This window comes from Ostrinia nubilalis, chromosome 1 (genome assembly GCF_963855985.1).
Source record: "Ostrinia nubilalis chromosome 1, ilOstNubi1.1, whole genome shotgun sequence".
NCBI classification, from domain to species: domain Eukaryota; kingdom Metazoa; phylum Arthropoda; class Insecta; order Lepidoptera; family Crambidae; genus Ostrinia; species Ostrinia nubilalis.
The window spans coordinates 13627207-14572702 of NC_087088.1; the positions used below are offsets into that span (position 1 = coordinate 13627207).

The window sequence follows — 945496 nt, forward strand, 5'->3', positions numbered from 1 at the left end:
ATAAACAATCTACCAAAGCTCTACAGTTGCCTAACTGTTAGGCCCTAACATTGACTCCGAACTTTCTATGGCTCTAGTTATTTGAGTTAAGCCTATCCCACCTACTTAATGGCACAGTAAAATAGATGAAACAGTCAAGCTGATACTGGTATACAGGAGTTGCAGGCTGCAGCGGTGGGGACGAGTTGTGGGAATACTCCCTGAAACAGTTTAGTATCGGTTTCGTACGATTACAACCATAATATACTATTGGCGCGGAATACTTACCTAACTGTACTTATATTAAGGAGTCAGCGTCCACAATATGTTTTTACAATACGGCACCTCACAATGATGACAGCATCATGGTCCGGCCAATAATACTAATCTGCGCGACGCGGCTGCTTTCCGCTAAATTGAGTATTATGTCGGCGATGAGCCAGTGTGATGCGCTGTGCATAGTTAACAATGATCGAAGCCGAGCTACAGGCTGATACTATAGATAAAAGAAGCAGACACGACTGAAACAGACAATCCAGATTGAAATTTGGATTGGTTTAAGTTTAAAGTGATGATCTGCCAAAAACTACTTAAAATATAGTTAATTTACTATGAGTACACTGCTGAGACTGCAGTGATATGAAATGGTTGTGTTTTCATTACAAAAATGATCACTCAGGCTTATTTTAATGGGCGACTGATGCAGGGAGCACCCCTCGTTTAACCACTGGATTTCCTGCGTAACAGGTTTCAAAACTGACCCTCAATCAAACCCAATAGTAACGGTGGGGTAGTTCAGGGGAATTTAACGTACCTAAACTTTGTGTAATTTTGAGAGTGACTGCAAGGTCTGGGATAACAAAAACGCTAGCGAACATAATATTTAAACAGTTACCTACTTAGCAAGTTTTTCAGCAACAAAGTGCAAGTTTTAAGGTTTTACCTAACATCGAATCATTTGAGTTTCTGCAACTCCTACTAGAACATCGAAAAAACTCGTATTTAATTACGAATGGGTTTCCCTTAATTTCTAGACACTTGAAGCTTTCTATGATTATTAAGCCGTCGCATCGACTTTGCAGTACCCAGTACCCACATACATAAACTATCCTTCTTGATTTATGATCAACGGACAATAGCTAGGTACTCCACGAGAAAAAGAGACTTGAAACCACTGGTATTTTGATTTGCTTTCATCGCGTTTTTCCAAAATCGAGTTTGGCATCACCCTGTGTTGTCGACTCGCTGACTGCGAGACGTAACGAGCGCGTTTTATTGGCGAGTGACCGACGCACAATGGGCACTTGCGGTGCGCGCCCATAACAAATATTGAGCCTCGACCTTCCTGCTCGTGACAACTACGCGACTGATACCCCGCCATCTGTCAAGGACACTGGTAGTCTACTTTACAGTGAAGGAGAATAAAATTACTTTAGTATAGTGTAGAAATGGGCTCTTACGGTGCGCGCCCATAACAAATATTGAGCCTCGAACTTCCAGCTCGTTACAACTACGCGACTGATACCCCGCCATTTGGCAAGGACACTGGTAGTCTACTTTACAGTAAAGAAGAATAAAATTACTATTCAAACTTTGACTATTAGTTGTGTTAACGCGGATCAAAAAATTGGTCTTTAATGCCCAGCAGGTTACTAGTCGAAGTTAACAAAAATATGGATTAATTTACCTAAAGTGTTATCATTTGTCTCAATTCCTCAGAAATAGAACAGAAAGTCAATGAAAGGAATCTTGCACCCCAACCCTCGCCACTTATCTACGCACCCCAATATGTATGAATTTACCTTTTACTATGAGAATTATGGCAAAAATTAAAACAAGTGAAAACATTTCTCAGCTTTTCGAGCACCATGGAGCACATGGTTTTCTTTCAGGGTTGCAAACTTGAGTGTAAACTACTCTACTCGCGTGTTTGCGATGTTTACCTTTATGAAGTGTTGATATTGAATGGCCTAAGAATTCATAAAAGACTTAATTAAGACTTAAGCCTCATAAATAAGTACGTAAGGTAAACATAATGCTTTAAGGCATTCTCTGTCAATCTTAAATATTCAAGTTATGTCCCTATTTACATTGCCCAGCTACCAGTCTGGCGGTTTACCATTGTCTAAAATTCCGTATTGCCTCGCAATACAGTCTCTATTCAGGAGCACTTGCAACACTCAAATTCTGTATCATTGTGGTTGGGTGTTGGTCGCAACATTGGCTTCTGCGCTTTCAACACAAAGCCACAAAATTTTCCTTATTTACTACTCTCAAGTATATGACAAATAGCATTTTTTTTTTTTTTTTTTATGTGATAGGAGGCAAACGAGCAAACGGATCACCTGATGGTAAGTGATTACCGTCGCCCATAGACACCCGCAGACCCAGGGGCGTTACAGGTGCGTTGCCGGCCTTTAAGGTAAGATACGCTCTCCTCTTGAAAGCTTGCAGGTCGTATCCGTCCGGAAACACCGCAGACGACAGTCCATTCCACAGTTTGGTTGTACGGGGCAGAAAGTTTCTAGAGAAACGTACTGTTGTGGACTGCCAACCATCTAAGTGATGGGGGTGGAAGTGCTGTCATTTACTCCGGTTTCCAAATCCGCTACTTTGATGGAATTGTCACGGGCCAGTGGCGGCGCGGGCGTGACTCGGATGCGTTTTTTGAATGTAATGACGCTTTCTCAGCCGAAATTCGCAGCCAGATTTGTTGACAGGGCTGCCAATGCCTATACTTAACATTTGGTACCACTAGCGAGTGAAAGGACCTTACTTTACAGAGGCACCATCCTGGTGAGTGCAAAACAAGTGCGATGGTCCTCTTACCGTTTCAGCACTTACCTGCCTTACCCGTTGGCGGGACTCTCATAACCACTAGCAAGTGACAGGACCTTATTCAACAGCGGCATTAGAGCGTTTTCCCTCTCCCAAGTAGGAAAAACAGATACTTGGCAATTTCAAGACGGAAAACTTCGATTATTACGTTAAAAGTATGTTGTAATACGAGTATAATGCATTCACACGTGTCAAACATTTAAGGTCGCAGATTAAGATAGTAGCAGGGTTAGAGCAGATAGTTATCTTTTATTCCATTACCAACTTGTTTTTGTTAATGTGCTTAAGCAGTTTTTGGTACAGATGTTTGGTGAGAAGAAATCGTTCTGGAAATTCACTTACTTGCAACAATAATAGCCAACAACAGCTTTTCCTCAATGAGATCATAATAGGTAAAGACTCTACCTACCAAGATTCATTTGAGCGTTTTGGATTAACTTGCATTAAATTGTTATGATGAATAAATAAATACATTAACCAACTCTATGTCACTCGTTTCATCAATCGTAGTAACAACTACGATCATTTATTGTTTGATATCTGTTTATCTAGATTTGTATGAAATATCAATAGATATTTCCAATTATGATAAATCAATGGAAGGCAACCCTGCTTACTTTATGGAGTTTTTCCAGTATTATTGGTCTCGGCAAATGCTATTCTCGTTACCCGTACAAAAAATACTCGAGATTACACTTACAAGGGATTGCGATTATAATTTTAAATAGCTCCGTGGACGTGATATTTTTAGCTAAACAAGTGGACAGAGAAATTCGAGGGAAAGGTTGGTAAAAACTTAAACAATAAATTGTTCTTAGGTTGAAAATGTGTGAAAATTTTCAGGAAAAGTTAAGATTTTTCCAAAATTTCGCCTGTATTTTCCGTCGTTGTCTTTTGATAGTGTAACATTGTTTTTATGGATACAAAGATAGTATATTAATATAATATGTAATTGTTAATCATGAACTAGCATTGTAAGTCACTGTGGAAGTGCGGAAACTAGGTATACCTACTAAGTCTTATGATGGACGGAAAATGGCACATAAAGCTCAACATTGCTCACAATTTATGTAGTTGTAACATATGCATTTAACAACGAAAATCTATCAACTACAATGTCTGATGACTATACAATTAAAACTTAGAAAGTTGTTGTTGTCCTGAAAACGCTATTAAGTAGTAGTAGTAGGTACAATGTTTTTAAACTAACAATTTTTTTAATTTAATATTTTTTTAATTCTGAAAAAGCGCAAAAACCAAAACCCACGAGAAGACATTATTGTGAAATATAACCGGTGTTTGGCAGCGGGTATTTGAATGAAACCGTTTTCCACGATACGACACGCGCGTCGCGACGTCGCATCGCGCACAAAAAGTTCGGTAGCGGCCGCCACCGCGGGTACAGTCAAACGCAGAAGGAGAGTGGGTGAGTTCGACTTTTCGTTTTTAGAAGACAACAGTGTAACATAAATACCTAGTATCAATATTAGTCTGACAATAAAATGAAGAATACCAGAATGAATTCAAATAGGTACGTATTTTATTTTATGTGTTTTTAACAATGTTTCAACAGTATGTAGATACATGTGCATTGTATTACTATGAGAAATATTAAATAGTGTTATCAGTAATACCAAAGGTCTCAAATAACGTTAGATATTGGATTTTTTTTATATTAGGATTTTAATGCTAATATTATCACTCATTTATTTATTCTAGAGTTACTAGTTTTTTTACCAATCCTTTTATTTTCAGTAATAAATCCGTCTGAAAATAAATCAACAGGTAATTAATATCATAGACACCGACAATGGTAATTATTAACAGAAAAAAATCATCGGGATCTTTGCATTGGGCTTTAAACGATATCTAATTAAGTGCGTTTCGATTCCAGTTGGCATTACTTCCATTCATTATTTACTCGTGTATTCAGTTTGTTGCAATATATTACGATTGCTTCTCTACTACGGTAATGAAGAAAAACCGCTACGAAAATAAATTAGTCATCTGAGAATAACTGGAGTGAAATTATTTGAAGGTTAGCTAAGTGCTCTATAACGTGGCATTTCCTTTCCGCTAGTCAGCTTTGTTTTTTGCCACTTCCTTTTTGTTTACGGTGAATGGAAATTTAAAGTGCTCGGCTGTACCCCGGCGGTCGCAGCTACTGCGTGCGTGACTGATCCACTCAGCATCGAATTCACGGCAAGTCAAATGTTTAATTTGCTCTATAAATCACGCCATTAAAAACATTTCAAGGGTGTCATCGCGGCACCGATCTCATTGGAAACGTGACTGGCCGCTCGCTGTGTGGTCATCCCGAGCGCGCGTACATTGGACGTCACGAAGGAACTTTCTTTGTGGAAGAGCCAAATATTTTGAGATTTTCAGCTGTATAATAAATAGTATTATTGGCAAACAAGGTAAATATTGCCTATTTCAAATTTAAATTCGTTTACTTTAAAATATTTTGACATTCCCATTGAAGGTTAGGTTTGTGGGTGGAAGGTGGAAGAAGTGTAGGTGTAAATTGAAACTATGTAGCTTTGGGCCGCGACTTGTCAGTACCTAGATTTCGATAAAAAGCGGCTCACAGTAGCCCATTTACTGTACTGATAAATAGGCCAAAATAACAGTGCAAACTTTCATCAAAATCTATAGGGGAGTTTTTGCGGGAAGATGTAGGTAACGAATTTCCATCCCCTACATAAACTTTCACGTTCTAAATGTCAAATAACTCGCACCTTTAGTTTATGATGCAGAAGCTAAACCTACCTAACAATGTCGTATCGTGACCGCTTCCACAATGGACACACTTCCAACCCGCTCAACACTGTTGGTATTCGGGCCATTGTTGATATACATATTGTGTGCCAAGAATGCGCCGGCTCCCGTACATCAAATTCAATTTGGTGAGAACAAATTGAATTGGACATTCAGATGTTTTCTGTGTGAAGACGCCGAAGTAAAAAACGTTATTGTAACAAAGATGTGCTGGCGGTGTCTTTTAATTACCATAATTATTGTTAGTTAGCTTTCCGAACATTGTCTACTCTCTCACACACGATGAATCGAGATTTCATTGCTGAGAATAATTGCTTCCTACATTTAATTTAGCAAAACAATATTTCTTTTCCCATCGCACTGGTGTTGGGGGACTATTCCCACTTTTCGTTTCCACTGCTGCAATTCCTGTGTAGCCAGAATCAACAGCTTGATAGCCAAAATCTCAACCCACGGGTAAGTTACATCGAGCATCGCTCAAGCATTAGGTAAGCTGTAAGTCCTGGATTCAAGAAGGGTCTACACTGGTGGTTGAATTATATCAAACCTACTATGAAATTAGAGGAAAAAATTACAATCGACTTCCTCTACTTCAGCGCTATATTACCTAGCAATTTGAAATACATTCAAATATTGTTACGCAAACTCACTATGCAATGTCGTAGAGTAGGTATATTTTTATTTCTTTTTATTTTATTTTGTTTCGCTTCTAAATACTGTTATTATTTCGAGGAAGAAAGGAAATGTATCATGGTGTTTAACAAAAATATCTGATCTGTTACTCCTCCACTCCTTAAAGGCTTGAGAAAGACAAGCAAAACTACTTTTACAAGTTCTTTATTTTACGTTGAATTCAATAAAGTTTTTAAGTGATCATTAGCAAATAGACTCGTAAGTGGCCAGTTACATTTAGTAAAATAATAAATATTGTCATAATAATTTTACGATTTGTTACGAACGAGCAAGCACCCATTTATTTGGCAAATAATCTCAGCTAGCAATTCATTACTGACTGAATGATGCAGATTTGTCGGTATAATCAATTAAAAGAATGGCCCAGTTTGTACATAAATGGGTGTAGCAACCGCTTAAAGGCTACGATAATGTTTTGCGAAGTGGCTTAACAGCTTTGTATTTAATTGCAGGCGGATTAATAAATAAAGTAATGGACTTGTAGGCAATCAGCAATAGCAATGTTGACCCAACTTAATTGCTTACCTAGTTACGTACTCAATGCGGTACTAAGTAATAAATGTGGTTCTAGTGGCCATTTGAATAAATTATACATGCGCAGTGCGTCGAATGCCTAATGTTTACAAAAAAGTCTATGCATCGTGTACATTATAATTGCTAAAACAGAAAACATTTCAAGTGTTTGCTCTACATTTAGAAAGTCGTCAGTAAAAATGATCTCGCTTGATTAAAAATAAATAAATAATGTATTACTTATTTATTTATAAATTATTTTGTTAAGTTAATTAAAAGTAAGTATATATTTATCGTTAATAATTCGGTATTGTTTACCTCCTTCCCGTTTTATTTCAAAACTGTAAATAAATAATTTTGGTTTTAAATCAATTTAAGCTTTGTTAGTCAACTTCAACCTTTCGAATGAGGTCGCGAGAATTCGAATGGCAGGTAAGTACGAGTATGTAGCGCAATTAATTTTATGTTGCGTCTTGAATTACTCAAGAGTTTATTTTTTCAGGCAACTCTATTGAAAGTCTTTGTCATAAGGAAGGCAGGCCAGTCGCTGTGCACGTCGGCGGCACATGCATAGTTTCACGTGCTTGACATTTTTAGAAGATGTGACTGCTACCGCAGCGTGCTAGCACCGCTCACGCTTTCACAATGCTACGTTCAGATGCTTCAGCGCCTGCTGTTTCACAGAAACACATGGTTAAATGGGTTTTCAAAAGCGCTTTTTTAAATAATAGGTATAAGTAAGATTTATCTTTTTTTATTCAGAAACCGATTAAACAATACAATATTTACTATATCGAACTGCCTATCTGTAACATAGATTAGCCTAAACCGTGCGTTTAGCATGTGAATTTTACATCCGAAACAATAAATTTAACAGAAAATATGATTGAATACCTTTTTAATACATACTCCAAATACATCTAGATGTATAACATGACCGTAATCCACTTATTTATGCGTCTTCCTGAAAGTGATTGCTTGAAATAACATTGCGTCTACGTTGCGTGACCGGTCGGAGGAAGCCGCCTAAATTAAATTAGATTAAATTGATTTATCGGTAGGAGCGTGTCCCTCCGGCCGGGACGAACCGTCACAGATTCTAATTAATGCTATTCGATTCGGAAACCCGCTGGAAAATGACCTACCAAGGAGAGGAGGATGTTTTTTACGTGACTTGAAGCGGATAAACTATTCATCCCAATTTTTAAACAAGAATCCATTATGAAATAAGATTTAGGATTTGAATAAGTTCTATTGTTCGAAATTAATCCACCCGTTATTTTAATAGTACTTAATTAGTACCATTAGTGAAGCCGATGATGATCAAGGACCTTGGACGAAATTCGTCCAAGTCAATGGCTTTCAGCACTTGCAAATGCGAAAACATACATTATTATTAAATCACTATGGATTAGCCATATAGTACAAATTGAGTCAGTGGCGGTTTATATTCGTCAACCAGCCGGTTTGTGACGGCATTTAGTTACAACGTTTACGATTTACGAATACGAAGTCGACTCTATATTTATTTATTTCGAGTTTTTAGTGCAATTGACGTGATTTCTCGTATGCTTTGTGATAAATTCACTTAATATAATCAAAGTGCTTATATAGGCTCTGAAGATAAAGTAAACGGGTATTATATGAGAATAACGATCAAAATATTGTACTTAGTCTTTAATAATTACCGGTGTGACATGGGAATCGGGGACTAAAGGCACTATTGTTCATCAGCAAGTATCTAATTAACTTTTGTTTCAAAAATACACAAGATTAATTAAAAACTTAGACAAGTAGATATTATGAATTGTGTTTATATAGCAACTATAATAAAATGGCGTAACTTTTATGGCTTACCCACATAGTAATTGTTGTATTAAAATGGAAAACACGCCCAGTTGACGTTAACTTTATGAAGTTATTACGAAAACTATAATCTACATCTGTTGAAATATTGGTTAGCCTCAAAATTAGCGCTTTAACTAATAGAACGGTTGTAATGCTTTGCACAATTGTAAACATATAACGAATCGTTAGTTCCACTGTGGAAAAGGAAACAATTGCTGATAGTACGTGTTTACTTCAATACAAAACATAGCGCGCTATGTTCTTTTGCTGAGAAATCAAATTTTCACAGAGTGAGACGTTCTGCTAGATTATTTTTCCATGCTCCATTAACTAAATTCATTTCAGTGTTGAGAACTTAATTTTCTACTCCTATACTTTTCTGTACTGTGGAATTGTAAAAAGCAAGCGGTTGTTTGAACCGGGCACGGACAGTTAACCAGGGTCCCGGGTCCACTGAAACCACCGTGAATCGCGGAACGAACATAACCAGGCAAGAGTGAGTTGGACTCACTCATGAAGGGTTCTGTCTGTACTATCGATAAATATTGAACACCATGTAGTATCTATCTATTAAATACTTTTGTAAATCGAACCGAATCGATAAACCGGAATCACAATTTTCTTTTTTTTTCCGTTATGTATTTTTAGCTTTATTTAATTTTTGTTATTTATTTGTTGTTGTTTAAAATACACTATTCTGTTAAAATTTCAACTGTCTATTAACGAGGCAGACAAACAGGTAAGTATATACATAAGTATGGTACCGCGGTTTACGCAACCCTTTGTGTACGCAACCCTAAAAAACGCTCGCTGGAACGTGAAGCCGCGTATAAAGCGATTTATACGCAATAATACCGATACATAAAAGATTTCATTATAGTCAGTGGGGCCATTATTCAAAGATATTTATTCATGTCGAATGATTGCCTTTCTTTTGTGGATCGACAATGGCGTCGTAGGTTCGTATTCCATTTGCGAGGCATCGTTCACCGCTCATTGTGGACTCGCGTGCGTTTTGTTTCACGCGGCTGGTCGGACCAACGAGAGTCTATTCTTAAATTAAATGGAGCTGAGATTGATGGGTTTAGACACGACCTATGACACGCACTACCGAACGTGCGCCCGCCGCTCTGTTTGGAATGCTCTTTATTTCACCCTGTAATAAACGGTAATTATTGGGAGCCTTGTCTGTTTTGAAGGTGGATATTGTACCGCCTAACGCTGTACTCACTCGGCCGACTAATAGGATTTTTGTACATTCCAAATAGTAGCAGCATTAAAATGATGTTAATTTATCACTCGGCTTCGTTACCAAGCATCCATCAGCGTCACTGCTCACACGTCGGTGAAACTGCTTTCCGCCTTCTTCGTACGCGTAATTTGTAATGAGGTTAATATCGTAACTAATTATAATAAATGCGTTCGGATATTTGATCGTTTGTTAGTTTCTTTATCACGAGATATTGTATGGGAAGCTAAACCGCTATTTGTATTGACGGACGCTTATGAGGGTTCACTGCCACCATGGTAGCTGAATAGTTTTGACGTTAAAAGATATACGACGATTTTTTACATAAGTTCTTATTACTTTAGTAATTGATGGATGCTATTTTGAATGACGTGTATTAGGTACCTGATATTGTGATTTTCATAAACAGGGGCCAATGTCCCCTCTTTTATGGGGATCTAGGTATGTATAAATTTTAGTATAGACGAAAATCCCTTTTAAAAATGCCTATTCGGGTCAGAAATCAATACTTATCAGATTAAATTCGACATAAATGCTCTACTCTATGGAATCCCAAAATATAAAAATAAAACACTCCTCTTGTTTCCAATTTTGTGTATCGAACCACAACCAACATAAAGCTTACTAATACCGATTCTATTGGGGTCATTATACAATCTAATTGGAATGTTTGGGCCAACCCGGCCCGTGAAATTGGGCCAAGTGTGGTAGTTACCGGGCCCTGTAATTTGGGCGACAGTGCCGCGTCGCTTCTCGGAAACAACCTATCTTTATTCTTTCTAATGGCTTTTGTAAACAAAGGAAGGTCACAAAAATGAAAAGCAAAGATTAAACACGAATTACTGGTTTATTATGATAGGTTGTGCATAGAGAGAATATTCAAAACGATGCTGCGTGTACCTTACAATCACGCATGGCTAATCTTTGGGGTTATTTAAAATATAAAAATAGCTGTATAAAAATCGTAAGGTTCTGTTTAATTTGAAATTGTAGGTTTTACTCGAATTACTTATTACCTAGATATTATCGTACAATTATGGCTTTGAAAATCAGTGTTCCTGAATTTATGGGCACTAAAGTTTTCATAATCTTTTACTTGGGTAAGTAAGCGCGTCCGAATAGTCTAGAATTATTTTTCAATTACCAACTAGAGCATCATAACATTTGCATGTATAGAGCTGGCGATACAAGCGTTTGATTATACAAAAATAAATGTTTATGTTGTTTGTATGAAAGGCTGCAATTATTGAGGGCAGCGCGGGAACGCGAGCTGTCCGTGGTTCGTCCGATTTTTATCTCAAACGGTAAGCCGACGTTTCCATTCGCGTAATTACAGAGTTTAGAGTATAGAGTGAATTATTAGACGCGGCCAGTGCGGTAATCAACGGAATAATTGTTATTCACGGGCGCGGTGTTTGGTGTTTTTGTGGTCCCCGCGCTGCGCCCGCGCCGCTTCTAATTGAATTTGGTACGATTGCCGCATAACGGACGCCACTCTGGCGGCTCTTTGTTTACTGTGCTAATAAATCGCAGGTTTTTTGCTGATTGATTGATTTGTAGTCCACGTGAGTGTACATGACTCGCAGAATTATTAAATTGATTTTGGATCGGTTCAGAATTTCAAATAGATCATCATACATCATTATATCTGTTATTGTTTTTCGTAATAATCTTGCTTTTAGAGCAAATGAAATAAAACAGTTAAAAGTAATTACTTTTCACTGAAAGGTTTTCGTAAAAGGTTGTGGCGTTTTTCTTATCGCCTAAAAGAAAAGTTACAAAATGAAATCTATTTTCAACAAAGGTTAAAAATGTTCAAATAATACAAAGAAAACCTTTTAGTGCTATTTCTAGCAAACATAGATTGTAAGGTTAGATTGTGGAAAAAATGCAATAAGAAATCGTGCAAGAAGTGCCGTGCCTTACCCACTAACCCATTACTTACTCAAGTCAAACTATTGTTTTGCAAAACAAAACAGAAACTACGGGGCAATTTATTTTCCTGGGGCGGCGCCCGCCCTCGCAAATTCATTACCAGCAGAACGTGGCGCTTCCGTTTCCTCAAACTTGCACTATGAAATCACTTACGGAACGCTAAGCAAAGCGACTGTCACTTGTTTGGATATCCATTACCGAGTCGGTTTAAAAGTTTATAGTTTGTGATGGATAAAGCGTTCGATGGAAGTTTGCCAACTTCAAATTTTCTGAAGCACGTGAGTTTAAATGTGTAGGTGGTTGTAGTACGATCGAGATTGCGTGAATTTGACGTGACTTTGGCTTCGTTTGCTCAGGCGCTGTTAAGGGAAAACTAACATTAACTTTGATGCACGGTACGGTGCGACGGCTCCGATTTATGAACCGATGTAGACTACACGGGGTAATGACTTTCATTACGACCATACACGCTAGTGTATCGTGAACAAAGAAGTTTCAAGAAACAAATAATAAACTATTTGTAGCGCGTGTTTCAATGAAATATTTTGTATGAGATCAACTTAAATAAAAGAGTATAAAGTTATTGTTATTTCGATTCTTATATCATTTTCAAGAATCTTCAGCAAGACATGATTCCTGAAAAGATTTTCTAGATAGATAGACTCATTTTATAGATCTTTAAGATAAAAAGATCTCATTTCGTCTATATGTTTTGCAGAAGATTAAATTAATATTTTAAAAGCATTTTCTGCAGCGCAAACTAAATAAAGATTTCATAGATTCCTATAAAATTTATTATTATGGCTCAGAAACTTTTTTTATTCATAAGATATTAATCATCAGATAAGTGATAGATATAGGAACAGAATCACTTAAATAAATACATAAAAGTAAGTACAACATATTTCACCAAACACATCCTATGTAGAGTCGCAGATTAACGTCTTCTATTACACACTACAGAGCGTTAAATTACTCTTCCCTGATGTGAATGGAGTGACTCACTCGTTACATGTTAGTATTTTACAATAAAAGTTTACGCTTGAGGTTTTTATTGGCGAACTTTATTGTTTCAAGCCTGGGCTCTTAATTAAATGCGTTTGCAAATGAATGAAATGAAGAATATGGCATTTTGAAAGGATCAATAAGAAATTGAGAGTCAAGGATGATAATGAAAGCCGATGAAACATCGCCCTATGGCTCAGAAACATTATTATGAGAACATTAAATACTTTACTACCTATTTAGTGATGCAGTAAGTTTGTCGGTATAAATCCACGTTTACTGGCCCAAGTCTCTGACTGCATTAATGATATCGTTGGGTTCGTTCTGCAAACCGGTAATCTGCAAGTGGACGGTAATTTAATTAGTATGTCCGCCTGCAAGCGGCTAGGTTAACCGTGATTATTCTAAGCAGTAATTTTTGCACGGAAATTAAAGGGATTTGATGAGGTAATTAAGACGGATAATCGCTTTTTGTACAAACAATCTGAAACGATGAATGTCGCTAAAGCCAGGTGTTAAAAACATAAAATTTAATAATGATTTTCTCGGTATTTTCATTATGGTCTCTGTGTCTTTGCTCTTAAATCCTGTGTTTTGTGATTTTGAAATATTTTTTTATTCATAAGATATTAATCATCAGATAAGTGATAGATATAGGAACAGAATCACTTAAATAAATACATAAAAGTAAGTACAACATATTTCACCAAACACATCCTATGTAGAGTCGCAGATTAACGTCTTCTATTACACACTACAGAGCGTTAAATTACTCTTCCCTGATGTGAATGGAGTGACTCACTCGTTACATGTTAGTATTTTTCCCGAACACAATCTGAAAAGTGAAAGAATACGCACTAACGCACAACGTGTTTCTAATTAATCAGCGCGGCGTGTGATTGTATGAAATACCCGACGATTGCTTAATGAAGTATGAGTCACTTACACTTTTACCATGCCATTATTAAAATGGGATCAATAGGAAGAAAAAAATCTCATGGTCTCACGGTACATGTCAAATGCAGTACATATTCATTAGAACATTCTGTATGAGGAGATCCTTCGTGCATCCATGCATGATTTTTTTCGTAATAAAAATGTAGAACATGATGTCTTAGGACCAATTTGCTAGTTTCATTTAGATTTACCTCTGTGTGCGGTGAGGTGAACGATTTGCACTTTGCGGTCGACTTACACTACCTCAGTTAAGAATAAGTAGAGACCGATAACACATCAGACTTAACTTTAAATGGTTCTTATTACAACTAGGTAAGATGCTTCGGTGCTTAGCTTGAAGTGCCGTTATTTGTACATGAGTAAAAGCTACAACTATTACTAGCAGGCCGCTACCAATCGATCAACATGGAAAGCATTGGGGGAGACCTATGTTAAGCAGTGGACGTCCTATGGCTGAAATGATGATGAAGAAAAGCTACAACTGGTTACATAAGGGTACGACACTACTGCTATCGTCTGAAATCCCGAGCGTAAATAATGCAGCGGTTGTGTTGCCGCGCCCCTCGCAGGTGGACCCGCCATGCGAAGCGCCCACGCCGACACAGACTAAGCGATGCTCAGTATCCCCATTAAAAAAAACCCTGTGTTTTAGTTTCCAGTTTGAGAATAATAAGCAAACACGACAATAATCAAAATAAAGAGGAATTTTATTGGTTCAGTTTGTCATTAATAAACTGACTGTTTATAAGTTTAAGGTTCAGCCAAACCAATGCGATCACACGCGATCAGCCGGCGTGCAGCGATGGCGATCAGACTTAAATGCATTGATCCCCATCACTGCACGCCGGCTGATCGCGTTAGTTTGGCTGAACCTTTAGAGATCTAAAGTTTTTAGGTCAAAAATTTGGGTTTGGGTTTCTGCCCTGAAATGTTTGGTTAATGGTGACAATTTTCCAATTGGAAAGAGCCCCTGCAGTCACAAAGCATAGTATCACTTTAGTGCTTACAACCGTTGTTCCAAGATTTTTTGTTATTTTCCTTACACTTTATGATAAAAGGGGTCCATATTTTTTTATATCTAAATTAACTCGGTAAATTAAATATCGTTTCATGGTCAGACAACCAATCAGAAATGTAAGTGTTTTAGGTATCTAAAACGTTGAAAAATTTTTATATTTGAGTAATTCTACAATGTGCTACGAGGTCACGAGATAAAAAACGTAAGGAGTCTTTTTCTTTGCGAGAATTACATCATGATTGCTGTTGTCTGTTTTTCAAGAGTAGGTACAAAGCAGAATAATATTCTAGTTCTACTGATAATCTCTACACTACGTCTCGCGCTCAGATATGTAATTCAATAACAATAATGGGATTCTCTTTAACGCCGACTTGCACGCGGTGTCCACTCCGAAACGCCGTACGACTGGCCGCCATCAAATTAACATTGGCTCTACAACGTCAGAGTACAGTCGATATTCGCTGAACCGGCACGGCTCGGCATGTAGAGATCACAGAACAGTTTGGTGGTAATAGGACGGCTGGTTTGAGCTTGCAAGTAACGAGTGTTACGTGAGCATCTCGCATGGGCCAAGGCGCATTGTTCAACCAAGCTTTTTATAGCTCTATGGTTATGATTTGAGAGCTTTCGGGCTAGTTTGTTCTCTACCCGCACTTAACAGTCGTAAACAAAAGTACAATTAAAAACCAGCTAAAATCTAATTTTCGCGTCTGTTCATATTTTTAATTTTTGCGAGAATTTAACATATTGAAAACTAATGGCCTGTAACCACGGCCATAACCCTGTTTTTGTACAGCAAAAAAGAAGCAAATAGCGGATTTAGAGCCCGCGGGCATTTTCCACCATTAAAACCTTTATAGACAGCGAGGTTCAGATGTAACATGAAAATTAAATTTAATAGCCTCATTAATTCATTAAAGAAAGCCATAATATTACGAGCATTGAATTAATATTAATTTTTGATAAATGTAACCTTGATATACATAATACGGAGTGACACTTTTTATTGTACGAATATCTGCAATTTTAATTTTCAATTTTAATTAATAAATAATGACGGGCGTAGACTACAATAAAAGTTTACGCTTGAGGTTTTTATTGGCGAACTTTATTGTTTCAAGCCTGGGCTCTTAATTAAATGCGTTTGCAAATGAATGAAATGAAGAATATGGCATTTTGAAAGGATCAATAAGAAATTGAGAGTCAAGGATGATAATGAAAGCCGATGAAACATCGCCCGCGCGGACAAAGCCGCGGGCGCAGCGCGAGTGGGAATTAGTTCTGTCGCCGCATAAGAGCTACCTACAGGCTCGCCGCATAACTTCGCCTGTTTATACATCCAAATTGCGATCTTACCGATTTGCCGATCGGAGATAAGAAGCAATTAAGCGAGCATGAATATATGACGCTCGAACATTTAACTCGGTACATATTTCGTCCCGGTTAATAAATAAAATCTCATATTTGCGCTCGCCCACTGCCCGATGATATATAACGTTTGTTAATTAGGTTATCTCACCGCCGGCATCTACAAAGGAGCAGGCTTAAAAGGCTCGTTGATATTAAAAACGCGGCTTATAACTTTTATCATAAATCACCCTCTGGCTAAGGCGGGGGGCACGCGAAAACCGTCTATTCGGGAACAAAAAATGTGCAAGTAATGACGCACCCTGAGAGCTTTCGGGCTCTGGGCGCGGGCTAGAATTAATTATTCCACTCAGTGACCGCGGTGTCAACGCAACACCGCGAATCATAATACCAGATGGTTATCTGACACTTTATTCACCATATATTTGCTATAGACTGCTCTCTGAAACACGACGCTATCACGATAGTTATAAAACACGTTTAAGAGATTTGATTTAAGATAAGAACGCTGCATAATTGTGTTTTTTGTATTAAACACTATATTTGGTGAGGCGATTTCAGTATAATTATGTAGATAATATCTTATTAAAATGGTATAGAGAGAAAAAAGATTTCACTTGATGTGGCCGATTTGAAAAAACATAATGGACAGACAGATAAAAGCACTGAGAGAGTAAAAAGCGGGTTTTCTATAATTTTGCTGTACTCCCTTGAGTGACATGCCGTCTATGCAAATATTGTAATGAATGTGAAAAAAACTAGTTTTATTATTGAAATTATATTTTTTCCGATTTTATTTTTAGATTGATTTACATTTCATGAATAGCCAGTAACATAGTCACTTTCGTTTTTGTATAAGTACTTACATGACGAATTTTATTGCCGCAAAAACTCAAAGGCATGTAAATGCGACAGCTTTTTGTATGGGATCAACATTAAAATCTTAAATAAATTAACTTCCCCATACGAATCATGATAGTGGTTCTGGCAATTTAAATTAAGAATTTTATTTTCTTTCTTTTTATTTGAAGTTTGTTCTAAAATATTTTATTGCAGGCTTACCTACCTAACGCTATTGATTTTGAGCAGCGAAGCACTTTTTGATGTTTAACTAATTACTTTTTGTGTGTTGTGCCAATATTTTATGCCATTAGTTAAATTAGGAAATTACTAGGGTTTAATTATTATGTAGGTTTGATATTGTTTGACAGTAACATGTCAGAATTTTTTAACAGTCAAACTAGTTTTAAGATTCATTGAGTAGAGTGTACGATAGTTGGCGGATACCTACTTACTAGCTATAGGATCAGTAGACTATAACTTTTTTAGTGAAAAATAGCACTTTTTTATCAGTGCCAAAGTGTTTAACTTGCTGAGCCGTTACGTGTAGGTAGGTATTCACCATAATACTTCAGCAGTAGACTGGAATCGAACTACTCGTAGCGTCCTTTTGAAATGGAGTCTGATGCCCTAGCATAGGTAGAGCTTTCAACATAAAGATATCATAGGATTAACCAGATGTAAGATATTTACTATTATAAGCGATATTACTACTCGTAGATAGATATGATTGTTTGCGCTCTATATTTTAGGAATTCGAAACTTTAAAACTTTAAAGTGGTTTGTTTTATAAAGCTCAATTATCGATTGACCCCGTCCCTAACATATTCAGTGCCATATCTTTCACACGCGCGTCAAAAATTACGTGTACATCCCAGAATTTGTTCATAATTTACAACGAGCGAGACATTAAAAAGATCAACATAGAGTATAATGAGCGCCGTGAGAGCTTGTCGAAAGCAGAGCGTCGGCCAGTGATTACCGCGCCTCCTGCAATAATAAAACATCGACATGCCTTTATCGGCTGCCTCCTCGATAAGCATCCGTGACGAATTCGCACCACTCGCTCTATGCCCGCATGCACGATACAACACCTACAAAACGATCCTCGTGCCGCTCACTTCACAAACCAATATCAACCATAATACTACACAGCTATGATTTAATTTTACGTAAGACAAAACGTGGTTTAACCGCTTTGAGTGTTTTCAACGGAAAATGGTCGAGATATTCGTATCGATATAAATTTATTTCCAATTATAACGCTCGACGATTCTCAGTTTATTTCAGAGTTTGTGGGATTAAAATTCAAATTTTACACGTATTAAGGAAAGACGCGTATATATTCGAAGTTAAAACAGAAATTTAAATGTAGACAATTTGATTACGATGATCTAAGTAACTGTTCTTGAAATCTAATTAACTATAAGATTTTAAATTTAATTTTATGGAAAGCTTCAATTTTAGATAACTTTCAGTTGATAGCGATAGATCATAGTCCATTAATATTTAGATGGTGGCAAAGTGGTGAGCTGGATCGACATGTGAACTTTGTGGATCCCAGGTTTGATTCCCTTAGGAATCATTTCTGAGCTGGTCTGCGTCTGACTCTACGGGTTTTCTGATACTACTTCACGACGTACTATTCTAGTTTCTTACTAGTCATCGAGACCAGAACTAGGTGTTGCCTGATAGTCTGAGGTTTTTTTTACTTCGCTAAAAATTCATAACTACAGAAGGGCTTGATAAGAGGGAGAAGTGTCCATTTACAAGCTTAGTAGAGTTGATGTATTTTAATATATTAGAACTTTTTAAATTAATTTTCAGATTTGGATCTGGAATGACGTAAACCTGGCTACTGATAAAAACAGCATGACTAATTAAATACATAGATTAAATATACACCAATGTGTTACACACTCATAAATATGAAAGAGTTACGAAGGACCTCTAAGAAGTGAATGAATTCAAAGATAACATCAGCCGCTCTACTTGCATTTTATTATCTTTTTGAAATGATCCTGTTGGTTTTTATTCGATTTATTCAAGCATATTATTATGTTTCGAAGAATAACTTAAATATTTTATAACATTATGTAATTTAAAACAATAGTTGTGTGTAGTACTTAGTTGCTTTTTCAAGTTCTACAAAATTAAAAGATAGAGGTGTTAAGATCATTCCTCTGAGATGAAAATAATTTGAGTTACATAAAAATAATTGATTAATAATAATAATAAGTGGGCCCATCGTAATACAAATATTTTAAAATCATCTAGGGATTAGTTACTTGGCCATGCCCGTAGCTGATCTTATATTACCAGCCCTTAAAGCTGAGATAAAAAAACACAAACATATAAATAATAATAATAATAATAATAATAACTTTATTTGTCCAAAACACAATCGTGATGTTAAATAAGGTACATGTTAAAAATTTATGTAGTACATTGGTAGGCGAGATTGACAACTACCCTCCGCGCTAGTAATAAAACTGTGTTGCGGCAGAGTAGTGACAGCACGTCGTCCATGATAGTCACATAGCACAATCAAAACAGACAGTACACATTCGCTAGGTTTACTCGAATGTGTAATATTTATAAACAAATTAGTTATTGTGATAAAATAAAATAAAATATTGTGTCAACCAAATTATGCAGTTTATGAGCAAAAGGATATAATGATAATATAATTTAGGGTCTATGAATAGTATTTTTATCTAATTAAAATATTTGTAAGACGAAATAAATGCATATTATTTATTATTTATTTATTTATTTATTTATTTATTTATTTATTTATTTATTTCCACACACATTATCACTATCTTTACAGGTACTTAAAACCTAATGCGATAGCATAACTTAATCTAGGTAGGCTTAATAATAACTTAAAAACTAACCATACAGTATCTATTTACATTTTATAACTAATAATACCCAAAGCCGTCCTTGTGAATTCACTCGGAGAACACGCAAACACGTCCACTTGTTCCGCTATCAAGTTAATAGTGCGCAAGGCGCGCGTGAGCGGCGCCTCGGCCAGCAGGTTGGTCCGCGCGCGCGGGAGCGCCAGCAGCCGCGGCGCGCGCCGCCGCTCCGCGTACCGGTCCGGCACACTGAATCGCACATGTCGAAACAGCTCCGCGTTATGCACCCTCCCCCTCAACATTTTGTGGATATAACACACCAACGCGAAGTCTCTCCTGACCCTCAGCTCGCTATACCCAACCATTCCCAGAACAAATAAATTAGGGTATTTCAGCGGATAAAATGGATAGACCCCATACAGCTTCAAGTACAGATACCTAATGAACTTGTTCTGAACCCGTTCCAACATGAGCTTATATTTCGTTTCGTGAGGTGCCCAGATAACCGCATTACACTCCAGCTGACTTCTGACTAAGGCGTTATATAAAGCACAAATCGCGGTGATGTTCGAGAACCCATGCGCTCTGCGCAGTATAAAGCCCATGCTGCGATATGCTTTCTTGCATATACTGTTTATATGTTCACTAAACGAAAGATTGGAAGTCAGCTGCACGCCTAGATCTCTAACCTCTACGACCCTTTGCATAGTTACACCTCCAACCTCATAGTTATGTACTACAAGATTACGCGCCCGTGATAATGTTATAACTGCACATTTGGATGTGTTGAACTGTAGTCGGTTGCCCTCACTCCAAGCCACCACCCTGTCGATGTCCCCCTGCAACCTTTCGCAGTCCCCTGGTCTTTCGACGGGCAGATACAACTTGAGGTCGTCCGCAAACAATAAGCATTTGGCCTCCGTTACGACGCTTGGCAAATCGTTAATCATGATCAAAAACTCCAAAGGTCCAAGATTGCTGCCCTGGCTCACCCCCGATCTTGTGAAATACGGCTCCGAGACATACCCGGCGTATTCCACGTACTGCTGTCTACCTCCCATGTAACTGGCAAACAGTCGCAAAAGGTGCGGGGTGAAGCCGACACCCGCTAATTTTTTAAGGAGTATGTCATTGTCGACTAGGTCGAAAGCTTTTTTGAAGTCAAAATAAGCGGCATCTATCTGCACCCCACTATCAACTGCTGGCACTATGTCCGCCATATAAGCGAGAAGGTTGGAAGTGGTGCTGCGCGCCGCTCGGAAACCATGCTGTGCGTCCGTCAGCTGCGAGCTCACCTGCGCGTATACGCTCTTATGTATGGCCGACTCCAACACCTTCGCCGGCGTGGATAGCACAGCCACGGGCCTGTACCCCTCCACACTACTCGACACTCGCCCCTTCGGAACCGGGACCACTCGTGTCACCTTCCATCGTTCTGGGAACACCGCGGATCCTAAACATAAGTTAAATATATGTAGTAGGGGCGCGGCCAACACTGCTCGACAGTCCCGGAACACGAAGGGGGGAATGCCGTCCGGCCCCGAGGAAGTCTTCGGTTTGAGTCGGCGCAGCGCGTCCACCACCTCTTCGAGCTCGAGACGGTCGAGGTGCACACGTGCGGCCGCGTTGCCGCCGCCCTCCTGCACCACGCTCGCACTCACATCCAGCTGTGGCTTTTCTGTGCTATATACCGACTGAAAATACCTAGCGAATTCCCTGGCGCAATTTTCTGCACTTAAGACTGACCCATCCTTCACGATACACCGCGGACTTCTACTAACTCTTGTGTCTTTTATGTAATTCCAAAAGGCTTTAGGTTCTTTCAATACGCGATTTTGGACCCGGTGATTATATTGTTTACGAGCCAGTTTTAACATGTTTTTAACATTAGCCCTACACCCCGAAAAAGCCCGGTAGTCCTCATCCAACCCACTCGACTTGTACTTTTTGTGAAGCGCTGCCTTTACCTTAATATTGTGAATAATGTCACCAGTGTACCAGGCCGGATATGTAAACTTTGACGAATCCTTGTTTTGTTTTTTCTGCGGGACACAATTCCTAACTATTGAGTTGATTGTACCGTAGAAATAATCTAAGCTCGCCTCTAAATCTAAATTAATCATGGGAGTCCAATCTATACCTGCAATAGCCGAATATAACACCGGAAAATCGGCCTTATGAAAGTTCCAACGCGCCGGAGTGCACTGCTTGTCGGCGCCGGGGCCGCTGCGCGGGGGCCGGTCGGCGGCCGAGCCCGGCGCGGGCCGCCGCGCAAGCTGCGCGCGCACGCAGAGCGCCGGGTGCCACTGGTCGAGGCGCACGAGCGGCGTAGCCGCGCTCACGCACACGTTCTCGTCGTCCCACTTACTCAAAACTAAATCCAAACAACGGCCCATATGATTTTCGACTTGGTTGCTCTGAGTGAATCCACAATACGTCAAAAAATATTCAAAATAATTATTCACAGCCACAGAACCTGAATACAAATTAAAATCACCTAAAACTAATACTGCACTATAATTATTACAATACTGTTCTATGATCCCAAACATTCTCATGTAATCAACTTCAGTACTATTTGGCGGAATATAAATTACACAACATAAAAACATAAATCTTTGTCTTAAATAAACAGTAGCACTGACTAGTTCGAACACCTGATCGTCCAAGATGACGTCACCGGGTATCGCCGCCCGTCTAAGTTCAAAACGCGGTGTGGCCACTAAACACGCGCCTCCTTGCTTCCGACCGTCCGCGCGATCACATCGTATTATAGTGTATCCGGGGGGTACTAGTTCGGCATCTTTAATTGAGTCATTGCATCCAGTTTCCGTGATGGCAAACAAATCTGCTTCCGATAGTAACACCCCCTCGAAGAAGTCGTCTAATTTGGTACGAAGTCCCCTCACATTTTGATAATAAATCTCGACATTAGATGTGTTATGTGCTACTGGATTTATTGGTTGTCTTACGAAACCACACCCATTCGCAGAATTCCATATTACGTGGCCATTTTTCTGGTTGACATAATAAATCATATTGACTCTCTGGGACTCCTATAATAAAGGACGAGTAATCTCTTTCGGTTTTATGCTTTATTTTATCCACCTTTATAGCCATATCTTGACCACCTATTATGTTCCTCACATGTTTTTCCACATTTTCTGTCGTAGTTTCCTTCTTAAGCCTCCAGATATGTAAGAATTTTTTCCTCTCGGTACCTTGAATTTCCAAAGTAGCAACGTTATCTCCTCTTCTTACTTGACTACTTGGGTACCTACTTTTTCTAGTAACTGTTGTCCATTTTACGTTCCTTTCTCTTTCCTCACTATCCTGTTTATCTATCTGTTCGTTATTATTATTTTCCGCTTGCTGTTCGACATTAAGTAAGGTCTCCGGTTTTGTGGCCACACACTGAGACGACGTAATCGTAACAGTGGCAGCGCTGTTATTATGGTTCTGTTTCGCCTGCCTTTGACTGCGTTTTGTCACATTAGCAAATGACTCTGGTTCTGTTGATCTTTTTGGTTTTACCTCCTCCTTTTCGATTCTTAAGTGTGTCTCTAAGCGTTCATTTACGATTCTTAGTTCATGGACGGTAGTTTCTAAATCATCTACCTTATTAGCCTTTTCTTGGACTACCGTCAACATGTTTCGTAGTTTTTGTAACTCAGTTTCGGTAGCTATAAACCTCTTTTTGAGACTTTCATATTCTTCTGTTTGCTCCTCTAACTTCATCCTCATTTCTAAACGAAACTCTCTTATCTCCTCCAGTATTTTCTTCTCGTCGTCCTTGGTTTGTAAGTCGTTTTCACGGCTCCGTCCTCCCCGCTGAGTGTTAACAAAGCCGCTGGGAGTAAACGTTTTATTCATTGCTGTTGCTGCCTGTCCACGAACCGGGGTGTCGGAATTTCCACACTTTGGTATATTTCTCACACATTCTGGGCACAGCCAATTATCTTGATATTCTTGAGTAAAAGCTTCAAATGCTTTTTCCGTAATTGCAAGGCACTTTAAATGATACAGTTTCTTGCAGTTTTCCCGTGAACACTCCATATAGGATATATCGTAAATCACGGAATCACATCCATTGCACTTAGTACACATCTTTATTTAGCGTACTAACTACACTTTTTAATATTTATACCGCTCCGTTCTCTCTGCGCACGTCCGCTCGCGGTGGCGGTGGCGGTAGATTTGAGTACGCCAAAGTAAAATACTTTTTTTTAGTATGATATTTTAATACTTAATAATATGATAACGTAATAATATACCTACCTACAAAATCGCCATTTTATATCATAGCGTACATAGAATAATTAATAAAGTTTTATATAATGTAGATAATATAGAATATATAGTCAGTAATATGCCTCATATTTTCAATAATTTCTCTGTAGCTTCATAATCTAGTTTTAATAGTAGGGTTGTTATAATTTTTTTGCATGTTATGTACGTTACATCCCGAATAGAAGTAAAAGCAGAATTAATTTTGTTATACAGCCAAGGGCCCAGATAGGGTAAAAAATCGCGTGCGAACAAAGTTTTGAATTCCGGTACCTTAAAAACAGGAGGCACACGTCTCCTTGATATAATTGTAGGTTGTGGTAAACGATGTTGGTGTAGGATCGCAGCCTTTATGAACAACTGCCTTACCGTAAGTACCTCGAATTCCTGATAAAGTTTAGCCGTAGGATAACGGAAAGGTTTAAAATGTAGAACTTTAATAACGGCCCTCTGTGCACGCTCTATGTTGATGAGATTAGATTTTTTGGCTCCGCCCCATGCCACTATACCATAGGTTAACAGTGATTGGCACAATGAGTAATATACGGTTTTGATAGTGTTTGGGTCTTTTATATGTCTAATTTTTTTAAAGATACAGATTAATTTTCGAATTCTTTTCCCGAGCGTGTCAATATGGCTTTTCCAATTGAGATTACTGTCTATAGTTATGCCCAGGTATTTTATTGATGACACCGGAGAAAGTTTCCCACAGTGACATGAAGTGCGGTCGGTACAACTATGTGCAGTTATAGAGAGATTCGTTGGTTGAGTATTGGCATAGATACTAAAAGTCATATATTTTGTCTTGTCTAAATTCAAAGTTAGAATATTGTTTTCAAGCCATTTCAAGACCATCTCAAAGCCGCTCTCACTCGATTCCCTAACCTCATCCCACGTTGATCCGTGGAACAGAAGCACAGTGTCATCAGCAAAAGATACTATGTTCGAGTTTTTTAGGACTGTTTGACTAAGATCATTCAAATATATCAAAAATAGCGTAGGTAGCGCGTAATAAACCACTGAAAGTCCTATAGAGCTTTTTCAACCACTTTTATGTATAGGTCTATTATTGTTTAGGCATCTTTAAGGCTTTCTAGGATATCTTGTAGTTTTTCTCTAAGGGAACGATTTAGAAACCCAGAAGATCATATTATACTTACTAATAACTCTTATTCTGTATACGTAGGTATTTCATGATGAGCCTATTGAATTGCTTGTGGGGTGATAGATATGAGCCTAGCCTAGAATATGATGTGATTGTTGGAAGTTCTTAGTCAATAATTCTACGTGTTATGTTCCATCTTATTTCTTTTTTAATTTTAACCACCTCTGTGGTTTAGTGGTAAGTCCACCTGCTTCAGACGCAGAGTTCGATTCCCAGTGGGTGCAGATTTTTCTGTTCGGTTTGGTTGGTGGTAGGGCTTGTTCTAAGTCCGCCTGGCTAGCTACCACCATTTTACCTAAGTCTGTCGCCATAACAACAATGTTAACAGCATTGTTGTGTTCCGGCAGTTAGAGGTAAGATAGCCAGTTCCTCCGTGGTTGAGGATTCCGGGTGAAGCTCTCTTGCACCTTCGGCTTGATCATCACTTACCATCAGGTGAGATACAGGCCAAGAGCTTCCTCGTTGTGTATAAAAAATGCTGGACTTTCATATATTTCACATCATATTAGGTTTGACTGAACTATTGACCATATCGGCTACCTGTGTTGTGAAGAAATAATTTCGATGCTGCTAACCTAGTACGAGTAGGTATTTATGAAAATGTCACCTCGGATTCCTTCTGAAATATTCAGAAAGATAATAATAAATATTCATATTAATTTAGTCGGCGGTCTAGTTAATAAAGTTCACATACACATCACATATCAAAAATCTAAGGCTGAGTTGGACATTTTACTTTTACTTTAACAAACGTCAAAATTCTGTCAATTTCTATACAAAAGCACCCGTTATTGTTATTAGCTACTGTTAAAGTAATTTGGTGCAACTCAGCCTAAGTCTTATGAAATATCTTTTATTTAGAAACTAATCTAACCAAAGCAATTGTAAAAATATTGATTGTTGTTACTATTCGCTAGTATTTATTTTTGATACGTATTTTAAGACTTGCAGCCTAACATTATTAATTTTGTTTTCAATCTTACTGGAACACTGTTAAGTCGTGGAAAAAGAAATAATTGATTCTTTCATGTGCGCCCTGGGCTTCAAATCCCGACACCGCCGTGGCTCATTTATGGAGCATTTGATTTTTTGTAGCATAATTAAACATTATAATGTGTCGAGTGCCCCCTTTGTTAATCAAATCGCAGGCTGCAGGTGGTGTCCCGCGACGCGGCGCGCCTCAAAAAGGAGTTCTGGCGAGTGGGATCCGACGTAACTGTTTCCCTGTGGGCATTTCCCTCGTATTATACAGAGGCAGAATAAATTTATAAGGGACGACTCGATAATTCCATGTGAGGTGTTACATACGAATCGACAAAAAAGGAGCCGCCGTTGGCTGGTTCAAAATTCTGAAAATCGCACTGATGTTAATGAGAAGGAAATAATTAATTTATTATTCAGCAAACTCTTCAGAGGAGGCTTTTGCCCGGCGGCGTATTGAGAAACATTTTCTGAACTATTGTCATAATGTTTAATAAGTCTTATAATTATTTTGTAATTAGATCTTATCTTGGAGCATGATTATTAATTTTATTACTGAATAAGGGTGTACAGTAATGATATCGTACTCAGTTTCTAAATAGTTTATCGCATAATTGGTTGCATCTGCGTGACTTGGAAAAGTGCGAGAAATTAAGTTTCAGTCAAACGACTGGCGTGAACTTCGCGTGGAGTGAGCGCCTGCTGTTTGCCAGACACTTTATTGAGTACAATTTAATTACAACAATTAGTAAATTGTTGTAATTAAATTAAGTTATATTTATTTTTATCATTGAGACATTATTTTAGTTACTTGAGAGATTGTTTAGGAAAATTTATTTGATGACAAGATACGTTGTAAATCAGTATTCGGTAGAGTCATATCATTTAGCATGGACAGAGAGATAAATAAAAAGCGACGGGGCACGATCACTTTTTATTTATGTTTGGTCGTGAGTCGGCAGCGTATCTGTGTATCAGAGCTTTGTGAAGTGAGTGACGAACTTTCTTGTCTAAAACTTTTTCTTTACATAGTGTCGGCACACTAGGTACATACAAACTATTATAAATAAATATATATTTTCATAGGAGGACATTTAAATACTTATACGAATTCAAGTAAGCCGCTCTGACCTTAAGTTTGTTGAATTAAAAAATATAGAGCCATATTAAATTGCAGTTTAGCACTATTTATAAGCACGGTAACTGAATAACATTTTTTTCAGGACTTTATCGTCCATCATTTTAACTCAAATTTATGTATTTTACAAAATTATTGTTCTATACAAAATTACAAAATTATCCTTGGCAATCCATTATTAACTTTATATTTTTTTAAAATCCAATTCTAAGTTGAATTTTTTTTATCGTGGTTTGTACTTTTATTAAACTTTGGCGGATCGTTAGCTATCCAATCATTATCTGGATCTGAAATTTATTTTATTTGACTAAAGACATATTCTATATTAATGTCAAATAAAAAAAGCGGTTGAAAACACACGAGAAAAAATGAAGCAGTTTTCAGGTCTTTCGGAAAAAGTTAAATAAAAACCAAACTATCAATTAAAAAAAAGTAGCTCACTTAGGGTCAAATGGTCCCCACAAAGTTTGTCTAACCTTCCGCCAAACATCCTGTATATTATTAACGGCGACAAAATCTTAGAATAAAATTTCGAAAAATTTTTTTTTTGTGTAGCCCCTACATGTAGAGTGGGGAATGGGGATGAATGTTTTTTCATCTTTTACCCCATCGTGTGGGGTATCGTTGGATAGGTCTTTTAAACTGGTTTAGAGGTTTCTTTATCTCATGTATTAGAAAAATTCATATTTAATAAAAAAAACATTGGAAGAAAACATGAAAAGTGACTTTAGATGAAGTAATTGCTTGCTTCTGAAATATACATATTGTGGTAATGACGGACTAGTACGGAACCCTACACTGCGCGTGGCACGACACGCACTTGTTTAATTTTGTTTAGGAGAACTTTTATGTGTATGCTATTGCAAGACCATTAATATTATACGCAATCAACACGGGCCTGCCAAACAATCACACTTTTAAAATTGCTGTAAAATAAGATAATAGGTATGTACTTATCTACCTTTGAAATAAAAAGGACTTGAAAAAAAGTTTAATATTTTAATATTACTTTCTAGGGAAGCATTTTTTGTAAACTTTGGTTTACAATCTTTTTTATTTTATTCTAAATCTCTAACTTCTATATGTTTCTTAATTTTGCAAGCCAGTGTATTTGTGTCATGTATTTTTATTGTATTTTTTATTTCTAAAACTAAAAAGTTAATATATTAATAAATAAATAAACTTTCATACATTTAATATTTTTCAAACGAAGTTTTTACAGCATAGTAGCTTTTTCTTTGTTTTGGTAAACTACTATGTAGGTACATTGAATTTGTCACATCCTATATTTTATTACTATGAAGCATGCAAACAAGTGCTTTATCATAAAATTCAGTTAATTTATCAAACTTAGCAAACATTTAAATTAAAAGTTTAGTGACTATGAATGAACAATTGTACATACTCGTAGTTTGCTTGGCTAAAATATAATATTTTCCATCAGAATTTTAGGATCAGTTATAAATGTGTGAAAAACTCAATTTACTGGTAGAGTCAGTGATTGTTCAGGCCATTAGCGAGCACAGCCTACCCTTGCCTCTTAAAAAGCTTACGCGAGTTGTTTTTCTTTGCAATTAATTGGAACGTAAACGCTAATTATCCACCCATTGATCTTCTAGTCTGCTGTATTGACGCTGTCTCTTTTCTCTGAAGAATAAAGGAAAGAAAAGTACAATGACTGACTTTTTGCTTCAGTTTTCAGTGTGTTTTTGTGCGACAAGCTCAAATATAGTGGTTCGCTTCGACGTCGCGATGTCGGCGACGGTCGTTGTTTTTGCCAGCCATTGGTTCGGCCACCTTTACTCAAATTCAAGAAACGGTAACCAAGTAAAAAATGTGTTCGTGACCGATGTGCTACACTTTTTTGACTTTTCGAAAGCCAATGCCTAGTCGAACGTAATCGCGGTTGTTTTTTAAAGTGCTTCCATTTAGGTTTAAGTTCTTTTAAAGATTTAAACTAAGTATAATACTACTACTACTTCCTACTAATATTTACCGGCCTGTATTTTCATTGTGTGAATATTGTACCTACTTGAATAGTACATTCATTACAAATGTTTTAAAATGTCTTAAATTATTGTTATTTTTTAACAAAAGGTTAAAATCGTAAGAAACTTTCTATGAACCCAATGTTGTAGTATATAAAATGACGTTTAATATTATGTATTAAGTAGGTACTTACATAATTTTTATTTATGATAAATAAAAGTTGGCGATTGTAATACTAACAGTGATCAAAAATTTAAACTGGCAGAAACGCGGATAGGTAATATTTAGGTACTTTTATTATAAACAGTAGGGCTTGGTGTAATATTCTGTAATGGATTATCAAAATTAAACTTTTATGTTAGTATCAGCTGATGACATGGAGTCTAGAATTAAACTTATTTGTATTTTCATTTATTCATTAAAATAGTAGCAGTAACATTTTTTCAATTTACAATCAAATTATTTTTATGAGAATTAATTAAAAACGGTTTGTAATACACTTCCAGCCATATTTATCCTGATACTTACATTACATTACTTAATACTCATCCGTAATATACTTACCTACAGAGCGTTCAATTAATGTTTGAAATATGAATTTATACAAATAAGTTCAAAATATTACAAACAATCAGCTTTCAAAATATTACGTAAACAAGCATCTTTTCGGCCGTTTGGTGTAGTGGTTTAGAAAGGACTACTATGCCGAGAGGTCCCGGGTTCGATTCCCGGACGGGCAGAAATTGAAATGATGAATTTTAAATTCTGTGACGGGTCTAGGTGTTTTCTATGTAAAATATGTATGTATTTACAAAAAAAAGTATTTAAGTATGTTTATATTGTTTATATCCGTTGTCTAGTACCCATAGTACAAGCTTTGCTTAGTTTATCTGTCAAAAAAAATGTACAAGGATATTTATTTATCTGATAAAAATGACGTAACATCCTGTATAAAATTACTTAAATTTCAATAAAACTGTTACAAGACTGAAAATATGCCCAGCCAAAATAGAGCATCCAGTTAAGTGTTACAATAACCCACGACTGAAATTAATAGGCAAGTTAGTAGGTATTAGGTAAGCATCTCATTTACAATTTATACTTCCCTTACGGTACTGTGTATCAATTTGCCGTGACTGTTTCATCTCGCCGATAAAATTACAATGCTGAGAATTTTAATAACACTCATTCATTCTCGAATTGGTGTATAATTCAAATCTCTTTTTCTGTATCATCGTAATTTACATACGCTAAATAAAAAGCGGTGTCATCACAAAAGATATTTGGAGGCAATATAAACATAATATCAATTTAAATTCCTTGTTAGTGGAGCGAAAGCCGACATTATACCTGATACGGCGAGGCCGCGATTGGTGCGCCGGCCGGCCAATGGCGGCGCGCGGCGCGGCGGGCGCGGGCCGGCGGGCGGGCGGGCGCGCGCCGCTCTCCGCGCCTCAGTTACTCTCCACACCTCGCTCCGAAGTGACGTGCTCATTCATACGTGTTTTGTTTTCTATTAACTCTCAATAATAACTCTGTTCTCTCATCGGTGGAAGTGACCATGCCGCGACCGTCGCGTGAATCTTACGGTGATCAAAAACCACCTTATTCATATATTTCGCTTACCGCTATGGCGATCTGGAGCTCCCCGGAGCGCATGCTGCCGCTGTCGGAGATCTACAGGTTCATCACCGACCGGTTCCCGTACTACCGGCGCAACACGCAGCGCTGGCAGAACTCACTGCGGCACAACCTCTCGTTCAACGACTGCTTCGTGAAGGTGCCGCGGCGGCCCGACCGTCCCGGCAAGGGCGCCTACTGGACGCTGCACCCGCAGGCCTTCGACATGTTCGAGAACGGCTCACTGCTGAGGAGACGCAAGAGATTCAAGCTGCAGAAAGGGGAGAAGGACAATCTGAATGCGGAGCTGGCCGCGCTTGCGAGTTTCAATAGAGCGTTTCTTGCGAGGCAGGCGGGCGCGCCGCCGCCGCCGGCAATGCCGAGCGCGAGCCTGTACACGCCGCCGATGTGCCCACAGCTGAGCCCGGAGCCGGCGGAGCTGCCGGAGGCGTCTATGACGATGCTGGCACGGGAGAGGCCGCGGCGGGCGTTCACTATCGATGCGCTGCTGGAGCCGGAGCCGCCGCGCTGCTCGCCGTCGCCGCCGCAGCCCGTGATGCCGCTGGCCAGCCTGCCGCGGCTGGAGCTGGCGATGCCGCCGCCGTACGTGCTGGCGGCGCAGCGCTACCACGCTGAGCTGCTGCAGGCGGCGGCGCACGCGCTGCGCCCCTGCTACCTGCCGCCGCCGCCGCTGCCCGTCGCGTGACATCACGGCGCGCCCTGCTCCGATAACCCGTGCAATGCTAGATTGTAAGTACAGAAATTGTAATATTACGAAGCCTACTTGTTCACGATCGAGCGAGTAAATAAGTCAATAGGAAATGTGTATGCGTGAAATAATCATAGTTGCAGTTTGCAAATATGTACATGGACTTTAGCAACTACACCGGTCTGCAAAACTAAGTAAACTATACTTTTGAAATTTAATATTTTTCTAATTTATAGAAGTTTGATATATGAACTAATAACGTTTTATAGCAAATCTTATCAGCTTTCTTCTTCTTCTCTCTTTTAAGTCTTTTTATTTCAAAAGTATAACTTGTGTGCTTAAAATGTTATTGCAATTTTAAAAGTGTGATACTTAATTTTGTAGGCCAGTGTGTTTAATAGTAGGCCTATTGAGTAAAAGCATTTGATGTTTTGCTGAACAAACGCATTTAACTAAAACCTTCATAATTAACTTGTAAATAGTTTACAACGTAGGGAAATTGACCTCAAAGCATTACAAAGATCAATTAAAATTGTCAGGTGACTTATTATGCGTGTATTGAAAATTTAATCATGATATTAGAGATCTCAGTCGTAGGTACTCGTAGTTAATTATTATAAGATAGTAATTATTATATTTTTAGTCGGATATTTATTGAACAAATAGCAACTATGTTGGAATTCTCATTATACATTCCGTAACCTATTAGTATAAATTGTTCAAATTAGTGAATAATACAGATATACTTAACGTGAGACTATAAATTTAGATTCCTATGATTGCGTAACAATCGTTATGTCAGTGTTTGTAAATACGCTTCTAATGATCGTAATCATTAAATGTTATTGTAGATAGGATAATGTATAAAGGAATGTTGTTGTACCTACATTTAAAAGTGTTATTTATTTTAGATAAGGATAATAAGGTTTAATTCTATTGTTTATTTTTATTTTTTAGATCCTACATTTTATCTTTGTAAATATTGTTTTGTTGTAATTATATTATTGAGTAGGTATTAAATGGAACAATTATTGCATAGAATAGCTTGTTTTATTGATATTTATTGACGTCAACCTATTTTCCTTATTTAATATAGCATCTTTTTATTATAAACATCCATTAGCGGTATTTATTTACAAGAAACAATTCTTAGATTAACTGAATTGTTATTAAGGTTCGATTTTAACAAAACATTTTATTTTATTTCGAGAGACATGAGTTTACTAATCGATACAATAACAATACAACATAATAAAACCTTAATCCTAGCTACAATTACAAAATCAAACGGTTCATCCGACAAACAGGCGATTAGACCACAGTCGAATCTTCAAAATATTTTTTTACTAAATGGTAAAACAGTAAGAAGTTCAAATAAAAAGTTATATCGAGCCAACCAACGTTTGTAGATCAAAAAAATGCCGGTAGATGTAGAAGCACTTTGCAATTGATTGGATTGGTGCTGTAGATTGTTTTAACTTTTTATTCAGCAAAACAATGAACCGTGGCGTCTTGTACTTGTACTTTATGAAAGCTTTTTAGAGCTTATAGAAACAATTAATAAGTTTAAGATACACGAACTACAATATTAATTATCACAAGATAATACAAAAAAGCAAAGATAAAGACCTTCAAGCTTAGAGCCTTGAAGATCTTTATCGTAGCACTTAACTTGTTTAGATCAACTATACTCCAGTTATAATTTTGTTTTAATTGCTGTAAAATTAAATTAGTTATTCATCCTTATGACCAATACACAGAGTAGTAAAACTATAACATATTTCGCTGGAATTTTCTGCTGAAGCAAAATACATATCCAAAAGTGCAGTCTTAATAGCTATAATAAATTTATATACCATCAAAATTTTTCTAGTGCTTGTAAAACTTGTAATTATGGGATGATGAGTAGAACCGGTAATTTGTCGTATTGGAACAGATATTTCACTGGTATTTTTGAGGATTGCAAAGCTTCGTGGGGGGCGTGTAGCCCGAGTTAGCCCGAACGGTGCTACTCATTGTGGCGTTTGATAAAAAGCGGTCGCGATGGTGGTCTGTTTCACGCTGTAACGCGGCGCGTCAGCCGCGTTTGTGTTGTAATGGCTCGTGATATTGGATTGTGAGGATCGCGCTGACTCATCCACGTCCTTGTTAGACTGCAGGACGTGCCGGGATCGCCTAATAAATTGAATCGGTTAGACGTTAAAGCTTTCGCTTTTTGGTTTGGGCAAGACATTTTGATCAGTTCATGTCATTGATTAATTTCAAGTATAAATCGGCTTGTGTATCCATAATCTATAGAAAATAAAATATCGATATCTACATGTTATACTTAGTTTGATTCACCCCTACACAGCAGATCTAATTTGATAAGTATCCCGTTACACTGGATATGAGAGATTTAGCTTGAATATCTTGATACTGCCTTATCTTTTGTAAAAAAAGTCTTGAAGGGGTCAGAGTATAAAGCTTCAAATATATTATGCGTGTGGATTTAGCGATTTTAAAAACTCGTCAAGTGAGATAATTTCAATTATAACTGACACGCCTTACCCACTGAACAAATTTTGATAAAACTTGATATGTTTGATAGGTACCTACGTCCTACATAGATGAAACTTTAAATTGAACTAAAAAATTAAGAAACATTCGAAGTAAATTATTTTTCACAAAAGTCGCAGATACCACCATAGCCAGTACTTTACTTACCTACATAAGTTATAAACAATAAATAAAACAAAATTTTATTATGAATAAATGAACCTCTCAAAATGAAATGCAAACCTTATGTAATAAAATAAGTAAGCCGTAAGGCTTTTTACTAGTTTTGTTTTCACTAATTACAGAATTTTTAATTATTTTAATTCACCAAAGAAGCCCAACTGTTTCCGGTTCAATTAATTATGCTTTACTTACTTTGATATTTAAATTAAAGTAAAGCAATACGAATCTATTTAAAGAAGAAAATAATATTATTGGCTCAAGATTGTACTTTCTGTAATAAATGTACTTTCAACATCAAAAAGATATAGAAAATAGATCATAAAGAAAAAAAAATAAGTCGTCACAAAACAGAAAGCTAAATATTTGGTCAGCTGATAAAAAATACTGTAAATACATTCTTTCAAATAATTCTCAATTGACAATATTGTCTTGTTTATACTGCACTTGACGTCATTGGTGTGAAGTTATTTTAAGATAAAACAATGACACTAATAAATAATGAAACTTGTAGGTCACGTAAGATACTTACCTACTTGTACTTGTTGATCTTGCTTTGATGAGTAACCGAACTCAGAAATGTCACTGCAAACATGATCGGATACAGGCTACGAACAACACATTTAGGCTGGGTTGCACCATCTTACTTTAACTTTGACAAACGTCAAAAATCTGTCAAAACCCATACAAAAAGCACCGGTTAACGTCAAAGTTAGGTGGTGCAGCTCAGCCTTAAGGTTGATCGCGCCTTGGAATTAAAATTTGTTAAGGCATTTGTCATCTTACTTTAACTTTAACAAACTTCAAAAATCTGTCGAACTTCATTCAAAAATACCGGTTACTGTAATAGTTACGGTTAAAGTAAGTTGGTGCAACTCAGCCTAAGCCTTTGTTTTTTTAAAAGACCCGTCTGAAGTCCGACACTATTCTGAAACTGTAGGATTATTTTGGAACTTTGGAAAACTGCGTCCTAGTCATTCCATCTATATTTAAACACTATTTTTTGTATTTATTTACGTACTTACCTAGAAGATAAAAATGTAGATATTATTTCTTTACATAAGTGAGATGATTGATGTCACTAATTTTATTAAAGCTGTGATAGATCCTGTTGAAACCAATCTTAGGCTCGAGTCGAGGTCTAAGTTTAAGTTTTAATCAAACGAACACCGTTTTAGAATACGGGGTCTTATTTCATATTAATCTTAACTAGACCTACGTGGTGGCACTTAAGGCAGAAACCCAAGCATCCCATAGCAAAGTTGAGAACTGTATCTTGCAATGGAACAGTAGGCTTATCCTACTTTATATTTTTTATTAATTAATTAATCAATTAAATACGCAATCATAAAATTATAAGTGGTTTTAAAATTAGATACTATCTTCACTCATTCTTATCATTTATTCAGCTCTAGTTGAAGATATAGTGAATATATGAATGAATATTGTTGTTGCAATGGAAATAACTCGTTTCGCGCACTTTTAATAGGTTTATTTATTGATCTGTGATTTATTATTTTAATAATTCAAGTGGTAATTGATTAAATAAGTTTCTAGTTCGAAACGAACCTTCTACTGTTGAGAAGTTGGTTGTTGTTGACCGGCACATTCATTTGATATTAACTTTAGGTCAACCAGAAATTATTACAACAATTTATTGATTCATTAACATACAATACAACAAAGAAAACAAAATATAAGAAGATATTAGTACTCATAGATAGATAACATTTTATTTTATTTAATATTTTGATTTTATAATAATTGTAAGTAACATAGGTTAAATATTTATTTAACAACATAATGATTATTTATTGTTTGGATTTGACCTCACTAAATTACAGTTATTAATAATATAAAATAAGTTAATAATTTAATTAAATGAAAATCTTATTAATTTATCAAGCCAAAAATCAAACAAAGCTGTCATAATAAGGTCATATCTATTAAGTTATTTATTTTTTGTAAGGTTCTGTAGTATGTTAGATAATCCTACTAATATTAAAAATGCGAAAGTTGAAAGTTCAAATTACTCTTTCACGCAAAAACGACTGAACGGATTTTGATGAAACTTTTCAAACTACACAGTATTATTGTTTATAACCCAGAATAACATATAGGCTATAATTTATGAAGATCTGTGACAAACTAATTTTCACGCGGGTGAAGCCGCGGGCAAAATCTAGTGCTATATAAAGTTTATTCAGTTAGTTTTCTGTAAAAAAATTGATTACAAATTACTTGTTGTTATTTGGTGGGAAGTTCTTTAGACGCTAGGTTTATGATAAGTATTAAGAATTATTTGCCCAAGTGGGGTTAATTATAATTAGCACTCTATTGCGTCATTAGGCGGTAATTGTGTGCCGACAACAAACATTAGTCCTACCTCTTATTTATCCACAGACACCTGGGTATCTGGATCATAATAGCATGGAATCAGTTTAATTAGATGTTTTAAGTATCGCTAAGTGATATTTATTTAATTTCAATGTGAGTCACACTGTAATTAGTTTGTTAAGTCTGTTGTAATGTTACAATTTCACTCTTGCCCAATTTACAAATGAACTACTTAAATCAAAGGTTTAATTTAATGATTAAAATTAATTAGTTGAGTATGGTAATTAATTTGTGACAGTTTGGAATGTGGTAGCAATGATGGTGCTTTGTTTTTAGGGATACTTAGGTACACCTTAGTTAATGTTTTAACTAATATTTACAATATGTAGATCTACGAGTAAATAGTGTTTTAATATGGTCTAGTACCAAATATTTGTTTCCAAACACGAGTTTGTTGAGTAAAAAACATAATGCGTTTGGAAAACACATTCAATCTTGAGCAAATAATAAATATTTGTAGAGGCAGCTGTTTGAGAAGGGTCATTACATGACCTAAAATAATAATCGGGTTCTCTTAGCACTTCTGTTGACGTTTTTGCTCCGAACACCTTTGCACGAAACGCTGAAGCCTATAATTTTGAAATTAATATCTAACACATTGTGCCTATCCGTTCGTCCCTCGATTTGCCGTTTTTATAGCTTTCCCGACACCGTAACTGGTAATTATTTCCACCACGATAGCGCCTCGAGGCTTATAAAACACTTTAAGTTATAATAAACCATACCATCTCAAACATAGAGTCGATATTTATGGTGTGTTTTGCCAAAATATTTTTTAAAATCTGGTTCAGACCCGTGTTGTTAGGGATTAAGGTTTTGCCGCTTTGCTCTTTTTAACAGTTTAAAGTTATAGGATGGTGGTTGTCTGTGATCTAATTTATGCTAGTTTTAAATTGTTTACCTGAGCCTGTGTTTAGCTCGAAATTTAGATGAGTTTAGTCAGAACTGGCACAGAATGCTTTATAGAGCCTAAAGGTAGGCGATTCAAGGAACCATACGACAGAAAACATGAATTATATGTATCAAAATGAATCGAGAATGTAGGTTTACATGAGTAGACATAAAAATGAATAACTGTAAACTGGTGTATTCTAAAAAGATTTATTAATTATTTCATCATCATCATCATCATTTCAGCTACAGGACGTCCACTGCTGAACATAGGCCTCCAATGCTTTCCATGTTGATCGATTGGTAGCGGCCTGCGTCCAGCGCTTCCCTGCTACCTTTATGATGTCGTCGGTCCACCTTGTGGGTGGACGTCCCACGCTGCGTTTTTCGGTACGCGGCCTCCATTCCAGAACCTGGCTGCCCTATCGGCCGTCAGTTCTGCGTACTATGTGCCCTGCCCATTGCCACTTCAGCTTGCTAATCCGTAGGGCTATGTAAGCGACTTTAGTTCGTTTACGGATCTCCTCATTTCTGATTCGATCCCGTAAAGAAACACCGAGCATAGCCCTCTCCATAGCACGCTGTGCAACTTTGAGCTTCTGTATAAGGCCTATAATGAGAGGCCACGTTTCCAAGCCATAAGTCATCACTGGTAACACACATTGGTTGTAGACTTTCGTCTTCAGGCACTGATTAATTATTTGGTTTAGTTAAATTCAGGTAAGTAGAGCTTTTGTCACTAAAAGCTCTAGGGAAACTGTTTATCTTAACTACATGTTCAGATGTTTTATTTTCTAATTACCACCTATCTCATACCTTCATAAAAGTTTATTTTGTTGATGATATGAACGATGGCATTTTAATGTCTGTCCCGCCTTGTTTTTAATGCGATAAAAAACAATTGACGCGCGGCCGCTATCGCTCCAATGTCGCACTTTGCGGACGCAACAAACAATTGACAATCGTATTTACGCATCAAGAATGTTTCTATTCTAAATCAATCGCTCCTCCCATCGAGGAGAAACAATGTCGTCATGGGGATCAATGTCGGTGTCGGCGTCGGCCGGGCTCGAAGTGTCGGTGTGTCGGTGAATGAAAGACGGCGACCTGCTGAGTGGTTCCGGCGATTGTCTGCGGGCCCGCCTCCCGCGCCTGTAACCTAAAACCTGACTTACAACCTTTAACAATTGTCTTGATATCTCTGATAGAAAGGATTGCGGTTTAATAGCTTACAGAAATAATATTTGATGTTAAAATCCTTTGTGGAACAGAGGGCGCAGCTCGACTTTATCATCTGACGTGACTTTTCTGTGTGACAACTTCAATTCAATTCCCATTTCCTTACTCGTACTTATATTAAGTTTGTTGTTAACATTTAACATTGTTTCTTATCATTAGTTATTATATTATATTTCAAAAATATTTACAGAACAATAGTTATTTTGACAAAAGCTTGGATCAAAAGTTATAAATATCAATTTTGAGATTTTGAACCCTAATGATTCTAAAACAGATCCTGACACATTTTTCTGTTAACGAAGAAACTTTATGGCTGGGTTGCAACATCTTACTTTAACTTTGACAAATGTCAAAAATCTTTCAAACTCCATACAAAGTACTCAGCTTAACAGAAGAAAACAAAGGAAGAAAGAAAGTCAGAACTTGGTTTCGTCACCTGTTTATCAAACTGATGTTGCTGTAATCAATGCCTGCCAAATGCCGTGATAATTACAACAGTTCGCTATGAAGCCCTAGGTCTGTAGTTTATTACACTGACCGTCAAAGCTTATAAACGGTGCGTTGTTTGTCTTTCACTGTCTCGTTATAAAGGAAGGCGTTTAATGAATTACATGAATGCTCTCTGACGTTAATTACAGTCTTGATTGCACGATGCAGCCCCGTACCTGGCATTTGTTCTTTTATAGAACAGCCGATGGTAAATTACATTAGTTACTCTATAAAATTAAGGCTTAACGATCCATTAGCTGTAACATTGATTTAGAGAAATATCGTTTGAAGTAAAACACAGGTATTGAGTCTTGTGAACTAGGTTGTGGTGCCTAACTTCATTAGGGTCAACCATTTGTACCAAGTGGTATCATAAAAAATAACGCTGACGTATAAATAGCAGATCTTAAAAGGAATCTTACGCATTAGAGTACAGAAGGGAGATTCAACCATAATATGAGAGATTGCTCTACATATTCAAGTTTCCTAACTACAAGCAGTAAGCACGTTTGCCTGTGAATTCTGCTCTTGACTTTGAATCAAGATTTCAGCGACGTTTCATAATATTGGCCTTTTTATCAGTAAAATTCCATTTGGTCCATCCAGGTAGGCTCTATCTAATTGCCTATATGCACCGCACGACCCATCTCGGATGTAGCACATCAGACCTTACATTTTTGTTTGAAAATCACCCCTATTACAAGTATATAAGAGCCTAGTGTTTAGTTTAACGTGCAGCATGACTCAGTGAAGGCTGTGGGGAGGCGCGGCGTCCTCTATCATGCAAAAATTATTCTCTATCAAAATCGCGATAAAAACCCAGCCGGGTCCTTATGAATTATGCCAGGGCCAAAATACGGTTTTATCCTGATTTTTGTCGTATACAGGGTGTTTTTAGACAGAATACTGATCTTATTTGTTACGTTAGTTATGATGATAAGTATATTGTAAATATAATGGTCTAGTTCAATTTTCCTACAAAATGTATGGAAAAAGATTTTTTTTACATTAAACACATTATTTCTGCTGGCAGTAATTTTATAAACTGTATCAATGCGGTTCTAAATATCTTCAAAAGTAAGAGAATAAGTGACTTGGACGGTTTAATTCCATTAAAAATCAACCTGTATAGAGTTGTTGATCTCAATGTGTGCAATATTTACGGAGACGAAAGTACTCATCAGTACAGTCAACTTTTATTTTGGGATCGAGACCGAAACTTATACCGATATTAACATGCTCCAAAAATATCTTCGAACTAGATCGTACGAGTATTTTTAAAAATTTATCTTTTGTTGTTTTTATGTTCAAATAATAAGAGATAAAATGAACATTCTGTAAAAGATATCTTTATTATTTTGAGCATAATAGTTTTCAGTCTAAGACAATGTGTAGACAAGATTTTAAAATCCATTAAACTTAGTACGTATTAGTATTTATTTGGTACCAACTAAATACTCTTATACCGGGTTATTTGCGGACAGAGTTTAGTAATAGATAAATATCTCGTTATCTCCATGCAGCTAAGACGTTCGAAACGTGTACAAAATGTTGCGGCGGCGCTAACCGGTCCCACTAAGTCGGCGTAATGTGATAAATCGTAAGCATAATGCGATAATGTCACGCGCATCCGACCGGCGCGCTTCCGTCAACAGCCAGTGATTGAAGGACTTATCATTCAATTTCTATGCTAATACATCGCTTTAAATTAATCGGAGTTCTTTCGGAAAACGGGTTTTAAGATTTTGAGACTTTAACACGACCATATCAGAGACGATTCGATCTTAACCTCCAGTTATAAAATTATTAGCTCTTATACCGATTTTATTTCTAATTGCATCTTGAACACGACTGTGAAAAGAAGCTTCATTGTACTAGCTAATGTAATACTAATTGTATGCACGGAAAGGTGAAAATCTTTTTCGCGATTCCAATGATGCTCTTTAAAAGTTGATCGTTTTAATTAGCATATTCTCCTCGTTAAAACGGCCACTGACTAAAACAACCCTTTGTACAAGATAAAATTAAAATATTAAACGCTGTCGGGTTTTTAAAATTGCGAAATCAACTTGTTGCTCTGCCGAATGAGTCCGTGCTAAAATAATCCGATCTTTGGAGGTGCCTACCTGATGCAATTAAATACCGCTTCTAAGAGGGGTCCATAACATTTTTTGTCATAAAAGTGAAAGAATAGACTGTTGGGTACAGTTTAAATCCATTAGACTCAATTGTTTGCTAATAACTTATTTTTTGCGTAAATTCTGCATTGCTAGTTGCCGGTTACGATACGTGTTTCGTAAACGTATATCGCATTAAACCGTTTAGGATACGGGGTTTTAGTTATAATGGCATAGAGTCGAGATTGTGTCGAAAGGTTGAGAAGTTAACGTGATATATCGTTGCCGAGCCGTCATTAGGTCACGTGTGGAGGGCTCTGCGTGATGGTGTGAAATGAGTGGTCTCCCGCGTTTGATCTCGCCGCCCGATACCGTTTTGTTTGGCCACTTTTTGTGACGTGCGTTTAGGATGTAACCACTTTTTGTGGCGTGTTTGTAATGCCGAATGCGAGGGACTTGACACGTAGGTAACCATTGTTAATTCATTCCTGTTTGTTATTGTTGCATTCCTATCTCCTAATAAGAGTATTGTGCTTATGTGTTTGGTCAGCCAGCCCCGCGTTCCGTGACTAAGGTTCTCAGAACACATTGTTAATGTTGCACAAGCGTAAGGAAGTGAGCTCTATCGGAGTCCATTAGACAAATTGTAAGCGATTTTGAGTTTGTTACTCATAAACGATTTATTTAATGTTTGCACGCGAGGTAATAAAGTGTCTGGATATCAATTACTCGAATGAGGCATTTGCATAAAATTAAATATAGCCATTGGATTTATCGCTTACGATTGAGTAAGTTTTTTAGATTACCTATTTCTTCATGATAATCTATTTTGGTTTTTATATGGACATTTTATTGCCGGTCATAACTACCGCAATGGCTGTATACCATTTAATTGCTAGGTTTATTCTCACGTTGCTTTACAATTACAGACTCTACTTTCTTATATATTTATGTACGGCTCACAGACTGCAGCTGAAAGGTCATTTATAAAAAGCGAGTGTTTTGCAACAAATATACTGGATTGTATTTTATTTAATAACCACCAAAAGCTCTCCTTGTCTCTATTTGGACTTATCACCGAATAAACTTAATAAGAGACACATGCTGATTCGGTTTTAAGTAGGTAAAAAAACGATGGCACGATTAACCTTGTTGACCATTTTAACCCGCTTAAAAAACGAAGCTGATGACACATTGACAAACCAAATTCTACCGCACCCTGCCTTTATTTACACATTAGATATTTTTTCTGACGATTCTAAGCAATGATGGTGTGAGTGTCAGAATTTATGTGTCATTTGTCACGTTCAGCAATCTGTGATCCTCTTGGTTCAACCCTAATTTCACATTCAAAATTAACGGATGTTTTACTAAAAAAGTGAACCGCCGAAAAATTTACCTACTTGAAAATGTATTTTTAAGTGCTCAGTAGTTTTTTTAAACATAATTTCTAAACATACTAGTTCTGCTTGACAGAACATCTAGGAGGTTACAAGAAATGCATGAAAGCTTTAAGGTTCGGACAAACCAACGCGATCACAGCGCGATCAACCGGCGTGCAGCGATGGCGATCAATGCATTTAGGTCTGGTCGCCATCGCTGCACGCCGGCTGATCGCGCTGTGATCGCGTTGGTTTGTCCGAACCCTTACTTGTCACATTATAGAGAAATTGATACGTTATAAAAACTTGAAACTAAGTAATAGATCTGTGACAAAAAGTAAGTTGCTTTATAATATTATGTTGTTCCACTAATTAAAATTGTTTAACATAACAATTATTAAATTAATTGCGTGTGATTCATACCATAACCGTTATTCAAAAGTGTTTCAAAGATGTGAAAAGCTTTTAATTTGCTATAGAATGCTTCATAATTTGAGTTATGGACGTAACTCCTACTGAAAGGGCGCGAGCGAAAAAGAAGTGAGTCCGTGAACGGTTCTTAAAGAATTACGTGCCATGAACAGCCATTCAATTTTCCCGGCGGCTAAAAAATGAAGGTACGAACAACATTAGTAGCTTCTTTGTCGTGCACTGGAACTGATTTTGCATCATTACAAACGACGCGAGATTGATTCTCGCACAAAGCCGCTGTCAAGCCGAACGCCGGATGAGCGCGGCAACCATTGTTGTTACAACAAAATGAAGTCGTAATGAGTAGGAGTCGGTGGAATGTCGCGATTGAATTAAAATTGCCTCAATATTGTGGCTTTAAAATGTTGACATTTGACAAGCGTCGCTGACGGCTGTCAGCGCGGGCGCGGTCGCCGCAACCGCATACTAATGTGTGTCGCCTCATTTTAATTGCACTTATTCATGATCAAAAATTCGTGAATAATATCGAGGGACCTTTTATGAATACAAGACTCTTTAAAAATTTGTCATGCTTTGCTGTGGTTAAATGTAAATATTCCTTCGTCCTTTTATAAAGCCGAATTTGAATGTTACATTTACACTTCTAAAATAAAACTCGGTGGTAGAGTTTAAAAACCATAAATACACAACCTTGGCGACTAATATTATAGGTAGGTATCATGTTATTACTTCTTATGAACATGAAAATCAAGCACGTACAATAAAGTATAAAAAATACCTACACTCCTAAAGTTAATAGGACTATTAAAGCCAAAATCTGCTGGGTGAAAAATAAATATAAGTAAATAACATGTAAAAATACTATATTCCTTCACTATATAACTTAAAATACCTTTTATAATAAAAGTTAGGTAACAGCAAGCATTAAAATAAAAGTTTTATTTATGTTTAATGTGCAACAGTATATTTATACGTACAAGTTAATTTAATTTAAGCTTTATACTTCTGGTATCTGGTAGCTATGGTATGCCATTTAGGTATTGTTATAATAACTATTATTTATTTAGTGGTTGTCAGATTAATAACAACTAGTTGAGACTCTACACTGTAGCTTCTTATGCAGTAAGTACCTATTTATTTAATATCTAACATTCGATTGCCAACCTGACAGGGTTGGCCCTGATTACAATAAAACTCTATTTAAACCCCAATTAAAACTATTTACTTCAATACAAATCACAAAAATCCACAAACGGTAATATTGAAGTTTTTCGTATCCGAAGTTGGTTTTAATAAATGGCGAGCAATAATTCGACAACGACAGAAGCGGATAAATTGATAAAATAAATGAATGCTCCGCTATTAGATTGATCGATCATCTGGCTGGCGGCTAGATGAACGACTAATTTAGCGATTTTCTAATTTATTGCAAATATGCACATTGGATTTTATTGTAATGGCAAGACCAAAATTAGATATTTAAAGGTTACCTATCTACTGTATGACATTAATTGGCTCGTCTGAACGATTAATATTATTTTTTGTGTAAAGCTGGTTCAGTTTTATTTCACAGTTATTAAATACAATGTGACTCTAACGAAATGTTTGTAGAAATGCTCTTTCAGTTAGTTGTGATACGTCATTGGAGACATGCAGCGAGTGAGTGAGAGCGGCCAGCGAGGGTAAGTCGAAATCAATTATACAATTTCTTCTTTCTTTAAGGCCAGAGTTCATAACAGAAAGTTAAAAAAAGATCAGATGTCAGTCAGAGTCGGAGCTAAACATCCAAATATTTTTTGTAGAAAGAATTTTTCACGGCGAAATCTGTTGGTGAACTCTAGTCAGAGTTTAAAAATATATTTTTAAGTGTGATTCTAACCTCTGAGATGTTGTTTAATCTTTTTAATGTCTATTACATATCTATTTTGGATTTACGAAACTAGTTTTAAGGGTGTTATTCATTCAATGTTAATTATTATTCGACTTGACATAATCCTTATATCTATTATGTTGGTCAGTGATATCAATCTAGTACATTTAATAAGGAGCACAAATATTTATAAGTTTATTCTAACATTTGCCGGTTAGATTCGTGTCTATCAATAGCGTCAGTATCATTTCCGTCTTCAAAATATGCATAATGTGACATAATTTATTCGTTTTTGGCTTTAATCGGTGCCGCTAAGCATATACTCGTAATTTACAGTATAGTGCAGATCACGTTGTAAATACGAACATATAGAAATGAAACTTCTACAGTCAGTAAAGTGATCTATTTTTGTTTGTAAGTATTTCGTGTCGTAAAAGTTCCTACTGAATTCAATTGTTCAATGACGTGTAAGAGAAATTCAACATACGCAGTGGGTGTTTGTGTATTTGAAGAGGGGTAGAGTTGCTAGTAGTATGCAATTGGCAGAACATCATTGTTAGCTCCAGAATGTCATCTTAGTATGCACCTACTTACCCTGAATATAACTATCATCAGAACATCAATCCATGGTGGATTGATAATCTTAAGATAGTAGGTAGCAGATAAGCGATACACTTCTTGCTAAAGCGTTCTCCAATCGGGATTCTTTTGCTCCAACAGCAAACAGTTTATCGCGTTACAACCAGCAGGCTTTAACTTGTCAATCTGAGCATCGATATCGATGAGTGTGATGACGCTGCTATGATCCATTTCTATTTTGATCATCAGATAAATTTCAGGTCCTTCCTTCCTAGAGAGAGACCCTGTAGTGCAGCGTAGAGTACTATAACTTGCTTGTACGACCCCAATAATTGGAGTAAGAGTAATTTTATATAATTGTTAGTGATATAATGGGTTCGGAGATTTCACAGACCTAAAAAATATTTAGAAAGAAAGAAAGCCGGTTCTTAAGCAGGCGTGTAAATACTCGTAAATACATTTACAATGAACTAAGTTTAAGAAAACAAAACTAGTTATATTCTGAATTGCTCAAGACGACTTGTCGGCGAGTAAATAATATTTGTTATTTGCAACAAAGTTAGTTCTTGCCTGTATTACTGTTCATTAGCAGGGCATTACTAGAGCCTGGCTCACGCGTGTGAAAGACGTAAATGTCCCCGAGCCATTCCGTCGGCAGAGCAGGCTTTACTTGTTTGTTATTATAACAATGTGCCGGCCCTGGCGGCACATCATCACTTCCACGCGATGGGGTGTTTAACTCATAATGTACGATTTATAAGTCCGGTAATTTATCTAGTCTAATCTCGTTTTATAGTCCAGTTGATGTAGAGTAGGTAAAGTTTGATCATTCGGTATAAAGAAATGAAGCTTTTTAGTCATATTAAGTTTTCAGTTTATTTTGAAAACGTGGAAAATTTTCTTCAGATGTACCTAATGATGACGCCATACCACAGCCTACTTGAGTGATGACAGCTATTCTTATAGCTGGCTGAAAAACTGGTCACCATCATAGGCTTACGAAGCTCCGATTATCAAGCTAAAATGTTCACTAAAAGTTCCGTTTTTTTTAATCGGACTTTGGTTTTTTTGTTTGCAGCCTTCTTTTATCTCACCTGGAAACAAAAAATATGACCATTTTTTGATGGAATTATTACTAGTAATATTTACTGTTATTTTACATAGGTACCTACTTTTGGGTAGATTGCAATTCATTGTGATGACAGCTTTTTTGTTGTTTAACCTTGATGACCATAACTGCGTTAATATTTTGGTAAATATAATTAATAGTCGCATTCTTGGCTCGTATCATATCTCTGAGCAGCCGCAGCAACGCTCGGACGCAGTTAGCGGCTCGACTTTGTCTTGTTTGTTATTAACAACAATGAGCCGGCCAGCCGGCATGGGCGGACGAAAGTACTGTGCATAGCGCGCGTAACTTATAAGGCGATTCTTGATTTTCGTTATGTTGGTAAGGTTTTGAAAGGAAAAAAAAATTACGCAGTAAATAAGACCTTGTCAAGTAGCGTTAGCACTTTATTTTAAAGCTTAGGCGCTGCTGTAGATAACTAGAGTTGTTAATAGAGTCTCGCCTGCCTAATGTAAAGAGTTCATCGCCACCCATAGATTTGCTATTCCAAGGGTAATTTCAAAGCAATTTATATATAATTTAATTAATGACTCGTGTAAAGAGTTGTTTATCGAGCGAACATTTCTGCCGGCTGTACCGGATCGCAGCCGGGCAGGGCCGTGTAGCGGGAGTGATTAGCTGCGCGCAGCCCTGTAATCACGCCTCTGCTGCCCGAGCGTCTGCGCCGACGCATCTTCCTCCCCCTCCCCCCTGACACCCCCCACGCCCCAGGGCGAATATCTCCAGAGCAAACAGAAAAAAACCCAAACACAACGTTCGCCGGCGTGCGTACACGCCGTCCACCGAAAACCACACATCACAGCCCTATTGCGTCAGCGCAGAGATGAAAATTGCAAGATAAGATACATTTAGCCTTGTTTGACGGTACGCTGTTAACGACCCGACCTGTTTTCGATGCCGTGTGGGAAGATTTAGCGAATTTGAATTTCGATTGCCAGTCGGGTCCAATGGTCCATCCATCACAAGAATTGATGGATTCGGGGCCAAAAAGATGCGAAAGAGTTCGCGAGATGAAAGCGGAGCGTTTCGTGAGGTGTATTAGTAAGCGATGCTATTATGTGGACCTATTGTTTTTGGTTTTAAGAATCTAATGGTGTTAATTTATTCTTCGGCCTTTGTTTAATTTAGCGTAAAAACAATTTTATAAAACTCAACTAATAAACGAACTTCTGATAGGATAGCACTGGCTGCTAAATTATTATTTCGTAGGTTTCATGCATACATTATGCATTAGGGATCTCTTTTTTTGTCAAAATTTTCGATTCAACATCACACTTCCCAAAGTATTCTTTATTTTTAGTCTGTTTTCACGTGAAGTGAATTCCTACGTGAAGGCCCTGACGTCAAATTAATTTTATTTTGAGTCGAATGGTCGTCATCTCTCGGTTTTTAATGATAAAAGTTACTGCAGGTATTTATTATAATCGTGCTTTTATTGTGAAAGAATATTTATGCACTTCTTTTCGTAAGTTCAGTAGTGAACTTATCATTGACGAGTGCGATTAAGTTTTAATTTCCTTTAATGAGTGTGTACGAATTTATAATGCTCATTACCGGGGACAGTCACCTGTTGGGATGCATGGTATCTTCCTCGCTGGCGATAAGTGTGCAAGTGAGAAAAACCTCGGTGCCCAGGCGTCTGCGCGGGCCCGCGTGCGCCGCCCTGTCTGCCGCCCGTTGTATTATCACTACGTCAAATTGCACTCCAGAGTACCACGTTTTTTGTTCCCGACGTACTCTTGATGGCGGTAAAAAGGTTAAAACTGAGTCTTACCTGCTTTTCCATTAATCAGCGATTATTTCACGAAGAAAAAATTCAATCCAAAAGTTCTAAAGATTGATTTTCTTGTTAGATTTATTTATGACTATTTTAAACAGGGTCTTGTTGCTCAGATCATGTTCTTGTTACGAAGTATAAATCTGAAATCATTAAATTATTAGTATCGTTAATCATTATTACACCTTCCCGTTACAACAGTCCAGGCAGTTTTAGTTTCAAGATTTTCTTTTAGCATTATATTTTACAGGAATAATAGTTTCCTAAGGCGTTTTGATTCCTAAAATAGAGCTCGTTCACAATTTACCATTGAATTTTTATTGATTTACTTTAATAAATGAAGAAGTGAATATTGAAAATTGAAATTGTATTTCTTAATAAGTAGGTATGCTTAAAACTGGCTTGATGTACCCGTGTATCTAGCTAGATCTTACTTTCGTCATATAAATAGAAGTTCAAGCGTAGGTACATTAGCAAGTCCGAAAATATTAATCTTTCCACACGTTCCTCGAAGACAAATTACAAAACTATTGATTTATTGTCATAAAAAGCATATTTCTATTCCCTATTGTCGGTATGCGTTTCAAAGAGCTAATAGTTTAACCGGGCGAGGTTGCTCGGGGTAGGTCCATGGTTTTTGTGTCCATTAGGCTTTGTGGTGTGATTGTCCCTTTGTGCGCTGCGATGCGGCGCCTTTGAGCTCGCGGGGAGCGCAGGTGCTATTGAGGTCCCTTGTTTACTTGACTTTGTGTTGATCCACTTTCTGTTGTTGTTGATTGTTGCTTTGGAAAGTCAAAGTCAATAAGAGTACAATGTTTCATATTTAAAGGACGGTGATATCAATGAGCATGTGATAGAGATGGCGTTCGTTAACATGAACATTGTTTCGCAAATTACTTTTAATAGATAAGTGATTTATTACTTTATACACTGGTATAAAGTATACTTTATACACTGGTATAACACTGGTTAAGGAATCCAAAACAACTCTTATTAAAAGAGCCTAACATTACCGGGCCTTTTCAAGGCGAGAGTGAATAAGCACTTACAGGGCAGATTTGTATAGAGAGCATCTCACTTACAATCAGGAGCGATTTCAGTCAAATACCTGCCTTGTTCTGCATAAAAAATATGATACGAAATATGAAGGTGGTGCAATTTACCAACTGGTTCAATATACCACACTTTCCCCATTACAACAATAAGGCTGAGTTGCACCATCTTACTTTAACTTTGATAAACGTCAAAAATCTGTTAAATTCCATATAAAAAGCACCGGTTATTGTGATTGTTATGGTTAAAATAAGGTGGTGTAATTCAGCCTAAGTGTCCTGAAAAGGGCCTTCATACTATAAAGAATTTGAATTAGGTTTATGTACAGTATAACTTATGAACTAAAAGGTTTGTTATAAAAGCTACTATTAGTTTGGGTCAATTAATATTGATGTATTGAAGGACCCTAACAAAACCTTATTTGTATTAATGACTGGTGAGCACATTGATGCGTCATCAACAGGGATTTCTTTTTGTTTTATTTTGGGTCAATGAAAACGTTTAGGTGTGAGGATAAGATAAAATCAATTTAATACTTACGTGTCATGTTACAAAAATTAGTTTTAAATATACTAGTAGGTACTTAAATAAAGCGAATAATAAATTGTTTCCACTCTCACAATAATTTATTAGCATCAAACTAAGCAGGGCTAGTACTTTGCCGCCAACAGATACATAGACTCTCACTACATTAATTTGTTCTGACAGGATTCGAACCGGCAATCTTACCTAGCGTTGTACCAGTTGTGCTCTATTGCTAAGGGATAAAAAGCCCGATAGTCGGCAATAATCTTCAGTGATTATCTAATCAATGATAATAATTGAGTTCACTACTGAAGAATAAGTAGGATCGTTATGACACCTTTCAGTCTTTTGTAGAACTTACATTGTTCCCGCTGCGATAGACAATAAATAGTGCGTACCAATGGGCTTAAAGCAGTTTTTTAAATAAGCTACGATGTAGATATTATGATAATTTCACTGTTTCAACAGTTTTGTGTTTTCAATATTATCAATAATAGTTTAATCTATAGTACCTATTTACATAGAAATGGTAGGTAAATATTACGCGCATTAACACGCGACAGTATCTATAGTGATGTGTGTCAGCCTTATTTATTTGCAAGGTTTTCAAAGTCTATATTTATTGCCTCGTACTGTAGTTGCTCTGAAAGGTCCACAATAACAGCATACGCATGTTCGGAGGGCGTTCCTTTTCAAGAAAACAATCGTACTATTTGCGTATCGAATGCGTCTATAGGTTTCCAGTCCAGATGCGTAAACTGCAATATTTATCTTGAGGGCCGCGGACACCCGGTTTACGGAGCATCTGCCACATTTCACGCTCACCTTACCAATTTTCCATCGGCTCATTCTTATGTCCCTATAAAAGTTTACGCGTTCGAAAAGATCGCCATTCGCCGACTCTATATTCTGGCATTGGTCATGCCGTCTGCGCGCATTGACAAAACTATTTTTTACCATTCATACAATACAATACCTTCCTCCACTGTTCATTGCAACTATTCTTGCTTGTGTCCGGAAAGTGTTGTAGTATATGCAGGTGGCATACGCGACCCAGTGTGCGTCACATGTACCCATAACTAAGCGTAGAACAATTCTTTTGAAGTGCTTATTAAAATATTTGTTGTTCACGAGTTATTTATTTGTATATGTGGAGGTCTTTGTGGCGCGCCGACTGTGATGTAGGTGGCTTCCCCATATACGGTCGTGGACAGCTGTGACCAATTCTTCTGTGTCAGATAATAACATTGCAAATTCATTTTATCTTGATGATGAATGAAAATGAATTATTTTTAGCAGCTCCCATAGCTGTTGCACAATTTGAAAAATAGCAATAGGATATCGTAGTACTCGAACCTCCGTTTGTTTATACGTCTTGTTAGTTTTATAAATTGCATGGATCCATAGAGGCCAGCCTCTGTGTTTGAAATATTGATACTTATTTGTTTAGACAAACAGAATATAATTAGTAAAAATATTTAATGCTCTTGCTTCAATTTACGAAATTTGAAAAAAGTATGTATAATTATGAACTAGGGCGGTTTAAAAAATACAAAGTTTGATTCAAAAAAGATACAGTACCTACCTACTTACAACATATGAGTACATGCTTGACAGTATTGATAGGTCACGAGCAGTCGCGGAACGATAGAAATTATGAAGATGCTGTACCACGATGCGCGTTCATCTTTAAAAGAAAATGTATGGTACTGATATGGTGCACGCACTGTGGTTAACTAGCCTTAAAATTATGAAGATAATTAACTATGTAGATATAAATGTAGTTATTTTTTATTAGTTAAAAGTAATGAATTTATTTCACTTGTTAAGCCAGTTGCAGGCTTCAGCCTATACAAGTAGTTGGACACCTCAATGAGGGTTTTCGCGATTGAAAAATCCGCCAGATTGCAATACCTAGACGTAAGGTCCAAACGCTGCATGATTGGTTATTTTCGACATGACATTGACAGATATGTCAAAATCCTCCAATCACGCAGCATTTGGACCTCGCGTCTACGTATTGCCATCTGGCGGATTTTTCAATCGCGAAAACCTTCATTGGATAGTGACAATGGCTAAAAGGAAAGTACGAATAAAATTATATTTAATTGGATATCATTCTTTAATACAAATCTATTTTTAATAGAACCTTGTAAAAGACATCAACGAGTTAGGTTTGGGCCGTAGCAGATATGGTAGTCCTTGTAGCACAGATGCTACAAATAGTTGCTACGACAAAACGACAGCACTGTCTTATACGCTACCAAGGAACTTGGTAATTAGAAATAATTGATTTAGTAAAAGAAATGTTAATTGTCATGGTGTTAGTGAAGAACCTGTCAGGATAAGCGTAGGTACGTAGCTTTTTATGTGATGGTGCAAAAAAGTTGACATACCTTTTGTAGATTTTCACATTTAATTCTAAGTGTACATAAGAACAATTAAGAAAGATTCATAATAATACGTTGATGACACATAAATGCCTAACAAATCAGATTTTTTATTTTTGCACAAAATGCGACCGCTTATGTTCTATAGAGATTGTGATTAATAAAAGAAATATGGTTGCGTTGGATTTAGTCTAATGTACTAATGTATCTTAAACTATTAGAAAATAAACTTATATTTTAAAATTTCAGTACCGACAGCAATGTAACTAACAAGTACGCAATACTAACATTTTTATTAAGCCAATTAAAAACAAGTGTTTAAATACACAGTGGTAACATAATTTCCTTTTCAGGATAGTTCCATGTATGCAATAGTATTACTCAAAATTACGCTTTCGTTAATTGGAACTAAGTACATATTATTTTATTTTTATTTCAAACTACAAATACGAATATTTGTTGCTAGTCCTTTATTATTAATTCTAAGTTCATGATCCCAAATAATAGTTTAGCCTACATATTTTGATAACACTTTGGAACTAAGATAATAATAATGCTGGAACATCATAGTATGTGGTTACTTTATAATAATACACATAAAACGAATTTTAATATTCTTAAGACTATTAGACGTGTATGCCAGATGTGAGAGTTGGAGGAATCAATTAAAAGGAATTGATTACTGGCTTTAAAATGCGTTGCTTCCACCGACTGCGCCTCGCATAGAACGAATCGACTCAATTATTACCAACCCGAGGAGGAAAATTAAATTGGGCTTTCGGCCTGCTGCGCACAAACGATGAGACTGTTAAAACATTATGAGCCATACAACTTTTATCTCCCTCTTGGATCTTTAAACAGAAGAGATGAGCTCGGAGCCCGCAGACGCTCCGGCGCAGTGGGAAAGAGACAGCGCAGCGCGACAGAAAGGGACCGCGCCGACCGGCCGACAGAGGTCGAATATAAATGTGGAATGTTTATGGTTCTACCGTTTTATTTTACTCTTGTGCCGGCAAAGCTTTAAATATTGTTTCAATTGAAAGCGGCAGATCAGAGGTGGTGTCTAATGAAGAGTGCATTAATAAAGGCCGACAGTTGATTGAGTTCGATTTGCAATCGGCGCGATGGATCTACGATAGCCGGACACTACTTGTGTTACGGCCGATACGGATCTGAGTGATCCGCTTAAGTGTATCTAAGCAAAGATTAGATTGCGTCTAGAGCGGATCCATATAAGGAGGGCCATTTTAGCATGACCGCCGCGTCGCCGCCGCCTCGCGCGATAACTGCGCGCGATAAGTACTGGTTTAGCGGGTACGTTTATGGCTAGTTAGCTACCGACAGCAAAAAGTCGTTAAAGTGCAAATATTTAAATAAATGTTAGCTTAAACTCCTGCGGTTAAGCTAGAAAATTGAAACAGTAAAGAAATATGAAGCTTACAGTACCCGTTATTAAAGTAATTTAGCCTTCCGCCCTGGTATTACTTGCTGTATCCTCAGTTTTAGGGTTGTTAAGTGTACTTTGCGTATATTTGCCTGTTTTAATGAAAATTTAAAGGCTCTAGTGGCAGTTTGAGTGGAGTTGATGAGGATTCCTTTACTTTCCAATAAGCAGTAAGTATTGTTAACTACCACTTAAAACTTACAACAAACATCTGCTGTTAGATAAAGTCTTCCTGCTGAATAACCTGATACTCGTACATATACAATTCACCTATTAGGTATCATTTTAAGAATCATTTGCATTAAATTCTCACTGTCCTCTCATGATTGTGATGAAAATTCTCTCTAATTTATCCATGATGCTAGTGCATCTTCTATGTTGTATTAGAAGCGAGTTTGCAACAGAAATTCCAATGCCTCGTAGTCATTCATGTCACAGTATGTTTCAACACAGATTTCAGCGATATTTCATGATAACGATGTTGTTTCAGGGCATCAATAGCTGTATGTACTTATCTGTAGATTTAGATTTAAGAATTCAGCGTCTGTACCTTGTACCTATGTAAGTGTAATTTGCTAGGATTCCGCTAAAATATACCCATAACTAAGTTAACTTTTCATATAATACACAATAGGTATTTTACCCAACCTCTTATTTTATTTTATTTATTTAATTTATTTTCGGAAACTGTCAATAAAAATGACATATTATGCTATCACTTATTATTATCATCGTTAACAACGAGAGATAATTAATCTCAGTATCTCAGATAATACAGATAATGGAGTGTCACCCTAATGTCGTAGATGTCGTAGCTACAGTTGCCTCCGACTGACTCTATCTAGCTACGAACTTTTTGTAGTCACCGTAGTTCTACGAGGCGTTAGAGGAAGAATATACTACTATTGTTTTTTATTTTACAGTTACATTTCCTATAATAATAAGTTACACGGTAAAATCGAATATTATATTAGCTTCAAACAGCTGATAATGCTCAACTTTTGTGTTATGCTCATACGATAGAATGTTGTCGAGGGTTTTTCTTCCGTCCTTCATAGTTTTGGTTATTGAGTGTGTGTCACACTGAGCTGAAAGTGCGCTGTCTTTTTACCCTTTCTACTTAATATTAGACTGCCAGATTATGTATGTAGCTCTGCTTTATTACTTACATCGTTGAATTGTCATGACAATTCTGCTGCAGCAGAACAGGAACTTATGTATCGAAGACCGTTTGATGTCAGCTGATAAGAAGTTATGACCTATTAGAGACAACTGTGCATTTGCCATTTATGTTTGTCTCGAAGCTTTGAGAGGGTCCGAAAGATAAAGAAGGAGACTTGTAAAAGAGTATCTTAAAGACTACTTATGCTGCGTCGACGAAGCCCTCATTAGACTCGGGTTATTATTAGGTTAAGGCTTATTTATAGAAAGTACAATGAACAGCACATGAAAACGGTACATTTTTGTTATAAAACCTCTCCTATTACAACTGCGTAAGATGCCACAGTGTAAAGCTTGATGTGCCCCTACAATTTGAATGTGATCACTCTGACCGCCGCGGCGACCGCCCGCGCACAAAGGCTTTGTCAGCAGCGGCGTTCTTTCATCCTCGCGCAGCATTGTGCGCGATTCGCGCCGGCGCCGCGGCCGCGTCCGCGTGTTGTGACACCTCCACATGCCTTCACAGACGCCGACTGTTTGCATTGTACTACGTGCCGTGACATATCGTTTGTCGCGCGCCCGCCAAAGACGCGAGCCGTGACTGCACCGTTTTATGGACCTGAGCTTTGTTACTATTGAAAGTCCCATGCAAAGGAGGGTCGGTTAACAATTACGCGAGACCTAGACACAGCCTCCGGCTATTGTTCGCAGGTTTTATGCGTGGATGTGCTGTGATGAGATTTGCGGACGCGTGATCCTGCAAATTTGGCGTTGTTACGAGGATTTGTTGTGTTAGCTACGTTTAATGGGGTTGTTGTTTGAATATCATAGTGAATATAAAAAATATTATACTGGTAATAAAGTCACAATTCATTTATATTTGGTAACTAATCTTTTAAAAGGCGCTTTTTCAGATCTAGCATATTTTTAACCCTACCATTGCTTCAAAATTGTGATGGGCTGAGAAAAGACGGTGCAAGCGACTCAATCACTTTAGTCAGCAAAAAGCACTTATAAGTTTTATTTACATTATCATCATCAATTCTAAAGCATTAATAGATCATAGGCATTCTAATGATAAGAAACGACCCTGACTTCGTGCAACTAATGATCATCTTTTTTCAGGTTCCCTGTCATAGGTAGGAAATCGCCCCATGCTGAGTGTGCCAGTGTGTGAAACCTTCTTCCCACCCCTTACAATGGGACTCAATTATTTAAATTTAATATAATACCTATATTTTTTTCACAAAAACTCTTAATCTAGGCGGAGAACTATTTATCGCACCTGATGTTAAGTGAAATGCAGTCTAGGATGGTACATATCGGCCCTGTAAGTGCCTATCCACTCTTGCCCTGAAAAGACCCGGATTATAGTGTTCGAGAAAGACACCAGCAGGCAGTGATTTCAGCCCCTACTGTTCGCACAATAATAGAAGTTTTTGAGCATATAAAGCTCCTATCATCTTCATTTATGCTTTTATCTATAGCTATTTTACTTTAACATTACCTATCTGATAAGTGATTATACACTTAAAAACTTGAGAAACAAATGGGTCTTAAGATGTTGCATACAATGTTCAATGTGGCTCAAGGGAAGCCATGGCATTGTTGTAACATGTCATGTACTGGACGCCATTAAAAACAGTTTTAAGGCACAAATTCCCTAAAAACTTAAAGCAAACTAATTTTTAATTAATTGTGATAATTCTATTTATATTTGCTCTTATTTCTTAACAAAATACCCGAGTTATCTCGTTTTGAGAAGTAAAAAAAATGCGTTTTTATTAATTTGTAGTGTCAAATGTACCTAACTCGATTTACGCATTACCTATAGTTTCACAACAATATACTTAGGTGTCACTGTAATTTTGTTCTCAAGTTAAAGTGCAACATTTATTTATTGATTTAATTACACAGGTTTATTTATTTATTTAGACCTTATTATATTACGTAATTAAATAATTAATTATCTTTAAATAATCGGATATTTTAAAGTAAATACGAGTAACATGTTAAAGTAGGTTAGATTCTTATTCCGTCAGTGTAATATTTATAGGTCTTTCGAAAATGAACATCGTTCAAATACAAATAAAATAAACTAGTAGCTACGAGTATCTTCGAAACAATATTTTTGTATCAATAACCGTTAATGATGTTTACTGTTTTCTTATAATTACTAATACGCCCCTCAATTAAATTATATTTTATTCCATTGCATTACAGTTTAATTCTTAAAAGTAATATTTATTTTTGAGATCACTCTACTATTGAGATACTGGCTGGCTTGGATATCTCTCGCTGCAACCAACTGTGTACAGTTTGACATTTCGCTTCTACTAGCATAAGGTCATAGAAACTCTTCTATTTGTTGGCAAAGATATTGTATTGTAACTAAGACAGTAATCTCATCATGACGGATGTTCCACCAGATAAGTGTTCTAGTTTCAGTCAACCAATTCAAGCGTGCCTAAATTTTAAAATGTTTACTGATGTTTTATTAAAAACTAAGCTGAGATACATTTTATGCCCAAAGTAAGGTGTTATTTCTGAGTAAATATCCTTAATTAAATATAAAAAAGTATAACGAATGGTTGTTAATAAATCACTGTATTAATTCGTGCATTCGAAATGACACGAGCCAATACCTCTATGCTCTAATTGCAACAGTTGTTTTTACTGTTTACATTTTACACGTACAGTCGATAGCACATCGGACTGTAACTTTTTTACAGTAAAGTGGTCTCTATTGCCAATGAATAAGTTGTTACAATGTTTACCTTGATGTGCCGTCGTCTGTACAATAAGCAACATAAATGCAACTTTCAAATATTTTAATGCTATGCCTCATGAATCATGTTTACGCTTGTTAGTATTGATGATGAATATGATAGCGGAGTTTGTTTAATGCACAGCACAATGCTAAAAACACAACGTTAACACGTAAGTGGCACTGTGTACAATGCAATATGCACTTGCGAATATTGTATCGATATTCATTCAAAATCAGGGCACTTTTTTATAGGAAAATAATGTTAGAAATCGGTTGCTAAGGTTACATATTGCTATCATTCAGTATGGATTTGCGCTCTGCCATGAATTACACCGGTCAACAAAAAAAAAAATTTTTTTTGCGCATGGATTTTACTTATTATATTCTGATTATGTAAGCAAATGTATATAAAAAAGTGGGATTACAAATCGAAAATATTTGCTTTTTAAAAAGTTATAGCGATTTGAATTTTCCATCTTCATAGTAGAATGTCTCTAAAGATGCACGTCACATTCTCATTGGGATATATTTATAAATAATTATGGGGGCTTATTCGCAAGAACAAGGGGCACGCTTTCATCAAAATATAGTGGGATTTGAGAAACAACGTTACCAAGGCCAGTATACTGAAAGCATGATAGGGTTAGATTTTTATGAAAAAAATCTTCTATGGAACATGACAGGAAATTAGAACTTTTAATTTTTAATAAATATTTGGACTCTATTTTAATTTTTCTCTTGTGAGAATGAATCTTAAATGGATGTTTGTTATGTTTTAATAATTAGAAAGAATGAAAGAAAGAAAGAAAAAAAAAATATTTGGCAACAAATTAAATCATCTCTATGTTCATGTTTCATACATTCATTGATATGAATTTTTCTATTTTTTACACATAAAAGCAAATTCAGAACAATTGTTTGTTGTTATTCTTGTTTCTAGGTTATAAAGCAATAAAAATAAGCTAAGCATAACCCGTGCGCAAAAATACTGTAGACAGTTGTTATTTTATATGCTGAAAAGCAATGTTGTTACTGATGATTTATTGTTACCTACCTATTGTCCATATTTAGGTAAATCATATCTTTTTGATAAAAGTGTTCAAAATATCCCAACAGATAATGACCTGTATGGAAACGGAAAATATTTTTGAATACATTCATTCTTGTAAATATTTTTGATATCGACTGTATTTCATACATTTGTCGAAGTGTGTTTTATAAATATTTATTTTTGAATTTTTTAAAATTTAAATCTTCAATATTTTATGAAATATCTATTTTAATTACAATAAACATCATGAAACTCAAAAATCGATCATCCATCCAGTTCAATTATACGATTTCCTTTATTTTAGTTTGCAATATAACAACAATACTCATTTTTGGGTAAAACGACTTGTTATTTATTTACAGAGTTATGTAATTAAAAATTCATCATGATGATTTATTAGAGTTTAAAAATATATTTAGTTAATAAATTATTTGGTTACATTATTTACATGTATGTACATAGGTACTTACTTATAGCTTCGACTTGTTTGTGACTTTGTGTTGTGCCAATTACTCGTGTAGCTTAAATATTCACTTAAATAATATTTATTGTCCTACTGGCTAGTTACATTTTAATTACTTACTTGTGTCCTTTATAGCAAAACAATAGAGGAAAAATAGTTAAATGAGAGAAATGTCAACGTATAATATTATCTGTATTTTCTTTCTATAATGACTACAATAAATTATAACTGTCACATTATTACTAGCTAAATCTGTACAGTATATTTACAAGATGATATCTTATTTCTAACATAATATCACAGTTTCAAGAATATTTTTTTCTATTAAATAATATTTAAAATAAGTTTAATTAGGTTTATAAGATGTCCTTACTTGATCTTGAGAAGTTCTCAATATCCACCTGTAAAAGAAGAAAAGGAATGTGAGGTGGCGAAATTAAAGCTGAAATCACACTAGTGTTTGACATAGTGTGGTAGTTACGTATCGTGTTGAGATGTATCAGAAGCGCTCCAGGACTTGCATTGTCATCATTGGCGTCAGCTTACGTCAGTCCACTGCCGGACAAAGGCCTCTCCATCGCTTGACCGATCCTCGGATAATATTCTCTTTCAACTACCGTACAGATAAATATTTTGTATCAAAGCTTCAGTCGGCTAGCATCAAAGAGCATCGATATGAAATATTATGCGCTTGCATAATAAATGAATTCCATTAGGCTTCTGATAGATCACGACACGATACGAGCTAATAGTGTGAATACAGCATTATTTATTTTTAATCGAGAAGCATAATTGGCTGTTAAATATCCTAATTAAACTTACTGAATCGCAAAAGGTGCAGACAATTAAATGCAATTTCATAATTTTAGTGAAGACACTATACTATAGATTCTGTAAGGTTAAAGTAAAAGTTTGTGGAAATCGTTTAAGGCGTAATAGGTAAGGCCTTCAGTATAATTTCCAATAACAGTGAAAATTCAATCGACATTCAACAAACAAGTATTGAAATGTGAGTTGGAATGTTAAAGAAACATGTCTCCTAGGGTGTGTGACATACACTTTTGGTATTTTAGGAATACCTACATGGTTGCGAATGGCAGGAATGTACAAGGGTAAATGATGATATGCAGGGTGGAAACGATAAGTGATCTCACCCGACTATTTTATTGTACGTGACAAACGTAAAATCTCGCGAGGAGCAATCTGTAACGATTAGAAGTAAATAAGTGGGTATAAATTGTATTGTAACGTCAATTATTCTATAAAGAACTTTTTTTAAATAACAGCATGAAGTAGGTTCATTTGAGAAAGTTAACTTAGTTTCCAATGAGAATAAAATCTTATTGCGTTCTTATGGTAAGAATTGAGACTCAAGCCACCCATCTTTTTGCTGAATGGTCGGTAGAGGAGGGAAAAACAAATATTAAAACAACAATTTCGTCACGAATTGCTTATTTTCTTTCAGAGAACTAAAACTGTAAAACTATATACTGTGTCAGACCGAAGCCAATAAAGCCGAACTTTTAAAGATTTTAATGAAACCAAACATGGACTTTAATGAATGATCATTATTATAGACGCATGATAATCGGATGTACCATATCTACTTGTGCAGTGAATTGTTACGGAAATGCGTAGCAGTCAAGAGATCCTGTCACTTAAAAAAATATTCGAAAAAAATAATGAAAGCTTTTGAAGACACGAAAATGACTTTTCTCCCTGTTTACTCTCTCATTGAGTCTGATTTCCATCGGTACAAAAAAGGCGAAGAGGAAGACCTCAAACCACCTGGATGACGGATGTCCAAAGGGACATGAAAGTGTTGGGACTCCTCGAAACAGACGTTCAAGATAGAATTAAATGGCGGCGCATGATTAAGAAAGCCAACCCCGCGTAACGCGTAACGGGTTAAGGCGAGGCAGAAGAAGGAGATTGAGTATAAAGGGTTAGCTTATGAGATCAGTTAAAGGGGCTTGCTAAAATCTTCAGAGATTTATCGATAAAGTAGAATTTAAGTATGTAAAAGCAAAGCTTTAGAGTTTACAGGTTCTAAACTTCTTCAAAAAGTAGGTAGGAGGAATGCATTTTTATGTTTGTTGAATAAATCACCCAATAGTAAGGTGCGTATTATAGAACAAAGCTCTATTTAATTTTAAAGCTCAGGTCAACCTGGACAGGTCTACGCCGTATTAAACTCAATTGAAACTAAAAGTATTGTGGACTGCGATTGTTCAAAATTTTGGTAGGCCTAAATTTATGATAGAGTTTGAATTCAGTCTTAATTAGCTTTGTTTCATAGAACCGTAAACAAATCTAAACTCTGATATCAATAATTTTGTATCTCTATTTGTAGGATGTTGTGTCACCCTCATTTTGGCAAGATATGTTTGCTATGGATATATATACCTACCAGTGTTGTAACTGTAAAAACTGATTCACGAATTAATTTAACTTTGTTTGCGATTGATGTATTTACCTTTTCCTTTGCAATATGTTTAGGATATTTAGTAACATAAAACAATTATTGCAATCAAATATTATTTTCTAAGTCGAGAATTGATATATTACTCGTATTTTCATTAAATTGTATAATATTATTTCATTGAAGTGTTTAATATTCGGCTATAATTTATTTGGCCTTATGTTTTTATGCAATAAACCAAATGCAATGCAAAGAAAAACTACACTTTACCAAATATAGGTTATGTTAAATTATAGTATTAATATTTAATACGAGTTTCAACCATATGACCAATACTGTTAGGTTGTTCTTTAATAAATTGTGAGGATATACTAAACACTAACAAGGAAAAATGCTCTATAGAATCATATTAATCCTAGTTCGAAAAAAATACAATTAAGTGTTTGTTTAGTTTCAATTCTCTCGGCAATATCAAAGAAAATATGTGTCGCTTTTATCCATGTGAACAAGAATAAGAAAATGTTGAGATTTCCCCATAATTTCCTAAAAATATCGTCTTCCACCATGAACCACCAGGAGCAAAGTTTCTAGACTTACCTTCAATTTCGTCAGCTCACTCCTCCAGTCAATAGGACTCACTTTACACTTAGATTGAAGAGTGCGACACTTTCTTTCACCGTCGGCACTAGGTACTGTCTTTACTATTCTTCTAATTATTTTAGTTTACGTGTTAAACTGTCTCTAGGAATTTTCTTATAGCTAGAGCTACTTTTGAGATCGATCTGTTACATCGACGTCATACCTGTGGACAAGGGAAAACAATGTATAAGTTATAAGCAGTTACTACACGAGATAATGAGCGCACGAGCTTTATAGGTCTATTTTATAAAAAATAATAAACCTTCTTGAATACTCTATCTACTAAAATACCGCATCAAAATCCGTAAATTCGTAAAAAGTATTTATAACTACGCAACGGATTTTGATGCTTTACATTGCATACATAAAGACAGACTTTGTTTTCCTATGTAATGATTTGTGTTTTGTTCTTTTTATCCACTTGCAAAAAATAGGGGGATTTTTTTTCTTAAAACAGTAATATCCTATCATGTTTAATTGCAAATAATCTAGGAATACTCTACAACAACTACTCGTACAACTGTACTCCGTGAGCTTATTTAATTTTGCGTTTAAACTTTTTACAGTATTATTTAAAAAGTTATTGTGGAAATCATTGGGGAGGCCTATGTTCAGCAGTGGACGTCCTATGGCTGAAATAATGATGATTTAAAAAGTTTAAATCCAATAGTTGCTGAACATTTTCATTTACTATATCTGTTAGGTATAGCTACATAATTCTATGTATTTAACATACCTATTTATACATTGTGTAACAACCAAATTCCTTTAATCATTGAAGAGTTAAGCAATGAAAAACATAAAAGTGTTTATCACTACTCGTATATACCTACTGTATATTCTTACTACTTCACAAGATATACTCACATAACCTTATGATTACCTAGTTAGCAAGAGGTAAGTACATAACTATTACGGTCCACATTAAGCTCTCAACCACATAGCCATAGCTGAGAACCATAACGCTTGATTACTGTGACTAAATTAAAGAAGAATTTATTTAATTATCAGCAATCATACTTCTTAATAAACTTCTAGCTAATTACATCTTCGTGTATATTACAATAAGCACTCTGACTAAATTACCAATAATTGTTTAATGCTTTTAATAGGAATGCTTCTTTATTATAATTATCACAATTTGAATTTTGCATAAATATCTCTATCGTCCCTGTGGGTATATATTATAGTTATTGCAGTTTTTGCATCTATTGTACTGATGATGGCACACAAACTAAAAATTATCCATCGTATGTAGTGGTATTAAGTACTATTTTGTGACAATAATGTACGCTTTGCGTTATTGCAGTGCTGCGTAGCTTTATGTAAGTACGAGTACACTAATGTTCCCCGCCCAGGTCTACACAAAATTAAGTTTATATGTACTGTACCTATTTAATTTTGACATACGCGAATATTTGCTATTAAAGGATCGACTTATAGCTTGCCTTCAAATATATTTGGAAGAAGCTATACTTAAAAGGCACTTTCCATGATTAGCTCGTAAAAGTATTCTTCGAGGCATACTAGGCCATACTAGAGTGTCCCTCGAATACTCTCTGTATACTCAAGTACCTACTGCTTGTGATTGATCTTAAGATCTTAAATGAAGCAAAGGCACTTATTTTGAATATTCATTCATTAGTATAAATCTAGTTTAATCTTAGTTAAAATAGTTAATACTAGGGTTATTCACCTTTAACGTTCTTAAGTAAATAATAAAATACTATGATTTGATTATTGTCATTGCGTGAAAAACTTAGGCCGAGTTCCACCACCTAACTTTGACCGTAACTATAACGATAACCGGTAGTTTTTGTATGGAGTTTGACAGATTATTGACGTTTGCCAAACTTAAAGTAAGATGGTGCAACCCAGCCTTAATTATAGGCACCAAGGCTTTGACATGAAAGAAACACTGACCTGATAATTTTAGGCTCTCTTTAGTAAGAAAATATTTAAAAAGGTAACTGTAAAATTTTAAATAGTTATTAGGTACATACATTTATATTATTATTGTGTAATTAATAGAAGTTTAATCAATTAACTTTCGCGGCAATAACCGTCTTAGACCGGAGTCATACCAAGACGAAGATGATTAGACGATTAGTTATATTTACGAGTGTTATCATACTATTTGAAGTGAGTACGATACGTTTGCAAAGAAATGTTGTTATTTGCTAAGAACATTTTGTTACAACATACAAACGGCTATTGATTTATCGTAAATGACGTTATTAATGAGATATTAATGTAATACCTATTATTTTTATTAATAGCCATCAAGTTAAACAGAAGTCTAAATAGATAAATAACCCAGTTTCTAGCCTGTAATTGCTTCCGAGTGTTCGACAAACCGGAGATTCTCAAACTTTTGTCAAACGCATCTCAAACCCAGACGACTGAACTAAACAAAGGCCACAGTTATGTAAATAAACTGCGAAAAAACGGCGACAGAATAAAATGAGGCTTTCATCACCTTGCGTGTGAACAAGCAGTCAATAAAAATCAACTGACACTCGAGAAGTGACATGCTTTTACACCTGTTATTTAGAAGGCAATAGTCGTGCAACTCGCGAACTTCTTTTTTATCCCGCGGACCCTTTCAGGTTAATTAATCGTATTTTAAGAAACCCTAGATCAAATCCTAAGGTCCAAGTCATGAAAATGTAGAGCCATATTAATATCCCTCTGAAAAAGAAGCTGTCAATTTTCATGACTGAAATCTGGGCTTTTATCAAGTACATAATATAGCTTTAATAAGCAATTTCATAATTGCATAGAAGAACATTTATTTCGGCCAAATATAACTTCTTTCTGGGGCATGTAAAGGTCAATTCAGGTTCTGCTTTGATTGGCGTCAGAATATAAAAGAGACAACAACAGATTGACCGTATTTTCTTAACTTTCGCGAGAATTATAAATTCTAAACGGTTTTTATGGTGATTGACTGCCTGTACTAATTAATTATATGTATAGATACGCGGCTTATGTTGTGTTTCCGCTTTCAAAGTGTGGGAAATGGCCTCTCTGCTAGCCACAGGTGTGTAGCGATTATCTACCTATACTAATATTTTATGTACGGAGAAAATGCTGTTTGTAGGTAAATATATACCTATTAGAAGCATGTGTGGGTACCCAGGAAGGCTTGTATGGCTATATTATTAGAATATTAATAAATTCAGCCTCATATTATTCAGTGGCCAGAGTGAATACTTCCTCGATGCAAAGTCTTTCTTTGGGGATAGAACCGAGTCACTTTGATAAAATACTAGATTTGCACTATTATACACCAGTCAATATAGTGTCGCTTACACGAAAATTAATTTAATTCTGGGAAATAATAATGATATAAAGCAAATTAATGGCACATCAAATATTGCATATGTCTGCTGTGCTAATAGAAAGTATTGTTTCTAAGAAACCGATTCATATCTTCAGGTACATTACTCGAACGTCAACTAAACAATTAGGTTTAATTAATGTAAGATAAATAAAATGGTGTTTTAATAAAAATTACTTATTTCTTTAATTGTTTTCCGTAAATCATTTCTTCGCAGATTTCATTCTTATATGCGAGACTATCTATTAGTTGGTGAAATTAACACAGCTAGTATTTTTTGGGTTTCATACTTGAATTATGTTTAGTTATTTTTAAATCTTTGAAATCAGTTTTACTAAATGTTTGTTTAGAACAGATTTTCTCTTGATTTTACACGCTGATTTAGAACTACGATTAAACATGAAAAACCGGATTCGAATCATCAAGTTCCTCAAATCACCTCTGATTGTTTACCATAGTATCCCATAGTATGTTTGTGCCAAACACCGTTGCACTCTACATAATGTATGTACAGTCGAGTTCTAAATATTGTAGCGCAGTAGCGCAGACAATACTGCGCTAAAGCAACATGTTTATGAATAGTTTATATGATTACATTTTATTTATGTTTGAGTTTGTATTCAATATATGATCGTTACAACAGTAACAATATTTTGAAAAATTTGCACTGTCAATACATTTATGAACTCGACTGTACCTATTACATGTAGTCCTGTAAACTCAACGTGTTCATGTTCTAGTGTTAAGGTACTCGACCGCGGTATAGTCGAGATTGTGTAAGTAGGTAAATTATGTAACTTTAATCACTCGATCGCCGTGTGGTTACGGCAGAGTAGAATACATTTGTCACCAACCCCTACTCTTCCCGCGGGTGTCGTAAGAGGCGACTTAGGGAGTACACATTAAACAGAGAACGGGCAGCAGCGATCGATAAACATCAATCTTTTAAACTGCGATCTCCAATCCGTCTGCCAAGCGTAGAGATTATGGCAAAACCCTCCACTAAAGTGGAGGAGGCTCATACTCGTAGTCCAGCAGTGAGCTGTAAAGGGCTGTTGATGATGATAAATCTGTTTTACCGAATAGAACATTAAATCTTAATCAATTGTAGGAAGGTTTTTACATTAAGTTAAAGGCAACATTTGCGATAAACTATTATTATTATAATATGCCAACATCAAGCCTCTCTAACCGTCTGGCTTGGTGGTGAGTGTCGGTCATATTCTCTAATTGCCTCTGGGAAAATAGAGAGGGTCGTGCTTCTGCAGTGCAGACCAATGAAACGATGATATTAATACGTTTATAATGTAACATAAACTCACGACTGTTGACGAATGAGAAGGTCAATCATAGGAATATGATAATTGGACTGCAGGCCAATGTATCCTCTAAAGCACGGAATATTTATTTTAGGACTATCAGGTTGATTGGCTGCCCTTTTGTCTCTATGTCTGAGAGTCCTCCACCTGGACATGAGCTCTCCTGGCTTACCTGGAAGTCTTAAATAGACTTCGGACGCAGTTCGGCCCTAGTAAGGACAATCTGTTCAGGTGGGGATTCTCAGATGGTTCAAACTTGGAGTGATAGTGTGGTTGTGTTCCCCGGTCGATGAAACAAATGATGTCGTGCCCTGCGTGCTTAAACAACCGCACGCAGGAAGATTCAATGAATGCTACTGACAACGCCACTCTTGTAGCAGAGTTTTGGGCTGACACTGTGTAAGTTTGTCGCCAACACGACAAGAAGAAGAAGGTTGCAAGCCCAAAACTCTGCTACAAGAGTGGCGTTATCAGTAGGATAGGTCGATAGGTCTCAATAGACCTGTTATCCTGTGAGTTACTAAAGGCAACTGCCGAAGTTCACCCACAGTCCCAACTCCTAGAGCATTGTCAAGACTTTCAGGACTAACCTCTTACATGATTGGTGGTTTAGAACAAATGGGAACAATTACCGAAAGTGACTTTTCAACGTGTATCTCATCTGAGATACAAAACCAGTATCAATCACTTTAAATGTAAATTTGAATGTATTTAATGAATCATCCGCGAACTATGATACCTTTTGATATTTTGCAGTTGTTAAAGTAGTTAGGTACGAATTGTGTACTCGTATACTTATAGTGATGCGTGATTGTGCAAACTAACATGAATTGTTTTATATAATACGAGTATTTCATTGATTTTGTAAATAGTTAATTTTATTACGTGCCATTTTAAATTTATAAATATGCGCGTGACAATACAAACAACATTTATATGCGTACTATAGGGTCAGCACTAAATTGTGAAAAAGCTATTAGATACTTACTTTGGAACAGAAAGTTAATAATAGAAACAAATTAAGATTGTCTTCAATCACTCATCATCATGATTTCACACATTTGGCCTGCGTTGGGAGTACAGGTTTATACTATTAATTGCCTCTGGTAAATTAGAGAAGGGTGCTCCTCTTACTAAAAAGTTTCATTGTATTTATCAAACAATACATTTTGTATTAAATATAGCACAGTCCTTATAATAATAAACTAGTGCCACACGAACTATGTAGAGTGCTAAAAAGATGGCTGATGATTCGCAATCACTAACATAGTTGCAAGTCAATAAGTCAATATTGCTTGTCTTTGGTCAGCAATGAATTTCTAACTTGCGATCCCGTTTGAACTCAATACATTTCAATCATATGGACTCATCGAAATATTAGAATCCCCATAAGAATGTTATGCTTAACCCTTAATTGTGTAACTCTATGTTTTTTAAACTTTTGATTTTATATTTTTGACAACCCTAGTTGACGATCGTTGGTCACAGAGATATACATTAATTATTGAGATATGTGCTTGCTTTTCCAAATTAGATTTATTGTTTTGATTGGATAATAATAATAATAGCAAGCAAGAAAAGTGACGTTTATGTTATAAGAAAACTATTCTTTGCCTGAACTTCATTTGGAAGAGATGAAGAGATCGCTTCTATCGCTGTAACGAGACAAAATAAATTGTTAGATGTTATTGCTTTTTTTTAATTTTGACTAATCGTTTACTTTGTGTATTTTACAATAAATCATTATCTACGAGTGTTAATAGATTAACATCATAATACAAGTCCACACCTCTGTGACCAATTAAATCAAGGGTTGTCAAAAATATGACCACAATTCTTCGGTACACTTATAAAAAAAAATACCTACGTAAGTGTAGTTCATCACCAATTCAATCATTAATCTTTTAAAGCATTTTAGATTGATTTTTTTAGGAATATGGATATCCAACATGATGATAGACACAGATTTGATGGACCAACGGCATTTTTAGATCTCAAAAATTGAATTGATAACATTAGTCCCAGTTTACGAGTACAATGCAATGGTCTAATTATATTTTTATTTGTGCAAAACATGTAATCCGATTTATAAAATTAATAAAGCCAGGTTTTTATCCACGTTTAATATGATATTATAAATGGACCACCCTTTGCATACGAACATTACATGTCGTTTTTTACACTGCACTAACTTCTTTTTGGGGTTCTGAACTACTTTTGAAAACAACGAAACCTCGTGTTTGGTGAATTTGGGTTCATATTGGGCGTAACAATTTCACTGACTAAGTTCTCGATGCTGGGGATCTCGTTATGGGAATTAATGATCTTGTTTCGAAATTGTAGCAAACTATGGCATTGGTCATATTTATCGGAGAACTGACGAAAAGTGGAGAGGAATGGAAACCACGTTGCCTTAGGACACCCACCTTCTTGATAGATCAATGATCTCAAGAAGATAACTGGCGGCGGTTGGATAAAAAAGCATGAGATCGTGATTTGTGGCGTTCCTTGTACAGTCAGCTACAAAAAGTTCGTGACACCCAAAGTGCCCAAAAAGTTGACAACACAACCTTATTAAAATTGTAACAAAGACGTGCGAACATGGCTACTTTGGATGTCACGAACTTTTTGACGCTGACTGTACCTACATCCAAAACGGACCAACTGGAGAAGAGTGACTGAAAAATGTTCTATGGCTCTGATGAATGAAACTGGCATTTATTGTTGACTATGTTATTCAGAAATTATGCTAGGAGATGGAAACGTACGGAACCAATAGCGCCAGAGCACTCTATCTTGACTGCTTTTTAAATAATAATCTAGCAAACTCAGAACACTTCGGCTTCGTTCGTTTGTAAATTTATTTAGGGTTTTTGTACGTGCATTCGACGGCAGATTGAGCATAATGCTGCAATAATAGCTCTTACTGCGTGCGGGATAAGGGCGGTCTCATCAAAGAGACCGCGTCACGCTTGATTTGCTGCTGTGCACTTAAAAATTATAAAGAAGTTCTATAAGTTATTGCGAGAACCGTATTACATTTCACCAAGTAGCAGCAAGGGCAAGTAAAGAGGTAAGTGTATTTGGAATTTTATTTGTAATGAGTAGGTACTTTGATATCGAAATAAACAAAATTACACAACAAGAAACTAGCAGGTTATAGATTTAGCATTAATTAGTGATAAGTCAAATATGTATGAAGTCATATGACTGGTTGTGTTTATACAAAAGCGTTTGTTTCAGGCGTTATGTAATATGAATGTACGATATACCCAAATAGGATTTACTTACTCTTAATTTGTAGTAGGATCTTCTTATGCGAGTGCATTCATGCACAATTAAGCTCGTTTTTTGAAACGATGCTTAAAACTCGGTTCAACTCAACCATAATTGGTTAAATATGTTTGGGTTTGAATCTTTTCTTAAATTTAGATTTGTATTTGAGCGTCGATTCAAATTATAGAGCTTTCGGAGCTTATAGGCACGGTATAGATAGTACCTATTACCATGTAATGGGGTAGGTAGTTTCCGCGGTTATTTATCGCTTGAATGAGCATATGTCATAATTTGACATTTCACCCGCCTCAATTGAAAGCCATTTATGGCACGAGTACTTAGAAATGTCATCAAATACCTACCTGTAAGGACGTAGTAGATAACTCATATTTTTATAAGGTAGGACGGTAGCGTTAGATCCAATGCGGCGCGAACCGGTGGTGCCAGGTCATTCCAAATTTTTGCAGCAGCAAATCTAAAGCAGCCCCTAGCACTAGCCAATTTTATTTAATTCAATTTCAATTTCATTTCAATTTTAGTAAGTAAGGTAAGTAGCTGATACCCCCTGTCTCTAAGCGATCTATTTACGTGTTTAGGAAACAGTTTACTCCATAAGTAAGTTGGCATTTTTGTATGATGCAAAGTGTGCAGAAAACATGCATACTTCAATGTGCCTTGTTTGGACATACTGAGAATGTTTTTATATACAGTGAACCGTTAGAAGAAAAGCTTTATTTTCAAGGGCTTTAATAGTGAGGTAGGTTGTTAGTAGTTATGCTTCTATAAAAGTTTTAAGTTAAGAAATGCATTGATTGATTAATTGCAAGCAAGCGCGCGTGTATCAACACAATTACGTTTATGTTGCTTTCGAAACAGTGATACTGTAGTGTCGTGCGATGCCATTGTCCTGGTCTGGGCGTGCTGAAGGTACAGTCAGCTCCATAATATTTTTTCAGACTTAAGTTTTTTTGCACATAAATCTACGGAAATAGAGATTAAATCGACTATGTGACACCAATGGTCCACTTTGTAATTAAATAACATTTTAAACAATTCAATGATAGTTTTATGTTGTTTGTAAGATTGTAGAATTATACTGTCGTGAACTGTAGATACTCTTCTGTCTTTGACAGACATTAAACTTTATTACAAGGGAATAAGATCCAACATTTAATTGATATAATGTACTGAGCAGAATTTATTTGATTTCAATTTTGGCATTGTATTTAAAAGCCTCAAAACTTGTATGTATTAAACACGAATGTAGTTGGCCTATTATTTATTAAAAATAAAAAAACAAACGTGTTTTGTTGGATTGATAACTTTGTTTAAAACTTTATACTCAAATAGTTATTTAGAAATCTTTTGTTTTTCTTGTCTATGATATTTTGCGCATTTATTGCGTTAGCACGAGGCAAATTAAGCAACTGCAACAAAGTTTTTCATACATAAATATAAAATGACTTGAGCATTTCTGAAAAGATTTATAGAATGACAATTCGTGATTAACGAGAAAAACAATATCGAGGTATTGACGACTCTATCATTATTGTAGGTTTTTCTTTTGTCTTTGGTGCAAGTTTTTTGGTATAAAAATAGAATTGGATTAAAAATTTTAAAAGATTTTATTTGCCAAGACCATGCGATCAAACAATGCAATGCATGACAAAAAAATTTACTTTTTTCTGCTGCATGTACCAACATCGAAGAAATCGAAGCTACTGTTAATGATTCACTATAACGTTTAATGAAGTTTAATCACCCCTAGTCGGCTAATAGAAACACCATTTGTTAGTAGAAAAACGCGTAAGCACAGATAAAGTCAATGCGCAGATACAATAAAAAGTCAAAAGTAAAAGACAAAAGAAGGTCTTCAACTTAGGTGAATGAACGGTACTTGTGCTTGTTACTCCGGTTTCCCTTCGATACGTATAAATCTTTCAGTCTTGTGTTTGTTACCGTGGTTTCATCAAATGCCTTAAAATAAATGCCTAAAACGAGCCAAGAACGAGATGAACTTGATACGAAGGGTTCCGTACTACGTACCTATATTCGAAGATTGAACTCTGGTTTAAAATAAGATTTTCATACTTAAACGTCAATTTAAAGTAAAGTTCAACTAAAGTTTAACTTTTTGTAATAAGGGGGCATCAAATACTACATTTTTCTATTATTTTTATTTTAGATTGTATTTCAATTTGCGGCAAAAGATATACATTTGGTGAATGCTTCAACTATAGGCACTTTGTCTTTAATATCATGGATCATGAAAGACATACACGGATAGACAGCGACAGCGAAGGCTCGTTTTCACGTTTAGTAATTGTTAGTACAATTTAGACAGAGAATACAAATATATACAAGGTGGAAACGATAACTGATCTTACTCGATTATTTCTAAACTTATCTATCTATCTATAGCAGCCTTTGGGTTCGCCTTCGAACATACGCCTCCTCTTCAACCCTCCACCGACTTCTGTCCCTGGCCACACGCATCCAGATCACTCCAGCCATTCTAAACTTATACAAGATATCAAAATACTAGTTACTGATCCTGAAATTGCTTCATGAGCACGGTATCAATTATTTATAGGTTTCTATCCGATGATGTATCATGACTGTAGCTATAGCCTATTATTGGTACCATTTGAAAGAGCTTGTGAAGCAATTTCAGGATCAGTAACCAGTTTTTCGATATCTTGTATAGTTTAGAAATAATCGAGTGAGACCACTTATCGTTTCCAACCTGCATAGGTCTACTCAAAATAAATTGTATACCTACATAACGTATGTACTTATTAAAAATGTTTTTGAATTTGTGATATCGACCAATTTTAGTTTAATTGAGTGTGTTATGTAAGATGTTAGCAAATTATTAGGTAGTAAGTATTAGTTAAAAAAATATTATACAATCACCTGGGTGATCATAGTGGGACAGACCTAGCTAAACTATTCGTAGTTTAAAACGAGTAAAACAATATTTAATTGTGTCGATGATTCCGGGTATAAATCATACTAAACATTTGCCCTTAGCGGGATTCGAACCCCCAAGCACAGCTGGCGTTGTAAACGTTCATGCCAGGTGTCGATCCTTGTAGCCTAGAGCTAGGATCATATGGTTTGATGATTGAATTAAAACATTGGATTTAGTTTAAATGTAGATAAATTAGTTATAATTTTAAATACAAAAGTGGCTCTACCAAATTCGTTTACTACATTTTGACGCTTGATCCTCTCTCCAATGCAAATACTTTCGTATAGAGATTGAGATTGTGTTATTAGCAAAAAATTGATCAGTTAAAGTTTGTTCGTTCGTTTTAGCCAAATGACTTCCACTGCTGGACAAATGCCCAAGGATTTACACAACAACCACAATTATGTATACATAGTTTGTATGGCATGAAAATTAAACCAATATCTTAGGCGTTTACGTTACGGTGCGGATAAAGCCATGTATTCATTAGGCAACATTTGTTGATAAACACTGTTTATAAACTGTTTATAAACAATGTTTCATAATGTTTCATCATCTCTGTAAACAGATTATAAACAGTCCATAAACATAGGTGATGAAACATTGTTTATGATACATGTTGCCGTGCTCCCCGCTATGAGTGGAGAGCAACTGTGGACGGCCAAGTTTCAGAAACCTGTGTTTATGGTAAACTTGTTTCACACTAGTCATAAAAAATTTATCAACAAATGTTGCCTAATGAATACATGGATTAAGTGTGCCTTGCATTACGGAGTTTCATACAAAGAACACTGACCACCTCAAGTTGGTAATTCTCTGTGATCATCAGAATATGCTGGTCTCCTCTCTATCGTAAAAGAATAGAATAAACATGACCCTATCTATAGTCATAGACCAAAGTTAAAGCTCTAGATTGCAAAAAAGCATATAATCTAAAACAGCTAAAAATTATCCTATCGGTATACAACTCTGGTGTCTGAAATTAAGCCACTATAGCCAATTGGTGATTTAACGTGTATTTTTACGACTTTGCAGAAAATGTAGTTTTTTTTTTTAATATTAATCCTGTCTTCTCCTAACCAAGTTGTTTGTGTTTAAACGTTCCTTCTGTAAAGCAAGAGAAAACAGCTTTATGTGGCGTTACGACATCCTCGAACAGAGTGTCAAAGACAAACGGTCGGTACTGGGTTAACCAAAGCATCAACAGTAAACTTAAGATTACTATCCACACTATGCCAGTTTAACTTTCCCCCGATATAAACTTGACCTTCATTGGTTAGGTATTAATTGGCGGACAAGCTGTTGATCCTGGCTACACAGAAGTCGCAGCTGTGGGAATGAGCGGTGGTAGTAGTCCCGTAACCACACTATTCGGCGAGTGATATTAAATTTGAACCGAGATGCGGAAATAATCATTCCCTGCAAGTCACGGGTATCACCAATGTTAATATGACGGTCATATTTAAGTTAGTGGGCCAGCCATTTGTAGATATTTACCAGATAATCCAGAAAAATATGCCGTAACTATAAATAGACAGGTGGTATACTAAACGAAAACCATGTGGAAATCATTGGGGGAGGCCTATGTTCAGTAGTGGTCCTGTGACTGAAATAATGATGATGATACCAAACGGACACTCTATTCCTGAATTAAGGTTGCTGAATTAGGCCCAGTGGGACAGGCTTATTGAAAAAGTTTAGTAACACAATAATACTCAGGGCAATAGAAAACTAAATTAATAATATCTAGCCGCAGTTTGCTATTAAACGCAAGGTTAAGTCTAGGCGCAGACTACAAATATTTGTCGGCCGATAGTCGGGTCGGGCTGTAAATCAGAATGGACATGTATGAAAGTGCGCACATACAAATTAGAATCGGGCCCAACTATCGGTCATCTAAAAGTCTGTAGAATCCGGGGAGTCTTAGGCTGGGTTGCACCATCTTACTTTAACTTTGACAAACATACAAAAAACATCGGTTATCGTTAAAGTTAAGGTCAAAATTAGGTGGTGCAACTCAACCTTAGTCTTAGCTCGTTATAAGCAATGCTACGTTCTCCGAGCTAGCTTAGCTTGCAGTGTGCTCTAGACTTAAAATTAGTCATGACTCATAGACTTGATGAATTCCATATATGGGATTAATGTGAAATATTTAAGAGCTCTACATTAATTTAATTTCAGAATAGAATTATGAGAATTTAACAATTTTCAAAATCAAAATCTTTATGTAGTATTTAACTTAAATTATATTATTGATGTCTTTTAGAAAGCTGATTAGGTATATTGAATAATAATTTGTAACTAAGAAATTGTTTTTTGAAAATCTGTTAACGATTTAACTATCGGGGCGGCACTAGTGTAGTGATATAATTTAATTCGAGCTTACGGTCAACCTTATCAAATTGAAGATATCTTGTTATAGGCAATAAACACCGAGCATTTATTCTGTTGAAGCTATCAAATCTATATTAACCAATCAAAAATAAAAGGCGCAATAAAATTTTAAAGCACGCTTTTTTAGATGGTTATACACTAACACCAAAATTGAGCTACTGTGGGCGAGTTTACTATAAAGATTGAAATTTAGTTCGTAGCACGCAGTTATATTTGATTTGGAAGTAATTAAATTATTAGGACTACTAAATAAAGAGCTGGCAACGGATTTCACTATCATAATATTAATCCAATTAAGTTGTTTGATGGATTTTTGCATTATAAAGTAAATATACAAGCAAACTGGACATTATAATTGATTATGATTTCGCAAGTTTCCTGTTAAAATGCCAGAAAAAGGACAATGATTTGTGGATTAGGTATGTAGGTAGGTGTATTTTATGTTTCCTTTATCCAGTTTGAATATTTTTGCCATTATTGATGTTTTTGGATGCAATGAACTAACAATAAAAAATATGAATAGAGTAGAATTAATAAGACCAGCGAAGAGGCTTCAGATTGAATGCCAATATGTATTACTAGCTTCCCCCCCACGGCTTTACCCGAGGGTCGAGTGGATTTTAATAAATTATAGCTATTCTTTGCTATAAATAGCTATGCATTGTAGATTACTTAACATTTAATGACTGAGACTAACTTTGGATTTGATCTCATTCTCATCTGATGGCTCATATGCCAATGAGATAGAAATAAGATGATAACAGCTAAGTCAGAAAATGTCTAATTTTCTGGAAATTTAATGTTAAACCGAGTATTTATATACGAGTAAGAAGTACTTGTACATGAAGTCATATAGGTACTGAATGATAATTTTGATTATTTACAAGCGCAAGATAATAAAACATAATATGTACAGAGTACACTATTTATCTTATTTTCTAGAAGAGAAGAGGCGTAGGTAACGAGGCTTTCTTTCCTAAAAAGCAAGTAACTTGGTAGGATTTTTCTGTTACTTTTTAGTAACAAAATCATTGCCTTTGCCAACCTTTTCAACATTAGAAACCTAAAAATGATAAATAATTGATTCTATTATACCTTAATTACATATCCAATATCTGTTTCCGATAATACTTAGCCCGCATCTATCATACAATGATTGGTAAACATTTATAATTACTTTGCGTTTATTCAGTAAGTTCATTAATAAAAAATATCATCTAATAAAAATCCTTCTCTCTAAGGGACCCTTAGGTATCATATGTTCGTTCGTTCGTTTCAGCCGAAAGACGTCCACTGCTGGACAAAGACCTCCCCCAAAGACGTATCATATGTAGTAAAGGAAAATTAAAGGAAAATTAAAGGAAAATTATTTTAGTAAAACTAACATTAAAAAAACTAATGGACTGCTAACTTTAAATGTAACTGTGAGCCCTGTAACATCATTAATGATGGTTTAATTTTTTTTAAATAAATAGTATTACCAAACTAAATGTAAACCGAATGAAATAAGTTGGGGCACCTAAAAATACAACAAGAGGGATGAAATTAAAGGCTTGGCAATAATATGTTCACTACAAGAGTTAACTTAATAGTAACTCAGTTTAACCTTACTTAAAGTAACTGTTAACTACTGTTTTTCGTTAAGCTATTATTGTATATGAACAGTTAGGTTAGGTTAGCACCATCTTACTTTAACTTTAACAAACGTCAAAAATCTGTCAAACTCCATACAAAAAACACCGGTTATCGTCATAGTTACGGTCAAATTTGGGTGGTGCAACTCAGCCTTAGAGTAACAATGATACCTAAAACTCTATGAAGAATTTATTATTGAATCTGCCTAAATTGCTACTCATTAAATCTCTCATCACTAGTTAGTTGACTTCTAATTGTGTCTTATCTGTATGCGGGGCGACCCCCATACAATCTTATAATGATATAACATAAGTTATTAATTATAGTAATTAATATACAGCTTTTTTAAATAAACAGTTAAATTATAATCATGGAAATCTTCAATGAGAGCTTTAGTCAAAGTTGTACAGGTAAATTTTGAATTTGTTTCCAATTAATTAAATTATGTTATTACTATTTTGAATTTTTTTTTGTAAAGTAGGCAATATTAATTAGTCTAATACACAAAATTGATGATATTGAAATAAAAAACTCGTGGTGCAATTACCGTTAATATCGTTTTATTACACAAAGCAAAGACAAAGAAACGATTTTTTGTCTGCGTAAATAATTTCTTCACTTGTAAGTGATAGATAATTATACCTACTTAGGTACTTAATTCTTACACAAAACCAATGATTTTATTGTAAAAAAAGCTGGTAATAGAAGACAGGACTTGTATCTTATTCTTGCACATTATTTTGTATTGCCCATTTTTGACTCTTGTTTTAAGTACAAAAAGTTACAATATATTATTTAAAAATATGTAATGTTATTTTGTTTATCTAAAAAGATTCAACACGATCAAACGGTACCATTTTAAATATTTGAAAGTACGGGACCATAAAAGGAAGTTTTGAAAGCACTTAAGTCTAATTTTGTGGTTTAAATCATGTTTAATTGACTTCTACTGTGTGTGACAACTGAGAAAGTTGTGTAAAATTGTTCAACTAATTATTAAATGAGACTAAACTGAGCTCTTATTTTCGCACTTTTTCATTGTTCGTAATATACCTACTCGTATTTGCATACCCTTATTGTTTAAAGTTTTGGTTTCCCAGCCGTAAAATTAAATATTTGTGCCTCTTTTTCTCAATTAAAGAGAAAGACCTACCTATTATGTAGGATACCTACGTAATACATTTTATTATAGTAAGGGTTTCTGAAAGTATGGCCTACCGTCCTAGGATACACAACGTGATAAAATTTTGTCGATGATTTTATAAGTCAAATGTATGGGTTTATCACGTAAAATCGATAAAATGCCTCGATAAACGTTTATCATGGCGCGCATCCTAAGCCTACAGCAATATCACTCCAACAGTCTTAATTCACAATCATATTTATCAGCGCCATCTATTGGTAGACTTACATAAATTGATTAAGCTTAAAGGATGGATGGTTCATTGAAATTCTTTCATCCATCTAAAATAAGACATGAGTACCGTTGTTATAAGAACTTTTCATAGTCAACCATCAATATATTTGTAAACCAGTACACAGTCATTCTTGGTATCGAACCAAGGACCTTGAATCCAAGTCTACCGAAAACTGCGGTTAACTCTCATGATATCGAGTCACATTGTAAATGAAATAGAAAATAATTATAAAAGACTTACCATTCATGAATTAAGCGTATAATGTGAAAATTGACTGGTGTCCCTCCACGTCCACAACGGTGGAAGGCAGGACTGCTGCAGGCCGGCCAGCAGCTCGGCGTGGTAGCGCTGCGCCGCCAGCAGGTACGGCGCCGGCGGCAGCGGCAGCGGGCAGTGCGGCGGCATCGGCGGCGGCGCCGGCGGCGAGGGCGACAGCCGCCGCGGCTCCGGCTCCAGCAGCGCGTCGATCGTGAACGCGCGCCGCGGCCTCGGACACGCCGGCAGCAGCGCCGCCGTATCAGGACCCTCCACTGGCTCCGGGCTCGGCCGCGAACACAACGCAGCCGGCGAATACAAACTCCCGTTGTGCATACTCCCACCCGGCGCACCCGCCTGCCTCGCCAGAAAAGCTCTGTTGAAACTCGCCAGCGCTGCCAGCTCAGCGTTCAGACTGTCCTTCTCCCCTTTGTGCAGCTTAAACCTCTTCCTTCTCCTCAGCAGCGAGCCGTTCTCGAACATGTCGAAGGCCTGCGGGTGCAGCGTCCAGTAGGCGCCCTTGCCGGGCCGGTCGGGCCGCCGCGGCACCTTCACGAAGCAGTCGTTGAACGAGAGGTTGTGCCGCAGCGAGTTCTGCCAGCGCTGCGTGTTGCGCCGGTAGTACGGGAACCGGTCGGTGATGAACCTGTAGATCTCCGACAGCGGCAGCATGCGCTCCGGGGAGCTCCAGATGGCCATGGCGGTCAGGGCGATATATGAGAACGGTGGTTTCTGATCTCCATATGACTCACGTGTGGGACGAGGCATCGTTTCGCACAGAGCTTTTCGCAATGTCAATTTGATAAGTCACCTTTATTTTGTAAATTTTCAGGCAACACGTCTCTCACAACGGAGTGGAAGATAAGGACTGGGTGTGCGAGCGAGACTGCGGCGCGTGGCGGGAGTGGCCTGGCCGCCGGCGCCGCCCCGCGCGCCTCGGCCAATGGCGGCCCGCAGTGTTTGTTTGTTGTTTTTGTCGGCTCCGGACCCGTTACAGAGGAATTTAAATTGTTATCACGTTTACATTATACAAAATTTATTCGACACCGACAACACTTGAGCTTGTTTCGAAATTGCAATGATTAAAGAAGTAGGGTACTTATCGATGCTGTGTGCGAGAGAGAGAGAGAGAGAAAGTTGAAATGATTGGAGATGATCTTTATTAATATGTAGGTGGTTAAGCAGAGGTTGCAGCGAAACTATAATGGCTGACGTTGATTGATAATTTAGACTAGATATATTTTAATTACATGCGGGAATAAATTTAGTTGATGAGGTTTAAACTTTGCTCATCTACCGTCAATTGTTAATTAGGTAGGACTTACTTGGATGTATAAATTTTGGGTCTTGGGCTTAGAATCGGAAGTTCGTGAGTAGGTAAGTACGTAAGTCCATCCACAGCATGAAGCGTTCTTGTCAAAATCAATAAAATCGGCAATTAGGTACGAGTAAGTTCTACTACGGAGCGTGAAGTGTAGCGCGGTAGAGAAGGCCTTACCGTTAACTCGGTGTCACCTCCAGTATTGAAAGCGTGTGTATCCGCTATAAATAGATGGAAATTATGGGCGAACATGAGTTTTCGTATTTGCAATCAATTTTAATCATGATGAAATGGTCGAATTTGGTAACTATTATAGCTTCGACTAGGTTGTTAAGAAAAATATTGGAAATCCAATGGCAGAAAGATAATGATGAAAAAGAAAAGTTTAATAATAATGTTTAAATAATTTGCATGCTATAAAATGAGATAGTAATAAGCTCTACCTTTTTGATTATTAACTATATCCCATTTAAAGCATGATTATTTGTTTGAAAGAATAATACAAAAATAATACAGTGGTAGCAGAATAAAGAATTATGAATGGAGACAAATATTATATTTAAGTAAGTACCTACCTACTAACAAAATCAAAATGGTTGAAGTTACAAAACGGTAGGAAGATAAATACTTATTTATAATTAATTTATCAATTGATTGTGATTGGTAGAGGTTATAACAGCGTAATACTGAAACGTACTCAATTCAGGTTTTCCATACGATTTTTTTTTCGTCAACGATCTCTTTAATCTGTAGCAGTAATAGCCTGCCGCTTGTACTCTACAATGTGTTGTGTATTAGCCTTAGGTACACAAATATATAAAAAAATACGTATTTAATTTGACCTGTATTTGGTGTTTTGGAAACATAGTCATCACAGCAACAATTCATACAAAAAAAAATATTACCGAATATATATTTTTTAACCACAACGAGGAAGCTCTTGGCCTGTATCTCACCTGATGTTAAGTGATGATAATATATAATTTATAAGAATGTTATTAGGTTCAAGTTACTTCAAATATATTGATGATATCAGGCTTGAAGCTATCAGGCAACTAGACCTAGAGCAGCGCGTGAGCACTCGACCCACTGCCCTTAGAGTTATCGCAGCCACAGTCTTGAAAGCAACCATCGGCCCCAGTCTAAATTATAGTTCAGCGTACAGCAGAAAGGTTAGTAGCTGGTATTGTGAGCCGTCGGCAATTCGATTGTAAAAGAGAATACACACTCAAATAGGTAATAAACAATCTGCGAGCCGAACACACAGCGGTGGACATCAAATTAGAAACATATATTTTTATTAAGATAAAATATTGACTTTATACTTGTATACGGACAAGAAAATATTTTACAACAAATATCTTACAGCAAATTCCAAAGTATTTCATTATGTGCGTGTGGAAGTTTAATACATAAAGAAACTTGTTTTTATTAAGAAACAATAAATCCTTTATTAATAAACGATTTGATTATTTACAGCAAGTCAACGACTTGGGAAAGTTCCGCTGGACAGCTAATTAGAAACGAAAGAAAACACAAATAAAAATTAATCAAATCATTATAAATCAAATATGAAGCATGCATGATAATATATAATTATACTCAATATTTATTCTTGTTTTTAATGACGTAAATTATTTGAAAAGATAATTTTTTTCACTATTTTTAAGGATTAAAAAAATATTTTACTCAGTGGTCTTACAACATTTTTGATTTCTATACCTTAGGTCATCACCACATTTATGATTAGTCGCGAAAAACTATTTTGTGCAAATAAATAAGTATTTAGGTTTTTTTTAAATTGAAAAGTACACATTGAATTCCATAATAGGATATCTTGGCAGTTGGCATGTCAATAATTGGCTCTGTTTTACCATAATCATTATTTAAACTTTGTGCCAAACTCCATACAAAAAGCACCGGTTTATGCTAATGTTACGGATAAATAAGGTGGTGCAACTCAGACTAACTGATTTAAAAATATCCTCGCTAAGAAGTTACCTCCCAGTAAACGCAACCAAATGGTAAAAAGTATGTGTCAACTTACCGCCATCTTTAAACTTTATTTAATTGCGCTGTTTAAAAGATAGTTATTATTGTTATCTTAAAATCTAGGTCCTTAATGTGTAACTAATTACATTGTATATATTGTGAGTTTATGTTTATAGTTACAGTTACCTACTTTAATATTGTTACATATTGATTATAATGAATGTCTGTGCTTAAATACCGAATATAATGGGCAAGGAGATAGGTTAAGAAAAACTTAATTACTTATTAAACTTAAATTTTTCTTTCTTATCCACAACGAGGTAGTTTTGGGCCTGCATTTCATCTGACGGATAGATAGATATGACCAGACTGAAGGTGGAATTGACTATTTTACCTCCAAATGCTGAAACATAACAATTCTTTAACACTGTCGTAATGGTGACAGACTTAGGTAAGATGTTGGTAGCTAGGCACCACCTGAGAGAGGGAGAGAGAAAGAACCACCGTTTTCTGAGCTGTTGAAGAATTATTTATTTCTAAGAGGATACACTTTTCTTTGCATGTTGGAAATATTTTCCTGGAAATATATGTTCAACATAATATAATTTGCATGATCTCTAGAAAACCTAAGTCGCACTTCACGAAGGAGAACTATCGGAGAAGTTCTGGTCCTCGAGCTGGTCTTCGAGTATGCAGGTTACGTTCCTCCATCCTTCTTCTTATTGTGTGCTCGCTGACATTCACTGGGCTTGCTGTTTGTAAATGCTAGCGTATCTCAACCGTAGTGCGAACTCGATTATTTGATATTGAAAGTAAGATAATCCGGTCATCGCGCGCTGATATATACATTATACACCTTAATTCCCCACTTCCTGGTTATTTTAAATTTTCAGCCATCTCCCGCTGCGTACGCCCTTGACTTCTAAGCAACACTATTTGAGCAACTGTAATGGGCATTATTCTCGAATTCTGGAAACGAGAATAACCTTAAGATTAATTTAAAAACAATAAACAAAACGCCAAACCCTTACAACATTTAATATCGAATTTAAACTTACTCGTACTCTTTGCGCTCTAAATGCGTTTCTAGAGTCACCAAGGTTAAACAGATGCATATTTTTATGGATCTAGCCTCTTAAATTAACAAAAACAAATGTTCTGTTAAAACGTCACATGAAAATTAGGTATACAGCACCTATTTGGCCTCATATCTGGTTATTTAGGCTTGGGCCAAATTCCGTGCCGCTCAGTATTCCTAGGTATTTATTTATGTACGTATTTATGGTGGTTTAGAATTAAATTTTCTAACTGTGATGAATAAAGTAATTTTGGTGGATGTTACGTACTTTTTATTTCGGTTACAAACACAGTTTCTTTAACCCAAAATCTATGCATAGAAAGTGGCAAATGAAAACTGATACTAATAAAAGTACCTGTTTTAAAAAGCTCTATCACATCAATTTACATTAATTTTTACCTAGATTTCTCGCTAAATTGGATAACTAGATATCGCAACAGGAACGGAATATACCTACAGATGTGAAGTGTTGCTGCAGTCTAATTTCTCCTATTTAAAGCCAAAGCCTCGAAGGCATTAGTGAATAAGCATCTCGTAGTCAAGCTCGCTCCATCATAGATCACATCTCTACCGCCTGGGTGGGATTTTAATTAAGAGCTAGCTTTACAACTTCGAAAAGGAACTACCTAGTTATCATTTAGTAACTTTCACGGAGATTATCACTAAGTTGTAGGTATATATTTTCCATCGCCTGCCATGTGTCAAGGTTTCTTCAGTTTAGAACGGATTTATTATTATTGATAGGAATACTTTAGTAACTCTACAAATAATCTCTGAATTTGGGCTTCATCTTCGCAGATATGATGGTGTATCTCTTTGTCCTAGTGTAATGTTAATTAAATACGAGTATTCCTTATAAAATTCCATTCAATAGTACAAATACTTTCAGTTGCATCTACCTTCTTTGTACAATACAAGAAAGTAACTAGCAAAAAGATCACAAATTCGATTCGATTTAAAACACTTGAGTGTTACAGGTACTTTTTTATATCTCTTAACATGGCTAGATTCTTTAAAATCTTTGGGGATAATTGGACTCTCGGTCGTTTATCACAAAATAAACTACACCGAAGGAAAGATCTAAATTCTTGTCAATAAATAGAAACTATTTTTCTTTAACTCTACGATTACACTAAGAAACTATTAACCACAGACTTAATAGGCAAGTAAATATCAAGTATAGTCCGCTATATCAGAATATTGCACGAATTAAGGCGAATAACATTGTCAATTTCTGGCGCGATACATAGATAACTATATTTTGACTGCAATTTTTGGATTTCTGAGATAGTTCCGTCTCTACTATTTTCATGTTTCAAAAATATAATTTTCTTTCCTTCAGTTAAAAACAGTGCAATGTTTCAGTGAACTGATCAACTAATCACGCCATTATCACATTATACATAGTTCCATACTAGTTAAAAGAACTAGTCCGCAACTAGTCTAGTTATCTGAAAATGTTAAGGGTTAGCAAAACCCCGCGGCCCTAGGGCACAGAACAACCGCGTCGGCTCCGATGACGTGTTATTGCCGTTATAAATTTTCTTTACGATCGATATTAGTCCGCAAACCCGTTCGTTTAGTCAGAGCACTTGTCGGTTGTCATTTTTAGATATAATCATGTGAAATTACATGCTTATTAAAGATTTTCACACGTAAAAAGTTCCTTTTGTGCGCCAATCGAAAAGCGTTATTAATACCTACACATTTGCTACCTCCCATCTTTGTGTACAGTCGAGAGCTTATCTGACTTACGTTTTTGTACCAATTAATACTTATTAAAACTGCATAAGATGCCACAGTGTTAACCCTGATGTGCCATCGTGAAATCATTACTAGGTATACGAGTATAGAGCGTCTGCGTTCATATAGACTTTGATAAAAAGTAGCTTGGCTTATACTTATTTTATTTTAATGTAAAAGCTTTAAAATTGTTTTTGCTAAAAAAATATTTAAAGGCTGCAGCAAGTACTTCGATATCAAACCTCATATTCTTCTTCAATAAACCACCGGCTTCCTTTCAAACACTGCCCAATTGCCCATATGCACCGCACAACCCTGTGATCTATGTTAACAGTTAACAAGGATACAAAAATTGCCCGCTCCAGGCTCTCACTAACTGCCAGTTGCTGACGAAGTGTTACTCTTATAAATCGTACAGACGACGGCATATCAAGCTTAACACTGTAGCATCTTATTTTTTTTTTTTTTTTTTTTTAAATCTTTATTGTTTATAGGGGGTTTTGTCAAAGTGACTATGTCACCCCCGTAATCACCTTCTTAGAATCTATTACAATAATTATGGTTATGTGCCTAATTCAACTATTTCTTCCACATAGGGAAGTTAACAATTTGCATAATTTTCGGGCTTCCTCGCTTATAGGTACAGCTAGGATACTGTTGTAGAAACCAATATCAAGCGTGGTTCTACCGAAATATTGTTGACGGAGAGACTCGTTCCGGACACACTCCGCTAAGACATGCTGAACGTCCTCGACTACGTCACATTCAGAACAGTTTGGCGAGTCTCTTTTCTTCATTAAATGGGCAAATTTGCCTAACGGTATGTGTCCAGAACGTAATCGTAACAAAGCCACTATTTCCTGTCTACTCCTGTCAACTCCGTCGAACCATGGGTAGTGTGAGGGCTCTGCTCGAAGCGTTCTGTACCAAATCCCTTTTGATTGTGATTGTTCATGAAATCGTTCACGCCATTTGGTAATACAGTCATCCTTGAGTTTACATATTATGTCTGTGTATAGTGGTAAACACGTGTATACTACGCCGTCGCTTGCTGCTTCACGCGCTGCCAGATCCGCCCTCTCATTACCCATGATTCCGACGTGAGATGGTATCCATTGAAGTTTCACAGATTTATTTAAAGACTGCAGCTTACAAATAGTTTTCAGAATCGAGTAGGCTATCGGGTATCCTCGAAAACTCGAGGTTAGCCGAGCCAAATGTTGAAGAGCGCTCTTTGAGTCGGAAAAAATGACAAAATATTTTCCTTCTAAACTTTCTATGTACGAAAGGGCTTCAAATATAGCTATTAGTTCACAGTGCATAATAGAGATGTTAACATTAATTCTGAATTTAAAGCTTAGATTTTCTTGAGAGTCAAAGAGCGCTGCTCCTAAATTAACTCCGTCTTTCGAACCATCCGTAAACAGCATATAATATTCATTAAATACATTTCTTATAAAAGTATAACAATGATCTCTTAATTTAGATTGGCTAATCTTTCTCTTGGCTGTATCTATTCCATCTATTTTGCTAATTATTGTTTTGGACAAATCTATGTTACTAAGCCAAATGTCTAAAGAAAACATATTTAGCGAGGAAGTTTGAATAGGAATCATTTTGTAGGTAATGTGTATATCTACTAACAGTGGGACTTTTTTCCTTACCCAGTAATGATGATTTTGACTTAGGCCAGATAATTCATCAATGACATCAATGTTAATATTATTATTAATGGCCTTAGATCTAAGCCAAAATTTGCCAGCAAGATATCGTCTCCTAATGTGTAGTGGTTGTAGGCACAGCTCATTTTCCATTACGTGAATCGGAGTGGTTTTAACAAATCCACCGATAATTCTCATTGACAAATTCTGGATTACATCTAACTTACTTAAATGACTAATAGCACTATTATGGAACAAAAAACTACAATATTCTAACCTACTTCTTATGATAGCAATATATAAACGTCTAAGATGTTGAGGATGTACACCCCATTTCGACCCAGCAAGAACCTTAAAAACATTTAGGAATCGCATTGTCTTTTCCCTAACTTCCTTAACATGTCTACCCCATCTTAACGACCTATCTAACCAAACTCCTAAATATTTGACGGTATCTACCTGCTCAATATTATTGTCATCGATATTTATATTAACACTATTTCTATTGAATCCTTTACTAAATAAGCAAATTTTAGTTTTCCTATATGATAAAGATAGGCCTATCTCACTGATTAAAGTTTTAAACATGTTTAGTGATCTTTGTATGTCATTACAGCCATCTGAAATAGATTTTTTCGTCGTGTATAAAATAAAATCGTCTGCATATTGCGAAACAAAAATATCAGATAAATTCTTGCAAACGTCTGAAGTAGCTGCATTAAAAAGAAGTGGTGATAAGGGGTCTCCTTGGGGGATACCTAGTCCTGTATTCCTGCATATCACAGTGTCATTCTCAGCAGATCTAATAAATAAACGTCTACTATGCAAGAATTCCCATAAATATTTACATAAAATTGAACCTATTCCAAGCTTGTCCAGTTTTTGTAACAAGCCACTTATGTTAACATTATTGTATGCACTATCAATATCTACAAAACATCCAATTGTTGACATCCCTTTAGTAAATCCTATTTGAATGCGAGTAACTAATCGTGATAAATTATCTGCACATGAACGCGATTTCCTGAATCCTGTTGTTTCATCAGAAAAGCAATGATTCCTCTCAAGAAACCATTCTAGTCTTCGATTGATAATAGTATGAAGGATCTTACAAGGGCATGAGAGCAGTGCTATGGGTCTTACTCCTGACGTAGATTGAACTTCACGGCCTGGTTTTGGAATCGGAACGATCTTAATATTTTTCCATTGATGTGGGACGAAACCAGAGAACAAAAATCTGTTATATAGTGTTACGAGTATGGACTTACCTATTTCCGGGAGATTGTTAATCATAGAATAGGATATACCATCATCCCCTGGAGTAGTATCTTTAAATTTAATAGTGTTTGACAATTCCTGTAATGTGACTGGTCTGGAAAGACTCACGTTTTCCGATGAAAAAGCAGGAGACTGCGGAGTGACAGAATCTGGGGTCAGACTGTGTAATAACGCCTTAGCACTTTCTAAATCTACCATGGTTCTAGATCCATTATAACCCCTTAACCATCTCATTCGTGCCCACATATCGCTTGAGGATGTAGCTTCCCCTATACTATCACAAAAGGTTTGCCAAGACTTAGTTTTAGCTGCACGAATTGAAGTTTGTGCTGCTTTAGTTTTGTTTTGCAATACAATAAGATTCTGGGGTGTGGGGTTTCTTCGAAATTGAGCTAGTGCCAAACGTCTTTCAGCTATTACACGCGAAAGCGATTGATTCCAATATGGTTTGGGCTTGAATTTTTGTAGTCTTAAAGGATTTACACAGGGATTAATAACAGGGATGAACTTGTCAGCTGCTTGATTCACTAAATTTATAAAACTATCATAAGATTGTTGCTGGTCTTCATCCATTCTCCAATCCAACAATGTCCTTTCTAGTTCTTCTTTATATTCTTGCCATTTAGCTTTTTTAAAATTCCTTCTTTTGCTGTTTGTAGTGTTATTGCTGTAGCTCTCTGTGCAAATCTTCATAACGAGGTGGTCGCTGCCTAGATTTTCATTCAAGACTCTCCATTTAAACATAAAAGCCACATCTATCGAAGCCAGCGTTAAGTCTGGACTTGTCTCCTGTAACGCACCGTTAACAAGTTTGACTCGAGTAGAGGTACCATCATTTAGGGTAGCAAAATCGTTTTCCAAAGCAGAATCAAAGATTTGTACTCCCCTGGTGTCTGTTCTAGTAGACCAGTTGGTATGGTGTCCGTTAAGGTCTCCGGCTACAAGAGTTTTCCGTTGGCATATGGAGAATATTTGATCCCAATCCCTTTTATAAGTGTTGACTGAAGGCGGGCAGTAAATAGATATAATATTTTCGATATTGTTGCAATTAAAAATTCTAATGTGAAGTATTTGAATCAAAGAGTTCGAAATCTGAATGTTGAGTTGTTGAGACTTTATTGAAGTGTGTGTTAGCACTGCAACTCCCCCATATCCGTCGTCTCGATCGGCTCTGTATATGTTATATCCACTTATTCTGAAATTGCTGTCTGGATCAAGCCACGTTTCGTTGACAATGGCAATGTGAATTTTTTCTTGATTTAATAAAAGTTCAAATTCCGCGGCCTTAGGGCGAACGCTTTGTGCATTCCATTGGAGTATATTTAGGAAGTCTTCAACCATGATGAAATTACATCAAAACAAGGAAAATTAGACGCGTATGCACAGACCGATGATATAATCCAATCCATAATAATATTAATACAGTCCTTAACTTTCTCCTGCCATGTCATCTCTCTATCTAGTAATTTATCCTTCATTATTTTCAGCAACTCTTTCCATGATTTTTTATTCTTAAAATTTTCACCAGTTTGAACTTGCCTCGGTTGTTTACTTAATTCTTCACTTTCGGACGTTAGCTCAAACCAATCACTATCTTGCGTTTTGTTTTTTTGTTGGCTACTTTTTCGATTCTTTGTTTTCTTTTTTGTAGTTTTAGGTGTTGAGGGTTCATTATTAGTCTTAACTATATCGGCATAAGTAGTTTGTGTTGTGCTTTTGTCCATGTTATTGTCATACATGTCTGCGCTAGGATGGTTTAAGGTTTTTGGAGATTCTTTAGGTGTATGGGGCTCCGGAGGAATGTATATAGATAGTGCTCTCTTATAGGAACAATTAAATTCGGCCATTAATTCTCTTATCCTTTTTTCTTTCTTGTAGACTGGACAGATTCTAGCTAGTGCCATATGATTGCCGGAGCAATTGTTACATTTATAAGTCAGTGTTTCGCAATTAGGATGATCGCGACCGCATTTAGGGCAGACCACCCTACTTGAGGGGCACATCTTTAAGCTGTGTCCAAATCGCCAGCAGCGGGAGCATTGAGTTACGGGATATACATATGGATTAACATTCACCCTAGTATCAAACATATGTATATAACTAGGTAAAGATGATCCTTTGGAGCATACACGTATTGCCTCGCACGGTTCTCGTTGGCCAGTAATAGTATTACGGCGTTTAAGTCTTCTTACGTCGATAATTTGTGTCTCACTGCTCAAACCTTCCAGAATTTCCTCTTCAGTTAAATCCATATCAATATCTTTTATGACTCCATAAGACTGATTTATTTCCAAGGTTTTAAAGCATTTATAACCTTTTTCTTTAAGTAATTGACAATTCATCAGCTTTTCGCAACTATCTTCGTTACTAAATTGTATTAATACCTTGAATAAATTAATGTACTTTATTTTGATAACATCCTGTATATTATTTGATTTAAGCATTTTTGCCAACTTGAACTGTCTCGGTAAATTTTCGGTGGCAGAACTGACGCATACCTCAATAATATCTTCTGGGACCCGATCTAAGTCATTGTCACCTGCTACGCGTGCAAAGCGTTTGCCTTTTCTCATAACTGTCGTCCATATTTCATTTCTATCCATTTCTCGATTTCTCTTTAACGATCTATCCTCGTCTTGTTCCATGTTCGTACTCATTAACTCCCTGCTACATGTTATCTCACTATATTCTTGTGTATATGTATTCACATCAAAGATCTCGCTGTCCGCTGCGTTATCTTCGCTGCTAGTCATTTATAAACAACATCGCATGCAAAACAGCACGATAGGTATAGTTGCACTGACGCACGGCACGGGCGAGACCGCTTAGCAAACCGGTTTTGGGATCGAGCAATGCGCGCGTCGTGCGACTGCGAGCCACGGCTTCGAACTGAGCATCTTATTTTGTTGTAACAGATGCTATTTTGTAACAAAAATGTAGAGCGTAATGTGCTGTCGACGGTACTTTAAGCCAGCTTTATCTCATGGCTAGATAATCCTTAGGTTTTGCTTAAGATCTTGATGTTAAATATGGGTGTTTAATAAGCTTAAGGCGGTTTTGAGGTAGTCGGATTGCCGTTGTGCCACCTAGTAGTTCTGCGCGGTTAAACTGTATGAAGAAAAGCTTGTGAAAAGAGTCTTTTAAGGCTAATCAGCTCTTGCCACCATCGAGCAATTTAAAACTGGAATGGTTACAATACTACACTCGCGAGCAAAACTATGGAATCACTTACATGAAGTTGTTTCCACGCCATCTTGTGTACTAACGAATTTGTTAGTAACAAAAAAAGTTACCCCATTTTAAAGACTAAACTTTTAACTTTAAATTGATACCAAATTCATTTAAATCACACCAGTATTTAAAAAGATATCCCGGCTGATGTGAAGAAGTAAGGAAAAAGACATGTATCAACTGTTTGATACGTCGCACGGTGGATCGAGCCCATACAAGGTGTTGGACATGGTGCTTTAAATGCAACTACTTAAAACAAGATTGATTTGCATATAAATTGAAAGATGAGACTTCATTCTATCAAATATCACTAATATCAAGTCATGATCTACTATCATAGTTATGTGGTGCGACCGTAAAGTGAACAAAGTCAAAATCATGGATTTTCTGACTTCTGTTTGTATTGTCAATTTATCCAATTTCGTTCACTGGTTTTATGTTATTACTTATTAATGTATTATCTTATACCTTTATCTTAATCTGTGTGTTAAAATGAGTGCCTAAAAAACTTCTAGCTTGGCTATTTTGACGTATTTTTAAAAGGTATTTTTTTTAATGAAAACTGCGTGTTTTAGTTGACATCTTGGGCGATCTTTAACAAACCATGAATGAGAGATGATAGATGACAACGTGGGCGATATTATTACTCAGTTTTTAGACCCTTATTCATCCCTATTTTCGAGAAAATCACAAAAAACTAAATAAAAGCGCCTCATTTTTCCGCATAGCAAAATTAACTTAGGTAAAATTCGTTACACTAAAATAATGTCAGGTAAACCAAAGATGTTTATTTTGGTTTATGAGTTGTTTATCGTGTGCAATTCAGTAAAAATACTCATTAAAATGAAAAACCTCAAGTCAAATAGAGATTTGTATGCATTATTAAAAACCACGATGAAAGATCGCGCTAGTTCTTTAGCTAGGATACTAGAGCTGTTTTCGCATACACTCTCTTCAGATAAACAGAGGTAAGTACTAACGTAGTTAATACTTTATGAACATAAAGAAATACTATAAAACAGATATAGTAAAAAAATCATATTGTCATCATCTCAAAAGATTGTCGTTGAATTTAGTACATACCATACATACATTTTGTATGTATTTTTTTCTTCATTTATGATTGTGTTAGGTAGGTACTGAGTTACACATTTTATTTATCAGATAACTATAAAAAAAAAACAATAATTTCATTGACATTGTTTGTCGCAAGAAGAAGTAGTGTCATTATAATGAGCACCAGTTTTTAGCTACAAACGTAGATTGGCTTAGGCAATCTGTTGATTGGAGTCAGTTTTGTAGTCCGCTAAGTCCCTATAAAATTGCATTAGTATGTATCTAACAGCTAACAGAATATAAAATCAAGCTCGACAAAATCGAACAAAGTGATTGTGTGCAATGAAAAATCAGGCGTTTGCAAAAACATTTCTTTCATAAGTTTAACACTTAATGAGAATAAATTTAGAGTATTGTTAGATTATGTATCTAACAGTTAACAGAATATGAAAACAAGCTCGACAAAATCGAACAAAGTGATTGTGTGCAATGAAAAATCAGGCGTTTACAAAAATATTTCTTTAATAATTTTAACACTTAATGAGAATAAATTTAGAGTATTGTTTGACTATGTTACTCTTTAAATATGGAAACAGACCAAAATGAGTGAGTATTTGCTTTTAATTGAACAATAAATACAAGTTTTTCATCACTATATTTTAAGATTTTTTTTCACTTATATTAATTGCCATCTAATAAGTAAAATCTATCACATTAGAAAGATAAACTTGTCAACCTTACACTGTAAAAATTTGAAGTTACTACGTTGACGCAATCTCATTTTATTTTAAAAACACTGAGTAAGGAAGCGATGTCCAACGCTTTGTATGGGCTCGATCCAGTGTGCGTCGCGAGGTGCGGCCTATTTACCCCCTATAAAAGCACGTGTTTTCGGATTTTTGCTTTCACACGTTGATCCATACACATCTCCGCTTCTTTTGACACTTTACCTGGGAATCTACACCTTCAGAAGCAGCACAAATCGTTGCACTATTGCAAGAAGGGCTCAGCCAGCGGGCTGTCGCACGTCAGCTCCACATAAGCCAGTCCTGGGTTTCGAAAGTTTTAAGACGCTTTCGGGAGAATGGTGGCTTTGTCCCGAGACCAAGTTCTGAACAGCGCCGGTGCACATCGCAGAGGGATGACCGTTTTTTCATGTCAACCTCTCTATGAAATCGTCATTTGGCTGGTATCAACGTCCAGCAAGAGCTCAGAAATGTTCGTAGGATAGCTGTTAGCGAGTGGACAGTTCGTCTAAGATATAAGCAATAGAATTTGACTCCAAAAAGGCCTGCCACAGGCTCGAAACTGACGGCAGGTCACCGATAAGCACGCTTTCAATTTGCTCGTACACATCTCGATGGGAAGTCGAGCAAGCCACCCTCATTAGCCACTGTTTCAGCGAACCAGCACTGCACAAATCGCTCCCCAGGCCGCCTATAGACCCGACCTCTTCGTCTGCTGCACTGCAAACACAGTCTGCATTCATTGGAGAACAAAACTCTCCTCCATTACTCGCCTTCCCATCAAAATAAGTGCGAGCTAATTGAAAGCGTGCTAGTCGGTGACTTGCCGTCAGTTTCGAGCCCGTGGCAGACCTTTTTGGAGTCAAATTCTATTGCTCATATCTTAGACGAACTGTCCACTCGCTAACAACTATCCTACGAACATTTCTGAGCTCTTGCTGGACGTCGATATCAGTCAAATAACGATTTCATAGAGAGTTTGACATGAAAAAACGGTCATCCTTCTGCGATGTGCACCGGCGCTGTTCAGAACTTGGTCTCGGAATAAAGCCACCAGTCTCCTGAAAGCGTCTTAAAACTTTCGAAACCCAGGACTGGCTTATGTGGAGCTGACGTGCGACAGCCCGCTGGCTGAGCCCTTCTTGCAATAGTGCAACGATTTGTGCTGCTTCTGAAGATGTAGAGTCCCATGTAAAGTGTCAAAAGAAGCCGAGATGTGTATGGATCAACGTGTGAAAGCAATAATCCGAAAACACGTGCTTTCATAGGGGTAAATAGGCCGCAACTCGCGACGTATCAAACAGTTGATTCATGTCATTTTCCTTACTTCTTTACATCAGCATGGATATCTTTTTAAATACTGGTGTGATTTAAATGAATTTGGTATCAATTTAAAGTAAAAAGTTTAGTCTTTAAAATGGTGTCACTTTTTTTGTTACTAACAAATTCGTTAGTACACAAGAACGCGTGGAAACAACTTCATGTAAGTGATTCCATACTTTTGCTCGCGAGTGTATATCTTAAGAAAATGATAGGATTTTCTTGTAGAGATCGGTAAAGCTTTGAAGAAGCCTTGGTAATTTTATTTGTATTTTTTTTTAATTTTCGCTAAATAAAGAGTACGTATCTACGGATGTGTGTTTATAAGTAGAAGTTTTATAGGGATAATGTGTCAAATTGGTATCTTACAAAATTTGCTACACTTATTGCGAATGAGTCATAGGAAATGCTATAAGAAAATGTGATAGTTAATGTCATTGTTGATATAAAATCCTGTAAAAAACTTGTAAAAACCTGGAAAAGCTGGTGAGTATTATAAGATTAAAGGAAAGCAGGAGATTGGCGAGTCCGCTATTGGAACTTATCTCAAAACTAGTTATTAATTAATTAATAAATAGCCAAAGCATCAGGTTTGGCAATTTTTTTTATTTACATTTTTTTTCTATTACAATCCCAATAAAATTATTATTATAGAAATTTGATTTGATCTTAACAAAGCAAAAAATAAATAGAATTACCTGCTTGTGAAGGTCTTCAGGTTGTTTTCACTGAATTCCATGTTGGTAAACATAACCATTAACCTGGTATCTAATATTGTTTTTGTTTTAACATTGATATGGCCAAGGTAAAAGGCCTACCTAAATCTTGTCTGTCTACGTTTCTACGCACAGATTAAAAATATTATTTTTTGGCGCTCTTTTAGATACCTGACTTTTTTGTGAAATTGTGGCGTCTAAATTCTTCACCAGCCAGTATCTATGCTCAAACAAATCATTTTTGCTGTAAAGAGGTTCAACAATTCTCACAGAAAAAAAAACTATCAGCAAAACGGCCGAATAGACCGTAATGTGTGGGTTATGCACTCCCGAGGTAAATCGTCCACGTCTAATGCGCGGGGGTGTTAACTATTGTTGCTTATTCGCAGCTAATGGCCCGTATGCGCACGCCCTCGTGTTTGCAAAGGTTTTAGACGATCGGATTTATTGTGCAACTTTGACTTTTCTGTTGCTAATATTTCACGTGACGTAACTAATTTCGTCACGGAATGTCTACATTTGATTCGGATAGTTTTTGATGGTCGATTTAGCTCATCTTTGTAAGTGTACTGAATTTTAATTTAAATATTAAGTCGATGCGTTCTTTAAATCATCTTACTTGGAATGGAAATCAAAAACTATGAGATTCCAATGACTTTAGATCTACTTCTGTTTGACAGGTATTTCCTGCCTGCTGCTTATAGTTCCGAGAGTCTCTATTTGAGTACTACAATATAAACTAGTGGCTTAAAGGATGTTCTTCCACAAATGGTCTCACGCTAATAGGGTTCCGTTGAACCCGCTAATATCCCGAAAGCTTGTACACGTCGGGAATTGCCGCAATTCCGGCACATTTCGTGCGATATCGGCTCTTTATGCCCGCCGCCGCTAGATGTTTCCCCTATCTGTAGTCCGGCCACGTCCGCTAAATTGTCGGCGTCAGCGCAAATAGGCTCATTAAATTCAATCGGTCCCTGCACGAGGACAGAAGCGTCACTTAGGCCCAGTTTTTTGATTCATAGTTAAAATAACAAATTGTTAAATTTTGTTACTAATGGTTAAATATTAACAGAATGTTAACTAATAGTTAAAAAATGTACTAAAAGTCAAGCTAACCATTGTTCGAAAAACATTTTTTTCTGATATTTAACCACTTGTCATTTGACATCTGTCAAATTTGACTATTGGTTATTTTAACTACGAATCAAAAAACCGGGCCTTAGCCGCCACTATGTAATTTTGAGGTATTAAAGTGAGACTGATACAGGCCAGGATTGTGTTTTATATGCGAATGCGCGCCTCTATTGTGGCCAGTTCGGCGGCGCGACACGGACGCAAGCTGGAAATTACAGGGATTACTAGAGATGGGAACATCGAAAGGTAAGGACACCAAATTAGACACGACGCGAAGGAAATTCACGTTTGGCGGAATGAAAATCATTTTTGATCCGTGTTTCAGCACAAAAACATGCAGGGAACTAGTGCGGTAACGACAAAAAAATATATGTACAAGAAAAACATACCTAACCATTTCCAATGAAACATTATTATTTATTGGTTTCACGCTAAGAGATGCGTCAAATGCAGACGATTTTTTCAAGTTAAAAATCTTTCCAAGGTAAAATGAACTTAATTAGTAGAGCTTAACATCACATAATAGTATATTTCCATCAGTCTAATTAAAAGGAAACACTGCAGTGTTAGTGAGCTGCAGCTCAAACTTATGTATTTACTCTTAGCAAAGAATCATAATCCCTAATTTCAAACTCATAAATAAACGGATCTATAACAATAATGACGCAAAAAACAAAATCTCGTTTGTGTCTGTCACCTGTTGCAATATCCCATAGATGTAATCATGGCACCTCTATCCGTCCTAATGATTAGCCTTTGAAGACGCCGCCGCCTATCTGGACACTCATAGAAAAAAATATAACGCGTCCATCTTGTTATTAAGTGTGAATTCTACAAATTGTTCTCAAATATTTGCGTCTACCTGTGCGTTTTTTTACCAACATTTGTTATATTTGCCGTGACTGAATCAAGGACCTCGTAAATGCTGCAGATATGGCACGGTGGATTAAGAACTACATATGGCGTTTTTAATGGGATTTGTGATGTGTGCCTCCACAACACGATTTAAGTGTTTTATTACACAATGATATTAAGTTGTTTTGAACTAGATTTGCTTAGCTGGTTATAAAAGTTTTCCTGTCGCTAACACTATGTACGCTCGTTCCTTCGTTCGTTTCAGCCAAATGACGTCCACTGCTGGACAAAGGCATCCTAAAAGGCTTACCACAATTGGTATCAATTATTGCAGTAATAGCTTAGGTACTTAGACTACCTAGTTATTATACCTACATTGACGTTTTTTCAGAATCCTTAGCACCTTTTTCATTCAACAAATTGTTTCACCAGTGTCGTGAAACACAGAGACAATAGGTAATATGATTTTATTATTTTGAATTAAGTAAGTAATGACCCTCATAATCTTCTAAAACAGTACGTATCTTCGAATACGTAGGTACCTATTTTGAGTTCTTGATTATTCTCTAAGTGCGGGAAAATAAAAAAGAAAATAGTTATTTCATGATTTTTCGATTTATCGATCTATCTCTCGTTACATCTTATAAGATTTTATAATTAGTTACCTGCTTTTTTTGTATTTTTTATTTTAGTAGATAAAGTGTATAATTCTACACAGAAATTCACGCAAGCAAAGCTACGGGCAAACACTAGATTTAAAATAAATAGAGATGCTCGATAGATAATGACGTTTTGTCAAAGTTTCAAGTGAAAGTGACACAGCAATCCTTCTAGCAGTCGCCTTACGGGAATCAGCCCGACAATGCCCCATAATTAACTAAAGAATTGCTTTGAAGCGAGTGCGGATATTTTTCCATGCGTCGGCTCAACACATCTATTCGTTTCTTGGTAATTTCTTATCTCATAAACAGCGCCTTGTCTCGGGCTCATCTGACTGTTTAGCAGGTTATTTTCTAATACTCGTATAACGTCCTTTTTATTGAGTGTAAATAATTGAGTTTGTATCAACGCCGCGCCGCCATCTGCTCGCCCGAGTTTAACACTCCTTTTCGGATTTCCCACTTAACTTTAATGTTCTCATAAAATTTTACGTTTAACATAAATGACAGTGGAATTCAATGCTTATCATTGTGTGGTCAAAATCGAGAATTGGTCGGCGCGGGAAATTATATTATATCACTTGACTGGGATTTAAGGAAACCTTATTTTGGCCGCTATTAGGCGTAAGTCGACATTAGTCCTTATACGTGTTGTGGGTTGGTCACATTTTTACTTGATTTGTTTACGTCGACGCGCGCATTGCTCGGTGAGCCCGGTTATTACAATATTTGTTGTTGGGCTTTATTTATTTGACTAGTTGTCAGGGATTACGCGTCGGCGTCCAGTGATGTCGGCTTGAGACGGTGGCGTCGATCTCGTTCCAATTATTAACTTTTTGTATCGTACCTACTTGGACGTGTAAATCATACGCGGACAATTTAGACGATGGTTGAGTAATAACTTATCAAAGCATAATAACGGCGGGATGTTTATATCGTCGTCTCAGAAACGTAAGCACGAAACTGGTTTTTAATATCTTTGGAGAATTATTTTCATTCTAAAGCGCTTGCTAAGCTAATCAAACTTTACATGTAACATATTTATACTCTACTGCAACGAGAAATTGAAGCTATAAATGAAACTCCAAAATGGGTGAATGCGAAGAAAGAAAATCATTAACAGATTACAAATAACGACAGAGTTCTTACTGTGCTTTAATACTCATGATGTCTGTAATTCCATTATTATTCATCATTATTTTATGTTATAAGGGAACAATAATTTAACACTTCATTACGTTTACGTTTCAGCTGTAATAAATTATCTGGAATTTTGTAATCGCCATTAGTTATTGTACTTAATGACTCAAATTGCAAATGTAATCACGATCATTGAGTGTAAAGATCTATTTCAACTATCCATTCAATTCGGTTCAATTGAATCGCTATAAAGCACCATTGACAGGTTATTGTAGTCAAACTATTGTACTGCCTGGCCTCGCTAGTCAATGTTTATCTGTCACAATATAAAGTCGTTGTTAATCTGTAACCTTAGTTAATAACTCTGATTTGCTCGAGGCGTCTAGGAGGCATTGTGTTGCGCACTGCTAAAACTGCAGTAATTTTATTATCTGAATAACATCATGTCATGTAAAACATCTGAAGGAATTATTAAAAAAAAAACAATCGCTAATCCATCTTCGTAAAAGGTCAAATGTTTTTATAGCATAAGTTTATAATGTTAGTATTTTAGTCCAGTCAATGAATGCCTTAACGACGGTGTAGAGAGAAATCCGTGGAACACAATTTCTGACCTCGGGACTTTATTTAGCCTAGTTAGGAGGTGAACATAGCAAAAGTCCCCGCCCTTAGCCCTTGAGCCGGCGGGGGGAGGGGGGTTTAAAGGTACCACTTTTCGGTTTTTCGCTTAATCCTCGGAAACTATGCGTCTTAGTGACATGACTACTAGGAACCAAATAAAGCTTATTCAATTTGCTACAGGCGAGACCGTCAAGTTTTTCTATATCTTGTATAGTTTTTGCGGCATCTGCTCTCGAAGGTCTGTAAAATTGGTAATTTTATTTTTGTCTTATATGTTCCTATCAGGAGAAAATCAACTAAATCAACATTGAGCAAACACTATAGACATGCGGGAGCATGTTAAGCCTAGTTCCAGGGAGGGGACTGCACCGTGCGTATATTTAGACGAACCAATTGTAGCCACTTTTAACTCCTCATCATTCAAAAAGTACTGTGCATTAACACTTCAAATTTGGCTCATGTATTGAGACTTGCAAGATATACATCAGCTTCAAATTTCATAAATATACCTCAAACGGTTATTTAGGTATTGACGTTCAAAAATCGACATTTAGAACACTAAAATCTATCTATCACCTGTGAAATGTTAAAATTTACTGGTTTTTTATTTGTTCCTTTGTATTTACATAACTACCTTTCTGGATGCAAAATTTGAACCTTCGAGGTCATCTGGAAGTGGTTAGAATTTGGTCTATAGGTCAGACATGTAGATTTTTGGACGTCAATACCTAAAGAACCGTTTAAGGCATATTTATGAAATTTGAAGCTGATGTATATCTTGCAAGTCTCAACATATGAGCCAAATTTGAAGTGTTAATGCACAGTAGTTTTTGAATGATGAGGAGTCAAAAGTGGCTACAATTGGTTCGTCTAAATATACGCACGGTGCAGTTCCTTCCCTGGAACTAGGCTTAACATGCTCCCGCATGTCTATAGTGTTTGCTCAATGTTGATTTAGTCGATTTTCTCCTGATAGAAACACATAAGACAAAAATAAAATTTCCAACTTTACAGACCTTCTAGAGCAGTTGTCGCAAAAACTATACAAGATATAGAAAAACTTGACGGTCTCGCCTGTAGCAAATTGAATAAGCTTTATTTGGTTCATAGTAGTCATGTCACTAGGACGCATAGTTTCCGAGGATTAAGCGAAAAACCGAAAAGTGGTACCTTTAAACCCCCCTCTCCCCGCCGGCTCAAGGGCTAAGGGCGGGGACTTTTGCTATGTTCACCTCCTAACTAGGCTAAATAAAGTCCCGAGGTCAGAAATTGTGTTCTACAGTTTTCCATCTATAATGCTTTATTGACTGGACTATTTGTGATGTTTTAATGATACATTTTTCAATTAATAAATGCCTTTTTAGTACGTTTGCATTAAATTGGGCGATCAAATTGTGTTATTCTAGAAACTATTATGTTTACCGTTAAGAATATACTGCATAATAGTTCGTATTGACTGCCACACATCCTTATTTAGCCCGTGAAATTGCATGTTTTCAAACCGCCATTACGCAAGGGCATTTTAATTAAAACAAAATAAAAACGGCTATCCTGTTTTTACATTCCCTTTGATAGTTGGTCGCACAATTTGGTACGAACCGGACCCGGACCCTACACATGGCGCAGTAGCCCGGGGCCTCGCTCTTAAACACACCGCAAAATTAAATTATAATTCTCTATCAGCCCAACACGCTAATGTTCCGATAAAAGCAATAAAAACACTCGGTGTCCGCAACTGTATGTAGCCACAGGAAATGACAATTTGTAAATTGACTGCGGTGAGCTCTGTGTAATGAGGACGGGCGCTCGTTGCGTAATGCGCCGTTTGAGCGGCAAACGATTTGTTGTTAATTTAATCAATCTCCACAAAAAGCTGTTTCGAATGACATAGCGTTTTACGAGAAGCTATATTTTAACGTTGACACAATCATTCGAGTTTGCAGTGTCAAATAAGCAATAAAATTTTTATTTATTACGGTTTTATTTATGTTTATACAAGATACAATAACGTAAAAGTGTTGCGTAACGTTTTATCTACGGATCGCATCATCGACGTAGATCAAAAACAGAGCAGCTATAACAATCGGTCTGTGGATAGGATCGGGCGCGGGTCGGCCGGCGCTATCTACATCTCGAGATTGTTACATTACGCCACACAACAGTGCGATAATCTCCTAAAAGGTGTTCCTAGTGTTGTAGATAATTAATATTTAGGCTGCGCGCGCGCCCCGCGGCGCGGCCGCTTTGAGCGCGCCGGCCGCCGCATTTGTCATGTTAGCGCGCCAAAGGTGTGAATGACTTTTTTCTTTAACTATTATTAATGACAATGATAGAAAATATTGTTTTTTGTTGCAACAGTGTTGATTGTTGTCAATTAGTTTTTTTGTGGCAGCTCCAAGTTTTGATTACGAGCGTGGCTGATCGATTTTGTCGGATCTGAATTGAATGTTTGGATTAAAATATGGCGAGCTTAATCAAAGCTATTAATGTGATTGAACAAGCTCAAGTCGGTAGAGTTAAACAAAAGATACTACCGATGAAATTGGAGCCGGCGGCGTATCAAACGGCTTCTATATTTTGGTTTCGGATGGAAATGTATTTCCGAGGGGGAATAAAGGTTGGCGTAATACAATGTCATTCTTAACAACTTTCTTTTTACGAGGTGTAATATTTCGAAAGGCGCTACTTGTTTTGTTACTTAAAAAATAAGCTAAATCACGGAGGAGAAGAAAGGCGCGCCCCTCCGCCGCGGTGAACAATGAATAATAAGCTACGACATCATCTATCCATTTTCCTTTTCAACCCCAACAATAACAGCAACGCTTGAAGAATGGAAACAATCGAAATTTAAATATTTCAAGAAAAATACTTTTGAAGAGAGAAAGTATTGGTCGAAGGGAAGTAGGGAAATGGAAAAGTGATGAAATTATTATTTTTATTATACTGCCTGGCTAGGTTTGACCTATCAGATTACAACGCCAGCTGGAATTGCGGGTTCGAATTCTATGGGACTCTGATAGAGAGTGTGATGAGTACAATCATATACAGTAGGACGCCGATTATCCGAACGCCGATTAACCGAATCGCCAATTATCCGAATCGGTCCTAAGCTTAATATAAAAAATTAAAACCCAAGTATTTTTTGTTTTCTATTGGTGTAACAAGTTGGAACTCGCAGGAGTCTAGATATATTTCAACTGAGCGACTTGTAGAACTGTAAACACAGTTATTAAAGTTTATTCTATGTGTGACAGTTCGTTTTTAACATGCTTTTTCTTTATTACCAGTCTATGTCCGATTATCAGAATTTTCGATTATCCGAATCGACCCCGGTCCCAATTAATTCGGATAATCGGTGTTCTACTGTACCTACATAAGTAGTTTTTCCATGTCATTAATAGCTATTTCTTCAAGCTTAGCCATACTTAGTACGAGCATAGCCAATTATAGTTTGCGGATGGCCGGTTGGGATAGCCGAAAATATGTATTTAATGTTAATACCTATAAGTTGTAAAGTATTTTTCCTGTTCTAAATATCAAATTGGAATCTAACCTGTAAATAATACGTATTTAGACTTAACTAATATTATCAAGACCCTCCACTGGCCAGTATCGACATTCGTTTGGCACCATAAACCTTTAGCCCTTTGAGGTTTCATAACGCAGCCGAATGTGCCAATGCAATGCCGACGATAAATCAAGGTAACTTCCCGCGATTATATTTCGGGGCTAGAACAATGGCTATTATATTCAAAGTAAATGGACTCCTTTGTGCTATAACTGTAAAGTATTGCTTCCGGCTAATCTAGGCCCGTTTCATATTTTTCGACACGTTAACCCAGTTGGCTATTGGTGAGGTTAACTTTTGTTTTGGTTACGAAACACCCTAGTCATTATGAAAACAAAGAAATTACTAATTGACACGATAAGATAATTCCACATTTTAACTTCTCAAAGATAGAGATATTTTTTGCAAGAATATGTACAGGTTATTGTTGATGCTGTCCACCCACAAGGTGGACCGACGACCTGATAAAGGTAGCAGGAAGGCGCTGGATGCAGGCCGCTACCAACCGTGCGATGTGGAAGTCATTGGGGGAGGCCTATGTTCAGCAGTGGACGTCCTGTGGCTGAAATGATGATGATGATTGTTGGTGTTACATGTAATAAGGACTTCTTCATGGAAGGTATCTATTATCTTGCATTAAATATTCATAATCATGAAAGATTCTCTACAACTCTTGAATTTTAATGACAATGTTTTATTAACCGGTACATAGACAAAGCAATAGACACAAAGGTGCGATCAATATTAACGAGTAAATACAGATATTGAATCGTACATGACAAATTTTCCAATGAATTAAACATGGCTATTGTTCACGAGGGGCGAGGGGCGCGGGCGGGCGCGGAGGCGGCGGTACTATTAACGTACGGTTTGGAGATAGCATCGACCGACAAACTCGATTAGCGGCTCGAGTGGCCCCGGGATAGTGGCCCTGGCCATGAGAGCTTAGCGATTTGTGTTGCATTTATCTTAAAAGCTCCGTTTAGAGTTCATAGGTCTGAGTGTGAGTTTTCATCAAACGTCCTCACTAGTGAGCGCGTTAAAAATACTTATATGTATGAAAATATTAGTTCTTGAAAGTTTCCGCAAGGGGCGCTGTACTCGCTAGCGAGCACACCTATCGTGAACTCATGGTAAGCACAATAGTGACGACGTTTGATGTAAACTCACATTCAGCCCAGATAAGAATGATAGCTTTGGAGAAAAATTATCGGAAAAAAATATCTTAGACTATAAATGGTGGTCTGAAATGTGAATTATCATTATAATTTTATTTGCAAGCTAGAAAGTTTGCCCGATAAAGAAAACACGATTGCGAGCTTCGGAGGACATATATAAAGCTGTCGGTCCAATAAAGATTTCTAATATGAAACGCCTATGCCTATTCTTGGCGGTATACGTAAGGTCTAACTATAGGTTTGTGATCGCAGTAGGAATCCAGACGATAGAAACACAAGAAGACTGCCAATAGAAAAACTGATGTTATTGGCTTGCGCATACGCTTTGCTTACGCATGAATCTTTATCATTTACTGACATAAAAATGTCAGGGGATTGCATTTATTTTTCAATTATTAGTCTTGCTGTATTCGATTTGACCAGAGAATTACTAGAAGTACCTACCTATTCGTATTTGCAGTTTCAAGTGGACATTATTATTCAATCAACCTTTTTAGTCAGTAATATTTTGCATTAAATTTTAAGATTACAAAATCGACGATGTTAATATTAAGTAAATTAATAATGGCTCCCTTGGACCACTCCAAGTGGTGTTGCCGCGCGCACTATCAACACAATTTATGAACATCAAAACAAGACACTTATTATATGCTTCGTCATGTATTAGTATGACATATGGTTACTAATAGATATTTCGTTTAATTCATATAATTTCGTTCTCCATACTTTAATATGATGGCAATAACACTGAATAATATATGTCCCAATTTACCACAATAATTATAGTAATCATCTTTAGTGGATAGTGTACATATAGCACTATGAATAATATGTTCGTATATTCCTCAAATATCATGCTCACTCGGGTAAAACATTGGCACATTTACTTATAAAAAATAATAATTGGTTTCGCTGTTAAAAACACCTTAAGTTTTACACCGTTTACGTGGTTCTTAAAATCCGTATTTATAATAAAAAACTTTAAGTAAGCTAACTCGTTGAACATCAAATCATCAAAGTGAGCCGCTCCGAAACGCTACGCCGTAGCGCCGCGCTACCCGTAGCCCGTAGCTGCTACGAAAGCGGTATCGCTTCTCGTGTGAACATTCGAAGGTATATTCAAAGTCATAATCTTAACTAAGTCGAAGTTAATTACTTTTGGCTCTCTCAAACAAGGCTTTGGCGGTAACTTGCCCGCTCGTAACTCATACGAACGCGCATCCTCTCAGTAATATGGCCTGCGTAGACGCACCGGCGCAGCGCGAGGGGGACGGCGCGCCTTGTTAGACAGGGATGGACGTACCCCTCGGACATAATACGGAATGTTTATAGCTTGAGAACTTCCTTTTAATTTTTTTGGGTGCACTATTTCAAATATTGTTTTAATTGATTGCCGGCAGACCATTTGGCGGCGGCGCGGGATTCGACTAATTACAGGGACGCGCATTACCTCAGTTCCAGCTAGACACTTTACGTTTTTCTATAATGACAGCTGTAATTTGGTGAAACTTATCATGTTGGTTTTACTCTTATTTCGATAAACTAGTAATTAACTACTCATAAATTAATGGTTGCTACAGTTGTTGTTTTGCATGGTTGCATTAGATTTAATTTGATATCGCTTGATCTATAAGTATGAATAACCTGAAACTAGTTCTCGTATGATACAGTTAGTTAAACAAGTACATGCATTTTATTTTGGGTTTAACACTGAGATTAATTTTAGTGGCGCAGTAGACATAAATCACAGCACGTATCTGCTTACAATAGACAAGCCGCACAAAGAGATGTAATTAAAAACACATCATGCATTTTATTACATGCCCTTTGTCAGAAGTAACTCGCTTTGCTGTTTACGAAGACATTCAATTATTCTTAGTTTTTAATTTGAAAAAGAGACAGTGTTTGGCGGCTTGGAGCAGTTAGGTAGACCTAGATGTTTTCATTGTCCAAATGATTTGTAATAATCCTAAAAAAATCTAGGCCTTTCATTTAAATTATTTATATGGTATAGAGATTATTAGTAGTATTTGTTATACAAATTACTATAACTTGTCTGACGATACAAGTACCTACTTAAGGAGTGTAGGTGCGGCTTTGTTCCTCAGTTGATGAAGCACATGATGTCGAGCGCAGAGTGCCTGAGCAACTGCACGCAGGAGGATTTAAGGCCGGGTAGCAGAGAAAATGGCGAAAATGAGGTTTTCATTTTTCATTTTTGAGGTACTAAACAGTAAAATTAAAGGCTAAGATTTTTTTTGGGCATAGTTGAGGATATTTTCTAGGGCTATTAACGGATGGAAACACGATTTGATGAAGTTGACTCGATAGAATAAATTCCCAAAGTTACCTCTATTCGTTTTCTATTTATGGTTTTATTTTTAAAATAATCGATTTGAGATTCTGAATCTTTTACTAAACTAAAGTTCAGAAATAACTTGAGGGCTTTTAACGGATGAAATTTTTATATTGCGTCTTATTTGGTTACTATGTTAAAAAATGTGGAAAAAATCGCCCATGACGGCTTGGACAATCTCAATCAGTCGCGCGGTGGCGCTTACGGAGGACGGACGCGTGTCAGTTTTTTGGCCGTGACAGTTCGCAATTTGTCAATATTTTTGACAATGATGACTTTGATGAGTCACAGTATAATAATATCAGTGTTACTGGAGAAAGCTAAAACTTTTGATAATGAAGAATTATGAATTTTGTCTATCTATTGAAATTTAAATCGTTGGCATCCTTTTAAACTAAGACTCTACTCATGATACATAGTACATTCCTCAAAAATGAGGAGACAAAACCAATGAGTTAAAATTACATTTTAATAGTACCTACATACAATCGTCTTACACTCTTTAGAAGAGCACACTGACACAAATAAATAATAAAAAATTAGGTCAGTGGGTCAAATATAGGGCAGCTGCACGTCACTGAAAGACGATTCTGTTTACTCGGCATCTGGGCTAGAGAACATGAATCCTTGCTTACAGATGCAGATGTAAATAGAGTTATAACTGGACAAATTTTACATGAAATGTTTAACAGAAATCAGTTAAAAGACACATACATGGAATACCAATAAGGTTGCGGGGGGAGAGCTACCTATTATAACCCATTCGCTTCGCATCGCTCGCACGGTACGGACGTGCGCTCCGCCTCGCCCGCCCGCTCGCATGCGCTGCGCTCCGAGTTCCTCGAGCTTATCGCCCTCGCTCTGCGAGTCTTGTTTCTGTGGTGTTTCGTCACAATTACGTGGCTTGCCCGCGGCTGCGCTTGGGATACCTAACGGTGATAACGAACAAGCGTAGTTAAACGCCTTTCTAAAGGCGGTTCGGTTCGATTGGGAGCGACCGACAGTGCCTTTTTCAAGGCGCTGAAATTTCCTGCCGCCGCCGGTATATTAGGCTGTGAACCTTGGCCTCCTGGAAGGCACGTTTGAGAGGGTGAGGCGTTCCTCCTCGCCCTTGAGACACTCGGTTTCACAGTCTTTTCACTGCCGGGCGTGACCCCCCCTACCCCTCCCTACTTTCCATCCCTGAAGGAGCGTATCCCTGGTTGTTTTTGCAACCGGGGCCCTCCTGAAGGACTGATAGGAGTAGGTACTCACCCTACGTCGCGGCGTTGCTACGTTGCGGCGTAGTTACATTGGTTAGGGCACACTTTTCCCACTCACCCCGCACGGTTTACACCGACTGTGCGGGACTTACACACCGCTATAACCACCGAGTTTCTTGCCGGCTCTTCTCGGTGGTTGCGACTTGCGAACCGGCGTAGATTCACGCGTCGCGAAACTCAACTCCATGCCATGGACACGGAGGAGCTCTTAAAGTTCCTCCGGGCCACTCACCCGGAGGTCCTCTCCGGGTTTAAAGCCCACATACGGGCAAAGACCCTCGCAAGCTCTGTGTATGAGGAGCCTGCTTCCCCTTCATGTCCCGAGGACGCCATGTGCGATCCGAACTCGGCCCCTCTACCAATCCCGCTCACGAACGAGCACTCTATTGTGATAGATCACCAATCCCATGCCCCCAGTAGGGACATGGAATGTGACTCTGTCTCAGACGCCGATGACGGTGGCTTCACCACCGTAAGTCGTCCCAAGAGGACCCGCAAATCCGCGGCCTCTCCCCCTCCTTCCCCCCCTGCGAAGGCGCTGAAGGCCAACTCGGGCCTCTCTCAGCCCTCGCAATCTTCCCAGCCCTCCGGCTCGCAGTCGAGCACCGGGCGGACTGCCAGAGTCCCCCCAGTCTTTGTCCAGGACAAGGCGTCCTGGAACAAGATTTCCGGCGCGCTCAAGGAGCGCCACATCAATTTCTCGCACGCTAAGTCGTGCAACGTAGGCATTAAGGTGTCCTTGTCCACCTCGGACGAGCACCGAGCCCTAACACGTTTCCTCGATGAAAACCGTATCGGTTATCATACCTTCCCTCGCGAGGAGGAAAGGGAGCTGCGGGTTGTTATCCGTGGCCTTCCCAAGGAGCTAGACTCCGCCTCCATCTTGGCCGACCTCAAGGCACAAAACTTTCCCGTCAAACAGGTTCACCGTCTGTACAGGACTCGTACACGTGAACCATTTGACCTTGTCCAAGTAGTCTTGGACTATTCCAACGAAGCGAAATCGATTTTCAATTTGAAAACGGTTTGCTTCATCTCCGGGCTCAAAGTTGAGCCACCCCGAAAGCGCGGCGCTCCCGGCCAGTGCCACCGCTGTCAACATTACGGGCACGCTGCCCGTAATTGTCACGCCCGTCCTAGGTGCGTCAAGTGCCTAGGCGATCACGGCACAGCCGACTGTGTCCGTGACAAGGCCACAGCCACCGAACCACCGAGCTGCATACTGTGTGGTAGCCAGGGTCATCCTGCGAATTATCGCGGTTGTCCCCGGGCTCCACGCACTCAGCCGCGTGCCCCCATCCCCTCTGCCCCCAGGCAGATCAATGCTACTCGCAACTTTGCGGTAGCAAGTGAGGCTCCTAGCCTCCGCCCCAACAGGCCCAATGCTTGGGCTAGGCCTCTGGCCTACACCCAGGCTGCCAGCCTTACTCCCACACCCACCCAAACAGCTGTGGCCCCACCCGCGCTCCAGCAGGCTCCTCAACCCCACCCAGCCCCTAAGGCTACGCCAAAGGCACCTACCCAACAGGCGCCTAACCTAAGTCCCCCTGCCCCTAAGGCACCAGCCCACAAAGTCCCGGCCCCTCAGGCCATGCCCCAGCCTTCACATTCACCTGCGGCTGACATTAAGTTGGTCAGAGACTTCTTTGGCCAAATTAATGTCGGCGAGATGTTTGTGATCGCCGCAAAACTGCGCGCGACTAATGGCGAAGGCAACATCATGGATAGGTTATCTATCCTCGCCGAACACGTAGACTTTTGCTACGCTATCTCCTCTTTCCACGCTCCGTAATGGCTAATCCCACCGCTAGGATCAAACCCCGGTCAATCACCTTAGCATTTTTCAACGCTAACGGTCTTAGACAGCAGAAGGACGAGGTTACTCAGTTCCTTACCGACCACCAGGTCGACATCTTTCTGGTTCAAGAGACCCTCCTAACACCCTCTATTCGCAATCCTAGGATAGCGAACTACAATATCATTAGACACGATAGGCCCACACGTGGCGGCGGCACGCTTATTTATTATAAGCGTTCTCTGCACTGTGCTTTAGTCGATCCCCCTTCTCTCTCTAACCTAGAAGTCTCACTCTGTCGGCTAGCCATGACTGGACACGAGCCCATCCTCATCGGCTCGGTTTACCTCTCCCCGAACAAGACTCCCTTAAGGAGCGACTTTCAGGCCCTCTTTGCTATGAATAGTGCAGTCATTCTTGGCGGCGACTTTAATAGCAAACACACTCATTGGGGTTGCGTAACATCCACTGCCAATGGCAACATGTTAAGCGAACTCTCTGAGGAACTCATCTTTGACATCTTAGTCCCTATGACGCCCACTCACTATCCTTACAATGTCGAGCATCGGCCCGACATTCTGGACATGGCAATTCTAAAGAATATAGGCCTCCGCCTACACTCTATAGAAACCATGCACGCGCTCACTTCTGACCATCGCCCGGTCGTACTACAACTAGGCTCTCCTGAGTCTACACCCACTATGAAGACAATTGTGGACTGGGACAAACTCAAGGTAAAACTTGGGAACTGTCAGAGCCCACAACTGTCCTCAATCCCCGACGACATAGTTTCGCCTCACGAAACTATTCACGCGATCGATGCGCTCACTAGTCACATCTCGGTCGCCATCGGCGACTCGTCTAGGCAAGTGCCTGCGATGGCTAACCACCGTCTCAGGTTGCCGGACGATGCGCGAGAACTATTGAGGGCAAAGAACGCAGCCACTCGCGATTATGACGCTTATCCAACCGAGGAAAACAGAGTCCGTCTACGTTCTTTACAGCGCGCTGTCAAGGCTCGTATCGCGGAACTCCGTAACAATCAGTGGGATGATCTACTTAAAGAAATCTCGCCATCTCACCAAGCCTATTGGAAGTTGACGAGAGCCTTTAAGTCCGACACCGTAGCGTCCACGCCACCGCTTTTACGTCCCGATCAAACGCTTGCGTTTGACGACGACGCCAAAGCCGAATGTCTAGCCGACAGTCTAGAAGCACAGTGCTCCCCCAGTACCCTCCCAGTAGACTCTGCCCACCTCCGCATGGTGGACAGCGAAGTCGAACGTAGAGCCGCCCTCCCTCCGACCACAACCCTAGACCCGACCAACGTCGACGAGGTGCGAACGATAATCAAAGGTTTCCGTCCCAACAAAGCCCCCGGCCCGGACCGTATCTCTAATAGAGTCTTACGCGCCCTGCCCGCCCCCCTAGTATACCTCTTGGTTGCTATTTTCAACGCGGCCATGTCTCACTGCATCTTTCCCGACGCGTGGAAAGAGGCAGAAGTCATTGGCATCCCGAAGCCCGGTAAGAAACTGGCTGACCCCACAAGCTACAGACCCATCAGTCTCTTAAAGACCATGGGTAAGTTATACGAACGTATAATTGTCTCTCGATTAAGAGATTATGTTTTTTCTAATAATCTCTTAATAAACGAACAGTTTGGCTTCCGCGCCTCACATTCCTGCGTACAACAGGTGCACCGCTTAACGGAGCACATACTTAGCGGCCTCACTGCTAAGCCACCCGTAGGGACAGGAGTGCTATTCTTCGACGTAGCGAAGGCATTCGATAAAGTCTGGCACAATGGCTTGATTTACAAGCTTTACGAACTCGGTGTGCCGGACAGTCTCGTGCACATCTTACGTGACTTTTTATCGAATCGCACCTTTCGTTACCGAGTAGATGGCTCCCTCTCCTCCCCCCGCCCCATAAGAGCCGGAGTCCCCCAGGGCTCCGTGCTCTCGCCCATCCTCTTTTCATTGTACGTCAATGACATCCCCAAATATCCGAATACGGATTTAGCCCTCTTTGCGGACGACACCGCACTCTACAAGTCCGGACGTAATCGCAATTACGTCATCTTGGCGCTCCAACGCGCAGTCACACAATTAGGCGAATGGTTCAGGAAGTGGCGTGTCGAGGTAAATCCCGAAAAAAGTGCAGCAGTGTACTTTTCTAGGGCTTTGTCTGCGAAACGTCCTCCGGTTCGCACTCGTCCTAATGTCCCCACCCATCTCACCTTATTTGACCAAACTATTCCTTGGAAAAGTGAGGCCAAGTACTTAGGTGTCACTCTCGACCAGAGATTATCGTTCGCTCCGCACCTCAGACGCGTCTTGAGCCGTGCGAACCACTACATCCACCGACTCTACCACCTAGTTGGAAGGAAAAGTAAATTGTCACTTAGAAATAAGTTGACAATTTACAAAACCTGCATCCGTCCAGTGTTGACTTACGCCAGTCCGGTGTTTGCTCACACTTCCTGCACAGACCTTAAGAAATTCCAGACCCTCCAAAACAAATTCTTACGCCGAGCCGCGGACGCCCCGTGGTTCGTGCGTAATACGAATCTTCATAGAGATTTCGAGATCCCATCGATTGATCACTTTATGAAAGAAGCCTCTCGCCGCTACTTTGATAAAGCGATCAACCACAAGAACCCTCTTATCGTTAGCGCCGCCACGTATACACCCCAGAAAGATGTCGCTGCCCAATACCGACGACCTAGGCATGTCCTAGACGACCCGGACGATCCTATTACCGAATTTCTGAACACAGACATCACTGCCTTAAGCACGCCAACTACTCCACAACACAGTAGCTCGTTACACCGTACTCGCCGGCGAGTACGAGGCCCTGCTTTCCATTTCGGACGGTACAGACATGTACCGGGCCGGTTCTCCCCTATCCGTCCCCCGGACACGGCCTGAGCCGAGGTCCGAGCCTACCGTGGCGCCCTCAGGCCGCGTCCGTAGTCCCCTCGATCGGGCCCACTAGAGTGAGCCCGCCGTAGGCTGGACTTTGGTCCAACACCGCGGTGGGCAACCCTCTAGTTGGGTTCGCCACTGATCGGGCGCCTTATGCGCTCGATACGGCCCGATCGCGAACGTCGGTCTGCGACCGACGCGGACGAGCCTGGGCTTCGCTACGCGAAGCCCACACTCGGCCTCGTCGGCACGCGCACCGACGATCGCCAAACGGCTAGAGTACCTTCTGTACTCGCCACTCTGCCCGGTGAAGCTGGAAAAGCTCCTCAAGCTACCAGCGCGCGTCCCTTCAAAAAAAAAAAAAAAAAAAAAAAAAAAAAAAAAAAAAAAAAAAAAAAAAAAAAAAAAAAAAAAAAAAAAAAAAAAAAAAAAAAAACCTATTATAAACTAGCGGCCGCCCGCGACTTCGTTCGCGTGGACCTCGTTTTACCCCCGTTAGATATGATGTTTTACCTCGTTTTACCCATGTTGATACATCTATCACGCCATCGCATTTCACGGCTTCCCCCGAATGAATATTTACGAACGTCATACCGTAGTTTGTCCAGTGCTGTAGATTTTAACCAATTACGATAAATGGCGCTTTTTAGACACGTCTTATTTATTTATTGAAAGAAGAACGGTCTTCTGTGACCCAGACCCGACAGAAACGAGACATACCTCAGTTTTTTGTCATGTCTAAATTAGTTAAATTATATATTTTTTATATTCGAAACCTATGTATTGGTGATAAATAGGCATTTTATATTAGTTTTTGTATAACGCCTGAACAAAAACAAAGGGTAATATTTTGGTGTTATACATAGATTTCGAATATAAAAAATATATAATTTAACTAATTAAGACATGACAAAAAAACTGAGGTATGTCTCGTTTCTGTCGGGTCTGGGTTTTTTTTTGTATGGGGCGTGACCGTTCTTCTTTATTTGCCACATATCGTCATAATGTTAATCTGGGTTATAAACAATAATACTGTAAAGTTTCAACAAAATCCGTTCAGTACTTTTTGCGTGAAAGAGTAACAAACAACCAGACATCATGACATCCAGACATCCAAACTTTCGCCTTTAATATTAGTAGGATATTTCACAATCCAAACTAATATTTACTATTTAGCATTATATAAATTATTTAAAATTATTTAGCATTATTTAGCATTAAATATTAGTTTGGATTGTGAAATATTTAAAATAAAAAAAATAATAAAACAAAATAGGGTTTCAAATTACCTATCTATATCTAATATTATAAAGAGGTAAAGTTTGTGTGTTTGTATATTTGTTAAATTGTAAGGAGTAATCTCGGGATCTACTGAACCTATTTTAAAAAATCTCTCACCAATAGGAAGCCACATTATATCTGAGTGTAATAGGTTATATAAAAACCAAAAAATTCCACGCGGGCGAAGCGGCGCGGGCGGAAAGCTTGTTTATTTATAATTATGTAAGAGCATAATTATTAAAGTCGAAGTCAAACATTCTTTATTTGTGTGGACCTATATAAACAAGAGATTACAAGGCGTCAAATATTTCAAGAAAAAAATTAAAAACTATTATAAAGCTAAATTTTGCTTTCATGGAGCCTTTACCTATTCTGACAAATTAAGACTTAGAGAAGAAACTAATAATAAAACTATTTAACTGTCCTGCAATGAAAAGCTTGATCGGGTACAACACCTCAAGTTATTTCAGAACTTGATTTCATAAAAGACTCCGAATATCAAATCGCTTTGTATCTAAAGTCAAACGATCCTGAAATGTCAAGTGGCATAAAGTTAGGACTACTAAATAACCCATTAAGATAGTAGCGCCCTCCTGTCAATGACATACCTGGAATGATAGAGTATTGGACAACTAATAAAAATGCTTTGTCCTAAATGACTGACGGATATCGTAGAGACCTGAAAGTTGGAAGGTCCAGCTCCCAAGGGCCTACCGATAGGTCGGGTGACGTAATCTTGAAATTCTTTAAACCAGCGCAGAACTTCCAGAAGGTCGGGCGACGCCACGGCCACTTTGAATTACTACTGCAGTTATATTTTATATTTATTCGATTCTAGAATATATTCCCAAAAAGTCTGAAAGGTGTTTTAATTTGTATCACTTGGATATGATTTGTATTAGAAAGTGTTGTGAGTGTGACGCTTGAAGTTAAGGAAGTCAACCTAGCCTAACCAACTGCGTATTCCTATACTGTGTAGCTGGAAATTGTGGCGGGAGCTCTTTGGCGCGCTGTCTTCGGCGAAGAATTGCGCGCGCAGTTTTTGACAGCGCGAAATACCTACTTTAGCAGAAATACCAAGCCTTAATGAATGCTGCTGACAACGCCACTCTTGTAGCGGAGTTTTGGGCTGACACTGTGCAGGTTTGTTGTCGACACGACAAGAAGAAGAAGTACCTAAAGTAATTTTAAAATATGTTCACAACAATAATCTAGCAGTCGTCCTCGAATCAAGGATCAATTAGAATATCGAATTGGTCGACTCGTTGAGCTATCATCCCCTATATCGAATTATTTAAAAACTAGTACCAAAACAAAAAATGATAGTTTAATCATGTTCAATAACCCTCGTACCAACTGTCGTCTTTTTGTAATGAACCACCAAAGAACAGTAATTGACGGCACTCGGCCGTAAAGTGAGGAATGGCACCCGCATGCGGCCGCAGCGCATTGTCCGCGGTGGTTTGCCCGTAACCCCGGCATTTGCATATCAACGGGACGTCTCGTGGTCGCTACTCCGTTAGCTCGTTAAAGTTTGTTGTTGTGCTACACTTATTTGGAGACTAAATACCTATCCTTGCGCTACTACAGATCCGTACTAAGGACACGTAACTAACTGCACATTACTCTACAAAAGTTACAAGTTGCGCTGTAGAAACTGAAGTATTTTACATCTGGTAAATTAGAGAGGGTCGTGTTACAGTGGAAACTAAATGATCTGATGATGATTGCAGCTAGCTATCTTTCGTAGCTCTTTGACTATATGCAACTTTCAAGACTGTACTTCGTCTCTGTCACAGCTGATTTGTCCTGAAGTATCTAATTGTAGATCAAGCTATATTTGAGATATTTTTCATAATGTATGTACGTACGTGCGTGTCCTGAAAATAAGCCAGTATACAAAGAGATATGGATATTTTAATAGCTTAGATACAAAAACGTATTGAAAGCACAAGTATACATAATATGTACCTACATACTCATATTAACTATGGAAGTAAGATTAGGTTTTTTTTCTTACCTAAATATGTCAAAACCCTTTTTTCAAGATTTCTGAAATAAACATAAATTTAGATTAAGTCGGGCTTACATCTAGGGGTACGATATTTTAAGATGGCTAATTAAATTAATATAAAAAACACACAAGAAGCACAGAGTCTCTCTAAAGTTACAATTTCAAATGATCTAGAGATTAGTTGTTAGCTCGTTAATCGCTTATTGTGATGTTTAATTTTTTCAACGCTAAGCACATAGTCTATGAGTCTCAGTACCTAAATAGCTATCCTCCGGGAGTACCGAACCATTGCTGATTGGAGTTAATTGCCGGCCGATTGTTAGCCGCTCAAGATCCAGGTCATAAAGGAGTTGTAGTGGCGGGCTCGTTTCGTTAACGATCCGTTCTCCACGACTGTAAACAGTTGGAAAACAAGGAAGTTAAAGCAATCATAACCATAATGATTAGCGTGTACGAAAGCGCTAATTCTGCAGTGATTTTTTTCGGCTGGCGTGTCGGAAATCAGTTTTTCATTGATTCTGCGAAAAAATGTGTTTTGTTGGGAGAACACCTCTACAACACTTAACACCTCCGTGGTCTAATGATTAAATAGCTATCATACTAACAAAAATTTCTATATGTAGGTAGTCGTCTATATCGTGGTAAGGACCATATATTAAAAAAGTCTGAGGGCAAGAAGTTAATTTTCGTGCTTTTTGGGCACGTTACGTCCACCTGTGTGATCCTAATTAAACTCAATCTTGTCATAATCTTTACATCTAAATGTAATCTTTTGTATTTATCAATATCTAGGCGATAAAAGTCGCGTGCAAAAGCTAGTAAGCTAGAATAAGCTTGCCAGGTAACGTAACTACATACGGGTGTGTAAGTAATGTCCACTGTAATAAATGTATCTTTCTTTCTTTCTTTCTTTCTTTCTTTCTAATGACAAAAAAGGGTATAAACCTAAAGCATTTTACAACCATGAATTGCGGTGAAAGTTTATATTGAAAACAAATGGCCTCGCGTGGTGGTCGCATCGTTAATCTTTTATCTAACGGGTCGTCGCCTGCACTCTTTGTCGCGATGTCACGGGTGTCGCACCGCGACCGCGGCGAATCGCTTCCCTCAAACTTCCTTGTAAACCCTCATTTACTTACCATTAACACTCCTCATACACACTCTTAACACCACACAATAAGACTGAAATTAAAACAGATTTTGTTTTGCAACCGAAAATGCGTCCCTTGCAGCTCTATTGATTCCAAACGCATTAGCTTTCGTACTATCTAATGTTTAACGTCGTTTAATTCAAAATGTAAGGTAATTGTTGTGCGTCGTGACAGTTTTTTCGTACAATGAAATGACTTACCATAATGTACCTCCAAATGTGGCGGAACCTAATGTGTTTGTGCGTTACATAAAGTATGGCAATTTGAAAACGAATTTTGCGAAAATTTTGACGACGGTTCATTGTGCAAGACTTAAACGTGACATGAATGCATTATCAGTTACGGCATGGTAAATGCAACAGTTATTCGTACTCGTTTTAAATTCTATTAGCAGCATCTATGCTATTTTGATGTAGGAAAAAACTCCTTAGGAGTATAATTAACAAAACTCACAGAAAAAAGTTGTTAAATTACTAGCTTCTCTATTGTTAAGATACTTCAATATGGCTCGGCGCATAAAGGCGCGGCAACCCGTCGCGCCCGAGAGTATGCCGCCTCTCAACCACTATTTGCTTACCACGATTCATTCGATTAAATCCCTGAATAAACTCATTATCGCTGAATACGACTACCCGCCGAAAGGTTCCTTTCAAACGGTATTAAACCACATTATCCGCGTTTATTCCCGGCCTTGATTAGTACCGTATCATTTAGTCCGGAGTTGTAATTATAACTTAACAAACGAATCTTGACTCTACCCCGTTACGTTATAGTAGGAATTAGTTTGTGGAGTTTCGTAGTCGGCGCCTTTGAACGCGTGAGATGAAAAACGCCGCGCACGACCATTTATCATTGGCAAACACAATTGTATCGGGACACGGCTCAAGAAATTGGTGGACAAACAAACCGGAATTCAAAAATTTACGGTTGAAGCACTATGTGGTTTTCTACCTGTGCGTCTCCGCCCGATTGTAATTAAACGAGATAAAAATTTGATACTCCTGCCTACCTACAGCTAGTGCAGCTCCTCACTTTATTTTTGTATCGAAAACAGTTTCTATTCTACATCTGGCTATCGAAAAAGATGCCAGTTTTAGGTAAGTTTTACTTTATTTCTATAAAATTTTAAATGGTGTGTCAACCATAAATATCTTTCAGTGAAATTAAGTACGTAAGCAAGCACTTGAACTAAATGAGAGTCTAAAGAATTTAATACGTCAAAGAGAATGTATCTCTGCTAATTTGTCATAAGTCTAAAGACGAAACCTTGTCAAAAGTTAATCGATTAGTCACCATTTCACTACGAAACAATGTTTCATTCATCAATTACTATTTTTGTTTCAAGGTTGACACTCAGCTGACAAAGGCCAGCGACAGGAAACTTTTTGTAGAGTCAGGAGGTAAGTTATAACTTGGGGGTTTCATTCATTAACGCCATTGACACTCAACTGTGAATTTTAGTCACAAAACATGCAATATTATCGAAGGAAACAATTATAATAATTTTGTTGCCCTTAGCATTCACCGATACTTTGGCGTTTCGTGTCATAGTAGACCTCTACATAATTTAAATGTATTACAATATTATTCGATAGCTGTTAATAATATACGAGAGCTGTTGTCACCTGCCTTCTTATCGTCGCTGTAGCCAGGGACAAAGACATGCATAAAATTTAATACAATCGGGTCTATCTTTATTGCCTATTTTAAATATTTATTGTTCTCATATTCAAAAGATCGCTGGGTAGGTTTCTTATTAAATTAATTATTAGGTACCACCTTATTTTAGATACATTCGTTTATACAGGGTGTTAGGTAAATGGGTATGTGAGCCGACACTAGCCCATGTTAACATGGTCATATAAATGGTATGGTGAAGTCAGAAATTTGATATCATTTTTTTTTAAATTTTCATACAAAATAAATTTTATAAAATCCGATTTGTATGAAAATTAAAATAATTAAAATGAAGATATAAATTTTCTGACTTCACCATACCATTTATATGACCATGTTAACATGGGTTAGTGTCGGCTCATATATATTCATTTACCTAACACCCTGTATATATTTTTTTATTTTTTATAGTTTCAATTAATATGACACGATAAGTATTTGATAGAGGAATTAAAATTTATGATTTACCATAGCATGCATGCATAGTAGATATGCATGTGATAGGTGCTACAAAGTACGGAACCATTTTTCCTATCAGAATTCCGAGTTCAATTTGTGTATTTCCAACTTAAATCAGCGTCATTTCAAGAATCATTTTATTACAACTAGTGCAATGTTAAGGAATCTTATTTATAAAATACCTTACATCCAATCACGAGATCAGACGTTAATATAGTATGCAATGATTCTGTATCTCATTTTGATCTGATTTATAGTTTCATAATGCCTAATAGGTATAATTTATTGATTTGATATTTTTAGGTTCATGATTCCTAGGTAAATATCACACTGTAAAGGATTATTATAAAGTGAGAACTATCTTTTTTAGATGCTTCCTACAGAATACCAGCATCATGTATTAAACTATGTTTGAACCAAATAATAGTTTTTCTTTAAAATATTGATTTCAACACAGGCAAGAAAATACAGCATAGATCTTTGATTAAAGTGTCGTCAAAGGGCTAAGAAAAAATTCGTACCTAACTATATTTAGTCAAGTTTGATAAGTGTTAACAATAAATAGTCTCAAACTGATTTAACAAAAAATCATCAATCCAAAATGGGTTGGCAACAGCCTTCAGAAAATGACTGGCAACCACAGTCAGGGCTGGTAAAAGTTGCTAACTAGCACCCCTAATAGACACCACGGGCTAGGGAACTAGCTGCTCGCAGTCGCAGGTGCTAACAGCGGGGCGTGAATCGTGATTTAACAATTACACTATCTTTTAAAGTTGTTTAGTTAGGGCACAACCAACCAAGATCAACCTAGAGGAAATCTCTAATGCAATATAGCAGTACTTATGATAGAATACTGAACCAATTTTGAGTTCCAGACTATTATTACTCTTGTCATTGTGATGTAACGATGTGTTAACCATCTCGTTTTGTTCAAACGCCCTTAAAAGGTTTATCTTTTTCTATTTAGCTTTTAAGCCGTGAGTTCCAAAGTAAAAGTTGCTAACTAGCACCCCTAATAGACACCACGGGCTGGGGAACTAGCTGCTCGCAGTCGCAGGTGTTAGCAGCGGGGCGTGGCCCGCCCCCGCCGCGCATTGGCCGCCCCACCCCGCATCGATTGTCTTAGCTCGTAGGGCGGATAGAACATCCACTCATTTGCATTTCGTGCGTGTGATACGAATGTGATAATTGAAGGATTTTAGGCCTTCCGGCGATGCGGTGCTGATGGCGGTTTTCATTTAGGAATAGCAAGCCAGGAAAAAATCACTGGAGACTAACAAGGTTCTGGCGTGTACTCCTGAAATGATTTTCATTACCTGTAACATGAGTACCGGGGTATAGCATTCTCCTTGCAAGCGCACCGCATCCTGTTCACGAATAGGTAACTCAGTTTTTTGGTTACAGTATCGTGAAAGCTTTTACAAGTACCTTTATCAGCAGTCACGTGAAATGATACCTATACATAAACAGACTGTTGCACGATCGTTGGCTAGCGTCTTGGGCCCGAAAAGTTGGTTAGAAAAGGCGCGGGAGTTTTTCAAATAACGTGCACGATCGTGTTAGGTCGTCCTGAAAGGGTGTAGCATAGGTAGGCAAGTAGTCGTTTTAATTGCAGAAGCAAACAGACACCGTATCGATGATTTTTTTCATATCTCTCGTTGTCAATGCTCAAAGCATGTTTTTAAAATAAGCTTTTAACGATATTTTGACATGTGATTTTTAGCGAAGGGTACTTTGAATTGAGAATGTTACTAGGTATGCAAAATCACTTGAAACCTATGTTACAGTTAAGCTTTTACATTTACAAATACATTAGTTTTTATTTCATTCAAAAATACCCAGTAGTTATGATTTTATAGGCATTCAAAGTTCGCTTAAATATTGAGTCCCGCCGACGGTCACGTGACCCCGTGTGACGTACATTCACAGCGTCCACTCACTAGAAAACTGATATAAACATACTTAAATATTTTTTTTTTGTAAATACAAACTTATTATACATATTAACACCCAGACCCATCACAGAAATTAAAATTGAACCAAACCCAAACTTGATGCGATTGTGTCGTTTTATTGCGAATTACCTTCCAGCTCCATCATTAGACCCCGATTACTATATAGAATTAAAATACTCATCAATACAAAACCAACGAGCCCAAACTCGATGCATTTAAGTCGTTTTATTATAGAGTTCCTATGGCCACCTTCCAGCTCCATCATCAGATCAGCTCCATGTCATCATAATATTGCATAGTCATCCAAATCACATGTGTTTGCGAAATTTCAGCTTAATCGGTTGCCTGGAAGTGGGTCTTAATTCAGTTTGCAAGATTCCACCCATACAAATATGAGCCAGTCGTTGTAATATGACGTCACGCGCATAAAATGGCGGGCCGGCCGCCGCCCGCACTTTTAAAATTCAATATCTTGGAAACTAATTGACGTATCGAAATAATTCTTTCACGTGTATTTTTTATTTTTAACAGAGAATACAGAAAGCTAAAAAACAAAATTAGTGAACATTCTTCATTACAGTCTAAAATTCACACTGAAAATTACCTACTATTTGTCATGCAGCTTTTAACTGTGACTATTGTGTGAACTATTCCAACCATGTTTGCTTGTATTTAACAGTTTGTTATACCAAAAATTTTATAAAAAGAGGAATAAAAGTGAGTGAAAAACAATTACACTATCTTTTAAAGTTAGAGCATCAACCAACCAAGGCCAACAATGAGGAAATTTCCAATGTCAATCAAAAAAATATAGAGGTATGTAGGAACATAAAATTTTGAGTTCCAGACTATTATGACTCTTGTCATTGTGATGTAATAATGTGATCGTCCATCCACCATCTCGTTTAGTTCAAACGCCCTTAAAAGATAAAAGCTGCAAGTTTCAATGCTGTAAGGGGCAAATGATATGCATCGCACTACAAACGAAACAACTTGGTCTGTCAAAGAGATAAATAAATTTAATTCATACGTAAAGATTTAATGGCAAGAAATAAAATAGGCTTGCAATAAGTACTTACTTTAAGAATTACAGAAGTTTAATTGAAAAGAAATCGAAACTTACCACTGTCAATAGTAATTATCATTATCGTAAGAGCAGGCAGGTAAATTAATTCTGCGTAAGTACTGCTTGAAGCCTGCCTACATTTATACAATTATGTGTAATTTATGATATATCGTGACACTGATTGCAAAGACAAACCCGAATATTGGAACAGAAGATCAATGGAGTAGGTAGGTACAATGCTTTTTTTCAGATGTTCTTTTCTTGTTTAAGTTCTTATAAATCTTATTAGTTTAAAGTTAGATTAAAGTTAAATTAGATTAAGTTGTAGTTGTCTAATTTTATTCTGAAATGGATGTCTAGGAATTTATTTTTATAGTCCAGTCATTTAAGCTTAAATTAGGTAAGAATCTCGGAATTCGAGATACCCAGCTGTAAGTCTGTAAATACTTGTATATTGACACCCTAAAAGTTGTCTCAAAACCTACATATGGTAGGGTGTAAGCAACTATTAAATTTTAAGGTCAAAGGTCACAAAAATCGTTTTTTTTTGGAAATATCTCATTTCCTATGGGTTTTTTGCTATTTTTATTTATTATCAATATTGTAGAATACAAAATTCTCTACAAATTTTGTTCAAAAAAATTTTTTATACGGTGAACCGTTTTCGAGATAGAGGGCGGCCGCTAGTACTTATAATAAATCTGTAGAGGTCAATTCTGTACATGAAATATATTTTCAAAATAACTATCAGGGGGTGATTAGTGATCGATACTGATGCCAAAAATGCAATCAGTAAAATTTTTGTCTGTCTGTCTGTCCGTCTGTATGTTCCTTATAGAAACAAAAACTACTCGATGGATTTTAACGAAACTTGGTACAATTATTCTTCATACTCCTGGGCAGGTTATAGTATACTTAGGAATTCCCACGGGAACAGGAATTAGCGGGAAAATCCTTTTGTATGAAAAAACTAAACTCTTAACGGAAGTTAGATGCTTGAAATTTGGCATGTAGGTACCTTAGTAAAAGTAAACAACAAGGAATTCCCGAAATTCCCACGGGAATTAGCGGGAAAATCCTTTTGTATGAAAAATCTAAACCGCTTAAGTTGACCTGAAGTGATGCAGTGACCGCGCGCTCTCCGCCCTCTATCTCGAAAACGGTTCACCGTATAAAAAAATTTTCTAAACAAAATTTGTAGAGAATTTAGTATTCTACAATATTGATAATAAATACAAATAGCAAAAAACCCATGGGAAATGAGATATTTCTAAAAAAAAGCGCAAAAAAATCGATTTTTGTGACCGTTGACCTTGAAATTTAATAGTTGCTTACACCCTACCATATGTAGGTTTTGAGACAACTTTTAGGGTGTCAATATACACGTATTTACAGACTTACAGCTGGGTATCTCGAATTCCGAGGTGAACTTACTATAATGACTGGACTATTATAACAAAGAGTATCAAAAGCTACGCAATTTTATAACACAACCTCATAAAGTAGTAGATACTAGTATGTGCTGTTTCCGCCTACTTAAATACTATCTCATAATTAGTCTTGCAGAAGTGATTAAACTTTATAAGCGTTTTGTTACACCAACTTTATTGGGCCATATTTCGTTTCGGCTTTAATTACACTCGATTAAAATTGGATTCCATCAAAATTGGCGTTTGAATATTGTTATAATAAATATTTATACAGGTAGCACCTGCATTAAAATCCTCACTCTCGTACCCAAATAATAATTAGCCTGCCCTTAGCACCTCAGTCGGCGTCCGAGAAAAAAGGCTCGCTCGAGCCGCGGCCGCGAACCAGCATAACCTGTAATTTGGAAATTATTATCTAACACATTGTGCCTTTCTGGTTATCCCGCCGGTCAATTTGCCGTTTTTATAGCTCCCACCGAGCCGCGGCCTCTAATTATCTCACCACGATCTCGGCCCGAGGCGAGATCGCGCCCGACCCACTCCTCGCCCCATTCTGAACCCTATCACCCATAACACAAAACCCAAAACACCGCACACCCGCTATCCACAGTTTAACTTAGAAACATGAGAAAATATGTTTGAAGGGGTAACACGTCTGCGCGAATTCTATTTGTTTTACCGCGAAGTCTCGTAACAGCTTTAATTATTTTACAATTATGATCAGACGCGCGCAGATACGGTGCCATTAAAAGTGTATGGCCTCACTACTTTTGTTACTAACAAATGGCTTTGGCCGAGTTTAACGCTCCGCTGCCAACTAGATGTCGATAAAGGTGAAAAAAAATCACACATATTAACGAAGCGAATTGGAGAAGCGGTAGCTATATTCACATAAACCTTGTTAGTGAGGTGTCATTATAAACCGTCATCGTTTTAATTTTGGTATCAGGCTCCTATCTATGCATAGGCGTCGTAAATTTAAATTATAATCGGTGGGTTTTAACGCCCAATTTTTAAATTGGAGAAACGTAACGAACCGAGAAAATATCTAAACGAGCACTCATTTGGGAGTGGGCCTTCAGTGGTATTCTATTAGAAAGGACTACTAATAAAATTAATTTATTTCTCGATTACAACAGTAACGCGAGTTCAAAAGAGCCGCGGCGTCGCATCATTAATCATATTAATTAAGACGAGGTACGTAGAGCGCTTTTGTTCGTGCGAGGAGTTGCAGCAAGCGGCGGGCGCAGTGACACGCGCGTGCGAGACGGCCTGGCTGCAGGCGTTTTGGCAAACGTCTCGCAGTCGTCTAGTTGCTTTCATGATGCATAATTTACAATTTTCCTAGAATTTACTTTTGCTTAAACCCTACAATACATTATTTTAGATTATAGTATTAGATTATAGTATACCTAAGTTAGATTCGTATGTACCTATTTTAATTTTTCATGATTTACCTACAAAATGAATTCCAGACAAAATGACTCAAAATTACATTAATCAATTAGTTACTACGATTTTTTGTCTCAAATCACAATGTTTCAATAAAGTTCAACTTTACAAAATGCAGTAGAGACGATTCAGTTTTAAAAATCTCCTTGGATGTCAACTTAACGTTAAGGATGATCATGATTTGAGGTGCCGTGAAATTTTGGAGGATGGATTATTACTTAAGAACGACAAATATAAAATTTCAAACAGTACCAGTGCTTAGGTAGTAATGATATAATTTTTAGCAAATTATATTTTAAGGGATCGTTTATAAAATAAATCTTACAAGTCAATTTCCTTACAGTTTCCTCAATTTTGGAAATTTAAGGAAACGACGGGTAATATTGGTGTTAGGTACCTGTTATTGCATTAATTGTGTTTAGTTAATTGATGTTCTTCTACTAAGTATATTGTCTCGTATCGAAATATACGACTCGAAGGTTTAATTAAGTATTTAGTAACACAGTATATCATAAAGATTTATATCGCATAAAACTGTATTGATCACGCGAAGCGATTGGACAGAGACAATATTGTGAGACGGGCGTGTGCTTTCAGCTTGTTATTCGAGTGTTATGTGTGTAATCGAATAATCGGACAATCGAGTAATCAGACGAACGAGTCATCGGAGACCCGCAATCTTGGATCGGCACGAGTACTGAATTCGTTATGCTGGGTTATGTCTGCCATAGTACAACTCGGAACAGCCTACTCTTTCCGAATAAGTAGATTTAATGCAAATAATAAAAATTAAAATATGGTGTCCAAAAGAAGTAATAATCAAATTAAATTTCCAAGTTTTTTATTATTTATTTCTATATGTTGTATATTGTAGTTACATAGAAGAAGCTGATGTACCTACCTTGGTTTAATCCTACAGTACGTTTGTTGATACAATCTAAACCATTACAAACTTTTTTTACTTGGAAACTACTTAATCTCACATGATGAAATGATGAAAGAGATATAATAAGTACCTACCTAAGGTCGCGTAGTCACAAAATATCTTCGCTCGTGTTTCAAAGACCAAATTATAGCATGGCGAATTTTTTCAGTTTTTAAATCAAAGTAAGATGGCTGTTGTTTCGAGGTCTTTGGACTTTTGTTTTGCATTGCTTTTAATCGATGGATAGAAAGTACTGTTGATGCCAGAACGAATTATAATTAACAATGGCATGCACGGGCGCAGGCAGCTGTTAATTAATATTTTGATGGATCAGACAACAGATACGTTATTGGTCTATTTTTATTTTAGTAAGTGACTAGGCCTATTAATTATTTCAAAGAAAATTAAAGTGGTTCCAATTATTATCCTTAATTTCTTTTCAGTCACTTTAATAGAGTCTGTATAAGGCGACAAAGAAAGCCAATGTAGAGAATTTTATTAAATATTAGTTTTCACCTGTCAAAATTTATTAGTGCGTAATAGAAAATGTTCAAGAGTTATAGTATACTACACCTAACTATCGCCATTTGTTTATTTCGTAAAAGTAGATCAAAAATCGATTTGGATGGAAATACCAAGGTTCAAAACTTTCCACGTAAGCCATTTACTCATCAAATGATCGGTGTACCTGCTCATCACTTATTGATAAGCGTCAAATTGCCTTTGTACGAGTAGGCACTTCTTATCGGCATAATGGCACATGTCAGCCGACCTCTAGCGACGAACTGACGTATCACGCACCATCATTAATTCAATGACGAGTTATGACTTCATCGGCTTCCGAACGATTCCCTCCTCTGTAATTACATCGTATTAAAGGCTATTATCGCATACGACGGCGATCAGTTTAATGCAGCCCATTCCGGTAATCGGCCATAGACAATGGCTGTGGATTGCGTATAAGCCCTAATGCATATTAAACGGATAATCTTAGTTCATCGAAAATTCCGGGATACTGATGTACGAGTAAGGGCAGAGAAAGTTTTCTTAAGAGATATACTTATACAGGGTTACTGGTATTTTGAAGCAATCCTTTCAAAAATAAGGACAAATGGTAATCACATTTTTCACCATTACAGTCACATTTAACCATACGTATCTCCCGTGGAGCACTCTAGAGCACACGACCTCAAACTCTTTATCAGTCGTCGATCCATCGAGATAGAGAGCCTCCTACACTACGTTAGCAAAGAGCACGAACCTTTCATCTATAGTTAGATGTGCTTTCAGTTAAATAAAAATAGTCTAGTCAGATAAGAATGTAATAAGAAGGATATCATTAAAGAGCTCTACAAAGCGCCTACTCAGAAAACACAAATGTATTGTTAGTTTTTTGCCTGCTCAGAAAGAAGTCTACTCTGAAAGACCAAATTGGTGAAGTCCGAGCTCTCAAGAGGTGACCGAATCTTCGTAAGGACAATGTGACATAAGATGGTATGGCGACATATAGCCAAGGATTGGATTGGTCCATGCACAAGGAAATGCCTACTCCCATCCAAGGCAAAAAATTAGGTTTTCTAAGGCATTTCTTTCATTAAGTTCAAAAGTTGATGGTCATTTCATTATGGGCATCAACTTGAAACGGTCTCCTTGTTAAAAATACCTTCCTGTATTTCTAGACGATAACGTTAATATGTGAGATCCGAATCAGCTGCCAAAGATTCAAAGCATTCGTAGCATACCCCAAGTAACATTTTACTCCATTTAAGAGTTCACATTTAGTTCCAATGTGTACTTAAAGCATTAGTACAGTTCACTCGTGATGTATAAGCTGTATTATTGCAATTAATTACACCTATACCTGTCTAAGGGACTTATAGGAGTGTAGACTAGTGTAGAGTTATACTTTTATACGATTGTTGGTGTTATAATACTCTAACAACTATTCTTTAGTCAGCCATCTCACTAAGAGCATTATAGGAGGGTAGAGATACGGCAACCGCTGTTTAACGGCCTACTTGTACGATGTTATAGAGCTAGCATTTTAATAGAACACACGTGGTCATTTATAAAGCCAAAGGCTGTTATGTTTACTTGTTTTAGACTGTTATACAGCTAGAAGCTGTAGTAGGACTTGTTTGTAATAATTAAAATAACCTTTTTTTACTATCTGTACAAAAGTGTTTCAATGGTTCGCATGTACACTGTAGGCTGTTAAATGGACTATATGTGTTGTCCATTAACATCAATAGCAGTTTATTTGTCCACAAGTACTACTCTTATTTGCTTTAAGCTGAACATGAATGTGAATGTGATATTCTATTACACATTTCCCCAAGCCTGTTTTTAGTTGTTCATGGTGGTTCTGTACATGATGCAGAGGAAAATATTATGCCTCAACCTGAAATTTTTCAAAATATACAGATATCAGAGTGTAATGATTGCAGTTCTAGTGATAGTGAATACCATTTTGATTTGGACAATTATTTAACCTTTCGCAAAAAAAAATAAGAACATGGGCTATTGAAAATCGTATTCCTCATTCTGCTTTGAATAAATTGTCAAGCATAATAAACGAATTTAAACCGGGAACACTACCGTCTGATGCTTTAGGTATTCATACTTGACTATTAGTACCTGGGCTAGGCGATTTAACGGACATTAATAATTTTTATTGCGGATCTCTAAAATTTCAGTATTTGAAAGAATTAAAGATACACAATTGACCTGAACTAGGTACATCTTAAAGCTGTACATAAGTTCACATTAGAATAAATTTATAGACATTAGCGCTGTAGTGGTACAAATGTGGAACTTCATATAGATAACAGCATTCTAACAGAACACATGTGAACCTAATGTACGCTCACCGCATTAAATTGGAGTTATAACAGTTCACATAGCCGTATTTCATTTCCACCATTTTGTTCTACATAACCTAAAATATTTACCAAATAAATCTCCAAAATTAATGCAGATTTATCACAAAATTCGCAGATAGAGCGATTGAGTTTTGGTTTCATGTTATAATTAATTACCGTAATATAATTATAATGCCAATCCAATATCAAAAACTGAAAATTGTAGATTTCCTCTCAGCCAGTTTTAAATATTTTAAAATGAATATCGCGTTTTTACAGAGGCGCGTAAATATTTTAGCTGTAAATATGTATACATTTCACGATAAAGTTGCATTCCCAATGGCATTTACATTATTAAGTATTTAAAACCCGTGTTATTATTTGCATAAATGATTATCCGCCCGAGTTATTTCCCTCTTGGCACTCACGTACAAATACCAAACTAATATTAAAATGTGGAAATAATTTAAGACACACGTGAACTTTAGGTAGCATTGGAGTACTTTTGCCGGACTTTATAACTTTGAAAGCTGTGCATTTAGCCACTTGTTACTCTTTATTATCCTCACGTACGTTGTATGGTTCACACTGCGTCCCATATAGTGCCGTAAGTCAGCCTTAAGTACGATGTTACTACTTAAACTGCTATTATAATGCTATTATACTGCTAATGTACAGCCATAGTGAACTTAAGGCTGTCTAATTTGTGCCCAAACTGGTTCTATAAAAGCATTATAGCAAGCTATACAGCTCGTATACAGCTGACATACACAGCTTGTGGAGTACATGTGAACGACTATTGAACTCTTAAATGGAGTAAAATGCTACTTGGGACCTACCTACGTGTACAAATTACAAAACTTCTAAAAAACTGAAGCTATGTGGAAATGCGTTTGAGGTTTTTTTGCAAAATTGTTTGCATAACTCTCACATACGAGTATACTGTTGTAGGGATGATATGGACAGTGGTGGTATATGTTGAAAGTAACAAATACGGAAAGAATATTAGGTACCGATATAAAATAAAAGAAACACGATTGACCTCACAAGAGTAACACTAATGATGCCTCCTTGATGAATATGAAAAATATTGTTGGAGTATTTGTAATACTTCGATGCCCTTTTCAATTCAGGTAGGTGCTGCCCGCCCTGGAGCTCTCCAGCGCTATTTGCGATTATTTCCAAATTTCATTATTGCGTTATCATTTTGTTAATCACTGTTACAAGGATGAACATTTTGTGCTTTATGCGGTCGTTTTTAAAGTTTATATTTGGATGTTAATGTAGTGAAAAGCGAGGAGATGAAAGATGCCGCCACCATTTGTCACTACTTTCGGAACGAGGTGGCTCGGTAAAGTGCCGGCCCGCCCTGTTGGCACCTCGGGCTCGCGTTTTTCTTTTTTTACACTTCGCGACTGACAGAGGAATGCGAAGTTAATGGTTTCGGTTTTGAGACCATATCCAATCACTCCGTCATCAAAATTATGGAAACATTACGCGAGGCGGTTTCACTGGCCGCGGTGGGCGACTTGGACAAATGAACCAACGACCATCTGAAAGCAATCATGACGTGGGTTCACTTGGTTCAATCAAAAATACGTTCACCCACTCTAAGGTTGAATAAATAACTAGAAACTAGGTTATTTTCTCTTGATTTTGACTATAAATGATACCATTTACGACCAGTTATATGAACGCTTGGCTAGATGAATATACCGCCTATATTTAAGTTAATATAGAAAAAGATAGTTTAATAACTACTAGGTAGGTATATTCTATTAATTTAATATCATTTAATAAAATCGACAGAAAAATCACAAATTGATTTTTATTTTTAAATAATTATGTACGAGTACCTACTTATATCAAGATTTTTTATTCGCATCGGTAAATTAATCGATTGAAATATTATGCAGACGTCAACCTTACAGATTGGATTGAAAACTGAAGCTCAAATTACTGATTTATAATTAACAATGTATTGACATTGTAAAAAATACAGGTTTCACTATTAATTGAAACCGCAGTATACATAAATTTGGCTGTGGATATCGTATTACATTTAAAAAGTAAATGAAAACTGCACTTCAAATTGTAAAATGAGTTTATTTCAGCCATTTTAACTGCCTGCGTTTTACTACCTATTATATAGCAATGTTAATAAATTAGAGTAGGTATAAAAATTTATTAAAACTATTTTGTTAAATTATAAGTTTTCACTTTGACAATAAAAAAGATACTGTAGGTTGTTTTTGCATGTGATCGCAACGTCTTTCAAGTGAAATTTATTCAATTTATTAAACAGAAAGCTGAGTTAGTAACTTTTTCAATTAATTTATTTTTTATATTAACTAAAATTTTATGAAATTAATATTGACGTGAATACTTAGCAGTTGAATTGAAAATACCTAGTCAAAACTCTCGTCTCGTCTCTTAATCCCGAAGAGCAGGTAATTTGAAAATAAATTTTCTTTCAGAAAATAAATTTCAGTACAAAACCCTCAAATTAAGGAGGTCTAATAAAATAAATACCGTTTCCATACAGTGGCGACGTTTTTACATATTATGGAGGAAACGTTTAATGTTTGCGTTGTATGAGCTCGCGTGCGGGCATGCAGGGCGCGCTGCCAATTAAATAATTTGTGCCACTAATATGTAGATTCGGCCCGACGCCATTAGAGGAAAACAGCAAATCATTTACAAGAAAGCGAGAACCCACCTAGCACTATTTACATAATTTATACGACGTACTCTCCAAGAGTCGCAGCTCGGAAATAGCGAATAGACGAGTTGGTTTTAGCTATCAACAGCAGGTCCTAAATTGCGGTAAAATTTAGTTTTTTATTCATATTATGGCTTCTTTCCTAATGGTTATTAATAATTCTGGGTTATATAAAAAAATCTAGAAACATAACTCATTAAATAAGGACATACTCGTATCTACAAATAATATCATGAAATACTGCTGTGTTGGCCTTGTCCAGCAGTGGACGTCATTTGGCTGAAACGAACGAACGAACTGCAGTGCCATGTCTATGTAATTGCCTGTATTTGTGTGATGTCCATTGTAATAAATGTATCTTTCTTTCTTTCTAAATACCTAGGTAAGCATTAATGTGTTTCTAATTAAGTAAATCCAACTATCTTGACCAAATTAAGCGGCTTTTTCATTAAGAAAGAGAGAGAAAGAAAGATGCGTGAGTGTGTAAAACAAGTTACAACGCTAGCGATCTGAGGCCGTGATACAATCTCCCAAATATTAAACTAATATTTAGGCAACGCTTTGCCCGGAGCCGCCTCATTTGCATAAGGTGAGTTTTCATTCGCCACAACAATAGTTCTAGTTATTTTGTTATTTAATTTGGAAACCGATACCTTTTCACTTTATTAATTATTTCATCAACGTTACTCCTCGTTTCAGCATTTTCAGACAAGGATACTGGCACGAACAAGAAGAGTCACAGATAGATCCAATAATACCGAAATGGCGTTAGTGAGTTGCCTTGCAGTGTCATATGGAACGATTTCGATGTAGAGTTTTATCCCGAAGATAAATTATTCCATATTGGTGCCACTCCAGAATCATAGATGTACTGAACAGCGTAGCGTGGCACGCAACTACCTGATCCATGGAGTTATCACTGAAAATCAATCTGAAAATAACTGAAAGTGTTTAAAACGTGATTAGGTATGTCAGCCATTTAAATATTTCTTGGCCAACTTTATGTAGAAGGTATTTATTTGTATAGCATGGAATTAACAAAACAATAGTTTGCAGACAATATGCCATACACAACAAACCGTTATCGATTGTAGACAGTCAACATTTTGCCTTCGGCTAAGCTTATGGACCGCTGGATACGGAACTAGACGCTACGCACGAATGTTACAATGTTGGAGCGCGCGGGTTGCGCAGTGGCAAGGCGGCTTAAGGCATCGCATGGAGCAGTAAATATCATAATCATAACCCATTAGTCCGTTAATGCTATGTCCCTGCCGGCAGCCTTTGAGCTGTGCTTTATTGCCACACTATTAATTGAGAACGGAGGAAGAATTTTATAAGCACTTTGTTTTCGTATTGCGATTAGGTTTTGGAGTTTAGAAAACGGTAAAATCGAATAGCGCCAGCGGTATTTCTATTAAATTAATATTAAGACAAGGTATGTAATGCAATTGCAATCGTAATATTTTATTATACACCATACTAAAACTGAGAAATTACAGATAGCATGAAATAGACACCTCGCTTAATTTTAAAAGCTCATTAGGTTACATGTTTCAATTAATTAAAGACTACACAGATTACATTAAAAGAGTTATCATATTTAGAAAGAGACATAAACAATAATTATGAGCCATTGGCAAGCACTTGGTGACTCTGTCATGCTGTGGATTACTGCTGTGAAGATAGAATCAGCACGTGACAATACTAAATATGTAGTGCTTTTTGCTGGTGGACTGAAATGATTATGATGAATAAACGAATATCTCTATGATAAAATATAACTGTAGCTTTGCAATCTTCCACGCCGAAGTAAGTGTCAAAATGTACTAAATAAGATGAAAAGTTGCCTTCCGAAGAAAGGAGTTGAAACTGTTGTAATAAGTGGCATAAACCGTACATTTAATTTAATGGTGTGCTAGAAAAAAATCTCGACATCCGTAATTGAGCTCGTACGGAGCGGTTGTTTAAAATACGCAAATTGCCGCGCATTATTAAAATCGCATTACTGTAATGCTTTGCATACATAGGTGCGCCTCGCCGGGGGCTTGACGTAAGTGCTTATACTATTAAAGGCGGCCACTTACATCCTAATGTCTGAGCAGAGTGTCGAGCAAATTTTCGATGGAAGCTGCAATATTTTGGAGTCTCCAAAAACAAATGCGACAATGAAGAGTGTACAGGATGGGTACAGTCGCGGAATGAAAAGGTTCGTCACCTTAGTGTTGGTTTTCGCTTGCACTAGGTACTGTAAGAGTCAAACCTGCCAACATAACCGTGCAAGAAACATTGCTGCTAACATTTAAATAAATATGACGTTTGCTAACGAATAAGGTTTTGCTTGTTTATTTTTCTATCCCATCAATGCAATGTTACAAAATGTAGTTTTTTTTATTTAATAGATACTTAATGGCAGGTTGAACCAACAAGAAGGTTTTAGTTTATCAATCATAATAATCTTCTTGACAAGTTAAATCGTCAAATAACTTTGATCTGAATAATTTTGAACTTTACTGACGAACAGTTAAAGATTATTTTCTCTAACTTGAGATTATTCTGTTAACATAGTTTCAAAAGGTAATATGTGCTCGCGATTCGCTGAAGGAATCAATTTGAAAACTGACGAACCTTTTCATTCCGTGACTGTACATGGCTGAAATTGTCGTGCAAAGAAGAGCATTGCCCAATTGAAAAAAAATAAGCAATCCAAACGCTCTGCTATCAGAATCTGGCTAATTCTGAGAGCTTTTACTAAACTTTTTAGTGATAAAGTTTGTAAATGATGTTTGATTTCCCCTTAATTTAGGAGCTATAGTGATATCGCAGGGCAGACCTACTACGTGATTACAGAAGAAGAGGAGTGATGTATGGCGGTGCGCTTTTCTCCCTGTCTTCTAATCTTGAATCTAGGTGAGGCTCAGTTATTTCAGAGGCTGCCATGAGGTTGAGAGGGAGTGAAAATACAGCAAACTACATAAACAGATCCATGGCATGATTGGTAGAGTCCATTTTAAAACGCGCTACAGCGTCAGGCTCGCAGACTTTGTTCCTGTCTTACTCATTGTAAGTACCAGTAAAACATGAGGTTTGGTTAGTAAGTTCGGTTTCAACGCCGTACATAGCTCTGCTCTGGCTGTTGGCTGTTGGGTGTTTGTAATCAAAATATAGGTTTCTCCCTTGATAAAAGTGATGCCCCTATGAGACATCGATGTCCGAGATAATATTTCTGTACCAAACATTGATGTAAGATGATTTTTTTTGCCTATTATCTTGAAGTAAAATATGTGATGTGAAGCTGGGGTGCCCCTATGCTATACATAAGGTGGGCGGACTATATTAGTATAATGGCGGGAAAGAGCTAGCTGGGATTATCACAGGATCGCAGTACCTTCATGTAAAGAGTTCTAAAGATAACTTAGAATTCAGTGGGATTATTAGATAATAATAAGGATGATGAATATCGCATCACAAAGATACCTCCTTAGAAAGATTATTTTGATTTAGATAGTCTTTTATTCCTACCTTGAATATGCATTTGAAATAAGATATTTTGTGCTGCATGTGCTGTTAATTAATTTTTCAAATATTCTCACACTTAAGTGATAAATCGCAATCCCAAAGGACATTGTCTAGAGTAGTCATTTACTTTGTAACAACCACGCAGGTTGTAAAAGGACGATTACTTGGTAAACTTACGGCGCGTGCCAGTTGTCATAACATTTCATGAGCCATCCAAGTGATCCAAGCTTCAGCTCTACGCATAGTTCATCTGGATCTCTAGGCGAGGGCGGGCAGACGTCGGGCCGCCCCTTTCTCCTCCACCAATCGACGAGCCCGCGTGTCTCTCGGAGATCACTGAGGCGCCGGCACTCGGGATATGGTGCAAGTGGCGAGCGTGAGAGATGTACCGTAGCTTGAGTACACAAATAAGAAATCTATTCAAAGTGGTGGTGTTGGACTTTTGTTCTGAACAGGTTTGCCTTTATAGCAATGTATTGTTCTCATTTTAGTTAAATTGGTATTTGAATCTACCACTACTCAACATAAATCACTAATATCAATTTTATCAGTTATAATATATTGTTAAGAATTCGTCTGTTATCTATCTACTCTGTAAATTTATCAGATATAGGTACGTTTTACCTACAATAACCCGACTAGGTAGGTATAATTATCGTATTTTACCAATATTATTTTGACACATCGGGTCCTATTTCTTCCTCTCATGTCCTATTCTATTCTTTTCTAAGAGTCATTTGTAGAGAACGCTTCAAGGTATTGAAATCGTTTTGGTAAACTCTGAAGTGTGGTTTCACCCGCTCGCGCTCGTCACCCGCGCCGTCGACGACAGCATGCACCGCTTTCATAATCCAATTAAGAATAATTGTCGATAAACTGACAGGCGAGATAGCGATTTATGTGGTGATATTTCAGCGTCGTTAATAAATTTATGCTTGTTCTTGCCATTTGATTGCGGCGTGTTTCCATTAAACATTATTCGATCCGCACTCGAAATGGCTCTCGGTATTGACACCTTGTAATCTGCCTGCGATTTATGTGGCCGCTGCCAAATATTTTACATAGAAAGTGTTGTGCACATGAGGGTCTGTTATTAATGCATTGCAAATAATATGAGGCTACTGTTGGCAAACAATTATGGTTTGAGGTGGACCAATAAATTAGCCTTCGAATTTCCCATTTTAAATACTGTACCAAAATAACTTTGGATATGTCAGTAAAATTATTACATTGTGGTTTTCAGTTGTGCTTGTTACACCACGAGTAGGTGCTTATTAGTGGTATTATCATTGAATAGTAACATCGTTTCATTTTAACACAGAAAATAAAAAACTAATCTTTAAAAAATATTTATAATGTTTATACAAAAACTTTATAATTGTATGTTGACTAATTTTTACAATGATTATATGAAATTTTTTATGAGATTATCAGTTCGGTCAAGAGTTTTTTAACAGGTTCACCTGTTAAAATTTCTACAGTGATAATAAAAATATTTTGAATATATTAGTGAAAATGGATACTGTAGGTCGGTGATAAAATCAATTTATAATCTTAAGTATGGACTTCGATAAGCACGCTTATTAACTGTCCGATTCGAACAAGAAAACTGTTCTTACCTCCGGTAAGTTAGTATCTATCCTAAGTATTTTTATATTCTAAACTAGCGGCCGCCCGCGACTTCGTACGCGTGGATCCCGTTTTACACCCTTCATCTATCTTACGCGGTTTAGATTTTTTCATACAAATGTTTTTTCCCGCTAACTCCCGTTCCCGTGGGAATGCAATATCCTGTTGTAACTAAGCTTTAAGTTTACTAAGGTACTTACATACCAAATTTCAAGCGTCTAACTTAAGCGGTTTAGATTTTTCATACAAAAGGATTTTCCCGCTAATTCCTATTCCCGTGGGAATTCATAAGTGTACTATAACCTGCCCAGGAGTATGAAGAATAATTGTACCAAGTTTCGTTAAAATTCGTCGTGTAGTTTTTGTTTCTATAAGGAACATACAGACGGACAGACAGACAGACAGACAGACAGACAGACAGACAAAAATTTTACTGATTGCATTTTTGGCATCAGTATCGATCACTCATCACCCCCTGATAGTTATTTTGAAAATATATTTCATGTACAGAATTGACCTCTCTACAGATTTATTATAAGTATAGATGTGATGTAATTCAAATCACCATTTTACGATCTACTTATCTTAAAGTGTGTGGTACTGAATAATTAGCTAAATGGGACTTATGATTGCTCGCCTCCGGTATTAGTGCTCAAATGTTTTCGATTTGGACAACGTGTAATTGTATATTGTGTAAGTTGCGCATAATATCCTGTAGTAGCGGGTTATTTAACTGGTTGTCGCGTTGTGTATGGGTTTTGTGAAACAAATGTGCTCCGTCATAAACACGAGTAGCCTATTTTCTTTCGTCGGAGCGTATTGTCAGCTCTATTGATTTCGCGGCACATTGCTCGCGTGAGTTACGGCGCTGCGGTGAACCCTGACTTACGAGCGCCTCCTCCCGATTTATTAGATCGTTACCGCATCGGGGCAAAATAAATTCAATTCCATTCTTACCCCGTATTTCACGCCGTGACAAATTCCGCTGACGCGATGCGGGTAACGTCTCTCTCGTGGTTTTCTTGTTTGGTTTGCAGTTTTGCGACTTGGTGCATCGGATATTGTTCCGTCAAGGTGGACACACACTGTTGGAGATATTTCGCGTTAGGTAATATTTTAAAGCACAAAAGTGTGAAGTAATTTCCAATAATCGACATCAATTTTGTAATTGGTAGAGTCTTTACAACTGACCAACCTCGAGTCATTTTCATTTTATTCTTCTTGAAATCCTTAAAGTAGCCATATACAATGCTGAGTGCCTTAATAACCGATACGCCATTACCAAATTTCGACTTAACTGAATGGGAAACAAGTCATACCAATGAAAAAGATAAGAAGTGGTAAACGATAAAACATCGTAGCGTAGGTACAATTCCAAGATGCAAAGGTTTTGCTTAGTTTTGCAAGAAGACCCGGCTCGTATCCTTTTCGGAAAGCTGCCTATACTTTCAATAGGGAAGACACTTTGGAACTGAAATACCTAATTTGTAACTATCTATCGGGGTATCTATTTAGGGGGTTCGCCTTCGAACATAGGCCTCCTCTTCAACCCTCCACCGACTTCTGTCCCTGGCCACATGCATCCAGTTCACTCCAGCCTGCTGCCGGATGTCGTCTGTCCACACCGTTTAGGCGGTCTTCCCCTGCCGCGGGTGTTGTTGCGGGGTCTCCACTCCAGGGTCTTTCTGGCCCAGCGATCATGATTCATCCGTGCATCCGTGCCCTGTCCATCAATTTGTAACAAAAGACAAGAAATTAGGAATTAAAAAAAGTCATTAAAATATAAACTTTTAGTATGTTACCTGAAACAAAGACAGAATGAAAATTTTCCGGGTTAGACACGTTGTATGGTAAAGTGAATTCATAATAACAAGAAACAATTTCTTGGCTCTCGTTTGTAAATAAATGGGTACAATTACGTCTACGCATTACTTATAACTTTGCAAGCGAGTGCACACTCGTGCGCAACTAACTACAAAATTACTATCATTCCGTCCGAGTCGGGAATTAGCTCGAGAATAACAGGAGTCGACAAAGTCGGGGCATATATTTTTAAAGGGTAATTTCAACTGTATGACACGGTCATTAAACTGATATTTACTACATTGTTGTCTGAAATAAATGGGCGTATTTTGTCATGCGGGAAGCGCTGTCACAACAAACATTATTTCATTTTACTTTATGTTGTCGTAACGCGGCGTGAAGCAGCGGCGCGTTTTGGAAATCGCGGTTGTACCGTAACACAATGTCTGCGTTCGCGCAGGGGTTGTCTAATGCACCGTTATAAAATGTACGAAATCTATTTTTATTATTATACCTACTGAATTCAACATTAATTTATTATTATCCGTTTCAAACGAGCCAAATGATTCGGTGGAGCTCGTAAAGTAAGAATACTAACATTTTAGATAGTATTACACGGATAATTCTTGTATTAATACAAGTGTATCACATGCTGAAAATTACAGCGAACATGGAACAAATTCTGGAGTCTGAAAGAAATTTTCAAAAGGAACATGCCAATTATGAAACTGAAAACGAAGACAATGCCTCTAGCCTCTTGCCATGCTTGACATATGGAATCAAGTATGGAAAACGACAAAAGTGAAGCAGAAAATAACGTCTTACCAGCGCGGAATGGAGAGAAGCATGCTTAAAATAAAAAATCTGGATAAGATTAGACACATAAAGATGAGAGAAATAACAAAAGCTACTAATGCCTTGAACTACTCAAGGCATTAGTGGCTTTTGTTATTTAGCATAAAAGTTAAAGTGGAATACCATATGGAGAGGACCTCAAGGAAAAAGAAAGAGAGGAAGACCGTCTACCCAATGGGAGGATGAAATAAGAAGTCGCTGGCCCAAAGTGGTGGCAAACAGCACAGGATAGAGAGAAGTGGGCGTCATTGGAGGAGGCATTTACCCAACCTGGAGACCTTGCTTAATTTAAGTAAACTAAAATAAAATTAAGCACTTAGCAACTAGTAAACCCTATAAATATACCTAAGATGTAATGTAACATGGTCAATTAAAGGCTTATTTATTTATTTAGTATCACAAGCTGAGAACTTATTACAGGTGTTTAAATAAAGAGTGAATCTCTAGCATAGGTTTTCTGAATCTAAATATAAAAAATCATAGCTCTAATAAGTTACTCTGTTTGTTTTTTGCAGTGGCCAACTACTGTCATACCACTCAGATTTGGTGAATTTGATAATTTAATTTGAAAATATCTTAACCACACACTTTCCTCTATACTAATATGTAGGTATTTATTGAAAAGAGCTGACAAACCCTACAGTCTCTTACTGAAAATTTTATAACAAAACTGTATGGTTAATTTTCCTTGGTCGGTTTACAACATAGATCTGGAATAATCGTAGTTATAGGTAGTAACTGTAAGGAAAACAGTGGCGATCACAATATATAGGTACCGGTCGTAGAAATACTGGGACTTCATAGAACTAGAATAGCCGCTCAACACAAAAATAGGTAAACTACGTACGCGTATGATTGATATTCGGTTTTAATGAAAGCATATAAGTAGTCTTAAAGTTTCTTTCCTAAAGTCCCTTTTCTCCTTCGAAATTGGATGCGGACAGCGCAGGACCGTTCATTGTGGAAAACCTTGGAGGAGGCCTTTGTCCAGCAGTGGACGTCATTTGGCTGAAACGAACGAACGAACGAAAGTCTCTTTAGAACAAACCTTTCGAACCGGGTCACGAGGAATAAAACCTGTAAGCAGGAATGTCGTACCCACGTAACATTTAAGGGAAATTTCCAACCTGGCTTTGCACTAAAGTAATAATTGTTCAAAAGATCTGTCTCAAAAAGCTCATGCGAGCTTATAAACTACTGGACTGACCTCAACTTTAGTACAAGTATCATGGCAGAAGATTCAAAGAAAGTTTAAAAAAGTATTTTTCGTATTGAGTGATTTGTATTTTGATTTATTATTACCTATTTATTTTTGTTATCAGATTTTTAAAATAAAAAAATATTTTCACTTTAGAAAATAAACGGATGATCTCTTTTATTTACGAAATTATATTAATTAAGTATGATATGAATATATTAAACATTTAGAGAATCTCCTGCAATTGATAGTTGTTACTGATTTTCCCAGAATCGCTTTTAGAGCTATCTAAGGATAATAACAAGGTCCAAAACAAGATAAAAAAGCCTCTTCTCTTTTTGATTCTTCACGTTATACCGCAAGGTGTTAATAACTAAAGCAATAAACGGCAATTACACACTATATAAAATTTTGGAAATAAGCCGGACAGAATTAGTTATTTAAATGGAACTTTCATAGTTGCATTCAAACTGAATTCCAATTAAGATTGGTCTGTGTTTTGTGTGAAATTGATCAGTGGTTGGTATGAGCGTGAATCAATAAACGCGTTCGGTCCCGTCGCATGACACCGGGTCATAAGCGTGGACTCCACGGCTAGTAACACACTCAAAATTTACAATTCGTCTCAGGTTTAAACAAAAACGTTCTATTTAATAGTGGATCTTACGGCACGGGTGATGCGACTTGCCGCCGACGCCATAAAGAAGCCTTGTGCGATTATTTGATACTTAAGAAAATCAATCGAAGTTGAAGTGTCTCAAGTGACAAAAGAAAATGTATTAATACTGATTGATCTGGTAACTAATTTAAGTAAAAGCTCGAAATACTTTCACTTATCTTGTAATAATAAAATATCAACGTGTACTTTTATGAAGGTATCATTATCACTGTTACTTAAGATTATGTGAGAGGTAATGCGAATTATTATTGATTACAATTATTGTACGCTGCAATCATAGATCATTACTGTTATATGCAAACATTGCTTTTAATGTCGGTAGTTATTCAAATTGTTTTATTTCCAACCGCAACACGGAACAAAAACGAATCGCAAATCTAAACGTTGTGGCGAGTGGAGCCGTGACCTGAGATTCCGAGTGTGCTGGTCGAATCGATTCGATTGTAATCGAGACGCGTGCCGCGATTGTCCAGTATCCGCCATTGTTCCGGTAACTTCTTGTTCGTGTTCGTAATTCGAACTCGCGTGCCGCCCTCGCAATCAGCGATTCGACAAACGCCATGTAACCGCCACAAATGTATCGGAATTACATGCGGATTACACTTCTTATTGTATTTACCGTTCAGTATAGCAATCAAATTAACGCAGATGAATTTTGGACGGTAATCTATTTGGCGAGAAATTGCAATCAAGGCAAACACGATAGTCTAGCTGTAGATTGACTCGGTCCGCTTACACGAGTGAGTAATAAATTCAATTTTCAAAGAGACTTTGAAGATATTATAAAATATTTAATAGTCACTTTCATCAATGAAAAGTCAGCAAACTGCTTGCCATTATGACTAAATTAACATAATTCTTATACTTAGATTGCATTCTGCAGATCCTGTTGCATGTATTTTAGGGAAATTCAAGACTGCGTTTTAAATAGCTCTTACCATTGAAATGATACGTTATGCCTTCGTTATGCCTTGGTACTGGGTATAAGATAGATTATACAAATTTAATCAAATACTTTTACAAATGAAAATGTTTCTTACACCACATTAGTTTCCTACATAAGTCTGACCTTTCAAAATCATGCCTGGGCATTAAAATTAACGATTTATTATTGTGAGGTAAATCGTAGATTACTCGATATAAACAAATGTATTGTTACAAACGTGTTACACGAGTATATTATACCGCAACTATACAAATTATGATCGTTTACCATTCCCTCTGCGGGTCCCCTATGTGTCCCGGAAAGGGCCGGGGTTCTGAAATGGTACAAAACGTATGGGCGGGAACGATATATTTCCGCTGATGATGTTATTATACTCATACTTCAGAGGGAAATTCAGCGTTCAGATATTATCGGCAGGCAAATAATGAACTTTCCACACTAAATTCTTATGGTTTTAAAGGTTGGTGCTGAAAAAAACTAATATGCAGTAGGTACTACATGCGTACTTTTGAATAAAATATTTTTTTTATTAACAAGGTAAAGTATATAAATCGGACCTTTGCATGTATTTCATAAAGGGATGGTAGGAGTTAAGTAGTATAATTAGTTAACATCGAAACATTATTGCTACGATAATTCTGCTGATTCGTAGCCCGTAGGCACAGTAAGAGCTGGGTCCTTTTAAGGTAAAGGATTGAATACTCTTACTAGGTTAGAAGCTGGTTTTATTTGTAAATTATTAAGTAGTAGGTAGCGCACGACTGGCCTTTGTCCAGCAGTGGGCGTCTCTAGGTTGAAATAGAAGGGAAAGGGACGACCGAGGGTTCGATTATAATTGGAAGAATTGGCTCTTTTACTCGTTCATTTTAGAAGCTTGCAATGTGTGTGATAGTATGTATATTTTTTTTTCCTCCATTTTTTAATTCATATACAATAAACGCTCTTTTTTCATAGCGTAGGTATAATTACTTTTCAAGAACGAACAGTTTCTTTATACAATTAACTACAACGTAACTAGTAGGCAATAAAAATCATTACTTATTCATTGGCAACAATACCAAGGTAAAGTGAAAGCCTCTAGAACTAATTTATATTCATAAATCGATAAGCAAACTTGGGTGTGTTGCCTAACAGAGAGCAGAAATTGTTTTCGAATTACCAACACAAAGTGGACGCCGTCCTGTCGGTACAATAATAAATATTTAAAGAGGTTAGCAGGTGCAATACACATCAAATTGATGCCCAAATAACAGAGTACGACGATGAGGAATAATAATAAAAATACGACAAGCGCGACCTGCTCGATATACGTCTGGGTTCCGTATCATAAAAGCGTAGAGTCGCACTGACGATAACGAAGATTTTGTTCTTAAAAATTTTTAGGCGAAATCCTCACACATAAACATATTCGGATTTGTTCATAACTCAGAATTATGTCCTGAAAAAGCTATTTCACAGTTATATAACACTATTAACTCCTCTATCTTTAAACAGATTTACTTAAGTGAGAAATCGCTGTAGCAAATCCAACACAGATTTTAATTTAAATAAAATTGCTTGATTAAGGTCCTCGATTTAATTCGGTGAAATTCCCCCGAACTCGAAGCGGAACTTCAAAAAGCTGGGCCGGCATTGTGAGCGAACCATCAATTTGAGAATTAATTCTATCACATTTCGCCTTCGTCCCGCAATCGGCCGGTTTACCGCTAGGGATGCCGATCGGGGCACATTAATCGAGATCGATATGAATATATTGATAGGTCTTTACCTATGAAATTGCCGTTTTGCATGGAACTAAAACTCGAAAATTTAATTCACTTTAACACGTCCGACTTATGACTTATTGATGACTCTACGAACAAATAACATTAAAACTCTGACTTACGTACAAATAACATTTACTTTTATGGCTGAGCGCCGAATGCAAATTTCTGACAGAAATAGACAGTAGTCTTTACAAAATGATTACCGCGCCTTAAAACGTAATAAAGTGAAATTAATTTGTGACTATTGTGAAGTCTAATTTTCAGCTGTTGTCGAATATGTCCACAGGAATTGTAGAGCTGCAGGCATTAGTTCAATTGACATGTGTCCGACTGTAGGAATGCAATAAATAATTTATTATTATGTGCGTGCAAGTGATGATTGATGGTTTAAAATAAAAGTTATTACTTGTTATTTATATATAATTATATATTATTAACTGGAAGCAAAAACCTGCCAATATAATATGAAAACGAGTTTTTAATTTACCTACCTAATTTACTAAATATTTCAACGCCCCCAATTCTAGATAATGATTTCCTATAAATAAGTAAAAATAAGTAACTATCGCGCCCAGTCGGAAATTAAATCAAACGCAAATAAATAGAATATAAAAATACTCGTATATTTTATAAATATGTCTATATCTATAAGCGTTAATTTGATTGTAAATGCTTCTTACATTACTTTAGCATTTCCCACACTGTTACTCAAACCTTTGACCGCAGCCGTTCGTGTAGTCCGATACGCGAACCACCAAGCGACATTTTTTCGGTAAACGTTTCAGGGAATTGGCATCCCTACTGAGGGTTCCCCTGACACCGCCGCGACTGATTAAGTACGAACAATCTCAGGCCTGCAATCTCACGACATTATCGGGCTAATCAACACACTTCACGATTTTTTATCGCTCTGACATTGTCCCGACACGACACATACTGAATTAAATCAAATCGAACACTTGGTTCGTTTTAAATTTAGATTTTAGGGTTTTCTTTACACGGTCTCTCCTTTTTTGTGCAGTGACACATTATGATAAATTATGCTTTGACACTTCTAACCATTCCGAGGGTGTCATAAGGAAGATAAAAAGAATCGAGCATACTAAAGCGAGCACTACGAGTACTGTAGTAGGTACATCGTCAGCTGTGGTAGCGGGTTCGAATCATGCAAGAGACAAATCGTAAAATCTTACATAATGACTGTAACTATATGGGGAAATACTAGTCGCTGCATATACCTACATCGACGATATAAACAATTGATTTTATGTTTTATCTTTGTAGCCGCATACCTACACGAATGCTGTAGAAGCGCTCGTCACTATAAGTTATGTGTTACAAAATATACATATACCGTGACGTAAAAAGGAACTTTCAAAATTACAAATTCCAATTAGCTGTTTATTTCTTGGCTAATTTGAAATATTCAAGACCAGGTAGCCATTTCCCACGTTAATTAATTGCAACTCATCCGCTTTAATCGCTCTGCCGGCGACATCTGAGGCAATATAAACAAATTTCGTTCTAAATCCGTCATCACAGCCTCAAAATCAGGTAGTTTTTATATCTTTAATCTCCCTTAATCCTAACTTTTAATTCCGTTTAAGTGTAACATCATTTCCCTGGCTATTTCTTGGTTAACATCGGATCGTTTGAGTAGACTGATCGGTGATTAACTTGATGTTATTGGTGGTAGACCTCGATACCCACTAGCCTATTCACCGCTATCCGAATTGTGATGGTCACAGGACAAAGAAATGAACCAAAACATGAAGGCACGATGGTTACGATCATTTTGATTATTTTACTGTCCGAGTACTAATAGCGGTTTTCTGTATAAGTCCTATATAAGTAGACATATTGCGCATAGATCCATAGTATTTTGAAGCCAATGGTCATGTGGAATTGTAAATAATCATTTGATTATAAAAATAGCACAATATCTTCACTGTTTAAACTGTTTATCGTTTATATTTACAAAATTTTGCCAAATTACAAAATTAGTACGAGTACTTAAACCTACCTATCCTATAATATGTAATGGCACTGTGATGGCACTAATACTTATTCTAACCTAGGGCTGAAATATTTTGTGAGCTTTCTCTATCCGATAAGCTTTCTGTTCTCTTGGAGCTTTGCATTGTTTTAGGTATCCAATCAGTACGCAGCGTGTCGAACCCGTGATTCGTCACGACAGATTACCCGGCCAGCTCCACATCCACAGAAGTTCAAGGTCAGCTAGCCCAGACAAGGATCGGACTCTTATGGCCACCATAAATTACATCATTTGATTGGTTCCAATCAACCATGGTCTCGATTAAAAATGTATCGGATACTTGGAGATGGACCCATATTGTAATCGAAAATGAAAATTGATTTTGTCGGTCAATTTAGACAAACTTTAGTTTCGGTGCTGTGTTTGAATTTTACGGAAAATTTTGTAATGTTCTCTTAGAAAATTTTAGTAAAGATATTATGTTTAAGTAGGTAGATATGTTACAACATCGAAATTACTCCAACTACACAAAATGCCAATGCATAGTTTGACGTGCCGTTGTCGGTAAGTACTCGTATAATATACCTACCTACCTCAAGTAGGTATTCATCAATTTCTAGGATTAATTGATAATAAGACCAACAGATTCTAATTACTTAGTCTAGCTAAGTCATTATGAAAGACCTATGGTTTCTAAACTACGCATTACCATACTGAATGACCAATAATGAAACATACAGTTTTTGTTTTGTCATCGTTAACAACCTCATTGACAGTATGATCAACTTCGATGATTGTATATAACGGTAGGAAATGACAAAACAAGTTAAGCGTTGCACAACAGTGTCAACAGTCCAGCTGTGCCAGTTGCAAAGTTGCAACAAACTCACCACCTCGCATTACGCACCCGACAATCACGTCTAACGACAGGCCAAGCGCAATTTTGAGACAATGGAAGTGCTAATTCGAAAAACACAAACCACGGGGTAATGAGCGCAGTTGTCGTACTGGTCGATGAAATGACTATGGTAGGACCTGCAATTAGTGGACGAAGCAAAATGGCGACTCACGACACCGCCTCACTTTAGTAACCCCTCGCGCCTTCTGCCCCTAAAAATAAGGTTCAATATTCAAATTCTAGGTTACCCACCGAAGTGGTCGTTAACCCTCCCCCGGTTCGACATGCGTGTGTGTTAATTTAATTTTCTACTCGCTGTAATTGCACTTCTGCCCCGGGACATGCAGTAGGGGGTTATAGACGTTTTAACAAGTATTTGTATACGGTTCGCGTGTGTGGGTGGTGAACTAGTTTTTGTGGATTGAAATGTTATTGCGTAGATACTGCGACATTATTATAATGTTAGAATCGACAAATTTACGGTTGAGGTCGAAATTAATTAAGTAATCAAGTACAACTTATTGAAAAAACAAGACCAGTAAAACTGGTTACACATTGAGTTTAGTGTTGTCAGAACAAAAATCCTCCTACATCATATTGGTTAGAAACTAGGCTCACTTGGTCTAGGTCCGGGTTCGATTCCCTGTTGGGTGTCATCACTATGTGTAAATGTTTTCAGTTTGGAGAGCATGAAATGATGCTTGCATTAACTCGTTTATCTGAAAAAATATATGCCTATGGCAGCTTATTCAGCCTGAAACCAAGATTGTAACCATAGCTATGCAACTTACAGTTACACGATACAAAAAGAAGAATTATAATAAAAAGTTACTACTTTGCGAATTTTAAGCTCCACTGCTGAAAATTCGGTTAAAAAACAGATCCCAAACTGTTTTCGAGGCACAAAGAAGGATTAATCATTTATCCATTTATAGGACTTCATTATCCATGCGGTATTATAAAAAGTCAAGGAAAAATGGTTTGAATGAAGTACTTTTAGAGTAAAGTGAAAACGTCGGGAGGCGCCCCGCGGCGGCGGCCGCTTTGTGCGCGCGCCGTTTGTCATGTTAACACTAAGCGAGTCCTTATTAATGACAGGATTACGTCAGGCCTCATTGTCCCATTGTCGGCCACTCAGTGTGGTCACTTTCGAAACGGTACTTTTTGTAGATCCTTAAACAAATATCACAGAATAGAACCTCAAAAGCACCGCATTTTCACAAAATCGTTACACTTATCTAAAACTTTCTTCTTTCATTATCATTATAAAGTAACATAGTTGCTCACTTAATTAGCTACAATTATGTATTATGTTTAAACGTAGAACGAGTTTTACGAGTCGCAGCGAAGTCGCAGGAGAAACTAATTGAAAAACATCATTATTGAGAGATTTGTATCTAATTATGACGGAGCTAGTGTTTTTTGAGCTATAAACCGTTTTAAGGGGCTTTCATGAAGCAATTACCAGCAGGGGTCTATTCCAAACTCGGAGGTGTAATGTAATAAACCCATAAACTGCCGACCGGGCACACAGGTGTCCGCGATCGATTGAGTTTTATGTTTATTGCGAGAATATTCCGACCGGAGAAATACATTGCTGTATCTACATCGAGTCATTTCAAGCTTGCGACTTGGAGTAGCAATGTATGCAACTTTTGTAGAGACACGAAACGTCTCACGGCGTGAAGCTATGTTTTTTATTCACACAGAAGTTTTGTGGCATCGTTTACAAATTTATAACTTTGGATTCTGAGAACATTATGTCCTGCGCACTCGTTGATGTTTGTTGTAAAACACGCCAATTAAACAATAAAACCTTTTTTTAAATACTGAATGGATGCAGTTCTGATTGAGTAAAACTTTGCAGTCGTTAATTTATAAATAAATTACATATTTTATAAAAACATTTAATAAGTAAGTTACAACTAAAAAAGCTTTTTGTCTCTCTTACTTACTATGATTGATTGTAACGAAGGAAAGAAGAATTGTCATTCAAGCATAAGTTTGAATGACATGATCATGGAATTCACTGTCTTCCCTTTATAGGGCAGAATCGAAATTAGTATGGCGGCTTTAACCATCTGACAAGGTTGACTTTAAGCTCTGAAAATAACGCCTCTGCAACTTTCATCATAACATGGATCGTGCCGACTCAAGTGACGCAATTTGCGGTTGTACAAAAATAAATAAAAGTTAATCCATTTCTGCCGTCGCCCGTACATTATCGGGAATCTATAGAAATCAAATTACAGGGCGCCCCGCTGTATATTATTCAAGTAATTTAGTTGGGACAGATCCAAAGCTCTGTCCTCGGTATAGTAATTTCTCTGACGATTTACAGTATTACTTATACGGACAATTTCCAATTTGATAGCTGGCGTTGCGAATAATTGCGTCGCCGATTCTTTCTGTCTCCGACGCTATAATTTTACGCTATTATTGATATCGATAGCGTACATAATTCAAAAGCGGACTGTTTCGCTGTTGTACTAATATTAATTCAATGTTGATTGGCCTCACGCAGAACAATGGAATTGTTCTACGCAAATGTTCTATCTTATCTACTTAAGTTGCAATCAAACGATGCGTTGGCATCCACATTGAAAGAAAGTTGACTGAAAATGAAGGTATTTATCTAACACGATATAGACACATCGTTGCATATCTTTAAAACTACAAATTGATACTAAAATCTGGTACGTATACAAAAATATTATATTAATTTACATCACAGTCGTGAAGTCTATGGTTAATGCAGTCCGTCACGTTGCTCTTCTCCTTACAAACAAAAAGACGACATACACTCACTGCGCTACAACAGAATTTTCTTAGATACGTTGAAAAATCCTGAAAAAGGTAACTACAATAAGCTTAAACTTATATCCAATCATTATGTTGTTTAATCAGGATAAGCGAGCCCGCATTAGCTGCCCCAACTCTTATTAAATACATTAAATAATTATATAACATTCTTCAACAAGCCCCGATGCGACAATATGCTTGTTGTTATAGTATAAGTAGACATGATGTATCCGTTTAAGTAGCCGTTATACTTCCTTACGTTTATCTCGTGCATAGTTAATTGCCGGTAAGTTCCGAAATTAATTTCTGCCAACACACAGTACTTCATCGTTCTAATAAGTAAAATTTTATAAAAAAAAATAAAACCGACTCCAAAAAACCTACACTAAAACGTAGAAAAATAATTACTAATTACCTACTTATTTATTAGGACGAATTATTAATATTTATGTAGGTATACCATGATTGATACTTCTGGAGTCGGTGCCAAGATTATGAAACATGTAAAGTTTGCCTGCACCGACTCCAAAAGTATCAATCATGGTATACCTACATAAATATTAATAATTCGTCCTAATAAATAAGTAGGTAATTAGTAATTATTTTTCTACGTTTTAGTGTAGGTTTTTTGGAGTCGGTTTTATTTTTTTTTATAAAATTTTACTTATTTCTTGCTTTTTAGTTAACTTATTATTACCTTGATGTTACCACTGAAGGTAGGCAGTACACTGAGACCAAAAAAAATTGGTTCATAAATCGGCGGAGATATTGCGTATAAAAAAGTTCATCCCCAATTTTCCACCTTGGGGGTGAAATATTTTCTTCAAATTCGCATGAAACCACCCTTTTGATAATACCTATTCAACAAAAAAATAATCGTTCAAATTGGTTTATAATCGGCGGAGATATTGCGTATAAAAAAGTTCATCCCCAATTTTCCACCCTTGGGGGTTGTTTTTTTTATTATTAAATTTAAATGGGACCACCCTTGAGGTATTACCTATACGCCGAAAAAAGATTTGTTCAAATCGGTTCATAATTGGCGGAGTTATCGCGTAACAAACATAGAAAAAAAAAAAAAAAACATACGGGGCGAATTGAGAACCTCCTCCTTTTTTGAAGTCGGTTGAAAGTGACGATCGTATCGTACTTTGCATCCACACTGTGTTACTTATTGACAACCTAAGTTGCCTAGCGGTTAATTCTTCGTTCTGTAGACGAAAAGCGACGGCGACAGCGACAAGTAGCAAATGGAGGGTTAATCTTAATAGGGATTAAGCTTAAGCTTAAGTTAACGGATTAAGCCGCCACAATTTGTAATATAAAACAGACAAACTGGTGAGATCAAAGGCAACTAGTAATATGTGGCCAAAAGCCTTGTCTCATTATCCATTGAGAAATTCTATCTGCCAAACTAACTAGACGAGTTGCAGCTGCGTCAAGAAGAAATTGTAATATAATAGCAGCGATCAAAATGGATCGAAAAGGCCCATTTGAACAAACATAAAAAATACCATTCTCGTCAAAATTTTAATCAAGTGTTAAGCATGTTTCATGTTATAACTCACAGACGCTCTGCATACATCTTAAAGAACGAGTGTCATAACGTGTATGATAAATTGCTTCAAGTCTAATCGCCTTCAGTACCTACACTGATTAACCCCTCCAAAGCGTAACAACAAAACAAAAACGTTTTAATCCGCCGTGAAAATAAAGAGCAGACAGTATCCCAACACAAACGGATCTAGTATTCGTGAGGGGCGTGCCCGCTGCGTATTAATGTAAGAGATAAGCATCTCTTTGAGCGCGCCGGCCATTGTGCTCGCCGCGAGAAAAGTAATTCCTAATAGACAATAACCGCGCGTTTAACGCTTTTATTTATGTAACACAATGCTTCGGTTTGCGAGAGATATATGGGGCGAGGCGCTAACTCGGACCGGATTAGGGGTGGCGACTGGGACTCGGAATATTTTTCATTTCTCAACAATATTTTTTGAAACGATCGAGTTCATTTTGGAATAACAAAGGTCTAAGTAAGTAGATTTCATACAAGGGGCCGCTTCCAACCGGCCAAACTGGAAATAATTACCAAAGGCAAATGATTGATTGATTTCAGCAGTGGATGTCCTGTGGCTGAAATAATGAAAATTATGATTTAATTTGATTATAAAGCATTTTAACTTATTGTACAAACTTTTGAAACGATACAATTACTCGAAAATTATTAGACCTCGGCTCAAAACAAGATACACAAATTGCTTAGTTGAATAAATCACAACATTCGATATTTGTAATCTTACCTAACTCAATTATCTTGATTGGTTATTTTATAAACGAATAAATCTAATTATAAATAAATATATAATAAAGAACTTGTACTACAGCGCTAAGGTAATGAACTTAAAATATAAAATTGTGTACATGATTTCATAAATGTTTTTAACTTATGAAATTTTGAAAGACGGATTAGAAAAAAAATCGCGGCTGTTCATAGGAGCATTTCGAATTCCCGAGAAGTTAATATCTTTCATTCCTATTGACACTTTTTATGGCCAGTCAATTTAAATAAAATGAATAAGCAAATATCAAGAACAACTTTTGACAACCTTTAGCGCCATAAAACTGAGCTTAATATACATACGCACAAAAACAAGGCTTGTTTTTGTATCGGAACGGCAAACAGGAAGATTATAAGCATCAACCAAGGCAGTTATTAACCTCCGAAACCTTCAAATACATAAACTAACTATCAAAATACAATATCCGTAATGAAATTGCTCTACCAAATTTGATTAACAATAATTAGTTGCTAATTAAAAAATATTAAAAACTGCTGCGCTTCTTTGTATAAATCGCTCAACTTCAACTTCCAAATAAGACTATATTTTAAAGTGATTTCTATTAGATAGGTACTTAACTGAAATAATAAATTTGAAAGTTTTCATACAGTATTATTCATTAAATGAAAACTTTCACATTTATAATTTAATTTTATTAAATAGGCGGCACCTTATTAACTAATCAATTTTGACTTTGCACGGCAAATAAAGTGCGTGATCCATATTGCTTGCATTCTAAAGACGATTTTCTTTTAACTACAATTTGAATTACACAAAAACAGTTGGTAGTGGGTAAAATATTCGTCACTTAACTCACGTGTTTTTAATATTTTATTAAATCCTTACCACCTACTTAATTGGATACAAATATATTTATTATTTTCTAAAATTTCTAATTTTTAATTCATTGCAAGGCCTTCTTTTAAATAAAATTATTCATTTAAATCGATGACACTACAAAAGTCGGTTATATTAAAAACAATGTGGAAAAACAAGGAAAATAATATTATATTATATCCATGAAATAATGAATATTTTGTAATTTTTACCGGCTCTTTAGATTTCACTTCACCTAGCGTCATGGACGACGTATCCGTATGAAATGTGCCATTCTTGTACTCCATAGAATATGTGTGTTGCAATAAACTATTAGTCTAGTTCATCAGCCGGTTATTATAAGCTTAATAAACTAGACGTATCTAACAGTACAGCGATAAATTACGTTAGCTGCTGCCGGTCGCTAATCGCACACAACACAAATATTTAATAACAATCCCAGATCCTCTCAGTTGACCACTTATCTGCACACGGAAAGATGTAGAGTCGCTTCAGCAGAGAAGACTCAGTAAAAAACTTTGACACAGACTTCCGATTTAATGAGTTAAGCTCTACCATCGCATGTTGAGCTTCATTTAAAACAACTCCACAGAAATGATGTATTGTTCTCTTTCAAGCTGAGTTATTTTAGATACATAATGAACATTTATGCTTTTTTACTACGAGTCTTACCCTTGCTACGAATGCTACGACTTTTTCAAAAACACCTCTATCAAATTAAATGTTTCCAGCGTTTAAATGTTTCATAAATCCCTATTAACTATTTTGTTTTAATTAATATGATTTAACAACCAACGATAGAGGTACAGCTTCGTGGGTAACCGGTACTCATTAACCAAGACAGTGCTGCGGTAAAAACTACTCCAACGATTTCCCTGTTCAAATTATCGCTGCACGATTGTTAAACATTATTACGTCGGGTGTTGTTTAATAGAAACAAAAATATCTGGCGGCGCGCCTCGTGTTTGATCTCGAAGTGTTCGCCCGTCGAGCGCGATTAGACCTCTCTCAACGTATAATCAAATGTGCCCCGGGCCGCCACTACAACCTTAACTGGCCGACCCATATGTGACGCGGCGCATACACTGCTTGTTGGGTCTGTAAGGATAAGTGAACCTATGGACTCAACCAGGCAAGGTATATGGTATTAATGAATGTGATAGCAGGCGGTTTTAAAAAGCGATAGCCTGAATGGAGTGGCGGCCGGCCGGCGAGCGAAGCCTCTCATTTACCCGCCATTTGTCGGCCATTTCGGTACACCGATCATAAATGGAGCCCGCTCCGGGTCACGTTAGCATCTCGGGAGAAAACGTGAAAAATCACACTTCGCCGCGTGAAATTATCAATAATGTATCCCTACTTATATAAACTTAGTCGTGTCGTTATGGATGAGCTGTAATGAGATAAGATCCGGCGAGTGTAGATGCATTTAGGCCCGTCCGATGGAGGACTTGTTTATAGCAGATTCGACGTGTTTTCTGCTCGACTTAGAGCATTCATTAAACTTACGGATATGTATGTAGTTAGAGCTCATTATTTTCTTGACAAGACTTTATGTAACGTTAGTATATTGGTGATTCTTTTCAGCAGTATAAAATCATATTTTTTATTTAATCAATCATTCATTGTCTTTGTCAACTTATTTATAAACAATAAAACCCAATATTTCTTAATTTGCTTTCTATATTATTGTTATTATATTATGTAAACGTGAAACTTTACTTTTTAAGTTTCAAAACCTGAAAAAAGACCTATCCGTCCTTTTGTTCGTTTCTGAATAAACATAATTTTGAACAATATAACAGTGCTTAAACTTCACAACTACTAAACTTAATGAATTTAATACGATTCCGAGGAAAATTTTAAGAGTGATTTATGTGACTGGTGAAAAGGAATTTCAAAATATCATATTAGTTTCTAATCTTTTGATAGTCGCGGAACTAAAGTTGTTTTTATAATATGAGTTATTTCGATACGCTCTACTTACCCAAAATTTTGTTAGACCAATGTCACTTTATATAAAACTCAAAAGTAATGGATCGTTTATTAATTCTTTAATTAATTAGACACCTTAATTATTTTTAATTTAGAGTTAATTGTTATTTTATCTAACTTTAGTAACACGTGCCGTATAAGTTCATGTTTGTTCGTAGGTACAGTTAAAGCCCACTTTTTGTGCGATGATGCTCTCTTTAAGCAAGTAAAAGAGGGCGTACATCATCTCTCAGAGTTGAAACTCACGGAAATTACTGAGCGGCTGCGTACGGACGAATGATTTATTTATTTCTCATAAACGTCGTTGATAAACTTCAGCATACTTTGTAAGCGAAATCACGGTTTTTGACTGATTTAAAGGCAATTAAATTATAATTATAAATTTTTATTGAACCACAAACTGTACACACCATGCAACAAAAAAGCATAAAAGGTTCTATCCAATCACTTTGTATAAAAGGTAGGTCGGTTGAATAGTTTTCAGTAGCAACTGCAGACAGTGTAAGTTTTTTAAGTTCAAAATAACTTATTGAATTTTTATCAGGCAATCTTATGTTTTCCTTTAAAAAGTTCGGGGTGCAACCATGCATTTATACCCTCTGGTTGTAATAAATTAATAATAAATTTCAGTTGGCTTTACCCATCCGACCGTGGCTTGCAAGCTCGCGAACGGAGCTTCGAGTTCCATGAAATGCATCGCAGACGCGTCGGCGCAGCCAGACAAGGACGGCGGGGTCTTTAGAGCGGGACGGCGAGAGAGTAACAAAATTACCCTTACAAGCTGGCCGCTTTTTTGCTTTTACCATTGTTTTAATAACGCGATCGCCCGAGCCGTAATGAAAAGTGTATTAACATGCTCGATTGGCGTCTTAAACGTTGTTTTTGGCCGTTGATCCACTCGCTCTAATGAGCTTCTTGTGGGATTAACGCCTCCGCTTGACATGATGGATGAGATATGAAAATTTGTTTGATTAGTTGCGGGCTTTGAGCGTTCTCATTTGTATTTCGACAGTAATAGACTTTTTAGATCTGTTTTTATTAACAAGCCCGTTTGAGGTGTTCGACGATTCGTGATAGGTAATAGATATAATTATATGCACAAAAAAATTAAATTAATAATAGTATACACCTACAAAAAGTCAGCAAAGTGTTAAGAAATAATTGTAATTAAGCTGTGGCCACATTTGTTTAATCTTAGTCACTAGGTACTTAAACAAAAATTATAAACCCAGTCATCATCTGCATCACTATAAGTGCATGTATGGTTAGAGTTTTAAATTGCTTCAAAAACCGGCTATTCAGTTTATTCTACAAGATTAAAACACTTGAAGGTGCTCTAGCTAGGGTTTTTAATGAAGAAAAGAGTTTAAAAAGTAACTAATTCCATGTTACTTTTATCACAAACGTAATCGAATTTACCCCTTACAAAACAGCATCATCCCACATTCACAATGTTGCCAAATTAAATTAATTCAATTTAAAATGTTTTACAACACTAAATCACAATCAATTTGTTATGAAGGTCTATTGAAGTCACCCTTTCGGGTTTATTTGTCCCCTCCGCGGCCAAAGTGAACAATATGCTGAATAGACGTTACGGACGTTACTTCTCGCCTTACTATAATCGAGGGGGACGATACACTTTGTCATCCCGCTTTGCACAAAACTCTTTTCAACGAGAATCGTACCTTAAAAATTGCCCTATAAATTCGAAAATCGTTTGAGCGAGACGCGCAAGCATCATATATTTTATAGCACTTTAATACAGCCATAACAACAACAATAATAGGGTAAATGTTTTGGTAAGCCATAAATAAATGGATACGCGTCCCGCTGAGAGACGACAAATTCGGTAACACGATATCGCAGCTGAGTATTGTTAAAAAAATTGCCATCGTTTGATTTGGATTTTGGATTTATGTCAATTTCTTATGTTACGCTTTGGAAGAGTTTGTGGGAGTTTCTCGTATTTTAGATCGATTAGATACGATAGAAAAATATAGCATTTGAATAGTTTTACAAAAAATATAGACAATAGTCTAACTACTTTATTAATAAGTAAGTACATAGGTTTTGGCTTATAATTGTAATGTCATGAGTTAGACACAACAATACAAGTAGTTTTATAAATTCTTGGATCGTATTTTTAGACCTACTGAAATATTGATAAAAAAACAACTGTAAATCTTATCATTAAAGCAAATTAAATGCAGTAAGAATATAAAAATTTAAAGTCCATACGGACATTTTATAATGCTTAATTTAAAAACATTTTGTGCTTCTGTACAAGTAATTGTTTCAATAATAAGTAACATATAAAAATTGTCTACCTTACTATAAATGCGATAATGAAATACATTTATTACTATGTATAAAATGTGACGCCTGTTCATTATTTGATGCCGGCTCATTCATAACGCAAAATCAAGATTGAAAACTGACGGCTGTGACGGAAAACTAAACTACTTATAAAGAATTATTGCCTTAAGACTTGATTAAGTTTCTCGTATCTAATAACTTAGAAACATTTGCTTTTGCTGTAAAAACTGCTGTGGAAAGTAAATTATTAGGAACATTGAAGAAAGGAAGTTGCTAGTTGGCAACAGTCCACTAGGTATTATGCGACATAAGTATCTATAACCTATATGTATTTCTGTAAATGTAACAAATTAACGTTAAAATTGCGCTAATAAGCTTGTTCGCGGAACCTTGAGTCGTGATCGTGATAGTAAGATTCTAAACATTTATAGATTCAAAGGAATTCTAGTTAGAGTTGTTTGTTCGTCTGTTTCTTTTTACGCCTATACCGCTTATTTGGATGAATTAAATATATATATTGGTCTTGGGCGAACATATGGCATCGTACCTATGTCAGAAAACAATGTAAGGAAGTAAAATGGAGGCTAAAAGTTTTTAGAGAGACCAATTCCCATGTTAGGATATTAATATTATTCTTAATTATGAGAGCTGTATTTCTTATCTTTGACATGAAAATTCCCAAGCTAATTAAGTTACAACTTTGTGCTGCAAAACATATGAAGCATTTCCTCTTTTTTGATGAACTTTAGACAGTATTAATATTATATTTCTGGAGTCGAAATAGCATTAGGTACTTATTGAGTTACCATCTAAATGCCAGTCGGCTAAAACAGTGACCTTCCAAACATAATTTTACAAACTATGTATTCTATCCCGACCATAGAATATGAGTTGATTGGTGATGTCTATTCGTCAAATTACTAAAGTTTCGTAACCTTAGTTTAAGAAAATAGGCTTTTTTGAGTAAACTTTAATTTAAAACCTAGTCTCAAACCCAGACTACATGTAGTGTAAAGACTTCCTAGGACAATTAAAGTTGCTTCTGAAAGTCCCAGGTCGGTAGTAGTTTAAGCTAACGTTTGCCTGCAAGCTTTTGGCACGCGAGCGGGTCACGGCATAAAACAATCCGGCTGTTTGCTTGCGCCTACTAATAAGCTATTAGGCGGTATTTGCGAAGCCTTCGGAATTAATTCATATGTTTAGAAACAATAACACATTGTAATAGACGTACTTTTTGTGACAGATATAATTAGCGGGTATTTAAGGTTCACAGATTTTAATCAAATCTACCTAATTTATATGTAGTTTCATAAAGATTAATAAAATAAGTAATGATTCGTTCTAGATGAATCGATTTTTAACTTACTTAGCCTAATCTATTGTATTTTGAGCAATAAGTTGTTTAAATAGTAGGTAATTCCTAATTGAGACGAACTCAATAAAGATGGTTAGATCGGTAGTTTCAGTAAGTTACAAGATACGGGACTATTCCCACCTCTAGTTTTCACCACTGCAACTCCTGTGTAGCCAGGATCTACAGCTTGACAGTCAATAAAAACCAAACCAGTGAAGGCCAAGTGGTTGGGTTAGATGATGTAAATTTTCTCGGAAGGGACTCGTAACTTGTTAAAATTCTCACACCGTATTATTTTACTACTATAATAATATTTATAAACCCAATACTCGTAAAACTAAAATATTTAACAATCCAATATTATTGCAAGTTTACGAGTAAACTTCATGAAATATAATTATTTGCGTAAGTACCTACTGTCAGCTAACTCTACCACTCCCCTAAAACAAGTTCATTATACAATTTGTAACCATATCTGTCAACATTGCACAAAATAGATCGGGCATAAATCCAACAGATTTATACGACCACCATAAATTTCTTCTAAGGGCTGAGTAAGTGTAGAGTGTTGCACGGGGCAATATTGCCCAAACGTGCCGTATTTATTTAAGAGGCCGTAAGTGAGGCCTGGGCAAACTCCGCACTCGGAAGGCAATGGCCCACGACTAATGTGCTTGCGCCGGCTCTAAGTAGCTCTGCCCGCAATAAATCCTTTATGGGCTTATCAAGTAGGTTGAAGACAAAATCTACTTAGCAAAGCAGCGTGAAAAGCTTTCATGTAAGGTTTTTGATTCGTCTATTCTCTTTTACTTATCAAAGACCGTGAACTCTAGAATGCTTGCTGGTGTGTAAGAGGAGGAACTCTAATGGGATTATTTCGACTCCTTTTTTAAACTGTTGTTTCACATAATATTTCTTTAGGTAATTTAGGATTAAAAAACTCTACGTGCATTCTTTAAACATGTTGAATATATTATTAAAGAGACAAAATAAGATACCAGAAAGAGGGAGAGTCAGATTCAGAGAAAATGGAATAAGGGTAAGAAAACTCTTATGTGAGTTTTTGTTACGATTATTTTATCACACGTTTTTTATACTAAAACCCCAAATAATTTTGTCTCAAATGAAGACTGACTTACTTCGTCAATCTATACACAATAATGGCACGACGCTCACATGAGTATTTATTATCACTTCAAACACTATCTAACTTAGATAGGTAGTATAAATCACTTCAAATTTCAGTGGGTAGAGCAATCAATATTTAGTCCCTACTATAAAAGTATAAATGCAAAAATTCCAATAACCGTTCGTAAACATGTACTTCTTAACCGGCAAGCCATTTTCGTTCAGGCTGTTAGTGCGACTGTAAGTTACTTTTACGAGGTTGTAATGTCGAGTGAACCAATATTTACTGGGCAACTCCCGCCGCCGGGCAAATGGCTGAAACTACGAGTACCACAAATCTGCAAAGAGGCGTCACATTTCTAAACCTACAATTTATCGAATCATGTTATCATTAAACATAACCCTCCTTTTGGCGCAGTCGGGTAAAAATAAGCGAGTAACCTCAGTTTCAGTCATTTACATAGGACATTAGGATAATTTTCTATTAAATACCTATTGCCTATAGCGAATAATTGCAATCGTGTCCGTCAATCCAGCAATGCAAGAGTAGAGATGGTCCGTAATTAAGTAAACCAGAGACATAATAAATGACGATGATTTTTACATACGAGTATCTAGTTACTGTCAAGGACGTATATCCCTGAATTGTTTTGAAGAGATTGTATTTCTAAGGCTGAGTTGCACCACCTAACTTTGACCGTAACAATAACGATAACCGGTGTTTTTTGTATGGAGTTTGACAGATTTTTTACTTTTGTCAAGTTAAAGTGAGATGGTGCAACCCAGCCTAAGTCTGTTTTGTGCGGTGAACTAGTAAAGACTATCTATTTAATTAGCCTTTAAATTAATTTGAAATTGGTATAGTACCTCTTACTTAAATACGAGTAATTAGATACTTAAAATAAAATCTACACCCACTACGTAATGACTTAACGGCTATTTATTACTAATAAGCAATTTGGTGTTATAAACACCAAATTCGCGACAGCCAAAAACTGCAACTTCATTTGGTAATTGAAGTTATTGTATTGTTTATATTGTAATTTAAGTAAACATCAGAAGTAAATAGTTAAACTATTTTTTGGATAGCTAATAAAATTGGTAACTTATTTAGCAATGATAATAAATTTTATTATTTTTTCAAACAAAAATAAGAATAACCAATATTTAGTTTTTACAGAGTGTTAGGTTAATATTGTGAAATTATCATGGTTCCAAGTGGAAAACCTTTGGAACGTAGGTATTCATTTTCTCTCAGAAATAATATTTTTAAGAGTATGTTTCATGAAACTTTTTCTATTAAAAAAACATAATATCACTGCAAGATAAGTAAAAGTTTGTAAAAATTTAAATCTTTATTGAAAACACTATCATAAACTAGTATAATGGTATGAAGAAAAATATATATGGTAGGTACTTACTTATTGGGAAAAACAGAATTGAAAAGAAAACGGATGGTTTGCATACTCGACATAAAAGACTCTTTCAATCAACTTCTGACACAAGCATTTGTTTTAATTTGTTGTTATTTCACAAGATTATCTAGCAAAATATACCTATTTTTATAAGTACATAAAAAATTAGTTCGCTGCAGCGGTAACTATCACGTACGGTGACATTTAAAATTAATAAAACGAAACCCAATAATTTATTTATTGCAACTGTAGCACTACGTCCGGCTATTAAACTATTAAGTTCATAATAAAATATTAAAATTCATAATATATGAGTATCATGTAATTTAGTTCACGAAGTTAGTTCTTATGAATTATTTAAATCTTTAGTAATTTTAGAATGTTTCAAACAGTTCGTCTCTTTTAAGCTCTAAGGCAAAAACTAATTAGGTTGGTATTTTTCCTTTAATGAATTTCAAAAGTGAATCGTACCGTGTTTCATCCTTAAGCTAAATTTTTATGTAATACGTATACAAAAAGTAATTTTATGTAATATCAAGCAATGTGCAACGTGCGGTTATGTACCGTTCAGCTACGTCAGTAGGATGTTCTAATACCTTTTGAGTGTAATGAACGTTGCAGACAAACATTGAATGAATTCATTGTTTCAGGTTTTACAGTGCCCTTTCGCCACTAAGTATCTAAATCAGTTAACGGAATGCGGACATTTAATATTAAAAAAAAACCTGTTAATACCTAATAACAAGACAGTCACACTCTTGTCTGTCAACAAAAAAATACATTAAATTCTAGTAATGGACACGGTTAAGTCTGACAAAAAACTACAAGTATAAAAACAACAAAGTCATGTAACGGCTTAATACCGGGTAATGGCACCTATACAATGTCCCGGTCGTTTGTAGGAACGGCATTGAATTAAATTGATAGTAGCTCGTATGCGATAATACGTTCTAATGCAGCGTTATTACAAGTTGCAATCGGTAGCGCGGCTCATTCATTAAACTAATGAATAAACATGGCGCGCACGCGAGCGCACAGCTGAATTTCGTGTGATAGTTTGCCCACAGATTAGGTAAGACTAATGCCAGCTAAGTATACATTGTAAGTACGAGTATGTATACCAACCTTAGCACTTTATAAGTGCGTTTTAAGTTAACAAAGGTGTTAATTTACAGGGTGGAATTTTGTAATGCCACATGAAGGGCACCTGCTCTTAAGACTGTAGATAGAAAATTTTACTCAAAGAAAACATTTGTTTATTTTTAAAAAGAAAGAAAACTGCTTTCGCAGTTTTTGAAAATTCGCTTGCCACGCCGAATCGAACCAAGTAAAATCTATATTAATATTAAATAAAAAAAATTGTACCTAAGAATGAAATTAAATGAAAGGGTTATTTATAAGAATGAAATCTCTCTATGAAACTTGATCTCAGAATGCGGTTTTTTTCTTTTTGAAATGATTGGAATGTTTTCCTTGAGTAAAATTTTGTATCTACAGTTATTGAGTAGGTACTTTCCCTTCAGGTGGCATTACAAAATTCCACCCTGTTTATGATAAATACTGTTACATTCTTGAGTAGGTACATTAACTGCCTAGGTACCTTTTGCTGGCCAAATGCAAAGTTAAAATTGACGTCGAAACACTTCCCCTTCAAACGTTTATTATAAGAACATTGTGTAGGTAATAAATTGTTATTATATAGGTAGGTAGGTAACAATGTTTTCTCTCCGCCTGTCAATCATAATTTTGTTGAAAAATTTACCATTTGTAAAAATATAATGAAATAGGAAATATAAAATACCTAAATTAATACTTAATATATAGGCAATGCCGTGCTAAGTATATTATTCACTTATTTATAAAGGAATAGTCGTTGATTAATCAAAATAATAATACTTTGCTATTCAATATAAAATTATGTATGAATTGAGAACCTGACCGTTAATTTTATTGTTTTTACTCAGCCCGAAACTAAACATAGTCAAAGTCAAAATTTTCTTTATTTGTATAGACTATTTAAATATGTAGTAAGTACCTACCTACTTACAAATCGTCAAATATAATTCTCTTAAGGAGCTTTTACTTACCCTACCGGCACTTCGAGACCAACATTTGGCAAATGCTGAGAAGAAGAAGCGCCGGAACAAACTCAGTCACCACTGTCAGCCGATAGACTAAACTTACAAATAATATACTACAATAGTAATAGTAAATGAGACATATATTATTTAAATTTGGTTAACTTGGATTGACCAGTCCCCGAAAGCAGCGCCTGTTCACAGACATAAAGAGTGAACCAGCCATCGCTTCACTCAACCTGCCTCACTACGCTACCACCCCAAAGACATTTTAGTGAGAATGACAGTGTAGGTACGTAGTGACTAGATATCGATCAAAATACTTACTCCTACATAGTAGGAACGGGACTGTTCCCACCTCTCGTTCCTACTGCTGCAACTCCTGTGTGACCAGGATCTACAGCTTGACCGCCAATAACAACCAGTAGTCAAGTTTGTCCCGGGGGAAAGTTAAACTTTAATTGGACCCGCAACGAAATTAATCAGAAAAACATAGGAGGAGTTCGAAGTTAAGGTTCCAGTGCAAAGCGGATGACAGGAGACAATACAAAGGTAAGAAAATATAATGCACCACGAACAGTAAGTAAATATCAATTATTGGGACCTATCTTGTGAGCTATAATAATATTAGCTAAGTACCTGCCAATTTAATATTTTTCACCAAATCGCTTAAAAGCACGGAAATTTTTCCTTGTCGCGAGATCAAGATCGGTGTAATAAATTGTAGAAATACTTAGATATATTGCAGAAATTGGAGTGCAAGTGTGGTTTTGTTCCCCAGTCGACGAAACACATGATGTCGTGCCCTGCGTGCCCAAACAACTACACACAGGAAAATTTTATGAAGGCTACTAACTACTACTCTCCACCACTCTACTTCCGCCACTCTTGTGGCGGAGTTTTGGGTTGACACTATATAGGATTGTTTTCTACACGACAAGAAGAAGATTGAATCAAGCATTAAGTCACGTTCATGTATCCAATGATCACACTCCCACAAGGATGGACAGACTGTTCATCAGGACTGACCTCAACAGTGGAACAGTCACAAAAAAGAGACGGGATAGTAGAAAGGGTAGGTACATGGTTTATAATTAGAAACATCATTTTAAACGTCTGTCACTCTTAAATACGTATGACCATCATAGAAACATTTACCATTAACGGGAATCGAATCGGTAACGGCCTTGTAGTCTAGTTTAGGTACCCACCAAGCTAAATAGTCGATTTATTGGAAGACAGAATCCTCCTTTCAAAGAAAGAAAGAAGACATTTACTTAGTGCTGAAAATGTGTGATACTGTTAAAACACATCTCCATGAAAAAAATGTTTTTAAATTCTATTTCATATGGTTCTATTGTGAAACATTCGCGTATACATATATCAAAATATCCTACTGTGAAACTTTTTCACATTAGTACCTAATATCAGAATAGCTTTTTGTATATAAATCCATCCAATCTATTTAATAACATCTTTATAACCGTCGTAATCGGCTCTCCATTCAAATAAAATCATTGTAGAGCCGAGACTACAGACAGATTATTAAAGTTGCTTTAGTGTTGTATTAATTCGCACTTTGCAAAGCGGTTAAACGTACACCACCATCCCTTGACAGGTTGAATGACTACTGTGTGGACGCGAACTAAGAGGCATCTATTAGAGGGCCGACCTTAGGCCCTGCTGACATCTCAGCCCGCCTTAATACTTAGCATTCAACAACGCGTGGTATCAGATGTTCGTTCAGATTCATCCTGATTTAGATTCCCACGTGACAAACCAATGGTAAGTAATGATCTGCTGTTCGTAGTTCGTGGTTTAGACATAGGTAGCATTGAAACTGCGCGCAATTGGGTGATGACATCATTTACCGGTTATTCTGTAAAACCAATTTATTCTAATCCTGAAAACAGAGCTGCCTACTTAATTTTCAATTTCCTCTAAAATTCGATTTTTATAACTCTGAAATAATTAAGGTTGGATTGACTAGTCGCGAGCAGTTACTTACTCGTAAAAATAGGTATTTCTAATGTTAAACTTGGTAGTTCAATTTAGGAATAAAAAAATAATCATTTTGAGTCTAGCATACGTAGTTTGTCTCTTTGCTTTTGAACGTAACCGTCATGTCCTAAGATAGTATTTACTCGTACCTCTTTTGAAAACCTTATGTACTTGGAATATAAAGATTTTTAGAATTTCATTCTAACCCAATCAATCAACCGACTGATGATGACACTTGCTGCGGAATATTTACATTTGTACATACCTGCCTACGGAAGTCGATTAATTCCTCATTAAGTGAAAAGGAGATTAGGGAAGGCTTAGGAGATTCCTTTATCATTTTAATAGATACCCATGCTATCTGACGACATTACAACACAAGTTTTGAAATATTACTTTATGTCTCTTTTATGTCTCTACTCTAATCTTTTCTTAAAGGTTTTAAACCTTTGTTTGTCACCTGTCATCCGCTTTGCAATGGAGGGAAGTCGAAGCTTAATTTCGTACTCTATGTTCTTCTGATTAATTTCGTTGCGGGTCCAATGACAGTTTAACTTTCCCCCGGGACAAACTTGACCTTCATTGGTTGGGTTTTTATGGCGGTCAAACCTACATCTAGATCCTGGCTACACAGGAGTTGCAGTGGTGGGAACGAGAGGTGGGAATAGTCCCGTATGTCTCTACTCTCTAGTGGGCTGCGCGAACGCCATCTTTCTACATGTAGTGACATCTTGGAGAATACTTATGTACCTACCTACCTATTAATTGTTTTAGCCAATTAGCTTCCTTATAATGAGTTATAGAACAAAAAATCGACCGCAAACGTTTCTAATTTGGCTATTCACAATATTCGAGAGCTGAAAAGCTTGCAAAGGGGGCAGTCCATTCACTATGACCCCTTATCTACCTTTCGCATTTCTATTCACGAATTGTTCAAATTACCGTTTTTCGTGACTACGCGCGCCGTTTGCCATTCTCACAAAGCGGCCGACTCGGCTGTCTAATTATTGGCAAAATAGTATAATAGAATCGCGGTCAACACCAGAAATGCATCCTAATTTTATATACTGCGAAATGCTAGAATGGGGTGTATAAAATACAAGCGGTTAGCGAGTGTAGAAGTCATAGTAGGTACCTAAGCAGATAAACTAGGGGGACAAGTAGACATAGATGCCTAGATCGCAAAGTAATTTTTGGTTTCCCTTAGGTAAACCCTAGCATCAAATTTTAAATTACCTACTTAGTACCTACCTAGGTACCTACTTATTTTAAAAGCGAATAAAATTGTGAAAACTGAAAATATTTTATTTAAAATACTTGGTGCTTTAAATATTTTCCAATCAAGTCCACTAGGTAGGCTCATATATTTGCTTCTACGTCTCTCTTCAAGTTTTAGTTTAGCAAGTCAATAAAGAAACTTGCGGAGTTCTTACATGCGTTAACATATGAACCGCTACCGCCTATGACGTAGACACGCCACAGAAGGAAAGGAAGCGGTGCGGTCGGTGGCGACACAATAGCCTGTCCGTCTGTCCGACGTCATTAGCACTAATAACTCCATACCTGCAAGAATGTGGAACAGCCGAGTGACGGTCCTGTGGTTACAGGAGGAAGCTCTCATTGTGGAACTAACAATTCTATCAATAGGCGCGTCGTTGCGGTCGATGTGGTAAACGTCGTCTAAAGGAAATGTTTGGTATGCCATTCCGCTAAGCGCTGCAAATTGATTCGCAGCTTTTGTTTGAAGCTGCGCCTGTAATTAGCGAAAGCCTGTTGTCTTGAATTTTAGGAAGTGGCAACTTTAAGTAGATGGGTAGGTATTTAGGTGTCATTATTATTTTCAAGTCTAGTGCTCTTTCATTCTTAGTTCACAAATTGAAGACCCTAAGTAAGTACCTACATACGTTTTATGTACCTACGTACCTTTTACGCCCCTATTGGCTGTAGGGTGATGTTATATAGGGTGGAAATGATTAGTGATCTCACTCGATTGTTTCTAGACTAACCTCTTCTTCTTCTTATTCGTTTCGCTCTTGGTAGAGCGGTCGTGGTCACGTTGAGGCGTTGTTCACTTCGGTCGGTATCGGTTGTAGAGCCGGCTACAACTCTCCGCTACTCTTTAGGTAGACTACACAAGATATCGAAAAAGTGGTTACTGGTCCTGAAAGTGCTTCACGTGCTCTATGAAACGGTATCAATAATAGGTACAGAATAAACTGGATCTATCCGAAAATTCAATGATTCCAGCTTCCATAAAAATTTAGCACCACCGATGAGCCACATGGCACTCATCTCTTGATAATACCCTTACAAGTCAAGCCTAAAACCAATGCTTTCCATAGGTAAATCTATACAGTGTGTCCGGGCATGTAGTGATCAAACTTTACGGGCGTAATCTATGGACAATTTTATCGATGAAAATACTTCAAATTTGGGGCCTGACCCATTTCTCGAAAAATTACATGGATTTAAGTTTTCAACCGACTTCAAAAAAGGAGGAGGTTCTCAATTCGACCCGTATGTTTTTTTTTTTTTTTTTTTTTTTTTCTATGTTTGTTACGCGATAACTCCGCCAATTATGTACCGATTTGAACAAATCTTTTTTCGGTGTATAGGTGATACCTCAAGGGTGGTCCCATTTAAATTTAATAATAAAAAAAACAACCCCCTAGGGTGGAAAATTGGGGATGAACTTTTTTATACGCAATATCTCCGCCGATTATAAACCAATTTGAACGATTATTTTTTTGTTGAATAGGTATTATCAAAAGGGTGGTTTCATGCGAATTTGAAGAAAATATTTCACCCCCAAGGGTGGAAAATTGGGGATGAACTTTTTTATACGCAATATCTCCGCCGATTATGAACCAATTTTTTTTTGGTCTCAGTGTACTGCCTACCTTCAGTGGTAACATCAAGGTAATAATTAGTTAACTAAAAAGCAAGAAATAAGTAAAATTTTATAAAAAAAAATAAAACCGACTCCAAAAAACCTACACTAAAACGTAGAAAAATAATCACTAATTACCTACTTATTTATTAGGACGAATTATTAATATTATGTAGGTATACCATGATTGATACTTTTGGAGTCGGTGCAGGCAAACTTTACATGTTTTATAATCTTGGCACCGACTCCAGAAGTATCAATCATGGTATACCTACATAAATATTAATAATTCGTCCTAATAAATAAGTAGGTAATTAGTGATTATTTTTCTACGTTTTAGTGTAGGTTTTTTGGAGTCGGTTTTATTTTTTTTTAATTTTTAGTTTTCACCTCTTCCTTCAAAAACAAGTAAAAGCGTGATTAGCTTAACATTAATAAGCTTATATTTTATATCATGCGATAGCCAATAAAATTATCTATTAGTAGAAGTAGAAAACAGATACAAGTTTCATACATTTTAAGGGAGTAAGAATGGATTTAATTAGAAAAATACATGACTTTTTTCACTTCTTTTTCAGTCATTTTCCAACACAAGAAAAACCAGGTCATTAAAGTATGTTTTTTTTTGCATTGTATTTAGTATTTGAGCTATTCTACAAAACGAATGTAAATTTATTAGTCTACGTCCATTAGTTTCGACGTGATTGTTGAACAAAGAAACCCCTTCCCAGCGGTTTCATAGCGCTCACGAGCGCTATGAAAGTTTTTTAAAGAGGTTTTTTCCTCGCGGCCCTGGTACAACAGGACCCCCCCGGCCCGCCGTAGCGGGTTACGGTCTGCTCCATGCCGCTGCTCAATCAGCTCTGCTGATCAGAGAAGTACCGAGAGCGGCCCTCCAAAGAATGGGGCCCGGGCAAACGCCCCGCCAACCCCCACCTGTGGGGGTTTTTAAAGATGTCCCCTGCATCGTGGCCCAGGCAAATGCCTCGACGGCCCCTGGCCCACTCAATTGTGGGTTACGGGTTGCCCGACAGGCCCGCCGAGTCGACAAGACCTGCCGCGCAGGTGAGAAGTTATCCGCCCGCAGGCGCGGATCCACCGTTGTGGGCACTGTGGGCATGCCCACAACCCTAATTTGCTTGTTTTAATTATCATCTATTGATAAGATCGATAGGCTGATGATAAAAGCCTTTAAAAAATTGAGCGTGAGTGAGTTCGTAGGTACTCCAATCCAACTCTCACTTTGCTAATTTTTGGTGGCTGTGCCCACAACCTTTTTTGAGGGCTGGATCCGCGCCTGTCCGCCCGCGTGAACAGACCACGTGGACGTTGCCCAGGGTGCACCACGAGGATGTCCCTTACCATCGCACCCCAGAGGTAGAGCATCACTTGGGCTACCCAAATTACCGTGACTTCGTAACACCAGAAAAATTAGTTCCAAGTTCCGATATAATACTCTAAATAATAATTATTCTGTTTTAGATCTCTGCTTCATTCAGAGCTTGTTCCCCTTTTTCGTTTCTTTTTCTTCCCTATGTCTAATTTAAGTTGTTCATTAACCCTTTTTTATCCTAAGTAAATACAGGCTGGTTAGGTGAGGTAATAAATAAGTACCTAAGTAAGTATGACTTTTTATCAACTTTTGAAAAAAAATGCTGACTGGCCTATATTTTTTTTATTCATTTGTTTTAATATTTTCGTTAATTTTGGTGACTGTTTTTTGTTTTTATTTTATTTCATCATCGTCTCATCTCATGCTGGATTGCTAGGGTAACAAACAACTTGGACCAAACAAAAGGGTTTACAATGACATCTATGTTTTATTTATGAACTTCTTGTCTCTAGTTAAACTTGGATCGAAAATGTAGATGGCGCTTTTTACGATTGTCTTTATTTTGTGCTACTTGGAATAAAAGTTACAGACAATATTTAAAAAATTTAACTTAAAATAAAACATTTAAGCATACTGTCATCTAATTCAATAATACATTTATTTTCTCTTATCATGCCTTTAATTTTTTTATTTAAATATAATTTTAAGTTCTGTCTAGTAACAATGAATAAACGAAACGGTTTTTAGTAGAATAAAAAACTGTGTTGACGACAGTAATGACAGTTTATTGACGTTTACCAGAAAGTAACCCAGGGTGTGGAAACTTCCATACAACGGTCATCGAAGTGAAACTTGCTTCCAAACAGCGACATCGGTGAATAAATTCAAATACTTTTTAACTACCCTAAAACGCTCTAGATGTCGCTGCTCCTGTTTCCTTCATATTTTCATTTTTTTCTTAATTAAAATATATTTGAGAATATTGTTAATTACAATGTGAAAACTTTTTTTTAAATGAAATTAATTTGTTTTAATTTAAAACTGAACATTGACATTTTTGTTATAATTTACATAATAGAGTAGTAGAAATTACTATTTAACATATGGCAACTTTGTTTTTCCTCCAAAATGGCCGGTGTTGTTTTTGTTATGTTAAATGCATTCTTGTTTTCTTAGCCATCATTTAAGTTTTCTGTGGCCCTATTAAAGTATTGAAGAGTCGTCGAGTCAAATTCAAGTTCATTCCTTCGTACCTGCTGCTGTTCTGGTTCATCGGAGTTTTGTTCGTTCCTTCGTGAATCGCGAAGAAACTTTCTGTTATGTTCACAAGTGGTCTGAGTTTTCTCAATGTGCAAATGCTTTTTTAGTGTTGTTGAAAACTTTGCGAAAAGACGCTTTTGGTGTATAATATTATATGTGTTCATAAATAAAGTAAAATTATTAAATTCAAAAGTTTTTGTTTACTTATTTGCATTTCCATGTGCAATGTAGAATTTTTCCAAATCCATTGTTTTGAAAATAATACAATACGTACACCATAAAGATAAATATTTTCAAAATAATGGATTTGAAAAAATTCTACATTGTACATCATAAAAACAATAATTCTTTGAAGGTTATGAGGGTCTATGTGTGCGTGAACTGTGTGTATGTGTGCGTGGACTTTATGTATGTATGTGTGCGTGTACTATGTATGTATGTGAGCGTTACGTACGTAGGGTTAAGTACAGGGAATTTAACACCAGGCTGTCAATTAGTAGGCTCAAAAATTTGACAGAGAGGGTTCTCTATTTCCTATGTATTACTTTTCTCTATGAAGTAACCTCAAACGAAAGGATTCAGGTTATTTTGAAATCAATTTAATTGGAATTATTTCGTTTTAAACAGTTAATAATAGTACAGTGAACTTAAAATTGAAAAACCATCATGTCGCTTTTGAGATACTTATTCAATAGACCATTATGTAATGTTGAAAAGTTTTCTTTACTTCGTAAATGTTATTCTCAAAATGCCGTGAATTTATCAGATCCTGCTGTCCAGAAGTACTTGAAACATTTAATGCTTGAACACGATGAACTTCACACCAAATCTCGACGGTCAGCAGAGGAAAATCAGAGGCTCTATGAGATTAAACCAATCGTCAATGTTCTTGATCAAAGAATCACTTTGTATGATAGCATAGAATCTCTAAAGGAGCTTAATAAAAAGGAAAATGAGGACGAGGAAGTAAGGAAAATGATTAAGGAGGAGGCGCAGATATATCTCAAACGCATAAAGGAAATAGACAGCGAATTACAGTCGGTTTTGCTAGAGCCTAATCTTTCAGAAGGAGGTATCCTATTAGAGGTCACTGCCGGTGCCGGCGGTCAAGAAGCGATGTTATTTGCTCGAGAACTCTTTGAGCTGTATGAATCTTATGCCAACTACAAAGATTGGGAAGTGGATATCGCGTCTTTTGAAAAATCAGATATAGGAGGGATTAGAAAAGCGTCGATGTTGATAAGTGGTTATGGGGTGCCAGAGTTAATGTCGATGGAGGCAGGAGTGCATCGCGTTCAAAGAATCCCAGCTACTGAAAAGGGTGGACGAATTCACACGAGCACAGTATCTGTTGCAGTTCTTCCTCAGCCTACTGAAATTGAGTTGAACATTCCGGAGAGAGATATAACGATAGAAACGAAACGAGCAAGTGGTGCAGGTGGTCAGCATGTGAACACTACAGACAGTGCAGTTCGACTCATACATGTCCCGACAGGCACAGTGGTGGAATGCCAAGAAGGCCGGTCACAAATCAAAAACAAAGAAATAGCAATGCAGAAACTAAGAACTGTCCTTCTTCAGAAACAGGTGGAGGAGCAAACATCAAAAACTCAGCAACAGAGGAAGTCACAGGTATGTTATCTTTTTAGATAGATTTTTAAAATTCTTTATTCACCCATCAATATTCACTCACAATAATCATTATTAATACAGGACAATTTCTCTAACACATTTTTTTAAAATAACACTACTGGTGATTAAGGCAATACTATGAATTTTCATTTCTTTTGTTTCAGGTTGGGTCGGGCAACAGAAATGAAAAAATTAGAACATACAACTACCCCCAGGACAGGGTAACAGAACACCGAGATGGAGGCAGCACCCTACACAGCCTTAAGACTTTTATGGAGGGTGGAGAACAGCTTGAACAGCTCCAAGAAAATCTGCTCAAGCAGCAGCGGTATCAGGCCCTCATTGAAGAGATCCAGGAATTCACCAAAAAATATGAAGGCAGCGGTTAATTAATGTAAGTTGTTATAATTCATTTGTAAATATTATTCATTAGTATATTTATTTAATAAAACCATGTTATGTACAATATGTAGTTTATTTTGTACCAAATTAATGAATCACATTTGAATATTTAAAACAAATATAATCTGATACTTCTAGTTTCCACATAAAGACAAGAGATTCAAAATACTAAATTCTAATATAATTTACAAGTAGATAATTTCCATTCAACACACATTCATAAATAAAGAACTCTGTAAATAAATGATACAATTTATTGTTTAAATGACTTTGTTTAAAGTTATCTGCTAGCTAATACTTGCCCTGAGCTTGTAAAGTTTGATTCCAATTTAAACATTGAAGAACTCTAGGACGGATTAAATGTAATAAAATCAATTTTACACCTTTTAATTAAATATTTAAGTTAACAAAGTTGAGATAATTTTATTGTTCAAATTACAATGCAAAAGCCAATTCTTATAAAAATGCTTAACTTTTTTAATATTTTTTTTAAATCCTCATTCTCACATTTAGCTCAAATAAAATTCTTTAAAATTTAGAATAATGTGACATCTGATATGAAAATGAAATGCCTTCTACTTGTGGCACCTTTGGAGCATCCTATAATAAATTATTTTATCAACAAAATAACATTGTTTTAATAAGGTAATTTATTATTTTTACGATATGTAGGAATGACATGTATAATTTCTAGTTTATTCTAAAAAATATTTATCATTTCTAAGTAATAAAGACTAGATGTTTCATGTCATGTAACAGCTTAATAAACTGTACTAGCTATGCAACAATAAAAATTAAACAACATTTCATAGTTTAATAAATCTGTAAAATATTAAATTCTTTGATGATGGTAAATTAAAATGTTTCTCTGTATTCACGATTTAAAAATAACGAAGCATGAAGATCAGCGAGAGCCAAACCGTATTGCGCTGAAGCAAACTGCATCGCCCGCACATATCAATATTACTTTCCTGAAAATAAACGAACATTATTTCACAACCGTTTTGATTTTTCGAAATTCATAGACAGAAATAAACAAAAAATACCGGACGGATTTCAATCAAGAAATAATATTTCCGTATACAATGTCTTAATCGAACTAGGGACGAATACACAACGTTATACCTATTGTTAGTTTTCCACATAGAAATTGAACCCAAAATCTCTAATTCAAAAGCGTCTAATTGATCTACAGTAGGTACATAATATTAAATACATATGTTAATTTGTGTTAGTTTAGATTGATGTAAACATACTCACTTCGGTATGATTCCTGATGCAAGATGTCGGTTGCTTTCTATACAGAGGGTGCATGTGTTTCAAACACGGCAGCGACTCATTGTATTGCACCTCCGTCGGATCGATCGACATGATCGGCCCCTCTCCTTTCGGGCAGACCGAGTCCACCACTATCATCAGCATATTCGTATAATTAACTAACTGCACATAATAAGGCCTCTCACAGTTGGCCACTGGCTGGTTGAGTTTGTCATCCAAATTGCTGTACTCAAGCTGGTAAAGATACATTTCTCGGTCGCACGGAGTAGGTCTTGTCCTATTTATCAGAACAAGTTTCTCAAAATCCCTCTCTTGCCCTTTTGAAGGCGGCCTCGAAGAGTATTCGTACATTTCTTCATCGTTTTCGTAGCTCTGGTAAGCTGTTTTGGAAATAAAAGTTTAGATAAAAACCGCGAGAACTCATGCATGACTGAGAATTATAAAAATGTTGCGCCTTATACTATAGTGGGAAAGACATGCAACTAGACCAAGCTGAATCTGAAACGCGTTCTTCATCCTATCTTCCTACCTCTATTTATAAATATTCTTACAAACCATTAATGCCGTTCCATGGTAATGTCCACTACTGGAGAATCGGAGGCTAATGATGATGTACGGTGGACCTAAAGTGGTAGTACTAAGTAATTTTAAGAATTTCATAACCTACTGACGCGTTTCAGAAAAAATAAAAGAATGCATTGAAACCTTCGTTTAAGTACATAACAAAATCAATAGCTACTTACAAAGACTATACAAAACTATCGTTTATATGGCTATTGTTTAGTTAGGTTAGATAAAATTAAGAAAAAAAATCTAAAGCCCATTTACACTGCTGAAAAACATTTCATCACATTTATAACATGCCTGCATAAAGGCATGTTATAAATGTGATGAAATTTGAATAAAAATATGTTTGTTGTAATTTTAGAGATAACTAAAGGTTCATGCAGTATATTTAGTATGTACTTCTTCATTTGGTTGTTGTTTATTACAGTTTTTCCGCGATGCATAATTAAAAGGTCTTATTTATTAATTACCTCGTGGCATTAAAGTTTCGCATCAATATAGTTTGATTACTTATTTCGTCCCATAAGCTGAATATACTTAAACATTAACGTAACTAAGTACAAAACAAATATTAATTAGAGGAAGAAGAAACTGGACTGCATTCTTGACATGTCAATTCAAGAAAGTCTCAAGAGATCTTTCATCCTTTTTTACATTTTCTATTAAAGTAAGTATAAAGCGAAATCTAATATACCTAGTCGTATGGTATCCATGAATCTCCCTTCTTCCATATGATGATTGATAGTGTACCCCGTTCTAATCCTAGAAGTCAATGCTCAATAAACCATGCACATACCTAAACTACAAATTTAGTGTAAAAATTGCTGAAGTGTCTACGAAAGAGACTACTGTGCTCATTCTATGACTCACCAGTGGGTGTAACATACTCTGAAAACAAGATGGAGTCATTACTACTAGTTTTAAATTCTACGACCAATTGTAGACTCCATTGTTGAATTTTGGTGAACTACTAATTTCGTTTCGGTGCTTTTTACTGTGTGGAGCAGCTGCATTATTCCATTTATTGCTTTGTGGGTTCCTTAGTTCTATCTACTGCTTACTGAAGTGTTCAGTGATAAACAATTTTTGGTATTTTGTTGTTTGCTCGAATCGGTTGATTTTTCTTAACGTGTGTTAAAATGTGTAATTTTGATAATAATTTCGAGTCAAGTTTAAGAGAAGATTGTCGTCATGCGATTTCACAAATCATGCTGACATCGCATAAGGCTTATATTCCATTCAAAACATTCAGCCAAGTTATCTAAGTATTAACAGAAATTACACTTTCATTTCTTTCATCAGTTGTAGTTAGCTACACAAGCTACAATTCCATGTCCTCTTGTTTAATTTCTTACCGTAGTCCAGAGCAGGGTAACCTGAAGCTTGGGCGACGGTCACGGCGATGGAGTTGTAGAGCCAGATGGCACTCGCTAGGATCCATGCCATTACCATCCGCATATTTTCTAGTGGCTGTAAGAATCAAACAAATCAGGGACCATTCCCCAAACTCAGAAATTCTACAAAGATTTTACAAATGCTGCGCAATAGTTTGCATCCTGTTTATATCGCGATGTAGATGACCCCTTATTGCCTTAAACTCAATTCATTCAGCAAATAGTGTATGCTTAGCTACATTTACACATTTCGGATCTTCAGGCGTTGTTACCAGTTTCTATGTATGTTGTGGGTTATTATACCTTTGTGTTTCTTCGATAAAGCATTTACACAAATCATTATAATTATTAAATTCACCGATCATTCCTGTAATGACACTTTCCTTTGAGAGCCGTTTCTGATTGGTCAATTATTGAACGCTTAATTAATGCCGTTGAACGCCCCGCTGCATGCTCCGCCATTCCGAATTTGCGTAACGCTCGAGTGAATATCTGATTGAAATATTCAATCATGAATGATCAAACGAATCCTATTTTTCCTAGACTGTGAGATCCAGGATTTGGTTTTTTTACGGCCATGTGAACGCTACTATTGAACTACGATCGCCAATAAACAAGATGCAAAAAATAGAATGCCGCCCACGGCGGAAATGGGGCCTCACATCATCATTCTGGATTGATTACCAATCAGAATAAATTGGCTAGACAGAATAAAAATTACAATAGCGTGTTAAAAATATAACCGTTGTTAAAACTGATGCGAAATTAGTAGTTTTTCTCTCTCTGAAACAAACTGCTTGGTAATCCACGATATGCACGGCCTTGTACACTTCCTCTTCTATCAACTTGGACATGATATCTGGACGAATCTGTGGAATAAAAGTAACGATAGATGACATTGATACATCAAGGAGTTACAATAAACCATTGAGGAAAACTTCAAATCACCATAGCTCTTAGTCTTTCCGTTTACGAATGTTATTTAGAATTAAACTTACTTTCCCGAAGAACTGTCCAGTTTGTTTAGCATCTTCGCTGACTACTATCCAACCGTTATTGTCCACTAAGAAGCAGTCCCAACCTTCACTTAAACATGTTACACATTCCTTGTTGTGTTCGCACTGAAAGAAACGTAAGTCCGTGGTCTATCATTGTGCAATAAATTAAAAGAAAACAGTTATTATGTTACTGGCAGAAGAAGAGAGTACTTACTGAAGAAGTAATATTCTCGAACCACTCGCTCAGTCTCTCATGCTTGAACTGAAAGCCCACGACAGCTGCGGGAGCCTTCCTATGCGTGTCTCCGTGGAAGACCGCGTGTGATGCCGTGATCATGGCCTGGCTCACGTTCAAGGGGAATTTATCCGTGTTCATAACTACACTGTACACGTAGCTCAATGGGTCTATGTAGTGTTGCTCCACGGCGCGACGATACCACACTTCGTCGATAGAACGCGGGAACTGTTTTCCGAATTCAGGCCTGTCGAAAATTACCCATTGTTTCAACATGTTTTGGCGTGTTTACTTCACAGGTTCATAGTACATACCACATTTTATCCTCAGTAGCTACATGTTTACTTTAGAAATAAGAATGTTACGGTCTCACAAATAAGGAGTTCGAATGGGCAATAGGTACTTACTTGTCATCTTGGTCCTTGGCTGGATGTGTTTGCCACCGGGTCAGTCCGCTGTGGGTCGACAGGAACGCGACGATGTGTCCGAACCGCTGAATGAACTCCGCCCTAAGACAACAATTACCATTATTAGTTAAGTTAATGTTTTGGTGTCTTGAAAGATTTCGGTCATCCGTCAGTACCACTGACCAACAGAAGGAATGTTCACGCGAGCTTTTTTAGACCCAATATTTATCGTCAATGTTTCAACAAAGTTAACAAGTGCGTATGTCAAAGTCGTTGTGGGTTTTCAGGAGGTAATCATGGCAGGGAGAGCCATACATGAGGTAATCATGGTAAACATTGTAAATGTTCCTAGTACAAATCACGACATCACCTCTCTTAACATTTAAAATGTTAACATACTAATGTTTATACTTACTTATCCAAAAGCAGCTCTTAAAACATTGTAATACATACCATCCCGGACGCTTGTAAGTATTAGTTAGGTCGAGAAATACCCTATCGTAAAAACGTAGCTTGATTTCATGTTTTATTATAAGAAGTAATAGAAGATAGAAGTAAAAGTTCTGCTTTTAAAGCTCATTTAACTCAATGGCCAAATTCAAGTACCAATCGTTTAATCGGTGGTATGTAGGTACCTTACACTTTTCTTTTAAATAGTCTTAACATTTAACATAGTTTTTTTCAATAATTAGTTAATAACAATCATGCAACAACGTAGTGGTCGTCGTAGTACTTTACCTCGGCAATAATCCGATCACTTTAGTCAATGGGCTATCCAGGTGGAACGTAACATAAAACGTGCAAAGTAAGTCACTTGTGCAAAGGTTACAAATATTTTACATGCATTAATTAACATTATAATACCTATTACCTATCCATTACGATTCACTGTCAATCGACTTTTTATCATAACTCGAAATAGATGTAAAAATATTGTAGGAATTTACGGCAAATATTATTTGAAAGAGGTATTATAAGCCTCGTGTGCTCAATGCTTCTTTACCTTCAAATGTCCTATTGTCAAAATCTAATTCATATTATGTAATAGTATTAATTATCGTTTATGATAGCAAGCAAGTAAGAACTTACGCTTTGTCATCAGACGCAGAGCTCTCTATCGTCTTGTTGAACCAGGCCGTGTTCCTGGCATCGTAAACTAAAGCCTGCATCAAACCGTGGTCACCTGGAAAAATTAAAAAGAAAATAATCATAAGAATATTATCTGCCTGTTGAGAAATTATAATAATATGTTACTGGATATAGTCCTTTGCATGAAAATAACACTCACAGTAGTATTCATTCCTGGGTGTGCTGTTCGATACCTTATTGCGTTCTTTGGCGTCCGGAGTGCCTGTAAAATCAAAGGGTTTGATGTCCATTAGGTGAATTTTTTTGTAGCTAACATCAACGTTTTTATTTCAGTGTTAAATCTGAAGTTCAGTAATACATAAGTTATTACAAGCCCCCAATATTTCTCTATGTGACGAAGAACGCCTTATCGCACGTAGACTGTTTGAAGAGTTTAGTGTAACCATTCTTCAATTCTATTTGGGACCAGAATATTTTTCTATGCACACATGAACAAATTCTCAAACCGTTGTTATGTCGCTCACATCCGGGTTTGTTCTTGTGGTGCTCCGGCAGGCGCGGCTTAGCTGGCTTGGCTACGCGCTCGAGGAAATACAGCAGCTCGTCTTCCGCAGAGGCGAAGTTGCGAACTTAATACTTTATTTGCATGCCCATAAAGTCTATTTACCGTTGTTATGTCGCTCGTGTCCGGGTTTGTTCTTGTGGTGCTCCGGTGGGCGCGGCTTGGCCGGCCACCTCCAGCCCGGCTTGGCCACGCGTTCGAGGAAATACAGCAGCTCATCTTCTGCGGTCGCGAAGTTACGCTCGTAGTGGCGGCAGTACAGCCTGGAAGTTATGAGAGACAAGTTTACAATATAAGCTTCATTTTGTGAAATATTGTTAGTGTGTTGACGATAGTACGATACCAGGAGTTTAGGTTGTCAGTAGCATTACCCACGTTGATTGACAGGGTCCATACTGTCCTACATAATTTTGAACATCCTATTTAACGTGTGGGATAGCAATAAAGAATTTGAATTTGATCTGTAACAATCAATCCTGCTTATGGCAACTTTAGATCGAATTCCAAACGTTTTTATCCAGTCAGTAACACATTAAATTCGTTGTTTAACTTAGTTTATTTTTAATTTAAATACGCTTCGCTATCTTTTCAGTTTTTTACATCTTACCATTCAGGGTGAACGCTCCACTTGTCGGACAAGTACTGCCTCGCCGAAATGTTCTTGGATGTGAGCGAGAGGCGGTGGATGTCATCTGTAGGCGGCGGTGTGATGCGGTGCCGGCCGTAGTTCTCTGGGATGGCCACCACCAGAGTGAAGGGTGAGTCGCTGATGCCAGTCCAGTAGTAGTGCTTCTTACCACGGGACACCCTTTTCTGTCGACCATGGTTGATACATTTAGGTTATACATTTTTTTATGTAAATAGGCACCTATTGAGTCCTATTGCAACTATGTATATTGAGTAAGATGCTTAAATATGTCGTCGTCTGTAAATTACATCAAGGCTTGTATTTAGGTATTTTAAATCTTTGAGTTGATTCTCGGACACGAACTCGCCATAATATGCAAACTCGTTTCATTTTAGTATTGTCGAAGTCTTTATCTTTCGGATTTTCACATAATTTTCTGAATACTTTCTTCTACTCGTATATCACTCTACTTACCATGTCGTCCATGTGGTACTTTGTATTCATCATTTTGTTACCCGTTTTCTGATCGATCACTTCTTTTCGGAGCTGAAATATTTGGGTTAATTTTAATTCACAAATGTCTTCTGAAACCGAATACATAATATGGTTGACTAACAGACAGTTTTTAATATTATGTGTGATAATAATAGTTACCGCAGTCAATTCTTTGCTGAAATTCCTTGGCCCTCTGTCGTCATCAAAAAGTTCTACTTCGATCATATCAACGCTGTTATAACTGGGTTTCAATATTTGTTGAAACTGTAAAGAATACATAGATTACATCAAAAATTGAGAAACAAACAAACAAAATACTTAGTTACGTCCGAAATAAAATATTTATTTACCACAGGCCGTAAATCAGGATGAATCAGTATGTATCCGTTATTCGTTACTATAAAAGCATAACCGTTGACACCAATCTGGAAATAATAATAATTGGGTAAAACTTACATCAAATGTTATGTAGATAGACCAGTGGGCTGAGTGTGAGTTTTAAAAACTCACACTAAGTCCTCAGAAAGTAGTGTTACCTTGTAAGGAGTCATGAGAGCTTGTATTTCTGATAATGGGACATCAGTTCCCGCCACACCTAATAGTCTAGCTATACGCATCTGAAATATTTAAAAATCATTAAAACATCTTATCCAAAACTCTACAAATGTACATAATTCATGTAACTTAAGTTAATAAAATCATTTCTTCCTTATTGCATTATTATGTTTGATTAAAACTATTTTCTACGTTGATATTAATGCTAATCTAAAAAAATGTACCAAACATTTTTCATGACAATTTAAAATACATGACTTAATATACAAGTTTATTATCCATAAACAGTCAAAATCATTCTAACTACTCGATCATGTTATTTGGCACTGTAATAGCCATCTTAAAACGCTACAATAATTATGTAACTCTTGCTTAGTTCTCTAGCAACAATTTATATTTAGCATCTACGCCCCGTTAGGCGAAGTTCTATATTTCATATAGAACTACGTTTTATGAGGTTTCTAATTTATTGTATTCATAATTACAGGTTCTAGCAAAATCTACTCAAAATATTACATAATTTAATCATATGAAATTAAAACTCTACTCTTTATATTCTATTAACCCACTACCGTTACTGTTGTAGATAGAGGCCTTTAGTAGCCTTTGGATCCTTGCAAGAATCTGTCGACATTGCAGTTAGTGAGTACAAGGGCAAACAAGAAACAAGTTTAATGACTGATAAAACAATGCAGTTGTATCCCCATTTTCCCCATATAATTTTGTCAACAAGTATTTGATAGCAAAAAAATCTTTGGTTCAGAGTCAAAAGCAAATTCATCATGCTGACTGTTATTGGCTGTTAGAGGTATGAAAGTACTGATTGTGTTAGTATCAAGTAGTTACGGCAAATGTAGTGTTGATCGAAGTGCCACTCTGCCAATAAAAGCCCCCAGATCGTCCTTCGCCACACATCCATCTCCGAGTTGTAGTAATCTATGAGAGCATGGGCCTACCTCCTTCTGGCCGTTCTCCTCTACGGACTGCGATTGGTTGTGGACGTACGAATGCAATAAAACGTAATAACATATAGATAAATGCATTGTAGTAACTGCACTAGAAATCATAATGTTCTCTCTTCGGAAGAGAAAACTTTATTTACACTAAAATGTTTAGTAATATCAAAAGTTTTGTCATTCTGAAGAAGATAAAACTTTAAACTGAACAAATGCTCAAGTAACAAAAGCCCCATACGAGTCATATGTCGGGCGGCACGATACTCATCAAAAATATTTACATTTACTTTTCGTTGTACAAGTCAATTCAAAATGTCTCTACGAAGACATCACTAAATTCAGGCAAAATAATTTATTTTATTAGATAGTGTGTGTAGTGGAATATAGATCATAACTCTTGCATAGAAAAATTAATTTGATAATTGATAGAAAAGTTTATCATAACACCCTAGTGGTCTACGCCTACGATCTAGTAGAAAACTACAATACTACAGTAAGCCATAAGGGTTGAACAACACATGGCAGTCTGGCGACCGAGGCCGCGCGGGCGCAGTCCTCGTCTGTCGAGGACAGATGCATCGCTAACGGGGCCAAATAAGACTTTACCGTTACTGAAATCCAAAAAACTAAATCATAAAAACTCTCTTGTATCTTGCAAAACTTTACATTAAATCATCAAAACTTTCTAAGTGTAGTACCTCTTTTGTAACTGATACCCAGTAAGCTTCATTTATCAGTACATTCTCTGTGATGTTCTGAGGGGAAACCATCAAACAAAACGGAGTATTATTAAAAAGATATTTTAAAAATTTAAGAAGAAATAGATGATAGATTCAGTTCAAAGTAAATAAGAAGAGACAGGGCTTACGTCCAATTAGTAGAAAATGTAAAACCAATCTGTGAACATAATCTTTTTGAAATAAACAATAGGTTTGTTTTTGGGCATGCACAATCAGAAATTTAGAATTTAGAAAAGACTTTACATAGATAGTTAATCGAGTTAGCTGAGAAGAGGAAAATGAAATATAAACGGACAATAAATTTAGACGAACACCAATAAACAAAACTAGAAGAGTAGGTTTCTCACAACATTCTCCTTCTCAAACAACCCGAATTATCTTTCATTTATTTGGGGGACTTATAAGTATATCAACACATATACATTTATTAAATTACGTGACTGGTATAATACACACCTCGTTGTGACGAAGATCGTAAACTGGCATCGAAACTGAGGTCATCAATTGATACTGGGAATTTCCAAGTTCGCTATACTGACCCTGTTTCATCTGCAAATTTTCCAAAAGAATTTGAAAATAAGTTCTGCAAAATTCTTAGCAGATATGCCTGCTAAAGAATTGCACAGATCTTTCAAACCTGGGTAATTCTCCATCGCCTATCTTGTTCTTGTGCTGAGTTGAAAAGATTCTTATCCCGCCGTTGACTCATGAAACGCTCCTTCTGTTCAGCTCGTTCTCGCTGATCCCATAAATAGTCAGCAACTTTTGGGTCCTGGAAAAAAAGTAGATAGTATAGTGAGGTGTATGTTACTGTTTTGTAAACTTTAACGTGGGTTCCAGATTCTTAAAACGTACCGTTACGTTAGCATAAACTGGGGTCCAGACCACAGGATGCTTCTCTCTCTGCAGCACGAGCGGGCGTGCCAGCACATTGACGTGCTCTAGCACGCGCTCCCGCACCTCAGCTAGCGTGCTCAGGTGCACGTAGTAGCCGCGATTCGCGCACGCCATCCACTTCACTTCTCTCACGTCGGCCACCTACAGCCATCTCACACAAATTACTTCTCCAAACCCACAAATATCTGCCAGTGAACGTGTGCTTGTGATGTGAGACGCCTATTTCTTAATCGTGACTATGATGTTCATCGATTGCCTCGTGAAGAAAAGGCTATTTCAGAAATCAAAATCTAAATAATAACAATTACAGCGCCTTCATTAGTGGCCTACTATATCTTGTAATTGATATTGAAAAATAAATTGAAATAATATAAAAACCTATTTACAGATCTTCTAAATATCATAACAATTAGGACGACACAATACTACCACTACAACCAACACTAATCAAAACATTCCAAACTATCTACAAAAAACTAAACACTATAAGCGGAAGCGTTATGAAGATGGAAGAAAGAGTTTAATCCAAGACTTTACCACTTACATGCACGTTGGCTTTGACAAAAACAGAGAAATAGACAATAGACAAGAAGAGTACCACATTCAAGGTGTACTGGTAGGTAAGTTCGAAGGGAAGGCATTATGCAGGTCGCACAATGACTACGACACACAGTAATACCTGGAATGGTACTACCTTTACCTCACGCCCTATCAGGTACGTGAACACCCTCACAGGAGTATCGTACTTCCAGTTGTACTTCTCGAACAGTTCCTTGTAATTATATGGGACGCCGTCCGTAACCAGCATGATTGCCTGAACAAATTTCATCCCATTGTAGGTATATTGTCCGATGATTTGACAAATAATTTGATAATATCTAACTGTATTTTAGCTTACTTGGTTGCAGTTGGCTCCGCCGCTATTATTTCTATACATTTCCAAAAGCTCAAACGCACGGGTCAAAGCTGCTGAAAAGTTTGCTATCTCCGTTGTTTCGAAGTTGTCAAGACCTAATTTCAACTCGCGAAGATTTCCCAAGGTCGCCTAAAAGTTTATTTATTAAAACTATTAAAATCCGTGATAAATTTAATTATAAGATAAATACTAAATATTGCTAATAATACCAACCTGAACAAGGGAGTCTTCAAAGCAAGGTACTATTTCCTCCACAGTATTAGCAAACGTCAGAACGTTTACAAAATCATTGTTGCCAAGAGTATCCAAAATATTAGTAACGACATGTTTAGCTATGTCACGCCGTTGGCCAGTCATAGAACCACTCCTATCTACTAGAATTACTACATCCTTAGGGCTTGCTGCGGCTTCCATATACCAAGCTCTTGTTCGGCAGTCATAAATATCGACAGGATCTGCTCTCCATTTTAACGCTGAAATTGAAATTATTTGATAATTACGAAATACGCTCCTAATTAGCAAACAAATTACGAGCACTTGTCTGTTCTTACCTGGGTAGTGTCGCATAAACCCAGTAGAACTGCCGAAGTATTGCCATGATAGCGTCGGATCACTTTGGTAGTTGTTTATAAAATGTGTGTCTAATCCTTCTGACCAATGAATTCCTTTTATGACTTCTGGTGCTAAACACAAAATATTGTATATTAGTCTACACTTTTTATTCTGCCTATTATGTCAATTAGTTAACAATTAATTTTATTCTATGTTTCTTACCCCAAGCATAAACATTTGTTGGAATGTGGACACTGCTGAAGTTAATATTTACGGGGATATCGGAAAAGTGCGGATTGTTATGCATATGAGCGTTCTTAGTCGGTGGCCTTACGACCCAATTTTCAAAAACGAATTCTGGCTCTTGTGTGGTCGTGATCGCGTGTTCGTCGTACGGATCATCCATTTCTTTGCTGTTGAAAAATTGGAAATCTTCAGGTACTGGTTCATTTTGTTTATCAAAGGCCATATTCTCTGCTGCTTCTACTATTCTTTTGACAGCGCTTATCTTGAGTTCCATCATCGCGCGTATATCATCAGACATACTTTGAACTAGCTTTTCACCATCTCGAGACTCAATTTGAGCCGATTTGAAACTCTAAAGCCATAAAAATGAAATTATCAACATTAAAATAATGCAAGTTCAATAAATATTATAAAACTGTTTTGGATATTAACTTACATCTTGCACTTCCTTTTTTCTTGTGATAAACTCGCCGAAATGGTATAATTCTGTGCCAAGCTTGACCGCCCATGCTTGCACGCTGTAAAAAGCATTATTTTCAAAACTTTGCTGTAATAAGCAATACTCAGAATGTCCATAAAAATATTGAATAAGTAAGATACTTTCTAACTTTTTAGATAGGTACGAGTAAGTAGTTAAGTATATAGATTTTCACCTTAAAAAATTGTAATTCTGAAAGATTGTTAGTTTCTGATGACGACATCTATTAATTTGATAACAGCAACTAAAAAGCAACTAAGTAAATAAAAACTTACTTAGTGCAATGATAAAATTCACTCATTAGTTGAGTTTAGGTATGTCAATCTTTGAATTATCATAATAAGCTTTCATAAAAATATTACCTACAAACAAATTGGCATTTCAGAAACAGTAGTATTACCTAATTTGATTAGTTCCATTTTTCCAAACAAGAAGTCAAATGTCCAATCACATTACTATTCAAAGTTGTATTGATATCACAATGGTTACTCCTGGTACCCAATTTTCGTTATGTCAATGAAATTGATAACATAAAAGGATATTGTATTGTTCTTAATTGAATACTGTGCTTAAATCTATGCGATAGTCTGATAAGTTGTACTCGATATTTGCGTTATCGGAGTCACAATATACTTACGAGCTAAGCAATATTCTGGGATCATTATGTGCACTGGCGATGCAGTCCCGACTTTCGAGGGACACGAGAAGCAGCAGGAACACCGACGATACGACCTTGCACATCAGAAACACTTAAATCTAATTTGGCCCCTATCCTAACGCTTTGAGTGGCATTCACGCACTACGACACATGTCCCGTCCTAGTTTTAGGATTACCATCGAGTGTTTTACGTGGAGTGTAAGGTCTGGAGTACGCAGGCGCGTGGGAGCGCGGGCCGGGCATGCGCTCTGTGCCTCTTGCGCGGACCGACTGATTTTCCCTACTCCGAGTGTTGGTGCGGTAACTAGATTAAACTTGTGGAGCCGCGATACCTGCAGATCGCATCGATTTGTATTCCCTATGAGTAGGTCAGCGTATCACGTCACGTACTCTTTGTAGGTAAAAGAAGTGGCTGCGTTTTCATGTTTAATGCCTACTATGGTACAGCGATTGATAGTGAAGTTTTATTCGGTAGCTGCTAAACGCAAAGTTAAGTTAACTTTTCCAAATATCTTGAAGGTCACCAAGTTTTGAAGTCTAGTGTTTCTAACTTTAATGGATTAGGTTTTAAGTAGGATAAGTTAGGAAATAATAGACGAAACACATAAATAAACAGACGAAAGGTGCAACAAGTTTTATTGCGAAAGTAACAAAGGTACAAATTCTGTAGGCCGTCTACCTAGGCCAGCAGTCGGTACAGGAACGTGGCGATCAGCACCGACGCGGTGAACACTGGCAGGTCGGCGCGGGCGATGCTGCCGATGCCGCATGCTGTTATGTTTCTTTCCTGTGGAAATAAAACACTATTTAATATCGATATTTGCGGTAGCTTCAGACTATTTAGTATCTAATAACCATATGTCAGTGAATTGGATTATAATATATTTTTCCACCATTTTCTTGAGCTTTCCACTTACATTGGTATTAGTTGACTTAACTTTGAGTTAGACCACAGGTTAGACTAGCATTAGAAGAATGACAATCGTTTAAATATACTTACTTTAGATTAAAGTATAAAACTAAAAATTCAGAGTATAATTCTCCCTATCACTCATGGCTATCCCTATGGCTCAGAAAATTGGTTTCACCTGTCCAGATATGATGACAACTCTCTGATTAATAAAATAATTAAAAAATAGTAAGAATAATAAATTACCCCATCATGGTAAGTGAAGCAACCCTCAAGGCGCCTTCTCGTGAGCCCGGCCAAGTCGAGCTTGTGGCAGGGCTCGCGGCTCGTCGTGGAGTTGCTGGTCGGCTGCGGCGTGGTGTTGGGCGGCAGATTGCAGTCGTCCTTGAACTTCACGTACGAATTCTCGATCACCACCAGCAATAGATTCGTCTCCGGCATATACGTGGCCCAGTACCGCGGGTGGCAGTCGCCCGGCTCGTCCTCCGATATCATTTTAATCTCCCCCATTGGATCCAAGAACATCAACTGGTTCAAGATGTATAAGCTGATACGGTGGTCGCAAGAGAAAGGCTTCCTCTCATCTTCATTCCCGTCTTTATTCTCTGCCTCAGGCGGAGGCGGCGGCGTGGTGGTCGTGGTCGGCTCGTCTGTGATTCCCAGGTTTAGATCATAATCTGCGAGCGGAAAGCATGCGGTTGTTGGCATTGCTACGTAAGCGGAAATATTAGTTGTTTACAGAACAGTTGCTGCGACTGAGAGCGTGTCATGCGAAGAGCGCTGCATGATGTTAATACAGGCTCATTCACCTTACCTACACGTTATTTCTATCTCATAGTATTAGTTAACAGTCAACATTTATCTATACTCATTTACAACTAAACGCCCCTATACATACACACTGTATCTAGAAATGTTTTATGCAGTCAGGTTTCACTTCGGTCGATTATTTTGTCATATCAGATAAATTTGACAGAGGTAAAACCAGCTGCGTATACCTACATACTATAACTATAATACCTAGGCTTTGATTAGATGTTGCAAAGCGATTTCAAAAGCTAGTTATTTGCTTCTTATACGACATTATTACAGCTTTATACAGTGCAGGTAATGTTTAGACTAAATAATTAAGTATATGCTCTATACTAAAGTTTTAAGACTAGATTATTTTCCATTTCTTTGAAAGTATGTGTCACTGTCATCTATTCCTGTTAGCACTAACCTTCAAACAGGACGTTCCCATAAACATTCCAATTCCAATTGGGGAAGTCTGTTAAGATAATGACCATCTCTGCGAAGAGCCAACGGAAGAAACTGGTGGCTATATTGAAAGGCTGGGAACATAAAATACAATAAAAATAGTCTGTTAATATGCTCACAAAACAAATTCTGATAATATGAAAGTAAATGATCGTAAAATACAAAATCTGTCTGACCTATAAGATTTAAAAAAAGTAGATAAATGTTTTTATCCGTTGTCTAGTACCCAGAGATTCTGATTAGAGAGGATTGTGTAAATTCTCTGAGATATCAAAGTTATAATAAAGACAGGATTTAACATTTCTTGGTTCTTATCTCGTCAAATACAAACCGTCAAAAACTGCCAAGCACTATTCCCTTGCGCCTGCAGCTCCTTATACGGACACAAAGCTTGGTAGTTGAACACTTCGACGTGGTCGTATACATTCTTCTTCAGGAATGAAGCGAGCACATAATGCGCGTTTGAAGTCCCCAGTTCTTTATGTACAAGGGCGCCGAAGAATGTGCCGATGTCTTCTTTGTCGCGGGACATGACTACATAGCCCGAACTGTCGATCACGTAGCAGTCATAGTCAGGGTTGTTACAGTGGAATTGCTGAAATTTTCAACAATTTAGATTACTAATTTGTCTGATTACTGACTGGAGATTAATTTGTTAACATCTGAACATGCATAAGATAGTTAGTCTACCAATAAATAAATGAAACTTAAAGATATGAAATGCCGGGCCTAATATCATGTTATGTGATGTACGACATAAATAAATAAGTAAAAAAGAAACAAAGGTCAAAATTTAATATTTTTACTTCCAATGGAATTTCACATGGAGCAGATAAAAATAAGTTATGAAAATGTTTCATCAGCTCACCTCATCCGACGTTCTTCCAGTAATTTCCAAAAATCTCTTTTGGAAACTCAAAAATGAGAACTCAAAGCCAACGACAGAAGCGGGTGTTTCAGAATCTCCATCTTTGTAAAATATGGCGTAGCTGGCAGTCATGACTATGTCCCCATTCTTGTCAAATTCCATTCCTTTCTGGACTATTTCGTCTAAGATTGGTAGCGGTGTGGAAATCACTATAGACTCTCTGTTGATCATGTGCTGAAGAACTGCTGCCTTGTACCACGTCTCTTCGATAGCGTTGTAATATTTGTCGCCGAAAACTCTGAAATGGGAAAATTACGTGACCTTTAACAATCTGTAAAGTATATCTTATTTTTCTTTAATATTATGTATCCCGTTGCTTTCCAGCAATAATGATTGCCAACATGAATGACTCTAAGTAGTCATGAATTCTTTAAAGTACCTATTTAATTTCGAGTTGAACAATGAGGTTGACTGGAAATAATATAAACATAACTGTATTATGGTTTACATACTCTTCTTTAGAATTCTTCCATCTGTTCCCTTCATCGTCGACCACTTCGTTCTTGTCTTCGTCGAAGATGTAATGCCACCTGGTCAAGCCACTGGACGTGGCTATGAACCTCACGCTGACGTTATACTTGGCCGTCAGTTCCACCTCCTCGTCAGAAGCGTTCCACTCCTTGAAGAATGGCGTGGTCAGTTTTGCGTCAAACACCAGTTGCTTCACCAGATCCTCATTACAATAGTAATCGTCTTTTTGCAACTGAGTCGTAGCGTTGCCACAATGAGCTACAAATTATAAAAACTCATAAAAGTCATTTCATTTTTACAAATAGGCTTTTAAAAAGCACTATTACACGTCCCAGTATTAACTCTACCACTGCTTCGGGACAATAAATGGGCCAGTGCTGAGAAGAAGCAGCGCAAGAAACTCAGGCATTATTCAGTAATAAGTCATTTTAAAAGTGGTCCAGTCCGGACGTATGGATAATTTTATGCATTTGTAAGTCTATAATAAAAGTAGGTATGAGAATACTAAGCATTGTAAATAAAAGGAATCTTACTCTCTAGAGTAAAGTTTCGTTTGTCGTCTTCATCAATGTATTGCTTCTTAGTGATGTCGACTTCGTTGTTCGAGAGCCGCACCAAAAACGACCAGATCTCCTCCTCAGCATTGTCTGACTCGTGACCCTCGAGGTAGTGGTATTTGCAGTAAACCCTGCAATATGTATGATACTTTAACACAGGATCAATATAAGGGCTTAAAAATCTCTCAATAATGGGAGCGGCATGGGAGGGTGTTTTTGTATCGTCAAACATCAGCGAGACTTCAGATCTCCTTCAGATTTATATGGTCTGTCAAGTCATAATATTATGTTAGTGTCACCCCTCCCCCTCACCTCAGGTACTGACTGACCTATAATCAAAATGATAAATAAAACTAATACTATTATTTTGAAACTTACCAATCAGGGTGGACCCTGTAACTGAACCTGAAGTAATCAGTAACGTTGATGCCAGTAAGTTCCTTTCCCTGTTTAGCCTCCAAAGGGTTGTCTTTGAGCAAGAGCTCAGTGTCTCCATAGCCTTTGGGCAGCGAAATGCCCATCGCGAACGGCGTACCCTCTAACTTGTTGAAGAAATAGTCATGCTGAACTCGTGCTATTCTCCTGGAAATTGAATAATAATCATTTTAATAATTTACCATTAACCTGACATTTTGTAAACAATACCAGTAAATAATACTTGTTAGTAAATGTGGTAAGTATCTGAACATTATACATGGACACTAATGGAACATTTTTAGATTTTGTAAGTCCAATCCCACCAAAAACATTCTGTAAAAAACTAGCCAAGTCTCGATGGAGCTGCTTGTTTATCTCTAAAAAGTAATGAAATCTAGACAAAGTCGTGCCAAGTCTATGGTTCCTTACTGCGATTTCTTTATTATTATAGTTAATGTTGTGTGACTTGGCCGTTGAAGGGTACAAAACCAGGTGCTCCATGACACCATTGCACCAATCTGTCGCCAGAACCGCTACCCATTGACGATGGAAAATTGCCACTTGGAAAACGTTGATTCAATAACCAGTCAATTGTAGGCTTAATAAAGCTGCGTATTTCAATAATACTTATGTATGATTATCTTAATAAAGATTGTTCAACGGCCAAGTCACACAACATTAACTATAATAATAAAGAAATCGCAGTAAGGAACCATAGACTTGGCACGACTTTGTCTAGATTTCATTACTTTTTAGAGATAAACAAGCAGCTCCATCGAGACTTGGCTAGTTTTTTACAGAATGTTTTTGGTGGGATTTCACTTCTTTTTGTAGAAAGTGGCATAATTATTTAACGTCGTCGTCTTTTAATATTATCGAATTTTTTTTACAATATTAAAAACAAATAAACAGTAAACTCAACGACCTTTAAAATGGACAACGAATCAGAATTGTTTTAATAACTTAACCTTAGCGAATCTCACGATATAATAATCGAAATCAACGAAATGCAAATTTCATAACATTCAACTTAATCGACGGGGGGGTCTACAAAGGAAAAAAACCTGGACACCGCGGTGCAGAAAATTGACGCTCAAAGTGCTAGCGCCATCTAGCAGTGAGCGGTACAGGCGAACACCACGGTGCCGGTGTGGCGCTAGTAGTATTGATTATGAATGTGGTGTTTACTCCAGATCTTCGATTTTCCTAGTTTTTATAGTTTTTCCTTTATGTGGCCATTAAACCCTAACTCTGTACCAAATTTCAGCTCTCTGAGTTTATGGGAAGTACTAGTTCTATTTTGATGATCATCAGTGAGTGAGTTTCATAAATGCGAAACTTTGCTTTCGCTTAACTTCGGAACTAAATGACCTACAGACTTGAAATTTTGGATTTTAAGTATGTGGTTATAGCTTACTAGATGACGAAAATTTCTGCGTTCTGGTCTTATCCAGAGGTTCTCAAATAGGGGCCTGAAAATGCGGCGAAATGGTTCCAGTAAAGGATGGTACGGCAGTGTTTGCTTCGCGCTCGACTTGGCGGGGGCACTGCCGTGCCCCCAGATATTTTTCTGTGCGAGTCGTTTTCTGTTACGTTACATTAAAAATATGGTCAGTTCGTTTGTTACTCAATCAAGTAGATTTTGTCCCTTTTCGTAATAATAGTTATTCTTTAATAGTGGTAGAGCTCTCCGTCTATTTTGCCATCGTCTCCAGCGACTAACTTCTGTCCCAAAGTGTAGCTAGATTTCTGAAGTCACTCCCCGCAATCACTGAGTCATAGACCATTTTGTCTCATACCACTGTGATAAAAGCCACGATTGCCGAACGGTGAATCCCGAATCCCGATGCCGCTCGCATATTGTGGTGATCCCACTCGTAACACAAGCATATTTAGCTTTAACCACGAGGGGCTAACAGAATTATTAGTATGTAATTTGTATTTACAAAAAAAAGAACATAATTGTAACCGGTTTTGATAAACTAAATACTTTCTATCTATCTATAGGTAGATCTACTATGGTAGCAGAATTGTAAAAATTACCTCATGCTATCGTAGTGGTAGAGAACTTTGACGTCTCTCATGTTGCCGTCTTCTCCATTGACCAGCATCTCCCTCAGCGACTGAATCTCCTCGCCGAGCACTCGCGGGCCATTTCCATCGTCCACTTGTTCCACCTCCACGAAATCCACGCTGTTGTAGTTAGCTTGCAATGTGTTGTTGATCTGATGAATAGTTATTAGAAATATTATACAATAACGTACAACTATTATGATAACATAAAATAGAAATACTCAATTACTAATTTAAAAAACTAATTTGGTAATTAATCAGGTAAATAGACATTATTATACATATACAGATTGTCCCAAAATTAGCACGTCATTCACACTGACACTTTTTAAAAAAGGACTTAAGTGTGGGACATCCTGTATATTGATTCACAACCTATTTTATTTACCAAAGGAATAATCTGGTACTGCTGCAACCACAAGATTGGGAAATTAAGAAGTAGCTAATGTCAGTAGTAATTAATAAAGAGCTCGTATCGTTCTTCCCTAAAAAGATTAGGGCGAATCGTATACCTAATCTAATATACTTTTAGTACTGAATAGAATGGGATATCCATGTCAATATTGTCGGGTATTATCTACTTACTTACCGTTGTTATGAGCAAGGGATGCAGGAGCAGATATCCGTTGTTGCTCACGATAAATGAGTATCCATTTACACCGAGCTGAAACGAGATTAGGTTAAGATTAATGGACATGGGTTTCTTGCTTAGCAATCCGCTGTCTGAAAATGCTTGGAAAAAACATCTGTTACTTTTTGTCGGTTTCACTTAGTTTTTTTGAATTCGGTATACTAATAGTGGAACGTGTAGACCAAATCCTCCTTTTTCCTCTGCTAAATTAAAAATGGTTATCCCTCTGCAGTGAAAACTAAATGACCTAATACTTAATGACAAGCAATGAGCCTAACAATACATGAATAAACCGTCGCATTATTAGTGTTTAATTTTGTGCAAGAAAAGTGCAAAGCAAAACAAGTATTTGGGCCATTCTTATTCTTACGCATTTTTGTGTGAGATGTAAGAATAGCATATGTTTTTAAAGAAAATCAGTGCACTGTATATTAATTTACTTAGTAAAATACCTCTATTAACTAGGCCCAATATCATTTTTATCATAAAACTATTAGAAGAATATTAAAAAAAAGTTACAAGTCCAAAATGTCACGGACCGTGTAGTGTGAGATTCCCGGATTTGGACATACAATATTTTTTTCTGAAGAGATGTTATGTTATTTTGATAAATATTACAGTAATTATGCAAGATTAATACATGTTATATAAGACTGTTAAAAATGTATATCAATAATAATTACCATTTTTGATTTTGAACACCAAACATTGTGTGAGCAGTTTTTGTGTCACAACCACGTGCGCCACTTTAAATATGCGTAACTCGGTAAAAAACTATCTTTGATATTGACATCCCTTGCTAAGTTTTTTTAGAACAGTAACATTGTCATCTTATTAGATTTGCAAATGGCTGAACGTAGTGAGTGAGCCGCAAAAAATTATTTCCTATTTATTTGAAAAAAGAGACAACCATAACACGTCCATCCCGTGTACGGTTTTTAAAGGTAGGTATCAATGTCACGCTATTGTATAAAACATAATTATGTACCTCATGCAGTATAGTTTCAGATAATTGCACAAGATCTGCTAATTCACAGATGGTTTTTTGGATATATCGGACACGTTCCAAATTGTCACGACCATGGTATTAAAAATGTGTCACTACCGCAAACTATTTAAGTACATGGTCGTGACATTACAACGCGTGGTTGTGACATTCTATTTTTATTATTTTAATAGTTTTTGTTGTTCTGCTAAATTATTTTGTGTATTGTGCAATTTTTAGGAGTAGCCTTTTAGTAAGTGTACTTATTTTTCGCTAGTATGATTTTCTAGATGCCACGAAGGAAAAATTATTGCACTTTCTCATTTGTGCAGTAATATCAAATTTTACTGAGACAGCTCCCGGTAAAGGCCCTGCAGAGGTGGTCGGAGTTGTTTTAAAAGGAATTGCTATTAACCATATTTTTAGTGGTACGGTGACTATGAAACATGTTTAAGTTGTCAAAACCAACTGTTATGTGAATCCTACAGAAATCTCATTTGATACTCAATTAGGTACCTACTGTGTTTAAGATTTACTAATTTGTTAAGCATATTATCATATCGAAACCATGTAGGTAGCATATCGGAAGCATGATCAGATAGTGCCAATAATAAAAAGTCTTTTTTTTATTATCTAGTAGATAATATATTAACTACCTGACGGTATTTTTGATCTCAATTTTAATTAAATTTTTGGATGTTCAGAAAAAAGTACATATTACCAAATAACACCTTTGTTGATGAAACGAATTTAGTGTATTTTATTGTTAATCAATTTAAACTATTATGATATAAATTTAACAACATAAATATTATTATTTACAGTAAAAATGTAAAACTGTCACATCCGTGTCATGCAGTGTCACAGCCGTGTTTACGTAGGCTATTTTGTTTCCTTTCCGAGGGCTTTAAGGTTGTCCATATACATCAAAAGTATGCTTTTGGTTTATACTTTCGATACACATCGCAAAAAGTTTTAAAAAAAAATCTTTAATTTTTAAAAAAAAATTGGCACAAATTTAAGAATGGCCCATTTACTCCAAACTTTATTTTAAATGTTTCCAATTTTATTCCCTTTTGAACATTAGTACTGTCAATGACAGTTTCATTAAAAACATACTCAATCCACAACAAAAAACAATGTTCCACATACCTGATGTGGTTGTGCTAGCTTGGCTATGCTGTCGATAGGCACGTCAGTACCGGCCACACCGAGCAGCATCGCGTCGTTGTGCTCCTCATTGTATTTGTGATCGAAGGCCGGGATGGCCACTGACGTCACCAACTTGTCCTCATCAGGCTGAAAGATGAATGAAACAATCATTTTTCACCCGAAAGCGGTAAATGTGAAATGTTATTCGATTCCGAATAACACATTTCTTTTACCTTTTTCACGTCTCTGCTAACTCCCCAGAGTGATGTTCTCTGTGAAATGAGAAATATAATATTAGATCGTGAGAAAAAGTTTAAAAATGTACTTCATATATGCCATTATTATGACTGAAAAGATCACACACCATGTAAAATAACTTCATCAAACTTACTTAATAATTTATTTCACGGATAAGTGTTTTAATGCAGTTATTTCACAGTTAGTTCACCGCAGAATAACAGCGTCGTGTTCTGGTTTTATTTACCACACCAGAGCATGACACATGCTGAGCGGTGGCCAATTTTGGTTCTAACTTATACTTGTTTTTTGTTATCTGATTCTGTGTGTTATATTTTTTAAGTCGGAACCAAATAAATGCTTTTCTTTCTTTCTTTCTATTTGTTTCGGAAACATCCATGAAGCTCAAAAGGCATAGTACGCCATTATCAGATATTTCTGAGCTCTATATCGGAAATGAGGTCGAGTAGGGCCTACTAAAGCTATCATCAAAATAACGAGGCTCTCGCATCTAGAAAGTTTTACAACTTATATACCTACCTAGTTATAATTTAACATTAAAGCCCATAGTTGACTAAGTAATATCATATTTAACTTGCAAATAGCAAAGTGTATCTTTTAACAACACTTTTCAAATGATAATGAAGGCCTAATGACTGCTTTTACGACAGAAAAGCGAAAACATAAAGGTAAAGTGGGAGGCTTCTAAACAAGGACAGTGCTCATTTCTTGTTATACCTACTTCAACTTTCTTGGAACATTTTAAATGTGGATTCTGGGCGATTAATGGCCGAAGTTGGGCACTCTCCATTAATCAAGAATTTCAGATATTAAACTTAAAAGAGTAGAGTCTTGTAATTTTGACTAGAGGGTAAGGCAGTGACCTTATTTCATCCGCTCATTAAAAATGCTGCGACGTTAATTAATATCTTCGGCCACGACATTAAAATTATTATTTATTACGTTTATGTAAAACAATGAAAGATTTATTTGTCGTCATGATAACAGACAACTTTGGACAAGAAACTTGTTGTTATCTTCTAACTTCAGCCGATAACTTCGTCGCCCACTTTCATGGTATTAAATAATTTGCACTAACTAAAGCGAGGTAGGCAACCTTGGCACCTACATAGTTTCTTGTGCAAAGTTTGTCACCCTTGAAGCACCTATTGGATTAGTAAAAATTCATCCTATACAGAAAAGAAGTAGAATACAAATGAAGCGAAAAGGGACGGCTATGACAAAGAAAAATCTACATTTACAATGTCGTTAATGTTAGATAATTCAAAGAAGTTGCCTCCGATCTGATGTTAGATAACTATGTGCTTAACGAGATTGTAATCTTTAAAACCATAATATAATGTATTCATCGTATATTTTACCGTGTAATCGATATTGGCGTGGGTCCAGGTGGGCGGCGGTTCGTCTTTCGCGAGGATCATGGGGCGAGCGATCACGTTGATGTACTTCAATACTTGCTGCTGCACCTCTTCTACAGAATGAATGTGGACGAAGTAACCTATAGAGTGACAAAATTACATCAATCAGGTAGGTATCTGATACATTCCATAAATTGAAACATAGTTCCTATAACAACATACTTATAAAACGTTAATGTTTACTTTGATGTGCCTTCAACCATGTATGTTTCAATTTGGTACGGCCGCCAATTACCAATTGATTGACATGTTTTTAGTCGGAAGTTCAAAATTAATTGGATTATTTTGAAGTCGGTTTATGTGCTGGTGACTATTCAATATTCATACCAAACTAAGTTACTTAATTAAATACGATCAAACGTATCTATTTCGATTCATCGACTGTGACAAACAACATCACCATTACCTTTAACCTTCATTCCAAGAAACCCCTTGTTATAATATTGTTTTGTGTTATTCCCATCCCTTTTGCTCCGTGAATAGATTCAAATGACAAAGTAAATTTTGTTCCACTAAATATTCAAAGCTTACCCTACCCACTCACAGTTAAACTTGTGAGCGAATAAAATCAATGTAGCAGTTTGCGGGATTTATCAAGGATCCTCCGCTTATACTTAAGTCCGGAAAATCCTCCTAACTCATTGCTCGAAGATTAATGAAGATCCAGTCCCAAAACCTTTTTGGTAACGTAGAAAGGATTGAGTGACATGCCAACCGATTAATGCTGAAGCACTCGTGTGGGTATTCATTTATCAAATAAATACCCAATTATAATCATGGAAGGTAATTCATTAACATCATTTACTGCCGTGATAATTAAGCTTCGTAATAAACCTTGACTTTTGCCTAGTTACCTACGTTTTTCCGTCATTATCTACTTTTTCTTTATTAGATTGTTACCACACCAAAACAAGTAAAGTCCATTAAAACACAGTGAAAAAGCACATAATATTGCGTAGTAAATATTGTTAATTTATGTAAAAATAACGTAAAAATCATATTTTGTTACTGAAGGCTTTTATCTCTGTAAGCGATCTATTTATTGTCTACCCTGTAAAATATACTTATGTATTAGGTATTATTATTTAGCCAGGCACATTTTTATTTCTTACCTCTATTCAAGCAAGCCATCCACTGAATCTCCCTGACATTAGTGACCTCTTTTCCAATGAGGTACGTGAACACCCTGACCGGGATGTAGGTGACGTTGCCCACCTTCTCCCGGTTGTATTCGTCGAACACCTCCGTGAGGTTCCCGGGCACGTAGTCCGTGATGACCATGACCAGCTGGTTGCAGCCCTGGGTGCTGCTCACGCTGCAGTTGGACCTTCTCTAGTGGAAGATAGTTGTGTTAGAGAAATTGATAATAATCAGTCAGCTTGCTTTCATGTTAAAGCAAATTTTGGCAACAATAAGAACGATTTGACATTTAGGCGATTTAGCAGCGCAACAAATGCGCGACTGACGCTCTGCCGAAAATTTCATACTATGTGACAGAGGATGCGTGCCTTCACATTATAAAAACGTCACCGCTGCCGCGCTGCAGTCGCGCTACTAACGCCCTAATGTGAAAGCGCTCGTATGAAAGTAGTAATAGTATAATTATTTTGGGTAGGTATTCCTAGGTTGTAAAATTTTTGATACTCGTTACACAGTACTTATTATTATTCTGTGGTTACACACTGAAATGGGGATTTTATTTTCGGTGATCATGATTGAGTGATTATTTTATCGAATATAAACTTTACGATTACTTAGTAAACGTAAGGTTTCCTATGTAAACAAGCGTCAAGACAAGACGCCATTCGCTTCTTTCAATACACACTCGAATAAAGAATGTAATATCTTTATCAATACAACAACATAAAATAACAGCAGATTCATATAATAAAGTTAAAATTAAGCACTAAAGCAGATCGAGCATGCTTTTACCCTCAACGGAATAAGGTCAAAAGCTCCTAACGAAGTTTGTTTTATTACATCTCACGGGACCTAACAGCCGTGAAACTCGTAATACACATAACTTTACTGGAATATTTTGTGACCCGCTGAATTAAATTGCTAACATTCACTTCGTAAATAAGTAATTATTAGATTGTCATATCCAGAAACGAGTGCGGCTGACTAGGCTGTGGTGCCAACATTGTGGCTGGCTGCGTATGACAGGCCTCGTTGGCAATTCGAAAGAAAATATTTTGTAACAACAGGCTATGTATTTACTTTACGTTTTTCCGTTAGGTACGTTTACGTTTTTTACACCGAAAATGAAGGTCTTATAACGAATAAATGCGATACATAAAGCCTAGAGATCAAAAGGTTTTCCAAGAAAACTTTATCGCTAAGTTAAACGGTCTTTAGTAGTGTAACGTTTCGAGTTATTTTCCTGCTGTAGCCTTTTAATACTGAGAAAAAAGAAAAATATTTTTATAGAAAACTTACCGCCTTGAGAGTGGTAAATGCTTTTATGTAAGCCGCAGTCAGGTTGGCATTGCCTTCCAAAGGCACTTTATGGACCTTGCCGTTGTCTTTTGGCTCTAAAGTGTCCGTGATTGTCTTTAAGTTTTCTGGAGTGGCTTGCACTAGGCCGACGAAACAAGTGACTACTTCTTTTGTGTTGTTTTTGAAAGTGTAAACGTTTACGTAGTCGTTATTAGATAACGTGTCTAGAAGTGAACGGAGTGTTCTTCTCGCCACGTAGTTTTTGAATCCAGTCATGGACCCTGACACATCGAAAAGAATTATAACGTCTTTGGAGCATGTAGCTGCTTCAATGTACCACGACTGCACTCTGCAGTCGTACGTGTCCACAACCTTTCTGTTATTCCAGGGCATGCCGGGGTAAAAGCGTAGTATGCCGTGCGAGCTACCGAAGTACTGCCAAGCTAAGGACGGGTCTGATTTGTAATTATTTATAAATATTTCGTTGAGGCCTTTTGACCATAAAATTGCATTTAAAGCGTCTCTCTCTGAAACAAATAAGCTCAAATTATAACTCTGTATCTCAAAAAGTTTATGCTATACTTCAAGTAGGTACTTATAAACACTATAATATCAACATCTGTGTAAAATCAGTGTAAAATACCTTTATAATAAATATTTGTGGGTACATGTACACAGCTTATATTAGTATTAACACTTATGTCATAAAAGTGCGAGTCTTTCTCCAGCTGGACCTCCATGTAGTTAGAGTTGTTCTTGGCGAACTTAGGGATGTTGGTATCATCATCTTCATCAGCGACGTCAGCGAGGTCTTCGTACTGGAAGCGGGAGTACTTGGCAGAGCAGTAATCGAAGTCATTGTAGTCCTTGTCTTCTGTTATTGTGTAGTTGAACTCCTTGGCCAGCTTCTGCGCTGTTGCATGAATGCACTGGAAAAAACGATTCAATTATTGACGTGATTATAAAAATAGATATCTGCTAAATTGATTGTGATTGTGACAACCCCGTGCCTCTAGAGAATATAGCAATCGTCATAGATTCGTTTCGATATAACCGCAATGTTTGGTCGAACTTGGTTATAGAATCGAAAATGAATTCAACTGTTGAATCTCAAATACATAGAATTAGTATTACCTACTTAACTAATTAATGCTATAATAGACTTTATCATTCAGATATTATCACTTATCACCTACCATAGAACGCAGAATCGCTAAAATCAAGTGGCAGTGGGCGGGGCACATAGCTCGAAGAGCTGATGGCCGCTGGGGCAGGAAAGTTCTTGAGTGGCGACCACGAGCTGGAAGACGTAGCGTGGGCAGGCCTCCCACTAAGTGGACCGACGATCTGGTGAAGGTCGCGGGAAGTACCTGGATGCAAGCGGCGCAGGACCGGTCTTTGTGGAAATCCTTGGGGGAGGCCTTTGTCCAGCAGTGGACGTCTTTCGGCTGAAACGACGACGACGACCTACCATAGAAGTATATGACATGATTTAATCAGACGATGGCCTAACGTAGCCACCGAAGCACGAAATTGTCTTTCTTATCGAGCAATCAGGTTGATCCAAGTCTATAAGTATACCTTACCACATTGTAGTCTATCTCCCGCCCACTTGTAACCGGCAGCCTAACCTAATTTTGTATCTTTAATTAACGTCTATTCTGTATAAAGTATCTACTAAACAGCATTGTATTTACTAAAACCGAGTTTCATTGAAGAAACCTTACAACAACTAATACTATGCACACCCTATGAAGTTCCATCATGGAAAACAGACTTAGTACGAGATATAAAAACTAAAACAAAACGAAAACTAGTCGCAACCTTTGAAACTTTAATCAAAAACTGTATAATAATATTCCTAGCAAGATGTATGAAATCCCAACCGTAATAACTTTCACTCGCTTCCGAAGTTGTGCTAAAGACCCGACTTCCCTTCCGTCAACGCTCTCCCGGGGGAAATTAGCCTAATCATAATATAATTTAGAACCAAGGACTCTAGTAAATATAAGTTTCATGGACAGTAGCATATTATATCTTTAGTTATTCCAAAAGAACCATAAAAGTGATGATAAGTTAGTTAATAACGAAACTCATTTAAAACTACATATTATACAATGATATTTTTTAGTTCATTTACCGTTTTCCTCTACCTAGATCAGTTATTTTAGATAATGTGACGAGTTTTAAGTTCGATCACTTTGCAACATCTTCAATTTATCGAATACAATTCTGTACCTAAACAAACACTGTCTAAAATTCCAAGTAAAGTAACTTAACAATCCACAAAAACAATCTTTTTAATTGCTTCCATTACTAAGAAACTCGTAGCAACTCGACTACAGATGTACTACGAATAAAAGACTACGAAGTAGTCGTAGACGTAGTTTTTAACATTTTGCTATTTACTTGAACGCCGTATTTTTGTCGTCCCCGGGCAGTCGGCAAGTTAGAAAAAATTAAATTACCTTAACAGCTTTAATTTTTCTTGTCAACATTGTGCTGACCGAGCGCAGAGACGACTCTAATATGAGTTTTCCATTTTTCTTCTTCACGCTCGCGTTCATTAATGTGTATTTCTGAAAAATAAACACCTCCATTATTTTAGGAAGTTTGTTGAAAGCATTACTTGTTTTAACGAGTAAAGTTGTTTCAAGAGTGTTTCTTAAGAAGAGAAGAAATTGCGGCAAGGAAAATCAATTTACCTTAAAACAGAGCTATCGTCTAAACATAATTTGGGTAAGTTAATTGAACCCAAGCTTTTAACGAGTAAATTAACATTGCTTAACCGATCTTAAATTAACATTAGTATTAATTTTATATTTAATTAACAACATTATTAAAACAATTGCAAACTATAGCGTAAATAATGACCAACAGCCATACAAAAACAAATGAACGTCAAATATGATTTCAGTGACAAAAAAGAAACGGAAAAAACCAGCCAGTAATTTTCTTTTTTATTACATTCAAAGTAACAAGCAAAGAGGGTCAAAGGTTGGCAACGAATAATATTTCAACAAATGCAAATGAGTGCGGAATTTCTCCATCTAACTTGTTGATGTCGCTTCGCCGCAACTTTCAGTTCTAATTTTCTTATTTACATAATATTTCTATTGTATTTTGTAAAAGGTGCAGAGAGAGGAGTTTATACTTACACTCCTAATTTTGTCTGATTTTGTAAGAGCTTCGCTCAGTTGCCATAGTTCTCTACCCAGGGTCCTCGCCCATGCTTTGACTCTGGAAAGAAAATGCGTAATTAAAATTTATTGCTCTTTTATGTATTTAAAATACCTAGTAATGAAATATTTATCGTAGACAGAACACTCCCAGTAAATTGTTTCAATGTTTGATATTCCACGAAACAATTTTGAAGAATTTTAAGAAAACTCTAGACTTGATCCGTACCGTAGTGTTAACGTTAACCCCAGCTCAAAAAACTACGAATAATATGTTATACTTACACTCAAAGTCACGTAAAAAAACTTCATCATTATTTACTTAAGTCCTAAACTCTGTGAACGGGCCACAACTAAGTTAGCATCACGCTTGAATAATATTTTCGTTTCCACTGGACAGTTTAAGCCAGTGCTCAAAAGCTCAGTCGGTAAACTTCGACGCTCCTCGCTAATTTATGATAATGGACGTTTTTATACCGAAGCACGAAAAATTATGTAGTGGTTAGTTTGCACGGTCGCGTCGCCTGGATCGATACTGTTCGTTTGAAAACTTTTAGCGGGTAATCTCTTCACCTACTGGTAAATTAATTAATAAGTAATCATAAGATTAATTCAAAATATCAACAGGAATCCTTTTAATCTAAATAGTAAGCTTCAAAATACAGAAGGTATTGTCGCTCAAATAAAGACCCTTTTTTCATTAAGATGGTATAATATGCAAAAACATCCTCCTTCGTTCTTATGAAAGAGATAAGATCCATCGATAGGGGCACAGTTTGGTTAACGGCTTTCTTTGTCGTCGGGAAAAATAGGACGCTTGCCAAGTTCTGCTTAACAAAGCAACGAACTCGCCAAGAGCGACTCTCTAATTTGTCTTTTCACAGCAAATTTTATTGTTCAGAGGTCTACTGCTAATACCCTTCACTTTGAAATCTTAGACTCATGATAATATATGTAAGTATACGAGTATTACAATCTGATTTTACATCGCTGATGCGAATTCAGTTTTTAGTAGACCGACTATAAATAAATATGAAATCGACTTAGTAGATGTCGATCAACATAGATAAATTGATTTGTTGGGACAAAATCTATAAATGTGATTTATACGAGTATATTTTGGTGAATCTACTTTTAGAAATAATATAGCTCCTTGAAATAGTTCAGAAACTGAATCGGATTAAAAAAATAAATAGAATAAAGCTACCTAATGTGATTGAGTTTTTATTTTGTATAAGAATCGGATTAAAAAAATAAATAGAATAAAGCTACCTAATGTGATTGAGTTTTTATTTTGTATAAGAGAGGAAACGGACATGTAAGTTACCTTATGGTAAACGATTTTGTAAAAAGCATTATGGTTGAATAGTGAACCAACACACACTTCATAAAATAAAAAATATTATATTTTAATGCAAATAATCTTATCAAGAAAATTGCGACTTCTGTTGACGGGGCCAAGTTCCTCGACAGATGTGGCAAGGAAACTTTAATAACTGAAGGTATTGTTGTTCCTAGAATTATGAATCTAAAACTTTACTTCAGCGCTGTACTATACACAGAATTAAAGTAGATATTTGAGACAGGTTTGTAATACAATTTACTTTTAAGCTGTATCCAAGCCAAAAAGTGTGTACTTTTATTTAGATTTCCACCAAATTGCAAAATCTAATATACCCACATTTATTTTCGTCGCCAATTCAATTTGAGTCGTTTGCGTTTATAGCGCCAATTTAGCGTCATTCATATTACGGCGCGTTTCTACCTGTGGCAATCTATAAAATATGGACGAAGTTCTCACCCGGGGACGCGCGACCTGACTCGTACGTTTTACAGGACGGTCCCTATATTAGCGACGACGTGAAAAATCTGCCCTTATATTTCTGTTGGTGTAGGTAATTTTGGGACAACACCTGACAGGCTTTTAGAGGAATGTAACGCTTGCTGAATAATATTTATTTGAGGTGATCACAAAAGCGTAGGACGGTACGATAGAGTGAAATTAAGCCTACTACCCAACAAACTGTGTTTTATTGTGTAACGATGTTTGTGGTTTAGAATTTATAACTACCTACTTTATATTGCAATGGCACTAATGCTCGCAACTAAAGGAACATGAAATATCGGAAATGACAAAATATTCTTACGAACAGCAATAATAATATTAGGAGTGAGACGAAGAAGAAATGCAAATAGAAATGTCTTCCTTCCTCGTCAGAACAAATATAATTATAGGAACACTACCCTATGATTGCTTTTTCGTTTTATTTATTTTTTTATCACTCCGTGTTTTTGTAATATTTGCACATCTTATGTACGATAGAATATGTTTTTATAACCATTTGTAACCGTATTCTGGCAAATAAATTATTTATTATATTATTGTTATTATTTGCTTTAGGGATTTTGTTAAAGCCAAAAAGATTATTTTATCAAGCCCACCCTGCGTATTAATATCGATTTAAGATTAAAACGTTTCACGTAAGCTGGGGCCAAACTCCGTAAAACGATTTAGGTATTATATTCGGCTTTTTCATCATAATATTTTTTGCTTGGGCAAACCTCAGACCTTATAAAGATTATGAAGTCTCTCTTCAGATTGTTTGGTCGAGGTCTAAAACAAAAAGAGAGTTGGTATAGTTACTTTTCCTAGGAAAGACTTATTTTACCTAGCACATAGGCGATTATCACACTGCGCCGCGGTCCGCATGATTTCATATAAAAAATCCCGCGCGCAGACGCGTTGTCAGTGTTTTGTGCCGCGCGTGTTTTCTATACAAACTGAGGTACTTGCATACAATGATTAAATCTGTCGTCCCGCGTACCGCGGCGGAGCGCGGCGCAGTGTGATAATCGCCATAAAAATGTATTTTACCCTTGACCTTTGACTTACTAGTTCAAATATGCCAAGATTGCCAAGTAAGGTAGAAAAGTTACTAACTCTAACTAAAATTTTATCCAACGCCGAAATTAGACTCAAGTTTGATATTAGCGACGACCTCTGAACGATGTAGGTACTCCTACATTCATACAACTCCTACATGTAGGCACCTGCTTTCATTCTAAGTATAATTCCAATATAATTGAAAGCTTTTTGTAGCATGTTTTTTCCAAAAAAGCGTGGGTAGAGCCGATAGTCATGATAAATAATTTTATCTACAATATCGTCGACAATAGCTATTGTGGCAGTCCCATCATTTCTTAGCTGGGACGAGGTACTCGGAACAATGCCGTGAAACATATATGATGTTCACACCCCAGGGAGCCTCGTGCGATCCTTTCATACATATTACAGAACACTGGCGCCATTAGGAACGACATGGCTTGGTAATATTCTTTTCAATAACATCAGAATGTTGGTTACCTACCTATATTTCACATAAATAGGTAAGAGTCCTTACAAGTTTGGAAAAATATAGGTCTTCTAATACTTTGTAATCTTTTGGCAATTGTGCTTTTAAAAGCGACTTACATTTCATAATACATATTACACTGGGAGAAGAATATTTTAAGCAACGGTTAAACTGTATTAATCGTGACTCTGTTATGTTTGATCTAGCTGCATTTAACTTTACAGACAAGAAACACGCTAACGTCATGGGTATTGCCGTCACTGAATGCAACTTATCTCAATTTATATGCGAATAGCATGGTATGTCTAGCTTAAAGCTAGTATAAATACTGAAGTACTAAACCCAAAATAATCAAACTTTCAAAACGACAGCTCTAGACAGCGTGACATGCTCACAGGGCACGCGATGTCAAAAAAGATGTTTACACGCTCCAGTGACTTTGCAAGACTCGCCAGATTTTAAAAGGGCTAGATTAATACCCCTACGAAGCATGTATACGTCTACGACTCTACGTAATCACTGTATAAATCTACGTAAACGCCAGTCAGCAATCAAGCCTACAAAGGAGCTCCCTCCCCACAGTGACGTGTTTTGTAGCATCAAACGTGTATAGAAATTGTGAGCTCATTATGAATGATGCTCGACACACAAGGGCCATCCTTTGCAAGTTCACTCGTGCATTTTCTAAAACTAATAAAACTAAGCCTTTGATGTTACTATTAAACTATTATGAACGTGAAAGTTTAGAAGAAATATGTTTGTTGCTACATTACACAAAAACTACCCACTGGACGAATTATGATGAAAGTTTCTAAGGTCATAGCTTATACTTCGGCAAATATGCTATTTATAAAAGGTTTAGTTACCTAGTACTTTCGTAACGAAATATGCTTGGAAAAAGTCGCAGGCAAAACTACACAGTATAAAGCAAGTTTGTTTTGTACCCCTAATAATATTCCAGGTATAGCTCGGGGCTGTGATCTTATCAAAGTAAATGTGTGGATAATGTGAATGTATCAAAATTTTAGTCAGGCATTTTAACGTTTCATATGACACGGTAGAAAATATACTTAATTCAAACAACACGCAACTTGTTTCAGAGTTGTGAAACAACCTTGTGTTGGTTTAACTTGCTTAGGCTGAGTTGCACCACCTAACTTTAACGGTAACTATACTCAACATCAAATAAACCGCACCTTCCGCGACGCGAACTTTAACGATTTTCTTCTGACACAATCATGGTGCCCCAACAATATTGGTGTTATTTGAAAGCCCAATAAATATCCTTAAAGAAAAACACATTTAATTTCTTAATAAATGATTAACATATACCATAAATGTGACTTGAAAAAATACCTCACTTTGGGCCCACCTATGGGATCAATTAGACCAATTTTTATGGTTATAAAACCAAATAATGATCTCACGTGTCCTCTTTAACAGATGGATAGCGATTAATCCCAACTTAACAGTTTTATAGCCATAAAATTTGGCTCTAGCGTAACTACCTATTTTTTGAAGAAGTGACTCTGGATCCTTCTAAAGACACATTTTTGGGGTAAAAACCTTTCCTTTAATGAAATGAAGGTTAGAACTAGGCTTTCAAATGGTACCAATATTGGTGGGAAGTGGAGAAGCATACGTTTGAAAATGCTTGTCGCGGGAGGTGCGATTTATTTGATGTCGAGTGTATAACGATAACCGGCGCTTTTTGTATGGAGTTTGACAGATTTTTGACATTTGTCACAGTTAATATAAGATGGTGCAACCTAGCCTTAAGCTTTTGGTGTGCATTTTTAAACCTTTCTCGTGTGACTCGTAGAGCGGTGGCGAGTAGTTTAGCTGCTAACATTTATTTCGAAGTTGGAACGAGTTGAACATGCTTACGTTAATAAATTACTCTGTTGGTTGTCCGCTATTTAGTTTTACTTGAGTTTTCTGATGGATCAACCTTAATAAAACATTACCGTAGACGATTATCGTCAAGCCAGAAAGACTTAAGTAATTACTAATTAGAAAGAGGATTTAAATATCAATTTAATCCTTTTACTTAGTCTTGTCTTGGAACACGAGTTTAATCGTAATTTCCAATTAAGCTCTCAACAAAGAAAATATTTGTAATAACACTTTAATAACTTAAATAGGTAGAGGTTTAAACATAAACAATAAGTCCTTGGAGTTAAAGAACAACTTTGTGGAAAATGTTTTCTTCGAATTCCAAACATCTAAAACCTCCTAACTTGATGAAACAAAGCAATGTCGATTTGTGACTTATAATGGGCGTAAGATCGTTTTACTGATTTTAACACGTTGTTCAAATGTCCCGTGGGCGTCGATACTCCCCAATTACAGGAATCGATTACGATGCCCTGGAGGAAATTGCAGGTTCCAAATGGTTTATGATCAGCTTTTACTTTGACAGTTCAGTACAGATACAATTTAATGAAATTGAACATTTATTTATAGATATTAACATCCTAACGACCGCATAATGTTCATTCATTGGTAATCTGCCATTCACTAAGGCGATTAGAGTCCTCAATCCGCGTCAATTGGGCATTTTGTAAAGCCTACTCCTCTTTTACTGCTGGACAGAAATAGTTGAAAAAAATATATGTTATACAACAGTTTAAGGACTACATTTATGACGTTTGAATTTTCGCTACGTCTCTTTGTTTTGGATTAAAAAAATAAATACCGTACATCGATTTTTTACTTAAATTCCCTACTCCTCCAAAACGGCTATGTTAATTTAAAAGATTTTTGCACGAATAGATTAGGAATTCTTTAATCTTTAAATGACACGTTGCGTTTTTCAATCGAACATTACTTTCATTCATAAATTTTACTTTTGATAAATTCCGAACGTTTTGCTGTTGAGGGGGCCTTCGCGGGGTGCGGGCGGCAGTCGGCCGCTGGCCTTCAGACGGGGAGGTTGTGTCACTCGCTGCAAACTGACATTAGCGATCAAAATGAATTTTTTCTTTGGCTGAGTTGCACCACCTGACGTGACCTAACTTTGACCGTAGCTTTGGCGATAACCGGTGTTTTTTTGTATGGAGTTTGACAGATTTTTGACTTTTGTCAAATTTAAAATAAGATGGTGCAACCTAGTCTTTGTTTGACAATAGTTTTTATGTCAGAGTTGTTCATAGAGCACGTTCAGTCAGACGATACGATTAAATTAAGGCATGCTCGAACGCTATTATCTACCTAAATAGAATCTATTAGTGTAAAAAAATCGACTCCAAAAAAAAAACGGCACTAGATAAGTAAAAGTTGAAAATATATTCCGTTATTTATTTACTAGGCCTTTGCAATCAGTATCTAAATTAGGAGCGAGTCAGAATCAGTAACTTAATCGATTTACGTGAAGAAAACAATTTATATTTTTCATACTTAGGCTCGTTGCAAATGGGCCATTTAGAATTAGATTTTCAATATGTTTCTTCGCGAAAATACCACAGTTAAAAAAATAAGATAAAGTGGTATTGATAAATTGTTCTATAGAGCTTATTAAAAAATGTGGATACTGATTACAAATGCCCGTATATCATGATTGATATTTTCGGAGTCGGTGACAGCCTACCTTTTGGTGATTCGTTTTGGAGTTGGTTTTAATTTTTGGTGAAAATTAATATATTTCATGCCTTTAGTAGACTATAGGTACTCAATAGACCTTGTTGTTGCCACTGAAGGTGCATAGGTACACAGTACATTGATACCATATTTTTCATGTTAAGTCCAAATAAACTTCCCTAAATTACCTAACCATGAAACGTACCTATAGGCTATAATAATTAAAAAGTTTCGTCGATAAAAACTGAAATCCTCTTATAAGATGATGAATTTTGGGAGCATGTCATGAAACTAAAATTATTAGCATACAAAAACTTGTTTTAAAAAAAAGGTTTTTTGTTTTAATTTATTTTTTTATTTATGATGCGGAATTTGCTGCGGCGTAGTAGCAAAGATTTTTCGTTATGTAGCTCGTAATAATTTCGAAGAATAGGGATGTTTCCTGGGTAAAGCAAGAGTTTGATTAGTCCGTCGGTCAACTTACCAAAAAAATACTTTAAATGTATTTTTCACTTTTTTAAACTCATGAAAATTTAAAGAGATAAAGCGCGCCAAAGTTCAGAAGAGGCCCATGACGTTAAGGCGTGCTTAACATTGTTGCGATTTGTGACGTCACGCGGAATTTCATCGCATCATAACATCGTAATTACTTGTTTGTTGACAAATAAAAATATCCCGTGTCCTATATTTTTGATAGTGTAATTGACGGACTAAAAGTGTTTTTTTAAGAAACTAGCCTATTCCTACGGCCACATTCCAGCTCCATCATCAGACCCTGTTTGCCTTTGAGAATTGAAGTAGGTAGGTATTCGTGATTTTTAAAGTAGCTTACTTACATAATATTACTTACTTATATTTTGTATAAATAAATAAATACAAATCAAACGAGCCTAAACTCGATGGAATCGTTTAATCCCAGAGTTGCTATGGGGCCACTGGCATTCCAGCTCTATCATCACATCGACTCCATGTCATCACAATATCATCCGAATTACATGTATATCCAAAATTTTAACTCAATCAGTTGTTGAAGGATTTCTAATAAAAAGACGAGATTAAACACATTTTCAGTTTATTCTTCATAAGTGACACAAAGAGAATGACAATAGACAAAAGAAGAAACATTTGCTTTTTTAAACCCTAGACAATACTACTATGTGTTCCAATACCTACAGTTGTCGTCAGGAAGTTGGTCTAACAAATTCAGCTTGCAAGATTCCACCCGATGTTACCTACATATTACATGTTCAAATTTCGAGAACGGCTGAACTGACAAAAACATTAGAAAATTTACGAAAATTTTTTAAAAAATAATATCCCGTACAAAATGTTTATGGATTGTGATATTTTTATTAAATACCTTTACGCCTGAGTTAAATGACACCGACATCAAGGTTCATCAATATTCAAGTTTAAAATAATAGGCAGTAATGTCATGAAAAAAGAGCTTCTATTCTGTATCTACCTATGCCCGTGTAATTTTGAGCGGTGTCAAATCGGAGTTTTCGTGCGGGGTGCGCGGGTGTTTCGCGCGGCGTGAAGGTCAAACGCCCAAGGTCATTGAGGACTCTAATCGCCTTAACGTGATCAAACGAATTAGTAAAATCGATTACATACGAAACCGTCGTCCTGAAAATTAGATTATATCCAATTTTATCATGCTTTCTGTATACTCTTATACTTCAAAGAAACTGCTTTGTCGTAAATAATGCATATAGTAGTGTAATTTTATATTTTTCTGTAGATTTAGCAGCAACAGTGTATATTTCACGATACTGACAGTTACGCATTGCAGGAGTATGTGCGCCGCCTCGCTGAAGAGCGCTGCGTTGCAGATGTTCTTGATAGAGCAGACTACAGCGGCCGTAGGGGAGACCGGGGCTGAAAGTGCCGGGGGTAAATTGTTCCGATGCAAAATATCTCGACAACAGAAAGAATTTGATATGTGATCGTATTATTTCGTATAATGCCTAACAGTTGGCCACATGCGACATAATACGATCACATATCTAATTCTTTCTGTTGTCGAGATATTTTGCATCGGAACAATTTACCCCCGGCACTTTCAGCCCCGGTCTCCCCTACATAAGGTGAATCACCTGTTTTTATTATTTTATCTAGGCATATTTATAAATATTATGTTCGAAGGTCCATAAATTGAATTTCGACACAAGTGTAGTAGGTGTACTTTCCTACCTAGTTGTATCTATATGTATAAAACTCGCGATGTATGAAGCAGAAATAACTCCACTTAGTCATCGAAACACCTCTACCAAACTGTTCTACAACTATCCAACCACATTCAGTAAATTAGAACAAACTACTGTTACATATTGATATAAGCAATTTGTTCTATAAATATCCGTATAAGTTCCCATTTCCGAATATTGATTACGACTCCCAAAGGAGAACCGCAGATTCCTACGTTAATATCGGCCGCAAATATTTGCCGGTTCACTACGGCCATGAAAAACGCCGTCTGTCGAATTCACTTTGTTATTTGGTCACGACCGTTGCCTGTTTCACGAAAAAACGTTCGTGGGTATACCGTAAATAATGACAACGTTACAAAGTAAAATGATATCTCTTATAATGGAATGGAACAACGAAATTAATTTCCTTGTTTTGTTAACTTGGCTGTTATTACAGAATAACAAGTCCTTTGAAGGAAAAAGTATTTTATATTGAGTGTAGATACCGTAAATAGCCTTTATTTGAATAGGTAAGCGAAATTTTTGGATCGGTACAATTAAGCCATATTTAGTTTCAGTACTAATTGAACAGAATGTACTTAATCAGGCCGAAACTTAATTGATGAGGCCAAACAGTACCACCTTCCTGAAATTAATAAACGCGTCGTTATTTTGATTAATAGATAATCTAATCAGTAATGGGAATCATAATCACCAATTACGCGTAAAATGCCTACGCAGAAAGTTTATAATCAAATATAGAGGGAAAAGCGTTACGTCAGTAACGCCTGTGTTAAAGTAGAAACGGAATTATGTAGAAAAGCTAACTTTAAATTTATATTGCATTGCCAAAACGTAACTGCTTAGTGCCACTAAAAGTTTATCCTACAAAGGAGAACCAATTTGAAAAATCTTATCTTGAAACTACAAGCAGGTATAACATGTATTATTTTCGTGAATTTTCCCTTTCTTTGTTTATTGCCAAGCGATACGAGTTGGCAGACCTTCTCAAATGTATCTTTGAACTTCAACACTCTCTCCGTTCTATTAGATATGTCTATCAATTACTTACCTGTTTCTGCTCGGGAAGAACGTAAAAGGATATCCGAAAGCTGTCACCTCCATGAAAATAGATTGACTGATGGGTGACTCATACATCATCCTTGTATTGAAGAGTTTCGACGAGACTTGTCTATTAAATTGACAATATTCTTCATACCTACCTACCAAATGCCACCTATGTTCCTACACTACGTTACCCATAACCGACTTAAGTAAGTAAATCGAATAAAAATGTTTATTAATGCAGTGGTAATAGCACTGAGTTTGAAAGCAAAGGTAGAGTCGAACGAAATTGAATGAAAGTCAAAGTGGATCGAATCGAGCCACGATTGAATCAAAGGCAGGCAGGTAAAATACATTATAAAGGGTTGACATTCGCTGTCCGTAAGCTAACAAACGACGAAAATAAATCATAACAAATCTATACCTACATAACTCGTACAAAATCTTTATTTCCTCAGTTTTCTTTGACAATAACGTTATTTTAGATAGATGTTTTCCCGGGTTTGGTAGAATAATATTAGTGAGTAAAGTCAAGTAGGTAGAACTCCGGAAAAAGTTGGGTCCTAAAAGATAAATGATGTTGACCTTCATAAATTCTAATTTGTGGGCTTGCGAACTTGCGATAGCGTGGTGCTTTCGCTTTAATACCTACCCACTACGTTGATAAAAGATAAAAGCCATACTCAAGGACATTATGCATAATTTTTTCACCAAAAATATGCAGGATTTTTCTTTGATGGGATGCTACAGCCTATATATTATCACCCATTATATACTGTTTCAATATTATCTATGATTATCTACATATTAAGTTGTCATTAAGAAACCAAAATCTTAACTCCGAAGCTCTAAAACAATAGTTTAAAACTTTTATGTTCGTGCAAATTGTCTTAGGCCCAAAAACATTTTATCCCAAAAATTGTGATTGTTTTAATGAAATTAGTTTTACATCATACATATGTTTAATCCTTCAGCAATCAATTATTAAAAGTACTTATGCTGAACTTCTGCGGAATCCAACGAGCCGAATTCCTAATTACTATTCAGAGTTTATATTTAGAAAAACAAAATGTGCTACCAATAGCTCTGGTGAGGTGTTTAAATTACATACAATGCTTTTGGTGAATCAGACACAAACAACCACGAAAGTGCCAAATTTCAGCAGTTTTAAATACATTCTTGAATAATCTTTAAAGGCGAATGTTTATTATGAATTTGTTGCTAATCGGAAGGCCAATGAGTTGAAATCAAGCATCCATTATAGAAAACATAGTCTGTATACTTACATGTCACCTTTCCAGGCCGGTACTGGCTCCGGAATCACACAAAACACCAGAAGAAGAATCAATCTGATGCATTGCATTTCGATGACTCACGCGCACCCGTCCGGGTGCCGCGAAATTATTACGCGTTAAGGCACATCGTTACTTTATTTTGTTACTTTTAAGGCTACCACGTTAAATCACTACTAATACATATTTTGGGTAAACACGGAGCTTTATAGGAAGGCCACTACGAAGCGAATGCACTATTAGAAGCTATAAATAGTTTGGGAGTTTTTAGTTAAATTAACAACACTTGTGTTCACAACGCGGTTTCTTTGAGTTTTGTTGCGGCGCGGGGTGCGGGGCGGCCGCGGCGTCCGTGGCGTGGACGCGTGTGCCCTGTGCGACGCACGTGCTGCGTCTATTTCTGGGCGGGCGGCGCGGCCGGCGACTTCGGGCGGCATCGAGCGAACACCAACTAGGTCGAGCGACCGATCGCCAGCTAACTCCACGCTAGCGAGCTTTCACTACGACACATGCGGGCGAAACGCTTCCTTATCGCCACCGCAACTGAGTTGAACTTTCCAACTCAACTTTCGAATGAAAATGATAGCGATTACGAATACGTTACATCGCCACTCATACTTTGCGGTATTCAAAACTTCTCTTCTATATCACGAAGTATGGAACTGGGTACTCTATTTCCTATTTGGTCCAAACCCATCCGTAATCTCTGTAAATATTTGCGTAACTAATAGGACGGTCAAACTTTAGTAGATCTGTTAGTTTAAGTAACAGATTAATTTAAATATACGAAGTTGATAGTTTACGCCTTGTTGGGTAAGAGGATTATGAAAACGAGGTAGTAACACGGAAGTGTTTATCGTTTTAACACAAAATAAGAAACAAAATAGTGTCTTTTTATTGTTTTATTGAAAAGTCTGTCTTTGTTTACATTAAAAAGTAAAGCAAAAAAGCTCTTACCGTAATTATCTCAATATGAACTTAAAATTTAACTAAACAACTCGTGAACTCCTCAGAAAACTTTTAAGGCAAAAGTTTAATATTCTCTTTCGGACGCGTCGTATCTCATTTTGTCTGTAACATTTCATAGACTGAACTAGAACTGTCGTCAAATTTTTATTTTTGCTGCATTTTTAATGTTCAGTAGCTACCAATATCAAAAACATAAACTTCGAGAATTACCATTGCTAATTTTACCTACTTTATGGGATTTACTTATTGAAAAATCATGATTTGAGACAATTTCAGGATAGTAGTGCGTTACGAACACAAAACCACGTATTACTTATTACAACTCTAATATGAGAATCGTTATCATTTTACAGTTCATAACGTACGATAAAGTCAGTTAAACAAAGTGTTTGACAGAATAATCGTACGTTATGAACTTTCAAATGATAACGATTGCTTTACACAATTCCACCTCTGGTGTTTGTATGATATAATTAACTTTATTTGCTTTCAAGCCTAGATTTTAACGCTGTAGGTACTCACTTTTTAAAAGCCAACACATGTGATGGAGCCAGTTTTACTTTAGTACTTAGGGTGGGTTGCACGATCTTACTTTGACTTTGACAAACGTCAAAAATCTGTCAAACTCCATACAAAATGCACCGGTTATCGTCATAGTTACCGTTAAAGTTAGGTGGTGCAACTCAGCCTTATACTTTACTGGGTTAGTAATAGCGCTATTATGTGGCATTTTCCACGAGACTTCACTCCAGCGCATTGAAACGTAAAAGTATGTGATCAAGTAAACGAGAATGGCAATATCATCCCTTTAGGAGTCTACCTATTTGTGAAATGCGAGTAAATAAGAAAATAAGACATAGGTACAAGATGAAAATTATAACAAGTTGAATAAATGTAAAACACCTTTTCAATAGTTTTCGATGGCTTATTATTTAGTGCTAAAATAATAAAATAAGTTGCAAATATTAATTCATTGGTTAATTTTGCCACATAACAAAATACTAATCTGTAGAAATAAGCATGTATGTTACAGTGATTTACTTTGGTTGCTGGTTCGATTCTGCTGAAAACACATTCAGCAATAAGTACCTACTAATATAAAGTACACTATTTTGGAGTGTTTACCACCTTCTAACTGGAAACATGATCTACCTACCAAGAAATGCACGATAGGAGATTATCATGACTTGCATCATCGATAAAAAATGTTATCGCCAAATTATATTTGTTTCATCTCCGAATAATTAAGGTCATGTTACCACTCGTGCTCATGCATATTTTGTTTATGGGTTAGTAATATTATGCCCTGCTCGTATCTGATACATCAGCAAAACAGTAGCACGTGCAGTAAAAGTCCACGCAGGATGCTGATGCCAATCTGAGCGTTTTTGACGCAGGTGAGTGTGCTCATTAATATGAACTACTTTTATGAGGGGAGCATCATTTGAATCGCATAAATCCTTTCAGTGAAATTACGCATTGAGCACTTAATTATTTAACATTGAACTCTAGTTTGTTGCTTTATGACAAGTAGGTAGTAGCCTGAAAATAGCATGTAGGTATTAGGTATTATTGCTTGCAAATTTTTAAAACTGTACTTACATCTTGGTTAAATAGAGCTCTGTGATTGGTTCATATGTGACCCTGTACGTCCACGCGCACTGTGAGACCTCATAGTAAATAGTGAATACGGGCGTTAATCTCTTTGTTATTCTTATTCTTGATTAACACAGCTCTTGGGATTTCATACTCTCACTCTTTATAATGTTGTTGTTGCATTTCAATTTGTCGTCGCCGTAACTAACCTCGCAGTAATGACCGGAGCCGGTGCCATAACATTACGATTATAATCTCGATCCCATAAATTTGCTCGATTTAATGAGATTACTCATCTCCGAAATTAATGCAGCCATTAAAATCAACATCCTGTAAAACAAGTGTTGTAATTAAGGCCACCATTACTCTGCCTGTACACTTGTACAGGTTACATTAGAACGGCAGGTGTATTATTTTGTGTTATACGAACTCGTATAGCCTGAAGTTTAGGAACGTAGTCTTCGACAAATAGAAAATGTCTATACGTACTTAAGTCTACCTCTTACCTTCTCTTAACACCCAAAGGCAATATCAAACATCCAGTGCCAATTCCATTCCACGGTTCAGAATAGAAATCACACTACTATCGAGTCATATGGCAATAAATATTAAACAGTACTCGGTCTTTTGCATGGAAAGTAAAGTTCTACTGAATACTGATAAGGATTTTGTAGAGCGAAAAATAAAAAAATCGAAAAGGAATAAGCGTTGTCTTTGTTTCTTATGTTTATTTTAAATCGCGACATCTGCTTTTGTCATCATAACCCAAGCTCATTTATTAACAATCCAACTTTTTAATTGATTTTTAGCAAGAGTTAATCGTACGTAAGTTCACATTAAACAAGGGTTTTAAAAGGCGTACGTAAGTGATAGGCGTTTCTACTTAGCAGGTGACTTCCATTTTTCCCTGCTCTTGAAAATGGGAACTGGGAAAGTCGACTTAAAAAGTAAACGTAATCAAAACCCCTCACACGCTGTTTGACGGTGTCTTAACGGCGCGTCAGGCTTCCAATAACATTTCTGTCCATTAGTAGGAGATATTACGTTAACGGGCGGGTAGTGAATCAAACGACATAAGTATAGAAGTATCTGTATCTGCATATAACACAATATGTCGGAGGTCTTTTGGAGGTCAGGATTCATATGAACCAATCATCAAATATTATTATTAAATTCATTAAAACTATCATATAAATTATTAAGTAGAGCTTTTACTGTGGTCTTTCTGGTACTTTACTAGTATCAAAAAAAGTCAGGTGTCATTTCATCATAGCCTACTTCGAACAACGGCAGAATCATCGGACTCTCACGATCCCTTCAACAGCTACGGGGCACGTTTCCGTTCTTATTCTTGCTGGAAATCTTGCATTGCTCAACACAGCCATCAGTTCTTTTTAATTATATTAAATGAATTACTTGTATTTGAAACTGTTATAGTTCAACAATTTTTTTCTATGATATATCACCGTAACCAGAAACTATCAGTTACATCTTTCAATTGGTGCCATATTTATAAGTGCCCTAGAAAGGGCCTATGTACTGAATAAATTATTTGAATTATTTAAGTCTTATTAATAAGTAAGTAATCGATTCTTCTAGGCTTCTCCCGCTACCCGGCAAGTAAGGACAAGGCGGGCGTCGCAACGGCGGGCGCCGGCAAGGCGCGCCGCCCGCCCCCGGGACCATCTCGCAGCCTCTAATCAAAATAATTAGACATCTGAACGCTTTTAAACGGATGCTAGAATGGCTGGGAACTATATCGCATTCTAGGGATCTATAAAATGCATTTGATGAAGCAATCTTCTGGCCAGCTGTAGCAAAGTAATTTATTGATTACTTGTTGTTTAATTAAGTTTCGGTGAGTAGTAATTTGTAGGCATGAGCTGAAAGTGAATGTAAGTGAATAAAAACTTCAGCTGAACATTCGGCATGTATCTGCGGGTAGTGGATTCATTAAACGTAACGAATTTTGTCAAACTTCAGCAAAATAGATTTAAGTTCAAAAGGCTGTATACGAAATTCGATCTAAACTCCCGAACTTCGGTTAAACTGAATGTAAAACGAACTTCGATCTGTCCCCAGTTTGTTTTTGAATATGGCAGCTAGTTACTATTAGAATGATGTACTACTGTGGTGAATCGTCTTGAATACAGTAGTTTCCACAGGTTCGATTCCTTAATTTAAAAATAACTAAATTGGCTGATCTCTGACTGACGCTGAAATCGATAAAACTCAATTAAGTAAGTAATAAATCTTCTTTTCACGATAGTCTTTTTTGGGCAGATAAAAGCAGGTATTTGACTTACTTTACTTGGTAAATATAATCTATACTTATAATAAATCTGTAGAGAGGTCAATTCTGTACATGAAATATATTTTCAAAATAACTATCAGGGGGTGATTAGTGATCGATACTGATGCCAAAAATGCAATCAGTAAAATTTTTGTCTGTCTGTCTGTCTGTCTGTCTGTCTGTCTGTCTGTCTGTATGTTCCTTATAGAAACAAAAACTACTCGACGGATTTTAACGAAACTTAGTACAATTATTCTTCATACTCCTGGGCAGGTTATAGGATACTTAGGAATTCCCACGGGAACGGGCATTAGCGGGAAAATCCTTTTGTATGAAAAATCTAAACCGCTTAAGTTAGACGCTTGAAATTTGGCAAGCAGGTACCTTAGTAAACTTAAAGCTTAGTTATAACAGGATATTGCAAAATTCCTACGGGAACGGGAATTAGCGAGAAAAAACATTTGTATGAAAAAATCTAAGCCACGTAACATATATAGACGCTTGAAATTTGGCATGCAGGTACCTTAGTAAATTTAAAGCTTAGTTACAACAGGATATTGCAAAATTCTCACGGGAACGGGAGTTAGCGGGAAAAAACATCTGTATGAAAATATCTAAACCGCGTAAGTTAGACGCTTAAAATTTGGCATGCAGGTACCTTAGTAAACTTAAAGCTTAGTTATAACAGGATATTGAAAAATTCTCACGGGAACTGGAATTAGCGGGAAATTCCTTTTGTATGACTGACTCACTGACATACCCACGCACAGCCTAAACGGCTAAACGTAGGCACTTGAAATTTATAAGGGACGTAGCTTAGGTACCGTAGAGGTGCACTAAGAAAAGAATTCCGGAAATTCCCACAGGAACAGGAATTACCGGGAAAATCCTTTTGTATGAAAAATCTAAACCGCTTAACCTCCTGAGTACCAGACACACTTTTTTTGGAGTTTCGTTAAGAAACTTTTGTAGTGCACTACATTATAGTAAGTTAGTATAAAAAAAATACAAACTAAATTATCGAATTGGAAAATCTTGTTTTTCACTATGTCCCTTATAAAGGACAACGGTATTTAATCAATATGTCATTTGTAAAGGTCATAGCCATTTTTTGTGGGTTAATCCAGAATATACTACAAATAATAGGTTATTTAAAACAGAATTTTATATGTATAAAATTTAAAACAGAATTTTATATGTATAATATTTATTTTTAATGTTCTTTATCAAAATTAACGAAATTCAATTTTTTATCAATATAAATCTCAAAATTTAACTTTCTCCTACAAAATCACTATAATTAAACATTAGAAACATTAGAGATCAGTCAGTTCTTCATAATAGTTAGTTTTTAAGACTCATATTTATAAATTCTACATGGAAATTGGTGAAAAAATTGCGATCAGGAGTGAAACACAGGTAGATCCCACATTTTTTGCAGAGAACTGTAGTTTTTTGTTACAACAAATGCTTCTGCAGCGCGATTGTTTTACACTATATTCTGGAAAACAGGCAGGCTGCATATTTTTTTTTAATTTCTGTTTTTAGTGTGTCATTTGGCCATCTATTTTGAGTGTTAGCATTGTTTTGCATAGCTATCTAACGTAGATACCGATGGCGAACCAACACCTCGGTAACGGCCACGACTAAATCCACGCGAACATCCCCGCTCCCGCGATGCAATACTAAGTCGACCTCTTATTGGTGGTAGATATGAGGAATCTGATGATGCATAAGGTGTTGGAGAATCCACAGGAGTGATCAAAACTATCTCTCCCTCATCCGAGCTACTAGATTCACTGATACGATGGTCCTTTGTTCTTTGTTGGAATTTTGGTGGGATAAACTCTGGATTTCATCGGAATCATCACCAGAAAAGTCCGATACGGAGTCTTTCCAGATATCTGCAATGACATCTTTTTTAACCTTAAATTTACGTATATGTACTTTACATAGAACATCAGAACTCTAAAATTTTAGTATTAATTACGTGCTATTGTACTTTGCAAAGGACATAAAAAATTAAATTGGGGGTAGGACCACAGTATTTATTTCTTCAACAAAATAGAACTTCAAATCCTTAGTTGATACAACTAATATATTATTTACTACAAAATAACACATATTTACTAATTTTTTCTATAGATGAATAAAGATTTATTTACCTTTGCGCGGACGCACAGTCACAGTTTTATCTTCGGACGCCATTTTAGACAAAATTACAGATGATAGTTGACGTTTTAATTTTTTACCATAGATTAGTGTTGCCAAGTAACATTAAAAGTTACAAAGTTTAGTGTTTTGTTGTAAAATGAAGCCAACAGATTTTTTATTTTTTATGTACTGTGTGTAGGACAAATGTACGCAGGAGGTTAAGTTAGACGCTTGAAATTTGGCATGAAGGTCTCTTAGTAAACTTAAAGCTTAGTTACAACAGGATATTGCGAAATTCCAACGGGAACGGGAGTTAGCGGAAAAAAACATTTGTATGAAAAAATCTAAACCGCGTAAGATAGATGAAGGGGGTAAAATGGGATCCACGCGTACGAAGTCGCGGGCGGCCGCTAGTATTTACATATTGCTAGATTGTAATCCTATAAATGTAACAATGTGCGACTACGGTATATTCCTTTCAAGAGAAGGTATTTCAAAATCACGAGCGTTTTAAGGAAATTTAATTACTTAAGCGGATGTTGGCATACAGCCGCCTCCTTACGTTTCTACATAACGAATTAAGGAAGGTACTATGTATATGTAACCTTGATATCGACAGACCTATGTAATTGTAAGTGACATTTGCTAATCACAAAATTACATAATTTACAAAATCATAGGACATAGAATGTACCTATTCCTACATATTTGAGTGCGTAAAATAAAATACTTTTAAGTAGCTAACTACTTAAATCTAAAATAATCGTAGGGGAAGTCGGGGCAAACCGAATAACCCAGGTAAAGCGGATAAGCGATTTTTCTGGAACACAATAAGATATAGCTTTACAAGTTGCGGCTGCGTAGGCGAGTGACCCCTCTGACTACGCCATGACAGTTGATTCAAAGCGACTGGTGCCTTTCGTTTATTTTTGTGACAAAAAATTGCTTGGAGTGTTTTTCTTACCATTTTCGATCAGGTTTGTTCTCATTTCATTTGTTTTTACTGTTAGCTAACCCAAGAACGATTTAGTTTTGCAGATTAACAATGTTTTCTAGTAATATTTGTGAAATTAGTACTACATTAAGCCGGTATTGAAATGTTACGAAAAGTAGGCATGTTTAGAAATACACGTTTTGGGCAAAGCGGATATCCTTGTATGACTAACTTGTATTTTATTTTTCTTTTCTTTTCTTTTCAGAATAGTGTTTAAGTATACGTAAAACAAATAAGAAACGTAAATGCCAAAAGTCAATGGTAATAACTTCTACACCAGTTAAAAGCAAACAAGCAATAAAATACAAAAAAATTGATAGTAAGGTGTATCCACCCATAGAGGACTGGATCCAATGCTCAGAGTGCCACCGTTGGGCACATTAAAATTGTACGTTATATGATGGGCTTAGCAGTTATTTCTGCGATGACTGTCAGGAGTTACTGCCTAATCCGCTATACCCGACGTAGCTTATCCGGACGTAGCGACCTGGTCGGGTAAAGTGGATAATGGAAGAGGTTTAAAAAAGTAATAATTAAGTATGCAGATATTAAAATTTGCTACTTTAAATTTTACAATTGCAAATGTGATTATATGTGCCATAAATGAAAAATAAAGGTTGTTCCTAAGTTAAGTATCTATATCTGTGTTATTTTTTGCTTTTCCTTAACTTATCCGCGCTGCCCGGGCTTCCCCTACTCGATACATAATGCGAAATATCCCATTATATTTAATAATATATTTTACACGGAATATTTACAGGTAAGTACCTTTAGAGTATACTTATTATATTTCCTTATCCCTTAATTAATGAATAAATAATAGAGCGAAGCTGATTTTATTCTACACTGGTAATTAGGTACCCATGAACAGCTTTAATTACAGAGAGTAAATAACCAATTAAGTAAATAGAGATTATACAGTTAAGAGAAGAGTAAGGTCTTTACCTTTAGTAAGGAAGCCCCTGTTTTCTAAGCTACGATGGATTAATTCTGTATTTTAGGTAATCAATAACTATCATCATCATCGGATTACTTAGTCTCTACTACAGGCCTTCACGCAAGCAGTAACTACTCTAATTTATTTATCAGAGGCAAATAGATGATTTGGCTGACATTCGCCACTCCTGACCGACCAGACTGATTAGGTGGACCTGAAAAAGAACTAAGCATATAATACTTATGTACTCGTATATAACTATACTTTAACAAGAAACAATACAATAAGTTTCACAATATTATTTATATGCGCAGGTGTTTTTCTCCTATTTACGACTAAAAATATCAGTCTCATTATCTCATAGGTATCTTAGCCTCTCAGTTGCTTTTCTTCGAATTTCCTTATGCAGTATATTTGGGTTAATTTTTATGAATTTATATTAGTGTTTACCTACTACAATCTTTGTGAATTTGTTCGAGTAATATTTGGCTTGAAAGCGTATCCTAAGTGCTAGTTGTGGTTTGACGATCGAGTTCCTGCGACTCTGAAGCGCAGTTCGAAATTGCTGTGGTAACTAGAGTTGCCACGAATAGTGATTTGGCCGAATACCGAATACCGAATATTCGGCAACGCTGTCGGCCGAAGCGCCGAATATTCGGCGGCCGAATATTCGGCACAAAGCACATGCTAGTCGAGTGCGTAAATAATAATACGACAGACTGCGACCTGTCTCCATAGCGCGCGGGCGGCGTAAGGCAATTTGACTGTTTCATTCAATGAGGGTTTTCGCGATTTAAAAATCCGCCAGATGGCGGGACGTGGATGTAGGGTCTGACTGCTGCGTGATTGGTGGATTTTGACATATCTGTCAATGTCATGTCAAAAATAACCAATCATGCAGCATTTGGACCTCGCGTCTACGTATTGCCATCTGGCGGATTTTTCAATCGCGAAATCCCTCATTGCGAGTAAATCACGTCACGGCACGCATTGTCAGATTAATATAAATTACAAAAATAAAACGTTACGATTTTGCTGAAAAGTTTGTTCGTTAGTTCTTTTTCAATTGTTTGTTCATTAAAAAATGTCACCAATTATTAAAAAATCTGCCATATGGGAATATTATGAGATTTGTAGTGAAACTAATAAACTGGCCAATTATTTGCTGTGTAGTAGCTCTGAAACTAAGTTGTAATGATAATGAGTCTAGTAGTACCGATGAATCTTCTCAACGTCGTAAGAGAAGAAACTTGAACGAAAATGACAAGTCATTTGAAATACACGACAGTTTCTGGAACTGCTTTGAGGAAGTCGCTAAAGATAATATTTTATGCGAAATAGTAATGTCAAAGTAGTAAGAAATAGTAATGATGAGGAGAACGTGGAGAAGAATACTGTGGCAAATGAGATGGATTTTTATTTGAAATCAAATCGACTAGATCGGAAAGCTGATCCTTACAAGTGGTGGTCAGCTAATGAAAAACAATACCCTCGAAATTTGCGAAAGTTTATCTTTCTTCTCCCGGAAGTAGCGTGTATATTGAGAGGTTGTTTTCTGAAGCTGGTATCATTTATGATGAAAAGTGTAATCGTTTGCTACCGTCAAATGCTGAAAAGCTTGTTTTTATCCATCACAACTTACCGCTGATTAATTTTACTTATTAAAGTATTGTAATTTGATAATAAGGACAAATCTTGATTAATATGATGTGTCATTTTTTTCCATGATTTGGTATTCGGTATTCGGCCGAATAGTACCTATTATTCGGCCGAATACCGAATACCAAACAAAGTGGCCGAATAGGCCGAATACCGAATAGTAGCCGAATATTCGTGGCATCTCTAGTGGTAACAGTCAGCTGTCTAACGGTGAGTACTTAGCATTCAGAATAGTATTTCAGCGGTTAATTAGGTATATGTTTTCTACCTTCAAATCTCTTAAGCATAATGTTTTTAAGTATTTCCGAGTTTTTATTTGCTTTCAAACCCTTGCCGTAATTAACTGTTTTTATATTTGAATAGGTATGCCATTCAAGTCCAGGAGCTAATTTTTAAGTCCATTCAAATCGAACTTCCACTATGTTTGATAAGGCCTACGACTACTAAGTGGACGTACCTACTTATTTACAATCTTACCTACTGAGATAATTGAGTTTTCAAAAGACCTAGGACACGAGAATCTATTTATAGGTCTAGTGCTTAACTCAGTCAGTGCCTGAGGCATGGGAGCAGCACGGGAGGGGTGACATTGACATATCATTACGTGACAGGGCATACAAATCTGAACTCTCACTAAATAATTTTTTTTTTTTTCAAATTCAAAATTTATTTATTGGAAACAAGAAAATTTGTACATGAAAAAGCGTGTACGATAATAGCCGCAATAGTTTCAGAGAACTGTGGTGCGACTACTAACGCCCACTTCCGTAAAAATATTCCATAAACATACTACTTTAGGCGTGCTGTTTGAATGTGTGTGATGTGTGTATGTGTGTGGTGTGTGTATGTGTGTGGTGTGTGTATTTGTGTGTTGTAAGAGTGTGTTGGCTTTAAAAATATAGAACCCAAGTTACCCGTTTAAGAGATTTTCAATCTCCTGTTAAGTGAGCGTATGAAGCCATTTATCAATCACAATTTTACATTCACGCAAGGTAAGTTTGTAGATGTTGAGAAGTCTATTAATTTTATTATATAATTTAGGACTAAGGAACCGATATTGTCGACTAGCCACTCCAAGTACGCAGGACTCCAATCTGCACACTTTGTCATGTCTTCGGGTCTTTTCTTCCCGGTTAGATTCGAATACCAGACCAGCGAAATAAATAAACAATCTATACTTAATATTATAAATGCAAAAGTAACTCTGTCTATCTGTCTGTCTCGCTTTCACGCCTAAACCACTGAACCGATTTTGATGAGTCATAGAGATAGTTTGAGTCCCGGGAAAGGACATAGGATAGTTTTTATCCCGGTTTTTGAAACAGGGACGCGCGCGATAAAGTTTTTCTGTGACAGACAAAATTCCACGCGGCGAAGCCGCGGGCGGAAAGCTAGTAATAAATTAATCTTTATTGGCAACAAAAACACCCTACATGCACAAACATTGTTGCGTTAGCAACTGCATTAGTCAAGGACTGTGTCGCAGTTGCTAGCGCCCACCTCATACAGGCTGACATTGCAGACTTAAAAGTAACTGACGTTTGACCGTCATAAAATCACCCTCATGTCGCTCCCATATCTCAGCAGGCCTGTTCATCTCCGCGAGTTTACATCGAAAACAAAACACGCACGATTGCCCCCTACAAGAGTACTATTCGACAAGGCCTCACATACGAGCGAACATTGACTCACGCACGCGTATTCTTGTGTATCATGGAAAAAAATAAAGAAAATGGTGTACTAAATACTGTGCAGTATTTAACTGCCTAAATAATAATAAAAACACAGAATGTACTTTTTTAAGTTGCCTCAAGACACTGAGAGGTAAATAAGTAGTTAATATTATTCATGATAATTCATGCTAAATCATGTATTTCCTCCGCCATTTTCTGCAGATTGGCACCTCACGTCACATCATTTTACCGAAGTCAGCCCTATAGCTTCGGCGCAGTACCGATCACTGACGTTTGTCAACAAAACTTCTGACAAACTTGCTTGACTCTTGAGACAAGCTAAATTACACCATATTGTTAATGACATTGAGCATACATTTTTTTAAATACCTTCGCGAAGTAAAACTTCTGTACGTAGTACTTATTATTATTCTGTGATCTCAGGTACTGACTGAGTTAAACGCTACACTTATAAAACAGGTCTTTAATGTATTAATACGCAATCTACGTATCTCGTCTCCGATTCCCATAAACGTGTTTAAGTACGAGTGCTTATTTAGTCGTTCGTGGAGATTACTTCAAGCTCGATAAAACTGGGTAACGACCCTTAATTAAGATGTGCGTCGGCTCCCGCCGGGACTGCTGGGTTCAGGGTAAAGCTAGTAGGTGAGTAAATATATTATCTAGACCACTTTTTGTCTGCGCCTTTAACGTTAATTTTGGTATTTTTTCTTTGGATTCCTTTTTATGCATGATTCCTTTTCAATCTTATGTTAATGTAACCATGATGGTTATTTGTTTACTATCCTTTTCCCGAAATAACACATTTAAAACATAACCCTTCTTCTGGCGTAGTTGGGTAAAAAAAAACTGCAAAATTATTTACCTCTCACTTTTTCCTCACACAAAAAGCTACTCCATTTCTATAATATTTTATACATGTAATAGGTTATGTAAAAAGTAGACATAATAATATCAAGTTATGTTATAAGATCAATTTTTCAGTGGTTTTCAAACGCAAACGTCACAAAGTTAAGTACTCGTAGACAGAGTTATTTATTTTGTATTAGGCAGATTAAGGTTAAACACCTAACTTTAACCGCAACTCATACGATAACAGGTGTATTTTGTATGGAGTTTGATAGATTTTAGACGTTTGTTAAAGTCAAAGTAAGATGGTGCAACCCAACATAAAACGGATGGAATTTCTGCTAGCTCATTATCTACAAAACCAATCCATTTTCTTACAATTACTTCTTCATTAGAATTGAATTGAGATTGAAAGTAGCAGCTGTTAAAACCTTAATATGTTTTCGCCCTATTTTGCCTCTCTCGCCATTAATTTTGCTTATAACACTTTCTCACAAAATAGCTTTTAATAAACGACATTGATAAATGTAGCAGGGTCCCGGAAAAGAAAATATTTAAAATAACTAATTAAATTAGCGCGTTACCCTGCTACGGAAATGAGAGAAAAAAATACTTTTCGAGAGTGCTTACTTGTGTTATTAGTCTGTATACTTATCTATTTGTCGCTCAAAAGGTTGCCTCAAGCACGAAAAAGGTCAGTCACAGCCCTTAATTAAGTGAGGCTGACTCGGTTAGTAGGCAGCTGTGTTTAATTCGAACAAGATGTGATGATAAAATCCGCTCTTATTATGTTCGCCATAAGTATTAGAAGTCCTGTATCCTGTATGCCCGTGCGAAATAATTAAGTGGCTGTATAGAGTCACGGGAACTTTTTAACTTCAAATGCGTAAAGTACACACGCTAAAAGAACACGTCATAACTCAATGTACAGTCGTCTAATGCTTACACATTTTGTTAACAAAGGTTGAACTTTATTGCAAGTGGATAAGACTCAAAATGTAACAGGGATATGTTACCGTACAGCTGACTGTTCCCACGTGGTTTTCCCAGTTCCCTGGCACGCACCTTAAGATCGATTAGGGTTGGCGGTTATATCAAATACGTGACTCTATCAAAATCTCCTATTTTCATGCTGTAGGCATTTATAACATACTTTTGTAAGAACTAGAGCAAAAAAATAACTGCGTTGTTTGCACTTTGATGACCCGTTTGATTGTCCTTGCAGTTCTAAAATGGTGCAGTCATAAATAATGGCGACGGGCGGTGAACACTTTTGGGCGGCCCTACTACGGGAATCCGAATGAAAAATGTTATATCTTTAACGCAACTTAAAGATAAATTAAAAAATAAATCTCTACTTTAATTTATAGTAGTCATTAAGAAAGTTCATTCTGTTACTTAAAAACAAACTAGGATGAATCATTGCTTGTTTAACAATATTGTAAATAAAATAAAAACACGTAATTAATTTAATCATCAATGTAAACAAGCTAGCAGTCAATAACTTAGTAAAAACAAGTAAATAAACAACAAACAATGTAGTAACCTTTTTTTATCTTATAAATGTTTTTAAGTCGCAAATCTCTAGGGACATCTAGAGTGATCATCCGATCATAATAGGGGTTTTATGTGACCGAGACATCAACGATACGGGTAATAATAGTTCGTCAGGTAGCAGCTAACGGTAGGTGGGCAGTATCGATCCTCGTTAAATACGGCCAGTATAAAAAGGTCGTAGTATGCGTGGCTCTCCCACTAGGGTGACCAACTTTACCTTCCTCTGGAAATATTACACAGATTTCGAAAAAGCGGCTTTTGTGTTGTAGAAAAGAGAAATGTAAGAATGTTTATTCTATTAAGTACCGCCCATATTACACTACTGACGTCTATAGTGTAGTATACGAATAGTCCTACATACTTTGGTACTCGTAATAAACCGCTCTAACAATAAAATTTATCGATGTGTTCTGTGTTTTTAAAGCTTTTGCTTCTTTGTTTTGAGTTGCTGTGTCTTCAGTTTAACAAGACAATAACAATCACTATCAAAACAGACGAAATACTTTTCCTGAAATGAATCACTCTTAACCGAAAAGTATGAAGGGCCTCAAGGCTTTTAACTCTTTGTTTAATCGTTTTTTGGCTCTTGTAATAACTGTTGAGACAAATAAAAGAAAACCAATAAACTTTCTTTTCTTAAAACTAATCACTCTTATCCAAAAAGTGTGAAAACGTCAAATAAATAATGTTTTTTCTGTTTACTTTTTTCGTTAGAATTGGCCACCCTACTCACTGACGGTTATGCTGGTATACACTAGCGCACATGTTAGCGCATGCTGCCGCGGCCTCGTGTTAGTCGGTCGGCAGCCTTGTGTGTAACACCCTTAACTTTTTCGTAGTATACACGTACTTAACTTTCAGTGCATAAAAGTATGACGTACTAAATAATAATGAAGTAAAATGAGGTGTGCAGACACGTGATATTTTACCTATGGACACAGAAGACCCCGGTAAGTTTAGTGTTTAATTAATACCTACTTATTATTGATTTATGAATGATATAAACGTTCAGGTTAGGTAGTTTAAAGAGATTATGATATTTTGAGTTGTGTTTATCAGTTTGAGGTAAAATTTTAAAAATCACTTTTTACATTAAGCGGTATTAAAATATAACCTAAGTAGTACTAAGTACATATAATTCAATGTATTAACTTCTGAATTCAGTTTTGTCAAGGACAGTTTGAAAGAAATAGATTTCCATCGATCAATAACACAAAACTTACCTAGTAGCCGTGTACTGTGGTAACTAACATGACAACGTTCGTTGTATTTTTTTTATAAAATAATAGATAACTTTTTAGAAATTTTAAAGATCATATTCCTATTTCTAAATTTAAAATAAAAGAGATTTAACTAAAGTAGCCTACCTAATGATAAAGTATTTAAAAAATATAAAATATATTTTACACGAATGAAACCCATACCTATATTTATCCTGTATATCGAGACTCATTAATTGTATTTATATTAATGGACTTATCAGCTGTTACAATAAGTGACAATAATTATTATTGGTATGAGGAAATATTTTTACAGTGTGAGATTTCGAGAGATGTTGATACCCAAAAAAAAGTTATCGTATTTTAGTACCAGAATCACTCCTTTTCGTATAATTATTATTGTGTACATAGTAGTCCAGTCAATAAAGCATTATAGATGGAAATCCGTGGAACACAATTACTGACTTCGGGAGTTTATTGAGACTGTTAGGAGGTGAACCTAGCAAAAGTCCCCGCCCTTAGCCCTTGAGCCGGCGGGGAGAGGGGGGTTTAATGGTACCACTTTTCGGTTTTTCGCTTAATAGGTACTCGGAAACTATGTGTCCTAGTGACATGACTAATATGAACCAAAAAAAGCTTATTCAATTTGCTACAGGTGAGATAGTCAAGTTTCTCTATATCTTGTATAGTTTTCGCGGCATCTGCTCTAGAAGGTCTGTAATATTGGAAATTTTATATTTGTCTTACATGTTCCCATCAGGAGAAAATCGACTAAATCAACGTTGAGAAAACATTCTAGACATGCGGGAGTATGTTAAGCCTAATTCTAGGGAGGGGACTGCACCGTGCGCACGTGCGTACCTATATTTAGACGAACCACTTGGAGTCACTTTTGACTCCTCATCACTCAAAAACTACTGTGCATTAACAATTCAAATTTGGCTCATGTGTTGAGACTTGCAAGATAAACATCAGCTTAAAATTTCATAAATATACCTCTTTCTTTACGGTTTTTTAGGTATTGACGTCCAAAAATCTACATGTCTGACGTATAGACCAAATTCTAACCACTTCCAGATGGCCTTGAAGGTTCAAATTTGGCATACAGATAGGTAGTTGTGTAAATACAAAGGAACAAATAAAAAACCAGTAAATTTTAACATTTCACAGGTGATAGATAGATTTTAGTGTTCTAAATGTCGATTTTTAAACGTCAATACCTAAATAACCATTTGAGGTATATTTATGAAATTTGAAGCTGATATTTATCTTGCAAGTCTCAACACATGAGCCGAAGTGTTAATGCACAGTAGTTTTTGAGTGATGAGGAGTCAAAAGTGGCTCCAATTGGTTCGTCTAAATATACGCACGGTGCAGTCCCCTCCCTGAAACTAGGCTTAATGTTTGCTCAATGTTGATTTAGTCGATTTTCTCCTGATGGGAACATGTAAGACAAAAAAAAGTTCCAATATTTCAGACCTTCTAGAGCAGATGCCGCGAAAGCTATACAAGATATAGAAAAACTTGACTATCTCACCTGTAGCAAATTGAATAAGCTTTTTTTGGTTCATAGTAGTCATGTCACTAGGAAACATAGTTAGGATTAAGCGAAAAACCGAAAAGTGGTAGGTACCTTTAAACCCCCCTCTCTCCGCCGACTCAAGGGCTAAGAGCGGGGACTTTTGCTATGTTCACCTCCTAACTAGTCTAAATAAAGTCCCGAGGTCAAAAATTGTGTTCCGCGGATTTCTCTCTACACCTTCGTTAAAGCATTCATTGACTGGACTATAGTTAGGTACTGTAAATAAGATTGGAACAACATAAATACTTATATGTGTTCTTAGTCAGTTATAATTTTGGATAAACATTACACATAATTATGAAGAGACTAAGGCTGGGTTGCACAATCTTACTTTGACTGTAACAAACGTCAAAAATCTGTCAAACTCCATATAAAAATCACCGGTTATCGTTAAAGTTACGGTCAAAGTTGGGTGTTGAGTAACTCAGCTTAAATGTTTGCTGTAGATCTATATTTAACATGTATGAATATGTACTAAATGCTAGTGCGTGTATATTCGTAGCTATCTAGTGTGACTGAAACGCAACATGTTTTTCCATTGGCCTTGACATCATTAATGAAATTGGCCATTAGAATCAAAATTCGTCCACACCCGTTGCGGCCAATCGCACCAAATTAACAGGACATTTGTCCATATTAAGTGTCATTGTGGTCACTCCGATATCAAAGATAGGGCGAGTGATGCCCCGTGATTGGGACCGCGGAACTGACACCTAAAGCCCTTCGCCCACTACAATAGGTGCAATTCAGGGCCGGCTGAACGTTATCAGGCGGTTTATACCGTTGCTGATAACGAGAGATGAGGAAATTTACGGGTATTTCCAGTGCCCATACAATTACTGAAATTAATAGTATAATAAGGTACTTAATTAAATACAATCTTTCCTTCTTACTTACCTGCTTACCTACTTAAATGAAAAATGTATTAATATTTTAATTCAAAGGCTGAAAAAGGAAAATATTATGAAGCAAGAATGAAATCTTTATTTTAAGGTTCAAAATTCTTTCAGTGAAAATGACACCTAATTTTGGGGTTTTGCGCAATCAGTCTTTTCTCAATATTTATTAGTTCTGTAAGTACCTCAAAGTACTCGTCAATGCGATACCCTTCGCAAGTTAACTTACATAACTTCGATCAAATCAATTATACCGCTGTGAAGCCGCATAATTTATGCACCACCCAGCCGTCGCGTCTAACATCAGCTGACAGATGTCGCTTCTCACGTAACATGTGCCCAAATCGCTGCGATTATCGCTTTGACATATATTATAGCTATAGTTTCAGACTTAGCTTTCCTAGAGACTGACTCGCAGCATCGTGGACGTAGGCCTTAATCGTAGGAATTAGTTTTAATCGAGACAGCGCTCGGAGTCCGCACATCGGCGCGTCGATACATCCTCTGCGCCAGTCGCGGGCCGAGTACCGATTTTGCCGCACATGCGCGCGTATCGAATGCATCGCACCTTTTAAAAACATCGCGAAACACGAATCAAACGCATTGTTTTCGTTTATAAAACACGACGATGAAAAACGAAGCGCTAGTGGCATTTTGAATGCGTCGGGCTACTCGTGCGATCGAACCTGTGCTGGACGCTGCGGCTCCCGTGTCTCCTCAGGATGAAGCTCCCCAAATTTGATTTATGTGAGTAAATCCTTGCGCCATACCTTGAACAACATCAATAATAATTTATATTAGTCTTTCTGATTATATATTTTTAAAACCAACACGTTTTAAGTTAACATTTTAAATAAAATCAATTTATTTATCTTAAATGGCATATACATTTAAGATAAATAAATTGATTTTATTTAAAATGTTAACTTAAAACGTGTTGGTTTTAAAAATATCTATATCTATGACATATCATAGTATTTACCTAGTCAACCAATTTATAAATGAAATGTCAAAAATGGAAAGGTGACTTGTAGTCAGAATCGCTACAAATATACGAATTTATCTCAGAGAGCTCATGACTAGTTCTTCATACAATAAATCATAACAGCTGATTTGGACATCATGTAGGTATAAATAAGTTATTCCATAAGTAAAAGGAATAATAATAAAAATACCTTTACTTTTAAAAAGAATCTAATGTAATTTTATAATAATCAGTATGGTACAGTCATGAATAGGTACAATTTTAAAATGTAATTAATCTATTAAGGTATCATGGTTTACAATACAAGCATATTTGAGTTATTTTAATAGAATAACCTGAAGAGCATTTGACGATTTTTAAGTACCTATAGTCTTTTTCACGTAAGATGATCCGTATGACACTTCAAGGTTATCCATATTACGCATACTACATATGCAGAATATTTTTGAAAAAATGTTTGTATTTTATTAGCAATATAATAAAAAAAAAATAAACTACTTGTCTTGAAATATATAGTAAAATCTGAGTCTATTGATTATATTTTAATTAAATACGATGTAAAAATATTTTTTATTTAACGTACGCAATGTGTGAAACGGAATAGATTTAGTGCTGGGGTATTTCTTGTATAATAAAATCGATTATATCCGCGGTTCATTAATCGATTGCAGTGAATACTTAGTCATTAAAAACATCACAAAAATCAACTATATTTTTAGATTATTGACTTTAATAAACGCATTGAAAATAAATTAATAGTTTTTAATTTAAAGAAACAGAACGAGTACTTTTTAGGAATCGTTTTTTTGAACACGAACCATGAAATTTGAATATTATCAATAAAAAATTGTTACAATAATATTTGTAATTAAAAAAAACATGTTTTTTGTTAAATAACACCTATACAAAATATTTCTCTAAAAGTAGGTTTTACTAACTCTCGAAAAAAATCGATAGATAAATCGCTATGGTTTAGTTAGGTATGAGTATGAGACATCTCTAAATCTTTCAAACTCGAAACGTCATACGGATCATCTTAGGTGAAAAAGACTATACTAATTTAATTAGTCTACACAAATAAAGATAATTTTGATTTTCATTTTAGAATTTTGGCATTTCTTTGAAAAGTCAAATGCCATACATGGAAATCCAGGCTAATTTATTTTGTAAGGGTTCCGCAAAATTTTAGAAAATTCTAACACCTCATAATAATAATGCCTGAACCCCTATTGGACTATGTCTGTCTGTCTGATTTAAACGAACGACTATTCTTTTATTTTCAGTTTAAAATGCCTATCAAAAAAACTTTTGAAAGATTTACTCATATGGTAGGTATATTCCTTACGAAGTTATTTAAATAGCGTTGTATGAGTATACAAGCAATCTAAAAAACACTTATAAAAACATGTAAAAAAAACGTACTGTAAAATGTACAGAACCCTCTACACTCTAGTAATAAAATAACCCGAACTTTATAGTCGTTTCTAATTAGCATGTAATTGACCATAATTTTATCAGCTTGCAGAGACGACAGTAAAAATATGTTCCCTTAAGTGAATTGTGCAGTAACGTGTTATGAAAAATGATTTTTAAGTTCAACCTAATTAAATTCAAAAAGTTTCTAATTTTTCCCTATGTGTGGTCTGCCCAGTTCAAACATGATTTAGGCAAGTGATTAATTTCTTTCTACTCGTATTTATTTAAAAATAAAACTGTTTACATGTTATTTTTTCTTTTAATTAGGTAAATAAAAAAGTTATTTTTAATCCATCTTGATTATCAAAAGGCACACATGTTATGATATTTTTCTTTATAAAAAAAAAAACAAAAAAAGTCAGGTGCAAAATAATACTTACTTGGGACACAGACCTGCACCATAAATGTATTAAATATTTATAGCTGCATTAAGGATGCAAAATTACAGTTAAAAAAGCCATCTGTGCAGTTCGCTTGCTATCGGCCTGCTACTCTAAGGTTTCGAAAAAATGCTGCAAGGTTATTAGCATTCTTTGCAGCTGGCTAGCATTCCGCATGCCGGACGGGCTGGCCCTCTAAAGATAAGTTTTATTGGGCAAATACTAACTTAGGTTACCTACATACAAGTACAAGAACCGCAAAAACAAAATACAACATAACTTAAGTAATTTAATGATGCTACAGCATGGTACAGTCAGCGTCAAATACATAGTCCTTCTTATCACCCAAAGTAGCCAAAAAGTTCGCAACATTTTTTTATTTCTATGGATTATGGTAGTGTTGTCAACTTTTTGCCCACTTTCGGCGTCACGAACTACCTACTTGACGCTGACTATACCAACTTGGCTACTCATGATAGTAAATGAGAGTCAGACTCGCTCTTGACCGATATTCATTTGTTTCACTTATACGTGCTTATATTTCCATTTATTCACAGTTTTGTATATTACGTTACTTTGTAACTCAAATGATACGTAACTGTTTCTTAAACATTAATTTACCCGAACGCACGTAACATCCCAAGTAACACAAAACACAATTATAAGAAGCGTACAACAGCATGAACCTACGTGCAGAGCAGTATATGAGCAGCATATGTAGCACTATATCAGCCGTATAAAAGTCTATAAGTGTCTTGTAAGCGCAATTTGGGCCCCAAATAATACGGCTTTGAGCATTATTAAATATTATTAGTGCTGCTAACCAGCGCTTATAATGTTATTGAAGACAGACATTAGTAAAGTTGTTAGACAGCATATTCTAATGTAAAAAGCATTTTATTAGATGTTAGTACAGCTTTGAAACAGCTTTCAGAATTACAATGCCAAAGTTACGTTTTATTCTAAGGCTGAACGTTTTATTTTGTTTGTTTGAAAGTATTCGAAAAAACTTATCGCATTTTATTGTCCGATTTGATTATTTTTCGTTTAGAGTATTGCAGTGCAATGGTGTTGTGAGGAGATGTTTTAATGTCATTATTTAAAATAATTTATCATAAGGTAAGTATCTTTTCTTTTGTTTCAAGAATGAAAATGAGCTGGGAGTATTAGTCTTATGTGAAAATATATATATGTTTGTGGTTTATAATTCACGCGCCCTCACAGAAATCCTTTTTTTAATAAAATAGGGACAAATTTAGAATCGACATATGACACTTTTTGTAATTTTTTTAACGATTTGATTAATTTTAACTTATAAAATTGCTTCTATCGATACTCCGCTTGTAAGAAAAGGATAATAAGTAGTATTTCATGCATATGTGTATTATAATTTTATTTTCTAAGTTAGAGAAAACAGAAAGCAAATGGCGTCAGATAATATTAATGTTTTAAACATTCAACTAGTGTCTTTTAATGTTGTCAGTCTTATTATAGTAAAAAGAAAATGGTTAAGTCATTCAACCTACATATAAAATATCTAAGTGATATCTTTAGCATTACTGTAACACTTTTTAGGTATGTTATAATGTTCATTAGGTTTAAACGTCACAAAAATGGATTGCTTTAGTGTTAATCAGGGTACCGAAACAATAATTTAGAATCCTTTAATCACGTCATGATCCCCTACTCCACGTCTTTCAATTTTATCTGTCTCCAATTAGGTAGGTACCTAGTTTGACAAGTGTTAAGTATAAAATCATTATCACTACAAATGTAATTTGTAATGAAACACGATATAGCTACCTATCTTATTTTTCGCTCATTGTAATAGTAATAATTTAAAGGAACTTTTTGTAACTAGTTAGTAGTGTTGCTGTAGTCGTTTTTTTAAGGGTATGCGTTATACGGGTAATTATTAAATTTTAGTTTTCAGGTACCTACTTCTCTATTAAGTCATAAATAAGCTCATTTGTTTTTTTTTTCAGATGCCTTTTAAAATAGTGCAAACGACCGAAAGGGATGAAGGAATGTTCTACGGAACTTCTTGACTCACACAACAACCGATTGTACTGTATTTTGTGTATGAGGTGTATCATTTTTTGGAACACGTTTTGCATTTCTTAAACCAAATATAAAGTTTGAATATTCCGTCTTTATCTTTCTCTTTACTCCACCTGTTCTCTTAGGCTGAGTTGCACCACCTAACTTTGACCGTAACTATGACGATAACCGATGTTTTTTGTATGGGGTTTGACAGATTTTTGACGTTTGTTAAAGTAAGTTGGTGCAACCCGGCCTTAAGTCTTTTTCCACTGTTTATTCATGTCAATAACGTGACACGTTCGACATAAATTTTCTAATGAATATACAGGACCTACTAACGCACAAATGAATATAATCATACGGCTCGTGGTTTTATGGCCAAATTATGACCTAAAGTAATAAAATATTTTTTTAATTTATCTAAATAGTGCTAAAAGCTTTAAAGTAACAATAAAATAAGAAGATAACAGAGCTAAAACTTTAGTAAATGTTTGGCTAATGCTGAGCAGTAAATAAGCATAAGAAAAGATCATAAAAATGCGTTCAATCTGTAAAATGTGTTAATATATCTGAATGCACTATAGAATATTTCGACAACGTTTATTTAATGCATTAGGTTTTCTTATTTACTAATATACGGTTTTAACCTTTGTGTTAGTGTAAATGCTGTTAAAGGTGCTGTATATTAAAAGTAATTAATGTTTTAGTATGATTATAAGCCAATTAACTTAATTTTTTTAGACCGTATAATAGCTTCATGCATTGTAAATTTTACCGCATTCTACTCAAAAGCATTTAAACTAAGTCAAAACTGATTTAAAGTGATAGTCTGACTTTAAAACGTAAATCAATCTTAACTTCAGTGAATATACAGATTGCGTGTTACTTGGGATGCAGATAGGCTGACCGTAGATGATTTAAAATTATCCCTTTTAATACGGTTTTACTTGCGTCATAGATTTACTTATTATTATTTTTCACGGTACCTACATACTTAAATCAAACGTCATGTTACCAATATGGTGGAGTTTCCAAACATGTTCAAGAGTTATTGCCAAAGCTGAAAAATTATGGCCTCTCTATTGGCAAGGCATCGAGTTAGATGATTTTATTTTGAGATTAGTAAGCGTTAAGTAATTTCATCCGGACCACATGTCTTTAACATCAGCACTATCTCGTTAGTAACAGTTATACTAAAGTATGCAATCTTCTGCCTATTGACTACGATATAATACGACGTTGAATTTATGTTACAAAAAAGAAAAAGAAGTCTATTTTGTATAATTGAAAATACTTCTGAAATATCTCTAAAAATAATTAAATTTATTACTTTTTAGCTTCTAAATATCTTAATTTAGTAGGTGCATCTGTTAATACGATTTTCAGCTGAAAAATGTATTGTTGCCAAGCTGAAAAATTTACGTGCTCATTTTTTTAATGTTTTGTGTACGCGCTAAAGGATCGAATGACATCAAAAACAATTTACTTATCCTCCCCATTTGGTAAACATACAGTGGCATGTTGGAATGTCAGCGAATCGAATTCAATCCGGTGGATACCTACGCCTACGATGAGTAAACATTTTTGAATTATTTGATCAATGGCAGAAAGTTACGCCTGTGTAATGGATTTATCATTTTCATTCCGACTTTTGACATGATTGAAGTAGGCATTGACAAAAATATCCCTAAAAATTTTTACTTTACCCAAATAGATTATGAATAGAAAATACTGGCACTGGCTATTTTTTATCACAGATAAATATCATTAAAGGGCCCAGTTATACATATAAAAATCTTCACAAGAACACCTATTTATTTCGTGCCTATATTTTAATTCCATTCATTGAATCGCGAGGCTAATATTCACCTACACCGCGTTACACATGCGGCCCACCACACTGCTCCCATCCGTAATTACTATAATTAAATCGATTTAAATATTTTAAATTATACAAATTTTAATAAAATTAATGTGTTATGGTGCGTTTAGCCTCAGGGTATTTTATTTTTGACGTGAGTTACTGGGCATCCCATGTTGGGGCAAACTACCTGTGGTAGTATTCCCAAAATAGGACTAGTAGAAATAGACCTGCTTAAGGTCATAGTGTATAGTTTTACACGAGTATTAGTTTAATAGACTAAATACATACCACGCAAATCCGGAAAATGGCAAACAAGTGATGAATCCTTATCTATGCCATCATTAATTACCATAAAATACGACTGACACCAATAGAGTTTCAAACACATTGTTATTTTTATGCAAAAGTATGATTGATTGACAATTAAATGACAGTTCTATAGATCAAAATTCATTGACAGAATCGGCTCGTCAGTATTGCAATGGAAAATCGTTTAACTAACTAAACTTATTCAGTGACTAATCATTATAATGGCGGCGGCATACGTGGTCTCTCAGAATTAATAAATAATTATTACCTATTTGAGAAACTTGAGACAGTGTTTCAAAAAATTGAGCCTTGTATCGTGCTTGGAGACAAGCCATCAGTCAAATGATTTCTGATGGTCTCGTGAAATCTCTGAGAAGCCTGTCATTCTCATTTGTCTATGAATGAAGGTCAGGCTAGTGAAAACGCGTGCTAACACCAATTTTACGACATAATTTATGACTTTCTATTAAAACCAATTGACAGCGAATCATTGAAACCTAAATAGGTAGCGATGACTAGAGGCTAGCAATTCGTCTTCGATTGAAAAAAGAGCGAGCTGTGTGAATAACATGATGGCAAAGCTGCGACCCACTTATCAAATGGATTAATAAATGCTATCCCAAAAATAGTGCCCACACAAAAACTGTTAGTCATGTTCGCTAATTGATTCCTAGGTACAATAATGTCACATCATGTAATTTAGATACTTTATAAAAATTTGAATTCACGATAGCCGAACGGGGAAGGGGTCGGACTGGACGACTCGTGATCCGGGGAACGCGGATTCGGTCTCCGCCGCCGCTCGACTATTGTGGGGAACTCGTGGTACACGCATATTTGGCTTAGAGTATTAGAAATTTGTGCAATAACAAATTACTAATATTTAAAAAAAATTGTATTAATTCAGCAATATACAACAATTGAAAATTTATCAGTGCCTTAACCTAATACCGATTTGTTTCAAAAGGACATTCATATTTAAAACTGTAATTAGGCACATGAGACCAGCAGATAACTCTAACTCGTTGATCAACAATTACCAAGCAAAGCTAACCCCACCAATATTTAATATCATCCAAAACAATTCAATATAATTTTATAATTTGCTCATCACATTTCTCTGGAATCGTTTGCGCCGTATAAGCCGTGTGCGACAGCTGAACAACTAAATAATGAATGTACTTATGCAGACATTTTTATTATTATGTTTGCCACAATGCCTAGACGGCCTTGATCTTTATCTGATTGTGATCGTTTCCCGCCCTTTTATTTCGATCGTGAATGAACGCAGCTGTGAATGAATGAATGCGTGCGCGTTTTACAGGAGCTTCCTAAATTAATTAAATACAGTCTCGTTAAACTTTCTGGTTAAATACTCGTAGTTGGTGTTACTGTACAGCATTGCTGTACAGGCCAGGTGAGTGATAGGTACACAATTGTCAACCTCTTACTACACATCCTCTTTACACTTTCAAATAAAAATGTTCATCATAATTTAGCATGAAAACATTAAAAACAATACCAGTTTCTGGACAAACTAGAAAAAAGTTATGTAATCTTTATTGACGTCATCATATACGTCTTTCCAATGCATATGCGTAATTAATATGGCATTATTTTTGACACGTCCTTGTAAATATTGATAACTCCAATTTAGCATTACGGGCAATCGTTTATTACATTCGCCATAATTGTTATGCCATTTGTTAACTGGTTAATTAATAGACGGTGCAGGTGGCCTCAGTTGAGCCGGCTCAGCTTCAGCCGACAATTACGGCCTGATGAGCCAATGACCTGCCACTTGAACTGTCTGCCAGATCCTGGAGATACTGATCCGAAGCATAACTGCAGGCCGAAGTGCAGTATTCCTTGGCCATTCGCGTCAATTAAAAAGTTGAGGCAGACTTTGCTGTCTGAAATTCCTGTATCAGATCCACACCACACCACATGAAAGCTGACTTGGCTCTGGTTACTTATCTTAGGGTAAAGCATCATTCGTTCTTTCATCATTTTAAACAGACTGAACTGCCTATAATACTTGCAAATACCTAATGCTGATCCCAGAATTAAGTATTACCTACAGAATAATGATTAAATTACAATAATGAAGCAATGAGGATTAGATTAGTAGTGTCATAATTATGACACACCCTATACTAAAAAATACTAGTACTTATAGAGTAACAGATCAGACGAGACAAAAACTTTTAAAATAATAACTGGGTGTTCTGCTGTCAATTGACTAAAGTCCCGCCACTTGAACTGTCTGCATACAAGACCTGCAACGACTGCCAATCCCAAACCAATGGCTAACTTAACGAGCTTGTTAATAAAACTTCTTAGAATCCAATAAATGCTTTCGGCTACAGAGAAAACTCGAGACTCAAATACTTTAATGAATGCAATTTTTCGATGAAATGAAATAACAACTTTATCTAACAAACGCCAGTGAGTCTTTTTGAATGTAATTTTTATTGCACAAATAGAGTACAACACACGAGCTTGTAAGAAATCGGCTGGTAGCAAAAACCATAATCTTCTAAACTTAGATCACTGTCCCCATGTTCTGTTAGCTGTTATTTCACATTTTGTAATAACATAAAAAATGGGAAAAATACAGTGAAAGTGAGGCATAATAATATCGATGTCATAGATCATAGAAATGTTTTTACCAATACACACATACAGGAAGTTTTATACAGTTAAGTATTTTAAATAATTTATCACTGTTACTCGTACTTATGTACCTACCTACTTTGTAATAAAAATAATATTGCTTTGTAGTAGATAGCGAAATAGTATTGAATAACTCACATATATTATCTAAATTCGTTAAATACTTGGTACCTACTTATGCACTTAATTAAAACAACGTCATTCCTGACGCCCACAACAATTTAATCTCCACATTGATTACCCGTCACAAAGTAAACAGTATCTCGATATCAAAGTCAACAAAGTCGTTCGAATGACACTGAGCAAATTGAATCTTACTTTCTGTTGCTTATCGCGGGGTTTGATTGATTCCACACTGGGTGCTTTGTGGCAGGCCGTCTGCGGCTGTTATCACAGCAATGTAACGTATTCTTCTCTAATTGACTGAATGTCTCCATTGATTGCGGCCGCGCCCGCGCCGGCGCATGACCGTTGCAAACTTTATCGCTATGGCGAAAATAGCCTACCGATCTCCACCTGCGGCTACCTAAACTTTGTTGTCAACTTAAATAAGTGCCGACACATAGTATATTATGTATTATGAAAGTCTCTTCGTCTGTCTATGATCTTTTAAACTAGACGGATCAATTAGTTAATTTTTTCAGAGGGTTTCTTCGAACTCACTTCTAAGAAAGAGGGCTTTGAGCTTTCCGCTCGAGACCGAAAAATATTCCTGACAGATTACAACCAAAGTAACTTTAATTCATAAGGAATTTCCCTAGTAAAAAGTTCTGTCATCATCTTCTCAATGTGTGGTTTTGTATTTACAGAAAACACTTTTATATCGCCGACGGTCACTCATAATAATTGTGGAGTCTTCGCCACTCCCAGCACACTACAATATTATTTCTTAGTCCTCTTTCTGACTAGGTTCTATCTTTACTATGTCGTTGGATTTCAAGTTAGTTACTTGTTACAGCAATGCAGAAGAAGGCGTGCAAGCCCGCCACCCTCGGGCGCATCTGGCAGGCGAGCCGGCGCGCGCTCAACCTGGACCACGCGCCCGCGCACCAGTTCGCGTGCTGCCAGTGGCAGAACGGACTCACGCCTTCCACGACATACCTCTTGTACAGGTGAAGACAAGTAAAAGACGATCGCTTTGACAGATGCGCGAATGTTTCTTAATTAGGAGTACCTACAATCTACATTATTCGCGCATCAGTCGCGTGCTGCCAGTGACAGACCGGCCACACTCCTTCCACTACATACCTACCTTTTGTACAGGTGAAGACAAATGACGATTGCTTTGACAGATGCGCGAATGTTTCATAATTATTAGGAGTATCTAGATAACTTGTAGTTTAAGATACCATAACTGTTGCGGCGTCCTTGGCCGCGCGACCCTGGCCATCAAGAAACTGCGTTGTTTTTTTTTTCTCAACGACCAATTCCTCAAATCTTTCGTTATTCATTTGTTTGAAGTCAATTGAGCTTGGACAAAAAAAGTATCTTTAAGACGCATATTTTTATTACCTACTCGTATACTACATTAAACAATAATTAAAATTAAATTCATAGTTCCAAGTGCTGTAAATAAGTAAAAACCTGTTAGTAATCAAGGACTTGGTTTTCAGTAAGTTGCTGAAAATCAAGCAAAAGCTCTACCCACAGAAGTTTAGTTTCTACATTTATCTCTTTCTGCCTTCTCCGTTTCCCATTCTTTAGCTATTTATAATTTGATGGAGTATTTAATGCAAACAAATTTTCAGATGGCTGCTGTTCATAACAGTGGTATCAACGGGCATAGCCAGCTTCGTGTGCCAGCGACTTCCGCCGCGGTACGAGGGCCCGAAAGTGGAGCTCAACTACTTCAAATGGTTCATCTATTTCACCAACTGGGGGTTCCTGCTCATCGCTCTTCAGGCCGGACTCGCGTTGGCGGTCGTTCACCGATATAGATCGCAGAAATCTTTCAATAATCGTAAGTTACTAACTAATTACACATAGCACGCCCACTTTTTCAATTGTTTTGACTTTTATTTACAGCTAGGTTAACATAAGGTTGAGGCCTTCCATTCATTCGCAGATATTGCAAGCGGATATTATGCGTGTGTACGGTACGAACTTAAAACTGTAAATTAAAATCAAAATCACACGTTACTATAATATTGACATTGTAAATATTAAAAAAACACTTTTTGTTGTTACTTAATTGAAATGTTCAAGTTTTCCAAGTAATTTCTTTTATTACTATAGCTTTAAAAAATTGTGAGGCAATGGTTAGGCTGTCTTCGTTATTGGAACCGATAAGTGGCTATTGCGTGCTCTGCAAAAGTCAATGACTTGATCGTCTCTAACCAAATGCCGTATGGAGACATCCTGTCAGCTCCGACACAATAGCTGTCAAGATTTGCCGAGATCTCGCTCAATAGAAAATCGCCTCGGTTCATACGAGCACACAATGTCCATTGCTGCGAGTTGTTAAATTTTATTATACATCCGGACGACAGAGGAAATTCTTTGAAGCATCTATTGTCAACGTCGTTGGTACAGTTGTTGCTACGGATTCGTTTTTATAGGTCAACTGAGCTTCTCATACTATATCTGCCTGCTGAAAAGATACTAGGCCTATGTTGAATTTGATTTTGAAAATGTATGGTGGTCATTCTACTCTACATGATACATTTATAAGATGAGGACAATTGATGTATCCTAGAAAAATCCTTCAAACCGGATTGTTCTCCAAATACCTCATAATATTAAATGTCGGTATTTCACTCCAGCCCATCGTCTGCAACTTTACAAGGCGCAGGTTCGGCCTCATATGGAATACTGTTCTCATCTTTGGGCAGGTGCACCCCAGTACCAGCTTCTCCCTCTGGACCGCATTGAACGGAGAGCAGCTCGAATCGTTGACTGCCAGGACATTTCGGATCGGCTTGACCCCTTGGCGCTGCGTAGAGATGTATCCTCACTGTGCATATTCTATCGCATGTATCACGGGGAGTGCTCCGAAGAATTATCCGGACTTATTCCTGCCGCCACTTTTCGCCACCGATCTACCCGACAGCACTTCCACCCCCAGCACTTAGATGGTTGGCAGTCCACAACAGTACGTTTCTCTAGAAACTTTCTGCCCCGTACAACCAAACTGTGGAATGGACTGTCGTCTGCGGTGTTTCCGGACGGATACGACCTGCAAGCTTTCAAGAGGAGAGCGTATCTTTACCTTAAAGGCCGGCAACGCACCTGTAACGCCCCTGGGTCTGCGGGTGTCTATGGGCGACGGTAATCACTTACCATCAGGTGATCCGTTTGCTCGTTTGCCTCCTATCACATAAAAAAAAAAAAAAAAAAAAATGTCATTTCTGAGGCCGTAAATCTCTAATTGTTGTGATACAATAATCGTCACCATAAACAATCCATCATCATTGTCCCGTAAACGGCTGACTCCAATTGATTGTAATAGATTTCATGACCATCCGTGATGGCGGCTATCGATGACTATTGGACTTTTATTAGTTTTTAAGTGATTATGACGTAGAGTCGACGTGGGCATGTTTGTTTGGACACGCACAAGGTCAATAGCGAGGAGCAATGGTTAACAACCGATCAAAGTTTAGTTTTCAGTTTCACGTTACAGCTACAAGCGTTAAACACATGCCAGGATTATTCCCATCGTTACGATTACTTTTATAGTAGTTCTAAGAATCAACATCTTGCGATTACTCGTTTCAGACAGAAAAAAAAACAGAGAAAGTATAAAAATGCTTCTTAATACCTTCTAACAAAGACCAACACTCTTTTACATTACAGGGCATTAATGGCGAAATAGGTCATTAGACGTCCGATTTAGTGTGGTTATTAAGAACTAGGCTATCACGTTAAACGTTGCGGGTCCAATCCACGCACAATATAAAATGTGTTTTATACATGTAGTTACGTATGTATGATTATATCCATTGTCTCTTGCTTTGGTAAGTATCGAACAAGAGGGGGTACCTACTTTAAAATGCCAAAATATACTGAAAACGCTCTACCTATATCTGTAATTAAATCATCACCATCAGCTGATTGACACAAAAGCTCTAAAAATTTCAAGCCGAAGGTCAACGCCCTCCAAGGCCATGGCAACGTCATGGCAAGAACTGAAACTGTAATGTCGGTTAGTGGTCAATTCTGCCGTCGCGTGGGTGCGCCTATTAGCGCGCGTTTCCTTGAGGCGGCTCATGCGAATCAATTAACCGAATCATGCGGTCTCGTGTTCTCGTAAACATGAATGTCGTGTCCCCTGCGTTGCTGGACACGTTTCAGCAATTACGTTTTTTCAAATCGTTCCCTTACTTACTCCATGGAAAAGTAAACGCATAAATTTTCCGTCTTGTGATCTATACGACTCATTGATAGAAGCTTAGCAACAAGCTCCGATAACATTCCAATATGATGGACTTATGAATTAAAATATGTTTTTTTTGTAAAATTTCTACTGCGCTGAAATTAAAAATTAGATATGAACCAGTTCTGCCTCTAAAAATGACATTAATATCCAATAATCAAACATCTGATTACCTTAAAGTTGTAAGCCCTTTGCTTTATGACGTAGATTTTTCGTCAGTTTCAGTCATGCAACTGCAAATTCTGGTACGAAAAAACTTAAATAATCGAAAATAAATTGCATGCGCACCTACGAAGTTGTGGGCTCAAACATGTTCAATAAAATCCTGATAACTACTCGTATTGTAAATAAATTGCTAGTATTAAAACTTGTCATCATAATAGGGTAATGCAAATCGTCTGTGGTTGTAAATTAATGCGGTTCAACAATCAATGTCATAAAATCATTTCAATTCAAAGCGAATGCACTTTATCAAAATCATTGCCATCGCTGACGTTCAAATAAATTTTTGGAGACAGTCATGCTCCGCTCTGCGCCAATCGAAACTGGTATTTCCAACAAATATAGCCTGATTATCACAGACACCAAGTATCATGTATCCAGTGAAGTAACAGCTGTAGATCCTGGCTACACAGGTATTGTAGCTGTGGGAACTAAAGGTGGGAATAGTCCTGTCTAAAGCAATGACGAGCATACGAGAAAGTGCAATCTCTGTCTGAATCTTACTATATTTACAAAATTGTTAGTTTCAATTGGCGTGGAGTGTCCAATGAATCGACAGCCAATTCGGGTATTCTATTTGTATTCGGCATCCAATTCAAGTCATCGACAGGGTCGCGGGGTCGATTGATACAATTTCGCGTCAATTAAGACCGCAGTGGCCGTCAGACCACTCTAATTATCCCTATTGGTTCCCCATTCTTGCCTCCCATGACAACTAAACCGGCCAATTATTGATTTATATTATGATATATCGATTTGACAGGAATGTTTTGACAGTGACAGACATGTTAATAATCCTCCAAAACTTATGCGGGTTGCGCCCTAATGTTATTTTAAGTAACTGTGATCTCGTTTATTTTCATTAAATTGTATTTTTATTATGTTTCTATACAATAAATACAAACGAAACCGTTTGGTTTATGGATCGTCGTTTATGTTATTTCTTTAGGGAGTCCTCACATTATACTTCACAAAACTTTGTTTAAACATTATCTCTGCCTACCTACACTTTAGGTTTGGTGATGTAGCTAGATGAATGATAGTATGTATATAGCCCAATGTATGGTAATTTTTCTGCCCACAGCATGCGAAGACGACGACGCCCTTATGCCGCGGCGCCCGCGCACACCACTGCTCTGCCGCGCATACTGGCTGGCGCAGAACGTCGCTACGGACCTCGCCTTCGTCATCACCCTCATATACTGGACCTTGGTTCATGACCCCAGTGAGTACTTGACTAGCATGAGAGGATGATGACGTTCTGATAATAAGATACCCGATGATATGATGATAATACGTAGCTGTCTGGCACACTACGGACCTCGCCTTCGTCATCACCCTCATATTATTATACTGGACCCTGGTTCATGACCCCAGTGGGTAGGTAGTGTAGGTACTTGATTAGATATTGTTCTTTTCTTCAGCATAAGAGGATGATGAAGTTCAGATATTATGATACGGGATGATTTGAGTTCTGATGGTATGATGGTGATACACATCTGACTGGCACAGAAGTCACAGAACGTCGCTACAGACCTGGCCTTCGTCGTCATCACCCTCATTTACTAGACCCTGGTCCATGACCTTAGTGAGTACCTACTTAATTAGACATTGTTTGTTCCTTCAGCATGAGAGGATGATGACGTTCTTATGATATGATATGATATGAGCTGCTTTGAGTTCTGATGGAATACGTGCAGGTACTGTTGCTGCAAAAGTAGGGCACTTAGTTCTTTTCATAATAATAGATAATAATAAGTACTCTACGAGGTACACTATTGCTTAGGAAATTTTTCATCCACTTAATCATGGGATAAAGCACACTAACGATGTTAACTATAGTGTAGGCGTTTTATCCCTGTTGTTCTATTCAACTAGTTTTCAACTATGATATTACTCATCTAGGATATTACTTATTTACTTGATGAATCACGTGTTGGTTAAGCGAGAACTCCTTCTGTTTGTCAGTCATCAATTAGTTAAGGAGCTAAGTGCATCCTTAAAATAACGCTATCACGTAGATTTCTATGAACATCATTCCACCTACACATACCGGAAGTCCGACTGAGTTAACTATGAACTGTAGTATACTTATGATTCTTATCTTGAGGATACCCATCTACATAGGTACTTCAGCTAGTTGACAATAATAAAGTATAGTTTACAGAATCTATGAATGAAATAAATGTCATGGAACTTCCACAAGGTGTTATATATTATTATATTTCATATTTCATATTGTTAAAGTGTTACATTTTATGTAAAAGTTTATATAATGTTTATAGTGAAATGCCAATGTTTATTGCGTCCCTGGTGACGCTCTTTTCAAAATGGTTCCTACAGAATACCAGCATCATGTTCTTTACTAAATATGATACAAGCTGAGTAGGAGCCATTTTGGTTCAACAATTTACTTATAATTACTATCCAAATTGTGTAAAATTACTATGTTTGAACCAAATAAACAATTTTTCTTTCTTTCTTTCTTCATCATTGGTCCTTAGAGCTTGCAGTTATAATTCCTTAACGATATGAGGTAACTTTATCTATCATATCCTGTGTAATTACTTAATAATATTGCGTCTAGACACTAGGCTTTATCAATAACACAATATAAACTTATTGATTTCCTTTCCCAGAAATCCATGACATAAACGCATTAAACCTCCTCGTCCATGGAGGGAACTCACTCGCGATGATCTGCGAGATACTGATCACTGCGCATCCGATCCGCGCCGCGCATGCGCTGTACGGTGTCGGCGCAGGCGTCGCTTACGGAGTCTTCAGCGCCATCTATTGGTCGTGCGGCGGTACTGACCGATTCGGAATGCCAGCCATATACCCAGCCTTGGATTGGAATAAACCTGGTTAGTATAATTTCACTTATAGAACTTCTCAGACACGCTTATTCTAAGGTAGAGCACCTTAGATTTTGAAAAATATTTTCCTAATAAAGGGGACCAAACAATATGTTCGTTGAGACTATTAGGTACTGTGACGAAATTAACTTCTCACAATATTTATTTAATTGTACACGCAAGAGAGACTCGAACACAAAAATTGACGTCAATTAATATTTTTCTGTACCTAACTGTGAATATTGGATGTTTTCTGTTTATTGCATTATCCTTGCATAATGTCAATGGTATTGTTTATACAATTGGTGTTAAATGTAGCCCGTTAATTAACACTCTAGTTCGCATTACATTAAGGTCGTAACCAAGCCGTTTTAAATGTCAAGATTAGCAAACGTCTCTACATGGATGTATCTGTAGTAGGTACATATGGTTCTTCACTAACACAACAGATTCTGTACTAACCATATCAATATGCCATGAACCGCTTCGAGTTGTCACTACGTGGTTATTTACAAAGCAACGTGTTTAATAATAAACTGGTGTTACTAAAATAAGTGGTTCATTCATAAATATCAACTGAAAAAAAGCTGTTAAGTGAGTTAAATATGTGTGATTTACATGAAATACCAACATTAAACGAGTATTTTGTAATTTCAACATATTCTTTCGCGATAATTCGATAATCAAACCATGAATAAATATCTAGCTATACCTACCCAGGGTATAACACCCTAAAACGTCTTGTAATAAACTATTTGTTAAATTCATTATCTTCTTGTGCAGCCTGCATCGATACTGGTATGTATTGATGATTAGCTTCAGGCTTCAGCTTTCGCATAGACATAAATTAATATGCAATAAAATGGATTACTAATGTTTGGCCAAAAAACGTTTCCCAAATTATCACATTAGTCCAGTAGAATTAGCTTTTAAATCGGAAATAATTCCTACAAAAGATTTTATTGTTTTAATGGCTTCATTGGTTGCCCATTAAGACTCTCTTAAGTTTTCGACTTCGACGGAGTTGTGCTTAAGTGGTGGGGGCCCCCGAAAGAGGCATTTTTTCGGTTTTCCGGTTATACCGCGTAAAGGACTTACCCTATCAAAAAGTGGTCTTCATGACGGTTGAAGGGCACTTAATCCTGCATTGAATAAGACCAAATTCATATGTTTTGGACAAACCGTTCTCGCGCTAAAGTTCGGCAAAGTAGAAAATATACGTATAATTAATGACCCTCTCCACGTCCAATGGTTTGTTACCCACAGGCTTCCAAGTCTTGAAAAGGGCCACCTCAACCAGTGTAACCCTATCAAGGCTTACGAGCTTGATGCGCCTATCCTTGTTCGTCCCAGCCGTTCCTTAACTGCGGTTGCTGCACCTCTTCCTGGCACTCACCTGAACGACTCTGTGTTACCTACTGTGGCTGCCCCTCTTCCTTGTATCCTCCTGCATGACTACGTTGCCTAGCCGTATGCCTGGTCTAAGGTTCGACGCCAAAAATCAACAACAACGAGTTCATATTAAAACGCTGAAGAGTTTTTTGTTTGTTTGTTTGAACGCGCTAATCTTAAGAATTACTAGTTTGATTGAAATCATTATTTTTGTGTTGAATAGCTCATACATTGAGGAAGGCTATAGGATATATACAATCACTCTACGACTAATAGAGGCGAAGCAGTAAAGAAAAATGTTGCAAGCACGGAAAATAGTATTTAAACTATTTTCACGCGTACAAAGTTGATTTTGCGGCGTCGAACCTTGGACCAGGCATATAGCTAAGCAATGCAATCGTACAGGAGGGTACAAGGAAGAGAGGCAGCCACATTAGGTAACACAGAGTCGTTCAGGAGAGTGTCAGGAAGAGGTGCAGCAACCGCAGTTAAGGAACGGCTGGGACGAACAAGGATAAGCGAATAAAACTCGTGAGCCTTGTTAGGGTTACACTGGTTAAGGCGACCCTTAACAAGGCTTGGAAGCATGTGGGTAACAAGCCATTGGACGTGGAGAGGGAGATTAATTATACGTATATTTTCTACTTTGCCGAACTTTAGCGCCAGAACGGTTTGTCCAAAACATATGAATTTGGTCTTATTCAATGGAAGATTAAGTGCCCTTTAACCGTCATAAAGACCACTTTTCGATAGGGTAAGTCCTTTACGCGGTATAACCGGAAAACCGAAAAAACGCCGCTTTCGGGGGCCCACACCACTTAAGCACAACTCCGTCGAAGTCGAAAACTTAGGAGAGTCTTAATGGGCAACCAATGAAGCCATTAAAGCAAAAAAATCTTTTGTAGGAATTATTTCCGATTTAATCAATTTTTGTGTTTAATTCTACTGGCCTACATCGCAAACAACGTTTCGCAAATTTTCATTTGACAAAACAACTTATTGCAAACTTTTAATTCGCAAATGTCGTTTTTGGCATATTATTGTTTAGCAAATTATTGTTTGGCAAAGTATGTTTTGCCAAATGTTTCATTTGGCAAAAATATTTCACGATAAACTATTTACAAAACAATTTGATTGGTGCATAGAATGGAATACAAATTAGCTTGTGGTTATTATTTTGTTTAGTGGGTAGTTAATATAAAAAAAATTCTAAATAAATTTTCATATTTCATTCTTTTTATCGAAATTTCCAAATGATTCATTAACAATAGAGATGATTCTAGCGCTCGGCGGCCGCTGCCGCGGCACGCTTCGCTCGCCTTCGCGCATTAAGGGTCACTGTTCTAACCTAACCTAACCCACTATTTTCTACAATACCTACTTTTTGCAACCATACTATTTTCTGCAATCTCTCTGTTTTACATAAAATTATTGTGAAAACCATGACCATGTGCCTTATGCTTTGATTTGTGGGTAACGGTGGGTACTCGTAAGTATGTGAAGTGTCAATTTGACCAAGCAAATTATTTGGGATATAATATTTGGCAAAATAAAACATTTGCTATATAAACATTTGCCAAGTAAAATTTGGCCAAATGTTAATTTGACCAAATGAATTAGTTGCGAAAAGTACAGTTGCTAAAAGTTTATTTGGGAAATGAAACTTTGGCGATAAGTTGTTTGCGAAGTGAAATTTGGCGAAAAGTAATTTGGCCAAACGGAAGGATACCCAATAAAATATGTCAATATAGTCTATCCAATATAGCTTGATTAGAATGACGGCTGTCAAACGAATGTGACTAGTGATGGGTATGTTTCGTACGGTTCACATAATATGTATCGATAAGTTTTCGAAAAAATGATATGAAAAAATGCTCCCAATTTTTCTTCATATATCTTTATTCATAAAAATGACAATTATGATTTACGTTGTGCGTTGTGTGTTAGGGCTAATATGATTGCTCGCAGGTTTGCGCGATGTACTGAACAGGTTAAGATCACACTTTTTAAAGCCTACTGTAACTCTCTGTACACGTGCAGCCTGTGGACAAACTACACCCAAGGAGCATACAGGGCCCTGCGCACTCAGTATAATGACGCATTCAGGATGCTGATGGGGCTGCGACGATACTGCAGTGCATCAGGGATGCTGGCAGAAGCTCGAGTAGATAGCTTTGCTGCCATTTTAAGAAAGCGCACGGCGTCCCTGATCCACCGTGTGCGTGGCAGCTCCAACAGCCTCCTGCAGTGTCGCGGCGAGGTTGGACGTGGACAGTGCCATCATGCAGCACTGGACACGCGTCCATCTTACTAAAGACACCAAATTGTCGTTCGTTAATTGTGTTTAGGTTACTGTGTGATTTACTAACCATAGTTTATAAGACCTTTGTTACTAACACTTTTATGGGCTATGCCTGAAATAAATACCTTTTATTTTATTTTATTTTATTTATTTAAATTTAAAGACAGTAAACCTAAGTAGATGTACAACCTAAGTCGTAGTCATTATCATCAGTGTTCTTCAGTGGTTTTTTCCTCTCGCTAGAGGGCGGTGGGCATCTCTTCTAGAGCAACGGTGCTATGAATACCCAAAAAATTACCGGTGATTGATTTCCGATGTTTGATTATTTAAGAATGAAATGTTTTTTGGTTTTTAATAGTGAACATTTAGAAAAACGTATAACTTGACTTAAATATGTTAAAAAATTAGTTAGAAAAAAAATTTGTTAAATATGTTAAAAAATAGTTTAAATTTAATATGACATTTGTCGATATGTCCCAACACTAACATTTTTGTAACTCGAGATAACCTTGTAGAGACGTCGTTAATACTCTAGCTTGATTTTTATGATTTCGAATTACTACTTATTGGTGTAATTTAACGCTGCATTTACACGAAATTATCATTTTTATTGGAAGCACTGTCGTCGAAAATATTGTTTGTAGGTCAGACGTGAATTATTTCTTGTCCGCCAATATTTAGCTCTCATTGATCGCTACTACAAAGTTATGTCGTTACTTTTGATGACAGCTGTCATTCTAATCAAGCTATATTGGATAGACTATAGTACCGCCTAACTTGTGGTTTGCAAAATTTAAAATTTTTAACCGATTTTAGCATAGTGTAGATAGAAAGAAACAGATCATCGGTAAAATGGAAAAACGTGATAAGACCCATGTAGACCGTTAATTTGTATTACATTTTCATTTCATACTTCTTGAACTGGAAAGTAGCTTTTAATAAGTATCTTTTTCACCCATTACCATCTACTTTCAGGCTCAGCGTTCGGCTTCGTAGCACTATGCGCGGTGGTTCTTCTGTTCGCGCACGCGTTCGCGACCTGCCTCGCGATGTTGCGCGCGCGCATCGCCTCGCGCTTCCGACCCTCGCGCAACGCCGACCGCCTTGCGCTACCAACGCACTGAGAGTACAGGAAATCTCTCTAAAGGGGAAGCTCTCAATTTTGAAGACAAGCCACTTTAATTAGCAGCTTGCTAGCTCTACAGCTATTTTAATAAGAATAGAAATAATCGTAACACTTCCCCTTATAATGCCAATGTTTCAGGCAGGGAATATCAAGACTAGAGAGATTGGTGGCATCATTATGTTAATTATTATAATTTCTCATTGTCCTACTTTATCACTCCAACGTCCAGGTTAGCTGTAAGATTCATACATGTGCCATTTAGCGCGTCCCAGTGAATTATCATTAAATCCAACAATTTTTGTACTTAGCTACAATCAATAGATGTAAAACTAGGTTGACCGACGATCTGATGAAAGTCGCGGGATGACCTGGATGCGGGCAGCGCAGGACTGGTCGTTATGGAAAATCTTTGGGGAAAGCCTTTGTCCAGCAGTGGACGTCATTGGGCTGAAACGAAGATGAATAATATTTGGGCTATTAGATTTATTAAAATGTGAAACAATAGGTACCCCATTTCATCAATATTTATTTATTTTTAGTTAACTACCTCAAGATAGTAATAAATAAAAAAAAACACAGACAAGTATTTGTTTTACTACGGTGAAGGTTTTTGAATAATTTATTGTTTCCACGGATTTTACAAGTTTATAATTTCTTGATGATGATCAAAAGCTAACGGACTCTTAAAAACGCTTTTTAAAATAATATACAAATAGATTAATATAATAATATAAAATAAATAATTACTGCAATGGTGTAGTGTGCCTTCTCTTGTCTTATGCATAGAATAACAGGTTGATTCTTTTAACTTTGAGATATTTGTACATAATACAATGTTTGTATTTAATGTGGCTGGTTTCACAAATCGTAGGTAGGTACATTATGTATCACGCACTTTAGCAACATAGTCTAACTATTGTGTGACCTATATGTAAAAAACTATGTAACATTTGCTATCGATTATGATTCGATGAAGTCGAAATAGCAAAGTAATCTTAAAATTGAATATTTATTGGAAACCTGGACGTTTGAGTGATTAATTCCCAGTTAAAATATAAACTGGACCTATTTATAATTGTAAAAATATATTTATATCATAAGAAAGCCTTAACCCAAAGAAGTAGAAGCATGCGTTTAGTCCGTCCGTGCTTTTCCTTTACATTCAACACCAAAGCGTTTAGATATATCTACTTACACATTGATTTAAAATTTTGCATTTACCTACCGGGATGGTAGGCAATTAGGTATGTGCTGTGCCTAGCTAGCAAAAATACGGTTTTTATGGTGAGAAATCTGAATAATTCCCTGTGCCTACTGCCTTCCCGCAGAAATCATCGGTATTTTTATTTCCAACTCTAGCAAAAATATACAACAATAGTCGTTATACCGATTATGTAGAGTGTATAGTCCAACAGTATAATAGTATCTCCTGAGCGCATGAAAATACATAATTATGTAAGTTCTAGAATAGATTTTGTGAGTGCATGTTCCTACTGTACTAGATTTCTAGCAAGAATGAAATGTTTTTAAGAACCTCAATATACAAAGATTAGGTACTAGTTATGCTATTCAGAATAAAAATTATTTCAAAGCGCGCTTTCGGTCGCAATTGAAGATATGAATTGTTGATAAATATCAACAACCTAGTAAGTAGGTAAAATCAGTCAGTGTCAGTTCAGGACTGTCTAGTAAAGAAAAACAAATTCTTTTCAATTGCAATATGCATATTATGTTGATTCTGGAAGAATTGTTTACGTGCGTCTAGCTGCGTGTAATTTTAGATTCGTGTGTTCCCGTCAGTCCAACTACTAGACTTTTTACTGCCGCTGCATTTACCTTGAAAGCATACACTAATTATAGTTTCGTTATGTTCTGCACAAGCTCTAATTCAGCTGATGAGCGCTAATAATAAGTATATAGACGAGTTGAAGATTTTTTAGTGGTCAGAAAAAATTTACGCACCTAAACATACTTAGGTCCCAAGATCATTCCTGAAGAAGACATCTTGTTTTTCATATTTTTTCGGAAAGAGTAAAGCTTATAATTATGAGTCTGGCCTTAGATATGTAGGTATTTATTCAGGGCAGATATGTACCATCCTAGACTGCATCTCACTTAACACCAGGTGCGATTGCGGTCAAATACCTGCCTTGTCTAGCATAAAAAATAAAAAAAAATAACTATTAAGCATTTAAGAATGAAACAGTATTTGACCTACAGGGATGAAGTAAAATTGGTATTGGAATTAACAAAAGTTATCGAGACAATGGTTTTGATTTGAGAGAACGCCGAAAACTTATTAACTGTTAAAGGGACATACAATAAGTATTAGATTTAATAAAGAGGAGTAGGTATGCAAATTCCTATATTATTTGCACGAAAGCTTTTCAGAGGCTGTGCTATATTTAGATTATTATTAACTTGCCTTTCTAAGGGTCCTTTATATTTGAGCCAAGGGCTATAATTAACTAGATATGTTTTACTTTTATTTGTAAGTAGGTTTAAAATGTCGCAGGCTCTAAGTCTCTATATCAATAAAATCATTGATATCCGGTTTCTGAAGTTCGTAATTCTTCTGTCTGTATTTTTCTGAACTATATTTATATGGTTAAGCAAATATTATTACACTAACATACATTCGTCTTAACAAACTACATCAGATACCGGGATAACTGAGTGAAACTTTCGTAATGCAAAAACATTCCTCATTTTAAAAGTTGCATTGAAGCCATATAGAAATAATACTGTATGGTCGGTTGATTTCAGTACCTCTAGCATGAACAACTTTCGTCTTCGAATCGTTTGCGTATTCGATAAAATTCGATACTCAACCTTCGAATTAAACGATAACGTGACAATTTTGATTTTCAAAATAAGTTTCGTGCAACCATTTCTTACACTAAGTTCACTTTACGACACGTCCACAAGGGTGCTGTTGTAGTTTTCGTACTAAATCTTTTGATGGCAATTTGAGTACGCAAACGACTTGAACTCGAAAGATTTTCGTGCTAGCCGTACTGGACTAGTATATTTGCGCCACCTGTCACTAGTTGGCGCCACTGTAAATACTTGCCAGTCTCCGTAGTAACAGTGCAGTGGAGCCAACAAGAGGTGTCTTTATATTTTACGGACATAATAATAAAAATATGCTTCAAGATTATATTTTAAGATTATGTTATCTGAGCATGCATTTATATTTATGTGAATAATTATTAGTTTTATTCTGAATCACTTGTACTAAGAATTAATGTGGTTAAAATACTATTTAGGCAATAATAATTGGTTGTACCATTTTAAATTAATTAAGATTATGTGTATGTCATTTATATGAACTATTCTCGCATGTATCAATAAAAATATCATAAATTTTCAGCTGTGAATGTATTAGGTCTGATTTAGTATGATAAATATTTTTGTCTTGTTAATGAATGAAGAATTATCCGATTAGTTGTATTTTGTAAATATACGAACACTAATGAGTGGTAATAATAATATTAGATTAATATTACTTATTGCAGGCGTCAAGTATTTTTTGTCCTGCCTTACATAAATAGATGTGGACTAGGTATTTATTGGGCTCAGCCCAAAATTATACTTTTTCAGGCATGCATATATTACTTGCTGAAATTTACCTATAGTAATTTTTTACCGGAAGGTATTTCATCGTTTTAAAGATCTGTCTGTAACTACGATTTATGTAAAATGCAAACACGTCTTGAATATACCTATCTTACTAGTTTTCATTGTCAATAAAATGTAATGTGATATTTAAAAGATAAGGCGATTTGTATACTGTATTTGGATTTATTATGTGTAAACTTTACTAAATTCATTTTCTATCAAATTCGATCACCTAATACATATTATAATCAATGTAGAGAAATTGTGATTGAATTGTAATGTAATTTAGTTTGTGAGATTGCTTAAGCAATATTAGCATGATATTATTTACTATTTACATTTTGTAAGCACGATTGTGACAATACTATAATATCTCTAACTTTGTTTCGGAAATCACGAGTTCCAGTATTGACTGTGTATATTCTTTACCTTAGGTATATTATTTAAGTTGTGATATCGGTGTGAAATAAAAAAACTCACGTTAGTTTTTTTTTTTTACTTAAAAATAAAACCTACTTACTTCTTTTTCAAAAGATACTCGCATTCGCATTCTCATCAAGTAATTTATTGTGTTAGTCACCACTACTACAGAACAACAGAAGCACGTCCCTTCGTTCTCTATAATAATAATTTACCACAGGCAGTAGAGTATTTAAAAACAAGGTAGGAACTAGGATTAAAACAGTTAGTAGTACAACCTAATTTAAATTATCATAACTTATACACTGACTAATTTACTAAACTATCCTTTTAAAAAGTGAAAAGCAATAAATCTTATTTCGGACTTGAATCGAATTGTGCACGTCAAGGCGCTCAGTTAACAGTCTCGAAGCACGGTACTTAACATTTATAAATCCTGAGTCATCAAGACGTTAATGTAATAGTTCGTGAGTTATGAAAAGCCCTATTTATTTAACTGTGAAACAAAGGCAAGTGGTTCAATCTGAAGAAGCTAAATCCAACTAGTTTTTCCTTTGTTTTTCTTTAAAAATATAATACTTTTTTACCGGTTAGAAGGTATGTAACACAGAAATGAATGAACCCTGACCCTTAATTCTTAATTTATTGAATTTAGCAGAAAAAATATGCTATTTACTTATATTAAAGCAAAAATCTTCTTGAATAGGTACGGTAATACGACCTTAATTTAAAAATAATATATTTATTGATATAAAATATTTTGATATTAATTTTAAATGCTTTATAAATAGCAACCTCCGTTCTTTTTGAGTTCAACATCCTCATTCACATCCCTACGTATGACCTCATCTTAAATAAAAACTGATGCCGGTCAAATTTTCCTTTTCATTGAATCCTTTAATGGAGCATTAGTCATTCAGGCGTGCATTTTCCGTTGCCAATGGTCCATAGGGTCAACGTTGATAGGCCTAGGTCATTTTCGTGACCGTCTTCTCAATGCTTCATTAATAATATTTTTTTACTTTTTCCTAACATGGAACTAAATCTGTATACTTACTTAGGTTAAAATCTGTAAATAAATAAAATGTGAAAAGCTTCATTGATTGTAAAACCAACTAAACAACAATGAAAAATAAATCCGTACGTACGAAATTAAAAAAAAATATTAACATTGTACGTACAGTAGACTTATGGTTAGGTACCTACCTATACAGCATATTAATCATAGACGAAGTTTAGGTAGGTACTAAGTATACTTACTTTAGTGGTAACTACTAGAGAAGCAATCCACAATTGTTAATTTATGGAGCGGATAAGAACAACCTTTGCCAAATTGAAAATAAATCTTACCTGACATACCAGCTGTAGTTGACCATGATATTATGTGACATCACAATAGTGGAGCCTTTGAATTTCGCTAATGTATTCGGTTACTACAAAACCTTGTGAGGGTCTACCCACACCATAGCCTTAATGTGATATTCAAAGTAAGTCACTTATGTGTAAAATCGACGCGTAAATTGTGGTCGCGATGGTGATTAAACGTTGCGACAGATTTATTTTGGAGTTTATAGCGTGGTGGTCTACTTTATGGTGGTAATGAAAGTACTTGATGTTAGTTAAAACAGAAATAACTTCGTAATAACGGTATTCAGCAACGACTACGAATGACTGCGTCGAACTCTACATACATTGCATCTTCAAGGACACAAATAATTCTTAGTTACCCGTATAATTTTTTTCTCTAATGTTTACCTGAAACCAGCTCCTTCTCTGAGAAGGAGCTGGTTTCAGGTATACATATGTATAATCAAAGACTTGATTTGCCATTGCGATCTATCACGTCATGTATGTTGGGGAGTCTCTATCTCTCTACCGTAGAGACACCATATTTTATTTAAGGTCGTCCCAAGTTTTAACATGCATAGGCCAAGCCATGGGGAATTGGTAGTTAGCTATACAAGAGTAACGAGACCAAACAACCTGACTTTGTGACTACCAAATTAACCGGTCCTGCCATGGCGATCTGACATAGGTGGTGGAGTCTACACCTTACTCATTATTTGTTCCAGTAAGTACCATGCGTAAACCAAGCCTTGGGGATCGCCACTTATCTTCACACGACCAAACAGCCTGACTTTGTACCCTAACCGGTCTGTGGCTGTGGCGCTAAAGCCTAGTGATGCGGCTCCGTGACCTTGCGCCGGGTCGCACGCGCACGCGCTCGCAGCATCTCCGCACCAGTCGCGCGCCGAAATACGCGCACGACGCGCGCTCACCCACCACAATCCGCGCTAACTCACGATAATACGTTCTCAGTGTTTTGTGTGCGAAATATGACGGGTAAGATGAATGGAAAAATAATTATTTTTATTTTTTCTTACTGTATTTGGGTTGGATATTTAGGCTGCACAATGTTTGGTCCAAATTAATTGTTTTTAGGAAATAATGGTTCTTATTTTATTCTTCAAGTTTTTAGTATACCTAACAATATTTAGTTAATTCACAATTTTAACGATAATAGTTAGTGTACAAATGTCAATAAACTCTCAACATTATGTTAGTACAAAAATAGTGTCATAAATTATTTCTGCAACAAAGATCGTTCGTGCCAAAATCACTAGCGTGATTTATAAATACTAACCGCAACCGATACTCGTACCTAGGTAGTTTAGTTAGGCACCAAACCCGTGCCCAAGATAATGTATGCACGCGGTGAATTACCAGAAATCCTCGACCTAAGTTAAATGCTAGTCTAAGGAAGGTAGCCAATCAACTGACCTAAAAGGACCTAACCAGTCCTTAATTCTAGGCTGATGATTTTCGTATTCAATTATTGCTATGGCTGCTAATATTATTACAGCATAATTGTATATCTTTTTATGTTATTAATTATGAAAAAAAAAGGTGCAGAAATACATATTAACACTGCAGTTAACATTTTACGGCTAATGCTTAATTTATAATGCACACACCTGCTCTGCCCAATCTACACTCTAGAATTTTCACATATTTTCTATATCTTATCTGGACTAAAAATTATTCGTACCCTTAAACATCCATGTACACAAATTCTATTTCATTACTAACTAAAATGTCGATTTTACATCGACAAACGTTACATGTACAATGTTAATATTTAGCACTGTGTAAAGTAAGTACTTACTTAAAAGTTTATTAAAGTGGTATGTTAATTAGTGGTTTAGACCTTAAACCACAAGAGGTTGAAACGTTCCAGTCAACAGTCAGTACAGTACTGACAAGTACATACTGTCACATTATCGTATTAGAGAAAATAACAGTATTGAGAAATGAAGGCTCAGTGAGCGACTGACTCCATGAGATATAATAACCGAGTAGCATTCCTTAGGCGGATGTTTAGAAACACTGAATTACTTCACTAAGCAATCTATTGACTGTAAAATTGCTTACTTAAAGCCCTATAGCGCTTAGAATGCTTAATGACTGTCAGTCAAGTACTAAATCTGGTGCCAACTGTTTTATATCTTTAAATGTGAAACAAATAATTATTTCAATCAATGGTTAGGTATGATTCCCATCAAATGCTAGCTAATTAAGTTCAGTTTAATTTATTTTATTTTACAAGGTTTGGGCAATTTACAGTTACAACTAATCGCTAATGATCTACAAATATATGTAACACCTAAATGTACTATTAAGGAAGCAATAAACATATTAAGTATTGAATTAAACTATGAGCAAAATTCCCATGTTTCCCTATACAGGGTGGAAACGATAAGTGATCTCACTCGATTATTTCTAAACTATACATGATATCAAAAAACTAGTTACTAATCCTGAAAGTGCTTTATGAGCTCTATCAAATGGCATTAAAAATAGGTTACAGAATAAACTGGATCTATCCGAAAATTCAATGTTTCCAGCTTCCATACATTTGGTAAAGTCACATTATTTTAAAAACTACACATGATATCGTAAAACTGATTAATGATTCTAAAAGTGCTTCACAAGCTCTATCCAATGGTATCAATATTAGGTTACAGAATAAACGGGATCTATCCAAAAATTCAATGTTTCTTTCTTCCATACATTTAGTACTACCACAGTCATGACACTCATCTCTTGACAATATTATAGCAAGTAAAGCCTAAAACTAATGTTTTACATGAATAATTTTAAAGAAGAATACAATTTACGAGTTTATTTTAAGAGTTTATTATTAAATAAAAAAAATACACTTCTAATATTGTGTGTCTGGCATACATTTAGTATGGAAGCGGGAAACATTGAATTTTCAGATAGATCCAGTTTATTCTGTAACCTATTATTGGTACCATTTGAAAGAGCTCATGAAGCACTTTCAGGATCAGTAACCAGTTTTTCAATATCTTGTATAGATTAGAAATAATCGAGTGAGATCACTTAACGTTTCCACCCTGTATATACGCCTTTCAGTCAGATGCAGTTAAATTGTTACAAAATTAAATGTTCCTAACTTACGAGTAAGTGACCAAAACTAGATTCAAGCCGATTTAGATTAACCTTAATAAGTTTTAAGTATTCAATTTCACCACTTATTACTTACAATTGATAAAGTAGAGACGGAAGTTAGTCATGTTCAAAATTGTAACTTAGCACTTTTTTAGTCTTTATTATGGTTTAAATCCCTTTTGCCTATATGTATAATTTAAGGATATGTACTTTACTTACTAGAAAAAATAAGAGTAAGTTAGCTACATGAAAAGGATTTGGTTTTGATTTTAGTATAAATCAACATAAGATTAGTGCATCGAAAACTACCACGGTACGATATTGTTACATGTAGAACAGAATACCTAAAGCAGTCTTAAACCATTTGAACATTTACCTATGTAACTGCTGCTATTATTATAGTTATACGAGTATGTATAGGCAAACCTCTTCACACAGAGAGCGCAATTTTAAAGCATAGTAAAATACTATGTGTTCGAATACAAGACTTACGTGAATCACGAACGCGGAGAACATCGCCTGCGCATCCTGAGGTCAACTGGGCCGAGCGGATCCGCGGGTTTCTCTACCCTTGCCTTTAATTAACAATAATCAGGTTATGTCATTGAATAGTTTGCCTATTGAAAACACCATCGAATAAATTTTGAATAAGATTTATGTTAATTTAATTCAGAGAAGTTCAAAGTCCAGTAAATATATTGCTATGAATGTGAAGCGGACTGGTACGACTTTGGCACTGAAAACTAATGATAAATAACCATAACAAAAAATGTACAGCGATGGAAAATCATAAAAAAAAACACTGTGGCATCTTACGCAGTTGTTATAAGAGTGATTTTACAACAAAAATATATAGTCTGATGTGCGGATTGTCGTTCAGATCATAATTACGATTCCACTGATTATTTTCCATTGCGTACCTAGCCTTCCTGGTTACAGCAATTAACTCTACCGTCATTGAATCAATTGACGTAAAGCACTATAATTATTAAGGATCTAACAATCTTATTTTTTGCATCAATATTGGCTGTCCAAACATAATAATGAATTAAACTGTTTGTCTTTTTATTGGTTTCGAGGTACGAGAATATGTAAATTAACTTCACATACATAGTCCAAGTTTAGAATAGCTCTTAATTTAGGTACAGGTCATGTTATGCCCATTCGTCGGAAGTTAGAAGAGACAAAGCTGCTTTATATCACTGCTATTATTTTATTTCTTAAAACAGGACTATAAATGATGCAAACTCTAGAATCTAGACTGAACATGTGATCTTTAGAAAATCCCCTCCGAATGATTATCAAGATGACTTTACATAAAAGAAATCTGGTCGAAGTGCATCGTTAATAAAACAAAAAGTAATAAACCGGATCGCGTGCTAATTTTGTTCTGTTCAGAAATATGGAAAGAATGTTGACTTAAGTATACCTGTTGTGATAGGTAGTTTACTCATTATTAAATTCAGTAGTTAATTTTTATGAAAGGGCTGAAATGTATTTAAATATGCTCGCCAACGACTATCGTCATTATGTAGGTTTTTTTTAATGAAACATTTAGGAGCAATTTTAAGAAAAGTGCACGGAAAAGACAACTAACAACAGAGAAAATTGGTATGTAGTAGGTCCAAGCTTTTAGCAAATTCCTTTACAACTGTAATAACTTGGCTCCTAAACAAACTGGTTTTAGTACTATGCGTGCACTACGAATATAAACACACTTTGTGACAGATTATGATAAAGTAGAAAAAAATCAATTGTAACATAACAATTTATTGAAATAGGTAGGTATATTATAATATTTACAATTTATGTACAATAAATTAGTATAAAATACTAATGCATTTGAAATGACGCGTTCATTGACAAAGTCTTAATAGATATAGCCAAAATATGCATTAAAGCTTGCAAGTTGGTTAAGTGACATTGACATCTGTTGATGGACCTCTTAACCTTGGGTGGACTTACATCAATATTATAAATCACAGATCGTTAATTACTATGTGGTAATTTTACGTAAAGTGCCGGTAGTACTGCCATAACTCCATTCGAGTCGGTCAGCAACCTTCATGGTATGATTCGGTATATTCCAATCCCTTCATAAAAACTGTTATTAAGTTATTACTTCATTTCGTAAACAAAATATGAAAATACACACCTTAAGAAAATTGGTTTGGGAAATAGGCGTTGGGAACGGATCTCCTCAATCAATCGGATTTTCGACCATGTAGTTGCTCCCCTACTGTTGCTGCTAATGAAATGGTGCAATTGGGGAAATCTGTTTTTAATTTATTCATTTTACTTGATAGCTCTACAACCATATTTACCCTTCCAGTAAAACTTTGAGCGTCATTCGATAACTAAAGACTCATATTTTAACTCAAAAGTAGTGTTACAGTTTACACTGGAAGGAAATGTATTTCGTTCCCAAATTCACCATTGTAGAGCCGCAGGCTAATGTTACTCGATAGAAGTAGGCTAAGCCCATGGTTGTGCCAATTTTTGACCGGTAGGAGACCTCACTTGTCATAGCTTCGACCTTGACGTAGGTACCTTTCAAAACTAATCCATCACGCATTAAATTTGACAATTTGGAAGAGGGTCTCATGTGCACGACACTGGTTGCGCTATGACACGATGCGTACGACGTTGTTAAGCATCACAGTGTGGGACAATTTAAATCACAAAGACTGATTGATCTTTAAAAATCAAAGGAGAGTTCACTATATTTTTAACCTTTTTAAGGTTCGATAAAATGTAACTGATTGGCGTATGTTTACGCTTCAATTATCTAATAATTTTATTATAAAAACTTATTTTTGGATGAAACAACCATTTCATTTTATTTTATAAAGACAAAAAAGCATCATTTCATATACAAATATTTAGTTTATTTTTATTCCATCATGCTCATCATTTACCAACTCATTTTCATTAAAGTCATAATTCGACATGAATAAAACCTCGCGCGTTTTGATGAATTAATTAATGATTTATGAATATTCATATCACCTCATCTTCAGGTCAAACCTTAAGCTCATGACCAACCACACTGGTGTCATAAAGTATGCAAAAAATTTGAAATGGCCTCCATGTCGAGGTGCTGAATAGTTTGCCTTGGTATAAGTAGTCGGAATTTGATAGATGGTCAAATTCGATACTGTTTATTGTAGGAGTAAGGCTGCAGTGATCTACAAGACATCTGGCTGGACCAAATCTTTAAACTTTAAACTTAAAATTGAAAGTACACCTAATTAACGTTTCGTTTTGTAGTTTTATATCAAAATGCAAACATAATAGGATTTGCCAACTAAGCTAATTTAGGTATTTCGCTATTTACCGGTGCCGCGGTGCGACAATTCACACGATTCTAGACAAAACTATTCCATTCAAGTAAAGTTAAGTAATACACACATATGATGGAAATCCATAAATACATACATGTATACTTAATTGTAGTGTAGTTCATAAAAATTTAATGTTTAGGTATTTCTAAAATGTTATGATACGAGTATAATTAGAATAATTTTAATAACTTGAAAAAACGATTTGAATTTTTCAAAATCTAGTTATCTAATGTGTTCTTTAATTTCTTCCAGATTCATACCAAAGTTTGCATGGATGCAATATATGACCTCTCCAACTTAGAGCATTAAGTGCGTGAGTTGCAAAAGGTCACTGACAATTCATACAACAGACATCAGTCAAAGACAAGCAAGATGACGCGATGGGCCTGGACTCCTCGCTCGTGCGCATGCGGCGCGTACGAAGAACCCACCACAGACCAATTCGGAAAAAGCTGCTTTGACAGCATATCGCCTCTTTACTGGCGAGTCCCCATCCTCCTCTGGGCGCTATCTGTGACCACCTGGTCCCTCAGCTCCTTTTGGGGCCCAATAGAAATGTTCTTCCTGTACATGACCCACTGGGGACTGCTCATGGTCGCATTGGAGTCGGCATTCGGTATCGCCATGTGCGTGAAGAAATCCAGAAAGCAACTGCCTGGTAAGTTGTTTAAATAGAGAATGGAATGTTCAGACGGTTTGTTTGTTAAATGCATTCTTTTAGTGAAAAAATTGTGTTTATTAAGAAATATTTTTATTTTTGCTAATTAAAAATCTAGCAATGACGATATTACAATGACTGATGATCACAAATACCTGATTAACTTAAGTGTAAATGAGTTAACGTATGTCAATGTTTACAATAAACTACACAACCGTCGCATGTCGGCAAGCAAACAGCATAATCTTTTACGCACTTCAACGCAAGTAGAGTCGAGGCTCTCCAAAATTGGGATGCACGTATTAAGGTGTATTTATATGACGTGTCGTGGCAGGAAAATAAATATAGGCTCTTGAAAAAGCATGATGAGAATGTTAATCGCGAACATTTGTTGAGAATGATAAACGAGTATTCAGGTTTGGCATGCTGACTCGATCTATTCTTATGCCAGGCTGAGGTATGCTCCCCGCTGTCAAACACCTGGCCTGCTCTCTTTAGACTTAGTAGAGCAAGTCGAGCTACGGAAATAATTTCCATCATCATCCATAAATAACTGAATATTTTTGTACCCACCATTTGATTTTGGAGAAAAATGCAACAAAATTACTCAATTCAGTAGTTATCTGCTTCCCTTACTAGTCTTAACTTAATTAAATTAGTTGGTACATTTTATTTAGATTTTATTTTATTTGCGAAATACAAGAGCAGCTGGGAGCCAATTAAAAATTGAACACAGTTCAATTAAGGAGCGTTCTGCTTTATTATTAAGGCACAAAATGGGTAGGTATTCCTCTTTGTTCTGTCTAAATAAATACGAGTAATTACTAAAAATATTATATTATATAAATATAGTTTATTACACATTTGAATTAGTAGAGTTATCAAGGGCAGGTTTCGCAATTAATTACATGAGTGTGGTATTATAAAATTGCAATAAATCCACGAAACACTACTAATGTTAAATGTTATTAACAAATAAGGTTTAAAAAATTATAACATCTAAACATCATCCTTATTTTTATTATGATAGTGACCAATTAAGCGTGTATAATTTAAACATGCTATGACTTGAATTTGAATATTAATAAAACTCGAAAAGTTGAAGAGAAGTTCATTACTTCAAAACAAAGCCATTTTGAATACTTAATAACCTTATTCCAAAACTAAATTACGAGTATTTCTATATTTGGTTATTTTCCTCTATTGCAAAAATACAATAAATCGCGTAAGCAGGTAAAAGTTGATGCTTAACACCAACTCAAGAGAAAAGTAAAGTGATCAATTTGGTTCAATGAACGAATATTGTGGTTGACAGTTTAAAGTACTGAGTAAAGTACCTACAATAAGACGCAAAAGACCAATGTTCGATACCTATTAATGTCAGTAAACATATTGGGTAATAGGACCCGTATAATAATGACTCTACATTAATATAAATCCGCCGGTTTTGCAATAACACGTGCATTAGGCACTAAATGCAGAGCGTAAATGGTAACCTATGGGTTAAAAGCGCCATAAAGCCAAGTTACAACAACTGCTGATATCATCATGCGTGCCAAAAAACACAAAAAATTGTGTCATCTCACGTGTATTCAAAATACATTGCATTTAAGTCTTACTTATGGCATTCCAGGTAATCTCACGGTCATGATAAGTTATCGCTTCCTAGCGATCAAACTACACGAGAATTAGGAAACAAGTGAATTAAAACTAATTATACTGATACTGATTTGCATGCGCAGTCGAATGCAATTAATAAAGCATATAGACACTGTACTTGTACAATCGGTCGCTAAAATTATCGTCTTCGTTCGGCCAACCGCCGACGAACTAGGTTATGTCGTAAGACCTTGACTGTTGAATAAGCAACAAGTTCAGTCTCTCAATCGCATCGCAGTCCTACGGTTCGTTGATTTCGCTGTTTTCTCCAGAACCAGTCAGTACAGATGCGAAAACAAGCTGCGATAAACGCGGTCCCGTGTTGTGATATTGTTTCAATATAATTTATTGATAGTATCGTAATAAGGAACGTTGCAGTTTTGCTCATTAAGCGGTGAGCAGCCCGCGAAACAAGGCCAAAAGGCCAGTAGCCGGACGGTGCTTTGTGAGTGTAACCGTAAAAGTCGTTACGTACAATGGAAAGTGTGGCGTGCTTCAAGAACCTCAGGTGGAGGAAGTGTCTTCTCGAGCACAGCTCGCCTTCGGACTTCTACGTGAGCTGCTGGCAGAACAACCACCTGTCATGGCCTCTATTACTTCTGCGACTTTTCCTCTTCCTGTTTTCGGCGTGCGTGTGCGTCGCCTCGTTAATTTTGGAGCCTCACCTGGCCTACTGGCTGATTTACTTCACGCACTGGGGCTTCATCCTTATAGTGGGAACCATTGGGTTTTCCACTGCCATCTCCGCCTATGCATACTTTCGAAGACCGATTGGTAAGCATTCGTTTCAATGACCTCGAATATTTATAACGCTTTGTTTTGAGTGACGTTGGATGACGCTGTAGCTTTGTTTGTTTCTTTTTCACCGACGAATGAATGTATCTTTGATAAAATATTAGATAAACGTGTACAAAGTTTTCGTTTCCGTTAAAGTCTTCGGAAAGACCTAGTTAGGAAAGTATTTACGGCCTTAAATATCTTTATCAGCAAACGTCTAGGCTGGAATGAATGTGAACACTAACTACATCCTCTGACGGACTAATTAGAACCAAGGTCCATACTTATAATTGTTGAACTTTACTTTGCTCGTCCAACCATCAATCGAATAGTCGAACTGTTTACCTATTTTTTAATTATGGAATTATTATTCTTTACTTCAAAACTTCAACAATAGTAATCGATGTCCATTACTTTACTCCAAATTAGAGTTAAGTTATTGTCTAAGAACAAATTTTGTGTTTTTATTTTCTTTAAAAACATTGGTAATAATTAAACGTAGGTACTAACCAGAGGTTAAATGATGTTCTTATAACTATCCTGTCCATGTCTATTGTTAATAATAAAGATCGGGCGCACGTAGCTTAGTTGAGATCACGTCTCGCGGCCGACCGACCTCGTGCCGCTTGGAGCCCTAACGGCAGATCACAAGGGCTCTATCTTTTATCCCCTATGACTAATAAAACGAAAAAACTTGAGAAAGGTTATGTTACTCTTTTTTAGATGAGAACAAATAATATTGTATTAGAAAGTATACGTATTTCAATATTTTCAGTTCGTTCAGCAGTCTAAGGTTTTCGCGAAAAGCGATCCGATACAGACAAACTAATCTATACTAAACTCCCCCAGTCCAAGGGCATGAAAAAATTGCTTTACTACCTCAGTAGGTAGTCGTAGAACGGCAGAATATTTTTTTCATGGTAATTGATTATGTTGGAAATCATTATAACCGGATAATAATTATTTACAACATATAATATCCTCACATACTTCTAAAATTGTGAAACATGTTAATTTCCTACTCGAATCATTTTTTTTTAGTTATAGCTGTAAGAAATTTACGAAATCTAACCAAGCTAGATTCCACAAAATCTATGTAGAGTCATAGAAGAATGAAGATATACCCAGTTCCAGAAAATACAGTGCAGCTGCGAAGTACCTAGTTAGATAGTTACTCGTAATGTCAATTTATGATTGTAATGTTATCATGTTACTAGACGTTTCTAACTGCATATCTCGCGCCTCAAATAAAATAGTCTAGTATCACTATCGGACTATCGGAATAGGTACTTATTAAGTAATTTAGGGCCACTTCCAATGGATCTATGCCACAGCACTATTAAAAGGTAAAGTGACTTTGAATAATATTGACGGAACAAGACTAAATATGTATTTATTATTAAAATGTTCAATATTTGAAATAGGCCTAGATCTAAAATATGTTATGCGATAAACAAACAATTTCGTGTTCATGCTAATACTGACGTCATCACACACAACACCGGGCTATGTTTGACACGCTCGTTTGTGTTTGTAATGAGATAGAAACCTTGATCTTAAAGCTTACTTCGTTTTATATCCTACCAATAATATAAATGCGAATTTTTTGAAAATGTAATTATGTTTATTACTCTTTCACGCAAAAACTACTTTATTATATGGATTTTGATGGAACTTTACATAATAGGAACATCAGAATATAATAGAACATAATAGGTTATAATTAAACAATAATAACTTAAGTAGGTGACAAACTTAATTTCAGGCGGGTGAAGCTAGCTTAATATAATATACCCATTATTAATATACTTAATATACCCATTGATCTTCTGAGAATGTCTTCGTTTCCTTTACAAAAGGAAAAGGAATTTTAATCAGTTACATTTAAGGAAGGTTTTTGTTTATTTACTCCTCAGATGCAACATTCGGGCTGCCATGGTACGTGAAGGTCTACTGGGTGCTATACAACATTACTATTCCAGTGGCTTTCCTCATCACCGTTTTCTACTGGGGAATCCTAAAAACTTGTAAGTTTGAACTTATCTTTTAAACGTTAAATATTTACGGTATTAAATAAATAGTTAAATAGTTATAGAAACTCCTTTTCAAGAATATATTTGTTTTAAAAACTACATAAGTTAAACTTAAACCTTCTTAAGTCATATCCTGTGATCATACCTTTTTCGGTTTGTAAATCAGCGAACTCTACATTTTCGCTAAGATGCCTAAATGCCTATATTAGGTTTTGGCCATGAATTATTTACACATTGGCCACAAATATTGATGTATGGCAAACCTCGAACGCAGAATAGTACTATGTATTGACAGACGTGCGTTTTGCAAATGTTAGCGCACGATGATGTATAAGAAGGTAGGTACGTTACTTATTTACTTGCCTAGTCCGTACGCGTAACTCAACTTACCACGACTGTTCCTTAGATCCAGGTTGAATGCTATTTACGATGTGAATGATATGTGTGAATAATGTCCAAGCTTTAATAATCAACTTTTTGCCCTTTAGGAAAAGTTGTTACATTTCAACAGTACCTACGCTAACATACGATGTTTCAAGTCTACTTTTTCATTCACCTATAGATAACTAAATCATTCATTTGTTTTATTTCTATTCATTGATGTCTTTCAAAGCATATTGATATAGGGTCAAAATATTGCAACAGTGACTTCTACGAAGCAGTTTTCAGACCCTTATTGAGTCTCGTATAAATTTTCCTAATAACTAATGGCACTAATGAAGGCCTCCCAAACCCGCCTGGATAGCGCGAGGAGTGTATGTCAGACCCTCTTTAACCTCTGAACACGAGATGGGGCAAAGGGCGTCCACAACAGTCCTCCATTGCGTTCGGTCTTGAGCTTCGCGTTTAATCTCGCTCCAAGTCTCGCCGATTTTCTTCGCCTCATCTGCTACCGTGCGCCGCCAAGTTTGCTTGGAGCGACCACGTTTGCCTGCAGTAGAGACTAAAGAAATGATCCTAATGATGATGATGATGATGAAGAAAGCGATTTTCGCCCATTATCTAAATGTTTTTTTTTATAAATTTCAGCCAACAAGATCCAGAACTACGCGCCGAACCCGGTTCTGGACATAATGCTGCACGGCATCAACTCTCTAGTGATGTTCGTGGAGCTGGTGTTCTCGGGACACCCCAGCCGACTGCTGCACATCATGCAGCCCCTGTTCTTCGCGCTGGCCTATCTCCTCTTCACCGTGGTCTACTTCTACGCAGGGGGCAATGACCCGTGAGTATACAATGCTTGGAAAATTACTTGACTTTTCCCTTTCGCAGCAATGAACTGAATGTGTTGATAACATATTATGATATTAGTTTGTAACAATACTACGAGTAGATACAATATTTTTTCGGGAGTAGGCAATATCTTTTTAAAAATCAGTATAAATTTTGAAAGCGAATCGGAAACTTTTCCCATCCAAGTACATTACTTAACAACCTAGATTCTTTTTTAGAACAAAAGATCTACCGAAGATCTAGATAATTACTATACCAGTTTAGACAGATTGTATAAGTGATTGTGTATTGTCCAAATAATTTGTTTTACCAGTTACAAAAACAGTAGGTTTTTCTAATTTCCTATTTGAAATGAGTCAACAAGCAGATTTATCTAAATGACCGTCATTTAGTACCTATCATATGCACAATGGCACTATCTCGTTATTTTATCATTGATCAGTAAAACGTTATAATTTTACCTAACGATCAATGAATAAACGATTACCTATACAATGCACATCAAGCGGCATCTAATGTACCTACCTAGTTGTAATAGGTGTGATTTTGCAATTAAATACATTATTTGATTCTGCTGCTGTACCTACGCAATTTGTGTTTTATCGAAGTTTTATACAGTTCAGGATATTAATGTTTATGTGGTGTCCGTTTATTTAGTTGCCTCATACTACCGAATTCACGTCGAATTATCTACGAGTCATCTATGGGCTAGCTAGATGATTGCATTTCCATGTTAGACAGTAATATATTAAATAGTTAAACGATTGCATGCCGTTAGTGGCGTCTAAAAATTTATTTTTATTGTCTAGTTATACTAAGCATGTCGAAATATCGTCGGTGCGATCAATGGGAGAAACCTTGGCAGTGTCGCAACTCCTGCAATTGGTACTTGAACGTCTATTGGAGCTTCAAATGACCTTTTTATAATAAGGAGATAAATCAAGATATTCCGGTGACGTACACACGAGTAATATTTCGTAATTCGTCGACCTCGACGAGGTCACCGCTAACTTAGTTTAATGACCAGGGACATTCAAAAATATAAATTATGTAGAGTCGGTAATATTCACACAATATCGAATCGTGTAACCATTATTAAATTACACGGCATTGCAACATGTGATCATTCGAAGTTGAACATTCATTCTCGTTGTCTACATGAACTGCACTGTTATGGTTGCCCTTGACTAACTAGTGAAATACTCTGAATTTTCCTTTCACGAACGTAAAATTTGTTTCATTTTGATAAATTATTTATAATTATATTAATTAATTAAGTAAAAACCCATGGTTTGCCTGCTTTTGAAGTACTGATAGCATTTTAATATCAGAAAAATAAAAATAGTATAGGATTTTTTTTCCTGCTGGAGTAACGAAGTATAAAATGTATCTGATTCAATGTGCTCTTTTATTTTAATCAAAGTAAGCCTCTCCGGAATATTTGACATAAATCCCTCTATAGCATGACTCCGCAATAAAATATGGGTTATCTGCCACTTGTCATCATCATCTTCTGTATTTCAGCTGGGGCAACGCCTTCATCTACCCCGTGATCGACTGGTCGAAGCCGGAGCAGACGCTGGTGGTGGTGACGCTGACGGCGCTGTTCCTGGCGCTGATGCACCTGCTCGTGGTGGCCGTGGCCGCCGCCAGGGACGCCATCTCGCGGCGCCTGCGCACCACCGCCGGCATCTACAACGACGGCTTCGGCGAGGAGTCGTAAAGTGCTACTGTTCAAACTTACTTGGGATTTCAGCAAAGACTATGTTTTAGATAGATAAGCGTACTTGAAGATGCATCCCTTCCTAGCTACTACGTCTAGTTTTGAAGATCTAACTCGTAAAATCTACCCCATGATCGACTGGTCGTGACGCCATCGCGCACCACCGCCGGCATCTACAACGACGGCTTCGGCGAGGAGTCGTAAAGTGAACAGCTGCTCAAAACTTATTTGATATTGCAGCAAAGACTATTTTCTTCTTGTCGTGTCGACAACAAACCTATACAGTGTCTGTCAACTCAAAATTCCGCAACTTGTTCATAAGTGGCGTTGTCAGTAGCATTCATTGAATCTTCCTGCGCGTTCAGTTGTTTGGGCAGACTTCATTTTGAACAGTAATTATTAAGCTCACTCGTAAGTATTATCCCGTCCTAATACGTCTAGTTTTGGATGTTTGAGTTTGTGATTTTTTTATCCATTTACCACAAAATCCTAGAAATATAAACCAAGGTATAACAAATTGGTTCTCGGCCCTCTAGCATGTAATAAATGACGTGACCCCATGATGACGTGCACATCCTCGACCATGGCAGAACTACGTAAACAACTGTCTTACCTATTACATAACGTTCTCCGATCAATGACACTATAGTATGATCACATTAGGTTAGATAATTTTAAATTATTTAATGTTGTAGTATCGATACTCTATAAATCTACACTTTATAATTGAAATTAGAGTTTATGGAAAACTTGTTATTATCTAATACCATGTTTAATGTAGAGTTTTCAGATGAATCAAAAGACATATCAACAAAACTTGTTTTAGTTTATAAGGGAACTGAATGGGTTCTATTATTAGGTATAAGAATTGTGTTGTGGAAATAAATTCGTTTTACGTATACCTAAGTTATGTAAATAGTTGTAAACTCACAAAATGTAGTATAGTAGGTATAAACCATTTTGATTTAAAGCGGACTGTGATGTAAGTTATTAACCTTTTTTATTATGTTTGAGAAGATGTATGCTACAATTGCTTGATACGAGTATATTATATTACAAATAGTTACCAGGATATTACCTTTTTGCTCAATATTGTCTTTATTTCTCCAGATCGTTAATTTTTCATTAATTTTCTAGACCGTTTCCAATTTTATTGTTTACTCCCTGTATTTTTTCCCAATCTGTCCTCTATTGTTATGAATTGGTTAGTTAGTTGTGCTGTGAGTGTTTTTAATGATTTTGATGTTGATTTTATTGAAAATAATTCAATTAAATTCAACCTTGAACTATCGAAATGCCGAAATAGTAATAGTATAGGTAGTACGAATATGTGTATTGTTTATTATTAGTTGCTTTCTTATTACATCGTGTTTGCTCAATAAAATTATAATGGCCAAATAAGGCTGATCTCTTAACAATCCATGTAAATTATAATACTGTTAATTTAATCGTTACTTTTCAACATTTTTAAAAGCAATTTAAGGAAGTAAAACATGAGATGGGATCTCAGACATTATAAACTCTATTCAAAATTGATATTTTTTTTGAACAGATTTGTTTTTTATTTTATTTTATGCAAAATCCTATTAACAATATCTTTTGTTTAATAATTTGACTGCATTTTATGCACTTTTAATTATGTATCAAAATATATGTAAGTTAATCTTATAAAAAATAATCTTTTTAATATGGCTAGGTTTTGGTACTTGCATACTTTAAGGTAGGTATTTATTTGTTTCTATGTTCAAATATTTCTAAGAATTGGATTTCATAAACTTAATTAAAAAACAAGTACAATGAAATAAAAAAATAAGTACCTAATACAAAGAAGTTTTATTTTGTAAATAAAATATTACAAAATTAATAAGAATCTTGATTTTTAATAAAACATAATGATTGCGCGGCCACAGACAGCTTTAATGGTAGGTATAGTGGGGAATTTTAATGAGTTCAAACTCTATCAAACGCACAAAAAATATACATTAAAAAGTATACCCTCGATTCGAATTCATTATAGTATGTAATGACAATTCATTTTTATTGTGTTAATGAATGCGTCATTAGAATGTGCATTTTTATTGATAAAGCGATCGAATAGACTGCACTCTAAATGCAGTAAACATATTTAACTACTGAATGAAACTACTACCAGTGTGTAGACCATATTTAAGCTCTACGTATGAACTTGAGGATACTATGTGAATGGCTTTGAGCTGAAAATCGATAGGCCAACGAGGTTCATTAATCCCAAGACCCAGTGTTAAGTGTAATAGTGATTTAAGTTCATTGACAAACTATACCATGCCATGTTCACGGGTCAGTCAGTTACTGGAGTGAAGTGATATAGAGCTGTTCGTTGGAACCGTTATTATTAAAAATAGTTTTTTCCTGAAAGATTACAGTACAAATTTAGGGTTTTACCAATTTGCAGCCCACACAGCAACCTACATACACGTGTATATATATTTTTGTAAGTATTATTTATGTATAATTTAAATTGGTGACCCATACCATAATGCATAGGTACATAGTATTACGTCCCTATTAATTTAATTAAACAGGGAAAAGTATATGGGACCACTCTCAGCCCTTGTTGCTAGCATAACTTTCACGCAGGTAGTTTTTAAAACTACATATAGGCTACCTGAAATGGTATGTAGTTTTAATACCTTGTAAAATATATTTATTTATATTTTTAATCCCTTAAGGAATGTAAGAGACCTCTGTAAATATACCTTCAAAATTGCGAATAATATCTAAACACTTCTAAATATTAATATTCTCAGCACTACTTCCCTCCCTCTATCTATTCCAGACTAATGAGTATTACCTAAGTCAGTTTGTATTATAAAAATCCCATCAAAAACAATACTTGTCAAAAAAACCAAGTCTCGCAACTCAGTTGTTCTACGGTAAAAAGTTGTGAGATCCATGTAATACCAAATCCAGGCCAGGAAATCTTTAACGTTTTACATAAATATATTGACTTGGCCATCGCACTAAATAATTTAATTTACACGTGTTTTCATGCGATGGCCAAGTCAATATATTTATGTAAAACGTTAAAGATTTCCTGGCCTGGACTTGGTATTACATGGATCTCACAACTTTTTACCGTAGAACAACTGAGTTGCGAGACTTGTTTTTTTTGACAAGTATTGTTTTTGATGGGATCTCATTTCTTTTTGTATTTTGTAGACAGCATAGTTATGTATCTAGAAAACTGGACCGAAATTGAAAAATTTTACTCGACTTGGCGGTTGCACTACCGTGCCCCCAAATATTTTAGTTTTTCCTTGATTCATACACCAAACACTACTTATATTCCAAATTTGAAGCTTCTAGGTCTGCTAGAAGTGCCTTAGAATTTTGATGATCGGTGAGTCAGTCAGTCAGTGAGTGACAAAATTAAGAAACTTTGACCCGTTATAATTCTTAAACTAGGGGAGACTGGGTACGGTTGAAACAATTTTGCTTTTATTGTCTATAATTTTCTTGTTTAATAACCAAGTGACGATTACGATACGTGAAATTGAAATTTGAAGTTTTAGCTATGATATGGCTGTATCATTATAGTTCCCGGGTTACTATTTATAGAAATATACGCAATTTAAAAAAAAGAAATTTTGTTTCAACCGTCCCCATGCCAGGGGCGGTTGAAACAGCGATTGGGATGTGTTGAAATACATACAAATAATACAATAAGTACTAATAAAACGTGTTTTATTTATCATTAATAATACGAATATTAAAATTATAGTACCACATGACGACATTAATCAGTCTAAGTATTTAATATTTCTAAAACATTAATTAGCCTTTGATTAGTAGTAAACATTTAAAAAAATAACAAAAATATGATTAACTAAATCATATTTCCAAACCTAATAAACATTAATAATACAATAATATTAAAATTCTGAATAAAATTAACGAAAATCATTTTTTTTTTCAAACCATACTTTTCCGCCGTCATCCGCAGTGAATCTCAAGCTTTTACCACCTCTAATGCTTTACTAAGTCAATTTCCTCTCTGGAAATCTTCTTTACCCAGACTCTCGGTATCTACAAAAAATTAACATTAATAAATTTTCTGTTTCAACCGTACCTACCCACAAAAAATGTTTCAACCGTCCCCAACCCCACATTTGGTAAAATATACTTTATAGTTTCGACACTAATGATAACACATTAAAAATAGTTACTGGCCCTTAATACTTACTTTTGGGCAGTAAAAAACAATATGGCGTTTTGCACACAACGTCAACGCCTTAGGAAGTTTTAGGCACTAAATTCGTGTTCGGACCTGTTGTCCGCTTCTTTTTCCCCTAGGACCCCTAACTCCCCGTTGAACCGTTTACGAGATATTTGCTCTGTTTCAACCGTCCTTTGTTTCAACCGTACCCAGTCTCCCCTACTGGTTCAAATTGAATGAAATTTGAAATATACCGTGTCTTTACAATGCCTGCATAGCTAATGAAAATTCAGCCTTCTAGTTTTATCCACAACGAAGTTACAGGCGGTCGAAAATGGCCTGAATTGCTTCGAGAAAAGGATGGTACGGCCGTGCCGCTTTTTTGCTCGACTTGGTGGGGGCACTGCCGTGCCCCCAGATTAACAATGACTATACATTATACTTTCATAAATTTTAACAACAGAGACGTTTCGTTTGATTGTTTCTCATTATCTACTACCGGTATGAATCAATATCATGCAGAAATCGTGATACGTCACATTCAGACTCTTATCGTCGATGATCCACAGAAATCACTAATTCTAATCTGATAAAAAAATACCAGGCCCGCGGAAACACGCTCAGTGACACCGGCTCCGTCGACATGGGCGCGACTAGAGAATATTTTAAGGATCAATTTAGTGTGAATAAACTCACTTTGGATCATGGGAATGCTTCGGAGTTCTACGTGGGCTGGTGGCAGACTGGCCAGTCGGCGGTGCACCTGCTGTGCCTCAGGCTGATTCTGTTCCTGGGATGCATCGGCATCTTCACCACATCCTTGGTCATGACGTCAGAGGCATTCAGCCTGAACTACTGGGCGATCTACATGACGCACTGGGGAGTGTTCATGATCATGGTGACCAGTGGGCTGGCCTTCATGGTGTCACTAATTGCCTGCATCAACGGAGATATAGGTAAATGTGCATGATTTATTCTCGAGTTCGTGTTTTGTATATTAGAATAACTTTTTTAGGTATTTGACACGATTGACCAATGATTCTCTAAAAACACTTTATTTAATCAATCGATTGAATAAGTAGCCCTGAAAACTTAATTCGTTTTTCAATTAACTGTAAAATTTGATTTTCAGTGAATAGCTAGTCTATAATAAATAAATAAATGTTCATGTTAATGTGTCTTTTCAGATGCTGATTTCGGTTTGCCATGGTACGTGAGGGTCTACTGGGCTTCCCTCGTCATTACGGTGCCCGTGGCCTACTTCATCACAATATTCTACTACTCTTTCTTGACAGCTTTGGGCAAGTTTTTGTTTAAGAATTACACCTTTAACTTTAGCTCCTACAGTAAACTTGTAGTAACTTTTCTCTGACTCTTAATTTGTCTTCGTTTACTAAATCAGGCAACAATAACCTGTTATTTTTTTATATTATGATTTCGTGTTGCACAATCAAACATTATTTCACTTCATTAATCATGAATTTAAAAAATTATACAAAGCTTTAAACATGACGCTTCAGTTTCCTGCCAAAAAGCATCAAAGCTTTTGTGTAAACATCAAAGCTTCTGTCCATGTTTTCTTGCCCATTTGACTTCTTTATGATTTCAGCCTAAGGCTGGGTTGCACCATCTTACTTTAACTTTAACAAACGACCAAAGTCTGACAAACTCCATACAAAAAACACCTATTACGATTAAAGTAAGGTGGTGCAGCTTTTATTTAGTTTTTAGCTGATGACTAAAACAAATAACAATTGAATGTAAAAATTATTTACTTATTCTGTTAATTTGTTCTTTAGCTGAAGAATTCGCATTCAATCCCGTGCTGGACTTCTTCATCCACGCCATGAACTCGATAGTCATGTTCCTGCTGCTGATGACGTCACGGCACCCTGTGCATCTACTGCAGTTCGTCTACCCGTTCGGCTTCGCAGTGGTCTATATGGCCTTCTCCATCATCTACTACTACGCGGGAGGAACTAATCCGTAAGTTTTCTATTTACTACTATGGCTAGTGGCTACTTGTGTTAAGTCATGTTGAATGGGGAGTCTTACAATGATTGACAGTTTAAAGAAAATTTTACTTTTGAACTTTTAGTTTTCACAACAAGATCAAATATTTTCGGTCATTTTTCTTAAACTTTACCTCAAGTTGGGTTATTTCTTAGAACGACGAGTGGAAATTCTCTTTGTCGTCTTGTTGTTCTACTCTTCAATATACCTCAACGAAAGTGCATTAGTAGTAGTTAGATGTTGTGTGAACTCATTTTCTATTAACCTTTCAAGAAATGATGTCAATTCGATACCGACCTATTTTAGATCAATATTTTAACCGACTGATTCACAATTGATATGATGACACTTAGTTTTAACGCTTCATCATTAAACGATGAATCATTGAAATCAAAGCTAAGAAAATGATATATCTTTCGACTCTGAGGTTTTGGGTTTGATTCCCAGGTGAAACACTCGTTGCTACTTTATTTATAATCACTTTGTGTACTTAATTTACTTTCTGTTTGGTTAAGAATTTACTGGCTTAGGGATTAGAATTACGATTAAGAAAACCTTGTGCATGTTAAAGTCTTCGGCCCGATTGAGTCTAGTTAGAGTTGTAACAACAACTTAATGTTACAACGATTAGATGCACTCACACAATAGACGAAGTTTAACCGTATAGTGACACAGGTACCTAGTACGTGAAAGGCTAACATTAAGCTTTTTTATTCCAGACAAGGCGAAGTCTGGATATACCCAGTGCTGGACTGGTCCAACCCCGGCTTGACCACGGGGGTGGTGTTTGGGTGCGCGGCGCTGGTCATCATCGTGCACTGTCTGGTGGTGCTCATGGCGCTGTTCCGGGACTACCTCACCAGCACCTGCCTCTCTAGCAAACGGAACAGCTTAGATATCGCAGAGTATTGATAAAAACGTTGGTAGAGACAGAATTTGTACCTGGCCGTCGCCAAGACCGGGTCGTTGGGATTAATAAAACTTGTCAAGAGTAGAAAAGGGAAATATGTAAAATATTAAGCTAAATATGGCATGAAACGTAATTAAATGTAATTAGTATCTACGATTAGATGCGATTTTGAAACTAAAAAAAAGTTTTCACAATCATATAGCGTTTCCAAAGCAGTTCATCCAAAGATTGTTGATGTTTGAACATCATTGCCCAATAATATGATTCAGCAAAATCTTTGTGCAATGCAACAGCAACTCAAGTTGACTAATATAATACGTTTAAAAGTGTATTCATTCTTCATGGAATTTATGTACATGAACATCTGATAGAGCTCTATTTACTATTGGTGCGTATTAGTGATGTAGAGCTTCTGAGGATATTGAACATTAACGGTTCTTTATTATGTAAAAGGTATTAGTTTATATTGTTTAAATGTGGATTTTTGAACAATACAAAATTGATACTTCAAATTAGTTAGAATGATTGTAGCTGTAATAATTTATTCGTTTTTGTTTTCAGGGTAGGTAGATTTAGGCTAAAGTGTTTATATTTTTGTAAAATAAATTATTTAATACATCCAACACACTATTTTCATTTCTTTTATATAATTGTATTGGTTTGGAACTGACTCATAAAAACTGCATAAGTAAGTGCTTATACCTACCTAAAGTTTTTATCTTATTACGAATAATTACAATAATGATAACAAGATAAAGCGTTCGTATTTTAATCTATAGGTATATATGTATCGCAATCTTTTTCCGGAATTTTAGAATAAATATTAAAGAATACCTTAAATATATTTTATAGTTAACATAGGTACATTTTTGCACTTAAGATGTGCAAAAAAGTTGACAAAATTCTACGTAGGTAAACCCTTGAAAAGCCGATAAACGCGCAAAAGCGCTTTTAAAAATGTTAATTCCAAAAACAAATATATGACAAGATGCGTTTTGTTAGTTTTTATAACAAACCCCAATCTATACAAAAGCGCCATAACGGCTAATCTAAGATAAACGATATTTTTTATAAACTCAATTTTATCAACACCACGCAGTCGCTAGCGTCGCTCACGCCAACATGGCTGCGATCCGAAAACAGTTTCAGTTGGATAAATTAATGTTGAAAAATGATACCGCTTCAGATTTCTACCTTGGCTCTTGTCAGTGCAACCGGAACGCTCTGCCTCTGTTATGTATGCGACTCGTCCTGTTCCTTGGCTGTGTCAGCATGCTGCTGTCCTCCATGCTACTGCCAGAGAGGATCGTCGACATCGCCCACTGGCCCATCTATATGACACAGTGGGGCCTCATCATGATCACCGTTACTTACGGGCTCGCGACCGCTGTGTCTGCTGTAGCGTACTTCAAAGGACCGATTGGTATGTCATCTAAGGCCTTATTCACAAACTAATGGATGCATCCTTTACAATCTGATAGCAAAGCAATTCGTGTGTTGGAGAGCGATATAATGCACTGCGATAGTCGCTAGGATACCAAATCGTCTAGCCAAATACTCACTTGTTTTATTATCAGTAAAATGTTGTATTTGTTTGTGTAAAAGTTTTATTTTTTTACGGTTGCCGCAAGGCAACCAGCAATGGTTCGTATCTAGACTAATAGGCCAACTGTGATTACAAGTGCAAATCAAGATTTTTAATTAGTTAACATAATAAAATAAAATAAATGCACAGAAAGTTATAAGTTAAGATCAATTAACTTCCGTGCGGTAAAGCCGCTATTTCCTTCACTGATCTAATTTTTGTGTTTATTCTTGCAACTTTTTTTGTTTCTTATTATGTGACTATTACCTACCTTAACGACCGTCTATTATAATTCATAATTACGTCGGGTTTCACAGAACAGCGAATATTCTGCAGAATTTAAGGGACGAACTTGACAAAGTTTCCCTTTTTATTATTGTTTCAGATGCAACTTTTGGCTTGCCGTGGGTGGTCCGACTCTTCTGGGGCAGCTACTGCATCGCGGTACCACTCGCATTTTTCATCACAGCCTTCTACTACCTCCTAGTTAGGCGTATGTACACATGTTTGTATTTAACACGGTAGAGGGATGGGTTGACAAAATGTCTACCTATATAAATATCAAAACGAAAAGATAAAATAATGCTCATTGACATGTACTCGTAAGTTACTATGGAAGTGGCTTTCACTCCTGAATATTGCTACCCCATCGGCATACCCATTACCATTTCAATTTGCTAATCCACGGCTTATATTCAGCAATGGATACCCTGTCACTGTGGCTGGAATGATGGTGATGATATTACATGGAAGTTCTAATACTACTGAAGCAATAATAGCCCAAACGCGTTCAAACCCCGCCGCGTCGTTGAACTATTGTGGTGGCCCACTTGTAACACAAGCATTTAGCTTACCACGAGGGGTGAACGGTCACGAAAAACGAATACTTAGTCTGAATTATCAAATCCGTTTATTGAAAGTCTGGTAATCAATATAATTATGTATAACTTGTTTGCAGCTACTATCTCCGAGGCCTTTGAAATAAACGAAGTGCTAGACGTGTTCACTCATGGCATCAACTCAGTGGTGATGTTCATACTGATGATGACGTCCAACCTCTCGATATACCTCGTGCAGTTCGTGTACCCGATGGCGCTCATGCTCGTCTACATGATCTTCAGTATCATCTATTATTATGCAGGAGGAACTAATCAGTGAGTAATCATTTATAATTGCATAAATTAGTATGTTTTTGTATTTATGTGTATGTCTATTATATTCATTTGTATTATGTTATTTATTTTATGTAATCTTATGTAAGTAGGTATATTATTAAAAATGTAATTTTTTTGCACCGCCTTACTCTTTCTGCATGACCCGTGGTTGACTGGCAGAGAATGCCATCCGGCATTAAGTCCGCCACAGTGCATTGTTAGTTTGTGTGCTGAAGTTTAAATAAATAAATAAATAAATTAACCACATTTTTTCATTGTTTTTAACTCTAATCTCAAGGGATTAAGATCTATTTAATTTAACTTTTGGCAGAATTATGCGTTTAAGGATATGCATTATTCACCTAGGTTCATCTCAAGGCTACCCTTGTCTAATTTGCGTGCGGAAATTATAAACTAACGACTGAACGAGAACAATAAACTGCTGAAATGGAAGCTTATTATACAATTATAGAAAACTCATCTCTGCCCTTTTTTTCCGTATTTTTATTGAGCCTTGGTATATTCAAATCATCCAAGTTTTTTTCCTAAAATCTTTAACATATCTAAAATACATATGTACATGTATTATTCAGGAATGGCGATCGCTGGATATACCCCGTCCTGGACTGGTCGGAGCCCTCGACAGCCGTTGGTTCGGTGTTCTTAGCCCTGGTCATGATCATCAGCATCTACATTCTGGTGTTCTTCATGACGCTGCTCAGGGACCTGCTCACGCGACGGTTTAGGCACACTACTTTACTTATCACTGATTTATGAAATCTAAATGGAGAAGAGACTCTAAAATTCGATATTCTAACGTAAATAAACCTAGTCAGAAGTTATAAATTAATAAAAGTTTAATAAATAATATTCTTTTAAGTGCCTCATAAAGTTTAATTAGTCTTTTCAATAAATGAAACGAAGGTCAAAATCAATTTTGGCACGGCCGATAAGAAACTAAACCAACTTGATAACGTACGCTCTCTATCGCTATAGTGATCGATAACAGTCATTGGTTCACGTTCTCAGCCGAAAAACCACCATGAGTGCGATCAAGAGTTATTTTAAAGAAGAACTTCAGCCTCGAAATCTCGGTGTGGATCATACGAAGCCATCGGACTTCTACCTGAGCGTTTGGCAAACGAATCGGTCGAGCGCGCCACTTTTATTTTTGCGTACACTGATCTTTCTGACATCTATCGGTATAGTGTTGGCTTCTATTACAATTTACATTCAGAAAGGCCAGTTCTCGTTTTGGTTCATATACCTCACGCACTGGGGACTCAGTGTTATGACATTTGCGAGTTTCTTCTCAGTTGTGGTGTCTGCACGGTGCTACTTCTATGGACCCTTGAGTAAGTAACACAATATTCATTTATAACAACATCGATATCATACCTTCCTTCATCGTAACTTCTTTATCTTCACTGTAAGGTGTGTACTCATTATAGATAACTAGCTTTCTGCCCGCGGCTTCGCCCGCGTGGAATTTTGTCTGTCACAGAAAAACTTTATCGCGCGCGTCCCTGTTTCAAAAACCGGGATAAAAACTATCCTATGTCCATTCCCGGGACTCAAACTATGTCCCTGCCAAATTTCATCGAAATCGGTTGCGAGGTTTAAGCGGGAAAGCGTAACAGACAGACAGACAGACAGAGTTACTTTCGCATTTATAATATTAAGTTGGGATAGTGTTAGGTATGTCATACGGTATGAATAAATTTGGTTACCTATCGATATCCAAGCTTTGTTTATGGCTTAGCAGACACACAAATTATTATTGGAAAATTAACAATAACAGAATCTAGATATTAATCTAAAATCATTTCTTACCATCTATCTACATGAGTCATACCGTCACACAAACGTAACGCCCAAGAAGTGTTTCGTCTTACATTTGATTGTTGTCACAAATAGCAGCGATTGCCTTGTTTGCGCGGCAGGCTCCGAGTTCCTGCTGCCGTGGTACGCGCGCGTGTACTGGCTGCTGTTCAACGTGGCCGTGCCGATCGCCTTCCTCATCACCCTGTTCTACTGGACGGTGCTTTTTGAAGGTCGGTATCAATATGTGAAACCCTATCATTCCCCTAACTTAGTAAAGTAAAAATGAAACTTCGTATAATGTTATAACTTTAAAAAAAAAAAAACCGACTTCAAATGCGTGAACACAAATAATACCTATTCAACAAAAAAATAATCGTTCAAATTGGTTCATAATCGGCGGAGATATTGCGTATAAAAAAGTTCATCCCCAATTTTCCACCCTTGGGGGTTGTTTTTTTTATTATTTAATTCAAATCGGTTCATAATTGGCGGAGTTATCGCGTAACAAACATAGGAAAAAAAAACATACGGGTCGAATTGAGAACCTCCTCCTTTTTTTGAAGTCGGTTGAAAATCGTCGTACTTTCTGTGTCCTATTACCTTACTAGTCATACCTCTATCTACAACTTATTAGTAATCTCTGCCTCTATCTTTAAGAAAACAGACAACTTTTGATGTGATAGAAACTTTCATTGTAATATCCTTAAGGCTAGGTACTTACACCTAAGCTCTAAAATTCGTACGACTCGTAGGTACTACTGACACAACTACGAGTAGGTAGGACAAGCTGTGAGGTTGACACAACATCAGCTTGAGAAACATCTAGATTCCTTCTGCACTCTACGTCTATAACTTTTATACATGATGACTTCTCTAACTTACAGCGGGCATCGAAGAAGAGTTAAACCACGGTTTAGACGTGGCCGTCCACGGAATCAACACCCTGCTGATGTTCCTGCTGCTCTTCACGTCATCGCACCCCAGCCGCTTGCTGCACTTCTACCAGCCGACGTGCTTCGCGTTTACCTACTTTTTGTTCACCGCCGTATATTTCCTCGCAGGTGGCACTGACGCGTGAGTTATTAAACCTAAACTAAAAGAGTTGAACCAAAATCTGGACTTCGTTGCTGAGGTTTCTCGCGCTCGTCACATCCTTGCACCCCAGCCGCCTGCTGCACTTCTACCAGACCACGTGCTTCGCCTTTACCTACTTCTTGTTCACCGACGTGTATTTCCTTGCAGGTGGCACTGACGCGTGAGTTATTAAACCATTTTAAAAGCCCTGGCATTAAGAAGAGTTTAACCATGGTCTAGACTTAGTGGCTGAGGTTTCTCGTGCTCATCACATCGTCGCACCCCAGACAACTGCTGCACTTCTACCACCCTACGGTTCGTCTTGGCCTTCACTTTACTTCTTGTTCACCTCTGTGTATTATCTCGCAGGTGGTACTGATACATGAGTTAACCAAATATTTTAAGAGCCCGCTGCTGCCAAGCGTCTGCTATCACTCAAATTTACCGACCACTTAACGTGTCTTCCTAAACACGGATAAATTGTTACCTACTTATATTCATAAACTGACAAGGTATTGGCATTGTACATAATCAGTGATTTAGCTAGCTAGAGTTTAGATATTCGGGCAGAAGTACTGACCTGAGAAGTAAGTATGTCAACACAACCCGGGTTGCAAAAAAATACAAGACATTTTTCTACGCCTTTACATTCAAAGGCGTCTTCACGTCTCGCCCAACCCGAGAGTATAATACAGCTCACCGATAAAACATCCTTTCTTGTTGGGTAATCAAGTGATGCAAGACTGCAAGCCAGCAATGTCCCAGTAACGGGAAATCCCACAACCGATTTAACCACTTTGTGTCCTTCACTGCCACCTCCGGGTCTAGAGTGCTACTCGAACGCTTTCTGAAAATGATATTTCACTTATCCATCTCACAGAACCTTGACATCTTTAAAATATGGATATACAGGTAAACCTTTAACAAGAGGTTAAGTGGCATCATGTTTAATTAAAATTTCTGCGGATCGATCAAACCAATGTTATTGGTAGGTTGTGTTATTATGACTGAATAAATAAATATTTCGCAATGAACAACATCATACCAGTGCATTGCAACTGCATTGCAAACTAATTAATATTTATGTAAATTAAAACTATGCGCTTCTTGTATTCAAAGAAAAATCTTTGATCAGTACGATTAAAAAAATAATGGAGTTGATATAACATTACATAAAAATCGAAGTATTTTTACAAACATGGCTTGCGAATCTTACGGGTATTAAATTCACGAAAAATAGTTTTTATGTGCTAGTAAAATTTATTTTGTGCTGTTTTTGGTACTCCCCAAGACGTGATGCCCTAAGGCATCCGGCATCCGGCACTGACTAGGCTACAAAACCATCAAGAATGAAACAGAACGTTAGGCATAATATCAACAATTACCTATTCATGTCGATCATGCTCAGAAGGATGTTATACTCACCTAATTCAAACAATGCAGTTAATGGTTCATTTAATATAATCATACACGAAACAATGGCTTTGTTAGTCCTGCATCGTGATAACACACGAACGGTTTTTCTCTCTCACGCACTGGCTAATAGACTGAATAACAATGTCATTATCTATTTTCTCATCACTTCTACATAGATTCCACTTCCGTTGTATTTCAATGATTAGATAATTTTGAATTGTTTTGGTAGAGTCAAAGATAGTTAATAAATCTTGTATGACTCGGAATACGAGTACCTATTTCTATTTCTTCCTCTGACACACGCCTTAAATTAATATTTATAAGTAAGGTATTTTATTTTTTGTAAATTCCCCCACCACCATCCACTACTCCGACTAAATTCAATAGCATTTATGCTGGTGTCTGGAATGGGTTCACAACAATAGCCCAACGGGGATTGAACTCGCAACCCTAGAATCGCTAGTTACCTACACCATTGGGCAACTGTCTCCTTTCGTTATCTACTTATTTACGACAACTTACCCATTGCAAACATTTTCTTTATTCTTACAGAAAAGGTCATCCTTACATTTACCCGGTGGTGGACTGGACTTACCCGGGCACGACCGTCGGCGTGGGAGCTCTTACAGGCCTGCTGCTTATCGTGCTCTACCTACTGGTGGTGGCCATCGCGAGGGGCCGTGACGTCATCTCCAGGAAATACGTCAAGCCTCCTCCCGTTGCAGAAGAAGCCGGGGTTCCTTTGAGGCAGCAAACAGTTGTGTAATGACTGTGGAAAGAAAGAAAGAAAAAAAATGTATTAGGCTGAGTTACACCAGCTATCTTTAAAGTTAACCAGTGTTTTTTGTATGGAGTTTGACAGATGTCTGACGTTTGTCAACTTTAAAGTAAGATGGTACAACCTAGCCTTAGGCCCAGTTTTTTGATTCATAGTTAAAATAACAAATTGTTAAATTTTGTTACTAATGGTTAAATATTAACAAAATGTTAACTAATAGTTAAAAAATGTACTAAAAGTCCAGGTAACCATTGTTCGAAAAACATTTTTCCTCTGATATTTAACCACTTGTCATTTGACATCTGTCAAATTTGACTATTGGTTATTTTAACTACTAATCAAAAAACCGGGCCTTAGTTTAGTAGTGCACCATAGTTTTAAGTAATATCAAACCTTTAAACAGTTATTTTATATGCCTCTAAGGTACCAAACGTTTTTGCTTTTAATGATATACCTAGACGCGTTAAGTGAAGGTAAACAATGAAGAACATAATGACTAGATTGTCATGTCATTGAATTTTTTGTATCAAACGCTTAGGTTAGAGTGGATTGTGTGTACATAATAAGGGTTTTGTAGTGCTTATTTATTGATGGGACTACGCAATCGCGTTCCATGACTATTTTATGTAAGAATATTGCTTAAAAGTAGTGCAAGGTGTTGTGATGTGCTTTAATTAGTTTCGTTCCGTTTCGTAACTATTTATTAAAATCGTCGGTCTAAGCGACGACAATGTTTTATTTGTGCTGTAATTTATTTAATTGTTTTTTAGGAAAACAACTGATATTATATTTTTCAAGATATACAATTATAATTTTCATTTTAAGTGTACTTAAACCTTTTAAATTACGCTCTCATTGATAAATAATTACCTTTTTAGCAGAGGCACTCTACATTTCGAAACAGGTAGAATCCATGTCCATGGTTTTTCCGTGCAGTTACCTACTAGCTTTTTGTGATGGCACCAAATTGAAAATGAGTGATCGTGGGCGTGGCTCCTAGTGATTCAATTTCTTATCCTATTTAATATTAAACTACGAAAGTTTGTGTAGATGTATGTTTGTTAATCTTTCACGCAGATCACGCTAAAACTACTGAACGAATACATTATTATTGTTTAAACATCAGACGATCAGATTTACATAAATGAGTACTTAGACTTTTATTTATATGATCTGTTACAAATTTAATTTCACGCCGGCGAAGCTGTGTGTAATAGCTAGTTACTTTAACAGTTTTCGTGTTTAATAATTCAGTATCACACTGCTTATTATGTTATGTCATTTCCCGCCAAGGTTAGCAGGTATTTAGTGAGTAAGTATGAATTTGACCGTCTCCGTCTTATGAATCTCAATGACTCTATATTTTTTTATGTATTTAAACGTTCCTGTGTATGCAGTGTGACAGCTAGAAGAACCTAGCATAGAGTAGGTACTTACGTTGACAACAGTCATTAGATTTTTATGTCATGTCATGAAGCATTTACTATCTTTAAGTTTTATTAGTTGTACACTATTCTAGTGATAAAAACCCTTTGAATTATTATATTTTTTAAGTAATCATTTGTTCAATATTGAAAGATGTATCTTACTTCTTATGCGTACGTACTTTTACCTTTTATACCTACTTAATGTGATTTAACGAAACGACTTTTCCATCCCCTCTATTAGCAAGCGGTTTCTATGCCATTTATTTTAACAAGACGCAGTTCTCTCATTTTATGCTTACTCATCACCATCAACCCAATAATACAAACCCGTTAACATATAAACCAAGTTTGTCAGAAAACATCTTAATTACATAATGAGGTTAGCGGTGTTTGCGCAAGTTCAATGCAAAGTTGTGGTCACGCAAGACGCCAGTCCGCAGGCTGCGCGCGCGCGCCGCCGTCGCTCCCGCGCTCGCCGCCATCGCGCCACTGTCCTTTAACTTCTTTTGTTTTTACCACAACTTTAGTCTATTTATAAAACACCGACTCCTTCGCGCGAACGCTCCAAACTAACCGCACTACCACTCGCGCTCGGTCAAGTCTTCGCATAAAAACTTCGGTTAAACTTCACCTCATTCTTTCATTCAACAATAGCAATAAACATTATTTACCTGTGATAATGATAGAGACCTATCGATAATACTCTCTGGCGACATCTCGCCATTCCTTCGCGGGTTGCGAAATGGTGTTATCGTGTCGACTTAGATAACTTGATCTCGTCGCACCCTCGAATTTAGCGATCGATTGTGTGTTTTGTGTAAGAAAAATGGTGAAACTTTTTAGGGATAGTGTGACCCTATCGGATATTTGGGTGTCGTCGAATGGCAAGTTGAGTGACTTTTACGCGTCGTCATGGCAGCGGGGGGATTCGGCGCTGCCGCTGCTGGTGCTGCGGCTGCTGCTGGCGGCGGCGGCTGTGGGCATCCTGGCGTGGTCCGTGGCCGAGGGTGCCAGCCCCTACTGGCTCATCTACCTCACCAACTGGGGCCTGCTCATGGTCACCATGATGACGCTCAGCGGACTTCTGGTATCGGGCATCATATTTGTAAAGAAACCTTCTGGTTAGTCAAAAATACTTGATCACTTATGAAATCTGTAATACCCTATCTACATACCTTACTAAGTAATCATTGATTTTGGTCATCCGATTAATCTACTTGTACCTACTTACATAAAATGGCAAAACCCAGTAATAAAATTCTGGATAAAACGGTACTTAAATAACATACTTACCATTGTTATGGTTATCAAAGAATTTTCATAGAATCTATTGTCAAAGACATGGGTTAACGGAATCGATGATTGCATTGATAATCTCAAACGCAGCGTTTGTTGCAGCAAATTAATACGTAAAGGTAAATTACGAGTATAACATAAAACAATTATTGATTAACAAGAACCAATCTATTTTATGTTTAAAACATCATTAATAAGTTTTGTAGTGTTATCAATAATAGTAAAACTATGATTTAAGGACAAAGATACTTATGTTACGTATTAATTTGGACTCTACGATTAATTCTATTCATTTTATTGAAGACAATCTATTCTATTCGATACGAATAAAAATATTTATCGAAAACCCTTATCATGATATTTCGCCACGTTTGTTTATTTAGGAAAACTTCTCCGTACCATAACATTATGAAAATTCTTTGGATTAAAAAAAATATCAGTAGCTTGTAAATAGGCTAATGTATTCTCATTTATTTCTTATACAATACTAAATGTATTAAAATAAATAAATATAAATGAACGCGTCAAAATACCGTTCATACAAGATACTAATTATTAAACACGGAGATAATACACGCAGGTCAAAGTCAACGGCAAATTGGATAGCTTACGTCCAAGTAAAAGAGAACTTTGGAATCTGAATTATTTGACGAGGTTTTTATTAACTGGTCACTTGGACTATGATCTTTAGCGTGAGGCCTGAGGAAAACCTCAAAACAGAATTCGTGATATTCCAAAAAATAAGTAACCTGTTCAAAGTAAAAAAAAATTAATAAATAAATGCGAAAGTTACTCTTTATTTCACGTTTTCTTATCTAAACCGCTGAAACGGTAAAATGAATTTTTATAACCTAGAGATCGAATGTATTAATAGATAGAGTCGTAAGTAAATTGTAGGAATTTACAAAAAATAAGTATTCTGAACAGTTGCAATGTTATTTTCAGGTAAAGTAATTTACTATTTCATATTCTATTCTATCTCTATTCTATATTAATTACGACTCTATTACAATCATCAAAAGTAGAGTAAAATTCCATCAATCCCTGCCATGCATAAAGACTAGATTCGCATTTTTTTAGTAGAGGGTTTTATTAATCTGTCTACTTAGCTGTGTAGTTCGGATTTTATGGCCCTTCATTTCATTTTAAAGACATAAAATGATATCTAATCGTAATAATAACCCCCAATGTATAACCGACAAAAACATCAGACACGTCAGATACACATTTTTGTTGCAAAATTGTGTCTATTACAATAACATAGGATGCTAAAACGTTTAACTTGATGTGTCCTCGTCCTACATTAATAAATTCCTTGAGTTTGACACCATACATTAAATTGGACTTACTGAATACTTGATCAAATAATGTAATTTTAAAGACTGATGTGGAGGAGGTAATTTACAAATCAATATATTAGGTACTGCCATTAAAGTTGTTTGTGTACTTATTTCATTTCATATAATATTCACGATCGGTAATGTTAAATCACAATAATAAGAAATTTCAGGAGAAAATCTGAAAAACGTCAAATACACTTTACATACCGTAAAATTTCCCTTGTAAAATCTCTTAATCACATTTCTACATTGAAAATTTTTTCTGGAAGGACGATACCTATTGTTGAGAAAAAAATGTTGCACATTGAATCCTCTTCGTGTATTTTCAGGGGCACCTTGCTTTAACATAGCATATTACCTATTAGTTCGTGATCATAACGTACCTAGGTGACAACATGAAGTTTTACATTGTTTTTCAAGGTTGTCAATAAATTGTTATCTAATAAGTTAATAGCTCGATCATTCTTACTTTAAATATTAAAAATTATTATGTGCATTGCACGATACTATTAGCTGATAAGAAATCAAAATTTAAGACATTCTAACCACTTACTAAGTATCAAACCTTACACAATCCTTAATTTTAAAAATGCATTATTTTTCAATAGTTTTAATGAGTGCACCCTGCTTAAGGCAACCGTGTGAGCGGGAGGTAATTCCTTGAAGTTGGTTTGCTAATAATTACTTAGTATGACCACAGAATACATACTAGTAGTGGTATGACAAAGCTCGTTTTGCAATCTCGCGAACGGCGGATACTGCAGCGTATTATTTTCGCAGAATTTAAATGACTGAGATAAAAACACACTGTCAGAATAAGATTGGCAGGTAAGTAATATTGTGGGAAATGGAAATATGAAACATTAACGTTCACAAAGAGTTCTTAAAAGCATCACCTGAAAAAACCCAACTACGACAAAAAAACGACGCTGAAAAAGTATATAACAAGATTTTCAGAATACTGAACTGAACGAAGTTGCCAATGTAGTTGCATAGTAATTTTCATGTTTGGAAAACCGCAGTCACACGTTGTCAAAGTGCTACGGTAGGTAGGTTTAAGTAACGTGTGACTACGCCTTTCCAAACATGAAAATTACTATGCAACTACATTGGCAACTTCGTTCAGTTCAGTATTCTGAAAATCTTGTTATATACTTTTTCAGCGTCGTTTTTTTGTCGTAGTTGGGTTTTAGTTTTTTTACTTTTTATTATTTGTACTATTTTGGTGTTAAAGTGTATTTGTGGCGTATAATATGTATTAACAAAAGTTAAATTGATGAACTAATAAGTAGTAAAGAAGCTATGAACGAAAAGATCTGAATTATATGCAATCAGCCCATGAAAACAGGTAAAGTCACAAGCAAATGCTAGTAATATATACATATTCGAAATCTACAAGTAAAGCGCTTTCAAATGATACCAAACACGGCATATTTATCTTAACTTTATTTTTTTACTCTGTATGTTTTGTCCGCTAGAGGGCGCCACATTCGATTTTGTGAAACCCCATATAGCCTATAACCAGCGGACAATTAAGACGCTTCTAATGATATGTCATTTGTCGAATTCTGATAAGTAGTTTAGAAGTTACGAGGGAACACATGAACATACATACATACATACATACATACATAGCCTGTCAAACTCATAACCCTCCTTTTGCTTTGCCGTAGTCGGGTAAAAATTACCTATAAACTTAGGTATAGGTATATTTTCTTTCAATAAGATTAATAAACTTTTAAAATTTTAAGTTTGTGGCATGTACGAGGAACACGTAACTTCTTGAACAAATAAGTTTTCATTACTTTTTCTTTTTCAAACTTGAAACTTTTGACCTCCAGTCAAAGTCAATGGCTTAAGAAAGTTTTCCCAAGGACATCCAGGTGATTTACTTACATTATTCATAGCTATCAACAAACAGCACCGTTCGTCAGCTGGTCAGTGTCCGCGTAGGTACCGAGTGTCGAAACCCCGCGTTGGGCGTCACATTCACGTAGCCGTGGTTACCGCATCCGCACACAACTGACGTTATACCAAATGCAGCCTGCGTAAGTTTGGAAATGCTCGTGTCAAGGCTGATAATGTAATCTTCACTGACACTTACATCTACCTATACATATAAAATTGCCTATGCTAACTTTGATTACTTTTTTTTTACCTTAGCTTCCAATGTAATCTAAGTTTAGTTAGTGCAGAACAGATGCGATGTTTGATAAAACAGAGCTTATCCAGAAGATGCTTAACCTAGGAATTGCAGGGCCTAAAAGATGTAGAAAAGCGCTCGAATGGATGCTGCTAAGTACCTGTTAACATACTAGCCTTTGACTGACCATGATATACTCGTAGGTACTCCCGTTACATTAACCGGCATCCGGCAGTATAATGTCTTGTGGTTATCAGATGGGTTTATATTTTTATATCTATTCAATATAAAATTCGGTTTCGGTAGGTCATAAATGGAAAAATAGCGTTTTACTTATCTTACCAAGATATCATATTTAAGTCATAGTTGATTGCTTACACGTAATAAAAATTTACAATAGTACCTAGGTACCGTCTTGGTAAAAAAAATGTTTTTACGCTAATGAAAATCTTACTTTGTTTGCTTTTTAGAAACATCGGATTCGGATATACCTTGGTACATAAGCATGTACTGGCTGCTGTACAACTCCGCAGTCAGCCTCGCCATCATGATCACAGCGCTCTACTGGATCCTGCTCTACGACTCGGGTACGGATTAAATAACTACTAATGAGGATAATTATTAATAATATACCTACCTATGTAATAAGTTTTCACATTTATAATGCCAAATGCAGCGTAAATCACTTCAAAATTTAGGACATGTTAAGCAATGTCTCCACAGCTCCGTGGTCAAAGCAGTCGCCCAGCAAGCGAATGGTCGTCGATTCAAGTTTTCAATATATTTTTTTAAATACGAGTATTTAATCTTCTAACTAAAACATAGACTGTGTAGTCATTTTGATACTACATATATTTTTTCCTGCAGACCAATGAGTGTTTTCGTTAGACGTAGGAAACGTCCTCGCTTCTGAAACTTGTCTCCTTATGTAATTTAAAATGCAAACAACCCTAATGTATCACTCACTTTTTTTTAAGAGTTATCTGCTGAAAGCCCGCGAATGTTCTGGCTGGACCTGTCGACGCACGGATTCAACTCGTGCATCGCGTTCCTGGAGGTGGCTCTCTCGCGCACGCCCGTGCGCTTCCTGAACTTCTACCAGCCGCTCGGGATTGGCCTCTGGTACGCGGCCTTCACGGCCATCTACTACGCTGCGGGAGGGACTGACGCGTAAGTTATTGAATATTTTTTTGGTAATACTTATTGCCTGAAAATAAGCAAACTACTGTGGTCCTAAATATTCATTTTTTATCTTGTTGAGTCAGCTCCTTTTAGTTTTATTCCCAGGAAGACGTACACACACATTTACCAATCAAATAAGTAGGTACATCGCAAACTTTCGTCGCGTTTTTGTCACGTAGAGACCGCCTGAATGGGTAGCAGTAGCAGCTACCTCTCTGAACAACATTTTTTGTTTTATTTCAGAATGGGTAATCACTACATCTACGAGATACTAGACTGGAAATACGGAAAGCGTGCCGGGGGCATAGTCGGCATATCGATAGCGGGTCTGCTCGCGATCTACGCTCTGCTTTGGGCGCTGGCCCTCTGCCGGGACAAGGCGTCGACGTCGCTCGTGAGGACCACCAGCCAAGCCCTGCAAGCCACGCCCCCTGACGACATCTTACACACGAGAATAGTTTGATAGTTAGTTTAGGTAGTTGTTATTTTGTTTGCTACTACGGGAGGGCCAGTAATGAGCACTACAGTTCAATGTTCTTTTAAAATATCTGCAAGGTCTCCGTTACCTTACGATTCTTTTAGTCCTTAATTTTGCCTGTTTTAATAAGCAAACTTGAGTTAGTTGAAATTGCATGCTGAAATAGGCAAACGTTTTAGTTCTGTAATAAATGTACTTACATGGCTCTTGAAACTATCATCCATAAGGAGCTTACAGACAGGAACGATGTGATAATCTGTACTTAATACAGTGACCAAGGTACAGTGCAGTATTAATTTAAATTTCCATTGTGTAACACATTCCAAATAGTAACTATAAGGTGTATATTTTTAAACATTAATAGGTAATAATAAAACTACTATATTATATGATATTTTATGTTACAAAAGGTTCAATGTACTTCTTTCTCTTTGTTTATAATTGAACTTTACTACTTTATTTTCTTACACAGCAGAAAGACACGGTTGTGACATTTATGGGTGAAAAAGTGATATTTTTATGACTTTTATTAATCCTCGAAGATGACGACTGACTCACGGGCCTAGGCCAAGTGAGCCGCGTTTGCTGGATTGGGGTAGGTATTGGGTGTTATCGTCCTGCAAGAACTTCCTAACTATAAATATTATTATTATAATCTCAAGTTCTGAAACTATATTCGTGATGATCGTGTTGTAAAATTCATATTTAGTTACCCTGTATATCAGGATAGTGATATAACATACAATATTATTGCGTTAGTGCCCACAGGCCAACCGCCACAAATAGATTGCCTGTCAACTGACAGAACAATTAAATCAAACAAGGTGATTTGTAGACTCAGATTTTGGAATTACTTATTTTAAAATGAATGAATTACTTACAATTACTTATTTTAAAATGAAATGACACTAACCGCAAATCTTTTACAATAAAATATTACATCGGATTTAAATCATTTGTTCCTTGAATAGAGGAGATATTTTCGTTAGCTAGAAGTCTCCATAAAGTATAAGTCGCATTTCCGCTCTTATTTTATATGTAAATAATATTATATAAAGTAAATAAAACAGTCGTTTAGGATTATCTAGAACATTTATTATTTAATAGCAAAATCTGAATTCAAACACAAAGCAACCAATTAATATAATGATTAATAACAAACTAATAATTATGATATGTGATTTAATAATAAAGTGACTTAGTATGTCTGTACTGTTGTGTTTAATTACATTAAGCAGTTTCCTCACAAAATATTTAACAAACAAATAGCAACAACCAAAATAAAATCTCATTTATAAAAATAATTTTGAAATACATTTTTCCATAAGGTATATTTTAATTTTAACAAAATGATATCATGATTATTATTTGGACAACAGTCTCAAAAAATAAACCGTACCATTTATCATGAATATCCAAAAATATATTTTCTTATTTACAATAGTGTACAAGGTAGTAATAATAATGCAACGATTAGGCAGGGCTATCAGTCCAGTGACTACTAAGAACTTTTAACCAACTCAAGTTATAAATTATTTCAAAAATGTATGTGTCATAATCAGTCAAAAGTGTTGACCGACTATGAGTTTAGACTGTAACATAGTATTAATTTTTAAAAATAAGCATAGAACACACAACATCAATACGTCGCGTATCAATGTGACTGGATAGGAAAAATATCACTCTTAGGCTACGATTATGTTCCCAAAACCTCAAATGATGTTTTATCTATAAATTCTTGTATAAAAAAAAAACATTTTAACTAATTGAGGTAACCTTAGTAGTCTTTATGCCCATACTAATACAACCTATAGATGTCTTTTGCGATTTACATATTCCTTTAGCTGCAAACAGTAAATGTAAACTGAGGGTAACAGCCAAAATGCCAACATTGGTGTTAAAGTCGTTGCACATATCGGTTCACTGTCATCACACTAAGTATAAACATAAGAGTTTTAATTAGGGGTCCTAGTGTTATTGTATAATAATTGCTTGTGGTTAGTACTGCACATTATAATAATTAACATCTATATTTAAGGTTATATCAGTTTACAAACATCAATTCAGTATCCGTACGTAAGACTTAACACTTAACATAATTAATTAGCTTACCGACAAACGACCACTGTGAAGCACAGGTGAACTTATTCTTTTAGAAAGCGTAGCAGATGCAAGTACTTAGAAATTCGATCAAAATCCTATCATAAAAACATCCAAATAACTAGCCAACAACACGTTAAACACCTAGCTACACATTAACTAGTACAAGTTTTTAATTGTACTACAAACATCCTAAACAATGCTACAGTGGTCAATTCTCATAATCCTATAAAAGGATTATGTAGAGATCATTACTCGGTGACGATACAATTTCACAAATTGTATCGCCACACAATACATCCTAAATAAAGTTTTCTCTCTCGATCTCAAATAAAAACTTTGAGTTCGAGCGTATACGTGACTTGAGTCTATAGCCTTCCTGTTATCATGGGGCCTCATTTATGGTCTTAGTATTATTTCTTTTGTTTCATAGGACATGATTTCTATAGAACAATTTCAAGAAGTAATCAGCCCCCTAGACATAATGCACTTTTTGATCGAATCGAAAATCGAATCCGTCAAAACCCCATACAAAAAAGGGCTTTTCGACTGGTTTGCGATTAAAATTTGCACTTTGTCTAGACCACCAGATTCGTCAAAATAGCTACTTTAAATCTCAGTGTAGTGACATGTACCGTGAATGACAAATGTATGTCATCTAAACCCACCTAAGTTTCGGGCTGGGCATTGGGCAATTGGTATAATTGAAACAATTCATTATATTTACGTCAGATATTATCTTGAAATTAATCAATTCAAACTTAGTACCGACTAATTTGTCCGATCACATCATGTTCGATGAAACAAATGGTAACACTTCAAATATTCAACTTCGAACTTTTGACACCATCCTAAATGCATGTTCGTGCACACACGGAGCAAAGCATGGCAAGTACAGACTACAGCACATCACGCTAAGCATTTGGCATCTTGTGTCGTAGTAATATGTGCTATTTTCTAATAAATGCAGTCTGATGCGCTGTTGAGTACTCCTGTATTCACGCAACTTTTCAATATAGTTATACATTATAACGCTTGCACAAAACGAAGCATGTACGCCGAAACCAGTCTCACTTTCAGTTCCGCGTGAGCATAACCTAGCGTATGTCTACATTAACGAGCCTTTTTAGGCTATGCTTTCATTTACACATCACATCTAAGCTTATTTATAGTCAGATTTTTAATAAAATTCGAGATTATAAATAAGCAAAGGTTTCTTAAATATTTTAGTAGGTACCAAATTCAAGTCAACATTCGGTATACATATTATAAATTCAACGAAAATAAATGAAGGAAGTGTTTGAGAACGACGGTTCATTGTTTAGATTTATGATCTCGAATTAAAAATCCGACTTTTAGGCCATTAGAATCACATTACTAGGATACAGTGAAAACACAAATGCGTTTCTACATTCCTATCAAAGAAGGTACACCTTAGCATTATTACTTGGGACGTCTCCTTTGAGCTGAAAGGCGCCGTCCACATCCAGAGGATCGGCCCTAATCGTTGAACTAACAATACACTTATTACAATTCACAATTAAGTAAATGCTCAGTATAATTCTAAATTATTCATTTTCACTACAGTAAATATCGAATTTAGGAAATAATTGGCAAATATTCTTACCTAATTGAATTTACCCGATGGAAGAGGGAAGGTCAACTAGTCTCTCAGGTATCGTTTTTTTTACCTAACAGGCACTCACAGTTTTCTAATTATTACATAGAAAATTGAAAAGTCGAATATTGCACTACAAACATTTTTCTGGGTTTCATTAAGAAAGCGCAATAGCCACATACGATTAAACTTTGTACTATTGTTAAAGTTAACTTTTAAACCCGGTTTATTATTTAAATTGCCATAGATCGTAAGTAAATAGTAATAGATTCCTTGCATTAAAAGATTATTAATATTATACAGAAATTCATTATACACCTTATCGTATTTATTCCTAACTTTAAATAAATATGTATACATAAGTATAAATTGTTTAAGTATAGTTTAACTGTAAAATAAGGCATACATAAGGTACTTTTTAGTATAACAACAAATAAATATCAAGCAATATTTAAAATTAATAACGCCTAATTTAATTTTTAAAGTTACTACCAAACACTGCGCTATAAACTGGGCCACTTTTATGAAAATCTACGAATATAGTGTTGTTCCTTTTCTAAGTAATAAATGAAACATTATTTTTTTTCTATACCTTCAGTTATTTTATGCGAAAGGTATACATTATTTGAACAACTCATTTATACTAACGATTATTATTAGTGAGTTAAATACGTGACAGAGTCGTTAACTTACAGTTTACAGTATAAAGTTTCTTACACTAATTGCTATGCCTAGCCTGCTCACGCTACTCGCCAAGATAGAGTGCGAGTGACGAGCCTTGTCCTGACTTTGTCGTCGTTTGCATTCCCTTGTATCAAGCCTAATTATTTGTGATATAATTTGAATCCGCTTCGCAGATCATTTAACACTAAATATTTCATCGAATCCCTTAGAATGTACACATTTCAACCCGGCCTTTTAACAGTAAAATACCTAATACAAATTTATAATTTTACAAAGTAGATTTCCTCTACTATTATTACTATAACAAAACTACACATCTTCATAAGTTTTCACGACAGTAAATTTATAAACCTACATTAACTAGGTATATTTTTTCATTTTTAGACTAAATTTCATCACTTGAATTGAATTAGATACAATCAGAATATTAGCAGCAGACGAATACAAAATATTAAAAATAGTAGTGATCCCGTTATAAAGAGCACAGACCTCTGCTATATTGCACTGAATCGTATTCGTTGAACGGGAGAGCTAAAAAAAGTCTTGAACCGAAACAAATCACGATCTATTTACTATGACTCACCACAAAAAGGGCGTGACGAGCATAGGTCGAAGCTCGTACATAGCAGAGGTTGTGACAACGAGCTGCATAATTCGTCTAGAGCCGCCTCTGGCTGGAGTTAATATTAAGTCAGTTCTTCCCCGCTGAGCAGGAATATTCGGAAAGAGGACTCGTCTGCCGCAGTGTCGGCGTACATCAACTCTTCCTGGAATTAACACACCAAATTACCTGGAGATCACGGGTAGGGGAGACCGGGGATAGTTGACTAATTTTTTACTAAATCATAAATATTTTTTGTGTTTTCATCCATACAGACAAATAAATCGCATTAATGGATAGAAGAACTATTAAACTAATAAAAAACAACAAAACATAGTTCATTATTAAATATCATCATCATATTTAAATGCATTTTATAGAACATCAACTCTTAGTCAATCTACCCCGGTTCCGGGGTAGATTGACTATATGCCCGGGGTAAGTAGACCTACGTATCAATAAGCAAGAAATTAAGAGATATTTTCAATTTAATTGAACTCTTTATTCAAAAACAATTATAATCAGGTACAGACATCTTTAATAAGTCTTTAAAAAAACTATAAACTCTTACGGTCTTATTCATAATCATTTTTCACATTTTATCAAATGCTTATTAGAGGTTTATAAAACGTTTGATAAAAATTGTTATTCATAATCGTCATTTAGCGCTAAAATCCTCTTATAACTGTGTGATAAGTTATCGAGAGCTCGGGCCTTGTTTAAAGCTCTAATAAACCTATTTTAACCTAACTTTTATAAATGTCATTTCATATGAATGTCACTTCGTTGGTTTATTTATTCAAAATATCCTTGCTGTGATCCTTGCTTGTGAAAATGAATGCTATAAATGCAATTGTGCATTTAGCCAATAATGCCGACCCAGCGCGACGTAGAAAGCTCTACCGCCAACGAAGCAACCCATTCGATTTGCGGGACCTAAATTTTAAAATAAAATATAGGTTCAATAAGGACACAGTGCGCACCATCATAGATTTGGTGGAAGATGATCTGGTTCAGAGCGCTAGAGGTGGTGGCACGTGTCCTGAACTGCAAGTTTTAGTGGCCATAAGATGTTGGGGACGTCGTGAGGTAAGCACAAAAAAGTGTTTTATTTTATCCCTTTGTCGTGGCTGCTATAATTATTTTCATACATTTTCAGGTACAAGATGATGCTGGTGACCTCCATGGCCTAAGTCAGCCGACAGTGAGCCGGATATGCGCCAGAGTCGCGCATGCAATCGCGAATAAGGCAAATTCCTTCATCAAAATGCCTATCACTATAGGAGAGCAGGAAAGAATTAGTGCCAAATTTAGAGCAATTAAAAATTTTCCTGGGGTGATAGGAGCCATAGATTGCACCCACATTAAAATTAAAAAAACCGGAGGTGACATGGCCCAGTACTATATTAATAGAAAAGGCTATTATTCCCTGAATGTTCAGGTAAAATATATTTTGATTTTATACAGTTTACAACAGAGAAAGATTTGTTTTAATAATGTCTATAATTTTTACTTTGTATGATCTAAATTTTAGCAACATTCAACACTATATTATTGGATGGATTACCTACAGGATACTGTTTTTTTTATTTTAGGTTGTCTGTGATGCTGACCTCAAAATAATGGATATAGTGGCTAGATGGCGAGGCAGTACACATGACAGTCGAATTTTTATGGAGAGCAATATAAAACAACGATTTGAGGATAGGCAGTTTAGAGGACGCCTTATTGGCGATTCGGGCTACCCTCTTCTGCCATATCTATTTACACCTATTTTAAGGCCTAGTCGTCCAGAAGAAGAAGCATACAATAATGCTCACATCTCAACTAGGAACACTGTTGAAAGGTGTTTTGGGGTGTGGAAGCAGCGGTTCCAATGCCTACTCCATGGCTTACCAGTAAGCCTCCAAAATGGAAAAGCTGTGATCATATTATATATCTGTATTACATAATATAGCCATTGATATGAATGACACATTGTTAGGTAAATGTTATCAATTTGACTGTACATAAGGAATACAAATCTTTATGACAAAATGTTGACAAATTCATAATATTTTTCAGAACAACATATGGAGCAGGTCCCTGTAACTCCGCAACTTTCGACGGAGAACAGTGTTCACGACAACCGACCTTCATTGTTGAGGCGTAGGTCGCAGTTGATACTACAAAATTTTATAAATCAACATTTTTGAATGGTACTAAAATACATTTTGATAAATTCCAACGATTTACTTTTATGTAATGTCATTTGAGTTCATGAAAATGTTGTATTTTAATTTTTCAGATACTGTTCCTGGCATCTTAATGAAAATAAAAAGAATATTTGATTGAAAAATACCTGTATTTCAATTTTCAGTCCAATTTGTTACTATCACAAAAACAAAACCTGTAGTTCTCTTTAAAAAAGCAATTATTCTGCAAAAATTCAAAACAAATTACTTTATATCACTAATTTAAGTACAATTAGTTTCAACAAACTTACTTATTAAAAATCACAGTTCAATTCTTTAAAACAAAGAAATTGCTTAAGTATAAACGTTTCTATTCGGAGGTTATCAACCTTCTACATTTAAAACAAAATAACCATAATTTACACTATTATTATAAAGGCGAATGTTTGTGACTAGGCATATGTGTATTTACTTTATATCACTAATTTAAGTACAATTATTAAACTTACTTACTAAAAATCACAGTTCAATTCTTATAAACAAATAAATTGCTAAAACAGATAGATTATATAGTCTCGAATAACATATAGGCTTCTTTTTATCCTGGAAAAATGCACAGATCCTGTAGGTTACAGAAATAGTAGTCTACGCAGGCGGAGTCGTGGGCAACAGCTAGTTAATAGTAATCTCAAACTCTTATTAAGTTATGACTAGTAAACATATTCATAGCCGTCTAAATATATTGCAGAAACACAATCAAAATGCGGATTGGAACTGCATAAAATACAAATTAAAAACAAACAGAAGTAAGGGAGGAACTAACTTATTATTTAGAATCTGTTAGTACTTGAAAAACTTTAACATCAAAAGACTTATTATTCTTTATTAATGTGAGTGTAATATTTAAGTTTTTCCTGTAATAATTGATGCTCAAGATCCAAGTTTCTCCCTTTCTTCCGTTCGTTTTCCATTTGAACTTCATGCAGTTCAATCCGGCATTTTGATTCTGTTTCTGCAATTTCGGAAATCCTAACTTTGCTTAAATCAATTAAGCCTTCTTTGTTTAACAGTTTCCTTTTTTTTTTGATTGCTGGTGCTTTAAAATTAGGTTTTGCTTTATTTTCTTTTGCCTCTACTTTTTTATTTTCTTTATCTTCCAATATGCCTCTAGTAGTACAAGCATGTGTATCTTCTATTTCTTCATCAAGTACCACCAATTCATATTGGATTTCTTCATTATTTATCAATTCCTGATCTTGCGTATTTTGAGTTGATTCCTCCTCTTGAATGTTAATTAATTCACTTTTATTTGAGTCCGAGTCAAATCTGTTAACATCGACTACAAATTAATTGGGCAACCAAGATGCTATATCATCAGCCCTATCGTCAGGCACTGATAATGGTGGACCACCGCCAGTTTTAATTTGAGCCTGCCTAGCAATGGTCTTGTCTTTCTTCGCACTGATTTTTATGAGGCTCCATTGCGATTTTAACTGGGTAATGGAGCGGTTCATACCAGCGCACATTGAATTAAACCTGAAAAAGAAATGACAGGATTTTGAATTACAGGTAAAGGCAAAATTTTATATTGAAGGCAGAAATCAAAAGATGTACCAACGTTGTTTGTAAATCAGCCCAAGCCGCAACCTTCCGTTTATTCGTGTTAGTGTCTGTATTTTTATTTTCGATTGCATTTACTCTTTCTTTCACCAACTCTTTCAGCAAATACTGAAAAGCAAACACTAGGCGTCAAACATAAATAAAACCATGCTACAAAAATTAGTAGGCACTTTATCAGGCTAAAAATAAGTACTACCTTATCTTCCTCCAACCAGTTTTCTGATCGTTGCCTTTTAGGCGGTCTGTTCTCCTTCGTCATGGACATAATTAGTATCCGATGTAACTAGCCGGGTCGTCGTAAGAGCTTATTGCAGAGTACAGGGTAAGAGGTACAGAATCCAGAACATACAATCCCAAGTTTTATAAAAGTTTGATAAAACTTGGGAGTTGATCGAAAAAACCGAAAACTTTATTAAATTTTCGTGCCAAATGTCAATGTCAGTAAGTAAAACGTCACAGCTGCCAATTTTTTGTTTTTTTTTTCTGCGATTTGTCTATGATTTTACATGGTCCATCAAGTTAAATCACCAAAAAAGCTGTTTTCGTTCATTCTTTTTGTATAGTCTGTGGAAAGAAAATATTAAACTCTGTTTTAGCTATCAAAGGTTTGTAAACGATTATGAATAACGTTTTTTATCAGAGGTTTATAAGAGTGTTTTAAGCCTATCAAACGTTTTAGCTAATGTAGGTTTTAAACCTATATTAGCATTTTATTATGAATAAGACCGTTAGTATTTAAACTTTTTAAACTAAAATCTTCAATCTATTTAAATCACATATCAATCTTTGTATACAGGATGTCCCAGATGGGTGAATCAAACTGATAGGGGAGGTAGCTCTAATAATGTACTATCCCTAAAAAATATGAAAAAAAAAAATAAAGCTCATGAGGACACAATTTTTTTTTAAAGTGAAAATAAATCATCTTTGCCTAAGTATCTGGCTATAATTGCTGCGTTTGGAGTTTATTATTTTGTACTTTTTAGGGTTCCGTACCTCAAAAGGAAAAAACGGAACCCTTATAGGATCACTTTGTTGTCCGTCCGTCCGTCTGTCAAGACCCTTTTTCTCAGGAACGCGTGGAGGTATGAAGCTGAAATTTATATCAATTACTCAGGTCTACTGTCCCTTGAAGCTGTGAAAAAATCAAACTTCTAAGCCAATGCAACCAAAAGATACAGCCGTTTATGCCGCAAATTTTCGACACTTGCAAGGGAATCAAAACCTACAGGGTGCTTCCCGTGAACTCAGAATCTTGAAATTTGGTACGAAGCAACGTCTTATAGCATAGATAAAGGAAAAATTACGAAAACCATAAATTTTTAGTTACATCACATAATATATTTTTTTAAAATAATTTTAAACTTACTACCCATTTCCTCATAAACGCGTAGAGGTATTAAATTGAAATTCATACCAAATACTCAGGTCTATAATACCTTTAAGTTGTAACAAAATCAAACTTCTATGTCAACGCAATCAAAAGAAACAGCAATTTAAGCTGCATATTTTGAAACTCGCAAGTACTCGCAAGGGAATCAAAACCTAAAGGGTACTTCCAGTCGACCTAGAATCTTGAAATTTGGCATGAAGCAACGTTTTATAGCACACATGAAGGAAAAATTCCGAAAACCTTAAATTTTTAGTTACATTACAAAATATATATTTTTTAATAAATATAAACTTATGAATTTCATTTTGCAATAAAAATACCATAGTTATGACTCGATTGTCGTAATGAACGAACTTTGTAAACCTTGCAGGTTTGTACGGAACCCTCGGTGAGCGAGTCCGACTCGCACTTGGCCGGTTTTTTATTACCAATATTAATTGTACATGACCGCTTCGTTTATCTGTAAACAAACTTTTGAAAATAATGACTAGATTTCGAGTTTAGAGCACTTTATTAAAAAAAAATCCGAACTCAAATTTTTTTTTTCATATTTTTTTGGGATAGTACATTAGTACTACCTCCCCTAGCAGTTTGATTCACCCATTCTGTGACACCCTGTATAGTACTTTTACGTTTCCGAGTATTTCTTCTATTATCTAAACGTGGCGCCGCTTTAGGAAAGGGTCTTATTTCTTCATCGTTAAGTCGTTCGTTTATAGATCCTCATCGTGCTGTAGCAATAAAAAGAATGTATGTAAAGAATCGAATAAATAGATAATTTTAAAGATATTTTAAACTCAAAATGTTATTGGGGTTGGTTGATTCAACCAGCCCCGAAAGAAATTAGTCTACCAACCCCAAACGACATTTTAAGTTTCGATGGCATGGATAACCTACACACTGCCACCTAATAAAAAAATAACACAAGAAATAATATCAATATGGACTCATAAAACACTCTGACTAATAGGCAAACGGTTAACATAAAATGTGTAGGTACCAAATCAAAAAATATGCAACACGAAAATATTACTTACATGATATGAAAACAAATCACGGATCACTGCTCGAAAACGGCGTGTGCCGGCGACGCGGCGCTACAGACGACCGAGCGGGGGGCGGAAAGTGATGCGCGGCTGCGCTGGGATCACACAATACTCAAACCGTTGGCGAGTTTTTGGCGGTTAGTCTACCTACCCCTATAGTCAACTATCCCCGGTCTCCCCTAAGGTTTCTGTAACATTCCATGTTTAAAGTACTGTAACTTCGAAAGTACGAAGTTATATTGGCCGTTTTTTGTTATGAATTTGAGGGAAATGGCTAAGGGACATGGCTGACGTTAAATTATAAAACAATTTCCCCTTTAAAGATGTAATTAAGTATTAAAAAAACACAAAGCCAGTTTTAGACATGCCCGGTATTGTTAGCTAAGCGACGTTATTCACAAAACTACAAGTATTTGAGACACCAGGATTGGCACAAGGCCAAGTTTTCGAGGTCTCCAACAAATGTTGCATACCGTATGGACACTATGTACGTTAAAAATATCTTAGGTCAGCCTGCAACATATTTATAGCACTGGATTTGAGATATAACTAAAGTCCGGTCGCCAAGCAGATAGAATATCGCACAGTGACCATGACCAAGCTACCTATCCTTATCGCTCACCGATATTATATTGCTGTCGCGCTCGCACACTCAGTCTGCGACGGGCGGCCGTAGTGACTTGAAACACAGCAGCACCTTATGTAGTTGTAGTAAGGCTGACAATCGAACGCACCTGCATGAGATCGATGGTGGGGTGCGCGTCGAGCAGGCCCAGGCCGGCTCCGGTCGCTGAGCACATAGAATTTCGTACAATGACCCCAAGCTACCTATCCTTATCACTCACGCGTTATTATATTACGACGGGCGGCCGCAGTCTGCTCGGCGACCGGACTTGAAACACAGCAGCATCTTATGTAGGTGGTAGCACAGAATAATAATAAGTACTACGTACAGAAGTTTTACTTCGCGAAGGTATTTAAACAAATGTATGCTCAATGTCATTAACAATAATATGGTGTAATTTAGCCTGTCTCAAGAGTCAAGCACCATTTTGTTGACAAACGTCAGTGATCGGCACTGCGCCGAAGCTATAGGGCTGACTTCGGTAAAATGATGTGACGTGAGGTGCCAAACTGCGGAAAATGGCGGAGGAAATACATGATTTAGCATGAATTATCATGAATAATATTAACTACTTATTTACCTCCCAGTGTCTTGAGGCAACTTAAAAAAGTACATTCTGTGTTTTTATTATTATTTAGGCAGTTAAATACTGCACAGTATTTAGTACACCATTTTCTTTATTTTCTTCCATCATACACAAGAATACGCGTGCGTCAGTCAACGTTCGCTCGTATGTGAGGCCTTGTCGTATAGTGTCCTGTAGGTGGGCCATCGTGCGTGTTTTGTTTTCAATGTAAACTCGCGGAGATGAACAGGCCTGGTGGCTGGTGGTAGTAAGGCTGTCAATCGAACGCACCTGCATGAGATCGATGGTGGGGTGCGCGTCGAGCAGGCCCAGGCCGGCGCCCAGCGGCGAGCCCGCGCCCGCGCCCGCGCCCGAGCCCTCCGCGCCCACGCACGCGCCCATGTGCCTGGGACACGACAAAAAATATTCAAGCATGCGCATTTGTAACCCTAGTCGCTCACGCAACCCATGTGGTTGGGACGCAAGTCACAACAAACCCAATATTTCAAGCGTCATTTTAAAACCACCTCGTCCGTGATGAGTAGTTACTATACAGGATGGAATTTTGTAATGCCACCTGGAGGGAAAGTACTCTTAATACTGTAGATAGAAAATTTAGCTCAAAGAAAATATTCCTTTATTTTTCAAAAGAAATAGAACTGCATTCAAAGATTTCAAAAAAATTGCTTGCCACACCCTGGAATCGAACTAACTAAAATCTGTTAAAAATTACACCCCGTATTTTTATTGCATCGATCGACAGGGTTAAGTATAAGGATGAAATCTCTCTAACAAACTTGATAAATCAAATGAAAGGAAAACCATGAAATCTTAAATTATTTGAATTATTTACAGAAAATTGTATGGTATGGTGGTTAATTTTTGAAAAATTTACGAAAATCTTTGAATGCAGTTTTCTTTCGTTCCAAAAAGAGGAATGTTTTCTTTGAGTAAAATTTTCTAAGTACGGTATTAAGAGTACTTTCCCTCCAGATGGCATTACAAAATTCCACCCTGTATATTTTTTTAAACTTAGCGGTGCACTGTAGCAGACGAGGCGAAGCAAATCGGCAAGACTTGGAGCGAGATCAAACGCGAAGCTCAAGACCGAACGCGATGGAGGACTGTTGTGGACGCGCCCTCTCACAGTGTGTTATGGGACTGTATAAACGGACATTCTCATTGATTTGATGAAACGTATAGAGCTCAGTTATACAAACATGATAGTAAAACTCCCGTTTGAAAATTCCACGTAGTTTTCGCAGTATAAAAATTCAAAGTTACCTATTTTTTTACTTCAAAATTATGCAAAAATATTCTCACTCGTTAACTAATAACATTTAATTCAGAAATGTTATAATACTTCATAGAGCTCTTAAAACTACACGTATTAAGCGTATTAAGTGCTTCGTAAACGCATTCAGTTAATTAGGAAAAATGATTTTAGTGATTTTTGTTTTTATTTTTTTTCTCAATTATACCTTAATATATGCAAACATTTTTAATTGCAGGATATAGTCTGATATTTAATCTAATTGTATTAATAAAATCAGCTTTAAACTCCGTGATATATTTGAGAAAAAACATAAAACGTCTTAATAACATTTTTACGAGTCTAGGGTCGACAATTTTGGAAGGAATAATTCATGTCTAAAAAGTTTCAAATCCCGCCTGTTATGTGCATAGTGATGAAGGTTCTAAAAAGTCACATTCACATTGTTTTTAACCGACTTCAAAAAAAGGAGGAGGTTCTCAAGTCGAGTCTTTTTTCTTTTTTAACACTCTTATATTAACTTAAGTTGTATGTAAGTAACTAACTAAAAAAAGTATGTAAACAAATCTAGGAAGTCGAATTTATCCTACCTTTAATAATTTTCTCATCGATTTGAAACCTATGTAAATCGAATGTCAATACAATAATTTGGTACAATCGAGCTGATGATATTTAAACATCCAAAAGAAATATTGCTATTAAAAAGTGATGAGAAATTTACAATTCTATATGGCGCATATTTTCAATTTGGTTTTCCTCAAATATATCACGGAATTTAAAGCTGATTTTTTTCATACAATTAGATTAGATATCAGACTATATCTTGCAATTAAAAATGTTTGCATATATTAAGGTATAATTGAGAAAAAAAATAAAAACAAAAATCACAAAAATCATTTTTCCTAATTAACTTAATGCGTTTACGAAGCACTTAATACGCTTATTACGTGTAGTTTTAAGAGCTCTATGAAGTATTATAACAATTCTGAATCAAATGTTATTAGTTAACGAGTAAGAATATTTTTGCATAATTTTGAAGTAAAAAAATAGGTAACTTTGAATTTTTATACCGCGAAAACTACTTGGAATTTTCAAACGAGAGTTTTACTATCATGTTTGTATAACTGAGCTCTATACGGTTCATCAAATAAATGAGAATGTCCGATTATACAGTCTCATAACATACTGTGCCTCTGTCCCATCTAGGGGACATAGAACCTGAAGTCAAGTATGTCACTTTTTTCCAAAACACAACCGCCCAAGTATCTTTTGATCCACAGCTTTTGTTTTTCAGAGAGATTTAAAAAATAAAGAAAAATTCGAGAAAGAAATATTTCTAATAAAATCTGTAAAATATTGTAAAAATGTACTCTAGATTTTTTAATTTAAATATACTCACTGGCTATCGTCATTTATCATAACATTTCCATGGAGAAACAGATCGCTCCGCACAGTGTAAGTGTTGCTCTCGGAACCTTCCAACTGCTCGACCTGTCAACAAGACATTTCTATATTAATAATTTCGTGAAGGGGTACGGTAGACTGGATCGAAACCTTATATGAATAACAAAGCATAAAAAAATATCGATTTTGAGTCGACAACATATATCCGCAAAATTCGGATAATGGAGAATTTCCTTAAATTCCGATGGCACTGACAAACAATCCGCTGTCGCCATCTTTAGTAGTTCACCATCCACTCACTATGCGATCAGCGCCAAAACCTTATACTACCTATTTGCTGGGTTGTCATCGATCCATAAATAAATGGAGATCAGTGCGTTTCGCGATTTTTATGAAATACTCTTTGTTATGTCATAACCATAAAAGTTGAAGTTCAAATGTCAATGTTATTTAGTTTCGCACAGTGATAAATTCCAGTGACATGCAATTTTTGTAATGGCAAAATATTTGTAAGAAACTGCAAACAAATGCAAATGTGCAGTCGATGTGTGGAATGCGACAACATTATACTCGGTAAGCGGCTTAATATTTTTTTTTTATTTAACCCGACAAATAATAATAAATGACCATATGCATAGCCTGTGTTGTTGTTATCAACATATACAGAAACAGACACGATTTTTGCACCGTTTTTTTCTGATAACGGAATAGACTCCTTCATGCGCAAGTTCCACTTGAGCTCGGCTGGTTCTTATTATAAATAATTGTGTAATGTATTTTTGCAGATAATTTCAATTATTGCGAGTGTTGTGGCTTAGAAACAATTAGGCAGTTAAGAATAAACAAGGCTCGGGCACTATCAAACCTTTTTCCTAAAAAGCAAAAAGCTGCTTCTGCTGCATCACAAGATTTATTTGATGACTTTCAGGTAAGTTAATAGTGTAGGTCACTGAGTAAAGTAAAATAAATATAGAGGTGGGAGGATATACCTACACCTACATACATTTACAATACTTATTATTATTTGAATATTTGTCTAAAAATAAAATATATTTCTCTTATTAAACTCAGCTCAGATGGTAAGAGCGCGACAACGGAGAAGTCGAGGATGTAGGTTCAATTCCTGCATGTGGTGTATTTTTTCATCACATCTAATTAAATTTGTTTAATAAGAGTAACACAATATAGCATTAAAAATTTAAATTAAATCTTTAAATTAGCTATTCATAAATATATTTCTCTTTTAAGGTTGATAACGAAGAGTTGACGCTAATCGAGGATTCATTGATGATTGATGATGCTTCTTCGGACAACAAGAAAAAACAGCTACTGTCAGTCAGCAGTGATGATGCTTCTTCGGACAACAAGGAAAAACAGCTGCTGTCAGTCAGCAGTGATTTTATTTCTTTAGAAGAAGAAGAGAAAGAAAACATATCAAATGGCGGGCAGACCCCCGAAAAAACGTAAATATTCAAGCAGGTTTAGTACAGAATATCAGCCCCCCAGGACTAACTATTTATATTTAGCACTTTCAAATAACACCATTCAAGTATCAGTACATTCAGTTGGTTCTATGATTTCGCACTTCATTTTTAGGTGAAAAAATTAAAAATCATTTGAAGACTGTATCAAAAAACTTAAAACAAAGAGATTTATAGAGAGTAAACCTTAAAAATATGCGACGTAGTTTGTTTGCGGTTCTTCGACGCTTGCGCTTTGGAACCGCGTTAAACTTAGTTTCTAACGGTCTTATTCATAATAAAATGCTAATATAGGTTTAAAACCTACATTAGCTAAAACGTTTGATAGGCTTAAAACACTCTTATAAACCTCTGATAAAAAACGTTATTCATAATCGTTTATAAACCTTTGATAGCTAAAACAGAGTTTAATATTTTCTTTCCACAGACTATACAAAAAGAATGAACGAAAACAGCTTTTTTGGTGATTTAACTTGATGGACCATGTAAAATCATAGACAAATCGCAGAAAAAAAAAACAAAAAATTGGCAGCTGTGACGTTTTACTTACTGACATTGACATTTGGCACTAAAATTTAATAAAGTTTTCGGTTTTTTCGATCAACTCCCAAGTTTTATCAAACTTTTATAAAACTTGGGATTGTATGTTCTGGATTCTGTACCTCTTACCCTGTACTCTGCAATAAGCTCTTACGACGACCCGGCTAGTTACATCGGATACTAATTATGTCCATGACGAAGGAGAACAGACCGCCTAAAAGGCAACGATCAGAAAACTGGTTGGAGGAAGATAAGGTAGTACTTATTTTTAGCCTGATAAAGTGCCTACTAATTTTTGTAGCATGGTTTTATTTATGTTTGACGCCTAGTGTTTGCTTTTCAGTATTTGCTGAAAGAGTTGGTGAAAGAAAGAGTAAATGCAATCGAAAATAAAAATACAGACACTAACACGAATAAACGGAAGGTTGCGGCTTGGGCTGATTTACAAACAACGTTGGTACATCTTTTGATTTCTGCCTTCAATATAAAATTTTGCCTTTACCTGTAATTCAAAATCCTGTCATTTCTTTTTCAGGTTTAATTCAATGTGCGCTGGTATGAACCGCTCCATTACCCAGTTAAAATCGCAATGGAGCCTCATAAAAATCAGTGCGAAGAAAGACAAGACCATTGCTAGGCAGGCTCAAATTAAAACTGGCGGTGGTCCACCATTATCAGTGCCTGACGATAGGGCTGATGATATAGCATCTTGGTTGCCCAATGAATTTGTAGTCGATGTTAACAGATTTGACTCGGACTCAAATAAAAGTGAATTAATTAACATTCAAGAGGAGGAATCAACTCAAAATACGCAAGATCAGGAATTGATAAATAATGAAGAAATCCAATATGAATTGGTGGTACTTGATGAAGAAATAGAAGATACACATGCTTGTACTACTAGAGGCATATTGGAAGATAAAGAAAATAAAAAAGTAGAGGCAAAAGAAAATAAAGCAAAACCTAATTTTAAAGCACCAGCAATCAAAAAAAAAAAGGAAACTGTTAAACAAAGAAGGCTTAATTGATTCAAGCAAAGTTAGGATTTCCGAAATTGCAGAAACAGAATCAAAATGCCGGATTGAACTGCATGAAGTTCAAATGGAAAACGAACGGAAGAAAGGGAGAAACTTGGATCTTGAGCATCAATTATTACAGGAAAAACTTAAATATTACACTCACATTAATAAAGAATAATAAGTCTTTTGATGTTAAAGTTTTTCAAGTACTAACAGATTCTAAATAATAAGTTAGTTCCTCCCTTACTTCTGTTTGTTTTTAATTTGTATTTTATGCAGTTCCAATCCGCATTTTGATTGTGTTTCTGCAATATATTTAGACGGCTATGAATATGTTTACTAGTCATAACTTAATAAGAGTTTGAGATTACTATTAACTAGCTGTTGCCCACGACTCCGCCTGCGTAGACTACTATTTCTGTAACCTACAGGATCTGTGCATTTTTCCAGGATAAAAAGAAGCCTATATGTTATTCGAGACTATATAATCTATCTGTTTTAGCAATTTATTTGTTTATAAGAATTGAACTGTGATTTTTAGTAAGTAAGTTTAATAATTGTACTTAAATTAGTGATATAAAGTAAATACACATATGCCTAGTCACAAACATTCGCCTTTATAATAATAGTGTAAATTATGGTTATTTTGTTTTAAATGTAGAAGGTTGATAACCTCCGAATAGAAACGTTTATACTTAAGCAATTTCTTTGTTTTAAAGAATTGAACTGTGATTTTTAATAAGTAAGTTTGTTGAAACTAATTGTACTTAAATTAGTGATATAAAGTAATTTGTTTTGAATTTTTGCAGAATAATTGCTTTTTTAAAGAGAACTACAGGTTTTGTTTTTGTGATAGTAACAAATTGGACTGAAAATTGAAATACAGGTATTTTTCAATCAAATATTCTTTTTATTTTCATTAAGATGCCAGGAACAGTATCTGAAAAATTAAAATACAACATTTTCATGAACTCAAATGACATTACATAAAAGTAAATCGTTGGAATTTATCAAAATGTATTTTAGTACCATTCAAAAATGTTGATTTATAAAATTTTGTAGTATCAACTGCGACCTACGCCTCAACAATGAAGGTCGGTTGTCGTGAACACTGTTCTCCGTCGAAAGTTGCGGAGTTACAGGGACCTGCTCCATATGTTGTTCTGAAAAATATTATGAATTTGTCAACATTTTGTCATAAAGATTTGTATTCCTTATGTACAGTCAAATTGATAACATTTACCTAACAATGTGTCATTCATATCAATGGCTATATTATGTAATACAGCCAATGCTATGATCACAGCTTTTCCATTTTGGAGGCTTACTGGTAAGCCATGGAGTAGGCATTGGAACCGCTGCTTCCACACCCCAAAACACCTTTCAACAGTGTTCCTAGTTGAGATGTGAGCATTATTGTATGCTTCTTCTTCTGGACGACTAGGCCTTAAAATAGGTGTAAATAGATATGGCAGAAGAGGGTAGCCCGAATCGCCAATAAGGCGTCCTCTAAACTGCCTATCCTCAAATCGTTGTTTTATATTGCTCTCCATAAAAATTCGACTGTCATGTGTACTGCCTCGCCATCTAGCCACTATATCCATTATTTTGAGGTCAGCATCACAGACAACCTAAAATAAAAAAAACAGTATCCTGTAGGTAATCCATCCAATAATATAGTGTTGAATGTTGCTAAAATTTAGATCATACAAAGTAAAAATTATAGACATTATTAAAACAAATCTTTCTCTGTTGTAAACTGTATAAAATCAAAATATATTTTACCTGAACATTCAGGGAATAATAGCCTTTTCTATTAATATAGTACTGGGCCATGTCACCTCCGGTTTTTTTAATTTTAATGTGGGTGCAATCTATGGCTCCTATCACCCCAGGAAAATTTTTAATTGCTCTAAATTTGGCACTAATTCTTTCCTGCTCTCCTATAGTGATAGGCATTTTGATGAAGGAATTTGCCTTATTCGCGATTGCATGCGCGACTCTGGCGCATATCCGGCTCACTGTCGGCTGACTTAGGCCATGGAGGTCACCAGCATCATCTTGTACCTGAAAATGTATGAAAATAATTATAGCAGCCACGACAAAGGGATAAAATAAAACACTTTTTTGTGCTTACCTCACGACGTCCCCAACATCTTATGGCCACTAAAACTTGCAGTTCAGGACACGTGCCACCACCTCTAGCGCTCTGAACCAGATCATCTTCCACCAAATCTATGATGGTGCGCACTGTGTCCTTATTGAACCTATATTTTATTTTAAAATTTAGGTCCCGCAAATCGAATGGGTTGCTTCGTTGGCGGTAGAGCTTTCTACGTCGCGCTGGGTCGGCATTATTGGCTAAATGCACAATTGCATTTATAGCATTCATTTTCACAAGCAAGGATCACAGCAAGGATATTTTGAATAAATAAACCAACGAAGTGACATTCATATGAAATGACATTTATAAAAGTTAGGTTAAAATAGGTTTATTAGAGCTTTAAACAAGGCCCGAGCTCTCGATAACTTATCACACAGATAAAAGAGGATTTTAGCGCTAAATGACGATTATGAATAACAATTTTTATCAAACGTTTTATAAACCTCTAATAAGCATTTGATAAAATGTGAAAAATGATTATGAATAAGACCGTAAGTAAATATTGACGTCAACAAATGGTAAAAATATTTTTTGACATAATACTTTTCTGTATATAAGGTGTTATTTTTTGTACTGATCATACTTTACCAACGCATCTAATAAAATCATACAAATACAACCCAAGTGTTTTTAAAAAAAAATTCAGGCTAGTTTTTGTTTTTACTTTTCCTAACAAAAAAAAGATATTATTTTTACAACCATCCTGTCTTCACTCACTGCCTCTCTCTCTTTCTTTACTCATTTCATTCATACGAGTACGAACAATGGCCGCGCGCATTCATTCAACGTTCACACACATAAAGGTTAGATTACACTAAACCTACGTTACCAAAAATTATCACTCGTGAGTATGTACGATGTTACGTCATGTTAATAGGTACTACGCGCTGGGAGAAACAAAATCTAGCTACATAAGTAGGTAAATAAGTGTATTTTCATTAGTGTAATAGCGGGGGACTTTTCCAACGAACCGAGGCGAATCATCCGCGTTAAACTAGAAATTTAAAAAAGGATAGAAATTGGAATTCAATATCTACGGTTTCGTAATGCCTACGCAATTTATTTAGAGACGTAATAAAAAATTGATAGGTACATACCTATTACTACTTCGCTTCGCTTCAGTGGAAATGCACCCTAATATTGAATATGAAATAGGTGTTGTAAATAAAACTCACTGATCAATTTTCCTGGTTTTAATTCCTAAATTATGATTTGCCATCACACTTTAGATTCATTGATTTTACTTATTCACACATTTACCTATTTTGAATGTTGTTATTTAAAGTTCCTAGGTTATTATTACACTAATCACAATACATTTTGAACGTCAAGCCTTTGTTGAATGTTCACGTAAACACTGTCTTGCACTGTCTAATCTAGCCACGATCGAATTGAGGTAATGCTTTCGGGCTGCACACTTGCTTGCTGTTCACTAGACACCACGTCGGATGTTGTATTCACAATTCGCGCACTAACTTTTTTACGGAAAAAGTCCCTTTCGCGTAAACAAGCACTCATCTGTCCAAATCACACTGTAGGTATGTACCTAGGTAGACTTCCGCAATAACCATCGATAGAACTAGGTCGCGGTCGTGGCCCTCTGGCAACAACTCCTTGATAAGGCATTCCGTATTTTTACGCAAAAGCCGCCGTCTGCGGCGCTCGCATCTGGGTACCGCCAGCACTGTGCCGGTGACTGAAATTGAAATCCAGAACTTCGTCCTCGAAGCGCACGGAATCTCGTCAAGTCAGGATACGGCTGCGCTCCCTGAAGCGCTGCGCGGCTCCAAACAAGCAAGGTATGAAGGTTTTCGACTCGTCAATGTTTCTCGTCGGCCAGTTAGTGTGCCCGAAACATAATTTCACCTGCGTTTTGTTATTGATCAAGCGCGGCATTGTAATAAATCACACATACACTGCAATACGTTTGGGCGCATTGGACGGACTGGGACGATTATTTATGTTGTTGCGCTCCCGCATGCCGATCGGCGGCTCGGCGCGGGCTGTGGGCGCGGAGCGACTGGCAGCGAGCGATATCAATATGGCCGACTCACGCGGCGCGGCACGTGGCAGTGGTCGTTGCCCTCGGCCGGCTACTACGATAGTGCGTACAAACGAATACTCACCGCGCTCAAAGGATGATTTATTTTTTATTTTTTTCGAAACATTCTTTGTCGTTTTACTCGAAAACTAGCCTGAATTTTTTTTTAAAAACACTTGGGTTGTATTTGTATGATTTTATTAGATGCGTTGGTAAAGTATGATCAGTACAAAAAATAACACCTTATATATACTAATAATACCTAACCTATATTAACGATTGAATTTGATTGTTTTGTTAATTTGTCTTAGTTTATTTTGAATGTTGATTTAAAATAAAAATAATTTGTGTAAAAACTTTTGCAGTTTTTATTTATCATAATATTTATTAAACACAACTAACGAAGCTATATGAATCTATATTTAATATTCTTTGAGAACCGATGACTACAGAAACATCTATCTACATTTTGCACCTAGAATTGTGTATTATGAGTCAAATTTCACCCGAGCGAAGCCGGGTTTTCATCTAGTAATATGAATAAATCAGTAGCCTCATTCACGTAACAAAACTTCAACGACAACAAATCGCTGAATGCGATTCTATCGAGTAATCGTTCTACAAAAATGACCCTTGTGAATACGGATTTAGAACTGTTTTTCAATGGGACGACTTCTGAACGTCAGCAAGATCTTAACTGTCAAAATACGTGAATTAGGCCACAGAACTCACTAATGCAGAGCATAGCTGAATAAGTTAATGAAGGACAATGACGATTTCAGCTTTGCAAGGATTAAAAAATAATGTTTTTGTTTGAATTTTTAGTCAAAAGCAACGGTCTAAAAACTCACATGTGAATCATCTTTGAGCAGATTATCATCGTCATTGATGTCGCAGTGCCCCGCGCGGCCCTCAAGCGGCCACGTGCAGTGCGTGCGCGCCGAGTGCCACTCGCCCTCCGCCTCCGTCTCCGCTTCCGTCTCCGCTCCCACCTCCGCTAACTTCTCCGCTCCCGTCTCCGCCAGAGCCAAGCCACCCTCCGCCGATACGTCGTCCGACAAACCACACTCGGGCGATACGTTCACCTACAATTTTTACTATTTTTTAAAGGTCCGATCCAAACCTTCAGAATAAAAAAGAACATGTTTCACTTTTAGGGCTGGATAAATTAGTGTAGTGACAGAATAAAGGTCACACCAGACTTATCAACTCGGAAAGGGATCAACACCGTATCGCCTTTCGCGCGCTGTCAACCATAAGGCGAGGCGTTTACGTTACGGTGCGAATAAGTGTGCGTTGCTGTATGGAGTTTGATACAAAGAATACTGGCCGCCTCGAGTTGATACGGCTACGATCCCTTTCCGGGTTGATAAGTGTGCTACAACAATAGACTATGTTTGAACATTTATCGCTAAAAAATATATTTGTTACACATTATTAATAATATAAAAATTAGATTTATAAAGATGAATGATATCATACCAAAAACATATTATCATCAGTCTTCTCGAGCGTGAAGAATGATTCGGTTTCGCTGGTGGTTGTGGCTGACGGGCTGTCTTTATTCTTGTGCACTTTCTTCATATGCAGATACAGCGTGCTCATGTTGTTGAAGGTTTGTTCACAACCTGCAATGAGAACAGAGTACATGAACCCAACATACTTTTTACTACAATTAACCCAGCGCAAACATGGCTCCTTAAGGCGACCCTTTTTCATCTCATGACGTTGACTCACTATCGCGGATGAGTACAGACACTTTATTTATGACATAACATCAACGAAAAGAGGTTGTGACACAGTGCTCACGTCTAGTGGAGCGAACTCCACCCACACTGAACCCGGAGCTACAGAGCTAGAGCTAAGGAGCGTAGTTCAATCCATTCATTTTTTTAAACACTAAAATCCTTTGTGAGCCTGGAGCCAGAACGCCGTTCACTCCACCCATTGCAAGCCTGGAGCTAGAGATCAAGAGCTAGGGAGCGTAGTTTAACCCGCCCACTCTGAGCCAGTATCTAGAGAGCTAGAGCTAGGGAGTGTAGTTCAATTCGCCCATTCTGAACTTGGAACTAGAGCTAGAGCTAGGGAGCGCAGTTCAATCCGCCCACTGTGAGCCTGGAACTAGAGCTAGGGAGGGAGTGCAGGTCACTCCACCCATTGCAAGCCTGGAGCCAGAGAGCGTAGTTCAATCCGCCCACTGTGAGCTAAGAGCTTGGAGCTAAGAGCTAGAGCTAGGGAGTGTAGTTTTCTCCGCTCATTGCAAGCTTGGAGCAAGAGAACTAGAGCTAGTGAGCTAGAGCTTGAGAACTAGAGCTAGTGAGCTAGAGCTAGAGAACTAGAGCTAGTGAGCTAGAGAACTAGAGCTAGTGAGCTAGAGAACTAGAGCTAGGAGCTAGAGCTAGAGAACTAGAGCTAGGAGCTAGAGCTAGAGAACTAGAGCTAGTGAGCTAGAGCTAGAGAACTAGAGCTAGTGAGCTAGAGCTAGAGAACTACAGCTAGTGAGTTAGAGCTAGAGAACAAGAGCTAGGAGATAGAGCTAGTGAGCTAGAGCTAGTGAGCTAGAGCTAGACAACTAGAGCTAGTGAGCTAGAGTAGTGACTAGTGCACTGACCGGGGTGGTGGCAGGGGTGCGCGCGGCGCAGCGCGTGGTAGCGCGCCACGTGGTCGCGCAAGTGCTCGCGGCGCAGGAAGGCCTGGTCGCACGCCGTGCACGCGTGCTTGCGCTCGCCCGTGTGTCGCCGCGCGTGCCGCATCAGCTTGCTGGCCGACCGGAATGACCAGCCGCAGTTCTGGTGAACAGAATTTCAATTACATTTTCTTTTCGTGCATAATTCGCATTGTTTACGATGAATGTGCTATAGCTATAGATGATGAGATTGCTTCTCATGAAGCAGCTGTAGTCCTCACGGGCGCGTCATGCCGATGAATAGTCATTTTAACGGTCACCAGTTCCTAGTGGCGAAAACAGTGGTGCCAATCGGTAAGCGCTGTAGCGGTACGACACTGTAGAGTAGGGTCGCCTCAATCACAAACGGTACAAGAACGACAGCCTTCATCAGCAATCGGCGTAGTATAACAGTATGTGCAACTCACAGGGTAACGGGACGATTCCCACCTCTCGTTCCCTGTAAAGTCGGATTCTTTAGAAATTTCCCTATATGTAAACAAATATGGCCAACTGACATTAAAACATTTATAATCTGTGCCCTAGTGAGGCGACAAAACCTCTCGTTAATCGCGGATTGAAATTATTGTAGTACTTACGTACCTATAGAAAGAATTTATAATGCTTTATAAAGCAGTGCATTAAACAATTAGTAGTACATTCAATGAAGAAAAAATACATTGTTGATTAAGACCCTATTTAAATCTATTTAAATGCAATCAGTAATAAAAATGATTGAATAATTGAATTAAAATCGATTAAATTTACCGATTATTGTCTATGACTTACAGGTTACAACACTGATGTGTCAGAGACAACATGGAGATAACACATAATTTTAAACTTCAAGTCAATTTGACAAGTCTCACAAATTTTCAACGTCCACATATTTTGCTAAAATAATTTGTTTAAAGATTGATTCCAAACTTGTATAATCGTGAGAATAAAGTTGGTTTCATGGGCTTGTGAAATAATGTGTATGATATTATGAACACGTAAGTGATTATGGTGTTATTGTGTGCACAAGTGTTTGTTTACATTTGAGGAAATTTCTAAAGAATTTAGGTATACAACTCCTGGGAAAGTTAAACTGTCATTGGACCCGCAACGAAATTAATCAGAAGAACATAGGAGGGGTTCAAAATTAGAATTGACTTCCCTCCATTGCAAAGCGGATGACAGGTGACAAACAAACCTTTAAGAAAAGATTATTCACCACGGAAAATAAATATCAATGAGGGCTATCGTTTTAGCGCTCACCAGTTGGCGCCACTGTAGAGTAAGGTCCTGTCACTTGCTAGTAGCGAAAACAGTGGTGCCAACTGGTGAGCGCGAAAGTGGTAGGCGGACTATCACATTTGCACTCATCAAGATGGCGCCATTGTAGAGTAAGGTCTTGTCACTTGCTAGTAGCGAAGACAGTGGCGCCAACTGGTGAGCGCGAAAGTGGTAGGACTATCGCATTTGCACTCATCAAGATGGCGCCACTGTAGAGTAAGGTCCTGTCAATCGCCAGGGGTGCCAACTGTTGAGTATAAAAATAGCCCTCATTAAGGAGGCCTATCTTATGTGCTAAGCTATGAACTCACAGGGTAGTCGCAGGGATAGGGCCGGTCGCCGGTGTGCGCGCGCGCGTGCTCGCGCAGGCGGCAGGGCTGGCGGAACACGCGGCCGCAGCCGGCCCACGCGCACACGAGCGGCGCCCGCGCGCGCCCCGCCCCCCGCCCCACCGGCCCCGCCCCCGCCGTCGCCGCCTGGCGGCAGTGCGCGCGCACGTGGGCACGCAGCCCCGACGACCAGAAGAAACACCGCCCGCACTCCTCGCACCTGCGGCGGCAATGATGGGCCTTCGATTACACTTGAAGACCACACGGGAAAAACAATTAATGTCACCTTTTTTGTGAAACTGACTTTTTAATGCCATCTGTTAGATTTTTAGGGAAACATTCTATTTCAAAAATCAGAAATATAGACTTTCAAATTACTTTAAAAACTGTTTTTCTCTTAATTGTAGTTAATTGTAGTTTTTTGACATTCTTTGTTTTTCCCGTGTGGTCTTCACTTGTGCTTAAGAGCGTTTACGCGAAGCGCGGCGTTTCAAGGGGCATCATTGGCAATGATTCGCGCACGGCGTTTTTTAATAGTTTTCAAATGTATATAGCAAAACAATAACAATGAATTATATGTATATCGTTTCAAAGTAAATATTTTAAAGAAGATGTTATTTTATTATATTAAGCTACATATTTTTATGTTGAATTAAAGAAGAATAATGGTGTAAAAATCACTTTGATTTTTGGGTATTTCATGTTCTTTGAATTTGTGATTTCTTATTGTAAAATGCTTAAATCTAAGAATTTTCTCAACTAACTATTTGCCTAAGGATCTATGCTATAGGATATAAATGTTTGTTATATCGTTTTCACAGTATTTTTATAAAAATTTCAGCTTGTAAACTGACGCTAAAGTGAAAATTTGAAAACCTGTGTAGATTTATCTTGATAGAATCCTTAAATACTATACTAATCGAAATATTTTCTCAATATTTAGACGACGAAATTGCCTAATTATTTATGCCTATAACATACTAGCTGACCCGGCGAACTTTGTTCCGCCTTAATGGCAATAAATAAGCAGACTTTTTTTTTTAATTTCGAACGGGATAAAAAGTATCCTATGTCCTTCTCCTAGCTCTAAACTACCTCCCTGACAATTAACAGCTAAATCGGTTCAGCCGTTCTTGAGTTATAAGTGGAGTAACTAACACGACTTTCTTTTATATACAACGTATCCCAAAATTCAAGGATAAGCCGGCGCCGCAGGGTGGACATAGTCATGACTACTTTAGGAAAAATAAGAAAAAAAATCTATCTCAATTATTTTTTAAGTTACACAATAAATTATGAAATTCGTCGAAAATTGACACCCCTTATGATATTTTACATTACCACGACTACAATTTTTCAAATACTTCAGTTTTTTTGTTTGTATCGGCAACTTAAGTAGTGCTGCTGTCCACCCCAATTCTTAAAACCCTCAGAACCCTTGCAGTTTTTACACAAAAGTTAATCAAAATATGATATTTCCTTAAAATTTTGAACGATTTTTACTTACACTCCACTTTGACTCGTCGTTTTGTAAAAAAACAGTATAAACACTACTGCGGCAAGTTTTTTATAAAGCTGACGCAACTATCCAAGATTCCGAAATGGTATAATACTCTAAGAAAACTAGTCGCAAAAAAGATATGCGTACCATTTTTACAAGCACTGCGCTTGTTAGTTAGTATGGGATAAATCTTGCAACGGAATTTAAAACCAGTTCTCCTTAACCAATTGAGCTGAAATTTGGTATACTTGTGTAAGTACGATGACAATGCAATATTATGGTACCATTGAGCTGGATGGAGTATGGAGGTGGCCATAGGAACTCTTAACGAAACGGCGGATTTACATCTAGTTTGGGTTCGTTGGACTTGTCTTTTCGAGCACTTTAGTGCTAGATGATGTTCAGGGTCCTGATGATGAAGTCAAGAGGTGGCAGGAGCTGGCCATAGGAACTCCTAAACGAAACGGCGGAAGCTTATCGAGTTTGGGTTCGTTGGATTTGTCTTTTCGAGCACTTTAGTGCTAGATGATGTCCAGGGTCCTGATGATGAAGTCAATTATAATTTTCAAACGAAGTCAAGCTTGTTTTTAAATAAGTTTTTTTTTATTACAACTTCATTTTAAGCTTTTTAGTTGTTTCTCAATCTCATGGCCTAAGTGCTCGCTCCTGCCACCTCTTGACTTCATCATCAGGACCCTGAACATCATCTAGCACTAAAGTGCTCGAAAAGACAAGTCCAACGAACCCAAACTAGATGTAAATCCGCCGTTTCGTTAAGGCCTCAGCCTCGAACTTAGCGGGCAGCGGGGCGGCGGCGGCGGCGGCGCGGGAGCGGCAGGATCTTATGCGTAAAATCAAATAGACCGGTTCTCGAAAACAGCGGCGCGGCAGCGGGGCGGCAGCGGGCAACGAGCGGGCAGCGGCGAGGGAGCGGGCAACGAGCGGGCAGCGCACTCCTTCTTTTGCCCACAATAAATCGAGCGTTAGGAATAAATTTGAATCGAAATAAAATTGTCGCCGTTGTTCAGACATTTCGTTTGCGAATAAAAACAAATATCTCGACAACACAACCCCGAACACAACACTTCGCCGCTAAAGCGCCGCGCGAGCTGCCCGCTTGTTTCGAGAACGGGTCTGCGTTGCCCGCCCCGCTCCAGCGCCGCCGCCGCTCCCGCCCCGCTGCCCGCTAAGTTCGAGGCTGAGGCCTAAGAGTTCCTATGGCCACCTCCATACTCCATCCAGCTCAATGGTACCATAATATTGCATTGTCATCGTACTTACACAAGTATACCAAATTTCAGCTCAATTGGTTAAGGAGAACTGGTTTTAAATTCAGTTGCAAGATTTATCCCATACTAACTAACAAGCGAAGTGCTTGTAAAAATGGTACGCATATCTTTTTTGCGACTAGGTTTCCTAGAGTATTATACCATTTTGGAATCTTGGATAGTTGCGTCAACTTTATAAAAAACTTGCCGCAGTAGTGTTCATACTTTTTTTTTACAAAACGATGAGTCAAAGTGGAGTGAAAGTAAAAATCGTTCAAAATTTTAAGGAAATAACATATTTTGATTAACTTTTGTGTAAAAACTGCAAGGATTCTGGGGGTTTTAAGAGTTGAGGTGAACAGCAGCACTACTTAAGTTGCCGATATAAACAGAAAAACAGGAATATGTGAAAAATTGTGGTCGTGGTAATGTAAAATATCATAAGGGGTGTGAATTTTCGTCGAATTTCATAATTTATTGTGTAAGTTAAAAAATAATTGACATAGATTTTTTTCCTTATTTTTCCTAAAGTAGTCATGACTATGTCCATCCTGTGGCGTCGGCTTATCCTTGAATTTTGGGACACGTTGTATGTAGATTTGTAATGTAACTGGTATATGATTGTAACGGGTTGAAAAAGTACTGTTTTGCGCTAAACGGCGTAAACGCTCTTAAAAGGAAACAGCCTCGAACAAATATCCACTCATTTGGACTCAAACATCTACAGGGTGTCCCAAAATTGGTGAATCAAACTAGGAGGTGGCTTGACACGCACACGCAGGGTTTACACTTTAAGGACATTTATTTATTTAAAACAAACACAAATACCAGCAAAGGGGTTTACGTACATATTTTGTCTTAGGACTAGGTGCTATCATGATTTCATTATTATTATTTTTACCTGTATACTGCATCATCCAAAGTATGATCTTCATTCAAATGTTTGATCAACTGATCTCTGACAAGAAATATTTTGCCGCACGACTGTTCTGTACCATCAGCCTCTATCCGCTTTACGGGACATTCCACGGTTACTTGCCGCGGCGCTCTTATGGACCCATCCTCACAATGAGTATTTTGATGCTTCTTAAATTTTTGCTCACTCCTGAATTCTTTATTGCAATTAGGTACCTTACACTAAAAATATAAATAATGTAAAGAAACATGTTTGCTTTGGAAAAAGCAAATTATGCCATATTTCCATAGCTGGGCATCGTTAATCAAATAGTTAACTTCGTTAATCGTTAAACCGTTAATAAAAAAATTAACTTCGTTAAACGTTAAAACGTTACATTTCGCATGATTTAACGCAAGTTAACGTTAATCGTTAATCCGTTAACACATGATAACAAAACGAAAAAAATAATTGTATGCAAGGTCCAAATAATTTCGAAAGCTTGTATCGTGCATGGAATTTATTCCTCTTTTATGTTCGCGCTATAAATTATTTCGTTTTAGTACATTTCAGAATAAAAGCTTGTTTTTAAAAAAGTTTTTTAATTATTATAATTTTATTTTACACTTTTTAGTACTATATCAATCTCAGAGCCTTGGTTCAATTACAATACAATTTAGCACCAAAGTGCTCGAAAAGACAAATCCAGCAAACCCAAACTCGATAAGTTTCCACCGTTTCGTTTATGAATTCCTATGGCCACCTCCTGACTCCATTATCAGACTAGTGTTGAAAATGACCAAAGCGGCTGAATTTGACTGACCGTCATTTACGGTCAAATTGGTCAAAAACAAGTCAAACTGTCAAAAACGGTCAATTTTGGTCAATTTGATTTCAGTAATAGTTAACTACTTTTTTAAGTTTTCTTAGATATACAAAATAACTTTCCTTAATTTTAAATTGCATAATAAATTTGGTTACCTAAATAAATAAATTATTATGTGGCAGTACAGTAATATTGAGTCAAATTGACTGAATTTCGCCGCTTTTTGACCGGTTATTTACCATCGTTATGGTATTTGACCATCGTGACCGGTCAGATTCAGTCAATTTACATCTCTAATCAGGACTCTGGACATCATCTAGTACTAAAGTGCTCGAAAAGACAAATACAAAGAACCCAAATTCGATGCGATGCCGCCGTTTCATTTAGGAGTTCCTATGGCCACCTCATGACTCCATCATCAGACCAGCTCAATGGTACCATAACATTTCATTGTCATCGTATTTACATAAGTAGCTATACCAAATTTCAGCTCAATTGGTTCAGGAAAACTGGTCTCAAATTCAGTTGTAAGAGTGGTCACACATACTAATAAGTAGGTAAGTGTCGTTAGTGATCTGGTTACAAAAACTGTTGTTTTGGGTTCTGGAAGTTCTGGAAGCCCGAACGTACTTGTCAGAACGCGTTCTTCTAGCGTTTTTCAGCGTGCCTGCTGTATCTTTTTGGTAAATAGTAGGTACTGGATTAACGATTAACGGACTTAGGATAATTTAACGGAAGTTAACGAGTCCGTTAACATTTTTTAAAGTTAACTTAAAAGTTAATCCGTTAATAGAAATGTTAACTTCGTTAATTAACGATTAACGGATTAACGAGTTAATGCCCAGCTATGCATATTTCTATAATAATACACTTCTGGACACATCTATTGGCCCACCTTAGAGTTTAGGTTTCGATGGCCCCTACCGAAATATGATTGCTAGATTGAACAAAAACTTTTGATGCAGTTTTAAACCTGATACATTTTACCATCTTTTTCGATCGTATTGTTTTAAATTTGAATTCAGAATACCATACGACATGGAGCTACGCCTAACAAGTCGGATATGCGCCTTGTTAAAGGCAATTGATTTTTGAATAAAAAACATGTTTTATCAAATAAAGGTTTAATTTAATAACGCGTGTTGCCTCCATGGGCATCTACCACAGCTCTCATACGATTAGGCATAGAGTTTATCAACCGCTCTATGAAATTTTGAGGGATCATCTCCCATTCCTCTTCTATGGCAGTTTTCAACTCCTGCATCGTCTGGGCAACTGGCTGACGAGCCCTAACACGTCTTTTTAGCTCGTCCCACATGTGCTCAATGGGATTCATGTCTGGGCTTCTGGCTGGCCAGTCCATAACTGTGATGTTCACATCCCGAAGATATTCCCTGACGATGCCGGCCGCATGGGCTCTTGCATTATCATGCATAAAAAGGAAATTTGGGCCCACATAGTCCGCGTATGGTATCACGTGAGGTTCTAAGCACTCACGAATGTACCTTTCAGCATTTAATGTTGGCAGCCGTGATCCTGTAACAACCTCAAGTTGAGTTTTGCCGCTCGCGGATATACCGCCCCAGACAGTCCATGAGCCACCGCCATAAGCAACCCTCTCTTCAAAGCAGCGTTGTGCGAAACGCTCTCCCTTACGTCGGTAGACCTTCTTCCTTCCATCATTGCCATGTAACACAATTTTAGACTCATCAGAAAAGAGTACACGGCTCCAATCTTGCTGTGTCCAATTTCAATGACTGCGTGCGAAATGAAGGCGCGCTGTTCGGTGGGCTCGCGTTAGTTTGGGCCCATTAGCTGGCTTGTGTGGTACCATATCGCGTTCTTTTAACCTTCTCCGAACAGTTCGAGCGCTCACAGATACTCCGTGGAAGTCGCGAAGTTGGTTTTGTATTTCAATGGAGGTAAGGTGACGATTTCTCAAGCTGGTCGTCACGATGAATCGATCCTGCCTTTCAGTTGTGACCCGAGATCGTGGATTTCCTTGGCGACGAACAAAGCCACCAGTCTCTAGGTACCTCCGATAAACATTTCGGACCGCAGATCGACTTAAATTAAGTTGAGCACTCACGTTTCTTTGGCTGTGTCCGGCCTGAATAAGTGCCACAGCTTGGGCGGCGACTTCAGATGAAGTATCCATAGATTTTGATAGAACCTTAATGTTAAGAATAAGTAATGTTTGTTGCAAAACCAAAGATATCAATCACTTTTTCAAGAATTAAATCCAAGTAAACCAATAAAACCAAGTTTTCTTAGTATTCGATTGTTTGATATTAACAAACAGGCTCCAAATTGTCTTTTTCTTTAAAGAAATTAAATTCTGTGTTCGAAATTAAAAAAAAGACTATTGAATGAAATTGTGAATGTGCCAGGTTCAAAACTGCATCAAAACTTTTTGCTCGACCTAATATAAAATTTTAGCTAGGACCAAATGAAACTGAAAATACAAGGTGGGCCAGTAGATGTGTCCAGAAGTGTATATTGTGTTTTGATAAATACAATAATATTAGCAAAACAACCATTAGGCGCGGTATCCACCAAGGCGGAGCGGAGTGGAGAAGTGTCAGGCTGCTCTGCTCCTTGATGGATACTGGACCTTATTGACAAGTTATTCTTTACATTACCTGATATTTAATAGGAGTAAACTGTGAATAGAAATTTTGAAGGTGAGATGCAGCTGGCCGATCAGTCTGATTTAAATCTGGATACTCATTTGACACGGTTGACAAGGGCAGGCTGTTGTTGACTTCATCTTGGGTGTGCTCCATCAACACATTTGACACTGGGGATTCATTATCTAGAAAAAATATAACTCTGAAATACCTATATTATATCTTTTTTTTATTGTGTCAGTTCCACAATAAATATCCTAAATTGCTATTAATTATAAAAGTGCAATGATGTCTCTATATACAAACAAACAGCTGTGAAGTAATTACAATGCCTCAAGCAAGGGACACAAGGATGATTGATAAATCTGTCTTCAAAGCTACCTAAAATAATATATGAAATTAGCTATTTAAGTATTTACTTATAAGTGATGAGGCAGAGGAGGTTTAGTCTAGATTTTTTAAACTAAAAAACTATGGCTATAGTACCTATAACTACCAATGCTTCAATTGATGTTCCTGGATCACAGTCTATATCATACAGCATGACATTCTGAAAAAAAAAACACCTAAAGATACTGGAAAATTTGAATTTAACACTTATTATTATTTGATTACTTGGCCAAGGTGGATATTATACTACTAATATTATAAAGCTGAAGAGTTTGTTTGTTTACTTGAACGCGCTAATCTCAGGAACTACCGGTCCGATTTGAAAAATTCTTTCAGTATTAGAGTATTTAGAAGCCCATTTATCAAGGAAGGCTGTATACCACCACGCTTCGAGTAATAGGTGCAAAAAAAACAGGTTTTCACGCGTACGAAGTCGCGGGTACAGCTAGTTATACTAAAATTTTAATAAATACCTCTGCTGTGGCATCACTAAAAAATGATTCTATGTTAACAAGTGCTTCATTGCAATTTTCTTCATTGCCTAGAAATAAAAAAGCAGTTAAAATCATCATCATCATCATCTAAAATCTTTTACCAATAACACTCACTCTAATGTTCATAACACTATACAAAATATTTAAACACTAATATTTAATGCAAGGCTACTTACTTTTTGATTGCACATTCTCTCCTAAACCTTCTGACTCTAACATTCCATTATTATTGAAAATATATTTATGATCAGTACTTTCTGATGGCATCTGTAATTCATTGTTTAGTTCATCTCTAGTGGCTGGTGTTTGGTGCTCCAAGTGAGAGTGAAGACTTAATGTCGCCATGCCTTCAGATTGAGTTTCGTCTGTTGTTTCTTTTATAAAACATTCACTGACCAAAGATGCAGTATCAGGAGATTCAAAGGCTTCGAGCACATTTGGTTTTGCTGCAAGCTTTGGTTTTTTTCTGAGTATGTTTGGTTTTTGGAACTTCTTTTTACCATTCTTTTCATGTGGTACAAACATTGTTCTCATTTTCAAAGCAAATTGAAATAAAAATATCTGAAAGTGAATAAATACATACCAATAATATAAACAAGCAAAGCAAAATTTACTGAAGTAATCTATCTATCTATATAAATAAAAATGAATTGATGTTCGTTAGTCTGATTAAAACTCGAGAATGGCTGGACTGATTGAGCTGATTTTGGTTTTAAAATTTTTGTCGTAGTCCAGGGTAGGTCTAAACGGTGAGCAAATACGCGCGCGATATTGTTTTTCTGTGACAGACAAAATTCCATGCGGGCGATGCCGCGGGCGGAAAGCTAGTATTCAATAAAAATTAAGTGCAGTACAAAAGTCAATGTGAACCAAATATATAATAATATAAATGTAACTGTATCAGATAAGAGGTCCTTAATATTAAATAATAGTTTAAGAAATAACATGAGACTGAATAGCCTACCAAAAGTTTATCCATCAGTGAGAATTATTCACAACAAGAATTTGTAGTAAAGTTAATATACATTTTAGCAATCTTTTAAAAGTTATATATGGGTAACCACTGCAGCGAGGTACTCTTACGGAGCAAAAATTGCTTGTGGCGTAGAGAAGGCACTGGGAAACAACTATAGGTATATTGCCAAAGCACTGTAATTTAAGGACTTTAATGTTAGTCTGCATATTTCTCACAACGCTCAGATAGAGATCGGGATAAATAAGTGGTACAGTAAGTAGTCTAAATTACAAAAAGCTTTAAAAACAGTAACATGGCACATCAAGCAAACAATGACTCTGGAAAGGGAATCCAAATACCATACCATACCTTCCAATTTACTCAAAAAGACAATTTGGAAACATATTATTTGAAACTTAGTTTTCCAATACGAGAACTACATGGATATGAAATTGATAAACATAAAGCATTTTTGCACTTCACACAAAAATTTATTCACGTCTTGATCTTCAAATAGCCCAAAATACATTTTTTTTTTTGACAGGATGGAATCGCGACGCAGTCCGAGTTGAGTTTTTTGACACAACACAAAGTCAATTACTTTTTTTAAAAGGATATTTTACGACACTGGGTACAAGCCTTTTTATGCCAAGTCAGTCAGTCGCACACAACAACAGGATTTTGATCTACAGATAGTTTATTTCAGTTTATTTAACGTTCACGGAGCGATGTAACTCTCGACATTACAATCTATCACGTTTTGCCACAGGGAAAGTCTTGTACATGACTATTTAAATTCGTCCACGCTATTATTCCATTAATTTACCGGAATTAATTAATTTTTGAATCGAGTCACACGATATCATTCGATGACTTTGCGAATGCAGTACGATGATACGATTACTTTTACGTTGCGGCAATCACTAAAATTCGCTAAAATGACACTAATGACGTTTAAAAAGTGGCACGCTCGGCTTCATACAATTTTTGACACATGCTGCATCTATCCATATCTGTGTCCAAAACCGTATTATTTCTATGGAAAAAAATTGAACAAAAAAAAACACAATGAATGAATGACACACGGTGTCAATGTTACCAATTTAAGAATTTTCTCCCCAAAAGGGGGTAAAGTAGGATGAGATGTTTTAGGGCCTAGTAGGTAGGGGTCATGAAGCTAAAGATTACATATAGCTTCATGGTAGGGGTTCGGCCCGCCGCACAGTGTTGCCACGGCCGGACAAAAACCAAATTTTGGAAACTGAACGTAAACGAAAATTGAATAACTATTATTCAAGCTGAATATGTTTGTCATGAAAATGCAAAATATTGAGGATAGATTGCTAACAGAAATAAAAATATGACTGGTCAAAGTACGGCGTCCGATAACAAGGTTTCCTTGGAACAAAAATATTGCTTTATTCATTTAGGCACTGTTTTGTCAATTGACAATATTTACACGATTAAAAATATGGATTCTAGAGTTCAAGGTACTGTCTTTTAGAAAATGTATTTGTGTTTATATAAGGTGTTATTTTTTATACTGATCATACTTTACCAACACATCTAATAAAATCATACAAATAAGACCCAAGTGTTTTTTCAAAAAAAATCAGGCTAGTTTTCGAGTAAAACGACAAAGAATGTTTCGAAAAAAATAAAAAATAAATCATCCTTTGAGCGCGGTGAGTACTCGTTTACGCACTATCGTAGTAGCCGGCCGAGGGCAACGACCGCTGCCACGTGCCGCGCCGCGTGAGTCGGCCATATTGATATCGCTGCCAGTCGCTCCGCGCCCACAGCCCGCGCCGAGCCGCCGATCGGCATGCGGGAGCGCAACAACTTACAACATAAACAATCGTCCCAGTCCGCCCAATGTCCCCTAACGTATTGAAGTGTATGTGCGAGTTATTACAATGCCGCGCTTGATAAATAACAAAACGCAGGTGAAATTATGTTTCGGGCATACTGACTGGCCGACGAGAAACATTGACGAATCGAAAACTTTCACACCTTGCCGTATCCTGACTTGACGAGATCCCGTGCGCTTCGAGGACGAAGTTCTGGATTTCAATTTCAATCACCGGCACAGTGCTGGCGGTACCCAGATGCGAGCGCCGCAGACGGCGGCTTTTGCGTAAAAATACGGAATGCCTTATCAAGGAGTTGTTGCCAGAGGGCCACGACCGCGACCGTGTTCTATCGATGGATATTGCGGAAGTCTACCTAGGTACATACCTACCTACAGTGTGATTTGGACAGATGAGTGCTTGTTTACGCGAAAGGGACTTTTTCCGTTAAAAAGTTAGTGCGCGAATTGTGAATACAACATCCGACGTGGTGTCTAGTGAGCAGCAATCAAGTGTGCAGCCCGGAAGCATTACCTCAATTCGATCGTGGCTAGATTAGACAGTGCAAAACGTGTTTACGTGAACAAAGTACAACAAAGGCTTGACGTTCAAAATGTATTGTGATTAGTGTAATAATAACCTAGGAACTTAAATAACAACATTCAAAATCGGTAAATGTGTGAATAAGTAAAATTAATGAATCTAAAGTGTGATGGCAAATCATAATTTAGGAATTAAAACCAGGAAAATTGATCAGTGAGTTTTATTTACAACACCTATTCATATTCAATATTAGGGTGCATTTCCACTGAAGCGAAGCGAAGTAGTAATAGGTATGTACCTATCAATTTTTTATTACGTCTCTAAATAAATTGCGTAGGCATTACGAAACCGTAGATATTGAATTCCAATTTCTATCCTTTTTTAAATTTCTAGTTTAACGCGGATGATTCGCCTCGGTTCGTTGGAAAACTCCCCCGCTATTACACTAATGAAAATACACTTATTTACCTACTTATGTGGCTAGATTTTGTTTCTCCCAGCGCGTAGTACCTACCTATTAACATGACGTAACATCGTACATACTCACGAGTGATAATTTTTGGTAACGTAGGTTTAGTGTAATCTAACCTTAATGTGTGTGAACGTTGAATGAACGCGCGCGGCCATTGTTCGTACTCGTATGAATGAAATGAGTAAAGAAAGAGAGAGAGGCAGTGAGTGAAGACAGGATGGTTGTAAAAATAATATCTTTTTTTTGTTAGGAAAAGTAAAAACAAAAACTAGCCTGATTTTTTTTTTAAAAACACTTGGGTTGTATTTGTATGATTTTATTAAATGCGTTGGTAAAGTATGATCAGTACAAAAAATAACACCTTATAGAACTTAGGCCTATTTATTTAATAAAAATTAACAAAATCAGTGATTGAAAACTACCTTAAAAATTATACTCACAAGGCTGAAAGTACATACTTTCCATTACTTTCCGTTTTGATAGAAATTATCCTCAGATATTATATTTTCATGTTGTAAAAACAAATTTTGCTACGACATAACTACCGGCGCTGTTTTTTGCGATTCTCGAAACTAAGAATTTTTCCGAGGCGCTATTTGAGAATTGGATCAAGTTCCTGTAAACAAGCGGTCTATTACACAATGGTAACATACTTAACGTCATTACAAAGGTGCACCAAGAAATACATTTGGATGATATAAGCCTATCGAGCTATGGACAGCCACAAACCCTAATCATTAAGCTGAAGTTAGATGATATTTTGCATTAATTTTTGTTCCAAGTTTGTACTAAAATATGTACCAATTTCAAAAATTAAAAAAATATTTTTCTATTAGATATAGTTATATTCTATACAAATCTGATAAAAGGTAGTAAGTTCAGATCGAAAATAATATCGTCCGTTACTTACTATGAACCGGCAACACTGTGCGCCGCGGCGCGGGGTTAAATGATTTTTTAATTTATTTTCAGGGACAATTAATTTATAGAGTTGGTAGCACTGCGTCTGACAGATGTACCGGGAGACTTTTTGGCGGGCTTTTGAACGCACTAGGCGCGATTTTTGAAGCCAATTTTGTATTTTTCTCTTTCTGTGTTATAAATAGTTATCTATCTATTGGAAGTCGTTAAGTCAACTTAAAATTCGACTATGCCGGACGGGGACGGTAAGGACCCGCCCAGGGGCAAGGAAAAAAGGAAGGCACCAAATAGAGATCACACCTATACGAGTGCAGATGAAGATTTCTACAAACCGTACGTAAAACCAGGGTATAGAAGGCTTTTCGCGGAGAACACGGTGAGTGGCGAGTTTTCTGTATTTGTGGAAAGCACGAAAGAGAATGAGAAGATCGGGAACAACAATCCCATCCTGACTACCAACCTTTTCAAAAATGAAATCAAGGGCATTACCAATCTTAAAAGAATTAACGCCAATAAAATATGTGTCACATTTTCCCAGTCTAGTAATGCCAATAACTTCCTGAAAAACGATCCCTTCCTAACCAAACACCAACTCAAGGCATACATCCCAGCCACAGCAGTAGAAACAGTCGGCGTGCTTCGCTTTGTACCCACTAGTATCAGCAATGAGGAACTTTTTAAGAAACTCTCGTCATCTTACGAGATCATAGGTGTGCGTAGGTTCACCAAAAAAGACAACGGCGACATAAAGCCCTTTCAATCTGTGTCTATCACATTTTTATCAACCGTGTTACCCGAACATGTGTATCTAGACCTTTTCAGGTTCAGAGTATTCCCATACAACGCTCCATTGTTGCAATGCTTTAAGTGCTTCAAATTCAACCATGGTGCTAAAATTTGTAAATCTGTGCAAAAATGCTCAATATGTTCTGAAGAACATCATTTTTCTGAATGTAATTCGAATAAAATAGCCAAATGCATAAACTGTCAAGGAGCTCATCTTGCGATTTCACGGGACTGTCCAGTCAAAAAACAAAAAATTGAAGATAAAAAAAATAAATTAACTTACGCTAATATGGTCTCCAGCAGTGTTGCGGCTACTAAGAGTAGCCCAGTTATCAAAAATTACATAAGCGAGTTTCCTCTATTGGCTGCTCCTAAAACTAACTTAAAATCTATTGCATCAAGGAAGCCACAAGCTAGCTCTGTTTCAACAGCGACCTCTTCCACTTCAACTAATTCGATGGAAGTTAAAGAAAAAGAACCACTTACCAATGAACAATTAATAGATGAAATATTAAACAATGATTTTATTCGCAAGGGCCTTGTAGGCGCCCTTGTCGCTATTGGCAATGAAACGAGGGCAGTTAATAGTTCTATTATACAGGAAATTCTTATAAAAAGTTTCAAAGGGCTTTAAATGGATAAAAGTTTCATAAGAATCTCTCAATTTAACGTCGAAGGTGTTATTAACAAAAAGCCATTACTTATAAAATTTTTGATTGATAATGATATTGATATATGTTTGTTAAACGAAACATGGTTGAAAGAAAACAGTTCTTTTCGTATTCATAATTACAATCTAGTTAGTAAAATAGGTAAAGAAAAAGAAGGCCGGGGTGGAGTCGCCATCCTAGTCAAAGACACTTTGAAATATTCAGTAATAGAGCTTCCCTTTTATGATTTTCTACAACCTGTAGCTATTAATCTGCGAACTGGCATAGGTAATTTAAGTATTCTATGTATATATTGTCCACCACCTAAAGAAAATAGATCAAGATTCAATGGTAGCAAACTGAAACACATTATTAACTTACTACCTAAGCCACTTTTGCTATCAGGTGATATTAATGCTCACCACATCGCATTCGGCTGTGCTACTAGTAACGGTCGAGGTAATGAAGTTTACAATATATTTGACGAGAGCGACCTCTGTATCCTCAACTCAGGGGCGCCAACCACTGTTGGTAGATCTGTTCATAATCCTTCGGCTATTGATGTAACATGTGTCAGCCCTTCAGTAGCTCCATTATGTGATTGGAAAGTCTATGATGATCCAATGGGAAGTTATCACTATCCCACTGTAACAGATATTCAGACTTCTGTTGATAAATATCAGATAGGTGAACCAGTACAAAAATTTATTTACAATAAAGCTGATTGGTTTAAATTTCATACTGAAACAGAAAACATGGTAGTTAATATTAATTTAGATAATACAGATCCATTAATAATTTATGACGATTTTTATAATAATTTGATTAGTATTAGAGACAAATGCGTACCTAAAGTAGTCAAAACCTCTCCCAATATAATGAAAAAGCCTGTACCTTGGTGGGATGATGAGTGTAATAGTGCAGTTAAAAAGAGTAAAGATGCTTTAAATTTTTATAGACGTAATCCAAGCATTGACAACTACATTGCATATAAAAAATTGGATGCTGCTAAAAAACTAACTCTTAAGGAAAAAAAGAAAACTGGATGGAAATCTTTATGTGAATCTTTTAATAGATATACTCCTGTTAGTACAGTATGGAACTATATGAAGAGGTTTAAGCGTGTTTCAATTCCCAAACTGCCGAAGAATGATGAATGGATTCCCTCTTTTTTTGAGAAATATTCTCCTCTATCTCCTCCTGAAAAACAAGTAAATAATTCATTATTGCAAACATATTTCTCTCAAATTGGTGATGAAAAAGCAGCTTTTTTGTCTCAACATTTTTCTTGGGAAGAGTTTATGACTGCTCTGCAGTCTCGTAGGAACACTACTCCTGGTTTAGACAATATTCCTTATGAAGTTATTCGTCGCCTACATATTAATGCCAAAAAACTTTTACTCTACATTTTTAATTTACTATGGCAAACACAGGTCATACCAGACTCATGGAAGACTCAATGTGTCATTCCTATACTTAAACCAGATAAGCCTCCTGATGACTGTAACTCTTATCGACCAATTTCTCTGTCCTCATGTATAGGTAAAGTATTTGAGTGCATGTTAAAGACAAGATTAGATTATTATGTCGAATCAAATAATATCTTACCAAATGAACAATTCGGATTTAGGAAAGGCCGAAGTGCAGCAGAAAGTTTTACAGCATTGGTCTCAGATGTTAGGAATTCTCTTGACGGTCACTCTGCAACATCTTGTGTCTTCCTTGATGTACAGGGCGCGTTCGATAACGTGGTCCCCTCAATTTTAATAGCCATCTTATGTGATATTGGAGTACCCGGGGTAGTCTGCAAATGGATTTTCAATTTTTTGTACAAAAGAATAATGTATATAAAATTTAATAATATTATTCATGGACCCGGATATGTATATAAAGGCACAATGCAGGGTGCCACGATTTCGCCATTATTGTACAATTTATACACCAGTCAAATTAATAAGTATTTAGCACAAAGGGATATAAAATTTTTACAATTTGCTGATGATTTATTAATTTATACTGTAAATAAGAATGTAAACACTGCTGTGCATAATCTAAACCTAGCTTTAGTTGAAATTCATAATTTTTACTCTGGTAAATTAAAACTTGATATTAGTCCCAATAAGAGCGGCGCTATGCTATTCTCGAAAAAGTATAATGACTGTAATTCTACTATTTATTACAATAATAATCCTCTTCCATGGATTCAGGAAAAAAAGTTTTTAGGAGTGTGTCTAGATAAAAAACTCACATTTGAAAGTCATATCAAGCTTCTAATTCGCAACTCTTCTAAGGCTTTAAACATATTGCGTTCACTAGCTGGTGTAAGTTGGGGCTCTGATCCCAAGATTTTATCAATGTTATACAAGAGTTTAGTACGTAGTCATTTCGACTATAGTACTTTGGCATATATGAACTGTAGCCCAACCCTACTAAAAAAATTAGATGTTATTCAGAATAAAGCACTTAGAATAATAACAGGAGCTATGTGTTCAACTCCTATCATTGCTATGCAATGTGAAACATGCATTCCACCTTTAGTACTGAGACGTATTCAACTAGCAGCAAATTTTTGCCTTAAACTAATAACTTCAACCAACAAACCAGTACTAGATAGAATCATGCCTCCCTTATCATCCCAATTGTGCTCTACTCCTCCTCCTCCAATTACAGGTAATGAGTTAATATCTGGATGCACTCCAGCCTTACTAAGAATTGCATTGTATATTGAGTCTCTCACTGTAAATATGTATAAAGATAAGCCATGGCCCATGTATAAAGTTAATTATGAAGATCTTGTTGTAAAAAATTTCACTATCTTAAGAGAAAAGATCTCCAATCAAATTGATCTTAATAAATTTCTAAATAAGTCTTATTATAAAGTGTACACAGATGGTTCAAAGAAAGAGAATAGTGTAACCTCTGCATTTTATGATCCACAACTTAAACTTACTCAAAGTCATAAAATTGAAAGCCACTGTAGTATCTTTACTGCAGAAAGTTATGCTATCCTCTTAGCACTTAAACATATCTGTACATGTAATCCACCATCTGACAATATTATTATTCTAACTGACTCTAAAAGTGTATTACTAGCTCTGGAAAATAACTCTTGTAAATATAATTTGAATTATATAATTTATGATATTAAGAAATTAACTAATAACATATATAGACTTACTGGTAAGACACTGCTCTTCCTTTGGGTACCATCGCACCGTGGCATCAGGGGGAATGAAATTGTTGATCTGGCTGCAAGGAATGGCTTTGATGTTGATCATTCTACGTTGTTGAAGTTACCTCACACTGACTATCAAGCCGCAATCAGTCAAGACCTGAAAAAGATATGGCATGAGTACTGGACAATTACTAGTATGGAAAAGGGAAAATGGTATGCTAAGATCCAAGGAAGCCCGCCCGCCAAACCTTGGTACCATCGGAGGAATGAGAATATAGATAACAGGAAGTTTATAACCATCATAAATAGGCTGAGATTTGGCCATTGCCACGCTCCCACTCACCTGAAGAGGCTCAACTTGATCCCGAGCCCTGAATGTACATATTGCAATGAAGAGCTTGCTGATTTGGAACACATAATCTTGAAATGTAGAAGTTTTGGAGTTCAGAGACTGGTCATGATCGATGACCTTCAATCTATTTGTGAACGTGTACCAGAGTCGTTGGACGAGCTCCTGAAGGATCCGAAACTTTTCAAACCCTTATATACTTTCGTGGTTTCAACTCTGGGAACTATTTGAGAAGAGAAAATCAGTGAATCAGTTGGAATCATCAGTGCAGTGAACTCAGTGAAGTGAAGTGTCAAACACAGATGTGATGTCTCAAATTCAAACAAAAGTTCAACGGACTTCAAAGACTGGCTTAAAAGGGCTTGCACCCAGAGCCGTGAAAAACTATATTAATAATAATAATAACAGATGTACCGGTCCGAGATCAACTTGTTGTTGTTGTTCTTTCCCTTTCTTTCCTTAATTTAAAAAAAAATGGAGCATGGAAGTGCTGAAAATGTTAGGTTAGATTTTAAGTTAAGTTCTACTTTGTGGCATGGACCTATAAAAAAAGTCGGACGGATTCTCATCAACAAAATACTGTGACATTAGGATACACACGGGGTGGAAACGCCATAGTGTTTGACAGATGGTTAGTCAAATGTCATTTCTAGGAGCATCCACATAATCTCAGCAAACATAGCCTGTAGGATTGGGCCAATTAAAAAAAAAAGAGCATCCTTTACGTCAACTGTCATTTTAATGACATTGACAGGACAGTATCCACTCATTCATTCGCTGATTTTGCTCGCTAATTCAATCAATCATTCATTCACTCAATTCTTTTCGAAATTCCGAGAAAAAAAATCTTGATTCCGAAATATTCGGAAATAAAAGCAAACAAATAATGGTCATTTTACCGTATTTACATTGTTTACCGTATAAACAAGATGGTTTCTTATTATCACCAAATGCATCGTGACTGGTTGCTCGTCCACCAAGTCCAGGGTTTTTTCTCTAGCACGTGATGAAGCATTGCAGGCTCTAAGGATACAGTACCTCCTGCCTGCAAATCCTTTATCAGGAACTATGACAAAGGAGCAACTTCGTCAAAGAAAGGCAAGTCATATTTTTAGGTTATTAAACAACCTTCCAAATTGCTATAAAATTTGCTGCAATTTCCCTAGGACTGAACTGATTGATTTTTGTTTCAGGTCTGCCAATCACATTTTGAGGATAAATAAATCTAAAACAATCTATTGGTTATGACAATGATGAATGGATGTCCTATTTTTTATTTATCCATGATGAAAATAATAACATCTCGGCGACCATCCAAGCTGTTGCTGATCAGGTCATCCAGTAAGTTAAAGTAAGTATATACCTAGATTCAACCATAAAGTGTTTTGCAAGTACTAATTTAATTAGTCTATACGAATAAAGAAAGTTTAATTTTTTGATTTGACTAAAAAAGTAAACAATGTTCTTAATAAGTAGGTATTACTTTTATTTTAAGATCAATCTACTTAGTCAATAAAACTAAAATAGAAAGAGATATTTTACTACATTTCAATAAAACAAATTATCCTTATTCTATTTGTTTGGATTAGGCACCTTACATAAATTATATTATTGACACGGTAACTTACTACTAAAAATTGAAACATTAATTTTAACATTTAAGATTTCAATACAGGATGTTGCAATAGATGATTATTTATATTTTTTTTCTTTCTAGCTGCTAATAGAGATAACTTCAATTCAATGTTGTTGCCAGATAATGCTGTGAGTGAAGGTATGTTCAACTCAGTTGTAAATAATACCTAAGTATTTTTAAATTGATGAGTCACCTACAATATTCTTTGAACATAATTTATAATTTCAATACGTAATTTAAACTGATTTTTCGTGATAGTAATTTTTCTTTTGTAATGTTTTGTAAGCAATACCTATATTAATTCTGCAAAGAAAACTCTTTCTTGAGTTATTTAAATTATATTGTTTTGTATGATAATTAATTGTACATTAAGTTTTACAGGATTTTGCCAATATATTTATATTTAGTAGAGGTTGCAGTATTCTATCTTATAAAACTATCTTTTTAAATTAATTTTACATAGTTATAACACAGGTTATACCATCATACTTAATTAATTTTATAGGTTTATTTTATGCTAATTTTTTAATTGTGTAATAAATTTTAATTATGTTTTATTAAATATTTCAGAAACTATATCCTGCCATCTACATCAGAGCCACATCTGTCATTATGGATAATATTATTGCTGCGTCCTAAGGTATCATAATAATGTATTTAATTTATTTAAATTCCTACGGGAACGGGAGTAAGCGGGAAAAAACATTTGTATGAAAGAATCTAAACCGCGTAAGATAGATCAACGCACAGCGTAAACGGCTAAACCTAGGCACTTGAAATTTGGAAGGGACGTAGCTTAGGTACCGTAGAGATGCACTAAGAAAGGAATTCCTGAAATTCCCACGTGAACGGGAATTAGCGGGAAAAAACATTTGTATGAAAAAATTTAAACCGCGTAAGATACATGAAGAGGGTAAAACGAGATCCACGCGTACGAAGTCGCGGGCGGCCGCTAGTATTCTTCTAAAATTATTAATATTAAGTATTTCAGTTACATATTTTGATGCTTTTTTCAAAGTAGATAATTAATTTTAAGTAAGCGTTTATAATGTTTAATACATGTATTATACTATTGTTATTAATTATTTCAGGTTCAGCTTGCAAATAAACCTATCAAGCAGAGGCGGTACACACAAACAAAAGGTGGACTCTTTGGTTTTTTTAAAACGGAGCCCGAAAGCGTATGAGCTATTACGCCACATATTTATTTTGCCTAGTCAACGATCAAGAAAATGAAGGTATTGAGTGAAAAAATGCCGCAATGATACAGCCCCAAATTTGGTAGGTTTGACAAACGCTCAATAATATCATTTAAATGTAAATTATGTACAGTCGAGTTCATAAATATAAGTGCAGTGCCAATTTAAAAAAATATTGTAAGCGTTTTAACGATCATACAAATCTAAAACAAATTCAGACAAATGTAATCATAAGCTGTTCATAAATATGTTGCGGTAACGCAGTATTGACTACGCTACTGCTCTATAATCTGTTGATAATGCGCATGTGCATATACCTTAAGTTGTAAAGGCATTAAAGGTTTATTTTCGTGCGCCATAATGACTGTGATTTCATGGATAAGTCCACGCATGCTGTTTTTGATAATATTAAATTATGAAATAAATAAAAAAAATCTGCTCTTTACGTAAATCGATTAACTTACTAATAATTCTGAGTCGCTCATAAAAAATAGCAAGACCTTAAAGAGTCACCCAGTATGTAGTAGTATTATCCTTAATAATATTGTAAACGTTACACCAAATTGAATCTGGTTTAATATGAAAGGAATAAGCGTCGACAAACATCACGTGCGGGTACAAGTCGCCAATTTGAGTTCTTTTTCTATTATTATAAACCGCTTATTCAGTCTGTTATTATTTGTAATAAGAATCATAATAATGTAATTCAAATTGTTTCAGATTCCGGCCCAGTGTATAGTTTTTTTAACTAAAGTTTTTTGTTATTTTTGCCTCAAGAATGTACTTATTGTGAATTTCTTTGTTAATGGCTGTATAGTTTTACTTGAGTCAAAGAAAATCGTAGTTGTTGTATAAAAAAATAATTTATAAATCTATTAGGGTACATTTTACTGTCGTCTTTTTTTTCTTAGAAACTTGCAGTAGATTATACACTTTTTTGGAAACTGATAATTACTTGTTAATACCATAATTTATTATAGAAAATTGTACTGTTAAGTAGGTAATTTTTTTTCATTACCTTATAGTAGATAATGTCTTTTGTTGATGGCTGTATAGTTTTACGCAAGTTAAAGAAAATCGTAGTATATTTTTTTCTACACAAATTTTAGTTATAAGATGACATATATGATTGTTTGTTAGTTTGTATTGAAGAGGCTCCGAAACTAAGTACTGGACCAATTTGAAAAATTATTTCACAATTAGAATCCTTTATTTTCCCTGATGAAGATAGGCTATAACCGGATTTTTACAGGCGGTACGAAGTTCGCCGGGTCAGCTAGTTTCTTATAAACATGCAAATACGGTAAAAATGATTCATTTTGTTAATGGCTGTCTAGTGTTACGCAATTACAGGTAATCATCATTTTTATTGTAAACAGAATTAGGTACCATTTATTTATAACTAGCTTTTGCCCGCGGCTTCACCCGCGTGAAATTTAGTGCCACAGATTGGCATAAATTATACCCTATATGTTAATCTAGATTACAAATAATAATACTGTAAAGGTTCAACCAAATCCGTTCAGTAGTTTTTGCGTGAAAGAGTAACAAACATCTACACAAACTTTCACCTTTATAATATTAGTAGGATTTATAGTCAGCGACAATAGAAATGTTCGCTCGCTTGAAATTTTGTAAACAATTATTGCAAAAAGTTAATATTAATTTATATTATTCTGTTCTGTTGGCTTCAATGGTGGGTACCTATTTATTTCAATAAGTTAAACTCTAGGTAAAATTGACATTTAGTATGGAAATGTAATTTTAAACCAGTGTTCATCCCTTTCATAGAGGAGGTTTAATTCTCTAAGGTTCATCCCGGGCTTAATTTTTTTTGTATAATGGGTTTTATGACTGAAATTGACTCAAACAGAGATAAAATAACTAAGAGTCTTTAACATTTACTTACTTGGCAATTAAAGATAGATTTACTCAAATCCTACTTCGTACTATGTAATATTATAAATGCGAAAGTTTGTATGGACGTCTGGAATCTGAATGTTAACAGGTTTGTTACTTTTTCACGCAAAAACTACTGAACGGATTTTGATGAAACTGCAGTATTATACTTTATAACCCAGAATATCTTTGAATGCAGTTCCCTTTCTTTACAAAAATAAAGGAATGTTTCCTTTGAGTAAAATTTTCTATCTACAGTATTAAGAGTACTTTCCCTACAGGTGGCATTACAAAGTTCCACCCTGTATAATTTATGACGATCTTTGACAAACTAAATTTCACGCGTGTGAAGCCGCGGGCAGCAGCTAGTTACTAAATATTATGTTCATAAATAGTTCAGTCTCAATGTTATTGATGAAAATAAAGCCCAACTAGACTTTATTTTCTATTGGCGCGGTAGGTTTTCTTTTATTTTTCTTAAAAACCTACAGTTGATGATTCTGTGAATTAATGACTGTATAGTTTTTTTACTTACTAATAGTATTTCATAGTTTCCTAAGTTTATGGTGCTTACTTATAATTATCGAGTTCAGCGGATGATTTTTTATTCCATTATTATTTTGTAATTTTCCTTACGGAATAAGAAATCATCCGCTTGGTATATTATCTTCGAACGTGTAGATAATTCTAAGATGTACTTCGTGTTCAGACTCAAGTGCTCAAAAGATAGAACCACCTTTGTAATTTTGTCGATAGTTGTATGCATTAGTTTTTAAGTTGTATTTTTATGAAATAAATTTTTTAATAAAACTTATGTATTTGGTTTTTTATTTCTATAAATAATTTGAAATAATAATGTACCCGTACCGTTATTGGTGCGGTAACGTTACTCGTTATAAAATATATTAAAGCGGTACTGCAACGTCGCTAAGGCAGTCGTTATTAAAAAGTTACGATCTTTTTTTTTTTTAGCGCTACCCAATGGAAGTCCATAGATGCCGGAACTTTTACTATGAACGGACCAATCATAGGGCCGTTTCCTATCTGTCCCTGTCTCATCTGTGAGGATACACCAGCTTGCCTGTACGTCAGTGTTGCCAACTCAGATTTTGAAAAAGTCGTAGGACAGATTAGAAAATTACGTAGAAATGGTACAATTTTCATATAGAAAATACGTAGATCTACGTACTTTTTTTTCTGAGTGAAATCACAGTGAAATGAAGAGAATAGGGGTAGATAAAAGTAATAAAACGACAATTTATATTACCCTAAAAGTAGTAAAGTACACTTTTATTGTGTATCATTTTCAGAAATGTTTTCAGACAAATTAAAATGCATAATGTGTTCCTGCGAAGGCTCGCGGTTCTTTTTTAAGCCATAATTGAATCCAATTAAATTGAGCAGGAAGTTGGAAAATATCGAAATACAACACCTTCGAAATCTTAGCACAATCTTAGTTCGAAATATTTTTATAGTGAAGATTCACTTTGACCGTTTGACGGTTTACACACAGTCACGTCACGTCACATTTCAAATTTCTTATCAGATCAAGGCTCTTCAGTGACATTTACAGGGGGGCGCTGTACAGATTTTTTTCTATGGGGAAATGTCAAAATAACATTAGTTCCGACTTTTTCCACATGCCAAATAACCGTGATCGGACTAATATCCCGATAAAAAGGGAAACGATGCCCATTCAGCCTATTTTGCAAATTTGATAGAAAATACGTAGATTCTGGGACTAAAGTTCGTAGGTTTGCAAGGAAGGCTTAAAATACGTAGATCTACGTAAAAATACGTAGAGTTGGCAACCCTGCTGTACGTACAGGCCGGCACGCACACATTCACACCCTGTTACACCACTTCGAGTCACAGATTAGAGAGTATGTCTAAAGACAGATAGGAAACGGCCCTAGTATTTGTTGAACGATAAACAAACTGGTACCGAGCTAGATTGTCCAGTAGGTGGCGCTGTAAACAATATGGCGTCTGCCGCCCACAGATTAAATATATACCTCTCATACTTTTTTTATGATCCGTTCCGTTTCATGTAATGTGTTTAAAAATAAAACTATTGAAGTATAAAATAAAACTTTATTGATGAAAATATATAACATGAAATATTTTGTTTACGAAAATCAATAAGCAATAAAACTACTGGATTTTAAAAGATTACAGTTACTGTTGTGATAACAGTACATTGTTTTAGTTTTTACATTATGTACTCACGGATTGACATTTATATGTAACTCATATAAAATATGTTGCGTTAAGACTTATAGTAAAATAGTTTAATGTTCTCCATAAATCACACGTTCACTCTCACGTTGGTTCTGTCCACTCCACTGTAAGCAGGCCAGATCTACATGTTTCTCACCACCTGTAAAATATATGAAATATTTGTAAATTTAGAGCAAAAAGTCACCGTAAGTCTGTAATCTTCTACATCTACATTCTACACTAATATTATAAAGAGTACAGCATATAAACAAGTGATCGATCTATCTATCTACCATGCCTAATGTCTGTTTTGTTTCTAGATTCATACTACTTTGTTAAATGAAAATTAATTTACCTTGTCAAATGTGTACTTGTCAATCAATTACTTAATATATATTCACAGAATCTGGATTCCACCAATCTGTAATCAAATAATTAACTTTTAGGTCTTTCTATTTGATCCTAGATGAAAAGCGTCAGAAGATACGGGTAAGAATGATTTTGAGGGTCTTTTCAATTTTATAGGTACTTACCGAATGTTCTTATAAATAGAAGTTGTTTTAATTGTTATCTGGGTAATTCATCCAACACAAATCTTCCTAATTTAATGCATGGCATAACCTGCAAATGAAATGAGTTCATCATTTGTAATTAAGCATTTTTGGTCTTGTTTTATTGTTTAAATAGGTCTCTTTTAAACTTCATTGAATATGTTGGTTCATCTGGACCTTTTTAAGTAACAGTTGACAATAATGAGCAGCACCAGTGATTCCACAGCAAGCACTTTTATTGTAATTGCTGCTTAACACTTTATAAGTTCGAAGTTCGATATTAACCTGAAACAAATAGGTACTTAGATTCATTGCATAAAACACGTATCATTCACTGTATCCTGCAATCTATGCCTGCAATGTACTTACCTACTTGTATTGTATTTTATGTCCAAAATCCAAAGTATGTTGTTACTCCATGAAACTATCCATATTTGGTTTCCATTGATTTAAATGGAGTTATGAATGTTTTTGTAATGAAGATTTAATCCTTTGTGTGGTTCAATACTTAAAAAATGATGTTACTGCAAGTAATAACCTATCTCGAGTGAAATAACTTACTTATTAACTTACTTGAGAGAATTTTTTTCGTAAACAAACATCAATCCAACAGGCAATCCATGCACATGTAGTTCTTATTAATAATGACTGAGAAATTATTGATTTCAATTAGAAACAATTAAAAATCGTAGAAAAACACGTTTTTTCGATGAAAAATTTTTGACGTTTATTTTTTTTAATAATGTCACAGTTGTAGACTTGAGACGGAACTAAAGTGATTAAAGTGAAAATTACGACTTTGAATTATTATACTTTTAAATAACCATTTAATTTATAGAAATCACATGGATTCAATAAAATAATTTATGAATAAAAGCTGAAGTTGTAATTCGAAAAGGTTTCTAAGGTTTCTAACATGCAAAAGACCACTGTCGCATACAAAAGAGTCAAAAGACAACTATAAAAAAAGTCACTTCCTCTCGGAACTGTCAAAAAAATTCACTCTCTATGGAGCTGTCAAACTCTATGGCGTTTCCACCCCGTGCTTCGAGTGCAAACTTCACACAGTTGACACATTTAAGCAGCGAAAAAACAACACGAATACGACATGTCTTGTGTGATGAAATTGTGTAAAAACCGTTCTGTTCGAACAAACAAAAATTAAGGAATCACATTTCACAGGCAAAATAATAATCCAATCACTTATTTCCCGACATTAAAATATTGAAATTAATTGAAATCAAACGTCATTCACTCGAAAAAATAATACGTCAAAGACCAGTGTTCTCAGTTATTTACGTGGGAAAATTACCCGAAATATGGGAAATTAATAATGATTTTAGGACTTTTTAGTTATGTATTACGCATACTATGGAAATAAAATAATTTATCATAATAATTGTGTTTTAATGGGATATATTTTCATGGGCAAATTTGATCCTTCCCAAAAATGTGGAACTGCGAAATTCAAATTTTCTTACATTGATTGCAAGTCAGTGTCAGGTTGTATGTTAAAAAAAAAAAAATCTATCAGAGATAATAATAATATATTGATGATGCATAACATTATGATTATAATGTACACAAGATTCGTAATTTGTAACTGCGTGAATCATTTTTGATCAACATTATGTACATACCCTGACACACTGACTTGCAAACAATGTAAGAAAATTTGAACATTGAAAATTTCGCGCCTACCTCAACGCATACACCTTTCATCCTTTTAAAATGGCACGGAATAATTCTGTCTACATTTCCAAGTAACATCTGCCGATCTATGTTTTTCTTAAAATAAATGGGTAAAATGTTTTGGCTAACATGGCATCCCTAAATTCACTCACACAATAGACAAACGCCAAAATTTTGCGTCACAGTTTTGTTGTAGCGCGAGTTCCGTCCGCCTTTTTTTATAGGTCCATGCTTTGTGGCATAAAACAGGTCTGAGCCCCGATTACGGTAACTTTTAACGTCAACAATCCAGACACGCTTCTCGATTCTGCGATACGATTGGTCAAAACAGCTGACGTACGCTGTTGAACGACCAATCGTATCGCAGAATCGAGAAGCGTGTCTGGATTGTTGACGTTAAAAGTTACCGTAATCGGGGCTCTGTTCACTTACTTTTTTTTGCACTGCATCACAGATTAGAGAGTATGTCTAAAGACAGATAGGAAACGGCCCTAGTATTGGTTGAACGATAAACAAACTGGTACCGAGCTAGATTGTACAGTAGGTGGCGCTGAATACAATATGGCGTCTGCCGCCCACAGAATAAATATACCTGTCATACTTTTTTATGATCCGTTCCTTTTCATGTATTGCGGTTAAAAATAAAACTATTGAAGTATCAAATGAAACTTTATTGACGAAATGTAACATGAAATATTTTGTTTACGAAAATCAATAAGCATTAAAACTATTGGATTTTAAAAGATTACAGTTACTATTGTGATTACAGTACATTGTTTTAGTTTTTACATAATGTACTCACGGCTTGACATTTGTATGTAACTCATACAAAATAAGTTGCGTTATGACTTACAGTAAAATAGTTTAATGTTCTCCATAAATTCACACGTTCACTCTCACTTTGGTTCTGTCCAATCCAATAGCCACTGTAAGCAGGCCAGATCTACACGTTTCTCACCACCTGTAAAATATATGAAATATTTGTAAATTTAGAGCAAAAAGATGCACATGTCACCGTAAGACTGTAATCTCCTACATCATCTACATTCTACACTAATATTATAAAGAGTACAGCAGATAAACAAGTGATCTGTCTTATCTACCATACCTACCTACTGTCTGTTTTGTTTCTAGATTTGCACTACTTTGTTAAATAAAATTAATTTACCTTGTCAAATGTGTACTTGTCAATCAATTAAATGTACATTCACAGAATCTGGATTCCATCAATCTGTAATTAAATAATTAACTTTAAGTCTCTCTATTTGATCCTAGTTGAAAAGCGTCAGAGGATAGGGTTAGAATCATTTTGAGGGTCTTTTAAATTTTAAAGGTACTTACCAAATGTTCTTATCAACAGAAGTTGTTTTAATTGTTATCTGGGTAATTCATCCAATACAAATCTTCCTAATTTAATGCATTTATGTCATGGCATAACCTGCAAATGAAATGAGTTCATCGTTTGTAATCAAGCATTCTTGGTCTGGTTTTATTGCTTATATGTATAGGTTTCTTCTAAACTTATTTGAATAGGAAGTAAAGGTTGGTTCATCTGGATTTTAAGTAACAGTTGACAATAATGATCAGCACCGGTGATTCCATAGCAAGCACTTTTATTGTAATTGCAGCTTAACACCTTATAAGTTCGATATTAACCTGAAACAAATAGGTACTTAGATTCACTGTATAAAACACGTATCATTCACTGTGTCCTGCAATCTATGCCTGCAATGTACCTACGTGTATTGTATTTTGGGTCCAAACTCAGAAGTATGTTGTTACTCCATGAAACGATCCATATTTAGTTTCCATTGATTTAAATGGAGTTATGAATGATATTGTAATGAAGATTTAATCCTTTGTGTGGTTCAATACTTGATAAAACATGATGTTGCTGCAAGCTGCAATAACCTTTCTCGAGTGGATATCTTACTTGAAATTTCTTCTTAAAACAAACATCAATCCAACTGGCAATCCATGCACATGTAGTTCTTATTAATATTGATTGAGAAATTATTGATTTTATAAAATTTGTTAGAAAAACACGTTTTTTCGATGAAAATTTTTGACGTTTTTTTTTTTAATAATGTCACAGTTGTAGACTTGAGACGGAACTAAATTGATTAAAGTGAAAATTACGACTTTGAATTAATATACTTTTAAATAATCATTTCATTTATAGAATGCAAATAGATTCAATAAAATAATTTATAAATAAAAGTTGAAGTTGTAATTCGAAAATGTTTACTAACTTGATTCCAGACACGCAAAAGACCATTGTCGCATACAAACGACAACTATAAAAAAAGTCACTTCCTCTCGGAACTGTCAAAAAAATTCACTCTCTATGGAGCTGTCAAACTCTATGGCGTTTCCACCCCGTGTGTCAAACTCTATGGCGTTTCCACCCCGTGCACTGCATTTCGAATGATAATTATTGTTGAACAGATGAAGATCGACTAACTTTAACTTCATACACAAATCTTTTATTTACAGAATACCTACAACGTTTCTTACGGACTCTGAATTAATATACCATTTAATATGGATCTTGAGGTTCTTTACGAAGAACTTCGCGGTATGGAAGTTACAAACCCAGCTTGCATGGACAAAATTATGTCTTATAAAGAAGATATCGAATTGGAAGCTGATGACTATATGCATGTACGTATTGTACCTATTACCTACATTGATTTAATTATGTCCGGAAATCATTTAAATCACATGAAAGTATTTAACTTACGAAATATTTCGTATTAGTTTCGATAGATCGAACCTTTATTAGATACCTAACTAAATAAAAATGTACAGATTATAAATATCTATACTAGAATTCATTATTTACAGGTGCTAGTAGAAAGTTTGTCACATGCTATGATTACATGGGAACAACCCTGGTATCAAGAACAAGACAAATTAAGTCTGCAACCCCTAATAGAAAACCGTGATGGATTGCCGAAATTTCGAGAGGATCCTATAACCAAAGATGAAGGAGAGCATATTCTAAACAATTGGCGTAAGTTGGTGAAGGTACTATGAATATTTTATTTGATTTGATATAAATGAACTTAATTTACTTTCAATTAATAATAATATGTTTTATAAGCTTTGAAAAATAATGATTATTTGCAGAAATACAATATCCCAGATAAATTGCAATGTTTTGCGCGATGGAGGAATATTGGTTATAACAAAAGGTCGTCAGCTCAAGAAAATGTTCGCCGATTTATTCATTCATATTTAGCACGAGGCTTGAATAGGACTATTCCACAAGTGTATCGGCACATAGTCAATACATATAGGAGAACAAAAAAAGGACGATATACACCTGACGAAGAAAAACTAATGGAAATTTGTTTTTATCATTATCCACCAAGAGCAGTTCGAATAGCATCATTTGTTCTTGACCGAGGTGATAAAGGAATTACGAAAAGATTTTTAGTCTCTCGCAATGGTATGTATTTGCAGACTTTTCTCTAGTTGTGAATGGAGTCTTATATCATTATTATTGTATTGCTACTTTCGAGACAGTTCCCTGAGGCAAAGTTGTTAAATAATATCTTCATAACTTGAGGAATAAGGAAAAATTATCTTATTTTTTATTGCAGGTAAACCAGAATTTAACAGAATAAAGTGGACACTACCACTAGCTACAAAATTAGTAAACTTGTTAGTAAAATATACTGGAGAAGAAAGTTATGACGGACTCAAGAATAAGCCCATTCATATTAGTATTTGGCGTGACGTTGAAAATCATTTTGATACACTAGCCTGTTATCTTCGACATTTTTGGTACACATCACTGCACTGTCAATTATTTATTAAATATGATGTTACTTTAAGAAGAGTTAGACGAAGAGTATTTAAAATGTAAGTAAACGAAAAATTGCCACTGCAGACCCACGATACCCCTGGCGATACCCCTGGTGGTATCGTGGGTCTCGTTAAAGAACTACACCTCAGACCCACGATACCCCTGGGAGTAAAGTTGACAAACGAGGACCGGCGCGGGCGCGCATGGCGGGCGGGGAGGGGACGCACAGTGCACACGGCCAGTGCACAGTGTTGTGGAATACCTCTTTGAATTCTAAATTGATTTCATTGAACATGCAATAAAATTTATATCGTTAAAAATAAAAATAAAATAACAACAATTCATACCTACATATAACGAATAATTAATTAATAGCACTTATAAATTAACATTTTGACTATAATTATTTATTTTTGTCCTGGTACTTTATGTTATTTGATGTGATAAAAAGGTAATTTCGTCTACCACGTTGTGTGTGACAATGATTTAAATGAGTAGTTTGCCCTTGAGAAAAAAAAAATCTTGATTATCAATAATTTATATTTTTTTTATTTACATAATATTAATTTTAGGCTATATTTTAATTTTATGAAGTCAAAATAAAGTTTTTTTTTAACATTACAAAACTTCTCCAGTAGGGCAGTTTGTATGGGAAATACAGGGTGGCCAAAACAGTGAGGTCTAAAAGAAAAATTTAGATTCCTTACATCAATGTGTATCTAAATCACCCCCATGTGTATCATACGATTGTGCTTAGTTTAGGAGATAGAGTTCATTTTGTGATATTTTAAAATTTGATGACCTAGTAGGCTTTAAACATTTTTATCTTTTTTTTGGGGTGACTTTTCTCAGATTTCTTTTTTTCGACACATTTGTTATTAATTGCAGATGTTTGAAAAAAATAATCACTTTCCTATCTTTGATTCAAGATACAAAAGTTTTGCTAGAAACATTAAAATTATGCATTTATCAGAACACTATCAAATTTTCAACTTAGAAGTTTAAGTAAAAAAAAGAACTTCCATAGGTCCAAAACCATTTTAAAAACTGCGCCGTTTCCTGAACATTCCTAATAATACAAAAAAATGTGTACTTAATGGGCCACTATTTCCTGTAATCGGTCCACTAAAGTGGTAAGTCGGAGATTCCGTTACATGTTTTTGACTTTCTTAGAGCGAATTAATATTGGGAATCCTCTAAGTTTACATTACGTAGAACAGATTTAGAGCAGTAACTGGACAGAACATGTTTTTATTCTCAACGAGGAAGCTTTTGCCCTTCATCACACCCGGTGGAAACTGATGATTAGGCTGAAGGTGGAAAGGAACTTCAACTACAGAGGAACTATGGCTTCCTACCTCCAAATGCCGGAATACAGTAATGCTATTAACATTATTGTGTAGTGACAGACTTAGGAAAATAGAGTTGTTAGCCAGGAAGACTTAGATCAAACCCTACCACCAACCAAACCGAGCAGAAAATTTCGCCTCCACTGGGAATCAAACCCGGGACCTCTGATGCTTACCTCTTACCACTTGAAGACAGAGGCAGAAGAGCAGTAGAAGTACCTACTACAGTGAGAAGAAGAAGGAGGGATATTTGGTTTATGTTCATTAAAACTTACTTAAAATAACAATGTGTTCCGGAATTTGGAGGTAGGAAGCCATAGTTCCTTTGTAGTTGAAGTTCCCTTCCACTTTCAGCCTAATCATCAGTTTCCACCAGGTGTGATGAAGGACAAGAGCTTCCTCGTTGAGAATAAAAACATGTTCTTTCCAGTTACTGCTCTAAATCAGTTCTACGTAATGTAAACTTAGAGGATTCCCAATATTAATTCGCTCTAAGAAAGTCAAAAACATGTAACGGAATCTCCGACTTACCACTTTAGTGGACCGATTACAGGAAATACAGGACCATTAAGTACATGTTTTTTTGTATTATTATGAATGTTCAGGAAACGGCGCAGTTTCTAAAATGGTTTTGGACCTATGGAAGTTCTTTTTTTTACTTAAACTTTTAAGTTGAAAATTTGATAGTGTTCTGATAAAAGCATAATTTTAATGTTTCTAGCAAAACTTTTGTATCATGAATCAAAGATAGGAAGATGATTATTTTTTTCAAACATCTGCAATTAATGACAAATCTGTCGAAAAAAAGAAATTTGAAAAAAGTCAACCCAAAAAAAAGATAAAAAGGTTTAAAGCCTACTAGGTCATCAAATTTTAAAATATCACAAAATTAACTCTATCTCCTAAACTAAGCACAATCGTATGATACATATGGGGGTGATTTAGGTACACCTTGATGTAAGGAATCTAAATTTTTCTTTTAGACCTCACTGTTTTGGCCACCCTGTATAACCAGTCAGTTGAACAGTTGCGCAGTTGAGCAGTCTAGTTGAGCAGTGGGGAAAAAAGGAATTTACTACGGTAAATAAAAGGTACCAGGATAACATAACCTTATAGGAGCTATTATCAAATTCTTCTTGGTTGACCCGAGAAATAAATATGTATCACAAACTGACTTAAAAACTAAAATTTTAAAATTACTAATGATAAAAACTATTTCACAAACTTGTTCCTTTATGGTTATGTTGCCCTGGTACTTTACCTGATACTAATTATTCATTATACGAGTATGTAGGTATGAATTGTTGTTATTTTATTTTTAATAATATAAATTTTATTGCATGCTCAATGAAATCAATTTAGAATTCAAAGAGGTATTCCACAACACTGTGCACTGTGCGTCCCCTCCCCGCCCGCCGCGCCCGCGCCGGTCCTCGTTTGTCAACTTTACTCCCAGGGGTATCGTGGGTCTGCAGTGAAAATTGCCAGCTAAATTACTTAGATCTTAACTTTATATTATTATTCTATGACTTTATTGAAAATTTCTCCCAGTTAAATATTTTTTAAATTATTTGATATTTAACAATGAAATATCCTTTCAAAAGTTCTTCCTTAAGTGTGGTGTGTTTTCGTTATCATCTTTGATCAATAAAATAATATGTTAACACATCTTGCTTCTAGATTGCGCAATTCGCCATATTATAAGGTTTGGACTGATATAAGATGGAAGGATGTCGTGGCCCAGCTCCCAGATGGATTTACTTTTCAATTCATTTATCACATTACAATCCGTATCTTACGGCACGTGAGAAATCATACGAAACTACCTCTACAAGAGGTAGTTAAAATAGGTTTACGTGCTACAAACCGAAAAGGTTACGGAAATAAACGTCTAAAAACATTGGTAATGAACAAAGAAGGCAATTTAGAAGCACAAAGGTACAGTAACAAATTCTGACACGAAATAAATGGAATTGTTTTTTTACAAAAGCCTTTTTATTTATTATCCCGGTGCTCTAATCATTCCTTTCCTCATGTTCCAATTCAAAAAGTACAAGCTGCTATTACAAGTCGAAAACAATTTCAGTACCCAGCACGAATAATTATCGTTTCGATACGGTAATCTTTTTACTGTAAGGAGCCGACACTTGTATTGTCCCGAAAATAATAACGCAAGATGAGTGTGTAGGGATGATGGTATCTTGTTTGAATTTGCCGCTATTTTCGCAGTTATGATCCGGATCCACAGATATGGATTAGAGTAGATACAGCAAGTTGATCGTCAAAGCGTGCCATTCCGATATGTCCAAATGGACATACATGGTCGAGTGATGTTCATGTAATCCGATTACAACAATCGGTTCCGATGATTTTACGAGGACAGTAGTACGAACATGGTAGAAAGAAGAAATTATTTACGGATTGAGAATTATAATTAACAGCACAAGTAACAAATAATTAATTAGAATAAAGTAGCAGTAGAAGAAGTATAAAGTAGCATTGTTTTTAATACATATCCTGTGATGTACTCTTAAGAGTTAAAACCATGGTCCCTGTATGTGGTGCACTCATACCGATCCCAAGGAACCGTACTTACTCATAACAATAAGACACACACTGATGCATGTATTCATGCACTTGACAAATTTATGTCTTGAAACGCTGGTAGGGTAAAAAAAATAACGAGATTTGACGATTTGTAAGAATCAATTTATTTAAAAAAGGTAAATAAAGATGTTTTTGGTTTTGTATTTAACAAATTATCAGTTTTATCGGAATTAATTAATTTTCGAATCGAGTCACACGATATCATTCGATGACTTTGCAAATGCAGTACGATGATACGATTACTTTTACGTTGCGGCAATCACTAAAATTCGCTAAAATGACACTAATGACGTTTAAAAAGTGGCACGCTCGGCTTCATACAATTTTTGACACATGCTGCATCTATCCATATCTGTGTCCGGATCCGACCAAGATTTGAAAGTTCTAGCACAGATAATATTTCTAGTGGGTAATCCCCATGAAGCTATATATAAAAATGGAGGCCACACTCCGAATACCTACTTGAAGCACAACCTATGTATCACTATCTCGGTCTCTGTGGGCAGACTCTCTCTTTCTAAATAAACAAAAAATATAAAGGACAACTTGCACACATTTAAAATAAAGTTTGTTTACACTTTGACAGCTAATATAGAAATAATAGACAGTTTAATTATTGACATGCAAGGTGACATGTCAATGAAGTTTTCAGTTACTGTTGCCATTAAAAGAAATTAGTATAGATGACCCACGCTGAACTGTCCCACCAAACTCAATGACAGGGGGGCGCTACCATCGTTCAACCATATGGTTTCCAACATGGCAAAAATCTGAACCAGCGATCCGGTATTGACGGTGGCGCCCCACTGTCAATGTCATCGACAGGACAGTCCAGTATTTTGGAACTATACCATTATTTTTCCGCAACATGGCGAGGATTTTTATGTTCCTGGTCGGGCTATAACTTATAACTGCATAATAAACAAAATATAATTCCAAAATACTGAACTGTCCTATGCATAGAGATGTGCCGCTGAGAAAGTTCTCGTTCCCGGCAATATTCCCAGTGAGAATATTCTCGAGAACCGAGAACGCTCCCGGGAATATTCTCAGTGTTCTCGACAGAATACATTTAGTTTTAATTTTAATTTTGTCTTTTATATGTGATATTATTTGTGATGTTTCGATGTTTTATTAACTGGGCGTTAAGACTAGTCGTTATAAACAAGGCATGAAACTTGTGAGTGAGATATTGCTGTCTTGCTCACTCTTTTCGTGGCGAACGCGTACTGCGGCTTTAGGACTCGGGTACGGTATTTGAACATCAGTGTGCCTCTGAGTTTTAAGGCCCTTGCCACCCTTGCGGATTGCAAGCGGATTCAAAGCGGATTCAAAGTGGATTTAAAGTGGAGTGGCGACGCGACGGAGAAGCCGCGTGAAAATATCGTAAAGCTTCAAAAAGGCTGCCCAGCCGAGCTGGATTCGATGATTGGCCTTTTTTTCGAAGTTGGACCTACCTAACTGGACTGTTTGTCCCAGGTATATTGTCAACAACCTCGAGTGTAGAGTCTCCAACTTTTAGAGGAGTGGGTGCAACACGGTCTTTAGACATCATTTTTAAATCTTGTCCATGTTCATTTTGAGACCCACTTTTTGAGAGACTCTATTGAGGCCATCGAGCATTGTGCCTAGATCTTCCACGATCTCAGCCATGACTACGATATCGTCTGCTGTCTGGGTGATGTACTCGCCGTTGATTTTTATGTTGAATCCGCTCCAGCCCAGAAGCTTGAAAACATCTTCCAGGGCGGTGGTGATGACGTCTCTCTGTCTCACCCCTCGCTGCAACTGGATAGGTTTCGGGTCCTGATCTTAAAACGGACTGTCACTGTGGCGTGTTTGTACAAGCCTTTCAACACTTTAATGTATCAATAGTTAATTTGGCACAGTCGAAGAGACTGAAGCACTGCCCATGTTTCAAACGAATCGAAGGCTTTCTCATAGTTCACAAACGCAAAGTGGCTGATTATACTCCTTGATCTTCCGTATAATATGCCGTTGTGTATATTATTATGGTATATGGTACTAAAGCCTTTTCGGAAACCGGCTTGTTCAGGGGGCTGAAAGTCGTCGAGCCTGCTAGCGTGACAATTCGTAATGACTAACGAAAACAGCTTGTAGACATGGCTCAGAAGCGAAATGGGTCTATAATTCTTCAACAAGGTTTTGTCACCTTTTTTGAAGAGGAGTATTACCATTCTTCTAAGTGTCGGATCAATCTAGCTAGCACGTATTTTCTATAAAAATGTGTCAAATGATCCGTCAGACAGGCTATCCACAACTTATCCAGAAGTGGCGAAAGAGGCCCTAACTAAGCGATTGTGAAATATGCCCTTAATGTCAAATAAGAATAGTTTAAAAAACTAAAAACACGCTTTTAATTACTAACAGAACTAAAAAGCCAAAAATCATCAGGACCCTGGACATCATCTAGCATTAAAGTGCTCGAAAAGACAAATCCAACGAACCCAATCTCGATGAGTTTCCGTTTCGTTTAGGAGTTCCTATGGCTACCTCCTGACTCCATCATTAGGACCCTGGACATTATCTAGCACTTTAAGATCTCGAAAAGACATCCAATGAACCCAAACCCGATGTGATTCCACCGTTTCGTTTAGTTCTTTTGGCCACCTTCCAATCCCATCATCAGACCAGCTGGTACCACAATATTGTATTGCCATTTCTAATCTACATTTATAATTGCCAAGTTTCATGATGATACAAGACTTAGAAGTGCGTGTAATTCCGATTCTAAGATTCCATTACATAGTTAGTTACATACACGACGACCTAATAAGAGCGTGTTAAAAACGAAAAAATGGACAGTTACATTATTTAATTACGTGTAAAAAGAAATTTCTGTCATCTTACATATCATTAAAACGACATTTCACGACGAAAAAAATAAAATATAATAAAAGTGCAGTTGCCAAGAATATTGCCGAGAAAGTTCCCGAGAATATTCTCGGGAACACTGAGAATATAGCCTTTCACTGCAAATAGAGTGTATTGTTTAATATACACTTATATGTTGACTTAATTTAATACTATTTTACTTAAGAAAGTTTATTTATTTCCATTAGATAAACATGATTCTCAACCTTTCTCACTTAGGAGAACGCTCCCGGGAACGCTCCCGAGACAGTGGGGCGCCACCGTCAATACCGGATCACTGGTTCCGATTTTTGCCATGTTGGAAACCATATAGTTGCAACGATCGTAGCGCCCCCCTGTCATTGAGTTTGGTGGGACAGTTCAGCGTGGGTGATCTATAGTAAACAACCGCCATGATGGGCCGGATTGGGCCGATGTTGCCACATGGTACCGATTCCCCAGGAATTGGGATTGTAATTCCCTGATTCGCCAACACATTAAGCCTAAACGGCCGACAATTTTGTGATTTTTAATTTAAGTAGGTAATCGTAGTTCAAATATTTAATTATATATTTGTTTAACTTCTGTTTTGGATAGTGAATTGGCCATTTCAAAGAATTTACTAGATTTAAATAAGGAGATAGCAATGAAGAATGTTCACTAATTTTGTTTTTTAGCTTTCTGTATTCTCTGTTAAAAATAAAAAATACACGTGAAAGAATTATTTCGATACGTCTATTAGTTTCCAAGATATTGAATTTTAAAAGTGCGGGCGGCGGCCGGCCCGCCATTTTATGCGCGTGACGTCATATTACAACGACTGGCTCATATTTGTATGGGTGGAATCTTGCAAACTGAATTAAGACCCACTTCCAGGCAACCGATTAAGCTGAAATTTCGCAAACACATGTGATTTGGATGACCATGCAATATTATGATGACATGGAGCTGATCTGATGATGGAGCTGGAAGGTGGCCATAGGAACTCTATAATAAAACGACTTAAATGCATCGAGTTTGGGCTCGTTCGTTTTGTATTGATGAGTATTTTAATTCTATATAGTAATCGGGGTCTAATGATGGAGCTGGAAGGTAATTCGCAATAAAACGACACAATCGCATCAAGTTTGGGTTTGGTTCAATTTTAATTTCTGTGATGGGTCTGGGTGTTAATATGTATAATAAGTTTGTATTTACAAAAAAAAAATATTTAAGTATGTTTATATCCGTTTTCTAGTGAGCGGACGCTGTGAATGTACGTCACACGGGGTCACGTGACCGTCGGCGGGACTCAATATTTAAGCGAACTTTGAATGCCTATAAAATCATAACTACTGGGTATTTTTGAATGAAATAAAAACTAATGTATTTGTAAATGTAAAAGCTTAACTGTAACATAGGTTTCAAGTGATTTTGCATACCTAGTAACATTCTCAATTACTACAGTCCACAATAAAAAGAGAGGTCGGCCCACAGAGAGCGAGATAGAGATAAGTAGGTATTTGACTCAAGTTTTTGTTCCAAGTGTGGCCTCCATTTTTATCTTTAGCTTCATGGGAAAGAACGACCCAAAAAAAAATTCTTTGACGTTTGACGTAATTTGAAATGATCGTTCAAATAATAAGCCCCCGGCAACATTCAACTCACAGATTAAAGAGTATTCAACTGTGTATTCAACAGGGTGCGGAAACTTCCATACTACGGTCCTCCAAGTGAAACTTGCTTCCCAACAGCGACATCGGTGGATAAATTCAAATACTTTTTAACTACCCTAAAACGCTCTAGATGTCGCTGCTCCTGTTTCCTTCATATTTTCATTTTTTTCTTAACCCGGCGCCAATGACGTGAAAATAATTGCAAAGACGATGACCCCGGGTCATATTGACCCACATTTCATCGATAATTTTTCAGGAAATTGTACAAGTAATCTTAATTTTAATTACTGTCTATGTATATAGGGTTCTTTACTGAGCTAATCAAACAAAAATAAAACGAATATATGAAATAAATATTTTTTTATGAATTTTTAAACAAAACATGAAAAAATCTTGTATAGAAACACATTTGAGTCTATATTTTTTGTTTTTGGTAAAGATTTTTAGTATTAATAGGAATCAACAATGTTATATAGTGAAAAAGAGATAAAATCAACTTTTTATATGCAGATACAATGAGATCAGTCTTCTACTTCATCATTCAGAGCCATGGAACTGCTGCAACTGGGCATGTAAATGTGGCATGACGCACTTGCCGGCGTCGTACTAATGCAAGTTCGAGATTATCCGAAGACTGAGTCCCCATTACTTGCGTCCTTTTCACATTCGTTGCCATTTCTAAGTTCTGGCTATTACAGCCTGAAATTCTTCAATCTCGGAATCCGGCTCTTCCAGCAACGCTACATTCTTGCTGGGTCATTTAACAAAGACATTTTGACTAAAACTTAAAAAAGAACAACATAAGCTAGCACTAAACACAAAACAAGCGAATAAAAGTACAATATGAATCACCGCGCCACCGATGACGCCGGGTCATAATGACCCGTTTTAATTTGAAGCCTGTGTAATTCGCTACGCAAGCGGAGTCACAATACGTTGACTGAAGGAATGGATTTAGGGAGGTTCTATCTCCAGCTATACGAACGCTCGAACCACAAAATGGACGCAAAAAAAAATTATGAACGTTTGAAAATGCCTCGGGTCAAAATGACCCAGCGTCATTGACGCCGGGTTAATTAAAATATATTTGAGAATATTGTTAATTACATTGTGAAAACTTTTTTTAAAATGAAATTAATTTGTTTTAATTTTAAACTGAACGGTGACATTTTTTGTTATAATTTACATAATAGAGTAGTAGAAATTACTATTTAACATAATTATGGTAACTTTGTTTTTCCTCCAAAATGGCCGGTGTTGTTTTTGCTATGTTAAATGCATTTAAAGGCACTGGGTCTCAGAAGGTCATCAGAAGGAACTCTAGGGGTGGAATCTCCATTGGCGTGGGTTAGCGGGCAAGGAGATAATATGTTAGATTTTCCTATATGTATTACTTTTCTCTATGTGTTAGATGGTTGACAATCACTTTCCCTACAATTTAACGTTCACTTCCACCAAACTCAACACGCTTTCAAAGATAACCTCGCAGCCGCTTGCTCACACTTGACATGACAAAACTGATTGACAGTTACCTTTTTCTGCGCATTAGTCGAGTGTTACGTTTAGGAATCACAAACCTTCCACTCTACAGATTTATACAGATAACATAATATTAAGATTGGTACTATTAATCATCAATAATAATTTGCAGCATCTGTGTCCGGCGCCGACACATTCTTGTTTTCTTAGCCATCGTTTAAGTGTTCTGTGGCCCTATTAAAGTATTGAAGAGTCGAGTCAAATTCAAGTTCATTCCTTCGTACCTGCTGCTGTTCTGGTTCATCGGAGTTTTGTTCGTTCCTTCGTGAATCGCGAAGAAACTTTCTGTTATGTTCACAAGTGATCTGAGTTTTCTCAATGTGCAAATGCTTTTTAGTGTTGTTGAAAACTTTGCGAAAAGACGCTTTTGGTGTATAATATTATGTGTGTTCATAAATAAAGTAAAATTATTAAATTCAAAAGTTTTTGTTTATTTGCATTTCCATGTGCAATGTAGAATTTTTCCAAATCCATTGTTTTGAAAATAATACAATAAGTACACCATAAAGATAAATATTTTCAAAATAATGGATTTGAAAAAATTCTACATTGTACATCATAAAAACAATAATTCCTTGAAGGTTATGAGGGCCTATGTGTGCGTGAACTGTGTGTATGTGTGCGTGGACTTTGTGTATGTATGTGTGCGTGGACTTTATACAGGGTGGCCAAAACAGTGAGGTCTAAAAGAAAAATTTAGATTCCTTACATCAAGGTGTACCTAAATCACCCCCATGTATAGAGGGTGTTAGGTAAATGGGTATATGAGCCGAGACCAGCCCATGTTAACATCTATATATATAAAAATGAAACCCGTTTCGCGTTGTCACGGCATCACGTGTGAACGGCTGAACCGATTTCGATAATTCTTTTTTTTAAATGTTTGTGGAAGTCCAAGGATGGTTCTTACGGAAAAAAATATTAAGAAAATCTCTACGCTAAGGCGGTACGAAGTTCGCCGGGTCAGCTAGTACTCATATAAATACTATAGTGGTGTCAGAAAGTCTGGGAAAGGTACCATTATTGAGTAATCAGCTGATTCAGTTTTTGTCGCCAGATTGCGTCGTGATACCCCTGAAAATTAATAGTACCTACGACAAACTTGCGTAGATAAAACAAATAACAGAATTCATTATTATTTTCTGCCTAAAAATTTTTCTCTGAGAGGCAAAAACCTTAAGCAGTTCCCCAGGAAAATCAGTCCATCTAAAAAGATTTAGCATAAGTCAAATACTCCCTTACCTTATTTGATTCGATTTGGATAAGTAAAAGTAAACAAAGTGGTCAAGAATTAATTTTACTTCATTGCCTGTAACTTACTTATTAAAATTAATTGAATAATCATCATTAAACTTGATAACTGATTAAGGAAAATGAGACATTGTAGGTAATCATCTAAATTTTATCATCGTAAATCACGATTATTGAAAAAAAACCTTAGGCATTAAAGAAAGTGTCCAACGCACTGTTTAATCTTTGAAGGACAACGAAAGGTCCTATTGTTCTCGAACAATGGGACGGCACGTGTAGCGAGAGTGAGACGCAAGACGTATCGCACGGCGGCTTTCACTTGCAAGAAAGAGTTGGAAGATCATCGCGGCGCAGGAGTAGGGAAGTGACATTGAAGGCAAAAAATCGATTAAGATTTTTCTCTTGTTCAATAATAAATCGTTGAAGGATTTTTTTTCTACAAATAATAAATTCAGGTGCCATTAATTAATTTCCAATCATTAATGGAGACGACATGTGGTTGGGGTTAAGTTTTCATTTCATGATTGACTAATGAAGGTCGAGTCGTCTCTGGGGTCAAAGTGTCGTAATTACAGTGTCGTAATTACAATCCAGTTGGTTAGTAATCTTGCTGATTGTCTATCAATAGCCTATCGAAGGGCCACCCAATCACTCATACTATCGTTAATAAAATATTATCATATTAATTATTTTCTAAGAAAAATAACAGCGTTTATCGCAAATTAAATTTAGCTAAAACATTTCCAAAAGCATGGCAGATTACGGTTTTCTTATTTTACCAAATAAAACTGTGTTGTTAGTTTTTTTTTTTCAATATCATCTATCTGATTTAGACCAATCGATAGTATGAGCGATTTCAGGTAGGTAGGATCTATCAATTATTTGATAATTGATTTTAAGACATTCCTATTGATTAGTCAGATGGGTTTCAAACAATTTGATATTTTAATCGATTTTTTGTAATATCAATATCGATTACCGAATTTATGGAAAAAATAATGACCTCGCACTATTTGCACCGCGCATGCGCCATGCGGCCATGTTTATTTGTTTACATTATTTATTTGATCAGTTTGTTGCGATGTTTTGTTGTTCGACGTTCTGGATAATTAGATATTCAAATAGCTAAGTAATACAATGACATTATGGTGTTGAGTGGTGTTGGTGCAATAGGACTTTGTGTTTTCTTTAGTGTGATGAACGATTTATGTCCGGGAGACCTTCCGTTCCACGATACCTTGTGTCATAATGTTTTCGCGGGTGGGTGAATCGACACCACCATACCACCGCGAAGGGAGACCCGGAGATCCCGTTCTTGAAAATAGGATTTCACTACAAGTACCTACCCGGTCACTTGAAAGCGTGGGAAGGTAAATAAGTGAGTGGATGGATGTGATAATGTGTTGCGATTCGTTTTGTGAATTAGAGTGAAGTGTTACCCCCTGAATATCTTGGATTGCTTGCAGAGTTAATAAAAAGAGGTAAGTGAAGAATTGGTTCAAAAGTAATAATAAAAGTGGGCGGTGCCGACTCGCGTCAAAATTTGTGAATGAAATACCGTTTGACCACGTTTGACCTAGGAGGGAGTTGCGCGATCGTAGGGCTGTCCAAAAATTAAAATAATAATTATTTATTTAGTTTTGTATGGGAAAATATTATTTATTAAATATTACGATATCCACTTTCTGACACCACTATAGTATTTATATGAGTATGTTAACATGGGCTAGTTTCGGCTCATATACCCATTTACCTAACACCCTGTATAATATGATTGTGCTTAGTTTAGGAGATAGAGTTAAATTTGTGATATTTTAAAATTTTGTGACCTAGTAGGCTTTAAACATTTTTATCTTTTTTTTGGGTTGACTTTATTCAGATTTCTTTTTTTCTACAGATTTGTTATTAATTGCAGATGTTTGAAAAAAATAATCACCTTCCTATCTTTAATTCAAGTTACAAAAGTTTTGCTAGAAACATTAAAATTATGCTTTTATCAGAACACTATCAAATTTTCAACGTAAAAGTTTAAGTAAAAAAAAGAACTTCCATAGGTCCAAAACCATTTTAAAAACTGCGCCGTTTCCTGAACATTCATTATAATACAAAAAAACATGTACTTAATGGGCCACTATTTCCTGTAATCGGTCCACTAAAGTGATAAGTCGGAGATTCCGTTACATGTTTTTGACTTTCTTAGAGTGAATTAATATTGGGTATCCTCTAAATTTACATTACGTAGAACCGATTTAGAGCAGTAACTGGACAGAACATGTTTTTATTCTCAACGAGAAAGCTCTTGCCCTTCATCACACCTGGTGGAAACTGATGATTAGGCTGAATGTGGAAGGGAACTTCAACTACAGAGGAGCTATGGCTTCCTACCTCCAAATGCCGGAACACATTGTTATTTTAAGTAAGTTTTAATGAACATAAACCAAATATCCCTCCTTTTTCTTCTCACTGTAGTAGGTATTTCATGGGTAATAGTAAAATGTTACAACTGCCTCTGTCTTCAAGTGGTAAGAGGTAAGCTTCAGAGGTCCCGGGTTTGATTCCCAGTGGAGGTGAAATTTTCTGCTCGGTTTGGTTGGTGGTAGGGTTTGATCTAAGTCTACCTGGCTAGCAAATCTATTTTCCTAAGTCTGTCACTATGTTACGGTTAATGTGATAAATTGAAAATTATTAATAATAACCGGTTATTATGAATAATTACCGACAGTCGCGGTAAAAGTGATAAATTAATCACATATAACAGTGATTATTTAATAATTCAACCTTAGTACTAACAAATTTCATAAAACATTTCAAGTTCAACATCTTGTGTACGTGCTCGTGTACAGACAAACTTTTGAACGTTTTGCTATCATATATTAATATAATTTGGCATAATGAGTTTGGAATGTTTCTTGCATAATATTACTTTTCCATGATGCCTATAACATAATGTTTTGGTTTAAAGTGAAAAATAGGTTAAGGTGCGGCGGGGGTGGCCCTTGGGCCACCCCTTAGCCGCCTATTTAGTTTTATACACACATAAATGACCTCATATTAATCACATTTACCAAATCATGCGGTGATTATTCATAATAACCGGCGATTATTCATAATTTTTTAACATTTATCACTTTGACCGTAACAACTATAACAATAATGTTAATAGCATTCTGTATTCCGGCATTTGGAGGTAGGAAGCCATAGCTCCTCTGTAGTTGAAGTTCCCTTCCACCTTCAGCCTAATCATCAGTTTCCACCAGGTGTGATGAAGGGCAAGAGCTTCCTCGTTGAGAATAAAAACATGTTCTGTCCAGTTACTGCTCTAAATCTGTTCTACGTAATGTAAACTTAGAGGATAATTACCCAATATTAATTCACTCTAAGAAAGTCAAAAACATGTAACGGAATCTCCGACTTATCACTTTAGTGGACCGATTACAGGAAATAGTGGCCCATTAAGTACATGTTTTTTTGTATTATAATGAATGTTCAGGAAACGGCGCAGTTTTTAAAATGATTTTGGACCTATGGAAGTTCTTTTTTTTTTTAACTTTTAAGTTGAAAATTTGATAGTGTTCTGATAAAAGCATAATTTTAATGTTTCTAGCAAAACTTTTGTATCTTGAATTAAAGATAGGAAGGTGATTATTTTTTTCAAACATCTGCAATTAATAACAAATCTGTCTAAAAAAAGAAACCTGAGAAAAGTCACCCCAAAAAAAGATAAAAATGTTTAAAGCCTACGGTCACAAAATTTTAAAATATCACAAAATTAACTCTATCTCCTAAACTAAGCACAATCGTATTATACAGTGTGAGTCACGTTAAAGTGTACATAATATGAAAATAGATGAAATTAGACCTATTTTTATAGACAAAAAAGAGGTCAAAAATGTTTGAGATGTTTTTTTAATTTTTTATAGAATTTTTTTTCTTCCAATTACTTATTGTAAAGAAAACGTAATAACTTTTAAACTAAGCGGTATATCCTGATAAAATAAAAACAATAATAATGCTAAATAACAGGCAATACTAAAAAAATACATAAAATACACAAAAAATGCCAACAAATATTAAAAAATGATACTTTTTGAAAAAAATCTGCTTTTAAATTCGTGTTTTTTTTGGTTATTTGATAAAGGATGATGGGCACTTTTCTATGGAATCTGGGCGTAAAACCAACAGAAATGTAACTACTATTATTTGTTAGGACTTAGTATCAGAAATATATTTTCATATAAATAACTACCAAAAACTCCCGGGTTTGCTTGGAAATTGACATAATGTATAATAGTCATAGGTGTTTTATTGTGCAAATAAAAAATATTATTAATATACCTACATTGATACATTAAGTTATTTATCAATTATTATGTCCGAGTGGGGCCAACAAATGGAATAAAATAAGTACCATGTTCTACATTACGTGCGTAGGACCACACCTACTCGTAGGTACCATTTAGAGAAAATAAATGAACACAGTCATGTTTCAATGGGATTTCTACCAGTTAGCTGTAGTGTTGTCGCATAATCGATCACGAATCGATTATTAATCGATATTGCCAAATAACGATTTATCGATTAACAATTCGATTAATCGATTTCATTGATTACCATCATCACTATCATTTGTTTGTTAGTTTGATTCCTTATTTTCAGCATTATACTCGGTTATTGCAATCGAATAATCGATTGTGATTTATTCGGTATACTTACATACTTAATCGATAGAATCGATAGTAAATGATACAATACTATCAATATGATTGATACAAGCAATTAATTTGACCTAATACTATTTTACTGTGTGATGTGAAATACTATGGAAACTTTGCATATTCAATGACCTCTATCTCCGTATCCCCGCGTATTTCAGGATTGTTGTCATACTATGAATTGAAATACTAGTATTAAGCTTTAATTTAGTACACTTTTTGTTACTGTTGGTTTAACGCCCAATATGCCCATCATCCTTTCTCCAAAAATGCCCCTATAACCGGTGGTTTTTATTACTTTGTATTATTCTCTATTGTATTATCTTTGTAAAACCAAAAATCGCATGTCTCTATCCCTATCACAACGTTTGCAATGATCGTTTGAACTAAGCCCCTCCGGGCGCGCCATTCGAAGCTTCGTTAACAACGAAACTGAAAATGGCTCGAGATTTGTAATTTTGATAAAGATAAGTTAGATTTCAAATAAAACAAAAGATTTCGAAGTAAAATAAGCATTTTAGTTAAAATTAAAATTGTCTCTACCTGTAGCGGAGAATAATGTTGTGGCAGGCCTTTGTTCAAACGATCATTGCAAACGTTGTGATAGGGATAGAGACATGCGATTTTTGGTTTTACGAAGGTAATACGACAGAGAATAATACAAAGTAATAAAAACCACCGGTTATAGGGGCATTTTTTGGAGAAATTTATCAAATAACCAAAAAAACACGAATTTAAAAGCAGATTTTTTTCAAAAAGTATATTTTTTTATTATTTGTTGGCCTTTTTTGTGTATTTAATGTATTTTTTTAATATCGCCTGTTGTTTAGAATTATTACTGTTTTTATTTTATCAGGATATACCGCTTAGTTTAAAAGTTATTACGTTTTCTTTACAATAAGTAATTGGAAGAAAAAAAATTCTAAAAAAAATTTAAAAAAAATCGCAAAAATTTTTTGACCTCTTTTTTGTCGATAAAAATAGGTCTATAGTCCGATTTTTAATTCGACGGAATTCTGACAGCTGTCATTTTTTGACAATTCAGATGTAATAAGCCTTTTTTGCTTTGAATTATTAATAAATAATATGAAATGAAATTTCATCAAGTACAACTTACAAGAATGAACTATTGTTTGTTTTGTGAATTTAATGTACCCTAATTATTATGTACATTTTAAAGATTAAATAGAAAAAAACGTGTTTTAAACACGGTAAAACAACATATTATCATAAACAAAAATATGTATTGATCATCAATCATCATTATCGTCATCATAATCAACTTGGATTATAAAATTGGCATCTTGTTAAATTGATTATTTTATGAAGCTAAGATTTTATTAACAAAAGGATTTTCATAAAAAAGGTTTGTAACCCATGGATTATTGGCCAGGGAGTCCAGTAATAGAAAAATAATTTCCCAATTTTTTTTGTAACTTCAAAAGTATGATAATAAAAATTCAAATAACCATTTTGAAATGATCGGTACATTTTTAAGCCTTAGTTTTTCAAGTGAAACCTTTAATTCAAGAAAGGATTATTTTTTAATTTATGAAAATGCTCTCCATTCTTAGTGGGAATGTTTCAATGTTGACAACACTTCTGAAATGTCAAAATTCCGTCGAATTAAAAATCAGAGTTTAGTTTTATTTATTTTCATATGTACACTTTAACGTGACTCACACTGTATACATGGGGGTGATTTAGGTACACCTTGATGTAAGGAATCTAAATTTTTCTTTTAGACCTCACTGTTTTGGCCACCCTGTAAATGTGTGTGAGCGTTACGTACGTAGGTTTAGTACAGGGAATTTAACACCAGGCTGTCAATTAGTAGGTTCAAAAATTTGACAGAGAGGGCTCTCTATTTCCTATGTATTACTTTTCTCTATGGTATTCAACTTCAACAAAATAGGGGAATACCATCATTTCCTGTAATATAAAAATAGGTTTCTATTCATTCCGCGTTTATAATCTCAATCATCTTTTGTTATAATTATTGCCAGTTTTTGCTGTATTGTGTAAATTGTTATCTACTTTATTTGTCTCAAAATAGGTACCTTACTGTGTGTAATAGTCATTCATCGTCTGTTCTGTGTGCAAGCAGTATCTAATTATTAACAAGACTGACAATAAATACCGCCTACTCGCCTATTACAAAAGGTGTACCTAAAAACAACAACGATGTTAAAAAGTAACCAAAAAGATATCAAAGAGTTACTGGAGAGTGATGATGAATTTCCACGTAAGTAATTATTAATAATTATTATGATATTAACAGTTTAATTCCCAAAACCAAGTCATGTTACCAATTTCTTAAATTCAATAAAGAAAATAATGTTTTTGTTTTTTCAGCTGATTATCATGAAATTCCGGATACCCCAGCATACCAAAATGACATGCGTTTTGAACCAGTAAAATTTGGATGGATTGATACTAATTTCAGCAAATATTATAGTAAAAGGAATGAAACAAAAACGAGGTTAACTGCATTGCATTCTTGTTTGAATGAAAGCTTTGTACATAACAAGACCCAATATTTAAGACCAGGTGAAAAGGCATTGATTTATAATGGAGTGCTGAGTGAATCTGATATTGTATGCCTTAAATATGTGGAGTCTCTAACAAGTGATGCTACATTGCTGTGGTTTATACATTTTTTGATACAAAAAGATATGCACACAAACTTTACTTTTCTGAGAACTTGCCTTGTGGATTCAATGAGCATCAATAATGATCAAAGTCCATTAACATGTGACTCAGAAATCAAAAAATTTAACTTTGAAATCATCTACAATAAATAATTAGGTATTAAGCCCACAATTTATACAATACACCTCGAGTTAGTTGAATAAATAAAATAATGATTGTACCTATTATTAAGTTTACTCATAAGATACGCTAAATTTTTTAATTAATGTATTTTACTACTGGATTAAGTACTTTTATCTATTTTTAAAACTGACAATCAAAACTTTTGTTTTCATTATTGACAAACTTTAAGCTTTTGTAAATAAATTTTTTTTGAATATTCTGGTTGTTGTTATTATGTAAACAATATTTCACACAGGAACAAGCAATTATTTTACAAGTTATTTCAATATTTTAGATAGGTAAATTTTACTAACTAGGTAGGTACTTAGTTCAGGAAATAAAGAAAAGCACTATACCTAAGTCATAGCTGTAACAGTATAGCAATGAATAAACTAATATCAATTTAAACATTTCCAATAATAATTTAGATACCATTCCATTGATGGAAGAAACGCTAAAACACATTGAATGAAAAAAGTGATTTATAAACAATTTTTAATTATTTAACATTAAGTTTTAAAACCAACATTTAAGGCTGAGTTGCACCACCTAATTTTGACTGTAACTTTGACGATAATCGGTGCTTTTTGTATGGATTTTGACAGATTTTTGACGTTTGTCAAAGTTAAAGTAAGATGGTGCAACCCAGCCTTAATAATCATGAGTTCTGCTTATTTGGCTTCTGATTTTTGTAAGTACTCCAAAAATCCCTTGGCACATCGAACTGATTGTTCATAACATTTTTCAAAGCCTTTTGCATCACTGTCCTAAAAAGTAAGATGTATGTATTGAATCAGTACAGTAACTTAATAAATATATTATTTATAGTGATGGGCCGACTATGGTCTTTCCCGACTAACCGACTAGCCGACTAATCGGTTTTCAAATTGCCGACTAATCGGCAATGCCGATCATTCTAATACCTACTTGTCCGAAGAATAATATCTAGATTTCTCAAAGAAATAAGAATATCTAGATTTCTAAGAGAAAAAATAAAAAGCAACATTACAATCACCTAACAGTACCTAAGGTGGATGTCATAATTTTCGACGGCGGAGGGATCAGAGTAGGTGACAATATAATCGCCTCCTGCTGGGTTATAATGCGCAAAGTAATATTATTCTTTCTTATCAACGTCAAAATGTATGGACAAAATTGCGCTTATCGCGGCACGCATCCTATGCCCACTGATTCCTCTCCACCCTCCACGGTGATAGTCAGCGAGCTGGGGGCGTGGGGGTACCCCCGCCTGCATAGCATGGACTACCACCACCGTCGGATAGGCAGGGCAGGGCCCGCCATACAGGTGGGCAATTGCCGGGACGGACTGTGATAGTTGATGGCTTTGTCCGGATTCCCATAGTTCTTCACACTAAGGCGATCGACGGAGCTCAGGGGCTATTTATGTGGGTATTCCTCATCCTTCCGATAAGAGGAGCCCCACATAATCTACCACTTCCCCGCAGGATAGGTATGCAATTCAATGCATTTTTTCCCCAAAATAAAAGACATAATTTTAATATGGACAAAATATTACATATTATAAACCTTACACATTTTTTATGATTTCCTGGTAATTTTAACTAATAAGTGTATGAATTTAGACTGATTTTTTGCAGTCAAAAGCGGTTTAGACAAACGCCCTTGGTCTATCTATATCACCAAGATGATTATGAGTTTTATTTCATTCACATATTTAATTTTGTAATGCGCCGATTATAATTGGCATATTTTGCCGAATAGTCGTCACTAGTCGGCTTTCCCGACTAGTCGGCCCATCTCTAATTATTTATCATTAAGAATAAGCTGTCTAATAGTTAGGTAAGATATTATGTATTATGCAATATCATACATACTTACATAATTATGTATAGATGAAAATCACTACTTACATAATATGGATCCCTGATTATTCTTTCACCTTGTGAATCAAATTCACCAAATAAAAGAAGTTTTGCTCGAGATCCTTTTGGCGCTCTTTTATTTAAGTCTTTCATATTCTGGTCATCCATTCCAAATATAAAATCATAATGATTGAAATCTTCAGTAACTATCTGAAATTAAGTTAGAATGACGTTACAAGTTTACACTTGCAATAGAGTAAGAAGAATTTAAAACAGACTTATTGCTTACCTACTTTGTGAGAATAAAGTTAATAGATTTAATTACCACTTCCATTACCTGTCTTGCTGTGTTATTATAAGGAACTCTATGTTTTTTCATAGTGTCTAAGGCTCTCCAGTCAGGCGGATTCCCAACATGCCAACTACCGATAGCAGCACTATCAATTTCCCAGTAATCACCAATATTCATATCATTTACTGTCTTTTGAAACACTCCTTCGGCAATAGGTGAACGACAAATATTTCCTGAAATTAATAAGATAGTCGGGGTTGCGAAAAGGATAAAGTTAGATGTGAGGGTTAGATGCGAAACAGCCGCTATAATCATTGATACTTGGGTTTTTTTTTCTCTTTATGTTCCTTACCTAAGCAGATAAATAGAGCTTTTTTCTTTTCCTTGGACATAGTGTAAGAGAGCGGTTTTTGTAGACGTAGAGAAAGAAAACAAGTTATACAAGTAAGAACCTGCAATGCAACAAACAACAGCTGATGTTTTTTTTTTTATTACAGTTTTTCACGGCTCTGGGCACAGATCAAAGAATACTGGCACAGATGCTCTGCTGGGTGTAGCTTGCTACATATACAGTGTGAGTCACGTTAAAGTGTACATATTAAAATAGATGAAACTAGACCTATTTTTATCGGCAAAAAAGAGGTCAAAAATTTTTGGAGATTTTTTTAAAATTTTTTATTGAATTTTTTTTCTTCCAATTACTTATTGTCAAGAAAACGTAATAACTTTTAAACTAAGCGGTATATCCTGATAAAATAAAAACAGTTATAATGCTAAATAGCAGGCGATACTAAAAAAATACATAAAAGACACAAAAAAGGCCAACAAATAATAAAAAATGACATTTTTTGAAAAAAATCTGCTTTTAAATTGGTATATTTTTGGTTATTTGATAAATTTCTCCAAAAAATGCCTCTATAACCGGTGGTTTTTATTACTTTGTATTATTCTCTATCGTATTACCTTCGTATAACCAAAAATCTCATGTCTCTATCCCTATCACAACGTTTGCAATGATCGTTTGAACTAAGCCTCTCCGGGCGCGCCATTCAACGCTTCGTTAACAACTAAACTGAAAATGGCTCTACATTTGTAATTTTGATAAAGACAAGTTAGATTTCAAATAAAAATAAAAGATTTCGAAGTAAAATAAGCATTTTAGTTAAAATTAGAATTGTCTCTACCTGTAGCGGAGAATAATGTTGTGGCAGACCTTTGTTCAAACGATCATAACAAATGTTGTGATAGGGATAGAGACATGCGATTTTTGGTTATACGAAGGTAATACGGTAAAGAATAATACAAAGTAATAAAAACCACCGGTTATAGGGGCATTTTTTGGAGAAATTTATCAAATAACCAAAAAAACACGAATTTTTTTCAAAAAGTGTCATTTTTTATTATTTGTTGGCCTTTTTTGTGTATTTTATGTATTTTTTTAGTATCGCCTGATATTTAGCATTATAACTGTTTTTATTTTATCAGGATATACCGCTTAGTTTAAAAGTTATTACGTTTTCTTTACAATAAGTAATTGGAAGAAAAAAAATTCTATAAAAAATTAAAAAAAAATCTCAAAAAATTTTTGACCTCTTTTTTGTCGATAAAAATAGGTTTAGTTTCATCTATTTTCATATGTGAGTATTTCTCAAAAAAAATGTACGTAACGAAACGGTAGTAACGAAATAGTAAGGCCATAAGGCTTGTTATACATTGCCGAAATATTGTGAATGCTCTTCATTTATTCAATTCGAAATATTTGTAAGTATGCACCCAAATACGGGGTAATATTAAGGGGTTAGAAATAAAATAAGGGAGTAATCATTCATACTATTTTAATAAAAATATTTTTGTTCCATCATGTTTATCCATTTTGAGTCGTTCTCTGTAAGCTTTTTGCCTTTCAGCATTGGTTTTTGGCGGCATTCCTAAAAAAACAAAAGAAGTAATCACATAAAAACGTAAGCTGGTGCTCGTGCTGGTGGCACTTCTGTAAAGCAGATAGTATCCAATCCTTTTGTTATTAACGCTCTATATTTTTTGAAATAAATTAAGTAGTGAATATTACTATGCTTAGTCAGGTAATAACAGTATACACTCAGCATTATGTTGTACTTTTTCGTAACGTAACGAAATTCGTAAAAAACGTAACGAAATATTAGACAAAATGAGATCAGAAACAAGTATTTTTTTGATGAAATTTGTTACAGCAAATATAAAAGCTTACTAAATGTTCGTACCACACGTATTACAAAAAATGGTTAAATGAAGACTTACCGTTCTATATAAAATCGCTGATTTTACTGCCTGTTACGAAAAAGTAATCCCACAAAACACACACGTTTTTACTAATTTTCGCGATAGATGTAATGGCGGAGACGTCAGGCCAACAGCAATTCAGAGTGCAGCTATTGTTGTCCGTGTAAAATAAATACGGAATTGTTCAGAAACCATGGGAAAGTAGAAATAAATCGTAACTAAAGAGTAAATAACGAAATAGTAAATGAGAGCGACTCATTTTGTTTTTTTGCTTTAAATTGCCAATTCATTATGACACCCCATAGAAAATCAATTTGATACAGAAACTGCGATTACTGTAGAACGATAATACAAAGAAATTTACAATAATTTAGTTACGTATCGCATTTTATGAAACAAAAATACATGAAAAAGCTAGGGTGGCAAACAGGTTTTTGTATGAAAGGTAAAAAAGGACTATTTTTAAAATATCTAAATATTTGGTAATAAGTAGGATTATAGCTATAATTCTTCGTTATCTTAAAGATTAATATTCATACTTCAAAATTGTGTGTGTGTTTTTTTTGTGTGATGATTTATAAATATAAAACTTTTGAACTGTTTCAAAGCACACTTTTTTTTTTCAAAATGTACATTTTTTTTGAGAAATACTCATGTACACTTTAACGTGACTCACACTGTATAGTGATCTGTGGCTGGGTGCTCTGAGCCCCGATTACGGTAACTTTTAACGTTTCCAATCCAGACGCGCTTCGGATTCGGCGATACGATTGGTCAAAACAGCTGACGTACGCTGTTGAACGACCAATCGTATCGCAGAATCGAGAAGCGTGTCTGGATTGGAGACGTTAAAAATTACCTTAATCGGGGCTCAGATCATTATGATCTGAGGCTGGGTGCAAGCCCTTAAGTTACTCTATGCCATAGAGAAAAGTAATACATAGGCTCTATGCCTTATATGTCATTTAGGCAACGCCACAGCCATGAAGCTAAAGATAAAAATGGAGGCCAAACTTGGAACAAAAACTTGAGTCAAATACCTACTTATCTCTATCTCGCTCTCTGTGGGCCGACCTCTCTTTTTAGTGTGGACTGTAGTATTGCTATCTCCTTATTTAAATCTCCTAGTAAATTCTTCGAAATAGCCAATTCACTAACCAAATCAGAAGTTAAACAAATAAATAATTAAATATTTGAACTACGATTACCTAGTTAAATTAAAAATCACAAAATTGTCGGCCGTTTAGGCTAAATGTATTGGCGAATCAGGGAATTACAATCTCAATTCTTGGGGAATCGGTACCATGTGGCAACATCGGCCCAATCCAGCCCATCATGGCGGTTGTTTACTATTTTGTTTACTATGCAGTTAATTTCGTTTGAGATTTTTTACAGGACCTAATCATTGTTTTATCACAAGAAATGGTGCAAAATTTTGTAGTGCGTGGTTGCGGTAGTACGTGGTGTCCCGGAAGTGACTTAAGATTCCACGCGTAAGTGTTTATTTCGTGATTTCCGACATTGGATCATTGTAAATTCTTTTTATTTTCACTCTTTGTATTTTCACAGTAATTTCTTCCTAAAAAGTTTTACCAGTATTTACACTTATTATTTAATTATACCTATGTCAAGAAATAAAGATTTTACATTGAGTTTCATTGATTTTGAGCAAATTTATATTTTTTGTTTATTTAGAAAGAGAGAGAGTCTGCCCACAGAGAGCGAAATAGTGATACATAGGTTGTGCTTCAAGTAGGTATTCGAAATGTGGCCTCCATTTTATCTTTAGCTTCATGGATATAACTTTTTTTTATATAGATGGGTTGTTGGCAGAGCACGTAAGACTCAGTGGAGTTGGGAGTCTTATGCAGTTGTAATACAGGATATTTTACAACAAAATATATAGTCTGGTGCTGAGCTGTACTTTTGTACTTTGAAATGTCATTATCAGATGATAATGGTAGTCAAGAGTTATCTCGTAAACATCAGTCCATTAAAAATTATTCAAGATAAACCTCGCCAAGTTAACATAAAATTATACTCGTATAAAATGGAAGTTTTGAAGAGACTAAATCATGTTCAGGGTAGGCTTTTGGTATGGGGTGACCCATTTTCTGAATCGGCATCGGAAGTTATCGTCTGTATCACAGGAAACCCAGGAATTATAGACTTCTATGACATTTTCTGTTCAGAATTGAACACAAATACTGGACTTCCCGTTTGTCTAGTTGGTAAGTTAAAATAAATAAATAATCCTACTAATAATATTATAAATGCGAAAGTTTGTGTGGATGCCTGGATGTTTGTTACTCTTTCACGCAAAAACTACTGAACGGATTTTGATGAAACTTTACAGTATTATTGTTTATAACCCAGAATGATATACCTATAAGCTATAATTTATGACGATCTGTGAAAAACTAAATTTCACGCGGGTGAGGCCGCGGGCAAACCTAGTATACCTAGTTACAAAAAATCCTTTATTAATTCTCATCCACACCCTTGCCACTGGGGTGGTGGTTGCGACGTAGGTACTTTTTGCGCTGACCCGATATCTAGTTGGTACCTATTGTTGATCGAAGATAGTATGAAAGTACCTACAGTAAGCCCACAAAGAGAGTAGTACCTCCTACCTAAGGGGACATTCATTTATTACGTAAGACGATTTAGGGGTCTAGGCCGATCCTTCCCCCCCTGTTTAATATATTTATTACGTAAGAATCTAGAGGAAAAAAATATTATGTTTTACATACGCTATTTGACGAATTAGTTACCTACGCAAGCAGGGAATTCCCGGGAGTCCAGTGCGGGTAACGCGGATCCTTTGCCATGGAAATTAACAGCCATGCGCATTTTTGTAATCTTACGTAAATAATAAGACCTATCGAGACCCTCCCACCACCTCCTTGTAAGAAAAAATAAGATATGCAGGACTCCTCCCCCCTATATCGTCTGACGTAGTAAATCACAGAAATGAATGGCCCCTTTTATTGAACACTAGCTTTTGCCCACGGCTTCACCCGGCGGATATTTTGATGTTATATTGCCATTGCATATTTTATGTTCATACCTACTAAAAATGCCCGCATTTTCCCCAAATTGAAGCACTGAAATCTCTTTCCACACATTCCCGAATCAGCATCGCCTGCACACAGACAGAAACCACCCAAATGCGTTAGGTATCCTGTCAATCGGTTTATTCTTTTTCGAATGTTTAACTATATTTAAGTGAATGCTTCTGACATTAAGTTCGCCACATTTGTACCAACAAGATTTTTACCGCGGCTTCGCCCGCGTAAAATTTAGTTCGACTCGCAGATCCTTATTAGTTATCATATTGTAACTATGCTTAAAACAAAATTTTGTTTACTTAGTTCGGTATCTCACGCCCGTATTCACAAACATTACTATGAGGTCTCACAGTGCGCGTGTACGCACAGGGAGACAAACGAACCAATCACAGAGCTCTATTCAACGTTGTGTGTTCGATTTGCTGCTGGGTAGATCCGCCGATTTTATTCCGCGGGATTTATTTTACGTTTTTTGAAAAACTTAACAGGGATGCGTGCAAACTAGCTTAAACTGAAAGGTTAAGCAATAAGCTTTTTAGATCAGTGTGAGGCCCTTAGATTCAATCGTGATTTTAGAAGTAACAAGCGTCCAAATATTTTTTCACAAAATGGTAATGACGTTTTCCTAATGGTAATGATTTTATTAAAATGGTAATGATCTTATGTTAATGGTGATGACGAAATATATTTTATAGTAATACATTAAATTAAAATTACTTAAAAACTAAAATTTAAATATTATTGTTTAGCTAAACACCAATTTTATCTATGTTATTTTCCTAGCTAAGCACGTACCTATTAAAGAATGGGTTGGAAATAAAAATAAATGTATTCAATATTTTAATGAATTTATTGAATTTGGAACAATACGGACATTAGTTAAATTTTTTTTACGTTCCTAATATTATTCAGAATCAGAAAAAATATATATTTACACCAATGAGGATTTTGATTGAAAAATATGCCTAGGTACTCTTACTTAGACTTACACAATAGTCAACATACAAGAAATGAATAAAAACACGTCTTTTCGTAAACTAATAAAAAACCTTCTCATTTAAAAACAAAGCTTAAAGAACAATGGGACAAAACGTCCCCAGAACTGTAGCACTTTAATACCTACCTTGTATGATAGACCATGCTAATACCCGACCGATCTCTCTAGCTACAATCACGGCAAAGGTCCTTGACAGTGTGCTTGACTCTCTACTAGATAAATATTTAAAATCACATAATGCTCAATTCGGGTTTAAGCCTGGACTGTCGACCGAGAGCGCCATCCTTAGTCTTAAGCACACTGTCAGGTACTACACGGATCAGGGGACTTCCATTTACGCATGCTTCCTCGACCTCTCCAAGGCGTTCGATCTTGTGTCTTATGACATCCTTTGGGATAAGATGAGGAGGCAGGGCGTCCCGTCAGAAGTATCACAAATATTCCATTATTAGTATGCTAACCAGATTAACAGCGTAAGATGGGCTAACGTTTTTTCTGAAGAGTATGGGTTGCAGTGCGGGGTGAGACAGGGTGGGCTGACGTCTCCCAGGCTTTTCAACCTATACGTAAATGACCTCATTGTTGCCCTTAGCAGTATGCGTATCGGATGCTGGGTAGATGGTGTTTGTATCAACAAAATAAGCTACGCTGATGATATGGTACTGCTGGCGCCAACAATGGGGGCTCTCAGAAAGATGGTGGGTGTGTGTGAAGCGTATGCTAAATGCCATGGCTTATTTGTATAATGTGAAGAAGAGCGAATACATGGTATTTAAGGCCGCCAGTAAATGTCCAAACGTGGTACCCGACCTCTTGCTGAATGGGGTAAAGTTAAACAGAGTCACTAAATTTAAATATCTCGGACACTACGTTACTGATGACCTTAAAGATCATGTTGATATCGAGAGGGAACGAAGGGCGCTGGCAGTAAGGTGTAATATGTTGGCTCGCAGGTTTGCCCGATGTAATGACCATGTCAAGATCACTCTGTTTAAAGCATACTGTCAGAGTCTATACACGGGAAACCTATGGACCACGTACTCGCAGAAATCGCTTGGCGTCCTTCGGGTCCAATATAACAACGGTTTCAGGGTGCTGTTGGGCTTGCCTCGCTTCTGCAGTGCTTCGGAAATGTTTGCTCAGTCGCATACTGACGGCTTCTTTGCTGTCCTATGCAAGAAGACTGCCTCGTTGCTCAGTAGGATACGGGCGAGCCCCAACAGTATCCTGAAGACCGTGGCGGAGAGGTACGACTCTCCTATTATCCGACATTTCCTTCGGCTACTTCTTACCGAACGGATTGGATAATTAGTGGTATGTTATAATAAGTAAATTACTAACATAGTTGTATAAGGCACCCATTTACTAACCATGTGGATCATTGTTATCTTTAAATGAATAAATTGAATTGAATACTATAATTTTATTATATGACAGCTCAAGTGTGACATGTCTCAGAAAAGTTATATCAAAAATAAAAATTCATAAGCAACCCTGAAAAAATACATACAAAATCACTTTTGACCAACTTCAAAGGGCACGACAGCTTGACCCCGGGACAATTCGACCCCTGTGACAACTCGACCCCTGCTACAACTCAAACCCTGCGACAACTTGATTTTTTTCAACACTCAACACTTTTAACTTACTTCAAAATAATGGTTTCACGACTGCTGGACAGTGGCGGCGTAGCATGGGTTGGCACCCGGGGCATAGCACAGCACAGCATCCCCCGTCATAAGTCCTTAATGTAAGTAAGTTGGGTATACATATAGTGGGGAGGTAAGACACCCCAAAATGGTCTGGTGCACCCCCTCTTTTGGGTTACCGATTGAATGAATGAAAGGTGTTAGTTCGAATGAGCTATATGATACTAATCGCAACCCCCCCCCCCCCAATCATGGCATATCCTCGTTATACTAGCGCCAGTGAGTACTAATCTGCGTGACTTTTGTCACCCCCTGATGAGTGGCACCCGGGGCGGACCGCCCCCCCCTTACGCCGCTAGTGGCTGGACCCTACGACTGCTTAACCCTACGACCACTCGAACCCTCCGACAACTTGTACTTGTGACCCTGTGACAAGTCGAACACTGTGACACGTCAACCCCTGCGACTACTCTGAGCATTTATTGTAGACATAGCTGGGCACCGTTAATGAAATAGTTAACTTCGTTAATCGTTAAACCGTTAATAAAAAAATTAACTTCGTTAAACGTTAAAACGTTACATTTCGCAAGATTTAACGCAAGTTAACGTTAATCGTTAATCCGTTAACACATGATAATAAAACGAAAAAAATAATTGTATGCAAGGTTCAAATAATTTCGAAAGCTTTTGTATCGCGCGTGGAATTTATTTTTATGCTACAAGCTGTCGAAACTTTTTGAACCTTGCATAAGTGCAATTATTTTTTTCGTTTTAGTACAACTGCATTTCAGAATAAAAGCTTGTTTTTAAAAAAGTTTTTTAATTTACACTTTCTAGTAGTATCTCAATCTCAGAGCCTTGGTTCAATTACAATACAATTTAGCACCAAAATGCTCGAAAAGACAAATCCAGCAAACCCAAACTTGATAAGTTTCCACCGTTTCGTTTAGGAATTCCTATGGCCACTTCCTGACTCCATCATCAGGACCCTGGACATCATCTAGTACTAAAGTGCTCGAAAAGACAAATCCAAGGAACCCAAATTCGACGCAATGCCGCCGTTTCATTTAGGAGTTCCTATGGCCACCTCATGACCCCTTCATCAGACCAGCTCAATGGTACCATAATATTGCATTGTCATCGTACTTACATAAGTATACCAAATTTCAGCTCAATCGGTTGAGGAAAACTGATCTTAAATTCAGTTGCAAGCGTTGTCCCACACATACTAACAAGTGTCGTTAGTGATCTGGTTACAAGAACTGTTGTTTTGGGTTCTGGAAGTTCTGGAAGCCCGAACGTACTTGTCTGAACGCGTTTTTCTAGCGTTTTTCAGCGTGCCTGCTGTATCTTTTTGGTAAATAGTAGGTACTGGATTAACGATTAACGGACTTAGGATAATTTAACGGAAGTTAACGAGTCCGTTAACATTTTTTAAAGTTAACTTAAAAGTTAATCCGTTAATAGAAATGTTAACTTCGTTAATTAACGATTAACGGATTAACGAGTTAATGCCCAGCTATGATTGTAGATACAGTTCAGGCATTGATTGATGGAGCTAAATGGTTTACAGTAAGTATCATAGTTGAATATTTTGGACTTGTCGTAGGGGTCGAGTTGTCCGGGTCAAGTTTTTGTAGGGTCGAGCTTCGTTTAAAGTAGGTTAAAATTAATTTAATCTTGTTATCGCAGGGGTCGAGTTGTCACAGGGGTCCAGTTGTCGAACTGTCGTAGGGAACCTACGACAGTTCGACCCCGATGACAACTATGATACTTATTGTAAACCATTTAGCTCCATCAATCAATGCCTGAACAGAATCTAGAATAAATGCTCAGAGTAGTCGCAGGGGTTGACGTGTCGCAGTGTTCGACTTGTCACAGGGGTCGAGTTGTAATAGAGATCGACTTGTCGCAAGGATCGAGGTGTCCAGGTCGAGTTTTCTTAACGCTCAAGCAGTCGTGATACCGTTTGAAGTAGGTCAAAAGTAATTTAATCGAGTTGTCGCAGGGGTCAAGTTGTCGGAGGGTTCGAGTGGTCGTAGGGTTCAGCTGTCGTATGGTCCAGCAGTCGTGAAACCATTTGAAGTAAGTCAAAAGTGTTGAGTGTTGAAAAAAATCAAGTTGTCGCAGGGTTTGAGTTGTCGCAGGGGTCGAGTTGTCACAGGAGTCGAATTGTCCCGGGGTCAAGCTGTCGTGATACCCATTGAAGTCGGTCAAAAGTGATTTTGTATGTATTTTTTCAGGGTTGCTTATGGATTCTTATTTTAGATATAACTTTTTTCTGAGACATGCATGTCACACTTGAGCTGTCATATTATAATAAAATTATAGTATTATCATGTACTATCATATTATAAGGTAGGTATTAAAGTGCTACAGTTCTGGGGACGTTTTGTCCCATTGTTCTTTTAGGAAACCATTCATAGTCATCATTACCATATACAAAGTGTCATCACCATAAGCCTAAATGATATGGTAATGATGTTAATGGTAATGACGAAAACGATTTTAAAATTATATAAAAATAATTGTCACCACTATTGGGACACCTCAATATCGCCATTTTTTTATTGTAATCACATGCTACAAAGTGCTAATTATTAGAAAAATATCGATATATAAGGTGTTATTTTTTATACTGATCATACTTTACCAACGCATTTAATAAAATCATACAAATACAACCCAAGTGTTTTTAAAAAAAAATTCAGGCTAGTTTTTGTTTTTACTTTTCCTAACAAAAAAAAGATATTATTTTTACAACCATCCTGTCTTCACTCACTGCCTCTCTCTCTTTCTTTATTCATTTCATTCATACGAGTACGAACAATGGCCGCGCCCGTTCATTCAACGTTCACACACATAAAGGTTAGATTACACTTAACCTACGTTACCAAAAATTATCACTCGTGAGTATGTACGATGTTACGTCATGTTAATAGGTACTACGCGTTGGGAGAAACAAAATCTAGCCACATAAGTAGGTAAATAAGTGTATTTTCATTAGTGTAATAGCGGGGGACTTTTCCAACGAACCGAGGCGAATCATCCGCGTTAAACTAGAAATTTAAAAAAGGATAGAAATTTGGAATTCAATATCTACGGTTTCGTAATGCCTACGCAATTTATTTAGAGATGTAATAAAAAATTGATAGGTACATACCTATTACTACTTCGCTTCGCTTCAGTGGAAATGCACCCTAATATTGAATATGAATAGGTGTTGGAAATAAAACTCACTGATCAATTTTCCTGGTTTTAATTCCTAAATTATGATTTGCCATCACACTTTAGATTCATTGATTTTACTTATTCACACATTTACCTATTTTGAATGTTGTTATTTAAAGTTCCTAGGTTATTATTACACTCAATTACACTAATCACAATACATTTTGAACGTCAAGCCTTTGTTGAATGTTCACGTAAACACTGTCTTGCACTGTCTAATCTAGCTACGATGCTTCCGGGCTGCACACTTGCTTGCTGTTCACTAGACACCACGTCGGATGTTGTATTCACAATTCGCGCACTAACTTTTTTACGGAAAAAGTCCCTTTCGCGTAAACAAGCACTCATCTGTCCAAATCACACTGTAGGTATGTACCTAGGTAGACTTCCGCAATATCCATCGATAGAACTCGGTCGCGGTCGTGGCCCTCTGGCAACAACTCCTTGATAAGGCATTCCGTATTTTTACGCAAAAGCCGCCGTCTGCGGCGCTCGCATCTGGGTACCGCCAGCACTGTGCCGGTGATTGAAATTGATATCCAGAACTTCGTCCTCGAAGCGCACGGGATCTCGTCAAGTCAGGAAACGGCTGCGCTCCCTGAAGCGCTGCGCGGCTCCAAACAAACAAGGTGTGAAGGTTTTCGACTCGTCAATGTTTCTCGTCGGCCAGTTAGTGTGCCCGAAACATAATTTCACCTGCGTTTTGTTATTAAAATTTATCAAGCGCGGCATTGTAATAACTCGCACATACACTGCAATACGTTTGGGCACATGGGACGGACTGGGACGATTATTTATGTTGTTGCGCTCCCGCATGCCGATCGTTGGCTCGGCGCGGGCTGTGGGCGCGGAGCGACTGGCAGCGATATCAATATGGCCGACTCACGCGGCGCGGCACGTGGCAGCGGCCGGTCGTTGCCCTCGGCCGGCTACTACGATAGTGCGTAACGAATACTCACCGCGCTCAAAGGATGATTTATTTTTTATTTTTTTCGAAACATTCTTTGTCGTTTTACTCGAAAACTAGCCTGAATTTTTTTGAAAAAACACGTGGGTCTTATTTGTATGATTTTATTAGATATGTTGGTAAAGTATGATCAGTATAAAAAATAACACCTTATATAAAACTTACCAAATCGCACAAAATGGGAATGACGCGAGCCGATGACAAACTGCGAGTGTCTCTCGTTTTCGGAGTTTAAAAAGTCTCGGAGCTGCGTAAATTTTACGTGCATTCTGTTCTGTTACGAGCAACGAATTGAAGAGTGGGACGCGCGGACACAAGCGGGGATAAGTCGCGTCGCGGCCACATTAAAGAACCTTTGATGCTGCCGCGATGGCTATGACGATTTCTCGTGACAATATTTCAATTCATGATTCCATTTTATTGGCTAATACGATTTCAATATAATTTTGTTATTTTGTCACGGTAAATATGTACATTTTAAATTTATAATCAAAATCTGGTCTGTGTATAGGTAAAGTAAAAAAAATTAAAAGACAACGGCAAAGGTCAGTATTTTTACTGTGATGGTAATGACGTTTAGTGCGTGTTTTCTTGATTATCGAAATAACTTGAAGTATTTAATCAATATGGATCATGGCGCCTTATGTGGAAACTTGTATGAATCGTTATTCAGAAGTTTAATTTACCAGAACTACAACAGTTTTTTTTTTATCGATCGGAACGTAAGTTTTTTACTGTTTCGCGGATTTACCCTGCTTCATCGTTTGTGATTACGCGTGATAATAGGATATTGAGAGTTTTGAGTTTCATCGCTCAGACGCTTGTATAACGTGTAAAAAATAGTCTTGTTATAATCACTCTTTTTCATAAATTACTTACTTATAGCCCGACCAGGAACATAAAAACCCTCGCCATGTTGCGGAAAACTAATGGTACTAATTTCTTTTAATGGCAACAGTAACTGAAAACTTCATTGACATGTCATCTTGCATGTCAGTCTATTGCTGTCAAAGTGTAAACAAACTTTATTTTAAATGTGCGAAATTGATTTTGTGAATTAAATTGCTAAAATATTTTTATAGTCGTGAAAGAAAAGTGGTTCACAATGTGTTAAAGTATTTGTCGAAGAGAAATACTAAGGGTTCGGACAATATTTTCATTGAATAATGTTTCCGACAAAGGTTGTCAAATTGACTGACATGTTTATCGTATAGTACAGTCCACTATGAAAATTAGCTGTGGTTTGTTTCAACTACCTATTTTAAAATTTTTGTCACTTTCTAAGTGTTGAATTTTATGGAATTGGAAAAGAAGTACCGAGTTTGAAGCGTTCATGAGCAGACATTGCAGTTGAATATTCAAGTTCTGAATTTGATTATTGATGAATAATAAAATAAATCCTACTAGCTCGATTGATGGTTTCATTTAATTTATTTAAACCAGGTTACCTATAATAATATGTTTTCGTTAATTTATGAAAATATCAAATTAGCCCGTAATCCTGAATCCTGATACATAAAGTTAGCCTATTAATTTAACACAGGTACGACTGTACTCAGTGTTGCACTATCAAATGCAATTGACGCGCCTCTATGCCAGGGTTTTTATGTTCCTGGTCAGGCTATACTTACATAATTACTTGTTTGTTTCAGGTCAAAGTGGCCATGATATCATTCCAAATGAGCGGTCATATTCTTTGCAAAATGAAGGGTATTTATTTGATCTCAGAGGACAAATTGAACATAAACTTGACCTCATCAATAACCATATTCACAAAGATTGTAGATTGCATTTAATCGGCCATTCCATTGGAGCCTGGATGATATTGGAATCAATACAGAAAAATGAACAGTTAATGGAGAGGGTTGCCTCTATTAATTTACTATTTCCTACATTACAAGAAATGGCAGTAACTAAAAATGGCCCTTTTGTCAATACGTTAAGAAAAATTCACTCGATTGCTATATTCCTTCTTATCCTATTTAATATGTTGCCAAGATTTGTTCTTGGTTTAATAGCTAAAACTTATTTACTATTTAGAAATATGCCATTTCATTATACAGATCGTCTGATTAAATACGTAAACCCAAATATTTTGGATAAAGTATTATTTCTGGCATATGATGAAATGGATACAGTTAGAAGTCTCAATACAAAGGCAATCGAAAATGTAAAATCTGTGACAAACGTAATCTATAGCCAGGATGATGGTTGGGTCCCATTAAAATATATGGAAGACTTAAAGAAATTCTTGCCATTGGAACGAATGACAGAAGTAGCATATACACATGAATTTGTACTAAAATCATCTAAAGAAGTAGCAGCATTGGTGTCAGTTTACATAAATTTAAATAAAAAGTAGATGGGCTACAAATAGATTAAAAAAAAAACGTTTAGACATTACGTAAGTATTTTTGGGCTTTACGGCTCGGGCTCGCACAGGGTACGGTAAGAATTAAAAGGATTACCTACCTACTAAGTACAAGATGAATGTACGAGTATTAAGTAGGTATAGTCCTTGAAAAAGGGGGTGCCTGGGAGAAATTTATAGGAGCGTGGGGTGGCAAAACGAAGGGTATTGCAGTCTATTTTATTTTCCTGAAAAAATAATTTGATACTTCATTTTGGGAAATGAACATTATTTGCTTATAGTAGTTAGGGATGTGATAGGTAGGTACTTTGGGAAAAGTTTTTGAGGTTTATGGTCCCTACGATATCCCGAAAGTCAAGTGATCGATTTTCATTTTAACGAAAACTATTGATCGAACGAATGCACCATTGATCGATGTTAGTACGAAGTTTTAATATCCCCCGATGTAGTTGAACGATTCGATCGATCCACATTCCATAGTTTTCGTTCAAATTAAAATTAACTTGACCTAAGGCCAGGAATCAAACCCGTTGCATTACTGACTGATGCTGTCACCGCCGTTACTAGTCAGAGCCATAGTTTGCTAGATTACCTACATACGTAAGCTTTTCTTAAAACGATGATTCCCGTGCCTAATTTCTAAGAGGACATTTAGGACACCGCGGTACCTAAATTAACTTTTATCGCTTTCTTTTTTTTATTGATTCAAACTAGGCAGTTAATTAGATACATTACATTTCAAACTTTTAAATTTTTATTACGTAGGTTGATCGTAACGGTAGTTTATAGTACTGTATAAATTTTTATCGGCAGCGAGTCTTTGACTTTACTATAGGTATTTTAATCTCCTCAAAAACTCTGGTAACACTTCCTGGCCACAAAGACGACGGCTGTTTACGACAATCATCACGTTTATGATCTTTTCGCTTTGGTGGAAACCGGGCCTTAGGGTTGGAAATCTACTGGTAAACCCGGATGTATTAAGGTAGGTACCTTGTTATGGTTTGTAATCACTTGGTAATTACACAATGTCAGTAATGAACACATAATATTATTATTAAATCAAAATTTTCATCAATTTAAATTGATTTAAAACTAGCTTTCCGCCCGCGGCTTCGCGCGCGTGCACTACACTATCTACATATTTTACGGAACCCTTTTTCCAAAATAAAATTTAGCCTATGTTACTCGTGGATAATGTAGCTTTCAAATGGTGAAACAATTTTTTAAAACGGTCCAGTAGTTTTTGAGCCTATTCATTACAAACAAACAAAGTTTTTCTCTTTATAATATTAGTGTTGAAGTGTAGACGACAAAGGGTAGTTCAATTAAGTTCACCAATGTACCTTTATTATTAAGTGCAATAAAGTTGTGAACAAATATTTTTTTATACCTTATATTGGAGTTTTATTTTTACGTTAAGCGCCGTAGAACGATTGGTGGGTTGGTTATATCTTTTAATAATCTGTCTCGCTCGAATAAGTTATTAAAAGTTGTTAGAAAAAATGCAGCAAAAACGTGACTTGTCGCCGTGGCAGTATTACCTATGTCTGTTTCTTTTACACCTTTAAAAAGAGAAAGAGACATACGTGACCATTATGGTAAAGGTTTATTACTAAACCAAGCTAAAAAATAATTCGATAATTTCAATGTAATGACCGATTTTAATGGTGGTTAATTATAAATGATAAGATTACTGTTCTACCAATAATTTATAATTGTTATCTTTCATGTCAAAATATACTTATCATGATTATGACGTATTTATATGCGACATATTAATAAAACTATGGAAAAACAACTTGGAGTTGGCTACTATTGTTTCCTGACTTTTTTGTTGTGCAGCCGTATGGCTGTGAAAAAATGTCCTAAAAGTATGTCTCACCGTAAGATCGTGATCTCCGTCAGTTTTGGTAAAAACATAACATTGTAAACTTACTGTGGATTAGGTAGTAAGAAAAAACTGACGGATATGCAAATTAGAACAATAGCTCGCGGCACCGTTTCATTGGGCACGGGAGGACACCGTCGGGTTTCAGCGGATAGGTCCCGCCCGCCTTCTGGCAGGGAGTCATAGCCATTATAGCCCACGGAAAAAAGAATAAGGTGACGGAGTTTACAATTTTATGGTGACATATCTACCTACAAAATAAGTTATAAGTGTTTTGTGGCAAAACTAATTTAATCGTAATAACCTATTAAGACTAGGCGCACACCGTTGATTTTTAGTTGGCCGATAGTTGTGCCCGATTTTAATTTGTATGAAGAATCGGCCAAATCGAATCGTGTGCGCACTCCCATACATGCCCATACTGATCAACTGCCCGACTAAACTATCGGCCGACGAAAAATCAACGGTGTGCGCCTACTCTCAGATGTAGGTAATGATGATAATAATAATGTAACAGTAAAAAGTTTGAATAATGAGATTTTATTTTATAGTATACTGTATAATTACTGTTTTATTATATCTAGCACTATATACAACAGATTATGGAAGAATGTATTGAAACAGTAATTTTATATTTGCAAAATAAAATTCAGAATAAAAAAAAGATATAAACGATTGTGCGTAAAATTTATAATGGTGTTGATATAGTGAAACAGTAGGAACTAGACAAAACTTCATTCACATACTGTTACAAAACGGTCGACCTTAAATATTACATAGGGCTAATAACATAAAATGCTATCGAAAGATAATGAAATCACGTCCGAACTTTCACGTTAATGCACAACCTTCCGAAGTAAAATATAATACACAACACTCGCGAGAAACATTCACTCTACGTCGCGGCGCGACATAACACGCAAGTGACACGTTCATAACAATCGCATATGATACAATATTAATTTTGAAACCTTAAACACTAAAGGGATACAAAAATTCACACTAATAATACTCGTACATACATCGAAAAAGGGGCGGCTCGAGCGAACCGAGCGCGCCTCGCGACCTTCGGCCTAGCACGTGGTCTCCAGCAGCGGGTCGGCGGGCTTCTTCGGCGGCTCGTCCGCCGGCGCGCACACCACCTGCGACGCCGACTTGTACAGCCGCCGCGGCCGCTCCTCGTCGTCCGACAGCGCGCGCGCCGGCGCCCGCGCCCGCGCCGCCAGCCGCGCCGGCGACGCGCGCGCGCACGTGCAGCGCCGCCGGCACTCGCAGCCCGCCGCGCCGCACGCCTCGCACACCGCCGCCGCGCGCTCCAGCCGCCCGCGCTGCACCCACGGGTCGCGCGCGCGCCCCTCCAGCTCCAGCTCGCTCATCTTGCGCCAGGGGTCGGCGGCGGCGGCGGGCGGCGCGGGCCCCAGCGCCAGCTGCGAGGCCACGGGCGAGGAGCGCTCGCTGCGGGCGCGCGGCGGCGCGAGCGGCGCGCGCGCGGGCGAGGGCTGCGGCGAGGCGCGCGGGCGCTCGGAGTGGGAGCGCGCGCGGGCGGCCAGCGCGCGGCTGGCGGGCGTGACGTCGCTGAGCGAGCGCAGGTGGATGCGGCGGCGCACGCACGGCGAGTCGGCGTCGGTCACGTTGATGCTGATGTTGTGGGCGGGGCGAGGACTCCTCGGCTCCTCCGGCGCGCCGCCGGCGGTCTCGTTCCCGTCGCTCTCGCCTTTGTCGTGGGGCGTTGAGCCCTTAGCGTTAGTTGAGTTTTTGATGGGGCCGGTCCGACTTGGCCCGGCCCCCGCTAGCTAGAGGAGTCTCTCTGTCGCCGAACTGGAGGTCCCGGAACTCAAAGTAGAAGCGGGATTTTGGTCTTCGCCTGGTGAATAAAGAAATAAATATGTTGTACGGATACCATTCTACATTTATTGTATTCGCGGTATCGCCATTTTCAAAATACTTCCTAAAATAGTAAGACCCGTGTCTTACTATTTTATAATTGAAATGGAACGCGAAAGTATAAAATCTTATACTTCCTAAAATTGGTGCTAAATAAATACAGTCGATCGATGTATGTCTAATATTAAACGAATTTTGTTGAAGCTATGCTTGAGAATCGAATAATCGGTAGCAGCAAATGATAGTAATTTCTCATAATTTCTGACGCAGTTGGATAAATGAGCGGGTCACGCAAACCGTCACATAAGTCCCGGTATAAATAAAATCTGCTGTACAAATCGCTAAGTGAATGAGGTTGCCGTCATCAATCTGCCAGGCTATGCTGGCGGGTAAGCGGCTTCGAGAAGTAGTGCGCTAAAAAAGCTTTTAGTCAATCAATGAATAGCCTTACCTTGAGTAGTCTGGCCTGTGGCCGGCAGTCTTTGTCAGTTGAGCAACTCGACGGAAACAAAACGTTTCAGCCTCTCTAAATATTGGTTGAAAAGCTCAACGTCATTGTGCCCTGCACCCTGTAATATGAGAAAATACGTAGGAATATAGTAAAGTATATAAAATATTATTCTAGTAACCAACGAAATACTGCGATAGTGAAATTTTGATATAAAGAACCTATAGAATCATGTAAGATGATGTTAACCAGTCTTACATTATCAGTCTAGACATTAAGGTTAAAATTAAATCAAGGTTATCTGTATGAAATGGACAATATAATCAAGTAACCGCGCGTAATCAAGAGTTAATTATAAATAAATAAATATAATTTCTACATAACCACAATGTCAAGAGGGCACGCGCGACTGACAAGAAAACTTAGTAAATATTTGGAGGCAACTAATACGAGTAATAGCACAGGTAATAGTATGAATTTTATATGGGTTCACGACAGAAACATCAAATGACACCCCTTTTTAAGCAATAAACTTTCTTGCGTTACTTCTTAATATAGTCGAGAAATAGCTTATCGCATAATTATTTTATGTATCTTTTTTTTAAACAATGCTTTTTTCGGCGGTAAAATGTACCTATCCTTTAAGTCGCGGTTCTGGTTCTTCAGGTCTTCAGTTGTAAATCTAATATTGCTATTATAGTAGTGGCTAAAAATGATGCTACCAAAAAAGGAAATTGAAATACATTACCTCCACCCACAAGGGTTCAACAGCTCGTGGGCACCGCTCGTAGATAGCGAGCCCGTGGGAGAAATCGATCACCTCATCTTCAGTTCCATGTATGACAAGGACTGGAGAGGTCACCTTTGGAATTTTGTCGATACTGAAAATAAATGAAATAGCCAGGTTATAAACCTATGATTATAACAACGAAGGCCTACGATTTCATTTGCTTGAATTTTTAAAACCTTCATTCTTACTTATAGCCAATTATGTTACTTAGTCTTTATGTTGATGTATTTTCAAGATTTTAATTTCATCAGATACAATAATTTTATTGCACATAATTTTATGCTAAGTATAATTTGGTTTAATTAAAATTTTGAATGTAGCTAACTAAAGGCGAGAATAGATGCTCAAGTTTTAATAGTTTTGAGTGTCGTTCGATAATATGGCCCTGATCAAAGGTTTAAAGTTTTGTACAATTCAATGTTTTTCAATAATGTGCCATTGTGTCTTAAAACACGAATTTTAATTTAAAATACACAAAATGTCAAGGTAAACATAAATCTCTTTATTTACGTATTAGGGTACATACCTACAAGATTCATAACATCCGGTAGGTTAGTAAGTAAGCATTGAATTCATGGAGGTTAAAGTGGCTATGTTTGAAAGACAGATTTTTTTATTTAGGTACTCATACTACTCATAGAGTGGAAATGATATTTAGATTGATTGGACTCAGTGTTGGCAAAAAGTTAATCTGATTAATGATTAAAAATTAATGATTAAAATCATAATCAAATTTTTTTGATTATGATTAATTAATCATTAATCAAAAATTTTGATTAAGATTAATTAATCATAATCATTAATCGTTAATTTGATTATTTGATTAACTATCCACTATTTTCATAAGAAAAGGGTTGGGGGTGTATGAAAAGGTACCCGCGACTTATAAAATGTCTAGCAAAGGGGGGATCTGGAGTTGTACTGTCGTTTTCCCAAAAAACTGCGTCAACTTTCACTACTTAAAACACTTATCGCACTAGTTTTGTTTCTCACAATTCCTTCTATTCTTCCGGTATCCTCCAGCAAAATTGGGTCAGGAAAGAAGTTAAGAGGGCTGGCTGACGATAGGGGAAAAGTCCCCCCCGCCCCCTCCCAAGGTAGGGGCAAGCGTGGGCAATTCAACAGAAAGGTGGGGTTGCTAAACTAGGAGGTTTTGTGTGTCGGGGAGGTACAGGAGAGTTCGTAACAGAAGTTTCGGGGGGAAGGCCACGCGTGGGCAATTCAATAGAAGGTTGGGGTTGCTAAGCTAGGAGGTTTTGCGTGTTGGGGAGGTGCAGGAGAGTTCGTACCAGAAGTTTCGGGGGGAGGGCCACGCGTGGGCAATTCAGTAGAAGGGTGGGGTTGCTAAGCTAGGAGGTTTTGCGTGTTGGGGAGGTGCAGGAGACTTCGTACCAGAAGTTTCGGGGGGAGGCCCACGCGTGGGCAATTCAATAAAAGGGTGGGTTTGCTAAACTAGGAGGTTTTGCGTGTTGGGGAGGTGCAGGAGACTTCGTACCAGAAGTTTCGGGGGGAGGCCCATGCGTGGGCAATTCAATAGAAGGGTGGGTTTGCTAAACTAGGAGGTTTTGCGTGTTGGGGAGGTGCAGGAGACTTCGTACCAGAAGTTTCGGGGGGAGGCCCACGCGTGGGCAATTCAATAGAAGGGTGGGTTTGCTAAACTAGGAGGTTTTGCGTGTTGGGCAGGTGCAGGAGACTTCGTACCAGAAGTTTCGGGGGGAGGCCCACGCGTGGGCAATTCAATAGAAGAGTGGGTTTGCTAAACTAGGAGGTTTTGCGTGTTGGGGAGGTGCAGGAGACTTCGTACCAGAAGTTTCGGGGGGAGGGCCACGCGTGGGCAATTCAATAGAAGGGTGGGGTTGCTAAACTAGGAGGTTTTGCGTGTTGGGGAGGTGCAGGAGACTTCGTACCAGAAGTTTCAAGGGAGGCTAGGGGTGGGGGGGTGGTGGGAGTGTGGGGTTGCAAGTAAGTGCTGGAACGGTAGGGGAAGTGGACTGATATCCTCCTACGGGAGGTCGGAAGACTGCACCGGAAGTTTCAGCTAGGGAAGGGGGCGGGGGGCAGTCTAGGTTACCTTATATTTGTCTAGGTATGACCTGTCATAGAATTGTAGCCTAAAACCAAACATCTAATATTAGAATTCAATGTTTTAACATTGTTTTCGATAGAACATTTAAGAAGTTAATCAAGTTAATCAAATTAATGATTATTGATTAATGATTAACAAATTAATCATGATTATGATTACTTTTTTAATCATGATTATTTTAATCAGGATTAATTTAATCATGATTAAAATTAATCAAATTAATTAATTGATTAAAAAATTAATTGATTAGTGCCAACACTGATTGGACTGCACCTTAGAGCATCATACCGGACATAATTATCATACCCAGATAATGATGACCAAGATTGCGTGAGTGAACTATAATAGTTCTCATATTATAACTGCACTGCGGATTATGTTCGTAGTGTATTTTCGCAGCTCGAGTTCGTTAAATTATGTACCGAAAAGAAGTTTTAGTATTTAGTTTAGTTTTGCATATAAATAGTAGCAAGGGAAGGGTATCGCCGCGTCTTTACCTTACCGAGTCTGAGGAGCCCGAGAGATGCTTCGTCAAGCTTCGCAAAGCGGACTCAACGCTAGTTTCACTTTTTATGATTTAATTTTTTTCTAAAAAATTATAAGTCTCTTAACGCTATGTTTCGAACTAGCGTGCTTAAGGACTCAAATCCTCGAACCCATCCAGTTGGCGAAAAGTCCGTATAGTTAGAAAAATATCGTATTAAAATTCAGGCTTGTGTTCACATGGAAATGTAACACACTCTGGAGTGGAGCGTTTCAGTCCTGATCGCTCGACGCAAAAGAGGAAGCCTCAAGATAACAAATGTTACACATATTAAATTAGTGATAGCTAGACATCCCAACCGACGGCGATAGTGATTGTATTGAACGTCATTATGGACGACTAATTGGATAGAACGCCGCCTGTCCGACGGCTCATACGATCTTGTGAACAACTTTTGCTTTATTAAGTAAGGAAAGCAGCCTTATATGTTGTTCAATTCAATGCTGTTCTTTCTAGTAAAATATTAAGAATTTTATCGTAAAAAGAAAAAAAAACATTAAATTGAAAAACTAAATAGTAAAAATACTGTTACTAGGTATTTCCATCATCTGTTGTACTAAACCTCATATCCTTAATATTTATATGTACCTATAATTTAATTATTTTCTTGGTATGTAGTTTGTAAGTGAAACAAACAGAAATTGTGTTAATATTACATAGTACTAGCTTTCCGTCCGCGGATTTGCGCGCGTGAAAAAAAAAAGGTAAAATAGGTCCATGTGTTGTTGAGTTATGCGGTTACCAACACATTTTGCGATTCGTTTTTATATTATAGATTACTCTTTATTAGTTATATTTTTAATTTAGTCAGCTAATTTGGTTATAGGAAAGTAGCTTTATAACAATCACAACAACCAGTGAAGTATCAAATACCAGTTTAGCAGTCCACCTGTATTCAGACAAGGTCCAATGATTATCTAGGGCTGAATAGTTACCTCTACCTCAGTGAAAGCATAGCAAATTATGTAGCATTACTAGGATTTCATTACAAACATTTGATTCAACACACATGATGTTATTCAATAGTACATGTATAATTTATGTAATTAAAAACTTTATAGATGCAATGAGTACAATCAGGAAATGGAAAGATTTTTATTATTATATAAAATATTTTTTTTTGTTGTCTTTTAATGGTGTGTGAGACATACCTGTCTGTTATATTTATCAAAAAATGTAATTAGGCTAATGAGTATGTATTTGAAAATAATTTAGAATTTCAGGGGCATAATGTGTGCTCTTTTTTTTATTTAACAATAAAAAAGGCAACATACTCTCACTTGATACAAGTTCTTAATGCACATCATCAGATTGAAAAGGGACATGAGGGCATGGGCATGAGACGTAATGGATCATACTGCTCAAAGCCCATGGCTCTAAACTTTCTGGAAAGACAATCTGAAAACACTTGAAAAAAAAAACTTGTTTTTGCAATGGGAGAGGGGGAAGAATTTTTGGTGAAGCATAGCAGTCTAATTATGAAAATAAATTACAAAAGCTAACCTGAATGAAAACACTTGTGAACTTTGAAAACTAAAACTTGATTGGAATACTTAGGTAGGTAGGTACTTTATCTCTTAATCCTCTCTGCATAAAATATGAAATGCAAGTTATCTTTATTTTTAAGATAAGCCTTATGGGGAATATTAAATTTAGAAAGATTTGTCTACATAATTGCACATTATGTAAAATAAATGTAGACAGTTGGAACAGTGACTATAAGCATAAGCGTAGAGCCACTGTTCCAACTCAGTTATGTAAACAGGTAATATTTCAGTTAAATAGTGTTTTAATTCAAGAATGTGTCATAATTTTAATGAGGAAAACTTGTATTTTGATGTGTTGAATACTAAATCTCTTGTTAGCTAAGCAATAATATACATACCTTGGGAAGGCATCAAAGAACCAAGTTCTTTTGGTGTTGGGGAAGGCGACACGCATGCCCGACATGAGCGGCGAGTGCAGCACCACGGCGCCCACCTCGTAGCGAGCAGCCAGGTCTACGGTGGGTACGGTCCCAATGCTCTGCCCATAGAGAATTATATTTTCTGGGCTGATGCCATAACGCGTCCGCAATGCCTGCCAAGCAGCGTCTATATCGGCATAAAGATTCTTCTCTGAAGGCTTCCCACCACTGACACCATACCCAGAATAATCATAACTGAATATATTACAGTTTATTCTAGTACCTAAACCTAAATAAAAACTACTCATTTGTCCGAGATCCACAGCATTTCCGTGCGAGAATAATATGGTAAAACGCGCGTTAGGACTGCAACGAACAAAGAGACAAGCTATTCTGTTCCCCCTTGATGTTCTCGAGTAGAAACCCTCGATGTTTTCTTTTTCTCTCTCCGAGTACTGCCATTCTGCACGTTCTGTTAGAGTCAGTGAAAACTTCGATCCAGTTTCATCGGGCGTGAATGCATACGTGGGTTCTGGAGGCAGGAACGCAAGCTTAGCAGCAATTTTCCCCGGGCATGGCGGACAACAAAACAGGCAACAAAGTTCACTAAAACTTAACCCGTTCATGGTGATAATGTATAAATATTCATGTGAAACTATTGAACACTACACATTACAAAACCACAACTCACAAATAACTGGTCATGGCAAAAAATAAAAGAATTTCACAAAGTTGACAGTTCGTTCGTCAAGTCAACATTTCAATCAGCCATGACGGATGTAATGTTTTTTTTTTATAGTGTTGTGCACTGTAGCACGGTTTTTATCGGTTTCAGAATATGGCCACTCTTGGAGTTTCAACAAGTTTTGTGAGGTAAAAATATGTGGCCATAACCATATAAAGTTCGAACTGGGTTTTTTTAAGTGAGGGTTTAGGCCAAAGAGCATAAAAGAGTAAGAGACGGCACTCCATAGATATTTTTTGAGCTCACGCACACATATGCATTTTAGAGAACGACCCGCAAATCTTTACCAACCGCACAAACTACAGGCGGAGCTACCAACATAATGCCTTATTTTCTGACAGTATTAGTGACGTTCGTAATAACTTATCGATTATCGATACTTTGCTAGGGTTGTAATTGCATATCGATATCTAGTATAGGAACCTTCAATATTTTAATGATTACTATTTTTATTTTATACTATGTGTAAGTAAAACGAAGTTTTGTAACGTAAATTATTTATTTCGAAATAAAATAGGTATATTACAATAAGTATTGAACATGACATAGCAGTTGTAGGCATGAGGAATTATTGAAAATTATAACAAAGTACAGAAATGATAATTTTGTAAACTTTTATTTTCACAACTTTTTCTAAGAAAAAATAGGATTTTTATTTATAAACATCTTTAATTTTCTTATCAGCTGATCGAACCTCAGCCCTAAGATTACTTTTCAATGCTTTGTTGCTGTGCTTTTTTACTTTTGTCAGCAAAATTGTTTTCACTTTTTATGAAGCTGTCATTAATGATTTTACAACTTTTTCTTAGAAAAAGGTAACTTAATATTTTAAACATCTTATCATAAATTTATTTATTATGTTGTTGACATTTAAACCAACTAAAATTACAATTTGTACTCAACATTAAGAAAATGAATTTTCCAACATTTTCCATATATATCTGGTCGGCAATATGGTCATGATAAAATTGTTTAGCTTCATTTACGGTGGTACATAATTGAATTGTTGGATAAACGAGACTTTTTTTATCATGCCACCATTCGCGAAGAGATATATATGCATACAAATCATTGTCAACAGGAGTTTTCACGCTCAAACACTCTTCACAAATTAAACAAGAACTGTTCTGTAATAGTTTGGCAGCTAAATACCCGCTTACATATACTACTGGTTGGTTTTCAAGGCTACACAAATTTTCAATGGGCTGTTCTAAGTTTTCAGGGTCCGGGATAGACAACACAGGATAAAATTCAGTGTCTGTGGAATCTTGAACATTAATTTTTATTTCTGTTGTTTTTAAATTAGTTTTTAAAATGTCTTTATATTCCAGCATATGTTTATTGTTGTCTGCTTCACAATTAGCACTTCTGCTATGAGGCACTTTCAGCCCAGTAACCATGCTTGTTTTAAGCGCTGCAGTAAAGTGCGTGATAGTGGGATTTCTATTGGTTACACTGTGTTGCCTAATGATTCCAAATAAGTTTTCCAGAGAGTCTTGGTTAAACTGTCTAAGGTTCATATATTTAAACCCTTCATTCTTTAACTTTTCCCAAATATCGTTTAAGGATTTGATAGATATTTGATATCCCTTTACGCATTTAACATTTTTTAGTATCGTGTTTTCTGCTGTTATAAATTTTATGGTTTTTAACTTATCAGTATAAAAGGTCCAAGACTCAATGTGATTACTTGATGTGGAAACATTTTCCCGGATCCCTTTCTTTACGTCATTTAAAGATGATGGACCATTTGTACAATCAAATAGTTTATCTAACTGTTCAATCACAAATGCTGTATCATTGCAATCAGAAACTTCTTTCCATGCCATCATTTTTAAAATAGCTGCCACGGTATTACTCAGAGCATGCGCAGCATACTTCACCCTCATCTTAGTTTTGAATGTTGGATTTACAATGGTACTATTCAGTTTTTTAATATTTAAAAAATTTCTGTTGTGTTCTTCTGCAACTACCTTCGCTATATTCCTTATTGTTTTTTTTGCATTTTGTAACTGTCGCCAAAGCCTCTTCTCTTTAATTGTAAATGTTGATGAAGTGTCTGTAATAAAAACATTTCCATTAGTAAAAAAAACAACATTAAAGCAAATTGAATTGAATATTGGTTAATTAATCAGCAATTTTACTTAGTTTTTTAAATTAGGTATGTTTTATCTTACCTTTCATTTCAATGTTTTTCTTAGGTCTTTTATAACTGTGGACTAATATTTCTGCCTGTGCATCTTGATGGCAAATGTTTTTATCATCTGAAATATTATAAATATGCAAATTAGTTTAAAATTTATTTTGTTGTTTTATGAAACATATTATTTCCAAATCAATCAATCATTATCAAGTTTTAAAAAAATGCAAAGACAGGATAATGATAGCTCTTCTCATAAAATATGAAGCGTGGGCCCACCTTCAATAACAATGACATAATATTAAATTAAAGGCATTTAGAGGTTTTAATGTTCTGCATTCTGGATGCGGTCTGCGGGTATGTCAAGACAATCTGTAAGTGGTCGTGATAAGGCAATCAGTCACGTGTGCTTTGCGTTCTTTGTTCGTATCCGCACGGTCAAATCGCATTAATATAAAATGTACAGAAACCTAGAATGTTGTACATATAAGTTCATTTTGACCTGACTGCAGACTGCAGAACGCATCCAGGGTGGCATTCTTTAGTTTGAGGGAAGGCATATTTTAGAAGGTAAATATTAGTTTGTACACTTACCATGAGTAATGGGTTTATAGGTCATAAATGTTCTGGTGCATTGGAAGTAGAAGGAAGAGGTTCAAAAGTTGTTTTCGCAGAAATACCAGAATCTGGTATATCCACAGCTCCCAAACATGTTGAATTTAGTTGTTTGGTTGTAGTTGTAAGGGGAACTGAAAGCAGATAATGAAATGTGAATTGGGTAATAAAATGTCATGTTCTTACCCAACTTTAGGGTACAATCAGTCTAGTACATGTCTTGCTCACATTAAAAATTACTAGCTTATAAATATTATTAAACTAGCTGACCTGGCTAATTAATGTAGATTGCCTAAAATTTTTCAAATTGGTCCGGTACTTTTTTTGAAGAATTTGTATTACACAAATTACTAAAGTCCCTCTAACTCAACACACATTCTAAGCTAAATTGTGTTACGAGTGGGTTTACTACAATATTCAAGCTGTGGGGTTCTAACCCGCACTTTAGGCTATCTTGGCTCGAGTTACGGAGCCGATCAAATACAAACAAACAATTAAATATTTCCTTTTTATATTATTAGTATAATTTTAGATAAACATACCTCGTTCAACTGGATTTGACTTCTTTGGAATGCAATATGAATGATCATAAAGAACTGTAACAAAGTATAGATATAATTAATAATTGAAATTATATAAGGTGTTATTTTTTGTACTGATCATACTTTACCAACGCATCTAATAAAATCATACAAATACAACCCAAGTGTTTTTAAAAAAAAATTCAGGCTAGTTTTCGAGTAAAACGACAAAGAATGTTTCGAAAAAAATAAAAAATAAATCATCCTTTGAGCGCGGTGAGTATTCGTTTGTACGCACTATCGTAGTAGCCGGCCGAGGGCAACGACCACTGCCACGTGCCGCGCCGCGTGAGTCGGCCATATTGATATCGCTGCCAGTCGCTCCGCGCCCACAGCCCGCGCCGAGCCGCCGATCGGCATGCGGGAGCGCAACAACATAAATAATCGTCCCAGTCCGTCCAATGCGCCCAAACGTATTGCAGTGTATGTGTGATTTATTACAATGCCGCGCTTGATCAATAACAAAACGCAGGTGAAATTATGTTTCGGGCACACTAACTGGCCGACGAGAAACATTGACGAGTCGAAAACCTTCATACCTTGCTTGTTTGGAGCCGCGCAGCGCTTCAGGGAGCGCAGCCGTATCCTGACTTGACGAGATTCCGTGCGCTTCGAGGACGAAGTTCTGGATTTCAATTTCAATCACCGGCACAGTGCTGGCGGTACCCAGATGCGAGCGCCGCAGACGGCGGCTTTTGCGTAAAAATACGGAATGCCTTATCAAGGAGTTGTTGCCAGAGGGCCACGACCGCGACCTAGTTCTATCGATGGTTATTGCGGAAGTCTACCTAGGTACATACCTACAGTGTGATTTGGACAGATGAGTGCTTGTTTACGCGAAAGGGACTTTTTCCGTAAAAAAGTTAGTGCGCGAATTGTGAATACAACATCCGACGTGGTGTCTAGTGAACAGCAAGCAAGTGTGCAGCCCGAAAGCATTACCTCAATTCGATCGTGGCTAGATTAGACAGTGCAAGACAGTGTTTACGTGAACATTCAACAAAGGCTTGACGTTCAAAATGTATTGTGATTAGTGTAATAATAACCTAGGAACTTTAAATAACAACATTCAAAATAGGTAAATGTGTGAATAAGTAAAATCAATGAATCTAAAGTGTGATGGCAAATCATAATTTAGGAATTAAAACCAGGAAAATTGATCAGTGAGTTTTTTTTACAACACCTATTCATATTCAATATTAGGGTGCATTTCCACTGAAGCGAAGCGAAGTAGTAATAGGTATGTACCTATCAATTTTTTATTACGTCTCTAAATAAATTGCGTAGGCATTACGAAACCGTAGATATTGAATTCCAATTTCTATCCTTTTTTAAATTTCTAGTTTAACGCGGATGATTCGCCTCGGTTCGTTGGAAAAGTCCCCCGCTATTACACTAATGAAAATACACTTATTTACCTACTTATGTAGCTAGATTTTGTTTCTCCCAGCGCGTAGTACCTATTAACATGACGTAACATCGTACATTACATACTCACGAGTGATAATTTTTGGTAACGTAGGTTTAGTGTAATCTAACCTTTATGTGTGTGAACGTTGAATGAATGCGCGCGGCCATTGTTCGTACTCGTATGAATGAAATGAGTAAAGAAAGAGAGAGAGGCAGTGAGTGAAGACAGGATGGTTGTAAAAATAATATCTTTTTTTTGTTAGGAAAAGTAAAAACAAAAACTAGCCTGAATTTTTTTTTAAAAACACTTGGGTTGTATTTGTATGATTTTATTAGATGCGTTGGTAAAGTATGATCAGTACAAAAAATAACACCTTATATATTATTTATTGATAAGCATACAACACATGTTTGTGGTTACAAAGAAAGAACCTTGTTAAATTGCATTCGGTTGGTTTGTTTTGGAAACCAAAGAAAATTAATTAAGACATCTAAAGAAAAATTGATAGATAGTAAATTAAATTTTAAAAAAATAATTGAAGTCATCATCATACCTGTCTTGAGGTTTTCTTTATTGGAGTCTTTTACATGAAGAGGAAACTCTGTCAAAACTTCATCTGGCAAGATGGGATTGCTCAATTCCAGTGTTGGAATAGCTGAGTTCTTCAGCCGAGTTCCTTTGGCATTGAAGGATTCAGGAGTGAAGTGCCCACCACAAACAAACTTCAGTTGGTGTAACTTTTCAATAGGTACATATGCTAAGTCTTCTAAGCCAGCATTTTTAACCCACATTCGACAACTGAAATAAGAAATACCTATTAGAAAAGAAAAAGAATAACAAACTGAAATTTATTCATCAACTAATTTCTTTTAGTATTGTTATGCAATTCATTTGCAGAGTACGAAACAAAATACTGAAATTAAAAATTGGTTATGGTTATTTACTGTATGATTAAAAATATTAATCCCAGCCTTTAAGTTTACACAATCAGTAAAATTATCTTGTAATAAATGAGTGTTATTAGAAACTCACCGGTCAGAATCCAGAGGAAACCTACTCAAAAGTAAGGGTGATCCACCACGACTTCGCCTCTTATTACAAATAACGCACTTCTTGTTGTTTCTACTCTCCATTATCAGTAGAAGCCTAAAATGAAATAGGTATTAATTAAACAAAGCCTATAATTTCTCTCCAACCAGTGTCAATGCCCTGGTTCATGCATTTACCAGTTTTGAAAGTACATTTACATTTTCATCACATAGGGTTGTTTTTAATGAAAAATAGATTTGTAATAGATGTAATATTTCAAGTAAGTAGATAACATACCCATTAAACAGAAAAGTAAATAAGAGTTTAAACTTCTGTAGAAGTTGAAACACAGCTTATTTAAAAGAGTCTCTATCTCACAAAAAACATAACACTGAACAGCAAACTTTATCACGCCCGATACGGAGGAACTTAATCAACTCAACGTAAACGACAGAAAAGTTTATTTACAGTAATATTGCACCAAATCTGAGAAAATAACTTCACACGAATCAATTCGCCGGTTAAAAACTCAAACTCAATTGACAGACATTTTTTTTCATTTGTCAAACTAACAATACTACCAACATAAGGACACTAACAATTATTTTTAGTATGGTGGTATTGATCCGCGGGTTCCCCTGCTATAGTGAAATCAATCCAAAATGCACTTTATTGCTTAAGGGATAAGGTTGTATATCAATTGCTACATATAGAGACTAGTTTTTGTATGAGAAGTGTCTACCCACTGGTTTAGGCAGGAGGCGCAGGCCTCCGTTTTCCTATGTATTACTTTTCTCTATGGCCTCCGTCACTCGCCTATGCGCCTATGCCGGCCGAGATAATTATTTACCTAAAGCGCGCGACAACTCGAAGTTGCATGTGATGTTTAATTTACGGGTGAATAAAAATTCTTGATTCATAACAGTGTAAAAACCAAAGCTTTAGTTAATTGATAATTCTCTAAAATATGATCAGATCTGGAGACATAAAAAAGAACTCAGTACATAATATATTATTTTATTTAAAAAACGTGTATAAAAAGAATCGGTATGTAAGCGGAGAGATCATTTAGGTACAATTAAATAATATGAAAATTACGGACGATATTAATAATTTTTTAACTGAATGAAGATAATTAGGTATGTTAAAAATAACTTGATGACTATTTATGCATCAGTAGTTAGTGAGTTACCGGGTTCGATTCCGTACATATTCGCTCGTTCACACTTTTTCAGCCCATGCTCTCTTCTTTCTGTAAATATGCGCGTTAAAAAGCAAGTACCTAGGATTAAGATAAATATACAAACATTCTTTGAGAATAGACGAATAATAATAATAAATTATTCTTTACACAATAGTTATTTTAGAAATTCGCTAGTAAAAGTAAATAGTTTTGTTAAGTTCACTTAAACTACAAAAGTATTAATTTACAACACATTAGATACGTGTCTTTTACCTGTCTTGAGGATTAGATAAAGAGGGCTCGTGAATTTTTTATATAGATCAATTCCAATCTGCTACTACAGCTGATACAATTGACTGATTACCGTCAATTATTTACGCCTTGAGATATCTCATAATTTAAATAATTGTTTGTATAAAATAATAATAATGAAAAATCTTTGACAACTCAAAATGTACATTATTAAGCTTTTTGAAAAGCTGCATTTAATTAGTTACGATTCTTCCTTAGAATTAATCAGAGTATCTTTCGTTTGGGATCCAAAATTCGAGAGCAGAATCACAGGTCCCAATCACCATTACACCATTTAGGTACCGCATCTGAAAAGTTTGTTAAATTAATAAGTTAATCAATTTCATAACAAGGAATGGAACACAAACAGAATTGATATAGTTGAATAATTTCGATAATAATGTTACCTGAGTAACGTCGAAAGTGCTTGTTTTCACAGTAGCATATTCCTGTGGTGGATAACAATTATAGAAACATTTTATTTCACCTCTGTCTGAGGAAGCAATTAAATTTCCTGAACTTTGGTAACAACTTGTTATCTTGCTGGAGGGTTTAATAATGGGTGGCTCAGGCCATATTTCATGTGATTTAACATAAACATGGTCCTCTGGATGCAATAAATGCAATGTGCCTTTAGAATCACCCACATATAAAGCAGTTGGGGACCAGCTAACACAAACTGGGTATCCTTTATCTGTTGGTATTTTAACATCACTAGCAATAAGTTTTCCAGCCACTTTATCCCAAACAGCCAATGTTTTGTCCTCACTCACAGATGCCACCATATTCTTGTAGCTGTGTAGAGACAATACAGGACCCTTGTGCGGTTTGTAAGCATTTATCGGTTGCGGGCCCGTACGTAAGTCAAATGAGAGTATTTTCTTAGAATACAAACCAGCCATCACAACATTTTCAGTAGATACAACTGATAACGCTGACATGCCACACCTGCAATTATAATTATGATAATCTTTATAGCAATGATCCAGCTGGTACATATGTATTGTTGTCTTAATTTGATAAATAAGCAAATCATTCTTCTCTTCAAATCATTTCTTAATTGTTATGAAAACTGTTTGTGATTATGGTGGACAATATCAAATATGGAAGTTTGGTACCTACTTGAAAGTTAGAATGCATTCAAGTCCAGCTTCTAAATCCCAAGCTTTCACAGTATTGTCCCATGACGCTGAGTAGATTTTGGTTGCAGAGTCAATATTATCTGGAGCAAGGTCCCACACCCAGCCTGCGTGGGCATCGTGCCTTATATGCTTTGGTTTGGCATCAGACAAGGTTGTTGTATTATCACTACTATCATGAGGAGTGATGTCTAAGACATTCCATAATGCCATTCCTCTATCTCTGCCTCCAGATACACAATATTCACCTTTCTGAAATTCATGGGATGTCATGTACCAAATTGTGGCTTAAAAATAAAAAAGACTCAAGAGAAATTCAAGTTACAAACAATACTTACATTAACCAATAGAACTGTATCAACAGAAGCAAAATGGACGTCTTTCACTACAATATGTCTCATACATTCTTTGACATTGCTCCATTTTCTTCTCTCTACATCCATGTCAATGCAGACGTCTTCCCAATTCAACTGGTCATTATCTAACACTTTCAGATCAAGTAAAGCTGGAAAGCAACCTTTAATTTTACTATGAACCCAATGTTTCCATAGATGATCATCTGCTAATATGTCTGCAAATCGCCTGCATACTTTGCTTAGAGTATTCCTGAGAAAATAGGGATCCAAATATGAACATATATTTAAAATAATCTGAAAAAAAAAGTAATTTCTTTTAAAATAAATTATCAAAAAATTACTTAAGTAATTTATATGTAATTAACATGTTTTTTTTTTAATAATTACAAATTGTAATAGTATTATTACCTCAACTGGCATGTTTTCAAAACATGCCTCATCAAAATCCTCTTTGATTACTTCCACATTGGCTTCCAAGTTTAGTATTTGTTCTTTCACAGATTGTAGCATGTCACACATATTGAAGTAACTATATGGTTTGGCCTGTGATAAGTGAGAATGTAGCTTAGCAAAAAGATAGCATAAAATGTTAGAAGTTTTGATCATAAAATACTATTATTAATATTACTGGAAAAGTTATATTTTGCATAAGTAGCACTCAGGTGTAAGTAGATATCTAATAAAGGCATTCGTGCATACATTCATGACAATACACTTTTGAAGTGAATGGCCTTTTAAGGTAGTGGTAGGAGGGCACATGAAGTAAATTTAGAATTTAAGTATTACTTAAATAGTGGTATTACATAAAAAATATATTTTATAAATTAAATCTTTATTGTGAACCATTTACTGTCTGTAGATTAAGACAGAATAAGAAAAGAAATAATTTTGTAACTTAAAAAAATGAACCAGTTTAAAGTCATACTTGTACACAAATTTTGCAGTCCAGGATTAAAATTTTGTTTCTAAAATCAGTAGAATTAGATATAACGTTAATATTATATTACTAGATTAATTAGAGCTTCCAGTTTTAATTAAAATAATCATTTGAACAAAAACAAAGTTTTAATTTTTTTATGTCGTAATGTGTCAGTGTCAAGCAATAAGTTTTTTTTTAATAAGTTTCACGCCTTATGACAGAGCCTTTTTGGCTAAGCAAAAATACCGGTTTTTACATCCCTTACAGCATACAGCCAATCTTTTTTTTTTGTCTAAAAAGATTTGAAGTCAGAGCTGTAAAAAAATAGCGACGTTTTACCTGAAAATAAAACGTTTATTAAACATACTTACCTTATTCGAAGCCTTTATAATGAGAGTAGTGTCTGTCTTTTCCTGTTTGAGTACTAGTTTTGACGTATAATCTGCCCACGTGACTTCCGCTCCGGTCCCCCACCGCCTAAGCACGCCTCAATTAACGACACTAGCGCCACCAACGGTAGCTCGAAACTAGGTTTCGATATTCTCGCCATTGTGTTTTATGACACCAGGTAGATTTAAAAAGTAGGCTTCGAATAAGGCAAGTATGTTTAATAAACGTTTTATTTTCAGGTAAAACGTCGCTATTAAACAGTACTGTACCGTTATTCGAAGCCTTTATAATGAGAGACGTGTCTATTATCTCCTGGTGGCGCTGTGTAATCGCCAATGTGATCAATTTAAGAATAAGACATTGATCAGTGAGAAATGTTACGAATTAGTTAGAACTTTAGCTTATCTGTCTACTGAGTGGTAATATACTGTGTGTAGGTACATTATAATATTTTACAGAACGCAACCTGCATCTGCATCTGCATCTCCGTAAATTCACGTCTAATGCATCGTTTATTAACAACTATGTAATAATGAACTATCGGTTACTTTACGTCATGTAAAAGGCGCAAAAGCTACGTCCACTCTCACTCACAGTATCAGACCGTTGGATGAATTTAATAAGCTTCGGTAGGAGTGAATAATTATTAGGTATGGATAAGAATATTCACTGGTACAGTTAAGGTCGCTTGCCGATAGCGGGCGTTTGATGATTTCCAACATTTCCCACATTTAGGTATCAGCTCAGATTTTAATATTTATAAACCTTTACAGGACCGTAGCCTAGGTGGACGGTGTAATGAATAGGTGACAATAGCTAGCCGGCTATGTATAGGTACGATACTTTTGTATTGCCTGAGTATTCCGCGTTATCGCTGTTCGCTAGGGATAGCGAAGTTTGAGTCGGAATTGATAAAATTTATAATAATACAGACTTTCCTAGTACAAACTTAGTAAACTTTGCGGTTTACAAACGTCGGTGCTGTGGTAAGACTGTGCGACCATTATCTTTAGGGCTAACAGTGATAACTTGTCAGCTAGATCAGCTTATTGACGGTTAGTCAACCAGCTTAATTCAGAGCAATCTTAATATTATGTAATTATGTATTATTGTAATTACAATTATGATAATAATGTTATAGGGCTGAACAAGAGTTTGTTTGCATCAACACAAAAACTATCTTTGTGTTGGAGTCCTTTAACCACGAATTCTATGTATAAAATCATAATAACATCATTCTACCACCAATAGTAGCGGAGCATCAATAAGAATGTTGCGAAAGCGGGAAAAGTTATGCAAACGAAGTCGCAAGCACAGCTAAAATTAAATGATAGTTTCGTAGCCGATCTAAACCTTATCAGGTTTCATCAAGGCCCTTAGGGTGGGCATCGGATTTAATTTCGAATGATTTATTTTCATCACCCTGAATGCCGTTGGACGATCGCTCATTTGCACGATGTAATAATATTTATGTAAAAATATTTATGTAATGATGTTTGTGTAACACTAAGTTTTATATCATCGCCAATGTCACTCATGATTCATTGAAGTGTACATACCTAAGTTGCCAGTAGGTAGGTAAGTACTAATTTTTGTGACAATAGTCAGCAGAGACAAATTACTTTATTGACCTAGCGAGTCGGGTAGGTATTAGAATATTTCACGAGGCTGTTGTAGTTAAAACAAGTTAACTCGTAAACAGTTGTGTGTGCCACAACATTTTGCTTGTGACTACCTTCGTTACAGTATAATAATTGATGGATTTAAATCATATCAAATACGAATTTTGTAAATTGTACTATGTAGGTAGGCGAAGGACTTTCGGCCCCAAGCAAAGAGCTTAAGAGTGCGGCACATTATCCAAAATTAATTCCAACCATGTTTATGTACTTCTGTGTGACCCTAAGGTCACAGTGATAATTGGAAAAATCAGAGTTATATTACTTTCTTGGACTGAAGGTTTTGATTTATTCCCTTTAACTCCTCGTAAAAGTCGTTCATATTCATACGACAATTTTTATTGAACCACAGAGGTCCACAAAAGGTCGAATTAACAATATGACATGGTGTCATATGACATTAATAATAAATTATATTTATTTACTTAAATTAAGTAGACAAGACGTAGTCATTGACACTATAATAGGGCACACGGAAAGTTCAGTTAAGAGACTGAAGACTTGTGTGACTTTTGGTATGCAATCTTTTCTCCAACGAATGTAATGGCTTGTATAAATGAGAAAATAACAAATTATAGTATGTAAACCTACGCGGTTTAATATATATTATTTAGTAAGTACGGTTTACTAAAGTCACTGTTTTCGTTGTACAGTGAAATTCAATTGCGAAATGCGTTACCATGCAGCGTGCCCAATTTGTTTTAAGCTCAGATAAGCTTTATACTTTTGGTTATTGTGGATCATAAGTATTTGGTATTGGGTGCCATGAGCGCCTCAAGTTGGCGGTTAAAATGCTCTTTGCCTCACGCAAATCATGAATTGTAGTGTTATAACATGAGAAGAGCCAATGCTTTAGGATTTGTAACGTTACGTGACTTGATCTGTATGTTTTTGGTAACCGAGACTCGGTTATGCCATTTTGTATTTATGGAGTTCACCTTTTACTGTTACTAGTTTGTAAGACTGTTATTATTTTGTTTATTTAATTTATATAGGTAAGGACCGACTTAATTGTGTTTATTATTCAGACTTGTGTGCTTTTATTACAATAGGGGCATGGGTTATATCTGACTCCGAAGCAAGGATGGGTCCTGAGTTACCCCAGAATGAAGTCGTCCAATAGGTAAGGGCGCGAATGTCGCGACTCTTTCTGTGCGAATCAATTGCCGTCAGAACATTTGCATGAGTCTGTCGGTGTACTATAGGTATGTATAGCAGACAAATACTTATTTTAGTATTCAGTACTTTGTGGTACCTGCCAAGCGTCTATGAATGTATACCTTATTTAAAAGACTATCAGGTCAATAGTTGTAACTTTACTATGCAGAGGCTGCATAAAGGCTTAAGTTTATTTAATTTCTCCAGGCGTTAACTGTTCGGTACCAAAAATTCAGGGCGCATAGCTGCGGCCCCGATTAATTAACATCCTTCAAGATTCTGAAGGTTTAGGGCGATGCCCTTGTATCATCTCGGCAGTAATGAAATAAGCCAAACTGACACGAATCGAGTAATTTTTGCGTAATCTCATGATCTCTGTCTCCACCACTTTTGTCATGAAATAAAGCATTTTAATTAGGGTTCCATAACCCTTGAAAATTATGAGGATTTGGGGCGATGCCCTTATGTCCTCCCGGCAACATTACTTTAATTTTGCCGTGCAAAATAGAATTTCAGACCCTTTTATAGTTATGCGGATTTAGGGCGAAGCCCTCATGTCTACTCGGCAACTTTACTTATTTTCGTTTGCCGTGGAATAAGGCGTTTGGGTTCTATAACTCTTCAAAAATTATGAGGATTTAGGACGATGCCCTCATGTCTTTGAACCGCAAATACAAACGAGCGAGGTTGCTTGGCTCGAAATGTAATGATTTGAGTCCGATTCTCCTTGGGTAATCTCCTATCCCAGTGGGATGAGGGATAACATGAGGGTTTAGAGCGATGCCCTAAGACCTCTCGATGTAAATAAAAATGAGCGAGGTTGCTCGGCTCGAAATGTAATGATTTGAGTCCGGTTCTCTTTGGGTCCCAATCTCCTATCCCAGAGGGATGAGGGATAACATGAGAGTTTAGAGCGATGCCCTAAGATCTCTCGACGTAAATAAAAATGAGCGAGGTTGCTCGGCTCGAAATGTAGTGATTTGAGTCCGGTTCTCTTTGGGTAATCTCCTATCCCAGTGGGATGAGGGATAACATGAGGGTTTAGAGCGATGCCCTAAGACCTCTCGATGTAAATAAAAATGAGCGAGGTTGCTCGGCTCGAAATGTAATGATTTGAGTCCGGTTCTCTTTGGGTAATCTCCTATCCCAGTGGGATGAGGGATAACAAGAGGGTTTGGACCAATGCCTTACTAAGACCTCTCGACATAAATAAAAATGAGCGGCGTTGCCTGGCTCGATATGAGACTCCTTGAGTGTTTGAGTTTTCTCCTATCCCGGTGGGATGAGGGAGAAAAGGTTCTGGCTCCTGGTTTTTCCCTGTTTGCTCCAAGAGAACTTACCCTCGCTACAGGATTATGCTGCTGCGTTTTGGTTACACTGCCATCTAGCTTGCCGAGTAGCCAGTTTGAGTTTTCCACTGTAGGTATTTAGCATAAGGCGAAATCTCAGATCGATCTGCGGAGCAGAGTTGCGATCGTATTGCTGCCGAAAAATTTTCCAGACGCCGCTAGCATCAAATAAACTGCGTATCAGGCTGAATAGACGATGTTCATCCTTCACCGTTTATTACACAGACTCACTGTTTATCTACACAGTAACAGCATAGCGTTTTCCTGAAATCATAGTTTAAGAAAACCACAAAGGTATTATTATACCTACGTACCGTATCCTAATAGGACAAACTGCACACTTCACTCTTGGGTTATAAGCCATGCGTTAGACTTCCATAATGGCGGTAGAATAGGTACGTCGGTACGCTACCCTACCTAGTGAAAGTTTTCATACTTTCCCCGGATGCATATTGATAAAGGTAGTTTACCGTTTATTTATTTTGTTGATTTATAAATCAACACAATCCGTCCGATGGAATTCGTATGTCTGAAATGGTATTGGTAAGTTGGTACTTACAGCTTATTGTAGCAAGCAATCACATCTTACGACTATCCACCATCCTTTGATTTGACCTCTACGCCAACTCTTGCTCCTCTTCTGCACGTGGACATAATATTTCCTCTTTCCTTTTGAAAATAAAGACATCTAACGGAAAACCCTTAGGAACAAACACAGCTAAAAAGGAGTGTTATACCGTTAGGAATGAACATTGCTAAAAAGGAATATTAGTTTTAAAACACATCTAACGAAAACCGTTAGGCACAAACATTGCTAAAAAGGAAAGTTAGTTTTAAAACACATCTAACGGAACACGCCGTCAGGTACGAACATTGCTAAGAAGAAAAGTTAGCTTAAAAACATATCTAACGAAAAACCGTTAGAAACAAACATTGCTAAAAAGTAATGTTACTTTTAAAACACGTCTAACGGAATACCGTTAGGTATAGCCTGACCAGGAACATAAAAACCCTGGCATAGAGGCGCGTCAATTGCATTTGATAGTGCAACACTGAGTACAGTCGTACCTGTGTTAAATTAATAGGCTAACTTTATGTATCAGTATTCAGGATTACGGGCTAATTTGATATTTTCATAAATTAACGAAAAAATATTATTATAGGTAACCTGATTTAAATAAATTAAATGAAACCATCAATCGAGCTAGTAGAATTTATTTTATTATTCATCAATAATCAAATTCAGAACTTGAATATTCAACTGCAATGTCTGCTCATGAACGCTTCAAACTCGGTACTTCTTTCCCAATCCCATAAAATTCAACACTTAGAAAGTGACAAAAAATTTTAAAATAGATAGTTGAAACAAACCACAGCTAATTTTCATAGTGGACTGTACTATACGATAAACATGTCAGTCAATTTGACAACCTTTGTCGGAAACATTATTCAATGAAAATATTGTCCAACCTCTTAGTATTTCTCTTCGACAAATACTTTAACACATTGTGAACCACTTTTCTTTCACGACTTTAAAAATATTTTAGCAATTTAATTCATAAAACCAATTGCGCACATTTAAAATAAAGTTTGTTTACACTTTGACAGCAATAGACTGACATGCAAGGTGACATGTCAATGAAGTTTTCAGTTACTGTTGCCATTAAAAGAAATTAGTACCATTAGTTTTCCGCAACATGGCGAGGGTTTTTATGTTCCTGGTCAGGCTATACAAGTATTTCTAGAGAAGAAAGATATTTTTTTAAAATTACACTGAGTTAGATTGAATGCAATCTACCCCCGAACGGTAACACCGTTGTAAAAATAAATTACACTGCGAAATAAGTAATCACAGTAATTTTTATAAGTTTTCAGCCAGTACATAATAATTTAGAAGTACTTACATTATGATGGTAATATTTTACCTGAATCACGTCACGACTAGTACCTGTGAGATGGGTCGCGAACTAGCGGAGCTAATTCTACGACCGTCTCGAACGGGAACTAAAACACCAATGGCGAGAATATCGAAACCTAGTTTCGAGCTACCGTTGGTGGCGCTAGTGTCGTTAATTGAGGCGTGCTTAGGCGGTGGGGGACCGGAGCGGAAGTCACGTGGGCAGATTATACGTCAAAACTAGTACTCAAACAGGAAAAGACAGACACTACTCTCATTATAAAGGCTTCGAATAACGGTACAGTACTGTTTAATACCGTTTAAAAAAAGTCTTTTTTTTTTAAAAAATGTCAACCACATGTCAACTGTCATTCTACTGTCACAAAAAAGTCTTCGCGTCGCGCTCGCCCGGTACTTGCGCCCCGTGTGCCCGGTTTTTCTGTGGATCGACTGCTGCTGGCTGATTGTTTTGATTGATAAATGGTCCAACAATTTGTGTTTTATGTCTTTAGACATACTCTCTAATCTGTGTTTTATGTAAGCAGTAACCTCAGAATATATGGTGTTGGCGAATGAGACATAAACTGTAAGTACGACGTACTCCCTATTTAAATAGTCTTGTGTCTCTAAAGCATTGTAAAATGGATTTAGCATTACCTGGGTCTTCTTCAATGGATATGGAAATCGATATCAATCCTGAGAAAGATTTAACTAGCAAATTTCTAAATGGTGAAATGTCATTTGCCGAATATTCAAGCGAGTGGTATGATGTTGAGGATGAAGAGGATAATGATGATACAAGTAAACCAAGCGACGAGGATCGTTTATCGCCTTCTGCTCATTTTATGGAAAAGGGTACACTTCGGCGTCGTAAGTGCACACGACTATCACCAGCTCTGATGGGTTTGATGGGTGAAGCCAATTTAAGATTTGTAAGAGGTGACAAGGAAATGGCAGAGAAAATGTGTCATGAAATTATTAAACAAGTGCCTACGGCTCCAGAACCATATCAAACACTTGCACAAATATATGAGCATGATGCTGAAAAATCACTTCAGTTTTCATTGTTAGCTGCACATCTCCGTCCATCAGATGCTAATGAGTGGTTGAGACTGGCAAACATTTCCAATCAAAAAAATGACACCAGGCAAGAAATGCTGTGCTACACTCAAGCAGTCAGAGCTGATCCTCATAATTTAGACATTCATTTGAAAAGGCTTGAAGTTTTATCTATTTTGGAAGATATGAAGTACCCTGTGCATACCATGAATGTCAGCCGTGTCAAATGCTATCACAAAATAGTGACATCTCTGCCTGCAAGTGAAGGAGAAGTGATCATGAAGTATGCTAAAATGGCTGCAACTTTGTACCACAATAGCAATGAGGTTGAGAGATCTCTTGAAGTTATGGGTGCTGCATACAAAAAATGCTCCTCTCTCTTTACCCACGAAGATTTGAATATACTTTTGGAGCTGCTAATATCACGAAAACAATATCAAACATGCTTAGATATATTTGTAGCTAATGTTGGTGTGGAGATTGAAGCTGAAATACAAACTGTAAAAAATTCTGATAATGGTGCAATTGAAGAACACACAAATTACTTGAACTGTTCTATTCCAGAAAACTTGCATATTGATTTGAAAAGCAAATTACTAGTTTGTTTCATACATTTAGGGTCTATTAATTTAGTTCAAACCCTTTTACAAGATTTTTTATCTAATGATGTGGAAAAGGCTGGTGATTTATACATGGATATAGAGGAAGCTCTATCTTCTGCTGGCTACCATGAGTTAGCTATGAAACTATTGGATCCTTTAGTTAAAAATAATAGTTTCGATCTTGGCGCTGTTTGGCTTAAACATGCTGAATGTCTTCATAACTTAGGAAGAGAGGATGATGCCATTGAATCATATTATAAAGTTCTAAAGCATGTTCCTCAGCATCCAGATGCCCGTCGAAAATTATTTACCATTTTAGAGAAAAAGGGAAAAATTGATGAAGCACTGAATATTTTGCAACAAGATTACAGATACATTGTCAGTGCTAGCTTGCTTTATGAACAATGTTTGGCATTAAAAAAGTATAACCGCTTACTTAAATACTTAGAAGTAGGAGAGGCTTTGCTTTCAAAAACTTTTGTAAGATACAGACATCAAGAAGAATTAAGAATTGCCTTCAAACTTAAAGGAGGCATTGATCATATTCATAATTTTCGCAAAGTACGAGGAGAAAATCCTTTTCATGAAAATGATATTCATTTTGATGAAGATGAAAAATTTAAGTTTACTCCACAGGAAGAATGGGAATTTTTTAGGGAGCTACTTACTATTGCACTCAAGAATAAACAGTATTTTACTATGCAAAGATTAACTTTTGGGGCTGTTATGTCAAAAGCTCTCTCAGCATACCGTTCGGAGCTGGAATTCCTGTGTCAACAAGCATGCCTCATAAGTAATGACTATCATAATGCTTTGAGACTAACACGAGAATTTGCACAAAAGTATCCAGGTCCTAGAACTTGGAATTTACTAAGCCTTGTTATGAATTCTACAGACGAAACTTCACAAGTTAAATTTCTTTCCAGATTATTTCAGAAAGAAAATTTCATTGTAAAAAATCTATTTTTGGGCAATAATTTTCTGACTTCTGGCAGGTATCTTGTTGCATTGAAATATTTTCTAGAATATAATGAGCAGTGCCGAGACTCAATATCAGCATTATTAGTTGGCATTACAAGTCTACTTATGGCAGCTCAAAAAACTGTGGACAAGCATCACAACCTTATTCTCCAAGGAATTCATTATATTCTAACATATCGTAATCTTAGGAAATGTGATCAAGAAAGCTATTATAATCTTGGAAGAGCATATCAAATGCTGAGTATCAATAATTTAGCTATAACATACTATGAAAAAGCATTAAAGAGTAGTCCAGTTGCAGTCTGTAATCAACATGGTGTTATGAACTTAACTAGAGAGACAGCATTCAATTTGTATCTGTTATATAAAGGTCACTCTCCACAGATGGCTAATAAGTATCTTACTGAATATCTTGTGATTTAGGATAGGGAATAAATAGAGTGTGTTATAAATTTTGTTTTATTTTTAATATTAGTGATTCCCACTTGAGAATCGAACCCAAGACCGCCGCCGGGCTAATTAAACTTGCTAACCATGATTATAAAATAGAATAGAATAATTGTTTCTTTGCATAAAACATGGTATAAGTAGGTAGATCTTAATAAGTCAAATGAAATCACATTCTTAATTATTTGTTTTAGGAATACTATCCAAAATGGAATCTAGTGAAACCATTCCTGCAAATTCCGTTACATTTGAAGAGTTATGTGCTATTCTTGATCAAATTGATACTATCAAGAAAAACCAAAAAAATTATACCAGCAAGACAGGTGTAAGGAATGAGCAATTTAAAACTTTGGAAATTTTCTTCAATAACTTTAAATGTAAAGTAGCAGCATCAGAAGACAATAAGGTGAGTACTGCTGAATACAACTGATTTTACATTTCTATTAGAAAAAGGGATTGCGGATTGTTTAGGAAATTACAGACAATGATGTTGTCACCAGTTATTTGAATCTTCGAGTAGGTAGGTATTCAGTAAAGTCGTAAGGGGGCGTCCATAAATTACGTGAGACAATTTTGGCCATTTTTCAACCCCCCCGCCCCCCTTGGTGAGATTTGGTGAGATTTTGCCTGACCCCCTCCCCCACCCCCCTAATCTCACGTGATATTTAGTAAAATGCCTATTTTGCAATGTCTATGCTTCGAGTCTATTAGATTTATATGAAAAAATCAGTCGTCGTGTCGTGCCACGGGCAGTGCGGGGTTCCGTAGCTTCCCGTCGTTTAGTAAGACAAGCAATTGCTTCAACCTAGGACCAGTTTTTTGATTCATAGTTAAAATAACTAATTGTTAAATTTTGCTACTAATGGTTAAATATTAATAAAATGTAAACTAATAGTTAAAAAATGTACTAAAAGTCAAGTTAAGAGTAGGCGCACACCGTTGGTTTTTCGTCGGCCGATAGTTTAGTCGGGCAGTTGATCAGTATGGGCATGTATGGGAGTGCGCACACTACGCCGATTCGATTTGGTTACTTTAACTACGAATACATACTATTTTCATACGTATGTAATGCTATTTTTAGGGTTCCGTAGTCCTGACAAGGAACCCCAATAGTTTCGATATGTATGTCTGTCTGTCCGAGGTTTCGCTTGGAAACTATTGGCACTAGGGAGCTGTAATTTTGTGAAGGTATGTATATTAATCACGCCGACAAAACGGTAAAATAAAATTTTGAAGAAAATAAAAATTTCTAGGTATGGCTCCCCTGCATGTAAAGTGGGGATGAATTTTTTCAAGGAAAACTATAACGGTTAAGATACATTACTTAGTTTAAGAGTAATAGTCATTTGACTCATCTACACTAATATTATAAAGAGGAAAACTTTGTTTGTTTGTTTGTTTGGTTGTAATGAATAGGCTCAAAAACTACTGGACTGTTTTTAAAAATTCTTTCACCCTTCGAAAGCTACATTATCCACGAGTAACATAGGCTAAATTTAATTTTGGAAAAAAACAGGGTTCCGTAAAATAAGCTAGTGTATTATACAATTTCTTAACCAGTAAAAATTCCTTAGAAGAAAATATGAAAAGTGACTTTAGATGAAGTGATTGCTTGCTTCTGAAATATGTTGTGGTAACGACAGACAACTACGGAACCCTACACTACAAACCTGGCCAATTTTTTACGCAATAGCGATGCCGATGACGTTTTTTTTTAATTTAGAATTTTCTTAATTTCGACATTTATTCTGCATCTTTAGTGTTCACAAATGCAGATGGAGGCATTTTTCGTTTAATTTGATTAGGCGGTTTAGAATAAATTGTCATTATCATCATAAAAAAAATTTTTTTTCTTCTTCAATAACCCAGTTTTACTCTATTTCTTGCGGGAAAAATTACGTGATATTTTCCGAGACCCCCCCTCTCCCCCACGTGAGATTTAGTGAGGTTTTCGTTGACCCCCTCCCCCCCCTAAATGTCTCACGTAATTTATGGACGCCCCCTAATGTGCACTCTTAGATTTTATTAATCTAAGTGTGCACTATTTATTTTTAAGTTTCATAAGTCCCCGCCCTTATCCGGCGGGAAGAGGTGGTTTGAAAGTACCATTTTTCCGTTTGAAAATATGCGTCCTAGTGACATGACTACTATGAACCAAAAAAAGCTTATTAAATTTGCTACAGGTGAAATAGTCAAGTTTTTCTATATCTTGTATAGTTTTCTAGGCAACTGCTTTAGAAGGTCTGTAATATTGGAAATTTTAATCATCATGAGAAAATCGACTAAATCAACACTGAGCAAACATTTTAGACATGCGGGAGCGTGATAAGCAGAGTTCCAGCGCGGGGACTGCACCGTGCGTATATTTAGACGAACCACTTGGAGCCACTTTAGACCCCTCATCACTCAAAAACTACTGTGCATTAACACTTCACCCAAATAATTAGGTATTAGGGGTCACTTAAAAATTAGGGATTGATGGTGAAAACGGGCACTAAACTTTTAAATTAATAGTTAAAGTCGTAACTTTCAAGTAGAAAATAACCGAAAAACTAAATTACCCGTGATAATACCAGTAAATCTAAGAAGTAGGACCACAGGAAACGCAAAATTGTGCTGGTAACCACCATGTTCAATACTGGAGTAGTATAAGACCTTTTGGGGCAGAGAAGTTCTCGAGTGGCGACCACGGGCTGGAAGACGTAGCGTGTGCAGGTAGGATCTGGTAAAGGTCGCGGGAAGAGTCTGGATGCGGGCAGCGCAGGACCGTGCATTGTGGAAAACCTTGGAGGAGGCCTTTGTCCAGCAGTGGACGTCATTTGGCTGAAACGAACGATAAGACCTTTAATATTAGGTACGAACAAAAATAAATCGCGCAACTGTCGCGAACTAAAGCAAACGATTTGGTGCCGTCGAGTGCACTTCATATTATCTTCTCTGGCGCTGAACGCATCATCGCAAGATATTTTGTGCATGAAATATTGTTTGTAGTAGGGGTATTTATGTAAGGATGAGCTTTTCTTCCTGAACATGATGAGCGAGAAAGGCGTCATAGCAAGATCGCTATTATGTCTAATTTTTATGAATAATTTTTCACGCAAATAAACTACACTAAGTACTTACGCCTCTTATTAAAATTAAAGTAAGTAAGTACCTATATTTTTTCAGAATACAAATTTGTATCCGATTTTGAGGTTGTTATTGCCTAAATATGAAAGAGAAAGAAGTCCATATAATATGAAAGAGACTAAACTTGCCCAATTACTCGTCAGAGTGTTGTCTCTAAGCAAGCAGTCGCCAGCCGCTAAAAGATTAATTAACTTTAGATCAGTAAGTAATACTCAGGATAGCGATTTTGCTGGTGTGGCATATTACGCTCTAAAAGGAATTCTTGGTAAAAACAAAGGCGATCTTACTGTGGAGGATATCAACACAATACTGGATAAAATTGCCACAGCTGAAGTTGGAAACAAAGCACGTGAGTAGAAAATAATTATTCTGTGGTGCTTAAACTATATTGTATAAGTAGATAGAGTAGGTACTTTAGGTAGGTATACCTACTGGATAATGTACCTACTTACTTACCTAATCGAATCTGGGTAAGTATCAAAATAAATGGTTTTATTTACAGGGGTTCTAAATGAAGCATTTGGATATGCTATTAGGCATTTAACACCTGAACAGTTAAAATGGTTTTTGAGACTTATCCTCAAGGATTTGAAACTTGGTATTGAAACGAAACGTATTTTGGCTGCCTTTCACCCGGATGCTCCTGAATATTTTGAGACTTGCAATAGCATTTCTAAGGTAATAATTTTATATTTTAATATTTTGTGAAATCATTGTGTAAAACCTGTAAAATGTTAGTTTTCTTGCTTACAAAAATTGCGAATATCATCCAGCCTATCGATTTGAATAAACTTAGACCCTGTCACAAGTTTGTCGGCATGCCCATCGTGGATCCGCGCCTTATTTAATCCAGCATTATTTTATTACTTACTTAGGTACCTACATAAAGTAAATACCGTGAATATTTTCTAGGTGTGCGAAGAATTAGAAGATGGAGACATACGTCCTTTAGAAATGGGTGTTAAAATGTTTTATGCGATTAGTCCTATGCTCTCCGAAAGATTGGACGTCACGGAGATCCATCGACAACTCTTTTTTGATAGCACAACTTATATTGTGGAAAATAAGTTTGACGGGGAAAGATTTCAGGTACTTACCTACTTTGTTCGTTCTTCTGTACCCATGGACCTATATTTTTTATAGGTCCATGTCTGTACCAATTTAAATAAATTGTAACCGTTGAATAATTTTAACTAATTTGTTCATTACATTTAGATTCATATGGAAAACGGGATATTTGAGTATTTTTCAAGAAAAGGCCACAAGTATTCTGATAACTACGGTAAGACATACGAGTCTGGCCTACTGACACCATTCCTCAAGGACTGTTTTAACCCGGAGGTGGAGAGTTTCATTATTGATGGGGAGATGATGGGATGGCACAAAGCGAATCATTATTATAGTTCTAAGGGTGCGTCAAGTCTAAAAACATTTATCTATGTTCTTTTGCTGTAACTTGAATAGTTATTAAACAACCTTCCGTTTTTTCAGGTATATCATTTGATGTCAAAAAGATAACAGTCAGATCAGTGTTCCGGCCTTGTTTTTGTGCTTTTGACGTCTTATATTACAATGGCAAAGCGTTAGTGGGATCCGCAGAAAGAGGAGGAGTACCACTCAAGGAAAGACTGGAGATCCTAGACTCCATGTTCACCGATGTAACGGGAGTTATCCAGCACAGCCGGAGAGAAACTGTCAAAGATAGGTAGTTGTTGTTCAGTAGATAAGTATAAAACATGGCCATGGCCCAAGCTATGACAGAAGCAATTTTAATTTTACATATGGGTTTTTGAGTTGCCCTGTCTGTATAGGTTAACAAACGTTATTATCTTTGCAGCACCGATGTATTGAACAAGCTAAATGAAGCTATAGAGAATCAAGATGAAGGGATCGTGGTGAAAGATGTGGAATCATACTACCTGCCTAGTCGACGAAACGCTGGGTGGTACAAAGTGAAACCGGAGGTGTTTATACATACATTAAAACTACGTAATATTTTGTAATTTACAAATATTATCACCATTTTTATGGAATCTCCTTTTTAGTATACTGAAGGAACTATGGACGATCTCGACCTCGTAATAATTGGAGCTGACGAAGCTGAAAATAAGAAACAAGGTCGAGCCAAGAGCTTCCATGTTGCTTGCCTCGACGTCACAGGAGGAGGTAAGATTTCTTGGTTTTTTTTTGTTACAAATCTTGTTTCATATTTACGAGGGGATCAGTTGTTATCAGGCGACGCCAAATACTGGGTGTCGGTGGGCCGCGTGGCGGGCTGTCTTTTTAAAATGTTATTTTATATGAAATTATGAAAGATTCGATTTCAATACCAAACCAGCTAAGTACAAGTTAGATTCGATCATGAAGTGTTAACCATCGCATTGGATTGTAGAAGTCGGATTCATGAAAACTAAAAATGGATAATTTATCTTTGAATTTGTAAGAAGGATGTATTTGTAAATATCTTGTCTCGGGCGTCGCTAATAATCCGCGGCGTAGTGTGAGTTTACGTCAAACGCATTCGATGTCGACTGCGAAAGCACAGAATAAGTAATAGTACAGGTACAGAAGGATTACTCCGCAAGACGATTTAAATAAATGCGAGTCTTGCTACGACGCGATACAGTGGAATTCAGCTCGCACAGCACTACGTACCTACAATTTTATTCACCTACAAGTTTTGTCTCTTTCTATCGCGTGCCTCTGAACTCTTCTTACGTTGTTAGGGTTGCTGTCTAGTGAAAAAATAATTAATCTACTTATTTGTAATGAGGTACGTATGTATGTAAGTATGCATTCATTATGGAAAACCTTGGGAGAGGCCTTTGTCCAGCAGTGGACGTCATTTGGCTGAAACGAACGAACGCATTCGGAGCAGTAGTCATAGTAGGTTAGGTTCCTATACTATCCTAAGAATTATTGATTATATAACATACCTTTCAGCATCTTTGGGAAGCGCAAAAAAAAAGACAAATCCGGTAGATTACTTTTCGAATTTAAACACCCGAACGCCGCACAATATTTCTTTCTCTTTATGTCCATTTTTAAATAATACTTCGATCATAGAATTATAATCATACTACAATGCACGCCAGCGTCCTGACGAGCGCGCGCGTGACACTCGACTGATATAATACCCGCCGGCGGCGGGGCGCTTCGTTGTAGGTAATTATCGGATGTACCGCGCGGAGTGAGCCAGGCCTGGCGAAAGTGACATTAAATGTATGACGGATTGTACAGCGCCCCTAGCGGAAACTTTCAAGAAGTAAAATCTTAATTTATATTTTTAACGCGCTCGCACAGTCTTTTATTTTGCGTTAGAAGCGGACATCCCTGTTTTATTAATTCAATCGTGAGATTTTACTATTATGTATAAAATTGATGAAGGAACTAGTAGTTGTATTTGTTTAGTTTCGAAGAAATATTTGATTTTGTGATTTTATAAAAAAAAACAGTTTTAGAAGCATATTTTCTAAAAAAAACACATTAAGTCAGAATTTTGTAAATAAATTTACCTACCACTATAACGTCTACCTTTATGCAAAAATAAATGGTTATTGCTGCAGTAATTTAGGAATTATTTAATAATTTATGATTTTCAGAAAACATTTTTTTCTCCGTTGTCCTAGAAAATTGGCAGCTATATTTACTTTATATTGATGCATGATATAATTATCTAAAATACCTGAAAATATTACTTGCCTATCTAACGATTGAATTAATAAAACAGGGATGTCCGCTTCTAAGCCAAAATAAAACACTGTGGCTCGCTCGCTAGTGACGACGTTTGATGTAAACTCACACTAAGCCCACTGGTATTGTTACGTAGCCGATGCCCCGCGCTGGGTGTCAGTGGGCCGCGTGGCAACCGGGCTGTCGTTCGACGAGCGCGAGCGGCTGTGCGTGGCGCTGGAGCGGCGCTGGGTGCCCGTGCCCGCTAAAGACAAATGAATTATTCATCTTTAGACTTGTAAACGATGTCATTGATAGTAATGCCTGCTTGTCTCGGGCGTGGCATATAATCCTGGTATTGTTACGTAGCCGATGCCCCGCGCTGGGTGTCGGTGGGCCGCGTGGCCACCGGGCTGTCGTTCGACGAGCGCGAGCGGCTGTGCGTGGCGTTGGAGCGGCGCTGGGTGCCGGCCGCCGACGCGCCGCCGCCGCCCGAGCTCGACTTCAACAAGGAGAAGCCAGACTTCTGGGTGATGCCGGAACATTCCACAGTATTACAGGTAGGTATAGTTCTTTTATCGTGAAAATTGTTGTAAATAGTAGATGTAGGTACCTGCGTACAGTCAGCGTCAAATAGCTCGTGCGTGACACCCGAAGTAGCCAAAAAGTTCGCAACACGACTTTGTTATAATGAGGGTTTTCACGAATGAAAAATCCGCCAGATGGCAATACGTAGACGCGAGGTCCAAATGCTGCATGATTGGTTATTTTTGACATGACATTGACAGATATGTCAAAATCCACCAATCACGCAGCAGTCAGACCCCACATCCACGTCCCGCCATCTAGCGGATCTTTCATTCGCGAAAACCCTCATTGGAATGAGGTTGTGTTGTCAACTTTCTGGCCACTTTAGGTGTCACGAACTCTTTAACGCTGACTGTACCTAAATTCTGTTTTTTAAATAATAGCAATTTGTAAAATTTTACATAAATACTATAATTTACCAGGTTCGCGCCACCGAATTGATCCAAAGCGTGGGCTTCGGCACCGACTACACGCTGCGCTTCCCGCGCGTCGTCAAGATCCGCGACGACAAGCCCGTCCGTGACGTCATGACCCTCGAAGAGTTTAATGCACTCGTCTCGGTATGTTACTTATTACATTACAGTCTTTATTATTTCGATCTGTCACAGAAACATTATCGTGCGCGTGTTGCAGAAACCGGTATAAAAACTAGCCTTTGTTTTTTCTTGGTTCTCAAACTATATCTGTACCTTATTAATTATTTCATCTAAATCGGTTAAGTTTTTTGGGCATGAAAAGTTAAAAACACCGACATAAAGTCGCGCAATGGTCTTTCTTTGGCAGACCGCAATTCACAGTGGTGAAGCCGCAGCACAATTTCTTGACTATTATCAATTTATACAGAACAAAGGACCAGTTGTGAAGCTGAGCTCAACTCAAGTGCGGAAGGAATCGATGGGCGAAGGAAGAAGCCTCAGAAAGCGCGTCGCTAAAACAGTGAAGGTGGCGGACCAGTTCGTTACCACGCCTTCGAGCTCAGTGGAGGTGGTCTCCAAGGCCCTGCTTGGCAGGAAAGTGTGCATCCTGTCGGACGACGACGACTGCAAGAAACTAGAACTGAGGAATATTGTAGAATCGCACGGCGGGACTTTCGTTTCAAATATAGGTAAGTTTTATGAAATATACCTGACCACATAACATAACTTCACATAAGCCCTTTCCCATAGTCTTATCCGAAAAATCACTGAAAAGTAGCGAGTCTATAATGTAATAAAAATTCAGTTAAGAAGTCTGTTGGTAAAGCCCGGTCTGTGAGCACGTAGAATTTTGTCCAATGACCCCTAGCTACCCATCCTTATCGCTCGCGCGTAATTATATTGCTGTCGCGACTGTGCGACGGGCGCGGCCCGCAGTGAGCGCGCGAGCGCGACAGCAACATAAGTAGCTTGGGGTCATTGGACAAAATTCTACGTGCTTACAGACCAGGCTATAAGGTCCCATTTTCCACCAAAGAGAAACCCCAGCTGAAAGTAGTTGTAACTTGTAGTAGGTATCGAAACAGTAGTGACATCCCATCTGACCTTCGTGGGAGAGAATATCAAATTGTTTTTTTTTATTTACTTTTGACCACCTAGGTCCAGACACCTGGTGCGCAGTGGTCGGCCGGATCACAAGAAGGGAGAACGAAATAATCAAATCCCAAGAAGTGGACGTTACCACCACGGCCTGGCTGCGATCTCTACCGCGCTCGGACTCGCCGTGCATTCTGCCACCGCTTGAAACGCTCGCGATGAAGAAAGCGACCAGACTTGCTATGAGCAATGATTATGATTGCTTCGGCGACAGCTACACCGAGCCGATAGATGAGGCTACTTTGCGGAAATGCTTTGAGAAGATGGATAGAAATGTGAGTTTTGTATTTGTGAATAATTGTGATTAGTCTTTCTGGGAGTTTAGATCACATACACTAGCAGGAATTCCCAAAGTGGGAGGCGCTACCTTGAAAGGGGGGCGCGGGCCATCTGTATAGTTAAGTATTAAAAAACCTGCGACGATGAGATAATACATTTCAGACTGCTCGTCACGACTAATAAATACTGTGGACTGGAGGATGGGGGGGGGCGCAGATATTTTTTATAATCGAAAGGGGATGCGTTTCAAAAAAGTTAGGGAACCCCTGCACTTGTATGTCGTCACAAGTAGTCGACGATGAAGCGAAATTCACTGCCGACGTGCTTCAGTCCTCCAACTCTAGAATTCCATAATTGCCCTTTCAGTCCAACGGATATGCAATAAGCCAGGGATGGCCAACCGGTCGATCGCGAATATTAGTCCAGTCGATCGTGGCAAGACAAAAAATACTACAATATTGTGTACTAAACTATGCTGTTTCATTTAAGTATGTAAGTGATAGATCGCCCAGGGTTTCGTTAGTAAACTTATGTCTAATCAAGTTGTCCCTGTAATAAGCGATAGTAAATAGCCATCAATTGTCCAGGAGCCGCAAATCTACCTGACCAAGCGCGAGATGCTGAGCCTGGACCGCGAGTTGTTCGGCGCTACCAACCCGCACTCGTTCCTGCGCGCCTGCTCGCTGCACGTGGCGTGCCGCAGCGGCGCGCGCGCCTCCCAAGCCGCCATGCGTGGCGCCGCGCGCGCCGACGTGCTATCGCCCGCGCTTACACACGTAGTATTACCCGCTGACGCGCCGCGTGCTGAGGTAGCGAGACTAAAACGCAAGCTTACAGCCACGATTGTGTCTGAGAACTGGCTGGAAGCCTGCTTCGCGGCAAAAGCACTCGTGCCCGAGGATGAGTTTATACTGTAATTCGATAATCTTTCATATTCATTTATTCCATAAATCTTTTAAAGCGTATATCCATAGTTTTATACTAGTCAAAAGTAAAAGACTCGTGCTCTCGCCCGCGCTCACGCACGTAGTACTGCCGGCTGACGCGCCGCGTGCTGAGGTGGCGAGACTAAAACGCAAGCTCACTGCCACGATTGTGTCTGAGAACTGGCTGGAAGCCTGCTTTTGCGGCTAAGGCGCTTGTGCCTGAAGATGAGTTTGTGCTGTAATTCGATAATCTTTTATAGATATTTATATTTATTTGTTCCAAAAATATGTTGATTAAGCGTATATCCATAGTTTTATACTAGTCAAGACTCTTGCTTTGACTCAAGAGGCTAAAAGACTCGTGCTCTCGCCCGCGCTCACGCACGTAGTATTACCCGCTGATGCACCGCGCGCTGAGGTGGCGAGACTAAAGCGCAAGCTCACAGCGACCATTGTGTCCGAGAACTGGCTGGAAGCCTGCTTCGCGGCTAAGGCCCTTGTGCCTGAGGATGAGTTTGTGCTGTAATTCGATAATATTTTATACATATTTATATTCATTTATTCCAAAAATATTTTGATTAAGCGTATATCCATAGTTTTATACTAGTCAAGATGACTAAAAGACGCGTGTTCGCGGTTGAGTCACGATGAGTTTGTGCTGTAATTCGATAATCTTTCATATTCATATTCATTTATTCCATAACTCTTTTGATTAAGCATATATCCATAGTTTTATATTAGTCGAGAAACTAATAAAGACGCGTGTTCGCGGTTGTGCTGACGACGCACCGCGCGCGAAAGACTCAGACGCACACTCACAGCCTTCATTGTATCGGAAAACTGGCTCGAGTGTTTCGCGGCTAAACTTAAGCCGCTAAAGGTTCGGCCAAACCAAAGCGTGCAGCCTATATACGAATATGTCACGACGTCGTGTATGAATTTGTAGCGATGAGTTCACATCAACGCGTCCTGTCATCGCGACGATCTACGCACGCGCAGTGATCGCCATCGCCGACGCGAGCTGCACGCGTTGGTTCGGCCGAAGCTTAAACCGCTTGTGTCCGAGGAGGAATGTGTACTGTAATTCGATAAACTTTTGATTAATTAAGCGTATATCCATAGTTTTATACTAGTCATACTTATTATTCATCCATCTATTGATTAAGTTTATACGAGCTGGCCGGTAAGCGTCGCTCTGAAACTACTTCAATGAAGTAGTTGATCTGTAAGCGTCGACGATCAAACCAGAATGTTTTGTACTTTAAATTTCAATGTGAGATCTGACCAGTATTAATATTATAATTGTAACCGATTTCGCGAATATCCCACGAGACTTAGTGCCCCGCGTGCAATCTCAGTGGGTCCCTCGTCTGCAAAGACTGGTTCTTAATCTGTTCCACATCTTGAAACCTGACTTCTTTGTAGTTGAGTGTACGATGCCATTATTATTACCTACTCTCTAGGCAACAGTTTGTATCTAATTACTTTTTGATAACTTACTTAACATTCCTACAATCTACATAGTTATAATAACATTACTGTAACAATTTACTATTCCATGTACCAGCATGTATCGTATTTATCAAAAGTATTCAATTAAAACATAATTAAAAATATATCGTTTTTTCATTTTTCAACGACGTCGATTTAGTAAAGTTGTTACATAAGCATGGAATTGTTGTAGTCGTATTCAGAAGTTAAACGTTAAACTACGAGACCAAGAATAGATATTTTTTAATATTTTAATTCATTAACAATCTAGTAAGTACTTAATTGACGTAATTATTGTTGTGTATGGTTTGTTAACGTTTCATATTGCACAAACAGTGGCACTCACGCGCAAAATGAATCAAAACCATGCGTGACATGAGCGCTCGTGTTGATGGGAGCCGCGTGAAACCCGACCCCCGCCAGAGCCGCCCAAAGCACGCCTTATGCCCGTCGCAAGTACAATCACATCCAGAACAACCATACTTCTTGTATGAGAAGTTAATACGTTCTTGCTTTAATTAAACTGTACGTAGTCGGAACGGGGTAATGGTCTTTGCGATTTGAATCATAAGCGGTTATTGTGCGATAAAGCACTCTGTCTGAAGATAGACAATAAGGTGCTACACAACATATTTCATTCGTTAATATTGAAATTAAATATTTCATGTTTGACAGAAAAAAAAGAAAAGACGCATATTTTGAAGCGTAGCCAAGTCTGTCGCTCTGTAGACAAGGGTTGGCTAAAATTGTGTGATGCTTCTAGGAAATTCAAAATACATATAAGAAAGCCATTATTGCAAGGCAAAATAATTATACTTTCTAACTAGCAAATACGATGTAACAAACAATATGAAATATGAACAAAATCCGAGAGGGCTGGGCAGTGGCGAGTGAAACCCAAGACTTAATTGGCTATCGCCCACCGAGATTGGATATCGCTTACCTGTTGATTGATTTGATACTAATATTGCCCTAACTCACGATAAGTTGTATAACAACCATGATATTACGAGTATTTGATTGAATTTCGTATTAACGACACCTAACGAATTTATCTAACTAGAATTTTAGGTCGTGTTTCACTTCAGCTGGTTAAAGACTTTGGCTAGACCGTCCCATGGCATTTTCTGCCTTCCTTCTTAGGTACAAACCTATACCCAAGTCATTTTTATGTAATCTAATGTATCTAAATCGACTTCCGCCACGTATTCACTCGAACACCATGTAGAGGCAAGATAGCCAGTTCCTCCGTGGTTGAGGATTCCGGGTGAAGCTCGCTTCCACCATCAGGTCCATTCCATTCCAGTCCATTCCATCATCACTTACCACCAGGTGAGATACAGGCTAAGAGCTTCCTCGTGGATAAAAAAAGGTGCCTACCTACTTATTTTTCCCAATAAAATAAATTAAATGGCGTTACAAAACAAATACATAAACAACAAGAGGACAAACAACGTAATCAAGTATCATTTTGCTAATAGAAAAATAAAACTTACAGTTTCTTTACATCATTCCACCAGGGGCTTGCGTTTCTTTCGGGAACGCCCACAAAGCTCTCGGCCAATGGTAGCGCCGCTGGGGAGGAGCGACCGCCGGCGCTGGACGTTTAAATTTGAAACCCTGTTCGCGGCCGTCAATCTGTGAAAAGATATTTCAGCGTGAACATGACTTGTCTCGGATCATTGAAACTCAAACGTCGGAGTTAATTGATGCGGAGTCGGAGTGATGTAGTACGAGTAGTGTTGCGATTTCTTGTAATATCGTGTAAGAATGTCGAGTGAAGGAGAGGTGGAGGGTAGTAGTGAAGTAGGTAATGGGGGCCGGAAGGCTTTGCGGACGCCGAAGTGCGCGCGGTGTCGTAACCACGGGGTGATCTCCTGCCTGAAGGGGCACAAGAGGCTGTGCCGCTGGCGCGACTGCCGCTGCCCTGGCTGCTTGCTGGTGCTGGAGCGGCAACGGGTTATGGCTGCACAGGTAAGTTTGTTTTGATTAATCTGTAACGGCTTCTTTACTTATTATCTAGCCTAGAAAAACGAAGAACCTTGATATACCTACTTCTTGAATAGATAGCAAGTGTAGAAGTAGATTAAAATACGCTCCGTGTCTTCTTCACTCATGTGAAGACAGCACCTTGGGCGAGGTGTTTTAGCAGTATTAGGATACTAATTGTGTAAGTAGGTAAACTCATTTTTAAAGGCTCTGACATTCCTTGGACGAATGCTAAGCTGTACCAACTCAACTCGTAATATGAATGTAACAACGATCGACTGGGAGAAAATGCCATTTCTATGTTGCTGACTAATCCTGTCAAAATGCTAACATTTCCTTAAGTGGTGGTTATGATTTGCCGAAGGTGGCTCTGCGCCGGCAGCAAGGCGCGAGCGGCGCCGAGCCGGGCGACAGCGAGGCCGCAGCTTTGGCGGCGCGCAAGAGGGCTTACCGCGCCAGGCTCCGCTGCGTGCAGATGGCCAGAACTTATCCACCTATCTACGGTATGTAACAAGTTTTTCATCCATACCAGTCCAATACTTTATTTATAGCAATACAGGATCAACAGGATGTAGAAGAAAACCAAGAGCCATTTAGTAGCACTGACAGTTGCAATAATTAAAAAACAACGGAAATCACGTTTCGAAATTCGAATGCTGTTAACGAAAATGATTTCTATTTTAGCATAATTTCGGAGTTAGGCCGGCAATACACGGACAGCTCGAGCAGTTAGTCAGTGATCAACATACACGGACCGCTCTTGCAGTCAAGAGTCAACAGCTTGAAGCTGCCAGTGATAACTGCTTGAGCAGTTGGTATTAGCTAACTGCTCAACAAATCACAAGCGCGCGCGCCGTGGAATGAAGAAAGTGGGCGGAGGTCACTGCGCGAGAGCTGTCGACAGCTCGAGCAGTCAGTGTATGGCTAGCGACTGCTTGACCTCACGATGAAAATTCACCGTGCTGTCGACCGCCCGAATCAGTTGCAACTGCTCGAGCGGTTCGTGTATGTGCGTCCATAGAACTCTGCAGTTCACTGTGCAGTCGCAGCTTGAAGCTGTCGACCGTGACTGCTTCAAGCGGTCCATGTATTGCCGGCCTTATATACAACTTTAATTGCATACCTTTCGGCAAAATTAATATTTCTTCATTCATTCATCTTAGGTAGGTAGGTAGGTAATCATGAAAAAGCTTTCTTTGGGGAATTAAAACTTCTCGTTTAGGGTATCAATAAATAGAGCAATAATTTTCGTTGTAATAAATAGGCCAGTAGAATTAAACACAAAAATTGATTAAATCGGAAATAATTCCTACAAAAGATTTTTTTGCTTTAATGGCTTCATTGGTTGCCCATTAAGACTCTCCTAAGTTTTCGACTTCGACGGAGTTGTGCTTAAGTGGTGGGGGCCCCCGAAAGGGGCGTTTTTTCTGTTTTCCGGTTATACCGCGTAAAGGACTTACCCTATCGAAAAGTGGTCTTCATGACGGTTAAAGGGCACTTAATCCTGCATTGAATAAGACCAAATTCATATGTTTTAGACAAACCGTTCTCGCGCTAAAGTTCGGCAAAGTAGAAAATATACGTATAATTAATGACCCTCTCCACGTCCAATGGCTTGTTACCCACATGCTTCCAAGCCTTGTAAAGGGTCGCCTTAACCAGTGTAACCCTAACAAGGCTCACGAGTTTGATTCGCTTATCCTTGTTCGTCCCAGCCGTTCCTTAACTGCGGTTGCTGCACCTCTTCCTGGCACTCTCCTGAACGACTCTGTGTTACCTAATGTGGCTGCCCCTCTTCCTTGTACCCTCCTGTACGATTTCATTGCTTAGCCATATGCCTGGTCCAAGGTTCGACGCCACAAAATCAACATCGTACGAGTGAAAATAGTTTAAATACTATTTCCCGTGCTTGCAACATTTTTCTTTACTGCTTCGCCTCTATTAGTCGTAGAGTGATTGTATATATCCTGTAGCCTTCCTCAATGTATGAGCTATTCAACACAAAAATAATGATTTCAATCAAACTAGTAATTCTTAAGATTAGCGCGTTCAAACAAACATACAAAAAACTCTTCAGCGTTTTAATATGAACTTGTTGTTGTTGATTTTTGGCGTCGAACCTTAGACCAGGCATACGGCTAGGCAACGTAGTCATGCAGGAGGATACAAGGAAGAGGGGCAGCCACAGTAGGTAACACAGAGTCGTTCAGGTGAGTGCCAGGAAGAGGTGCAGCAACCGCAGTTAAGGAACGGCTGGGACGAACAAGGATAGGCGCATCAAGCTCGTAAGCCTTGATAGGGTTACACTGGTTGAGGTGGCCCTTTTCAAGACTTGGAAGCCTGTGGGTAACAAACCATTGGACATGGAGAGGGTCATTAATTATACGTATATTTTCTACTTTGCCGAACTTTATCGCGAGAACGGTTTGTCCAAAACATATGAATTTGGTCTAATTCAATGCAGGATTAAGTGCCCTTCAACCGTCATGAAGACCACTTTTTGATAGGGTAAGTCCTTTACGCGGTATAACCGGAAAACCGAAAAAATGCCCCTTTCGGGGGCCCCCACCACTTAAGCACAACTCCGTCGAAGTCGAAAACTTAGGAGAGTCTTAATGGGCAACCAATGAAGCCATTAAAACAATAAAATCTTTTGTAGGAATTATTTCCGATTTAAAAGCTAATTCTACTGGACTAAAAAATCGACCATATTTTGACATTCAAGATAATATTACGATACGGGAACCCACTAAAATATTGTTTAATGGCATTAACGCAGCTGTATTGGCGCTGAAGCTAGAGAAATGTAAATAAACAAACACGTACTAAAACCTTAAGATGGCAAAGATGCAGTAGCTAACACATGTTGCCATTTGGGTACAATTTTGGAGTGACAAACATAAAAAAATGTAACATGAAGTTCCATTTGTTTACTACATAAATGCGGTACGAAGAAGAATTGGTGAGATAATAAAAACCGGCCAAGTGCGAGTCGAACTCGCGTACCGAGGTTTCCGTACAAACCTGCACACTTAGGCCTAGCCTAGGTGGGTAGGTATTTATTGTTGAAGTAATAGTGCACAAAATCAGCGACAACAGCCCAATGATGTCGGTGTCGGACTGGCCGAATCGAGAACGAGATCCCAAGAATGTGCGGTTTGAGTCTAGCTGCTGCTTTTGTGATAAATCCACCCGTACAAGCATATTTTATCTCACCACGAGGGGTTCTTCTTTTTTACTTAAGTAGGTACTATACTTGAGTACAAACGAAGGTAATAATACCGCCGTCAGTTAATATGGTGTGATGGTGTTGGAAATGAAATCCATCTCCCGGTGTCGCTCGCATGCACTTCGCCCATTGTTTTTGTAGTAAGCGAGTCGACACTGTCGAGTGTTTCGTTTCCCGATCGTGAAATGTTAAATGCGAATTAGCTGAACAAATATTTGTGTTGGACCGTTGGGAATGAGTTAAAATTGAACATTTTAAAAGGGACATGAGCAACCACACCTTTCTGCACCTTCTACTTTACTGTGATTGACAACGGACGTCCTATGGCTGAGATGATGATGATGTGAATACACAGCCAAACATACTTGTTTCCTGATCTCAATGACAAATAGACTACAGACTGTTAATTTATTTTCTATGACCTCGGTAAAATCTAGTCATTGACTTCAAAATTGTTTACAAGAGAGACACGCGGAACTTTTACGACAATAGACTACAGAGGCTTTTAACAAATAACAATTAAAACACATATCGGATAGCACACGATGTTAAAATGGTACAATTCTTTAGAACAATCAAAAATAGAGCACCGCAGACGCAATAAAACATTTGAGACGGTCTTGAAAATGTCCCCGCTTCATTACAGAACAAAAGCTGTCATCCAACACTCGGCAACATTTCACTGTCTATCAAACAAGCTAAAATAATTTCTTTTAACTATTTTTATGGGCTCTAAAAAAGTGTAAAGATTGTTTTACAAGAGAACGCGGAGGCGGCTCTTTGTGAGGGTGTCAAGTTACGCCGAGCTGTTGACTGTAAACATGTCTTTCCGCTTTGTTGAACGATAGCCCAACGGGTGCCAAACTTTGTTAGATCTAGGATGTGGATGTGTCACTTTTTATGCGTTTTTACCAATTATTGCTACCGGGGACGACATTTTAAACAATCCTAAAATTATGTATAAGTTAATTGACAATCACTTCTAGTATTCAACATCACGCGTAGAGTCGATCAGCAAAACATTTTAGGGGGCAGAGTATCTTATTTGCATTGAAATTGAAAGCTTAATCTGAATATTATGCGAATCCGAAAACATCCGCGTCAAATCAGCTCTTATTCCACAGAGAATCTGAGGCTAGTCAGCCACGACCCAGCGTGGAGCGAGCGGGTGCGCCGGCGCAGGGCGTTCGCGGACGCAGAGTTAGAACGCGGCGCGCCCGCCCAGCCTGCCGCCGCCTTCTGCCGGCACCTGCTGGCGGCGCTGCTCACCAACTACGCGCCCGTGCCCTCGCAGCCGCAGCGGCAGAAAATATCCTTCTCCATCGAATCCATCATTGGCGTTCAGTCCAATTAATAAAGCGTACTTGGAGGTTGGAGGATGCTGAAAACACTCGCTCTCCGTTTTATAGATGCTGTCAGTAATGCGTATTACAGCAGGTTGAGGTATCTAACTAAGGTTAATAATATTCTAAACAAATGGATTGGAATTTAAACTTTCAAGAATTAAATAACTCAAAAATAAAATCAAAGCCCGTGATTGGTTCAACATTTAAATTCAACCGATCACTGCTAACTTGAATATCTAAATCGATTTTTTAGCTGCATTTTAGCATACTGTACAGCCACATACATACCATCATTGGTTTCAGAAGTGCGAATTAGATTACATGACAAGTGGACTTCAGCTGATTTTAGTTTCTATGATCTCGATACTTAAAAGTACAGAAGGCCAAAGAAAACAAACAAGTATTCGAACAATGAGTGCTTTATTAACGATGCTTTTTTAAGAATGTCTATTGTGAGGTCTGTATGTTACAACCGAAACTTAAATGTTAACTCACTAAGTTTTATACCATTATGTTAAGAGTCAGTCGCCTAAGACATCTGCATACTGTAACATGTAATTGATGTCTAACAGTTGAAACTGTGAGTACAGAAATATGATTGTGAGAGAGTACCGTCAACAATACAACAAACTGATGATTTTCTGTTGAGCAGCCATTAGTTCTTCACTTACTAGTATTACAAATCTAAGCTTGGTATACCGTTGGCCGTACTATACAATAATAATATTTATGTATATCTATCTGAAGTACTTGTAGTTATGTAATGTTTTTCTTATTAACTTTCAATATGTGATATCATCTTCAGTAAGAAACGTTTAAAAAAATCTGTACTCAACTTGTATAGGAATAGTGGTTATCAAATTGTTACAATTAGACAACAATTTATTTCATGATCATAAAGACAGTAATTTATTAATACTAACTTCACCAATACATTTATAAAAAATGGAGTGATTTGTAAATACCTACAACTGGATTTGTTTGTGAATTAGGTAATTAGGATATAATACATAGTATCATAAAATATGGTATATAATAAATATCTATAACTATAAAATAAATGTTAAATAATCGATTCGTCGAAAAACAATCAACTTTTTTCTTCTTTTTTTTCTTCTAGAGTATTAATTTTATGGCAACAAATTGTTTTAAGTAAATCATAATCAACTTTTAGTTGAGATTTACAAAGTGTCGGTGCTTTAAATTACATTAAACACGTTTTTTGTGTGCGATAACAAAGTTTTTTTCTTTTTCTACATATTAATGCAAGAAGTAACCGAATAAACGCACCACTGGGCATGTATATTTATTAATTTGACTATTAACAGAAATTTAAATGCCTTAAGTTTTTCTATTACAACGAAGCTGATAAATATTGATATTAATATTTGGCAGTAAACATACATACATAGCTAATCCTGAATAGTGCTAAGGAAATTTGTTTTTTTGGTAATAGAATTAGAACCTCGTTATAAAGCTAGTTAATAATATGACAACTATTTGAAGATCCTGTATAGTTTCGATTATCAGTAATATTAAGGTGTATTAAAAATCATTAAAATTATCATATATAAAATATAATTGTTTGATATTATGTAGTTTCTTTCGGTTCAGCGGAGAATTGTCTAAATTCATATTTTTAACAATAGTTTGGGGGAAAATTGAGTTTTACTGCAAATGAGGTAGAAATAAACTACAGTAAAACATAGGAACTATTTAAATTGCAAGAAGTTAATAGAGAAATAAGTTTATAGAAAAAAAAAGGACAATTATTTATGGTATTGCTTTCGTTCAAAGTTATTTGGATGTATAAGATAACTATTGTTGTTTTGGCCAAACGTTTTGGATCTTTTTTGCCCGAAATAATACGTGAATACTTATTTATGAGTAAAATGTATATTAATCCTTTTAAGATGGAAAAAGAAATGGTAAATAATAATAAAAATGTTATGTACACACACGAATGTATTTCGACGACAAGATTACTTTCATATAAATATGTAAATATATAAATACGTACCATAGAATAATAAATAATGTATATTGAATGTACAACAGAAAAATAACGCATCGCTTGCAACGTACAATATATCGACAATTAATCACAAATGTTCGTCCGCACAATACAACTACAATATTCCACATACACCTCGAGGAAGGGAGTGCCTCACGAATGCCGCCTCATACGCTCACTCAAGCATGCGATCACTTAATAATCTATTATCACCGTTTCATTTTAGGAAAATCAAAAACTATTATAATAAAACTCATGACAATAAATCTACTTAAAAATAAATTACGCCACCCGTAAGGTTATGTTTTTTATTCTCTTAAAAAAATAAACATTGATTTACAAATTATTTTTAACAGACGACAATTTGAAATTTAATTTAAGTAACAATCAGAATTAAGCGCCTTGCAATAATGCGAATTCAAACGAGTTACGATTCCGAGTCGAATACGGACAAAGGACGCATCCATCCACAAGCTTCGGGCTTCGTTGGCACATGACAAGGAACGGGACTAGATAGGACTTGGGATAGGAACCGACCGGGACTCAGGGACCGAGGAGCGCCTACTCAACTACATTACATACTACATGTAAGAAGATGTGTAGTGATAATAAATAATTAAGGAACAGTGAAAGCCCCAAATTAATTTAGATCAGACGGAATGTAATTTTTATATCCCAAAAAAGAAAACGAATAATATCTGATGTTCTAAAGCTAGGATTGCAATTTTATAATAGGTCACTAAATATTCACTCGAACCACACAATTTCAGACAAACTACACATCTGAAAAACTAAATGATATTATTATAACAACTGTTTAAAGTCAGACTTTTAGCATTTTTAAACAAAAAATAACAATTTTACTTGCATACAATAATATACATCGTAATATGTATTTACATATACATAATATTAGTTTCATTTAATATACACGTAAATATTACTTTATATCCATCATATAGACGCCCCGCGGCGAGCCCGCCTCGCCGCGACCGCAAACATACAAATCCATTAAAACAATATACAACGTAAAAATACTATTTGGTACAATTATATAGCAGAAATCTAGCCGTCATAAAATCTATCAAAGCAGTATATTACATCTACACTGACACAGACATATAATCATACACATATATTAGTCAAAATAAACCAGTCACAAATCACAGTTGACATAAATTCTCGATTTCACTAAGTCTTGTAATTTACATAAAATAATAGTTAACTCATCATTTAAACACTAAAACACATGTATTTGAAAAAGCCTAAGTGGAGACAAAATAAATGCTTTTGGAAAATAATGACCATAATCCATATTTTAGAAAAATAATTATCCAGATATGTGAACGTAATTTTAAAAACATAATGTGTTAGTAAACAAATATCTTCTACTAAACGGTTCTGTTGAGCAGCGAGACGTGACCACTACACACTAGTCCGACACGTCACCTGGCCTTTCTCCAGCTGTTAGGATACCGCGTGATTCAGTACTTTTACAAAATGTTACGCACATCGGTATTGTATAGAAAAGCTCAGGAACAACATGCAGAAACTGACTTTATTATACCAATATTGTTTACCACTAAAATATATATTTTATCCCAACATATAGGCGAAAACATTATAATGCTTTAGTAACGACTATACGATGCAAATTAATCCGTGATGAGACTGTTTACGAAAAACTTAAGCTCTAACTAGGATTTTACATAACCAAATCTGAAATTGTACTATAATGTTAAATAAATCATTACTAAATGTCCTTGCCGCATCAATTTAAGGACATAATAATACGTTTAAGAGAAAAAAAATTAAGAAAATCACTTTTTTTCGAATAGCAAAGTAGCTACCGACAAATTAATGTATGTCTCATCACCGAATCAACAATCTAAGTATGAACTATTACTAGGTTTCATGCAAATATAGTAGATATTCCGACCACAGCTAGCTTAATATGTCACCACTTCAAAAAGACTGTGAGTAATATCTACGACTACAGGCCAACGAGTGACACTCAATCCGTTAACAAATCGAAACGGCACGTAAGCATGCAACGTGCGACATATTACACAATACGAATACAATAAGCCTAGCACCCCGTGTATACGTGACGTACATCCCACCCGCCGACCCGGCCGCCGGTGCGACCGCCGTGGACTCGCCGCCTACATCTCAGCTAACGAACGGAAAACGCTCAGGTACAAACGACGTAAAATAGTGTGTGCGACAATTTACATGTATAAGGTATCGCGAGTCGCGAGTCTAAGGTTACGTGTTGGCACAAAGGGCAGCTGCGCGCCGCGTGGTCGGTGGCGAGAGTCCCTACTCCGCAATGTCCACCCGACCCCTGCTGACATTGATTCCCCTGCAACAACATAATACTTCTATCATTTTCATTACGCCATACAGATATTGCAACTAGTTTAGCTGTCACTGTATCTCTGACAAAAAATATCTACAAACAAATTTTAGATCTGAAAACTATAAATTATAATTAACCGTGAAATAAGATTATGTGAGCTAACGGATCTCATTTAAACAGACAATAAAAGCAGAGTAAATACAAATGACTAGGTCATCTTCAAGGAAGGTCGCGGGAAGTACCTGGATGCAAGCGGCGCAGGACCGGTATTTGTGGAAGTCCTTGGGGGAGGCCTTTGTCCAGCAGTGGACGTCTTTCGGCTGAAACGAACGAAGGTCATCTTCATAGAAACCCACCTAGCGCGGTTTGTATGTGAGCGCGCCAATACTTATGCGGCGCGCACGCACACACTGACAAAATTCGGCGCAACACCCCGCTAATCCACGCTAAATTTTGCGTTTGCGTTTCTATGAAGATGACCTACTCATTTGTATTTACTCTGATAACAGTTATCGATTGGTGTCTTCAACTACGCTCATATAATACTCACCATAAAGCAGCGTGGTCGCCTAGATGCCGCACATGTCGGTGAGGCGCGTGCGCAGCGCGGCGGGGAACTGCGCCGTGAAGTGGTGCCAGTTGTCGTCGCCCACCTGGTTCTTGAAGCCGTGCAGGATCTTCGTGAACATGTCCTTCAGGTCGTCCTTGGGGTGCGTCCACGAGGCCACCGCGTCGCAGAAGAACATGAAGTCGGGCACCACGCCGCCCGGGTTCACCTGGATCATCTGGCAGATGCCGCGGAAGGCCGAGTCCTTCTCGTCGTTGTCGCGGATGTTCCGCAGCGACGTGCACCTGGACAGAACCACTCGTTGTCGCGCGTGTCTGTGCGCGCTGCCACTCAAAGCGTGATATTGCGAGCTGGTCGACTCGACTCGCTCGAAATATCAAATCTAATGCCGTGATTCATTTATTGAGTTCAAAGAAGCAACACTAAAGACTGTGGTGAATATATATAATATACAGTAAAATATTAGTCGATATTATAAAAAAAAGTGATCTCAATGAAAAAATATTGAAAGTGACAGGCACACAAAATAAAATTTATTAACTCATGAACACTAATTAATAATGAGCGGTCCAAACTGTAAGCGAATTATGCAAGTACATGAGTCGTAAAAATATACACAGATAAATTAATTGTTAATTGCACAAACAAACTACTAATTATTATTAATATGTACAGATTTGGCTTGCAGTTTGGGTAAATAATATAATTTAAGTAGCTTATATATTTTAGAAAGCGGATGGTGTTCAATACACAAAGTACAGAGCACTGAAAATAAGATGATCTGACAGATAAAACCCCGTAAGTCGGCGAATGTTTCAAAGTGTGGCCGTTTAGTAGTGAACCAGGTTAATATGCATGCCTAGTTGAACTTAAATTATAAGAACAAATAGTATAAAAGAATAATTAACAAGCCATGAACAAACACCATCCACAATCGAAATAATACCTAAGATAACTTATTATATTAACGTAATCGTAATAATATAAAGTAATAATAAAAAAAATGACTACAGACCACTGGCGTACAAATTGATGTAATACGGGTGCGACGTCGTGGGGGCACACATAACCTAGCCGACCGATAGTAATCGCTACACGCCACGACACGATATACCGAGAACAAAACCAAGAAAACAAATCAACAAACCATTCAAAACATAGTCAAAGTACATAAGTCAACAGCAACAAATTAGTGTTATAAATAGAAAAAACGTGAAACAATTTATGCTATCACTATCAATTATATGTCAGATCATATCAGCAAAAGATGGCCTAGAAAGTGATGTCCAATCTTATTGGCGCCCACCGACCAGTGGTGCCTTCCGCCATCTTAACTTTATTTTATGCAAGTGATAAAAATATATTAATTGTTCGATAGTAAATTATATGCATTAAAGATTAAGGATAAATTTTTCATATTGTAATATTTTATGAAACTACTTTTGAACATTGATTTACGATGAACGAAAAATTATATGCGATTATAGTAAAAAATTACAGGTTAAATAAATAATCTACATCAAGCATTTATTATTCACACACCTAAAGACTAAAATGGAAATTAGGAAGCACTGTGGGACCTGTGGGTACCTTAAGACGCCCTCAATGAACCACTTCTTAATTTGTGAAGAATAAGCATTTTATATCTTCAGTATTGTAAAAGGTATATTTGTAGATATAAAATCAAGATGGCAGAGTCACCACTAATGGCTGGTTCCATAAAGGCACATTGCTTTGGATAATTTTATTACGTCATCATCATCAGGCATCATTCATTTGCTATATCCTATAATTGAAGCAACAACACAACAATCTGAATAGCTCAGGCCACCTTTAAAGATAGGCACACTTCAGTGTTGGCACTACTTGTGTTAATTTAATATTTACATTACTCCCCCAAAATCAAAATAATGATTCAAAAAGCCAAGGCTCTATAATCTTGTCATTAGCATTCTTTCTAAAACAACAAAACAGTTTATCAAAAAACATGTCTTTGCAAAGATACACTTCACATGGGTTAGACAAACATGTCATATTATGCAATGCAGGTAGGTATAACAATTAGGTAATACATACATAATAATATTGATATAAAATAACACTTCATGGAATAAGTAGAATGTGTCTGAATAAAAAATAGTGTTCCGCCAAAGGATAATGATAATAATTATCCTTTTTATCATATACATTGGCAAAAATCACTATAAAAATAAACAAGAAAGTACATAACGGTGATTATTATGATCAATATGAAAAATCAATATGAAGCTGTGACAAAAATACATAGATAAATCCATATCATTATATTCATTATTATGTTACTGCCACCAAAGAATTTGGTACCAATCAATACTCTAGCCAATATTTCAACTTTATAAAATTAGAAACACTTAAGACAACAGTAATTTACACTCTAATTAGGTATCTGATGAAATGGCAGAAATATCACTTACCTGTGTTTTCAAGCAGTGTCTTGGGTGTGTTAGGCCTATTGATTATAACTACTAAGTGGTTGAGTACTAGAGGAATATATTTTGACGTTTCTGGACCTGAAATACAGAAGAAATGTTAATATTTACCAATTTATCCATAAATAAACTCAATAACAATTCAAATTGTTCAAAAATGTTTTTGTCAAAAATCACCATGCAAGATCCTAGAGGATCTTAACCATCCTTTAGAAATAATTAGTGTCCGACCGAATATGGATTTTCAGCCGAAAACGGAAACGAAAACGAAGCTCCGGCTGCAGTCTCATTTTCGGCCGAAAACGAAAACGAAAATGACCTTCAACTCTCAAATTTCAATCTGAAATTATGTAAAAACTTTGAAACCGTTAATGTTTTGACCAAAAACATAATGACGTTTGACAGTTGATTTTGATAAGGATTGATTAAAGAAAACCGGCATTAAAACTCAAAAAAATTTAATGAATTCTTAGTAGAATATTATTTCCGGTGTATATTGAAATATTGGGAAGTGAAGAAGAAATAAAGGGTGACCAGTGGGAATTTTTCAACTTCAAAAATGATTATTTATTACTAATGCAAACTGGAGTTTAACAATGCGGATTTAATTTTTTATAGGTAATGTCTTATAAATGATACCCGTTTTACTCTCACTCTCACAGCCGGATCCTTACATTCGCAACTATGCGAGAGCAAATCGCGTTAATAATTTTCCTGCAACTTCACGGCGGATATTTTCTTACAGAACCTGAATTATTTAAGGATTGTTTACTGTAAACTTTTGACTTGAGATATCCCCACAAGAAAAAGTCGCATCTGGTGACTGAGGCGGCTAGGGTGTGTCCCTGTACTTGCTGATCCTCAGTGTCTCCATCGAGGTACTCTCCTTGTGTGGTGAGACACCTTCTTGCTGAAATAGAGTTACGTAGTTGACCGGGATGCAGTTGCAGTTGTGGTATCAGACATTCATCGATCATTCGACAATACATTTCAAATACTTATTGCTCAACTGCGAACGCTCTGTAGGCTCCTGACCAGTGACTCATGGCGTATTTCAAATCCGCATTAGACTCTATTTTGAAACAATTAAACTTACTGAAAACTCTTTGGTTTTATTTGTATTCAATTTTGAAAATTCTAGCTGGACACCCTTTACAACGTAACCTCTCTTCACAACTTCAAAAGAGTGTGACAATACCGCGTCTGTTCAAGTCTGATTGGAACCATGAGTGCACCAGATTCACTCCCGAAGATATCGGAACGATAAACGTCACCATCTCATTCACGTATTTCTGATATTCGGTTTGACCGAAGCTTCGGCTGGTTTTTGGCCGAATGTCCATTTTTGGCCGAAAATGGCCGAAAACGAAAACGAAAACGAATATTCGGTCGGTCACTAGAAATAATTACACCAAAAACAAACAATAAGGCCTGACAGTATCTCTACATCTAACAGATAAGATATCGCGATAAGAAGCTTTATCATCAAGTGGTTAACTTACCTAATTTGATGCTAATTTCTCCGATCGCCCACGTGGCGTTATTGCACACGGATATGAGCTCGGGATTGAGGTTCATGCCGAGGATGGGCAGGAACTCGGGGATGTACGGGTGCACGTGCTGGAAGCACGCCTTCGTCAGGTCGCCTAGTAACGCGAACGACGACTGGCGGACCTGAAAACAAGCAAAAAGTTTACGGGACTAGCCGACGAGAGCAGAATCAAGATGATCAAAGTGTCATTTTTATGAGTGAGAAGACAGATAGAGACAAATACAGATTGAAACTGCTTTATGAGTTAGATAATTAACATAAGTAGCTTGTGTTGGTAGTACATTTGAAATCGATAAAAAGTTACTAAGCTAATAAAGTTGTGAACACAATGCCGCTTGGCGCCACTGTAGGGTAAGGTTAGTGTCACTTGCTAGTGGCGAAAACAGTGGGGCCAACTGGTGAGCGCTGAAGCGGTAGGAGGACTCACATTTGCACTCACCAGGATCGCTTCACTTTAGATTAGGGTCATATCTATCATCAGTGGTGTCAATTGTTAATTACCTCATTGAGTTCGCAAAGTAGTCAATGCGGGTGACTCTAGGAGAGTCGGATTTTGACAGCTCAAAAGTTATATTTATTTGACTCCGGGACTACTCCCACCTCTCGTTCCCACCGCTGTAACTCCTGTGCAGCCAGGATCTATAGCTCGACCGCTAATAAAAACCCAACCAGCTACGGTCAAGGTTGTATATGTCACCGTAAAATTGTGAATTCCGTCAGGTTATAATCTGACGTAGTTAAATTACAATCTAACCTAACATAACCCACTGTTAGTTTACAATCTAACGCGTTATATTATAAACTGACAAAGTTCACAATTTCACGTTGACATATATATTATTTGACTAAAGTCCGGTCGCCAAGGAGATAGAATTTCGTCCATTGACCCCAAGCTACCCATCCTTTATATTTGAAAATCGGCATGAATGGAACAGGCGTGCGTAACTGTGTAACTGTAGACTGACCTCGGGCATGGGGTCGCGCATGCACTGGTACAGCAGCTGCATGAGGTTGGAGTTGAGCACGAGGTGGTCGATGTGTCCGTCCAGCCCCTCGGCTAGCCCGCTGAGCAGGTCCAGCGCCACGATCATGAAGTCCTTGTCCGGCGCCTCGAACTGCTCCGGACTCTGGCTGTTCGCCTGCTCAAGAGACACAGATACTATTTCAAATCTATATGTAAAACCTCAAAGGTTACTCAAGAACGTCTGGCCGATTTTAGTGATCTGGTTTGGTGGATTCGGAACCTCAAATAGCAGATTGATTATTGCGAAATCGGAAATTATAACGGAAAAAATGTTTAAATTATGAGAGTATTTATCAATCGAAACCTCATGTCACACAATGACGACATTATTTGACCGTGTCACACGATACGAAATCCGCCGGGCGGCTAATTACTGAATACAAGCTTATCAACACTGGCTGATGTTATACCAATAGTGAAATCGAAAATCTCGGATTAAATACTTACAATGTTCTGATTTAGTGTCTGTTCTATCAGGGACACGCATCTTCTGAACACAGGTTCACAATAAGGCAGGAAGCCGGACTGTAGAGCTGTTGCTACTGAGGACAGACACTGCAAAACAAATGAATCATGAATATAACAATAACAGTAAGGCCCATAACAGACGGTGAAACGCAACTGCAACTTTCTGATGAATGAAACTGAAAGTTTCAAACTAGTCGCGTCATGTGTGGTCTCTCAACGGACGCTATGGCAGAAACTTAGATGCAACTCAAAAGTAACTAGCAGTTGCAGTTTCGTTGCAGTTGCGTTTCACCGTCTGTTCTGGGCCAAAGTGAAGAAAGGTATGAAACAAAAGTTAAGAATATACAAACCTCTAATAAGGGGAACAAATCTTTGTCTTCGTCTTTAAGTACATTCCACTTGTTGATAAGTGGTGGCATCAGTAAGTTGATGTACTCCTGTTTGTTGAGGTGGTGGCCCACCGAGTCGGCCAGCGTTCCTATGGCGTCGTACAGTATGAGCAGGTTTTTGTGCTGGTATTTGCTGAAGGCGTAGACCAATGTCTGCAGGATATATCCAAGATACGGCACCAACTCTGTGCAAGCTTCCTCTTCGAGCGTGGCAAAAGCCGAGCAAGCGGCTTCTTGCACGCGTTTGTTGTTGTCCAATACGCGTTTCAGGAGCTGCAAAAAGATTATGATCATCAGTTAAATACAGTTCTTTAGCTGAGCGCAATAATAATCATCATCAATCGCATTGTAACTAACAAAACTCAAATTAAATATTTTGCAACATTTTAAATCGATGTACCTAATAGTTCTGTGAATAGCACATTTTCAAGTGATGTAACACTCCTAAATAAAATAATTGAACAATGAAAAGTCGTAACATTTTAATTTGATAGATTGGTCTAACTATGGAACCCAACACTTTCAAGGTATTCCTTTAGATGATTTGGACTTTTGAATTTTCTATACGTCACGTCATACGTGTCCCTATCAATATTGTCCTTGTCCTGTTCAAACATGGGACGTCATTCGAAAGAGTCTAACGCCCGTCTTCACAAACATTACTATGAGGTCTCACAGTGCGAGTGGACGCACAGGGTGACACACGAACCAATCGCAGAGCTTTATTCAACGCTGTAAGTTCGATTTTCTGATATACTTAAGCAAGCACCGTTTGTGAATACAGGCATAACTAAACACTAAACCAAGGAGGCGTTACCCAAGTGACGTGTGGTCGAGTGAACGTGCGTGCACGCGAGAGCATAACACATGCGCGGGCGTGCAATAGACAATTTGACACCATCATACCCCAATAATTTAAAATCACGTTTTTAAAAAATACACTTCATTCTGGTCTTAAAAAATAGTGACGTCACTTGCTTGTGTTGCCATACAAGATCTATGGGAAAGTCTCGTTTTGACAGTTTTAAAAAGTACATCAATTAATTCGTGGTGTCAAATAATCTATTGCTTTACCCACCTCGATCATGACGGGGCGCAGGTAGGGCTCGTGGTGCGGCTGCGAGACGATCCAGTGCGAGTAGCGCGAGAGCGTCCAGCAGGTGATGGCGCGCACGAGGGCCTTGCGCTCCGCCAGGCAGCACACCAGGCACGGCACCAGGTCGGGCCACATGTACCCACCTCGGTCATGACGGGGCGCAGGTAGGGCTCGTGGTGCGGCTGCGAGACGATCCAGTGCGAGTAGCGCGAGAGCGTCCAGCAGGTGATGGCGCGCACGAGGGCCTTGCGCTCCGCCAGGCAGCACACCAGGCACGGCACCAGGTCGGGCCACATGTACCCACCTCGGTCATGACGGGGCGCAGGTAGGGCTCGTGGTGCGGCTGCGAGACGATCCAGTGCGAGTAGCGCGAGAGCGTCCAGCAGGTGATGGCGCGCACGAGGGCCTTGCGCTCCGCCAGGCAGCACACCAGGCACGGCACCAGGTCGGGCCACATGTACCCACCTCGGTCATGACGGGGCGCAGGTAGGGCTCGTGGTGCGGCTGCGAGACGATCCAGTGCGAGTAGCGCGAGAGCGTCCAGCAGGTGATGGCGCGCACGAGGGCCTTGCGCTCCGCCAGGCAGCACACCAGGCACGGCACCAGGTCGGGCCACATGTACCCACCTCGGTCATGACGGGGCGCAGGTAGGGCTCGTGGTGCGGCTGCGAGACGATCCAGTGCGAGTAGCGCGAGAGCGTCCAGCAGGTGATGGCGCGCACGAGGGCCTTGCGCTCCGCCAGGCAGCACACCAGGCACGGCACCAGGTCTTTTTTTTTTTTTTTTTTTTTTTTTGAATTTGTTTCTATGCACCTCTGACGATTTCATATCAGAGACTTTGATATTTTTAATTTGTTAATTATTTGACTGGTTTGTTTTGAAGATGTTTTTAGTTTGAATTGGTTTTACTTTAATTGTATTTCTTTAAATAATTTGTGGTGTGTTTTTATGTTTTCTATTAATGCGAAATTTTTATTGTTTTACTATTATTTTTCGTATGTTGTTTCTTATATAATTATTTTTCAATTTTCAGGACTCTTTGCTCTTGTTTTGCTTAAAGGTAATTTATGTTTGTTATAGTTTTTTAGATTTTATTTCTGATTGCTTGTTCTAAATGTTTGGTTACTCATTTTAACACTGTTCTTGGTAATGTTTGTCTATGATATTCTCATAATATCTAGATAACATTGGTCTTTTAGTCTTTTCTTGCGGTGTGTGCCTTTGTGCAATATTGTGCTGTAATGAGTATTGAACCTCTTTTTGCCGATTTGATTTTATCTTCAAATAGCTTAATTTGGCCATCAAATTAATTTCTATTTGCTTAGTTTTCTGCAATTTTGAATTTTGTTCTATTGTTTCTAATATGTTTGCCAAAAACAAGATAATAATAAATTTAGAGTAAAAATTTTGAGGACTTTTCAAAAATCTATTGACCATTTCCTTTGTTTCAGATCTGCAGCGACGGAAGAGGCAGTTGAAGACCAAGATAGTTGTGAGCTGGATGGAGTTATCGCCCTGGGCAACCTTAGCAGTACGCCACTGTGGATCTGGCCAACGCATCCCACCGCCTACGCACTGGGCAGTCGTTGCTAAATGCGTTGTGTTGGACGTGCTCCGCTTTGGCTCGCTGACAGTTCCGGCACGACGGTGCCCCGCCAGCGAGCTTCTCGGCGCAGTCGGTGCTAAGGTGTGGCCCTCCACAGTGGCTGCAGACATCCGCGGGCTCCGTGCAGAATCGCTTGCTGTGGCCGTAACCCAGACACTTGGTGCACTGCACCAGCGGTGACTGGTCGGCCACTCGGATGTGCTGCAAGTCGATGTGCACGGTTCCCGCCTCAGTCGCTCTCTGCCAGATTGCCGGCGATACGCTCACAACTATATGGTGGGTATGGGGGTTTCTGGCCTTCTTTTTATAGCGTATCTGGACGCGGTCCTCCCCTTCGCGGAGTTCATGAAAAATGCCCCTATTCTGATTTCTCAGAGCCTTCAGGACGTCCTCGTCGCTGTTGAGCAACAAGACGTCCTTCAGGACTAGGAGCGGGTCTTTATTTTTCATGTCCTCCGCGACTAGGAGGCCCCCGTCTTCAATTCTTGCTTTCACCTTTCTCCTTTCCTCCTCCGAGCTACACCCCATGATTATCTTCTGGTCCTTTGCCTTCCTTATCCGATCAACCTTTACCCATCCCTCCTTGGCGTTGACGGCGTCCCTGACCTTCCGCAGCACCTCCTCCCCTGTCTCCATCGCGTCCTTAGACGTGACCACGATGGAGTGCAAGGCCGACCTAACAGGCAGGCGCTGCTGTCCGGGCACGGACGCCGCGACGCTGGCATAGGTAAGTTGCCCACTATTTGTAGTCTTTTGCGTTTCTACCTCTTCCTTTATCTCGTCAAGTTTCTTGCTATTTTCCAGCAGAAGTCTTCGATTTTCCCTTATTTCAGCCAGTATTCTATCCTCCTCCTCTCTACTGTCCCTTTCCCTATCCGCTTCCTTCTCTTTTACAGGTTCGGGCTCGGCGACCTTCTTCGCCGGAGCCTTCCCCTTCCTCTCCATCTCTGCCTCTTTCACCAGCTGATACAGCCGATCCAGAGCCTGCGTGACGTCGGTCTTGATGTCACCGCGCAGGTTTCTTGCTGTGCCAAGAGATATCTTGGCCTTCTGCAGGCAGGCTCTGGCTTCGGCTGTTCTTTCCTTAATTGCAGTGGCGGGCAGCTTGGGTGAGCTCGCCGACGCTGCCTCCACGGAAGCCCGGCGCACTGGCGCGGGTTTCTTGGGGGCCTTCGGGGGCTCGGCCTGCGGCGGGGTTGAGTCGGAGCCAGAAGAAAGCCCAGCTTTCCCTGTCTCCCACTCGCCGACGCTGCGTCTCACTCTCCCTGCCCTCCTGATAGGTGGGGACTCCGGAGACCTCTGCTGGACCTCGTCGCTGGGCTTCTTTGCTGGAGTCCTGAAGCCGAACATATTATCGCCAGAGGTGCGCGTCGCCTAAAGTGTGATACAGTGTGCTGATAAAAATCAATAGTCCGTATGACCGCGTTAAAATAAAATAAAAGTTTGTATAAGTTGTATAAATAAAATTGTATAAAATGTAAAAATAAAAACAGTCTTGTTTCCCCTTTCAGGTACTCGTCAGTCTGGGTGGCAGACACTGCGGCAGTCGGTGTGTCAGGTGAGTATTTATTACTTTGTAATGCGTCTTTTTTCTTGCAGGTGCCGATTGCAGCAGCGTCGTGTCCAGAAGCGGTCAAATATGTCTAATTCGTCACAGTTAAATTAGTTAACTGGTCGAAATTACCTAAAACTACTTACAACTAAACTCTATTTCCCTTCAAAGTATAATTCAGCAACAATACCACTCGAAACCAGTCGATCCGCGAAATAAAAATTTTGGCCCCAACGAAAAAGTCTACCTCCCTAGACACAAAAGGGTGGGTGGGCGGGCAAATTTTTAAACTTCCTGTCGTCGGATCCCTACAAATGGGGTGTCTACGGATAGGGCTCGCCGAGACGAATCCAAAAAGACGATAAACGTCGGGGGTGGCCCTAGAAAATTTTGAAAATGACGTCCAAAAACCGTCTCAGATGTTACCCAAAACACCAAAGACCGCCAAAAAAGCAGAATTTAGTATGGGGCGGTGTCAATCGGACGTCAGGGGGATGCTAAACCGAAAGGGGTGAATCTATTTAAGCGAAAGAATTTTGAAAATCGAACCAAAAATGACAAAGTTATAAAATTTACTATGGAATTTTTCTAAGTCTAATTTAAAAACACAAAAAATTTAATAAATTCGCGAAATGAAGTAGTAGGGGTCTCAAAATGGTACTGGGGTGTCGGCAAAAATTTGGCGCTCAAAATGATGTACAATACCCACAGGTGCGCTATTATTTTCTAGAAATTAGAGTTGGGTTAAACGGCACCAGGTCGGGCCACATGTACCCACCTCGGTCATGACGGGGCGCAGGTAGGGCTCGTGGTGCGGCTGCGAGACGATCCAGTGCGAGTAGCGCGAGAGCGTCCAGCAGGTGATGGCGCGCACGAGGGCCTTGCGCTCCGCCAGGCAGCACACCAGGCACGGCACCAGGTCGGGCCACATGTACCCACCTCGGTCATGACGGGGCGCAGGTAGGGCTCGTGGTGCGGCTGCGAGACGATCCAGTGCGAGTAGCGCGAGAGCGTCCAGCAGGTGATGGCGCGCACGAGGGCCTTGCGCTCCGCCAGGCAGCACACCAGGCACGGCACCAGGTCGGGCCACATGTACCCACCTCGGTCATGACGGGGCGCAGGTAGGGCTCGTGGTGCGGCTGCGAGACGATCCAGTGCGAGTAGCGCGAGAGCGTCCAGCAGGTGATGGCGCGCACGAGGGCCTTGCGCTCCGCCAGGCAGCACACCAGGCACGGCACCAGGTCGGGCCACATGTACCCACCTCGGTCATGACGGGGCGCAGGTAGGGCTCGTGGTGCGGCTGCGAGACGATCCAGTGCGAGTAGCGCGAGAGCGTCCAGCAGGTGATGGCGCGCACGAGGGCCTTGCGCTCCGCCAGGCAGCACACCAGGCACGGCACCAGGTCGGGCCACATGTACCCACCTCGGTCATGACGGGGCGCAGGTAGGGCTCGTGGTGCGGCTGCGAGACGATCCAGTGCGAGTAGCGCGAGAGCGTCCAGCAGGTGATGGCGCGCACGAGGGCCTTGCGCTCCGCCAGGCAGCACACCAGGCACGGCACCAGGTCGGGCCACATGTACCCACCTCGGTCATGACGGGGCGCAGGTAGGGCTCGTGGTGCGGCTGCGAGACGATCCAGTGCGAGTAGCGCGAGAGCGTCCAGCAGGTGATGGCGCGCACGAGGGCCTTGCGCTCCGCCAGGCAGCACACCAGGCACGGCACCAGGTCGGGCCACATGTACCCACCTCGGTCATGACGGGGCGCAGGTAGGGCTCGTGGTGCGGCTGCGAGACGATCCAGTGCGAGTAGCGCGAGAGCGTCCAGCAGGTGATGGCGCGCACGAGGGCCTTGCGCTCCGCCAGGCAGCACACCAGGTACGGCACCAGGTCGGGCAGGTGCGGCACCATGCCGCTCATGCAGCCGTCCGCCACCGCGCCCAGCGCTAAGATGCCGCTCTCCTGTAGATATACGCAAACGTTATTATCTATGTAACTAAGGTTTTTCTGGGAAAGTGCACATTTTATGCCATCTTTTGGGAAGAAATTGCTAGATTATTAGTTGCAACTGGTATGTCAATCAACATTATCATAAAACGATTCTTAACAAGTAATTTCAGCGTTGTCAAACCTTTTGACTTGAAATAAATCATCTGCGCGTGCGCCTCTACTTCTCTTTTAACTTTCGCGTAGACGTGGTTTTCGAACACGTTACATAAAAAACGTATATGAGGCATCTTGGGGCATGTTTTCAAGATATCTTGAGTGCAACATTGCCTTTAAGATATCTTCAATGCCTTTAAGAGAATCTGTTGCTACTTGGGTGGGACCACCCCAATACACAATTACAATAAAATTAGATGTAACGGCGTACCTTGATGACCCAGTTCTCGTGGAACAGCGTCTCCTTGAGGATGGGGAAGAGCACGGGCAGCAGGTCGGCGCCGAAGACGTTGGCGAGCACGTCGAGCGCGGCGGCCGAGCACTTGCGCAGGTTCCAGTCCGACAGCGAGCCGTCGTCCGCGTCCGCGCCGCCCTCCTCCTCGTCGTCCGACTCGCCGCCGCCGGACATGTTGCTGTCGCCCGCGCCCGCTGCGCAACGAAAGTTTATAAGTATAGCCAGGCCTGTTCATCTCCGCGAGTTTACATCGAAAACAAAACACGCAAGATGGCCCACCTACAGGATACTATTCGACAAGGCCTCACATACGAGCGAACATTGACTCACGCACGCGTATTCTTGTGTATGATGGAAGAAAATAAAGAAAATGGTGTGCAGTATTTAACTGCCTAAATAATAATAAAAACACAGAATGTACTTTTTTAAGTTGCCTCAAGACACTGAGAGGTAAATAAGTAGTTAATATTATTCATGATAATTCATGCTAAATCATGTATTTCCTCCGCCATTTTCCGCAGTTTGGCACCTCACGTCACATCATTTTACCGAAGTCAGCCCTATAGCTTCGGCCCAGTGCCGATCACTGACGTTTGTCAACAAAATGGTGCTTGACTCTTGAGACAGGCTAAATTACACCATATTGTTAATGACATTGAGCATACATTTTTTTAGATACGACTCGCCATCGCCGGACATGTTGCTGTCGCCCGCGCCCGCTGCGCAACGAAAGTTTATAAGTATAGCTTAGCAAGCGGGAGATTCAGGGGGAGATGAGGGATGAGGTAGGCCAAAGTGGCTAAAAAGTTGACAACACAACCAAGATGTGTCATGAACTACGGGTTTCACGATCAATGTGACGCTGACTGTAACAAAGAACAATAAAGAACGAGGTAATCCTCGTCGTCCGACTCGCCATCGCCGGACATGTTGCTGTCGCCCGCGCCCGCTATGCGACGGAACTTTATAAATACATCAATCCACTAGCAGCAGGGGGAGAATCGTTATGATGAGAATGATGCTTTGTTATAATTCTAAAGAAGAGTGAGGTGCTCCTCCTCTTCGTCCGACTCACCGCCACACCCGAGCCTGTCACGGCAGTCGGAGTCAAAAATTGTCAGTGTCATTGTCGCGGGCGATGTCGGGATGTGGGAACATAACGCGACGCGGAAAAAGTTTGCGCGGGAAGCGAAAAGTAGACGATGAGATTTGTTTCTAACTTTCTAAATAAGTATTTGCTGCGATTATTGAGATAATGTGGGGAAATAGTTATAATGTGTTAGTAGCAAAGAACGAACAAACAAGAAGAAAGGACAAAGATAAAGAATGGCGTTCATGTCTAGCTTGGATCGATATTATAATAGATCGTTTCATCCACGAAGACGCGCCCTTTGGAGCATTGATATTCATGACAAACCCTCGTTTTCAATGAGTTAATTTTGGCTAGAAATAAGACCCCGTCATAGCTCATTAGACTTGTGCCTGAATCTACATAATCATTTGCTTATATTTTTCTTTTCTTGATTTAGATATTTATCAACTCCATTTTAAAATTGGGTAAAAATTGTGTTCTGAAACCATCATGTCACTCACCGTTGTGCTTGATGGTGTGAGAGCGCGGCTTGTGGAAGCGCGGCCGGATGTCGGACTCGCGATCGGGCTCGGCGTCGTCGGCGTCGTCGTCGCGGTCGCCTCGCAGCAGGATCACGTCCATTTCCGAGTAGCGCATCCCACGCACCAGCACCGGCAACAAAGCCGGCAGGCGCGGGCCCAGCACCTGAGATTGAAATAGAAAAACCTTTATTTGACACGAAAACAAATGAAAATGAACAAATAAAAGAAGAGAAAACACAAAAAAAAAAGAAACATTAAACACACAACATTACATTATACAATACATAAATCTCGTGCCAAAAAGGCCCCCGCTCAGTATTAATCGAAACGCGCGTGTACAAGTGTCTCGACACTGGTTTTCAGCGGGTGCCTCTTATATTTGGCATTACATTGCTGTGTAAATAAGACCTTCTTTCCTAATAACAATTTTTAGCTATTAGAGTCGCCTCTCACACTAAATCTATAGCCTGACCAGGAACATAAAAACCCTCGCCATGTTGCGGAAAACTAATGGTACTAATTTCTTTTAATGGCAACAGTAACTGAAAACTTCATTGACATGTCACCTTGCATGTCAGTCTATTGCTGTCAAAGTGTAAACAAACTTTATTTTAAATGTGTGCAATTGATTTTGCGAATTAAATTGCTAAAATCTTTTTATAGTCGTGAAAGAAAAGTGGTTCACAATGTGTTAAAATATTTGTCGAAGAGAAATACTAAGAGTTCGGACAATATTTTCATTGAATAATGTTTCCGACAAAGGTTGTCAAATTGACTGATATGTTTCTCGTATAGTACAGTCCACTATGAAAATTAGCTGTGGTTTGTTTCAACCATGGACCTATAAAAAAAGGCGGACGGAACTCGCGCTACAACAAAACTGTGACTCAAAATTTTGGCGTTTGTCTATTGTGTGAGTGAATTTAGGGATGCCATGTTAGCCAAAACATTTTACCCATTTATTTTAAGAAAAACATAGATCGGCAGATGTTACTTGGAAATGTAGACAGAATTATTTCGTGCCATTTTAAAAGGATGAAAGGTGAATGCGTTGAGGTAGGCGCGAAATTTTCAATGTTCAAATTTTCTTACATTGTTTGCAAGTCAGTGTGTCAGGGTATGTAGTTATGTACATAATGTTGATCAAAAATGATTCACGCAGTTACAAATTACGAATCTTGTGTACATTATAATCATAATCTTATGCATCATCAATATATTATTATTATCTCTGATAGATTTTTTTAACATACAACCTGACACTGACTTGCAATCAATGTAAGAAAATTCGAATTTTGCAGTTCCACATTTTTGGGAAGGATCAAATTTGCCTATGAAAATATATCCCATTAAAACACAATTATTATGATAAATTATTTTATTTTCATAGTATGCGTAATAAATAACTAAAAAGTACTAAAATTATTATTAATTTCCCATATTTCGGGTAATTTTCCCACGTAAATAACTGAGAACACTCGTCTTTGACGTATTATTTTTTCGAGTGAATGACGTTTGATTTCAATTAATTTCAATATTTTAATGTCGTGAAATAAGTGATTGGATTATTATTTTGCCTGTGAAATGTGATTCCTTAATTTTTGTTTGTTCGAACAGAACGGTTTTTACACAATTTCATCACACAAGACATGTCGTATTCGTGTTGTTTTTTCGCTGCTTAAATGTGTCAACTGTGTGAAGTTTGCACTCGAAGTGGTGTATCAGGGTGTGAATGTGTGCGTGCCGGCCTGTACGTACAGGCAAGCTGGTGTATCCTAATGTCACAGTATTTTGTTGATGAGAATCCGTCCGACTTGTTTATAGGTCCATGGTTTCAACTACCTATTTTAAAGGTTTTTTTTTCACTTAAGTGTTGAATTTTATGGAATTGGGAAAGAAGTACCGAGTTTGAAGCGTTCATGAGCAGACATTGCAGTTGAATATTCAAGTTCTGAATTTGATTATTGATGAATAATAAAATAAATCCTACTAGCTCGATTGATGGTTTCATTTAATTTATTTAAACCAGGTTGCCTATAATAATATTTTTTCGTTAATTTATGAAAATATCAAATTAGCCCGTAATCCTGAATCCTGATACATAAAGTTAGCCTATTAATTTAACACAGGTACGACTGTACTTAGTGTTGCACTATCAAATGCAATTGACGCGCCTCTATGCCAGGGTTTTTATGTTCCTGGTCAGGCTATACACTAATATTATAAAGAGGAAAACTTTGTTTGTTTGTTTGTTTGGTTGTAATGAATAGGCTCAAAAACTACTGGACTGTTTTTAAAAATTCTTTCACCATTCGAAAGCTACATTATTTACGAGTAACATAGGCCAAATTTTATTTCGGAAAAAAATAGGCTTCCGTAAAATATGTAGATAATGTAGTCCACGCGCGCGAAGCCGCGGGCGGAAAGCTAGTTTTAAATAAACAACTTGAAAAAATCGAACTGCCTGGGAATTCGTGAGTTCCATTCCCGCCTCTTTCCTTTTCAACATAGACCAAGGATCCTCAACCCCAGGGTGGCCCTCGAAAGAATTTTAAGTGGTCCGCGCAAGTATGGTTTGAAAATACGGACCAAATCCAAAAAGAGTTTTTATTGCGCTTGTTCTGAGTAACTGAAATTAATGTAAGTGGCCCGTCGTTAACAACTGAATCCTCTGTTTGGCCCGAACTCTTCAAAAGGTTGAGCAGCCTTGACTTAGACCATAACTACAAGACTATGGGCTTTGAGAACCTACTTACAACAAAATAATGATTTTATGACTTAAAAAAATTTTTCATTTACAACCTAGACCTTACCTAATCTGAAATCTCTCCTAGTTTACCCTGTACTATGTGCTTCCAGCTAACTTCACTAGGTTATTGGTCATCTAAGTGGGAACCTACAATAGGTTCGACTTCTGATGTGTTTGAAAAAGATACCTTTGTATTGGGGTTAATAGCAAAGTGTGATTACTAATCACATTCATGCTTTTTTCTGCACTAAGACAAAATTAATACAGCCATGTAAATCTTTATGTCAAATATACAAAAAAAAATATTAACATCTGGTATGCAGTACAGTATGCATAAATCAATATTATATTGAATATAGCAATATGTAGAAGACTTATTATTTACCTCTCTGCAGACATTTTGTTCAGCAAGAGACAGCCAAAATTCACAGGCCTCCAAGGCAACACCTTCTTCGGCATCTTGAGTGCGAAGTAACATGTACTAAAACAGATATTAAATATATTAATTATACACACATACTACATTGCAAATTTGCAACATAGCACAAGTTACAATAGATAGTTACCTCTATAATGTTGGGTAGATGTGGTATGAGTCTATCAAGTCGTACTTCCAGCAGAAGTACCAAAGCATGACAAACATTTTTCCTTACATCTGGATCTTCATCTGCTGCTAGATGGAACAAATTCTAAAACAAAAAACAATATTAGTGCTGCTCAAATAAGACAAGATCAAATTCAAATAAACTCAATACATACCTCAATGAAGGAATCTATGTGTAGCATAAGTGCTTGTGTACGTCCCATAATAAAGTAATTCACACAGGCAATAGCATGACATCTGATTTTTGGAGATGAATGCCTAAAGAACTGCAGGAATTTTGGAATCAAAACATTCAGAGGCCTATTTAATGCATCACTATCCAGTAGCTCTGCTGTATCCTCACATATTTTTTGCAAAGCTCCAAATGCTCCCTAAAATAATGTAAACAAAAATCAGTACTACATCAAATCAAAATAGAAATTGATCAAAAAGTAGCTATAATAATATGCATTTTTGTAACTAATATCAAATTTATAATACATTTTCAGGGAAATATTCTTACCTCACAAACATTATAGTCCTGAGAGTCAAGCATTTGACACAGGGCTGGTAAGAGTTCTGGCCATGAGGTTAGTTCACCTTTGCTGGCAATAGTGGTGATAATAATGCCAACAGTAGCTCGGATGAGTGGTGATGGGTCTCCAACTGCTGATAGGCATTCCCTTTTGATAAATTCTGCTACTTCAGGCAAAAAGCTATTGTAGTGAGCTTTTACATTGTTTTTCAAAATCAAGCCACTGAGAGACCTTGTTGGTTCCTCCTCAGTGACTAATTTAGTCAATACGAAAATCAAATAGTTGTTGAAATCCGGATATTTGTTGAGTTCTTCCAATTTCTGGGATTATTTGTAAGGAAAATATCAATAAAAGCTGTCAATAAGTGTCATGTCGGAAAAATCGATTATATCGTGAGCGTCGAGATGCGACGCTAACATTGTGAATATGTTTTGTGCAATAATTATGATACAAAATTAGCCTAATACGAAAAGCAAATAACATTGAGCGTACGAAATATGAGAAAAGACGGTTAGGGACATAAAAAATATCCACGCCGATCAAATGTATCGACATGAAAATTGCAAAGGATACTTGTTGAACAGCTCTTTGGGTTGCTGTGTCTGGTGATTGCGACTCCTTAAGAAGTGTTAATATCTGTCGCAATCCTTCTTGTTCAGGTTTCCACTCCATTTTCATAATAATTCCACAAAACGGTTCTAAAATCACTCGGTCCCGTAAAGATCAACCATGCCAAAATTTTCCAGTTGCCAGTTGAAAAAAAAAGGGTGCCTATTCATAAAAGTCATTGATTGATTTTGTCACATTGAAATTTTTTTTAATTATAAACAAAATATCTTTGATATGATCTTTGGAAAGTCCAAATCGCTAGAAAAGATCTCAATAGCGTATTAGATGACTTTTTGCCGCTGTTATTTTCTTTTTACAACGTAATATTTTTTATGAATTTCTAAAACCGGTTGACTATGCGGTATGTCGATATGTATAGAACGTCACTAATATTGTCTATGCTCTGTTCGAGCTGTCACTGTCACTGTCAGAATCAAATTATCAAAATACCATGCCAGCGCAAAGTGTGAGGTTATTGTGTTTATTTTTATTATAATTTAATTAACCCTGTTTATTACGGACCCTAAAACACATTTATCATCATGCCGAAAGTAAAAGCTGAGAAAAAGTCGCGGATCCATAATGATGTCGCCAAACAAGGTACACTTCAAAAGGAAAATCTACAAATTATGTGAAAGCAATTTGGTTTTAGATTTTATTTTTGTAACTTTTGAATCATTGGTTATAGGTATCCAGTTCAATAAGGATTTCGGTCAACATATCCTAAAGAATCCACTCATTATTACTTCTATGCTTGACAAAGCTGGTTTGAGGCCCACAGATGTTGCTCTTGAAATTGGTCCTGGTACTGGTAACATGACCATCAAGCTACTGGATAGAGTTAAAAAAGTTGTTGCGTGCGAAATAGATACAAGGTATATTCCTATAATTTCATGTTATTGATCTATATTTTTTCCTGGAAGTCTAAAAAAGTTTACAGTCACTTTCTGCTTTCAGATTGGTGGCTGAGCTCCAAAAGCGTGTACAGGGTACTCCATACCAGGCTAAACTACAAATACTTGTAGGGGATGTGCTCAAAACTGAGCTGCCTTTCTTTGATATTTGTGTTGCAAACATACCATACCAGATCAGTTCTCCTTTAGTTTTTAAACTATTACTACATAGGCCTTTCTTCAGATGCGCTGTGCTCATGTTCCAGAAAGAATTTGCGCAGCGCTTAGTTGCCAAACCAGGAGATAAACTTTACTGTAGGTTGTCAATAAATACTCAATTATTGGCTCGTGTTGACATGTTGATGAAGGTAATCAAGTTAATTTCAGTAAACCTAATCAGTGCTTGAAGATAATGGACAATATTAATAACTACATTATTGTTACAGGTTGGCAAGAATAATTTCAGACCACCACCTAAAGTTGAATCCAGTGTAGTTAGAATTGAACCCAGAAATCCTCCACCACCTATTAATTTTGTTGAATGGGATGGCCTGACAAGAATAGCATTTGTAAGAAAAAATAAAACCCTATCTGCAGCTTTTAAGCATGCTACTACAATGGCAGTATTGGAGAAAAATTACAGAGTTCACTGTTCCCTGCATAATAAGGTAAAAAATATACCTATGTACTGTGTGAACCTATTAAAAATACACTATCCATAATTAATTTTACAAATGAATTGGTTTTAGGAAATACCTGAAGATTTTGACATAAAACAGAAAGTACAAGAAATTCTAACAAATGCAGAAGCCGATCAGATGAGAGCAAGAACTATGGATGTTGATGATTTTATGAAGTTGTTATATGCATTTAATTCAGAGGGCATACATTTTGCATAATGTACTAAGGAAAAGTCTTCATTATAAATAAAATTTATTTACTAAACAATTTACATAATCTTTGTTGTATTACTGTAAGACACTGCAAGACATCTACTGACTTAGTGTAGTTACATGTGAATCGTTAATAGCTGTAACATTCGTCACAATGTCTATCTAGATGGTAGCCTTTTTGAAACCTCTTTCAGCATAATCTGAATCATTACACTTCTCAGATTTGTATGGAAAACCTGGCTGGCCTGGGAGAACCATTGGCTTAGATTTCAATACTCTCCAACCACCCTTTTTAGTCCAATCCTGTAAATAGTGTGATCCAATTAATAAATTGTGTAATTACTTGATGTTACAACTAGGAGCACAGCTATTTATTGTTTTATACTTACATTTCCTTGGTATTTGAAGTAGTAATGAACTGAAAGGACGCCTAATGCAATAAGTCCAAGTTTCCCAGTGATATACCTGTAATTTATAGCTCTTTCTTTTCCCTGCAAAAAGGCAAATTTCAAACATTGTTATAATTATCCAATTGCATGGAAATACAAAGTATGTAGGTTATTATTATGTAATCATACCAAAACGGGCGTAAGTTTAGTATACAAAGTGTCCAAAGGGTAGCGGTAGAAACGGCGAATGGGATTGGTACGTTCTCTCCAGTACTCTTCAACGTGTACGGGCTCGTTAGAGGCCAAAACTTGATCTTGCAACCACTGCTTACGCCAAGCTCTTTCGGCATCAGTCATACCAATGCACCGTTCTCTTTCAATTGCCACACGACCAGCAATGGCCATGGGCTTTACACCCGCTGTTTGAGCCATATTGAGAATAAATCTCTGTTATTATTGTAAGCGAATGGTTAATATCATAAATGTAAAGCAAAGCAAGATCCATTCACTGCTGTTTTTGACAGATTTGATTAGACTGATGACATTTGACTTTTTACTCACTTTTCGCGTGATTATAACAAAGACATAAAGTTAATTCTGCTTTGAATTAAACAATATTATAAAAACCGGTTATTTCGTAAGGAGTGAAAACTGTCACGTCACGTTTTTAATAAAATTTCTCTGGGACAGACAACAATGTCGCAAAACCACATTGCATTTTATATCCCCAAGCGCCCAAGAGTACAAGAAAGTAAGTAAGATAGAAAGAGAGGGGAGGACATGACATGACCACCATGATACTATCACGTAAAAGTCTACTCCAGTTTCCTTTTTCTCTAAGTATCAGAATAAACTGAAAGATGTATCCAGACCTGTGATCCAGACGTAAGCTTAAAAAAAAAAACGATTTCCGGTGTTCCCCTGACAAGTGACAGACGTCAAAGGGAAACGTCAATTATTTCCGAAAGGTTTTGTGCAGCTTTGGTTGGTGCATTTTGATAATAATTTGTAGATTTTATTTAACAATCAGTGTATCCATTTTGGAATTTACCTGCGTGTATACGTAACTGATTTTTTTGCAGTAATACGGGTCAGGAATTAAGTCACTTTAACAAATCCAAAATGCCTCGATTTCACAAAGTAGAAATCAACAAAACGGAATGGATCGTGCCAGAACGGTACCAAATGCTAACGCCTGTGGGTTCCGGTGCTTACGGTCAGGTTTGGTATGTATTGTTTGTGGAAGTGCCTTAGGCGCAGTGCCAAAGTTTATTTTTATTTGTTAGAAGTTATTAAAAATGTTGCAATGTCTCATAGATTTCGGTACGTTGCCCTTGCGTAGGCGGAACTGGTTTTCGTGTTGGTCTATAATACATACTTTATTTGCAGTTCTGCATTTGATACCTTGCATAGCATGAAAGTTGCCATCAAGAAGTTGGCAAGACCCTTTCAATCAGCTGTACATGCTAAAAGGACTTACCGTGAGCTTCGTATGCTTAAACATATGAACCATGAGAATATTATTGGTAAGAAATTCCTTAAAAATATTGTAAACAAAGGACATTGGGAACTTTAATATGAGAAAATGCCCCACGGCGGACAAAGATGAAACGTATTTTATTTCAAAGCTTTATACTTGTAGGTATATTCACTTAAAGCGCTATGTTGTGAGATATGGGAATTCTGAGATATGACGAGTCTAAGTTAAAAATATATTTTCCTAAAATGATTTGATATTTTTACATGTTATGTTGTTTGGCATTGCAGAGTAACCAATAAAAGTAAATAAAATAATATAAATAAATAAAAAATATAAATAAAATATTATAAATACTTAAATTAATATTAGACAACATCTCATATATTACTCCAACCCAAAATAAGTAGCTAAGGCATTTGTGTTATGGAAATCGGGAACGACGAACCACAACACACCCAAACCAGAGACAATGTGAAAAGATCGTTTTCTATATTGTCCCGGCCGGGAATCGAACCCGGGACCTCAGGATTGGCCCGGCACACCTTGAAAACCGGTGTGTGCGCCTCTCCGCCACGGAGGTCGTCAAAAATATTACCTAAATGTAAAATAAAATAAAATATTAAAACTTCATTTTCTCAATATTCCCATATAAGAGAGAAAAAAAAATGCACGGAAATTCATTGGATATTAGTATGTATCATCTGTGATAGGTTTCGTTTGTGTCCGCTACTTTTCGAAAAGTGGGGCAAAAAGTTCCCAATGTCATTTATTATTTTTAGGCTCTTGGATTTTTTTCTGACATTTGCATTCTGGGTTTGCAGGTCTTCTTGATGTATTTAGCCCAGAGAAGACCTTAGAAGAATTCCAGCAAGTTTACTTGGTAACCCATTTGATGGGAGCCGATTTAAACAATATAATTCGAACACAAAAACTTTCTGATGATCATGTACAGTTTTTGGTTTATCAAATATTACGTGGCTTAAAGTATATCCATTCTGCTGGAATCATTCATCGGGTAAGCAGCATACACTGTATTTTAAAAATTCCCCCCCCGTTTCATGGACATAGACTGCAGATTTGCCATGCAGATTACTCAGTGAGTACTAATCTGCGCGACTTGTGTCACCCCCTGATGCTTGGCACCCGGGGCGGACCGCCCCCACCGCCCCCCCCTTACGCCGCTACTGATTATAAGTTCTGAACTTTTAAAAATCCATTTTTCTGACAGTTATTATTATGAGTATTATTCCAGTTTGTAACTATGTGATATTCTAACAGGATTTGAAACCTTCAAACATAGCAGTCAATGAAGATTGTGAACTGAGAATCTTAGATTTTGGTCTAGCACGTCCTACAGAAACTGAAATGACTGGATATGTTGCTACCAGGTATGATATTTAAAATTTAAATTATAACTAAATTAACTGAGATGAAGAGTTTAATATTAGTTGCATCAACTTTGTAGATGGTATAGAGCCCCTGAGATAATGTTGAACTGGATGCACTACAATCAGACGGTAGACATCTGGTCCGTTGGCTGCATCATGGCTGAACTGCTGACTGGCAGAACTCTGTTTCCTGGTTCTGACCGTATCCTTTTTACACATAACATACAACATTTTACACAAATTTTATATCAGGATCTACAAGTTTATTTTATGTTGTGATACACATTAAAATTGTGTATTTTATACATTTGGTTTCTGGGGTTACTTATAAAAGTGAAAATATTGGGCCCTTTTGAATGGGGGAAAGTGTTCTAGTTGAACTGTGTTATTATAAAAACTAATCTTTAGTTATATTATTTCATGACTACTAGTCATATTAGTTACAAAGTCATTAACTTCAGTATGTGCCAGTCATTATTGCAAGGTTACTTGCATAATTACTGCTGAAGCATTGTTTTTGAGAATCTGTAGTTTTATAGATAACCCCTTGATTTTTATTTGCTTTTCAACCTTAATGGACAAGACAGATATCCATCAATTGAATTTAATCATGGAGGTACTTGGAACGCCAAGTCAGGAGTTCATGCAGAAAATATCTTCGGAGTCTGTAAGTAGACTTCTATATTATGGGACAATTGTGCTTATTAAATGGAGAAATACCAGTTAAAACCAATAAAATTTACTTCAATAGGTTTAGACAGACACTATAGCAGACATAACATAGCTTTGATTAACTCGCTTTAATTGATGTGGTTTTGTCTTGTCGAACATGTGGCTTGTGTAAGTTTTGGTGCTTGTTAACCTTAACATTTGTGCGCCAGATATTGATCATCTTACAAGGATTTTATTTTTGTGCGGAAAACCTGACCAAGAAACTATCGATAAAATAATTAGTGAAGAGGTAAGAGAACTAACAATTATTAAACTAGCTTATTAATGAATTAATGCTGGTTGTACATACAGTCACTTCTATAATGACAATATTTTTAGGCTAAGCTCAAAAGTACAACTCCTTTTTTTGAAATCTTGAATAGAGTGAAGTAAATAGATTCAAATCTACAGTGAATATTACATTTGAAAATTAAAAAAATACTCTATTATTACATTGATGTCTGGCTCAGAATAGATTTACATAACAACCTATGAATTAATACTATGAGGGATCATTGTGAGCTAGAACAGTTGGTATGTGTCTTTGTCATTGTACTTGTCCATTTGCATATTTTTTGTTATGTACTTGTGTAGACGAGACATATATTTAGTGTGAAATCAATCTTTCCTTTGGTTTTGGATTGGATTATGAATAAATGTTGTAAATTTTCTGTTACCTATGTTAGTTAGAAGTGTATCGTAAAACTTAATGTCGTTGGGTGGGTTTGATTCTAGGCCAAACAAAATCCTGAAGGAGTTGAAAGGAACAAAAGGTGGGATGCGATTAGTATAATGGAGGTCAGCCTCCTCTTCCAATTTATCAATCATTGATTTAGTTAGGTGAGCCTCCATTTGCTTTGGTAAATTAGAGAGGGTTAGCTCCTATAGTGGACACAAGTGTCCTGAGGGCTTAGTGTGAGTTTACATGAAACGTCGTCACTAGCGAGCGCGTTAAAAATATATCAAGATTTTAGTTCTTGAAAGTTTCCGCTAGGGGCGCTGTACAATCCGTCTACATTTAATGTCACTTTGTTACGCAGTCGACATCGAATGCGTTTGACGTAAACTCACATTACGCCTCCTAATGATGATAATGATTTTGGTGTAAAGAAACGCTATTCATTGTTGGTTGGCTGCAGGCGCGGAACTACATCCAGTCGCTGCCGACGCTGAAGCGGCGCGACTTCCGCGAGGTGTTCCGCGGCGCCAACCCGCTCGCCGTCAACCTGCTGGAGCTCATGCTGGAGCTCGACGCTGACAAGTCAGTATACATACACACTTACCCCCTTACTAATAAAAAGTTGCACACTTGTTGAACACTGTTTTAAAATGGCATTTCCATACTAAACGTCAATTTAAAACACTGTTCAACGAGCGTGTATGTTTTATTAGTAAGTGTGTTAGTCTTTATTGATAAACCAATTGAAAGATCTGACTAAATTGATAAGTGGTAATTTCCCTATTATCAACTTAGGACGAAATACAATAATTAATTAATTAACGGCGGAGCAAGCGCTTTTTAAGCTTGGCGTCTATTTGTGTCCTTATTCCCTGGACATAAAGTTCAAATACAGTGACAAAACTTATTGTTAATGAATATTCTACAGGTGCATTACGGTGGAGCAAGCGCTTTATAAGCTTGGCGTCTGTGTCCTTATTCCCTAGACTTAAGGTTCAAATACAGTGACAAAACTTATTGTTTATGAATATTCTACAGGCGCAAAATGGCGGAGCAAGCGCTTTTTAAGCTTGGCGTCTGTTTATGTCCTTATTCCCCGGACTTAAGGTTTAAATACAGTGACAAAACTTATTGTTTGTGAATATTCTACAGGCGCATAACGGCGGAGCAAGCGCTTTTTAAGTTTGGCGTATGTTTGCGTCCTTATTCCCCGGACTTGAGGTTCAAATACAGTGACAAAACTTATTGTTTATGAATATTCTACAGGCGCAATGGAGGAGCAAGCGCTTTTTAAGCTTGGCGTATGTTTGTGTCCTTATTCCCCGGACTTAAGGTTCAAATACAGTAACTTTAAACTTACCACATTTATAGGCGCATAACGGCGGAGCAGGCGCTCGCGCACGAGTACCTGGCGCAGTACGCGGACCCCACGGACGAGCCCGACTCCGTGCCCTACGACCAGAGCTTCGAGGACATGGACCTGCCCGTCGACAAGTGGAAGGGTGAGCGCACACATGTTTATTTACTGTTTTTACTTAAACTTAGGCCCAGACCAGTTTGAAACCGGTTGGAAATGGTCGCGTCATGTGTGGTCTCTCAACGGAATCTATGGCAGAAACTTAGATGTAACTCAAAAGTAACTATAGTCTATCCAATATAGCTTGATTAGAATGACGGCTGTCAAACGAATGTGACTAGTGCTGTGTATGTTTCGTACGGTTCACATAGATGTATCGATAAGTTTTCGAAAAAATGATATAAAAAAATTCACCCAATTTTTCTTCATATCTTTATTCATAAAAATGACAATTATGATTCAAATTTAAAGACAGTAAAATTTAAAATTCATGTCAAGGGTGTACAACCTAAGTCGTAGTCATTATCATCAGTGTTCTTCAGTGGTTTTTTCCTCTCGCTAGAGGGCGGTGGGCATCTCTTCTAGAGCAACGGTGCTATGAATACCCAAAAAATTACCGGTGATTGATTTCCGATGTTTGATTATTTAATAATGAAATGTTTTTTGGTTTTTAATAGTGAACATTTAGAAAAACGTAAACTTGACTTAAATATGTTAAAAAATTCGTTAGAAAAAAAATTTGTTAAATATGTTAAAAAATTAGTTTTAATTTAATATGACATTTGTCGATATGTCCCAACACTAACATTTTTGTAACTCGAGATAACCTTGTAGAGACGTCGTTAATACTCTAGCTTGATTTTTATAATTTCGAATTACTACTTATTGGTGTAATTTAACGCTGCATTTACACGAAATTAACATTTTTATTGGAAGCACTGTCGTCGAAAATATTGTTTGTAGGTCAGACGTGAATTATTTCTTGTCCGCCAATATTTAGCTCTCATTGATCGCTACTACAAAGTTATGTCGTTACTTTTGATGGCAGCTGTCATTCTAATCAAGCTATATTGGATAGACTATAGAAGTTGCAGTTTCGTTGCAATTGCGTTTCACCGTGTGTTCTGGGCCTTATCGTTCGTTTCAGCCAAGTGACGTCCACTGCTGGATAAAGGCCTCCCCCAAGGATTTCCACAATGAACGGTCCAGCGCTGCCCGCATCCAGGCTCTTCCCGCGACCCTTACCAGATCGTCGGAGGCCTACCCACGCTACGTCTTCCAGCCCGTGGTCGCCACTCGAGAACTTTTCTGCCCCAACGGCCATCGTCTCTACGTGCTATGTGCCCCGCCCACTACAATTTGATTTTAGCAATTCTGTTCACCTGCTGATCCGGTTGGCTGAACGATCTTAAACTTGTATCTTTTAGCTTCATCAGCTTGACTATAGTGAGTCGCACCAGCGCGGCGCGGCGGCTATTCACAACAACTTTATTCGAAGTTTCGAATTTTTCTGTACCTATCACGCTAAGCGAAATGCCAGCATGCTTGCCAAAGTGATACACCAGAAACATCTACTTTACAGTAGATAGATATCTAAAAAGGAAGACTGTCTTCTTGTGCTACTTCATCTTCACAGCAGTCGGTGTGTTTTAATCTTCTTGATTTCGCACTATGATTTTCATTTGCATCCATACCATATACAGTATTCTTGTATTTTATTCAAGCCTACAAAAAGTAACTAACTGGACCGTTTTCAAGTTAAGTCAAACTCGTCCGAAAAGAAATAACTTCGGGAAGCATGTCATGCGCTATTTCTTAGATATCTCTAGCGCCCCCGCCCATAGACAAATGAGCGTATTTACAAAGATAGCTTTTTAAACTACGATTCTCTTGTTTCCAGAACTTGTATGGAAGGAAGTTGTTGAATTCAAGCCTCATCCTCAGCACATGAACACTGTAGTAGAAGTCAACCCGTCGTAATTTCAAAATGTATTCGTCGAGTATTTTGTTTGTGTATTATTATGCTTATTTTAAAACGGACCTATCAGTAAATTGGCGCATATTTTTTCTATCTGCACATTTCAAAATACAGTACACCCCAAACTTCAAAAGTTATTTACGTAAAGTGTAGACACGATACGTAATATTTAATGGGGGTTTCTTTAGAAACATTGCTGTTCAGTGTTTTTTATTTGGTCGTGAAATGTTTGTGCCGATTTATTCTAAGGTCCGACGGAGTGCTGATCCCTTACAATAATACAATTACCTGACTAAGAAAATCATAATTATTATACATATTGCCATTTTATATTGTAACGACAGTGAATGTAAAATTTTATAAACAGTCTTATTGTACAAATTAATGACCAATAGATGATAAAAATTACTGTGCGTCATATTGTGCTTCACTTCAAGATTTGAAATAAAATAACACAACGTGTTAGACTAGGCGCAGACCACCGATTTTTAGTTGGCCGATAGTTGGGCCCGATTTTAATTTGTATGAAGAATCGGCCAAATCAAATCGGTGTAATGTGCGCACATCCATACATGCCCATACTGATCAACGGCCCGACTAAACTATCGGCCGACGAAAAATCGATGATCTGCGCCTAGGCTTAAATTGTGCTGGTGCTAAAATTAATAATTTGCTACGTTTGCTTTTAAAATTTATTAAAAATTATATGAACTTTATTTTTGTACTGCCCATACAGGGTTTTTAATGGCCAAGGGAAATAATAATTATGTGTTTTTTTTTTTTTTTTTTTTTTTATGTGTTACGAGAGTATGTAGTAGAAAAGTTAATAATATTTACTTACGTAGATTTATTTAACGTAGTAATAGCGTGCATAACAATGGCTATAATCCTTTATTGTATTTTTAGTTTTAAGGAGCATATTTTTAGTAATTGAAAGGGTTTAATTTATATATTAATGATCTTGGAATTCAATGTATTTGCAAAGTACCATCACTAAGCATAGACCGTATAAACGCCTAGAATATTTCCCTGTATGGGTGTGAGTATAAATGCACAATATAGGCGATACCGTAATATTTTAAGAAAGTCAATTACCTAAACGTACGAAAAATAATCAATTTGCAAAGAGTTTATATATTTGCTCAGATTTTACTTTCATATTGTCTATTAATATAATAAAGCAGTAGTATCTAGTATGTAAGAATAAAGTATATTTTATCATGTACAGATTAGGATAGTATTAACAACACAGGAACTTCAAGAAATCATCAATGCCATTTCATTCACGTCTACACTGAAAATAATCCGTTTCGTTTTGTATTTTCCTCAAACGTAGGTACGCTGTGCGAAATTGTTGCTTACTGGCCGTACCCATCGCCGAAACTTACCCATTAGTGGCACTTCGAATGACCGCAGTGTCAAAATATATGCATAATAAAATAAAAATTCAATGTTCTTAGTAATCTAAACAATTAGATGAAATATATTGTATAGCCGCGTATTTTTAGCTTTGTGTAATGTTAATACCTTGAACAGTTGGACTTCGTACATAATGAAATCCTGCACTTACCAAGTACCTACCTAAACATCATGTAAAAATCCCTTTTCGAATCGGCCAAGAATTATTTTACATTCATTATTCTCACAACTGTTTCTTTTATTGTAGGTTTATTTTTAGTTTAAAACTTAAGTACTCGCTTCAGGATAAAATATGTATTATAAAAGCTTGAACATTTTATGATCCATTAACATACATAGATATATTTTTACGTATTATTCCAAAGTGAGTAGTACTGTTCACTTTGAGTGGGTATCTTAGTTATGGTGGTATGTATAGTATCCGTGAAATGTTTTGGGGCGTCCACATTCATGTATGGCTTGATTTTTGCAGTGAGCTTTTTCTAGTCCATACCATAGTGATATAGAAAAACATTTTATGATATTGAGTCTTCCCACTTGTTTTACATAAAATATATTTCGCGGAGCAGTCTTTGCGCCTTTAGTGACAGATTGTATTTGATTAACTAAGTTACCCCGTAAGATTACCAAAATGTCATTCGTACTAAAGAAAGTTAGATAGCTGTTACATAAATAAAATTAAATATGTTACCTTGACGTCCCTTATGTATTACATATTTTAAGTACCCTAAAATAATTATAAGTCGACGGAACACAATAAAGCAACGATAAAGCACCTTACTATCATAAAGAATTCTGAAGCAATTTGTTAGTTTGTACCGTAGACGTGCCTATTTTACTATAATGTATAGTTATTGATTTTATAAATATTAGGATTGAAAAGATGCAATATATAGATTTACCCTATCCTTTCGTTTTATTTACAAACATTTTTCATCGATTACATAATATACCTAGTTATTGTATTTTTAAAGTTACATACCCAATGCACTACCTACATGCTCCCGTGATTCCTTGATCTAATGATTATAAGTCTAGAGTCAACTCAAGTGATCTGTCCAAGACTTGATTCCCAGGATAAATTATGTGGCATTTTCTTTACTTTCCTCCAGTTACGTTAAGACACGACAAACATACTTTCTATTGTATCCGGTATAAAGAAACTGTAGGTAACATAGGAGAATATGGTTTTAATTTACTTATGTAAGGAATAATAAAAAGACACTTGAATTTCAATCCACATGTTGTATTGTTCATTTTCAATTCTAGTGATATAAAACTTTATACCCGTATATCAAAACAAAATAACAATGGAAATTATGAAAATGTATAATCCGACAGGCCATTCATGGTAACACTCGTATGCACTTGTTTCAATAAAGATATCACTTCAATCAAGCTTGCATTCTCTTGATTCAACTTAAGTAGATTAATTTTATAATGCCAATGTTTTTTTTGTTCAGTTTAGCAAATCAAATGGCGTTCATAATACAGGATCATTTTTGTGATTTAAGTAATGATTACCGAAACACCCACGTTGCATGTTGCCACTGCACACCTGCACAAAACGGGCGAGTTTCTCAAAGCGCAGACTGTGGTTGATATTCACAAGATATAAGCTAGAAAATAACTTTAATAAACAGTACATACAATATACATAACTATAGAATAACTCGTATCCGTAGTCATTACAATTAAAATCTTTTTACAGTAAAGCTAACGTTCGAATCGAACTCGATAACATTTATTGTGATGCAGAGTCGTGTCAAGAGATCATCATCGGTGGATCGGCTCGGCGCGTCTTCCGAAAGTCTTAAAACAAGTTTATAAATAATAAAATAAAATCGGGCAATCATACGGAGGCCTTCAATCTGTTTTCGTATTTATTGATCTTTGACACATTTCTGATATAATCATACATTACTATCACATGACGAGCCTCACAGCGACAGATAGGTCTTCTGGACCGTGAGGTTGAGGGGCAGGTCGTCGTCGGAGTCGGAGTCGCGCGCCACGCGGCTGGCGCCCGGCGCCGCGGGGCTGCCCCCGCCCCCGCCCCCGGCCCCGCCCCCGCCCGCGCCCCCGCTCGAGCTCGCCTCGCCGTTCTTTTTTGTAGTATTATACATAACATTAACAACGCTCCTCAGTCTTTTGCTCTCGCGGCTCGGTCGGCGGCGCTTCCTGCTCTCGCTCGCCCTCCGCTTGCGGCCGCCGGCGCCGCTGCCGCTCGGGCCGGGCTCCGGCGCGGCGGGCTCCTCCGCGGGGGCCGGCGCCGGCTCGGTCCTCCTCGCGGCCTTCGCTGCCTTCCCCGAGTTGGGTTTGCGTTTTCCAGCATTGTCCTTCTCCGGCCTCGCCGTCTGCCGGTCCCGGCGCGGTCGCGACTTGCGCGATTTGCTCCTCCTCTCGGCGCTCGAGGGATCGACGTCTCGTTTCCGTTTTAATCTTTTACTCCGGGGCGCCTTCCTCTTCCTGTCCTCCTCGCTGGACGAGGAGGGGGTGTCGGTGTCGATGAACAGGGACGGCGAGGAGGAGGCGGAGGACACGCACGACGCGTACGACGAGCTCGAGCTGGAGCTGGAGCTCTCGCGCGGCGACGACGCGGGCTCGGGCTCGGACGCGGGCGCGGCAGGGGCGGCGGGCTCGGGCGTGCTGCGGCAGGTGTCGGAGGTGGTGGCGGAGCCGGAGCGCGGGCGGCGGCGGCGGCGCGGCGGCGGCGTGTAGCTGCTGTCGTCGCTGTCGGAGTCCGGCGGCGCGTCCATGGCGTGCCTCTTCAGTATCAGCTTGACGAGCGGCGCCTGGCGCGCCTCCTGCGCCTCGGACGTCTGCGGCTGCGGCTCCGCGGGCGCGTCCTGCACGATGACGTCGCTGTCGGAGCCGAGCAGGTCGACGACCTCGGGCGTGCGGTCCTGCGGCGGCTTGATGTACCCGACGACCATCACCTCGTCGTCGTCGTCGGTGTCCGACTGCGATATCGTCTCGATGGGGATGACGTTGTTCGCGGCGGGCTGGGGAATGTAGTTCTGCGGATACACCGGCGCGGGCGGGCGGGACGGGCCCGGCGGCGGGTCGGCGGGCCCCGAGCTGGACACCATCACGATGTCCGAGTCGACGCTGGCCTCCGACTCGGAGCTCGATATCACCTCGTTGACCATCGTGGATATCCTGGTGTCCGTCGTGTACTGGACGTTGCGATCGTAGCCGGTCATGTCGTACGGAGTCGAAGCGAAGCAGTAGAGTTCGTGAAGGAAGTGCTCGGTTCGGTCGCGGAAGTAGACCTGCATGGCCTCCCTGAACTCGGTCGAGTTGACGTGGTACTGGGGCAGGAGCTCCAGAATCCGTGCGATCACGTAGGATATATGGCCGATGTTTTCATTCAGGAGATAGTGGAGTTCCCTGTTGAGCCACGGCACCAAGCGGTGCATCTGCGAGTCGTTGTACCTAAAGACAAAGAGCGAGCGGTGGTGAGGGTCGCTTCGGAGACGTATCACGTGCGCAGTGTGAGGGTAGTTAATAAATCTTTGGACAATTTCACACAGCGCCAGCTAGCCCCAAAGTAAGCAACTCAATGCTTGTGTTATGGGTGCTAGCTTAACGGATATACTACTTATATACTTTTTTTTATTTTATTAAATACATACATATTTAAACCCAGACCCGTCACAGAAATTAAAATTCATCATTTCAATTTCTGCCCGGCCGGGAATCGAACCCGGGACTCGGCATAGTAGTCCGTTCTGAACCACTACACCAAACGGCCGACTAGCCAGTAGTTGGCAGTTACCTGTAGAACTCGGGCGAGCAGTCGCGGAAGCGGCCGGTGAAGTCGGGCAGCGGGCGCGCCCAGAGGTTGTGCCGGTAGACGGTGCGGCGGAAGGCGGCGGGCGAGCGGCGGCGGCGCGCGGGCAGCGTGCGGGGCGCGGGCGGCGGGAACACGTCCGCCATGATGGGGTAGTGCTGCAGCAGCAGCTGCTGGATCGCGATCGTCTCGCGCCGCGGCAGCGTGAGCGTCGTCCTGCCCGAAGACAAACATGAGTGTCATTTATTTAGAAAATCATGGCTGTAATATACAAGCCATCGCTTCCCTGAGCCAGCAAGCGTGAATTACACGACTTGAAACTGGGACTTTTCAAACTAGTTTTGTAGCTCGCCATTATGTGGGAAACGTGAGCAATTATGTTGGGGATTTAACTCAGTTGTTTTACTTTTTTTTTTTATGTGACAGGAGGCAAACAAGTAGTAGTTTGAGAAGCATTAAATCTAAGCTAGTTAAAGAGTTTCCTAGCTGCTTAAATAAGTTCGTACATATTACATTTTCAGGTAATAAGTACCATTTACCCTATGTCTAGACAATTTGGCTTTTGAGCTCAGTTAAGCCCTACCTTGGTGGCTTATGGTCAATATGAGGTCCTATCTTGTTAGGATGCGCGAAATGATAAAATCTTAACAACAATTTTAGACTAATATATTATTATGGACTCATCATCCAATCCGCAATAAAGTAATACTTATTCCAAAATCAAATTTATCATCTGCCTACATTTAAGCCCGTATTCACAAACATTACTATGAGGTCTCAAAGTGCGCGTGGACGCACAGGGTGACACACGAACCAATCACAGAGTTCTATTCAACACTGTGCGTTCGATTTGCTGCTTCACTTAAGCAAGCATCGTTTGTGAATACGGGTGTTAGCATCCTAGGCCTACAGGGCTAACGAGCAGCGCAAGAAACGGATACACAGGTATACATTAAAATTCAACTATTTAGAACACACCCATTTCTAAAGTATACACTTATTAAGAATTTAAAATTTCACATTCGAATTAAAAAATAAATAAAGTTGAGTACCTGTATCTAAACCTTCGAGTGCTTGCAGTGAGACTTTCAAAGTCGAGTCTTTCAAGCGCCTCTTCAGTTTGACGCTGTTCCACCATGTACTCTTCATACTGATGGTTGGAACGTACATTGTGTATAATAGACCTGAAGTTTTGTTTGCAAAGTGGACACTCAGCTTTTACCTGTAAAATGTAATTGTAATGTAATTACTTAATAATTCTAAAATATTGTAATTGTGGCTGATCACAGCTTGAACATCAGACTACAAGGGCCAGAGTGGCCAAAAGACAAATCAACTGGATTGTAAATCCCTTAGGATGTCACCTGACAGCCATGTCACATTGGCTCTCTATTATGGACGAGGAAAATGCAAGGAGGTGCAGTTTGATTGGGTTGTATAATGAAACTCTTGAAAATAGTACACACAAGTGTATAATGATTGTAAGTTAAAACTTAATTGCAAAATGTTTTGTAATCACTTTCGCCACATTGGTTCTAATTATTTTGTTGCTCATGACAATCTAAAAATTAAAGTACATGCTTTACATTCATAATTATTTAACCAGATATTAGGTATTCCCATTCATAATATTCTGAGAAATACAACTAAGCAAGGTTGTCACTGGCAAAAAGTATGATATATCCTCTTGGCTATGTATCAAGTGAGGAATGGTATTTTCAAGTGATTTCAAAGTATTGATTTTAAGTTATGGATGCCTACAATATGGATTGCCCTATCACATTGAAAATTGTTAATTAAGTAGGCGAAACAGAATGAATGAATTTTGTCCTTACCCTGCTCCATGTTAAAAGGCATTTAAAGCAGAATTGATGAAGACAAGAATCTGTGAATGATTTATTTCTGCAAGTGCCCAGACAAATGGCACAATTGGGGGGCGGGGAGCCTCTGCCACTTTCATGCCGTGGACTGCTGTCATCACTCTTAACACTTGCACTGCTGGGATTTGCTCCAGAGCTGTCATCTTGCATTGGAGTTGATACTGTTTCCATGTTTGATATCTATAAAATGAAAAGTAAATTTTATTAATGCTTGCAATTGCTTCATGAGAATCTTTGTTTCTGAAAAACATTCATTGCTATTTGTATAAAAAAAACGTTGAAAAGTACGTCACTATAGGTTGCAGCTCTGGGCAGAAGAGCCTATAGATCAATACAAGATTTTTAGACGAAGTACGTAGAATGTTTTCAGTGGGACAGCTGACTTATAAGCGTGGGCATTAATCAATAGATTAATGGGATGAACGTCAATATATCTGAAAACCTGAACTTACCTTAGCTCCGAAGATGCGGGATAAAATGATATCAATCAAGGCATAACTATTTTTTTATTGTCAATGTGCGTGATCTTGACAGATTTCCCTAGAACCTGTGACGTGATGAGTGTAACCGTAAAAATGTTTTAGCTATTCACATGCAATTGATAATACAACTAGACGGGCGAAGTAACACCATTGTAACCAAATGATACTATAAGTTACCAGAACCAAATTGATAAAAATGCGAGAATTGAAAAATAATAATCCACCGAACAAACAACCAAACACATTAATGGTTACAGAGTAGGTATAGTTCCAAAATACTGGACTGTCCTGTCGATGACATTGACAGTGGGGCGCCACCGTCAATACCGGATCGCTGGTTCAGATTTTTGCCATGTTGGAAACCATATAGTTGAACGATGGTAGCGCCCCCCTGTCATTGAGTTTGGTGGGACAGTTCAGCGTGGGTCATCTATAATGTCCAACAAAAAACATTGATCAGCAGCTGCTGTCACTGAGAAAAATAATTTAAAAAAATATTGCCTTTTTAATTTTGTTTATGGATATAACGGCATTGGACGGAGTCCATTTATGACATACCTAGTGATGTGCTTATGATGATTTTTTTTGTAAATCCATCTGGAGCAACCTTCTGGTTAAAAGTCAGCCGGGCCTGAAGGCCTGAGTAAACAATGCCGGCATTCTATAGTTACCTATAGTCAAATCACAAGCAATGTTTACCGACTATGCTGAATTTCAATTGCTTGGCTGTAACATTCAACTAACTTTCAACGCGCCTGTTGTTATAGTATTATAACTTTCTTTATGGTCTGTCTACTTTTTTACGAGCGAACCAAAAGAGATTGCGTTTCCACAAACTATAGTAAAAAAGCCAATTTGTACTCTGTGGTCCATTCATTTGACAATTGACAGTGACAGCCAAACTGACATTAAAAAAAACAGAATTGTCGAATTTGTAAAAACTTTAATTGGTGTTATCTAACCAATATTTTCAGCATGGGCTTGTTAAAAAAGGTAAATCATATACCTAAGTAAATGTTAATACACTATTACTACAAAATTACACAATCATAGAATGTACAATTTGTTAGTAACTAGCATAGCCCTTTGGATTTGGCTAATAAAAATATGCTGCAAATTAATCTTTGTAAAATTCAACGTTATTGTATTTTTTTAGACAACAGGTCTCACGGGTTTGGCAGTGGCAGCTAACCCACATCACACTCTAGGTGCACTTTATGGCAAGATTTTAAGAACTATTAAAAAAATGCCTGAGGCCTCAGTCTACCGCAAATACACTGAGCAAATAGTCCGTGAACGAGCTGCGATTCTGCAACAAGTATGGATTATTAGACTTAATTATTCCTCTTGTAATTTACAGCCTAAGTGTAAATCGAACCAATTTCATTATCTGTTGCTTGATGTTATATCATTTCTCAATTTTATTGAGCCAATAATGTGATGTTTATTTCAGACCAAGGATGTGTATGAAATTGAACAGAAAATTAACTGTGGACAAGCTGAAGAATTAATCATCCAAGCTGAAAACGAATTGAACTTAGCTCGCAAAATGTTAAACTGGAAACCCTGGGAACCTTTGGTTGCAAAACCACCCAAAGGACAGTGGGACTGGCCTCCAGCACAGCCTTGAATTAATTGTAGTCTGCCAGGATCCACATTCAAAATATTGTTTAGTTCATTCAATAACACTATTATTATTTAAAAACTAGATTTATTTGTAGTTGAAATAAAACTCTTGAACTCATAATAACATTTTTATTATTTTCTGATAATACCGCTTTTGTCCAATTAATTAAATTGACATCAATGCATTTATCATAATAAATGCCTACTAGATTGTTGAATAATAAAGTTGTTATTCAAATAAAAAAATAATGCTTAATTTTGCTAATAATGTACATATGCCAAAGTTGGAGCTTTAAATATTTCATTATCAATATTTGATCTTTCAATTTTAAAAAATAAAATACCAGAATAATAATTAGAAGTGATTTTTTTTAAATAAATACCTAGAGAATACATAATCTAGTATTTATGTTTAGAAAAAATAATATACTTGCAGAATGCAAATAAAGAAATCTTGCAAATTAAATTATGTCATGGTCATCAAAACAGCACAATGTCATTTGAAGTAATAAATGCAATTCTGATTTTTTGTTGATAAACATAGTTTAACTTTTTAATAATAAAAAATATAGGTACAAGTCTGTCTGTAACCATTTTACTAGTCTTTGGCTCATATCTGCAGTAAGTACAAAATCTATTACTATTATTGTTACTACGTTTTTAGAGTGGAAATAGATTCAGTATTAGCATATATTTACTGTGTTGGAATGTGTATATTATATGTGGTATGTTCATAGATTAACATTGATAAGTATACATAATATAGCAGACCAAAATGGATATATTATTATTATGTACTTTCATTAATATACATCAGTTTTAACTAAATCTAATAATATTGAAAGTGAGTATTGATTTGAAATAATGGTTATTGTATTGTATCTCAATTCTTGGGAGTAAAATATAGTAAGTATAAAATAATGTCTCCATTAAGCAATTGAATATCAACACTATTTGGCACATTGTATCTGGTTGTAAATTATTCACTAATCACTTAACACATCATAAATATATGAGTAACCAATTTATAAATTTCATCTCACAATGTAACATTTTATCACTGATAACATGTTTTAGATCTTGCAAATACAAGCAATGATTTGTAAGAGTTTTGCACGTTACAAAATGATAATGGTAACTCATTTGTACAACAAAACTACAATACAAAGTTTGTGTTACACACCTTTTTTATCAGCAATAATTGTATAAACTTATGTTCTATATTGTGAATTTGTTAAAAGTATGGTGTTTTATATTTAAACTATTTTAACATACAAATTAAATTCCTAAAGTTAAAAAAATAAATAACAATATAAAATCACTTGTATAATACTTATAAATGGGGGATTTACTAAGAAAGGCAAATAAATCCCATATTATAACAATATCAATTTGCTGCTTAATTATATTATATTTAATTCTTTCATAAATGAAAGATTTCATAAAATGTAAGCTTATAAATACTGATAGTATAGCTATTTGCCTTGAATTGTAAATCCACCATATAATTGTCCCATCAGCTCTGAACCTAAAGTTTATATTTCCTGTTTTAATATTGTTATGTAGAGGTAACACCTTTTCTTGCTACTAATAAGTTAAGGACTGGGTGTTTTTTAATATAACTAACTGCTTTTTTGTGTGTTACCATGGTGAAGTCATATCCATTGCATTGTAGAATTTTGTCATGCATTCTCAACCCAGACTTAGCAGCAGGACTTCCCTCATGGACTTCAGTCACATAAATACCCTGGCAAAAAGGAAACAAATTTAAATTTTTAGCATACACTTCAGCTGATTTCATAAAATTGGTAAGTATGTACTTATTTGTTAAATAAACCATGTTTCAAGTTAAATACTTACGTTATCAGTATATCCCTGGGGGCTTTTACGAAAATCTTGGTCAATACCACCGCCGATTTTAAATCCACATTTCATAACTTCTCGACCTTCTGCATCAACCCCTGCCTCTTTTTGGAGGGTTATTGGTATCTGTCGAATTAACACGTAGGCATGAGAAAAAAATGCTGGAGAAAGAAAATACCTACTAAGGGAGTGGTCTACAAACTTACACTAAGGCACTCCATCGCCGTTCCCGCCTGGTGCTGAAAAGCCATTTTCGCCATGATGAATAGATTTGTATGGTACAACTTCTGGAATATAATATAAAGCCACGTATTTTCAATTTAATAATCCTTTTAGCACAGTTCCAAACAATGCACAACAATCTTTCACGAATAAGATTGACCATAGAGAAAATGGTGAGTTTTTTTATGACGTACGGCGAACTAGAGACGCTTACTCAATATAAATCATCGACTATCGATGAAACCGATTTAGTTGTCCAACAACACTTACCGCCCTAGCTATGACATTATGACAAGAGGGCGCTTTTAACATGAAGCATGAAGCTAAAGATGCTTTTATCAATATTAAGTTCCGATTTTTACCACGTTGGACAACACTGGAAGGAGGGCGCTACTATCAATAGGGTTACTGGCGTCTTAATACGCTTCAGACGCTCCAGAATCATTTGATCTATCCTAGGTAAACTTTTATGCAAACATTTTTTTAAGTCAGAATTTTCCAGCTGTGAAAAACTAAAAAAAAAGTACGTTCCGTTCCAGTCCGGAACCAAAAAAAACAAAGTTGTCAATGACATGTCATTCTGACATTAAATAATAATCACATCGTAAAAAAAATTCGTACCTATTTTAATTCCTTAATTTAATCGACTTTTTAAGCCATAAAATGTTTGTAAACAATGCATTATCAAATTAAATAATTACGTTTTTAGAATGATATATTAAGATTTAATTTTTCTTCCAGATGTCCGGGGAATCTAGGCATGTATGGCGAATAGTATTCAGAAATTTTATTAACTCATTAAGACCTAGACAAATCACAGGAAACAGCATGGGTAAAGGATTTTTACTATAAAGTTTTCTCAGACTACCTTCAAATATTTTAGGTCAGAAAAAATTGAAAAAACTTGAATTTCTGGAACTGAATGATCATTTCATATTTTTTAGGTAAAGATTATTTAGGAAATGCATACTTTGAAATTCCTGCTGATCCCCAAAGAGGTAAAAGGAAACCGACTCGTTGGTACGATCCACCAAAGGGCCAAGATTTTCAGGATCCCATCCCAGCTGAATGGGAATCTTGGCTGCGATATAGGAGGCATGTATTATTAATATTCCTAAAAATTTAAATATAGCAATTGAGAATATACAATAATACCTATATTTTGTTTATTAATAATGCATTATTTTCATAGATCTGAACCTCCAACAGAAGAAGAAATAGCAAAGAATGTAGCAATAGCTGAACTTAAGAAAATCAATGCCTCAAAGATTGAAGAAAAGCGCTTGGCAGAGGGAGGCTCCTTGCCCACTCCAGTGGAACGGGGAGCGCAGTCATTTCCCACATACCCAGAATATCACACTGGTCATCCAGAGATTCACCCTAAAAATAAAGGCGACTAAGATAATATGAACACTGACCTCATTGTAAATAGTAAATGAAAGAAGTATTTCATTTGACCTCATTAACATTAGTTTGAGTTCTGTAGATACTTATAGATGAAATTATAAATGTTAATATTTTAAATTTCATTACTTTTTGGTTTGCTTTTTAGACTGATATCTGATACTAAGACAGTTATGCAATTGATTTGGTCACAATAATAAAAGTAAAGGTTTTAAAACCCCTAATACATTATAATAATGAGAGATGTTAACTGAACTATTGTGGCCTTTTTAAAGTCCTAATCCCAGTAACATTGAGTTAATTATTTATTTGTACAAATGTAGTAGATAAATTATATTGTATTTGATGAAGCATGTCTACCATGTCTGTGCTGTGATAGTGTACTTAGTGAATATCAAATAATTATTTTTCATGATGTTATAAGAATTGTTTTATTTACTCACCACTGTGTTTAAATGATGAGAATATAAGACTTAATCATCACCTGTAATGTAAGACTTATGCCCTTATTCAACAAAACTTATCATAATTAAATCAACATAATTTGTCTGCAAGTCATAAAACATTGAAGGCAAATAGGCAGGTGGTAGTACTTGCCTGCATTTTTATTTTATTATACTAGCTGTGCCCGCGACTTCGTAGGCGTGAAAATAGTTTGACTTTTAATTAATATTTACTGTTTGCAAAATTTTTCTTTACTGCTCCGCCCCTATAGGCGGCAAAAATGTTTTTTAAATCGGACCTATAGTTCCGGAGATTAGCGCGTCCAAGCAAACGAACTCTTCAGCTTTGGGTATATTCTTAAACTAGCTTTCCGCTTGCGGGTTCGCCTGCGTGTAATTTTGTCTGTCACAGAAAAACTTTATCGCGCGCGTCCCTGTTTCAAAAATCGGGAAAAAACTATCCTATGTCCTTTCCCGGGACTCAAACTATCTCTATGACAAATTTCATCAAAATCAGTTCAGCGGTTTAGGCATGAAAGCAAGACAGACAGACAGAGTTACTTTCGCATTTATAATATTAGTATAGATATCTATACTATAGCCTTGACAAGATTTCCCGAGGCAACTCATTAAGTAGTTACCTACTTTTAATTAATAATAATAATAATAAACCTGATATTGTGGTGGTTGACCGATCCCAACGTCGCTCGTGCTCGTTGACATCACCATCCCGCATGACGAAAACCTCGTGAAGGCCGAGAAGGAAAAACAAAGCAAATACCTTGACTTGGCCCACGAGGTGACCGCCATGTGGGATGTTGACTCGACGATCATTGTCCCGATAGTTGTCTCGGCAAACGGGCTAATAGCGAAGAGCTTCGACCAACATCTAAAGAAGCTCCCGCTAGATGGTTGGCTCAAGGGTCAGATTCAAAAGGCGGTGATCCTCAGCACGGCACGCATTGTCCGGAGGTTCCTCAGCCTGTGACCCTGACCACCGGTAGCTTGGGCCCTGCTCCGCTGCCAGCGGGTTAACTATTTTTAAGATTTTTGTTTTTATAATGTATTTTTATTTTTTGATAATTACATTGTAAAGAGAAAAAATTAAAAATAAGAAAAAAATGAATAAAGAAATAATAATAAATAAACTTTATTGCTAAAATGCACATAAAATGCACTAGGCTCTCGCGGTCTGTATCGCATCAGCCAGTGAGTGATTAATTTACTTTCAATAATTATAAGTAGGTACTGTGAAAAAGCTCCGGTTCTATTATGATACAATAAAGTTTGAAGGTTTTAATAAAATTGTATTTTTTTTTATTATAAACTAATTTAAATCAATTTCCTCGATGAAGCTGCGATTTCGCATCTAGGGGAAAGTAGTACGAGTTGATCCCCTGGGGTAAGATGATCTTTCGCGATTGTGCTGAAACCACTAACGTCATTTAGTTTCTTTCACTAGTAAAACATAGCTCTGTAGGCCTAAGATGCGCGCCGTGATAACTTTTATCGACGTCAAAATGTATGGGGAAAATCGATAAAATGGCGTGATAACCGCTTATCGCGGCGCGCATCTTAGGCCTACTGGACACATCCCCGCCTCAGTCAAATCGTAATGGTGGCGTGAGCGATACATCGAATTTGATGAGAAAAAAGAAAAATTGTGTATGTACTTCTGATCTAAAATAGGCATGACTTTGAGCTTATGTTACTTTTATTCAAACAATGTTAAATGTAATTACTGTTGTCGTTAGGCATTCTATTATGTTTAATTTTAATATTTTGGCCATAAAAACGTAGCCGCGTACTTGTAGATTATTTTAGCAAATATTTAACAAAAAGTGGGACTTGGGTCAAGATGATCCCTTCCTATAATATGTACAAGATGATCCCTGGAAATTAAAACAAAAAAGTCAATGGAGTAGTAGTCCAGTCAATGAATGCTTTAACAACGGTGTAGAGATAAATCCATGGAACACAATTTCTGACCTCGGGACTTTATTTAGACTAGTTAGGAGGTGAACATAGTAAAAGTCCCCGCCCTTAGCCCTTAAGCCGGCGGGGAGAGGGGGGTTTATAAGGTACCACTTTTCGGTTTTTCGCTTAATCCTCGGAAACTATGCGTCTTAGTGACATGACTACTATGAACCAAAAAAACCTTATTCAATTTGCTACAGGTGAGACAGTCAAGTTTTTCTATATCTTGTATAGTTTTCGCGGTATCTGCTCTAGAAGGTCTGTAATATTAGAAATTTTAATTTTGTCTTACATGTTCCCATCAGGAGAAAATCGACTAAATCAACATTAAGCAAACATTATAGACATGCGGGAGCATGTTAAGCCTAGTTCCAGGGAGGGGAGTGCATCGTGCGTATATTTAGACGAACTAATTGGTGCCACTTTTGACTCCTCATCACTCAAAAAGCACTGTGCATTAACACTTCAAATTAGGCTCATGTGTTGAGACTTGCAAGATAAACATCAGCTTCAAATTTCATAAATATACCTCAAATGGTTATTTAGAAAACACTTTGAAAAACAATCATAATCGAAAATAACCTTCTGGCGCTTTATAGTACCTAATTCTGTGCAAGGAAAAAAAGACTTAGGGGAGGAATTTCATCCCATTCATACCGTATTGATACTGCACAAAACACAGGCTTTTATTATTATATTTTGGGGCGGTTCTGGCCATCATAATTCGGGCCCAGTGGGTACTTATACTTAAATTACTATCTTGTCCTCTATTAGGTTCAAGATCTATTGTCTTTGCAGACTACCTCGACGACCATTCAATATTTGTAAAAGGATTTTATTAAACGATAATGGCTGCTGTTGACTATTTAGACATAGTTGATTAGTAGGTAGGTATATTTTTATAACCGCAATAAAATGACACGTGAAAGCCTAGATTACTAACACTATGTACCTATACCTATTTACTTTTATATTTTTTCTCAAACAAAGTCAATTTGATGCATTCATAGGGGATTATTAATTTATGAGTATGAAATTATAGTTAAGCACTTTTCGCTTGAAATATACGTCTGACAATTGCTTCTCTGATAACAGTAAGTAACCATTAAAATATTAAGATAACGCGGGTTGGTTAGTGTTGTCAATCTTGACTGTTTTAAAATAGTAGTACTTAACAACCTAATTTACTTAGTTAAAAATTAATTAGGTAGGTAATTAATTAGAAGGATACCTACTTACTAATATTCTTATAATTTGCTATTCGGAACGAAGACGAATCCAAAAAAAATAGATAATTAAAATGGGTTCAGCGTCAAAATGGGTCCGAAACCATTTCCCCTAAATTAAGTAATTAAAATTTCGGAAAATCTAAATGCTGGTTCTTTCCTTGCACAAAGGCTTAGTATTGCCATTCGGCGAGGAAATGCAGCCAGCATTCTCGCCTCTTTGCCTCACGGACACACTTTTATTTTTGAGTAAAATAAGTTTAAGTATATTTTTATTTAGTGTAGAGTTAAGTTTGCCTTAGTTTTAAAAAAAATCTGTTTATTGTAAATAAGGTTCAGCCATTTTTGAGTTTTAAACCCCAGTTTTAATTTAGGTTCCTATACTTAAATAAGAATCGCGTAATTATAATAATAATTTTGAAATAAATAAGTCTAGGTAAGCCTAAGTGCTAACAAACAACTGATGACACCAGATCTACCCTTGATACGACAACTTAAAAATAAGTTCATAACATGGTCAATAATAACTCACAATAATCTGTGTTTTTGTATGACGATAAATATGCTGACGTTCATCAGTTTAAATATGCGCAATTCCTGAAACTACCGCGCCAACATGACCGGTCAGCCTCCTGAAAAAGGAAAGCTCTCATGCCAAATTGAGATAAGAATAGGTAGTTAGTAGATTTTATACTAAGTATAACCGTAATGCCTTTTCTTCTCAAACCAATCAAAATAAACCCACGTCATTAATAAAGAATAATATCAAACAATACGAGGAGTGAGATGATGGTATTATGATGTAATACAATCGAATATGCGTGGAATATTTTTCATCGATCACTGTTGGTAGGTATAGAATGTAGACCAACTAATACTTCTGTCGCCGGTCAGTCGACGGCTATTTTTGGACGCAGAAACACTCCTCCCGAGTTGACCGAACCATTTCGCGTATCGTGTGTGACATTGAACTTTTTAAAACACGTAAGCTTGAACAATGTTGCTTGGAATTTATACGTTTTTATTTTATTTATGTAGCACTTACTCGTAATGTTTGACTTGTAGGCGCCTATAGTACCTATGTGGACCGTTTGAATGGGAAGAATGTTAATTTCAAAAAATCAATGTTATATTGGTATCTACCCACGTCTATAATTTATCATCATAAAATATTCCTTAAAATCTTCAATAATTTGCCATTATGTTACTTGCGTATTTGTTGAAGATTTTTTACTTCATCCTAACACGACGGAAATAATTAGATGTCCAGAGGTAGTTAGGTAGGCTAACATTTATATTTAACGACTACGAGATAACATTGTAAAAACAATAAACTTATTTATAATTGAATCTATATTAAAGATTTATTAGACACTTTATGCGTTCACTGCCCGAACCATTGGCAGTTAATTAATTAAATGGCATCTTTCCATTCATGCTGTAATCAGGGTTCGTTGTTTGTATTCGTACAATCTCATTGATGTTTGAGCTATATAAGAAAGTTCAGGGACTCGCTGCGCATTCATTTTCGTCACGCCTGTGAAGACACTTCTAGATAATATCTACACGTTTTACGATATATTTCTACACATTTAAGGTATGTGCATTTATATATTATTTTGATAATAAATTATATCATCTACTTACATTCTAAATCTAGAAAAGATATAAGTAAGTGGGTAACTAGTAAAAATATCTCAAATTAAAATAAGAATAACTTGATAACTTATAACTAACGTTTATCAGAAATCATTAATTTCAAGTTAAAATCATCATTAAGTTCAATAGGTAGGTAAGCAGTTTCCGTTACTTATATTTTTAATTTGATTAGTTTTTAAGGATTTACTTAATAAATTTATAATTTTGTTTTAAGTTTAATAATCACACTAAAATATTCAAAAACCTTAAGATGGAGTACCTAATCCTGTTTGACTCATTGTTTAATTAGCTTAGACATTTACACACAATATTGCGATAATATTACTGAAAAGGCGATAACTTATGTCTACGATAGCTACGAGTTACGAAGTGCTACGTTGTGCGTGGATATTTTCCTTTAGGTACACTGAAAGCCATATTATAATCAGTTGAGCTTACTTACAACTTTATATATTTTTGCTAGTAATATTTTATTTTAAACGTTTAGCAAACAATCGTGAAGTATTAGTTTACATTTCAAAATAATCTTCCTAGATTTAACCGTAACGTTTCTGTAATAGTAATTTTAATTAACTTTAGAACTGTGCATCATGAACAAATATTTGGATACGATAGTATCACAGTATAGTATGTATACCTATATGATAATTTATCTACTGTGACAGTATACGTACCTACCTTTATGCTCCACTATTTACCTTTATATGATGATCTTAGATGTATTGCGGACTTACTTAATAGTCAATGTATTTTACATAATGCATATTGATTCAGGAATAACATTTCAGCATAGGTATCTCGAGTCGAAACTCGACCGATCTGATTTTTTTTCACTGAAACTTATTTGTTAAAGAATGGTCGACAACAAGGTTTTGTCCTCTCAAGAGATCTTCGCATTGGAAGATGAGTACGGATGCCGCAACTACGCCCCAGTAAAAGTAGCACTATCTCGAGGCGAAGGTAAGTCAAAAAAATAAAATAGGTAAAGTGCGGTTCTACCTTTTTTCGCAGAACTTTTTTAATCATAATTTTACTATGCATAACAACGGATGGCATAATCTTCTTTACGCAGAAAATCGTATACACTCATTTGGCATACATTCAAAACTAATAATTTTGTAAGGCAGAATCATCTTTAGGCATAACTAATTAAAAAGCAGAACCTTCTTAAAGCAGAAGTTCTTAGTCAGAATCGTCTTTTGGCATACTATTAAAGGTAAAAATTTTATTCCCTTAACGCATTATTAAGGGTTGTAGGGGTGAGGTGGAGAGAGAGAGGGGGTAGGGGAACTCCCGCTGTGAATGAGAGAGATCGGAAACTAAGTTTCTGAAAAAACTGAAAATGACATTTTGAAAGAAAGAAAGAAAGAAAGAAAGAAAAAACATTTATTTCGTACAAAAACATATATTTTGAGGTTAAGTTGCGTTTTTTGGGTAGTTTTTATTGGAAATCAACTATTTACGTACGCGATTCTAGACTTAGCGCTCGGCGGCCGCTGCCGCGGGTTGAAAATTCGGGTATATAAACATTCTACCAAACGATGATTATATTTAACAATGTTTATGCCTTATAAATATTCGGTTAAAGAAGTTTATGCCAAGTGAGTTATGCCAAATGAATTTCTGCGTAACAAGATTCTGCCAGATAGAGGGGAGCCGTAAAGTGCGTATCTACCTACGTACAGTCAGCATCAAATAGTTCCACTGTGACAAAAAAGTTGACAGCAAAACCATGCAAAACCTTATTCCAATTCCATTCCTTTGGGTGTCGCGAACTAATTTGACGTTGACTATACGAGTATCTACTAAGTAGGTACGAGTACAGTTTCATAAGTTTAGTAACAACAACAAGTTAGTGTTTTAGGCAATTTCAGGCAATGCAATTCGCTCTAAATATATGGTTCAAACGAATGATTTACCAATTGCATTTTCTAACATTCAAAATAATTATTCTAAAAATAAGTTACAAGTCAAGATTATTTACAAAACTACGTAAATTAAACGTATCGTAAATCAAACACAGAGTGGTATATTCCCAAGTGTCTTATCAACAGTAGTAATTTTTCAGCTCTTTAGATAGCAGTCTATTTGCTTATTTTACTTTGATCCAAGATTTTTACCTACGTGAAATATTCATTCACTTAATGACTTAATTTAACCACATTTAACTCTCGTAGGTAAGTAGGTACCTACTCGTACCTCAGTTTTCTAAATCTACCTACTTTAAGCTCAACGTAATAGATATTACTCTGATTGGGTTCCCTCGAATCCCTACGTGTGTTCGAAGCACGTTTCTTCGAAAATTTATGACTTGTTTCTACGTAACGGTTTAATAAAATTAAGCGCAGTGTTAAACAACTGCTTTCTTCCTGATAAGCTACAATGCCTTTTAAGCTCAGTGGTGATAAACTTTAGGTTTAACACATATTGAAGGGTACAGGGGCAAAACAAGAAATGTCACAAAAACAAAAAGTTATGTAATGAACATTTAAATTTATTAAAGTTTAAAATATTCTTATGTGTCACTTAAAATTATGAACTACTAATATCAATACTAGGCCAGTAGAATTAGATTTTAAATCGGAAATAATTCCTACAAAAGATTTTATTGCTTTAATGGCTTCATTGGTTGCCCATTAAAAGACTCTCCTAGGTTTTCGACTTCGACGGAGTTGTGCTTAAGTGGTAGGGGCCCCCGAAAGGGGCGCTTTTTAGGTTTTCCGGTTATACCGCGTAAAGGACTTAGCCTATCGAAAAGTGGTCTTCCTGACGGTTGAAGGGCATTTAATCCTGCATTAAATAAGACCAAATTCATATTTTTTGGACAAACCGTTCTCGTGCAAATGTTCGGCTAAGTAGAAAATATGTGTATAATTAATGACCCTCTCCACGTCCAATAGCTCGTCACCCATAGGCTCCCAAGCCTTGTAAAGGGTCGCCTTAACCAGCGTATCCTTGTCAAGGCTCACGAGTTGGATTCGCTTATCCTTGTTCGTCCCAGCCGTTCCTTAACTGCGGTTGCTGCACCTCTTCCTGGCAATCTCCTGAACGACTCTGTTACCTAATGTGGCTGCCCCTCTTCCTTGTACTCTCCTGTACGATTGCATTGCTTAGCCATATGCCTGGTCCAAGGTTCGACGCCACAAAATCAACTTCGTACGCGTGAAAATAGTTTTAATACTATTTTCCGTGCTTGCAACATTTTTCTTTACTGCTTCGCCTCTATTAGTCGTAAAGTGATGGTATATATCCTATAGCCTTCCTCAATTTATGAGCTATTCAACACAAAAATAATTGTTTCAATCAAACTAGTAATTCTTGAGATTAGCGCGTTCAAACAAATAAACAAAAAACTCTTCAGCGTTTTAATATGAACTTGTTGTTGTTGATTTTTGGCGTCGAACCTTAGACCAGGCATACGGCTAGGCAACGTAGTCGTGCAGGAGGATACAAGGAAGAGGGGCAGCCACAGTAGGTAACACAGTCGTTCAGGTGAGTGCCAGGAAGAGGTGCAGCAACCGCAGTTAAGGAACGGCTGGGACGAATAAGGATAGGCGCGTCCAGCTCGTAAGCCTTGATAGGGTTAGACTGGTTGAGGCGCTCCTTTTCAAGATTTGGAAGCCTGCGGGTAACGAGCCATTGGACGTGGAGAGGGTCATTAATTATACACATATTTTCTACTTTGCCGAACATTTGCACGAGAACGGTTTGTTCAAAACATATGAATTTGGTCTTATTTAATGCAGGATTAAATGCCCTTCAACCGTCAGGAAGACCACTTTTCAATAGGGTAAGTCCTTTTCGCGGTATAACCGGAAAACCGAAAAACCGGCCCTTACGGGGGGCCCCACCACTTAAGCACAACTCCGTCGAAGTCGAAAACCTAGGAGAGTCTTTATGGGCAACTAATGAAGCCATTAAAGCACTAAAATCTTTAGTAGGAATTATTTCCGATTTGATTCATTTTTGTGTTTAATTCTACTGGCCTATACATATGTCTATTACTTGTTTTTACGCTTTTTGTATAATTTCAAATAAAAATACGCGGGATATCGAAAATATTGCCATCAAAAATATTACTTTTGAATTTTAGGGACATTGTTTTGCCCCTGTACCCTTTATATGTGGTGTCTTTCTGTTTTCAGGAGTGTTCGTATGGGACGTTGAAGGCAAGAAGTATTATGACTTCCTGAGCGCATACTCCGCATTGAACCAGGGTCACTGCCACCCCAGAATCATCGCCGCACTCAAAAAGCAGGCAGAGAAGCTAACACTAGTCTCCAGGTAATGCATCAAAATTATAAATGTTAGTAAGTGCATTCGAATAGCGGCAATTAAAATTATGACCGCAGTTTTATCCTTTGTAATGGAAGCGAAAAGGATTTCTCTTTTGATTTGTTATCTACACATAACGATTTGCTGATGAACTTTAAACGCTGTCAAGTCTCTTTGGGCCTTGAAACTCAACGAATCCTTGTAAGACGAATTGATGATCTTTCTTAGTAAAGACGAATTGACGTCCTTCTGAACAGCTGTCAGTTGTTTTAACATATTTCTTTTACAATTTTTCCCAGAGCATTCTACACTGACCAACTGGGCAGATATGAGAAGTTCATGACGAGCCTACTCGGCTTCGACCGGCTGCTGGCCATGAATTCCGGTGTGGAGGGCGGTGAGAGCGCCTGTAAGATCGCGCGCAAGTGGGGCTATGACGTCAAGAAGATACCCGAGGGACAAGCTAAGGTTCGTTAGAGGTTGCGACGGCGCAGCACGTGTCGTGCCGTTGAAGGCGTACAGACACCTTCCTTCACCTTCAGACACCTTCCGAGCAGGGAACGCGGACTCATGTTTGAGGCAAAACGCCTATGTCCCGCGTTCCCGACTCATATGGCTACCGAGGGCAACGTCATGTTTTTTTAGTGGGTAGGCCCTGCTTTTCTGACAGGGAGAACCCCACATAACCCACTAGCTGCCCCCGCGGCTATACAAATCAATGTATTTTCCGGACGAAAAAAAAGGTTCGTTAGAGGTTTGATTTGTTATTCAAAACACATCTCCTCTTGTTTTCGTTTTGGTGGAATCCGGGCCTTAAACCAACGCGTGCAGCCGGCGTGCACGATGCCAATTAGAATTAAATTTGCATTGATCGCCATCGCTATCGCGAACGCAGGCACGTTATCATGATATCTTTTGTAGAGCTAAGCTTTATAGATCCTATTTTAAAAACCTATTGGATTATTTCAGATGACATTTATTATATTTTTATTAAATGTAGTGTGTGCGTCCCTTCTATGATCTGAGGTGCGTAGACTTCAAAATAAACAAGATAACAGACTGATATCAAAGTAAGCCTACTTATAAGTCATTGCGATTAGGGATGTGCACTTGTAGTCCAGTCATTTAAGCTTAAATTAGGTAAGAATCTCGGAATTCGAGATACCCAGCTGTAAGTCTGTAAATACTTGTATATTGACACCCTAAAAGTTGTCTCAAAACCTACATATGGTAGGGTGTAAGCAACTATTAAATTTTAAGGTCAAAGGTCACAAAAATCGCTTTTTTTGGAAATATCTCATTTCCTATGGGTTTTTTGCTATTTGTATTTATTATCAATATTGTAGAATACAAAATTCTCTACAAATTTTGTTCAAAAAATTTTTTTATACGGTGAACCGTTTTCGAGATAGAGGGCGGCCGCTAGTACTTATAATAAATCTGTAGAGGTCAATTCTGTACATGAAATATATTTTCAAAATAACTATCAGGGGGTGATTAGTGATCGATACTGATGCCAAAAATGCAATCAGTAAAATTTTTGTCTGTCTGTCTGTCCGTCTGTATGTTCCTTAGAGAAACAAAAACTACTCGACGGATTTTAACGAAACTTGGTACAATTATTCTTCATACTCCTGGGCAGGTTATAGTATACTTAGGAATTCCCATGGGAACAGGAATTAGCGGGAAAATCCTTTTGTATGAAAAATCTAAACGCTTAACGGAAGTTAGACGCTTGAAATTTGGCATGTAGGTACCTTAGTAAAAGTAAACAACAAGGAATTCCCGAAATTCCCACGGGAATTAGCGGGAAAATCCTTTTGTATGAAAAATCTAAACCGCTTAAGTTGACCTGAAGTGATGCAGTGACCGCGCGCTCTCCGCCCTCTATCTCGAAAACGGTTCACCGTATAAAAAAATTTTTTAAACAAAATTTGTAGAGAATTTAGTATTCTACAATATTGATAATAAATACAAATAGCAAAAAACCCATAGGAAATGAGATATTTCCAAAAAAAGCGATTTTTGTGACCTTTGACCTTAAAATTTAATAGTTGCTTACACCCTACCATATGTAGGTTTTGAGACAACTTTTAGGGTGTCAATATACACGTATTTACAGACTTACAGCTGGGTATCTCGAATTCCGAGGTGAACTTACTATAATGACTGGACTATTGTGCAGTGAATGTAGGCAAATAAATAAAGGACGTACTAACTATCTTGGAATACAATTACTTATTGTTTCTATAAGGATTTACTGGATTTATCCAGTTACTTATTTATACTAACGTATGACTACGAGGCCAAGAAGATCTTAAATGAACAGTGAAACTAGATCTAACCACATTTTAATTGTACCTATATTTCTTTGACAAGTATGTAACAATAATTAGAATGTCAACAGTACCTTCAAAGTTCGTAGTCCTGTTTCTTTTATTTGCTTATAATGTTATTTCTAGAACTTAGCGAATTGTGTTCCTATGTCCAGTAAACTCAGTATTTACAGGGTTTTTTCCAACTTTACAGATTATATTCGCTGAAGGCAATTTCTGGGGTCGCACCATGTCGGCGGTGTCGACCTCATCGGACCCGACCTGCTACCAGGGCTTTGGCCCCTACATGCCTGGCTTTAAGCTCATCCCTTTCAACGACGTTGAAGCTTTAGAGGTAAACTTTTTCATTTACTACATAGCGTTTTAATTTGAAGAAACTCAAGCCTCAGGTTGAGAACAGGAAGCAGGAAGAAGAAATAGAAAAGTTACGTTAGTGGCTTTAAAGAAAAATAAATCTATAACAATTATCGCGCTCTTAGTAGTATTATGGAATAAATGACGATGATGTAAACTAGATAATCGTCAAAGTTTATTACGCATGCGTAATCGTGGTGAAACTAATGAAATTGTGAAAATAACGACAATCGGAACAGAAAAATGGGCCGATTCTGAAAGCCGACCGTCGTTAACCTTTGGACTGATTTCGTGAGATAATGAGCTAGATTAACTTTTTTGGTACTTTTCAGAAAGAATTACAAGACCCGACAGTGGCCGCGTTCATGGTGGAGCCCATCCAGGGAGAAGCCGGCACCGTGATCCCGGACGATGGCTACCTGAAGAAGGTTCGCGAACTCTGCACCAAGTACAATGTGCTGTGGATTGCTGACGAAGTACAAACTGGATTAGGTGAGACTATAGTCTTTTTCACGTAAGATGATCCGTATGACACTTCAAGGTTATCCATATTACGCATACTACATATGCAGAATATTTTTGAAAAAATATTTGTATTTTATTAGCAATATAATTACAAAAAAAATTAACTACTTGTCTTGAAATATATTGTAAAATCAGAGTCTATTGATTATATTTTAATTAAATACCATGTAAAAATATTTTTTATTTAATGTACGCAATGTGTGAAACGGAATAGATTTAGTGCTGGCGTATTTCTTGTATAATAAAATCGATTATTTCCGCGGTTCATTAATCGATTGCAGTGAATACTTAGTTATTAAAAACATCACAAAAATCAACTATACTATATTTCGATTATTGACTTTAATAAATGTATTGAAAATAAATTAATAGTTTTTAATTTAAAGAAATCCGAGAATCAGAAATCAGAAAGAATCCAAACGAAGCTTAGGGGAAGGGGGGGCATAGTGGAGTACTTAACTTCAATCGAAAAAATAAAAAGAACCAGATAAGTTACGAAGACTAGTTTGAATCGAAATGATACTACAAGTATTATATTATAGATAACTCTAAAAAAAATTTACTATTTATTAACTATTTTGGCATAAAATAAGTTTTTTATATAGTCTATAATTTTCCGCTTTGCCCTTATCACAAGGGTAAAGTGGAATTGCACTTTGGGCAAAGTGAAAAAGGCACTTATTAAGCGTTTATCTACTGTATTTGAGCATTTTGCTAATGAGGTCAATTAAATGAAATAACATAAACAACTTATTTAGTAATTAGGAACTGTTTTAGGCCATAAAAAACCTTGTCCCTTACTACTGCAAGATCATATATTTTTTGCTTTAGTTTTTTTTGAAAAATACTGGACGAAACCTATCAATCTTCTTCGATGCATCACCAGATTTCAAACGACAATGAAGAGTTCCAATTAGGATACCATATTTTTTGATGCCGAACTAATCGTAGTAAGACTCGCTTCCTCCATCGCTCTTCTCATTTGATCTTCTCTCCATGAGCCTTGGTTCGTTTTACTTTTGTAATAATTATGAACTATCTGAAAAAACAAATTAAATATTTATATGCGGGAATCATTCCACTTTGCCCCCTTGTATTTTTTTCCACTTTGCCTTTTTGATAATAATTACAGTTTTCAATTGATAACTAAGAAAGTATTAAAATTAGTTTAATCTACAAAATGTCAAAGGAATCTATGATAAACAGATATTAGATTTAAATAATAAAAATACCATCACTACTCACTTTTCACAATAATATCCAGTCTCCAAAATCCTTGAATTTCGTAAGAAACTCACTCGATCTACATCGCGCAGTCATGTAGCCTGCTCGGTGGCGCTAGCCGGACTGATTTTGGTCAATGACCTTGGTCGGCCCTGTGCTTGGCTTACGTGAAGCACGAGTGCCGTTGGGTGAAAGAGTGTTGGTAAAATCAAATTTTTCGCTTTGCCCACCCCTTCCACTATGCCCCCCTCTCCCCTATGTCGAATGTCCATGTTACGCCCTACCCAGTTTCAGTTGGGAGCTCAATTCTCGAGATTGTCGACAAGTATGTCTACCTCGGACAAACGATTCAGCTAGTCCAGTCATTATAGTAAGTTCACCTCGGAATTCTAGATACCCAGCTGTAAGTCTGTAAATACGTGTATATTGACACCCTAAAAGTTGTCTCAAAACCTACATATGGTAGGGTGTAAGCAACTATTAAATTTCAAGGTCAACGGTCACAAAAATCGGTTTTTTGCGCTTTTTTTAGAAATATCTCATTTCCTATGGGTTTTTTGCTATTTGTATTTATTATCAATATTGTAGAATACTAAATTCTCTACAAATTTTGTTTAAAAACTTTTTTTATACGGTGAACCGTTTTCGAGATAGAGGGCGGAGAGCGCGCGGTCACTGCATCACTTCAGGTCTACTTAAGCGGTTTAGATTTTTCATACAAAAGGATTTTCCCGCTAATTCCTATGGGAATTTCGGGAATTCCTTGTTGTAACTAAACTTTGAGTTTACTAAGGTACTATCGGGGACTCTTCCGCCTGACCACTTTGTAGAAATTTTAGCGTAAGCGCATCGCTCCGGTCACGTGCTCACCCCGTCTCTAATTGGTTACGCATTTTACTATATTTTTACTACGACCAATAAGAGACAATCAGGGCTTAGGTTGCAATACGAAATACCATTGTGCACTTTATTGTCATACGGTTAAGGTTTAAAACGAAATGTTTCTTTTTCTTCAATCTTTCTTAGTTTTAGGCTGAGTTGCACCACCTAACTTTGACCGTAACTATAACGGTAACCGGTGCTTTTTGTATGGAGTTTGACAGAATTTTGACGTTTGTTAAAGTTAAAGTAAGATGGTGCAAGTGCAACTCAGCCTTAGAATTTTAATAATAGAATTTGGTTACAAACAAATAGATATGTATTTTTTTTAATATTGTGTTTTTATACGAGGTCTGTCTGCTTTTTGCTTTGGCGATCTGTCGACATATTCTCTCCTTTGTTTTTTTGTGAAGTTTCGTGATCAATAACCGATTGATTTGTGTTGACCCGTGCTAGTAATTGGACTGTTTGATTGCCTTTTTATTGACCTCCGCTCGATTACTGAACCATGCCTCTCAAAATAATTCTTATATTTACTTACAAACTTATCTATACATTGTTAACTGTTTAAGTATTATTTAGTTTGAAGTTTAATTGTTATTGATTTAAGACCTTGTGTAAAGACACTTAATGTGCAATAAAAAATTGAATTTGAAATAAAACTAACTTAATATTATAATATTTACGATAACCAATTACCTGGATGTGAGATGTTCCGTTTTAAAGATAAGTGTTTCTTTAAAACGGAAAACAAAATATGCATTAAAAATAAATAGAAACCTATTATAAGTTTTTATTTACATTCAAGGATTTAAAAAAGTTATAGCCAGATCTTACAATAATTGTTTTTAAGCGACAAATATTCCTTAACTCTTTACTAATTAATTCAATAACATATTGTTTAAATAAGTTCCGAATAAATTAAATACCTATTAAATAAGTAAAATTCGAAAGCAACTGTATGATTTTGTATTTCTCGCCCTAACTAGCTAAACTAATATCATGAGATTTACACTCATAATATCAACAATAATTGTAGAAAGGGCTACTTTTTTCTCGGGAAATTGCATAGTTACCTCGGAATGTGCGATAGCAATTTTGTGACCCGAGCGGGCAATCGCTAGTTCAAATTTTACACGAAGCCTCATATAATATTTTGTAGCGATTCTTTATTGGGTTTCAAATTGACTAAAATGCGACGTTGCCAAACGAGCGCTACGGATGCGGGTAATAAGCAATACTCAATCCTAATTGCTTTACATAGAGCTTGGTTTGCTAGGGCAAACATCTACAGTGGTGCGCCGACGCTGCTTAGACCCGAAACATGAATGAACGGGGGCGGAGCATAATCGAGCGTGTGTGTGCAAACAATTTAGGCCCTTAAGGTGTCAAGGCGTTCGAGTCCCCGATAGTACCTACATGCCAAATTTCAAGCGTCTAACTTCCGTTAAGCGTTTAGATTTTTCATACAAAAGGATTTTCCCGCTAATTCCTGTTCCCGTGGGAATTCCTAAGTAAACTATAACCTGCCCAGGTGTATGAAGAATAATTGTACCAAGTTTCGTTAAAATCCGTCGAGTAGTTTTTGTTTCTATAAGGAACATACAGACGGACAGAATTCTATACATGAAATATATTTTCAAAATAACTATCAGGGGGTGATTAGTGATCGATACTGATGCCAAAAATGCAATCAGTAAAATTTTTGTGTCTGTCTGTCCGTCTGTATGTTCCTTATAGAAACAAAAACTACTCGACGGATTTTAACGAAACTTGGTACAATTATTCTTCATACACCTGGGCAGGTTATAGTTTACTTAGGAATTCCCACGGGAACAGGAATTAGCGGGAAAATCCTTTTGTATGAAAAATCTAAACGCTTAACGGAAGTTAGACGCTTGAAATTTGGCATGTAGGTACCTTAGTAAACTTAAAGCTTATTTACAACAAGTAATTACCGAAATTCCCACGGGAATTAGCGGGAAAATCCTTTTGTATGAAAAACCTAAACCACTTAAGTTGACCTGAAGTGATGCAGTGACCGCGCGCTCTCCGCCCTCTATCTCGAAAACGGTTCACCGTATAAAAAAAGTTTTTAAACAAAATTTGTAGAGAATTTAGTATTCTACAATATTGATAATAAATACAAATAGCAAAAAACCCATAGGAAATGAGATATTTCCAAAAAAAGCGCAAAAAACCGATTTTTGTGACCTTTGACCTTAAAATTTAATAGTTGCTTACACCCTACCATATGTAGGTTTTGAGACAACTTTTAGGGTGTCAATATACAAGTATTTACAGACTTACAGCTGGGTATCTCGAATTCCGAGATTCTTACCTAATTTAAGCTTAAATGACTGGACTAAGCTAGGTAGATCCAATTTCGAGAAGGAGGTCAATCGTCGAATCCAACTCGGCTGGGCAGCGTTCGGGAAACTACGCAACATCTTTTCGTCCAAATTACCTCAATGCCTGAAGACTAGAGTGTATAACCAATGTGTGTTACAAGTGATAACTTATGGCTCGGAAACGTGGCCTCTCACTATAGGCCTTATACAGAAGCTCAAAGTTGCACAGCGTGCTATGGAGAGGGCTATGCTTGGTGTTTCTTTGCGAGATCGAATCAGAAATGAGGAGATCCGTAAACGAACCAAAGTCGCTGACATAGCCCGACGGATTAGCAAGCTGAAGTGGCAATGGGCAGGGCACATAGTACGCAGAACTGACGGCCGATGGGGCAGAAAGGTTCTGGAATGGAGGCCACGTACCGGAAAACGCAGCGTGGGACGTCCACCTACAAGGTGGACCGACGACATCGTAAAGGTAGCAGGGAAGCGCTGGACGCAGGCCGCTACCAATCGATCAACATGGAAAGCATTGGGGGAGGCCTATGTTCAGCAGTGGACGTCCTGTGGCTGAAATGATGATGATGACGATGAATTTAAAGAAAAGAACCAGTACTTTTTAGGAATCGTTTTTTTGAACACGAACCATGAAATTTGAATATTATCAATAAAAAATTGTTACAATAATATTTGTAATTGAAAAAAAAAACATGTTTTTTTTATTAAATAACACCTATACAAAATATTTATCTAAAAGTAGGTTTTACTAACTCTTCGAATAAAATCGATAGACAAATCGCTATGGTTTAGTTATGTGACATCTCTAAATCTTTCAAACTCGAAACGTCATACGGATCATCTTAGGTGAAAAAGACTATAGGGACTGATTCCGCCGGTCACTTTACCTAAGCTTAAAGATAAACCTAAATTAGGACATATTATTATGAATGATCATTGATCTGCTATTCTGAAACGACGCAATTTTTATTATTAAATCTGGTTTCCTGAAGAACACTAACACTTTGATACATAGTGATAGTTTTGGATGTTGTATTTAGATGTCGTTGTACATTTCTGCGTAAATGAGGTCACATAATTTTTTTTTCGTTTAAGGTCGCACAGGCAAGTTGCTGGCTGTTCAGCATGAGGACGTGAAGCCCGACATTCTTATTCTGGGCAAGGCTCTGAGTGGCGGCGTTTTGCCGGTCTCCGCAGTGCTGGCGAGCCACGAAGTCATGAATGTAAGTCCGCGCAGATTTTAAACTACTGTCATGAGCATTAAGCTACATTACACATGACACGACAAAACTCATCTTTATTCGAGAGGCTGTTGATACGAAGATAAGTACACCTTCGGAGCCAGCCAGGCTGTTAATGATTAAAACTGCATAATCTTACTGGTTTATTGAGACTTAAGTAGCTATGGATCTGTCACTCTGTGAGGAGTGCTCAATTCTGGACTGCAGGGCTACCTTATGCTAGTATTTGGCTATGAGTGAAAAGAGACTTAAGGCTCGTGGACTAAGTAGATTAAGGCATAATATGATAATGATAATTATGTTGAAGCCACGATAGCCGAACGGTGAAGGGATCGGACTGGCCGACTCGTTTTCAGAGGAACGCCGTTTCGTATCCCGCCGCCGCACAGTGGTCTGAAAATGAAGCTCCCATACCATAGAAACTTAATGTTAGAAATTAATAAATAAAAATATGTATTGTGTTTAGTATACCTCCCTTTGTTTTACTAATATAGTATGAGTAGCTCCAAGTGTGAGAAAAAACATATTTTTATTTTTTTTGTATGGAAAAAAACACTTAAAGTGGATTTTTTTAAAACTGAATAGAACTGAAGGGCTGGTACTCACATGAGCTATTGCACCATACATGGCGATCAAGATGACATACAATTCTTGTGCCGTTGGGTGCCGCTTTGCACGTAGCAAGCTTTGGAAATTTTGAATTTTCGGTAGGTGATATTTCAAGTCTTTGATGTTATTTTATGAAGTTATTAACCGCTTTCAATACGAGAATAATATGTAAATTATATATACTCCCAAGCCGCTTTCGGCTACGGTAACTGCGACAAAATTCCTTTAGTCCGCAATAAGAGGGCTACGCTGGGCTGCCCTATCATGTGCCCTCACATGGCTACAGTAGCCAATCTTGTTGGTAAATTAATACTCATATAACTAGGAATATACTAGGGATATTTTTAAATAATTTTTATTTTGAAATTAAAAAAAAAATAAAAAGTTTAATCATTGAATGAAGTAACCAACCAGTTGGTAACTGACATTGTTATTAGTTACTAACCTGCTAATGACGTTTTAATGAAAATAATAGAAATCGAACTGCCTAATAGGCCAATAGAATTACATTTGAAATCGGAAATAATTCCTACAAAAGATTTTATTGTTTTAATGGCTTCATTTGTTACCCATTAAGACTATCCTAAATTTTCGACTTCGACGGAGTTGTGCTTAAGTGGTGGGGCCCCCGAAAGGGGCGTTTTTTCGGTTTTACGGTTATATCGCATAAAGGACTTACCCTATCAAAAACTGGTCTTCATGACGGTTGAAGGGCATTTAATCCTGTATTGAATAAGACTAAATTCATATATTTTGGACAAACCGTTCTCGTCGTGCTTATCTTCGAAAAAGTACAAAATGTACGTATAAATTAATGAACCTCTCTACGTCCAATGGCTCGTCAGTTCGTCACTCGCAGGCTCCCAAGCCTTGTAAAGGACCGACTCAACCAGTTTAACCCTGTCAAGGCTTAAGAGCTGGATGTACCTATCCTTGTTCGTCCCAGCCATTCCTTAACTGCGGTTACTGCACCTCTTCTTTGCATTTTCCTGAACAACTCTGTGTTACCAGGCATAGATAAGGCAACGGTATCGAATGGCTGAGACGAACAAGGATAGGCGCATCCAGCTCGTAAGCCTTGACAGGGTTACACTGGTTGAGGCGGTCCTTTTCAAAACTTGGAATCCTGCGGGTATCGAGCCATTGGACATGGAGAGGATCATTAATTATACGTACATTTTGTACTTTTTCGAAGATAAGCACGAGAACGGTTTGTCCAAAACATATGAATTTAGTCTTATTAAATGCCCTTCAACCGTCATGAAGACCAGTTTTTGATAGGGTAAGTCCTTTACGCGATATAACCGTAAAACCGAAAAAACGCCCCTTTCGGGGGCCCCCACCACTTAAGCACAACTCCGTCGAAGTCGAAAATTTAGGATAGTCTTAATGGGTAACAAATGAAGCCATTAAAACAATAAAATCTTTTGTAGGAATTATTTCCGATTTCAAATGTAATTCTATTGGCCTATTAGGCAGTTCGATTTTTTAAGTTGTTTATTTAATCAATATTGATTTCTATTATTTTCATTAAAACGTCATTAGCAGGTTAGTAACTAATAACAATGTCAGTTACCAACTATATTAGTACAAAGGGAGGTATACTAAACACAATACATATTTTTATTTATTAATTTTTGACATTAAGTTTCTATGGTATGGGAGCTTTATTTTCAGACCACTGTGCGCCGATCGACTATTATTGTGGTGAGCCTTCTCGTGCGTGACACAAGCATAGCTTACTACGAGGGGCTAACGGGACTATTAGTAATTTGTGCAATACAAATTACTAATATCCATTAAACTAAATGTCTCTTTACAGGTCATCAAACCTGGAACCCATGGGTCAACGTATGGCGGCAATCCCTTGGCTTGTGCGGTCGCCATGGAAGCAATGAAGGTAGCTAATGTTTTATCTATATAAATAAAAATGCATTGATGTTCGTTAGTCTGATTATAACTCGAGAACGGCTGGGCCGATTGAGCTGATTTTGGTTTTAAAATGTTTGTCGTAGTCCAGGGTAGGTCTAAACGGTGAGTAAATACGCGCGCGATATTGTTTTTCTGTGACAGACAAAATTCCACGCGGGCGAAGCCGCGGGCGGAAAGCTAGTAAGAAAATAATTTTATACAAATGATCGTTTTGTTGATTGGATCTAAAATATTGTTTTGTTTAATAGGTATTATTAGATGAAAAACTGCCAGAGAGAGCAGAAAAGTTGGGAAAGGTGCTACTTGAAGAACTGAGAAAGATCCCCAAAGACAAAGTCACCCTCGTCAGGGGGCGCGGACTAATGTTAGCGATGGTGGTGCACGACAGTAAGTATATGTAGATAGAATTCAATAGACAGTCCTATTTTACTAATAACATTCTGGCAAATTTTACCGCCAGGTAAGATAAATTTAGAAGCCGATCAAGCGAAGGACACGCCTTATCGATCATTTTAAAGTTCATAGAACGGCCTCATGTAATCTAGGCGACGAATGTTTTTGTCCGCCTTTTGCGTCATAGATTGTTGTGTTGTGTTAAAAACAGCTATTATTGTCTTGTTTGCAAGACTTTAATAAATCGTTTTATTCAACCATTTGTCATTGAAAGCTAAAAATAAAATTGCTTTATCTATGTTGACGAACAAAATGGAAAACTTTGAGTTTATGTAAGTGTAAGGCAAAAATTTACGATTCTGACGCAATAGATAAGGCGTGTCACATGGTGATAATGAAGAGTAAATAACTAATATCGTTCCTAACCTGCCTACTTGCTGACGAAACGAATGACCCATCCGCCTAGGTAATTTGTGGCGGGTCATAGTCCGATCATCCGGTGGCTGCCCCCGTGCCTAATGTGTGTTTTTTGTGCATTTTCCGATATAAAACGTAAATTACGGTTAGGTATAACAGGCAGTTGTTCAGAGCAGGAAAATTCTTTAAACGCCTTTTTGGTCATCGACTCTTGTTTTTACAAACTTTTATTCTATCCGACCACATACTACAACAAACGTTAGAAGAATATAATGATGTCATAAAAATGATTGATGTTTACAAACAGGATGAATGCAAACAATACGAACGGAATAATACAAATGAATAAATTAGTTGAATGAGACAATTGTGCTAGAGTAATACAACAATGATAGGTAAAATACAAAGTCACGTTTTTCAAATAGCACGAAAAACATACCAACAAAAAGAAAATGTTCAATTCTACCTTATCTTTTACCTCTTGGATGGTTTTATCACCAGTTCTCACTAATAAATAATGCATTACTTACCACAATTTTATTGAAGCAATGTTCTTCTGGTGCCCGCACTTGTACCTACAATGTCTTTATCACGACAGGTTTTCCCGTTTTCATCTTTCTTTCTATTTCAGGCATTCCAGCGTACGACGTGATCGTCAGACTGCGGGACGCCGGCCTGCTGACAAAGACCACCCACGGGCAGGTCATCCGCCTGGCGCCGCCGCTCGTCATCACCGAGGAGCAGGTCCGCGACGGCGCCAACATCATCAGGAAGGTCTTCGAAAGCTTCGACAAATAAACTCTCCTCTGCCTCAGGTCTCATCTCCTTTACACGACCGAGAAGCGGTCACAGCGAATGTTGCTTAAACAAGGACTCCTATTTTATGTGAAATGATTAATGTTTACGGTATCTAGTTTAAAATAAGCGCAGACTGAGACTTTTGGGCAGAGCTTTACAAGAGTATTTTATTATTTATAAGTTTTCGAAAAAATAATATATTAAAAATATTGATCTGTCATGTTATTGTTCTGTAGAAGAATCGTGCAGTGAAATGATCGATATATTTTACAATAAATTTATTATTATAATAATAATGCAATATTATTTAAACAAGCGTCTCACAACACCCTCATAATCACAGTTAGTCGAGGTAAAATACTGTACTTTTTAAATATAGGTATACCGCGAAACGTGTGTACTAGAATAAAGGCAACAATATCACAAATTTGTTCGTGGTTTTACTGGCACTTGGTGTTACGATAAGTTTAAAGCGATTTTTAGCTTACGATAAAGCTAGTTGATAGGAATTAAGTACTTAAAGTAAGTTTGCACGGTGTATTAAAGCTATGAATTGAATTAACTAATGAAGTCAATCCTCGAGGACGCCTAGCTGTGCTCGCATCGTGTCCGTCAGCTTGGCCATCAGGACCGACTCTTCCAGGCTCATCTTAGGGCTTTCTAGTAAACCTGCAATAATTTTCTTACATTAACAAAATATAAGTACGTGACTTATGACTTTATTTTTTTAAAGCTTACTTTTTTAAGTACTTGTTCAATTTTTTTGAGCTGATCTCAGTGAAAAATTTCACTTGCTTCGTAAGGTCTGATAATTAAAATAAAACTAAGGACAATAAAAATCCCCAATAAGTTTACTATTACAGGTACAGGGTAGCTAACCTATACATATTTCTCGTGCTCTTTATATTTAACACATTCTTTTAATTTTTACAAGAATATAAATGTAAAGTCGGTTAGGCACTTCACTGCTATAAATATGCAATCGTGTTTCGTGAAAGTGAAATATAATAAGACAATCTAGCATTAAAATGTTTTAATGATCATCGAAGACATGCAATCGTGTGCAATTATTACGTAAGAATATTCTAAAGAACTCTGTTAAAATTGGCAGCTGCTTCAAAACTTTATTTTGAACCCTTATTAAAGAAACAATAATTTCTTCGTTACAGTGAAATCTCCCTGAGATGTCACAATATTTTTCCAAGATCACTCCTACTTGAAACGACTGTATCTTTACGATCATTGTAATATTCATTCCTACAATCACAGAATCTGTCATCATATCCATAATACAGTTCAAAGAACTTTGCAATAATAAACTAAAGTGCCAATCCAAACAGTTCGACAGTCGCCAGTGTCCGAATTAAGCCAGGATGTGACGCGAACTGAGGTGAAACGTCGATCATGCATTTAATCACCTCGGCGGTATCGACTTGGCAATGCAACTATGAAAAGTCATGGTCAGACATAATAATGAACCTTCATGTAAATCTGTATTGGTCTATACCACGCAGCTAACCCAAGTATCGACGACGGAACATTAAGCAAAACACTGTGGCATCTTATGTACTATTAATAAGATTCATTGTGCAAAAAAACTGTGTAGTCTGATGTGCTGTCGACGATACAAGAGATTAGGACAAAGAACATACCTTTATTGATGCAGTCCCAGCACTCTTGTATTTGGTAGCTCAGGCCAGCACTGTTGTGGAAGTGGAATTTGTACAGGCCCTTAGGGAGCGTCCACTCCGTGCTGTTGGCTGCCGATAAGTGCAGAGCCGTGGGACACCAGAAATATTCCAGCTGAAATTATATCGGTTACTTCAGTCAAGTAACTTTGTCTAGGGGACGATTTCGAAAATATCTTTGTCCAATGTTTCTTTGTCTAGAGAGGTTGAAGAAATTTTGTACTTTGTTAGACTTACAGCTACTGTGCCTTTGGTCCCGATGATTTCTGCCCTGTTCGTCATCGTGGCACGTGTGTGAGCTGCGATTGTTGCGGTGCGGCCGTCCTTGTACTTTAGCGCGCAAGATATGGACTCGTCCACTCCTGCCTTGCTAAGGTGCCCCGTGCACACTATGTCTGCCGGAGGCTCCTTGTACACAAACTGAACCAGTTGCAACATGTATATCCCCAGATCTAACACTGCTCCTCCACCTAGATCCTTCATCCTGAAATTTCATGGAAATTTTGAGGATGTTCTTGTAAGAGTTAACACCCGCTTCATTCTATAGAAAGAGCTTGACAAAAGACGTGACTGTCGATCAATACTCAAGATTGTAAGCAAGACTTTGAAGGTGACGGAAGCAATAATTGTTAATTTGCTTTAACTGCACGGACGATAATAACCCACAACACGATGCTGTGTTAATAAAAGCTGGTATGCAAATAAAGGTCTTACAGATTCCTCTCAATCTCGTTAATCTCAACCCCGAACTGTACGCTGATGTGATAGATGTCCCCGAGCCCGCCAGCGGATATGTGTTTGTCCAAAGCGTCGTAAGCAGGAAAGAACCGCGACCACATCCCCTCAAGGAGGAACAGTTTTTTTTCGCGCGCCAAATCTACCAGGGACTTGATTTGATTGTATGTCATGCCCATTGGTTTCTCGCACAATACGTTTTTGCCATGTTCTAACATTAGCTTAGTGACTTCATAGTGTTGCAAGTTTAAAACACTCACGAATACTATGTCTGGAAATAAGATAATTAACTCCTATTATATCTTTGAAGTCAGTTGGTGCAGCGCGGTGATATAGGATTGGTAATCAATTAAGTTGAATAGTAGCTAATTAAACTAATATAGGGTATCAAATAAATCTTAAGTAAGGGCGATTATGTACTGCATATCAATCCGAATTCAATCCGTTATAATTATAGAAGTAATATAACTGCAGCTTTGAATTATCATTATCGGATTGGAGTAGGATGCAGTGCCTAATCAGATCCCTATATTTATTAAAATTTGTATGAAGTATCAATATGATGGATGATTCAATGAATAATTTCAAGAACTACATGAAGTGCTTCTATTTCGACATGCAAGTCCTGTTTAAGCAGATCAAAATAGAGTCGTAATGATAGAGATTTTCGCCAATAAAGTGACATTGAATGAAATTGAGGATGATACTAAAACAATAGAGTAAGTACCTATTGAATCGTCACGTGCAAGCGCTTCGTAGCCTTCGTATGCCGTGCTGATTTTGTGGAGCGTGGCCAATCGGTGCACTCGCTCGATGTCTTTGCCGGCGATGGCCACGACCTTGTGCTGTCCTGCGGGCAGCGTGCCCATGGCCGTCAGGAAGTCGTGGGCTATCATGCCGACCCCGGCTATGCCCCATTTCAGTTGAGTACCCATCTGGAAAGAAAGTTGTCATTTCAACGCCATAAAAAGTTGAACTCGGTCTGGCCTGAGCGTAGCGTGTCGAGTATAGGCCAAATTTTTCATTCGTCTCTAGTAATAAGAGAGGGGTCCTGTTGAGACTAAATGATGATGGTGAAGAACCAGTTAGGCCCATGGATTTTTGTAATAATGGTGACAGAAGAGTCAGAAAAACAAGATGCTAGTGTGAATGAGTGTTTAATCTCGGGCTACTAGAAGGTGTACGATCTGGTGAAAGTCGCGGGAAGAAGCTGGGTGCGGGCAGTGCAGGATCGATCGTTATGGAAATCCTTGGGGGAGGCCTTTGTCCACGTTATTTGGCTGAAACGGACTAACGGAGGTGTACTTAAGATGGTCATTTTTATTGACGGCAAATGAGACGTCATACGTAAGTAAATAACAAGATAAGTTTAAAGTGAGTTCTTGAGAAAGTTAAACAACAAACAATTTTGAAATAAGTAAGTAGAAGGTTATTTAAGATTTTACCTGAATAGTTACCTAAATAAAGGAAGAAACAAAATATAGTTGTAAGAGCTGGAAAGTACAGGGTGTCCCGTAATGTAACGTCAAGCCGGAACTGGGTGTTGAGGCAAGTTGTGCTGGTTATCAGAAAAATATTTAAAAAAAATCTATGTGGCATATTTTCAAAATAATAGGCAATTAAAAAAAATCTACTACAGGTGACGGTCCTTTTACTCGTGTTGCCACAAATCTTCACTTTTTCCAAATTTTTTTTTTGTTATGTAACCCTGAATAATGCTTCTCTAAATTGTTATCAAAATTACAAAACCAGCTGCTCCAGCTTGGATGAAAAAAATACATTATTCCCAAAAAAAAATTCAAAATAAAAATTTTGCCTAGTTTAAACTGACTGTACTGAAAAAAAAAAAATGTACTACGCGAGTGTGGCAAGTGACGTCAAAATTTGGCGCATTTAGTAAGGATTCCAAAATGGTATAACACTTGGTAAATTTTTGCTGTAATTGTCGTCAATTTTTGGTTTTTTTGGAAATAGTCCCGTTTTTAACTTTATCTACCTTGGTTAAAAATTATTATTCTAATGTGCCCAAAATTCAAGTTTCTGTGACTGACTACCGTACAGTCAATCACAGAAACTTTTGTCACCATATTAGAATAATATTATAACGGTTTCGGTTACGGTCAAGGATATGAAATCATTTCAGATTATCCGAAAGTTTCAGATAATTTCGGTTACGGAATTATTAGAATTTCAAAAATGTAGGTATAATACAAATAGCAAGATGCTGCGTGAGCGTGACCCACATAGCTACTTTATGTACCCTATGTATGATAAAGGTAAAACAGGCTGGCATATTAGATGGTGCCAGCGAATGCCAGACAAGTTGGTAACAAATATTAAGATTTAAGATACAATTCCAAGACGGGCCGCAGACCGCAAACTGCAACCGCAAACTGCAAAACTATGAAATCAGCAGCGCGGCATTGCAGCTGCGGCGTGTATACTGCAGATTTCATAGAGTTTTGCAGTTTGGAATTGTACCCTTAGACTCCGCCTTTATCCGAAACTATCCGTAACTTTTGAATCAGTTTCGGTTACGGTTATAGATATTTTTTTTTATTTCGGATATCCGATAGTTTCGGTTACGGTTACGGATATCCATAACATCCCTGCTTGGTGATGGCCCTCTCCGTCCCGCTCATACCTATTAAAATGGCTTCTCCACCTCACTTAAGCCAGAAACTTGAATTTTGGGCACATTAGAATAATATTTTTAACCAAGGTAGATAAAGTTAAAAACGGGATTATTTCCAATAAACAAAAATTGTCGACAATTACAGCAAGATTTTACAAAGTGTTATACCATTTTAGAATCCTTACTAAATGCGCCAAATTATGACGTCACTTTCCACACACGCGTAGTACAATTTTTTTTCAGTACAGTCAGTTTAAACTAGGCAAAATTTTTATTTTGATATTATTTTTGGGAATAATGTATTTTTTTCATCCAAGTTGGAGCAGCTGGTTTTGTAATTTTGATAACAATTTAGAGAAGCATTATTCAGGGTTACATAACAAAAAAAAATTTGGAAAAAGTGAAGATTTGTGGCAACACGAGTAAAAAGACCGTCACCGGGAGTAGAATTTTTTGTTTTTTTTTAAATGCCTATTATTTTCACAAAATGCCACATAGATTTTTTTTTATATTTTTCTGATAACCAGCATAACTTGCCTCAACACCCAGTTCTGGATTGACGTTGAATTACGGGACACCCTGTATATTTACCACATAATGATATTTTGAAGGAGACACGTAAAATATTTACTTTCCACCTTATCCTAGTTTGTTTATTTTGTTTGTTTGTTTGCTGCTTATCTAATTACATATCATCTGCTCTATGAATGATTAGTACTTTATTACACTGAACATGGCGATAACATCTTGTAATTACTTACTGAATTAAAGTATTAGCATGAAATTAAATGATAATTTTACAATGCCTGACCTGAAAAGTGTTCGTTTTGCAGGCAGATACGATAATTTCGATTGTTCGTTGCACAATGTAGAATGTGAACATTCAAAATCCTCAAGAATATCGATTTTAAAGTACACTTCAATTTAAATTGTCGACTAAAACAGCAATTTGTGTAAGTAGGTGGAAAACAAGTAGCTAATACTTTAGTATATTTAGTAATAAGTAAAATCTCTATGAAGAAGCAAAGCCAAAAGTAAAACAACATAATCATAATAATGTTAAAAAAACAAGAAAAATTGTACTTAATTCCATGGCGTCTAACTCTCGAACCAAACTAATCTATACTTATAATAAATCTGTAGAGAGGTCAATTCTGTACATGAAATATATTTACAAAATAACTATCAGGGGGTGATTAGTGATCGATACTGATGCCAAAAATGCAATCAGTAAAATTTTTGTCTGTCTGTCTGTCTGTCTGTCTGTCTGTCTGTCTGTCTGTCTGTCTGTCTGTCTGTCTGTATGTTCCTTATAGAAACAAAAACTACTCGACGGATTTTAACGAAACTTGGTACAATTATTCTTCATACTCCTGGGCAGGTTATAGGATACTTAGGAATTCCCACGGGAACGGGCATTAGCGGGAAAATCCTTTTGTATGAAAAATCTAAACCGTTTAAGTTAGACGCTTGAAATTTGGCAAGCAGGTACCTTAGTAAATTTAAAGCTTAGTTACAACAGGATATTGCAAAATTCTCACAGGAACGGGAGTTAGCGGGAAAAAACATTTGTATGAAAATATCTAAACCGCGTAAGATAGATGAAGGGGGTAAAATGGGATCCACGCGTACGAAGTCGCGGGCGGCCGCTAGTCCTACCTAATTAAAATAATTGTTAGTAGCACTGACCTGAATTGAAGTGTTCGCGACCACACAACCAACTAAAATAATTCGCTCAGTTTACTACAAACGATTACGAAATTCGATCTGTAATTTAAGCACCGATAGCAGAAACTTACTTAGGTGTACTAAATACCTAGCCACGTACGAAATGCATGAAACAAAAAAGTATGTAGATAATGTGTATGTACACACATCTGTACTTTTCTTATCTTCAATGATAACTAGGTATACAAAAATGTTGTGTTCTTAAAGTCTTGTTATCTTGGATTACTTCGTGAAGTATGTAGGTATTCTGAGATTTGTCCTCGCGTAAGTATATTCTCCGGCGTGTACGTAAGTAATTATGATCTGCCGAGTGCCTTAGCGGTATTATAACTATGGACTAATTGAACAGTCCATAAAGGCAGGCAGAGACATACTTAGATATTTATAGGCGCAGACATATGTTCATAGTTTTAGAGTACATTTCCACTGGTCAAGGAGGTTAATAGGTAGTAATTGTTGGACAAACAGTCGCATGGTGTTTACGACACTATTTACGAGCTCTGCTATATAAAGGTAATAGTATGAACTTTTTGCATGCAGTCAACAGTTAGAAAAATATTTTTCTGTAGTAAATGATGTGTGAAAGTTTGAATAATCCTAATTTAAAATGTTAATTAGATAATTAAGTAAAATAAATTAGTTGCTAATAGGTACTTTAAAAACTAATTTAACTGGCTGGTGGCCTTAATTACTAATACTTTTCACACCTATTCCTCTTTGTAATATCCACTTTAAATGGAAAAAGAGTGCTAAATTAATTTGTTTACAATCAAAGCCATTGGAAATTCCACTGAATAAATTTGATAATTGAACAAAATTGAAATTGTTTTAGTTCCAAATAAAATAAATAAATACAAAAGAGGATACTTTAATGGACAATAAACAGATAAACCGTTTTAGGTACTATATCAATTATAAAATTTTAACTTTTGTTTGGAATGCCGTACAAGAATGGGTTAGTTGGGTTTTGTCTTGATCCATCATATTTAATAATCCATAACAAGGACAAAATATTACATATCCTTTAGATGAATTATAAAACTGAATAATGTTTGAATTGATTTCTATGAAATAGGTAATTATTTTACCTTTTTTTTCAAACCTTTGTCATAAAGAAACAAATTGAACAGGAAAGGCATCTAGGAAATCAATGATTTAACCCATTATAGACTGAGTTTTCTTGAAGTGTCAGATTTTTGTTTTTTTGAAATATATTCTTAATTATGGTGTACATAATGCTATACAAGCATTAAAAAAAATATCCGACCTGTAAGCTAGAAAAAAAATGCTGGTACCATATGGTACCGCTAGCCTCTTACCGTGTCAGTTGGTTAAAACATAACTTTATCAAGGACTTTATAAAAATAGGGTAAATTAAATATTTTATTTTTATTATAATAAGTATTAATATACAAGCAAATAACAGGAGTGACATTAAATGTAAAAAAAGTGTTTATTGGCTTAAGTAATGTTCATTTTTATCTTTGAATATTCAAAAATTTGAAATGGAGCTTGGCATTGCACGCTGCACATAGCCCCACGTTATATTTTCTATACTCTAATATTGTTCGAGAGTTGCAATTTTCTTGAGTTCGTTCATAAATATCTGCTTCGTCTTGGGATCTTCATCGTCCTCCAAAACTGCCAATGTTTCGTATAAATTATATCTAAAATAAATAAAAACCCATGGTTTTGTAAAGTATAGGAAACTATTTTACTTTATCTTCCTGTATACCTTATATACCATTGAATACATCACATACTTCCCAATAAATATGGTAATCATTAAAAATCATAAAATAATTAAAAAGACACGATAAGCGGCTAGCGGTACCGTACGGTACCAGTAATTTTGACATGCAATATTTCCCATTATTATCACATATCGACGTAATTTTACACCATTTCAGAATAAGATCACTTATGGAGAATACAAGATTCTAACAAAATTAGTATTTCACTGTTATAAAAAAAAAATATGATCACTAACTTGAAAGGCGCGTCAATTTTTAAGAGAAAAACATCATCAATTACACACAACTGAAAAGAATAACTGTCAATTTTTATTCCTAGAAGTATAGACCATATCTATTGGCTACGACTTGCATCAATTAGAGCACTGCATCTTTTCACATGTTAATGTATAGAGCCAAATTAAAACACACAAAAAAGTGGTACCATATGGGACCGCTAGTCTATAATGGGTTAAGGCAATATGGGTACATTTTTCGCATGAGCATAAAAAGAAAATTAAGTTTTAAATAGGACCGCGACTGGTTAAAAACCGTCACTTACGAAGTGAACTAAGATAGATGAAACAGCTAAAATAGGATACTAGACACAAATGATATTATGAGACTGTTGATTTAGGCTTACCTCTTGATTCACACCTGGCATAATATTATATATCTGATTGTCGGACATTAATCAAAAGTTTTTAACTGGAATTTATTGTTTGTTGTTAGACTATTATTTTCTTTAGGTTTAAGTATGATTGTTTCCAATTGATTGTTACTTTTAGCTTTCGTATAGTTTATTTTATAGCACAACACCTTCCTTTAAAGTTTTTATACTTTTTTTAATACAATTACAATTATTTTCAAACATCGCAATCACAAGCAATCACAAGACGACCAAATGTGACCAAAAGCAAACCTCGTGACAAATTTGTGACTGACACTAATGACAAATGACAAATGTTGTGACATTTTTTTTTTAATAATTTTTTTTCGATTTGCTCTAGTTTTTATCCTTGGTGAGCTATCGTTTCACTTTGGAGACGCCACGCCATATTGACATACCATATAAGGGCCATCGGTCCACACATCACAAAAAGTATGGCTTAATTAACAGAATTGGCTACAAAAATCTTGAATGTTGACATGTTTTTGTTGATTGTGTAGGGAAAAACACGCGCTGGAGATCCGGCTTATTCTGTGCTAAAGACCAGTAGCAGAAATAGCGGAGTGGCATATAACAGGCACACTAACACTCACGCAATGCCGTAAACAATAAAAAAACACTTAATAAACTGTCAAAGTCATATGTTTATTGACATTGACATTTGCAGTCATGATTGTTGTTGTCATTCATTGCAAATTTATAATTAATTTAATTGCGTTGTTTTATTTGTGTGTATAAAAATCACGCCATCATGGCATTAGTTTTAAGGAGGTCATATTTAAAAGCAAGAGAACATTTGATTCCCAACCCAAAACAGAAAATGCAAATACCTTCATGCCTCTTTGCGTTACTCAACAACCGTTCTTTTGGAGACAATAAAGGCAATAATCCTGACTTTATTAACAGCACAATTTTAGTAGAAAATGGATTTAATGTTCAAGAGCTTCCAGTAGTTGTAAGGAAGCTGAAAAATATATCTGAAATGGATGATGGGGCGTCCTCAGAGGATACAAAACCGAAGGTCGATCCCGCTAACTATCATCTTATTCAAGCCGAATTTAAGCAATGCGTTGACCTGAGGGATGTATTTTCCTTGCTGTCAAAATGTACTAAAATTACACCCAACATAGCTTTGGGGGCAATGGAAAGAATTTATGATTTAGAAAAAGAGCCTCACGCTTTAATGGACCTGAAAGGTAACCACATCCACATGGCTAAGGGTGCTATATTAGATAAATTACTAAAAGTTGTGATGAAGACTGAAGATACACAAACTATCATAAATATATTGAAGTCAATTTCTACATTCATGGAGCCTTACAAAAACCAATTTTGTGATGAATTATTGTTCAGAGCGATTGATAACAAGTTGTCTATAGAGCAACTTTGCACATTTATTGAATTCCTTGCAGAAAATAAAGCAAATCCAAAGTATATTGAAACTATTGACAAATTGTGGGTTGGTTTTGTACAGAAAGAGAGTGATATAGATGAATCAAATATAGCTCTGATGTTTAACATATTGCCTGGATTAAAAGTAAGCAAAAGGATTGTTTTGTCTTTACTGGAACAAAAATTGACAGATCTATGGCAGAAAATAAAGGTGCCAGTGATGCAAGAAATCCTTAACAGCTTTGTTGAAGAAAAATATTTGTCTATGCAGTCATTTGCTTTGGTTAGCAGATGGGTACACACTAACATACACGCTCTGGATGAAGACTCATTCTTGGATGTGGTGTCCAAACTAACAAGACTCAAATATACTGATGACCAGATAGAAAATGCAGTTGAAAAGTATGTTAAATTAAAGATAAATAAAATAGAATCACATGTATTGATTGTAGGTATTTTAAATTATTGCATGCAATTTCAAATACGTAATGCTCAGATTTTGAATTCTTGTAGTGAGTTTTTTGTAAGAAATGCAAGAATTATCCCTCCAAGTTTTCTAAAGTTGTACATTTATCCATTTGGATACCTTAGTTTTGACCCAAAAAATAGTTTGCAGTTTTGGAAAACAGCTGAAAATGTAGTAGATTATAATTTTTATAAGATAAATATAGAGGATCTGTGCTCAATCATTTTGTCCTATATTTATTTAGGAAAATATCCATTGAAATTAGTAAGTAAGATTTTTAGCTCAGAGTATTTATCAAAGGTAAATAAGTCTGAGGCTTTAAAAAGTCTACATTTGATAGATACTTCTTTGTCTTTAGAGTGCAAAGATTACTCAGGCCCTTTATTGCCAAAAGACCAGTGGTATAAACCTGTTAAACAAGATATCCGGATACAGAATATTGTCACTAAAATTCACAGTAGCCTTGTAACTGCTGCTGGTGGTGCTGAAAAATTGTCTGTTGATGTGACTATCCCACATTTTTCAGACAAAACTTATTTAATTGATGTAATGTGCCACCCTGCTGGGCTGGATACTACTGTTAACTGGAATAGACAGACATCTAGGAATGAAAACATAGCAATATTGATTCATTTGCCTGACCATTACTGCTCAGATAATGAACAATTGGTTGGGCCTCAAATTATGAGAAAGAAGCATTTGAGAATATTAGGTTTAAAAGTTGTAAGTGTGAAATATTCAACCATTAGTCAATATTATACATCTTACAATAACAACAATTTACAAACATATCTGATGGAGTGCATTGATAATGCAGAAGAATCCTTTTAAATTAATGATTTCATAAGTCATAATAGATTATATTATTCATAATATTATTTAATTTTATTATGTTAATATGTATATTAATTATCCTAAAATAACTAAAAGATTCACTAATAATATTATGTATAATGGATTTACTACAAACCCATAATTATTTAAAGAAAAAAACTTACTTACCTAACTACATTTAAGTTAAATATTATAAAGAAACACCTGCTTGTGTACAGCACCATCCATAAAATCTAAATTTCTAATAATACATTATAATCATAGCATTAAGTATGATATGTAACATAGAATATTATTGATAGGATGTGTTAAATGTATGTATGTAAAGTATATTTTTCTAGTCTTCCAAGTTAATACAAAAAAAGTGATACAGATGTGTGATTGTTAGGTAAGTAGGTATGTATGTTTATTAATTACATAATAGTAATGGTAAAGTGTTATTTGTAATATTGGGATAAGAAATAAAAATAAATTTTTATTTTTATCATTAATTTATTTCATTATACTCATAACATCTTTCTCTTAAATTTACTCACTGGCTAATTCACTAGATGTATTATTTGAATATTTGAATAATTTCTTATATAACTTTTACAGTTCGAAATATTTTTCTAATAAAACGTTCCAGATCAAATTTTTATTAATTAGGCAACTAGCACGCTTCGGTACTTAGATAGCCTCGGTGTTATGGGCATCATAGACATTTATGTCTCACCCTTGATAGAAGAATTCTAAATCGCCCTAATCAATACAATTGGTATAGATTACAAAGGACGAAAGACCGTGATTCTCATTTAATGTAAAAGACATAGATTCACCCAAAAATCTTAAATGTCTTTCAAATGCTCATTGTTAGGGGCGAAGGTGCATCTAGTCATCAGTGAAATCACAGATAGAATATGGCTTTAATCGACGTTGTTTTCAAAGAATATCCATAGCCAGAAACGACTAGGTACTTAATTTTATAGCCATAATGGTGTATCACAGCAACTCTAGCCTGAATATTAAATTGTTAAGAATGTGTTACGCTGACTCACAGCCTAAGGTCTAATCGTAATAGAACATCAATAAGTTGACACTCGACAAGAGTTAGACACAGTCATAACTCCATAGTTTGGCCACTTATCAAATTTTAATACGTACGAGGCGATGGATCATTGAACAGGGCAGACTGGGATAACTTAATAATGCCCAAACTATGTGTAAGACTGTAAATAAGTATGTACATAATTTACTGACTTCGAATAAGGCTAAATGTACGATTGAAATTACGAACACGACTTTAAATCTATCCGAAACAGGTAACTATGTATGTGCATTTGTTTTGATTTACAACTTACGTTATTTTAATGTGACATTTCTAACACACAATGTAATCTCGAAAGTTACATTATGACAGGTAGGTAGGTATATTTAATAAACACTATTGATAGTTCATTGAAAGTTGAGTCCGTATTTTTCTACCCCAGTAGAATATCTCACGCGTATCTTGTCAACATAATCATTCACTTTACACCAGTCGATGAAATAAGTTTGGCACATAATTATGTAATTATTGAAGAGTTACAAGATCAGCAGTTCCGTTTAATAATTCCCGTAATTAATGTTTTAACAGTACTAACTACAGGCCAACAACAATACATATTCCTAGAATCAATCAATTCGATGTTTAACGACTTCAACTTAAAAATATTTAAAGAAGTAAGTAGGATAATCACAAGACAGGTAAAATATCAAAGTCGATAGGTCCCAACGCACCTAGGAAAGGCAAGGATTGACTCAATGAAAATAAAGTGAAACTACATAACGAAGAATAGGTAGGCACCTACACATAAAATCTTCATGATCTAAGGTTGTTGTTAGACTGTAGGTTTATAGATGTTGCTTTTGACGAAGTTTCTTCCGGTGATCACTAAGTATGTTTTCAGTTGATTGCCTTATGGTAGGTTGATTATTTGAATTTCGGAATTCATAAAATATAGAGTCATTATTGTTAATATTTCAGATAGTCTAGGCATAGTAAGTAGTTTAGAATACTTGTAAATATTATTATATTTTTATATGAATTGTAGTAATATAATTTAATATTTTTTTATTTAAATAAAATTTTTCGTCTATTACCTATTAATAGGCATAAACAGTTTTGTAGAAATAGTTCTATGTGGAAAGGAAGATAGATATGTGATCACTATTTCAATTATTCCATGAAGTATCACTAGTGATTAAGAACACATCAATAAACTTAAACAACCGTTAAGTATTGATTTATCAATTAATATAATTTAGAATAATTTATTTATACTTAATTTTATTAAGTGAAATTCTCTTATTTGTAGGCATAATAGTAAAATTTTATGTTGTTTTCTTTTTCAACATATCATAGAAGTTAATTTATAGCGACCACTCGTTTCTGAACATGAAGAATAGATGAAAGTTTCGAATCTATAATCTATGTAATACTAAGATTCTTAAAGTACAGGGTGTTGAACCTCGCGCCGTCGACGGCCGCCGCGGCTGCGCGGGCGCCGGGCCCCGCGCAGCGAGTATTGTCCTCTTCCATATTATTATACGACGATGTAAGTAATTGCGACATACCTATCTCATTCCCCTATTTGAGTTAAAATGTTTCCTATGGTCTATGTTCTCTACCTAGTAATCGTAAAAGTGATATCATGCACTAGACTTCTCTTACAGCGAATATTTTGGATTCTGATCTAATTACAAGAATTTTGAACGATGAAATTAATTAGAATTAGGTACCTCACTTATGGACTAGGATATTTTACAACACCGATTCCTATTTGGCAGTTACCTAACACTCTTTAGAAATAAGTTTATACTAGACTTACCGTCCTTTCTAGAAATGAAAGTCTGGCCCAAGTGTTATATTGGCGTTTCACACGACGAAGTGAAACGCAATCTAAACTGGACACAGATTTTCATATCTCAGAGAGGACAATCTGTGAAAATGAAAATTGACGAGTTTTTGCGAGACGAGCTAACAATTTACACTCTGTAATATTTGTAATGATACTTATAACTAACTACATTGCCTTTGGTGTCATTTATTACTTAAGTAAAATTTCCCGTCTCGACTCAATTATTGTATCATCAAAAGTGTAACCGAACTCTGTTACAATATTTTGACGAAGTCATTCATCATATTGTAAATTAATATCACCGTTTTAGAGCGACACAATGTTTGCTGTCCACATTCGTTCACAACATACGTTCGGTAAACGTTTTGATCATAAACAATCATTCAGTTTCAAAACCATAAGTAGAAGTCCTATACCCCGAACAAAGTTATAATGTTATACATAAGTAGGTAATGTATGTCCTTAAGAAATAACGTTTGTGTAAATTTAATTTTTGTGTGGAAACATGATTAGCGCCCCTAATGGACGCGTGTAAAAGCTCTTGTCCACTACAAAACTTTAGATTTACATGCAAACGCAAGTATTGTACAACTTACTGTCCAGGTTAAGGACGAGAACGCACACAAACGATCACAATAAGACATCATCTATCTACGCGAGTGTGCGTAACAAGTTAAACATTAGATAAAGGTAATAATGGGACAAGTTAAGGATTAAATTCAACTGCATTAGTCTAACCTGGTAGGAATTATAACTAGCCGGGCGAGAAAATGCTTCATTGCTTTATCGCTAGAGTATTTTCAAAATGTTTTTTTTTTATCAAACTAGCTTTTGCTGCTATTAATATGCTTTCTCAATGACTAGGATATTTTTAAAAGTAAAAGGTATTTAAAAATATCTAGCGTTGACATAAGCGTTGGTATCTACTCACCATAAAACCTTGAGGATATTCACGAAATGATTGTAGGCAGGTTAAGCGATAACCTAGTATGCATTGATATTTAGGGGAGGGATACAAAGGTTTTGTTCATGTAAAAACTAATCATTCATTGAAGGCAACTAGTGTCGAATATGACTAGATTTAAGATTGCTTTACGTTTTATATCACTCATCTTCAAATCGTCCAGAAATATGAATAGCAATATTCACTCTTCAGTCCCACGGCAAGTTTTAAGTTGAGCAGATGTAAAAATCTTAGAACAGAATAATTATTTACAAAATACATTTCATATAAGTAGATAAAAATCTTCATGGTTTCCCTCTTAAGTAAATGTATACGCTTACAAAGTATCTACGTTTCTTTTAAACATTGATAGAAAAAGAAATCATATAAAAAATAAGAAAACTATATGCTCGAGGCACTACATTCTTCAGAAAGGAAAACAATATGGCATTAATTAAGAGACCTCTTATGTGTCTAAATTATGTTATAGCGTAGTCTCTACACTAGTATAACAAAACAAACTTAAAACTACCTTCGATTTAAGGCTCCTCGTTAAGACTCACACTCGTTTTCATCCATACCTCTACCTATACAACAGTGAATAAATTCCAAAACAACTCCACTCTAAACAGCAAATTCAACAAAACATTTAGAACTAAGCTAACTAACGTTTACAAGACAAACGAACGTCAATAAATTGTAAGAAAATACATAATATATACGTCATAATACATTTTTGAACGCCGGTACGTAACGTTCGTCTCGGCAGTCTTCGAGAGCGATTATGCGATAACATTAAAATGATTAACGAGACGCAACAGTTCAAAGTAGAGCACTAATAGTAAGTAGAATCACAATGAGGCGCGCGATTCACGAGTAGATGGTGATGACCTCGCGCCCGCCGCCGCGCACCATCAGCACCTTCTCCAGGCCCTCCGTCAGCACCTCCAGGAACTCCATGTCTGCAACACCAGACATGCTCAACGTCACAGAATTGAAGAATCTAACGCAGCGGTTCCCAAACTTATTTTGTCTACTGCCCACTTTGAGAATAAATTCTTTTTAGCGCCCCCATTTGTAGTCGAGTGTCGAGTGTTCAGTCGGTGTCTAAGAGTCCTCTTAGTAAATGACGCCTCCCAAGCCACTACACAACGTCCCGATTTTTTTTTCTGGGTCTCTTACCGCCCCCCTTTAAGCCTGCAGCGCCCACAAGGGGGCGTTATCGCCCACTTTGGGAAAGACTGATCTAACGCAATAGAATAAACGGCTACGAAAACTGTAGGTTAGCGTAGCATTGTATATAGCGCGTAGCGTAGTCGTAGCGCGTAGCGTCGTGGCGCGTCGCGTTGTCGTAGCGCGTAGCCACGTATACTACGAAAGCTGTAGGTAAGCGTAGCATCGTCGTAGCTCGTAGTCGCGTAGTATGCTACGAAATCTACAGATTTACTACTACAGTAGTTGCAATTTTGACAGCATTTGTACAAACTGTTACGTAGGTATTTAATTTTTTTATAAACTTGTTTCCTTTTTTGTTATCAATAAGTTTTGCCTATGATAATTGGTAGGTCCATGTTTTTTTTAATTACCGAATTAGTTTGTTGCCTATCGTAAGGATCATGCTGTTGTTATTTTAGAACAGTTCATGAAATGACTTACAGTTCGACTCCCTCTCAAACTTGGTGTCGCGCGGCGGGCCGGGCAGGTTGAGGATCACGAGCTGCGCGTCGTGCGACCGCGTCACGATCACCTCGTTGAGCTTCACGGCCGTGTGCATCCGCCGCACCGTGCCCTCGTCACTGCAACGTGCCGACCGCGTGGGTTAGAGAAACAGAACGTGTGTACTGGCCACAATGATAGAGTATCCAGTGTTTCAGCAAGCACACCTTTCAGCAATTAAACATTCCTTTTCTTTATATTTCTTCATAAGTGCCACCAGTGGTTAAAATGGAATAAAATATTTTTGATTTGAGAATGTTGCTTAATTTTTCCCAAGTACGAGTAAACTAGGTAAAAATGGCCTTAGATGGGGCTTGAACCCACGAACTTCTGCTTGTCGGTAAACTCTATAACAAGTTACTCTGAGAATAAAAGAAAATTAACTTTTTAAAGGAAATTCAATCACATGAAAATTAATTATCTGTCGCATTCTGTGAAAAGTAGCACACATAATAAAAAAAATTGCACATGGAAGTTCTTGTGTAACTTTTCACAGAACACTAGTAAAAAAGGAGTGCAACTTACGGCGTGATGTCGGCGACGTTGGGCTTGGGCTTGAAGGCGTCGCCGTTGGGGCCCGCCTCCTTGGGCTCCTCCGGCGGCGGCGAGTTGGCCCCCTCGCACTGCGACGGGTCATCGGGCGAGTCCCACAATGAATCGATTATGTGCAACAGACTACTTCGAAAGTCGTCCTACGTTTCCATTTGTTCCCAAATAACCAATCCGCGAACCGACAGTTGCACATGACGGATTCAAGGCGAATAAAACACGGGATGTCATATATTGTATTAATTTCAACATTAACTCACTACGGACATTCAAACATCCAATCTCTTAGCTATAGTGGCGAACTAAAGTGAATCGTGAATGAACTCTCGGCAAACATATGACCACCGTGTAGATTCGCTAGGACTCGTTAGTGATTAGGTAATTAGTGGAGATGCAAAACAAAAGAAAGAAGTTGCAAGTAGATTAATAAATAAATATAATTTTATTGTTAGCGTGCGTTAGTGGCACAGCGCAATTAAACTGTTTACCGCTCTTATATCTAGATTCCCTTAAATTTCAATATGTCAATGTTAAGGTTTTTATGTGGCAAATGTTTTAAATTAAATGCAAAAAAAAAAAACCCGATAAAAGTAAAAGTGTAGTAAGTAACGTACCTAATATAAGTAATAAAACTAAAAATTGATTCCGAAGCTGATAATTAAGGTTGTTACCAATTTTAAAATGTCTTATTAGATACGTATTTATAAGAGCGGCAAACTTTTAAAGCAGAGAAATATAAATAGCAAATATAAGCTCATGGTAATCTAATGAAAAATTTTCACTTGAAACTGAAACTGATGTGGTAATGTAAATAAATCAAGAAAAAGAGGCATCAAATCGAAATATATAATTTTCAGTTTCCAGAGAATTGTCAAAATTTTGAGCAGAGACATGGATGTTTTAATCTCGATAAAATATAAAAATGTACTTAAATATTATCATCTACATACTTTTAAAATAATAAATTCGTTACTTCATTATTTGGTTTCAATAGATCAAATAAAGTGAAAAATATGGTATGCTTTTATTTACTTTATCTTTTTGTAGGCTACCTTAAACTTTTTAGGGAAATGTTATACAGTGTGAGTCACGTTAAAGTGTACATATGAAAATAGATGAAACTAGACCTATTTTTATCGACAAAAAAGAGGTCAAAAATTTTTTGAGATATTTTTTTAATTTTTTATAGAATTTTTTTTCTTCCAATTACTTATTGTAAAGAAAACGTAATAACTTTTTAACTAAGCGGTATATCCTGATAAAATAAAAACAGTAATAATGCTAAATAACAGGCGATACTAAAAAAATACATAAAATACACAAAAAAGGCCAACAAATAATAAAAAATGATACTTTTTGAAAAAAATCTGCTTTTAAATTCGTGTTTTTTTGGTTATTTGATAAATTTCTCCAAAAAATGCCCCTATAACCGGTGGTTTTTATTACTTTGTATTATTCTCTATCGTATTACCTTCGTAAAACCAAAAATCGCATGTCTCTATCCCTATCACAACGTTTGCAATGATCGTTTGAACAAAGGCCTGCCACAACATTATTCTCCGCTACAGGTAGAGACAAATTTAATTTTAACTAAAATGCTTATTTTACTTCGAAATCTTTTGTTTTTATTTGAATTCTAACTTGTCTTTATCAAAATTACAAATCTAGAGCCATTTTTAGTTTCGTTGTTAACGAAGCGTTGAATGGCACGCCCGGAGAGGCTTAGTTCAAACGATCATAGCAAATGTTGTGATAGGAATAGAGACATGCAATTTTTGGTTTTACAAAGACAATACGATAGAGAATAATACAAAGTAATAAAAACTACCAGTTATAGGGGCATTTTTTGGAGAAATTTATCAAATAACAAAAAAAACACGAATTTAAAAGCAGATTTTTTTCAAAAATTATCATTTTTTATTATTTTTTGGCCTCATTTGTGTATTTTGTCTATTTTTTTAGTATCGCCTGTTATTTAGCATTATTACTGTTTTTATTTTATCAGGATATACCGCTTAGTTTAAAAGTTATTACGTTTTCTTTACAATAAGTAATTGGAAGAAAAAAAAATTTATAAAAAATTAAAAAAAAATCTCAAAAAATTTTTGACCTCTTTTTTGTCGATAAAAATAGGTCTAGTTTCATCTATTTTCATATGTACACTTTAACGTGACTCACACTGTATAGTTGATGTAATTAGAGGCTATTTTTAGAATTTGATTTTAACTTGTGTAAAGCGGTTGTGTGTTCTCACAAAATTCCCAAAAGAACAAAGTTAGGAGCCAGTCGCAACGGATGGCAATAGTAATAAATGATCTCTTTATTACAAATTAATAGATTTTTTTCCGTTAAAATTGTTTAATTGATTTAAGTAACCAACTTCATAAATGCCACTCGTTCCAACTCCTGAACTTCTTTAATCGCAGTTACTTAGTTCAATTGGCGATGTTTTTAATACGCTTTTATTTGTCTTATTTTATTGAACGAAAATCAGATTCAGTAGTTATTTTGATGATATACTATCAATCAAACTAAGCAATGCAATAAGATTAAGCTCTCAGTAAATATTCAGGGTGGCCTGAAACTCGATACCTATTTAGGTAATCACCAAAGCGTTTAGGTACTTACTAGCGACCTGTAACTGTAACATAAAAGGTTCTAACTTGTACTTCTGAATCGATTTACTTTTAAATATACTCAATAGGAGCGCCTTTTGGTTCCCTGAAAATATCCACGATCGTTGGCTGAAAAACACTATGGTGTTCGGTTTGGCAAAAAAAAAAAATACAAATAGGTGAAGTTCGCTAGTGAGTACCCAGCTGAAGTGATTATATCCTTTAGCACAAAGACAGAAGGTATTGAATTTTATGCCACCCAATCGTGTGTAGGTACACTTGAGAATATGTTCACCTTGTCATCCTTCTCCTTGTCTTCGTTGTCGGTGAGGGGCGGGGAGGGCGCGTCCTCGCCTTCCGCGGCGCCCGGCTCGGCGAATCTGACCTTACTGGCCGTCTTTACGTCAGCGTGGTGATGGTCCACTATCGCTTGCACCTGTGTTAGCGGTTAGGATTACCATCGGGCTTACAAAATAAGTGGAATGGACATGGGAAACTAGTTATTGATCTCGATATTTAAAGTTTGTCACAATATGCTTTCATAAAAAACTTTTTTAATTAAACTTTAAAGGTAGGTACTGTGATAATGTTTAATTGCTAGAAAACTTTTAAATATTAATTTTAAGTAAACAACTTGAAAAAAACGAACTGCCTAAGGCGGGAATTTTGTTTTGGAAAACTTTTGTCTGTGTTCTTGACGAATAAGATAATATTGAATGTAAAAATTAAGTTGTTAAGAATATTCGAAAACTAAAATGGAAGAATATATTGTAAGTAGGGTTGAGTTATTGCGCTTCTTGAAGAGTGTAGAAGGTACAATAACTTTAAGAAAGGATACTATTCTTAAAGAAGGAAGAAAAGACAGCGTAAAGACAGTAGTAGAGTAGCCTTATTTACTACTTTATAGATAACATCTGGCATAAAACAGCTAAAGCTAGACAATAGGCAAAGATGCGCATAACGTAAGGCTAAGCGCAGCATTTTGTGTTAGTAGCTACATAATTTTCTTTTACAGTTTTATAATCTGTGCTTAGCTTCAACCTTCAAGTAAGCTTTTATGTTTTGATATAGGAGTAGCCTACTTTGTACATAAATTATTAACATAAGTACATACATACTCTTCGAAAGCTATGAATAGAAAGCATGTTGTTTTGAGTCAAAGTTTGCGACTCGGTATTCGCATTCAAAAAGCTTTAGATTGAATTTTGTGTTTCAGTGGCTTATTATGCAGAAAGTTAAGGTCACTTAATTCAGCGGTAGCTCTGTGACGGTTGGTACGTCTTCATAATTTTACAAGCTAACATTAAAATGACACCTAAACACATCGATATAGGAAAGTTACTTAATTCAAAATATATCGACGCGTTAAAAAGTGCGTTAATCAGGAGGAATAAGTGCAAAATACCTACTAAGTAAGTATTCAGTAGACTGGTATAGGACCTAGACATCAATAAGCGAAATGAAGCCATAATCTTGTGCAAACTAATATCAGTGAATTGTACATTAAAATGAATGATTATTTATGAATAAAATTAGACCTAAAAGACAACATCTAGCCAGAGCCGTATACAGGATTAGTTATAATTTGGCTAGAATATGGTACGTTATTGTAAACAAATGACAAAGTATCATAAAATCAAAACTGCTCCTATATTACGGCCCTGTTCACTACATGATAAATGAATCTATTAATTAGACGAAAACAATCATTCACACATTGATCTCGTTCCTAGGAGTAAATGATGCAAAATGCGGGACAGATAATAAAATAGCTAAAATACATAAGGTGGACTCGGTCGAGGGTAAAAGGGCTAGTTTACCAGAGGTAACTTCTCCTCAGCATTTTCACGATAGTCCACGAAATTTTGCATCTGTGATCGCAGTGACAGACAAACATCACGTTAGTCTCACGTTACATAGGATAAGTAAAGCTTTTTACAGGTAGACAAGTGAGGCACTATTCAATTGGGTTGCAAACAGTGGTGTCAATTTCATAATTAAGTCACTTTTATTCAATTAGGTACATTATAATACACGTATGGTATTCAAATCTTTATTTAGTGAAAAACTTCCTTTTTGGATTATTAACAAAATCAGTATAAAAAGCTAACTCACTGCTAACTTGTTTCTGAATTTAAGAGTATTTTACTTAGTGACGTCGACAACGCTGTTTGTAACGAATATTAGTGTGTCAGTATTCAATTAGTATGAAAGGTTTTCGCATCGAGCAGTAGGTACTCACCATGCCGAGCGTTTCCTTCTTGTTGAGCCGCAGCTCGCGCAGCATCTGGTTGCGCTGTTCCATCATCAGCGTGCGCTCGTACGTGTAGGCGGAGATGTCACTGTCCGTCTGCGAAATAAGTAGAATTTAAGGGTTATAATCGGGCCTAGTTACCTACTGAATGAAACATTAAAACCGGTAGTAACAGGGATCAACAAAATATATAAAATGGTTCGGGTATATCATCCTAAGAAGTCTAATTTACTTACCATTTCAACGACTTCAACTTCGGCCTCCAGTCGCAGCTGGTACAGGAACATCTTGAGGTCCTTCTTCATCTGGATAGAGTTGTCCTCCATCTGCGCCACGGTGAAGATGCGCATCTTGCAGTTCTTCCAGGTGCGGTGCTGCTTCAGCAGGAAGGGCAGCAGCATCAGCATGCCGCCGTCGTGCACGATCCACCAGATGTCGATGTTGCCGGAGACCTAAGACATGTTAGTAGTTGTCATTTGTTTTCACATGATTCAAGGTGGTAGGTAAGAACTGCATGTATTAGTCCAACAGTTAAAGCGTGGTTAAAGTATCTATCTATAGCCTACTGTAAGCTCATCTTACATCTAGGGGAAATAGTCACCCTGCCAAAATTACTTGAATGTAGCCTTAAGTTTCAACCACACCAACGCGTGCAGATCGCGCCGTGGTCGCGCCGGCGATGGCGATGATCTGCACGCGTTGGTGTGGCTGAAGCATTACAGTATTTTCTAACCTTCTCAGAAAATTTGGGGCCATGTGAGCAGTGGTAACGGCGCGCAAGGCGTGCAGGAACGTATGCAACTTAGGCAGTCTGTCAGTCTGGTAATTTTAGAGCGCCGCCAGCCTTAGTATTCGAAGTTATGTTTCTTGTACCTAAATATGTTTATTTTCTAACCTTCTCAGAAGAGTCGGGGAAGAAGTTGATGCCCTTAGGCACGAGCATGGCCATGCGGGCGGCGGTGACGGCGCGCACGGTGTGCAGGAACGAGTGCCACTTGGGCAGGCTGTCGGTCTGGTACTCCTCGGAGCGCCGCCAGCCATACGGCCAGCCCACGATCACGGTGTTCGGCTTCAGCCCGCCTAGACCGGTTGTTTGGACGCTGTGAAGAAACATCTTTATGAATCATCATTCAGTAGGTACCTACTTAAAAGTATAACTAACTGCATCTCACAAGTTGACCCCTGTCAACTCGTTTCTCCAATTCATTCAGCACTAAGAGGTCAACATTGACCTCCATCAAACGAAGTAAAGCATTTATCTTTGTAGCCTATAGGAAATTATCTCACATTTAATTTCACTTAAATACTCACAAATGGCTCAATCCATCAGCAATAGCGGGCGAGACCAGCACGTCGACGAAGCCCTTGAGTTTCTCCTCATCCATACAGCGCTTCAGGTTCTGCCGCGCGGTGGACGCCTCACCCGCGCGTCTCGGGAACTCACCGTTCAGCACGGATACACACACTGTTAGACCCTTACCTGGTAGAAAAATAATGGATATAAGCGTGAGTTGTGAAAAGTCAAGGGGTTAAGACATTGCAAAGAAAAAAATCTTCTTACCAGCTTTCAGTTGACTGGCAAAGGCGAGCATCTTCCGATAAGTAGGCATTAGATCGTCATTCAGTTTTGCCAGCACCAGAACTTGAGGGCGCCAGTTCTTAGTATGAGGCGGACCTTGTTCAAGGCGCAGCAACGAGTAGCGGGCCGCAGAAAGAGCCAAACCTCGGAGTCCATCACCCCATTCCTTTTCAGCTCTAAGAACAAGAATTCACAATTATAGTTGCATCAGAAATACCTAATATTCAAGTAAAAAGAGAACAGAAAAATAAACTTACCCGCGGTATTCAATGTACTTGTAGATAAGCCCAGCCATGCCCATGGCGATGAGAGCGTAGAACCAGGAGGTCATAAACATAATGGAGATGCACAGGACCAATCCAGCCAGCGACAGAGACCTTGGGAAATGCACTTTAGTTTAACACAAGATATCCTCAATATCCTGGTGAGCGCAAAAGTAAATCAAGCACGCTCTATTTATTCGTTAATATTTATCGGAGGAAGCAGCAATCAAATATGTATTTTAAAATAAACTCACCAGTGGTAATATTTGAATCTAGGCCTCCAGTTGGGAGTCTTGAGCAGGGTCTGCAGAGCGCAGGCTAGGTTAACAAACCCGTAGCACATGAGGAAGAACATCGACAAGAGGGGAGCGAGGATGTCAACGTTGCCCAGCAGGATGCCGCACTGGCAGATCGCCATCGTTAACAGCAGGGCCCTGACAAACGTTTAAAGTATATTTAGGAATAAAACCAAGAACAAAAGTAGCATGTCCTTTCATAATCCAAGTAAAATATTTATATGTTCAAATCATTACTAAAACATACCTTGTTGGTTCGCCCCGGCTGGATGAAACAGCGAATGGTGCCAAGAACGGAATGATCTCGTCTTTAGCGATAGCCTGCAGCAGACGCGGAGCTCCAGTCAGGGACTGCAGTCCAGCGCCCAGGGTCGAGAGGAAAGACCCCACGAGGATCACCCACTGGTTCGGCCACGCCATATTAGCCACCACCAGTTTACCACCAATAGACTGACCAAACCTAAGAAAGAGCGTGTCAATTTAGAATTTGTTACAATGAATACGATCTTGGGAAGGTATCATTTTGAGGCTATAACTGTTAATAAATACAACATTTGTAGATTTTTGAAGCCAAACTTTAACTCATAACATTGATATTGTAGCCAATATGATTGGATTTTACAATAAAATATCAACTTAGCTTATAGGTAACTCATTAGCAACTACTGTGATGAGATGGCTAGGACTGCAACGTCGTTTGCTTAACTATAGGATTCTAAAAATATGAAGCAATATAACTTACTTGTCTCGAAGCAGTAAGTTATCAACGGTTCCAGCGAAAAGCAGCACGCAAGACAGGTAGACCGTCGATGTGGTCAAGATAGCACCGATGGTACCGATAGGGATGCTCTTCTGCGCGTCCGCCAAGTCTCCAGAACGGTTCGAGCCAGCCATGATACCTGACAAAATTATTGTCAGTGTGTAAGTAAGTATAATAGTGGATGACAAAGAATGGCATAAATGAATGAAGCGTTGTTGACTTGGAAACTAAAATATCAGCTTAAGGTTAGACTCATTGTGATGAATTACATACCCGTGACCGAAGGGAAGAAGATTCCGATCAAGATGGTAAAGGTCGTGGTAAGGTCAGCGTAGATCTGGTTGTACGTGGGCCGCTCCATCTGCTCAATGTCATCGGGCTCCTTGCCGTATGCGATATACTGTCCGGCTTGGAGGAACGAGTCTTGCAGATTGTCGAAGAATACTCCACTGGCTAAGCCCTAGACAAAATACTTTTATTAGGGAAATCACATAACAATGCCAGCGTATTATAAGCAACCATTATAGTCCTTAAAGGCGTCAAAAGGTAATGTTTTCAAACCTTAATACCCTGGACGATGCTGACGTTGTGCGCCGTGTAGTAAGGATCGCAGGTGTTGTTGGCGCAGAATAAGTTGTGCAGCTCTCCGTTGACGGTCTTGGAGCAGTTGCTGATGTGGATGTCTTTCATTAGCCGTTTGCCAAGCACGCACATTCTGAAATTTAAAGACAAGTTTTCAAACTTGTGATCGATTTGATTTTTGAGGTTCATCTCTTTCGACTTTAGAAAATCTACGAGTAAGTAAGTATATTGTTTATGACTTGTGTATTTTGTACATAATTTTTGATGTCATTAGGTTAGGATATTTTGAAACCAATTGCTAAAATTGAAGTACCTGGGAAGAAGATTCCCTTGATAGTGACGTCATGACTACTTACTGAAGAGCGTCGTTTCCGTTGAAGTTGACGAAGATTCCGACGTAGACAGCCGTGATGGAGAGTATTACGCAGGCCAGTGCGACGGTGGCGAACTTGTTCACGAACTTGACGCCCACGAACACGACCGTCCCCATCACCAGCAGCAAGCCTGTCCCGTACACGCGGAAGTTGTTGTACATCGCCTCCGGGTCCTTGGTGAAGTCCCCGAATATGGATATCCAAGGCGCCATGTACGTCTGGTAAAATAAGAATAGTTGTAATCTGCTCTAAGCAGCTGGCATATTATTATTCTGTCTGTTTTGACTAAAGCTCTATAGACCTCGCTCTAGGCATGAGACCAATTAACATAGTAGTAAGTAGCATTAATCATAAATCAGTTTTCCAACCAGGGTTCTTGTTCTTGACGCTCTCGGCGATATTGTTATTGTTAGATGAGCTCGTGACCAAGCGCTACATCCTTATAAGGACTTTAAGGTTTTTAATTAAACACAGGTTTTCAAGATGCCAATTCTATAGGCTATACCTTAACCGGTGTTTCTTGTATGGAGTTTGACAGACTTTTGACGTTTTTTTAAAGTTAAAGTAGACTTCTTGGCGGGAATGTGAAGCGTCATGATAGCAGTTTTGTTTTATTTTCTAAAATTTGTGTTTGGACGACTATTAATGTGTAATAATGGTGGATTATTAACCATTAAGTGTTCGTGAACGTGCATGAGTGTGGGCAAATGAAACAAAACACTGCAGCGTGATTCTTCGGGTTCTCTCAAGTAGTCCATATGAAGTCTCAGTAAAGCATCACAACTTTACTGAGACTCAAAGGGTGGGAAGGGGTATCATTTATCATCCTTCATTATATCATTTAATTAACCCAAATCCCTTACACTTGGTCCCATTTTTTAACTCGTATCACTTGAAACTTGAAAATGGCACAAATCAAGTCGGCCTCGGCGTGTACTGCCTACATCAAAAAAGAAGAAGAAGAGGTTAAAGTAAGTTGGTGGGGACTTCTTGGCGGGAATCTGAAGCGTCATGTTAGCGGTTTTGTTTTATTTCCTCAAATTCGTGTTTGGGCGACTATTAATGTGTAATAATGGTGGATTATTAACCATTAAGTGTTCGTGAAAGTGCATGAGTGTGGGCGAGTGAAGCAAAACAGTGCATCGTGATTATTCTGGTTCTCTCAAGTTGTCCATAGGAGGTCTCAGTAAAGCACCACAACTTTACTGAGACTCGAAGGGTGGGAAGTCAACTATCATCCTTCATTATATCGTTTAATTAACCCAATTCCCATTCCACTTGGTCCATTTTGTAACTCGTCTGACTTGAAACTTGAAAATGGCACAAATCAAGTCGGCCTCGACGTGTATTGCCAACATCAAAAAAGAAGAAGAAGAAGTTAAAGTAAGATGGTGTCCCAGCCTTAGTTTTCCAGGGTGGATGTTGGTACTCACCAGCACGATCTCGACGGCACCGACGATGTACATGGCGGCCGCCAGCGTGGTGCCGGTGTAGAACAGCATGCCGACCGCGCCGCCGCACTCGGGCCCGAGCGCGCGGCCGATCATGAAGTACGAGCCCCCTGCCGGCACCACGCCGTTCGTCGCGATGGCGGACATCGATATCGCCGTGAGCATCGTCTGACAACAGAACACAAATTTTAGGTTCGTGGCTATAGAACTAGTACATCAAACTGCTATGGCAGGCTTTCTTGGTATGAATGCATGTTTCACGACAGCTACACTCGACGTCAAATAAATCGCACCTCCCGCGACAATAACTTTAAAGATTTTCATCTGACACAGTCATGGTGCCCCAACAATATTGGTGTTATTTAAAGCCCAATAAATATACCTACTTAAAGAAAAACAAATTTATTAAAAAAAAAAAGTGACTTGAAATGAAGTTTAGAACTAGGCTTTCATGGTACCAATATTGGTGGGAAGTGGGGATGCTTACGTTTGAAAGTGCTTGTCGCGGGAGGTACGATTTATTTGATGCCGAGTGTATAATGTATTATAGTGCATGTTTAGTTAGTTATTGTCCATAAGTAAATAAAGTGAATACATAAATATCGTATCGTATGAATGCCTGGTGGCTTCTTTGTGTACCTACCTATTATTATAAGCATCCGTGTATTTAAGATTTTTTAGCTTTAGCTTTACCTAAAACTTCGGTCACTTTGGTAATGTAGAATATGTATTCAACCTGCACGTTGAAAATTATAAAACAATGATAAAAGCTTACTAATAATCAAATCTAGTGGAAATCCTTGGGAGAGGCCTTTGTCCAGCAGTGGACGTCTTTCGGCTAAAACGAACGAACGAACGAATAATCAAATCTACTTACCGTACAACAGCAGACCAGCACAATCAGGAAGCCTTGTATCGCGCCCGCAGTGCCCACGACCCACGTAAGACGGATGAAGAGGATGACGCCGAAGATGTTCTGGATGCAGGGCAGGTAGACGCCGATGAGCGTGCCCATGCGTGCCGGCGGCGCCGGTTTCGCCGCGTCGGGGTCGCCGGCGGCCGCCGTCGGGATGGTGTTCGAGTAGTCGGCGAGCGAGCTGAGGAAAGTCGCTGCGCGCGGCCGGTCCTCGATCTCTTCCTGTGGATCATTAATTACGTTTTTAAACCAACAGTCAGGGGGTGTAGTGTGAGTTTACATCAAACGCATTCGATGTCGACTGCATAAAAAAGTGACATTAAATGTATGACGGATTGTACAGTGCCTGTATTTTATGTATACTAGCGGAAACTTTCAGAAATAAAATCTTTATACTTATAATTTTTAAAGCGCTGGCTAGTGACGACGTTTGATGTAAACTCACATTAAGCCCACAATTGGTGGCTATTATGTGTATACTTGTAGACCTACTATATGACCCCTTCATACTCTTTCTTTGCTAACTCTTAAGACTGAGTGAGCCCTGTCTCGTTTCTTAATAAATGAACACACACTTTTTCAAAGCAAAAGTTAATTAACTTTCTATTCCTAATGTTTTAATTTTATTGTAATTGCTTCATTTATTTTATAAACTGTAATTTTAGGCCAGTAGAATTAGCTTTTAAATCGGAAATAATTCCTACAAAAGATTTTATTGCTTTAATGGCTTCATTGATTGCCCATTAAGACTCTCCTAGGTTTTCGACTTCGACTTAATGCAGGATTAAATGCCCTTTAACCGTCAGGAAGACCACTTTTCGATAGGGTAAGTCTTTTACGCGGTATAACCGGAAAACCGAAAAAGCGCTCCTTTCGGGGGCCCCCACCACTTAAGCACAACTCCGTCGAAGTCGAAAACCTAGGAGAGTCTTTATGGGCAACTAATGAAGCCATTAAAGCACTAAAATCTTTAGTAGGAATTATTTCCGATTTAATTCATTTTTGTGTTTAATTCTACTGGCCTATTTGGGTAAAAATATAATGGCTCTTTAAAGAAATTATAAATGTCTCTCTCACATTAACAAAGAAGAAAAAGAGTCTCAAAGTTTAGTCACAACAAAATTGCCACTAATAAGGATATCTAAAAGACTTCCACAGTGACGAGGGATTAGACAGCTTACAAAAGGGCATTAAAACGATGGATCCATTTATCTTTGGACTTATTTAAATTCAACAAGGTACCTAATACTATTCTCTCTTTGTAAAATCCTTAAGTAGCTTAGGTATAACAAAGTAGATAAATCTATCGCGACGTTAAATATTCTTGAAAAGTTTTCGTTTTATCCTGATATTGTCGGAAAAAGTTGCCTCAAATGCGACAAATTAGGACCCGAATCACGTTGCCGACATAAAATACATCCGTCATTCGGAACGAAAGTTACGAAGAATTGAGGTAGGAATGTGCTTTGAAACGTATATCAACTTAGTTTTATATTGCTGGAGGCAGTAAAAATACTCTTTCCCTTTATTCTTTTTGCATTTTAAGGCCATTCTTGCATTTAAAGGGGAACTAGCAGAGAATGCCCTATATTGTCAAGTTCTCCTTATGTTAATGTAAGTACCTACTTAATGTGGAAATAAAGCGTAATTATAAATTAATAATCTATTCGTTTAGTAGTCGATCCATAGCATAGTTTTAAGAGCCATTTTACATTTTCGTGCGAATTTCTAAGATTTTGGAAGCATGAATTACTATCTTAAGCAACACCCAGATATTATTTAATAACTGCGAAAGATAGGTCAATCCTTGGTGTTGACCATTAATGAAACGGATTTACTAAAACTCTTTTGCTTAATTCACAGTGCCCCATCTCCCACAACCATTTTACGGAAAAATTGCCGCAGACTCATTTTCAAAGTCCTGTATCTATTATTTATGCTCATATAATAAGCTTAAAAATATATAGTAATCATCGGACATATATTCTTGTAGTCCATTAATGAAATAGATTCTTGAATTTCATTACCATTATTGAGTAAAATCTAAAAATAATTTGGCAAATTTGAAGATTAACGTCACATTTTGATCGTGGTTTTTGGTTTAAAAACACAGCAATAACTGCAATAAAAGTATCCCAAAATAAAGAATATTCATTGTAGAATTGATTTCTACAGTTATTGTTTAAATATTAGTAACCACTTTGTCAAAATATTGATGTGAATATCAGTATAAATTACAATGCGCAAGCCGACATCGATTAGTATTGCGCGAGCGCCCGTCAAGGCAGGACCTGTGTCATTTTTCCCGCCGTGACGTTTACGTGCGTTCGTGTCGTGAAGCGGTGATTTGTACGGCGACCAAATACATTTGATACTATGCCGAGAGGCTGTTTCAAGTCGGCCGGCCGAGCAGAAATTGAAATGATGAATTTTAATTTCTTTGACGGATCTGGGTGTAACTATGTATAATATGTAGGTACCATGTATTTAATTTAATAAATAAATTATAAAAAAGTATATCCATTATGCTAGCACCCTTAACACAAGCATATTGGTTGCCTACTTTTGGACTAGATGGCGCTGTGAAATTGTCCAAAGATTTGTTTATTTATTTATCCGCTTTGAGTTTTGTTTCGTGAAGAAGAAAAAGAAGCGTTTTGTTTCGAGAAAGCTTTGTTGTTAAATCTATACTAATAAAAGAGGAAAGATTTAATTGTTTGTTTGTTTGGAGGCAATAGGCTCCGAAAAAAAATTCTTTCACGATTTAGAATCCTAATTTTTTTCTATGTAGGCTATAAAATATTTTCAAAAACTTTAGTCCAAAATCTTTGATAAAATTCGACGTTTAATAAATAAATTAGATAACATATTATTAATACTTTTTTTTTCAGTACGATTTTAGTACTTGTTTTTCAAAAATTCTACGATTTAACTAAACTTCTAAAGTGTTTATATTTTATGCATAATTTATTAACTTCTAAAATATACATATATCCTATTGATAGATGACGTGCTTCGTATTTTATTAAAATTATTACCTGACTAGGTTAAAAAGGTGTGGAACGTTATTTTGGAGATAACTTGGTTCCATAGAAATATAGAGAGATGCTAAGTAATGCGCTGAGTTCGAAACTCAGTGTCGTATTAGAAATTCACACACACAAAGAAATCAAATTATGTGCTCATTATCCACTGCGGTATCAGTATTCAACGTTCGAATAATCTTTAGTACTATGCAAGCAATATAAACTTAATAAACTTCGCTTGCTGACGTTAACATCACTGTATATCCTAGAGATAAGTTTATTTGTAATGCAAAATAAGCATTTGTTTTTGAGGGCTTGTGACATTTATCCCAGAAATAGTAGAGATCCTCATAGACTGGTTCTGCAAGATACTCCAAAAACCATGCAATACAGCAAAAGCTGTTTGACAATGTGCGTAAAGGTTTTTAACAATATACCCAAAGAATTTAAAGAATTAAATATTTATCAATTTAAGGCGCATCTTTATAATTGGCTTGTCTCACAGAACTTCTATGACATTAAAGAATTATTAACTGTAAGGCCCGGCTAAACTTTGAGCATTGTTTTGAGTTTTCTTTACTATAATTTGCATGCTTAATTCTCTGGCTAAACATGTCTGAAACATTATGAATATTCCATCTTTGTATACCATGTTTACTGGCAAATAAAGATTTATTATTATTATTATTTGTACGCTTTGGAGCTCACGGGTCAGAAGTGGCCCGGTCCTTTATAAGGCTTGCGTGGGGATACAGATCCAACACGTAGAGGCCGTTTTAAGCGCAAAATAATCGACAAAAGTGAAAGTGGTGCACATGCTGGATCTAGTCTCTGACTATATCATGGGATGTAGCCAGAGACCATCCCCAGCCTGTGCACAGGAGCTATTGCAGTTATTGGAGAATGGACTAGGGTTATGGATGAAGGATGGATGGACTGGTTACTGGGCTATGGATGGAGACTACGGGTCACCTGCCTGGTTCATAGTCTCGGACTGAAAAAATGGCAGGCGGTGACTAGCCAGCGACTAAATGGGCCCCCCCTGGCGTCATGGGTCGTATAGACCGGACTGAGGGGCAACATTGGCGTCTGCCAGCTCAGGGGTGTAGAGAGGTGTGCTGCGCTTTCTCCGAAGTTACTCGCGGCGTTATGCCCTTTAACACTTCCACCCCTGGAGCATATAGCTCTAGCGACTCCACTCTGGCCGGCCGGTTAAGGCAAGCCAGAGGTGAAAGTCCTGCAGACCCTCTCGGTTTCCACTTCGGCAAGCCGAAGACGAGGGTCTTGACCGACTCTCGGAAGCACTCGGATTAACAACTGGCCCCGTGGTGTCGCTACTCACCAACAGCTCGCCACAAAGCTGCCCTGCGGGGCTTATTATTATTATTATTACTGTTTACATAATGACGTCGCTACTGTCATCATTGCTTTCACAAGCAATATGTTCCAATTTGTCCCTTGTCACATTTCCCTTTAGTTTCTGTGATCTGTGCTTGTTTCTGAGTTGATATCAATGAAATATTCCTTAGTACTTTTGATTTAAATTTTTTATTTTATTTTGACACGTGTTTGAAAAATCAAGGTCAGATTACAATAAAATAACAAGTGAAAACGTAACATTGCATTGCAACTCGCAATTTCGCAATATTGATGAGGAGATTCTATTGGAAAGTCTGTATTCATTCCTAGGATTCCCCTAACACCATCAAATTCAAGAGAATTCAAGAGAGTGCAGTTTCCCATCTCATGCTTAGGGACCACGGTTTAAAACAGTGTGGTTGCATAGAGCCTGCAACGGGCAACCGCGTGCGCAGCTGCTCATACTAATTTTCGATACAAAAGCAAGTGTTGGCGCCCTCACGAGTTTTAGAGGAGTTCCATATGGTAGCGGGAGTAGACTTAAAGGAAATCTATGCTTCTCCGACGACCAGTTGTATGTGGAATACTCCAGAGTATGCGCACACAATAGCCTGGTGATTTTAGCATCTGAAGGAAAAACAAAAAAACATTGTTTACAAAGAAATCTGCGGCAGGTGTAGTGTTTTAATTTTGATCTCATAATTTTGTAAGTATTCAAATATTTAAACATAATAATTTGTAGATTTTATATCAAAAAATATAATCATTTAACAAAATTAATTTTCTTAGAATATTTTAATTCTATTAGAACCATTTTCCACTTCATCGCAGAAGAAATCGCGGGCAAAAAGCTAGTATGAAATATGTAGTATTGCCCGCGGCTTCACCCGCTTGAAATTTAGTTTGTCACAGATCGTCATAAATTATAGCCTATACATTGTTATTCTGGTCGACGCCAGGGATGGATGAGCGTCGCTGTCGCTGGCGACAGGGTCTTCTGGTTCAGGGTTCATGGCGTAGGTCTCGGGCAAAATGAAATCCACTACACACAGCACTAATAATAATAATTACACACAGCACTAGAGTCGTATCGGAACTGAGTGAACCAAAGGTCTTGCGATAGGAACGTCCGACCCGAGTGATAGTTGAACACAGACTGCCTAGTACTGCTGTCCTGTTCTGTACTGTAAAGTTTCATCAAAATCTGTTCAGTAGTTTTTGCGTGAAAGTGTAACAAACATCCAGACATCCACACAAACTTCCGTATTTATAATATTAGTAAGACTAGTAAGAAGTAAGATAGTAAGATGAATTATTTTAGTTATTTGTTTACTTATAATAATATTTATTTATTTCTTAGCTCTGTCTGATAATGGATCTGGAGGAGATGCAATGGCCACCTCCGTAACAAAACAATTGAACCCTATGGAGTTTGGGCTTGTGTGATTCGCCTTGACGAATATTTCGTATCCAGGGTCCGATGATGGAGCTGTAAGGGGGCAGATTTTTTTTTCACTATGTGACTGTCTTTATTTTGTACTTAATATATATTTTACATATTATACCTATTCGTGTTTCATTATGAATCGAAATATAAAAGACTTAATAAACTCTATTAAAAATTTAAATTAATTTATCATGTTTGAATACCTCATTCTACCTTAAAATTTATAACTTAAATCAAGTCTTAATACGGTTACGGCTCAAGATTTTTTTGTCCATTTCAGCGTTCTTTTTACTCTTTTGACTTTGCGTTGACAGCTTTTACCTAAATTCGCGCGGAATATTTTTGTGAAATGGCTCTTTAGGTCAGTAAGGAGTATGGATGTTTTTAATAAAGCATAAATCAATCTTGTGTCACAGCCGTCTGCTGTAGTCTGAACCTAAGCAATAAACTGAAGTTGGCAAAAGTTCAGCTTGCTAATTTAATCAGATTGTCGAGCGAAGTCGCGGAAATTGTTTTCGGAATATCCTTTCATATTGCAAGCGCAATAAATTGTTTGAGTTGGGTATGAGATGCGATTGTATGAAACGTGGCTCAGATTGTGATATACAGGCGCCGCGGAAGGTTTTAATTTCGTGCCAGTAACGCGATACACGCGTGGGGTCTGGAGTGCGATTCGGCGCTCGGAGTGCTCGTATTTTATTTACGCGCCATTTGCATCGCTCCAGCGCTCGTCGTAACGTTTCAGACGGAGGGGTGGAGCGACGACGAATAAATATATCGATGTTGTTGACGTCTGTGTCGAATACATACTTTTTATTCCATTTGTTTTGTAACGACCCAATTGGTTTGAAATGCTTTGCTTTGTAAAACGTCTTTATTCTGTAGGATTCGCTACGCCATAATGTGATTTTCCTGGTAAGGATTTTCGAATGATCATGTACTTTTTATTGCTATAAATAAAGAAGTTGTAACGGAGTTGATCAGATATGTGGTGCATGTTTTACAAATGGTCGCGATTCAACAGTAAACTTACTTCTAGGCTGATTTTTTGCCCCCATTTTAAAAGTCATGCATGCCATCTCTACATGTATAACTAAATGTTATCATCTGTAATAGCCGGCACTCGACGCGCCTCTCGGCAGTTTTAAAGTGCTCCGTAAAATGCAGGTGCGGGCGAGATTCGGGCGCACGCTCTATTAGAATGGAACGGATTTACGGGTTCAATTTAAAAGGCGCGCTGTACAGGATGCGAGAATGTGCACTCATCTGTATGCTTTTATCTTTGTATTATCTCGTTTTCACAGGTTAAAATGTCTATACGAACAACTACCTACTTAAGCTTTTGTAGTTTCTAACACATAAAAACGAATCATTATAGAAAAAGCTTTTGTCCCTTAGTTGTGATCAGAAACGGTGGACGATGAGGGATCAAAGATGTTTCGATGTTGACTATTCGAAATAATCTAATTTAGGTATCCTAATTTATACGTTGTGATTGTGTCGATTCATGGTCTTAATTAAATTCCAAAGCAGCGACACAGCGACTCCAGCAAGAAATTAAGATGATTGGTGTGAAGTTGACATGTCATTAGCGAGGCCGCAAGTTGTAACAAGCCGCGAGTGGTGTCATTCGGGAACTTGCCGCGTAATCAAGCGATCCGTCACAGGCGCGCTCGATGGATGCTTTTGACACGGTACATACACAGTGTATAGACATGAGACATGTTTTAGAAAGCAAATTGAGTGCGACTGAAGAAGAGTTGCAAACTCTTCGGCAATGGTACCGACACACGACACAGCAGGATTCTAGAAATTATGTATTTTGTACATAATACAGGCTGTACGTAATTTTTATACTTGATAAAGGGTTGATTCTATTAATTGAGTACAACTAGGTACTTTGCCTACAAGATCAATATCAAATTCTCAAAAAATATGTCCCCATTCTAAATGACTGCTGACAATGCTGGCTGATGACAATTTGTTGCATTTGAGCAGTAGAAAGAACACTTCTTGTTTGATCAAGTATAAAAATTACAACCCGTGTTACAACCGTGTACTAAGACTAGTACAAAGACGTCACTAAAACAAGAACAGCCATTAAAATCCTAATCATCTTAACATTAGACCTTTTTAAACAGCAATAAAACAAGGCTTACAGTCAGCAACGAGTAATTTATCACGAGCGTTTTTTCGTATTTGTTTTCATTTGTCCTGTCGCCATTATTCGGCACTTTATTCGGGCTCCGGATTCCGTTCTGACGGGTTGGCGCGTAATGAAGTCCTTTGTTCCTCTGTTGATACTGCGGGAAGCTCCGCTAGAGGCGCTCGCGTCAATTTTAACGTTTAAACCTACCAACCATTTAGAGGCCTGATTAATACACGTTTAAATTGGGTAGCAAATACAGAAGAAAGATATCCTTTGCAAATGAGGGTTCCATTCCGTTTTATTCGCCGTATGTGGGCTTAATGATTATATCAAATTAGATCGGCTTAATGGCGTCTATTGAAAATTACATTTGCATATGGATATTCATTCATAAAGTGTTAATACTCATTGTAGTAGAGATACTAATTTAGATTAGCTTTTTAAGATAAGTTCTGTATTATATAGAGCTATGTAAATATTTAGGGTTCATTTGTTTTATTTGGACAATGAAACTTAAATAAATAAGTCGTACCTACTACATATTTTAAGGCATATTAAATTCGCAAGGTACTTTCGTCGGTAAAAGCTTAGGCAAGCTTAAAGTACCAACGCTATACAGCCAAAATTTAACATATTCCTACGTAGGTATCACATAAGGGTACTTAAAACGGCGCGCGCTCTCAGCGCCGCGCCTATACAATTTCCCCTAAATATTCCAGGTTTACTGCACGAATTTCACGAGCCATGACTAATCACGCGCACCGAAGATGTTGAATTAGCTTAATAACGCACTCGAGCTGTGTGCAAGTAGGAGCGCGGCGTTGACAATTTTGTAAAATCAAACGAAACCCGGACTCGAAGCCCTCGACCTCGTGGAGATATTTTCGAGCCCTCGCATTCCTTTTGGTATCGGCGGTGCTTGAGCCGGCCCCGTGATGAGAGGAGAGCGGCCTCGGCGCGAGCGCTCTCGGCGATCAAGGCCAGCCCTGCAGGGCTGCCGGGCTGATGAACGGGACAATAAATACGCTACTGAACTGGTTTCAAGGTTGGCAATGATTTTGCGCGGCACAAATTTTAATTGTTTATTATCATGACATGTAGATCCTTTCAGGACACATGTCCCGAATATAACTTGCCTTATCATCACTTTGGTAAATATATCGGTTAGTGTTAAAGGAAGTGGCGGAAAAATATCAGTTATCTTTGTCAGCCTCTTATTTATTACAGGAAATATTATTTCATATAGGGTATGACCCTTTATAACAGATCGTATCATAAAAATATTATTAAAACTCCACTGTGTTTACCTACGTTGAGTTGAAGCAGAAAAAAAGCAAAACAAAAACAGGTTATTGTTGTTTTAAGATATTGTGGCTCCGTGTGTCGTTTTGTATGGATTAGCGAAAGCCTGCCCTCTGGAATATTTCCCACCCACACATTTTGTTATGAAAATAGGACGATAAAGTGCCCTACCGCAGCGGATTTACAGCGCATGGTTCAGCTAAGTAGCCTAAAGGGACTAAAATTATGGCGTTAATTTGCGAAATCTTGGTATTAACCGTTTGTGTCACATTAGTCTTCACTATATTACTCTTACTTAATGCGCGGTATAAAGAAATTCGTACACATTGCGTCCTTACAAAGAGTAGGTTAGTTGACTGGCATAAAAGAGTATTGCTGATGCTCAACTCATCGTACTGTTAAAATAAGGCGTTGCCCTCTTCTCTGTGTGTGTAGTAAATCAATTAATTAATAAACGTGCTCAGTTACTGAGTGAAGCACAACTGGCATCGCATGATTAGCTCGGCTGGTAACTCTACCCCCCGAACTAATATCCGCCCCCGGATATAAGGTGCGCGAGCATTACATTACACTGCTTTAGGCGTAAACAAACTGCCGGCAAACAAGTTACCTTAATTAAAGTTCCGCGCACACCCTGTATTGGGGTGTTTCAGTTTGATAGCGCCTAGTTTACATGTTGTCAACAGCAACGTCAAACATTGAGAATAATTGGCTTCAGTTGGTTTTTTTGGTAAATACTGAAATGTTCAATAAGCTGCTAGAATTTGAAACAGATCATTTCCTAGCGCTAATATTGCCTAATTTGTGGCTATCCATGTTTTGATTTTAATGTAAAGTCAGTTTTTCACACAGAATGTCAGATAAATAAATAGTCTACGTTAGTCTCAGCCTCTGCCCTGAGTTTTATCAGTGTTATACACGATCTCAATTAAAAGTTATCTAGATATCTAAGAAGTTAAATAATGTTATTTACTTAAAACGAATAATACCTACGACAAAGGAACCGATTAGCTATTTTTATGGCGTTTATGTTAAGCGAAAAGTTTAAATGCCAGCGCCATGCCACTAGAAAAGATTGATATTTCAATAACAATCTAACCCAAAGGGTGGATTTGATATAACTGGACTATTATGGGGTGGTCTCGTAACAAATGGGGGCTGTGGGCCCCCCATAAACGTCAAATTTGTTAACCTGTTTATGGAAACGGATGGATAACATCTCCCACTTTTGCTTGCGGAGAGGGGTTAAAGGGAAATAAGTTTCATTTTGCTTATAAAATGGTGTTATTTTTACAAAGATGAATATTTTTTGCTATTAAAAATGCTTTATAATGTTTTACTCAAAGGATACAGGCACAGTGTACCAGAAGTAGAAATATACGTACCTACATTAATTTAAAACAGGTGACTCCCTTATTCTCTAGGCTTCTGATATTAGCGATTTACAATGAAAACTTATACTGGCGACTGTACGTATGTATTGATAAGAGTTTGTTATTTATAGTACGAATTACCTACTCACTTTCACAAATAACCTTTTAATGTAGCCTGTTTACCTGTATGGGTGACACACAATTTTGGGTAAACAATAGTAAATAACATCTCGGCTGAGTATTTTACAAAATGATAAGATCTGCAAGTAAAAGAAGTCTTTCTCCTGAAGCGCCCCTGGTGAATACGAGTGCCGCGACTCATTTAAAAACATTGTATTGTCATTACTCCACATCTCTTTATAATTCAGTGGAAAAGTAAGTATAATTTTATTAAAAAGCCTTAATAAAGTTACTCCCGGAGGAGGCTTTAAGAAGGAAAGAAAGAGAGTAAAATGTAAATGAATTACAATCGATATGGTTGCAGTTCAAGTCACTTTAACTAACACTTTGAATTACTTAACTCCCATCAAATGGTGCAAAATTAGTTAACTTATCTACGTTTAAGAGAAATCAATGGGTATCAATGAATTAAACTAATCTACCAACTTATACAGTATGTGTATACGCGTGTTACGTGTAGGTAACACGACATGTGCAAGTCTCAACCACCAGCTAATATGCCATATTATCACGATTTAATATAAAGTTACACACCTACGACCTACACCATTTCTTTTCTATCAAACGTGGCAAATGGGCGAACGCGGGTTGCCCGCAGATGGCCCGTGAATTATATAAGAGATTGCGTTCGTGGGCCGAGCGGCGCGAACCCACTTCCCTAAAATGAAACTGTAGGGTAATTCAAGTGCAATCTGTCATTTCAATCTATTCTATTTGTCATTTAGCTTGTTTAATCTGTGCTGAATAAAGTGCACAATATTTAAGCAGGATATGGTTGCACGCGGATTTTTAGAGAGTTAAATCTTTTGGCCAATAGAAAACGTCATAATAGTTATTATATGAACTGGGATTGGTCAATGACTTTTGAAATTAAAATCCGATGGCCTGAAAAAATCGGTTTTCCAACAAACGTCAGTTACGCGCAAGGAGGTTTAGCTATTTATCCATCGAAGTTAATAAGGGAGAAGACATAAGACTAATTTTATTATTTGCCTGCCGCGACCCGGTTTTTACGAACAATGACGATGACGAACGATGAACCAGTAACGAGGAGCACACTTAGCAATGCTTCCAGGTTGCGCCTCGGTATCAATTAAGTAACATTTTCCGTTAAGTTTACTTTATGGCCAACTAAAGGACTTTTGCCGTCTCCATGGACAAACTCGAAGTATGATAACTACAGTCATTGTCAAAATTTTGCACTGCCATTGCCGCTGGATACCATATATCGCTACTATATTCATAGATAATAGACTTTCAGTTAATCGTCAAAATTGACATTGTTTTTTAAATAACAACAAATGGTATGCATTTTTAAATGTGATATTTTTATAAAGGTAAGTCCCCAAAACAACATTTGATAGCCTATTTTCTTTCGTTGGCATCTAAGTTCCTGTTTTCTACATATATGTTACTACTACCTATTGGATAAGTAACTAAGAACTTTGTCGTTTATTCCATGTGAACAAAATCCCTAAAAGCCCATTTGTAATAATATTCTTACTAAACACTGCTGAAAAAGGACTAAACTTCTGAGCTATGAACGTATAATCCAGTAGCATTAAGTAGGTAGGTACGTATAGCGACGTTGGAACTTGATATAGAAGTTAGCTGTTTTATATTTTTTTTCACAGCAGAAATCTTTATCTTTGATCTTAATATCTGATCGTACGTATTGTCTTTTAAAATATTACATTTGCCTAAATAAAAATAACCGACCTGCTGCTTATGTAAATTATAATTATTTATAACCCTACTTACAATGCATAACAATCATAATTAGGTATTATAACCCTACTTAACAATGCATAACAATCGATAGTTTGGCGTATAAGTAGGTAGGTAGGTACTATCTAGGCCGAAGGTGGAAGCGATCGACCCGGAAATATTCTCAACCATCTCAACTATCATAATATGTATTTAGAACAGTCCCTCCTTACCAATGATATTATAGATAATACCATTGCTCCTTACTTACCATCAATGCAATCGAGCAGACAAAGGACATTGATAAAAATCGCCCTAAGATTTTCAAAGACTTAGTATGTAGGTACCATAATTTTATGTATATTTTATTTATTTACTTGCAAGTGTCCAAACCTATCGGACAAGTTGCAGTTCGAAAAAATATTTTAAAAGTATTTAAACGAAATCAAAGTCACCGACATATTGACAGAGCAGAGACAGAGATGCGCTTTTTTAATTCGATTTAAGTAAATAATGGTATGATCGATTAGACTAGAGTCTAATCATTAGACCTTTAGACGGGCGCAGATCCGCCGCGCCCGCAGCGCTTCAGTGGATTATTGCATTTTATGTATATTTAATCACATTTATTTACCTACATTTACATATTTACTCTTTTCTTTAAGTGTAGACACTGTTTATGTATAAGTCCACTATTGCATGCCGTGGCAACCTATAATTAAGGCAGCACTTAGATTAAGTTAAATACGTTGTAAATATTGATTGTCTTCCAGTGTATGTCTTGTTGGTTGTCCTATTAAATAAATAAAATAAATATTTATAGCAACACAATGTTTAAAAATAAAATTTTTCAAAAACGATCAATTTAATCGATTATGTCTATTCTAAATGGACATCCCTATTTGTTAGTCAAATTGTCATTCACTCGCATCACCTTTTCTCTCTCACTCACTCTTGCTGTGTTGCTGTCTTGCTTGATCCTTCTTTGTGATTCGTTTGTGTTTTAGCTTTTATTTTCGGAACTTTATTAACTACAAACTTGGCTATTCAAACGGACTCTGATTGATTGCAATAACGACATACTCAGCCTGGGATTTACTGTTTTTGTGTGGCTCGGCCAAGGCTCGGCTGGTGGTTCTATGGTGTTAGAAAATGAGCAACTTAATTATACACAACAATGGGCAGCACCTCGATCGGTAAGTACCTACATTTTGCTCTGCAATCTTATGAATAAGTACTAGCCTTGCCAAACTTCTGAATTGCCATTCTCATGGCGGGTTGTCTTGAAATGAATGTTCCGCTATTATCTGTGGTTCAACCCTGGACAGTGTGGACAGCCAGGCCCGATTCGATTGTAAGAAACTAGTCGATGGTACAGCGCAATGGAGGCATGAGCGAAACAACAATTATGTTGACAATCCAGCTGGTTTTGGTGTAAATCTAAGGAATTATTTACTTTGACACTATCTCCCTGCTCTCAATGAAAGCTTGTTTTGTTTTGTTTTTTGGAACTAAGACTACTAGATTATTATTTTTTGTAACTAAGTTTGTAACACGTCATAATTAATTATTATAACAACAATGCTTATTTACTAAAGCTGTTTAACCCTACCCTCTGACCCAAAATTCTACTAACAGCACATAATATTGAATTATCATTTTTTTTATGGTTTGCGGCTCAATTTATTCAACGCACAGGAGTATGTGTGGCATGGCATGCAATGAATCTATTTATTTTTACAGGTTACAGCTCATGATCTTATATGCACAACATGTTGGACCCAAGCCCAAGATACAACACAAATGCATCTACTTCAAATCTTAGCAGAAAATGTGTGCTTTGCAGTAGAACACTAGAGCCTAGAACACGTTCACATCAGCTCATGTCCCTGAGAACTAACACTCAACATCATATTAACATCAGGAACATAATTGTGGAACGACTAACTCCATTAGAGGTAATGCACGCTAAAGTCCTTATTTAATAAAATGTTATTGGCTATACAATCAGTCTAATTCTTGTAAAGTTATTGGTTTCTTTAAATTAATACTAAAATAAAATAATTTAAGTGCGGGACATTAAAAAACTGATATTTTTTTTAAACTTATTTCTAATTATTATTATTTTTAAACAGGTTACTGCAAATAATAATAATAATAATAATTTATTTATTTCTCTCACAACATAAATTATGAAAAACATTTCTTATAATATATCTGTTAAACTATAGATTGCATTGTGAGAGCTGGTGCCTATTGTAGATTTTAAGAAAATCTGTATTACAGGTCACCAGGCCCACTCTGCGGAATCTATTTTATTAAATAGTTATACATTTAAATAATTAGAAGATTCCTAGAGGTACAGAGTGTTGAGTTCTAATTAAATAGACAGGCTAAACAAAAAATAAAATAAAAAATACCATAAAAATACAATGATATGAGAGTGTGAGTGTGTGTGTGTGTGAGCGTGTGTGTGGGTGTGTGTGTGAGCGTGTGTGTGGGTGTGTATGTAGATGAGTAATTGGTGTAAGGGCGTACTATTCCACGATATTGTCATAAAAAACACAAGAATGGGGCTTTTCAGATAATAGGCAAGATGGGTCTATTTCGGGGAGCTTAGTAATCTCTCAGTATCTTCATAGTTGAGTGTGTTGAGATACTTAAGTAAGGCTTTTTTAGCACTGGATTTGTGAAGTGGGTACAAATCAAGTTTACTGTTTAATTTGTTGTACAAGTAGTTCCCTAGGAAGCAGTAATGCTTGAGGGGCTGACTCGTTCGGAAGCATTTAGATTTACAGACGGAACCCTTCCGTCGTTTATCTTTAATTAAATCAGGGGTGTATTCTAATTGCTGGTGCTTTTTGAGGACAGTGTTCAGCACAAATAACTGCCTGACAGTAGGTAATTCCCACTTCCTGTACAGATCAGTGGTAGGAAATCTAAAAGGGAGACCAGACGCAACCTTAAGTATCGCACGTTGCGCTCTTTCCGCCTCAATTAAGTGCGTCTTGGCCACGCCCCCCCAAGATGTAATGCAGTATTCGATTAGAGACTGGCATAATGCGTAGTACACCATTTTAATTGTCCGACGATCGGCGACATGTTTTAGCGTCTTGAAGACATATATAAGTTTTCTTAGTCTTGATACTAGCGTATCGATGTGTGGTTTGAAGGTTAAACATTGGTCCATGGTTACACCCAGGTACTTGATATTGTCAGTTCTTTGGAGATATGGGCATGAGCATGCGAGATCACTATTAGTACAACCATGCGCCGTTATGTTCAGTGACACAGGAGGCAGTAAATTAGTCTTACTTGCGAAGGTCATGTATTTCGTTTTAGAGACATTGAGTGTTAATAAGTTTTTCTGCAACCAAGCACCAACACCACAGAAGCCTTTCTGCGCCGCACTAAAAACCTCACTCCAATCTCCACCGTCAAAGAATAGGGCAGTATCGTCCGCAAAGGTATAGATTTTACCATTGTCCAAACACAGCTGACAAAGGTCATTGATGTAGACCAAGAACAGGGTTGGTCCGAGTATGCTACCCTGCGGCACACCAAACATCACGGGAAGCTCTTCGCTAATGTGACTACCAATTTTAACACGCTGTCTTCTATTTGTTAGATAGTCTTCGAACAGCCTGAGTGGAAGGCCTCTAACTCCAATTCTCTCCAGCTTTACAAGTAGGTTGGGGATAGAGACCGTGTCAAACGCCTTCGCTAAGTCTAGAAAGATCGTTAGGCATTTCCTTTTACCATCCAGAGCCCCAACAATCGAATCGACCAATTCATGAACCGCATCATTGGTGGACTTACCCTGTCGGAACCCAAATTGGGAAGGGGAAAGCAGGTTGTTGGATTCGAGGTACTTTATGAGTTGATTGTTCATAAGCCGTTCAAGGACTTTGGACAGCGTGGAAAGCAGGGAAATAGGTCTATAGTTATTGACACAGTCTCTATCCCCTGCCTTGTGTATGGGTTTAATTAGTGCCGTTTTAAAAGCTGATGGAAATTCACCTTTTGAGATAGCAAGATTGCAAATGTGTGTAATAATTGGTGTAAAAAGATCCGCATATCTTTTTAAAATTCCACTCGAGATCTGATCAAAACCCACCGCACATTTGTCCTTTAGCCCTAGTATCAATCGGTAGATATCCCATTCATCCGCGGGAAGCATAACAAAAGAGTTAATTGGAGAAGAAGGATAGGTATTATTACTAGGGTTTGGAGTTTGATGGACTGGACCTGGGGTGATCTTCTCCGCGAGTTTCCTTCCAACGTTAGCAAAAAAGGTATTAACTTCATTTAGGCTTGAATCAGGGTTATTGTTCTTGATTAGTTGCTCGGAGTGGTCTGCCCTCATAGAAGGACAACTTATTTGTTTTATGACATCCCATAGTTTCTTTTTGTTGTTTTTTGCGTGTTCAATTTCTTGTTTTTCATGGTTCTTTTTTGCTTTCTTAAGAAGCGAGCAGCAGAAATTTCTGTAGCGCTTATAGGTGGTTCTGATAGTGTCATCGTTAGGATTCATTTTCAGTTTTTTATAGAGATTGTCTCTGTTCCGCATGCAACGTAAGAGCCCTTTTGTGATCCAGGGTTTGTCAGCTCGCTTCCTACAGGACGTTTTAATTGGTTTGGTATTATCATTTATGGCCTTCGTTATGCGGTTCACAAACATGTCCGTTGCATTGTTGGTATCTTTACAGTCTAGGATTGGTTGAAAGTTAGTCTTATTGAGGGCTTTATCCAGGCTCGCGTAGTCGATGCGGTGAAGGATTTTGTTACAATGTGGAATTTGTATGTTGTTGGGAAAGCTAATTGCCACGCACTCATGATCTGTGATTGATGTCTCAAAAACTAAACACGCGGGACGCAATCTAGTTCTGAGCATCATATGGTCCAAGCATGTTTTGCCATGGGTTGGAAATGTATGGGCAGGCAGGATGCCGTGGCTAGCGAGAACGTTTAAATACTCACATGAGCGTTTGTCAGGGCTATTTTCAGTTATGTCCAAGTTTATATCACCGCATATAATTATGTTTTTGAAGCAGGATAGATTAGTCAAAAGTGCATCCAATGAGTTAACAAAGTTAGATGAGTTATGATAGCTAGGAGGTCTGTATATGCCAATAATGCAGGTATTTGAATTCAGTTTAAGTAAGAGACAATTTGCATCATCTATCGGCGGTTCTTCGATCGAAACAATTAGGTCACTTTTGTAATAGAAGACGACACCCTCGTTTTGGGTTTTATTCCGTGTAGTAGTAAAGTTATTGTAATTATTAAGAGTAGGTATGTACCCAGTTGATGGTAGCCAGCATTCAGAAAGAACAATCACATCCCAAGCAATGTTAGATCTCTGTAGCAGTGTTAGGAAATTAGGCATATTGCATGAGATGCTTCGAATATTTTGAGAGACAATATTTAGAGAACATTCTTTTGTTTTTATGATATTAGATGCGTCGTCAATGTCACAGTGGAGAGCTTGAGCTACTGATAAAGAGTCCAGATCTAAATGTATAGATTCTAAGTTAGGGATCATAATAAACTAGGGATAAATTGTGAAAACAGGTCGCGACTCACGCAAGACCTGGGGTGGTGGATAGTTAATTTAAGTTTCTTTAGATCTGACTCGTTGGTAGGCAAGGCTCTATAGCGAAAAAGAAATATGATGGTAAGATTGATTTGAAATGTGACTTTGACTAGTTGAAGGTTAATAAAGATTGGGGTAATTAACGGAATTCTTGTGGATAGTACGCGTAAGTATTTTTTGTGGGGTGTGTGTTCATGAGGATTTGTCTGTTTTTTGTGAAGTATATGTTTAGAGAGGTGTGTGTGTTTTGAGTGTAGTGAGTATAACGTAGTAAAACAATAAGTTCCATAAATAATAGTGAGTAATAGAATCGGAAAGAACAAGTTGAACATAGAATAATTAATAAACAACATTAAATCCAGTAACTGCGGCAACATGAAATGGCATAACAAATAAAGAGTTAAAGGTTGCAGTAATTGGATCTCTTTGCTAGGTTTATCTATGTTTGTATGATGAAGGTCTGATTTCCTGTTAGGGCACGCCGATTCGCGAACCTGTTGTTTCGCACATTGTACATATATGACTTCGTTTTTTGTAGTTGTTGAGCTTCCGATTGAGTCGTTACTTGTAGTAATTTTTGGATCAGCGGTTGGTGTCTGAGGTAGTTGTGTGGCAAAAAATATCGTAGGTTTTGTTAATTTTCTTAGGTGCTGCCGTCCCAGTCTTATTTCCCTTTGGTCCACTTGTAGGGGGAGATTTTGTAGGGGATCTCTTTCTCTTGTTTTCGACGTAGGCTTTTTCTCGTTCAAGAGGTTTTGCTTTTCCACTGAATGTAACTTCGTTTTGTTTACGATTTTCTAAGACTACGAGTTTGTCATAGCGAATGAGGGCTAGGTTCCCCTTCTTCATCTCTTCCTGCTGTTTTATCTTGAGTTCTTTTCTGATATTTAATATTTCTTTAGGAAGATCTTCAGTAGCATACATGTTTTTAGGGAATTTTTTGTTGTTTTTTAAGATTACAGTTCTTCTCCAGGCCAATGTCAGTTTTAGCAGGATAGGTCGTCTTTTATCATTTTCCTTTTTTCCCAGCCTCCGCACTTCACTGATTTCCCATTTATCAAATCCTTCAGCTTCCACATCCTTTACAACTTCGTTGAGGATGTCTAGAACCACTATAAGGAGTTCAGTATTGTTTTTCTCTGTTTCTTCTACACCGTGTATTATAACATTATTCTTCCTCACTTCCCTTTCCAGATGGTGAACTTGTTTCTGCAGTGATTCCACTTCATTTTTCAGTTTGTTGTTTTCCCCTATCAAAGGATTCAGCTTTTCATCTATGCTTGATAACAAGTTTGTGGTCAGATTGTTTGTTTGTGTTGCAAATTCTTCCTTTATTTCGTTAATTTTCATGTTAAGGTTTTCATTTATTTGTTTAAGTAAAAGTTCCAATTGGGTATCCATTTTCTACCAATCAGTTAAAATTTCAGAAGCTGGTCACACTTAATGTCCAAGGCCGTGAACTTTTTGTCGTTGTCTATGGTATTTGGTCTGTCACTGGCTGTCACTGTCAGCTGACGGAAGTTGTTTGGTGGTTAGGTTATGTTTATAGCTATGGAGATGTTTAACGTTAGTTTCATTTTTCACACTTTTTCACGTTTTATCCTGAATATTTTCGTAAAATTCACGTCACCTCAGATCGTCCAAGTGTTTAACTATGAAGTTCACTGATATTAGGGATGAATCGAAAAGTTTTGGTGTCGATTTACTTTAAAACTTTGGGACGCAGGTTATAACGCACTTCACTTGTCAAACGCCGTAACCGGAAGTCCATGACTACTACATCTGTGGGGCTTGTCACTCATTATTGCAAAGAGATACCACACTTACTTCACAAGACTCTCCAGATATGCCAACCGGTGCCCCGGTAGGTCACCAACAAGTTTGTGTTGGATGTGGTTGTTCATTATTGCGAACTTGAAGTCATTGTTTGGATACAGAGAATAATCAAGATATATTAAACATTGTTCGATATTGGATTCAACCCAGAGAGGTAAGAGCCCTGCCAGTTTTATAATACATAAAAATAATTATGCCGGTTTATTATAATAATAAAAAAGGTTTTTTCCGAATCAGCCTTCCCATCCTTCAACTCCTTCCATTGCTTTCAATCTACCACTACTCTCATCCATACAGGTTATACAGGGTGGAAACGATAAGTGATCTCACTCGATTATTTCTAAACTACACAAGATATCGAAAAACTGGTTACTCATCCTGAAAGTGCTTCACGAGCTCTTTCTAACGGTATCAGTAAATAGTTACAGAATTAACTGGATCTATCCGAAAATTCAATGTTTTCAGCCTCCATACTAAATGTATGCCAGCCACACAATATTAAAAGTGTTATAGATCACTTATCGTTTCCACCCTGTATAATACAAATAGACTTATATTATTAAAATATTGCAATATTATTACTTACATAATATTAAACATAATTTTTACTATTATAAAGCCAGTTAAAAATTCCCTGAGCCAAATAAACTCAGTAAAGTTTTATTTATACTTCCTGCATAACAACAGACTACTCTTTTAAACTACCACTATTCTTACTCTCAATCCTCGTTCCTCATTCATCCCTTTCGTTTCCTCCATAGACCAATCATTCCTCATCATTCAGCGTTCAAATCATAAATTATCTTTCATCACTCATCTTACTATTCCGTTACACACAAAAGTCGTTAATCCTATATAAATATTGCTCTTCTTATTGTTGAACTGTGAATCTGATGTTTTATTTTATTTTCAGATTCGTCCTTCAGATCTTCTTTGCCATAGATACTATCAGAGAGCACGAATTACTACAGTTGGTGCTTATTTAATGAAGCTGAGGACCGGTGATTCAGATGACAGAATAGCTACATTACTTGGCATTTCAAGGAGTACTCTTACAAAATATGTAATGAAAGCACGCAGTATGATGGAGGAACATTTCGTACCAGCACATTTAGGGTTACAACATATTAGTAGAGAGGAAGTAGCCCAAAGAAACCTTTATGTTCCAGTCTCTTTTCGGGAAGCCAGGAAACGATTTACCACAAAGAAAGGCTATTGTCATCATGGATGGTACATACATACATTTATGTGCAAAAAAGTAGCAATTATGCATACCAAAAAAAAAACTTATTCCCTATACAAATATCGGAATCTCGTTAAACCATTTATGGTACTTTGTTGTGATGGCGACATCATTGATGTATTGGGCCCATATTTAATAGAAAATGTAGAACATGACCATTATTAAATAATAAGTACCTACATACGTATTTTCATTTATACCTACATAACTGCCTACTTACCCTTGGGTCGGAATAAAGATATTTTTGGATTTAAATGTAAGTAAAATATATTAACTTCTTTTTAAAAAATGTTTGGCTTTTCCGTAGGCATTCCTATTTTTCCAATACGCAAAGTTCTATTTGCTGTAGAGATGGGCCGACTAGTCGCCGACTAGTCGGGAAAGCCGACTATTCGGCATCATTTGTAGTCGGCCGACTAGTGACGACTATTCGGCAAAATATGCCGATTATAATCGGCGCATTACAAAATTAAATATGTGAATGAAATAAAACTCATAATCACCAAGATGATTATGAGGTAGACCAAGGGCGTTTATCTAAACCACTTTTGACTGCAAAAATCAGTCAAAAGTGGTTTCACCTGATTTACAAATTTTGGAAATCAGTCTAAATTCATAAAAGTTAAGATTAGATAAAAATACCAGGAAATCATCACAATGTGTAAAGTTTATGCAATTTGTCCATATAAAAATTATGACACTTTTTTGGGTAAAATATGCATGGAATTGCATGTACCTACCCTGCGGGGAAGTGGTAGATTATGTGGGGCTCCTCTCATCGGAAGGATGAGGAATACCCACATAAATAACCCCTGAGATCCGTCGATCGCCTTAGTGTGAAGAACTATGTGAATCCGGACAAAGCCATCAACTATCACAGTCCGTCCCGGCAATTGCCCACCTGTATGGCGGGCCCTGCCTATCAAACGGTGGTGGTAGTCAGTGCAATGCAGGCGGGGGTACCAACCCCCACGCCCTCATCTCGCTGACCATCACCGTGGAGGGTGGAGAGGAATCAGTGAGCCTAGGATGCGCGCCGCGATAAGTAGTTATCACGCCATTGTATCAATTAATTTTTCCCATACATTTTGCAGCAGGAGGCGATCATATTGTCACCTCCCCTGACCCCTCCGCCGTCGAAAATTATGACATCTACCTAAGGTACCTAAGGTAGATGGTTGGTAGATCTTGGTAGGTGATTGTGATGTTGCTTTTTATTTTTTCTCATATTAAAGAAATTTTATTTCTCAAGAAATTATAAATTATCTTAAGAAATCTGGATTATTCTTATTTCTTTGAGAAATCTAGATATTATTCTTCGGACAAGAAGGTACTAGAATGATCGGCATTGCCGATTAGTCGGCCGACTAATCGGCAATTTGAAAACCGATTAGTCGGCTAGTCGGTTAGTCGGCAAAGACCATAGTCGGCCCATCACTAATTTGCTGCTATTCATACGGTTTGACAAAGGGGTTCTTTATCGATCTACGATTTAAAGTGTAATTAAGACGTCTCTCCTACATATCTATACCTACTTATAATAAATCTGTAGAGAGGTCAATTCTGTACATGAAATATAATTTTCAAAATAACTATCAGGGGGTGATACTGATGCCAAAAATGCAATCAGTAAAATTTTTGTCTGTCTGTCTGTCCGTCTGTATGTTCCTTATAGAAACAAAAACTACTCGACGGATTTTAACGAAACTTGGTACAATTATTCTTCATACTCCTGGGCAGGTTATAGTATACTTAGGAATTCTCACGGGAACAGGAATTAGCGGGAAAATCCTTTTGTATGAAAAATCTAAACCGCTTAAGTTAGACGCTTTAAATTTCGCACGTAGGTACTTTAGTAAACTAATTCCCACGGGAACGGGAATTCGCATTATTATACATATAATTCTTGACAATAAATAGTTTTATTAGCAACTAGCGGCCGCCCGCGACTTCGTACGCGTGGATCCCGTTTTACCCCCTTCATCTATCTTACGCGGTTTAGATTTTTTCGTTCAAATGTTTTTTCCCGTTCACGTGGGAATTTTGCAATATCCTGTTGTAACTAAGCTTTAAGTTTATTAAGATACCTACATGTCAAATTTCAAGCGTCTAACTAAAGCGGTTTAGATTTTTCATACAAAGGGATTTTCCCACGAATTCCAGTTCCCGTGGGAATTAGTTTACTAAAGTACCTACGTGCGAAATTTAAAGCGTCTAACTTAAGCGGTTTAGATTTTTCATACAAAAGGATTTTCCCGCTAATTCCTGTTCCCGTGGGAATTCCTAAGTATACTATAACCTGCCCAGGAGTATGAAGAATAATTGTACCAAGTTTCGTTAAAATCCGTCGAGTAGTTTTTGTTTCTATAAGGAACATACAGACAGACAGACAGACAAAAATTTTACTGATTGCATTTTTGGCATCAGTATCACCCCCTGATAGTTATTTTGAAAATATATTTCATGTACAGAGTTGACCTCTCTACAGATTTATTATAAGTACCTATAGAAGATAGAAAATGGAAATGTACTTCTGTTATGCTAATAACCTCAAAATCTGAAGCATTTTTCCTATTGTAACGAATCTCCCGCTTATCCGTGCTTTAAGTATCTACACTAATATTATAAAGAGGAAAACATTGTTTGTTTGGTTGTAATGAATAGACTCAAAAACTATTGGACCGTTTTTATTAAATTCTTTCACCATTCGAAAGCTACATTATCCACGAGTAACAGGCTAAATTTTATTTTGGAAAATAATAGGGTTCCGTAAAATATGTAGGTACCTAATGTAGGCCACGCGCGCGAAGCCGCGAGCGAAAAGCTAGTGGAGTATAAGGTGACAATCGTTAAGTAATTTCACATATAAAAATCATTATTTCATTGCTTGGGGGTCTTGGGGCGAACGATGTATGGACGCAGAACAATATCCTTTATTTTCAAATTTAAGCAAAAAGCATTCTGTGGTTATAAAATACCTATGCTTATTTGCACCTAGTTTATCAATCACCATGTTAATTCCATGCTTTCTATCCAGTCGACTGCTCTAACGACAAGGGTGGGCAGTCGTTGAGATGACAGCGCGAAAATCGTCGGCATCCACTAATTATGACCCTTATGTACCACTATATTGACAAAGTTCTCCGTCTTCGTACGCGATATTGGAAATTTGGCATCTACCATCGGCTGATCTGACATTAGGCGTAGTCTGGCTTTGATATTCAATTTTCAACTGTATTACCTTGACAATCAGTTCAAAATTCATTACTAGAAAATTATTTGACAGACGATTTCTACTCTCGACAAATGCATTTGAATTAGCCCACTGTTTTCCCCGCACTGGTTCCGCTTAATTTTTTACACGAGAAAACACATTGATTAGATTCGAATGTTGACTTCAGACCAATGTTGTTATCTAGTAGTATTACTTATCGTATTAATTTTGAGTCCAAAAATATTTTGTAAGAGTTTTCACATTCAATTTTCATTGCAAAGCCTATTTATAAATAGTTTAAAAAAATAATGATATAAAATAAAGTACCTCTAAAGTCAAATATTAAAAAAGCAAAAAGTTAGCATATCCCATTTTAATCTTAGATTCCACTACTTTATTACGCATCTTACAATGTCCACTTTACATTTTATTTCAGCTCTTGATTCTACTTTTAGAACAAAACATATAAAAGGCACCATTTGCGGAGCTTCCAGTCGAAAGACCTGATTACATTTTTAAAATATTGCCTAAAGTCTGTGGTCCAGTTTCAAAGATAACGAGCCGGCGGGAAAGTCGAGCCAATAGCGTAAGAAATTGAAGTGGCGCTCGTAACGATCTACGAAGCGGCTACGGCGCTACGAGCTACGAGCTACGACACGGGTCATCGGCGCACGTAGCACGGCTACGGTAATACGTTCCTAACTCAATTTCAATAAGGCGCTCGATTTATTCCGTTTCATCCGAACACCCTTTAATCCGGGACTTAAATTGGCTCGAATGTTATTCCGAGTCGTGCGCGTCCAATATTAGGTATTGGGGCTGATCAGAAATAGGCAATATGGAATTTATTTAATGTACAACAGCACGAGTGGAGTTTCCCGTATTTTTCATTTAAATTTTCTATAGTTTTAAATCAGAATATTTCAGTGCCTCTAGAATGTATGTTATGTTACGTCCAATTTAGTTTTTGCCACAACGAACTAGCCAAATATTTGCGCAAAGGATCCGCAAATACATTCGCGGTTTCATCAGTGAGATTTAGTCTTGTTACTTTACACAAAAACATGGCGACTCACAGAGTGGTAATATCAAAATTCACGTTTGCCGTGTCGCGGCGTAAAATAAACCTTCTTCTATAAACTTGGCTCGTAATTTCCGAGACTTTTACGACACTCCCGAAACTGTTTGGTTGGTAAACATTAAATAAGCATAACCAGTAAATTCGGTTCGAGGCGGCCACCGCAAGGCGCGCGTAATCTCCCGGATTAGAGTGTACAAGAGCAACAATAACAAAGCAAATTGTTGGCCGACCGCGTTAAATAAATAATGGCCGATTATCATGACTATTCTGTTCAGAAGTTACGACCTTACTAAGCTCGTTAGTTCTGCTCGACAATTACATAAAGAAAATACCTAAAATTGAGGCTTATATTTCTATAAAAAGTACGTTTTTGTGTCATTTAGACTGCGAAACTTAAAGGGTTCCAGAATCGAGATAGCATGTCAGACTTCCCACTCAAACGTTTAGAAAAGTAATGTATTTTTTCAACCCAACCATTGTAGCTATGTAGTATTGAAAGATTAAGCCCTTCACATCACTTTCACTTCACTCCTTGTCTTGGAGTAATTAATAGGCCAGTAGAATTAAACACAAAAATGAATTAAATCGGAAATAATTCCTACTAAAGATTTTAGTGCTTTAATGGCTTCCCAGCCGTTCCTTAACTGCGGTTGCTGCACCTCTTCCTGGCACTCACCTGAACGACTCTGTGTTACCTACTGTGGCTGCCCCTCTTCCTTGTATCCTCCTGCACGACTACGTTGCCTAGCCGTATGCCTGGTCAAAGGTTCGACGCCAAAAATCAACAACAACAAGTTCATATTAAAACGCTGAAGAGTTTTTTGTTTGTTTGTTTGAACGCGCTAATCTCAAGAATTACTAGTTTGATTGAAATAATTATTTTTGTGTCAAATAGCTCATAAATTGAGGAAGGCTATAGGATATACACAATCACTCTACGACTAATAAAGGCGAAGCAGTAAAGAAAAATGTTGCAAGCACGGAAAATAGTATTTAAACTATTTTCACGCGTACGAAGTTGATTTTGTGGCGTCGAACATTGGACCAGACATATGGCTAAGCAATGCAATCGTACAGAAGGGTACAAGGAGGAGCAGCCACATTAGGTAACACAGAGTCGTTCAGGAGAGTGCCAGGAAGAGGTGCAGCAATCGCAGTTAAGGAACGGCTGGGACGAACAAGGATAAGCGAATCCAACTCGTGAGCCTTGACAGGGTTACACTGGTTGAGGCGACCCTTTTCAAGACTTGGAAGCCTGCGGTAAACGAGCTATTGGACGTGGAGAGGGTCATTAATTATACACATATTTTCTACTTTGCCGAACATTTGCACGAGAACGGTTTGTCCAAAACACATGAATATGGTCTTATTTAATGCAGGATTAAATGCCCTTCAACCGTCAGGAAGACCACTTTTCGATAGGGTAAGTCCTTTACGCGGTATAATCGGAAAACCTAAAAAGCGCCCCTTTCGGGGGCCCCCACCACTTAAGCACAACTCCGTCGAAGTCGAAAACCTAGGAGAGTCTTAATGGGCCATTCTTATTCTTACGCATTTTTGTGTGAGATGTAAGAATAGCATATGTTTTTAAAGAAAATCAGTGCACTGTATATTAATTTACTTAGTAAAATACCTCTATTAACTAGGCCCAATATTATTTTTATCATAAAACTATTAGAAGAATATTAAAAAAAAGTTACAAGTCCAAAATGTCACGGACCGTGTAGTGTGAGATTCCCGGATTTGGACATACAATATTTTTTTCTGAAGAGATGTTATGTTATTTTGATAAATATTACAGTAATTATGCAAGATTAATACATGTTTTATAAGACTGTTAAAAATTTATATCAATAATAATTACCATTTTTGATTTTGAACACCAAACATTGTGTGAGCAGTTTTTGTGTCACAACCACGTGCGCCACTTTAAATATGCGTAACTCGGTAAAAAACTATCTTTGATATTGACATCCCTTGCTAAGTTTTTTTAGAACAGTAACATTGTCATCTTATTAGATTTGCAAATGGCTGAACGTAGTGAGTGAGCCGCAAAAAATTATTTCCCATTTATTTGAAAAAAGGGACAACCATAACACGTCCATCCCGTGTACGATTTTTAAAGGTAGGTATCAATGTCACGCTATTGTATAAAACATAATTATGTACCTCATGCAGTATAGTTTCAGATAATTGCACAAGATCTGCTAATTCACAGATAGTTTTTTGGATATATCGGACACGTTCCAAATTGTCACGGCCATGGTATTAAAAATGTGTCACTACCGCAAACTATTTAAGTACATGGTCGTGACATTACAACGCGTGGTTGTGACATTCTATTTTTATTATTTTAATAGTTTTTGTTGTTCTGCTAAATTATTTTGTGTATTGTGCAATTTTTAAGAGTAGCCTTTTAGTAAGTGTACTTATTTTTCGCTAGTATGATTTTCTAGATGCCACGAAGGAAAAATTATTGCACTTTCTCATTTCTGCAATTATATCAAATTTAACTGAGACAGCTCCCGGTAAAGGCCCTGCAGAGGTGGTCGGAGTTGTTTTAAAAGGAATTGCTATTAACCATATTTTTAGTGGTACGGTGACTATGAAACATGTTTAAGTTGTCAAAACCAACTGTTATGTGAATCCTACAGAAATCTCATTTGATACTCAATTAGGTACCTACTGTGTTTAAGATTTACTAATTTGTTAAGCATATTATCATATCGAAACCATGTAGGTAGCATATCGGAAGCATGATCAGATAGTGCCAATAATAAAAAGTCTATTTTTTATTATCTAGTAGATATATTAACTACCTGACGGTATTTTTGATCTCAATTTTAATTAAATTTTTGGATGTTCAGAAAAAAGTACATATTACCAAATAACACCTTTTTTGATGAAACGAATTTAGTGTATTTTATTGTTAATCAATTTAAACTATTATGATATAAATTTAACAACATAAATATTATTATTTACAGTAAAAATGTAAAACTGTCACATCCGTGTCATGCAGTGTCACAGCCGTGTTTACGTAGGCTATTTTGTTTCCTTTCCGAGGGCTTTAAGGTTGTCCATATACATCAAAAGTATGCTTTTGGTTTATACTTTCGATACACATCGCAAAAAGTTTAAAAAAAAAATCTTTAATTTTGAAAAAAAATTTGGCACAAATTTAAGAATGGCCCTAATGGGCAACCAATGAAGCCATTAAAGCAATAAAATCTTTTGTAGGAATTATTTTCGATTTAAAATCTAATTCTACTGGCCTATAAGGTCATATAGCAACAAAATGACTTTTAATTCAACACAAGGGAGATACATTTTCTGATAACTCTGAAGAGGAGGACCTAATATCATTAAAAATAAGATTAAAGTAATAAAATATGTAATGCAAGTTTCTTACATGGTAAAGATAGAGGTTGGTGTCGCAGCTTTTGTCCTTCTCCACTGGCAGGCCATGTTCATCGGTGTCACCTGGAACAAATTAAAAATAAATTAACATGCGTTCCAAATTCAAATTTCGTCAGAGCAAAATGGTTTTGTCTTTAATTTTTGTAAATGGAAGAAGAATTTGTTTTTATTTTATAGCTATCAGCCAGCATCCGCATCCTCGCTTTTTCGTGGACAAGCATTTGTTTTTTCTTATTTTTAGGGTTCCGTAGCCAAATGGCAAAAAACGGAACCCTTACAGATTCGTCATGTCTGTCTGTCTGTCTGTCCGTCCGTCCGTATGTCACAGCCATTTTTTTCCGAAACTATAAGAGCTATACTGTTGAAACTTGGTAAGTAGATGTATTCTGTGAACCGCATTAAGATTTTGATGCAAAAATAATAAAAAAAAAATATTGGGGGCTCCCCATACTTAGAACTGAAACTCAAAATTTTTTTTTTCGTCAACCACATACGTGTGGGGTATCTATGGATAGGTCTTCAAAAATGATATCGAGTTTTCTAAAATACTTTTTTTCTAAACCGAATAGTTTGCGTGACAGACGCTTCCAAAGTGGAAAAAAGTTGGTCCCCCCCCTCTAACTTCTAAAATAAGAAAATGAAAAGTCTAAAAAAAAACATATGATGTACATTACTATAAAGATCTAGTAAGAAGTTTTTTTTAATACCTCGTAAATCGTAAACCGCTTATTACCGCGTAATCTTTCATACAAATAACTTAAATTAAAAAAATAATAATTTTAATTTCATAAATCAATGGTACGGAATCCTTTGTGCGTGAGTCCGACACGCACTTGGCCGGTTTTTATTTTAAGAACGTTGCCTATCCTAATTTATGATTCTATAATATTTTTACTAACAGAACCATGTTGATGAAAACTACATGACATCTGAATTCGTCAAAATACTTATTTTCGAGATATACCTAAATGAAAACATTTGTTCGAACTTAAATAAACTAACTTCCAACCCAAATTACTACTCGTATAATAAATTATACTTGTTATTAATTTAACAATGAACAATTTTTATATTTAATTATTTAACAGCCGACTGCCATCATAATATTAACAATAATGTTTAAAAAAACAAGAATACCATTCAGCTGTTCGTAGCATCACGTAGCACTCCGTGTTGAGCGTATTAATTTACCTAAGCGATAAACGTCAGCCGCTAATTACTCTTGAAGAACGTGTTACAAACAATCGGAAAACTAGGTGATGTGTGTTACAAGCAATCTGAAAACTAGGTGATGTGTGCCGTCACTTGATCCGGCAGCGATGGGACCTTGCACGCGTCACGTCCCGCATGCAGCGGTAATGTAAAGACAAATACGAACTGTTTGCGGACTGCGGGCGTGGCATAACGATGCAGCGATGCATACTGAGAGGTACCATGTCATGAGCGATAACAATGCATAAGGCCCATACAATTTGATTGAAACTATAGTTGTTTGTAACACAATTAATTGGAAAACTAGGTGATGTGTGCTGTCACTGATCCGGCGACGATGGGACCTTGCACGCGTCACGGCCCGCATGCAGCGGTAATGTAAAAACAACTACGAACTGCGGGGCGTGGTGTAACGATGCACGCGTTTAGAGCCCGTGCATACTGAGAGGCACCTCTGACATAACTCATGAGCGATAATAATTCAGAGCTCCCATCCCATACAAATAAGTCAAGCTGGCTTTAATTTGGTTGCTCTAAGAACTTTGCTGAAGTTAGTATTACCCAATACCACAGAATAATAATAAGGCTGAGTTGCACCATCTTACTTTAACTTTGACAAACGTCAAAAATCTGTCAAATTCCATACAAAAAACACCGGTTATCGTTAAAGTTACGGTCAAAGTTAGGTGGTGCAACTCAGCCTAAGTGTATTAACTTCAAAATAAGAGAAAGAAAGAAAGAAAAAATATTTATTTGGTACTATCTTTACTTGATTAAAGTAGGAATAAACTTATGTAATTTAGGTAATATTTTAATACATCACAAACATACTACGTAAATGTTTATTAGGTACATTCGCTCCTTAAGAGAATCCGACCGGAACCAAATTACTAAACGACGATCATCAACATTTATGGCATCAATCGCGTGTACGTGGCTGCAACCCCATGATAACTCAACCAATTTCACTGATCAAGGGTTGAGAGCTAAAACGCTAATATAATTTTGATCAGCGACTAGCCAATACACTGTGTGAAGTTCAAATGTTGACCTTTAGATTCCACGGCAGTTATGAAAGATTAACATAAAAACCTTCACGAGTTTAATCTAATTTGAAAGATGAATGTGTACAGCTTTCACAGATGTAATCTCATTTTCGTGGTTAAACAGGCATACGTGAGATCAAAGTGTATGAAATTCACGAGAGCGTGAGTCCAAGTCGGGAGTTTGCTCTATTGGCTTGTGGTTTCGAACGAAACGTAAACTCGTCGAGGCTATTTACGCAGGCAACCTTGGCTTAAACTTAGAGGTATTTAGAGCCGGATTAATGTAATTTTGCGCTGAGTAACGTGTATACGTGTAGTCACAAAGGGTTTAGTGGTGTACTCTGACAATAGACCTTATTGTTGGCTACAACAAACTTGTTTCCTTCGTGTGTACTTTAATTATATTAAGATTGCGTCCATTATTATGCGGTAGAATAGTTTTTTAGTGGATAGGACTCTGTAGGACCTACAGTGTAGGTATTCAAATGGTTATTTATCGAATCAGAGGTTATCGTTTAATCAAATAGACCGCCTCAGGTAAAGTTTACTAAGTAACTAGAAAAATATCGGTAGAGTGTTTCATAAACAAAGCAAGTTTGCAGTAGACATAATGAAACATTATGCCGCAATAAATATGTGACCATGATAAAACTGTAGTTTTTAACTGTGCTTAAATACACACAGTTTATCGAAAAATAAAAACGACGGATAGAAAATACAAAAAGATAAAATACCGCGGAAAATGAACGTGTGTGAAAACCTGATTATTTACTTTTATGTTTGCAGCGTTTTTGTATGGACCGTCCGTCCGCTGCGAACGTGCAATCCATCGGGAATAGGGTTGCTTGTTAGATACTATACAGGTTGGAATTTAGATATCCCAAAAATATTATGAAGTAAACAGTAGCATTATTTTAGCTTAGTAATTTATTATTTGTGTTATTATGTCATAGTTACATGTGTTGGACTAAAATTGTCACTGGCGTGAATCACGTTTTGTTGTATATTCATAAATCCTATTTTACATAACTTACCTTCTACTTAGTTGCAATAAGACATTTCTAGGCCATGTATTCGCATGTAAATAATTAATAAGGCATCGATCGAAAAACGTGGCGCATGACAAGGCTGATGTAACAATAAGTGTGCCAAGAATAGGTTACCTACTTAAAAGAACTAGATTATCCCATTTTTAAGTTAGCACTTAAAGCTAGACTCTATAGAAATTGAAATATTAGGTATAGGCATTAAACAGGCCTATGGAGCTTTTATATTTTAGGTACTATTATTTTGATAGAGTGCAAAAGCAAATGTTGAAAAGATAATTATGTGTGCCCTGCCATACTGTCAAAATGGCTCCTCAGATAATAACAAAAGTATTCACTTACTGAATACTCTATTATGTAACTTGACTGTTCGTCATAGCGACAAGTTTGTGTTTTTCGACACAAATAAATTTATTAATAATAAATTCTTATTGACAGGCAGCTCTTTACACCTGCCTCAAAGTATAAAATTAAAAGTTGCTACATTGTTAGCTTATAATATTAACTGTGTTATTAACACAAAACAAGTAAATTCAACTTTTGATATTATTAGTAGAAATACTAATATTTCTGTGACGACCTCTGATTTAAACTGAGAGGGACGACAACAGACAGGTCTATTAAAGGATTTAATATTGTTCATCAAAATTTACAAGGCCTGGCTGGCAAAGAATTAGAACTAGAATTGTTTTTAAAAAAATACAATGTTCATGTATTATGCTTAACAGAACATTGGCTTAAAAATTATGAATTAATGTTTTATGTAGGTAATTATAAAGTTTGTAGTTCGTTCACCAGGGAGTCTGCTATTAGAGGGGGGTCACTCATAATAATAAATAATCAATTTAAATACAAGGAAAGAAAAGACATTGTTTCACTCTCAATCGAACGAACTATAGAACTTGCGTGTGCAGAGCTAGAGCAGTATATAATTGTAAGTGTGTACAAGCCCCCATCTGCAAATTACCAATTATTCGAATCCACTATGGAGGAGGTCTTGAAAAAGGTATTTAAATCAAATAAGAGAGTAGTTGTATGTGGAGATTTTAATATAGATTTATTAGATAATACTCAATATAAAATAAGATTCTTAAACCTTTTTAAATCTTTTAATTTATCAAATCTTTTCAATGAGCCTACTAGAATCACTCCAACATCAGCTACTTGCTTAGATAACATTTTTTGTAACTGTAATATTCAAAGTAAATCAATAATTAATTGCCTTAGTTCAGATCATAGTGGACAATTGGCCACATTTGAGCACCATCATGTCGCTAGTACAGTGGATGTTGTTTGTAGGCCAATAACAACTAACCGAATTGACAAATTTAAGAAAAATATTTGTGATGGTATTGATAAACTTATATTAGATGACAATAATGTTGATCACATTTATGAGGATCTATTCAGTGTTGTGAGTGAGGAATTCAAAACCACATTCCCACAGAAAAAGATCCGAATAAATTCTGTTAAATGTAAATTTGACGACTGGGCTACAACCGGCATTCACAAGAGTAGAAATAAAATGTATGAATTATATAGTCTTAAAGCCGATACGCAAGATCTGAATGTTATAGAATATGTTAAAAATTACTCAAAAATATTTAAAAGGGTTTGTGTGGCTGCTAAATCAAATCATCTTCGAAACATGATTTTAAATTCTAATAATAAAGCTAAGGCTACGTGGAACATAATAAATAAACAAACATGTAAAAATAAATCGAAGGATAACACTTTTTCACTGAAAATCGGAAACGAAATTATAAATTCCGATACAGAAGTTGCAACCACATTTGAGACATTCTTCTCCAATATTGCGTCTGAAACAACTAAAGAACTGAATTCATCACCAGTTCTTGCAGAGTCTCTTTTAAAATCTAATGTCACCGAATGCCAGTGTCTGCTCCAGTTCAGGCATATAGATTGTAATACAATAATTAAAACCTTTAGAGAATTAAATATGAAAAAAACCGAGGACCTTTGGGGAATCTCAGTCAGTATAATTGGAACAATTATTGACACCATAGCTCCTCACCTTGCATTCATTTTTAATACATGTATTGATCAAGGTTGCTTTCCTAGCTTAATGAAGTTAAGTAAAATAATTCCATTGTTCAAGGCTGGTGACAAATGTGACCCCTCTAATTTTCGACCGATTTCTATTCTACCAGTACTTAGCAAAATTTTTGAGAAAATTATTTTCCACCAACTTCTATCTCACTTCATTTTTAACAAATTATTACACAATAAGCAATTTGGTTTTACGAAAGGTAGAAGTACTACTGACGCTGGGGTAGCACTATTGAAACACGTCTTTGATGCTTGGGAGAGTAAAAAGGACGCTGTTGGTATTTTCTGTGATCTTTCAAAAGCGTTTGATTGTGTAGACCACCAAACCTTACTAAACAAATTGCGACATTATGGTGTTTCGAATAAGTCACTTGATCTGCTGAACTCGTATCTCACAGGCAGAAAACAAAAAGTTTGTATTAACGGAACTGAGTCTTCTGGAGCACCTCTTACTATGGGTGTGCCGCAGGGATCAATATTAGGACCTTTGCTATTTCTTATTTATATTAATGACCTTCCTTACTTTGTAAAAGATCTGTGTGATATTGTGTTATTTGCTGATGACACATCTCTCATTTTCAAAGTTGATAGAGGTAAAGTAAATTTTGACGATATTAATAACACACTCTCACAGGTTCTACATTGGTTCACTGTTAACAACTTATTGTTAAATGCAAACAAAACTAAGTGCATTAAATTTACCTTACCTAATGTGAGGCAGGTTTCCACGCAATTAATGGTGAAGAATGAACCATTAAATAGCATAAATTCCACAACATTCTTGGGAATCACTTTAGATGCTAAACTTCAATGGGGTCCTCATATTGAAACTTTGTCAAAAAGGCTCAGTTCGGCTGCTTTTGCAGTGAGAAAGATAAGGCAATTAACTGACATTGAAACGGCAAGGCTAGTATATTTTAGCTATTTTCATAGTATAATGTCATACGGCATATTGTTGTGGGGCTCAGCCGCGGACATTGAAACTGTGTTTGTTCTGCAGAAGAGAGCAGTGCGGGCCATTTATAACCTTGGACCCCGATTTTCCTTGAAAGATTTTTTTAAGGAAATTAACATACTGACAGTAGCTTCACAGTTCATTTATGAAAACCTTTTATATGTCCGCAAAAATATAGAGCAATTCACGAAAAAGAGCGATTTGCATAACTTTAATACAAGAAACAAAAATAAACTTGCCGTTCCAAATTTCAGATTGCATAAGATTGGTAATTCATTTATGGGAAAATGTATTAAATCCCAACTAATATTATAAATGCGAAAGTAACTCTGTCTGTCTGTCTGTCTGTCTGTCTGTCTGTCTGTCTGTCTGTCTGTCTGTTACGCTTTCCCGCTTAAACCTCGCAACCGATTTTGATGAAATTTGGCATAGAGATAGTTTGAGTCCCGGGAAAGAACATAGGATAGTTTTTATCCCGGTTTTTGAAACAGGGACGCGCGCGATAAAGTTTTTCTGTGACAGACAAAATTCCACGCGGGCGAAGCCGCGGGCGGAAAGCTAGTTCTTTAATAAATTACCACAAACTGTTGTAGAACTACCCATTCATAAATTCAAAGCACATATTAAAAGTACCTTAATGAAAAAGGGCTACTATAAAGTCGATGATTATTTAAAAGATAAAAATGTTTGGGATACTTTACTGCCTAGCTCGCATAAATAAATATTTATAACTTTGTACATTTTAAAGCATGTAAACCTTTGAAAAAGAGGCTGACAATAGTGACTGAGTTTCTTGCGCTGCTTCTTCTCAGCACTGGCCCATTTATTGTCCTGAAGCAGTGGTAGGGTTAATACTGGGACGTGTAAAAGTGCTTTTTTTAAGCCTATTTACAGAAATAAATGAGTTTTATTAAGTTTTTATTGAGTTTTAAAAGAAGGGTGAATTAATACTACGTTTATTTATCAAAGAAATTACAGGAGTTTTCGTATTACTGACATGAGAAATGATTGTTTTCCCACAATATTTCAAAATTCTATTGATGCTGACGAATAGACAACCCTACCTAATACGTACTCGGCGCACGTTCCAATTCACACGGACCGCGCGCGCCGCAATTATTGAAACTTTTTCAATACACGCTTTATTCGCGGCACAATCGGCTGCCTTAATTACGACATATAATTCTTTACTCTCCAACGCTGGAGATAATTTATTTCCAGCATTTCTCTCTTTATGTGCCACTCGGAAAATGTCGAGAGCCAAAAGTGAGTCCAACAATTTCGCAAAATTTTTGCACTGCCATTTTCCTTCATTGTTACATTCAGCATTAACTTTCACAACAGCTATAATAATCGTGCTTTTATTAGATAGATGAGATGATTATCTAAAATACAAGATCCTGACCTAATTAATCACTTTGATTTCAAACTTTCTTCAATTTGGTAAATTTTTCGGTAGAATTTGTCCATCAATTTGAGATGAGTGTTATAAATCATGTTACAGGAGTCGCAAATTCCTTTTTAATGCTCGTCAAAAGTTTTGAGTGAGTCGATGAATGACCATACTTCCTCAGATCCGAAGTAAACAGAAAGTTTGTTTTCTACTTGTTTATTTACTGTACGGCTTCATTTAATCAGGGCTGGCAGATAAAGTGGCAATACCGATCGCGACAGAAGCCCCATTGATTGATGCGTCCTCGGCTCACACTTTCATTACTTTGATGTTCATTACTCTTTTTACGTACAGAGCTAAGCCTCCTCGGATTTAAAATTTATTTGCGGGAAAATTTTCACGAATGGGTTATTCCATTAAATCTTCTCGACTTCAGTTACACATCGTAAGCTTGTCTTCTAAATAAAACCTTATTACATCAGCAGTTAGAGTCCTTCTTCTTTGGCTTGTGGTTTGTGCCCTTATTAATTTCGATGTCGAATTTCATCAACTAGCTAACTAGATTGCTTTTGAAGTTTTGGCGGCATTATTACTCCTTACCGTTTTTCAGCATCTACCCACGTAAAATAATAAAAAACAAATTCCTTTTCTCGGTCCCGAATGAAACTCAGTTAAAGGAAAAACTAAAAATATCTTTCGATGTCGTCTGTTCCAGGCCCCACTTACTTATTCAACAGGATCAAAATCCTTTTTGCTAAATCCCCAGTTACTCTGTAATATTAGTAAGTAAAATACAAAGGCATTTATTATCTTGTAACAAAGACAAACCTGGAAAGTGGACAGTAATACCTAGACTAACGGCTTAGAAGCACCAGCATTACGTAAGTTATTCTGAGATACTTTAAGAGCTTATCTGTGTAGCCAAGTAGGAATGCGGTATTTACGCAATAACCAAATGGAATACAAAGTGCTCATACATGTTTTCCGACCTCAAGTTGGAACATAACATAACATAGTCGCCTGGCTAGTCATACAATTTCATATCGTTCGATAGGCCAGCTCTTCGTATTAATTGGACGCGGAGTGAATTATATTCGGATTAGCGAACAGTTTTACCGTCGACTACCATTTAAAACGGGCTTATGGACGGCTGAAATGCGCAAATATTGAAAGCTTTTCTGAATTGCATGAAAGAGTTTTATTGAACGTGATGTCGATTTGAGTATGTTTTAATCATTCAATCTTTATGAAATAATAATGAGTGCAGGTATGATGACAGAACAACCATGAATATTTCTGTGAGTGTGACTAATTAACTAGTTGTTTAATTGCACTAAAGTAGTAAAAAGTAAAAAAGTTTGCCATCAATCATTTGTCACAGAATTAATTTGCTAAAATTAACACCTTGCTGTTCTTGGGTACCATTATAAATTAGATTAAAATGTACCTATCTTAAATTAGCATTGCAGGTTCTAAGCTAAGATCGCGTGGGCGTCCAGATACCTTGTGTAAACACGGTGAACATGTTTGCTGTCGTTCGATTTGGCTAGAACAGGTTGTGTGTTGTTAGAGAGGTATCCGATTGCATCGTCTAAACACATGATACGGCTTGTTAGGCTTTCGTCCTACAAATGGTTCTGGTTTCATCTTGTGATATTAAGCTATACAGCTTTTTATCATAATTGGACTAAAAAGGCATTATGCTAATGTACACTAGTGCTTTGTCTGTGTACACGGGTTTGCAGGAAACTTGCAGCATTATGTAAAATATTATGACATGGTTTATGACAGTCACGTGCAACATGCATGTGCATATTAATAGTAAAAGATAGCTTCCCATCACGAATAAAGAGATTACCATGAAAAAAAAAAAGTGTTTTGACTGTTGTAGGTAATAAATAAATAAATAACCTATGTGACACATAATAAGTAGTACATAGTATTTGTATAACTTTTGTAAAAGCGATTCGCAGATCACTCGCGCGTGTCACAATAAAAAGCCTATGTAAGTTAAGTAGGCACCTACCTAAGTTATACAAAGGGAGCTCATACCATAAACAAGCTTTTTACTATTATTTAACACTGAAAGCTTAAAATTAATTTCAATACTGAGAGCTTTTGCTGGTATTTTATTAGGTATTTAAATAATGAATGAAGGTCGGAAGTACTTCCGAATCATTAAGTAATATAAATTCTCACGGCCACTTGACGATACAATCGGATAAATATTAGGTATTCATGTCACAATGGAAGTAGACCCGCGTTTTTGCACACAAAGGCGTCAAAAAGCTTCCAATAAAAAGCGGCCGTTTGTCATACAAAATTATTTCTTTATTCTTTCAGTAGAAAAAGGGAGACAGAAAAAGTTGCAAAAGGAAAATATTTGGGTCGGGCATCAATAAAAGTTATCGCGGGCTGAGCCGCGACACGTCCCTACACACTCGCGGTTAGGGTTGCCTTCTCTTGTACCTAATCTAAACGCAGGATCTTTGGGGACATTATACAGGCTGTTTATCTTCGGTATATTTGTGGAGTTAATTCAGTGAGTTATAGTCACGAATCAGAAATGTCTAAACTTCAATAGTTGAACACTTTAACGACCAAAATACCTTCCCCTCAATAGAAACAATAGACTGCTATCCGCTTTCACTACTGGCCACAGATGTATTGAATTTGGAGAATTCGATTTTCAAACTCTAAATAAGACAGGGATAGAGATGGTATCTTGTATTTACCAATATAGCAGATTCCTGTTCCTAAATCTGGCTGGAGCCGACTAATTTGGCCGGACAAGCGTTCAGGAGGCCTGACCGTGCCCTTTATCCGCCGCCGCAACCCTACTCAGGCTTTGTTGCGTAACCATTCCACGGATTGAATAATTCCCGCGTTTGAATACCTTCGACGACGTACAGGATCCTTAGCAATTTTTCACGTAAGATCCTCCAGGTGATTGCTTTTTCATGTATTCCGTTGAATTAACATGTTTATGGGCCGTAACGCAGATATGTTTCGAGTGAGGCTGTTAATTTGGCAGAAACACTGAACTGCGTTTATTTTAAATCTTTTTTGTTACAATTTTGCTCGATGTGTTACTTTTATTTGAAGTGATATAATTTTCTACAGATTCCCGTTAACTTAATATGCGCACATATTATTTAAAGCAGCAAACAACATCAACCGATAATCGCCTTTGTCAACGATGTGGCGTATTTACACTTTTTGACATAATTCGTTTACATTTCAACGCTTTGTGGCACCCGTAATATAGGTCGACTAACATCAGGGATGAAACGAGGAAAATATAATATTACATGGCTTGGCAAAAACAAATATTACTTTTCCATATTTCTTACTTGGCCGTAAAAAATAATTACAACCTTTCCTTTCCCAAAGGGCATTTGCATTGAAATGAGCTTTCCAGCTGGATCCATTAGCAAATAAGTTTATGAAAAACATATCATTTTGTGATAGGTATAAGTAGCGCATAGAAAAGAATTGTTCCATTACAAACACCGTCAGTATAAAGTTAAAAGAGCTGATATACCTACCCAGACTGTTCAGTATACTTTTTTGGGTAACATTTATTTCTAACAAGTATATGAAATGTATCTTTAAATTGTTCATTAACTGATGTCAAAAATGCAAACAACGTTAAGAAGTAAAAATCGGTGAAGTTATCTCTAAAAGAGGATATTTCAGCGGACAGCTGTGATGGGACACATACGAGTAGATACGAGTACATACTATTACTTAAGACTAGAGAGGTTTACGGGTCCCTTCTAACCAAGTGATGGAGCCTTGACATCGCAAAAAGCGTTGTAGACCATGTACCGCTCGTGTTTCCCGACAGCGTCCGAATAAAACTTCGCAAGTGTCCGCACAATAAGAAACTTTGCGACGCAGATGTGTGTGTTTTAGGGAAATAGCTCGGCCGGGGGTGATAACTTTTATTGATGACTTTTCGATCGCGCCCTGTGTTGGCGGGCGGCCAGAGGCTTTGTCGCGTTAATCGTAAATCTTACGTGTTAAATTGAGGATATAAACAATCATGTTTTTGCTATGCTTGAAATATTATGTAATGTTAGAAATAAAATCCATTTTTTTTTGATACGCCCAAAGTCGACACAGTAGTTCTTACATTTATTTCAATCGCAACACTATTTCGTACAGTAAAAAATGTTTCCATATAACTTTCCTGTAAAATCACAAGCTCTTATGATGGATACGAGTAATATAAACCAAGTCATTAAAATAATAAAAAGTTTTAACTTAACTATCACAGAATGCAAATAACTAAAAAAAAAACTATACGTAACAAAAACCAAGTAACAGCCTAAGTATACCTAATACTAATATGTAGTACACATAGTTCTGGAAAACCTACAAACGGAGTAAACAAATAGATCTATAACAATAAAGGGGATTTCGACGTAATAGATTTTCGGTTATGACGTTTACTGGGGAAGTTGGTTGATGCATGTCCAACATCGGTTCCGCATTAGCTTGGCAGCGGCGATCCGTCATGCAGTAACTCCATTTATACAGGGTGTCCGAGAACAGTATAGAAATGAGATTTTTAGAAAGGACTTCCTACTAAATCATCTGTTCAGAATAAAATGAATACGTTGTCCAATAACGATGAAAAAAAATCTATGTTCTATTCGTCTTTCTTAGTAATTCTATGTGAATATAAGAGTCATAAAAAGAGTAATTTTATACTTAGGTACCTATATCGAGATAGAAGTGCGGATTTGATACGCTAAACAAAACAAATGAAATAGAAACAAAATACATAGAAATAAAACAATCTTCTACACCTACACCAATGTTTTAATAATCTGTGTATCCAATATTCAGTGTTGAAATATTTTGAAAAGTCTTATTCAATGTACCTAGTAGAGTTCGACGTTTATTCCGGCTACCCTCTATAAACATCCAACGTTTTATCATCGCAACGCAAATTTCGACATCAAGGCAAACGTTACCGCAAAGGTCTGGCAAATAAATGTCGGTTTAATATAACGTCTGGCATCAAACGGGCACAGAGAATTTATTTCGATTGCTAATTAAATGAGCTTTTTGAATTATATTTTATTGCCTTCAGTCTCATTTGGAGATCATTTAATTTGGAAGGCTAAATTAGTTTTCATCTACATTTATCTTTTTAATAGTGCAATTTCCCAGTAGGCAAATCTTAAGAAGTGTCCCATCTCATCCTAATTTAGAACGGTTCATTAATACTGTTTGTAACTTTCCCCAACTTTGCAAATAATTATCTCAACAACCATTTGAGTGATCGATTTCCATGGTCTAATTTGCAAGTTGTGTCACTGGATAATCACAGCCAAGTTAATTTCGAACACTCATTTGAATATGCTTGGGAACTCCTACAGAGGGATGTAAACAGTGAATCCGGCGAATTTAAAATTTCCCCAGTTGGCGTAAAGTTTGGCGGTGTGACGGAAAGCCAGCGCTTTTGAGTGGCAAGTTGGACGGACAAGTAGGACATGTGGTTGCACGCTGATACCACAGCTCCACTTCTAAAGCCGTGTCGTTTGGCGGGATTTAAAATAAAACAGGAGTAAGCTTTTCAAAGTACTGACGGCAATTGCAATCCAAATAATAATTAGCTTTTACGTTTGTCACTTAAGGGCTTATGGGACTTGGAACATTGTATGAGTGAGATTTGGCACACATGGCCAGTATTTGTATTTGCGACCAACCGAATTCCGTGCGAGCGGAGTAGCGAGCAAACTCATGAATTCAATTATTTATTGCATCTCTATCTATGATGAAGCTATTGATTGTATATTTTATTAACCCTTTCCTAAATTTTATTCTGCTGCTACCCGCGATTGATACAATCGAAAATAGATAAACAAATGTATACCTACGCTTTTTCATTATCGGTTGATCTGTTTTATTAAAAAAATATTGGATGAAAGTTAGATTCTCACTAAAGTTTTAATTTATAACGCTGCTTAAAATGCGTATTTTAAATGAACTTATCACCAATTAATCACCTAGATACAATTTTAACAGACAGATAATGACTAGAAACTTTTACAATATATCATTACTCAGGTAACGAGCTGCGAGGGACATCCTCGCTCAATATTAGTTTAGTTACACTACAGACGAAGTTTTATTTAGTTAAGTAAAATAATCACGTCGCGAAACTTTTTAGTTTGACCGGGCCTTAGTTTGGGTAAAAAAGTTTCGGGCAAAATTCTGTTAGCTCGTTAACTAAGTAGAAGTTTTAATTAGAGATGTCCTTGTTTGTTAGTACAACGGATTAAAGCGTGTTGTTTGGGAAAGCCTGCTTCCACAGATTTACGAGTGGTCTTGGGTCGGTAGGGGTCAACCGTCCGCCGCTATTTCTAAGTAGTTTACTCTGCGCCACTATTAAAGTCCATTAATAATAACTTAGGCCTCTGCAAAGGTTCTCTGTTTTAATGTAATATAAGCTTTCTGCGCTTGGACAATCGTTTAGTAAATCTTTTACCTACCTTTACATCTGACGAGTGTTTGCGGATAGTTAGCAGTAAATTTATAGCCAGAGATAATACGGTAATTAATCTGAATCCCGTTAACACTGGTAGGAGTTAAGGTAGGAGTGAACAACAGGCATCTTAACAAGCAGCAATTAGGGACCGCAGAGACGCCCGCGCCGTTCAGTATTGTGCTCCCTTAATGTGGATAATTACTCTAAACTAGGAGTACTTACAGTGACTGATAGTATGATAGTTCGTATAATTTGTACCTACATAAATATTTGATAAGCACTGAACAAAGCTTGCAAACCTAATATACGAAATACTCGTTTAATTTATGGCTGACATTTATAATAATATAGTGTAATATAGGTGTAATTAATCCTCGTGCTAGAACATTCTTCCATCCCGCGTGCCATCTATCCCACTATCAAGGAACAAACGCTTCAATGAGGGGTAATTAAAGCAACACGCCCACGCCCAGATTACCCGGCTCCTTTGATGGGAAGGACTCGTAGATCTTTTATGTTGGGCAGGACTTTTGTAATGGAATCGATAAGTAATTACCTGAAATACATATTATGAAAGGTAAGTGGTATATAGATATACTCATATGTAGTACCTTTATGTTACGTACCTTTTATGTTATACATACCTTAATTGCTGGGCTAAAAATAATGTGAATTATCTAATTTCCCGTTTATTTTAGTTATTTACAAATATTGCTACTTTGTAAGCACTTCAATATCAGAGCATCATGCTTCTATCACCCTCACCTATAATGAAGGCTCTAATCAAAATTATTATTTTATTTATCACAAGAAAATGGTACCTAGTGTGTTACAAAGATTTGTTTAGGATTGAAGAACACTGTAGATGTTATTATTTAAACTTTGCATTAAGTGCAAATACGACTATAGTATCGAATTGCAATATTAATTTAGCAATATTATTTGCAATTTGAAAGTGGAAAGCAGAATTTTATAAAATCTCTGCGAGAATAACGAATCGAATAAGCTTCTAATAATTCAGTGTGTCAACAGAGACGGCTCTCTCGCAGAATTTGTAATCGCAACAACAAACTCCGCAAATAATTCGAACAAACTGTATTTATTTGTAATCGAGGATTCAGAAAATTGATTGCTTGTTCATAAATTCAATGCGCACACCGCTCGAAATGATTAGGCCCGAAAGTTTTGTTATTTCTGAGGACGTTTTCGTCCCGAATATTAATCGGTTGTCACGATAGTGTTGTCGAGATGGGAAGACATCGAATGCTTTAGTTATTAAAAAGTAGATATATTAATAAACTGTGGTGACCCCACTCCTAATAGGTACAAACATTATTTGACTTATTTGGAGAGGTTTTTAACGGGAATACTCTTTATAATAAGAAGTGCATAAAACTACATAAGATAATAATCCAGAGGCCGTTTGTTCCGCGATCAGTTTTATGCTGATGTTTTGATAAAAGAGGCTTGTCTTTTCTAATATAACGACGTTAACCAGACAAAACTTAAAACATATTTTCGATCTTCAATGTAGGTGAATGTTTCTTATATTTTTGCTTCATAAACACAACCTGCTTAGCTCTAAGCCACCAAGCGCTTTATTGTAAAGAGACGCCTGCAGCCATTAGATAAAGACTTTCAGCAATCCCAGCAGTGATTGATGGATGCTTGATCGATGTTTCTATAATACAGTAAAGTGCTTGAAATTACTTTCATACCTACAGAAATTATACACAGTTGATGTAATCGATGCCGAAAGACGAAGAATTAGACGATCATGCCATTGAATGACATCTCGGCTGTTAGACTCATAGTGAAGTAGTTTATATTTGTAACATTCGGCCACCAAAAACTAAGGCTGAGTTGCACCACCTAACTTTGACCGTAACTTTGACGATAACTGGTGCTTTTTGTATTGATTTTGACATATTTTTGACGTTTGTCAAAGTTAAAGTAAGATGGTGCAACCCAGCCCAAGTCTATGGTTAAGTTTCAAAACTGAAACAGGCACATAAAAAATCGACTTTTTATTAACACCTTGTGGTATGTTATAAATGCTTGTGTTACGAGAGGGCACACCACATTAGTCCAGCGGCGGTGAGGTATGAACCTGATTTCTCGGATCTCGATTCAGCCAGTCCGATACCGACACCGTTCGGTTATTGTCGCCTTACGAGAGCAGCCAGCCTCCATACATTTGGAGTTTTTATCAACATGGACATGCCTGGTCCTATCTTAAGCTGGGTTGCACCATCTTACTATAACAAACATCAAAAATCTGTTAAACTCTATACAAAAAATACCGGTTAAAGTTAAAGGGTGCAACTCAGCCTTAAAAATTTGTTCTTGCGCCTAGTCTCGCGCACATCACTACACCCACAGTCGCGGAATAACGTCTAATAACTCTGCACCCAACGGCAATTCCTATTTAGACCGACGGAAATAATCACGGCGCGGATGTTTCTGTGACGCACATTTCAATTTGTGCCCAAATTATATAAATTTATTATTTACGTTTACTTAAGCAAGCCTTGAAACTTCGGAAGTTATGTCTAATTGATTCACCCCAGCGTGGGTTGATAGATTAACCGCCACTGAACATTAATTTGAGAAATTACAGGTACATAACTCTCAAATACGTAAAAGTTGTAATAATAGTTTTGACGATGCTACATCAAGCTAAATACTGTGGCAACTCTTAATGTAGTTATTTAATTTTTAGCGTTAAGAGTTGTATCTCAAACTAATTTGAAAATTATAAATAACTTGTAAATATCGAACTGCTTAAGGCGGGAATTGAAAGCAAGTGAAAGGTCGGGTCCGTGGCCGAGTCCCCCAGTATTCGACGCACCCGTGGTTGAAGCCCCCGATTAAAATAAATTTAATATCATACTTTTTTCGGCTTTTGCACTAAGTACAGTCATCGAAAACCATGCATGTTTGACGCTATTTAAAATAATGTATTTAATTTTTTGTTAAAAATACTTCAAACTTTTATAATTAAAACTTTTATTTGTAGTTAGTTAAATGTATAGAGAGTAGAGTTATTTTAAAGACTGATTGTTACAATTATTTTGATTAGGTAAAACGATTTACATGTTATTATATGTAAATAAAACCTATGATAAAATATGATAGGTTAACATAAAACCTATCATATTTTTAGGTATCACTATGGTAAAATAATATTAAACATTTATTTGTACAATCAGTATAAATATTTATTCGTTTATAAATATTTTTGTGACTGACTCTACATTTGATTAAAAATTGCTTCTATCTGACCGGGGGCGTCGACCACGGGTGCGTCGAACACAGGGGACGCGGCCACGGACCCGAAAGGTCGTGGGTTCAATTCCCGCCTTAGGCAGTTCGATTTTTTCAAGTTACTTATGATTTTCAAACTTATATTGTAGTTGTATCGCAAAAATAATCTGATGTGCTGTTGATTTAGTAAGTAATTTATTTGGTATCTATAAATCTTTTTGTAGTTGCGCACCGCGGTTATAACTATTTTTAATCATCAGGAGACTTGCTGATTGTTGTTACTTTCATGATTTTATTTTGAAGTCTAAGGCTGAGTTGCACCACCTAACTTTAACGGTAACTATGACGATTGTATGGAGTTTGACAGATTTTTGATATTTGTCTAAGTCAAAGTTAGGTGGTGCAACCCAGCCTAACTCTAATTTGATCTTAGATTTGAGTAAATTCTTACTGTAAAGACGAGAGAAAGAAAATTATCCAAGACGAACCAATGGCGCGGAAGCTTGTCTTGAACAATAATAAAAGCACACAGTAATATTTTATAGCTTTCGGAAAAGCAATCTACTACGGTTTTACCGATGCTAAGTCATTTTTTATTGTCGCAGTATTCCAACAGTTTATGACAAATAAATATGCTAATGTGGGCGGCGCTATTTTTATTTCACGCGTCATGGAAAATTGATTTTGTTACAACCATTTCATTTTTAGGGTTCCGTAGTCCTGATAAGGACTAGTTTCGTCATGTCTGTCTGTCCGTCTGTCCGTCCGAGGTTTTGCTTGGAAACTATTGGCACTAGAGAGCTGTAATTTTGTGGATATTATTCATATTAATCACGCCGACAAAGTGGTAGAATTAAATTTTGAAAAAAATAAAAAAAAATTTTTAGGGTAGCTCCCGTAGTACAGGTAAAATGGGGATGTTTTTTTTCATCTTCCGCCCCTGCATCGTGTGGGGTATCGTTGGATAGGTTTTTTAAAATGGCTTAGGATTTCTAGACTTTTTTCCATTTAGGGATCTGTATGCAAATTATTAATGTTAAAAGTGCCAATTTTTGTTCGAGTCGTCCCTCTAAAAACTAAACTGTTGGCTTGAAAAATCTGGGAAAATTCGTAATAATACTGCTTTTCATGAACTTTTAAGGAAAACTAAACGGTTAAGATACATTAGTTAGTTTAAGAGTAATAGTCATTTAACTTCATGTATTATAAAATTTCTTAACTAGTAAAAAATCCTTCGAAGAAAATATTAAAAGTGACTTTAGATGAAGTAATTGCTTGCTTTTGAAATATATTGTGTTAACCCGTCGTTAACAACTACGGAACCCTACATTGCGCGTGGCACGACACGCACTTGGCCATTTATTTTAATTATTTACCGACTGGCCTATGTATTAGAATACGAGCGTTCGTTTGCGAGTTCCATAAATTATGTAAAAACTTCCAAACCATCACGGTACAAAGCGGTTTTTAGCTTATTAGGATCAAAAGACCTAGCTAGTGTCTGATTTAATTTCTTTGGTGTCTGTAGGCTTCTGACATGTCTTAATCAACGCGTGATGCCATAACGTGCCCTTTAAAGCAGGACAATGAAGTAAATAAAGCCTTCAACGTCTTAGGTATTTAAACTGGATAATTACTAAAACATAATTTATTAAGAAGTTAGAGTGCGGGACATTGAGTAGGATTCAATTTACTAAAGTGAAATTATTATTGTTAAAACCTTATATAAAATCATATACTAAAACCCTTTCACCATGCTATAGATAATAACGTAAAACTTTTCATATTCATTACATACATTATTACACACAATTACGTGCAATTTTACAACAAAAAGAATGTACAGCCTGATGAGTGTAGCACACTCTACATGTGTGTTAATAAGTGAAGTTCTGACTACAGGGAGTGATGCGTCCACATTTGGCTCAAAATTAATACGTACGGGCGGGTGATTCGCGACCATAATTTATGGGAATTAATTAGCGCGACGGATCACCGCATTCCAGGGCTGCCACGGATAAACCCGTTACACACTGGCCACCGGAAGGAAAATAATATAAACTGGACGGTGAATTTTAAGTGTAAACGTTAAATATTAATACAGAAACTTTCAGTGGTTAAAAGTGAGAAATGCCTTATTGCAATAGTTGTTTTGTGACACGCAACATATAAAAAGTTTTGTATTATGAGCAAGTTAGCAAGCACTCTGAAATCTGACAAAGCAGGTTTGAATAAATTCAGATGATGAGATGCCGACGTCACAACACCCACACACAATAAACTACAATACCGAAAATCTCGAACAATGAAAGAGGGCTTACAACCTCTGAAAAAACAATATCACCCACTCCATGAAAATTGCAAGGCAGAGAGTGATGTGACGTAAGAAAGACGGGTACTCTTCACTTTTGAACGATAGCTACACTGGAATTTACTTACGAAAAAACGCTACACAAATATGTGCTTTGCGGTGAGGTTTTTGTTACATTTGAAATACAATACCGAATGTGACTACGAGTGATTTCGCACTGCGTCCGATCCGAATCCGGCAAAATATAGATAATAGAAAACTAACAAGAGAAATCTGATACCGGAAATCGGATCTAGAATATAATACCGTGCAAATAAGCTCCTTCTAACCGTATTTCACAGAACGTCAATATGGGCGTCATCGCGCTTCTTATCGAACATTATCGGACTACAAATTTCAGCTGTCAATTTGTTCAGTTATAAAACAATCCCATGCTTTATTCCTTCATCATAAAATGAGCCTCTTCGTGTACTTTGCAATGTGGTCCGGACTTAAGCATCTATATTATTTTGTTTCGTAGATTTATTTATGCCCTATTGGATAAACTCGAGTGTAAAATTCATTTAAAAAGGTGCACTGGCTAAGTGTTTGTTTGCTACGCTGCACTGTGTGTGCATTTGAATGTTGTATGCGAGGCGGTACACAGCGCCGGGCGCCCGCTTCGTCGCAAATATTTACCCTGAAAATATCCACAGCGCAGAATAACAACTCTATTTTTTATTTAACTTTGTTTTATGAATGTCAACCATTCGATAAAATAATAACATCGTTTTATTAATATTCCAGCCTTGTATAGTGCAGCTGAGGTGGATTGAGCCTTTGACTAAACTAATTGATATTTTTCATTATCTACATAGTTTATTTCGTTGAATTGAAAATCCGTCGATGTTGAAATTTCATAATGGTTTTAAAAATCTATATATATTACAAAACTTCTTGAAAATGACAATTTATTGTGTAAATTATTATGTAGCGCAAGGACTAGGTATCCCAAACCATAATTATTATACTATGCCTAAACCGAGTAACATATTGATGAGATGAGGTTATTGCTGATGAAGTAACTAACGTGATTAGTACGCGCATTAACATAATTATTAAATTAGGTCAGCATAAATCAGGTCGCTCATAATTTAATTGAATCGGTTTGCGTAGTCGTAAATTAACACTAATTGTGCTGGTTACAATATAATAGATTTGGTTAACAATTGTGTCATGTTTAATGCATGAAAATATTCTGTATCATTTCATTTCGCACACTATGATGGCAAGTGTTCCATTACACTACATTTAAGAGCACTTCGAGCAATAAAAGTTGCGGGTATCTAAACTTGTATCGGAACCACCCATAACGCTACAACCTACAACTTACTTAAGCTAGAGTAGTGGGTAGTAATCCCCTTTACACGCGGTCCGAAACGGTTTGCGGCGTAACTTCTGCGGTCGGAGCTGACAAAAACAGGAGCTTGTTAGGGCAGTTCTACCTGAAGTTGCCCTTTAGCAGCTTATCGATTCGGTATAAGCCGGCTAGCTAAAACAAAGATACTGTTTAGTTGTGAAACTAAATGCGAAGTTTGCGATTAGATGGAAAACTTGAAGCCGTCAGATGCGTTTCTTCGGGGTGGATTTAATAAATGGATATTATAAAACATTTGCACAAAGGCTATTTTATGAAACAAGGAGCCAATTTTTGAATTCCAAAAGTACCTACGAGTAGGAAGGTACATACATACATACCTATCTAATAGGTTTTCACCTCTACTCTGACCAATTTTGATAAAGGACCATTCGCTTTTGAAGACTATCGGTAAGAAAGATGAAACTTTGTGAGCGCATCATTTTTTATGTCAGCTAGACGAAAATTAATTCATAAGCCTTTGCTAATAAATGAAGATTTCTCGATCGAAAGACGCGCACGCGATAGAGTGTGATAGACATGATTTATATCCAAACGGGTAATACGGGCAATATAATTAAATAATTACTCAAAAAGTTAAGAAATAAGTTACTTAAAGGCTTCAATTTATTGCACTACGAGTACATGTAAGTTGTATTCATGTTCTGCTGTTTTTAAGTCACTGGAGCGTACACAATGTAAAGCACGAGTTATGCAGAACTATTCGGTGGAGTTGTTGGCAGTTTACAAGTTGGTCACGGAATTAAGTGAGCAAACTAGCTCGTGCGGGCGTCAGCAGTTTTGAAGGCAAACGTCGGGTCGAGTGGCGACAAGAATTTTAGGACCTGGATATGCTGTTGAAATTTTATTGCGTTTAAGTAATAGTGCTATACGGGTATGTGTGCAAACTGCCTTTTACTACGAGAACAAGAATGTATATGAAACTTTGAATATTTTCTTTCATGTCTTTTTTGGTTAATGTCAGTTTGGTGAACTGGTTTTAAACTGATGGTTTTTCCTAAAACAATAGTAAAATAGTATTCAACATTTAAAGAATCAGACTGTTTAGTCTTTTAATAGGATCTAGCGTGTATTTAATTAACAGGAGCAGATGCTGTTATTCTGATTTTAAACATTTTAAGATTAAACCATAAGAGAACTGTTAATTATTGTGCTATCTCTGTGTCTAAGCTCGGTAACCGCGGAGATAATTAAAACACAAATTAACAAATTAATGAGGGAGATGTTAATTGCGTGAGCCTGAGAGACCACAATATAAACGGAGTTTAGTTTTAGCTAACTGTACGGTTTACTCGTACCTATACGTATACGGTTATGTGATCATTAGAATTAACGAGGATTCAACATCATTGTTTGTTTTGTTATTGTTTATCTTTCTCCTGAATTGCTAATTTACTATCTGAAAATTTTATAAAAAAAAATAAAACCGACTCCAAAAAACCTACACTAAAACGTAGAAAAATAATTACTAATTACCTACTTATTTATTAGGACGAATTATTAATATTTATGTAGGTATACCATGATTGATACTTCAGGAGTCGGTGCCAAGATTATGAAACATGTAAAGTTTGCCTGCACCGACTCCAAAAGTATCAATCATGGTATACCTACATAAATATTAATAATTCGTCCTAATAAATAAGTAGGTAATTAGTAATTATTTTTCTACGTTTTAGTGTAGGTTTTTTGGAGTCGGTTTTATTTTTTTTTATAAAATTTTACTTATTTCTTGCTTTTTAGTTAACTAATTATTACCTTGATGTTACCACTGAAGGTAGGCAGAACACTGAGACCAAAAAAAATTGGTTCATAATCGGCGAAGATATTGCGTATAAAAAAGTTCATCCCCCAATTTTCCACCCTTGGGGGTGAAATATTTTCTTCAAATTCGCATGAAACCACCCTTTTGATAATACCTATTAACAAAAAAATAATCGTTCAAATTGGTTTATAATCGGCGGAGATATTGCGTATAAAAAAGTTCATCCCCAATTTTCCACCCTTGGGGGTTGTTTTTTTTATTATTAAATTTAAATGGGACCACCCTTGAGGTATTACCTATACGCCGAAAAAAGATTTGTTCAAATCGGTTCATAATTGGCGGAGTTATCGCGTAACAAACATAGAAAAAAAAAAAAAAAAAAAAAAACACACGGGTCGAATTGAGAACCTCCTCCTTTTTTGAAGTCGGTTGAAAATAAGTAGTACCTAGTATAAACTCAAGAATTGGTTCAACAAAGACAAAATTGGCAAGCAAAAGTTGTGATTAGTTCAATTTCAACATTTGTACCAAACACAGGCATTAACAAATCCATTCTTAGGTATAGATTTCTACTTGAGTATCATTTGCGAATACGGCCTTAGTTTGCTGTGTTTTAAGTGTCGGAATTAAACTACCCATTCGTGCGTAGTGTTTTAAATGTACTGGAAATACAACGTTCAGTTAACTGGAAAAGGCTTGTTGTTTTTCCTTAACAAAGCCTACTCGGCGGTTGTTGTTCGTACACTTTATACGACGTGACCCAACGATCTGGATTAGGACTATCAACAGGGATATCAAGACGATGGGATGACAGGATTACTGGAGCCTGAAAGGTCAGCCCCGAAACAAAAAGGGAATAATGCCCGCGTAGAGCTCAAACAGCAATGATCTGTGAGACCACACGAAAACTACTAAATTGAATTGTAATAAACAGCGGGGGACTATTGAAGGTCATATTTGGGATTTCAGGCAACTATTGTAGGACAATTTATTGGTTGGTTTATCAACAAAAGGTACCTAGCCTTTGATCTTTTCTCCTGTCTAATTAAAAAAAAAATCCAAATTATTTAGATAGAAAATGACGAATATAATTTTCAATACTCAATCGTTTATTACTTTATGTTTTTTATGATGTTTAGATACCGGCTACTAATTGCGACTTGCGTGGTTTCTAATGTATAAAGGCATAACAAAGTAGAATTTCATTACAATCCCTCCATTGCGTGTAAAAGTAACAATATTCATCTACATTTCATGGCAATTGGCAACTAATAAGGAAAAATGTGAGCTTCAAAACCATACACGAGTAGGAAAGTTGAGTCGGCAAACAAATCACGTTTGAAAGTAAGCATTTTCCCAGCTTCCCGTTACTCCCTTTATTCGCCTCATACATCGGTCTATAGACTGCGTTCATAAAGACGCCTCGTGTTATACGAGTGTCTTGAGCTGGCGGCGTGGAACAAATATGATGTTTGTATGACACATGTATGTATTCGATCGGATTCAGCGCGATCACGTTTTATTGGGACGCACTGTGTTTACGTATCACCATCTGTATGGATCTGTGTGATACTCACACCTGTCTCTATTTATATTCTCGCCTATAGATGGGTATTTTCGTCATACGCCCCACCCCTATACCAAAAATAGTATATTTACGCAGTGTATTCAGATATTTCATTTACAACATTTGTTTGGACAGCGATTTGGGACATATTTTTTATTTGTAAATATTTAGTCTATGTAGGTTAATTATTTGTATTATTCTTAATCTCTTAATTCTATACTTTTAATAAATACTATTTTGTTTCCATTAACAGCATACATAAAAAAATAGGTCTATTTTATAAGTTCACCAATGACAAAACTCTGTCCTAGTACTTATTCTTAATTATCCTGTCGCTACGGTTGGCTGTGAGAAATATCTTTGTAGTGAGAGGCTCACCAGTATTTTCTATATTTATTGGCTCTATATTAATGTGTAAATCTATGTGAATTACCTACAACGAGAAGAGAAGATTTTGCGAAGTCACTTTATGTCCGCAACGAAGTCCCTTTGGGACAAATAGCGTATTTCGTACGAGAAAAGGTTATTAACCTCTTTGTCCCTTAGGAACCTAAATACCCTTTACGTTTCACAGCACCAATCAGATTGAATCATTGTTTCCTTAACTAAGGTTCACCAGGTCGATTTGCATGATAACGCTCCGCGCTGTGGCCGATTTGAAATTATAATTAACCGTCGGTCTCGCCCGTAAATGGGTATCGAGCACTGATGCGTAATGGGAGGTGTGACCAGTAGCTTTTGTACTGACCCTTCATATTAAATTGAAAATTTTCATTGTTTTTCAACCTTAAAAACACTTGATAAGGTTCATAATGCAAAACACAAAGCTTTGATTGTTGGACACAGAAACTCGCGAATGCTATGCGAGACTTTTAATGACACACTAGACAATAAACTGGAGATTGGCGTTGGTGGACATTTCATCGCAATTGCAATGGGCGGTCGTAAAATGTAAAATGTAGAGAAGAGAACTTGTGGCTAAGATTCAAAGCTGGAGACAAGGGTTGCCAAATAGCATTTGCTTTGTTAGTGAACAAACTAAAAAATAACTAATACCTTGGATCTGTGCTTGAGATTGACGCCTTTCTTTCAATGTGTTCTTGGTTAAAATATTTCCTACTTACATACTTTATCTTTTCATATTGCTTATACCTAAATGTCAAACTATAAACGCATCGAAAATTATAGATATTTGATCGAAAACAGATTGAAATTTGACAGACAAGAACGGATTTGGATAGGATTGATTATAGCCAACCGGCCGTAACAGTTGCACATTTGTATGAACGATTATGCACTGCTTTCGATTCCAATTTGTGTACGGCAAATTCAGTGATTAGAAATTGCACCGATTCGGTAATTGACCGCACAGTTGCGATAATATTGATGATACAGCAGCTGCAACGTGTGTCATTAGCTAACGAGTGAATTAACGAACTTTGCCGTGCCGAACGTATAACAATGTATGTACTACAGCCAATGTGCTATTGACTCTAAAAGCACTATTATTCATTCACTTTATGGAGGGTCCGTTTTAAACCGCTTACGCTCTTGGCTTTTAGGGAAATTCTCTCATAGATGATAATATTCTGTTTTAAGTAGTGTTTATTCGTGTATAAAGCCACTGAATTCTTTTAAGCACAGTACCTACAGAGGACAGCACATGAAGACTATTCGCTGGGTGCGAAGTACTAGGTGGGGGGGACATAATCTATCGCAGCGCTCATGGTGGTCAAAAGTAGAAATAATGTAAGCTCTGTCATCAGATGTATCTGTCAATGGCAAAGCGATTCTACATAATACATTTTAATATCATTAATTAATCGCATGAAAAGGGTCCTACTGGGAACTTAAATAAAAGAGTGGACTGTATTTCGATAGGGCTGTTTTAATAGCCGTTTACAATTTGGAAATAACTAAACTATACAACGTGGTAGTACAAAAATGAGTCACAGTAGTTGTTGTGCACAGATGTTTGCCTTATGATGAGAGCGTGAATTATTGAACTCTGCCCTTGTTTTGTTCTTAATTCTTCTACATCTCGGACTTGTCCAGCCAATACCAACAACTTTCCTTTAAATACGGTTTGTGGTTGGAATTTGATATTGTAACTCTCACAAACCCGGTCTTCAAAACGATACTCATTTCGATCTGAAAACGATATTTAATTTATTACTAGCGATACAGAAACATTTAAATATATTTACTGTTATATGTATAATGAAACCGTTAAAGTAGCTTTTTCTTTTTGTTTTACTGTAAAACTACAACTATAAATGAAGTAAACAAACCCTGACACAATCAAAATTAAACACACTTTTTGGACTTACCTCATTTGATTTGAATGACCAAAATGATTTCAAAACCTTTTTTCCACCCAAATCGTGGTATCACAACAATTTATTAGTTGAAAATATTTGTTATTTTTTCATTTCGATATTTTTTAACAAATATACGACCTAAATGTCAATGTGACAGAACCCACAAAGTTGTGGACGCTAGTTGGCGCTGTAATCGTGCACGGAGCCAATAGCATTTATTAGTACACATAGGAATGACTTGGTAACTAAAATGCGTTATCTACTGTACCTTCATTAGCTAGCTTGTTCGAAATCGATAGAATAACACTATCCTTGTTCATAAAAATTTTACATATTTACTGTTATTATTTCCTTTATTATCTACAATTAAAGCTAAATTGCTAGAAAGCGTGAACCGTAAAAATAAACGATTGAAAAATCGATGGGTGCGGAAGTAATGTAATTTAGCCCGTACGCGAAATTAACTTTGTGCCCAATTGTATCGGGCCGGGCGAGGGTTATCGTTAGTGCGATTGCTTTTATTCAGCGATCAAATCAACGGTGGAATTCCAAATTTAACAATTCCAAACGAGAAATTCCATTTAACAGCGATAAAAGTAACACTGGAATGTGTGCCTGTTTAAAAGAGCTTGTAATTGAAATACATGGTTTCATTCATGTTATAAATGTAGGTACATGGAATTTGAACTTTCCTGTAATAAATTTATACTCGCACAGTTAAAATCTGTTGGTTTAAATTATAAATAAAATTTGTTATTTGAATGTCTTTTTCTTCTTCTATAATTTGAGTCGCAATAAATGAAGTCACAACATAAACTTATAGAACCGCCATAGGTGGCTGATTTTATCTCAATTCTTGTCCTAACCAAAGTGGGGAAAAAAAAACATAAGCTTTATATAATCTTGTCTCATTTGAGAATCGCACGCGGAATATTTGAGTCGAGAGAATTTCTGTCTCTTACTACAAGGCAATACACGCGCTGTATCTTTGCAGTTATTACACAAGGAGTTGACTCAGTCAGCAATGCTGACCAAAAAACTTTTACTTGGCATCGGTCTTAAGTGGAATCGGTTCTAAATTAAAACAGATTGAAATACTGGTTGGAGTTCGAGCCACCTCTTTGGCAGGGCCAGTCCAGCTAGGTTTGCACGCGCGGGCCGCCCAGCGTGCAGGGCGGGCGGCCTGGCGCCCGGCCAAACGCTTCGGGCCCGCGCCCCAATTTCCGACCCAAGTAAAAATTACATGATCCGCGACAAAATTGCAAACTTATTTATCTATCTTGTTTCGTACCATCATCCCGAACAAACTTTCCCTACAAGAATCTGGTAATGAATAGAATCACATTTTAAGCCTTAAAGTAAAATTGTCTTATGTCTCTGAAGTTAAGTTCTTAAAAGAAGGTACAAAAATAAACGCAATTTAAAAGTCTGAACGAGTATCGACTTTCCAAGAAACTTTTCAAAGAACTGACTAATAGGATTTGGCCGTCGGTATTTTTCTTTAGACACCTCAGCCCGTTACTGGGGAAAAAGCGGAACATTTTTAAAGCTTACGAACTCGCGGGACGGATTGCACTGCCCAAGAAATAAATTTACCGCGAACAAAGGGCCTAACCGCACAGTTGCTAAGGAAAATAGAAAAGTCATTTCTTACCTTTTAATATTAGTTTGTTCAAGAAATTGAGCTTACAAAGGAAAAAATAAGACACTATCGAAACCGATAGCCTTTGTGCCTCGTGTTTCTATGAACCCGACACGCACTTTAATCGTTTCCCGGTTTCTTTGCTCGTTTCTCCTTTTTGTCAGTTGTCCGGATTTTTATATTTACCTGGAACAAATAAAGGAAAAAATTTAATAATGTCAGAAGACAAAAAAGTCTTGGTAAATGAACGAATAACTGAAAAAAAAAGGCATTTGTTTGCCGTTTATAACTTAAGGAGTAAGTACATCTGGTCCTCTAGCTCGCTCGCAATGGACTAATTAACAAAAGCACAAACTCAGTTAACGATATCTCAGGGCAGCCTGTGGGGTAATTCAAATGCATTTGTCGACAGTAGAAATCGTCTGTCAAATAATTCTGTCCTTACGTACATCCATAAATCTTTGGTGATATCTGTAGTAGGAATGAGGCAAATCAACTCTCCATATAACGCCAAAGGCAGAAGAATAAAACGTGGCAGTTGGTCAATCAGCCGCGCCGGCTCCACGCATTTACCTACCGCTAACAACCTGCCAATCAAACGTCCACCAACAACGTTCCATGGCTTCGGCGCCCCTTTGTGTTGTCGTTCAGTTATTTAGAAAACATTATTCATTTTCAGAATAATCAGTATTTTGCGGCGAATATCCTGATGGGTGCTACGCTCTTTTTATTATGACGTTTTTGACGGCTGTCTTCGTTTCTTATTAGATTATTCGCTCCCATCTTCAATTCTTACTGATTAGATTGGTTTTGGGTAGCATTATTTCAGATTTTCTTTCAGCTATTTTTTGGCAGACTCCATTTTTCAAGAGGTATTTTCATAAAGCTCTAAGCTTTTAAATCTTTTCATTTGATTTATTCAAACGTTGGGTTGTATTCAGCCGTCATAAAATTCTAATTTTCTATCCTCAATTTCGCAAAAGCTTGCACAAATCGTTATCCAGCTCGGGCGCTCACAGATGGCAGCACTGGCACAAAAGCGATAGCACGGGCGCGCTATTCACGCGCAGACAACGCTTTGAGCCGGCACAATATACTTCCAAGTGAGTTGCACTAATATGGGGTCTCATCAGGCAGGAGTTTCTAGTTCGAGGCAGGCCTGGTGTAATTTGAAGTGCAGTCAATCTTGAATTAAAAAGGAAGAGCGCTGGGAAGGCACACGTATTCTTTGAGTCGTGTCAAAAATAGCATCGCACACGAAAAAGAATGCGTGGCAGGCAGGCTTATTATAATAATAGTACATTTAATTTTTAATGTATTTAATCGCATGTTGATCTCTTAATACACAAGAGTTCATTAGCGTCATCAGGCACCGCAGCTTTAGACCGAAACTGAGTACAAAGTATACCTACTTATAAGGTAAATAATAATTTTACACAACGAAAGACAATTTTGAAGATGATGGGTCGTTATTTTTAAGGCTCGAGGAGGCCGTAGATAAGAATGAGCTTAGGTTGCGGGTGACAGCAATTTTGAATGATATTAAAACGGGGAGAAGAAATTTATGAAGATTTTACATAATTTAGACACAACCAGTGGACGTTTTTGTACGTTTGTATTAGCAAAAGTAACAGAGTAAAGAAAACATCTCTTTGAATTTACTAAACTAAATCATTGAGTTTGTCTAAAGGAACGAGTAAATATAGTAATTTAATAATGATAGCTTAAGCTCATGAAAGCAAAGTTTGCTTAAGAGCTTAGTGATTGTTTAATTACGCTCTACAACGCAAACGTTTGCTGAACGGGTCAAAGATTATAAATTAGTTCGTCAATCTACAGAAACGGTAACTAATACTTTTATATCTTTAGCAGGCGGTTTTGACCACAGGGAATGTAAGCTCACGTTAAAATTATGAATCTGATATCTCTCAATAGCTGACAGTTTATTGGGATAAACATACAGTAAATTAATGTATAATTTCCAACTTCAAGCACTTTCGCATTGTATTTTATTTACCTTGCATGACAACCTATATTTTTCTTGACAATCTGGTCTGCAGAAAACATCATTCCTAGAAACCACGAGACAGAGAGCCTGACATTGTTTTTTTAAGTAAAACAGAAACTACTGATTGTATATATTATAAAATCCAGCTTGCTTGGATTCACGGCATCGCAACATAATTCAAAACTCTTTATTAAATCAAAACAATCTGAACTAAAATCATCAAAGCTAACAAATCCCGACATCCTATCAGAACTTTGGCTTAGCCAATAATATAATTAATTTAGTAAAGTTATAACAAGGTTTCTTGGAAAAAGAAGTGCCAGCTGCAATAAAGTGCCGCAAAGTTGTCGTATTGTAACGAGGAGCTTAGAGAACTGCAACCGCGAAAAAGAACCCGACAGAAACTGCCCGGAGTGGAAATGTTGCGGAAATTCGAAAAGGAATCTCTAAAACTATCTGAAATAACTTTATTCTTTGGAAATGCTCACGAAGCAGCAGGCGATCAACACGTTTTATAGAAAGTGATACATTCAATTGACCAAGAATATTATTTTTGAACCCTTTAAACACTGCGTATTCATACCATTTACCTATGCGTTTGTCATAAATACATACCCGTATAATTCGTTACACTTTTCTCGATTCTTATACCCGTATTCACAAACATTACCTACTATGAAGTCTCACAGTGCGCGTGGACGCACAGGGTGACAGGGTGCTGATTCACTTAAGCTAGCATCGTTTGTGATTACGGGCGTTAATGTAATTTATTTATTCTGTCGCAAGAGAACAAAATCCAACCGATAGACGTAGGATTTAGACACTGAACTGGCAGAATGCAGATAATATTGAATCGGGAAGCAATTTGTGCATTGAAAGCTTGCGGTTGACGTCCCGAATGCAATCGCTCGCTGCAAGCGGATTAAGGCCCGTGTGTTGAATGGACGGGTTTAATGTTAGTCTACACAGTCGTTACCTAATCCATTCTCGAGATGAGTCTACCTGTCCCCAAACTAATAAGGAACATTATTATTATGGGAGAGAGAGAACTTTATTATGGGACCGATGTTTTTATGACGAAACATCATTAGTAGTTTCTTAATTTGTGGGTTCTTACGTAGTTCTTAAGTAGAGCTAATTTACAATTAAAAACAAGTAACTATCTATTTAGTATGATATTTTGTCAGCACACTATCACAATTTAAACCGATTTGCTCAACTTCATGGCTAAATACACAAGATAAATAAACATTTACAATAAAGTAGCCATTTCTAAATAAATAAAATTGTTCTTTATTTTATTTTTCTGAAGTAAAATATCTGTGAACTACAATATTTATTTGCGTATCTGGTTTCGTGACTCAATAGCTGAAATGAGATAAAACAGAAGCAGTACAGTGCAATGGAAAGTGAACGCAAACGTCTCGCGGTCCTTGCTCCAGATTAAACTCGTTTGTCGACGAAAGCTGTGGAAATGAAGACTTTCTGCTAAGTCATCTGTCACGTCTTACAGCAATCCGATTGGACCAGCGATGGTCTGTTAGTGGACTTCAGACGATTTTGAAATGGCGAGTGAATTCGTCGACAAAGTGCATTTCTACAAGTGCATTTTCTTGGCAAACGAGTAATAACATTTATTTACTTTAGACCTTATAATAATACTAGATTTCCGCCCACGGCTTTGCCCGCGTTGAATTTTGTCTGTCACAGAAAATCTTTATCGCGCGCGTCCCTGTTTCAAAAACCGGGATAAAAACTATCCTATGTCCTTTCCCGGGACTCAAACTATCTCTATGCCAAATTTCATCAAAATCAGTTCAGTGGTTTAGGCGTGAAAGAGAGACAGAAAGAAAGACAGACAGACAGAGTTACTTTCGCATTTATAATATTAGTATAGACTAGCGGCCGCCCGCGACTTCGTACGCGTGGATCCCGTTTTACCCCCTTCATCTATCTTACGCGGTTTAGATTTTTTCATACAAATGTTTTTTCCCGCTAACTCCCGTTCCCGTGGGAATTTTGCAATATCCTGTTGTAACTAAGCTTTACGTTTACTAAGGTACCTGCATGCCAAATTTCAAGCGTCTAACTTAAGCGGTTTAGATTTTTCATACAAAAGGATTTTCCCGCTAATGCCCGTTCCCGTGGGAATTCCTAAGTATCCTATAACCTGCCCAGGAGTCGTCGTCGTTTCAGCCAAATGACGTCCACTGCTGGACAAAGGCCTCCCCCAAGGTTTTCCACAATGAACGGTCCTGCGCTGCCCGCATCCAGGCTCTTCCCGCGACCTTTACCAGATCGTCGGTCCACCTAGTAGGAGGCCTGCCCACGCTACGTTTTCCAGCCCGTGGTCGCCACTCGAGAACTTTCCTGCCCCAACGGCCATCGTCTCTACGAGCTATGTGCCCCGCCCACTGCCACTTGATTTTAGCAATTCTGCGAGCTGCCCAGGAGTATGAAGAATAATTGTACCAAGTTTCGTTAAAATCCGTCAAGTAGTTTTTGTTTCTATAAGGAACATACAGACAGACAGACAGACAGACAAAAATTTTACTGATTGCATTTTTGGCATCAGTATTTTATTTATTTATTTAATTAATTTAATTACAAGGTTAGGCTTATAATCTAACATTTCTTATATCACTAAACATAAAAATGTTTGTTGTGACATTGCACATTATCGATCACTAATCACCCCCTGATAGTTATTTTGAAAATATATTTCATGTACAGAATTGACCTCTCTACAGATTTATTATAAGTATAGATTAAACATTTAATTTTAGTGAATATTGGATCCTTTGCTTTATGTCACTAATTGTCAGTTTCGTATCAAATTCAATACCTTAGAGCAAGTTTGATTCTCCATGTCTATCATATTTAAGGATATCTTCAACCTATTCTCATTTATCATGTTTAATATGCCTACGCAATAAATAAGAAGCGTATTACATAATATTCGATATCGACCGTTATTATGGTATCTAAACTACGCTAGTACTTTGCATGCAGCCTGCATTAATGCAGATCTCCGGCCTTTGCGCTTCATAAAACGGGACTGAGCAAAGCACCTGACGTCTTAGGCGGAATAATGCTCGGGCTTGCTGTCTTAGACGGCATAATGCTCGAGCTTGCTGTCTTGGGCGGCATAATGCTCAGCTGCTTGTTCGTAAAACAGGATAATGCTTGGTGCGCTTCACAGACGGGATAGCGTAAGCACCTAATATCTTCAACGGAGTGTTCTTGAGGAGCAAACAAGAGGAGCTGGCATTTGACGTACCCTTTCTGCTTCGAAATCATCTTAAAATAAAGGAAGATAATAGACATAGTATTTGACTTATTTATATTTTACTAGCAAGAGTTTCCTGTAGTCTTTTGAAACCCTATCTATTCTAATATTTAGAAATCTAGATACCTCACCTAATTTAAAAAAAAAAAAATTTGGCACAAAAAAAGAACAATCTTAATGGCACTTTCAAAAACAAAGTCATTTAATTTACTGCAACATCGTAATGAAACAGCGTTTTTTATATAATTATAATCATGATCTGCGGTTATAATCTGTAAACTTCTTTAAAAATCGATTAGCAGATTTCTGATACTGCTTCCAAAAGCGTGATAAAATACTCAATTTTCCTGTGTCTCTTGAATCTTCGGAATAAATTTCCTCGACTTTATCTGGTGAAGACAAAATAATCGTTGTCGGCAGAAGCTTAAGTACATCTCTTTTATCTTCCAAAATTACCGATAGGGAGGGCGGACGTTATTTATTATTACAGAGAAACTAAGCTTCGCCGGCTCTCCGGAGACTCTACTACAAGGACTCAGATTCAATTTAAAAAGTTCACAACGAGTTGAAACTTTGCCGTCCCTAAAATGTACTGAAAGTGCCCTTTGTCCGCATGTTGGACATTAGTTCAGAAAACTTAGTGTAATCCCCCAATTGCTTCAAAAGGATCATTTAAATAGATTTAATTTGATTGAATGTAGGGTTTTTAATACCGACTTTTTAAGGTTATGAAGTTATTAAGGGCGTGAAAGCAGATAAGTAGTTTTGTCAATACTTGATAAGAATATTATTTTTGGTTTGGTTGGGCTGAGATTGGGAGTGAATGCCTATAAGCAGTATTTTTAGCCTAATATGATGATTAGAGCCACGATAGCCCAACTATAAATTTATATTAATTTGTACAATACAAATTGCTAATAATATTTTTTTTGAAAGTCAAAAAATATTACTAGTGACCATAATGTATGTTCAATAAAGTTTTAAACATATCGTCGGAGCTCTACCCTTAGATATCAGTCACGTGTCCTCATGTGTACACTAATTCTGTTCAACTGGTTTTATAAAGAGCGTATTTACACCAGAAGACAATATTCTCATTGATTCCTTAATGGTGTTGGACCTATCAGCGGCATTAACACGTCCTTTGTTTCGGCACAAAGGGCCTTTCAAGCTTAATGTTAACTCTGTCCCTCTTTATTCCAGTCACGGCGCGAGGACAAGGAAGACGACGTCAGAACCCGAATGAGTCGGGAGAAGAGTTCTTTAGTCAGGAATGACGATGGCATACGTAATGTTGTGTAAATTATTACGTCACCTTGTAGTTCGTTAGTTAGATTATGAGTATAATTTTTGAAGTAAAGTTTCACTCGTCTAATCAAGCCAATCAAGCCCGTCCTCTTGCCAACAGTCTTGCTCATATGAGTACCTAAAGCCAGCCAAGATGCGTTTGTTCTTTTACAAAAAAAAAAAAAATCTATTAAAACACTATAGTGCTATAGCACTTACCGTTGTCATAAAATATAGTTTTAATAAGACTATAAAATATTTTTAATTCGTCATTGAAGAGTGTTTTTTCTACACTTTTTTTTGAAGATTCAAGGCTCTACATCTTAATCTTTCTCAAAACGGTTCATTGTGCTTACCATGAGTTTACGTTAGGTATAGGTACGTCGCTAGCGAATACGTCAAAAAATTCTATGAAGATTTTATTTCTTGAAAGTAGCCGCTAGGGGCGCTGCACAATATGTCATACATTTAAATGTCATTTTTTTACGCAGTCGCTAGCGAGCACACCTAACGTAAACTCATGGTAAGCACACAGAAAGGGTTACGTGTGTCAAAATGAATTTCCCTAAGGTTTTTCGAACGTGTTAAAACTGCCAGGCAAATTATCGTACTGCTCTTATCGGGGTCGGTTCTATAGTGCGAGCACAAAGCGTAATGTTAGGCCCCGCGGCATACGCCTGCCCATTATTTATTTAGGATACTATGTATTATTACGTACCACACTCAGCCCGGTCTCATGTAAGTAAGGGCAGAGTATTTGCACTGGAGATGGTTCACTACCGTTGGGATTTAATATACCTATCGTGTAATGGATATTAGGAGAATCTGGGAGTGTTTATCTTCGTCGTATTGCTGTCAGTTTAAATTATAACTTACATTTAACATTGTGATTTCGTGTTTTCGTATTTTGACAGTATAAAAGATCTATTAAAATATATTTAATAAAAGAAATGTTAACTGTGCCAAGACGTCCTTTCTCCAATCTCTCAATTGGAAATCAACGGCTGCTCGAAGCCAAGCGCCCGCGCAGTCTATCCGCTATAAAGAGATAAAGTAGTGGAACTACAATTATTATTATTTTAATATGACAATTCTGATCTGCGTTTAATATAATTTTCTCTTCTAGCTTGCTCTTCTCGATATTCGGGTGCAGGCGTTGCGCAATTGAAAATAGAAATTTATTTTACAATATTTCCTTCAAGGCGTCTAAATAGGCGGCCTAGCACCCTTCCAATCCTTACAAGTAGCTTATATAAAATTGCTTTACGAAGCCGTTAGTTCAGACCTGTTGCGATGTGCAACGTTTACTGCCCTGGCAAAGTATTTTTGCTCTTATGCAACTTGAATACAAGATCTTATTTGCAACGGTGCACAATCTCTGAGGGTAGACGGCGCAATCACGTTGTCCGTAAGCGGATTCACAGGCTTCAATAACAAGGCGGGAAGCCATGTGTGGTCAACTTAACAGTTTATTTCCGTGTTTGATTCCTTCACCTTGCGAAGGCTAAGGTTACTATATTGATTTCGAGTACTTTACATACTGCTTGAATTGCGTACGACAGCTAACGACACGCTCATCAGACTAATTTAGGGTTGCCAGTTAAGTTTTTATTTTCATTCAAATCAAATCAAATCAAATTTCTTTATTTGTGTAATTCCAGGTAGGTACATAAGTGGTTTTACATAGATTTGGCGGGTTTCACTGAAATTTTCACTTTTCATTGGGAATTTAGATATTTTTTTATACTTGTCTCTAAAAAATAAACGTTTGTAGTTAATCACCAGTATTGATTGTGTGGTTTCTGATATGTCACCAAATATTTATTTAACGACCAACGAAGGTCAATGTAAGTTAACCGTATCTATGTATTTAAGGTGAGCTATCTATGTGATAGTATAATCTATGTTAAATATTTTGAAACTTTGAAAGTTGTAGGTATCTACGAGTACATAAAATATTGATAATAAAAACTCCATTGAATTTGGATTTCTGAAAATAAGAAAGCAAGCTTTAGTATTTTTGGTACTATTATTAGACTAGATATTTTGGATCTATAATTGATTGAATAAACCCACTAAGCCAGACAGGTCCACTGAAGGCACAGGCTTATACTTGGGGTAAACAAGGGCCAGTCCCACGGTTTTCGCCCACGCACCATCCCACGCCATGCCCGCAGAGGTTCAAAGTGGTGGCTCCCGGGGGATTTTTGTTTTTCTATTTATTTATTCATAGTTATAATCACAGAATAATCCAGTTTGCTAGAGTTTTCACAAAATGCTAGGTTCATATTAAAATTTGAGTTTGATTTTCTTACGCGAAAATGGATAGATATATTTTTTAGAGTTAGTGATATCCAAAATAACCAAAAGTACACGATGACACATTGTCGATCATCTTGCCGTTCTGGTCAAAGCCATCTTGCACGTTTTGTACTCAATTCAGCCTTAGCCAGAATAAACAGACTAAGTGAAAAGCGTGTTTCGTTGATTAGGTAGGCTAAAAATAGTCTTACTTATAACGATGCTAGCGACTGAAATATAATCTGTGTTTCTACTATCTTTCTTTCTAACGTAATATTATATCTGTAATATTTCCTTATTTTTATATGTTTCACGGATGTCGAATGTCGATTTCAGTGAAGACTTTTTTCGCAAATTGGGGTCCAAAGTCCAAACTGTCTCTTGCGTTACCAAATTACCGAATTCTCCAAAGTATTTGACGTCAGGGAAGGAAGAGCCGCAAAGATGTTCAATCAATCAAAAAGTTAAGCTACGCTTTGAAAAATTTCCAAGGAAAAAGGAGGTATACTTGGGTGACTTTTAAACTCTCTCTTTTTGGAAACATATTATCGTACGAGCACATTTAATACGAATTTCACAAAAAAGGTATAAGTAATGACTGTAATTGTTCAAACATGGAGAATTAGATTCTAATCTATGCTCATGTGCTTACCACGAGTTTAGGTGTGCTCGCTAGCGCGTGCGTCAAAAAATCTATGAATTTAGTTTTTAAAAGTAGCCGCTCTAGCGTTGTACAATTTGTCATACATTTATTGTCATTTTTTTGCAGTCGCTAGCGAGCACACCTAATGTAAACTCATGGTAAGCGCACGGGCTACAGCTTGTTTAAGAAAAAAAAATAGCCAGTAGACCATATTGTAGTCCCTATCGAAGGAGGACCGACGCGCACGCGGTTGCCCACGTGATCCAAAGATCTATTAACCGTTATTAGATCACTCAAGTTCGATGGGACGTGAACGCGTCCATTATGCTGCCTGCGGACGTTAGCTCAGTAATTAATCTAAAGACAATTTACATGTGCGGACCGTCCTGCCCGTGACATGTGACGGCAAACTCACTTAAGGGTTAACGCTGTTTGCCAAAGGTCTTGTTCAAACATTCTAGCTCTCATGAGTACAAAACTATACGGGTGAGGAAATCAACGGTATAATAATTAGGTGATCAATAATCAATGCTTGATTAGAATTATATGGTCTTAAAACTACATATTTATGGCACCTGATGACCTGACTTAATAAGTTACTCGTATTTGTAGTTGAGCTGAAAAGGTTCTAATGCATCTTAGAAGAATAATGTCACTAAAGAATAATGTCATGGAGGTCTTTTATTTTCCACAAGAAGCAGTTGATTTCCACAACAGTTTTATCATAGTTTCCATTCACTGCTCGATCAGCAAATGTGCCGTCATAATGTTATTATGAAACGCCTTTTGTCCGCCGTGACTGTCCCTGAGCGTAACGATATGTCGTATCGCTGCCTCCACGCGCCCCGAAAGTGTATGAGCGTCACATTAATCCTACCGGGATACTCGAATAAATCACACAAGACGGATACTAATATGTTTACCTTTTTTTCCTGGCGACGTGCAGTTGCTCTTGTTGGAGGGTGATTTAGTTTCGGCTGCCGCCATTTTCTCCTTCTCCGAAGCCATGTTCGCGAGGTTCACTCGTACGGCCGAAAACGTACGTATTCACGCGGAGGGCGCGCCGCCTCTCATTACTGCACGGACCGAGAAATATATTAGGCCAGAACCGCGGCCGCACCCGAGGACCACCGAAAGATTATGGATAATGAGCGATGAGTGATTACTGATGAACAAATATTGGCAAACACCCAACCTTATTGACTTTTACTCATAGTTAACCGCAAAAAACTAAACACGGATGCATGGGTTAAGCTCGGCAATAAGTGCGTGTGTGGCGCGGGTTTTCTTGTATTTATGATAAAGATTGTTGATCTTTTATGTAAGTATTTCTAGTACGTGATTCGTTAATCACTGCGACGCGCCGTGACTTGGCCTATGGGTGTTTGTGCACAGGACAATGCAACCCGCGTGCTAATCGATGCGCTAATAAGGTTAATCTGTGCTAATTTGTGAACAACTTTGTGATTTTTAATTAGCAACTACATCAAAGGTCATTGGGTGAATTATTTGGATTCATGAGTTTACATTGGAGCCACCGACCGTTATTAGAATCATCTAGATAGATCGGGAATTTGTTTACCGAAATAAATTATTATTTTTTGACGGAAACGAGGTGTGAAATATGTATGTAATTTTAGTGCTTTAGTGACAAATACTTCGTAAATGAGTGTGTTTTGATGTATGTAGTAGGTAAAGGACTAAACACAACATTTCATTAATCCTTCAAGGCCCGCGAATCTAGACACAATAGATAATCAATTGTTATGACATTAATTAATGCCGTCTGGGACTCAAGCGGTTAATAATGGTGTAAATTACAATAAGAGCTAGCCATAAATGCTTATTTCTCATTTTATTTTCGATAGCATCAAGTTAACAAAGGGCTGACTTATTACATTTCGGTCGAGATTTAATTAAGTCGAGACGGTAATAAAATGTTTTGTAATTTTGGTAAGCCGCATTATGATTTGCGTCATTCCTACTTCATTTATAGAAATAAAAAATACTTAATTTTTGTGACAAATTATGGAGGCGCCGACGCGATGATAAATTACTATTTGTGGCCGAATAAATGAATTAATCCCCAAATTTCTCAGCCTCAAAATATCTCTATCTTTAGTTAGTTAAATCTTTATTAAATTTGGATCTTTTGTGTTGGCGTTATGATTGCTTTTCGTCTGTTTTAATTAGAGCTGTTTCAGCGGTCCGTTCATTTTTAGTCTGGCCAATTTTCTATCAGAAGACGAGTAACTAGGTACTCGTATAACGGAATATTTGACAGAAGAGTTCAATTTGCTAATAACTTGAGTATAGTGACACGATGGTGCTAATTATAGTGTGACGAATGTGAAGTTAACTGTTATTTTACAATTTTCGTCGATTTTAAATTGATATTTGAAATTAGTGTAACGTCAGCGTATATTATTATGTATACTAAGCAAATTAGTTAATATAATAGTTTATTAGCTTCTTTCGTATTATTGTAAGCAAGGATTAATTATTCTCTCGTTGATTTTAATAATATAGTGTAACATAAGAAGATCCGTGTGTAATAAATTGTACAATGAGTTGTTGTTTTGCAAATGTTCTGTTGTTAATTTTTTTGACTAAGTAAGTATAGAAAAGATAAATCGGAATAAATATTTTTTTTAAATCAAAGGCGTGAGCCAATATTTGCATTGAAGTAGTATTTATGAAAACGAACAAAGAAAGGATAGTATGTAAGAAAATAATAAAATGAAAGATGAAAAAGTTTCATAAAATGTTTAATTGACAATTATACGAGTACATTATAAAAAGAGCAATGACAAATTTACGAAAATACATAAAATAAAAAGTGACAATGTTTAAGTTCCAATGATCATGCAAAAACAAAATAATTGAATCAATTTGTATATTGGTATAAATCGGGATGCACTTTTTCACCTGAAAGTGAAAATGACGGGTCCGGGACGACTTAGCCATTCTGTAGCGAGTGAGAGTCAGAATACGCGCGTCATTTTCGCCGCTACAACAATGGCTCGTCAGGCATCGATACAACCCTTTGTGTGGGAAAGTCGCTCGTTATGAAATAGCGTTTTGTTATTCCGTTTGCAGAAGTGCTATTGGGAATGACTATTGTGAACGAGAGCACTGCAGTGCCATAGACTGCAGCATTGATTGGGATCCACTTGAACAATCAGATACGGGCAGATCTGGCACAATGCGACTCTAGTTCATTTTTACTCCATATTCCTCATTGCAGACTCGTATTCTCTATTTTTATTACAATAGGTTTCTAATTATTAATTAATTTTACAAATACTATTCTGCCTCATGAGATGCTGAACATGTAATAATGAGGGTTTGAACATGCAAGATAAAATAAAGAAGTTTATGTTGAAGCTCCTTTACACAATAAAATGATAATGATATGGTAACTATACGGAGCTAACCTCAAATGTTTTCCAAATGGATTCAAGTGAAAATGCATCTTACAGTAAGAAGTTTAGAAGCTAAATTCGTTTGTGATCGTCTCGTCCTATATTTTCGTAGCGGCGGATGACATTCTCTTTTGAACCTTAATGTCAAGGACTGAAAGTTGCTACTCGCATGAAATGAGAGTACGGTCATTCGGCGTACGTTTCGGAGGCTATGTGTGCAGGCGGTTGTGGTTTTAAAAATATTGTGGTAATGAACGGTGAACGCGCACATCTGGGCCGCTCGAGATCACTCGGGGTGGATTAGTGAAATGTCAGCTGGCCCGCCACTCACACATAACCTGTCGGTACGCACGAATTACGTAATCACGATTAACCTGCACTGAGGGTTACGCGGGATGGGAGCTCGGGCCGGGCGCGGGCTGTCGTGGGACGAGCGCGTCGAGGGACGCGGGTGTCGCGTGCGGCGCGGTCGGCGCGCGGTAGGCCTCGGAGGCTGCCCGGGCGGGATCGATGCGGGCGGCGGGCGGCGGCGGAGTGCAGCAGCCCGGAGGCTGCGCCGCCCCCCCACCCCGCGCCCCCGCCCAGCCGCCGCCGCCCGCCCGCGCACGCGTGCTCAGCTCGCCGGGCGGCCGCGCCGCCGCGTCGCCGACGTTTCAATTCCCTTCATCTCATACTGATTTACGATATTCTTTACATTGATGTTTTTTGGAGACCGCGCTGGTTTAACTGATCACGGCTCTAACTTTTTGGCTAGATGCGGTGAACATTTCAGATTTTCAATCTCATTATTTCATTCAGTCTACCGAATTTGGCATAAAGTGAGAGATCAAATTAGTTGAAATATATTTTTTAATTTTAACACTATTCTTAAATTGGAATTTTCCTAATATATACCAATACAATTATACGATCCCAATTTAGTTACTTCAGCTTTTATCTATTACAAATGGGTTAGTTCGAGTTCGCAACAAGGACAAAACATGCTAATATAAAGGCAAAGGGTTTGCTCTATTCCCAGGAAGATAAATGAATTCTGTTTATAGGCTTTATCCGTTCTTTATCCCGAATAGGTAAATAATAAATTCGTTCGCCGCAGCTTTCAAGTTTACAGACGTGTAGCCGGCGGATGCGGTTGGATACAGTAGCTGTATAACGTCTTAAGTAAGAGGCAGTTCTATTTGGGTTATTCAGTGCTTTAATCACCGAATGTTTTCCTTTAGTAGTACGAGTAGGTATAGCGAAATGGTAGCATATTTGCTACGTATACATTATGATGCGAGAAAAGTTGCCGCGCTGCGCGCTGCTTATTTAGGTTGCTAGATATACTTTTATTTACGTGTAGGTAGGTATGCTGGGGAGAGTACGCAGTCGTGGAATCGTGCCAAGTGTGGGACAATGACTCTCGGTCCCGATGGCCGCGTGTCTTATCGGCTTAAATGAGGGTGCGAGCGCTCGCCGGCTGCGAACAGCGAGCAGGGCTGGCGAAAATGGGAAATCCTTAATCAGCAATCGCAGGCAAGACGCCGCGCTGTTTGCGTCTGTCAACAATTTGCACAGAGCTCGTTTTTAGGATCGTGACCTTTCTTCTTCAAAGTAAACACAGTGTGTGTTGTATCTGAAACTTTGAGGACAATTTACCTAAACAAATTCAAAAGAGTTTTCAGTAGATTGTTTCTTTCCAATAGCTGGCCATGGCCAGATTAGTATTAACATATTATTAACACCTTCAATGGCATGGCTTTTGAATGCATAAAAATATATTATTTTTAAATTGTTTTAATAGGTTCTTATCGGGACAAATGTGTCCCACTGAGGCACAGAAAGGCAACCCTAGCGCCGAGGTGGCGTTCGCATTGACGGGTTAACTTATGTTGGGTCAGGTTATGGGGCGCGGGACGTAAGACATAATTTGAATGAGCCGTGTTGCGGTAGGCTTCGCACAGTATATCTTCATTCACTTTCGTGCATAATTATGAACACAACATTCATTTGAAATTCAAAATTCAGCTAAATCTTTACATTTTTTTAAATATTTAAAACATTTCAGTGCACTTACGGGGCAGGTATGTACTATCCTAGACTGCATCTCAGTTAACATCAGGTGCGATTGCGGTCAAACACCTGCCTTGTTCTACGTCAAATAAAATAAAATACGGTAATGAACAAAATGGTTTTACCTTAGAGAAGTGGAATCACATAATAAAAGAATATGCATTTAATCTCTCTATACAAGGACTTATTAACACTTAGGGAATTTAAGTGGCTTAATACTCAAACAGCCACGACGAGTTGTCCCAGTCTGGTGTAGGTCTGTAGGTACCTATAGAAAACTTGAGATAATACTTATCTAATTTGCTTTGCAGAGAGTTAGAAAAAATAGTCAAACTCATTATTCAAAAGAACGTGGAGGGAGGGATAGAGCCTTGGTATTATCAAGGTTAAAGGTATTATTCGAGTTTGTTTGGAGAAAGAAACAATGCCTTCACTTATCTCATTAAATTACAGGGCAATCTAAATTCACGTTTACTCGTGCGGCGTAGCATTCTTCTGCTCAAATATTCATAACTCCATGCTCGCTACCGACGCGTGTCCAATGAAAAGATCTACACATGACGTGGGTATGAGTGTGTTTATGTTACAAGGCATCAGTTTTAATATAAATGCGAAATACCACTCACTGATTAATCATGAAACGCCAACCCAACTTAAACTATACAGGGTGTTAGGTAAATGGGTATATGAGCCGGCACTAGCCCATGTTAACATGGTCATATAAATGGTATGGTGAAGTCAGAAAATTGATATCTTCATTTTAATTATTTTAATTTACATACAAATCGGATTATATAAAATTTATTTTGTATGAAAATTAAAAAAAAAAAAATTATGATATCAAATTTCTGACTTCACCATACCATTTATATGACCATGTTAACATGGGCTAGTGTCTGCTCATATACCCATTTACCTAACACCCTGTAGATCTGATCCTTGGTTAGCATATACAAGTTTCTTGCGCTGCTTCTTCTCAGCACTGGCTCATTTATTGTCCCGTGGTAGACAAAACTGGGACGTTTAAAAGTGCTTTTTAAAAGACTACTTGCAAAAATAAAATGAGTTTAATGAGTTTTTTTATTTTTCAGCTATGACCAGAGTCATAAAGCTCCCGAGTCCCGAAATCTGCGGCCCCGCCGAGTGCGGCGAACGTCGGCGCGTCACCTCATTTTACTTTTTGTCGTCGGGGGAAATTATCTGACGGCGACTACCAGTCAAGGGTTTAATGTCGGGAATATTCGATGACGTCGAACGTTTTTTTATATAGTTAGAAAGGTAAATGCAGGGATTTTTTTAATTAAACATCAGATTATTATAATAAGTAACGGAGATAGTAAGTTTACTCGTATTTACTCGTCGCAAGAGACCGCGGTAACAATTGATTTCTATTGTGTCTCGATTGACTGGTACTTGAAAGGCTACTTAATAGGAGGTACATTTTATTTTTTCGGAAAAGACCTTTGAAGTTGATGATTTTCTTTTGTTTTTATACTTCACAAAATAATAGGTACACATTTTAACGCTTTAATTAACGCAAATAAAACACTCCACAAATACCATAACATTCCAACATAATTTATAGCTGTAATACAAAACCATGAAAATATTTTTATTGTTATTATTTTACAGGTTTTTCTCCTAAGATTTCCAAGTCCCATAAAACTCCGTACCGTACCGTAACCCGTATACCTGGTGTCTTTGAATATTAAAATCAATGTGTAAAGATAATAATATAATCTAAATTAGAAGTTAATTTCATAACGAATCATGGATATTTTCGCTTCGACATCATTCACCGCTAATTCCTATGGTCAAAATGAGCTTTTGCTTCGTAAGGTGTTTGCGTTTGCGGCTCCAATCTAACTAGCGGAATCAGTTGATTCGTCCGCGTTGAATACGAAGTGTCTTCGGAGTGAAATACGTCCTCTTTTTCCCAGGAAGTGGTTGAAAGTGCAAGATTTTGCAGCTGTCTGGTGCTCAGTAATGATAGCACAGCGGAATCCAATTTTTATGGCGCAGTGTGAAAGTTTATTATGAGTTGTCAAAACACAAAACTGAAAACGATAGAGTTTTCTACTGCTAAAATATTAACGCAGATGTTCTGAGGATGGATGTTTAAGCAAAAATTTTAATAAACTTTACAATATTATTAGTGTAGCACATACTTGGAATACACACTAGAATAGCAGATACTTGAGCTATAATTTAACAACCCCTAAGCGAGAAAAGCCGCAGAGGTAAGTAATAATGTTAGTACACATTAGACGATATTTGTGGATGAAAATATCAGGTAAAGTTGGATGAATTTCGCAAGCCCATTCATATTGTTTGACGCGCAATTAATTGGTTTATTAGAGCAGAAGTGACGTGTTGTTTAATTATACCGAGGAGGTATCAATTAATAACATTCGGTCGTTAGTCGTAACCAATAACTAATCACGAATTCCCGTCGAACTGCGGCCATAGTTTCAGTTGAAGTAAATGAATATTCGCTAGAGTCAGGCGTTTGCAGTTTGGATTCAATTGTAACATCCGATGCTTCGACCGTTCGAAACTTTGAGCATTAATTAAATCGTAGCTTTTTTTAATTTTCCGATATCTAAGGTAATAATAATATTGTTATGTTCGCTCAGAATTTTTAATATCGGAACATGATATTAAGAATCATTGCATTATACCATAATTGCACCTTTCTTGTATAAAAGCATATTAAAATGTCAATTCCGATCATTACTCATATTAACGACGTCATTTATGGTTCTATATTGGCTCACATAAAATTCTAAATCCTATTCTTTGTCTTACTACCGATTTGTGTTCATAATAATCTCTCTTCATAATTTTATTTTTCATACTTTTTTTATTCATACATTTTTATTACTACCAACGGAGCTCATAACAGTTAGTGATCATATTTTTTTTATCAATACTGTTACTGCCAAGAACCATTTAAAATACATAATTTTTATTTTCAGATCTTTTTTCTTCATAACATTCATTGATCATATTGTTTTCATTAATAATGTTGTTACTAAGAACATACTTCAACTCATAATGTTGTTGTTCAGAATAATTTACTTTATAACAGACATACTCGTATCTTTAAAAAAATCATAATTATATAATTTAATAAAGTAGATAAGCATGCAGAGCATGCTTCATGAAAGCAAGCATGCAGCATGCATTGGTATCTCCTCGTCTCCGGCGCTGCGGGATGTGCAGCCCTTCCGCCCTTGCGTAACGAGGCTCAGGCGCCCGGGTGAGCTGGAGCGGCTGAGGCTGGTCGCCGAGGCGCCGAAGGCGCCGATGGCGATCCAAAAAGCCGAAGCTGCGGAAGCAGGGCTGCCCTCCCTCCGCGCCTCCGGCTTTTAAATTACACTCTAGGGGTAGGGCAGACAAGACTACGTGGAGTCGGTTTTGCAGCGATTCATTTCTGTCACGTTAGTTTTGTGGCACAAAATGTTGCCTGTTTTGGACCATTTCAAATTAATTTAATGTTAAAATACGAATATAGACATCATGATTTTCAATAATATGGATAAATACACTTATGAGTAATAAATTTATGAAAACAAATATTAGGATACATCACATTTATGAATATTATAGTTATTTATTCGAATGATTATGAGTTTCGATCATTAGTATAGAAAAATATATGAAAACAAATATTAGTAAAAACTAAGTGTATGATTAGTGATATTATGAATATCAATGATTATGTTTTTAAATATGTAGGTTTTAAATTTTTTATGAAGAATGATCATTATGGTATCAAATTGTATGAGAAATATTTTCGGATCTCCAATGATAGGAATTGAAAAGTTATGTAAGAAAATACGCTACCGTTTTCTTTCACTATTTCCCTTAAAGCAAGTCTAAACCTTTAGCTTTTCTTCTCCCATCCATCTACGTGATTCACGGTCGGTTTCAACGTCGAGAGCGTATTGTGCAAGATTTAAGACGATTATATTTATTTATTTAGAACTTTAATGCCAAATTTTGTACATAAGGCGAACTTAATGCACTAAAGCATTCTCGCATAATATAAAAGCCGAATAATACGAATGCCTAAAAAAACCTACATTTCACACTTCATAAGTTCTTATGACACGTTTCGATACCATACATGTAGGTAATTTATTTATTTGCTTGTCACGTGGTAATCTTGTGAGCTTTAGCTCTTTTGACGTTACGCATGTTACATAAAACTCTTTTTAGTTTCTAAATTAATTAATTTCATACACATTTTATGCCTACACCTACTACACAATTTTTTTGATCAAAACATATTTTTTGTTCAAACTAAGTATACAGGGTGGCCAGGGAGTTGACGTTCAAAGCTAAATTTTAGATTCCTTACATCAAGGTGTACGAAAATACCCCCTCAAAATACCTATCTCATCATAATCTCATTTGAACTATCGTTTACGGTGAGAACAATTGGAAGTTGAAATACCAAAGGATGATGGGCACAAATGTATGGAAAGTGGTACCCGCTCCAATAGCCATAACCAATATATATTTCAAAAGGCCTTTAGATGTAGAAAAATGTCTGCTATGGGGCCAGTTCTAATTCACGTTTTGAAAGCAGTAATTCCACTAAGTATTATTATGAAAGTATAACACAATCATCCATGTATACGAGTATGTACTATGACTAGAATCTATTAATAAAACTAAAATAAACATTGAAAAGGAAAGGATTATACCTACGATGAACTACCCAAGCCATTAGCCCTTTATTCGCTTTCATCATCATCATCATGATCATTTTAGCCATAGGACGTCTAGTTGAACATAGGCCTCCCCCAATGATTTCCAAAATGGCCGGTTGGTGGCGGCCTGCATCCAGCGCCTTCCCGCTACCTTTATGAGGTCGTCGGTCCATCTTGTGGGTGGACTTATTGGGTATTGTGGGTTTATTCGCTTTAGCAACATCAGGTGCGATTGTGGTCAAATACCTGCCTTGTTATGCATAAAAAAAAACCCTTAAGAAGTAATAAAACTCCAACCCCTTTATTAATAAAAGTACCAAGTACCAGAACTCTGGCTTAAATTGTCATTTGGTATGGAAATGTCATTTTAATCCAAGGTTCATCCTAGGTATAACATTTTATTAATAAGGGGGTAGTAGTTCTTCAAATAAAAACATTTATTTCACAACTATCCCTATCAATAATTATAGAGTTAAGGAAGGATGCTGCAGCAGTAAACCCTTCATGCCTCGCATAACCTAAGTAACTACCATACGATGGACACGTATGATACTTCGGTTACACAAAAAGTATGTTTATCTTCGAACGCAACCAGATCTGAGGCTGGTGGCCATAGTAAATGTTGTTCGTCTTGGTAAGACCTTTCAAATGACACTACAAACATAACCATTGGAGCCGGGTACCATTTTTCAAAAAAGTATGTTTTTCTTCGAACACAACCAGATCTGAGGCTAGTGGCCATAGTAAAAGTTGTTCGTCTTGGTAAGACCTTTCAAACGACACTAGAAGCATATCTATTGGAGCCGGGTACCATTTTGCCCATTGTCCTTCTACGGCATCAATATCGGAGTGACGTTATCTCCAGAGAAATACGTTGGCGATAGCAACGGAGAAGTTGGTTTAGTTAGCTCATTCCCACGAATCACAGTTTATAGTGCGAACCGTAGGGCCACTCTATAAACTAAAAACATATGTAGATTGCAAATAAGTAGCTACATACTTATGTCTACTAATATTATACGCAAAAGTTCGATGAATTTTTACATTATGGTAACAGATTACTACTCGTACCTAGCTATAATTTAGTTATGCTTCTTTTTAACGATAATATTGACTGATGAGGTTGCGAGCAAAGGTAAGGTATACATCGATACTTTAGTGGTAAATCAATACAATATTTACCGATCCGTCAACTCAAAAGGAATGTAAATGACTCATTTATAACAGATCCGTACTCCTTAACAAGAAGAAATACACCAATGATCAGTCATAAGTACCTACTGTTAGCAATAGTCGACTCGCTAAGTAATTGTTGGTCCGAAACTAATAAACAACGAATTTAGAACGGGTATTACACCTGAGTCATGGCTGAGCATTTGGGTTTGTTATCTGTTACGATAGAACGAACCCATAATTTGGTTTTTATATTTATTTTATACGTTATAAATAGGCTCATTTGAGAAGATATACAGGGTGGGAACGATAAGTGATCTCACTCGATTATTCCTAAACTATACAAGATATCGAAAAACTGGTTATTGATCCTGAAAGTGCTTTACGAGCTCTTTCAAACAGTATCAATGATAGGTTACAGAATAAACTGGATCTATCAGAAAATTCAATGTTTCCAGCTTCCATACTAAAGGTATGCCAGCCACACATGAGAATGTTATAAAAATTAATTAAGTTATAAACTCTTAAAATAAACTCGTGAATTGCATTCTATTCTAATTCTTATTTAAAATTATTCATGGAAAACGTTGGTTTTAGGCATACTTGTTAAAATATTATCAGGAGATGAGTGACATGACTGTGGCTGTACTAAATGTTTGGAAACTGGAAAGATTGAATTTTTGGATAGATCCTGTTTATCATTGATACCGATTGATAGAGCTCATGAACCACTTTTAGGATCTTTAACGAGTTTTTCGATATCTTGTATAGTTTTTAATATTATGTGGTTTTACTAAATGTATGGAAGCTGGAAACATTGAATTTTCGGATACATCCAGTTTATTTTGTAACTTATTATTGATACCGTTCGATAGAGCTCGTGAAGCACTTTCAGAATCAGTAATCAGTTTTTGGATATCTTGTATACCTAGTTGAGAAATAATTGAGTGAGATCACTTATCGTTTCCACCCTGTATAATAGAACTAGCGGCCGCTCGCGACTTCGTACGCGTAGATCCCGTTTTACCCCCTTAGGGGTGGAGTTTCGTAAAATCCTTTCTTAGCGGATGCCTACGTCATAACATCTACCTGCATGCCAAATTTCAGCCCGTTCCGTCCAGTGGTTTGGGCTGTGCGTTGATAGATCACTATGTCAGTCAGTCAATCAGTCAGTCAGTCAGTCACCTTTGAGTTATATATATTTAGATTATTTTGTAGCAGAAGGCACCTATGTGCCTTCTAAAGCTAAAAAAAAAAAGCTATCTTTACGTCGGTTGACACTGAGAAAAAGTGCTGGTCATTCCCTCCCATTGACTTTCGCAACATCAGAAGAATTTAGTTAGACCAGATGTCATTATTAACCAATAAATTCGAAGACTTCTCCTTTCTTGACTCTTGCTTAATTGATTGATTTTTCAGAGCTAAAAAGCTTTGGAATTCTTGTTTATGCTATCAACTATCTTGTCGCCGAAGCATTTTAATTAAAAGCGTGGGTTGTCTGAAGCCATATGAAGCCTTCTTCTGCGCTTTTCCCTTTTGTACGACAACTTTAATGGCTCGCTTTGCAGGGGACTCGCGTGTATCCGCCCTACTAATGAAGATTTATAGTTGCACTAATTAAGCTGAGACGGCCCGGACGAAACATGCTCCAGGTATTACATTAATTGTTTAGCTATAAACTATCACTGTTTAACGCGCTCTTTGGGAATATTAAGATGAACACAAACAAACATAAAATAATAATTGTTATTTCATTAATTTCATCCTATTGTCTGTATTACAAGGCGCATGTATCTACACATACAACTGAAGAACCAGTTAACAGCATATCATTCAGGTGTTTGCAAACAGTGCTTAGTTAAATAGTTATCTGATAATTTTCCACTGATTGCAAATAAAAAAGGATAGGTTCCGATATCTTACACACGGAATTTAATTTGACTGCCACGGTTACAAGGAAATTAAATTTCCGAACGGGAATTATTTACGACGCTGTGATAATTTGAAACATAAATAACGGTTTTGATATTTTTCCATTCAATGTCCAACACAGAGGTAACATACGCATACCGACTGCCGTGTCGACAAACAAGGTGTATTTGCATTAATTAATATCCTATTTCGTTAATCTTTTTTTAACATCGGTTTCCCATTTCCATGGCATGAATAACAACACACGGAGGCGCCAAGAATCCAAGATTATCCAAATTTTGCGTCAACCCAATTTGCTTTGAGTTTTCCGAATTCATGAATAAACATCATAATAACATCATGTGCCTGATTCGATGACGTGACTAGGAAGGAGACACGCATACACTTATTCCTGTACAAAGAAAGCACCACCACACCTTTTAAGAGATCTTTTCTCTAACACTAGGATTTACTTAAGCGATACTTTTTTAAACACCTTCGTGCTTTGGTGACTAACGCCCGTATTTACAAACATTACTATGAGGTCTCACAGTGCGCGTGGACGTACCAATCACAGAGCTCTATTCAACGCTGTGCGTTCGATTTGCTGCTTCACTTAAGGCGAGCATTGTTTGTGAATACGGGCGTAACTGTCGCAGACTAAAAATCTTATTGGATAGCGTTGTAACGACACAGTGCATAATTACCAATTGAGATATCGAAAATGAATTTATATCACCAAGTTATTTACTATACAAACTAAATAAAAAGAGAAGCTACTGAGGTGTTAATCACTGATACTAAAAGTACCATGTCTGCCATGGCCCATATGTAAACAAGTCCTTACAAAGTGGCGTCAATTTGACAACAACGCGCACTCTATGTTGACACGGGTGGGTATTATGAACTCCGTCGTGGCCTAAAATATTACTTATTTTCAAACTAAACATGGAACTCCATCCGCGGTTGATTTTTTGTTGTTGGTGGGATTTTTCATGAATATGTAAACGTTATTTTTGTTTACCGACTCATCGCGTAACTAAAAGCAAGGTTGTTAAAAATAACTGGAGTGTGCCGACGCACCGTTAACGAAAATATATTTTCTGGGAAAAAAGGCTAAGGAAAAGAAGCTTAAGAAAGAAGAGTACTGTTGTTGGTATTACAATATTGATTATATTTGACGTTGTGGGATTCGCCGTGTTGTACGAATTAGTACAGAATAATAATAAGTGCCTCTACGTATTATTAGGCTGAGTTGCACAAGTCTGTCAAACTCCATACAAAAAACACCGGTTATGGTCATAATAAGGTTAAAATAAGGTGGTTGCACTCAGCCTTATCTCTGATAGCAATACCTAACTTTACAAATACCTATCTTTCATAAAAACGACGTAGACGCCGACGAAGCCACGATTGGGAAATCACAAGAACTTTTAGCTTAATGGGGCTTACATCAATTCAGCAAATGTGACTGAGATGTACTGACTTAGACATAGTTTTCTATTGTCGCGAGACTAGCTCGTTTACCGAACGAATAGCTTCGGCCGCGAACTAAACGATATTCGATAAAAGGTCGATGGATCATCCCGAACAAAGTTGTCGGTTTGCGTGTGACATGTCGCAGCATCGCCCGCGGCTGTCCGCGCCAGATTAGGACTCTTACCCGGCGAAGCGAGGAAAGTCTTCTCCTCGACGATTAAACTTTGTAGCTCAACAACACTCTGATAAAATAACGAGATATCTGCGACTCCGTATTATGTTTCGAGAAAAACTCATTCAAACTCAAGTACCCATACGAAATTAAAAGGAGCGTTTTGGACGGTTATAAAACGAGTGGGCTACAATTTATAAGGTGAATTCACGATCTATTTTTATTTGATGAACCTTTTAGCAGAGCGATAGTTACTTAATACACGACAATAACAAAAGAAAGATAAAGAACGATCGTGGGTTTTATTTTATGAGAGCTTTTGGTAAAGTAGGTATACTAAAATGTTTCAGCTTCAAGGTAAAATAACATAAGTAAATCATATATCAGCTTTCAGGATCAGGTTACTCGTACTTCAGTCTCCTGGGATGTACACTCTATTTATGCAACAAAGGCAATCACAAACAACATCAATATACTAGCTAATAAATAACCAATCACGAGTTCAAAACTGTGGGAATTGCATTACAATAATTGTAGGTACAGACTATGGTAGATCATGTCCAGCTTTGATAGCTTATGGGAGATCGACTGGCATATCTCGCAAACCCGTAGAGTAGGCAATTTCGAGTTTATTCCTTTATTCCTGGCATCCTAACGCAGGTGAGGTATTTTTATGAACCACTAACGGCTAGTAGACGTGTCCGCGTGTCATTCACAATATTGACTGCTTAAGAGCGTATTAAATGGATGAAATTCTTACGGCATGATCGATGGGGGTTATCGAGTGAACTAGATATAAAGTTAGGGATATCCCTTGGATAATAAACAGTTTATAAGCAATGTATCTTGATTAGAAGGAGGAGATCTACCTACAGTCTTATGTAGTCATATTTTTGCACCATAAATGATATTAAATGCTTTGCGTTTAATACACCCTGACTGAATTTTTCACGTAAAAGCACTAACGTTTTAATTTACGTAGACCCTGTATTTTTTACAAAGGATTAACTCGGTCATCCTGTCTTTGTTATGTAAACGTAAAAGCGAAAAAATTCTCACTTGACCTAATTATTTTGTGTTCGTGCATTTTACCTAAAACGCCGCGTTGCCAAGATGGGTTGGGAAGATGCCTTTTTCATTTAGCACCATAAATTAGACATTGTGTTAGAATCCATTGTGCTGAAAAACATTTTATTTATATTCTATTGTGAAAATATTCTTGCCGAGTGAATATCGCTTATTTCATTGTAAAAATGTACGAGGGAGGAAAATGATAATATCAGTAGGATCATTCTGATAATAAAATTATGATAGCGGTAAATTGAATTTTGAATTGAATGGATACTTAAGTTACTTTGATATGTTGGCTATTATTCCATCCTACAAACACAAAACAAATAACACCGAACCCGAAAGAAAATTCGCGTAATTGCAATGTGTTACTGTAACAGATCCGCTCGCCGCAAGTAACAGAGCGTGAACGACGAACGTCTCCGAAGATTACTTTCCGCGATGTAGAGTTTCCGCGGCGAGCGTTCGCGAGATGGGGCACTGTTAGGCCCTTTTCACACGTCCCGGTTGCCGGCTAACCGGCGCCGGGTACCCGGTCGTGAAGTGTATGGGCATGCCGGATTAATTACGCCGGAACATGTGAAAGCTACGTACCATGCCCATACACTTCACCACCGGATACCCGGCGCCGGTTAGCCGGCAACCGGGACGTGTGAAAAGGGCCTTACGCAAACACGCGGTCGCAGCTTGCTCAGGGGCGGATTAGGGTTAGCACTTTTATGAAAACTTGTGAAAGCGATAGCTCATAGAAGATAACGCGTTGTTTTTTGCACCAATTATGCCTAGTTGTTAGCTTGATGTGCAGTAGTTTATGTATATTGTAAATGTAAGTAGATAGAAGTAGCATTGTTCCATTCAAAGGGACGTCTCCAAAGATTACTTTCCGCGATGTGGAGTTTCCACGGCGAGCGTTCGCGAGATGGGGCACTGTTACGCAAACACACGGTCGCAGCTTGCTCAGGGGTGGATTAGGGTTAGGTCTTTTATGAAAACTTGTGAAAGCGATAGCTTATAGAAGATAATGCCCGTTTTCACCATCAATCCATAATTTTTAAGTGACCCCTATGGTAACACATAACAGGAATTTTGTTTACATAGGGGTCACTTAAAAATTAGGGATTGATGGTGAAAACGGGCATAAGGTTTTTTTTTTAAATAGCACCAATTATACTTAGTTTAGCTTGATATGCAGTAGTGTATGAAGGTATATCGTAAATAGATAGAAGTAGCATAGGTATTGTTTCATTCATAGGGACTTCTCCGAAGATTACTTTCCGCGATATAGAGTTTCCGCGGCGAGCGTTCGAGATGGGGCACTGTTACGCAAACACGCGGTCGCAGCTTGCTCAGGGGCGGATTAGAGCTAGCTCTTTTGTGAAAACTTGTGAAAGCCATAGCTCATAGAAGATTAAGCGGTTTTTTTTTTGCAAATAGTACCAATTATGCCAAGTGTTTAGCTTGATGTGCTTGTAAATTATCATTGTTTTATTTAGACAAAATGATGTCTGAGAGTATTAATATAAGGCATTAAGTATGTTTACCTATTTTACTAAAGTTTCTGTGTAATAAATGTGTAAATAATTATGTTACGAGCATGGAGTATTTGATATTTATTTGTTATTATTTGTTACGTACAAAAGCTTTAAGAGAGCTTTTTCAAACACATTCAAATAAATTACAAACCACTTGAATTTAATGGCATCTGTTCACAACTGGCAAATTAGGCGAAGTCCTCAACAGAATATCCGATTTTTCTTTTTATGCTATCATAAAATGAAATATTGTACCTAATAATATAGTACCTTAGTCCGGGCCAAGCAAAAACGCGTAACTTTGCTTATCTGTACGCACATTACAGCCCAGGCACAATGAAAATTACAGAGCAAGACTACCAGTTATGTACCTCCTTGCGATATTTATGTATAGTAAACTGTGCCTGCCTACCCACTGAAAACGTTTCTGCGGACAGCGTGCTTTATTACCTTTATGTGACTCAATTAAAACGTTTGTGGCGTTGTCTCTTATTACGTGCTGGTAATAATGAAATTCCGAGTTCGTCTAGTAGTCGAAATTATACGGGCAATATGAGAATTCATAGAGACCAGAGTACGTGTCGTCGCATTGACGCAAACAATGTCAAATCGGATTTTGTGAACGTATTGAAATCAATAGCGAATGTTAGATTGTCTAAAAGACACAAGTTCAGCCATTGAGGAAAAAGGGAGTGTGGCCTGCACAATTGATCATTTGGTGCTGCTTTTTTGAGGACCGACTACTGACTTTTTAATTATTAAGTTTACCCGGAATATACATCAAACAGAGAAAATAAAACCGATCATTTATGATTATTTCGACATGCTCTACATAATTTCTAAAACTGGTAAAAAGGTGAAACCTAAACGAAATGAGACGAGCCATAAAACACCAGGGCAACTCGTAAATTGCTGAGCACTTGACAATGATTGATCACCAACGCACCTGACGCGAAGACGCTGTCCGCATCCTGGTATACAGACGTAGCGATATGACTCGGCAGTTTCGCTACTCATCGAGAAAGCCAATTTAGTGTTACAGAGATTCGCAGGTGTACAGCGTAATTGAGAAGAACTAGATTCACTTTAGAAAGAAATTGTTCATGATGGATCTATATTTATTATGGACACCTTGTAATACACAAAGAATATTGTTATTTTTTCCTTGAAACCCATTCTATCATTATTCAAAATTAGCATAATGGAGTGTGGTCTTGACATTTGTCGGTACTATTATAAGTGTAATTACCATGAGGTAAGAACATCTGTTTGTGATGAATAAATCTATACTAATATTATAAAGCTGAAGAGTTTGTTTGTTTGTTTGTTTACTTGAACGCGCTAATCTCAGAAACTACCGGACCGATTTGAAAAATTATTTCAGTGTTAGATAGCCCATTTATAGAGGAAGGCTAGGCTATAAACCATCACGCTACGAGTAATAGGTGCAGAGCAAAAATGAAAAATGTTGCGAAAACGGGTTTTCACGCGTACGAAGTCGCAGGCACAGCTAGTCTTGTTATAATCGCGTGTCATTAATAAATAAACATTAAAAAGTTTATATCAATCGATACCTCAATAACAGAACAAAACCAGCTACTAATATCGACATTGAACAACAAAGAAAATGGCCTACTAAATCCGACCGAAATCAGGAAAATTAAATAATCTTATGCGAGGTCTTTGCAAGACCAACACGCTTTCATATTCATCACAGCGTGCGTGAAAGGCACGCGCCAGTCATTCCAACTAATGGGCGAGTACTCTACATAATATTAACCGTTGAGGGGCAGTCGCTGGAAAAATGTACTACGTTAAAAACCACCCATACAAAAAATGCCCGGGAGAGATCTCCCGTTGAAATTACCGGGTCAATGGTTCAATCTTACTGGAGAAATCCTTTTAGGGCTTCGTGGTTAATGCAAACTTAAACGGGTTCCATGTCTTAAAGGATCTGGTTTGGAATCAAAAGTTTTGAGTGGAATACTTTTCCTGCGTAGCGCTTCGCCTCGCCAGTCAAAACATCTCTACAGATTATGGTTGAGTTGCACCACCTAACTTTAACGATAACCGGTGCTTTTTGTATAGAGTTTGACAGATTTTTGACGTTTGTCAAAGTTAAATTAGATTGGTGCAACCCAGCCTATGTCAATACAATCCAATCTTTGGCAGTTCGGCTTGTTTTTGTTATTTCAGGAGCGCATAATTATGTATGGTTACTAGCGAGAGCTCGTATAACATAAACATAAACTCCATGTGGGTGGCTAAATCCCTTCTAATGTCGTCATCTGCGTCTGCGAGTAAATGATTTACCAAACGATATAATATTATGTCGTTTATTTCGTTATAATTCTCCGGAATGCCTCAGGGCAGTCATTTAGAGCCTCGTTTCTAAATAACTCCCATTTCGGTTATTTGATGAAGGTCAACCAATCTCGTGTAATTATTGCGTATAATATAAATAGTTATTTGGTGAGTTAGCTGTTTGCCTTTCCTCAAATGGTGTTACCTTTTCGTCTTAATAAAGCGAGTCTTATTAAGGATCAAAAGTAGAACTTCGTGAACAAGAATTAATGCTTTAATAAGTTGTAGTTTCAAAGTAGAGGCTTGAGTATAATGATGTCAATGTTATTGATCGGCGGCTAACAATCAGCGAGTGGTTGGTTTAATTAATCAGCTCCGCATGGAGTTTGTGTAGGGCCCTCGAGGAGCTGTCAGTAATGAGGCGCCAGACAAAGGCCCGGGAGACGGCGCGGCGGGATTTTAAATGCTGCTCGAGATATTGAACGCGAGACAACTTTATGGATTATGATGTTCGAGTATTAATATTTTAAGAATTTTATTATGATGATTGAGTAGGACTTATTTTTTACTAATATTTTACGGGTTCTTTTCGCTACGATTAGAAAATGATCTTTAAGTGCCTATTTAAGAAATGTAATTTTATCGGAACAAAGTGTTTTTGTTTAGACTATACAGAATGTCCCAAAAAGTAGTGGCAAGCCGAAGCCCAGAGGTAGAGCATCACCTACCTATTCAAGACCATTAATCAAAAAGCAATTTCACTGTAAAATGCATAGTGATTTGTCTCAAATTGTGATCTTCGTAACCATTAATGATGCAGAAGAGAATACAGCAATCACTTAAAACAGCTCCGTATTAGTCGGTTGCTTCAATATTATTTGGAACTCGCATAAAACACACTGCATTAGATATTCCGTGCAAATGGCGCGTGCATAAAGTATGCATCGGCCCGAGCACGGGTTATGATGCACAAACATCTCCGCATCGATGTTGCTCGAAGCGTACGCTTCTCTAAATCGGGGCAGCGAAAACTCTTTTCCGATTGCAAATAGATTGTATATTTATTTATACCTACATTTGCCGGTTTATAAATACTAGGTATGGTAGCTAAAAATACTAGGTTTGATTTGAATACTGTTCGTCATTTTGGTCTACATTTGTTTATTCTTGCTTAATTGATTCAATACTGAATAAGGGCCCTTTCCCACGGCATTCCAGTTTTGTGGAATCCAGTAATGCAGTATCCCGAAAAACTGGACTGTCATATGAATATGTGTGTTTCAAATTCGAGTTCTAAATTCTAACTTTTTTTTTGATACTGTAAAAAACAGGATGGGAAAGAGTAAGACTTTCATTTTTACTAGGTACATATTTGAAAGGTTTTACCGGAAAACCGTCGGTCTCTAATTGAGAGTCCCTTCTCTTAATTACATTATTTGTGAATTAATTAAAGTAAATAAAGACTCCTAGAGAAGCCACTCGTAGATAATGATCTGAATCTGAAGATTACGGGGACTGTTTCCTATCTTTAACGACCGTATTATGTATATTGTAATCTATATACCATTAATTGCTATCTTAAGATTTATGTCATGGCAAGAATTATGCAATTATACGTTAAATAAAATCTTAAGACTTATATCATAGCAAGAAGCAATTTTATACGTCAAATAAACTTGGTACGGGTACTTGAAGGGCATTCTGACAAATGACATAATAGTCCAGTCAATGAATGCCTTAACGACGGTGTAGAGAGAAATCCGTGGAACACAATTTCTGACCTCGGGACTTTATTTAGCGGGACAATATCTAAAGAACCGTTTGAGGCATATTTATGAAATTTGAAACTGATGTACCTATATCTTGCAAGTCTCAACACATGAGCCAAATTTGAAGTGTTAATGCACAGTAGTTTTTGAGTGATGAGGAGTCAAAAGTGGCTCAAAGTGTTTCGTCTAAATATACGCACGGTGTAGTCCCCTCGCAGGAACTAGGCTTAACATGCTCCCGCATGTCTAGAATGATTGCTCAATGTTGATTTAGTCGATTTTCTCCTGATGGGAACATGTAAGACAAAAATAAAATTTCCAATATTACAGACCTTCTAGAGCAGATGCCGCGAAAACTATACAATTTATAGAAAAACTTGTCTATCTCACCTGTAGCAAATTGAATATGCTTTTTTTGGTTCAAAGTAGTCATGTCACTAGGACGCATAGTTTCCGAGGATTAAGCGAAAAACCGAAAAGTGGCACCTTTAAACCCCCCTCTCCCCGCCGGCTCAAGGGCTAAGGGCGGGGACTTTTGCTATGTTCACCTCCTAACTAGTCTAAATAAAGTCCTGAAGTCAGAAATTGTGTTCTACAGTTTTCCATCTATAATGCTTTATTGACTGGACTATAAGTGACTAATCGATTCTGTCCGATTATTCTAAATATTAAAATTCAACCAATCACAATGATTAAGAATACGCTAGTTTCCTAAACTATATTTTTATTTTAAAATTATCACTTCACGGGATTTATTGCAACAATATATAACAAATCCCGTGAAGTGATAATTTTATAGTAAAAATGCAACATAATAGTTTAAAATATTATATATTTTTATTTGTCACTCAAACAAGTAATTACGAAGTTGGTGAGCTGAATTTCCGCGTGACGTCACAAAGTGGTACACTTTAAACTTTTAAACACGCCTTGATGTCACTGGCCTCTTCTTTTGAACTTTGGCGCACTTTATCTCTTTCAATTTTCATTAGTTGAAAAAAGTGAAAAATACGTGTCCAGTATTTTTTGACGTTTTGACCCAGAAAACATCTCTATTGAGTTTTGAGCTTATAATAAGAACCTAAGGTTCGTCATGCATTTCGTTCGACTTCCACTTGGGTCAGTGAAATGAAATATTGCCCTACTCCCTTGTACACGTATGATTAAGGCCTGAAGTAGGACATTTATAGGCTAACTTTACTGCATTTTTGTAGCTCGTTTTTCCGCATCGCCGATTAAAGCATAAACGGACATCCCGTGCTCATAAAATTCGAGATAAAAATAGACTATGAACTTTTTATCGCATTGCCGTATGAATATTTTTACTACTTTAGGATTTAGGTAAGTACTTCCTACCTAATGCCGTCATGTTGATATTAATGATAATAAATAAGCTAGTCAAATTAATTTAATCGCAGATGAGTTTTGCCTTCAGAATTGTTTTTTGACATATTTTTTGCAACACCGCGTAACTTGATGACAAATTGACAATAATGTAGTGTAGAGAATAGTCTACAGATAAAACTCATCTGATGTCTGAAAAATAAATGGTACCTACTAGAACAGTTCAAATAATAATCAAAACAAAGGTAACACACACAAAGGTTAAGAGGTAAGCACAGTCGTACATAAGCAATCGGAAATAGGTGCAAGATTTATCGCCGAACACAATACCTATATTCCAACTAAAACTAATAATGTTGTTTGCCGAACCCGCCGCGGTTGTGTTCGATAATTTGCTCAAAGCATTTTGCTTAAACACCCGGCCGGGTTGGCTGAACCGCCATTAACACGAAATTAATATCGCTGTATTTCGCTAATATTATCCGGACTTGCATTTCGTAGCTTATTAAAGTTGCCCGTTATGAACGGCCCGGTTAATCGTAAAAATGGGTAGCGACAAAACTTTTTCTCGTGGAAGTAATTACCCAGAGTTAATGATGAAATCTTTCTACGTCGTTTGTGAGATTAAGTTTGACATAGGCAACTCTTTTCTCTCATACTTTCCCAAATGAAATTACGATATTCATTCTGAACTTATCAAAACATGATAATTAATAATAAGTATAGTTCCTGCTACTCACGAAGGCGAGTGAGCTTTACTTGTGTGTGTTCGTGTAACGATAGTGTAATGTTATCAATACGTTTGAAAAAACGAACAGTAGCGAACCACCACACATGTAAAGCTCACTCGCCTTCGCGCTTTGTGAATTGCAACATCAAAATGTAAACAAGAGCGTATTGAACTACAAATACGAGTCAAGATGTCCTATTGTCTACCCTATTAGTAGGTATAATCTTAAGATATCTACAGCCTGCGTACAAAGGTCTCCTGACAAAGACCGAGCCAACTGAATTACACGCAAAGGACAACTCCTAACAGTCCTAATGGACATTTTCATCTTTGAAACATTCGCAAACTGTCTAATGACATGCTTATTGTTCCAGAACGCGAACAATGGGATGTCCTTGGAGCTACCGTGAGCTACCCTGAGCTACCCTAACTTACCTATCTATTATCTCGAGAATAACGGCCTGACACAAATGAAGCTTAATTACTACGGTGAAATTTCATATTTTGGCCCAAATAAAAAGGCGGGCAAACAGCGCTGCTGGTAGGATTAGTTAAGAAAAAGGAGTAAAGGAAAAATACAAGGAGTATTATGTGAGGGATAAGATGAAAATAAATAAATGATTAGGCAATTATGCTCTGTTTATATCTGGCTAGGTTTATATTTCATTTGTTATTAGAAGAGGTTATTTGATATGGGATTACTTAAATAATAATAAAGATTAAATACGATATTACAAACAGGTACTAATTAATCTTACCAATATAATTTCATGTTTTTTTTCAGTTTTCGGGGAAACTCTTGTGAATGAAATTGCGACAAATACATTTTTGAAGTGTGTGCTTCGAATAACTATTTAAAATTTAAGTAAATGCCTGCATATACCTACGTTTTAAGTGAATTATAAGTATGTAGTTATTTACTACGTTCAAGAATGCATCGCTTAAAAGCTTTTTGAAACGCTCAAATTAAATGAAAATAGAAAGGAAACAAGTCTTTGAAGCTTCTAGAGCTAATGTTAGAGCTTTCTCTTACTTTTAGTAGTTAAGTTGAAACCAATAAAGCGATACCGTTAAGTATGTACCTACTTAACGGTACATTCATACCAAAGGATTTATAGTAATTCCTGAACGATAATAATGTGTTGTATTCAGCCATTAATATTGCTTATATCCGGAATTGACTACATTAATCATAAAATATAAAATAAATAAATAAAACATTATGATACCATAATGTTTTGTATCCTCAGAATTTGTATTCTCGAAGTCATGTTTGACAGACAATTTACACATGTTGAAACATACTGTTTACCCACATTTGCATGCATTGGGGCGGAAACATGTGTGGGTGAGCACCCGCCCGTGTACGGAGAACAAATGACAGGTGAATTTTAATGTCTTCATCAAACGCTTGCGTGAATCATACTCAACTTTCCGGAACTTGAGAACCTAAGGGTAATTTTCGTGCGGATTAATTTATTTTGAGATGTGACTTTCATTAATAACGCCACATTTCCTTCGAGGAAGTGTGGGTAAAGAGGAGGGAGATTGTTTTGGAATTGCTATAATTATTCACAGTAGATGTGTGTTTTTCTTCAATGATTTCAAAAACACCTTTCACATATGAATATTTTTACATTACATACATTTATTTCTTTGTTTTTACGTTGAATTCAAAGTTCTAGAACTATTGTTCATTTACGTGATGTGTATAAGTACTTAACGAATTTTAAAGCTTGATGCAAGCGGATTGAAGCTTTTGATTGGTTGAATTTCAGGACAGAATCTATGAATGTTAGTTGTAAGTTAGTTTTGAACAGAAAATTCTCGCTTCATAATTTGAAAAACAATGTTCATAATTTCAATGATCTTCAACATAATATCAAAAGCGAAACAAAACAAAAAAGATACAGTTTGAAAATAAACGTGGAAACTCCATTGTATTTGCTAACGTACTGTGAAATTTGAAAGGAATATTTGCCCGCGTTGGCTACGAGGGCCCAGCGAAGGTCAGGCATTTGACGGTATTTGACGGCTAAACTCATTCCGAGAGCTATTTCGCTTCAGCTGTTAAAATAACGCTCTTTGCAACTTATTTCTCCTTTCTTTCAATAGAGGGTTGCTTTGCGTCATTCACACCTAGGCTAAACTCATATTTAAAAATGGAATAGTTACCTATTCATTTGTTATGTTCTCATTTCAAATGTTTCCTAGTTGCTTCAAATGAATAATTCAAAATATCAAGGAACGCAAAAATACTGGCCACTTACAAACAGGTTATGCGAGTCGCTTTCCATGGTTTTATCTTACCTGAAAAAAAAAACAAGACATTATTATTGTGATCACAGATCGAAAAAATGATTTTTAAAAAACAAAAAGTAATAAGGACGTTTTTGTTTTGATTGAGATTAGTCGATATCTAAAAATAAGGGTGAAATCGAAACATGAATAAACGAGAATTCAATAAAAATGAAAAAATCTCTCTCACGTACAAGAAAGAGTCATTAATTCTGCAGGGCCCTGGGCGGCCTTAATTTGGCCTGAAGCCGCCCGTAATTGTACAAATTCAATTAGGACTAAGAAAATAAGAGCTCTGCTAAAAATAAAACATGTTAATTTATCACTAGCTATTCGGTTGTTAAGGAAACACCCATCTTAAAAGTCAATAAGGAGGAAAACCTTCAATATTTTTAGAATTAAAATAATTTTTAAGAAAAAAATAATGGAGGTCTCAGAGAGTGAAGACATATTTTTGTGCTCACTGCTTCATTGTCAAAATAAACATCGTATTTTATGACATTATGTAAATTACCTAATAATCCTGTGTATAAGACAACAATGTATTAATAAATTCTTGTTTCAAGTGTAATTTACCTTTTCTATTCCATTGAAGTGTTTGTTTAATAATCATTGTTCAGAAATAACAAGTGCTTAACACATAAGTGGTTATAAATAAACACGTAATCATAATATTAATCACTGTTACTTGGAAAAAGTAAGTAGGTACTTGAATGTATAATGTGAATCAAGAGCAGTTTTCATCTGAGTTTATTTTTGTCATAGTTTATTTAACGCTGTTTATAACCCACAAATAATCCATAATGCCATTTGCACCACCAAATATACATACTTCATAGCTTTACATAATCTTATACCTAGATTATAGCTTGCGCGTACCTACTTTGAAAGTTCTTTGATTTTCTACCTATCAAGTTCCATCTGAAATTGAGCTTTTTAGTCTTACAAAAGACGAAGACAAAACAAAATAGACAACATTATTACCTAAGTCTTATTTTTACTGTGTACTATTTTGATCAGAACACAAATAAACCAAAATAATTCACCCAATCATAAACATATTCCATTCGTGTGCAAATCTTTTACTTAGGTTACACAATACACAGCACGTCTTTGCATTTGGTGAGATGCAGGCTAGGACCTTCGACGTTGTGGACAAAAAAGCTATAATTCAGCCAAATCTAACTTTGACCGTAACTTTAACGACAACCGGTGTTTTTTGTATGGAGTTTGACAGGTTTTTGACGTTTGTCAAAGTTAAAGCACAGATAACATAATACTGTAAGATGGTTCAACTCAGCCTTATTAACCTTCGTTTCATGTCACACTCTGAAAATGTGATTGAACTCATCGATATTCTGCAAACAAACGGTGATGACAAATGATACTCGTATCATTTGTCATCACCGTACTCGTACTCGTACTTCTGCAAAAAGTTCAGGCATTGATAAAACATGCCTTCGCGTGTTCGTCACGAGTAACTCACCAAAGAGCCTTGTTTCCTCATCTACATTTCGCGACCTTGCACGACATGTGCCTTTCAAACGGTTTTCATAACATTTCATAACAAAAGTCTATATCATTATAACTGTGAAAGTTTTGAGAATTTTTGTCATTAATGGCCGGAAAGTGTCGTTTGGACAGTTTTGAGTTTGGCTTCTCAGAAGTTGCGCATCAAGCTAGACATTTCAAACGCACTACTACTACCTACTACCAGTAACTTATTAGTAATCTGCGTTACTATTATAAAAACTGCCATATAAGCTTAGTGGATGATCCTTGTAAATAACATAGATTATTTTTAATTACCTTTTTTGAGGAAACCAGCCAACATGTCTCATGCCTCTCCTTTAGCAAACGTTAGCTGCTAAAATTAGACCGTGTATTTAATTTTTAATGTAAGCATCAGCTAAGCGTCTGTCAGAAAAATAAGTTGGGAGCTGACTCACCATCAGATAGCGAATGGACCCGCACACCTGCGTAATTAAAAAACTTTCCGGCCCAAAATTTAGGCATGCCCGCGTTTTTCTAAGAGATTCCTGTGATATTGAAATTCTACGGAGTACCTAATATATTTCTTATGTAGGTACCTACCCTATTCATTAATTATGATTTATTACTTTCAAATCCAACTAAAATACTGAAAGAGCTCGTAATGATATCTCAAAAGCAGATTTAAAATGAAACTAGCGCGCTTCAAATAAATCCTACAGAGAAAATGAACAAGCAAGATGAATAGCTGAAGTTCCGTCAGAAGAATGTAAGTTCAACGTTTAATATTAAAATGCATTAGTAGGCACAGCTGGCACTTTCAACCTTACTTATCCCATAAGAGTAATGGTGCGGTGATGAGTTGATTATCCTGCAGCTTCAACTGGGGCAGATACAAATAATTTTATGGCAGGAGCGCCGTCTCTTTATTACTAGACTCGTATGGGAGCCAAGTTTCGGGAACTCAATTTGGGACTTGGAACCAGGATACTTTCGAAGAACCCCTATTTTGATCGGACGGGACGTGTTTGTGTTTTGAGTTAGCCGCCTTTGTGTTTTGCTTTAGTTTTCTCATCCTATTTGCCGTCCGAAATATAGCTAAAACTTAAGCATGTCAACTCAAATGAAAGCTTAAAACTAGCTATACACTTGAAATCATGCTTGCTAAGGTTTACTTTAACTTTAACAAACGTGAAATATCTGTCAAACCCATATAAAAAAACACCGGTTATCTGTATAGTTACGGTCAAAGTTGAGACTACTTCTTCTACTTTATGTGCATAAATGCCCGTGTAAACCTTACAAAACGATTTTAAATTATAAAGTTCTATCGTTACACTTGTCAAAAAGAGTTTTCTCTCTCATAAAATAGTTGGTCGCCACAACCTCCGGGCCTTTTATTGCTACGGCACTCGTAATGGCTACTACAACTATTTGGCGGGAATATTGTCCTCGCGGTAGACGTTTCGACATGTCCGTCTGTATTAATATTTGTTGATACTCGTCTCTTACAGTGGCAATAAATGTTTGTGTAGAAGTAGTGTGGAGACGTGGGATAATATTAGTTTGGAGAGCGTTAGATTGCTTTTTCGATCTATATCTTTTTAGTGAATAAAAATTTGTGCACTTAAAATACGTAAATTGCTTATCTAAACTAAACTAGTTTCTATTTCACATGTTAAGCAATACGAACCCATGAAGCTGAAATTTGATAAGATACGTAAGCTAATAAAAATATTGTGATTATAGGAGCGAATGAAGGAGAAAAAATTGAGTATTTGTTTACGAAAATCAGATACAAGTCTCTAAATCCGCTTCTGAGAGGAATAACACGAATGTTCATTTGTGTGAGTATTATCAAAATCAAGAACAAAAAGTTCTCGACAAAAACATTTGAACGTAAAGCTTTATTAACGCGGAAAGTTATGGCATGTGACGGCCAATGTGAAGAGGTACGAGTATAGTCTTGTTTAGACGTTAACTTCAATCTACTTATACTCTATACTTAATATTATAAATGCGAAAGTAACTCTGTCTGTCTGTGTTCTTTAACGCCTAAACCACGCAAACGATTTTGACGAAATTTGGCATAGAGATAATTTGAGTCCCGGGAAAGGACATAGGATAGTTTTTATCCCGGTTTTTGAAACAGGGACGCGCGCGATAAAGTTTTTCTGTAACAGACAAAATTCCACGCGAGCAAAGCCGCGGGCGGAAAGCTAGTAGCAAATAACGAGCGAAACTAGGAAGATAATTCACTATTAACTTCTGCATATAATAACCTAAGTTCTATTTTTGCCAGCGTGTAAGAACATAGCTTTTCCGAAGCCATTAGGGACGTTCTTTCCGAGACATCACCTCGTTCCCTCTATGATACTCGTAAAGTGACAAGATGACCCATAAAGATAAATAAAGCGTTAAAATTTATTGATATGGATTAAGTAGCCCTATAAAAGCGGGTGTAAAGTATCAGAGTAACAAATGAACCAGGTTAGTGATACCTTCCCCGCCGCTACCGGTTGCGGCGGGATCACCTTGATTTATATCTTGGTCCCAAATTATTCATCGTAGTGTTTGTAGTTTATTGTCTGTGGCAAATGTAAAGCAACAGTTTGTTGATTTATTCACGGTTGTCTGAGACAAGTTTGTCTTCAGCAGAAAGCCTTTTTCTTTGCCTCTAAGGGAATGAAAGGAAATTCAAACATTTTGAATAATCGTTCGCAGTTGCAATATTGTAAAGTTTTAATTAAATTCTGTTCCAGTGACAGGCGTGTATCTCGTGATGAAAGTTTCTTATTTATTAAGGTTTGTAATTTCCATTTAAATTTTCTTTTCAATACCTATTTATCATCGGACGAATTTCAGTGACCTTTATAAACAACCTTTGTGCGTTGTCTGATATGTAAACCAATTGTATTATCCCGAAGTTCAGCGTTATGTCAGAAATAGGTCACCGAAGCTAGCTTGCTATTACCTGGGGATTCAACAGCAATCCGAGCTGGGAGTAAAATTGACAAACGAATGTCACAGGGTTACTTGAATAAAACGTGGCCTTTGTAACAGCGTAGTTTATTATGGACACGGGGACTGTGACTGACTTATAGCCCTTTTAGCATATCTGCGATCTTTTGCCTGAATTTACGGGGCATGGGCTTCAGTTCAGTGTAGTAATAAGTTCATGTATTTCAAAATCTTCCAGGTTAAATAATGCTGACGATAAATTGATGAAAACAATTAATAAATCAATATTGTTATTTAAGCCTTTAAAGCCTTACAACGTTATTCACTACAATCAAAGTTCTGAAGTTTAATAGGCTTGCAATTGGCCAATCAATTTAATCGGTGCTCCGCAAACCAGGCTTCCGTTAAAGCGTTACTCCACAAAAGTTCACCAAAAGGGGAAGCATTAAAATTCTTGAGGCTTGACAAATCTCTTACCTGGCGGTATGTAAATGCGCCAATGTTCGATAACTTCGTTGTTCTTGTTAAGTGTGTGAATCTTCGGGAATTTTCGGAATAGAAATTATATCTTGCACGTAGCCGTGGAGTCCCGAAAAAGTTTTATTGTGTTGCGAACCAAAAATATAGCAATAAAACTACGTAATCCAATTTCGCTTTTTATGATCGAAGAGAATGTAAGTAATAAAGGAATGCGTTTTCCTATAAATCACCAGTCAACTTATCTTAGGCTGAAGTATTACAGCGGGCGGTCCATATTAGATCAGCTGATTTATCTTGTGGCTAAGCTATCCTTTTTTGGCGGTTTCGTCCAAAGCTTTGACGTTGAAGTAATATCTATATCTAAATATACTATATAACTCAAAGGTGACTGACTGACATAGTGATCTATCAACGCACAGCTCAAACCACTGGACGGATCGTGCTGAAATTTGGCATGCAGGTAGATGTTATGACGTAGGCATACGCTAAGAAAGGATTTTATGAAACTCCACCTCTAAGAGGGTAAAACAGGATCTACGCGGCTCGAAGTCGCGGGCGGCCGCTAGTAATAAATAAACATTTGCATTTTGGTGGACCAAGGAGACTATATTTGTCTGGGATCAAAGCTGACCCACGAATTGCGCTCTCTGAAAATTACTTTAAATACAGTTGACCCAATTACAACGTGCTTATTAACCTAATTAGTATGGAAAATGAATACTCCAGATATTTTTAAAGCAAATCGAATGCTCGAATCGAATTTACTCTACCGCGCTAGTCTTTTGTTTAATATAAAGAAAAGTGAAAACATTCACCCTTTTTGATATAAATTAATATTGTAAATATCTAAACCGTAATAATATTAGGACGTAGACAGAAAAAAGATATATTTAGGCAAAGAAAAGATATATTTATCAAAACTGAACGCCTGATTTAGACATCAACCGTCTGCGTCATGGGCATAAAAAATTGCTATCTATAATTTGCGGCGCTTGGTTGGCGCGCGCCCTATTACGTAGGTGCCTTGCCTCTAAGGTAGGTCGGCTCACGGTTCTTGGCCTATATTTTGTCCTGCTCATGCAGGTGCGTGATGCATGATTGGATCTCGTTCTGGCGTGACGTCACAACGCAACCCCCGTGTGTGCGTGAGCCGATGTGAACGCAGCATCCATGTCAGTGATTATTGTGATATTTCAATATTAGTCCAGGTTTTGTTTATAATTATAAGTAACATTGACTTTTTAGATATTTTTCAAGACTAATATTTCAAAGAAAGTTAGACAAAGAGAAAGAGAGTCTAAGTGGAAAGATGATTGTAACGTTTTCTTGGTATGACAATAAGTTTTGAAAAGTTTAGTTTTTTTTTAAATTTAAACAAATAGTAGTAATAGTAAAATTGTTCTATTCTCGTTTTCGTGGAAGATACCGTTATGAATAGGCTCTTTTTTCTACGTACTTAAATGCGTCGCAAAGAAAGGCAATGCCAACCCAAATTGTAAACATATCTTTTATCCATTTCCACAAAATATGCACAATTTTCTTAAGCTTGTTGTTGTTTGCTTGTTTATACGTATTCATTACATTATGCGGACTGTTCGAGTGTCGCAGTTACAGCTCCGAAACGGGTCAAGCACTTACAGTATTATACTGAGATGGGATGGAGCGACAAATAATTAAAAAATGGAGACTGCACGATGTATCTTATTCTCTATGTCCCATTTTGTGGAGTTAAAAAGAAAGATAGGTAATCATAGCTTAATCAAAAGAATTGTCTAAGTAGTCTGGTAGAGATAGCTTTATAGCGGATAAAACAACCTAAATGTATGATGCTTTCTTTTTTTGTTTTGTGTGCTGTAGGTACCTACAATAATGTGTTTATTTATATTTGATACACATCCCAATTTAGATAATTATGATTAATTAGCTGATTCTGTAAACTTCGTAAAGCTTATATTTGTCACCGGAAAATAACAAGACTCGTAAGTTGATCAATTTTCTAGGTAGTTGATCAACTCTCGGAAAATAATAAACGGCATTTGAAATGTACTATTTAACGTATGTATTTTAGTAAGTTGATTAATTTACGGCGTCTTGCCGTTAAATCATCCGACAAAGGCAAGGTGCACGTTGATTGGTTAAAAGACTCACGTGCTTTTATACCGCTCCCCGCCACCCGGCCGCCGCCATTACCGGTTTAAACGTAAACAAATCTATCTATTTTCTTTATTTACAGTAGTCAAATTAGCAATTGTTGTTTTGTGTGGTAATAATTCTCATTATAACTCGTCATTTTATTTATGATGAGTTAAATGGAGTCTGTAGTGGTAGAAATAAACAAACTTACTTATTATTAATATAACTTACAATAATAAAACTCTGAGCTCAAATTTATTTTTTTAAACATTTTTCATTTATTTAACTATATAGCATAGACGAACTTTAATATCCCTATCTCTAAAATGTAAATATTAAAACAACATAATCTAAGTGTTTGTAACTCTATGAATAAACACTTGCTAAATGCTTATAATTAATGCTGTCGACCAATCAGAGAAAAGTGTATTAAGTGACGGATAATAGTGTACCGTCAAATAGTACACTGGGCAACGATTGGCCCATTTGTGGATGATTTTACTTGTAGCAATATAGTTAATTATTAAATTACGGCTAGGTACCGTAAGTTGACCAATTAGCTAAAATTCGATGCGTTAAATAGTACATTTCAACTGCCGTTTATTATTTTCCGAGAGTTGATCAACTTCCTAGAAAATTGATCAACTTACGAGTCTTGTTATTTTCCGGTGACATATTCATCAGTTAATAATGTCGGATATTAAAGGTGAAAAAAAATCAAATCAAAGTTTCGGAGTCTATTCAATATAAACCATCAAAATCTTTATAATATTAGTGTAGATTTGTATTGATTCTTTTGATAATGTGCACTTTTGATAAATTCAAACTTTGTTTTTTGCAACAGAGAACGAAAATAACATTTGTGGGAATAGAGACGACAGTAATTTACATCTTGTTCTCTTGTAGCTTCCACACATCCTATAAAAAGATTTTCCGAACGATACAACCCTGTATTGTACAGTTGACAGCACATCAGACTATACAATTTTGTTGTAATATAGCTTCTATTACAACAACACACGATACCACAGTGTTAACTTGACATGTTACACGCGTGTACTAGTGTATCCTGAGGGAACGCGCGATGTTTCGTTATTTTTATGACGTCTGCTTTCATTTTATTTTTCCGTTGGCGAAATATACTGCTGTTAACAATACGGCATTTTTCCTTATATATTTTCAGTTCAGGAACACAATTTTCATAGTTTAAAATACTTTAACCATTTAGCATCATGTATACTTGCATACAAAAAAGTAACCCACGCTTATAGTCTTTAGTAATCTTAGTTAATACATAAATATTACTGAAAAAGATAATTATCTCACTGAATACTAACTTATACTTACTAATATTATTTCAGATCGTAATAAAACATAGGTTTATTTGTTTCAAGGGTCGTAGTAACTTCTGTGTCTATATATTTGGCTTTATTTGTCCCAAGTGACGAGTTTTTATTTACGAAAGGCCGGCAAAGTACCGGGCCCGAATATTAACGTCCCTTCCGTAGTACAGAATCATTTGGCTCAACTTGCGAATTTCACCTTAATGTAAAATTTAACTTAGTATTTTACTAGGCAAAAGGAACTTTTATAACTTTGTTGTAAAATAAATGGCCGCTTAAATGTAAAAGTGAACTTTTATAATTAATTTCGTAATTTCGCTTCGTTCAGTTTTCTGTAAACTTTGAGTTGATGTCCAGCAACTTTGTTGGATTGAAAGAGCGTTTTATTCTGCGAAACTGCAGCCAGGGGCGGTAGTTAATTGCGTCTATAGCTTCGGCTCAAACCCCAGAGCGGGTGAAACCTGCGTTTTACTCAACTTCCCCGCTTTGTTACTTACACCCTTTGTTCTTGTTGGGCGCTGGCAAGTCTGGCTATATTCTGCAGGGTTTTATTTCGTTGCTTTTATTTAAAAAATAGTTTTACTTTTGATAGGCTAAATTATCGCTTTATAGACTTGACACTGTCAGTTTGTGGAGTCATCAGGAGTCATTAGGGTAGTTCACACAATTAAGCGCTTAATTGAATTAATATTTTAAATATGAACTGTCATATTTTGGTATAGCAAAAATAAGTCACTTTTTAATTGATATCAAAGTTACTTAAATATTATTTTACAGAATTGGGAACAACTAAGTAGGTTTTCAGGGCTAGAATTTTGTAAGTCAAAAAAGTAAGGCTGGTAAGGCTTTTAAATACGTGAAAATACTTAATTATTTTTTCAAAACCCACTAATTATTATCACTGCACGATTTGATATTGCCTGACACTATCAACTTGCTCTGGCAAATTGTGATATTTCTAATTAATTTTGAACTTTTTCGAGTTAATCGAGTAATCTCGGACGTCGCGTACACGGCACGGTTTATTAAAATTAACGTGGAGCAAAAATGTGAACAGTTTAATTAGTTTGTGGAGCAAAACGGTGCGACACTAGCGGACGGCTTAATTTTTTACTTAAACAATTTCAGCTTGTGCTTTGTGGCGTACAGATGCGGCGATTTAGAAAGGTCGGCGTTTACAGTGACATTAGATTGCGATAAAACTGTGCATTTAATTACAATAATGGTGGTTACATTGCCTAAAGGCACAACATTATGGGTCAATTTCCCAAACACATTTTTTGAGCGGCGTAGCTGAAAATCATATGTTTTTTATGACATAGAACTTTGATTTTTTTTTACACGAAAATATACAGAGGTTCCATTTTGAGGACAACATTATTAATGAGTATTTTCTTTTACAAATTCGACAAAAAATAATTGAACTAAGCGTTTCTAATTTTGGTGCAGTGTCCACATCCTTAATTTCTTACAATATGTATTTTTTTAGCTGAAGATCAAAACAGAACTTAGGGAAAAAGTATATTTTTGGATTATACAATCTATCTATTATCTAAGATTACCAAATTAAGCAAGTTTCCCAAATAACTGTGATTAAGTCACGTCCTTAAGTTTTGTCCGCGAAAAATTTATGATTTTGGTGTCAATAATGAAATAGCTCGTCAGTTTCTTTAAAGATCAAACAGGATTTAAACACTCCCATCATTCGTTAGGTTTAGTACCGCCCCCGCGAGCAGTGACGGCAGACAGGTGCAAGACCTCTGCGTCTTCCCGCCAAAAACGTAAATGTGTTGTTTTTTTTTAAACGGACAACAATTCTGCAATTTTGGTGTCTTTTTGTATAAGATTTCTAAGCTATTCTTTTTAGTTGAATTCCTCGTATAATGTAAAGGAACTGTTTTCATACCATGTGTTAAAATGTCATTGTTATATTTAAAACAGATTTCATATAATTTAGCTTTTTCAACGAGAATCTAATTTTGGTGAGTCAATTTTGGTGTTTTTGGTGGTGCACCAAAGCATTTTTAACCGACATAACTCCGTCAATTGTGAACCGATTTTCAAAATTCTTTTTTTGTTATATAGGGTACACTTATGTGGTGGTCCCATTGTCACCAAGTCAGGATCTGATGATGGGATCCTAGGGAAATCGAGAGTAAACCTCAAATTTTGTAGGAATGCAATACGTTTTCTAAAGTTATTCTAGTCATCATCTAATGTTGATGAGGTGATGATGGAAGGTAAAACTCCTTAACGCTTAGGAGTTGGAGGATAATTCTTTAAATATTTTAGGTAGGTATGTACATACAGTTGTATTATTTCAGGTATTTAAGATGAGCTGATGATGAAAGGTCAAACAACATAAGTTAGGAGTTAGATGATACTCAATACTCATTTGTTGATACATACATTGACACATGATACATTGATACTTTTTAGTTGCCGATATTTAAAGTAGGGAGCCTGTATTTTGCTAGGAAGATTATTTACACTTGGATTGTGATTAAGACTATAATTTTCCATTACAAAATGGAAAATTATAGTCTTAATCACATTAAACATAGGTACTGTCCCTCTTCAGTGACAATAACAAGGACTAATCAACTAAAAAGCATGAAAAAAAAAAATTTTAACAAAAAAATTAAAACCGACGCCAAAAATCACTTAAAAGTAGAAAATAAGTAGGTACGTCGTTATTTATTTATTAGGACAATATACCATGATTAATATTTTTGGAGTCGGTGCTGGTAAATTTAAAACCATTTCTTGAGCTTGGCACTAAGATATGACCGACTGACAGCATATTTTCTAATTTTGGTGCTTTAATATAAATTTTGGTGTTCTCTTAATTTTGGTGTAAGGAAAATCTAAAAAACTACTGGACAAAATTTAATGTCTTAATCATTTTAGAAACAGTATAAGTTTCCAATAAATTTGATCTATAATTAAAGAATAAAAATACACAAATAACAATTTCCACCAAAATTAGGCAAAAATATGCACTTGTTGAAATTCACCCTTATAGTTTCAAACTATTTAATGTTGACTGAGGACAATACCTACATCATACGACGGTGCCTTCGTCCTACATCCATTGCAGCGTCACACAAATTATTGTGACGACTGTCTTAATACTTCAAACCAATGAAGAATTATTGAACTAGCGGCCACTCGCGAATTCGTACGCGTGGTCCCCGTTTTACCCTCTTAGGGCTTGAATTTTGCAAAGTCTTAGTGAGCCCCTACGTTCTAAAAAGTTCTACCATGAAAAATTTGAGACTCCTAGCACTTGTAGTTTCTGAGATTTCGTGATGAGTGAGTCAGTCAATCAGTGACCCTTTCGCTTACTCTTTCTGCATGACCCGTGGTTGACTGGCAGAGAATACCATCCGGCATTAAGTCCGCCACAGTGCATTGTTAGTTTGTGCTGAAGATTAAATAAATAAATAAATATAGATGACAAATATCAAAATTAATACGAATAAATTAAGATGCCACTGTTTATAAATAATTGGTATATTTAAATTAGGCTTTAAAGCCTTCATGGTAAACGTTGAGCCAAGCGTTGAAAACGCTCAATCTGTAAAACAATTATCCGTTCTCCCAGAAGCCGTTTTAATTTAAAAAAGAAAATAAAGAGCTTTGTCCTTATGCAGTTCCATTGCGAGTAACTGACTCAATTTAGATTAAGCTTCTCGCAGACTAATTCAAGTTTAAATTAATTTTCCAGCCACAAGATAAGCATTCTGTAGATTGTTACTCAGAACAATAAAATCATCTCAGATTAAGAAGTAAACTTGTTACTCGACTGGACTTTATTCAGTACAAATGAAATCTTTTGTTCCTTAGAGATATAAATTATTCAGCGTTTGTGATTTTTGTTCCGCAATATTTTTGCACGTCGGGCAATAGGAATTATTAGAAACAGAAACCCCTCTGTGTATACCCGCCCTGCGTCGAAAATGTCTTTGTCTGCTCTACGCTTGTAATCTACGGATTACTTTTAGGGATGGCGGTGTAGGTCAACAAGATTGATTTCAATCAGAGATTAAGCAACTTTTATGTAAGTAGGTATCTGTATTTAATTAATGGTAGGTATACAATATCATCTAATGAACGGCCCTAATAGTATTTTATTTTACCTACAGTATTTCTAATTAATATTGATACAAGTTATCCTGTCGTTGAATCGTATCACTTTAGAGTAATGCAACTCTTTAAAATACAGTTAATAATATCGAACTATATTCAATCTTTTCAAAAATCGATAAGATTTTTAAATCGATCATTTCTGATTTAGCTTTGAATCCATTGAAATCCGATTTTGTAGGAAGAATCCCCACCGGACCCCATCCCTAATTACTTTTCTCCGCTCTTGATTCATGACAGCGGTATTTCTTCTCTTCGAACCGCAATTCAATTGAACAGCCTTTTATATTGGACAGAATATTTTTAGGATGAGGTGCTATAACACCGTAAGATAATGTTATTGTAGGTTTTAAAGGCTGTTGTTGGCTAAATTATTGGTTTATTAATGTTTGTAAAGCTTTTCATTTGGACAAGGTGTCGAATTCAGTGCCAGAATGGTGCCTTGTCACCAAAACAAAACCATGAAACTTATGTAAAATAGATTTTTGGATAAGATTTTTTTCTATTTTTCGAATGATCTATTGACAATAGAAAGTTGTAGTACTCGTAATAGAGGGATAAAAGCGAAAACTATTTCCAGTTCTTGTATAAAAGTATTTTTTTCAACATAAACCATAGATTGAGGACATAATGAAACAAATGAAGTAGGTACTTAGGCCTGTTTATTATCCAGAGGAAACGGTGAAAGCATCAAGCATTGATATTACAACAAGTTTAAAAAAATACATTTAGTTCCATCAAAATAAGATTTTGTCCCCTCCACGGGTCGATCCAGTAACCCTTACAAATCCGGCCTACTTCTTATCTGGGCCGCCGGCAATCAACTGCCAGTCGTGCCTATTTACTGAATAAACCGTTAGGGTAATCGTCTACCCCCTGAACCCTTGGTGACTGAAAGGGGAGCTGTGACTTTGGGCTGAGTGCTCACTGGTATTAAAATAGCAAATAGCTTTTTTCTATAAATTCTGGATATGTCTTTGTATAAAAATGAATAGCAAAATATGCTAAGAGCAAAACCCGAGGACCTAATTCGTATTGGTTTATAAATTAAATAAAGATCGAAGAAGGTTCCTGGAAAAATGCCAGAAAATATAAAGATCGAAAATCACTCAATTCAATCCATTTATACATTGTCTTAAATCAATAAATAGTCACCACCGATAGTAAGAACTCTTATGAAGTATCCAAGATTTAAATTCGCCTTAACATAATTTATTGGCAAGAAACATAACCTGGTTTGTTTGTTTTACTTCTAGCAAGTTGTTGTCGTAGCTCGCTACGGGAAATTATGTCATCAGAGACAGGAAGCTAATATAGGTACGTACACGAAACAATGTTACGGCAAACATACTCGATTCGAATAAGGAAATTGTACACGGATTATTTTATTTCTGTTCAGAGTAATCTAATAATATCGAAACAGTTGTGTTAATTGTTTTGTCTCATATAATCTTTCTACAATATGCATTGGAGGCTTAAAACGATCGATTGATGATTGTGTATCTTTACTAATTCAATTTTTAATTTACTGCTACAAAAATGAATTATGAACTGGGAAAATATGACTTAAAAAGTATTTAGCTCACTAAAATTGGTAAGTTATTTATTAATTTTATCCAAATCATTTCTGAAAATTATTTAAAAAGAGATTGGATTTAGTGGGTGTCATTTGATGCTTGCTTGATTTACGAAGCGTGAAACTATGTGTCCTAAGCCTAACATTTCTGAAAGCACATACATATTGCACGCTCAGAATCAGAAGGCGTAACGAGAGCCGTGATGAATAGCTGTACCAATAAGGTTGATATCTGTTTGGGAATTTTGCGGTTTGAGGCACAAATCAGTACTAAAAATAAAGCATTCATCAAACAACCATACATCGCATTTGTCATAACAAACCATAAAGTATGAAGATATAAAAATAATATTATGCGGACAGACTGTCTTGGTTGTTGTTAAAATAATATTAAGAAAACTCTTTTTTTTTTTGTAAATTCGCGTTACCAATATTTATATAACGGAGGAGAGGAAAGCCAAAGCCGTTAATAATATACTCATCATTGAATTAAACTTTCCGCTGACTCCAGACTTTTATGCCCGTTTTCACCAACAATCCCTAATTTATAAGTAACCCCTATGAAAACAAAATTCCTGTTATTTGTTACCATACTTACCATAGGTCACTTAAAAATTAGGGATTGATGGTGAAAACGGGCACTAGCCGCCCGATAGTTGGGACCGATTCTAATTTGTATGAAGATCAAATCTGCGCACTTTCATACATGTCCTTTCTGATTAACATCCCGACCCAACTATCGGCCGTCTGTGGCTAAAAAGTCTGTGGCCTGCGGCTAGGCTAAATAGTCAAATAGCTATAATTTAGATGATTAATATGTAAACCACATTTTAAGCAAATACATTTTATTTATTTAAGCCTGTTAGGTGCTTACTGCAAACCTTTTATTGAAAATAATCGTTATACTGAGTGTAAGCTCGGCACTGATGAATCTTTTCGGGATAAACGTTTGCTTTACACAAGGATTGTTTTGTATGTGTATCAAGTAAGTAGGTAGGTATTAGAAGTACTAGGTAGTGTAATTAGTGTAATAATTTTCAGTATTTAAGATTTATTTTTACTTGTATTAAGAGTATTTTTTTTCAGTTTCCGAGAAACCTATTTTTGGATGATGTAGAGTGTCAAAGCCTCACTAAGCAAAGCCTTAGAATGTAAACAAATAATTTTAATAATACGACATTATCTCTGAAATGAATACAACTGGGAAAGTAATTGTGCTAAAAAGTCATTAATTTGTCCTAAAACCCTAGGATATGCGCGGTTTTATTACACAGTGCGCTATAAAAATGGAATTACATAATAATTTTGCTTCGTTTTATTGCTTCAATTATAATTTTATGCGACTTCACGAAAGACTGTATAGTGTAATTATGGAGAATTTATTTTATCGCGTTGAATTTAAGCGTTGCAGTGCACGAGTATATTATTAAGTATAAATTAATTTTATAAGGATAATTTAGTAGCAGAACTTTAACCCTTGAAAGGTGTAGTTTAACCCCCTTACTAATAAAACTTACACGCCCGTTGATCAGTGTTTTAAAGTGACGTTTAGTATGGAAATGTCATTTTAAAACAGTGTTCAACAACTGTGTAACTCTTTATTAGTAAGGGGGTAAGAATATGCTTATGTCTAATTCTAAGGCACAAGTTATTGCCATATAAAGAATGAAATTGATTTTGTAATTTCCAAAAGGGCAACATCTCCTTACGAACTTACCTTAAGCCCTTGATAGACTGCGTGAAAGTGGTGCTGCCGAAATGAGCGTGTGTCGTTTCTATACAAATTGACAGCTGTTAGCGTTTAATTGTGTAGATATTAATAGCGCGGTTAAACGTGAGGCGATTACTGTCAAAATGTACTCGTACCGACGCAGTTACGTCACGTATGTCGCTGTCACAAGCAATATGATGTGTAGAGGATAGAGTTGTGATAGAGGTGAGACATACATACGTATTTATAATTTTCTATGTTTTTGACCCCAACATAAGAGGGTTCAAAATATGTGTATACTACAGCCTCATGAAGGGTTAATAAATAAATCTTTAACCGAGATAAGTGTTTTGCATCTACTATGAAGAGTGCGAATATACCTAATCAACCCTTTTTATTTATCTATTTATTTCTATAAAAAAATACTTTCGCATCACTAGCTCAAAACATAACTTTAATATTCATTCGTAATTATTAATATTACGTATTGTAAATTTCCGTGCTTTTAAGCGATTTTGTGAAAAATATTATTGGCAGGTAGTTGCTAATTGCTCATAAGATAGGCCCCCTTAATTTAATTTATAGTCCGTGGTGCATAATCTTTTCTTAAAGGTTTTAAACCTTTGTTTGTCACCTGTCATTTTGCAATGGAGGGAAGTCGAACCTTAATTTCGAACTCCTCCTATGTTCTTCTGATTAATTTCGTTGCGGGTCCAATGACAGTTTAACTTTCCCCCGGGACAAGCTTGACCTTCATTGGTTGGGTTTTTGTGGCGGTCAAGCTGTAGATCCTGGCTACACAGGAGTTGCAGTGGTGGGAACGAGAGGTGGGAATAGTCCCGTTTAATATTCATTCGCAAATATTTTTATTTCCAAGAAATAATAATGTAGATGGGTTATTTAATATGTATTGGGAAGTACAACATCTGCGTATGATAAAGCTGGTTCCTGCCATTGGCACAGGTAGATATATTGGATCGGTCTTCTGAGAATTTGTAAGTTAGATTGGGTTCACGAGCAATCCAATTAAGATTAATTGGTTTAATTAGGTGCCACAGCCTATTTTATTGCGAGGATTATTTTGAATTGTTCATGTGTAGAATTTTGATTACCTCAAAACCATATAAGACATATTTGCCTGATATATTTTCACAGTCAGACTATTTTGTAATAGAATGGGTTTTTTACCTGCTGGGCTAGGATACACACCATGATAATATCTTATCTGGGACAAAATATATGGGGTTATCGCGTAAAATCGATATAATGGCGTGATAAACGCTTATCGCGGCGCTCATTCTAGGCTTACTAGTATTGAATCGCTTTGAATACTATTTTTTCAACTAGCTCTCTTCTTTTGGTGCTTGAAGATAATCCATAAAATGCTATAAATAAACCATAGCCAATAATAGGTAGACGAGCCGCCACAAACACTAATCCCAGTTGTCAGCTGGAGCCACTTACATAAATTCCGCCGGCTTAACGTCCTCGCCAAGATTTCTTTCAGAGCCACCTACTGCCGACTTTTATTAATATTTATTACTAATTGCATATACTCTATTATCTTTGAAACTTTATCCGTTGAAGACTGCTGTGAGAAGTTAAATAGGAAGTAACACGACTCTACCATGTTTAGGTAAAAACAATATTCCTGACGTTTGAGTTACAATAACTTGAAAAGTAAACTACTTTTTTTTTGTAAATTTCATGCACAATTTCAGTGCATGAAAGTTACGTTTACTGAAGTACATACAGCTAAAAAAATTAAATTATTTTCAATTTCGTTCGTTAGTTCGTTTCAGCCAAATGACGTCCACTGCTGGACAAAGGCCTCCCCCTTTTTAATTTTAATTTAATTTTCAATTTATCTCATTCTATTAACACAACAAAAAAACTTTTTGAGATACAAAATAATATTTTTGAAATCATAATGAAACGGGCCAAACATTTTGTGAGTTCATTAATCTCATGAGTTAAGTACCTACTGAATAATCTAGATATTCTAGACTATACACAGATAATAAATACCGCATCAAATATTTTTCGAATCGTCCGTTGATAACGTTATCTATAAATCGTCCGCTAAGCGGGCAATATTTCACAATTTGTCCGATACTCTTGATTAAATTACAGCATTTCTAGATATATTATGATAGATAATAATATGTTTTAAAATGCTATTAAACTTTGAGCGACAAGAAACTAGAAATAATAGAAAATGTTATCTATTAATATTATCGTTTCAGCCAAATGACGTCCACTATTATTACTAAATGTTATCATTTATTTATATTCTTCAAGGCTCATCAGGTGAGCTGCGTGGCGTCTAACGTGTTAACAGGGTTAAGTAACGATAATAGCAAGGTTAGGGGCAACAACTTTCTGCATTACATTCATATTTAGAGAGCTGACGAGTTCTAGGGACTTTTCTTAAAAGAAAACAATGTGGTAAATTGTGGGTTTGATAGACAGTGTCGACTGTTGCGGTAAGACTTGAAGATACCTATCATAATCACAATAGGTTCAATTATTTAAAAACTAAGATCTTGGGATTTAGGTTAATTTATCAGGAAGCGGTCTTGGTATGAAGCAAGTTTTAAAATTTTTAGGTAGGAAGGTAATTTCAGTAAAATTATTGAATAATTATTTTAAATAATTATTCAATACACAATTGGCACTTTGTTCCCAATTTTAGTTTTTTTGGTAAAAAAAAATATTTGATTCACTTCACTCAAGAGTACACGACATTTACTGAATGGTACTCGTATACCTTAAAGTTTTGAGAATGGATTTAATAAGAAGAATCATTGGAAATATACCTAAACTATAACGCATTGAGATTAGCGTGCTAACGTAGTACATAACCACAATACGAATATTGTGATCATGTGATCATTGCAATGTATATTGTGTTCGAGTGATGAATTTATCGGCGAACTTGGGTCTTGTACCACAGGTTATCTCCACTGACCTCGCATGAGCGCAGACTCAGCCGCGCCGCCATCTTTGTCTTGTCCAGACAAAAGTCTCATAGTAGACACCTTCACTTCAGTTTAACTCTTAAATTCAGTAAGCACTGTTGTTGACAAATTTAAAGAAACGTATTTATATGTTGAAAGTAGGTTATCCATTATCACATGGCATGTGACTGATAGAGCAATTGGCGGTGCATAAACAAAGGGTATATTCGATAATTAAGAAGAGATATTATTATACCTATCAATTGGTTACTTTAGTTTATTTTATTGAAATGCCGCGCAGATTTATTAATTTCAGTATACATAATAATTATTTACAATCACGACTTTCAGCAACAATTGTTGTAACTTTTGAATGATTCCATATTAAGAGCGTTTACGTCTAGCGTGGCGTGTCAAGTTTAGGTAATTTCAATGCTATTTTTATTCACACTAAAACGATTGTGACTGTGTGCGTGTTTTCTTGCTCTGTAGTCAAACCAAATATGTACTTTGAATCCACCATCGTAAAAGTGTGCCAGGCTGTCAAGTGAGAAGCTCAATTAAACTATAAAATCTTCCAACACCGACTCCAAATATGCCAAGTGTCATGAAATGAAACACACCCTACTTGCTAAATATTCTATACGAAATTTGTTGACTTTCTTTAGTCTGGGTTGTAAGGATTGAGGTTCAAATCCTGTCAGTCATCTTATAGAAACGTCAAAAGCGTCCGAGTTCGAAGCATAACTACTTAGATTCTTATTTTTGACTTACCTCCAGTGAGTGCTACAGGGAAGTATGTTGAGCTACTGCCAGCATCCACACTATTCACCATTTTGGAACTGATTTGTAATCACTGGGAGAATAAACTACTTAAAATCACACGGTCACATCTTAACTACGCGGACATATTTTTACAGTACGCAGTCACCAATATGAATATTTACTGACCAGACCGAACCTTATCAAATGTCTTATTTATTTTTAATGTTGTGATGAAACCCGTACACTTTTTGTACCCAACTGTCAGCAAATGGGATATTTGGAAATGAGTAACTTTATCATTAATCCATACACTCGAGATTGTCTGTCTGCGTCTGTGTAAAAGGGCGTTATTCTTTTGTTTGCAAACTTTGTTATCCCTTATCTGAAACTTGGAGCGCCGTGTTTATTGAATTAACCTTCCAATGTTGTGTGAAGTCACATCCATTTTTTCCACGAATGGTTTAGGTAACGTACTTATCTGCAAGCCAATTTGTATTTTTAATCATTCTGAAGATTTTTTACTTGGGCAAGTTTTCTGATTATGGAATCGGTGCGTGATTAGATCGCACTCTAATAAAACTTTTGGCGGGTCAGATACAGTAGGTACATAATTTGAAGTTTCATACAATTTGGTACTAGTAATTTCTTCATGCTTTGTGTCAACAATCATTATTTAGATACCTACTGATATTGTATTCTATGGTCTCATAGAGAATATTCAATGCTAGCCAATACTTTATTGCTTTATTGATGTAACCAAGGTATTTGTAATAAGCACAATATTTTATTTATTAATGTATCCCTGCTACTAAGCAGCAAAGTTTTTTTCACACGATAGGAAAACACACAAACAATTTAAGTACCCAACTCATAAATGTATAAAAAGTATTAAACTCACATATCCACAAACATATCGGTAAGTGCAGTAAGTGGGTACAATAAAAGTCAAAACAAACTAATAAAAAAGATAATCTATCCGATAATTTTCACATGACTGCATTCAGTTATTGACCCCGTTAGTGTAGCTATAAATAAGTCCAATTCGAAGATCGTTATCTCTTGTATCTATAGCTGCAATATTTTTCCTTTCTGCCACACGAATATATTTTTAAATAGTATGATATTTAACCTATGAATTTGAAGATAAGTTTGGAGAATGTACAGAACTATACTTATTTATATTTTGCAGAAGCGTTCGTACAAAAATACATTTTATAATACCTTTAGACATTGCGCCACAAAAAGATCTCAGTTAAAATTGGTTCAATCAGATGTGGACTAACAACTATCAGAACAAAACAAATATGAATATAATATGTTTTGTTATTAATACTAAATGGATTTAATAAGAAGTTGTTAATTACCATATTAGAAACAGTAAATTTTATTTTATTTATTTTTATATTATAATGAAATGCTATACAAATAATTAAATGTATTCTATAGATTGGCGTACGCATCAAAATCTTAGTATATGAAACACTGCAAGCTAGCGGAGCGAGGAAGCAAAATTGAAACAGAACTCCCAGCAAGAAGTTTAGCGTTGCCTCGAAGTTGAACCAAGCACTACACTTTCATATAACTTAGAACTTATTTGAATAACAAGCAGTTTCAGTAATGCAACTTGTGGAACACTGAAAGAGAATCAATAGGCGGTTGCATTGTTAGTAACTACGTAGGAAACACACGTAACACTACTTACTAAGTAGCTGTGTAACTTACTTTACTTCCTTTGGATTAAGTAGCTAAGTTGTACGTTTTTGTCTCGGATACAGTAAAACTGAAAGGCCGGAAAATAAAATAAAATTGACTGAGTTTCTTGCGCTGCTTTTTCTCAGCACTGGCCCATTTATTGTCCTGAAGCAGTGGTAGGGTTAATACTGGGACGTGTAAAAGTGCTTTCTAAAAGCCTACTTGCATAAATAAATGAGTTTTATGAGTTTTTTTAAAGGAATATTATGTATGAAATTATTCATCACAAACACGGTCACAACTAAGCTTCGAAGGTTGCGGGATTCGTGTCTGTGTCCAGCAGTGGGCGTCTTTTGGTGGAAACGAAAGCTAGTGGTATAAAATATACCAGTTTCTAGATTTTGTACTTACTTTGCTTTAAGTAGGTACTCATTCTTTTTTCTGATTTATAATGGTGTGGAAGAAACATTAGCAATTTCATCTGGAAGTGTGATTGCCTTTAATTCTGAGTATAGGTTTTTTATGAATCGTTTGTTAAACTATAATATACCTACATAGATATACACATGCTATGTGTGCCACTTAATTAGAAAATTGAAAAATAACTGGGGCTAATGCATAGAACCAATTCAACCAATGAATGCTATGTTCTGTAAAAAAAGAGATTGTATTATATTGTTGTACCCAAATAAATAATAATAAATTCCATCATCGGGGAACCAGACGCAGGTTAGCGTACCATCCCTATATTTTTGACATTCCACCAGCTCGCACTAAGCGTTTCGATGACTCTTTTATAATGCGAACAGCTAGGGACTGGAATTCGTTGCCTGCTGCTGTCTTTCCCGAAAACTATAATCCGGGCCTTTTAAAGGCGAGAGTGAATAGGCACTTACAGGGCAGATATGTACCATCCTAGACTGCATTCCACTTAACATCAGGTGCGATTGTGGTCAAATACCTGCCTTGTTATGCATTAAAAAAAATATTGTAAAATATTTGTATTTTATTGAATAAACATTTTATTAATTTAATTGAATTTAAATTAATGTCTCACTGTCATAAAAATTGACTATTTCATAATCTTGCGGCTCTATCAGAACCTTACTAGTGGTTCGGCCACGTTTGATTCCCAGGTGGGGCACACTGTAAGCTTGAGTCTACCTGATGACTCGACAAGAACGTTCTTTCGTTTTGTAGGTCACGTTTGTCGTAAAGTTTATAGTTTGACACAGCTGACACAACCGAACTTGAAGTAGATAGGTAGGTATTTGAATGTTTTTAAAATATTACACGTATAAAAATATTTGTCTAATATAAAAATTAATAGCAATTATTTTCGTCCTGGTATATACTTAGGCATATTTGCATTGAAGAATTGATTAGGATAAATGAAATTATGAAATACGCAAAAGAAATAAATACGAATACGAGCCTCATAAGATCTACAAAATGACGCCCAGAACTCGATTTAAGCTCAAAAAAGTTCAAGCTTGATAAATTACAATAATATTTGAACCATATCTAGATAATGTAACAATTCGTGAGATGATAATTTGGAAATAGCTTCATGTGACGCGAAAAATCTGCTTATAAAAACTAATTTATTATTGCAAGAAGGCTTTTAAGCACTTTTACACGTCCCAGTATTAACCCTACCACTGCTTTTAGGACAATAAATGGGCCAGTGCTGACATACCTTCGGACAGTTAATAAAGAGAGGTGAAGCAACTAAATAATCATGTGACTATTTAATTAGAGAGCCAAGAGATAAACATTCTGAGATACACCATCTAACGTTAACCTTAACTATATCTATTACCGGTGTTTTTTGTATGGAGTTTGACAAACTTTTGACGTTTGTTAAAGTTAAAGTAAGATGGTGCAACCCAGCTTTATATCCAGGCGGTCATGTTAGGCCAAGGCAAAAAATTTCCAACAGTGGGCCCATATCTTCCATCGACTGTTGCTACCGAATTCTATAGACAGTGTCCCAAAATTTGCACGTCACACTGACACTGGAGGTAGCTGAGTCTAAGACGCATCGAACAAGCTTAATATGTCCATAGAAAAGTTTCATAAGTTTTAAGACAATGACCAATTTTATTTATTCATTTCCATAGATAAGTTAAATAAGTGCCACTTGTGGTCTAAACTGAATAAATATTTTTGATTTTGATTTTGATTTTGATGAGTTTTGAAATATGACTCATATTAGTTATTTTAAAAAATGTACCTACTTAATGTACTTGTTAGATGCGTCTTAAGCTCATTTACCTCTGGTGTTAGTGTGACGTGCAAATTTTTGGACACCCTGTATAATAATTTTTAATCTAGTTAGTGAACGAATTTGAGTGAATGAAGTCAGTAAAATGAGGCCTTGAAGATATTTATTTATCATTCATTAAGCATTACTTCTGACAAGTTGTTGATGGATAAGGATGATTCCACGTAATATCTTAAAAGTAAATGATTATCTATTAGGATAATTATTACGACTAATATTTTTATTAATGTATGTGTTACAGGAAATGTATGAAATCCGTCATTGTATACAATTCCTAGGATGTAAATAAATATAATTACCGTATGATTGTAACTTGTAAGTCTTAATGAGAGCCTAAATTAAAACTTTATTTCCTAAATAATCAAGAAGTATGAAGATATTATAATTTATAAATCGCATAATTGTTACTTGATTGTCTCAATGAGAGCCTTAACCGATTGAGTCCCAGACGGCATTAATTAATGTCATAACAATTGATTATCTATTGTGTCTAGATTCGCGGAGCTTGAAGGATTAATAAAAACTCTGATCCTAGAATTAGTAAGAAGTAAAGATATTATATTATACTGTATGATTATTACATAATTGTCTCAATGAGACACTTAATAAAAACTCTCATTCTTCATTTCATAAATGTGTTTTACTTATTTTTCACACATAGCGTTCGTTTTATACATTTCCTAAAACGATATTGGAATTCTATAAAATTCCTAGGAACTGTATACATTTCCTAGGAGTTGTATACAATTCCTAGAATTCATACATTTCCTGTAACTTTGTATTTACCACAATAGGCTCTATGATAGGAACTATGATATTAAAAGTTGCATTCAATGCATGTTGCATTTACAACAATATTATAATAATATTTATCCGTCTTGTCTTGCAAGTAGTCTTTTTATTTAGCGTAATTACACAATTACTCCTACTTCATATTAATTTTTTATCCAAAACGAATCTACTCGCACTTATAAATTGTAAATTTGTGATACAACCACTACAACTATAGCTAGTTGACTTGACATAGGCGCTAGCAATAAAAAGTTTTAAGAATCAGGTTCACGTTCAGGCAGCTGATTTATGATAATGCGTTATTTTCTATTTTTCTGTATAAAAATAACTAATCTTTATACACTTTTTGGTACTCTAATCTTGGTGGAAAGAATTAAATTCTAAATTCTAATCAACTAGTTTTCAATGTAAGTAATTATCCTTATTTTATCAATTTGACTCATCCGTTTTTTTATTATCTATTGAATATAAATACTTATAGCCAGTTTGGGGACAGATACACGACACATTTGCTGCCGACAAGATGCGCGTTACATCGGTACTGTCACTGTTTGTTGTGGGGCTGGCTGCTGTGTCAGGTACGAAGTCTTCTATATTCTATACTAGTGACTAATGCCCGTTTTCACCATCAATCCCTAATTTTTAAGTGACCCCTATGGTAACACATAACAAGAATTTTGTTTTCATAGGGATCACTTAAAAATTAGGGATTGATAGTGAAAACGGGCATATGGTACAGTCAGCGTCAAATAAGTATAGTAACACCCACGATGGCCAATAAGTTGATAACAGAACCTTATTCCAATTGTAACAAAGACGTGCTGCGACTACTTATTGGCTACTTTGGGAGTCTCGAACTAATTTGACGCTGACTGTGCAGACACACATGCTCATAAAGTCATGTTTATTAACATGCTTAAAAAAAGCGTGCTCAACAATTCGAAATGAGCATGTTTATTTACTATGTTTCGACACACGTGCACTAAGAGACAATTCAATAGTGGTATGCTTTCGTAAAAATAATAAGCATGTGTAACTGTAGCTTTAGGTCCGGTTTTTTTTAAATCAAGTATGAAATATTCATGTTCAATAAATACATCCTTGAGTCAAATCATTTTCAAAAATGAGTACGTTCAAGCTGGAAATCTTAATTCAGAAAAAGGATCTTTTTTGGAAGAGATTCAAAGAATTTCACTGTGAGATAATTTATTTCAAGGTTGTTGGAATAAAAGTTTCAAGCACCCTTTGTTACTCGTAATTGGGTCATTTTGAAATTAGCACAATATAAAGTGAAGTAACCTTTATTAAAAGTCCCCAAACTAGACCTGTCTTTTGGGGACTTCAACTTCGATTTTGTGTACGATAGTGTAATAATATACAAGGTCCATAATACAAGGTCGCCCAGGCGCAAGTAACCGCCCAAAATATTCTAAATAATCATGGAAAAATATCGAGAAAAAACCTTAAAATGGAGGTCTAACTGTAATATTTTTCAAGTTATTCACTTTTCAAGTTTGTATTTAGATTCATTTTCCAAAAAAAACCATAATTTTTAAAAGCCCTCTTATTGGTAGGTAATATCTGAATATATGAGCTTATCTGAATTCTTGTCCTAAATCATTCCAGCTGCCCCCAGCACGAGGATCATTGGTGGGTCTCCGGCCGCCATCGGCACGTTCCCGGAGATGGCCTCCTTGCTGTACTCCGACAGCAACTCTGGCCATAGACATCGCTGCGGAGGCACCATCCTCAGACGACGTGTGATCCTCACCGCTGCATACTGTACTCTGTGAGTTTCATACAATATTTACTTAAGGCTCCTCGCCCACAGACAGCGATTTTTTGTAGCGATACAGTCGCAATGCGATCGCCAGCTGTGTGCCCTCGCCCACATAAACACGATTTAGTCGTGATGCAAACGCTATGCTATCGTGCTTCTGTCGCTATGTAAACGTGCACGGTCGCGTGTTTGCATCGAAACAGTCGCGAATGTCACGATGCTGTAGCGCGTTGGTTGGCATCAGTTCTGTAACGCGTTGCAAATGCGACTAAAGCTCATTTTAAAAAGTCACCATGGGCGAGGGGCCTAAAACTGCGCTCGGTAAGGTTAAGCATGTACTGACATGCAGGTAGTATTAGTGATCTGTGCCTGCAGTCATACAAGTAATATTATGTATACTGCCATACACGCAGTACCTACGCTGTTTGGTTTGTGCAGACAATAGAACCACTCCCACTCATCCCTGGGGATGTGAAAGGCGACTAAAGGACAAAGTTAAATAAAGGATCTCAGGAGAATTAGAGGGTCGTACTTATGCAATAGAGACCAAATTTTACCCGATGCTGATGATAATAATGATGAGAACATTACTGTCAAACACTGTAACGAGCAGGAGCGTTTTCTTTCAAGATATTAAACATGTGAAATTGATACTGTTAGCCTCTGATTCAAAGATAACTAATAATAATGCCCAACAGTTTCATACTCAATAATTATTAAGTTACATACAAAAAGGAAGATGCTGACAAAACTAACTCGTTTCTAACCGCTTTAAATACTCTTAAACCTTTAAGCTGGTCGGTATACGACATACGTTATTCTTTCCAGTGGATCTGGCATAAACAGATGGCGAACCCGTGTGGGGTCAGCTCTCGCCAACAGCGGCGGCACCGTGGTCAACACCCAGCAGATCATCGTCCACCCGCAGTACAACCAGTTCACCAGGGACAACGACATCTCTCTCATCCGCACCTCGGCTAATCTTCCCAGCAACAACAACGTCATGGATGCAAGCATCAGTGGACCCAACTACGTCCTTCCTGACAACTCGCCGGTCATCGCTGTGGGATGGGGCCGTATTTCTGTAAGTGGATATCATTCATTACCTTTTAATCGCGACAGGCTTTTTCCTTAGCTAAAAATCCTGAGTTGGTCAACAATTGAGGCCTGGAAAATAAATATTTGAACCACAGAGACTTTAAATTACAGCTAATCTTAAAAGTTGAGTTGCTTTACTTTAAATTGAACTTTAACGGGTGTTTTTGTAAGGAGTTTAAAAGACTTTGGACTTTTGTTATGGTTAAAGTGAGATGGTGCAACCTAGGGTTAGCCTTTCTCACTCCTTAATTTAGTCACATTCATACCAGTGAAAATGGCTGTTATCTAATGTAGTTCATATAATATTGAATAAAATATGATATCGTCTGATCAAGGGTAAACGATTCATTGGTGTTGCAAATTCCATAAGTCATACAAGACCGCTTATGTGAATTTTACTTTTAATGCAGCAAACTGGACAAGTTACCGAGCAGCTGCAGCAGGTACAGATGTGGACTATCAACCTGAACGTCTGCAGACAGCGGTATGCTATGGCCAACTTGGCCGTCACCGACAACATGCTGTGTGCCGGCTGGCTAGACGTCGGCGGTCGCGATCAGTGCAATGGCGACGAGGGTGGTCCGGTCTTCCACGGCCGCGTGGTCGTCGGCATCACCTCCTGGAGGCTCGGCTGTGGAGCCCCTCAGTTCCCTGGAGTCAACACTCGCGTATCCAACTACACCGCTTGGATAACTAGCAATGCCTAGGGTTTTGTGATATTATAAGCTTTGGCCATGACAATAAAATAATAAATGATAACGAACGAACGAACGATCTTTTGCATTATTGAGTAATTGTAAATAATATTATTATGTATTGACCCAGTTAGCAAGAATTTTTCATCTAGTTAGTGTACAGATTAGAATTACTTAAGTTCTATTTTCGTCAATAAAATGAGGTCTTGAAGATATTTATCATTCATTAAAGCATTATTTCTGACAAGTTCTTGATGGATAAGGGTGTTTCCGCGTATTATCTTAAAAGTAACTGATTATCTACCAGGATAATTATTATGACTAATTTATTTATTTATGTATGTGCCTTAGGCTCTTCATACTCGTGATTCAATTAGATATTGCATATTTTAAAAATTACTCTCTACTTTAGGAACTTTGACATTAAAAGTTGTATTCATTATACAAACAACAAAGTATTTATCCGTCTTGTCTTGCAAGTAGTCTTTTTAACCAGTGTAAGTGTTATTGCCTCCTACTTTATAGTGATTGTTTACCCAAAATGAATCTACTCCAACTTATACAAAGCTAGTTTTTGTTAATAAAAAATCAATGGCATTATCAATCAGGTTCACGTTCAGGCAGCTGATTATGACAACGTGTTATTTTCTTATTTTTCTGTATAAAAACAACTAATCTTTATACACTTTTTGGCACTCTAATCTTGGTTAAAAGAATTAAATTCTAATCAACTTGTTTTCAATGTAAGTCATTATCCTTATTTTATCATTGTGAATCATCCGATTTTGTTTATTATCTATTGATTATAAATACTTATAGTTGTGAGTTTGGGGATAGATACACAATACATTTGCTGCTGTCAAGATGCGTGTTTCATCGGTACTGTCACTGCTTATTGTGGGGCTGGCTGCTGTGTCAGGTACGAAGTCTTCTTTAAAGAGGCTAAATATACTTTTTTTGTTGTGTTAATTCTATATCTATTAGGTAATATTCTAGAAAGACCTAGTATCGCTGTGACCGGTATCGATCTATTGTGATCGCCACTGTTTTCCTTAAGGCGCTTTCAAATTAGGCGTTTCGAAACGGACGTTAGACGTGCGTTTGTAGGACCGCATACGGAAATCCTATGACAACAGTTAGTGTGCAGTCTTGCAAACGGACGACTAACGTCCGTTAGAAAACGCCTAATTTGAAGGCGCCCTTACAGTTCACCTCCGAGTCCTGCATCTAAGTATTAGGTAGTGCAGTATATTTTGGGGGCCATATGTTTCACATCTACAGGATACAGGTATTTTCAAAAAAAGTCATGCTTAAAACAAACAACAATTCGAAATGAGCATGTTTATTATTGGCAATGTTTCGACACACATGTACTAAGTGGAGATTACTCAATAGTGGCATGCTTTCGTGAAAATAATGAGCATGTGGAACCTTAAGGCCCGCTTTTTGGATTTTTATAAGCAAGTACACCTTTACACAAGTGAACCTTTCGTGTTAAATAAATACTGTATCCTTGATACATGATTTGACATCTTCAAAGACGAGTACGCACAAGCTGGAAATCTCAATTTAGAAAAAGAGCGTTAGTCCATAAGATATATTTTGGAAAAGATTCTATGAATTTCGTTATGAGATAATTTATTTCAAGGTTGTTGGAATAAAAGTTTCAAACACCCTTTGTTCGTAATTTGGTCATTTTGAAATTAGCTCAATATAACGTGAAGTAAAAGTAAAGTATTTAATCTTTATTATAAGACCCCAAACTAATCCTGTCTTTTGGGGACTTGAAACTTGAACTTCGATTGTATGTACAATAGTGTAGGGGCATAATACAAGGTCGCCCAGGCGCAAGTGACCGCCCTAAATATTATAAATTATCATGAAAAAATATCGAGAAAAAGCCTTAAAATGGAGGTCTAACTGTAATATTTTTCAAGTTATTCAATTTTCAAGTTTGTATGAAAACGGGTATTTTAGATTTTTTTCCAAAAAAAATTCTTTTTTTTAAAGCACTTATATGGTTATAATTATGAAGATCTGAATATCTAAGCTTATCTCAATTCCTATCCTAAATCATTCCAGCTGTCCCCAGCTCGAGGATCATTGGTGGGTCTGCGGCCACCATTGCCGCGTACCCGGAGATGGCCTCCTTGCTGTACTCCGCCACCAACTCTGGCCATAGACAACTCTGCGGAGGCACCATCCTTAACAGACGAGTGATCCTCACCGCTGCATACTGTACTCTGTGAGTTTCATGCAATATTACATACAATAAACTAAGATACTGACAAAATTAAGTCGTTTTAACCACATTAAAAACTTGTAAAATTTTAAGCTAGTCAAAAATATAACAAAACATACGTTATTCTTTCCAGCGGATCTGGCATAAACAGATGGCGAACCCGTGTAGGATCAGCTCTCGCCAACAGCGGCGGCACCGTGGTCAACACCCAGCAGATCATCGCCCACCCGCAGTACAACCAGTTCACCAGGGACAACGACATCTCTCTCATCCGAACCTCGGCTAATCTTCCCAGCAACAATAACGTCATCCCTGGCAGCATCAGTGGACCCAACTACGTCCTTCCTGACAACTCGCCGGTCATCGCTGTGGGATGGGGTCGTATTAATGTAAGTGGATATCATTCATTACCTTTAAATCGGGACAGGTTTTTCCTAAACTAAAAATTCCTTAGTTGGTATCCGGAATTGAGGCCAGGAAAATAAATATTTGAAGGAACCACAGAGACCTTAAATTACAGCAAATCTCAAAGATTGAGTTGCATTACTTTAAATTGAACTTTAATGGGTGGTTTTGTATGGAGTTTGACAGACTTTTGACTTTTGCTATGGTGCAACCTAGGGTTAGTCTTTCTCGCTCCTTGTTAGTCACATTCATATCAGTGAAAAAGGTTGTAACTAATGTAGTTCATAATAATATAATATTTATTAAAATATGATATCATCTGATCAAGGGTAAACGATTCATTAGTGCGGCAAATTCCATAACTCATACAAGACGACTTATGTGTATTTTACTTTTATTGTAGCAAATTGGACAAGTTACCGAGCAGCTGCAGCAGGTGCAGATGTGGACTGTCAACCTGAACGTCTGCAGACAGCGGTATGCTATGGCCAACTTGGCCGTCACCGACAACATGCTGTGTGCCGGCTGGCTAGACGTCGGCGGTCGCGATCAGTGCAATGGCGACGAGGGTGGTCCGGTCTTCCACGGCCGCGTGGTCGTCGGCATCACCTCCTGGAGAATCGGCTGTGGAAGCCCTCAGTTCCCTGGAGTCAACACTCGCGTATCGAACTACGCCACTTGGATCTCTAGCAATGCGAACTAGGCTTTAGTGATATTAAAAACTTTGGTCATGACATTATAATAAATAATTTATATAGTTTTTATTAAGCTATGTTGGCTCGAGCATGATCTAAGTTGCATGTTTATACTATGTATAAGCGTGTAGCACTATCTTTTGCATTATTGAATAACTGAAAGTAGGGAGAAAAAAATACATTTTGAAGCTCAGTGTTTTTATAGAATAACACCAAAGATATTGCATTATCTTTCTAAAAATAATAATAATATACAGTCAGCTATCGTTTGTTAAGAAAAAAATAATAAAAGTACCGCTGTATCAAAATAATACGAGTGTATTTTATTTCATGTCTCCAGCAGCCAAGTTTAAAAGTAATTAAGTAGGTACATACACTCGGCATCAAATAAATCGCACCTCCCGCGACAAGCACTTATCAAACGTATGCATCCCCACTTCCCACCAACATTGGTACCATTTGAAAGCCTAGTTCTAAACTTCATTTCATTAAAGGAAAGGTTTTTACCCCAAAAATGTGTCTTTACAAGGATCCAGAGTCACTTCTTCAAAAAATAGGTAGTTACGCTATAGCCATTTTTTATGACTATAAAACTGTTAAGTTGGGATTAATCGCTATCCATCTGTTAATGAGGACACGTGAGATCTTTATTTGGTTTTATAACCATAGAAATTGGTCTAATTGATCCCAGAGGAGAGCCCAAAGTGAGGTCTATTTTCAAGTCACATTTATGGAAAATGTTAATCATTTATTTAGAAATTAAATGTATTTTTCTTTAAGGATATTTATTGGGCTTTCAAATAACACCAATATTGTTGGGGTACCATGCTTGTGTCAGAAGAAAATCTTTAAAGTTCGCGTCGCGGAAGGTGCGGTTTATTTGATGTTGAGTGTAGTTACATACCTGTTATTAGGCACACATTATGAATATGATGTCAGTGTAAAATGGAGGTTGAGGACAATTTCTAGGTATACATGTTACAGGAAATGTATGAATTCTAGGAATTGTATACAATTCCTAGGAAATGTATACAATTCCTAGAAAATGTATACAAATCCGATGCTATTTAGGAAATATATAAAATTTTGATTCAGGGATTATTTAAAACGCTAGAAATAAATCAAAAGATTTTCCGTAGAGTGCATTACCGCAGCAAAATTTTTATAAATGTTGTGCTTTAGAGAGTCGAGAGTATAGCAGATAATTAGTCCATCGTGAGCAGAAATTTGTCCACCAATAGCAAAATTCGTTCAAATTATAGTTTTAAAGTTATTAGGAAAAAGCAGATTTTGCTGGGGTAATGTTTGAAACATTACCCTGGCAAATTTTTTTTTAAAGTCGTTCTATCCCGGAACCAAATACATGGATAGATAGCTTTTGTTGCGTAGTAATTTGTCCACGAATAGCAAAATTTGTTCGTGTTCCGGTTTTCAAGTTATTCAGAATTTTGCTGGGGTAATGTTTTGTGATGTCCCAGATCTCGTAAATGGCTCAACGCAGAAGTTTGAAAAAAATACCAATGATAGACCTTGATATGTCCAAATTAGTTCAAGCATTAGTCATTGATTTGAATGATAAACACCAGTGTAATTAAATGATTTCGAAAATCAGATAAAACGGATTTGTGAGTAAACCAGTACTCTTACAATCGAATAAAAAGGTGTAGCATGTACCCTTGGTACACCTTTATAACCACAGTAAATATAAATGATGTGGCTTTGCGCAAAAGAGAGATTTCAAGAAATTTAATTTATTTTAACAGTCTTACTTTCGTGGCCGAATACGCAATTCCCTTATAACAAGGGAACATGGCATACAATGGACAAATTAAAATGTTCCTTGAATAAGCTATCCTGTTAATTTCAGCTTTATATTACGACTTAAAAGAAAGTTATTGAACTGCAAAAAATATCAGGAATTCTTCTATAAGCCAACCAAATTATAAAGGTTACAGAAAAGCGATCACTCCATACATACAGGTATACTTCGCAAATTAGTAGCTTAGCTGTCAATGTTTTGTACAGTTATGTTTGTATTGTAATTCGTGCAAACGATTTTTAAATATTAAATTTCTAATCAGTCTCAATCGTCCTTCCACCATGCGTTTTTTTTTCAAAAATAATGTCTAAAGTCTGTAGCTAAAGGTCTACGCTGCAAGATGGAAGAATCTTCTAATTAAAAAGATGGCAGATGCAGCAGATGTCAACGGATTTAAAACTGGAGTTCATGTGACTCCTTGTAGACTTGAGTGTCTAGAGCGTCCCTTCCTCCACCATGCGTAAGAATTTTCACAAAAATACTGTCTAAGGTCTGTAGGTAAAGGTCTACGCTGCAAGATGGAAGAATCTTCTAGCCAAAAAGATGGCAGATGCAGCAGATGTCAACGGATTTAAAACTGGAGTTCATGTGACTCGTTGTAGACTTGAGTGTCTAGAGCGTCCCTTCCTCCACCATGCGTAAGAATTTTCACAAAAATACTGTCTAAGGTCTGTAGGTAAAGGTCTACGCTGCAAGATGGAAGAATCTTCTAGCCAAAAAGATGGCAGATGCAGCAGATGTCAACGGATTTAAAACTGGAGTTCATGTGACTCCTTGTAGACTTGAGTGTCTAGAGCGTCCCTTCCTCCACCATGCGTAAGAATTTTCACAAAAATACTGTCTAAGTTCTGTAGCTAAAGGTCTACGCTGCAAGATGGAAGAATCGTCTAACCAAAAAGATGGCAGATGCAGCAGATGTCAACGGATTTAAAACTGGAGTTCATGTGACTCCTTGTAGACTTGAGTGTCTAGAGCGTCCCTTACTCCGCCATGCGTAAGAATTTTCCAAAAATACTGTCTAAGGTCTGTAGTAAAAGTCTAAGCTGCGAGATAGAAGAATCTTTTAGTCAAAAAGATGGCAGATGCAGCATATATCAACGGATTTAAGACTGGACTGGCACCACCTTGCAATGTCATCCTCTCATTGTTATCTGTAATGTAAATTATTTTTAAAATGTATTTAAAAAATAAAATGTTCGTTTTATTATTTCAATAATCTGAACTCTCAACTCAACACAACACCTTTGTTCGCAACTGTACTGACGAAAGCTCGATATCATACCGTTGATTTAAGATGGCAAGCCTTATGTATGGAACGGTCGCTTTTTTGTGACCTTTATAATTTGGTCGGCTTATAGAAGAATTCTTGATATTTTTTTGCAGTCCGATAACTTTCTTATAAGCCGTAATATAAAGCTGAAATTAACAGGATAGCTTATTCAAGGAACATATTAATTTGTCCATTGTATGCCATGTTCCCTTGTTATAAGGGAATTGCGTATTCGGCCACGAAAGTAAGACTGTTAAAATAAATTAAATTTCTTGAAATCTCTCTTTTGCGCAAAGCCACATCATTTATATTTACTGTGGTTATAAAGGTGTACCAAGGGTACATGCTACACTTTTTTATTCGATTGTAAGAGTACTGGTTTACTCACAAATCCGTTTTATCTGATTTTCGAAATCATTTAATTACACTGGTGTTTATCATTCAAATCAATGACTAATGCTTGAACTAATTTGGACATATCAAGGTCTATCATTGGTATTTTTTTCAAACTTCTGCGTTGAGCCATTTACGAGATCTGGGACATCACAAAACATTACCCCAGCAAAATTCTGAATAACTTGAAAACCGGAACACGAACAAATTTTGCTATTCGTGGACAAATTACTACGCAACAAAAGCTATCTATCCGTGTATTTGGTTCCGGGATAGAACGACTTTCAAAAAAAAATTTTGATGGGGTAACGTTTCAAACATTACCCCAGCAAAATCTGTTTTTTCCTAATAACTTTAAAACTATAATTTGAACGAATTTTGCTATTAGTGGACAAATTTCTGCTCACGATGGACTAATTATCTGCTATACTCTCGACTCTCTAAAGCACAACATTTATAAAAATTTTGCTGCGGTAATGCACTCTTTTCCGTACCCTAAACACGAGTCTTACTTCATAACTTATCAATTCTGAAAAGTATGATAGGAAGTATGGGAGCTTACAGAATTTTTTTTGGTATCTACTAACAAATGCAGTTTGATTAAAATCTATTATGGCGGGTTCTCCAGTTATTAGGGTTCATAAATAGCCTTAGGAAGTGTTAAAGTAATCTATTTATGTGACATTTCCTGTAGTGGTAACGCATAGGGTTGCCAGGTGTCAGGACATGTTTGGCTTTTTACGGAATGGACATGGCGCACAATTTTTGTTGAAGATGCCAAAAAAAACTACAAAAAATTAGAATGAATACTGTATTTTTACTTTTTTGATATCTTTAAAAATGACTGAAATATTCAAGCTCAAAGTGCGCTCTTCCGCTAGGAGCCATTTTCCGCGCGGATTTTGAAAATGTGACGTAGTAACATGAAAAGCTGCATGTAAGATATTATCTGTGTACAATGGTTAGAATGGTTAGTAGGGGAGCCGAAGCGGGGATTTCGGGACTTACTAAAGAGTGGCAGACTAACATACAAGGAAATACTTTGTACCTGGTTGATTACCTCTAAGTATGAATTTTTGATATAAAACGGCATTAGTTCTTATGCCTCTCACCCAAAAAATACCTCAATTAAGCCCAAATTTGAGACCGCAACCAAACTTTGAGTGACGATGGAAACTAGCCTAGATGGAGGACACATGAAATTGAACTTCTGCTTCTTCATTGATAAAGACTTATCATTTACCATACCTTATCATTTTGTATTCCATTTTCAAGTCACTTTTTTTTCGCTTACTGTAAAACAAAACGTGGGATTTTTTTAAATCTCAGGTCTTTTGAACGCACATCTGAACGATGTCTGGTTTTAATTTCTTCAGTTACTCCGTGACCATGGCGCTTACAACAGTGCCGAAATATTGGAAACTCAAAACTAAGGTACATGGTAGCAATCCCGTCAGTAATAATAATAGGAAAATGTCTTGAAAAATAAGTAAATCGTATATTACTTTATGTAACTAATTTTATTATGTATCATACTTATAACTAATCACTTTATTCAGAACTAGAAAACGATTCCAATGATTCCACTTTTTTTCAATAGATGATCAAGATAATAGAGTTATTTATTATAAATTGCTCTTCCACCATTTCAATTATTCTATCTTACATCTTACTTGATGAAATCTTTTTCAATTTTATTTACATGGTCATAACATTTTCACCATTCCTCTGCACCAATTTGTGAGGTACACCTGAAACCCCCGATAAAGCAGCTATTATAAGAATAATATTAAAAAAACCCTTCTGACGCAGTTAGGTAATAAACTAAATGTATCAAATTTCACTCCAACTTACTGTCAACTCAAGGACGTGCTTTAAAATCAAAGATTGACTTTAAATTATGCCTTATTTTACAATACACATTGAAAACAATATGACTTGCTTGAGCTTTTTCGACTTTTTCACGAAAATAACAAATAGGCATGAAGAGATTACAAAATTTCTGCAGCGACAGTTCATTTGATTTACTTTGACAGGTGACAATAAATCCATAGACATTTGCCATATGAAAGACACACTTTTCCAATATTTTTGTTTGCCATGAGATTCTGGTACACCTATACCTATCATTTAATGAAAAGATAATCTAAATTTTTTCAGCACAACGAAAATCAGCTTTAGCGCGTAGCAATGCAACGTGACAACTGCACTTCGGACTTCTTTATGCGTCCACTACACATACAATAAAATTCGAACTATCGCACATTTTTTATTTTTTATTCTAATTCAGTAAAAAATGTTTTTGAAACCTTCATTCAAAATTCAAAAGTTATTATCATATGACAGAACTTATGACCAGACTATGTACATTGAATAAAATATTTTTCTTTTTATCATCAAACTTAGCAATCTAATAAGTTACTATGACACTCGAGTTAATCCACATTCAGCACCATAGCCTCCCCTTCTACAAGGCCCTCTACAAATGTTAACCCTTTTAGCACCAGTTCTTTTGTTTTTGAGAAGATGTACCCAAAATTTTATATCAATTAAATTATAGTTCAGTCGTTTGGTACAAATTAACGTGGTTACCTGGAAAGTGTTCCGGGAGTTTTGAAAATTGGTGATTAAAATAGATTTCGCTATGCTCTCTGTTAGTCTGTTAGTTAAGTGTGATTGCCGCGCTCGTTGCGAAATTGGAAAAATGCTGCCTTAGAGAAGATTTTTGATAGTTACATTCTTTCCTATTTCGTCGTTACAGCCAAATGACGTTCACTGCTGGACAAAGGCGAGAATCCTTTGGGTTTTCCATAGGTTTTTCATAATGAACAGTCCTGCGCTGCCCGCATTCAGGTTCTTCCCGCGACCTTTACCAGATCGTCGGTCCACCTAGTAGGAGGCCTGCCCACGCTACGTCTTCCAGCCCGTGGTCGCCACTCTTCTGCCCCAATGGCCATCGTCTCTACGAGCTATGTGTCCCGCCCACTGCCACTTGATTTTAGCAATTCTGCGTGCTATGTCGGTCACTTTGGTTCTCCTGCGGATCTCCTCATTTCTGATTCGATCACGCAGGGAAACCCCGAGCATAGCCCGCTCCATCACCCTTTGGGTGACCTTGAGCCTTCTTATGAGGCCCATAGTAAGCGACCACGTTTCAGAACCTTAAACTTTCCTATTTATTTCACGACTAGCTTTTGCCTGCGGCTTCACCCGCGTGAAATTTAGTGTCACAGATAGGCATAAATTATAGCCTATTATGTTAATCTGGGTTACAAACAATAATATTGTACAGTTTCAACAAAATCCGTTGAGTGCTTTTTGCGTGAAAGAGTAACAAACCTGAGACACAGGAATCTTCCTAGTTCAGGTATCAAACCACCAACATTCTTACTTTTTGTTTTTCCTGATTTTGTCCCGGCATATATTTTGTAACATTTTTTAGTTTCAGGCATGAATATTATGGTTAAAACTATTTGTAGTATCCTTAAAAAAAGGTTTATCTATGTAGTTAAATCAATATGTACTTATTCCTTTAAAAATATAGATGTATTCAATTTTAATTTTGAATTATTAAAAGTCAGATATTTTTGGTGTCATTTAAAAATAGTCACATATTACGTGGTGCTATACTGTATTAAAATAATGAAATTACTACTTTAACTAGTCATTATTATTTTTAAAGGAAAAATAAGTATCTTACAAATAATAGTGCATATTTTGAACAAAGTAAATAGGTGTTTAGGAATTTTTATAGGTATGGTTATTTTTCTGTTATCTGTACACAAACAGTGAAGTTTTTTACCAATTATAATGAAAAGTATGTACGTTTAATTTTCAAAATTTTATATGTCACACATTTCAAAAATGTATCAAATCATACAATGTATGAACTGGCTTATGTCTAGAAGCCACCTTCCTACTAATATTATAAATGTAAAAGTTAATAAATATTGATGAATTGAAGGATGGATGGACTGGTGAGTGGATATGAAGGATGAATGGGTGGATATATGCCTGGAACTTGAACTAAGTGAGTATGGATTCATGGTTAGATCGATGGATGTTTTTTCACTCCTTTACGCAAAAAATACAAAGCCGATCTTAATAAAACTTTGCAGTTTTATTGTTAATACTTCATAATAACATAATATAGGCTATAATTTAGAATAATATTCAGTTATTTGGTCAAAAAGCAACGATAAGTATCAAGAAATTAGGCCTTTCTATGATAAACTTAATTTCTCACGGGTGAAGTCACAGGCAAAAACTAGTACAATATATTTACATTTCTGCATTGTCACGAGTCACCTAAACTCTCCTCACCTCTCCACTTTCGTATCTCCTCGAAACAAGGCCTCTTCATCGAATTATTGTGGCAAATACCAGGGTGGGACAAAAATGACCCAGCGGCGCTTCTAGGTAAAACCGATTTTTAAAAAAAAATCTATTAATGTTATAATATCAAAAACATTAAAAAATGATAAAATTCAATAAATTAGTAAAAGTCAAAAAGTTTCATGGACTTTCGTTGAAAAATAAAAAAGTTAGAGACGATCAAACTCGCGAGTGGGACAAAAATGGGACGGCGGCCTTTCTAGTGTTAAACTTCTAGACATCCAAACTTTCGCATTTACCTATAATATTAGTAGGATACAATTATGTAATGTAGAAACAAACAAGACAAAAAAATGTATACTTCAGCAACGCGAATTTTTTTATACTTCAGCATATTTAGGACACCCGGCAGCGTGTCCTGCCATGATCAAAGAAAAAAGAACTCGCAAAAAAATAGCAGGTACATTAATTTGACTGTTTCACAACTCTAATCTATTTAACTTACATTACATGAAATTTATCACATTTATCAAAGCTTCTTAGCTTGTCTATGTCCCAAAAATTATAAAATGAAAAAAGTAGCTGTCAAAAACCTTTTTTAATGCGGATTTTTTTCAATAAGGCGGGAGCGCACGCGGCTATAAACGAGGTCACAAAATTCGGAAAGAACATAGCGAAATCTATTTATTTACCAATTTTCAAAAATTCCGGAAAACTTTCCAAGTAAAATTAACAAATAACTGGACTAATTACTCGTTATTGAGCACAGAGACACAAACTTAATTATTTTTCCAGAAAATTTATATTTAAGTGCATAAATGTAAAAATGGCTTCATATTGCACAAAATTGGCAATAGGTGGCATAATAATGGTTACTTTTTTAGCGCCTAGTTTGAAATGTGATTGAACGATGACAACTAACAACAGTTGTCAGTTAGGTAAAATTTTATTTTAGTTGGAAAAAGACAAAAAGTGGTAAATGGGTTAACGTGCGGGGGCTGCGAAATCATGTTGTGACGTCACGCGCGAATATTGGAAATTTTTGAAAATTTTAAAAAGTCCGTAAACTTCTCGAGGCTCTATCTTCGGTAATACTGGATGGATTGAGGTGAAATAAAAACTAGTGTAATGTGTGTGATCTAAACTTTAAATTAAGTCATAATTTAACTTAATATTACAACTTATGCGTGTTGTCCATTGTCCGGCCAAATATCGTCTTGTCCAGCCTGTCCAGTTTTTGTTAGGATTTTTATTGCACAATATTGATTTTTAGTGACATCCGTGACATAGCACTTACCTGTTAAAAAAGGTATGTCCGGGTTTTAGGGTAAAAATGTCCGGCCAAATTAAGCACAGAGTCCGGGTTTTGTGTTTTTGGACTTGGTAACCCTAAACGCACGGAATTTCGGCGGTAGATATGTTTTCGGTGGGACCCACGCTCGCTGAATACAAATGTTGCCCGTATAGAAACGAATTTCATTGTTGCCTTGTGCGAGCATGGTGTTATTGGAACAATAAGAATGAGCAGCTCGTTATTTAACTGGCTAGAAATAAAGTTAGTTAAGTACAATGAAATTTATTGATTAGATTTTATTTCCAGTGTGGGAAGTGCTAACTCATTTGTGTGTCTAGTGTAGTTTCTTATTGAGTTTTACATAATGTGTTTCTAAAATTGGCTACTTTGGGTAGGTACCTACTTCATATTTGGTAAACTTAATTAGTTTTAAATTAATTATGTGACAGATTTTTTGTTCCTTTGAAATGCATTTTAGTTGGTGAACATTGGATGTCATGTTTTTGATACATATACTTTTACTTCCCCTATAAAATCTATGCAAAAAAGCAAATACCTAAAAAGTGTATCAAACACTGCCTAAAACTGCAGAACACTGATTTTAAGCTCTTACTAGAAAACTGTATTACACAAATAAATAAAGAGAGTAAATGACTGTTAAGATCATAAAATTAAATAAGGTTTAAGGTTATTTTGTACATGGCCTGCGATTCTGATCTTTGTTTGAAGCTGAATTCAACATAGCTTACGTATTTTGAACCATTTGCGTTTTCGTTTTAAATTAAAGCTTTTCTGGCTTCCTCTCATACCGCTCTGTTCCCTTTGACTGGAATTGCTAATTTTATATTAATTTTAATAAGTACAATTTTAAGTCTGTGTAACCAGTGAAACACTAAATAATGCAATTCATTTATTTAATCAGAACGATTTTTTTTTTGGTAATTTCAAGGGTTGAGGCACATATTAGAAAAAATATAAGGCTTTGTTTTTAGTTTATTGTTTTAATTTTTAACTGATGTTTTTATGTAACATCAGACAAACAGCTGATAAGCTAATCTACTTTTTACTAAGTTATCAGATAAATTATGGATTTTTATTAATAAGATATTACGACAAAGAAGTTTGCTTTTTATCTCCAAATTATCATAATTATCAGTTTCCTAAATATTAATTCATGTATTTGGGAAAACCCCACTGATCAAATAGGTACTTTATGGATTTCCTGAAGAAAAGCATTGTTATTTTGTGAATTATTAGTAAGTATTAAGAACTCGCTTTTACAATAAAACAGCTGTTGTAATGAGGGTTATTATCGTATTTCTACTCACTAGTTCGCGCCACTAGTGAGTGAGGTTAGGTACATCATCTGGGTGCACGGCAGTGCCCCCACCAAGTCGAGCAAAAAAGCGGCACGGCCGTACCATCCTTTTCTCGAAGCAATTCAGGCCATTTTCGACCGCCTGTAACTTCGTTGTGGATAAAACTAGAAGGCTGAATTTTCATTAGCTATGCAGGCATTGTAAAGACACGGTATATTTAAAATTTCATTCAATTTGAACCAGTAGTTTAAGAATTATAACGGGTCAAAGTTACTTAATTTTGTCACTCACTGACTCACTGACTCACTGACTCACTGACTGACTCACCGATCATCAAAATTCTAAGGCACTTCTAGCAGACCTAGAAGCTTCAAATTTGGAATATAAGTAGTGTTTGGTGTATGAATCAAGGAAAAACTAAAATATTTGGGGGCACGGTAGTGCAACCGCCAAGTCGAGTAAAATTTTTCAATTTCGGTCTAGTTTTCTAGATACATAACTGCTGTCTACAAAATACAAAAAGAAATGAGATTTGGGGGCACGGTAGTGCAACCGCCAAGTCGAGTAAAATTTTTCAATTTCGGTCCAGTTTTCTAGATACATAACTGCTGTCTACAAAATACAAAAAGAAATGAGATCACATCAAAAACAATACTTGTCAAAAAAACCAAGTCTCGCAACTCAGTTGTTCTACGGTAAAAAGTTGTGAATATATTTATGTAAAACGTTAAAGATTTCCTGGCCTGGACTTGGTATTACATGGATCTCACAACTTTTTACCGTAGAACAACTGAGTTGCGAGACTTGGTTTTTTTGATTATCATTTCAGCTACAGGATGTATACTGCTCAGCATAGGCCTCCCCCAATGATCATTCAGATTCAGATTGGCCGGTTGGCAAAGCCTGACGGATTATCAAACTGAAGTGGGGCGCATAGCACGCAGAACTGACGGCCGATGGGGCAACAAGGTTCTGGATTGGAGGCAACGTACCGGCAAACGCACTGCAGACCTCACAAAAGTTGCAGGATAGAGGTTTGCCCCTAGTCGTTTCATCATCATCATCATCTCACGTCCACTGCTGAACATAGGCCTCCCCCAATGCTTTCCATGTTACCCGGTTGGTAGCGGCCTGCGTCCAGCGCTTTCCTACTACCTTTATGATGTCATTGGTCCACCTTGTGGGTGGACGTCCCTAGTCGTTTACTAGAGTCAAATAAGTAGCTCTAAATGGTGATCACAAATATGATTATGGATCATCTTAAGGTATTACTTGCTGATTACTATGATCCTCTATCACCGGAGTGCATTTTAATCGCAACTATTGTTACATGATAACTAAAACAACTTTTACTATTATTTCGATTTAGGTTTGACGCCCTATTTTGTTGATAAAGAAATCTTATCATTATCTTAATAAGTGATATTCTCGCAAAAGCGATAGCTGAAAATGTTCTAATAGTACAAGATTTTCGAAGTTGCAAAATTAGATCACACTATACCTCAAAAAATCACAAACATGAATACATAGTAATGGTTAATTAATTAAAGTGTTAAAGTCTATTATTTATAGTGATTCGTTATCGCTCTAGTAAATTAGATAATGCTCTGCTTAATACACGACGTGTAAATACCCAGCACAAAAAGAAAACTTACCTACCTATATTTTCAAGATAACACTAGGTGTAATCTATTGTAATATTATTTAATATGATTATGCTGGTTTCCGTATTGGACTAAATGTCTACCAGTGGAATGAAATAATTATGATCCATTCTCTAAAGTTTCGACCAAACCAACGCGTGCATACCGCGTCACTGATGACGATGGCGATGGCGATCATTGGACGTGCATAGATCGCCGGAAACAATGAGAGCACGCGTTGATGTGAACTCATTGCTTCAAATTCATACACGATATCTTAAGAGGTTACGTTAATCTGTGAGTCCAATGAGCTTTTATGCTGGCTCCACACCATCGTTTTCCTATAGGTACCTACTCTCAACTCTTTCCCAGTATCTCAGGCTAGTCACAATAGACATGACAAACTTGTTTTATCTTATCCATTATAGCCTATGTTCTTCAGGATTAATGTAGGATTCTAATTGTGAAAGATTTTGTCAAACCGGTCCAGTGGTTTCGGAGCCTATTCAATACAAACAAACAGTCTAATCTTTTCTCTATAAAATATTAGCGTAGATAAGTACGAAGTAGGAAAGATAGCGAAAGCTTAGATGCGTCACTGAAATCTGATAGCCGATAATCTATCTGAATTACTATTATTTAGGTATTATGAATGGAAAAACCGTTAATGGGAAAACCATCTTAAGCTTTCGTTATCATTAGAAGTAATTATCGAAATCTTATCATTGTAACCGTACGTTTTATAGTCCAGTCTATGAATGCTTTAATCACGGTGGGAAATGCTTAGAACACAATTTTTGACTACTTCGCAGGCCCAGGTTTTATTGCCCCATCGGTAGCGAGTCTTTGACAGAACAACCACTGATGTACTGAGGCATATAATGTGTGATACTAATACTGTAAAGATACTGAAAACTGTAAATGATTTCGACCAAATACATATATTTTCAAAAATGATTTAATTATTTTTATTGCCAGTATTCTGGTGTACCTCCCGTAAACACGTAACGTAACAATGAAATCTAAACATTTTTCGGTAAAAATAAACGTTTGAATAATAAACCACTCTGCTGTTCAATAATAGCAATTACATCAGAATAAAATTTCATGACTTACGCTACTTTTATTAGCGGACAAAATCGATGGCAAAGCCGGTCCCACCTACTCCATAAAGGTGATAAGGGGTGAAACAAAACAAAAACGTATCACATCAATTCATTATTAATGACCAAGCACACTTATCAACCCGGAAACGGATCGTAACCGCATCAACTCGAGGCGATCAGTATTCTTTGTGTGAAACTCCGTACTGCAACACACAGTTATCCGCACCGTAATGCCTCGCCTCGCGGTTTACAGCGGCGGGGAAAGGCGATACGGTGTTGATCCCTTGCCGAGTTGATAGGTGTGCTATGACCTTTAGTCGATCATACGTGGTGCCAGTTTGCCGAAGTGTGAACACCCCAATCTTTACTACAGCACATAAATGAGCACTCTTCAGATTATTTTGCTGAGTGATTGGATATTCGGACTCTATTATAATTTCCCACATAATGATTACGGTACTAGGTGTGCCAGCAACTTCTTACGCGTAAAAAATCAATTTTGGAAATCGGAGTTCGAATCTCGAGTTCTCAAGTTCGGATACTCGAATTGAGAACCTCCTCCTTTTTAAGTCGGTTAAAATTCACAAGCACACGTCATGTCCTTTAAAAAAAGGTAATGGAATCGTACGAATACTTCTCGGTTTGCTTTAGAACAATCTTGGATTGGCGGCCATTTTTATCAACTACCATAGAATGTATGACAGTACAGTAGTAATTTAAAGCACATTAAAAGCACCTTTATGAAAAAGGGCTACTATAAAGTAGATGATTATAAGAATGTTAACTGCCTAGTTCGCATAAATATTTACTCGTAACTATGTATATTTTAAAAACTGTAAACCCTTGAAAAGGAGGCTGACAATAGTGTCTGAGTTTCTTCCGCTGCTTCTTCTTAGCACTGGCCCATTGAATACTGGCTGGCATGGGTCTTCCCCCAAATAAAATCGATATTATCATAGGTGGCCGATGGGCTAATCCTTCGTGGGAAAACCATGCTGGCTCGGTTATCTAAAATAATAGAAAGCTAATTAGTTATTTTGTAGGAATTTTTAATCTCATTATCACTACAATTATTATTGTCCCAGTTAAGATTGCTGTATATCTATAAAAAGTAACAAAATTTAGCATAATTTATTAGTAATTGGATGTTGTTTGCCATTGACTCAATAAAATGCGTGCTTTCGTGTTAATTATTATGGGACTTGCTGCTGTGTCAGGTAATTATTAATATTAATAATTCAAACCATGTCGTTTTCCATGAAAAATAAAATTAAAGCTAGAGTAACTACATTTTACCTATAGGTATTTGCGGGTTCCTCATTTAATATTATAAGCACTGGTTAGGCAAAGATTTGAAAGCGATTTCCGACGTGTTCTTTCATAAAATTTGCAAGACTCATTATTTTTAATCTAAGTAGTGCTGCGTATTATTTGAAACTTGGGTGGTCTGAAACAGTAGGGATAACATCAATTTCAGTAATGCAATAATTGACGTCATTCTACTCTCTAATTTCTTTTCAGCTGCCCCTAAAAATAACAGAATTGTGGGTGGGGAAATCACCGACATTAGCCTGTATCCGGAGATGGTCGCAGTGCTGTTCTCCCAGACTAGCGTCAACCACAGGGTGTGGTGTGGCGGCAGCATCCTCAACAACCGTGCGATCCTCACCGCAGCTCATTGCACCTAGTGAGTTCTCTGTTTATATTAAAGTACAACATATCTTTTCTAGCGTATGATTTATCTTCAACGTTGTAATTACTTTTTTCAGTGGTAGGTTTCTTTGGTCTGTGAATCTTGATCAAGTCAATTTTAAGTTATCATGCAATGAGCATTCATAGTAAAAGAGGTGGAATAATTTAATTTACAATGCTATTTAATTTCAGCAATCGTGCCAATTCGAACTTCATCAGTCGTGTAGGATCTACTCATGTACACTTCAACGGCACTCTTCTCGTCACCCAGCAGATTATCAATCACCCTAATTACAATGAGTACGGCTTCGACTATGACATCTCCATCATCCGCACCACCACCGAAATCCCCTTCGGCGCCAACGTGCAGCCGGGCAAGTTTGCTGGTACCAATTACCATCTTGCTGACAACCAAGAAGTTTGGGCTACGGGATGGGGTGCCATTTCGGTAAGTGGCTTTTTAACCATATAACATCCAATTTTCTATGTGCCCTGCCCATTACCACCTCAGCTTGCTAATCCGTCGGGGGATGTCAGCGACTTTAGTTTGTTTACGGATCTCCTCATTTCTGATTCGATAAACGAGGGACCAACCAAAGTTTGTATGGGAAAATAATGACTAAATTCATGCGGGCAAAGTCGCGGGCAAAAGCTAGTAATATCTGTAGCAGTAAATCGGTATGATTAACTTGCTCTAACTTCTAGTTAACAGTGAACGATATGGCAATGGTGATTTTATAATGTCTATAAAATTTGTACTTACGTAAATAATGATAATATTTTATCGATCAATATGAGATAGCTGGTCTAAAAGTACAGAGGCCTTCGGGAGAATTTAATCATTTTATTTCGTTTTTTTATAGATGAGTGGATCTCATTCGGAGGAATTACGCCACGTCCAAATTTGGTCAATCAACCAGGCGATATGTCGGCAACGGTATTCAGCGTTGCCCAACGGTATGAGTTGGGATATCACCGACAACATGCTGTGCTCCGGCTGGCTGGACGTGGGCGGTCGCGACCAGTGCCAGGGCGACTCCGGTGGCCCGCTGTTCCACAACGGAGTGGTCGTCGGCGTCTGCTCCTTTGGTTATGGCTGTGCTCTGCCAGGGTTCCCTGGCGTCAACGCCCGTGTGTCTTCTTTCATTAACTGGATATCGTCAAACGCGTAAATTGATTTTGTTTAACGTTGCGGATCACACTCATTTAAAATAATATACTATGTTTAGGTTAAACGACTGTCCAAAAAATGTGTTTTAATGTGACCCTGATCAAATTTTATCCCTTTCAGCACAGAATAATACGAAAATGCGTTCGACTTTAAAAAAATCTGGTGAATTGGTAAATCAATTTTACCGCGCCAAGACGCTTCCGATCGATCGTACGGTTCAATATATTTGCTATTTTTCGTACAAAAACTTTCAATGGCGTTCAGTCGGTGCTGCGTTGAGTGACAAAGATGGACTTGTACCTGACTACGGGAGGCGTGAAAAGTATTAATTTATTTAAATTACTTCTTTTGTGGAATTCAATTAATTTTGTGCGTATTAATTTAAATTATATCCTTAAAATATATAATTCGCTTTAATTTTAAACTAAGTCAGATAAAGCCGAGTACCAGGTACTCCTAAAGTTCTACAGCACGAGCGTGCGTGTCGGGACGATGTTTTAATTTTTGGTAATGTGAGTAATGGAAACCTTTTGAATCTTTTAAAGGCCTGAACATTATATTAACTGCATTAATTCATTGGGAATGATTGTAACTTTAAGCTGTAATATTGAGATGGCGAAGAGCTTGTCAATAAAGCTGCTGAAACGGCGAAAATTTGCTATGAGATTTCCTACTCTGAGCAAGTTCCTGTCAGAGATACTGCTATTGAGTCAACTTTTAAACCTCACGTCCATGCCGAAAGTTCCTCTACGTGTGGCTGAACCATCATCCGAGCCCCCCAAAAAAGTATAGGGAGTTTTGTTGATAATTGGCTGCATTCTATCTCGTGAAGCTATCTAAGGATTTATTTGTAATGCCTTTAAAAATGGACCTGCCTCTAATTTTATGTGTTATTATACCCAAAAACCACTTCTTCTTGCTCTAGAATAATCTCAAGGATGTCTCCGAGACACATAACCACCAAATAATACAAATCTGCTGTAGAAAATACAGCCACCAGTGAAAATATCGAAAGGATACCAGGATTCTAGTACCAATAGATGAACCAAAATGATCCCTTTTATCAAAATATCTAACCCTATGTGTTACTGAATAATAGCCTCGACACCTGAGATTTAAAAAAATAAGTTATTACTAAAAACGAAGGCTCATGTTCAATTTTAAGATGCTACTACCCCCAAAATTCAGGATTTGACAGAGTTCTAGTTAGGGCCATGAGCTATTTTTTTTTTCCAGAAATTAGTATCTAATTACGATATCATGTCTTTATGAAGAAAAATAAAGCTCCTTATATCTAAAATGTCCTTATTTAATTACTTTAAATTGTAATTGTAATGAAATAGCTATTCATATGTTCATGACGGATTGATACGATCGTGCGGGGGGGTTTAGGGGGGTTAAAGTCACCCCCTGATTTTTTTCGCTATTTTTCTCTATTTACTAAGACCCTCCCCCAAGGTTTTCCACAATGAACGGTCCTGCGCTGCCCGCATCCAGCAACCTTGGGGGAGGCCTTTGTCCAGCAGTGGACGTCATTTGGCTGAAACGAACGAACTAAAACCCTAAAGACCCCAGAAACTAACGCGATTTTTTAGAAATCGACAATTTTATCTCCCGTGCTGAAAGGGATATTGTGTACCTAAAGTATTTTTGACACTTTCTATGTTCAGATCAACTAGTTGTAAGTTTGAATACCGACACGCTAGTCGAACGGTGGAACACGTCATGTTTAGAAAAAACAAGCGTTATATTAATAAAATGCTTTTTGACGTTCAAAATATGTTTTCAAAATTAATAATGCATCCTTCTTAGGGTTCCGTAGTCCTGACAAGGAACCTTTATAGTTTCAATATGTCTGTCTGTCTGTCCGAGGTTTTGCTTGGAAACTAGAGAGCTGTAATTTTGTGGAGATAAAATATGTAAATTAATCACGTTGACAAAACGGTAAAATAAAATTTTGAAAATAAATGTTTTTTTAGGGTACCTATCTCCCCTACATGTAAAAAGGGGGTGAATTTTTTTTTCATCTTCTACCCCATCGCGTGGGGTATCGTTAGATAGGTCTTTTAAAATGGCTTAGGGGTTTCTAAGACTATTTTTCCATTTAGAGATCTGTTTGCAAATTATTAAAGTTTAAAGTGCCAATTTTTGTTCGAGTAGGGCGTCTCCCCCGTCTGTTAGCAACGATAGTTGCTAACAGAGCTAGAAAATTGACTTGGTTATTTAAACACCTGCGTAATATTGCTGATAAAAAACTTATAACTTACATCTACACAGCCCTTGTCCAATCAATCCTACTGTACTGTATAACAATCTGGGGAGGTACTCATAAGACTCGATTTATAAGCATCGAGCGAGCTCAAAGAAGTATACTAAAAGTCATGCTAAAAAAGAGAAAAATGTATAGCACATCTAAATTATATAGGGATGCAAATGTTCTAACAGTCAGACAATTATTTATACTACAATCTGTTCTCAAAGTTCACAAGAGCTATAATATAGACCCAGATATTCTCAAAAAGCGAAATCCATACTCTGTCATAAAACAACCTCCAGCTAGAACACTATTTGCTAGACAGCAATTCTTGGTACAATCCATATTTATATATAATAAAGTAAACAGACTAAAACATATCTATACAATGTCTTCTAATGAGTGTAAACAGACTTTAATAAATTGGTTAAAGGAACTTGATTATGATCAGACTGAACAGCTACTTTTGCGGTAAAGCGGTCGCTACCTCCTCGCCGCAGAAATAGCCGTTCAGTTTGTAGGTACTTATACAGATAAATCACAATTAGGGAACAAGCAAACACAAGAAACAACTAACGCATGCACACATTCACACAAACCCACACACACAATATCTCATACTCACACAACTTTTTGGTACGAATTAATTTGTAAGTAAAAAATCATGTAATTTTATTTATTTTCTTATTGTATAAAACTGATCGAAAGAGCGGGCGTCTTCTAATACAGGTTTTCTAAACTTAAAAGGAGACACCCAACCCCTGTAAATGTGTCTTATAAGAAAATAAAGAAATTTTGAATTTTTGAATTTTTTTTTTTTTTTCCCCCCTCAAAAAACTAAACTGTTAGCTTGAAAAATCTGGAATAATTTGTAATAATATTACTTTTCATGAACTTTCAAGGAAAACTATAATGGTTAAGATATATCAGTTAGTTTAAGAGTAATAGTCATTTAACTCATGTATTATAAAATTTCTTAAATAGTAAAAATTCCTTAGAAGAAAATATTAAAAGTGACTTTAGAAGTAATTGCTTGCTTCTGAAATATATTGTGTTAACGACGGACAACTACGGAACTCTACACTGCGCATGGCACGACACGCATTTGGCCAATTTTTGGAAATTGTGGTCGCATTTAGCGAGTAGGTTTATTTATCAATCTTTAACGATAATTTAATCATTTCTTGAAAAATAAGTTGCTTAATGGCAATTAATTTTTCAGTATAAATTTTCACTATAAATAATTTCATCTAGATTCACTTAAAAACGTAAATTCATCCCGTTCATCCCGCTTAACAAGCGAACCGCCAGAACTCGGGAACTTGGAACGTTGTCCGGAGGAGATCTTCCCACGGGCCGAGCTGTCGAGTACCTACATAAGATTAAAATTCATGAAACAATGTCAAGAAATTTAATTAATCAAAATTATTTGCCACTATTTCTAAGAATGGAAAATCCTTGGGAAAACCACCCCAGCCTCGTAATATGAATATTTATCTACTAATTAGTAGATAAAACAAATGGTTATTGTAAATTATAAGATTATAAAATTTGATAATTGATTGACTGCTTCATCTATATAAATACAAACAGATATTTGAATTATTAGTTATTATTGTTTGCTGCTGACAACAAAATGCGTGCCTTCGTTATCGTTATATTGGGACTTGCTGCTGTGTCTGGTAATTGAATTTAAAATAAGTAATATTCCATCTTATTTTTTTACTATTTACAATAAAAAAAGGTCAAGCTTAGGTTAAGGCCCGGGCCTTTTCAATTCACTTGAGAAATTTACATTATGGGTACTAATTGCAATTAATTGTCTTGAATCAAAATACTTTCTGAATCTCCTTTACTCAATCGCCGTATTGATATTAATTTGTATCTTTAGGTTAAATGTTCGAGTTCCGTTTTAGCAACGCAATACGTAACTGATATTCTATCTCTTTGCAGCTGCCCCCAAAAATGACCATCGAATTGTGGGTGGATCAATCACTGACATTAGCTTATACCCGGAGATGGTCGCTGTGCTGTTCTCCGAGACTAACGTCAACCACAGAACGTGGTGTGGCGGCAGCATCCTCAACAACCGCGCTATCCTCACCGCTGCTCACTGCACCATGTGAGTTTATGTCATTATATTAAAGTATGCGTCTTCACATCTTATCTTTTCTTAATTAACTATCCCATAAGTTTATTCGTCAAACAAAGAAAATCAAGATTTGATGTTTTTTTTCAGTGACTACGTCCCTGCGAACTTTCTCTGTCGTGTAGGATCCACTTATGTGAGCACTGACGGCACGACACTCAATGTCCTGCATATTATCAACCATCCGAGCTATGATAGCTTCACCACAGATAATGATATTGCCATCATTCATACCACCACCGCCATCCCCATCGGCTCCACCAACGTGCAGCCGGGACTGTTCGCTGGTGCCAACTACAACCTTGCTGACAACGAAGAAGTCTGGGCTGCAGGATGGGGTATCACTGAAGTAAGTAGATTTAATTTTTTGTCTTAGTTCATTTATTAATCTTCACGAAATCATTAGTATCGTGGAGTAGCTAATGTTTTATTTCTTTTTTCATAAAGATGGGAGGAACCTCTGAGGAACTGCGTCATGTCCAGGTATGGACAATCAACCAAGAAATTTGTAGGCAACGCTATGCGGGTTTTAACGCTGTCATCACCGACAACCAGCTGTGCTCCGGCTGGCTCGACGTGGGAGGTCGCGACCAGTGCACCGGCGACTCCGGTGGCCCGCTGTTCCACAACGGAGTGGTCGTCGGCGTCTGCTCTTGGGGAGCTGGCTGTGCTTCGCCACAGTTCCCTGGCGTCAACACTCGTGTGTCTCAATACATTAACTGGATTTCGCAAAATGCCTAAAATGTTTATTAAACTTCCTGAAAGTAATATCTGATTTTTATAAAGTTTATACTAAGTTTCTAATTAAATTATACATCTGTCCAATAAAACATGTTCTGATTTTTTCCTGACCGGTTTACTTATTTATAGTATTTTTCACTTTCAGATCTTTAGTTTATAGAGCTTGAATCCCAATTTTATTGTATTCATATAACAATATGAAGCAATAAAAATTTAACTGTCTTTCAGAAGGTGAAATACTAAAACTTAAATCTGCGATACTTGTTTGGTGCATTCTGTACAGGAAAAATATTATTTTTATACGTAGGTTTGCTATTATTATCTGATCATTTTAATAGTTAATAGTCAAGAAGCTGGAATTTTAAAAATTATTGAATACTAGCGGCCGCCCGCGACTTCGTATGCGTGGATCCCGTTTTACCCCCTTCATCTATCTTACGTGGTTTAGATTTTTTCATACAAATGTTTTTTCCCGCTAACTCCCGTTCCCGTGAGAATTTTGCAATATCCTGTAGTAACTAAACTTTAAGTTTAGGCTAAGGTATCTGCATGCCAAATTTCAAGTGTCTAACTTAAGCGGTTTAGATTTTTCATGCAAAAGGATTTTCCCTCTAATTCCCGTTCCCGTGGGAATTTCAGGAATCACTTGTTGTAACTAAGCTTTAAGTTTACTAAGCTACCTGCATGCCAAATTTCAAGTGTCTAACTTAAGCGGTTTAGATTTTTCATACAAAAGGATTTTCCCGCTAAATCCCGTTCCCGTGGGAATTTTGCAATATCCTGTTGTAACTAAGCTTTAAGTTTACCAAGGTACCTAAATAGCAAATTTCAAGCGTCTAACTTAAGCGGTTTAGATTTTTCATACAAATGGATTTTCCCGTTCCCGTGGGATACTCCTAAGTATACTATAACCTGCCTTCAGGAGTATGAAGAATAATTGTACCAAGTTTCGTTAAAATCCGTCGAGTAGTTTTTCTTTCTGTAAGGAACAGACAGACAGACAGACAGACAAAAATTTTACTGATTGCATTTTTGGCATCAGTATCGATCACTAATCACCCCCTGATAGTTATTTTGAAAATATGTTTCGTGTACAGAATTGACGTCTCTACAGATTTATTATAAGTATAGATTAATTTAACAAAATACATCCTCCATAGAAATCGCTAAATGCGTCCCAGTTTTATTTACCAATATTTAATTTTGTCTGCTATAAATAGATGTCAAAATTAATCTACATTCACATACAAACTTATCCCATTTAACGAAGTGGCTATGTGGAAGCGAGCCCGCGTCGAAGCTAGCGCATGAATATACACTCAACATCAAATAAATCGCACTTTCCGCGACGCGAACTTTTCATATTTTCTTCTGACACAATCATGGTACCCCTACAATATTGGTGTTATTTGAAAGCCCAATAAATAAACTTAAAGAAAAACACATTTTTTTTTATAAAGGTACCATAAATGTGACTTGAAAAAAGGCCCCACTTGGGGCTCACCTCTGGGACCAGGTAGACCAATTTTTGTGGTTATAAAACCAAATAATGATCTTACGTGTCCTTTTTAACAGATGGATAGCAATTAATCCCAATTTAACAGTTTCATAGCCATAAAAGTTGGCTTACCTATTTTTTGAAAAAGTGAATCTGGATCCTTCTAAAGACACATTTTTGGGGTAAAAACCTTTCCTTTAATGAAATGAAGTTTAGAACTAGACTTTCAAATGGTACCATGGTTGGTGGGAAGTGGGGATGCATACGTTTGATAAGTGTTTGTCGCGGGAGATGCGATTTATTTGATGCCGAGTGTATTTCGTGGCGTACACTTGGGAACGTTGTCGGGAGGTCATCCTCCGGGCCGAATGTGTCGGGTAGATTTAGGTAGGTAGGACTTTTATTTATTTATTTAAGGATAGTACACAGCACAATATCAATTTGTATAACAATGTGTTTAGTAAGATTTTGTAGGCCAATTACGACTATCCAACATTAAAAAATTCTACATACCTTCTCGAGTGACTTACATACTTTGAAAACATTAGATTATTTATGACGTGCATGTAAAAAGTTAGTTTAATTTATCTAAATACTTTGCTACTGAGTGGAAAAACCTTGGCAAAACCATCTCAGGCTCGTATATCAATATTTATCCACTAATATAACTAAGATAAAACAAGTAGTAATTGTAAATAATGATTATATAATTTGATAAATGATTGATTGCTTCAACTATATAAATACAGATTTTTGAATAATGTTACTATTGTTTGCCGCCGTCAACAAAATGCGTGCCTTCGTGATCCTTATATTGGGACTTACTGCTGTGTCAGGTAATTCAATTTATTTATTACACCTTTTACTGTGAAAAAGGTTACATTTAGGTTAAAATTCTGGAATTGAGGCCTCGTTCCGATCGGCTCAGCATGAGACGTCCACCAATCGGACAAGGTGGCAAGGTGGACAGACAACCTCATAGAGGTTGTAGGAAAACGCTGAGATGGCCTGGATGGATTTTCAGCGGTGAACGTTCTATTGCTGAAATTATGATGACTATGAACAACTTAACTTCACCCCTGAAGCACATCGAACCGCACCTTAGGTGATTTAAAAAAGTGTTTGAGTTCCATTTTAGTAACGCAATAATTGATGAGAAATAAATATCTCTTTTCAGCTGCCCCCAGAAATGACCACCGAATTATAGGCGGGTCAATCACTAACATTAGCTTATATCCGGAGATGGTCGTTGTTCTGTTCTCGGAGACTAACGTCGACCACAGGCAGTGGTGTGGCGGCAGCATCCTCAACAACCGCGCCATCCTCACCGCTGCTCACTGCACCGTGTAGGTTTTCATTTTTCCCTGAATCTTGGGCAAGTCAATTTTAAGTAATCATGTAATGAGCATTCGTAGTAAAATAATTCTGATAATTGGGATTATTTCACTTACAATGCCTTTTATAATTTCAGAAACCGTGCTAATCTGAACTTCCGCTTTCGTGTAGGATCCACTTACGCACACAGCAACGGTACTGTGCTCGATACCCAGCAGATTATCAACCATCCCAACTTTCATGGTCTCACCATTGATAATGATATTGCCATTGTGCACACTACCACCACCATCCCCATCGGTACCACCAACGTGCAGCCGGGACGGTTCTCTGGTGCCAACTACAACCTTGCTGACAACGAAGAAGTCTGGGCTACTGGATGGGGTACGACTAGCGTAAGTAGATTTAAATTTTTATCTTAGATCATTATTAGGTAATTCATGTCATGAAATTATTGGTACTGTGGAATAGCTTATATGATTCTTTTTCCTTTTTCATGAAGATGACTGGACCAGGTTCTGAGGAACTGCGTCATGTCCAGATATGGACAATCAACCAAGAAATTTGTATGCAGCGCTATTCGGGTTTTTACGCTGTCATCACCGCCAACCAATTGTGCACCGGCTGGTTGGACGTAGGCTGGCGCGACCAGTGCTCGGGTGACTCCGGTGGCCCGGTGTACCACAACGGAGTGGTCGTCGGCATCTGCTCTTGGGGATTTGGCTGTGGTTGGCCACAGTTCCCTGGCGTCAACACTCGTGTGTCTCGATACATTGACTGGATTTCGCAAAATGCCTAAAATGTCTATCATACTTACTCAACAACTTGCGTGACAGATTTGTAACGATTGACTGTACCCAAACGAGACAGTACCTAGTAAATCAATATTATGATGTCAACTAATGTACGGACGACAGCACATCAACCTAAACATAGTGGCGTCTTATCTCTTTGTAATACAGGCTATTTTGCAACAAAAATGTATAGGTTGATGTGCTGTCGACTGTACTTAATTAATAAAACAAATATTTTTCATGTTAATTTTATTTTATTTCACATTCACTTTTAAGGTTCAGCCAAACCAACGCGATCAGCGGGACTGCAGCGATGGCGATCAGACTCAAATGCATTGATTTGGCTGAATCTTTAACCTCATTTATTAATAGATTCCGTTTTAAGTACCTAAAACTTCATCCTCATATCCCACTTTTCTGACTTTTCGACCAAGATTAGAATTATTATCATTACCCTAGTTATCCTGGGCCTAGTTACAGCTTGTTTTGTTTCTCTGTTTTTATTTGCCCACACTTAGAGTTGAGTCACCATGTTTTCTCTCTATATTTATGATGAGCTTGCCCAGAAAATCCTGTTCATTGATGATATAAATTATGATTAATGATATTGGACATTTCTATTCTTCGCCATTCAGCAAATTTTTTATTTTTATTAAACACTACTAGCTTTCCGCCCGCGGTATCGCGCACGTGGTCTACATTATCTACATATTTTACGGCACCCTATTTTTTTCTAAAATAAAATTTAGCCTACGTTACTCGTGGATAATGTAGCTTTCGAATGGTGAAAGAATTTTTAAAAACGGTCCAGTAGTTTTTGAGCCTTACAACCAAACAAACATACAAACAAAGTTTTCCTCTTTATAATATTAGTGTAGATAATAAATGAAACCATGTAAGTAAAACATCCAGCCCCAAAAAGGTTCACCCACAGAAAGGTTTGTATTGTGCGGGGATCGAACACGAGACAAGAAATTCTGGCAAGAGTATGACCACACCATGTGTGCATATTATGACCCATTCATTTGTTCACCTTTGATTTGTATGATTTTGGAAAAACTTAGAAAGTACTTAGCTATACTGCTGATTGCTGAACGGTGACCGGACATCTCACTGTCACTCGGTCGTCGGTGCACCCACAAGGTCCGACAGGTCCAACGACCTCATAAAGTTAGCAGGAAGGCGCTAGATACAGGCCGTTATCAGCCGGTCAATATGGAAATTATTGATACGATTATGATGATGACAATGAAGATTATTGAACATAATCATCACCAAAGGAAAGCGCAGCGTAAGACGTCCACCCACAAGGTGGACCGACGACCTCATAAAGGTAGCGCGAAGGCGCTGGATGCAGGCCGCCACCAACCGGCTATTGTGGAAATCATTGGATGAGGCCTGTGTTCAGCAGTGGACGTACTATGGCTGAAAATGATGAAGTATCATCACCAATGGCAGTCCATTCCGGACGTAATCCGTTGTCCTAGCTGAACGATAAACGCAGCAACTAACGACGCTATTATTTACTAGCTTTCCGCCCGCGGCTTCGCCCGCGTGGAATTTTACGGTTTTTTATATAACCTATGACACTCAGTAATAATGTCGCTTTCTATTGGTGAAAGAATTTTTAAAATCGGTTCAGTAGATCCCGAGATTACCCCTTACAATTTAGCAAATATACAAACACACAAAACCTCTTTATAATGTTAGTATGTATAGATAAAAGCGAAAGGTCACTGATTGACTGACTCACTCACTCATCACGAAATCTGAGCAGCTACAAGTGCTAAGTCTCTAATTTTGCATGGGGGTTGCTTTTAGGAAGTAGGTTCTCCATCCCTAAGGGGTTAAAATGGAATTCACGCTTACGAAGTCGCGGGCGGCCGTTAGTACCTAATATCCTCAGATCATAGAATATGATCTGAGGTAATTACCTAATATCTTAAAGTGTAGTAAAAAAGTAATCGCGTAGGACATACGTGTGGAGTTTTACTCTTAGTACTTACCTAAAATAATTACACAAACCGTGAACGTAAACAATGGCGACGTTTTATCGGTTTCATTAATAAATACAAGTCAGATTCTATAATAATATCGATAATCATGTAGTCGATACTACAACGCGAATCTCGCGATAGGTAGGTACCTATCCTCGCTCACCCGCAATCGGCTTGATGAATTATTGAAACTTATCAAAAACTTAGTGAGCAATATTTAAGACTAGCTTTTGCCCGCGGCTTCACCCGCGTGAAAAGTTTGTCACAGATGGTCATGAATTATAAGCCTATGTGTTATTCTGGGTTATGAACAATAATACTGTAAAGTTTCGTCAAAAACCGTTCAGTAGTTTTTGCGTGAAAGAGTAACAAACATCCAGACATCCAAACTTTGCATTTATAATATTAGTAGGATCATGCACAGATTCATAGTACAAATAAGAGTATTTTTGTTCTAGATGTTACAGTAGGTTGTCGAGTTTCCGCGTGGTTCTGGCTGCGTAGAACCTTCCCGCGGCGCGGGTGTCATAAAAGGCGGCTAAGGAAATATCCAGAACCTACCAATAACGTAAACTCTGTATTTCAGAGTTATCTCTCCAAGCAAGCTTCTGATAAGAATAACAACAGTTATTTAGCCAATGCGAGGAGTGACAGGAGCAAGTGTGCCTAGAAGACCGCGAACTGAATCCTTCATTATTGAACGAGATGAAAACTTCAATATGTACTTGCTTTGTTCAGATGTTTATTACCTAGTTATTAGGTACAGATATCAAGTAGGTACACTATGACACAACTTTTATTATGTACTGTTAGGCCCAGAACAACGGTGAAACGCAACTGCAATAAAACTGCAATTTTGTGATGATTCTGATGAATGAAACTGAAAGTTTCAAACTGGTCACGTCATGTGTGGTCTCTCAACGGCAGTTACAGTTTCGTTGCAGTTGCGTTTCACCGTCTGTTCTGGGCCTGATGTGTTTCTTTTCTTTTTCTTCATGTGACTGTGGTCTTCATAATTATGAAAATATGTGTGGATTTGTAGTTAGATTTTTCTCTTGAAACGCACATTTGTAATTTTTTATTATTTAAGTATGCATAATTTAATTTATGTGTGTGCTTTTGCAACCATTTATTGGTTAAGGGATCAAAGCTATCGGCTAGTAAATTCAGCATTAGTTATATGTTACTATCTTTTTACCCACGACAGAAACGGATAAGGAGTATTCATTTTGAATGATGTTTATTAGGGTTTGTAAGATTATGCTATCTCTTAGGGGATTATAGGAATAAGTACATTATCTGTACAGGGTTTTTACAGTATTGGCGATTGGCTTAAAAATTGTAGAATGATAATGAAAAATACATGTAATGAATATTAAGTCGGCCGTTTGGTGTAGTGGTTCAGAACGGACTACTATGCCGAGAGGTCCCGGGTTCGATTCCCGGCCAAGCAGAAATTGAAATGATGAATTTTAATTTCTGTGACGGGTCTGGGTGTGACTATGTATAATTTTTTATGTATTAAAAAAAAAAAAGTATATAAGTAGTATCCGTTAAGCTAGCATCCATAACACAAGCATTAAGTTGCTTACTTTGGGGCTAGCTGGCGCTGTGTGAAATTGTCCAAAGATTTATTTATTTATTGTAAATTTTCTTATAATCTTATTCTTATCACCAAAGAATTTTATTCGTACACAAAAAGTGCTCTTATATTACATAGTTATGTTAAACTTTACAACGTGTTTTTGACGATATCCCATGAGTCTAGCTCTAGGGTATTATTAAGATCACTTAAAAGAATCGTATAGCATTTAAACTATTTTTTAATTATTATTTTTTCACATCTAACAATAAAAATTATGCACATAAGGGCTGGTTATTGTATAGGTGATCTTTTTTTAACCAATTTTGTGAAAATTGCCTTCTTTGAAAAATTATGTGTTTTGGAACACTTATTCATAGAAAATTCCCTTAAAGTTAAAGGATACCGCCAGGAACACGTTGAAATTAATAGCCCATAATTTTACAACATACGATTTATTCATTAACAAGATTAAAAATCACCAATCTCTCCTAATCAATACGTATAACTTTTACTCTTATCTTGACATGTAGTATCTGCTTATTTTTTTATTTATAGAATACCAGTAAAATTTTACTCGTATTGAAAGTAGGTTTATTTGAACAATTGTACAAATAAACCTACTTTCAATATTTTCATATTAAACTAGGTTTGGTGACCAAAGCTAGATTTAACAGAAAGTTCTTGAAAAGAAGCTCAAGATCACGAGCATTAATAGGTATTCACTCACTTAAATGTAATCGAAACATTAGTTATTTGCACCTACTGCTACCCTAGGATACACCTAGAGTAGTAGTAGGTGCTAATTTCAAATCCTACTAATAGTATGGAGACTACAAGCTACAAGTTTGCTCGTAGACATTAGCGAGAAACTAGGTACCACCACTTGCTATAAAAAAACATTATTGATTGAATATTCAAGAAATTGTCTTGTTTGAAACCGGACTCCGGCAATTTAAGCCGGAGATTAAAAAATATATATTAATATTACGAGTATACAGTGTGTCCGGGCATGTAGTGATCAAACTTTAAGGACGAAATCTAGGGACAATTTTATCGATAAAAATACTTCAAATTTGGGGCTTGACCCATTTATCGCAAAATTACAAGGATTTAAGTTTTTAATTTTTAGTTTTCACCTCTTCCTTCAAAAACAAGTGAAAGCGTGGGTAACCTAACACTAATAAGCAAATATTTTATATCATGCGATAGCCAATAAAATTTTCTATTAGTAGAAGCAGAAAACAGTCACAAGTTTCATACATTTTATGGAAGTGAGAATGGATTTAATTAGAAAAAGACATGATTTTTTTCACTTATTTTTCAGTTATTTTCCAACACAAGAAAAACCAGGTCGTTAAAGTATGTTTTATTTGCATTGTATTATTAGTGTTTGAGCTATTCTACAAAACGAATGTAAATTTATTAGTCTACGTCTATTAGTTTTGATGCAATTGTTGAACAACGTTACCCCTTCCCAGCCGGATCCATAGCGCTGCTAACATGCGAAAATGCACGGCCTAAAAGAATCATACAACCTATTCCGACGCGCTATGGAACCGGCTGGGAAGGGGTATCTTTGTTCAACAATTACGTCGAAACTAATAGACGTAGACTAATAAATTTACATTCGTTTTGTAGAATAGCTCAAACACTAATAATACAATGCAAATAAAACATACTTTAACGACCTGGTTTTTCTTGTGTTGGAAAATAATTGAAAAAGAAGTGAAAAAAGTCATGTATTTTTCTAATTAAATCCATTCTTACTCCCATAAAATGTATGAAACTTGTGTCTGTTTTTTACTTCTACTAAAAGATAATTTTATTGGCTATAGCATGATATAAAATATTAGCTTATTAATGTTAAGCTACCCACGCTTTCACTTGTTTTTGAAGGAAGAGGTGAAAACTAAAAATTAAAAACTTATATCCTTGTAATTTTGCGATAAATGGGTCAAGCCCCAAATTTGAAGTATTTTTATCGATAAAATTGTCCCTAGATTTCGCCCTTAAAGTTTGATCACTACAGTGTGTCCGGGCATGTCCCGGACACACTGTATAAATGCGAAAGTTTGTATGGATGTCTAGATGTTTGTTACTCTTTCACGCAAAAACTACCGAACGGATTTTGATGTAACTTTACAGTATTATTATTTATAACCCAGAATAACATATAGGCCATAATTTATGACGATCTATGACAAACTGAATTTCACGTGGGTGAAGCCGCCGGCAAAAGCTAGTTAAACTATAATTTGAATTGAAAACCTATTAAATTAATCCTTTCAGCAGTTAACGTGTGAAATATTCACAAACTTCCATAAATAGGTATATTCAAACTACCTCATTATCATTAGTAGCAGATTTTAGGGTGTTATGGCATACCTAGTAATCTATACTTACGAGTATAAAGCAAAGTCACTTAGCTCTCTGTCTGTCCCAATGTATGCTTAGATCTTTAAAACTACGAAACGTATTTTGATGCGGTTTTTTTAATAGATAAAGTGATTCGAGGACGGTTTTTAAGTTTAATACATTGTACCAGTGCGAAGCAGGCGCGAGCCGCTAGTAAATTATCTAATAAATAATTACGCATTATTAAAAAATACAATCTATAAAATCAATTTTAAAATAAATTAGGTACTTGCCTCAGTTAAAAACAAGGATCGTAGGTAAGAATTAAATTTTGAAGAATATTTTGGCTAGTAGGTAATTGCAAATGTAGATGGCATAGTCACTTACACCCGTAATGTCTTTTCCCTCCGTTGGCAATCGTAGTAGTGTCGCGAGTATGCCATTAACAAACAGATTCTCATTCATAATCCGGAAATCACAAATAAAACCCAACCCGATAATTTATTGTTAATCATGATTAGCAACACAACTAAGTCGGGGAAATACGCCTCGCTTGTTGTTTACAATCAATATAGAGGCGTGCCCTTTCGATATTGTCTTCAGGGTGAAAATAAAGATTTTAATAAAAAATAATACATAATTAAAATGCTAAATGTCCGATTTAAATTAAATACTTTATCCTACATAATATGTAAATTTAAATATAGGATCAAAGAAGTTTAAAACTTACGAGGCGTTTTTCGCCTCTTAGTTAGGTTGGTACCTAAAAGTTGCAGTTATTTAATTAACATTAAAACCTCTCTGTGGTCTACTGATGGTAAGACCACCTGCCTCAGACCCGGAGGTTTATAATATCATAATTGCACAAAATACATTATGTTTCATTGTTTGTTTCAGCCGAAAGACATCCACTGCTGGACAAAGGCCTCCCCCAAGGATTTCTACGAAGACCGATCCTGCGCCGATCGCATCCAGGCATGTTCAAATGTATAATTAATTATTTACTTCGCTATTTAAATTATTTAGTGTATTGGTGAATGCGCTGAAATAACCTTTATAGTTTATTTTAATTAGAAATTCTGATAGTGCATTCCAAAATGTACACTTAGGTAATATTATTAAAATTTAATTATCGTACGAGATAATTTTGGAATTAACATGGTCAGTTTAAGGTTGATGGATCATGTTCATTATCTATGTGGATCTATCAGTGTCAATAAATTGAATGTTGATCCGAACTTAGTGATGATAAATAATTATTGCATTATTTGCGGTATATAAATATGCATATCAAACCATGCACTTCATTGTTAGTGTTTACCGCCAACAAAAACATGCGTCCAAATATTGGTAGAAGCCGCAAAGTAACTTTAATGATCTAACAAACATTTATTAACGTATTATGTGTGCTTCTTTTCAGCGGATGCACCCGCCCCAGTCATTCAAAGAATCGTGGGTGGGTCGTTGACTACCATCAGAGAGTACCCGGACATGGCAGCTCTGTTGTTCTCCAGCTCCGGAGTTGGCCACAGACAGGCGTGCGGCGGCATCATCCTCAACAACCGCGCCACCCTTACCGCTGCTCACTGCACCATGTGAGTTGATATTTATCAATTACTTTGCAACTGCATATAAGTGGGATTTTTCATCATCATCATCATCATCATCATCATTTCAGCCATAGGACGTCCACTGCTGAACATAGGCCTCCCCCGATGCTTTCCATGTTGATCTATTGGTAAGATTGAAATATTACCCTAAAGGTTAAGATTCTTAAGGAGCCTTAAAAGACAGATAGAGAAACGAACAACAAAGTGATCCTACAAAGTGTACTCTTTTTATTTTGAGATGTGGAACCTTTTAAAGAAGCAAAATAGATAAATAAGTTAAGTAAGTTTTTTTCAGTGGACACACAATTGCCTGATGGCGCGCACGTGTGGGATCCGACTTTGCAAACCGCGATGGAATTGAAATTAATATTGCACAAATCATCAACCATCCGAGCTACAACAGGTGGACTATTGATAACGATATTGCTGTTCTCCGCATGGCGTCCACCATTCCCATCGGTTCAAATACTGTTCAGGCTGGCAGAATCGCTGGTACCAACTATAACCTTGGTGATGGCCAAGTTGTCTGGGCCACTGGATGGGGTAGGACTAGTGTAAGTATAGTTGATCGCATCTTACCGTATTCTACTACCCTATGTCTTAACTATTACAAACATAAACATGATTCTTGGGTACAGCTTTTATTCTGGAAATTCACAATTATAATTATCACAAATTCAATTGGAAATTCACATTTATTATTTAATTCGATTTTGTTTACTCTAAATATCAATTTTCCAATTACAGGTAAATGCAGAGGCTTCTGAGCAGTTACGCCACGTGCAAATCTGGACCATCAACCAGGCTATTTGCAGACAGCGCTACGCTACTGTAGGCGGCTCTATCACTGACAACATGCTGTGCTCCGGCTGGCTGGACGTAGGCGGTCGCGACCAGTGCCAGGGTGACTCCGGTGCTGCTCTCTACCACAACGGAGTGGTCGTCGGTGTCTGCTCCTGGGGCCGCGGCTGTGCCGATCCATTCTTCCCTGGTGTCAACGCCCGTGTATCTCGATTTACTATTGCGAGCGATGCCCTAAACCTGACCTACAAAGTCACTAAGAGTCCCTTAGTTGTATGACCTCGTATGTGGTTAATGTAATTTTGTGTATTATTTTTTTTGTTAAATGCTGGGAGGTTTATTATAATTAATTATTTCTAAAGTACATTAGAACAGGGGTGTTTTTATTCTATTGATTTTGCATTGAATGACGTGGAAATAGCTTTTTACGTAAGCAGTTTTCAAGACACCGCTTTGGATCCCAAATTAAGCTATTTGTTTGACAACTCAAAGGCCGCGTATCCACTAGAGGCAGCCTCGGGCCGAAAAAATCCTTACGAGACAAATAACGCCTCGTATCGATGAACGCCTCGTATCGATGTGTTTGCTTTAAAGTGGTGACGTTAAAATTTGACGAATTGCCTAAATTAATTTATCAATATGCTAATATCAACGCTGATTAATATTGATATCTGTGATCTAATACTCCTAACAAATTTCATATAAATAAGCATGCTAGAACAACACAGTTCATAGTGTTCACCGATAACAACAAAATGCACGCTTTAGTGGTCTTACTAATGGGGCTAGCTGCTGTGTCAGGTAATTTATTGTCATACCCAGTTACACGTGTAATCTGCTCACAACTACTAGTGGCGTAGCAAGTCTCAAACTAAGGATACAGGAGGCCTTTTCATCTACAGAAAAGGTCATTAATACCGCCCTAGAGGTCCATGTAGCCCGGCGGTCACGTATCATTGATACGGCTGATACAGGGGTCGTTACGCCCTGCAACATACACAGCCTTAGATGACAATGCAGTCAGTCATAATAATTTTATTGCATCACGTTGGTACATTTCATCATGCCACTTATTTCAAGTTTGCGGCTGGCAATATTGCTGCTTAATTTAATAATTATAATTACTTCTTTTCAGCTGATGCACCCGCCCCAGTCATACAAAGAATCGTCGGTGGGTCTCTGACTACTATCAACCAGTACCCGGAGATGGCAGCTCTGTTGTTCTCCAGTTCTGGCGTTGGCCACCAACAGGCGTGCGGCGGCACTATCCTCAACAACCGTGCCATCCTCACTGCTGCGCACTGCACCATGTGAGTTGTTCTTTATGTTTACTTTGAAATTGCAATATTACACTGCAGTTTTAAATTGCGATTTTCTTGGAAACATAGTAGTAAATATTATTCAAAAATTAATTGAAATATAAATACAACATAATACATTAGTACTACCGGAACCGGTCTTGCGCTGCCTGATGTGCGTTCCCTTCGAGAGGCCACTGTGGAAAACGAAGGTTTCGTATACATAAATATTTAGCAGAACCTCTAAAACAAATGTAGCCAGAATGATAAATTTGTAGGTGTTGTAAGTGGCCTCTCGAAGGGAACGCACATCGCTGCCTGCATGCCAGGTATTTCTCGTGACTTTCATCATATCGTCGGTCCATCAGTAGGAGGCCTGCCCACACTATGTCTTTCAGTCCGTAGTCACTGCTCGGGAACTTTTCTGCCCCAACGAATATCAGCTCTACAAGCTATGCGCCCTGCCCATTGTCACTTGAATAGAGCAATTGAGAATGTTACTAGGTATGCAAAATTACTTGAAACCTTTGTTACAGTTTAGCTTTTACATATACAAATGCGTGGTGAGTAGAGCAATTCTGCGGGCTATGTCGGTTACTTTGGTTTTCTTGCGTAGGTTATATTAGACCCCATGATCTTTTTAGTAGCAGGAAAAAGTACACGTTCTAAATATAAATAAATTGGAAATGTTTTTTTTTCAGCGGACACACAATTGCCAGTTGGCGCGCTCGAGTAGGATCCAACTTTGCAAGCCGCGATGGAACTGTAATTAACACTGCACAAATCATCAACCACCCGAGCTACATCCCCTGGACTCATGACAATGATATTGCTGTTCTCCGCATGGCGTCCACCATTCCCATCGGTTCAAATACTGTTCAGGCTGGCAGAATCGCTGGTGCCAACTACAACCTTGCTGATAGCCAAGTAGTCTGGGCCGCTGGATGGGGTAGGACTAGTGTAAGTATAGTTGGTCGCATCTTACCGTACATACTTCCCTTCTACCCTATCATCCAGGACATTAACTATTACAAACATAAACCTGATTCTTGGGTACAGCTTTTTTTCTTTTCTTCTTAATTTATTATTTAATTCAATTGGATTCATTTTAAACTAGCTTTCCGCCCGCGGCTTCGCCCGCGTGGTATTTTGTCTGTCACAGAAAATCTTTATTTCGCGCGTTCCTGTTTCAAATACCGGGATAAAAGCTGTCCTATGTCCTTTCTCGGGACTCAAACTATCTCTATGCCAAATTTCGTCAAAATCGGTCCAGTGGTTTAGGCGTGAAAGCAAGACAGACAGACAGACAGAGTTACTTTCGCATAATATTAGTATAGAAGTATACGTAATATCAATTTTCCAATTACAGGTAAATGGACAGTTCTCTGAGCAGTTACGCCACGTGCAGATCTGGTCTATCAACCAGGCCATTTGCAGACAGCGCTATGCTACTGTAGGCCGCTCCATCACTGACAACATGCTGTGCTCCGGCTGGCTGGACGTGGGAGGTCGCGACCAGTGCACCGGCGACTCCGGTGGTCCTCTCTACCACAACGGAGTGGTCGTCGGTGTCTGCTCCTGGGGCCTTGGCTGTGCCGATCCGTTCTACCCTGGTGTCAACGCCCGTGTATCTCGATTCACTAACTGGATCACACAAAATGCTTAATATGGTTTTACACAAACTCCTGTCTGACTTAATGCTATGAAATAAAAGGTTGTATGGAAAATATAAATAATTGTGTTATTACTTTTGAGTTGGTAGGTACATAATGTAATAAGTTAGAAACATTATGAAAAAACATTATGCTCTAGAACGTTTTATGAATGTGTAACTTTAGTAATCTGATGTGGAACTAACAGTAATTGGTAACAAAACTTGAACGATGTTTGGACGAAGTACTTAGACTCTAAGGACTCTTATGCCCGTTTTCACTATCAATCCCTTATTTTTAAGTGACCCCTACAGTAATTTAAAACAGGAATTTTGTTTTCATAGGGGTCACTTAAAAATTATGTATTGATGGTGAAAACGAGCATAAGACTAAGGAGGACACTAAGGCTTAGAGTGTTTCAATCACATTGGAATCATATCAAACATGGTATATACTGACAGTCAAAGCGCTCAGAGAACAGCCTCAGGATACTGTTCAAAAGTCCTACTGTTCTTATAGCAACTAATCGAACATTATCAGCACTGGCGCTGACTCTAGGGTTGTAGTGTCCTGAAGGCTGACAGCATTGTTTTAATGAAACTCAAACTCGGTTTTCAAAAGCGGCTGTTTTAAAATATTTTAAAACACAAGTAAAATTTGACGAAATAACGGAACAGGTTTTGGTTGATGGGTAAGTACCTACTTGTTGGAAAACGTGCAAAAAATAAAACCACATTGTGTAGACACTTTCCGAATTTAAGTATCAAACTCACATCACAACAAATTCTTAATCAAAATATACCCAGGGCTTTAATTTGACATAATTAGAGGTTAGGTTATTATTATTAAAAGTTATCAATGATTTATTTTTCTGAAATGAATTGTCTCAGGTGAAAATTTTCTTTTAAAATGTTGCAAACTTTTCCAGAAACGAAGTATTATATATTGAAATTATAAAATATTGAGATGCGACTCTTAACGCTAAAAATTAAATAACTAAACCAAGAATCATCGAGATTAGTTAACAAGAGTATTGAGAATATCGACGCGTAAATTGGGAAAATCAACATAACGATTTTGAGGACTCTGACAGCAAAAACTATACACCTGTAAGTGTACATAGGTACCATTACAAACACTAAAAAACAATGTTTAGGATTTGTGTTTTAGCGGTACATATAAAATATCAAAATAAATGCAAGCACTTATCGTCACTGATGCATTTTATAATTAATATTAATAATTAAATCATAATCATAATGTTTTTGGTAAAATTAAAAAATGACATAATGGCGTGAAATAATAAATACATGGTTTAATTTTTTGATCGCACACGCATTATTTACATGTTCAACATATCTCGACGAAAGTCATAGATATACTAGTATTAAAATACGAGTATGTTACAATATTACAACATCATTTTGTTTGACAAGTCCGCTCGTCTTGGTCGGCCGCAGTAGTGTAACTAACTTTGGATGTTCTAAAAAATCTATGCCACGAATCCCTAGTTTTGCTCCAGTCTACTCTTACGCCCGTATTCACAAACATTACTATGAGGTCTCATAGTGCGCGTGGACGCACAGGGTGACACACGAACCAATCACAGAGCTCTATTCAACGCTGTGCGTTCGATTTGCTGACTTAAGCAAGCATTGTTTGTGAATACGGGCGTTACTTATTTTTCTGAAGTCAGACTGATGAACTTATTGCAGCTTGCAACAAGGACTCATGCATCATCATGTGTTTGTGTAGGTACTTAAATTTCATCATCTATAAAACCCCCATTGTGCACCCAGTTTCCCCCAAAATTACTTGTCAAGCCCGGTTCAAAGGAGACTGGGCGAAATTGGTCCAATGTTACCTATGGTATCACTGTTACTGCTTGATATATTATAAACTTTTCTTTGTAGTGCAGTATTTGTATTTTGTGAAATCGTATCTCCAGGGAATTTCCCATAAAATGAGTAATCACATGACGTGTTAAAACAATAAACAACAAAAATTGTTTCTCGATGAAAAATATAATCTAGGCACGATTTCTATTTTGTGCGATTTTTTTTAACTTTGATATTTAAATACAGTTTTTGTAACCAGATCACTAACGACACTTGTTACCAAGTAGGTATGTGTGGGACAACTCTTGCAACTGAATTTAAGACCAGTTTTCCTCCAACCGATTGAGCTGAAATTTGGTATACTTATGTAAGTACGATGACAATGCAATGTTATGGTACCATTGAGCTGGTCTGATGATGGAGTCATGAGGTGGCCATAGGAACTCCTAAATGAAATGGCGGCATCGCATCGAATTTGGGTTCGTTGGATTTGTTTCGAACACTTTAGTACTAGATGATGTCCAGGGTCCTGATGATGGAGTCAGGAGGTGGCCATAGGAATTCCTAAACGAAACGGTGGAAACTTATCGAGTTTGGGTTTGCTGGATTTGTCTTTTCGAGCACTTTGGTGCTAAATTGTATTGTAATTGAACCAAGGCTCTGAGATTGAGATACTACTAAAAAGTGTAAAATAAAATTATAATAATTAGCGTGTCGTGCCACGCGCAGTGTAGGGTTCCGTAGTGGTCCGTCGTTACCACAGTATATTTCAGAAGCAAGCAATGAGGGCTATCGTTTTAGCGCTCACCAGTTAGCGCCACTGTAGAGTAAGGTCCTGTCACTTGCTAGTAGCGAAGACAGTGGCACCAACTTGTGAGCGCTAAAGGCATAGGAGGACTATCGCATTTGCACTCATCAAGATGGCGCCACTGTAGAGTAAGGTCCTGTCAATCGCCAGGGGGCCAACTGTTAAGTATAAAAACGATAGCCCTCATTACTTCATCTACAGTCACTTTTCATATTTTCTTCTAAGGAATTTTCACTAGTTAAGAAATTTTGTAATACACGAGTTAAAGGACTATTACTCTCAAACTAATTGATGTATCTTAACTGCTATGGTTTTCCTTGAAAGTTCATGAATAGCAGTATTATCACGAATTTTTCCAGATTTTTCAAGCCAACAGTTTCGTTTTTAGAGAGAGGGGGGGGGGGGGGGGACGGGAAAATTGGCACTTTAAACTTAAATAATTTGCAAACAGATCCCTAAAAAAAAAAAGTCTTAGGAACCCCTAAGGCATTTTTAAAGACCAATATAACGATACCCCACACGATGGGGTCGAAGATGAAAAAAAAATTCATCCCCACTTTATAAGGGAGAGTCCGCTAATTTGGACCAGTTTTTTTCAATCCCATTTTACACATAGTTTTCTTTTGTTTTTGCTAATGTCCATGGTATATATAATAAAAGATACATTATTCAACTTACTATTTCATAAGTATTAATTAACATGATTGTTGTATATTTAGCACAAATCCACAAAGTACGAGTTCAGAGCTTCGGTCCAATTTAGCCAACCGGTTCGATAATTTGTACCACAGGGTTACTAAATTGGACTTCAATAAATTTCAAGCCTTTAAAAAAACTATGGCAAAATATTATACGATACATTCTTAACAAATTAGGAAACGAAGAGGAACAGTAGTTAATTACATAGACAATCGATATTGTTTTACACGTTATCACGATTTTGAGTACAAGTTTTGTAATTCCAATTATCGTAACGCACACTTGTACCTAATCTACTTTGCCAGTCTTTTGCTTTCATTTATTGTTAGTCAAACATAACTACGCTATTATAACTTCAAAATATGATTTACTAAAAAAAAATTCAAAATCCTTTGGTAAAGTTCCATACAACTTGATGTGGTACAATTTAGCCGACTAGGTGATAGTGCTTTTAAAAAATCGGTAAAAAATAAAGCTTAAAAATACCGAAAAATTGTGCCGGACGGTATGGGGTAGCAACCCTGTGCGGACCCTGAATACCGTACGCCGACACGGCGCGATGCGGGGTGCAGCGCGAGCGGGAGAGCGAGACGAAGGGGGCGGGGAGCGCAGAAATAATAACTCGGTTGTGGTTGAGACTGTGACCGGTTCCTCGGAGCAGTGGCGAGAGCTTGGTGTTGTAGCTTGTTGAGGAGAAAACGCGGAACTGACTGGGTCCGGATGGCACCCCGATATTTATTTACTTTCATTAGAGTGAGAAAACCTCGTTGCCTCTCGCTCTAATGAAACAGCAAATCTATTGCCCTCTCTCTCTAATTTAGACCCCCCCTGGGCGGCAATACCGTATAGAGAGCCTGTTTTTTATCTATTCGGTGACCTATTTTTTAACTATGACCTTGACCTAATTCTTATCGGATTCTAATTAGCTCTTCCACTATTTTTTGGAATCTATGTTATTTATTTTCAGGTAAACTATCCCTTATCATTAGACAGGTAAATAAAGGTACACAGGTACAGGGTTAATTACAAATAAATCATTTGTACAAAAATTAGGGCTCATTTGGCCACACTATTTTAAATTAATTGCCTTTATGGCTAATTAAGATTATCACCAATTAAAAGTAAATAACTATAAAGATCTACACATAATTATCTATCTAATTTACATATTATAAATATGACTCGACATACATAACTATGCGAAATTATAGGTTTAATCGATATACATAAAACAAAGGGCTATCAAATTATACATTTCTATGTTTTTTCTAAAATAAACTATGATTTATACATCTCCAACGTCCCACATACGCCTATTAATCAGTAATTAAGGACTCGACACATTACTAATTGAGAACCAACTAAGAGAAAGTGGACTGTATTACGAAGTTAAACTATTTACTGTCAAACTATATAAACGAAATAAAAACGATACAAAATTGAAACAAAACGAAAACTATTTACAACTATTTAAATTTCTATTCGGGGCCGTCCGTCGTGCACATTCTCCCGCCGTGTAGCGCTGGTTGACTCGGCGCTACACCTCACTCGGTGTCACGACGGTCGATGTGGGCAGCACGACGAGCTTCTTGGTGGGGCGGCGCAGGACTCCGGTGCGGGTGGCGACGTCGGCGGCGCGCACGATGCCATCGCGCCCAGGGTAGACTTGGACGACGCGCCCCCGGGGCCACACGTTGCGTGGCAGGTTGGAGTCGGCGATGAGCACGAGGTCGCCGATGTTGAGCGGTGCTCCGCTCCCGTGCGGCTCCCGCCGGTGTTGGAGCTCCGGCAGGTACTCTCGGACCCAGCGGTCCCAGAACTCGTCGGCTAGCCGCTGAGCTCGCCTCCAGTGGTGGCGGCTGGCGACGTCTGCTTCGGTGAACGTCCCCGGCTGTTGGATGCGGCCCGACCCCCCGAGTAGGAAGTGGTTGGGGGTCAAGGCTTCGGCGTCGTCGGGGTCCACTGACACGTGGGTCAGTGGTCTGCTGTTGACTGTGTATTCTGCCTCGCAAAGCAGAGTGGCGAGCGTCTCTTCGTGGGGGTGACGCTCGCGCAGGACGGTACTGAGGGCGTCCTTGACGGACCGGACGAGGCGTTCCCACGCCCCGCCCATGATGTAATTTCTGGTGCGTCCATGCCACGTAAAGTTTGGTGTACTGGTGGTTTCCATCCAGCACAATCGGATGCTTCTGTTCTTCAGCGATGTTTTCTGCGGCCGTGATTCTTGATTTCAGCTTAATCACCGGCTCGCACGGATCGAAGGCCAGCGCGAGTGAGCGCAGCCGGCTGTCATTGGACACTGCTTCTGTCTTCTTTAAAGCTTCTAATTCGGCGCCGAACGCTTCCTGCTGCACGGCGCGCACCCACAGCTCCTCCGCCCACACGATGTGCTCGGCGGCCAACGGCGGTATGACGTCTTCTGTAAGGACGGCTCGGCGCGGCGTGGGCGGCGCGGTCGGCTTGGCGACACGGCGCCACGTCGGGTCGGCTTCGGTGTTTCGAGTTGTCCGCTTGTAACTGTTGACGTTGGCGCTCTGCGGGCGCGCCCGGCGCAGCGGGGCACGGAAGCGGTGTATCGCCTGGAGGACTCTCGCCGTGGCGCGTATCAGGCGCAGCCACGACGAGAATCTGTGTGGTGACGGTAATGCATCGGAGACTCTGGGCTCGACGATGCTTGATGCGACGGAGTGGGTCCTCTCTTCTCCGGTTGGGGCCGCCTGTTCTATTTTCTCGGCCGGCCAGCTGTCAGCAGGCTCATACAGGAACTTCGGTCCCGTGAACCACCGATGATGCTGCGTAAAGTTGACCGGCGCTCCTCTGGTGGCGTCGTCAGCCACATTCTGTTGGGTCGGCACCCACCGCCACTCCTTCGCCTGTGTGTCTTCCTCTATTTCTGCCACTCTGTGTGCGACGAAAGGCTTGAAAGAGCGGGGTCCCGCCCTCAGCCACGCGAGTACGGTTTTCGAGTCGCTCCAAAAGACTCTTCTGTCTGCCTTCAGCTGGTATTCGTCGGCGGTGGTGCGGGCCAGGCGGCAGCCCAGCACGGCGGCCTGCAGCTCGAGCCTTGGGATGGACGTCAGCTTGAGGGGCGCCACGCGCGCCCTGGCGGCGGCAAGCGTCACGTGCACTCTACCGTCTTCGTCTTCAGTGCGCCAGTAGACAGCAGCGGCGTAGGCCTTCTCGCTGGCGTCCACGAAGGTGTGCAGCTCGCGTCGGGTCGCCCGGCTGTAGCCAGGGTGACATCTTGGCAGGTTGACGTCTCGGAGCGCGGCCAGCTGCCGCACCCACTCACTCCAGCCCGTCGACAGCGGCGGCGGCAGGCGGACGTCCCAATCGACGCCTACGCGCCACGCCTCTTGTAGCAGCTGTTTTGCTACGATGGTGATGGGGGAGGCGAGGCCCAGCGGGTCGAACAGTGACATCACTGTCCGCAGAGCCTCCCTCTTCGTCGGAGTTTGCCCGCTGTCGACGTCAGGCACCCGGGCGAAGTTCAGATTAAATCCCAAGGTGTCGCAGGTCGGCCTCCAGGTGAGGCCCAGGACCTTCTCTTCGATGTCTTCAAGTGTGACGTCCCGAGTGGCGGCAGCTTCCGCCCGATGGACTTCTAGTACTTCGGAGCGATTCGAGGCCCACTTGGCCAAATGAAAATTGGCATCCGCGTGCACTGTGCGCACGTCGGTGCTTACTCTAACTGCTTCTTCAACTGTTTCAAAACTCTGGAGATAATCATCCATGTAGTGATGACGCACGATGGCTTCGGCTGCGTCCGGATGGTCGGCCCGATGACGCTCGGCGTTGTGATTCTTGACAAACAACGCCGTGCACGGTGAGCAGGCTGCTCCGAAGATGACCGACTTCATCCGGTACTCTGTGGGCGGTCCCTCCCGCCGGTGTGAGCGCCACAAGAAGCGCAGCGCATCTCTATCTTTCTCGTGAACTTGTATTCGCAGGAACATCTCTTGTATGTCCGCGGCGACGGCGACGGCGTGCTGGCGAAAGCGCATCAGCACCCCCGGCAGCGACTGCAGGAGGTCCGGACCCGACAGCAGGTGGTCGTTCAGGCACGTACCCTTCGTGCGAGCGGCGGCGTCGAAGACTGGCCTCACCTTCCCGGGCTTGGCTGGATGGAGCACCGGGAAGTGAGGCAGGTACCAGATGCGCCCGGTGGTCGATGGTGCGGTGGCGGCTTCCTCTGCGTATCCTTTTTCTATCAGCTGTGTCATCTGCCGCTCGTACGCCGCCCTGAGCTCCGGCTGCTTGTCCAGCTTGCGCTCTGTGCTGTGTAGGCGCGTCAAGGCCTGGTCGTAATTGTTGGGCAGCTCGGGGTGGTCGGTGGCCCAAAGTAGGCCCGTTTCGTAGCCCGCTGTCGGCAGCTTGATGGTTTCACTCTCCAGGATGCGAAGCGCCCGCTCTTCGGGGTCGGCGCGCGTTTTCTTGGGCGTCACGCCCAACGATTCGATTGCGAAATGCTTCTTGATCATTTCTTCTATTCTATTGTCGCTCTCTTCATTGAGCCTGTATACGTGGTGGACTGTGTGCCCCAGGCTCCGGCTGCTTGAGCCGTGGAGCACCCACCCCAGGGGTGTGCGGGACGCCACCGGTTCTGTTGTGGCGCCACGTCGTACCTCGTTGGCCAGTAGGAGTTCCCAATTGTCCTGCCCGATCAGGATAGTGGGCCGCGCCTCCGCATACCGCACTCGCGTTTCGATATCTTGAAGATGTTGATATTTTGACAAGTCTCGGTCAATGTGCTGGGCCGCCAATCGTAAGTTCTTGATAGTGCGGCCTCGCAGGGAGTGCTCTTCGTCCTGCCCTCGTAGCACAAGTTTCACTCGTCGCGAGTCGGTACGCGTGACTCGGGCCCCCGCTATAGCTTCTATGCTCAATGGGTCTATGGGTCCTGTAGCGCCCGCGCGCTTAGCCAGGTCTTCGTCTATGAGTGTGACTGTCGAGCCGTCGTCTAAGAGTGCGAATGTGTCTATATTGGCCTTGGGGCCCACCACTGTCACTGGTAGAATTTTGAGGAAACTTACGGTTGACTTTCCAGATGAGTTTGCTGCTGTCACTGTTTCACTCCGGTTGGCTGGCACTTCGGGTCTCTTGAAGTGCAGTAATGGGTGGTGGGTCCTCTCACAGCCGTCCTCTCCACACTGACGGTCTTCACACTTATGCCCCCCTCTCCTGGGGTTCAGGCAACGGAAACATAGTCGATCCGCTTTCGCTATGCTCCATCGTTCACTGTTGTTCGCACGCACAAATTTTCTACACTTGTCGGCGCTATGGTTCGGTAAACTGCACACTGGACACTTTTCGCTTCTGTTGTCGCACTTTTCGCTGTCACTCCGACTGTTGTAGGCGCGCTGCGGCCGGTTGCGTGGCGCCGCGCGCTGCTGCTGCTCCTCGGCGCCGCCGACGAGCTCGGGGTCTGCGTACTTCCCGCACGCCTCCGCCTCCCTGGTCACGAAGCGGTGAAGGCGCACGAGGTCCGGCTCCTCTGGCGGCTGGTCCCGGCTGAAGTCGAACCACCGGTACCGCAGCGACGGCGTCAGCTTCTCTGTCACTTGCTTGACCACTTCCGGATTGTACATGTACTGCGGCTGCTGGAGTGCGCGGAGTGTAGCGACGCTGTTTTTTATTCGACTCGCGAACTGTATTATGTCCCGCGGCGCATCTGTAGGCTTCTGTACGTTGCGAAGTCGTTCGATCTCGGCGAGCGCAATCGTCTCTGGTCTGCCGAATCTTGTCTCGAGTTCGCCGATTATTTCCGCCGGGCTAGTGTTTACTATGAGTAAACTGCTAACCGCTTCCTTGGCTTTTCCTTTCAAAGCCCGTCGCAGGCGGGCTGTATTCTCGATTTCTGTGAAGTATCTCTCTGTTTCTTGATAGCCCGCTCTGAAGGCGAGCCAGTCGAGATGCGAGCCCCCGAAGGGCATCAGTTCTCCGATGAATCGCGGCGTGGCCCCATGTGGGCGCGCGGCCTGCGCGATGGCGGCCGCCAGCTCGTTAAGGTCGAATTGTCCCTCGGACCGATGATACCCCGTTGCTGCTGGCGGCGGCTTCGATGACGACGATTGCTTCAACTGTACGCTGTGCGGCGGCGCCACGCCCGATAGCGGCGCGGCGAGCTGCTGTGCGATCGATACGCCGGTCGGCAGCGCGTGTGGCGCGCCGGGTGGCGGCGGTGGTGCGTGTGACACGCCGGGCGGCGGTGCATGTGGCACGCCGGGCGGCGGTGCTACGCCTGTAGACTGTTGCGGTGCACTGAGCGGCGCGGCGGGCGGTGGCGGCGGCACTGTATTCAGCCACTCGGCCACTCGCGCCTGGCCCAGCGATTCACCCGATGCGACCGACTCGCCGTCCTGGCTGTCCTCCTCCAGGACGGCAAGCCTGGCCTCTTCCAGCTCCAGCTTGAGTCTGGCTATCTTCTGTTTGGCGCGCGCGATCCTTCGCGCACGGTCGGATTTCGTCGACGACGCTCTTGCTGCGTCGTCGTGCTGCTGTTGCGACGACGGTGCTGGCGGTGGTGGTGGCGCCTCCGACGGGGAGCCGGGCGGCTCGATATGCCGCACCGGTTCCGGCGCTGACGGCCTCGGGGCCGCCACTGACTGTGACGCGGTCGCGGGAGCGCTCTCCTCAGGGCGCTCCTGTGCCTCGATCGGCTCCGCGGGTCTGCCTCTACTCCGAGTCACCGGCATTTTGCTACGCTCCCCTTGCTTCCGGTTATGAAGCCGATGAAATTTCCCACTCGCTTTTGCTGCCGAAGTGTCCGATCCGGCTCCGAATGGACCAATGTGCCGGACGGTATGGGGTAGCAACCCTGTGCGGACCCTGAATACCGTACGCCGACACGGCGCGATGCGGGGTGCAGCGCGAGCGGGAGAGCGAGACGAAGGGGGCGGGGAGCGCAGAAATAATAACTCGGTTGTGGTTGAGACTGTGACCGGTTCCTCGGAGCAGTGGCGAGAGCTTGGTGTTGTAGCTTGTTGAGGAGAAAACGCGGAACTGACTGGGTCCGGATGGCACCCCGATATTTATTTACTTTCATTAGAGTGAGAAAACCTCGTTGCCTCTCGCTCTAATGAAACAGCAAATCTATTGCCCTCTCTCTCTAATTTAGACCCCCCCTGGGCGGCAATACCGTATAGAGAGCCTGTTTTTTATCTATTCGGTGACCTATTTTTTAACTATGACCTTGACCTAATTCTTATCGGATTCTAATTAGCTCTTCCACTATTCTTTGGAATCTATGTTATTTATTTTCAGGTAAACTATCCCTTATCATTAGACAGGTAAATAAAGGTACACAGGTACAGGGTTAATTACAAATAAATCATTTGTACAAAAATTAGGGCTCATTTGGCCACACTATTTTAAATTAATTGCCTTTATGGCTAATTAAGATTATCACCAATTAAAAGTAAATAACTATAAAGATCTACACATAATTATCTATCTAATTTACATATTATAAATATGACTCGACATACATAACTATGCGAAATTATAGGTTTAATCGATATACATAAAACAAAGGGCTATCAAATTATACATTTCTATGTTTTTTCTAAAATAAACTATGATTTATACATCTCCAACGTCCCACATACGCCTATTAATCAGTAATTAAGGACTCGACACATTACTAATTGAGAACCAACTAAGAGAAAGTGGACTGTATTACGAAGTTAAACTATTTACTGTCAAACTATATAAACGAAATAAAAACGATACAAAATTGAAACAAAACGAAAACTATTTACAACTATTTAAATTTCTATTCGGGGCCGTCCGTCGTGCACAAAAATGTTTCAAATAATTGTAATCCACACTAATTTACGCTTCTAAATAATATATTAGAAACACCCTGTGATTAAATTTAACAAAATTACAATCTAAACATGTATTGTCAAAAGTTACTTGAAAACAATGAAAAAATACTTTTCAAAATAAAACACACGTGTTTGTTGTCACGGCAAAAACCACATGGCCGATATTAATTGATTTTAGTTGTGTATCGATGAGTGTTGCAATTACAGACATTCAATAAATACTTTACGAAATATGAGGGTGGTACAATTTACCCGGCGGTACAATATACCGAACTCTCCCCTATGTAGGGGAGCTTATTTTTTTTTTCAAAATTTTATTCTACTGTTTTGTCGGCGTGATTAATATACATATCTCTACAAAATTACAGCTCCTTAGTGCCAATAGTTTCCAAGCAAAACCTCGGGCAGACAGACAGACAGACATGTCGAAACTATAAGGGTTCCTTGTCAGGACTACGGAACCCTGAAAAAGAGGAATAAATTCCATGCGCGATACAAGCTTTCGAAATTATTTGAACCTTGCATACAATTATTTTTTTCGTTTTATTATCATGTGTTAACGGATTAACGATTAACGTTAACTTGCGTTAAATCTTGTGAAATGTAACGTTTTAACGTTTAACGAAGTTAATTTTTTTATTAACGGTTTAACGATTAACGAAGTTAACTATTTGATTAACGGTGCCCAGCTATGTTGCTATCAATAACCGCTTTTAACAATACGACGACAAAAATTTAGCAAATCCATCGAAGAAAACTCTGAGGATAATTATTCACATTGACACTATCTTTATCGACTCTATCTTCGTCAGTCTGATCACCATTAGCGGCCATCTGATAAGAAAGCAGTAAAAAAATACCAAAATCGCTTTGTTTGCTGAAATTATCAAATTTTTCAAGAGTTGTGGCAATTAGTGAAGCATCAAAAGCCTAAAAAATTAAAAATAATACAAAATAAATTATAATTTCTCGCATGATTTTGCTTATGCATAGACCTACTGTACCTTATAGGGTACACCTATTTTAGACTAGAAAAAATGGTATAAAAATAATCTCAATAATATTTTTTTTGTAGTCATGATATCTATTGTTAATCTGTTTTTGAAATAAAATTGATAAATAATATAATTTACCATGAATAATAAAAAATATGCCTTCTTGAATACATTGTAAATATTTTTTTTGTTTTCTGTCGAGGAATTTCAAAAATATTTCCGAAACCACCTGTTAAAACGTATTTTTTAATATGTTTATGTAAAATAATCACTTTAAGCTTACTGTTACAATCATTTTTACAAAATAACAACAGTTTGGTACTTCAAAATATTTTCAACTAGCTTTCCGCCCGCGGCTTCGCCCGCGTGGAATTTTGTCTGTCACAGAAAAACTTTATCGCGCGCGTCCCTGTTTCAAAAACCGGGATAAAAACTATCCTATGTTCTTTCCCGGGACTCAAACTATCTCTATGCCAAATTTCATCAAAATCGGTTGCGAGGTTTAAGCGGGAAAGCGTAACAGACAGACAGACAGACAGACAGACAGACAGACAGACAGACAGACAGACAGACAGACAGACAGACAGAGTTACTTTCGCATTTATAATATTAGTTGGGATAATATACCGTACCACATAGGGTACGGTAGGTCTAAATGGGTTAATGTTGATTGTATAATTTTCAGAAAACTATTTTCTTTGATTTCGTTTTGAAAATTCAAATTCTAATGATTATTTGCACAATTTTGGGTAAACAAGGTACTCTTCTTTGAAAAATTCCGGATTATAATGGGCAGTACTGTATAGTCCGATAAATTCTATAATCCGACACCGTGGTCCACTGCAAAAGAAAACACAAATATAGACTAAAGGTAAAGGTGTGCATAGACTAGAGATACATTTCACATTACATTACGTTAAATTACACAGCAATACTCTAGATAGTCTATACTCACCTTAGGCTGCTTTGGGGGCTTTTCCTTCCCCACCAGTATCCACCAGATGTGTGAGTTTCTCGCTCGGATCCCTCGAATATCTGCAACTAGCCTGTGCCCGCGCACGACTTCGTACGCGTGAAAATAGTTTGAATAATATGTCCTGTTTGTGCAACATTTTTCTTTCTCCGCACCTATTGGCCGTAGAGAAACAGAAAACTATCAGTAGTTTTCCGACCGCACTGATGTGCGAAATTAAAATATGCAACCGCTTATACGAGTACACCTATTTAAACTCCCAACCCGCGTGGACATGACATAGTAGCATCTGTCCAACGTAAAGAGGTAGCTTGAAAGACAAAAACATTGGTTTCAACAACAAATTCTTTTTGAGTTAAGTGTAATAATGTATATTGCGAAAACAGATACCCATCAAAAACAATACTTGTCAAAAAAACCAAGTCTCGCAACTCAGTTGTTCTACGGTAAAAAGTTGTGAGATCCATGTAATACCAAGTCCAGGCCAGGAAATCTTTAACGTTTTACATAAATTATTGACTTGGCCATCGCACTAAATAATTTAATTTACACGTGTTTTCATGCGATGGCCAAGTCAATATATTTATGTAAAACGTTAAAGATTTCCTGGCCTGGACTTGGTATTACATATTATGGATCTCACAACTTTTTACCGTAGAACAACTGAGTTGCGAGACTTGGTTTTTTTGACAAGTATTGTTTTTGATGGGATCTCATTTCTTTTTGTATTTTGTAGACAGCAGTTATGTATCTAGAAAACTGGAACGAAATTGAAAAATTTTACTCGACTTGGCGGTTGCGCTACCGTGCCCCCAAATATTTTAGTTTTTCCTTGATTCATACACCGAACACTACTTATATTCCAAATTTGAAGCTTCTAGGTCTGCTAGAAGTGCCTTAGAGTTTTGATGATCGGTGAGTCAGTCAGTGAGTCAGTGAGTCAGTGAGTGACAAAATTAAGTAACTTTGACCCGTTATAATTCTTAAACTACTGGTTCAAATTGAATGAAATTTTAAATATACCGTGTTTTTACAATGCCTGCATAGCTAATGAAAATTCAGCCTTCTAACGTAAGTGCGCCTATTAACGACCCCCCAAAATTTGTATCCTATTACCGCCCTATTTTTCTTTCTTTCATAAAAGACATAATAACAGGTTCCAGAAAACACGTTACCTAAAAAATATCTAGATATGTTTATTGACTATCAAAAGGATTAAAGTTTGTATTCGTAAATAACCAGTAAACGGAGTTATTTGACATTAAATGGGACGCGCCCGCAACGGACGCACTTTTCATACTGACGCGCTCCCAGCTACTTAAGGTGCACCTTGTTATTAATTAGCGATTTTAACACATTCAAAATTAATATACCAACATGTTTTTGCATAAAAATATTAATTCGTACTTTAGTTTCCTTAATAAACCCTCAATATAGCCCTCTCGCTGTATTTTTGTGGCTTAAATACATTTTTAAATAAGGGCGGTAATAGAAACACTTTTCATAATTTTGTTCCTAATAACGACCCATGGCGTTGTTAGAATTTTGATAAAGTTTTTTGTTTTAGTATTTATATCTTTAATTACGCATTTAACTTCCATTTTGTTGTCTTGATCGATTCATAAGAATATTTCACATAATTAAATCAATTAACGCCATACGTTAATTGTCATAGTTTTGGCATAAAACTGCAATGAACATTAAGGAATATCTCTAATAATGTATGACAATAGATTTTATAAAAACCTGTTAAATTCTAATTAGTACCTATTTGATATAAAATAAACCTAATAAAAATGATACTTCACTGATTACGTCTTCTTTAAAGTAGATATTTTAGCTGGTTACTGTTTTTTTTTACGGTCGCTAATAGAATAAAGTAATATTCATACTTAATTCTATTACCGCCTCATAACTATAACGCCACCTACGAAGACTTATAAGCCTGTATTTTGTATATAACTAACATTTATGACATGACACCAAACCAATCATGCATTATCACAACTACTATGTAACTTTTTCAGATCTTTTGAATAATAAAAAAAAAATTAAAATAATTATACAGACAGTTTCCAATTGTCCATAGTTTAAATTAAAATACACAATTAAAATCAAAAAACATTGGTCAAAAACTAATTTAAAATTATAGTCAAATTAAAAATAACAATAAAATATTAAATGAAAATTAATTTTTATTAAAACTCAAATATAGTTTAAATAATGACCCCCACTACTCACTAGAATACCGGGTTCCGCGTAATCAAGTATAATAGAGGAATTTATTATTCTACTATTTTTGCTTGATTATTTATTTATTTTCGAGAAGCGTGTCTTTTCTCTTTTAAGAATAAAAAAATAATAACTTGAAAAAAAAACAAATAACTAAAACTAAAAGCAAAACAAATTTAACTTGAAAAAATCAAGTGGGTATAGTAGGAATCGAACCCGTGCCTCTTGGAATATATCCAATTGAAGAGCAATATTCTTAGCGGTCGGTAATAGAAACAGAAAAAACGTTAATAGAAACACACCTCGTCTATAGGTCGGTAATAGAAACAACTGCTTTTTCAGATTAAACTGCTATTTATTAATTATTGTGTGATTGAATACTCATTGTTACTACTTGAATTCAAAGATTACTTCATCATTCTTATAAATAAATTAAAATGTCTTTTCTATCACCACGTCTTATATCTAATTTTCTAACGTTTATCCGAAGTCAGCTTAAACTGGCGGTAATAGGCGCATTTACGTTAGTTTTATCCACAACGAAGTTACAGGCGGTCGAAAATGGCCTGAATTGCTTCGAGAAAAGGATGGTACGGCCGTGCCGCTTTTTTGCTCGACTTGGTGGGGGCACTGCCGTGCCCCCAGATTTTAATAAAACTTTCAACATAGAACCCCGACAAAATATGAAATCATGGAAATCGATTGCCATATCTCTTTCTAATATTATGAAGTTCGAGAAGGACAGGCATTTTCTGACAGCATTAAGCAACTACGCAATGTTGTAGGAAATAATTTTAATTAAATATTAATAAGATAGTCAAATAAATTATAGCGATAACAATAATTTACAGTCTACCAACTAATACCTTATATCTATTGTTACTAACGTCACCAGTAAATTTTTATCGTAAACCAGTAGATTATAGTGATTGTTATTAATATAAATACCCTGGTTAAAATCTGAATAATTCAGTGTAGTGCCGTCATAACAAAAATGCGTACCTTCATCGTTCTACTCTTGGGGCTTGCTGCTGTGTCAGGTAATTAAATTATTTTTAAAGCTGATTTAAATATTATTTTCAATTAAAAAATATTATTTTAGTACATACTTATAAACTTGGCATTGCTCTGACCACTGAGGCTATCGAGCCATGGGGAATTCTTTTCAAGTTCGTTTTAGTCTAAGAGCCAGATAGAGTACTAGTAGTTACTTTTTGAGAGACACTATATCCTACTTGTAAATACAAGTCTCTATAAATCAGGGTAAATACCCTGTCACATGTTATAGCTGAAACGAGCTTAATAAAAGAAACACCCAGCGACATCATCCAGTAAAACTCAAGTAAATTAAAGCTAAAAAGGAACTAAAGATGATTCTCTGAAATGAGTTTTTGACACTAAAGTCTAAACCAATTTCTTACAGCATACCCCAAAAATATCCAAAGAATCGTTGGTGGTTCCGTCACCAGCATTAACCAATACCCTGAGATGGCGTCTTTGCTGTTCTCATGGGGGACCACCGGCCACAGGCAGGCGTGCGGAGGCACCATCCTCAACAACCGTTCCATCCTCACCGCTGCCCACTGCACCATGTGAGTTACACAAAAATAAACCCATCTTTTCATTTTTTCATGATACGTACATACCGATGTAGTCCCTTATGTTGCAAGTGTGCTAAGTTTGTCAATGTAAACAAAGTGGAGTTAAAACTGGAATGGACAACACACATGCAGTGTTTAAATCTTTGAGACGTAAAAATAAGTGTAATTTTCGTAACTAAGGTATTTTTAAATTCACTAATATTACCTATACAGCATTAAAGACCAACAGAATTCAACTCATCATAATGCATCAGAATAAGAATTTTGAATGACAAACTGGTATTTTCAGTGGAGATGCCCCTGCAAGATGGCGCACCCGCGTAGGATCTACCAACGCTAACAGCGGCGGCACTGAACTCGCCACCGTTTCAATCATCAACCACCCGAATTACAACGGATGGACCATCGACAATGACGTCTCCATTATCCGAACCGCCCTTAACATCCCCATCGGCTCTAGCACCATTCAGGCTGGCAGGATCGCTGGTGCTAACTACAATCTTGCTGACAACCAAATCGTCTGGGCTACTGGATGGGGTAGAACTTCTGTAAGTATTTTTTTGTTTTTTTCTGTGACTTCGACAAAAAAAATGACTCTAATTTGAATTACATATTGACCTCGTTGTGTATTTGTTGTAATTCAGTCAGGAGGACCGGCGTCTGAACAGCTGCGCCACGTGCAGATCTGGACCATCAACCAGGCCATTTGCAGACAGCGCTACGCTACTGTAGGCGACACCATCACCGACAACATGCTGTGCTCCGGCTGGCTGGACGTTGGCGGTCGCGACCAGTGCCAGGGTGACTCCGGTGGCCCGCTGTTCCACAACGGAGTAGTCGTCGGTGTCTGCTCCTGGGGCCGTGGCTGTGCCCAGGCTTTCTTCCCTGGTGTCAACGCCCGTGTATCTCGATTCACCAGCTGGATTCAAAACAACGCTTAAAATGCTTTTACTTCACGTTACGGATGCTGATGATAATACATACTCGCTAATTTCTAGAATAATATGTTTTATTTATTTATAATTTTAGTCCTTATAGTCCTGACGCCACCAAAAACACATATAACTTGACAAAACGCACTAATCCCGTCTTCATATTTTTGCCAAGTTAATTATTAATTTCAAAGCTATTAAAAATCAAATTATAGAGTATTTTTACAGAAGTATTTCTTTGAATATTGGTTAGTGGTATTATCTACCTACCCAATTATTTAGAACCACTGCCGCACCTGCAATAAATTATGACACGTTATGTTCAAATGCATTTATTTAACAAAATAGGTGCCATTTTATACAGGTAAATGGTATGTCAGCTTTATATACCATTTTCCTAACACCCTGTACACGATACGAGTAAATGAAAAATTGCGCTCTATTTGTTTCCTATCTGAGCTTAATCTTATCATTTAAAAATAAGAAAATGAACGTGCCAAGAAAACAAAATTGTTTTTGTAGGTATTACACTAAGCAGACAACCGATAATAATTCGTGATAATATGATACTAATTAATAACTAATTATGTGCCAATATTTAGCTTCGTGACAAAAATGAAGATTTTAAGTATAATTAGATAAGATTAAAGGAAATTGAAAACAAATTATAACTAAAGCGATTTATTACACTTCCACTTCTTTTATATTCTAGAATTCTTGTCTAAAACTCGAACTTCGATAACAGACTCAATCAAGTCAATTAAACTACGAGTATACAAGATATCAACGAACAACTATGATCCTAAATAAAAATCATATCTTTGCCACACGTTTCTTCTTAAAATCTCTCATGGAAAAAGTTTGCAAGACACTTTATAGCATAAAAACTGAGCGCTCTGTAAGTGAAGTGTATTTCCGAAGCTTCACTTGCAAAATGAGCCGAGATAAAACAACAATATAACATTAGTAGTTGTTTTAACTTCTGTGATTGTTTATTATACGCAGACGATTTAAAAATCTTCCATAAAATTGACAACAGTGATGATCACATAAAATTTCAGGATGACCTTGACCGCTTCACTACTTATTGTGAAGTAAATAAACTTAGTCTTAGCATTAATAAGTGTAAATCAAATAACCTTTACAAAGAAGCGGCTAATCAGCCAATATACTTAGAAACTCACTGGTGTCAACCTAGAAAGTGTCCAATCCATTAGAGACCTAGGCATAACCTTAGACAGCAAGCTACATCTTGATTTACACGTTGATAAAATAATTAACAAAGCTTTCAAAATGTACGGCTTTGTTATAAGATCCAGTAAAAAATTTACAGAACCTTACACATTTCTTTGCCTCTATAATGCCCTCATCAGATCCCAATTATCCCAGCTCGTTTGCCTCCTATCACATAAAAAAAAAAAAAAAAATTGAGTATGCCGTGCCCATTTGGAATCCTTACTATAGTAAATACAGGGTGTTACTTTGCATTCTTGCCATATTTACAAAGGTTACTATATTACTGATACTGAACACAAATCCGTAAATAAATAATGCCCGAAAAAAATTTTTTTTAATCTTGAGTATTTTATTTTATCGACAATCTGTTAAACACACCACTAATTATCGTAACGCATGCACATCACTTGTTGGCGATGGCGATGGAGACTTTTTTACTTTTTATTGTATTTTTAAATATCTATTGCAATCTATTGTCTTTAAAATGTCTTTTTGACACTTGTAAAAAACTGAGAAATCCATCAATCACAAATCACGTTATAAATAATACAAAAATGACTGAATTGTATTCAAACAACGAATAATTTAATCAAAATGGTGCTTGGAATGTCTGCAAGACGTCTTAGACGAAATGCTTGATGACGTACCCTTAGCGTTACACCAAATGCTCTACTACCAGCAGGATGGTGCTCCCCCACAATAAGGACGTCAAGTGCGCGAATAATACGTTTGGTGAACAGTGGATTGGACGACGGGGTCCAGTAGCTTGGCCACCACGATCCTCGAACCTGACACCAACATTGAAGTAATATTACTACGTATAGAACAGACATCGCGAACAAAATATGTACAGTGCGGGGTGCGGGGCGGGAATTTGACGGACAGCTGTCAGTCAAATCCATGACTATCAAGTTTCATAATTTATGGCGATAAAATCTGCACCAGAAAATGTCGTACTTCATTGATAGGATTGCACGAATAGTGACGTTCCTGCGGTCGCCTCATCATAGACATTGTGAATCGATTGTGAAAATAAACAAATCGGCTAAATTGTGTTAAATTTTCATGGTGCTCAATAGCAAAAAGGTTCAGCTACTTACATTATTTTATTTTATTATATTGTGCGTTTCCTGTAATGTAATCTAAGCTCCCCTCCCTTAGACTAAAATTAGCCCTCCTAGACAAGTGACAAAACGTAGCAGTTGAAACATTCGAAATCACTTCGCTCTGCCGTTTTTTGGTGTTAGTTACTTCACTCTGTGATGCGATTTTAAAATTACAACTGGCGATTCCGAATTCACAACTGAGGGGACTGTGGCTAATCGTGTTACTTGTGCTACAAGTGCGTATGGGCTTCATACTGATGCTTAAGCCATTAATTATTTTTCTTCCCGATTAAAATCTAATGTAATCGATAATCGCCTTGAGAATCGTTAACTGGTATTTTCTAATTCGATAAAAAAATTACCCATCTCTAGTTTAAAACTGTCATCCAACAGCGCACGAAATATTATGAGTTATAGATAATGATACCATTACAGAGGCGACACTTCGTTTACGTTTAGTTTCTGCCTATGGAATTGGATACTGTAAGAAAACATCGTCATCATCATTTTAGCTACTCGACGTCCACTGCTGAACAAAGGCCTCCTCTAATGATTTCCACATCGCCCAGTTAATAGTGGCCTGCACCCAGCGTCTTCCTGCTATCTTCAGTCAGTCCATCTTGAGATTTTACAAAAATTCCCACTCGTCACGGTAGGAACAAAGCTAGGGATGACCCACGCCTTCATTCCAGAACCAATAAAATAACTGAAAGTCAGAAACTTTCAGTTATTTTATTGTCTCTATTGTTGACTATCTCAGTGGTTGAATACACGTATAATAGCTGTGAAGTAGAAGTTACGGGACTATTCCCACCTCTCCTTTTCACCGCTGCATCTCCTGTGTAGCTAGCACCTAGACTAGTTGATTTAAAGCCAAGTTATATCAGTTTTCAGGTAATGACTTAGTGCATCTAAAAATGTAAAACTTTCTAGTTTTTTGTAACATGGAAAAATCTAAAAAGAAGCATCATTTTTTTTACGTTCAAGTGTTTCTAAGAAATTCAAATGGAAGCTTTTGATGACAACGTATTGCTTACTTTTTCAGCTGTCGAACGAATCACTTTTATACTCATAGGTCCTGTACATCGGTAGATTTGGTAAATAAATGAATCCATCCGGACTCAGAAACTAAAAAAATTAAAATAGCTGTAATTTTTTAATACTGGATTTGTCGATTAAATTGATCATATTATTGCGCCCTAACGGGTCGGACACTGGTGACCAGACACACTGTACAATTATTATAATTTTAGCCTATCTCGTGAGCTAGGTGTCAATTTTTAGGGTGATTTACTAACTAACCAGTCGCATACGAACAACAGCAGTGAGATTCAAACAAGTTTGATCCATGATGCCGCACGACTATTGTGTGAGCCCACCCGTAACCCAAGCTTATTTAGCTTAACACAAGGGGCTGGACGGGACTATTAGTAATTTGTGCAATACAAAGTGCTTATAATCTTTAAAAAAATCTTTTTATTGCTGTATTTAACCTTCCTTTCGTATACTAATTTATGCGTCAGTGTCAAGTCTGCGATTTTTATTCTTTGAAATTTTCGTAAAATGGCTGCTGCCGCGGTGACGCCTTGTAATTAACAAATTAAAATTAAATTAGTGTTTTAAAGTGCATAAATGTACAACTTAATGGTAAAAAGTCATTCCTTGATTTTTACTTAATATGTATCTGGAGTTATTTGAACAGTATTTTCGTCTATAGGATGGCATATTTCAAAAAACAAAACTGCACTCAAGCGTGTTGTCACAGCAACCGCTGAGCACATACTAATTGAATTTCGGTCCATGGACCTGTTTGCGTGCCAGAAACAGTCTAGTTGACATGTCTTCTCTAGTACGTAGTACATTATAACTCAATGGACACCAATGGATTTTTAGAGTGACTTGAAACGACTGGTATGCGCAGAAGAGATAAACAGTGTAAACGCGTTACATGAAAGGATTATTTTAGTGAAACTGTGAGACAAAACGTTTATGTGTTGCGAAAACTAAAGGGAAAAACCTACGCTTCGCCGTGCTATACTGTGCCTTCATCAGAATGGAGGACACTTTGAACACTTGCTTCGCAGTACGTAAACTTTGTAAGTAGGAACTTATAAATAAATAATTAATTGTGAATAAGGTGATTTCATTTCATACTTGATTTATTAATTTGTAAAAATAGGGAACAATGTTATAAATTAATTAAAACCCTAATAATTATTACGTATTTTTGACGGTCCTAAGCCCGTAAAGTAGAAAGGAAAATCTGAAATCAACTGAAGAGTACCTTTTTTAAAATAATTATTATGACTGGATAAAAAGGCTGGTACCCAGAGCCATAAAACAACAGATTAATAAGAACTAGGCCACGCCCACTAGGTTTATTCCACTTGCACCTGTAGAACGTGCGAGACAAAATTGGTTTATTCCAATTTGTACTGAAAAACCAAATTTACTAAAATCTTAGTGTACTTTCTTTATGGGAATCTCTTGTTTATCTTAAATAATAGGTATTGTTCCCTACTTTTATCTCTGTGAATATGGCAAGAATGCAAAGTAACACGGTGTATATTGAAAGTCTGGAAATGGTACAAAAGAAATTTCTACGTGCAATGCACTACAGATGTTTTCATAATCGTTTGCCCTATACTGAACTATTGGAGAAATATAAAACTCTTAAGCTTGAGGATAGACGCAAACAACTTGAAGCAATGATGTTATACGATGTATGCCATAATAGATACGATTGTATCCCCATTGTGAACAGTCTGTATTATAATGTTCCTACTAGAACTCATAGCCGATATACACTCGCGAGCAAAAGTATGGAATCACTTACATGAAGTTGTTTCCACGCGATCTTGTGTACTAACGAATTTGTTAGTAACAAAAAAGTGGCACCATTTTAAAGATTAAACTTTAAATTGATACCAAATTCATTTAAATCACACCAGTATTTAAAAAGATATCCCGGCTGATGTGAACAAGTAAGAAAAAGACATGAATCAACTGTTTGATACGTCGCGAGTTGCGGCCTATTTACCCCCTATAAAAGCACGTGTTTTCGGATTTATGCTTTCACACGTTGATCCATACACATCTCCGCTTCTTTTGACACTTTACCTGGGATTCTACACCTTCAGAAGCAGCTCAAATCGTTGCACTATTGCAAGAAGGGCTCAGCCAGCGGGCTGTCGCACATCAGCTCCACATAAGCCAGTCCTGGGTTTCGAAAGTTTTAAAACGCTTTCGGGAGACTGGTGGCTTTATCCCGAGACCAAGTTCTTAACAGCGCCGGTGCACATCGCAGAGGGATGACCGTTTTTTCATGTCAACCTCTCTATGAAATCGTCATTTGACTGGTATCGACGTCCAGCAAGAGCTCAGAAATGTTCGTAGGAAAGCTGTTAGCGAGTGGACAGTTCGTCTAAGATATAAGCAATAGAATTTGACTCCAAAAAGGCCTGCCACAGGCTCGAAACTGACGGCAGGTCACCGATAAGCACGCTTTGAATTTGCTCGTACACATCTCGATGGGAAGTCGAGCAAGCCACCCCTATAAGCCACTGTTTCAGCGAACCAAGAAGAAAAGTTTTAATCTTTAAAATGGTGCTACTTTCTTTGTTACTAACAAATTCGTTAGTACACGAGATCGCGTGGAAACAACTTCATATAAGTGATTTCATACTTTTGCTCGCGAGTGTATTTGCCGATTATTTTCCACATCCCGATGTCGTACAAACGCTGGTAGACGATCACCAATGTATCGTCTAGCTCACTCTTACAATACATACTTTAACTCAATTGATATTATGACACTTCGGCCTTATGCTTATAAAAAAATATTGCTGGAAACATTGCGCAGTGATTAGTGTTTCCTAGTTTACATTATTATTAATTTACGTAGTTTAATGCACGGGCCTGCGGAGGTAGGTGCCGCACCGTTGGGACTTAATTTTTTTTTCTCTTTCCCATTTTTTTTTGTCTGTTTTTTGTTTTACACAAGATGTACTCGACTCGTAGTACTTTTGTAATATGCAGGTAAAGCATTTAAAGGGTTTTTTTTTAAGGTGTGATGCTTGGTTTTGCAGGCCACTGTATATTTAGGTTAATATACAGTGGCCTGCAAAACCAAGAGAAAAGTAAAAAAAAAAAAAAAAAAATTGACCCAACTCCTGGAATAAAGAGGGAAATTCTTTCATTATCTCAGACATAGAAATTTCACTATTTGTGTTTATTGAATTTATATTAACACTCAATATAATTATTCAGTTGACAACATGCACTTCTACACAAAATTGGTTGGGAAATTGAATTAATTACATAAGCTTTAGCTACAATATGTTTTCCCCCATATACAAATGTCAAATTAAGAAATCCTAACACCTTTAAATTTCTCTGATCAGCCGATTTAACAATAATGTCAGATTTATTTAGTTGTTTAATGTAACTCTCTGGTAAGAAATTTAAAGGCACACAAATTATATCCGCTCCTGAGTCTACCAAAAATAATCCTGTTTTGTCAAATTCCTTCACAAAAACATTACATTTCCATACTTTCATGTCAGTTTTCTCTAACATAGATATACAGGGTGTTAGGTAAATGGGTATATGAGCCGACACTAGCCCATGTTAACATGGGCATATAAATGGTATGGTGAAGTCAGAAAATTGATATCTTAATTTTAATTATTTTAATTTTCATACAAATCGGATTTTATAAAATTTATTTTGTATGAAAATTAAAAAAAAAATTATATGAACATGTTAACATGGGCTAGTGTCGGCTCATATACCCATTTACCTAACACCCTGTATAGTGAACGGTTTTACCTTCTTCCAAGTGATTTTCTTTTTGTTCAATTACTTGTACAGTTTTCAAATTTCTACATACTCTTGCATAGTGGCCTCTCTTCCCACATCGATGACAGTTGCTGTCCTTTGCCGGGCAAGTTATCTTACTATAATGTTGAAAGCCACATTTTCTGTTTTGTTCCATGAATTCCTTTTTGATTCTCCCGACTTCCCGCTCCTCATATAATTCCTCTGTTTGTTTGGTTTGTGATTCATGTTGTTTTATAATATCTATGGCCATTTGTAGGGTTAAATTCTGAGTAAGCTGGAGTTTTTCACTTAACTTGCTATTGTTGATGCCAACAACTATTTTGTCTCTCATTATCTCTTCCTTAGTGATCTTCTCGAATTCACAGTTTTTTGCGAGGTTGTAAATTTCGGTTGTAAAGGTTTTTCCAGCCAATTGTTTTCTGTTGTGGAACTTCGCTCTTTCAAATACTATGTTTCTTCTTGGTTCAAAATAGTTTTCAAATCCCTGCACAATTTCCTCGAACGTTTCTTTCTTTCCAATTTGAGTCATCACCTCCCCACTTCTTTCCCCAATGCAATACAACATTAAATCTCTTCTTTCTTCATCCTCCGTTACATTGCATATTTTTATATATTGTCTAAATCTCTGAATCCACCTCGTCCAAGCCGCCGGATCCTCAAAATCCATGGCCTTGGGAGGCTTAACCATATTATTCTTGGTTCCCGACATCTTAGCAATAGTTTTTTCTCACACTCGATCTCTCTCCACTTGCAGTTGATGCTGTCCACCGCTGCCACCATGTAGTGTAGGATGATAATCAATGAAAAGACAGGCTTATGTTCAGCAAAGCAACCATCTTGAAGCCTCGTGCTCGTAGAGAGACCGCGTTCCGCCCAGAGGCGCGAAAAGCCAAAACGTCACTGTCATCTGGTCTGTCAAACTTTCACAGACCAACAATCAATAAATTACAGCACAGAAATGACTTTTTTTACTAAGCTCTTCCAAACTATACACGATCAGTACGCAAAATTGGTGTATAGTTTGTAGTCACAGATTTACAAACAGGCACTACAAAATATACACGAGCAGTTTCCTATGGGTGCGTTCTGGCCATGTATAGAACGGAAAGACGCGACGCTGGCCAAGGTGGAACCCAGCCTTCTGGTCACCGGTAACCTCGATGATGCGGGAGAAAGCTCAGTGAATAGCTTTTTGGCCTCCGGGCCCGAAGATCCCAGCGTTTCCACGCCGAAAGGTACAAACAACAAGGCCTACAAAGCGGTAGTAGCTGTCTAAAACTCTAAAAAGTGCAAAAGTTCAAAATGTTATAAAGTGGTTCTGCACCAGTATCGATACACGAGTAATAGTGTAAAATGATAAAATCACGTGAAATATTGTAAAATTTTCAGCTGCCCCAAAAAGCGTGGAGAGGATCATTGGGGGGTCCCTGGTCAGCATTAGCCAGTACCCGGAGATGGTAGGTCTCCTCTACTCCCTGACCGGCGTAGGTCACAGGCAGTGGTGTGGCGGCACAACCCTGAATAGTCGGGCCATCCTCACTGCTGCCCACTGTACAATGTGAGTTACACAAAAATAAAACCATCTACTGTTTCTTTCTCAGACGAAGTTGCATTGCAGTATACATAGCACTAGTAAGAAGAATGCTTGCATTGAAATTTTTAAATACTGTCAAAAAATTCTCATGTAGATCGTTGCTTTTATTGTCAAAGGAAATTAATGAAAATTTGAAAAAAAAAAAATTACTGCCGAATTTTTTTCATATAAAACGAGCATAACAGTCGTCTTGAACAATAAATTTTTTAAACACATCTTAATCTGAAATTTGAAAAAAAAATAATATTTAAGGTTAAATTATGTTTTCCAGGGAGGACCCCCCGCTTAGATGGAGCGCGCGCGTCGGTTCCAACAACGCAAACAGCGGCGGTACTGTCATTGCGTCGCAACAGATTATCAACCACCCGCAGTTTACGCGCGCTGACTTCAACAACGACATTTGCGTCATCATCACTTCAACCAATATACCCTTCAGCGCCAATGTACAGCCTGGCAGAATCGCTGGCACCAACTACCATCTGGCTGACAATGAGCCTGTCTGGGCTGCAGGATGGGGAACTACTTGGGTAAGTACTAGTAGTAGTACCTTGGCTAACCAGTAACTTTCATCATTGTCGAATGTCGACACTGACACGACTGAGTTTCTTGCGCTGTTTCTTTTCAGCTTAGATATACATTATGGTCCAGAACTCGATCTATTGGAAAAAAAAACAAACTTTTAATTCTTCATGATGTTATAAGGAAAATAGCAGTAAGAGAAGGCATCCATTTGCAAGCACGGACCCCATTGTCATAATAAGTTGCAAAAGAAATATTTCAAGTTAGTTTTTTATCTATGGCTATTCCAGTTCTGTACTGATAAAACCTTCACTATCTTCCTTTACAGCAAGGTGGGTGGAACTCTGAGCAGCTTCGTCACGTGCAGGTCTACTCCATCAACCAAGAGGCATGCAGGCAGCGTTACGCGGTAACTAACAACGTGGTTAATGACAACATGTTGTGCTCCGGTATACTGGACGTGGGTGGTCGCGACCAGTGCCAGGGCGACTCTGGTGGTCCTCTCTTCCACCACGGAGTGGTCGTGGGGGTCTGCTCGTGGGGCCGAGGCTGCGCCCAGCCCCAGTTCCCAGGAGTCAACACTCGCGTCTCCCGCTACACCGACTGGATAAGACAACATGCTGAGAATATATTTTAAGAAATAAATAGACTCCCGTTACACCAACTGATTAAGGCTGAGTTGCACCACCTTTAGAGTTTAGATTAGTTTAGTTTAGTTTAGTTTTAACTTTAGAGTTGAGTTAGGTGGTCGTTATCGATAACAGGTGTTTTTTGTAAGGAGTTTGACAGATTTTTGACGTTTGTTACAGTCAAAGTAAGGTGGTGCAATCCAGCTTACGACAACATGTTGAAAATGTACCTATTTTAAGGCTCAGTTTCTTACTTTAACTTTTACAAACGTCAAAAATCTGTGAAACTCTATACAAGAAGCACCGGTTATCGTTATTATTATGGTTAAAGTTAGGTGGTGCAACACGGCCTAAGAAAACTCAAATAACTTTATTGCTCCTCTTTGGAAAGAAACATTTTTGTAAGTAAACGCTGATAGTACCTAAGTAATTACGCTTTTTATTAAATTATATCATTGCGCCAGTTCCATTCCTACAAAATTAAAAAATGCACAGGCCCCGCGATCAAGGACCCGTTTTCTCCCAACACCACGAATAATAAGGCTGAGTTGCACCACCTTATTTTAACCGTAACAATGACAATAACCGGTGCTTTTTGTATGGAGTTTGACAGATTTTTGACGTTTGTCAAAGTTAAAATAAGATGGTGCAACTCAGCCTAACAGTTTGTGCAAGTAACCGCTCAAGGAGTAATGACTTATCATTGTCATAAAATACAGATATGAACAAGACAGATAATAACTTTATTATCCAGCTACCGATTTGATAATGAACTCGTTAATACTGCTTATAAATTTCGATAATACCATTAGCCTTTTATTACGTACGATCATACCTACATTATTTATTTCCTATTTTGATTTTATCATAATTATTATGTTAATAAAATGAAATAGTTTACGACCACGAGAAGTATTCTGATTCTTCCGAATACTTCTCGTGGTACTTTGACCGATCGATGTGGCATGTGATTTTTGGAGTTAGCTTTTCATGTGCAATGCAAATTAATCTATCTATAGTCTATACTCGTACTTATAATAAATCTGTAGAGAGGTGAATTCTGTACATGAAACATATTTTCAAAATAACTATCAGGGGGTGATTAGTGATCGATACTGATGCCAAAAATGCAATCAGTAAAATTTTTGTCTGTCTGTCTGTCTGTATGTTCCTTATGGAAACAAAAACTACTAGACGGATTTTAACGAAACTTGGTACAATTATTCTTCATACTCCTGGGCAGGTTATAGTATACTTAGGAATTCCCACGGGAACGGGAATTAGCGGGAAAATCCTTTTGTATGAAACATCTAAACCGCTTAAGTAAGACGCTTGAAATTTGGCATGCAGGTACCTTAGTAAACTTAAAGCTTAGTTACAACAGGATATTGCAAAATTCCCACGGGAACGGGAGTTAGCGGGAAAAAACATTTGTATGAAAAAATCTAAACCGCGTAAGATCACAGAATAAGTAATAGTACAGGTACAGAAGGATTACTCCGCAAGACGATTTAAATAAAATGCGAGTCTTGCTACGACGCGATACAGTGGAATTCAGCTCGCACAGCACTACGTACCTACAATTTTATTCACCTACAAGTTTTGTCTCTTTCTATCGCGTGCCTCTGAACTCTTCTTACGCTGTTAGGGTTGCTGTCTAGTAGTTTCTAGTAAAAAAATAATTAATCTACTTATTTGTAATGAGGTACGTATGTAGGTAAGTACGCATTAATTATGGAAAACCTTGGGAGAGGCCTTTGTCCAGCAGTGGACGTCATTTATTTTGGCTGAAACGAACGAACGCATTCTGAGCAATAGTCATGGTAGGTTAGGTTCCTATACTATCCTAAGAATTATTGATTACCTACATGGTCAACATACCTTTCAGCATCTTTGGGAAGCGAAAAAAAAGATAAATCCGGTTGATTTCTTTTCGAATTTAAACACCCGAACGCCGCACAATAATATTTCTTTCTCTTTATGTCCATTTTTAAATAATACTTCGATCATAGAATTAGGTACTACAACGCACGCCAGCGTCCTGACGGGCGCGCGCGTGATACTCGACTGATATAATACCCGCCGGCGGGGCGCTTCGCTGTAGGTAATTATCGGATGTACCGCGCGGAGTGAGCCAGGCCTGGTAAGATAGATGAAGGGGGTAAAACGGGATCCACGCGTACGAAGTCGCGGGCGGCCGCTAGTACTTATAATAAATCTGTAGAGAGGTCAATTCTGTACATGAAATATATTTTCAAAATAACTATCAGGGGGTGATTAGTGATCGATACTGATGCCAAAAATGCAATCAGTAAAATTTTTGTCTGTCTGTCTGTATGTTCCTTATGGAAACAAAAACTACTTGACGGATTTTAACGAAACTTGGTATAATTATTCTTCATACTCCTGGGCAAGTTATAGTATACTTAGGAATTCCCACGGGAATGGATATTAGCGGGAAAATCCTTTTGTATGAAAAATCTAAACCGCTTAATTTAGACGCTTGAAATTTGGCATGCAGGTACCTTAGTAAACTTAAAGCTTAGTTACAACAGGATATTGCAAAATTCCCACGGGAACGGGAGTGAGCGGGAAAATCCTTTTGTATGAAAAATTTAAACCGCTTTTATTATTATTATTATTATTTAAAACAAGTTACATAGCATTTATATTAATGATAACTATTGACGGTGTCACAAAAACCAGTTTTGGTTTTACTGTGCACCGCTGATTCGACATCAGACTCAATCATTCAGAGCATATTATAAAGTTAAATATTTTACTGCGCGCGAGTACCACTCCGGCCGATCATTATGATGACGCGGTGCTATCATGTCTTGTTAGCTCACACGGGGTGATTTTTTGCGTTTTAGTTTCAGTTATTTCTGCTGTGTGAGACAAGGCTAAGAAATAATGCTTAAGTTTAGTTTTTATGTTTTGGACCGTTATTTCACTTTTTAATGTAGCGGGTAATTCATTGATTAATTTAGGTATTTGATATTGCAATAATTGTTTTCCATATACATTTTTGTAGTCAGGCAAAAGAAGCGTAGTGTTTTGTGTGCTACGTGTTTTGTCACTACGGTAGACATATATTTTATAATCTTCAGTGAAAAAGTGTTCACTGAGGAGTAGACATTTAACCTGGTCGTGTACTGGTAGTATTTTGCAATAATAGAAAAGTTCGTGATAATTATTTTCAAACTTAGGTTTAATTTTTTTAGGTACTATGGTTTTTAATAATCTTAGTTGTAGTGTATATATTGAGTCTAGGTGAGTTTTACAGGTTCTACCATAACTGCTAAGACCATAATGAATTGTGGTTTCTGCTAGAGCCATGTATAAGTGTAGAAGTGATGTGTACGGGATTTTACTCTTCACAAGAGTAAACCTAGCCAACATTGCTCGTAGTTTGTCACATACATAGTTTATATGTTCGGTCCATTTCAGTCGATCGTCAATCAGTAAACCCAGGTACTTTTGTGTCTTAACAACTTCAACAGGCTTGCATAAACATTTAGGGGAATTCCCATGCAAACAGGTATGATTATGTGCAAACAGGGTAAGATCACGATCTATTCTATTTTGACTAGAGCTGATATACATTAGTTTCGTCTTGTCAGCATTTAGGACAAGACCTGCATCGTGTGACCATTTAGAAAGCTGGGTGAAGTCCGTTTGCAGTTCCCTAAGAGCCAGGTCAATACTCTTGTTAGCTGCTATAAGGCATGTGTCATCTGCAAATTGATATATTTCGCAGTTCTTGACCGTATTAACTGCATCGTTAACGTAAGTGATATAGTGAAGTGGCCCAAGAACAGATCCCTGTGCCGTGCCATCTGTAACTTCAACTTTAGCACTAACTGAGTCTTCGACCTTAACTACATATGATCTTTCCCTAAGATAGCTCTTACACCAGTCATTTAGTGGACCTTGTATGCCGCAGTCTGTTAGTTTCTCTATCAGAGTTTCATGTCTCAGCGTATCGAAGGCCTTACTATAGTCAATAAATACTATCAGAACATGTTTTTTATAATTAAGATGTTTATAGATACTATCTGTAAATTTTTCGAGTAGTTGCGTTGAGCTTTTTTTAGGCTGGAATCCGTATTGTTCGTCTGTAATTATATTATTGTTTTTGTAGAAAGAATAGATTTGTTTAGAAATAGCTTTTTCTACAATTTTATCTATTGTAGATAGAATTGTTATAGGGCGGTAGTTATCATAAACAGCTGTGCTTCCCTTTTTATGTATTGGCCTAACTATTCCCGTTTTAAGGTCTTTTGGGTATGTTCCTTGCCTGACAGATTCATTTATGAAGTGGGCAATAACCTCAGCTATTTTTTCACCAATGCATTTAAGATCCTGTACTCTAATATTATCAATGCCTGGTGCTTTGTTGTTATTCAACGATCTGATTTCTTAAGTTATAAGTTAGATGCTTGAAATTTGGCATGCAGGTACCTTAGTAAACTTAAAGCTTATTTACAACAGGATATTGCAAAATTCCCACGGGAACGGGAGTTAGTGGGAAAAAACATTTGTATGAAAAAATTTAAACCGCGTAAGATAGATGAAGGGGGTAAAACGGGATCCACGCGTATGAAGTCGCGGGCGGCCGCTAGTAATTAAATAAATAACATGATCATCTTTTTTTTATCAAACTTTTTGAGCAACAAAAATGTTGGCCACTCGATCAATAGAATCTATAATTTATTTTTGCTTTAGTTTCTCCGAATGTCTTTAATTTTAACGTTTTTAGAATAATTATGTGGTTCAGCTTTAGGGTAAATAAAGAGCCACTGAACTGATGATGATGTGTCGCATTTTCCTGTGTTCTGCTGTTTTCATTATCTTCTGCCTATGTCCATCAATTAAGCTGCAGAGTTTGTTCATTTAGTGAATTTTGAGCCAGTTAAATTGTAACTGGCATTCACTCAAAAATGATTAACTCGAAAACAGTAGAGCAAAAAATACGAGCACTTACTCGGGGCGTTCCTTATCCCTATGCATCTACTTATCTCTATATTTATTTCTTTCCTATCATTCTTTCTTCATCATCATCATCTCGTCTGCTGCTGAACATAGGCCTCCCTCAATGCTTTCCATGCTGCCCGGTTGGTAGCGGCCTGCGTCCAGCGCCTTCTTGCTACCTAGTTATGCATCCGTCAGCTCCCTCTGCTCTAGACTAAACAAGATAAGTCATCACTTTCCGCTCTACAGTGTAAGCATTCGTAGAATTGTTATTCACATAAGAGATATGTCAGCAGAACTAAATTGTAAACTCAGTACTGGACGACTGCGATCGCCCACAATATTAAATCATTATTAAATCGCCTCCAACTCGGCGAGGACGTGATCACTTAGTTTAATTAAATATAATCCTTTTTAAAAAGCTTCCACCCCGCTCCCGAAATCTGACTACCTTTATGATGTCGTCGGTCCACCTTGTGGGTGGACGTCCCATGCTGCGTTTTCCGGTACGCGGCCTCCACTCCAGAACCTTGCTGCCCCATCGACCGTCAGTTCTGCGTACTATGTGCCCTGCCCATTGCCACTTTAGCTTGCTAATCCGTCGGGCTATGTCATTGTTTTCATTTCTGATTCGATCTCGTAAAGAAACACCGAGCATAGCTAGAGATGGGTTTCCACCCGGGTAAAAACCCACATGAGGGTAAAAACCCAATAAAACCCGTTTCATTCCACCCGTTGGTGTTTATAGCGGGTAAAAACAAATAATTTCATAATTTTATCAATTGGTATCTTTTCTTTCTTTTTATTGAATTTTTCTCATTTAAGTTTATTAATTACTAGCGGCCGCCCGCGACTTCATACGCGTGGATCCCGTTTTACCCCATTCATCTATCTGACGCGGTTTAGATTTTTTCTACAAATGTTTTTTCCCGCTAACTATACTTTATTATAAATTTTACCAAGGATCCCTAATTTTTTTCAAAATGAAATAATAGCCTATGTCAAATTGGAAGAATGTAGCATTCTATTGGTGAAAGAATTTTTTAAATCGGTCCAGTACTTTTTGAGCCTATTCATTACAAACATACAAAAATAGGTACAAATCTTTCCTCTTTATAGTCTGACCAGGAACATAAAAACCCTGGCATAGAGGCGCGTCAATTGCATTTGATAGTGCAACACTGAGTACAGTCGTACCTGTGTTAAATTAATAGGCTAACTTTATGTATCAGGATTTAGGATTACGGGCTAATTTGATATTTTCATAAATAACGAAAAAAGATTATATTATAGGTAACCTGGTTTAAATAAATTAAATGAAACCATCAATTGAGCTAGTAGGATTTATTTTATTATTCATCAATAATCAAATTCAGAACTACAATATCTGCTCATGAACGCTTCCAACTCGGTACGGAAAGAAAAATCCATAAAATTCAACACTTACAAAGTGACAAAAAACTTTAAAATAGGTAGTTGAAACAAACCACAGCTAATTTTCATAGTGGACTGTACTATACGATAAACATGTCAGTCAATTTGACAACCTTTGTCGGAAACATTATTCAATGAAAATATTGTCCGAACCCTTAGTATTTCTCTTCGACAAATACCTTAACACATTGTGAACCACTTTTCTTTCACGACTATAAAAAGTTTTATTTATTTATTTATTTATTTTATTGGGCTATCAACATGAGATACAGTATTAAACACAATTAAAAAATTAAGCCAAAGGTCTCTAGCTAACTGCTCCCACACAAACGATAACCACAGCATGCATAATATTATAATGTAAGCAACCCGTGAACTTTACACAATACAATAACATATAGTACCTAATTACAACTTTGAATTTAAACAACAAAAAGAAAGCAACAAAAAATAAAAAAATTAAATAATAAGAGGCCTCCTAGATGCATGCCACCAGGGGCACGTCACCCGTCTTAATTGTTTTTAAGAAACCAGCGAGGCTTTGAAAATGTATATCAAGTTCTGGCAACTTCTTGCTGAGATCATTGTACAAACAAATTTTTAGCAATTTAATTCACAAAATCAATTGCACACATTTAAAATAAAGTTTGTTTACTATTTTTTATTATTATTCTGTTTAATGGCTTCAATGGTGCGTATTTGAAGCACACTGGTTTCGCCAATGTCGAGTGTTTAACGAGACACGGTGGACAGTGAAATTTGAAGATTGCCCGGTGATAATTTATTTATTCCATTCTTCATTGAAAGTTTGATTACACTTTGACAGCAATTATTGACATGCAAGGTGACATGTCAATGAAGTTTTCAGTTACTGTTGCCATTAAAAGAAATTAGTACCATTAGTTTTCCGCAACATGGCGAGGGTTTTTATGTTCCTAGTCGGGCTATATAATATTAGTGTAGACTTGGGCAGTGCTACAGTCTCTCCAGCGGTGCCGTATTGACTATCGGTATATCGAGGTGCTGAAGTGCTTGTACAAAAACGCCACCATGTCGGTCCAGGTACAAGACCAGAGCACGAGGGCGATTCCTCTACAGCGAGACGTTAGGCAGGGAGATGTTATGTCTCCGAAACTGTTCACCGCCGCATTGGAAGATTCGGCATAAACATTAACGGCGAGTACATCACTCATCTTAGGTTTGCTGACGATATTGAATTTGTGGTCATGGCAGAATCGCTGGAAGATCTTGGCACAATGCTCGAAGACCTTAATACAGTTTACTGCGACAAAACAAAGCTTATGTCCAATGTCCATGTTGCGCCCTACCCAGTTTCGGTTGGGAGCTCAATCCTCGAAATAGTTGACAAGTATGTCTGCCTCGGACAAACGATTCAGCTAGGTAGGTCCAATTTCGAGAAAGAGGTCAATCGTCGAATTCAACTCGGCTGGGCAGCGTTCGGGAAACCACGCAACATCTTTTCGTCCAAAATACCTCATGCAGTGCCTGAAGAGTAAAGTCTACAACTAAGTAATGTGTGTTACCAGTGATGACTTATGGTTCGGAAACGTGGCCTCTCACTATAGGCCTATACAGAATCTCAAAGTTGCACAGCGTGCTATGGAGAGGGCTATGCTCGGTGTTTCTTTACGAGAACGAATCAAAAATGAGGAGATCCGTAAAAGAACTAAAGACGCTGACATAGCCCGACGGATTAGCAAGCTGAAGTGGCAATGGGCAGTGCACATAATACGCAGAAGTGACATTGGCACAGTTGCTCTGGAATGTCAGCATAAGAGCTTTTACAGGCCAAGAAGTTCAGCTGGTGATGCCAAAGTACCTCTTTGAGGACATTACGATATAAAGTTACAAAAAACAATACCGACTACAAAGTACTTCTGCGTAAACACTTGAAATCGAACCCCCCTTCCGCCCCTGTAACGCATCGTAACAAAACCCCCTATTCCTCCAAATTGCGTCACGTAACACTAGAACGCCCCCTTAGCAACGAATATAACTTCTCACTATAAAAAAATGCAATTTTTGTTTTTACCCACTAGAATGGGTGATAATGGGTAAAAACCGGGTTTTAACCCAAATCACCCAGTTTAACCCAATCGGGTGAAATGGGTTTTTACCAACTACCCATCTCTAAGCATAGCCCTCTCCATAGCATGCTGTGCAACTTTGAGCTTCTGTATAAGGCCTATAGTAAGTGAGTGATCATTCTTTCCTATTTTTTAGAAAAACATGCAGTCCACTGGACATGCTCTATCTATAAAATTACGTCAGAATTAAAATATTACACGTTTCCTATACTATCTAGTCTAGATACATACTTTGTAATGGCTACTATTGAAACACAAAACTAATACTACATTAAACACTAGCGAGCGACACACTTGCTTAGGCCGTCACGTGAGACCAACACGATGTATCAGCAGCTAGTTAGTTTCAACGCCAATAGATGGCGTTGTGTGTCCTTTGCTTCACGGTGTTGTTTTATCTCGGCTCATTTTGCAAGTGAAGCTTCGGAAATACACTTAACTTACAGAGCGCTCAGTTTTTATGCTATAAAGTGTCTTGCAAACTTTTTCCATGAGAGATTTTAAGAAGAAACGTGTGGCAAAGATATGATTTTTTATTAAGATCATACTTGTTCGTTGATATCTTGTATACTCGTAGTTTAATTGACTTGATTGAGTCTGTTAAACAGAAAAGTCTGTTATCGAAGTTCGAGTTTTAGACAAGAATTCTAGAATATAAAAGAAGTGGAAGTGTAATAAATCGCTTTAGTTATAATTTGTTTTCAATTTCCTTTAATCTTATCTAATTATACTTAAAATCTTCATTTTTGTCATGAAGCTAAATATTGGCACATAATTAGTTATTAATTAGTATCATATTATCACGAATTATTATCGGTTGTCTGCTTAGTGTAATACCTACAAAAACAATTTTGTTTTCTTTGCACGTTCATTTTCTTATTTTTAAGTGATTAGACTAAGCTTAGATAGGAAACAAATAGAGCGCAATTTTTCATTTACTCGTATCGTGTACAGGGTGTTAGGAAAATGGTATATAAAGCTGACATACCATTTACCTGTATAAAATGGCACCTATTTTGTTAAATAAATGCATTTGAACATAACGTGTCATAATTTATTGCAGGTGCGGCAGTGGTTCTAAATAATTGGGTAGGTAGATAATACCACTAACCAATATTCAAAGAAATACTTCTGTAAAAATACTCTATAATTTGATTTTTAATAGCTTTGAAATTAATAATTAACTTGGCAAAAATATGAAGACGGGATTAGTGCGTTTTGTCAAGTTATATGTGTTTTTGGTAGCGTCAGGACTATAAGGACTAAAATTATAAATAAATAAAACATATTATTCTAGAAATTAGCGAGTATGTATTATCATCAGCATCCGTAACGTGAAGTAAAAGCATTTTAAGCGTTGTTTTGAATCCAGCTGGTGAATCGAGATACACGGGCGTTGACACCAGGGAAGAAAGCCTGGGCACAGCCACGGCCCCAGGAGCAGACACCGACGACTACTCCGTTGTGGAACAGCGGGCCACCGGAGTCGCCCTGGCACTGGTCGCGACCGCCAACGTCCAGCCAGCCGGAGCACAGCATGTTGTCGGTGATGGTGTCGCCTACAGTAGCGTAGCGCTGTCTGCAAATGGCCTGGTTGATGGTCCAGATCTGCACGTGGCGCAGCTGTTCAGACGCCGGTCCTCCTGACTGAATTACAACAAATACACAACGAGGTCAATATGTAATTTAAATTAGAGTCAATTTTTTTGTCTAAGTCACAGAAAAAAACAAAAAATACTTACAGAAGTTCTACCCCATCCAGTAGCCCAGACGATTTGGTTGTCAGCAAGATTGTAGTTAGCACCAGCGATCCTGCCAGCCTGAACGGTGCTAGAGCCGATGGGGATGTTAAGGGCGGTTCGGATAATGGAGACGTCATTGTCTACGGTCCATCCGTTGTAATTCGGGTGGTTGATGATTGTCTGGGTGGCGAGTTCAGTGCCGCCGCTGTTAGCGTTGGTAGATCCTACGCGGGTGCGCCATCTTGCAGGGGCATCTCCACTGAAAATACCAGTTTGTCATTCAAAATTCTTATTCTGATGCATTATGATGAGTTGAATTCTGTTGGTCTTTAATGCTGTATAGGTAATATTAGTGAATTTAAAAATACCTTAGTTACGAAAATTACACTTATTTTACGTCTCAAAGATTTAAACACTGCATGTGTGTTGTCCATTCCAGTTTTAACTCCACTTTGTTTATATTGACAAACTTAGCACACTTGCAACATAAGGAACTACATCGGTATGTATACGTATCATGTAAAAATGAAAAGATGGGTTTATTTTTGTGTAACTCACATGGTGCAGTGGGCAGCGGTGAGGATGGCACGGTTGTTGAGGATGGTGCCTCCGCACGCCTGACTGTGGCCGGTGGTCCCCCATGAGAACAGCAAAGACGCCATCTCAGGGTATTGGTTAATGCTGGTGATGGAACCACCAACGATTCTTTGGATATTTTTGGGGTATGCTGTAAGAAATTGGTTTAGACTTTAGTGTAAAAAACTCATTTCAGAGAATCATTTTTAGTTCCTTTCTAGCTTTAATTTACTTGAGTTTCACTGGATGATGTCGCTGGGTGTTTTTTTATTAAGCTCGTTTCAGCTATAAGGTATTTACCCTGATTTATAGAGACTTGTATTTACAAGTAGGATATAGTGTCTCTCAAAAAGTAACTACTAGTAATCTATCTGGCTCTTAGACTAAAACGAACTTGAAAAGAATTCCCTATGGCTCGATAGCCTCAGTGGTCAGAGCAATGCCAAGTTTATAAGTATGTACTAAAATAATATTTTTTAATTGAAAATAATATTTAAATCAGCTTTAAAAAATAATTTAATTACCTGACACAGCAGCAAGCCCCAAGAGTAGAACGATGAAGGTACGCATTTTTGTTATGACGGCACTACACTGAATTATTCAGATTTTAACCAGGGTATTTATATTAATAACAATCACTATAATCTACTGGTTTACGATAAAACTTTACTAGTGACGTTAGTAACAGTAGATATAAGGTATTAGTTGGTAGACTGTAAATTATTGTTATCACTATAATTTATTTGACTATCTTATTAATATTTAATGAAAATTATTTCCTACAACATTGCGTAGTTGCTTAATGCTGTCAGAAAATGCCTGTCCTTCTCGAACTTCATAATATTAGAAAGAGATATGGCAATCGATTTCCATGATTTCATATTTTGTCGGGGTTCTATGTTGACAGTTTTATTAAAATTTTTAGTCTGCACTCTGTATTAATTTTAACTGTGGAAACTTTGCTGATTTCTGTCCTATTTTTTGTGTGATTATTTGTCTGTATATCAAAATTGTTTGTTTCCCTAATATAAATAAATAAAAAATAAATAAAAATAAAAATAAAATATCTGTTTTCGCAATATACATTATTACACTTAACTCAAAAAGAATTTGTTGTTGAAACCAATGTTTTTGTCTTTTAAGCTACCTCTTTACGTTGGACAGATGCTACTATGTCATGTCTACGCGGGTTGGGAGTTTAAATAGGTACTCGTATAAGCGGTTGCATATTTTAATTTCGCACATCAGTGCGGTCGGAAAACTACTGATAGTTTTCTGTTTCTCTACGGCCAATAGGTGCGGAGCAGTAAAGAAAAATGTTGCACAAACAGGAAATATTATTCAAACTATTTTCACGCGTACGAAGTCGCGTGCGGGCACAGGCTAGTTGCAGATATTCGAGGGATCCGAGCGAGAAACTCACACATCTGGTGGATACTGGTGGGGATGGAAAAGCCCCCAAAGCAGCCCAAGGTGAGTATAGACTAGCTAGAGTATTGCTGTGTAATTTAACGTAATGTAATGTGAAATGTATCTCTAGTCTATGCAAACCTTTACCTTTAGTCTATATTTGTGTTTTCTTTTGCAGTGGACCACGGTGTCGGATTATAGAATTTATCGGACTATACAGTACTGCCTATTATAATCCGGAATTTTTCAAAGAAGAGTACCTTGTTTACCCAAAATTGTGCAAATAAATATTATAATTTGAATTTGCAAAACGAAATCAAAGAAAATAGTTTTCTGAAAATTATACAATCAACATTAAAAAGCACGTCGGACTACACTGGGGGCGTTAGTTTGACGTTTATACTAAGATTAGTCATAGTATCAATTTTGATACGATCACAATCAATAAATAAGGTTATTTCTTCTGTGACTGAATAAGGATGTTATTCTTGAATGGTTTAATCTTAATCTAAGATACGGTGTATTATTACTAATACATTTAACGTCACTAATTATATTAATGTTTGTCATGTAACACATAATACTCGTAGGTGTTGATGTAAACACATTTTGTAAGTAAAGGCGTCCTTAAATGCCTGTATTAAGATTTAACGCTGTGCGACCTACTCGTTTGTCAGCTGCAGGCATGCCAGTACTAGCTGGCTGACTTAAATAAATAAATAACCATAAACTGTAAATTAAAACAATAAACAATTTTATTCACTTAAAACTGTCTGAGTGATTTTTTTTGTTTATTTTTCCTCTTGAAGGAAAAGGCAAAGGCATTTACCATACCTACAACCACTTCTTTAGGAGTTAGAGTTGAAAGAGTGATTTAAATCTTTTCATGACTCGAGTTATGGATATCCGTAACCGTAACCGAAACTTTCGGATATCCGAAATAAAAAAATATCCGAAACCGTAACCGTAACAGTTTCGGATAGTTTCGGATGTAGGCAGTTTAAATTGTTTTTTGTATAGCATTATTTATGTAAAGGCCTAACAGCCTGATTTACCTTTATAATGCACTCTAGTATCAATTTTTTGGATGGTACTCGTTATAAAGGCAGAAAAGTCCCTGATTTCGGGGCTTGGAATGTTTAGAATATAATTTGTGATAATATAAGGTAGGTACTCTCAATTGCCTTTTATCCAAATGAAAGATATTGGTGGCTTTAAAGGAAGGACGGATAATTGTGAAATTCAGTTTACATATAACTGCCGATGACCATAATACTTATTTACCTACATAATACCGATTGTTAATATTTAAATTTCATCGTCACTATTACGAGAATACGCCATTTAATTGATACGATTAATAATTATCAGGATTATATATTATTAAGATGTCGCAATGTTAAGACTCAGATTATTGGCCTCTAATCTACCCTGTTCCAAATATTCACGAGCTGATAACGAAGTTCTTGGTATTACGTTCCTGGTAAACCTACTTATAGAAAAATAGGATTACTATCAAGTAAACAACAGAAGTTAAATCTATACTAATATTATAAAGCTTAGGAGTTTGTTTGTTTGCTTGAACACGCTAATCTCAGGAACTACTGGTCCAATTTGTCCGGTCCGGTTTTATTTATTTCTTTGTAAAAAATATTTTTTATTATATTTTTCGAACTCGATAATTTCCGCCGTTTCGTTTAGGAATTCCTATGGCCACCTCCTGACTCCATCATCAAACCAGCTCAATGGTACCATAACATTGCATTGTAATCGTACTTACATAAGTAGTTATACCAAATTTCAGCTCAACCGGTTGAGGAGAACTGGTCTTAAATTCAGTTGCAAGATTTGTCCCACACATACATACTAACAAGATAAGTGAAGTCAATATAAAGCTTTTAATAATAATAATAAAAAGCTTTCAACAGTGTAAGAGTGCTATAAAGGGTGTAAAAATGCACCTCGAAGTATAAAACCACGCATTATGCATAATTTTCGTAATACCAGTAATACGCAGTACCGTACTTTCGTATTGCAAATGACTACGCGTCCACTTTTAGACGGGACTGGACGGCACAATTCTCATGTGACGAATTTAATGTACGAGTAGTTATAGTTTTCGGTTGAAATTGCAATGTTAATGGTTTTAGCAAGTCACGGCATGCTTAGGAATACCGGAGCGGCAGCCTACATTACAATGTAACTTTTGCCGAAAACAATAGGCGTCTCGCTGGATTATATTGCTTATAATATGCTGCTGAGCCAATATAAAGTATGTTGAGGTTCTTTCTTTGATCACATACAATCGTCGAGTTAAATGCGCACCTAGCCGTAACGTCACAACGACTCTCGTGTGAGACCCACTCTGGTATCAAAGCTGGTATGGACGGGGCAAACGCCGGGAAAGGTGCGCGCAGTTAGCTCTATTTCTAGTATTTTTCTTTATATTAAAAAGAAACTGCTTTCCCTACTTTGTAGTTATGGAAAGGCAAAATAACGTGTAACAAAAAACATCAATAATAACAACTTATCATTAAGTTTCAAGAGAGTGCCGTTTCTTCGTATCCTTCTTATTATCATAGTACTCCATGATAATAATGAGAGGTTGGTAATTGCTATAAATATTCAAGTTGAGTCCCAACTCGATCTAAGACGAACGGCGAAATGAAGTGGTTTATGCTATTTTGGATCAGCTGCGTTGCTGTTAACGGTAAGTTCAATTTTCCTGGTTATTTTATTGATAGGTATAACATAGCAATGATACAAAATATTCAGGTAAAATGACGTTACCCACGATGACACGTTCACGTGTAAGTTTAAATCTGAAATGTTTTAATTAATCTTATCCAATTTTGGCTGCATTCACTCTTCCAATAAAGTTAATAAATATTAAGTGAAAAAATACTACTAATATGCCAACTTAAGAGTTTTACTTAAGTGATACTCTTATAATTATTTTTGAAAATGAGCAAGAAATATAAAGGTTTGCCATTTTGCATATTATTAAAGTATAGCGCATTCGCGGCGTGTATGGTGATACGAATGCTTCGTGCATCATTGCAGTAGCATCCTGTTGGAGGAAGGTTCAAAAACGCTAGTGAAAGGGGACTTGACTTTTAAGTGTAATTAAACGTTAAGATGTAAGGTCTAAAACAACCGAATCATTGCATCATCATCATCATTTCAGCCATAGGACGTCCACTGCTGAACATAGGCCTCCCCCAATGACTTCCACATCGCACGGTTGGTAGAGGCCTGCATCCAGCGCCTTCCTTTATCAGGTCGTCGGTCCACTTGTGGGTGGGAATCTTTGGATATCCAAACTTAATTCTTTTCCAGCTTTTCCGGAGAGGCAAACCAAAATTGTTGGAGGCACGGAGACGACAGTAAACCAATATCCAGAAGTTGCATCCTTGCTCTACTCCTACTGGGGAATTTTCTACAATCAGGCATGTGGAGGTAGCATCCTCAATACCAGGTCTATCCTCACAGCTGCCCACTGTGTTGTGTAAGTAACACATAAAATCATGTCATCATCATCAAATCATTAATTAGACTGCATTTCAGGAGGTGCACCAATTTATGAGAAGCAAAAAAGAGGATTTGGCTCACTCTCCACGCCGCGTCGGCCATATTTTCTCAACGACATCCACGGAAAGAGTGGGGGAGGTCTTATTTTACTCTGTCGGCACCATACGGCTATTGCATACTAATATAAACTCATACAAATGCAAACTCGTGCTAATCTTAATATATTTAACTCAAAGGTGACTTACTGATTGACTGACGTATAACGTAGGCATCCGCTAAGAAAGGATTTTACGAAACTCTACCCCTAAGGGGGTAAAACGGGATCCACGCGTACGAAGTCGCGGGCGGCCGCTAGTGCTAGTTTAAAATTTCTTCCGTTCTTTATGTCGTTTCGTTCTTGGCAGAGCCTTGAGAAGGGTACTTTCTAATCTACCTAGAATCTATAGTAACAACTAAACCCATGTGTAATGTCTCATTTAAATAAAATTTTTGGTCAAAAAAATAATCCTTATTCTGGTGCAGTCGGGTAAAATATTGTAAAATATAGGCCCCTCGCCCACGGTGACTTTTTCATAAAAGAGCTTCTAACGCACGTTAGTCGCATTTGCAACGCGCTTCAGTGTGCCATGCGCTACTAACGCGCTACAGGATCGCCACAGAATCGCTACATGCTACAAAAAGTCAGCTGCGCCGTGGGCGATGGCCATTATGGTTATAACATAGCTCCATAGTATAATAATGAATGAGTGTAGGGATCGTAGGTAGGTATCCTTTTTTACTGCAAATCATTATAGGAATTACCTATAGGATAGTGCGAAAATGTTTTAGATAAAAATGATTAATTTAAGTGATTAAGTATACAGGGTGATTTTGTTATCAGTATGCATTTTTTTAATAAGCTCTATAGAACAATTTAACAATACAATTTTACCTTAATTTTTTTAATCGTAGTAGGTATTTTTCGCGAAGAAAATTATTGAAATTTTAATTCGTGGGTTATCTTAATTTTTAAAGGTTAAGGCTTATTTTCGCTCACCATTATGCTGTGTGCGTATTTTTCTATGAACGATGTAAATTATCCACGTGTGACAATTTTGAAACCGCGCGCAGCGGATAAAAATAATTAAATATGAGAAAAATATACTAGTTTTTTACTGTAAATCGATTAAATTACTGATTCTGAGTCGCTCCTAAAAATTTGGATACTGATAACAAAATCACCCTGTATTAATTAAAGCAAACAATAGATACTATCATTATCTTAAGTATTTGCTATCAGGTGCTCATAAAATATAATTAGTGTATTAGTATTTATTGTGTACTTTTAGCACAATTACAATATTTAATATTTTAGTTCAAAATAAATTTAATAAATATGGCAATTACTTGGTTTTGGGAACCACGATATCTTCAATATCTTGTTTGCAATTTTAATTAATTGATCACAATTATACTGGTTAGATTAATGTATAATCAGTAATTTATCCCTAAAAGGAAATCACTACATACAGGGTGTCCCAGAATAGGTGAATCAAACTGCTAGGGGAGCTGGCTCTACTAATGTACTATCCCTAAAAAATATGAAAAAAAAAATAAAGCGCATAAGGACATAAACAAGTTTTTTTTTAAAAAGTGAAAATAAATCAGCTTTGCCTAAGTATCTGGCTATAATTGCTGCGTTTGGAGTTTATTAATTTGTACTTTTTTCTTACTAATATTAATTGTACATGATCGCTTCGTTTATCTGTAAACAAAATTTGGAAATAATGACTAGATTTCGAGTTTAGAGCACTTTATTTAAAAAAAATCCGAACTCAAATTTTTTTTAAAATTTTTTTTAGGGATAGTACATTAGTAGAGCTACCTCCCCTAGCAGTTTGATTCACCCATTCTGGGACACCCTGTATAATAAAACAAAGTCGCTTTCCGCTGTCTGTCCCTATGTATGCTTAGATTTTTACCCGACTGCGCCAGAAGGAGGGTTATTTAAACTATGCAATGGATTTTGATGCATTTTTTTTAAATAGATAGAGTGTGTGAATATGTATACTTAGCACCCGTGCGAAGCCGGGGCGGGTCACTAGTAAATTATAAAACCGTTTGCAAAGAACGGAAACTGGACTAAGCTTCAGCTCAATTTTAATAGCTAAATATTTTTTTATATGTTTGCATACAGAGGTGATTCGGCATCAAACTGGCGGATTAGAGTGGGCTCAACATACGCCAACAGTGGCGGGACTGTGCTCAGTGTAGGGTCCATTGCCTACCATGGTAGTTACGACTCGCAAACCAATGACTATGACGTAGCCATTCTTCGGTCTGCAACTACAATCGTCTTCGGCACTCTAGTAAAGCAAAGCAGCATCGCCGGACCTTCCTACAACCTTGCTGATAACCAAGCAGTCTGGGCCGTCGGCTGGGGAACAACATCGGTGAGTTTACCTGTAACAAAAGAAAATATTTGTAATGTTTTATTTTGGCCCAAAACGACAATCAGCTAAACACACCTGACTCATTTTAACTCACTTGTAACAATAATTTGAGAGATTGTGATTGTGATTGTAAGAAATTCTTATCGTTCTAATCATCTTGGACTCAATCTCAGGTGCGATTGCGATGAAATACCTGTCTTGTTCTGCATAAAAAAGAAGATTTATTAATCATGATCATTTGTGTTTATTCATAAACGTAGGTAGGCTAGTTTCCTAAAAAAAAACTTTTTAGTCCGCTAATAATATTTAACTACAAATTTATTTGGCATTAGTTTTAAATTAATTAATGAATAAAAATTATCAAAAAATATTGGACACTTGTTTTTTCATTTTTTCACTTATTGTTTGATTCACATCGAACAAGTAATTACGAAGTTATGATGCGTCAAAGTTCCGCGTGACGTCATAAAGTGGTACACTTTTATGCACTCCTTGACGTCACGGGCCTCTTATTTAGAACTTTGAACTTTTATTTAAATTTTCATTAGTTTGAAAAAGAGAAAAATACGTGTCGAGTGTTTTTTTTATAAGTTAACTGACGGACTTATTCAAACTCTGTAAACATCCCTATTGCAATATTGTTTCATTCTAGTCCGGGGGCTCAGCATCGGAGAAGCTACGACACGTCCAAATCTGGACTGTGAATCAGGCCGTGTGTAGGCAGCGCTATGCGGTATGGGGGAACACCATCACCGACAACATGCTGTGCTCCGGCTGGCTGGACGTGGGCGGTCGCGACCAGTGCCAGGGCGACTCCGGTGGCCCTCTCTTCCACAACAGCGTGGTGGTCGGCATTTGCTCCTGGGGGAGAGGATGCGCTCTTGCCGCCTACCCAGGAGTCAACACAAGGGTATCTCGTTTTACCGCTTGGATCCAAGCCAACGCATAAGCAGTGAACTCGATATAAAAACTGCGTTGTAATGTAATTGTGATAAAGTATATTATACAAGATCGGTCCGGTTTTCTGATGTGTTCGTTTCGTTAAGTAGTAGTAAGTAGTATATTATACAAGCATAGATAACGGTGTTTCAATATTTCTTTACTTAATCAGACATACAAGTACCAAATGGAATGAATTTGGTTAGATAAGTAATATCTATTTATCTATAGCTAAGTGTTTACAGCAATTTAATCACTCGCCCAGCAAAAGGTTTTGCTTACGTTGTCTCTATAAATGTAATTAGTCAATAATTATACCTCTAGTATCGGAGCGGAGTTTCCTTGCATGGTCGAATCAGAAATGAGATCCGCAGGAAAACCAAAGTGACCGACATAGCCCGCAGAATTGCTAAAATCAAGTGGCAGTGGGCGGCACGTAGAGCTGATGGATGCGGGCAGCGCAGGACCGGTCGTTGAGGAAATCCTTGGCCAACGGTGGAGCATTTGACTGAAACGACGACGACGACCGACGACGACCTACGTAATATAACATTTGACAAAATATTCTGTTAACACTGATTGTGTGCTGCATAAAAAACCCGGGTGGGTACTATAACATGAAGTGTTTTTTTAGCTTCAGCTCCTAGGCTACCATCGTAAACTGCTGTATAGCTCTCAAGTGCATTATGCTGCGCCTAAACTAATTGCATGGGACAGGATATTGTGACATATTGGAGCGCTACACCAAGCGGACGTGAATTCAATTAATTCTGATACGAGCTTGATTTAGTACTCCAGAGTTTAATTGTTTGTGGCTAGAACAAGTCACTGGAGCTTCTATTGTCATTAAAACAAAGTTAAGGTCAAAATGGTAATGGTTTTAAAATTGTATTGATCTTCATTGTTTCCTGTTGTATACAAGTAGTCCATTTTTAGGGTTCCGTAGTTTAAAGATTTACGTTCGAGTTAACTAAAGGACAGTGAAGTTTTAACCATGACGTATTTGCAGATGGGTCTTAAGATCATGCCAGACTTGGGTTTAATTACATGTGGAAGGTCAGAGTCTGAATGATTATGTGTATAAAAAATGTATTTTTTTGGTTAGTTTATCCGTCATTATCTATCTATTTAATAAAATTTTAGCTCATTGACTATGGTTTCATAAATATTTTGTATACTCATAAAACTCTGAGAATACTTTAAAATTTTACTTACTTATCGCAGAACACAGTCGTATCTACGGTGTCGTTAAACTTATATTAATCGTTATAAATAACCATATACATATAACACTAAGCAATCACTTCAAATATACTAGGGGACCACTTACCGCCTTAACTAAGTATTAAATTCAAGCGAAAAATTAACAAGGCCCTGTAAAAATAACCCCCAGTTGTTTTATTCAGCAAAAGAGCCAACGAGGCGGTCTTGGGCGTCTGTTCATAAAAGATTCAACCCACACATTACTAGCAACGCCTACCCACCTAACCGCCTACTCGGGCAGAGTCCCGTACGTAGTGCCTAAAGATGCTGTAGCGAAATAGGTACGTTTTAGCAAAAAACATTCATTGTGGATACCGAACTGAAACGCGGTGGAATGACGTTACAGCGAAAGACGTAGTGGTGAAAATTATGTTGGATTATTCGATAACGCCTTACAGGGACAGACCGAAAATCGCGTAGGTAAAGCCGTTGGCAAAAGCTAGCGATCAATAACTTAAAATTTCTGTGTTTTATTTTCAACTTTTTGAGTTTTAAAGTAGCTTAATGATTATGCACATATTTTTCGCCACAATAATAATATAATGTCTTTTGCCACTATTTACGGGACTCCTATTAGACAATCTGTACTGAAAACAGATAAGTACGAGTATTTTTCACTACATTATTGATAAGAATGAACATCTAAGTTAGTTACCATGTTTTCCTACAACTTGAATTTATGGATTGTATCCAGTTTTGCGAGCCAAATAAAAATAAAACTCTTTTAGTTGATTACGAGCAAGAAAAAACTACCTATCAATCGAGGAAAAAATTATAACTGTCACGTTTATAACTATATCTAGGGTTCAAAAATGATAATGGTTGAAAAAAATTGCAAATTCCCAAGAGCGTCACTGTAAAAAAAAATTGGCAACCCTACTCGTATGCTCGAGTTTGAATCGGGCTTTGAATGTCGTTTCATATTTTTTTAATTCTGAGCAGCTTGTCTAGTGGTATACTTAGAAGTCTATGTGCTCGCGTGAATTTTCAATGGCAAGGGACGTGGTGTTCTGCTCAAACCAGGATCCCAACTGTAAGACTTTCAAATATATGTTTGTAAGGTATCATAAGGTTGATAATAATATGATCACTTTCTTAATTGATTTCGAAATAAATATGCAGTATTTTTCTTGTCTTTATTTCTACTACGAGTAAGGTTATATTATCCGAAATAATCATTTTATACCTCTCACTTTCAGGACCAGTAACCAGTTTTTAGATATCTTGCTTATAGTTTCTATTATTGTGTCATTGTATGACTGTACTCTAAATGTATGGAAGCTGAAAGCATTGAATTTCTTAATACAGTATTCTGTACTCTACTATTGATACCGTTTGATAGAGCTTGTGAAGCACTTTCAGAATCAGTAAGTAAGCAGTTTTTCGATATCTTGTATAGTTAAGAAATAATCGAGTGAGATCACTTATCGTTTCTACCCTGTATACCTACGCACGCCACAGATTTTTTTCAAAGGGGTCACTTCAAAATTAGGGGTCGATTGTGAAAACAGGCATAAGTATGATATCAGAGCTTTGTCTGTGCTTAACACAGCCATAAATGCACCCTGTTAAATTCTGTCAAAAGCAAATTGGTCATGAAATTCGTCATGAAATGGTGTCTTCAAATCTTCAGTCGTTATTTCGGGAGCCAATTCGTTTTACTGTCCTTTTTTGGTGCCCAATTCTTGGCGCGTTATTTTTTTGTTACAATTTCCTCGAATATCAGATCTCTGAACTACTTTTTAGCTAAAAATCAGATCTAGAGTATAGAATGGGTTTTTGAGAATTAAAAAAACCATTTTTTTTTTTTGGCAGCCACCGCAATTTTAGGGTTGTGTACGGGTGCGTTGGCCACAGAAAACATGGACTCTTCGACTGGGAGTCTTCAATTGAATGTAAATCTTAAATGGTGTGTAAAATAAATGATGTTTTTTACTAGTTTCTAGTGAAAAATTAAGCTAATATTTTTCAGATTGTGATGGCTATAAATGTTTCATTATTATTACTTTTTGGGCACTCATAATATTACAGCCTAGTAAGTAGCAGGTATTGCACGGACATGGCCGACTGTCGGCGATTCGGCCCGGACTATGGACTGTGGATCGATGCCTCACTTGAACTTGCCACATATGAAACGCTCGAATACAGCCGTGAGGTCGAGTTTCATTTACGTTTCAGTTCAAGGCCCTCTATTTCCACATTAATGAAGGCCTTTTAGTTCTTTGTCATTGAGTTTATCTTTTCAATGTCATTTCCTGTTACTTTCATTGAAGGTTTCCCATTAACTTTCACATGAATAATGAAAGAACAATTCACAATTTGTATTCATTTGTTTAAAGTTGACAATAACATTTATTTTATGCCTTGCGGCCTTGTCTAAAAGGGTTTACTTTTACTCGTCAATTGTGACTGCGATATCCTAAAATATAATGAAACTAATAAAAAACTCATAAAATTAATTTTATTTTTGCAATAAAGTAGGATTTTACAAAGCACTTTTACGTTTTTAATGAAAATGCTAAGCTAAAAATGTCAGTCGTTTAGAGTAGTGATAGTGGTTCGTAACGAACGACAGTGCCAGAGGTCGCGGGTTCGATTCATTCACAGGAAAAACATATTTGTTTGGGTTTTATATTATGTTACTATGTATTTTCGATAAAAGTATGTCTGGCTGGTACAAGCTCTATACAAAAAATAAGTATTTTGGGACTAGATGCCGCAACGTAAAATGTATAATTTTTTTTTTAAATAAATATATTAAACTGAACTAGGTAGGTATTTAGTAGATTTGCTTATATGTTGCTTATTATTAAAACAGACAGGATGTTCAGATGTGCGTTAAGATTAAATCTTATCGATGATTTAGAGGTCCAATGTATCGGATTATCGTGAAAAATCGATAAAATGCTCTGATAAAAGTTGATTGATTGAAAAATGACGCGATTCCTAGGCCTGAAAAAAATTAAAGAAATATTATTGTCATTATTATACACTGTAAAACCCTGGTTTTACAAAATCTAAATATTGATTAATTTGAGTTACATACTCAAAGGTGACTGACTGACTGACATAGTGATCTATCAACGCACAGCCCAAACCACTGGATGGATCGGGCTGAAATTTGGCATGCAGGTAGATGTTATGTCGTAGGTATCCGCTAAGAAAGGATTTTACGAAACTCCACCCCTAAGGGGGTAAAACGGGATCCACGCCTACGAAGTCGCGGGCGGCCGCTAGTCAATAAATAAATATCGTCCTTAATATTATTCTACCTATTGCTGAAAACTGCATTAAAGATCTAAGCGCATATACAGTGGGAGCGACTTTATTTTATACCTAATACTATGAAATATTAACATCCCTGTTTCTATCTTTTTAAGCTGACGCACTCCTTGTTAAAAACTGACAATTGTATTAACAACTACAGCAGTATATTGACATATAGCGGTATCGATCAGTTTATTGTTTCGCCCTTGATAATACGTTGAAGGCTACACGACATCTCTTCAATTAATGCGTTATTCATCAGTCGATTGGATGGAATAATTAAAGTGTCTGTCATGACGTCATTTAATTTTGAATTATTATACGTTGCTTATTCCATTATTAGATATTCAAACCATTGATGTAGAAAAATGGGAAACTATAACGACTTAAGTCGGAGAAGGCTAGAAGATGCCACAGGTCTAAACTTTGCACGTAGACACTATGTAGATCAAACTTACACAAAGTTTGATTCCCAATGGAGGCAAAATTAATTAAGATCGCTTCATCCACGAAGACGCGCCCGACCATTCTTCTGCTAATGTTTGAGTGTTATCGGTACAAGCTAAATCCATGAGTGTGCACGGACACTACAATAATTAAGCTCGGATTGCTCGGGTCAAATCCCCGCACCCCGCGCTTCCCTCGACCAAAAATTGGTGGGGCGCGTCTTCGTGGATGAAACGATCTATATTTGGTTTCATTGATATAGAGCTTATTCTAAGTCCACCAATACCTACCACTTCTATTGTTTGAGTTATCAATGTGGACTTGGCATTGGCACATGGCAAATGTACCTCTTATAGGTGGTTTGATTGCCATTAAGAAGAAGAAGAAGACATAGCCTCGGCGCAGATCACCGTATTTTTGTTGGCCGATGGTTGAGTCGGGCTGTTAAATATAGCATAGAGAGAGATGTATGAAAGTGCGCACATTAAACCGATTTGGCCGGTTCTTCATACAAATTAGAATCGGGCCCAACTATCGGCCAATTAAAAATTGTCCAGCAGTGGACGTCATTTGGCTGAAACGAACGAACGAACGAACGAAAAATCGGCCTAGGCTAAGTTCTTTATCCGTCTCTGCAACCGATGTGAATTACGCCTCAACGTGACCACGACCGCTCTGCCAAGAGCAAACGTATAGAACAACGGTTCCCAAACTTATTTAGTCTACTGCCCACTTGGAGAATAAATTATTTTTAGCGCCCCCCATTTTTGTAGTCAAGAGTCGAGCTCAGTCGGTGTCTTAGAGTCCTCCTAGTAGATGACGCCTCCCAAGCCTCTACACAACGTCCCGATTTTTTTTTCTGGGTCTCTTACCGCCCCCCTTTAAGCCTGCAGCGCCCACAAGGGGGTGTTATCGCCCACTTTGGGAAAGACTGGTATAGAAGATGTTATTAATTATTTTCCTTTTGACATTTGTTGCCAATAACCAAAGAAAGACTGCCACAGAGTAAAAGTACCTATTTTGTACGAATACTATTGCCTCAAATCGAAAAGTGAAATAACTCTCTTTTGTTAGCGGGCATGCTCTAGTTCTAAATAAGCCCGCCTGCCCGTGACATTTGATTTGAGGCCTCAGAGGCCTCAACCGAGGCTCTGGCCTCGATTTGAACTTCGTTAAAAATGTATCTTCGTATCTGCCCAATTTATCGGAGAGTGCTATTTTTGTGTCGAATTCAACGAACTCATGAATTTTTATCAGCATTGTTTTTTTTCCTTATTTTATACACGCTTGTTTAAACTTCCCTTCATTATTTGGTTAATCATTTACCAAACGTGACTGATACGACGTAAGATTATCTAAGATTTAGAAGTATGGAGAGATAATAACGAGACAGTTGAAACAATTTGATATTAAATGCATTCTTATTTAATACTAGCGGCCGCCCGCGACTTCGTACGCGTGGATCCCGTTTTACCCCCTTCATCTATCTTACGCGGTTTAGATTTTTTCATACAAATGTTTTTTCCCGCTAACTCCCGTTCCCGTTGGAATTTCGCAATATTCTGTTGTAACTAAGCTTTAAGTTTACTAAGGTACCTGCATGCCAAATTTTAAGCGTCTAACTTACGCGGTTTAGATTTTTTCATACAAATGTTTTTTCCCGCTAACTCCCGTTCCCGTGAGAATTTTGCAATATCCTGTAGTAACTAAGCTTTAAATTTACTAAGGTACCTGCATGCCAAATTTCAAGCGTCTATCTTACGTGGCTTAGATTTTTTCATACAAATGTTTTTTCTTGCTAATTCCCGTTCCCGTAGGAATTTTGTAATATCCTGTTATAACTAAGCTTTAAGTTTACTAAGGTACCTGCTTGCCAAATTTCAAGCGTCTTACTTAAGCGGTTTAGATTTTTCATACAAAAGGATTTTCCCGCTAATGCCCGTTCCCGTGGGAATTCCTAAGTATCCTATAACCTGCCCAGGAGTATGAAGAATAATTGTACCAAGTTTCGTTAAAATCCGTCAAATAGTTTTTGTTTCTATAAGGAACATACAGACAGACAGACAGACAGACAGACAGACAGACAGACAAAAATTTTACTGATTGCATTTTTGGCATCAGTATCGATCACTAATCACCCCCTGATAGTTATTTTGAAAATATATTTCATGTACAGAATTGACCTCTCTACAGATTTATTATAAGTATAGATAGATTATAAATGTGAAAGTGTGTGAGAATGTACCTACATGCTAATTCATGCAAAAACTACTGAACGGATTTGGTGATACTTTCGTAGTACAGGTAGAGGTATCAAAATAACATGTTAGTAACGACATTAATTAAAAGATATGGCCAAATTACAACGATAAGGGTATAGTAAGTTAATATATCTGTGACAAACTGAAATTATTACTATTGAAATCAATATCCTATAGGATTATTAACTACAGTTGATTCGACTACTCAATCGGAAAGTAGTAGTTGTGTTTGTTCGTACGGCTTTGTTCGACAATCTGCGAGCGAGCCTCTGGAACCGCGGTTCGCAACTGCAATTAAGTATGCTCTCGTTACTAGCAAACGTTTGGCCCAAAGTGATAAACTACAGCGTTTCCTATGTTCTTCTGATTAATTTCGTTGCGGGTCCAATGCCAAACTTGGCCTTTACTGGTTGGGTTTTTTTGACGGTCGAGCTGTAGATCCTGGCGACCCAGGAGTTGCAGCGGCGGGGACGAGTGGTGGGAATGGTCCCGTATAGCGTTTTCTACTAAATAATATGTGAAAGTTTGTGAGGGTGGATGTTCGCCGAAAACTACTAAAATGATTTTAGTGAAACTGTAAAATTTTATTATTACACATCAGAATAGAATAAGATTATAATTTAAGATCATATTGATTTCATTGGTCAAATTTACAACGTTAGCTGAATTTCAGGCAAGCTAAGCCGCGGTAATAGCTAGTCTTAAATTTCGAACTTATATGGCTTCACTGCATAAATTATTTAGTCCCAAATAAGTTTTTTATACACAGTGTGAGTCTTCATAAAGTTTAATATGAGAACCACATTTTTATTGAAGGAAAAAATGATAAAAACGTCTGAGATTTTTTTTATAGTTAACTTCAACTGGTTAAAAATACTTATCCTTCCTTTTCACCATACTTTATAAAAAATTTCAACATACATTATTAACTGTTTGTTTTGCTGAATAAAGTCATTCTTTATCTTTTATCTTTGATATTGTCAGCATTATTATGATGAGTCACCTGAGCCAAAACTTAATCAAGATAATGTGTTATTTTTTCGCACAATTTAATGTAAATAATACCAATTACGGAACATCGTAAATCCTAATTAACAACGATACAACGTAAGACTTATATGCAATTAGTAGAAGATACAGTTTTAAACTAAAACTTCAGGGTCCTTTAAATTAAACCATAGCCAAAGAAAGGTTTTGTATTAATAACAAGTTTGTTTGGTAGTTCCAACAGTATTATTGTGAAGTTTCAACTGAAAAACTCATTTATTGGCTTGTACTTAATATTCAAGTTCGAATAGTTTCGCAATTCAGTTTCTTACAAAATATTGTAAGGTGCAGTATGAAATGAGATTAATTGTCTGAAATCCTTTTTGTCTTTCGGGTGGTATTCAGTGTCGTTAACAAATTAAAATAGTGGAGGGAATAAATTTTTAGTGACCCCTATGGAAATACAGAACAGGAATTTTGTTTTCATAGGGGTCACTTAAAAATCAGGGATTGATGGTGAAAACGGGAATATTTTATCGTTTTAATAATGCTTTACAAAACTACTACCTCACCTAAGCCTAGGTTAGGGGAGACTGGGGCTGGTTTTAACAGGGGTAAATACTAACAGCGTAATTACATAGAACCTATTCGACTTACCACGCTAATTCCAACGCACTTTGTGCCTACGAATAAGCGCGAACGTGTCTCGACCTGTCAGTTGCCGGCCAAGCGTCACGGGAGCAGGTTGCGTCAGACGCCTCCAATTTCACAGGAAAATGAACTTTTTTACGTGTTTAATTTTTTGCATTACTCTTTAAATATGTATCGTAGAAAATTGGCTTTGGTATTGCATAAATCCGAATTTATTGTATTTTTCATTAATTTCAAAGTTTTAATCGAAAATATAACCGGTAAAAGAAAAACAATAATTTTGTGCAAAATGAGGTCGTGGGGTTGGTTTTAACAAAATGCACGGGGTAGGTTCTAACGCGTTAATATTTGCCTCGAACATTGAGTAAGACTGACTTTTATAACCAAAGTTGTATGTTGATTTATTAGAGGAGTATTTTTTTTGTTATTTTATTTGATAAAGATAGATTTAGTAAGTTTTAAGTTTATTACACATGTTTAAACGGTAAGGAGCCGAATTTCAATGATCATTTGATGATCAAAAATAATTTTTTGTTCTTTGATTTGAGTAATGCTGATTGAGTGAGTCAGTTTATTTAACTAATAAAATTTAAGTTTTCTGTTTATTTTATGAACGGTAAGGAACCGCATTTAACTTTATTAGTGTTTCTAATAAACATTGATTATTATTTTGTTGTTTATCTTAGCCAAAATCCCATTCCCAACTATAAATCATTTCTTACCCCCGCTGTTAAAACTTTCCCCAGCGATGTTAAAACCAACCCCAAACCGGGGGTAAGATCTAACAAGTGACTTGTTTGGCAAAACTCGATTTTTCTCAGATATGGTAATTATTATATACATTTTGTTGTACTTTACGTAAAGCTCATTAAATTTGACATCCCTTCCCAAAAAGCCATGTTTCTTGCTAAAGCAGTTTAGAAAATATTACGCTCAAATCAAAATTTGTTAGGACCAGCCCCAGTCTCCCCTACCTTATTACTTATTCCACAGAAATTTGTGAAATTTAGAAAACTTCCTTAAAGTTCGTCCGGTCGGTTCCCCAATAGATTGTATTTTTGCAACAACAAAATATAGTAAAAATGTGTACCTGTAGATATACTGGTATATCCATCTGGAGTCATCAGGGGCGTATCGCCACTATTGTCAAACATGGCGCTGGAGCAAATACGATGCTGGCACGATCACTTTACGATACACTTACTGAGTCATCATATCACTACAACACTATGCTTATAACCAAAAACACTGTAATTATTCCAACAAAGTTTCAGACAGAAAAGTATTGATTTTCAAGTAGGTAATAATGGCTGTATATAAATATTAATTTTATTTCTAAATAGTTTTTATTTCATTTTAAGTTAATGTATTATTAAAGTTAATTAAAAGGAAATTTTATTTCGATTTGTCTAATACCTAGAATTTGTAAAACTTGTCATTTTATTGGGCTTATAATTTTATTGTAATGAATGTGACTAAAATGGCAAGCGCTTTGGTTTTTCTGTAAGCTTATTATGTTGCTCATCGATAAATAAATAATAGACGGAGTAGCAATCTCTTAGATGAAAACCAGAAAAATGTCTATCTACCGAGTAGACAACATTCGATATCTTCTTCCTCACAATTTACAGGTTTTGAACTCGTAAAAAATATTACCAGTTGAAAACCTTTAGTAGGCTTTACGTTCAGTTTGCCCTCCAAATTACATTCCGCCCTACAATTTCATTACTACGAGCCCCCGAGGATCTCTGTGATCATAAATCATGGGAAAATAGAGCCCTCGACCCTGTGCGCAGCAAAGGTTAGATGTTATTGCCACTAAGGTCCAGTTTTTTGATTCATAGTTAAAATAACTAATTGTTAAATTTTGCTACTAATGGTTAAATATTAACAAAATGTAAACGAATGGTTAAAAAATGTACTAAAAGTCAAGCTAACCATTGTTCGAAAACCATTTTTTTCTGATATTTAACCAATTGTCATTTGACATCTGTCAAATTTGACCATTGGTTATTTTAACTACGAATCAAAAAACCGGGCCTAACTTAATTATTTATCTCGATATAATATTATGAGAAAGTTTGAATTAACAATTGACAGTTTAAAAATTACTAGAATGTTCTATTGTTATTGTCATCATCAAGCTAGTTTTTAACACCACTGTCTCATGGCGCAATCTTCACTGGTCATCCAGTTCAAAATGGAATATCGTAACTTATTTTGTATGATTAACATTTATCGTTTTATGTAAGTAATAAGTTTATTCCACAATCCGTTTAAAAATTAAAACAATTTTTTGTAGGTTTTATATAAAGTCCCTTTTCCATGACCACTTTCACTTGCTGTATTTAAAGCACATAATTTTAATAATTTTACAGGTTTTTTATATTTCCTAGGCACATTCCTTCAGGTGTTTATTTTTGCCTGATTTTTGTGCTGACTTCGCGGATTGAAACCCACGGCACGTCGAGTCGACCGTGGTGGTGGTTCGCCACTGGCACCCCCATACCACCACCGTGGTTCACTCCAGACAAGGAACATCGAAACAAATGGATTGGCTGCGATACGACTTTTTATTTTGCATTAAATTGATTAACAATTTCATTTGACGACCGCAATGAAATAGAGCGAGTTTAGTAAATTATACTTTGGCATGCTATTTGTGCAGTTTTTGTATTTGACAAGTTTATCTAGAGACAGTTGAATTAGTTGCGAAAAAAATTATTAATAGAGAAAAGACTTAACCTTTTCTTATCCATCTACTCGTATAACTTTCGGTTCTTTAGATTTGATTGTTTGTAGTATTGAATAAGCTCTGAAACTATTGGACCGATTTGAAAAATTCTCTCACCATTAGAATCTATCACACAAAATAGACGGTACAAAGTTTTCCGGGTCAACTAGACGTACCATGATCTTTCTAACAATATACGATAACTTTATCCACATAAATACTAAGTAGTATTAAACTTCATTTATATTCTATAGGCACTTTGTTTACGAGCTACCATAGTTGTCTGAATTGGTTTAATCGCATAGATTAACGAGGCAGACAATACACTTTGCAGAAGGTCTGGAAACTAGATGCATGATAGAAGTGAAACAGACTGACTGAATTTATTGCCGCACTACTCAGCACTTGCCAATAAATATTTGTCTCCAAAAGTACAGTGTTCTGAGCACAGATCACAGAAACTAAAGGGAGATGTGACAAGGGGGCGGGGCCGGTGTCGCAGCAATATGCCCAAAAACAGAACACATTGCTCGTGACAGCAATGATGACAGCAGCTACGTCATAATGTAAACAGTTTACATTGCTTGCGAAGTACTAAAGATTACAGAACGTTGAGTACTGACACCGCAATGGATAATGAGTACATATTTTGATAACTTTGTGTGTGTGAATTTCTAATGCGACACTGAGTTTCGAACTCAGCGCATTAGTTGGCATCTCTCTATATCTCTTTGGTTGTGAGTAATGGAATTACCATAAAAAGTTACGTGTTCAAGTAAATAATGGAATTTGTCTGCTGTTCCATTACCATTCTCAGCATTCGTGACTCCAGGTCGGAGCCTCGTGCGGCGACCGTGACCGCCCTTCGGCCCCGTCCTTGCTACTGTGTTATCTATCGATTACTGTAAATCCAGTGTGATTGTTGCAATCCACACGGTGATGGTCATCTGGGGGTAGGTCGAGGTTGACATGCATTTGTTTTGGTTTCATAAAATAGTCGAGTTTAGACCTTTATTCCTTAAGAAAGCTCAACAACTGAGCTTGGTATTTATTTTTATCTCACTTTGCATTAAATTTGTTCTGAAGGTTCAAACAGTTTTTAGAAACAGAGTTTACGAACGAAGTTACTGATGCCTAAATTGTAAATAAAAATGTATCTATAATGTGCCCTAAGGCTTAATAGCTCGATATTTTGCCTTACCAGTTTCGGATATCAAAACACAAAACTATTACGCCCAGAACAGACGCGTAGACGGTGAAACGCAACTGCAACGAAACTGCAACTTTCTGATGATTCTTTTGAATGAAATTGAAACTGAAAGTTTCAAACTGGTCGCGTCATGTGTGGTCTCTCAACGGACGCTATGGCAGAAACTTAGATGCAACTCAAAAGTAACTAGCAGTTGCAGTTTCGTTGCAGTTGCGTTTCACCGTCTGTTCTGGGCCTTACGCTTACGTAAGCAAAATGTAAATGCAATTAGCAGATAATGCTCACGCCTTGTTAATGGACCATAACATACATGCATACAAGAATAAGGCATGGAAGGTGAGGGACCTTTTTCATTGTACTCTTAGGGGGCGTTCACTAATTACGTGAGACAATTTTGGCTATTTTTCAACCCCCTTGGTGAGATTTTGTGAGATTTTGCTCAACCCCCTCCCCCCTAATCTCACATGAGATTTTTCAAAATGCGTAATTGCAATGTAAATGAGTAATCTATGCTTCGATTAGTTAGTACATTAGATTTACATTATCGTAGTTATCTTTCGGAACATACCATAATGAGGATACCTTTTCGATTTCGTTGTAGAATGTAAAACTTGTAAAATTTCAATGTCGAAACCCCCCCTCTCCCCCACGTGAGATTTAGTGAGGTTTTCTTGACCCCCTCCCCCCCTAAACGTCTCACGTAATTAATGGACGCTCCCTTACAGGGAATCCTGAAAAGGGCTGCTTGTTTTTTTTTTCAAATGAACATCCAAATACTTAACTATCGTGAAAGTTGCAACTTTACTTGTTAAACAACTATCAGCTTAAACTTTATGCTACAGGTGCAGTTAACCCTTGGCTAGGACCTTCAAATATGTCATTGTTTTGAACCCTAAGGGAGCGAAATAAGGTTGAAAATAACTGGCAATATTTCATATTGCTGTTTAAGGGTTAAACAGATTACTAGGTATCGCGTGTTCCAGCGCGACCGTGCCTTCCTACATAGCGAGATATCCGATAAACTGTATAAAATTACCTTCTTTATTCTTGCCTGGAAATATTTTACTGCTTTTGCCATAACGACGGGTAAAAACAGAAAACATGGAGTCAGTGTGCAAAGTGTTCGTTTGATTTGCATATTATTGATCTTAAAACGTGTTAATTCACTTCGCTCCGATTTTTAGCGGAAGGTTTCTGCTAAGTCACTGTTAGGAACTAACTTCTTTAGGTCGGGTTCATTCAAGAGCACTGTGGTTACAAAGGACTTTGAAAATCAGTTTTGAGAGTATGCAAATATGTATTATCGTATTAATTTTGGATGAAAACCTCGTTTTGTGGCCGAGCTGTTGGAAGTTGATGGAAATGAAAACGTTTAATCTTGAGCTACAAACTAGTAGTAATCCTATTTGAGTGCAGCGAAAGAAAACATTTTTTACATCATGATTTTTTTATGTAAAATATCAGAGGTAAAAAGGCCAAGCCATAAAATTTAATGGCTGCTTTTCAGGATGTTCTAGAAGCAACCACAAATAACCATTTGTTATTTTATAACCACATTCAGACAGTTCTAACGAGCGAGGCCTTGTAGACTTCGGAATAATAGACCTGGCGTTTGCCGTCGCTTTTTGAACGAAGCCCACATTTTCAAGCTAGCTACTATTCCCTAGTGCATAGTTTACTATTGTAACTTTCCTTGAAAGAGCTGATTTAGCTGTTCAAATACTTACTACACATTTTTATGTAGACAAATTAATTTCAAACAACACTTAGCTACCTTCTTTTGTGGGAGTTTGTTTTTGATTTAGACTTGGGTACCTGACTGACTTGTGTCAATCATCAAACTTCAGTAGGTATCTTATAAAATATGATCATACAATATAAGGCATGGTGCCTATTCTGATCTCTGAGACAATAATACATAGTAGGTACCAGGCCTGTTCATCTCCGCGAGTTTACATCGAAAACAAAACAAGCGCGATGGCACCTCTCACAGCATTACTAATTTACTAATCGACAAGGCCTCACATGCCAGCGAGCATTGACTCACGCACGCGTATTCTTGTGTATGATGGAAAAAAAATAAAAAACAGTAGTAGTGTGCAGTATTTAACTGCCTAAATAATAATAAAAATTTAGAATATGCTTTTTTTAAGTTGCCTGTCATAAGTGATTAATATTTCATGATAATTCATGCATACCTAATCATGTATTTCCTCCGCCATTTTCCGCAGTTTGGCACCTCACGTCACACATCATTTTACCGAAGTCAGCCCTATGGTTTCGGAGCAGTACCGATCACTAACGTTTGTCAACAAAATGGTGCTCGACTCTTGAGACAAGCTAAATTACACCATATTGTTAATGACATTGAGCATACATTTTTTTAAAGACCTTCGCGAAGTAAACCTTCTGTACGTAGTACTTATTATTATTCTGTGATAGTACCATGTAAGTATGAAGGTATCGTTTACCAATGTCTAAATTTTCAAACTTATTTAAAACTGCAAGAAAGCTTAAGACAAGTGTGCCATAAATTATACCTACTATGAATGTTAAAATCCCGATAAATACAAAAATAAGTTTTCCCCTTCGTATTTTCCTTCTATTTAAATATTAAATTGAGCGACAAACGGTTACTTAACTTCAAATTATTATGACGGAAAAGAAACAGTTACTCGCGAAACAAAATGGCCTCTGGAATTCTCGATGAAAAGCACTTTTATGTTGGAATTCGTAAATGCGACGAAGTTGGCAACTTCTGACTTAATAGGACTCTACGATGTAGGAACAGAAGACATTACCGAGTTTCAGATAAAGTTCATTGCTGTTTGATGAATTTCCAACTAGTATCTACCTCGTGAATAACTTAAATTGATAGACTTTGTACCGACCTTTATTTTGTCTGTAGTACCTAGAATAGCTTGTTATACAAATACCATGAACAATTGCCACAGTAAGACATAAGGATGTGATTTCAATTTTAATGATATCACACACTCACCGTGTGAAGTGTCTGCAATAATAATGGTCCAACAAAATGGCATGTTATAATAATGTATACCTACTTGGCAATGACGCGTGCATTCTGAAAATAAAACAATGTTTGATCATTGCTTGACATGCTCACTGTCTAAAATATTTTTGATTGCATGGGGGTCCAACTCCCACCATTCCAGGTCCTATGGAATTCTCTGGTCCTGGGTCTAAATAACTATTTCATGAAAATACTTTCCTAAAATACTTACATCTATGTAATATTAATTAGATTATTATACCTACTTATTATTTGCTCTAACTTTAATTTCTGGGACTTCAATATTAAAACCTGCAATTTTTTTGAAGTGAAGTTTAAAAATGTTCGTCATACTTTAGCTGCTTCAAACTAGCATTAAGTAGGAAGTTGGACAGCTGGTAGAATCCAGAAAATTTTCCACTTTATCTCAGTTGCAAATATCTATGAATCAGTTCTAGTACTTCAGTTACGAATGGTGATAATAATTATAATTCTTGAATCACTTATCATAACTAGGTACTCACAAAGTTATTGAAAATTTATTTGAAGTTTCAAAAGTTAATGTAACATAGTATTACAACAGCGTAAAGTATAAAAGATACATTTTTATTTACCTACAGAACATGTGTGACAATTACAGAAATATATTCTTGATGATAAATAGGTCTTGTTAGTATCAACATGTCTTACCTATATTCGGTATGTAAAATTAACACGTATTCTTCTAAACGGGATCCTGCAAAATACAGTTCCTGCAATAAACGGGAAGTCTCCGTAGAAAAGAGCCCTTACCTGTTTCTAAAGCAATGGTTCTCGATACATTTGAATAGAAAGACGATGCAAATATGGGCTGGGAGGCGCGGCCGTTGGATCAATAGGGGTGTGGCGGAGGCAAACTACCTTACTCTACACGTAAATGCAGCAAGCTCACGGTGGGTTAACCAGTTAAAAATGCTTTATCTGTAGGCCTAGGCGTTGTTATAGGTAAGCTTTTATTGAGCCATTGCAGCATTGTATTGATTTTACGCGATAAGCCCATAGTAAAAAAAATAAATCGTCGATACGATTTTATCATGGCGCACATCCTTTTTTTTACGTCGGAAAATGCTTTGGGACTCTCCCCGGCTACCCACTAAAGGCGGGGCCTACCCACTAACCCGACGGTTTCCACCAGAGCCCAAAAAATCGGAGCCGCGAGTTATTGTCCTAGTTGGACATTCGTTCGCAGCTCCGCCTCAGGCTAGAGACTCGCTCGTGAGCTCGTGGCTTTGAGGGAACCCCCAATCACCTCCTCCAGTTGTTTTTATAGAGGTTTTCTCGCGGCCCTGGTACAACAGGACCCCCGGTCCGCCGTAGCGGGTTACGGTCTGCTCCATGCCGCTGCTCAGTCAGCTCTGCTGCTCAGAGAAGTACCGAGAGCGGCCCTCCAAAGAATGGGACCGGGAAAACGCCCCGTCAGCCCCAACCTGTGGGTTTTTAAATGTGGCCCAGGCAAATGCCTCGACGGCCTCCGGCCCACTCATTGTGGGTTACGGGTTGCCCGACAGGCCCGCCGAGTTGACGAGACCTGCCGCGCACAGGTGAGAAGTGAGCCGCCCGCGTGAACAGACCACGCGGACCATGCCCAGGGTGCACCACGAGGAGGTCCCTCACCATCGCACCTCTCATAGCGCGCATCCAAGCCCGGCTGGCCTAGCCTTATTTTTACTGCCCACGCATGAAATTCAGTTTGTCACAGAGCGTTGCGAGCAATGATTTAAATTTCACCCTGTATAATGTAACCTGCCGTATGTATTTCTGCTGTGGTATTACAGACGTGTTAGCGTCAGCAAAAAAAGCGACAAAGCCATGAAGCAAAATTTGTCGCAGCCGCTATTGCATTTCGTATTTACTAATAAATAATCTGATATGAATATCACGAATAAGTATAGTTCTACATAGGCAAGTTGGTAAAGCATAAACATCAAGAGCGTGACAGACGCGCTGCCGAAAATATCATACTAATGAGACAGCGGATGCATGCCTTCACATTATAAAAACGCCGCTGCCGCGCTGCAGTCGCGCTACTAACGCCCTAATGTGAAAGCTCTCTAAAACTTATTTTGATTCCTACGTGTATTGGGGGAGGCATATGTTTAGTAGTAGACGTCCTGTGGCTGAAATGATGATGATGATGTGTATTGAAAAACGAACCTAATGCATTAAGTTGTCTTATTAGCAACTTAAGTTTTAATAAAATTCATATTTTAATTTTATATTGTACCTAAACACGTTCATAGCTATCTAACTGTGAATACCATAACCATATTTCATAAAATATGTCTGTATTTTTGCCTTGAACTCGTGATCTTCTGATCAATTTCGTTGCGGATTAGATTTTCCCCGGGATTAACTCAGTCTTCATTGATTGAGTTTTGTGGCAGTGATCCCGGATTCACAGGAGTTGGAAAGGGAATGAAAGGTTAGTTTAAAAAATAAGTTAACAGTTAATGTGGTGAAGTGAAAGTAACTTAACTTAAAGTGTAATCAGAGTGTATATTATGTGTATGAGTCTATGTTATTACTTAGATGGCTTACAAGCCGGTCGAGTTAACTGCGCACCAGGCAGTCGTGACGTCACATCGAAACTGGTTCGGACGGGGCGAATGCAGGGAGATGTGCAGGTAAGTAGGAAAAGTAGCATCCTAGACTGCATCTCACTTAACACCAGGTGCGATTGCGGTCATATACCTGCCTTGTCTAGCATAAAAAAATAAAAAAGGAAGGAGATTGGAATTCCAGCGGGGTGCGCAGTTAGCTCGATTGAGTTGTATGTTTGTATTATATTATACTAGCTTTTGCCCGCGGCTTCACCCGCGTGAAATTTAGTTTGTCACAGATCGTCATAAATTATACTTGACTTATGGTCCTATGTCCCCTAGATGGGGCAGAGGGCGTCCACAACAGTCCTCCATCGCGTTCGGTCTTGAGCTATGTGTTTGATCTCGCTCCAAGTCTTGCCGATCTTCTTCGCCTCGTATGCCACAGTGCGCCGCCAAGTTTGCTTGGGGCGACCACGTTTGCGTTTTCCTTGGGGGTTCCATACCAGAGCCTGCTTGGGGATGTGATCGGGATCCCTTCGGAGAGTGTGGCCAATCCAGTTCCACTTACGGCGCTTGATCTGCTGGTCGATCGGAATTTCGTGGCAGCGTTCCAATAGCTCGACGTTGGAGATTTTCTCAGGCCAGTATATGCCGAGAATTCGGCGAAGGCAGCGGTTGACGAAGACCTGCAGCTGGTGCGAGATGACCTTGGTGACCTTCCACGTTTCACACCCATAGAGCAGCACGGATTTAACGTTGGACCCGAAAATTTTGATCTTGACCCTTCTTGAAAGTTTCATCAAAATCCGTTCAGTAGTTTTTGCCTGAAAGAGTAACAAACATCCAGACTTCCAAACTTTCGTATTTATAATATTAAGTAGGAAGTAGGACAATACAATAAGAAATAGAGGATAAATCTTCAAATGTTCAGACTGAATTCAGCCAGCTCACGGGATTGGCCCGGAGAGAAATGCTCAATGCAACTGAATCGAGTTAGAAATTTATGTTCGAAATATTTATTACTTGCATTTGTTGCAGTGAAACATCCTATTTCTCGATGGAAGACATTATGCCGATTGAAGATAAAAACGTTTATTAGTATGATTGTTTCCACTGAAGACGTGAACGGAAATGTTTTTTTATGATATAACCATACAAGAATGCATGGTAAATTCAGTGAACTGTTCCTGAATCGAATGTACCTACTACTGCTATTTCTATTTATTTATATTAACCGGCAGACAGTGGTGACTGAGTTTGTTGCGGCGCTTCTTCTCAGCACTTGCCAAATGTTGGTCTCGAAGCGCTGGTAGGGTAAAAATATTATGAGACATGTAGAAGCTCCTTAAGAGCAAAATGACGATTTGTAAGAACTATTTATTAGTCTAAACAAATAAAGAAATTTTGACTTTTGACTTTATGCAGAACAAGACAGATATTTGACCGCAATCGCACCTGATGACAAGTGTGATGGAGAATGTTTTGAACTTCTTTTACTTATTGTACTTCTTTTTTAAACAAAATGAAATTGCACGTAGACAAGCTTTTGCTGTATCTAATTGAAAAGGAGGCTGACAAATGTGACTGAGTTTCTTTCGCCACTTCTAATTTGGGACATTTATAAGCGCCCTGGAAAGGACCTAAGCACTAAATAAAAGATTTGACTTCACTCAGTAAGAATTAAAGTTATTTCAGTGTTATACATAATAAATATTTGTGTGTTAAATTATCTGAATTTACCGTTAGTTAATGTTGAAGTCTCTCTTTGAAGTTTACCTGGAAATAGAAAAAAAAAACATTAAATAAATTAAAAAATGCTCCAGGTGAATCAGCTTTATCTTTGGCTTTTACTCATTAAATAATCGAAAATTATCGATTTGCGGTGTTACCTGACAAGATATTCTTATCAAAATCATTTGTCTTGGAAATATTTATTAGAAGTAATCAGGCGCTAGAGTACCTAAGTCCCTCCCTATGTTAACACCACATATACATTTAAGATTTCAGTAGCCGCAGCATCTATTAAAGTTTATCAAATAAATAAATACGATTTGAAAGAGATAAATAGAGTAAAATTTATTTTTCTCCACATACATAATGGTTCAATCGTTACCGAAGTTAACTTCTAACAATAATATTTACAAACCGATTACACCTTTTATTTATCAAGTAGGCGTATCAAGGATGTTTGTTATGTATAATTAATTTAAAGTAACATATAAAAACATAAACATTTAATTACCGTTTTGATTAAATTTAGTATTCAAGGTAATACTTTTAGCTAGCGTCATGGAAGAAAAAATACAGTTGTTTAAAAACGGTTAACTATTACCCACGTACTACTTAGCTGTCTTAATACCATGATTATTGATCCCAAATTGGCCAACTATGCTATTGATTGAAGCTAATCTAAATATATATAACTCAAAGGTGACTGACTGACTGACTGACACTTCAGTTGTTTTGGTGCTCTCAATACGGAGTCTAGTTTTCTATTTGCACTAGCTGAGCCCGCGACTTCGTACGCGTGAAAATGTCTGTGAATAATATTTCCCGTTTGTGCAACATTTTTCTTTACTGCTCCGCCCCTATTGGCTGTAGGGTGATGTTATATAGGGTGTAACAGGGGGGGTGGATCATCGTAAGTCAAACGATGGGGGACTTCAATACCTATCGATATAACCCCCATGTATGTTCCGCGATTTTCAATGGCTCCAAAGTTATTGATATTTTTGTGAAATTTAAGTAAAAAGCCGGAATTCAGTATAAAAGTCTTCACTGTAGCTTAACTACTGGCCCTGCTTGCATGATTTTTAACAACTTTGAATTATTTCTAACAACTTTCAAGGCCTCTATTGAAAAAAAGTACTTGAATTTTTCAAACAAAGAAAATTTTTCATATATTTTTTTATTCTTTTTTTACGAATCGGTATCGTGATTATTAAGACCTACTATTGAACTACTTCTAGAAAAAAAAAATCATGCAAGCAGGTCCAGTAGTTAAGCTACAGTGAAGACTTATACTGAATTCCGGCTTTTTACTTAAAATCGCGGAACATACATGGGGGTTATATCGATAGGTATTGAAGTCCCCCATCGTTTGACTTACGATGATCCACCCCCCCCTGTTACACCCGGTATAGCCTAAAGCCTTCCTCGATAAATGGGCTATCCAATACAGAAATATTTTTTTAAATCGGACCTGATTCCTGAGATTAGCGCGTTTAAATAAACAAACAAACAAACTGTTCTGCTTTATAATATTACAGTAGAGATTAATTAAGCAGTCTTTCGAAAGATAGTTGTTTGTGCAAGCTTAAAATAGATTGTGGAATATTTTAGAGAAACACTTATCTCATAAAATCCAATGAAAGTTGCTCATTTCATTACCATTATCTCTCTTAGGGTGTATTCATGTGGTGCAATGTGCATATTTATTAAGGTTTTGGTTGCACTGAATACAAACTGCACTGTTTGGGCCACCAAGATACAGGCTATGCCTAGTTTGGGGCCCACTGTTATTGATAATACACCTTGCCTTTTTTTTAACTTTTATTGTTAACACATCTTGCTTTTATTCTTTTGTAATGCAAAATGTGCAATTTGCCTATTTAAATAAATACTTTTTTCATTTTCATTTTATTTATTTTTCTTGATGACGATTTGTAAGCACTATTTAATAGTCCATACAATTATTTGCTATTAAGTTTCTTTATAGAAACGTTTGACTTTGACTGGTTTCCCTTTCATATGGACGCGTCCTTACCATATCATTCGCGTATCGACCTAGTAACATTGAATTACCTAATTGACACAGAAATTTGTTTATTTTCTCCGGTGTTTTTCCGATAAACATGAAGGCTATTCAAGGATTGGTGCGTAGTTTGGGTGGATGTTATTGAGTCACCTTGTTTATTTGTGCTCAACATTTTTGCTGCCTATTCTATGCTTTGAGTTCTATGTGTACATATTTTAGGAACTGAAAAAATAACGGACGGACGGACGTCCTACGCTGCGCTTTCCGGGACGTGGCCTCTCCACTCCAGAACCTTGTTGCCCTATCGGCCATCAGTTCTGCGTACTATGTGCCCTGCTCATTGCAAATTCATGTTTTACAAACCAACCAAACCTCATTTTTTTACAGTAGTAGATTTAGATTTGAATCGTGAGAATATTCAGCAAACTTAGCAGCACTGAGTACTCAAAAACCAATCCAAGCGACTTGGCACAAGCCTTGCGAAATGCTTAATCTACCCATTAGTATTAGTCAAGTTCTATAGCTCGAATCTACGAGGATATCACATAATTTTTTCAATAGTTTTAAAGTACTTTTGAATAATCAAGATACATCAAGCTAGCACTGCAGGCTCTTTGTAGTTGTAACAGTTGCTATTTTCTTGTTAATTTTTACTTGGAGCAATCCGTATTTTTTAAACTTGAACTAGCTGTGCCTGCGACTTCGCACGCGTGAAAAACCATTTTTATCGCCTAGGGTTATACAGTACAGATTTTTTGCACTCAAAAGTGGTTTTGAACGATTATGAGTTTTGACTGTAACATATAGATAAAGATTAGATAGCGCCATGAAACATGACAAAAAATAATACAGGTAACTATTATTAAGTAATCGGTGACTTATACCATAAGAACTGATATGTAAAACAAGTTGTAAACAGCTTATTACATAGTTGCAAATCCTTGTATTCTAGTTGTTATTGAGTATCAATTACCTAACAGGATAATATCGTTTGGGGCTGATTTACATGTTACACTTTTAATACTATGTCATGGGAGTTGTAAACGCCAGTTAGTAATGACCTTTTTTCCTTGTATGTAGGTATAATATGAGTAATTCTGAGGTGCCATTGACCGATATTGATTGAACTGTCTTGATCATCAACGTGCTGTGTTGTCTTTGGTAATACAGGGTGTGATGAAATAAATGTCAAGGGTAGAAAAATTAAAGATAACCGCCCAAGGGGTTATCGAGAGAGGTTAAAATAAAATTCGACACGCGTTCATAACAATCGTCCTATTCGCAGTTACTTCCATTCAATTACATATTATCTATACTAATATTATAAGGAGGAAAGATTTGATTCTTTGAAGGGAATAGGCCGCAAAACTAATGGACCGGTTTAAAAAAATATTTCACCCTTATTATCCTAACTGTACATACATTAGGTTACCTGACTGTACGAAGTTAGCCGGGTCAGCTAGTTTTTTTATAGAAGTAATTTCTTTCTTTATTGTGTATCATGTATTTAAGTAGGTACATTACGTTTTAAAGTTCACTCGATTACACCTGAAATACTTTTCTTTGCAAAATTCACAGAATAAACCTAAATGTAGAGGGTCATGGTCGGTTAAAGTTCGAGAATCGAGATTCTGCTGACTTTATTTCATTTTATATTGCGCAACATTTTATTTTGGAACGTTTTTTGTCTCGCATTCTTCGTTCTCATCAAAAATCTAAAATAAGAAACATTTTTTCTCATAATTAAGAACTGGTACAACTTGATACCGGATAAATCCAGTTTGATCCAAATACACAATCATTTGTCAAACCACTTTGAATAGATGTAGATGATTCATGTTCATATTGATAGGCTAACTGTTTATGTGTTGAGGTAAGGTCTTTCGTTGTGTATTTATAATTTATGTATATGAGTAGTTTAAAGTGTGCTTACTATGAGTTCAAGTTAGGTGGGTTCGCTACCATCGCTAGCGATTGTAATAAATTCGATTGTAAAAAAATTACATTAAAATGTATGACAGATTGTACAGCGCCTCTAGCACCCACTTTCGAGAACTGAAAATCTTCATAGATTTTTTTTACGCAGTCACTAGCGAGCATGCCTAACGTAAGCTCATGGTAAGCATACAGGTTGTAGTCTCATATAGTGGGGGTGCGTATTACAATATCCCACTTCCTACTAATATTATAAAGGCGAAAGTTTGGATGTCTGGATGTCATGATGTCTGGATGTTTGTTACTCTTTCACGCAAAAACTACTGAACGGATTTTGTTGAAACTTTACAGTATTATTTTTTATAACCCAGATTAACATATAGGCTATAACACTGTTTATGACAATATGTGACAAATAATTTTCAATAAATAAATAAGACGTGTCTAAAAAGCGCCATCTATCGTCATTGGTTAAAATCTATAACTGGACAAACTACTGTTTTTGACGTTTGTAAATATTCTTGCGGGGGAAAGCCATGAAACGCCATCTATCAACATGATATCTAACGGGGGTAAAACGAGGTCCACGCGTACGAAGTCAGGGGCGGCCGCTAGTCCAAAATAAATATGTACCTACCATCCTAGACTGCATCTTACTTAACACTAGGTGCGATTGCGGTCAAATACCTGCCTTGTTATGCATAAAAAATGTCGTCTGTCCATTCGCGCAGACTTGGCATCTTAAACAATGTTACGCAGTTTCGCACGTTCGTTCGAGGGTAGTACTTACGATATTATTTTAACAAAGTAAACGTTTTTGTCACGTGTTGATAAGGTACATTAAATTACAAGATAGTTATGTACAGTATGCTCGATCTCTACTACTCTAACTCGAATCACGCAAATATAAACCTACTTCTCACCACTATGTCTGACTAGACAAGACTTTGCGATGCCATTTTGATGCTAGAGAGTATAAATAATTATGATAAATTATAGTAAACAAAAGAATGAGTAATTTTCGTAATTTTTTTTTAAAGAATATTAGTGTCTATACTTTTTCATCATAATATTAGCATAGATTACGTAAAAGGCTGAAGTAGGTATCTATTGAGATTTTCTGGTTATTGAAAATAGCCTGAACGATATCGCCATGAAGAACAGTCTTCAAGCTCATTATTTTTCAACGGCATTCCATTGAAGATTGCGTCAAGTAGGTACTTACTGTCGTCGATCGCGCCTTCTGCACCTAATCGTTGACAATTATTCTTTATCAATTTTGATTACATGTGTGTCGTTGCGACCTAAATAGAATTTATTTATATTTGCTGTAGATGTTTTTATCATTTCATTTGTTTTAAAGTGACACAAAAGATTCCCGATTTTAAAGTATTTTTGTTTCATTACGTCAGTCATATACAGGTTGTGCATAAAATGATGGAGTTCAAAAATCTCAATTTTCTTCATAAAGTCTTTCAGTTGATGAAGTACAATATTCTTGTGTAATTTTTGTCTTTTAAATTGCCTTCATTATACATAATGCCTTTGACTATTTTTTATCTTTCGTCAACAGAAAAGTAGTCAGGACCATCAATTAGTATACTTTCTTATTAATAAAATAATATTTTACGTAAAACTGATATTTAAACTCCCTCGAGCTGTATTATAGTGTATTAGGATCAATAAATTAAGAAAAAATAAAAACCTAACTTATCTTTACGTTTACTGCGAATTGACTGTACTTATCTATCAGCAGAACAATAAACATCAACTTTAGAAAATAACAAGAATCTTGGAAATTAATGATACCTACATCTTATAATATAACTTTAGGTCTTATTACGAAGCAATAGGCGTTTTTTACGCTGACAAAACTTGGCCAGTAAAATTTAAATGTCTTTACGTCATAAAAGTGTTTCAATTATGCCAATTGAAACACTTTTATGACGCAAAGGCGGTGGATAATAGTTTGAGTACCTAGATTTTAATAAAGCGTGGAGTAGAACCAATTCATTTTAGGGTGGTTTTGATTTGCTACGGGAAATGAATGAAAATACGTACAGTCATCGTCAAACAGTTCGTGACACCCAAAGTGGTCAAAAAGTTGATGACACAACCTTATACAGGGTGTTAGGTAAATGGGTATATGAGCCGACACTAGCCCATGTTAACATGGTCATATAAATGGTATGGTGAAGTCAGAAAATTGATATCTTCATTTTAATTACTTTATTTTTCATACAAATCGTATTTTATAAAATTTATTTTGTATGAAAATTAAAAAAATTAAAATGACAATATCAAATTTCTGACTTCACCATACCATTTATATGCCCATGTTAACATGGGCTAGTGTCGGCTCATATACCCATTTACCTAACACCCCGTGTACCGTTTGTTAAAAACACGTGTTGCGAATTTTGGCTACTTTGGGTTTCACGAATTCTTTGACGCTGACTGTAAAAGTGTAAACGTGCCCAATGGATTAATCTTACAAGTCTTACTAATATAATAAATGCGAAAGTTTGGATGTCTGGATGTTACTCTTTCACACAAAAACTACTGAACAGATTTTGATGAAATTTTACGGTATTATTGTTTATAACCCAGAATAACATGTAGGCTATAAGTTATGACGATCTGTGACAAACTAAATTTCACGTGGGTGAAGTCGCGGGCAAAAGATATGATCCCCAAATCCCATCCAGACCAGATCAATGTTAAAAATCATCCAAATTGGTTTAGCTTGAAAACCCTCGCGTGCCGCTCCCATTCCTCAGACACTGACTGCACTATACCTATAGACAGATAAATAGGCAGACAATGTATTTCGTAGTATTGGCATGGGTTTTCCGCGTTATCAAACCCACTGTAGATTTGTCTAGACAAACTTAGTGATCTTATTAACAAACACATTTAAGTTAAATTTCAGTGTAAATACACTGTAATCAATGTTTGATGGGGCAAAGGCTATCGCCTATTATTATAAATTAGGTATATTGAAAATATGTATCACGTTTTGGTCATGTTTGAGTTATAAAAAGATTAAGAACTTGACATTATTAGTGGTCGTCGTAGTCAGACTGTTTTTATGTTGTTAAAATGAAACCTTTTTTTACATAATCATAAGTTTCCAGTCGATTTCAGTCTGTACATAATATGAATAACATTGTTTAACTGTAGATAAAGTTAATAAGTTTTAAGAATCCAAATCTTCCGCTAATTAATGAGCCTATTTGTGAATGGAAAATCTTTTATTAAAAATAAGTATTTTTGTTGAATTTGTTTATTTATTTAATTATGTTTGGTGTAAAACTAGTTTTTGAGATGCAAAAAATAATATTATTAGTAAACTCACCAACCTCTAACTTGATAGATGTAGATGAATAAAATGTAGAGTTTGAATGGAATGCAAAATATCACTTACGAGTAACAGTGCATAAAGTAGGCACTGTATATGCTTCATCATAATCCATATAGGACATACATGTCGTAAATAATTTTACGTTTTAGGTATAATACTGTGGGAATGAAAAGACGAATAAAATACATCTTAAATCTTAGGTTAATGATGCGACAGAGAAATTAACAAATAAACGATCATGAGCGAAATTAGTGACAGTTCAATAATGATAAAAACAAACATCACAAGTAGGCATAACGCGTTGACGTCACTCTCCAGTGTCCATTTTCTAGGTCAAGACCGCGGAAGTGTGGTGTTTAACCCATGAGCACTCAATATTCACCCTTCTCAATGAACTCAGGTTGACATGACGAACCAGTCCCTGAGATATAAGTAGGTCATTTTGTTTCTGATGTCCATTCAAGCTGACGTCTGTCATTACTAGCATATCTCGCCTAGAGACGCGGCAGACGCAGCCGCGCGACGAAAAATAATTAAATTACAATACAGTTCACTTTCCGCGCATAACAGTCACTTGTTTGTCAATTGTGTTTATGGAAAATCCGAGGGTTCTATCTGATATTGTCTCGTATCCTCAATTGAGGTGTTATGATATAATCTTCTACAAATAACTACGATAACAAAGGATTTATAGGACCTCCAGCAGGTATAAAGTTCCTTGTGTTAGTGGGTGAAGAAGTGAATATCATGAAGAGTATACTCAGGCAGACGATGGCTGCTAAAGTGTGTAAAAGTGAGGATGACCAGTATGACTATGTGCCCCCCGAAGGTGGATGGGGGTACCTGGTCTGTGTGGGGCTCTCAGTTATATTTGTAAGTATTTTTCATTACTATTTTTTTTTGATATCTTCGAAACTGACAGATTTCAAAAACACAAATTTTTTATTTTTAAAAACATTATTGATAGTAACAAACAAATCAAAATTTTACGTAGAATTAATAAACAAACAACACTAAGCTAGAAGATATTTATTAATTTCTTTTGAATCAGTAAAAATATTCATAATTGGATCACGGTCTGTTTCGGAGCTTCAATTTATAATAAACAAATTTTTGTACGTTAAAATTTTGACACTGAATATCAAGCAAAAAAGATGGATAGCTACAGAATTACGGGAAATATAAACTCGTGAATTTAATTAAAAAATATCGACAATATTTCATAGAAAAGTCCATCAATTAAACTGTCGAACTTCTTGGCGGGAAAATGATGCGTATTATAATAATAAAACACTTTATTGTACACCACACGCAGAACAAGAACAAAAAAAGAAATACACCGGGACAGTACAATTAGCAGCGTTTATGTTAGCAGTTTTGATTATTTTCTAAAAGTCGTGTTTAGCTGACTATTAATGTGTAATAATGGTGGATTATTAACCATTAAGTGTTCGTGAACGTGCATGAGTGTAGGCCAATGAAACAAAACATTGCAACATTCAAGTTCCCTCAAAAAGTTAGTCTGATTTCAATAGTGCCCCATCTTTACCGAAACTCAAGGGGATAACTTCTCATCTGTCATTAACATTCATTATTTCATTAAATCCTATTTTTACTCCAATTATAAATTCTTGACACGGGCATAAATCAAGTCGGCATCGACGAGTATTGCCAACATAAAAAAAAAGAAGAAGAATTAAACTGTCAAAATCTGACAACCATTTATCTACATTAAAAAATCAAATATAAATAAATATTTAAACTAAATAATAAGTTGGTGTAGTCCGCGTATTAGTGGTAGAAGTATTTTTGATTCTACCTTTCTCATATGTATAACTACTCATACTTACATTCAACCAAATAATAGTTAAATCTCCAAAACAAAAACAACTAAAAGACGTCTCAAAAGTAATAATAAAAAACTTTATTTAACAACTCTATAACACTTATCTGTCAAAAACGTGGTAACTGCTTTACTCACTAATTACCGCCAATTATAAAAATGTTTACAAATAAAATTTTAATGTGGCTTGATATATGACGAAATCGATTAATCATCGAATAGTTTTATTTAAATACCCCATCACGTGGGACAACACGTTCATTCACATACGTTCTTTAGTCGAATTAATATGGCTATAAACGAGTTTCTCAAAACTAGTTCTAGAGGAATTCTATAAAAATTCTATAAACAGTCCGTTAGCTACAATGTTGCACCACTAAGCGTAATGAGGGATTGCGTAATAAACAATAATACATAAAAAATAGATTTAATAACTATTAATTGGTTCAAAGATTGACCGGAATGCCATGTGGCATTAAGTTTTCCTTTTGTCAAAGTTTCAAATAAATAAATGCAACGAATACTACGAATTAAATTACGAATATTAAATCATCTATTGGGCAAATACGAATACGAATAACTACATAGTCATGAAATACTCATTAACTCTTAACTCTTTTTATTATGGTGATTGTTATAAGTATTCGTTGCATCAGTAAAATAAATATTTTTAGCACTTTCTTGTCTGCAAATGTACCTACGTGAGAAACTTAATTTTCCAAAATAAAATAATACAATAATAATATTTAAAGATAACTACTTAATTAACCTAAACTAAAGTCACAATTTAAATTCTTCATCTCTCGGAAAGTCTATCTTCGCACTCTAGATTTATGCCTGCCTGCTAAATTAAATGTTCTAAATTTCTAATAATTAAGTTGTGTCATGGAATTACGCTATAACTATGGTGTCATGTCAACTACCCAATTCTCACTGCTGTATAATTCCTACATTACATACAATTAGACAGGTCAAAATGTGGTACACTCACAATAAAAAAATGAAGGCAACAGTTCCTCTCACTGCCTACTGCAATGATCTTCATCTATTCTCTTCAGCAATGACATAACAAATGCCTTAATTGATTATTTAAAGTAGTCACTTTGTCATACCGATCGTCAATTGTTTTAAAAGAGCAATTTTGCAATATCCCTTATCTGGTACAATTAAATAAGTGCTTGTTTAGCGCGAAAATGCAACTGATACGACACATTGAAAGAAATTACCAGTCACAGTTAAGTAGGCGCTATTGCATTACGTTAGCTAGCACTAATCGTAATGTGTATAAGGTGTCAGTTAATTCCTACAGCAATCACAATATTCACAATTGAGTGAAAAAACAGACACACTTTACCATACGAGTACGCGTCTTTCCGTTCTATACATAGCCAGAACGCAAGGGTGTGAAACTAATCGAGTATAGTTTGGAAATGACTTTATTTACTAAGCTCCTCCAAACTATACACGACCAGTACGCATATGCTGCGTACTGCTCGCGTATACTTTGTAGTGACTTAGGTCAAATATCTTACTCCAAAATATACATCGCCAGTACGCATACGGACTAATCATGTATGTATTGTAATAAGTGCGTGATTACAATTTATACGCGAGTAGTTGCATGCTAGTCATTTTGACTTATTGACCTCTCTTTCTATTACATATTAATTAATATCTGCGTGTCTACTTTAAACATTGAATCATCTTTCGACACGTGTCATTGTTTTGATAAAGGATTTTTTGGTGTTTCTTATTCTGCCATAGAAAAGATATTTGTTTTTTGGGCTGATATTTCACCAATTGTCGTAGGTATGGAAATATGTCAAAATGATTTTATTCTTGAGATAAAAGTTAATAAATAAAATAAATAAATAAATATCCTTAGACATTTTACACTGCGCTTCTAGTCCCAAACTAAGCAAAGCTTGTACTATGGGTACCTACTAGACAACGGATATAAACATACTTACTTTTTTTTGTAAATACATACTTATTATACATAGAAAACACCCAGTCCAATACAAACAAATATGTTCATGCACACAAATGTTTGTACTGTGCGGGAATCGAACCCGCTACCTCCGGAATAGTAGTCCGTTTCGAACCACTACACCAAACGGCCGACAATACAAACCTAGCATTTAAAGTCTCGCATAATATTGTATTTAATGCACGTTGAACTTTCTTCTCTCACTCATAAACTCACTCTCAAAATGAGAGCATTTTAATTAAATTGTTATTTAATTTGAAATCTACCTAATCAATTTAATTTCAAAAACCACTTACAATAGTGTTAAAAATCTAGATTTATTATAGATTCAGTAACATAATAATATTTTATGTAATAATATCAAATAAATGTAATTTTAAATATAGTTCCATATTTTACTGAATTTTACTAAATCAATATCAACTAAACACACTCTAGTCAAGTGTAAGTGGTGTAGTAGAAACTAATAGAGTATAGTTTGGAGATGACTTTTTTTACTAAGCTCCTCCAAACTATACACGATCAGTACGCAAAATTCGTGTATAGTTTGGAGTCACAGATTTACAAACAGGCACTACAAAATATACACGAGCAGTTTCCTATGGGTGCGTTCTGGCCATGTATAGAACGGAAAGACGCTACGAGTACATCAGCAGTCTGTAATAGATATTTGCCCTGAGTTTCTTGCGTTACTTCTTCTCATCGCGGGCCCATTTTTATTGTCCCGAAGTATTGATAGGGTTAATACAAAAATAAAATAAGTTTTTATGAGTATTTATACTATTATTTTTTTATGTGACAGGACGCAAACGAGCAGACGGATCACCTGATACTAGCGGGTTTCTTTCACACATTTCTACTTGTTCGATTAGTAAACACTCAAGTGCCTTTAAATAATGTAGCGCAACATTTTTCAACTCATCAAACATGCATTATCGAATGTTATAGAATTAGTGACGCAGTGAATAATCAAATGTTATTTGTAATACCTATTATTATTTACATTATCAAAAGACCATGAATTTAAAATCTAAGGGTGAGTGAGCCTACTATGTACCTTTATCTATATCTACAGTGATAATATATCATTAATGATGTGAGGAAGACAGTTCAAGAGCATTGCCTTGCCTTCCGTTCATCAACCTTCACTACTTTGTATTCTAATAAGTATATGCTTTTGCCCGCGGTTCCTCCTGAGTAAATTTTATTCTAATAAGTAGGTAGGTATATGCTTCTGCCTGCCTAAGTAAATTTCAGTCTAGCTCAAGTCTTTCTATTCATCTCACTTACCAAAAGTAATTATCGGGAAGTGATGATCAGGCCAAGGAATGAGGAAGGCTTTAGGCCATATATCATCACCTTACAGCTATAGGGGCGGAGCAGTAAAGAAGAATGTTGCAAAAACGGGTAATAAATATTCAAACTATTTCTTCAAATAATTCAAACTGTTTTATATCACAACTAGTTTTATTTATTAAATATGTTTACAATATCTTGTTGAGCGTCTATGGAAAATAAGTAGATTGTATTTGAACTTTCACCCAAGGGCTAATAAATAATTTACTGATAGAAGGTGGCCCCGACGTCTGCTAAAAATATGTAGATCCAATCACAAATAATTTATTCAAGATTGGAAGATTGTGTTATTTCAAGGCATATTTATGTAGGTATAACATGATTGAATGACGACAAACGATTAGACGTAAACATGTTTAATCGTAAATAAAGTAACTCTAGCAAATTTTTTTTGGTTTAAGGTCGTGTACCTATGTGTCTAAAATGTACCTATGTACTATACTTACTTGTATTTTATGTTATGTTCTCTAGACAAAGTAATTTGTGACCGTTTCAATGTCAAAATCGCTTCACGTAGCGAAAAACTACATGAACACGCCCGGGGCGTAGCGATTTTGGAAAAATACACAATCGTCAGCAGGGTTAAGATGCGCGCCATGATATAATCTTATCGACGTCTTTATCAATTTTCGTCGTCTACAATCATCGCTATGATTTTATCATGGCGTGTATCTTGGAGCTGTCTAGATACTTGTGTAATAGCTAGCGGCCGCCCGCGACTTCGTACGCGTGGATCCCGTTTTATCCCCTTAGGGTGGAGTTTCGTAAATTCCTTTCTTATCGGATGCCTACGTCATAACATCTACCTGCATGCCAAATTTCAGCCCGATCCATCCAGTGGTTTGGGCTGTGCGTTGATCGATCACAATGTCAGTCAGTCATCTTTGAGTTATAGATTGTATCTTCTTAGATTGCAGGTACAGCCCACCAGCCAGTATTCGGCTTCATTTACAATGACTTTTTGGATGAGCTTGGGGCAGGAACTGGAGCAGTCACAGTGGTATACGGAGTGTTTCAAGTCACATTAGCTATCTCAGGTGAGGCGCCACATCACGACACATTAAAGAAAGGAATAAAAATTATTAATTTGATGCAGTACATCCTTACAAAATAACACAACCATTGAAATAGTTGATATGGATATATTTTTATCTACCAGTGGAAACCTGTAATCCAGATGGATTACAAATTACAGGTAAAGAATCAGATGATTCTTTTAAAAAATAAATAAATAATAAATAAATCTTTGGACAATTTCACACAGCTAATGTATCTAGCTGTAGGTAAGTTCCCAAACATTTATATGTATAAATAAAATCTCTCAGCAACGTCTAAGTAATTGTAAAATAATAACATAACAACAATCGCCTAAAATAATAACAAATAACGTAATTAAGTACTTATTATTGATACTAAGTGGTTAATAAGTCACTTGCACCCGTATCGCCAACGTACGCTGTTATCAATATTGCTGTGCATAAACATAAAGAACAACACAAGGTTAAAGTTGCTGAATAATATACGTGATGGTGGTGAATCCATTGCTTACATTATCATATAATAATATTATTATCATTCAATATTTATTAAAACAACGATTACTGTACAGAAAAGTCATTTTTGACGAGATCACCCCGTAATTTTGTTAGAAGGTTGTACACAATCATTATTTTTTTGCGTTCACTTAACACGCGTGATACCAATTTCATTTCATGTCTTATTTGTTTCAGGTTTCTCAGCAAACATAGCCCTGAAAAGGCTCTCGCTCCGGCAGGTCGGGCTTATAGGAGCGTTTATATACACGCTGGCGTCATTCCTAGCCATATTTGTCGTATCAACAACCCAACTAATCATAACAAATGGCTTCCTCCAGGGATTGGGGATGGGCCTCCTCATACCAGTGTCGTACACAAGTTTTAACAGTTACTTTACGAAGAAAAAGGTGCTCTATCTCAGCCTGTGTAAGGCGTCTATTGGGTTGATAACGATGGTGTATCCATTGTTTATCAAGTTTACAATGACCGAGTATGGATTTCGGGGGACGTTGGCGATACTGTGCGGAATATCCGCGCATAGTATATTCGGTGCGGTGGTGATGCATCCAGTCAAGTGGCACATGGTGAAGCAGCCGAAGTCGTGCGAGAAGATTGTATGTAAGTATCTTATTAACGTTATATCTAATACTAGCGACCTGCCCCGGCTTCGCATGGGTGCAATGCTGAAAAATCGATACAAACACTATTTACACAGATGCGATTGTGGTCAAATACCTGCCATGTCATGCATCACATTACAAACCTCTAAAATTATCAGTGATTTTCTATTATATTAAGCATGTATTATTATACATATAAACCTTCCTCTTGAATCACTTTATCTATTAAAAAACCGCATCAAAATCTGTAGCATAGTTTTAAAGATCTGAGCATACTACTGGGACAAATGGCGGAAAGCGACTTTATTTTAAAGTATTATGTAGTGATTGATATCTTATACTTACTTAATGCTATAAATGTAAAAGTGACTCCGTCTGTCTGTCATCTTTTATGCTTAAAGCAATAAACCAATTTAGTATACAATTTGTCCACCAGACCTTACGTTTAGATAGGGAACCTTGACAAGTATAAGTACTTCAGTCTACATTGTATTATTGAATCTATCTTACATCCTGTTGCCAACAGTTATCGATCTTCGGTTTATATAACTTGCAACAAATTAGTTCAAGTCAATAGGATATCACTTCTTAGTTACAATCTTAACTAAGGGTCAAACCGCTTGTCTCTTAAGTTAAACAAAACCATGTACTTTGTTTTTAAGGTCTAGTTTACTTCTAAGAGCTAGTTATAAGTTTAAGTGGGTGACCCAGACATATAACAGTAGGTACCTACAACTACATACCTCCTACATAATTTTCTTTTATTTGTGTAAAATAAACCTATTTCAGACTTTATTACACAAAAAATTAAACCTCTTAAAAAAGAAAACTGGACAGAACAATCATTCCCTTTATTACAAAAAGAAGATCAGCTAGACATATTAATTTGTGAAACTATTACCGACGACTTTAGTAATGTCGCGTCGGACTGCAATTATATTGATAAACCTAACAAATATGTAAATGTCAGTGTAAAGTGACCTATTCCAGTTAAAACCGGTTGTTATTTACATCACAACAGCTTATCTGTCAACCGTTGAGCTTTGCTTAGACGTGAAACTGTTTATTTTAAAGTATATCGAAATAACATATTTAAAATGCCAACGACGACATACCAGGTGGAACGCTTTCTGTGCAAAAGTCACTCTTATTGTAATAAAACATAGACATCAAAATTTCCTTCCAAATATTATGCCATTTAACCTCGACACTAAACTGGGTAAGTTCACCCTTTAAGAAACATTGAAGCAAACATATTAATTTTAGATAAGTTGCCGCTAATCCGAGAAAGTAACGTAAGATGCCGCAAGATTTGCTAAGTATTCCCAGTAGGGGAAATTTTTTCTGTTCGGTTTGGTTGGTGGTAGGGCTTGCTCTAAATCCGCCTAGCTAGCTACCACGATTTTACCTAAATCTGTCGCCATAACAACAATGTTAACAGCATTGTTGCGTTCCGGCAGTTGGTGGTAAGAGCCAGCACCTCTGGGGATGAGGATTCCGGGTGAAACTCGCTTCCACCTTTGGCCTGATCATCACTTTTCATCAGGTGAGATGCAGGCCAGATTCGTTGTTGTAAATAAAAAAGTCAAGATTTGAAATCAATGCATGATGCATTGATGCCATTCTCATAACAAGCTAATCATTCACAATTTGTTTAGTTAAGTACTTATTCATTGTTGTGAACATAAGTCTCTTATTAGCACAAAGGCCTTCCAAATTGTGGATTATGAAATTACCATAAAAGGTCCCGTCCCTTTATATGCATAAATGTATATGGCGGAGTCTGTCTGCGGGATTCCCAATTACACAGCTCGTCTGGAGGAATCACTAAGAAATTTCATTAATAACTCACTCGCATGTGTTCTTCTACTTCATGGTTACAAATGATATGCCATTTCCAATAACTCTGACACTTTCTCGTCTTTGTCGCGATATTGAAACGCGTGAGCGGTGCGTTGCCGCGATCAAATTGGCAGATTCGTTGAATATTGCTTCGTCGAGGTTTGACAATAACGTTAGATTTTAATACAATGTTGGCATTATGGATATATTTTTATTTAAACACTTAGTTAAAATAAATAGCAAGAAGATTTTGAATATGAACCAGTAACATTTTTTAAAACTTATAGCGTGAACTAAAGAAAACTTCAAAGTGATGCCAAAGACGGTGATGGAAAAATATTCCTGAATTCCTGCGTCTTGTCAAATCATAAACGCAAAAACATATTCCACCTCAGCCAACCCAAATCTAATACAGCTCCAATTTTTCAGTGATTCCACCAACGCCAGCCGTCGACGAGGCAAAAGAAAAATTCGATTTCAAAAGCATCGCGCTCAACAAGGCGGATAACACCAGATCAGTCGATAATTTGTTTTCGAGCGATCGCACGGAAAAAACACGCAATGCGGAATTACTTTTCGCACCGAAATTATCCGATTCTAGGAGGCTGAGCATCCCAGTTGTCCTAATTCCGGACAGTAGGACAAACAGTCGATTCAATTCAACAGACGATGTGTACATCGAAAACCTGTATAAGGCGGCTTCGGTGTCGAGTTTGGGCAATTTCGGCAATATCGCAGCTGAGCCGATGCCCATCATCAAGAATAAAGAGGGCAAATGGTAAGAGTATTATTTACTTTAAGTGATCTAATTTGTTACAGTCATCCTATAGCCTAATTTTATCTGAAACGAAATTAGTACATTAGTGCATAAGTATTTCAATTGCAGTAGCGTAATTCCTTCCAAAGATAACTTTGCAGTCACAACATAAAACGGGGTTTCCGGGTATCTACACTCGATAAGTGATTATCGGCATACAGTTAGTTAAAGCCGTCTGTTACCGGTTAAACCTAGTTCTACCCAGCAACCCCCAAGGTGCAAGGGATATGAAAGATATCATAAACGTTTAAGATAGCAAAATGTTGCCTAAAGTTAAAGGTCAAATGCGTATTAAATGGAGATAACATTATTAATTAGAAGATTACTTCCTACTATGAGAGCATCTTGAAGACCCTCTTTAGCCCAGAACCAATTGCATGACTTTGAACTGTATCAATTTTGTGTTTAAAAACCTTGTTTTTTACAGGCAAACCGTGGCAGAGTTTCTAGATCTGACGCTTTTGAAGGACTGGGTATACGACAACATTATATTAGGAATGGCATTGGCATTCTTCTCCGATTTGACATTCTTTACATTGGAACCTTTGTTCCTGGGGAAGCACCATCTGAGCAGGGTAAGTCAACTTTACAGTAATGTAGGTAACTTTAGTTGCAAAATAACACCTATTAAGTATTATTTTAACTACATAATGCCATAGAATAGTGTTTTCAACCTTTTCCATGACACGAGTGTGTAACGAGAGTGTTTCATCTTGCCAAAATGCGGATTAAGGATAGCTCCATATGCGAATGCGGCTTGGATGAAGGAACAGCTAACCACATATTTTTCAACTGCCCCAAAATTGACCATTCATTATACGACTTCCTTCCTAAAAAATTCCCTTTTCCGACTAACCTTAAATGTGTCCTTAACTTTACTAATCCCCATACTTTGAAATCTCTAGTTAAATTTATTAACATTAACAAAATTAATTTGTAACAGGCAAGAGCTAGCAGAAAACTAAACCTCCACATTTGTGTTTATTTTCATGTGTTATGTTTATGTATTGTGTTGTCTTATTTGTGATGTCTCTTTGTTTTAGGTATTTTGCTTAGCATACCTTTGAAAATTTAAATTTATCAAAATACCTATACCGTGTAAAAGCTGCGCACGTGATATTGGCGGAACAGTGTGCCCTGTGGCGAAAAACACAAGTTCATCGCCATTAATAAAAAAAAAAAAAAAAAAAAAAAATTTTCAAATAGTAATAAATCCTAAAGATTTTGGCCTACTTTGTTTTGTTGTGCAACAAAGATAATTCTAAATAAGTAATATAAATTGTTAAATATTCGTAACTGTCATTGTGTTATGCAAAAACTGTTAAACAAAAACAATAATAAGGACGGTAGGTCTTATAGTGATATCTGTCAGAATAACCCTAGACTACCCTACCTCCCTTTAACCAGAGTAAATACAAATGAGTAGGTCACGGTCGCGGTTTGTATGTGAGCGCGCCAATATACGTATGCGGCGCGCACGTACACACTGACAAAATTCGGCGCACCTCACCGCTAATCACCGCTAAATTTTGTCAGTGTGTGCGTGCGCGCCGCTTACGTATATTGGCGCGCTCACATACAAACCGCGCTCGGTCACAGAATAAGTAATAGTACAGGTACAGAAGGATTACTCCGCAAGACGATTTAAATAAATGCGAGTCTTGCTACGACGCGATACAGTGGAATTCAGCTCGCACAGCACTACGTACCTACAATTTTATTCACCTACAAGTTTTGTCTCTTTCTATCGCGTGCCTCTGAACTCTTCTTACGCTGTTAGGGTTGCTGTCTAGTGAAAAAATAAATAATCTACTTATTTGTAATGAGGTACGTATAAGGTAAGTACGCATTCATTATGGAAAACCTTGGGAGAGGCCTTTGTCCAGCAGTGGACAAAGACATTTGGCTGAAACGAACGAACGCATTCTGAGCAGTAGTCATGGTAGGTTAGGTTCCTATACTATCCTAAGAATTATTGATTACCTACATGGCCAACATACCTTTCAGCATCTTTGGGAAGCGAAAAAAAAGATAAATCCGGTAGATTTCTTTTCGAATTTAAACACCCGAACGCCGCACAATAATATTTCTTTCTCTTTATGTCCATTTTTAAATTATACTTCGATCATAGAATTAGGTACTACAACGCACGCCAGCGTCCTGACGGGCGCGCGCGTGACACTCGACTGATATAATACCCGCCGGCGGGGCGCTTCGCTGTAGGTAATTATCGGATGTACCGCGCGGAGTGAGCCAGGCCTGGCTCGGTGCGTTTCTATGAAGATGACCTACTCATTTGTATTTACTCTGCTTTAACGGCTCCGCCACTAATTATTACCAGTCACCCTGTATAGTCTGATGATCTGTTGTCTGTACATTCGGACTAGGCTCAGACCACCGATTTTTAGTTGGCCGATAGTTGTGCCCGATTTTAAATTGTATGAAGAATCGGCCAAATCAAATCGGTGTAATGTGCGCACTTCCATACATTCCCATACTGATTAACTGCCCGACTAAACTATCGGCCGACGAAAAATGATGGTCTAGGCTTAGAAGGCCGCCTGGTTTGGAGACTTGCGTATCTAAATACAACCCCATCAGGAGAGCAGGTTCCAATCCCACTTGGGTCAAACATTGTGTTTATACCCTGAGTCATGGACGTTTATGAATATGTACCTACATCTATTTACGTATTATGTTTATCCGTTATCTAATTTCCATAATACAAGCTTCGCATAGTTTGGGGTTAGATAAGCAGTTGATAGGTATTAGTATTGTATACCTATAACTGATTCTTCTGTTGTATTTTTATTTCACGAAGCATTAAAAAATGGATAGCCAAATTATAATACAACTGTTTTGTTTTCAATATCATGCTTTATACGAGGGGCGGCTGAAAAGTTCGCGGCCTAAGGTACTTAGCGATGAGTAATTAGCTTGTTACACATGTCACTAGTTGCGACACTCAGTAGTATTATAAAAAGCAATCACTAATTAAGTTTGCACTGATAGTTCAATTTCGATCGAACAAATGACATCACCATGTCCGCCGAATCTGGAGATTTGCGGATTTTCGACACCGCGCGCCGCGGACATAATTCCTCGTAAAGAAGGAAAATAAACCGAAAGACATTTTTGAAGAGATGTCATCGGTTCTTCAGGATTCTGGACCTTCATATACCATGGTTAAAAAATGGGCCCGACTATTTCAAAACGGACGAGAGACCTGTGAAAACGACCCCCGCCCTGTCACGATACTGAGTGAAGGAAACGTTCAATAGTCGAAAAAATCGTTCCGGCTGACCAAAGAATTAAATTGTGGCAGATAGCTGAAGAATATTTCTTTATGTTTGCGAAGCTATTGTACAGAAATGACGTGGGAAACTGACACGCGGATTACTCTTTCTGCAAGACAACGCGCCCGTTCACGCCGCACGTGTTGCGAGGCCAATCCCTGAAAGACACCGGGTTCTCAGAGATTGACCACCCTCCATATAGCCAAGACCTTATAGCCTCCATATAGCCAATTACCTAGCGATATTATCCTGTTTTTCGATTTGAAAAAGGACTTACGGGGCCAGAGATATGCAGATGACAACGAAATTAAAGCTGCGATTGGTCGTCATTTTGAAAAAAAAAATTTTTAGGTGGGTAAAAGGCATTGTATGCGAGATTTAAGAAATGTATTTCATTTGAGGGAGATTATATTACAAAATAAAAAATAGGAACCATTTATTTTATTTTATTAAGTACCTTAGGCCGCGGACTTATCAGCCGGCCCTCGTACATGTTATTAAAATAAGTACTTTTTATTATTCCACCCCAAGAAGTTCAATGCTCGACAAAAATTATGAATGTTGGAAGGAAAAAAGGTTAAAAACTTCGCAAAACTTTCCAACACAAAAATAGAACTGGCAAAATATTAATAGCCGTAAAACACCATCCATCATTGAAACATGAACTTCCAAGGAAAATAAACTTCAGTTAAAAACTTATTCAGGTTGTGAATTTCAATCTGGCACCGAAAGGTAATGACACGAAACTGGGGACAACGTAATTTGTTACGATTCGTTTGGAAATTGTTCCATCTATTTCATGAAATTGAAACAGAATTCATAATCCATTTTAAAAATGCTTTTGTTTTGTTTGTATCTATTTTGTTCTCAATCGTTGTTGTGTTAGCTAGTGGTGAAACAGGTCTAAAAGTGTTTTATTTAGACGAATTTGTATGGTTTTTAAATGTCATAACCCTGAAGAGTTTGTTTGGTTGGTTAAGCGCGGTACAAACTGGTAGTTCCTGAGATTATTTTTGTGTTGGGTACTATCATATCCTATCCAATGGGACAAAGCTAGGCTAGATACATCATGCTACAGCCAATAGGAGTGGATTGTCAATAAATAAAAAATAAGAAAATTACGTGTGTGCTGCTTACCATGAATTATTAGGTGTGTTCGTTAGCGAGTAGGTACATAACGTCAAAAAATCTATGAAGATTTTAGTTTTGGTAGCCGCTAGGAGCGCTGTACAATCTTTCATACATTAACCCTCGCTGTACGAGGTGGGGTGTGACACACCCCAGTCCTTTAAAAATAGCCACAATTTTAAAAATTTGCAAGTGCTGAATTTGAAATTCTCAGTAGCTGGAATTATGACACTGCTGCTTCGATCAGCGTTGCAAAATCAGTCCAGCGGTGACTACCAACTGAGTTACATGCCTTTAAAGTGCGTGTGGGTGTCACACACCCCACCTGGTACGGGACGTTGTTAAAAAGTTTAAAAAAAAATCTAACAGTTTTGGTGTAATTTATATATTTTTAGCTTTGTCAATTGAATAAAATTCAATACAAATATTATTTTTCGTGATTTTTACGGTATCTGAAATTTTCAAGCACTTTTAGTCAAATGAGATGACTTTTAGTGCGAATCTGGAAGTTTAGTACTGAGATCCGAAGATGTATGTGAACATACACTTATGGGCTACAATTTATACTTGGTGATACAATTTATGGGCTACTGAAATGGAATAACATATTTTATAAATAAATAAAATTGTTACGCTCCCATTTTATGCATTGAGCATACTCATTTTCTTTCATCAGAATTGTGGTAAATTGAAAACCGACGATCAAAACAAATTTATACCCTTCCAGTTTTTAATTTTCTTTTAAATTATAAGTAAATACTTGTACTTTGTTAAATAAAAACGGTTGTCATAATTAAAGGCACTAATTAAAAATTATACATAGGAAACTGATTCCTAAATTACAAGAACAACGGAAATTGTGTCTTTTTGTTTTTTTTGTGATAAAAATGTTATAATACATATTTTCAGCTCAGATCATTTGCTAAATCTGATTAGCATACGTAAATAATCAATATTAAATATTAAATTCCACCTAAAAAAATGTTGAATGAAAATTTTATCACTTTGTATATTGGGGTGTGTCATACCCCACCTTGTACGGGACGTAACTTTTAGTCACCTCGTACACGGAGGGTTAATGTAATTTTTACGCAGCCACTAGCGAGAATACCTAACAAAAACTCAAGATAACCACACTGATGATGAATACATACTGTAATATTATTTCAGGGTGAAATAGCAAACATCATAGCAGTAGGTGGTGCTACTGACATGACAGCCAGGCTCCTGCTTGGAGTGGCAGGCCAGTTCTTCAGGATCAACAGCCGCCATATGTTCTTCGCTGGCGCTTTACTGGCTGCTGTCTTTAGGATAGGTGAGTCTCTTTTTAAACGAACTCAAGATAGTGTTCGCCCTTGTGCCTTAAGAAAGATACTAAAAAGTAAATGATTATTTAAATGACAAGAGCATGTGGATTTTACCTGCCTAGCTTGCACTTATTACTTATCTTGTTTAATTGAGCTGTAATTCTGATTTAAAAAGATGCTGAGAAAGGTGACTGAGTTTCTTCCACCACTTCTTCTCAACACCAGCCCTTATGTCGTCCCGAAATGGTTGTAGGGCAAACACCCTTGAAAGGGCCTAAAACTTTGACTTTGACTTTGTAACTCACAATTACAACGCTAATACTTCGGATTCAGTCCCGCTGGTGGCAAAGGTATTTAAGTGTGATGAGTAATATCATGTATACCCGAGGCCATTGACATTTCGTAGATTTTTATAGGTTTTCATGTATATTAAGTATGTTACCGTTATCTAATTACCATAGTACAAGCTTTGCATTACTTGCGTCATTTTGATCGACCACCTACTAATGGTTCTCGAAAAGATTGCCCAGAAGATTGTCTCTATCTCTCTTTGGACCAGTTAAGAGGTATAGGTTTACATTTTATCGACATCTGACCATAATTTCTGTTACAGCCTTCATCCAGTTTACAACATACTTGCCGCTGCTCATCCTCACGAGTTTGCTCGGCGCGTCCAGGTCCTTAGTCCACATCGCCCAGCCCATAGTCATGGCTGAACACGTGCCCATAGAGAGGTATCCCCCTGCGTACGGACTCTATATGCTGCTAGCGGGAGGCATCAGTCTGACCATTGGACCCATGATCGGTAATTAACTAACCCATTGTTATATATTTTATTTTTCGTTCGATTAACTCAGCGGTTCCCAAACTTGCTTTGTCTACTGCCCACTTTGAGAATAAATTCTTTTTAGCGCCCCCATTTGTAGTCGAGTGTCGAGTGCTCAGTCGGTGTCTATGAGTCCTCCTAGTAAATGACGCCTCCTAAGCCTCTACACAACGTCCCGATTTTTTTTCTGGGTCTCTTACCGCCCCCCTTTAAAAGCCTGCAGCGCCCACAAGGGGGCGTTATCGCCCACTTTGGGAAAGACTGGATTAACTTACCAGAAAGCGCAGAGTGGGACATCCACCCGCAAAGTGGACAGACGCCCGTTAAGAGCGATTACGCGAAGCGCGGCGTTTCAAGGGGCATCATTGGAAATGATTCGCGCGCGGCGTATTTAATAGTTTTCAAATGTTTATAGCAAAACAATAACAATGAATTAAATATCGTTTCAAAGTAAATATTTTTAAGAAGATGTTGTTTCGACGGTCCCTACGTACAATTCAGTATCTACCAGTTCCGTGATTTGCCGTTTTTGATTGCAAAACCTTCAGAGCACCCAACAGTTACGGCTCAGTTCAAAAAACATACAGTTTTAATTCAAATTGAACCTTAAAATGTCAAAAAACAAATCCCGCAACTACAAAATTAGAACGATTTCCGCAGTAAAATTTCATTAGTGGGAGTTACGAAATTTTACGTTGGACCGCACGCTTAACCGCGCGCACCCAGCCCCGCAACTGCCACTTTCATTCGCGCAGATCAAGTGAATTGATACGTAATTTATAAAGGAAATAGGTTTTATTATGGTTTCTGACCTAATTTATTTCACTCAACATTATACCAACGGCAAATTAATCAATTAACTGTAGGAATCTGGTAGTTGCGTTGTTTTACTAGGGAAAATTAAAGTTACTATTATAAGTAGGTGGCACTTACCTATTTTTACGTCGGAAAATTAAAGTATCTTCTAGCCGTAACTGCCACTATAAATGTTTTACTTTGGAAAAGTTTGTTTTATGTGTATAAGTTAGTGCCAGTAACGGTGTTTTACGCTGAGAAATTGTATTTTAGCGATATCTGGTGGAATTAAAAGTGAAGAAAAAACAATATAAAATATGATATACAACACGACTGAAGTATCTAGGGTCATTTATTAGACTTAACGCAACCAAGTTCTTCTCCTATGCTACTTTTTACAAGATACAAGTTTGTAAAAATATCGTATAATTTATTTTATTTATTTATCAAGCATATTACGGCTTCAGAAATAAATATAAGCAGATAACACTTACAAACAAAAGTCGCAATTAACTGCAGTTAGAAGCTACTATTACATGATAATGCTTACATGATATTGCGTACATACCCTTCAGAAGGATTAGGTATACCCACTAAAAATACCCTGATGCCCCCGTCACTCGCTTTAAGTGCTAACTTTGAGATTCCGGACAAAGACCTACACAGCGACAGTTGAGACGAGAGCAGCTACGACGAGGGAAGTACACAGCTTTCCCGTACACACACTCACCGTCAGCAGGCGGTGGTGGTGGCCTATGTATAAGTGTAAAAGTGCTTATTTTAAGCCTATTTACAGAAATAAATGAGTTTTAATGAGTTTTTTAATGAGTTTTATGCAATACCTCCCGTGCGGCCTCACGACTCCGTTACGCTGGCCATTACTGAGGGAGGAAGATAGGAGGCAATCATACTGTCACCTTCCCTGGAGCGAATTCAAATGCACCCGTACTTGGTTCGTAGTCACGCTATCGTACCGTAGCTTCTTGAGGCACCTTGTCTTCTCAGATAGAGGTGATTCATTACCACCCAGGTTTTGTTATCGTCCACATAGCTTTGACTATGCTATCCCGCAAGGATATGGTGTGCTGTATGCTTCTAGCCACCACAATACAGGTAGGGCTCGAAGGATCCGTGCCCAGTCATGGTGCGATCGCTCGAGCAACCTTAAACTTCTGCACGAGTGCGAATCAAGTTCGGTGACCCAACTTAGCTATGGCGAGGTAGTTTATCAACTACTATACTACAGCACAGTCTAGCGAGTCTCACGTCAAACGGCCTCTCTGTCCTCCTAAGGCGGAGCTTTCACCTCGTTCTTCACGCTGCGTTAAAGCCGACGATGTAGCCCTGTAGACTTTCTGGGCCTGTTAAGGTCTTAGAAGATGGGCAGCGTTACCCTTCCCTACGAGGGTGATGCCTTAGATGGGAGTCCTATACAGAATTATGCTTTTGAGGGTGCCAGTATAAAGCTCCCGGCCTTTCTCCATAGCCTTCCGACATAGAATAGTATCTTCACCTTAAAGGCCGGCAACGCACCTGTAACGCCCCTGGGTCTGCGGGTGTCTATGGGCGACGGTAATTACTTACCATCAGGTGATCTGTCTGCTCGTTTGCCTCCTGTCACATAAAAAAAAATGGAGTTTTCGGACCTCCAAATTAGGGAAGCAGCCACGAAACAGCAAGCTGTCTTCCATACGCACGGCGACGAATTGGAAAAAGTGTGAACTGCCACTGGTTATACAATTAAGGTCACCTTATTTGCGCTCACTGCTGGGCGCCACTGGTGATTAACAGGACCTTACTCTTAGATATTTGATCTGGGCCTTAGCTTTGACATGCCATGTGGGCGTCAGGTGAAGGTGTCAGGGATGCTTTTAAAATTAAATATATGTGGTCCCTGGCCTGGGGCGACCATAATGCCATCTGTGGCGCCCAGGCAAGCCGCCTCGCTGTTGGAGGGGAGGCTCTGAAAGTTATGAGGATATTGTAATAATGAAACTATCTGCATGGCAGATGATAACTTGAAATGTCCATGCCCTTGAAAAGGGTTCCATTTAGTAGCCAGTCATATCCAATATTCCATAAGATCGAACTCAAAAAAGACCCATGTGGATCTTCGGACTCGATGCCATGCTGTCAAACCTGGCCGGCACTATTACTAAGAGAATTTACCGATTCTACAGTTACTCTTCAGTCAAAAGACCCCTTAGATAAGGAGGAATCTCTTAAGGTATTGAATTTCCTCCAATATGCAACTATCTGGGAAACGAGGCGGGACGCTGTTATGCCTCGTCGAGCAGGACTATGGGCCTAGAGTGAGAGTTACGGTCAGTAGTAGCTGAACTTTGTTCCCGTGTACAATTACTTATGTGGCAGTTAATAACTTAAACAAACATATTACTCCAACGTAAAAGTCAGTAAGTACCACTTACGTCATTTGCAATTAGAAACTTTCCGTTGTATAAGTGAGTAAATGACAAATAATACACTTATTGTGATTATTTTTTGATAATTCTTCATGTTTTATAAAATATACCTCATATAAAACTATTATACCAAATTTCATCAATGTATGGTAAATAGAACGCGAGCTACACATGTTTAAACCTTCAAACCGCTCTCCTGTAAAATTGGCCGTTTTCAGATACGTTATTATACGTAGGGACCGTCGGTTTTATTATATTAAGCTATTTTTATGTTGAATAAAGGAAAAATATTGGTGAAAAAATCACTTTGATTTTTGGGTATTTCACGTTCTTTTAATTTGTGATTTCTTATTGTAAAATGTTTAAATCTAAAAATGTTCTCAGATAACTATTTGCCCAAGGATCTATGCTATAGGATATAAATGTTTTTTAAATCGTTTTCACAGTATTTTTATAAAAATTTCAGCTTGTAAACTGACGCTAAAGTGGAAATTTACAAAACCTGTATGGACTTATCTTGATAGAATTCTTAAATACTAAACTAATCGCAATATTTTCTCAATTAACTATTTAGACGACGAAATTGCCTAACTATTTATGCCTATAACATATTTGTAGTATTACTGGTTAATGATTGTAACGAGTTGAAAAAGTACTGTTTTTGCGCCAAACGGCGTAAACGCTCTTAAGAGCGTTGGATACAGGCCGCTACCAACCGGTTAATAAGAAAATCATTGGGGAAGGCCTATGTTCATCAGTGGAAATCCTGTGGCCGAAATTATGATGTTTTTATAATACACACTGCTAAGGAATGTAATTTTCTGCTAGCATCTATGTTCCCGAACGTTTATAATCCTATGGCTTTTAAGCCACGAGTGAACAGGCATCTTCTGAGCTCTATAATAAAGGACCCGTATTTAATTGCGTAGTTGAAAATGGGCCCCAAAAATAATTTCATTTTCGGCTTCCTCTACTTTCCTCTATTCATTCCAGTCCCTAGCATGTTTTAATATCAGAATATACCTAAAGGAGTGCCCAAACTGTTTTTCCAGGGTTCATTCGAGACTACACTGGCAGCTACGTCATCGCATTCAACATGCTGACTGCGTGCAACCTTTGCTGCGTCATTCCTTGGGCCATAGAGGGCGTATACAGAAGACTGAACAAATCAAACGCTGGGAAAAACTCAGAAACGTGAACGAGTTCTGTGTTATCTGTGATATTAACTTAATTACTGAACCGGTTAGTCCTTGAATAATCAACAGATGAAGCTGGTCGTTATATTTTTAGTTAAGGTTATGTTGGCGGTGTATTTTGAGGCAGTTTACCAAGTTGCTTAATTAATTAGGTAGTTTTATGGTGCTATCGTTTCCTTGGTCAGCAGTGTTAAGGTTGACTACACACCAAGCCTATGGTGTCGGCGTATTTATTTCAAAAATAATCATATCGACTACTTGTATTTTCTATGACTATTGACCTGTCAAAAGTCGACGACTCAAGACGGCGGGTCGGCGGGTTTGGTGTTCAAACTGCATTATAATGGCAGATTGCTGCGTCGCAGGCTTGAATACATCAGGAGACAAAAAATGAGCAGTGTGCATCCCTCATCTAGTCGCCATAGTACAAGTTTAGCTAGGTTTGGAACTAGGAGTTTATGAAGAAGTTGACACTATTTATTACCCGACTACGGCAAAGCAAATGGAGGGTTATGATTTTGACAGGCTATGTATGTATGTATGTATGTATGTATGTATGTATGTATGTTCCTCTGTTCCCTCGTAACTTCTAAACTACTTATCAGAATTCCACAAGGCGCCCTCTAGAGGACAAAACATACAGAGTAAAAAAATAAAGTTAAGATTAATATGCCGTGTTTGGTATCATTTGAAAGCGCTTTACTTGTACATTTTGAATATATATATATATATATATATTCAAAATGTACAAGTAAAGCGCTTATATATATATATATATATATTACTAGCATTTGCTTGTGACTTTACCTGTATTCATGGGCTGATTGCATATAATTCAAATCTTTTCGTTCATAGCTTCTTTACTACTTGTTAGTTCATCAATTCAACTTTTGTTAATATTATGCGCCACAAATACACTTTAACACCAAAATAGTACAAATAATAAATAAAAAGTAAAAAAAAACTAAAACCCAACTAGTAGGCGTAGTCACACGTTACATATACCTACCTACCGTAGCACTTTGACAACGTGTGACTGCGGTTTTCCAAACATGAAAATTACTATGCAACTACATAAGCAACTTTGTTCAGTTCAGTATTCTGAAAATCTTGTTTTATACCTTTTCAGCGTCGTTTTTTGTCGTAGTTGGGTTTTAGTTTTTTATTTATACGGTACTTTTCCCTCCTTTCGTTTCCATAGGTGCATCTTCTTAGTAGCCTTGATTACCAAAAAACCGAACAGTGAAAGCCAAGTTTGGCCTGGGAATGTTAAACTGTCATTCACTAGCAACTAAAGTAATTCGAAGAAAATAGGACAATTCCAGCCAAGTGTAAAGTTACGCCCAGTGCCAGTATTGCTTCTGGGCAAGCTACCTCAATAAACCATGGTTATAAGTTATTTTGTTGATGTACAGATTACGGCATATCAAGCTTTAAAGCTAAGCATTATGGCATCTTATGGCATTGTAATAGGTGTGTTTTTGCTATAAAAATGCATAGTCTGATGTGCAGGTTTGTACTTTGTACAAACAATCAACTATCAGGAAAACTGAAATGAATCCCTCCGACTGGTCTGACCAAACCCCTAGTTGCCTCTAAGAGGCTTTGCTCACAGTGGCCTATTAATGATGATGATTATTTTAATTGAATTATAACTCAATTGTTGTGAGTACCTAAGTCATAGATATGTGTGTGTAGTACTGTATCACTTTTTAGGATTTCTCATTCGATGGCCATTTACCAACTTAATTGTATGCTGTTAAATGTACAAAAAAATAAGTTAATAAACTATTATTGTCGCAATATCATAATTGTATTTACAGATATTATTAAAATGGCTGTCATATTAAAAACACATATAAAATTGGTACTGTGAATAAACAAACAAAGGTGATAAAATAAAATGGTTGTTAAAAATGTCGTCGTTTCATTTTAATCTTTAATTAAAAATCAAGAACCCAATTAGTCATCTCATTAAATTATTTGTATTTGATTAATTTCAAAATGATTTAAATACACGTTGTTACTACATACAAAAATCACATTGTCCTTCGTCATAACTCAACTTGTGAATATCCAATCAAGCGACTGATTTAATTGATATTTTAGAGTACGCGCACACCGTTGATTTTTCGTCGGCCGATAGTTTAGTCGGGCAGTTGATCAGTATGGGCATGTATGGGAGTGCGCTGCGCACACTACGCCGATTCTTCATACACATTAAAATCGGGCACAACTATCGGCCAACTAAAAATCAACGGTGTGCGCCTACTCTTACTATTCCATCAAATCAGATTCTTATTATTGATTTGATGGCCTTTTTAGAGTAGGTGTCCCGAATGTAACTTTTCCTATCAATTTTGGACAACTTAATATCAGCTGGTGTTGAGATTAAGTAGCTCAAGAAACTCTTTATGAAATTTATTTGGCTCCAAAGTTGGTTCGTTCACCTTTTTAAAACTCGCTGTTTTTGGTGTAAAAATGCGTTAAACCATTTTTTAAATTAATTATAACTATACTTCCTCCTGTGTCTCGTATTTAAACAAGGCAAATCGCGGGAAAAAGCCTGTTTCAAATATTTTAATGAGGAAACTTTTAATAGAATCTTAAATCTATTAAAAGCGATAATGTATGCGCCGTAGTATAAATAAAACTGTTTAATATACTAAATGGTAATTAATATACCCGCGTCAGAGAACAAATATTTGATTGGGAGTTTGGACTTTATAGTATAGTGATTCAATATGATGCAATACGATGGCATTCACAAGACGATTGACCTGTTAATTAGAACTAAACAAACAATATAGGTATGTACGAGTATGTATGAACAAGACAAGTGGTCCTAATAAAATATGTTAGTATTGATAGTTAAGTTATTTACTAAAGTCCGGTCGCCGAGCACGTAGAATTTCGTCCAATGACCCCAAGCTACCCATCCTTATCGCTCGCGCGTAATTATCTTGCTATCGCGCTCAAGGGGGTAAAACTGGATCCACGCGTACGAAGTCGCGGGCGGCCGCTAGTTTATCACAATAAAGATGTTCTATAACATCTAGAAATGTTACAGATCTGTGGATTATAATATTCAATATATTATTTTGTGCATAATATACAAATTTGAATCTCAAATTAATGTGTTTTTAAATTAATACGACAGACATTAAATTAAATGTTTTGCTAACTAAAAGCTTTAACAAATAATTATTTATGTGTAAAATTGTTAAAAAACTTAATTATCATAAGTGCTTTTTAATTATCTACGAATTAGATTTTTATTGGTTTCTCAGACACCGTGTCTAGACTAGTGTGTTTCTAGTATTTCTGAATTTAAAGGAATTAATAGATAGTATCATGCTCTACTTTATTATCATCATCATCACTTCAGCCACAGGATGTCCAGTCCACTGCTGAACATAGGCCTCCCTCAATGATTTCTGATCTGAATGTTCCCAGACCACTTGTAAAGATTCTTTTGTGTAACAAGTTTTAAAGGTTACCGCGACACAAGCTTCGCTTAGTGCGGTATCCGCTAGATATAAGGACTTTATGTATTTGGTTTTACTGGCAATAAACGTTTTATTATTATTATTTCTTTATTCATTTTTCTTTCTTATTTTTAATTTTTTCTTTTTACAATGTAATTACAAAAAAATAAAAATACATTATAAAAACAAAAATCTTAAAAATAGTTAACCCGCTGGCAGCGGAGCAGGGCCCAAGCTACCGGTGGTCAGGGTCACAGGCTGAGGAACCTCCGGACAATGCGTGCCGTGCTGAGGATCACCGCCTTTTGAATCTGACCCTTGAGCCAACCATCTAGCGAGAGCTTCTTTAGATGTTGGTCGAAGCTCTTCGCTATTAGCCCGTTTGCCGAGACAACTATCGGGACAATGATCGTCGAGTCAACATCCCACATGGCGGTCACCTCGTGGGCCAAGTCAAGGTATTTGCTTTGTTTTTCCTTCTCGGCCTTCACGAGGTTTTCGTCATGCGGGATGGTGATGTCAACGAGCACTGCCCGACGTTGGGATCGGTCAACCACCACAATATCAGGTTTATTACAGACAATAGTCCTGTCTGTGATGATAGACCGATCCCAATAGAGCAATGCATGACCATTTTCAAGAACTGGCACCGGCTGGTACTGGTAATATGGCGACTCAGATTCAAGAAGGCCGTACTGAAGAGCAAGTTGCTGATGGATGATTCTGGCTACTAGGTTATGCCTGTGCAAATACTCACCGTTAGCAAGATGCGAACAACCAGAAATTATATGCCTGAGTGACTCTCCGGGACGGTGGCATGCTCGACAAATGTCGACCGTACCGTCCTTCAAGATATATTTTCGGTAGTTGTTCGTCATCATTACCTCGTCAGCAATTGCACAAGCAAAACCCTCGGTTTCCCCGAAGAGGTCACCGAAGCGTAGCCAGTTCACTGAGGCGAGGAGGTCCACATCGGGACCTGTTAGGGCCCGATAGAACCTCCCGTGCAGCTCCTTGCTCTTCCATACGTCCTTCCGATCCGCGACGCTCAGCACCTTTGGCTTGCGCCAGTTCTCGTTCGCCAAGGAGAGCGGCGTGAGGCCTTTGTCAACTGCCACAACATCGCGATGCATTCCGCACTCATTTGTAAGGAAATAATCCCTGAGACTGCACACTTCACGGTTGTGGAGGTTCTTGGCATTTAGAAAGCCTCGACCTCCCCACTTCCGTGGAATGTAAAGTCTCATTACAGATGAGCGCGGATGTAACATGCGATGTTGTGTTAGCTGCTGACGTACCTTCCTATCCAGGGCGTCAAGCTCGGTCTGAGTCCATCTTAGTATGCCGAAGGAGTATATTAGTAGAGGCATCACCCAACCGTTGAAAGCTCTTGCTTTGTTGCCGCCAGACAAAAGGCTATTAAGAACTTTTGTCAGTCGGCTACAAAAGCGTTCTTTAACCGATTTTTTTATGTCTTCTACCGATATACCTAACGATTCTGACATACCAAGATACTTATAGGTCTCAGTTTCGGAGAGAGATTTGAGTGTCATTGTCTCAGAAAGTTGTAAATTCGGAGAATTCACAACTTTTCCCCGCTCTACATGTAAGACCGCACACTTGTCTACACCGAACTCCATCCTGATGGCGTTGCTAAATACCTGTGTGGTTTTTAGCAACTTCACCAGGTCTTGTCGTTTTGGTGCGAACAACTTGAGATCATCCATGTAGAGCAGGTGACTAATGACCTCACCCCCTCTTCGAAGCCGATAACCAAGCCCTGAATCCTTTAACAGAGTGCTAAGAGGATTCAGTGCCAGGCAGAACCATAAGGGACTCAAACTGTCACCCTGGAAAATGCCTCGCTCAATCCTTATGAAGTTCAATGGATCAGGAGACCTCTCACTACCACCTGGCTGCCGAAGGACTGTAGTCCACTGCCCCATGCATGAGCGTAAAAAGGATCTCAGAGTTGCATCAACCTTATACAACTCTAAAATCCTCTCCAGCCATGAATGAGGCACCGAATCATAGGCCTTCTTATAGTCAATCCAGGCAGCAGAGAGAGCTTTCCTGCTCCGCCGAACTTGTTGGCTAATGGTCATGTCTATGAGGAGGAGCTCTTTAGTACCACGAGACCCAACCTTACATCCATTCTGAGCAGGGGCCAAAATATTGTTCGCGACAATATGTGTGTTAATTTTTGTGGTCAGAATAGATGTAAGGAGCTTGTAGATGGTAGGCAAGCATGTGATTGGTCTGTAATTTTTTGGGTCCATGGTACTACCAGATTTGTAGAGCAAGGTGGTGACACCGGTAGTCATGAAGGCTGGAAGGGACCCGAGCTCGAGGGCTTCTTGAAATTGTGTTGCTAAGCGGTCATGTGAGCATCGAATCCATTTAATCCAAAAGTTGTGCAATCCGTCCGGTCCAGGGCTCTTCCAGTTCTGGGCCGTACTGATTGCACTACTAACGTCTTCGGGGTCTATAACAATAGACCCCATAGATTCGATGGACTCACATTCACGCTCAATTACACGCATCCAATCACCCTCCGTATGTTCAACGGGCATCGACCAAATGCCACGCCAGAAATCAATCATGGTATTGACATCTGGCAGCTGCCCGTTGCTCACACGTTGATCAGATCCCTCCCATCCCCGGTACACCCTCCTCTGGTCACTTTGGAAGACGCGATTTTGCCAGTATCTGTTCACGCGTTCTTTATAGCGACGAATACGGTTTGCCCATGCATAGACTTTTTGCTTTAGGTAGTCAATGCGTTCTGTGACACATGCCATGTAGTCCTGAGGTAGAATGCCAGTCCCAGCAAAGGCTTGTGCCACAAAACGCATGACTCGAGGGCGATTATTGCCCCGTCTAAAACAAATTAGCTTTGCAATGAGAGTTCTGAATGCATTAATACGCCGCTCGATTCGTATTTGCCACGCAGGTGTCATCCCGGCAGGGCGCGCTGCTCTGTCCGGGTCCGGGAACTGGACACCAGCAACACGACAAACCGCAATGGCACCACAATATAGGATCGAGTGGGTATCAAATAAATTTTCGCTAGTCTGCATATACGGAATTAACAATGCATTCAGAGCTCCCATTAACGCCAAATTACGTCTATGAGTGGGCAAACGCGGTAGTCGAGGCCTTGAATCTGACGTGAACCGATACTGACCAATAGCGTCCTCCAAAGCCCTCCTCAATCGCTCACTCACCTGGTTACTTACACTACTCGGCAAATCCCCCTCATCAACATCAGAGGCTACCCCCGCCGCTTGTGGTGTCGATGGCGACACCGTAGGCGACGCCGGGGCAGGGGGCTCCGACATTAAGAGGGGGGTTGTCCGAGTAGGCATCGCCTCCAGGCGGAGTCGATCAAGTACAGACTGGTCCAACAGCCTGCACCGTTGAATAGCCCGCACTTGATCCGATAATCGTTGGGCAGAAACGGTGATGGTCGGCTCAAGGTTCTGAAACAAAGGTAGGATCCGATCACGATACGCAGTCAGGACGGTTCCCCCTTCTGTAGCCCCATAATAGGCGCGCATGCAGTTCTCATTCATGGTTTGAGTCCATCGCATGCGGCGCACTACACCACCGGTAGCGGGGGCCGTGCGCGAGGCAGGTTGCCTCGCTGACCCCAAGCGTGCCGGCAGCGGCGGACGTCCCCGTCGCGCAGGTCGTGGTGGCGGCGGCGGCGTCGTTGGCCCGCCCTCGTCGCTCGACGCGCTCGTGTTAGGAGGAGTTACAAACTCTTCGCCCGACGAGGAGCGCGGAGACGATGACGAAGACAGGGCCGGAGGGGGTGGTGGGCGTGCGCGTAGAATCATTATGTGCTGCCTGCCAAGGCAACGTCCATGTCGTTGATGCAGTTGACGAAATACATTTTTCCGACATTCATGTATTCAACCAAAGTTATATTCTTCATATTTTCATTTCTCCTCGCCAGCTTTTCTTGCAGTAAAGCTGTCGCTAACATAATATTATCACTATTTATATTATTATTATTATTATTACATCGACCGGTAGGTAGCGGCCTGCATCCAGCGCCTTCCTACCTTTATGAAGTTATCGTTGTCCTCCCTAGTTGTCCTTGTGGGTGGACATCCCACGCTGCGTCTTCCGATACGTAGCCTCCATTCCATTTCTTGATCTTATATTATTATCATTTATGTCAGAATCTATGGGCAATTGGGCATCGACTGAAAATCAGTGTCTCCATTTATACTGAGCTGTATTGTAATTGTATTGTATTAATGATAGATCGCCCGGAGTCCTGCCAGCAGGACTTAAAGTACTTCCGGTAGGACGCAAAATTAAAAGATCACAGTTTCGTAAGTATACATTGTACAAATTTCAAATTTACACGAAAAAATAGAGTGTTTCTCTCTCTTTCACCCAATAGTGCCCAAGATCGAAAAACGCGACTAACCGTTAGTCGGAGCCCGATGGCGCACGAGTATACACGGGGGCAGCGCGTTCGCGCTCGCGCGACACATTTTGACGCGCCGGGCGTGGAGTCGGCAACATTTTGGCGATAATATTATAATGAATGTGAAGTATTCCAGCCTAATCAAACATTTATAATTTATTTCTTGTTTTTGTTTTTAATTTGTAGTGTATTTGTAAGTGATAGGTGTAATTTCTAATACAAAGTGACGTACCAAAGTAATTAATTTAAAGTTCCTTATTATAGTTCCTATTAGTTAAGTTGAAAGAAGATAAACAAGTTTATAATATACTAAGAAAAGTAAAATACTGGTTAAACAAAATGATTCTACGACATGACTTTTTATTTAATAAACACTAACCAAGTGTTTACTACTTCTGGTGAGGATGAGTTCAAATTTGAAGGTCACCGTACTGCTGGAAGGACCAGCAAGCAAACACGTACAAATTGCGTACTGCGGGCAGGACTTGCGATAATCTTCTGGCAGGACGTTTAGAACAAAAGACCAGTCCTTCCAGAAGAGCTTCCAGCAGGACAAAGCACCGGGCGATCTATCATTAATTACTAGCGGTCGGCGGTCGTACGCGTGGATCCCGTTTTACCCCCTTAGGGGTGGAGTTTCGTAAAATCCTTTCTTAGCGGATGCCTACGTTATAGCATTTACCTGCATGCCTTTCAGCCCGATCCGTCTAGTGGTTTGGGCTGTGCGTTGATAGATCACTATGCCAGTCAGTCAGTCAGTCAGTCAGTCAGTCAGTCAGTCAGTCAGTCAGTCACCTTTGAGTTATATATATTTAGATTTCTCTTTTAGGTGTTTTCGTGTCAAATAAAGAATTTCTTTCTTTCATGTGCCGATGTTAAATACCATGCTGTTTGATTAAATGTTTATCTCGGCCATGTAATCCAAGAATTTTATTATTCTTCGTAATACATATATGATACCAATTCGGGTTATAAATAATGAAAACGGCTCGAATAATTATTGTGCAACTGATGGAAATGGTAGAGCAACGATGACTACCTTTTTTACTTTATTTAAATCTTCAAGAATATTTTCAAGAATTTAAGGCACTATGCTTGAAGTATGTCATAAACATATAAAAACACCGTAAGCGAACCGAGACAAAGAAAATACAAACAATGTAACATGAAACGGCGGTGACGTTACTTGTACAATGTACAGTCGCGGAATGAAAATGTTCGTCACCTTAGTGTCGGTTTTCGCTTGCACTAGGTACTGTAAGAGTCAAACCTGCCAACATAACAGTGCAAGGAACAGTGCTACTAACATTTAAATAAATATGACGTTTGCTAACGAATAAGGGGGTCTAGACAAAGTGCAAATTATAATCGCAAACCAGTCAAAAAGTGGTCGAAAAGCCCCTTTTTTGTATGGAGTTTTGACGGATTCTATTTTCGATTCGATCAAAAAGTGCGTTTTGTCTAGGGGGGAAGGTTTTGCTTGATTATTTTTCTATCCCATCAGTGCAATGCAATGATGACATTGACCAATTGACAATAGTTTTTTTTTATTTATAGAAATAATAATGGCAGGTTGAACCAACAAGAAGGTTTTAGTTTATCAATCATAATAATCTTCTTGACAAGATAAATCGTCAAACAACTTTGATCTGAATAATTTTGAACTTTACTGACGAACAGTTAAAGATTATTTTCTCTAACTCGAGATTATTCTGTAACATAGTTTCAAAAGGTAATATGTGCTCGCGATTCGTTGAAGGAATCAATTTGAAAACTGACGAACCTTTTCATTCCGTGACTGTACATACTGGCCCACTCAATCTCAAGTGCACGAAAATTTCACATTTTTATCATTCACTTACCTAAGAGTTCGTATACTATTAGACAAGCGAAATGGGGACTGATATTCAGGACAAAGGTGGAATTGGCCTTTATAAGGCATTCTCAACCACAGAGGAACTGCATGGCTTTCTTACTTCTACACTAAAAAAATATTTTAGTTACTGCTTACACAAATGAGTGACTTGCGAACTGGAGGTTACTACTAGCTAGGTACTATGGTTCGTTCGTTCGTTTTAGCCAAATGACGTCCACTGCTGGACAAAGGCCTCCTCCAAGGTTTTCCACAATGTACTATGGTTATAAGGAACAAAATTTAGTGTAAATTAGACAAACTATTTTGTTGTGAACTAAACCTGGTTTGTTTTATAGATTAACACTCGGTTCGCAAGTCATTCATTTGTGTAAGCAGTAACGAAACATTTTGTAAGCAGTAAAGAAACATTTGTTCAGTGTAACTCCCGAAAGAATGCTGATAACATAGTTACTGTTGTTATAGCGATAGACACTAAAATGGCGGTGACTATCCAGGCAGACATAGAACAAGCCTAATTTGCCAGCAAACCAAGCTCCCACTGGAAATTGAATTCATGCTTCTGGGTCTGGAACAGGTGGTCCTACCACTTATTACTTACGAACTTTTTTTTTGTTATGTATAACAAGGCAGGTATTTGACCACAATCGCACATGGTGTTAAGTGGGATGCAGTCTAGGATGGTACATATCTGCCCTGACTATTCCCATCTTTTGTTCCCACTCCTGTGTAGGGAATAGTAGGGATCTACAGCTAATATCAGTTATAAACAATAACTTTAACCCGGTCTGTCTAGTATTAAACAGAAGTCTTTGTCGCTAGCTGACTATAACATTTTTATCACTGTAAACAGAGATAGCAACAAACGTGACGTCACAAAGAAGCAAATACTGTGGAACAATCATTGTTTGGCTAAACTTTTGTCATTATAATAAATTCAGCTTACTGAGTGCAAGTTGATCTGTGAACAGTGATATTTAAATTTTGCAGGAGTTATAACTACTCTGTGACAAGAAAAACAGTTTAATATAACATCAGTGGTGTACGGTGCACATAGGAATAAATCAGTATCTCTTAACTTAATGGTATTAATTTAATGATAAAAAGCAGAAGATAGTTTCATTAATTGTAAGTAAATACGCCTTACCTCTAATAATATATGATTGTCAATGACACTGCATACAGAGAACTCTAACTGAATCGTCTTTATCGACGTCTTCCGGCCAAGCGATCTGCCTATCTTATTTAGTATTGCCCTAGATCTTGGCCGCATTGTATTGAAATGGCCAAAGAATTGAATGCACTATCACAAAATAGTGAATTAGGAAAAAACAAAGCTACTGAAGATATAACAAAGAAAAAGAAAAACACAGCCATCGAAGGAGGATGGGGATATGTGGTGTGCTTCGGCATGGTGATCAGTTTTGTGAGTAACTTTTTTTTTATACATTATATATTTCTACTTTTGAATGTACAATAGTTAAGAGCACACTAAACTATTTTTGTTAAAAAGAGGGTATTAAAAATTAGAAGTGCCCGTCCTGTCTGGTTTTCTTTTAGCAAAATCACATAATTTATAGGAAGTTTATTTATAGGAGTAAAAATAAATTTTAATAATGGTTTGAAATATTGGTACACATAATGACCATACGAGTCTAAATGAATATTTCATTTTACAGATAGCAGGCATGGGCCACATAAACTCTTTTGGGTTAATATACAATGATTTCATGAATGACACACATTCTACTGCTAAATCTTTGACATCTGCACAGGGTGTTTTTGCAATGATGCTAGCTATCGGAGGTAAATCTGTACTTACAAAGGGTTAATTTCCGTCTTATTTCATCGAATTAAGAGTGATTTAATTAAATTTACAAACTTGTTACAGGCATGATTCTTAACGTATTGTCAAAAGTATGTTCATTGAGGCAGGGTGGATTCATTGGAGCTGCATTGATAAGCTTGGGATCTATTTTAACTATATTCATCACTAATATCAATCAGTTACCATTTACTTTCGGTGTACTCCAGGGAATTGGTTTTGGAATCATAGTCCCTGTATCGTACTCAACTTTGAATTTTTACTTCGTAAGAAAGAGGACTACAGTCATGAGTGCTTGCAAGGCCATACAAGGATTTGTACTGATGTGGTACCCACAACTGATAAAAAAACTTATAATCCAGTATGGATTCAGAGGAACTTTGTTGTTGATAAGTGCAATATCGCTGCACACGATTCCCGGTATGGCGGTAATGACTAAATCGAAGAAGAACGTTAGAAATATGGCAGCAAGTATTCATTACTTTATAAAATAATTAAATCAGATGAAAAACATGTTATGAGAAATGTAAACATTTAAATATTTACAGATGATGATGTTGAATCTCGTAGAAATATTGAAGAGAATGTTGATTTACTAGATCAAAAAGAAAATGAAGAACCAAGTGGTGTTAAGAACAAAATCAATAAAGCAAGGTCTACATTATTTATACTTCAAAAATCTCAGATTGTTCTTTATTTGATTAAAATTAAGACTGACATTTTAACATTATTTTTTCAGGTTTATATTGGAGGAGGTTTTCTGCTTAAAGGTTCTCAAAGATCCAGTTTATGTTAATATTTGTTTGGGACAAAGTTTTGTGAACTTTTCCGACCTCATGTTTTTCATGCTGCAGCCAATGTTATTGTTTCAATATGGCTACAACCGTGTAAGTAAACAGCAGATTATTGTATCTATCAATAACAATGTATAATTCATTTATTGATTATGTGCTCTATTATTTACAAGAATATTAAAGTAGCTAAGATTTTATAATACAATTTATAGTGGACCAGACACTATCATTAATCATTACTTAGAATAAATGACATTACCTACTATTGACATGCGGTGGTTGGAATCAAGGTTGGAATGAAGGAATGACGGTTATAGTGACACAATGCTATGTGTGGGGAGATTTGGAATGTCATTACAGAAGGAAGGAATGACAGTAATATTAATGTCATTATTAGTAAATAGTTTCTGGAATGGATAGTGACTTTTGACCTTAACTAATTTTGATGATTACTTTTTCTACAGTTACAAATTTTAATAATGTTGTTCTTTGCAGAGTGAAGTAGCAACTTGCATTTCTATAGGAGCAGGCGCCGATGTGGCTGGCAGAGGTGCATTGGCATTGCTGAGTAGTATCATTTCTATTGAAACCAGAACTATATTTTATATGGGCTCATTTTTCACACTGGTCATGAGAGTTGGTATGTATTTGACATGGCAAATAATCTCTAGGCTTAATACCATAGTACGGACGACAGCACATCAATGTAAACCTATCTAGGCAGGTGTCATAATATGTACGACACAAATACAAAAATGTTTGCAAATAGCAAAGGTTGATTTCTCAAAAACGGTTAGGGGTAGGGGCGCGTGGGTGATGGGAAACTATGCAAGACAACAGCGTGTTTTTATGTATTTTTAAGTAGCGACCTCGGATGATAACAACTAATTATTAAGCAGCATCTTTCTTGTTAAAATTATTGACGTCATAGGCGATGGACAATGAAAATGTGATTATCCTACGCTTGTATATTCCGAAGAATTCAAACAATGTTGATGTTTATGCATGCATCGTTGTATTATTGAGTACATTTCCTTTACATATTCAAATTCAATAAAACAAAATTCAATTTTATGAAGGAAAGTCACTACTTACCTATTATAATTTTTGTTACATATAAAAATACAGGGGATTCTGAGCAAAATTAAACAGCTGCATTCCTGATGATAACTTTTTAAGCATTTACTATTTTTCTTTGTCTCGCTTGTTAAGAGTTTGTATTTCTTAACGCTCACAAGTGCTATTTTTTTTGGCACAAACAAACCTCTTTTGTCAAAATAGTTTTGTACAACAGAATACTTATGGGGTTTTAGTTCTATTGTGTTTCCATCAACTCCACGGAGCTAAGGATTTATTCTTTGTAAGCAGTTTTCAAGACGCCATAATCCAAAAAGATTCACTTGTCAACTCAGCGGATACTACACGCTTGCACTCGTCAAGTCAAAGTATCTGTCTGTTTAATCTTTAGAGCTGTTCCAAATTGTCGCTCGACTATTGTGGTGAGCCCACTAGTATCACAAGTATATTTAGCTTACCACGAGGGGCTAACGGGACTATTAGTAATTTGTGCAATACAAACTACTAATAATCTTTAAAAAAAAATAGACGTTTTGAGGCGGACGGTTGTCCGCACTTTTACTGTTGGTACTTGTCAATTTAATTTCAACGCAATAGGATGCATCGATTTTAAAAGTTAATAAATTATCCCAACTAATATTATAAATGCGAAAGTAACTCTGTCTGTCTGTCTGTCTGTTACGCTTTCCCGCTTAAACCTCGCAACCGATTTTGATGAAATTTGGCATAGAGATAGTTTGAGTCCCGGGAAAGAACATAGGATAGTTTTTATCCCGGTTTTTGAAACAGGGACGCGCGCGATAAAGTTTTTCTGTGACAGACAAAATTCCACGCGGGCGAAGCCGCGGGCGGAAAGCTAGTGTATAAATAAATCATAGAATTTCTGAGAAACTAGTAATTGAAATCGTACCGGAAACAAAAAAGTTACAAGTGTTTAAACTTTGTATGAAAACAGCTGAGCGTGACGTCAAATGTCACGCGCCCATAGTAATTTGTATGGGACCCTGCGTGTCGTTCCAACATGACTTCATTGGTCATGAGATCTGTGTGCCTACCATGAGTTTACGTTAGGTGAGCTCGCTAGCGAATACGTCAAAAAATTATATGAAGATTTATTAAGAGTTTATTTCTTGAAAGTAGCCGCTAGGGGCGCTGCACAATATGTCATACATTTAAATGTCATTTTTTTACGCAGTCGCTAGCGAGCACACCTAACGTAAACTCATGGTAGGCACACTGTAACGTCTATATCATAGGAATCTTTTGAATTTTTTGTTAAAGAAAGACACTGATTGATTTGATAATGCCAAGGCTACTAATTTGTGGGAAATAAAAACATATTCCCTATTAACATCAAATTTTCCGTGAGCAGTCCTACAAACGGGCGACAACCGTCCGTTTCAAAATGTCTAATTTGAAAGAGCATTTTTAATCATCCATACTTTTCTCTTTTAGTGCTCTTCCAAGTCCGCCAGTTCACCTGGGTGAGCACAGTGACAGCTGTGCTGGGTTTCCTCAGAGCCTGGCTTCATGTGACCAGTCCCCTGGTCATATCCAGCCACGTGCCGCATCAAGATTTCCCTGGCGCGTACGCACTCTACCTGTTGACCGCTGGCGTTGTCAATATGATTGTGTCACCTATGATTGGTAAGTGCTTAGGTTGAGTCGTACCAACTTAATTTGACCGTACTTTATCGATAACCGGCGTTTGACAGATTTTTGACGATTGTCAAAGTAAAAGTAAGATGGTGCGACCATTGACTAACGCATACGAAGCCCAATATTGTCGGCAAGAATGCTTCAGTCGACTGGCAACCGAAAGGTCGTGGGTTCGATTCCTGCCATTGATTTTCCAAGTTATTTGTAAAAACTTTTGAACGCTTAAAATAAAAAATACTTACTAATACCATGTAAAGGCATGTGCGTCACTGCACATAGGTATACTATGTACTCGTACAAGAAAAACGCATAATTACGACATAATACAAAGATGGCTAGTTTAAGATAAGGTAACTAAGACACACAAAGACGTCTTTTTTTAAACAAACAATTCATTGTTTCCTTAATTTCTAGTCCAGAATTTTGGAATCGACTTCTACAAAATAATTTATAATAGGTAACTATGATTGCATTATATGATGGCCTAACATATTTTCCGCCGCTAGGTATTTCATCTTTAATCATTCTTCGTGTAAAGTTTACGCAAATCAGTCCGAAGCTTCATAATTTCAATCCCTTTTACTTTTCTGTATAGAATTTAATTTTAAAAAAGCCGAGACGTTTCGACTTTGTTCAGTTCGTGGACTTCGTGGTACAGGGGCAGGTCTGCCGACACGACTCGATAAATCGTTCTCCTAAATCGATTCGATCAGAATGACAAATAGAATCGTTTTTGTAGAAACTGACGGTTAGGCACAAAATAGAAGGGTACGGGCGCTTTGTTTCGTTTGGCAGTTCGAGAATTTATCTACTTATTTTATTGCCTTTGATAAATTTTATTGGGTAATCTAAGTCTAAAACTATTCATACTTGCTTAAGAGAAGCAGCAAATCGACGCACAGCGTTGAATAGAGCTCTGTGATTGGTTCGTTTGTCACCCTGTGTGTCCACGCGCACTGTGACTCTGTGAGACCTCATAGTAATGTTTATGAATACGGGCGTTCACGTACACAGAGCTCTATTCAACGCTGTGCATTCGGTTTGTTGCTTCACATATTATAAGCAAGCATCGTTTGTGAATACCGTCGTAAGTCTTGTATTTTTGGGTTAGTTCCCTTATGCACCAGTTCTGATTTGCACCACTTTGAAAGAATGTGGTTATCGGCACTTTTTCGTAGGTATTAGTGGTACTGGTGCATAGCGGAACTAACCGGTATTTTTACGAAAAATTTAATGTAATAATGTTCTTTTCAGGCCAACTAAAGGACACGTATGAGGACTTTACTCCGGCCTTCTACGCGCTATGCATCTGCTGTCTACCGTGCTTGGTGCTTTGGCCTCTTGAGTACTTTTGGCAAGGAAAAATGAATAAAACTGTCGTAGAATCTAATAAATAAACATGTATTAAGTACACATTAATACACTTTAAAATAATTGATATCTATCATCACTACTTCAATATTAGTATACCTACTGTAACAAAACTATTTTCAGTTAGCTCTTTATTTGTCTTAGTTTTACTACGAATATTATGCTCTTCCAAATATACAATTTGAAAAAATGATTATAACGTACTAGTTTCTGCCCACTACTTCGTCTGCATGGAATAGTTACTTTGAGCTAGTAGATATGTAGCAGTTTTCCTCGATAAATGGGCTATCTAAAACTGAAAGAGCTTTTCAAATTAGACCAGTAGTTCCTGATATAAGCGCGTTCAAGCAAACAAGTTCTTTAGCTTTATAATATTAGTATAGATTTGATTACCATTACCAGTTCTGCAATTACACTCAATGATACCAAGGACCAGATAAATATTACTCGTAATATTGAAACAGAACATAAATTCGTTTTCTCTTGGCAATGAGCAGTCAAAAAATTCACTCTCCAGAGCATACCCGGCCGTAGCTCATCAATTTATTTACCCGAAGCCGACGAATTACAAATATACTTTTTGGAATAAAATATTCGGGAATTTTTTCATCAGTCAACTTCAATTTTGCATCAGAGTTGAAAACGTAAGTTTCACTAGATGATGCTAGTAATAAAAAAATATTGTAGCTATAGCTAGTTTTTTTTTCAAGCAGATGATCGTTAAAAATTCCCAATTAGTTTTCAAATAACTGAAATCGTATTCATATTAGTTACCTTGAAATTAATTAATGGATTAGGTGAAAAAGTGACCACATAAAGTTTCTAAAAAATCTACTAGAGGATCGCGTAAGTAGTTCATAAAAATTAAAACAATTGATGGTGTCAGTTACCTAATTCATTATTTCTTATTTATCCTACTATCCTACTAATATTATAAATGCGAAAGTTTGTATGACTGGATGAATGTTTGTTACTCTTTCACGCAAAAACTGCTGAACGGATTTTGATGAAACTTTACAGTATTATTGTTTATAACCCAGAATAACAAATACGCTATAATTTATGACGATCTGTGACAAAATAAATTTCACGCGGTAAAGCCGCGGGCAAAAGCTAGTACCTACTCGTATACTAATTTACTATTTTTGTTTTCATCAAATATCTATCCGGTTGATAGCGACATCCAGCACCGTCCCGCAACCGTTATTCGGTCATCTGTCTACGCTGGCCTTCCGTAGACACCCAGGAATATAAAAATACAATGACTTCAAAGTTTGCCTCCTACATAAAGGTTACAGATATTTAAATAAAAAATACTATAACACCTAGCAAGTCACGAAAATGGGTGATTTCCCGAATCTTTCAACTTTATTGTGCCGGTAGGTACTTTTAGCGCCATCTATCTCTTTGGCAGAACCCTCATTATTGCCTCTCCAGGGGTGTTACGGCAGCTGCCGCATCAATATCTGTCGGTCAAGATCTGTTGTTGAAAACGATGATTTTTTAATGCTATCTTTAGTCCACGATCCTGGAAAAAACAGTACCTGGAGCTAGGGACAAGCCAACAATACTTTTTTATTTAACTAAGTGGTAGATTTGGTGGGGATTATACCTAAATGTAGCATTCAAATGTTTATTCTTGCACAGAGATAAAAGATAAAGTTTATAAATAGCTAGAATCCATTTATCGTAGGTTCTATAAATGTCATGTTAATCCATTGACTCATGATGACATTAAGGGCTATATTTCACCGGGACACCATGGCGGCGCAACCAGTCGCCGGCTACCAGCAAAATCTATCATCATCTATCTATCTATCTAAAACGAATCTATTAGTTTATTACAGGTAACCTCATTTGGCTATCAAATGATGTATGGGTTAGGTTAGGAAATAATTTTTGTCAGCGAACAATAAAAAACGTGATATTGGTATCCCTATCTCAAAATTTTAAATAAATGTAGTATTCTTACGTATTTTCAAACATTTTGTTTGAGTTTCGGGAAATAGATATTTTTGATGCTTACTCAACTCAATGGAGTAAAGGGTCGCTCTAATTTATCAGAAGCAAATAGATAACTTTGCCAACTCTCCCCTCGCTGGCCAGACGGACTGGGCGGGCTGATTTTCATATTTAATTATTACTTAGTAGCCTTTTACTTTATCAACGGGAAGAAAGGGTGACCCTTATCTACTCTGTTGGTTGGAACCATACGGCTACTCTGACATTTTATGGGGTTAACATTGATATTTGTTTCAATATTAATTAATAGGTAGGTACTTTCAATCTAAAATTGACCTAATACTTACACGTATTAACGCCCACCTAACTTTGGAAACATTATAAAAAATCTGACGCGTATTTCCTAGGTACCTACTAACAATCTAAAAGTTTTCACATCGTCCTTATTTAGACAAATAAGGAAGGTAATTGTCCTTTTAAATCAAGAAGTTTCAGTCAAGCAAATCATTGCAAATTAGCCTTATATTTCAATTGTTTACTGCAGTGTTTTAAAAGCTTGATATCTGTTTAATTGGTTAAACTTATCAGAACCAAACAAACTGTAAAATAATTTTCGACACAATTTTGTTCTGTACTCTATCAATTTGTTATTTGAATAATAAATACTAAATATCTCTGGGGAAGTTATCTATATAAACTCCCAATACTTTTATATTACTTAAGTCTTACTATTGGGGGATAAATCCCGAAAATGCTATTGGCAAGACTGTCCCTTGAGTCTACATGATTGTGATTGAATAGATACTATTTCTGCATAAATTGTTGCTAAGAGTTATAATTCCTTAGCAGTAAAACGTTATTAATTTAATTTCCATTGATTGCGTTCCCAGCCGCATTTTTTAAGAAAACCTTGCTAAGTTACTTATCTTTACATGCCTCATAATAACAGCACTTCAAGACCATCATGGCCAACATTTGGCAAGTGTGAAGAGAAGCGCCGCAACCAACTTATTCGCTTTCTGCCGGTTTCAATAAATAAATTACGGTTTTTCCAATAATTTCACATTCACCTTCGACAGCCCTACTAAAGCGAGTGGATTAAGAATTTATTCATGGATCGGCCAACTCGCTGCGAGCAGGATAAGCCTCGACCCATCTTCTCTTTAACTTTCATAAACTTGCCGTAAGAGGACTCTATCATATTGGTTTTGTGTTTGCTAGGAAAAGGAAAAATATGTAGGTATCACGAAAAATGTTTATCTGTTTTTGTTACTAAAGCTTTTCGATAGAACACTTTTGGACACCAGTCGGCTCTTTGTTTCATCATCATCAGGTCATTTAGTGTCCAATGTCGCAAATGGAGGATTTTGGCCTACTTTGTTTTCTTCTGAAATCTCTTTCTACAAAACTTTTATAAACTCTACTTTTTTTTCTTTTTTTTTATAAACTCTACTTTTCACATCATCTTTTTAAAATAACACAAAAAATTAAGGAGATCTATCGACAATTTTGACGAAAAAAGGATTTAGGTACCCACTAATTTGTCGGAATTTGATATTTTCATCTGCTTCAATAATTGCTGACACTGACACGCGCCGAAAAATTTACCAAATCCAACCTTTCTTTGACACGAGGTCAAGTTCATTTGCCCGGGCTTTTGATGCATAAACGAAAAGTTAAACCTGCCACCATATTGTCATCCAGAATAGCTGACATTTTGAATGATGGGGTTATTTAGGTCTAAAGTATTCGCTCAGTTCGGCGATCATTGGAATCGAGAGCACTCAACGGGATCGATGTTATTACGGTGAGTAAAACATGTAGGCAGGTCGTAATGGACGTATTTTTATCTAGAAATATACACAATTTTATTATCGTGACAAATTACGAGTAGTAAGTCAGGAAACATTATTGCTTTGTTGCGGTAACATCTTCGGACTTGTGTCATGCTCCGAGCTCATCATATAAGTCCTTATCAACGTTAATTGTGTCTTACCCTATACTTATAAAGATTACGGGTTGAAATGATGCAACATTAAATGAATTGATTTATAACTCCTAAATATAATAAATCTCGAAAAAATTAAATGCACACTGCTATTTTATTTTCTAAAACGGGTCTTGCAAAAATTAGTTATTAAATAACTATCAAACAGTATGTTTAACGTAACCAAATTAGCCTACATAAATAATTACTTAAATACATAAACAATATTGTAGCCAAAGACAATAAAACTCCGCACGTTTCCATAACTGGCAATGGTGTCCATAAAGCGAACGGAATACAGCCTATATCAGCATCGTAAACCAACCCCAATACGCGGCTGAAGTCTAGCCCGGGCAGGCTCTATCGACCCGCTTGACATGGCCTGAGCCAGGCGCGTTCAAACTTGACATAGCTTTAAGCAATAAGCAATAGTCTTTACTGTGTATCATGATAAAATTTTGACGATTTTAAGCGATGCTAAACTAATTTAGTTAAACTACTTTTTGTGAAACCGGCCGTATTAAAGTATGACGCGCGTTATATTTTGTTCGTTTCATACGACGGACGGTTTTTGCTTGACCAAGATTACAATTTTCATTTATTATGGTTAAATAATTTATCACGTTAAGTGTCAAATGAAATTTTAATTTCATGCGGGCGAAGCTGAGCCAAACCAAGCAAAAGTCATCATCATCATTAATTCAGCCACAGGAGGTCGAATGCTTCATATAGGCCTCCCCCAATGATTTTCATATTTACCAATTGGTGCCTGCATCCAGCACCTGCCTGTTACCTTTAAGAGATCGTCAGTCCACCTTTTTTTTTATGTGACAGGAGGCAAACGAGCAGACGGATCACCTGATGGTAAGTGATTACCGTCGCCCATAGACACCTGCAGACCCAGGGGCGTTACAGGTGCGTTGCCGGCCTTTAAGGTGAAGATACGCTCTCCTCTTGAAAGCTTGCAGGTCGTATCACCCACCTTGTGGGTGAACGTCCCACGCTGCGGTTACTGGTACTTGGCCTCCAGATCGGCCACCAGTTCTGCGTACTATGTGCCTTGCTCATTGCCACTTCAACTTGGTCTGTCGGGGTATGTGAGCGACTTCAGATATATTTTATGAATCTCCTCACTTCTAAAAAGGACTTTACAAATAGGTACCTAATTCTAATTACTATACTACATACTTTCATAACTAGAATTTGGTTAAGTTTGATATTAGTCATATTATGGTAAATGTGAGTCATTATCTAGGTGCAGCAAAAACGTAATGCCTAAACTTTTTGAAATATTATGTAGGACGTTTTGAAAGCTTTGTTTTGTTTTTATTTCGTCATCGTGTCGTGTTTGCGGAAAAAGAACATGGTTTATTTACGAACCCGTTGGAACTTCGTTAAAATATCGACGGCGGGAATGTAAAATTCTATGGTTTTATTTTTTCGCCGCTAGGGAATGCCAATTTGGGCGATTTTTCGACGTTTTCAGAATTTTCGTTTTGGTTGTTCTAACAAATACCGGTAGGTACTAAACTGAACATTTATGCAATATATTGTTGGTAATACTGGTACCTACTCAATTGATCTCTTTAGTAAACTGTAATAAGATGACCTAATACCTACTTACCTATTGATGTCTTATCTGTACAGTGTACATTCCAAATAATATTCAAATGTTATACATAATAATAATTATAGTCATCTGTTTTTAACCCTTAAGTAACACCGTGGGGTAATTTTTTACCCCAGGCGCATAAAAATTGACATATCTTTGTTTCGAGCGAATCTAGTGCAATGTTGTTTTGTGTATTCTCAATGCAGAATGTGCGTTTTAAGCTCGTAGACGCAGGATGTGAAAAAAATCATCCGTTTGGGTTGTACAGGTAGGTGGGGTAGAAATTTACCCCAGGGTGTTAGTTACGCATGCTTTAATTTATCATCACCTAACATGTTATTAATAGGTTTTTACAATATTCAAACAAAATGAGTAAATATTTATATGACGATTATGTAGCACGTTGTCTCGAGAATGCAGAGAAATAAATAGACCTTGATTTACATGATACTTTTCGAACTTTGAAGACATCCCCTCAGAACACAGCGTTCATAAATTCGACATAGAAATAGAGCTCAAATTGATAATTACGTAATAATTCAGCGTGTCTGATGTGTTTTGAAAAAAATAATTAGGAATAAAATAAATAAAAAATATTTTTTTATAATTTTATAAAAAAAAGTTTTTTTTATTTTGCTTTATTATAAAGCCAGAAATGTTCGTTATATTTCATTTTGTGTTTAAAATATGTATAAAACATCTATTCAATGTCCGATTAGTGTAAGTTTTAGGTTCCCACAATAACTTTGTAAGATTTTTCTAGAAGACCATTGTGGAGACTAATTAGTTGCCAATAAAAAATTCTTTTTTTTTGTTATGATTGATTTAAGATGTTTCTTTACCCTAGATAGACGTTCTTTTAAAGCAATCGTATAATTAAGTGAGTCCATTAATACATTGTAATTCACAAATTAAATTGATTTTAAATATTTACTTAATTTTTTTTTAATTTCCGTTTGGGGTATTTTTTTACCCCAGGGTGTTCAAAGTGTAACCAAAAATAAGGATGTTACTTAAGGGTTAATACTTCTCCACGAATACTGCAGTGAAGCTAAATTTTATTGTTTTTCATCATAAATCGTAGATGATCGTAGCTCAAATACAAGTCATTTTAGAACTCTCAGCGCCATCTATCGAATTTATACCAAATCCTTTTACGCCCTCTAGCGGATTTTTCTCTGACTACATTGTATCTCAACGTGCGGCTTTTCCATTTCCTCAAATCCGCTTTGTACCTATGGGCTGGAAATGCTTAGCATTTAGTTAGTGACGTATCGGGCAGATGGCGTTTAATAAAACTCGTGAGAAAACTAATCGCAAAATAGAAAATATTAAACTTTTTCTTAACAGTTAAATTACTGATTTATTCGTTAAAACCTAGTTAGGTATTTTGGTGCTCCCACATTGCCGTTAGAAAATGTTTGTAAACTTTTTTTAACATAAAAACATTTACTAACAAATGTTGTCAATTGTTACATTTTGTTAGGAACTGTTACATGTTATAATTGCTCCTACACTAATAGAAAATGATTACTAACATTTTATAACATTTAAATCTGGTGTTGTCTCGCAGTTTGGTTAGCGTTCTGAGGGTGTCTACACGAAAATGGAATAGGATTTGCTCATTGGAATAGCTTTCATTTTTTGTTTAAAAAAGAAGAAAAAGGCTCTATTTAATTTGCCAAACGCTTAAAGCTAGAGGAAAATATATCTTTATAAAAGGTTTACCAACAAAAGGTAACACAATATGTTTAATTTTGTTATAATTTGTTAACTAACTATACTAAACATTTTCTAACATAAAAACATTTTTTAACATTTGTGATTAAATGTTTGCTAACAAATGTTTACTAATGGTAGGTACTAAACATTTTTTAACGGCAATGTGGGAGCACCATTTGGTTACACCTATTACACTATTTAAGCAGACAAAAACATTTGAGAAAATTTAATCACGATAATTAAAATAAGATTTCTAGTTACCAGTAACTTTATTTGCCAGACACCATTCTCCTAGACCCGTGAAATCATAACTTCTGGTTAATGTTGACACACTGCTATTTTCTAAATTAGGTAATCTGAATTTTCTAGTGGGTTCAGTCTCGATAGGACTTTTTGTTAGTAAAATAGGCCCTTAAACTCGTCTGGAACTAGAAATAGCTATGACCTAGACCTAGCTACGCCACAATGTCACGGCCAGCCAAGCAGGGTCTAAGCTGAAGTTTTTAACGAGTTCACGGGATGGGAAATAATATAACTAAAGGCGCTGTTTTTCCTACTTCATCATCAGGTCATTTGGTCTACAGTGCAGGAGCACGGCCCGTTTTATTTATTTATTTTTTATCCACAACGAGGAAGCTCTTGGCCTGTATCTCACCTGATAGTAAGTGATGATCAGGCCGAAGGTGGAAGCGAGTTTCACACGGAATCCTCAACCACGGAGGAACTGGCTATCTTACCTCTAACTGCCGAAACACAACAATGCTGTTAACATTGTTGTTATGGCGACATACTTAGGTAAGATGGTGGTAGCTAGCCAGGCGGACTTAGAACAAGCCCTACCACCATTTCACCATTTTAGCAGAGACAAAGGGTATTTTTACTTTTTAATATCGCGTTCATTACAATAAATACCTTCTTGTATGAAAGGGACACTTGCGGGTGTCACGCATGCGGGACAATCCCGCGTCAGTGATTAAATCACCCTAATAGAGGGTTTATTTATTTATTTGGCCTACACTCGCCACGCTGCGTTGACCAGATGGATGCATAAACCAATGCATAGTTTCACGTCACTCACGCGTCTCTACCTTGAATGTTTTTCGAGAAATCAAGCGTTACTATTTGCAAAGATGTTTGGCCACCCTATATTTACAAATACTCAGTAAATGAATTGACGCTAAATCCATTTTCGTAAAACAGTGTCGATAACAAAAAGGTTATCTCCATTGAGGTAGTAGATTAAATGGATGGATTAAATGGATTAAATTTAAAAGCTATGTTCAGTCCAAAATAGACATTTGCAATGTCACGGCCAGAGCGGAGATAGTGGGCCGTTTGGTTGAATAGTAAGCGTCAAATAATTCGTGACACCCAAAGTAAAAAAAAAAGTTGATAAAACAACCTTAATCAAATTGTAACAAAGACCATATTGCGAGCTTAGGACCTTTTTCAGTTTATTAGGCCCTGTTTCCACCAAGGCGGGGAAATGTTTAGAATGGCCAATTCAACTAAACTACATTTCAAATGGATGTGGCTTGTTGTTAAGGAATTTATAAGATTTCGCTGTTGGACCCACACAAAAATTCGTTGTAGGTATTTGAGCACCAGAATCGCCCATTTTGGATCGGGATTTTTTATCACAAAGGCGGCCATTGTTGCCCGTAACAGATTTAAATTCCGCTACAGTTGCCATCGTTTTATTTTGCCCGACTACGCGACGCAAAAGAGTGTAATGTGTTTTATTTCTAGCAACCGCCCGCGACTTCGCCCATTTTACCCCCTTAGAGTTTCGTAAAATCCATTCTTAGCGGATGTCTACACCCTATAAGGATGACGAGGACGAGTAAGTAAGTATACCTAATTCGCTTTGTAATACGAGTATGTATATCTCCTATCTTATAAAAAAATCGCAGATAAAGTTTTTCACCGCAAATTCCAAACAAGGACGCCTCTATTTTTAGATAGAGACTTCACAACTACGGGTATCGACATTGGCAGTGCTGGGTTTCGCTCTGATTGGAACTGCCAGTCGATGCCAATTAAAAATGAAAGTTCATGTTCGGTCAAAAATATCCGCCCTCGGTCTGGGCGGGCGGTCAAGGCTCGTGTGCCTAATCAAGTTATACCACACAGCCTTCACTCGGGACTAGGTAGGTGAGGGGTAAGAATTATTAGTGAGTTAAATAAATTATATTCAACATTAATCAAAACTTCAGATTGAATTGTAACAAGAGTTTAGAATACTAGTACTTAACATCAAAGGCAGAGGCAAACTTTTTGGTTTAATATTTAACACTATAATCCGGGCCTTTTCAAGGCGAGAGTGAATAAGCACTTACAGGGTAGATATTTGCCATCCTAGACTGCAATATCTCACTTAACACCAGGTGCGATTGCGTTGGAATACCTGCCTTGTTTGTCATTCATAAAAAATATTGGATATTGATAATCTGATAGTATCCAATAATTTCTTCTTCTCTTAAAGCCAAACTTCCTGATAAAGATTCAGATATATGTATAATGCTATCTAACAAATAAAGATGGTTTTATCTGACAATCTGTCAGATTTAACTTTATCCGAGACCAGTGAAACCCTTTTGGTCTCTAGTTGTTTATTTCTTAGATTATCAAGAATTAAGTACTATACATATAAGCAGGGGGCCTGGTCGTAGAGAGAATCCCATTACATATTATCTTCACTCCATACACTTTCAGAAAAAGATTAATTACCTATATCACTGTACATATTTAAATACATATCTAAGTAGGTATTGTATAGGCTAACTTAGTTTCTACTCACAATAATTACTCGTAAATATTTTTGTTACTTTCAAATATTCGATTTCGTACCGACTTCATAAAGCACCATGATGACATTGTTTTAAAACAATTTGCTAACGTTCGTTCGACGAAGTTCTGCATACTTTACTAGGGCGCTAATCCTACTAATATAAATACTTATCATCATTAAAATTACTAGTACCTACCTATCACTAATTAATTATTAGGGCGCTTAAGACTTCATGAATTCCAAATATTGTTATTTTGTCGTAAATATAGATAATTTTATTCCTTTTCTGCAAAATAAGACAACTCAAAACTAAACAAAACATCATCCCAGTTATTCTATTAATCGGTACTATTACAGATGGTATTTATCTCTGTTCTCCAATGCACTCTCAGTTTCCATCATTCAAAATGGCTACCACTGAACGCGTTTTGGTAATAGATTACTTATTTTCAGAAACCACTAAAATTATTTGTTCCATTTTTTTACGTAACGTTTCCCGTGTCCATTTTTAGATAATCTATTTATTTTCCGTTTCAATGAGATTCGGATTGCAAAAGTGCTGGTTCATGTGAATGTTATAGCAACAGAATCTTTTTCCACGACCTCGCACGCGGATTTATTGGAAAATACCAGATAATCCTTGGAAGGAGAAACGCACCAAACCTTTTAGTTTTCTATTATTTATACATACAGTAACGTTGAAATAATAAGGTAGAAGATTATACTCATAATGAAAAACAAAAAAAGTCAATAGGTCCCTAAAAGGATTTACCGTGTACATTTCTAAACAATTTTATTCCTTCATCACTAATAAAATATTATTAAAATATTACTTTGGTTTGAAAGTAAAAAAAAAAAACGGTGTTACATGTTAGACAAGGAATAAAATATTTTTTAATGAACCCAAATAACCCATAGTGGAAAAGAAGCGTTGAGAGCTTTTATGGATGTCCATCATTTCTAAAGCCACAGTATTATAGGTAAAGAAGAACGTGTTTATTTTTATGCAATAATTTTCTAAAAAACGATTCAAATTAACTTTAGAAGAATCGGTAGCTCTATCGTACCTACTTTCACACAAAAGTGTCTCTACATAGTGCTTCGACCATGCTTTGTAAAATATACTCAACGTCAAATAAATCGCACCTTCCGCGACGCGAACTTTAAAGATTTTCTTCTGACATAATCATGGTGTCTCAACAATATTGGTGTTATTTGAAAGCCCAATAAATATCCTTAAAGAAAAACACATTTAATTTCTTAATAAATGGTTAACATATACCATAAATGTGACTTGAAAAATGACCTCACTTTGGGCTCACCTGTGGGATCAATTAGACCAATTTTTATGGTTATAAAACCAAATTATGACCTCACGTGTCCTCTTTAACAGATGTATAGCAATAAATCCAACTTAACAGTTTTAATTGCCATAAAAGTTGGCTGAAGCGTAACTACCTATTTTTTGAAGAAGTGACTCTGGATCCTTCTAAAGACACATTTTGGGGTAAAAGCCTTTGCTTTAATGAAACTAAGCTTAAAACTAGGCTTTCAAATAGTACCAATGTTGGTGGGAAGTGAGGATGCATACTTTTGAAAAGTGCTTGGCGGGAGGTGCGATTTATTTGATGCCGGTGTATTATGTTCATCAACATTTCATAAAAACAACCTAGGTTCGTGATATTTTCATTCAATTCCAAACAATGGCTGCTTCTAATTAGTTCATTATCACTCAATGGAATCCTCCATTGAGTGATAATGAGGCAAGAAAACGTCAGAAACATTCGAGTTCATTAAAGCCTCATAAGTAAGTACCTACTCACATTTTCAATTATTACGGTTATCTGATTTTGATTAAATATTCATTTCAAATAAGTAATAGGCCTCACAAAGAAGCTCAAAGTTGCACAGTGTGCTAATCATATGGAAAGGGCTATGTTCGGTATTTCTTTACGAAATTTAATCAGAAATGAAGAGATCTGTAAACGAACTAAAGTCACTAACAGTCAGACGGATTAGCAAGCTGAAGTGGCAATGGGCATGGCACATTGTACGCAGAACTGACGGCCGATGGGGTAGCAAGATTCTGGAGTGGAGGCCGCGTACCGGAAAACGCTGCGTGGGACGTCAATCTACAAGGTGGACCGACGAGCTCATGACGGTAGTAGGAAGGACGACCTCATAAAGGTTCACTACGGTAGATTATATTCCCTCAAACGCAGGGAGCAAACTCAAAATATTTTTTGTACCTTCAGATGAACATTTTAAAACCCTTAAACGCAGACGGATTGTAATGTTCTTCTGCTCCATCATTACCTGAAACAAGAATATTAAATCAATATAGGTAAATGTAACAAAACCATATCTTTGGTTTATTTGGTTATTTAGCACTTTGTTATAACGGGCTTATACATAGTTTGACTTTTTGACATGTATACTTAATTAATAAATAATTCTCGTATTCATAAGAAAAGGTAATAAGACAAGCAGGCAGAGTCACTATCGCATTTAGAATATCAGTATTTAAAGTTAAGAATGTGTAGGTGTCGAGCGATGAATAGGCGCCCGGTGGCTTAAATTTACTCAAGAAACTTTAAAGGATCACTCTCTTGTAACTGTCTATCTTTCTGTCCCTTTTACTCAAGAAAAGATAACAAATTGAATTGAATATTAAATAGTAGTTTAGTGGCCCTTAAACCAAGTAAAAAAAGCTTTTAAGTCGAAACAATGAATTTTTTACATGTAAAATTAACATTTTCTAAATTGAATTTGTCATCGATCAATCAATAAGTACTCAAAGTTCCAAATTAATCAGATCAGTTCTAATTTAGCATCCATAATCTCATTTGACTGAAACCTCCCCTCAAATAATCTTCCTAAAAAATTCTTTTTGCAAATAATTCAATCGACCTTCTGGAAAAGGAGGGTAATGTTTGATCCTCAATAAGTAACGAATTAACCTTATAATAAAGTGCCTATGTGGTCATTTCCTCAATTTGCCGAGAGGCCATCCATCATCAGAGCGCCTGTCCACAGAAGGAGGGATATCTTATTTGATCCTTCAGACTGTCACCACTTTATCTAAACTGTACACACAGATTTAGCGAACAGCAAACTAGAAGATTTTCCTACTATAAGGGAGTAGATTAGACCGAGTAGAATTAATTTGATGTGAGGTACCTAGTGAAAATAACTTTAGGCACAACGTACTTTGAAATTGTAATAATAAATAATATAGTAAGTAAATCGAATGCAAACAATAAAACCGATAATAAAACAATTCCTTGTAGAGTCACATTGTTCGTGCACTCAGCAAAGTAGAGTAGAGTAAAATCTTCTTAATTTGTTGTTACTAACCTCGTAATATTTTTAAAAACCTGTGTCTTGTTTAAGACCTCTATCACAGATTACTAAGTTACTCCATAGAAGAAGTGTTCGACTGTTTTTGTTCGTTGGCCTTTGTATAATTCAAGTGAAAAAAACATACGGGTCGAATTGAGAACCTCCTCCTTTTTTGAAGTCGGTTGAAAAGCAAACCCACAAAACAATTAAAGAAAGTACATTCTGTTAACTAATTTGGCTTAGGCGCTGTGCTGCGCGGCGTTAATATTTGTTTATTTTTTCGACCTTGCATAATACTTTTGACAGTGACAGGAGGCAAACGATACCATCTGTAAATAGCTACCAGCGAGTGTTCCTCCAAAAAAAGTGGCGACTACCTTCAGGTACGTGCTTCTTTCGCTTGATCCACATCAATAAATGAGGTGTTGTCTCTAGCATAGCTTTCAATTTTCCATGCTACATTGCTATCGTTACAGGGTTGCACAACCTCTATTGCTGTGTGTTAAGAATTTCCACGGTCCGTATAAGTAATATATGTAGTTAAGAAGAGACCCTAGATTAAACGCATTAACCCACCGGTGGACATGTCCGTTGGATTAATGATCCCTTCAAAATTACTCCACTTTCTAATGAGAAGAAGTAAGTCCATTTAAGTTTTATAACGACAGCTTTACCCATCAAATAAATGAGAATGTCCGATTATACAGTCTCATAACACACTGTGCACTGGTCACAAAAATAATAATTAAAAAAGTTACTCCTTATGGGGCACTTTCCATGTCTCCTTATTTTTTGGGCTCCACCAGCGCTTCGAGACAAACATAAATAGCAAATGCTGAGAAGAATTACGCCCTTGAAAACCCAATTATAGTACGACCGCAGTTCTTTACTGTAACATTGGCATTAAGTTACTTATCTCAGATATTGCTTACTCAGAACTACTGATTATACAGCAACTCATGAACAAAGTTGCGGATCAATATTCGATGTGGATTCACATGAAACTTGGTTTTGTAAACGAAAAAAATATAGAAGGTGATATTTTCTTGTATCATTCGTGAATTCGGAGATTGGTGGCTTACAACCTCGCCATTGTCTATAAAAGCTCGATGACGATTTACCAACTTTTTCAGATTTTACAGAAGAAGAATGTTCCCAAATTACTTAGTAGAAAAGGCAATAGTGATGATCCGGCGACAAGGAAAAAATAAATACACCCCAGCCGATCGCTACCACGTGCCATAATTTATCGCCCAAGTTTTAATAATAATAAATAATGCGAATATTTATTGTCGAATAGTTCGCACAGGGTAAATATGCAGTGGGTATGTATGGCAAAAAAGGCCCTAGACTTGCTTCGACCTCACGTTTAAAAAAAATAGGTCGGAATTGACCAGACCAATGCATGTTGTTAAAAGGAAGGTCTTTATAATAAAAAACAAAGGTGTATCAGCCAATACCGTTTGAAATCGACAATATTACTGCGTAATATTCCTAAATTTACTCTATGCATTTATCGTTCCTGGCTTAGCCAAGTTCATAGAATACCAACCAGTTAACTATACTTAACTACTTTATTAAGAATTTGCGAAGTGCACTTACCTATTATTAGCATAATTATTTAACCTGTGGCGAAATACGAAAACAGCTTTAAACCAAAGCTGAATAGCCATTTTCAGGGAAGTTTGCGGTGGGAAAATAAAAGTGCAGTGCATTTACCCAGAATATTGTGGAATAAAGCGGTCGCTGCGGAAAATGACCCACAATATAAAGGTGGTGGATCTGTGAAATAGCACAGAGATTTACTAAACGCAGGTTGTGGAAATCCTTGGGAGAGGCCTTTTTCCAGTAGTAGACGTCATTTGGCTGAAATGAACGAACAAACGATGGTTAATTAAAGAAGAAATATCATTATTATATTGTTACAATAACGCAAACGCTCTTTTATAATGCGAACAGCTCGGGATTGGAATTCACTGCCTGTTTCTCTTTCTTGAGCATTAAAATCCGGGCTTTTTCAAGGCGAGAGTGAATAGGCACTTACTCTTACAGGTATGTACATCCTAGATTGCATATCACTTAACATTCTGGCGCGATTTCAGTCAAATACCTGCTTTAAGCAGCATAAAAAAATCGCAGTAAAATCGTTTTTACGGAACACTTTTTCAATGTTACGAAACGCAGTAACAAGACGTCGACTTAACAAGCCGTCGCAGTAAAGAAATGTCGTTGAAAGGTTTTCTACGAAAAAGAATTCGATAACACGGCTTTCGCAGTTGGCACTCAAGTAGGATCCGTTTCAACTGCTAATAGATAAAGTACAGCACTGATAATGATTGTTGATTTCCTTTACGTTCGGAGTTTTAATGTATGTATACCTAACCTACCTACTAATATTAAAAATGCGAAAGTAACTCTGTCGGTCTGTCTGTCCGTCTTGCTTTCACGCCTAAACCACTGAACCGATTTTGATGAAATTTGACATAGAGATAGTTTTTATCCCGGTTTTTGAAACAGAGACGCGCGTGATAAAGTTTTTCTGTGACAGACAAAAATCTGCCGCTAAAGCTGATCTGAAAGCTAGTTAAAAATAATTTCACAAATTAGAATTAAACCATCGCGAATCATTGTCGACTCGATAACCGCACGGAGCGCCCAATAATTGAATCTACCCGCAAAATTCAATAACAAATCGGCTTCCACAAATCAGTTCAATACGGCTCCTGTTCATATTCCATTTAACATCTGACATGCAATTTGTAGGTCTGATCGAGTTTGGTAATATTGCCTAAATGGACCCGAATTAGGTGAGACAGACGTAGACGTAGAGATAAGTGGCATTATTTCCACGGAGAAGTACAGACTACAGCACATTAGATTTAACGTTTTTGTTGAAAAATAGCACTTATTCCAACCACGTAAGACAACGCAGTGTTAAGCTGCTGGCGACTGTACTTTCCAGTATCGGGAATTGGAATTTAAAAAAGGGTCCAACCAAAATATACGCATTTACGTCAGAAAATGTCACGAGAATTCAGTAGAAGAAACGATTTTAATTTTAAATATTTTTTTTTAGCTTTGTTTGAATTATTGTTACGGAGCTTTGAACGTAGTTTGACTAGGTATAGGTACGTCATGCGTTTATTAAAAGTTTAAACCGTTTGTAAAATTGCTATTCCATATTTCCTGGTAGCAGTAACTGTAGTTGCATTCCGCTTTTCCAACTGTGTTAGTAGTTTTTAATCCACATTTTTTGTTTTGAATAAAGTGTAAAAAATACCCTTATGTCCAAAGGGTACTACAAGGTTCGAGACTATATTGATGACAAGGATGCGTGGTCAGTTCAGTCTGCACATATTTGATGTACTTAAATTTGGCTATTCTTACCGTTAGATAATTCCTGGCAATAAGTGGTGACTGAGTTTGTTCCGGCGTTTCTTCTCAGCACTTGCCATATGTTTGTCTCGAAGCGCTGGTAGGGCCCAAAAGATAAGGAGACATGTAAAGTGCCCCATAAGGGCTACCTTTTATTTTTTTATTTTTTTGACGTTCATAAGTGCCACTTGTGGTCTAAACTGAATAAATGATTTTGATTTTTGATTTTGATTTAGAAATATATATTTTTTTTTAACATTTCCATCGTTTTCAGCCTATTGTATATTATTATTTATTAAATTTAACTGTTTGACATTTTATAAAATTGACATTGTATTTATTTGACATTTAGAAATTAATGTATAATTTATTACTATTCAATTAATTTTTAGTCTGCACTCTGTATTAATTTTAACTGTGGAAACTTTGCTGATTTCTGTCCTATTTTTTGTGTGATTATTTGTCTGTATATGAAAATTGTTTGTTTCCCTAATATAAATAAATAAATAAATAAATTATCATAGATTTTTTATTTCTGTGAGTAGGTACATACACAAATACAAAAACATACATGCGTTAAGTAACGAGCAATATACAGGGTGGAATTTTGAAATGCCACCTGGAGGGAAAGTACTCTTAATATTGTAGATAGAAAATTTTACTCAAAGAAAACATTCCTTTATTTTTGAAAAGAAATAGAACTGCATTCAAAGATTTCCAAAAAGTTGTTGGCCACATCCGAGAATCGAACCAACTAAAATCTGTTAAAAGTTACACCCTGTATTTTTATTGCATCGATCGTTAAGCTTAAGTATAAGGATGAAATCTCTCTAACAAACTTAATAAATCAAATGAAAGGAAAACCATGAAATCTTAAATTATTTTACCTATTTACAGACAATTTTATGGTAGGTTGGTGAATTTTCTAAAAAAATTCGGAAATCTTTGAATGCAGTTCTCTTTCTTTCCAAAAATAAAGGAATGTTTTCTTTCAGTGAAATGTTCTATCTACAATTAAATATTAAGAGTACTTTCCCTCCAGGTGGCATTACAAAATTCCACCCTGTATTACTTCGGTCTGTACATAAAAGGCCCAATCACATTATTGGATTTCGATGCGAAGAAAATCAGGAGATCTAATGAAGAAGTAAATCAATTTTCCACTCGTTTGCTCAGAACGGAACCACGGACCTTTGGAATTGTTGACAAAGTGGATCGAAGGGTTTTGGGTTTATGCAGCTATTTACTGAACGTTGCGACTTGTATCTTTTTATTTGATACTAGTGCTACGAACACCGTCAGTGCTACGAACGCCGTCAGTGCTACGGACATGGCCAGTGCTACGGGAACCGTCGATGACATTTTTTTCTTGTATACGGTCTGTTTGATCCCTGACACGTTAATGAAGTCTTTTGCGATGAGCTCACACGAGATTCGTGTCTCGAGGAACAAACGACGGGTTAACTTTTGAGTAATTAGTTATGGATCAGTTTAGGGCACGCTTTTTTAATTCCATACGTTTTAAGCCAACAAGTATTTTACTCATGCTCTCTGTGTTTAAAATCACATGTTTTGCCTATTTTCAAATTCAAATTCAAACATTTATTGCATAGAATAGGTATTTTACATATGAGGTCTTATAATATAATTTACACAGTGCTTACTATTCTGCTTACATTTTTAGCATGCAAAATGGTCATTAAAAAGTCATTAATGTTGTAGATACAGCAGTCTATCAGCCAATTTTTGAGATTTCGGTTTCCCAACATAAAATGTATGAGGCTGCTTACTTAGTGCAGGTTTTAGGTGCTAATATGTTAGTTACTTTCACAAATTAGTCGTTTAGAGCTACTGAAGGTTTGGCCAATCGTTAAAGTAATTAAGTTAGGTTTACCATCACCAGCAATAAACCCTAATTTAAATCAATATTTTTTATTTTCAATCACACAAATTAATGAAACACTAATAAATATCAGCTTTCAAGAACATTTCTTATTCAAAACTTGATATTTGATATATTTTTTGCAGAAAAAAATACTTTCAATGTCAGAATAACGAGAAAGTATTTTGCTAAAGATATTTCCCCTCACTCATGGTTCACAATAGCCGCTACTATAAAGCGGTCCGAAACAACCATTATTTTGCGTGTCCCTTCTGCCATGAGAGTTTCTCTCATTGTACCTTTATACCTGAATTTGTCTTTGAAACTTCCCCTCACATTTTTGCCGTGACCTATTTCGGCCCTTACATTGAGTAAGACAAGCTTTAACTGTGATACCACGTTTCTTTACAAAAATCCTCTTCTAACAAAACCAAATGTAATAAAAGATTAATAATTCCCACTATTCCTAGAATGACTTGATAGTCGTCTATCAATCACGTCACTAATATTTACTTTGTTTGTTTAAAAATTAATGATCTCATCGATATTTAATTTTCTACTATTAGGTACCGGACTATTGACAGTTAATCAATAGCTCCACTATAGATGATAAGCCACGAAAATGAGCCTCAATCTATTTATAGTTCTATTGATAATATAGACAGTTTAGACAGAGGCGATGGTCTTATCCTAAAAAAAGAAAAAAAAAAGTAATCTGTGGTACCTACTACGAAATAACGCTTGGGTTACATTACAATAGACGTGAAAACAATACTAGAGCCATGTAGAACCTATAAACATTGATTAACGTTTTCAATATCTATCCATCTACTGTACCCAGTAATTTACTTGCAATTTAGCGCTGCAATGAACCTACGAAACTAATTGAAACCGCGAGGGGTGTAGCCGCAGCGTTACCAGTTGCCAATTTGAAACCGGAGCCAGTAGAAATCCATTACCTACAAACAGCGTGAAAGTAAATACTTTTGGTGCTCATGATCAAAGCTATACAGGGTTATTTGCAAACACCAACAACTTCAGAAATAGAGCTGACATCATAAGCAACAATATATTATTTACTAGCTTTCCGCCCGCGGCTTCGCCCGCGTGGAATTTTGTCTGTCACAGAAAAACTTTATCGCGCGCGTCCCTGTTTCAAAAACCGGGATAAAAACTATCCTATGTTCTTTCCCGGGACTCAAACTATCTCTATGCCAAATTTCATCAAAATCGGTTGCGAGGTTTAAGCGGGAAAGCGTAACAGACAGACAGACAGACAGACAGACAGACAGAGTTACTTTCGCATTTATAATATTATAGTTGGGATGTATTTTCTGCCTTTTTAGAAAAAATTACTTTTAAATAAATCATAAGTATGTCACAAATAGAGCAATTACGGAATACAAACTATCAAATTTTTCAAATTTTTAATATTATGGTCATATCACTATCCAAACAGAGCAAGCCTCTGCTGAAAATCAAACCCAAAACCACAAACATGCCACAAACATGCCACATAATAGACCTTAGGGTCTAGCCCTAAGGTCTATTATGCGTTTAAGGTTATTATGGAGTAAAAGAGTGGTCGAATAGAGGCCAAGTCGGCCAAGTGGTAGCGTGAGATGCCAATCATTGCATTATTAGTATCACTATCTTCACGGGACTATTCCCACCTCTCGTTTCCACCGCTGCTACTCCTGTGTAGCCAGGATCCACAGCTTGACCGCCAATAAAAATCCAACCAGTGAAGGTTAAGTTTGTACCAGGGGAAAGTTAAACTGTCATTGGACCCGCAACGAAATTAATCAGAAGAACATAGGAGGAGTTCGAAGTACAACTGTACAAAGCGGATGACAGGAGACAAAACAAAGGTTATCACTATCATCCGTCAACAACATATTATGGATCATACTTTGCCTAAGTAGTGGTGGAGTTCCATTACTTACCTACGAGTTCCATGTTAGTTCTCTCGCAATGTTTTTATTAATTCCCCCGTGACCGGCGATTTGCAAGTAATTAGTGGGCTTCGTTACTAATGAAACTGAGGGAACACCATCCGTCTTGCCCGACGTGACGTCAGGCATGTAGTTCTTGTCTTAATGGGGTTCCGTAGTCAGGTAGACGTAGTTGTTATAAATAAATAAATCATTAGCTAAGTGTGGATGCTTGCCACTCTTTCGCACAAAAACTACTACTTACTGAAAGGATTTTGATCAATTTTGGTTTAAAAAAAAAAAAACATATTGACTGTAATTTAAAACGATATCTTTAACAACGTAAATTCCTCGCGGGTGAATTTGTGGGAAAAAGCACGTTGCTATATCGTATAACGCTCCCATTTTTATTACCCCCTTTAGCTGTCAATTTTTTTTCAGGTTTTCTTCTTGCGTTATTTTTAAGACACTCTATACAGGGTGGAAACGATAAGTGATCTCACTCGATTATTTCTAAACTATACAAGATATCGAAAAACTGATTGCTGATCCTGAAAGTGCTTCACAAGCTCTTTCAAACGGTACCAATAATAGGTTACAGAATAAACTGGAACTATTCGAAAATTCAATATTTCTAGCTTCCATACTAAATGTATGCTAGCCACACAATAACAGAAGTGTAATTTATTTTTTGTTTAATAATAAACTTAAAAAGTCGGTTAAATAAACTCGTAACTTGCATCTTATTTAAAATTATTTGTTGAAAACATTAGTATTAGGCTTTACTTGCTTATAATATTATCAAGAGATGAGTGCCATGACTGTGATAGTACTAAATGTATGGAAGATGGAAACATTGAATTTTTGGATAGATCCAATTTATTCTGTAAGCTATTGTTGATACCGTTGGATAGAGCTCGTGAAGCACTTTTAGGAGTAGTAACTAGTTTTGCGATATCTTGTGTAGTTTTTAATATTATGTAACTTTACCAAATGTATGGAAGCTGGAAACATTGAATTTTCGGATAGTTACAGTTTATTCTGTAACCTATTATTGGTACCGATTGAAAGAGCTCGTGAAGCACTTTCAGGATCAGCAACTAGTTTTTCGATATCTTGTATAGTTTAGAAATAATCGAGTGAGATCACTTATCGTTTCCACCCTGTATACACATTATGAATCTACTTATAAATTGTATGGAAAGAACAATAAATTGTAAACATTTTGGGCATAGAGTACATAATTCACTTGCCTGTCAACTGTCAACGCTCAAAGATGAATGGGGTGCCCTTGCGCCCTGTAGGGCACAAATTAGTTCGGCAAGTAGGTACAGTCAGCGTCATATAGTTCGTGACACCCAAAGTAGCCAAAAAGTTCGCAACACGTCCTTGTTACAATTGAAATAAGGTTGTCAACTTTTGGCCACCTTGGGTGTGACGAATTATTTATGTTATACTAGCTTTTGCCCGCGATTTCACCCGCGTGAAATTTAGTTTGTCACAGATCGTCGTAAATATAGCATATATGTTATTCTGGGTTATAAACAATAATACTGTAAAGTTTCATCAAAATCCGTTCCGTAGATTTTGCGTCAAAGAGTAACAAACATCCAGACATCCAAACTTTTGCATAATATTAGTAGGATTTATTTATCTAGAAAAGTACACCAACAGTACATGTATGTATACTTACTTATACTATTAAAAATACAGATTAAATATGTAATAATCATTAAAAAATCTATCGATTTATACAGGGTAGAAACGATAAGTGATTAACTCGATTATTTCCAAACTATACAAGGTATTACTGATTCTGAAAGTGCTTCACGAGCTCTATCAAACAGTATGAATGAAGGTTACAGAATACACTGAATTTATTCGAAACTTCAATGTTTCCAGCTTGCTCTCAAATTCGGTGTCTTGTATAGTTTAGAAATAATCCAGTGAAATAACGTATCGTTTCCACCCTGTAGCGGCTGTCCGGCTGCCCGCGACTACGTACCTACGCGTGGATCCCATTTTACTCTCTTATGGGTTGAATTTTGCAAAATCACGACTTAGTGAGCAGCACATATGGTCTAAAAGGACCCCCATGCAAAATTTGAGACTCCTAGCACTTGCAGTTTCTGACATTTCGTGATGAGTGAGTGAGTCATTCAGTTTTTATCTCGTAGATATAAATTGTGAATATGCTCTGAATTCTTGATTCCAAATTCCGCTTACAAGTTGAAGTTGACTCAATATTGTCGGCAATCGAACTTTATAGTTTATAACAGTCGGTTTGTTTAGACAAACAGAATGCCAATTATCATTATTCATCGAGGATACGTACAGTTGATTTGTATTCAAAGTTCTTCGGCGATAACTAGCATAGTTCTGTTGAACGATAACAGAGAATCTGTTGATTAAAGCAGACCCGAGGGAACCTTTTCAAGTGGGTAGATTCTCTATTCATAGTTCAATAGTCGTAGTTAGAAAGCAAACATTTACTTCTAAGTAATCACGGTAAGGACCGACGACCTCATAGGTAATAGGAAGGCTGTGGGATGTGGATATCATTGGGAGAGGCCTATGTTCAGCAGTGGACGTCCTGTGGCTGAAATTATGATGATGATGATGGTGAATCAAGTAGTTATACGCGTAAACTGAAGTCGCTAAAATGTCTTAGCGATTAGAGTCGCTTTTCAAACTAAATTGTAAGTAAACAACTTGAAAAAATCGAACTGCCTAAGTGTCTAAGTAGCTAAGATGGAAGAGCAGTAAGTTAATTGTTTATTTATAATGAAGTTACTAGTAAGATTCTTTGACCACATTTTATCTGTATTTTCCTCTTCGTCAGTAAATAACTAAGATGTAACACCCGCTTACAGATTTTCACTGTATACTTATTATACTAATTGCAAAATAAACCTACGCCTACGCGTCTCTTCAATAATGAATATGCCTTAAATTGTTTAATAATTTAATCTACTTAGTCATAACTTATGAGAATTCTGTAAGACATTAGTTTATTAGTCGTTACTTGAGTTACAGAACACTTCTAACTTTTGACAAAATCATATTAAGCGCCTTAGCCTAGGCGCAGACTAGGCAGATTTCATTTGGCCGATTCTTCATACAAATTAAAATCGGGCCCAACTATCAGCCAACTAAAAATCGGTGGTCTGCGCCTAGTCTTAGGGCGGCTAAGCCTACTGCCACGAAAACGATCCTGTTAAGGTGAGTATTTATCTATGTATTGTAACGTTCTTGCGAATGTTTACAATACAGGTAAACTGTATGGTCGTTTGGTTCGTGACAGGGTGAAACACTAGACATTACATAGAGTTAGAGCGGCTCGTTATTTTGTTACAGGCAAGAGAAAAAGTGCTCTAGTGGGAAGAGACGATCATTAAATATTTAGTATAGCCACGTAATGAGCTGTAATATTGGTCGTGAATATTACAACTCATTTCGGCATTCATAAGGCAACGGGATGCCATAACGCATAACCATTACTTAATGACTGAGCCTTAAACCGGGGATTAATTAATCTGATTCCATCAGGCATCACACGTTAAAAACAATTGCCAAAATGATTAATTTTGTTAATCAGGGAGCAAAATTTTATCATAGGGATCTATTCCCAATCGTTGTTCTAATTACAGTGAACAGTCCGTCCATTTAAGCCATATATGGCGTCCATGGACAAAGGCTCAGCTCATAGAGATTATGGCCGTTGGGGCAGAAAAGTTCTCGAGTGGTGACCACGGGCCGGAAGAGGTGGGTAGGCCTCAGTGGACCGACGATCTGAGACTGACGATAGGTCGCGAGAAGCACCTGGATACGGGCAGCGTAGGACTGGTCATTGTGGAAACTTATTAGTGGATAGCATTTGGTTGAAACCATTATACATACAGTAGTACCCCGCTTTACGCGACCCCGTTTTGCGCGGTTTCACTATAACGCGAATTTCAAATTTCGTGTAATATTAATTAATAATTTCAAATGTCTCACATTACTTACGCGAAAGAATGTAATGTAGAGTCATTAACTTCTCTTTGGTCGCGGGAATCCTCGCTTCTTCTGAACATTCTGATTGAAGAATTGGGTCTTCCCCGTCCTACGACTCGGTTCTACAGGGATTCCCTCGTTCGTTTCGTTTGTTCCGTTGTGTTTAGTTCGGCTGGCAGTCGTGTAATGACTCTTGTTTTAACATTTATTGATTCATATTTTTTGTATTAAATTTTGACTATGTTTAATCATAAACCTCGATATACGCGAATTTCAGTTAACGCGATTTTTTCCGGAACGTATCGTATTAACATGCTGAAGTATTATTAGAAAAATAATCATTGTAGTGGGAGACTTTATGAACCAATAACCCTTTACACACGACGATACACGTACGTGAGAGTAACTTTGAAAAAATCTCATGCCCATGTAAACTTGTTTTTGCGGCCGCAATCGGCAGCGATCGCTCGTGAGAGATATTTACTCGCACACAGTGCCGCTCATTTAGTGTTGGGATCTGTCAGTGCTCGTTTACTCGGACTTAAAGTTGACTGCATTTTTTGGAACGAGAGGCGGCCAGTGTAAATATTGATTTTATGTGGTTATTGTTGTTTTCGGATAAGTGTTATAGTTTTATTTTATTACTAAAACAGTGATTATCCGAATGGAATACTTTTATTGTTATTTCATTGCATAAATTAATAATTATTACTACCACAAAATTAAGTCGCACGATCGTAGCTGGTCGGTCAAACCTCCAGTAGTTGATTGAAAACTATTTTATTTGTTATTTGATATTATGGCTTAGTGTTTAGTTGTTTTTCTATTTTAGTGCATCCTAAATATGAAGGATGTGTCGTAGCATTATTTGGAAACGCAACCGACTATGAAATTAAAGATTTTCATGACTAAAAAGACCAGGAAACACAATTTCGGGTTTTTACAGACTTTGAAGAGTAGAATACCAAATATGAAAGATCAGGAGACGAAGTAGACCCTGAACATGAATCAGCAAGGCTGGTCAGACATTTTAAAAATACTATGTGGCAAGCAAAAGCTGAAACAAAAGCCACGTCCGCAACAAAATACAGGGTCAATTTGGAAGAAAATTCAAACAAATTGAATTCGTACTCCAACTGAGTATCTCAATTGATGATTTTGATGACACATTTTACAAAGAGATGGCTAGGTGTACAAACTTGCACTACATGCGTTAAATCGATAAAGAATTAAAAACTATTAGAACCGAAATTGCTATAGTGTTCGGTGCACATATTTTCATGAGATGCCTTCCGGACCCATGTTTGCTTATGTACTGACACACTAGTATAAAAAATAGGGACTTATTGCTAACAAAATAGTTCATAACCGATTTGTACACACACGACATTCCCTTTATGTATTTTACCATGACCAACCAGCAGAAACAGAACAAGACAACCGCTTTGGAAGGTGCAAACCATGATAAATAAAGGATTAATATAACTGCAAGAGGTCCATCTTATTATTCAATCGTTGAACGATATGAGTGGTGTAGATATTCTGGACTAACAAATGGAATGCCACCAAACCTTTATTACAAGATAATAGGGTTTGAAAGTTCTAGTTTAAATTTTGGACCTGGCAGTTGTTAATTCGCGGCGGCTTTAGAAAATTGATTGCACAGCTAATGGATATTCAAAAAAAGACATATTTTAGCATTACTAGATTTTCGTTTCAGCATAGCTGAGGCTTTAAACAGATATCCTAATAAAGAGCATCTTGTCGAAAATTTACTAAACGACTCGACATCCATAAACAAAATAATATAGACTTTTAAGGTCAGAAGGCAAATAATAACACAGATGAGAACGATTACCTGGCTAAAAAGCACCGAGGTGTTACATGTTGGAAGGATGTTTTAGCTGGTCAAAAATTAAATGTGCTAAGTGAGATGTTTACCTGTGCCTTTTTCGCAAAAAAGCTGTTTCCAGTCATATCATCTTAAACCATAAAAATGACATTTATTTCTTTATTATTAATTAAGAAGTAATTTTGTTCTATTTTACAATCTCTTAATAATCATCTCGGACCTCATATTGGTACCAACCAAACTAATAAAGGTTTTTACTTTGCAAGTTTGTCAAAATGTGGATATTTTTTAATTAATTCGTTTTTTTAAGACAATTTGCTAAAAGAGGTTTAATTGCTTGTTAAATTATAGCTTACTCTTTACTTATAGTGGTCTCTTACCAAATGAATACTTATGTGCTCATAAATTAGTAGTTTTCATTAAATAAATTAACTAAATAGTATAACACTCACTATCGTGAGACTAACAAATAATACCGAAGCCTCACTATCGTGAGGGCATACTTTCAGGAAAACTGAAAATTCAAAAATTTTTAAAGTATTTTTCTAATCTTATTTAAACTCTAAAATAACCCCTAAGTAAAGTTTTATTAAAATATTGACACTTTTTTATTCTCGTGTGTAAAGGGTTAAACGAGTATGTTGTATGAGAAAATAAATGTCTGTACGAGTATGTTTGTTTCCTCTGTCCCGGGATTACTTCGTGTAATTAATTTCATCCGACGCGCAGCGCTGGCGTAAGCGATGACGTCATTTCCGCGGGGTAATTGCATTGAATTGCGACTGCAGGAGTGGATATGTCAGCGTGAAATTATGAACTCCGTCGGTTCAGATTTTAAACTATAGGTTAGACTAGCAGCCGCTCGCGACTTCGTATGCGTGTATCCCGTTTTACCCTTAGGTGTGGAGTTTCGTAAAATCCTTTCTTAGCGGATGCCTACGTTAAAACATCTACCCGCATGCCAAATTTCAGCCCGATCCGTCCAGTGGTTTGGGCTGTGCGTTGATAGATCACTATGTCAGTCAGTCAGTCAATCACCTTTGAATTATTTATATTTAGATTGTAATTTAACTACGTCAGATTATAATCTCGCTCGCTCGTTCATTTAAGGCCGCTTTTCCACAAGAGATGGCGAGAAAAGTCAGCGGTGAGAGAATGAGAAGCTGTAAAACAGTGTCTGTTTCTTCTACTGATGTATGAGCAAGCTATGCAGTGTTGTGCTAAAGGAGCTGTGAAAGTGACCAATGAGCGATGCGAAGAGGCGTAACGCATCCACATATCCTCCCCCATGACATTCTTGAATTATACAAAGGTACATCACTTTTTTCACATCTTACATTAAAATACTTAAATAATAAGTAGTTACATAGCTACTTATTCTGCATCACGAAGAATGGCTTTCATAAATAATACATAAGTCCTATTTTTTACTTTACAGTGAGATAATAAGTATCTAAAATCGGTTTAATCAGAACAATCTGAATGCCGATCCGATTACAGATCATGATTGCATGATGATTCTAAACAATCATGTTGTTTCCACTTCGGAATTGGATTGCAGCTGCACGCTTTAATTAAACCCTCGTCAACATTAGCACAGAGCTGCAAACTACGACAGATGCCTCATTATTATGACCTGGCTTTGTTTACTCACGTGTTTGAGCTAAACATCAAGCTATTATGGTGTTTAAAGATCATACAAGTACATAATATAGGCCCATTAACCCAATTATATCTACGTTAAAATTTAATTGTAAATTTCTTTCACCGTTAGAATGCTACATTATTTCTGGTGGGCATACCTAAGCTTTACAAAGTTCGTTGGGCCAGCTAGACACTATCTTCATAAGTTCGTTCGTTTGAAACAAATGCCGTCCACTGCTGGAGCAAGGCCACCTCCGTGGATGATCTTAAATAGGTAAATTTTATAACTAGCTAGCTGACCTGGCGAACTTCGTACCGCCTATGTTCATAGGAAATAATGTAGGATTAAAATTCTTTCACCATTAGAGGTGAAAGAATTTTTCAAATCGGACCAGTAGTTTCTTAGCCTATTAAATAGAAACCCACGTAATTTTCGGTATTTAAACTAGCTTCATAATCATCATCATCATTTCAGCCATAGTGATAGGACGTCCACTGCTGAACATAGGCCTCCCCCAATGATTTCCACAACTAAAAAACTAGCTTCAATTATGTTGAATTTAAAATATTTCCACTAAGTTCACACCAAAAATATCATAAAAATAATATTTCTATCACATCAAAGGAAACTTTTTGCCTAAACTTTTACGGTGAATTACATTCGGCTTAGCCAAGACAAATAATCTTGTACGGAACGGCTGAATCATTTATCAGTTTACCGAACTCTGACTTCAAGATAATGATATTGATTTATGTTCGGCTCACATTCATACACAAATCTCGCATTTTTACATATCCAAGATATTCACATATCATTTTAATTGTACAAGGATAGGAAGGCACGTATGTAAATAAAGAATACAGTGTAAATAAAACATTTTGATTAACGCAACATACAATGTTTTTTGTAAGTTTTAATTAAGTATTTGACTTTATTAAACCGAATGGGTTCATTTCTTACCTAAAGTAGACATTTAATTAATGTTTTATGTATTATGACAGGTAAAATATATTTTAGTCTCCTAATAACTACAAAGAAAATTCAGCAATGCAATAGTTTGGGGCATGCAATTTTTGGAAACATACCTAATGGCGATCTGTTTATAAATACGCGCCTTAGAGAGATATCAAAAAAATATTGTGATCACGTATCTCACATCGACCCACATCTCATATCATGAGGTTAAATTCAGGATTAAGTTATCTTTTTTATGATTCGATGTAGCTTACCACTATTTCTTTATTAGACATTTAGACACAAACGTTTGCCCATGGCTTCCCCCGCGTTGAATTCAGTGTGTCATCAACCATAGATTTAGGTTTTTTTGCTGCTATATCTACGATGTCAACTTACGTATACATTTATTGTTGTAATTTGTTCAATTAACTCAATACCGCGAGGTGTAGAGTGCATTTTGTAATTCCTTTAATTCAATTTTTCTACCAGCCTGATGATGTTTCTAGCTTTTATCCGCGATTTCATTTAAATCCTAAATCTATTCTATATTATTAAAACTGTTACAGTAGTTTTACATAATCCATTCATTTGTTTTTTTTTAGATAAAGTACCAACATCACAATCCATACGTTTATAATTTTATCTAGGCATACAGTGTGAGTCACGTTAAAGTGTACATATGAAAATAGATGAAACTAGACCTATTTTTATCGACAAAAAAGAGGTCAAAAAATTTTTGAGTTTTTTTTTTATTTTTTTATAGAATTTTTTTTCTTCCAATTACTTATTGTAAAGAAAACGTAATAAATTTTAAACTAAGCCGTATATCCTGATAAAATAAAAACAGTAATAATGCTAGATAACAGGCGATACTAAAAAAATACATAAAATACACAAAAAAGGCCAATAAATAATAAAAAATGATACTTTTTGAAAAAAATCTGCTTTTAAATTCGTGTTTTTTTGGTTATTTGATAAATTTCTTCAAAAAATGCCCCTATAACCGGTGGTTTTTACTACTTTGTATTATTCTCTATCGTATTACCTTCGTAAAAACAAAAATCGCATGTCTCTATCCCTATCACAACATTTGCAATGATGATGATGATGAATGTAAGAAGAAGAAGAAAAAAAAATCTCAAAAAAAATTTGACCTCTTTTTTGTCGATAAACATAAGTCTAATTTCATCTATTTTCATATGTACACTTTAACGTGACTCACACTGTATAACCAACATGTCGATCCATGCGTTGACAATACCTATATGTAAATGAATGTATGCTTATCTGCATTAAACATAATGTATTTTTAATGCGTCAATAGATACCAACTGCCACGTACCCCACAAAGTCTTACGAGCGTGTCAGTGTTGGTTCCCCAACACGCGTTAAAGATATTGTATGAAATTCCCCTCAACTAGAGGGATGGGTAACACTGCGCTACTGGCGCGCTCTTCAGAGGCCCGAGTGTGTGTGAGTTTACATCAAAGTTTAAAAAATGTATGAAATTTTTAGTTTTTGAACGTTTCACGCTAGGGGCGTTGTACAATCCGTCATACATTTAGGCTGGGTTTCACCACCTTACTTTGACCGTAACTATAACGATAACCGGTGCTTTTTGTATGGAGTTTGACAGATTTTTGACGTTTGTCAAAGTTAAAGTAAGATGGTGCAACCCAGCCTTAATGTCTTTTTGGCGCGCTCATTAGTGAGCGCGTTTGATTTAAACTCACACTAGGCCCTCTGTTGAATAGCGCAGGGCAAATTGCGCAGTTACTCCATAAAGTTTGTATGGAACCCATGTTTGAAGTCACTTTCAGGTGATATTACTTCAAAATTCATCTTCATAGTCGTCGTCGTTTAAAAAGCAAAGAATTTCCGAAATTTTCTCAATAACTCTGAGCTTGAGAAATTTTGAGTTACCCATCTCTAATGGAGCAATAAGCGTTATGTTATCGTTCGCTCATACCAGCATCGTTGCTTCACGAACTGTTAGCTACATTGTCACATTGTACACTTTAGGTTAGAATTCCTTGGCCTAATTTGTATTGTCTTTGTGTACCTGAATTATTATATACCTAATATAAATAAATAAATGAATTCAAAGGGGAATTTGTAACAAGTTATTTATTAGGGCTTTGTAAAAAACTGAACACAATGAACTAAGTCCTTGGAAAACAGCTCACAAACTATGCAATAAATAAATACTAAAACAAATTGCTTCTTTTGAATAGCATAGTTAAAACAAGTTTTGATAGAAGCAAATACCGAGAGCGCGCGACCCGACATGGTAGAAATATTAAATTGTGGGATCAGAGCATTTTAATTGAATCCAAACACAATCACCTTCTGGCCTTGCCCCTTAATCCCCGACGCAGAAAATAATACGGGAGATTTGTTGGGAAATTAATTTGTTCTTTATGTACCTTTGTAAGTTATAGGTCCCTCTTGGAAACACGTACTCTTGATTCCGTACGAAAAGGGTAAACTTTTCCACAACGAGGAAGCTCTGGCCACCTGATGGAAGCGAGCTTTACGGGATTCATGGAGAGAAGTCAAACCTTAATTTCGAACTCCTCCTATGTTCTTCTGATTAATTTCGTTGTGGGTCCATTGACAGTTTAACTTTCCACCGAAACAAACTTGACCTTCACTGGTTGGGTATTAATGGCGGTCAAGCTTGAGATCCTGGCTACATAGGAGTTGCAGCGGTTGGAACGAGAGGTCCCGAAAGCGAGCTTCACCTGGAAATCGGAATCCTGAACCACCCCATTACGTTGTGCATTTTGGCCAAAGCAATTAGTGCTGATATAAATTAATAACAGACTGTCAAAAGTTCTTCGTCTATGTTTTTAATCTCGCCAAACTAGATAGATACCTATAAAATAACTATCTCACAGCTGCACGAGTCTCCAAACGCCTTGTTTGAAGATTAAAACGAATGAATGACTTTGCAACAAAGTTTATAATTTTGAATTTAGTTGGCCAGATGCAGTCAATAATCTTTCCTTTGTTTCGAATGATCAAAATACAAAATACTATGATCATTATAAATCCCACACCTGTAAGCCTAGGATGCGCGCCGTGATAATAATATTTTATTATGCTTTTCGCGCCATTTTATCGATTTTACGTGATAAGCCCATACAGATGTCATAAGATTTTATCGTAGCGCGCATCCTAGCCCGGCTGATGTGTTTAGGAAAATCTTAAAAATATATTTGGAGACAAAATATATCGAACAAAGCCCCGAATCAAGTAGAGCAGAACCGATGGGAGTGGAGCAATCCAAATAATTTTCACATCGAAACTCCGAAAAGAGAGTGATTAAATGGAAAAAATGATTTCATCGAATATCCGCTGAAGAGATGTAAGAACAATAACTTATTTTTGGCACGAGTAAATGAATATTTTGACTAGAGATGAGACGTATTTACTAGAACAGATCCACACACTAGGTATTTTACAGTACTAAGTGGCACCTATTCCAATTTTTAAAATACTTGATCCACCTAGTATTTTTTAAATTACATGATTTCCGACCCTACCATTAAAGTAATAGAGATTATTATTGCATAATCCGTAGTCGTGTATTACGCGCACCGCGTATTTCTCGCTAAGCTTATGTGCGAACGTAGAGATTCACTCCGTCTCTGTCTGACAAACAAATTTGAGCGCAGGCAGGTGTGAGATAGGAATAGCCTGTTGAAGTATGAAGGGAGGATATCAATCAATCAACAGCCAGCAAAAACATTATTATTCAATTTCAAATTGCATTATTAATACTACGGTTGTATCTTTTCAAAGAAAATTGTATTTTAAAGTCATAATACGTGGATTAGTCCGCACTAGTCGCGTCAAGTATGGTAAATTACTACGTACTAGGTGGAATAGGTATTTGGATCAAGTATTAATAAATACTTGGAACTTGGACCCATCTCTAATTTTGACTACAAAAGTGTGACCTAGTACCTAATAAAATATTTTTACGGTTCCTTCCAATTTTTGGTACCGTAGAATGGGGTTACTTTGTTTCACGGGATGACTTTGATCGAAACTTCCATTTTGTATAAAATCACGAATTGCGTAAAACGAAACGCAATTTGGTAGTTTTTTTTTAGATTAGCAACACTGAAGAACTGTCAATTCCTTTTTTGAGAACACGCGGGAAATTCGCCCATAATTTTAATTAGAAAAGGTTAATAATATTATATTATATTATATTATATTATATTCTCTATTTATAGCTAAATAATTGTGTTGCAAAACTTCATGTGTACTTTTCTAACTTCAAAGATAATGGAATGACTTGAGTTTGTTTGATGCGGGGTGTCATTGATAGGGTAGGTATATGGTGTGAGATTGATCAAAATTGATCAAATTATCCCCAGAGATTATACTCCTCTTTAAATGGTAATATCCACTGGTAATCGAAGGTTTCAAATTTTTGGAATATAAATACATGGACCTATAAAAAAAGTCGGACGGATTCTCATCAACAAAATACTGTGACATTAGGATACACCAGCTTGCCCGTACGTACAGGCCGGCACGCACACATTCACACCCTGATACACCACTTCGAGTGCAAACTTCACACAGTTGACACATTTAAGCAGCGAAAAAACAACACGAATACGACATGTCTTGTGTGATGAAATTGTGTAAAAACCGTTCTGTTCGAACAAACAAAAATTAAGGAATCACATTTCATAGGCAAAATAATAATCCAATCACTTATTTCCCGACATTAAAATATTGAAATTAATTGAAATCAAACGTCATTCACTCGAAAAAATAATACGTCAAAGACCAGTGTTCTCAGTTATTTACGTGGGAAAATTACCCGAAATATGGGAAATTAATAATAATTTTAGGACTTTTTAGTTATTTATTACGCATACTATGGAAATAAAATAATTTATCATAATAATTGTGTTTTAATGGGATATATTTTCATAGGCAAATTTGATCCTTCCCAAAAATGTGGAACTGCGAAATTCAAATTTTCTTACATTGATTGCAAGTCAGTGTCAGGTTGTATGTTAAAAAAAATCTAGCAGAGATAATAATAATATATTGATGATGCCTAAGATAATGATTATAATGTACACAAGATTCGTAATTTGTAACTGCGTGAATCATTTTTGATCAACATTATGTACATACCCACTGACTTGAAAACAATGTAAGAAAATTTGAACATTGAAAATTTCGCGCCTACCTCAACGCATTCACCTTTCATCCTTTTAAAATGGCACGGAATAATTCTGTCTACATTTGACACACTGACTTGAAAACAATGTAAGAAAATTTGAACATTGAAAATTTCGCGCCTACCTCAACGCATTCACCTTTCATCCTTTTAAAATGGCACGGAATAATTCTGTCTACATTTCCAAGTAACATCTGCCGATCTATGTTTTTCTTAAAATAAATGGGTAAAATGTTTTGGCTAACATGGCATCCCTAAATTCACTCACACAATAGACAAACGCCAAAATTTTGCGTCACAGTTTTGTTGTAGCGCGAGTTCCGTCCGCCTTTTTTTATAGGTCCATGTATAAATAAAGGATTCAAATTGGTTCGCGATGATATATCTGAAATTAGGACAAGTGAAATAATTAATCTACCTGCCAAAACCAAAGCCTTTTGCAATTCTGGATAGTAACGTTGAATGTGTCCAATTTTTTTTATATTGATATTGCAGAACTTGTATGACTTAAGTGAATTTATATGACTTTTCTTATTGTTTTGTTGCATAAATTTAATATTATTGATTTTTTAACACAAATTATTTTTATAATTATTTTTTAGATTTTATTTTGTGAAGTTTAATTATTGCTAAAATTTTAATACCAACATTTTAGTAACGAAATACAGTTAATTATTTGATGACTTTTACTAGATCAAAGTTACCCCATAGGACAAAAATGTCAATAACTATTTACCCCGTTGGCAGATTTTGTTTTTTTTTAATTTATTGGTATTATAATTGAGGTTACTTTCTATTTACGCAATAAAATCTGGGGATATCAAAGTAACCCCATTCTTCTTTTAGCTTTGATCACATACTTATTTTTTTTCTCAAAATTTAGCTATATTTTTTCATTTTTTATTACACGAATCGAGAGTGCTCTACAAACCGATTATTAGACTTTTTTTGTATTTTTTTACACCCACAAATTTAAAAGATATGGACCTTCAAAGTTTAAAATTGGTCAAAGTAACCCCATTCTACGGTACCTACAACGAAATCTCTTCTTGTGTTTTGTTCAGATCTTCAGAAATTAATTACATTGTATCTATGCCATAGATAGATTCTATGGCATCAATTTAAGGTTTGTAACAAGTGTATACTTAAAAGTGGTGGCATTTTTTAAATCTTCTTATTTAATTCTTAAAATTGCTTGGAACATTTGCTCAATAACTCAAATTGAGTTATGTAAATACTATTTGCTTGATACAGACTTAAGACGAGTTTCTAAGCGCTGACCCACTTGTGCTGCGCTGCACTTGCTGATAACAAGCTTTGAGAGCAACGGCTTAGGGTCAGTGCGAATCAGTATCAAGCTGCACAACGAACGACAGCAGGTGCAGCAGGGCAGACCTGACGACAAGGCGGGCACACAATACTAAGGCTGAGTTGCACCACCTAACTTTGACCGTAACTTTAACGATAACCGGTGTTTTTGTATGGAGTTTGACAGATTTTTGACGTTTATCAAAGTTCGGATTGTGGTGAGAATAAGTCGCAGAAGAAACTTTGCCAAACTCTAATTTAATAAATAAGAGAATCTATATTATTATATGTATAAAAACGAAAGGTCACTGACTGACTCACTCATCACGAAACCTCAGACACTAATGGAGAAGGAGTCTCAAATTTTGCATGGGGGATTACTAAAAGGAATTTAGAACGTGTGCTCACTAAGACGGGATTTTGCAAAATTCAATCCCAAGAGGGTAAAATGGGATCCACGCGTACGAAGTCGCGGGCGGCTACTATAGTAATTATGTAATATTAACAAGTGCAACAAACAGATAAATTGGCATTTATTTTAGGTTATTTAAATTTAATAATATCCATGCTGCAAAGTCACCTTTATTTTTGTCGATAAAATTAATATTCATCAAGGATACAATACGAGTCACGGAATGAAAAAAGAAGCTTAAGCCTAGGCGCAGGCCGCAGACCATCGATTTTTCGTCGACCGATAGTTTAGTCGGGCAGTTGATCAGTATGGGCATGTATGGAACTGCGCACATTACACCGATTTGATTTGGCCGATTCTTCAAACAAAATAAAATCGGGCCCAACTTTCGGCCAACTAATAAGTAAAATTTTATAAAAAAAATAAAACCGACTCCAAAAAACCTACACTAAAACGTAGAAAAATAATTACTAATTACCTACTTATTTATTAGGACGAATTATTAATATTTATGTAGGTATACCATGATTGATACTTCTGGAGTCGGTGCCAAGATTATGAAACATGTAAATTTTGCCTGCACCGACTCCAAAAGTATCAATCATGGTATACCTGGGTATTTCGCCGAAACAGTAAATTTTCTGTGTCCAGGCAGGCGAACACATGTTTTTTTATTTTTATATGTATAAAACTATTTTTATGGGAAAGTTAATCAAAAGTTTTATTTGTTTTTGCTATTACAATGGCAGAAACTACAAATAATACCGTAGAAAAACTTAATCAAAAGTCGTTTTTCTAATTTCCTTGTTATGTCCATTACTGTTGTTTGCCAAAATGAAGGCACATTATAACAAATTGAAGCGTAATTTCATTCTAATAGCACTCTCTTTATATTTGAGAAACGTTTGGCTATCGGAAAATAAAAAGTTTAAATGTCAAATACTTAAAGGAAGGAAATAAAGTGAAGTTAAGTTCTTGTCCGAGTCAAAAGTATAATTTCCCTGGGTCTTCTTTTCGACCATTGTAGTAACGAAACGAAAGAACTTAGAATGTAATGCACTGCACCGTTACACTCGGCCATTTCGTCCCAAGAGGCCATCGAGGCAGGACAGTACTTCGTTGAACAGTTTCGCAACAAATCGCATAAGTAGGTCCCTCCTTGGGTTTTTGTTTACTAAAAAGTCAATTTCTTTGGACGGTTTTTTGCAGCTAAACAATGGATTAATTTTATTGTTTATTTACACAGATGTAGTGTCTGTAGGGGTAAACCCAAGGTTTAAATAGTAAATGCATAGGGTAAATAGGTTTTTGTCTGTGGTGTCTTTTAGGCATAAATCTAATTTCTTTGGCCCTAATTTCCTTGTTTTCCGTGGCATAAAAAGGCCTAGGAAATTATAAAAGACCATTTTTAATTCGGCGTAAAGTCAAATTTTGAGTATTTCTTTATTGGAATAAGTTTAAAATTTACATTTTAAGAAATTGGTATCAGAATAGATATAGAACAACTTGTTTTTAACTCTTAACTCGATCTACTGAATTTATCTTCCTTAGTTGTGTAAAAAGGTCGTAATGATACAATATTCATTGGTATGTTTGCTTGCGAAGGTACACAAAAATGGGTCGAACAAAAAAAAAGCAAACCACAGAAGAAAACTTAGAGAAAAAAATATTTATAATAATTTCCTTGGCTACCAAAAATTCATGACCTTATAACTTTGTTTCTAAAACGAATTATGACACCCCTTTTAGATATATTAGCTTAGTTTTTGTTACTTAATACAATGGGAAACTAAAAATAGTTAAAAACAAAAATATATTTCGTACCAAGGAAATTAGGCAAAATTGACCATTTTTGGCGAAATACCCACCTACATAAATATTAATAATTCGTCCTAATAAATAAGTAGGTAATTAGTAATTATTTTTCTACGTTTTAGTGTAGGTTTTTTGGAGTCGGTTTTATTTTTTTTATAAAATTTTACTTATTTCTTGCTTTTTAGTTAACTAATTATTACCTTGATGTTACCACTGAAGGTAGGCAGTACACTGAGACCAAAAAAAATTGGTTCATAATCGGCGGAGATATTGCGTATAAAAAAGTTCATCCCCAATTTTCCACCCTTGGGGGTGAAATATTTTCTTCAAATTCGCATGAAACCACCCTTTTGATAATACCTATTCAACAAAAAAATAATCGTTCAAATTGGTTTATAATCGGCGGAGATATTGCGTATAAAAAAGTTCATCCCCAATTTTCCACCCTTGGGGGTTGTTTTTTTTATTATTTAATTTAAATGGGACCACCCTTGAGGTATTACCTATACGCCGAAAAAAGATTTGTTCAAATCGGTTCATAATTGGCGGAGTTATCGCGTAACAAACATAGAAAAAAAAAAAAAAAAAAAAAAAAAAAAAAACATACGGGTCGAATTGAGAACCTCCTCCTTTTTTGAAGTCGGTTGAAAATCGGTGGTCTGCGCCTAGTCTAAATCATCAAAAATAAACCAGCTAAGGTACAATCGACAGCATACATATTAAAAACTGTCGAAGTATGAGATTTGCCGCGGTGCATAATTTTGGATGATGCCCGATAGACGATTTTGACCTTGACTTTTTGACCCAACTAGATGAGAATTGAATATAAGCTGCGGATACAATATAATATTCTGTTCGTCGCGTCTTTCCGTTCTATACATAGCCAGAACGCACCCATAGGAAACTGCTCGTGTATATTTTGTAGTGCCCGTTTGTAAATCTGTGACTCCAAACTATACACGAATTTTGCGTACTGATCGTGTATAGTTTGGAAGAGCTTAGTAAAAAAAGTCATATCCAAACTATACTCGATTAGTTTCTACTACACCACTTACACTTGACGAGAGTGTGTATTTAGTAAAATATGGAATTATATTTAAAATTACATTTATTCGATATTATTACATAAAATAATATTATTTTACTGAATCTATAATAAATCTAGATTTTTAACACTATTGTAAGTGGTTTTTGAAATTAAATTGATTAGGTAGATTATTTAAGTAGTATTTCAAATTAAATAACAATTATTAGTGTAATCATAAATTCATTTAAAATGAGAGAGAGTGAGAAAAGAAAGTTCAACGTGCATTATTAATACATTATGCGAGACTTTAAATGCTAGGTTTGTATTATCGGCCGTTTGGTGTAGTGGTTCGAAACGGACTACTATTCCGGAGGTAGCGGGTTCGATTCCCGCACAGTACAAACATTTGTGTGCATGAACATATTTGTTTGTATTGGACTGGGTGTTTTCTATGTATAGTATGTATTTACAAAAAAAAAGTATTTGAGTATGTATGTTTAATACTTAGTATTATGTACAAGCTTTGCTTAGTTTGGGACTAGAAGCGCAGTGTAAAATGTTAGGATATTTATTTATTATTTATTTTATTTATTAACTTTTATCTCAAGAACAAAATCATTTTGACATATTTCCATACCTACATAATTCTTAATTTAAGAGTTATTCGAGAATTGGTGAAAATTAAATATCAGCCCCAAAACAAATATCTTTTCTATGGCAGAATACGTGTCGAAAGATGATTCAATGTTTAAAGTAGACACGTAGATATGAATTGATATGTAATAGAAAGAGAGGTCAATAAGACAAAATGACTAGCATGCAACTACTCGCGTATAAATTGTAATCACGCACTTATTACAATACATACATGATTAGTCCGTATGCGTACTGGCGATGTATATTTTGGAGTAAGATACTTGACCTAAGTCACTACAAAGTATACGCGAGCAGTACGCAGCATGCGTACTGGTCGTGTATAGTTTGGAGGAGCTTAGTAAAAAAAGTCAACTCCAAACTATACTCGATTAGTTTCACACCCTTGCGTTCTGGCTATGTATAGAACGGAAAGACGCCTGTTCGTCATGTTAGGGTGTCAAGAAAACTTATGAGCCGCTGTGTCTTGATCTGTCATGATCATCATGGTACTAAACGACTCTGCATGTTCTCAGAAGCCGGAGATCATCTGAACTGGTTAAAATACAAAATTGAGAATAAAACAAAAGCATCTTGTGCGTGTGCTTACAGCCTTATGAATGTATATTTTATTTATGTAAACGAAACAGGAAGATTTTGGAACAACCAGTTAATTATGTTTTTGTGTGATCATTTAATAAAAAAATATAATATATCCATCACTTTATAAGCCGGATCACCACTGCTACGTCTCATTTCGTTCGTTTCGTTTGCGACAGACAGCTACATTCAAAAAAGAAAATATGAAATCGGTGAGTAAGTTTTCAAAAATAAGCTAGGTATTTAAATATCCTAATCACCATTAGGTACCTTCCAAGTGTATTATTTTATTTATTAAAGCTAAGACGGTTTTAAAGCTAGGTTCAAGTGTAAGTGAATGAAAAGGCAAGGTTATGACCTCAAATGTAGTTGTTTTCACTGTAGTGATTTTTTCTTCCTATTTCAGATAATCCCACTGTGTCTACTTGCCCTGTCTGTGGCCCAGGACACCCAGGATGAAGAGGATAAACTTCTCCCGTACACAGTAAAATAACGCTCAATAACAACCTTATTTACAAAAATAGGGTATTGTATAGTCAGTTCGTGACACGCAAAGTAGCAAAAAGTTCGCAACACGTCTTTGTTACTTAGAATCGGGATGTGTCATATATTATTGTTTAGCAAATTATTGTTTGGCAAAGTATGTTTTACCAAATGTTTCATTTGGCAAAAATATTTCACTTTACAAAACAATTTGATTGGTGCATAGAATGGAATACAAATTAGCTTGTGGTTATTATTTTGTTTAGTGGGTAGTTAATATACTAACATTTGTTCTAAATTAATTTTCATATTTCATTCTTTTTATCGAAATTTCCAAATGATTCATAACAATAGAGGTCGATGGGTGCCTGGAATAAAGCCGCAATAGCCATAGCAGCAGTTTTCCGATTAAGTGATTTTAGTAAACTGCGGGTCCCTATACACCTTTTGAATTTTTTTCAGAATTTTATCTTTGAAACTGCCTGATTTACCAAAAGCACTATGGATATTGAATCGTTATTCCCATTCATCATTTAAAATTTGTTGACCGGAATAATCGTGCCATATACAATGTTAAAACTTTTATTTAAATCTTTTACAAGGAAACGGCTATTACTGTATCCTTCAGATCAGTGCCCGAGGCTGCAATACACTATTGCTGTTTGAATAATTGCAAACTTTTTACCGGAATAAAACCACAATGGACTCTTACGGAACCGACTTTCAATGTATGAAGCGGCAATATGTATTTCTACCTTTTTTAAAGTATATTCTAAGCACTATAACCTTATCCAGAAAAAATAACGCATCGTTTGATATACAAACCGTTTTGATACGCCTCGTAGTTTAGAATTATTCAAAATTGACACTAAATCTCTTCTCCTGTAAAATTGTGTTTTGTCGATTGTGGCTTTATTCCCGGCACCCATCGAGGTGATTCTAGCGCTCGGCGGCCGCTGCCGCGGCACGCTCACTTCGCCTACTTCGCTCGCTTCGCTCGCTCCGTTCGCTCGACTTCGCGCGTTAAGGGTCACTGTTCTAACCTAACCTAACCTACTATTTTCTGCAATACCTACTTTCTGCAACCATACTGTTTTCTGCAATTTCTTTGTTTTACATAAAATTCTTGTGAAAACCACGATCATGTGCCATAATAGACTAAGAGCTAGTGAAAGTTTGTCAGCGCATGCTCCCAACATAGCTAAGAACCATGGCCAAACATGAAGTTTGGGTCATGGTGGCTTTGGCAGACAGACGGTACTAAAGGTGTGTAAAATACCAACTTAATTACGTCAAAGTATAAAGGCTAATTTTTTGATATTTCCTTCGAAATGTTATTAGAAATGACGTCATTCATTTACAGACACCTACCATGGTGGCAGCCCTAAGCCAGACACCTTAAAGTGCATGAAAATGTAGTCCTACTTTCGTCATACTATAAAAGCTAATATTTACATAAAATATTTGAACTATCATTTGATGAAGTTTCCTCATCAGCCAGACACTTCTGATGGTTCCTTCGCCTTGCCAGACAGCTTTTAGGGTGGCTGAAAGTGCGAACGCGAGGCACTAGAAATATTGTTTTTTGTACTTTTTCTTAAGTTACTCAAGTATTTGAGTCTGTAAATCATCATATCATGTTGATGAGCTGATGATGGAAGGTAAGTACAACTCCTTAAGGCTAAGGAGTTGGAGGACAATTCTTTAACCAGTATATTATATAAGTATAGTTTCTAAAGTAATTTGGGTGTTTGCATCAGCTAGTCATCATCCCATGTTGATGGAAGGTACAACTTCTTAACGCTTAGGAGTTGTAGAATAACTCACGTCATGCTCCCCGGCAGAACTACTTTTGATTTAACTAACTAGTGTAAGTTTCTAAAATAAATATTTGAAATGTCTATAAAATTCTAGTCCTATTTAAAAAAAATATGCCTCAGGTTTTGCCGTATTTTGTTATTGAAAGTGGTTGCGCTGCAGAGTATCCTTCCAGCGAAACCATCACGATATATCTATTACTATGCATAGTATAATCAAATTTATAGTATCAAATAATTCTATAACAATTCTATATTGAATTAGGACCCCCAAATCCTCACTAGAATTTATATACACGGAAAATGTGGTGCCACAAATTTTCTCTTCAAAATAGTTGCTAAACGCCTAGAGTAAAGTTCTTAGCAACATTAGCATTAACATAGGTAATGCTAATGTTGCTAAGAACTTTACTCTAGGCAACTTTCAGAGGTAATCACATTAAAATTAGGGATTACCTAAGCCTTAAGGAGTTGTACTTACCTTCCATCATCGGCTCATCAACATGAGATCATGATTTACAGACTCAAATACTTGAGTAACTTAAGAAAAAGTACAAAAAACAATATTTCTAGTGCCTCGCGTTCGCACTTTCAGCCACCATAAAAGCTGTCTGGCAAGGCGAAGGAACCATCAGAAGTATCTGGCTGATGAGGAAACTTCATCAAATGATAGTTCAAATATTTTATGTAAATATTAGCTTTTATAGTATGACGTAAGTAGGACTACATTTTCATGAACTTTAAGGTGTCTGGCTAAGGGCTGCCACCATGGTAGGCGTCTGTCAATGAATGACGTCATTTCTAATAACATTTTGAAGGAAATATCAAAAAATTAGCCTTTATACTTTGACGTAATTAAGTTGGTATTTTACACACCTTTAGTAGGTACCGTCTGTCTGCCAAAGCCACCATGACCCAAACTTCATGTTTGGCCATGGTTCTTAGCTATGTTGGGAGCATGCGCTGACAAACTTTCAGCCTTTATCAAATAACGTAGGTCTGGCGTTCACTAGCTCTTAGTCTATAAGCTTTGATTTGTGAGTAACGGTGGGTAAGTATGTGAAGTGTCAATTTGACCAAACAAATTATTTGGGATATAATATTTGGCAAAATAAAACATTTGCTATTTAAACATTTGCCAAGTAAAATTTGGCCAAATGATAATTTGACCAAATGAATTAGTTGCGAAAAGTACAGCTGCTAAAAGTTCATTTGGGAAATGAAACTTTGGCGATAAGTTGTTTGCGAAGTGAAAGAAGAACGTTCACGCCCCATACAAAAAAAACCCAGACCCGACAGAAACGAGACATACTTCAGTTTTTTTGTCATGTCTTAATTAGTTAAATTATATATTTTTTATATTCGAAATCTATGTATAACACCAAAATATTACCATTTGTTTTTGTTCAGGCGTTATACAAAAACTAATACAAAATGCCTATTTATCACCAAAATTGGTAAATGTATGTACCTAAATGTCTATTACAGCTGCTATGGAATGTATCTGGGTGACCTGGAGATACAGCCGGATTATACAGGGTGGTTATACATATGGAACGATAAGTGATCTCACTCGATTATTTCTAAACTATACAAGAGATCGAAAAACTAGTTACTGATTCTGAAAGTGCTTCACGAGCTCTTTCAAATGGTACCAATAATAGGTTACAGATTATGGAAGCTGGTAACATTGAATTTTTGGATTTTGTAACTTCTCGTTTCCACCCTATACAGGGTGACTTTTGTATCAGTATCCAAATTTTTTCCTGACATTAGGTATCGTTTATAGATGACATTTTTAATAAAAAATAGGTAGGTCAAATTTTAACATCAACTATTTTTTTCCTAACCAATTAATCACGTAGTGTGGTTACCGCGCTTAGCGCGTAAACATTTTGCGGGAGAGCTGGTCGAGCGGAGAGCTGGCAACGTGTGGCAACGCTCGACCGGCCGGCCTGGCCGCGCGGCGCTTCAATCAGTCGCCCGCGCAACCCATTACGAGATGCGCGTATCGCTGCGCGCGCCGATCGTTCCGTCGTGCGGTCAACGTAACGATGTATTCGCAGCGCGAGTGTTATGAAATGATTCGGTGCTACATTTTAAGTGGAGAGAGTTTGAACCGGGCCCAGAGGAATACCTCGACTTCGTAACCAAGGACTAAACCCAACAGTGCCAAACCGGTGAACGATTTTAGCGGCAAACTGAAGCGAGATCCGCGAGCAAGTAGGTAAGTACCTACACGAGACGCAAAGTGCGAAATGACACTGTAGTTTTAAATAAACTCAAAGACAATGTACAAAAGCGTGCAAGTCTGTCTGGAGAAAAATGGTATGCACTTTGGGCAATTATTAAAATAACTACTCATAATTTGTTAGTTTGTTGTAAGGTTAGGTAGGTTTGGTAAGCAATCTCAATTATTGCACATGAAAATAACGATAAATACCCCCGAATAGGTACACAAGAAAAGTAGTGTTACCGCTCTCGGTGATTTTATTTTCTTTTTGATAGCGTAATTATTGTCGTAGGTATTTATTTTTTCTACCATAAATTAGTAAGTCTGTTTAATTAAAACTAATTACCACTTTGAAATCTTTTGCATTTTGACGGTCCTAAGCCCGTGAAAGTATGAAGGGAAAATCGACAACTTATAAATCGTATCGCAATGAATGAAATGCGGCGCGGGCAGGCGCGTACGTGTGTGCGTGCGTAAGCGAGTGAGCCGTGACCACGGTGTAAGTGTTTTTTCAGACTGTTTCTGGGTGCTTTATTTTGACATTTTTGTACTGGACGATACAAAAATAAAAAATACGTGTTTTGTCTTTCGCTTCATAGATTATTATATTAAAATTTGGATACTGATACAAAAGTCACCCTGTATAATCCGGCTGTATCTCCAGGTCACCTAGATACATTCCATAGCAGGTGTAATAGACATTTAGGTACATACATTTACCAATTTTGGTGATAAATAGGCATTTTGTATTAGTTTTTGTATAACGCCTGAACAAAAACAAAGGGTAATATTTTGGTGTTATACATAGATTTCGAATATAAAAAATATATAATTTAACTAATTAAGACATGACAAAAAAACTGAGGTATGTCTCGTTTCTGTCGGGCCTGGGTCACAGATGACCGTTCTTCTTTGCCGAAAAGTAATTTGGCCAAAGGGAAGGATACCGTACATGAGTACTTACAGCTTACGTTTTGGCTGTGTTGTACATCAGCATGGAATTGGTAGAATCCAGTGCTAGTTTTTAATGTAAAGCGCGAGTATTGTCGTCAAGTACAAACGCCAGATATTGTGTGTCATAATCACATCTCTAGTACTGTATAAATGAAATCTGAGTGGCTTTTTAATTCCCATAATTTGGAAATTCAGTTTTGAGCGTTGTTTTATTGTGAACAGTGTTATGTGTACGAAGTAAATGCCACGATTGATTATTACCGCAAGACTGAGTCAAACACTACCTCCCACCATTTCGTGTATGTTCTTTACTCACAAAATTGCTATTTTGTGTGCAGAATTTATCGATTTTTAGGGTACTGTACCTCAAATGGAAAATACACAACCTTAAAAAACCTTATGAACACTTTGTTGACCGTCCGTCTTTCTGTCTGTCAACATGCAAGACTGCTTTGACAGATAACTTTATACAGGGTGGAAACGTTAAGTGATCTCACTCGATTATTTCTAATCTATACAAGATATTGAAAAACTGGTTACTGATCCTGAAAGTGCTTCATGAGCTCTTTCAAATGGTTTCAATAATAGGTCACAGAATAAACTGGATATATCTGAAAATTCAATGTTTCCCGCTTCCATACTAAATGTATGCCAGACACACAATATTAGAAGCGTATTTTTTGTTATTTAATAGTAAACTCTTAAAATAAACTCGTAAATTGTATTCTTCTTTAAAATTATTCATGTAAAACATTCGTTTTAGGCTTTACTTGCTATAATATTGTCAAGAGATGAGTGTCATGACTGTGGTAGTACTAAATGTATGGAAGAAAGAAACATTGAATTTTTGGATAGATCCCGTTTATTCTGTAACCTTGATAATATTAACTTGATAATATATCTGTAATATTGATACCATTGGATAGAGCTTGTGAAGCACTTTTAGAATCATTAATCAGTTTTACAATATCATGTGTAGTTTTAAAAATAATGTGACTTTACCAAATATATGGAAGCTGGAAACATTGAATTTTCGGATAGATCCAGTTTATTCTGTAACCTATTTTTAATGCCATTTGATAGAGCTCATAAAGCACTTTCAGGATCAGTAACTAGTTTTTTGATATCATGTATAGTTTGGAAATAATCGAGTGAGATCACTTATCGTTTCCACCCTGTATAAGTTCTTTTGGTGTTTGTTTATTCCTAACGTGATAATGTTCATTTTCAGCTTCAACGAAAACGGCACCATGTATGAAGCTGATGGCTATATCATAAACGAAGACAGCGACGGTGAACACCTGAAAGTATTTGGTTTAGTTTATTCCAAAAAGGACGAGGACAAAGCACAAATACCATGCCATTTTGAGGATTACTACCGCCAGTATTTTGAAGATAAGAAGGGATATACACCTGATCTCACATGGCAATGCTCAATAATTTTGAGTGCTCCTGCCAGTCTTCTTCAAAGTCTTGTTCTCGGAAAATAGATGCAGTTTGTTTTTTTAATTAAACACACCTTACTATAATATTTATTGTTTTATTTCTTTTACTAGCTTTCCGCCCGCGGCTTCGCCTTTATCTAACTTTATCGCGCGCGTCCCTGTTTCAAAAACTGGGATAAAAACTATCCTATGTCCTTTTCCGGGACTTAAACTATCTATATGCCAAATTTAATCAAAATCGGTTCAGTGGTTTAGGCGTGAAAGCAAGACAGACAGACAGATAGACAGACAGACAGACTGAGTGACTGTACAAAATACATTAAAAATCAAAATCTTGCAGTAAGAAAATGCAGCTTACAGTAAGAAAACGCAGGTTAACGAGTAACAGTCTGAATGGATGGGATTTTTTTTCCCAGTGTGTAACTGAACAGTGTTACTCGTTTGGGTGTGACTCGTTGGGAACAAGCTCTATCCCTTACGATAGAAAAGGCGAATTGGTCACCGTTTTTCAAATCTATAACGTAACGGTAACGTAACGTACCTAGTATTTCGGCTCTTCTGTATTGCCACTAGTTGTTCAAGAGTCCTCCCAACAGAAGGCTTGATGTTGAATGTATCAATTATTTCCATCCTCACCCGAAAACCAGTCGCGGGTAAGAATAGGAACATGAAAAAAAAATGTATAAGAGACAGATAAAAGTGACTATCACATCCCAATTCCTTTTTCAATGTCCTCTGATAATAATATAAAGTTACGGACCTACTATACAGAGTTATTTTTGTATTTAAAAAGTTGATTAGATTGGACACTTACTCACTAGACGGAACAGTACAAAAAAGCGTAGTACCAAACTTATTTTGTGAGTATTTATTCAGAAAATACAAAAGTCTGTTTCATTTTCGTTTGGTTTATCATTTCGACGGTCCCTACGTATAAAAACGTATCTGAAAACGGTCAATTTTACAGGAGAGCGGTTTGAAGGTTTAAACATGTGTAGCTCGCGTTCTATTTATCATACATTGATGAAATTTGGTATGATAGTTTTATATGAGGTATATTTTATAAAACATGAAGAATTATGAAAAAATAATCACAATAAGTGTATTATTTGTCATTTACTCACTTATACAACGGAAAGTTTCTAATTACAAATTACGTAAGTGGTACTTACTAACTTTTACGTCGGAGTAAAATATTTGTTTAAATTATTAACTGCCACATAAGTAGTTGTACACGGAAACAAAGTTCAGCTACTATTGACAGTAACTCTCTGTACGAGTCAACTCGCACATTTTTATTGCTAATTAATTTATTATTAACTTGCATTTTATTCATGCACTTTGGCCAGCTACGCCTGACCTACATTTGGGACTTTGGTAGTTCTAACATTTTTATAATCAGTGCAATAAAGCATTCGGCAGCTAATACACGTCTTTCAATAAATCCCATCAGTGGTTGATACGGCGTAGTTGTCTGACGTCTTGACATCAGTTTTACTTTGACACCACATCTTACACTCTCACTCTAGGCCCATAGTCCTGCTCGACGAGGCATAACAGCGTCCCGCCTCGTTTCCCAGATAGTTGCATTTTGGAGGCACTCAATACCTTAAGATTCTTCCTTATCTAAGGGGTCTTTTGACTGAAGAATACTTGTAGAACCGGTAAATTTTCTTTATCAATAGTGCCGGCCAAGTTTGACAGCATGGCATCGAGTACGAAGATCCACATGGCTCTTTTTTGAGTTCGATCTTGTGGAACATTGAATACAACTGGGTACTAAATGGAACCCTTTTCAAGGCATGGATATTTCAAGGTATCTGTCATGCAGATAGTTTCATCATTACAAGAATATCCTCATAAATAAATAAATAACTTTCACAGCGAGGCGGCTTGCCTGGGCGCCACAGACGGCATTATGGTCGCCCTAGGCCAGGGACCACATATATTTAAAGGCATCCCTGACACCTTCACTTGACGCCCACACCACTGTCAAAACTAAGGCCCAGACAAAATATCTAAGAGTTATCCTGTTAATCACCAGTGGCGCCAAGTAGTGAGCGCAAATACGGTGACCTTATGTATATAACCAGTGGCAGCTCGCACTTTTTCCAATCCGTCGCCGTGCGAATGGAAGACAGCTTGCTTTTTCATGGCTGCTTCCCTAATTTGGAGGTCCGAAAACTCTCATGTCGGAAGGCTATGGAGATACGCTATCTATACTGGTACCCTCAAAAGCATGATTCTGTCCCATCTAAGGCATCACCCTCATAGGAAAGGGTAACGCTGCCCATCTTCTAAGACCTTAACAGGCCCAGAAAGTCTACAGGGCTACATCGTCGTCTTTAACGCAGCGTGAAGAACGAGGTGAAAGCTCCACCATAGGAGGACAGAGAGGCCGTTTGACGTGAGACTCGCTAGACTGTGCTGTAGTCTAATAGTTGATAAACCACCTCGCCGTGGGCCGTGGCTAAGTTGGGTCGCCGAACCTTATTCGCACTCGTGCTGAAGTTTAAGGTTGCTCTAGCGATCGCACCATGACTGGGCACGGATCCTTCGAGCCCTACCTGTATTGCGGTGGCTAGGAGCATACGACACACCACATTCTTGCGGGAGAGCATAGTCAAAGCTATGTGGACGGTAACAAAAGTTGGGTGGTAATGAAGCATATCTATCTGAGAAGACAAGGTGCCACAAAAAGCTGCAGTACGATAGAATAGAATAGAATAGAATAGAAAGTATTTATTAGTCTCAAAACAGGTTTCATTTACAGTTTTTCACAGATACAAAAATCATAAGAGACAAAATGGTCTATGACTCAGTGATTGCAGGAGACCCACAAACCCTGTTATTCTGCCATAGCCAAGATATACATAATTAAGTAAATAAATATTAATTTATAGGTACTTAAAATTACAATTTCCTAAAATTACAAATTGCTATGTGAACTTATAATTAGCCAGTGCCAGAGATTGCTCCTGAAGCAGCCAGTTGCGACATCTTTTGCGGAAGGTCGGTAGCGTAAGATCCAATGCGGCGCGAACCGGTGGTGGCAGGTCATTCCAAATTTTTGCAGCGGCAAATCTAAAGCAGCCCCTAGCACTAGCCAATTTTATTTTTGGTATAAGTAGCTGATAGCGCGACTACGAACCAAGTGCGGGTGCATTTTAATTCGCTCCAGGGAGGTGACAGTATGATTGCCTCCTATCTTCCTTCCTCGGTAATGGCCAGCGTAACGGGGGCGTGAGGCCGCACGGAAGGCATTGCATAGATAGGCCACCACCACCGTCTGCTGACGGTGAGTGTGTGTACGGAAAAGCTGTGTACTTCCAGTTGCTCTCGTCCCAACTGTCGCCGTGTAGGTGGGAGATCTTTGTCCGGAATCTCAAAGTTAGCACTTATAGAGAGTGACGGGGCACCAGGGTATTTTTAGTGGGTATACCTCATCCTTCTGACGGGTATATGTTTGCAATATCATGTAATAGTAGATTCTAAATGCAGTTAATTTAAACTTTTGTTTGTAAGTGTTACCTGCTTATCTTAATTTCTGAATGCCTTAATATCTTATCTTATCTTATATATATATAAAAATGAAACCCGTTTTCCGTTGTCACGACATAACATGAAAACGGCTTGACCGATTTGGCTGATTTTTTTTTTGTAGTTTTCTAATACTCTGTACAAGGTTTTTACGGAAAAAAATATAAAGAAAATCTCTACGCTAAGGCGGTACGAAGTTCGCCGGGTCAGCTAGTGCTTAATAAATAAATATAATAAATTTTACGATTTTTTACTTATATCATGTATTATAAAGTAGCATAGGAGAAGAACTTGGTTGCGTTGAGTCTAATAAATGACCCTAAATACTTCAGTCGTGTTGTATATCATATTTTATATTGTTTTGTCTTCACTTTTGTGTCCACCAAATATTGCTAAAATACAATTTCTCAGCGTAAAACACCGTTACTGGCACTAACTTATAGACATAAAACAAACTTTTCCAAAGTAAAACATTTTTAGTGGCAGTTACGGCTAGAAGATTCTTGAATTTTCCGGCGTAAAAATAAGTAAGTGCCACCTACTTATAATAGTAACTTTAATTTTCCCGAGTAAAACAACGCAACTACGTTATGCCTACAGTTAACTGATTAATTTACCGTTGGTTTAATGTTGACTGAAATAAATTAAGTCAGAAATCATAATAATACCTATTTCCTTCATAAATTACGTATCAATTTACTCGATCTGCGCGGATGAAAGTGGCAGTTGCGGGGCTGGGCGCGCGGATAAAGTCGTGCGGTCTAACGTAAAATTTCTTAACTCCCACTAATGCAATTTTACTGCGGAAATCGTTCTAATTTTGTAGTTGCGGGATTTGTTTTTTGACGTTTTAAGGTTAAATTTGAATAAAAACTGTATGTTTTTTTAACTGAGCCGAAACTGTTGGGTGCTCTGAAGGTTTTGCAAACAAAAACGGCAAATCACGGAACTGGTAGATACTGAACTATACGTAGGGACCGTCGATTTATTCAGGAATCGCAATTATTTGGAGAAGCAACAAGTGTGACGTCAGAACTCCTTGGAACTAATATGGCGGCCATTACTCGGGATCCAAACTTTAGGCAAGTTGAAGGACTAAGCTTAGACCCGTGTATTTTATAAAGTGATGTTTACAAGAAGACCGAAATATCGCCACTTACTCACACAACTGCATATCTGGGCAAATATAGTTTGCCCTCCTTTGGGACAACATATCGGATTGTGGTGAGAATAAGTCGCAGAAGAAACTCACTCATCTTTGCCAAACTCTAATTCAATAAATAAGATAATCTATATTATATGCATAAAAACGAAAGGTCACTGACTGACTCACTTATCACGAAACCTCAGACACTATTGGAGAAGGAGTCTCAAATTTTGCATGGGGGATTACTAAAAGGAATTTAGAACGTGTGCTCACCATAAAGTTAATATTCCTTCGGAATAGAGCAACAATCACGAGCTGTCAAACGAAACCAAAAATGAGATGTCATATGTGTGTGTAAAAATAAATATGTGTGCATGTCAGTGATGTATGTCGTTACTTTTCACATGAATATCGATATCGATTAAATATTAATTAACACCTAACAGTAATAATATAAATAGAATAGGATGGAATGGGATTGTAGGTATATGGGAATTGGGAGAGTGGCCTAAGAAAATAAAAAAAAAAACTCAGAAGATTAAAATTATTCAACTTATTTATTTGAAAGAGTGAGAGTTACAAACATCAAGACATCCATACAAACTTTCGCATTTATAATATTAGTAGGAGTAAAACAATAATTAAAAAATGATAATTCTGACGATAACGTAAGAAAATAGGATTCTAACGATGTAATAATCGTTGTTGGCCGTATAGTGTAGTGGTTCGAAACGGACTACTATTCCGGAGGTAGCGGGTTCGATTCCCGCACAGTACAAACATCTGTGTGCATGAACATATTTATTATTATATAAGGTGTTATTTTTTGTACTGATCATACTTTACCAACGCATCTAATAAAATCATACAAATACAACCCAAGTGTTTTTAAAAAAAAAATCAGGCTAGTTTTTGTTTTTACTTTTCCTAACAAAAAAAAGATATTATTTTTACAACCATCCTGTCTTCACTCACTGCCTCTCTCTCTTTCTTTACTCATTTCATTCATACGAGTACGAACAATGGCCGCGCGCATTCATTCAACGTTCACACACATAAAGGTTAGATTACACTAAACCTACGTTACCAAAAATTATCACTCGTGAGTATGTACGATGTTACGTCATGTTAATAGGTAGTACGCGCTGGGAGAAACAAAATCTAGCTACATAAGTAGGTAAATAAGTGTATTTTCATTAGTGTAATAGCGGGGGACTTTTCCAACGAACCGAGGCGAATCATCCGCGTTAAACTAGAAATTTAAAAAAAGGATAGAAATTGGAATTCAATATCTACGGTTTCGTAATGCCTACGCAATTTATTTAGAGACGTAATAAAAAATTGATAGGTACATACCTATTACTACTTCGCTTCGCTTCAGTGGAAATGCACCCTAATATTGAATATGAATAGGTGTTGTAAATAAAACTCACTGATCAATTTTCCTGGTTTTTATTCCTAAATTATGATTTGCCATCACACTTTAGATTCATTGATTTTACTTATTCACACATTTACCTATTTTAAATGTTGTTATTTAAAGTTCCTAGGTTATTATTTCACTAATCACAATACATTTTGAACGTCAAGCCTTTGTTGAATGTTCACGTAAACACTGTCTTGCACTGTCTAATCTAGCCACGATCGAATTGAGGTAATGCTTTCGGGCTGCACACTTGCTTGCTGTTCACTAGACACCACGTCGGATGTTGTATTCACAATTCGCGCACTAACTTTTTTACGGAAAAAGTCCCTTTCGCGTAAACAAGCACTCATCTGTCCAAATCACACTGTAGGTATGTACCTAGGTAGACTTCCGCAATAACCATCGATAGAACTAGGTCGCGGTCGTGGCCCTCTGGCAACTACTCCTTGATAAGGCATTCCGTATTTTTACGCAAAAGCCGCCGTCTGCGGCGCTCGCATCTGGGTACCGCCAGCACTGTGCCGGTGATTGAAATTGAAATCCAGAACTTCGTCCTCGAAGCGCACGGAATCTCGTCAAGTCAGGATACGGCTGCGCTCCCTGAAGCGCTGCGCGGCTACAAACAAGCAAGGTATGAAGGTTTTCGACTCGTCAATGTTTCTCGTCGGCCAGTTAGTGTGCCCGAAACATAATTTCACCTGCGTTTTGTTATTGATCAAGCGCGGCATTGTAATAAATCACACATACACTGCAATACGTTTGGGCGCATTGGACGGACTGGGACGATTATTTATGTTGTTGCGCTCCCGCATGCCGATCGGCGGCTCGGCGCGGGCTGTGGGCGCGGAGCGACTGGCAGCGATATCAATATGGCCGACTCACGCGGCGCGGCACGTGGCAGTGGTCGTTGCCCTCGGCCGGCTACTACGATAGTGCGTACAAACGAATACTCACCGCGCTCAAAGGATGATTTATTTTTTATTTTTTTCGAAACATTCTTTGTCGTTTTACTCGAAAACTAGCCTGAATTTTTTTTTTAAAACACTTGGGTTGTATTTGTATGATTTTATTAGATGGGTTGGTAAAGTATGATCAGTACAAAAAATAACACCTTATATTTAGTATGTAATATTTAGTTTAGTTTATTAACTAACAGGTAATTACAAAATAATACTTTTCTATATTCACATACAAACGCCATTTATGTACCTACATAATCAGCAGTGACTGTGATAAACAGCGCAGAAAATATATTTATCGATTGTGGTACAACCCTAGTGTAAAACGAAAATTATTTCTTTACACAAAATATTCATAAATTCTGGATTATCAGCATGAAATCTTTGCTTACAACTTAAATTAATGTTTAAAGAACATAATTATCACACTTAGTGCTTAAAATTCTAAGCGCATTCACAAAAATAAAGCTAAAGTTTGGAGGTGTCGATTTCAATAAATTTACCTGTGAAATGAATATTTTGCAGGATTATTCCTTTGGTGTACATCACAATCAAGGACGGAACAGGTCACCATTATATTAGAAAACAAATTTTCCAAAAATAAACAGGATTTTACGATATTTTTATAAAAAACTATGAATTAAAATTTTTTTTGTGCCTCTTAGTGTCACTGCCTGTCAAATCTTTTGCAAAAATGGTTCTATTGACGTGACGATGACAGCATCACACATCTCTTTTTATCACACAGGGTTGCAGATAGTGACATCTCGCTCGCTCATTCTTTGTTGCTCTATTCCGAAGGAATATTAACTTTATGGTGCTCACTAAGACTGGATTTTGCAAAATTCAACCCCAAGAGGGTAAAACGGGATCCACGCGGACGAAGTCGCGGGCGGCTACTATAGTAATTATGTAATATTAACAAGTGCAACAAACAGACAAATTGGCATTTATTTTAGGTTATTTAAATTTAATAATATCGATGCTGCAAAGTCACCTTTATTGTTGTCGATAAAATTAATATTCATCAAGGATACAATACGAGTCACGGAATGAACCGCCCCGGGTGCCAAGCATTAGGGGGTGACACAAGTCGCGCAGATTAGTACTCATCACACTACATTATGGCAAGTCTGCGGTCTATGTCATGATACGGGGGGGTGCGATTGTCTTTAATCTTCGAATCGGTAGGTAACCCCATAATACTGGGGGGTACCAGGGGGTGCCTTAGGACTTATGACTTGTAATCGCCCCGGGTGCCAACCCATGCTACGCCGCCACTGCAGCACTGTTGCCGCGGTGCATAATTTTGGAAGATGCCGGATAGACGATTTTGACCTTGACTTTTTGACCCAACTAGATGAGAATTGAATATAGGCTGCCGCTGTGTGTTGATGATTCATCTGTCATGATCATCATGGTATTAAACGACTCTACATGTTCTCAGAAGCCGAAGATCATCTGAACTGGTTAACATGCAAAATTGAGAATAAATCAAAAGCATCGTGTGCGTGTGCTTACAGCCTTATGAATTATTTTGGAACAACCAGATTATTATGTTTTTGTGTGATCATTATAATAAAAAAAATATCCATCACTTTATAAGCCGGATCACCACTGCTAGGTCTCATTTTGTTCGTTTCGTCTGCGACAGACAGCTACATTCAAAAAATAAAATATGAAATCGGTGAGTAAGTTTTCAAAAATAAGCTACCTACGCATTTAAATATCCTAATCACCATTAGATACATCCCAAGTGTATTATTGGTTTTAAAGCTAGGATGGTTCAAGTGTAAGTGAATTAAACGCCAAGGTTATGACCTCAAATGTGATTGTTTTCACTGTAGTGATTTTTTTTCCTATTTCAGATAATCCCACTGTGTCTACTTGCCCTGTCTGTGGCCCAGGACACCCAGGATGAACATCTTCCGTACACAGTAAAATAACGCTCAATAACAACTTTATTTACAATTATGCTCGTGCTTTGTCCTCGAGATTAGAAATAAGAACTATGTAGTATCACGTACGGTGATGCCAGTTTACGCACTGTTAGTTGAGGATTTTTTTTTTTTTTTGTGGGTATCTCACTTTACATCTTATTTGACATTGGTATCCGTCGTCAGTCACGATTCAGTGCTCTGCCAGTTCGCACTTCTTCTACTTAAATACGTACCCAGTGTTAAAAATAGTGTTTTTGTGTCGTCAAAATGCCGAACGAAAAACGTCAAATGAGGATAAGGAACATTTGCTGAAGAAAATAAATAAATTGGAGCAGAAGATATGGGGTGCTGAACGTCGTTCAAGCGGTTCAACAGAAGATCATCGTTACACATTACCATAATGCGAACAACCATCCCGGGTTGTCTCTTTATGCCAGTTGTGTTTTTTGTCTGAGGGTTTGCGGTTTAACGTTTGAGTTCTACTCCTACCCCTAATTCAGACAATTGGAAAAATCGCAAGTTCATCGCCTTCAACCAAAAGAAGAAGAAGAAGAACATCATCATTACACATTACCATAATGCGAACAACCATCCCGGGTTGTCTCTTTATGCCAGTTGTGTTTTTTGTCTGAGGGTTTGCGGTTTTACGTTTGAGTTCTACTCCTACCCCTAATTCAGACAATTGGGAAAAATCGCAAGTTCATCGCCTTCAACCAAAAGAAGAAGAAGAAGAACATCATCATTACACATTACCATAATGCGAACAACCATCCCGGGTTGTCTCTTTATGCCAGTTGTGTTTTTTGTCTGAGGGTTTGCGGTTTAACGTTTGAGTTCTACTCCTACCCCTAATTCAGACAATTGGAAAAATCGCAAGTTCATCGCCTTCAACCAAAAGAAGAAGAAGAAGAACATCATCATTACACATACTACCATAGTGCGGGCAACCATCCCGGGTTGTCTCCTTATGCCAGTTGTGTTTTTTGTCTGAGGGGTTGCGGTTTAACGTTTGAGTTCTACTCCTACCTCTAATTCAGACAATTAGAAAAAACGTAAGTTCATCGCCTTCAACCAAACGAAGAAGAAGACAGATGCAGTAAGTTCTATCCATTATTACACATACTACCATGGTGCGGGCAACCATACCGGGTTGTCTTCTTATGCTAGTTGTGTTTTTTGTCTGAGGGTTTGCGGTTTAACGTTCGAGTTCTACTCCTACCTCTAATTCAGACGAATACGGTAAATTATTTTTATTATAATATTATCATTACACATACTACCATATTGCGGGCAACCATACCAGGTTGTCACGTTATGCTAGTTGTGGTTTTTTGTCTGACGATTTGCGTTTTAACGTTTGAGTTATTACCTACCTCTAATTCAGACGAATACAGTAAATTCTATTTACTTAATACAATATTATCATTACACATACTACCATATTGCGGGCAACCATATCAGGTTGTCACGTTATGCTAGTTGTGGTTTTTGTCTGACGATTTGCGTTTTAACGTTTGAGTTATTACCTACCTCTAATTCAGACGAATACAGTAAATTATATTTACTTAATACAATATTATCATTACACATACTACCATAAATTGCGGGCAACCGTACACGGGTTGTCACGTTATTTAATTTGTGTGGTTATTTTTGTCTGACAGTTTGCGATATTAATATATACTTGCCTCCAAATCAGACGTTCGTAATGTTATGATTTATCTATATCTAAGGGTTTGCGGCACTAAAAACTTTGCATTAATAACCTACTTCTAAATCAGATGTTCGAAGTTAATTATTTTTTTAAATAATAATTACCCATACTACCATACTGCGGAGCTGTGTGATTTTTATAATATGATGGTTTGCGGTATTATCAACAATACCTACCCTCTAAATCAGACGCAGAATCCTAAAAATATTACGATACTTACGGTATTGCGGGCAACTACAACGGGTTGTAATTTTACTGTCTTACCTACTTAATTCTTCAAGTCAAGTAAGTTCAAGTCTAAGTTTTTCGGTGATAACAATTTGGCGATATTTAATTTTAAATTGATATGAACGTTAATATTACTAGGCATGCAGATAATTCGTGTTAAGTTGTTACCTACCCGCTACATATTTTAGCAGGCAGTCAAAAGGGCTGTTCCATACTGGTAAAAGTACATATCACATTAAAAAAAAATGCAATAATGCATACCTACTTGTTTAAAAATTGGGAGTTGTCTTAATAAGACATAATTTGATGGGTTTATATCCACACTACCGGGTGGTGATATGATACACGCCAAATCGTTAGCAGGTGAAAAACCATTAGTGGCTATCGAAACATTGGACTCAGAACCCTTAGCCTCGAACCCTGCCGCCGCCGACGCTGCTGCTCTCGTTGACATCTGCGCCGCTTCCGCTGCTGCTGAAACTAGAAATCAATTAGATTCGACACCTGCAACGCTGTTGGTCTGAAACAGCTGCGCCCCTTCATGATGAGATTGTAATATTGGTGATGATCCTGTGTAGGACAAGCCTCAACACAATTACCTTAATATGAATTTCTTATCGATGCCAATCGCATTTTCTCGACTGTCTACTAAGAATTCCTTATCAGAAAAAACGTAATTCTACTTAGACTCATTAAAGATAAGATCAATTATTACCTACTTTGGGGCCAGCTGGCGCTGTGTGAAATTGTTAAAAGACTCATCTATTTATTTATTTATTACAAACACCGAAGATTGACGCCATGTCTTTTGATAAAAACTTTCCAAAACACGAAAAACTGCCTAGCGAACTTCAAAGTTTGGGGCTGATCTGGAATTGAATCCCAAAATCAAATCAGCAGCCACCAAAAAGTCCTTTCTTATACGAATTTAACCTTGAAGGGACTTCCCCGAAAGGCAGACAACCGATGAAAACAGAGGACTTGACCTCCTGACTTTCAAAACAGTCATCACGTGTCATGCTCGTGAGCGCACCAGCCGCATCCAGCTCAGAACCGCAACAGTTGAATCTCGTAAAATATGTCGGTTGGCTTTTAAATTTTTACCATCAGTGGTCACTAGTAATAAGTGACTCTGTTGTACTAGGATAGAGTTATGTGATTTCAATCTCACAACCAATAATAAATGTCAGTATAAATCACATAATACATGATTATATTCGGACATAGAAAAATTGCAATTATATCAGGCTATTCATAAACTTATATTAAGTGTCATGAAATATAGTACTCCGATGTCTCAACTACGGGATGGGGGGCGGCGTGTTACGGGGAAACTTCTGGGGACCCATGGTCCAACATCTATTTTATTTTATTAATATTATCTAATATTAAAAACATAATATAAGAATTAATCTGCAAAGATTCCAAACATTGACCTTTCTTGGCCTAAAAGTATTTACTAAGGATCTTCAAAATTTTCAGTTTCTCAGAATGAAATTCAGTTTTGTACACCGCATAGGTGGCGTGCAGTTTCCCCCCACTTAACACAAATAAAAATAATTGTGGCAATGATGCGAAACTAGAAAAATCATTATAATCATCAATACACAATGATGTGTCCCATCTAATGATCTATCTTATCTAGATAATAGCATGGTAGATACCGAATCTTGAAGAGTCCATTCAATATTAGTATGGACTCGACATTACCAAATTCACCATTTTATTATTTTTGCATTTGGAGAACGTGGCATCGTTAATTTTGCTAAATTCGTTATCGTTATATACCCTAAATTAGATAGGTACCCTGATGCATACGCAATTAAAATTTTAAGACAACAAGGTCAAGCTTATTTCTGCGGTTTCCTTCCTTTTTTGTATTACACATACATTGCAAAAATCACATGTGATCAAGCGACGGGTATACTAGCAGTACCCTTATAATGTAGTCTAGCTTTGTTTCTTTAATTGGATAAAAATAAAAACGCTACATGTGTCTAAATGTCTCATATAAAACGAAGATTACATCTTCATCTATCTATGGATATTATATCTTCATCATTGTCTGATGATCAAGCAGTACAATAATTGTTCAAGGAAATTGTTTTACTTTTACCATAACTATCATTCATTGAGGTATTAGATTCCACTATTTTAATAAAAAATTGTGAATTTCGATAGCTGTAATAAGCTTGTCTTTTAATTTGGCTGTCATATTGGAAACATAATCAGATATTATGGTTTCCAAAAAAAAAATTAAAATATTGAGAAATTAGCCATTTTACTGTCATTTGTTAGTGTAATTATTACACACATTGTTCAAACCTTCCTTATAAGCATTCAAATATTATGCATACAAATATTCAATTTAATCACGACATCGCGCCCAAGTTCACAACAATCAATCTTGGTATTGTTTTGACAATTTATGTCATGTACAAGCATTTTGTGCAAAGTGTTGCTTACGAAATTGTTTACCGCTCTAACACCGAGCACTTAGTTTAGTCACAAGTTTAGTTCAATTAACATTGCAGGCTTGTGATATTGACACCTTGATATTCACCACTCACAGCACGAGGCATGCTGCCTCGTCTAGAGCACATACATTAGGAATTAATCTTGATTATCAGAATTACCCCCGGTTGGAGCGTTATTTCAAATAGCTACTTTGGGCAAATTCTTTAATAGAATGCCTATTGCGTCCAGAAATAACAATCAACATTTAATTGCCAGAAGAACCTAATACTGACAATTGATTTGGGAAACAATAATTAACTTTCCCACTTAAATTATGGCTAATATAACAGCTAATTATACTTGCCTTTAATTACTTACCCTTAATAATAATTATCAATTATACGAAAGTATTCACTCGGGTAACTACGACAGTTATGTCACACTTAATAGTAATTATAAAACAAGCATTGTATTCTTACTAATGATTTATTATTTTTGCAAAGTAATAAACAGCTTTGTTTTTATTATCATTTCACATCAGTTCTCTCAAAATCTACATAGTTCTTATTTCTAATCTCGAGGACAAAGCACGAGCATAATTAATGATTAAACGAACTTAAAAAGTGAAGTTCTATCATAATTATGCGAGGGCTTTGTCCGAAGAGATTAGAAACCCTCCCACCCGTCTTTAACAATCATTATATGTATATTATTAAAAACACAAACCCCCATATTAGTGAAATGATAAAAAATACAAATTACTACTCCAAACTAACTGACGACGGATACCAATGTCAAATAAGATGTAAAGTGAGATACCCACAAAAAAAAAAAAAAAAAATCCTCAACTAACAGTGCGTAAACTGGCAGCACCGTACGTGATACTACATAGTTCTTATTTCTAATCTCTTCGGACAAAGCCCTCGCATAATTATGATAGAACTTCACTTTTTAAGTTCGTTTAATCATTAAAAATAGGGTATTGTACAGTCAGTTCGTGACACGCAAAGTAGCAAAAAGTTCGCAACACGTCTTTGTTACTTGGAATCGGGATGTGTTGTCAACTTTTTGGCCACTTTTGTGGTGTCACGAACGATTTGACGCTAAGTACCTGTACGTTAAAAACCTACCCCTTACTAATAAAACTTACACGCTCGTTGAACAGTGTTTTAAAGTGGCGTTTAGTATGGAAATGTCATTTTAAAACAGTGTTCAACAATTGTGCAACTTTTATTTAGTAAGGAGGGTGAATGTTCAAGATCCCTCATTTAAAAATATTCTCCACAAACTCAAAACATTTTAGTAAATCTATCTATGACACCCGATAGTAAGTACATGGGTACCTACTTACAACTTACGTTTTGGCTGTGTTGTTGCTACATCATCATGGAATTGGTAGAATCCAGTGATAGCAGTGATAGTTTATAATGAAAGCGCGAGTATTGCCGTCAAGTACAAACCCAGATATTGCGTGTCATTATACGAGTAACATCTCTAGTACTGTATAAATGAAATCTGAGTGGCTTTTTAATTCCCATAAATTGGAAATTCAGTTTTGAGCGTTGTCTTATTGTGAACAGTGTTATGTGTACGAATTAAATGCCACGATTGATTATCATCGCGACGCTGACTTAAAAAACAGTACCTCCCACCATTTCATGTGAGTATGTTCTTTACTTACAAAATTGCTATTTAATGTGCAGAATATAAGATTTTTAGGGTGCTGTATCTCAAATGGAAAATACACAACCTTAAAAAACCCTATAATGATCACTTTGTTGACCGTCCCTATTTCTGTCAGTCAAAAAGCAAGACACTTTATCGCGGGAACTAACGGGTATCAAGTTGAAATTAAAACGATATAAGGTCTATCTATAATAGCCTGTTGAAGCTGTGAAAAAATCTAACTTCTCAGTTAACACAAAAAAAGATTATTTTTGTATAAAAATAACCTTTTACGGAACCCGTCCGTTTTTTTTTTTCATACAAAAATTTGTGAATTATCAAGCGAATTTTCAAACTAAAAATTATCTTAAGCCCTAGTTGATCTTTCAATAAAGTTAAAACCTCTTCACTTAATACTTTGTATCAGTTCTTCTTTTGGTGTTTGTTCATTCCTAACGTGATAATATTCATTTTCAGCTTTAGCGAAAAGGGCACCATTTATGAAGCTGATGGCTATATCATAAACGAAGACAGCGACGCTGAATACCTGAAAGTATTTGGTTTAGGCTCTATCTGGACTACAATAAAAATTTCATCCCTCTTTGAGGATTATTACCGCCAGTATATTAACCCTTTCAGACCTGGCGTCCACAATTGTAGACATAAAATATAAATCAAAATTATAAACTTAACTCTGTACATTTGAAACTTAAAATGGTTGTCTTCATTTGTTCACATAATAAACTACCTAATTCAGTACTTTTAACGCCATCTCTCGTGGTATAATAGCACTAATTGACAAGTTTCAACCAGTGCCCGAGCGTGATTTGAACTGTGCAGGTGAGCTCTTTATTCTATTTCGGAAAAATATGAAATAGTAACAGATATCTTCTGTAATAAATACTAGCGTGTATTTATTATTACAAGGGACACATGGAACATACAATTTGTGTATTTTGTGTTGTCTTTGTATTACTAATCTCGACTTTTAGATTTGTACTCAAATGATCCCATCAGGAGGCAACTAAGCATTTTGAAATTGTTCCAAGTGATAACGGTTTTATTATAAATTCATTTTTATTTCAACTTTTTTATTGTTCAGAAATACATTTATGTTAGAAATAATATAATATATTTATTTTATGTATTAAATAATTATGTAAATCATTTTTTTTTATGTCCAGATAATATAATGTCAAAATGTCCTTACTAGAGGCCTTGAGAACACTGAGATGACGGAAATCTATCTGATTTTGTGCTATCTTCAGATAACTAAGAGAATGGAGAAGCCATTGATCGATTCCTCGAAATTGTTGACAAGTATGTCTACCTCGGACAAACGATTCAGCTAGGTAGGTCCAATTTCGAGAAAGAGGTCAATCGTCGAATCCAACTCGGTTGGGACGTCCTATGGCTGAAATGATGATGATGATGATGATGATGACCTCAGTGCCTGAAGACTAAAGTGTAGGTACAACCAATGTGTTACCAGTGATGACTTATGGTTTGGAAACGTGGCCTCTCACTATAGGCCTTATACAGAAGCTCAAAGTTGTACAGCGTGCTATAGATAGGGCTATGCTCGGTGTTTCTTTACGAGATCGAATCAGAAATAAGGAGATCCGTAAACGAACTAAAGTCGCTGACATAGCCCGACGGATTTGCAAGCTGAAGTGGCAATAGGCAGGGCACATAGTACGCAGAACTGACGGCCGATGGAGCAGCAAGGTTCTGGAGAGGAGGCCGCGTACCGGAAAACGCAGCGTGAGACGTCCACCCACAAGGTGGACCGACGACATCATAAAGGTAGCAGGAAAGCTCTGGACGCAGGCTGCTACCAAACGGGCAACATGGGAACCATTGGGGGAGTCCTATGTTCAGCGGTGGACGTCATCATCTCAGCCATAGGGCTGAGATGATGATGATGATCATGATGATGATAAAAGAAGAGATTTAATTTGGTTATTTAGACAAAAAAAAGTTTTTTTTTTTATAAAAACTAATTAAAAAGAGTTCCAAAATAGTACGTTCTATTATTTCAATAACACTGTTAATCCTTAAGTTTTTTTTCACGTGGGACGGATGGCCACATTTGTAGACATAAAAAGAAAATGCATTTTCTCGAAAAGTATAACACTAGGATTTTTTTCATGATTTTTTTCTTAGATATCTTACTATACTTTAGTTGCATAAATTTAATTAAATTGATCGGGTGAAAAAAAATAATTCAGGTCTGAAAGGGTTAAAGATCAGAAGGGATATACACCTAATCTCGAAAGGGAATGCTCAACAAATTGAATGCTCATTGATATGAGTATAAGACCACACAAAACTGATGTCTTGTTCAAAGGCTTGTTGGCGGAAAATATATGCAAATTGTTGTTTTAATTAAATACACATACTATTTATTGTTTTATTTCTTTTACTAGCTTTCCGCCCGCAGCTTCGCCCGCGTGGAATTTTGGCTCACAGAAAAACTTTATCGCGAGCGTCCCTGTTTCAAAAACCGGGATAAAAACTATCCTATGTCTTTCCCGGGACTCAAACTATCTACAAATTTCATCAAAATCGGTTCAGTGGTTTAGGCGTGAAAGCAAGACAGACAGACAGACTGAGTTACTGTACAAAACATATTGAAAATCAAAATTTTGCAGTAAGAACGAGTAACAGTCTTAATGGATGGGATTTTTTTTCCCAGTGAGTAACTGAACAGTGTTACTCGTTTGGGTGTGACTCGTTGGGAACAAGCGGTATATCCCTTACGATAGAAAAGGCGAACTGGTCACCGTTTTTCAAATCTATAAGGTAACGTAACGTAGTATTTCGGCTCTTCTGTATTGCCACTAGTTGTTCAAGAGTCCTCCCAGCAGAAGGCTTGATGTTGAATGTATTAATTATTTCCATCCTCTCCCGAAAACCTAACCCAGTCGCGGGTAAGAATAGGAACTTGAAAAACAAATTGTTTTGTTCACATGCCTGCGTTCCTAACTCATATATCTTTAACATAATATACCGATATTCGGCTAAATTCCAAGTCTAAATTTAGAGTTTTTGGCGAGAATTAAATAAAGGGTGTGATTTGTAAAACAACGCCCATCTCAGGGGTGGTAGAACACATGAAAGTAATTACAAGAAAAAACATTTTTTTTTTGGCATCAATGTCGTGTATACTAGGTACCACTCCTGAGATGGGCGTTATTTTACAAAACCACACCCTGTATAAGAGACAGATAAAAGTGACTATCACATCCCAATTCCTTTTTCAATGTCCTCTGATAACAATATAAGGTTTTCCGTGGGAGAGCCACGCTTCGGCATGAATGGGCCGGCTCGACCGGAGTGATACCACGGCCTCACAAAAAACCGGCGTGAAGCAGCGCTTGCGCTGTGTTTCGCCGAGTGAGTGAGGATACCGGAGGCCCAATTGGGGGGGAATGGGATTTAAAAGGTTGGCAGCGCACTTGTGACTTCACTGATGTTGCGGGTGTACATGGGCGACGGCAATTGCTTACCATCAGGTGATCCGTCTGCTCGTTTGCCTCCTATCACATAAAAAAAAAAAAAAAAACGGACCTACTTTACAGATTTATTTATGCATTTAAAAAGTTGATTAGATTGGACACCTACTAACTAGACGGAACAGTACAAAAAAGCGTAGTACCAAACTTATTTTGTGAGTATTTATTCAGAAAATACAAAAGTCTGTTTCATTTTCGTTTGGTTTATCTGGGGGCACGGCAGTGCCCCCACCAAGTCGAGCAAAAAAGCGGCACGGCCGTACTATCCTTTTCTCGAAGCAATTCAGGCCATTTTCGACCGCCTGTAACTTCGTTGTGGATAAAACTAGAAGGCTGAATTTTCATTAGCTATGCAGGCATTGTAAAGACACGGTATATTTAAAATTTCATTCAATTTGAACCAGTAGTTTAAGAATTATAACGGGTCAAAGTTACTTAATTTTGTCACTCACTGACTCACTGACTCACTGACTGACTCACCGATCATCAAAATTCTAAGGCACTTCTAGCAGACCTAGAAGCTTCAAATTTGGAATATAAGTAGTGTTTGGTGTATGAATCAAGGAAAAACTAAAATATTTGGGGGCACGGTAGTGCAACCGCCAAGTCGAGTAAAATTTTTCAATTTCGGTCCAGTTTTCTAGATACATAACTGCTGTCTACAAAATACAAAAAGAAATGAGATTTGGGGGCACGGTAGTGCAACCGCCAAGTCGAGTAAAATTTTTCAATTTCGGTCTAGTTTTCTAGATACATAACTGCTGTCTACAAAATACAAAAAGAAATGAGATCCCATCAAAAACAATACTTGTCAAAAAAACCAAGTCTCGCAACTCAGTTGTTCTACGGTAAAAAGTTGTGAGATCCATGTAATACCAAGTCCAGGCCAGGAAATCTTTAACGCTTTACATAAATATATTGACTTGGCCATCGCATGAAAACACGTGTAAATTAAATTATTTAGTGCGATGGCCAAGTCAATAATTTATGTAAAACGTTAAAGATTTCCTGGCCTGGACTTGGTATTACATGGATCTCACAACTTTTTACCGTAGAACAACTGAGTTGCGAGACTTGGTTTTTTTGACAAGTATTGTTTTTGATGGGATCATTTATTCAGGAATCGCAGACATTTGGAGAGGCAACAAGTGTGACGTCAGAACTCGTTGGAACTGACAAATATGGCGGCCATTACTCGGGATCCAAACTTTAGGCAAGTTGAAGGACTAAGCTTAGACCCGTGTATTTTATAAAGTGATGTTTACAAGAAGACCGAAATATCGCCACTTACTCACACAACTGCATATCTGGGCAAATATAGTTTGCCCTCCTTTCTGACAACATATCGGATTGTAGTGAGAATAAGTCGCAGAAGAAACTCACTCGTCTTTGCCAAACTCTAATTTAATAAATAAGATAATCTATATTATATGTATAAAAACGAAAGGTCACTGACTGACTCATTCATCACGAAACCTCAGACACTATTGGAGAAGGAGTCTCAAATTTTGCATGGGGGATTACTAAAAGGAATTTAGAACGTGTGCTCACTAAGACTGGATTTTGCAAAATTCAACCCCAAGAGGGTAAAATGGGATCCACGCGTATGAAGTCGCGGGCGGCTACTATAGTAATTATGTAATATTAACAAGTGCAACAAACAGACAAATTGGCATTTATTTTAGGTTATTTAAATTTAACAATATCGATGCTGCAAAGTCACCTTTATTGTTGTCGATAAAATTACAATAGAGTCAAGTACAAGATACAATACGAGTCACGGAATGAAAAAAAAAGCTTAAGCCTAGGCGCAGACCATCGATTTTTCGTCGGCCGATAGCTGTTTAGTCGGGCAGTTGATCAGTATGGGCATGTATGGAAGTGCGCACATTATACCGATTTCATTTGGCCGATTCTTCAAACAAAATAAAATCGGGCCCAACTGGTGGTCTGCGCCTAGTATAAATCATAAAAAACCAGCTAAGGTACAATCGACAGCATACATATTTAAAAACTGTAGAAGTATGAAATTTTCCGCGGTGCATAATTTTTTGACCTTGACTTTTTGACCCAACTAAAGGAGAATTGAATATAGGCTGCGGATACAATAAAATATACTGTTCGTCATGTTAAGGTGTCAAGAAAACTTATGAGCCGCTGTGTCTTGATGATTCATCTGTCATGATCATCATGGTATTAAACGACTCTGCATGTTCTCAGAAGCCGGAGATCATCTGAACTGGTTAACAGACAAAATTAAGAATAAATCAAAAGCATCGTGCGCGTGTGCTTACAGCCTTATGAATGTGTATTTTATTTTATTTGTAAACGAAACAGGAAGATTTTGGAACAACTAGTTTATTATGTTTTTGTGTGATCATTAATAAAATAAATATATACCCATCACTTTATAAGCCGGATCACCACTGCTAGGTCTCATTTTGTTCGTTTCGTTTGCGACAGACAGCTACATTCAAAAAATAAAATATGAAATCGGTGAGTAAGTTTTCAAAAATAAGCTACGCATTTAAATATCCTAATCACCATTAGATACCTCCCAAGTGTATTATTTTATTTATTAAAGCTAAGTTGGTTTTAAAGCTAAGATGGTTCAAGTGTAAGTGAATTAAACGCCAAGGTCATGACGTCAAATGTGATTGTTTTCACTGTAGTGATTTTTTCTTCCTATTTCAGATAATCCCACTGTGTCTACTTGCCCTGTCTGTGGCCCAGGACACCCAGGATGAAGAGGGTGAACATCTTCCGTACACAGTAAAATAACGCTCAATAACAACTTTATTTACATAAATAGGGTATTGTACAGTCAGTTCGTGACACGCAAAGTAGCAAAAAATTCGCAACACGTCTTTGTTACTTGGAATCGGGGTGTGTTGTCAACTTTTTGGCCACTTTGCGTGTCACAAATAATTTGACGCTACCTGTACATTAAAAGCTGAATGTTCAAGATCCCTGAATTAAAAAACACTCCACAAACTCAAAACACTTTAGTAAAAACTACTTATCCATGACACTAGATAGTAAGTACATGAGTACTTACAGCTTACTTTTCGGCTGTGTTGTATGTACAGCATGGAATTGGTAGTGCTAGTTTTTAATGTAAAGCGCGAGTATTGCCGTCAAGTACAAACCCAGATATTGTGTGTCATAAAAACATCTCCAGTACTGTATAAATGAAATCTGAGTGGCTTTTTAATTCGCATAATTTGGAAATTCAGTTTTGAGCGTTGTCTTATTGTGAACAGTGTTATGTGTACGAAGTAAATGCAACGATTGATTATTACCGCGAGACTGAGTCAAACACTACCTCCCACCATTTTGTGTGAGTATGTTCTTTACTTACAAAATTGCTATTTTGTGTGCAGAATTTATCGATTTTTAGGGTGCTGTACATCAAATGGAAAATACACACCCTTAAAAACCTTATGAACACTTTGTTGACCGTCCGTCTTTCTGTCTGTCAACATGCAAGACTGCTTTGACAGATAACTTTATATGTATATGTTCTTTTGGTGTTTGTTCATTCCTAACGTGATAATGTTCATTTTCAGCTTCAACGAAAACGGCACCATGTATGAAGCTGATGGCTATATCATAAACGAAGACAGCGACGGTGAACACCTGAAAGTATTTGGTTTAGTTTATTCCTGGGACGCAGTACAAATATCATCCCATTTTGAGGATTACTACCGCCAGTATTTTGAAGATAAGAAGGGATATACACCTAATCTCAAAAGGGAATGCTCAATAATTTTGGGTGATCATATCAGACTTCTTCAAAGTATTGTCACAAAACTTGTTGGCAGTAAATAGATGCAGTTTTTTTTTAATTAAAGACACCTACTATAATATTTATTGTTTTATTTCTTTTACTAGCTTTCCGCCCGCGGCTTCGCCTTTATCTAACTTTATCGCGCGCGTCCCTGTTTCAAAAACTGGGACAAAAACTATCCTATGTCCTTTTCCGGGACTTAAACTATCTATATATATGCCAAATTTCATCAAAATCGGTTCAGTGGTTTAGGCGTGAAAGTAAGACAGACAGAGTTACATTTATAATAAATAGACATGACATGAGGATAATAATAAAACCTCATAATTCGCATTTAATCAATAGTGCCTTCGAACAATAGCTTACGTTGAAATGAAAATCGATGATTTGACTTTCAGAATATCGTAGGGAACCCTGGAAAACTCGATTTTCGACCGTTGGAGCTCATAAAGACTTACTAACTACTGACAGAACAAAAATGATGTAACGGCTAACAATTAACTATGTTTATAATTTAGGGGTTTATAATAAATCTATCTATACTTATAATAAATCTGTAGAGAGGTCAATTCTCTACATGAAATATATTTTCAAAATAACTATCAGGGGGTGATTAGTGATCGATACCGATGCCAAAAATGCAATCAGTAAAATTTATGTCTGTCTGTCTGTCTGTATGTCCCTTATAGAAACAAAAACTACTCGACGGAGTTTAACGAAACTTGGTACAATTATTCTTCATACTCCTGGGCAGTAGGGTGGAGCGTCATTGTATGGTCAAAAAAAAAAGTTACGTAAACGAACTTGAATACCTGCTAAAAGTTGCATGAGAGCAAGATAATAACAACGATATTTTTATTTTATTTTTAAAATGCATTTTTTAGCCCTCTACCGGCGTTTTAATTTAATTATTTTTTATTGTAGGTATGGCAATTTTCTAAAATCTGCCTATTATTAAACAGAACATTGAAAATAGAATTAATTTAATTGTGTTTTGTAAATAAAAAATAAATTTTGTGAATTAAAAAGTTTTATTCGAAAAAACACTATTAGAAATAATTAAAAAATGTATGGAAAAATCACAAAATTTCGATTTTTCTTAATTTTTATTTAGAACATTGCAATTCAATTGGTATTGAAAGATGCCATCATATTGCTCGTTCAGTTGTTTCCAAATCCATCTTTTGCTTTAGAAACATTCACTATTTTAAAATTAATTCATATCAATGAAAGGTTAACTTCCGATTTTTGAATGCTCTAATACTCCTGGTACTTTGTTGTCTTTTCTTGCTGCCATTATTTGTCTCAAGCTCTCTGATATAGGTACATAATTGTTTTTCATAGTACATCAAAGCTAATAAAAGATGCTTAGGGTGTGCAAAAAACGTGTATTCAAAGATACTTAACTCGTTTAATTAATTAAAGTAATTTTCTTAACATTTGATTACAAAGACTTTAATAATGTAATCAATTTCAGTCTTGCTTTGCTTGATCTGATTTAAACTTCCTGTTGCTATTTTTCTAAATTTTTCTGATCTAGTGAAAATGCTCTTTCTAATAATGTTATTTCTCATCTTTTGGACAATTACAAGTGCTTAAATTACTAGATTTATAAGAAAACTATCTAATAGTTCTTGTATGCATTTTTTACATTGCTGTAGTTTACGTTAAAGTTATCTGATTTTTTTGGTTTATATGGAAAGCGAATGAAATGTGAATACTTATTAGAACAACACTTTAACAATTGTTTCATTCGTTGTATCATAACATAACAACAGGCTAAGAAGTTTTCCTCTTAGTTTCGACTAAAATTTGAGAAATACAACGGGCTGTTTACATTTTTTATTATTTCCGATTAGCGACTCGCCCCTGCTTCGCATAGGTAGGTACAACATAATGTATTATACTTAAAAATCTTCCTCTTGAATTACTCTATCTAATTTAAAAAAAAAAACAGGTGTCAGTGGTAACACTAATTAAGGTACAAAACAAATAAGAAGATCCTAAAGTAGGTCCCTACGAGTGACTAATTTCGATTTTATTTTGACTTTGGAAGAATAAAATTAGACAACGCAATTACGAACTATCTACTTGATTCATATCAGTCAACTAAAGATAAAGACATAAGAAAAAGATAGAAAGAAGAAAATAGGTAACTGGACTGATTCTGATGTCAACAGTTCAAGTTGCGAAGTTACGCGCTGACGGTGAGTTTTGCTTATAATCGGCGCTTTTAATAATGTATTGTTTTAAGTTTATGACAAGCTTATAATGATTTACAATTATTTTTTACGATATATATTATATTTAAAGTTACAAAAATATGTTATGTATCAAATAAAACCTATTCTAATGTAATTTATGATTTTTGCAATAAAGTCCTATTTTTTCATTTTTATGAAATATTCAAAAGCCAGTAGAGGGCTAAAAAATGGTCGCAATATTTTTTTATTTATTTTTCTCTTAACCGTTGCAACAAGATGCAACTTTTACGAGGTATTCACAAACGCAAATGTAAAAAAAAATTTTTCGCTCCACCCTACTGGGCAGGTTATAGTATACTTAGGAATTCCCACGAGAACGGTAATCAGCGGGAAAATCTAAACCGCTTAAGTTAGACGCTTGAAATTTGGTACGTAGGTATCTTAGTAAACTTAAAGCTTAGTTACAACTAGAGATTGCAAATATTCGATAGTTTTCTATTTCGAATATTCGAATATTTTTTCAGTGATATTCGAATATTATTCGAATATTCGAATACTTTCAAAAAAAATAAAAAGTACTTAAATTATCAATGTTTTATTGCTGGTTTTATTGCTTTAGGAACTATGTTTTAACTATTTAACAATATAGTTTTTAAAACAGTTATAAAATTCTCATCATCATCATCATTTCAGCCATAGGAAGTCCACTGCTGAACATAGGCCTCTCCCAATGACTTCCATAATGACTGGTTGGCAGCGGCCTGTATCCAGCGCCTTCCCGCTACCTATATGAGGTCTTCGGTCCACCTTTGTGGGTGGACGTCTCACGCTGCGCTTTTTGGTATGTGGCCTCCACTTCAGAATCTTGCTGCCCCATTGGCAGCGTACTATGTGATCTGCCTATTGCCACTTCAGCTTGCTAATCCGTCGGGCTATGTCAGCGACTTTAGTTCGTTTACGGATCTCCTCATTTCTGATTCAATCTCGTAAAGAAACACTGAGCATAGCCCTCCCCATAGCACGCTGTGCAATTTTGAGCTTTTTTATAAAGCCTATTGTAAGAGGCCACGTTTCCGAGCCGTGTGCCATCACTGGTAACACACTGATTGAAGAATTTCGTCTTTAGGCACTGAGGTATTTGGACGAAAAGATGTTGTATAGTTTCCCGAACGCTGCCCAGCCGAGTTGGATTCGACGATTTACCTTTTTCTCGAAATTTAATCTACCTAGCCGAATCGTTTGTCAGAGGAAGACATACTTGTCAACACAGCACAACAGTCTCGAGAATCGAGCTCCAACCGAAACATGAACGTTAGACCTAAGCTTCGTTTTGTCCATGTTCATCCGAAGGCCTGCCTGTTGAGAGACTCGATTAAGGTCTTCGAGTATTGTGCCGAGGTCTTCAAGCGATTCTGCCATGACCACAATATCGTCAGCAAACCGAAGCTGAGTGATGTATTCGCTATTGAAAGGTAATTATGCCTAATCCTTTCCATTCAAAGAGCTTGAAAGCGTCTTCCAATGCAGCGGTCAATGGTTTCGGAGATGTAACATCTCTCTGCCTCACGCCTCGCTGCAGAGGAATCGCCCTCGTGCTCTGCTCCTGTACTCGGCTCGACATGGTAGCGTTTCTGTACAGGCATTTCAGCATCTCGATATACCGATAATCAATACGGCACCGCTAAAGAGACTGCAGCACTGCCTAAGTATCGATCGAATCAAAGGCCTTCTCATAGTCTAAGAAAAGCATCACCACACTTCTATCCCATGCCTCTGGCGTTGTTCCTTAGAGTAAGACGGAACGAGTGTCGGTGTTCCACCCGCGTTCAGAAGCTCCCAGGTTATTCCGTCATCACTCGGTGCCTTGCTGTTCCTTAGCTGTTTGAGAGCCTTCCTAATCAATCTCGTATAGGCTGATATACGGGATGTCTTTGGTATAGTGTCGCGTTAACCTAGCTCTTGCATCTGTTGCGGAGTTATTAACAGGTTTGGAGGTATGTAGCTGTCCATAAATCTTTTCGATCTCACCCAGAACCTCGGCTTTTGTTGACGTTACCGTCCGCCGTCTTCAGCATCGTTAGCTGACTTTGCTTAATAGTTGTCTCTTTCAGGTAATTTGGAACCTTGGTTTCGCAAGACAACTTAGTGTTCACCAATGAAGTCGGAAGCATCAATGACTAGTTCTTTTAGTTGGTGATATGTATTTGATGCCTCCGACCACATTTGCAAACACTAAGTTGTCTTCGTTCTATCTTTTCTGTTTATTTTTTTAATATTCGAATATTCGAATACATGTTAATTTACTATTCGAATATTAAATTTGGAATCTAAATTCGAATATTCGAATATTCGAATATTCGATTGCAACCCCTAGTTACAACAAGGAATTCCCGAAATTCCCACGGGAAGGGGAATTAGCGGGCAAATCCTTTTGTATGAAAAATCTAAACCGCTTAAGTCAGACGCTTGAAATTTGGCATGCAGGTACCTTAGTAAATTTAAAGCTTAGTTACAACAGGATATTGCAAAATTCCTACGGGAACGGGAGTTAGCGGGAAAAAATATTTGTACGAAAAAATCTAAACCGCGTAAGATAGACGCTTGAAATTTGGCATGCAGGTATCTTTGTAAATTTAAAGCTTAGTTGCAACAGGATATTGATGAGTTCCCACGGGAACGGGAGTTAGCGGGAAAAAACATTTGTATGAAAAAATCTAAACCGCGTAAGTTAGCTACATGAAATTTGACATGCACCTTAGTAAACTTAAAGCTCAGTTACAACAGGATATTGCAAAATTCCCACGGGAGCAGGAATTAGCGGGAAAATCCTTTTGTATGACTGACTCACTGACATAATATCAACGCACAGCCTAAACGGCTAAACGTAGGCACTTGAAATTTAGAAGGGACGTATCTTAGGTACCGTAGAGGTGCACTAAGAAAGGAATTCCCGAAATTCCCACGGGAATGGGAATTACCTGGAAAATCCTTTTGTATGAAAAATCTTAACCGGTTAAGTTAGACGCTTGAAATTTGGCATGCAGGTCCCTTAGTAAACTAAAAGCTTAGTTACAACAGGATATTGCGAAATTCCCTCGGGAACGGGAGTTAGCGGGAAAAAACATTTGTATGAAAAAATCTAAACTGCATAAGATAGATGCAGGCGGTAAAACGGGATCCACGCGTACAAAGTCGCGGGCGGCCGCTAGTAATAAATAAATAAATACTAATTTATTTCAGATATTAAAAATCCACACATTAAAGAGAAAATATTTAAAAGCCAGAAACAGTCAGCCTACTTCATAAAAATAAAAACTATCAAATTTTACACATGCAGCCGAACCCACTGTGTGATAAATGGACAGTCTACTCGACTAGCTACAACGCGCAGAATGTCGCTGGAGCCACGCACATGGCTCAACCACAAAATATAACAGAAGGTAAACTCCATACTAAGCGCGCTCGAGCCACGCACACATAGACACCGCTCACGTACGCGTTATCAAGACTGTCTTGGACGAATGCGAGGCGCGACTGCGTTCGCTTGAGTGACGCTGCTCACGCGTTCGTAAAATTATTTTGTTTATGCGAAAATTAGTGAACAACAAAAAAGGGGTATTATAACATTTGTTAAGTAGACGGTTGCTTTAACTCAACATTAAAAACTAAATTTTCGTTTTTGAAACTATCAGTTGATTCCGGGAGGTAAGTAAGGTATTTATTTGTATTTCAATAGTTCGCATAACCACAAAATATAACAGAAGACAAACTCCATACTAAACGCGCTCGAGCCACGCACACATAGACACCGCTCCTAGCAAGACTGTCTTGGACGAATGCGAGCGCGACGTGGCGCGACAGACGTTCGCCACACGTTCGCTGTGGTTCGCTTGAGTCACGCGCCGGTCAACCGCCTGTGATATTATTTTGTTTTGCGAAATTGACGAAAATGAGTGAACAGAAAAAGTGTTCGGTATTTGGTTGCTTAAACTCATCATTAAATACCGAATTTTCATTTTTTAAATTACCAGTTGATTCGGGGAGGTAAGTAAGTTATTTATTTGAATTTCAATTGAAATTGAAAGCCAACTCAATTATTAGGAATATCGAATTGTTTTAGAGAGGTTTTAGGAATTATTGGATAACTATCTTTTGCCCGCGGCTTCACCCGCGTGAAATTTAGTTTGTCACAGATCGTCATAAATTGTAGCTTATATGTTATTCAGGGTTATAAACAATAATACTGTAAAGTTACATCAAAATCCGTTCAGTAGTTTTTGCGTGAAAGAGCAACAAACATCCAGACATCCAAACTTTCGCATTTATAATATTAGTTGGATAATAGTGTCAACCACTCAACTAAATACTACTTCCTTCTCGTGTATTTGTTTGCAAACTATTACTATAATAACGTACTAAATATAAATAAGTATACGTGGATATCTGTTATTGTCTTTCTTGCATAGTATTAAGAGTAACATTTTTCTATCATAACGAAATAAACACAACACATGACAAGACAACCCTGGCGCACGGCCGAGCGTGCGAGCGAGAGAGGTATGCAAAGCGAGGTACATACATGAGTTTACCTTCTGTTATATTTTGTGGCTCAACGTAGAGGCTGCCCTTTTTCGAAGGATGGCATGGAAGCCATCAGTATGTGCTTCGGCAAACATGCCTGACGCGCTGCAGTACCGTGGTAGCCAGCAACATCTTGAACGCTTCTTTACTTTTTTCATTCGTAGTTAGTTTCGTAGACCCATTTATATGTCTTAATTTCAGTAGGTACTCAGACAAACGGAAACACACCTAGTCCAAAAACATCTGGCCTCAGATTAACTTTAACCGTATTAATAACTTTAATCGGTGTTTCTGTACGAAGTTTGACAGTCTTTTGTTAAAGCCTTATTGTAACTATCTAGCTAGATTAATGGTTCTTGATTTCTGTGTTATAGCGGATTTTACCGTTAAATGAGTTTAATTAAACTTAGTTTACCTAAAAAAATGTAAATAATCTATTAAACTTCGTACAATAACACCGGTTAAAGTAATACATAGTTACGGTGTAAGTTATGGTGGTGCAACTGAGGCTAAGGCACCATTTTACTTAAACATTGACAAACGTCAAAAATCTGTCAAACTCCATACAAAAAACATCGGTTAACGTCATAGTTACGATCAAATTAAGGTGGTGCAACTCGTGGGGTGCGATGGTGAGGGACCTCCTCGTGGTGCACCCTGGGCAACGTCCGCGTGGTCGGTTCACGCGGGCGGCTAACTTCTCACTTGCCGACAGGTTTCGTCAGCTCGGCGGGCCTGTCGGGCAACCCGTAAGCCACAATTGAGTGGGCCGGGGGCCGTCGAGGCATTTGTCCGGGCCATGATGCAGGGACATCTTTAAAAACCCCCACAGGCGGGGGCAGGCGGGGCGTTTGCCTGGGTTCATTCTGTGGAGGGCCGCTCTTGGTACTTCTCTGATCAGCAGAGCTGACTCAGCAGCGGCATGAAGCAGACCGTAACCCGCACGGCGGGCCGGGGGTCCTGTTGTACCAGGGCCACGAGGAGAAAGTCTTTACAAAAAACAACTGGAGGAGGTTCATAGTAAGAAAAAGGTTTTTGAAAAGAGGTCATAGCAGATTTGAAGACCTTATTTGCTATAAAAAACGAAAAAGGAGAAGAAAAATAGGCTATTTTAATTGGAAACTTTAAAATATAACTTTTTGGCATTTTCATGCTTACTGAATGGCAATTTTCGACCACAATGCATTTTGAGTTTCAAACGACATTTCAGCAAAGTAGCTCATGAATCTGGGGGCACGGCAGTGCCCCCACCAAGTCGAGCAAAAAAGCGGCACGGCCGTACCATCCTTTTCTCGAAGCAATTCAGGCCATTTTCGACCGCCTGTAACTTCGTTGTGGATAAAAGTAGAAGGCTGAATTTTCATTAGCTATGCAGGCATTGTAAAGACACGGTATATTTAAAATTTCATTCAATTTGAACCAGTAGTTTAAGAATTATAACGGGTCAAAGTTACTTAATTTTGTCACTCACTGACTCACTGACTCACTGACTCACTGACTGACTCACCGATCATCAAAATTCTAAGGCACTTCTAGCAGACCTAGAAGCTTCAAATTTGGAATATAAGTAGTGTTTGGTGTATGAATCAAGGAAAAACTAAAATATTTGGGGCACGGTAGTGCAACCGCCAAGTCGAGTGAAATTTTTCAATTTCGGTCCAGTTTTCTAGATACATAACTGCTGTCTACAAAATACAAAAAGAAATGAGATCCCATCAAAAACAATACTTGTCAAAAAAACCAAGTCTCGCAACTCAGTTGTTCTACGGTAAAAAGTTGTGAGATCCATGTAATACCAAGTCCAGGCCAGGAAATCTTTAACGTTTTACATAAATATATTGACTTGGCCATCGCATGAAAACACGTGTAAATTAAATTATTTAGTGCGATGGCCAAGTCAATAATTTATGTAAAACGTTAAAGATTTCCTGGCCTGGACTTGGTATTACATGGATCTCACAACTTTTTACCGTAGAACAACTGAGTTGCGAGACTTGGTTTTTTTGACAAGTATTGTTTTTGATGGGATTAATTATGTTACCTACACAAAGTTACGCAAGCTATATTGACGATCGGCACTGTTGGAATCAAAATGCAAATCTGCTGTGTCCACTGCGTTGTTGACGCCTCACTTCACCCACTTTACTGTTTGCTAATCCCCTAATTGGATTGCTCCTGGCGGGCAGGGGCCGGGCACACACATAGCAGTAACATTGCCAACGCTAAGCTCATAGGAGTTAAACGACTGACTTATCGTGGAATGTTTTGAAACATCCAAACTATTGTTGAATTCATCAGACTGTATTTTTTATTTTAAAGCCGGCTCCACACGTTATCATAGCAATTCGTCAAGCCGTGAGTACATAATGTAACTCATTCATAAATTAATGATGTCACGTCTATGACCCGTGTCTTTCTATTTTAGTTGAAATGGAACGCGAATGTTTAAAATCCACACATTATTTAGCTTCAAAGATGGCCCCTACGCCACTATCTAGAAAATCACTATCATCATTTCAGCCAGTGGACGTCCTGTGGCCAGTGGCGGATAAAATTTACCAGCAGGCTGAGTAGGCTGAAGCCTAGGGCGGCAAGTTTTAAGTGCTGGGCGGCAGATTTCGTTATTTTTGAAATTGGAAAAATCGCAATACGTAGGTATAGTGCTAAATACTGGATATTTCAACGCTTTGTAAAATACACTATAATGATAATGAATTTATACAAGTAAAGAATATCGCAATAGCGAGTAATTTATAATAAGCTAACTAGTATAATCTTACTAATATTATAAATGTGAAAGTATTGTATGGATATCTGGATGTTTGTTACTTCTTTCACCCAAAAACTTTACAGTAAATTAAAATTCATAAAATTCATTTATTTTTGCAAATAGGCTTTAAAAAAGCGCTTTTACACGTCCCAATATTAACCCTACCACTGCTTCGGGACAATAAATGGGCCAGTGCTGAGAAGAAGCAGCGCAAGAAACTCAGTCACTATTGTCAGCCTCCTTTTCAAGGTTTTACAGTCTTTAAAATATACAAATTATAGTCATAAGTATTAATGCGAGCTAGGTAGTTAAACATTCCAAACAAGTATTATTGTTTATAACCCAGAATAACATAATATAGGCTATAATTTATGATGATCTGTGACAAACTAAATTTCTGTATAAAATGGCCGACCTCAACATTGACACTCAAGGGTACGCTGACGACCTTGTTGTCATAGTAAGGGGCTTCTGCCAAAGTACAATATCTTCCATAATGCAAAGAGCGCTAAACACCATAGGTGGGTGGTGCAAAAGAAACAGTTTATCAGTTAACGCTGATAAAACTGTCATTATTCCATTTACCAGGCGTAGACAGTTGAACAAACTAGTCAAACCCTCTCTAAATGGAAAAGAGATCGAGTTTTCCACGGAAGTCAAATATCTGGGCGTCACTATCGACCAGAAACTTACATGGAATACTCACCTTAATAACATCATACAAAAGGCAAAAATTGCCTTAGGCTCCTGTAGCCGCATGATGGGCAACAATTGGGGCTTGAATCCCCGATCTGTCTTATGGCTGTATACCACTATCGTGAGGCCGACTATATCGTACGCCTCTGTAGTGTGGTATCACAAAACCAGCCAAAAGACAGTAACAGATAAACTAGGTAGTCTGCAAAGGCTTGCCTGTCTCATGGCAACTGGGGCAATGTCAACCGCACCTGGGGCGGCCCTGAACGCACTACTGTGCCTAACGCCCCTAAGTATGCACATTGCTAAGGAGGCGGAGGCAAGTGCCTACAGGATAGACGCTCAGGGGGGCTTCCATTGCATATCCCAGATAATGAGAACATTACTGGAGGCTATAAAGAGCACACCTACTCTTTGCATGACTTCTGACATCATGGTTCCAAGTTGTAGCTTCCAAAAGAACTTCAAAGTGGAAATACCACACAGGGAGGACTGGCTGAACAAGCAAGTCACCTGTGAGAAGGGCAGCCTTATATGGTTTACTGATGGGTCAAAAATGGGCCCTAACGTAGGCTTTGGCGTGTATGGAGAGCAGCCGAAGCTTAGGCTATCTCAAAGCCTGGGCAAATTTGCCTCTATCTTTCAGGCAGAAGTCTACGCCATTATTGAATGTGCGGAAGCTAACCTGCGAAAAAATTATGCCAACCACATAATTTACATTAACTCAGACAGTCAGGCCGCGCTGCTGGCCTTAAACTCCAACTTAATCACCTCAAAGTTGGTAGAAAACTGCACGAGTCGACTAAATACTCTAGGAGAACGGAACAGAGTAACGCTGAGATGGGTTCCAGGTCATGCGGGAATCGAGGGCAATGAAAATGCCGACGAACTAGCCAGAGCGGGAGCGGAGGGAACACAATATGGTCCAGAACCCTTTTGTGGTGTTCCCAAAAGTCTCGCTCGAATGACCCTGGAGAACATCTATTTAAACAAATCCTTTATGGCATGGTCAGACACGCCAGGATTAACTCATTCCAAAGCTCTCATAAAAGCCTATGATCGAAAAAGCTCTAAGCAGATCATAGGACTGAGTAGGACCAAAATGCGCATCTTAGTTCGAGCCCTCACTGGACACTGCAGCTTAAACAAGCACTTGTCCACTATGGGACTGTCCGAAACAAGAACGTGCAGGATGTGCCAAGAGGCAGATGAAACGCCACTACACATTCTCACGGACTGCGGACCTCTGATGCGCAAGCGGAGCTTACACCTGGGCAAACACATCCTAAGCCCACAAGATGTAAAACATATCGCCCCCCAAAAGATACTGCACTTCCTAATGGATGCAGGACTCGGAGGCGAACTGTAAGGAAAACAGCGGCGATCACAATAGACCGATAACGGTCGCAGTGATACTAGGACTTTATTGAACTAGAATAGCCGCTCAACACAAATAAAAAAAAAAAAAAAACTTAATTTCACGCGGGTGAAGCCGCGGGCAAAACTTAGTAAATAATATTTATCAATGTTCGCCGGTTGCAGGTAACAAGTAACATCATTACATAAATGCTTTATTTATTTTAAACGTCCCAGAAAATACTCGATCCTATTGCAGAACGTTAGAATCCACCTTCTTAATAATTCACGGTTGTGTTATTGAGGGAGAAAAACACTTTTCTTTTCGTAAAAATCTTGGGCACGTTTTGGCAAAAGAACGTACGCCCATCCGTTACTTTAGATTAAACATAGCTCACGTGACTGAAACGTTTGAATGAATAACGTAGAGTTACGTACGTCAAATAATATTGCGTGGTCTGAATATTATGTAGAATCGCTAAAATCAAGTGGCAGTGGGCGGGGCACATAGCTCAAAGAGCTGATGGCCACTGGGGCAGGAAAGTTCTTGAGTGGCGACCGCGAGCCGGAAGACGTAGCGTGGGCAGGCCTCCCACTAGGTGGACCGACGATCTGGTGAAGGTCGCGGGAGGTGCCTGGATGCGAGCGGCCCAAGACCGGTCTTTGTGGAAATCCTTGGGGGAGGCCTTTGTCCAGCAGTGGACGACTTTCGGCTGAAACGAACGAACGAATGTTATGTTATATGTATACTAGTGACCGAGCTTCGAACTGTAAAGCCGGGTCCAGACGGGTGTAACGCGTAATGGAATGTATCGTGTAATGTAATGCAAATATGTAGTATGGGCAGCACGTTACATGTAATGCTCGTAGTGCCGTCCACACGTAGAATTCGTGTTACATTACACGGTGAATTACATTACACATTACACCCGTCAGGACCCGGCTTTACTCGAACTATTCCTATGGTCTTCTGATTAATTTAAGTGCGGGTCCAACGACAGTTTAACTTTTTCCCGGGACGAACTTTACCTACACTGGTTGCGTTTTTATTGGTGGTCAAGCTGTAGATCCTGGCTACACAGGATTTGCAGCGGTGGGAACGAGAGGTGGGAATATTCCTGTAGTGTGATTAACCCGAAGGTAAGGCAAGCTTCACAGGGATTTTTTTCAACCGCAGAGGAACAGGCGGTCTTATCTACTGGCACTAAATTAAACTCCTACTTATCTAGGCAGATAACTAGACGCAAGACCCGCTTCATATACATAGGACAATTTGATACTTTTATATCCATCCCAACTATATATATTATATATATATATCCCAACTAATCCCAACTAATATTATAAATGCGAAAGTAACTCTGTCTGTCTGTCTGTCTGTCTGTCTGTCTGTCTGTCTGTCTGTCTGTCTGTCTGTTACGCTTTCCCGCTTAAACCTCGCAACCGATTTTGATGAAATTTGGCATAGAGATAGTTTGAGTCCCGGGAAAGAACATAGGATAGTTTTTATCCCGGTTTTTGAAACAGGGACGCGCGCGATAAAGTTTTTCTGTGACAGACAAAATTCCACGCGGGCGAAGCCGCGGGCGGAAAGCTAGTAATATTATAAATGCGGAAGTAACTCTGTCTGTCTGTCTGTCTGTCTGTCTGTTACGCTTTCCCGCTTAAACCTCGCAACCGATTTTGATGAAATTTGGCATAGAGATAGTTTGAGTCCCGGGAAAGAACATAGGATAGTTTTTATCCCGGTTTTTGAAACAGGGACGCGCGCGATAAAGTTTTTCTGTGACAGACAAAATTCCACGCGGGCGAAGCCGCGGGCGGAAAGCTAGTTACAAATAATCACTTATCTATTAATTGAATAGATATTTATGGCCCATATGACATGTATGGATATTAAGTCCGCCCTATGTACACTGTTTTATGTGCATACAATTGGAAAATAAATAAAAAATATTATTATAGGAGGGCGTCGCGCGTCGTCTCGTGACGGAAGAAACAAAACAAGTCTAGTAAAATTGTACAGAATAAACACTAATACACTACTTCGTACCTACTTCGCGACCCACTAAAATCTAGACTGGCTAAACTAATCCAAGTAACAGATTCTATTGATAGTTTGACTTTCTCTTCTTTTGAGTGATTATTTTTTAAGCTTTTTACGCAGATGAGTGTAGAACTATCTGTAGATATTTATTTTTTAATGTTTAACAGATATGTGCCCTTTACTGCTTTGACTCAATTAATTCAAGGCCAAGAATAGGACAAGGTCAAACCTTAGGCAACTGTTGAAATGTACTAAATTCAGCGTAGCAACCATGTTACGAGTATATCGTGCTTTGACCTTCGAAAATAGCTGCTCGTAACTCAATTTTATTGACGCAAAGCTGTATCTTCCCAGACCAATATTGTCATGTAAAAGCCTATGTCGATGACTATGCAAAACCATGTACGTATCGTCATTTGTTTCAACCAAAATAGCACTGCTGGACAAAGGCCACCCACAAGGATTTCCACAATGATCGGACCGGCACTGCCCGCAACCAGGTGAACCCGCGACCTTCAGCTGATCGTCAGTCCACCAACCGAGTAGTGGAGAGCTGTCTTTTAGTCAGTGGTCGCCACTAGAGGATTTTTCTATCCCAACGGTCATCAGTTCTACATTTATTACTACTTATGATGCCACGGTACAGCATTCAGTGCCGTTTGTAAATCATTTATTTATTTAGAAAGAAAGCTGCAGCTTACAGAAAATCCAACGCGCCAACATCATCATCATCATCATCATCTACCTAATTAATAATATTAGTCTCGAGTCTCGAGCAAGGCCCTCTCTGTAGGTATTACAAGAGGCAAATGGAATTATATTTGACTTAGTGCTTGCACACGTTGACTCGCGGGCGCGGGCGCGGGCGCGGTGACGAAATATCAAACATATGTAGTGATTCCAAGTGTTCACGTACGAAACGCACGTGCGGTCTAACTAGCGGGCAAGCTAGCGACTGGTGCGCGCGGAGCGCTCGCGGTAATTTCAACGCGTGAAGATTTTTGTGTGTGTTCATGTCAAACTAGCGGCGGCGCGCGCGTTTCACTCACGAAGTCAGGTAAGTTCAACCAGTTTGATCTTGTCGCTAGAAACGATAGCACGTTTTTATCATGTCGTTCAATACAGAAGAGTTTATTAGTGCTATTCAGGCTAGAACTCCTATTTGGCAAAGTAAACACAGTCATCATATGAACAGAAATGTTGTTTAGTTGATAACGATAATATTAATTAAATTAAATAATAAAGAGGAACCTTGTTTGAATTTGATTTTGATTGAAAATTATAAATTACTTACTAAGAAAATATTTTTTTTAAACTCACCTTATAGTTACAAATAGTCTTTTTATGAAAATTTGTGTCTACTTTTGAAATATCACTCCTTATTGAATCCAGTATGTAATCAAAACAGTTGACACTCATCCTGGTATATCCAAAAAACCTTGAAGGATGTTCTCTCAAATTACGATATAAAGTATGAAATTCACCATACCGTTCTCTTTCTTTATTAATCTCGTGCACACCAATTCTAATTTTTAGCATCTCCCACTTTAGGTATGAATTTTCGGTTAAAAATAAAAGATCGTCGTCCATAATTCGACCTCTGACAATACGTCACAATCGCGCGAACGCCTGGTCGTCAATATGAACACGAGCTCGCGACGTTACCCGCGCCCGCGCCCGCGCCCGCGCCCGCGCGTGCCTACGTGAACAAGCACTTACACTCCCCACGCTAGCCAGGCCGGTCATTAACTCATGCTTATGCTACGATGTTCTGAACCTTCTTCATAAAACTCTATTATGAATATTCAGAGTTGTAAAATAAATGCGTGAACTGAAAACATTACGCGCACCAAAGGTCGTGATCCCAGAATATAAACCCTGAAACTTGATGCCCTTGTCACTTTAGGTTTTTCTTTATTTCTACAGCGAGTAAAATTGACTAGGGAGCTAGACTAGTTAGCTACTAATAACCGTTAAGAACTGTTTGATGTCTATCTAGCCTTTTTTAAGCCGCTAGATAACAGGGTGAGTGAGCGAGACGGAATAGGCGAAAGAATCGAAATTGTTTTGGAAAGTAGACCTTTAGATGCGAAAAGTTTTTTAGTATCCTAGACAATAATAAGTAGTAGAAGTAATAAGGATAGATAAAACCTAAGTTAGCCGCGATAAGTTGACAAGAAACATACTTATAAGAACACATCCCTTATCTAGCTAAATTTGAGGGTACCTGCCAATGCCACGATGAGCCCAACTTCATGATGCACCAACATTCTTATCTATGTTGGGAGCATGCGCTGCAAACTTTCAGCTTTTTAAAAAAAACGTAGGCCTGGCGTTCACTAGCAGCTCTTAGTCTATTAATATGATATAAAATGTTTTATTTATTAACTTGCTTGACAAGACATAGCTATTTGCAATGCACTATGCAAGTAGGTACTCATTATAATTACAAGCAAAGAGCTTTGTAACTAGGACAAGGTGTTAGATAAAATCAAAATAATTTGTTGGATTTCTTTACGACACAATTTTATTGGGCATAGTGGTAGCTATTTAATAATAATAACTTCAGACCATCAGGTCTCTTGCCATCATTATAAACCAATCCACGTGGTTCTACGTGGATTGGTTGAACGTTGATGCTGCAGTCAAGGGCTCTCTGATGGCGTCGTTTGTATTTTACGAGGGTAGAATCTGCGACCTTTTCGAGTTTCAACTACTTACCACGCCAATACCACAGATTTCTAATAAGTTACCCCAATACGCCAAAACGTTCGTAAAAAATGGCTGCGCTATTTAATCCAGTCGATGTTCGCTTTAATAACGTTTTGACTTTAGTTGCGTTACGTTAAGGTATTACAGTCTAATCCAGTTTCAGTACGGCTTCCGAAAACCAGGTAAAATTCGTGGAACCATCGGGATTCTAGTATGATGGTTTTAGAGTTCACAATCAATTGTAATCTTCTTCACTATTCTCTGCTGAACTGTGCGACCTTTTTGTTATGAGGTCATATCAAGTTGTAGTTGACGAATTCATTGTTACCTCTCTAACGTAATGAACTGTCGTTTACGCTGAAAGCTTCAAGTAACTACGACGACTACTATAAATGTACTACTATAACGAGCCGGAAGACGTAGTGTAGGCAGGCTTCCCACTAGGTGGACCGACGATCTGGTGAAGGTCGCGGGAGGTGCCTGGATGCGGGCGGCGCAGGACCGGTCTTTGTGGAAAACCTTGGGGGAGGCCTTTGTCCAACATTGGACGTCTTTCGGCTGAAACGAACGAACGACGATAACTGGAACAGAAACTATCAGCACAAAATATAACAGAAGACAAACTCCATACTAAACGCGCTCGAGCCACGCACACATAGACACCGCTCTAGCAAGACTGTCTTGGACGAATGCGAGCGCGACGTGGCGCGACAGACGTTCGCCACACGTTCGCTGTGGTTCGCTTGAGTCACGCGCCGGTCAACCGCCTGTGATATTATTTTGTTTTGCGAAATTGACGAAAATGAGTGAACAGAAAAAGTCGTATTATAATTGTTCGGTATTTGGTTGCTTAAACTCATCATTAAATACCGAATTTTCGTTTTTTAAATTACCAGTTGATTCGGGGAGGTAAGTAAGTTATTTATTTGAATTTCAATTGAAATTGAAAGCCAACTCAATTATTAGGAATATCAAATTGTTTTAGAGAGGTTTTAGGAATTATTGGATAACTAGCTTTTGCCCGCGGCTTCACCCGCGTGAAATTTAGTTTGTCACAGATCGTCATAAATTATAGCCTATATGTTATTCAGGGTTATAAACAATAATACTGTAAAGTTACATCAAAATCCGTTCAGTAGTTTTTGCGTGAAAGAGCAACAAACATCCAGACATCCAAACTTTCGCATTTATAATATTAGTTGGATAATAGTGTCACTCAACTAAATACTACTTCCTTCTCGTGTATTTGTTTGCAAACTATTACTATAATACTAAATATAAATAAGTATACGTCATCATCATCATCATCATTTCAGCCACAGGACGTCCACTGCTGAACATAGGCCTCCCCCAATGACTTCCACATCGCACGGTTGGTAGCGGCCTGCATCCAGCGCCTTCCCGCTACCTTTATCAGGTCATCGGTCCACCTTGTGGGTGGACGTCCCACGCTGCGTTTTCCGGTACGTGGCCTCCATTCCAGAACCTTGCTGCCCCATCGGCCGTCAGTTCTGCGTACTATGTGCCCAGCCCACTGCCACTTCAGCTTGCTGATCCGTCGGGCTATGTCAGCGACTTTAGTTCGTTTACGGATCTCCTCATTTCTGATTCGATCTCGTAAAGAAACACCGAGCATAGCCCTCTCCAATAAGTATACGTGGATATTTGTTATTGTCTTTCTTGCATAGTATTAAGAGTAACATTTTTCTATCTTATCGAAATAAACGCAACACATGACAAGACAACCCTAGCGCGACGGCCGAGCGTGCGAGCGAGAGAGGTATGCAAAGCGAGGTACATACATGAGTTTACCTTCTGTTATATTTTGTGCTATCAGTATAATGACATTGAAGTAATGTTTCGATGAGATTGTTTTTAGCCGAACCTTTAGAATGTCATCAGTCATCATCAGAGGAAAAGTTTAGTTAACTTAACAATTTAATTTATAATGGCTTAACTGACTTTTTTTATGCATAACAAGGCAGGTAGGGTAATTGCGCCGGTTTTCCGTCCAGCTCCTGTTTTCGTCCATTTGACCGACTTGCCACAAACAAATACGGAAAATTAGAATACAAACCTAACTTTCCGTGCAAGTTTGGAATTGTTACAATCTATAATATCTACGTAACAGTTCTGCCTGCATGAAAAGGTAATTTGACAAGTAATAACTCCAAAAAAATCTACGGAAGTTGCTGCTGCACACAGGTGAATGGAAAACGTCGTCAAGTTAGAAAAAAAACGTGCCGGTAGGGAACTTTCATGGTATGTTTAATTACTGTTTTAGCTACTTTACGTAATGTTTTTATCACGTATGTCTAATTATTAGCATAATAAACACTATTTTAAGGGTTTATTAAAGTTTTTGTATAGAAATCTTAGATAATTAAGTGGACTAATACTAGCATAAAAATTTTGCAAGATTTTGGTTTTCGTCCACGTGGACGAAAACCCTGACACCTAGTTAATATTTTTAATAATCATTTTACTTCAATGGACCTACAAAATACAATGTTTTTTCTTCCAATATGATCTTTATTGCTATTACATTAAACATTTTAGTTTACGTCCACTTTTTAACAGTGATAAACCCATAAAAACCGTTAAAAAGATGTGGACGAAAACAAAAAACAGCTTTAAACGTTGTTGTGTTTTCGTCCATGACGTCATGAGCAAGCACTGGGGTGGACGAAAACCAAAATTAGCTATTCCTGTAGATTAGTTTTCGTCCATTTGTCCTTTGACTTATTGCAATATTTTCCTAAATTTAGGTAAGAAACTTATTTAAATCTTTTTGATATCATTTGAAAGCTAACAAAATTACCTTTCAAATGATATACCACAATCCATAGTTACTGTATTGTAGAATTGGTTTTAAGTTAATAATTCAACTGCACCCTTTTTTCTACACAGTGGTCGAAAACTAGCGTACACTAGGACGAAAACTGATTTTTTTGGACGAAAACTAGTGAAATCGCCTCTTTTGCATAAAATATTTTTTATAAAAAAACCTGTGGTATTTACTTATTGTCATATAATATTAACGTAAAGTAGACTATATAAGGACTAAAATGACATATGATACATATGAGTAAGGGTATTTTCAGATATTCATTTCGCATCACAAAGTTGGCAACTCCGATAATTGGACGAAAACTAGCGCACTTACCCTATTTGACCACAATCGCACCTGATGTTAAGTGGGATGCAGTCTAGGATGGTAGAAATCTGCTCTGTAAGTGCCTATTCACTCTCGCCTTGAAAAGGTGGCATGATTTTGATAGTTTTTTCAATCTTTCCGATTAATCTTAACCCATCAAACCCCAAGCTGTCGCATAAGACCGCATAACATTTGATTTCTGTTGTCTCGATTCACAAGGCTTGAAGGGTTAGAGAAGACCACCACTAATCTATATCTACACTAATATTATACATGCGAAAGTAACTCTGTCTGTCTGTCTATTTCTCTTTCACGCCAAAACCACTGAACCGATTTTGATGAAATTTGGCATAGAGATAGTTTGAGTCCCAGGAAAGGACATAGGATAGTTTTTATCCCGGTTTTTGAAACAGGAACGCGCGTGATATAGTTTTTCTGTGAAAGACAAAATTCCACGCAGGCGAAGCCGCGGGCGGAAAGCTAGTAAAATATAAAATAGGTAGAGAATATTTCGATAGTCCAAAGGAACATATCCTCAGAATGGCAACCTGTTGCGGTCATTAATACTTAAGAGCCATCGCCTCCAGCTGGCAAATCGCCAATGTGGAAGTTAAATTTCCAAAGTTCCGTATTGCACTGACGAAGGCACGTCAAGCTTAACAATGTGGAATCCTATGTAATCGTGATAGGTGCTATTTTTCAACGAAAATGTAAAGTGTGATGTGCTTTCAATTGTGCTTAAAATTGTTTTTCTTTAGACGAAAGCGGATACGAGCTAAGATATTGAAGAATGAAGATGTATTATGTGTACCTATTGTATAATAGAAATACATAGTTTAAGTATATCTTTTGTTTACGAGCTTGACAATCTGTGAAGTAGGTATTTATCTTTATTTTAGTGATCATTATACCTTACCACATAGAAGAAAATCTGCGTTTTAAGGTTTAGGTAATTTTTCGTCGTCGTAGTAGGATAGGTAAGTCCGTTTCACGGTCTATATTGTATACCTAGACTTTGTCTCAGTTTATCCTTTTCTTATCATCCTCCAAGTTAATTTTAAAAGAATACAACTGAATGCCTCCATTGCAAAGTTTATTGAATTACCTACTTTCCACCTTTGGAATCGTTAATTTTCCCCCCATATTTCATTACGTTGCGTGAACGAACGGAATTCAATTTCGTTCATCCAGTGAATCCACTTTTCACTTCGTGCCCCTGTATTAACGGATTTAAATTCAAAAATAGAATTGGAATTTTCCATTGTTTGTTATTTCGAAATTCGCTGTTTAGGATCATAGGATTAGTTCATTTATTTTATTAGAAACAAAAATGTTATTATCCTATCCTACCTACCTTACTAGTTTACTACTAAACTTTATAAAATCCAACCAATATTATAATGCAAAAGTTTGTGCAGATGGATAGCGAAGCCGCGGGCAAAAGCTAGTCAATATGTTAATAAGGCTCACTCAATCAAAGAAATTTTATGAGTTTAATAAAACTGAACTTACTTTGTCTGTTGTTTATTATTATTGTTGAGTTACTAAAAGAAAATTCTTATGATTTAGATAAGTACGGTCAAGGTATTACAAAGTATGGGAGCAGACATTAACGTTTAGTTAGTTCCGTACATTGTAAATTAAAGAACACTAGGTATGATTATTAACTGTTTCATTGTCGTTATAAAGGCGAAAATCCTTAGTATGACTCACTCTTGACGAGTGTCATGAAAGTAACAATCGATTCTCTTCAAAACACATGTGAAGTAGCGTGTCTATAAAAATCATGTGACTAGCCTGTCTTGCCAATATTTGCCTAAGGCGTAACACTCGTAATATGAATTCATTTACTTAAACCGGCTTATAGTGAACTTGTGAACTATGGATTTTCCAATGTGCGATCTACGAAACCAGCTGTTGATCTGACCCAGTCATGAAGAACTGTGGTTGCATAAAATTAATATGTTATTTGGGATCTGCATTTCTGGTGACTTAAAATAAATTTATTCAAATTCATAAAAGTAAATAAGTAGGTACATAGCATAATTCTAATTTTACACTTGCACACGTTCTTAAGAAAAAGGGGCATGAGCAGTAAACAGCCAGACATAGAACGGGACTATTCCCACCGCTGCAACTCCTGTGTAGCCAGGATCTACAGCTTGGCCGCCAATAAAAACCCAACCAGTGAAGGTCAAGTTTGTCCCAGGCAGACATAGAAGTGAGAGTTTACGATCATTTTTATTTTTTGGGATAAAAGAAGTTAGGATAATAAAATACAGGTGGAGTGACAATATGTGAAAAGTCGCTGGCAGAAGCTAGATGTGACAGGGCGAAGACAGGGTAAAATAGTGCATATTGTGTAGGCCTACTTATTATCCAGCTCTGTAGTGGACAACTATAGACTGATGAAAGCAATGATATATCAAATATGTCGTATACCTACTTAATAGAAACAACATCGATCGATTCACAAAATCCCATTAAGAAATCCTAATAGACGTGACAACGACGGCATTTGTTCACAGCTACTTAATTAAAATGAGGCAAGTACCTATCGCCTCATAATTGGTTTTGTACCAAATAAAAAGACTTCTAATAGGATACGTCGATATTGATTGTAATACAATTTTAAATGAAATGAGATAATTTTATTGCATAATGTTTTTTTAATGCAGAACAAAGGAGCCTGTATTTACACCTGAGGGTCTAGTGTGAGTTTACATCAAACGACGTATGACGGATTGTACAGCGCCCATCTAAATTTAAAAAAGGAGAAACTCACTGACTTAGTGACATATCAACAACACACAGCCTAAACGGCTAAACGTAGGCACTTGAAATTTGGAAGGGACGTAGCTTAGGTACCGTAGAGGTGCACTAAGAAAGGAATTCCCGAAATTCCCACGCTGAACGGGAATTAGCGGGAAAATCCTTTTGTGTGAAAAATCTAAACCGCTTAAGTTAGACGCTTGAAATTTGGCATGCAGGTACCTTAGTAAACTTAAAGCTTAGTTACAACAGGATATTGCAAAATTCCCACGGGAACGGGAGTTAGTGGGAAAAAACATTTGTATGAAAACCGCGTAAAATAGATGAAGGGGGTAAAATGGGATCCACGCGTACGAAGTCGCGGGCGGCCGCTAGTTTTCATACATTTTTCTAACGCGCTCACTAGTGAGGACGTTTCATGTAAACACTCAGCTTACTGATGTTATGTGAGATGCAGGATAGGATGGTAAATTCCTGCCCTACAAGTGCCTATTATTCACTCTCACCTTGAATGGCCTGGATATATTCGTAGAGTTCGTGAAAGAACTGTCTTTAAAGACAGTCTAGAAATAAAGGAACTGAAATTCGCTACCAGCTACTGAGCTGGTAGCGAATTTTAGTCCCTTCGACTATGCGTATGAATTAAATACTTACGCTGTAAATTAAAGATCACACACTAGTAAAGTATTATTTAGCTACAAACAGAATCAATTGCTGATGATTCAAGATGTACCAACATTTTAAGAGTCTTACGAGTATGTACCAGAATGGTATCTTTATTATTTAATTCACCTCATTCGTTACAACAATTCTGCGGATAGTTTAAATAGGTACATAATACTTTTGTACATCAAACGTAATTTCATGGTTTGCTTAAGCAAAGGATTCATTTCAAATTAAACAATAAGCTAGTCTCCGCTAATAGACATTGGCAGACTGTAAAACCCAAAAATAGTAAAACTGGAACTCTATTATTTGCGTTTTATTGACGTGGCTGTAGATCCTGGCTAAACAGGCGAGTTTTTTTTTATGTATAGGTATCAGACATACTGTATAAGATAAAATACCTGAAATACACCTTGTTTAAAACATAGTATAAGTAGGTATTCTATTATATCCAAACCAATTTACATTTACTGTAACAACGGCATAATGGGTCACCACATCAATGGCGCATATTGCACAGCGGGCACGTTTTAATGAATACATTAACCAGATAATTAACAGGTCAACGTACAGGAACCAAGCAATAACTGTTGTTGACTGTGCCTACTATAAAATCGTTCAAAGCTACGGCTTCATTTTATTAATGCTTATTGATCTAAGTCTAACTACTACGGATGACGATTCTACTTGCGATATGTTGCAACAGATTGTTATATTATTTTTGCAAAGGGAATATTATGCAAGGTTGTTTATTTCTCACATTTCAGTAGCCGTGGCATTATCATTAATAAAAGATACCTATGATATAGACGGTAGAGATCTCATGACGTCATTGATAATGTTTGAACGACACGCAGAGTCTCATACAAGTTGCTATTTCCATACAAAGTTTATTTAAACACTATTGTAAATTTTTGTTTCCAGTCCCGATTTCAATATATTTTTTTCAGAAATTCTATGATTAAGGCATAATTTACTAACTTTTCAAATCGATGCACAAGACAATTACCTAAATCCTTATAAATTAGGTACCTAATTGTCTTGTGCCGAATGACCTCGTTCCAGATTTTATCCCTTAATGGGATTCCAAGCATTGGCTTTTCCTTATCTTGCTGAGTAATCAGAATAACGAGTTGCCAGTAGGTAAGTTTTACAGTCATATTCCACGTTTTGACTTTTTAATATGGTAACCATCTAGAGGAGGTATAGAGTAAAATCGTCCTTATTTTTAGTAACATCGTTCCAGGGTTAATCAGTAAAGTTTGTAGTTAAATAAAGATTGGGTAGACTAAAGGCGTTTTCATCAGAGATGTGCTAATGGTACGAAGACGTGTAGCGAATCTATGAAACGTTGCACAGATGAGCGATGCGAGGATGTGCGGTAGCGGACTCCGACAATGCAATTAACTATTTCCTATTCTTTCTATTATAAACCATATTCATTCATTCATTCTATTCAGGTACTAAGGCTGAGTTGCACCACCTAACTTTAAACGTAACTATAACGATACCGGTGTTCGTTGTATGGAGTTTGACAGATTTTGACGTTTTTTAAAGCTTTTTTTTTACAAGAAGGTCTATTCTTAACGGCTAAAAGGCCTGAAGATGACAATGCATGAAGTAAACATACTCTTCGCTTCATTGCGCCTAAATCAGTATTAGAAGTTAGAACAATGTAGTTACCACAGTGCTGTGGGTGTGGGGTTACTCCGAAAAACGTTATTCGAAGTTTCGAATGTTGTCATCCCTCTCCCACTAAGCGAAATGCCAGCATAAGTGACAGTGATAGATAGATCCGAAACTACGTAAACACCGTTTCGGAGTAGCCCAGCTGATTACGCGGCCAGTGACGTGATAACGTTATCAGTAAATGGCTACAGCTGCTATTACCACAGACTTGGAGTATAATCAGTTCGTTGGATATGAAGGGGACTGTTATTGGTATCTTTTGATGTGATTTTTATCTTATAATATGGGCTTGTTCACGTCAGAAAGATAATTTTTTTATCCATATCTACAAACCTATATAGCTTTTGAAAGCTTTCAATACAACGTATGTAATAAAATATGTATGCAAATGGAACATGATAATTTTGTTTTTGCTAAAATATTATTTAAGAATGGGATATAGATTTCATAAATTGTATCAAAGAAACGAATTATTTTATCGATCTGTGATTCAAAATCCATAGCTCTTTTAGACCACTTAACGAGCAACTATTTACTTACCACATAGGGTAAGTAGTATACTAGACATTTAAATATCTAAACGGCTAATCAAATTCCATCAGAATGGGTATAATGGCTCCCCTCTATCTGGCAGAATCTCGTTACGCAGAAACTCATTTGGCATAACTCACTTGGTATAATCTTCTTTAACCGAATATTTATAAGGCACTAGTTGACCCGGCGAACTTCGTACCGCCTTAGCGTAGAGATTTTCTTTATATTTTTTTCCGTAAAAACCTTGTACAGAGTATTAGAAAACTACAAAAAAAAAATCAGCCAAATCGGTCAACCCGTTTTCATGTTATGTCGTGACAACGGAAAACGGGTTTCATTTTTATATATATAGAAAACCTTGTACAGAGTATTAGAAAACTACAAAAAAAAAATCAGCCAAATCGGTCAACCCGTTTTCATGTTATGTCGTGACAACGGAAAACGGGTTTCATTTTTATATATATAGATAAACATTGTTAAATATAATCATCTTTTGGTAGAATGTTTATATACCCGAATTTTCAATGGCATACTTTTAAGATAGCAGAATTTTATTTGGCATAATTTCGATTAGCATAATGTTTCTTTAGCACCATGATTATTTGGCATCATTATTTTTAATGGTATTCCAATGGTGGAATACGGCTAACATTTAGAGTGCCTAAACAACTTTTGGGTGGATCGTTTTTATGTAATTTTGTTATAAGCGGATTCAATAAAAGAGTAGGGGCGTGGACACATCGCATCTGAGATCCAAACAAAAGTAACACTTTTGTTTTGTTTCTGTCAGTGGAGGGTGGTGGTGAACAAAAACGAGCGTCAGGGTTGTCAGGTTTGAGATTCAAGGAAAGATGTTAAGTTATAGACTAACACCCGTATTCACAAACGATACTAGCATAAGTGAAGCAGAAAATCGAACACACAGCATTGAAAAGAGCTCTGTGATTGGTTCGTGTGTCACCCTGTGCGTCCACGTGCACTGTGAGACCTCATAGTAATGTTTGTGAATACAAGCGTAAGAGCTAGTGGAAGCTAGACCTACGTAATTTTATAAAAGGTGAAAGTTTGTCAGTGCATGCTCCCAACACAAGTAAGAAGGTTAGTGCATCATGAAGTTTGGGTCATCGTGGTTTTGGCAGCTACATTATTGTCTGGCAAGGGGTTAAAACGGTCAAAACTCTCTGGCTGATGATGAAATAAGTTCTAAATTATAAAAAACAGCTTTAGATCTGCCAATAAATAAAAATCGAATAGTAATTGTGTTAATGAATATATTTTATTTACTATACCTATGCCGTCTATATTTGTCTCTCTCTTAACAGCTTTCTAGGTCAAGTGATAGAGGGGGAGACAGTGTATTTTAAGGAGCTGCAATATAAGATTAAATATTTATTCGCAATACCAAGTCTGCGTAAACCGTAGCTAAATAGTTGATGTTATACATATTTATAACAAAGGTATTGTATGTAACAAATAGAAAATATGAGTACCTATTAAAATGAACTGCTTCACGGTTTGAAACCTCATTTAAACCGCGTGATAACCGTAACCATTTGACGTAAGTAATATGTAGGTTTAGAATAAAAACTAAAGCGAAGAAAATACGGTTTAAGTCCACTTAGCCAAAGACACCAAACTTTCATTAATTAATGTGATTTACCGTAACCGTAACAATAACCATAACCGGTGTTTTTGTATGGAGTTTGACAGATTTGATAAAGTTAAAATAAGATGGTGCAACCCTAAGAGGTTTGTTATTAACACTTTTTTAGGCCATGCCTGAAAAAATAACTTTTATTTTATTTATTGAAGTCTGGTGTAGGCATCCCTAAGAATAGGGTGTTAATTTAAAACTACCCTCTACAGGGAGAGCAGTAAGTAAGGGGATTGTATTAGCATCAGCGTACAGCACACACAATGCGTTCAGAATTGTGACAGCCCAACAACGCCCATACCAACCCAACCAGACTGACTAAACAACTACCTGCAAGCTCCCTCGGCATCCAGGAATGCCCGCTCGCTGGTCGTTCACTGGGCCTCGACCAACGTCGACTCACCCGGTGGGCTAGTACCGCGCCGAGGGCGGGACAGTGGTGCCAGGTAGAAGCCTCAGGTCAGTCCGTCGCCAAAGTGACGTCCCAACCACCGACTGGCAGTAGCCAGTAGAGAAGAAGCAAGGCCAATGAGCACCAGCTCGAACCGGCTCAAAGAGTCGAAGAACCAGGATAAATACAAGGCGCGAACCGCATTTCTCCGCCTTACACCGGATCTCTCTGGTTTCCATTGGAGCCTGCATAGGAAAATAATTAAAGCGCGTCGTGGTAAGATTTTATCCCTGACACAGTAATCGATTTGCGGGCACGATCAATGAAACTAATAGAACATTGTTCAGTAGGTATATGAAAAATACCTACACGAGAATGAAGCGAATTTTTATAATGCGAACAGTTAGTTACTGGTATTCGCTGCCTGCTGCTGTTTTTCTTGAACATTATAATCCGGGCCTTTTCAAGGCAAGAGTGAATAGGCACTTACAGGGCAGATATGTACCATCCTAGACTGCATCTCAGTTAACACTTTAATAAGTAAGTACCTATAGCTTTTATTTATTTTATTTTGTTTTTAACAGACTTCAAAAAAGGAATACAAAAACTATATTATGCTACTTTTTCTGTATGTTTATGTACTACCGCAGAAATTCGGCCGATTTTGAAACGATTAAAAAAATTATGGCTTACCCAAAATTTTTTTTTCTAAAAGTTTTGTAACACGAAAAAAGTGGTATTATTATTGTATGGATAGAGGAGGAAAAAGTACCTACTTACTTATTCTTTGACTGTTTTATCGATGAACTGCTTTGCTTAACAGGGTCCTTGAGACATTCCGAACCTTTAAACTCAATTCTTTGCCTCTCCAACGACGTTTGCAACATATTCAATAATAGACTAAGAGCTACAGGACTATTCCCACCTCTCGTTCCCACTGCTGCAACTCCTGTGTAGCCAGAATCTACAGCTTGACCGCCATAAAAACTCAACCAATGAAGGTCAAGTTTGTCCCGAGGTAAAGTTAAACTGTCATTGGACCCGCAACTAAATTAATCAGAAGAACATCGGAGGAGTTTGAAATTAAGGTGAATACCTACATTATGACTAAGAGCTAGTGAACGTTATACCATAAAATCTAATTTTTACGTATAATATTTGGGCAATGATTAGAATTTGTTACCTCATCAGCCAGATAGTTTCTAAAACTTTAGATTCCAACTCCTTGATACAATTTTTTTACGGTAGCTACCAAAGCCCAAACTTAAGCCACGATGACCCAAACTTTATGATGCACCAACATTATATCCTATATTGGGATTATACGCTGACAAACTTTCAGCTTTTATAAAATGACGTAGGTCTGGCGTTCACTAGCTCTTAGTCTATAAATGAAGTAGCTATTTTTCCACAAAGCGGTCGCGTAGAATATTTAAAAAGCTTTCACTTTAGTTGAATATTTTAAGATCAGAATTACTCGATTCAGTCGGGCATACAAATTACGTTTTAAATTGCTTACTTACTTAAGATTTAGCCGATTGAGATCAAGGCCCCTTTTGCGATTCGTAACCTTTAACATTAACGAACAAGAATTTTAATGACAGTTTCTATAACAATAAGTTCTAGTAATTAATATTGTTAATTTTCCAACATTACAGATTCTGTTGTTAGAGTAAAAACCTTGTTAAATTGTGTTTCAATGCCAGTTTATTGCTAAAACCTTTGTTATTGAACACTTATTTTGTGAGTTGAAACAGAAAATCATAACTCGAAAACTATCAAAAGTCGCGATGATTATGCGTAGCCCTAGTGATGCTCTATCTCTGGGCTTCGGCTTGAGACTATTTTTGGGACACCCTGTATATAGCTTTTAAAAAAGATAAATCAGTGTCATTACTTGCCCGAAATTACTCAAAACGTTTAAGTTATAGCACCTATTTTCACTAGATTAAATGCCTCAATGTTTTCATGTGACGTCATTGCTTTGTATAATTATTATACAAAAACCTTAATCAATATACAGACAAATATTAAGTCCGCAATTGAACGTAGAGGCCTTTGGATACCTAAAAGGCCATTTCCGGATTAAAAAAATCCATTTATATCAGTTTACACCAACATATCTACCATTTGACCACCAATCTATTCTAATTGATTGCTAATCCCAACTTAAACAAAATCATATTGTAAGTCAGAAAATCCTCAGCAAACATTCGGCAATTTTTGTGTACATTTATCTATAGGTATTTACTGTACAAATATGAAGTCTGCAAACATTATTCAACACTGCAAAATGGATAAACAAGTCTGTCGGTGCTTACATCATGTCTGACAGTGTTTAAGTTTGGATAAAGAGTTCTATCCATTGTTCTGTATCGATGCACCAAGCATGAGCGATGGCATTCAGTCGAGGTCGCGACCTCTTATCATTTGGGTGATAAGCTATCGGCGGCTGCCATATGATTCATATTTGGCCCGATGACTAATCAATGTTATGTATGGAATGTATGGAATGAGGGCTATCGTTTTTATACTCAACAGTTGGTACCCCTCGCGATTGACAGGACCTTACTCTACAGTGGCGCCATCTTGATGAGTGCAAATGCGATAGTCCTCCTACCACTTTCGCGCTCACCAGTTGGCGCCACTGTCTTCGCTACTAGCAAGTGACAGGACCTTACTCTACAATGGCGCCAACTGGTGAGCGCTAAAACGATAGCCCTCATTGTTTCGTTTCAACCGAAGATATTATCCATTGCTGGATGGTTATGCTTCCCTCAAAGATTCCCACAACGACCGGTCCTGACTTTGACTTTTGACTTACGCCCGTTTTCACCATCAATCCCTAATTTTCAAGTGACCCCTATGAAAACAAAATTCCTGTTATTTGTTACCATAAGGGTCACTTAAAATTAGGGATTGATGGTGAAAACGGGCATTAAGGTCCTATGTCCCCTAGATTAAAGGTAAGGTGGTTCTTCACCTTAAAGGCCGGCAACGCACCTGTATCGCCCCTGGGTCTGCGGGTGTCTATGGGCGACGGTAATCACTTACCATCAGGTGATCCGTCTGCTCGTTTACCTCCTGTCACATAAAAAAAAAGATGGGGCAGAGGGCGTCCACAACAGTCTTCAATCGCGTTCGGTCTTCTTGAGCTTCGCGTTTGTTCTCGCTCCAAGTCTTGCCAATGACCGGTCCTGCGCTGTCCGAATCTACTTGCTTCCCGCAACCTTCACTAGATCACCGGTCTACCCCAATGGAGGTCTCTGCCTACGCTACGTTTTCAGGTCCGTTGTCGCTACTCAAGAACTTTTCTGCCCCAACTACCTACACTTAAGTTTGGCAGTTCTGTTGGCTACGTTTACTTTGGTTCTCCTACGGATCTCATTTCTGGATTTGGATCAAGTAGAAAAACTCCGAGCCTAGCATGCTGGTATGGTAAAGTTATTCCAGTGCCTTCCCTCTCTTGTCAATTAAGTACCTACTTTAGTTATTAATTTTGATTTCAGTTGGGATAAATAACCGACGTAAATGTGTAACTTTCCACTCAAAGGATTACAGTGCTTGAATTCCAGAAATTACTTACGGCCTTGCCATTTGATTTCCATGAAATAATCGATTTTCCTTGAACATCGCAAAATATGAGCTTATGATTATACTGTTAGTTTATCTTTGCTCGAGAAATATTTGCTAGCGGCAACCTACTCGTAGGTAGGAGTAGAATTTGTATGAGCAAAGTTTTCGTAATCAATCAAATGGGTAAGTAACTTAGATAGAAACATCAAAGTTACGAACTAACTAGCTAAAAAAACATAGTTTGAGCTATTTTTAGACTACACACCTGGAGGCATGGTAGTCCCCTGGCCAAGTCAGCAATTTAAGTCAGTTTCAATGGTTTGTCCCAAAGATAAAAATGTAAGGCTGGATTGCACCATTTTACTTTAACTTTGACAAACGTCAAAAATATGTCAAACTCCATACAAAAAACATCGGTTATCGTTTTAGTTACGGTCAAAGTTCGATGGTACAACTCAGCCTAAAAATATTAAATGTAATTTTAGAAAATTAACGTCACTGTAGTTGTAGCTTTATACAATACTTTTAATCACGCCATAGAAATTATTTTTAACTTAACTTGTGGAACTAAACTTTATGACATAAGAGTGAAAGGAATTATATTATGGGAGAAAAATGAGAATACGGAACCCTTGGCCAGTTTTTTATTTATATCAAAAACGGCCAAATGGTCCAACGTTTTCCCACGTCTTTATGAGCACCAATCGAGCAGAATAAACATGAGGTTTTCAGGGGTAATAAAAGTTTTTCCCCTTAATCTAGGAGAACCTAAATAAACTATTTTTCTTCCTTTTCTATATCACGCACCCTTTTCCGCGGGTCTAAGCTTCTAATCCCAGGGGTACCTTTCATCGGAAGTATTTCTATTCGTAAGAGTATATCTATAGAAAGTAAAAGATTTATTAAAGAAGCAGACTTTGACTATAAAGTAGGTAAAACATACTTCCATTGAAATCGGCTCGTGGTATCGTGGTATCGGCCAAAGTTTATACACGTATCGTCTTTGTTTTGTCTTAGTTAGTCTCTTACATAGATACTCGTACCTCCCTTTTGTTAATGCAAGATTGGCCATTCTTGAAAACTAAGAAAAGGATTTCCTGATAATCTGATTATTTGGATTTCTGGAACGTTTTGCGAACGAATGAGCAATGTTCAATTCGCGACCGAACATCTAATAATAATTTTAGAACCCTCACTTCAACAACTTCGTACTAAACGGTGTATCACTGTAATTACCAAATTATATTTAACTAGCTTTCCGCCCGCGGCTTCGCCCGCGTGGAATTTTGTCTGTCACAGAAAAACTTTATCGCGCGCGTCCCTGTTTCAAAAACCGGGATAAAAACTATCCTATGTTCTTTCCCGGGACTCAAACTATCTCTATGCCAAATTTCATCAAAATCGGTTGCGAGGTTTAAGCGGGAAAGCGTAACAGACAGACAGACAGACAGACAGACAGACAGACAGACAGACAGACAGAGTTACTTTCGCATTTATAATATTAGTTGGGATTTTTATACAGTCCACTCGCAATTTTATTTCTATCTATATTTCCGCTAAGTACACACTAATATCGAAGCCACACTATCATTACAGAAGGAAACTGGTTAAATTAAAATTATTTCAGTGCGGGTAGTCGTCGATTGCTGCGTTCAGTGCAAGTGCAACCGAAGAGGACTCGTTACAGAGACTATAAATAACGTCAGCATGGCGCAGTAAACGTAAACAGACTTTTTAAGGCCGCGGCCTGACTGGGAGCGATGCGACTTTACGAATTACTTTTATTTCCATGGATTTTTTATGGTTACTCTGGAAAATATGAAAACCTTTTAAAATAAGTTTGATACGTACATACATGCGTTTCTTATTTATTTTTATTACAATATGATGAGGTTATGACCTGTGTAAATCTGAGTAAAAAATAATACCAACTTACTCAAGTAAATCAAAAAGTTATATTACGTTTAACTGCAACCTAATATCATGCTTGATGATTTATAGAGTTTGAGTTGAGCATCAGTTTTTAAATAGACTTTAAATGATTTAACGCCGTCCTATCTTATTTCAGTCACGTCCCGGCAAGCTATTACGGCAACGTGGGATATTGTTACCGACATTTAAATTATAAATAATATTCAGTAGTTGGTTGTAAATGTCGAAACATTTCCAATTCGATACGTTCGTACACTAAACTCAAAAGCTTATAAGTAGGTAGACTATTAATTCAAAGTATTCTATCATTTTGTGTCTGCATGAAAAGTAAGAAAAAAAACTTCAGTAAAAAGACTACATCTTAAAAAAGTATTCAACAGTCTATTAATTAACTATTCAATGTAAATTATGGAAGAGCGGGGCTTCCTGACACAGGAGCTTCTCTACGCTCCTACTAGGCTGGCCCCTACAAATTGTATGTCACAACAAAGGTAGACTGAAATAAACGTTTGTCGGCCGTTTGGTGTAGTGGTTCAGAACGGACTACTATGCCGAGAGGTCCCGGGTTCGATTCCCGGCCGGGCAGAAATTGAAATGATGAATTTTAATTTCTGTGACGGGTCTGGGTGTTAACTATGTATTAGAGATGAAACGGATAGTTGTTTGGCCGGATACCGGATACCGGATATCCGGCGAGCTGCTAGGCCGGATAGCCGGATATCCGGCGGCCGGATAGTTGGCCCATTGTCTCTTTGCATGTCGTGACGAGTTTAGCGCGATCAGTGGGTCTAGTACACTAGGCAAGACACACTTTTCGAAAATTTTATCCGTCCGACAAATAAAATGCCAGATTTTGCCACTTGTCTAGGGGGCAGATCAATTCGGGCGATTTCGGTTGCCATCGTGAGTGTGCGATTGAATAGCGAAAATTAAATTAGTTTACTTGCTGCGGAATCTGACTGAACTGCATCATGTAATCAGACCATCAATAAAAAAAAGATCGCCTATTTTATTTGGCAATATTTCGACATTAACAGATATTTACTATTTATTATGTATTTGCTTAGATTAATAAAGCCTAGATAGATAGTCGAAGCACGAAAGGTGAGGCAGCTTTTAGTCGGCCGGAACGGCTCACTCGTAAACGTCACATAAACTGTCAAAGTGAAAAATTGGTAAACACGTCCGACGAATTTTAATTATTTATGACGGTTTGTGCTGTGAAAGGGTGTCTAAATATATCAGAAAAACGAAAGAAAGTGACCAGTGTTACATTTCATAAGTAAGTAATTTGGACCAGTTTTTTTTTCAATCACATAGTTTTCTTTTGTTTTTGCTAATGTTCATGGTATATAATTAAAGATAAATTATTCAACTTACTATTTCATAGGTATTAATCAAATTAAATAGGTGGAGATTATGGCAAAACCCTCCACTATAGTGGAGGAGGCTCATAGTCCAGCAGTGGACTGTAAAGGGCTGTTGATGATGATGATGAGGTATTAATCAACATGATTGTTGTATATTTTGCACAAATCAACAAAATACGAGTTCAGAGCTTCGGTCCAATTTAGCCAACCGGTTCGATAATTTGTACCACAGGGTTACTAAATTGGATTTTAATAAATTTCAAGCCTGTAAAAAAACTATGGCAAAATATTATACGATACCTTCTTAACAAATTAGGTAACGAAAAGGAACAGTAGTTAATAACATAGATAACCGATATTGTTTTACACATTATCACGATTTTGAGTAAAAGTTTTGTAATTCCAATTATCGTAACGCACACTTGTACCTAATTTACTTTGCCAGTCTTTTGCTTTCATTTATTGTTAGTCAAACATAACTACGCTATTATAACTTCAAAATATGATTTACTAAAAAAAAATTCAAAATCCTCTGGTAAAGTTCCATACAAATTGATGTGGTACAATTTAGCCGACTAGGTGATAGTGCTTTTGAAAAATCGGTTAAAAATATAGCTTATAAATACCGAAAAATGTTTCAAATAATTATAATCCACACTAATTTACGCTTCTAAATAATATATTAGAAACACCCTGTGATTAAATTTAACAAAATTACAAACTAAACATGCATTGTCAAAAGTTACTTGAAAACAATGAAAAAATACTTTTCAGAATAAAACACACGTGTTCGTTGTCACGGCAAAAACCACATGGCCGATATTAATTGAATTTAGTTGTGTATCGCTGAGTGTTGCAATTACAGACATTCAATGAATACTTTACGAAATATGAGGGTGGTACAATTTACCCGGCGGTACAATATACCATACTCTCCCCTACTACGATTCGACGCGTATTTTGCTTGAATTTGGCTTTTAAAAATTAAATACGGGAATGATACCAGTAACAAGAAAATTTATTTCCCAAGACTTTTAAGTCGATTTATCTTATTGCAATTAGGTAGGTACGTTTGTAACGGTAGCGTTTTGTTTTTGTTAATTATAAAATAATTAAAAACGTATTAAAATTTCCCTACTTTCGGGGAAATCGCCTTCATTGTCCACACTCCCCAAGAAAATTGACACTAATGACATAAGATTTTTGCCTCACTCTTGACGAAGCGTTTGTATGAAGATTATCCATGTAGGCTTTATTAATCTAAGTGTATTTTTCATTAGAATGAATAGCCCAGAAAAAGAAATTAGTTTTTTGAAAGGCCTTAATATGGCTTTTTTGTAACTTTTTGGACTTTAAATAAAAGCTGTCATTATTATAACCCATTTTATTGGTATGTACCTCAATGATTAATGTATTTCATTTTATTATAGGACATTGTCGTAGTTTTTTAATATCCGGTATCCGGCCGGATAGTGAGTTACTATCCGGTATCCGGCCGGATAGTAAATTTAGGCCGGATATCCGGCCTACCGGATAGTTACCGGATATCCGTTTCATCTCTACTATGTATAATATGTATGTATTTAAAAATAAAAATAAAAAGTATATAAGTAGTATATCCGTTAAGCTAGCACCCATAACACAAGCATATTAATTGCTTACTTTGGGGCTAGATGGCGCTGTGTGAGATTGTCCAAAGATATTTATATTTATTTTAAAGATTTTTTAGTTTTTTTTAAAGTCTTCTCTTTGGTCAAAAAGACGAGAATGCTGAATTTTACTCCCTCGTGTCATAGCGTGACTTTCTTGGCGTAAAGGTAAGAGTTAACCTAATTTGGCCATAATAAATTGGTCGTCTGGTTTAATATTGCCAATACCATAAAGTTCTTAAGTTCATTGAGTATGAAACGTCTCCAAAATGTAATTCCTGTTATCAGGACTTTCGTTTTAACGCTAAAAATTAAGCCCCGTCTGCTGTTCCTGACCTTGCGATTTATAGAGCTTGGGCACAACATAGCTCCGTGAGTCAACATGGATTCTGAAGCCGCGCTCTCAAATTTCAGTCACGTCCCAGCCAGCTATCGCTGCAACGTGGGGTATTGTTACAAATTAAAACATAATTACAGTTCATATTTCAGATGCTCAGTAAAATTGCGATTTACTCGTATAAAAGCTTTACGTGAAACAGAAAACTGGACCTTAGATGGTTGGCAATCCACAATTTTGCGTTTTTCTAGAAATTTCCTACCCCGCACAACCAAACTGTGGAATGAACTGTCGTCTGCGGTATTTCCGGACTGGCAGGACTTACAATCTTTTAAGAAGAGAGCGTAACGCACTTACAACTCCCCAAGGGTTGCGGGTGTCTAGCGACGGGAAACACTTATTATCACCAGGTGATCCGTCTACTCGTTTGTATCCTGTCCCACTAAAAAAATACGCTTGAGTGCAATAAACTCTGAAAACGAACGTAATACTGAGCTGATAAGGGCTTTATTGTGGGGCGTACCGGTGTCTTCAAACTTAGAAAATAATGTAAGTCCTGCGTAGGACAGCAGCCTCATAGCCATAGCAAACGTTATCTTATTTTAGAACAAACCAGCGATTACGTAATACATATTAACACACAGTGTAATAAGGACTCAGATATTGTAAATATCATAAGTGGACATGATTTATACGCATTGCATGTGTAATTCATTATGCTTTGAAGCAAATGCAATCTATAAAATTATTCTCAGGGCTGGTAATTTAGAAAATAGATAGACATAATGTATCGAGGTTATTACGTTAGTAAGGCTATTAATAAACATACATAAGTTACATGACGTCACTACACTTCTGATAGATAACTAAGACCAACAAAACTTAAGATTACTTAGGTACTCGTATTATGTCTACATGCGAAGTACTCACCTTATTTAAATTTGGGAGTTTCTGTACTTAGGATTAAACAATAATGATGATACTCCAGTAGTTCTTATTCGGCACCTATTTATTATTCTGTGACAAAATATATCTAGATATAGCTTATGAAAATTAAATTCAGTTAAATTACAACATTATATTACAGCATACAGAACCTAAATATACTCCTTATAGAGTTTAAAATAGAAACGATATCACTGCACAACAAAATTGCAACTTTTGGCTGATGATTGACTTTCATTACATGATGTTTACTAATTTGACGTCGCTGATTCTGAATCTGCCGTCCATTTTTTCGTAGCAGCTCTTGTTTACGTGTTATAGCTTTCACTCAAAAATTGCTAAATTTCAGTCTTAATTCGCCGACAGTTCAAAAACTACTATGTTTTCTTTGTATAATTTTATATGGTAGCATTAAGAAGTGTTTGTGGGCACTTCTTCGAAATCGCATTCTTCGGCTGATTCATATGGACAAATTTCAAATTCAATTTTAGGTTTGTCACATAGACTCATATGAAAATAGGTACACCCAATAACATATATTTGGATAAGGGACTCGTTTTTGTAAAGTAGTTTTCAAGATATCGACGTTCAAATATTTTGTGCCCATATGAATCAGAATTTGTTACATATTAATCAAAAATAGAAATAAAATTTATGATATTCATGTACAATTGGCTCTAAATTAAGAAAATAATCATATTTAACAAAAACAATGATCTGTTGTTATGAAAAAATGCAACGATTCCACAATAATTCGTGAAAAAACATTTTTTTGAAACTTTCGTATACATCCATAATATTTTGTCATCATCATAATCATTTCAACTGAATATAAGCCTCTCCCAATGATTTCCATAATGACCGGTTGGTAGCGGCCTGCATCCTGCGCCTTCCTGTGAGAGGACGTTCTACATTGAGCTTTCCGGCACGTAGCTTCCACTCCAGAAACGTGGTATCCCATCGGCCATCAGTTCTGTATACTATGTGTCCTGCCCATTATCACTTCAGCTTGCTAAAACATCGGACTATGCCACCATGCGACTTTAGATCGTTTACGGATCTCCTCATTTCAGATTTCGATTGCATAAAAAAACAAGCATAGTCCACTCCATAGTACACTATGCAACTTTGTGGTTCGTAAGCCTACAGTGAGAGGCCGCTTTTCAGTACAATTTGTCATCACAGATAAACACACACTGGATGTAGACTTTCATCTTATGGCACTAAGGTATTTTAGATGACTCTACCGAGCTGTATCACTTATCCAAGCTATTGTTGTTAAGACGTCCAACTACAAGGTGAAGAAGGTGAGATGAGCTTATAGCAATGGCAATCAGTTAATCTCGAAATTATTGGAGGCCTATGCTCAGCAGTATATTATTATGTGCTATGGACGCCATAAGTGTAGCTGAAATAATAATACAAATAAATAAATCGTTGGGCAATTTCATACACCGCCATTTAGCTACAAAATAAGCAACAAATATGCTTGTGTTATGGTTGCTAGCTTAACGGATATACTACTTATTTACTGTTAAAACACAAATGATAATGTTTTTTTTATTCCTATCAAGACCGCAATCGTCTTAAGTGATATGCAGTCTGGGATGTCATTCTTAGTTAAAAAAACCCTTTTTTGGTGCTTGAAAGACCAAAAAATAATTTATTTTGTGATTCATATAGGGGCCCTGATCATATGAATCATGCACAGATAAATCAGTTTTTTGCCTAAAATCGAGCAAAACTCGTCATACATACAGACTACAGTGTTTTCATTTTTCTACATGAATCTATAACCCAAGAGCATCACAAGAAAGACAGATTAAATTTTTAATGCAATAATGTAATTTTATAAAGTAGGCATTGTAATCAGCATGTCACCTGAACCAAGCACAGATGAATCAAGTATTTACCTTCGTCACACCGGGTTCTAAGCCAACCAGCTCCACGTCTGCCTTCTAGATCATCCGTTGCAAGATGGGCTTGCCTCCACGCCAGAAACTAGACTCTCATCATTAAAACCTGACCAGTTATGGTCAAGAACAGCTCACGCCATATGAATCAGTATTTTATGCCGGACAGTGCTTATTTATTTTTTTGCGAACAAACTAACTTAATTAAAATTATGACACATTTTTTTTGTATAGCCTGACCAGGAACATAAAAACCCTGGCATAGAGGCGCGTCAATTGCATTTGATAATGCAACACTGAGTACAGTCGTACCTGTGTTAAATTAATAGGCTAACTTTATGTATCAGGATTCAGGATTACGGGCTAATTTAATATTTTCATAAATTTACAAAAAAATATTATATTATAGGTAAACTGGTTTAAGTAAATTAAATGAAACCATCAATCGAGCAAGTAGGATTTTATTATTATTCATCAATAATCAAATTCTGAACTTGAATATTCAACTACAATGTCTGCTCATAAACGCTTCAAACTCGGTACCTACTTCTTTCCCAATTCCATAAAATTCAACACTTACGAAGTGACAAAAAACTTTAAAATAGGTAGTTGAAACAAACCACTAATTTTCATAGTTGACTGTACTATACGATAAACATGTCAGTCAATTTGACAACCTTTGTCGGAAATATTATTCAATGAAAATATTGTCCGAACCCTTAGTATTTCTCTTCGACAAATACTTTAACACATTGTGAACCACTTTTCTTTCACGACTATAAAAAGATTTTAGCAATTTAATTCACAAAATCAATTGCGCACATTTAAAATAAAGTTTGTTTACACTTTGACAACAATAGACTGACATGCAAGGTGACATGTCAATGAAGTTTTCAGTTACTGTTGCCATTAAAAGAAATTAGTACCATTAATTTTCCGCAACATGGCGAGGGTTTTTATGTTCCTGGTCAGGCTATAGAAGGACAACTCATTAGCTTTCGAAATAATTTTAATTTATATGATATATTAAAAGGAAAATGCTACATCAACCATTTTGTTCCGGAAAATGGCTAACGGACACACCATATGAATCAGAGAATCACACTTCAAATATTTTTATTTTGTATAAAGACAGCAATTATGTCAAAAATGTAATTTGCGCCAGATAGGGCTATAGCTAAGCTATACGAAAAAAAATATTGCATGCCATTTTGTTAGTTGGTTACAGAACTATACCCAAAGACATCGAAAATTTTGCCTCCGAAGAAATACCCTTGTGTGAATGATCTAAATCAATTTTGTTTCATTTGCGGAGAGGATATGTTTAAATAATCCGTTTAAATGTGACAAAGTTCGTAAAATTGGCTTACAAAAAATAGTTTGGGAACCCAGTGGAAATGAAAGATAAGCCTTGAATTCCGCAAAAGGCGTGGAAAAGATGCGTTGAGTTTTTACGTTTATAAACAAATAAGAATATGTGTAGATTTAGGTACGAAACCGCTATGATCTGAAAGGAACCCTTGAACCATCGCGACGACTGTTATTTTTATTTTTGAACAAAAATGGTATTAACCAAAAAATATTGAACTAAATGTTAATTCCTTGCATACGTTTGGCATGTAGACGTCTTTTCAACCCTAAGAAGTCACCTGAACCTCATGTTGATACTACACATGAGGATTTTGAGGCGAAAACTGTCAGTGTGGTAGAGACTTTGAATGTGACCCGAAATTTTCAAAACCATGTAGCCAAGATGGTTTAAACGATCGTTTTAGAGATTTAGGATCTTCAAGTCTTCCGAAAAGACATAGAATGAGTTATTTTGGCATTTTAATTTTTTTTTTTGGAAAATCCGAAAAAATCTTTCAATTCTTACACATCGAACAACGTATGAGTCACTTACAAACATGTTTTTTTGGTTGGATGTAATATAAACATCGAATTACACTCTCTTCGCAATCACCTGAACAATTTTATCACAACTCTTAAGGATCTAAGTGAAGAACATGGCGAGCAAATCCACCAGGGCCTTCGTACGATAGAGGGACGCTATCAGGGCCACTGGAATGCACACATGATGGCTGACTGCTGTTGAATCATTTAGAAGAGCTGTCTGCCTTCAGCATCAGCAAGGAAGTCAAATAAAAGAAAGTTTTTTCAACTTAACAACTTCATAAAATAGGATCATCTCTAAAAAAAGAGTGTTTTTTTACAAAAAGACCCAAGTGTCATATTTTTTTAACCAGAGCTGATACAGATATTTCAATCACAGATTTGAAATCGTCATTAAAAATTGGACTAATATCATGTAACATAACCCAATCATCAGAAATGCTGTTGTGCAGTGTATTGATTCTCTGAAATTGTATTTTGTGAGGTTGCTCAGAAAACCGATATGCAACTAGTTCGTCGGCGATATTGTGTTCCTCTGCGAATAGGGTTGCCAGGTGTCCGGCTTTAGCCGGACATGTTTGGCTTTTTAAGATCTTGTCCGGCCTTTATTGTCTTGTCCGGCCTGTCCGGCTTTTGTTAGGCTTTTTATTTGGCTGCCGCGCCAGGCGAAAGTCGTGTCACAGAATAATATGAAGCGCACGCATCAGGATGGCACCCCTATCTATCCTATCCTATTTGGACCTGGCAACCCTATCTGCGAACTCAAGGGTTCGCGTTCTCCAATAAAATAACAAGTTTCGTCGACAATGTAGGTATACATACATTGTTTCAGCAGTGATAAGTTTTAGAGTGCGGGGATCTCACATTTGGGACCTACCATGAGTTTACATTAAATGTCATCGCTAACGTCAAAAAAATCTATGAAGATTTTGGTTCTTGAAAGTAACCGGTAGGGGCGCTGCTCGATCTGTCATACATTTTAATTATGCGTACCGTGAGTTTACGTTAGGTGTGCTCTCGCTAGCGAGTGCGTCAAAAAATCTATGAAGATTTTGGTTCTTGAAAGTAACCGGTGCACAATCTGTCATACATTTCATGTCATTTTTACGCAGTCGCTAGCGAGCACACGTCACACCTAATGTAAACTCATGGTAAGCGCACTATTTGCTTTTGTTAAAAGTATGGAATTTTTGACGCATGGTTTTAAGCTTCATTAAGCCCTTGGACAACGTCTCTCTTAGCCATAAATATTTCATCACCTAGCCTGAGATTAAGTCCTAAATCTAGGATAAGATAAGATACAAATCCCTTTGTAGACATAATATTAACGTTCTAAAGGGTGATTCACCACTCTACTTAAGTGTACATATGACAGAATTTTAATTAAGTTTGCAGAGGGATTTAATACGAAAAGTCACTGTACAAGGGCAATATTCCTAGGTTAAACGATATTATAATGTATGTTACAAAATCGTAATTAGGTAATCTAGTAGTATTTCTGAATTGAGCAGTAATATTTATATCCTCACCATAGGTCTTATACAGAAGCTCAAAGTTGCACAGCGTGCTATGGAGAGGCTATGCTCGGTGTTTCTTTACGAGATCGAATCAGAAATGAGGAGATCCGTAAACGAACTAAAGTCGCTGACCTAGCCCGACGGATTAGGAAGCTGAAGTGGCAATGGGCAGGGCACATAGTAGGTACACAGAACTGACGACCGATGGGGTAGCAAGGTTCTGGAATGGAGGCCGCGTACCGGAAAACAGAGCGTGTGACGTCCACCCACAAGGTGGACCGACGACATCATAAAGGTAGCAGGGAAGCGCTGGACGCAGGCCGCTACCAATCGATCAACATGGAAAGCATTGGGGGCCTCCCCCAAGCAGTGTTCAGCAGTGGACGTCCTATGGCTGAAATGATGATGATGATTATGATTTGTATTCTATTTTGAGTTCTATTTTGTATCTGTTATAAGTACCTTACACGCACTTTAGTTATCTTATGCTACCTAATATGTAGGTACCTATTTAAAACTTATGTTTTACAAAATGGATATTACTTATTGATCTTCAACAACGTAATTTATTGAAAAAATGTATTGTATGTGAGTTTGTAGCATAGAATCAACTTCCTATCAGTACAGTCAGCGTCAAATAGACACCCAAAGTAGACAAAAAGTCGGCCACTTTGGGTGTCACGAACTATTTCATTGACAGCTGTCCAATAAAACAAAACCATACGAATGAGATATTACCCCCGGGCAGTATGGTGTTTCATTATGGGGACCTATCACGTGAGCTGTTAATTATCTGCCAGTAATATTGTGGCAAAATGACGCAATAAACGCAAGTTTTCCTTGTCGCGACAGGATCCATATAATAAATAGCAGAAAAGACTTTGATAATAGAGGTCTAGTGTCTAACTCAGTCAGTGCCTGAGGTGTGGAAGCGGCACGGGAGGGGTGACATTGACATAATATTATACAGGGTGTCCTAAAAAGTAGTGTCAAGCCGAAGCCCAGAGGTCATCACTAGGGCTACCCAAATCACCGTGACTTTTGATAGTTTTCGAGTTATGATTTTTTTTACAACATACAGGATTTTAGTTTACTTTCGTGTTATGGATGTAAATACTTCTGAATCAGCTATTCATCTAATAATAATAAAAAAATCAGGCATGTAACATGACTATTCGCGCCAAAGTGACCAAAAAAGTGCCTAAGCATAGAAATTTAGAACAATCGGCTACCTAAGTAAACTCCGACAAACTTTACTTCGACATTACGTTACTCCGACATTTCTGAATATCGACATGACTTTACTTCGACACTACACTACTCCGACAAAGGATATTCGCCTTTGTCTAAGTAGTGTAGTGTCGAAGTAAAGTCATGTCGATATTCAGTAGTGTCGGAGTAACGTAATGTCGAAGTAACGTTTGTCGGAGTTCAGTTTTTGAGCCAGAACAATCATAACTCGAAAACTATCAAAACTCGCAGAACATACATGGGATGATTTGGATAGCCCTAGTGATGCTCTTACCTCTGGGCTTCGGCTTGACACTACTTTTTGGGACAACCTGTATATTATGACATGACAGATCATACAAATCTGAAGCAGTAACTGAAGTCTTGCTGACGTTTGACGTGTCAAAAACACCCTCCCGTTCCGTTCCCATGCCTCAAGCACTGACTGATTTAAACGGATTGTACTGCATTTTAATAAAGTAATCACTACTGATTCTGTGGTGTCGTTGGGTGAATGTCCTGGACAATATTCCCGGTTGAATCACTTTATTAAATGTTTCCTGGATATATTATTGTGAAGGGAATGATTTTATCGTGTGTGACGCTTTGCGACTCCTTCTATGTCATCTGTCTGGGGTCGTGGTCAGAGAACGTTAATACATATTTGAAGAAGCGCCTGTATTCACAAACATTACTATGAGGTCTCACAGTGCAGGTGGACGCACAGGGTGACACACGAACCAATCACAGAGCTCTATCCAACGCTGTGCGTTCGATTTGCTACTTCACTTAAGCAAGCATCATAATTATGTGAATACGGGCGTAAGTATGTTTGGTAAAAGGAGAAGATTGGGCCATTATAAGGCCATGTCTTTCTTAGATCCTCCAGACAGTGGGAAGAATTACAAATACCTTAGTTAAAACGCTTAACTAAAATACCTATATTACTTAAGAAATATGTACAGTCGTCAGCACATCATACTCACATGCTGTCAATATTGCTTAAGCCTAGGCGCAGACCACCAACTTTTAGTTGGCCGATAGTTGGGTCGGGCTGTTAATCAGTTTTGGACATGTATGAAAGTGCGCACATAACACCGATTTGGTATCGGCCGATTCTTCATCTATCTATATAAATAAAAATGAATTGATGTTCGTTAGTCTGATTAAAACTCCAGAACGGCTGGGCCGATTGAGCTGATTTTGGTTTTAAAATGTTTGTCGTAGTCCAGGGTAGGTCTAAACGGTGAGCAAATACGCGCGCGATATTGTTTTTCTGTGACAGACAAAATTCCACGCGGGCGAAGCCGCGGGCGGAAAGCTAGTACAAATTAAAATCGGGCCCAACTATCGGCCAACTAAAAGTTGGTGGTCTACGCCTTGTACTATTTGTCGATTAGGACTTTGCAATTTAAGTACCTACAGCGCATTATGTTACCGACTGATGCTTTAATTAATTATTGCGCGGTGTATACACCGCGCAATAATTAATTAAATGCATTTTAATAATCCTTAAAATGATTTCTATGCATTATACTAAATTATTTTTATTACTTACCAGTTAGTAAAAAATCTAGTACTTACTCGTACTTATTTTAAATTTTGCCGAAGTTTTTGCGTCGGACTGTACGAGTTACGCTAAAAATTCATTATAAAGCAAAAAATGCTGGCGTTATTTCACTTGATAATAATCTTTCCGTGCCGCGTCGCCCAATTTCGTCGCCTTTTCAACCGCCTGTTACGGGACTGGAGTCAAACCGTAACCGCTCATATTAAAACCCACCCGCTCACTTTAGCAGTTTGATAAATCTTGTTTAATAAAAAAAGTAAGTTTTTTTAACCACAACGAAACTGAACAGAAAAATCTATACTAATGTACAAAAACATTTCGAGCATGTTTGTCTCTTTAAGATGTTGTTTTCATATAAGGTAGAGTCGACGCCCAGTGTTCGTTTCATTCAATTTTGAGAGCAGATACAAATCTGTATAACTAAGATGGCGAAAGAAATGATTTATGAGGGTACCTAATAATATTATGAAATTCATATCTTAGATTGAACAGGTGAAACAGCTATTTACATAGGCTACCTTTAGTCGCCACTTGAAGGGGAAAATAGAGGATGAATGTGTTTTTCCTGAAGGGATATGAAAATTCCCTCGTAATATGATGTGCATTCGGTCTCGTGATATGTGTATGTACTCGTAATAAAGATTTTTTTGTAACCGTAATTCAAGTGTAGGAATCGCGGCCAGTATTTCCATTAGTGACCAATAACCATAGAATGTGCAAGCTTAGCCCACACCAATGTAAACACAGCTTAGGTCCAGAAGATAATTATAATACAACACAATAAAATTTCGCCGCTACTCACCGGGCAACATAGAAAGCATTGGGGGTGGCCTATGTTCAGCAGTGGACGTCCTATGGCTGAGATGATGATAAACTTTTGCCCGTGGCTTCGCCCGCGTGAATGTCGGTTTAAGAGAAGTCTTTATATCGCGAGCGTATTCCTTCTATCCTGTTTTTTCTGTGCTAAATAGAGAGAGTTACTTTTGCATTTATTATACTAGTATGAAAATTCCAAGTAGGTATAATACTCTTTGACTAATAGATACTGCGCACCCAGTCTATAGCAGCGATCCCAAATAGACCAAAACCTGTCCCAGTGATACTAGTACTCCACCTAGAACAGCCGCATAACATAAATAAAATCATTGTGTGATAAAATAAGTGCACTATTTGACGTTTCTCTTCGTCCCGATAAAGTTCCACTTTGTAGAAGCTTTTTCTGAAAGGAATCACGAAACTCTTGGAACTAGCAGAATTGTAAAGTTATGAGTTGCGATGCCATAATAGAGCTTTTGAAATGCAAATTTCTTGCTTTTGCGCACATAGTTTAAAATATGATTTATTTATTATTATGTATAGTCAACAGTACATCAAGAATACAATTACATTTTTGTTGAAAAATAGCTACATACAGTGTAGAGCTTAATGTGTAGCAGTTACAGACCATACTTACTTAGGTATAACTTACAAACAGTTTGTTTGTACCTGTTCATCATAATGAAGTCAAGATATTGTCTGAAATAGTCTATCTCTTGTTGGTGTTAATAAATAAATGAATAAAGTAAATTAAGACGTAAAAATGTATTAAAATGATGACGTACTCTTACATAATATAAGTACTAAATAAAAATATTATTAGATACTTACCTACTCTTAAAGCTATGAGTTAAAATCGAACCTACTGTACCTACAGATATTAGACACAATAATTTTCATTTACCTCTACAACAAGGTATTAAATTCTTCAAAATATCGTTAGGTGTTGAAAAAACAAAGATCTACCTACTACTACCTTTAGTTCTAGAATAAAGGTATTTTCAGCGGAGTACCTCAGCAATGTCGGCCGTTTGGTGTAGTGGTTCAGAACGGACTATGCCGAGAGGTCCCGGGTTCGATTCCCGGCCGGGCAGAAATTGAAATGATGAATTTTAATTTCTGTGACGGGTCTGGGTGTAAATATGTATAATATGTATGTATTTAATAAAAAAAAATATATATAAGTAGTATATCCGTTAAGCTAGCACCCATAACACAAGCATTGAGTTGCTTACTTTGGGGCTAGCTGGCGCTGTGTGAAATTGTCCAAAGATTTATTTATTATTTATTTATTATAATACAAGTTAATTTAGATTGATGGCAGTAACCCAGCGGTAATTGAATCAACCACGATACGCATTTTTATTAAAGAAACCCCCAAAAGCTGTTGCTAGGTCTTATTTTTCTCAGTACTTTCAGCTCAAATGACCCTATATAATCCGACTTTAAATAGGGGCTTGTTTCTACGACAATCCAGTTTTGCGGGATACAGTAATACAGGATCCCAAACTGGACTGTCATATGAACACACATGTCAAATCTCATAAATTGTTGGAAATTCGCACGGATCGGTTTTTAGCGGGACACTGTAAGCGGGATGTAACAGTACTACTAAACGGGACCCTGCAAAAAACAGGATGTGTATTATTGTGTATGTCCGTGGGAACAAGCCCTAACACATACCTACCTATCTTACAATTTGTATAAAATATTACCATACAAAGAACACTTCACAATGAGTTCCACTATTTTGCTTTCTTGTTCTATCTTTACAACATTTTTCTTTCAACAATGTATAAAATGTAATAACACAAAACCTTACTGAAAAGTACGACGTATTTTTGCAACAGTTGAAAGAAACTACATTTACTTAAATCTCATATTATTATGCTCTGCTTTGACTAAACCCCGAGAGATGTTCTAGACAAGGTAATTTAAACTTTAAATTAAATCCAATGCGGTTCAAAGTTTTCGAAATTCTTGTAAATGCAAATTAGTAATGGGTGTCTTAAAATATTTAATCAAATTAACATAACTGGAATACCCATTGTGTCTTATCTGTCACAAGCTGACCTGGCGAATTTCGTACCGCCAATAAAAACAGCCTATGTTCATTAAGGATAAAGTAGAATTATTGTAATCGTGAAAGAATTTTTCAAATCGATCCAGTAGTTTCGGAGCTTATTCAATACAAACAATCAAATCTTTCCTCAATAATATTAGTGTAGATTAAAAAACTTACCGGTTAAGATTGAACAAAGATCGGATTCTTCCAATAATATTCTACAACGATTAAAATCTTTTTCTCGGATCCATTCGACAAATACACAAAGACAACGAGGTCATTAGTGGAGGTAGAGTCTAAAATGTACTATGTCTATATCACTAATCGAACAATAAAGTAACCCCAGATTTAAATTAGCTATTGAGAGTGAACGTTTAATCAAAAATGGAGATTCAATAAAAAAAATACCTGTATAATTTTCCATCCAAAAGATTTTTTTACTTTACGCGAATACGCTTTGTTGTGTGCGTAAAATCCAACTGCTGAATAAATCTAAACGATAAAAATATGACTATGATTTATTAGGGAAGCCTTAAAAACCCTACCGTTAAAGTGTATCGTTCAATCCTTCGTCGAAGTTTTACGTTCCGTTACTCATCCAAAAACAAATTCTAACAAAATTTATTGGGGAATTATAAAACGAGCGACTAAAAAAAAACTTTGCGACTGATGATGGCATACTGTTTTAATACCTTGAGCGGTATGAATTTGAGTAAGCGAAAAATTAACCAAACTAACGACGAATATTGATCAATAATAAAATCCAGAACGAGCTTACAAAATGTGGGTTTTGATTATTACATTTCAGACATAAAAATACTATCCGGGCGACTAAATTACTAAGTGAGCGACTAGAAATACAGAGAGGGCAACTTTAATATGAAGATACATTAGATTTTTCTAATTGAGGTTTTACTGAACGAACTACAAAAAAGTTAGTTCTAAGCAAAGTTTTGTGAGCTGCTTTATTAATGATTATTGGTTACTGATATTATATTTGAGGTCTCATGTTTTTCATTTTGATACGCTTTATTAATGAAAACTACAGATTGTTACAGCGCGCGAATTCGAATGGGGGCGGGGCGACTGTCCCGAATTTTTAACAAAATATGTATGCAAACACGTTTTGGGTCTAGCAATTCGGCTCAAACTAACAACACCGCCACTGGAAGCAAAACTGATACCTATTGGACAAAAAAGAAAACGAGGCCGGCCCGCTAAGTCCAAGCCAGCACTTATCATACAGTGACGATGAGTAGGTAGAGCTCCTCAATCCTCATAGGTACCAATCAATGAACCTTATTAATAAGATTACTTTTTTTTGGGTTGACAGAAGCGACTTATTTTATTTTGTTTTTTTTTTTGTTGATTCGATTTAAGAAAATACAAATTTATTTCATTTTTCGTAATATATTGTTTCATTTGATTACCTACCCTTAAATTTTAATGATTTATTTTTTTCGTTACTAGAATAGTGTTCCGTCAAATATTTATTTCATAAGATCATTTTTTATTTAAATGTGGGCTCATAATACGCTGCTCATAATAGTATTTTTCAAAGTAGTTTTTGCATTCGAAACACTTCATTAAAGTTAAAAATACCGCTCAGTATAAAAAAAGCATTTGCCAAATATTGAAAAAAATGCAGGACCTAACGTTGACACTCAATCAAATATTAGGTCGCTCAAATATTATGAAGCTTCTCATTTTGTATTTTAAGGAACTCAATTCTTTTTTGTAAGTTGCTGTTCTTTTGATTTTTCGTCACTCGCACTCAGTCGCTCACTTAGTAATTCTTTAGCCCACATTAATTATTTTTGACACTTACAACATAAATTTACAGTCACTCGTTTAAATACTACCCAAATTTATTTGGCGACCGGCACATTTCCGAAGCGAGCTAATAACATTTCGTGAGTCAACACGCTCGACGCTTAGTTATTTGGTGTATTTGCACAATAACACCCACGAATGTGTGTACTGTACCATCGAACAGTCAGTCTTTTATGTGTTCGATTTTACTGGCATGTCCTCCATGGAGTCGATCGACGTTTACATGAAGCAATTACGTAATCTCTTTTAGAGACCGCTGTAGGATGTAGATCAATGGTTCTAGCTGCACTTTTTAATCCATATCTATAAAAGCGAAAGGTCGCTGAATAACTCACTCACTCATCACGAAATCTCAGAAACTACAAGTGCTAGGAGTCTCTTATTTTGCATGATGGTTCCTTTTAGAACGTAGGTCCCCACTAAGAGAGGATTTTGCGAAATTCAACCACTAATTAGGGGGTAAAACAGGATCCACGCGTACGAAGTCGCGGGCGACCACTAGTGATTCAATAAAGCTACGGCATCCTTGAAACTCCAGCCTTGTTGTATAGGTAATAAACGTCACTTTTGTGTCTCTATTTCGCTTAAAAATTAAAAAAAGAGAAGTTCAGTACTAACTCTGACATAAAATTGTAAAACCTGCCCTTTTCAGTAAAGTTTTTAACGTTTTTAACCGGAATGTATTCTGCCAGGCAAGTGTCGTGCAGTCTGTAATTTTGTTATAGTTTTATGTGCAGTAGAATTTACTTTGTAAAAAGATCATGCAACTTTGTAAAACTATCAACTTACTGTTTTTTAATATTTTGTTATTTGTTCAATACAAATCCCAACTTCCCAACTAATATTATAAATGCGAAAGTAACTCTGTCTGTCTGTCTGTCTGTTACGCTTTCCCGCTTGAACCTCGCAACCGATTTTGATGAAATTTGGCATAGAGATAGTTTGAGTCCCGGGAAAGAACATAGGATAGTTTTTATCCCGGTTTTTGAAACAGGTTCGCGCGCGATAAAGTTTTTCTGTGACAGACAAAATTCCACGCGGGCGAAGCCGCGGGCGGAAAGCTAGTTGCTAATAATCTTAAAAAATAAATAACCTAACAAGGCAGGTATTTGACCGCAATCGCACAAGTAGATTCATTAAGGTAGTTTCCTTTTGTAACAGTAGGTAGTAGAAGCTTTATAATTTAAACATTTGTAACAACGTTTTGACAGTAATGATATAAGATTTGACAGTAATGACAAGATTTTGCCTCACTTTTGACGAAGCGTTTGTATGAAGACTATCTAGGCTTTAATAATCTATGGTTTGAAATAAAAATAGCCCGTATAGACTGGCTACTTCTCAATAAAGAGTACTCTCCCACTATTAGTACGTAGCTTCGATTGCAATCTCAAACACACTGAGGCTAATAAAGTAAAAGTCTGCTATCCCAAGAACCTTCACATTACGTTTGCTACGTTCGAGCAGTTCAAACATAAAGCCGGGAGGTTGACTTGCTCTAGAGGGAATATCAACAGAGCATTTTCTTGTTTGCAGTAAGTAGGTAATTTTCATACAAAATAAATTTTATAAAATCCGATTTGTATGAAAATTAAAATAATTAAAATGAAGATATCAATTTTCTGACTTCACCATACCATTTATATGACCATGTTATCATGGGCTAGTGTCGGCTCATATACCCATTTACCTAACACCCTGTAGATTAATTGATCAAGTAAGTAGTACAAAGTTTGATATTTAAGTGTTACATAAGTTACATTATTCTATTACGATGCTGTAAAATGCAACATAGTAACTCTATGCAATGTATGTAGGTAGGTACTTAAATACTGTGCATCTAATACTTAATGTTCGATTTTGCAAAATAGTATTTAAGACGAATATTATAATAATTGTGTTTTCGACTGCTGAAAACTGAAATGCAGCTTTCGATTCAATAGAGTCGCACACATCTTCACAAAAGGGGGCTGAGCACTCATAACTTTCAACTTTTAACTCTCACAAAATCGATTAAACGAATGATAAGTTGTCTCCAGACTCAGGGTCGACCTTCTAAAAGGTCAGAAAACAGACGAGACCTAAATTAATATAACATTTTCATTTAGTTATTAATTTGAGATATTTTATAAGTCAGCAAAACCACGCGATAGAAAGGACATTTTTATGCGAAAAACATTCAAATGAGAGGCTTTACACGAAGTTTGACAGTTCTGATTAATTAGATACATTCAAGATAGATTTTTATGGTGTTTAAACGGTCAATGACCTTTATTAATGGTCAAATAATCGTTTTTTTTTTAATGGCTCAGTTTCGCTTCCAAATATTATTTGTTTTTATCAATAGCTAAATGAAACGTAGTATTCATAACATATAAGAATATATTTATACATAATATTACAAAAGAAGAATTTGATTTCTTATCATGTCATTCTTTTTGAATTTTGTACTTTTTCTAGTTTACCGACGCAAAAAATTAGATATGTTGTGTAATGTAGGCCCATGTCATCCCATACAAGATTAATGGATCAGGACTTTGTATGCGAAGTAAAATATGCTAAATATTTTTCAAAGATTCGTAGTAAAACTTACAAGCTTTTATTTTCAGTGTAAACATTATTTTAAAATCACTGGTTTTTTTAATTAAGTAAAATTTTACGTGCACTGTTTTATATGCCGTGGTCACAACCATATTGAACAACTAAGTATAATAACAACAATAAAAAACTAAATAGAAATTACAGTTGAAACGTCAAGCTGTAAGAACTTAATCAAAAACTACATGAAAATGTCGTATTGAGGCTTATTAATTAAATAATAGACTCTCTTGCACTTTATTTTATGAACGCAGTAATCCTTTCTATAATGTTTTGAGTCAGTAAAAACAATGGCAATAATTCTAGCACTAATTAGATTATTTTAATTGGACGAGACGACCTTCCACTCGCGACGGATTGCGTGTAATTTATTTAATTCAACACATAAGTTGGAGCCAAAACATTATTTTGTAACATAAGTTACTAATTAACCGTCATTATGTAGCGAAAAAACAAACAACAATAAGTGAAAAAGACAGGCAGCATATTCCTAAAGGACTTTACACACCAGGCCCGGTTTGGTGACAGCGGTTTTCAAAGAATAATGTCAACTTGCACTTTCTATGACATTTGGCAACTTGTCAAAAGTCGGCAGCTCATATCGGTGGCGGTGAATTTGGTGTGTAGCCTGCATAAGACTGATACTAGATTCTATCAGTCTTGATACTTGATGTCAATTAACGGTAATCACTCACCATCAGGTTTGTCCATTTTTAGTCTCTTTTAAAACAAAAAAGTCTATCAAGTTGGCATACTCTTAGTTTTTAGAGTACTCTTAGTATTAAACAAAAAAACTTGTTCAGAATCTGTAAGTGAAAACAGGCGAGTGGCGAACCCTATCTCGACCCTAAGTAGGGTAGAATGAAACTGTGAAGTGGCTTGCATTCGACAGCTGATATCTCAGCGTGGGATCTTGAGAACTCTCTAGTTTGTATTAATAAACTATAAGACAAAGAAAACATCTTAGAAATAATGGTGTCTGTTACGTGCTCACTAGATAAATATTGTTTTACAAAGAATATCTCTATTGTTATTCAATAAACCATTTCAAAATTGAAACGAAAAGCTCTTGATGCATGATGCTCTCCGTAATACATGTAAAATAATTATGAATAATTAAGAGCAGAATAGTGCGTAGTCAAACCTGATTACAACCGCGATTCAATTCACGTTCAGCGCCCTCTCTTGGTAGTGTGTTAAAACTTCTGATAGTAAAAGCCCTTACCTGAGTCAGGCAGCAGCTTCCCTTTCAGCTCCACATCGCTCTCAGCTGAAGTGGCGCCATAGTTCTTGTATGTCTTCCCGCTGGGCTCCTCGTGCTTCGTCACTTTGAAGCGCTCCGACATTTTCATGCACTCTGACAGCTATCACCAGTGACGTCTGTCACACTCGATGTCACTTCACTAATGCGGAACACAAGTTTACCGCAAAAACAATCACTTTGTCACTTAATCACTTACTTTTGGCTAATAAACACTAGAATTAAACGATATGGCACTAGATATGTTCACTTACACTTTACGGCACTAAATTGATATGATTTACACTTATTATCCTACACTATAGCAAAGATACACTATGGTACTGTGGGATATGCATTAGATATGTTGATATTATCCACACCAAGTCACTCGTAGATCACTTCACCCATGTTTACTGAAATCTAAACTAATTAATTTGAGGGTAGGAAAATATTTCTGCTAAAGTCCGGTCGCCGAGCACGTAGAATATAAACGCGCGAGCGATAAGGATGGGTAGTTTGGGGTCATTGGACGAAATTCTACGTGCTCGTCGACCGGACTATAGCAAGTATTTGTGCTGCCGCTTTCAACGATAAAACGTTTAAAATGTTCATATTGAAATCCGTACATTTTACTGGTTTGGATTTTAATTTTAATTCGTTTATTTATTCAAATAGCCTACTTCAAACGGTAAAAATTATATGATCGGATCTTTAGTGTTTAGAAACGTGTATATTTATTTGAGAATAATTTACTTTGAATGAATTTGGTTTTATAAATAGCACCCGCAAATCTAAAGCTGTGTCAACAATCTGGAGGCGACGCGACGGCACAAGTACCTACACAGTGGTCTTATGCTATTGTAATAAGAGCTATGTTGCAACAAGAACGTATATCTGGTGTGCTGTTGACTGCTGTACATAAACAATAAAAAGAAACATAAAAATAACGTGAATATAATTCAGGGCTAATGAACGAATGCCGTGGCCAGTGGTGCAGTCCAGGCGTAGACAAAATAAAACAGTTCATAACATTTGGTGACACTCAAAGTGACGAAAGAAAGGTTTCTTCAGTGTTCTTAGGTTATGTCCTAATGTGACGTAGAATACATTTTAACAATGTTAGTTAAGTAAAATAATTAAGTTATGAAAAGGTATTATTGTTAGAGAATTTTGAAAATACAAACTAGTTATTATGCATATAATCTAACTATTATGTAGGCTAGCTTTGAGGTTTGATTTAATTGTGGTACTTAATGGTCATCATCAAGGCCTTTATCCAGTAGTGGCCGTCAGAAGGTTCACTACACATTGCAACTAGTTATCTGACATAATAATAAGCTTATTTTATTAGCAGTTTGGCTGACTCTAAGTTAGCCTCATTGCAATACCACATAAAGAAAAATAATATCTCTTGTCTCTACCTTTTTACACAAACATAAAAAGTTTTCAGACAGAAAAAATGGTTTGTCTGTTGTCCTCTGGCTACTTTCTAGCATTACTCAAAAACGCAACGTCATTTACAATGCGCCCACTAACGAAATTACCAACTGCACTGTAGGTATTATTCGCTTTGCGCCACTATGTCCAATTTACTCGGAAAAGAGACGGTTCACCAGCAATCTAATATGGGTTAGAGTTTTATGGTTTGCGGTGTAAAATAGGGCAATGACCTTAGCTTACGGCTCTAACAAGGGACCCATTTACTGGGTCCTTTTCACAGACGAATCGGGGACATTTCGACCTACAATTGCAAGATTTAGGGTGACGTTTGTTTAAATGCTTGTGATTAGTTGAACGATTGTTGTGGTTAAACTAGAGTAGTATACCTACAGTTATGACATAATAAACACAATATATTAAGTAAAAAATATGACCTTTAAAAAAGCTTAGTCGCTTAAGTCTCAAAAACACTTATAAAAAATCCCCTTTAAAATCTCATCTCGTTTAAGATGACACTGACAGACTATAGTATCTCACATGACATGAAAGACGTCTACAAGTGTTTTTTTTTCGCGGAAACAAAATATTGTGATCGTTGAAATTCGGCTAACAATAATAATTATGAAATTCAACCTCTTCTTTTTTTAAATATTTATAGAGCAAACTAAATCATAGCTTTATGTTCCAAATGCCACTAAGCCAACTCTACTTTGATAAGGCAATTTTCTATGCATTATTTTTGATTTATCAGAAAATGATAGCAGCTAGCTAGCCCTCTGTGTGACCACAATGTATGTGACTGTCATGATGACTATAATAATATTAATAAATTACCATTGGCTCGTCAATTGGTCAACTCATGCAGTCCTGTAGCGTATAAATGACATCCAATTGATATGTATTGGAAACAACGAACTGTGCAGTGCAATTGCTATGGAATTTAAATATAATAAGAAAAGAATATAACATCTAGGTAGAATTTTATTTAAAAAATATATAATTTTTATTTGCCTGACCTAAAAAAGGTTAAAAGGAAAAATTATTATGTTTTGGCTAGACTTTACGTTCGTTTATGTTGTAATATTCTTTCCCAAGTTAACCCTGTTATTTCAAGTGCTTAACCAAAATATACCGGTATATTAAAATACGTCACTATACTTACGCGTGTATTTTTTAAGATATTATTCTTTGTTAGGTAATGAAGTATTATTGTTGAGTAAAACAAAACGGCACATCAAGGTGAATGCTATAGCACCTTATACATTTTGTAATAGATGCTATTTTGCAGCAAAAATGTATCAGTCTGATATGCTGCCGACGCTAAATTAACATTATTTCAACCAACGTCTTTCGCATGGAAAATGTGATGGCCAATCCATCTATTCTATCGGCAAACAATATCAATCACTCTTTACAATTGAAAAACAATTTTCACACTAGAAACCAAGATTAATAGCTTTACATAGCCTTTGTTGTTGAGTATTTACGTAATCTTAATGTACGAGTAATTTTAAGTACCTATTAGAAAACGCTTATTGACTATTCAAACCCTAATTATGTTCAAAGTGTCGTTAATTTGAAATTATATCATTGCTCAGAACTCTGGGAACAATGAATAATAAATTACGCTTGACAGGTTAAGTAATTTATGGAAAAACTAAGGCTTCTGATACACCACTAGTAGCGTGGTGCAATTGTGGACCACAAAACTACTATCAGTGGTTTTTGGTTGGAAAAACGCCAAAAGTTTATTGTATTTTTATGAGATAGGTGTGCCGCTCTCCTCTGGTGCATAAAATACAACGTGATCAAATCTTATGAACGAATTGTATTTGTGACAAGTTTAAATTTCACTATAATTGCATTAAAATGACTTAAATAATAATAGTAAAGTACTAAGATCAAGGTCTATGTCTTTTATTTTCACTTCTGTATATACAAACATATGAACAAATGTTACATTTTTAAACAATCTAATCATTTGCACCTGTGAACATATTTGAACATGCTAAATAAGTACACATGTGACTAAAACTGGATCTGTAGACTCCATCTCAAATGTAGAGAGATTGAGAAATTGAAATATTTAAATGTACACTTTATTGTGAACAAAATAACTTTCATTTTAGAACGTTAACCTTTAACTATGGACGTCGGGTCTCAGAGGCCCTCCCCCCTTTTCAATTTCTCGGTTTAAATACCTTCCCGCCACGTGCTGCTCTCGAACATCTCAGTAGCTTCAGTTTTAACTGTGTTTGGACCGAGGAGGCATAAAATCGCGTCTTCCGGCACTTATTACGTGAGTAATAACCATCCAAAATTTTATCGGGGTCTAGGAGACCCGATGACTATAATTTCCATACAAACATACTTGTATGGATGTGACTTGTCAACTATAATTTTTTTATAGTATATCATTATAATATGTTGTAAATTGTTTTAGTTTAAGAATACATAATGATAGAAAGTATCTGAGTACATCAGCTATAATATTATTAGCCCAACTATCTAAATAAAATTCCAGACGTAAGGTTTTACTAGTAGACAATCCTTCTTTTGAGTTTAGAGGTACCATTGCTGCAGATTCCGATTCTGAATGGTGTATATTTTGCCTATCAAAGCTCTCAAAGAAAGATGACACATACATGTAGAGATAATTTATCTTTAGTGTTCTAGGCCACTGTTTATAATTTTAGTAAGTTTAACCCTTGTCAAAATTTTTATTTTATGTCTTTCAGAAATTCTGTTTATGTTTTTATGTTACACGGTTATTAATTAGCAAGGAAAAAAATATAAGTTTGATTTATTATTAATCGACTGTAATTAAGAAGCCTATATGTGATGCCAAGTCAATTAACTCTGAAAAATGTCTTTGTTTTTTAAATTTGCCAAAAAATAATTAAATAATTATTAAAAATTGATTACATTTAGTACTAGATCCTTTATTAATAGTTATTAGATATATATCAACCCTTTGATAAATTCAAATTGGTTCAGGTATGAAATTATGAAGAATTTTAGATAGGGGTCTGTGAGACCCGACGTCCATGGGAGTGTGATTATTTTTTCACGACTATAGTTAAAGGTTAAGAACACTATAAAAGTTAACCCTGTTAATGTAGAATTTTACATCAAATACGGAACCCTAAAAAGATATTCTTATTAACTACTTTTTAAGAGCGGAACCCCAATGGTAGATAGTTTCCAGCCGTTTACCAAAATATGTCATTTTAATTAACTGATTTTTTTATTTATTTTTAATTTTACCTACCTACCTACTATAAATAAACCAAAACATTCGATCGGCTAAATCAGTCCATTAATTTAACAATTAATCAAACATCAGATAGAGTTGAAGTTAAAGTTTCTGTAGTAATGTTTTAATGAAAACACATGGGTAAAACAAGAAGTTTGAAGAGCTTGCCGATATGGACCTTAAAGTGATTGAATTGGCTTTGCTGACTCTATTGATAGTTATTTTAATCATCAATATTATTAGAAACAACAAACTTCCCTTTGAAGTTTAAATGATTCATAGAGATTTTATAACTGCTTTATCAAGGTCACCACAACGAAACTAGTGACTCAACTAACGAAAATGTATTAGGGCGATAACACTGCTGTAATTATTAATAAAAAGCCGAGTTTTGGTATCAACAAATGGTTGGATTTAGAGGCGGTTGTAATTATGTAAATACAGGGTGTAAAGAACTATAAGTCGTTGCTTTTTAAGTAGGATATTGTCTTCGCATTTCTTTGATTAATTCAGACAATAATGGAGAGAATAAAGCCTAGGTGACGGTAGGCATATCGGATTGTAGGGTCAACAATCAACATATCCATAGATTGCAAACCACACAAACTGTTTCATTGACAAGATAGAAACACAACTAATACAAACAAATTAAATTAAAAAGTAGGATCTAGACTGTCTAACTTCAGCTTTTTTAAATGAAGCCCTACCATTCTAATTATAAACGTCTGTGTTTGCGTAATAATGATTATTTTCACTCTACCTCCCCATAATATATCTATAAATATTATGTCAGCGTTCAACTGAAAGTAAACAATGAACGTTTTATTCAAAGGAGCACACACTCGGGTTCAAACGTAATAGGATTTGCACCAGGTGTCGGAGATATCACGCAGGTGTCGTATTAACCACAACAGTGTCACAATACAGGGTGTTTTAAAATTTCGTTATCAAATGCTCAATCGTGGAAAAAACATACCAAGTCAAGAAGTTTATTCCTTCAGCACGCTGTCATTTATTTTAGTGTAGAGTACTTGATTTAACGCTATGGTAATTGACAAAAACATAAAGTAGGATTAAATATTACATATTAAAAATATTATATTTACAAATTGAACAGAGCATTTTTTAATTTATAGAAACTTGATGCAACATTTGATAGCTAAAAACATAAACATCTACTTATTTTTTAGTTTAGGTTTTTGTACAGTCGCGGAATGAAAAGGTTCGTCACCTTAGTGTCGGTTTTCGCTTGCACTAGGTACTGTAAGAGTCAAACCTGCCAACATAACAGTGCAAGAAACAGTGCTGCTAACATTTAAATAAATATGACGTTTGCTAACGAATAAGGTTTTGCTTGTTTAATTTTTTATCCCATGCAATGTTACAAAATGTAGTTTTTATTTATTTAATAGAAATAATAATGGCAGGTTGAACCAACAAGAAGGTTTTAGTTTATCAATCATAATAATCTTGACAAGATAAATCGTCAAACAACTTTGATCTGAATAATTTTGAACTTTACTGACGAACAGTTAAAGATTATTTTCTCTAACTCGAGATTATTCTGTAACATAGTTTCAAAAGGTAATATATGCTCGCGATTCGTTGAAGGAATCAATTTGAAAACTGACGAACCTTTTCATTCCGTGACTGCACTGTACTTTCATGTGATGGACTTTTATTACACCCTGTATGTATACTAGGTATGTATTCTTTTAATTCCCATAGTTGTTTAGGTACTTAGGTACACTTTTCTTTTATAGATACAGTTTGTATGTTTTTCTATGTTGAGGAGGCAACGTTATAAAAACAATCTGTTACAGTTGGCTTGGAAGCTTACAGTCAGAATATTATCTATTAGACTACTTTGCTCTAGTGTTTTTTTTAGATGTTACACTAGTTTATTCGTATGAGAATCCGAATCTTATTAAGCTTATTTTGTCGATGTTACTGATACCTAGGTAAGTTACTAAAATAAAAGTTATTCAAGTATTCAGTTGTTTGGGAACTTAACTAATTGATTATGACTCTACTCTGCATCCTACTACGTATTCTAATTGAACTCCCATAGGATTTGTAAGTGCCAGGGGCGTGCAATGCATATGGGAATTTCAAATAAGTCAACGCCTACGTCTACCCGGCAACAGCGTGAAAGAAACTGTATTTTATTGATAAAAATAAGCAACAAAACTTAGAAAAAAGCTGATATCAGTCGCTGTCAAGTATAGTTTGTATTTAACTCAAAAAATCGTTTAGTAGATTTCATTTTTCACGCACGTGCGGTAATGTATTACGGTTAAAAGATTGTCTATCCTTTTTACACGAACTTTGACCCCACCGGGATAAAAATACAACTTGTGATGCGTTCATATTTTATTCTGAAGCGGTTCTAGGTATTTTGTGAAGCGCAGTTGTTTTATCATTCAAAGCCCTTTTCAAAAGATAAAATACATTATGTATCTCTACTATGTTTATAGTTTTAGCATCATTTCTTTTCATTGTGATATTGTCAATATCATGTAGGTATTTAGAGTTTGTCAAAGTATCATGATAAAGCGTTATAATTTTTTTAGTTCCACCCTACTGAAGAATCATACCTCAATAAAAGGCTATCACATTTTGCTAACAATGAATTACTGAAATAGAGAAATATTCAAAAAACATGAACCTATAAATAATAAATGCGGTCGTGATGAACTACATGAAAACAAATAAATACAAAGTACGAGTGTCCTTGGCGTTTTACTATACACACAACTATGTTAATAATAAGATTAAGTGTAGTAAACAGTAGGTAAGTCTGTTCTCAGCACATGGTCGCAATCGCGGTTGAGTGATAAGCGAACAAATTCCTGTTAAATATTCAACACCATCCAACAATTGTACTAATCAATGCATATTAGAACACAAAACATTCAAAAACATTGTTACCCGTATTCATAACTCATCCAAAAGTATCTCGAAATACAGAATGATCCGTTTAAAATCACCATAACAATACAATTTTCATAAACTTTGTTATTTTGTTACGAAAATCAAAGAGACTCGTTGATTAGTGTCCCGACGGAAAAAATTAAAAAAGTTTCCCTTAACAAAGAATCGAAAAAACCACAAAAGAGACGCAAAGGTGTTTTAAATTCCTACATTCTGTTATTATTTCAACGACGCCGCAAACGAAATCAACAATGCTCGGAATTTCATTGTTGCGATTCGTAAATTAACCCACAACGCTGTTGCTGAGACAATTAAAAAATAATTCACAGAGCGAGCACAGATTCAAAATTTCCAACAACAATGCTCACTTGTATCAGCTGATAGCATAATCGATCTTTCACCTGCGTAAGACCTTGAATGAGTGACCGGTGAATGAGGCAAACTATAATAACATCCATTTGCATACCGCGTCCTCCAAGTCTGGCGCGGGCCTTACCTCCGTCCAGCGTTTACAGAGTTGGCTTAGCGTATCTAATCTAGTTAGCACTGCACTCGACTGACGTCACTACGAAGCCGGTGCGTGCGCGAAAAAAGTTCAACAAACTTGTCGAAATACGTAAATTGATAGGTTTTTGTTTAACGCACGCACTAACGGTGTCGTTCAGCGGCAGCACACGACTCGTTTTTGTTTTTTTGTTGTGTTTTTTGTTTTTGGAACTGTGATTTTGTGTTGGTGGTTACTTTTCAGTGATGTTTTCACGCACGGCGTACGAGCGAGCACGGTGCGGACGGCGACGGGTGCGGCGCGCGGCGGCTGCGACTCGTCTGCGGCTCGGCGCGCACCGACCGCCCCTGCGCAATTTCTACTTACTGTACACAAGTGTACATACCGCGCGCGACTGTACTCAGATACTGATATTGCAGAATTCATACGGTAAACAAACACTGAAAGATACTGGCCGGTTTGAACGGGAAAGAATATGAAATTACATTGCAAGTCTTGCAACGATGTGACGTCATCTCGTATCGTAAATCTTTACGGCTACATATTATCCAGTCGGCAGCAGTTTGAACTCTGTATGGTTGTAGCCAGTAAATTGTCGATTGGTAATACATTCGTATTTATTGATGCAAGTGAGGCATAGGACGCCGACAGTCAATTGTTCGGGTGACGCTCTTACACAACAATGGCGGGTCGTTACAATGTCTTTTGTCATCTCCTAACTCCCAAATTAAAGTAGGTAAAAATGTTTCATGTTCAAAGAACTTGCGAGTCATTATTCGACGTAACCTAAACGATCTTATTCTTTAATATCTTTTATCCAAAGGTATTCTAAGAAAGGAAAGAAACCAAATTTTATTTCGTCAGAAATTCGGTATTAAAGAGTCCGTCCATTAAAAAGAAGTAATCTCCTCCATCTTTGGCCATTCAGAATTTTGGGATAATTTCTTCGACGAGTAGAAGAATGGACTAAAAACTGTGTCTGCGATTCCTTATGCGTAGAAATCATTTCAAGTTATTCATCCTAATAGATAAGTAGAGTTATCTGTACTATTGTTTAATTAAATTAGCTAATATATTTATTGCTCTAACCAATAGTTTTTAAATTAATATTATGTTAAATGTATAATTTATTTTGTTCATATTAAAACGTATTATTTATCTATGTTAAAACTACATCCTTGGACCTTCCTCGGATCCTTTATGGGTATGTTGGTATATCACGTACCTTACTACTATATAAGTAGGTACTATGACCAACTATGACAAATTTTAATACTTTCGGAACGTTTATCCTAGAACAATATTAGCCTTAGGTTTGTACCTAAAACCTACTTAAAAGGCAAAAGTATCTGAGTTTACGATGAGTAAAATTTTACAAATTACAATTAATTATTTTACTAAAGATAACTCAAGAATAGCTACGAGCTAGAATTAGCCTAAATAATAATAAACATTCCAATGTTACAATAACATTTTGATTAAAATTAGACTTAATTAGCAAAGGTCACGTCTCACGTCTGTAATTTCACTAATTTGCAAACTAAATATAATTATTTAGACATACTTAACTAATCTATTCTATTATTATGAATACGAAAATAAATTTTCAAGCCTAAGCATCAACCATTTCTTTGTTTTGATTCATTGCAGACTTCATGCTAATCATTGTAATTTTATGTAGTTCTACAGTTACAATTTTTAACTGCGTTTCTACACACATTTGCCATAAATGTTCGTCTTGAAGCGCAGCTGGTGGGGCCCAAAAGATAGGGGAGACATTTACGCCCGTATGTCTGCTTAAGTGAAGCAGTAAATCGAACGCACAGTGTTGAATAGAGGTCTGTGATTGGTTCGTGTCACAGCAGGAAGCATTATAGGGTAAGTGCGCTAGTTTTCGTCCAATTATCGGAGTTGCCAACTTTGTGATGCGAAATGAATATCTTAAAATACCCTTACTCATATGTATCATATGTCATTTTAGTCCTCATATAGTCTACTTTACGTTAATATTATATGACAATAAGTAAATACCACGGGTTTTTTTATAAAAAATATTTTATGCAAAAGAGGCGATTTCACTAGTTTTCGTCCAAAAAAATCAGTTTTCGTCCTAGTGTACGCTAGTTTTCGACCACTGTGTAGAAAAAAGGGTGCAGTTGAATTATTAACTTAAAACCAATTCCACAATACAGTAACCATGGATTGTGGTATATCATTTGAAAGGTAATGGTGTTAGCTTTCAAATGATATCAAAAACATATAAATAAGTTTCTTACCTTAATTTAGGAAAATATTTCAATAGGTCGAAGGACAAATGGACGAAAACTAATCTATAGGAATAGCTAATTTTGGTTTTCGTCCACCCCAGGGCTTGCTCATGACGTCATGGACGAAAACACAACAACGTTTAAAGCTGTTTCTTGTTTTCGTCCACATATTTTTAACGGTTTTTATGGGTTTATCACTGTTAAAAAGTGGACGTAAACTAAAATGATTAATATAATAGCAATAAAGATCATATTGGAAGAAAAAACATTATATTTTGTAAGTCCATTGAAGTAAAATGATCATTAAAAATATTAACTAGGTGTCAGGGTTTCCGTCCACGTGGACGAAAACCAAAATCTTGCAAAATTATTATGCTGGTATTAGTCCACTTAATTATCTAAGATTTTTGTACAAAAACTCTAATAAACCCTTAAAATAGTGTTTATTATGCTAATAATTAGACATACGTGCCAAAAACATTACGTAAAGTAGCTAAAACAGTAATTAAACATACCATGAAAGTTCCCTCCCGGCACGTTTTTTTTCTAACTTGACGACGTTTTCCATTCACCTGTGTGCAGCAGCCACTTCCGTAGATTTTTTTGGAGTTATTACTTGTCAAATTACATTTTCATGCAGGCAGAACTGATACTTAGATATTATAGATTGTAACAAGTCCAAACTTGCACGGAAAGTTAGGTTTGTATTCTAATTTTCCGTATTTGTTTGTGGCAAGTCGATGAAATGGACGAAAACAGGAGCTGGACGGAAAACCGGCGCAATTACCCTACGTACAATAACCACCTAACAACGGAATTTTATAATACTGGCGGAATTTTGCTAAACTTTACAGTTTATTTTGTACAGTCGTCAGCATTAGAGTAATAACTACGATTTTGTGCAAAATCGTATCTATTACAACTAGCATAGATGCCAAATGTTTAGCACGATGTGCCGTCGGTTCATAAAATATACCAGTAGGCCTAAGATGCGCGCATCGACAATGACATGATATGATAAGACAATTTTCGATCACGTAGATAATTTTATCATTTTCCCTAACATGGGACCATCGATAGAAAAGTCTATCGACCGCTATCGCGTGATAATCGAATTGTTGCCATATTAAGAAAAAATTGCGTTATTATGTTGGCCAACCTTGAAATATTTTAGCTCATTCGTTCAATCTCGTTCATTTCTGCTACTAATTCGGCTAAAAACACATATCTTAAAGCAGTGAGAACGTCATTAAAAAAAAGTTATGTCAATTTTGTTGTTGACATTTGACATTACATGACTGCTTGATTGTATTTGTTTGTGTTTTTAAAATTGTATTTTTATGTTTCCAGTCTTATTTTTAATATTTCTAAAGTACGGAAAATATCAAACGAAGAGATAACCAAGTTAAAGAAAAACAATGAAGAATTCCTAATCATACCGATAGTATTAAAGAATGAAGTCTTCAAAATTAACAGAATAACCGAACTCCACTACCTACCCCATAATGCGAGGTTTACAGTAATTATTCAACTTACATGAAGCAGTCAGAAAGTTTATTGAGATTTGAGAAATAAAGTTACACTCATAAGTAGCAAAGTAAGTACCTAAAGTCTAAAATATTAGCTATACTCCGCAGATCTTGATTTTCATAAGTAACAGCACCGGAGAAAAGGAAAAATATATTTATTCCTACAAATAAGCTTTCACCTTCTTTCCTATATTTATTTCACATAGTTCTTTCACCGTGTAATAATACTGTGATCAATATTTTGTATGTAAACTTAAAATACAAATAGGATTAAGTAAATGTTTCTATTTATGAACTGTTTATGTAATTGTAATATTTATAATTGTGTTTAAATAATATTCTTTCTTTTTTCAGACAGTGGATGAAGAAGTGTGGGATTATGAGTGATTATTTCATTCTAAAGCAGACATAATCAAGTCTTGCTCACTATCATGAAAATTTACAATAACAATCAGCAAGAAAAACTTCAAGGGTACTGGCTAGGCTAACCAATTCATGGAATTCTGTTTGTATTTGAAATTATAAATAGCTATTGTAAAACAAAAGTTTTCCAAATAAAGATTTTGTAAATAATGGTTGAATTATTTTGAAATTACACTGCAATAATGAATTTATTGCCTGCGTCCAGCGCCTTTCTGCTACCATTATGATGTCGTCGGTCCACCTTGTGGGTGGACGTCCCACGCTGCGTATTCCGGTACCCGGCCTCCACCCCAGAACCTTGCTGCCCCATCGGGCAACATGGAAAGCATTGGGGGAGGCCTAAGTTCAGCAGTGGACGTCCTACCTACGAATAAATTGTACAAGATTATCATCCTGTCACATTAAAGCCCTTAAAAAAGACCACATGGAGGAATTATATTGATAGTAATGTGTAATGTATGTATGGTATCACCATCAAGTTGTAAAATTCATTTATTCTCATTGTTATTATAGCAAGTTTGATTACACATCCCACCCAATGCTAATTTCTGACAATGACCTTGCCACTGTTTGATGTAGACACAAGAAGCTCGGTCACCACATTCCGCCCCATTTTCAATAATTTTACAAGATTATGTACAGATGACAGTAGGTACTTAAATCAAGCTAAACACTGTGGGGTATCTCACGACATTTGCAACTTAATATGTATTGTCTGATGTACTGTTGAATCCATATCTGTGGTTGACTGCCTACCTAAGTAGGTAAGTAATGGTTATTTTACAAGGTAGGTAATGTAATAATTAATATGTGGGTGGGGGGACTGTGGGAGCACTAAGATTTTGCAGCTAGCGATTATAAACTGTCGCAAGATTCGCCTCACACTGATAAACTCTTGAACTAGAACTCAATCTCCACCTAGAAGTAAAAGTATCACAAAGGTGCTAGATTCCTTTCTTTGAATTTTACTAGCCTCAAATTAGTCGTAAAATGTCATTTACCATTATAAATGATAAATAAATAGAGTTAAAGTAGCTTGCAAAAAAGTTAATCTCCTATCGTCTTGCTATCGTGGGCAAGGATCGAGGACGATAAAAACACCACATCCTATCCTATCGTGATGTCAAAATATGATAAAGTTAGCGCTTCATGTTAGGGCTTGCCAGGTTTATCACAAAAAAAAAAACAAATCTATCACTATCACATTTTGACAGATGACATGATAATTTTCGGGGTGCCATGACTGCCATGTTAGCGCCGGTAGATAAAACGATATAGTGACGTCAAAATCGATATAACGCCGCGATAGCAGTTTATCACGGCGCGCATCTTAGCCCTGCAGGGCGCTAACGAGGTCTGGAATAAATAAAACCCGAGGTTTGCTGCGCCTAATTGCATGTCGCTTCAAAAGTGGTTGCTCACAGAAATGGTAGCCCA

The 945496-nt window shown here is 36.8% G+C and overlaps 50 protein-coding genes and 10 long non-coding RNA genes across 98 annotated transcripts; 39 read left to right on the forward strand and 21 right to left on the reverse strand.

The window, feature by feature from the left end:
* The first annotated feature begins 30927 nt into the window (after window positions 1-30927).
* On the forward strand, window positions 30928-32821 carry LOC135076083 (fork head domain-containing protein FD4-like). The gene is made up of 2 exons (XM_063970541.1): window positions 30928-31106; window positions 31233-32821. The coding sequence occupies exons 1-2, from the start codon at window positions 31013-31015 to the stop codon at window positions 31775-31777; spliced, it is 639 nt and encodes a 212-aa protein (XP_063826611.1). The 5' UTR covers window positions 30928-31012; the 3' UTR covers window positions 31778-32821.
* Window positions 32822-59828: 27007 nt separating this feature from the next.
* On the reverse strand, window positions 59829-80187 carry LOC135076091 (fork head domain-containing protein FD4-like). Its single transcript, XM_063970552.1, has 3 exons — window positions 79318-80187; window positions 62677-62881; window positions 59829-60058 (listed from the first exon to the last, which is right to left on the reverse strand). The coding sequence occupies exon 1, from the start codon at window positions 80098-80100 to the stop codon at window positions 79321-79323; it is 780 nt and encodes a 259-aa protein (XP_063826622.1). The 5' UTR covers window positions 80101-80187; the 3' UTR covers window positions 59829-60058; window positions 62677-62881; window positions 79318-79320.
* A 91379-nt stretch (window positions 80188-171566) lies between these two features.
* LOC135073348 (peptide chain release factor 1-like, mitochondrial) lies at window positions 171567-173103 on the forward strand. The gene is made up of 2 exons (XM_063967502.1): window positions 171567-172637; window positions 172802-173103. The coding sequence occupies exons 1-2, from the start codon at window positions 171672-171674 to the stop codon at window positions 173024-173026; spliced, it is 1191 nt and encodes a 396-aa protein (XP_063823572.1). The 5' UTR covers window positions 171567-171671; the 3' UTR covers window positions 173027-173103.
* A 54-nt stretch (window positions 173104-173157) lies between these two features.
* LOC135073307 (voltage-dependent calcium channel subunit alpha-2/delta-3) lies at window positions 173158-187016 on the reverse strand. Of its 8 annotated transcripts, none has more exons than XM_063967441.1 (28): window positions 186670-187016; window positions 185991-186072; window positions 185531-185906; window positions 185308-185439; window positions 184970-185229; window positions 184739-184885; window positions 184541-184654; window positions 183799-183981; window positions 183581-183715; window positions 183400-183492; window positions 182902-182958; window positions 182204-182230; window positions 181229-181309; window positions 181043-181117; window positions 180852-180956; window positions 180672-180743; window positions 180177-180382; window positions 179675-179832; window positions 179207-179269; window positions 179008-179101; window positions 177919-178020; window positions 177491-177758; window positions 177277-177399; window positions 177022-177147; window positions 176240-176354; window positions 175755-175772; window positions 174300-174697; window positions 173158-174010 (listed from the first exon to the last, which is right to left on the reverse strand). In XM_063967441.1, exons 1-28 carry the CDS (start codon window positions 186771-186773, stop codon window positions 173921-173923), a joined length of 3804 nt encoding a protein of 1267 aa, XP_063823511.1. In that variant the 5' UTR covers window positions 186774-187016; the 3' UTR covers window positions 173158-173920. The 8 variants fall into 8 exon arrangements, with proteins under 8 accessions (XP_063823511.1, XP_063823502.1, XP_063823561.1 ...); XM_063967432.1 differs by having other exon boundaries at window positions 173159-174010; window positions 184535-184654; window positions 186670-187015; XM_063967491.1 differs by lacking the exon at window positions 182204-182230 and having other exon boundaries at window positions 173159-174010; window positions 186670-187015.
* Window positions 187017-187309: 293 nt separating this feature from the next.
* On the reverse strand, window positions 187310-215256 carry LOC135073357 (voltage-dependent calcium channel subunit alpha-2/delta-4). Of its 2 annotated transcripts, none has more exons than XM_063967520.1 (19): window positions 214844-215256; window positions 203348-203429; window positions 202658-202768; window positions 200833-201118; window positions 200190-200716; window positions 198863-199082; window positions 197694-197830; window positions 196308-196346; window positions 196075-196221; window positions 193896-193970; window positions 193277-193458; window positions 191195-191398; window positions 190793-190947; window positions 190241-190517; window positions 189729-190026; window positions 189192-189455; window positions 188823-188934; window positions 187847-188250; window positions 187310-187477 (listed from the first exon to the last, which is right to left on the reverse strand). In XM_063967520.1, the coding sequence occupies exons 1-19, from the start codon at window positions 214918-214920 to the stop codon at window positions 187370-187372; spliced, it is 3705 nt and encodes a 1234-aa protein (XP_063823590.1). In that variant the 5' UTR covers window positions 214921-215256; the 3' UTR covers window positions 187310-187369. The 2 variants fall into 2 exon arrangements, with proteins under 2 accessions (XP_063823590.1, XP_063823582.1); XM_063967512.1 differs by having other exon boundaries at window positions 187847-188277.
* An 18487-nt stretch (window positions 215257-233743) lies between these two features.
* Window positions 233744-248833, forward strand: LOC135087930 (protein rolling stone-like). The gene is made up of 4 exons (XM_063982823.1): window positions 233744-233996; window positions 243941-244094; window positions 244731-244942; window positions 248664-248833. The coding sequence occupies exons 1-4, from the start codon at window positions 233972-233974 to the stop codon at window positions 248831-248833; spliced, it is 561 nt and encodes a 186-aa protein (XP_063838893.1). The 5' UTR covers window positions 233744-233971.
* On the forward strand, window positions 237380-238238 carry LOC135076102 (uncharacterized). The gene is made up of 2 exons (XR_010258179.1): window positions 237380-237998; window positions 238076-238238. It is a non-coding gene; the product is annotated as an uncharacterized LOC135076102 (long non-coding RNA).
* A 104-nt stretch (window positions 248834-248937) lies between the features above and the next one.
* Window positions 248938-256122, forward strand: LOC135073375 (protein rolling stone-like). Its single transcript, XM_063967530.1, has 3 exons — window positions 248938-248955; window positions 250219-250446; window positions 255107-256122. Exons 2-3 carry the CDS (start codon window positions 250275-250277, stop codon window positions 255253-255255), a joined length of 321 nt encoding a protein of 106 aa, XP_063823600.1. The 5' UTR covers window positions 248938-248955; window positions 250219-250274; the 3' UTR covers window positions 255256-256122.
* A 5427-nt stretch (window positions 256123-261549) lies between these two features.
* On the forward strand, window positions 261550-277002 carry LOC135073383 (protein rolling stone-like). 2 transcript variants are annotated; one of them, XM_063967551.1, is made up of 5 exons: window positions 261550-261641; window positions 267368-267773; window positions 272126-272236; window positions 273272-273467; window positions 275000-277002. In XM_063967551.1, exons 2-5 carry the CDS (start codon window positions 267488-267490, stop codon window positions 275196-275198), a joined length of 792 nt encoding a protein of 263 aa, XP_063823621.1. In that variant the 5' UTR covers window positions 261550-261641; window positions 267368-267487; the 3' UTR covers window positions 275199-277002. The 2 variants fall into 2 exon arrangements, with proteins under 2 accessions (XP_063823621.1, XP_063823613.1); XM_063967543.1 differs by lacking the exons at window positions 261550-261641; window positions 267368-267773 and adding an exon at window positions 269607-270206 and having other exon boundaries at window positions 275000-277001.
* Window positions 277003-279997: 2995 nt separating this feature from the next.
* Window positions 279998-280780, forward strand: LOC135073406 (uncharacterized). Its single transcript, XM_063967590.1, has 2 exons — window positions 279998-280349; window positions 280581-280780. The coding sequence occupies exons 1-2, from the start codon at window positions 280037-280039 to the stop codon at window positions 280763-280765; spliced, it is 498 nt and encodes a 165-aa protein (XP_063823660.1). The 5' UTR covers window positions 279998-280036; the 3' UTR covers window positions 280766-280780.
* A 385-nt stretch (window positions 280781-281165) lies between these two features.
* On the forward strand, window positions 281166-282939 carry LOC135073415 (protein rolling stone-like). Its single transcript, XM_063967599.1, has 2 exons — window positions 281166-281379; window positions 282126-282939. The coding sequence occupies exons 1-2, from the start codon at window positions 281240-281242 to the stop codon at window positions 282316-282318; spliced, it is 333 nt and encodes a 110-aa protein (XP_063823669.1). The 5' UTR covers window positions 281166-281239; the 3' UTR covers window positions 282319-282939.
* Window positions 282940-283401: 462 nt separating this feature from the next.
* On the forward strand, window positions 283402-285923 carry LOC135073398 (protein rolling stone-like). The gene is made up of 4 exons (XM_063967579.1): window positions 283402-283739; window positions 284287-284394; window positions 284860-285055; window positions 285649-285923. The coding sequence occupies exons 1-4, from the start codon at window positions 283439-283441 to the stop codon at window positions 285830-285832; spliced, it is 789 nt and encodes a 262-aa protein (XP_063823649.1). The 5' UTR covers window positions 283402-283438; the 3' UTR covers window positions 285833-285923.
* Window positions 285924-286023: 100 nt separating this feature from the next.
* On the forward strand, window positions 286024-290142 carry LOC135073393 (protein rolling stone-like). The gene is made up of 4 exons (XM_063967566.1): window positions 286024-286410; window positions 286999-287109; window positions 287764-287953; window positions 289922-290142. Exons 1-4 carry the CDS (start codon window positions 286098-286100, stop codon window positions 290133-290135), a joined length of 828 nt encoding a protein of 275 aa, XP_063823636.1. The 5' UTR covers window positions 286024-286097; the 3' UTR covers window positions 290136-290142.
* Window positions 290107-290706, reverse strand: LOC135073423 (uncharacterized). Its single transcript, XR_010257621.1, has 2 exons — window positions 290500-290706; window positions 290107-290276 (listed from the first exon to the last, which is right to left on the reverse strand). It is a non-coding gene; the product is annotated as an uncharacterized LOC135073423 (long non-coding RNA).
* A 1694-nt stretch (window positions 290707-292400) lies between these two features.
* On the forward strand, window positions 292401-299225 carry LOC135088013 (protein rolling stone-like). Its single transcript, XM_063982928.1, has 4 exons — window positions 292401-292695; window positions 296824-296940; window positions 297331-297523; window positions 297779-299225. The coding sequence occupies exons 1-4, from the start codon at window positions 292401-292403 to the stop codon at window positions 297996-297998; spliced, it is 825 nt and encodes a 274-aa protein (XP_063838998.1). The 3' UTR covers window positions 297999-299225.
* Window positions 299226-303588: 4363 nt separating this feature from the next.
* Window positions 303589-305354, forward strand: LOC135076109 (putative nuclease HARBI1). 2 transcript variants are annotated; one of them, XR_010258182.1, is made up of 5 exons: window positions 303589-304105; window positions 304176-304457; window positions 304612-305000; window positions 305081-305214; window positions 305304-305354. XR_010258182.1 is itself a non-coding variant. In XM_063970573.1 (4 exons), exons 1-3 carry the CDS (start codon window positions 303851-303853, stop codon window positions 304966-304968), a joined length of 894 nt encoding a protein of 297 aa, XP_063826643.1. In that variant the 5' UTR covers window positions 303589-303850; the 3' UTR covers window positions 304969-305000; window positions 305081-305354. The 2 variants fall into 2 exon arrangements, 1 of the variants encoding a protein (XP_063826643.1); XM_063970573.1 differs by having other exon boundaries at window positions 305081-305354.
* Window positions 305355-309901: 4547 nt separating this feature from the next.
* LOC135088115 (zinc finger protein 143-like) lies at window positions 309902-334140 on the reverse strand. The gene is made up of 13 exons (XM_063983033.1): window positions 333962-334140; window positions 332814-333198; window positions 332617-332684; window positions 332240-332303; window positions 331766-331938; window positions 328304-328539; window positions 324616-324853; window positions 322973-323150; window positions 321844-321989; window positions 321213-321446; window positions 313112-313203; window positions 310731-310845; window positions 309902-310039 (listed from the first exon to the last, which is right to left on the reverse strand). The coding sequence occupies exons 2-13, from the start codon at window positions 333169-333171 to the stop codon at window positions 309902-309904; spliced, it is 2040 nt and encodes a 679-aa protein (XP_063839103.1). The 5' UTR covers window positions 333172-333198; window positions 333962-334140.
* On the forward strand, window positions 313571-314690 carry LOC135076118 (uncharacterized). The gene is made up of 3 exons (XM_063970585.1): window positions 313571-313689; window positions 313902-314044; window positions 314365-314690. Exons 1-3 carry the CDS (start codon window positions 313644-313646, stop codon window positions 314581-314583), a joined length of 408 nt encoding a protein of 135 aa, XP_063826655.1. The 5' UTR covers window positions 313571-313643; the 3' UTR covers window positions 314584-314690.
* LOC135076127 (putative nuclease HARBI1) lies at window positions 317060-318812 on the reverse strand. The gene is made up of 5 exons (XM_063970598.1): window positions 318294-318812; window positions 317942-318223; window positions 317400-317787; window positions 317186-317319; window positions 317060-317096 (listed from the first exon to the last, which is right to left on the reverse strand). The coding sequence occupies exons 1-4, from the start codon at window positions 318546-318548 to the stop codon at window positions 317189-317191; spliced, it is 1056 nt and encodes a 351-aa protein (XP_063826668.1). The 5' UTR covers window positions 318549-318812; the 3' UTR covers window positions 317060-317096; window positions 317186-317188.
* Window positions 334141-339862: 5722 nt separating the features above from the next.
* On the reverse strand, window positions 339863-342656 carry LOC135073463 (uncharacterized). The gene is made up of 4 exons (XR_010257624.1): window positions 342333-342656; window positions 341993-342146; window positions 340423-340618; window positions 339863-340014 (listed from the first exon to the last, which is right to left on the reverse strand). It is a non-coding gene; the product is annotated as an uncharacterized LOC135073463 (long non-coding RNA).
* A 99-nt stretch (window positions 342657-342755) lies between these two features.
* On the forward strand, window positions 342756-358687 carry LOC135073438 (uncharacterized). Of its 4 annotated transcripts, none has more exons than XM_063967630.1 (6): window positions 342756-342841; window positions 354032-354199; window positions 354383-354565; window positions 354668-354989; window positions 355144-355405; window positions 358379-358687. In XM_063967630.1, the coding sequence occupies exons 2-6, from the start codon at window positions 354080-354082 to the stop codon at window positions 358653-358655; spliced, it is 1164 nt and encodes a 387-aa protein (XP_063823700.1). In that variant the 5' UTR covers window positions 342756-342841; window positions 354032-354079; the 3' UTR covers window positions 358656-358687. The 4 variants fall into 4 exon arrangements, with proteins under 4 accessions (XP_063823700.1, XP_063823707.1, XP_063823693.1 ...); XM_063967637.1 differs by lacking the exon at window positions 342756-342841 and adding an exon at window positions 351767-351784; XM_063967623.1 differs by lacking the exon at window positions 342756-342841 and having other exon boundaries at window positions 353954-354199.
* LOC135073431 (uncharacterized) lies at window positions 343102-346063 on the forward strand. Its single transcript, XR_010257623.1, has 6 exons — window positions 343102-343436; window positions 343532-343689; window positions 344056-344112; window positions 344545-344614; window positions 345066-345117; window positions 345894-346063. It is a non-coding gene; the product is annotated as an uncharacterized LOC135073431 (long non-coding RNA).
* LOC135076137 (uncharacterized) lies at window positions 349153-350640 on the reverse strand. 3 transcript variants are annotated; one of them, XR_010258186.1, is made up of 5 exons: window positions 350405-350640; window positions 350021-350128; window positions 349826-349913; window positions 349648-349713; window positions 349153-349452 (listed from the first exon to the last, which is right to left on the reverse strand). It is a non-coding gene; the product is annotated as an uncharacterized LOC135076137 (long non-coding RNA). The 3 variants fall into 3 exon arrangements; XR_010258184.1 differs by having other exon boundaries at window positions 350417-350631; XR_010258185.1 differs by lacking the exon at window positions 350405-350640 and adding an exon at window positions 350217-350304.
* LOC135076150 (uncharacterized) lies at window positions 352192-353489 on the reverse strand. The gene is made up of 4 exons (XR_010258188.1): window positions 353276-353489; window positions 352877-353191; window positions 352704-352766; window positions 352192-352496 (listed from the first exon to the last, which is right to left on the reverse strand). It is a non-coding gene; the product is annotated as an uncharacterized LOC135076150 (long non-coding RNA).
* Window positions 358688-372211: 13524 nt separating the features above from the next.
* Window positions 372212-374369, forward strand: LOC135073922 (uncharacterized). The gene is made up of 2 exons (XR_010257727.1): window positions 372212-373581; window positions 373692-374369. It is a non-coding gene; the product is annotated as an uncharacterized LOC135073922 (long non-coding RNA).
* A 262-nt stretch (window positions 374370-374631) lies between these two features.
* Window positions 374632-376824, reverse strand: LOC135073898 (low molecular weight phosphotyrosine protein phosphatase 1-like). Of its 2 annotated transcripts, none has more exons than XM_063968151.1 (4): window positions 376639-376824; window positions 376320-376519; window positions 376043-376204; window positions 374632-374917 (listed from the first exon to the last, which is right to left on the reverse strand). In XM_063968151.1, the coding sequence occupies exons 1-4, from the start codon at window positions 376676-376678 to the stop codon at window positions 374822-374824; spliced, it is 498 nt and encodes a 165-aa protein (XP_063824221.1). In that variant the 5' UTR covers window positions 376679-376824; the 3' UTR covers window positions 374632-374821. The 2 variants fall into 2 exon arrangements, with proteins under 2 accessions (XP_063824221.1, XP_063824226.1); XM_063968156.1 differs by having other exon boundaries at window positions 376332-376519; window positions 376639-376818.
* Window positions 376825-378104: 1280 nt separating this feature from the next.
* LOC135076155 (uncharacterized) lies at window positions 378105-379199 on the reverse strand. Its single transcript, XR_010258190.1, has 2 exons — window positions 378564-379199; window positions 378105-378214 (listed from the first exon to the last, which is right to left on the reverse strand). It is a non-coding gene; the product is annotated as an uncharacterized LOC135076155 (long non-coding RNA).
* A 15071-nt stretch (window positions 379200-394270) lies between these two features.
* On the reverse strand, window positions 394271-401149 carry LOC135073467 (alpha/beta hydrolase domain-containing protein 17B). Its single transcript, XM_063967653.1, has 4 exons — window positions 400360-401149; window positions 395803-395935; window positions 395058-395175; window positions 394271-394586 (listed from the first exon to the last, which is right to left on the reverse strand). Exons 1-3 carry the CDS (start codon window positions 401004-401006, stop codon window positions 395092-395094), a joined length of 864 nt encoding a protein of 287 aa, XP_063823723.1. The 5' UTR covers window positions 401007-401149; the 3' UTR covers window positions 394271-394586; window positions 395058-395091.
* A 499-nt stretch (window positions 401150-401648) lies between these two features.
* Window positions 401649-404498, reverse strand: LOC135073477 (uncharacterized). Of its 2 annotated transcripts, XM_063967663.1 has the most exons (4): window positions 404423-404498; window positions 403860-404014; window positions 403303-403389; window positions 401649-403184 (listed from the first exon to the last, which is right to left on the reverse strand). In XM_063967663.1, exons 2-4 carry the CDS (start codon window positions 403882-403884, stop codon window positions 401974-401976), a joined length of 1323 nt encoding a protein of 440 aa, XP_063823733.1. In that variant the 5' UTR covers window positions 403885-404014; window positions 404423-404498; the 3' UTR covers window positions 401649-401973. The 2 variants fall into 2 exon arrangements, with proteins under 2 accessions (XP_063823733.1, XP_063823739.1); XM_063967669.1 differs by lacking the exon at window positions 404423-404498 and having other exon boundaries at window positions 403860-404059.
* A 3404-nt stretch (window positions 404499-407902) lies between these two features.
* On the reverse strand, window positions 407903-410962 carry LOC135076164 (F-box/WD repeat-containing protein 9-like). 5 transcript variants are annotated; one of them, XR_010258199.1, is made up of 7 exons: window positions 410796-410962; window positions 410279-410413; window positions 409853-410164; window positions 409498-409766; window positions 408783-409323; window positions 408358-408683; window positions 407903-408153 (listed from the first exon to the last, which is right to left on the reverse strand). XR_010258199.1 is itself a non-coding variant. In XM_063970652.1 (7 exons), exons 2-7 carry the CDS (start codon window positions 410387-410389, stop codon window positions 408597-408599), a joined length of 1191 nt encoding a protein of 396 aa, XP_063826722.1. In that variant the 5' UTR covers window positions 410390-410413; window positions 410796-410962; the 3' UTR covers window positions 407903-408596. The 5 variants fall into 5 exon arrangements, 4 of the variants coding, with proteins under 4 accessions (XP_063826722.1, XP_063826703.1, XP_063826730.1 ...); XM_063970652.1 differs by having other exon boundaries at window positions 407903-408683; window positions 409853-410019; window positions 410105-410120; XM_063970633.1 differs by having other exon boundaries at window positions 407903-408683.
* Window positions 410963-417791: 6829 nt separating this feature from the next.
* Window positions 417792-432132, forward strand: LOC135073487 (DNA ligase 4-like). The gene is made up of 13 exons (XM_063967674.1): window positions 417792-419373; window positions 423520-423829; window positions 423983-424158; window positions 424393-424569; window positions 424696-424891; window positions 424972-425185; window positions 425318-425444; window positions 425526-425646; window positions 427522-427712; window positions 428163-428300; window positions 428584-428845; window positions 429315-429586; window positions 430178-432132. Exons 1-13 carry the CDS (start codon window positions 417904-417906, stop codon window positions 430505-430507), a joined length of 3984 nt encoding a protein of 1327 aa, XP_063823744.1. The 5' UTR covers window positions 417792-417903; the 3' UTR covers window positions 430508-432132.
* Window positions 432133-433632: 1500 nt separating this feature from the next.
* Window positions 433633-439983, forward strand: LOC135073534 (doublesex- and mab-3-related transcription factor 2). Its single transcript, XM_063967715.1, has 3 exons — window positions 433633-433981; window positions 434361-434499; window positions 438350-439983. Exons 1-3 carry the CDS (start codon window positions 433778-433780, stop codon window positions 438577-438579), a joined length of 573 nt encoding a protein of 190 aa, XP_063823785.1. The 5' UTR covers window positions 433633-433777; the 3' UTR covers window positions 438580-439983.
* On the reverse strand, window positions 438973-462285 carry LOC135073545 (transportin-1). Its single transcript, XM_063967723.1, has 16 exons — window positions 462119-462285; window positions 461533-461865; window positions 461186-461401; window positions 460993-461115; window positions 460812-460907; window positions 457657-457840; window positions 456040-456257; window positions 455415-455627; window positions 449378-449689; window positions 449007-449114; window positions 448501-448674; window positions 447486-447657; window positions 445969-446064; window positions 444531-444606; window positions 443498-443799; window positions 438973-442950 (listed from the first exon to the last, which is right to left on the reverse strand). The coding sequence occupies exons 1-15, from the start codon at window positions 462221-462223 to the stop codon at window positions 443517-443519; spliced, it is 2709 nt and encodes a 902-aa protein (XP_063823793.1). The 5' UTR covers window positions 462224-462285; the 3' UTR covers window positions 438973-442950; window positions 443498-443516.
* A 310-nt stretch (window positions 462286-462595) lies between these two features.
* LOC135073496 (probable dimethyladenosine transferase) lies at window positions 462596-464004 on the forward strand. Its single transcript, XM_063967684.1, has 5 exons — window positions 462596-462754; window positions 462843-463029; window positions 463112-463415; window positions 463494-463715; window positions 463797-464004. The coding sequence occupies exons 1-5, from the start codon at window positions 462697-462699 to the stop codon at window positions 463944-463946; spliced, it is 921 nt and encodes a 306-aa protein (XP_063823754.1). The 5' UTR covers window positions 462596-462696; the 3' UTR covers window positions 463947-464004.
* On the reverse strand, window positions 463968-464863 carry LOC135073504 (uncharacterized). The gene is made up of 3 exons (XM_063967691.1): window positions 464519-464863; window positions 464330-464431; window positions 463968-464243 (listed from the first exon to the last, which is right to left on the reverse strand). The coding sequence occupies exons 1-3, from the start codon at window positions 464759-464761 to the stop codon at window positions 464103-464105; spliced, it is 486 nt and encodes a 161-aa protein (XP_063823761.1). The 5' UTR covers window positions 464762-464863; the 3' UTR covers window positions 463968-464102.
* Window positions 464864-465229: 366 nt separating this feature from the next.
* LOC135073513 (mitogen-activated protein kinase p38b-like) lies at window positions 465230-472638 on the forward strand. 2 transcript variants are annotated; one of them, XM_063967701.1, is made up of 10 exons: window positions 465230-465313; window positions 465412-465555; window positions 465719-465855; window positions 466631-466824; window positions 467088-467197; window positions 467275-467399; window positions 467785-467864; window positions 469048-469169; window positions 469959-470089; window positions 471845-472638. In XM_063967701.1, the coding sequence occupies exons 2-10, from the start codon at window positions 465452-465454 to the stop codon at window positions 471922-471924; spliced, it is 1083 nt and encodes a 360-aa protein (XP_063823771.1). In that variant the 5' UTR covers window positions 465230-465313; window positions 465412-465451; the 3' UTR covers window positions 471925-472638. The 2 variants fall into 2 exon arrangements, with proteins under 2 accessions (XP_063823771.1, XP_063823778.1); XM_063967708.1 differs by lacking the exon at window positions 467785-467864 and adding an exon at window positions 468079-468158.
* Window positions 472639-475281: 2643 nt separating this feature from the next.
* Window positions 475282-479933, reverse strand: LOC135088203 (E3 ubiquitin-protein ligase Topors). Its single transcript, XM_063983121.1, has 5 exons — window positions 479470-479933; window positions 478973-479197; window positions 478190-478359; window positions 477123-477353; window positions 475282-476779 (listed from the first exon to the last, which is right to left on the reverse strand). Exons 2-5 carry the CDS (start codon window positions 479186-479188, stop codon window positions 475282-475284), a joined length of 2115 nt encoding a protein of 704 aa, XP_063839191.1. The 5' UTR covers window positions 479189-479197; window positions 479470-479933.
* Window positions 479934-480381: 448 nt separating this feature from the next.
* LOC135073583 (NADH dehydrogenase [ubiquinone] 1 alpha subcomplex subunit 5) lies at window positions 480382-481249 on the forward strand. The gene is made up of 3 exons (XM_063967752.1): window positions 480382-480492; window positions 480656-480817; window positions 480953-481249. The coding sequence occupies exons 1-3, from the start codon at window positions 480475-480477 to the stop codon at window positions 481127-481129; spliced, it is 357 nt and encodes a 118-aa protein (XP_063823822.1). The 5' UTR covers window positions 480382-480474; the 3' UTR covers window positions 481130-481249.
* Window positions 481240-483378, reverse strand: LOC135073574 (tax1-binding protein 3 homolog). The gene is made up of 3 exons (XM_063967746.1): window positions 483195-483378; window positions 482986-483114; window positions 481240-482872 (listed from the first exon to the last, which is right to left on the reverse strand). Exons 1-3 carry the CDS (start codon window positions 483246-483248, stop codon window positions 482684-482686), a joined length of 372 nt encoding a protein of 123 aa, XP_063823816.1. The 5' UTR covers window positions 483249-483378; the 3' UTR covers window positions 481240-482683.
* Window positions 483379-483559: 181 nt separating this feature from the next.
* Window positions 483560-485040, forward strand: LOC135073556 (NADH dehydrogenase [ubiquinone] 1 alpha subcomplex assembly factor 2). 2 transcript variants are annotated; one of them, XM_063967736.1, is made up of 4 exons: window positions 483560-483669; window positions 483952-484042; window positions 484155-484305; window positions 484403-485040. In XM_063967736.1, exons 2-4 carry the CDS (start codon window positions 483952-483954, stop codon window positions 484608-484610), a joined length of 450 nt encoding a protein of 149 aa, XP_063823806.1. In that variant the 5' UTR covers window positions 483560-483669; the 3' UTR covers window positions 484611-485040. The 2 variants fall into 2 exon arrangements, with proteins under 2 accessions (XP_063823806.1, XP_063823799.1); XM_063967729.1 differs by lacking the exon at window positions 483560-483669 and adding an exon at window positions 483765-483875.
* Window positions 485041-489152: 4112 nt separating this feature from the next.
* LOC135073811 (ornithine aminotransferase, mitochondrial) lies at window positions 489153-507695 on the forward strand. 2 transcript variants are annotated; one of them, XM_063968020.1, is made up of 10 exons: window positions 489153-489244; window positions 490773-490879; window positions 494065-494203; window positions 494494-494662; window positions 496724-496864; window positions 497217-497376; window positions 502974-503101; window positions 505551-505628; window positions 505909-506047; window positions 507102-507695. In XM_063968020.1, exons 2-10 carry the CDS (start codon window positions 490774-490776, stop codon window positions 507266-507268), a joined length of 1227 nt encoding a protein of 408 aa, XP_063824090.1. In that variant the 5' UTR covers window positions 489153-489244; window position 490773; the 3' UTR covers window positions 507269-507695. The 2 variants fall into 2 exon arrangements, with proteins under 2 accessions (XP_063824090.1, XP_063824083.1); XM_063968013.1 differs by lacking the exon at window positions 489153-489244 and adding an exon at window positions 489746-489857.
* LOC135073826 (trans-1,2-dihydrobenzene-1,2-diol dehydrogenase-like) lies at window positions 507532-516667 on the reverse strand. 2 transcript variants are annotated; one of them, XM_063968030.1, is made up of 6 exons: window positions 516431-516667; window positions 510419-510626; window positions 509671-509962; window positions 509194-509440; window positions 508921-509071; window positions 507532-507937 (listed from the first exon to the last, which is right to left on the reverse strand). In XM_063968030.1, the coding sequence occupies exons 1-6, from the start codon at window positions 516476-516478 to the stop codon at window positions 507840-507842; spliced, it is 1044 nt and encodes a 347-aa protein (XP_063824100.1). In that variant the 5' UTR covers window positions 516479-516667; the 3' UTR covers window positions 507532-507839. The 2 variants fall into 2 exon arrangements, with proteins under 2 accessions (XP_063824100.1, XP_063824108.1); XM_063968038.1 differs by lacking the exon at window positions 516431-516667 and adding an exon at window positions 514016-514505.
* Window positions 516668-520916: 4249 nt separating this feature from the next.
* Window positions 520917-940144, reverse strand: LOC135073771 (solute carrier family 12 member 6). Of its 2 annotated transcripts, none has more exons than XM_063967954.1 (22): window positions 940077-940144; window positions 931688-932130; window positions 565252-565322; window positions 536288-536548; window positions 535393-535578; window positions 533942-534177; window positions 533565-533718; window positions 533277-533463; window positions 532986-533142; window positions 532491-532703; window positions 532202-532381; window positions 531942-532061; window positions 531667-531860; window positions 531417-531585; window positions 531001-531205; window positions 530342-530557; window positions 530094-530201; window positions 529672-529722; window positions 528147-528287; window positions 525213-525310; window positions 524628-524767; window positions 520917-523933 (listed from the first exon to the last, which is right to left on the reverse strand). In XM_063967954.1, exons 2-22 carry the CDS (start codon window positions 931812-931814, stop codon window positions 523842-523844), a joined length of 3306 nt encoding a protein of 1101 aa, XP_063824024.1. In that variant the 5' UTR covers window positions 931815-932130; window positions 940077-940144; the 3' UTR covers window positions 520917-523841. The 2 variants fall into 2 exon arrangements, with proteins under 2 accessions (XP_063824024.1, XP_063824015.1); XM_063967945.1 differs by having other exon boundaries at window positions 525213-525379.
* On the forward strand, window positions 654107-657270 carry LOC135073885 (trypsin, alkaline C-like). The gene is made up of 4 exons (XM_063968125.1): window positions 654107-654203; window positions 655252-655414; window positions 656234-656489; window positions 656914-657270. Exons 1-4 carry the CDS (start codon window positions 654149-654151, stop codon window positions 657208-657210), a joined length of 771 nt encoding a protein of 256 aa, XP_063824195.1. The 5' UTR covers window positions 654107-654148; the 3' UTR covers window positions 657211-657270.
* LOC135073863 (trypsin, alkaline C-like) lies at window positions 658010-660851 on the forward strand. The gene is made up of 4 exons (XM_063968088.1): window positions 658010-658117; window positions 659281-659443; window positions 659574-659829; window positions 660249-660851. Exons 1-4 carry the CDS (start codon window positions 658063-658065, stop codon window positions 660546-660548), a joined length of 774 nt encoding a protein of 257 aa, XP_063824158.1. The 5' UTR covers window positions 658010-658062; the 3' UTR covers window positions 660549-660851.
* LOC135076795 (transmembrane protease serine 9-like) lies at window positions 674874-685554 on the forward strand. Its single transcript, XM_063971238.1, has 8 exons — window positions 674874-674936; window positions 675241-675406; window positions 675604-675859; window positions 676275-676579; window positions 683996-684060; window positions 684402-684570; window positions 684696-684954; window positions 685062-685554. Exons 1-8 carry the CDS (start codon window positions 674891-674893, stop codon window positions 685356-685358), a joined length of 1563 nt encoding a protein of 520 aa, XP_063827308.1. The 5' UTR covers window positions 674874-674890; the 3' UTR covers window positions 685359-685554.
* Window positions 680450-681831, forward strand: LOC135073593 (trypsin, alkaline C-like). Its single transcript, XM_063967760.1, has 4 exons — window positions 680450-680518; window positions 680790-680958; window positions 681076-681334; window positions 681433-681831. Exons 1-4 carry the CDS (start codon window positions 680473-680475, stop codon window positions 681724-681726), a joined length of 768 nt encoding a protein of 255 aa, XP_063823830.1. The 5' UTR covers window positions 680450-680472; the 3' UTR covers window positions 681727-681831.
* Window positions 692612-693980, forward strand: LOC135076802 (trypsin, alkaline A-like). The gene is made up of 3 exons (XM_063971251.1): window positions 692612-692885; window positions 693196-693454; window positions 693648-693980. The coding sequence occupies exons 2-3, from the start codon at window positions 693338-693340 to the stop codon at window positions 693978-693980; spliced, it is 450 nt and encodes a 149-aa protein (XP_063827321.1). The 5' UTR covers window positions 692612-692885; window positions 693196-693337.
* On the forward strand, window positions 694400-696735 carry LOC135073602 (trypsin, alkaline C-like). Its single transcript, XM_063967767.1, has 4 exons — window positions 694400-694502; window positions 694837-695011; window positions 695701-695959; window positions 696369-696735. Exons 1-4 carry the CDS (start codon window positions 694457-694459, stop codon window positions 696663-696665), a joined length of 777 nt encoding a protein of 258 aa, XP_063823837.1. The 5' UTR covers window positions 694400-694456; the 3' UTR covers window positions 696666-696735.
* LOC135073880 (trypsin, alkaline C-like) lies at window positions 712955-714629 on the forward strand. The gene is made up of 4 exons (XM_063968111.1): window positions 712955-713065; window positions 713449-713617; window positions 713916-714174; window positions 714271-714629. The coding sequence occupies exons 1-4, from the start codon at window positions 713020-713022 to the stop codon at window positions 714565-714567; spliced, it is 771 nt and encodes a 256-aa protein (XP_063824181.1). The 5' UTR covers window positions 712955-713019; the 3' UTR covers window positions 714568-714629.
* Window positions 722189-724492, forward strand: LOC135073837 (trypsin, alkaline C-like). The gene is made up of 4 exons (XM_063968053.1): window positions 722189-722977; window positions 723132-723300; window positions 723608-723863; window positions 724184-724492. The coding sequence occupies exons 1-4, from the start codon at window positions 722818-722820 to the stop codon at window positions 724490-724492; spliced, it is 894 nt and encodes a 297-aa protein (XP_063824123.1). The 5' UTR covers window positions 722189-722817.
* On the reverse strand, window positions 734289-735954 carry LOC135073872 (trypsin, alkaline C-like). The gene is made up of 4 exons (XM_063968099.1): window positions 735843-735954; window positions 735301-735469; window positions 734743-735001; window positions 734289-734647 (listed from the first exon to the last, which is right to left on the reverse strand). The coding sequence occupies exons 1-4, from the start codon at window positions 735886-735888 to the stop codon at window positions 734351-734353; spliced, it is 771 nt and encodes a 256-aa protein (XP_063824169.1). The 5' UTR covers window positions 735889-735954; the 3' UTR covers window positions 734289-734350.
* LOC135073929 (uncharacterized) lies at window positions 736047-737497 on the forward strand. The gene is made up of 2 exons (XR_010257728.1): window positions 736047-736791; window positions 736907-737497. It is a non-coding gene; the product is annotated as an uncharacterized LOC135073929 (long non-coding RNA).
* LOC135073891 (trypsin CFT-1-like) lies at window positions 739010-743701 on the forward strand. Its single transcript, XM_063968139.1, has 4 exons — window positions 739010-739438; window positions 740068-740236; window positions 742436-742691; window positions 743344-743701. Exons 1-4 carry the CDS (start codon window positions 739393-739395, stop codon window positions 743638-743640), a joined length of 768 nt encoding a protein of 255 aa, XP_063824209.1. The 5' UTR covers window positions 739010-739392; the 3' UTR covers window positions 743641-743701.
* On the forward strand, window positions 771560-792791 carry LOC135073614 (monocarboxylate transporter 9-like). Its single transcript, XM_063967776.1, has 8 exons — window positions 771560-771974; window positions 777201-777327; window positions 778021-778443; window positions 780717-781065; window positions 781532-781679; window positions 786699-786843; window positions 787449-787640; window positions 791932-792791. Exons 1-8 carry the CDS (start codon window positions 771849-771851, stop codon window positions 792075-792077), a joined length of 1656 nt encoding a protein of 551 aa, XP_063823846.1. The 5' UTR covers window positions 771560-771848; the 3' UTR covers window positions 792078-792791.
* On the forward strand, window positions 802769-808673 carry LOC135073624 (monocarboxylate transporter 14-like). The gene is made up of 8 exons (XM_063967786.1): window positions 802769-803306; window positions 803560-803686; window positions 803772-804176; window positions 804254-804359; window positions 804445-804592; window positions 804995-805139; window positions 807032-807223; window positions 808490-808673. The coding sequence occupies exons 1-8, from the start codon at window positions 803163-803165 to the stop codon at window positions 808630-808632; spliced, it is 1410 nt and encodes a 469-aa protein (XP_063823856.1). The 5' UTR covers window positions 802769-803162; the 3' UTR covers window positions 808633-808673.
* On the forward strand, window positions 848795-855691 carry LOC135073634 (uncharacterized). Of its 9 annotated transcripts, none has more exons than XR_010257673.1 (4): window positions 848795-848885; window positions 849080-849198; window positions 854173-854459; window positions 855392-855691. XR_010257673.1 is itself a non-coding variant. In XM_063967795.1 (4 exons), the coding sequence occupies exons 1-4, from the start codon at window positions 848877-848879 to the stop codon at window positions 855648-855650; spliced, it is 480 nt and encodes a 159-aa protein (XP_063823865.1). In that variant the 5' UTR covers window positions 848801-848876; the 3' UTR covers window positions 855651-855691. The 9 variants fall into 9 exon arrangements, 2 of the variants coding, with proteins under 2 accessions (XP_063823865.1, XP_063823871.1); XR_010257684.1 differs by having other exon boundaries at window positions 854242-854459; XR_010257689.1 differs by having other exon boundaries at window positions 854383-854459.
* Window positions 864290-873094, forward strand: LOC135073674 (uncharacterized). The gene is made up of 5 exons (XM_063967822.1): window positions 864290-864364; window positions 864546-864614; window positions 870597-870676; window positions 871159-871307; window positions 872924-873094. The coding sequence occupies exons 1-5, from the start codon at window positions 864356-864358 to the stop codon at window positions 872977-872979; spliced, it is 363 nt and encodes a 120-aa protein (XP_063823892.1). The 5' UTR covers window positions 864290-864355; the 3' UTR covers window positions 872980-873094.
* On the forward strand, window positions 876595-878039 carry LOC135076194 (uncharacterized). Of its 5 annotated transcripts, none has more exons than XR_010258209.1 (4): window positions 876595-876695; window positions 876894-877012; window positions 877436-877539; window positions 877769-878039. XR_010258209.1 is itself a non-coding variant. In XM_063970673.1 (4 exons), the coding sequence occupies exons 1-4, from the start codon at window positions 876687-876689 to the stop codon at window positions 878028-878030; spliced, it is 426 nt and encodes a 141-aa protein (XP_063826743.1). In that variant the 5' UTR covers window positions 876595-876686; the 3' UTR covers window positions 878031-878039. The 5 variants fall into 5 exon arrangements, 1 of the variants encoding a protein (XP_063826743.1); XR_010258208.1 differs by having other exon boundaries at window positions 877463-877539; XR_010258206.1 differs by having other exon boundaries at window positions 876894-876971; window positions 877289-877539.
* A 3257-nt stretch (window positions 940145-943401) lies between the features above and the next one.
* LOC135073935 (uncharacterized) lies at window positions 943402-944211 on the forward strand. Its single transcript, XR_010257729.1, has 2 exons — window positions 943402-943704; window positions 943991-944211. It is a non-coding gene; the product is annotated as an uncharacterized LOC135073935 (long non-coding RNA).
* Window positions 944212-945496: the final 1285 nt, after the last annotated feature.

What these genes read in the sequence shown, in the direction of transcription:
- LOC135076083 (XM_063970541.1), top strand. Translation starts at nt 31,013, where the DNA reads ATGCCGCGACCGTCGCGTGAATCTTACGGTGATCAAAAACCACCTTAT. An exon ending in GATCTGGAGCTCCCCGGAGC is followed by an intron (nt 31,107 to 31,232) that starts GCATGCTGCCGC and finishes GCTTCGTGAAGG; the next exon opens with TGCCGCGGCGGCCCGACCGT.
- LOC135076091 (XM_063970552.1), bottom strand. Translation starts at nt 80,100, where the DNA reads ATGCCTCGTCCCACACGTGAGTCATATGGAGATCAGAAACCACCGTTC.
- LOC135073348 (XM_063967502.1), top strand. Translation starts at nt 171,672, where the DNA reads ATGTCGCTTTTGAGATACTTATTCAATAGACCATTATGTAATGTTGAA. An exon ending in AGCAACAGAGGAAGTCACAG is followed by an intron (nt 172,638 to 172,801) that starts GTATGTTATCTT and finishes CTTTTGTTTCAG; the next exon opens with GTTGGGTCGGGCAACAGAAA.
- LOC135073307 (XM_063967432.1), bottom strand. Translation starts at nt 186,773, where the DNA reads ATGTGCAAGGTCGTATCGTCGGTGTTCCTGCTGCTTCTCGTGTCCCTC. An exon ending in GGCGATGGAGAATTACCCAG is followed by an intron (nt 183,493 to 183,580) that starts GTTTGAAAGATC and finishes GAAAATTTGCAG; the next exon opens with ATGAAACAGGGTCAGTATAG. An exon ending in TCGCATCAGTTTTAACAACG is followed by an intron (nt 176,355 to 177,021) that starts GTTATATTTTTA and finishes TGATTCTTACAG; the next exon opens with CCACTAGAAAATATGCGGAT.
- LOC135073357 (XM_063967512.1), bottom strand. Translation starts at nt 214,920, where the DNA reads ATGCAATGCATCAGATTGATTCTTCTTCTGGTGTTTTGTGTGATTCCG. An exon ending in ACGCCAATATCGATTACACG is followed by an intron (nt 196,347 to 197,693) that starts GTAAAATATACG and finishes CTCATTTCACAG; the next exon opens with AGAACATCACTCTGGGGAGT. An exon ending in ACGAAACTTTACTCTAGAGA is followed by an intron (nt 190,518 to 190,792) that starts GTAAGATTCCTT and finishes TATAATTTGTAG; the next exon opens with CTCATTGTGGCAACGCTACG.
- LOC135087930 (XM_063982823.1), top strand. Translation starts at nt 233,972, where the DNA reads ATGAAGCTCCCCAAATTTGATTTAT. An exon ending in GCTCCCCAAATTTGATTTAT is followed by an intron (nt 233,997 to 243,940) that starts GTGAGTAAATCC and finishes TACTTGTTACAG; the next exon opens with CAATGCAGAAGAAGGCGTGC. An exon ending in ACGACATACCTCTTGTACAG is followed by an intron (nt 244,095 to 244,730) that starts GTGAAGACAAGT and finishes ACAAATTTTCAG; the next exon opens with ATGGCTGCTGTTCATAACAG.
- LOC135073375 (XM_063967530.1), top strand. Translation starts at nt 250,275, where the DNA reads ATGATCTGCGAGATACTGATCACTGCGCATCCGATCCGCGCCGCGCAT. An exon ending in CTTGGATTGGAATAAACCTG is followed by an intron (nt 250,447 to 255,106) that starts GTTAGTATAATT and finishes ATCTACTTTCAG; the next exon opens with GCTCAGCGTTCGGCTTCGTA.
- LOC135073383 (XM_063967543.1), top strand. Translation starts at nt 269,909, where the DNA reads ATGGAAAGTGTGGCGTGCTTCAAGAACCTCAGGTGGAGGAAGTGTCTT. An exon ending in CTGGGGAATCCTAAAAACTT is followed by an intron (nt 272,237 to 273,271) that starts GTAAGTTTGAAC and finishes TATAAATTTCAG; the next exon opens with CCAACAAGATCCAGAACTAC. An exon ending in TACGCAGGGGGCAATGACCC is followed by an intron (nt 273,468 to 274,999) that starts GTGAGTATACAA and finishes TCTGTATTTCAG; the next exon opens with CTGGGGCAACGCCTTCATCT.
- LOC135073406 (XM_063967590.1), top strand. Translation starts at nt 280,037, where the DNA reads ATGGGCGCGACTAGAGAATATTTTAAGGATCAATTTAGTGTGAATAAA. An exon ending in CTGCATCAACGGAGATATAG is followed by an intron (nt 280,350 to 280,580) that starts GTAAATGTGCAT and finishes GTGTCTTTTCAG; the next exon opens with ATGCTGATTTCGGTTTGCCA.
- LOC135073415 (XM_063967599.1), top strand. Translation starts at nt 281,240, where the DNA reads ATGAACTCGATAGTCATGTTCCTGCTGCTGATGACGTCACGGCACCCT. An exon ending in TACGCGGGAGGAACTAATCC is followed by an intron (nt 281,380 to 282,125) that starts GTAAGTTTTCTA and finishes TTTTTATTCCAG; the next exon opens with ACAAGGCGAAGTCTGGATAT.
- LOC135073398 (XM_063967579.1), top strand. Translation starts at nt 283,439, where the DNA reads ATGGCTGCGATCCGAAAACAGTTTCAGTTGGATAAATTAATGTTGAAA. An exon ending in GTACTTCAAAGGACCGATTG is followed by an intron (nt 283,740 to 284,286) that starts GTATGTCATCTA and finishes TTATTGTTTCAG; the next exon opens with ATGCAACTTTTGGCTTGCCG. An exon ending in CTACTACCTCCTAGTTAGGC is followed by an intron (nt 284,395 to 284,859) that starts GTATGTACACAT and finishes ACTTGTTTGCAG; the next exon opens with CTACTATCTCCGAGGCCTTT.
- LOC135073393 (XM_063967566.1), top strand. Translation starts at nt 286,098, where the DNA reads ATGAGTGCGATCAAGAGTTATTTTAAAGAAGAACTTCAGCCTCGAAAT. An exon ending in CTGGACGGTGCTTTTTGAAG is followed by an intron (nt 287,110 to 287,763) that starts GTCGGTATCAAT and finishes TCTAACTTACAG; the next exon opens with CGGGCATCGAAGAAGAGTTA. An exon ending in CTCGCAGGTGGCACTGACGC is followed by an intron (nt 287,954 to 289,921) that starts GTGAGTTATTAA and finishes TTATTCTTACAG; the next exon opens with AAAAGGTCATCCTTACATTT.
- LOC135088013 (XM_063982928.1), top strand. Translation starts at nt 292,401, where the DNA reads ATGGTGAAACTTTTTAGGGATAGTGTGACCCTATCGGATATTTGGGTG. An exon ending in GATCCTGCTCTACGACTCGG is followed by an intron (nt 296,941 to 297,330) that starts GTACGGATTAAA and finishes CTTTTTTTTAAG; the next exon opens with AGTTATCTGCTGAAAGCCCG. An exon ending in GCTGCGGGAGGGACTGACGC is followed by an intron (nt 297,524 to 297,778) that starts GTAAGTTATTGA and finishes GTTTTATTTCAG; the next exon opens with AATGGGTAATCACTACATCT.
- LOC135076109 (XM_063970573.1), top strand. Translation starts at nt 303,851, where the DNA reads ATGAATGCTATAAATGCAATTGTGCATTTAGCCAATAATGCCGACCCA. An exon ending in GATGTTGGGGACGTCGTGAG is followed by an intron (nt 304,106 to 304,175) that starts GTAAGCACAAAA and finishes ATACATTTTCAG; the next exon opens with GTACAAGATGATGCTGGTGA. An exon ending in ATTATTCCCTGAATGTTCAG is followed by an intron (nt 304,458 to 304,611) that starts GTAAAATATATT and finishes TTTTTATTTTAG; the next exon opens with GTTGTCTGTGATGCTGACCT.
- LOC135076118 (XM_063970585.1), top strand. Translation starts at nt 313,644, where the DNA reads ATGCAAATGTGCAGTCGATGTGTGGAATGCGACAACATTATACTCG. An exon ending in ATGCGACAACATTATACTCG is followed by an intron (nt 313,690 to 313,901) that starts GTAAGCGGCTTA and finishes GTATTTTTGCAG; the next exon opens with ATAATTTCAATTATTGCGAG. An exon ending in ATTTATTTGATGACTTTCAG is followed by an intron (nt 314,045 to 314,364) that starts GTAAGTTAATAG and finishes TTCTCTTTTAAG; the next exon opens with GTTGATAACGAAGAGTTGAC.
- LOC135076127 (XM_063970598.1), bottom strand. Translation starts at nt 318,548, where the DNA reads ATGAATGCTATAAATGCAATTGTGCATTTAGCCAATAATGCCGACCCA. An exon ending in GATGTTGGGGACGTCGTGAG is followed by an intron (nt 318,224 to 318,293) that starts GTAAGCACAAAA and finishes ATACATTTTCAG; the next exon opens with GTACAAGATGATGCTGGTGA. An exon ending in ATTATTCCCTGAATGTTCAG is followed by an intron (nt 317,788 to 317,941) that starts GTAAAATATATT and finishes TTTTTATTTTAG; the next exon opens with GTTGTCTGTGATGCTGACCT.
- LOC135088115 (XM_063983033.1), bottom strand. Translation starts at nt 333,171, where the DNA reads ATGAGAACAATGTTTGTACCACATGAAAAGAATGGTAAAAAGAAGTTC. An exon ending in CTGATGATAATATGTTTTTG is followed by an intron (nt 321,447 to 321,843) that starts GTATGATATCAT and finishes TAAAAATTGTAG; the next exon opens with GTGAACGTATCGCCCGAGTG. An exon ending in CCACCATCGATCTCATGCAG is followed by an intron (nt 310,040 to 310,730) that starts GTGCGTTCGATT and finishes CTATGTGCTCAG; the next exon opens with CGACCGGAGCCGGCCTGGGC.
- LOC135073438 (XM_063967630.1), top strand. Translation starts at nt 354,080, where the DNA reads ATGGATCTTGAGGTTCTTTACGAAGAACTTCGCGGTATGGAAGTTACA. An exon ending in ATTTTTAGTCTCTCGCAATG is followed by an intron (nt 354,990 to 355,143) that starts GTATGTATTTGC and finishes TTTTTATTGCAG; the next exon opens with GTAAACCAGAATTTAACAGA. An exon ending in AGACGAAGAGTATTTAAAAT is followed by an intron (nt 355,406 to 358,378) that starts GTAAGTAAACGA and finishes TCTTGCTTCTAG; the next exon opens with ATTGCGCAATTCGCCATATT.
- LOC135073898 (XM_063968151.1), bottom strand. Translation starts at nt 376,678, where the DNA reads ATGTCCAAGGAAAAGAAAAAAGCTCTATTTATCTGCTTAG. An exon ending in CAAGACAGGTAATGGAAGTG is followed by an intron (nt 376,205 to 376,319) that starts GTAATTAAATCT and finishes ACTTAATTTCAG; the next exon opens with ATAGTTACTGAAGATTTCAA. An exon ending in TAATCAGGGATCCATATTAT is followed by an intron (nt 374,918 to 376,042) that starts GTAAGTAGTGAT and finishes CTTACTTTTTAG; the next exon opens with GACAGTGATGCAAAAGGCTT.
- LOC135073467 (XM_063967653.1), bottom strand. Translation starts at nt 401,006, where the DNA reads ATGAACGGGTTAAGTTTTAGTGAACTTTGTTGCCTGTTTTGTTGTCCG. An exon ending in TTCTTTGATGCCTTCCCAAG is followed by an intron (nt 395,936 to 400,359) that starts GTATGTATATTA and finishes ATTTATTTTCAG; the next exon opens with TATCGACAAAATTCCAAAGG. An exon ending in TTGAACCCTTGTGGGTGGAG is followed by an intron (nt 395,176 to 395,802) that starts GTAATGTATTTC and finishes CTCATATTACAG; the next exon opens with GGTGCAGGGCACAATGACGT.
- LOC135073477 (XM_063967663.1), bottom strand. Translation starts at nt 403,884, where the DNA reads ATGACCTATAAACCCATTACTCATG. An exon ending in CTATAAACCCATTACTCATG is followed by an intron (nt 403,390 to 403,859) that starts GTAAGTGTACAA and finishes ATAATATTTCAG; the next exon opens with ATGATAAAAACATTTGCCAT. An exon ending in GAAAAACATTGAAATGAAAG is followed by an intron (nt 403,185 to 403,302) that starts GTAAGATAAAAC and finishes TTTTTATTACAG; the next exon opens with ACACTTCATCAACATTTACA.
- LOC135076164 (XM_063970633.1), bottom strand. Translation starts at nt 410,389, where the DNA reads ATGTGTGACATGCTACAATCTGTGAAAGAACAAATACTAAACTTGGAA. An exon ending in ATACAGTTCTATTGGTTAAT is followed by an intron (nt 409,767 to 409,852) that starts GTAAGTATTGTT and finishes CATGAATTTCAG; the next exon opens with AAAGGTGAATATTGTGTATC. An exon ending in GAATGCATTCTAACTTTCAA is followed by an intron (nt 409,324 to 409,497) that starts GTAGGTACCAAA and finishes TTATAATTGCAG; the next exon opens with GTGTGGCATGTCAGCGTTAT.
- LOC135073487 (XM_063967674.1), top strand. Translation starts at nt 417,904, where the DNA reads ATGGATTTAGCATTACCTGGGTCTTCTTCAATGGATATGGAAATCGAT. An exon ending in TTGACGGGGAAAGATTTCAG is followed by an intron (nt 424,570 to 424,695) that starts GTACTTACCTAC and finishes CATTACATTTAG; the next exon opens with ATTCATATGGAAAACGGGAT. An exon ending in AACATTCCACAGTATTACAG is followed by an intron (nt 427,713 to 428,162) that starts GTAGGTATAGTT and finishes ATAATTTACCAG; the next exon opens with GTTCGCGCCACCGAATTGAT.
- LOC135073534 (XM_063967715.1), top strand. Translation starts at nt 433,778, where the DNA reads ATGTCGAGTGAAGGAGAGGTGGAGGGTAGTAGTGAAGTAGGTAATGGG. An exon ending in AACGGGTTATGGCTGCACAG is followed by an intron (nt 433,982 to 434,360) that starts GTAAGTTTGTTT and finishes GATTTGCCGAAG; the next exon opens with GTGGCTCTGCGCCGGCAGCA. An exon ending in AACTTATCCACCTATCTACG is followed by an intron (nt 434,500 to 438,349) that starts GTATGTAACAAG and finishes CTTATTCCACAG; the next exon opens with AGAATCTGAGGCTAGTCAGC.
- LOC135073545 (XM_063967723.1), bottom strand. Translation starts at nt 462,223, where the DNA reads ATGAAAATGGAGTGGAAACCTGAACAAGAAGGATTGCGACAGATATTA. An exon ending in CCCAAAGAGCTGTTCAACAA is followed by an intron (nt 461,866 to 462,118) that starts GTATCCTTTGCA and finishes AAATAATCCCAG; the next exon opens with AAATTGGAAGAACTCAACAA. An exon ending in AGGACTATAATGTTTGTGAG is followed by an intron (nt 461,402 to 461,532) that starts GTAAGAATATTT and finishes ACATTATTTTAG; the next exon opens with GGAGCATTTGGAGCTTTGCA.
- LOC135073496 (XM_063967684.1), top strand. Translation starts at nt 462,697, where the DNA reads ATGCCGAAAGTAAAAGCTGAGAAAAAGTCGCGGATCCATAATGATGTC. An exon ending in TAATGATGTCGCCAAACAAG is followed by an intron (nt 462,755 to 462,842) that starts GTACACTTCAAA and finishes CATTGGTTATAG; the next exon opens with GTATCCAGTTCAATAAGGAT. An exon ending in GTGTTGACATGTTGATGAAG is followed by an intron (nt 463,416 to 463,493) that starts GTAATCAAGTTA and finishes TTATTGTTACAG; the next exon opens with GTTGGCAAGAATAATTTCAG.
- LOC135073504 (XM_063967691.1), bottom strand. Translation starts at nt 464,761, where the DNA reads ATGGCTCAAACAGCGGGTGTAAAGCCCATGGCCATTGCTGGTCGTGTG. An exon ending in CTAAACTTACGCCCGTTTTG is followed by an intron (nt 464,432 to 464,518) that starts GTATGATTACAT and finishes GCCTTTTTGCAG; the next exon opens with GGAAAAGAAAGAGCTATAAA. An exon ending in ACTTCAAATACCAAGGAAAT is followed by an intron (nt 464,244 to 464,329) that starts GTAAGTATAAAA and finishes CACTATTTACAG; the next exon opens with GATTGGACTAAAAAGGGTGG.
- LOC135073513 (XM_063967701.1), top strand. Translation starts at nt 465,452, where the DNA reads ATGCCTCGATTTCACAAAGTAGAAATCAACAAAACGGAATGGATCGTG. An exon ending in CTGGAGCTCGACGCTGACAA is followed by an intron (nt 469,170 to 469,958) that starts GTCAGTATACAT and finishes CCACATTTATAG; the next exon opens with GCGCATAACGGCGGAGCAGG. An exon ending in GCCCGTCGACAAGTGGAAGG is followed by an intron (nt 470,090 to 471,844) that starts GTGAGCGCACAC and finishes TCTTGTTTCCAG; the next exon opens with AACTTGTATGGAAGGAAGTT.
- LOC135088203 (XM_063983121.1), bottom strand. Translation starts at nt 479,188, where the DNA reads ATGGAAACAGTATCAACTCCAATGCAAGATGACAGCTCTGGAGCAAAT. An exon ending in ACTCGAAGGTTTAGATACAG is followed by an intron (nt 477,354 to 478,189) that starts GTACTCAACTTT and finishes GTCTTCGGGCAG; the next exon opens with GACGACGCTCACGCTGCCGC. An exon ending in TGCTCGCCCGAGTTCTACAG is followed by an intron (nt 476,780 to 477,122) that starts GTAACTGCCAAC and finishes CTTTGTCTTTAG; the next exon opens with GTACAACGACTCGCAGATGC.
- LOC135073583 (XM_063967752.1), top strand. An exon ending in GAGCTGCGATTCTGCAACAA is followed by an intron (nt 480,818 to 480,952) that starts GTATGGATTATT and finishes TGTTTATTTCAG; the next exon opens with ACCAAGGATGTGTATGAAAT.
- LOC135073574 (XM_063967746.1), bottom strand. Translation starts at nt 483,248, where the DNA reads ATGGCGAAAATGGCTTTTCAGCACCAGGCGGGAACGGCGATGGAGTGC. An exon ending in CGGCGATGGAGTGCCTTAGT is followed by an intron (nt 483,115 to 483,194) that starts GTAAGTTTGTAG and finishes TTAATTCGACAG; the next exon opens with ATACCAATAACCCTCCAAAA. An exon ending in CCCAGGGATATACTGATAAC is followed by an intron (nt 482,873 to 482,985) that starts GTAAGTATTTAA and finishes CCTTTTTGCCAG; the next exon opens with GGTATTTATGTGACTGAAGT.
- LOC135073556 (XM_063967736.1), top strand. Translation starts at nt 483,952, where the DNA reads ATGTCCGGGGAATCTAGGCATGTATGGCGAATAGTATTCAGAAATTTT. An exon ending in AATCACAGGAAACAGCATGG is followed by an intron (nt 484,043 to 484,154) that starts GTAAAGGATTTT and finishes CATATTTTTTAG; the next exon opens with GTAAAGATTATTTAGGAAAT. An exon ending in TCTTGGCTGCGATATAGGAG is followed by an intron (nt 484,306 to 484,402) that starts GCATGTATTATT and finishes TTATTTTCATAG; the next exon opens with ATCTGAACCTCCAACAGAAG.
- LOC135073811 (XM_063968020.1), top strand. Translation starts at nt 490,774, where the DNA reads ATGGTCGACAACAAGGTTTTGTCCTCTCAAGAGATCTTCGCATTGGAA. An exon ending in TCGCCATGGAAGCAATGAAG is followed by an intron (nt 505,629 to 505,908) that starts GTAGCTAATGTT and finishes TTTGTTTAATAG; the next exon opens with GTATTATTAGATGAAAAACT. An exon ending in AGCGATGGTGGTGCACGACA is followed by an intron (nt 506,048 to 507,101) that starts GTAAGTATATGT and finishes TTTCTATTTCAG; the next exon opens with GCATTCCAGCGTACGACGTG.
- LOC135073826 (XM_063968030.1), bottom strand. Translation starts at nt 516,478, where the DNA reads ATGTCCGACAATCAGATATATAATATTATGCCAGGTGTGAATCAAGAG. An exon ending in AACGAGATTGAGAGGAATCT is followed by an intron (nt 509,441 to 509,670) that starts GTAAGACCTTTA and finishes ATGAAATTTCAG; the next exon opens with GATGAAGGATCTAGGTGGAG. An exon ending in CTGGGACTGCATCAATAAAG is followed by an intron (nt 507,938 to 508,920) that starts GTATGTTCTTTG and finishes AAATTATTGCAG; the next exon opens with GTTTACTAGAAAGCCCTAAG.
- LOC135073885 (XM_063968125.1), top strand. Translation starts at nt 654,149, where the DNA reads ATGCGCGTTACATCGGTACTGTCACTGTTTGTTGTGGGGCTGGCTGCT. An exon ending in GGGGCTGGCTGCTGTGTCAG is followed by an intron (nt 654,204 to 655,251) that starts GTACGAAGTCTT and finishes AAATCATTCCAG; the next exon opens with CTGCCCCCAGCACGAGGATC. An exon ending in ACCGCTGCATACTGTACTCT is followed by an intron (nt 655,415 to 656,233) that starts GTGAGTTTCATA and finishes TATTCTTTCCAG; the next exon opens with TGGATCTGGCATAAACAGAT.
- LOC135073863 (XM_063968088.1), top strand. Translation starts at nt 658,063, where the DNA reads ATGCGTGTTTCATCGGTACTGTCACTGCTTATTGTGGGGCTGGCTGCT. An exon ending in ACCGCTGCATACTGTACTCT is followed by an intron (nt 659,444 to 659,573) that starts GTGAGTTTCATG and finishes TATTCTTTCCAG; the next exon opens with CGGATCTGGCATAAACAGAT. An exon ending in TGGGATGGGGTCGTATTAAT is followed by an intron (nt 659,830 to 660,248) that starts GTAAGTGGATAT and finishes CTTTTATTGTAG; the next exon opens with CAAATTGGACAAGTTACCGA.
- LOC135076795 (XM_063971238.1), top strand. Translation starts at nt 674,891, where the DNA reads ATGCGTGCTTTCGTGTTAATTATTATGGGACTTGCTGCTGTGTCAG. An exon ending in GGGACTTGCTGCTGTGTCAG is followed by an intron (nt 674,937 to 675,240) that starts GTAATTATTAAT and finishes ATTTCTTTTCAG; the next exon opens with CTGCCCCTAAAAATAACAGA. An exon ending in AACTGGATATCGTCAAACGC is followed by an intron (nt 676,580 to 683,995) that starts GTAAATTGATTT and finishes AATGTTACTATT; the next exon opens with GTTTGCCGCCGTCAACAAAA.
- LOC135073593 (XM_063967760.1), top strand. Translation starts at nt 680,473, where the DNA reads ATGCGTGCCTTCGTTATCGTTATATTGGGACTTGCTGCTGTGTCTG. An exon ending in GGGACTTGCTGCTGTGTCTG is followed by an intron (nt 680,519 to 680,789) that starts GTAATTGAATTT and finishes ATCTCTTTGCAG; the next exon opens with CTGCCCCCAAAAATGACCAT. An exon ending in CAGGATGGGGTATCACTGAA is followed by an intron (nt 681,335 to 681,432) that starts GTAAGTAGATTT and finishes TTTTTCATAAAG; the next exon opens with ATGGGAGGAACCTCTGAGGA.
- LOC135076802 (XM_063971251.1), top strand. Translation starts at nt 693,338, where the DNA reads ATGGCGTCCACCATTCCCATCGGTTCAAATACTGTTCAGGCTGGCAGA. An exon ending in CTGGATGGGGTAGGACTAGT is followed by an intron (nt 693,455 to 693,647) that starts GTAAGTATAGTT and finishes TTCCAATTACAG; the next exon opens with GTAAATGCAGAGGCTTCTGA.
- LOC135073602 (XM_063967767.1), top strand. Translation starts at nt 694,457, where the DNA reads ATGCACGCTTTAGTGGTCTTACTAATGGGGCTAGCTGCTGTGTCAG. An exon ending in GGGGCTAGCTGCTGTGTCAG is followed by an intron (nt 694,503 to 694,836) that starts GTAATTTATTGT and finishes ACTTCTTTTCAG; the next exon opens with CTGATGCACCCGCCCCAGTC. An exon ending in CTGGATGGGGTAGGACTAGT is followed by an intron (nt 695,960 to 696,368) that starts GTAAGTATAGTT and finishes TTCCAATTACAG; the next exon opens with GTAAATGGACAGTTCTCTGA.
- LOC135073880 (XM_063968111.1), top strand. Translation starts at nt 713,020, where the DNA reads ATGCGTACCTTCATCGTTCTACTCTTGGGGCTTGCTGCTGTGTCAG. An exon ending in ACCGCTGCCCACTGCACCAT is followed by an intron (nt 713,618 to 713,915) that starts GTGAGTTACACA and finishes TGGTATTTTCAG; the next exon opens with TGGAGATGCCCCTGCAAGAT. An exon ending in CTGGATGGGGTAGAACTTCT is followed by an intron (nt 714,175 to 714,270) that starts GTAAGTATTTTT and finishes GTTGTAATTCAG; the next exon opens with TCAGGAGGACCGGCGTCTGA.
- LOC135073837 (XM_063968053.1), top strand. Translation starts at nt 722,818, where the DNA reads ATGGGTGCGTTCTGGCCATGTATAGAACGGAAAGACGCGACGCTGGCC. An exon ending in ACTGCTGCCCACTGTACAAT is followed by an intron (nt 723,301 to 723,607) that starts GTGAGTTACACA and finishes TATGTTTTCCAG; the next exon opens with GGAGGACCCCCCGCTTAGAT. An exon ending in CAGGATGGGGAACTACTTGG is followed by an intron (nt 723,864 to 724,183) that starts GTAAGTACTAGT and finishes CTTCCTTTACAG; the next exon opens with CAAGGTGGGTGGAACTCTGA.
- LOC135073872 (XM_063968099.1), bottom strand. Translation starts at nt 735,888, where the DNA reads ATGCGTACCTTCATCGTTCTACTCTTGGGGCTTGCTGCTGTGTCAG. An exon ending in GGGGCTTGCTGCTGTGTCAG is followed by an intron (nt 735,470 to 735,842) that starts GTAATTAAATTA and finishes AATTTCTTACAG; the next exon opens with CATACCCCAAAAATATCCAA. An exon ending in CTGGATGGGGTAGAACTTCT is followed by an intron (nt 734,648 to 734,742) that starts GTAAGTATTTTT and finishes GTTGTAATTCAG; the next exon opens with TCAGGAGGACCGGCGTCTGA.
- LOC135073891 (XM_063968139.1), top strand. Translation starts at nt 739,393, where the DNA reads ATGAAGTGGTTTATGCTATTTTGGATCAGCTGCGTTGCTGTTAACG. An exon ending in CAGCTGCGTTGCTGTTAACG is followed by an intron (nt 739,439 to 740,067) that starts GTAAGTTCAATT and finishes ATTCTTTTCCAG; the next exon opens with CTTTTCCGGAGAGGCAAACC. An exon ending in TCGGCTGGGGAACAACATCG is followed by an intron (nt 742,692 to 743,343) that starts GTGAGTTTACCT and finishes GTTTCATTCTAG; the next exon opens with TCCGGGGGCTCAGCATCGGA.
- LOC135073614 (XM_063967776.1), top strand. Translation starts at nt 771,849, where the DNA reads ATGAAGAGTATACTCAGGCAGACGATGGCTGCTAAAGTGTGTAAAAGT. An exon ending in AGTCACATTAGCTATCTCAG is followed by an intron (nt 777,328 to 778,020) that starts GTGAGGCGCCAC and finishes TATTTGTTTCAG; the next exon opens with GTTTCTCAGCAAACATAGCC. An exon ending in GGAAGCACCATCTGAGCAGG is followed by an intron (nt 781,680 to 786,698) that starts GTAAGTCAACTT and finishes ATATTATTTCAG; the next exon opens with GGTGAAATAGCAAACATCAT.
- LOC135073624 (XM_063967786.1), top strand. Translation starts at nt 803,163, where the DNA reads ATGGCCAAAGAATTGAATGCACTATCACAAAATAGTGAATTAGGAAAA. An exon ending in TCGGCATGGTGATCAGTTTT is followed by an intron (nt 803,307 to 803,559) that starts GTGAGTAACTTT and finishes TTCATTTTACAG; the next exon opens with ATAGCAGGCATGGGCCACAT. An exon ending in CACACTGGTCATGAGAGTTG is followed by an intron (nt 805,140 to 807,031) that starts GTATGTATTTGA and finishes TTTCTCTTTTAG; the next exon opens with TGCTCTTCCAAGTCCGCCAG.
- LOC135073634 (XM_063967795.1), top strand. An exon ending in ATAAACTTCTCCCGTACACA is followed by an intron (nt 849,158 to 854,382) that starts GTAAAATAACGC and finishes TATTGTGAACAG; the next exon opens with TGTTATGTGTACGAAGTAAA. An exon ending in AGAATTTATCGATTTTTAGG is followed by an intron (nt 854,517 to 855,391) that starts GTACTGTACCTC and finishes GTTCATTTTCAG; the next exon opens with CTTCAACGAAAACGGCACCA.
- LOC135073674 (XM_063967822.1), top strand. An exon ending in AGTACCTCCCACCATTTCAT is followed by an intron (nt 870,677 to 871,158) that starts GTGAGTATGTTC and finishes ATTCATTTTCAG; the next exon opens with CTTTAGCGAAAAGGGCACCA. An exon ending in GGATTATTACCGCCAGTATA is followed by an intron (nt 871,308 to 872,923) that starts TTAACCCTTTCA and finishes GGTCTGAAAGGG; the next exon opens with TTAAAGATCAGAAGGGATAT.
- LOC135076194 (XM_063970673.1), top strand. An exon ending in GTGAACATCTTCCGTACACA is followed by an intron (nt 876,972 to 877,462) that starts GTAAAATAACGC and finishes TATTGTGAACAG; the next exon opens with TGTTATGTGTACGAAGTAAA. An exon ending in ACTACCTCCCACCATTTTGT is followed by an intron (nt 877,540 to 877,768) that starts GTGAGTATGTTC and finishes GTTCATTTTCAG; the next exon opens with CTTCAACGAAAACGGCACCA.
- LOC135073771 (XM_063967945.1), bottom strand. Translation starts at nt 931,814, where the DNA reads ATGAAAATGTCGGAGCGCTTCAAAGTGACGAAGCACGAGGAGCCCAGC. An exon ending in AGCCGGGGCGAACCAACAAG is followed by an intron (nt 532,382 to 532,490) that starts GTATGTTTTAGT and finishes AACGTTTGTCAG; the next exon opens with GGCCCTGCTGTTAACGATGG. An exon ending in AACGTCGCCGACATCACGCC is followed by an intron (nt 524,768 to 525,212) that starts GTAAGTTGCACT and finishes GGCACGTTGCAG; the next exon opens with TGACGAGGGCACGGTGCGGC.